Source organism: Triturus cristatus, chromosome 3_2, assembly GCF_964204655.1.
Source record: "Triturus cristatus chromosome 3_2, aTriCri1.1, whole genome shotgun sequence".
NCBI lineage: Eukaryota > Metazoa > Chordata > Amphibia > Caudata > Salamandridae > Triturus > Triturus cristatus.
The window spans coordinates 28,195,753-29,349,185 of NC_140584.1; the positions used below are offsets into that span (position 1 = coordinate 28,195,753).

The 1,153,433-nt window shown below is 46.8% G+C and overlaps 2 protein-coding genes and 6 pseudogenes across 5 annotated transcripts in view; 6 read left to right on the forward strand and 2 right to left on the reverse strand.

Annotated features, from left to right (window-relative positions):
- Positions 1-131,527, forward strand: part of TMEM45B (transmembrane protein 45B) — a 333,246-nt gene extending 201,719 nt beyond the window's left edge. For 3 of the 4 annotated variants that reach the window (XM_085647203.1, XM_085647200.1, XM_085647202.1), the window contains 5 exons: positions 94,967-95,165; positions 99,204-99,416; positions 100,774-100,958; positions 111,701-111,846; positions 130,817-131,527. In XM_085647203.1, the coding sequence (XP_085503329.1) occupies positions 94,982-95,165; positions 99,204-99,416; positions 100,774-100,958; positions 111,701-111,846; positions 130,817-130,931 (843 nt within the window). In that variant the 5' untranslated portion in view covers positions 94,967-94,981 and the 3' untranslated portion in view covers positions 130,932-131,527. Of the gene's footprint in view, positions 1-45,702; positions 46,116-94,966; positions 95,166-99,203; positions 99,417-100,773; positions 100,959-111,700; positions 111,847-130,816 lie in introns of those variants that run through there. The other variant, XM_085647201.1, reaches the window with a different exon arrangement.
- A 104,433-nt stretch (positions 131,528-235,960) lies between these two features.
- Positions 235,961-236,896, reverse strand: LOC146856713 (olfactory receptor 6M1-like; annotated as a pseudogene).
- A 92,663-nt stretch (positions 236,897-329,559) lies between these two features.
- Positions 329,560-957,346, reverse strand: NFRKB (nuclear factor related to kappaB binding protein). Its single transcript, XM_085647204.1, has 26 exons — positions 956,724-957,346; positions 895,332-895,532; positions 895,011-895,212; positions 882,716-882,843; positions 866,916-867,090; positions 813,422-813,523; positions 813,196-813,269; positions 803,959-804,043; positions 793,563-793,761; positions 793,015-793,123; positions 779,076-779,202; positions 766,020-766,082; positions 765,115-765,194; positions 764,888-764,931; positions 737,344-737,404; positions 734,492-734,666; positions 674,461-674,567; positions 632,344-632,467; positions 616,775-616,854; positions 561,504-561,724; positions 560,941-561,208; positions 498,462-498,668; positions 471,407-472,171; positions 368,292-368,398; positions 365,361-365,496; positions 329,560-330,081 (listed from the first exon to the last, which is right to left on the reverse strand). Exons 2-26 carry the CDS (start codon positions 895,464-895,466, stop codon positions 329,956-329,958), a joined length of 3,900 nt encoding a protein of 1,299 aa, XP_085503330.1. The 5' UTR covers positions 895,467-895,532; positions 956,724-957,346; the 3' UTR covers positions 329,560-329,955.
- Positions 957,347-997,647: 40,301 nt separating this feature from the next.
- LOC146856715 (5S ribosomal RNA) lies at positions 997,648-997,756 on the forward strand (annotated as a pseudogene).
- Positions 997,757-997,869: 113 nt separating this feature from the next.
- Positions 997,870-997,978, forward strand: LOC146856716 (5S ribosomal RNA; annotated as a pseudogene).
- Positions 997,979-998,090: 112 nt separating this feature from the next.
- Positions 998,091-998,199, forward strand: LOC146856717 (5S ribosomal RNA; annotated as a pseudogene).
- Positions 998,200-998,536: 337 nt separating this feature from the next.
- LOC146856718 (5S ribosomal RNA) lies at positions 998,537-998,655 on the forward strand (annotated as a pseudogene).
- A 578-nt stretch (positions 998,656-999,233) lies between these two features.
- Positions 999,234-999,352, forward strand: LOC146856719 (5S ribosomal RNA; annotated as a pseudogene).
- The last annotated feature ends 154,081 nt before the right edge of the window (positions 999,353-1,153,433 follow it).

Genomic DNA, 1,153,433 nt, shown 5'->3' on the forward strand with positions numbered 1-1,153,433 from the left:
AGATGCATCCACTTCACCTTCAAAAAGAATACAACCCACCACTGCACGCAACAAATCCCCAGCAGATGCTGGAGCAAAATCACCACAGACCAGCTCCTCTCAGCACTGAGCCAGAACCCGCCAGCCGACACCGCTGACACCAACGACGCAGCCCACAGCCTCGCACAGTGCATCACCAACTGTGCCAACGACCTCGCCCCGCTATAGAACCCCCCAGGCAAGACCGGCAACAGGAAAACCTCATGGATCACAGACGCCCTCAAAGAATCAAAAAAATCCTGCCGAACCCTCAAAAGAACCTGGCGCCACGAACGGACAACAGAAAACATGACAGCCCTCAAAAACGCCACCCGCGAACACCACCAGCTGATCCGCGCCACCAAAAGGTCATCGTTCAAAGAGCGGCTAGATAGCAACACCCACAACAGCAAGGAACTCTTCAGCATCGTCAAAGAGCTCTCCAACCCCAGCGCCAGCAACAACAACATCACACCGTCACAAGACCTCTGCAACTCCCTCGCCACGTACTTCCACCCAAGATCGCAGACATACACGACAGCTTCGGACCCCAAACTCCGCCTCCAGTCACCGAACCAACGACCCCCGCCACCACCCTCAGCGCCTAGACCCCCATCAGCACTGAAGACACCACCCACGTCATGAACACCATCCACTCAGGCTCCCCCTCTGACCCATGCCCCCACCATATCTTCAACAGAGCCGACATCATCATCGCACCTCACCTCCGGAACGTCATAAACAACTCCTTCACGTCAGCCACCTTCCCTGAAAGCTGGAAGCACGCAGAAATCAACGCCCTTCTGAAGAAACCCACAGCAGTCCCCAAAGACGTCAAGAACTTCCGCCCCATCTCTCCTCTTCCCTTCCCGGCTAAAGTCATCGAGAAGACCATCAATAAACAGCTGACCGCTTTCCTCGAGGCAAACAACTCTCTCGACCCATCCCAATCCAGATTTCGAGCCAACCACAGCACCGAGACCGCCCTCATCGCAGCCACCGACGACATCAGAACCCTGATGGACAACGGAGAAACAGCCGCTCTCATCCTCCTAGACCTCTTGGCAGCTTTTGACACCGTATGCCATCGCACCCTAATAACCCGCCTGCTCAACACTGGGATCCAAGGAAAGGCCCTGAACTGGATCACCTCATTCCTCTCCAACAGAACCCAGAGAGTCCACCTCCTTCCCTTCCGCTCAGCAGCCACCGAGATAATCTGCGGCATACCCCAAGGCTCCTCGCTCAGCCCAACCCTCTTCAATATCTACATGAGCCCCCTCGCCGCCATCGCACGAAAACACGACATCAACATCATCTCCTACGCCGACGACACCCAGCTGATACTCTCCCTCACCAAAGACCCAGCCACCGCCAAAACCAACCTCCAGCAAGGAATGAAAGACGTCGCGGAATGGATGAAGCTCAGTCGCCTGAAACTTAACTCAGACAAGACGGAGGTCCTCATCCTTGGACACTCCCCATCCGCCTGGGACGGCTCCTGGTGGCCCACAGCGCTGGGCTCCTCGCCGACACCCTCGGACCACGCATGCAACCTGGGATTCATCCTGGACTCTTCCCTCACGATGACCAAGCAAGTCAACGCCGTCTCGTCCTCCTGCTTCAACACCCTGCGCATGCTCCGTAAAATCTTCAGGTGGATCCCCACCGAAACCAGAAAGACCGTCACCCAGGCCCTCGTCACTAGCCGACTGGACTACGGAAACGCCCTATACGCAGAAACCAGTGCCAAACTTCTGAAACGACTTCAACGCATACAGAACGCCTCCGCGCGACTCATCCTCGACATCCCTCGCCACAGCCACATATCCGCCCACCTGAGAAACCTGCACTGGCTCCCCGTCAGCAAGAGGATCACGTTCAGGCTCCTCACCCACGCACACAAAGCGCTCCATGACATGGGCCCCGATTACCTCAACTGCCGCCTCTCGTTTTACACCCTCACCCGCCAGCTCCGCTCCACCAGCCTCGCCCTCGCCTCCGTCCCACGGATCCGCAGAACCACCACCGGAGGAAGATCATTCTCTTACCTGGCAGCCAAAACATGGAACTCCCCCCGCACACCTACGATTGACCCAGGACCATCCCACCTTCAGGAAACACCTCAAGACCTGGCTATTCGAGCAGTAGTAGCATCCCCCCTCCCTTCAGAGCCTTGATACCCTCACGGGTGAGTAGCGCGCTCTATAAATGTTTTGATTGATTGGTTAGTGAGTAAACTGTGTGAATGTCTTTATCCGTCTGTCTGTTGGTGTGTAAGCGGCGGCATGGGTTTGCGAATAGCTACATGAGTGTCTATATGGGTTATTGATTGGTTGTCTCAGTATCTGTATGGGTGCCTGAGTGTTTGTGTGGGTGGGGTGTGTGACTCTGTACATAGATGTGTGAGTGGGTGATTCACTGGGTGCATGGTTTCAAGAGTGCATCTGTGATGGACTGTATGGGTGGGTGAGTGTGTGTATGGGTGTGTTAGTGAGTGAATGTATATCTCAGTTGTATATGTGTTAGTGACTACATATGTGATAGGCAGTATATATGTGTGTTGGAGTATATAAATGGCTATAAGTGAGAGTGTGTGATTGTGAGAGTGGCTGTATGGATGATTCTGTGCTTGTATCAGTGATTGTATAAGAGCGTAAGTATGTGCTAGTATTTGTATGAGTAAGTGAGCTGGTGTGTGTATAACTGTATAGGTGAGTAAATGGCAGTGTGATTAATTATTTGCATGACTGACTAGGTGTGTGAGTACCTCTATGGATGAGTGGCAGTGTGTGAGTTTCTATATAGGTGTATGAGTGCATATTATATCCCTGTACTGAGTGACCATAAGTATGAGTGACTGTATGGGTGAGTGAGTGGATGTGTGTGTAAACCTAAGAATCAGTGAGTGGGTATGTAGTTATTGGTGTTGGAGTGTCTATGGTTTTGAGAATGGCAGTCTGTAATTTAGAGTGGGTGTATCAAAGGTGTGAGAAGAAACATCAATTTATCACATGGATGATGTCATCAGGGATGTCATTTCAGATGTCATCAGTGATGTCATTTCAAATGTCATCAGTGATGTCATCAGTGATGTCACTGACCATGTCATGAATTATGTAAAATGTTACGTCATCAGCAGTGCATTGCGGGGGCGCGAGTTATAGTTAGCTGAACTAACTATAACGGGGAATTTCTATGGTTTTGTACGAGTGAAATGTCCAACTAACTATACCTTTCCCTAAAACCTATGGTTTTTTCAGTGAATTTCTAAGGTTTTTTAAATGCTAATTTCTAACTATAACATGCCTGAAACCTATGGTTTTTTCAGTGAATATATATATATATATAAAACCTACGCCAGTAGGTAGTTATAGTTAGAACCTATTTTCCATAGGAAAAGCATTTTTTTTTTCCCAATAACTTTGGCGTCGTTTGAGGAATCATCGCGTAATTTTCAAAACTAGTGGGGCGCTCCGGTCAGCACTTGTCTTGAAGAAAGTTTCGGGGTGATTCGCCAAGCGGGAGCCGAGATAAAAGGGGGGTCCCAAAACGTGTTTTCTCCTAGTTATTTTCCATAGGAAACTTTAGACACTGCTACAGCCCGAACTGCTGAACGGAATTATACCAAATTTTGCTAAAAGGTAGCCCTTGGTTCAAAAAGAGCCCTTTTTGTTAAATGGTGTAAATCTGTTCAGTAGTTCCTGAGAAATTCAAAATATAGAGGTCGGAAAGTCAATTTCCCATAGGAAACTTTAGACAAAGCTACAGCCCGACCTGCTGAACAGAATTACACCAAATTTGGCAGAAAGGTAGGTCTTGGTTCAGAAAGAGCCCTTTTGTTTTAAATGGTGTAAATCCGTTCAGTAGTTCCTGAGAAATTAGAAAAAGAAAAATATTGATATCTGAGCACCGAGGGGGAGTCGCGACTCCTCCCGGGCACGAGCTTTACTCTGATTGGCTGCCAACACTCTTAACCAGAATGTATTGACAGCTATCTTGTGACTCGGTAACCGAGTCACAAGAAAAGAGTAAAAAAAAAAGGTAAAAAAACAGAAAAGGGGGCAGGGTAGAAAGACCCTGACCCCCTAGGCCTGCTCAGGGGGTAAAAGCATTAACAAAAAAAAGAAATTCGGCAGAATTTGTGCAGTCTGCGCGAACCCTGCTGAAAAAAAAAAAAAAGCGACGCGCAGGCACTCGCACTTTGTTACTAAAAAAGCCCCGGGTTGGCCAGGTCCCGGAGGCAATATAAAATTAGGGTGTGGGGGCCCCCACAGCCCCAGGAACCACCACCTCCCCGGGGCTTACTAATTTGAATGCGGGGGCACACGGACCCCCCTGCAGCCCCGGGGACCACCACCTCCTTGAAATTGGAGAGAGGGGGGCAACGCGGCCCCCCTCCTGGAGCCCCCTCCTGGAGCCCTTAATGGCCCTGGGGACCTCCACACCCCGGCTCCTGCAATGTCCCGGGGTGCCCATCCCCGGGACATTGCTGTTTGCTATGACAGGGCAGGAGCACAGCTCCCGCCCTGTCATAGCAAACTCTGCTTTGCTTCCTTGAAGCGAGAGCAGGAAAACCGGCTCTCGCTTCAATGGAGCAAAGCAGGATTGCTTTTGAGCAAGGGGAGCTGCATGTCAGCAGCTCCCCTTGCTCAAAAGCAATTCCGGCTCCCGCAGGAGGTGGGGAGCCGGCAGGACCGTGGGGGCATTGGGGCTCCCCCCACAGTCCCCTACGGTAAGGCCATGCCCCAAGGGATGGGGTCTCCGGGGCCAAAAGTGGCCTGGGAAGGGGGCCACGCCTCCCCAATAAATGAATTTAAAAAAATTAAATTAAAAAGGAAAGGCTGGCCCTGGGGATGGGGTCCCCGGGTCCACAATTGGCCTGAGGAGGGGGGCCACGTGGCCCCCCCTCAAAATATAAATAAAAAGGCTGCCAGCCCCTGGGCGATGGGGTCTCCGGGGCCACAATTGGCCTGAGGAGGGGGGCCACGCAGCCCCACCAAAAAAAAAGGCTGCCAGGCCCCGGGGATGGGGTCCCCGTTGCCTCAGGAGGGGGGACCACACAGCCCCCATTAAAAAAAAAAAGTATTAAACGTGGCCACGCCCTGGGGGATGTTGCAGAGCGGTGGTCCAAGTCGACGCCCCTTTTTACACCACTCTTCAAACGTGTCTCTCGGGCACATTGGTGGTGGGGCGATGAGGTCCTCTTGTGTCCTGAGGACCTCAGGAAACAAGTGAACCTCATCGCCCCACCAGCCGTGCACTAGGAGCTGCGTTTGCAGAGTGGTGTAGAAAGGGGGCATGGCCTCGGACCACCTCTCTGCAGCACAGCTCTGTGGCGCATACTGGAGGTACCTGGTGGGCTAGTTGACCCCCAGGGATGCTCAGGAATGAAGGGGACTTAATACCCCAACTTAGAACGCGCCAGGAGGCGCGTTTGCAGAGTGGTGGGCAAAGGTGCGTGGCCTCCTATGAGAATTTAGCAATCGTTATGTGTGGGACTTACTGGAGGTAATAGGAGGGGTAGTTGGCCCCCAAGCTTGTCGTTAGGGGCCAACTACCCCTCTTGTTACCTGCAGTAAGCCCCACACAGTGGGATTGCTAAAACGTCTAAGGAGGACATGCTCCCCTTTCTCCAACACTCTGTAAACATGCCTCCTTGCAGACTACGGGATGGGGATGAAGTCCAATTTACTCCGGAGGGACTTTGAGGGCTAAGAAGCCCTGTTGGTACCTCCTCTAAGTTCCATGCAGGGAAATTCCTGAGAACTGGTCGGAGACCCAACATCCTTTCTCCACCACTCTGCAAATGTGACTGCTACTTAAAAAAGTGTCTTTCTGCACCTCTGACTTAGAGGTAGTTTTAATCCCCCTGCCCTATTATGTACTAGGGCCTTACAGAGGAGGTCATGTCAATCACAGGGGTACCCCAACGCATAGTGTTCCCTAGTGTATGTAGGTGTTTTCACTGTATTCTAAGTGTCTTTTAGCATAGCAATGGTTCTTGGCCTAGTTAGTCAGAGTCAGTTACCACCAGTACTAGTCAGCAAAAAATTGGGGGCACAGGATGACTTTGCAACAAGGCCTCTTTCTGCTCCTCTGTCGGTTCTTTGTGCACATCTCTTGCTTCTCTCTTCACCTTTCTTCGTCTTTCTGGACTTCTGTTGCCCTTTCTGCATTTCTGTTGCTTCTTTCTGTGCCTTTCTTCCTCTTTCTGCACATATCCTACCTCTGTAGGCATAGTTAGAAATAAGCATTTAAAAACCTTTGAAATTCACTGAAAAAACCATAGGTTTCAGGGACGTTATAGTTTGAAGTTAGCATTTAAAAAACTTTTGAAATTCACTGAAAAAAACACAGGTTTCAGGGACATTAGAGTTAATTGTACATTTCACTCGTACAAAACCAGTGAAATTCGGCCGTTATAGTTCAGCTAACTATTACTCGCACCCCCGCAATGTGCTGCTGATGACATCTCAAATGACATCACTGATGACATCACTGATGACATCATCCATGTGATAATTTCATGCATCTTCTCACACCCTAATAGAACCTTTGATACACCCACTCTAAATTACAGACTGCCATTCTCAAAACCATAGACACTCCAACACCAATAACTACATACCCACTCACTGATTCTTAGGTCTACACACCCATCCACTCACTCACCCATACAGTCACTCATACTTTTGGTCACTCATCAGTACAGGACTACAATATGCACTCATACGCCTATATAGACACTAACACACTGCCTCTCATTCGTAGAGTTACTCACACACCTAGTCAGTCATGCAAAGAATTAATCACACTCCTATTTCCTTGCCTATACAGTTATGCACACACCACGTCACTTACTCATACAGCTACTAACACATACTTATGCTCTTATGCAATCACTGATACAAGCACACATTCATCCATACAGCCACTCTAACAATCACTCACTCTCACATACAGTCATTTACATTCTCTAACACTCACATATACTGCCTTTCACATATGTAGTTACTCACACATGTACCACTGAGACATCCATTCACTCACCAACATACCCATACACACACACACACACCCATACAGACCATCACAGATGCACTCTTGAATCCATACGCCAAGTGAATCACCCACTCACACATATATGCACAGAGTCACACACCCCCACCCACACAAACACTCAGGCACCCATACAGATAAACCAATCAAAAACCCATATAGACACTCATGTAGCTATTCACCAACCCATGCAGCCGCTTACACACCAACAGACAGACTGATACAGACATTCACACGGTTTAGTCATTAACCCATGCATTCAGTAAGATACGCTTAATCACTCACTTATAGAGTCAGTCACGCACCTAGTAAATCATCCATTCAGACACTCATACACCCACTTATTCTTCAATACACCTTGCCCTATCTATATTAAACCTATTTAAACTTGACAGAAACACACAGTCACTGGATGATGTCATCAGTGATCTAATTTGAGATGTCATCAGTGATGTCATCAGTGATGTCACTGACCATGTCATGAGGGATGTAATATGTGACGTCATCAGCAGTGCATTGCAGGGGTGCGAGTTATAGTTAGCTGAACTAAGTATAACAGCCGAATTTCACTGGTTTTGTACGAGTGAAATGTCCAACTAACTATAACGCCCCTGAAACCTGTGCTTTTTTATTGAATAATTGAGATATTTCCATTTGGATATTATTAAGCGAGGGGAGAGAGGAGGCGGCATGGTGCTGCCTGATGGCACAATCAGAGGGTTCGGCGGGACCATCATCTCCAGGACTTTGTAGGTGGAGTGCAGCACAGCGCCAGGAAATTGGGGACATTATCATTTGTTCAGAGTTCCATATCACTGGATTGTGGAACCTCGTGGTGACTGCAAGTACCATGATGCATTGGACTTGGAATTTAAACGCAATTCACACACCTGCCTGTGGGAGGAGGAGCTTAGAGTCCACTTCAAAGGGAGTGGTCTCTCGAGTCCACGAGGAATCAACAGCCTGTGGGACCGGCACTGATGACGGCCATTCCGGCCAGAAACGCGTCTGCCATGAGAGCTCACAGACTACAGGAATACGTTTTGCATGCTGAATAAATCCCTTCTTGTGCCCAGAGCATGTGTCCCGCTGATTTTTCAAAAAGGTCAGCATTTGGTGGTGAAGTATAGCCGGTTTTCGCTGATACCGGCAGGGGCACGCCCTCTCATTCTGGAGCTCCGCGTAATCAGCAAATTGTTGGTGCAGTACGAGGAGTACAAACGCGGCGCCCCCCCAAGCTGAGATATTTCCATTTGGATATTATTAAGCGAGGGGAGAGAGGAGGCGGCATGGTGCTGCCTGATGGCACAATCAGAGGGTTCGGCGGGACCATCATCTCCAGGACTTTGTAGGTGGAGTGCAGCACAGCGCCAGGAAATTGGGGACATTATCATTTGTTCAGAGTTCCATATCACTGGATTGTGGAACCTCGTGGTGACTGCAAGTACCATGATGCATTGGACTTGGAATTTAAACGCAATTCACACACCTGCCTGTGGGAGGAGGAGCTTAGAGTCCACTTCAAAGGGAGTGGTCTCTCGAGTCCACGAGGAATCAACAGCCTGTGGGACCGGCACTGATGACGGCCATTCCGGCCAGAAACGCGTCTGCCATGAGAGCTCACAGACTACAGGAATACGTTTTGCATGCTGAATAAATCCCTTCTTGTGCCCAGAGCATGTGTCCCGCTGATTTTTCAAAAAGGTCAGCATTTGGTGGTGAAGTATAGCCGGTTTTCGCTGATACCGGCAGGGGCACGCCCTCTCATTCTGGAGCTCCGCGTAATCAGCAAATTGTTGGTGCAGTACGAGGAGTACAAACGCGGCGCCCCCCCAAGCTGAGATATTTCCATTTGGATATTATTAAGCGAGGGGAGAGAGGAGGCGGCATGGTGCTGCCTGATGGCACAATCAGAGGGTTCGGCGGGACCATCATCTCCAGGACTTTGTAGGTGGAGTGCAGCACAGCGCCAGGAAATTGGGGACATTATCATTTGTTCAGAGTTCCATATCACTGGATTGTGGAACCTCGTGGTGACTGCAAGTACCATGATGCATTGGACTTGGAATTTAAACGCAATTCACACACCTGCCTGTGGGAGGAGGAGCTTAGAGTCCACTTCAAAGGGAGTGGTCTCTCGAGTCCACGAGGAATCAACAGCCTGTGGGACCGGCACTGATGACGGCCATTCCGGCCAGAAACGCGTCTGCCATGAGAGCTCACAGACTACAGGAATACGTTTTGCATGCTGAATAAATCCCTTCTTGTGCCCAGAGCATGTGTCCCGCTGATTTTTCAAAAAGGTCAGCATTTGGTGGTGAAGTATAGCCGGTTTTCGCTGATACCGGCAGGGGCACGCCCTCTCATTCTGGAGCTCCGCGTAATCAGCAAATTGTTGGTGCAGTACGAGGAGTACAAACGCGGCGCCCCCCCAAGCTGAGATATTTCCATTTGGATATTATTAAGCGTGGGGAGAGAGGAGGCGGCATGGTGCTGCCTGATGGCACAATCAGAGGGTTCGGCGGGACCATCATCTCCAGGACTTTGTAGGTGGAGTGCAGCACAGCGCCAGGAAATTGGGGACATTATCATTTGTTCAGAGTTCCATATCACTGGATTGTGGAACCTCGTGGTGACTGCAAGTACCATGATGCATTGGACTTGGAATTTAAACGCAATTCACACACCTGCCTGTGGGAGGAGGAGCTTAGAGTCCACTTCAAAGGGAGTGGTCTCTCGAGTCCACGAGGAATCAACAGCCTGTGGGACCGGCACTGATGACGGCCATTCCGGCCAGAAACGCGTCTGCCATGAGAGCTCACAGACTACAGGAATACGTTTTGCATGCTGAATAAATCCCTTCTTGTGCCCAGAGCATGTGTCCCGCTGATTTTTCAAAAAGGTCAGCATTTGGTGGTGAAGTATAGCCGGTTTTCGCTGATACCGGCAGGGGCACGCCCTCTCATTCTGGAGCTCCGCGTAATCAGCAAATTGTTGGTGCAGTACGAGGAGTACAAACGCGGCGCCCCCCCAAGCTGAGATATTTCCATTTGGATATTATTAAGCGAGGGGAGAGAGGAGGCGGCATGGTGCTGCCTGATGGCACAATCAGAGGGTTCGGCGGGACCATCATCTCCAGGACTTTGTAGGTGGAGTGCAGCACAGCGCCAGGAAATTGGGGACATTATCATTTGTTCAGAGTTCCATATCACTGGATTGTGGAACCTCGTGGTGACTGCAAGTACCATGATGCATTGGACTTGGAATTTAAACGCAATTCACACACCTGCCTGTGGGAGGAGGAGCTTAGAGTCCACTTCAAAGGGAGTGGTCTCTCGAGTCCACGAGGAATCAACAGCCTGTGGGACCGGCACTGATGACGGCCATTCCGGCCAGAAACGCGTCTGCCATGAGAGCTCACAGACTACAGGAATACGTTTTGCATGCTGAATAAATCCCTTCTTGTGCCCAGAGCATGTGTCCCGCTGATTTTTCAAAAAGGTCAGCATTTGGTGGTGAAGTATAGCCGGTTTTCGCTGATACCGGCAGGGGCACGCCCTCTCATTCTGGAGCTCCGCGTAATCAGCAAATTGTTGGTGCAGTACGAGGAGTACAAACGCGGCGCCCCCCCAAGCTGAGATATTTCCATTTGGATATTATTAAGCGAGGGGAGAGAGGAGGCGGCATGGTGCTGCCTGATGGCACAATCAGAGGGTTCGGCGGGACCATCATCTCCAGGACTTTGTAGGTGGAGTGCAGCACAGCGCCAGGAAATTGGGGACATTATCATTTGTTCAGAGTTCCATATCACTGGATTGTGGAACCTCGTGGTGACTGCAAGTACCATGATGCATTGGACTTGGAATTTAAACGCAATTCACACACCTGCCTGTGGGAGGAGGAGCTTAGAGTCCACTTCAAAGGGAGTGGTCTCTCGAGTCCACGAGGAATCAACAGCCTGTGGGACCGGCACTGATGACGGCCATTCCGGCCAGAAACGCGTCTGCCATGAGAGCTCACAGACTACAGGAATACGTTTTGCATGCTGAATAAATCCCTTCTTGTGCCCAGAGCATGTGTCCCGCTGATTTTTCAAAAAGGTCAGCATTTGGTGGTGAAGTATAGCCGGTTTTCGCTGATACCGGCAGGGGCACGCCCTCTCATTCTGGAGCTCCGCGTAATCAGCAAATTGTTGGTGCAGTACGAGGAGTACAAACGCGGCGCCCCCCCAAGCTGAGATATTTCCATTTGGATATTATTAAGCGAGGGGAGAGAGGAGGCGGCATGGTGCTGCCTGATGGCACAATCAGAGGGTTCGGCGGGACCATCATCTCCAGGACTTTGTAGGTGGAGTGCAGCACAGCGCCAGGAAATTGGGGACATTATCATTTGTTCAGAGTTCCATATCACTGGATTGTGGAACCTCGTGGTGACTGCAAGTACCATGATGCATTGGACTTGGAATTTAAACGCAATTCACACACCTGCCTGTGGGAGGAGGAGCTTAGAGTCCACTTCAAAGGGAGTGGTCTCTCGAGTCCACGAGGAATCAACAGCCTGTGGGACCGGCACTGATGACGGCCATTCCGGCCAGAAACGCGTCTGCCATGAGAGCTCACAGACTACAGGAATACGTTTTGCATGCTGAATAAATCCCTTCTTGTGCCCAGAGCATGTGTCCCGCTGATTTTTCAAAAAGGTCAGCATTTGGTGGTGAAGTATAGCCGGTTTTCGCTGATACCGGCAGGGGCACGCCCTCTCATTCTGGAGCTCCGCGTAATCAGCAAATTGTTGGTGCAGTACGAGGAGTACAAACGCGGCGCCCCCCCAAGCTGAGATATTTCCATTTGGATATTATTAAGCGTGGGGAGAGAGGAGGCGGCATGGTGCTGCCTGATGGCACAATCAGAGGGTTCGGCGGGACCATCATCTCCAGGACTTTGTAGGTGGAGTGCAGCACAGCGCCAGGAAATTGGGGACATTATCATTTGTTCAGAGTTCCATATCACTGGATTGTGGAACCTCGTGGTGACTGCAAGTACCATGATGCATTGGACTTGGAATTTAAACGCAATTCACACACCTGCCTGTGGGAGGAGGAGCTTAGAGTCCACTTCAAAGGGAGTGGTCTCTCGAGTCCACGAGGAATCAACAGCCTGTGGGACCGGCACTGATGACGGCCATTCCGGCCAGAAACGCGTCTGCCATGAGAGCTCACAGACTACAGGAATACGTTTTGCATGCTGAATAAATCCCTTCTTGTGCCCAGAGCATGTGTCCCGCTGATTTTTCAAAAAGGTCAGCATTTGGTGGTGAAGTATAGCCGGTTTTCGCTGATACCGGCAGGGGCACGCCCTCTCATTCTGGAGCTCCGCGTAATCAGCAAATTGTTGGTGCAGTACGAGGAGTACAAACGCGGCGCCCCCCCAAGCTGAGATATTTCCATTTGGATATTATTAAGCGAGGGGAGAGAGGAGGCGGCATGGTGCTGCCTGATGGCACAATCAGAGGGTTCGGCGGGACCATCATCTCCAGGACTTTGTAGGTGGAGTGCAGCACAGCGCCAGGAAATTGGGGACATTATCATTTGTTCAGAGTTCCATATCACTGGATTGTGGAACCTCGTGGTGACTGCAAGTACCATGATGCATTGGACTTGGAATTTAAACGCAATTCACACACCTGCCTGTGGGAGGAGGAGCTTAGAGTCCACTTCAAAGGGAGTGGTCTCTCGAGTCCACGAGGAATCAACAGCCTGTGGGACCGGCACTGATGACGGCCATTCCGGCCAGAAACGCGTCTGCCATGAGAGCTCACAGACTACAGGAATACGTTTTGCATGCTGAATAAATCCCTTCTTGTGCCCAGAGCATGTGTCCCGCTGATTTTTCAAAAAGGTCAGCATTTGGTGGTGAAGTATAGCCGGTTTTCGCTGATACCGGCAGGGGCACGCCCTCTCATTCTGGAGCTCCGCGTAATCAGCAAATTGTTGGTGCAGTACGAGGAGTACAAACGCGGCGCCCCCCCAAGCTGAGATATTTCCATTTGGATATTATTAAGCGAGGGGAGAGAGGAGGCGGCATGGTGCTGCCTGATGGCACAATCAGAGGGTTCGGCGGGACCATCATCTCCAGGACTTTGTAGGTGGAGTGCAGCACAGCGCCAGGAAATTGGGGACATTATCATTTGTTCAGAGTTCCATATCACTGGATTGTGGAACCTCGTGGTGACTGCAAGTACCATGATGCATTGGACTTGGAATTTAAACGCAATTCACACACCTGCCTGTGGGAGGAGGAGCTTAGAGTCCACTTCAAAGGGAGTGGTCTCTCGAGTCCACGAGGAATCAACAGCCTGTGGGACCGGCACTGATGACGGCCATTCCGGCCAGAAACGCGTCTGCCATGAGAGCTCACAGACTACAGGAATACGTTTTGCATGCTGAATAAATCCCTTCTTGTGCCCAGAGCATGTGTCCCGCTGATTTTTCAAAAAGGTCAGCATTTGGTGGTGAAGTATAGCCGGTTTTCGCTGATACCGGCAGGGGCACGCCCTCTCATTCTGGAGCTCCGCGTAATCAGCAAATTGTTGGTGCAGTACGAGGAGTACAAACGCGGCGCCCCCCCAAGCTGAGATATTTCCATTTGGATATTATTAAGCGAGGGGAGAGAGGAGGCGGCATGGTGCTGCCTGATGGCACAATCAGAGGGTTCGGCGGGACCATCATCTCCAGGACTTTGTAGGTGGAGTGCAGCACAGCGCCAGGAAATTGGGGACATTATCATTTGTTCAGAGTTCCATATCACTGGATTGTGGAACCTCGTGGTGACTGCAAGTACCATGATGCATTGGACTTGGAATTTAAACGCAATTCACACACCTGCCTGTGGGAGGAGGAGCTTAGAGTCCACTTCAAAGGGAGTGGTCTCTCGAGTCCACGAGGAATCAACAGCCTGTGGGACCGGCACTGATGACGGCCATTCCGGCCAGAAACGCGTCTGCCATGAGAGCTCACAGACTACAGGAATACGTTTTGCATGCTGAATAAATCCCTTCTTGTGCCCAGAGCATGTGTCCCGCTGATTTTTCAAAAAGGTCAGCATTTGGTGGTGAAGTATAGCCGGTTTTCGCTGATACCGGCAGGGGCACGCCCTCTCATTCTGGAGCTCCGCGTAATCAGCAAATTGTTGGTGCAGTACGAGGAGTACAAACGCGGCGCCCCCCCAAGCTGAGATATTTCCATTTGGATATTATTAAGCGAGGGGAGAGAGGAGGCGGCATGGTGCTGCCTGATGGCACAATCAGAGGGTTCGGCGGGACCATCATCTCCAGGACTTTGTAGGTGGAGTGCAGCACAGCGCCAGGAAATTGGGGACATTATCATTTGTTCAGAGTTCCATATCACTGGATTGTGGAACCTCGTGGTGACTGCAAGTACCATGATGCATTGGACTTGGAATTTAAACGCAATTCACACACCTGCCTGTGGGAGGAGGAGCTTAGAGTCCACTTCAAAGGGAGTGGTCTCTCGAGTCCACGAGGAATCAACAGCCTGTGGGACCGGCACTGATGACGGCCATTCCGGCCAGAAACGCGTCTGCCATGAGAGCTCACAGACTACAGGAATACGTTTTGCATGCTGAATAAATCCCTTCTTGTGCCCAGAGCATGTGTCCCGCTGATTTTTCAAAAAGGTCAGCATTTGGTGGTGATATATATATATATATATATATATATATATATATATATTCACAGAAAAAACCATAGGTTTCACACATGTTATAGTTAGCGGAAATTTTACTGATAAAAAACCAATGAAATTCCCCCGTTATAGTTAGTGCAGGCAACTATAACTCACGCGACCGCAATCCTCTGCTGATGCTAATACTGTATTTAGACACTTATTTGCCCATGTTTTCTTCCATACATTTTTAGCTATACATACATTACAAATATTTTTTTTTCATAAAGACACATATGTCATCAGCAGAAGATTGCGGTCGCGTGAGTTATAGTTGCCTGCACTAACTATAACGGGGGAATTTCATTGGCAAGAAAGTCACATTTGCTAGGTTTTTTTTTGTTTTTTTTTATTGTTCCCTGAAGTTCATTGTTTGGTTTCTCCTGTTTTTTTTTTTTTGTTTTTTTTGCAGAAAAACCAAAAGAATGTAAAAATTATTCAGAAAACCCCCAAAAAATTATGAAAGAAGAAAAAAAAAAGTTCTTGTAAGAACTAACTTTCCTGGTTTAAAAAAAGAGCTACATTTCTTTGTTAGTATTAGTTTAGATGAATGTATGTGTAGTACGTAATTGACTGAATGAATGCATTAGTAGCGTATGGTGAATGTATAAGTGCAGAACTATTAGGAAGTGCTGCAGCATCACACAGTAACCTCTTTAACTGCAGTGTGCTATAGTACTTCCGAAGCACAGGGATGCAACATATGTACATAAATATGTTGCAAATCTATGCTTCTGTCTGCACGGCTGCTTAAACTGCAGCCATGTGGTGACACAGGCACCCTTGCACCATAGTGCAAGGATATCTGTGTCATGTGCTGTTTGTTTTTCTACAGGAAGACACACCTTCCTGCACAAAAACAATGAGAAAATGCATTTTTCTCCTTCAATGTATGCTGAACATTTCAGCATGCATTGAAGATATAAAAATGTGGAGAAATTAAAACAATTCTCCTTGTTGTGCTTTCCTACACCAATTTTAGAATGGTGCACCATTCACACACATATCGAGATTTATGATTTATGATCAATCTAGACATGTGTCTTGTTCTATGAGTATTAAGTGCAATCATGCACAACAACACTTATAGAACACCCTTTCAACACAAAGTGGTCTGCATGATGAGGTTGTATTTACATGGAGTATAAAAAGTGCAGAGTGCCTTTTCCTCTCTTTGTAAAAATGAAAGAGTATCTTACACAATAACTATGTTACAAAAAGTGACATATTTCCATTTTTAAAATTCCTTGCGAATGATAAAAGGTAAGCACAGAGTTTTGTCTGCAAAGATGTTCAAAGAAGAATGACTGAAATAATTGCGGTCCTTCAATAGCTAAAATAGGAAATATTATGAACCCCTCAAATCTCTTTTTTTGCAGGTCACGTGATATATGATTATGGTCAGATTTAAAAACTACAAAGGTATAAACAGAGTGTTTTTAGAAACATGTTTCAACTTTGTAGCTTCTTGCAGACCTCCTCATTCTGCATATTGAGGCTTAGTTAAACTTACCTTCACAGTAATAGGAATAAAAAATGGTACACATTTTTTTCACATTTTCATTCCAATCTAAATTCATAAAAATTGCTTATTTTAAAATTTGGATCTGTGAAAGAAAAGGAAAAAAAATTATAACATGTAATAATACATTTTTTACAACACAGCATAATTTCCACAAAGTAATTTATTTGCCTTTTTTGCTGTTCCCAGAATATATTAAATTTCACTAAAAATAGTGATTTCAATCGTACTCCTCACTTAACTGCGGGTAAGAAAAAAACAATCTCAAAGAGTGTTAAAAAAACAACAACATGCTATTCTGAAAAAAAAAACAAGATACAAATCACAGATACATAAAATGCATACAGCTAACAAAATTTTATAAGTTTAACTTAAAAAAACTGTAAATGTTGTCGCTTTAAAATATTCACCGAATCTAAGGATGAATTTTTGGAGGATGCACCACGCCCACAACGTTTTCCTTCAGTGGTCTGGAAATTTTCTACTTTTCTCGAGGGGCAAACAAAGACCAATGCCACCTTCGTCACGCGCAAGATTTGCAAAAGAGTTCTGTTACGAGGGGATCCTAACAAAAAATACTCGTGTGGCACAGCAAGTATGATGAAACACCTAAGGACCCTTCATCCAAACAATCTTGCACGAGAAGAGTGCAAACAGATGAGAAACACTCCTGTTCTGTATCTGTAAAAAAGAATCACAAATAAATGTATATTAATAACTTTAAAATGTATACTATTCCATTACTGTACAGACTACATGCTAACTGACTAAATGATTACAGTACTATAAAGAGACACACTGGGTGAGTGACAGGGTGTTTGCTAGAAGTGTATGAATACTAACTAGGGAATTGAAGGTGTGAAAGACAACTGTGTAAGTGATTAGATGACTGCATCCATACTGGATAGGCATTTAAAGCAGTCCATGTGCTAAGGCCTGGCTCACTGCATGAGTACTTGGGTACTGACTGAATGATTAGAGTACAGCAAGGAGAGTGCCTAGGTGAATTTATAAGTGATAGGCTTTTCGCAAAGGGAATGGATCAACGCATAAGCAAAGTCTAGCTTCTAATGCTACTAAAACTTGACAACATGACAGGTTTTAAAAGAGTTATCTGCTAAAAAATACACGATGTTACCAAATGTTTCTCTCACAGTGGTTCCCAAATGCACACAGACTCACAGTGTGATTCTAGACAACAACCACTATACCTAGGACTTTACCAAAACTCATTCACTACAGTGCAAGTGGTAAGGGAACTGCACACAATCTACATATTTCAGGACTGCACTTTTCTGTCAAAGCCTGACTCATTTAATCAAAGCATAAGCAAAAACTGCCTTCTAATGCTACTAAAACTTGACAACAAGACAGGTTTTAAAACGGTTATCTGTCAGCAGATACACAATATTACCACATACTTCTCTCACAGTGGTTCCCAAATGCACACAGACTCACAGTGTGATTCTAGACAAGCAACACTATCCCTAGCAGCTTACCAAAACTCATTCACTACTGTGCAAGGGGTAATGAGACTACACACAATCTACATATTAAAGTACAGCACATTAGTCTCTAAGCATGACTTATTTTATCAATGCATAAGCAAAGACTGGCTTCTAATGCTACTAAAACTTGACAAAATGACAGGTTTTAAAACAGTTATCTGTCAGCAAATACACGATGTTACCAAATGCTTCTCTCACAGTGGTTCCCAAATGCACACATGCTCACTGTGTGATTCTAGACAAACAACCCTATCCCTTGCACTATACCAAAACGCATTTCTTTATCTAGAAGTACGACTGGTTTCTAATTCTACCAAAATATAAAAACAGCACAGCTATCTGTCTGCAAACACATGAAAAACACAAATGCTTATCACAGAATGGTTTCTACATGCACACACACTGTCAATAAGATTGTAGAGAAAAAAAGTACTCCCTACACTTTAGCAGGAGAAATACATTAGTCTGATTAAAATCAAAATAGTCGACATACATCCCCTCACAATTAAATAACTCACCTTTCAAGTTGTTTTGTAGATTAAGAAGTATATCAGTCACTCACCATATTTTCTTTACAGAATCTCTGCACTGTGCACCTCTCAGCAAAAACAAAGAATGGAAAAGTTTCCCTTTCATTTTCCACACATATACATGTAAACATTAAATCACAATCCTTCAAACATAAACTCAAAAGCAAACACACATTTCTATTGGTTAAACATTTCAGCCCTTTCCAACTGAAATATATTTCAACCCTTCCCCCAATCTGCCTTCTACCTGTTACCATAGAAACAGCTCATGGAACACTGCACTGAGCACACAGGTCACAAGTTCAGCACACAATGTTGCTAAACAAGACAGGAAGTGTGCTTGACTTTTCAACATATCAGCTTATCATATATAATGTTCCTTACAATCTGTTTTTGTCAACCAATAAGAATCATACCTTTAAAAAACAGAAATATACACCCTACCTTTCAGTGTACAAAGTAGTCATACAATCAATGATTTCTTGTCTTTTTTCAAAACAAAAATTCAGTTGATCCGCGCACCCAACGCGAGAGAATCCGTGCACCCAACGCGATTGAGATGTCATCAGTGATGTCACTGACCATGTCATGAGTGATGTAATATGTGATGTCATCACCAGTGCATTGCGGGCGCGCGAGTTATAGTTAGCTCAACTAACTATAACGGGCGAATTTCTCTGGTTTTATGAGTCAACTGTCCAACTAAATATAACGTCCCTGAAACCTCTGTTTTTTTCAGTGAATTTCTAAGGTTTTTTAAATGCTAATTCCTGCCTATAACGTCTGTAAAATCTATGGTTTTTTCAGTGAATTTCAAATGTTTTTTAAATGTTAATTCCATATTTTAATATTTATAAAACCTATATTTTTCTATTTTGTTTTGTAATATTTTGGAACTCTAGTATCCTTTTTTGTTTTTAATTTGAAAAATATGTAATGTTTTATATCTTCAAAAAAAAGTATGTATGTATATTGGGTTTTTTTATTGATAAAACTGAAGTCCTGTACCAGTAGTGTACCAAGCTCCATCAGCACGCCAATACTATCCGCCATATTGCTAAACTCGTAAAGGATACGCATTTCGTATTCGACGGGTTCGTGCCATCGCGTCCCGTGTAACATCATATACGTATGTGGTCGCGCCAGCTGCTACTTTGGTATGCGACGGGTACGCAGTACCAAGCCGCACCTACATCATGTACGTATGGGGTCACACCCGCTGCACATTGCGTATGCGATGAGTGCAGGCTGCCAGGCCCTGTGTTACATCATAGATGTATGGTGTCGGGCCTGGAACGTAATTTCCTCTTTTCTTTTTCGTCTCAAAACTATATCTAAATAAGTTTAAAGTGTATATGAGAACAAGCAATAAGCTAAAATATTTTAAACATTTATGTATTTCTAACTGTAATAAACGTATATTACGGTAATATTTTCTCAAAATCGCGTCGGGTGTGGCCTCCTTGCGCGCTCGTTGCGCGATTGCCATGTGACCTTAAAGAAAAGCATTTGATTGGCTCATAACATTTCCCATTGTAACAGTTGGACGACCTCACCCATTTTCGCCATTCTCTCTACAGCGTTTGATGAGAGACTCCTCTTCTGCTTACAGAGCTTTTTTGAAAACTTTTTTTTGTGTACATATCTGACCGTACACACAACATGCAACCATCATCTTCATCAATATTCATGCTCTGTAAAGTAGCCTTCCACCTGTGATAGCCATGCATCTAAAAGCTACATAACAGAACTTTTCCCCACTGCCCGAGGTAACATGGTTGCATACGCCGTCCACAGCACAATGTAATGTGGTACGGCCCAGGGGCAGTATCATGCATATATAATGAACACACAGACACAGATAGATATGGGAGGTGGGTACGGGCATGTGCGCTCGACTCCTTTTTATTACCAAGGTCACATATCCAGTGACGTCTGTGCTGGATGCGTGTGGGGTGAGTTTAAAGCAGTTCTCAGGGAATGGTTGCTGCTAGCATCAACTACAACAGTAATCATTGGAACACACACAGAGATTCAATAATAAAAGGGTCAATAGTTTGTGCTGCAGTAAGTTAGGGACACTAGATGTGAAATAATACAGAAAAGATTTGATCGTAAAACAACCATAACTTGTGGTATATTAACATACAGGCAGTAGATCTGAAATAATACACAAAACGTTTGTATCATAAAGGGTCCATCAGGTCTAGTGCACTTAGATAGCCACATCAAAAGCATTCAGCATGTGCACAGCCAGCGATGATGCGTGCTGCGGGCGGGCCGTACCAGGCGCAATGTCCGTTGCCTACAACACTACATCATCTGCAATAGCGACTTGATCTGAATTGTAAACACTGCTATCTGCAGTGTAGGCCAGAGAGTGGTCAGCAAGGGCCCACAGCCACGTGGCGTTGACTTGAGCTGTCCTGTTTGCGGTACGCGAAGCAACAAAAACCGTGTGCGGACCCTGTGATGATGCATATGCGTGGTGCGGACAGAGCGCACTGGAGCAATGTCTTTTGCTTACAGGACTGCGTAATCTACAATAGCGACTCGATCTGAATTGTGAACACTGCTATCTGCAGTGTAAATTGAAGGCAGTAGTGAGCGCCGTCTTCCATGAATACTTTTTCTCACGTCCTCTTCACAAAATACAACAACATAACTTACACAAAACTCTGCAATAAATAAATCAAAACAATTCGAATTGCGATCTCTGCTGTCCCCTGTGTACACTGTTATTCAGTGTTCTTTACCACTACCAAGAAGAATTTGGTCATTGTACTAGACCTATAAGTCATATTAAACTTCTTCAAGCAAGTATACTAAAAGGCTATTTGGTATATTTCAATAGACATTGTAGTTAGTTGCCTACTGGATTCTGTAATTAAACAATTACCACTCCATCTGAATTGTGAGCCCTGCTGACCGCACTGTAGGCCAGAGGCAGTTGTCATTAACGCCTCACAACCACGTGCCATTGGATTCGGAAGCATGCAGTTGGTTGCACCTGATCGGAATGGGTAGACAGAAATCATCACAAACTTTAACATCTGACATTCTCAATCACAGAATCAACACCCCGTTTCACTGTTCCCACCTTCTGTACCATGGTGTATTCCGCCGACTGCAGTCAACCAAGCCCAATAATCATATGCAGCAGTTAGCTACGGAAGCACAGAGTCTGATGCACCTCAACGGAGGGAGTTCTGTCAAAACCAAGCAGCAAGTAATATCGGACATCGTCCATTTTGAGATCAAGACACCGTTCCACCGTTGGGACCTAGAGTTGCTTGCACCTGGTCGAAGGGAGTACCTCCATATCCACTCTCAGATACAGTTCTAACATTGTCCATTGTGGGATCAAGACCCCGTTCCACTGTTCGGACCTGCTGTACCGCGGCGTACTCCGGCGTACTCCACCGACTACAGTCACCCAACCCCAATAATCATGCGCAGCAATTAGCTACGGAAGCACAGAGTCTGATGCACCTCAACGGAGGGAGTTCTGTGAAAATCAAGCAGCATGTAGTATCGGACATCATCCATTCTGGGATCAAGACACATTCCAGTGTTGGGACCTAGAGTTGGTTACACCTGGTTGAAGGGAGTACCTTCATCTGCACTCTCAGATGCAGTTCTAACATCGTCCATTTTCGGATCAAGACCCCGTTCCACTGTTCGGACCTGCTGTACCGTGGTGTACTCCACCGACTGGTGTCAACCAAGCACAATAATCATGTGTAGCACTTAGCTACAGAAGCACAGAGTCTGATGCACGTCAACGTAAGGACTTCTGTGAAAATTCACAAGCAGCAGCTAACATCGGACATTGTCCATTGTGGTATCAAGACACCGTTCCACTGTTAGGACCTAGAGTTGCTTGCACCTGGTCGAAGCGAGTACCTTCATCTCCACTCTCAGATGTAGTTCTAACATCGTCCATTGTGGGATGAAGACACCGTTCCACTGTTGGTACCTCTTCGAATACTGTGTTAGTAGTATACAGAGCACTTCACGGTGCTGGGCCTCAGACTGGACGCTGTCTGCCTGTGTCGTGGTAGCCAGCGTTGATCTCAGGAGCCTTCCCAGCTCGCAGATCTCAGCCCAGGAGCTTGAGCGTGGTGGACCCTCTTTCCAATACGAAGGTGTCGAAAGGTGAACTGTGGGGCATATGTACGTCACAGCGGCCATGACGGTGTCTGGGTAGCAGCAGGCTGAGAGCATTATTCCCGCAGCCACCCTCGCTCACGGCGTCAGCCTCGTGGCAGTGTAAGCTGCGCAGACCTGGCAGACATGTTCGCCATTCCGGAAGAGAATCACACCCAGAGAAACGTGCCTTTTATTCATACCCCTACGCTAGCCTTGCGTACGCCGAGCCAGCCCACTACGCTAAAGATTTGGGGGGGAGGGGCACGTATGTTTTCATAATCTTCTCTACTGACTGTACTATCATGGTTGCATCCACTGTCGACTTAATTCAATAGACCATCAGTGTATGTTGACATGTAAATGTCTGTGCTCGGCATACTCGTCTCACCCGCACATCCCCTCAACACTTTGCATTGTATACTTTTATAATCGAGAACCACTTGCCACCTTCGCACATACTTTTCTCCCATCTCTCCCCGCATTCTGCATTGTGTGGCAGAGGTGCCATACCATGTTTAGTTTGTGTACATGGCTAGACACGGTTCCCACAGTACACGTAGTGTTGTTGTGTCTGCTAGGTGTACATGTTGTTTGTCATGTTGTATGTGATTATATAAGGTAGCGTGTTTATTTACGAGCAGTGGTTTCTCCCATTTACATATTTCTGTCTTAAAGAGGATTCAGTAGTTTTTCTCACAGGTGAAAAGTGCGACCACAATGGCAGTCATTCATTACTATGCAAGAATGTCCAACTGCAGGACGCTTCTAAGCTTACATCCCCCAATCTTGCGTGCTTTCTTAAAAGCACGCCAACTCCCACAATCAGACCAACATTCACACAGCTTTCTAACGGCAGTTATCTGCTTCTTAATAACATGGACTGCTACGCAATGTGAGCTGGCATACCGTATGTTCTTACTGTTTTAAACCAGATAACTTCCTCTGGCAATCTCTATTCCCACCCACACAAAGTAACCCCGAAGTCCAACTTGGCCTTCAATACCTACTTTGAAAGCAGATTTTATTAAACGGAGCAAACTGAAAGCGCTTTTGTTTCAAACAGAAGTGTCCCTCACTTCTCCAAAAGTAATTTATCGACTGCAGATAGCACAAACTTCAAGTTAAATACACTCCCTTTTAAATACGAACCTCCCATTACACTTTGTGAATTGTTACACACTTTTCAACACATCTGACATTTAAGGTCTGGCACACTTTTTTAACGTTGTCTCCTCTGGCCTTCTCACAGGCTTTCAAACTGTTTTTAGTCTAATTCCAGACTTCATTCATTTGATCATCTCTGGAATAACAGCAACAGTGCCCATAATTCTCACTCTGTTTGCGACCATCCTACTACTATTTTAGCTTGTTAAAAATGGCTACGCTCCCTGTGGTAACAAGCATGTCCGACAGAATACGCCTCTACGCGAAGCTACATCAATACCGTGAAAAAAAGGAACAACTTTTCGGCTGCCTGCCTCTATCTATTATCGGAGCCAGCTACAACATTACATTTATTTACACATATACAATCTGCGTGCAATCATCTTTTTATTGCAAAACTTGCCCAATCGACTGGCGAATGGATCTATGCCTTGCCAACATCCCAGCAAACGCTCCCGATATCCAGCAGGTAATGGAGTATCTTGAAAACCATGAACTTGATTGTTCAGGCAGTGGACCAATGGCCGATGCAATGCATGCAAAAAGGTATCCTGGCGGAATGGGATTTCTGCGCAGCCGCAAAAGATCTCCTGCAACGTGCGACCTTTGACAACATCGCAGATTGCCTGCCAATTCAAATTGCCGCTCCAACATTCAAGGAACATTACTGTCCCTTCGAGGATATGAATTGGATCGCTTCACTTTTCTCACACAATGGCAACAATTGCCTCTTGGAACATTACGCATCTCAAGCCGCTAAAGAACTTCCGGACTGCAATCGCCAAGACTTGTAAGAAATTCAATTTATTCTTGGATTGATTTTTTTCCAACTTCTTTTACTTTTTCCTATTACATTTTTTAATACACTTCAATTGAACTATTTTCATATAATAACTTTCTAAGTATGCTTAGGCATTTGAACTCTGTTTTCATTATTGGTCCTTACCTCTCCACACTAACCAGGAATGGATGATGTATGGCCTATGCAAATACGCTATTTACTTGCTAAATTAGCCTAAACCCGACATCCATTTTGAAACCATATCTATTCTTTGTACACACGTTTCTCTGCCTGCCTCTTATCCACGAAGCCCTTTCACACAAATTAGCTCATCCTCAGCCTCTGCTCACGAACTGGCACTCAAGATCAAAAAACACGGCATTGTTTAGGAACTGGTTGGCTCAGTGTGGTAATCGTATCCTACCTTTATTTTCATTCTACAATTTACAGTCATTCATGTCTAATATGTATTGTTTATGTCACAGGGAACTGTAACATATAATGTGGAATTGACTGATGCAGGAGCTTAGGTTGGAATACAGCAGAAGCGGTTGGACTTTGCCTCAGCTGGATGACTTAGCTCTTGCACCAGTGGTTCCATTTATGGCACTTACATAAAGACACTTTTTATATAACTTGCAGACTCCATCACTTTATCCCACACAGCCACTTTCTTAAACACACCTGATTTCACCATTTGTCTTCTGTGACATTGCAACATTCTGCATTATATTCTTCACGATAATTTCTTTATTCCTGCTTGCTAAAACACTCCATTCGAGTCTTCAGACCGGTAGGGGTGAGTAGTTTGCTTCCCACTCCCGCTATAGTCTAAACCCATACTAACACCACTTGCACAGCTATGCTACAGCGGCCAGTATCCTACAGCACACAGAGCACATCAGTTTACAGCAATCAGCTCACGGTTTCATCCCCGAGTGTACCGGCACCTCACCTCAGCACCATCTCACTCTGGGCAAAACAGTACTTTCACACCGGTAGGGGTGAATACATCGCTTCACACTCCCTGTATAGCACACCCTAACCACCCCACAGACCTCACAGCGCTCCTACCCTCCTCTTTCCTACTCTTTTTGCCCTTTTTTCCCCTTACTCACTTCGAAAGACTCACAAAATGGCGGCCAACACTTTCTAGTTGCAACCGCTCGCAGCGCTCGCAGCCAATAAGCGGCAAGCTCGTGCTCGTAACGCCTCAGCCAATCAGATGGCAGAATTCCCAATTATCGATATCTGTATATTTCGATATTACTCAAAAACTACTGAACAAATTTACACCAAATAAACAAATGCGTGCTTTCTAGACCAAGACCTTTCTCCCTGCCAAAATTGGGGTAATTCCGTTCACCCGTTCGACCTGTAGCCTTGTCTAAAATTTCCTATGGAAATTAACATGGAGAAAACACGTTTTGGGACCCCCTTTTTTCCTCGGCCCCCCCTTGCTGAATCACCCCCAAACTTCCCACATAGGAGCTGATATGAACAAAAAATTAGTTTGGAAAATTTCATGAAGAGTCATCAAACGACGCCAAAGTTATAAGCAAAACAAAAAATGCTCTTCCTATGGAAACTTAGTCCTAACTATAACTACCTACTGGCGACCGCCTGTAGGTAATATATATATATATATATATATATATATATACACACACACACACACACACACATACTTAGGAGAGCTTCTGAAACTTTTCAGCCGCCCACCCGGACTTCAGGTACCAGCATGCTACTGCCTGTGGGAGTGTCAGCGCGATGCAAGTGCACATGATGTGGAGGAGGGGCATGAAGAACATTTAAACAGGAACAGTATTTACAGCAGCTGTACTGTGTGCTGACTCCCGATGGACCCTGTGAAACCGGCACTGACGAAGGCGACTTACCGCTGAAACGCGTATGCCATTGTTTCATGGACTGCCAGCACTGTGATATGCCTGTATCTCATGGACTGCCAGCACTGCGATATTTGAACAAAAATAAAGCCCTCAAAGGATTCCGGAGTGTGTCGTGCTTTTTCTTCAGGGAACAAGCGTTGGTTTTGTGTTTAGTCAGCAAGCTGGTTGCTGACAAACGGCACACCCTTTCGGTTTGGAGCACCTTGGGAGACCAGCATTGTGGTAAACTTGCATTGGTGACAAAACAAGGCGCCCCCCCAGCAGATATATTGCCATTTGGCTGTATGGGCTGCAATGGGGAGAGAGGAGGCAACATGGTGTGCCTGATGAAGGAATCGTTGAGGACTTTGTTTTACACCCCCGCGGGCACTCGACTTGGTGTGTGGCCCGTGCTCATTAATTTGGGAGCATCACGGCATGTTAGGAGCGCTTCTGAAACTTTTCAGCCGCCCACCCGGACTTCAGGTACCAGCATGCTACTGCCTGTGGGAGTGTCAGCGCGATGCAAGTGCACATGATGTGGAGGAGGGGCATGAAGAACATTTAAACAGGAACAGTATTTACAGCAGCTGTACTGTGTGCTGACTCCCGATGGACCCTGTGAAACCGGCACTGACGAAGGCGACTTACCGCTGAAACGCGTATGCCATTGTTTCATGGACTGCCAACACTGTGATATGCCTGTATCTCATGGACTGCCAGCACTGCGATATTTGAACAAAAATAAAGCCCTCAAAGGATTTCGGAGTGTGTCGTGCTTTTTCTTCAGGGAACAAGCGTTGGTTTTGTGTTTAGTCAGCAAGCTGGTTGCTGACAAACGGCACACCCTTTCGGTTTGGAGCACCTTGGGAGACCAGCATTGTGGTAAACTTGCATTGGTGACAAAACAAGGCGCCCCCCCAGCAGATATATTGCCATTTGGCTGTATGGGCTGCAATGGGGAGAGAGGAGGCAACATGGTGTGCCTGATGAAGGAATCGTTGAGGACTTTGTTTTACACTCCCGCGGGCACTCGACTTGGTGTGTGGCCCGTGCTCATTAATTTGGGAGCATCACGGCATGTTAGGAGCGCTTCTGACACTTTTCAGCCGCCCACCCGGACTTCAGGTACCAGCATGCTACTGCCTGTGGGAGTGTCAGCGCGATGCAAGTGCACATGATGTGGAGGAGGGGCATGAAGAACATTTAAACAGGAACAGTATTTACAGCAGCTGTACTGTGTGCTGACTCCCGAAAGGACCCTGTGAAACCGGCACTGACGAAGGCGACTTACCGCTGAAACGCGTATGCCATTGTTTCATGGACTGCCAACACTGTGATATGCCTGTATCTCATGGACTGCCAGCACTGCGATATTTGAACAAAAATAAAGCCCTCAAAGGATTTCGGAGTGGGTCGTGCTTTTTCTTCGGGGAACAAGTGTTGGTTTTGTGTTATATATATATATATATATATATCACGCTCCTGGGGTGTCCAAAATTCGAGCCGCACTCTACGTGCGTGTGCCTTCCCCAAAGCATTTCATCTGGTATGGGGAGAGCCGTTGATTCGATCCTTTAAAAGCATCTGATTGGCCTGACGCGTTTCGCAATTAGCTTCTTCAGCGGCCGTCAGAAGGAGTGCATGAAAGTGACTCGTTACCTTTCCTTAAAGCGATATAGTGCGCCCTGGATGGGCAGGTCATATGACTCAACACATTGCATTTTGGGAAACTGAGTCTTTTATTCAGTCCTGTATGGATGCACCCCTAGATTTTTGCTCAGTACACAAGCTCTCACATGAGCCTCGAATGCGGCAGCTCCCCTCAATCCATCACGGACGTTACACCTTCAGGACCCCACTTCTCTCAGAGTCCCGTGTCCCCCCTTCCTCTCTTCCGGGGTGGTGCGGCTCAGCGGCAGGACAGCCGCTTATTACATCACGCTCCTGGGGTGTCCAAAATTCGAGCCGCACTCTACGTGCGTGTGCCTTCCCCAAAGCATTTCATCTGGTATGGGGAGAGCCGTTGATTCGATCCTTTAAAAGCATCTGATTGGCCTGACGCGTTTGAGGGGAGCTGCCGCATTCGAGGCTCATGTGAGAGCTTGTGTACTGAGCAAAAATCTAGGGGTGCATCCATACAGGACTGAATAAAAGACTCAGTTTCCCAAAATGCAATGTGTTGAGTCATATGACCTGCCCATCCAGGGCGCACTATATCGCTTTAAGGAAAGGTAACGAGTCACTTTCATGCACTCCTTCTGACGGCCGCTGAAGAAGCTAATTGCGAAACGCGTCAGGCCAATCAGATGCTTTTAAAGGATCGAATCAACGGCTCTCCCCATACCAGATGAAATGCTTTGGGGAAGGCACACGCACGTAGAGTGCGGCTCGAATTTTGGACACCCCAGGAGCGTGATGTAATAAGCGGCTGTCCTGCCGCTGAGCCGCACCACCCCGGAAGAGAGGAAGGGGGGACACGGGACTCTGAGAGAAGTGGGGTCCTGAAGGTGTAACGTCCGTGATGGATTGAGGGGAGCTGCCGCATTCGAGGCTCATGTGAGAGCTTGTGTACTGAGCAAAAATCTAGGGGTGCATCCATACAGGACTGAATAAAAGACTCAGTTTCCCAAAATGCAATGTGTTGAGTCATATGACCTGCCCATCCAGGGCGCACTATATCGCTTTAAGGAAAGGTAACGAGTCACTTTCATGCACTCCTTCTGACGGCCGCTGAAGAAGCTAATTGCGAAACGCGTCAGGCCAATCAGATGCTTTTAAAGGATCGAATCAACGGCTCTCCCCATACCAGATGAAATGCTTTGGGGAAGGCACACGCACGTAGAGTGCGGCTCGAATTTTGGACACCCCAGGAGCGTGATGTAATAAGCGGCTGTCCTGCCGCTGAGCCGCACCACCCCGGAAGAGAGGAAGGGGGGACACGGGACTCTGAGAGAAGTGGGGTCCTGAAGGTGTAACGTCCGTGATGGATTGAGGGGAGCTGCCGCATTCGAGGCTCATGTGAGAGCTTGTGTACTGAGCAAAAATCTAGGGGTGCATCCATACAGGACTGAATAAAAGACTCAGTTTCCCAAAATGCAATGTGTTGAGTCATATGACCTGCCCATCCAGGGCGCACTATATCGCTTTAAGGAAAGGTAACGAGTCACTTTCATGCACTCCTTCTGACGGCCGCTGAAGAAGCTAATTGCGAAACGCGTCAGGCCAATCAGATGCTTTTAAAGGATCGAATCAACGGCTCTCCCCATACCAGATGAAATGCTTTGGGGAAGGCACACGCACGTAGAGTGCGGCTCGAATTTTGGACACCCCAGGAGCGTGATATATATATATATATATATATATATATATATATATATATATACACACACACACATACTTACTCGGTCCCTGTTGGACTTTAACCTAGAGTTAACGGCTTATTAAGAAAGCAGGCACACATCTTAAATGATGATATTATTAATAATAATTTTTATTCAGCATAAACAAATGACCATAAAAGAGACATCTTAAAATATATATACATCAAGAACAAAGGTTTTCATAAGAGCAGCCAGATGTACATTAAAACAGCCCGAAATTCATAAAATGTTGTTGTCCCCCTTGATCTCTTAAATTCATAATGTAGTCAGCACCCTTTACTACAGATAAAACATTTTTAAAAAGTGTATAAACAGTAAAATCCTCAGTTAGTATTTGTTTGACATGTAAAAATGAGCCTGGTCCCACAAAAATAACCCACAGATCAAGACTTTTATAGCAACCTTACACAGTGCAAAATTGGCAAAGAATCTTGAGGCTTTCAAACACCCCTGGTGGTTCTCAGCTTTAAAGCAGGTCTTGAAAAGTTAGAAACAAAAAAAAGTGTAAAAACATCTGATGAAAGTTGTATAAACATTAAGGCAACGCTTGCCTGTCTGAATCTATGTCTTCTTAAAAGCGGCCCAAGAATCCAGCAAATCTAGATTCTTGCAAAGGGGGTATTCTGTGAAAACTATTGAGGGGGCCATTAGTAGATCTCTAATGAAATCTAGACAAGAGCTACTCAACAATTATGACACAACTAAGGTCATTCAGCCCTTTAACCCATCTCAATCTAAACCTCAAAATACTTTCAGGATAATAACAGGATATAGCAAACAACATGCGGATCTTTATCGCATATTCAATCGTAATTGGCCCATTTTGTTAAGTGATCCTATCATAGGTCCAACTTTACCTCGCAGAGCTACGTTAACTTTTAGTCGGGCATCCTCCCTAAAAGATCTTATTGTTGATACTAACCCGGAGGTGATGGAAAAAACTGGTTGGCTCCAATCAAATGGAGGATTTTTTAAATGCAAAACGTGCAAAGCTTGCACACATGGGGTCAACACCAAGTATTTTAAAGATGGTTTTAGTGACAAAAAATATAACATAGAGAAGGTTTTAACTTGTAAAACGGAATACGCCATATATGTGCTTCAATGCACATGTGCACTTAAGTATGTAGGGAGTACGAAACTGGAGGTACACAAACGTATCCTCCAGCACTTGAGGGCGATTACAAATCAGGACAACACCTACCCGGTGGCATGACATTTTAAGGAGGTACACCGTAGCAACAACAAGGACCTATCTTTTTTTGTCATTGACTCGGTGCCACCGAGTAGACGTGGGGGAAATCGGGAAGCGAGGTTAAGACAGATGGAAACAAGGTACATACTCCAGCTGAACTCGAAATCCCCCATTGGGCTTAACGTCACTGAAGATATGCATACTATCCTACATTAAACCGCTCTCAGGACACATATCTACTTACTAATGTATTCAAATATTTATTGGAACTAATAGAGTGTAATCGTTAGTAGCAATATGAATGAATTCTGGCCCAAGTTTTGGGACTATAATAAACCATTGAGGGTTTTTATTAAAAGGTTATTTTAAAGGGGGAAATTATTTTTACCTTTTTGTAATTTATTTATTGTTTTAAAAGAATAAATATAGTCACCATCACTTGGGATGAATCATGCCAGAATCATATCAATAAGATTGCGCAGCAATATATACCACATCACCAATTAGGTTCCCTAGGGTTGATGGTATGCTGAATTATATGTACTAACATATGGAAAGCACTCGCCCATCTTTGTTTCATTAAATAGATCTCAGCCTAATCTCTTTGATATCTTTAAATACTGCAAACCCATGATGTAGATAATTCCCATCACTCTTAATCAATTATCTGGACTACTCATAAGTATTGTATCCTGTATCATAGATTGGGAAGGCAGGTCCGAGGTCATACTAAAATAATTTGGCAGCTGGGATCAGCTGAGGCCATCCTTTCCCCATTTGCACTTACATTGCACAGAGTTGTTGTTTTTTATGAAATTGCCAATGTTTATTAACGTATCTTAATTGGTTTTAAGGTTTTTTTCATGTATAACTGTTTTTTAATGCATTGTATTTGAGTGTTAAATTATTGAATTCTGTGTTAATTTATTAGCATAAATTTTGCACTCAACGAACTACCTCATACCGCAAGCACGACTGTAGGGAGCTGCAGTTTAATTAATATTAATGAAGGCATTAGGAATCATATTTGGAGGATGATGTGGGATTTATCCCGATAGCTGATTTTATAACAATATATACAAATATCGGATATTGTTTCGTGGATATTAATCCAACCAGTAAACAACTTTGGGTGTTTATTACAAAAACCAAAATGTAAATATCGTTTGTTTTATAGCGACATACCAAACTCAAGTCTGTCTTCCATTCCTATACCCCAATGATATCACGTGCTTTGAAAGGTTCCTCCTATTTAAGGAAGTGATGTATTTTCATTTGTTGTCATGTGATCAAGGCTCAAGGGGAGCCGAAACGTTATGGCGACATCAAGCAGTTGAGCGAATAAATTCCTTGCACTAAAGAAGGTGGTCCGTGTTTGTGTTGTTGCGCGGGGGTTACGAGGAGGCTGCCCTGCCAGGAATGCAACTGAACTGATATATATTACCTACTGGCGGTCGCCAGTAGGTAGTTATAGTTAGGACCACGTTTCCATAGGAAAACCTCAACATTCTATTTTGAATAACTTTGGCGCCGGTCGACGAATCCTCGCGAATTTCTCAAAATAGGTGGGGCGCTACGCTCCGCTCCTACCCTGAAAGTCTCGGGGGGATTCGTCAAGCGGGGGCTGAGATAAAAGGGGGGTCCCAAAACGCGTTTTTCCCATGCATTTTTCCATAGGACCTTTAGAACGAGCTACAGCCCGAACGGCTGAACAGAATTACTAGAAATTTGGCAGAAAGGTAGTCCCTAGGTCAAGGAAGTGCCTTTTGTAGGTTTGGTGTAAATCTGTTCAGTAGATTCTGAGAAAATAGCCTTTAAATCAATATATATATCTGAGCCCGCTTACGGTACGCTTACCGTACGCTTACCGTAAGCTTACGGTGGCGTGCGCGAGCGCGATTCTGATTGGCTCTTAGATCTTAGTAAACATTCGAATCGGACGAAACCAGGAAGCGGCGTCCGCCATTTTGTCTCTCGCACTGAGTGTTGTTTATCAAACATGATGGCCAAAAACATGTTACGGGGCTGTTTTGACAACTCCCTCCCACATAGTCATGTTGAGGGAGTCCCCAAACATCCCCCAAGAGCAAAAACGGTTTTATTTTTTTTTCGGCAATTTCGCGGGGTACGCTTACCGTACGCTTACCGTAAGCTTACCGTACGCTTACGGTAAAAAAATAAAAATAAAAAAAACACTATCCACACTTACCCCACCCCCTGTGCTTTTGGTGGCCGCAGGCCACCAAATGTGCAGGGCTTATTAATAGAGAAAAAAAACTTAATTTTGGCAACATGAAATTATAAAATCGAAATAAAAAAAACACTATCCACATTGACCTCACCCCCTGTGCTTTTGGTGGCCGAAGGCCACCAAATGTACAGGGCTTATTAAAGTTGATAAAAACCGTGCACGGAACAAACTGCGTTAAGTGGGCGCGCACGCCACAAATGGCGTAAAGTAACTTAGCATTTAAAAAACCGTACAAATTCACTGAAAAAACCATAGGTTTCACACACGTTATAGTTAGGAAATAGCATTTAAAAAACCTTGCTAATTCACTGAAAAAACCATAGGTTTCACACATGTTATAGTTAGCTGGACATTTTACTGATAAAAAACCAATGAAATTCCCCCGTTATAGTTACTGTAGGCAACTATAACTCACGCGACCGTAATCCTCTGCTGATGACATATGTGTCTTTATGAAAAAAAAATATTTGTAATATATGTATAGCTAAAATTTAATGGAAGAAGATATGGGCAAATAAGTGTCTAAATACAGTATTAGCATCAGCAGAGGATTGCGGTCGCGTGAGTTATAGTTGCCTACAGTAACTATAACGGGGGAATTTCATTGGTTTTTTATCAGTAAAATGTCCAGCTAACTATAACATGTGTGAAACCTATGGTTTTTTCAGTGAATATATATATATATATATCACTGAAAAAACCATAGGTTTCACACGCGTTATAGTTAGGAATTAGCATTTAAAAAACCTTGCAAATTCAATGAAAAAACCATAGGTTTCACAAATGTTATAGTTAGCTGGACATTTCGCTCGTAAAAACCAATGAAATTCCCCCGTTATAGTTAGTTCAGCTAACTATAACTCGCGCACCCGCAATCCACTGCTGATGACGTCACATATTACATCACTCATGACATGGTCAGTGACATCACTCATGACATCACTGATGACATCTAAAATGACATCACTGATGACATCACTGATGACGTCATCCATTGAGTCTGTGTTTCTTAACAATTTTAATATGTTTAATATATATATGGAAAGGCCTGTTGAAGAATGAGTGGGTGTACAAGTGTGTAAATGGATGAGTTTCTTTGGTGCGTAACTGACTCTATAAGTGAGTCATTAAATGTATCTTACTGCAGACTAGTGACTAATCTGTGTGAATGTCTGTATGTTTCTGTCTGTTGGTGTATAAGTGGCTGCATGGTTTTGTGAATATCTATATGAGTGTCTATGTGGGTTATCGATTGGTTGTGTGAGTATCTGTATGGGTGCCTGAGTGTTAGTGTGGGTAGGCTGTGTGTGACTCTGTGCATAGATGTGTGAGTGAGTGATTCTATGGGTGCATGGTTTTAAGAGTGCATCTGTGATGGACTGTACGGTTGAGCGAGTGTTTGTATGGGTGTGTTAGGGATTGAATGTATATCTCAGTGGTACATTTGTGACTAACTACATATGTGAAAGGCAGTATATATGTGTGTAAGAGTATATAAGTGGCTAGATGTGAGAATGTGTGATTGTGACAGTGACTGTATGGATGAGTGTGTGCTTTTGTCAATGATTCTAATAGAGCATAAACATGTGATACTATTTTTTGAGCAAGGGAACTTGATTGTGAATAACTGCATAGGTGAGTAAATAGCAGTGTGATTATTTTAATGAATGACTAGGTGTGAGAGTACCTCTATGGATGATTGGTAGTGTGTGAGTGTCTATATAGGTGTGTGTATAAATTCATATGATATTTTTTTATGGAGTGATTGTAACTATGAGTGACTTTACACGTGATTGTGTGGAGGCGTATGAAGACCTAAAAGTTAATATGTGGGTATGCAGTTATTGGTATTGCATTATTTATGGATATGAGAATGGAACTCTGTAATTTTGAGTTGGTATATCAAAGGTTTTATAAGGGTGTGAAAAGATGTTGTAATTTATCACATTGTTGACGTCATTAGTGATGTCATCAGTGATGTCATTTTAGATGTCATCAGTGATGTCATGAGTGATGTCACTGACCATGTCATGAGTGATGTAATATGTGACGTCATCAGCAGTGGATTGCGGGTGCGCGAGTTATAGTTAGCTGAACTAACTATAACGGGGGAATTTCATTGGTTTTTTACGAGCGAAATGTCCAGCTAACTATAACATTTGTGAAACCTATGGTTTTTTCATTGAATATATATATACACACACACACATACTTACTCGGTCCCTGTTGGACTTTAACCTAGAGTTAACGGCTTATTAAGAAAGCAGGCACACATCTTAAATGATGATATTATTAATAATAATTTTTATTCAGCATAAACAAATGACCATAAAAGAGACATCTTAAAATATATATACATCAAGAACAAAGGTTTTCATAAGAGCAGCCAGATGTACATTAAAACAGCCCGAAATTCATAAAATGTTGTTGTCCCCCTTGATCTCTTAAATTCATAATGTAGTCAGCACCCTTTACTACAGATAAAACATTTTTAAAAAGTGTATAAACAGTAAAATCCTCAGTTAGTATTTGTTTGACATGTAAAAATGAGCCTGGTCCCACAAAAATAACCCACAGATCAAGACTTTTATAGCAACCTTACACAGTGCAAAATTGGCAAAGAATCTTGAGGCTTTCAAACACCCCTGGTGGTTCTCAGCTTTAAAGCAGGTCTTGAAAAGTTAGAAACAAAAAAAAGTGTAAAAACATCTGATGAAAGTTGTATAAACATTAAAGCAACGCTTGCCTGTCTGAATCTATGTCTTCTTAAAAGCCCCTCAAGGAGCACTCTTCTCCGATGTGAGTAGTGCAGACAGAGGAGTACAAAATGTAAGGTGTCCCATGGAGATCTATTGTCGCAGCCACAGGGTCCTCTATGTTCTGTGTGTGCTGTAAAGCCGGGGGGGGTACAGCCAATGGATGATGAAATAGGTTCAGCCTAAAACGTGTAATTAAAAAATCTGTCATGTGCACTGGTTATAAGGGATAAGTAGGGTTCCATACCCTTCATTTACTTAACTAGAATGTGTTCTCTGACCGTGTATTTTTTAGCTCCCTTGCCCCATGTTGTGCAGCGACATGCTTAAAAAACAGATCTTTGATAAGCGCTTTTTCCTGTGATCCCACCTTATCAAGATTGGTAAACAGATCTACACGTCCTATTGTGAAGAGGATGTCCTTTACACATTTTACCCACGGTATCTCTAGCGCATGATCGAGGGAGAGACAGTCCTGAATTACGAGCCTGGTGAAGCCCGCCTCATCGTTGGACCAGATCGTCACCCAACACAATAGGGGTTTCACAGCCACCATTTCAGAAATGTACTTGAACCCCAATTCCTCATGAACAATGTATGAAGGGGTGCTATGAGGGACTTTCAGCAAGCGCCTAAAATATTTGTTGCCTTGGATTTGTAATTTATTAACCACCTTAACTCCCCACACCTCACTACCATATAAAACTTTGGAACTGTAAAAAGAATTATATAACTTTAAAATCATCCCAGGTGACCAATGGCCTAATCTATGAGCGAAGATTGTGACTGCTCTGTGGATTTCGTCAAACCAAGGCACTTCTCCTCTAATAAATGTTTAATAAATGTTTAAAACTCAATTTTTCATCGAATAAAGTACCTAGATATGAGAAGGCCGGTACTTTCCCTGGGGTATGTGTGCCTATTGTGTAAGTGTGAGGCTTCCTGCACTTCTCCCCAATTTCCATTATGTAGGTTTTAGATAAATTAGGAGACAAGTCCATCTTGTTCATAAAAGTCACGAACCCTTGTAGTAAAAGCTGCAGGCCCTGGGGGGGGGGGGGTGGGTACGTGCAAGGAGAACCGCGTCGTCCGCAAAAAGCCAAACAGGGATCGATCTTGTTCCTATCCTCGGTGTGTCTGCTTGTAAGGCAGTCAGGGCAGAATCAAGACCATTAATATATTGTGTAAAGAAGAACGGCGCTAAACAACCCTGTCTGTCCCCACTAGTGCTGTCAAAATGATCCTTGATTTTCCCATCCTGTGTGTATCTAACTGCTGCAGTAGTGTTTGAGTGTAGGGCCATTAGGGTGTTAGTTATTGCCGGGTCCACCCCGAGCTCTCCCATAAGTTTACAGAGTTTACAGCGGTTCATTAAGTTAAAGGCCACAGTGAAGTCCATAAAAGCTAAATACAACGTCCCTGATTTGGCTATTGTGTATTTAGCAGTAACAAGATAAAGGTTGAGGCATTGATCAGCAGTGGATTTACCAGGTCGGAATCCATATTAGAAGTCTGTTATTATTTGGTTGGCCTCTGCCTATTCCGACAACCTGTTTGGAGATATAGGACGATAGCAATGTGGAATGTCCCTATCTCCTTTCTTAAAAATCGGGACAATGGTGGCAGTAGACCATGATGCAGGCATTACTGACACTACTGCTGCATTTAAGACCCTCACTAGGAGAGGCGCCCATACCTCTGTGTTACATCGAAAGAGGTCTGGCGGGATCCCATTTGGTCCCTGCGCCTGGTTCCGTGAGAGACCCTCAATTCTTAATCTCACCTCATCCAGAGTGAAGGTAATGGGATCAGCTCTCTGTTCAGGGATTGGTGCCTCTGTTTGTTCCTCACTATGGAAATGATTGTAAAAGCCCTCAAAGTGAGCTTGCCATTCCTCTGGTAAAATGTTGTGGCTTAGCCCTGGGTTATTTGAATCTTTAAATCCAGGGTTGTTAATGACCCTCCAGAAACGTGTAGAGTCCTTTAGCTCAGATTCCTCTGTTAACCCCTCCCAGGCCTTCTGTTGCAGTTGGCACTTCTACCCCTTGACGGCTTGCTTATAAATTTTACGCCAGGCCGCCACCTGATCCCTGTCTCTCGGGGACTGTTTGAGAGCCGTCTTTAGATCTCTAAGGGCCCGAGAGCATTGTGCGTCAAACCATCTTGTTGCGTCCCTGCTGGTGGGGTAAGCCGGTACTGTAAGTAAACGATCCACTGGTTGCGCAATAGTGGTGAATGCCTGAACTAATTTGTCCCCCTGCACTTCTGGGTCTAGACATTTCAGACTCTCCTGCGTGCCTGTGTTAAAAAGTGACTTATTAAAAACAACGGTATCAACCTGAGCCCAATGCCCCGCCTGCCTGGTCAGATGCGGAGATCGTTTCCCCCGGTTATTCTGTGAGGTGCTGGGTGATGGCGAGGGGCAAGAAGTGACATGGTCAGTGGATTATGGTAGCTAAATGTGTTGTGGTCAATATTAAAAAAGGATATAAACCTTCTCGATGTGAGACACACAAATATAAAATCAATAAATGATGAACATCCTCTACCTTTGTAAGTTGGGGCACGTATATATCAGAGTGGGTAGTAATCAGGTCCAGAGTGTGAGTTAAACCATATGGGTTTAGGAGGGCACTCAAGTCCTGCCCTTCCTGGGTGTGTTCCATGTGTGGTCTCTCTCTTAGTGTGCAGGTCGACTATTCACAATGAGTCACCCTCAAGTGAGGGCATAGATGACTTAAAGCCTCCGACTAGAATCAGTTGAGACTGTAACAGACCTTCCCCGTGTGCTTGCTCCATCCATCTACTTAATTCGTCAAGGCTAGTCGGCCTCTGTGAGTGTGATTTCACATTATAAAAGTTAATTAAAACTAGCCTGTAAGTGTTACTTGAGAATGTGAGTCCTTGGGCAACATCTGAGTCACACGACCAGGTCTTCCACCTACCATGAATTCTAAGGTCTATAAACCTAATAAGCCCCCCCTTGCTCTCCCTGAACTCTACCTTAATGCTGGACAAAAAAAGTTTTATAACCTTCAATAAAGACGTTATTATCTGGCTCCCACTTTTTCTGGATGCATGTTATATGGAAATCTCTAATGTAATGGAGTCACTGCTCATCCAAAAACTTGCTGGCTAAGCCTGTCATGTTCCACGAGACCATTTTTAGGTCTTACTTTAAATGGAAAACAAATGCAAGTTAAACTAATCTTCACAGTACAGGAGACCCTCCTCTTTTCCCTTTCCACCAGAAGCAATTGGAGGTGCAGGAACAGTTAGCCAGCGGTGGCTCCTCCGCTAAGGCAGAGGACCATCGCCCCACTGCTCTCAAAGCAGTGCAATGGAAAAATAATAAAACAAGTTAATATCATTTTATTTTTTGTATGGACCCAGGTTACGGTGGGGCAGCCTCTCAGAGGGGGAGGAGGAGTATTGGGCACTCTTAGTGCACATGACAGTTTGGCTGGCCGACTTGGGCCGTCCAAACCATCATGCTCTCTTAGCATTACTCCATCTGACTGTGTTACACAGCCGGGTGGAGAACTGTCCCACGCTTCCAGGCACTTCATGAGCAGCCAAACGGGCCACTCAGGCCAATCAGGATGCTGCTGTCCTGCTGGTGACAGTGGCGTTGTGATTGGCTTAGTGGTGCCTGGGTGCTGCCAGGAGCGGGGAACAGAGGAAGGACGGAGGAGAGGCGGTGGCCAGTGACCAGCAGGTAAGTCTTTTTTTTTTCTTACCCCCACACCCGCCACCCTTCCCTAGCAGCTGCCAGTGCGGTTAGCAATAAAATGTGGAACTGTTTTGATCAAATTAAAAAAGCTTGAGAACTCCAAGAAAGCCTAGGTCTTTCATTTGAGTTAGCTGGCATTTTGGAATTTTGAGAAAGAGCCCTAAGCAGGATAAAGTTGGCTTTGTCTGTTCCCAAGACTGATGAATCTGATCTTTGGATGCAGCATCTATTAACCAGTCCAAGTAAGGGAAGACTGGGACTCCTAACAAATTAAGATGGGCAACAACTGGAGCTATCATTTTTGTAAACAACCTGGGAGCTGACTTCAGGCCAGAAGAAAGGACTTTGAATTGCCAAAGTCAAATTTTCCAATGAAAACTTCAAGAACTTGCTATGGGACTTGTCAATTAGAAAATTTGAGGTAAGCGCCCGTGAGGGCTAATGTTAAGAACAAGCATTTGCAATGCAATCGGTCTCGGCTTTGGGACCTTATATGTATTTAGCTATGCAGCACATTAGCCTGGGTGCTGAAACATCTACTGTTCTTTAACATGGAGGGAAAGTAAGCACTAAACTGCGTGACAAGCCAGATATGGGAATACATGGAGAGAAAAAATGCCTTTTAGTGGGAATTGGTATAGTCTAAAGCTCTGTTTTTAATATAAAATCAGGGCCTTCGGTGGTCATATCACTGAAAATACAAGATTTGAAAAAAATATTATTGTCTACGGGTGCTCGTGGAAGAGCATTTCTATTGACTGGAATCTAGAGAATGCTAAAGTGATTCTGGTATTTTACTGACCTCTGCTGGTGGTTTTCTATCAAGACAGCTAAATATAGGCAGTTTAACACAAAAGGGTCCCTAAGCGGAAGCGGACAAGTCCTGGGGCTAATCTCCAGAGCCCACAAAGTACATACACATATAAGTATATACTAAAGTATATAAGAGGTCTCAAATGCTCGACCTAAAAAGTGATCTGTCAGAATCAATGGCATTATACTCTGCAAAGTTTCCATCTTGAACTTGATGTTTTCGATAAGCGTGTTGAAGATCTTCAAATCAAATCACACGACAATAGTCCTTTGATGACTTCGGGACTAGGAACACAATGTAATAAACTCCCTGTACTCTTTCTTGACAGGGAACTGACAATAGCTCCCTTTTTCTGAACAGCTAAAACTCCCTTCAACAATACTATTATCTTGATTAGATCTTGAGCCAGAGTAGTATAAATAATCCCTGAAGGCACTGGTCCAAGAATAATTATTTCCGGTACCCCTTGAAGTCTGCCTGAAGGACTTATCGATCTGATGTTAATTTTTGCCACTGAGAAATGAATTGCTGAATCCTTCCTCAAACTTTAAGAGAAACCTCCCTCTTCCTGGAATAGTCAAGAATGTTGATTCTTGGTGTTTGCACCTTGTTTCAAGCTTTTAAATGACTTGAAGGAGGACTTCCCTTGAAATTTCGCAGATTGATCCTGACTCTGCTGTTCTCTCAAAGGTTGATGAAATGAAAGTTTTGATTGGCAAGAACTCGAACATCTAGAAGATTGACTCTGAAAGGTTGAAGGATAGTTCCACTCCTTAAAGATACGTTGGAGCATATTCTCCAGCTCTGCACCAAATAGTCTGAAACCCTCAATGGCATTTTAGGTGCACTTGACCTTTAAGCCCTCTCAATGCTCCAATCCGTTAGGTACAAGTTCCATCTAGCAGCTAAAGACTCGCCGCTTGTGAGTGCTGCTGATCTTATCAAGTCAAACAGTCCGTCAAAAGGAACTATGGGCACTCCATATCCTCCACAAGAGGGAAACAATCTGATTGATCCAAAATAGCAATACATAGATCCTTGAAATATGAAATTAAAGATGTGGCTATCTAAGCGTAGTAAATCCTGGTTCTTAAGGCAACATGAGTTCCTGGGAAATTATTTTTCAACACAGAGTCAACTTTTTTTGATCTGATGGATCCGTTAGAACCGTCAGACCTTCATTGGTGGCCCGCAGACCTTGCAGTCAATGTACGGGAGTTTAAAAAGATGGTAAGTAAACACAAGGAGGGCCACTGGAGCATGCGCGATAGCAGCTTCACTGCGTATGCTCCAGCGGCCCTCTTCTGTGTTTTTTATGCCAGATCTCTACTTGGGTTCCTTGTCTATTTCCCTCTCACAATACTAACAATGGAGTGTGCATCCTTGGTTAAGCTCAAAAAATAAAAATCTAGATTGCACGCTACCCACACATTAAGCTATTAAATAGTTTCCAATTGTCCTGCTTTACTTAGGAGAACATACAAGACCGCAGATCACCACGCTAACATTGGATAACTCGGGTTCAGTAGCAAAATGCACACGATAGCAGACGTGCAACTGACCAAAAATGCCTTTAAAGGGGAATCCAGGAGCACCCTTTAAGTGTAACATGTTCTCCAAAACTAGCTTTTGTACTTTTCTTTTTAGTAGTATGAAATGCATTCTGGGATTTGCCGTTTTATTTTCATGTGGACTGCTGGCTAACAAGATGCCCCACACTGAAGGTGTTTAGCTTTGCAGGCTCTTCAATTTAAGGGCAACCGGGGAGGTGGGGAGGCGGAGGAAGAACCAGATTTGCAAGGTGAACCACCTAGCTGCTGACATTTCATCTGTATTAGCTGATTTGCTCATATCACCTACAAATATTTAAAATGTAGTTGTTAGCTTTTGTTGCAAAATGCAAAGGAAAAACCTCAGACTAAATTATTTGCTGCACTGTTATTGTTGGGACCAGTTAGCTCAGCCCAGTTCTCACCCAGACTACCAGTACGCCACATCATGCAGTCTTCTACAAACAATGCTTTATTAGTTTATTGTCCTCAGTGGTCAGACACAGAACATGTATCAATGGCCCAAAGAAAATTACACTGCAAACTGCTTCTCATAGAATACTTTCAAGATGGTACAAAACATCTTGGTCACATTAACGGCCCAATGATAGCTGACAAGTTGCAAGCATAATGATCAAAAATTCCTTTTTATAACATGTTACTCTGAGAATTCACCAATTCCAATATGTGTGCAATCAATTAATTGTTTAATTGCATGTACATGCCTCACTTTTTACACCACTTTGTATGTTTAAACAAATGACATTACTTTGGTGTTGCTCACAGAGGTCTGTAGCGAGATGTGTTGTCAGTCCTTTTGTTGTGAGCCTAAAGTGCCGGTGTTTTTGTTGTGCGTAGGTGACAGCCTATCGATCGTGAGGCGGTGTTGGTCCATCGGTCATAAGGCAGAAAATCTGATTCCTGGTCCTTGTTACTTAGTGTGCAGTAACAAACTGGCTGGAGAGCTCTGCAATGGCCTCCAGTCCAGTTACCAAGCCTTGCAAATGACCCAGATCCAGAGTAAACACAGGGCATTCCAGGAAGCATGGTAAGAAGAGTACTTGTTTGTGTAATGCCCAAAAGAGAAAGACACCTGTTTGCTTTGCAGAGAGACAGTAAATGTTCTTAAGAGGTATAACCTGGAATGGCACTCAGGATATATTGAGAACTTCCCATTGAACTCAAAACTGCGTTCTGCAAAAGTGGCAACATTAAAGCAATCGCTTCTTTCCCAGGAGAAGCTCTTCCTCTGCCGGATGAAGGAATCTGAGGCTGTTACAGAAGCATCGTTCCAAATATGGTGCTTGCTTCCTAAATACAGGAAACCATTCACAGAGGCAGAGCTGGTGAAGAATGTTTCCTTTAAACAGCCGAAATTTTATTTGAAAACGTTATTAATAAAGCCAGCATTTTAAAGGAAATCTGTGCACTATAGCTATCAGATTCCATGTGTGCACACAGAATAGAGGCAATGGGTGAAAACGTCCAAGAGCAGGTGATCAAAGAAGTCTGACAGTCCCCGTTCTTCAGTATTGCCATGGATGAGTCCGCAGATGTAGGAGATTTGGCCCATTTATTAGTTTGGGTGAGGTAATTTGGACCAATTGCTTCATCCCAAAGAAGAGCTCCTGTGCCTTCTACCACTGCAAGGGCACATGAGGAGGAGAAGATATACTGGACAGCATGTGCAACTACTTTAAAACACATCACATACCATTGAACACTCTTGTCAGCATCACAACAGACGGGGCTCCTGCCATGGTAGGCTATGACAGAGGATTTGTATATCTGCTTAAAAAGAAGCTCACCAGACACACTATGATAGACTACCACTGCATTATTCATCAAGACGTTTTGTGCGCACAATTAAAGGATGGAGAACTGAATAACATCCTAAATACATGCATGACCAAAAGTGTGCAGAGTCGGGTGTTCGCTTTCCTTTCCTGCTGGCAAGAGAGCGCAGTGGATCTGTGCACCTGCTGCAGAGATCTGTCAGCCACCCGGGTACAATCCTGACAGGGATAGCTTCAAACTTTAATTTGTCCCACTTTTATTAAATCCTTACAGTTAAGATTGCTTGTAGTAAAATGTACTGCTCATTAGAGCACTGAAAAACTATAAGACCGTCACAAAATGCACTATTCTTAAACATGAATGCGTGATTACCATGTTATTATGCTTTAATGTTCACAAACCCTGCATAATGTCAATTATTGCAAATAAGGAAAACATCAGCATAAGAGAAACATGGATCTATAAAATGCAAATAAAAAGCTGGTGATATCTTTCAGTCTAATCCAAGTGATGTGAGCATCTCTGCACAAAACACATATGCATCTCCATTTCCAGAGTATGGATAATTTCTCTTCAGTGCAGCATTATGTACAGAATATTTGATTTATATACATCCATCAATACACAGATGATAGTTACCTTTACACAAAATGCTGCAAATTAATTTGTCAGCCTCAGGTGGATGAAAGGCGGACACTTGAATTCTGTCACATTTTTCAGAGATCTCCGAATGGGGCTACTCCACTTGTGCTGCATTACCTCAGCAGCCTAATGACGTAGAGGGCCACAGTCTAAGGGCCGGAGGAGTGGATGTGGGACCTGAAGGCTACTCAGTACCAGTGTCAGGTGGGGCCGGAAAGGGAACTAGACTGTGAGATAAGCTCATATTAATAAATGTGGCTAAAAACACACAAGATTGGTGTCGGATTAAAATGTGGGTCTCCTGATCAGTTTACCATCATCCATGAGACTTCATCCTCAATGCAATGCTCTTTAACGTTTTGTAGTGTTAGAAGATATTTCTGTGATACATTTTCAAAAACGATAGCATTTGTGTGCACATTTGGGTACAAATGCTGCTGTAAGATACACTACATGTCTTAAGGATCACCACCCTCCTAAAGACACCAAGAAAATGCTGATATTGTAAAATGCTTGCTGCACATCCAGGCCCCCAGACATGCTTCTACTGGACGCTCGAGGCTCACCCCAATCAATGTGGTGAGTACCGGCGCTTCTTTGTTTCCATTTAAACACATGTTTGGAAGGCTGCTAAACGGCTGTATCTGGACAGCAACAATACATTTTAATTCCAGGAGTATATTTTTTAAATGATTGTATTCTGGGAGCTGAAGTCCTGTTGGGTTCAACTAAACCAATAAGGCTAACGCACCTGATAAAAATGATGTGTAAAAAAGGATTCCTACGTCAGTGCAAACAAGGTGACCCTAGCAACTACCCCTCTTCAGGGCCGGCCTTTAGCATGTGCGAGCTGGGCCCATGCCCAGAGTGCCAACCTCCAGCCCAGAGGGAAGGGAGGGCTCCCTGCAGCAGTCTCCCTAGGACTTGGATCCAAAGGAAATGGGGTTTAACCAGTATTCCTGAAGGCTGCTGACACCCCTGTCTGCTTTCTCTTCGCTGTTTTCCCTTTCTTGGCGCTCTGTAATCTTGGCCCCGTCGCCTTCCTCCTCCTCTTGCAAAATGTCCGATCCATAGTAGCCAATTAAAGAACAATAAGACAAGGGCGCCAAATGTGGTTTCGCCCTGGGCACTCCCTGAGCAAAGGCCAGCTCTCTCTCTCTCCTGTCAGCATATTTCCCTCTATCTAGATGAGTGCTCCGATCGTTTCGTTGACCGACTTCCGGCTTAAGGCTTACAAGTTACCACATACAACCTGCGGTAGCCATCAGTTGCCATAACCAATTGCAGTCCTCTTCACTTGTAATTAACATATCCGAGTACAATGCCTAGTTAACTGGTTTGTAACCCCCTCCCAGGCGCTGAACTTCCCTGTCACGTCGCTTTATAGCTGGGCCAGGGCCGGTCTTTACTTCAGAAGAATCTCTCTCCCCAGCCCTGCCAGCAGAACCTGCCCAGGTGCAATCCGGGGTGTGGCCTAGGATGGTTTGTATCACTCCACCCACAGATCTCATGAGATAAACTACAGCTGTGTCAAGAGCTGGCGTGAGACCAAGCTCGGTGGGTACGGGGCGCTGTAAGCACGAGGAGTCGGCTGTCCCTAGAGAGCGGAGGAGCAGCCGCGGAGCAGGTAGAGAATACTTTAAAAATATATTTTGCAACCCTGGCCCAGAATGTGAGGGAGATTGAAACAGCGGCCCAGCTTTCCGACACATAAATACAGGTCCGGCTTTAGGGCGGTGCGACCAGGGCCACCGCACCGGGTGCTGGCTTCCTGGGGGCGCCCTGTTTGAAAGTTTATTATGCTTTTGAAGCACCTGCCTCACATAAATGTCAAGATAACTCGTGTGATTAATTATCTTCCTGGAGAGAGATCAACATTTTGTATAGTTGAGGTTTTGACTTCGGTGAAGTTAGTGCAGGGGGTTAATATGCCTGCTGCAAAGAACGTGTATCAAGTCAATTACAGAGTGCCTATGATGTAAACAGATCAGCAGATTACTGCTTTCAAAAGAGACATCCTTTTGTTACTTGCAATTTATAACTTAAAGTCCTAATATAGAATAGTGAGCTATTAACTTTCATCCCAGAACTACATACACACCGCAAAGTATACATTATTAGAGCATTGATTAATGTTGCAAAAAGGGTTAATTTGGCAAGAAATCGATTCTTATTATTAAAGAAGACTCCCAACTATGCTGTTTCATTTTCGACTCTGAGTTTGTGCTTCTCCACACCAAGCACTCTTAAACTATACTGCCTACCAGTATGGAAGACATGTGACTCCTACACTTTTAGTCCTTTGGCTTATGTAACATTTCCTATACACTGATTTACACACGTATGATTGATTGTCTCTGTGTAATGTGTGTGCGATGCAAAGTGCTCGGACACCCTACACTGGTATGAGTGGCGCTATATAACTAATTCAATGCATCTGAGAGTGTGGTTATGGTGACTTGGTCGCTGTTAATGGGTGCTAGAGAGAGAATCCGTGGGGGAAGGGCGCCAACAAACATTGTCGCACAGGGCGCTGCCAGCACTAAAGCCGGCCCTGCATAAATAATGCTATAATGTTTCACTAGTCTCTTCTGTGCGGGTTTATTTTTGCAGCTTTGAAGGCTTGTAACATCTGTTATATTATCTGTGGTGCTCATGTTATGGGCTTCCGACAGATGAAAGCGTGAACCCATCTTTCAAGGCTGCAGACAATTCACCTGTAGCTCTCATACCGGAGCTCTGAAATGTCATTAGTCGGTGTGCGATTGCTTCGTCCAGTCTTGGCTTTTTCCTTAGCTTTTGTAACTTGTAGTTCTTTATATCAATCATAAATTCAGGACTACAACTACTAAAATGCACACACAAAAAAAAAACTTCCCTGTTGGATTCGGGGACATTTGAACGCTTGGTGGCACATCTCTGTTTTAGGTGTGCTTATTCACTGAGCCATCTAACCAGGACGTTCCTCATCCAGCCCTTGTGCCTTTCTTGTATTTTTGTCTTGCATTCTTTCCGGTTTGGTTGGTATGTTTGTCACTTGCTTGCCACGTTTCTAGCTACAAAGCAACAGAGCATTGGACATAATGGAGTTTTTACTGCGGTTTGCGAAGACTAATAGGTAGAAGAGGGTGTGAATGAGGCAGGAAAGAATGGGCTAACAGTGGAGAGGGGAGGACGATTCTTGGAGAGATTCTTCGAGAGAGTCCGTGTGTGAGGAGAGTGGCAGAGCTGAGTGGGAAGGGGGATGCGGGGGCTGTGGAGACTGTTAAAAGTGGTCCAGCAGAGCTGAGTGGGAACGGGGGATGCGAGGGCTGTGGGCAGGACTTTAAGTTGGCCGGGTCTCACTGGTACTGAGCACCGGCAGTTTTTTAAAGGGGGCTTCGAAGCGGGTCTCTATCGGGTCTGTGATTTGTGCCCTGGCACAGGCGGTCTGTTTTTTGCTGGACTGCAGTGACAGCAGGCACATCATATGCGCGTGCTCATATGCGCGTGCTCACTTCTCACTAGTGGAGAAGTTAGGGCATGACCGCATGCCAGGTGAGCGTTGGAGGGGAAGGGAAATCCTTTAAAGTGAGTCATTTTCTCTCTGGATTTCGCTTCTCCTTGTGAAACTCAGGAGCAGCAACATTGTCGTGGTGTCACCAGGGCTTTAAGTGAAAGCATTTTCAATGTTATATACAAGCCATAGTTGCTGCTTATTTATCTTATGCAACTAACAACCATTGACAAAGCCAATAGTCCTGATTTTTAGTTATGATGTTACTTGTTGTATAATATATCTGGATGCAATGACAGAAACAGCAAAATACACGTGGAGCGGCACAGATTTTTAGCTTACGTGTTTTAAGCGACGCCCTTCATTACATTGGCCACGCCTCTTTGAGAGACCTACAAGTTTTTTCATCCCACTTAAACCCCTGGCTGTGGGGACTCTTAAAGGTGGTCCAGCATTTTAAATGGGGGGGGGGCGGGGGGAGGATAACTAAAAGTCACAGAGCCGTTAGATGAGGGGTTTATTTATTCCCCAGACCCGTGGTTTTTTCAGGGACCGTGCTGTAAAATCTGCCGCTGCCCGCGTTCCACGCAGTGGGACATCAGCAGGGCAGCTCTCTAGTGGCCGCCCGTCGCAGCCTTCCCCCTCCTTCTGCCTCGCCCACGAGGCCACGCCCAGGGAGGAGATCTCCCAATAGTGTACAGGTGGAGGTGGGCCGTTGGGGGGGGGGGGGGGGGGGGGCGAGGCTAGCCCCCCTACTTAGGCGTCCCTCTCGCCCAGTTCCTCCTCTGCTTCCTGCGCGCCGCTCCTGCTAGGACACGCGTAATGCCCGCCCGCTCCACGCGATTACGACCGGGGCCCCCTTCAGTGTCGTCGTGCTCTTCGAGATAGCAGCTATACCGCGGTGAGTCTTGCTAACCCCTCCCACCCCGGCCCTGTCCCTGGGCATGACCAGGTGGACGGGCCTTTGTGGCTAGGATGCCATGGGTGTGGGGGGCGCAAGCGGTGTCAGGGGGCTTCTTGCGTGGTGCGAGTGAGGCCAGGGCGGCAGGTTGCGAGTGGGTCGTTCCGGCCACGTGCGGTTTTCGTGTCGGTTGTCGGGCGTCGGGGGGAGAGAATGATGGATAGCCGCACTTTCGCGCCAAAACTCTGCTCGGCCGGCCGTCCTTTAACCAACCCCCCTCCCCATCCCATCCCGCGCGGCCATCTTGCTGTGACCCTCTGGTTACTGAGGTGCGAGCCCCGCAAACGGGGCCAATGTGATATACATTTTTGCCTCTTTTGACCCACGGGTTTGGGGGGCTAAAGCGGGGGCTTTGTGCGGGTTAACCTAGCCCGTTGATCCATCCACCCACTGGCACGCCCCCCCATCTCCCTTCACCAGCGACTACAGACCAGTTGGCAATAAATTTTAAGACCCTTGCGAGCGCTCGATGGTTACAGCGGGAGCTCCACGGAACCAGTCCAGAAACCGGCTCTCATGCAGTGTCGGCAATGGCAGCGTTGAACCAGCGCGAGCCTGACTCGGTAATCTGATGACTTTTGGCCGCGATATAGGGGGCAATGGGAGGGAAGCAAGGCGCTCGCATGCAGCGCCTCCCATGCTGGCCGCGTTCTCAGCCAGCAGAATAACTGGGCGAATTGAATACTTGTTTCCGCCACCAGGAGCCATAGCTCATGGTAAGCCTGGTGCCTCGGGAATAAAAGTCTCTCGCAGGACACGGGTTCGGGTCCCGCAAACGCTGTCAAAGTGTCATAAGTTGGCGAAATTGCAAACTTTGTTCGGGTGTAGCTCAGTGGTGAGTCCTGTGCCTGGGGTTATAAAGGATATCACAGGACAAGGGTCCGGGTCCTGCAAACGCTGTCAAAGTGTCATAAGTTGGCAAAAAGTTTCAAATTCTACTTTACAGGACACGGGCTCGGGCTCCGCACACGCTGTTGATGGGTGCTTGGCCTCACGTTTATTAGGTAGAATTGTTAATTAGGGGCATAGGTTCTTAAAGCAACCATTTGATAAGCGATCACGGATGGCAAATTATGTGTGCCTGACCTCACGTTTATGAGGTAGAAATGTTAATTAGGGGCATAGGTTCTTAAAGCAACCATTTTGACCGTTGTGCGCTTCATTAGTTGAGGGGTAGGGGCATGAGGTTAAGAGTAAATCGCCAAGAAGCCGGCAACCACGATGCTAAGCTCCTGCTGCCGGGGCAGCTAGTTAGGGGCACCTTGTACAGATAGAACATGCTGAGTTACTGCTGTGTGTTGGTGCACGGGTTTTGCTTGCTGCAAGGCGCGGGTGCCGTTTTAGAATGCGTTTTAGCTTCGTAAGCCATCCCCGTAAGACAAGATGGCGTCGCTGATCTTCCCCAAAGTTCGGGAGCGCGGCCTTGCAGTGAGCACGGAGGCACGAGAATCCTGCATCTTACACCTGTCCCCCCCGCAACCTCCCGGCAACGCGCTCTAGCGCTGGCAACCATCCCCCGCCAATTCTCCCGACGGCGCTCGCCTTCAGCCCTCCGCTGCGCGCATGGAGAGAATGCTTTCGAGGTACCGGGTGTCACATACAACCGCAGCGCTGTGGGTCATTTTACCTGGGTGTATGTTTAGCACTCCTCAGTACAGCGACAATACTGAAGTCGTGCGTGTAGGAATCCTTGGCCTGAATGTGTAATGTAAATGCCATGTAACGCGATCAAATACCTTCGGGGAAGCTCGCGCTATATATAAGATATGCGAAATAAGAACCGTTCTCTGTAACAGGTCACGGAAAATGGCGGGAGGGTTGAGCTAGGCGGGAACACTAGGTGCGCTCTCCCGCTTTCGCTTGTGATAGCTATGTGTTGTATTGCTGGTTTGACCTGGCTGCATGGTCTGTGGCTGCTGTCTTAGGGCATGGTAATGCGGTATAGGTACCTTGCAGTGTACGACGTGTCTATGGGTGCATTGTTAGACCGGCGCTCACGCATAGCGCTTCAAGGCCGTCAGGTCTATTTCGCGCGATATAATCATGCTGCATGCCAAACCCCCAGTGCCGTGATGTCGGAGTCAAGACACTTGGTGCAGCACGCTGGCTGAACTCGCTGTGTCCATGTGTCCATATTGCTGCGTGACACGCCGCGCCCAGTTGTGGCACGGATGCGACGGGTATCCCCTGTCCTTGCAAGGTGGTGGTTATGTCCCCAGGGGGGTAAGTGCCGCCTCCGTCTTGGCAAGGCACTGCTTGGCACAGTCCCCTGGAGGGAGGGGCACCAATTTTGCCTTCTCGGTCCCCCTTATCTTTGGTCTGACATTCCCTTTTGAGCGGGCGCCTGGCAAATTCAGAACGTTGACCACGAAGCACACAGGAGAGGAGGGTATAGTGGTGCGGGCAGTGCGTCGAACCGCTTGGCCAGAATGAATGAGCGGGCTTGGGGGAGGGTTCGTTATTAATAAATAATAGCTAGCAAATTGTTACCCACCTAAGCAGGAGTGAAACTCGGTCTGCCACGTTTTGGGGTGAATAGGGAAGAAGAGTGGTTCCCCCCCCCCTCCCTTTGCGTAATAGTTTCCTTTCCAGTCCTGCATGACTCCGGCCCTGGCTCGACCCACAACGGCCCGGTGGCGCTGAACGCAGACGGCTACCAGGGCTGGACCTCGGGTAGTTGAATCTAGGGAATGGGGGGAGAGGAAGCTTTTTTTTTTTTTCAATATGATACACAAGCCTTAGTTGCTGCTTAATTTTCTTATGCAACTAACAACCTTGGACGAAGTCCATAGTCCTAACTTGTTGTAGGATCGAGCCTATTGGTGCTTTAGCCACCGGGTGGCACTGCCGCATTGTGTTACTTTCGGCACATACCGTTATGATGTTAATAGGTCAGCAGGTCCTTATGTTCAAAAGAGGCATCCTTTTGTTACTTACAAGGTAGTTACGACTTAGTTAGTAAGGGCACAAAATATATGTACTAAGTCTCATAGCCGTTTACAAGTGACCTTAGAGTGTAATGTTTTCCTTTGCGTGAACCACACGCAGTCCAACAAATCCGATACACAACACGGCTCCCATCATCTGTCGAGGTGGACAGTTGTATTAGGAAAGTAGCAGCGGGTAAAATGGCCGGGAACTGCTGTCAGGCCTCCTAGCTTTCCATACGAAGAGACGAGTGGGCAACAAAACAAACAAACAGGGACGGCAGGCATTTGGAATGAAGCGGCCATCTTAGCGTGATGCAGTTTTGTGCTACAGCAAGAGGTTCCTTGCCGGAAAGCTGAGACATATTACACGTTGCATGACATTTAAAAATAAATAAATAAATAAATAAATTACAGATCATGAACTTTTCTGTGGCAAGTGCAAAAAAAACCCAAAAAAAACAAAAACGCATTGCTCGTGTAGCTTTCGATATACAAGAACGTATATTTATTTTCCTTATAATCATTATAAACATGATTAAGGTATGCTACTTTAGTAGTTCTTTTTATGCTTTCTTCTTTTACTTGCTGATGGTGCTTTTCTTAAGACTGTTGTCAATGATTGGCGCTTGTCGCACAATGGGTTTAGTTTTACTAATTTCTGGCCAATGGTAGCTTTCGTCAGCTAGTTTCGGAATAGCTGTTATTGCAGGACACTAGAAGCGGTTGTGTGTATGTCCAATTGGGGAAGGTTTTCTGGGGGATACAGGCAGGCTTGCGTTGTGGCGCACCAGTGCCAATGGCCTTCGGTATCGGCCCGGCATCATCGTGCATAGGCACGCATTTAATAGGAATAAAAACCCACAGTGCTTATGCAGTGTCTTAGGCAGACTCCTGCGATTCCTGGCTTCAGGTCGAACATGCATGGCTTTGATATTGCTAACGTACCCTTTGCCAGCCACTCGTGATTTTAATAAGGAAGTAGGCCTGGCTGATGGTGATTAAGATTGTCACATGAGATCGAATATTGGTTAAATATTTGGATTCAGAATACTGATTTATTATTGTGAGTTCCACGCTTAGGCCAAGAGATGCTGCTGCCTTAATTTTTAGCCTTGCTATGCGGAAACAGCTGGTGTAATGTTTTCTTCAACTCAGTCATAGTGGCAGCTTAGTCTATACAGGAAAGCCAGCAGCCTGAGAACAGCTGGGGTAAGGTTTCTCTCAAATCAGTCATAGTGGCAGCTTGGTGTAAATAGAAAAGTCAGCAGCCTGAGCTGTGTTGAGGCAAGTTGTAAGCCTGGGTTTGTGTGTCATACGTAACATCTTAAGGTATTTTGTGAGTTCCACGCTTAAATCAAGAGATGCGGCTGCCTTTCATCTTTAGCCTTGCTATTCGGTAACAGCTGGTGTGATATTTTCTGCAACTCAATCATAGTGGCAGCTTAGTCTATACAGGAAAAGGAGCAGCCTGAGCTGTTTTTGAGACATGCGGAAGCCCTGGGTTTGTCTATCATGCTTAACATCTTTGAGGTTATTCTCCCTGTTCCACAGGGAGGCCAGGGAAAGCACAGAGTGACACGGTTTACCGAGACTTAGCCTGGCTTGCCGCTTCTGCGACCTTGTGAGGTTTGTTTATGTATTGCATGAAGGTGGCAGAGGTTGTCACTGTTGTTTGATAGGCACCAGGGCCAGATGACATTTAAGTGCATTGTGCGCTGAAAACTAAGGAGCGGGTCCATTTAGTAAGGACAAGGAGCACGGGGGCGTTTCTAGCTCTAAATGGAAAGTTGAGACAACCCAGTTAAGTTTCAGTGCAAGGCTACATTTGGTGGGGCAATTCCAGGCGTAAAGCATTAAGCCAGACAGCCCTGGCAATTAGGCAGGCGTACGATTAGCTATGATTTTGTTCAAGCTGAGAGAGAGCATATCGACCACAATTAATTGAGGAACCAGAAAAAGCTTTACAAAACAATGCTGTAGACTTACGGTAGACTGCTGTATGGATAGGCTTCAGGGATAAGGCCATGACCTTTCTGGAAGGGGCATTCTTCTTTGACCTGTGTCGAACTGGGAAAGGAAGTAAGGCGGGCTGGATAACTCTTAATTCTACCTGCGTTGGCACATCTTGCCAGGAGTGATTGTCAGAGTTTTTTGCCTCCAGCCAGCCTGGGTTAACACCCCTCCACTCCAAGCTAATTGTTCATGGTGATATTGGGCCGCATTTACACAGCCCAGTATTTGGCCCTGGGGTTGTCAGTGTCGTGAATTACTAAATTTCACTGAACTGGAGGTGTGGCCGGGTTTTACACTAGCAGAAGTTTTGGAGTGCAAGTCTCCACCTAGGGGGTGGCTGGCTGAATTTGATGAACTACTTCAAACGTTTCACAGCACTGCACATGGGGGAGTGTCAAGGACCTGTGCATACTTCAACCAGACACCCCAGAACGAGTGTCAATTACCGGTGCATACTTCAACCAGACACCCGTGAATGGCATGCCCTCATCTACATGGTAATAATTGAGAGAGCAGAGAGCGACCATACCTCGTGAATTTTGCACTTAAACTTTCTAGTAATGGAAAGGGCTTAACACCTTCTGAAATAAGCATGACCAGAGATGTGCTGCTCTCCACTGACATTTGACAGGTTAATGGGCAAGGCTAGCGGAAAAGCCAGATGTATTGTCATTATTTAAGGCGGACGTGACCCAGGTAATGGCAAGAGAGAGACACTGCCAACTATGAGGATCGGAACGAAAGCATAACTGGGGCTCACAACAAATTATTTGATAAAATAAGAAGTTTCCCTTTCAAGTCACGATGTCGGTGCCACGACATACCTATAGCACAGCAACACCGGTATAACAAGGACTCTAGGCAACCCTATTAACCCCTTTCAGCAGCAATATAGTCCTAAAGCTAGCTTCTATTCAACAAGCAAGGAAATTGGATACGCTGTCCCAGTGGAGAGTAAGAAAAGATTGGGATAAACAGCGGGACTAGTATAAAGACTCTATCGTCCAATTTAATGTAACTTAATTTGCAAGTAGAAAGGCTTAGATGAGGAGATGTTGCTAAGATATGGGTCAGTTTGTAGTAAACAATAGGATGATACGATGCGAAAGGAAGCAAATTTAGGTACCCGTGATGTCAGCCTGTGTCCATATACGTAGGTAAAGTGGTTAACCCACACGTTACCTTCACCCGGCTTATTGTGCTGTAGCTGTTGGGAACACAATTCCGAGCCAGGAAGGCACCCAATTTGGCCAATTGGAAAATCTTAATAGGATTGCAGGTCCATGAGCGCCTATTTCACCACTGCCTTGTTACCCATGCCATATTTTTCAGCCTGAGAAGCAGATTTAGGTGTTGCTCTTCTCGCTCAGCCTTTCCTTGGAGCCAGGGAGGTGGGAAACGTTCACAAATTTGGGCCCTCGAGCTGAGAGATGTATTCTTTCACAGCTCAGTCAGTCATATTGGCTTTATCCGGAGTCATGATAAAGAATGCGTCCATTTAGCAGCTACGTTAAAATGTTTTGTCCTGCTGAGAAATCATGCAATCCCCCGCAGCATCACTTCAGGAACCATGACGCTATCTATACATCACCTTCGTAGACAAAGTGAAATTAAAACCTTCGTGCTAGGATATGAAGGGAATCGATGGATTGACGAATTCAGCTATGGTTCAGTTCTGGCTCCATATGTAGGTGCTAGATCTCCCCTAATTACGTTAGGAAAATCTGCAGTGGCATTGCTAAGAAAGCTAGGAACAGCAGTCGCGTCTAAGCTGAACGGCAGTAGGGCCAAACGACATCCTTTGTTAGTCTGCCCTGGGCTTCTGAGTAATGTTGCAAAGTAATGCCGCCATTTACGGGTTACAGAACAGGACCCATAATTTAGCCCACAAAAAGCTGGCTCGCAGGGGCAGGGCACCTATAAAAGCGAAGGGAGGAAGGGGGGCTCTGGCAGCGACGGTAGCCTCCCCAGAGCTGTGGCGGAGTTACAGGGCGATCTGGAGGCAGACGGGTACAGTAAGGGTACCTCTGCGACAGGCGGTACAGTAAGGGTACCCCTGTCCGGCACAGTAAGGGTGCCCGAGCCAAGGTCCACGAGCCGAAGGGGGTTCTGGGAAGACCGCGACGGCGCCCCGTTAGTCCTTCGGGCGGTTGGGGGGCCTGACCAACCGGGGGTGTGCCACAACACGCTCCGCCCCTGCCAGAAGGGGCGGGAGTAGGAGACAGATCACGTGACCCAGTGGATGATCTGAAAATAAATATGTGCCACACTGCCGGGCATCGACCCACCGTGTGTGCTGGCTCACCAGGCGGGCGGAGCAGCTAGGGGCTGCTTGCCCTGGATCGCCCGTAAGATAACCCATTTATCGTCATACTTATGTTGTATGAAATAAACCTGCAGCAGTTCTTCACCCACAAAGAAAGTGTCAGTGTAATCCTGGGTGACGTCTGTGCATGTGTGTTGATTGAAGCGGATGACGGTGTGGTCACTATGCTCCTACATCCTGAAGCAAGTCTGTTTACTGACGAGGAGACGGCTAATGGGTACAACAACTTGGTGATGCCGTGTGCTAGAAGAGACCCAGTGTTTTCTCTTTCCCTAGGGACCTGTTTAGCTTGCCATGACCAGACCGCACAAACTGCCCGGTCGCAAAAGACTTATTGTCAGCTTCAAGCTTTGTCAGTCTCATTTGTTTGCTTTTTATTTGCACATGTTTCATGTTGCTCTCTTTCGGACGTGTGCCCCTGCCAGAGGCGCAACTAGAGCTAAATTTCGTGGGGGGGGGGGGCCTAAGGAAAAATTCGGGGTGGGGCTGAATCTTTTAAGCCATAGGCAGAGTGGAGCTGCAGGGGCTCTTAGAAGGGGTGAAACAACAGCAAGGCCTCATTAACATGCAAATGGTCTTTTAAAGACCTGTGAAGTGCTCGGGTGCGGCTGTGTGTGCGCCGGGACGCTGTCTCGTCCCGGGCTGCCACACACGAGGTGGGGGGGGGGTGGCTGAAGCCCTGTGAGTCCAATGAGTGTTGCGCGCCTGGCCCCTGTTCTCCTCTGTGTTGCGTTTGCCCTTGTGTGATTCTCACCTGCATTGCTTTCTCACTCGTGTGTTCCGCCTTGAGTTCTGCTTCAGCCTAGCTCCTGGTTGCTCCTCATTAACACCTCCTAACTGGCCGCTCTCCATTGCTTCTCCCCACTCCTGCCTTACCTTGCGGTCTTCTTTTCTTTTTATTTCTCATTTGCAGGAACCAATCAAAAATTGCTGCAGGCCCATCCCCCTCAAAAGCTCTTTAAACAACTCGTATGTGGGTTATTTTTAAGGTTTTCACCAGGGGCGTAGGAGACACTAAATTTCTGGGGGGGACAGGGACAATCTTGTGGACTTTCCAGTGACCCTATACAAATCGCCCATTGTGTGAGACCGTACGCCCGTTAAACGTATACAGTTATAAGAGAAGTATTAAGAAAGGCTGGCATGTAGTCACAGTTTGCTTTATTTTTATTTACATTCACAAAGTAATTAGACCAAATGGGAAAAAAGTATGTATATGAGTCTTGTATCTTCATGCACCAAGCAAACAAAGGGGATGTGGGGGGGGTCCATAGGACCCGCTTTCTCCCCTCCAGAGGGCTGCTCTCGGGAGGCGCACTGACAGTGCACCACATTTTAGGTGCGCCTCCTGAGAGCTTCTTTGCCTCTGCGCCCACGTCTGTAATACAGCACGGGCACAGAAGTAAAGGAATCACCTCATTTGAATGGGACAGCACCCCCACGCAAATGAGGGAACGCTCTCTTGAGGTAGCGCTGGTGCTTTAACTGCTCCAGCGCTATTGGTATTACAGAAGGGGCCGCACAAGTGTCTGCGGCCCCTTTTGTAGTACCAGAGTGCCCTGTGGACACGCAAAGTGGGCACAAACGCCTGTTGCGCCCCGGATCACTTTCTGTAATAAGGCCATTGGGCTTCTAAGGTGTAGCATGTGAATGCGCTCCCTCATGAGAGTGAACTGGTCATAAAGGCTGAGCCTGGTTCCCCAGTTCAAAATTCGAGAGCTCTAGCCAGAGTGCCACACCCTCTCTCCACTGAACACCATACTGCCCCACTGAGAGAAACTCGCAGTGACTTCAGCTACAATCCAATTGTGCCCTGCTATAAACACCTGGATGTGACTCAATTCAAATTATGCACTGGACAAGAGCAATATGCTGCCTGAAAAAAGAAAGTAACAACATCCTGGAAAAAGCAAACACTCATCGGCAATGCAAGTTTAAGTAAAGCATGTGAATGTAAGCAGGAACATGGTAACCTTAACGCTTTTACTCTCATTATTTAGAAATCAGTGAGTGATTTTTCCTGAAAAGTTAGGGACATGACTACAGGGAACAGAAGGGACCTGTTTCAATGTGCGTTGCTTATATTCTTACAAAACCTAAGCAGTTTGGTTTAAAAAGACCACATTTTTTAACACAGAGACATTTTAGAAGCTAAAATAAGGAAAAAAAACTTAAAGGGATCACCTTAAACGTTCTCCACTCCACCCATCAACCAGGTATTGCAGTCCCTCCAGGAATGGTGCACTTCCCCACCCTGGAAAAACAATGTTGTGCAAAGAAAGAAGATAAAAATAGAGTAGCGCTTCACTGGTAAACTTTGTAAAGTGGCGCTAATGTGTGTGGGGGTGAATAAAACCAATCTGGCCTGTCTGCGACCCCTCTGTAAACAAGCATTTACAATGCAACAGTCTCGGCATTGTTAAAGTTAGAGCTATTGGCATTGCTCATGACATTATTTTTGTTTGTTTTTAAAACATTTAACCTCTTCAGTGCCCATGACGAGCTGGTCTCGTCATGGGCCGCGGTTGCGCTGTGCCCATGACGAGACCAGCTCGTCATAAACCCCACCCGCTAATGTAACGCCCGGCACAGGGCGGGGAAAGGGGCGGGCGCTGAAGGGGTTAAAGAAACGGCATTGTTATTTACAATGTCAAAAGCTTAATCACTCTTAAATGCGAGACCTATTGCATTTGCACCCACACACACAAAGCCACCCACACACACAGAGCCACCCACAGAACCACTCACATAGAGCAACCCACACACTGCCCCCCGGCGGCATGCTTTGAGCCACAAGGCGCGGCCTGCGCCACCCGCTCCCCCCAAAAAACATAAACCAGCGGGGGAGCACGCCTTACGGGGGGCTGTTGGAGACAACACTCACAAACCAGATGTCACACAGCAGGAAGAAGAAACTGACGCCACCGTGCCACACCCCAGTTCACACGCAGGTTAGTACTTCACGTCAGAGCTCTCGCGTCATGTGAAGGTGACGTAGCCCTTCACCACCCTGGTTACAATTAGTGAAATACAACAACACACAGTGAAAATGTACTCTTAGGCGCCATAGGTAGATGTTTCTGGACAGAACCACAGAGGTCTGCTAATGGCCGGGAGGATGAGAGGCAGAGGCGCCACTACTGCGATTCGAACCAGCTCGGGCTTGGTGTACCTACACGTTCGTTGCTCAGCGACGACACATTAGATATATATGGCTTTTTCCCCTTGACTTTACGAACAGCACTCGCAACCCTAGTACACCTATCCAATCATCACTCTTCTGCCCGACCCCTAGCTACCTCCTCCCCCCCCCAACACACACACACTCACAAAACAGTACTGGTACACTCACGAAATAAAACACCAGTCTCCGGCCGTATTACACTACACTTCCCTTGTAGTAAGAAAACACCACAGCACAGCGCTGCAGACCAATTCCCTGAATACTGGATTTACCCATAGAACTGCACCACGCGGCATGGAAAGGAAAGCCATGCCACAGGGTATCACAAGACAGTGCGTACACACGGGCACGTACTGCACAGCCAGGGGCGTACCACAAGCCCCTGCAGCGGCGGAAGGGTGGGGTGCCTCCAGGGGCCCCCATTTGAGCCCAAGATGAATGAATATCTGTCAGTTATGAGAGACTCGGTGGCCCCTCGTCACATTCTGCAGGGGGCGTCATTTTATACTACTCGACTGTGCGTAGCACTGCGCTGATGACAGTAGGAACCACCACGTGTCACGGAAACCTCAACTCTTTGAAACAGAAGGGAAACAGCTCTCGGTTATTTTTAAACCTTTTATTGGCCTGTTTTTCTCATCAGGACACAGAAGTCAGACTTCCTCTGCAGTGTCCAGGCCAGGAGATGAGCAGTTGGTGTAGAGAGACGTATAGATTACAGAAACTTGTCTGTACAGCCATAACGCTACAAAACCTTACAGCACCGCAAAAGTAATTGTGTTTTTTTAAGCATGTGCTCGTGAAGGCCTTTCACCCATGGCTGCGAACCCCTGGATGTTAATTTCCACCTACTATGATTACAATAACGTTGAACTATAAGAATATACTGACAATTTACAGAGCGAAGGAAAGGGACATTTCGAACGGCGTTGTCTCTGGGTGATTTAATTGCGTGTGTTATTATCCAAGGTGTTTCCCATCACGTACACTGTCGTCTGAACTACGACGACGCTCCTAACATCACCAACTCCATGCCCACACGGTAGTGTCGCTGTCAGAATGGGTTCGGACTGGAGTGCGAAAAGTACAGGAACATAACGGGTTAAGAGACCACATAAAGTATCGCAACCACCCCTTTCCTTGTACACTATCCCCTCCCCGAAGCGCGAGACAGCACTTCCCTCCGCGCCAAAATGCCTGCTTTAGTTCACAAAGCTGAGGAAGTACATTCTTCCCTTCTGTCTGAAGATGTCTATCTAAACTACTGCCCTCTAGGTTGCACTGAGCAGCAGGTGCTTATACACACCGAGCTACCCTTCCAATAAACTGTGACATCATCAAATTGGAGAAAGGCTGCTCCCACAGCGACGGGCCTTATACGCGGGAGAAGCCAGGCTGACTCTTTCATTCAGTTGGAGACTGGCTGAGCCTTGGTGGGGCTCGAAATGTTAAGAGCCCCGCCGGAGGTGCGGCGGAGGCCCGGGCCGCCCTCTGCATGTCAATGAGCTCTACTCGTTGACTCAGTGCCCGCTCTCCGGCAGCTCCCACCAGAATCTGCCTTTGTTGGTTTTAGCTCCAGTCAAGTCCACTTGCTGCACCGGGGGAGTTAGGCCCATTTAGTTTGCTTAGTCAGGCAGAACACTCAACAGGAAGGAAGGAAGAAGGGGATTCTCTAAGCAGCCATTGTCCAGGCAACGGGGGCTTAAGCAGGCGAAATGAGTATTTAGCCGATAAGGTGCACTTGATTCCCTCACAAATCCGCCCTGTGTGGAGCAGGAGGGATACCAGCCCGGCCATCCCCTGTGAAAGCCTTTGTGTGCAGAAATGGAAATGGCCCTTTTCATTGACTTAGGACTGTGTTTCGTTTAGACATTCCCGCTGCCCTCTGCATGTTTCAGAGATCAGAGGTTTTGCGCCTGGCTGCCCCCAACACATTTCATCCCCTGCGTGCATACATAATGTCATAAGGCTGGATCCAGGGGCGCCGCGACACCCCAAGACTCATAAAACGCGAGGGCTTTACTCTGATCGCCGCTTTCCATTTCGTATTATAAAATCGGGGTTCTGGAACCCCAACAATTTGAAATGATTCCAAATATTAGCACAGCTGGACACAGGCTGACTTCGCTGACACCACTGCCTTTTTCCGAGGCGAAGCAGAAATGCCTCGGAGAAAGGCAGCAGCGATTTCGGATTCGGGGGCGTGTTCTCCTCTTGCCATTGGCTGGAGGAGATAATCAGAAAAGTTGAAAAAAACACGCCCCCGAATCCGAAAAGGACGGGGCGTGTTCGGAGTGACGAAGCTCTTCTCCAATGGCTGGCCAGCATTCAAGAGGCCAGCCAATGGAGAAGAGGGGAGAAGAGGGGCGGGTGCAAGCCCCTCTTCTCCAAAACATTAAATCTCCGACTTCCGGTTCTGCCTTCGGCAGACCGGACGGTCCTCGACCTAATAAATGACTTTCTCCTACCAGCTGTGCCAGGCAGGACATGAGCAGCGCTTGTGCTCAGCTGATGGCTGCCTTTCCTTTCCTGGCTGTAATCGCGCTGCAATCACAGTGATGGTGCTATTTCCCTGGACCTTTATTTATTAAAAGCGCCACAATGACTTTCTGCTCCACCTTGTCCATGTTAATTATCCCCGTCCTTCTGTCCTTATGCACAGCCCGTCATTTGCATTAAGTCACGGTGGCGTTGCAGTTATTTTGGGCTCAATGGTTTCATTCAGTGTTACTTAGCCCCGCCCTTCCCTCCTCCACGTAGGGCAAAGTTTTGTTGTTGCACACCCCTGCCTTCTGCCTGTACATGCCATCTTGTTTATTTATCATCCTATAGGGTCAACATTACATTTTACATCACCCTCAATAAAGGAAGAAATAGGGTGCTCTGAGGTCACGGTTTACTCTAAAGTACCGAATTGGGTAGAAGGCAGAGTGCAGGTTGTGGCAGTTATTGCTGGCCGTAGCTTTGTCCCATTCTAAGCTGCACATGAAGCACATTTAAAATTAAAAAAAAATGTTTTTACAATTTTTTTTGACAGAACATTGCTGTAAGTTATATAAGCGAACTCTCAAACAGCCAAGACCATTCTGCATTGTTGCTGGTACAATTCTTTAAACAGCACCTCAAAATCAAATATATATCAAACCCCCGCTCCAGACAAGCCAACCATTCACGTATAAACCTCTCGTACCAAGAGCAGATATCAAGAAAAATAAGGTTAATGTGTTCCCTTTTACTTCCACTATTCCTTGGGTGGGCTTACAGTGCTTAATTTGTGAAAGATTAAGTGCCGGAGCTCAAAAACGGCATTTGAGGTGCCCTGGAATTTTGCATTTTATGTGTACTGGGTGCGAGGAATCATGACTTTTCACAGTGCAGTGGAGCAGGGGGAATAAGGTGTCTCACATCTCCTCAGGCAGGGTGAACTGGGCCCTGTGCAAACTGCCCAGTGCAGGAAGTAGTGTCACGAACCAGACGGGCAGCCAGTCTGGTGCTAGGCTGGAGGGGCTGGAAGGGAAAGGGGCACATCTGGGAAGCATGAGGGGGGCTAGGTGCTGGAGATTACATACATTCAGGCCTTTTTCGGTGCCAGCAGGCAGCTGAGGCGCAGGTACCAGTATAGGTCTGACAGGAATTTCCCACCTGCTCCTGGTAACTGCTGGCCGACAGAGAGCCAGTAATGGGACACATGTAGCAGCTGGCACCAGGGAGAATGAAGAACCCGCTGGAGTGCCAATACTGGGGCACAGGCAGCCTCTGGCACCTGGGTGATGCTGAGTTTGCCGGAGTGAGGTGAAAAATGTATACCTCGGCCCTGTGAATTAAGTGTTGGTGCTGAGCACCGTAAACCACCGGCACAAATTAAGCACTGGGTGGGCAGTATTTTTATGGCCACTGTGTATCCCACTTCCAGGTTTGGCAAGGACAAAAAAGGGCGATACGAGAGTAGCTTCGACTAACAAATCAATGACACCACGCCTCTTCTGAAGTCACCCAGGTAACCAACCCCACTGAGAGCCTGCACTTTCTAGCAAAGGCGGAAAATGGGAAAAGGAGGGAGGAGAGAGGAGATATTAGGGGCTCTCTACATGGACATTGGGGAGGAGAAAGCATGAGAAGTAAAAAGACTAAAGCACCAAGTGAGAGAAGTGAAAGAGACCCTTAGAGTGCTGGGGAACATTTTTTTTAAAAACGGAAAATTGTGTACTTTATACTTTATAGCACAATATTTTAAAGATTTTTCCCAAAGCGTAATGCTTTTTCATTTTTTCCCCACCTGCCTTGCCCTTAGGGTTCCGTCTTCAAGCAGGCAGCAGACACGGGCGAGGTCAGATAGCAATCAGTGAAGTGCAGACTGCAGGCAGCTGTGGTGGAGGTGAGATAGAATTTCCAGAGCCTCAGGGGTGCAACAGTTGAGAAGGGCAGAGGGCTGGTGGCCTCTGTGACGTCACCTTTATGCTGTGACTATCGATTGGTCACAGGTAACTGGAGAGGCAGGTCACAGCCAGGTCAAGTGCAGGGCCATTAGTTCTATCTTTTGCGCGCTAATGGCCTGCCTAATGGTAATTTCAGAAGGAAGAGGGGAAATTCTTTTGTCCCCTCGTCCCCCCCACCCTTGTCCCCCAACTCCAAAATCTGGGAGGGATATGTCCCCCACATCCCCCACAGTTCCTACGCCCATGGTTTTCACCATGCTGCACAGCATGGCTAAAAGGCATTGGCAAAGCCAATAAGTCCCAAAGGTGAGACTTTTTGGCTTTGCCAATGCTTGTTTTTTAACATTCAGATACATGTTTGTGACATTTGGGGCCCTTAACTTTTTTGACTGTGGCCCCACAAATTCTTTTGACATGCCTGCCTGCTCCAATTGTATTGTTTTCATGTCCAGCCTAGAGAGAACATTTGATGTTGCGCCAGACATATTTATTTACATAGATGGACATTGGGTCAAATCTCTTCCTCATTTAGTCGTGAGCTGTCATTCATATTGTGCTTTCATCCACCACAGCTGAAGTGTGGAGAAGCAGGTCAGCCAACTTCAGTCATCAGCTAGCTCTCTTGCAATATGACTGACTATTTTTCTAATCAAGTGCACATCCACCAAGAGTGACTATAGTGTCATGGCCTTTGGTCCAATACTTTATTTAGCCAGTGCTTTTTTTTTCCCTTTCTTTCCTTTTTTGATTCTTTCTTTATTTTGTAATTCTTCTGTCTTTATAGTGCATCTCAGACTACAGTAATTCAAAGCCATTAGAACTTTTATTTACCCCAATAATCGTGTTTTCCTTTGATGTACATTAAAACTGAAAAGGAGTTCTCCCCTTGTCCTAGGAAGCATTTGTACCCTTCAATTAACATTATATTCGATAGTTAACTTTTCCCTTTTTTTTATTGCAAGTATATTACCTCCATATCTGGGCAGGATTGTTTTTTTCTGCCTTTCTGCGGTACGTGCTTGCAATAAGAATAATAAAAGCTTGCACAAGCCGGTTAGCTTTTCCAATGCTTGTTTACTTCCTGGATTTTGATTGCTTTGGGTCAAATGGCATAATGGAAACAATTTGCAGCTAGATGCTCTCATTCCACTGGCCAGTGTTTCGCAACCAACCAAGTTTCTCAAAAGAAGCCTTGCAAAAATACAGAATGCACTTAATGCAAAGATTAACGCACAAATCTCCCTTTGTCTTCCTGATTGTCTACTAGCCGATTTCCACTGTGGGTATTTACAGCACTTGGCACCACCTGCATTACCTCTTTGTATACCTTAATCATCATATGCTGCTTTCAGTTCTGTCTGCCACTCCATTCCTCTACAGCACCCAACAGAGACTGTGCTGAGAGGCAGTGCCTTTTATTGGTTCACTTCCTTCCTGGCATTCCTACCACCATTTTGCCTCCACTGTCAAGCCATTACTTTGTGGGGTCACTCACTATCTCTAACATGAGCCTAACTTTGTTAAATTAAAATGCATTGTCTTAGGCAATTTTGATTCGGCCAATTTGAATGAATCCTTTTTATTAGGTCGAACCCTGAGCCAAAATGCAAGTGCTACTCTGGGGTTGATCTGTGATAGTTTACTATGTGAGGGAAGCCCCGCCCACTCCCCCGCCCATCTTTTTCATTGGCTTGTGTCTTTGTCCTTCCTAAATGCTGCCTTCCGATTGGTTTATAGGCTTGTTAGTCCTTCTTTATGACGGCCATGTCGTCATTTGTATCCTTCATGGTTACTGGCCCCTTTACTTCAAGTGTTGCACGGTATGTGTTATTTAGATTGTTAGCACTCTTTTCTTTAATGAGGTTCTCTTACTGCCCATGCCTTATCCCCCCCCCCCCCGCAGTCCATGCCTTCTCACCCCCCGCCCGAACTCCCGTTGTTCGTGCCTTCTCGCTTTCCCTGCCCCCCGCCCGCCCGCACTCCTGTTTGCAAAGCAATAGGTCTCCTCACGTAAATGCGAGTCCTATTGCATTGCAAATGCTTTTTTTGTTTTTGTTGTTGGGCTGCATTTTATTGAGAAGCGTTAGCGTTTTGTTTCCGTTTATTCATTTGCCCTGTGCAGACTCTTTGAACATGGGCGCCGTGCTCATTGTTGACTTTAGGCGACCATCCGGTAACTGTCTCTGCGCTCTCTCAAACTCCGGATTCTATTAGACGACGTGCACAGCCGGGACAATGGCTTCTCTATACATTTTTTTTTTTTCATTCTAAATAGTTTTTATTTTTTCCCCTTTCTCATTTATATGCTTAGTTTTACAAATGACGTATCTTGTCAGAAATGTTTTGAAATGCTGTTAAAGGCAAAAAACATCGCACTGTGCCTTGAAGCAAGAAATCTCAATTTTCTGATGAAAAATATTCCTATTAGACGATGCTGCGTGGCTTTGCACTGTCACACCTTCAAAAAGGTGTAAATCTATTCCTTTTTCATGTGGCACATTTTTCAGTTTTAATTTCAACTTGTTGGGATGCATAAATAGCAGTAAAACGTTTAAAGTTTAAGCAGATGTTGCCAAGAAGGGACCGCAGAATGGATTCGGCCAATGCGCTCTTTGAAATATGAGCACAGCAGCAGAAAGACATCCAACAGTTCTAGCTTCACTTCAAAGTGATTTTGTATGCAAACATTTATCAGAGTGGAAATCGGGCTTACAAAAGATGTACACTTTGATTTTATGGTGCGCTGCCATTTTAGCGCAGTTGTTGTAGGGCACGTGCCAGTGACAGAAGGGCACCGCCCTGCCTTGTGTGACAAATGCAGATTACACAAGATCTATATTAATGTTGTCAAGTTTGCCTTGATGTATTTAAGCAGATTTTCATTATTTATAGAAACGAAAGCCTGAAATATACAGCTTAATAGTTCTTCAAAGCAAGCCTACTTAAATGTGTGAATATAAAACCTCTCAAAAAATGAAAATGTCACCGAGGCAGGGTGTTGTTTAAATCAGCGGTTTGTGTGGCAGAGTGCCATTTGAATAGTGTATGGTTCGAATACTTATGGTCCACTTGGCAAGGCTCTTGCTGTAAATAGTGCAGTTTGACTCCAGCTGTTAAAGAGTGGCTTGGACAGCAGCCGAATAGAACAGAGATGCGCTTCTGCACCGCAAGAAAATCAATAACGGATTCTTGTTCATGGTAACCTGCTCTTTTCTTCTCTGTAGATTTATACGAGACAATGTAGGGTTTTATAGAAAGGAGCTTAAATATTATTTGTAAATGCTATTTAGGTGCGGCATTTAATTGTTAAAGAACGAAGGCATTTTCTTTTGCCCATTTGGAACACAGTTTGGTAATATGAATCGCCATTCAGGGGCGTAACACAGGCCCCCGCAGCCCCCGCAGTGCGGGGGGGACCCGAGCTGCGGGGGGCCCCCTCATTACAGTGCTTAGGCCCAATAACTCCAGATTAAATTCAGAATGGGGTCCCCTCCATGTGAGTGGCAGGGGGGCCCTCTCAACTTTCGTTACACCACTGTCGCCATTCAAGTAATATATGATTGGACACACACATTGTATACTCGGCGCTTCGAAGTTGATTCTTAGTGGTATAGACTGTTTGATAAAAGCACTATTAATACAATAAATATAGTATACTCATGTAACCTTTGGAGGTGACAATAGTTTGGTTTTATTTTATAATAACAATCATTAACTACAGCTTTTATTTATGATCGGTCTCAATGTAAATGCAGCGAGGCGAAGTTTTTGTTTGTGGTGGTGCTTATGTCAACGCCCTCTGGGGAGGACCGGTTGTCCCTTTGCAGACTGCTATACTGTCGCAGCCTCCTTTGTCTCACAGCAGCACCTGCTGAAATATTTTTCAGCTAGTCGCGTGACGCTAGGTTTCTATGATGCTTGTGTACTATAGCAGATATCCACAATGATGTAGCTCAAAATTTGATTACTGAAACAAATGTATATCTTGCCTAACATCATTTGGAAAATTGCTCCACTAAAATTGTTGTTTAATATTAACGGATTTTTTACATAATATAAATGTGCTTGTCTGTTTGAAAGCTTATGATATTTTTTGATTTGTACTTTACTTAACAATCCTAGTTTCACCGTCTTCATAGAGTACATTTGAAGCAGCGGGTCACCGACTGCTAGGTCGAATGTCAGAGCTGAACGTTTCCGAGCACTAACGCTAGGTGGCCTCTGTGGGTCCTGGATAGAGAAGGGCCTGGTACCGAATAACACTCTGCCCCCTTTTCAAGGTCCTGCGTGAAGAACTACAGAGGTGCCCTAACACTAGTCATCATTCTGTAGGGACCTCAATGAGGAAATGGATAAAAATAGTTCGAAAGGATAATTAACTATTCAACCTACAGTCCTAAAATACCCTGGAGAAAGTCTCACATTCCCGAGTATTGTGAATCGGTGTGTAAATGTTGTCAGTTAGTGCCCAGCAAAATCTCGGGGACTGCTGTCTTCACGGCACATAAAAAGGCAAAAAAGCCAAGAAAATATCATTTTCAGTCCTGCATTTTAGAAAAGAGCTACGTCTTCAAGGGTCACAGCATAAGTGCTCAGGGCAGGACTGGTAACCAAAATGTCCAAACCAGCCCCCCCCCCCCTCCCCCCTCCCCACCCCTGCATGATTGGGTCATTACAGCATGTTCCTCAGCAAGGGGTTACCCAAGAAAATAAAATCTCCCACTTTGAACCCTATCCCAAATGACAAAAAGAGCATAATTCACAAAAGCAAACGTAGACTTTTGTGTAAGTTAACGATTGTTCGGTATCCACAAAGGGCTTTATCAGTAGTATCTTTATAAGTGCAGAGTCTCAGCTCATAAAAAGATAGGTCTTTTTATGAGCGGAGACACCACACTGGTAAAGATACTTCCCGTAAAGGATTTTGTAAATAGTGCAGAATTGCAAACTTGTAAACTTACACAAAAGTAGATGTTTTAGCACCAAGGCTAATGTGCTGTATCGCTAAATACATATAAGGTCCCATAGGCGAGACCGGTTGCATTGCAAATGCTTGTTTAAGCTGGCAACACCCAGCTCTTAATTCCGATGCATAACGAGGTATATGCCTCACAATCTCGTTTCATTACCTGACATTTCCAACAGGCCTTGCTGATGCTCCAGTGACAAAATATAAGATCTCTTCCTGGCTCCGCTCCTTCTCTTTAGTCCGATATCTGGTGGCTCGTCTCCATGGGGTTCCCCACAGAAACTTCCAAACTGTTGAAAACCTTCACTCTGATCTCTCCTTTAAGCCTTACTTTCTAGCATTTACCTCCTCTCTCTCTCCCATGAAACTTTAAGAAATAATGTCCTGCTCTCTGGTTTGCTGGTTTCCATCAGTTGTCATATATCTGTCAACCAGGTGATGGTTGCAGGTGGGGCCCCTCAGGGGACCAGCCCTTTTTTTTCCTCATCAGATTCTGACCCAGAACAAAAGTGACAAACAGAAATGGGAATTGAGGGGGGATAAAAAAAGACCGAAAAGTTATGCCAAAGGGAGAAAGAAGGGTTGAAACAGAACGTGCAAGAGCGAGATAAATGGCCACGAAGTTCCCTCCAACCCCAACCCCCCAACTAAATCCTCCTGGTTCTACGTGATGAGAGCACATTTTCTTTGATCACACCTCAGCTATGGAATTAATTTCTCCTCACTTTTTAGGCCAAGCTAAGATCAACCCTTCAGAAAACACTTAAGATTTAAAGGTCTGGTTGTCAAAACCCCTTCTTTGGTCATCTGCGCATCTCCTAGACCATATACTACAGAAGTGTCTAGCAGCGCAGCAGGCATTTGTAGCCCCATTTAAGCCGCTGGGCTGCTGGTTTTCCAGAAGGGCCGCACACCTTCGAGTATGGGCATCTTATCATTGCATGTGGGAGTGGCCACATGCAAATAAGGGTACTCCGATGCTCCTGCACCCAGGATTTATTACAGAGTCAGGGACAGGGTCTTGAAGGGACGCTGATCTGCACCACACAGTGGCGTAGCAAGGGAGGGGGAGCAACCTCCCCCTGCTCTTACTTGCTGTCTCGGGTGGCAATCACCACCCCTCCTCTTCAATCTGCAGCCGGGGGCATCAAATGGAAAAAATGTCACCTGCACTCTCCATCCATCTTTCATGCGGCCACAGCGGGCGTCAAACACGGGGACCGCCTCAGGCGTCCAAAGGGCTAGCTATGCCACTGGCACCACATAGAAAGAGGTGTGTGGTCAGTGTGACGCCGATCAACCCCTGCTCCAAGGGAACTGCTTGACCTCTAGGCACCACCTCTAGGCACCACCGTGCAGGTGGAGTACAGTCACGCATACCTGTCTGAGGGGGTCCATTTCCTCAACGTGCTGCATTCTCTCTCGGAATTAAAAGACAGACCAGTAATTCAAACTTTCAGTCTGCTTTTCAATGTTCCAGTTAGTGCCTGCACTGGGACAGAACTTTTGTTATGTTCCATTACGCTTGTCCGCCATGGGTGCACCCAATTGACGGAGCAACAGGTGCCAGTGGGAGTAGTGCTCCATTATTTAACATGGACCTGGTGCATGAAAGTATGAAGACATCCGCATAGGGTTGGCGGCTGGCCCTTCTCCTGCATGAGCGTTCTTATATCTCAGCTTCTGATCTGCAGAACGTTCGTGCTATGTATTCATCACCCACGGCTAGAATTCAATCAATGGGGGAAAGATCAGATAGGATCAATATAACAAGGGGTACTAGACAGGGCTGCCCATGTTCTCCAATTTTGTTCGCGCTTTACATAGATCCCTTAATAACCCAATTAATGAACAGCGCGATTATCAAACCAGTAACATCAAATGGGTTTCAAACTAAAATTCTCGCTTATGCGGATGATTTAGCAGTCATCACAAAAGATCCAGAGCTAGCTATGAGGGAGGTAGTTAACATCACCGCTCAGTTTGGGGATGTGTCTGGCTATCGACTAAATGTTGACAAAACTCAGGTATTATGTTAAAAAAAAATAGCCAAGGTGGATGGAAGATATGTAGGATCAGTAGTTTACCTGGGTATAACAATAAATGCAGAACCAGGTAAAATAATCAACGACAATTACACCCCTCTTTTGAAATCTATGGAAACAGACTTAAAACGAATGGACTCATTACAGCTGTCACTGATAGGGAGGGCTAACGTTATAAAAATGACAATGTTTCCTAAGGTGCTCTACAAATTAAGATCAATCCCATTTAAAATTGATGATAAAATTATTAGGAGGATTGAGGCCATTTTTTTGAATTTTTATGGCAATATGGTAAAATAAGGCGGTCAAATAGATATGTCATTACCACAAGACAGAGGTGGTTTGGGTCTGCCAGATATTAAGAGCTACCATCTTGCATGTCTCCTTACAGACATGGCTATTCTACTCCATCCGGGTGGCCCAACCCTCAGACAGTCGGCAATACCATCAATTTTTCAGCTATTGGTAGGCGGTGAAGCCGTAGGGCTTTTATTAAGGCAAACTCAGAGGTGTTATTTCAAGGAAACTGGATATAAGACGTTAGAGGATGTATGGTATATTTGGAAAACTGTTAAAAAAGCTCTAGATATACCTACCCTCCATTATCGCACACCACTTTGGAACTCAACACTTTTTCCAAATTTTAGTAGGGATGGAACGTGGCGTCAATGGGAGAGTCATGGCATAGTGGAGCTGGGGCAAATAATGATTGGCGATAAGTGTAGAACACTTGAAGAACTTACACAACATTATTCACTACGAGGCTTTCAAGAGTTTAAATACATGCAGATTGTAAATAAAATTAAATCAATTAGGCCATGTATCACTTTGCTAGGGAAATTTGAATTAATTGAGTATTTGAAATCAGGGGGTCATAGAATTAGAGATATATATAAAATATTTAATGATGCAATAACAGATGATATCGACAAAATCGAAGCTACATGGGCTAAAAAATTAGGAGATCCAGAAATAGATATTGATAAGGCGCTAGCTATGGACAAGAGATTCTTACGCTCCACGAATCTCAGAGCCCAACATTACAAAACCCTATTTAATTTATATTATACGCCCGAAAAACTATTTTCGTGGGGGAAAGCGATAGACAGTAACTGCCCCAGATGTGGAAAAGGTACGGCAGATCTTATACACATGTTCTATGGCTGTGAAAAATTGAAATTAATCAAAATTGAAATAACACGGTTTTTAGAGGGGCTACTTGATGTTAAAATTAATCTATCCCCGACCCTGATAATAATCGGCTGTGACGCGAAACTAAACATAAGTATCGAGGCTGAAGCTTTAGCCTTTATCTCTGCAGCAGTTCTTAGGATTCTAATTAGCGCAGCCTGGAAGGATACAGAAGCCCCAACTTTTCAAATGTGGTTGTGTAGAATGTTGGGTATACATAATATTGAGGAGGCACTATATGACTTAAAGGGAGCAAAGTTAAGGGATTTGGGCAAGCGACTTTGGGCCCCAGTGGCTACATGGAGGGCAGCAAAATTGACCACAAACGAATGATATATTGGCTGTATCAATATTTAATATGCCAATCTAATTTGTATTGTATGTCACTGTTTATCACTCTGTCTGTTTTTGTATTGTATGAGGGTATAATCTTATGTTTTATTCTATGTATTTATGTACCCATTTAGTAATATGTATTTGACGGTACGCACTCTCAAATAAAATTTAAAAAAAAAAAAAAAAATGATCTGCAGAACGTTGCCGTTGTTCAAACTGACACCTGTACCAGACATGCTGCACTGCCATGGCCATGCACATTAAGGCCATGAGTTGTGCCTGTGTGAGGGAGCCTAAAATGAAATATGCCCCTCTCATATGCTAAACAGAGCCCACTTGACCCCCTCTGTGTTATTGACATGCATACCTTTCATCATGATTACACACGTCACAAAAATTAAAACAACCCGGGAGTCGGCATCATTAGTTTTTTATTTTGCGTCTCCTCATTCTGTGAGTAGTAGAGTGCTGTCGTAGCTCCCCTCATGCACTAGCTCCCCCTGGGGCCTATCTCCTTTTATGTAAAAAGAACAATTGATGGATAGAATGTAGAACAATGTCATACGTTCACCTTCGTACAGAGATCTGGGCCTAAATCGTTTTTTTTGCTCACCATGCCATTCCAGTTTGGACCCAGCCATATGCAAATCAGTCTTAACCCTGCGCCCAATGGGAACAGTCCAGCCCAAACTGCCAGGCCAAGTCCTCCCTGGAATGGAAACAAGCATCCTAGGACTGGTTTCGGGGTTTCACCTCTCATCAGCCAGTATAGCTTTACTCCAGTGGCATGGAGAGCAGGAGACCCACGTCTGGGCATACCCGTCCCACTCAGGGTGACAAAAGCAAAAAGAACAATTGTTATGTTAATTGACTTGTATAGCTCATGAATCACCCCTGGGGGGGGTCTCTCGGCGCTTGCGGAGTTGCGAAGAAGGTGCAGTGACGTGTTATGCCAAAAAGAGCACAGTTTTCAGTGCCCTTCTGAATTTCAGGTAATCCAGGCATTGTCTTAAGGGCAGGGGGAGTTGGTTCCATATTAGGGGCGCCTGATAGGAGAAGGCTTTACCTCCTGTTGGTGTGTTTTTTTTACCCTGGGGATTTTAAACGGGGATTTAGATCAAGATCTCAGGGCCCTTATAGGGATATATTGGTGGAGCCCCTCCGTCAAGTAAGGGGGACCGTTACCCCACAGTGCCTTGTGCATCAGGCAACAAAGCTTGAACTTCACTCGTTTCCGTACAGGTAGCCAGTGTAGTTGTTGTAACAGTGGGAGCGAGGCTGACCTGTAGGGTGCGTTGGCAACTAAGCGAGCTGCGGTATTTTGTACCACTTGCAAGCGGTTTAGGGCAGCCTCATTGGCAGCAACCAGAAGGGCGTTGCAGTAGTCCAGGTTGCTCAATACCAGGGCCTGTACGAGAGTCTTACGAAAAGAGTCCGGTAGATAGGGGAGGGCTCTTCTCAGGAGGCCCAGCACCTGGAAACATGCACTGACTGTGTGGGAAACATGATCTTTTATTGTCAGAGCCTGGTCGAGACGCACCCCTAAGTTTTTTGCTGTGGTTTTTGGGGCGGGAGCAGTGCCCAATTCACTGGGCCACCAAGTGGGTGCCCACAGAAGGGGAGCTTCTCCGAAGAGGATAATTTCCGTTTTACTGGCCTTCAGTTGCAGAAAGTTGCTGCTCATCCACTGTGAGATCGCCAGCATGCCAGAGGAAAAGTAGGCTTGGGCTGTCTGAGATGACTTATCGAAGGAAAAGATGAGTTGGATGTCATCCGCATTGGATATTGGGACGAACCCGTGGTATCTCAGTAGTGTGGCCAAGGGGGCCACGTTGATGTTGAACAAGGTTGGGCTCAAACATGAGTGAGCCCTGTGGCACACCCTTGGTCAGTTTTTCAATGGTGGACCAAAATGGACCCAGATTGATAGTTTGAGTGCGATTGGAGAGGAAGCTGGTTATACATTTCAGTGCTATTTCCCCCCCCCCCCCCCAACCCTGCTTCCCTCATGCTACCGAGCAAGGTCTGGTGGTTGACCGTATCGAATGTGACGGAAAGGTCTAAAAGCACCAGGAGGGTGGGTTGGCCTTGATCTAGCGAAAGCCTGATGTTATCTGTGATGGCCACCAGAGCAGTTTCCATACTATAATTAGCGCGGAAGCCAGATTGAGACGGATCCAGGTAGCCAGCCGATTTGATATGGTCAGAGAGGTGTTTATTGACCTGTTTTTCAAGGTCCTTGCTCAGGTAGGGTAGGAGGGAGATGGGGCATAGGTTGGGGAGATCTTCCATGGGGGCTTTGGTGTTTTTACGCAGCGGGATGATCTGGGCCACTTTCCAGGTAGGAGGTACGAGGCCTTCCTTCAAAGATGAGTTTAATAGGGAGCAGACAGGGTCGGATAGCAGGGTGGCAAGGGAGGCCGAGATTTTAGCAGGCAGGACATCTAGGGGGCGAGCCAGATTTACCTTGTGCATGAGTGCTATAGTCTCCTCTCGCGAAAGGGGAGGAAAGGCCAGCAGTGTTTTAGGCCCAGTACTGAGGGTTTCAGAAGTATCGTCTGGCGTCAAAGTTCAGCCTGTCTTGGTGAATTTATTGTAGATGGCGTCGTGAGTTTTTTTTTTTTTTTTTTTTTTTTTTTTTTTTTTTGTATGAAGAAGGTGCTGATTTTATCGCAGAGAGACTGGGAAAGATTTTCTTCTAGTTCACATGCTTTGGGGCAGGTGAAGTTTTTCAGAATCTGATATAAGATTTCAGGGGTGTTGCCAGCCTGGCTTAGCTGCTGAGCTATATGGGTTCTGCGGGCCTGCTTAATGTTTTTATGATAGAGGGATAGGGCAATTCTATAGTTCTCTTTGTCTGCTTCAAGGTGGGTTCGTCGACACCTCCTTTCCAAGTTTTTACAGTGGCTTTTATTCTTGCGGAGTTCGGGAGTGAACCATATGGCCTGAGATCGTCTAGGAGCTTTCGTGCAGGTTTTCAGGGGGGCGATCGCGTCAATGGCAGCTAGGGCTGTTTTATTGAAGAGGGTAAGATTTTCTTCAAGGTTGCTAAACGGGGAGTACCTGGGGGTACAAAGGCTAATGGAAAACACTCAGGGTTGATTTTGTACCACTGTCTTAATGAGAATTGGGTGCAGGGAGCCAATATATGGGGTCCATGGAGTCCCTGCACTTGAAAGTTAATGAGTGCCTGGTCTGACCAGCGCACAGGTCATGGGGTTTTGCAAGTAAGCCGGGATGAATTAGTGAAGACCATATCAATGGTATGGCCTGCTGAGTGGGTGGGGCCATCATTGATTTTAGTGAGATTCAGTGTGGCTAGATCAGTGAGAAAGGATGATGTTTCTAATAAGTCAGGGCATTCACTATGTATGTTGAAGTCTCTTAACAATAAGTTACTGGAGGAGATCACGTTGGGGGCTATCAGTTCCATGAGCTGCATGGAGAAATCCGCAATGGGGCCCGTTGGGCGATATACCAGTGCCCCTCTCCATGAGTCATGAGGTGTCATTTCCATCCTAAAGATCATAATTTCGATCTGCGCATTGCTGCGTTGTTCTAAGTTAGTGATTTTTACTCACTCATTGTGGATTATGGCGACCCCCTCCCCCAGTTTTTGTCTGCCTGTCGAGTCTCTGAATCCTGTACCCTTCTGGGATAGCAATAGTGATTGCGGGGCCACTAGATGGTTTCAGCCATGTTTCTGTCAGAAAACCCACGACGGGTGGGTCGGTATTTAGTATGTCCCAGATCTCTGTGGCATGTTTAGGGAGTGACCTCCCGTTTCCCAGAAAGCCTTTCCAGGTTTGCCTGTGAGGGGAGGGAGCAACCTTAGGGATCCGGTTATGACCAATTGTTTTAGGTGCAGAGGGAGCCTTAGTGTCTGTCGTGCTTCCTTAGCATTATGGGGGCATTTGGCTGAACGTCTGCTGGGCCGGGGGTTGCACTGTGATGCCTGCAGTATATGCAGGAGAAGGGCCCTGCCAGGTGTTGTAACCCCGCATTACAACATGCCAAACCGGGGAAGTGGCTATTGTCCCGGATTAGCAAGAGTTCTGTCCCTCTGTATCTCACATTGTTCTTACCGTAATTTGAGGCTGAGCTAGCATATTCTCTGGCTCCTGGCGCGGACGGGTGCAGACGGGCTTGCCTCCGGCGCGCCCGCTGCGCGCTCCGAGGACCATCTGCTTTTGTAGTGCTCAGGCAAAAACTAGAGCGCTAACCTCCTCCTGGCCGGAAGTACCTCCCTCCACTCAATCGGGACTGATAGTTCCCTATGGCAATGTTTCGGGGGTCGGGTAGATAGGTAGTGATAATATTGTGGTAAAGATGTAATATACTTTTTATTTTTTCTATTAGTTAATTGTTGTCTTCAATACTTATTTCCGATTTCCTTACATGTGTAATGTTTCATGTCATTTATGGATTGTAACATGTATTGTGCTTTTATGGCTGTATAGCCGAAATAAAGTATTTTTGACTGACTGACTGACATACTCCTAGATGTCTTTCTGAATCGACCTTCATGTTTTAAGCTTTCAAATAAAACAAGTTATCGCCACAAACGAGTAATAAGATTGGCAATCGAGCAAAGGTCCTTTTATGTGGATCAACTGCTGAAGAAAACCAGTTGAGTGCTCTTTGGGCAATATTGTATCAGGTAATAAACCAATGCAGCAACATGAGCCAGATAGGACATGCAGCCTTCCTAAGAATGAAAACGGTGGTGTCACTCTATTGGTACACTAAGGAAAACGATTATTTGAGGCTCTGGTAACCTGTTGCAACGAAGCCCAATGGAATCAATTAACTTTGTTTACTGGAAGTTCTAGAATGGAAACTAGGTGTCTTGGTAGCACATAGTAACCTAGTACACATACTTTGTTTGGCCTTCAAACATTGCACTGACAGGTTAATTGCAGCTATGCAATTGCCTGTTAGCATTTGAAAGGGCACAGGTAACCACACTGAGAGAACAAGCACCGTTTGCATAGGGCGTTTGTGAAACGCCATATTATAGCTTATCGGTTCATTTCTATTCAACCAAATGGATTAGCACCGCTTACTAAAATGAATATGTAAATGAAATGTCAGGACTAGATACTTGCAATCTTTTAGTGTGATTCCATGTAGGTACATTTATCTGGCAGCAGCGCTGTAATACAAGTTAATACCTTTAGAACGTGTGGCTATAATTGTGCTTTATTTACCAAAAATCCATATAACTATGTGCATCATTGTCAAATTTGGCACTGTACATTCTTTTGGAATGAGTGGCACAGGGGCACGAGTTAGGCGTTTGCAGCTTAAATAAATTTTGACTTACAGCTCAAATCCTCGCTGGGCCATTCATCATTCCAAGGTTGATCAACTGAATAGAATTAGATTGGGCAATAACAACACTAGCTCCAGGGCCGTGAAACAGCAAAGTGAGGTTAATACACTATTTAAAATACGTTGCTATTACCAGTCTGTAGTTATGTAAAGTATGCGCAGACGCTGTAAGAGACCCTTCGTTGTGTGTTTTGTAACCCTTACTTTAAATTCCTCCGTGCAAGAGGGTGGCGCGACCTAATGGTTTCCGTCTAAATTTGGCGCTACTTGCCCGTCCGCAGAAATGAGCAAAAGGCGCAGCTCGTCTCCTAATTGAGCCGCAGGGCCCAGCACGCTCGGATCATTAAGAGCAGGGTGCGCCGACGTGCCGTCTTCAGGTCTCGCGAGACCTCTACAGGCGGCACGAGCTGTTACTCACCAAGCACCCTCGACGTTAGGTCCAGGGACAATCTCATTCCTGGAAGTGGTTCCTTGGAGAGCGTTAAAGGGAACACGTGTTTCTAATAATAAACTGTCAGATGGCGCTTCGTACCGCAAATAACCTGTGTTGCAATCAGTAGACTCCCCCTGCACCTGCAGCAGTGCATACACTGCAGTGCTGACCGTTACACCCTAGAGCTCTCCAGGCACAGGTCCATGTGCATGGAAAGCACCCAGTCAGTCCAGGATTTTAATTTGTAATCTGGAACTTGTAGTCCAAATTTAAATAAAGAATGAAAGGATAAAATTAGTCTACCATAGCTGCCAAGGTTTAAGATTGCTATGTGTGACATTTTCATAAATACAGTGTAAATATGAGTGACATTTCAGCGACTATGAGTGACGCTTCCTCACGAGCAAAATAAAGCAATGAAGAAGAGGGAAACCTATAAATATCAGAAATTACACCAATTTGAGCAACAAAGGCTATGTTAACTGCTTCTAAGCATAAGAAATAATTGTTAAACAACTCATTTATCAGACTGTAGCCAAGATTGCGGAAAATAGATCAAGCAGTCTGGAAGACGTTCATAATTTATTATAATCAGATGAGTGACTTGCAGACTTCCTCGATTAACGCTGTAAGCAGGGCTGCATTCGAAAGCGGAGCGTGGGCACAGGCCTTTACTTTAACCCACCTCTGCAGTTTAGACCAAAGTTCTTGCCAAGTTTTTTCTATGTCATGTTTTACTTTTCCAGCCAGAATAGTGTTTTAACCAAATGCATGTTACATTTTCGTGCTAGTAGTTTCACTATCTGGGAACATAAACTGCTGTTTTTTGTGGATTACTTGATATCCGTTTGAGAGTTGAATATCACACTCACCACAATCTCAGCAGGGTGCGAGAAAAACCGCCCAAGAAAGGATTCATGCACAACAGGAGCTACTTGTGATAGAAACACAGAGAAGGGGCATGCACCGGACCTGAGGTTCCATGACCAAGGTACAGAACATTCTCACAACCTTTCACACGTCCCCCAAAGACACTTACATGCTCAAAACCCGCCAATCATTGAAAAAACTCATTCAAATAAAAAGGCAGACTTGTGACATTTGTTAATGTTTGCATCAATGTTCTTGTCATTTTGTAACTCACCATTGTCACTTATTTTGGCTTGCTTGTGGTTTAGTCAAATATTCAGCATGTATTTTCGCTGGGTCAATTAAGCACACACACGCTCATGTGACTGGTACTTACTTTGACTCTTTTGCAGGCAGCGACTGCAAAGCAAGCAGACAGTGAGTCACTGTGGCAGTTAAGGTTTGCCGCTCGCCTCCTTAGTCCAGGGGCCTGAAGTCTGCCTTTGTCCAGTCAGTGTCAGGCTGTCCTGGTCGGCCGCTGCAACAGCCGGTCACTGACTAAATGAAGTGATGCTGAGTTCCGGTGATGAAAAATGTAATTCACCGTCGGACAGCTCCCAATGGCGGCCTGGGCAGGTGCAAGCAGCAGACAGTGCTGCGAGCACCAAAATTGCTGCGGCGCCTGCACACCATTAGCCAGCCCAAACCGTTTCCTCCCAGAACAAACTCCTCGCCTTGGCAAGCAGAACGTGACATCCCCCAGCCCCCGCAGCACCAGACTAATACTGGACACTACCATGACGTCAGGCTGCGTGAGGGACGAGCCGCGGAAATCACCATGAAACATTGTTGCATTGTGCAGTGAGCCTAACAGCAGCCTCAACTCTGCTGCAAGACCCAAGCCTGCAGCAGGAACAGAGCGAACACACCAGGTATGGCACACTGCCAGCTGCCACACTTTCACTCCATGACATTTAGGCAGCACCAGGGATGCTGAGATACTATGCAAATGTGTGACAATGCATTTCCGTGCAGTGATGCGGATCACCAGACTGAAATGCGTTAGTCTGACGCCTGATGAGTGATACTTGGTAGGACTGGTCTACGTCAATTTAAGAGAGCTACATGAGGCAACTATAGGGGTTGGGTAGAGGTGGGAATTCAGATGGACCGCATGTCCTTAGTCTCCAGCTCTAATTTGAAGACCTGTGATTTGATATATATCGAATTCTCTTTAAGCTCAGCTACAACTTTAGCTATCTGCAAGAGCTCATGTAAACCCCACAATAACTTTTAATGCTGTTCGAAGAAAGGGACTTTGCTGCCTCCATTTTGCTCTTCTCTACAGTTATTTGGTCAGTGCTTGTGTTATTCTACCAATGAAGTAGTTCTAGTGCTCCTATCTGATAGATTACCTATAAAAACCTCATGTCAATTACAGCAAGCCAGGGCTTTTCATGGTGTCACCCCATGCCAAATACAATAGGAAGGGGTCTTATAGTATTGGCTGTGACACATACCCAGGAAGAGGTTTTACGTTGTTTATCGCTGAGAGGCCTTCTTACACAGTTTTCTAATTTGGTCTTTTGGGGTGGGGCGGGCGTAGATAGGCCTGGCTTTCGTTATATACATTCATATTTTGTCTTCGTATTTAGTTGTGTGTGACTAAAGTAAAAGCGCTTGAAAGACATTGATGTTATTGAGCATTCTTGTGGGTTTTGCAGAGTTCTGATTTTAATACCCAAACCATCTCCCTGACTAAGATTTGCACTTCTCTGCCCCGCTCTCCTCAGTGTAGACTCAGGGGGTTGACTCTGCCATTTTGTTCATTTTCTTTCTAGGAATTTGAGTAAGCAACAGTTATTTTTGCCCACCTCTGAAATACTTCAATTGCTCATAACTGATCTAGACATTGCTCGGGCATATCCCATGTTACAATAAAGCAGGATCGGGCATTGCGTGGTGTATTCACGTGACAAATACAGTGCCTTTGGGTTTTCACCATGTGAAGTCTCTGACTAATATCATAGAAAGGTGTTTTATATTGTTAATTTCATGACAATTAAGGTAGAAGCTTTACATTGTTTAACATTTAGACACTAATTTACACCGATCTCTCTTTGAACAGGGATCAGAGAGGTCTGATTATCATTAAGTATTATCAGGGCCACAAGAATGTTTGATTTTGATATACTTTTTTTTGCAGCCACAACGTTTTCCGCATAATTATACATTTGCTGCATTTGCCACATAATCCATCATCTGTGGCATAATATGCAGAATTTAACAAGATTTGTTTCTAGCTCAAGCGGGTCAAAAGCTACTGAAACTGCGACCTGTGTTACAGCGCAGTGGATGGTCCTTGCAGGTGTTGACTGGTCCACTTTCTTTTGCTTATTGCCGTATTTGGGTGTTAAACTGGTGCTAATGAGGTGAAACCTTTGTCCAAACAGTGTTAACCTGTGTACAAATGTCAAAATAAGGACGTACTACTAATATAAGATGTAGTGCGGTACACCATATCATTTGCCTTTTCTTGAGGCATAATTTAGTCAGTCCTGCCCCCATTTTTCAATCCTTCCCTGCTGCGTAGTTACAGTGGTCCTTTCTGTGTGCAGAATTTAGAAGTGCATTAATTTAAAAGCTGTTTCGGTCTGCCTAGAAGCTGCTTTGGTTGTGTACCAGGGTTCATGCAATCGCTAAAAGAGCATTTTAAGGCAGTATCCGTGGAGAAGTGTGGCTCAATGATTAGAGTGGCAGACCCTGATGCAGAGATCTAGCCCGGGACCAGGGTTCAATTCCCCGCCTCGGCGGGTCTTGGGCTCAAAAATTCCACGGACCTGATAATTCTCGCCTCGGTGCCATTCCAATCATGGAGTCCCACTCTGCAAATCTGGGCAATAGCTTGCTTAATCTCCACAACGGCCCCCACAACGCTAAGGATGCCTGGCCTCCACCTTGGGGGTGCCCAGGAGTGGGGGTTCACAGGGAAAGCCAGGATGGGTTCCACAGCGGTATTCGTACAAGCGCCTTGAGACCCTTGCGGGTGAGTAGTGCGCTATACAAGTATCAATTTACATTTTACAATTTACATTTTATCCAGAGTGGATTGGGCTCCTCTCATAAGGTGATCTTTTCTTCAAGCATTTTATTGGGTAGTTGCTTGTGCTTTTCCACTTCTTAAGTGTTTCCTTTGCAGCTATTAGTGATAACGTATGCTGCAATAGAGCTGGATTTATTGAATATACATATTCCTGTGACTTCCCTGAAAAAAAACACCAATGTTTACTGTTGGAAATTGCTGCCAGCGTCTCAATGAAAACTGGCTTTCATGCCATGTGGGCCTGCTAGGAATGGCTGTTATATTGAAACATCATGGCGTGGCAGTGTTACCGAGTCATTCAGATTTCTTGTTCTCTAAAAAGAGCATGGCAGATGCCTTCAAATTCTGCGAAATGTGCAGAGTTTTGCCTTGAAGCCTCGGGTATCCCACCAGCCTTCTGGCCCAGATTGAGCCGCGAGCGGAGTAAGATTGGGGGATCTCTCTGAACCCCTGAATCTTTTGTACTACAGTAAATGTGGTGAACCTTCTGGTTCTATTGATAACTGAGGTCATTGGTCATACCTTGTGTGAAACTTCTGTTCAGCAAACCTTTTTGGTGCCAAATGTAGGGAGCATTCATTCACTCATGAGTTCTGAGGAAGGCCGGGCCTATAACTAAGATTTTCCAACAGGTTGGAACGTCGACGTCTTTTCATTTACACTCCGCCCGCCATCTTCTTGCAAATTTTTAAGGTCACAATTGTCTGATGAAAAGCATTGTTAAAATATGTAGCCAGATATTATATTGCATATATTTTGAGCTCGGTTTACTCTCGCTTATTTCGCTACTCACGAGCACCGTGCCACTCACTCTTACCTGTGTGCACCTGAGATATTTGTATGTCAGTACATGCTTTATTCAATGAAACACCCCGTTCTTAAAGTGACCTACGGGTGTGTGTGATTTCTAGTGATTCCTCACCGAGTGAGGACCGTTTGTTGGCCTCCACTCGAATACATCTGAAGTTCGTAGTACCTGATCCAACAGATCCACTGTTTCTGCTACTGTTTCAATACCCAGGTTCTGGGGACCGGGGTTATCCCGTCCTACTTTACTGAGAATTTCAGGGAGATATTTACAAACGGTAACACAAAAAATACCTCTTTTACCTCTACCTAGTGAAAATCTGAACCCCGTGCTGAGGCCCCTCCACTGAATCATCTGGAATGGCTTGGCATATTTACTCACCCTCCTATAAAAGTCGTAAAGCTTGTGCGACAATTTGACAGGTATTGACCACCTGAAGTATGTCAAGTGCCGTTTTATCATTCTAAAAATGTATGGATGTTAGTATGTTCTGCTTAATCTTAGGTTTTTTTTGTTTTTTGTTTTGTTTTTTTAATTTATTTGCTTGACTACCATAGCAGTGGATGCTCTTGAGCTGGTATTTTTTTAAATTTTTATTTAAATTGAGGCGAGGCAGCCTGACTGAACCTAACTTTACGTTAGTGCTTAAGAAGGGAAGTCCTCCATGATAAGAGACTTTGTGTAGGAGGTACATGGATTTAAACAAACCCCCTAACAATAGCGTTTAAGAACCTATTCAGAGCTCTGAAAGCAGCGTGCAATCAGAGCTTGAAATACCGGAAAAGCACTGCAGTTCACCATGCAGACAACAGGAATGTGACTGCACCAACCTGAACAGGCCGGGGAGGTACAAAAGAAAAGAACACAGAACACACAGAGAACGCTTCTCGCTATGGGAGGGTTGCTCTGCAACAAAATGGATGTGACTTTATGGTCACAAGAGTACCATGATTATTTAGGATGATCAAATAATATACTTGTTTTTCAATAGCAGGTCTAGATCGCTACTGAGCTTATAGTGGATTGTGTTTTGCACCTGGCATAAAGTTTTAGGATGCTTTGCACTGGCACTGTTCAAGTTAGACCCCTTGTGTATGACACGGTTAGCACATTCTTAAACTTCCCTGTATCTATTATGAACTTTAGGGTGGTATGAATAGTTTTTAAAGGTATAAACTCAAGTGGAATGTAATTGTCTTCATATTTTTATTCAGGTGGAATGTATTTGTTTTTATATTTTTATTTGTATTTATATATGTGTGTGTACGGTTTTTTAAATGCTAAGTTATGTATGTATTTTTTTTGTATATTTATTTTACAATAAACTAAGTATTAAAAATGTATATATTTTTTTTTTGGTTTTTCACCGTGCGCGCACCCCCGCGATTTAATTTTTTTATTTTAAATGTTCTGCCTTCGGGGTCCTTCATGGACCCCCTGACAAAGGCTAGGGGGTCAGGAACTCTCTACCCTGCCCCCTTTTCACGTTCGCCACCTTCCTTTTTCACTCTCGCACTGAAAACAAACAAAATGGCGGCCGACTCTTCCTGATTTCGACCGATTCGAACGTTGACTAACATGTAACCACCAATCAAAATTATGCTCGCACACGTTAGGGTGCTCGCACGGTGCATGCACAGTGCGTGCACGGTGCGCGCACGGTGCGCGGCTATAGATATTTATATGCTTTTAAATGCTATTTTCTCAGGAGCTACTGAACAGATTGACACCAGACCTGCAAAAGGCACTTCCCTGACCTGAGGACTACCTCTTTGCCAAATTTCAAGTAATTCTGTTCAGCCGTTCGGGCTGTACCTTCGACTAAAGGTCCCATGGAAAAATGCATGGGGAAAACGTGTTTTGGGACCCCCCTTTTTTCTCGGCCCCCGCTTGACAAATCACCCCGAGACTTTCAGGGTAGGAGCTGAACGGAGCGTCCCATTAGTTTTGAAAATTTCGCGAGGATTCGTCAACCGGCGCCAAAGTTATTCAAAATAGAATTTTCAGATTTCTCATGGAAACATGGTCCTAACTATAACTATCTACTGGCGACCGCCAGTAGATAATCTATATATATATATATCCTACTGGCGACCGCCAGTAGGTAGTTCTAGTTAGGACCTGGTTTCCATAGGAAACTCGTTTTTTGTTTTCCCAATAACTTTGGCGCCGATTGATGAATCTTCGCGACATTTTCAAAACTTATGGCCTCCTCCGGTCAGCTCCTATCTTGAAAGTTTCGGGGTGATTTGCTAAGCGGGGGTCGAGATAAAAGGGGGGTCCTAAACGTGTTTTCTCAATGTTATTTCCCATAGAAAACTTTAGACACGGCTACAGCCCGAACTGCTGAACGGAATTGCACCAAATTTGGGAAAAAGGTAGTGCTTAGTTCAGAAAGTGCCCTTTTTTTCAAATGGTGGAAATCCATTCAGTAGTTGCTGAGAAAATCAAAAAATAGAGGTAAAAAAATGCACTTCTCATAGGAAATTTTAGACACGGCTACAGCTGGAACTACTGAATGGAATTACCCCAAATTTGGTAAAAAGGTAGTGCTTGTATCAGAAAGGGACCTTTTTTTTTTTTTTAATGGTGTAAATCCGTTCAGTAGTTGCAGAGAAATTAGAAAAATAAAACTTTTGATATCTGGGCAGAGGCTAAGTCCGGAGCACGAGCTTCACTGTGATTGGCTGTCATAACTTCAAACCAGAAAGTGTTGGCTGTCAACACTTCAAACCAGAAAGTGTTGGCAGCCATCTTGTGCCTTGGTAACCGAGGCACAAGAAAACAGAAAAAGAAACACAAAAAACAAGAAAAGGGGGCAGGGTAGGAACACCCTGACCCCCTAGGCCTGCTCAGGGGGTTCTACAAGGACTCCCAGGGCCCAAAAAGCATAAAAAAATAAATTAAAAAAATCGGCCGAATTCGCACTGCGTGCGCGAATCCGGCCAAGAAAAAAAAATAAACGAAAAGCGGGCTCCCACGCTTCGTTGTATTAAAAGCCCCCTGGTGTGCCAGGTCCCCCCACACTGCCCTGGGAACCGCCACCTTCCCGGGGCTTGATTAATGAGTTGTGGGGGGGCACGCAGCCCCCCCCCGCAGCCCTGGGGACCGCCACCCCGGGGCTTCTTTTTAAATCTGTGGGGGGGCCTCTAAGGTCGCCCCGGGGACTGCCACCCCCCAGGGCTTTAATTTCGGGTGTGATATTAAGAGATTTGTTATAAGAAGAAGCACTTCCTGAACTGTGAATACGTAGTGCTTTCACCTGATATTATCCGATTACATTACATTAGGCCACACCCGTTTGCCTGTCCCGCATAATTATAGCGCAAACTTGAACCAAGGGCATTATAGCGCTTCACACGGAAATCAGCTCCCCTTACACAACAGTTTTTAAGCACAGTGTAACGAACTCGGCGCACCACAGCATCACTCGGCGCCACCACAGTATCACTCGGCGCCACCACAGTATCACTCGACGCCACCACAGTATCATTCGGCGCCACCACAGTATCATTCGGCGCCACCACAGTATCAATCAGCGCCACCACAGTATCACTCAGCATCGCCTTTGCACTAGTACACCACCACATCATCATCACTCAGTAAAACCTGAGTATCATTCAGCATCACCTCAGCATCGTCTCCACACCAGTCACCACCACCATTACCACCTCAGCATCCCTCAGCACCAACTCGGCCTGCTCTCGGAATCTGGCATCTGTTAATTCTTCCCTAGCGTCTGGCCGCTGCTAGTGTTAAAATACAGGTACTAGTTCCCAACCTAAACCCTCCGATTGTTTATGCCCCCTCAAAAAAGCTTTAACCAACAACCAGTGGAATAGGAAGAAACAAGTTGCCAGCATTGCAACAACAAAAGAAAACTGAGGACATTTATTGTAAATAATGATGGGGGTACCCAAGCACACGCAGAAATAAAGTTAACAAAGATTGTTTTGCAAATAAGCATGTAACACAAAATGAATCTTCGTCTCTTTCTTGTTAGTTTCTTCAGTTTAATATTCTTTTTTTTCAAAATTGATTTCAAACTCTTCACAGTGGTTCCCAAGCCATATCAGCTGTGCTCCGTATTAATGCACCCCGTCTCCGGGTGGAAAACTATGTGGCTGCGATGTGTGGCTGCCCCCAAAACCGCGCCTGGCTCCAAATCTCAGATTTGGAGCCAGAGACGAAGATTTATTTTGTGTTACATGCTTATTAGCAATACAATCTTTGTTAACTTTATTTCTGCGTGTGCTTGGGTACCCCCATCATTGTTGATTTTGTGTTGTTTTCACCACAACTGTCTAGGGAGGCTGGTGGTTCTCTCCTACCCTTTAGTACCGTTACTGATTTGGAACCTCAAAGATACCGGGTGTATTCACCATAAGCGCCTATTACCTATTATAAATACCACTGCACAGTACGTTAACTATTTATTGTAAATACTTTTTTTAATATGGTCGTTCAATTGTACATAATGCCTTCTTGGTCATATAAGGTAACAAAAATGCTTCTGACACTAAACTTTTCAGCAAGCTGCACAGCAGCCACACTTCCCTACAGCACAGCTTAAAGACCTTGGCAAAGTCAATAGCTCTGGCTAAACACTTATAATACCCCAAAGGCGAGACCTATTGGCTATGCCAATGTTTGTTAATCTGTGGGGGGCCTCTAAGGCCCCCCCCAAGCCCAAGCCCCAGGGATCGCCACCCCCGGGGCTTTCATTCATTATTTGTGGGGGGCACACGGCCCTCCCAAAGCCCCGGGGACCGCCACCTCCCCGGGGCACAAAAATGCTAATTTGGGGGTCTGTTACGGACCCCCGAGCCCTGGGCACCACCAACTCCCCGGGGCTTTGCAATTGAAGGGAGGGGGGCCGCGCGGCACCCCTACTGGAGCCCGTGATAGCCCAGGGCCAGCTACTGCAGTGTCCCAGGGCGGCCACCCCCGGGACACTGCTGTTTGCAATGACAGGGCGGGAGCAGTGCGGCTCCCACCCTGTCATTGCAAACTGCTTTGCTTCATTGAAGCGAGAGCAGTGAAACCTGCTCTCGCTTCAATGAAGCAAAGCAGATTGCTTTTCCACACGGGGAGATGCATGTTAGCAGCTTCCCATGTGGAAAAGCAATGCCGGCTCCCGCAGGAGGAGAGGAGCTGGCTGGGACCGTGGGGGCATTGGGGCTCCCACCACGGTCCCCAAAGAGAGGGACAGCCCCGGGGGAAGGGGTCCCCAGGGCCAGATGTAGCCCGGGAGGGGGGTCCACGTGGCCCCCTCCCCAGTAAAAAAAAAAAGACGCAGGCCCTCGGGGGATGGGGTCCCCGGGGCTAACAGAAGCCTCAGGAGGGGGGCCACGCAGCCCCCCTCCTTTGAAAAAAATATAAAATATATATATATAGTGGCCATGTCCCGGAGGATGGGGTCCCCGGGGCGGAAATGGCTTCGGGAGGGAGGCCCCTAGGCCCACTTCCCTTTTAAAAAAAAAATGAAATAAACCAATTAGGGGTCAGGCCCTCGGGGATGGAGTCTCCAGGGCCCTTAAAAAAAGCAAAGGAAGGGGGGCCACACAGCCCCCCTTCCCCAAAAAAAAAAGAAACCGGTATCGCGCCGGAGGCCCCCCCTCCCAGTGACACTATGCAAACGCGCCCTGTGGTGCGTTTTAAGTTGGGGAATTAATTCCCCTACAATCCTGAGGGTCCCCGGGGGTGAACTAGCCCACCAGGTACCTCGAGTTAGCGCCACAGGGCTGCGTTGAGGAGAGGTGGTCTGAGGCCATGCCTCTTTTTGCACCTCTCTGCAACGCAGCTCTGTGGCACTTATTGGAGGTACCTGGTGGGCTAGTTGGACCCCAGGGACCCTCAGGATTCAAGGGGACTTAATCCCCCAACTTAAAATGGCCAAAGGGTGTGTTTGCACACGTCACCTCAGGCCCCCTCCTCCCTTCACCACTGTGCAAATGCACCCCGTAGCGCATCTTAAGAGGTCATTTTAATCCCCCTGCCCTATTATGTACTAGGGCCTTACAGAGGAGGTCACGCCAATCACAGGGGACCCCAACGCATAGTGTTCCCTAGTGTATGTAGGTGTTTTCACTGTATTCTACGTGTCTTTTAGCATACGACTGGCTCTCGGCCTGTTTAGTCAGTGAGTTACCACCAGTACCCATCTGAAAACGTTGTGGGCACAGGAAGATTTTGTAACGAGGCCTCTTTCTGCTCCTCTGTTGGTTCTTTCTGCACATGTCTTGCTTCTTCCTGCACTTTTCTTTGTCTTTGTGGACTTCTGTTGCTTCTTTCTCCATTTCTTTTGCTTCTTTCTGTGTGTTTTTTTTCTTCTTTCTTCACATGTCCTACTTCTGAAGGCATAGTTAGAAACTAGCATTTGAAAAACCTTTCAAATTCACTAAAAAAAACCATAGGTTTCAGGCACGTTCTAGTTAGAAATTAGCATTTAAAAAACCTTAGAAATTCACTGAAAAAACCATAGGTTTTAGGGAAAGTTGTAGTTAGTTGGACATTGCATTCGTACAAAACCCGTGAAATTCCCCCGTTAGTTAGTTCAGCTAACTATAGCTCGGGCCCCTGCAATGCCCTGCTAATGACGTCACATATTACATCACTCATGTCACTGACCATGTCATCACTGATGACATCTCAAATGACATCACTGATGACATCATCCATGTGATAATTTCATGCATCTTCTCACACCCTAATATAACTTAACCCTGGGCAAAGCACTACGCTACGCTCTCGTAGTTTGCGAAGTTTGCGCTACTTCGCACTACGCGAATTGCACGTAGCACAGTGCAAACACGCATAGCGTAGCGTAGTGCAGTGCAGCTGTAGGAGAGTAGGATCTGCACTTATGTTGCCCCCACTTTTTTTCTGATGTGAACACTGGTTTCTGGCTATAGTCTGGCTGGGTCCCTGCTAATCAGGGCACCAGTCTCTCTGTTCTCTCTAAACAACTTGGAGTGCATCTTAGATGCACTAGTGATTGGATACTGTGGTACCTTATGAGCCCCTAGTATATGGTACCTTAGGTACCAAGGGCATAGGTACTTCACAGGCCTACCAGGGGCTGAAGCATGTATTATACCACCCCTGGGAAGCAGACTAAATCTGACACCACAGGCCTGCTACTGCAGCCTGGGTGAGGTAGTGTTAGCACTCCTCACTGAGGTATAGGTTCCTATATCTCACCATACACACACATATAAACCTATCAGTCACCCCTAAGGCAGGCCCTATCAATCCTGAGGGCAGGGTGCTTGGTTTACAATGTGAGGGGGTGCCTCTGTATGAGCAGGGCCCCTCTGCAGCTGGCAGAGTCTATTCCCTGTGGCTGTTTTGGATGCGGTTAAACCATATACTCTTAAGTACTTTATAACCTCCCGGTAAATGCTAACTTTGGAATGACTGCATCAAAACATGTCGTGTTTGGTGTCAAACATCTTGGAATCATACCCCCACACCAGTAACTGGTGTGGGAGTATGATCCCACCCTTCTAGAGGGGACGACATGTACCCACTGTGGAAACACTGTAGAAATCTGAAAGAGCCCTGGCATCACAAAATGGATGCAACCAGTACAGACACTGGGCTGCCCTCCTGCTGCTGACTGAAACTCACAGGGTAGGAGGCCCAACAATAGGCATCCTGCCACAGGGATGTGTCGCCACCTTCCAGACAGGATTTAGTGTATTGGGGCTGGGTGGGTGCACTCCTAGAGTGCTTTGCTTTGAAGTACTGCACTGGGGAGCAGTAGGCTCCTCTGTGCATATGCCAGCTCAAACCGGTTCAGGGGCTACCTGCCCCTGCTCTGGCGCGAAACTGGACAAAGGGAAGTGGGTGTAACCACCCACTCCCCTGACCCTCCCAGAGGAGTGGTCATAGAGCTCGTCCCTCCCTTCCTTTTAGTATAAGTTAGGGAACCCTTGCCATTGCAAGTTAGATATCCCTGGACGACGCTTTACAAGAAGAATCCTGGCCCTTCGACATTCTATTACCTTTGGAAGACGGAAGAATCTCCCTTGGAGTCAAGGAGTGACTCCCCTGCTTGGCAGGCACCAAAAACTTGAATCAACGGTCACAAACTTTCCCACTCCCGCCAAAGTCCCTGCAGACCCAGAAGTGGATTTCCTGACTTCTCGATGGCCATTGTGGGTCCCCAGCAGACCTGAGGCGAGTGGACCCCACGAGTGACGAGGAACAGCAATACCCGAGTACCGTGCACTATTGTCGAGTGCAACCCCTTCACAACGTTCAACGAACTTGTGCTTTGGACCATTTGTGGCCCAAGCCTCCAGCAGGTTGTGCACCGAAAATCAGAGGCCTACCCTGTCCCAAGTGACCGTGGGCTCCTGTAATGCATTTCCTCATGAGGCGTCTTTGCGATCCCTTGCCCGTTGGCTTGTGGGTCCCCTGAAGACTTTCTTATCAAACCAAAGGGCTCCCCTGGTTGCTCCAGGCCTGTCCTCACTCACCCTTGCTGGGTGAGTCCCTCAAACCTTGCTGGTCTGCACCATTGACTTTATTCACTTTTCACAAGACTTGCTGTTGCCAAGGCTTGTTGGCTCCAATCTGGTTGCCGACACCTCAGTCAGCTGCAGACGTTGTAGGACACTCCGAGTCCTGCTAGTCATCATTGATCCCTCCTGGACCTTGTGTCTGAACAGTCAAAACACCCTTGATCACCTGAAATCACCCGACATCCGTGAGCATCCATCTTCCTGGCCCCGGGTCACTGGCAAGTGACTGTGAACACTGTCCCTTCTGCTTTCTGGTGGTCTTCATCTTGAATCCAGCCTTGGATTCCACCGGACACTTCTCCAGTCTTCGCAAGCAGCAAATCTTCTTTGGCTTCCATAGAAAATAGCGACTCGACCCGACACCAAAAGACACCTATGCACCCGGCTTCCCTGGGTGAGTTAACTCGTGCACTCTGGTGCCCTAGTGTGTGTTGGCCCTCGAATTACTTACCTTGTTATTAGCTTGCTTGTGGACTTCCTCGAAGTACCCTAAAACTTTAAAATTCCAACTGCGACTTGCTCCATTGAAATCAATAGGGAACCCGCGGCTGTGTTCTCACACTGCACGCGTCTCCTGTGGGTCTCTTACTTACCTACCTTGGGTGGATTAGTGAAGCCCCAGCGATTCTACAGGCCCTAGGCCTTGTCCCCTTGCAAGTCGACTTTCCTAAACCTCTTTTTTAGTATATGGTCTGGTACGCCCATAGGGCCCCAGCCATATTTGTGCTTAACTTATTGTGAAACATTGATATTTGAATGTGTTCCTGGCTTCTAATCTCATAAAGAGCTTAGTAGAGTTTGTCTAGAAATAAATACATATATATTTGATATATATACCTGTGTGGTGTCCTTTCATTTGGTAATTCAAGAGATTATAAGGTAAAACAAGCTGCTTTACATTCCTCTGAGACTTAGCCTGAAGGCTACTCTCCACAGCTACCACTAGGATAGCTTGCTTTAAAAGGTTGTCTTAAACCTATCTACCATAAGAGTCGAATTGGACTGGTGCAAGGTGGCCACTATAACTAGTGACCAGCATATGCCAGGCCAACTTCTCACAGCAGCGGTCATTTTTTGCTTGCTCGCGGTCCTCAACGTCAAGTTGGCGACCGCGAGTAAGCAAAATGACATCCCAGCGAGACTTTTTCCTCGTTCGCGATCAGCAACATCAAGTTGCCGATCGCGAGGGTGGAAAATAAACCTCCCGGCGAGATTCTCAACGCGGGGAGGTCAATGTTCTCATTGCGAGTGGTCGAGTATGCTCGCGATGAGAAACTACCAGCACGCGTTGAGAAAGCTGCCGCTCAAGTAAAAATCTACTCGAGCGGCAGAATACTACAGCTCGCACTGTGCAAGATGCCGTTTTCAATGATTGCACATTGCCGGATGCTTGTCCGCACTGTGCAATCATTGAAAAAGGCATCTTGCACAGTGCGAACAGGGTACTACGCAGTTCGCTAAGTGCTACGCGTAGCGCGAAGTGCACTTTGCGTAGCTACGCGTAGCGCTACTTCACGAACTACGCATAGGGTTACTTTAGATACACCCACTCTAAATTAGAGACTGACATTCTCAAAACCATAGACACTCCAACACCAATAACTACATACCCACTCACTGATTCTTGAATCTACACACACACACATCCACTCACTCACCCGTACAGTCACTCATACCTATGGTCACTCAGTACAGAACTATCATATGCACTCATACACCTATATAGACACTCACATACCGCCACTCATCCATAGAGGTAGTCACACACCTAGTCAGTCATGCAAATAATTAATCACACTCCCATTTACTCACCTATACAGTTATACACACCAGCTCACTTACTCCTACAAATACTAGCACATTCTTACGTTCTTATACAATCACTGATACAAGCAAACACTCATCCATGCAACCACTCTCACAATCACACACTCTCACTTATAGCCATTTATATACTCTAACACACATATATACTGCCTTTCATATATGTAGTTACTCACACATGTGCCAATGAGATATACATTCACTCACTAACACACCCATACACACACTCACCCACCCATACAGTCCATCACAGATGCACACTTCAAACTATGCACCCAGCGAATCACCCACTCACACATCTATGCACAGTCAAACACACCCCACCCACGCAAACACTCAGGCACCCATACAGATACTCAGACAACCAATCAATAACTCATATAGACACTTGTGTAGTTATTCACAAACCCATGCAGTCGCTTACACACCAACAGACAGACGGATACAGAGATTCACACAGTTTAGTCACTAACCCATGCATTCAGTAAGATATGTTTAAGCACTCACTTATAGAGTCAGTCACGCACCTAGTAAAACATCCATCCAGACAATTATACACCCACTCATTCTTCAATATGCCTTTCTCTATATATATTAAACATATTTAAACTTTACAGAAACACAGTCACTGGATGATGTCATCAGTGATGTCATCAGTGATGTCATCAGTGATGTCACTGACCATGTCCTGAGTGATGTAATATGTGACGTCATCAGCAGTGCATTGGTGGGGCGAGAGTTATAGTTAGCTGAACTAACTATAATGGGGGAATTTCACGGGTTTTGTACGAGTGAAATGTCCAACTAACGACAACTTTCCCTAAAACCTATGTTTTTTTCAGCGAATATATATATATATATATTACTGAGTGTTTAATGTTGGCTTTGAGGTGCCTCTGGCTGAAAAGGAATGGGGGGGGGGGGGGGCACCTGTACTGTGACGCCAAGGGAGAGTCAGACACTTAAACTAGAAACAAGCCTTATCACCAGGATGCATGCTACATCAAAGAAATGTAATTGTGTGCAATTGGAGAATCAAAAAGGTACCTGGGACCTTGACAGGCTTGAATTGATGGAGTCATCTGAGGCTTCATGGTTACAAATGCTTATCATTTTTGGGACTGTAAAGGTGTTCCACCTGAGCTCTGAAGTGTGCCCTTCCAGTGAAAATGTTTTAAAAAAAAATAAAAAAAATAAAAAAAAACCTGGGTGTAGTCTGCACTTGATTTTTTTTCTTAAAAATTATAAACGGCTTAAATCTCTTTGCACATCTTGTGGCATATCTTGTACTGTGTGCAATGCAATTTTAAAATAATTACTTGCATAATCGCAGTCCTTTCAGTCGTAGGCTGGGGCCACGCAGCTATTCCCCCGTGGACCAATTGGGATTCAGTTCAGTGACTGTCTGGCTAACCATATGCTGTGACTGCAGTAACCATTTGATGTTTCATGAGTTAATATGGTGCATTTCCCCAGATTGCTTTAACTTGAATTTGTTTTCATTTAACGTGTGTGAGTTATATTGTCACAAGCAGTTCCCTAAATGTGAAAGGCCAACAGAAACATTGCAGAATATTCTGGTCGTTTTAGCCACGTCTGGCTCCGTTCTCACTTTAACGATTTTTAGCTACTCAGCTGGGCCTTTGCTTCAGGGTGGTTTAACAAGGCAGCTGAGTAGTTACTTTAGTTCTTTCATTTTATTGTTGCAGATACACCGGCCCACGATGGCAAACTTCAAAGGACATGCCCTTCCGGGCAGTTTCTTCCTGGTCTTCGGACTCTGGTGGTCTGTAAAGTACCCGCTCCGGTACCTGAACAAGAAGACGAAGAGCGGCTGCCGCTCGAGCCAGTGCTACCAGCGCCTCGAGCTCGCGGAAGGCGTCGCAAAAGCAGTGTTTGCTCTTGTGGGTATGTATAAAAGTTGAAGTTACACGCGCCAGTTCTCCTTTTAGGGGCATCATTCCTCCTATTTGGTAAGCAGTGTGCCTCCTCTGTGAAGAACTCTTCCCATTGGATGGCGGGGCTCCTCGTGGCTGAAGCATTTCGAAGGTGCGATCTGTGTTGCTTCCTGGTAAGAAGTCTTAACTAACCATCTCTCGTTGCCCAACTCTCTCTCTGTTGGTTAGCAGAAATCGCACTTTGATAAAAGTGATCCTGATGTAATTTAGAGGTCGTCAGGGGTCGCAGCTGTGACCCCTGTCTTGCCCCTTGCGGCCCCCAGGACTGCCTTTGCTACCCCTGCCCTCAGAGGTGGCAACATTAGTGCCTGCAACACATGGGCAACTCGTCTTGACTACCCTAGTTTTCTGTCCGTTTTTTATTACACAAATGGTGACTATCATTATTCACTATTAGTGGAATAAAAATGGAGTACAGTTAGCTGGAATATGACACTGTATGGCAGCTAAGGTAAGTAGTTATGCTTTTAAATGTATTTTGTATTCGTGCTTGCCGGTGAGAGTGTGTTTATGTGAGAGAGTGGGTGAATGTGTCTGAATGTATACGCATGTGTATGTGAGTCAAATTAAAAGTCAAATGGCATATGATGTAATTTCTATCCCAGGCATTTTGGTGAATTAACTCCCATGCCTGATGCTGTCAGATTTTTTAAATGAGCTAGTTCTGCTCTGTGGTTGGCTAGCTGCTCTCGCCACCTGGCTAGCAGTCTCAGCCTGGCTACCCAACTTAGCAATTTACTAGCAGTGTACCCTACTTGGCTTGATACTTCCTAATTGGCTAGCAATTTATCTGGTACCCAAATTGCCTGCTTGGTTATTATCAATTCTAGGGCCGTATTACACAACGTGCCCCAGGGGTGCAATGGGCGCGTGCGCCCGCTTTGAGCACCCCGTGGCACTTTGGAATTATAGAAGGGGCCGCAGGCACTTATGCGGCCACTTTAACACCAATAGCGCTGGCGCACATACAGCGCCAGCGCTATCTTTAAGGGGGCATTCCCTCATTTGCATGAGGCATGCCACATGCATATGAGGGAATCCCTTTGCCTCTGCGCCTGCGCCGTATTACACACGTTTTCCTACAAAATATCCCTTGAGGAATTATTTATGTCCCAACTAAGTTTAACAATTTCTCATGTCACAAATATGATCCAATTTGTTTACTTACAATACAAAAAAGTTATCTTCATGGATGTATTAAAATGTTTTTACTTGATTGATCTCATTATAATTAGCTCATTATACTCTTAATCTCAGTATCAGGGCTAATGTATGGACAGTACTGATGCTGGTGGTGGGCTAACTAAAGGTGGAGTACCACATTTCACCAACTTGGATCTCAAAACCAACCAGTCAATTTTTGGTTGACAGAAGGCACCAAAGGGAACATGATTCCATAGGGAAGCCACTGGTTCGACAGAATTTTCACTAGGCTATTGGACGTTCAGGACTATTGGTCTACCACAGGTTTTCAATTCATGATCTCTCTGCTACCTTTGAGGGCTTGAAAGATTGTTCAAATAGTTCCAGTCAGACATGGACAGCGAGTGGGGGAGCAGATGCTGCCTCCACTTTGCCTTTTGGTTCCCCTGGCGTGGCTATAAAACTCCTCGTCTCAGGGGTCATGCATGCATTAGCAAAAATAGAAAGCAAATGGCTCTGTAAGCCCCTGTTGTTTTCCACTACACACGCTTCCCCTGACCACTAAGAGGAAATAAAAGGTTGTTCCTGGGCTAAGGGAAGGACAAGTGTCCAGCCCTGTGATAACACTGAAGGTCGGAAGGTATGAGATATCACTTTTTTGAGCCATGACATTGTTTTAAATCAACCTCCATGGATCGAGCGTGACTGGGTACAGCCAATAGGATGGAGTGAAGATAAAAAACATGGTGTTCTGGAAATGTGCAGCCTTGGGTTCGCACAATGTGTGATGCAGGTGGGAGATAATGTCCTGTTACTACATTTGCAGTTCTAGTAAGCTCCATGCAGGCTCTTGATTATTGTTTTGATATTGCACGGGTTTTAGATTCGGCCTACTGAACTTTAGAGGCATTGAGGCTCCAGGGAAGCTCACTTTGTGTCTAGGACTTCCATGCACGCTTCGCAGCTGAGCCTTCCCTGTGGATGTTAGTCAGTGGTGTCATCCTCTCCACACTTGGGTGTGTAACTTTAATTTCTTCAAAGTAGCTGGTCACAGCAGCAGGAATGAGTAACAAAGGCCAGGCTCCATGAGCAGCAGTAACACCCACTGCAATTCAGCACTTCACCACATCCGTACGGGTACTGTGGGCTTGAGTACTGTTGCAGGTGAGATCTTCTGGTCCGGCAGGAGGTGGACATATATTCCCTCAACTCACCAGACATCTATGGAGTCTCTGGGGTGGATCCTTAGAATTACAGCAACAAGAAGGTTGAGGTACCCACAAGATGGAAATGACCAGATAACGGACCACCATTTTGTGACGCATTGATATTATACCCAAAGGACAATTTCCCTCTTTCTCAACCCCTCTGCTGTAACATGCCCCATATAACCTTACTCCACATGCATTCATTACACATTCCTATGAAAGTTTGCTCGCCAGTTAGGGGACAACAAACCCGATTTTATAGGGTACAGTCAATATTCCATGCCTTTGAAGCCATAAGCTGTGGTCATCAATTGCCTACCGCCTATAGTCCGCATGGGTGCAGAAAGCCACGCTCGAGTTTGCCACTTGCATTACTATGGAGGGAAACCTTTTGGGTGCACTAGGCCAGAGGTACCTGACCCTTTGTTCATGGAATCCAGTTCCATGCAGCCGAGTGAGTCTATGGGGAGAAAATAATCACAGGGCTTGCAGAAATTCAAACCGGGTTAATGCGGAACAGCTTCCCTTGCCATATGAGATTTTTTGGCTTAATATTCAACACTGGATTGATTGATTTAAATGTTTGCTGAGCATGTAATTACCCTAGTAAAGGCTATCCTCACTTTGAAACCTTGACCACCTTGAGTGAAACTACTTTAATCCGTGACAAAAAAGAGGAAGGTTGCTAATTAAGTGCAAAAAGAGTGGAAGAATTGCGTGCTTCCGCGGAGTTCCCAGAAAAAGTATACTGTCCGATGGAATCTACGACCCACCAAATAGTTGGTCCGTTCAGATATGGAGGGATCTAGTGTGTCTATAGAAGGCAAAAAGACTTTGTAAGTATCCAGATGCTGAGGCATAAATAGCTTTGTGACTCAAAGGCCCTTACCTAGGCCTCCTTTTTGCACTGATAGCCAATCGTTTATAATCAACCCGAATAAAGGAGGAACTGCCATGTTTGGAGTGCGCTGCAGACTAGCCCCAAAACAGAGAGGTGGAAAAAGATATAAGAAATTATTGTAGCCCAGGTGACAGAAAATCTCAGTCTGGGCTACAGTTTGTCGGAAATCTGAGTTAAGAATGGGTATGATCTTCCAAAGCATAAGCAAGTGTGTAGAGGTTTGTATGTCAATCTACTCTCTTAAGTAAAAGTTGTATGAAAATTGATGCCAAAGATATGAACTGAAGTTGCCTGGACAGGTGTGGACCCAGTTTGGTAGGCCACCAATTACAATTCCAGTTGAACGAGTTGCCAAAGAACAATGCCGACATCTCATCAGTGAGAGGGAGTTTGCATCAATCAGGATGAGACTGGTACATTTGTAATCTTAAAAGTGAAGTTGTAAAGCAGCATTTGCATCATCTAATCTTCAAATGAGGTGGGTGTCACATCATAGTATGAAGCCAAAGCCCTTTATCAAAGTGGCTAAAGGAACCACGTATATTAACAGAGTGGGTATTTTTCCCTTTTAACTAGAATGTTGATGTCTGTGGTAATTTAGTGGAGAGCTTCGCAAAAATGTCCACCCGGGGTACACAGACTGTGCAGAAAAAGCCTTTACAAAGCCATTGAGTGTTTGCAGTCCGATTCTGTAGCTGTATGATTACATCATTTTCTGTCGACTGTGCTTATTTAGGTATTCTGGCTGAGCAGTTCGTCCCCGATGGTCCACACATGCACCTGTATGATGGAGAGGAGAAGAGCTGGGTGAAGCTGATGAACTGGCAGCACTCCACCATGTATCTGTTCTACGGACTCTCTGGGGTCATTGACATCCTTGTCTATTCCCCATTCAAGGTGCCCCAAGGTCTGGACCGCCTCACCCTTTTCCTAGCCGTATTCATTGAAGGTGAGTACATCTTCTATGTCAGTACAAAGACAGTTCAAATCAATGGTCATGGACTTAAATGAGGTATGAATGCAGTCAGTACAGGAGGACTTTGTTGTTGTGTAGGAAAATGGATAGAAAAGCTGAAAGTGGACGAGAACACTCGGTAACTCTCTTCTCTACAGTTGTCCTAACTCTCCGCAGTGGTCTGAACTGGGCAAATAAAAACCAAAGATAGACAGACAATATTATCCAAACTTCCTGGTGGTGGTAGGGTGATCCCGGCCAATTCTCAAGAAGTAATCACAGTGAACCCAATGAATGTTCAGTTTGTCTGCCCATAATGGCGATACACATGTCTACACTGAGCAGGTTGTTGAAAAGTGGACTAGGTATCTCGGTGTAGGGGCAACCTTCAGAAATAGTTCCCAATCTCTGCCACCAAGAGCATCACACTCTGACTGGGAGGGTTTTCAGCAGTTCGGTAGAGGGCGATACTACGATTTAAGTCTGCTTTTGATAAGGTTTACCACAGGATTGTATGTCTAAAGGGAACCCAGGTTCCAGTCCGGCACCCTGCATTTTCAAACCATGGTAATATGCTACTTCAGCCTAAGTGAAACGATTTAAGACTAGAACTCCCAGGGAGCTTTAGATTTTTAATTGAAAGCCCAAACGGGATACATCTTGTTTTCCTTAGTGATGTGGAGTTTTCCAGTAACTCGACTCTGGATGCTTCACTATCGCAGCATTTTCATGCATTAGAATATTATATCTTCACATCCTGTTGTGTCAAAGATGTTTTCACACCAGGGAGAATGTTTAAGAGCGCTATAGAAAGCACACCCGGTAACGTGGAATGTGCACCATTCCCAGGATGATGCCAACATTATTTTGATTCACCCAACCACAGTGTTTTTGGCGGAAATGTTCGTGTCGCTCCTTAAATCAAATAGCACACTTTTCACCTATGTCTGGCTACTCATGGTGTCTGCAAACATGCAACACCTCATTCGAAACCAGTGTTCTTAGTCAAAATAAGCCCTTTTGTATCTATTGTAATTTTTGTAGTCTAGATCAGTGTATTTAGTTAGTAAATAACAGGATTGAACCAGGGTGAATTGGTATAACACAAACTAAACTACTTGCATCGGGTCAAGGACTCATGAAAGTCACAAGACTGGAGGAAATGTTCTTCACGTGTCGGATTAACAGTTCTTCTTAGAGATATTGACCATGTGAACAAAGATCTGATTCCCCATGTTCCTCTTTGAGTCCTGTTCCCCTGGTCAAAGTATGGTAAAATACTGTAACGTTTGGGGCTTCCGTGGATGAATGATGTATTTGAGCTCCATTTATTTTTTCTTTTTTAACCTAGGTCTTCTCTTTTACTTTCACGTCCACAACCGCCCGGAATTGGACCAGCACATACACTCCCTGCTCCTCATTGCAGTGTTTGGTGGTGCCATCACTATATTTATTGAAGTCTTTCTGAGGGACCACATTGTGCTGGAGCTCTTCCGCACCAGCCTCACCATTCTGCAGGGGACTTGGTTCTGGCAGGTATGTTCATCAGGGGTTTTGAATTCACAGAAACCTCTTGATAACTTAGCTCTATATGTGACATGCAAAGTGACTAGATGAGTTCCTCTAGTTTCCAAGCCACTGGCCTGTTATTCCAGAAGTACTAGCTTCTAAATGTTTAAATGTCAACAAGTATTAAAATGTATTTAGTGAGGGGGGCGTGGTCTCGCTGCTGATGAGGTGATACGCACTCTTTGAGCGCTCCGGTTGGCTGCTGCATTCTCCAGCCTTCAAAGCGGTGCTGGGGCCACAGCGACGAACCTGCTTCACCTACCTGGCCGGCGGAGTGGACGGGGCACCCCCAGTTGAAAGGCGCTTCCCGGGGCTGCTCCGTTGTGGTGCGGACTCCGGCTTTCACACTACGCGGCAGCCGGCGGCCGCCATCTTGTCCGCACTGGGTCCGGGACTCTCCTTGCTGCGGGGGACTGCTGGGGGCTGCTGTGATCCCTACACACCATCCTGGCTTGCTCGACAGTATTCCAGGGGCGCCAGCCTGCAGAGTTGACGGCCGGGACGCTTGCTGTGCTGTAGCTTGACGGTGGACCTCTGCGACTCAGAGGTGACTGCTCGCCATCTTGGGCCTTCTGCCCGCTGCTCCTGGACTCGGAGCAGCCGGCGGCCCCCACGCCTCCTGTGCTTTGCCTGCAACGTCGGATCCCCTTGAGGCAGGGGGAAGTCTTGGAGGGCCTGTGGCGCCCCTTGGCAAGATCGATAATCCACCGACCTGAGCCAGGGGGCGTGTGGCGAGGTCTGGTGTTGGTTGGAGGGACCCTGCCTCCCGGGGGCCCGAATGTCGCTTGCCTGAAACAACAACGCCTGCACCTGGTGGCTCGACTGATCCGGTGAGTGCGCCGCCCCCCTAGCCGTTCTCGTCTGAGCGGCTCCCGAGTGATCCTGGACTGGGTCAGCTTGGGGTCTGTACTCTCGTGCTCTGCGTTCCTCACTCCTGGGGGTGTGGTGAGTCTGCGCCATCAGTGCTCCTTCTGCCTGCCTTCCCTCCCGCTGGATATAGCGCTCGGGGCACTGGTGCTCCTCTGCCCCTTGCCCCTGCTGGAGAATACGGCTGTTTGCTGGCATCTGTGGTATGATCCTCTGGTGGCCCTGCGGGGCGGGAGCAACGCTGGTACACTGCTCATGCACTCCCTGCTGTGGGGGAGCAGTGTACCTAGTCTGGCTCTTTGGTCCCCGATTGCCGGATGCTACATTAGTCCTGGCCCTCCTCGGTCAGTGGCCACCCTGGACTCTTTACCTTCCCGCGACCTTCTCACTGGGCGAGCATAGTCTCTTCGCGCTGGGGGCCTTGTCGTTGGCGGAACCACACTGCGAGAGAAGATCACCTGCCTGACTCTTCAGTGCTGCTCAGTGGGGAGCCATCATCATTGGCCTCATGGCCTTTGCTTGAGAGGGGACACTACCAGACAGGGACGGCCTGTGGTGGATGCAGCGCCTGGCGAAGGGGCCTATATAGGTTACCATCTGTGCTCTCTCATCCCGGCTCACCTCGGACCTGCATGCGCCCTCCGCAAAGCCCCTTCGATACCTGCTCACCTCCTGGGTAGCCTGCCTTGTGTTTGAACTGGTGGCCCTATGCAATCATGACTCGCACCAAACCAGTGAAAGACGTGTCTGCCCCTCCGAAGGAGAACCCTGTAGCTGCGCTTGGGAGCAAACCTGCAGCCATTGGACCTGGTGACCGGTCGTCTTCGATGGGGGGGGGTCCTCTGAGCCCATCACACAATCCATCATGGCGGGATTCATGCCGGGATTCATGCCGGAACTAAAGACTGAAATTGTCTCGCTTCGCTTTGAAGTCCACTCCTGTGTCAGGGAACTTCGGAAGGCGGTCACAGTGATCAGAGAAAGGGTGGATGACCTCGAGAAAACGATGGATGCCTGAGCGTAGGATCAGGAGCAGTTGTGGCAACACTTAGCCACCCTAGAAGAGCAGAACCTTGAACTTCAACTCAAGCAAGAAGATTTGGAAAACCAGGGGCGCCGCAACAACCTGCGCCTCCGCAGGGTCCCCATTGGAGCCGAAGGAACGGATATCCTGACTTTTGTCGCTGATCTGCTAAACTACATACGGGGCAATGACGATCTCTCCCTTCCGGCACTCGATCGGGCTCACCGTGTCTTGGGCCCCCCTGGCCGCCCTGGCTTTTTCCCGGACATTCCGACACGGGTTCACTTTTTCACCGAAAAGGAGGCCATCCTTAAAGCAGCACGCTCTCAAACGGAGCTCAAATGCAATGGTACTGTGATCCAGCTCTTTCAGGAGCCTGCCCCCAACACGCTACGGCGGCGCCGGGACTTTAAACCCATCACAGACCAGTTGCGAAGTCTGGGTGTCCAATACCAGTGGGGCCACCGGTTTGCCCTTATTTTTAACTGGGAGTCCAAACGCTGGGTGCTGCGTTCCTTCCAGGAGGCAGCACAGCTGCTCCGCCTCTCTTAGGCCTCCACCTAGCCCTACCAGACTGCCTCCTCTGAAGCGGGAACCAGCAAAATCGCAATGGACTCAGATACGACTCCCCCGCCGCTTGTCCCGTCCTGATGATCAGGCTTCCTCTCAGGCCCAACAGGAACTCGTACAGCACATCCGCTCAATGGAAGAGGGGGGCTCCACCTCCAGTTCTCGCCCTACAACGCCTTAGCACGTAGCCGCAAGCCTTGAGCCTTTGCAATCCTTCCCGTCGTCTTCCGTAGTACTTGGTGGTGGATGTGGTGGTCTCTAGTGCTCCTTCACGGATCCTCCCCAGCACTCTCCGCATCTTGGCAGCGGCCTCGGAGTTCTCCCCAGTACTTGTCCTTTTGCCTGGAGACCCGCCTCCTTACCTGCTCCTTGGAGAGTGACTCCTCCAGGATTGCTTGTGCCACTGAGCCTGGCCCATTCCCCTTCTGAATCAGGACTTTACGGCCTGGTTGGCTGAGGTGTGGTTTTTTTTTTGGGGGGGGTGTGGGGGGGGGCTCTGTGTTTTTTCTTTTGATTCTGTCTCTCTTTCTCTTTTCTTTCTCCATCGGGAGGGTGGCACTCTGTGGTTTGGGACCTTGCCTCTCTGCACCTGGTTGGCCTCTCTCTCTCTTTCTCCCATCCGTCACATGTTGTCTCCTCTGCTACTGCATGCGCCTGGCCTCGCATCTCGTCAGTCATGTCCAATACACCCTGTTTGAAACTCCTGTCTCTCAATGTGAAGGGACTTAACTCCCCTAATAAGCGGCGCCAGGTATGGTGCTACCTTCTGCAGCTGAATCCTCATATAATTTTCCTTCAGGAGACTCACTTGGTCAAGGCGGATGTAACCCGCATGGCTCACCCTCGCTTTCCGCTCCAATTCTGGGCGTTTGCTCCTTCTAAAGTTTCTGGAGTGGCTATCCTGTGCCGTTCTGGCATTCAGCAGGGGGAATTTAAAGTACTTAGCACTCCGGATGGCAGGTTTCTCAAAGTGGCAGTCAGAATTGGTCGTAGGACCATCACTCTCTGTAATGTTTACACTCCTAATCAGGCCCAAGACCTTTATCTCCGGGAGACCCTGCAGGAACGAGTGTCGTATGTGGACTCTTCTCTTATTGTGGGGGTTGATTTTAACTTGGTATGGGACGCTGCCATGGACCGTAGTGATGGCTCCTTTCACGGGGCTGGGAAGGAATTGACGGATCTAGGCCTACTGGACGCCTGGCGCTACCATTCCCCTGACATGCACTATTACTCTTATTACTCCCATGTGCGTCGCTCCTACTCGCGCATTGACTATTTCTTTGTTTCCCATTCTCTCATTGGAGAGACGCTCTCGGCAACTATGTCGGACAATTCGATCTCTGATCACACGCACCTCGAACTTCTCCTACGTGATCTGTCTACTCACTCTGGCCACCCGCTGCGGTGGCGGCTTCCTCCTTACATTCTCTGTGACCAGGTCGATGTTGCGAAACTTAGAGTCGCCATTATCTCTTATTTCGAGGTGAATTATTTGCCTGAAACTCCTTTCCCCGTGGTCTGGGACGCCTTCAAAGCTACTATTCACGGGCACATCACATCCATAGCGAGTGCCCGGGCCCGAGAGTCGCGCCTCTTTGAATCTACTCTCTCCCGCGATATAAAGGCGCTTGAGAACCTTTATCAGGCCCAGCCACGGGCTACTCACAAACAGCGCCTGGCCATGCTCCGTGGACAGCTTTGTGCTCCCCGCACCAACAAGGCTGAGCGGGCTCTGTTAGCTCTCAAACAGCGCTATTATGAGGCAGGAGATAAAGTGGGCGCTGTTTGAGATCAGCGACTGCGGGTGCGAGCAGCCAAAGCACACATAGCTCATATTAGACGCCCTGATGACACTAGAGCCACCACAGAGGCAGCTAAACTTGAAGCATTCCATGCGTATTACTCCTCTCTATACGCCAAGGAGACTCCTCTCCCGGAGCAGATTCAGGCTGTTCTAGATAATTGCCCCTGGACTCCGATAGCTCCGTATCATGCGCAGTTACTGGAGGATCCTCTCTCTGAGTGAACTAGTGGGTGCCTTGCAGGATCTTCCCCTTGGAAATCGCCAGGCCCAGACGGCTTGCCTCTTTCCTTTTATCGTGTCTTTTTTCAAGCAGCTACAACCTCATCTCCTTCAACTTTTTAATTCTTTCGCAGAGGATATAGGTCCCTCTTCCTCCATGGGAGTGACCGTAACAGCTCTGCTTCCAAAGCCAGGCAAAGACCCCACACTGTACTCCTCCTTTCGCCCTATCGCACTTCTCAACACAGACTGCAAAATATATACCAAAATTTTAGCCAAGTGCCTAGACTCCCATCTCCCGGGCCTGATTGATCCCGACCAGGTCGGCTTTATTCGGCAGCGACAGAGAGCAGACAATATCTGACGAGTTGCACATCTTGTTGGGAAAGCTCATCATTGGAATAAACCCGCGTGCCTCTTATCCCTTGACGCGGAGAAAGCGTTCGACCGGTTGGACTGGACCTTTCTCCGAGCAGTTCTTTGCAAAATAGGGCTCGGCCCTTTGATGGTGTCCCGCATCATGGCCCCCTATCTCTTCCCCCCCCTACAACTCAAGTTCGGGTTAATGGCCAACTCACCAACCTCAACTCCATATACAGAAGGCTGCCCCCTCGTCCCCCTCTTGTTCGCTCTTGTGGTGGAGCCTCTCGCCATCATGATTCGCCAGGCGCCAGATATACTTGGCATCTCTCTTGGAGGCCACCAACATAAGGTAGCCCTGTTTGCGGTCGACCTCCTCCTTACGCTGACACAACTGCACACGTCTCTGCCTGCCCTCTATCATCTTTTGCGCTTATTTGAGCAAGCCTCGGCCTTAAGGTTAACCATGACAAATCTTGGGCCCTGAATCTCACTATACCGGTGGACGAGCTTCCGACGTTTCAGTCGCTTGTTCCTTACAGGTGGGCCCCCTACTCCATCAGAAATCTTAGGCTTAGTCTGACCCCCACCCATACCACCTGGTCGCAAGCCAACTGGCAAGAATGTAGGCGGTCCGTGTTAGAGGACTTGCGAACATGGAAGCCTCTCTCTCGTGGTTGGGTCATCTTCATGCCCTTAAAATGTATTTTACTGAAAATGTTGTATGTATTTCAATCTCTCCCCACCCCTATCCCACAGCACTAGATTCTAAGCATGCAGCAAGAGTTCACCAGGTTTATCTGGGGGCGGTGGGGGGCCACAGACCACGAATTTCTAATAAAATTCTCATGTTGCCTCGAGATAGGGTAGGCCTTGCATGTCCCAACCTGTTGCAATACTACTGGGCATGGCACCTACGCTTCATTTCCGAATGGATGGCATGGGAAAGTTAAAAGGTGTGGTTCCATATGGACAGGGCGGTGACTGGGCTCTCTATATGGGACCTACCATGGCAATCACGGGTCTCTCACTCCCGGCAGTGCGTACATGGCCATTCCTACCAAGACTGTTCTTGACATATGGGACAAGGTGGCCGTACCCAAAGGCCTCACTACCTTTTCCTACCTTCAAGACTTTCGAGCAATGCAAGTAGGAGTTCCATCTTCCCGATGCGCCTCGGCTACAATATCTCCAACTTCGACAATGGCTACACACTGAATCTCAGAAGCTGGCTGCCACACGTGTCCTCACCCCTTTCGAGCGGCTGGTTTGCTCGTTTGAAAACTCTAGCGGCCTTATCTCTCGTACTTCTCACATCCTCCTGCACCCCTGCAAATTGCCCTGCATCCCTACCAATCTCGATGGCACTCGGACCTGTCCATGGACATCACACCCGCGCAATGGGATCGCCTTTGGAGAGACATTCCAAAGGTTTACCGCTGTATTTCTCAGCAGGAAACTGCTTATAAGGTGATGACCCAGTGATACTACACTCCCCTCAGGTTACATAAAATGTTCCCTACATCCTCTTCTCTCTGCTGACGATGCTCGAATTCTCCCGGAGATTTCCTTCACATCTGGTGGACTTGTCCACTTCTGGCCACCTACTGGAAAGAGAGCCTCAGCCACATCAAATTGGTTATTGGCTTCCCTCTGCCTGAAACTCCAGCTACGGTCCTCTTGTGCATCAGGTCCGATAATCTGCATGCGCTGACACAGAGAGATTGGCATATCTGCCTCCATATGTTGAGCGCGGCTAAACAACTCATAGCCCTATATTGGAAGAAAGCGGAAATTCTCCCAGTCACTATTTGGTTCACACGCCTATGGCATACCATGGTGATGGAACTACTCACTGCACGCTTACAGTCCAGAGACACCCAATTCACCAAACTTTGGCAACCACTAATCGACTATTTCTGTAGGATAAAACATGCTCATTATCAGCCCCCGAAACTTCGGGCCTTACGCCTCTTCAAGGACGCCATATAATCTCCTGTCTCCGATGTGCTCCCTTGACCCCAACGCCAACATGCTGCAATTTATTCACCTGGCCATACTCTCCGCAATAACCTCCTCTTATTCCACACCCTCCCTTTCTCTCATCTTTCTCTTTGTCTCTTTGTCTCTCCTTTCTCTTTGCTTACTGTAATTTCTCTCTCACCCTCTATCCTTTAAGCTCGAGCCCATTTGTTTGTCATGGTTCTTCTCATTTGGAGATGTCCTATAATCTGCACCCATCACCTTTGATTGTCATGCTACGCGGCCGGCCCTGCCAGGATTGTAGCCAACTTGCTGTGTAATCACACCTCTATGCACGACATATTGCTGCCTCACCCTTGTCTACCACTTGTCCACTTCAACACGCGGCCAGCCCGCTAAAGGGTTGTAGGCAACATGCGGTGTATTTGTTGATTACTCCTTCCCGCTTTAATAAAAAAGATTTCTATCAAAATGTATTTAGTGTTGATTTAGGGTGGTCTCGAGTGCAGAGACTCCAGGGGCGGTCAGGATGGGCAAAAACATAGTTTAAGAATATAGTGTGAAATGTTCATGTCACTCCTTAAATATAAATAGCTCAATTTGTATCCATTTCTAGCTACTCATGTATGTGAACATGCAACATCTCATGTTAAACCGTTTCTTAATGTTTACAAAATCTGCAGTTCTCTATTATGTTTTTTTTTCACCTGTGCATTGAGGACATTTATATTTGTTAACGAGAAGGAGTGCTCTTTAATTCACTGGGATGATAACATCCCCTTGAATTCTGGGTTTTCCGACCACTGCCAAGTGTAAATAAAAGCACTGTGGGAGTTCAGTGGCTCTTACATTTTAGACACTCAATCACAAAAGGGTACAGTAGCTTCATAAGGAAAGAGGGTAGACTCTCTTCCTTTTTGGGAATACAAGTCAAAGTCCAAAGTATGAACGTCGCAGAATTACGCCAAGAGCATGTGGGAAGACCATTTTTATGGAAGAGGAGGTCTCACACACATTTGTGTCATGCTTTACCATCTGCATCCTTTTACCACCGTGGTAGAACAGAACAATGAGGGTGGACTCGACCTCCTGACAGACACAGACACAACTAAGTTCCTAAATAAAACTACTGGACAAAGACAGGTTCCAGATAAATTAAAAATACCTTGAGTTTCCCAGTTACATCACCTTTTCATGGTGGGGATCTCTGGTATATCTATAAACAGAATCGAGATGGTATATTTGAGGACAATTGCTCAACTCTTATCTCCAAGCCAACATGTTCCTGCTCTAGTGTTTAGCCATAATAGTTCTAGGGCATTCTTTAGGGCTGTGGATCCATAACTTTCTCAGGCAGACTAATAGCTGAGACATGTACTAGCAAATAAAGAAACACCAGGTGAGTCCTACCAGAGTGTAGAATTAAGTATATTAACCTATAAGAGTAAATTACATGAAGGGACAAATATTAGGACTTCCCTACGAGAGCATACATTAAAACTGTATTCATGCTGTGTGCATACAAGTGACACTACACGCACACTACTATAAAATAACATACAATAGGTGATGTAAGCACATGCATACACAACGTACAAGTGCTATGGACAACAAATTCAGTAATTTATTTATGGTAGTGTAAGTAATTCCTATGAACATGAGACTATAACTTACCCTACATTTTTGAGGATAGTGGCTTCCTGGTCTGGGAGGGGAATGATATTGTTTATAGTCACACACTAATGAAGAATAATGGAGGGTAGAAAAATATTCTCCGGTGTAATACACAACTGTCGTCTTATGGGGTCTGGCTTAAGACACACCATTGTCACCTTATGTGGTGTGGTTAATAGCTGCTGAACAATGATCCTATATCAATGTAATTGTGAGTAAACCTAATGTTTGTTGAAGTAGAATCCAAAGGGGATCATATCCTTAGATCCTACGATACAGAAACGTGTGTACACACTTTTATATCGCACAGTCTTTGTCAATTCGCTGGGTCGTAAGAAAAGACATCTACACAGGTCACAGGCCAGCTTAGGCTCGAGGTTGCCCCCTTCTTTTGATACCCTGCCATTGAATCGTAAGATCCTTAAATCATTAAATGAAGTGCTCATGGTCCGTGCACCTCTCATACGGTGACCGGTGCGGCCAAAGATTGCTAGAGGGGGTTGCCTATATAATATGGCTGATGTATACATTCTGAAAAGGTAAAAACCTTAAGTTCTAAATGGTATGCCAGACACACACCTAAAACAGTGCATACATTCACTCACTGGTGTTCAATTAGATTGTGGCATGCACACCTATATCTATATAGACTTCTGCCTCTAGCAGCCTATGACCGTGCCGGTCCCGGTATGAGAGGTGCGTGGACAATGAGCACTGTATTTAAGGATTTAAGGATCTTCTGATTCAATGGCAGGGGTATCAAAAGAAAAGGACTACACAGAGCCTATGCTGGCCTGTGACCCATCTGCATTTCTGTTCGTCCGACCCGGCGAATTGTCAAAGAGAGACTGTGTGATATGAAAGAGTGTACACTTCAAAATATGTCGTACACTCTCAAATGCTATGATTCCCTTTGGATTTCACTTCAACAAACACTGTTTACTCACAATGACATTAATAAAGAATAATTATTCAGTAGCTCTTAGACCCCACAAGGTGACAGTGGTGTCTATTAAGCCAAACCCCATAAGGTGACAGTTATGTGTGTATTGCACCCGAGAATATTTGTTTACCCTCCATTATTCTTCATTAGAGTGTGACTATAAATGGCATCGTTCCCTTCCCAAATCAGGAAGCAAGTATCCCCTAAAATCTAGGGGCAGGGATAGTCTCATATTCATAGGAATGACCTATACTGCCATAAATAAATGACTGAATGTTGTTGTCCATAATACATTGTGCATGCATGTGCCTCTGTCACCTCTTAAGTGTGTTATTTTGTATCCCTGTGCAATGTAGTGTCACTTGCATGCGCACAGAATGACCATTTTAATGTATGCTCTTGTAGGGAAGTCCTAATGTTTGTACATTCTTGTAATTTACTTTTATAGGTTACTATTCCTAATTCTATACTCGGTTTTCTTGGTTTGTTAGTACATGTGTCTCAGCGATGAGTCCGCCTGAGAAAGTTAGGGGTCCACAGCCCTGAAGAGTGCTCCAGACCTGTTAAAGCTAAACACTAGGGTAGAAGCATGTTCGCTTGGTTGAGCCATTGTCCTCAAAGATACCATCTCAATTCTGTTTTTTAGATGTACCTGGGGTCCCCACTATTAAAGATGATATACTGGGGAACCTCAAGGTATTTTTAATTTATCTGCATCCTGCCTTTGTCCAGTAGTTTTAGTCTAAGAACTGCTCCTGCCAGGTTCCGTCAAGAGGTAGAGTCCACCCTGGTGGTACTGTCCTACCAGGGTGGGGAGAGGTTGCTGATGATGAAGCATGACACAAATAGGTGTGTGGGGCTTCCTCTTCATAAGAATGGTCTTTCTGCAAGCTCTGACAGTATTTCTGTGACATCCCGACTTGGACTTTGGCTTGTATTCCCAAATAGGGAGACCGTTCGACCTTCTCTCCTTTTGTAGCTACCGTACCTTTTTTGTGACCGGGTGTCTAACTAGGGAGGATCTGCAGTTGCCATACCTCCACCTCATGTGCTAAATGTTTTACATTTTGGATCCATAAGTGAGATAGTGGAAAGGAGGCTTATGGCAGTGGCGGGGAAAAGAGATTTTGTATAGAAGATGTCCTACAACTTCTTGGGTGCTTCCTACATAAGGAAAGTCGTGATGTGTCGTTTCCTTGGATGACTACAGTCTGAAGATGTACAAATTGTGTTTAATTTACTGTTCTGATTTCTTTGCACAGATCGGGTTTGTCCTGTACCCCCCCTGGGGAGGGCCTGAATGGAACCAGACGGAACACGCGAATATCATGTTCATCACCATGTGCTTCTGCTGGCACTATGCCGCCGCCCTCATCCTCATAGCCACTAACTACTTCCTAGTCCACTGGTAAGCATAAAACACCAACACTGATGGGAGCAGGGCTCACTATGTAGAAGTGAGGGTCCTGAGTACTGCTTGCACTGGTCACTGCATTATCAGATAACGCTGTCTTGCTGCCATTAATGCAAGTGTTGTATTTTGAGTGCAAACTCCGCCTAGAATGTGTTTGAGCACTGTACAATCAGAATAAAGATTTACGAAGGCAGTAGGTGTAAACATATTTGTCTGCACACAGAGGTGAGGAGGGAACAGCAGCAGGCCTGCAGTATGCAGGCTGCAAAGCTTCCAAGTTACAGGTGAACGAAAAGCGTACAGTTAACGCCGTAGGATAACATTTCAGGACATCGGCACTTTACGGTAGGAACCAATACAAAGTGCATGGATATGGCTTGAAACGGCAGCACAGAACTATTTGGTGAGAAGGAAATGAAAGCGAATATGTGTAAACTGAAATAGCGGCATGGTAAATCATACTTGGTCAGTTAGCTGAGAGTCCGACAGCATTTCAAGGCACTGAACAACCAGGCCTGCTATCGCACATTATTGTTGTCAGTTGCTTAGCTTTTGCCAGGAAAGTATTTTCTTGCTATCATCCCAGGCTTTCCTGTGGGTCTACCTCACTTCATGTGGTTCCACAAATTAGGAGGACAAGACTGGGTGGCCCTGCTTGCTTCTACCGGGCAGCCGTGGCCTGGAATCCTCTGTCCTTGGAGATCAGGTCCACAAACCACTTTTTAGACTTCAGAAATTGACTGAAGCACTGACTTTTTGATGTCTTTAATTCAGCGTCAGGACACCCTTGGGCAAGTAATCATTTGCTTCTTAAGCAGCTTAACTTAATATATTAAAAGTTGTCGTTGTAAGCCAGGCACAACATTAAAAACACCAAACACAAGCATTGGCTTACTTTGGAATTATAAAACAGAAAATATTTGAACTAAAAGTATGTGTGAAGAATTTAGCAGCTTTGAAAATAAAGAATATGAGGAAGGAGAGTAGCACAAGCTCGAGAATGAGGACGAGCAGGCAAAAAGGAGCACAACAGGGTGGCGCAGTGAGTGGCATGGCGACACTCGATGTAGGAGGAAGTATTGAAGGTTAATAACTTCTAAATAGAGACGATAATAATTTGGAGACTAGGCTCACCCAGGAGTAGCAGAGAAGTAATTTGCCAATGACAAAATGTTTTGTAGTCACGTGGTTAGGTCTCCAAATCGTGATTTTTCCCAAAGCGTGATTTATAAGTCTGAAAGGGAATGCATTAATTTAAAGCGGGCAGGCATTCCAGATCTAGGACCTTCGAAGTGTGCTCCTTCTTGAAAATGTAAGGGTCTACCCTGACAGTGTAGGGTTGGAGAGCAAGTGGGGGATGTGATCCCATGTTTTAGTGTTGGTGAGAACTCAGGCAGCGACATGGGGACCGGCTCTAATTAGGCAAATCAGTGATGGGATGCCAGTGAGGAGGGCAGAGCCCTAGAAGGCTTGCCCAGTAACTATAGTCTCAACAGCAGATTTCAAATCACGAGGAGAGAATGTTTTAAATTGTTGAGTTTATCACGACATGCCCACAGACTTCACTGTAGCTTTAAGATGCGCCTTCTGGGTTAATTTTTAATAAAAAGTGGAAATCGGGGACTTTGCAGCCACGGCCACTTTGGTAGCAATGCTAGCGCTCTGTAGGGCTTCAAACCAGAAGGGTCAAATTTCAGAGTTGCCCAGTATTGCAATGAAGTGTCCATTTCGAAACTGTCTGCTTTTTAGGTCTCGCCTATTCTATCCCGCAGGGATGGATAGGCGAGATTATAGTAAGCAGTCCGAAAAGTCTACCTAGCTACGGATCGCGTACAGTTCATGTGAACACAATCACGCGCATTGTCAACAACTGCCACAACCACGCGCATTCTTTACAGCTTCCATTTTCTACCAGACACTTCGCGCGCGCCGCGCTCTCCCTTTGTTGCCACACGCATTCAGCTCACCAGGCTGCACACCCCCTCACTCTCCATATGGTCGCATGCCTTTTCTTTGATCTCCGCCGCGCGTTCTCACAGGCTCCTCTCCGCCCACGCGTCTCTCCCCTTCCGTGTAGTTCCGCCCCGCACTCTCTTTCTCGCATTTTTTTTTGGGGGGGCTTTGTGTGACTGACTACTTGACCTCGTGCCTATGAGTTTTGCATGCGTCTATTATATTTATTTACTTTTAATGTTTTTTTAAATTTAACTTTACATACCCAAACACGTTCATTGTTTCCTTTCCTTCTTGCATTCTTATGCGAAAAAAAAATCACTCTCTCCACAAACAGCACTTTTATCCTGTCTCGCCTCTCTCTGTTTTGCTGTCTGCCCTCGTCTTCAATAGTTTCCAGCCTCTGTGTTCTGCTTTACGCATCCAAACACGTATGCTTTTGTCTGTTTCCTGCTTACATTCTCATGCAAAACAAACAGTCACTCTCTCTTTTATCCTTTTATTCTGTTTTGCCTCACACAATGCCCTACACACATTAGACCACACAAAATGCCAACTCACACACTGCCCTACACACAATAGCCCCCTCACACTCTGCACCCCCTCACCCTCAAATAAATAAGAATACAGTTTACTTCCAAGGCACTGCAGTCATTTACGTGAGCCACTGTCAGATTGTGTATTTTTTTTTCAATACTAATACAGCCTTTAAAGAAAATAGAAATACAGTTTACTGACAAGTCACTAACCAGCACTGCCCCCTCTCACACAGACCACACACAATGTAAATGTAAATGTAAATGTAAATGTTAAGGTACTTATAGAGCGCACTGTCACCAGACGGCCACCTTGCGGTGTCGCCTTTTGCGGTTTCCTGGCGCTGATACTCATACCGCTGTGGAACCCCTCCTGGCTTTCCCTGTGAAGTGTCCACTCCTGGGCACCCCCAGGGTGAAGCCAGGCATCCTTAGCGCTGTTGGGGCCGGTGTGGAGGCTAAGCAAGCTATTGCCCAGAGTTGCAGCATGGGGCCCGTGATTAGAATAGGCACCGAGGCGAGAATAGACAGGTCCGAGGAAATTGAGCCCGAGCCCCGCCGAGGCGGGAATCGAACCCTGGTCCCTGGCCAGAACTCTGCTTCAGGGTCTGCCGCTCTAACCATTGAGCTACACTCCTCCACCCCTCACACAGACCACACACACTACCCCCTCTCACACAGACCACAAACACTGCCCCCCCTCTCACACAGACCACAAACACTGCCCCTCACACAGACCACTCACACTTACCCCTCCCACACAGACCACTCACACTTACCCCTCCCACACAGACCACACACACTGCCCTGCTCACACAGACCACACACACTGCCCTGCTCACACAGACTACACACACTGCCCCCTCTCACACAGACTACACACACTGCCACCTCTCACACAAACCACACACACTGACCCCTTTGTACGATGTCAGTAGGTTCCTTTTCTAAATTTTAACAAAAACACAAACGTTACAGGATCAAAGCGTTTCTAAAACGCATCAGATTTTTGTTTTTTTTCGTCGGTTAATGTCTATTGCTGCTAGGTGTTTTGTGCTTAAATTAGAATTATTGTTTAACTTTATTTAACAAATGAACAAACTTCACACTGCCCCCCTCTCACACAGACCACAAACACTGCCCCCTCACACTGACCACTCACACTTACCCCTCCACTCAAACCACACACACTGACCCCTCCTCACACACTGATCCCTTGACACACTGCCCCTACATACACTGCTCTCACACATTACCCACTCACAGTACTTTAGGTCACACGCACTGCACCCTTACACCCCGCACACACACAGAGCCCGCACCCTTACACATTCGCACTGTGCCCTCATACTATTCCGCCTCACACACTGCCCTCTTGCACACTGTCCCCTAGTTCGTACGATGTCAGTAGGTGCCTTTTCTAAATTTAAACAAAAACGTTACAGGATCAAAGCGTTTCTAAACCGCATCAGTAGATTTTTGGGTTTTTTCGTCGGTTAATGTCTATTGGTGCTAGGTGTTTTGTGCTTCAATTAGAATTATTGTTTAACTTTATGTAACGAATGAACAAAGTTCACGTGGACGTTGCGGTCTGAAAATGTTGTGGCGCACGCGCGCCGCGCGCGCCCTCTGTTGCCACACGCATTCAGCTCACCAGGCTGCACACCCCCTCACTCTCCATATGGTCGCAAACCTTTTTTTTGATCTCCGCAGCGCGTTCTCACAGGCTCCTCTCCGCCCACGCGTCCCTCCCCTTCCGTGTAGTTCCGCCCCGCCTTCTCTTTCTCGCAACTTTTCCAGAATCTTGGCTCTGTGTGACTTACTATTTGACCTCCTGCCTCTGTGCTTTGCATTCATCTTATATTTATTTACTTTTGAATGTGTTTCATTATTTTACTTTACGCACCCAAATACGTATGCTTTTGTATGACTTTCATTCTTTGCTTTCCTGCTTACATTCTGATGATAACTCTCTCCACTAACAGCACTTTTATTCTGTTGCGCCTCTCTGTGTCTTGAAGTCTGCCCTCGCAAGTCGCCTGCAACTGGTCCTTCACATACACTGGCCCCTCGCACACAGACCACACACACTTTCTACAGCGCATCAGTAGATTTTTTTTTTTTTCCGTCTATTAATGTCTATTGGTGCTAGGTGTTTTGTGCTTAAATTAGAATTATTGTATACCTTTTAGTTAACAAATGGACAAAGTTCACACTGCCCCCCTCTCACACAGACCACAAACACTGCCCCCTCTCACACAGACCACACATCTATCTATCTATCTAACTAGCTATCTATCTAGCTATCTATCTATCACCCTCACACTATCTATCGCACTCACTCGATCTATTGCCCTCACTCTATCTATCTATCGCCCTCACTCTCTATCTATCTATCTATCTATCTATCTATCACTCTATCTATCTAGCTTTCGGACTCACTCTATCGCCATCACTCTATCACACTCACTCTATCTAGATATCAACCTCACTCTATCTATCTATATATCTATCGATCTATCTATCGCCCTCTATCTATCGCCCTCCCTCTATCTATCGCCCTCCCTCTATCTATCTATCGCCCTCCCTCTATCACCCTCACTCGATCTATCGCCCTCTATCTATCTCCCTCCCTCTATCTATCACCCGCCCTCCCTCTATCTATCTATCACCCTCCCTCTAGCTATCTATCGCCCTCCCTCCCACTATCTATCTATCGCCCTCCCTCTATCGCACTCACTCTATCGCATCACCACAGCATCACTCGGCACCACCACAGCATCACTCAGGGGCACAACAACATCACTGAACGCCACAGCATCACTTGTCGCCACCACATCATCACTCAGCGCCACCACAGCATCAATCTGTGCAACCATTCAACAACAACTGGTTCAAATATGTTCTCTCAATGTTTCAAGCTTTATTACAAATGTCACAAAAAGTTGTTAATATTTCACCTCTGTTCTTGGATTTTCGTCACAATAAAATACACTAAACATAATCTTCACAAAAGTTATTTACAAAAGTTTAAGCGATTGCCATTATAAATTACAATAACTTTTATTTAAGTATTAATTATTTAAAAAAATTAAAGGCCATTGTTATTTGTAATATCAATACATCTAAGTCACGTAAATACAACACATATTGCCTTACAAATGCTATAGGTGTCATATTTGCGAAAGTTACAACTATTGGAATTGTAAACGACAAAGCTATTAATTTAGCTATTTTCAAAACCAACACATGAATACAAAATTTGGCATTTACAATACCAATAGCTCAAACTTTCCTAATTCGAGACCTATTGCATTGCAAATGCTTGTTATGTCGAGCAGCAGTGCGCATCCACTGTCTGTAAAACCTGCTGTAATCCTTATGCCGAGTGTAATCCCTCCTCCTGGGTGCACTTGGCTCACTCCTCCGTCACTCTAATTTCCTGGCTCCTTAATGGTTGGTGCTCCCCATACATCACTTCCAGTGTTAGGAGAGGAGCACCGGCCAACTAGCATTTTCTTACACTTCTATGTATTACATGTTCCTTTGGGGACTACTGGGTTATTTTATTTACCGGTAGTGTTACTGTGTGCCTGTTCGTAGTACCTTGACCTGTTTATTTGTATAACACAACGCCCGCTTTACGGGCCACCACGGCCACACGCATAACTTGTATGTATTTAGGCGCTGCGCTTTATACTTAGCACAGCACCTGCTTTTATGATTTTTTAAAATGTATTACTGTGGTTTTATTTCGGCACAAGATCTATACTACAGCAAACGAAGCAGGCAAGGATCGTCAAATAAAACACGCGCATGCCCCTGGTGTTTCTTAAAAGAGATCTGCTGCAGACAAATATGTAACTGGAGACAGCGAGGACGCTGCTGCTGCGTAGTGCCATGTGCGAAGGAATGCATGTCCTACACTAAATCTACTGATTAATATGGCCTCTTCTCTTTGTACACCTTTCCTTCCTTCCTTCTGCCCACTTAGAAGACGGGCTTCTAGTGCCGGTGTCTTGCCCAGAGTTACGATTTTTAGAGGTCCGACACTTACTGTGTCTCCTCCCTCTGCTCCGGCTACAGCTCCTCTCTCTGTGTGCAGCACACGACCTTGGCGCCCTGCCTGACTAGAAAGGATGCACAGGAGTCCAGGTTTTCACTGGCATCCTCGATGCACTGGTGCACTTTGTGTAGACTTTCATTTTTTCTTTGACTTTTACAGCATCTCCCTGGCCGTACCACAAGAGAGAACAACGCTGCTCCGGATGACATTACCCAGCCGTGAGGCAATGCATCATTCATCCATAGTCTTACCTTTTAACTTAATTTTGGCAAATGGAAAAAATAGGTATCTGCTTACAGCACTGTTGCCAATTTCGGTTGCACTGCAAGGTTCATTAACATAAATATTGCCTCTTAATATTGTGATGGGGAATGTTTTCTTCTCTTCGGGTATTTTAGGGTACATCATGCAGGCAAATAAATTGAGATGAGAAAGATCAGTCGGGAAAAAAATGAAATGTACATGCACCAGCATTGTCTGAAGCAGATAATTTTCCAATTTACCTTTCTGTCACTTGGTGTTATTTTTGTCTGCATTCAGAGAATCTGGCCTTGATCACTCATCATATTGCATAGTTCATGTATTAAACAGCTGAACAGGGCACACCTGGCGTCTTATGAATATTATTAAGGAATTCAGTGGTGAAATAAGTGTGCTGACACACCGGTATACTAAACTGTAACCACCTTGCTGCAGGGATATTGTCCATTAATGATTCTTCGTTCTTTGCAGTAGTACAAAAAGGTAATGTCACAGTGGACAGCAGTCAGAGATACATTCACGAAAATAATTAATCCTTGGTATATTCAGAAATTGAACACCACCGACTTAGTCATTAGCCATGATTGGTTGTGATTTTATTTCATCACAATTGTGGATTATATTCAAATTCAGGACCATAAAGTATTATACAATTAGCACAAATTCAGTGGAAGGTGCAGAGGGGGAACGATAGTTAGTGCCTGGGGAGAATTGTGAAAGTGATGTGCAAAAAGGAAGGTAGTGTGCATATATACATTAACATACAGTAATTTCCACCTGTCCAGCCAGATGTCTGGCATACAAACATGAATGTGAAAACATAACAAAATGCATGAGAGGCAGATATCAAATCTCTGTCTGACCACAAAAAGAACAGTGTTGACGTTTCGACCCCTATGTGAAGCAGCCAATTTGTCGCCTTGAGATTGGGGTCTTCATCAGGACTGGGTTGGGGGGGGGGGAGTTAAAATGCACCAGAAGTATCAGCAAGAGAACTTCAGGCTGAAGAGTTGGGAACACTGGGCCTTGATGGCTCTCAGAATCTCCGTATAAGTGGGGTTCCAAATTGTGTCCAAATGTTTCCAGGAGGTTGGTCAGTAACAGAGAGGTTACTGACCAACCTCCATGTCCTTAATAAAATCCAGATTTTCTGCCCACCAGGCTGTGAAAAATCTAAATTTTATGGCACGACACAGAGGCCAACATTATGCAAGTTTAAAGTGAAGCAAGTACATTATCAATCACAATATTGATTGGTCTGAAATAAGATTTCTTAAACATGCTTTCATTAGACCAGTCAGCGGCTCTAAGGATATCTTGGAGTCCTCCACCTAGCATAAAAGCTTTAGAATCAGAAGCGCCTCTGACAGAGTGCGCACCAAAAATAGAAACATCAACACCACTCTAACTCATCACTTCTTTAACCCATCTAGCAAGTGTGGGAGAGGAAACTGCATTATGAGGGAATCTGTGAGAAATCAACAGTTGAGTTCCAACTCCTCTCAGACTTACCGTCCTTCTTTCATACTCTTTGAGACAATAAACAACACATAGACTTTCATGAAGAGGAAAGAAAGGGTAGAAAATAGAGGAAAACATAGTGTTGGTTCTTTTCTTGAGGTAAAAACAAACTCCCTCAGGCTGGTAAACCCTGTTAGTAACATCTAATGTCTTAAAAACCAAGGTTCGCCTGAAAGAGACCAAGCAAAGTAACACAGTAAGCTTATAGGAAATACTTTTGAGAGAGAGGTTAACGTTATCGCCCTAATAAGAAATAAGTTGTAATACCAATTTTTCGTCCCATAAGGCTGAATATTTCACAGTTGGAAGATTAAGAACTCGCATGTTTCTCATAACTTTTTTGTTAAAAGGTTTTCTCCAACTGAAACACCATCAACTAAGTCATGACCTGCAGCTATTGCTGACCTATAAACATTAACAGTTCTATAACTTAGTCCAGAAGCAAAAAGTTCCGATGGGTAGTTTACTACGTGTACTAAATCAGTTGAAACTGGATCATAGTGTCGTTGAAGACACCAGTGAACCCATTTATTCCAAGCCAGTCGATATGCCTTCCTTGTTCCGGATGCCCAAGACTCAGATATGAGTTGATAAGCATGTGGCGAAAGGCCAGGGATTTGCCATTGCAGCCTGAAATGTTCCAGGCCAAAAAGACCTTGATCTATGAGAGGATGTGATTAGCCGTGAGGACCCAGGAGTAGTTGCCCGAAGGGAGACATTAGAATTGGGAAGTCCACAGCCATCTCCAAGATAACAGGGAACCATGCTGAAGACCTCCAAAGGGGCGTTATCACCACCATGTTCTGAAGGTATCGGCGAGTGTGTAAAAGAAGACGAAGAAGCATGACAAACGGCAGGAAGGCATATGCCTTTAAGCCTTGCCAGTCCTGGAGGAAGGCATCCACCCCTATTGCTTGAGGGTCCTGCTTCCAACTGAGTATTTATTCATTCTGTCTGCGAAAAGATCTGTCCCGAAGGGACCCCATTTGTCTTGGACTGTCATTAAAATCCCTCTGTTTAATTTCCAGTTGCTGGAATCCCTGAAATTTCCGGAGAACCAGTCCACTACCCCATTGCTCAAACCAGGGATGTGTTTCGCTGTGACGGGCAGTCCCCTGTTCAGATAATAGCCCCAGAAACCCTTCGGTATTTCCGTAAAACCCTTTGAATGTCGTCTCCTCATCTTGTTGACGTATTTCACTGCAGAGACATTGTCCATGCGTAGCATTATACTGCATTTTACTGAATTCTGGGTGAAGCTTTGAACCACATAAGAACCTGCTAGAAGTTCCAAGCAGTTGATATGTAGTTCCTTCTCTTTGCGTGTCCAGCGACCTCCTGTTGAAGAGTCGCCACACGTGGCACCCCAACCCTCTAGACTCGCATCTGACTCGATTATCAAATCTGGGCTTTCCCCAAAGATGGCTCTGCCATTTCAGGCTTCTGCATCCATTAGCCACCAAGATAGTTCTTTCTTCGAGTCTTCGTCCAAGCGTATCATCTGGGTGTAAGATGGGGTCACCCTCAGAGCTTTCGCTTTGAGTCTCTGGAGGGCCCTGTAGTGTAAAGGGCCTGGAAAGATCACCTGGATGGTTGAGGAGAGGAGGCCCAGGATCCTGGCTAAAAGTCTCAAGGGAAAGACCTCCAAAGATAGTATCTTCCTGAGTTCTTTGCAAAGTTTCTTTATCTTTTCCTTTGGTAGTTTCAGTTCTGCAGACACTGTGTTCACCATGAAGCCAAGAAATTGAGGTTCCTGGCTTGGTGTAGTGCATGATGTTTTTGCATTTATGACCAAGCCTAACTGTTCCAGTAGGCAGATAGTAAGATCTGTATGGTGAGAAACTGTTGTCTTGGACTAACCCATGATAAGGATATCGTCCACATATATTATTAGCCTCACACCTCTTTCCCATAGCCATGCTACTACCCGACGGAACACCTTGGTGAAGCACCATGGGGCTGATGACAGACCGAAGGGGAGAGTGCAAAATTCCCAAGTGAATTGGAGTAATTTTCTGTGAGGGGGCCAAATTGGGATGGTCAAGTAGGCGTCCTTTAGGTTTAGATGTGTTAACCAGTCTCCCTTTCTCAATAAGAGGTGTATTCCCTCCATCTTGAAGTGGCGGTAAGATACCCACCCGTTTAGATTTTTTAAGTTTATGACAGGTCTCTGTCCCTTGTCCTTATTTCTACTAAGAATATATTGCTGATGAAACCTGTTTCTGAGCTCTCTATTATAGCCCCTTTTAACAAATCCCTTACTTTCTGAGATACTAGTTTTCTCTGTTCTTGAGAGAAGGTTATCTTGCGAGGTCTCTTTGACTGAAAGGGGGTATCCGTGAATTCTATTATGTGTCCCTTGACAGTTTCCGGAACCCAGGGGTCTTGAGTTACTAAGGTCCAGTTCCCAGAGAAAAGGGCTAGTCTCCCTCCCACCTTTATAGGGGTATCTGAAAGGTCTTTCAATATTCCTACCTGCGGAGAATCCTCTGCTTCTTCTCGCGCCTCGGAATGGTCTTCCCCTGCTTCTTTGCCTTTGAGGGAAGAATGGTTGGTTTCCATAGAAGGATGATTGTTGGAATCTGGATCCTAGTCCCAGAAAGGGTCTTGAGGTAGATTGGCCACGGCCGGGTAACCAAGCCCGCATTCTCCCGGCCTTTCCGAAAATTTTGTCTTGGAAGACCTTTTTAATGTCGCGTTGCGACTTTTGGATTGAACTAAATGCACCGACCTATTTGGCCATGTCGAGAATAAAATCCTCTCCAAAGAGGAGTCCCTGTGAGGTGGCTCCTCCCTCCTTGTTTGCTAATTCGATGAGTTTAGGGTCAATTTTGAGGAGTACGCCCTTCCTGCGTTCATTAGAAATGGCAGTGTTTGCATTGCCAAGTAGGCAGATGGTTCGTTGGACCCATTCACGTAGCTCCTTAGGGTCGATAGGAGTTCCCTCGATGTAAGCGCTTTCAGCCAACTCAAACATTTTTGTTAAGGGCCCAATAGTGTCCAGAAGACGGTCTTGGCATGACCTTAGGCTTTTGTCTATGCATTTTCTAGGGTCTTTTGCACCCTTTGCAAGGAAAGCAACAACCTTAGGGTTGAGGTCGGGGTCATTGCAATCTTGGATGGAAGAGATGGGCGAGGGCATTCGGATCTCCCTTCTCAGCCAGAAACTAATGTAGTCTGCTACATGTTGGGAAGGTAGTCATTCGGGAGAAAGGGGATGTTTGATTAACAGGGGGTCGAATATAAAGTCCCCGAAGGGGTCGATAATACCCATTTTGGAACCTGAGGCCTTGCTTGCCTCGTCATTGCTTTCCAATGTTTTGTCTCCCGGATCTTCAATGTCTGTGTCAAACCCTGATGAGCAGGAGAGATCTATTTCTGCCTCATCTGGTTTGTCACTGTCGATATGTATAGGGAGTTCTGGGTCAGATTGTTGCCCTTGTGTGATGCCCAAGACATCGTTCTGGTCACCGCCGGAAAAGCGTGAATGAGCTGCTTTTCCTGTTTTCTTAGTCTTTTTAGCACCTTTAACGGTGTGTTCTGGTGCAGCTCTTTTCTTGGGGGCCTTAACTGCCCCTTTTGCGCCAAACGAATGCGCTGTACTGGTAGAGGGCCATGCCCTTGACAGGGATTCAAATTGTTTATTAATAGTCTAATTGAATGAGTCCATAACTTTATCCATGGCCTTCGAGACCATTGACTCCATCTTACCCTCTAGGTTGGTATCAGCGTTAGGAGACATTCTGAAAATCCCCCTTTTTTTTTTTAAATATAGTCAATTAGATTGTAGGGATTAATAGTGTTATTCAAGATAAAATAGTAAGAAAACCTATATGAATGGTAAAAATAACCTTCAAAGATTAACCTGAGGGGTTAATTTTCCAATGAATTGTGAAGATAGGGGTTAAATTTCCCAGGTAGGGTGTGTCCGAGTTAATTTCTCCCTCGACAACAAGTCGAAACCGATCAAACAGCAACTGTCAAGTGTTGTCTGCTGTAGCTATGATAACCACGCACGTCTCTTGCATGCGTGGTTACCGCATGGGGCCTTTCGTTGAATGATTGTCACATCCGCAGTACGCGATTAAAAGTGCACCGTTGTAGGGGAAGAAGGGTCTATGATGTCTCCGGGTGCCTCCCGAGCTCCACCACGAGCGGAGAAATGCAGGCGCTCCAAGCGAGCACAAAAAGTATTATCCTTTTGGCAGCAGAAGTGCTTGTGCCCGTCAGCACTCAGAGCGCTGGTAGGGAACGGAAGCGTGGCCGCATTGCAGTCCGTATGCCTGTCGCGCTCAGAGCACTGCCAGGCCACGGGGATGCTGTCTCGTCGTTTGAAAAGACGCGAGCGAAAGGGGAACGATTTAGATCAAGTTAGAGCGATGCCAGGGACAAAGCGGAATAAAAGAGAGAGGCACAAGGGTCGATAAAACCCAGTAGAAAAGCGCCAATTGTTTAAAAGTTGAAAGAGTTATATATTTAGGAAGGTAAGAAAAAGCATTTTAAAACAATAAAAGACCACGTTCAATTGCATTATCAATTGACAAAAGATAGAAGTAATCGCATGATAGGGCCAATTGGACCCCGGTATGCGACAGACAAAAGGCAAGCAAACATACGCACAGCATAAGCACGAGTAAAAGGAGGGTCTGAGCAGCACCAACAAAGAAGGAAGATGGCTGCATGTTCATAGAATATATAGTGTATTGGAATGTTGTTTAAAGTTCTATATTCTCTTCATTGTAACTGCCGAGCTGTGGCAATAAAGGATATTTGCATAATGTTGGCCTCTGTGTCGTGCCATAAAACCAAAGGAACACATTGTACAGGACTTTATGTATGGTATATATGTATTTATTGTTGTATGTTTATTTCAATAGTGAACATTATGTACAAAAAGATTATGAATTAAAGAAATGAATATTCAAATGAAAACGATAAACTAAGAATAACATGAGATCCCTACAAGGATGACGTTTTTCATTAGACCAGCCGTGAGCTATTTTAGCCTTGGTAGAAGCAATACAGGTCTGAGAGGACACCCCTCTTATTTCATTGTTTTATTTTCAAACCTTTGTCCTAGACCTATAAATAATAATGTAGGGGGTACCCATCTTTCGTCAAAGACTAGTTGTCAAATTAAGCAATATTATGTGTTTAGAGGAGTTCTGACAACTTTTGGGCCCGGTGCTACTGCACCTCCTGCACCATTTAAATCATGGCCCTGTTGTCTGCAAGGTAACTGCACTTGTGGTTGCCTGTTTAGGAATAAAATATAGCAATATTAGGTGTTTAGTGGGGTGCCTGGAGCTGTTGGTCCCTGTGCCACAGAACCTGCTACACTATTGCAATCATGACCCTATTGCATGCTAGATAACTGCACTTATGATGTGTGTTTAGTTGTAAAATAGCACTATTAGGTGTTTAGAGGAGTTTTGATGACTTCTTGTCCTGGTGCCACTGCGCCTGCTGCACCATTCAAATCATGAGCGTGTTAAGTTGTAAAATATAGCAATATTAGTTGACTAGTGGGTTGCCTGAGCTTTTGGACCCAGTGCCACTGCACCTGCTGCACCACTTAATTCAAGCCACTTTTAATTGCAAGGTAACTGCAATTGTGACTGTTTGTATAGTATAGCAATATTAGGTGTTTAGAGGAGTTCTGACCAGCCCTGGGCGTAGTGAGGCTACGTGAAGCAATACGGAGTGGGGGCAAATCTACGCCCACCTGCACACTTCGCGTAGCCCCACTACGCACCCCCCGCCTCCCTCCCGCCCTCATTTTTCAATTATTAGAAACATTAGATAAAGAAAAATTACTTACCTGAGCTGCCGCGTCCCGGGGCTCCATCTTGCTGTTTCCAGGATATCTTCTTCCTCACGAATGCGCGGGCGCCCGCGCATGCGGATTTGAGAGGAAGAAGCTATTCAGAAAGCAGCAAGATGGAGCCCCGGGACGCGGCAGCTAAGGTAAGTCATTTTTCTTTATCTAATGTTTCTAATAATTGTAAAATGAGGACGTGAGGGAGGCGGGTGGCGGGCAACTCTGCTTCGCCGTGGGGTGTGCGTAGTCTGCCCCTGCTACGCCTACTTTGCGCAGCGCGAAGTGGGCAGTACTACGCACACTCCGTGGGCGGAGCGGCGCGGAGCACTGCGCCCACCCTTACTTATGACAATGTTTGGGCCCGGTGCCACTGCATCTGCAGCACAATTCAAATCATGACCCTGTTGTCTGCAAGGTAACTGCACTTGTGACTGCCAGTTTAGAGGTAAAATATAGCAATTGTAGGTGTTTAGTGGGGTGCCCAAGAGCTTTTGGTCCTGATGTCACTGCACCTGCTGCACTAATGAAATCATGACTTTGTTGTCTGCAAGGTAACTGTATTCGTGGCTGCCTGTTTAGTTTTAAATTTGAGCAATAATCTGGGTTTAGTGAGGTACCTAGAATGCTTGGCCCTGGTGCCACTGCACCTGCTGCACCATTCAAATTCAGTCCCTTTTAACTGCAAGGTAACTGCAATTATGACTGCCTGTTTAATAGTCAAACATAGCAATATTATGTGTTTAGAGGAGCTCTGACAACTTTTGCGCCCAGTGCGACTACAGCTGCTGCACCATTAAAGTCATGACCCTGTTCTCTGCAAGGTAACTACACTTGTGGCTGCCTGTTTAGAATAAAATATAGCATCGCTCTTGTATATTAACCTAATTTTTAACATACAATGTTTAATACAATATTTAGAATTTGATTATAATGATCAAATAGATTAAGTTGAAAACTTCAATGCAATAATGAGGAAAAAAGTACAAAAAAGGTACTCGGGCATGAATATGAAATGCCGGAAACAATCTAAGGCTAAAGTATCTGCTTTACACAACTAAGTAATAATAGAAAGCAAACATACTATTAGAAGCTGTCTGCCTTTTCCGTGGGAAGAGATCTTATCTTGACAGTGAATGGGGCTTGAACAGTGTGAACAGCTTTAGTAGAAATTTCATAAATGTATGTAGCCAGTGGAAGTTTACAAAAAAAAGTTCCACATAACAGTGAATGAACACAGTAATTCGGCTGTGGATACTGATAAGAGGCTCCTTTTAAGATATATTAACTACAAGAGATTTCACAAGCGCAGCGCAGCGCAAGCACTGTGCAGGCGAAACCTAAAGAGTTTGTGAAATCCAATATTTGCCTAAGATCGCACAATTTAAGCAGGGAAGCTAAGATTTATCCAGCTTTTCTGCTTTCACTTTGTACAAATAAGCCAGAAAACATTTATCTTCTTGTCTTCCCTTTTGTTAAGGATTTGTTTTTACCTCTTAGTGCATTTTTCTGAAGTTTTTAAAGTGTAGTGCAAACTTGACCTGGAGCGCTTTACATGAGCATCAGTTACATTACAAAAGGTCACATGCATTGGTTATAGCAGTGGTTCCCAAACTTTTTAGACCTATGGCTCCCTTGACCAAATTGGCAGTTGGCCGTGGCTCCCCATCATGTCACTTTTTTTTTTACTGGTGGTAGGATGTAAGCCCGACCTCGGTCGTACTTCCAATTTTCTCCCTGAAATTAAAGCAGATGAAGGTATTACAATCATATTTGTAACAAAATAAAAAGATAACAGTTGTTTAATTAAAACTTCAATTGGTTAAGTGAGAAACGATACAATATTAATTGCCAAATATGTTTCCATGACTTGACAACCTTTTTTAACCACACATAATGAAGAGTCCAGGCATAAGAGCTGGGTCAGTCATGTGATTGTAGACTCTGGTCACAGAAGTAGAGCAGTCAGATGACTGCAGACTCTGGTCACTGAATTAGAGCAGTCAGGTGACTGCAGACTCTGGTCCCTGAATTAGAGCAGTCAGGAACTGCAGACTCTGGTCAGTGAACTGGAGCAGTGAGGAACTTCAGAGTCTGGTCACTGTATTAGAGCAGTCAGGAACTGCAGACTCTGGCCACTGAATTAGAGCAGTCAGGAACTGCAGAGTCTGGTCAGTGAATTAGAGCAGTCAGGTGACTGCAGAGTCTGGTCACTGAATTGGAACAGTCAGGAACTGCAGACTCTGGTCACTGAATTAGAGCAGTCAGGAACTGCAGACTCTGGTCACTGAATTAGAGCAGTCAGGAACTGCAGACTCTGGTCAGTGAACTGAAGCAGTCAGGAACTGCAGAGTCTGGGCATCCAGAACTGAGCAGTCTCTATTAATTACCTCAAGCTGTCTACTTTACCAACATTTTGCATTTCATCTTCAATTTGCATTGATATTTTCCTGGCTCTATATGTGGCTTTGATGCATATCCCTCTATTTGCCGCCTAAAAAGCTTCTGACTCGAGTCTATCCTGAAGTTGGAGGGCATTCCCATGTTTTGTGTAAAGTACTTTTTTTTAATTTCTTTTGTGTTTCTAAATACTGGGTAACAGGAGGAGCAAAGTATTCATGTGAAATGAAAATCACTCCTTGCCAGGGGTCCTTCCAAGCCAAACAGCTACTTACTACATCTTTTCTTAAATGAGTATATTCTGTTTTGTGTGAGACATGCTCCTACTGTTAACCTCTCCCTCGCTCACTATCACGGACTCTATTAACACTGAAATCCCGTTGCTCAAGGAAAAGTTTGAGTTGAGCATCTAAAATCAATCTCTGATCCTCATTAAGGAAATGTTTTTCTCTGCGCTTTTTAGGAGCAGTCTGTTCCTCTTCATTTCAATTTTACAAAATTCTTTAGCATTTCCTTCTGCTATGCAGGGCTAATTAATAGCTAAAAATCCGAAGTGACAGCCATTATTAAAAGTACCATCAGTCTTTAAGCATGAATATACATCGAAGAAAGAATTCTAAATAAGGCATATCCTATATATTCTTTTTTCCTCTAAATAAGGGCCCATCTAGATATTTGTTGTAACATATTAATACTCTTCCGGACAGCACCTCAGCGTGTGATCGTAGATAAGGTTTGAAAATGCTAATTTTATTTGGGAGGCCTTACTCGTGTTACTAACAGGGAGAAATATATGGAGGGAAGAAGGGGGAACTGCTTTCACGGAGGCTGAGAAGGAAACTGGTTACGTTATTTATCACAATAATAATAATGACATGCCTCGTGCCTGGCCATGGCAGAGGGTCAGACTGGGGCCGGGAAACTAATCCAGGCTGCAATGCAGCCTATTTCCACAGCTGCAGCGAGTTTGCCCACTGGAATTTCTATCTTTTAAATTCTGGCGCGGACACGAACAAGGTGGGGGAACAGCAGCCAGTATAATTACAAGGGCTTGGCCGGGCACGGGTTTTTCATGTCTCCTGTTTTTTGCAGTAAGAAAGTAGTATTCTAATGTGCAACCAACCTGTGTAAATTGTGCAGGGTCCTCGGAGGCACAGCAGAACACGGGCAGCGATAACGATCAACAGTCTGCTGTGCATAGGCGGAGGCTACTTTAAAGCACGTCGTAAACGCATTGTTGTGCTCTTGGGCCAAAGTGATTCCAGATTACACAGGTGGCATTTGTAACTCCCCCCTGCGCCGCGGGCGGCTGGGTGTTAAATAAGATTCACTTGCTGCCTTCAAGCTGACCGCATCATTTGTTAATCACGCACATTCTCTCAACTACATTAGAAGCTTCCTCAGCACAGCCACAGGCTATCTTTCACACATCGTGCACGGCGCCCCTGGCTACTCCTAACGGCGCACTGGGGTGCCGCGGCGCACAGTTTGGGAACCACTGGGTTATAGGGACAATAGGATAACATTTTTTGCCCAGAAACACAGGCGGCCTCATTTATGAGGCCCTTACACCGCTGTTGACATTTTTTGTGACGCGCCGGCATACATAATGCGCCACACTGCGCCATATTTACTAAGTGACTCATCTAGGTAGATGCGTCACTTTGTCAACCTCTGTGCTACATTATACCTGCAACAGGTATGATGTATGCAGGGTGGACGTTCCAACGCCGTAAAGCGTAGAAGTGGCGCTATGAAATCTATGAGATTTCACTGCGTCACTGCTACCACGTCAAATCCTTACGTCTGCTTGAAGCAGACATAAGGGGTGATGAAGGCCTTTTCACAAGGGGCTTGCCCCACATGAAATGACAAACTGCTGGAGTTGCGTCTTTCCAGACACACTCCAGCAATGTGCCATTTTTGGGCCTACAGAACTGACGTATCTGTAAATCCTTGCGACGTGGAACGCCGTTCAGTACATTTGGTGCATCCATGGTGTCGAATGGATGGCGCACTGAAAAGTGTTGCATCACTGTTTCACCCCAGCGATGCAACACTTTTCATGAATAAGGCCTAGAATGTTGAGCAATGCGGAGACTCTTACCTGGTTTCCTGGTCCACAGTCTGCATCTCTGGCCCCAAGGCCATATCCTGGGTAGTGGGAGGAAGGCATGCAGAAGCCACATGAGTTTCAACAGGGCCTCGAGCTGAGCCAGAGCCAGGCTTCAGTCTCAATCCTGGCTCGAGCTTTCGGTAGCTCTCTAGTCCAATCTAAATCATTGGTCCCTGCCTCTTTGTTTTTCTGCTTTGCTTGATACACATATCGACCATTGCTCCTCTGCTCCCTTCAGATCACTAGCTATGTTAACTGGTTTTGTTCCTTTTCTTTCTCTTTGCTCTGCACAGCTGTCTCAACAGGCACAAGAGGATCACGGGAGAGGTCGAGATTGGAATAAGGAAGCTAAAGCCAGATCAAAATGGCATCGAAGTAGCGCTCCTCAACCAGTCTGACGAGGAATAGAGGCGATGTGTGAAGTGGGAGAGCAGCACAAGACACCATTTTGTTGAGAGCCAGGCAATGCACTAAGAAATCGACACTTGGAACATGTTAAACATTTCTGCTTTAATGGCCACTAAATGCTGTATTTAAGCATCACATAAGACATCGACCTTTACTGAAAACCAAAAAAACCTCGTGCAGTCCAACTTGTAAACCAGAGATAAAGAAGTGCAAATAGATGTACCAAAGAAAACTCCACGTGCCATTGTATTCTTCCCCTTTTTTTAATCCTCAAAAGTGCTCCTCGCAAGCATATAGTGGTAATGTAAAGCCTTGTAACTTATAACGTTGTACAGTTTCCTAATGTAAAACAAATGAAAAAGGCATCTGAAGAAGGAAAATGTAAAAATCGCCCGATAGAGGCCACAAATGTTGCTGGATGACGCATTCGGTGAAACAGTGTAAATTGTTTTTTAGAATTTCTTTGTTTACTAGAAAGCGATACTACACGAAGAGGAATGTGGGTTCTCATCTAGTACATTGAAAGCACCCAAAAGCCTTATAAAATTCTTTGGAACCTTTTTTTATAAATTAATAAACGTAATTCTATAAAACAAGTGATTGTATTCCAGTGTGTAGATTTCAACGTTTTGTTGGGTATTTTTTCTGTAGGAAATTACAGCGCTTTACATCACGCACAAATTATACAGAGCCAATGCATCATGCACTTGCAAATCAGTCTATAGGAAATGTTGCATAAGACAATAAGGATTACAAGGGATAGAAGTCACATGTCACCGATACTAGTAGGCGGTATATTTTAAGTGTTTGGTGCGGAGAATCGCAAACTCAGAATTCAAATGGTACCACTGTGGTTGGCTTACTAATAAGATTGTATTTCTACCCAAATGAAGACTTTTTAGCAACATTAGGACAAATAAAGACTGGGAGAAAAAAATAATGTTCTAACCAATGTCATGCATTTTTCAGGCTCCTCTTTGGCCGTTCAAAGCTCACTGTGCTATATTAGGTTTGTAACTTATAAGCTTCAAGTAACAAAAAAATATTTCAGTGACAAAAGCAGTAACCTAGTGAGCGATCTTTAATAAAATTCACTTCAGTGATTTGCGTGCTGGGGCTTGCATGGCAGACGTTCTTTGCAGAAGGCATATTAGCCCTCTGCACTACTTTATCATGAGTGGAAACTGCCACTAGACAAAACTCTGATCTCTCTCCAGCAGGAAGATTAAGCACCAGAGTAATCTTGGCATTTTATATTGTTGCCTGAAACCTGCTGGACACAAAAGGAACTCTATAGCAGATGGTTTTAAAACCATGTTATTTCTATACACTGTGTTCCCCCAAGGTCAGCACCAGGTGCGGCTGCACCGGTTGCAGCACCCTAGAGCTGGTCCTGCTATATCTGTTACCAAGTGACAGTCACCACTGGGCAGTTATAGTTAGGTCACATTTCCTAGGAAATTGATTTTTTTGGCTTGCTAATAACTTTGGTGCCTCTTGATGAATCTTCACAAAACTTTCCAAAAAAAAGTCTATTCTGCCGTTGTTTCTTTCTGGAACTTTTCAGGGTGGGAGCAAAAACACTGTATCATGCAGTTTTCCATAGGAAAATTGAACAGCGATACTGCAAAATGGCTAAAAGGAAGGACACCAAATTTGCAGAAGGCTAGATCTTGATCCAGAAAGCCTGCTTTTAGTGATTTGGTATAAATCAATTCAGTAGTTTTTGAGAAATTAAGACTCAAAATGTATTTATATTTCACACCGAGGTTCCACCATGTTGGATCTGCGAGCGGAGGCCAGTAACTATAATTTGTGCCTTAAATGAACTTTAACTCCCGGCATGACCATGCATTTCTTGTACACTCACATATTACATCCCCAAGACATTTTCATTAACTGCATTAGTAACTTTCCCAATGACATTTGAAATTACATCCTTGATAACACTGTGCATAGCGAGGGCACAAGTTATTGTTACTTTAGGGCACGAGTTATAGTTACTTGAGATAACCAACAAGTGAATTTTAGTAGTTTCATTAGGTGAAAATATCAGTTAAATCATAACTTTTTAAAACTAACAATAACATCCCTTCAACCAGAGCTTTTTTTAAGTGAAAGTGTGTGTGTGTGTATGTATGTATGTATGTATGTATGTATGTATATATATATATATATATATATAAATTCACTGAAAAAAACATAGGTTTCAGGGGTGTTATAGTTAGCTGGACTTTTCACTTGTACAAAACCATTGAAATTCCCCCGTTATAGTTAGTTCAGCTAACTATAACTCGCGCGCCCGCAATGCACTGCTGATGACGTCACATATTACATCACTCATGACATGGTCAGTGACATCACTCATGACATCACTGATGACATCTCAAATGACATCACTGATGACATCATCTAGTGAATGTGTGTTTTTCTGAAAATTAAATATGTTTTATATATGTATATCTCAAGGTCGATGGAAGAATAAATGAGTATATAAGTGTCTAAATGGATGATTTGTTTTTGAAAAATTGATTGTGTATCATAGTGAATACATGTCTTAGTGAGTAATGTTTAAATATGTAAATATCTGTATCAGTCTCTCACTTTGTGTATAAGTGGCTGCATGGGTTGGTGAGTAGCTACATGGGTGTCTATATAGGTTATTAGTTGGTTTTTTGATTATCAGTCTGAGTGTCTGCATGGTTCGGTGGGGGTTATTACGTAGTGCATAGGTGCATGAATGAGTGACTCACTGTTTGTATGTGTTGAAGACAGCATGTGTGCAGGACTGTATGGGTGGATGAGTGTGTGTATGGGTGTGTTAGTGAGTGAATGACTGTCTCAATAGTGTCTTTATGAGTAACTACATATGTTTTAAACTAGTATATGTGACTATTGGTGTATATAAGTGAGTATATGTGAGAGTGAAAGATTGAAAGAGTTCCTGTATGAATAAGTATGTGTTTCTATAAGTGATTGTTTAAAAGACTAAGTATGTGTAAGTTTCCGTAGAAGTAAGTGTGGTGGTGTGTGTATAACTGTATATGCAAGTAAATGTATGTTTGATTCTTTATTAGCATGAGTGACTGTGTGTGAGTAACTCTATGGATGAGTGTCATTGTGTAACAGGATGTATAGGTGTAGGAGTACATATGATGAGTGAGTACTTGTATGAGTGACTGTATAGGACTGTTGGTGAATGAGTGGATGTGTATGTGGATCTTAGAATTACTGAAGAGGTTGTTGTAACTGGTATTGGTATGTCCATTGTTTTGAAAATTTTAGTTTCTATTTTTGAATGTGTGTATCAAAGGTTATATTGGGGGAGAGGAGGTCTGTCACTCTATCACAAGGATGATGTCATCAGTGATGTCATTTGAGATGTCATCAGTGATGTCATGGGTGATGTCACTGACCATGTCATGAGTGATGTAATATGTGACGTCATCAGCAGTGCATTGCGGGCGCGCGAGTTATAGTTAGCTGAACTAACTATAACGGGGGAATTTCAATGGTTTTGTACAAGTGAAAAGTCCAGCTAACTATAACACCCCTGAAACCTATGGTTTTTTTCTGTGAATTTCAAAGGTTTTTTAAATGCTAATTTCTAACTATGCCTACAGAGATAGGACATGTGAAGAAAGAAGAAAAAATGGACAGAAAGAAAAAAAAGAAGTGCAGAAAGAAGCAACAGAAGTCCTCAAAGACGAAGAAAAGTGCAGGAAGAAGGATAACGTGCAGAAAGAACAAAAAGAAGAGCAGAAAGAAGCCTTGTTGCAAAATCATCCTGTACCCTCAACTTTTTCAGACGGATACTGGTGGTAACTGAGTCTGACTAACCAGTCCTAGAGCCAGTGCGATGTTAAAAGACACTTAGAATACAGTGAAAACACCTACATACACTAGTGAACATTATGCGTTGGGGTCCCCCTGTGATTAACATGACCTCCTCTGTAAGCCCCTAGTATACAATAGGGCAGGGGGATTAAAACTACCTCTTAAAACAGGCCACAGGGCGTTTTTGCACACGTTAACTCAGGCCCCGTTCCCTCCCTTCACCACTGTGTAAACACGCCCTGTGTCCGTTTTTAGTTGGGAGATTAAGTTCATTTGAATCCTGAGGGTCCCTAGGGTCCAACTAGCCCACTAGGTACCTCCAGTAAGTGCCACAGAGCTGCGTTGCAGAGAGGTGTAAAAAGTGGCACGGCCTGGACCACCTCTCTGCAATGCAGCTCAGTGGCGCTTACTGGAAGCACTTGGTGGGCTAGTTAGCCCCCAGGTGCCCTCAGTATTGAAGGGAAATTATATCCCCAATTTAAAACGTGCCATAGTGCGTGTTTGCACACGTCACCTCAGGCCCCGTCCCCTCCCTTCACCACTGTGTAAACGCGCCCTGTGGCTGTTCTAAGTTGAGAGATTAAGTCCCCTTGAATCCTAAGGGTCTTTAGGGTCAAACTAGACCACTAGGTACCTCCAGTAAGCGCCACAGAGCTGTGTTGCAGAGTGGTGTAAAAAGGGGCTTGGGCTCAGAACACCTGTCTGCAGTGCAGCTCCCTGGCGCATACTGGAGATGCCTGTTGGGCTAGTTGGCCCTCAGGGACCCTCAGTATTGAAGAGGAATTAATTCCCCAACTTACAACTCGCCAGGGGGTGCGTTTGCAGAGTGCTGCAAGGAGGGGGCGTGGCCTCCGGCACGATGCCAGTCTTTTATTTATTTTAATTTTTTAAGAAGGGGGCTGTGTGGTTCCCCTTCTTATTCTAATTTATTCGCCCTGATGACCCCATCCCCCAGGGCCTGTCTCCTAATTATATTTTTTTGACCCCAATCCCCCGGGCCGGCCACTGTTTTTTATTATTTTAAAAAAATATATATTTATAGACACACCTAGGACATGCTGGACAAACCGTACGTACCTATCACCATGACGATTTGAGTGATCTTCATTAAAAGGCAACTATGCATACAATGAATCCATGTGGAATGTATTTACACCACTAGTGAAGCTCTGACATGTCTGATGCCCTACCGTGCCTAATCCCGGTAGACACCCTTGTCGTTTATTTACACAAACATGGGTAGCTATTGGCGGGCACATTTAATACACATGCACACCAAGCCATTCAAAGGGGATTCGACGAAAATTCGACCAAAGCTATGTAAGAAACCCCCCTCACGGTTAATAAAACACACATCCACTGCCGGATGTGTAATACTTTTTATTTTACTCTCTGGAAAGGGGACGAACATCACTTGAGAGTCACAGCGCGCTCCTGGCAGAGCCCAATGCTGCGTTACACCCACCATTGCCTGCCGAGTGCCACACACCTCTGTGTTGTATTCCACCAGCTAGTGCATATGCTATGACACTCTCTAGCCCATGTGCACTGTCACACCACCCCGTGAATAATTTCATGCCACACTTGTCTTCGCACGGGTTATATTGCCCCATCTAACGTGCCTTCCTCGATGCCTATGTTATAACGCACAGTGCTATGCCATACATATTACAATCTGGGATCCATATCTTTGTCACAGTGCATATGCAACGTTACACTCCCCAGCACATATTTTATATATTGCAACTTTAGAGACTAGTTAGGTTACACAACACTGCCCTGTGCATATTACACTCCAAGGCGCACATCGCATAGCACGCGCTAGTGCCTGTGCTATCTCGCGCTCTCCAATGAATCTGTCATTGCGCACAATGTATTGCATATTATATTTCACTCCCGGTTCATCTTATATCACACTTTTTGGTGCATAGTTTATACCATACACTATATCTAGTTTTCATTTTCAATCGTGCTCTCAGGACTATGTTCTATATAACACTGTGTTCACCTACCCTTTTCACGGGCATTACATTTTGTGATAGGGGGTGGAGGGTCAGGGGGTGTTTCTGCCAAGTGAGCCCTGAGTCAGTCACAAACGTCCTCTTCTTCCTGAATAAAAGTGAGATTATGCTGCATACTCGTTCATATTTTAAGTAGTTCGCACAGACACACGTTTTAAAAACAATAAAGTTCCTAATACCCGCCTTCTCTGAACAGTTAGCTTGCTGCCCCATCCCCCTCCTCCCTATCCTCTGTTGTGTGAATCCATGGACTAGCCTCCTCCCTCCTGCCATGCATGGTCTGATGTGCTGCCACTGCCCTCAATTTAGTATGATGTACCAGTCCACTCCTCCTGCCCTCCATTGCCCAATTCTATGCCCCATCATTGACCTCCTGCTTAAACTCTGTGCTTAGCTTGCTGCCCCTATTCTCCTTCCCCCTGCCCTCCGATGTCTTTGTGCATGCCCCTGCTCCATCCTTTTTGCCAACCATGTTCCATGGACCTGCCACTCCTATCTACTCTGAGTGTTCTGTTGAGCTGCCACTCCCCTCCCACCTGCCTAGCATTGTCAGATGACTGTAACCTGTCCCTGCCACCTCCACCCTGCCTGTCCACATGCCATGCCCCTATCCTCTTCCTCCAGTCCTACATGGTCCATTGTACTGCCACACCCTTCTGCCCTCCCTGGTCTGTTGTGCTGCAACTGCTCCTCCTGCCTGCCCCGTGTGGTCTGTTGTGAGGCCCCTTCCCCTGAACTTTCTTGTCTGTGCACAGCTCCCTTCTATCCTCCATCGTCCTTTGTGCATGCCCCTGCACCCTCCTTCTTGCCCATCATAGCGATTGTGCTGCCACTATCCCTCCCACTTGCCATGCATGGTCTTCTGTGCTGCCATGGCCCCTCCCACCTTCCCTGTGTGGTCAGTTAGCTGCCACCTTCCCTCCATGGTCTGTGTGTATGCTATCACAGTCTCACTGTTGCTCTTCATGGTGTGTCTTGCTTCTAGTGCCCATCCTGCCTGACCTCCATGGCTATCTTGCTGCTCCTGCCCTGCCCCTTGCCCCCAGCCCTCTGTTTACATGTGCAGACCCCTACTCCCTCCCTCCTGGCGTGTCTGTTCCATTGTAATGCCCCTGATCCGTCCCTCCTGCCCTTTATGGTCTGTTATGCTGCAGCTTTCTCTCCTGTCTGTCCATTATGGTTAGCTAGCTACCATTGCCTCTTGCCCCTCTGTTCTCTGTTGTCCATGTGCATGGTCCTGTCCCCTCCCTCTTGCTTTCTATGGATTGTTGTGCTGCACTCCCGTCCCGCATGCCCTGTGTGGTGTATTGTGCTGCTGCAAACCCTGATGCCTGCCCTGCAGGGTCAGTTTGGTGCACCTCTCCATGTCCCTCCTGTCCTCTGTTATCCAAGTCCATGTCCCTACCCCATTTCCTTCCATGATCCAATGTACCATACTTGCGAACATTTTGAACTTGGTAAGAAGGAGATTTTGAAAAAAAAACTGGGGTATTGATTTTCCCCTTTGAGATACATTGAAAAAGAGGAGATTGTAGACCGGAGACAGATCAAATAAAGCCCATTTGAGCTTAAAAACATTGGACGTTTCCTGGCTGAATCGGGTCTGTTGGCATGTATGGTTGTACTACCATTGCCTCTTCCTTCTGCCCACAATGGTCTATTACGTTGCCACAGCCTCTCTTGCAAGTCCTATATTGTTGGTTTGTTGCCCCTGCCCCCCTTTCCACTGCCCTCCATAGTCTGTTGTGCTGCCACGGCCCTTCCTGCCTGCTCATTGTGGTTAAATTGTTGCCTTTGCACTCTCCTACCTGCCTTCAATTTTCAGAGTCCGTGCCCCTGGCCTCTGCCTCTCAACAGTATCCTAATGAACAACTAGATTGCTAACATTCTATATTTATTACAAAAGTGTGGAACGCCTGACGTCATCTTGATGTAATCAAAACTGTAATACCTAGAGCATTTCCTTTAGAATTTACATATATGAGAGGGTCTTATTGGCATCAAAATTATGGTTAGTGCTCTTAAAGACTAAAATAAGGACTTATTTTCTGAGTTTTCAAATAGCGACAAAGCACTTTTAAATTATTTGTTATCTTTATGTTTTTTTATCCAGTTGACCACTTGATTAAATGTTGCACTTAGGGGAGAGGATGTGGTGTTACTTCCAGAACTGCAGACTTTGCAACTGGGGAACCAGGTTGGAGTTTCTGCTTCAGCTCGACATTCTGTGATTCTGGTCAAATCACTTAGTCTCCCCATGTCTACAACCAAAATGAATTTGTTCTAGTGTGATGTAACCAATGCTCATGTAAAGCACTCCAATACCTGACAAGTCTGCACTATATAACACTGCAAAAACACAAAATTATAAGTGTTTTGCACACTTCTGTCATTGGGCTATATTTGGGCTACATCTGGGTGATTTTGGGCTACATTTGGGCTCTTTTGTCTCCGGTGGCCATCTTGGGAGATTTATTTGTTATGAAGTTTCCTAATTTCCTCATGTACTGCAGTCTCCTCAGTAGGAAATGCTTTCAGTTTTTTACTTTGATTCCATCATGAAGGTATTCAGATATGTCACACATTTGCCATAAATTCTGAATGTTAGCCCTCTAGTTGCTCATTAGATCACTGTAGTAAAACTACTGTGTTATGCCCTGCATAGTATTTTCATATCTTGCAGTTTACCAGTTCACCTGCTGATCAGCCACAGTGTGTGTTTGGAGTAGAATGTTGAGAATGCTGTGATGCTTAGAACATTGGGAGTCTGACTGGGTGAGGTATGACAGTTACAGATGGGCTGAGCAGCAGGCAGGCTGCTCCTGGTGGGGTTAGATACTACCAAGGGGGTTTGATACTACAAAGGTGTTTGCTGTGGCATAGGACCAAGGACTGACTACTGGGCTAACCTACTTTACCTTATCCTGTTACCTGTACTACCTGTTGGATGTACCTGTAGACCAACTTGCTGTACTACTGGAATAAAGGTACTAAAGAACTTACATGGCTATCAGCGTCTACTTCATGTAAGAGTACAACATATTTTTGGCGACGAGCGAGAGTTGGAGACTTACTCACTGCCCTACATGCCCTTGGAGATGATTTAGTAACAAGAAGAAGAAATTTCAAACAGCGCAACAAAAGAAGTAACTCAAGATGACACAAGCAACAAAGGAAAGTGGCACAGCACTCTTCGCAACCCCACCAGTGTCCTGTACATCGGACGGCCCCACCAACAGAGTGCTGTACAGTGTGGCTGTGTGTACGCCCACAAGTTCTGCGCCTAAAAGGAAAGTGTATGTCTTGGAGATATTTGTCTACAAGTACTTAGGCGCAGCAAAGATCAAGACAAACATGGACTGCTGTTTAGCGCCATATTTTGATGATGCCTCGTGTTGGCGTTACTTGCCACTGTATTTGAGTCTAACTCCCATGCTTTTCAAGGTCAATCCTATTCAGGATGTGCATGCATGGGAGTTAGACTCAAATACAGTGGCAAGGTGGTTACCTTTTGTCTAACGCAATGACACTTTCTCATTTTGTTTTTGGGAGAGGATGGGTTGTTGTACTCAATTTTGCAATTGTTGTATATTATCCGTTCTCTACTTTGAATGGTTCATTATCTCTCGTGATGTTCTTAATTGCACATCCCTGGTTTTGATTCATTCTTTTCATGGGTAATTTTGCTATGTTTGAGATTTGGCAATACGTGCATTATGCTTCAGAATGTTTTATAGATTGAGTTGGGTCGTGGGTTTGTTTCCCTTGTGCTATACGCTTCTTATTGTCTCAATCTGTTATATTCTTTTTATTGCCTTTGAATCTTTCGTGTTGTTTAACACATTTAGACATCTTTGAGTTTTGAATCATTTTATTATAAGTGTATTTTCTTTTTGTGCGTGGTTTATTCATATAGCATTGTTGTATTCCCATAGTACAAATGTCACTTTTGTTTTTCATTTTAAAAGAAGGGGGATATGTTATGCCCTGCATAGTATTTTCATATCTTGCAGTTTACCAGTTCACCTGCTGATCAGCCACAGTGTGTGTTTGGAGTAGAATGTTGAGAATGCTGTGATGCTTAGAACGTTGGGAGTCTGACTGGGTGAGGTATGACAGTTACAGATGGGCTGAGCAGCAGGCAGGCTGCTCCTGGTGGGGTTAGATACTACCAAGGGGGTTTGATACTACAAAGGTGTTTGCTGTGGCATAGGACCAAGGACTGACTACTGGGCTAACCTACTTTACCTTATCCTGTTACCTGTACTACCTGTTGGATGTACCTGTAGACCAACTTGCTGTACTACTGGAATAAAGGTACTAAAGAACTTACATGGCTATCAGCGTCTACTTCATGTAAGAGTACAACATACTGTTCACCATGGAAGTCTGCTCCTGGTATTAAAAGTGCATGTTTCAGTCTGCATGTCAGAATTTTTTAATGAAATAGAAGAGGGTTTGAGAAGTCACTCGAAATGTGCCCTCATTTTCTTTCTTCAGCATTAATCATAATGTCTATGGCAAAATGAACCCTCTTATTGTGTTCCTTTTTAAATTAAATGTTTTAAGTGTTACCAGTTTATTCCAATCAAGATGGCTTCAGGTGTGCCATACTTTTGTCATAATGAAGACAGTAAGCGCTCTAGTTGTTTTTAAGAACACTCTGGGACATTCTGTCATTGGGCTATACTTGGGCTACATCTGGGTGATATTTGGGCTACATTTGGGCTCTTTTGTCTCTGGTGGCCATCTTGGGAGACTTATTTGTTATGAAGTTTCCTAATTTCCTCATTTACTGCAGTCTCCTCAGTAGGAAATACTTTCAGTTTTTTACTTTGATTCCATCAAGAAGGCATTCAGATGTGTCACACATTTGCCATAAATTCAGAATGTTAGCACTCTTTTTGCTCATTAGATCACTGTAGTAAAGCTACTGCTCACCAGGGAAAACTGCTGCTGGTATTGAAAGTGCATGTTTCAGTCTGCATGTCAGAATTTTTTAATGAAATAGAAGAGGATTTGAGAAGTCAAAATGTGCCCTAATTTTTCTTTCTGCAGCACTAATCCTACTTTTTATGGAAAAATGAACCCCCTCATTTTGTTCCTTTTTAAATTAAATGTTTTAAGAGTTACCACTTTAATCCAAGCAAGATGGCTTCAGGTGTGCCATACGTTTATCATAAGTAGGACTGTTAGCGCTCTAGTTGTTCTTTGGAACACTCTGGGAAGCTGCAGTAGAACACAAAGGAATCAACTGACAGTCTCTGCCCTTGTTGGATGTACATGTTTTACTGAGAATGTCAGACTTCATTCTCACATGACTGAGAAAGATAATGTGAATTTACAGAAAATATGCTCTCAGTTTAGCTTAGAGATCACCTTCCAAACCTCTGTAGGAAAAGCATGAGAAAATATTTTTCTCTCAATCATGATATCCCAGCAGAAGGCTTTTTCACATGGTGAAATCACCTTAGAACATACCACAATTCCTAAAATGAGTATGGTACCATCAACAAATGATTTATAATGTAACTTATGTCTTAAAACCTTCTATTAACTGCAATGCTTTTTAATGAGGTGCTATCATGTATATTGGTCCCAATATGGCTGCCAACACTTCTTGGATGAAGTGCTGACAGCCAATCAGATCTCAGGATGTGATGTGTGGTTAGGCTCCGCCCACATATATATATGATTTTACTTTTGATTTTCTCAGGAACTACTGAACAGATTGACACCAGACCTGCAAAAGGCACTTCCCTGAGCCGAGAACTACCTCTCTGCCAAATTTCAAGTAATTCTGTTAAGCTGTTCGGGCTGTACCTTGGACTAAAGGTCCCTATGGAAAAATGCATGGGGAAAATGCGTTTTTGGACCCCCCTTTTTTCTCGGCCCCCACTTGACGAATCCCCCCGAGACTTTCAGGGTAGGAGCGGAGCGGAGTGCCCCACCTATTTTGCAAATTTTGCGAGGATTCGTCAACCGGCGCCAAAGTTATTCCAAATAGAATGTTGCGGATTTCCTATGGAAACACGGTCCTAACTATAACTATCTACTGGCGACCGCCAGTAGATAATATATATATATATATATATATATATATATATATATATCTGTATGTATATATACATCTCCTCCGTTCTCAGCCTTGTTTAGAACACCGGCGCTTCTTCTTTGGGGCGGTGCGTACTTCTCCAGCAGAACTAAGCCGGTTGCAATTCTCCCAAATACCGTTTCGGCGGTAATGAATACGCACTCACTTGGGATGCAATTTTGCATTAACTAAAAGGCCAAATTGGAACCCGAGTGAGTGCATCTTCATTACCGTCGAAAGGGTATTTGGGAGAATATATATATATATATATATATTCACTTAAAAAACCATAGGTTTCACACAAGTTAGCTGTACATTTCACTCGTAAAAAACCAATGAAATTCCACGTTATAGTTAGATCAGGTAACTAGAACTTGCGCGCCCGCAATGCACTGCTGATGACGTCACATATTACATCACTTATGACATGGTCAGTGACATCACTCATGACATCAATGATGACATCTGAAATGACACATTGTGCATTGCGGTCGCGCAAGTTATAGTTACCTGATCTAACTATAACGTGGAATTTCATTGGTTTTTTAAGAGTGAAATGTACAGCTAACTATAACTTGTGTGAAACCTATGGTTTTTTTAAGTGAATTTGCAAAGTTTTTTAAATGCTAATTCCTAACTATAACGTGTGTGAAACATATGGTTTTTTCAGTGAATTTGTACGGTTTTTTAAATGCTAAGTTATGTATTTATTTTTAATTTTTGCGCGCGCGGTGCGCTTCGCGCACCGAGCGCCCACGTTGCGCATTTTGTACCGTGCACGCCTCGCAATTTTTTACAAAATATCAATTGGTTTTTTCTCTCTTGGGGGTCCTTAGATTTATATATTAAATGTGATTGTTAATTCTTTTTTTTTTTTTCTTTTTTTTTTACCGTACGCGTACGGTAAGCTTACCGTACGCGCACTCCGCGATTTTTTTTAAAAATTATTAAATTTATTTTTCATACTTTTTTGCTCCTTCGTGAACCCCCTGACGAACGCTAGGGGGTCTGCAACTCTCTTCGTTGCCCCCTTTTCATGTTATCAACCTTTGTTTTTCAGTGCGAGAGACAGAAAATGGCGGCCGATACTTTCTGATTTCGACCGATTCGAATGTTTACAGTCATGTAACCACCAATCAGAATTGAGCTCGCGCACGGCACCGTACGCGTACGGTAAGCTTACCGTAAGCGCACGGAGCGCGCTTACAGATATATATATTGATTTAAATGCTATTTTCTCAGGACCTACTGAACAGATTTACACCAGACCTGCAAAAGGCACATCCCTGACCTGAGGACTACCTCTCTGCCCAATTTCAAGTAATTCTGTTCAGCCGTTCGGTCTGTAGCTCGGACTAAAGGTCCTATGGGAAAATGCATGGGGAAAACGCGTTTTGGGACCCCCCTTTTTTCTTAGCCCCCGCTTGACGAATCCCCCCGAGACTTTCAGGGTAGGAGCGGAGCGTAGCGCCCCATTAGTTTTGAAAAATTTGCGAGGATTCTTCAACCGGCGCCAAAGTTATTCCAAATAGAATGTTGCGGATTTCCTATGGAAACACGGTCCTAACTATAACTATCTACTGGCGACCGCCAGTAGATTATATATATATATATATATATATATATATATATATTGTTCACCAAAACTGCCCCAGCTTTGAAAGGGCACTCAACAGCTCCCCTTGCCCTTCGGCATTTTCCAACCTCGCTGTAGCCTGCCTCTCCTGTGCCAAATGGTGTCCTCATGCCGACGCGTTTCGAGGCTTGAACGCCTCTTCTTCATAGGCTTTCAAAGATCAGGCATCCAAAAAACACTTCCTGTACAATGCGCTTTTAAACGCCCCCAGTGGACTTGGCTTAGTGCAACTTTATTTACAAAGCATTGTGGGATTTGTTGTCCTTGGAAGTGCATATCATTGAGTCCCCTTTCAAAGCTGGGGCAGTTTTGGTGAACATATATATATATATATACATACACATGCATACACAATGTCTGGCTTTATAAATTATGTTGATGATCGAACATGATGACAAAGAAATGCAGAACCTTTATGTTGACATTGATGATCATTCTTGTCATAACCTATACAGGGTCTTTATAGATGACTATGTATTTTTATTTATTGTTCATTTGGGTTGTTTGTGAAGTATCCGGTATTGCATTACTGCCGACAGAAAATGTCTTGTAGGGAAAGAAGAGAGGATGAGTGAAGGGGGACCATTGACAATCTAAATGTATTGAAAAGAAGAAAGACCATGCTGCCTGTCAAATGATGGAAGGTGTACAAACAGGCAACATTGAATTAAAACATGTAGAAAAGTTGATGGTAATGCTTTGAGAGGAACAAAAGTGAAAGACGACAGTCTATGATGCTTCAGAGGCTGAATCCCTGAAAAAAGAGAATCCTGCAGGAAATCTCTTGAGCAAGGTGTAATGAATGTGCTTTTCACTAAAAGGACACACCCAAACCCTGTACTCCCACTCTGGGAGGCAAATTTACCACTGCACCATTAAATAATACACGTTTGCGCAGCATTCCCACTCTGGAAGCAAAAAGACAAATTCTGGTACTTTTAAAATGACACACACAAGTTAATTAATGCAATGTTTGAAAAGGTAGGCCAAATATATCAATAAATGCAGATTCTCAGGTATCAAACACTTTTAAATGAACAAGTAAAATAAAATGCAGTATATACACAAATAGCAAAGAGTAGAAAGTGTGTGTGTGTGTGTATGTGTATATGTATATATATATATATATATATGTATGTGTGTGTGTGTATATATATATATATATATATATCATGTAACCAGATACCTCCTTCCGTACTCGAGTGGACCCAAGGAGAGTGGCGTACATGCCGGCGGAGATGAACCGGCTGTTCAATAATTGTAGTTACTCTGTTGCAGTAAGTACGCTCTCAGGAATCAAAAGGAACCAGTAATAGATTCAGAAGAACTGCTGTTTATTCAAACACAACGCGTTTCGCCGTCTGGCTTGGTCACGTGTTAGTGACAACACTGGAAGTGCCCGCATTTAAAACCATGAACACAGAAAGAGGACATCGTGGGAAAATAATACTGTTCCTCACAGGTTCTTAGCACGAGTCAAAATAAATGTTAAATACACATTAAGTTGTAGAAACATTGCATATTCAATCAACTTGCATCTCGTTTTAAATATATAAGAGATGGTCAACTAGTGTAACGTCGTTAAGTACTAAACAGTAACGTAGGGCTGCTTAACATTAGAAATAGAAATAGAATCTGCTGTTTGCGGCAATGTTCACTATCACCCCTTAATAAAGTTGTGTTGCCGTCAATGTACGTGTATATAAAATATATAACAATGCACTGCGAGTAACTGACACAAGTCACTCAGAAACAGCGTGTTGCATCAAAGGAAAATCCTTCGTGTAGCTGCGCACGGAAAACGCGTGTAGCATCATCTGTCTGAAAAAAGGCTGTAAAAACAACCTGTTATGCTAATGACAAGTGTCACGTGTCACTGTTGTACCATCCAAGTTTTTCAAGATATACAATGTCCACCTGGCGGAGTCCTGTTGGCAAGTGCCACAAATGACCAGTTGATCTGTAAGTAAATTAACCCATCACTCACATGTGTCCTATTTTATGCAATCTGACTTATAAACAGTGTGTCGTGCACGTGAAAAGAATAATAAATGTGAATGAAAGAAAATGAAAGAAAATTATGTGTACACAGGTGCAAAAATTGCCACTGAACTTGCTGCAAAGCAAGGTGAAGGAAAAGAGCCTCAAATGACTAGACCCCGTCCTCTTTATACCTGAAATTGAAACATAAAACCACCAATTAGAATTATGTCAATCTAAAGCAACAGCAATGTACAATTCTTATGTGCAAATTATGCACGTTATAACTGTACAGACATGAAATGAGAGGATGTTTATAAATATATAATGCTGAAAAAGCAGCCAACGAGGATTCATGGAATGTGCTATGTAAATCATTCCTTGAGATGTACGGACAATTCTTCCTGATTCAACCCACCTGGGGTCTTAGTCTGGAAGTCGATTATTAGTTTAGATTCTCGTTGTCTCAACTTTAAAACTCTGTTGCCTCCTCTGGGTTTTTTTTTCTACTTGTTCTAAGAGGATGAAACATAGTTCTTTGATGTTAGAAGAGTGTCTCTCCCTAAAATGTCGGCCCACGGGGTATTTTTGGTCAAAATTGGTGATGGCTCTGCAATGCTCCAGTATCCGTTTTTTTGCCATGCAGGTAGTGCTGTCAATATACCACATTTTGCAAGTGCATTCGATGGCATAAATGACATACACTGAGCTGCATGTCAACAATTGGGTGATATTTTTATTGATCCCGTTATATGTTACTTTTTTTTGTGATACACTGTTGTTGCATGCCCTGCAGTGGCCGCACGGATAAAATCCCTCAAGTCCTTGTATGTTTGTGGGTGGGTATATGGTGACGTCACTGTGGACGAGCGAAATCCCTGATGTTCTTATTTCTGCGGTATGTTATACTTGGTCTGTCTGGCAAGCTGCCTCCAATCACAGAATCGTTTTTGAGGATACCCCAGTTGTGCATGATGATTTTCTTAATGCTCTTAGAGTCTGACCCAAAAGTCATAATCATTCTTGTGGTCTCCTCTTCTGTGTTGGCTGTAGGAGGGGTGTCAGAAATGGTCTGGGCCCTTTCTATTCCTGCTGCTCTTATCAGTGCCTTCTTTAATACCCAATCGGGGTACCCTCTTTCTCTAAACCTGGTTGTAATGTTCTGACTTTCCAGTTTGTATGCCTCCTCCGTATTGCAGTTCCTTCTTGCCCTCAGCAGCTCCCCAAAAGGGATACTCCACTTGAGAGTTTCTGGGTGGCTGCTGAGGGCATGAAGGACACTGTTGCCTGCTGTGTTTTTGCGATACAGGGATGTGTGTACTCTGTTGTCAACAATTCCAATTTGACATCCAAATATTCCGCCTGTGTTTTGCTGATGGACCCACTAAGGAAGATATTGAGATTGTTATTGTTGAGTTTGTTGATAAACTCTTGTGCTTCCTCAGCCGAGCCCTTCCATATGATAAACAGGTCGTCGATGTAGCGAAGCCACATCGACACCAGTTTCCAGTCTTGTTGCAGGGATGGGTGGGAGCGTATGTTCTCCTCCCAGCTTCCCATGAAGAGGTTGGCGAAGCTGGGAGCAAAGCACGATCCCATCGCCGTCCCGTTTATCTGTCTGTAGAGGGCACCATTGAACAAAAAAATATTGTTCATCAAACAATATTCCACCATTTTGAGGAGCATCCGCGTATGTTCACGGAATCTGATATTCCTGTTCTTTAAATAGTGCTCACAGGCCTCAAGACCCGGTTTGTAGTTAATGATGGTATACAGGCTGTGAACATCTAATATAATGAACATGCTGTCTTTATCCCACTCAAGGCCCTCTACTTTCTTTAGAAAGTCCTTAGTGTCTTTAATGTAACTGTCCAATGTAGTCACATATTCTCTCAGGAAGTAATCAATGTATTTCGACTAAGAAGCATAGGATAGTGGGCACAAAAAAAGGGTATATTTTTGCATTTGCATTACCGAACAAATTTAAATGAAATTAGCAGTCCTCATCCACAGCATTTGTACAAATAGTTTTCACTGTGCTTCCATCAAGTTTCTCCCACAATTTGTTTAAATATAGTGACTGTATCGATCCACTATTCACTACTCATTTCCCTGTGACAGAAAATTCTGATCTCTGGTTACATGTTTCCTTGAAATTAAAAAAGTGAATTCCTTCAAGCAAAATTTATATTTTTGCATTTCTTTTTGGCGATTTTCCTGTGCTAGTGATTTGTACCCCTTTTGCTATGTTGTTTCTACCAAAAGTGAATGTTTTCACACAAAAATGCATACTTCTGGATTATGACTCTGTGATCAACTTCTTGACCCGTCTGCTAAAGCACAGGTAGTAATTGTTGTGATATAGGTTCTCATTTTTATGTTTGAAAATATTTTGAGCAACATTTATTCTGAGACTTCTTTAAAAAACCCTAGGTTTTTTTTTTAATAAAAAAAAATGAATGTTTAAATAAACTTATTTGCTTTTCATGTGTCTTTGAGATTCTCACCTCCAGTGGGCGGGATTTGTTTGTCATGTGGCTCAGGCATTCTGTATGCTCTCCAACTCTGGGGATCAGCTGTCGCGTCTTAGCGGTGTTGTGCTTTCAATGGTTTTACAAGTGGATGGAAAGGGGAGATGTAACGACTGAGGGGAAAGGGAGAGGTATGGGTCAGACACCCAGCACCCTACTGTAGTGTCTGGAATATGCCTCAGCCCCCAAGCATTACCAGGACACAGGTATTGTCTTCAGTTTCTTTATTCTTCCTTGTTGTGCTCGCAGGCCCGTCCTAATTCCTCCCTGCTTCCCTGGTACTGCCCCAGCCCCTTCCCTGACCGGAAGTGGTGTCCAGTGGCTAGTCCCTCCCTTCATTGTGGTGCAGGGTCCTAGTGCCCTCTGCACTACATCAAGATATCTTCCCGTTTTGTGGAAAGAGGAGGAGAGAGAGAGCGAGAGAGAGACACTGGCAGGTCACAAGACAGAAAGCACTGTCCTCATTGTCCTGCTACATTTTGATCGTCCTGGTTTGCTTTGCTACTGGTGATCCTTGCTTGCTACCCCCATCACTATATTTCTTCAATTAGTCTCTTTGGCTTTCTGCTCACCCTCTTTGAGCAGGACATTTCAGCTCCTTCACTTGGTATCCCTTCAACCTGGTCCTGTTTCACTGCGGTGTGCTATCCCTTCCACGCAGTCTATGACTTCCTCTTAGACGAGTTTTGGCCTGCTCCTAGGAGCTGCCTCTCCTTCTTCCCCATCTGATGTCCTTAGTTCCTTGAAGTCTGAGCTGTTTCTGGTGATCCTGTAGGGACCTGCTGCCGCTATTATCATGGGCCCTTTGACATTTGTTATAGTTAGCGGTTCACTGGAGAAAATGCAGTCCGACTTCCTTGTTTGTCGTTGATGCACCAGCACGGAGTCTCCCTGCTTCAGCTTCGATGGTGTTGCATTTCGCCGTGCATCTGCATATTTTCATTTTTTCTTTTAGCCTCTTAATCTCGTGCATCAAAGGTGTTATGCTCTGGTGGTGCTTTTGCTTCCAGCTGGGGCAATCTCGTCCTGCTTGTTCTTCCCAACACCAGTTCTGCTGGGCATCGTCCTGTGGAACTGTGTGGGGTGTTTCAGTAGTCTCTCAGTATTTGGCAGAGTGCCTGGCCCACTGAAATCTGTGCTTGCTTGGCTTGTTGGACTGCTTTCTTGGTGTTTCCCATGAATCGATCTACCATGCCGTTTGCTTGTGGCCACAGAGGATGCTGAGGTACGCCATGAATCTGCAAATCTCCTCTCCCAAGAATGGTGGCCCATGCTGTAAATATATCATCAAATATAGGCAATGTTGCTGTGGCTGATGTTGATGACACTTGTCGTACAATGGGCAATCTAGAGTATTCATCAATTACTAATAGCAAGTAGTTGCCAGTGTCCAGTGGCCCATATAAATCAGCTGCCAATTTCGTCCAAACTGCCAGGGGAGGTCGGACATGTGTAGTTGTTCTGATTTTGCTGGCCTCCCTGTTACTTGGCATAGGTGACAGGTTTATTATTGTGTCTTTCACTGGTCGATCCAGCCCAGGGAAGCATATTTTTTCCTGTAGCATCTTCTTTGTTACTACTATGCTTCTGTGGGACTCACGCGCCAAATTCACCGTTTGCCGACTCAGCCTTTTTGGTATAACTATCCTCGGTCCTCTAAGTAGAACTCCTTTTTCAGTTTTCAATAGCTCTTCTTGTATGTTTTTGGACGCTATCATTTTTTCCCTTCCTACTCCTTCTCCCATGCATGGGACTGCTGTTGTTCATGTCTCCATCTTTGTGGTCATGTTGCTGTCTTGACTGCTTGCAGTGTGGCATCGCTTGTTGTCTCTCGCTCCAGCTCTTCAATGGTTATTTGAGCAGGAGTGTTTTGTCTTAACACAAAGTTTAGGTACTCTTCTGCCATGGACGTGTTCTCTGCTGACTGTGGTAGAGGATGCAGTGACATGTAGTCAGCTGGTTAGTGATTCTTTCCAGTTTTGTGCACCATCTTGAAATCATAATCCATCAGTCTTATTCCCCATCTCTCAATGCGTGGTGGAATTGTTTCGTTGGGGTTTCCATATATCGTTACTAGTGCTTGGTGGTCAGTTACAATGGTGAGCAGTTTTCCATATACGAACATGTGGTTAACACACCCATACTACTGCTAAGCTTTCCTTCTCTGGTTGCGAGTATGCCCTTTCTATCTCAGATAGGTTCTTGCTTGCATATACAAGATCTTGCCTGAGCAAGTCTCTTCCGGGCGTGGGTTGCATTAGAATTACTCCTAGCCCCACTGGGCTGGAGTCAACAGGGAGCGTGGTTCACAGCAACGGGTTGAAGTATGCGAGGTGATCTACTGTTATGACTGCGTGTCTGATGGCCTCAAATGCCCTGTTGCATTCAATGGTACAGAGAAATGTTTGGCCCTGCTTCGTTAGGTCTCGAAGTGGGGTGCTCACTGTGGCAAAGTCCTTTTATGTATCGAGCACAGTAGCTCGCAAGTACAAGAAATGCCCTCTCTTCTGCTACATCTGCTGGAGGTCTTGTTTTTTTAGTGTTTCAACTTTTCTGGGATCTGGCCTCATTCCTTGTTTTGAAAATATGTGCCCAAAGAATACTAGTTCTTCCTTCCTCAGCTCACATTTGCCCTCAATTAGTCAGGCCTGCTTTTTCGAATTAGCTGCAGACCTCTCGTAAGGCTTTCTCGTGCTCCTCATCTGAGCGTCCGAGAACCAAAATATCATCGCTGTAGTTTAAACTGTTCTTAACGGGCCGGATCACCTGTCTCACTCTTTCTTGAAATATTTCAGCCACTGATGATATTCCAAAGCTGAGTCGCTTGTAGCAAAACAGACCCATGTGAGTGAGGAATGTCGTGATGTATCGTGATTGTGTCTCAAGCTCCAGTTGATGGTACCCTTTGCACAGGTCTAGCTTTGAGAATCAACATGCTCCATTGAGACAGCTGATCATGTCATTTAAATGAAGCCCTGGGTGTCTTTCCCTCTCAATTGCTGTGTTAGCAACTTGCATGTCAACGCAAATGTACATTTTTTACGTGTTTTTGGGTACTGTAACTATCGGAGATACCTATGGAGTTGGTCCACCAACCCGCTCTATGATGTCTTGCACCAGTAAGCTTTTTATCTCCTCTTCCACTTGTGGTTTCAGGTGTACGGGCACTCTTTGTTGATGCTGAGCCACTGGCTTGATTGCTTCGTTGATGTGTAACGTTATTTGTGTGTCTTAGTTTTCCTAGTCCGTGTAGTATTGCCGTGTGTTCTCTCAGAATGTTGTGTCGTTTTGACATGTGATATGTATTGGCTAGGAGACCGATCACCTGCGCGTTGATGTTTCTTAGTAGACACAGTGCTGGAATGTCTCCGCGTAGGACATGTACTTTTTCTTTTATTGATCTTTCTTTGTATGTTAGTGTCTCTACAAACTTCCCCATGTTCACCACTGGTTTCCTTGAGCCACATGTGAAGACATCAACTGTAGATGATGAGAACGACTGTTTCGGTTTCATCTTTTAATATTCTGACATGCACATGATGTTGCATGTGGCACCACTGTCTAGTACAAAATTTGTGCTGTGATTTCCTACTTCGATGTTCACTGTTGCTGTTTTCTTTATCTGATGTTTGTCTACAAGTTGAATGTGCTCAGGTGTGCGACCCTGTGTTGGTATGTCTGACAGCCGTTCTGCTGCCTCTTGCGGATTTGCTCCATCTGACTCCGCTTACGGACTGCGTTGTTGTCTTTGCTGTACGTACCTGCTGGTCGCTGTACATTGTTTTGCTGGTCTCCCATGCTCAATTATGAATTGCCCGCTCATGCAGGCAGTAACAAGGTGGTTTTCTCTGTTGCATTTTTAGAACGTGTCACCCATCGCTGGGTAGGTGCCGGCATGTGGGAATTAGAATACACAACAATAGCAGGCTCTTTATTGTTTCAGCTTCTGGGTTGGCGGTGTTTTATCATGTTTTCGGGCATTCCGTGGTGCAATTGGCCTGTTCCACCATCCGTGCTCTCCCATTTTCCATCTGTCTGGTATGAGCTGTTGCTCTGGCTTCTGCATGGTCCAGTGCTAATATTTTCTCTAATGTGTAAGGGTCTTTTAGTATTCAGGCACCAAACTACACTGACTGACAGCCTTCGATGATGCGCAGGTGTATTGCCTGCTCATTGTCAAAATGATCTAATTCGCTGTAATAGACCAGTTTGCGCAGTCTTGTTTCGAAGTCATTGAGGATTTCCTTTGCCAGTTGGCATGTGGTGTTGAATGTGTATCTCTCGAAGTCCACATTTCTCTGAGGGTAAAACTCGTCAGTGAGGCACTTCATCAGCCCTTTATATGTTGACATCGGAATGTTACCTGCAGGCCTCATCGCCCACAAAATTTAAAAACAAGCATTTGCAATGCAATAGGTCTCGCAATTGCGAGATTTTGAGCTATTGGCATCGTAAATGGCAAGGCATTGACATTTACAATACCAATAGGTCAAGGTTTGGCAAAAGCGAGACCTATTGTATTGCAGAGCGCGGTGTCTCTGAAGGGGGCGCCACGCATACCACTGAAGTTAATAAAACAAAGAAACCAAGTGTGGTGTCCCTGAAGCGGGCGCCGCGCTCACCATTTCAGTAAATAAAAAAATGAAACGGAGCACGGTGTCCCTGAAGCAGGCGCCGCACGCAGCATTTATGTAAAAAAAAAAAAAGATAAAAGAAAGCACAGTGTCCCTGAGGCAAACACCGCATTCAGCATAAAAGTGGTAAAATACAATAAGCATCAGCCATTGTACCGTGAGTGCTCTGGGAGAAGGGGGCAGCCACTTTTAAAGTTAGAACGGCATAGCGCTCCATACGAGAAGCGGCTGCTATCGTCCTGCGTGGGCATGCTGGAAATATAAGAAGCAGCGGCCATTGTCCCCATTATTCAATAAACAAAATAGTGCTCACCGACTTATAACGCAGACCGTGTAACAAGCTAAGTAAAAGGTCCAGTCATTATGGGAGGTTACAAATGCAGACAAGGCGGTACCAAGGAGGTACTAAGAAGCCAAATAACTAATCGGATGTCAGCATTAACGAAGGACAGTGACACAAGCCAATTAAAAAGATGGGCGGAGAGTGGGCAGGGCTTCATGTCCATACTCCAATACTGCATGTCTTGCAGCAGCGCATGGGCTGCCCAGGCTCAACCGAACAAGTTTGTTTTGCTGGTCCATGTACTCTTTGCATATGCCACGCATGTAGCATTCAAATTGTCTAACCCATCCCTCCTAACAAATGCCTTTCATCTCTGAGTCCGACAGGCTAAACAGTAGTGGTCTGCGGAAAACAACATTTGCGGTGGTGCTGTTTCCTTCTTCCGTCATGATTGTTGTTACACGGGCCTGCTCCTTTTTTCTATGCTTGCCTTTCTTTCTTTCTTTATATTCCTCTTTATTTGTGCTATTTTTCTCTTTATTTGCTTTTATTTCCTTTTTATTTCCACTTTGTGTGTTTCCAGTGTTTTTTTTACACTTGTCTGACTTCTAAATGTCTGCCGGGTCTTCCTTGAAGCCTATTGGACTTCAAGGTGGCCACCGAGGTCTCGTTAGATTTCGACTCGAAATCTACATGGGAGACTCTGGGCTTTCTCTTTGCTCTCGGGGCGGCTGTGGGCACAGTCATGTGCACCTCTTGTCGGTGGGTGGTCGCCGGGGGCCTCTTACCGCTTTCCTTCTCTCTATGCGACCGGGGTGGGCTCCCATGGTCACTGGATTTCTTTTGCCATGCTGACCAGGGTGGGCTCCTGGCTCCGTTTTCTTCTGTAAGTCTTGGGGGACATGGACACCCGAGCCTGGTAGCGATTTTTGATCCTACCTTTGTGTCGCCCGTCAGATGTAGTGTCTCGCATATGCCTCAGCCCCCCAAACATTACCAGGACACATGCATGGTGTTTAGTTTCTTTATTCTTCCCTGTTGTCTTGTGTGCTCGCAGGCACGTCTACTTCCTCCCTACTTGCTTGCCACTGACCCCAACCCCTTCAATGATTGGAAGTGCTATCCGGTGAATAGAGCCCGCTGCACCACATCACGATACCTATGATATACCATGCTGTGTAGGCAGAGAAACTGAAGAAGATCATAGGATGCATGAATTGGTACAGAGGAGTGACCACCAGGAAAGAGAAGAGTATTGTGCGAAACCTATTCAGGGCGTCCACTAAGTTTCCAGTATTTTCAGGATTGCCCTTTTGAGAGTGAAGTGCATGAAACAACTTTTCACTGCAGATGTCAAGAACTCCTCATGATCTAAGTACTTTTTAGGTCAAAGCCTTCCAGACAGCCCAGCTGCCTGGTTTGCTAACGACATCTTGGGGACATTCAGAAAGCATCCCTGGGAATGCATTCCGCCCATTGCTTAACATTTGTGTTGTGGTTTGTAGCTCAAATTCGCTTGTTTTCCATTTGCTGGCTTTATTTGTTTCAGGCTGTCCAGCGTGAGTCTGTCCTTTCCCTTACCCAACCCCTATTTACTGTATTATTCCACCAGTACTAAATTTATGTAAACAGGTCTTTAAATCTTGTTCTTATCTTGTTACATTTGCATTCAAAGACAGAGGTTAAATGTCAGGATAAATCATCCAGGGAGGTGGTGTTTATTTTTCTTTCTCCAACTTCAAAGTGAGAGAATTTATGTGACAATCTTGCTGGGCAGTAAATAGCTAGATATATCAAAAATTGACTAGATATATCAAAAGGGGGTCTAAGGGAAATATATTTAAAGACCGCAAGGTTTCTAATCCCTTAATTTCCAATGTACTATAACAACAACGAGGAAACCTGGGGTCTAAGCAAAAAATAAAGCAAGTGGAAAACTTTCTCATTTATGATAAATCCCATCAGCCACCAAAGTAGCAACCATCATCATCTGGGATTTGATAGCCACCGCTGAACCCTCCATCAAATCAGGGCTGCAGACTAAGTGGGCAACAGAGCCCTCTTTATCTTTCTAAGATGCGGTCTCTGCTTTAGTATTTATTTCATACCATGATTCTTTATGATGTAGCTATCTAATGTATTGGTAGTGGTGATGGAAGCAGTGCAAGTGGAAAAAAAGTGCAATTATTAAAATCATCTACCGGGACAGATAGAGCGCTTTAATAGTTACTGTCCGAGTGACAAGATTAAAAACCAGTGTAGAAGCAGTTTTGAAAAAAAACCTGCTGAAGTCCAAAAAGGAAGGGTCTATATGTTTCAGCCTCTAGATTTAATGGCAATCAGGCTTTCGTCAGGACCTTAAAGAACTTCTGCTACTGCTGTATATATTAGTGTAAACCACACCAGTGAAGTAAATAATACGACCTACTTTATACTGGGATTTTTCAAACACTCTCCAGAAACTTTTTCGGGAGTATTCACCCAAATCCTAGAAAAGAAAGATACACAATACCAATGATTGTATTCCATAACCTTCTTTATCATATTTTGTGTCACAACTGTAGAAAGTGTTAAGAGCTCCACTTTAAACTTATTTTTCATTGAGCCAATTTTCCATAAGTGAAATATACGCTTACCCGTCTGAGTACGGGAGCTCTCCTCACCTCACCTGGCATCCGCTCAGAGAAATGAGGCCCCGCTCTGTATAAAGACAAAATGGGTACAACAAGTTCTCAAAATTAAAACCCTATATCTTTATATTTAAAACATAACACCCACTTCAATATCAGTACGTCGTAATAAGGTAAGGCTGTCCCTGAACTTGTCCAACAGCTAAACAAGAACCCTGTTGTGATGTTAAGTATAGAGTTTTGGCGTGTTTTTGATATCAAAACCTGTGTACAAACCACTCCATCTACCTCTGCATAAAGCAATCTCATGTATATAAATGCACAATCATGTCTTTAATACATGGCTCATTTTTCTTCAAAAAAGTCCATATGTGTTTTAACAAATTCACTGTCGACAAACCGCAATCGTTAATGGTATCTCTGAAAGTAATCTTTATCTACCTGTTCACCCGTGTAGGCCCGTAATGTTGTAGGAAACATTTAATTTTTTAAACTGAGAAAACAAAGAAAATGAAACTCGTTGTTTTTAACATTGAAACAGTCTCAAAATTAATGATTAAAACTCCTTTTGTAAGAGTCGATACCAGTAGTAACGATATCGGGCACATCCAATTATATGTGTAACGGTGGTAAAGAGAGCTTAAAGTTAACACTTCTAACCAAACGAGTGATTGTCAACAAAAATCATAGTAACCATCTATCAGGCCCCCCAAAGTTGGAAACCTTTAAAGCTTTTTCGGCGCTATTCATCGCTAGAATGTAAATTATACCGTCGGCGTCAGCTCACTGACCTGTCTGTCGGCACCTCATTCTGTGCAGAGCAGGATGGGAAGGTACCGGCGCGCGCATTTCTGATGTTTAAATACATATTACTACCACGGACACTAATGCGCGCGGCTTCTCCTACGTCATGAAGGCGCGCCGAAGCATCATGGGATATGTAGTTTGTCTTACGGGTCTTCTCAATGTTCACTTTTAACAAGTGTAGATGTATCTATACTCAAGAGTAAAAGTTGAGGAATGTAAATGTAAATGTGCTTGTATAGCGCACAGCTACCCCAGTCCGGGGTCTCCCGGCGCTGTACTCATACCGCTAGGGAACCCTTCCTGGCTTTTCCCTGTGAAATGTCCACTCCTGGGCATCCCCAGGGTGAAGCCAGGCATCCCAGCGCTGTGGGGCCGTTGTGGAGATTAAGCAAGCTATTGCCCAGAGTTGCAGCGTGGGACCCATGATTAGAATAGGCACGGAGGCAAGAATATCCGGTCCGCGGAATTTATAGCCCGAGACCCTGCCGCGACGGGAATCGAACCCTGGTCCCGGACCAGTGCTCTGCATCGAGGTCTGCCACTCTAACCATTGAGCCACACTTCTCCACTACACACAAAATAAAGATAACCTGCAAGAACGTTTTGTCTTTTAAGAACTAGGTTGTACGTCTTATAACAGCTCATATTTATAAATAAGGCGTCTCATTCGATTAAATGAGACGCCCTCTGGAGGCCATATAGCAATGTCTCATTATTTGTGTGGGGTGGACAATTCTTACATATTCTGGACCCGAATTACTAATGCGCGCTGCTTCTCCAAAGTCAGTGAGGCGCGCCGGGGCATCATAGAATTTGTAGTGTATCTTAAGCTTATCGATTACAGGTCTTGACAATGTTTGCTGGTGACAAATATAGATGTATCTATCATGAAAGAAATGAAGGGTAAACATTACCTTAAAAAATAGTTTTTCATGTTTTTCTTTTTCTTATACTTTTAAGAGTCAAGATATTAGTCTCATAACAGCTCGTACTTATGAATAAGGCTTCTCATTCAATTAAATGAAAGACGCCCTCTGATGACCAATTGGCAATGTCTCGTATGTGTAGGGTTGTCAGTTCTTACATATTCTGAACCAAAGATGCTTATTAGAAACTCAAGAGTCTACAAACCCACATTTCTGCACTAGTCGGAGGGGCAATTTTAAGGAATAGACCCTTTTAGTTGCATATGAATCACCATATACTGGTGTCATAATAAACTTAATTCTATTCTTCGATTCGACATTGACAAGAAATTTGCGTAAAATAGTCAACTGTGCACCTAACCGAGATCTCAGTTGTAAGATAGACCCATGTATTTTATGTCCAAAGAAAATACTGTGTTATTCATACCCACCAATGATCTTGCCCATTGTGAATAATTGTCTCACAGTAATCTAGAGTGCTGTCCACGGAATATCGTTGTTTAATCCTAATGTGTCACTCTTAAGTATGAAAGTCCATTTTTGTTCTCTCCTGAACAGAAACCGCGTAATGTCGCTTATATGTGTGGGGATATATGGTTGTTCTAATACTATCCACTTCAGTTCTTCAGCCTTGTGTTTGTGTGTGAGAAATTGATTTGTAAGTCTAGTTGCCTGTGTTTTTACACCGGATGGTGCTTTTGTGTTCGTTAATGCACAAATTTATTTTACGCGTGGTCATTCCAATATAACGGAGTGAACATGGACATGTAATAATGTAAATCACTCTTTCAGAATGACAGTTCGTATGTTTCTTTAGTACCCATGGTCTTTCTGTCCCTATATCTACCTGTTTGGTATGTTGGGTTTGCGGGCATACTGAACAAGATCCACAGGGAAAATGTCCCTGCACTACTGGTAAATTCCACAATGTGTTCGTTCTTAATGGTATGTAGATCTTAGGTCTGGTGTGTACCAAACTGTCTTGTAAATTGGATCCTCTTTTATATGAAAAAAGAGGGACTGGTAAAGTTTCTGATCCAATGTTCAAAATACGCCAATGTCTGCGAATACTTTTTTGTACCTTGTTTGTAAGAGTGCTGTAAGTATGTACAAAAGTTAATCTGGTCAAGGGAGGTTTCGTGACCGGAGGCTCTAAAAGGGCCTCTCGGTTGTTATTTGAGGCTCTCTTTCATGCCCTCTTTACCAAGTGTGAAGGGTAGCAACGCTCTCTCAGTTGTTCAGATAGATTTTTTTGCATGTGTTTGAAAAATGGCTGGCTCTGAACAGTTTCTCCGAACCCGGAGAAACTGGCCTACTGGCAAATTCTATCGCAGTGCCCTGGGATGGTGACTTTCAAAGGTAAGTAACACATTTCTGACCAATGTTTTTTTTATGTAGTTCGCTACCCAAATATCCTTGAAGAGGATATATACAAATATCCAGGAATGGCAAATTCTTTTTGCTATGTTCCACCGTAAATTTAAGAAAGGTATTCTGGTGGTTAAGCCAATCGTGAAATGCTACAATGCTACAATGTCAGGTACTGTGCCTCTAAAGATGACCAAAATGTAATCTATATCTCGTTTCTACAGCAATATCCGGTCCCGGAATGGATTGCTGTGAGTGAGAACATGATTCTCTTCAAACAGATGGACATACAAATTGGCTAGCGACGGAGCAAAAATACTGCCCATCAAAGTGCCCGAGATTTGAAGATAAATATTATCTTCAAATCTAAAAAAGTATTTGGTCATAGCCAATCTGGCACATTCTAAGATAAACGACACTGGTGTAATCGTATCCATATCTTGTGCTGTATGTTCCTATAGATCACGAATGGCATCCAGAGTTTCTCCTTGTGGAATGGAAGTATATAATGATTCTGTCAAATGACACTAGATGGTCCAAATCTGTATCGAACGGTGTCTCGGATAAAAGTCTGAGGACATCTTTAGTGTCTTGTAAATAAGATGGCATAGCTTTGACCATAGGTTTCAAAAAGAAATCTACAAAAGTAGACAAAGGTTCTAGTAAAAAGCCAATTCCCGAAATAATGGGGCGGCCAGGCGGAGGTCTCTGTGCCTTGTGAATTTTTGGTAGGGTGTAAAAATGAGGCATGACCGGGTATTTTGTCAACAGGAAATCAGCCTCGTTTGATGTTATCCACCCTTCTATTTTTGCTTCCTCAACTAGATTCTTGATTTCATTATTCAATCTAGGAGTAGGGTCAATTTGAAGTAGGCGATAGGAACGCGAGTCACCAAGTTGGCGAAGACATTCTTCGCGATAGGACTCTGTATCTTGAATCACTATCGCTCCCCTTTTATCTGCAGGTTTTATTGTGATGTTGGCATCATTAGATAAAGTTATTAAAGCCTTTTTCTCACTAGAAGGTAAATTCTGATAAGGTTTATTCTGTGTAGCACAGAGATTGTCCATATCCTGCGTGACAGCTTTCTCAAAAGTTAACACCTGATCAGGTATCAAATGGTAAGGTGGATTACAATTCGAGGGTGGTTTCAGGCCTGTGTTGGTAGATATTAACTCTGTTGATGTTTCAGTATTTACTTCTTTACTTTTAAAGAAGAAATGTACGCGGATTTTTCTAAAGAATCGCGTTAATTCACATCTGATTTGATAAGGGTCTCCTATATTTGTAGGCACAAAACCTAGTCCTCGATCGAGGACTGAATATTCTTCTGTGGTGAGAGTTCGTGGCCACCATGGACCTTGTTGTTCATAAGAACCTTGTCTTCCTCGTCTCTGATTGGACCTTGAGTATGTTCCCATACCTTGATTCTGTTGTACATCAGGTATAGAAGATTCTGAGTCACTCGAATATACTTCTTGCAGGGCACTCATGTGAGACAGAAAGGCTGTAGGATATTTTTTCTAGCTGGCCACTCGGGTGTGCTGCACGACCTTATTTTGTTTTCTAGCACAAAACAAAAATTAAATGTCTGTAAGTGAACTGAGCAGATATTTCAGAACATGGAAAGCACAAATGACACATTTTGTTGGCATTTCTGAATTATGATGGAAACAAATATTTTAAAACAAGACAAATAAATACACTATTGATGACATTTCCACATATTTGTGCAGTGTATACTTTTTTTTAATTAAAACTGTATGTCTGTGCAAATGTAATGATCATTTCAATTGAAGATGTGCTGTCTGTAGTGGCAATGTACTCCCACACCATGCAAACTCTACTTTACCCCACTCTACTCTACACCACTCCACGCCGCTGCACTCTAATCTGCATCACTACATATTGTACCACTTCACTTGATTCCTCTTTACTCTACACCACTCTATGCCAATGCACTCTACCCCACAGTACTCTACTATGCACTGCTGTACTCTTCACCACTGCAGTCTACGCCCATCCACTTTAAGCCATTGCACTTTACGTAACTTCATTCTACTCAAACAATCTACTCTGCGCCACTCCACTTTACTGCAATCTACCCTGCTCCATGCCACTCCACTGTACCCCACTGCACTCTACGCCACTCTATTCCATGCCAATACACTCTACACCACTGCTCTCAAAACCAATACACTTTATGCCATTGCACTATATGCCAATCTACTCTGCACCATTGTACTTTGCTCCACTTTACTATAGTCCAATCTACGATGGTCCACTCTGACTCTCTACTCCATTAAATTCTATTCCACGCTACTGCGCTCTATGCCACTCAACAACACAACTCCACTCTACGACGCTCTATGCAACTCCTTCTATGCCACACCATGCCACTATACTCCACTCTATTCTATGACATTCTATTTCACGCTACTGCTCTGCTCTAGGCCACTCCATGTCACTCCACTCTGACACTCTATGCTACTCCACTATACGCAGCTTGACTCTACAAAACTCTTTTCTACTCTATGCAATTCCCGGTTGGAAGGGTGGACTCTACCATAGTACAGGAATTAAACTACCAGCATTGACTAGTCCGCTTGCAGACAGAAATGTGACAATGTATTAAATACATTTTAGCAGTATATATAATAAATATGTGATGTGGCCAGTTGCTTTTTTGACTGGAGTTGCCAAATAAAGTTTTAGAAAAACTACTCTTTTGAAAGTTTGCAAGTGGCTGCTTCCCTTCACCCACTAGGTGAGGATAGCCCGAAGTTGATGTGTTCAAGGCTGGCAGTCTCCAGAGCATGGGTCCCCATGACCGTGTAGAGCACTGCTCGTATCCCTTGAAGTTGTCAGTGGTAGTTGGCAGCTCTCCTGAAAGTAGCTATTGTCATCACTTCCAAGAGTGAGAGACGAATAAGGCTTGTAAACGTCCCATCTGGCTAGGGTGCTTGGCGTGTTTTCAGAGAAGCACAGATCCGAGGCCTACATGCAGCGCTTGATGCCATTAGACCAAACTAAGGGGAGGAGCAGGCGGTATTGCTCCTCGGTCAATGTGGGACAGAAGCACAGCAGATGGGGCCAAACTTAGTTTGCATAGCCTGGATGAAATTACCTCCTTTTGATGATCCCAGACATGATTGAAATCTGAAATTGGCAAAGCGATGAGCCTCATATAGTGAATTTTCCTGTGAGCGTGAGTTGAGAGTGAATGTTGAAAATAACTCTGTGCCTATCCACGGGATGTAAAATGCGTCCAACGCCTCGGTCAGGGGGCGAGCACGAAGACTCTTGATGTCCTCTTCAAAGAAAGTTAATAACACCTGCCTGTTCACTGCTTTTTTCCAGGCTGAGAATGGAATTTCTAGCATATGCAGATTGTTTGTCCTGTTCTTCAGAGTGCTGTTTGCAGTTCCTAGCTATGATTGCCAGGGAGACCCTGCTCCGTCAAAGATTGTTTTCAGGTGGTATTTGAGTGAGTTCTGTGGGGCCCGCAAAACACTGAGACAGAACTTTAACAAATCCCCCTGGCCAAAAAGGTCTGGGCTCCCGAGTCCCAGTTCCAGCCTCTCCGCCGCGGGCAAGCATAATTTTCTAATAGGGTTTAATCTGGGAGTTCATTCGAAACTTGTTGAGAGCACCAGGAAACGTCAAGTGACCGTTATTGAGAGCTGGGATCATTTTTGCTTGCAGAACTGTCAACACAGGCTCAGCCGTTGGGCTTTGTAGATGGTTATTTAAGTATGTGGATGACAGTCATAGCCTTAGTTCTGAGGTGCCTTGGGTGGACTTCCGGTTTGGCACTTTCTGAGAGCCAGACTCCGAGGTAATTATAAGCTGGAATTGTCGTAATTTATAGGTCTTCCAGCTGCCAGTAAGGTTTTTTCTGTGGGAACTTACTGAATACAACAACCTTGGTTTTGCTCTGGTTCACATGGAGGTTGTTTGCTTGATTGTGGCGAACGAGTGCATTGAGGGCTCTCTGAAGGCCGACTCTGGTGTGGTCCATGATGGTGGTGTCAGCTGCATTCTGCAAGATGGGGGAGACGCAGTCTTCCCAGCCTTGGTGTGACTAAACTGGCTGCTTTCAGGGCTGCTCCCATATCTGCGGTATAGAGATTGAAAAGGCGGGGGCGAGCAGGCAGTAATGTCTTGAACCCATTGTTGGTGGGCACACTAGCGGTGGCTGTGGTGAGGCTTGTTTTTACCTGAACCAATGTTCCTCGATATCATGATATGATCTCCCTGAGGAGCAGGGGCAGGATCCGCAATGTGGCTAGCTTCCTCCAGAGACTGCCTGATTCTGTGGAGGGCTTTGTAGCGTTTATCCCCAGTTGGTTCCCCAAGTGAAGGTATTGATAATGAGTCAGTATTGCAATGTTACGCACAAAGGTCTATGGCTGCTTTCGTCCCTGTTCTCGATTTCAAATTCTTGGAGCATAGAAGCCAGCCCTTCACTGACAAAGATGTAATCTTTTGTGTAGGTGTTCCTAAAAGTGGGGTTAGGACGCCAAAGGGGAGAGAAGGCTTCCTTTAAGGCTTGGGCTGACCAAAGGTTGTAATTGATGAGGAGAGCATGTAGGGGTGCAGCCACACCAAATGGCTCGAGAGAGAGTTAACAGGCTTGCCCAGGTCCCTAATGAACAAGTTACTTACCTTCAGTAACGCATTATCTGGTAGAGACTCTATCTAGCTGCAGATTCCTTACCTTTGAATTTCCCAGGCGTCAGGCTGGATCCAGATACTTTTGCTGAGCATTACCCCTTGTGCGTGACGTCGGGTGGCTACATTCAGTTGCGCGTGACGAATGTATGATGTTACAATGCATACATTTACAATGCATGCCTTTACAACGCAGTTTTTACATCGCAATATCCTTTACAACTCATTCTTTTACATCGCATTTTCAGAAACTACCTTTACAATGCATACAATTACATTGCATTTAAGGTAAGTGTTGGATAGTATAGGGGTAATAATTACTATTCTAACTCCAGTGAGTGCAACAGTAGGATAAGTGTTGGATAGTGTAGGGGTAAAAATTACTATTCAAACTCCAGTGAGTGCAACAGTAGGGTAAGTGTTGAATAGTGTAAGGGTACTATTCGTTGTAATGGTAAGCATTGTAATGACTTGCGATGTAATGCCTGCGTTGTAGTGACATGCGCTGTAATGACATGCGTTGTAGCGACATGCGATGTAATAGCTGCATTGTAATGACATGCGATGTTGCAATGTAATGCCATCCATGGCGTTGTAGCACGACCACCGAGGCGCACAGATGTCGGTACCTTTCTTTTTTCCACGCCAGAAGCGCAAAGCCATGAAGTAACTGACATAGTCTTGTGCAAAGCTAGGGCCTCGAATGGGGAAACAACCTTAGTCCTACAATGGCAGTCCGAAAAATGGGGCGGCATGGCTTGGGCTGTAAGGAATCTGCAGCTAGATAGTCTCTACCAGATAATGTGTTACTGAAGATAAGTAATATGTTCATCTGATAGAGACTTCTAGCTGCAGATTCCTTACCTTTGAATTAGATACTCGAGCCATACCATCCTGGTGGTGGGTTGCGGACTCACATCCTAAACTAAGAAGACTTGCAGCATTAAAAGGGGAAAATGTACGTCCTTGTGCACCTGACCATCAAGGCAGTAAGGTTTTGTGACATGTGTAAAGAAGCCTACGTCGTTGCCTGACCGAGGTCTTGGACTGGTACACCCCGACAATTGTGCAAAGGCTCAAAGGGAGCACACATCAGATTGGTAAGGACCAAATTAAAGTCCTACTGCGGCATAACAAAGGGCAAGGGTGGAAATAAGTGCGCCAGCCCTTCTAGAAATCTATTTACTATAGGATACTTGAAGAGAGAGGGCTGGTCTGGCAGCCGCAAGAAAGCAGACAGAGCAGAAAGGTAGCCCTTTGGAGTTCCCAATGCAGAGCCTTGCTGGGGAAGGGTTAGAATAAATAAACTAACAGTAAAGAGAGAAGCAGAAAGTATTGGAAAAATATGTGAATCTTTTCACTACTGAATATGTGGAGGCCAGCCAGGTGTTACACCAGAGCCACTCCACTTCAGAGCAAACTTTAGCACTGAAACAGCGCTACTGGAAGACTGAGGTCATCTAGGGGACATTAGATAAGGGAGGCAAGACTGCGTTGATATTGTTGGACCTATGTGTGGGCTTTTATACCGTTCCCTTTGACCGGCTTCTTTTGAGACTCCAGGAGTGCGGCCTTGGTGGCAAGGTACTCAAATGTTTTTTCTCCTTCCTGGAAGGCCATCAGCAAGCGATTTGGTCCCCGCCCTTTGCTGCCCCCATTCCACATGAAGGTAGGGGTTCCTTGGGGCTCAATCTTGAGCCCGACACTCTTTAATTTAGATATGATCCCCCTTGCACACTTGGCCAAGGCACATGAAGCGACAATAGTATCATACGCAGACGATACTCAACTGCTCTTTACCTGTGACAAGGGTGCTGCTTTTAGAGGGGATGTGATGAACACCTGCCTGTCAGAGGTTTTCTCCTGGCTACAATTGAACCAATTGAAGTGTAACTCTGAGAAATCGGAGACCATTTTCTTTGGCCTTCCCCCCTGCGACGTGTGGTGCCAATAGTGGACTGCCGGCATGTTCCCTCCTACAACCTCGGTAAAGACAGTTAAGAACTTAGGGGTTAAGCTGGAGGATAGTCTATCTATGACAGCTCAGATTTAAACAGTCGCTGGGTCCTGCTTCGGCCTGCTTAAAATGCTGAAGCAGTTTCTGCCCCTACTTCCTGTTGCACACAGGAAAACGGTGGTTCAGGCTTTGATAGTATCAAGGCTGGACTACGTGAATGTCCTGTACCTGAGTCTACCAGAATATTTATTGACACGCCTTCAGGTGGTCCAGAACGTGGTGGCCCGGGCAATACTCATGCTAGATCCTAGAACACGGATGTCTTCCCATTTGAGATCCCTCCATTGGCTGCTGATTCGTAAGAGGATCCAGTTCAAAGCTTTGGTTCTGGCCTTCAAAGCTCTCCATGGCACGGGTGCCTTCTATATACGGAAAAGAGTTCGGTACTATATTCCTCAACAAACTTTGAGGTCTTCATCGCAGCAGCAGGCGTCCATTCCCAAGTTCTCCCGCGCCCACATTGGCGGTCGCTCCTTTCAGGTGCAGACCTCCCGTCTTTGGAACTGCTTGCCATTGGCACTTAGACAGGTGCGGGATTTACTCACCTTCAAGAAGCAACTGAAAACATGGTTTTTCCAGCAATAGTTTACGAGCCAAGTCTAGGATAGCACCCTGTCAGTGTCTGTCTTGAGGTCTTACAGCGCCGGGTCACTCTGTTGAGTAGCTGTGCTCTCTATAAGTACCAATTTACAATTACAAAGAGGGTTAATAGACCTTTCTGTTCAGTTTAATACAAATTTCTGCCAACGGCAGGCATATGCCGTCTTAGTGGAGGGCCGCCTTGCCGGCAGAATAACGTTACAGACTACGGGAAGAAGGTCAAAAGCTTTCAACTATCACTGCTCAATGTCCACGCATGGAGGCGCAGAGTTGACAGGTTCAGGTGGAGAAGCCTCACCTGCTGCTGTGACAGCAGAGCCTCACAAAGGCGCAGCCTGAGAAGAGGATCGATAGTTATTCTCAGGAGCTCTGGATACCAGACTCTCCTTGCCCATTCTGGAGTCACAAGAATGACTTGGGCCCGGTCACTCCTGATCTTCTTCAGAATCCTGAGCAGGAGTGGTATGGGCAGAAAGGCGTACAACAGGCCTGAGCTCCACTCGTGCCGAAAAGCGTTGCCGAGCGATAGTCGCCATTGAAACTCCAGCACGCAGTATTGCTGACACCGCGCATTCTCATCTGAGGCGAACAAATCTAACCATGGTTCTTCCCACTACTGAAAGAGACCTTGCACCACCTCCTACTAGAGGCGCCACTCATGAGCCTCGAGGTATCGACGGATGAGTTTTTCTGCCGTTGCGTTCAGAGAACCTGCCAGGTGTTGAACCAACAGGGTTATGCCCTGCTGTTACAGCCATGACCAGAGAAGAAGAGCCTCTCAATAAAAGGTCTATGACCCCACCCGCCCTGTTTGTTGCAGTACCACATGGCGATGGTGTTGTCTGTGAACACCTGCGCTAACTCCACTTGACAGAGGGAAGAAGTGACGCATCTGTCACGACTGTGAGATCTGGTTGAGGAAGGGAGAGAGATCTACTGTTGACCCATTCGCCATTCGTGAACCACCACTGCAGATCTTTCGCAGTTCTTTCCAAGATCTGAACCACGTCGGTGAGACTACCCCAATGCTGTGCCCATTGGAACTTCAAATCTCACTGCAGAGCCCGTATATGCCACCTGGCATGTCTTACCAACAGGATGCTGGAGGTCATGAGGCCCAACAACCTCAGAGTCAGTCTTACCGAAATCCAGGATAGTCGCTGAAATATCAGAATCATAGCCTGAATATCTTGGATTCACTGCTCTGGAGGGGAAGCCCGAAACTGCATTGTGTCCAGAACAGCTCCGATGAAACGAAGCGTCTGAGGAGGAGTTAGGTGTGACTTCAGCACAATTTATAGAGAACCCCAGTGAATGCAGAAGGTTCACCGTAGTCTGAAGGTGGGAGACGACACCCTTGGGTTAGGACGCCTTCAACAGCCAGTCAAGGTAGGAGGAAGACTGACACCCCTAAACTGAGCAGATGAGCTGCGACCTCCTCCATCACCTTTGTGAACACCCGAGGGGCACTGATAAGGCCGAAGGGGAACACTGTAAACTGAAAGTGCTCATGGCCTATGTTGAACCGCAGGTAACGCCTGTAGCCTGGCAGGATGGGAATGTGAAAATACACATCCTGCAGGTCCAACGCTACCATCCAGTCTTCCTGATCTAGGGCAGACAAGACCTGAGCCAGAGTAAGTATTTTGTACTTCTCCTTTTTGAGGAAGAGATTGACGGTACAAACATCCAAAATAGGCCGTAGCCCTTTGTTCTTCTTTGGAATCAGAAAGTAATGGGAATAACAGCCACTGCCTACTGCTGAAATTGGGACCCTTTCTATAGCTCCCTGTGCCAAATGAGCCATAACATCCTCTTGTAGTAACTTCAAATGATCCTTCGTCAGGCGTTTCTGATTTGGCAGAATAGTAGGAGGAAAAGAAAGAAAAGGTAGAGAATAGCCCTCCTGGACCATTTGAAAAACACACTTGTCCGATGTTATGGATCTCCAGTGGGGTAGATGATGATGAATTCTCCCACCAACTGGAGTAGTGTGGTTCTGCAGCCTAGGATGGGCTTGGAGGCTGCGGCTGCTGAGGGCAGTGTGGTCGATGACTTCTGGCCTCCATTTTGAGATCGGAATGCACCGCATCTACTTCCTCGCACGGCTTGGGCGGTTTGTGCGGGATGGTGGTTGGGATAGGGCTGACGCAGCTGGAAGCCCCTTTAGTTGTCACAAAAGGGGCGAAAGGAAGATTGGCCACGGGGGTGGAGGAGAGGCACAAGGACTTGGCCGTAGCTTGAGAGTCATTGAACCTGACTAGGGTCGAGTCTGCCCTTTCCCCACAAAGGTGGGTTCCATCAGAGGGCATTTCCATCAAATTGGCCTGGACATCGCCCGAGACGCCAGTTGTTTGAAGCCAGGCGTGGCGCCTCAAGGGCACTGTTTTTGAAATCAATGTGCCCAGTGAATTGGTTGTATCTATGCCACACTGTGTGGTGAATTTTGTTGCATCTCTTCCATCTTTGACAGCTTGGGACAGCACAGCCCGGGCCTCCTCCGGGACTTGAGGCAGCACTTGCGCAACCATCTCCCAAAGAGAATTGGAGAAACGGCCCAATAAGCATGCAGTATTCACCGACCACAATGCCAGACTGTAGGAAGAAAACAACTTCTTCCCAAATGAATTCAGCTTCTTGGAATCCCTTTCCGGAGAGGCAGAAGGGAATGCGCCTTGGGACGTAGAGGCCTGCACCACCAAACTCTCTGGGGCGGGGTATTGGGTGAGGAACGTTGGGTCGCCCGGAGCAGGGCGATGGCAGTGTGCAATCGTCCAATTCACAGGAGCTCCTGTGCTAGGTTTGAACCATATTCCTAGAAGGATACCTGTAAGTGCCTCATTAAAGGGCAATAGGGGTTCAGAAGTAGAAGCCCCAGGTTGAAGCACCTCAGTCAGGAGATTAGTCCTGACCTGCACCAAGGGCAGCTCCAGTCCAAGGACCTTGGCTGCCCTCTTAACCACCATAGCATAGGCAGGCCCCTTCTCCATACCCACTGTTGGCAGAGAGAGCGTGCCTGTATCTGGAGAAGTATTCAATCCACTGGCCTCCCCAAGTTCCCCATACCAGTCACCAGACCCCTCCCAATCCTCTCCTGATCCTACCAAAACTTCAAAGTGCTCAGGTAACAACATAGAACCTCTGGGTTCTGTCGACGTCCGAATCGGCGTTGATCGATGTTGTTCTGTCTCCGTGTCTGCAGGGATGAGGATGGGGCTTGCGCCACCGACGGGCATCAGTGACGTCACAGGCACCGATTTTGGATCCAACGCCGGGGGAGGTCGCGATGGCCCAACCGACGTATAAACGTCACTGTGGCTGGAGCTGACAGCATCGAACCCAATGGGGTCCCTTCCAACCCCACGGGGCCCAAAGGCTCAACATTGGGGTCGTTCCACTCAAATACTCAGCGCATGGCCTCGTAAAACTCTTTAATTTGAGCTAATTCGACTCGGGCTAGAGCGTCGGTGCTCCATACCTCTCTCGACAATGGATGCCAGTTGAGGTGCAGACGAAGTTCGCTTGGACTTCTTCTTCATCTTATGCCTCTTCCCGAGTGTCTCGAGGACCTCGAATGGCAGGAAGAGGACTTAGGGCTCCGGGAGCGGTCCAGCGACATCCTCTTCTTCGATCGGTACCATAACCACCTTGGAGTCTCGCTGGACAGTGTCGACTGCCGGGCCATGAACAACTTCATTGCCCGCTCCCTCAAGGTCTTCGGAGCCATGTCCCGACTGTCTGAGCATGACTTTGTATCATGGTCGTGCTCAAGACATCAAAGACTTATGAGATGGGGAACGGTAACCGACATCATGCCGGAACAAGTCCCTCATGGCTTGAAACCGGTCTACCTTTAAGACATCCCTCGCACACCATTTGGAAAAAATCCAAAATTTTGACAAAAGCCAAGAAACAGCCTGCCAAAAAGTGGCAGAGGGGTATCTCTTCATGGATCAGGCTTAACTGGAAAAGAAAGAAAAGAACTGACGTCCTCTCACCTGGGTGGCCCCTATATGAGCACACAACGTCTTAACTGATGCTGCCAATGCCGACACTGTCACACGGAGCCGAATGGAGCCACTCAATGTCACGCGCAAGGGGTGTTGCTCAGGAAACGTTTACGGACCCAGCCTGATGCCCTGGAAATTCAAAGGTAAGGAATCTGCAGCTAGAAGTCTCTATCAGATAATAAAGTCCACGGCTATGATTCCCAGATGGAACTCATATTTAATCAACAGCTCATCGACTGTGTTTGCTAGATAGTCCAGAGCCTGTTTGTTCTAGAGCGGTGCAGGATTGAGGTAGCAGTTGACTAGCAGCAAACGTTGGGGTTGAGAATTGAGCTTTAGGCCTTTAATGAGCAGGACATGAAGGGCGTGCAATTTGATGGGTATTACAGTGGCCACTATTTTCTGAGCATGTTTGATAAAAATGGAAAAGCCGCCGAATGGTTGCCCAAAAATGTTATGTTTTGTGGCTGTATGATGAAATTCGTAATATGCTGCAAGCTTCGTGGTTGCCGTGGCCCATGTCTCCTAAAGACACAGTATGTTGCCATTGAGAAGTTAGTCAAGAGCAGCTTTTTCCTCAAAGCCCTGCTACATTACTTGAGATTATTGTTAATTGGTTGGAGCAGCCTTCCTTCCTATTGCACTTATTTTTCTCCTGTCTAAGACCGATGTTACGGATGATGCCTGAGGAGGCTTCCATCCCCCACAGGGTCGTCTGTTGGTGTCCGATAGTGCACAGCCCGTTGGTTGTTGCTGCAAGGTATCATGTGATCCTTGGAAGTCTTGGGCAAAGATTGATGGATTGTCCCACTGTTATTGTGCAAGACAGAGAGGACCTCCTTTCTCCGTGTAGAGGGGGCAAATGACGTGCGGGTAATTCTCCAGGCAGGGGGATTGGATGTCTATTCCTTGTTCAGCATGCTGTGGCACTTCCTTGAGAGCTGCAAGTTGATGTTGCTGTTGCCAAAACCCCACCAGGGGAGACTCCCCATTGTGTCTGTTTTTATTTTAATATAAAATGTTTTTTAGGAATACATTGGATCCTAAACCCTTCACTTAGCCAAACCGTTTTCCTAAACTTTTCGTTTTATCTCTAATTCAAACCCAACCCTGATCCTGTTCGTAACTGCTACTCTAATGTCCACCCTTATTCTAATTAAGCATTGATCTGGACACTGACCCAACCTTAAGCTTCACCTTTGCCTTAACTTTGTCTCTAACCCTTCTCAGAACCTAAATCTGAATTACCACTGTCCATAATTCTAATTTTGACTACATTATCTAAAAATGGCAGATAGGCTCACTTAATTAAATACTCATCAGATCTGGAGTGTAGTAGTTGGAATCCTAAAAAAGACCTGCCTGGTATTTTGTTTTTCCAAGGTCAGTTGAGTACCATTAAATTAAATAGTAACATCTGTGATATAGAACACGTAGAAATAGAAGTAGTGAAAGGCACTATATTAAAAAACTGTGTAACAGTGCCAAGAGGCACAACACATTATCCCCTAACCTTTTTCAAAATTACAACCTTTGTTCAGACATTTCTTAACAAACGCCCTGTAGGAAAGTGCCTCTTTAATATGGTCAGTCCCCACTTTTTGCCTTCTGTATGATGTGATTTCAAATTGTGAATGAATTATTGTCAACACCTGTTCTGATACCTCACACCTTTAATGGAAGGGGTTTAGCCTCAACTATAGATTACATCTTAGCTTCATGCAACCACGCATCTAGATTGCTTTCCTTCAAGGTTGAGATAATTCCCTGAGAGACCATTTCCCTCTGTCTAACGATTAATATGCCATTATATAGGCCGAAAAGGACTAATAATGTCACGCAGGTTATAGGTGAGATTAAACTTGATAAAATTAATGGATATACCTTACAATGGTCGAAAGTGGATCCTGTGGCAGTGACAAAACGATTAGCGACAAATTGTAAATCTGCCATTGATACTTGCCTGAAATATCTGACGAGGTCAGGAAATTATTATCTGCCTAACAACGTAACAAAGCTAAAGATTAGGGCTGGTTTAATACAAGGTGTACACGAGCGTATTCTAATTTGAATCTTGAGTTACATAGGCAACCCAGAATCCTGAACAATGTCAGGCTGGCGAGACTGGAGTACAGGCAGGCTATTAAAGAAAGAAAGAGGGCCATGAGAGGTGAAGCTTGGGAATCCCTTCACTCAGCTGCACAATTGAAAGACAGTGCCGCATTCTGAGAGCAGTGAAGGCCCCGTTTTTAACTCCTGGAGATGGTCCTCGATAGAAATTGCTATCTCCGAAGAGGTTTGGATCAAGCATTTTTCAAAGGTATACAACGGCTCAAGTAACCCTACTTTGTCAGTCAGCGATAGAGTAGTGAGAAATCATGATAATGTAGATTTGAAGTTCACTTTAGAGGAAGTGAACAGAGCCCTTGCATTAAGCAAAGTTGGTAAGGCCCCTGGTCCAGGCGGTGTCACAGCGGACCTGTTTAAGTCCAACATCACTCTCTGGGCGCCCGGCATAACCCAGGTTATTAATGCTAGTTGCCAAGCCCGAATACCTAAGACCTGGGTGGAGTCTATTATCGTCCCAATTTTCAAAAAGGGGACCGCCAAGTCCCCGGTTGTTATAGACCAATTTCATTACTTGATCCCATAATAAAAGTGGCCGAGCGTGTGATCTTGGAGTGTCTGCAAGATTGGGCAGAAGATACTCAGGTCTTATGAAACCTGCAGTATGGTTTCCGTGAGGGTCTGGGTACAACGGAGCAATGTTTAAATGTGGCTATTCTAGTAGGGAAATATACAAGGGCGAATAAGGTTAGATTGTTCCTGGTTTTCATGGGCCTCACCGTGGCTTTTGATTCCGTTAGGCACGAAGATTATGGAAGGTCCTCGAGGCTCTGAGGGTTGACCCACATATTATCATTTTTCTAATGCGCCTTTATAGTGGCGCATGAGCCAATGTGCGTTTTGGCTTAGGTGGGGAGCGCATAGCTGCATTTGCCATTCGGAGGGGGGTCAGGCAAGGCTGTGTGCTGGCCCCCTTTCTCTTTAACCTTTATATTAATAGATTGGGTGAAGTATTACTTAAGAGTGGACAAGATTTTCCTCAACTTGGTGGCCGATCCATATCTGCTTTCCTCTATGCGGATGACGCAGTTTTAATGGCACAAACGCAAATTTGTCTCCAGAGGGTCCTTGACAGCTTTTTTTGTCTTCGTGAAGGACCTTGGTCTTAGTATTAACATATCAAAGACTTTTGTAATGAGATGTGGCCATGGGAGTCAGAGGTCAAAAGACATATTTGTGGATGGTCAGAAGCTATCCTTGACTAAGAGCTTCTCATACCTTGGTATATTATTTAACCACAACGATTCATGGGCCCAAACAATATCCACTAAAAAACTGGCGTTCATTCGGTCATCCACTGCCCTTGTAACTTTTTCAAAGAAATTAGGCAGGAAACCCCCAGGGGAGCTCCTACAAATCTATAAACCCAAGTGCATTACTTCTGCTATGTACGGGGCTGGGGTGTGGGGTTTTGTCAACACTCTTTCGCTACAACATGTTGAAAACTCTTTTTTAAGATATATTTTATCCGTCCCACCTAGCACATCTTCCTATGTTTGTCATGAGGAGTTGGGTCTCCCATTTATCTCTGATCTCATTAAAATGTAACCGATACTATTGTGGCATAGTATCTGGTCAAAGGAGCAGACCCAGCTAAACATGGAGATTTTTCAGGATAGTCTTAAATTGGATGGGACTTTAAAGATTCCTTGGGTTATGTTTGTTTGTGACTTTATGAATGACTTGCGTCATTTAGAATATTTCACCGACCCAAGGTCCATGCAGGCGATCCCTAGAAAGGTCCTAAAAAAGGAGGGTCTTCGGTTGCTGGACACAGTAAGATCGTCAGGGGAACTTTTAAGGCCAGCGTTAATCAACACCTTAGGAATGGAGCCATACTTGACATTTGTACCTGGTGTTTTTGATTGATTGTTATTGACCAGGCTTAGGCTTAACACTGTCCATAGACTTGTGACCTTTCCTAAAATGAATGACTAGTCTTGATTGCTGCAATTGTGTCCTTGTGACAATCATTCTACCCAATCCACTATTCAATTAGTTTTTTTCTGTAAATTTTATTCAGAACTAAGGAAAGTGTGGTTAATTCGACTTTTAAAATCTCAGGGGTTGAGGCAATGTCGCCCAGCACTAATCAAACTTCAGTTCCTGGAGAACGAACACATAGCATGGAGGCTAGCTATGTTTTTGAAGAGAGTACTCCACCTAAGAATTTTTTTTGATTACTGATGAACTTTAACTGTATGGGAACCCCCCCTTCTTCTTAGATGGTTTTTATTATAGTCATGTATATTTATTTAAAAATTGTTTTTGTTTACTGTTTTTAATTTATGTAATTCAATGTGAAAATGGTCTATTTTATGTGCTTTAATGATTGTTAAAACACAGTCGAATAAAGCTTTCCTTGACTTGACATTGTGCCCCCCCAGAGACCCCTCACCAAGAGCATGCAAATTGTCATTGCAGGCTGCGTGTCTTGGTGCAAAGAAAACTGAAGAGCCGATAAGGCACAAATCCCTGTGTGCCATGCCCACAGACACTACATGAGGTATAGGAAAGTCACTCCTACTGCAGGCGTTACAGCTGGTAACTGTTGTTTTTTGCCTCCAGGATCCTTCATGGCTGGATTATTGCCAGAGTCACCAGAGTCCATTCTCAAGACTGCCCTTAATCAGTAGGGATTAGAGAGGTCATTATCTATACTTCAATTTGAACTGTTAAGGTGCTGTTATCATGCCAAAATGCACAGTGTTGGCCATCAGACCAAATCTATTGAATTAAGTCTGGAGTGTGGTTAGGAGTGTCTATGAAGCTTACCCTGCAGTTATCTATCCAGCCTTCTGCTCTAGAGTTTCTGATATGTGTCTCACATCTTTAAATAATAACAAAATTAGTGATTGTAATAGGATTGCAGCGTGTGATATTGTGCTGCCAAAAGGAAGCAACAGTCCCAGGACATGTTTCAAGGCCTCTGCACATAATGACATATGACTTTCAACAGGACTTCAAAGCCATTAGGCTCTGGAGTCATTATTGATGGGGCATCCAATGTAGGTCCGAGTGGGATATATTTATGTCAAAGTTTTCAGTTATGCACAGTAGATGCATTTCTATCTAAATGAAAATTATTCATATAGTCATATAGTCAGTTGTAATTATGAAAATGTTGGGTGGATCATGGCCTCTGGGACATACGTTGAATACCCTTAACTTATCGGCTTTTATTGCATTCGTGCTGTGCCATGGGGGAACATTACCACTTGTGAGAGACCCTGATGATATAGGTTCCAGTAAAAGTTTAATCAATTGCTTTTAGATTAATAGCGAGGTTGCAGCATAGAGACAAAATTGCCATTGGTGGACCAAGTGATCGGACATCTAACCCTGGTTTGATTAGCAGCCCAAATTTGGTGGTATTACTCAAAGGAAATGTTTTTATCTCCATGTGTTTTATAAATAATAAGTGGACAGTAACACACTTCCATCCCTGATATATTTGCCTTCTTAAATGAAATTGTGATGGGTGCAGCTCAGACTCCACACACAATTGTTTGACTTTATCACTTTATCTAACACACTGGTACACCCTCCCTTCACAGTGCACTATATCCCATGTATAAACATATTGACAAGAGCAGATATGACCCTATAATATCTAAGTCCATTCATGGATATTGTAAGTGCACAGGGAAGCCACAGAGAGTACATGGGCTGGATGCATGTCCTCACGCGTTTCCTAACACTATGATAACTTCACTGTACCCCATATGCGGTACCAAACATCTCATCTTAATAAATCCTCACTGATGCCAGTTGTATACATTAATAAATGCACATAGGAGACACCTTAGAGGATTCCCTGAAAACCTATGAAGCACTGGTGTGGTCTCTGACAAGTTTTAGCTAGCCTTCCAACACCAGACATGTTTCCGACCTCATTGGGTGTGAGCTTTGCTCTCAGATGCTAGGAACAAAGCCTGCCCTGGGCGGAGATGCTTCACACCTCCACAGGCCAGGAAGCTTTAAATGCGATGCCGCCTTTGAAATGTGAGCCAGGCAGCTCCAGCTAGTGGAGGATGCCAAACCCCGTCCTAGCAGTCATAGACCAACATCAATGTGAGTAACAAGTGCCTCCTGACAGCTCAGGATGACTCATATCAGGACAGTTCAGATAGAGTACACTCCAGTACATTACACAGATCACATCACATAGCCATATTGTGTTGTTAGGCCTGCCAAATCTGGTAAAATGGTACATATAATGATCAAGTAGCAATTTGCAGATACAATTTTAGCGCAAATCCATGTTATCGGTAATAATTTTCACATCCACCAAGGAAAATACTCACAAAATACATGTATACACATGAAATATTCCCACTTACCCCGAACTGGTAAAATATAATTGCAAACTCGGAAAACAGGCCGCAAATGGCCAGGAAGTGATGTCAGTCTGCTTCCTGTACCATGGAGGAGTACTGTAAACTTTCACTTTCTCTTTCAGCCAGTCTGTTAGTGTCTGTTGTGAGTTGTGGAGGTGTTAGAAGGTGTCTGCTGGTGTTGGTGTTTTGGAGAGAGAATTTTTTTGTGTAGTGTACTGTCAACACTGTCCTTTTTGAGTCCTGTGTCTTTGTCCATACATGTTTTTTCCGACTGTCTGATTGTTTTGTCGGGTGTACGTCTTAGGGGTCTCTTTTTCATTTTCACAGTTCTTAGGGGTAATTTGTGGGTAATTTCTTTGTTTTCCTACGGTCACCTGTGTTTTGTGAGATGTTGGGTCAGGGTAGGGAAGGCAGGATGTCTGAGGGGATCTTGGGTGCTTCTTATGGCTCGTAAAGTTTTATTTGCCAAAGATGGTTGAGGCTGGGGGACGTATCACCCAGGAATACAATGTTAAAATACTCAATGCAAAAGGGTTCAGCACTATACAATGTAATATAAACGTGCCACATCAAAGTTCAAAAAGAGTTAGCACACAAAAAGACTTCTGAATCCAAGATGTGTGTTTCTTGTAGTACTTTCACTTTATTTTTGTTAAAAGGATTTTTCTTTATTTTCCCAAGAACAAATGATCATAGCCATAGCCAACGCGTTTAGTCTCACGAAGAGACTTCTTCAGGGCTATTAAAAAATACATACAGAAATGAATTAAAAGATGAAAATTAACATATAAACCATTGACAATACATAAAGAAAAAACACACATTGTTACACAAGCATTGTGATAAAAAATTGCTTACAAACCTATGATAAAAGATTTGCTTACAAATAGAGTATATGGATGAATCCTTGAACCACACAAGGGCCTATGTGCATTATGTTCCAATAAAGACAATTACTCAAAAGAGTGTCATAAGATGCTGAACACTAAGTTAAACAAATAGCAAAATTCATTTAAGAACATAGTTTCTTCTAAAGAGGCTTGATAGATTATTTATATAATTAAAGTAATCCTCGTACCTTCACAGTATGGCATAAAGTGTGTACATTGAATGACTGTACAATTCTGACGTTTAAAACTCCAATGTTCGGTAAGCTTCTATACAATGTAAAATCTCTGAAATAACAGTTATATCAAGTATAAAATACATGTCGTCCTTATACATTCCATCATTCCATGTGTATATATATATATATATATATATGCACATAAAGAACAGCTTATTTCTCCATCCAAACTCATTGTTATATAACCTCAGTGGTCTATGTATAACCCAATTTCATATTTGATCTCGTCCATTTACTGATCAAGGAAATCATTTGTTTAAAACATATAAACTTTGTTCTGATAACCGATCTCCTTAGGAAAAAGCAAAAACCCATGGAAATCATTACATGCTAAGCTACAAGGTCAATCTTATCCATTATTTAATGTATTTATACAATACAAATTTCCTATGTATCCATATAACTAATGTTAGTTGACAGTTAAAGATATGATATATTGTTAAAAAACCGAAACATGAGAGACACCAAATCTATGGGTCTCAATAGCATTAATTTAGCATTAATTAACATAATATTATATGTAAGTCCCATATTGCTGTAGAGTACGAGAATCAGTGCCCATTAACCGTGATGTACGGCCATTATGTATTACAGCATTAAAACGGCAGACATCCTAAGACGTCTCACATCAGTAAGTTGTACCGCAAGCCTATCGTTTCAAAAACGACAATTTGTATATTGACAACACAACAGACCCGTTTTTGAACATACGAGTAAAAGGCAAAAAAGGCAAAAGGGCGGCCATCTTGGATATCCCACAGCCAGTTATGTTGAGCTAATGGCATTACCCACAGATACCTTTTTTATGAACTGCAACCCGTAATATCGCGGGTCAAAACAATAAAATCTACACGACTTTATCCCTGTAATGCATAATTCATGTTCTATTTAAATCCTTTAAGTTGTGTTTGCTCCATCTAAAACGGAGAGAAGCAAATACGAGCGACAGAGTATAGATTCTCGGACAGTATATGTAGTGATGACATGACGCAATGTCATCTATCCGCATTACAACGCTCTAGTACAACATAAGGCGAGCAATATTAAATTTATCATAAAAGCGAGCACACCACGGTCCATTAGACGCTGTTAAAAGAAATAACGGTGGTGGCCATCTTGGATATCCCACCACTCTAGATCTCTATGGTACATAACATTGCATCTCAAACGTATTATGTGTGTGTCTCACAACACATAACCTCATGGGCACACAAAACATACCCATGTTGCCACATCTACACTTCAGAGAACTTTCATATCCAGCTTCGTTTCACTGAATTTTGATTGAGAAACTAGAACGGCTTTACTAAAATCATCAATATGGCGCATTTCAATATCGCTTACCAGCAGTGGCATGATAACCAGCAGCTTGTGGGGTCCTCGGGTTTTCTGCTCGAAACCGAGCACTCGTAGGCGAGCATTTTTAAACCAGCCGCCCGGAAATGGGACACCTCGTGACCCATATTGGTCTAAAAGCAATACCACCACAACGAATAAATGAAGCGGCCATTTTGGAGCATTAAAACCCCTAGGGAAAATATACTTAGTTCTCAAACTTTGTGTTCCATAATTCAATTTAACAACATTTTGTGTACCCAAAACGATTATGAAATGGTACCGATTTAATACCTATATAGAAGAACCACTTCAAGAATGTATTCTCGCACAGGAAAACATTACATCCAGCGTTATTTGACTGAACAGTACGACTGGTCACAATGTAAGTCGAAGGTTAATACCGTCATTACAAGATCAATTTTACTCTAAACGATCCTGTGTTTTTTAATATATTGTTTTCCAACTATTTTCTCTAGTATTTATTGTGCGCCAACACTATTTAACTAATCTACTCTGCTGTATACAGCATCAGTTTGAGGTTTGTACAATCTTATCAAAATCAAATTTATTCTAAACATTTCCCTATATCATTATCAAGACAGTAGTTTACACCCATTATTCACAGTAATGTCTAAGCAAGGAATGTATTAACATTGAGTATACAGGTCAAAATTTCACATAGTATCATGAATCAATATTGATCACACTACAGCAATTAGCACCCTTACTCACAATAATATCTAAGCATGTTGCAGCAAGGGATGCATTTACATCGAGTATACAGGTCAGAAATGCACATGTCATAGATCTACATTAATCACATGAGTTTTGTTCAATTGTAACTCAGATGGTGAATGTTTTCATTTCAACATGTTGACAATATAAGACCGGTCCCTAAGGGATCACATATCTAGGGATGGATCTACCAGGTCATATGAAGGTCTAATGATTCTAGGGTAGAGTATATCACATAGGACAAAGCATAATGTTAAGACACATGAGCAGATTTATGTTTTTCAGTATTGAATATTTATGGAGAAGACTCTTCAATTACCTTACAAAAAATGATGCAATTCATCATTGATGTTGAGCCCAAATTTTACAGTTCTGAGACGGCATATCCATGACGCCTCCCGTTGCCTGAGAATCAACTCCTTTTCACCTCCTCTTTCAGGCATCTTAACATGATCAATGCTATAGAATGTAAAGTTCTTATCATTTGGATGTTCAGATTGTATGTGCATAGCAACCGGGTATTTCACATCACAATTTCTTATGGCTCTCGCATGTTCTTGAATACGCAGTTTAAGACTGCGGATACTGCTACCAATGTATTTCTTCTTGCAGGCACATGTGATCATGTTCACTGCGAATGTTAAAATACGGAAGGTGAGGTGGGAGCATATCTCTGAATTTTTTTTGAAAATGTTTGGCGTGGACAGGTCTGTCCAGCAGTGGAAGCACCAGTGGCAGGATTGCATGGGGCATGAGGGAGACCTTGCAGATCACCTGGGACTTATCGTCGGCAGGCAAGGGGGTAAGTACATGACCAACTTTGTTTCAGATCAGAGGAAGAATCCACTGAACACTAATTAGGTTCTGGACAACATCTATGCACCCCTCATGGAATGAGCTACCTGGCTAAACTTAATGTCTGTCATGATGTACTGTCCATCCCTACGTGCTTTGATATTGTTACACTTCATATGATCAACTGGCTGTCAAGCTCTGTTAGATACACAATGTGGGTTATCAACATGTCAAGGGTCGGGAGTACAATTAATCCATTTGACCAAACAATGTCGCGTCCTAGACGTTGGTGATGAAAAACGTTAATCATGAACCTGTGAAACAAGTTGTAGACTATTTTGTCCCACTGATCGTGCAGGAATGTCCATTAGGCCACAAGGCTGAAATTGACATGTGTTGTGGGTCAGACAGGCAAAGCACATTGCAAACAGTATTTAACGTGGACACACACACCTGACTGTTACAGTGACTGAAATTGTATCAAGAAGCCATCAATGATGTACGTTAGTCATGTGAAATGTGAAATGTGATGTTTATGACATGTATCTTCCTTCCATAACTTTTCCACAGCTGGAAGACCCTTGATCCCACAGGGAGATGTGGATGCCTTCACGGACCCACATGCCACCAGTGAGTTTGTTGCTCCTACCTTTGGATTGTATGTGTTGACATATACAAGTAATGCCACAGGCCCTGTATGTTGTTGTACACAGTCTGGATGTGCATCACATGGACCTCACCTCTTGTGTGATGATGAAGCATCAAGTCAAGAGTTATGCATATCAGCATCATGGGATGCTGGAGGACAGCATTGCCCTTCCTGACTTGATATTGCTACTCCTCATATGATTCACAACAGCCACGTACAAGCAATTAGTCCATGATTTTGACAATTTCATTTCAGTGTAATATAGCCGATCATGCAGCATCCCAAATATCTATGCACCCTGACATGATTGTGCAATGGGGCCAGATATGGTGCTGGCCATTGCAAGTGTAGACTGTTGAAAATGATGATAAGTTCCTACCCCTGAACATGTCACATCTGTTATTGAGTATCATTTGTTACATGCCGAAGCATTTTAACTTGGGACAAACATGAAAATACAGCCTTATTTCCAAAGTTTGGGAATGTACAACCATGACCATATAATGTTTGCCCCCATGGTATCAACTGTGTCACCAAAACTCAATGATTTGATGTAAGCTGTGGTTGTGGGTACTCATGCCACGTTAAATGGTATATGTCATTTGTAAACAATAGGCTGACACATTTGTGCTGTAGTGTGCATAATCTCATCCAAAACTCCAAATGATCATGGCTCCTTGACATGGTATAATGTGTACAGGTCAGCTTGGGGACATGTTGCATGTCCACTGCTACATCAAGTTAAATATGTTTACTGAGCATGGAATTATTTGTCATGTGAATATTGTATAGTTTCAGGTACCTTATTTCTGAGCGCATTAATACAAAATGTGTTCATCACTCCAGTCATTGCAGGTACATCTCAGAGTGTACATACTTTTGAGTAATGCTGTTGATGTGTATGAACAGACCTGGAATCTGTTGACACCCAGCACTGATGTGCCTGTCTGCAATTGTCATTTCTTATTTCAGTTGCAGTTGACATTGACAGTTAGTTGTCCAAAGATCAGTCCACATAACCACAATTACAACATGAGTACGTTTCACAGATGGCTGAGTGACATGTTCAAACGTCACCAACTTTGGCAAAAGAATCTTGTCCAATGTAACACAGATTGATGGTACCTAAATCTGTTCTATAGAAAACCTTCCAATATGATAATGAATCTTGTGAATCATTTCCATGTTGATGTAAGTCAGAAGGCCTCTGTAGCCAATGCAAAGTTTGGTGGCACAACATTTTCTTGGCCAGACTGTCTCAGCCTCAGTGCCAAAGCAGTGATAATCAACTAAACTTAGGAGAACGTCAACTCATACATTAGACAACCTTTCACACTACATTAAGGGTATGAGGGGTGGTCATTGTTACACTGCTATGCCCATTTATCACAAAGCAGAACCAAATCCACTGGAGCACCTTGAATATTGCGGGTGCGTAAAATTTTAAACTGTGACCCAAATATTTTTCTAACATGCTCTTTACTGTGAAATGCTCAACAGATCATCAATATATTGGTTTCGAGTTGGTCATCTGAGTGTGACACACATGAAAAACACTGTAGTTCAATGATTGATCATGTGCCTGATGGTGATCCTTGCATCACATTGACTATCATCTGCTCAAGTCAGACACCACAGCACTGTTGTGCAAGGGTGCATTCCTCAGCACTAGCATGAAGGGGTACACACTGCCATTGATTGAAAAGCAGTGATGCCCATTTTGATGCTGTAATGCAGCAGCTTTACTGTCCCGTTGGGTCATAGCATAGAAAGGTGCATAGCTGGCTAATACTGCTCCACAATGATTCATGCAACATATTGGACGGGTATAGGCAAGGCAGAAGCTCTGTTCTTTCCTGTTCTAAGCAAATGCAAACTATTTTAACCTGATTTAGCGCTGTCTTTTTAAAAAAAACGTCATTTAACTTTGTTTTATGTGTATGCACTTTATTGGCACCTTTTTGCACTGATTCGCGCCATGTCTTCCGTTGTTCTCATCTGGGCTGCCCCTCCCCAGTCCACCACGTGTGTCGTCCCGATTGTGTGGAGGGAGGAAAGGCGACTTCCGGTCCAAGGGAGGTTAGCGCTCTAGCATTCGCGCTCCTCCTCTATATAACCGGATGCTTTACCCGACGCGCAGTGGACACGTGCAGCGGGCGCGTCAATGGCAAGCCCGTCTGCGCCCGGCCATGCCCGGCCGGGACCAGGGTCCAGAACTCCTGCCGGTTTTTCGGCCGAAGCTATATCATAAAGTCCCTTACACCTCCATGAGCTTCGGACAGACATCATGGAAGCATGCCGGCATTCCATGTACGCGATGAATGGTAATGTGCAATGTTCCTATTGTGACTTTGCATTCTCGCCCCCCACTAAAATTTTAGTAAGCTCTGACTGCCCTTCCACTCTAAAGATGTGTTCCCTTAATTGCAGATCTTTCACTAAGCACTCCACAGAACTTTCGATGTTGTTGAACGATTTGAAGCCTGACGTCCTTTTTTTAACAGAGACATGGCTACATAATGAATCTGAGCCCATTCTTGCGCAAACCCTTCCTACCGACTACTCCATAAGTCGGTCCGATCGTAAGACCGTTAGAGGCGGGGTTATAGCCATTATATTTAAAAAGATTTTTAACTATAGTATTATTGCAGACCCCATAACAGATTGTGAAAGCTTGGCTTTCTTTGTAGAGGCCTCTCCTACCAGCACCTTTTCTGGCCTCCTAGTTTATCACCCTCCTGGCAGTTCTAGACAATTCTTTGAAACATTCCCTGCCGCAATTGCTGACTTAGCCCTGGGACCAGCCAATTTCACAGTGCTTGGTGACCTTAACATACACCTAGATGATCCCGCTGATAATTTGGTTAAAGAACTGACTGAGAATCTTTTAGCACTCCAGCTTACGGAGAAAGTGTTGAAACCCACTCACAATAAAGGTCATCTATTGGATCCAGTTTTTAGCAATTGTAGCGAACTCACGGTAGGACCCCCCATCCCTCTTCCTTGGACTGACCACTTCCTGATCCCTATGATTTGGGAAATTCCAGGACCCGTATGCTCCCCCCAATATAATTCCGGTCCGAGAGCGGAACTGGTCAAGGCTTCCTGTTGATCAGTGGAACTTGGCTCTAGAAACCACTAGACCTATCCATGACCTTAACATTAATTTAGCCAATGCTACTGAAACATTTAACTCTTGGATCCAAGGTTCCTTGGATATAGTACTCCCTAAGAAATCCTCCCATATAACTTACAGACTGAAAAATGCCCCTTGGTTCACTCCTAAATTGAGAGAACTTAAACAACGCTGCAGAAGGCTTGAAAGGAGATGGAGATTGAATTATTCAGCTCTTAGCAAAATATAGGGATTCTATTAGATCCTACACATCTGAAATCAAAGTCACTCAGGCTGCCTTTTATGAACAAAAAATTAAGTCAGCTGCTAACTCTCCCAAATAAATTTGTAAAATCGCTAAAACTTTAATCAAACTGCCGCAGAAACCTCCTATGCTAGATGATGTCCTTACACACTGTAATAATCTGGCAGAGTTTTTTCAACAGAAAATTCAGGATATATATCTCACTTTTTCACCTCCTCAGTCCATTAATCTTGTGACTTCCCTTTCCGAGCCGATTGTAGGACCTCAAATCCTACTAGCACAGTTTTCCCTGCTGGATCTTGCTTCATTGGAGTTAATTATGATGAATATTAAATCGGGCTCTCCCATAGGCCCCCCCCCCCAGGCTCTCTCTTTGGTCACAGAGACTATTCGTCCTGCGATTCTTGACCTGGTGAATTCCTCTATCTCTACAGGTGAAGTGCCATTGGCCTGGAAATGTGCAATGGTTAAGGCCCTTCTTAAAAAACCTAATCTGGATCAGGCCAACTTGGCTAACTACCGTCCCATTTCCCTTCTGCCCTGGGTGAGTAAGATTCTGGAGAGACACATAAATACCACACTTGTAACCTTTCTGGAGTCTAATAATCTCCTTCACCCTTCCCAGACTGGGTTTTGTCCCCAGATTGGTACTAAGACTGCCCTTCTTGGAGTGACATAGGAAGCAAGAGGGATTCTAGATCAAGGGGGCACAGTGGCAATTATCCTTCTTGATCTCAGTGCCGCTTTTGATACTGTTAACCATAATACTCTGATCCTTAAACTCAGGAATCTAGGAGCATGGTTACAGTCTTTTCTCAGCGATCGCTACTTTAGGGTTTTTGAGGGAAATATGGTCTCCAACCAGTTGCCTCTCAGTCATGACTGAGAGGCAACTGGTTGGAGACCATATGTTGATGTGTTGACATCTACTGTTGAATTTGTAGTGGATTACAACAGATGCATCACCCGCACAATCAATTTGAATGTCTACAAATATGATTACGCCATGTTCAAGGGACAGGCTACTGTCAATCTTCATTTTGAATGTTAGTGATCCAAAATGATTGATGTTTAGGGTTGTAAAGTTCTGTTTCGAGAATGTTTTGGAGTGGTCTGAGAAATTTGTATCCATACGAAACGATTTTGCAAGTTCAGATATACACAGGATGCACTGTGGGCATTGTGCTCACACAGCATTGGTTACATGCTGTAGGTATGTTAGGATACTTTGCGGCATCTTTGATAACACCGGTCCCCACAACAGCTTCACTTTCCATGTGGGAGGGCAGAGGATGTATGCTTTCCATTATTTACTAGTCATCCTAACGCCTCTGTACGTGTTTCAACACAGCCTTGTACATTGTGCACAACATTGGGAAATATTTTGCATACAAGTGTAGGGCAGGGGGTGTTGTGATGTGCATTACAGCACAACAGCGCTAGTATTTGTTCCAGAAGCAACTTTTAACACATGCTATCCTACACCATTCCTCTTTTCTCAGCTAGATTGATTTGTCAGCATGTGTAACATTTTGAGGGAACTGTCTTCACATGTGTCATCTCATGACACCCATTGATTCACCCATTGTCCACCACATTGAGTAAATGTTCTAAGTATTACTAGTTTGCGCAGAAATTTTGAACCACTTCATATGGCTTGACACTGACTTGATTATTGTTCCAAGTCAAGAGCATCATCCTGAGTGTTGGACTTGGCCCTTTTTGCAGGGTCATCCCTAAACTTTTTGCCTTTTTCCTGGCCTTTTTTTCTGACCTGGTGTTGGTGGTTCTAGGACTCCGGGCACTTTAGCACTGCTGTCCTGTGTAACGTATGTGTGCTCTCTGTGTTAAATATGATAAAGATTGGTCTACACCTGTTTGGCTGATTCAATTTACCTGTCAGTCCCTTGTAAAGTGGTATCTCATATACCCAGGGCTGGTAAATTAAATGCTACTGGTGGGCTTGCCGTGCTGATTGCGCCACCTACCAAAGTAGTCTTTCAAACCTATTTCAGGCCTCTGCCATTGCAGGGCCTGTGCTCGCAGTGTTACTGCTGCTGTGACATGGCACCTAAAGTGTGTGCCATGTCCGTGACCCCCCTTTTTACTACATGTCTGTCACCCCTAAGGTAGGCCCTAGCTATCCCTATGGGCAGGGTGTATTGTAGGTAAAAGATAGGACATGTACCTTAAGTGTGTGACATGTCCTGGTAGTGACAAACAGCCATTTTGGTTTCTCACTACTGTGGGGCTGCCCTCCCATAGGAATGCATTGGGGATTCCCTGATAAGTGTTTCATTGGTAATTCCTGATACGAGAAGCGCAGCGTAGTCAAATTTGGTATGTTTGGAATAGTGATAATAAATGCTACGCAATAGTGTGCGCAGATTTATTATAACTATTTTAGAAATGCCACTTTTAGAAGTTGGCATTTCTGTGTGCTATGTGTCTACCTGCCTGATGTGAATTACATGTCTGGCTTTTGAGTGAAAGGGTATGGTGAAGTGTGTGTGGCTCCAGGATGGGCAGGGTGAGTCAGCGCTAGGCTGAATGGGACATCTGCATTTGGAGTGGTGGGAGGAGAAGTCCCTGGTCCCTGAATAGGATTGTGCCTGCCCTAGTGAATGCTGGCTCCGCCCCCCTGTGGTGTGTCCGATGACGAGCCCCCACCTCACAATGTAGAAGAGGAGCCCTGCCAACAGAGTGCTCCAAATCCCCCCTGAACCAGTTGCAGCTGGTTCCCCTAAAGCCCTGTACTGCAGACAAAGGAAAATGTCCTATAAAAAAAGGGGCTATGACCCCATGAAGCTGTTCCTGACTTACTGGGGGGGGGGGGGCTGCTGCTGCTGCTGGGCTTCAGGAGGAACCGCCACGAGGGACTGCCTCCCTGCTGGAGGGCCCTGTGTGCTGGCCTGCATGGACCTAGCTGTGCCCCTGGGACTTTTGGAAACCCAGCGCCTCATGAACGCTATATACCTTTTTATTCCTGCCATCGCCTGTGCCTCAGGAAAAGAAGAGTGTTGGGGCTGCGCAGCGTTGAGCTGCACCTCATTGAGAGGGAGTCCCCGGCGTAGGGATTCCCCCCGTGCTGTGGGGAAGGATGGTGGGAGCCCACCCCGCATTGTACCTGACACGGCCGGGTGGCCACCCCGCATTTTTACTGACTTGGTGAGCAGGTGCCCACCCAGCGGGTTTATACTTTTAAGGACCAGAGCGGGAGCTCACCCCGCCGGTCCGTGCCCCCCTGCGTGAGCCGCCACTGAGACGAGAAGTGCGGCCGCAGACAAAGTCAGGCACGTGAAGGTCTGATTGTGGGCGGGGCCTTGCCCAAAGTAGCCTGGAAGTCGCCACAGGCCAAGCGGGGCTCCCATGAGCTGGTGGAAGCCCCATGGCCATGAGGAGGAAGTCCGGAGTGGTCCCGGTGCAGGGGGGACCTGACGAGGCACGTTGCTAGTGCCTGTCCCACTGCTGATTTTGTTGCGGAGCCTTGCCAGCTCCGGGTCCAAGTCCCGGTCCTGGGAAGGGGGACCGGGTGAAGGGTAGTTGCAGCGGAGGGGGCCCGAGGCACATTGTCGGTGCCTGCCCCCGCCGCAGTGAAGAGGAAGTCGCGGTGTGTCCTGGAGGAGCCCTGGTGGAGGAGGAGGCTCCTCGAAGTGCGCCGGATGCCAGAAGTGGCACCGGAAGAAGCGGGGACTCCTGGAAGAGAGAGAGAGCCTGGTGAGTGGGGCTCATTAGTGAACTAGTTGTTGGAGGGAGCGTCAGGGCACATTGTTGGTGCCCGCCCCCCTATGGTCCCTCTAAGGGCACCGTAGTGCCCATGCTTGTTTTACAGCTGCCCCACCTGGCAGTGGGCAGCTGCAACCTGGGGCCACATTTCTTTTGGCGTCCCCGTGGGGCTCAAGAGGTACCGTGAGTGCCTGACCTTATTTGCGCACTTTTTGCAGCTGCCCTGCGAGAGCGCTGGGCAGCTGCCACGTTTGTGGGCCAGTACCGTTTAGGTCAAGGAGGAGTGAGTGCACCCCAGGCCCCAGTGCACTTTGTGTTTGCTGCTGAGGCAGCCAGGGGGTCCTTTGCGAGGTCCCTCTTAAAGCCCTGACTATTTGGACATGGCATTCGAGTCCCAGGAAAAAGGCCAGTTGGCCTGGGTGGGGTCAGGTTTATGCACCATGATTATTGCCTAATGTGTTTGGGCTGCTGAGGTCCTAATGCATAATGTGTTTATGCTTAGGAGGGTGTCTTATGCTAATATGATAATGCTTAGGTCATTATAGCACCAGTAATTACTGGTTGTGTTTGCATTTACTTACCTGCATTTTGATGGTTCTGACCATGGACCGATTGGCCCGGTCCTGTATATAATCCCCTGTGAATATTGCCTAGTACCAGTTGGCACAGTGTAAATGTGTGATTATGTTTCTAATGTGTTTATGACAATACAAAGGCTATTTTTGATACAACTTTGTGTGGAGTTTCTTTTGTCATGTGCCTAATGTGTTGCTGCTGTGAGTGTGTGTTGCGCAAACGCTTTACACATTGCCTCTGGGATAAGCCTGACTGCTCATGCCAAGCTACCAAGGGGGTGAGCAGGGGATATCTTCAGCGTGTAACTCACTTTGGCGCAAGCCCTAGCCAACCAGAAATCCCATTTCTAACACTGAGCATAGAGTATTTTTAATGTTGCTGAAACAGTGTTGTCTTAGAGATCTGAGCATTGGTAGAGTCACACTTCTCCAAGCTTCTCAATGCCACAGGGGCACGGAGTCAGCAGATTCCGTTTCCCAAAAGGCCCTTGATTTGTAGTGGTCATGGCTAAACTGACCATGCATTGGTGGCACGTTTAAACGTAAATGGTCACAGGCAACACACATCTTTGTGACATAAGTTATTTTATTTACATTTGCATTAACTGAGGTAGCAGACTGGCACAATTCTTTGTACAACAACACCCCATTGTGTAAATGCCCAGTGGAGGGTCAGACAGACTCCTTGTGGGAACATGTCCAGAGACATGTTGAGGAACAGGCAGAGTTCGGTCAGCAGGCTAATTGCAGTGTCATTGGGAACAATGGCAACATTTGCAGTCTGTATTAATGCCCAAGGTAAGTGTAGCAGTCATTCAGAGGACAGTGGAAGCTGATGTTCCGAGGCATGATGGTAAGCACAGGCCCAAGCAGAAACTGTCCATTTGACACAGATGAAAGCTACCGCTGACTTTTTTCCCGGAATGTTGATTCATCCACATCTTCCTCTTCTGATATGTCATGTGCCACCCGTGTGCCTGATGGTGTATTGACAGATCACTGTGAAGCTGTGACACATCGGGGGAGGGAAGAGGTGGATGTTGAAGGTGCAGCAGCATTCATCTGTGCCAAATGACTGCAGGTCTTGCAAGATTACAGCAACGTCTCTGTGGTACGCAGCCATGGCAGCCAAGTGTTAAGCCTGCATCCGCTCCATGCTCTCCATGACCTTCTGCATTTCACGCAACTACTCAGTGATATCGCTGGAGCCACTTTAACTGGACAGTTGTTCTTGTCTCTGAGTAAGTACTCCAGCAATGTCAGCCATGGAATGCTGGAGAGCATGGAGCGAACTGTTGGTGCCTCTGATGGACCCTAGGTGGTCCCTAATGAAACGGAGACACCTACGTATCCCACTAATTTTGGCCGCCAGGCTGTCAACCCCCACCCACACCTGACCAGCCATCTCACCCTGGACTTCTACCGCACTACGTTGAAATGTTAACAGTGGGTCCTCAAAGTCCTGGGAGACAGCTGTGGTGGTAGGTGCTTGCTGCTGGGTGTTTTGTACAGCTGGTGGAGCAACCACAACACTGCTGGATGTCCCTGCTTCCGGAGATGGGCTTCCAATGGATTTGAGCAGCTCTTGGAGGGTGTCCTGGTCGATGGTTGAGATTTCTTCTTCTTCATCACTGAAGAGTGGGACAGGCTGCTGAACAGGAGGTGATATCTCTTCCTCTGCAATGTAAAGGGGAGATGCTGTTGTATGTGTATCACATGTCTGGTCAGGCATTTAAGCAGTTTACAGACAGACTGCATGAGCATGTCCATTCACTTTTTTAAAAAGCTACACCTATTACACGCAGCTTTGTAAATCGTATAAAATCACTGATGTGACATTTAGGTTGGACATGGTTTTAGACAGTTTCCCAGTATGCCAACTGTGAGGGGCCTTTTTCTACACACATGCTGCACCTGTTATATCCTCTGTTCAGTAGTGACAGTGGTGCAGGTTCTATCACCTTCTTGACAATGCTGATTTGATCAGATTAATGTGTTGGTACACTGCATTGTGGTTGAGTCACCCCTACTCATGCAAGTTTACATGTACTTTTTATTATCTAGTTTTAGATGGGTAGATTGGATAGCACCTCACCTTGATGTTGCCACTGCCACATCATTGTTATTGTGGCATGAGGAGGGAAATCATGCACTTGAGATATGGGTTGCTGTGATGTATCCCATGATCTGAAAACTAGATGATCTTGATTTGCCATTCTCCATCAAGTGTCTATCTATTTGAAGGTGGCCAAATAACATTGACACACGTCATTCACATTGATGTATGTTGATATGCAGGAAGGGGACAGCTTCTTGTTTATTGCCCCTTACTCCCTTCACCCAGTCACCCTTGCACTTTGGTGCATTGTCAATGGTAATATGTAGCAAGCCGGAGGACATATGACTCTTAGGCTCATGAACTTGTGCATTGTTGTGCTGCAGATGTTTTTCTTGTTGCACGGGGGGCATAGTTACAGTGAAGTGACAGAGTGGGCCGTCTCCTTACGAGATTAACGCTGCACTCCTCCACTTCTGTGACACAGGCCTGCACCATAGTTACAAGTTTGAGGTGCAGCCCTGTGCTCGGTCCCAGGATGCTTATTTACAGTTCAGGGAAGACCTGGCTTGACAGTTCGGTCTGGACTGTTCCCATGAGGCACAGGGTCAAGACTGATTTGCATATAGCTGGGTCTGAACTGAGGTGGCGAAGTAAGCTAATAAATGATGATGGATTCAACCGAGATCTGTGACTGGCGGTGAGTGTCTGAAAAGTTTCAGCGCTCCATCGATCATCTTCTTGTGTTTGCTTTGTTTGCCCTAAATTGGCAGGGTATGCCCAGACGTGGGTCCCTTACTCACATTGCCACTGGATTCAAGCTGACCTGGCTGAAGAAGGGTGTTACCCCGAAACCGGTCCCAGGATGCTTGTTTGCAGTTCAGGGAGACCTGGCTTGGCAGTTCAGGGTGGACTGTTCCCATGAGGCACCGGGTCAAGACTGATTTGAATATAGCTGAGTCTGAACTGAGGTGGCGAAGTGAGCTAAAGAATGATGATGGATTCAACCCAGATCTGTGACTGGGGTGAGTGTCTGAAAAACGTCAGTGCTCCGTCCATCATCTTCTTGTGTTTGCTTTGTTTGCCCTAAGATGGCAGGGTATGCCCAGTCGTGGGTCCCTTGCTCACTTTGGCACTAGATTCAAGCTAGCCTGACTGCAGAGGGGTGTTACCCCAAAATCGGTCCCAGGATGCTTGTTTCCAGTTCAGGGAAGACCTGGCATGGCATTTCAGGCTGGACTGTTCCCATGAGGCACAGGTTCAAGACTGATTTGCATATAGCTGGGTCTGAACTGAGGTGGCGAAGTGAGCTAAAGAACGATGATGGATTCAACCCAGATCTGTGACTGGGGGTGAGTGTCTGAGAGCAGTGGCGGTGCGTCCATTGGGGGCGTTGGGGCGTTGCCCCACTAAGCTGGAACAGCCCCACGCCAATGGACGCACCGCCACAGCAGCTTCTGTGGTTGAATAAATTTCGCAGCCGAGCATCGCAGTGTGTGCCTGGGTCGGTGTGTGTGGGGGGTGGGGGCGGGGCTGCTGCTGACGTCACGTGGATAGAGGTGCGCAGCAGTCCAGCAGACAGCAGTGCAGTGGTGGGCAATGCGCATGTCATGTTTTGGGCTCTATTCTGGGATCCTGGCCCGAACATGCGCAGACGTGTGTGTGTGGCACTTAAAAATTTTGACTACTACACGACGTGACTGGAACCCGAGGGTGCTTCTCCTAACGCAGGCCCCCGGGTCTCATTATGGGCAGGGACTAACCCTGCTCTTAAGCCAATCCTGGCGCTGCTGGCACAGTGGCGCTGGTAATGCAGCGCCAGGATTGGCTGAGTTTATTCACCGCGGTCCGCAGCGCGCGCAGTGCAGCAGTTGAGGAGTGAGTCATGGTGCGCCGTGCGTATGGTATGGCCAATCACACTGCGGCAATGTGAAGCCATGCAGTAGTGATTGGCCACTCCAGTCTCTACGCTGTTCGGCGCACCACGTCACCGCGCCAGTGCCTGTTGTTGCCTGCCACACGAGACGGAGACGACACGACCACGAGGTGCGAGGCGAGGAGTCACGGTCAGAGACAGAGTCAGAGAGAGTCACACGACGAGTCGGAGCGAGCACGTCCGACGACGAGCAGAGACGAGACACAGACACAGTCCGTGCCGGAACCAGCAGCGAGTCAGTCAGTTTTGACTCTAGTGTGTATCACGACGACACTCACTATGATTGTGGAGGCTTAAGTTTTTGTATTTTTTTTTGTAATGTGTTGTAATGTACAGTACACCGTCACGTCACCGAGCCCTTTCGACTGAGGCCCAGTCCCTGACCTGACCCTTTACATAAGAACCCCTCCTCACTTGCACTTAGTTACCACCAGGCCAGCACTATTAAATGGCTGGCTGAACCCAGATGTTTCCTCATGGTCAGCGCTGGACAGCGGTCAAATTGCATCCAAATGCCCCGCTAAATTGATATTTTTGTGTGCAGGCTTTTCTTCCTCTTATTGAAAAGTTGATGTATGGAGCGCGCGGGAGTGTGCCAAAGCTCCATGGCGCTGAAAAGGGTATTTATTTGTCAAGCAGTGTTTCCTTCCAGTTCCTCTGGGTCCCTGCCCCCTTAAAATAGTCTAGTCCCGGTCCACCGTCCGTCTAGTGCTGGTGCCCCGAGAGGGTATTTCTCGTGATGTGGACGTACATGCTCACTGCGGCCTCGTGGTCTGTTTGACGTATGCTGCCCACAGCTCAGCTTCCAATCAGAACATGATGTGCACAAGGCCAAGCCACGAGCTACTGAGACTTTAAAAACTGCAAATGTATATGAACTTTCCTTCGCTTTGCCGCGTTCAAAGAGTAATTAAAATAACAGCATCCTATGATCCTACATGTTATTGTTATTATTTTAAATATGAATTGCCTCTTGCGTTTGGCTATGTGTAGTCAAATGAATTGACAGACATTTGCAGGATTTTCTTCCGGAAAACAACCGCCACAGTAGGCGATACCTACTTAAATAATTCTTCCTCCATACAATTATTTAAGTAACATGATTGAGACTGAGTAGAGTACAAACACAGACTCCTTACTCCTGGGGCTCATCATCTCATTACCCAGTGCCCATCTGCTTCATACAGAAAAGGATTTAATTACTTCCCCAGCAACTCAGGTTAAAGGAAATAAAATTGTAATTCTCTCATGCCGCGCGTCACCTGAGGATTTCAAACCAGCGCTAACTCCGATGCCTCTCTCTCATTGGAATATTTTTTTAAACATATTGTAAAAGGGATGAAGCATTGTTTCTGTTAATACACACATGGTGCCTAGCAACAGAGAGACGCTCTGCTTTTCTGTGCAACAACCATGAGATTTATTCCTGTATATGTGGCTTTACGTCAGCTGTTGTGTTTTTCTTTAACAAATGTAGCTCTGTGCTTTAAAATTGCAGATGACCCACGCTCGCCCTTTAAAAGGATGTATGTATATTTAAGGGCACACGCTACCCCAAGGTTGACAGTGGTGAGGGCGGTGCTGGCACGTTTGTTCCTTCTGTATTTGTCCCAATCTTTCACTGTGGCCGCTGACAGGCGAGCGTGCACCTCATCCAGGACTCGGAGCAGGGATGATTGATGTTGCAAAACAGATTATGCCGGCGCGTAATCGGGAGATTCAGGCCCAGAACAATGACATGGGGCTCTCTGCAGTGCAAGTTAGGTAGCTACTGAAGAACGGGCACCTTCAGTCCTTGCCAGCAGTCCGCCCTCAGCTGGCAGTGGCACAGCCTGACTGAGCATGGCAACTTTAGGAGCATGAGGAAGCCAGAAGGCTTTGTGATAGGAACATCCCACTAGACTGGAGAACACAAAAACATTTGGAGAGGCAATAAGCCAGAAATTTGATGTATAAACTTGTCACTTGCCTTTAGAGGTTACGAACATGCGTATACGTCAATGTGATTGTGACGTTTCGCTGGGCAGGATTTAAAACGAGGTGCTCTTAAAACTGGATTCTTCGCCATAATAAAATGTTATTCGCCCACCACCACGGGGGAATAAAGGTGTGTCTGTTCAACTGGTACTGAGTGCAGCTCTGCTGTAGTGTTTATTTGATTTGAGGAGTTTTATATGGCGCTAACATAACCCGTATCTGTGCGCTGTACAAACAGTCAACAGAAAACATGTTAAACATACAAATGTAAAAAGGAATAAGCAAAAAACAATGCATGTGTGATGGAAATCCTTTCTGGCATGTAAGGGGGGTGCGTTGCAGCACATTTCATGATTTCACAGTAGAGATAAAAAATGATGTAGAAAGGAATGGTGAAGGGGGGGCAAAAGAAGAGACAGGGGAGAGAAAAGAGCGTATGAAGTGCAAAGGTGAGAGACTACAAGACAGAGAGGGGTGAGATGGGGTAGGACAAGGTCAATAAGATGAAGAGGAAGGAAGAAAGCAATTACGAGGGAGTAGAATGAGGAGCACGCGAGAGGAAGAGAGAAGAGATGCGAAGAAAGGGAAATGTTGTTATAGATGTAATGTAAATGCAGAGATGAGAGGAAGTGTGAACGAGCGAGGAAGGAAAGGGGCAAGGAATAAAATAAATAGAGAAGGAGGGGAGACAAGAAAATGGAAATACAATGGAACGGAGGGAATTTCTCAACAATTTAATTTCAAGCCTATGGTCAGCATTTTTTGCATGTTTAAGCGGGAACCTGTTTTAATTTTTTTCTTCTCAAGTGTTGTATGCTAAAACACTGCTTCAGCGAAGTTCTTCCCAGTGGACCACCTTATTTATTTGATAAGATAACGCAGCGCTGCAGGCTGCAGCGCACACCACACACCAGAGTCTTAGATTCCCTCATGAATGCTGCCTGTGCAGTGCCACCCTTCTGTCTACAGTACAGTCTACTGTCTGATGTTGTTGCACCAAGGATATTGCTAATGTTTTTCCTAGAGAGAGATCAGAGTTTTGTGTAATGGAAGTTTTGACTCATGGAAAGGTAGCGCAGAACTTCAGAAGGTTAATATGCCTGCAAAGAACATGTACGTGATGCAGATCACAAAATGCACATGATGTACATAGGTCAGTGAGTCACTGCATTTGTCAGAGAGATCATTTTGTTACTTGAAGTTTGTAAGTTGTTATCCTAACATACAACAGTGAGCTATTATTAACTGTCATCTAAGAGCTGCATGCAAACTGCAAGCAGGTAAAAATTGTAGCGTTATGTTCCCCCCCCCCCCCCCCAGTCTTTGTTTGATTACCCTAATGTTTCAAAAATAAATTGTTATATTTTTATTTTCAGCACCTGGTAAAGCCTGAAACATTAACTGAAGAACCACTACCTAAATTTGGGGCAATTTTTGGACAGAGAACAGGAGGACCCAACCTCATTTCCTGCTCTTTCATCCCGTCTACGGCCCAGCAAACAACAGTGTTAAAGGTAAGGAAACTGATGATATCTTTTTTTTAGATTGGAACTAGGGCTATGTTTGTGGTCACTGGTCACTCTAGATGGTGGTTGGGGTGGGTGCACATTCTGAAGATTGTTCTGTCAGTGGATAGCATTTACTAATACTGAGCCTTAGCCCTGTGCTTTGGGCAATAACGGTTGTTAAAGGCACTATCTATTCCTTCCTTGCCTTGTTCAAGGCCCTCAAACAGTCTATTTTGCAGTGTCTTCAGCAACCACTATGGCACACAGAGGCAGCAGGCAGTAAGGCTATATTTTTAGCAGTCCTGTTGTCCAAAGGGGAGCTTTGGAGATATTTTGCGATAATGCACATGATAGATGTACTTATACTGAAATTTGATATTATTGCGCCAAATCTTATACGTTGTACTTTGACTATTGACAGGCTTCTTTCATATTGGTAAGGACAGCATCGACATCCATGATGAATACGGTAGAACAATTAATTACACAGTCATTCCATGCACGGCCACTAGAAGATAAACTACATATAAAGAGATTAGGACCTGATCGGCCAGACCTTCAACTACAACAAGTTACATAGGACAGAAGAAAATTTTACACACGTACATTCTCAAACACCTGGTACACAAAAGTTGATTAGCTTACAGGGTGTCCATCAAGAAACAAACTGTTCTGCTTCCCCTGCTTGCTGTTTAATGGTGATTTTACTTGGACAAGAGAAGGAGTGATAGACTTGAAGCATCTGTCTGAAAAAATCAAAAAGCATGCACACACAAGAAAGCATATGGAAAACGTGACAAGACTGGGAATGTTGGGAGACACACCGATTGAGCAGCACATAAACAGTGCATACCGCCAAACAATACAGAAACACAATGAAACAGTAATAGGCACATACTATCAAAAATAATTGATTGCATTCGTTTCTGTGGTGCTTTCAAACTGGCATTGCGAGGCCATGATGAATCAGAAGATTCCACAAATCCAGGAATATTCAAAGGCCTTGTGGATTTAATAGCAAGCATAGACAAAGAAATGGAAGCACATTTAGCAACTGTTACAGCTCGTGGAGATGACGGACGCCGAAGGAGCACAGTGTCGGTGAAAAGGACTTATAATACACTGATTGAAAATTGCTCGAAGGAATCGAAGAGACCCAGAATTCCTGAGAAGACACAAGTGCCGAGGAGCTCCCAACTGACGTGTGGGACCGGAGCATAAGTCGACCTTGCAATCTACGAGACCAGGTTGCCCCATTAGAACCCACAGATCATATCCCTGTCCTGAGGAAGCCATAAAGAAAGTGGAGGCTGAAACGCGAACGCGTCGACACCTTGACAAAGGAGGAGTCCACTGTATTGTGGAATAAATACATAAATTGTATTGGCATTACAAACCTAGATGAAATACTATATCTGCGTATTGCTGATAGGACTACCCCCGGTTGTAGCACTACGCAATGTTAAGTGCACACATGTTTGATGGAATGAGCCAATAGGGAAAGGATTTTTGATTGAATTACTTTGTATATGGGTTTGTATATATGTGCTGTAGTGTAAATATAAATTGTTTTGTATTAGATGTATTGACTGTACTGTGGTACACTATGTGTTTGGATGTTCACCGATAGATACTTGTGCCTGTATTATAATCATTTAATCTTGTCAGAAGAAATTGATTTTTTGCCGAGGTAATTAATAAACACTTGTGCAGAAAGTAAACATGATCTATCCCTCTATACAATTTGTATATACACCTTAGATGTTCCCTTGCCCAGGTATAGGAGGGTCATTTGGGCAAACCCCTAATTATTTTGATTGTAGCTACAGTCTTTAAGGGCACCTCTAAAACTATACAAAATGAACTCCTTGAGTGTATGCTCGAAATTATCAGAAGCCATATTGTCCAAGAGTTGCAAAACACAGACTTTGTGGCTATTCAGGCTGATGACACCACTGATGTGGCCACACAAACACAGTCCGTATTAGTCTTTCGGTACCTGGACAATGACAATAATGTTGTGGAGAGGTTCTATGGTTTCACTCATTTAAGAGACTCTACTGCAGAAACCATTACTGCAGCTATACTGCGTCAACTGAACTTCATATTTCCAGAGGTGCACCAAAAAAAAAACTTATTGCACAAAGCTATGATGGTGCGTCCGTAATGAGTGGAAGCCTTGGTGGAGTACAGAAAAGAATTAGAGATGTGTACCCTTATGCTCATTACGTGCACTGTTACGCCCACCAACTTAATCTTATTATGTAGCAGGCAGTATCAAAGATCTCCGAGACACGAATTTTCTTTCAGGATGTAGGAGGCATGGCAGCATTCTTCTCACGTTCCCCAAAAAGAACAGAAGCACTTCAGGAGATTGTGGACAAAAGGGTTCCAAGGGGATCCTCAACTCGTTGGAACTTTAACATACGTACAGTCCAACTAATATATCAATATAGGGAGGACCTTGTGAAATGTTTTCATGATATAGAAGTCAATGAAACCTTTGATTTCAAAACTCAAAGTGAAGCCCGTGGCTTTGCTAGAACACTAGAAGATAGAGAGTTTCAGTTCTTTCTGTTTTTATTTCAAGACATAATGTCAGCTGTCGAAAATTTATACAATCAGTTACAAGCACGAGAGATCGATACTGTCTCTGTGAAAAGAAATACCGCTATGTTTGTCGAGCGCATAAGCATAGTGAGAAATGAGGTTGACAATTTAGACAGCAAACTGCCAGAGGCTTCAATTTTTGCAAACCACAGGAAAAACATCACCACTCTGGTCCGAAATGCAAAGGAGATATGTGACATTGTAATTGTGCATGCACAAGAACGTTTTGCTTTCACAAAACATTTGGGGAGTGCCGCATTATTGGAAAGTCAAAACTTTGCAAAATATGGTGAATCCTTCCCTGAGCATGCTCTGCATGAGGCTGTGGAAGCTTATCCTATGCTCAACCAAGAGGACCTCAAAAGTGAGCTGACTGTACTGTACTCAATGCCTGTGTACCGAAATGCCAGAGATGCCAGGGCTTTGCTGACTTTAATTCATAAACTTAATATGGAAAAGACATTTACAGAGACAGTGACTTTACTTAAAATTGTCATAACCACTCCTATGACAACAGCAGAGGCAGAACGATCTTTTTCCGCCTTAAAGAGGATTAAGACATTCCTAAGAAACACCATGCTTCCGGAAAGACTGAATGCTTTGGCAATGCTCTCTATAGAGAGCAAGTTAGTTCAAAATATCTCTGATTTTAACGTTCAAGTAATTGAAAAGTTTGCTGCACTTAAAGACAGACGTGCTGATTTTAGATACAAAAAGTAAACATATGTATGTTCAATGCTGCTAGTTTCCGACCACCTGTTTAGTTGTTTGTTAAATAAAAAACACCTGTGAGGTACTCAGAAATGCATTATATCTCAAAGTCTGTTATGAAGCTCTGTGGTTATACTGAATAAGCAGCTACCTATGTTATATGACATGATCTCTTTATTACTGTAATAACTGCACTTTCTTCATTGCTTTATTAACCTTTCTGCTTTCTCAAATTTGCTTGAAAATGCACCATTTTTCCACTCTTTTTTCAAAATTTTCTCGGGGGGAGAACCCCCCGAACCCCCCTTAGGTTGTTCGGGCTCGCTCGCTCACTATGCTGAAGTATGCCAAACATTTTAAGCCTCACCACTTTCAAATGTCATCGTCCGCCACTGGTTGTATATACTCTAGATGTCATTCTATTTGGTCATTTTTCTACTGTAAATTTGGACTTCAATAGGTTAAATTCAGGTATTCGTTTCACAGTATCTAAATATGGTTCCAGTGCATACCTCAACTACGCATAGCAAACGCAATGAGAAGGCTTTAGTCCATATTCCTCCTGTACATAAGGAAATAATTTAATGTGTTAGCTAACTGCAATATCTTCAAATGTTGATATACTTAGGCTCAGGGCTTTAAGTGGGCTGGGTCTCTCCAGGCCTCAACACCAGTAGCATTTTAAAACAGACATTGAAACAGGTCCCTGGTGCAGTGCCAACCCTTTAAACGTCACAACTTCATAACCGATACATGACATGAATGTGCAGTTAGCACATGATTCTTATATGATCTAACAATATTAAAATTAAATGTTGCCCTTGACATTATACCTAAAGTGCATTTGCTGTGGGACAAGTGAAAATACTCAGACAGGTTTCCCTGCCCGCATATGTTTGTTGCTGCTACAGCCCTGGATGGGGTGGGACTTCGTCCCACAGCCTTCCCCTGCAAGTAAGAGGGGCCATTGACTCTTGCGCTTCAAAAGTGCCAGCTACCTCCAGCAGCGCAGGGTACTCCAAGGGCAGGTTTTCCTGCCCGCATTCGTTTATTGCTGCTATGAGGCCTGGGTGAGACTTCAAGTTTCACCCTTTCCCTGCAAGTAGAAAGGGCCATTGATTCTCTAGCTTCAAAAGCACCAACTACCTCCCGCAACGTGGGACGCTTCAAAGACAGGTTTCACTGCATGCATTTGTTTGTTGCTGCCATGGCCCTGGCTGGGGTGGGACTTCGTCCCCTAGCTTTCCCCTGCAAGTGGGAGGGGCCAATGACTCTCGCGCTTCAAAAGCGCAAGCTAGCTCCCGCAGCTTGGGATGCCCTGAGGACAGGTTTCCCTGCCCACATTTGTTTGTTTCCGCTATGGCCCTGGCTGGGGTGAGACTTAGTCCCCCAACCTTTCCCTGGAAGTAGGAGGGGTTGTTGACTCTTGTGCTTCAAAAATTCCAGCTACCTCCTGCAGCATGGCACATGCCCAGGCATGCGCTCGGGTGAAGACCGGACCAAGAAAGGACCGTCTTCACCCACCGACAGGAAGAGGCTGGGCTAATCCATTCCCCTTGGTTCCCACCAGAGGCGCAACTAGAGCCAAAATGCGGGGGCTATGAAAAAAATCGGGGGGGGGGGGCTAATTCGTCCAGCAATAGGCAGAGTGGAGATGCAGCGGCTCTGAGAAGGGGTGAAAAAACAACAAAGCCTCATTTACAAGCAAATGGTCTTTTAAAGACCTTTGAAGTACTCGGGTGCGGCTGTGTGTGTGCCCAGGAAGCTGTCAAAGCTCGGGCTGCTACACAAGATGGTGGAGGCTGAAGCCCTTTGAGCTCAATGGGAGTTGCACACCTGGTTCCCACTTATATGCAATGGCTGTCTGTGTACTCCCAATATTCTTTTGACACTGTAAGGTGTAGTGTCCGGCTGGACACGTTCTAGTGGTCTGCCTGTTGTACCCCACACTTTACACCCACCCACCACAGGCGTCAACGGTCAGGTGACCCTGCACATAAAAGGGGCCGGGCTCACGTGACCTGGGCCAGTTCCGGTAGACAATGTGTCTGTGTCATCATTAGTAGCATGTGGGCCCAGGGCCCACATCACCACATTGGCGACGAGGATGGGATCTGACCCGGTGTGTACCCTGGCTGCTGCTCCGTGGTGCCCCAAGGTGGAATTACAGGTCAAGACACCCGCACTGGTTGCCTGTAATGCATGCCTCTGCACATGGGCCTACACACAATTGCCCAGAATGAGTAAAAGGGTGTAAAGTTCCACCCCATCACCAAGTGATATCTTTGCACCTATGTCGCCTGCAGGGGTGACGAAACCGCGCCCTAGCATCTGCGAAAATGACAAGGGAGTGAGCACCCCCAGTCTGTTAACTGGGTGAGGACAGTGCAGCGCACCAGTAAACAGATGACCCCGCCAGCAGGGGAGTAAAGCGAAGTTTACACCATTACTGAAATCTCCTGGCACGAAGGCGCCCGCACCTACACCAGCAGCTCCAACGTGGACATTGCGGCCCGTGCAAACACACAATGGTGGAGTACACCACTGCCCTAGTTTCAGGAGGAGGACAACAGAGATCGGGTGCCCCCTACACCTTGCCTCCACAGCTGCCTGTCGTCTGCAAAAAGCCCAGTGCCCGACTGCCATACCCAAGAGACAGCGATGAGGCAGTGAAGACGTCATGGTGCCGCCGAGTGGGCATGGTACAGACAGATATACACGGCGCGGAGGAGAGCCCCTGTGCTTCCCGTGGCACCAGTGCCATCCCAGTGCTGCCATGGTCTCGGAACAAGAGTGGAGAAGCATTTCTCAGGGAACAGGGAATGAAGACAGGTCAGGAGGTGACACCTTTTATGACCTAGACTCAAACCCTGGCCAGGAGGAACAAAATCGTTACCACCTGGACAACTCAGATCTTCAGTGAGATGATGGAGAAGGCCAAGACGGCCCCCCTCTTCACTCCTCCTGGAAGAGTGCAGAGTTTGCCAAGGAGATCTAGATCTCCCTCTGCAGATTCTAATCACTCAGGACAGTCTGTAGGGACCTCTGTGTTTAGCAAGAGGAACCACTCTTATGACAGGGAGTGCCAGTTTCTGGAACTTGAGAAAGCTAAGCTTAGGCTCAGGCAACAGCAATTGGCCCCAGACAAAGAGTCCCTAGAAGTCCAGAGAGCTAGAAGAAAGTTGGAACTAGAGTCCCATGGTGGCAGCAACAGTGTCCCTAGGAACTCACTCTGGACAAAATTCCCAGGAGGGCCCTGGCCACTACAGGAGCTGTGGTGGTTCTAAGGGGTATTGCTTCTGGATACCTAGTGGCATGGTCCACCACCACTATTATGTTACTGTGCCCAGATGCAGTAGGAGGGTTCATGGGACCGATGATATCAATCCCAACCCTCTCAAAGGGAACCCCCATCACAGGTAGTGGTATGAGGGGGGCCTCTGTGGTACCACCTGACTTACCACTGGCTTGACAGGTGGTACAGGAATGACAACTCCTTGGTGTCCTCTGACATGTGAGGAAAGAGAAATTGAGGCCTGCCCAAGTCTTACTTTGGCTTCGTGTCCTGCCAAGGGAATGTCATATGTCAAGGTGAGTAGAAAGCCCCTAAACTTCAGAGGTATGACCAACCTCCTGGTGGCACCAGGCTTGGAGTCTCTACCCTCTGAGTAAAAGAGTCCCTCGTCCCAATAGATTCTGTGGGATCCACTGACACTCCCATCAGCCTCAGCAGCAGCTTGCTGTCTGAGGGATTCAAGAGAGGGGTGATGCAGCGGAGTTTACCAGCTCTAGTCACACACATACACACAACTCTTGTTTTGGGCCCATATACATTCAATGAACTAGTAAATATCCGCTGGTCATCAATTTTGATTTACCTTAGAGACCTATTACACCAATATCATTAGCATTCCCTATCTCCTTATGTAAATGTACCTTGTTGATATATCTAGTTGTAGATTAGAATAGGAAGGAAATAATAACACATTTAACCTTTAATTTAAAGAACCACAGGCTCAGTAGGAGTTTTAAGGATTTATCTGAATTAATAACTTTGTGAGTCAAATCTGAATACACGTAGATTCACCAAAATCCTCCATCAGGAAAAATAGTACAGTTAGCTTAAAATCAATTCACATTAATTTAATTCTTGTGATGACAGTACCTGAGGAGAGAAAGAACAGAGAGCAAATATGGAGCATAACCCCACAGAATTATATTTACCTAGAATGGTGTGAGGACCTAGACATCAGAGTATCAAAAATTCAGGGCAGGTTCAGGACCGGGAAGGTGACCTCTTCTAGTGTGACGCCAGCGTTACACCCCTCTCTGGTGCTGTTCTCTCCGGCTCGGGCTCGTCCAGACCCCTTCCTAGATGTGCCTCCTCGGTTGTTCCGCGATTCTTCCCTAGTATTGGATTCTTCAGTCAGATTTCAGCAAAATTGGGCAGAGTCTCAGCATAGCATCAGCATCTCGGCATCAAGTATGTCTAACTAACTAAAACTTACCTCTGTTATACCAATTCGAGTGTATGATCCACCCCCAAATGTTTCAATTCCATGTACACCCCTCAATTTGATTGGGCCCAGCAGTGAGGTGAGGGCATCACACCATACTAAGTGCAATAACTTTCTTTACTTCTGTTGTTAAATTCCGCCACTTAATTTTAATACCCACAAGCTTTATTCCCACAAGCATTTCATATGTGGATCGATAAATCTGTAGTACAATGTTTCAGCTTCTTCCTTTCGTAGGTTCAAGAGTTGAGCTTCTCATGTCCTCGCTGGGCACATGTTTTGGCAGCAATTCAATGACCTCATTGGTCTCAGAACAAGGATGTAGCACGCAGGCGTAGTTGTCGCAAAGGGATTGGGACATTGGTCACCCTCCAAGGCCCAAATACGAGCTATTAATAAAGTCAGAGAGAAACATGTTAGAATACAAAATAAAATGAATTCACTGTATACCACTTACATCTATTCTAACCCCATTTACTTAATATATCTTTTGCATTAATAGCTTAGTAAAACTTGCACAGGTTAGTTTCAGCACGGCATGTGCGTTAATGCGAGGATTTCAAGCAGCCATATTAAAAGCTATTGCGCAGCTGCAAAGATTTCCCACCAATCGACAGGAAACGCCATACTACGTAGATACAGTAGACGTATGCGCAGAAAGTTCCACGTTTTTGGTGGCCTTTTTTAAGGACATTCGGGTTACTGGTTAGTAAAATACATAGAGAAGCTTCCCCTAGATACAATATGTAAAATGTGGTGCAACGTTAGTACTCACAAACATGTTGGTTATAGTATTACAGGTTATTTGAGAGGATTGCATATGAGCAAGTTTCTTTTTATACAAAACCTTGCTCCATCAGGGGCAGGTTTGTTGATTCAGACTCAGATCTGCCCTGGAAGGGACCCCTGTCCCCAAGAACTCAACCTTATCAGGTTCTAGTTTATCTGAGACAGTTCCTTCACATGTACTGAGATAATATCCCTCAAGAGACTGATCCTCTCTCTGAGCCTTGGGGGATGACACAGCCTTACCCCTCCTGCTTCTTCTATTGGAAGGCACCTGATCCATCTTTTCAGAATCCAGGACCTGATCAGAAGAAGTCAGTTTGGCCTGTGAACTGGTCACAGCAAACACATCTGCAGAGATGCCCAGCATTTCTGCCTGAGTCCTAAGTTCCACCTCAGCCCATGCTGAAGACTCCAAATCATTGTCCAACAAGCATTCTACTGGAAGGTCTGAGCTAACCACAACTTTCTTAGGGCCAGTTACCCCTCCCCAGCTAAAATTAAAAACTGCCAAGGGATGATCAGTCCTGACATTGTTAGCATTGGTCACTTGGTACATCTCACCAAGTGTGATCTGGTCAGGGCCCACATGATCTTTTGTCACCATAGTGACACTTGCACCTGTGCCTCTGTATGCCATGGCCTCTTTACCATTAATCAAAGGCTGCTGCCTGTATTTGCCCAGGTTACTGGGGCTGACAAATAATATGGCAATATCCATGCCACCATCATAGACAAGCACAGCCTGAGATGGGGTTCTGACTATGCCAGAAACCATCTCAGAGCCCAAGGCAAACCCTACTAATCCCTTGTTCCCTGTACCACTACTTGAAACTGTACTAGGGGTAGCAGTTGCCTTAGGGGAAGTGATGGTTGGAGTTGAATCCTTGGCCTTTGGACAATTGGCATCTTTTGTTCAATGGGTCTTTTCAGTACATAAGTAACACCAAGGTTTATTTTTGCCTTTTCCCTTGTTGGATTGTGACTCCCCCCAGATGCAGGTTTTTGGGGCCCTGATGAAGACTTGTCATCTTCACCTTTGTACCCACCCTTATCGGAAGGTTTAGCATCTTGCTTCTTTTGCTCACCACCATGGTTCTGGTTTCTCTGCTTCACCCTGGTTCTAGCCTACCTATCTGCCTTCTTGCCCAATTCTTGGGGAAAAGTCAGATCAGAGTCAACCAGGTATTGATGCAACAACTGATTTTGGCAATTATTAAGGATCTGCTCCCTCATAATCAAATTGTACAATCCCTTGAAATCATTCACTTTGCTGCCAAGCAACCAGCCTTCCACAGCCTTAATGGCACTGTCCACAAAGTCTACCCAGTCCTGATTCAGTGCCTTCTGGGTGTTTCTGAACCTAATCTAACAGTGAGAAGATTATAAGATAGCTGCCCACTCCTCTTGAGCGACCTTCTGAACTTTACAGGCCCTCTCTAAAGCAGTTATCCATTTATGGATGTCATCCACAACATGGTGGGGGAACAATCTTGCTCAGGTTCCTATTATCGAAGGAATGTTCACAAATTGCATTGAATAGGGAGGTGAGTGAAAAGGTCCCGGGGCAACTTTGACCACAGAGACTGGACAGGGATCGTACGGAGAGCCTGATCTTGCTGACATGAGGAGCCTTTGAGTGTCAATTATAGATAATGATAACGACATTACTTTTGATTTTACTTTTTTGTTACTTCCCTCAAACCATCCTCGCCTGTTATTGCAAAGTCCCCTTTTATCAAAATCCTTATATCACTCTGTTGGCATCTTTATCTTGTATTTGGTTTCCTTCTTCTCAAAATAGGGGTCATTGTCTTATGGGTGACTGGACGCTGAAGAAATCAACACATTATTCCATCTCATCTGCTGGACTCTAACAATTGAGTCCCTTTCTTTTTCACTGTGGCACCACTTATCTGGAATTGCATAACCTATAGAAAAGTCCCTCATTATCTAATATTTTCCTTATTCAGGATGTCTGTCATTCATTTTAGAGGTTTTCTAGAATTGAGTAAAAGCTTGCAGGAACATAACTTTATTGGTCTGATTTTTTTGGACATCTTCACAGCGATATCTCTAAAGTCTTTTATGATTCCATGCCCTTCTCAAGCTACCTCAGCAGTTTGCCATGCTGTGAGGGTTTCTACTAACCCATCAAAATGACTCCGAGTGGGTATGTCGAAACTTTAGCCACATTTTCTGGCCTACAGAGACCCGATACAGAGCCTCTTTATAGGCTTTCTTCACTACCAAACTTGTAAGTTGCACCATAATCAGGAACAAAGCTGCAGTGTTGACTCTCTCCTCAGTAAGCAAAACATTTTTAATGTCTTCTAGCCAACTCCGCTGATAATTTATTGGATCGAAAGTTGCTTCATCTTGACAAAGATTGAAGGGTGATTTTCCGGTTATGAATTTTCAGGGAAGAGTGGAAGTGTGGTTTATTTCTTGGGAAAGCAGATGTTTACAAGAGCTCACCGATCAATTCACCAGCGGAGCAACACACTCCAATTATACTCTTTTGCTGATCTTAAAGGAATAAAGCAGTGGCAACTCAACATCGGTGAGATCAGTTTACTGACTGATGACTTTTATTGATGCGTTAGTGCACAAATCTAACTTACGGCCTTATTATACCCTGAAACTAAAAGGAAACATGAAACGCAAATCACTTACTCCCTAATAACTCCTTATGCACAGTTTAATTATACTTCTAATAGTAAACACCAGAACCTCAAAATATACAACCTTTTCAGAGACCAGATATAATAGCAATCAAACTGTAAAGTATTAGCTCAACCTTATTTCACATAAAGAAGCTAAATCCATTGACATTGCACTCCACAAAACCTAAAATGCTAATTTCTATGAACAATAATTGATTTTCCCAAGCAACACAATACACCCCAATCACCAGAAAGAGTGTACTCCAGCACAATCTAAGTGATCTTGCAAATGCTTTTTTAGCCCACAAAAGTATACACATACACACAGAATTGCTCATAAGCAGTGACTCTGAGCACAAACATCTTCTCTCCTTCCCCAGCTCACTTGAATCTCCCAGAGGGTTGTTGATGTGTGGTGGCAGTGTGGTCGAGGGAAGGATATGAGGGTAAGGAAAGGGGTTGATGAGGTGTTAAAAGCCACACCACCCCAATGTAAAAAAAGATGAAAAGCAATATAAATGTAACCACGATAATCAAGTTACAGGGGTAGTGGGCAAAATATCAGATCTAATAAATATCACATGGACAAAATATTGTAGAAAGAATATAGGGGACAGGAATGTCTTGAAGGTAAATTTCTATGGTGTTAAACCTGACAGCCTTATGGTGGTCTTCCCACCAACTTTTTGCCTACCTCCTCCACTTTTCTGACCTAGCTTCTGCTAGCTTTAGGACTCTGAGCACTGCTATCCAGTGCTACAGTGTTTGTGCCTACTCTCTCCCCTAAACATGGTAATATTGGCTCATCCCCAATTGGCATATTTAATTTACATATAAATCCCTAGTAAATTGCACTACAATGTGCCCAGGGCCTGTAAATTAAATGCTAATAGCTGGCCTGTAGCACATATTGTGCTACCCTCTTAAGAAGCCCTCTAACCATGTCTCAGGCCTGCCATCGCAGAGCCTGTGGGTGCAGTTTACACTTTCGAAGTGGTAGTGTAAAACTGTACATATAGGCCCTGATTAGCACTGATTGGCAGCGGTAAAGTGCATAGAGTTCCAAAGCCAGCAAAAAAAAGGTCAGAAAAATGGAGAGAGGCAGACAAAAAGTTGGGCGAAGACCACCTTAAGCCTATCAGGTTTAATATGGAGGCAGAGAAGAAAAAGGCTGAAAGGGCATTGAAGTAGGAAAAGTTGTTGTTGGCTCATGAGAGGAGCCTAAAAGAGCTGTACATCAAGGTCAGGCAGGTGGGTTCCAGCAGTGATGGTGGCAACATACCTGTGGTACTTGAAGGAGAGAAAAGGGCATGCATGCCCAAGGATTTTGTGCCCAGTTATGTGGTGGGAAATTACATTGATACATTTTTTTTGCTTATGAAGTTGCACTCAAGGTTCACAGGGTTCCTGAGGAGCACCGGGAGTAGTTTGTGGAAACAAATGCCTACTGTGGAAAAGGACACACTTCTGACAGAGGTTGGGGACCAAACCAAGTATACCCCAGAAAAGGCCATTTTAATTGCCAAATTTGAGCTGATCCCTGAGTAATATCGCCAAAGATTCAGGGACTGCTAGAAGCTCCCCAACCAATCCTGGGTAGATTTTGTGGGCTACACCAGCAAGGCACTGAATGGTTGGGTGGGGGCAGATTATGTTGGGTTTTGCAATTTAATCACGAGAGAGCACAAGCTCAGTATCTGTTTGAGAGAGTTGCACCAGCTCCTAGTTGAAAGTAAGCTTGCTGAGGAGGCGGACCTTTGGGCTACCACCAAGGCAACCAAAAAAGAAGTGACTTCAGCAAAGGTGGTCAGGGTTCTGACCAGAAGAAGGAGAAGCAAGACATTTTTTTTAAATAACGAGTTCGCAAAAGGCCCCAAAATAATTTTTAAGGGAGTAGTTTTAACCAGTTCTAGCCTGATCCTAAGAAGAAAGGGTTCTTTGGTCTCAAGACAAGGAGGGTTTTACCCCAGTGTAGTGAGTCCTACAAGTGAGGGCACTCCAAGGGCAACTCTGAATGTCCTGAGCGGGCACATCCGTTCACTGGTGGCCAGACACCTGGGTTGGCGAGTGTAGTGCTCGGGGAGGAGGTACTCCTAGTTAGCTTTGGTGGACAGTCAGAGGTGACCCTAGTTTCCCTGGGAGATAGAGATGGTGCCTAAAGGCCACATGCCGGCTAAAACGTCCAAGAGCAGGCAGTATGTCATCATTAAAGGGCAATGGGTGGAGGCACAGCAAGACACAGAAGCCAGCATGACTACTGTCAGGTGCCAGCTGTTGTTTGCAGAGCAGGTCTTACTCCACACATCCCAATAAGTTTAGTTACTGACAACCAAGGGAGCCATATACTGCTGGCTCCAGTTCACTTTGAGTGGGGGGGAAGGGTGTCTCAGGTTCTCTGAAATCTGCTGTGAGCCCTGCCATGGCTGTTGATTGCTAGGAAATGACCTGGGTTACACTGACTGAGGGAGGTAGCGCTCACATCACACTTGGAGATGATGGGATTTCCTGTGTGGGTTTGTATGACCACTCGCCCTGGACTCCCCTCGCGGGAAGCCACAGGCATTCTGGAACCTGGAGCAATGGTCCAGACCGCTTCCAAGGAGGGGGGCAAGGGGTGTGGGAAACCATCCCTTGATGTTTCCATGGTTCAGGTTGATGGGTCCCTGACTAGGAGACCCCCAAGCCAACCAGGAAGGACAGTTCAGCTAACCTACCTGAGTTTGCTAGCTGGCAAGTTGAGGGTGGACCCATTAGGGAGGAGTTCCGCAGAACGCAGAAGGAGTGTCCCACTCTTGAGGGCTTGAGGTGACTGTCCTCAGCCCATGCAGCAGGTGAAGCCTCTGGGGATCACCTAATCTAATGTGAGATAACTCTACAGTTGCCAGGGCAGTCTGTGTGCTGGTGGTTCCCCTGTGTTATAAGACCTTTCTTGTGGGTTTGGCTCATTATATACCCTGGCAGGACATCTAGGGCAAGAAAGACCTTCATCAGGCTTTTCTCCCAATTTTACAGGCCCAGAAGGAAGACCGCATCAGATGCCTTCTGCCAGGCCAGTGGGAGATCATGGAAAAAGCTAAAAGCTCCCCTAATCCCGTTGCAAGTCGCTGGCACCCCCTTTGAAAGGGTGGGCCTCAACATCATTGGACCCATGGACCCCAGGACAGCCTTAGGCAACAGGTTAGTCCTGGTCTTGGTGGACCGTGCCACCGGCTACCCAGAGGCCATCCTTCTGGGGTCAGTGACTGCACCTGTGGTGGCTAGAGATCTGATGCGGATCTTTACCTGTGTTGGGTTCCCCAAGGAGGTGTGGTATGACAGATGGTTTAATGGAGGGTGTCAACCTCTCTTCCATCCTGACCCCAGAACAGTTGCTGGGACAGTTTGACTCACTTTTCTCAGTCACTCATGGACTCAAGCATCTGTGCATACATGATATTGACTCTTGTAGGAAAGTACTATCTGCTTCTTATGGTTACCCCCACCTTTTGCTTGATGTTACACTGTTTTTGACTAGTCTGACTGGGATCTTGCTAATCAGGACCCCAGTCCATCTGCTTTCTCCCTAAAGAACAAGTTACTTACCTTCGGTAACGCTTTTTCTGGTGGATACAGTATCTGCCTGTGGATTCCTCACCTTGTGAATATCCCCTGCGCCAGCATTCCACGGAACTTTTCTTCCCCAGCATTCCACGTCGACGTGGGCGACGTCACAATACATCGGCTCCGCACGCGACTCCGTACGACGTCATCGGAGCCATAAGAAGCCCACGTCGGCGTGATGACGTCAGTTCCACCCATTTTTTCCGTGCCTTCGAGGCGAACAGGTGAACCAACGACAATCCCAAGTACACACAGTATATAGAAAAACCAATACATATACATAGCATACAAAACAAAGGAATGCTAATCAAACAAGCATTTCCTACCAATGTACAAGAGAAAATATAAGCATTTCAAACAAGACCTATTTCATGGTATACAAAAGGTGGACAACGGGGAGGCGGGTGGGTTGGTGAGGAATCCACAGGCAGATACTGTATCCACCAGAAAAAGCGTTACCGAAGGTAAGTAACTTGTTCTTCTGATGGATACATCTGCCAGTGGATTCCTCACCTTGTGAATAGATTCCCACAGCAGTCCCCACTCCCGGAGGAGGGTGTCCACCTTTCTATACCAGAAAGTCTTGCAAGACAGAGCGCGCGAAGTGGCCCTCCCTCCTCATCTCAGAGTCCAAGCAATAATGCTTTGCGAAAGTATGGAGGGAGGCCCAAGTCGCGGCCTTACAAATATCTGCCACAGGAACACCCCGGGCCAGAGCAGATGTTGAAGACTTAGCTCTAGTAGAGTGAGCACGAATACCCTCAGGAGGAGTCTTACCAGCCAAGGCGTAGCAGATCTTGATGGTCAGTATAATCCATCTTGACAGCGTGCGCTTGTGCACCGCTTTACCTTTAGAACGACCAACGTAGCCAATAAAAAGCTGGTCATCAATACGAAAGTCCTTGGTCCTGTCCAAATAAAAACTCATAGCCCTCTTCGGGTCAAGGCGATGGAGTCTTTCTTCTTCTTTGGAAGGATGAGGGGGTGGATAAAAAACAGGGAGGGTAATAGACTGCCCCAAATGGAAAGGAGTAACAACTTTTGGCAGGAAAGCAGCCCTGGTCCTGAGAACCATCCTTTCAGCATGTAAGGTAAGAAAAGGAGGTTTGGAACTAAGAGCTTGAAGCTCACTCACCCTCCTTGCCGAGGTTATGGCTACAAGAAAAACCACCTTAAAGGACAACAGCCTCAAAGGACAATTATGAAGAGGCTCAAAAGGGGACCCCATTAAAAAGGTTAAGACAAGATTAAGGTCCCACTGAGGCATTACAAATGGAGTAGGAGGAAACATGTTTGTAAGGCCCTTGATGAACCTCAGAACAACCGGAGATTTAAACAACGAAGGTTGATCTGGAAGGCACAGAAATGCCGATAAGGCCGAAAGGTAGCCCTTGACCGTGGCCACAGCACAGCCCTGCTGAGCCAAGGAAAGAGCAAACTGAAGCACATCAGAAAGATGAGCCTTTAAAGGGTCAATAGACCTCTCTCCACACCACTTTACAAACTTAGACCACCTGTAGGAGTATATGGATTTGGTGGAGTGTCGCCTGGCCGATAAAATAACGTCCACCACATCAGGTGGGAGAGAGAAGGAACTCAGGTTGCCCCGTTCAATCTCCAGGCATGAAGGTGTAAGCTCTGGAGGTGGGGGTGTAGAACCTGCCCCTCCGACTGCGAGAGGAGGTCTGCCCTCAGAGGGAGACGGAGCGGAGGGCACGAGGAGAGGTGGAGAAGATCTGTGTACCACACCCTTCTTGGCCAGTCCGGGGCGACCAAAATGACTTGGGCCCGGTCTTGGCGAATCTTCCTCAGAACCCGAGGAATCAAGGGTACGGGAGGAAACGCGTAAAGGAGTCGTGAGCCCCAACTCAACTGAAACGCGTCCCCCAACGCCCCCTGCATCGGATACTGGAGACTGCAGAATGACGGGCAGTGCGCGTTCTCTCGGGTGGCAAACAGGTCCACCCGAGGAGTCCCCCACGTCCGAAAGACGCGACGAACCACCTCCGGATGGAGCCTCCACTCGTGGTCGGCAGAGAACTGCCGACTGAGACTGTCCGCACGCACGTTCAGCACCCCGGCCAGATGATTTGCCATCAGACAAATCTGATGGTCCTGAGCCCAGGACCACAGACGCAGGGCCTCTCTGCAGAGACAAAGAGACCCCACTCCTCCCTGTTTGTTTATATACCACATCGCGGTCGTGTTGTCCGTCAGGACTTGAACTGACTGACCGCGAAGGGAAGGGAGAAAGGCCTTGAGTGCCAAACGAATCGCCCGCAACTCCAGAAGGTTGATATGAAACAACCTCTCCTCTGGAGACCAAAGACCCTTGATCTCCAGATCCCCCAGATGAGCTCCCCACCCTAGGGTGGAGGCATCCGTTATCACTGTGGCCACCGATGGAGGTAGATGGAAAGGCTTTCCTTGGGACAGATTGCCCTCCACGCTCCACCAAGACAGATCCGCTGCAGCTTCTCCGGAGATCTTGATCGACTCCCCGAGATCCCCGTTGTGCTGATACCACTGCTTGCGGAGGCACCACTGGAGCGCCCTCATGTGCCAGCGTGCATGGTTGACCAACAGAATGCAGGAAGCGAACAGACCGAGCAGGCGAAGGACCTTCAGAACTGGAACAACCGCTCCACTGTGGAATAAAGGGACCATCTCCTGAATGTCGAGAATCCTTTGAGGAGGAGGGAATGCTCGACACACAGTAGTGTCCAGTACTGCCCCTATAAACAGGTTGCGTTGAGAGGGCACCAGGTGAGATTTGGGCACATTGATCGAAAAACCCAAGTCGAATAACAGCTGAGTTGTCACCTGCAGATGACGCTGCACCATCCCTGGGGACTCTGCCTTCAGAAGCCAGTCGTCCAGGTAGGGGAAAACCGGAATCCCCGACCTCCTGAGATGAGCAGCCACCACTGCCATCACCTTTGTGAAGACTCGAGGTGCAGTAGTAAGACCAAACGGGAGGACCGCAAACTGATAATGTTGCGACCCAACCGTAAAACGGAGATACTTCCTGTGCGACTTCAGGATTGGGACATGGAAGTACGCGTCCTGCAAGTCGAGCGACACCATCCAGTCTCCTTGCTGCAACGCTTGAAGAACCTGCGCAAGGGTCAGCATCTTGAACTTCTCCTGTTTCAGGTAAAAATTCAAGATTCTGAGGTCCAGAATCGGACGCAATCTGCCGTCCTTCTTGGGGATCAGGAAATACCGGGAGTAGCATCCCTGACCCCTTTCCTGCTCCGGAACCACCTCTATTGCGCCCTTCTGAAACAAAGCTTGAACTTCTTTCTGCAGGAGAAGCAGGTGGTCCTCCGAGCAATAACCTTGGCAAGGAGGGTAAGGGGGAGGAAACTCCCGAAAGGGAAGGGCGTACCCAGTCTCTACGAGGTTCAAAACCCAAAGGTCGGTTGTAACAGATTTCCAACCCCGTAGAAAGTAGGACACCCGACCCCCCACAGGTCTTACATGATCCGGGATGGGGGATCTAGGGCTGCTTCCCTGAAGCCTCATTTGGAGCAGAGGAGGAGGAGGAAGAAGAGGGGTTGCGACCAGAACCTCTCCGACCCCTTTGCTTCCCTCTATAGGAGCGATAGAGGGGATTCTGCTGCTGTTGTTGCTGCTGCTGTTGTGGCTGTCGGAAGGAGCGAAAGGATGACCTTCCGAATCCCCTAGCCTTAAGGAAAGTTGAACCTCTAGCAGGAACCTGCAGACCCAAGGACTTCGCCGTCAACCTACTGTCCTTAAAACGTTGAAGAGCAGAATCTGCCTTCTCCCCAAACAACTTTTGTCCATCAAAGGGCAGATCCACCAGCGTGGCCTGGACATCTGCAGAAAACCCTGAGGAACGGAGCCAAGCTTGTCTCCTTGCGGCAATGGACGACCCCATAATCCTCGCCACAGAGTCCGCCGTATCCAGCCCAGACTGGATCACCTGCCTGGCAGCTGCCTGAGTGTCCGCCACAACCTCCATGAAGGACGACTTATCCCCCTCAGGTAACTTAGGGGCCAAAGTTTTTATAGAGTCCATCAGGGCATGAACATAACGCCCCAGCAAGCATGTGGCATTTGATGACTTCAACGCCATACTTCCTGAGGAGAATGTCTTTTTGGCCGCCTGATCAACTTTCTTTGACTCCCTATCAGCAGGAGATTGGGGGAAAGCACCCGAAGCATGTTTAGAACATGAAGCCTGCACCACTAGGCTCTCCGGAGAAGGATGCGTGGATAAAAAATCCGGGTCTCCTGGCGCAACCCTGTATCTCCTTGCCACCTGCCTGCAAACTGCTGGAGCTGACAGAGGCTTCTTCCACACCTCCAACACTGGTTCCAAGAGAGCCTCATTGAAAGGTAACAAAGGCTCCGAAGCCGACGTCGGGGAGTGCAACACCTCTGTAAGCAGATTGGACTTGTATTCCACAGAGGGCAGCTGCAGATCTAACAACTCCGCGGCCTTCTTGATCACAACATGGTAGGGCGCCAATTCCTGTGGTGGAGAAGACCTTGTAGAAGCATGCTCCCACTCCGGGGTGGTATCCAAACCACTTGCTACCTCTATACCTCCAAACTCATCCGAAGAAGAGTCGACTTCACCTTCTTCCACCTCAGCCCGATATCTTTCCTCCTCCAAAACCCTTTGGGCCTCCAGCCTCGATCGATTCCGGGGAGCCGGCGTCGTCGACGTCGTACGCGGCGTCGGTGGAGCCAAAGGCACCGGCGTCGGAGGCGCTACAGGTGGAGTCGGCGGCGCCGGATGCGGCGTCGATGGAGTCGGCCTCGGCGTCAAAGAAGGCTCCAAAGATTGACCATCCATCCGAGGTCGAGCCGGATTCCCAACCGGCGCCGGAAACTGCCAAGAAGGCGCCATCGGCATAAAAGGCAGAAAAGGAGCCTGAGCGTATTGCTGCGGCACTCCCAGAGAAAACGCCATCGGACCCACGGGACCTGCTGGTGCTCCGGATGGGAAGGATGCTCTCTGAAAAATGCCATACATGGCATTCAGAAATCCCGAAGGATCCGTACCTGGAGCCGGGAATTGGGGATAAGGAACTGCCCCTGTATCCTCCTGCGGAGCCACCGGCATCGGCTCCTCAGAATCCTCCACCGGAGCCGCGGAGTCATCAGGCACCGGAACAGACTCTTCCTGCTCCTGCTCCACATCAGATTCCACCCGACCCGGAGTCGAAGCCTTGGACGGCGCCGGCGACGGCGTCGGGGAACGAGCTGGAGTCCGCTTCGGAGAGGGAGACTTCGAAGACTTATCAGGAGAAGGCGAAGGAGACAAGACCTTGCTCTGACGTCGACGAGGCGAAGCCGACCTCGACCTCTTAGACTTCGAGGACCGACGCCGAGAAGAATGCTTCCTCTTCTTATGGTGCTTCTTCGACTTCGACGACCTCGAAGTCGAAGACTCCCGCCTGGACTTCTCCTTTTTCCTCCCTCTCTTCTCCTCACCGATCTTCTTCATGAAGAGTTTGGTCTTCCTCTCCTTCAGCGCTTTAGGATTCATGCTCCTACAGCACCCGCACTCATCCACGTCATGATCAGAGGAGAGACACCATAAACAATTCTGATGCGGATCCGTCATGGACATCAGGCCTCCGCACTCCCTACAGGGCTTAAAGCCCGACTTCCTCGTCGAAGACATACCGATTTTAACAAAATTACACCACTAGATTACAAAGTATCTAGAGAGCACTGGGAAAAAACCGTTGCGCGTCGACGGCGCGGAAAAAAGGGAACTGACGTCATCACGCCGACGTGGGCTTCTTATGGCTCCGATGACGTCGTACGGAGTCGCGTGCGGAGCCGATGTATTGTGACGTCGCCCACGTCGACGTGGAATGCTGGGGAAGAAAAGTTCTGTGGAATGCTGGCGCAGGGGATATTCACAAGGTGAGGAATCCACTGGCAGATGTATCCATCAGAAATGCTTTGCTTTGTGTAGGAAAGTAGGATCTGCTTCTTAAGGTTACCCCCACTTTTTGCTTGATGTTGCACTGTTTTTGACTAGTCTGACTGGGATCCTGCTAAACAGGACCCCAGTCTATCTGCTTTCTCCTTTAAATTGTTACACATGTACTTTAGTACACTCCAGATTGGATACTGGGGTACCCTTATCAGTTCCTAGTATATGGTACCCATGTACCAAGGGGATAGGTGCCCCAGAGGCCTCCCATGGGCGGAAGCATGTATTATGCCACCCATGAGAGGCCATGCAAAATGGGACTACAGGTCTGCTACTGCAACCTGTGTAAGCTGGTGCTTGCACCACTTACTTTAGATATAAGTTCTAAGTGTAGTAACCTATAGATATAGGAAACCTATAAGTGACCCCTATAGCAGGCCATATCAATTCTGAAGGCAGGATGCTGGATTTTTAGTGAAAGGGTGCCCCTGCATGAGCAGAGCCTCTCTGCAGCCTTCAGAGACCATTTTCCTGGGTTGTCTGTGACTCAGCCGGACAAATAGGTAGAGGTGCATTATAACCTCGCGGTGAATGCTATCTCGAAAACGGATGCATAGAAACATATCTTGTTTGGTATCAAACACCTTGGAATCATTCCTTCACACCGGTAATCGGTGTGGGAGGTATGATTCCACCCTTCTGAAGCGAGCTTTGTGGGGTCACTGGTCTATCCGGTACCAGCCTTCTCGACCCCGTCAGCACAAAATGGATGCTGACGACCATAGACTTTTCTGCCCTCCTGCTGCTGAGCCAAGCTTGAGCAGGGGAAGGCAGCACAATAGGCATCCTGTCACAGGGAGGTGTGATCACGTCCCAGACGGGATTTTGTGTATTGGGGCTGGGTGGGTGCACTCTGAGAGTGCCTGAAAGTCTGCACTGGGGGCACATTTGGTGTCCCTGTGCATAGTCCTGCTCTGGTGTGAAACTGGACAAAGGACATTGGTGTAACCATCCCTCTGTCCTGACCCTCCCCTAGGAGGGTCCCCCGAATCTGTCCAGCCCTCGCTTACTTGGCTGTAAGACTTAAGATTTTACGCGGACAAGATTCTACAAGAAGAAACCACTGACCTTCGATTGTCCGGACACTCGGGACTTCGGCCCTCGCTGCAAGTTTGAGGCCAGTATCCCTCATGGGGACTGCATAACCCCTTAACCCCTGTGCACAGCATCCATTTGCTGTTGCATATGCTTGTTGGCGATTCCCGAGATTGTGCATTGGACTCCATGTAGTCCTGACCCTGAGAAGTATTTGCACCAAAGAACTCCGGCCTCCTTGCACCAAGTGTTCCGTAGGCTGGTACTTTGCAATCTGACTGAAGGTCCCCTCGCGACTCCTGGTCATTCGGCCTGTGGGTCATCTTGATTTCTATTGGGCTTCCCTGATTGCTCTGACTCCCCATTGCTTGGTGAGTCCCCTGGACCTTCTGGTCCACACCGTAACCTGCTTGACCTTCCTGCGTGGGTTGCTTTTGCCAAGGCTTGTTGGTGCTCTAGCCAGACACCGACACCTCAGCACTCGACATCCTTCATGGGACAGCTTGCATCTGGCTCCTGGTCATCCTCGGTGTCTCCAGGTCCTCGTGGCTGCAGAGTCAAGCATCCCTTCTTCGCACCTGAAGCACCCGGCATCGGTTGTCATTCGTCTATCGAGCCCCTGGTCACTCTGAAGTGACCCAGGCTCTGTCCCCTCTGCTTTCAGGTTCCTTCCTTCCAGAACCCAGGCTTGGATTCCACCAGACCCTCTTCACCTTCACAGCAGCAGTACTTCTTCACAGCCCACCATTGAGAACGACTGCAGTTTCCGACACCACTCCAGACCTATGCACCCGGCTCCTCTGGTATAGGTAACTCGGGTACTACGGTATCAACGGGTGGGGTGGCTCTCCAACCTCTTAAGTTCCAAAAGGTTTCCTCGAAGTACTCCTAGAAGGGTCCTTCAACTTTAAAAGTGTAACTGTGGGGGGCGTGGCCAAGATGGCGGACTGGTGAGTCGCACTTCACTGGCGGCACCCCGATCCTGGCTCTCCCGCCTGGTCATCTTAAAACTTCAGACCTCGAGAGATCTGCTATTGTTGGCGAAAACGGGTGAGGCAGTGAAGGGGCTACACTGAAGGCGTACCCCACAGAGCTGGAGGCCCGATCGGTGCTCTTAGACGGTCCGAAGGTACGGAGCAGAGGCACGAGGAAATGGCACCCGGCCCTGACGGCAGCTAATATCACGTAGAGCCACTTCCAGTGAAGCAGTAAAAGAAAGTAGGATCTGCTTCTTATGGTTACCCCCACTTTTTGCTTTATGTTACACTGCTTTTGACTAGTCTGACTGGGATCTTGCTAATCAGGACCCCAGTCCATCTGCTTTCTCCCTAAAATGTTATGTTATGTGTAGGAAAGTAGGATCTCCTTCTTAAGGTTACCCCCACTTTTTGCTTGAAGTTGCACTTGAGAGAACAAGGGATGGCTTTCTTTTGGGGCCATCCTTTTTGACTGATTTTCAAAAGGAATGGCAAGTTGTACCAACTCCAATCCCTCCAAGAAGCTTGCAAGATCCTCGGCTTGGAGCACCAGGGTCCAGAGGAGACACCCAGCCGTACACGGAGTTCATCGGGAGAAAAGTGGCGGAGACAATTGCCTGCCCTCGGAATCGGGCAGGATCCTACCACTATAGCGCAAGAGAGGCAGGCGGCCCTGGATACGGTCCTCAAGGACACAGCACCACTGGATGACTCGTGACTCCGCCAGGGGCAATAGTTAGCATTGCAGTTGGGATGACCTGGGTGGGACTGCTGGGTGCGGGCAGCTCGGGACACTTGGACCACAACTGCTTCCTTCCTTTCTACTTCCCACATTCCCGCGTTTCTGGGTGACAGGCAATGGACAATGTTGGGAGGGTGGGGAGGCAGGGAACTGAGATGCCACAGAGTAGGGGGGGCAAATGGGGCAGGAGGGTGGGAGAGGTCGGGACAGTGTTGGGGTGGGTGCGTGGGGTGTTGGGGACGGTGTTTTCTGCTTGTTTGTTGGGCTTCAGCAGGGGGGGGGGGGAGTCCGGTAGCCGTAATGTCTCACTGACAGTGAGCCCTCGGGGAATGATACGCAATGCACACTGTACATATCCGTGGGCATGCGCCTTACCACTTGACAGAGGGAGTGGGTTACCATAAGGGAGAGGGGTGCCTACCCTGAGCACTGCGCCAGCTCATGTTGTGGTCCCCAGTCATGGCCGCTAAGGAAGTGAAAATACTCACCCGCAACATTAAAGGGCTTAACAACCCTGTTAAAAGATGCGCAATACTCTCCTATTTGGAAAATGCGGAGGCTAATATATGTCTCCTACAAGAGACACACCTACTCGTCAGGGACTATCACCGCATGCGCTCGAGAGCGTTCCCACAGCAATATTGATCCACTACGGGAGAAAAGAAGGCAGGGGAGGCTATACTCTTCTCCAATCGCAGTAGAGAAAGCAGCTGAGATGAAAGGAAGACTCCTGGCCTACACTGTACAAATTGGTTCCCAGTAAATTGTGATAGGCTCCATATACGCCCCTAACACAGGACAAGAGTGCTTCATCAAAGCAGCTGTAGCGGACTCACTGGCTCCTCAGATTCGAATGACATTAATGGGGGGGACTTGAACTTGGCAATGGACTCGAACAAGGACAGGTCACAAACCGCTGGATACCACAAAGGGTGAAATGTCAGGGGAAGGGAAGCAATGGCTACAGGAGGTGGGACTGGTGGATATCTGGAGGGCGGCCCATACAACTTCCACACAATACACCTTTTTCTCCCACACACATAGATCTTATGCGCAAATAGATTACCTACTAGGTACATCGAACCAGTTGCCCTTTCCGATCATCACACGCTGGTTGCGGATATTCTGTTGCCACAGTGTCCCCGCCAGACTGGCTGCTGGAGGCTTAAATACAATTTGCTCCATCGGGGAAACAGTGAGGCAACAGCTAACTAAGTGCATTCAGGATTACTTCGCTCTCAACGAAACCCCAGACATAGCTGTCACAACCCTGTGGGAAGCCATGAAAACAGTGGTACGGGGGGAGTTAATTGCTATAGCAGCAGCTGATAATAAAGAGCCCAGAGAGCTAAGAGCATCCCTATCCACTCCAATTCAAGAACTCAAGAGGGTACATAGCCGGACTGGGGCACCGAGGGTTTGAAGGCAGTTAAAGGCCGCCAGGGCACAGCTAGAGGAGTTAGATTTAGACAGGGCAGAATATGCGGTGGTCAGACTGAAGCACTCTTACTACGTGGGGGGCGATCGTATGGGCCGCCTTCTTGCTAATAGGCTTAGGGCCCAAAGGCAATGGATTGAAGTGTCCTCACTACGTGAGGGCAAACAGGAGGAGATAACTGGGGATCAAGAGATAGCGCACACTTCCCGGGAGTTCTACGGGAACTTATACGCAGCGGATGACTCGTCCGACCAGGACATCTCAGCCTACCTCCAATCGCTCAATATGTCCACAGTCACCACAGACCAGGCGGCGGCGTTGGATGCTCCCATCCGAATAAAGGAAGTCGTTTCGGAAATCTCACGCCTCAAGGTGCTCAAATCAACCAGCCCTGATGGATTCCCTGCCCTCTTTTATAATAAAATTCTGCCACATCTTAGCCCCGATCCTGACAAGGTTGTTTAACTCTTTCGGGGATGCGCACCCGATCCCGGGGACAATGCTAGAGGCGGCGATAGTGGTCCTGCCCAAGCCGGGCAAAGACAGGCAGCAATGTAGCTCATACCGCCCCATTTTCCTACTTAATGTTGATTTTAAACTATTCACGGGCATACTCGCCACGAGGCTTGGCCCCTATATGTTGAACTTGATCAAGCCAGACCAGGCAGGGCTTATACAAACTCGCCAATGTGGGGACAACTTAAGTATCTCCCTTAAAGTGAAGGAGTCACTCCCCTGCATTCACAGGCACTGTAATGCAACTGACCTGTCTGCTGATCCTGAGCTCCTGCAGACTCCGAAGGCTCCAGCAACACAGGAGGTGGGTTCTTATAATCCTTGAGGTTGAGCTGCTCTCACGAAGTTTGAGGCCAGTATCCCTTGTGGGGACTCCATAACCCAAACCCCTGTGCACCGCATACTTTTGCAAGCGTATATGCTTGTTGGTGTTCCCCAACTTCGTGCTTTGGACTATTGATCGCCCTAACCTCTGCCCACATTTCAAACAAATAACTTTGGCCTCCTCACACTCTGTGCCCTGCAAGCTGTGACTCTGTGAAAGTGCTAGAGTTCTCCTCATGACTCCTGTGTCTTTGGCCTGTGGGTCCATTTGAGGGACAACATTGCTTTTCTTGGGCTCCCCTGGTTGCTCCAGGACTGCCCTGACTCCCTTTGCTGTGGTGAGTCCCCTGGTCCCAACTGGGCCAGACCGTAACCTTCTTTGACCTTCTTCGTGGGTTGCCGCTCCCAAGGCCTGTTGGTGCTCCCGCCGGACACCGACCCCACAACACTCGACATCCTTCCTGGGGCAGCTTGTATCTGGCTTCTGGTCATCCTCAACATCTCCTGGTCCTTGTAGCTGTAGAGTCAAGGTCTCCATCTTTACACCTGAAGCACCCGACATCGGTGGGCATTCATCTACCGAGCCCCTGGTCACTCCTGAGTGACTGAGACTCTGTCCCCTCTGCTTTCAGGTACCTTCCATCAAGAATCCACCTGTGGGTTCCATCGGACACTTTTCTTCTTTCCAGCAGTGGCATTTCTTTGAAGGCTCCCATTGAGAACGACAGCGGTTTTCAATGCCGCTTCGACCCTATGCACCCGGCTTCCCTGGGATAGGTAACTCTGGTTCCTCAGTATCCACAGGTGAGGTGGCTCTCCAGCCTTCTAAGTTCCAAAGGGTTTCTTAGTAATCCACTGGGAAGGGTCTTTAAACAGTCAAACTGCAACTGCAACTCTCCCATTGAATTGTACGTAGCACGCAGTTGTGTTCTCACACTACACCCTTCCTCCGTGGGGTCCCTACTTACTCACCTTGGGTGCTTCCTCGGGGTCCCAGGGATTCTACAACCTCTAGACACTCATGACTCGAGTCGTGGTTCTTATACCACTATTTTAGTATATGGTTCGGTCTCCCCCGGAGCCCACTGTGTATTAGTGCTACTTACGTGTGTTTCTGTGCTACAGTGTTGTGTGCTTTGTGTTTATCTGCTTGTAGCAGATACTGTGAGGTATTTAAGGTGTGTTATAATAATAAATACATATTTGTATAACTACTGTGTGGTTCTCCTTTCATTTAACCACTACAATAAGGTTGCATTCTGGTAAAACAAGCTGCTTAACATTCCTTCAAGACTAAGCCTGAAGGCTGCTCTCCACAGCTACCTCTTGGATAGCTTTCTAAGGTTATCTTTGACCTCTTAAATCACCATAAGTGTTGTTTGGACTGTGCACGGTGCCCACTTTAATTAGTGGACATCATATACCAGGCCAACTTCTCACAACACTGGAGACAGTCCACCTGTGAAGAACACAAATTACTGGTTGTCAGACCAGGTGAGGGCCAGCATCAAGGAGGAAGTCTCCAAAATGTTGGCATTAGGTGTAATTGAGCTGTTTAATAGTCCTTGGTCCAGCCCTGTTGTGCTGGTACCAAAGGCTGCCCCACCGGGAGCAAACCAGAATTCTGTTTCTGGGTTGACTACCGAAGACTCAATTCCATCACCAGGACTGATGCACATCCCAACTGATGAGCTCATCAACAGGCTTAGCACTCCCAAATTCCTCAGTACCTTTGATCTGACATCAGAGTAGTGGCAGATTGCTCTGACTGAGGGGGCCAAAGAAGGGCAGCATTTTCAAACCCAGAGGGCCACTTCTATGTTAAGGTCTACCACAGAAGATTTGTTAGGGGATATGGCACAAATGTTGCCCCTTGAACTGAGCTGACTGTCCAGATCACAAACCTGGGCTTCTTCTTGGAAGAGGCTTGTCAGAAGCCTTTTGATACCCTCAAGGAAGCCATGTGTACAACACTTGTACTCAAGGCACCAGATTTCTCTAAGCAATCCATCAAGCAAATGGGTGCTACCGGGCATGGAATAGATGCAGTCTTAGCACAGCTAAATGACGAGGGCCTTGACCAACCAGTAACCTTCATTACTAGGAGGCTACTTACATGGTAATAGAGGTGGAATGCCATTGAAAGAGAAACTTTTGCTGTGGTCTGGACCCTGAAGAAGTTGAGACCATAGCTGTTTCTGACTCACTTCCTGGTTCAGACAGACCACAGGGTCCTCAGATAGCACATGCAGATGAGGGGTGAATATCTCAAACTTGAGGTGGTCCATGTCCCTACAGGGAATGGACTTTACCATGGAAAACGTTTACTACCGCTATCCAGTGCTAAATTGTGTTTGTCTCTCCTGTAAACATGGTAATATTGGCTCATCCCCAATTTGCATATTTAATTTTCTTATAAGCCCCTAGTAGCAGTGCTTAATTTGTGCAGGTGCTTTCAGGTGCTTAGCAGTGGCATTTAATTAGCAGGGCCAGGGCTACACGCATCTGCTGCATGCCACATTTTGCCTTGATGATATTGGTATATTTACCTCCCTACTGGACTCGGAGTCGGCGCTGAGTGTTTTTTTCATCTCCCGAGTCCCAGTTAAGAATTTATTTCTCTTCCGAACAAGGATCCACCCGAACAGAACAATGCACCTGGCCCTGTGTGTACCAAGCGTTATATATAAATATGAATGACACGGCAATGAAGCACGCTGAACAGTGGACCAACCATGAACGTCAGAGAAACAAATAGAAAGTGAGTAGGAGACAAGGGGAAAGAGAAAGAGATAAGAGGAGAGGGGATGAAAAGGGAGGGGAGGTGACTGGGGAGGGATGGATAGAGAGGGAAGGGAAGTGAAGATGGGGAAAGGAAGTGAAGATGGGGCAGGGAAGTGACGATGGGGCAGGGAAGTGAAGATGGGGGAAGGGAAGTGAAGATGGGGAAGGGAACCTTAAACTGCAATCCACCTTCGGTGCCCTGATACCTCCAACCCCGCCGAACCACCTGTACCCGCTTCCATGAAGGTCGATTCACAAAAGTGTCAGGGCAGAATGGGTGACTTAACATGACCTTGGCCTCACTTAAATCACATGGATGCAAAAGGGGTGAACAGCTGTTTTGCAGTATGTACTGATTTGTTCTTGGGAAGGACTGGCTTTTGCAGCAGCAGGGTCCTACGTTGAAGGTGTTTGACAATTGCAAGATTCTGTACTTAAAACCACTGTCATTCAGACCCCCTTATGTTCTTTCCGGATTCCCATCCCACGATGTCCCGGACATACTGCCATGACTTGCTCCTCTCCCACCCGCCTGACCCAAAATGCTTTTAATTAAAATGCCCTGTGTAAAAAAATGTATGTTTCTTTTTGTAAAGATTTGCATTTCAAATAATACTAGCTAGAAACTGTAAACTTGTTTTGGGGTTTCTGATGAGAAGTGTTTCTTTCGAAAAATTGTGTTTAATTAAAAAATAGAGATGCAGTAGTATTTGCTTCATTCTAGTGGAGGAAGGATACGGAGTGGATCACAATAAGGAACTGTAAAAGGGGGTAGTTTTATTGTCAAGTTTGGTGCTAAACCAGGCAGCTCTGCCATTATAGGTCACATCATCTTTCATTCTACCACGCCTAATCTAGGGATCATTTAAACTAAAAGTCCTTTAATGCAGATGGACATATCCCAAACAGCCAGGGATTCGTGAACAGGAGACAATGTAAAAACCGTGCTGTGTTTGAGTATTCCCTCTGGAACTATACTCAGGGGTACAGAGGGTGGTAGTGGCATGGTCTGTAAGGAAGCGAACAGACCCTTGGACTCCTTCCGCCATCTAGTGCCGTGAGCTGTGAAACAGTGAGCTCCCCTGCAGGTTAATTCAAAAGTGGGTGATACTACTGATGACCTGGAGATTACTGAATCCTCTTTAAAAGGTTTTTGATAAGACCCATACATGAAGCATTATCAATAGTCTTCTTCCACCCCCTGCATAACCGTCAATGGAAAATGAACAACTTCTGTATGAAATATGTATTCTAAAAATACTTGCTTTGGGATTATTGAAACAAACCAGGTCTTCAACTTCAGTAATTCATCTTAAATATAGCAAGACAAAGCCATGTATGCCCTGCCAGTGCCACAGTCGAATTATTTGTTCTCTGCATTTACCTATGCATGCTTGGGACCTATAGACTGACTTATTGAGGTTCCTCCTTGCACTGCCTTTGAAGACTTTTGGCTCCAGTTTCCTTGAACTGCCCCTAAGACACTAAAAAACATGCATAAGTGTGCCTTTATAGTCTGTGAAGAGAAGACCAGTGTTGTTTAGTCCAGCAGAATGTATTTATGTACAAACTTGTATGAAATGTGCATTATTCATTTCACGTATAAAAGTTTGTAAGCACAAGTAATGGACATAAGGTGATGGCATCACACGGGTGGCCACAGCTTGTGATTCACACTTGGGAATCTTGCACTGCTGTCACTGCTTCCTCTTTGTTCCTTGCGTTAGGGAAGTTTTGCTGCTGTCGCTATACCTGTGTTATATGCTTCTGAAGCCAAAGCGATTGACTCTATGAGGGAAAGGGGTGCGGGGTGCAAAGAGGTGGAGCACGTGTACAAAGATGGGCAGGCTTCAGGCACCCACACACAGTGGTGTGTACAGGCGGCTGTGCGTGTTGGTGTCTGTGCTTGTTGCCTGTGTGTTGGTTTGTGTCTGGCTCAGGTGCTTTGAAGCTGAAAGCTGAAGAAGGGCATAAGTGATTTTAACTTATTTATTCCAAAATTGTGCTTTAAACGCACTTTTGATTTAATCTTTCTCAAAATGTTCACAGGGAAGAGGAACCTCCAATCAAAACCTTAGCATGAGGAAGGCTCCCTTGCTAAAATTCAGATCGGGTATTACTTCTGAATTTTAGCAGTGCCTTTTGGGGATGTGGGTGGAGCTAATATAGTAAGTGGGTGGAGCCTGTGGAGAAAATGGGTGGAGCCAGAGAAAAGTAGGTGTGGCCTCCAACAAATATTTGAGCACCTGCACTTTATATTTTACAAATTAAGCACTGCCTAGTAGACTGCACTACAATGTGCACAGGGTCTGCAAATTAAATGCTACTAGTGGGCATGCTGCATTTATTGTGCCACCCACTTAATTATCCCCCTTAATCATGGATCACACCTGCCATTGCAGTAGCTGTGGGTGCATGCTTACACTGCTAATTTGATCAGACAATATAAACCTCTTGCCAGGCCCAAAACTTCCCTTTTTATATATATAAGCTAACCCTAAGGTAGGCCCTGACAACCCAGAAGGCAGGGTGCAATGTATTTAGGAGATAGGGCAAGCACCTTGAAGGTTTACATGTCTTGGTGGTGAAAAACGCTAAAATTCATTTTTCCACTACTTGGTGCCTGCTGCCTGACTCTGATACACATCTGGGGAGGGTAACAACTGGGCTTTGCGTATCCCCCTAGTCATCCACATACAATGGGAGCTTAAGTGTCTACTGATACGCCATCCTGGCAGGATGGAGGAAGGAGCTGGATCCAGCCTCACTTACACCTAAATAGGCTGTTTCCTACCCCCACAGAAAGGGCTGCATACTCCCTGAAGTGAGCCTGGCACCAGGGCAGGAAGGGAGGACCTCTGTGCACTTCAAAAACCTGCCTTTGAAGTCTCCCCCACTTCAAAGGCACAACTTAAGTACTAGACCCCTGACACCATCACGTCAGTACACTTCTGGACCTTTGAGGACTGCTGTGCTGCTGAAGGACTGCAACTCTGCTGGACTGCTGCTTTGCTGTTCCCCTCAATCAGTGATTTGTTACGCGCGACTACTCAAGGTCTCAAGGTGCTGGAGGGGGGTGGGGGGGGGGGGGGTTAGCAGGCTCCAGTCCATCAAGGTAGGGGGGGTCTGTTGAAGAGCCAGGTTTTGAGGTTTCTAGCAAAGATGGGGAGCGATGTCTGTCTGAGGTGGAGCGGAAGGCCGTTCCAGGCTCGGTCCACAAGGGTGAGAAGGACTGGACCAGCGTCACTTGAACCCAAAGTGACTTCAAGGGCTAGCTGGTGATATGAAGTCTCAGTGGCACAAAAGACTTCCAACCTACCTGCTTCTGCACCTGGACTCTGCCATCTGTAAGTCTGCCCCGCCAAGTGGTACCACCCCTGTCCTGGACCCTTGGAAGTGGGCCTGGGGTGCTTGCTGCAACAAAATCCATGCAGCCTCTATTGATCTGGTGCATCACCGCCAATGCGTGGATTAGAACAAGCACATTTATCTGTTGCATGGAGCATGACCGGTGCCTCTCTCTTGTTGCACAGACTAGAACTTCATTGCCTCTTTTGTGTGGTTTGGCCCCTAAACATCACCTTTGGAGTCACCACTCCGCGACGCTCTTCCTAATACAAGGTCTTCACATCCCTGTCAATTGCATCCTCAGCAACAATGACGAATCTATCACCTCTGCACGGATTAGGACTGGCTGATCATCACCACTGGATGGATCAACGCTGACGCATCTCTTCGGCTGCACCCCATTTTTGACGTTGACTCAGCCAGGATGAAGGTATTTTTGTTCAGCTGGCCTCACTGGGTCCCTGTTTTTGGCCTGTGCTCCATCAAGGTCAGCCTGAACTGTTGACTTTGTCCCAGTCCGGAGCAACCATATATCCCAAATAAGTGCTACTTATTGGATTTGTGTCAGTTTATTTTTTTTATTCATTAAATTAAGTTCTATTTTTGTAACCTGGTGTGGAATCTTTTTGTGTGGTGTCTTCACTGTTTTACTGTTTGAGGTGCTCAACACATTGCAACTAAGTTAAGTATGACTGCTGTGTGCCAAGCTACGAGAGAGTGAGCACAGGTTAATTTTAGTGTTTGCCTGCTTCTTACCCTGAGTACGATTGTGGTTGCTGCTTGAATATGGCTCATACACCCATCAACCTAAGACCCAATTTCTAACATGTGGGTCAGCAAAGTTTTACTATGCTTAGCTCCACATATATGTACCTTGACAATATATATCTATATATTTTTGTCCTCAATATTTTTGTCACAATATTCCACCCACATTATTTTTTCGTCTTCAATATTCTGTCAACTTTCAGAGGGACACTGCTGTTTGCATGACCTCAATTCAAGTAGCTCCATGCACCCCTCCAAAGTATGGCACTCTGGGTTTAGGCCCAACTCTCCAATGCCATAGTCTGGCACTGCTGCCCAGTTAACTGGCTCAATGAACCTAGGGGAATGGCATTGCCAGACACCAGTTGCTCGAGGATTCCATTTTCAATGAACAAGTGAGACTGTGGCATTATATGCTTCAGGACTTTGGGAGTGGTGGCTTGCCTCCTGACAACCCCAGTTTGTTATATCCTCTGCAGATAGTTGCAGGATGGAACTTTATTTCAGGTAGGGCAGGCATAGAGGCATCATGCACCTTTAACTGGGGTTGAAGGAGTGTCTATTCCCTGACGAGATGAGACCTCTAATTTCATGCATTTTAAACCAAAAGGCATACACTCATACGTCACTGCATCAAATCATGAACCCACTCACTGGGAATGAGGACCTACATCTATTCCTCTAACACTAGATCAAAGAATTAATTTCAATGCCACATTTGTTTGCCCTTTCTGAGAGTGTCAAGCCACCCTTACTTTCAGACTACCTTATTCGAAGCATGTAGTCCAGGTTAGTATAAGAAAATGAAACTGAAAAGCATCTCACTATATCTCTCACTGATATGCTCTTCATGTAAAAAAAATATGGTCTAGAACAGAGGCCCAGAGATAATAGCAAATGGAATATTGTCTTTCTGCCTTGACATATTTTCTATACATTTTGTGAGCTTTAAAAGTTATATTGTAAAACCAACATATATAATTTAAAAAATGCACTGTGTGTATTTTGCTCATTGCTACTTGTCCCAATCTGGACTTTGCTGTTCTAATTTTTCAATCAGATAAAGAAAAACTCTGAGGGACATATTCTCAAGAATGTGTGATAACTACCGCAAGAGTAGCTTATCACAACTCACCACATCGCAGTCCATTGCTGGAAAATAACTCTCTGTCAACGTGGTATTCCCAAGCCGGCGGCAACATGCGATAGTCCCACAACAACGCGTCAAACCAATGCGTAAAAACCAACATGACGCCACAAAAATTCGAAACGCCCAAAAAGGGGCGGTGACGTCAGTCGCAATACAAAAATCAGCAAAAACCAGTCAAAGGCCTGCAACCCTCACGCGACATGCGGGAAAATACACTACAAAAGGTGAAAACAAAAACACATACAAAAGCCAAACAAGAGCGAAGCAAAATGGAGTCAGCCGGAGCAAGTGCAGGGGACAACCAGAACCCCACAAGCCCCCCGGAGGACTGGGACTTCGGGGTCAGGGAGGGGCAAGGAGAAGAAGAGTAGGAAGAAAAGGTTCAGTCCACAGGAAAACAAGATCCTGATAACAGAGGTGATAGAACACCATAAACTATTGTTCGTCACCTCCACTGTGTCACTGGAAACTAAAAATGGAATGTGGCAGACCATCGTGGACAAGGTGAATGCAGTCGGAGTGCTGAAGAGGACAATGGACGAGGTCAAGAGGCACTGGAATGATGTCAAGCGCAAAACCAAGCAGAAGCTCGCAAACAACCAGAAGGCAGCAACGCTGACTGGAGGTGGCAGTCCAGCGCCACAGGAGGAGCTGGACGAGTTGGAGTGAATGGTGTCCACAGTGATCAATGGGGAGACGGTGGCAGGAGTTGGGGGCCCGGACCCTGCTCAACAGGACTGGCCACAACAGCAACAGGGTGAGTAAAGACCAGGGATTGGGGAGACAGGGGAATTGGGCACAATGGCACATAAATGTCAAGTAAGCACAGCACATCATCAGACAAACCATGCCCCAGACCCACAACTCCCACCAAGATACCAATGCACCCACGAATGCCACATCCCAGCACTGTATAAGCACAGAAGGCAGAGGCACACCGCATGTAAGGGATCAGGGGCAGCCAACTCAGAGCTGCAGGGGTGACTCCCCCAAAATGCGGCACACACATCACATGCAGAGCACAACAACATTGACAACAATGTGGCACAATCCGCAACACGTCCACGACAGAACAGGGGACAAAACTGGTCCCACTTGTGTGCAGTAACTGGCCAATCACATATGGCATCGCAGGGAAATGTGAGTTGACAATGTACAGGTACAAACACACATCCGTGAAGTGGTTGAAATGTCCACTGTCCCACATCAAATAGGCAGCTCCCCACAAACAGTCACAATGTACACTGTCATTCAGTCTGCATGTAAACATGTTCAATGCGTCAACATACATGTGAACACAATGTACTGCATCTCCCCTTCACATTGCAGAGGGAAATACAACCCCTCCTGCATAGCAATACCAACCTTTCTTCTCTGATGACAAAGAGGATAACCAGACCTTCGACTCAGACGCCCTCCAAGAGCTCGTGGACAGCCTCCGGAGCCCACTTCCAGGAGCAGGGCACACCAGCTCCTATGAGGAGAACCCACCCCCTGCACATTACACACAGCAGGCAGCAGGCAGCAGGCAGCAGGCAGCACCCACCACCACGGCAGACTCCCAGGACCCCCACAACCAACACATGGACTTCCAACTCCATGTGTTGGGGTGCCAGGAGAAGCTGGCTGAACAAGTGCAAGTGGGGTTCAACCGCATGGCAGCCAAACTAGACACCATACGTGGGTGTCTAAGTCCCATCAGGGACCACTCACAGTCATTAAAGGACACCAACAGTCCGCTCCATGCTCTCCAACGAACCATATCCGACATTGCCAGGGACCTGACTCAGAGGCAAGAACGACTGTCCAGTCATAGTGGCTCCAGCGAGCTCGCCCGGGAGTTGGGACTCATGTGGAGGCTCATGGAGGACACGAAGCGTAATCGTGCGGAAACAGCGGCTGACACTGCTGCACACCAGAGAGAGTTGGCTAGGTCCCTCAATGCCATAAAGACCATCCTCATGGCATTGCTGCCACAAGGCCTGGCGCTGATGCATGCTGCTGCTACCACTCCATCCACATCTCCGGCCACTGATGTGCCAGTGCCACACAGTGCGGCAGACATTCCACCTCTGGCCCCTGCGGTGTCACTGCCACACATTGCTGCAGACAGAACACCACCACCCACATGTGAGGCACCTGGAACAGCAGAGGACGAAGATGCGGATGAATCTGGCCTTGTGGTCATAAGGAAGCGGTAGCATCCATGTCCACCATATGGCCTGTTAATGCTTGGTTCTTCCCTCAACATCATCCCCTTCCATTGTCCCTCAATGTGTTCTGCGACACTCACCTTGGACCTCGACATAGACTGCCATATTTTGTCTGGTCACCCATGACACAGATATCAGACTGCGGACAGAACTCATCCACTACTGAGGAACATGTCATTCACACAAGGACTCTGGATGGCCCGCCACGGGCCGACGCTGCAAGGTGGGCTTTGCATGGCCCTGTACTGCTCCGCATACAACACTCCATTGAATGTGCAATAAACATTCATTTTCACAATGATGTGTCATGTCTATGATCTTGCAAGTGTGGAGGCATGATGCATGTAGGGTCAGTGATTGCACCTTACGTCCATGTTGCTTATGTTGTGGGACTTGGGTCACAGGGTGATACATTGCCGATTGCGAGCCGGGTGGCGCCGACACTAGAACGGGGAAACACACATCCGTAATTTCCTTGTCCAGACCAGAATGGAAGCACGCACACAGCCACAGGATCATTGTTCCCACACCTACGCTGGACTGGCACACGCCAGGCCAGTCCACTCCGCTCATGCTCATGGGGGGTGACGACAACGCTACATGTCCCAGGTCTTCCCTGTAGGGATCTGCTGCTCACAGGTCTAGTTGTCCACATGCCACGGCCACTCCCTCACGGCTGGTTCACACCCACACCACACCCATTCGGCACCGGCGTCACAGGACAAGTGACCGCGCCAATAAAAAGGGCCTGGCGCACGTGCTGGACGCCATTTCCACTCTCCAAATGGGTGTCTCAGTGTGGGTATCCATTATGCATGAGGGCCTAGGGCCCTGCCACGTCACATTGCCCAGTGCCAGTGGTGACATGATGGTGTCCGCACCACGGGACTCAATCATAAAGTGTCCATGGCTAGCGGTGCACAGACTTGGTGGCACCGGATGCACTGCGGCAGGCACAGGCACACCGTCACGGGACGGTGTCTTTCGGTGCACTGAGATAGGGGCACCTTCAGTGCTGAGCGGGTATGGAGCCTGCGATAATGCGCCGTACAGGTGTTCGGGAATGGTGGCATTGGTGTGAGCCCTTCTGGACGGCAGTGTAGGCCTGAGCTAGCGGGCAGTGCGTGCCTCTTGCCACGTGGCATCGCCTCAAAGTTCACAGAGTTAGTGGCACTTATTGGGCTGAGCGGGTGTGCAGCCTGCGATGATGCCCTTAACACTGATGTGTTCTCTGCCATTGAGAAATCAAGAGCCAGAATCATGTGTGTGACCTGGTGGCCCGCGGTGCATGGCTGCATGATGTGGAGGATGCCATGGTCGCGGGCCACAGGTTTGGAGATCCAACCGGCACGTGGTGGGTGCTCTTGGAGACACGCCGGTGGCTGCAGTTGAGCAGTGGGGCCCGGGTCCACAGTGTCGGCACTCTCTCTTTCTATCTCCCACTCTCCCTCTCTCCTTCTCTCTCCCTCTCTCTTTCTCTCTCGTTCTCTCCCTCTCTCTTTCTCTCTCCCTCTCTTTTCTCTCTCCCTCTCTCTAGCTCTCTCCCTCTCTCCCTCGCTCTTTCTCTCTCCTTCTCTCCCTGTTCCTGTTGCTCTCCCTCTCTGTCCTTTGATGGGCGCATGACACATCTTCTTCTCTGTCTTTCTGTCTTGCAGGCTGTGACTTACGGAATGCCCAGAGAAGACACACATTGCCTCTTCATGATTGTTTTTATTTTTTTCATCTGTAATAAAGGTTTTGTTTTGGTTATATGATGTGGATGTGTGTTTCAATTTTTGTGGCCACACCTCTCTGTTAGGTGTTGTGGTTGTGCGACTTCAGGCATGTTCAGTTACTCAGGGGCATCTGCTGTTCTTCATGCTTGGCTGTGGGCTGTGCTGCCTTGGCAGCGGCCGGTTGTTGTCCGACTTTGCACCAGGTCAGAGCAGATGTTAATTTCCTGGTGCTAACGCGCCTTATCGCCTGTCTTGTGTTCTTATTGCAGATCAGGCAGGTCGTTGAGAATGTTGTGGAGTGGTATTGTAGCGGCTTTTTGCTCTGGAACGCCTACTCTGCATCTCATTAGTGATAATTGCCGGGGTCATCGGTGGCGATGTTTTTTGAGGAGGCTATCATGGGAAAACTGGTGGTATCAGTAGTTTGCACCGGCTTGTGAATGGGGCGATGGATTTATCGCGACTTTGGCTGCGCGAAAGTGCCGTTAATTCGGCGATAGCTCCTTGAGAATATGCCCCTGAATGTTTGTGAGGACATTCGCTAAGTAACTTTGGTATTGGTGAAATGTTTGCTCAGAAACAATTAACAAAGAGTAGTGGATGTTCTACATCCGATAGCCTACAACAGACCAACCATATAGTATTCAGTTTGGAGCCATTAAGTGTTGAAATATAAATAATGCATGTCCACATCTACATCATCTTCTGAGTTCTACTGCACATAGAGGGTTTTAAAGGTAATGGTTGATAAACACATTGTAATAGTGGAAACATTCATTGGCCAGTTGGTGGGCTTGACCATCCCTTGTAGCACTGGAACGCATTGAATTCATTGTGCCAATTTGTTTTTCAATAGAGTCCTACTAAATTGCTTTCTCATGGCTACTTTCACGTCTTTATTCCTTAGACAGTAAATAAGCAGATTTAGAAGAGGAGTAACTACTGTATTGAAGATGCCAATGAATTTGTTGATCTCAATAGAGTGTCCAGGTGATGGCCTTATATATATGAAGATCACTGTTCCGTACAAAATCACTATCACTGTAAAGAGGGAAGCACAGGTGGAGAAGGCCTTCTTTCTTCCCTTCTGGGGTGGGGTCCTTAGAATAGTGGAGACAATGAAGACTTAGGAAACTGTGGTTGCTAGGAAGGAAGGCAGGATGGCTCAGCAACTAAATATGAAAACGACATACTCCATCGTGTGGGGATCAATGCACGAGAGTTTTAGTCATGGTGCTAAATCACAGAACAAATGATCGACTATGTATTGACGACAAAAGGGGAGTTTAGATTAAAAATATAACCACTAAAAGCATAGATAGGAATGCAACCAACTAGGAGGCAGACATAGCCTGGAGGCAAATCTTCTAAATTATGATGGTGGTGTAACTCAGTGGGTTGAAAATGGCAAAGTAATGGTCAACAGTCATCACACCCAGAAGAAAGAACTCAGTGGTACCCAAACTAACATAGAAGTATTGCTGAGTGAAGCAGCCAGGTAAAGAGATGCTATTCTTTGAAGAAAGGTGGATAACATCTTGATTGGTTGATGAGTAAAAGATGTCAACAATTGACAGGTAAGAGAGCAGAAAGTACACTGGAGTTTGAAGACATTGTTCTAACTTTACAAGAGTGATGATGGTGATGTTGACAGTCGGAGTGAGATTATAAATAGACAGGACTATGAAGAAGAGGAATATCTGAAGATCTGCACCAATGGGAATCGCAAAAGCAGGATATTGATCACATTTGTATGGTTGTCCATCTTTTTCCCTTTTTAGCTTTGCAACAGATCTTCAGTGTGTCATTAATGAAAACATTCACAGGGAAACAGGAATCTGTACAGAAACATATTAAGTCATCTGGTGTGATGTATATATTTTATTTCAACAGTTCATCATAAATTAGCAAACATAATCATGAACTAGGATATAAAATGTTGAGAACAGTATAGCTAATCAGATTTCAAAGAGCATAAAAGTGCCAAGACAATCTGTTTTAATATAACAGGCATTTCTACAAACCCAATCATTAAATTGCCACTAGCATTTTGAATTGTACACACAATTGAGGGATAGGGAATGCACGTTAAAAATGCATCATTAGATAGGGTTCAATTTTTACTGTTGACCCTCAACAACATTCTGCGCCGACAACAGAGACTACTTCTGTACTTGGCTTTTCACACTGTAACAAGTGACTGAACACCCCGATATCATTGTTTTGATATTTTGTAGTGCATTTTCTAAGTACACAAGAGCACAATGGTAGCATGCCTAAAAGAAGTAGAGAAAAGAAGTCAATAGCTGTCCATGGTTTAGCTAGTTGGAGAATGGCAACATGTACTGTTTATGTGACTTGAATACTTTTTTGTGCTGTGAACATTTTATTGGGATGAGGAAGAAATTTATTAAACTCTTGTTACTGCAGCTGGGCTTCGTACAATGCCGACCAGCTTATTTGTGCCTGCAAATGCTATTGAACATTTACATATGTGCTGTAATGTCCCGATTTCTGCTGGCCGTTATTAATTGCAGGAAGCAGCTGTAGCCTGCAATCGAAAATGTAAATGGAATTGACTGTGCATTCGATGATTGTATCTGTATTTATGTACTGTAGTTTTTAAGCTTTTTAACTTGTTTGAACTTCTTTTACTGGTTTTTTAACCATTTTCGCTTTTATGATTCAAGTGTGAATGTGAATAAAGCTTACTTGACCTGACTTGAATAGCTCTTGAGATATTCCAGCTATGTCCTTACTGTATTTATAGAGTCTTCTTTTACTAGGCCATAGCTGAGTATCCTATTGCTCTGGAGTGATATGGCTTGACCTTGAGCTGTTTCCTCAGGCTGTCATTTCTAGTTCTCATTACAGAGGGAGCTTCAGTCCTATTCTCTGCACTATACAGTGTCTTACCTGTTTGGCTTTCTGCAACCATCGACATTTGTGTCCTTCAGCTCATCCCATTGGAAGGACATGATACATTTTCTTAGACCAAGAACAAAGGCAATATATTTTCCATGTATTTTCTCACACAGCTTTCACACTTGTGCATGAGTATGTGTTCCATCCAAATGGTCCATTTTCATTTGACGGATGCTCCCATTCAGTTTTGTCTATTTCACCTATCAAGAGCACATAGATCCTCATAATGTTCTTGTAGATTTTCATTGTTCTTGTTAGTCAAACTGAAATCTTCATTGGGGTCTACATCCTTCACTGGTGTTCGCACAGCATTTTCAATTCCTCTCTCAGCCAACTAACATTCCTAGATGCCCTCAAAACTGCCCTCAGGACTGGGCAGATACTATCTCTTCTCAGAAAACCTACCGTAGACATTGACAACGGTGCCAACATCCACTCCATCAGCCACCTCTCCTTCATGAAAGAAATCATTGAGAAAGCAGTCTCCACTTTCACAAGCAGATCAACAAGGGCAATCTTCAGTATGACAACCAATTTAGGTTCAGACCATGCTGTAGCAATAAGACAGCTACTTGACAATGCCTACCTTGTGAATGACAGAAATTATCCCTGCCTCTCGACCTTGCTCAACCTTTCTGCAGCAAACAGTCACCCATCAACACTAGCAATATGCAAGGTTGTCTCTGACACAGTCCTGCAATAAATCACCTCATTGCCAACAATTTGTGCAGATAGGAATCAGAAGGTCGCAGAATTTCCTCAGTACAGATCCCCAGGGATCCTTCCCTTTGCTTGTCGTTTTTAGGTCGACCCTAGAGGCAGTGCACATGCACTGCTCTGTGATGCATGCTGTAATCCCTCTGGGGGCTTTGACACACCCACTGTGTTTTCATTGGTTGCTTGGTCTACCTTTACAAAATCCATTGCTTTCGTTGGTCAATAGTGTACATTTGTCCTGCCTTGTGGCTGTTTTGTTCCTGCCCTGGTGGCAGCCCCTGCTACATGGATCCTTTCATTATTAGCCATATGTTTTGTATTACTCCACTACTTTTTCTTTACCCCCTCTCCTTGCCTCTCAGTGCCACACAGTGCTGCCCCATTTCCTGTGCCCTGCGTGCTCAGCTGGCTTGCACAGTACAAGAATGTACAAATTGGAGGGGTGTATATATACAGGTAGCTTGCTGTAAACGCTGGACAATATTTGGACATTCTAAAAACCCCAGGTAATGCTGTGCTTAGGGGAGCCCATTTTTGTCATGTTTGGCGATTAATGTTCGTGCAGGAGAGTGAATGCAAGCGACACAAAGTTACCTTTCCATTTTTTTGTTGCCTGAAAACCTCTGGACACATAAGCACATGTTCTTTGCAGCAGGCATCTTAATCCTCTGCACTACTTTAGCATGAGTGGAAACAACCACTAAATAGAACTCCAATCTCTCTCCAGCAGAAACATTAATCGCCAAAGTTACCTTTACATTTTTATTGTTGCCTAAAAATCTCTAGACACACAAGGAACTCTGCACTTGGTGCTTTTTAAATCCCTGTTATTTCTCACCCCACCTCCTTCCTCACCCTCAAGGTCAGCGCCAGGTGCTGCTGCACCAGGCGCACCGCCCTGGAGCCTGCCCTGTACGGAGGGAGCGGAGGCTAGTCGGTCTTCTGGGCAAACTTCATGACTGCGTGCACCAAGCTGGGAAAGAGGATTACAGAGTAAGAACAGAATTTCTTTTACCTTCAATGTCTTGTTTGGTGGCCTGAGATACTAATGTACATACTGGTGGAGTGAACTGTTAAATTGTTTTTGTACCCTTACTTACTTTGCCCACAATTTGGATGGTTACCCCAACTGCCTTTTTAATTTTTGCATGTAAAAATGGGGGGTTGGGCCTATTACTAGCACCCCGACTGGGCCTCTTATAAAGTGATAACTACAATTAGTGTCCGGGTGCTCTAGTCAAATTATAATATTTCTTTTAAAGAACCACATTTACAATTATAGTGGCCTTGGTGGTTTATTTCACACTCATTTTTTGCATTTTAAACAATCATAGCATGTCTTCCTTAGAAGGGCAATTTCTCTCTTTTTTACATATATACATTTCACAGTGAAATGATTTAAAATGCAAAAGCAAAGTAGAGCACCCAGACACTAATTGTAGTTAACACTTTTTAATTTTTGCAGCATACAATCTTTAGTCACCATTGTTTTTTCTACCCAAAGAGTGGTCCAAATTGTGGCTAGCTAAAACTTCAGTTACGCGAATGCTCCATTACCTTCACAGAACACAATTTCATCAATTTCGTGGGTTTGGCTTCTGGATAGTGCATATATGTGGCCACCCAACATCCCTGCAAACATTGTGTACGTGTGATGTTTACCGAACATCCTTACCCTCAAAACCATGCTCCATAAATCCACTACATACAACACATTTTGAAATGTTATAATGACATGCCACACAATTCAACCTACACACACTTACGCACCACATCATTCCGCTCTTGACACACAATTGCAAACCAATAACATGAACTACACATACTTCCACTCCACTCCAAACCATATAATTATACTCCACACACCACAATTCAACTCCATATAATTTCACAACACATAATTACACTCCAACTTACATTTCAGGTATAGCCAAGTTTGAGACGCTTTGTGAATCTGGCCAAACTGATTTGCATTATTTTCCAAAGTTTGGGGGAGATGTAAGAGAAAGATCTTCCACCCCATTTGGTCTTCTGGACACGTGGAACTGTTAGGAGACTTGTGTCTTAAAGTCCAGCTCATAATGTAGGAGGTTAATAATGCTCCAATAATATAGGTGCCCTTCTCATTAATTGCCCGGTGTATCAGACACAGTGCCTTAAATGTAATTCTATGCTCCTTGGGAAGCATGTGTAAAGAGGTCAAGGCTCTCATGGCTGATGAACCATTAGGTATCTTGCAGATAGTTCTGACCACGGCATTTTGCAACTTCTGGAGTCTTTTTTCAACTGATTTGGGGGAGCCCGGATATAGGGAGATCAAGATCAGAGAGATAAGATCAGTGACTGGACAACCACTCTTCTACAAGAAATGGGCGGTAGAGCCAGAATTTTTTTCAGGGCCTTCAACATGACAAAACAGGAGCAAGTCAACTTTTTGGCTTGGGCTTCCATTAAAAGGGAACTGTACAGCCACATAGCCAAGCTTTTATAGGGGAAGGTGGGAAGGGTACAGTCCCTAGTCTATATGTCGAACCCAACAATGGTACTGGGAAACACCCCTCCCCCAGTGTCATCAGTTCGCTTTATTTAATTTCAGTGAGCAGCTTGCGATTCAGTGGGCCACTTTCTCAAGTCATGAGCCTAACTGATGCTGAGAACCCTCACTTGAAGCAAGGGAGACAACAAGCTGCGTATTGTCAGCATAGGACAAAATAGACACTCTGAATTCCTTAACAATGGGGGCCAGTGGTCTGACATTGATATTAAAAAGACTGGGTGCAGAACCCTGCGGGACTCCATACTTAAAAGGAACAGTCTCAGGATAACAGCGAGGTTCACCGATCTGGAATGATCTTTCTTTTAAAAATGACACCAGGGGAGGAGCCTAGCGCGCAACCAAGATGGACGCGTAGGCACAGAGCTCCCGAGACCCTCGCAGCCTCCCACGTCTATCCTGACCACTATCCTGTTATCTTGAAGGGGTAACACGGGTGAACTGATGCTGAGGTGGCTCCCGTTCTCGGAATTTCGATCGGACTTCGGGAACTGTGCCTATGTGGCTTCCAAGATTGAGGCCAACACCGTGACGACGCCCCGAACTCAAGTTGGCATTGTTCCCGAGTTGCAGTTGAACAACAACGGGCCTGGATCTTTGAGTTGGTTCGCCACTTTAGTTTCACTTTCGGTCTCGATTCTCCTCCACGACTCCAGCAGCGGATGTGCGCAGAGGGACTGTACCTAGACTGGACGACGATCGCTGGCCTGAGGGGACTGCCAACCACTGCTTGGTGCGACCTCCCCAAGGAGATCCCAGCGCCTCACAGCCTGTGCTGGATTTTGCGGTCCCACTGAGTAATGACAGGCCGGTCAGACAACGACTTGCAAAAGTCTAGAGCGACCCGGAGAGGCGGCTATGCTCAAACCAACAACATGGATCGCTACGCACAACAGAAGGGATCCCCCGGTTTATCGAGTGGACCTCCAGACGGGACCAAGGAAGGCTCGTCTTCCTCGACGGAATTGACACTACAGGACGTCATGGGTGCCATTGATGCCATGAAAGCTGCTGTCGGCCAACAATTTGATTCCTTGGCCCACAAACTGGACACTGTGTTGATCGATGTCAATCTGATTAGAGCGGACTTGTTGAAAACTAATGAGAAGGTCAAATCGCTGGATCTCACGACTTCAAGCCTGACTACTGATGTGTCTGGCCTCCAGACCGAGGTCCACAACCTGCGGACCTCCAATGATCTCTTTGTCAAGAGACTGGAGGATTTTGAAAGTAGGGCCCGACGGAACAACGTGCGCATCATCGGTGTGCCGGAGCGATCGGAGGAGGAATCAACCGCTCTATTTGTGGAAGACCTGATTTTGAATAAACTTGCGCCGAAAGGACTGAGTAAATATTTTATGGTTGAACGGGCCCACAGAGTTCCGGGAGGTAAACCGAAGCCAGGGGTTCCACCGCGGCCTATCATTGCCAGGATCTTTAACTTTAGGGACCGGACGCAATTCTGCAGACCTCCCGTGTGAATGGCCCGACGAAGTACGAGAATGTGGATATTAGCTTTTATCCAGACTTCGCACAATCGGTCCAAAAGCAAAGAATGGGCTTTCTGTCTGTTAAGCGGCGACTGAGGGACATGGGCCTAAAGTACTCTATGCTCTTCCCGGCCAAGTTGCGTGTTGAATTAGCAGAACGGACCTATTTTTTTGATCGGCCCGAGGCGGCTGGGGACTGGTTGGACACTTTGCAACGTTGCCGTAATAATGAGGAGCGGACCGCAGACGAGGGTAGCGGACCGGAAGGACAACTGTGAGCGCTCAAGTGCTGATTCCTGGACGGGATCGTGTTCACCTCAGACTTTGGTTTGATGTTATTGTATTGTGTTCTCTTTCCTTCATAAATTTGCGGGCTGCGGGGTAACTGGTGAGACTCTTCCTCCTAAGGGGTTTTTCTTTTCGTAGAGTAGGTTTGATGTTGGGGCGACAGGCACACTGCAAGTTGGGGGGGCTGATTGGTCTTGTGCAGGGGTGCAGGGTGGGGGGGTGTGTGACGGGAGTTGGGTGGGTGGGGGTAGAGTTGTGGGATGGGGTTGTTTCAGTTTAATACAAGGCAATAGGTTTTCTGTTTCGTGTTCTCGCTGTAGATGGGGGAATCTTTGCATCGGAGATGGGGGGTAGGGGATTACGTGTGTTGACGTGGAACGTCAACGGGTTAGGGGATCGATTGAAGCAGGGGGTGGTGCTGCAGTACTTGAAGCGTCTTTCGCCCGATGTAGTGTTACTGCAGGAAACGCATTTAATAGGACAGTCCTGCCAAGCCATGAATAGGAGGGGCTACCGTTTGGTCGCTCACTCTGGTTTCACTTCTGGCTCTAGGGAAGTGGGGATTCTGGTTAGAGCTTCTCTCCCACTAGAAGTTGATGACGTCATACACGATGTAAGGGGATGCTATGTTGCGTTGGTGGGCCGGTGGGATTGGAAGGTCTTATTGCTGGTCTCTGTCTATGTCCCCCTGGGCTGCAAACTACCACCTTTGCCGATTTGGGGCGGTTGCTACTCGGACTCCCGGAGGGCCTCCTGCTTGTGGGTGGCGATTTCAATTCTGTGGTTTCGGGGAGAGAGGATCGGTATCCACCCAGGGACCTCCCCGGGGCGCATTCTTGGTTGGGTGGCTTTCTCAGCACTATGGGGCTTATGGACTGTTGGAGGTTGCTGCACCCGGGGCTAACCCAATATACGTTTCACTCTGGTGCCCACGGCTCTTTATCTAGACTGGATTATGTGCTGATGCCGGCTGCCCAAGCTCAGATGATTAGGGAAGTTACACACCTTGCCCGAGGCATTTCAGATCACTCCCCACTGTTCCTACACCTGGAGGTTGCCTTGGGGAAGGCGGGGAGGGTGGCGCCGATTAACCCCTGGTATTTGCGAAACCCCAAAACTCGTGCTCTTCTGGTTAAGTCACTGGACCATTATTTTACAGAAAATCAGGGGTCGGTCACTTCGGCTGTAACCTTATGGGAAGCCTTCAAGACGATCATACGTGGGCAGGCCCTCTCTTTGATTTCTTTAGCCAAGAAACGTAAAAATGAGGAGGTGGTGCGCCTTGAGTCTGACATAGCTGAGTTGGAGGAGGATCTGGGACGGGGTGTCACGCGTGACAAGCTCCATGCCCTCCGCCTTAAGCAGTCGGACTATAGGGCGCTTGTTACTGATGCTGCTAAACACATGAGCCGCGAACAACAGGGACGCCTGTATGATGTTGGCGACAAGGCCGGAAAGTTGATTGCGTGGCTGGACAGAAGGGAGAGTGCTAAGCGAGTGGTTCCGGTGATTGTGCGTGCCGATGGTGTGAGTGTGTCGGATACTGCGGAGATTGTGAATTGTTTTGCGGAGCACCTTCGTGAGGTGTACTCTCGGGTCTCTGATAGACCTGAAGAGGACTCTCACCTACTGCTGCGAGATATCGCGTTGCCGTGTCTCTCTGACGAGGATAGGGGTTTGATGGATGCAGCATTGACAAGTGATGAGATAGCTTTGGCGATTCGCTCTGTTCGCTCCGGTAAGGCTCTTGGTCCCAATGGCCTTCCGATCGAACTTTATAAGCTTCGGCCTGATAAGTTGGCACCGTATCTCCGGGAGATGTTTATTGCGTCCCGTGATGTCGGCTCCCTTCCCCGTGACCAACGCCTTGCCACTATTGTGGTGATTCATAAAGAGGGAAAGCCACGCGATCGCTGTGCGTCATATAGACCTATATCGCTTCTGAAAGCTGAACCAAAGATACTCGCCAAGGTGTTGGCTAACCGCCTGATTAAAGTTATCGGAGACCTGGTTCACCCGGATCAGTCTGGTTTCATCCCACATCGTAACACCGCTCTGAACTTGCGGCGCCTCCACGGAGTTTTAGCGAGAGTGGATTCTTTACAGGAGCCTACCATTTTGGCGTCTTTGGACGCCACAATGGCGTTTGACACGCTGGAATGGTCTTATCTTTGGGCGGCACTGGCTAAGTTTGGTTTCGGGCCTGGATTCATCGGATGGGTGAAGTTGCTATATGAGGATCCGCTGGCGCAGGTGGTGGTGAACGGTAGAGTGTCTCACTCCTTTGTGCTTGGTAGGGGCACACGACAGGGCTGCCCCTTGTCCCCACTTCTTTTTGCTCTTGCGTTGGAACCCCTTGCAGCATGGTTACGGTGGGAACCCTCTTTGAAAGGTATTCAATGGACACCGACCTTTGAGGATCGCGTGTCACTCTATGCAGACGACATTCTGCTCTATCTTACATCCCCGCGGAGGTCCTTGATTGTATTGTTTGATGTGTTAAACTTCTTCGGTCGTAATTCTGGGCTCATTATTAACTGGTTGAAATCCTGCGTTTACGTGCTTGTCGGCGATCCCCCTCTTCTCCCCCGCGGGTGTCCAATCCCGATATCGCATTGCGGATTCAAATATTTGGGCGTCTATATGTCATTGAACCCCGCGGTTCATTATGCTCGGAATCTATTGCCCCCGCTCCAACGGCTGAAGGCCGATGTTGCTCGCTGGCGGAAGCTTCCACTTTCGCCGCTCGGCCGGGCGGCCTTATTCAAGATGATGTCTCTTCCGCGTTTCTTATATGCCTTACAGAATACGTTATATGTGGTGCCTGCGTGGTATTTCAGTGAGGTAGAGAGTCTACAGAGGCAGCTGATCTGGGGTGGAAGATCGCGGATCGCGCTCGCTAAATTGACCCTCCCGTGGTATGACGGGGGCATAGCTCTCCCAGACATCCGGAGGTACTACTGGGCGTCCCAGCTGGTGGCGGTGAATCATGGGACGTACGGCCCGGCTGTGAATCCTGCCTACGAGATGGATAAACTACTGTTGCCAGGCGGAGATTACAATAGAGCGCTTTATTCCGCGTCTGGCGGTGTCAAGTTGACGAGTCCCACGAACTCAACGGTACGTGCCTGGCACTGTGCCGGTGCCGCTACTGGCTGGAAGGGCCGTCTGTCTCGCGCGACTCCACTATATGCTTCGGACAGGCTGGGCGGCCTGTGGAGGACGAAGGGTTTTGAGAAATGGGAAATGATTGGTATTTCTCGGGTGAGTGATCTTTGGGCGAGGGGTGCTTTTAAGACGTTTGAAGAGCTTAAGGTGGAGTACAAGCTGCATGACAGGGAATTCTTTCGTTATGCGCAGATTCGTCATGCATTGCGCTCGGCTTTCCCGACTCCGGGGGCTATCCCTGAATCCTCTCTGTTAGAGGACCGCATACTCGATGGATATCTCCCTGATAGTACCATCTACCTGATTTATAAAAAACTGATTAACACTCGTGCGGACCTCCTCACGCATTTGAGAGAGGTCTGGATCGCCGATGGTCTGGAGTTAGACGACGAGGATTGGACCGCCGCTATAGCTTCACCGAGGGAGGTGGCCATACCGGCTCGCCTTCGATTTGTACAGTTGAAGATACTACACAGGGTCTATGTTACTGGCCCTCGATTGCTTCATATGGGGTATTCCGTTGATGGTTTGTGTAGACGCGGCTGTGGTCTTCTCGGTACTTTTCTTCACATTCTCTGGGAGTGCCCGATGGTGGCGCGTTTCTGGGCTGCGGTACATGCAGTAATGGAAGAGGTGACGGGGGTGGCGTTGTATCCCGAGGCTCGGCGATGTGTGTTGAATGTATGGGAGCCGACTGATTGCAGGGTGGAGCAAGAGCGCTGGGTAACTCTGGGCAACATGATTGCCAAGAGGGACATTGCACAGTTGTGGGGCCCCCATAGGCCGCCCACGGTGTCGAAATGGAAGGAAAATATGGACTGGTGTATGTTCAGAGAGAAGACGGTGTATGTGGCTAGAGGCAAACCTAAGGCATGGAGGAGGATGTGGGGCCCGTGGAACTCCTATCGCGGGTACATTTGCACCCCCCCTTGGAGGTCACTTTAGACATACCATTGTCCCCCTAGCTGTGATGTTCCCGGTTCTTACTGAACTATACGAATGGTAGTTGGCCTTCTTCCTGCCCCCCCCCCCTGATTTCCTCGACGTGAGTTGGGGTATAGTAAATTGCGTCACTGTTACTGTCCCCCGCCTGCGAGGGCACATGCCTGTGATAGCGGAATCTTTGCCTTGTTTTTGTTTCGTTTTGTTTATTTTGCTTTATCATCCAGAAAATGAAACCTTCTTGTTGATCTGATGGGTATTGGGGAAGTTCGTACCCTGTTCATGTATGACCCGCCCATGTCTTCATTAGTGAACTTGATATGTAATTTGTTTAATTGGTAATCTTTTTTACACTAGCGGCTGGTCCCTGTGGTTGTAGGCCCATGTTTGTACATATTTCTTGTGTTAAATAAAGGTTTTTAAAAAAAAAATAAAAAAAATGGCACCAGCGATTCTAGAGCTGAACTCCTTAAACTAATTTCTCTCAAACTTAGTGCCAAGGTCTCATGCTCAACCTTGTCGATTGCTGCACTAAGATCAAGGAGAATAATGGCTGTCACTGCTCCCTTATCTAGGATTTGTTTTATGTCAGTTACCACCAGTAGCGCTGACTCCATACTGTGCTTTGGACGACATCCATTCTGGGGGTCATCCAGAAGCGTATTATCCTCTAGATGCTGATTGATGTGTTTCTCTAGAACTTTCCCTAATACCGAAGGCAGATATACAGGCTTAAAGTTTTTTTAACAGAGACTTGACTGCCGTGTGTTTCCATTCACATGGAGCTATGTCTGAGGAGGTTGAAAGATTTAGGGGCATATTAACAAGGGCCATATCGCCGCTTTTCTGGCTTTAAAAGTCAGAAAAGCTGCGAAAATGTCATCGCCCTATCAACAATGCGGTGCTAACATGCATTAGCGCATGTTAGCAGCCGTTCTCCACACGCCTAGCCTCGCATCTCTAATGAGATGCAAAGAAGGCGTTCCCAAAGAAAACAACAGGGAAAAAGTCGGTAACCGCACATCGCGGTATTTACAAGCCGTGCCCTGACACCCATAGCATTATTAAAAGCCACGGTTATCGCCGGTATCTAACGTCTGATAAATTTCAGACTTGTCTATCTGTTCAATGGGAGGTGGATCGAATGGCTGAGTCCAAATCTCCATATTAACAACATTTCCTTTAGCGCCATCCTGTTGTCACTGGTTTTCGGACGGTAATGTGGAATATCGCCGTAAATCGCCGGATTTCACATCGCCTGTTAGCCAAGCGTTGTAAATACCCCGCTAACACGGTGATGTGAACCGGCGACAGACGGTGATGATGACAAATGCGATAAACGCGTTTAGCGATTATTATCGCCTTTTGTTGTTGATATGCCCCATAGTAGATTCTGAATGATAGGAAAAACTTCTTGGCTCCCATGTGAAAGAATGTGGGGAGGGGTGGGGTCTAGAGGGAAGCCTGATTTCACTTTCCCAAATAGGTTAGATAGCTCCCTAAACCGCAGCTTACCCCCTTGCCAAGTACCATCTTAAAGGTGCCTACTTTGCCGAATGGATACCCTTTGTGAGGAGGTTCCCTGGCAGTGTCAGTAAGGGTAAGTTTGGTGGCACAGCATTGTGCTGTGGACCATGATTCCACAATGGACTAGCCATTGGCCTTTGTTGGACATTTTGGTAATCCTACATTCATTAAAACGTTTCATAGTTTTGAAGACATTGGACATGCCATGTCTCTTTGATGTTATTGTATAGTTAGTGATGTGTGACTACAGTTGTGTTTGTTTCATCCCTGATTGGTGATCCAGTTGAAATTAAGATTATGATCTGACCTTAGGCATCCATTCAACACTTCCCTTTACCCTGTGTAACTCCAGGGCTGGCTCTATGTGGGAGGAAATCCAATTGGTGCTGACACTGTATTGGGTGTCATATTATAGCCTTATAACCCGCCGTAGCGGGCTATACCGGCCATTAAAGGCCTGCTCCAGCGTTAAAGGCCTGAGCCAAAGGCGAGGGCCTTTAACAAGGGAGTGGGACTTTAATGGCTGGTATAGCCCAGCTACAAAGGGCTATAAGCCTATTAGAACATTATGCCACCAGAGGGCAGAATGTTCTAACAAATAAAACAAAGGTCTCTCGGAGTTCGAGGGGATTTATATCCCCTCGGGCTCCAAGAGTCCATTGTAAAACAATATTGGAATGTTGCTTAGCGGGCTTTTACCGGTCCGTAGAAGCTCAGAGCCCCTCATTGTATTCAATGGAGTGCTCAAAATTCCAAAGTTCTAATATATGATAAGTATTTCAGCTTGGCCGGGCCACTGTCAACATCATTTAGGGTGCATTACTTCATATGATGTAGGTTATATATGTGTCTGTTATGTTGAAGTTAGATATTTGTTTATAAACACACGGAGAGTGTTAAATTGTCATACCTTGGTTGACATTTGTGTGGACATATGCCTATTTTCCTGTGTATACCTTACACCTACTTTATCTACTGTGTGACAAATTATGTTAGTGCTAGGTTAGCTTTCATGACTTACAATTACACATTACCTACACATGCACGGCACTTGGTTATGCTATTGGTTGTCCTTGATATAGTTCAATCCACAGGTCTTGTGCACATTGAGGTTTTCAGGCATTTTCTAAATGGACTGTGGTCAGGGCCTCTGCCCTTCTTGCTTCTTGTATTTCTGCAGAATAGGTATTCTTCTACTGGGTTTACATTGTCCCATTTCAATGCCTTTCACACTGATTATTTGTAATCCCATTTACTAGAGTTACCTTTGTATTGGACTCTCACCCATCATCCACATTGAGTTGTAGCAGAGAAGGTGTGTTTCAGTTTAATGACACATCCATCCAGATGTATATTTGCACACATCCTAGGGTCTGTTGTGATCTCAATGTGTGGGTGTCGGAGAGATTAATAGGTGTGATATTGATGAGGCAGTGCTGTAGTGTGATGCAATTTAATAACTGATTGTGAGATGTAAACCCATATCGATTTGTGTACAGTCTGCCTGTGCAGTGGCCGTGAATTGGCCAAGGGGGGCATCATAAAGATCTTTCTGGGTTATACATTTAAGACAATCCCAAAAAGGGTCCCACAAAATATGTTTCACCAAGGGACACAAAGCCCCTTGCCAGATCCATGGCTGGGTATCGATTTGCTGAGGGATCTATGGAAACAGGTAGGAGTATAACTTAACATCGGCTGCTTCCACGACAGTGTCGATTTTGAATGTAATCAAGCAGGTGCAGCAGCAGCAGCAGGATGTGTACGATTGGCTCCATGGTGGCACAGGATTTGTAGAGGTGAGAACAGGTGAGTTTTGGCCTTTGGCCTTACATCCCTCCCTTTCTGCCAGCTTAGATGTGGTGGTTGTACCACCATGTTTGTACCAGTTGTAAGGCAACTAATAATTGTTGGAGGGCGGACCACCAGTGTATCCACTAGCCCAGACTCATTGGCCTATTCCGATGCTGCTGAGGTCAGGATTTCTTGGTGGCACCGCAGTGGTCTTTTATCTATGTAACAGCATGTCTCGTAATACAGCGGTTCGAGTGACAGCGGTGCGGCAGTCAATCCAACACCATGGTATAACTTCAAGACCTTCAGGACACTATACTATTTACTTAATAAGTATAAGTGGATGGGCAGAATGCAATGACAGCAAGCTTACATTCAAACAAAAACTGCCTTTCAAACTTCCAAATTCATACCTTTTGTTTCTACAACTAAAGTTCTAAGGAGGATTTATGTACGAAAAGTGGTATTTGGAGATCCTCCTATACGGATCATCAGTGTTAAAGACTTCAAACGAGACTCAGAAATTCATCACCTCTGGTAATAGATGAAAGCACACTTGTCTTCATTCTGCTTACTACTTATGGACCACTTGTAATATCATAAAACATTTTGGGGATATGTTTCTTTAGATTAGTTCAGTACCTATATGTAAAAGAATTGATCAAGTATTTGTAGTGAGTGCAATGTATAATATCACTTATTTATAGTGACATACTGTGCATTTCTGATTGTTTTTCCCCATTTTTCAAGGAGGAAAATACAGTACATTGTTGATGGTGTACAAGTATGAAAGCTCTGAACAGTAAAAAAAAAAAAAAAAAATTAAATGCTATAATACAAGGTGAAATACTATTACAGCATAAGAAATGTCTACTGTTTTGTTTATAATATGTACTTATGCATTTCAGAAATTAAATATTTGTGTTAGTATTTCATTTTATAAAATTATAATTTATATTTAGGTTTCTTTTCTATATATAAAGATAAAAATCACCATCTATTGGAGTAATGTAGTATCCTAGTTAGTTCTTTGTGGTGTTCAACATACTTACATTGTCAAGTTACACATCATAAACTGCTACATGCACCCATATAGCCACTTATATACCCTCTCACTCACCCATTGCGTCACTGACACACCCATTCATTCAGCCATACAGGTACTAATACACAAATTCAGTCACCCATTCAGACACTTATACAACCACTGATTCATCCATACAGTCTCTCACAAATCCAGGCACACACTGACTCATTCACTGGTACACCCAGGCACACACCGACACATATTGTATGCATCAGCATGTCCCTGGAGAACACACAGGTTCATACTCATGCTTACACTGACATATCCAGGGACAAACTCATTCATACACTCACACACCCAAGCACACAGTGTGTGCCTGGGTGTGCCAGAGTATGCATCACTCAATCAGACAGTGACACTTCCAGGCACACCATGATCCATTCAGTGACAAACCCATGCACACAATTGTAAACTATATTTACAATAAAGTTATAAATGGAGAAACACATCTTTTTTTAAATTTCTTGGTGAAGTTCTAAAAAGACCCTTTACAAACTTTTTTTTTTAAACTAATAGACTCAAAAACATGGTACAGAACTGATGTAAAACTACTAGAATGAAAATAAATATGTTTTCTAACTCAAACACACAGCCAGAGCCAGAGTGGATGGTATAACCTAAAAAAAAAAACATTAGCAGGGATGATTGTTCATTGCAGGTGAACATTCAGCTACAGATGTAGTATTCAAGCTGACCAGCATGTGGCGGTGCAAATAGTAGGAGTTCATGTGACCCAAATTAAGACATTCAGCTGCCACTGTTGTTGTAGATGAAGTTGAAGCTTCTGGTAGAGATACTAGAAAATGCTTCATGAAAAAGAAGCTAGTGTTCGTGCTTCCATATCTTTGGTAAAACTTCTCATTAATAGTCTTCAGATGCTTCCACATTGAAGACATGCCATGACTGTATTTTTCACTTGTCCCTCTGTATAGCTCCAACTCTGAGTCAGCGGGAATTAGAATGAGGCTGGCGCCGCCGGTGGGTGCTGGTGGTGCCGGGGGCATGGACTTTGGGACCGGCACCGAGGAAGGTCGCGTTGGCCCAACCATCACCGACCCGGATCTAGAATCGGATCCATGAGACCCAAGTGGTGCAGAGGCCGGAGTCATCGGCATGGAACAATGGGGCCTCTTCTAACCCCACGGGGTCTAAAGGCACTCCGGAGGGGTCGGCCTGCTCAAATAATCGGTGCATGGCCTTGTAAAACTCTTATTTGAGCAAGGGTCGCAACGGCTCCCTGGAAACGGGGGGAAGAGCAGAGTCGAACCTGGCAGCGGCTCATTGGAACAGTGCCTGGAACGTCTATGTTCCCCGCTTGTCTTATCAACGGACGACAGACGAGATAAAGTCGAAGTCCATTTGGGCCTCTTCCCCGAGTGTCCAGAGGACCTTGGATGCGAAAAAGAGGACTTGGGACTCCTGGAGTGGTCCAGCAACCTTCTCTTCCTCGATCGGGATATCCGAGGAGTTGTGTTGGTTGGCGTCAACTGCCGAACCACAGGCTGCTTTAGGGACCGCTCCCTCAAAGAGTACGGCGCCATAGCCTGGCAGTCCGAGCCCAACTTCGAGTCATGGTCGCACTCGAGACACCATAAGCATATGAGGTGGGGGGGTTGGTAACCGGCATTGCGCAGTGACAGGCATCACACGACTTCAACCCTACCTTTCTAAACGTTATCCGCGTCACACAATAAGGAAATCTACAACAAAATGTTGGAAAAAGTCTGTCAGAAAAATACAGTGGGGTAGCTCTTCTCAGGATCAGCGCTAACTGGTGCGGAAAGAAAAGAACTGACATCCACACATCTGGGTGGCACCTATATAGGAGACCACACATCATATCCAGCTCCGACGACGCTACGCGGAGCCAAACTGAGAAACTCGGCAGCACCCAGGGGTACTGCTCACTCAGAAGTTTCTGTATCCAATTACTCCCAGGAGTCAGACTGGATCCAGAGAATTTTTTCCTCAGCAGTACCCCTGCGCGTTGAAAGGTGGTGTCGGTCTGCCCTGCGTTGGTCGTTGGCATAGTGGTCGCTGGGATGACGTCGCAGTAGCTACTTAGACACCGCCCTCGCGTGCTGAAGGCAGTTTTTTTTACATGACATTCCACGCCAGTAGCACAGAGCCGTGCAAGACACTGACCACTGGTGCACAAAAATAGGGCCCTGAAAAGGGATTCCCTGACCATAGAAGTCAGTTCGCAGAATGGGGAGGATGGGTTGGGCTGTAAGGAATATATAACTAATCTATGTCTCTTACCGAAGGTAAGTAACTTGTTCATCTGAAAGAGACAATAAGTTATAGATTCCTTACCTTTAGAATAGATTCCCCAGCAATACCGAACCCGGAGGTGGGTCTGCAAACCAAGTTCACACCAGAAAGTCCTGGAGAACAAAACGGCCAAAGAAGCTGCCTCTCTAAACTTGCGTGTCCAGGAAGTAATGTTTCGTGAACCTGTGCAGCGATGCCCATGTGGCTGCCTGACAGATTTTATTAAGGGGGACTCCCCGACCCAAAGCAGTGGAGGCTGCCGTTGCCCTGGTGGAATGGGCGCGCAGTCCCACTGGAGGCTCCTTCTTTGCCAAAGAGTAGCAAGCTTTAATGCACATAATAACCCACCTAGAGATGGTCCGTTTGTGCATGGCCTGCCTTTTTTTGGCACCCACGTATCCGACAAAAAGCTGGTCATCCACCCGGAACTGCTAGGTGCGATCAAAATAAAATGAAAGGGCATGTTTTGGATCCAGACGTTGGAGCCTCTCTTCCTCCTTAGAAGGATGCGGAGGCGGAAAAAAGGTGGGCAAAGTGATGGTTTGACCAATGTGGAAAGAAGTAACCACCTTGGGAAGAAAAGAAGGTCTGGTTCTGAGGACGACCTTGTCCGGATGAACAGCCAGAAAAGGATGTTTTGAAGAAAGAACTTGGACCTCACTCACCCTGCGGGCAGAGGTGATGGCAACCAGGAAGGCAGTCTTTGAAGTAAGAAGTCTGAGAGGACAATTATGGAGCGACTCAAAGGGAGCACACATAAGGTAAGTAAGAACCAAGTTCAAGTCCCACTGAGGGATTACAAAGGAAATAGGAGGAAAAAGATGAGTAATGCCCTTAAGCAAGCGATTTACAAAAGGGAACTTGAAAAGAGAAGGCTGATCAGGAAGCCTATGAAGGGCTACCTCTCAGCCATTTCAACCTTTCTGAGTGCCCAGAGCAGAGCCCTGCTGGGCCAAAGAAAAGAGGAACAAGAGAACTTCAGAAAGAGGGGCAGAAAGGGGATCCACAGCCTTTGCTGTGCACCATGCCACAAATGTTTTCCATCTACAGGCGTATACCTTTTTAGTGGAGGGACGGCTGGCTGCCAAGATACGTTACAGACTTCAGTAGGAGGTTCAAAAGCTGTCAACTGGCACCGCTCACTCTCCACGCAAGGAGGTGGAGGCTGGACAGGTTTGGGTGGAGGACCGTCCCCTGCTGCTGCGACAGAAGATCCTCCCAAAGGGGTAGTCTGATCGGAGGATCGATGGCCATGTTCAAGAGCTTGGGATACTAGACTCTTCGTGCCCAGTTCGGAGCCACATGAATGACTTGGGCCTGGTTGTGCTTGATCTTCTTCAGCACTCTGGGCAGAAGTGGTATAGGCGGAAAGGCGTATAGAAGACCACAACTCCACTCGCAAACAAAAAGCGTCACCGAGCGAGTGCCGCCTTGGAAATTCCAACACGCAGAATTGCTGACATTGCGCATTCTCTTTGGTGGCGCATAGATCTAACCACTGCTGAAAGAGACCTTGCACCACCTCCGAATGAAGATGCCATTTGTGATCCATCATGCACCGCGTCTGAATTCATCCGCCTTGGCGTTCAGAAAACCTCCCAGATGTTGAACCACCAGGAACATGACCTGATGTTCCAGCCATGTCCAAAGGTGAAGAGCCTCCTGACACAGGGTCCACGACCCCACCCTGCCTTGTTTGTTGCAGTATTACATGGCGGTGTCCGTGAACACCTGCACAACCCTTCCATTGACAGGTGGAAGGAATGCCTTCAGTGCTAGACGAATTGCCTGGAGCTCCAGAAGGTTGATGTGAAGCTCAGAGGCCTCTCATCTCCACCTCTCCCATGTGGCGACCCCATCCTAGGAGTGACGCATCTGTCACCACTGTGAACTCTGGTTGGGGAAGGGCGAGGGATCTGCAGTTGTCCCAATCCTGGTTCGTTAGCCACCACTGCAATTGGTGTGCAGTGCCCTCCGAGATCTGGACACAATCGGAAAGATTCCCCTGATGCTGTGCCCACTGGAACTTCAGGTCCCACTGCAGAGCCCGCACATGCCACCTGGCATGATCCACCAGCAGGATGCAGGAGGCCATGAGGCCCAGCAGCCTCAAGGTCATTCTCACCGAAACCAGTGATAGAGGCTGAAACATCTGTATTATAGCCCGAATATCCTGGATTTGCTTCTCGGGAAAATAAGCACGAAACTGTACTGTATCCAGAACTGCTCCAATGAAAAGGAGCTTCTGAGAGGGAATCAGGTGCGACTCCGGCACGTTGATAGTGAACCCCAGCGAATGCAGGAGGTCCGCTGTAGGGTAGCTTTGAAGGCAGGTTTGCCCCAGGCTGTCGTCTCCCACCTCCAGTCATTGATGTGAGAAGGTGGCCTGGTATATGCTGTCCACTAATTAAAGTGGGTACGTTGTACCAGTTCACACAACCCTTATGATGTATGAGGTCAAAGATAATCTTTAGAAAGCTATCCTAGTGGTAGCTGTGGAGAGCAGCCTTCAGGCTTAATCTTGAAGGAATGTAAAGCAGCTTGTTTTACCAGAGTATCACCTCCTGAATGAGTAAATGAAGGAGAACCACACAGTAGTTATATAAAAATATGTATTTATTAATATAACACTCTCTACTATCCTCTACACGAGGATAGAACACAGGGCACACAATACGAGATCAAGAGAACAGTTGTAAGTAGCACAATACACAGTGGGCTCCAGGGGGAGACCAAACTAAATACTAAAATAGTGGTATAACAATCATGACTTGACTAGACACAGTGCCTACTGCACGTAGAATCGCTGGGACCCCAAGGAACCACCCAAGGTGATGACACAGGGAACCCACGAAGGACAGGTGCAGCGAGGAAACACGACCGCGTGCTCTGTACAACTCTATGGGAAAGTCACGGTTGGAAAGTTAAAGTTTAAGGACCCTTCTAGGAGGACTTTGAGCGAACCCTTTGGAACTTAAGAGTTTGAAGAGCCACCCCACCATGGCTACGATAGTACCAGAGTTACCTATCCCAGAGGAGCTGGGTGAATAGGTCTGAAGTGGAGTCGGAAACTCTTGTCGTTCTTAATGGAAGGCTGTGAAGAAGTTCTGCTACCGTGAAGGTGAAAAGGGTTGGGAGGAATCCAAGCCTGGATTCTTGAAGGAAGGAACGTGATAGCAGAGGGGACAGAGTCTAGGTCACTTCAGAGTGCCCACCGATGTTGGGTGCTTCAGGTGCAAAGAAGGAATGCTTTCCTCTGCAGCCATGAGGAACAGGAGACGTTGAGGATGACCAGGAGCCAGAGGCGAGCTGTCCCACGAAGGATGTTGAGTGCTGAGGGGTCATCTGGCTAGAGCACCAACAAACTTTGGCAAAAGCAACCCACGGAGGAAGGTCAAACAGGTCCAGGGGACTCACCAAGCAATGGGGGGTCAGGGCGCATCTGGAGCAACCAGGAAAGGCCACGAGACATCAAGATAACCCTCAGGAGGACCCACAGGCCGAATGACCAGGAGTCGCGAGGGAGCAAGATTGCAAAGTACCAGCACTCGGGCGAGGAGGCCGGAGTTCTTTGGTGCAAATACTGCTCAGGTTCAGGACTACACGGAGTCCAATGCACAAGCTCGGGAATCACCAACAAGAATATCCAACTGCAAATGGACCCAGTGGACAGGGGTTTGAGTTATGCAGTCCCCACGAGGGATACTGGCCTCAAACTCGGTGAGAGGACAGATCGACCTCAGGAACCTTCAGAAACCCACCTCCTGTGTTGCTGAAATCTTCGGAGCCCGCAGGAGCTCAGGATCAGCAGACCGGTCAGTTGCGGTTAGGTGCCTGTGAAGCAAGAGAGTGACTCCTTCACTCCAAGGGAGATTCTTCTGTTGTCTTAAGTGCACCACAGGTCCTGCACAGAGCCTTATGGAGCAAAGGCACAAACTAAGCTTCAGACAGAAAGGGGGATGAAGTCGAGGTCCAGCAAAGTCCAAGGTGTCCAGACTGTCGAAGGTCAGTGGTTTCTTCTTGTAGAATCTTGTCCATTACAGCCCTTTTGTACCAATGGGAGAGGGTTGGACAGATTCAGGGGACCCTCCTTGGGGAGGGGCAGAACAGAGGGGTGGCTACACCCAGTTTTGCACCAGAGCAGGAGCCAATTGCTCCCAGAACTGGTTTAAGCTGGACTGTGCTCAGGGACACCAAATGTGGCCTAAGTTCAGACCTTCGGGCACTCTCAGAGTGCACCCACCCAGCCCCAATACACTCAATACTGTCTGGGAGGTGGCCACAGTTACTGGTGTAGAGGTATGATTCCAAGGTGTGACACCCAACTCAATATGTTTCTATGCAGCCATTTCCGAGATAGCATTTACTGCAAGGTTATAATGCACCTCTACCTATATGTGCGGCTGAGTCACAGACAACCCGGGAAAATGGTCTCCGAAGGCTGCAGAGAGGCTCTGCTCATGAGGGGCACCCTCTCACATAAAACCCAGCACCCAGTCTTTAGGATTGTTAAACTCTACTATATGGGCGACTTATACGCTTTAAGTGTAGTGACCAATAGATATAGTGAACCTATACCTAAAGTAAGTGGTGCAAGCACCAGCTTACACAGGCTGCAGTAGCAGACTTAGAGTTCCATTTTGCATGGCATCTCATGGGTGGCATAATACATGCTTCAGCCCATGGGAGGCATCTGGGGTACCTATGCCCTGGGTACATGGGTACCATATACTAGGGACTTATAAGGGTACCCCAGTATCCAATCTGGAGTGTAACAAAGTACATGCATGACAGTTTAAGGGAGAAAGCAGATAGACTTGGGTTCTGATTAGCAGGATCCCAGTCAGACTAGTCAAAAAAGTGAGACATCCATGGAGGTTGTGTGGGGTCTAGAAGGGGTACTCTTTCCTCCTCTAGGGGGTCTAGCTAGTTTCATTCTATAGGGGCGACAGGCACACTGCAAGTTGGGGGGGCTGTCCGGGCTCATGCAGGGGTGCAGGGAGGGGGGAGTTTTGTTGGAGTGGGTGGGTTGGGGTGGGGTGTTGTTTGTTTACACCACAAGGCAAACGTATCATTGTGTTATCTCTACAGTGCTCTCTGGGGGACGAGTGATGACTTCTCTTTATGATGGGGGGTAGGGGACTGAGTTTGTTGTCCTGGAATGTTAATGGACTGGGGGACAGGATAAAACGAGGTGTGGTCCTGCAGTTCTTGAAGCGAATTTCGCCCGATATAGTTTTTCTGCAGGAGACGCACCTCATTGGCAACTCCTTTTGCGCTATGAATCGACGGGGCTACCGCCTTGTGGCCCATTCGGGCTTCACGTCTGGTTCAAGGGGTGTGGGCATCATGGTTAAAAACTCGCTCCCGTTGGAGATTGAGGAGGTGCACCATGACGATAGGGGACGTTACACGGTTTTGGTGGGCAGAATGGAGGGCAGAGTGGTCGTTTTTGTGTCAGTATATGTCCCGCCGGGGCTGCAGACGACCACCTTTGCGGACCTGGGGCGCCTCCTCCTTGGCCTTCCGGAGGGGATTCTAGTGGTGGGGGGGGGATTTTAATGCTGTAGTTTCCAGAACTGTGGATCGTCACCCCCCTAGGGATCTCCCCCGGGCCCAAGCGTGGTTATCTGGCCTCTTGGATACCCTGGGGCTGGTGGATTTATGGCGTTTAAAACATCCCACGCAGCTACAGTACACCTTCCATTCAGGGGCTCATGGTAGTCTCTCACGGCTAGATTACGTCCTGGTCCCAGCGGCTTATGTGGGGAGGGTGGGAGAGGTGCGCCATTTGGCACGGGGTATTTCGGACCACTCCCCGCTCTTGTTGCACTTTGATATTTTGCCGAGGGGAGAGGGTAGAGTGGTCCCGATCAATCCCTGGTACCTGCGTGACCCCACCATTCGCGCAGAGCTGATTAAATCCCTTAAGCGCTATTTTGATGAGAATGTGGGGTCTGTGTCATCGGCGGTCTCACTGTGGGAGGCGTTCAAGACAGTACTCCGAGGAGAGGCCCTGTCCCTTATTTCCCACTCCCGGAGGCGCGAGCGGGAGGAGGTGACCCGTGTTGAAGCTGAGATAACCGAGTTGGAGGGTGATCTAGAATGTGGGGTGACGGATGACAAATTACATGTTCTCCAACTCAAGCAAGCGGCCTATAAGGCCCTCATCACGGAGGCGGCCAGGGGCCTCAGTAGAGAGCAACAGGGGAGACTGTATGATGTGGGTGATAAGGCTGGTAAATTGATTGCGTGGCTGGATAAAAAAGAGAGAGCGAGTCGAGTTGTCCCGTTGATTGAGAAAACGAATGGTGTGTGTGTCACTGAACCGGAGGAAATTGTCTCCTGCTTCGCGGACTATTTCCGTGGGGTGTATTCCCCAGTGTCTTCCCGCTCTGAAGAGGATTCCCATGCCCTGCTCAGAGATATCGCGCTGCCTTCCCTTTCGGAGGAGGACAGAGTGTTGTTGGACGCCGCTCCAACCTCCGAAGAAATTGCCCTCGCCATACGCTCGGTCGCTTCCGGCAAGGCCATGGGTCCTAATGGTCTTCCCATCGAGTTGTATAAACTGCGACCGGATACGCTGGCGCCGCATCTCCGTGCTATGTTCCATGCGGCCCACTCGGTGGGTTCCCTCCCGCTAGACCAGCGTCTGGCTACCATCGTGGTTATCCACAAGGAGGGGAGGCCACGGGACCGGGTCACATCCTATCGACCCATTTAGTTATTGAATGCGGAGCCCAAAATTCTCACCAAGGTGTTGGCCAATCGGCTGGTCGGCGTGGTGTGTGACTTGGTCCACCAGGACCAGTCCGGCTTTATTCCCCATCGTAACACAGCGCTTAACCTGCGGCGTTTGCATGGGGTGCTCGCACGTGTCCCGTTCATACGGGAGCCGGCCATTTTGGCATCCTTGGACGCCACTATGGCGTTTGACACACTTGAATGGCCATATATTTGGGCAACGCTCGCGAAATTTGGGTTTGGCCCAGGGTTTATCAGCTGGGTTAAATTGTTGTACTCTGGCCCACTGGTGCAGGTGGTTGTGAATGGTAGAGTGTCGGCTCCGTTTGAGTTGGGCAGGGGCACGCGGCAGGGCTGCCCGTTATCGCCCCTCCTTTTTGCGCTTGCCTTGGAGCCCCTGGCGGAGTGGCTGCGGTGGGAACCTTCGTGGTCTCCGCTGGACCCCCGAGTATGAGGACCGCGTTTCTCTATACGCTGACGATATTCTCCTGTACCTGGCTTCCCCACGTAAATCACTGATAGTACTGGTTGATGTATTGCATTCATTTGGTCGTAACTCCGGCCTTGTCATCAACTGGGCTAAATCGTGCGTGTATGTTCTCTCTGGGGAGGCTCCTATCCTTCCGCGGGGCTGTCCTATCCAGATCGCCCCGCAGGGATTTAGGTACCTGGGTATCTTCATCACCCTGGACGCGGAAGCCCGGTATGATTGAAACCTGCTTCCCCCCCTCCAGCGCCTGAAGGAGGATGTCACGCGTTGGCGGCGTTTGCCGCTCTCGCCGCTCGGCCGGGCGGCATTGTTTAAGATGATGTCGCTGCCGCGTTTCCTGTACGCTCTGCAGAATACAATGGACCTCGTCCCGGCGCGCTACTTCCGCGAGGTGGAGAGTTTGCAACGCCGCCTGTTCTGGGACGGGAGACCGCGTATCGCCCTGGCGAAGCTGACGCTCCCGTGGTATGACGGGGGGATTGCCCTCCCGGATATTAAACGGTATTATTGGGCCTCCCAGCTGGCCGCGATTAATCACGGCCTATACGGGCCCGCCCTAAACCCGGCCTTTGAAATGGATAAGATGCTACTGCCGGGTGGTGACTATAATCGAGCGCTCTACTCCAGCTCGCTCGACGCACGTCTGACGGGCCCCACGCGTGTCATGGTACGAGTGTGGCACGCGGCTAATGTAGCGATGGGGTGGAAGGATCGTTTGACCCGGGCGTCACCACTGTACGCATCTGAGCAGTTGGGCTCCCTGTGGACCTCGAAGGGCTTCGAGAAGTGGGACGTGATAGGCATCAGCAGGGTGGGGGATCTCTGGACGAGGGGGGGATTCAAAACGTTCGAGATGCTGCAGACGGAATTCCAGTTGCAAGACAGGGAGTACTTTCGGTATATGCAGATCCGTCATGCACTATGCTCCGCCTTCCCGGACGTCGCCTCCATCCCGGAGTACTCCCCTCTGGAGGATAGAGTGCTGGATGGACATGTACCGGAAAGCACGATCTCATTAATCTATAAAAAAACTGATTAAGGATCGCTCGGGATTGCTGATTGATCTTCGCGAGGCTTGGGTTGCCGATGGATTGGAGCTGGACGACGAGGACTGGGTCTCTGCGGTGGCCTCCCCGAAAGAGGTGGCCATACCGGCCCGCCTTCGCTTCGTCCAGCTCAAGATACTCCATAGGGTCTACATAACGGGGCCAAGGCTATTGCGTATGGGCTATGCTGTGGACGGGTTGTGTAAGCGTGGGTGTGGTTCTTTGGGGACCTTTTTTCATATTTTGTGGGAATGCCCAGAGGTGGAGCGATTCTGGCGTGGTGTGCATGAGGTCCTGCGGGTGGTTACGCGTGTGTCGCTGCTGCCCGAAGCGAGGAGATGCCTGTTGAACGTGTGGGAACCAACCGACTATTCGGCGCCACAGACGTGGTGGGTGACTCTGGGATATATGGTGGCCAAGCGCGATATTGCTCAACTGTGGGGTTCCCAGAGGTCCCCGACTGTTTCGGCCTGGAAGGAAAATATGGACTGGTGCATGTTTCGGGAAAAGGTGGTGTATGTAGCGAGAGGTAAGCCTGGGACATGGGTGAAAGTATGGGGCCCCTGGAACGCCTACCGCGGGGGAATCTGTGCCCCACCGTTATTGCCCGATCCATCGCCTGCCCCGTCCCCTTAGCCGGTTTAGCTCTCCGGTACCGGGCACTGAGTCCACCCAGTCCCTGTTCTGACCTTCTCCCCCCCCTTGATACTCCTATGGATTGGTAGGGTCCCCCTTCTAGGGGAGCACATGCTGCTGTTTTCGATCGTGGGTTGCCTTGTGGTTTGATTTTGTTTTGTTGTTATTTATGTTAAAAAGAAACTGTCATGTGGGGTCCGGATGGTGCGGCCATCAACGCGGCTAACTCCTGTACGTTTCCCTTTGCCGCAGCATGCGTTCTACTGTGTGTATCATATGCTCCTCTTGTTTGCTAGCGGCCGGCCTGAAGGTTGTAGGCCCATCTTTGTATATTCTTTGAACTTTGTAATAAACGGTTTCAAAAAAAAAAAAAAAGTGAGACATCAAGCAAAGAAGTGGGGGTAACCATAAGAAGCAGATCCTACTTTCCTATAGTCGAGATCGGAGAAGACTGGGCAGATCTGCGCAGATGAGCTGCAACCACCACCATCACTTTCGTGAACACCCAAGGGGCGCTGGTAAGGCTAAAGAGGGGCACTGGTAAGGCTAAAGGGGAGCACTGTAAACTGAAAATGCTCGTGGCCTACCATGAACTGTAGGTAACGCTGGTGGGCAGGCAAGATGGGGATGTGAAAATAAGCGTCCTGCAAGTCCAACACTACAATCCAGTCTCCAGAGTCGAGGGCAGACAAGACTTGAGCCAAGGTTAACATTTTGAACTTCTTCCAGAGGAAGGGGTTGACGTCCCTGAGGTCTAAGATAGGAAGCAGGCTTTTGTCTTTCTTTGGTACCAGGAAGTAGTGGGAGTAGCAACCACAACCTACTTCTGGCACAGGGACTCATTCCATAGCTCTCTTGGGCAAGTGAGCCGTAACTTCCTGGTGGAGAAGGGCCAAGTGATCCTCCGACATGCGATGAAGTGTTGGTGGCATGGAGGAAGGGGTAGTCTCGAAGGGGAGGGAGTAGCCCCTTTGGACAATTTGCAAAACCCATCTGTCCAATATGATGCCAGTGGGGGAGGTGATGGCAAATGGGTAGCTTGTGCAGGCCTGTGGCTCTGGGTGGATCGTGGGGGGGGGGGCACTCCTTCCGTAGCCACGAAAAGGGTGAAAGGCAGATTGCAGGGGGCGAGAGGTGGCAGCAAAGCCTAAGGATCTGGCCTAGGCCCTAGAGTCCTAGAGACGTTGGAGCGCGTTGTCCGCCATCTAAGGAAATGTCCAAATGGGTCGACTGGACATCTCCAAAGAAGCCAGTGGACCTCAGCCAGGCGTAGCACCTCAGTGCTACTGACGTTGAAATCATCCTACCCAGCGAGTCGGCAGTGTCCAGCCCACACCGGATTGCGAACTTTGCTGCGTCTCTACCCTCTGCGACAGCGCGGGTGAGCTCGGCCCGGGCCTCCTCCGGGCATTGTGTCAGCACTTACACACACTGTGGGACAGGGTTACGCAACGGCACAAGAGACATGTGGTGTTCACCTACCGCAGTTCTAAGATGGCGGAAAAAAACATCTTCTTCCCAAGGTGGTCCAGCTTCTTGGATTCCCTATCCGGGAGAGCAGTAGGGAACGCGGCTTAGGATTTTTGAGGCTTGGACCATGAAGCTCTAAGGGGTATGGTGTTGGGAGAGGAAAAGTGGGTTGCCTGGGGCCGAGCTGTGGCGTTGGGCAGTCATTCTATCCACATGAGCCCCTGTGCTGGGCTTGGACCAAGTGCCTAGAAGGATGTCAGTGAGAGCCTCATTAAAAGGCAGCAGGGGCTCCAAAGAGGCTGCTGCCGGCTGAAGCACCTCAGTCAGGAGGTTAGTCCCGACTGCCATTTGGAAGCTCCAGGCCGAAGGCCTCAGCCGCCCTACGCACCTCCACACTGTAGGAGGCTCCCTCTTCCTTGGCAACGGTAGGGGGAGAAAGCATACCAAGGCCTGGGGAGGTATCCAGACCACTAGCATCACCCAACTCCTCTCGCCAGTCCAGCTCCTCAATCTGATCTGCTGAAGGGTCATCAGACCCCTTCCTGATGTCCTCACCCTCCTCTGGATGCCACTCAGGGTGGTAGGGTATGCCAGGGATGAACAGCGGTACAAAAGTACCCTCCAGTGCCAGTACCAACCTTGGTCCGGTGCTGTGTCCAATTCGGGGTGAGGCTGGGGTTGACGCCGGTTGGGAACGCAGCCGGCATAGGGGTTGTTGCCACTGGGATCGGCGCGAGGGAAGGTACCCTCAGGTTCACTGGCACCAATCCGGATCCAGACCTAGATCTATGGGGGCTCTGCCGAAACTGCGGGCCCAAAGGCGCGCTGGCAGAGTCAGGCTGCCCAATGATGGAGTGGAGGGCTTCGTAAAAGGCATGAAGCTGGGCTGGGGATGCTTCAGCTCCCGTAAAGGGAGGGAAGCGTGGAGCCACTCCAGCGGGCTCTGAAACCGGAGCCGGGGAGCAGCGACGCAGAGGGTCCTGCGTCGCTTCGGCCGACGGATGGGAGAAGGCGAAGAGCGTCGATGCTTCTTCGCAATCATCAGGTAAGTCGAAGCACAAGAAGAAGGCGAAGACTTGGATGACGAATGGGATTGGCTCCGCAGTCGGTCCCGCGATCTTACCCTCAACAGGGACATCAAGCAGACTGCTGGGCCTCCAAAAGCTTTCGGGACTGCTCCCGCAAAGACTTTGGGTTCAGGGCCTGAAAGTCGGGGCACGACTTCGGGTCATGGTCGCGCTCCAAGCGCCCCCCAGGAGACCCCTGTATTTTGCGCTTACTTACCTGTTTACAATTTTAGTATCATTGTGTATTTGTATTCATATCTTCAGGTAGATATACCAATGTGTTAGAGCGTGTTGTTTAATAAACAGACATTTTTATATATACACTGTGTGGTTCTTTTTCATTTAACCTACACTACATGATTAAACCTGGTAAAACAAGCTGCTTAACACTCCTTCTGTATAAGACTGCTCTAGACAGCTGCCATTTAAAGAGTTTTCTGTGGTTGTCTAAGACCACTAAAATTACCATAAGGATTGCCTGGCATAGTGTAAGGTCCTTCACTTAAATAAGCGTGCACCACATACCAAGGCAGCCTCCTACAAGGACCCACAGATAAGTCAAAATACATTAAAAAGCATGGGAATAAAATTATCCATGTTAGCATGTCAAACTGTAGTAGAAGTCAACTAACAATATGAATAGAAAAAGCTATTTGCGATCTTAAAGGGATCCAAACCCATGCATGCTCACAAGATAAGCACTGCAGAAAGAACCACAGAAAGAAAAGCCCTAAAGACACTGAAAGCATGAGGATAACGCTACCAATGGAGATTGGGAAAACTTCTGCCAAACGACCCTATAAATATAAGCTATTTGCATTAATATCCAGACTCGATCAGTGTGATCGGCACTTGTGAAACACAGACCAGCAGAACATGTCACTGAGCAATACTTTTTTGCCATATAGAGTTCTATCCGAGCCAGACCTGCTCTGTCAACACAGAGAAATGTTCATCGACAGTGGGAAAGCATAATGAATGCTCTATTAAAAACAACCGAAGACAACAATGGCAACTATTGGCATTGAAACAGTCTTACCCTTAGTAAAATCAACTAGAGATAATATAAATACCTCTGGAATATCCCCAAGATTTATACTGACATAGAAGTAAAATAAATAACCGCCTATGTATCAACAAGAGAAAAATTATAGTCCAAAGATATACAATAAAGCGGAGTAATCAGTCAGACAATACTGACATAACAGTATGGAAACCATAGTGGGCATCATACCACATGGACAATTTGCATTACGCAGTTGTCTTGGATGGTTGTTTGTTTCCTGAGACACCACCATCAAGAAAAAGTAGCATAAAGTTGGATAAGATAGTAAGTATGAAAAAGAAACCTTGATAACTTAGCAAAAACCAAGGTTAGAAAGTGGCCGTACTATACGATAAGAGACACATCTACAGATGATCCAGAAAGGGTCACCCATACCTAAACTAGAAATTTTAAAGGATTCCATAAAAATTAATCGGAATCCAACTGATTTTGTAAAATCCACCTAGAGACAACACTCTGAAAAGTGTTAAACTAAACTACAACAAATAGAGTCAGCTGAATGATGGAAAGAGTTGTCACCTAGAAGAGCAACAATGCTTCAATATAGTAATAAAAGTATTTTACAACAAGCAGAAGTTATGAGGGAACCACCTATACACCTCCTGTACAAACATATATGAACATCTTCATCGATAAGAAAAGGTACAACACTAGAAGGAAATTATCCGTCAGAAAAGAAGAAAATCTAAAGTAATAACGTCAAACATCATACAAAATCAACCTAGATATTACGTCCTTTAGGAGACCTAAAACAGCCTGACATAAACCCAGAAAAACGAAACAATGTTCAAAGAACATTTATAAACCAGCAAATGACTACACAAATGTGTAGAATATCCACCAAACTGTAATGGCTATAAAACTGAACCTTAAGACTAAAACATATAGTGTCTTAAGGCTCACAAGATGGTAACATCTTGGTCTTTCTGAAAAAGTCTGAAGCACACCCTCTCGTTTGCCTTGATTAAGTGTTCTTCCGTTTTAATCCAGTTTAGCGTGCATGCACTCTTTCTGCGCCCCATTCCTTTGCACAAAAGTTTAATATAACATCGCTGAATTGTGGCACGCGTGTCCCGTGCCACAGAAGAGTTGCACAGCTATATGTACATTTGAGGTATATAATCACTCGTACTCCTTAGTATTGCTAAAGTTCAACCAAAGTTTATTCTCTTATTACAACCATTTTTGATCCATCACGTCGAAGAAATGAAGTCCAACAATTTTCCGCATTTAAATTTCTCAAGAATGTCCCATCCGGGCGTATTCACTAGCATGTAAATAAACTCCATTCCATTCCGTACACTTTGATGTCACCCAATGCATTTCGGTTTTAGTCTAAACCTTCCTCAGGGGTATCTAAAAATTATTTAAAAATGATCATCAGACCCATACATATTGCTATAAGAAACAAATGATAAACAGAAAAAAATCACAGCTACTTGTTACACATCCCCCACCATCTTGGTCTTCACATACTAAATCTAGCAAACATAAAAACTTTTACTATTATCAATAGGGAAAATCACCTATTGCTTAGATGTAAAGCAAATACCAGAGGTAAAAATAAAACGCACATACACTGGTAATGTGGGCTACAAACTACCTTTCTTGATGATACAAAGTTAACTTTAAAAAAAAAATCTGCAAGATTGACCCAAACATAAAGTGTAAGGTCGCACAAATACTATCACATATTAACAACAGGAGCAAGAGTATTCTTTTCAATAATTATCTTACAATATGTGAATCATAGACAGAGACTCCCATGGAGTGTTGCTCATCAAAATATCCCTAAAAGGAATACTAAATTTCATGAGTTTAAAAAAAATCTTAAAACAGATTAGAGTTACCACTCTGTCTTCTGTTAATTAATCATCTCAATGAAAGTCTTTAGTTCACAAGCTGAGCGATCCCGGTTCAGCATGTATGTATATTTGTGTATATATATACTAAGCATAAAAAAGATGCTCTTCACAGAGCATGGCACAAATCAGAATGGTTAAAAACTCTTGAGCGTAAGCCCTTCTCCAGAGTAAAGAATAAAATCTGTGTGACCGGTGTATCAGGCAACAACCCATTAAGGATAAAAAAAGTAATAAACATATGAAAAGCAGTCATCGACCGATTAAGATCAGGAAGTCACCACTTCTGCACCTAATAGTAATAAGAAATAAAGAAAACCTATCACAGGCTAATAGGTTATAAGTTAAAAGAATAAGACAATACTAGAAAAGAGTCTTTTAGAATAACTACCCACACAATATCCATGACAAAAGGTGTAATGAATCATAAGGTAATATTCACAACCATAAACCCCTGCAGTAAGCAGAAACACAGCACTGGTGGCCACCAGATGAAATCCATATTCCAATCATGTTTAGACATTTCTTCCTTAAAAGTCAGAAAGAAACAATCCAACCAGAACATTCAAAGACATGCGTAAGTGGTTTTGTCACACTGACCGACCCTGAAGCGCTGTAAAGCCGAATAAGCATGTACACAATACAAATGTACACCACCAAAAGGCACATCTTTCAGGCTATTCTGTCAGCCTCTGAAAACCCAGATAGACGCAACCATGCATGTCTGTGCAACGCAACTGACTGAGCCATAGCTCTACCCACTGAATCAGTGGTATCCATACCACATTTCAAGGTGAATTTAGCTGCTTCCCAGCTACCATGCACCACTGAAGAAGCCTACTCCTGGCTTCCTCTGGAAGAGAAGGCATCCGATTCACCACTGAGCCGCATAAAGCATGAGGAAATTTGCCCAAAACACATGCTGTGTTCAGAGATCTCAAGGCTGAACTAACAAAAGAGAAAATTTTCTTCCCACAGTATTCCAGCCAGCGGGACTTTACTTAGTGGAACCAAGGGAAGAACACTAAGGTCCAGCGAAGCCGTAGTATTCTGTACCCATCAGTCCTGGTGTGGTGGGATGAAGCAAGATATCAACTGGATCCCCAGGAGCGGGTCAATGCCTAAGGACTACAGCCCGATCAACTGGAGCACCTGTAACAGGCTTCGCTCAAGCTCCTAACAAAAGGTCATATAGAGACTCAGGAATGGTGCCTTTACTCCCTTATGTCTCACCTTGGTGAAAAGCCTTCACTAAAGGATCTGTGGTGAATTCCACTGAAGGAAACTGGCAACCTAAGACCACAACTGCTTTCCTCAATACGCCTGCTTAACTCGCCTCTGTTGTCATAACAGGTGGAGAAAGTAAATCTGAAACTGGGGAGGACTCAAGCCCACAAGCCTTACCCAGTTCAGTCAGCCAATTTTCCTCCAAAAGTGACTGGACAGGACTGTCCATAGGGCCTTGATACCCCACAATCTCCCCTTCACCTTCAAAATTGTGAGGTTGCATAGGGAAAACATTGACAGAATGTCTAAGGGCAGATGGAGAGTCGCCTAAAGCAGATGCCTTCATGGGCGCGGTGTAGTATAGAAGTCAAGAAGATGAATGGGTTCGGCATCAATAGGTGCCGCCAACATTAGCAGCTGGTCCGACTCCAGTGCTAAAGGTGGGAGCCCCAAAAAGCTGTGCACTGGCTCGAATCCAATAATGGATTCAGAAGGCCCAACTGTCACTGAAGGTGAACCTGCCAGCGAGTATGCAGTCAGTGCACCTCTCCCCTCCATCGGGCCCAAAGATGACTTTATGCAGGTAATTGTAATACTCCAGCATTTGGGCTAGAGTCGGGGAATGTTGGGAGGTGCGGGGAAGACTACTATGAATGCTTTGCAACCAAAGGCTGGGCATCGGTGTCAGAGACGCACTTACACTTTGACAGTTTATCCCTCCGAGTCTTCTTCGACGGATTCTCATACGAACAAATCTTTGAGCGGTCTCTGGGCTACGACTAGGACCTCCGATAATCGTGCCGTCCAAAGTTTCATACAACAGAGTCATGGTGTTCTCCAAGGCACCACAAACAGACAGTACGAGGATTTGTAGCCGACATCAGGAGGCTACAAGATCGACAGGGCTTAAATCCTGAAGACATAACAAAAAAGCACTGTTTCTTGACAAAATGTCGAGAAGCGCCCAAAAAATGCCCCCTAACCACTCAGGATCCACATTGCAAGCAGGGAAAGGAAGAAACTGACGTCAGCAAGGGAGTTATATGGACTCCGTCGATAACACATCATGTGGATTACGTTAATACAGAATTGTGCGGCCTCTTCAGATGACCAAATGTGCTTTGGAAAAATATCTGTATCCAGTCTCGTGCCTGGGGAAGGAATCTAAAGTAAGGAATATTGGGTAGATGTCTCTATCAGATAGGCTTTTAAGGCTAAGAAAACCGTCTTTAGTTCTAGGAATTTTGCCCCCAGGGCTAGCCTGGCTGCTACACAATAGACAGCCCTCTCCTAAGTGTTACCCATTTGCCCTTCAAAAGGTGCCTTCTCCTTTGAAGCTCGCCTTTTGGGCTAAAACTGGTGTGCAAGCACCTATTGTGTCCTTTCCCGAGAGTCATTAGCACATCTCCCCAGGAGGGAAGAAAGCTGCTTGCAGGACGAGTCCATCAGTAAACAAGCACTGGAGACCATTGGCAATTAAAGTGGCAACTTCTAAAGATGCACTTTGCCCACCAGTGACAAATTCGATTTAACCATTAAATCTGATTTAATGCACTGATTCTTTTTATACCAAACAGTACCAACCTTGGTAGTCCCATTCAGAAGTTAGCAGGGCTGGGGTGCCAGCTGGTCTCTGTTCTTGCCAATGGGGCTACTAACTTTTCCACAGTAAAAAACTACAGTTTAGGAGTTTTTGTTGCTGGAACATGTAAAAGTACCGATTCCACTTTTTGAGATACTGCACCCTGTCTTAGGGATCGTTAGGCCTGCCATAAGGGTGACTTGCATACATTAAAAAGAGAGGCTTGGGCCTTGCCATTACCTTAAATAACGAAGTCGACGTAGCAGTTAAAAGCTGCCCTTCCAGTTTGCAGAGGCAGACTGGGAGCCATGTTTTACCATGTTCCACTCAGGGTGGCACAACATGTGCTACAGTACCTGGGGAACACTAACTTACAGACCCTTGGCACCGTTGGTACCATATATTAGGAACTTACAAGTAAGTTAGGACATGCCAACTGGGAACAAGCCGATTCTCCAGTATTGAATCTTTCATAGATTCACATGCTTGAATGTTTCTTATCGTCATGGTGGGAGTCCCACTGTACTTAACTAAGTAGTACACTTAGAAGTACAATAGAAAGCATTGAGAAAGACAGTAAATTTGTTACCAATCCACATCATTAGAATAGACCAAAACTTAAGCCAATCCAAGACAAGCCTCAGGCCCCTCTCCCCTGCAGAGCCACCATACCTCAGATTTCTAACCGCATGTTGTCTGTGAGGGTGTCTCACTGAGCTCAGCTCAGTTCTTTCAGTTGGTGAACTTGGACCCTGCGCTGTTCCTCTCTGGAACAATGCTACTGATTTCAGCATAAGCTTTTTTGTTTCATCTTCCTCTTCTCTACCTTTTCAAGATGTCAGAGGGATCTAAGAAGAGACTTGTGGTCTCAGAAGATCCTCACAAAGACTAAGAAGATCTGCAAAGTCTGTCATTATTGCTTATATCCCAAGCATACTGCCAGGAATTGCAAATATTGAAGAACCTTCTCTGCCAAATCTATAAGGACAGAGAAGCCAGATTATTGTTATGGCTCCAAAAGAAAAAGACCAGATCTAAATCTGGATCTGATGAGGAGGAAGGTCCTAGTTGTTCCACGCCTGAGCAAAAGCGTAAAAATTAGGGCTCTACCTCATTAAAGGCACACTCAGAAAAAAGAAGAAGGCTGAGAAACCATCTCTATCAGATAAAGGCAGTCCATAAACAGCCATCAAAAAGTGAATATGCAGGCAGCGCAACAGCACTCCTGGAATCCGTCAGCCCCTTGCTCAGCTCCCCCGATAGGGAAGGAAAAAGGCTCGATAATATTGGCAGGCGCTTTGCTGCAATGGCAACCACATCCATTAAGGCTTCCAACCCCTTAGCTATTCTGGGGCGCCGTGACCACCAGATGTGATCAGATCCAGCACCTCTTCTGGATCATCTCCCTGAGGAAAAGAAAAAGGAGGCATAAGACATTTTGCAGGAAGGTGTCCAGGGATCTTCTGAGGTAATTGAAAGCAATGGAAGGCAAGCCCATTGCCATATCTGACAGATGGCAGGTGCAGCTGTTCTCCATAAACAGGGCTGGTTGAAGGCTAAAGAACAAGTTACTTACCTTCGGTAATGCGTTTTCTGATGGATACAGTATCTGCCTGTGGATTCCTCACCTTGTGAATAACCCCTGCGCCAGCATTCCACTAAACTTTTCCTAGCTCTCCACGCCGACGTCATAATTCCACGGCACCACTCGCGACTCTGTAAGACGTCACCGGAGCCATAAGAGAGCCACGTCGGCGTGATGTCAGTTCCACCCATTTTTCCGTGCCTCCGAGGCGAACAGGTGGACTGACACAGACTCAAGTATACATAGTACACAACATTTGAACCAATATATACAGCACAAAGTCAAAAAGGAAAGCTTAAAAACATCAGCATTTCCTATAAATATACTAGATAGAAAATACAATGAATAAACAACCAGCCAAAAAAGGTATCTTTTTAGGTATACAAAGGTGGACAACGGGGAGGCGGATGGGTCAGTGAGGAATCCACAGGCAGATACAGTATCCACCAGAAAAATCGTTACCGAAGGTAAGTGACTTGTTCTTCTGATGGATACATCTGCCTGTGCATTCCTCACCTTGTGAATAGATTCCCACAGCAGTACCACTCACGGAGGAGGGTGTCCACCTTTCCTATACCAAAAAGTCCTGCAAGACAGAGTGCGCAAAATGGCCCTCCCTCCTCATCTCAGAGTCTAAACAATAATGCTTTGCGAAAGTATGGAGGGAGGCCCAAGTCGCGGCCTTACAAATGTCTGCAACAGGAACACCCCTGGCCAAAGCAGAGGTGGAAGACTTAGCTCTAGTAGTATGAGCTATAATACCCTCAGGTGGAACCTTACCAGCCTGGGCGTAGCAGATCTTGATGGTTAGGATGATCCACCTGGACAGAGTGCGCTTGTGCACAGCTTTGCCTTTTGAGTGTCCAACATAGCCCACGAAGAGCTGATCTTCCAAAAGTATATCTTTTGTTCTGTCCAAATAAAAGCTCACTGCTCTTTTAGGGTCCAAGCGGTGAAGTCTCTCCTCCTCCTTCGAGGGGTGAGGATAAAACACAGGGAGAGTTATGGACTGCCCCAGATGAAAAGGAGTAACTACCTTAGGTAGGAAAGCAGCCCTGGTCCTGAGGACCATCCTTTCAGCATGTAAGGTTAAAAACGGGGGTTTTGAACTAAGAGCTTGAAGCTCACTCACCCTCCTTGCTGTGGTTAAGGCTACAAAAAAAGACTGTTTTAAAGGACAACAGCCTCAAAGGACATCTATGAAGGGGTTCAAAAGGGGACCCCATCAAAGAGTTAAAACAAGATTAAGGTCCCACTGTGGCATTACAAAGGGAGTAGGTGGAAACCTATTAGTAAGACCTTTGATAAATCTTAAAACAATAGAAGATTTAAATAACGACGGCTGACCCGGAAGACACAGAAAAGCTGATAAATAGCCCTTAATTGTCGCCACAGCAAAACCCTGCTGAGTCAAGGAAAGAGCAAACTGAAGCACATTTGACAAGTGGACCTTTAAAGGGTCAATTGGTCTCTCTCCACACCATTTCACAAACCTAGACCATCTATAGGAATAAATTGACTTAGTGGAGTGTCACCTGGATGATAATATAACATCCACTATGTTCGGTGGGAGAGAGAAAGAACTCAGGTTGCCCCGTTCAATCTCCAGGCATGAAGGTGCAGGCTCTGGGGGTGGGGGTGTCAAACCTGCCCCTTCGACTGTGAGAGGAGGTCTGCCCTGAGAGGGAGACGGAGCGGAGGGTGCGACGAAAGGTGAAATAGATCTGTGTACCACACCCTTCTTGGCCAATTTGGGGCGATCAATATAACTTGGGCCCGGTCTTGGCGAATCTTCCTCAGAACCCGAGGAATCAAGGGTATGGGAGGAAACGTGTAAAGGAGTTGTGAGCCCCAACTCAACTGAAACACGTCCCCCAACGCCCACTGCATCGGAAACTGGAGACTGCAGAATGACGGGCAATGCGCGTTCTCTTGAGTGGCAAACAGGTCCACCCGAGGAGTCCCCCACGTCCGGAAGATGTGCTGAACTACCTCTGAATGAAGCCTCCACTCGTGGTCGTCGGAAAACTGTCGACTGAGACTGTCCGCACACACGTTCAGCACCCCGGCCAGATGATTCACCAACAAGCAAATCCGATGGTCCTGAACCCAGGACAAGAGTCGCAAAGCCTCTCTGCAGAGATGGTACGACCCTACTCGTCCCTGCTTGTTGACATACCACATCACGGTAGTGTTGTCCGTCAGGACCTGAACCGACTGACCGCAAAGGGAAGGGAGAAAAGCCGTGAGCGCCAAATGTATCGCCCACAATTCTAGAAGATTGATATGAGACAATCTTTCCTCTGGAGACCAAAGACCCTTGATCTCCAGATCCCCCAGATGAGCACCCACCCTAGGGTGGAGGCATCCGTTATCACTGTGGCCACCGTTGGAGGAAGATGAAAGGGCTTTCCTTGAGACAGATTGCCCTCCACGCTCCACCAAGACAGATCGGCTGCATCCTGACTGACTCCCTGAGATCCCCGTTGTGCTGATACCACTGCCTGCGGTGACACCACTGGAGTGCCCTCATGTGCCAGCATGCATGGTTGACCAACAGAATGCAGGAGGCAAACAGACCGAGTAGATGAAGGACCTTCAGAACTGGAACAACCGATCCATTGTGGAATAAAGAGATCATCTCCTGAATGTTGAGAATTCTTTGTGGAGGAGGAAATACTCGACACACAGTAGTGTCAAGAACCGCCCCTATGAACAGGTTGCGCTGAGAGGGCACCAGGTGAGATTTGGGCACATTGATTGAAAAACCCAAGTTGAATAACAGATGAGATGTTACCTGCAGATGATGTTGCACCATCTCTGGCGACTGCTTTCAGTAGCCATTCGTCCAGGTAAGGAAAAAACTGAATCTCCGACCTCCTGAGATAGGCAGCCACCACCGCCATCACCTTGGTGAAGACTCGAGGTGCAGTAGTAAGACCAAACGGGAGGACCGCAAACTGGTAGTGTTGCGACCCAACTGGAAAACGGAGATACTTCCTGTGCGACTTCAGGATTGGGATGTGGAAATAAGCATCCTGCAAGTCGATCGACACCATCCAGTCTTCTTGCCGCAACACCTGAAGAACCTGAGCAAGGGTTAGCATCTTGAATTTCTCCTGCTTCAGGTAAAAGTTCAAGACTCTTGAGGTCCAGGATCGGACGCAATCTGCCGTCCTTTTCGGGAATCAGGAAATACCGGGAGTAGCATCCCTGACCCCTTTCCTGCTCTGGAACCACCTCTATCGCACCTTTTTGTAGCAATGCAAGAACCTCCTTCTGCAGAAGAAGCAGATGGTCCTCTGAGCAAAAACCTTGGCAAGGAGGGTAAGGGGGAGGAAAATCCCAAAAGGGAAGGGCTTAGCCATTCTCCACAACGTTTAAGGTCTGTCGTGACCAATATCCAACCTTGCAGAAAGTGAGACACCAGACCCCCAACAGGCCCCACATGATCCAGGATGCTTCCCTGTAGCATCATTGGGAGCAGAGGAGGCTGAGGAGGAGGAGAGATTGTGGCCAGAACCACGTCGTCCCTTTAGTCTTCCTCTATAGGACTTATAGAATGGATTTTGCTGTTGCTGCTGCTGAGGTTGACGGAAGGTGCGAAAGGAAGACCTTCCAAAACCCCTATACTTTCTGAAGACAAAACCCTTCGACTGGGTCTGCAATCCCAAGGATTTCGCAGTCGCCCTGCTATCCTTAAACCTCTGTAAGGCAGAATCCGCTTTTCCTCCAAAAAGCTTTGTCCCATCAAAGGGCAAGTCAACAAGAGAGGCCTGAACATCAGGTGAAAATCCAGAAAAGCGGAACCAAGCCTGTCTTCTTGTGGCTATGGAAGAACCCATAACTCTGGCAACAGAATCAGCTGTATCCAAGCTTGACTGGATTACCTGCCTAGCTGCAGCCTGAGCATCTGAAAGAACTTCCATAAAGCAACAAAGTCCATTAAAGTGTGAATGTAGCGGCCCAACAAACAAGTGGCATTAGCGGACTTCAGTGCCATACTAGCCGAAGAGAAAACCTTTTTAGCTGACTGTTCCATTTTCTTTCAGTCTCTGTCAGCTGGAGCTTGTGGATATGCTCCCAAAGATTGTTTGGAGCAGGATGCTTGCACTACCAAACTCTATGGAGATGGATGTGAAGAAAGGAAGCTCGGATTCCCTGGAGCTACTCTATATTTTTTAGCCACAGCCCTTGAAACAGCAGGCGAAGAAAGTGGCTTGCGCCAAACGTCCATGATAGGATCCAGGATGGCCTCATTAAAAGGCAACAGAGGCTCAACAATTGAGGAAGGCGAATGTAGAACCTCTGTCAATAAGTTAGGCTTCTATTCAGCAGAAGGCCACTGCAAATCTAAAAGCTCCACAGCCTTCTTTATTACCAAATGGTAAGGAGCCAGCGCTTGAGGCGGAGAAGAACTCGAAGAAGAAAGTTTCCACTTAGGCGTGGTGTCCAATCAGATTGCCTCCTGAATTCCTTTGAACTCATGCATTGATTCATCTAATTCGCCTTCCTCCAACTTCCTCTGCACGATACTGCTCCTCTTCTATAAGCCTCTGAGTCTCTCTCCGTGAATGAATCCGTGGACACGGCGTCGGCGGCGCCATTCGTGGAGTCGGAGTAACCTTAGGCGAAGGAGACTTCTCCAGAGTGACACAAGGAGGTGAAGGGAAGGTGAAACAAAGTCCTTACTGCGACGTTGAGCTGAAGATGACTTCGAAGCCCTACCCTTCGTCGATCGGTGCCGAGACTCATGCTTCCTCTTTTTCTTATGTTTTCTTGACTTCAACGAGTGCGAAGTCGACGACTCTGGCTTCGACTTATCTCGCTTGCGACCTCTACTTTCCTTCTTTGCCTTGGCCATAAACAGCTTCACTTCCCGTTCCTTAAGTGCCTTTATGGCTTAAATCTTTTATTAATTTTCCAGACAAATAGAGAAAAAGGAAACCAGACCCGGCTCCTAAATACAATATATGACTAACACTAGTGTTGCGACTAATAGCATTACCCAGGTAAAAGGCATGGAGCGAGGCTACAAAAAGGAACATATTAAGAGAAAGAACATAAGAAAAGAAAGAACCCACCAAAGGCAATATACCCAAAAGTTCCCTAAACATGTCCACCCTCCGCCCTGCACCTCCCCCCTCTCGTCCATCAACTAAAAACCCACATGATAGGGAAAGAAAGGATTAAAGGACCTGCAGAGGATCATCTCAATCTAGTAGGTCTACGCGGGAGGGCATTCTGTGGGATTTGCGTGTCTGCCATATGTAGTAATCTGAGATAGCGGGGGCAAGTTAGTTCCCTGAATTCAGTTATGAGGAGGGTGAGGAAGGGACGCCAGAGCTCCAGGAACTCAGACCCCCTGCCTGCCAGAGTGAGAGTGAGCTTCTCCATTCCCAACACCAACCAGAGTCTCTGCAGCCATCCAGAACGGGGTGGGGTAAGGAGGAGCGCCAGTGCGCCAGTATGTTCTGTGTGGCCGCTCCCAGGGCAATGGCGATCAAGCGACCCCTTCGGGATTTTAGAGTGTACATCAATGGGTTAGGCAGGCCCAAAAGGATGTAGGCAGGGAAGCGTGGCAGCTGTGTATCCAGGTGAACATCTATTTCATCCAGAATTTGGGACCAATAAGGCTGGATGTGCTCACAGCTCCTCAAAAGATGTTCTAGGGTGTCCACCTCCCCACAGCCCCTCCAACAGAAAGCACTCTGGCGAGGATCAAAATGATGGAGGCACTCCGGCGTATAGTACCAATAGGTAACCACCTTAGTCCTGGTCTCAGTAAGGCCTGTGTGGTGCGCTGAGTATCGGGCCCTGTATTAGATGTTGTCCCATTCCTTATGGGTGAGGGACCTGCCAATCTCCCGTTCCCAGCGTGCCCGACCAGCATTGTACGTATGTGCGGTCGTGGCCAAGAGATGCGTGTAAAGATCGGAAATAAGCTTCTTATCCGAAGATCTGGTAATAAGCCATTTCTCAAAAGTGGTGAGGAGACGCTGGGCACCGGGCTTCACTTGGGGTTGCAGGACCCAATGTCTGAGCTGTAGGTATGGGAGTCTCTCAGTCTCTGGGAGGCCATATTCTGTACGGAGCTATGGGAAGGAAAGAATGCCATCCGTATCAAATAGATACCCTAGGCATCTGCAAGGAGAGGGCCGCCAGTGTGCAAAGGCCTTAGCTGCCATGCCGGGTTGGAATTCTGGATTGTTAAAAAGTGGCGTTAAGGGGGAGGAAAAGGATGTCAGAGCATGTGTGGTGGCGGTGCGGTCCCAAGCCTCCATGCTAGAGGTTCAGTGGCCAGTGAGCCTTACGAAGAAAGGGGACACCCTGCAGGGTCATTGCCGCTACCGCTTGGTCTTGGAACAACCAGTGCTTTTCAGACTCCAAACGGCTCCACTCTACAAGATAGCGGAGCTGTGATGTGTAAAAATAGAGCTGCAGTTCAGGAATCCCCACCCCACCTCGCTCGGGCGGCAAGATTGCTACCGCATGCTTGAATCTGGGCTTTCGGCCCTGCCAAATGAACTGTGCCAAGTCCGATTGAGTTTGCTGAATCCAGCCAGCATGGGGACGAAGAGGGAGCGTCTGGAAAAGATACAGGATCTGGGGTAGGATGGTCTTGGAGACGAGCCAACGTGTGCAGAGTAAGGGAGATATTAAGTGCGGTCGACTTGTCCATATTAATTTTAAAACCCGAGGCCTGCCCAAAACGATGGAATTCGATGAAAAGCAATCTTAGCGACTGGATCGGATTAGTGAGGGATAATAGAATGTCGTCCGCATATAGGCTCACTGCGTGGACATCTCCGCCAAATTTGATGCCAGTTATAAGGGAGTGACGCCTGATCCACAGTGCTAGCGGTTCCATGTATAGCGCAAAGAGGAGGGGGGAGAGAGGGCACCCCTGCCTAGTGCCTCTACTAATGGGGAACCGAGAAGATGTCTGTCCATTCACCCGAACTGTAGCCGTGGGCAAATGATAGCAATTCAAAATCCGTGTATGTAGCTTCTCACCAAAGCCGAACCTCAGCAGGACCTGCTCTAGATATGGCCAATCTACCCTGTCAAAGGCCTTCTCTGCGTCTATGGCCAGTAACATATATTCCACAGCGGTACGCGATGCTTTTTCAATGAGGTGGAGGATTCTCTTGGTATTTTCACTCGTCTGCCTCTGTGGTATGAATCCCGCCTGGTCCGGTTCCACCAGTTGGGACATGCAAGGCCCTTGACGGGTTGCAAGGATGCTCGTGTAAAGTTTAAGATCGACGTTGAGTAGGGAAATCGGTCTGTATGCGCTACAAAGTGTTGCGTCCTTCCCAGGTTTGGGGATGACCACTACCAACGCCTCCAACATTTCTTCAGGGATGGCTCCAGCTTGGGAGAAGGTGTTGAACAGGTCTCTCAGTAAGGGGGCCAGCTGAGCACAAAAGGTTTTGTAAAAGGCTGCCGAATAACCATCCGGCCCAGGCGATTTGCCAAGCTTTAAACACGAAATTGCTGCGATGACCTCCTCAGTCCCGATATCCCTGTCGAGATAGTCGGCTTGCGTTGGATTGAGAGCCGGTACCTGAGCAGCCTCTAGATAATCGGAGCAGCGGAACGGGTCCAGGGGGTCGCTCGAGTAAAGAGCCGCGTAGAATAGATTGCACCCCTTGGCACTGCCGAGTCGCCCGCAATTTATGGGCTAGTAGGCGGCCGCATCTATCGCCACCAACATAAAAGGACTCAATCAATCAATCAAGAAATTTGTATAGCGCGCTACTCACCCGGAGGGTCTCAAGGCGCTTGGGGGAAGGGGGTCCGCTACTGCTCGAACAGCCAGGTCTTGAGTTGCTTCCTAAAGGAGAGGTGGTCTTGGGTCAGACGGAGGAGGATGGGGAGGGAGTTCCAAGTCTTGGCTGCCAGGTAGGAGAAGGATCTTTCTCCCGTGGGGGCTCTTCAGAAGCGTGGAACGGCGGCGAGGGCATGGCTGGTCGAACTTAGCTGGTGGGTGGGAGTGTAGAAGGTCAGGCAGTCGTTGAGGTACCTGGGGCCCAGGTCGTGGAGGGCCTTGTGTGCGTGGGTGAGGAGTCGGAACGTGATTCTCTTGCTGACGGGGAGCCAGTGCAGGTCTCTCAGGTGTCAGGAGATGTGGCTGTGTCGGGGGATGTCCAGGATGAGTCGTGCGGAGGCGTTCTGGATGCACTGGAGTCTTTTCTGTAGTTTGGATGTGGTTCCGGTGTAGAGGGTGTTTCCGTAGTCCAGTCGGCTGGTGACGAGTGCCTGGGTGACCGTCTTCCTGGTTTCGGTGGGAATCCATCGGAAGATCTTTCCGAGCATGCGTAGGATGTTGAAACATGACGATGAGACGGCGTTGACTTGTCTGGTCATCGAGAGGGAGGAGTCCAGGATGAAGCCCAGGTTGCGTGCGTGGTCCGTTGGTTTGGGTGCGCTGCCCAGGGCAGGGGGCCACCAGGAGTCGTCCCAGGCTGAGGGTGATGGTCCAAGGATGAGGACTTCAGTCTTGTCTGAAATCAGTTTCAGGCGGCTGTTCATCATCCACTCGGCTACTTCTTTCATCCCTTCGTGTAGGTTGGTTCTGGCGGTGGCGGGGTCGTTGGTGAGGGAGAGGATCAGCTGGGTATCGTCGGCATAGGAGATGATGTTGAGGTTGTGTTGGCGTGCGATGGCCGCGAGGGGGCTCATGTAGATGTTGAAGAGAGTGGGTGTAGGAGAGTGGCATCGACTGCATAGTTGCCCCCAACTTTTTGCTGATGTTTTGACTGTTTTTATGACTTTAGCCAGGCTGTGGCCCTGCTATCCAGGACCCCAGCCTATCTGCTTCCTCTGTTAAACAATGTGAGTACCCTAGGTACCAACCAATTGGATGCTGGGCATACCCTACCAGTCCCTTGTAGATGGTACCCTAGGTACCCAGGGCATGGGTCCCCCAGTAGGCCTACCAGGGCTGCAGCACTTATTGTGCCACCCTGGGACAGCCACCCAAACTGACACCACCAGACCACTACTGTAGTCTGGGTAAGGTGGTGCTAGCACCCCTTACAGGGATGTAGGTACCCTATATCCCATACCCTTACAACACATATACTCTCATAGGTCACCCCTATGGCAGGCCCTGGTAATCCTACAGGGCTGGGTGCTGAGGTATGTGTGAGGGGGGACCCCTACGTGAGTAGGACCTCTCTGCAACCTTCGTAAAATCGTTACTGGGTTGTTTGTAGTGTAGCCATACCATATACTCTTAACCGCATGATAAGTTATTGCGTCATCGCTGTAACTTGGGAATGGCTACACAGAACCATATCGTGTTTGGTGTCAAACATGAAGGAATCATACCCCCAGTCCAGCCATGGGCATGAGGGTACGATTCCCCCTTGCTAGGAGGGTGATATGGGAAAAGCGGTAGAATTTAGACACCAATTTAAAAGTGCACATGTACCACAAAATGGCTACTGTCCGCCACCTACACGACTCTGGCTGGCTGTTGCTGGGGAAAATCCCAGCCTCGCCATCTGGACAATAGGGCTCCTGTGGCAGGGCGGTGCCAGCACCTCCCCAGACAGGATATGGGGATTGGAACAGGGTGGGTGCACCAAATGTCCATTCAGAGTTGCACGTAGGCAGCTGCAGAGCCCCAATTCTGCATACACCGCCTGGAACCGGTTCAGGGGCATCCTGCCCCTCGCCCAGGCGGGAAACACACAAAGGGGAGTGGGTGTAGCCACCCTTTCCCGCCTCTACTCTGATTGGTAGGCTCTATTTGGAACCATCCCCTAATCTTGGGAATATATGGGAATAACTTTGCCCTAGAGCCTTAGATTCATCCAGAACTTTACAGAACTGACCTTCGACGAGCTGCTGCCCAGCTGACTGAAGAAATCTCCCTTGGGATAAAGGAGTCATCCCCCTGCTTGGCAGGCACCTAAAAGACTGCAAGATACCCGGTTGGAACTTCGCTGCTCTCACGAAATTCGACGCCTTCCATCAACCTTGAGGTGGGTCTCCAGTGCATCCCAGAGTCCTGTGAGCGTGCCCAGCAAGTCTGAGCACCGTGGACCACGTGGGTGCCGAGATCCCTGCATACCCCGAGACCCCGGCCACCTCTTGCATAGCACATGACCCCGACCAGTGGGGAAGTTGTGCTTTGGCCCATTTCTGAGCCAACCTTTAAGCAGCATCCGTGCCAAAGCTCAGCTCCCTAGTCCGCTCCGGTGGCCCGTGGGAGCCCTTTTACGCACTCCATTTTTTGCTGCCTTCCGCTGTCCCTTGTCTCTCGACTTGTGGGCCCTGACGGAGGACAATCTACTTTTCCAAGAGTTCCCCTGGTTGCTCCAGGCCTGCTCTACGCTCCCTGCAAAGGAGAGCACCCTCAGACCCCATGGGTCTGCACCAGCAGCTGCTTTGTACATCTTGCGTGGGTTGCGGTTGCCAATGCTTAGTGGATCCAATCGGGACACTAACACCGCAGCGACCCTCATCCGATGTGGGACAGTCGCCCTCCAGAAGCTGGCCTTCCTTGAAGCCTCCCGGAGCCCGTGACTGCAGAGCCCAGCTGTACCTTTCTCACCTGAAGCACCCGACATCCACGAGCTCCTTCCTGTGAGCTCCCTGGTCACTGTGCCGTGACCCAGACTCTGTCCCCTCTGCTTTCAGGTCCTTCTCTACATTTCCTACATCTTTAATCTTCACGACTTCAGCGACGCTTTCAGCTAGCAGCAGTTTGGACTACTTTTCCATTGAAAATCAGCCCGCGACCCGACACCAGAATCGACCTATGCACCCGGCTTCCCTGGGGCAGGTAACAGTGGTACTTCGGTACTTCCGTGGTGGTCGGCTCTCCAAAGCCTTAAGTCTCAAGTCTTAACTTTGTACTACTGCTAGAAGTGTCCTTTAACTTTAAATATTCAACCGCGACATTCTCCATAGGCTAACATTGAGATCCCGACAGCAGCGTCTCGCACTGCACACGCCTCCCGTGGGTCCCCTTCCTCATAACTGTGGGTGGATTCTGAAGGGGCAAGCGATCCTGAATGCCCTAGGCATTGCCTGTAGAATTGTCGTGGTTCTTATACCACTATTTTAGTATATGGTTTGGTCCCCCCCTGGGGCCCATTGATTTCTGTGCTATTTATTGTGTTTATAAATGCTTGTTTGAAGTGTAACTTTGCCACTAGTCACATAAAGTGTCTGTGGGATTCTACTTAGAATAAATACATATATTTTATATATATACCTGTGTGGGCTACTCTTTCATTTGGTCATTCAAGAGGTTATTATGGTAAAACAATAAGCTTAACACTCCTTCAAGACTTAGCCTGAAGGCTGCTCTCCACAGCTACCACTAGGATAGCTTTCTTTAAAGGTTGTCTTAAACCTATCATCAATAAGAGTCGAATTGGACTGGTGCAAGGTGTCCCTATAACTAGGAACAACATATGCCAGGCCAACTTCTCACATTGGTGTGCAGCGGTTGGATTCAAGCTTGCCATTGTTTTACCAGATAACAAATTGAATTTCTAAAGTGAAAGCCACTAGGTACCAAAGGTACATATAAATTCAAGCTAGAATACAATAAGTTCTACTGAACTTAGAGTTGTGTGTAGAGGGTTTAGCACACCTTGACTACAACTCAAGAGAGGGTTCAGTAGGCCACACTTAGGGCCTCATGTAGGTAGCATACCAGTTACCACTTCTAAAATACCGAACGATACCGAATCGGTATTTTAGAAGTGGTAACTCGTATGTAGGTAATGAGTCGGTATTTTTTACCGATTCGTTACTATTCGGTAATTACCGAATCGGTATTTACCGATTCGGTAATGAGGCATACCTTCCCATTGATGGGAAGGTATGCCTCATTACCGAATCGGTAAATACCGATTCGGTAATGGGGGGAACACATACAAGGGTGGCAGGGTGTCACATTGACACCCTGTTGCACCCCTGATTCGGCCATGTGTGCACATGTGGCACACATACATGCCCTAAGGGCATGTATGTATGCCACATTGCACACTGCTACGCGCGTAAAAATGCATTAACACATACATTAATTATTTACCACCAACTATAAGTTGGTGGTAAATACCGACTCTTAAACACACACACACACTCCCCCTACATCTCGATTTTGGTTTCGGAATTTACCGAATCGGTAAAATTACCGATTCGGAAAAGTTACCGATTCGGTAACATTACCGATTCGGTATTATTACCGAATCGGTAATTTTACCGATTCGGTAAATTCCGAAACCAAAATTCGTCCCCCTACATACCAATAGCCAAAATACCGGTCGGTAACGGTATAATTACCGAAAATCGGCCGTTACCGACCGGTATTTGGCTACCTACATGAGGCCCTTAGTGTAGGTAGATACACCACTATCACTACACTAGACATGTCTTCAGGTGCAGGTGCCACTAAGGCTGTGGAAGGACCCCAAAGGGTCCCAGTTGATAAGTATGATCATCTCTCCTTTGCTGAGCTTAGGGAGATGTGCACCCTTAGAAAACTGAAGACAAACAAAGGTGCCAACACCCAACGTCTCAGGGAAATCCTGCTCATAGCTGACTTTATGGAGTCCATAGGGTCCAGTAGGGTAGACAGAGTGGGTGGGCATCCATCAGAAGAGGACGCTCCCAGAGTGGACTCTGATGAGGACCAGGAAGAGGATGAAAGTCCTGACCTGGAAGAAACAAACCACTCACAAACTGGAGGTGATGGCCCCAGAGGCACTCCCTCCATCCTTAAAAGGAGAGTGGTGGGTCCCAGAAGGAACAGATCCCCCTCAGTGGGATCCAACCATTCTGAGAGATCCAAAGGGTCCTCTGCCTCTTCTCAGAGAAGAGAATCCTCTCATGAGAGGAAATGCAGACTGATCAAATTTGAGCAGGCTAAGCTTCAGCTTAAAAGAGAACAGTTAGCTTTGGACAGGGAAGCCCTGGAGCTTCAGAAAGCTTCAATGAAGTGGGGTCTAGAGACCCCTGGTGGCAGTAAGGAAACCCCTAGAGTTAGAGAGAAAGTCCCTGACAATAGGAACCTCCACAAGATTGTGCCCCTCATCAGAATGGGGATGACATCCACAAATGGACATCTGTTCTTGAGAGGGCCTGTAGAGTACAGAGGGTCCCAGTAGAGCAGTGGGCAGCAATCCTGTGGCTCTCCTTTTCAGATAAAGGTAGAGACAAGCTCCTCTCTGTAAGAGAAGAGGATGCTGATGATTATTATATCTTTAAAGCTGCTTTAATAGATGGGTTTGGCTTAACCACTGATCATTACAGACTTAAGTTCAGAGACACCCAGAAAGCACAGAATCAAGATTGGGTAGACTTTGTGGATTGTGCAACCAAGGCACTGGAAGGTTGGTTAACTGGCAGTAAAGTAAATGATTATACAGGATTATAAAATCTCATAATGAGGGAGCAGATCCTTAATAATTGTAAGAATCAGCTCTTACATCAGTACCTGGTTGACTCTGATCTGACCTCTCCCCAAGAATTGGGAAAGAAGGCAGACAAATGGGTCAGAACCAGGATTAAGCAAAAGGTCCAGCCCTTGGGAGGTGCAACTAAAAAGGAAGATGCCAAGAACTCTGACAAGGGTGGGGAAAAGGGAAAAGACCAGCAGTCTTCAACAGGCCCCCAAAAAGCAGCATCTGAGAATACCAAGAACAACAAATCCAAACAACCAAGGAAGCCATGGTGTAAGCACTGTAAACAGACTACCCATTGGACTTCAGATTGTAATAAGGCCAACGACTCCAAAAGCACCACACCTGCCCCTAAGGCTCCTGTTCCCCCTAGTACAGTTATAGGTGTTGGTGCACAGAACAAGGGCATAGTAGGGTTGACCCTGGGATCTGGAGAGGACTCTGGCCTAGTCAGAACTCCTACTCAGGCTGTTCTAGTTTGTGATGGGGACTTGTCCCTGTTTGTGAGCCCCAGTGGTCTGGGCAAATACAGACAACAGCCAACCATAAATGGAAGGGAGTCACTAGCTTACAGGGATACAGGGGCTAGTGTCACTATGGTGACCAAGGACCTTGTAGACCATAGCCAGATCATACTTGGAGAGATATACCAAGTGACCAATGCTAGCAACGTTAGTACAGACCATGCTCTAGCTGTTGTGAACTTCTCCTGGGGAGGGGTAACTGGCCTCAAGAAAGTTGTGGTGAGTGCAGACCTACCTGTTGAATGTTTACTAGGGAATGATTTGGAGACCTCAGCATGGGCTGAGGTGGAGCTAAGTACCCATGCAGCAATGTTGGGTATACCAGCAGAAGTATTTGCCCTGACAAGGTCAAAAGCAAAGCTGACAGGAACTGAACAGGCCTTGGATCCTGGAAAAGTGGACCAAGGGCCTTCCAAGAGGAGGAGTAGCAGGGGTAAGGCAGAGCCTTCCCCCCAGGATCAGTCTGTAGAGACTCTCTTAGCAGAAGAGGATCTAGCTCCTGAAGAAGGAACTGCCCCAGAGGAACTGGAACCTGATCAGGTTGAGTTCTTGGGGGCAGGGGGACCTTCTAGGGCAGACTTGAGCCTGGAGCAGCAGAGCTCCCCACTCTTGAACCCCTCAGACAGCAAGCTGCTGCTGAGGCTGCAGGGGATGCCAGTGGGACCCATAAGATTTATTGGGATGAAGGGCTCCTTTACTCTGAGGGTCGAGACCCCAAGCCTGGTGCAGCCAGGAGGTTGGTCATACCTCAGAAGTTTAGGGGCTTCCTGCTCTCACTGGCCCATGATATTCCCTTAGCAGGACACCTGGGCCAAAACAAGACCTGGGACAGAATTGTCCCTCACTTTCATTGGCCCAAAATGAGTGAAGACTGTAAGAGCTTTTGCAGCTCTTGCATTACCTGCCAGGCAAGTGGCAAGGCAGGTAAATCCACAAAGGCCCCCCTGATACCATTACCTGTGGTGGGGGTGCCCTTTGAGCGGGTGGGGATTGACATTGTTGGTCCCCTGGACCCTCCAACAGCATCTGGGCACAGGTTCATTCTAGTGGTAGTGGATCATGCCACTAGATACCCAGAAGCTATTCCCCTTAGGACCATCACAGCTCCTGTGGTGGCAAGGGCCCTCCTTGGAGTCTTCTTCAGGGTGGGGTTTCCTAAGGAGGTATTGTCTGACAGAGGTACAAACTTTATGAGTAGTTACCTGAAGGCAATGTGGAAGGAGTGTGGTGTTAACTATAAGTTCACCACCCCTTACCATCCTCAATGCAATGGTCTGGTTGAAAGGTTCAACAAGACCTTAAAGGGTATGATTAAAGGACTACCAGAAAAGCTTAGGCGAAAATGGGATGTTCTTCTGCCCTGCCTTCTCTTTGCATACAGAGAGGTGCCACAGAAGGGGGTTGGCTACAGCCCTTTTGAACTTTTGTTTGGCCATCCTGTTAGAGGGCCACTTTGTCTAGTGAAGGAGGGATGGGAGCAACCTCTCAAACCCCCTAAACAGGACATAGTGGACTATGTACTAGGTCTCCGCTCCCGGATGGCTGAGTATATGAAGAAGGCAACTAAAAACCTGGAGGCAAGTCAGGAATTACAGAAAGCCTGGCATGACCAAAAGGCTGTCCTGGTGGTGTACCAGCCAGGACAGAAGGTATGGGTGTTGGAGCCAGTGGCCCCAGCAGCTCTCCAAGATAAGTGGAGTGGACCCCATACCATTTTGGAGAAAAAGGGAGAGGTTACCTACCTGGTAGACCTTGGCACTCCCAGAAGTCCCCACAGGGTACTTCATGTGAATAGGCTGAAAGCATATGTGGACAGGGCTGACATGGGCTTGCTCATGGCAACAGATGAGGGACAGGAGGAAGAGAGTGACCCTCTCCCAGACCTGCTCTCTCAGAACCCTGATGATGGGTCAGTTGATGGAGTAGCCTTGGCAGGCAGCCTCACTGATCAGCATCAAGCAGACTGTAGATAGGTTCTACAAGCTTACAGACATATGTTTTCTCTGACTCCTAGTCAGACCACCTGGTGCACTCACGAAGTGGACACTGGGGACAGTCTGCCTGTCAAGAATAAAATCTACAGGCAACCTGATCATGTCAGGGACTGCATAAGGACTGAAGTCCAAAAGATGTTGGAGTTGGGAGTGATTGAGCCCTCAGATAGCCCTTGGGCTAGCCCAGTAGTCCTAGTACCAAAACCTCACACCCAGGGTGGTAAGAGAGAGATGAGGTTCTGTGTAGACTACAGGGGACTCAATGCAGTCACTAAGACTGATGCTCATCCAATTCCCAGAGCAGATGAGCTCATAGATAGGTTGGCCTCAGCCAAGTATTTGAGCACATTTGATCTGACAGCTGGCTACTGGCAGATAAGGTTAGCTGAGTCTGCAAAAGCCAAAACAGCATTTTCTACCCCTAGTGGGCATTATCAATTTATTGTGATGCCCTTTGGTTTGAAAAATGCACCTGCCACTTTTCAAAGGTTGGTGAACCAAGTCCTCTCAGGCCTGGAAGACTTTAGTGCAGCATATCTAGATGATATTGCTGTCTTTAGCTCCACCTGGGAAGATCACCTGATCCACCTGAGGAAAGATTTAGAAGCCCTGCAGAAGGCTGGGCTCACTATCAAGGCTACTAAGTGCCAGATAGGGCAGATTCAGGTTGTATACCTGGGACACCTTGTAGGTGGAGGCCAGGTTCAACCCTTACAGAGCAAAATCCAGACCATCATGGACTGGGTTGCTCCAACCACCCAGACTCAGGTTTGAGCTTTCTTGGGCCTGACTGGTTACTATAGGAGATTTGTAAAGGGATATGGATCCATAGTGACCCCCTTGAATGATCTCACCTCCATGAGGATGCCCAAAAAGGTTCAGTGGACTGTCAGCTGTCAGAAAGCTTTTGATGACCTTAAACAGGCAATGTGCTCTGCTCCAGTGCTCCAAAGCCCCAACTACTCCAAAGAATTCATAGTTCAAACTGATGCTTCAGAGGTGGGGGTAGGTGCTGTGTTATCACAACTGAATGAGGAGGGCCAGAATCAACCAGTAGCTTTTATTAGCAGAAGGTTGACCCCCAGAGAGAAACGTTGGTCAGCCATAGAGAGGGAGGCCTTTGCTGTGGTCTGGGCCCTGAAGAAGCTGAGGCCATACTTGTTTGGCACTCACTTCATTGTTCAGACAGACCATAAGCCCCTCCTATGGCTAAAACAGATGAAGGGTGAAAACCCCAAACTACTCAGGTGGTCCATTTCCCTACAGGGGATGGACTATACAGTGGAACATAGACCTGGGAGCAACCATGCCAATGCAGATGGCCTCTCCAGATATTTCCACTTAGAACATGAAGACTCAACTGGTCAAGGTTAGTTTAATGTCCCTGCGTTTGGGGGGGGGGGGGGGTTATGTAGGAGAGTTGCATCGACTGCATAGTTGCCCCAACTTTTTGCTGATGTTTTGACTGTTTTTATGACTTTAGCCAGGCTGTGGCCCTGCTATCCAGGACCCCAGCCTATCTGCTTCCTCTGTTAAACAATGTGAGTACCCTAGGTACCAACCAATTGGATGCTGGGCATACCCTACCAGTCCCTTGTAGATGGTACCCTAGGTACCCAGGGCATGGGTCCCCCAGTAGGCCTACCAGGGCTGCAGTACTTATTGTGCCACCCTGGGACAGCCACCCAAACTGACACCACCAGACCACTACTGTAGTCTGGGTAAGGTGGTGCTAGCACCCCTTACAGGGATGTAGGTACCCTATATCCCATACCCTTACAACACATATACTCTCATAGGTCACCCCTATGGCAGGCCCTGGTAATCCTACAGGGCTGGGTGCTGAGGTATGTGTGAGGGGGGACCCCTACGTGAGTAGGACCTCTCTGCAACCTTCGTAAAATCGTTACTGGGTTGTTTGTAGTGTAGCCATACCATATACTCTTAACCGCATTATAAGTTATTGCGTCATCGCTGTAACTTGGGAATGGCTACACAGAACCATATCGTGTTTGGTGTCAAACATGAAGGAATCATACCCCCAGTCCAGCCATGGGCACGAGGGTACGATTCCCCCTTGCTAGGAGGGTGATATGGGAAAAGCGGTAGAATTTAGACACCAATTTAAAAGTGCACATGTACCACAAAATGGCTACTTTCCGCCACCTACACGACTCTGGCTGGCTGTTGCTGGGGAAAACCCCAGCCTCGCCATCTGGACAACAGGGCTCCTGTGGCAGGGAGGTGCCAGCACCTCCCCAGACAGGATATGTGGATTGGAACAGGGTGGGTGCACCAAATGTCCATTCAGAGTTGCACGTAGGCAGCTGCAGAGCCCCAATTCTGCATACACCGCCTGGAACCGGTTCAGGGGCATCCTGCCCCTCGCCCAGGCGGGAAACACACAAAGGGGAGTGGGTGTAGCCACCCTTTCCCGCCTCTACTCTGATTGGTAGGCTCTATTTGGAACCATCCCCTAATCTTGGGGATATATGGGAATAACTTTGCCCTAGAGCCTTAGATTCGTCCAGAACTTTACAGAACTGACCTTCGACGAGCTGCTGCCCAGCTGACTGAAGAAATCTCCCTTGGGATAAAGGAGTTATCCCCCTGCTTGGCAGGCACCTAAAAGACTGCAAGATACCCGGTTGGAACTTCGCTGCTCTCACGAACTTTGACGCCTTCCATCAACCTTGAGGTGGGTCTCCAGTGCATCCCAGAGTCCTGTGAGCGTGCCCAGCAAGTCTGAGCACCGTGGACCACGTGGGTGCCGAGATCCCTGCATACCCCGAGACCCCGGCCACCTCTTGCATAGCACACGACCCCGACCAGTGGGGAAGTTGTGCTTTGGCCCATTTCTGAGCCAACCTTTAAGCAGCATCTGTGCCAAAGCTCAGCTCCCTAGTCCACTCCGGTGGCCCGTGGGAGCCCTTTTACGCACTCCATTTTTGCTGCCTTCCGCGGTCCCTTGTCTCTCGACTTGTGGGCCCTGACGGAGGACAATCTACTTTTCCAAGAGATCCCCTGGTTGCTCCAGGCCTGCTCTACGCTCCCTGCAAAGGAGAGCACCCTCAGACCCCGTGGGTCTGCACCAGCAGCTGCTTTGTACATCTTGCGTGGGTTGCGGTTGCCAATGCTTAGTGGATCCAATCGGGACACTAACACCGCAGCGACCCTCATCCGACGTGGGACAGTCGCCCTCCAGAAGCTGGCCTTCCTTGAAGCCTCCCGGAGCCCGTGACTGCAGAGCCCAGCTGTACCTTTCTCACCTGAAGCACCCGACATCCACGAGCTCCTTCCTGTGAGCTCCCTGGTCACTGTGCCGTGACCCAGACTCTGTCCCCTCTGCTTTCAGGTCCTTCTCTACATTTCCTACATCTTTAATCTTCATGACTTCAGCGACGCTTTCAGCTAGCAGCAGTTTGGACTACTTTTCCATTGAAAATCAGCCCGCGACCCGACACCAGAATCGACCTATGCACCCGGCTTCCCTGGGGCAGGTAACAGTGGTACTTCGGTACTTCCGTGGTGGTGGGCTCTCCAAAGCCTTAAGTCTCATGTCTTAACTTTGTACTACTGCTAGAAGTGTCCTTTAACTTTAAATATTCAACCGCAACATTCTCCATAGGCTAACATTGAGATCCCGACAGCAGCTTCTCGCACTGCACACGCCTCCCGTGGGTCCCCTTCCTCATAACTGTGGGTGGATTCTGAAGGGGCAAGCGATCCTGAATGCCCTAGGCATTGCCTGTAGAATTGTCGTGGTTCTTATACCACTATTTTAGTATATGGTTTGGTCCCCCCCTGGGGCCCATTGATTTCTGTGCTATTTGTTGTGTTTATAAATGCTTGTTTGAAGTGTAACTTTGCCACTAGTCACATAAAGTGTCTGTGGGATTCTACTTAGAATAAATACATATATTTTATATATATACCTGTGTGGGCTACTCTTTCATTTGGTCATTCAAGAGGTTATTATGGTAAAACAATAAGCTTAACACTCCTTCAAGACTTAGCCTGAAGGCTGCTCTCCACAGCTACCACTAGGATAGCTTTCTTTAAAGGTTGTCTTAAACCTATCATCAATAAGAGTCGAATTGGACTGGTGCAAGGTGTCCCTATAACTAGGAACAACATATGCCAGGCCAACTTCTCACAGTGGGGCTGAGTGATGATCCTTGTGGTACGCCGCAGATGACTTCGGTGGCCTCGGATCTGAACGGGGGGAGGCGGACTCTCTGGGTTCTTCCGGCGAGAAACAAGATGATCCACTCCAGTGCCTTCTCTTGGATTCCGATGTTGCTGAGGCGCTGCACTAGGGTGCAGTGGCAGACAGTATCGAACGCTGCGGAGAGGTCCAGGAGGATGAGGGCCGCTGTTTCCCCGTTGTCGAGCAGTGCTCGGATGTCGTCAGTGGCTGCGATGAGGGCGGTCTCGGTGCTGTGGTTGGCTCAGAAACCGGACTGCGATGGGTCGAGGGATCCGTTCGTCTCGAGGAAGGCAGCAAGCTGTCTGTTGACGGTCTTCTTGATGACTTTGGCAGGAAAAGGGAGGAGCGAGATGGGGCGGTAGTTCTTGAGGTCGGTCGGGTCCGCTGATGGTTTCTTCAGGAGGGCGCTGAGTTCGGCATGCTTCCAGCTCTCCGGGAAGGTGGCGGTGTTGAAGGAGCAGTTGATGATGTCCCGAAGTTGGGGTGCGATGACGGAGTCTGCCTTGTTGAAGACGTTGTGGGGGCATGGGTCGGTTGGTGATCCGGAGTGGATGGTGTTCATCGTGCGGATGGTGTCTTCGGTGCTGACCGGGGTCCAGGCAAGGAGGGTGGTAGTGGGCGGCGTCGGTACGGTGGTTGGGTGCGTGGTCTGTGCGCCGAAGCTGTTGTGTATGTCGGTGATCTTGCGGTGGAAGAACGAGGCGAGTGAGTCGCAGAGGTCTTGCGAGGGAGTGATGTCGTTGTTTCCTGCGCTGGGGTTGGAGAGCTCTTTGACGATGCTGAAGAGTTCCTTGCTGTTGTGGGCGTTGTTGTCTAGTCGTTCCTTGAATGCTGTCTTCTTGGTGGTGTGGATCAGCTGGTGGTGTTTGCGGGTGGCGTGCTTGAGGGCGGTCATTTTGTCTGTAGTCGGGTCTTTGCGCCAGGCTTTCTCGAGGGTACGGCAGTTCTTCTTGGAGTACTTGAGATCGTCGTTGAACCAAGAGGCTATCTTACTGCCGGGCCTGCTGTTTTTCAGTGGTGCGAGGTCGTCTGCGCAGTTGGCGATCCACTGTGTGAGGTTGTTGGCTGCTTGGTTGGGGTCCATTGTGCTCGGGGGAGGGTTGTGGCTCAGGGATGTGGTCAGCTGGTCGGTGGTGATCTTGTTCCAGCTCCTGCGGGGAACCTGTTGCGGGTGGTGGTGGGTCGTGGATCTCCTGAAGCTGAAGTGGACGCAGTTGTGGTCTGTCCAGTGTAGTCCGGTTGAGTGGCTGAAGGAGATGTGCTTGCTGGAGGAGAAGATGGGGTCGAGCGTGTGGCCGGCGTGATGGGTGGGGGTGTTCACCAGTTGCTTGAGTCCGAGGTTGGCGAGGTTCTCCAGTAGGGCGGCGGTGTTGCTGTCATTGTTGTTCTCCAGGTGGAAGTTGAGGTCCCCTAGGAGGATGTAGTCAGCGGAGGAGAGGGCGTGTGGGCTGATGAAGTCTGCAATGTCTTCGCTGAATTGTGTGCGAGGTCCTGGGGGTCTGTAGATGAGGGTGCCTCTGAGTGTGGTCTTGGGGTCGGTGTGTATCTGGAAGTGCAGATGTTCGGCGGCTGTGAGGGTGTCATCGGAGTTGGTCGAGATGCGGATGGTGTTCTTGTGGACGATGGCGATGCCTCCTCCAGTCTGGTTTACGCGGTCCCTCCGGGTGATCTTGTATCCGTCCGGGATGGCAATGGCGATGTCGGGCGCTGAGGAGACGTTCATCCATGTTTCCGTGAGGAAGGCGACATCTGGGGATGTGGTGTCGAGCAGGTTCCAGAGTTCCACGGCGTGTCTGTGGATGGAGCGGGTGTTGAGCAGGATGCACTTCAGGTGGTTGCTGCTGGTGCTCGGCTTGGCGGGTGCGGTGCGGTGCAGGAGAACTTGCAGGAGTGGCAGGTGAATGGTCCGTGGGTGCGTCTTGGGGTGGCTCGGTAGCAGCCGGGGATCCGGCCTGTGTGGAGTGCGATGAGGGTGGCGGCGTCGTAGGTCTTGCGGGTGGGCTGGCATCTGCGGGGGCCAGGGGGTCTGGCGCTGGGCGTGGTCCAGGCGCGGACGGGCGCAGATGGGCTTGCCTTCGGCGCACCCGCTGCGCGTGAACGCTGCGCGTACGCGTGCACTCCGCCATAAATGGCCAAGTGGGAGGGAGGAGCAGCTGGGAGGCGGGAGCGGGGCGGCGAATGGGAAGGGACACAGAGAGAGAAGGGGGCGGGGCCGCAGGGGAGCAGCAGCGGGGAGAGGGCGGGAAACGCGGCAGGGGCTGGGCACAACAACAACAAGTGGGGAAAAACACACAATAAACAGAGGCAAAATACAAAATGCAAACGCTACAGAGGAAAAATGCAAAATACAACAGTCAAGGACCAGGAGCACAGCTGCGGGCAGCGGCGGCATTCGGCGGGATCGGGGGCAACCTGGGCTCACTCACGGGGAGTGTGCGTGGTGCGTGGGGTGACCGGCCCACGGTGCAACCAGAGAGCCGCGTACTAGGCCCTGTCTTGGTCAAGCACAGCGAGCTGTTTCCGCTCCACGCATAACCAACGCCATGCTCTAGCTGCCCCTGTGCGCTGGTGCATCGTAGGACGGCTTTAAGGGATGTCCATTGTGTCGCCGGAGACGTCTCAGAGTTAGCGTTGAAGGTAAGGTAGTTTGAAATGGCTACCTTGATCTGATCGACAGTGGATGCAGAGTGTAATAGTGTGTCGCGCAATCGCCAATGCCGCAGTGGCTGCTTGACCCGGGGGAAGGGGAAGGTGGCAACAACTGGAGAGTGGTCTGAAAGAGATGCAGTAAGGATCTCGGTGTCTGTTGCGAGTGCCTGCATTGGGATGGAGCTAATGAAGTAGTCAAGTCTAGCGTATGTTTTGTGTGCCCCTGAGTAGTGAGTGTAAGCCCGGCTACGGGGGTGAACGTGGCGACACAGATCGACAAGCCCAAGATCGCCAAGACGAGCCAGCCCTGCCTGAGAAAGAGCTCCTACCAGAGTCGTCCGCTGAGCCAAGCGGTCACAGAGATTGTCAAATACTAAATTCAAATCACCCCCCAGTAACAGGCAGCGCTCCGTGTTAGCTGTTGCCTCGGTAAGTACGGTGTGGAAGAATTTATCCTGACCTTCGTTCGGGGCGTAGACGGAGCCCACTATAAGAGACCACAGCCACTAGGAATTGATAAGTAAGTAAGCGGTCCTTGATCTCAGCCTCCTTCTGAAGCACCATACCCTGAAAGGAGTGAGAGACCAGGATAGCAACTCCGGCGAACTTGGTGGAATTAGAGGAGAATAGTTGCGTGGGGAAGGCACGCGCTTTCATCCTATGGTGGTCCTTGGGGGTGAGATGTGTCTCCTGTAAGAGGCAGATGTCTGCAGCTGAATGTTCCAGAAAATAGAGGACCGCCTTACGCTTGACCGGATTGTTAAGTCCCCGAACATTAGGAGTAAGGATTTTAAGAGGCTTTGGGGCATATGGAATGTGGAGGAGAGACATGCGAAGGCGGAGCGCGCAGCAACTATTCTGAGGCACAACACGGAGACAGTCAGGACATAGTGCACTACCAGCAGACCGCCTGTCTATGGAGGGGAGGTGGATGGAGGAGAGGAGCGAACCCCGAAGCAACCCAAGAACCCCAACAGAAAAAAAAGACCCTACCCTCCCTAACCCATGCACAACACCAACCATGAACAACAATAAGCATAGTCCGTCGTCCCGGGACAACTCGTCAGTCAAAGTATGGGGGTCCATAGCATGGCCACCAGAAGAGCAGCCTCCCCCCCGCCACCCACCCAGAGCCAGCAAAGATGCTGAGAGAGAGACCAAGAGTGGAAGGAGCTCCCCTGCTTCACTTGGCCGTGGCGTCGCTCCCTGCAAGAGCCTCTGTGGCTGCGGTCAGTGCTGCCTGCTGACTCCTAGCGATCTCCGACTTGGGCGGCCTCCGAGGGCGTCGCCGTCTAGTCTGTCTCTGCCATCCAGACGAGGAAGTCTCCGAGCCCGACACGGCCCCACCTCGATCATCCTCATCACTCGGCGCCGCCAGGCCCAACAGCCGGCAGGCTTCCACCAAAGAGCGTAGTTGGTGGAGCCTGCCATCGTGGCGAAATATGAGGTGGAACGGGTGTCCCCACGAATACGTAATCCCCTGCTGTTGAAGATGCTCCGTCACGGGGCGGAACTGCCGGTGCCGCTGTAGGGTGATCAGGGCCAGATCTTGATATAAGACAGGAGAATGACCCTGGAATGAGATAGGATGGAGGGCTCGTGCCTTGATAAGGATGGACTCTAAGTTTGAAGTCCTGAACACACACCAGGATGTCTGCCGGTGGAGCATTGGGGCCTCTGGGCGGACCCACTCTACGGGCTCTATCCAAGACAACGACAGCCTCAGGAGGGCCCCCCAAGATGTGCCGGAAAAGGGCCGTGGTGAAGGCAAACAGGTCCCTAGTGTCCTCCGTCAGTTTAACCACACGGATCTGGATGTTATGTCTTCGGGACCGGTTTTCCAGGTCCTCCAGGTGCGTTTGGATATCGATATTCTGGTCCTGCAGGCGAATTACCTCCTGCTGAAGCATTGCCAGTTTGTTTGCCGCGGTGTCGCTTTTCTCTTCGAGGGTGGCTACTCTTTCTCCAACACCATCAATATCCCTATGCATTTCCTTGATTTCCGCGGCAAATTCAGTTTTCACAGATTGGATGTCTTCCCGTAGAGTTAGGAACAGAGACTCCAGGAAAGGTTTAGTGATGGGTTCCTCTCCGGTACTCGGAGGGAGTCTGGAAGGCTCAGCGTCAGGCACCACGCTAGCCATGGCGGCGGGCGACTGGGGTCGGCCGAAGATATCCTTCAGGGGTTTCACCTTGGTATTCCGGGATTTGGACATGCTCTCCCTCCCCTGCCAGACGCCTGTCGTTGTATAACCAGAGAGAGCAAAGCTCCTCCGGGGGCTGGCGCAATCGCTAGGAAGAGTCCGTGAGTACTCGAAGTGTGGTCTTCCAGATGGACGCGAGTTCCCTGCTGGTGTCACGGAGCCACCGCGGGCCCCGGACGCCCCAGGTCCCAGGGACCCCCGTCCGGCGCCTCCGCGTCGATGCGCCGCGTCGTCAGAGTCTGGTGCGCGTCCAGGAGCAAAGCCGACCAATCCCTTGTCACCCCGGGAGCCCCAGAGGCCAGGCCAGCGCTGTGCGGTACTGCGGGGAGAAGACCCCCGTCACCCCGCCAATCCTCTCAGGGGGACTGCGCCACCCAGCCGCGCGATCTCCACGGCCGACACTCCGAGCCCCTGTCTCCGAGAGAGCGCCAACAGCCACAGGCCGGAGAAATGATGGGGCGCAGCACACCCGCAATTCCACGGCGCCAATCTTCCTTGCTCCTCAGGCTCCAGGACCGGTGGGGCCGATGAGCAACGCGCCGCCGCTGCGGCACAGAGATGGACAGGCGCCGCGCTCACCTGAAGTCCCGGGGCCCCTGCCCAGACCGTCTGCTTTGCCTGTGCACCGCAACGTCCAAATTGAGGCTTTCTACGCCATGCCTGCCCAGTCCCACTCTCGGCCGGTCATCAGTGAGGACAATGAGGGACAAAGGAGCTGGGGGGGGGGCTACTCGAGCACCGAGGCAGTCCCACGCGGCCCGCGTCTTCACCTAGTCTCTGCCCCCAGCCCCATCAGCACCTCTACCACTGCAGCCGCAGTCGCGAAGGGCACTCCACTCCTGGAGGGCTGGGGAGCAGCGCGGACCGACTCACCAGCAACGTCGGTAGGCCGCCACGTCTCCCCGATGCCGCTATCCTCCGCTCTTCTCGATGGGCTCCATCGCCAAAGGCCTCACAGGCCGCACGGGAGCTCTGCGTCTCGCGAGGGTAGTACAGGCCGCACCTCCACGCCGATCGCCACCCAGGCGGCCCGCTCCAGTCGCGCAGGCAGCCCAGGCGCCAGGGAGGTGCCGTCTGGTGGGGCATTGTGCTGGAGTCCCCGGAAAGCAACGAGGCCAGCCTCGGTGGACCCAGCCGGGGCCCACCGCAATGTTGAGGCCTCTCTGCATTGGGGAGGCCTGCGCGGGCTCTCCGTGACTCCGCCGGGGCACCCACCCCGGCTCTTCTGCTGTGATTGCGGACACACCACCAGACCGGGACACCCCAGACCGGGAACCCGGGCCTCGCCAAACTGCAAATGCCCCCACACGGGCCTGGCTGTGCTATTCCGGGCAGGCGGCGGGCAGGAGCCGACAAAGACGCGTCCTACCGCTGCACCATTTTGGCCACGCCCCCCCCTTAAGTGCCTTTAGATTCATTTTCCTACATCAGGAACAGTCCTCCACATCGTGATCCGACGACAGACACCATAAGCAATCTTCATGGGAGGCAGTGATGGACATGTGACCCCCACATTCACTACACAGCTTAAAGCCTGACTTCCTCGACGAAGACATGAGCTTTTAAAAAAAAGTAACTCACAAGTTAACAACAAAGTAACTCTTCAACCAAGGAGAGTGTTAGAAAACTGTTACGCGTCGACGGCGCGGAAAAAAGGGAACTGACGTCATCACGCTGACGTGGCTCTTTATGGCTCCGGTGATGTCATACGAAGTCACGAGCGGAGCCGTGGAATTATGACGTCCACATCGGCGTGGAGAGCTAGGAAAAATTCCGTGGAATGCTGGCGCAGGGGATACTCACAAGGTGAGGAATCCACAGGCAGATGTATCCATCAGAATCCTTCTGCCTTGAGAGTCAATCAAAAATCTTGGACATGCCCTTAGATGGGGAGAATCTGTTCGGAAAGCATGTGGAATACGCTTTACAAGGGATTAAAGCTGATACAGAGAGGGCACATTCCCTAGGTACTCTTTAACAGTGGTGTTACCAGTCCTTTAGTGGGGGGAGGGGAAGAGGTCAGTTCCAACAATGGCCTGCCTTCCAGTCATACCCATACCAGCATATTCTCAACAGGGCTATAAACCACAGTATGTCAGTCAGCAACAACAACAGTTTTGAGCTTCCAACATGCCATACACACAAGAAACATTTCAGAATGATATAGTTGCAAGAGATTCTCTTGTGCATAAACAAAGGGGACTTTATGGTGTCTCTCCATCTATGAGACGCATATTTTCACATACCAATTCACGTAAAACATTGTCAGTTCCTGAGTTTCGAGGTGGCAGGGTGCCATTATCAATTCAAGGTCATCCTTTTTGGCCTTTGCTCAAGGTACTCACAGCGTGAGCTGCTTTTCTGAGAAGACAGGGACACCAGATCTTTCCTTATCTGGACGACCGGCTCGTAAAAGGGTCCATGTTACACTCTGCAAGAGAATCTACTTTTGCTTGTTGTCGGCTCTTTAAATATCTGGGGCTGCAGCTCAACGGAAAATTATTTCTCATTCTAAGTCAAATGTGGATATTCATTGGAGCAGTCTTAGACACAAAGGTAGTGAAGGCATATCCCACGCCAGAGCAAAGGTGCAAGATGGCAGCTGAACTTCAAGCAAAATATTCTACTTCAGCAAAAATTTACAAGTCTATTATGGGAATGCTATCCTCATGCATACCACTGATTCCAAATTGTCGCCTGCATATGATGCCGCTTCAAGAAGAGCTAGACGTCCAGTGGATTCAGGTTCACGGCTCTTTCGACAGAGCCTTCTTCATTGCCTGTGTGGGAATGGCATTGTAATGGTGGGGAAAAGAGCTCAAAATTTCTCCAGCCCAATCTTTCGAGGCGACATGCCCCAGCTACATTATGACAACGGATACCTCTTTGGACGGTTAGGGAGCGCATCTCCAAAACTTGGAGATTCATGGAAAATGGTCTGAACAAGAAGTCCAGATGCATATGAATCTCCTAGAGTTGAGGGGAGTGTTTCCTGGGCTGCAAGCATTCCTGCCCAGAATTCGAGGCTCTCCTTTTCTGGTAAGAATGGAAAATACCACGACTATGTTCTACCTGGACAAGCAAGGGGGTACCAGATCACACATGCTATCAGTTCAGGCACAAGAAATCTGGAAGGGGTTGCTAAAGCACAAAATAACTCTGCAAGTAAGACATGTCCCGGGCATAGACAACAAATGGGCATAGTCTCTCAGCAGAACAGCCAGCCAATGCCACGAATGGAAACTGAATCAGCTGGAACAAGTATTCAAGGTGTGGGGAACTCCAAGGTGGGGTCTTATTGTGACTCTGACCAACAAAAAGTGTGTATGACTTGCCAGCAGATTTCCTCAGATAAAATCTTGGGGGGGAACGCTCGCCACATGCAGTGGACAGGAATGTTCGCGTATGCGTTTCCACCGTTTCCTCTCATCCCAAGAGTAATACGCAAAATGAAGAAGGAACCAAGCCATCTCATTCTCGTTGCCCAGAAAGGCAGAGACAGTTTTGGTATTCGGAACTCCTAATACTGTCAATGTCTCTGCACATTCACTTTCGACCGTTGAACATTTACTCTCCATGAGCAATGGTCAGATACTACACCTGCAAATAAAGTCCCTGAGGTTATTGCCATGGAGCCTCATAACTATGAGTTTGGAGATTTAGATATTCCAGCAAAATGTAAATCCCCCCTGCAACATCCCAGAGTGTTTTTTCAACAAATAAGGCTTATGCAGCAAATTGGAAGAGATTCTGCCACTGGTGCATTAAGAAGGGCCAGCATTCTCCACCGGAGCATTTGCTGCCATATCTCCTTCTTTTGGCAAAGTCTCGATTGGCACAAGCGTCCATCAGAGTTCAACTGGCAGCGATTTCCAGAATTTGTAGGAAATCAGGGAAACTTTCTCTTTAGTTTACAAGGATAGTAAAATAATTCATGAGAGGCATTTTGAGGGCTTTTCCACAGATAAAACATCCTGCAGTAGCTTGACAGTTAAATAGAGTCCTTGCTCAACTCATGAAGCCACCTTTGAGTCGATCCATAAATCAGCCAGGAGAGTCTGTAGAATTCAGGTTTTCACAGTTTCAGAACCATTTCTACAGTTTAAGGAAGTCAAGGTGTTGCTAACAACGCACCCATGCTTCATACCTACAGTTCCAACTTAATTCCACCTAAATGAACCTATATTCTTGCTGACATACTTCAGAAACCCTTCGTCTCTTGCTGAAAGGGCTCTGCATTCTCTGGATGTAAAACGTTGGTCAAAATTCTACATTCATAGAACAAAGAATTTCAAGAAGACGAATAGCTTCTTCGCTTATTCTTGAAGGCGCAAAAGAGATATGCTCTCTCAAGGAGCAGTATAGCTCGATGGATGACGTCTGCTATTGATTTTTACCACTTTTCACAAATGTTGCCGTGCACTCCAAAAGAAAAATGGCAACTTCTGCAGCCCTGTTTGCTAGTGTATCGCTTCCTGATCTCTGAAGAGCAGCAACATGGTAGAATGTGCATATATTCACCAAGCACTACTGCTTGGACTCCGCATGGAAGAATAACTCACGCTTAGTAACTAAAACACACGTCGCTCTCAGCTCACCTGACCCCCGTCCCAACAGCTCCATGACCACCCCTCTAAGCCTCACCTGCCTCAACAGCCCCTTAACCAGCCTTCAGAGCTCGCCTAGCCCTTCTTACACCTCTCCTCCCAGAAACCTAACCTTAGGGTGTTCGAGCCCCTCCACCATGCCTCCCGCTCATCCCACCAGAGTTTGTCCTGACCCACAGGTTCCCTTCCCGCAAGGTCTACCTTCACACTTGGACCTTGAAACCCTGAACATAATAGCACCCAACATAGTTCAGAGCATCCCGAACTCCATACTAGAGTTGAAGAACATCCTTCTCCTCACTGAACACTCTATCGCTAATCTTAAGCCTTCCCATAACTCAGTCCTTCCCCCGCTCACCATGCTTTCCCTCCAACCCATGCCACTGGCCAACAGACACCTCTACCCCTCGCAAACATCCTAACTACCTCTCGGAGGATGAAACGCTAGCCCTCCTCTTATCTTACAAGACCTCTCCCGATGCCCCCGCCCTCCAGACATGAAAGTTGATTACTTAATTCCGACTGTCTCCATCACTAACAGATCATCTCTCCGTAACCGAAGCATAAACAGCAACAACTTAACGCAAGTACCCCTACTTGCAAAACTTGCCCCGATGCTACACTCTCTGGCCTCCTACTCAACTGCCGATCAGCAGTGATGCATGCCTCCGACATCGCCACCCTCATCCCGAGCCAAAAAACTGACGTAGCTCTCCTGACCGAGTCATGGATCAATGAATCCTCATCACCCTACCTAGATTTAATGGTCCTACCTAATTATAACATCATTAGGCTTGACAGACACATTTTAAAAAGGGAGAGGCGTTGCCTGCATCTACTGCTCAGACCTCTTCGTTACTGAACTCCATGCCGACCCCTCTGATTCCTGCGAATATCTTTCTCTCTCCATTGGTAATAACACTACTCAGTTGTGCAAACTGCACATCTTCTACCACCCCCAAGCAAAAACGACACTTTCATTGACAATCTCATGGAAATCATTACTGCCAAGGCTTCCCCCAACTCCAATGACCTTTTCCTCTGTGACTTTAATCTGTGCTTAAATGACCCCAAAGACCCCAGGTCAACGCCGTCAAAGCCTTCCTTGTTGACCAATCACTCACTCAAGCATGCACTCTACCAACTCACATGAAAGGTTCCACGCTGGATTGGATCACCACAAAGCCATCGTCGGTCTGGCTTAACGCAATTGTCCCGTGCAACTGGTCAGACATTACAGTCTTGATACCTGGCCCCTTCATAAAAAGACCAGGGCAACCTGTGAAACTGAAACGCTGGCTCATACACATTAAGAGCCTCGACCTCGAGAAGCCGACTGCTCGCTGCGAGAATGACTTACACCCAACTCCAAATCTCTCCAATGTCAACAACCTCACAGAGCAGAACATCTCGACTATGTCCAACATAATTGATGATCGTGCCCCGTTAAAGCTTAAAAGATCCCAAATCCAGGACAGAAACCCTTGGTTCAACGGACCTCTCAATTACTAAAGGATAGCTCTCTGGCTAACTGAAGGAAACTGGAGACTGCAACCCTCAGCCTCCGAACTAAAATTTCTCCATCAAACCAGAAACACACAACAGAAACATCCTCAAATCTAAAAAAGAGAGTTCTTCAGATCCGAACTGGAAAACGCTAAAAACAGACCCCGCAAGCTCTTTGAAATAGCCAAACTCCAATCAAAGAAGCTAGCCAAAACCTCCAAAGAAACTACAAAATCCCTAATAACCTCTGAGGAGTTCTCCTCCTTCTTTAGACTTAAAATTAACTCCCTAGGAAACAACCTTAATGCTGCCTCTAACTCTCCACCTCCTCTTGCTGGGATTCATCGCTCTCCTCATCCCCCCCAGGCAACACCCAAAGACCAAGCTCACTGGTCCAACTTCAAAGCATTTGACAACCTCTCCATCTCGAAAATTCTGTCCTCCTTAAAACCGAATAGCCACTTCAATGAACCACTCCCCTCCAACTGCTTGGCAGCTACCTCCCCATTCATCATTCCCATTTGGACTACAATCATCAATGCCTCCCTTCAGCAAGGCTCCATACCTGCCTCCCTAAAAACAGGGCAAGTAATTCCCATCCTAATGATTATGCTACTTACCAGTATGCATCTGTTCTTGGCATGTAGGGCTGCTGACATTCATATCTGTGCATAGATCGCCGCCTAGTGTTGGGTCCGGATGTTTGCACGTTGTTGTCCTGGAAGAGTCTTCGAAGTATCCTGAGATAGGTGACTCCTCCCCTGGACCACAGTGCGCATGGGCATCCTCTCCATCCTCCGATTGTTTTTCGCCATTGTGGCAGTGATGGAGTAGATACAGAAAGTGATGACCATGCTTACAGTAATTCTGAGAGCTGCCGCTGCTACAGGCGCCGGGGAGGAGGGTGGGCGATATGAATGTCAGCAGCCCTACATGCCAAGAACAGATGCATACTGGTAAGTAGCATATTCAGTTCGAGGCATGTGGGCTGCTGAATTCATATCTGTGCATAGAATATATAGCAGTACCCTCTATTAGCGGCGGCCACCAGTGCCAGCTGCAGCGGTCTGAAAAAGAGTTTTAAGAACAGCCTGTCCTACAGCTGCCTGCTGTTTTGATTGCACATCTACACAATAGTGTTTGGTAAATGTATGTGTAGTGGACCAGGTGGCTGCTCTACATATATCATGCAAAGGAATGTTTCCCAGGAAAGCCATGGAGGCCCCTAACTTACGTGTTGAGTGGGCTCGTGGGGGAATCGTTAATGTGCGTTTAGCTTTTTGATAGCAAATTTGAATACATTTAACGATCCATCTGGCTATACCTGCTTTGGAGATGGCGTTACCTTTGTGGTGTGGGGCAAAGGCAACGAAAAGTTGTTTTGTTTTCCTGAAGACTTTAGTCCTGTCTATATAGTACATGAGGGCTCTCTTTACATCCAGTGTATGGAGTGCTCTTTCTGCGACAATTTGTGGGTTTTGAAAGAAAACAGGCAGTTCAATAGTTTGATTCATGTGGAACTGCGATATCACCTTGGGCATGAATTTGGGGTTGGTACGTAGTACGACCCTGTTGGCGTGAACCTGTATGAATGGCTCTTGAACGGTTAGTGCCTGGAGTTCACTAACTCTTCTTAACGAAGTGATTGCTACTAGGAAAGCTACTTTCCAGGTGAGGAATTGAATCTCGCATGAGTGTAGAGGTTCGAAGGGTGGACCCATCAGGCGTGTGAGGACCAAGTTGAGGTTCCACATTGGAGCTGGTGGGTGGCTTGGAGGAATTACTCGTTTGAGTCCTTCCAAGAATGCTTTGATGGCAGGCACTCTGAATAAAGAGAGGTGCTGCCTGTTCTGGAGATAGGCTGATATTGCGGTCAAATGGACACGTATTGAGGTGTATGCCAGATTGCATCGGTATAGGTGTAAGAGGTAACAAATTATGTTTTGGATGGATGCGTCTAGCGGGTCAATGTCATTGTTATTGCAATAAATTACGAACCTTTTCCATTTGGCTGCATAGCAAGCTATGGTAGTGGGTCTTCTAGCTTCCTTAATGATGTCCATACAGTCAGGTGGCAGGTTCAGGTAGCCAAACTCTAGGACTTCAGGAGCCAGATTGCCAGGTTCAGCTGTTGCGGATCTGGGTGCTGAATCTCTCCATGGTTCTGCGTCAAATGCGCGGGTTTGATCCGCAGCCTTTGATGCGGCACCACGGAAAGTTTGAGAAAGGTGGTGTACCATGGTTGGCGTGCCCATGTTGGAGCAACCAGGACGAGTGTTAGTGAGTGTTGTCTGAGTTTGCGTGCCACCAAAGCGTACGCAAATCTGCCGGACCAGTTCATCCATATCGCATTGCCCTGCGACTGCGGATGTGGGAACCTGGCGGCAAAGCTTTGCCATTTTGCGTTTTCGCTTGTGGCGAATAGGTCTATCTCTGGATGACCCCACTGCTGGAAGCACGGTTGGAGTACTGATGGGTGTAACTCCCACTCGTGCATCTGGTGGCTGTGTCTTCTGAGCAGATCCGCCATCTGGTTGTCCTTGCCGGGGAGGTGCTCCGCCATGAGGAACATGTTCCTCTGAATGGCCCACTTCCACATGCTCTGAGCCAGATGAGACAACTGTGGAGAGTGTGTTCCTCCCTGCTTTTGTATGTAGTACATGGCGGTCATGTTGTCCGTCCGGATCAACACGACTTTGTTGCACAAGTGTACTTTGAATGCTTTCATTGCTAGGAAGATTGCCATCAGTTCTAGAAGGTTGATGTGCATCTTCTTTTGTTGTATTGTCCATAGTCCCTGCACTGTGTAATTGAGTACATGAGCTCCCCATCCCTGGAGAGACGCGTCCGCTGTCAGTATTATTTGTGGAACAGGCTCTTGGAACGGTCGGCCCTTGCAAAGGTTTTGTGGATTCCACCAATGCAGAGAGTTGTATGCCCGACCGCTCACCAACACTAGGTCTTTTAGTTGCCCGTGAGCCTGATTCCATTGACGTGCTAAGCACTCCTGAAGCGGGCGCATATGTAGTCTCGCGTGTGGGACTATGAAGATGCAGGAGGCCATCATGCCTATCAACTGCATGAACACTCGCGCAGGAAGGGAGTGTTGGGGTTTGAACTTGGAAATCAGCATTTGCATGCTGTTGATCCTCACTAAATTTGGCTGAGCTGTGGCTGCTAGAGTGTCTATGGTCGCACCTAGGTACTGTTGTACGTGTGCGGGTTGGAGATGTGATTTTGGGTAATTTAGTGAGAACCCCAGACTGTGAAGAAGGTGAATGGTGCGGGACATGTGGCTGGCACATCGCTGGGCTGACTTTGCCTGAACAAGCCAGTCGTCCAGGTAAGGGTAGACGTGAATGTGTTGCCTCCGTACATGTGCAGCCACAGTAGCTAGGTACTTTGTGAAAACTCTGGGTGCTGTTGTCACGCCGAAGGGAAGAACCTTGAATTGGTAGTGCTGCCCTTGAACAGTGAACCTGAGATATTTTCTGTGTGAGGGGTGAATGGGTATGCGGAAATACGCATCTTTGAGGTCTAGCGTGGCCAGGAAGTCTCCCTGTTTGAGCAGCGGGAGGACTTGTTGTAGGGTGAGCATGTGGAAATGCTCTGAGAGAATGTAGCGGTTGAGGGGTCTCAGGTCTAGTATAGGTCTGAGTGACCCGTCCTTTTTTGGTATTAAGAAGTACAGGGAGTACACCCCCGTGCCTTGCTCGTGGACGGGTACGACCTCTATTGCGCCTTTTTCCAGCATACTTAGCACTTCCTGCTGTAATAGCGCTAAGTGCTCTGAGGACATAGGACGGTGTTTTGGCGGTATTGTGGGTGGAGTGGAGGTTAATTCTAGGCAGTAACCGTGTTTGATAATATCTTTGACCCACCTGTCCGTGGTGATGGTGTTCCACGTGGACAGGAACCTTTGTAGCCTTCCCCCGACAGGTGTTATGTGGTCGGGAGGAAGGGAGAGGGCGTCACTGTTTGTTCTTGGGGGAGGACCTGGTATTGCCGTATCCGCGTCCTCTGCCCTTTGTGCTGGAGCCACGATACCCACCCCGGGTGTTTTTATCGTAGGTACTTTGTGTGTTGCCCTTGTTGTAGGTTTGCTGTGACCCCTGTCCTCTGCCTGCTCCTCTATTTCCGGGGCGACGAAAGGAGCCACTCCGAAAGGTCTGCGTTTGGAGAGCCCCCATGGACTTTGCAGTGTCTGTGTCCTTTTTTATTTTTTCTAGGGTGGTGTCAACTTCTGGCCCGAATAAGTAGTCGGGGTTGACCGGCTGATTGAGGATGTTATTTTGAACCTCAGGTTTGAATCCGGAGATTCGTAACCAGGCGTGTCGTCGTAGCATGACGCTGGTGTTTATGGCTCTGGCAGCTGTATCTGCGGCATCCAGTGCACACTTAATGGATGCGTTCGTGAGGAGTTGTCCCTCCCTGATGAGGATCTCTGCTCCCTCTTTGTATTGGTCAGGGAGATGTTGGAGTAGGGTTTCTAATGTGTCATAGTGTGCGCGATCGTAGCGAGCTAGGAGGGCCTGGGTATTGGCAATATGCCATATGTTAGCTGCCTGGGCTGCAACCCGTTTGCTGGAGGTCTCTAGCACCTTGGACTCTTTGTCCGGGGGAGGAGCATCCCCAGTTGTCTGCGAGTGCGCCCGTTTGCGAGCATTTGCGACTACGATGGAATCCAGAGGCAACTGGCCTCTAATGTACGTAGGGTCCCCAGGCGCCGACCTATATTTCTTGTTGATCCTGGGGTTTATTACTCTTGCCCTGGTGGGTTCTTTGAAAATGTCCTTTGCTGGTTTGAGGACACCTTTCAACATGGGTAGAGTTTTGATATTCCTTTCGGAAGATGCGAAAGTATCCATTAGAAAATCGTCCTCGATTGTGTCAGAGTGGAGTTGCACACCATGATTTGCCGCAGCACGTTCAATTAGGGCGTTGAATGCGGCAGTGTCCTCTGTGGGAGACGTTTTTGCGCCATATAGCTGCGTGTCCTGTGTATCCATAGGTGCACCTGTGTCTACAGGGTCATCCCAAGCCTGGTCAGGGTCCTGTTGGCCTTCAGGGTCCATCTCTCTGGGGTAGGGGACGTCGTCACCCATATAGTCCTCCAAAACGTCGGTTTCGGAGTGTGTAGGAGAGAAGGACTGTGGATCTGGGTAGGAGGTATGGAGACGTTCGTAAAGAACTGGTTCCGAATCTGCTGGCAGCTTTTTCTTTAGCGGGATCCGGTAGGAGTCCAAAGCGTGTTCGGAAGATATTCTCCGCTTGTGGAGCATAATTCTGCCGGTGTCGGCATCGATGATGTGGGACGGTGACGTCTCCGTAGGAGAGCGTTCGGCAGGTGTGATCCTAGTTTGGGTGACACGTGTTCTTATTTCAAACATTTTGGGCGCCGTGGATGGCGGCAGGCCAAAAGAGATATGAGGTGGTGCTGGAGAAGCTTTTTGAGCTTTTTTCGGCTCGGGGCCCGACGTGTCCTGGAGGGCTGCCTTTTCTTTGATGCGTTGCAAGGACGCTGCAACTTGTCGCACCTGGAGCGCCGACGGTTCTTTGGCGCCGAGCGGTTCTGTAGAGGCAGGCGTGGGCTTCTTCGGGGCCACGGGGTCATCGAGTCGAGGAGAGGTAGTAGCCGTCGACGGCGTCGATGATTGGGCCTTAGGTGCTGCTTTCGAAGTGGTGTGCGGCGCAGCTGCCATTTTGACCTTCGTGGCCGGAGCCGATTGTTTCGGTGCCGGGTGCCGAGGCGGTTTGGCAGTACCGATGGCCTTTTTTCGTGTGTCGGCGCCGACGTCGGCTGCTGCGAGTTCGGCACCGAAGTCCCGTTTGGTGCGGTCGGTGCCGACGGGTTTTGCTGGCGTCGAAGGTGTAGTGGGCTTCGATCCGACCAGTGTCACTTTCAGTTTCGGTTTCTGTGGAACCGACACGACTTTTGGTTTCGGTTTCGAGGAAGGGAAACCAGTCGTTTTGGGTACTAATGGCTGTCGCTGAATGTCCAAGGCCGGGCCCGAGGGCGGGGCCGAAGAACTGCGGGATAGGTCTTGGGTAAGGCCCGAAGGCGATCCCTCGACCGGAGCCATAGACTGATGCACTGGGATATCCTCCGTCTGTACGGGTAGGCCTTGCTCGTCACCGGAGCTACTTTCTTCGGCCCCTAAGGCCTCATCGTAGTCTCCTACCTCGGTGTCGTCTTCATCCCTGTGAAAGAGTTGTTCTTCGATGCCTTCCGATCCGGAATCGTGTTCGGAAGCGGGGCTGGAGGGTAGGTTCTCCACGCCTTCCACATCTTCGTCCTCGGCGCTGAAGATGTTGGTCGGGGCCGGTGCCGCTTGCTGCGCTTCAAGTCTCGCTGCTCGTCGATTCCGGAGAGTCTTTTTGCATCGGAATCGGGCACAGGCCATACATGTGGATTCGTCGTGATCCGGTGAAAGGCATTTGTTGCACACCGGGTGGACGTCGACATGGGGATATTTCGCATTGCAAACAGGACACCGCTTGAATGGTGTCCTCGATTCCATCGTCGATGGTGTCGATGGTCGATGCGAAAAAGTTGTTTTTGAAGTTAGTAAACTAACAAGTAACTGTCGATACCGATCGGGAACAGTACCGACGCGAACTAAAGGCCTTTTGGCCTGAAAAAAGTTTTCCCTAACTTGAGTCAAGATAAGCACATCCGAACCCAATGGCGGAAAAAAACTATCTGAGGATGGAGAGGATGCCCATGCGCACTGTGGTCCAGGGGAGGAGTCACCTATCTCAGGATACTTCGAAGACTCTTCCAGGACAACAACGTGCAAACATCCGGACCCAACACTAGGCGGCGATCTATGCACAGATATGAATTCAGCAGCCCACATGCCTCGAACAAAAAACACTCTGAATCCTGCTATTCCAGACAGCTTTCAGACCAATATTCAATATTCCCCTTCTTGCTAAAGTACTGAAGAAATGTGTGCAACTTCAACTGAGCCAACACATCGCTAATCTCAATCTATTAGACAAATTCCAATCCACTTTCAGGCCTGGGCACAGAACCAAAACAACTATTCTTCACATTGTAGACAATGCTCTTCAAGCCCTTGAGCAAGGCAAAACCTGTCTGGATTTATCTTCGGCATTAGACACAGTCAACCACGAGAGACTACTTGAACGCCTCAAACACAGGATGGGAATAGGAGGTACCATCATCAAATGGTTTGGTTCCTTCCTCCGGAACCGCTCCCAGAGATTCTTCATTAACAGCAACCTATCTGCTCCCTTCCCGATAACAATCTGTGTCCCTCAAGGCTCAACTCTGACCCCTACCCTTTTCAATCTCTACCTCGAACCGCTAGCTGAAATACTCCGCACTGCCAACAATTCCTTCTACATGTCCGCCAACGATAACCAGATCTACATCAAAATCTCATCTCTGGAGGAGATTAACTGTTTGAATGAGGCTCTGAAGTTAACTGTTCAATGGCTCGCCAGCAACCAGCTCACACTGAATGCACAAAAAATAGAGTTCCTTCTCATCTCGCCCCATAAAAACACTACTGACATCCTGGAATGGACCAACTCGATCACAGCACAAAACTGCACACCGACCATAGTGGAAATCTGCCAAATCTCTCGGCATAACCCTGGGCAGCAACCTAAATATGCGTGACCACATCAACTCAATGGCCAAAACTGCCAGGTTCCACCTGAGCTATTTGAGAAAACTATAACCCTTACTTGAAGCTGCAGACCTAAAAACCGCAGTCCAGGCGTTAGTTATCTTCAGGATTGAATACGGCTGCTCAACCCTATCAGGCCTACCCAAGATATCCACTGCCCCCCTAAAAGCCTGCCTCAACGCCGTAGCAAGACTCTTAACAGGCTCAAAAGAATTTGACCAGATCTCTTCGCATTCGGAAGGCACTGAACTGGCTCCTCTTTGAAGCCAGAATCCAGCTCAAACTGGCTTGTATCACGCACAAAGCACTATACACAAATTCCCCGGCATATCTCGCCAAGAAACTCGAGGTATCTGGAGGAATCAGAAACTCCCGGTCCGCCAGAGACCTTGTGCTACAGCCACCCCGCTTCTGTAAGGATAAAACCTATAACCGTGCCTTCTCTGGGGCCACACCTAGAACATGGAACTCGCTGCCGTCCTCCATCAGAAAAATCCCTTCTCTGTCAACCTTTGAGAAGGAAGCTAAAACATTCCTAATGAGCAAATTCCTCCCTTAATTCTCTTTCACTGTGCACTCTGCTCCGCGGCAGTGCTCTGGTTATTCTGAAAAATCTCTGGTATGCTTGGGTGCTCCTATTCTCTGTACTGATTCATTATTCCTTCATATGTAATTGTGGACTCTCTCTGCACATCGCTGACGTGTCACCCCCTATAGGTCACTGCATTTTGCTGACTTCTCGCCCCTCTGATTAATGTATTTACCCTGGTTAAGTCCGAATTGTAGTCACTTCCCTCTATCCCTATCTGTGTTTTTTTGCCTGTGTCAAATCTGTATACAACGTGTTTTCCCTATAAAGCGTTCCGATACCCTAACGGGTCAAGTTTACGCTCTATAAAACCTTAAATAAATAAATAAATAAGAATGAGGAGGCAGTAGGACGAGAGCTCCTGAGACATCGGTTTCTTTAAGGTACAGCTACTTCTTATTTTTTTTGTCTATAGCTAGGATACCTAGTTCAGAGATATTGTAATATATATATATATATTCTAAATTGATGCTATATTATAAAAATGTTGCTTACATAACTTGTTTTCCTTAAAAATGTATGTTTTCTTAAGAAGTGTCTTTACCGAATAGCTTTAATTTGAACATTATTACTGTTAACTACTCTGATTCAGGTGTGTGAATTTACAGAAGATTCAATACTGGAGAAAAAAACAAGTTACTTACCTGTACACTTTGGTTCTCCAGTATTGAAATCTTTCATAGATTCACATGCAGCCCACCCATCTCCCCTTTTTAGGCTTGCCCCATTGTACCTCATACGACTATTCACTTAGGCACAATTGTCCTCGAAATCTGGGGTATTGTGGCTCTGCAGGCGAAATGGGGGTCTGACACTGGTCTCTGATTGAATGACGTTTGGGTCTATTCTAATGATGTAGACTGATTAGAAATGTATTATCTTTCTCAGTGATTTCTATGGTACTTCAAATAGTACTGCTTATTTAAGTACTGTAAGGTTTCAATACCGGAGAACCACAGTGTGCAGGTAAGTAACTTGTTTTTTAAACATGCACCATTTTACGGGCTAGAGCACATGCACAGAGTTCCAATAGGTAGGACCCATGGCTTTTCAGAGCCATTACACCAGTACCTAGTAGTCAAAATTGGGGCAAAAAGTGGGGGTTAAACCAGCAAAAAGCCTGTTTCCTTACAGAGTGCTTCTCTTCATTTAAGATATCCATGCAGTATTGAGGGAGGTTTATTTACTCATACTGTATTCAAGAGCTAGACAGTTAAGCTGAGAAATGGAAGGCTGTGATGGAATATCTTCCCTGACACAGAGGTTCCTGGAATAGGAGAAGTGATGGAAATGCCACTAAAAGTATGATCAATCCATAGTAATCAGAATAATTCTGATTTTGTGTTGTTTTAGTTTCAATATGATCTTGGGAACTGATGGAAAGCACACAGATAGTTACACAACTTGCGTATCCATTGGTAATTCTGCTTCGACCTGGGTTATGTGAATATGCAGGCAAAGACTTGTAGGTTCTTGCCATTTTGTGTTTGCCGCTCCTATGAATAAATATTTATATGGCTTTCTCAGGTGCCTCAAAGATTCCCGAAAGCCTTTGCTGTGCACCATGCCACAAACTTGTTCCACCTAAAGCGTATAAAGACATGGTTGAGGGACACCTGGCTGCCAAGATGACATTACAGACTTCGGGTGGAAGGTCACAAAACTGTCAACTGCCGCCGCTCAATCTCCACGCAAGGAGGTGGAGGCAGAACAGGTTCGGGTGTAGGACAGTCCCCTGCTACTGCGACAGAAGATCCTCCAGAAGAAGCAGTCTGATTGGAGGACCGATGGCCATGCTCAAGAGCTCCGGGTACCTGACTCTTCATGCCCAGTTCAGAGCCACGGTCGTGCTTGATCTTCTTCAGCACTTGGGTGAGAAGTGGTACCGGTGGTAAGACGTTTAGGAGGCAGCAAGTCCACTCGCGACGAAGTGTCACTGAGCGAGCGCGGCCTTGGAAATTCCAACACGCAGAACTCCCGACATTGCGCGTTCTCTTCGGTAGCAAACAGATCTAACCAAGGCTCTCCCCACTGCTGAAAGAGACCTTGAACCACCTCAGAGTGAAGACGCCATTCGTGATCCATCATGCACAGACGGCTCAGTTCGTCAGCCCTGGTGTTTAGAGAACCTGCCAGATGTTGAACCACCAGGGACGAGCCCTGATGTTCCAGCCATGTCCAAAGGCGAAGAGCCTCTTGACATGGGGTCAATGACCCCACCCCGCCCTCTTTGTTGCAGTACCACATGGCGGTGGTGTTTCTGTAAACACCTGCGCTACTCTTCCTTCCATAGAGGGAAAAAATGCCTTCAGTGCCAGATAATTCACCAGGAGCTCCAAAAGGTTGATGTGCAGGCCGGACTCCGCCGGAGACCAGAGTCCTCTGATCTCTGCCTCTCCCAGGTAGCCGCCCCATACCAGGAGTGACACATCGGTCACCACTGTCAGCTCTGGTTGGGGAAGGGAGAGGGATTTGCCGCTGACCCAATCTTAGTTCGTTAACCACCACTGCAATTGACGTACAGTCCCCTCCAAGATCTGGACGATGTCGGAAAGATTACCCCAATGCTGCGCCCACTGGAACTTCAGGTCCCACTGCAGAGCCCGCATATGCCACCTGCCATGTTCCACCAGCAGGATACAGTAGGCCATGAGGCCAAGCAGCCTCAGAGTCATACTCATTGAGATCCAGGATAGAGGCTTAAACATCGGTATCATAGCCCGAATATCCCGGACTTGCTGTTCGGGAGAATAAACCCAAAACTGCGCAGCATCTAGAACTGCTGCGATGAAAAGGAGCTTCTGAGAGGGAGTCAGGTGTGACTTTGGCACATTGATAGTGAACCCCAGTGAATGTAGGAGGTCCGCCGTAGTCTGGATGTGGGAGACGACAGCCTGGGGTGAGCTCGCCTTCAACAGCCAGTCGACGAGATAGGGGAAGGCTGAAACCCCTTGTAGGAAAGTGGTATCTGCTTCTTATGGTTACCCCCACTTTTTGCTGATGTCTCACTGTTTTTGGCCTAGTCTGACTGAGATCCAGCTATCCAGGACCCCAGTCTATCTGCTTTCTCCTTAAAAAGTGAGATACATGTACTTTAGGTACACTCCAGATTGGATTCTGGGGTACCGTTATCGGTCCCAAGTATATGGTACACCACGTACCCAGGGCATAGGTACCCCAGACGCCTCCCATGGGCTGAAGCATGTATTATGCCACCCCTGAGAGGCCATCCAAATTGGTACGACAAGCCTGCTACAGCAGACTGTGTAAGCTGGTGCTTGCATTACTTACTTAAGATATAGGTTCACTATATCTATCTAAATCACTAAACTTAAATGCCTATCAGTCACCCCTATGGCAGGCCTTTACAATCCTGAAGGCAGGCTGCTGGGTTTTACGTGAGAGGGTGCCCCTGCATGAGCAGAGCCCCTCTGCAGCCTTCAAAGACCATTCTACAGGGATGTCTGTGATGCATGAAGCACACTATCCCCAGGGATGCCTAGGGGAGGGAACTAGAGGCACGGGGCATTGGGAGCAGGCAGCCTCTAACATCAAATATTTACAACATACAGGCCGCTCCCAGTAAAGTGACCAAGGTTTTTACAGTGTTAGAAAAGTGAGAACATCTCACTAAAAGTTACAGACTGGTCTCACACACCACCTGGTGTCATGCTTCATCATTGGCCAGTCCTCGCCCTCCAAAAACTTGGTCTGATGGAGGGCGGGTATACACCAGACGACAGGGATGCACTTCTAAACTAAGTGGGGGCCTGTGAAATAGAAAGAGTGAGTGGTTTAAAAAAAAAACACTCTGGTTGTCAATAACATTTTAATGTGGGTGGACGGTGGACGGTGTCTTAGGGGATAAATGTCCTTACACTGTTATATATGTGTTGGTCGACATGTTTCTGCCTGGTGGCCCGGTTGGGTCCATGGCATTCATCAGGACCTAATATGTGAGGGCTCCGTTCTTACCCTACTTCAAAGAGTAAACACCACTTTGTGGGGTGACGATTGTCACAATATATCTGTGTTCTGGCCCCTTAAAGCCACGGGGCAGTAGAAACTACGCCCCACAGGAGGCAGTGAGGGGAAGACCCCTGTTCCTAAGGGTCTCACGGTATGTCTCCCGTAATAGCACCTAGATGTTGCCTCTCCTTCTACTCGCCGGTGATGCAGCCAGACATACATGTTTAAGTGCATTATAACCTCGCGGTAAATGCTAACTTTAAAACGGCTGCTTAGAAACATGTCGTGTTTGGTGTCAAACACCTTGGAATCATACCTCCACACCAGTAACTGGCGTAGGAGGTATGATTCCACCCTTCCAAAGGGACATTTGTGGGTCACCGTTCTACCCGGTACCAGCTTTCTTGACCTGGGCAGCATAAAATGGATGCTGCCAGCAACAGATACGATTCTGCTCTCCTGCTGCTGAGCCAAGCTCGCGCAGAGGAAGGCAGGAAAATAGGCATCCTCTCACATGGAAGTGTAACCACCTCCCAGACAGGATCTAGTGTATTGGGGCTGGGTGGGTGCACTCAGAGTTCCAGAAAGTCTGCACTGGGGGCACATTTGGTGAACCTGTGCATAGTCCAGCTCAAACCAGTTCTGGGAGCCATTTGCTCCTGCTCTGGCATGAAACTGGACAAAGGACATGGGTGTAGCCACACCTCTGTCCTGCCCCTCGCCTTGGAGGGTGCACAGAATCTTTCCAACCCCTTCCCATGGGTATAAAGTGGGTTACCTGGCTACAGGACTTTAGATTCTACCTGGACAAGATTCTGCAAAGAAATAACCAAGTACTTTGACAGCCCGCACGACGCTGGGCGACTGAAGAATCTCCCTTGGAGTAAAGAAGTTACTCCCCTGCAGAAGCAGGCACCTAAACACATCTGACCGGTTTGCTTCTCCCGAGCTCCTGAGGACTGCGAAGATTTCAGCAACACAGGAGGTGGGTTTCCGAAGGTCCTTGAGGTCGATCTGCCCTCTCAGCGATTCTGAGACCAGTATCCCTTGTGGGGGACCTTGCAACCCGAACCCCTGTGCACCGTGTACATTTGCAGTTTCATATGCTTAGTGACAATTACTGAGCCTGTGCTTTGGACTCCGTGTAGTCCTGACCCCAAGCAGTATTTGCACTCTCGAATTCCGGACTCCACTCCACAAGTGTCCTTTGGGCTGGTACTTTGCTAACTTGCTTGAGGTCTCCTCGCGATCCCTGTCTGTTGACCTAGTAGGTCCTGGTGAGAGTCATCTAGTTAATTCTTGGGCTTACCTGGTTGCTCCAGACGTGCCCCGACACTCCATTGCTTGGAGAGTCCCCAGGACCTTGCTGGTCCTCACCGTAACCTGTTTCCTCTGACCGCGTGGGTTACAGTTGCTAAGGCTTGTTGGTGCTCCAGCCGGACATCGACCCCTCAGCTCTCCACATCCTTTGTGGGAAAGCTCACCTCCAGACTTTAGTCTTCCTCGATGTCTCCTGGTTCCCATGGCTGCAGAGTCAAGCAACCCTTCTTCACTTCTGAAGCACTCGACACCGGTGGGCATTCGATTACCGAGCCCCTGGTCACCTGAAGTGACCCAGACTCTGTCCCCTCTACTTTTAGGTTCTTCTCACCTCAAATCCAGGCTTGGATTCAACCAGACATTCTTCACCCTCCTGGCAGCAGGACTTCTTTGAAGCTCTCCACTGAAAACAACAAAGGTTTCAGACACCACTTGACCCCTATGCACCCGGCTCCTCAGGGATTGGTAACACGAGTATTTTGGTACTCACTGGTGGGTTGGCCACAGAACCTCTTAAGTTCCAAAGGGTTTGCTCGAAGTCCTCTTAGAAGTGTCCTTAACTTGTACATTTTCAATCGCGACTTTCACATAGAGTTGTACGGAGCACGCGTCTGTATTTCCTCAGTGCACCCGTCCTCCGTGGGCTCCCTGTGTCGCTCCTTTGAGTGGTTCCTTGGGGTCCCAGCAATTCTACGTGCTCTAGGCACTGTGTCTAGTTAAGTCGTTGTTGTTATACAATTTGTTTAGTATATGGTTCGGTCTCCCCCTGGAGCCCGCTGTGTATTTTGCAATTTACAAATGTTCTATTGATTTAGTGTTGTGTGCTTTGTGCCCTAGTCTCGTGAAGAGACTAGTAGAGAGTGTTATATTAATAAATACATATTTTTATATCAACACTGTGTGGTTATCCTTTCATTTAGTCATTTAGGAGGTGATATCCTGGTAAAACAAGCTGCTTTACATTCCTTCAAGATTAAGTCTGAAGGCTGCTCTCCATAACTACCACTAGGATAGCTTTCAATAAGGTTATCTTTGACCTCCAACATCATAAGGGTCATGTGGCCTGGTATAAGGTGCTCACTTTAATTAGTGGACAGCATATACCAACCCACCTTCTCACATTGGTGTTCAGCGGTTGGGATTCAAGCTTGCTATTGTTTTACCAGATAAATCTCACTGAATGATTAACTGAAAACCACTAAGTATTAGGTACGTATAATACAATCAAGATTAGAATAAAGTAAGTTCTACTGAACTTGGAGTTGGGCAAGCCAAGGGTCTAGCACAACCTTTCTCCAACTCAAGAGAGTTTAGCCTCCACTAGGTTAGGTAGGTGCCTACACCACATAACACTAGTATGTCTTCTAGAGGAGAAGCCACTGACTCTCTGCCAACTAGATACAATGGCATGTATTTTCCAAAACTGAGAGCCATGTGTGCATCTAGGAAGTTGAGGACAGGGAGAACAGCAAACACCCAAAATCTCATTGAAATTTTGCTCTTAGATGACCTTAGAAAGACCCCAGAGTCTGATGCGGTAGATAGAGTGGGTGGGGCAGAAAGTGAAAACTGTTTTGACCTGGAATCAAACCCTGACCTGGAGAATCAAAATGATTCTAACCTGGGCAACTTAGATCTTCCTTTAGGTGGAGGAGAAGGCCCCAGTGGCCCTCTCTTTACTCCACCAGGAAGAGTGCAGAGTATACCTAGAAGATCCAGAACTCCCTCTGTGGAGTCTAATCACTCAGTACTTCTGTAGGGACTTCGATATCAAATAAGAAGGAATCCTCCTACGATAAGCAGTGCCAAGTTCTGGAGCTTGAGAGAGTCAAGCTCAGGCTCAAGAAACAGCAATTGGCTCCAAAGAGCAAACAAGAAGCTTGGGAATAGAGCCCCATGGGGGCAGCAACAGTGTTCTTAGAGCAAGAGAATATTCTCATGATCATAGGAACCTGAACAAGATAGTCCCTCCCTATCAGAGTGGGGATCACATGCACAAATGGATAACTGCACTAGAAAGGGCCTGTAAGGTACAGAGGGTCCCTCAAGAGCAGTGGGCAGCTATCTTGTGGCTCTCCTTTGCTGACAAAAGTAGAGGCAAGCTCCGCACTGTTAGAGAAGAGGATGCTGACAATTACTCAGTCTTGAAGAGTGCGCTCATTGATAGGTTTGGCTTAACCACTGAACAGTACAGGATTAAGTTCAGAGACAACCTGAAGGCACAGACTCAGGACTGGGTTTACTGTGTAGATTGTGCTACTAAGGCTCTGGAAGGGTGGGTACTTGGCAGTAAGGTGTGTGATTCTAAAGGATTGTACAATTTAATTATAAGGGAGCAGATCCTTAATAATTGCCAAAATCAGTTGTTGCATCAGTACTTGGTTGATTCTGATCTGACCTCTCCCCAAGAATCGGGAAAGAAGGCAGGCAAATGGGTCAGAACCAGGGTGAAGCAGAAAACTCAGAATCAAGGTGGTGACCAAATGAAGCAAGATGCTAAAACCTCAGATAAGGGTGGGGAGAAGGGCAAAGCCCAGAAGACTTCACAAGGGCCCCAAAAACCTGAATCGTTTATGGGGGGGGGGGGGGGGGGGGATTCACAGTCTAACAAAGGGAAAGGCAAAATGAAACCTTGGTGTCATATCTGTAGAGAGAAGACACACTGAACAAAAATTGCCAATCTACTACAGCCACTACTGCCCCTAAGGCAACTGTTCCCCCTAGCTCAGTTCCAAGTGGTGGTGTACAGAACAAGGTAATAGTAGGGTTAACCTTGGAATCTGAGATAGATTCTGGCCTAGTCAGAATTCCAAGTCAGGCTGTTTTGGTCTGTGATGGAGGCATGGATATTGCTTCCATATTTGTCAGTCCCAGTAATCTGAGCAAGTACAGACAACAGCCTTTGATCAATGGTAAGGAGGCCATGGCATACAGGGACACAAGTGCAAGTGTCACAATGGTGACAAAAGATCTTGTGGACCCTGAACAGATCATACTTGGTGAGATGTACCAAGTGACCAATGCAAGCAATGTCAGGACAGACCATTCCTTGGCAGTTGTGAATTTCACCTGGGGAGGGGTAATGGCCCTAGGAAAGCTGTGGTTAGCTCAGACCTCCTTGTTGAATGCTTATTGGGCAATGATTTGGAAACTTCAGCTTGGGCTGAAGTGAAACTCATGACACATGCATAAATGATGGGCATCCCTGTAGATGTGTTTGCCATGACTAAGTCACAGGCACAAATGTCTTCCACTGAACAGGCCCTGGCTCCTGAAAAGATGGACCAGGTGCCTTCCAAGAGAAGGAGCAGAAGGGGTAAGGCAGTGTCTTCCCCCCTGCCTCAGAGTGAGGATCAGTCTCCTGAGGGAGATGATCTTAGTCCCTGTGAGGGAACTGAAACTGATAAGGTTGAGTTCTTGGGGACAGGGGGCCCTTCTAGGGCAGATCTGAGCCAGGAGCAGCTGAGCTGCCCCTCTCTTGAACCCCCCAGACAGCAAGCTGCTGCTTAGCCTGCTGGGGGTGCCAGTGGATCCCACATGATCTATTGGGAGGATTGACTTCTGTATTCAGAAGGTAGAGACCCCAAGCCTGGTGGTACCAGGAGGTTGGTTATACCTCTGAAGTTTAGAGGCATCCTTTTAACACTGGCACATGATATCCCATTAGAGGGAACCTTAGGCCAAGGTAAGACCTGGGACAGGCTTGTCCCTCACTTTCACTGGCCTCACATGTCAGAAGACACAAAGGAGTTTTGTCGCTCCTGTATCACTTGCCAAGACAGTGGTAAGGCAAGTAGTACTACAAAAGCCCCCCTGATACCACTACCTGTGGTGGGGATTCCCTTTGAGAGGGTTGGGATTGACATTGTTGGTCCCATGGATCCTCCAGCTGCATCTGGGCACAGATTTATACAAGTGGTGGTAGACTATGCCACTAGGTATCCAGAGGCAATTCCCCTTAGGACTACCACAGCTCCGGCTGTGGCTAGACCTCTCCTGGGAGTATTTTCCAGAGTGGGTTTCCCTAAGGAGGTAGTATCAGACAGAGTACAAACTTTATGTCTGGTTATCTGACTGCTATGTGGAAGGAGTGTGGAGTGAATTACAAATTCACCACACCCTATCATCCACAATGCAATGGGTTAGTTGAGAGATTCAACAAAACTCTCAAGGGAATGATAAAAGGTCTCCCTAAAAAGCTTAGGTGCAGATGGGACATCCTTTTGCCCTGCCTTCTCTTTGCCTACAGAGAGGTTCCTCAGAAGGGGGTTGGTTACAGCCCTTTTGAACTTCTGTTTGGACATCCTGTTAGGAGTCACTTATGTTTGGTTAAGGAGGGATGGGAGTCACCTCTCAAACCAACTGAACAGGACATAGTGGACTATGTACTTGGTCTCCGCTCCCGGATGGCTGAGTACATGAAGAAGGCTTCCAAAAACCTTGAGGCTAGCCAGGAATTGCAAAAGGCCTGGCATGACCAAAAGGCTGTTTTGACTGTATACCAACCAGGACAGAAGGTATGGGTGTTGGAGCCTGTGGTCCCAGCAGCTCTCCAAGCCAAGTGGAGCGGACCCCATACCATTCTTGATCAGGGAGAGGTTACCTACCTGGTGGACCTTGGAACTCCTAGGAGCCCCCACAGGGTGCTTCATGTGAACAGGCTCAAGGCATATGTGGACAGGGCAGACATAGGCTTGCTCATGGCTACTGATGAGGGACAGGAGGAAGATCTACTGCCTGATCTCCTCTCACAGAACCCTGATGATGGTTCAGTTGATGGAGTAGCCTTGGCAGGCAGCCTCACTGAACAGCAACAGACTGATTGATCATGTTTTAATGTATTACTGTTTTTATGCACCTGTATTTGTGTAACTTTTATTGTTTTCCGAAGTAAAACCGAATAAAGTTTTTTTGATTGATTGTAGTTAAGTCCAAAATCAGTACAGACATATGTTTTCACTGACTCCAAGTCAGACTACCTGGTGTACACATGAGGTGGACACAGGTGACAATCTGCCTGTTAAAAATAAGATTCACAGGCAACCTGATCATGTCAGGGACTGTATCAGGACTGAAGTCCAGAACATGTTGGAACTGGGAGTGATTGAGCCCTCAGATAGCCCTTGGGCTAGTCCAGTAGTCTTAGTACCAAAACCTCACACACAGGGTGGTACGAGAGAGATGAGGTTCTGTGTTGACTACAGGGGACTCAATGCAGTCACTAGGACTGATGCTCATCCAATTCCAAGGGCAGATTAACTAATTGATACTTTGGCCTCAGCCAAGTTCTTAAGTACATTTGACTTGACAGCTGGTTACTGGCAAATCAGATTAGCTGAGGAAACAAAACCAAGAACATCATTTTCAACCCCTAGTGGGCACTACCAATTTGTGGTGATGCCTTTTGGCTTGAAGAATGCCCCTGCCACATTTCAAAGGCTGGCGAACAAAGGTCTCACAGGTCTGGAAGCCTATAGTGCAGCTTATCTAGATGATATTGCTGTCTTTAGCTCCACCTGGGAGGATCACCTGGTCCACCTGAGAAATGTTTTGGAGGCCCTGCAGAAGGCAGGCCTCACTATCAAGGCCACCAAGTGCTAGATAGGGCAGAGTAAAGTTGTATACCTAGGCCAATTTGTAGGTGGAGGACAGGTTCAACCATTGCAAAGCACAATCCAAACCATCATGGAGTGAGTTGCTCCAACTACCCAGACTCGGCTCAGAGGTCTCTTGTGCCTGACTGGGTATTACAGGAGGTTTGTCAAAGATTATGGCTCCATTGTTACCCCTTTGAATGATCTAACTTCCAAAAGAATGCCTAAGAAAGTTCAGTGGACAGTTAGCTGTGAAAAGGCATTTGATGACCTGAAGCAGGCCATGTGCACTGCTCCCATTCTGCAAAGTCCTGACTATTTCAAACAATTAATTGTTCAAACTGATGCATCTGAGTTGGGGGTAGGGAATGTGTTATCACAACTGAATGAAGAGGGTCAGGATCAGCCAGTAGCTTTTATTAGCAGAAGGCTGACCCCCTAAGAGAAACGTTGGTCAGCTATTGAGAGGGAAGCCTTTGCTGTGGTTTGGGCTCTGAAGAAGTTGAGGCCATACCTGTTTGGTACTCACTTCCTTGTTCAGAAAGACCATAAGCCCCTCTTATGGCTAAAACAGATGAATTGTGAAAACCCCAAACGTTTGAGGTGGTCTATTTCCCTACAGGGGATGGACTATACAGTGGAACATAGACCTGGGCGTAACCATACCAATGCAGACGGGCTCTCCAGATATTTCCACTTAGAACATGAAGACTCAACTGGTCAAGGTTAGTTTAATGTCCTTACGTTTGGGGGGGTTGTGTAGGAAAGTGGTATCTGCTTCTTATGGTTACCCCCACTTTTTGCTGATGTCGCACTGTTTTTGGCCTAGTCTGACTGGGATCCTGCTATCCAGGACCCCAGTCTATCAGCTTTCTCCTGAAAAATTGAGATACATGTACTTAAGGTACACTTCAGATTGGATTCTGGGGTACCCTTATCAGTCCTTAGTATATGGTACACCATGTACTCAGGGCAAAGGTACCCTAGAGGTCTCCCATGGGCTGAAGCATGTATTATGCCACGCGGAGAGGCCATCCAAATTGACACGACAAGCCTGCTACAGCAGACTGTGTAAGCTGGTGCTTGCACCACTTACTTTAGATATAGGTTCACTATATCTATCTAAATCACTACACTTAAATACCTATCAGTCACCCCTATGGCAGGCCTTAACAAACCTGAAGGCAGGGTGCTGGGTTTTACGTGAGAGGGTGCCCCTGGGTAAGCAGAGCCCCTCTGCAGCTTTCGGAGACCATTCTCTGGGGTTGTCTGTGATGCAGGCAGACATACATGTTTAAGTGCATTATAACCTCGCGGTAAATGCTAACTTTAAAACGGCTGCTTAGGTATGATTCCACCCTTCCAAAGGGACATATGTGGATCACCGGTCTACCCGGTACCAGCTTTCTCGACCTGGGCAACAGAAACTGGCTGCTCCAAGCCACAGACACGATTCTGCTCTCCTGCTGCTGAGCCAAGCTCGCGCAGAGGGAGGCATGAAAATAGGCATCCTGTCCCAGGGAGGTGTGCATTCGACTACCGAGCCCCTGGTCACCTGAAGTGACCCAGACGCTGTCCCCTCTGCTTTCAGGTTCTTCTCACCTGGAATCCATGCTTGGATTCCACCGGACATTCTTCACCCTCCTGGCAGCAGGACTTCTTTTCAGCTCTCCATTGAAAACAACAAAGGTTTCTGACACCATTTGACCCCTATGCACCGGCTCCTCTGGGATGGGTAACACAGGTACGTCGGTACTCCCTGGTGGGTTGGCCTTAGAACCTCCTAAGTTCCAATGGGTTTGCTCGAAGTCCTCTTAGAAGTGTCCTTAACTTGTAAATTTCCAACCGCGACTTTCCCATAGAGTTGTACGGAGCACACGTCTGTTTCTTCACTGCACCCATCCTCCGTGGGCTCCCTGTGTCACTCCTCTGGTGGGTTCCTTGGGATCCCAGCAATTCTACGTGCTCTAGGCACTGTGTCTAGTTAAGTCGCTGTTATACCATTTTTTTAGTATATGGTTCGGTCTCCCTCTGGAACCCGCAGTGTATTTTGCTATTTACGAATGTTCTATTGATTTAGTATTGTGTGCTTTGTGCCCTAGTCTCGTGTAGAGACTAGTAGAGAGTGTTATATTAATAAATACATATTTTTATATCAACATTGTGTGGTTCTCCTTTCATTTAGGAATTTAGAAGGTGATATTCTGGTAAAACAAGCTGTTTTACATTCCTTCTAGATTAAACCTGAAGGCTGCACTCCATAGCTACCAATAGGATAGCTTTCAATAAGGTTATCTTTGACCTCAGAAATCATAAGGGTCGTATGGCCTGGTAGAAGGGTGCCCACTTTAATTAGTGGACAGCATATACCAACCCACCTTCTCACACCCCTGATCTGCACAGATGAGCTGCGACCACCGCCATCACCTTGGTGAACACCTGAGGGGCACTGGTAAGGCCAAAGAGGAGCACGGTGACCTGAAAATGCTTGTGCCCTACCGTGAACTGTAGGTAACACCTGTGGGCTGGCAGGATGGGTATATGGAAATATGCATCCTGCAAGTCCAACGCTACCATCCAGTCTCCCGGATCGAGGGCAGACAGGACATGAGCCAATGTGAGCATCTTGAACTTCTTCTTCTGTTCTGCCTGGTGAGTCGGCGGTATCCAGCCCACATCTGATGGTGAATTTGGCTGCATCTCTACCCTCTGCCACTGCGCGGGTGAGAACGACCCTGGCCTCCTGCGGGCACTGTGGCAGCACTTGCGCAACTGTATCCCACACCGTATTGGTATAACAACCCAAGAGGTTGTATTCACCAACCGCAATGCTAAGCTGGGGGACGAAAACATCATCTTCTCCACAAGGTGGTCCAGCTTCTTGGATTCCCTAATTGGGGGATCAGTAAGGAATGCGCCATTAGAGGACGGGTGTTGGAAGAAGAAAAGTGGGTGGCCCAGGGCCGGGTGGTGATGTCGGGCAATCATCCTGTCGACAGGAGCCCCTGTGCTGGGCTTGGACCAAGTGCCCAGAAGGACGTCCATGAGGGTTTCATTAAAAGGCAGAAGGGGCTCCGAAGAGGCCGCCGCTGGTTGAAGCACCTCTGTCAGGAGGTTAGTCCTGACTGCCACTGTAGGAAGCACCAGCCCAAGGCCTCAGCCGCCGTAAGCAACACCACTGCATATGATGCTCCCTCTTCCGTAACCACCGGAGGGGGAGAAAGAATACCAAGGGCTGTGGAGGTATCCAGACCACTGGCGTCACCCAGGTCCTCTCGCCAGTCTGGCTCATCAAGTTGATCAGCTAAAGGGTCCAGTCCCAGTCCTCCGCACCCTCCTCTAGTTGCCAGTCAGGCCTGAAAGGAACACCAGGGATGAACAGAGGCACAAAAGAACCCTCCGGCGCCAGTGTCGACCGACGTCGATCTGGAGCCGTGTCCAAGTCAGGGGTGAGGCTGGGGTCGGCACCAGTCCGGGGCACGACTGGCACCAGGGGCGTCATCGTCCGGATCAGAGCTGGGGAAGGTACTGGCATGATCAGGATCCAGGCCTGGCTCCTCCAGAGCCGCCAGCATCAAAGTACCAGGGACCACAGGCGAGTTTGCAGGAAAGCTCAAAGCTGTGCAGAGAATGCTCTGGCACCGGGAAAAGGAGGGAAGCGCTGAGCCGTCTCTGAAGCAGGCTCTGAAGATGGAGCTGGAGAACGACGACACTCCGGGTCCCGCGTTGTGTCAGCTGACCGATGAGGAGAAAGTGAAAAGTGACGCTGCTTCTTCTCATTCTTCTTGTGCTTCGACTTAGCCGGAGATCTTGAAGACTTGGATGATGAATGATGGTGGTGGCTCCGCGACTGGTCCTGAGAACTTCCTCTCGACCGGGACCTCGAGCGACGCAGAGCCAACTTTCGGTACCACTCCCGCAAAGACTTTGGAATCATGGCCCGGCAGTCGGAGCACGACTTCTGGTTGTGGTCGCGCTCCAGGCACCAGAGACACACGACGTGGGGGTCTGTAACCGACATCAGGTGGTTACAGGCCTCGCACGGCTTGAATCCGGTCCGTCGAAGGGACATCCCTCATACACCAAGAGTATGAAGACTCAAAAAGAAGTCGACAAAAGTCGAGAAAAAGTTACTCAAAAAATTACCAAGGGGTAGCTCCCTCTGGATCTGCGCAAGGCTGGTGCGGAAAAAGAAATAACTGACGTCAGCGTGCAGGGGCAGCGTCTAAGTAGACACGCAACGTCATTACGGCAACTACGACGCCAACGACAGATGAGGAGCCGACCGACGCCACCTATCGACGAGCAGTGGTACTGCTAAGAAAAATCTCCGGATACAGTCTGACACCTGGGGGTAATTCTAAAGGTAAGGAATCTAAAACTACAGTCTCTTTCAGATTATCTTGTTCCCCATGAGGTTTTCAGATAATACATTGCTGCTTCAGATGGAGAGCATGCCAGCAAACTGTATATGATGGCATATGGGACCAATTTTAGAGCCCGCCTCACTGCTCTCAGTTAAAAGAGGTGTACATAGTGAGATTGCTTTGTTGGAGCACATTACCATTGCACTGTTCAAATTTCAAATGGGCTCTCAACCCTTTAATTGAGGAGTCTTTAGATGAATAACTGCGTCATAAAAAGGTTTCTGGAGCAGTAAGTCTGTCACCTTGTTTTCCCATTTGCACAACCATGAAAAGGAACATTTTGCTATTTGGGATTTAATTATTCTAATTAGTCTGCTCTCCCAATATCTGGTACCACATGTCCACCAGCTACTCTTGTAGTTGTATTATGTGTAGTCGGGCATTAGGTATTAAAAATGCATGACACAAAGCCTAGAATGGAAGATGCTTGTCAGACTTACAGATGAAGCGATGAGCTGAATTAGTGGCATTTTAGGACTATGGAGGACAGTCTGTCCTCCAAAGGACTCCACAGTCACAAGTGTCTAATTTACTGGGTCATTCTCAGCAATGATTTTTCATTACTGATCTGCAGTTACTTTATGGCGAGAAGAAGCCTTGGTCAACCACTCATTTACACAAAGACAGATACCAAATCCCTTGCATCTCTGAAATGCTTCTAACATTACCACTTGAAGAATGCCATGGGAGTGGTTTAGCACAACCAGCCGTATCTTAAATTGAAAATGTTGATTCCACACCATGAAGTGTGAGATGTCCAGTGCTTTATTATCATTTGAGTAAGAAAGTATGTGTCTTTCTGATCTCTAGTGGTCAAGCATTCTCCTTGTTGGAGTGGGTAAATCTATTGAAGCTCCAGCACCAACAGCTTTTTCACACGTTACCTGTCTCAAAGTCTAACCCTTAGAACCATTCTTTTTGTGTTGGAAACCTCTGGTTTGCCTTTTGCTTTAAAAACATCTAAACCTCCTTCAACAGTCGATACAGGAGTAGAGTCTTAAATTCTCAAGTTGGGATTTTGGGCAGAGGTCTCAGGAACTTGAGTGTGGGACTATTCTGTTGAATATCTAGTATTACTTTTCTTGTTATACTCTGCCATGACAGAAGATGAGATATTATGCTTTAGACCAGTGTGGTGCTTAGAGGTGGTGCCAGAGCATGGATGCAATTAGGGGGTAGTATGCTGTCTCCAAGACAGCAAAAAGTTACTGACTAGCCAACCTAAGGTTTGCTACTGCCCTTATAATTGTTTTGCTGTTGGTTCTATTAGTTTGCCCAGTTTTCAAACAGGGCAAACAAAAGTACTGATGGTGTTTTCTCCCATACGACAGGAAGATCTAAGGTGAAAACCTCTACTAGAAGGCTCAATTTAATAGTTTTCAATTGCTTTTATCAGTAAGTGTGATAAACAAATAACACCCAGGGTTCAGTAGAACTTTGGTCTAGAAATAAAAGCTGACAAGACTGTGCTTTTCGACAATTTTTGTTCTGTGAAGTGCAACAATTATCTGGCTAAATTACCTTGAACAGCATGATTTGAAAGGTTCTGGAATTCAACATCAGGGTCAAAGTCCAGGACCTTGAAATGGCGCATTTTCTTCTGTGGTTTTTAACTGAAGGAGAGATTAGGGAAACAAGCCTTTCTTAGTGAAATGTAATATAAGCTTGATTAAAATTTGACATCTTAAAAATTCAGAACATATTCCCTCTCATGTCGTGTAAATGTTTTCGATTAACAAAAAAGGTTAAAAAAAATGAAATTTTAAAATCTCTTTTTGGATACTGGACATAGGGGGAACATTTGCTGTTCATAGAAAATAAAATTGAGTTTGGAATTTGGGAACTGTATCGATGGAAAGGGATGCATCATTATTGCTTCATTATTTGCAAATCTACATTTTGTGTGCATGTATAAAATGTATTTGTTCAAAACAATCTTGTAGGCTCTAATTTGAGCTCTTGATGAAAATTACAAAAAATTACACCAATGTGTTTCTTAGTAGGCAGCAACACATTCCTTAATGGTAAATTCTGAGAAAACAGTTTCTTCACTGGGCAATTTACCTAGATCGCAAGTTCTACAGATGAAGTCTGAAATATGAATGCAAAAGTGAATAGAAACCAAGGCTCAAAAACTCAGAAGAAGGCTTTGGACCTGTAATGAAAGTGCAGTCTCCAGAAAATATACACAATCTGAGTAATAAGTTATGCACTTTGTATTGAGATAATCAGTAAATAAGAATCCTTACAAAGCAGGTGGCCATGTTCATTATATACTATACACAAACTATGAACAACTGGGATCTTTTTGGTGGCAGTTGTTGGAGGTACAAAGGGGCAAAATCAACATTTTAAGATTCGATAATCCTGTAACTGTGCGTCTAAATTTCCAAACATGGCCCTCAGCATCCGGATGAATCTTTAATGCCAGCTGGTCAAATGGAGATTGAAAAATCTTCTTCCGTTCTTCTAGGAACATGGCTATCTCTCACCACTCAGTGTATAAAGTTTGAAATGTTATAATATAAATGTTCAACAGTGGTGGATCGGCTGAGGTTGAAATGTAAAGCAGCATATGGCTTCTAGCAAACACTGTTCACAAATGATCTGGTGCCTGCTTTGGTGATGGAGCAGTGGCAACTACAACAGTGGAGACTGGTTTGGATGAGCCAGCTGCTGTGACTTGTTGGAGATGAGTGGCGGGCACAGTCTGAATACGGACCTACATCAAATAAAAGAGAAGTCATTCAACAAAACTCAGGAATAAAATGTAAATTCACATTAAAGATCAAAGCAGAAATTTTAAAATTGCTTCTTTAACAATTACAAATGCATGTCCTGTGTGTTTCTCTCTTCAAGTATGCTAAACACAAAGAAAACATTACCAGAACTCACTTACTAGCCAAAGACATCTCCAGTACACAATAACGCACTCTTCAGTCATCCAATCTACCACCATCCGTAACCACTTTTGAGCCTTACCAGTGACGACTACACATACATACCTACAGTTCCATCTCTCTTTACTTTTACAAAAACTCCTTCCATATTTGCTTTTGACACCAGAAAAAGGCAAGAGAGGTCCTCTAGTTGAGAATACTACCTGTAGTCAAGGATTCCTTCAGACTATCCACCGCCAGACATCTTCTGTATCAACTTTCCTGACTCAACAAACAGGTCCTCTTCTGCAATCAGATCAGGCATTCTAGCTTTGCTTAACCATTAGAACAAAATCTGAGCATATCCTTTTGCATTTCAAACACTAAAATACTCACACATTTTGAAAGAAAGAAAGGATTTTAAAGAATTCCTCCACATCAGCACATACCAACAGGAGACACCAATTTAACATACTTTTTTCCTCATCTTTTCCCCATACTATCCATTCTAATGACGTGGATTCTCAGCGGCAGCATGATTGTACTAAAAATACCAGTCACCCAATTAGAATGGGTTAATGTATGTATGTAGGAATAGTATGCCACACACCTACAAATGGCAACCCACAAAAAAGAGTTACAACCCAGTGCCCCCTAACCATAAAAGAAAATATCAATCAGTTTTTAACATAAACAATATGCTCCACTGAGGCTAGTGCCTTGTAACAAAAGTGATATACCCCATAATTTGCTGAAAGTGCCACCCCCCTCAGTTTGTAAGAAAGGAATGTACAAAAGACAAAGCCAGAAAAAAAACGTATTGTTAGCTCCAGCTATGAGATTGCAATCTACATAAGCATGTCTTGCAGTTGTGTATAGTTTGAATTTTACAAGATGAACAAAGTGTTAGAGCTTTAAAATGTGCCATCTATTAAACTACAGTTTTCAGGTAAAATGTATGCTGCATAGTGTTCATTTGAAGTAGAGTTTCCCAGTTAGCCAAATGATATTCTCAAGTTACTTCAGCCATTTATTGTTCAGTAGATGAGTAAGTTTGTTTTACTGTCAAAGGCATCCCAACAAATCAGAGTACTCAATGTATGCTTTTCACTACCATCCACAATTTGATGTATCGGGTTATAGGATATCAGTTAAGGCCACTAGTGGTTCATCCTTAAGGGGGGAGCCCCCCCCTTTTGGCAAACATGAAGGGTGTCTGTCAGGCTCAGCAAAGGTCAGAGTGACAGACATTCTTCATGTTCAGATCAGGCGTCCAGGCACTGTACATGCGCTAAATGAGCAGGAGCCTGGCTCCCTAAGCTGGACTGAAGGTTTAAAGGCACTGGGGGTGTGACTTCCTCAGCCCAGCACTTAGGGGCCCTCTCCCTCATGGCGAGGGGACGCATCACCAACAGACTCAGACCTGGGCGCTTCAGTTTTAAGCCTTGAAGTTCCCAGCAAAGATTTCCATCAGTGACGCCTCATCAGAGTGAGGTGTGGTCAGCAGTCTCCCTGATCCCATTCCACTCAGTGATGAGTAAGGGACTGCCACCTCCACTCATTGGCTGAAACATAACAAGGTCAGCCAATGAGGAGATGGCAGTCCCAATGCTCCAGGAAGCGCCAAAACTTCTATCTCACCACCCAAGATCAAACCCGTGGCCCGGTAAGTTTTTATTTTTTTAATGTTTGGTGCATGCGTGTGTGTGTGTATTTGTGCATGTGTTCTGTGAATGGGTGTGTGCACCCTCACGAATGGATGGGTATGGGTGAGTGTGCATGTAGATATGTGAGTAAGTATGTGTGCGTGTGTGGCCCACCCAACCCCTTGCTCGAATTTCCAGCCTCCACTGGTTAAGGCTGCTAATGGGAACAATGCAAGTCTGACTCAGCAATAAGGAGCCAAAGGTTTCAAAATTAATTGTGCATGAAGACAATCTATAAAAATGTTTTTAAGCTTCAAATGTGGCTTGCTGAGAAGGAGACTGCATCCATATAATAGACCTGGGAACAATTTGGAATCCGCTTTATTTAGGGCAAAGACGAATGTTTCGGACACATAGGCAGACGAGAAATATTTTATTCCAAAGGTAATACCTCTGCATCTGGCTTCTAATTTGGAGACATGAATCTTCCAATTTAGTTTTGCTTTACAATAACTCTTAAGTAAGCTTAGTTGCTAACATACTCCATGAGAAATTTATCAGCCATTCATTTTAAGTGTAGGTTTTTTGACACCCAAAGAAATTTTGTTTTCAACAAATTTAAAGTCACCAAGTATAACTGCTTGCTTCATGATAGTAAAGATGGGCACATCAAGGTAGGGATGCTCAGTGCCAAAACAACTGGAGCTGTGTCACAGGGTGGTAAATTAAGGCACGGAGGAGGTATATGGAAGGGATGGTGATGAATTTCAATAGTTGGTTTATATGTAGCAGCATACTATTCCTGATCTATAGCCTAACTTGGCTTTCCTTGTGCACTCTGCTACAAAGATGCTACTTTCAACATTTATATTCCATGTGACTGGTGATCAGTTGACACTGTGCTGATTTAAATACCTTTTTTACTCTCTTCTATCTCTGGACATTGTTTTTTCACTGGTGACGAATGACAGATTGGGCCTTATTGTCAGACTGAGCACAAAGGTTGGTACAGTCTGCCCAATGAACCTGCGTTTGATTTAAAGGCCGTTTTCATTTTCTTTTCACATTTGGGATTGCTGCTGAAAAGCAATGACAGATTCCATCAGAGCAGCATCCTAACAGTCAGTAATTTTTGGATATCAACACAGCTCGGTTGCTTCACCGCTAAGTATTTTCAGAGGGTGGTGTCATGGCGCAGGAGGATTAGTACCACCGGAGGCCACTATCAATAAAAAAATGATTATAGATTTAGCATGTGGCACAATAGCCTTATTTGTGTCTGGTAGGAAAACCCAGCTTGCTATAATGTGGATGCTGGTAAACTCTACGTACTGGGTTACATTGCTTTTCAAGCAAGCAAGTTGCTGTGATATGCACACAAATTGTTTGCATATTTGAACAATAAAACATATGTCCTTCAGTGATATGTACACATTCAAATGATTGTACAATAAAATCTCAAGTACTCTTTCTTCTCCATTTGTTTCCCTCTTTAGGAAACTCCACTGGCTCCCGGTACAGAAGAGATACCAATTCAAGCTGCTGACCCACGTACACAAGGTTCTACACAACCAAGGACCTCCCTACATTATAACCATCACCTGAACTTCTACCAATCATTGAGAAGACTACCATCCACCTCCCTTTTACTTTCACATATTCCCTGCATCTACTGAAGCAAAAGTGGAGGACGCTCCTTCTCTCACATGCAAAGTCCTGGAACAGCCTCCCCACGCACCTCTGGACAATCACCTCACTTCAGGAATTCCAAATGGTCCTCAATGGCTGTTGTAATACATCACCGGGGCCTGAAAGTGACGGAATACCCTATTGGATGATTAGCTGTGCTTTATAAATCCTGATTGATTGGTCTGTGATATGAATACAATATTTAAAAAAATATCAAATGGAGTGCTTGTAGTATACTGAGTTACTTAATTCATATTCCTTTTGACACTGATTGAGACTACAGTTGTTTGAGATCCTCCACTAAAACGTCTTAAAAAAGGAGCAAACCTCCAGTTCCATACAGTAGATGGATGGGGGAGTTTTGACCTCGACGAAACCTATAGAAACTGGCACAACTGCCTGTAGACAGACATAAAAACATTTTTCAGCACTGTTTGGGTTCGGAGAGGAAAGATATCTACAGAACACTGCAGCATTTTGTACTGTGGAAAGAGCAGGGGGATATTAATGAATTTGACAAAGCTTTTTTGAGGATTGAAGGGAGGCTTAAACTAACTGGAAGAATTGATTTGGATAAATACTAGTTTAATACCCAAGCACAAATGAAAGGAGAATCCTTCAACAAATTCTTGTCTGCCCTCAGTGCACTTTTAAAGGCTTGCAATTTTGGTAAGTGGCAGACGAACTGGTTAGGTATCAAATCATTAGGAATGTTTGTAGCAAGAAGATCCAAGAATAACTATGGATGGTGGGCGATACCAAGTTACAGGATGCGATAGCTACTGCTAACACCACAGAACAATCTGAAACATGGACGAAGACCGTAAATTAGGATAGAGATGAGATTAAGGGTGCAAGTGAGTGCAGTGTAAATTAGCAAAACAATGAGTTTTGTCAACAAAAGGGAGGGCAAAGTGCTGCATGTTTTAAGTCTGGTAGTTTGAGTCATTTGCAATCATAAAAATGTTGTCCCACCAAACTGTGAGAAGCTGGAGCAAGTTTGTTGGAAATCGAATAGTCCCAGTAAGGTTAAAAGGAGCAAAATAGCTGGTGTAATGGAATAAGATGAGTGCAATTGTTCTAAGGATGCAAAATGTGATGTGGGAGGGCAAAGAGATGTGATTCTGACAATAAGGAAACAGTTGCTAAAGAAACAAAAGCCAAAGAACCTTTCATGTGTCAGACATGCATTCTGGGAAGGACGTTGTCTCTTATGGCAAACGTTGGATCTCCATAATCAATTATCACTAAGGAATTATTTTTGAATGAGTTTGAAAGGATGATGAACATGAAGGAGCGTGAACTATTGAATTTCATGGGGGAAGTCTATCATGGAAGTCAAATTGATATAGATTGATTATGTTTTTTATCTCAAAGACCAAATAAAGTTTATATTGATTTATTGATATACTAGGGTTCGGAAGAGTGAACCTGAGATTTAAAGACTGTCGTGCTGATATTAAGATAAATGAAGCGCTGAAAGGTAATAATGTTCCTATATGGAAAGCTCAATGGATGCTGAGAATAGTTCTGAACCCAAGAAGATTTATATGCGCTAGCTAGACTAGAAAGTATCAGAGCGTTTTACATAAAATGAAAAACATAGAATAATGTAGCTTTACATATGATGCTAGGCACTTAGATTCAAGAGCAAGCATAAAGACGAAGAGAATCATTAGGTAAAAAGGGTGGTTACAATTAGAGCAGCATAAATTAAAGGATTTAATGACATATTAGACAGCTGAAAAAAACAGACAACTATCACAAATGGTTGAGCTATAGAGAGAGTGAGCTTTTGGAACATAGTTCAGTTGGAGGTATGAGAAGAAGCGAGTTGGAGATTCTCAGAGTTCTAGTTCTTTCTGCATTCATAAATTTGTTGTCTAGATAGTTGGGGGTATGTGTGTAAAGAACTTTGTGGGTGATGCAGGCAGTCTTGTTAATACATCTTCCTTCAATGGGAAGCCAGTTGAGGATCTTGAGGGCTGGAGTGATGGGTTCAAACCATTTAACACTTGTTATGAGCCAACCGTCATATTTAGAACTGATCTAAGGGGGGCAAGATGAATTTTCAGTGTCCTTGTGAAGATGGTGTTTGCATAGTCTAGAGTTTAAAGAGGACTAGAGATTGTACTACCTTCTGTGAATCATTGGGGAATGTGTGGTTTAAATTTTCTTGAGGTGTTTTAGTGTGTAAAGCGCTCCTTTGGCTGAGTTTTTGATGTGATCCTTTAGTGATATGTTTTTCTCCAGGGTGATGTTTTTTGACTTTACGGAGTTGGACCGTGTGAGAGAACAATTTAGAGCATCCAGGTTCTTGAGCCATTCTTGGATTGGTAGGGGTTTACTTTTAGGGGAGAACAGTATTAATTCAGTTTTGTTGGGGTTCAACTTTGAGTGTTTTGTAATAAACAAAGTTTGTATCTAGATTAGTGTGGTGGTTAGGTGTAGGGTGTCAACGGGTAATTTGATTTTGTAGTAGAGTTGAGTTTCATCAGCATATAGGTGATATTTTACCCCCGTTTGCTTCAGGATGATTGCAAAGGGTTCCACTAAGAGATTGAAGAGAGCAGGAGAGAGAATTGAGTCTTGAGGTACACCAAGAATAACTAGTGTGGGTTTGGGGAGGCAGGAGTTGATTTTAATTTTTGCGATCGGTGTTGAAAGTAAGATGTGAACCATTTTAGGACTGTACCATCAATACCAGAGCAGATTTTTTAAGTGTCTCAAGAAATGCTGGGTGACTTTCAGTGTCAAAAGCCGCTGATAGGTCAAGTAAGATGAGTAAGCATTTGCCACCTTCATCTAAGGATCTGTGGATGTAATCTGAGATATTGAACATGGCAGTTTCTGTGTTACAGCATTGCCTGAATCATGATTGGAAGGTGTCATGGAGGTAGAATTCCCCTATATGTTGGTTATGTTGTTGAAGAATGCACTTCTCTATAGTTTTGGCTAGGAACGGAAGGTTGGAGAAAGGTCTGAGGTTGTTGAGATAGTTAGGGTCTGACCCTGGTTTTTGAGTATGTGTGTGATTTTTACTAGTTGGAGTGAGTCAGGTACACACCCTGAAGTAAGAGACGTGTTGATGATTGTTTTCCAGAATGGAGCAAGGTTGTGATTTGTACTATTGTGGATGGTAGGGGATCATTAGTGTGGAAAGTAGGCTTTAGGTTCGCAATTATATTGAAAACTTTGTTTTCTGTCATGAGCTTGAAGTCAGACCAATTGGCATTGTTTTTCAGTTGAGCGAGTTCATGGTTGTCATTAGTTTTATTCAGGTTCATTTGGTCATTAGTTAGCTCAGTGGGAAAATTTAGAAGGGATGGCAGATTTGTGACTTGGATGAAGGATTGATCAATTTTTGCGACTTTATAAGTGAAAGAAGCTGGCAATTTCTTCACAGCATTCTTTGGTGGCTTGTTATTTTGTGTAGTGGTATGAGGGTGGTTTGTCGTTTAACAATGTTGAAGAGCTCCCTGGGTCTATTCTTAGAACGGTAAAGTTGAATGCCAAAAAGAGGCTTTTTCGCTAAAAATGTGCTTCTTATATGAAAGCTGTACAGTTCTAAGTAGTGCTAGGTGCACTGTCGAGGGGTTCTGTCTCCATGTCCTTTCCGGCTGTCTGAGTTGTCTCCTCTCGTTACGATCTGAGTACAACCAAGATTTTGACTGGATTGATTGTTTTAGTTTGAGTGGTGCCACCTGGTTGAGAACCTCCGTCATCGCTGTGCTATAGCGTGCGGTGAGCACATCAACGGTAAGAGTGAGAGGGTAATGCTGTGGTTGGGCACGAATCCTGGATTCCAGTTAGTTATTGGGACTTGTTTGATGTTCCTGGTCCAGTGCTTAGGTTTATCAGTTAAGGCTGGGTATCGATATTAAACAATGTAAGATGGTTTGACCACTCAATGGGTGAGATGTATCTGAGAGAGACCAGATCATTTTTGGTGATAATCACATCTAGAGTGGAGCCTTTAATATGTGTTGGTTCATTGCAGAATTATTTAAGGTCATTTAATTTCAAGAAGGTGGGTGAGGTTGAAGCAGGGTCTAGTTTTACTATAGAATGCCCCAGGCCCATTCTGTCCAATTCTGAAGCATTAGAGTCTCAAATGTCCCTGCCAGCCCATAGACAGGGTTGTCCTAAATTGTCCACAGTGCCTTGAGCGTCTACAGAGGTAGTAGGCCTCATGCCCTTCTGTAACCTCAGATGTATCTCTCCTTCGAAAGCCAATTACCTCAGGTCACTGCCTTTCTGATAAAAAAAGTCCCCGCGCCCCTGTCCTCTGCCTGCACATCTTACTGTATATTGAGATCATGACGAGATAAACAGGAAGCATCTGTCATCTAGAAGAACAAGATGGGCTAGGAGTAGAGGTGGGGGCTAACCGCAACTTCTCACCTGATGTTTTGCCAGCTTTGGAAACTAAGACAGCGACATGGCTAAAAATAACCTATAACATTTTGATAAACTTTTGTACCTTTCTGTCACTTCTGCTTTCTTAATTTTTCAAGACGTGATGCAGATTGTTTTCGATAAAATGGCCAGATTTTGTTATGTTATGCGGTAAAGCACTTGCTAATGTTTTGATTCTGTGGTCACAATTTTCTCATTTCAACTGTATAAAAGAACTGTCCATTGACCAACTCATTAATCACCTCGTACAGTGTCTTTCACGAAATGGTGCTCCCAGCTAGCTGATTGATTTATTGATTGATACCTTATTAGATAAGGTTATATTGTCTCATTGCATTTAGATATTCAATTTCTCTCTCTCTTTGAATTGCTGTGATTTAATATTTGCTAGTTTGTGCATTTTTATTCTTGATTATTGACGTATCTTTGACACTTGGTACTTACTTGTTTGAATAAAGTACCACTTCTGACTCTATTCCTGCTTCTCAGAGTGTATCTTGTTATTACAGATAAAACAGTAAATGTCGGCTCCAATCTGGTAAAAAAGCCACACTAACATTTGGTGACCAACAAAGGGATCTCCAGTCTCTCGAGAACGGGGCTTCCCCTGCAGGTGGAGTCTGTACCTCGCCGGCTCTTCCTGCCTGAACCACCAGACACACACAGGTAAAGTCAAAGAGCTTTTTGTTCATCTCTGCCTGGCCAGAGTGAGTGTGGTGTCTGGGTCACGGGTTCATTGGCCTGTGGGTGTCATACTCCTTTCCCGGTGTCCTCTCACACACTGTAACCTTGCCACGTCCGAATTCCCTTTTGTTAAACACATGCAAGCAGGCACCAAGCCAGGGCTTATTGTAGGACTTGTCGAGGCAAATGGCTTGTGGTTCTTGGGTTTCGCGTGCATGATTACACTTCGCATTTCAGTATTTTTTACTTCATATCACATGCCTACAAAGCACGGGATCGCCTGTCTAATTAGTTAAAAACAGGATAAGGAGGGCACACAGTATTGTGTCACTAAGCTTTTGCAGGTCTTAAGAGTTGGGACCCCTGAGGTTTTCACCTGTCCATTCTATGGTGACAGGCAAGGGAAAGGCACTTAGTATTGTGACCTTCAGATTTTGCAGATGTAAAGGGTTAAGGTACTGAAGCTTTTTGCCTGTTTAACTGCCGCCACAGGGAAAGGGGCGTTCCCACTAGCTTGTCGCAATTGCACTATCTTGCATCGTTTCTGTCATTGTAGACAAATAAGAGGAATTGCTTCAGTTTCAAGTTCAAGAGAAAGTTATTTTATTGCTATTTTCTGACTCCTCAGAATGTATTAATTATTTCTTTCATTCTGTCTCTGACAAATTATGATCATTGTGTAGGTTGGAAATGATTGCTTTTTTCAAAATAAGTTGTCACCTTTCAAATAAGCTGCTTTCTTTCTCTTTTGGCAGCTCATGATTTTTTGGTTTCCGCGTTTTCAAGTGTACTGTGCTTCCTTGCACAATCTGTGTCTTGTGCATGGACACAGTGTTGCGGTGTATGCTATTGTATTTTGTGATTCAGATGAGCGAGATATAATCCAGAACTTCCAGTTCCCTTCGAGAGCGAAGAACTGGTTTGGCGATGTGAGTGAGCTCACGCCTCACACGCAACCTGCAAGACTTTTGTCCTGCCATTACTGACCGCCGGCGTGGGCCGCGCTGCCTGGGTGCTTCTGTCTAAGTGCACAGCGGTGTGTGGTCGTTGCTCTCTAAGCCCCCCACCCCACGTGGCCCCTGGAGGCCGGTGTCACTGGTGTCAACATGGAAAGTAATATAGTCTCACAAAAACCCTAAGGATGGTATTAAAAAAATTAAGGAGCTGAACTATATTTATGAAAAGATTAGGAACAGAACAATTGCTGAGGAAAATGAGATCAGCACATATTGAAGTCCTATCAAGATCTCATACAATTACAGACTTTCTTCCACCTTCATAATCGCAAGGCACCAAGCCAATGGGAATAGAAGTAGAAGAAAAAGGAAAACAAAATGGCGCAGAGGAAGAAAGAGAAAATGAGGAAAAACAACAGAAGGCCCAGATGGAATCAAATGAAGAAAAGAACCAACTAGCCATCTCAACCTCGAAAGACCCAATTGGACAACCCCAATTGGATCCTGGAAAAGGAAATTACATCCATGACTTTACACTCCCTGATATAAGCATAAATCAATCTCACTTTTATGTGAGTTTTTTTGTGTCCCAAAGAGACGCTGGAAATGTTTAACAGTACTTTAAGTAATCCAACAAATGTAGAAGATAATCTATCCCACTCTCCAGTTTTTCCGTTTCTGTCCCAAGTCCCTATTGATTCCTACTGCAAACAAGAAATCCTATTGAATGCCTTTTTCACCTTTCAAAAGATACTTGAATCAATTCTGCTATTGGTAGAGAACTCTACAATATAGACCATCTACTGGAAATGCAATCGACAATGTAGTAATATCTAGCGGACCATCAAACTAGCCTCGGTGGTGGAAGATCATAATCTAAAACAAGGCCAAGGGAAGAGCCAGAGATACAAAAAATAATTCAAGACACAGAGGAAATAGAATCCTTAAATGAAAAAACAACAAATATTGACCCTAAAGTAGATAAGCCAACTGGAAATGTTATGTTATGTTATGTAAATTTGGATTTGTTGAGCGCTTAATACCAGAAAGGTCTCTAAGCGCTGTAGAAGAAGAGTAGCGTAGAAACTTAGCAGTGCACTGATCGCTGTGTTAAGCCCAGGCTTCTGTAAACAAGATGGTTTTTAATTGTTTCCTGAAAGGGAGAAGGCGGTTTTCAGCCCGAAGTTGGCTGGGAAGCTTGTTCCAAAGAGTGGGAATGACGGAGGAGAAGGCCCTCCCTCCTTAGGAAACGTAGTTGAAACTGGGACAGTTAAGCAGACTCCCTGTGGAGGACCTGAGTAAGCGCCCTGGCACGTATTTTGTGAGACGCTGTTTGATATATGAGGGAGCTTGGCCATAAATGGCTTTATGGGCGATACACAGGCCCTTAAATTTAGCCCTTTGTTTCACAGGGAGCCAATGAAGGCATTGGAGAAGAGTCGAGGCTCGAGTGTGTCTTGGTAATTTGAAAATGAGCCTGGCAGCGTCTTTCATTGCTATCTGAAGTCTTCTAACCAGGAAGTCCAATGTACAGGGAGTTGGCGTAATCAAGACGGGCCAAGATAATGGCAGATACAATAGTTCTCATGGTGGAAAATGAGAGGATGGGGGAGAGCCTTCTTAGCAGTCGGAGAAGTGCCACACAGGTGCCAAAGACCGTGGAAACTTGGTTGGCCAGGGTGAGTTTGTCATCTATTTTGATGCCCAGGCTTTTAACCACCAGGATCGGGACAGGAGCATCACCCAGCTCCTGGGGCCAGTACAGGGAGTTCCACGGATTGTGGTCATCTGACATTGCCAGGACTTCGGTTTTGTCAGGGTTAATTTTAAGTGAGTTGGCCGTCATCCAGTTGACCGTAAAACTTAAAATCTCTTTTGCCCTGGATTGTGCTTGGGGAGAGTTCTCAATGTGGAGAATGAGCTGAGTGTCATCTGCATAGTTAAAAATCTGGCAGTCCATAGCCGACAAAGCCTTGATTAACGGGCTGAGATAAATATTGAACAGAAGAGGTGAGAGTGCGGATCCTTGCGGGACTCCACAGGTAATAGGGCCTTTCTCCGAGACCCAATCACCCATCTGGATTCTTTGGGTGCGATCTGTCAGAAAAGAGGTGACCCATTGTAAGACAGATCCCTCCAATCCTAATGAACGTAATCTGTTCAAGAGAATAGCGTGGTTGACCATGTCGAACGCTGCCGACAGGTCGAGAAGGACCAGCACACAAGGCATCTTATTGTCGGCAATCAGTCTGATGTCGTCGAGGACAGATAGCATCACCAGTTCGGTGCTATGATGAGCGCGAAAGCCTGCTTGTCTGTCCCCCAAGAGGTGATGATCTTCAAGGAACCCGGAGAAGTTTTGCAGCACATGCTGTTCAAGTATTTTTGCGAGGAAGGGAAGTTGGGAGATGGGGCGGTAATTCTTCATATTGGATATATCCGCACCGGGTTTTTTAAGGAGGGGGGTAATTCTAGCTTCCTTGAAGCAGCTAGGAACCTTCCCTAAGCGTAGGGAGGCGTTGAGAAGAGCAAGGATGTCGTGCTCAATTTCTGGGAATGCAAGGTTGAAAATGCTAGGCGGGTAGGGGTCAGCTGAGGAGCCTGATTTTGTCTTTTTGGCCAGGCCTCGAAGGGTATCCATTCCGAGGAGTGAGAAGGAGGAAAGGGAATCGGCCGTAGTGACCTGCGAGTCATCCACTGCTTTGGGTAAAGGTGTGCAGGAAGAGTTGCCGATCTCCCTCAGGATGTCCTGGATTTTCTTTGAAAAGTATGTGAGGAAGTTATTACATTGTTCCTTGCTGGGTGGGGTAGTCTGTGATTGTTTTTGACTAAGTTCCTTCATGATTCTAAACGTTTCTTTTCGTTTATTGGGGGCAGACAGTATCCTGTTTTCATAGAAGACTGCCTTGCTACGCAGCAGCGCTTTTTTATATGAGGCTAGTTCTCTTTTGTAATCTGCCAGGGCCTGCGGATTGTAGTTTTTTCGCCAGAGTCGTTCATGTTGGCGTAAAACTCGTTTGGAAGTCCTGAGTTCTTCCGTAAACCACGGGGCACCTTTGCCTTTAATGCAAATTTTTCTTTTCTTTTCCGGAGCCACTGTATTAATTGCTGCACAGAGTCGGTCGGAAAAGGCAACGGCCCCACCTTCTATATCGTCCTCACATTCTATGTCAGCTGACACCCACTTTGTAGAAGGGAGATCGTGGAGGGCGTTTAGCAGCGTCTGGCCTTCTATTTTGGACCAGGTGCGCACGAGTTTCCAGGCCGCAGTGGGTGGCATTGTATGTTCAGTAAGGGGAAGTATCAGATGAATACAGGAGTGGTCTGACCAGGGACATGGGGTGACTTCTTTAAGTAGTAGAGAAGGGGTGGTGGACCAAACTAGGTCCAAAATGTGTCCCTGCACATGAGTGGGAGTGGTAATTAATTGGGAGAAGCCGAGATCGGTGAGGGTCTCTTCTAATTGGCGAGCCTGAGCCTCCCTAGGTTGTTGATCCCAGTGAAAGTTAAAATCTCCTATTACTAGGAGGTGTTGAAAGCGTGAGCGGAGGTTGGAGATAGATTCGATTAGGAGATTGGTAAAGTTGGAGGGGCATTTGGGGGGGCATTTCGGGGGGCGGTAGAGCATGGAGATCGTGATACTAGAGGAGTGATGACAGACCTTAATTGTCAGCATGTCAGCCCCAGCCAAAGTTTCACCAGATACTTTCTCTATCCTTAGGTGTTTTTTTAAAAGGAACGCTACCCCTCCTCCTCTTTTACCAACAGGGCGGTTGTGCCAGAATATATCATAGCCAACTGGGAGCGCCGCCAGTATAGTGGGTCCAGATTCTTCATCTAACCAAGTTTCGGACAAGGCCAGGATGTCTGGGGTCTCATTTTGTAGGAACGTGAAGATTTCAATGTCGTGCTTTTGGAGGGAGGGAGGGAGGGGAAGAAAAATAAGGAAAAGAATAAGGAAAAGATAGAGATAGTGTACTCCCTACGGAAATTATTTAAGGCGGTAACAGTAAATCAAGAACAACCAACATCATCAAAAGACATTGGAGGGAAAACTCTCCTTAATTACCCGATCTTTAATTTGAAAAAGAACGAAGTATAACGGATCCATCAACAGAGATAAAGCCAAACGAGGAGTTGGAGCAAAAGTCAAGTTCACTAAAGAACTCCCCTACCATAATGAAAGTAGTGACCATTAAAAAAAAAGTAAAAGGGGCAAACGAAGATTTGCAAAGAAAAAAATACGGAAAATAAAATTTGAGGGACTCGATAGCTCCGCAAGAGACGATAAAAAGGAAAAAGTGACTAACAGGAATAAAGAAATATGTTCCCTTGCCCATCACCCAGAGCAAGTTATTATAAGTCCACCTACTAGTCAAGACCCTCCGCAGGAATTAAATCTCCTGGTATCTGAATTTAAAACCATTGGCTCAATTAAGAGCAACCACTGCCAGCAACAGTCTATAAGTTATATAGATAAAAGTACAGTGTCAACAGCACAGACCGACCTTCAAATTTCCTCTAATATGCTTGAGATAACTGACCTTTTTCCACATCCTATGATCCACTAAACCAACAGAAGATTTTACTAAGAAGCCGGCCCTCTTTACCATTGCTTACATCACCAGAGATAAAATTGGTGACTTTCCCTGATAGTCTGTACAGCAATATAACCTGAGTGGAATTCTGGTCTAATTTGTGATTCCAGCTATTGTTTTGAAAGAAAGTGAAAAACTACGTAAAAAGGGTTTGATGTAATAACGATAGGAAACAAACCCGTGCCAGAGCCTCGAAGGAGGTCTAAAGTTAATTACCAGACCACAAAAATGTTAAAAGAACACTGGGACAGCCTGGGACTGCCGGATAAACTAATAATAAACATTGAGGACGGAGGTAGACGGATATAGAATCAAGATGATCACACAAGTAACATTCAAAATGATAACGTGTGGTCATGGTTATCAAACAACTTAATATATAAATAAGCAAGAAAAGTCTGCCAAACTTCCTTTTTAACAATAGCTTCACCATCGTCTCATGGAACATAGCGGGTCTAAATCATGTCAAGACATCCAACCCTCAATAGTTTGCCTACAGGAAACTTGGTTAGTAGATAATTTTGACACAAAAAGGTTAGTAGATAATTTTGACACAAAAAACTACTTTATCTTTAATACTCCCGCTACAAGGACCAGACGAGGTCATTCAAAGGGAGGCTTGGCTATCCTGCTATCAGAAGATCTAATCTGGGACTTTGAAATAATTCATCTAACTAGCCCTAATGTTCAATGTCTTAAATTAAAGCACTTAGTTAAAAATGCTCGTTTTAAGCCAGTACTTCTGTTAAATATTTATGTTCCTCCTGGGTCTGAACACGACACAATACTCTTAAATTCATTTGACCAAATAGATATCTCCCTAGTTTCAAACGAGAATGCACAGATACTCCTAATGGGAGACTTCAATGAAAAAATCTCAACTTCTTTACTGTATGAATTTCGGAATTCCAAACTTGAAGAATCTTGCTTTATTCCAGTGGCAGTATTCTTCAGAGCTAATAAAAGGGAGAAATTATATTGGAACAAATAAATGAATTCAACTGGATAATCTTAAATGGGAGAACGAGAGGAGATGTACCAGGTTCATACATCCGAAAAGGTCCAACAGGGCTATCTATACTGGACTATGTCATCAGAAGTTACAACATATTCAATATATTTTGCAGCTTCTCTACACAATTTGTCCAAAGCAGTGACCACGCAATACTTCTTCTAGAAATAGACCTCCATCTTCAGCTAGCTTCTGCATGGTCTCTATCACATGGTAGGGGAGAGGTAATACTCATACAAAAGCCAGCCCGAATACTTTGGAGCAGCGAGAACCACAAGCAAATTTCCCCAAAATTACTAAGATTATTGAGATCCAGCTGCATGTGCAAACCAACAAGAGAGCCAATCCAATCTCTAACTTTGAAACCTTTAAAATTCTGATATCTACTACTATGCAGAGGAAGCCTCTTTCCATTAAAAATGAGCCATTAAAAATAAAAGATCCGACAGTAAACATCCTTTCTAAGAAAATAAATCAGCTGATCAGGTTGCAATTTGCGAACTTCTCTCCGGCTAGGAAAACCAAAATTCCCACCTTGAAGAAAAGACGAAAAAGGCTCCGCATGAAAACTGGATAGATACTGAGTAGGACTGCAAGAAGCAGTGTGTGTCAAAAAATCGAAATCTTTTTTGGGATAAAGTTGCAGAAGCTAGTGGAAACAAAACACCAATGAGAGCAACTCCAGTCCCACAAAAATAAAGGGTCACTTATTTCTCCAAATCATACGAAAAAAATCTACCATCTATTGCTATTGGGAAATCTCTATGCAATGGAACCGACAGCGAGACCGACCAGCAGATAAAGTCACCTACTGATCAGCAAATTGCCGTATACATAAGGAAAGCGAGATATACAGCAGCAATGGGACCAGACAGGATCCCGGTGAAGGTCCTAAAAGAAAACATCGAAGAATGGAGTAAATTCTCGGCCCCTCTATTTACGTACTGCTATCGAACTGGCCAAATTCCGAACTCATGGTCGGGCAGTATAGTGGTTCCTCTTTTGAAAAAAAGGTTCTTGCTTTTCCCTGAGTAATTATCGCCAGATTGCCCTCCTTGATGCTACGGGACAAATATTTGTGGCCAGCGTTTTGGATCACCTGAACGACTGGGACATAGCTAGGGGGGATAATGTCGCTATCCTGCAAACTATTATCAATTAATATGTAGTTAGTAGAGCTCAGGTAGTCTATTGTTTATTTGTGGATTTCTTTACAGCTTCTGACAAGGTGGATAGGCATTCCCTAGGGAGAAAACTACTGAAGTTAGATGTTGTTGTAATTTTGCTAAGAATAATAGTAGCACTCATACAACCAAATGGTGCAAAGTACAAATGGGAGGAGATCAGGGCTTAACTCAAGAGATTTTCACGCAAAATGCCTCAAGCAGGGATGTTTACTCGCCCCCCTTCTCTTTTCACTATTCCTTGGCGATTTACCAGACTGTTTCCAGGAGGTAAATAATTTCCCACCTCAATTAGCATCACAAAAAATCCATCTTTTAATGTATGCTGATGACATGGTTTTATTTGATTTAACCGCAATTGGGCTGCAGAGTATTATGGAGGCTCTTTTTAATTACGCTGTGGAAAATTTTAAGAAAAAATATTTCAAAAACTAAAATAGTACCATTTAAGGGCAGGAAAAAAGCTATACCTTTTACCTGGAAACTAGGAGGAACTACAGTAGAAATAGCATCTACTTACATTTAGTTAGGGAGAGTTTTCTCTCAGTCCACTGGTACTGTTTCGCACTTTCAACGGACTGAATTAGAAACAGTATCCCATGCCAGTGCTATAAAAAAATGTATTTATCTACTGGGAGATCACATTTTTTAGCCCTCCTAGAAGTTTACCGAACAAAAAATTACCCCTATCTTAACATATGGTGTAGAATATATTCCTATAAATCGTTGGGATTTTTTAAATCTCAAGGAGGGAAAACTCTTACATATGCTTACTACTACAAGCCAAGCCACTCCCGTTCAGGCACTCCGATTGGAATTCGAGGTAGTGAGTGCATACGCGAGAGCTATGGCAATCCTTATCAGGTGGGCTTACAGCATACTACATGCACCTGAAGGTACATAAAGAGCAATTATACGTCAACAAACTTTTAAGGCTGATCCAGGAGTATATACTTTTAAAGGCAATTTAGAGATCGTTTTAACCTTTTACAAAGTTGGTAGCCGAAACTCTTGAAGTTCTTTTTGATAAAATCAACTCAGAGGCTGAGGTACGACATGGATAAACTTTATTGTCAACAGTTATCGCATTACAAGCTCACGTTAGCTAGGGTGGAGTATAAAGAGATCCCAAAATATTTGAAAAATAGCTCTTACTGTGCAATTGGTGGTGCCACAGTTCAGACTCTGCACATTTTTTTTGCAGCATCAGAAGCAGAGAAAATGATCAGCCAAATGACAAAAAAAGCAATGTGCAGGAGCCAACTTGGAATCTTATTAAAAAAGAGAAATCCCACTCCTCAGGATAGAGAGGCCAGTGGGGTTTGGTACGCAATCTGTGTGTAGCTAGATTATCCACCGGAAAGGAAATGTTACTTACCCCCATAAGCACCTGTTCGCAGCATGTAGTGCTGTAGTCACATGCTCTGCATACTATTGCCATCTAGTCTTGGACTCAGATGTTTGCCACTGGTTTTTGTTCCAAGATGTTTTTCGAGTCTTGTGGTATGGGGATTCCACCCTTAGTTGACAATGCACATGGGCATTAGCTAGGTTGTTACATTTTGTTTTCGCCCAGCGGGTTAGGGAACTAATGGAGCAGAATGTAGGATATTTAGATGACCATGAGTGAATGTGTATAAAGAAGAGAAAATAGTCTGCAGCAATTACTGGTTTCTGTGGAGGTGGGTGGCCGCATGTGAATGTATAGCCTTACACGATAAGAACATCTGCTTGCAGGGTAACACATTCTGTTCGTAGCACGTGTGGCTGTAGATACACATGCTGTGCAAAAACTGCAAAGCAGGGTTTCCTTACGCTGTGGTCAGCCAGTGGATGGTGCAGATGTTTAAAGCAAAGTCCTTAGAACCATTTGATCAATGCTAGCTGGTTGGCGAGGTAGGACGTCCACACTGTGGTATGTTTAGTGAATGTGTGTCGAGTGGACCATGAAGTTGCCTTGCAAATGTCAGTTATAGGAATGTTACTCAAGGAAGCCAAGGGAAAGAGACATGGAGCTCAATAGTTTGGTTCAGGTGGAAGGGGGATTATAAATGTGTGAGCTTCAGGCCCTCTCCTTGGAAGTCCATAACAGAGTTGTCACTAGAACCAATCCAAAGTTCCTTCTCAAACACCTCATAGGGATGTGATAGCGATAAGGAAGGTGACTTTTCAAGAGAGCAAATGTAAGGGACAAAACTGTAGTGGTTGTAAATGAGAGCCCATTAATTTAGTAATAATGACATTAAGTTTGCAGAACATGGCAGGCGGAACTCTATGTGTGATAACCAGTTTAAGGCACTCCATGAAAGCCTTGAAGACAGGGATCCTAAAAAGCGATGACTGTTCCCTGTTCTCCATGTATGCTGCAATGGTGGCCATGTGGAGGCATATGAAGGTGTAAGCTGAATTTGACTTTTGTAAGAAAAAGAAGGGCAAGGATGTGGCGCAGTGGCCAAAGCTGTTGGAAAGCTTTTACTCCGACTTGGCTAGGCGTTACTGAATTGAGGGTGGACCCTAAGAGGAGCTGAATCTGAAGGGGAAACCGCTTTTACAATATGGTTTTTACCGCGTTGTACCTTTACCATGCATTTTTTTATCACATATGTTTTTAGAATGCATATGCTTTTCCCTACAGTGGAAGTGGTAAGGGAACTGCACACAATCTACATATTTCACGACTACACCAAAACATTGCTTATATATAATCAATGCCTGCTAAAGACATAAGTTGTAAAAGCATATACGTTCTAAAAAAATGGTGGGTACAAAATGTGTGGTAAAGGCATGCCGAGTATTTCCCTGCGTTGTTCCATGATACAACCATCTGAAGAGGTTGGTGATGGGATTCAGTGGTTTTGATGGTATATTCCAATCAGTGAAGGAAGGAGATGGGGTATCAGTGTGCGCTAGAAAATGCTGCTTGCCAGCTTTTGTGATCAGCCAATTGCTGAGATAAGGAGAGCATGTGGATAGCCCCGCTTTCCCCTCCCTCTTGGAGATGGGCAGCCACCACAGATAAGGATCTGATGAACACAGTAGAGGTCATGCTGACTCCAAATGGCAACACTGAGTTGGTAATGTTGACTACTTACCATGCAGCGTAGATAGCAGAGGTAAGCGGGATGCATGGGTATGTGGAAATAGGCTTCCTTCAAATTGACAGCGGATTTGAAGTCGCCTTGATGCAGTAGAGGAATGAAATGGTGTACAGTAGTCATCTGTAAGTGTTCGGACAGAAAGTACCTGGGGGCCTGAGGTCCAGAAGAGTCTCAAGTAACCATCTTTTTTCGGAATGAGAAAGTAAAAGGCGTACACCCACTTGCCGTTTGTGCTGAGATGAAAGTGGTTCTATGGCGCCCTTGAGGATGACCGCCTGAACCTCCTCTTGAAGCTGGTGCTGGTGTTCGGGGCTGAAGATGTCTTTGCAGGGAGGGATATTTGGTGGGGATGAGGTGAGTTTGAGGCAATACACGTGATTTATGATGGAGTGAACCCACGGGTCGAAGGTGACCTCTTCCCAGAAGGGAATAATTCCCTGAAGTTTCCTCCTCAAAGGTGACATGTGGTCAGGGGCGATGAAGGGCAATTCAGTGTTTAGAGGTAGATGGTATTTTAGGGGGGCGTGCCCCAGCCTTTGCCACAAAAGTTATTAGAGCAGAAAGAACCGCATGTGTAGCCTCTGGAGAGACGTGCAAACGTCTCTGAGGAAGGAGAAAAATGAGGTACTGGGCGACCAAGTCTTTCCACAGTGAAAACAGTGTTTTCACATGTTTACTGTCAGGATATGTAAACTTCCTTTCAATGACTAAGCAGGGCTAGCAATGCACAACTGCTCTGCCAGTCTGCACTTTTACTTGGGGGACCTGAAGGGTAGCACAACCAGTGCTGCAAGCCCTGGAGTACCCCTCTAACCTACATGCCCTGGGCACCAGGGCACCATATACATGGGACTTACAGGTAAGTTAGCCATTTCCAATTGGGTACAGCCAATTTAACAAATACTCAGGGGTCCGGGCGCTGGCACTGAGGTCTGAATAGCAGGCCTCAGTCCACTCCGTGTTGAAAAACCAGTGGCATCAGTAGAAAAACTTGGGGGTGGCCATACAAAAATACATTTTCTTACAAAGGGGCTGTGCTCTGGGGAGAGACACAAACTGCAGACTGTGAGGGTCAATCGAGGGGTATTTCATGTGAAAGTGATGGCTTTTTCTGAAAGGTGACCATTCCATCCATCCCTATGACTCTACATCCTCAGGAGTCGTTACGGAAGGGATGGGTGCCCAGAGGGTTGGGGACCCGGACTTCATTAATGGACTCCGAAGAGCATTGAGGAGAAGAAGATAAAACGGCTGATGAGGTGTTTTTCTTTTTTAACAATAATGGTATAGGCGAAGATCGGCTCCTGGAATGTCTAATGTGTCAAACCCCGGAGCTGCCTCGAAACAGGTACGATCTGATGGTGGAGAAATTCTAACAGTGGAGAACATGCCCATGCTCCTTGCCACTAAGAGTGAAGCCCAACACTAGATGGAAGGAGTATGCAGAGCATATGTATCTACAGCCATACATGCTACGAACGGAATATGTTTATTACCATGTAAGCATCTATTTGTAGCGTGCAGTGCTGTAGATTCATATGCTTGGCATACTCCTGCCATCTAGTGTGGGCTCGAACATTTACAACTTATTTTTCTTCCAAGAATTTATTCAAGTCACAAGGTATAGTGACTCCTCCTATAGTCTGTGTTGTGCATGATCATCGGCTCTTTTGTTAAATTGTTTTTAGCTCATCAGGTGAGCTTAGGATAGGAGCAAGAAAGTGACAGAAAAGATGAGCATGTCAGTTAAGAAAAGGCAAAATATTAATAAAGAAGTTAATACATAAACCATTAACTTCTGAGGAGGAAGGTGGGTGCATATTATTCTACAGCACTACACGCTACGAATAGATGCTTACATGGTAAGTGACATATTCCATTCGTAGCATGTGTTGGCAGTAGATACATATGCTTAGCACTGAATGTAAAGCAGTGCTCCTCAAAAGAGGTGGTTAGCTGGTGGTTGACGTAGATGTTTGAAAAAGTGTTTGTAATACAGCTTGCCCCACTCTAGCCTGTTGATTAGCTTAGGTATCAACACAATAGTATTTTGCGAACGTATGTGGGGTTTTCCATTAAGCTGTTTTACAGATATTCGCTAGTTGTATGTTTCCTAAAAAAGCCAATGTAGCTCCCTTTTTATGTGTGGAGTGGGCCCTTGGAGTATAGGAATTGCTCTCTCTGCTTTGTGATGAGCCTGAATACATTTAGCAATCCATCTGGCTATTCCCGCTTTGGATATAGGAAAACCTTGCTGTGGTTTTGTAAAGTAAAGTGTCCCTTTTTGACATGGTCACCCCCACTTTTTGCCAAATGATGCAATTTTGACTGAAGTGCACTGGGTTTCTGCTAACCAGGTGTCTAGTGCCAGTGTTCTTTCCCTAAAACTGTTCAATTGTTCCCCAATTGACAAGACCTTTAGCACCCCTGTAATCCCTAGTAAATGATAGCCCTGGTCCCTAGGGCATGGGTACTAAAGAGGGCCCCTTAGGGCTGCAACATGTATTGTGCCACACTAAAGGACCCACCACCAAACTCATGAAGACTGTCATTACAGGCTGCGTAAAATGGTGCAAACACTGCACAGAACACAACCGGTGTGCCATGTCCACCAACACTGCATGCACTATATGTAATTCACCCTTACAGCCCTAAGGCAGGTTGCATTATTTTATATATGAGGACATATCTGCATGAGCAGATATTCCCCTTTGCGGTCATGTTTGATTGCTAAGAAGTGCAATTACAGAGGGAAGCATTCATAAGTTGATGCACTGGTCATTATGAATTCCCTACCTACATGATGGCTTCACTGAAACCTATGGTGTTTTGTATCAAACACCTTGTCTTACTGAAGTACTGGGTATTTTAGTCCCAGCGGTGCAGGGGCACACACCCTATGACTTCTGGGTTTCACCCTGTTCCGGACCTACAGAAACACAGAGTCTTCTGGGTGAAGTCAAAGATTCGTTTATTGGCTGCAGACCAATGACAGGTATCCTAGAAGTACAACAGCGTGTATGTTCTCAGGAGACTGCTGAAAATCATAGGAACAGGCTACATCTTAAATAGGCCTTTTCTGGCCCCAAGCATACATTCCTGAGTTTTATGAAACGGCAATATACAAGGATATGTTACAAAGAAAAGGCAGAGTCATGATGACCATCCCACATTCCAGTTCGGCCAGCCCACGATGATTTACACAACAAGGTTCAGATCCCACATTAGATTTACAGATCCCCCCAATAAACATGAGCATCTCCTGTTTTGGGAAGCAAGTCATAAAGCAGGAACAGCCAGGTGCGAAAGAGATTAGCCAGGGGCTTGTGTAGGATGAAAAGGGTTTTATGACGGGCCAAGCCCTGATACGAATCACAGGTGGAGAGAGGAAGGGGAGCTCGTGAGACCAGTTTGACCCGGGGCAGCAGAGCCAGCTGCCCAGGTCACAGAGAAGTCAGAGAGGAAGCCCATGTACTGTGAGGCCCGTATTTGCTCCATTATAGCCTATGTGAGGGCAATGACAAGATGGCCACTGCTTCCAAAATGGAACCCACGTAGCGAAGCAAAATAACGTGTACGCAGTGCATTCATAGCTAGAACGATATATAAAGCACTCGTACGTGCCGCATTTACCATTTGCGGTTCGCTAATACCAAGATAGACAAAGGTAGGGCCCTGTTCCCTACGCGGTCCCGAATATTAAAGTACGACATTACTGAAGCCATACTGATGCCAGCAGTGTATTTATAAAGACATGCTGCCAGAGGCACCTTAGAGGTGCCCCCTGAAAACCTACCAGCCTTTTAGGTTGCTGGCTGACTGGTATTGTCCAGCCTGCCACCACAGACGTGTTTCTGACTCCCGGCAGGGGATATCGCGCGCTCTCTGAGGCCAGAAACAATGCCTGCTCCGGAGGAAGATATTCACACCACATTCAGCAGGTTGGCTAGTGAATCTGCATACCAAGGGCAAAGGATTCAAAGCCACTGCCGCCTTTGATATGCGATCTCGGCTTTCCCTAGCCCTGGGAGATGCCACACCCTGCCTGAGGCCCATCTGACACCAACACAGGCGGAAATTAGATATGCAAGTAGGCATTGTGCAATACCAGGCCAGTCACACCCCAAAGGTGGGCTGCCCGATGTGCCCCACGAAAGAAGGTTTCCACCATTTTGGTTTGGGGGGGAATTCGAATTCTGGGACAGGGTTATGCCCACTTCCCACAGAAAGTGGTCATAGGTGTAGTGACCTCAAGGGTAAGTAGCCCATTGACTACTACCCTTCACTCTCCTTAATGCCCCTATATTGAGTATTTAGCAGGCCCCATGACACTAGGAACTTAGATTTGCCTGAAAAGAAACGAAGAAGGACAAAGAAGCAAGAACTACAGTCTACTGGTGGACTTTGGCAACAAACCGTGCCTGCCTGCTCCTGTTTCGACAATCCAACACGTCCTGCAGCTATGCATCCTCCAAAACATCGGAGGGCGCCAGCACTTCGCCAAGCCATTAGCATCTCCCTTGAAGTGGAGGAGCCACTTCTCTGCAACCTGCAGGCAACGACAGCAACGTCTGGTTCACTGTACTGCTGAACACCTGGCCCACCGTCGCAGCAGCTGCCCAGAATGAGATCATCAGGCTCCAAGAGGTCAGATCCATCTCCCCATCAAGTGAGAAGACACCAGGACCAAAAGGAGCCGTCCTGCACCAATACCTGGGGTACCGGACCGCTTGCAACATTACAAGCTAGCTTGAGTCCAATCTGGACTCCAACGCTGCAAAGACCGAGCTCCCGGTGAGGGTCCTCAGCATCACAGAGGCAAGCACCTCAAGTGGCCCAGCTGTCCTGTTTTGTCCCCCTTTGCTGGTCTAACCGAGAACCTGGAGTACCTTTGATGCATGGGCACCAGCCGACCAAAACCCTCTGCACCCGAGCTCTCCTGTCGGGGTCTACAACAACCAACGGTGTTCCCCTGCTCCCAGGACCCCCATGAACCGAGCCCCCCCATTGGGAGCTCCCGAACTTGTCCCCAAGTCCCCCTCTGCAACTTGTTTCTAGGTGACCTCCCTCTTTTCCTTGCATGTAACACACAAGACTACCAACCCGTTCCGCACCTCAGCACCCGGACACTCCAGGGCAGATAAATTCAAACTTCTGGTACTTTGGACCTTGGCCCCCAAGCACCTCAAGTCCTAAAAGGGACCCTGAGATTTGTTTGCAAATACCTGTATGCAGTATATGTTTCTTTTTCCATAGGAAAGCATTGCTGTGTAAAAACACATTTGAATGACATTTTAACTTACCTGCAAAACCGATAAACTGAAAAGTACTTACCCAATTACTGAAGCACCTCCGTCAAGACATTAGTCTTGACTGCTACTGAGGGCAGGTGAAGATCCAGGACCTCAGCCGCCCTGTACACCATCATTACAAACAGGCTTCCACCTCCGTAGCCATAATAGGAGGGAAAACCAGGCCAATGTCAGGTGACCCACATGGTTTGAAACCAGCAAGTTTCTTTGATGACATCCTCAGACCAGGAAATGAAAGTCTCAAAAAGAATTGACAAAAAGTAAAATAAGGCCAGTCAAAAAAAATGACTAAGGGGTAGCTCAAACCGGATCAGCGCTATCTGGCATAGGAAGGAAAGAACTGACATCAGCACTCCGAGGTGGCGCCCATAAAGGTACTGTGCACGTTATTTCTGGAGCAGATGACACAGACCTGACCTACGCCACCTACTGGCACGCAGGAGTACTGCTCGAAAATCTTCCAGATCCAGTCTGATGCCTGGGGATATTCTAAAGTAGGGTATCTTCGGCTACAAGTCTCTATCAGATAAAAACCCGCTTACTAAATGTCACTATTGCCTTTGATTCCCTGTCAGGGGTAGTACTGGAAAAGAAGTTTGTGTTGACTCTGCTATCCGAAGCCTGCACCACAATGCATTCAAGTATGAGGTCCTGAGAAAGCTGGGTAGCCCGTTGCAAGGCGATGACCCTGAGGGGGGAAACTAGTCCACTGTCTGGGGAGGTATCCACACCACTGACATCTTGGAGGTCTTCACACCAGTTGTCCTCTTGGTAAGGCTGGGAAATCTCATCCCCAGTATCATATACCCCGATTATCGGAATCTGTGCCGAACAACTTCTATAGGACATGAGCCCTTCCAGTAGATTGAGACACTATCAGAATTAAAAGGGTGTTAAAGAGGCTGCAGTTCAGATAAAGGAGTGTGCAGCATCGGTCGAGGTCAGGGCAGCGCGGCTCATAAAGGACGGTACTATGGATTAGTCCTGTCATTTGGAATCAATGGAGCCGGCATAGGCGGATCGTGGCACTGGGGAGGGGACTGGTACCAAAGTAGGTCCTGAGCCCTAAGGAGATCCAGGGGGCCCAACTGACACTGAGGGTGGGCCTGCCCAGATTGGGGGGAGGAGGGTGGACCTGCTGGCTCCTTTGGGCCCACTAGCATGCCAGAGAAACCTGTAATGTGTCAAAAAGCAGCAGCATGGCTTTGCGGAAATCCATGATTTGCTGCGGCATCACTGCCGGCCCCCGGAATTTCCAGATTCTGTGTACCATGGGACGGAATCGACTCCAAATAAAGTGACTTTGGGAACACAACCTGGGGGCATGATGGGGCCTTTTCAGGAGATCAAGAGTGACGGGAAGAGTCCCCCTTGGGCGTCTACTTCTTCTTGGATATGTCCAAGGACTAAGACCGTGAAAACGACCTGTTGCAGGAGCAAACTTGTAAGCAAGACCAAGACCTACCTTTAGACCTCGACCAATCCCTTTCCAGGGTCTTGTGGTGCTTCACCACAAAGAGCTTTGCTTCCTTGTCTGAGTGGCATTGAATAGTATCAAAGCACAATCACTGCAGTGCTTGGAGTCAAAAGCTGATCCCAGGCCCCACAGGCAAACCACAAGTGAGTCTGTCACAGATATTAGTTTCAACAGTATGCACAAACCCTTTAGATTTGGGAGGTGACAGATTTCCAGCGCACACTAAATGAGACAAGGGGTAGCTTCAGATCCACGTCTGTTGGCAGAGAAAGAAAGGAACTGATGTCAGCATGCATGGATAGTGGCTAAATAGGCCTGCACACGTTATATGTGGTGAGGATGGCGTAAATGAGGAGCCGCCAGGACCACCTGCGGGGTATTGCTAAAGTTCTTCCGGTTCTAGTCTTATGCCTGGGGGAATATTTAAAAGGTGAAGAACCTGCGGGAAGGAGTAGCTATATCAGAAGATGCTTTGATTTTCTGTACTAGAACCTGCTCTTTTTCCATCAAGATAAATACTGAGAGGGTTATAGTCACTGGGGGAGAAGCTAAGGGACAAGAGTTTATGGTGATGGAACATAGTTAAGTGATATGGAATCACAGATTTCAGCAAGGTTGGTTTTGAAGAAAGTCATGACTTCATCAAAGGAAATTGGATGAGATGGTTTTAGGGCTTTCAGAATGTTCAGCTGCTTTAAGATATATAAAACCTAATTTATTTGTTTTGGCCTTTTTATTGAAGCATTTGGTAAAATACGAAATTTTCTTCACTGACAACATTCTTGACTTTTGGAGGTTTTGAACTGAATCATTTGTTGTTAAGTTTCACTCTTGATTTAGTCATTCTTGGTTTGGTGAGTGCCAGCTCATCTAAAGTGTTGGTGAGAGCTCAGTACTGAGTTGTCATAATAACCAAAAGGGTCAGGGTAATTGCACGATGCATTCTAATTGTATAGCATCCTGTCTTGAAACTTTGCTCGCCCATGTTGTTGGGCATATACAGGGAACAGGTCTCTAAATTGTTTTGTTTCGAAGCTTCTGTGGGCATGACATATTCGAGAGACGGAGGGGTGATGAGAGAGTTGTCTGTCAATGATCAAGTAAGTGCCTTTAATTACATAATTTCAAATATGTTTAGGAAGTTGAGGTTCAAAATGTAGTCCCTGTGAAGAGGTTAGTCTGGAAACTTGTTGGCTAAATCCCAAAGCGTCTATGTTTTCAACAAAATATCTGGTTGGTTTCAAGTTGAGTTGGTTGACGCACAAATTGAAGCTGTCTGTGTTTTTGGTGCAAGGACAGATCAAGAATTTCATTCATTCATGAACTTTATTTCGGCCACGAGGGCCATAAAAGCAACAATACATTACAGCAATGCAAGTAAAAAAAGATAAAACATAAAAAGAAGAAAAACCAAGTCAAAAGGCAGAACACGTTTTAACCACCAAAATGAAATAGAATAGTTAGGTTGAAATATTCGAATAATTAATAATTGGTGGAAAATTTCCTGCGCTGCAACCATACAGCATTTAGAAAACGTGATACTGCGAAAACAATTGGGGGGTGGGTGTCATATTTTAAAACTCGCAGGGCATTAGCACAGTCTCTGAAGCCAAGATTTCTGCAGATAGGCTTTACCCAGCGTTTCCTATGGGAAAGGTACGTTGGGCAAAAGAAGAACACATGGTTTTCGTCCTCCAGTTTGTAGCCACATGCTGGACATGAAGTGTTTTTGTTAGTGTCCCATCTAGAAGTGAAAGACCTAATTGGTAGGGTGCCCATTCTTAATTGGACATATAACTTCCTAGCAACAGGGGGGAAAATCAAATCCAGAAATAACTCCCTCCCGTAGGTCGGTTTAATCTGAAGAAACTGGGCAGTCAACCTACCTAATTTTGAATTCATGTGCAAGCATGATAAATGAAAATGTCTAAACTGTTCAGCCAAGTTGGTTTTTGAAACAGCCAGACAAGAACTTTCTGGAGTATCCCAGAGTTCCTGGTAGCCAATCTTGGCACAAGTGTCCCTAACATAGATTAACAAGGGAATATTTATATTTTTGATTGTAGGCCAGAGCCCCAAAAATTCATTTCTGTAGGTTTCCAGGTCCGGATTGGACCAAAGTCTCTTCCAATAGTAAACAGGCCGCACAGCCACCACCTCTTCAATGAGGAGCAGACCCAGGTCGAACCTAATAGGGACCAGCGGAGAACTAGAGGGTAGGCTCAACAAATTCCTTATAAAGGAGTTTTCGACCCTTGATAAGCTGTCGATTTTGGAGTGGCCCCAAAGTTCCGCTCCATAGATTGAAGCAGCTCTGGCCTGGGTTTTGAAAATTTCTACCACTGGTGCAGCTGGTTTAAAGACCGAACCTTTGAACAATCTAGCCATACCTCCTGTGGTTTGGGTCAGCTTAAGAGTGGAGTTGACAACCTGACCTCCCCATCCCAGATCTTCTTGGAGTGTGATCCCCAAGTAACCAAACGTTTTCACCCGTTCAAGGGGGATACCATTCAATACTGGGTTGGGGCGAGTGTGTTTGGGAGGGTTAAGAATCATAAATGTTGTTTTGGCTAAGTTGATCTCAAGGCCCCTATCACTGCAAAAGTCTGCAAAGCCATCTAAAATACGCTGGATTCCCATGGGGGTGCGTGACAACAACAAGGTGTCATCTGCAAACATTAGGGCTGGTACCTTGCCCGAGGCCAGCCTAGGGACATCAGTATCTTTTATGGCTAGGAGATGTTTTATGAGCTCATTAATATATAGGCAGAACAACGTGGGCGCTAGCACACATCCTTGTCGGACTCCTCGATTGACAAGGAAGCGTTCGGAGAGTTCGCCATGCTTTCCACATCTAACCTGGACGAAATTGCCCTTGTGAAGACTCTTCAAAACATCTAGGAGATAGGTGGGAACATTAAGCATTTGCAGGACTGCCCAGAGCTTTTCTCTCGGGACCAGATCAAATGCTGATCTTAGATCAACGAAAATGAGGTAGAGGCTGCCACCCTCCACACTCACAGACTTCCAGTATATGACCTGGAGACGGAAGATCTGGTCGAGGGTTGAAATACCCTTCCTGAAGCCAGCCTGTAAAGTGCTTAAAATGTTATTTTCTTCTTCCCAAGCCTGTAGTCTGTCCAAGATTATACGCCCGAATAGCTTTTGGGTCGTGACAATTAGGCTTATCGGGCGATAATTCGAGGGCTGTAAAGGACAGCCTTTTTTTGTGAATTGGCACTATCACAGCGCCTCGCCAGGTTACTGGTGGTTCTGCGCCGAGTAAGATGGAATTGAACAGGACACATAAATATGGTGCCCATATCATGGGTTCAGACCTGAAAAGGTCACCTGGGATTTTGTCCAAACCCGGCGCTTTGTTAGGTATGAGCAAGCGGATGGCATTTTCAACCTCTTTGATCTTAATTGTTTGGGTATACTCAGCACAACAAGCTATGTTAGGGAGAGGATCAGTTAAAAAGGGTGGGTCACAGTTCGTTACAGAATATAAACCCCCAAAATGCCCTTCCCATACTGCAGGAGCTATGTTAGAGCCAGTGATGGTATTAGGATCTTTCTTGCCATTGCTAACAATGGCCCAAAAGGTCTTAAAATCCTTATTCTGTAATGCTATTCTTAGCTCCTCCCATTTGTCAGCTTCCCAAGACTTCCTTGCCCTGTGGATCAGTTGTTTGTACTGGGCTCGAAGTAGTTTAGTCCTGAATTTATCCTTGGCTTTGATTGCCAAGATCAATTCAGCTTTTAATTTCCTACACTCGGGGGTGTACCAAGATTGTTTATTGGCCACATGAGTCTTAGGGGCCTCTGCCCGGGAGAAAACATCAAAAAGTTGAATGGATAGCTGGGTATGGATATTAACAGGACTAGATACGCTCTCGGTAGAAGAGCAATTTAACACAACTCCGGCCATTTCATTAAGAGAGGGGAATGCCAATCTATAAGTTTCTGCCAGTTTCTCAGGGCACACAAGAATGCTGGACCATCTAACTCTACGTCTGTTATTGTGCAGAATTAAGGGTTGCGGAGATGGAAGCACCACAGTGCCATTAGTTGAGAGACCCCAGCTACCTGATTTTAATTTCATAGTAAGGGCGTTGTGGTCGCTATCATCGCGGGCGACCACCCTGAAATCTAGCACCTTATCCCAAGATACTATATCGATCAGGATATAATCCAAGATCGACGGTTGTCCAACTCTATTGAAGGTAGTTTGTCCGGGCTGATCAGATTTGAATCTGCCATTGCAAGCCCTCAGGGATAAGGAAAGGGTAAGAGAGAGAATTTGTAGCACTAGTGGGGTCCAGGCTTTGACCATAGGAATCATAGGCTCAGGGATATTCGAATGTGTATCTTCCGCCACAGGGACATTTTGGTCTATCAGACTGAGTGGCTCATATTGACAATTAAAGTCGCCACCTACTATGACAGAATATTCAGGATCTAGGGTCAGGATAAAATCATTCAAAGCTGTAATGACCTTAGATTCTCTACCACCTGGGGAGGGTCTTGAGTAAACATTCAAAAGAACTAGATGTTCATTCCCAGGCAGGTCTAATAGAACACATAGGATATCGTCACAGCCCGTTTGAAGTTGCCTGGCTGTAGCACCCAGGTAAGTTGCAACCCATGTGCTGAGACCTCCAGAAGGTCTCCCCCTACCACTAGATAGAGCAAGAATGTCAAAAGAAGCAAACCCCTCCCGTTGGTGATTTTCCAAAGCCCAGGTCTCTTGCAATAGACAGATATCGAAGGTGTCCATAAAATTACCCCACTCTTCGCAGATCTGTTTATTCTTTAAACCCGCTACGTTCCAAGAAATAAAGTTGATATCGATCTTGGGCTCTCGTTTAGTAGAAAGGACACTTGGGAGGGTACATTCCCTGTCTAAATTTACCCGGACATGTTCATGTTCCAACCCCCCCGGCAGTGGCAGAACGGGAAGATCTTCCAAAGGTGTAGTAAAACATCCTGTAGATTTGGCTACCTTGGAGTTAGGTGTGAACAGGGGGAAAGATGGATCTAACCTGAGATGGTTGATCCCCCTGGCTACCTTATTGTTGTATAACCCATTCTGGGCCCCAGTCAAGGTGGTAGAAACACTGGGATCCAAGCGTCAGTCCACCTGATCTAGAACACTATAGCTGTTGAAATGATGGAAAGTTTCAAGAGTAGGTGGGCAAAATTGAGTATTAACTTGGGTTTCATTGAATCGATGGGGAGGGAAACCCACCACGGCCCTTCCTGGACCAGTCACCCAGCCCCTCCCAAGAGCTTCACAGCCTACTAAAGGTGGACCCGGGTAAAAATATGTGAGTGGGAGGGCTTTGATGGATGTTTCAGAGCAGCCAGAGGTACATGACTGCGTATTACAGATATAACTGACTGTTCTAGGATTTCTGAAATTGATTACAATGCAGACTCCCTGTACATCTTTAGTTCTATGACCCACCCAATCTAGCCGTCTTACGAAAAGGATTTCGCTCCTGTTTGTGACGATTCAGCCAGTGAATACACTTATTTTTAAGCTTACTAAAGTCCTCCTTTATACCCTTGTCCAAGGTAGGAACCCCAGAGAGAACCACCACATAAGGAACTGATTCAGGGGGGAGGTCCAAACAAGTTAGCTTGTGTGTTGCTTGAGTGTCAGTGTTTGGGCGACTAAGGGTATTTTGTGGTGCATTGTGAATGCTCAGATCAACAGGTGAATTTGAGGTGGCAAGATTTCCCTTGCTCGGAGCATTCTCGGTTACAGATAGTACGGTTGGGCCATCAGGTGGTATTTGGGCAGTGGTTCCTGGCCTATCACACTGCAGGGTGGAATGAGCTACTACTTCTAGCCTTGGGTTAGGTGGTTTGAGTGCAGAGGCAATTGGTCCGACTGAGTTTTTAGCAGAGAGAGAAAAATTAGTGTTAGTGTTAGTGCCCTCCCACCTACTAGGCTCAGTGACCCCCAAGGCACCGGCAAACCGTAGTTCAAAAGCAGAGAGCTTTTTTTCAATTGGGAGGCATATAGCAGTAAATAGCTGCTCCAACTTAGTCCAGAATTCTCCTCCAAGATCCGTACCCAGGTCACACTCAGTACTTTGCGTCGCCAGATTGACAAATTCTGTATTAACTGCACAGTCTAAAACTCCGGGTTTAAGCCGCTTAGAATATTTCGATCTTTTGTTAGGAGGAACTGTCCCACTCTGCTTACGTCTAGCAGTCTGCTTTATCAAAGTAGCATTAGAAGCTTCCAAGCGGATTGGTAGGCCAGATCTAGTTATCCCCACAGAGGTTACAGGAAGAGTTGGAGCTTGATCAGTAGACTCTTCAAGCTCGGTAAAGCTGTTTGTATTATGGATCAAAGCTGAAGATATAGATAGGCTGTCATGGGAATTTACAATATGCGCTTGGCTGGAAGTGCGATGGTTAGTTGGTGACTGCACTGAAGCAATGTTCCCCAGTGAGGACCGTTTGGTAAAGATTTGGTCCAAAGAGAGCCTTTTTTCAGTTAGCTCAATTTCCCTCTGTAACACAGAGCTGGCCCTGGTGATAAAGTTATCTAGTGTGCCAACAACTCCTGAACCAGTAAGGGACTTCCTCCCCTTCCCCACACCTCCAGTTGCCATAGCCAAAACACCAGTGATGTTGACGGACAGCAAGAGCAATAATTCTAAGAGCCCAGCAGACCGGTGTTTCAAAGGCAACACAGGCAACCAGTGACTTGATGTAACAAATGTAAATCCACATACCCTAGGGGCCGAGAGTTATGCCCCGTCCCGTCCTCTACCGTGCTCGGACGGGCTCAGACGGGCCCGCCCTTTGCCCGGGCTTCGCACCGCGCTTCGTTCCGCGCGCGTTCCGCTAGCGCGAATGATGTGGGCAGTATATATTTAATAAACCTCGGCAGTGGGAGTGGCTGGGAAGAGGACCCAGCTGCGCCGATGGTGCTCCGGGCGCTGGGGGAGCTGGTCCTTGCAGTCCCGCCCTCCTCAGGATACAATGGCTATGTCCGGCGTGAAGGCAGCAAGCAGCAGTCAGGGCACACAAAGTTCTGCTGTAAATGGGAGTTTATAACTCCGAGCGGCTCCCGCGAAGCGGGGGCCGCGAGTCGCTGCACTGGTCAGGGGGAGTGGCTGGGAAGAGGACCCAGCTGCGCCAATGGTGCTCTGGGCGCTGGGGGAGCTGGTCCTCGCAGTCCCGCCCTCCTCAGGATACAATGGCTATGTCCGGCGTGAAGGCAGCAAGCAGCAGTCAGGGCACACAAAGTTCTGCTGTAAATGGGAGTTTATAACTCCGAGCGGCTCCCGCGAAGCGGGGGCCGCGAGTCGCTGCACTGGTCAGGGGGAGTGGCTGGGAAGAGGACCCAGCTGCGCCGATGGTGCTCCGGGCGCTGGGGGAGCTGGTCCTCGCAGTCCTGCCCTCCTCAGGATACAATGGCTATGTCCGGCGTGAAGGCAGCAAGCAGCAGTCAGGGCACACAAGAATTTAAGGTAACGGTATAAAGGTCACAAGCTCACTGCAGTGATAAAGGTGCACTTTGAACTTAAAGTGAAGAGGGCTGTCTTTGAATGCTGTGCATGATGTGTCATCCTTTGCAGATGATATCTGAAGAACAAACAAGGTCTTTTTCACCTCCCAACTTTTTTCGCCCCATTTTGAGCAGTACTTTGAAAACCAAAGGAATTGATTCTAGAATGGTTATCTCTGAACCACGTCTCATTGAGGGCAGACATCCGGGCCAACTGCAGATGTGAGACACCGCCGCCTTTATTCTGAGCCCCTAAAACAACTTCAACAGCTTGTTGATAAGGCTTATTTTCAGCTCATGGGTGGCACCTCTTAGGTTGGTGTGGCTCGTTTGATATATCACATTGCTTGATGAATAGGTCTACTTATTAGAGATATTGTCATTGGACTGGTTATAACAGGCGATGTATATTAGGGTCTACAGTTGGGATTCTGAAGCAGGTCCTATTTGTCTTTGAGGGAATTCGGAGGGAAGAAGAAGCTCTGTTGGAGTTTGTTTTCGAAGGTACTGAGGTACAACTGACATTTTGTTGGCATGGGATAGACATGGTAGGCTGCAATGCTTGCAGTCTAAAAAAGCAAGTATGGGAGGTACACATGTTGGGTCCACCTTCTGCAAGAATCTGTTTTTGATTCTTCTGAGGTGGTCGAAGGAGCTCAGACTTAATAATGGTTTCATTATCTTAGTTATTTAAGGCATGCTTCCTATGAAAGTTCATGACTCTTCCATCACGCTTATGGACCCTTGAGGGTTTCAGAGATGTCTTGTACACTGAAGGTTTTTGTGACAGTCTCACACGGTCCTTGAGAGGTGTAGTGAGGAACAGGGGATCCGTATTGGTCAATTCTATTTTTACGCTGGCATACACATTAGCGGCCAGTGTCTCTGCAGTTTTATTTTGAAGATTACCACACAGTGATCCCGGAAAATATTGTGCACCTTATAAAAGCTTCTTCCCTGACAGAAATCTAAATTTAATATATACACTGTCTCCTGTATTATCATAAGCATAGTAATGTCACCATATGAGTTCCCCCAAAGGCACGTTCCCTCTATTTTAACACAATATTGGACACCAAAATACAAAACTGTCAGATGAAATTTGCTCTGCAAAAACCCAGATACTTACTTTAAAACTTTGAGCACAGACAAGAAGCACACATTCTATAAGTGTATGAAAAGGAACTGTAGAAAGGATTCCCAGGCTTTGCCACCAGAATTAACCAGGATGACGCAGCTTATATTATAACAATCACAAAAAACAGCCTTAGTGTCAGGGGAAGTGGCTCAGGCGAACTCTTGTCAATGGTGCCGACAGACCATCAAAATAAATTATGCACAGAGCCAGCATCAGAAATACCACCTGGAACTAGGACAACCGACAAATGTATAAATCTTCAGCACCAATGTCAAAGACTTCACTTTTCACACATTCGAGGTTACCAAAACACAAATAACCTCCATGACCAGTTTATCCTCTACCTCAGATTTTGGTCCCTTTTGCAGTCTTTACCTGTGTAGCCTGACCCTGCTGCTGCAGCTGCTGTAACTGCTGTGCTGTCAGGAAGCTTACAGGCTTGTGCCCAGTGATAAGTTTTGTTCCAGCTGGCATGGTTGTAAGAATAATGTTTCTGCCAAGTCCGCTGAGACTGGGGGAGAGAAGAAGACAGTTTTATAGGAAGAAATACATTTCAACAATTCCTCTGATCTGTTAGAGAGGAGGGATTCAACACGCATACCTAGTGGGATTCATGACAAGTGCTCAAATTGTGCAGGTGGTGGGCATCAGCACTCATTTGTAGTGACTGGGACTTATTTGTACATACCAGACTTTGACTCATAGCAGAAAGAAAGTCAAAAAAAGTGAGAAAGAAGGATGAGGAGAGAGGAGAGACAGACAGGAAAACAGTAACAAAGGGAGAAAGCTGGTATTAGAAAGAACATTGAAACGTGAGATACAGCGATAGGAAGTGTAGTATGCATGTATGTGGTATTTCTATAGCACAATCCCAGCCAAAAGACAGCGGAGGGCTGTGCAGTGTGGCAGATAAATACAACATGAGAGTGAAATCAAGACTAGATATCCTTGTTATTCGGCAACCATATTAGTGGGCTCATGAGAAAAAGATTCAGGCTTTTAAAAAAAATACAGATTAAGCACTGTTTATAACCTGGCAACAAGGCCATTAAAAAGGCTGTATCATCAATTCTAACTGATGACAGCAGCACCTTCGTAGAGAAAATGCTAATATTGCTTTTGGAATGCCTTATTGAGCGATGTGTACAGTAGATTGTATGGACTTGTGAGCACTTACTAACAATAGAACCGATTTTGAATACAAAACGTGCATGTGATATTGGTGTGGTATTTTAATTTGGCCAAATCATTGAGTTAAACATGTTCTGCACACACATTATGGAGACAGCACCATATACCACCTTAAAACCCTTGTCCTCATAATCACAAGCAGCCATGGTCTCTCTATAGCTTATTCTGTATATTCATCCAAAGGGTACATTTACCTTTGAATTACTTTCTGTAGACGTTTAGTAAAAGGTACTTCAGAGGTATTTTGAGACCTAAGCATTTGTTACATTAAAGAACGCTCTCTAATGCTTTGTTCAAGGTTTCCGAATGGAGTTTCTAATGGTATTAATCTGCCCAACCGAATCTGATGCCGTTCTTGGCTATGAGACTTTGTGTGCTTGGACCACTTAGCTGCATCCTGTATTTACAGCCAAATACTCACCCCGCATAGCTGTTAATATTTGCATTTCCTTTTGAATTTCGGCTAGTCAATCTTTTCATCACTTTGTTTTTACTTTATTTAATGTATTTTACGCCAACCCTTGTTATTTTCACTGTACAGAAAAAAAGCTCCACTTACGATTCAGCTACCTGGAAAGCCAACAGCACGGAGGCGCTTAAAATTTGCCGATTACTTAAAGATTATTCAGAACCATACTTTGGGTTTGGGACGGAGGTCGAGGAAACTTTAAAGTACATCTAAAGCATTCAATATATCACTAAATGGGTGAGGGAACAGTACCCCAAACCTGCTAATCAAGGATCGCACCATCTTTTATTACACTAAAACAAATACAATAAAATACATCCTTCAATATATTATACAATATCAGAAAACAAATAAAAATCCCTGCCAGGAATGGAGAGGGTTATGAAATGTCCACAAAACTGAGGACAGAGGTGAGTAAAATAAGAGACAACCGAGTACATTCCCATTAGTATAATCTGGTTTGTGATTCAGAGCTACTCAGCCATATTTAAGCACAAGCTTCTCGAGAAGCGTGAAGGAAAGCCTTCTGGCAATGAGGCTGGGGATCTACTGGCAAAACCACATTTACCGCCATGGAAACGCACTCATCTAGACCTCAACTGCAGACTATGCGATAACCCCGAAGAGGAGGTTCTACATCTATTGTGCCTCTGTAAGAGCTTAGATCTTGAACGAAGACAGCTTCTAAAGCCATGTCTGAACGAAAACCGAATACGGTCATGCAAACAGGCGGTGAAGGCCTGCTTCGAGGGGGATGACGTTCTGCTAGCCTGTAGTTTTGTACGCTTTATGAAAATTGTAAAAACAAAACTAAACCCGACAACCCCCAGCTAACTGGCTTGTATCCTAGGTTGCTGCTATCTTATCTGGCATCTGTTCACTGGGAAGGACCATTTTTAGACTACCCTTTACCTGGCAAGGATTTATACCTAATCACACAGATACTTGAACCTAGGTTAACTAAACGGAAGACTGTCCTATAGCAGCCATCGTGTGCTTAAACATAACACACATATTAACTTACATTTTTAGCACTGTATGCAAATTTCATAATTTTGTACCTTATGAAATCACTACAATGACGGACTTAGCATTTTTTTTACGTTATATGTGTTTTTATATGCAGTTTGCTAAGAATTTTATTAATCAAGCAATAAAGACTTACTTACTTACATTAGTATAATTAGAGCGGGCTTGACTGCATAGCTTTAACACCATGCATTTCTAAAAATGTCCTAGCAACATCTGTGTTCGAACTTTAACATTTTCTACTTCTGAGTTTTGTGCATCGTAGCTCTAGTCCTTTCCATACCAGACAAGGTCTTCGCATAAAATCTTAACCCATATCTGGGTAACAAAAAACGTTAACCGCTTCCACTGAGAACATAGTGTGTATTATATTTTCTTACTTCTTCTGTTAACTCTTATACGTCAGAAGTGTAACTCTACCAGTTCAGACATCCTATTTGTAGAGGTTTATCCACATGGTATGTCACGAATTTTCAAAAGCCCACTGTGCGCCTGCTGGTATACGCATATTGCTGCTCTATTCCCTTTCCTTACAGGTACAATATTATGACATCGTTCCTGAGATTCCAGCTTTAGCACCAGCTATGCCCTTTGCATTGCACACTGTTGGTACTCACTTTGCGCCAATGTTTCCTTTGATGAGAGGTGAAGTCACAATGCTCTTTCCTTTTACAGGCTGGCTTATCATGGAGAGTGGGACGCTGATCCGAGTTGGAAGTTTACTCTGAAATTAGAACCACACATTCAAAAGAACAAACAAACAAAAATGAAAAGTAACTTCAACGGTATACAATAAACTAAAATAACTTGGATTGGGCTACAGACAAATCCTGAGGATACCCTTATAGAATGGGACACTGATTTGTGAAAGGGAATGTGTTGCATGGTCAGTAAAATTTGAGGAACACAGAAACTTTCAAGGATGCTACAAGAGCCTGGTTAGTTAAAAAGACACTGGACAGTATAACCTCATAAGGATAACAAAAAAGAAGAAGGTGAACTTTATGGATGATGTGTAATAAGAGGATGACCTCTGAGGGCAAGGTGCCCTACAATATAACAACTACAAGTGAGTGCAACACTGTCCTTAAAACTAGGAGTTGAAAACAAGGCAAAGGCGAACTATTGCAATTAACAAGTTTACATGTCTAGACCCATCGCCTGGATAAGAGAACAGCTTGGATACAAAAAGGCAGTTTATAACACGTCATTCACACGTTTCAAAGCTTGTCCTCATTCTTAGAGAGTAGCTGGGACAAATAAAAGAGCAAAGGGCTCTCAAGGATTGTTGTTCAAACAGATAAGACACTTGACTGAAATAGCCAATACCTAAAAAACAAACAGTAGTCCACTATGGTTTGGAACCAGGTGAGAGAAAGACTTAGGAGCCATTTTTACTTCTAAATCACTGCTCAGATACTAAAATGTTGCACGTGTAAAGGACTACTGTATTTGCTCTTAGAGACTACAAAATAACAGAAAACAAATGTAAAAGTATGCAAAATGGATTACTAGCTGGAGTTGTGGTTATGATCATGTTTAGTTTCATGGCTTGACCATCTTAACAGTCTGCTGCTTTTACAAAGCAAATCCACAAATTAGGTGCTACTGATCTATGTGTTTATCTGGGCTACATCACAGCATGAACCACAGAGGAAATGGTCAATGCCAGGAAAATCCAGATGCTAGCTTCTCCATAGACTGAGACGTAAGGCATTTTAGAGTGTAATCAACTCCACTTGGAGTATATGTGGGCAATAATAGGTGGGGTGGGCAAAGTTTTAACCTTTGTCCTCAAAGTTGGGCAAAGATGCAACACTTGGGCTAGTTTGCAAAATGTATCACATTTACTCAGATTAAACGAGGGAGAAGTTTCTTCCACTTATATAAAGGAGTCTGCAGGGAAATGTTCTTGCAAAATCATTTTTGCCAGAGAGCGTGCAAGTTGGACAAGTTACTTACCTTCGGTAACTATGTACCTGTAAGAGATATGCATTAGTTATAGATTCCTTACCTTAGAATTACCCCCAGGCGTCAGACTGGAATTGGAGAATTTTTTTCGTAGCAGTACCCCTGCGCGTCGGTATGTGGCGTCCGTCGACTCCGCGTGCGTGGTCGCCGGGATGACATCGCGGTGTCTTTTTAGATGGCCTCCCTGCGCGCTAACGTCAGTTCTGACATGACTTTCCAAGCCAAGAGCGCAGAGCCATGAAAGACACTGACCACTGGTGCACAAAACTAGGGCTCTGTAAGGGAGTCCCTATTCCTAGAACTCAGTTCGCAGAACAGAGAGGATGAGTGGGGCGGTAAGGAATCTATAACTAGTGTATGTCTCTTACAGATACATCGTTACCAAAGGTAAGTAACTTGTTCATCTGAAAGAGACGCCCCCAGAAGAGAGTTGTGGAGCAAAGCTTCAAATGGAAGAAGCGTCTCCCCTCCACCAGAGCCCTGGTGGAGAACCTCCAACAAGTGGTCTGTTGGGAGTGGAGCGACCGGGTTGCCCAATTTCAAAATGCTGGTGGCGGAGGAGATGATCAGGACAAAGGCAACGCTCGCCTCCGTAGGGCATCGCAGGGGGGAGAGCAACTCTTCCGTTGGCGAAGGTTGCAAACTAAGCCGCCCGTCCCCGTGCCCTGCTGGAGGAAGAAACGGCCAGCCCCTGGAGGATGGAAGACCCATAGACAAGTGAGGGGCCTGAGGGGTCTCCGGAGAAGGCGGAGAAGCCTGCGAGGCAATCAACTGCAAGGTGTGGGTGAGCGGGTCTGGGGGCTGTGGACGCGGAGACGGCGTTGAACCCGTCCTGGAAGCCGCCGGGGAAAAGGCCACGATGCGGCATCCAGTCTTCGGTGAAGAGGAGACAAGGAGTCAACAATCCTCCAGAGAGGAAGGACCATCCGGAGAAGAGTCGGGACGGCGCCGGGGAGCCCGCCATGGGCATCAGTGTGTCCTCGATCGGTGCCGAAGTGTGCACCAGGGGTGCCGAGTCGACCTACACCACCACGTGCCTCATAGGAGAAAGAGGCGGGGTCCCGGCCTCCACCCACGGCGCCACCAGGGCCGGGGAGGAAAGCCGTCGGCACCAGAAAGGCGTTGGCTCGGCCTCCAGTAAGACAGCAGTCAGCCCAGAGGACCGAGGGGGGCTCGGGCCGCGCCACGAGCCCCGGCGGCCTCCTGCGACACCACAGGGAGCCCCGCGGGGTTTTGCGGCGAGGCAGGGATGCCGTGGGTTGAAGAGGGGAACCCCGTAGGGCCGCACCTTACTACACCACAACTCCAAAACCTGAAGCCGAACTCGTCGGCGCCGGGGGCGAAGCCGCTGGCGAGCCCTCAGAAGGCCCCGCGCATGACAAGGGATCCGCGGAAGTCTCAGGAAGAGGAGAGGGGCCAAAAGAAGGCTGCAGAGCCATAGCATAGGCCTTCATTTGGGCCTTTGTCGCACCAACGCCAAGAAATGGCAGATAGGGTGGTGACGAGGAGGGCGCACTTCCCGAGAGGAACCCGCGTCCTCTGCAGAATGAGGACAGGGCCTCGGTGGCAAGCTGCTGGACTTACCGGCAGGCGAGAGACGCCCGGAGGGCCTTGGTGAAGGATGATGCCGCAACCGGAATCGGCGGCTTCTGGACTCTTCCGAAGTAGGGGACGGACGCTGTGATGAGACCGATCTGGACAAGTGGGCCGAAAGCAATTTCATCCGGCGCTCCCGCCGGGACTTCAGCTTGAGATGCTGACATGCGTCGCAGTCCGTAGAATCACGGTGCTCGCCCAAACACCACATACAAATAGGGTGTGGGTCCGTCGCCGACATCTGACGCGCACAAGAAGCACACGTCTTGAAACCCGACGGCATTGTACACTGTTCCCAACGCAAAGGCGTTAAAAGAAGCCTGAAAGCAGGTCAAGGGAATTCACTCCGGATCCGTGTTGCGTGCAGAAAAGAAGGAAACTGACGTCAGCGCGCCGGGTGGGACTTATGTGACCTCGCTGGCGATGTCAGGGCGGAGTCGCGTGGTACCGCCCCCCAGCACGCAGAGATGCTGTGGCAAAAAAAAATTCCGGGTCCAATCTCAGGCCTGGGGATAATTCTACGTTAAGGAATCTGCGGCTAATTGTCTCTATCAGATATGTATTTATATATAATACTCTCTAGTATGTTCCAATATCTCCAACACAATACTTTATCAAAGAAACACAGTAAATAGCACAAAACACACAGTGGGCCCCAGGGGGGGGATCAAACCATATACTAAGAAAGTGGTATAAGAACCACGACTCGAGTCAGGACGATGATGAGAGGACGTAGAATTGCTGGGGACCCATAGAACAACCCAAGAGACAAAGTAGATAGGGACCCCACCGAGAGCGTGTGCAGTGTGTGAACACAACCGCTTGCTCTGTACAAGTCTATGTGCAAGTCGCGGTTGGATTTTTAAAGATTAAGGGCCCTTCCCAGTGGACCCTGAAGAAGTTCCGTGAAAGACAAAAGGTTGGAGATCCACCCCACCCGTGGATACCGTGGTACCCAAATTACTTACCCCAGGGAGCCGGGTGCATAGGTGTGAAGTGGAGTCGGAAACCGCAGTCAAACCCAATGGAGGACTTCATTAAAGTGCCACTGTTGGAAGAGGAGAAAGTGTCTGTAGGAATCCAAACGTGGATTCCTGAAGAGGAGCACCTGAAAAAAGAGGGGACAGAGTCTATGTCACTTAGGGGTGACCAGGAGACTTGGAAGGCCAATGTCAGGTGCTTCAGGGAAGATGTCAATGACCGTGACTCTGTAGCTGTGAGGACCAGGTGATGCTGAGGAAGTCCAGGACCCGGATACGAGCTGTCCCATGAAGGATGTCGAGTGCTGAGGGGTCGGTGTGTGGCGGCAGCACCAACAAGCCTTGGCAAATTCAACCCACGCAGGAAGTCGAGAAGGTGCAGAGTTGGGACCAGCAAGATCCAGGGGACTCACCACAAGCAGGGGAGTCAGGGCAGGCCCCGAGCAATCAAGGGAGCCCAAAAGTAACAAGTGTGACCCTCAAGTGGACCCACAGGCTGGAGGCACTGGAGTCGGGAGAGTACCTCAAGCACTCACCAAAAGATGCAGGCCGCGATGCACACAATGTGGTGTGGAGCAAGATTCTGGTCACTGGAGGTGCTCGAGGTTGGGGCTACTTAGAGCTGGAAGATCTTATTGCAAAGAAGCCAACAATTTCAACACCTTGATCATCATCAATCTGGCTGCAGAACGGCATAGCACTGAAACGGCTCTAACATACATAGTTGATGACGCCCTGAGAACGTTAGGCTAGAAAAAAAAAACTTCTGCTTGATCTCCCCTCTGCTTTCGATACGGTTAAACACAATAGTAGGATTGACCTTCTTGAGAAGAGGATTGGGCTATCCGGTCCCATCTTAAAATGGTTTGCCTCTTTTCTTGATAATAGAGCACAAAAGATCAAGGTCAATCAAACCCCATCTGATACTACTCCAGTCAGGAATGGTCTTCCCCAAGGATCCACACTCTCACCCACCTTATTCAATCTGTTTCTGGAACCTCTTACAGATCTTTTGAATCCCTCTTAACATTCAATACGACATGTACACAATTGTTTTTTAAAATGTCCTCCCTCGATGGCACTTAACTACTCAACTGGTCCATAAGAAAACCAAACAATGGCTGGCCCACAATCACCTAATGCTTAACACCCTCAAAACTGAAGTCCTCCTGATCACACCTCACAATCACTCTTCCTCTATAGAAGAATTTGCTCAAGCAACCTACTGCTCTCAACTACGTTCCACACTTGATAGATTCATCATCATCATCAAAAAACTTTATTACTATCGCCAGGATCCTAAAAAGTACATAGCATAGGTATAAAAGCAGGTAGGTAAACATTTGAAAATAAATATATTAAAACAATTTCATTAAGTAGATGTGCAAGGAGCAAAATGCAGCAGTTCCTAGAAGAAAAAGGTGCTTCATGCAAGTAGCTTCCCACGCCTGATCCACAGTGCATACCAGAATCTCAAGAGGCCAAAGACCATTGATCTACGGGTTTCAATACACCAGACAGGATCAGATTTGTTACCAGGTTTATGTACGAACCCCAGAGCATTTTATCTTCTTTATACAGGTCGTTAGGTATTCTGTCTGGACCAGGGGCTCGCGCTGGCACACAAGATTAGATTGCTAGTTGAGTTTCCTCCATGGAGATGACCAAGATTTCACCTTCCCCTACCAGAGACTCTTTCCTCGCCTCACTGATCACACTACCTTCGTTTGTACCATTACCATAAAGAGAGCCCAAGTGGACGACCCATTCATCAGTCTGAACGGTGTATTCCAGGGTTTGCCTTGCCCCCATTAGCCTCTATGCTGCATGTCTCCAAAAGGCCTTGGGGTCTTTATCCATCAGTGCAGTATGTAAGGAAGCTGAGAGAGAACACTCCCACTCCTTTTTAGCTCTGCTGACGGCCTTTTTAGGTCTCGCCTAGCATTGCAGAGCGAATGCGCTGCCATCACTTTGCGAGGCATGCAGTATATACTTTAGTGTGGAAGCTTTGTGGAAGCTCCGCCCACTCTCTGCCCATTGGCTTTTGTCTTACATGATGCCTTTCTATTGGTTTGAGGCTTGTTAGTCCCTCCTCATTCATCATTTATATCCTTCCACGGCTATTGCCCCCTTTACTCCTAAATCTATTTTCTTCCCTGTCTCCCCACCCCACCGCCCCCTCCCTCAGTCTGTGACTTCTCAACCTCCCCCGCACCCCCACCTTCAAATATGCGAGTTCAAGATGCGTGCTGTACAAAAACATCTTGTGTTTAAGGAACTAGATTATAATGTTACTCTAAATATAATGAGACTCTAGGCAACATTCGGGGTACGCATGGCAACTCACGCCTCTTAGTTCACAAATGGTATTGCTGTCGGGCGGGAGGAGCGGCAGTGTTTTAACTCATGCTTAAAACAAGCACTTTTAATAACTTCCTCTCAATTCAGTGCTATAATCTTGTGTACTGAGGTGACGCGCTAAAGAAATGCACTTTTTGGAATTCTGAAGAGACATTGTCGCACATCTACATCATGTTTACTGTATGATTAACATGCCGATCATTTTCACACCTCGCCCACTGGCTCGTATACGCTTGGCTCGTCTCCGGCTGGCTCTACCTGCTAATTAATATATTGAGATAGATGAATGGATACATGACAGTGAGTCCGGTAGACGAATAGACTGGTGCAGACAAACAGACAAAGTCAGTCTCCATTGCCTCACGCCAGAATAATCACTTTCAGTAACCTGAAAATCTGCTGACAACTCCTGCATGCCCCAACCTCATCCCCTCATCTATTCTTAGCAGAAGCGGCAGATTCTGAGCTGTGCCCTGCTGGTGCAGAGGAGCACGGCAGAGTCTGTAGAAGCGATGGGATCCCTAGCCTCTCCGGGCGGGCACCTAAGCCTTCCGGGTGCCTTCACACTCAGGATAAATGAATACATTTTGTTCTGCGCTTTAGTCGCCCCTCTGTGAGCACTGTCTGGTAGATGGAGCTCTGTGTTAATAAACACATTCAGAGAGGTGGTTGTGTACAAACTAACAACAGCCACAATACCATACGTTTTGAACGTGTAGTTAAATACCTGCTCATCAAGTACCTCATTGGGTGATCATTCCATGGCACTACCAAAATTACATTTGGACACATTTGCTTAACTGTAAAACACTCCATTCTATGGGTCATTTAACAACTCGGGGCTTTGGGGTTAGGTAACCTACTTTGGATGCTGTGTAAAAGAGTAAATACAAAAACAAGCATTGGCATAGCCAATAGGTCTCGCCTTTGGGACCTTATAAGTGTTTAGCTATGCAACAGTTGCATAACTAAATACTTATAAGGTCTCAAAAGCGAGACCTATTGGCTATGCAAAGCGGCCATGCGGCCGTGAAAGTGATCGCGATCACGATCCGATCACGATCAAACATCAAAGCGGCCGTGTGGCCGCCAAAGTGAAAGTAACCGCGGTAAAGCGCGGCGCGCGCGCCCGCTCACGTGCACTGTAGCTCTAGGCTGGCCTGGTAGCACTTTTTGGAGCCCTCTCAATAAGTCTCGCCAGACCAGCGCATGCGCTGGGTCAGGCGAGACCTAATGAATGCAATGAAACTAAGCAACCAGTACTGTCTAAAACACTGTGAAAACTGACACTCATTCTGGCATTATGTTTAGTTAATGTCGATTTTCTCATAGATGCGAGTAAAGTACTCTTAATATCTTAATGAAATCTGCACACTTTTAACTAATAGTACCGGGCGACCTTTGACAACCAGGCAATGAATACATTTTCACGTACTCCCGAAGCCCCCCTGCCCCCATGGCAAACTTCATTGCCTCCCAGTGTTTGGGGGATAACCAAGACACAGGAGACTGAGTCAAATAGTCTAGAAAATGAAAGAGAAGCCGGGATTCGGATTCACATCGCGTTGGTTAGTTTGTAAGCATTACTTTTATTAATGAGTTTCGCATTAGTAAAGCCCCACGGTCAGCATGTGTGGCAACACTTCACCCATGAGGTACATGCCAAGCAATTGTTGACACAATCCACACTTTGCGTCTTTTTCAGTATATTTTATTACAAAGTGCAGGACCTTTCCAAGGAATTTTGAACACTACATACATTCACTCCAAAAATAAAAACATGTAGGTAAAAACATTGCCATTTACATTGTCAATAGCTCTAACTCACAAATGCAAAACATATTTGGATTGCAAATGCTTGTTATACTCAGCTCTGCAGTATATAATTTCCGCCCGTACCCTTCGTTTTAATGCATCAATAAGCGCCCCCTTAGCCTTCCTACAACCCTGATTATACCAGGGACTCTTAGTGTCTTGCAACGGGTCTTTATGCTGTCCCCCATACCTCGCACTGTGGAAGGCCCGCGAAGTGTGTCCCTCACCTCGCTGAAGAACAGCTCATGACGGGGCCCCAGGCTTTCCGCTGCATCCTTGCGGGGTAGTTTGACCAGCTCCTCTATCAGCTGCCTTGCTTTTATCTTCACTGCTTCTAATGCTGCCGGATGATCCTCCACCCAACCCTACTTAACATCTCTTTGGTCGTTTGAGACCGAGAGCTCACCCAAATCAGGGCACCCCATTACATCTGGCTGTAAGGAGCCCAGTTTTGTAAGGAGAAGGGCAAGGGCATTGTGGCAACTCATTGATCTTTTCACCACTACTATATCTTCCACTAAGCGCCAAAGATTGGGGGTGATTAAACAATAATCGATTCTACTGGTGTGACCGGGTCTGTTTAAAAGTGTGTTCCCCATTTGGGTCCGACCTGGTTCTGCCATTTGTTGCTCTTAGATCGTGCTGTAAAGTAAGAGCAAACACCTGGCCTCCTCTCTTCATCCACCTTACTTTTGGTAGATCTAAGGTTGGAATTGACCACTCACTGTCCCAGTCCTCAGTTAGGTCTGAAGAGGCAGAAGCAAGGGGTTCGAAAGTACAGTTAAACTCACCTGCAACCAGTACGGGGACACTATCGGAGAACTTGACCAGAACATGGTCTAATATATAAATCGTATTTGTTTCCTCTGAGACACGGTTCACTCTATTGTAGACGTTAAAAATTCTAACCTTCCAGCCACTGAACAGGGTCAGCTCGAGGGCCAAGATGTCTGGTGAATCAACACAAAGGAGCTTAACTTTGCACTCCAGTAAATTTTTTATCCAAGGGTATACCCTGCTCTTTCCTTTTAGCTTCAATGGCGTAGGCAGAAAACCCGCTTCTAAAAGGGGTGGTCAAACTCTAGGTTTCCTGAAAAAGGATTACATCAAAAGTGTACACCAGTCTGGATCTGATTGAAACTTTAGGATCCTAGCCACATTCCAAACTAAAATCCTTAGGTTAGAAGAAGTAGATACCCCACCCTCTTTACCGGGTTTAGGCGCTAAACCACAGATTTCATGGGTGATAAGGGGCTCACCTGCAGAAGGAGAAGCAAGGGCCCTACCATCTGCTGGCGTGCCACCAATAGGGACTGTACTAGTGATTGCATTTACAGTCAAGGGACCGGTATGCTGTTCGGCATTATATGCTGAGCTTCTAGGTACCATCAAATTGTAGTCATCTTTGGCCGATCTCTGTTCCACACGGACAGGTGCATGATCCTCCCCGATAAGTCTTTGGGGCACTAGCTCCATCCTTGAAGGGCGTCTATATCTAATAAAGATAGAGGTATTGGCCGGGGGAAAGGTACGTGAATCTATCGCCAATAATCCGATGACTATGTTCTTATTAAAGAACCTGACTTCAATCATGTCCCTGTCAGCCCCCAGGTAAGGTAAGTCTTCCTACATATTTAACGTTGTCTCTAATTATCGAGTAGGAATGGCCGGTGGATCTCAGAAAATAAATGACTTTATCTTTTTAGTGAATCGTAATTTTCAGACCCAACCCAAGAGAGTTTGGGCACTTCAGTGAGGTAAACCACATCTTGGGCATCCTAAGCACTCTGCCTCGTGTAAATACCATCCCTTAGTGACCCTATTTCCCGTATATCCTCGCACCTAGGCCTAAGAGTATGGCCTTCATCTAGGGTCTCCTCACCTCTATCTTGGGATCTGGGACGGGCCCTGACATGGACTGATCCTAACTGTCTGTTTCTAGTTGCCAAAGGATCTAAAAGATTTAGATGGCGATTCCTGGGGCTGTCTAAGGGATTGTATAAGGTGCTATGAGGGGTAACTTCATTCAGTGGCTCTATAATCCCCCGTGGGTGAAACCTGTGCCCTGTACTGCTGTTGGGGGTGCTAAAAATGGCCTGTGGTGCACCTCGTTCCAACATGCTACCACAGCTGTTAGAGTAGCGACCTCCCTTCTGAGGGCTGGCACCTCATCTCTCAGTGTCTCAATCAGAGACTTTAGTTCAGGCATCTCAGGGGCATGGGCACTACAGGACACTTTGGGGATCTTTGGACCCACTCCCAGGCGCCCCACCTCCTCATGGACAAGGACATCAAATCTATTTTGACATTCAATTTGGGTAACTTGAGCTAAACTAGGAGGGAGTCCCACCTGACTTGGAACATTGCACAGGTTTAATCGGGTTAGGTTCCAGATTGGGAAGTCTGTTTTTCACCCCTGCTCGGCCCTTTAGTACATTGTTTAAACATGTGTGGGATTAACATGCCGGATTTTTGACTTTGTAATGAGTTAGGTGAAGTGTCTAAAGGAGTTGCGGAATCTTCATTTGTGGTTACGGCTGGCTTAGCTGTACTAACCACCTGGTTAGGGGAGCTCGATGGGTCCGTATCTGCTGTTACCTGGCACTCAGTTAATATTGTCTCAATACAGTCCATAGTCTCGTGGCAAATGGCACCAAGAGACTACTTCTTCCTTTTGGAGTTGTCCGTGCCCTGTCCCTTGTCATGGATTACCCTCTTGCCCATCTTTCCAGAATTCCCCTAGTTGCTTGACTTGATAATAGACCCGCCACTTACACTTCTGTAGGAAAAGCTCAGGGCTCTATCTCGTTCTTCACTCCCACCGGGGCAAAAGAAAACGGACAGGGCTTGGAACCAGACAGCAGATAAAAATAGCTATGCAGGTTCAAAGCAGGAAGTAAAACATGAAAAAGGGGGTACAATACCAGTATCTTATTTAGTACGTAGAACCAGGGGTGGTTGTCCTGCTGCAAGGCCAAGGGAGGTGGCCCCGCCCTGCCTCCTCCTGACGCTGACGGGCGCAGACGGGCCTGCCCTTCTACTAGATAACTAGGTATATCATTGGACAAACACCTGAACATGCATGATCATATCAGTGACACTACTAAGGGAGTCAACGACCATCTAAATATATTAAGGGAAATCCAGCCTTTCTTGCGCCAGTTGACTTTCAATTAGCAGTCTAATCCCTGGTTATTTTTGGATTATGGAAGTACTACTCTTGCTACTTTACCCAAAGTACAGGTGGCTCCAGTAACAGGCACACTGAACTCCGCTGCCAAGCTCATCACTGGATCCAGAAGATTCAACCACATCACAGGTCACCTCAACCATCTAAAATGGCTCCCGTTTGAAGCAAGAATCCAATTGAAGATGGCTTGCATGACACACAAGGTCCTTCATCACAACACACCTGTCTACCTGACCCAAAAACATGAACATTCTGGAGGAAGTCCCTCCTCAAGAAGTTCTAACTCTTTACTGCTGAAGCTACAGAAGTTCAAAAAGAAGAAGAGGTACAACTGCTCCTTCTCTGGCCTAGCTCAAAGAATACGGAACTCCCTGCCGCCAGAATTCTGGACAAACCCCTCCTCCACCTTCTTCAAAAATGAAGTTAAAAGGATTCTGATGAATAAATTCCTTCACCAGTCATCTTCAGTCATTCAGCCTCATCTTTAACATGTCGACTCCTAGGGATCATGGATCCTTCAAACGTTTTTGGATCTATTGTATCTGTATATATTTGTGGTTTTTGCTTCCTGCTCTGTCCCTCCAGCATTTTCCCTTTTATATGACCTGATTGCTACATGCACAGCACTCCAACACCCTGTAGCGTCATGTTCATGCTATATAAAACTGCAAATAAATAAAGAAAAATATGTGGAAGGGCGTAACCATCTTGGGATTAGGAAAGTTTTCGCCTGGAGGACTAGTTTGCAGGGAAGAATGAGGTGTATGGCTACAATGCAGACAGGGCCTGAAGCTCACTTACTCGTCTGAGAGCAATGAGGAATGCCATTTTGATGATAAAGAAATAGAGAGTACAGCTGTGCACAGGTTCAACAGGAGTGCATATCAGATTGATGCTGACCAAATTAAGGTCACTCTGTGGAATCATGAAAGATGGCAGCAACATGTGTATCAGTCCCTTCAGAAAATATATCAAAAAAGGTGATATGAAGAGTGATGGCTGATCTGGTAATCATGGAAAAGCCGAAAGGGCTGAAGAATACCCTTCAACTGTAGCCACATGAAGGCCTTGCTGGGCCAAACAGAAAGCAAACAAACAAGTGTCAGATGTCAACTGAGGAATCCCACGCCACAAATTATTCCGAGCGTCCTGCATAAACCATTTTGGTGGATGGACGCCTGGCTGCCAAGATAACACCAGCCACTTCGGGAGGAGGAAGATAGAAGGTCACCAATTGTCATCGTTCAATTTCCACCAATGGATGTGTAGGCTGTGCAGACTAGGATGCAGGTCTCAATCTTGTTGCTTGGACACAGGGTCCTCCCTCCTAAAGAGACCGCGGGATCAGAGGACATGTGCTCATGGCCAGAAGTTCCGGGTAACACACTCTCTTCGCCCAGTCTAGAGCTACTGGGATGACTTGAGCTCAGTCCTTTGTGACCTTTTTCAGAATTAATTCTGGGCAGGAGAGGCAGGGGCAGAAAGGTGAATAGGAGTACAATTGCAATGTAGGCAGAAAGCATCTCCAAGTGAGAGGTGCCTTGAGTACTTGTCAGGTGTAGGGTGACCAGGGAGATGCTCTGAGAATCCAGCAATTTCTATAGGCAAAGAGCATCTGGACACAGGACCCAGGACCCCTATGCCACCTTGTTTGTTGCAGTGCTACAAGCCGATCCTGTTGACCTTCGCCATTTTTCCCCTAGACAGTTGGGAGAAACGCATTCAGTGACAAGCGAATCACTGGCAACTCCAGCAAATTGATGAGGAGCTGAGACTCCGCTGGAGACCAGAGTCCCCCGATGTCCACCTCTCCCAGAAGACCTTCCCAAACCAGCAATGATGCATCCGTCAAAAGGGTTAGCCCTGGCTGGAGTAGTAGGAGGGGTCTGCAACTGGCCCACTTGCATTCAAGCAGCCAGCACTGCTTATATTTTTAAATTTCCTTTGACACCTGAATGGACTGAGAGGCCCCCCCACTGAGACTTCAGATTCCACTGTAGAGTATGCATGTGCCAGGTGGCGTAGTATGCAAGCGGTCAAGAGGCCCAGAAGTCTCAGAGCAGCTCTCACTGAGACCCAGGTTAAGGACTGATATATCGGAATATTAGCCAGAACATCCTGGACTAGTTGAATATGACACTTACCTTCGGTAACGCCTTATTTGTAAGGGACAGGATTTAGCTGCAGATTCCTTACTTTGAATTCTCTCCAGGCACAACACTGGATCCATAATTTTTTTTTTACAGCAGTACCTCTGCGTGTCGGCAGAGAGCGGCTCCTTAGCGATGTTGTCCACCAACTGTATGATGTCGGTGGAGTCCATATAAGCCCTCCCCTGATGCACTGACATCAGTTTCTTCTGTGACTATTTTCCACACCAAAAAATGTGAAGCCACTTAAAGAAAATGCCTATGGAAACAGTGTGCCAAAAAAGAGACTTCTTTATGTCAAAACAATTACGAAGTCCTAATGAAAGGCATTAGAATACCCAGAAGGGATATTGTAGACAAAAGGAACAACCAGTTCGCAGAACGGGGAGGATGGAAGGGTCGGCAAGGAATCTGCGGCTAGATCTGTCTCTACCTGATAAGGCATTACTGAAGGTAAGTAACTTATTCATTTGATAGAGACATATAGCCACAGATTACTTACCTTTGAATTGGATACCCAAGCAATACCATCACCGGAGGAGGGTGTGCGAACTGGTCCCACTGAAGGTCCCGGATTAGGACTAGCCGGTCTGTAATAAGATAGAGTGACCGGGCTGTCTAGGAATGTAGTTGAGGAAAGAAGATGTCCCAACAGAAGGACTGTGGAAAACCCATTGGGAACTAAAATCCGTAAATCATGGAAAAGCATGGGGAAAGGTCACCCATGGCAGTGGAATAAAGAGGTGTTGGAAAAGAACACTTCATAGACGCATAATACTACATAGCTCCCCAAATGGTATCCGCACCATTAGTGGACATGGCTGAAGGCCAATGACAACACTGGCAAACAAAAAATATCCCACTGTGTTGCTTGTAACGTAAGGCACTACTCTTGTCAGGTGGTAAACCGTCCGCTTAGGGGCGGTGAAGGAAACAATTCCATTTTGTAATATAACCCTCACACACTCTAGTAGTGTCATGCTTCATCATCGGGTTCACCCTAGCTCCTAAAGATCAGGAGGGGCTCAACTATATTCCAGGGAGCGCTTAGAAGACGTAGGCCAGGGGGTTTAAAGATTAAACATCCTCCTCTAACTCCAGGTATCCCTTTATTAGCGGAGTTATAGGGAATGTTAAAAATAAGAATAAGTATTGCATTTTCTCATCATCCATACTGTAACTCAAACCAAAGTGCATATACAATTATCATTCAAACTGTATTTCAATTGCATTACTACTGTAAATTAGTTATTGCTTAACTGTGCCAGGCTTGCTTGGTCCTAGAAAATAAAAAAACTAAAAATATTTTTATACAAAAACAATTGGTCTGAAGTTCAGTCTTTGAATGTGTGAATTCATTTGCTGACTGAGTGTGTACAACAAATGCTTGACACTGTCCTCGGATACCGCCTTACAGCTCGACCACACTACCACAAATAGAGAGTGAGGTGCTATCTAACTTTACCTCTGCCTACCTTTGGGGTTTCACTGGACTCTGTGCACACTATACCTCACTTTGGAATAATATATACAGAGCCAGCTTTCTACACCCGGTTGGGCTTGATCTTCTTCAGCACTCTGGGCAGAAGTGGTAAAGGCTTATAGATTTCGCAACTTCACTCTTGACGAAAAGCGTTGCAGAGCGAGTGCCGCCTTGGAAATTCCAACGCGCAGTGCTGTTGACATTGCGCGTTCTCTACAGTGACAAACAGATCTAACCAAGGCTCTCCCCACTGCTGAAAGAGACCTTGCACAACCTCTGAGTGAAGATGCCATTTGTGATGCATCATGCACCTGCGGCTGAGTTTTTCCGCTCTGGCATTCAGAGAACCTGCCAGGTGTTGAACCATCAGGGATATGCCCTGATGTTCCAGCCATGTCCAAAGGCGGAGAGAGCCTCTTGACATAGGGTCCCGAACCCACCTCGCTCTGTTTGTTGCAGTACCAAATGGCGGTGGTGTTGTCCATGAAAACCTGCACTACACTTCCCCAGACAGAGGGAATGAATGCCTTTAGTGCAAGACGAATCACCCGAAGCTCCAGAAGATTGATGTGGAGCCCGGACTCCGCCAGAGACCAGAGGCCTCTGATCTCCACCTCTTCCATGTGGCTGCCCCCTCCCAGAAGTGATGCATCTGTCACCACTGTAAACCCTGGTAGGGGAACGGGAAGGGATCTGACATTAACCCAATCCTGGTTCGTGAGCCACGACTGCAATTGTTGAGCAGTGCCCTCTGAGATCTGGACACAATTGGACAGATTCCCCTGATGCTGTGCCCACTGGAACTTCAGGTCCCACTGCAGAGCCCACATATGCCACCTGGCATGATCCACCAGCAGGATGCAGGAGGCCATGAGGCCCAGCAGCCTCAGGGTCATTCTGACCGAAACCCGGGGCAGAGGCTGAAAGACCGGAATCATAGCCTGAATATCCTGGACTCACTGCTCGGGAGGATAAACCCGAAACTGCATCGTGTCCAGAACAGCTCCAATGAAAAGGAGCTTCTGAGAGGGAGTCGGGTGTGACTTTGGCACGTTTATAGAGAACTCCAGCGAATGCAGGAGGTCCGCCATAGTCTGCAGGTGGGAGACGACTGCCTGGGGCGAGCCCGCCTTCAACAGCCAGTCGTCGAGATAGGGGAAGACTGGAACCCTTTACCTGCGCAGATGAACTGCGACCACCGCCATCACTTTCGTAAACACCCGAGGGGTGCTTGTAAGGCCAAAGGGGAGCACGGTAAACTGAAAGATCTCGTGGCCTACTGTGAACCGCAGTTAACGCCAGTGGGCCGGCAGGACGGGGATGTGAAAATAACCATCCTGCAAGTCCGTTACCATCCAGTCAACATCTTGAACTTCTCCTTCCGGAGGAAGCGGTTGACGTTCCTGAGATCCAAGATAGGGTGCAGGCCCTTATCCTTCTTGGGCACCAGAAAGTAGTGGGAATAAAAACCACACCTACTTCTGGGACAGGAACGTGCTCGATGGCTCCCTTTGCCAGGAGAGGCGTAACTTCCTGTTGGAGAAGGGCCAGGTGATCCTCCGACATGCGATAGAATTGCGGTGGCATGGATGGAGGGGTAGTCTCGAAGGGAAGGGAGTAGCCCCTTCGGACTATCTGCAAAACCCATCTGTCCGACGTGATGTCGAGCCATTGGGGAGGTGATGGTGAATCCTGCTGTTAACTGGCGAATGATGGGCCTGAAAGGTTGGACTAGGAGGGTTTGGAGGCTGCTGCAGAGGGGGCGCTGGTGGACTGGCCCGCCCTCTGGCTCCCCAACCCACGGCGGTGGGATCCATGTCCTCGGCCGCGCAGAGGCTGGACAGCTTGCGGAGGCCTGTGGCTCTGGATGGAACGTGGCAGGGCACCCCTTCCGTAGCCACGAAAGGGGGGAAAAGCAGACTGCACTGGGCGGAAGGTGGAAGCAAGGCCTAAGGATCAGACCGTAGCCCTGGAATCCTTAAAGCGCTCGAGCGCCTTGTCGCCAAACAGGCGACGGCCATCATAACCAGGGGACCTCAACCAGGCGTAGCGTCTCAGTGCTACTGACGTGGAAATCATCCAGCCCACACCGGATGGTGAACTTTGCTGTGTCTCCCCCTTTGGCAACAGCACGGGAGAGCACGGCCCGGGCCTCCTATGGGCACTGTGGCAGCACCTGCGCAACCGTGTACCACACCGAGTGGGAGTAACAGCCCAATATGCATGCAGTGTTCACCGACCGGAGCCCCAAGTTGGAGGAAAAAAACATCCTCTTCCCAAGGTGGTCCAGCTTCTTAGATTCCCTATCAGGTGGTGCGTTAGGGAATTCGCCTTTGAATGTGGAGGCTTGGACTACCAAGCTCTCAGGGGTAGGATGGGAAGAGAGGAAAATGGGGTCGCCTGGGGCTGGGCGGTGGCTTCAGCCAATCATCCTGTCAACAGGAGCCCCTGTGTTGGGCTTAGACCAAGTGCCGGAAAGGATGTCCGTAAGGGCCTCATTGAATGGCAGCAGGGGTTCCGTGGAGGCCGCTGCCGGTTGAAGCACCTCTGTCAGGAGGTTAGTCCTGACCGCAACCGTAGGAAGCTCTAGGTTTAGGGCCTCAGCTGCCCTACGCAATACAACGGCATAAGATGCGCCCTCCTCCATAGCCACGGTAGGGGGAGACAGCATGCCAAGGTCTGGGAAGGTGTCCAGACCACTGGCCACTCCTCTCGCCATTCCGGTTCCTCCAACTGGTCTGCAAGAGGGTCCACAGACCCCTCCCAGTCCTCCTCACCCTCTCCTGTGAACCACTCAGGCTGATAAGAAACATCAGGAGAGAACAGGGGTACAAAAGTACCGGTCGGCGCCGGTACGGCGCTGTGTCCTCATCGAGGAGGAGGCCGGAGTCGACGTTGGCTGGGGACACAACCGGCGTCGGAGGTGGCAGGGGTGTTGTCACTGGAATAGGCGCCGGAGGAGATGTCACAAAGTTGTCCAATCCGGATCCAGGACTGGATCCTTGGGAACACTGCGGTGCCGGAGCCCAAGCCGCCGGCATCGAAGGCCGAGAGCCCCCAACCGAGTCCGCAGTGCCAGAGGGCGTGCCCCGGAGGAGTCGGACTGCCTGAAGATAGGATGTAAGGCTTTGTACAAGCTTAGAAGATGGGCAGGAGTTGCTCCAGGTCCTGGAAAGGGAGGGAAGCCCGGAGACGGCCCAACAGGCTCCTTGGGCTGAGCCAGACGATTCCCTTCTGCATCCCGCATTGGCCGACAGACGGGAAGAACACGAAGAGCGATGATGCTTCTTCGCCTTCTTCTTGTGCTTCGACTTTCCCGAAGAGGAAGACTTCGATGACGAGTGGTGGTGATGGCTCAGCTACAGGTCCCGCGAACTCCCTCTCGACTGGGATCTCGAACGGAGTGGAGCGGACTGGCGGGCCTCAAGAAGCTTTTGGGAGCGCTCCCGCAAAGACTTTGGATTCATGGCCCGGCAGTCGGAGCACGACTTCAGGTCATGGTCGCACTCCAGGCACCAATGGCACATGAGGTGCGGGTCCGTAACCGACATCAGTTTGTGACAGGAGTCACAAGCCTTGAAGCTGGTCCGACGTGACATCCCTCCGTGCACCAGGAGTCGATCGACTCAAAAAAGGTGTCGACAGAAGTCATAAAACTGAGTCAAAAAGTGACTCGAGGTACTGCTCTCTCCGGATCTGCACTGGCTGGCACGGAAGAAAGAACTGACGTCAGCGCACAAGGGCGGTGTCTAAGTAGATACCGCGACATCATTCCGGCGACCCCAACGACGAACACAGAGTCGACTGACGCCACCTATCGACGCGCAGAGGTACTGCTGAGGAAAAAATTCTCCAAATCCAGTCTGACGCCAGGGGGTAATTCTAAGGTGAGGAATCCATAACTAATTGTCTCTTTCAGATGTACCAGAAACAAATGTAGGAATGCCAATATGGGATACAGACGATGTTCCCCGTAGGACAGGGAACAAGGCAACAGTGCATTTGCATCATGCAAGCTAAAATACCCTATGTGAGAAGTTGGCCTGGTATATGCTGTCCACTAGTTATAGTGGGCACCTTGCACCAGGCCAAACGACACTTGTTGATGATTAAGTTAAAGACAACCTTTATTGAAAGCTATCCTAGTGGTAGCTATGGAGAGCAGCCTTCAGGCTAAGTCTTGAAGGAATGTAAAGCAGCATGGTTTACCAGATTATAACCTCCTGAATGACCAAATGAAGGAGAACCACACAAGGTATATATAAAATATATGTATTTATTACTAAACACTCTCTACTAACCTCTTTATGAGATTAGAGAACAAGATACACAATATTAAAGCACTAAAATAACAGCAAATAGCACAATACGCAGTGGGCTCCAGGGAGAGACCAGACCATATACTAAGAAAGTGGTATAAGAACCACAACTTGACTAGACACAGTGCCTAGAGCACGTAGAATCGCTGGGACCCCAAGGAACCAACCAAGGTAGTGACACAGGGGAACCACAGGGATGCGTGTAGTGTGAGAACAGTGCCGCGAGCTTCGTACAATCCGACGGTAAAGTCGCGGCTGAAACTTTAAAGATTAAGGACACTTAGGAGAGGACTGCAAGCAAACCCTTTGGAACATAGAAGGTTCTAAGGCCAACACCCTTGAGAGTACCGAAGTACCCGTGTTACCTATCCCAGGAGTGCCGGGTGCATAGGGGTCAAGTGGTTTCGGAAACGCTTGTTGATTTCAATGGCGTGATGCGAAGAAGTGCTGCTGCCTGGAAGATGAGAAGTGTCCGGTGTGATCCAAGCCTGGATCGGAGCTGAGAAGAAACTGAAAGCACAGGGGACAGAGTCTGGGTCACTTCACAGTGACCAAGGGCACGATAGACGAATGCCCACCAGTCGGGTGTTTCAGGTGAGATGAGGTGAAGCTTGACTCTGCAGCCACGGGGACCAGGAGACGTCGATGACGACCAAAATCCACAGGCGAGCTGTCCCACTAAGGATGTCGAGGGCTGAGGGAGGTCAGTGTCCGGATTCAACAACAAGAAGTCTTGGCAAATGCAACCCACGCGGTCAGAGAAAAGATGCTTCGGTGGGGACTAGCAAGGTTCTGGGGACTCCCCAAGCGATGGAGAGTCAGGGCATGTCTGGAGCAACCAGGAAAGCCCACTTAAAGTCAAAGTTCCTTTCCTAGGGACCCACAGGTCGACGGACCAGGGATTCTGAAGGGACCTCGAGCTGAATCACAAAATACCAGCCCACGGAACACTCGTGGAGTGTAGGCCGGAAATCTTCAGAAGAAATACTGCTCGGGGTCAGGACTACAAGTAGCCCAAAGTACAGCCTCAGGGGTCGCCAAAAAGCATATGCTGCAGCAAATGTACACGGTGCCCAGGGGTTCGGGTTGCACGCTGCCCACGAGGGATGCGGATCTCAGAATTGCTGAGAGCATGGATCAACCTCAGAGACCACAGGAACCCACCTCTTGTGTTGCAGAAATCTTCGGAGTCCTTCAGGAGCTGCGTAGATGCAAACCGGTCAGATGCGTTTCAGGTGCCTGCCTTGCAGGGGAGTAACTCCTTTACTCCAAGTGAGATTCTTCAGTCATCCAGCGTAGTGTAGATAGTCGAAGTACTTGGTTTCTGTAGCAACGTTTCGTCCAGGTAAATCTAAAGTCCTGTAGCCAGGGGTTCCTATTTTATACCCAAGGAAGGGGTGGGACAAACTCTGGGTACCCACCTATGGGAGGGTCAGGACAGAGGGGTGGCAACACCCACGTCCTTTCTCCAGTTTCGCGCCACAGCAGGAGCAAATGGCTCCTGCAACCGGTTTGAGCTGGACTATGCACAGGGACACCAAATGTGCCCCCAGTGCAGACATCAAAGCACTCTCAGAGTGCACCCACCCAGCCCCAATAAACTGAAGCCTGTCTGGGAGGTGGTCACACCTCCCTGTGACAGGAAACCTATTGTCCAGCCTCCCCTGCCGGAGTTTCGTCCAGCAGCAGGAGGGCAGACTCGTGTCTGTGGCTGGCAGCATCCATTTTGTGATGCCAGGGTTCTGTGAAGCTGGTACCGGGTGTACCGGTGTTGTCATATTTCTCCCTCTAGTAGGGTGGAATCATACCTCCCACACCAGTTACTGGTGTGGAGGTATGATTCCAAGGTGTTTGACACCAAACACGACATGTTTCCATGGAGCCGTTTTAAAGTTAGCTTTTACGGCGAGGTTATAATGCACTTAAGTATATATGGTTGGCTGCATCACAAACAACCCCGGAATATAGGTTCCGAAGGCTGCAAAGGGGCTCTGCTCATGCATGGGCACCCTCTCACATAAAACCAGCATCTTGCCTTCAGGATTGCTAAGGCCTGCCATAGGGGTGGTTTATATGTGCAGTGATAAGGATAGATATAGTGAACCTATATCCAAGTAAGGGGTGCATGCACCACCTTACACAGGCTGCTGTAGCAGACCTGTTGTGTCATTTTGAATAGTCTCCCAAGGGTGGCATAATACATGCTGCAGCCCCTGAGAGGCCTCTGGGGTACCTATGCCCTGGGTACATAGTATACCATATACTAGGGACTGGTAAGGGTACCCCAGTATCCAATCTGGAGTGTACCTAAAGTACATGCAATCAATTTAGAGGAGAAAGCAGCTAGGCTGGGGTCCTGGATAGCAGGATCCCAGCCAGTCTATGTCGAAAACAGTGAAACATCAGCAAAAAGTGGGGGTAACTATAAGAAACAGATCCCACTCTCCTACACAAACCCCCTCCCCCAAACGTAAGGACATTAAACTAACCTTGACCAGTTGAGTCTCCATGTTCTAAGTGGAAACATCTGGAGAGTCCATCTGCATTTGCATGGGTACTCCCAGGTCTATGTTCCACTTTATAGTCCATCCCCTGTAGGGAAATGCACCACCTCAAACGTTTGGGGTTTTCACCCTTCATCTGTTTTAGCCATAAGAGGGGCTTATGGTCTGTCTGAACAATGAAGTGAGTGCCAAACAAGTATGGCCTCAGCTTCTTCAGAGCCCAAACCACAGCAAAGGCTTCCCTCTCAATAGCTGACCAACGTTTCTCTCGGGGGTGTCAGCCTTCTGCTAATAAAAGCTACTGGCTGATTCTGACCCTCATCATTCAATTGTGATAACACATCCCCTACCCCCAACTCAGATGCATCTGTTTGGACAATGAATTGTTTGGGATAGTCAGGACTTTGCAGAATGGGAGCAGTGCACATGGCCTGCTTCAGGTCATCAAATGCCTTTTCACAGCTAACTGTCCACAGAACTTTCTTTGGAATTCTTTTGGAAGTTAAGTCATTCAAAGGGGTCACTATGGATCCATAACCTTTGACAAACCTCCTATAGTATCTAGTCAGGCACAAGAAAGCTCTGACCGGAGTCTGGGTGGTTGGAGCAACCCAGTCCATTATGGTCTAGATTTTGCTCTGCAATGGTTGAACCTGGCCACCACCCACAAGGTGGCCCAGGTATACAAACTAACTTTGCCCTATCTGGCACTTGCTGGCCTTGATAGCGAGGCCTGCTTTCTGCAGGGCCTCCAAAACATTTCTCAGGTGGACCAGGTGATCCTCCCAGGTGAAACTAAAGACAATAATATCATCAAGATAAGCAGCACTATAGGCTTCCAGGCCTATAAGAACTTTATTCACCAACCTTTGAAAAGTGGCAGGTGTATTCTTCAAACCAAAGGGCATCGCCACAAATTGGTAGTGCCCACTAGGGTTAGAAAATGCTGTTTTTGGCTTTGCATCATCAGCTAATCTGATCTGTCAGTAGCCAGCTGTTAGGTCAAATGTGCTCAGAAACTTGGCTGAATCCAAAGTATATATAAGCTCATCTGCCCTAGGATTGGATGGGCACCAGTCCTGATGACTGCATTGAGACCTCTATAGGCAACACAAAACCTCATCTCTCTCTTACCATCTTTGGTGTGATGTTTGGTTACCAAGACTACTGGACTAGCCCAAGGGCTATCTGAGGGTTCAATCACACCCAAATCCAACATCTTCTGGACTCCAGTCCTGATACAGTCCCTGACGTGGTCAGGTTGCCTGTAAATCTTATTTTTAACAGGCAGACTATCCCCAGTGTCCACTTCATGAGTGCACCAGGTAGTCTGACTTGGAGTCAGTGAGAACATATGTCTAAACTGTTTGAGAACTTTTCTGCAATCAGTTTGCTGCTGGACTGTGAGGCTGCCTGCCAAGGCTACACCATCAACTGAACCATCATCAGGGTTCCGTGAGAGCAGGTCAATCAGGGAGTGGATCACTCTCTTCCTCCTGTCCCTCATCAGTAGCCATTAACAAGCCCATGTCAGCCCTGTCAACATATGGTTTGAGCCTGTTGACATGGAGCACCCTATGGGGGCTCCTGGGAGTTCCAAGGTCCACCAGGTAGGTAACCTCTCCCTTCTGCTAAATTATTGTATGAGGGCCACTCCACTTGTCTAGGAGGGCTACTGGGGCCACAGGCTTCAACACCCATACTTTCTGCCCTGGCTGGTAAACAGTCAGCACAGCCTTTTGGTCATGCCAGGCCTTTTGGAATTCCTGGCTAGCCTCAAGGTTTTTAGTTGCCTTCTTCATGTACTCAGCCATCCTGGAGAGGAGACCAAGTACATCGTCCACAATATCCTGTTTAGGGGGTTTGAGAGGTACCTCCCATCCCTCCTTCACTAGACACAATGGACCCCTAACTAGATGTCCAAACAGAAGTTCAAATGGGCTGTAACCAACCCCCTTCTGAAGGCAAAGAGAAGGCAGGGCAAAAGTATGCCCCATCTGTGCCTAAGCTTTTCTGGGAGACCTTTAATCATGCCCTTGAGGGTTTTGTTGAACCTTTCAACTAACCCATTGCATTGTGGGTGATACGGGGTGGTAAATTTGTAATTTACTCCACACCCCTTCCACATAGCAGTCAAGTAACTAGACATGAAGTTTGCACCTCTGCCTGATACTACCTCCTTTGGAAAACCCACCCTGGAAGGGATTTCCTGGAGGGCCCTTGACACCACATGAGCTGTGGTAGTTCTAAGGGGAATTGCCTCTGGATACCTAGTGTCATGGTCCACAACCACCAGTATAAATCTTTGCCCAGATGCTGTTTGAGGATCCATGGGACCATCTATATATATCCCAACCCTCTCAAAGGGAACCCCCACCACAGGTAGTGGTATCAGGGGAGCCTTTGTTGTACCACCTGCCTTACCACTGGCTTGACAGGTGACACAGGAGCGACAAAACTCCTTGGTGTCTTCAGACATATGAGGCCAATGAAAGTGGGGGACAATTCTGTCCCAAGTCTTGTTTTGGCCTAGGTGACCTGCTAAAGATATGTCATGTGCTAGTGTCAATAGGAAGCCCCTAAACTTCAGAAGTATAACCAACCTCCTGGTGGCACCAGGCTTGTGGTCTCTACACTCTTGAGTAAAGGAGTCCATCATCTTAGTAGATCCTATGGGACCCTCTAGCACTCCCAGCAGCCTCAGAAGTAGCTTGCTGTCTGAGGGGTTCCAGAGAACGGCAGCTCAGCTACTCCAGGCTCAGATCTACCGTGGAAGGGCCCCCTGTCCCCAAGAACTCAACCTGATCAGGTTCAAGCTCATCTGGGCCAGTTCCTTCTTCAGGACTAAGATCAGCTCCCTCAAGAGACTCGTCTAGATTCTGAGTCATGGGGAAAGACACTGCCTTACCCCTACTGCTCCTTTTCTTGGAAGGCGCCTGGTCCATTTTCCAGGATCCAGGGCCTGTTCAGTGTTAGACATTTTTGCCTGTGACCTAGTCATAGCAAACACATGTGCAGGGATTCCCAACATTTCTGCATGATTCCAGAGTTCCACTTCAGCCCAAGCTAAAGTTTCTAAATCATTGCCCAACAAGCATTCAAAAGGGAGGTCTGCACTTACAACAACCTTCTTAGGGCCAGTTACCCCTCCCCAGGTGAAACTAACAACTGCCAAGGAATGGTCTGCCCTGACATTGCTAGCATTGATCACTTGGTACATCTCACCAAGTATGATTTGCTCAGGAGCCACAAGATCTTTTGTCACCATGGTGACACTTGCTCCTGTGTCTCTGAATGCCAAGGCCTCTTTTCCATTTATCCAAGGCTGCTGTCTGTATTTGCCCAGATTATTCGGACTGACAAATAAGGAGGCAATATCCATGCCTCCATCACAGATCAGTACAGCCTGAGTAGGAACTCTGACAAGGCCAGAGTCCACCTCAGATCCCAAGGTTAACCCTACTACACCCTTATTCTGAGTACCACCACTTGGAGCTGAACTAGGGGGAACAGTTGCCTTAGGGGAAATGGTGGTTGGAGTTGAGTCCTTGGACTTGTTACAATCACTTGTCCAATGGGTCTTCTGTTTATGGATTTGACACCATGGTTTCTTCTTGCCTTTTCCCTTGTTGGATCGTGACTCCCAACCAGATGCAGATTTTTGGGGCCCTTGAGAAGACTTCTGGCCTTTGCCCTTCTCCCCACCCTTATCAGAGTTTTTAGAATCTTGTTTCTTGGAGTCACCACCTTGGTTATGAACCTTCTGCCTCACCCTGCTTCTGACCCATTTGTCTGCCTTCTGGCCCAATTCTTGGGGAGAGGTCTGATCAGACTCCACCAGGTACTGATGCAACAGCTGACTTTGACAACTATTAAGGATCTGCTCACTCATAATTAAATTGTACAATCCTTTAAAATCACACACTTTACTGCCAAGTAACCAGCCTTCCAGAGCCTTAGTAGCACAATCTACAAAGTCAACTCAGTCTTGAGTCTGTGCCTTTTGGGTATCTCTGAACTTAATCCTGTATAGTTCAGTGGTTAAGCCAAACCCATCAATCCGAGGACTCTTCAAGACTGTGTAATTATCAGCATCCTTTTATCTAACAGTGAGGAGCTTGTTTCTACCTTTGTCTGCAAAGGAGAGCCACACGATTGCTGCCCACTGCTCCCGAGGGACCCTCTGTACTTTACAGGCCCTCTCCAGTGCAGTTATCCATTAGTGGATGTCATCCCCACTCTGGTAGGGAGGGACAATCTTGTTCAGGTTCCTATGGTCATGAGTATGTTCTCTACCTCTGGGGACACTGTTGCTGCCACCATGGGGCTCTAGCACCAACTTTTTAGAAGCTCTCTGAAGCTCCAGGGATTCCCTATCTAAGGCTAATTGCTCTCTCTTGATCCTGAGCTTAGCTCTCTCAAACTCAAGCAGTTGGCACTTCTTCTCATAAGAGGACTCCCTTTTATGAGAAGCAGAGGTCATATGAGAAATAGAGGTCCCTACAGAAGTACCAGAATGATTAGATTCCCGAGAAGTAGATCTTGATCTTCTTGGTAAACTGTTAACCCTTCCAGTTGGGGTAAAGAGAGGGCCACCGAGACCTTCTCCCTCACTTTCAGGAAGAATTGGATTGTCCAGGTTAGAATCATCTTGATCCTCCTGGCCAGCATCAGAGTCCTAGTCATAGATGTTTTCACTTCCTGGCCTTTCCTCTTCTGCTGTCCCACCCAACTTGCCTGCCTCATCAGACCCTGGGGTCTTCCTGAGGTAATCTAACAGCAAAGACTCTATGAAGTGTTGAGTGGGTGGATTTTTCCTTGTCTTCAGTTTCCTAGCTGTACACATACTCCTCAATTCTTGGAATGGGATATGGCCATACTGAGTTGCCAGAGGCCCACTGGCCTCTGGTCTAGAAGACATACTAGTGTTATGTGGTGTGGCACCTACCTAACCTAGTGGGAACTAATAAACTCTCTTGAGATGGAGAAAGGGTGTGCTAGACCCTTGACTTACCCAACTCTAAAGTTCAGTAGAACTTACCTTATTCTTGTCTTGATTTATATGTACCTACGTACCTTTAGTGGTTTTCAGTTAGTCACTCAATGAGATTATCTGGTAAAGCAATAGCAAGCTTGAATCCCAAACGCTGCACACCAATGTGAGAAGTTGGCCTAGAATATGCTGTCACTAGTAATAGTGGGCACCTTGCACCAGTCCAAATGACCCTTGTTGATGATGAGGTTAAAGACAACCTTTACTGAAAGCTATCCTAGTGGTAGCTATGGAGAGCAGCCTTCAGGCTACGTCTTGAAGGAATGTAAATCAGCTTGGTTTACCAGATTATAAGCTCCTGAATGACTAAATGAAAGGAGAACCACACAAGGTATATATCAAATATATGTATTTATTACTAAACACTCTCTACTAACCTCTTAATGAGATTAGAGAACAAGATACACAATATTAAAGAACTAAAACGACAGTAAATAGCACAATACACAGTGGGCTCCAGGGGGAGACCAAACCATATACTAAGAAAGTGGTACAACAGCCACGACTTGTCTAGACACAGTGCCTAGAGCACGTAGAATCGCTGGGACCCCAGAGAACCACCCAAGGTAGTGACACAGGGGACCCACGGGGGTACACATGTAGTGTGAGAACACAGCTGCGAGCTCCGTACAATCCTATGGGAAAGTCGCGGTTGGAATTTTTAAGATTAAGGACAGTTAGGAGAGGACTTCAAGCAAACCCTTTGGAACATAGAAGGTTCTAAAGCCAGCACCCTTGAGAGTACCAAGGTACCCGTGTTACCTATCCCAGGAGAGTCTGGTGCATAGGGGTCAAGTGGTGTCGGAAACGCTTGTTGATTTCAATGGCGTGATGCGAAGAAGTGCTGCTGCCGGGAAGATGAGAAGTGTCCGGTGTGATCCAAGCCAGGATCGGAGCTGAGAAGAACCTGAAACCAGAGGGGACAGAGTCTGGGTCACTTCACAGTGACCAGGGGCACGATAGACGAATGCCCACCAATTGCGGGTGTTTCAGGTGAGATGAGGTGAAGCTGGACTCTGCAGCCACGGGGACCAGGAGACGTCGACGACGACCAAAGTCCGCAGGCGAACTGTCCCACGAAGGATGTCGAGGGCTGGGGGGGTCAGTGTCCGGATTGAACACCAACAAGCCTTGGCAACTGCAACCCACGCGGTCAGAGAAAAGATGCTTCGGTGGGGACCAGCAAGGTCTTGGGGACTCCCCAAGCGATTGAGAGTCAGGGCACATCTGGAGCAACCAGGAAAGCCCACTTAAGTCAAAGTTCCCTTCTCAGGGACCCACAGGTCGGAGGACCAGAGATCACGAAGGGACCTCGAGCTGAATCACAAAATACCAGCCCACGGAACACTCGGAAGTCTTCAGTGGAAATACTGCTCGGGGTCAGGACTACAAGTAGCCCAAAGCACAGCCTCAGGGGTCGCCAAAAAGCATATGCTGCTGCAAATGTACACGGTGCCCAGGTGTTCGGGTTGCACGGTCCCCACGAGGGATGCGGATCTCAGAATTGCTGAGAGCATGGATCAACCTCAGAGACCACGGGAACCCACCTCTTGTGTTGCAGAAATCTTCGGAGTAATTCAGGAGCTGCGTAGATGCAAACCGGTCAGATGTGTTTCAGGTGCCTGCCTTGCAGAGGAGTAACTCCTTTATTCCAAGGGAGATTCTTCAGTCATCCAGCGTAGTGTAGATAATCGAAGTACTTGGTTTCTGTAGCAGAGTTTTGTCCAGGTAAATCTAAAGTCCTGTAGCCAGGGGGTTCCTACTTTATACCCAAGGCAGGGGTGGGACAAACTCTGGAGACCCACCTATGGGAGGGTCAGGACAGAGGGGTGGCTACACCCATGTACTTTGTCCAGTTTCGCGCCAGAGCAGGAGCAAATGGCTCCTGCAACCGGTTTGAGCTGGACTATGCACAGGGACACCAAATGTGCCCCCAGTGCAGACATCAAAGCACTCTCAGAGTGCACCCACCCAGCCCCAATAAACTGAAGCCTGTCTGGGAGGTGGTCACACCTCCCTGTGACAGGAAACCTATTGTCCAGCCTCCCCTGCCGGAGTTTGTCCAGCAGCAGGAGGGCAGACTCGTGTCTGTGGCTGGCAGCATCCATTTTGTGATGCCAGGTTTCTGTGAAGCTGGTACCGGGTGTACCGGTGTTGTCGTATTTCTCTCCATAGTAGGGTGGAATCATACCTCCACACCAGTTACTGGTGTGGAGGTATGATTCCAAGGTGTTTGACACCAAACACAACATGTTTCCATGCAGCCGTTTTAAAGTTAGCATTTACCGCGAGATTATAATGCACTTAAGTATATAAGGTTGGCTGCATCACAAACAACCCCGGAATATAGGTTCCGAAGGCTGGAGAAAGGCTCTGCTCATGCATGGGCGCCCTCTCACATAAAACCCAGCACCCTGCCTTCGGGATTGATAAGGCCTGCCATAGGGGTGACTGATAGGTTCATATGTGCAGTGATAAGGATAGATATAGTGAACCTATATCTAAGTAAGGGGTGCATGCACCACCTTACACAGGCTGCTGTAGCAGACCTGTTGTGTAATTTATAATGGTCTCCCAGAGGTGGCATAATACATGCTGCAGCCCCTGAGAGGCCTCTGGGGTACCTATGCCCTGGGTACATAGTATACCATATACTAGGGACTGGTAAGGGTACCCCAGTATCCAATCTGGAGTGTACCTAAAGTACATGCAATCAATTTAGAGGAGAAAGCAGCTAGGCTGGGGTCCTGGATAGCAGGATCCCAGCAAGTATAAATAGAAAACAGTAAAACATCAGCAAAAAGTGGGGGTAGCCGATCCTACTCTCCTACACCCTACATTGAATTAGAACTTGGGAATAAAAAAAAACCATCTTCAGTAAAAAAAAGACGTTAAAGACAGTAGGGCCACGAAGTAAAATACGTCCCAGATAACAGGGACCATAACCTGTCATCAAAAGTTTAAGTATTAAAAAATACTTGCAGCAGGCAGAGATTGAAAAGAAATAGGGCAATGGGCACTGCCCTTGAAAGGCTCTCGTGTGAAAGAAATCAAGAAGACCATCTCCCGTACAATCCTAATACGGGAGGAATAAGGGAGGCAGGCGGTATAGAAGAACAGAGTTCAGATTCTCTGTGTCCGACCTCACCCTGCCGACTGTCCCCAAAACACTGTAAGGTGGAAGTGGCATGAACATCGAAAGACATGTCCACCAATGTAGATTGAACAGCCTTCGAAAAAACAGAGTTGCGTAGCCAGGCACAATGGTGGAGTGCCACTAAAAGAGCCATGGCTCGCTTGGCAGAATCTGTGGAATCCTTGCCACTTCGAATCAGCAATGTAGTTGTTCGTTGGCCATCATGGAGTATCTGTGTAAGATGGTTCTAGGTCTCATCCGGAAGAGAGGGGAGCAAGCCCAAGACCGAATTCTACAATGCATGATTAAACCAGCTCAGAACACAAGCATTATTAAGTGACCACAAGGCTGAACTGGTGGCAGAAAAAATATGCTGACCAAAAGTATTGAGACTCTTCAGCTTCCTTTCCGGAGGGATGTTAGGAAGGATGTTGATGTCAGGGGAGGCTGTACCAGTCAGTACCACAAAGCTGCGAGGAGTAGGCTGCCGGAGTAGGCAGGCCGGGTTCCTGGGGCAGGAGTAGGCAGGTTGGGTCCCTGGGGGCAGGACCATGCCTATGTGCTATGGACCGGTCCACTTGGGCCACCACAGCGGGGTTAGACCAAGATCCCAACCAAATATTATATAGGGCTTCACTGTAGGGCAGCACAGACTCAACCCCCGTTTGGCCCTGATGAAGCACACAAATTAGTGGTTAGATGCCACCTCCACAGTAGAGAGCTGCAGCTCCAGAACCACAGCTGCCCTCCTCAGAAGCTCAGCGAATGTGGAGCTTACCTCTGCAGCGAGGCCGGGCAGAGATTAGAGGCCCAAGAATGGGAAGGAGTCAAGGCTATCAGTTTCACTCAGCTCAGTTAGCCAACTAACCTCCAGAAGGGGCTGGACATTGTCAGTCATTGGGTGAGTAAACCCCATTTCTTCTCCTTCTGCACCAAAAACATTTTCTCCTAGGGGAAAAACACTAGGGTGTTCCTCAGAAAAAGGAGGAAAGGTGTCCAAGGCAAACTGCACCACCAGCCCTGCCCTCGAGGCCGTCCAGCATTGGAGAGGAGAGATGACGTACCCTCGATTTGCACCACTGATGTCGACAACAGAGCCAGCTGATTGGACAATGGTGTCACAGGTGGGAACCCCAAAGGGCAGCACTGGAGCAGACACAGATCCGACCACGATTACAGAGGTCCTAACTGGAGACAAGGGAGACCAAGCCAACGTGGATTCAGTTGAGGCAACTCTGACCTCCTTGGGGCTGAAAAGCGCATCAGAGGGAGGTAGAGACCGAAAGATGGCATAAAGGGAGGAATAGGACTCCTGCATTAAGTCCAAAGTTGCCCCGGCTTCAGGGAATACTGGGAGGTAAGGGGTAGACTCGTGCCCAGACTCCTCAATCAGAGGACGAGGAGGGGCCTCAGAGGTGCTGGACATATGTGGCAAAGTTGGGGAATAAAGCAAACACAAGGAGATGATGGAGGGAGCGCTGAAACTTTTCAAACACTCTCCCCCAGTCACAGATGGGTGTTTAATCCATCATCGTTCTTTAGCTCACTTTGCCCCCCCCAGTTCAGACACAGCTATATGCAAATCAGTCTTGACTCTGTGCCTCATGGGAAAAGTCCAGCCGGAACTGCCAAGCCACGTCTTCCCTGGACCGAAAACAAGCCCTTGGGACCAGTTTCGGGCTAACAGCCCTCATCAGCAAGGCTAGCTTGAATCCAGTGGCAAAGTGAGCAAGGGACCCACGTCTGGGCATACTCTGCCAACTTAGGGCGAACAAAGCAAACAGAAGGAAATGATGGACGGAGCGCTCAAACTTTTCAGACACTCACCCACAGTCACAGATCTGGGTTGAATCCATCATCATTCTTTAGCTCACTTTGCCACCCCAGTTCAGACACTGCTATTTGCAAATCAGTCTTGAACCTGTGCCTCATGGGAAAAGTCCAGCCCGAACTGCCAAGCCCCTGTCTTCCCCGGACCGGAAACAAGCATCCTGGAACCGGTTTTGGGCTAAGAGCCCTCATCAGCCAGGCTGGGGCAATTTCATGACTGACCGCTTAAGTCACAACTTACCTTTGGACGTCGAGGCCAAAGGACCTCCACAGGAATGAGTTCTGGAGCAGGCTCTCAAGAGCTCCCTGGAGCAAGAATGAGACCGCGAACAGCGTGACAACTTCGGTGCCAAGTGCTTTATGCGAAGTTCCTGCAATGCTTTCATTCAAGGCACCACTTACAAATATTACGAGGGACGCCACAACAAACACTGCCACCGTGCCGACCCATGCCTCACTATAGGACCTTTCACCTGCACCCACTGCCAATGCACACCAGCCCACCAACCAGCCCCACCCCAAAAAACAACAGACACCACCTGAACAAAAACAGCAACTTGCATGCACACTTCTAAACACAAGCTCACTATGCCAACATTCCACTAAATTATGGGACCTCATCACCACATTCACACCCAACACGGTGTTCCTCACGGAGACCTGGCTTAACCCTACATTTGCCCCAGTCATTGCCACAAAGATCACCGATGAATATAAAAATAACTCACCAGGACTGCATCAAAAAGCCAGGAGGAGGAACAGCCATCATCCACATAGAGACCATTCAGCGTACTACCACCACACCCATGGAACATCTCAACTTCAAGCTCCACACGGACAAGACAACCATCAGCGGCCTCTTGTATGCCGACCCCCAGGTCCACACTCCAAATTCTGCAACACCATCGTAGACTTTATTCAACCCCTAGTCTTAGGCTCAAGGACTACATCTTCCTCTGCTAAATTTTACACATCGACGACCCCAATGACGAAAACACCGCACACATCCTGGACAGTATGAGCAGCCCCGGACTGACCCAGATCCTTCACGAATCCACACACACACACACACTGCAGGACACATGATGGACCTCAATTTTACCTCCAGCAACCGCATCAAATACAACCATGTCGCAGAACTCACATGGAACGATCACTCCATCGTCCACTTCAGCATCTCCTGTCCCTTCGCTGCCACCCCCCAAGATTACCAATGCGCCTCACCGGAGGTGAAACAAAATCTCAGACAAGCTGGACGAACGCCCTCAACACCTCCGACCCTGCTAATGCCACCAACCTGGAGCAGGGAGTGAAAAACTTCAACGCGTGGCTCACCAATTGTGCAGACAACATCGTCCCCATCAAGACCATCACCTAGAGGAAATCCCCCAAAAAGGCCACCTGGTACACCCAAGAACTCAGTAAAGCGAAAGTTGATGGCAAGCAGTTAGAGAGGAGATGGCGCGCCAACAAGGACACCTCCGACAGGGCAGCCTTCAAGACCTCCCTCACCCTCTACCACCGCCTGCTGAGCGCAATAAAGACAGCTCTTGCCGCACGCATCGAAATCGGCACCAACAATACCAAGGAACTTATCAACATCGTTAAGGAATTCTCCAACCCGGCTGTCAGGAAAAACAACATCATACCCTCACAGGAGCGGTGCGACAAACTCGCCCACTTCTCCCACAAGAAGATCACAACCATATACAGAAACTTCGAACCCCAACCCACACCTACGGACTTCCTTGACAGATACGCCGCCACTGTAACCTACATGAACCACCCACTGACCACCTGGAACATTCTCTCCACCCAGAACACCACCTCCACCATGAAATCCATTCACAATGGTGGTCAAACAGACCCATGCCCACACCACACCCTCAACCTCGGAAACCAAAGGAAGGGCCAGGAACTCACCATCCTACTCAACACCTCTATCACCACTGCAACATTTTCCGACACCTGGAAACACACCAAAGTCAAACCACTACTCAAAAAAAACTTCCACTGACCACAGTGAACTCATAAACTGCCAGCCAATCTCCCTGCCCCCATTCCAAACGAAGATACAGGAAAAGATAATCAGCAATCAACTCATGACACACCTGGAACAGAACCAGCTACTCAACGCCTCCCAATTCGGCTTCCGCAGCAATCACAGCAGCCAAAACAGCCCTGATAGCAGCCACTGACGACATCCGAAACCTACTCAACTTAAGAGAAACAACAGCTTTGATCCTCCTCGACCTCTCGGCAGCCTTCGACAATGATTCCCTCCACAAGCTGATCAAAAGACTCCACCATATCGGCATCCAAGGGGACACGTTCAGATCCTTCCTCACCAGAAGAACCCAGAGGATCCACCTCCCACCCATCATCTCTAAACCCAAGGAGATCACCTGCGGTGACCTCCAAAGCTCATCCCTTAGCCCCCTCGTCCAATCCCACATAATTTCCTACACAGAAGACACCCAACTCATCCTCTCACTCACCGATGATTCCCACTACCACCAGAACCAACTTCCACAAATGCATAACAAACAACGCAAACTCAATGTTAAACAACTGCCAGCAGCTGAAAACAGACAAGATGTAAGTACTGATCTTTGGCAACAGCGGCAACACATGGAACGACAACTGGTGGCCAACAGACCTAGAACCCACACCCACTCCCTCCCACCACTCCAGAAACCTCAGAATCATCACTGACAACAAGCTCACTGTGAGAAGCTGGCTTGGTATATGAGGTCACCTATTGTAAGTGGGCACCTTGCACCAGTCCAGACAAACCCTTATAGTGATTTAAGAGGTCTTAGACAACCTTAGAAAGCTCTGTAAGTGGTAGCTGTGGAGAGCAACCACCTTCAGGCTCAGTCAAGAAATGTAAGGCAGCATGTTTTACCAGAATGCAATCTTCTAGTATAGATTAAATGAAAAAGAACCACACAAAGTACTGATAAAAATATGTATTTATTATATAACACTATCTAGTACATTACAGTAACTCCCACACGGAGACAGACACAAAGCACACAATACTTTAGCAAAGAAATCACAGCAAAAAGCACTAATACACAAGGGGCCCCAGGGGGGGATCAAACCATATACTAAGAAAGTGGTATAAGAACCACGACTCGAGTAAACACAATGACAAGAGGACGTAGAATTGCTGGGGACCCACGGAACCACCCAAGGTAAGTCGATAAGGACTCCACAAAGAGCATGAAGAAACCCTGTGGCAGACAGAAGGTTGAAGAGCCACCCACCTATGGATACCGTGGTACCCAAGTTACCTATCCCAGGGAAATCGGGTGCATAAGTGTGAACTGGCGTCGGAAACCACATTGAACCCAATGGATGACTTCAGGAAGGTACCGCTGCTGGAAGAGGAGAAAGTGTCTGGAGGAATCCAAACGTGGATTCTTGAATAGGAGTACCTGAAAGCAGAGGGGACTGAGTATATGTCACTCAGGGGTAACCAGGAGACTTGGAAGATGAATGCCCTCCGATGTTGGGTGCTTCAGGGAAGATGTTGATGACCTTGACTCTGCAGCTGTGAGGACCAGGCAACGCTGAGGAAGACCAGGACACACATACAAGCTGTCCCACGAAGGATGTCAGGTGCTGAGGGGTCGGTGTCCAGTGGGAGACCCAACAAGCCTTGGCAAATGCAACCCATGCAGGAAGTCGAGAAAGTGCAATGGTCACGCCAGCAAAGTCCAGGGGACTCACCACAAGCAGGGGAGTCATGGCAGACTCCGAGCAATCAGGTGTGCCCAAAAGAAACCAGTGTGACCCTCAAGTAGACCCACAGGCCGGAAGCACTGGAGTCGCAAGAGGACCTCAATTAGCTCACCAAAAGATGCAGGCCGCGATGCACACGATGAAGTGTGGCCGACGATTCTGGTCACTGGAGGTGCTCGAGGTTGGAGCTACTTGGAGCCCGAAGATCTTCTTGCAAAGACAACAACAAGCCTTTGCAACTGCAAAGTGGACGCAGTACTCATGGGTTCGGTTATTGCAACCCCCAAGAGGACTACTGGCCTCAAACTTGGTGAGAGTATATGGCTGCTTTACTGACAATCCAGGAAAACGGACTACGTAGGCTGCAGGGGTGTCCTGCTCATGCAGGGGCATCCTATCACTTAGAACCAAGCACCATGCCCTCAGGATTGTAAAGTCCTGCTATAGGGGTGACTTGTAGGTTCTAAGTGCAGTGACCCAAGATATAGAAAACCTATATCTTTAGTAAGGGGTGCAAGCACCGACTTACCCAGGCTGCAATGGCAGGCCTGTAGTTCCAATCTGAATGGTCTTGCATGGGTGGTATAATACATACTTCAGCCCATGGGGGACCTCTGGGGTACCGATGCCCTGGGTACATGGGTACCATATACTAGGAACTGACAAGGGTACCCCAGTATCCACCCTGGGAAGTATCTAAGTACTGAACTTACCAATTGAGGGAGAAAGCAGATAGACTGGGGTCCTGATTAGCAGGATCCCAGTCAGACTAGTCAAATAAAGCATTACATCAAGTAAAAAGTGGGGGTACCCATATGCAGCAGATCCTACTTTCCTACACTCACAATGAAATCACAGATCAAAGCTGTTTCCGCCTCCTGCTTCCTCAATCTGCGCAAGCTACGAAAGATCTTCAAGTGGCTACTAATGCACACGAGAAGCACCGTGACACAGGCCCTCATCACCAGTCAACTGGACTACGGCAATGCCCTTATGTAGGAATCACCACACACCTCCTACAGAGACTTCAGACCATACAGAACGCCGCAGCCAGACTCATCCTCAACCTCCCCAGACCAACCCACATCATACCCCACCTTAGGTAACTCCACTGGCTCACTGTACAGAAGAGATATAAATTCAAGCTGTTGACCCACACACACGGCTCTACACAATCTTTGACCCGCATACACTACCCACCACCTTAACTTACACTAACCGTCTGCCATTCACTTGCCCATACTCCCCGCATCTACCAAAACAGAAGTGGAGGACGCTCCTTCTCCCACATTGCAGCAAAGACCTGGAACAGCCTCCCCACGCACCTCCGGACCATCACCGCACCTCCGGAATTCCGAATGCCCTTCAAGACCTTGCTGTTAGAATAAACCTCCGGGACTTGTAAACGCCTGGGTACCCAATCAGGGGATTATAAATCCTGATTGATTGTGGCCCTGTGACCGACATCTGATGTCCACAGGACACACAGGGTTGAACCCCAAGGACATTAGAAGAAGGCACACTGTTCCGTTGACAAAATGTTGAGATAGGCCAAAAAACTGCCTGAGGAACCGCTCTCTGGAAACGCATTGGTAGCAAAAACTGACATCAGGGGACAGCTCATATGGACTCTGCATCAGATACAGTGGACAACATCTGTACGGACTCACTCGACACCCTCTGCAGATGCGCAGAGGTACTGCTGTAAACAATTTTCTCGATCCAGAATTCAAAGGTAAGGAGCCTGCGGCTCAATGTGTCTCTATCAGATAAGGTGGGGATAAGGGTCGGAAGAGCGCAATATCCAGAACGGCTCTTATGAAGGGGAGCAACGTCGATGGAAAAGACAAATAATGTCAACAGGTCTGCCGGTGTCTGGAAGAGGCTTACCACTATTTGAGGTGAACCTGACTTCAGGAGCCAGTCTTTGAGGCATGGAAAAGCTGGTATTACCAACCTTCACAGATGGGCCTGCAACTATCACCTTGGTGATCACCTGAGGTGCGCGGGTATGGCCAAAGGCAAGCACAAAGAAATGGAAATACACTTGGATTACTGAAACTGCACGTAGCATCTTTGGGACCGCAGGATAGGAATGTGGAAATAGCGTTCTACAAATCCAATGACACTATCCAGTCTCCTTGGTCCAGGGCGGACAGAACTTGGGCCTCCGTGTTTTTTAAGCACTGGTAAATAACTGGGTTAATAGCCAGTCCCGATCTTGGCCAAGAGAGATTGAACTTCTTCCCAGAATATGAATAGTGGTCCTCCTGGATGTGTTGGGTGGCATACCTGGGGGGATAGGAATGGTAGGGGCTAGCTGTGTCCCACAGTCTGGAGCCCCGATTAATCAGATGTGAAGCTCCTCCACCCAGGGAAGTAATTTGCAATACGCCCTCCCACCAGGCGATAGTGAGCTGCTGAGGGCAAAGTAAATTAGCTTTGGGGCACAGCAGGGGTTGCTGGGGTCTAGGTAGAAGGTTGTCCCTGCGAGCTTGGACGCTGTCAGCTTGATCCCTGGCCTCTACCCCAAAAGCGCTGGGAAGCTTGTTGCTTTTTAGGGACATACTGATGATGTCGAGAAAAAAGCCTGCCAAAAAGCGGCAGAGGGGTAGCTCTTTCCGGATTGGCGCTTAACTGGCGCAGAAAGAAAAGAACTGCTGTCTGCGCGCCTGGGTGGCACCTATGTAGGCATGCAATGTCATAACTGACGCTACCGACACCAACAACATCACGCGGAGCCGAATGGAGTCACCCGACTTCGCGCACAAGGGGTATTGCTCAGCAAAAGTTTCCAGATCCAGACTGACGCCTGTGAAATTCAAAGGTGAAGGATCTGCAGCTAGAAGTCTCTATCAGATAAGAACTGACATTGCGCGCCTTGGTGGCGCCTATGAAGGTGACTGCAATGTCACAACTGACACCAACGATGCCGGGGACATCACATGGAGGCGGACAGAGGCACCCGATGGCGCGCTGGGTTCTGCTCATGCAACAAAGGTCCTACATCCAGTCTTACGCCTGGGAAATTCAATAGTAAGGAATCTGCAGCTAGAAGTCTCCATCAGATAAACTGTTTTAAAACATGGTAGGAAACACAAAAAAGTTACAGGCGAGAAGAATTATTCTCTATGCTTATTTAAGTAGATTCAACAAACAATAAAACAATGCACAGAATTCCACTTTTTAGATCCTACAGCACGTATTACATTTAACATAGAAGGTGTGGATTAACAGTCAGAGGTGCCGACTTTGGAGCTGGGTAACCAGGTTGGAGTCTCAACATCCTGTGATCCTGATCAAATCACTTAAACTCCCCATGCCTACCAAAAATGAATGTGCCCATGTGTAATGTAACTGGTGACCTAAAAAACAACACCACCAAGTAGAAACAAGGGGAGGGGGATCAGCAGCGCCGAGCGGGCTGCAGGGGATAAATGAGCCAGACAAGCAGTAGGAAGTAGGCAGTTGCAGCCAGAGAAGAGGGCGTGGCACTGAGCGTTCACCTATGTGAAGAGCTGTTCTGTATAAAGAAAATGTTACTGAGCCTAAAGTAAAATAGAAATAAACGGAATCCGACAGGTCCTGGTGAGTTACTCCAGGGGAGTGAATGACTTGCAAAAAAGAGGGACCAGGAAGACAAATTAGCCACTGGCAAGAAAGGATCTTGAAAAGATAACTGATTAGACAAATGAAAGAGATAGGAGGCGTTCAAGAGCCCCCAAAGTTCATACAACAGATCATCCTGACAGCACAAGCGATATCTAGGCTCGACCTAAAAATGACTGATAGACATCCTTCCTTTAATGATTTATATAAATGATTGGGATCCTGTAGAAGATGTACTTTTTTCTGTGCATTTTACCAGTACATACAGTTCAATCCCAACACAATTGTATGTTTTTTCAACCATCTCAGTGCACCACTTGCACTCAACTCTTGGTCCTCCCCCTCAAGATAGGGGGTAGTTCGGGATCTCACAGTGCCAAAAGCATAGCCGCCCACGTTGGCAGATTGCCCTCCACTTTATAATCTCGCCTGGTGTGTTTCATTTGAATTTCCACAGTCACCGCCCACTCTGAAATGTCCCTATAACAAGAGGGATTCCGAAGCCAGCCATCTAATAACGATGCGGTGTTTAGCCAAAACCAGTCCCAGGAGCAGAAATATCCTATCAGCTTTCTTCGTTTTGGCATCAGGAGCAACTCCAGCAATACCATTTTAATACTGAGCTGCATCGCCCAACCTGCCAGAAAGGTATAACTGACGGACAGGACATAGTCACATGTATGAAATTTCCTCCATCTCCCCACATCACAAGCAATCCACTGTTCGGGAGGGGTATAGAGTGTAAAGGATTTGGGGGTAAGATACACCTGATCATTATAATTATACAGTATCAACTTAAATCAGGGGTTAGACGAGACAGTTCTCACACCAGCATGTACTCTCTCCCACTCCAGGTCTGTAATTTGCTCCTCTATCGCCCCTCCCCACTTGACCTGAATCTTTAGAGGTGGGGCAGCTAGGCTTCATACAGCGCTCTGTACATCAGTGATTTCGGTCATTTCCCTCCTGACATTGCCAACATCATCACCAACGTCTGTGTCAGGGGCGGTGTATCTGGAAAGCTGGGCCAGAGCTTGTGCACGGTTGCCGACAATTTTGCATACTGGAGTTGTCTCAAAACTAGGGAAAAGGATTCCACGGCATCCTATCTGGTGATAAAACAGCCATCTAGGTAAAGGTCTTCCAAGGTGTTACAAAATCCCCCATTCCAGCTTTGTATTGACATGGCCTTAGCCATTTGCATGAAAGGCTGTAGTGATCAAATGTGCGCCTGATCACCCAATCACTGCCTTTCCCCAGATTCTACAGACATGTCTCACCACCTAAGGTGCGTCAGGTGGGACTCCTGCCCCCATCATCAGTAAAACTGCCAGAGATTCCGCACCGTGTGAGCCCCCTACTAGCATTTTTATCAGTTGTCGTCTGATTCTAGCCAATGTACGGCATGTTGTAAGTGGGCGTGATATAATAAAAGTTCCATGCCAGGAAGCTATACCCTCCCTTGATGCCAAATGTGGAGAGCTCTCTCCGTTTCCATTGGTTTTCCCACAGTGATTTTGTTATGAGTTTGTCTACTTCAGTGAAGTAGCAGCGCGGGATCTTGTATAGTGTACCCTCTAAGGTTTATAGACTTCATGGAAGTAGTATCATTTTAACCAAGGCCACTCTGCCCATCAGTGACAGGGGCAGACAGTTCCAGAACCTGATTGTTGGCTGCAAGTCATCCATCACCCTTCTGAAGTTAAGGTTCATAAAAACATGTTTTGTACGGGTGCCCCAGATTCCAGGTACCGTACGGCCGTCTTCTCCGAGGGTAGTCAAGTCTCCGGCAGCTCGTTTTCCGAAACCGCCACCAGTGTCCGAAGGGGACAGAGTCGAGATTTGCCAAGATTAACAAAAAGCCCTGAAATTTCCCTGAATTTAGTGTATTGCCCGCAAAAGGAGAGGCACAGAATATTACATTTGGAGCAGATAAACAAGGACATGATCCACGTAGAGTGAGATCATGTGCCATGTCTCCCCTCAGTAATTCCCCCAGGGTCCAAGCACCCAAAGTACATGCCACTGGCTCCATTGCCAGTGTGAATAAAAGTGGTGACAGGGGGTAGCGTGTTGTCTATCACTGTGGAGTGCAAACCTCCCCAATACCATTCCCCATGTCCGCACCACAGCCCCAGGTTCTGTATATAGGAGTTTTACCCACTGTATATAGCGAGCACCAACAACTGCTCGCTCAAGAACCAAGAACCAGCCATAGATAACTCTAATCAGAAATGCTATTGCTAGTTTTAAAAGAGTTGGGAGCCCCGGCATACTTGGTAAATCTGCTTGTGAGGCTGCACGAGGGTAATTATGGGCAGGTTAGGTGGTGGAAATCCAGTGAACTAACTACTAAGATCACTATCCGTGCGCCAAGGTTGCGTGCCCCTACCTACATTGTTCTCCCTTTATATAAATGAGGTAGTCAACTAACTGCAGGACTGTGAAAATGATTCTCCACTGCTAAATGGCAAAAAACACCAATCCTGCTGTTCGCTGACAGCTCACTACTCATTTCCAGGACTCCAGAGGCTAATAGGCAGATTCTTGGCATTCTGTGAGATTAGGAGGCTGGAATTAAATGTGAAGAAAACCAAATACATGCTATCTAACATTATGTCATAAGTCCAAACCTATACTCCCATTTCACAAACAGGCGTGGTCCCGGTCGATTACCCCCACCCTGGAAGTTTATCGGAAGAAAGCACAAAATGCTGCACTTTATGGTGCAGACCTCTGGGGTCATGCTGACATGCATAAATTAGTGGTGAGTGAAAATATATTTGCCAGATCCCTGGTCTCTGGCCCAGTTGTTTTCTGATTTAGGGCCAAAGAGAATTGGAGATGTGGCCACAATGAACCCCTTGATTTACTGGCTACGAATATGGTTCACATCGGACTTAGGAGAATATTGTGAATCTTTGAAAGAAGTTTTAATTTTAAGTGGAGCTAAATGTATTCCCTGGCTAATCCATATCAAATTTTGGTGGAGATCATTGGGATTGATCCATCTTTGGCACTGCCTGGAATGCATAAGTAAGAAAGATTTAGCCATTGTGAAAGCTAAGTATTGGGCCTTTGTGGAAGAACGGTATGTCACAAGTAGGACTGCGGGGCGCCTTACTACCGAGTTTTTAAGTTTTAAATCTTTTCCTAAATTTGAGCTCTTTTATGATCTGATTTTACCACCTGTGTCGAAAAGTCTCTATGTGAGATTTAGATTAGGCTGCTTACCCCTAAGGTCATTCAACTCATGGGCTACAAATTCAGATACAGCCACATGCCCAGCCTGTGGTTATGCAGTGGAGACAGTTGAACATATTTAATTATTTTGTACAGAATATAATTTTCTAAGAAAAAGTGGATTGCCCGGTTTGTTGTAATTCTGGAATCAGACGTTATCAGGTGGCACTGAGGATACTAAAATCCGATACTACATCTATTGTTTTTTTCTGCAAGTAGGTTTTTGATGAGCATCTGGAGCAGGTGTCAAACGTTTTTCGCCCAGATTAATGGAGAGGTTCTAGTTCAACCTGAGTTGTAGTTATAGTCAGGATAAAACGAGTGTCTCAGTGGGAATTCCAACCTAGGATTGCTTGACCTTTTGAGGCCCCCAGCACTTTTTTGGATATGACAGTATTTTACTGACATCTTTTATTTATAGGAGTTTTTTTCCTGTTGCCCTGGATGCACAACTCGAGATATTTTATGAACTTAGATAGCCTTTTATTTACTGTGCATGGCCTGAATCAAGTGCCGAAATTGTAATATTGTTAAAACAGTCATGAATCATTTAAAAATTTGACATACACTGATTGTGTGGATCTTATAATTGGAGGTACAAGCCGCCTTGAGCTCACTGAATGTATACAGGTCAATGTATATGATCATCTGGTAACTCCAATGAATTTGGTATTGTGTATTTTCTTTAGCCGCTATACAGGGACATCTTAAGGATTTTGGGGGCCCTGGGCCAAACATATTTTGGGGCCCCCTGTTCAGAACAGCTTTGAATTTATGATCCAATTTGAGCCCCTGTTTCCCACGCAGTTTCTGCTTTCTCAGCTGCGTTAGCAATCCAGTTTGCATCATAGGCATTAGCCTATATATTCCCGATGTAAACGGACGCGCGCAGCTGACAGCGGTAGGATTTAGTGTTTCCTGCCCTGCTATATTAATACTTTTTAAATTGTATATGTGTGGCTGAATTACTCTGTGCTTTTTAACAATTTCTCCTACCTACGCACCCTTGCACTTTTCTTGATTCTGCTTGCCTACAAATCCTTAGCTGCTTTGATTCGCATCTTGCTTTTCCTCCAGCTCTGGTCCGCCGCGGCTGATACTCCGATTGTGCGGAGGGCTGGGGCTACTATCGGGCTCCTCACTTCTGGCAATGCAGTTTCCACTTCCTCAGCTGCGTTAGCGATCCAGTTTGCATCATATGCATTAGCCAATATATTCCTGATCCAAACGAACAAACGCAGCGAGCGCTCCAAAGGCAAGCCTGTCTGTGCCGTGTGGCGTCCCGGAGGCATCTGGCGCCGGCCATGCTGCCCATTTCCCCTCCGGTGAGTTTTTTCCACTATATTACAATAGAAAAAAACTGCGTAGCCTTAGGTGGCTACCAATATGTCAGTGTACAGCGGCTGATCTGAGCTTGGAGGTAGACTTTCGATAAGTGCAACTGGTCTCTCCTCCAGCCCAGGAATCTTGCACCCAAGATCCTCCCACGCAACAATAAGTGTAAAAACAACAAGAAAATAGAGGACTTAAAGGCCACCCTTTTAAATTGTCACTCTATGCAAAAGCATGAACCACACATTTATGGCCTACTTTTAGACGAACAGCCTAATTTTTTATTTCTCACTGAGACTTGGCTGTCTGAAGCCTCCAACCCTACTATCACCTTTGCCATCCCTACGGGTTATAAAATCCTTAGGAGAGATTGGGAAGGGGGGCGGTGTCGCCATAATTTACAATCGAAAACTAGACTGCTCTCCCATTCCGATGGAAAACATCGAGAGCGCAGAGTCCTTAAGCTTCCGCCATACCTTATCCCCCATCATAGCACTGCTGGTTTTCTGATTTACAGACCTCCCAGTGAAATTGGAAATTTTATTACTATGCTTAATACAGCCACCACCTCCCTGGCCTTAAAATACAACAACTGACTTATTCTGGGGGATTTCAATATACACATGGACAGTGGAAAAGACCTTCAAACAATTTCCTTGTTGGACAGGCTGCAGGCCTGCAATACGTTTCCATCTATTTCTTCGGCCACCCATGAGAAGAGCCATACTCTAGACCAAATATTTCACAACTTTGACATATCAGTAAGCTTACTTCTTCCCATTATCTGGTCTGACCACCTCCTACTAAAATTCGTCATTCCCAACTCTGCCACAGCCCTCGGGCTAACGCAGGGCAGAGGGACCCTAATTACAGGACGTTCCATAAAATATCCATCCCAATTTTAGCAGATGACGTCGGTCATTCCTCACCGGAGCTGTCTGGCTGCCCTGACTTAGACACCCTCTCAATAGATTCATGGCTCCGAACCAACATTGATGCAGTGGTACCAGTTGTTTGCCGCTCCTCAAAGAGTTCGGCCCCACCAGCTCCATGGTTTAATGATTCCCTCAGATCTAGCAAAAGAATTGTAGAAAAATGGAATGGAAATGGAGTAAATCCTATCCACCTGAGGACAGGAAGGTGTATAAAGAAAACTTAAAAGCTCATTACATTCTCGTGAAGGCAGTCAAGAAAAATGTCTTTCAAACCAAGATAGAAATTGCCCAAAATAAGAGTAAGGAACTCTTTAGTATAGTTCAATCCTTTACCGCCCCTAAAGCCGGCACAAAGGAAGGGCCATGCACGGAAGAATGGTCTCAGCAGATAGCTCAATTCGTCCACAAAAAGATCTCCGTTATCCAACATGCCTTCACTAACAGCTCAGAGGAAGAACTGGCCTTCTACCTTGGTTCTAATAGCATATTTCACCTCTTGGATCCTCCATCTTCACTAGCTTTCTCTGAGTTTCAGCTTGAAGAGTCACTGACCCTTCTCCAAAGCATTAAGTCTGGCTCTCCTACTGACCCATGTCCAGCGAATATCCTGAACCTATTAGCTCCCACCATAAACCCCACAGGAAACCAGCTCTTTAATGCTTCCCTCGCCTCAGGCAACATTCCGAAATTATGGAAGAATGCTAAGATTCTTCCACTGATAAAAAAGTCTAAGGCCAAACCGACGGACCCCACCAACTACAGGGCAATCTCCCTTCTTCCGGCCCTCTCCAAAGTATTAGAGAAGCATGTAAACCAGGCTCTCCAAAAATACATTGAAGATGGGAAACTCCTTCATGAGTCCCAATCCGGTTTTAGAGCTAACTACAGTACGGAGACCGCTCTGCTGGAAGTGACTGAATTTCTCAAGGGCAAGCTGGACCAGGAAGGCAAGGCTGTTCTGATACTGCTTGATCTGTCGGCGGCCATCGATACGGTCCCAGATGAGAGGCTCCTGGAGAGACTTCCTAACATCGGCCTGGGGGGACCGCCTTAACATGGATGTTATCTTTCTTGGCAAATAGATCTCAGGACATCTGGCTCCCCCCTTTCTCATCCCCGGTTCCGGCCATGAATGTATTTGTCCCTCAGGGCTCCATTCTCAGTCCTACCCCTTTTAATATAGATCTATCCCCCCTTGCATTTCTGATAGAGGTAGAGGGTGCCAAAATTGTTTCCTATGCTAATGACACTCAGCTGATTTTTACGTGTGAAAAAGAAACCGACTTTGACGGGGCAATGATTAGGTCTTGCCTCACAAAGGTTTTTAACTGGCTTATGATCAATTAGCGGAAGTGCAATCCTTACAAAACTGAAGTTATTTTCTTTGGTAATCCAGAAACACCTGACTGGAGCTCTTGGTGGCCATAAGATCTGCCGCCCCTGCCCCCGGAAAAGGAAAAATTAAAAAACTTAGGAAATGTCATAGACAAGCCACTCTCCATGTGCTTTCAAATCTAAAATCTAACTGGCGTTTGCTTTGGCATACTCTGGATACTAAAAAATTCCTGCCACTGTTACCGCTTGAGAGCAGAAAGATTGTGCTGCAGGCTCTGGTGACATCAAAGCTTGACTATGTCAACAGCTTGTACCTCAGTCTTCCCAAATTCCTTATCCAGCGCCTACAAGTGGTACAAAACGCGGTGGCCAGAGCCTTCCTGAGACCTAAACCCAGATCTAGTATGACCGCTATTCTTAAGTCTCTACACTGGCTCCACATAAAAGAAAGGATCGACTTCAAAGCGATGATCATCTTCTTTAAAGCTTTCCCTGGCTCAGGAGCCAGCTACCTAAATAAGCGCGTTAATCGCTACACAACATCTAGACCCCGAAGATCTTCCAATGTCAACCGGGCCATCGTGTCTAAAATATGCCGTGCCCGCACTGGAGGCAGATCCCTCAGCTTTCTAGGCGCAAAATTGTAGAATAGCCTCCCTGAGTCTCTGAGACTAACCACGGATCTACTCTTTCAGGAAAAACCTGGCTTTTTAATAACTGATGGGTCTTTTACGCACATTTTCCTCCTGCTGTCAAGCACCAGGATGCTCTAGTCTGAGTAGCTGCACGATTTATTAAATACACTATTTCATTTCATTAGGGCCCTGACAGTGCAAAGGAACACTTGTTGAAATTCTAAGGGCCTTATTTATGAGGCCTTGCTTCACTTTTATGCTGCGGGTGTGTCACTTTTCGCGACGTACCAGCAGCGTAAAAAATGTGCCATGTTGCCCCCTATTTACAAAGTGGCGCATCTAGGCAGATGCATCACTTTGTAAACCCCTGCACCACATTATACCTGCGCCAGGTATAATGTATACAGGGTGGGTGTTGCCCCGCAAAAAGCTTTGTAGAAGTGACGCATTGAAATCTATGAGAACTCAGTGCGCCACTTCTAGGACGCCATTGCGTCAATATCTTACACCTGCCTCACAGCAGGTGTAAGACTGATGCAGGCAAGCCCCATGTGAAAGGACACATTGCTGGAGTTGCGTCTATTTTCAGACATACCCCAGCAATGCATCACTTTTGCACCTACAGATATGTCAGAAATACTGACGTATCTGTAACTCCTTGCAACATGATGCATCATACAGTAAATATGACGCATCCATCATGCGATGCATCGCTTCTCACAAATAAGGCCCTAAATGTGTTTACATCTAATGTTCAGTGATAGTTATGCGTGTTTTCAATATTGTAACACAGCAGCAGCTCACCAATATTACTGCTAATAATTTCTGTGATGCCCTCCCATTTCTTATATGTTAGGCCTTTGATCTAAAAGAAACTTTTTTTATGTATATTGCATGAAACAAGAACAACATTTCTCTGCAAAATTGCTGTACTAGACTTTCACACATCAAGTACATAAAAAATAAATTAAAGGAAAACAGTATTTAAAACAATCTGTTTAAGCAATATTCAAGGTCATTAGGGCAAAACTCTGGAGAACAGAGCTGGCTTTGTCAGGGGGCCCCCTGAAAGGCTGGGGCCCTGGGCCAGAGCCCACTTTGCCCATGCATTAAAACGTCTCTGCCGCTATATTCTTATGTACTGTACGCATTTGTTGTTATGCACTTTAATGGTGTTTTTACTATGGCTGCTATATTTCCATGTATTGTCTGTATGCATCTTATTGCTCTGCACTTTAATGGTAACGTGACCGAAATAAAGTATGAATGAACTCCAATCAACTGAGTCGAATGTCTGTTCAGTATCGAGGAACGCTAGGGTGTATAAGTCCTCAAACAGGTTTGGGGCATGGTAGACATGGGCGAGACACCATAGATGCAAAGAGTGCTGTGCTTCAGAATAAACGCACACTGATAGGTATGTACCAGTGACGAGAGGTGATTCAGGAGGCGGGCAGACAGGACCTTGCTTAGTATCTTCACATCTATACTCAACATGGACAGAGGGCAGTAGGAGGAGGCCTCAGTCAGATCCTTACCATTTAGGAATTATTAGCATTACTGACTCCAGCATAATATCTGAGAGTCTCTCCGTAGTCATAGCTTTGTTCTCTGACATTCCAGGTCAGAAACGTAACTATGCTGCTTGCCATTGTCCGTTCTGACCCTCATCTACTCTGTTTGCCCACTACTGCAAGTTGGCAGTCAGCCATAGAATTACGAGTAACATCTACAGATGCAGATTAATACAAGAGCAGTTCAAGTTGAATATGCTACTTACCAGTATGCATCTGTTCTTGGCATGTAGGGCTGCTGACATTCATATCTGTGCATAGATCGCCGCCTAGTGTTGGGTCCGGATGTTTGCACGTTGTTGTCCTGGAAGAGTCTTCGAAGTATCACGAGATAGGTGACTCCTCCCCTGGACCACAGTGCGCATGGGCATCCTCTCCATCCTTAGATTGTTTTTCGCCATTGTGGCAGTGATGGAGTAGATACAGTAAGTGATGACCATGCTATACAGTAATTGAGAGCTGCAGCTGCCACAGGCGCCGGGGAGGAGGGTGGGTGATATGAATGTCAGCAGCCCTACATGCCAAGAACAGATGCATACTGGTAAGTAGCATATTCAGTTCGAGGCATGTGGGCTGCTGAATTCATATCTGTGCATAGAATACATAGCAGTACCTCCTATTCGCGGCGGCTACCAGTGCCAGCTGCAGCAGTCTGAAAAAGAGTTTTGAGAACAGCCTGTCCTACAGCTGTCTGCCATTTTTAGTGTACATCTACACAGTAGTGTTTGGTAAATGTATGTATAGTGGACCATGTGGCTGCTCTACATATTTCCTGTAAAGGAATGTTTCCCAGGAAAGCCATGGACGCCCCTAACTTTCGTGTTGAGTGGGCTCGTGTGGGAATCGTTAATGTGCGTTTAGCCTTTTGATAGCAAATTTGAATACATTTAACGATCCATCTGGCTATACCTGCTTTGGAAATGGCGTTGCCCTTGTGTTGTGGAGAAAAGGCAACGAAAAGTTGTTTTGTCTTCCTAAAGTCCTTAGTTCTGTCTATATAGTACATGAGGGCCCTCTTTACATCTAGTGTATGGAGCATTCTCTCAGCGACATTTTGTGGATTCTGAAAGAAAACAGGCAGTTCAATAGTTTGATTTATGTGGAACTGCGATATTACTTTAGGCATGAATTTGGGGTTGGTACGTAGTACGACCCTGTTTGCGTGAACCTGTATGAATGGCTCTTGAATGGTTAGTGCCTGGAGTTCACTAACTCTTCTTAACAAAGTGATTGCTACTAGGAAAGCTACTTTCCAGGTGAGGAATTGAATCTCACATGAGTGGAGAGGTTCGAAGGGTGGACCCATCAGTCTGGTGAGGACCAAGTTGAGGTTCCACACCGGTGCTGGTGGGTGTCTTGGGGGAATTACTCGTTTAAGTCCCTCCAAGAAAGCTTTGATGGCAGGCACTCTGAATAAAGAGAGGTGCTGCCTGTTCTGGAGATAGGCTGCTATTGCGGTCAAATGGATACATATTGAGGTGTATGCCAGATTGCATCGGTATAGGTGTAAGAGGTAACAGATTATGTTTTGAATGGATGCGTCTAGCGGGTTAATGTCATTGTTGTTGCAATAAATGACAAACCTCTTCCATTTAGCTGCATAGCAAGCTCTGGTAGTGGGTCTCCTGGCCTCCTTGATGATCTCCATACAGTCAGGTGGCAGGTTTAGGTAGCCAAACTCTAAGACTTCAGGAGCCAGATTGCCAGGTTCAGCTGTTGCGGATCTGGGTGCTGAATTTCGCCATGGTTCTGCGTTAAGAGTGCAGGTTTGATCCGCAGCCTTTGATGCGGCACCACGGAAAGTTCTAGAAAGGTGGTGTACCATGGCTGGCGCGCCCTGGTGGGAGCAACTAGGATGAGTGTCAGTGAGTGCCGTCGCAGTTTGCGTGCCACCAGCGGCATTAATGGCGCTGGGGGAAAAGCGTACGCAAATCTGCCGGACCAGTTCATCCATATCGCATTGCCCTGCGACTGTGGATGTGGAAACCTGGCGGCAAAGCTTTGGCATTTTGCGTTTTCGTTTGTGGCGAATAGGTCTATCTCCGGATGACCCCACTGTTGGAAGTACGGTTGGAGTACTGACGGGTGTAGCTCCCACTCGTGCATCTGGTGGCTGTGTCTGCTGAGCAGATCCGCCATCTGGTTGTCCTTGCCGGGGAGGTGTTCCGCCATGAGGAATATGTTCCTCTGAATGGCCCACTTCCACATGCTCTGAGCCAGATGAGACAACTGTGGAGAGTGTGTTCCTCCCTGCTTCTGTATGTAGTACATGGCAGTCATGTTGTCCGTCCGGATCAACAAGACTTTGTTGCTTAAGTGTACTTTGAATGCCTTCATGGCTAGGAAGATTGCCATCAGTTCCAGAACGTTGATGTGCATCTTCTTTTGTTGCGTTGTCCATAGTCCCTGCACTGTGTAAGTGAGTACATGAGCTCCCCATCCCTGGAGAGAGGCGTCCGCCGTCAGTATTATTTGTGGAACAGGCTCTTGGAACGGTCGGCCCTTGCAAAGGTTTTGTGGATTCCACCAATGCAGAGAGTTGTATGCCCGACCGCTCACCAACACTAGGGGCCTCATGTAGGAAGCCAAATACCGGTCGGTAACGGCCGATTTTCGGTAATTATACCGTTACCGACCGGTATTTTGGCTTTTGGTATGTAGGGGGACAATTTCTGTATTCGGAATTTACCGAATCGGTAAAATTACCGATTCGGTAATTTTACCGATTCGGTAAATTCCGAATACAGAAATGAGATGTAGGGGGAGTGTGTGGGTGATGTTTGGAGTCGGTATTTACCACCAACTAATAGTTGGTGGTAAATAAAGTATGGATGGTGAAATGCATTTTATAGCGCCTACAAGTGTGCAGTGTGGCAGACATACATGCCCTTCGGGCATGTATGTGTGCCACATGTGCACACATGGCCGTTTCAGGGGTGCAACAGGGTGTCAAAGTGACACCCTGCCACCCTTGCATGTGTTCCCCCCATTACCGAATCGGTATTTACCGATTCGGTAATGAGGCATACCTTCCCATCAGTGGGAAGGTATGCCTCATTACCGAATCGGTAAATACCGATTCGGTAATTACCGAATTATTCCGAATCGGTAATATTTACCGACCAATTACCTACATATCATTTACCACTTCATAAATACCGAATCGGTAAAATTCGGTATTTATGAAGTGGTAAATGTGTCCCTACCTACATATGGCCCTAGGTCTTTTAATTGCCCGTGAGCCTGATTCCATTGACGTGCTAAACAATCCTGAAGCGGGCGCATATGTAGTCTCGCGTGCGGGACTATGAAAATGCAGGAGGCCATCATGCCTATCAACTGCATGAACACTCGGGCAGGAAGGGAGTGTTGAGGTTTGAACTTTGAGATCAGCAGTTGCATGCTGTTGATCCTCACTAAATTTGGCTGAGCTGTGGCTGGCAGAGTGTTTATGGTCGCGCCCAGGTACTGTCGTACGTGTGCGGGTTGGAGATGTGATTTTGGGTAATTTAGTGAGAATCCCAGACTGTGAAGAAGGTGGATGGTGAGGGACATGTGGCTGGCGCATTGCTGGGCTGACTTTGCTTGAACAAGCCAGTCGTCCAGGTAAGGGTAGACGTGAATGTGTTGTCTCCGTAGATGTGCAGCCACTGTAGCTAGGCACTTGGTGAAAACCCTGGGTGCTGTTGTCACGCCGAAGGGGAGGACTTTGAATTGATAGTGCTGTCCCTGAATAGTGAACCTGAGATATTTCCTGTGTGATGGGTGTATGGGTATGTGGAAGTATGCATCTTTGAGGTCTAGTGTGGCTAGGAAGTCTCCCTGGCTGAGCAGCGGGAGAACCTGCTGTAGTGTGAGCATATGGAAATGCTCTGAGAGAATGTAGTGGTTGAGGGGTCTCAGGTCTAGTATAGGTCTGAGTGAACCGTCCTTTTTTGGGATTAAGAAGTACAGAGAGTACACCCCTGTCCCCTGCTGGTTGACGGGCACGACCTCTATTGCACCCTTTTGCAGCATACTTAGCACTTCCTGCTGCAATAATGCTAAGTGCTCTACGGACATAGGACGGTGCTTTGGCGGTATGTTGGGTGGAGTGGAGGTTAATTCGAGACAGTAACCGTGCTGGATAATGTCCCTGACCCACCTGTCTGTGGTGATGGTTTTCCACGTGGACAGGAACCGCTGGAGTCTCCCCCCGACAGGTGTTATGTGGTCGGGGGGAAGGGAGAGGGCGTCACTGTTTGTTTTTGGGTGAGGACCTGGTGTTGCCGTAACCACGTCCTCTGCCCTTGGTGCTGGAGCCACGATATCCCCCTCTGTTGGTTTTATCGTAGGTGCTCTGTGTGCCCCCCTTTAGTGTATTGCTGCTGTGACCCCTGGCCTCTAGCTGCTCCTCTATTCCCGGGGCGACAAAAGGAGCCACTACAAAATTGCTGCGTTTGCAGAGCCCCCATTGACTTTGCAGTGTCAGTGTCTTTCTTTATTTTTTCTAAGGTGGTGTCAACTTCTGGGCCGAATAAGTAGTCGGGGTTGACTGGCTGATTCAGGATGTTGTTTTGAATCTCTGGTTTGAATCCTGAGATCCTTAACCAAGTGTGTCGGCGTAACATGACGCTGGTGTTAATTGCCCTCGCTGCTGTGTCGGCAGCATCCAGTGCGCACTTAATGGATGCGTTGGTAAGGAGTTGTCCCTCTCTGATGAGGAGCTCCGCTGCCTCTTTGTATTCATCTGGCAGATGCTGGAGTAGCGATTCTAGTGTGTCGTAGTGTGAGCGATCATAGCGGGCCAGGAGGGGCTGTGTATTGGCAATGCGCCAGATGTTTGCTGCTTGAGCTGCAATTCTTTTGCCGGAGGTCTCCAGCACCTTGGACTCCTTGTCTGGGGGAGGAGCATCACCTGTCGTTTGCGAATGGGCTCGTTTGCGAGCGTTAGCAACCACCATGGAGTCCAGAGGCAACTGACCTCTAATGTACATAGGGTCTCCGGGCGCAGGCTTGTATTTTTTTTTTTCAATCCTGGGGTTTAGCACCCGTGCCCTGGTTGCTTCTTTGAAAATGTCCTTTGCAGGTTTGAGAACACCTTTTAACATGGGCAAAGTTTTGACAGTTCTCTCGGAGGAGGCGAAAGTGTCCACTAAGAAGTCTTCCTCAACAGTGTCAGAGTGGAGTTGTACTCCATGGTTGGCGGCAGCACGTTCTATGAGGGCATTGAAGGCAGCAGTGTCCTCTGTGGGAGATGTTTTTGCGCTGTAAAGCTGCGTGTCCTGGGTATCTGGCGCGGTACCCTGGTCTGTAGGGTCATCCCATGCTTGATCTGGGTCCTGCTGCTCATCAGGATCAGCCTCCCCAGGGTAGGTGGTATCATCACCCATGTAGTCCTCCACTGCGTCTGTTTCGGAAGGCGTAGGATAAAAGGACTGGGGAACCTGATAGGAGGTTTGCAAGCGTTCATACAGAACCGGTTCCGACTCTGCTGGCAATTTGTGCTTCAGAGGTATTCTGTAGGAGTCCAAGCCCTTCTCTGGCGTGATCTTCCGTTTGCGGAGCATCAGTCTGCCAGTGTCGGCGTCGATGAATTCTGGCTGTGAAGGCTCAGGAGGTGAGCGTCCAGTAGATGGGGAGTGTGTCTGGCGGACACGTGTCCGGATCTCGAACATCTTCGGCGCCGTGGATGGCGGCAAACCAAAAGTGATGTTGGTGGGCGCCGAGGGTGCGTTTGGAGCCTTGGGAGTGTAGGGGCCCGACGTGGATCGGAGGGCTGCCCGTTCTCTGATGCATTGCAACGACGCCGCGACTTGTCGCACCGAGAACGCTGAAGGTTCTTGGGTGCCGGTCGGTACCGTGGAGGTAGGCGTCGACCGCTTTGGAGCCACAGGGTCATCGAGCCGAAGAGAGGTATCAGCGGTCGTCGGAGTCGATGACTTGGCGTGTGCCGCCGTCTTCGAAGTGGACGCAGATGGAGCGGCCATTTTGACTTTGGTGGTCGGGGCCGACTGCTTCGGTGCCAGGGGCCGAGGCGCTTTCGCGGGACCGAGGGCAGCGAGTTCGGCGTCGAAATCCCTCTTCGTGCGTTCGGAGCCGACGGTCTTTGTTGGCATCGAAGGAGTGGAGGTCTTCGATGGCTTCGAGCCGATCACGGCCAGTTTCACTTTTGGTTTCGGTGGAACTGGTGCGACGATTGGTTTCGGTTTCGTAGAAGGGAATCCAGTCGTCTTTGGTAATAATGGCTCGTGCTGGATGTTCGAGGCCGGGGCCGAAGAACTTTGGGATTGATCTCGGGTAAGGCCCGAAGGCGATCCCTGGACCTGAGCCGTAGAATGACGCACTTTAACGGCCTCCGTATCGACGGGTAGGCCTGGCTCTTCGCTAGAGCTATCCTCTTCGGCCCCAAAGGCCTCATCGTAGTCTCCTACCTCGTCGACGGCTTCTTCCCTGTGAAAAAGCACTTCATCGGCGTCTTCCGATCGGGAATCGTGTTCGGAAGCGGGGCTGGAGTTTACTTCTTCCACGCTCTCTACGTCCTCGTCCTCGGTGCTGAAGATGTTGGCCGGGGCAGGCGCCGATTGCTGCGCTTCTAATCTCGCTGCCCGTCGATTCCGGAGAGTCTTCTTCGATCGGAATCGGGCACAGGCCATACATTTCGATTCGTCGTGATCCGGCGAGAGACATTTGTTGCATACCGGGTGGACGTCGATGTGTGGGTATTTGGCGTGGCATACAGGACACCGTTTGAATGGGGTCCTCGATTCCATCGTCGATGTAAGATCAATGTTCGGACCAAACGGATCCGAAAGGCTGGAAGAAGTTTCTAAACTAATCAAGAAAGCAGTCGATGAGAGGAGGAGCCTAGCGCGCATCCAAGATGGTCGCGTGAGCACAGGGCTCCCCGGACCCTTGCTGCTCCTCGGAATTTATCCTGATAATATCCTGATTTGGTTTGTGGATTCTGGCAGATGAAGACCGGCTGAGCACGTATCTCCTTTCAGAACTCGAATCGGACCTGGGAATCCTGAGTTGTCGTTGTTCGAACTTTTGGGACCCACCCGACGGAGGTGCCCGGGGCGAAGGTGAACCGTGGAGCCGTGTCGTAATTGAACAACAGCGGCTGCAGCGCGGTGCCAGTGGCCGCTCTACCACTTTCGGTTTCACTTTCGGACTTCAGGGGGCTGGCCTGCGAGTGCAGTCGATGTGGCGGGGTGTTTCCTTGGCCTCTGTGCGAGGCCTTGTCACCACCGGCCACTAGAGTGCCCATCGCCTTGGGTCCCCCCGCACCGTTATATTGTGGTCTCTGGTGAGGCGCTGGTCTGCGGTGCCGTTGCCCCTACGACTTTTGATCAACGATCCCCTTCGGTGTCCGTGACCACATGGGGGGCAAGGGGGGCCCCGAGGGGCGTAAGACTAAGGCCTCCCTCCGCGGGGGACCGGTCCAGGCCAACAACATGGACCGCTATACCCAGGGCAGAGGGTCCCCTGGAGCGACCGGCCCCCCCCCGGACGCCGTCGGTGGTGGCACGACCGTCTCTCCGGAGCTCTCCCTGCAGGACATCATGGGCGCCATTGATGGCATCAGAGAAACCATCGCCACGCAATACGAGGCCCTGGCCCGTAAAATCGACACGGTGGCGATTGATGTCACCTTAATTCGGGCAGATCTCTCCAAAACAAATGAGAGGGTCCAGGCTCTCGATGTGCGGACCTCCACCCTTGGTACGGATGTGTCGGACCTGCAGGCCGCGCTTGGTGACATTAAGGCGGTCAACGACCAGATGGCCCGGCGGCTGGAGGACTTCGAGGGACGGGCCCGACGCAACAACATCCGTGTCATAGGCGTACCGGAGTCCTCCGATAGCCGCCCGGTTGACCTCCTGGTTGAGGAACTCATCCTCCAACAGTTGGCCCCTGCAGGCCTAAGTAAGTTCTTTGCCGTGGAGCGGGCACATCGAGTTCCGGGCGGTCGGCCACGGCCGGGGGCCCCCCCGAGGCCTATCGTGGCCAAACTGTTCCACTACAGAGACCGAGATGCGATTCTGCAGGCCTCACGGGTCCACGGCCCGGTGCGTCATGAGAACTCATCCATTAACTTTTATCCGGACTTTACCCAACTTGTTCAGAAACAGCGGATGGGATTCCAGGGGGTGAAGCGCCGTCTCCGTGAACTGGGCCTAAAGTACTCTATGCTCTACCCTGCAAAACTCCGGGTGGAACATGAGGATCGGACTGCCTTTTTTGACTCTCCTGTGGCCGTGAGTGACTGGCTGGACTCGTTGCCGGACAGAGGTGACCGTCCCGGGCCCTCTGCAGGCGCCGAAGGTGACGGGTCCCCTTTGGAGTGACTTTTGGTCCTTGATTTTGCCATTTTGCACTGTTCAGCTGGGTTTTACTTCTTTTGTTCATTTTGTCTCACTAGGACCTGTGTGGGGGGCAGGCGGGGACGGGTCCCTTTCCTCCTCCGGGGTCTTTTCGTAGAATGGGGTTAGTAGGGCGACAGGCACACTGCAAGTTGGGGGGGTTTTCAGGCCCGCAGGGGTGCAGGGTGGGGGGAGTTGGATTTGGGGGGGGGGGGTTGGGGGGAGGGAGGGGTTGTTTTGCTGTGTGTTTTTTGTTTACAGGGCGAGGTATTAATTTTTGTCCAGATACGGGAACTGTGCTACTGACTGGGGGGCCTTTGATCTATTGGAGGGGATGGGGGGGGACGGGTTGAGACTGATGTCATGGAACGTCAATGGGTTGGGGGATCGTATCAAACGGGGTATAGTACTGCAGTATTTGCGTCGTCTTACTCCTGATGTGGTGTTTATCCAGGAGACGCATCTGGTGGGCAATGTCTGTCATGCAATGAACAGGGGAGGATACCGCCTCGTGGCCCATTCTGGTTTCACAACTGGTTCCAGGGGGGCGGGCATTCTCCTGCGATCCTCACTTCCGTTGGATATCACTAGGGTAGTCTCGGATGACAGAGGGCGCTATGTGTGTCTGTCTGGGAGGTGGGAGGGGCAGCCCCTTTCCCTGGTCTCAGTTTACGTCCCCCCGGGCCTCCAGAACTCCACCTTCGCGGACTTGGGTCGAATGCTGCTTGAACTTCCGGATGGCCTTTTGCTTATGGGCGGGGATTTTAATTCGGTGGTTTCGGGTGACCTGGATCGTCACCCACCCAGGGCCCTCCCCGCTGCCCAGGCATGGCTTGGTGGCCTGCTGGAGACCTTCGGCCTGGTAGATAGCTGGAGATTAATGCATCCGACCCAATGTCAGTACACCTTTCACTCTGGGGCGCATGGGAGTCTTTCTAGGTTAGACTATTTCCTTATGCCCGCGGCACAGACTGGTCGGATTCGGGAGGTTAGGCACCTGGCGCGGGGTATTTCCGATCACTCCCCGCTTTGGCTGCTCTTTGACACCGTGACGCGGTCTGCAGGGCGGATTGCTGCCATTAACCCGTGGTACCTGCGAGACCCTATGACTCGCGACAGCCTGGTTAAGGCTATGGACCAATACTTCCTTGATAACGAGGGGTCGGTGTCGTCCGCAATGTCCCTGTGGGAAGCCTTTAAAACCGTAATCCGCGGACACGCCCTCTCCCAGATAGTGGTGGCTAAGAAACTCAAGAGTGAGGCAGTGGTGAAGCTGGAGACTGACATTTCGGGGCTGGAGTCGGCCTTGGAGGCGGGTGTCACTCCGGATGGGCTCCATGCCCTCAGCCTGAAACAGTTTGAATACAGGTCTCTTGTCACTGACGCCGCCAAAACGTTGTATAGGGAACAGCAGGGTCGATTGTATGATGCCGGGGACAAGGCGGGAAAGTTGATTGCGTGGCTGGATAGGAAGGAGAGAGTGAGCCGTGTGGTCCCGGAGCTGTGTGTCTCGGACGGAGTGTGTGTGACTGAGCCTGGTGAGATTGTGGAATGTTTCGCTGACCACCTCCGGGCCGTATACTCCCCGGTGACTGATAGGGATGAAGAAGACTCTCGCCTTCTGCTGAGGGATATTGCTTTGCCCGGCCTGTCTGTCGAAGACCGTGAGCAGCTGGACGCCCCCTTGTCTGTAGATGAAATTGCAACGGCGATTCGGTCCCAACGGGCTGCCTATTGAATTATATAAGTTACGCCCGGATAAACTCGCGCCCTTCCTCCGTCGTATGTTTCAGGAGTCCCTTGAGGCAGGCTCCCTTCCTGATGACCAACGTCTGGCAACGATAGTCGTGATCCCCAAGGACGGTAAGCCACGAGACCGCTGTGCCTCCTACAGGCCTATTTCGCTGCTAAATGCAGAGCCTAAAATCCTGGCGAAAGTCCTTGCCAACCGTTTGTTGAGCGTCATCTGCGATTTGATTCATCCTGATCAATGCGGCTTCATCCCTCACCGTAACACCGCTCTTAACTTGCGGCGTCTTCACGGCGCCCTCGCCAGGGCGGAGTATCTCTCCGAACCAGCCGTGCTGGTTTCTTTAGACGCCACGATGGCCTTTGACACCATCGAGTGGCCATTTCTCTGGGCGGTCTTGACCAAATTCGGCTTTGGGGAGGGATTTCTTGGCTGGGTGAAGCTTCTTTACACGGGACCCATGGCTCAGGTGGTGGTTAATGGGCGGGTCTCTCGGCCCTTCGCTCTCGGTAGGGGTACGAGGCAGGGGTGCCCGTTGTCCCCTCTGCTCTTTGCTCTTGCCTTGGAGCCGCTCGCTGCTTGGCTCCGCTGGGAGCCCTCGATCAGAGGGATCCGTTGGGCCCCGGGCTTCGAGGATCGGGTCTCGTTGTATGCGGACGATATTCTCCTGTATCTCACCTCGCCGCGGCAGTGGCTTAATGTTCTCTTTGATGTTCTGACTTCCTTTGGGAGAAATTCGGGTCTAACGATCAACTGGTCTAAATCCTGTGTCTATCCTATCTCCGGTGGCCCTCCTCTCTTGCCGCCTCGGCTTCCGATCCAGTTATCTCTGTCCGGCTTTAAATACCTGGGAATATACGTCTCGATGGACCCGGTGGCTCGCTATGAGCAGAATCTCCTGCTTCCACTTCGGCGTTTGAGGGAGGACACGGCTCGGTGGTGTAAGCTGCCCTTGTCCCCGCTGGGTCGGGCAGCACTGTTTAAAATGATGTCTCTTCCCAGATTTCTCTATGCACTTCAGAACTCCTTCGATGTTATTCCTGTGTCCTACTTTCGGGAGGTGGAGAGCCTGCAGAGGAGATTGGTGTGGGACGGACGGGCGCGTATCGCTCTGGCAAAGCTTACTCTCCCCTGGTACGACGGGGGCATCGCGCTTCCCGACATTCGCAGGTATTATTGGGCCTCACAGCTGTCGGCCATTAACCATGCCACGTATGCGCCTGGCTTGAATCCGGCGTATGAGATGGATAAATTCCTGCTTCCCGGCGGCAACTATAACAGGGCACTTTACTCCAGCTCGGCTGGACGGACCCTCACGGGCCCTACTAAGATTGCGGTACGGATCTGGAAGGCGGCCAATGTAGCCTTGGGCTGGAGTGAGCGTTTAACATGTGCTACTCCTCTGTTTGCCTCCGACCGCCTGGGAAGCCTTTGGACAACGAAGGGGTTTGAACGTTGGGACACGATTGGTATTAGTAGAGTGGGAGACTTATGGATTAAGGGTGCTGTTAAAACATTCGCGGCGCTCCAGAGCGAATACGAACTTACGGAAAGGGAGTTCTTCCGCTACGCCCAGATTCGGCATGCCCTGCTCTCTGTTTTTGGGGAGGGGACCAATATCCCGGCTTCTTCGCCTCTCGAGGACCGCATACTCGACGGTCATGTCCCCGACAGTACTATTTCATTAATTTATAAAAAACTTATCAATAATCGGGCTGACCTCTTGGTGCGCCTCCGGGAGGCGTGGACGGGGGATGGGGTGGAACTGGACGACGAGGACTGGCAGTCCGCACTGTCGTCCCCAAAGGAAGTGGCCATTCCAGCCCGTCTCCGCCTGGTCCAACTTAAGATTCTCCACCGGGTGTATGTGACGGGTCCCCGTCTGGTCTCGATGGGATTTTCTGAAGACGGGCTCTGTAAGCGGGGATGTGGACTCAGAGCCACCTTTCTCCATATCCTTTGGGAGTGTCGCGAGGTGGCGGAATACTGGCGTCGGGTTCATGTGATCATGGGACAAGTCACCGGGGTAGTGCTGCTGCCGGAGGTGCGTCGCTGTGTCCTGAATGTGTGGGAGCCCAATGATTATAACGCGGCTCAGACTCGGTGGGCGGCCCTGGGGAACATGATTGCCAAGAGAGATATAGCGCAGCTTTGGGGTTCCCAGCGGCCTCCCACCGTGTCCGTATGGCAGGAGAACTTGGACTGGTGCATGTTCAGGGAGAAGACCGTGTATGTGGCTCGTGGCAAACCGGGGGCATGGGGTAGAATCTGGGGGCAATGGAACGCGTATCGTGGGGGTATCTGTGCTCCCCCCCTAGTGGCCACCGATATTGCCTTGTCCCCCTGACCCTTGATGGTTCCCTGCGACTTTTGGGATAATCGAATATAGACGTTCCTCTCCCGTGACCCCCCCCCCCCCCGACCTATCATTACTCCTTCCTTTTAGTAGCTATTTGAAGGTCAGAAGTAGAGTCCCCCGGATGTAGCCAGACCCACATTTTTTGCGCTTACGCCTCGCCTTTTGTTTTTATTTGTTATTTATGTTAAACCTATGTATCCTTTCGTGGAAGAGTTGATCCTGACCCATCTCCAGCCCCGGGGGCTGAGTAAGTTTTTTGCGGTGGAGCGCGCTCACCGGGTCCCCGGGGGCAGACCTAAGACTGGTGCCCCGCCGCGGCCTCTCATTGCCCGGATTTTTAATTTCCGGGACAGAGATGCTATCCTCCAGACCTCCAGACAACAGGGACCGGTCAAGCTTGACAACATGGAGGTACATTTCTACCCAGACTTTACCCCGGCGGTCCAGAAGCAGCGGCAGAGCTTTCTTGGTGTTAAACGTCGCCTAAGGGACCTGAACCTCAAGTACTCAATGCTCTTTCCAGCTAAGCTGAGGGTAGAGGTGGATGGTCGCACGCACTTCTTCGACCGGCCCGAGGCGGCTGGGGACTGGCTGGACACTCTGCCTGGAGATCGGGGCCGGGGGGGCGGGGGGGGCGCGGCTGGCGAGGAGGGCCCGCCGGAGCAGAATTGAGGGGTGACTGCATAGGCCGTGCTCTGGACGTTGTTTCTTCACCAATTATTGATTGCGTATTTTCCCCTCCTATGGAGGTCGTGCGGGGTCTGTTGGGGGCTTCCCTCCTCCTTTGGGGGACTAGTTAGTATTTTAGCTATGGGGCGACAGGCACACTGCACTTTGGGGGGGCTGTCTGGGCTCATGCAGGGGTGCAGGGAGGGGGGAGTTTTGTTGGGACCGGGGGGTGGGGGGGGGTGTGTTGTTTATTAGCACCGCAGGGCAAACCCGCTACTATGTTGTTGTTTTTAGGATGCTCGATGGGGGACGACCGATTGTTTCGACGTATGATGGGGGGTAGGGATTTGGCTGTGTTGTCATGGAATGTTAATGGCCTGGGGGATAGGATTAAGCGTGGTGTGGTCCTGCAGTACTTAAAACGTATTTCACCAGATGTTATCTTCCTGCAGGAGACGCACCTTATAGGTAACTCCTTTCATGCAATGAACCGGCGGGGATATCGTTTGGCGGCCCATTCTGGCTTCACCTCGGGCTCGCGGGGGGTGGGTATTATGATCAAGAACTCGCTCCCGTTGGAGATTGATGAGGTGCGCCATGATGAGAGGGGACGTTACACGGTTCTGGTGGGAAGAATGGAGGGTAGAGTGTTTGTCTTTATATCAGTGTACGTCCCGCCTGGGTTACAAGCCACCACATTTGCGGACCTGGGGCGCCTCCTTCTGGACCTTCCGAGTGGCCTGCTGGTGGTTGGAGGGGATTTTAATGCGGTAGCCTCTGGGTCTATGGATCGCCATCCCCCTAGGGACCTCCCCCGGGCACAGGCGTGGCTGCCCGGCCTTCTGGACACGCTGGGCCTGGTGGATTGCTGGCGATTAAAGCATCCTGCATTGCGACAGTACACCTTCCACTCGGGTGCCCATGGTAGCCTCTCGCGGCTTGATTACATCCTTGTCCCGGCGGCCCACGCAGGGAGGGTGGGGGAGGTGCGCCATCTGGCGCGGGGTATCTCAGACCACTCCCCATTGTTGTTGCATCTCGATGTCTTCCCGAGGGGGGATGGCAGGGTGGCCCCAATCAATGCATGGTATCTGCGCGACCCCACCATTCGTGCTGATTTGATCAAATCCCTACAGCGATATTTCGATGAGAATGTGGGGTCGGTCTCTTCGGCCATCTCCCTGTGGGAGGCTTTCAAGGTAGTCCTTAGAGGGGAGGCCCTCTCCTTTATCTCCCATGCCCGGCGGCGCGAGCGGGAGGAGGTGACCCGGGTAGAGGCCGAGATTGCAGAACTGGAGGGTGACCTGGGAAGCGGGGTAACAGACGACAAGTTGCATGTTCTACACCTAAAGCAGGCGGCCTATCGGGCCCTCGTCACGGAGGCGGCCAGGGGCCTCAGTAGAGAGCAGCAGGGGCGATTGTATGATGTGGGTGATAAGGCTGGCAAATTGATTGCGTGGTTGGATAAGAGGGAGAGAGCGAGCCGTGTGGTGCCTTTGATTGAGAGTGTTGATGGTGCGTGTGTCACTGAGCCGGAAGCCATTGTCTCCTGCTTCGCGGATTATTTCCGCGAAGTCTACTCCCCGGTTTCTCCCTGCTCAGAGGCAGACTCCCATGCCCTGCTTCGGGACATCGCACTGCCCTCCCTAACGGTGGAGGACAGGGATTCGCTGGACGCCCCTCCCACCTCGGACGAAATTGCCTTGGCTATTCGCTCGGTTGCATCCGGCAAGGCCATGGGCCCCAATGGTATTCCCATCGAGCTCTACAAGCTACGCCCGGATGTGTTGGCGCCCCACCTGCGCGCGATGTTCCTGGCGGCCCACTCGCGGGGTTCCCTCCCGCCGGACCAGCGTCTAGCCACAATTGTGGTGATCCACAAGGAGGGGAGGCCCCGTGAACGGGTCACATCCTATAGGCCGATTTCGCTTTTGAACGCGGAGCCCAAAATCCTTGCCAAGGTGTTGGCCAACAGGCTGGTTGGCGTGGTGGGCGATTTGGTCCACCAAGACCAATCTGGCTTTATACCGCACCGCAACACGGCGCTCAATCTGCGGCGCTTGCACGGGGTGCTCGCGCGTGTCCCATTTGTGCGGGAGCCGGCCATCTTGGCGTCCTTGGACGCCACCATGGCGTTTGATACGCTTGAATGGCCATACATCTGGGCGATGCTGGCAAAATTCGGGTTTGGCCCGGGTTTCATTAGCTGGGTCAAATTGCTATATTCGGGCCCATTGGCGCAGGTGGTAGTGAATGGGCGAGTCTCGGCCCCATTCGCGCTGGGGAGGGGTACGCGACAGGGCTGCCCCCTGTCGCCTCTCCTGTTTGCCCTGGCCCTGGAGCCCCTGGCGGAGTGGCTGCGGTGGCACCCTTCTATCCGTGGTCTCCGCTGGACCCCCGAGCATGAGGACCGTGTGTCCCTCTATGCTGACGATATCCTTCTGTATCTCGCCTCCCCGCGTAAATCACTGATCGTCCTGGTTGATGTTTTGCGTTCATTCGGTCGCAACTCAGGCCTGGTCATCAACTGGGCGAAATCCTGTGTATATGTGCTTTCCGGGGAGGCTCCGGCCCTACCACGGGACTGTCCGATCCAGATTGCCTCCCAAGGTTTCCGGTACCTGGGTATCTATATCACTCTTGACCCGGAGGCCCGCTACGAGCGGAATTTGTTACCCCCCCTTCGGCGTTTGAGGGAGGACGTGGTGCGCTGGCGGCGTCTGCCGCTCTCGCCGCTCGGCCGAGCGGCCTTGTTTAAAATGATGTCCCTGCCACGCTTCCTCTACGCCCTCCAGAATACTATGGACTTGGTCCCGGCACGCTATTTCCGTGAGGTGGAGGGCCTCCAGCGGCGCCTGTTCTGGGACGGGAGGCCGCGCATTGCTCTGGCTAAATTGACGCTCCCGTGGTACGATGGGGGGGTCGCCCTCCCTGACATTAAACGGTATTACTGGGCCTCCCAACTAGCTGCAATTAATCATGGCCTTTACGGGCCCGCCTTGAACCCGGCATTCGAGATGGATAAGATGCTCCTGCCCGGTGGCGCTTACAATCGAGCGCTCTACGCTGGCGCGCCCGACTCCCGTTTGACGGGACCGACGCGTGTCATGGTGCGTGTCTGGCACGCGGCTAATGCAGCTATGGGGTGGAAGGACCGTTTGACCCGGGCGTCACCGCTGTATGCGTCTGAGAGGTTGGGCTCCCTGTGGACGTCGAAGGGCTTCGAGAAGTGGGACACGATCGGAATCAGCACGGTGGGAGATCTCTGGACGAGGGGGGGATTCAAAACTTTTGAGACGCTGCAGGCGGAGTTCCAGCTGCAGGGCAGTGAGTACTTTCGGTACCTACAGGTCCGCCACGCGCTGGGCTCCGTCTTCCCGGATGTCGCATCCATTTCGGAGTCTTCCCCCCTGGAGGACAGAGTCCTAGATGGCCATGTCCCGGACAGCACGATCTCCCTCATATACAAAAAACTGATCAACGATAGATCGTGCCTGTGACTAGTCTCCGCGAGGCTTGGGTTGCCGACGGGCTGGAGCTGGACGATGAGGATTGGATTTCCGCGGTGGCCTCTCCGAAAGAGGTGGCCATCCCGGCTCGCCTTCGTTTCGTCCAGCTCAAGATCCTTCACCGGGTTTACGTGACGGGGCCACGGCTTCTGCGTATGGGTTTTGCTGGTGACGGAATGTGTAAGCGTGGCTGTGGTGCGTTGGCGACTTTCATGCATATACTGTGGGAGTGCCCGAAGGTGGAGCGATTCTGGCGTGGTGTGCATGAGGTCCTGCGTGTGGTGACGCGTGTTGCGCTGCTGCCTGAAGCGAGGAGATGCTTGCTGAATGTATGGGAACCGAGTGACTATTCGGTCCCGCAGACGCGGTGGGTGACTCTGGGATACATGATAGCCAAGCGCGACATTGCTCAATTGTGGGGATCCCAGAGGCCCCCTACGGTGTTGGCCTGGAAAGAGCATATGGATTGGTGTATGTTTCGTGAAAAGGTGGTGTATGTGGCGAGAGGTAAGCCTGGGGCGTGGGTGAAAATCTGGGGCCCCTGGAACGCCTACCGCGGGGGTATTTGTGAGCCACCACTGCTACAGGCGGCCTCGCCTGCTCCGTCTCCCTAGACGGCCCCCCTCCCTCAGCCGCGGGCGCGCGGTCCCCCAGTCCCTGATCTATTCCCATTCCCCTCTCCAGAGTTCTGCTGCTGGTTTGGATTCCCCACTTATGGAGCACGTGCTGTTATTTTGGATCGCGGGTTGCCTTGCGGGTGTGGTTTTTTGGTGTTGTTTTGTTTCAAGAAAAGGGAACCGTACTGTGGGCTTGGAGCTGTGTGGCCTGCACCATTGATTACTCCTGTTTCACTGCTCTACACTGCCTAGAGACTTTTACTGTATGTGTGCAATATGTTTTTGTTATTCTAGCGGCCGGCCGGATGGTTGTAGGCCCATACCTGTAACTTTTACGAACTGCAATAAACGGTTTCAAAAAAAAAAAAAAAAACCTATGTATCCTGCTTCCCTAGGACTATCCGGAGTCATGTACGGGGCTGGACCCCGGGAGTCGACTACTGCCTTAATCTCTGTATGATCCTTCCCGAATCTAGCGGCCGGCCCTGGTGGTTGTAGGCCCATGCTTGTAATTGATTTATTGTTCAATAAAAATTTTCAAAAAAAAAAAAAAAAAAAAAAAAAAAGAAAGCAGTCGATACCGAACGGGAACAGTACCGACGAAAACTAAAGGCCTTTTGGCCTTAGACTAAATTTTCCTAACTTGAGCTAAGATAAGCACATCCGAACCCAATGGCGGAAAAAAACAATCTAAGGATGGAGAGGATGCCCATGCGCACTGTGGTCCAGGGGAGGAGTCACCGATCTCGTGATACTTCGAAGACTCTTCCAGGACAACAACGTGCAAACATCCGGACCCAACACTAGGCGGCGATCTATGCACAGATATGAATTCAGCAGCCCACATGCCTCGAACTCCCCAGATACAGCAACTCAAAGAAATTACTAACCATCCACATCATCCTCCCATCCACCCAATGGCAGCACACGCAAACAGCCCAGCACTGCAACTAGCAGGCTGGGGCACATAATTCACCGCCCTATCCCCTTGTGCAAGAAGAAATATATAACCATCAACGAAAACTTGTGCTTTGCAGGAGGATCACCGTCCAGCAGGAGCAGCGAGGCCTGAGGCACCAAATATCTCCCTCCTGGCCGCAGACCTCACTTCTTCTCACACCAGCATTATAAATATAAAGGAGGATAACATTGTATGTTGCTCCACACAGGTATCTCAAAGCTGAGCCCCTCAAATGCCAATACACCATAAAGTGTTATTGACAAATATATCACCAGACACGATTTCGTAAGCTCGGCCCCCCAACCCCATCCTCACGGGCCCCCGGGAGGCCCGCCACTGTCACCAAAAGTACCTCTGTTGGGACAAATTAGGGTCAAGGCGGCCCACCTCTGTGCTGTCACTACCAGACCCTGGGTCGTCCCTGAGTTGTGTGAAGGATTCTCTCATCTCCGGCACAAAAGTGTCCATGAGGGTGCCATTGGAGCAGACAACAATTATCCCAGTTCACCCAAGGCTGTTCCTGCTGGACGATCTCCTGTTTTGCCTCCGCGGTCTCCCCGACTGTCTCACCACGTGCAGTTTGTTCTGCTTACCATTATTTGCCCCCGAGGCAGTGCCCCGTCCAGTGTGTCCACCCAGTCATTTGTCTTTGATGTAGAGAAAAACTGCGCCTTTTCCCCATACAGGACTTAAAGCTTAGCAGGGTACATCAAGCTGTATTTCAGATTGAGACCACAGAGTTGTTTTTGACAGCCATATAGTTTCTGCGCTGGTCCTATACTTTTTTGGTGTAGGTAGGAAAAATTAAAATGTTCCATCCCCCAAACCAAGACAGACCCTGCACTCAGATGTGCTGTTGGATGGCGTTGCGTTTGCTGAAGTTTAACATCCGAGCTATGCTGGCCCTGGGAGGGTCTCAGGTCATGGCGGAGGGACCAGCGCCCTATGCGCTCGCTCGATGGTGAAGAATGTGGACAGACGTTTAGGGCACAACATGCTGACGATTCAGTCCTCCAGAAGCAGTTCAGCAGACTGCCCCTCCACCTTCCCTGGGAACCCAATAGAATGCAGATTATTTCGGGACGCCCTGCCCGCCGAGTCTTTGATCCTGTCCTGCAGGTGTTCTGTAACTTTTTGCAGCTTAAATACTGTCTATTGCTGAAGCCACAGTTCCTGCTGCAGCTCTGTCACAGTTCCCTCCACAGCAGTAACCTTGTCTGCCACTTTTCAGAGGACATCTATCGTCACACAGTCTTTTTTGACCACCATCTCCTCCTGCGAACTCTGAATAGCATCCATCAAATCTGCCAGTGTTGGAGCCTAATCCAGGGGCACATCGCCCCGCTCTCCCGGGCTCCAGCCCCCTCCTCCGTATGTAGCCCATGTGTGTATTTAACAATTGTGTTGGTCTGCACTGGCTTGACGCTTTTGTCTATGCCCATAACAGTCCACGTCCGAGGCAGTCCGTCCACAACAGTTCTCACAGCTTATCAGGATACTCTCTCCCACTCTTTCGCCCTCCGTCTGCCCCTGACCCAACAAAGGGGGCCGAGGCTACCATCAGGCGCCCACTGACAGGACATCAACCAACGTCAAGCCGATTGTTGTATGTTGATTATTACACATGTTTGTGTTCCTTTAATTCGTGCTTGTGAGCGAGACGTGGAACCTTGCTAGATTCTTGTTTAGATTCTAATGCTGGGGTCAGTTGCACTGGCGTCCAGGAGAAGAAGCTGTGTTAACGGGCGCTCACCTGTTCTACTGATTTGCTCAAATAAATCTAATCTCCTACATACGCCTGTGAGCATCTTTACAATTGGCGACGATTACCGGTATATGAACTTCCACCTCGATCTACAAGGAAGGTTATTTTGAAGTTTCAACGTGGGAGGAACTATTCGTGAGCTTTATGGATCGGAAGCATTTCGGCAAAAAATCTGATGCTGTATGATACTGCACTTTAAAGAAAAAACTACTTGCAGCCCGGAATAAAAGGTAGCTGATTTGGGTAAGAAAGCCTCACTTGGAAATTGACGATCGTTGGAAGCCGCCGGCATGCATCTTTTGAGTGCCGGCAACGTTCGATTGTTGTGCGTGGACTCCTGGGTTGGTGCTGCGCGTTGATGCAAAGATAGAATGCGGCAGCAAGGAAGGCATGCGCAATAGTCCTGGCACGTCATTGCGAGGGGTCACGCAGCGTGACCTTGCGTGGCAGCCATTTTAGAATCGGATCGGCAAAGTTAGAGGTTTTAATATTGAAAAGTGCACCGGAACTCTCAGCGTTTCACCGACTACGTTTTTAATAAAAATTTTAAAAAAAGAAGGTGGAGAAGAACATCGGAGGCATAATATGTGACAATTGGGAGTAAATCATTAAGAACAGGTGAGGGAGCCGGGTATGATTTTGAAACAAAGGAAGTAAATATTTTATGAATACATCCTTACTGTGAGAAGTAATATTGTAGAGTGGTCACAACTATATATGGATCAAGGAGATCAAGCTGTACACAGGGAGGAAGAAGTTATGGCTCAACAAAATTTTAGTATAAGCACTCCACATGCCTTTTGGGTAACAGGATCACAACCCACTATAAAATGGGTTGAATGGAAAGAATATTTCGTGAATTATATAGCAGCAGTGGATGCAGCTGGTAAAATGAAACCTGAACAAAAGAAAAGACTACTGCTTCACTCCTTGGGCCCTATTGGACTGAAAACATATTCACGTATGAACAAGATGAATGAAGGTGATGTGAATGTATTTGATGCGGCTTTGAGAGATCTCGACAAGTATTTTGCTCCTAAGGTCTGTATTGGAGTAGTTCGCCATAAATTCTTCCAAAGAAAACAAACCAAAGAAGAGCTTGTGGATGAGTGGTTAGACGGCCTAAAAAGACTGGCCTTAGATTGTAAATTTGGTGATCTTTATGATGATCTCATACGTGACCAACTAGTTATGCATAATAATAATTCTTCAATACAGGTCCGATTATAGGGTCAATGGAGATGCGCCTTTAGAGGATGTCTTGGCCATAATGGGAAAATCAGAAATGTCAGGAAGATGTGCTACAGTTGTGAAATAATCGGAAAAGGATCCGAATGGTGTTTTTAAGGTACAGAACTCAAATAGAAAACAAAATCAGCAAACCGTAGGATGCTGGGTGAACCAATTTCAAAAGAACATAGAAAAAGAAAGGAAACCTGAAGAGAGAAGATGTTATCGCTGCGATAGCAAGGAACATTTAGCGTTTAGCAAATATTGTCCTGGCTTAAAAAAAAGATGTGGCATTTGTGGATTAATGGGCCATTTTAGTAAAATGTGCCGTAAAAGAGGCAGCGTAAAATATGTATGGGAAGGTGAAGAAGACACAAAGGAGGGTGTGAATAGTGATGATAGTTGTGAAAAAAATTCACAAGGAGACTATGTTATTAATGTCACGGATGAGTCTGTGACAGGTAAACCCATATGTGAGGTGTCTTTTGGTGGTGTCCTCCAATGAGTGAAGGCTGGATTCCTGGACTTCCTTGGGAGGTAATAGCGATTGATATTTTTGGACCTGTTGGAGAGTTGAAAGAATATGGCATTGTGGCAATTGATTTGTTTACTAAGTGGCCTATTGTAAGAATTGTGGAAAAAGTGGACACGCATAATGTTTTAAAGTTCTTAGACAAAAAATTTATTTTAGAAGTCCTACCTGTGAGTATTTTGAATGACAATGGAGTGCAATTTACCTCGAATGTGACGAAAGATTATTTTATGAAATGTGGCATCAAGCACAAGACCACTTCACTTTACAATCCTAGCGGAAATGGTACTGTAGAATGTTTTAACAGGGTGTTAAAAGGTGTAATTCAGGCAGCGATTAACAAACAACTGGATTGGAAGTTAGAAATACAGAAAGAGGTATGGGCTTATAGAACCACTATACATGCAGCAACAGGATTATCTCCTTTTATTATGATGAGAGGTAGGAAGCCCAGATGCAAGTTTACCCCCAGTTGGCTTGTGGAAGGAGGAGTTGAGCAGTGGTCACCTGAAGAGGTTAAAAGACGTTTAGAAATGGTACACATGAAAAGTAAAGAATACATGATGAATCTCATGGCACAAAGAGAATTACTATTAAGGTTGGCGATTGGGTCAGAATTTAAAGACCTTTCAAAGTTGCTAAAGGTGATAGTAAGTTTGAAGCACCCCAACAGGTGAAGGAAGTTCTTTGCAACGCAATAAGACTTAAGGATGGTAGGGTTTGGAATTTTAAATCTGTTGCCTTAGATGTGGATCAGCAACACAGTGATGAATGCTCGAATTTAGGAAATGCATCTGATTTTGATTGGATTGAGGATTATTTTGATCAAAGTAAAATGCAAAATGATTTGGGAAATGTAGAAAATGCAACAAGGACAGATGTAGACATTGATGATTTTACAAAAGGAAGAAAGATGGCAAAAGAATATATAGGCTGAAATCTCATTCACAGTGATTCTTCTCCTATTAGTAAAGGGGGGAAAGGGTTTCTATGTACTGACACAGATACTGAACTTACAAATGAGTCTACATCTGTAAAGGAGAAAGCGGACATGAACGTTGACAGGGACAATATGGGCAAGAGGAAAAGAGTCCTACCTTCATGGTTAAAGGAATACGTGAGATAGTTATTATATTGTACCTTCTTCTTTTGCTTTGTTATTTTAATTATTTATTTTTGTTTTAGTATGCATTCATTTATTATTTGTTATTTATTTTCTTCTCTTCTTTATTTTTTTCCCAAGGAGGGGGATGTGTTGTATGTTGATTATTACACATGTTTGTGTTCCTTTAATTCATGCTTGTGAGCGAGACTTGGAACCTTGCTAGGTTCTTGTTTAGATTCCAATCCTGGGGTCAGTTGCACTGGCGTCCAGGGTCCAGGAGAAGAAGCTGTGTTAACGGGCGCTCACCTGTTCTACTGATTTGCTCAAATAAATCTATCTCCTACATACGCCTGTGAGCATCTTTACAGCGATCCCTTTCCAACAGCTGTGTCACACATCGCCTTGCAACCGGACGCACTTAGCGCTTTCCAGCATCTCCTCAGGAGACTTGCCCTGCACCAGACCTCTGGGGGGGGGGGGGGGGTGGGAGGGGTTGATGCACACTGTTCCATGCTCTTCCTCCTTGCGCAGTTGTCCTACAGTGTTATTTTCGCCAGTGGCAATAGCGTCCTCGCTCTTATCCCCTTCAAGTGCCCTTCTCCGGTCCCCTGGTACCAAAGCTCCAGACCCCGCCTCTGAGCACCCAACCCCCCGTTGAGCATTAGGTCTCGCAGAATTCACCAGACTCGCAGTGCGCAAACCGCAGGACACGACAGACAGACATCCAGGGGCCCGCTAGCTGTACTCTTCCTCGCTCCTTCCGGACTAAGCATCTTCCTGGAGGACCTCCCGTTCCGCCCCTGTCCCTCTATCGCACGCAGTCTTCAGAGCAAGTCTTCTGTTCAGCGTCGGGGTCCTGCTCAAGCATCAAGCCCATGCTGTCTGCCCTCCCACTCCACGGTGATAAGCCAGTCAAAGGTGGGCCAATCGGTTACCTGCTCTTGCGGCCCCCCAGCGGGCATGCAGCACCTTCTGAGGCGGCACTACTCCCATGGTCTTTCCGACCCTGTAGGCCCAGGATTTCGGTGCAAGCTTTGACAGCCCACAGTCGACCCAAGCTGCAGTCATCACACCTCTCAGGAGCGCCAGAGGCCCTTTAAAGCTTTCTGTGCAGCATTCTCCTGAAGAGTGAGGCGATAGAGGTGCCGATGCCACAGGATGGTGTCAGGGTTCGGTTTTGCCGACGGGAGCTCCGCCAGGAGCGTTTACTTGACCATCTTGCCTGGCCACACCCCTCCACTTCCGTATTGGTTGTAAAAAAGAAAACAAATGATGGGGGAGTGGGTTAGGGAGATGAGGCAACATGGATGGAGGGCAGAAGAGAAGGACCCAGATGTGGTGACTGGCCAGGTGAGGGGATAATGAGGTACATGGACAATGGAGGGAGGGTGGAAAGGCCAGGAGTAGGCACATAGGACAAGGCAAGGTAGGTGGGAGTTACTGGGGTAGCAAAAAGAATACTAAGGGGGGGGGGTGGGAGGGCTAGGGCAAGCACACTGACTACGGAGGGAGGAATGTAGGCAAGAGTTGCTGGAGACATGGGAGCCTTTAGACAAATTTGTATGCACAAGTTCTAGACAGCAGCTTCACAGTTTCCTAGACACTCTGGGGCAGATGGCTTGTACGGAGCAGGGCATCACAGAAGTCTTTGCCATACACCTGAAAGGGGTTTATGTAGCATGGCTAGGTGATGCCCCACAGAAGGGGGATGCATATTTGGCTTGCCTAAAGATGACCTCCTTATTGAGTGAAGAGAGGGACAACCTAGATGCCCCCATAACTGGAGAAGAACAAATGGTAGTGATACAGGCATTGAAGACAGCCAAAGGTTCTGGATGGGACTGCCTGTCAGACTAATTTTACCAGCGCAGGGTGAGGACATTAGCGGACCAATAACTGGAAGTTTACAAGGAGGCATATGGGAAAGGGATGCTTCCGGCCTTGATGAAAGAGGCGCTTATTGTCATGTTGACCAAGCCAGATATGGTTGTCTTGCAGATGACATCCTATCGCCCACTGTTGATGTTAAATGTCGATGTTAACATTCTCAGTAAAGTACTGGCGACTACATTTTTGAGCTTATACCGCGGCTGGTCCACGAGGACCAATGCGGACTCATACGCACAGGAATCCCCAATGCAACTTGAGATGGCTCTCTTTGGTCATGCACGCCCCTACTCTAGAAGACTGCCCATTCGCAACAGAGCTCTTCAATATCGAACAAGTGTTTGATTTGCTGCTGTTGGATTATTTGTAGAGGGTGCTGTGGAAGTTAGGCATCGGTGAGTGGTACTCAAAATGGGTGCAACTACTATACAGTGACAAGAGGGTGAGAGTGGGGAAAATGATATCACAGCGAAACTCCTTGTACACCCCCCCCCCCTATCTTTGCACTGGCGATGAAGCCCCTTGCTTGCCTGCTCCAAGATGTGCTAGGAGGCTGGGTTATACAGACTGGGGAGAATACATGTGGTCTCCCTTTACGCTAATGACGCCTAGCAAAATCTACAACGGCCAATATATTCAGTCCCCAATATGCTAGCACTCCTCGTTGAGTGTGGCGAGGTGTCTGGGTTGCACATTAACTGCTCTAATTCTCAACTGTTCTCATTAGGGGAGTTGGCCGGCAGGCAGGAAAAAGACCTTCTCCAACTGGATCTTCGCTGGGAAACAAATAGTGTCTGGTATCTGGGGATTAGACTCCTACATGGGGCGCCGGTGTTTGAAACTGCAAATATAAGTAGAATCCTGGAATGGTTAAGACCTTCTGTAAAATTTTGGAACTCCTTGTGCTTATCCCTGATGGGGAAATTGCCATTAGTCAAAATGATAATCTTGCCCAGATGCCCTTACATTATCCAGGGGACCCACTTTGAGATTCCTAGAAAATATTTTGTGGAACTAGATAAGCTGGTAGTCGTATTTCTGTGTACCTACAGGAGGACACAGTCAGTGTGTCTACTCTTAAGCGCACATGGGTTAAAGGCGGTATCAAGTTGCCAAGTTTTGAGCTCTAATATCTTGCAGCTCAACTGTAGCACGCAGTGCATTGGATGGATGACCTTGAAAACTGTGAATCCGGACCGCGTTGAAGGGTACATATAACGACATGCCATTACCGGTACAATTAATGATGGGTGCGAGAGTTCCAGCTACTGTATCCTATGTGGTCAGACCGGTTTGCAGGACATGGGAAAGAGAGCGGTCGCCTGGTGTTGCGTAGAGCCCCATTTTCACCCGACATTAATATGTGGGCAATACGCACATTTTCGCTTATCACACAGTTGATGTCGATAGACAATTGGCGAGGGGGGAGCTGTGAAACCTTGCGGGAAACTGAGAAGAAAGTTTCTTATGCTTTGCCTTGTACTAGCTAAATGCAGAATTGCCATTAGATGGCTGTCATCAGTAGCTACGACCATTGAAGAATGAATGAGAACTATGGCTGAATGGGCACAAGCTGAGGAGTGCCACATGCGTAAACCGTGAAGGAACAACACACTTGTGAACGGCTTGCAAGCCTGGGCAGCAATGCTCTCGGGGCTCCTAGAACTCCCTAATGTCCTACCTTCTTGAGCGTGACCCTGGGATGGAGTTGAGGAACACGTAATGTTTGATTGAGGAATGGAAAGAGGGAGGTGCACTGTGCTATTACTATCCTGTAGAACTAACCAATTATTTGCCACCTGTATTATATATGGTCCGTTATATAGTGCTTAAATGTATATGGCAGTATTGTTATGTTTACTGTACAAATGCCCAAAAAAAGTATACAAAAAACGAAGGGAGGGAGGAACTGAGGAAGCATGTGGTTAATGGAGGGTGGGTGGGAGGGGTTTGACCAAGCACAAGGACCTTGAGGATCTGGGGCAAGCACACAGACAAAAGTGGGCGTGGCTAGCAAATGGACAATGGAGATGGGCAGGAGGAGCTGGAGATAGCACATGAACAATGAAGGATGGGCGTGAGTATCATGGGAAGCGAACGGACAAGCACACAGACAACGGAGGGTAGGCAGGAGATGGGTAAGCAGGCAGACAACGGAGTATGGATGGGCGGGGATGCAGCAAGATTGAATCCCTACCATACAAGGCTTTAAAAAAGGTATGCAACGTGTTTATCTGGTAGAGACTTCTAGCTGCAGATTTCTTATCTTAGAATCAATAAAAAAAGCTGAGAAGGCAGAGAGATACCCCTTAACTGTGCACAGGTCAAGGGGCTTGCCGGCTCCGGACAAAACAAACAATAACATTTCGCACAAGGGTGCAGGAAGAAGGTTAACACGTTTTTCATTGCACCAAGTCACAAACTTGTCCCAACAGTAGGCGTAAACAGTCTAAGTTGATAGAGGCATGCCTAATAAGATGACATCACAGACTCAGGAGGGAGATTAAGGACCGTTAACAGTTGCCACTTAATCTCATTGCAGGAAGTTGGAGCCTTTGCAGGTACGGACGGAGGACCCTGCCCTGTTGCTGTGACAGGAGATCCTCCGAATGGGCAGCCTAATGGGAGAATAAATGCTCATGCCCAGGAGTTCTGGATACTATACTCTCCATGCCCAGTCGAAAGCAAGGAGGATGTAAATGTAAATGTCAAGGTACTTATAGAGCGCACTGTCACCAGACGGCCACCTTGTGGTGTCGCCTTTTGCGGTTTCCTGGCGCTGATACTCATACCGCTGTGGAACCCCTCCTGGCTTTCCCTGTGAAGTGTCCACTCCTGGGCACCCCCAGGGTGAAGCCAGGCATCCTTAGCGCTGTTGGGGCCGGTGTGGAGGCTAAGCAAGCTATTGCCCAGAGTTGCAGCGTGGGGCCCGTGATTAGAATAGGCACCGAGGCGAGAATAGACAGGTCCGAGGAAATTGAGCCCGAGCCCCGCCGAGGCGGGAATCGAACCCTGGTCCCTGGCCAGAACTCTGCTTCAGGGTCTGCCGCTCTAACCATTGAGCCACACTCATGAGTAGGGCCTGGTCCTTTCTGATCCTCTTGAGAACTTGAGGCAGGAGTGGTACTGGCAGAAAGGCAGGCAGTAGTCCCAACCTCCAGTCTAATCGGAGCGCGTCTCTGAGTGACAGCCACTTTGGAAATTCCAATGTGCAGAGGTGCTGACACTGCGTATTCTGCAGAATGAATAGATCTAGCCTAGGTTCTTCCCTGTCCTGAAAGAGGAATTAAGCCACCTTCAGGTGCAGATGCGAATTCATTGTCCACGAGGCATCGACGGCTGCCTTTGTCTGCCTTGGCGTTTAGAGATCGCACCAGGTGCTGCATGACCAGGGTAATGTCCTGACATTCCAGCCATGTTGTATGTAAGGAAACTCCCCTTTGGTATCGTCACCCCCATTTTTTTCTAACTGATAGAGCTGGTTTTTCAACTCGGAGTGCTCTGAGGCCTGTTAACCGGACCTCAATGCCAGTGCCCTGATCCCAAAACATGTATGTTACATTGGGTATACCCAACCAACTAACTTATCTGTAAGCCCCTCCTATATGGTACCCAAGGTCTGTAAGTTCGAGAGAGTCCGCCAGGGATTGCAGCACTGGTAGTGCCACCCTGCGTTTGACAAGAGTAAAAAGAGTCTTCCAGTCCGCCACTGTAGCCTGGAAGGGCAGTTTTGAACTGCTAGCCCGACTTTGCCGTTTACAAGTCATCATAAAGTCAAATATCCCAAGTAACCGTTATGGCAGGCCAACTGAGTCCTAAGGCAAGGTGCAGCATATTTCATGGGAAGAACATGTAATTTACACATTCTGACACTGAAATACTAGCGTTGTACTGTGGAAAGACATGGTCTCTCCGTTGGTGAGCACAGGGTTATATGCTGACCCCTCAGCTGTGCGAACTCCTGAACTGTGCGACCAAAGTTTGTACTCCAGGGTATCAAACAACTTGTTACTTGAAGGGAGGTACTGCTTCTGGCTCAGACAGTCCTAAGGGTCCGATCTGTGCCGGAGTTGACGTCGTATGATGCTGGCCTGGTCCGTTTCGGAGTCAGAAATGACTATGGGCTAGGTGCCACAGGGTGAACCCTGGCGAAGGTCGTGGATCTGTGATCAGGGTGGGTCCAGACACGGATCCAGAGTACCCGACTGGTGCAGAGGGCGAACCCACTTGCAGAAGTCCAGCTGAGGTACCTCCCCAACCTGTGGGGCCCAAAGCATCTAAATATGAGATGCAGCGCCTCATAGAATTCCTTGAGTTGAGCGAGGGTCGTTCTGGGAGGCACAAAGCAGCCCCAGACATGTGAATTCTGAGCGCTGGGTCTCAAATTGCAGCGTCATTCCTGTGCTTCGTTCAAAGACTCAGATCAGTGCAGTGAAGGCAAAGAGTTTAGTATAGTTTGTAGTTTTGTAAAGCGCACAGCTACCCCTAAAGGTTTTCTGGGAACTATCTACTTAGAATAGCCATGCCTTAAAGCCTTTGCGGAACGCAAGGAGAGAGGTACTGTCCCTGAGGGATTTGGGAAGGGAAATCCACTGTTTTGGACCAAGCAATGGAAAAGAACGTCCTCCCACCCAGACCAGATGGAATCTCTATACTTTGCAGAGAACCAGGTTGGAGGATCTCAGGGGACAAGATGGGATGTAAGATGCCACCAGCTCTTGGATGTAATATAGCCCTGTTCTGGCTTTTGCTTTAAACAGGTAGCAAAGATCCTTAAATTGGACCCGTTTAGGGATTGTCAGCCAGAACAATTCACAAAGGAGGTGTGAAACTGAGGCATGTTTGGGAAGTCGGTACAGCAGTCTTGCAGCTGAATTCTGGAGCATCTGCAGACACCTCATAAATGCCTGGCCTGTTCCCATAATCCAGTCTGGATATTACTTAGGCCTGGACCATGGTCTTCAGAACCGATCTGGGGATCATCCAGGTGATCTTCCTCACCCACTTCAACACAGCAAAACAGGAAGCTGTAACTTTAGACAACTGAGGCTTCATTGTTCGTCATCAAGAACAAAACCAAGGTTCCTAACATTGGAAAATTGAGTCAGAATAGGTCCCAAATGAGTGGAGCCAGTGATGAGGGCCCCAAAGCTGGGCATATTTACCCAGAATCATGACCTCTGTCTTTTCACCATTCAGCCTTAGAGAGTTCGCACTCATCCAGGTGGCCACTCAACACAAGCCCACATTAAAGTCAGAGGGTCCATGAACACAACTCTCCACTATGTTTGTCAAAGGCCTGACATATATATTAAATAGCAGAGGGCGTATCACAGAACCTTGGGGGACCCCAGAAGCTAAAGCTTGAATTTCGGATCTGGCACTGGCAGAGCAGACTTGAAACGTCCAGTCCTTAAGAAATGAAGATAGCCAGGGAAGGGCTTTTCCTTCCAGGCCCCACGAACACAGACGTACAAGCAAGATGGGATGAGACACAGCATCAAAAGCTGTGCTAAGATCTGATAAGAGCAGCTGTACCGCCCTCATCAAGGACGTTCGGTGACTCCAAGGAGGGCGGATTCCCTACTTTGTCTTGCCCTGAACCCGGACTGAGAAGGGTACAAAAATCTTTGGGCTTCTACGTAGGATGTGAGATGAGCATTAACATGCTTCTCCAAAATTTTGGAAAGCACGGGTAACCGAGAAATTGGTGTGAAGTTCGACCATAACTAAGTATCCAGATTTTGTTTTCTTGGGGAGTGGAAGCACCATAGCGGGCTTCCAACTCTGAGGGACAAGGCCCTCCCGTAATGAGGTGTTTAGGAGATCAATCAATCATCATATGTAACAGTACTGGATCCAGTAGGCAAAGTTTGGATGGTGGTATAGGATCCAATGGAGAGCCTGATTTAATAGCTTGCAGAATGGTGAGAAAGGTGGAGAGGTGAAGAGTAGGCCAGAGTGATATATTGGGTGTTAAATCAAGACTATTAACACTGTTACAAAGTTCTTGTTGAGGCAGACTCATCCGCTGATTAGGAAGGTCTGAAACCCCAAGTAAGGAAGGAGTTGCTCTTTATGTTGAAGATTGATGTCTTTGGACAGTTGAAGATGGATGTCAGCCACTTTTTAATGAAGAACTGGGCAAGCTCCTCACATTGACTTATGAAAGAAAGATTTGACTTCCTAGATTTTTGCAATTTCCAAGCATCTCTGACTTGGGTGTTAGAGAGTCTTCTGATGTAGGGCCACCAGAGCTGTATCTGGTGGGCGGTGCTAGCCAGCTAACATGGTGGACGCGAGCTCCTAACACTCCGCATCCGTACCCTTGTTTATCCTGAAAATCACCATATACATACTCCATTGACCCTCGTAAAGAGCTGCATCCGACTCCGGAATGTGAACTGACCCAAATAGGTGAGCAAGACAGCACTGCAGCAAAGGATTGCGGTGTGAAAACACTTAGGGCCTCGCCATCTGGAAAAGTCGTCGGACGCGGCAGAAGTGAGCCGAGGAAATCCCACGCCAGGGCCGCTGAAAGAAGACAAGGAAGAGCGGAGGTGCGTACAACCGACGATCCTGATGAAAAACGGAGTGAGAGACGAGAGGTGGCTTCATAAGGCCCGCAGCGAGGATAGGACCAAGAGGCGGTGAGTGGACGCCTCCCTTACGCTGTACGGAAACCCGAGCAGTTGCAGGCGCTGACCCGGGGGAGTAAACAAGGCTGCCTGGGGAGCCCCGAGGAGACGGATCGGGTACACGCCATAGGCGGGAGCTGAGCGAAAGGCAGCAGCTAGCAATCCGCAACTGGCTGGCCTGCGGCCTTGATCTGCAGTAGGCCCAAGATGCTGTGAAAGCAGGGAAGTGACACCGAGGGAAGCATTAGGCCGTGGAAGAAGAACCGAGGAGCAGCGCCCTTTCCCGAACACTTGTGCAGCCTCCGCAGCGAAGGCACAGGCAATTCTACATAGTAGAACGAAGATGGACGATGGGTAGGAGCTCTGTCCGGGAGCTCCCCGGCTAGGGAATTCCTTTAGACCCAATTCCCGGGAATTTACCCATCTTTCCGACCTCTACTCCTCCTGGGACCCGTGGACAGCTGGCCAGGGATTGCTCCACACCTGAGAGGATTTTCTCCGACTGGTTACTGCACTCATCGCGTTTCCTGGATTGACTGGCGCTAGTGGACATCGCCTTGTCTCCTTTGCGAATCTCCTGGTGGGCCCGGGGTTCTCTTCCCGGTGCCCTGCCCTTCCAACTCGTGGTTGCTGCGCCCTGCCTGGTGTTTCCCAGTGCAGCCAGCACTATATAAAACTCTTCAAATAAATAAATAAATATCTCCCACTTCTCAATCGCTTTGTAAATCATAGGGTAGTAGTAGGGGCAGAAGTGCCCAAAAGTGTTGACTAAACGTCAAAAAAGTTCTGTCAAAAAGTGAATGAGGTAGCTCTACCGGATACACACTGATGAGGTGGAAAGAAAGGAACTGAAATCAGCGCGCTGGGTATTTATAGGAAGCACACATATCACATCTGGCACTGAAGACGCCTAGGTCATCGACAATGCCGTTCCATACCACCTACAAGTGCAGGGGTACTGCTCAAGATTTTCTGGATCCGTCTGACACCTGGGAAATATTCTACGGTAAGGAATCTGTGCTAGAAATTTCTATCAGATCATGAGTGTGACAATGAAGCCAACCAGTGGTAAGCAATGGGCTGTCTCTATGCCCACTGTACTGTAACAACAGGTCTCTAAAAAGGCAGCGCATGCAAGACCTACAAAGGAAATGCAGGTTTCAGTCTGGCTGAGGACTGAGACAAAATTAAAGGGAAATATCTTTTCAGGAAGTGAGACCTTTTCTCACCATGAAACTAGTTTTCACGTACCATTCAACTTGCCCTGCACAAAGAACCTGGGAAGTGGTGACTGGTTGAAGACTTCCAAGCATGCCTGGGGTAACGTGTGGGCCAGCAGAGGTAGTGTCAAAAGTCAAAACTGCTTGATCCTATTACAAATGTCACAGAAATACCAAAGAAATGCATTGGAAAAAGTATCAGGTTATAGATCTTGCCACCCTACAGCCTAAATGAAAAACTTCAACACCAAGCAAAAGGATAATGTTACCTTTACACGGAGTCCCTAGCCCAACAACTGGGAGGGTCTGTGGCAATGTGGCAAGACTGAAAATTGATTTTTAAAGATAAAAACCCAATTGTCACCAGCGTGCCCCATACATGTGAGGCATCCAGCACTTACTCCTTCTCAGTTCACCCTCACTCTATTCCTACTTGCTGCCCGTTAGAGAAAAGGCATAAGAAAGGTTGGTCAGATGGAGCCGGGGATAGCACAGAAATGAAGGGTACTAAAATTATCAAGCAGGTAACTTTATTCTATTCATGTGCCGTGTAGCTGAACACCAAAGCAAACCTACTCCTAAGGAAGAAATTATTGTTCGATTTGTGACTTACTTCTTGAAAATGCATCAAAGGTGTGATGCAGGTAGACTGCATGCGGTTATAAAGAACCCATCAATACCTTTGAGAGATTTTTAGCAAAGTTTCCACTGCAGAGTGTATTAAATATAAGGCATCAGGCATGATTTCATTTTTCCGCTGTAGTTAGCTGCTTTTACATAAAGTTTAAGAGTATACAGAGTTACTGATTGCTACAGGGGTATCATTAACATTTGTTACATGGCATGCGTCCCCTGGGAAATTGGGGCGCCTTCCCGTGTTGAACTCTGCCTACCTGGAGAGGGTATCAGAGTTTGATTACCTGGGAATCCGCCTTAGGGACTCTATGTGTTGGACTCCGCACATCAACAAGATGCTTCTTAATCACAAAAGGGTGGGTGGTGCCTTGCTCAAGGAACATCGTACTTCCACAAAACAATTTATTGCCGCAGTTGTGGAGATTTATAAAGCTAGAGGGGTTAGTGCTGCCTTATATGGGGCAGAGTTGTGGGGCATAGGCAATCTTGACGTGCTTGCAAAATCGGAGAGCAAATTTTTGAAAGATCTGATGGCTCTCCCTTCGAGTACACCCAGAGTTCCAGTTTTGCTGGACTTAGGCTGTAGATCAATTGCGGATCAAGCTCGATTACGACCCTTGCTCTTGTGGGCCCGCTTGTGGAGGGTCCCTGAACTAGCCTCCTATGCGGAGGGACTGTCCGAGGTGATGTCTATGGGGGGCTGGTGTAGGATTAAATGGTTGAGGGACGTTAAACATCTTTTGGGGGAGTTGGGCTTAGGTGAAGCTTGGGCTACTCGATCTGCCCCTCCCAAAGCCACTCTAAAGAAATTGTATTGGGACTGGGTTCCGTTTAAACTTACTGTTGAGCCACGCCAATGCAAGTCAACTGTAGCCTTTTTGAGGATTAAAGACGTGGTAGCTTACGAACCATATCTCAATATGATTTCTATTCCTTTTGATAGGGCCTTATATTTTAAATTCAGAGTAGGGATCCTACCTGTAGGTGATTTGATATCCCGGTGGAAATTGTCCCCCCAGCCCTCCCCCTTTTGTGCCCTCTGCTCCACGCGGGTCGAGACTGTGGCGCATATTCTTTTTGAATGCCCTGATTATTGCTCTCCCAGGAGGTACTGGCTTAGACCACTTTGTAGACAGTTGGGAACTCGCAATCACACAGTGGCCCTGTGTATTTTATTGTCCGACACATCCACTGGTGGTTTGTGCTGTGTCTAAATTTTTAAAGTGGTCCTGGTTGATTCGTGCAAAAAGGCTTTCTGTATCAATTTAATTCTGATCTTAACTGTACTAATTGTATTTATTAAGCATTGTTTTTATTGTCTTGTTGGAAAAGTGTTTTCCTTTTTCTGCTGTTTTTCTTAACTGTTGAACTGCTTTTAAGATATTTTATGTATCGAAATAAAGCCTATCAATCAATACATGGCATGCGTAGAGAGCAACAGTTCGGACAGGACTGTTCCTTCTGCAGCAGCATCAACCCAGATTGCCATATGGGAAGTTTCTCTAGAGCAGAGGTTTTCAAACTAGGGGAGGGTCCTTTCAGGAGGCCGGAATTGATCTCAGAAGGGCTCCAGGCTCTTGCCAGAGGAGCATTTATTATGCACTGAGACAAACATCATGCTTAAAACAGCACTGCAGTTTTAGTGAAAGAAAACAGAGAGCACTGAGGCACTCAATAATGGACAATCCATAGTGTGTTTTCTCTGAAGAATGTTCAGAGCTGCCACTTTTCTAAAAAAAGTTCTACGAAAATATCTGTCATTTTGGGTGGCCCCAATGTTTTTTTATGTTTTTATTTGCTACTAGGGGTGGGGGGTTTGGGTGGAGGGATGGAAGTGCTGGAATGCATTAAAAGGTTTGAAGACCAAAGGGACTGTGAGAGGCTGGCCTGCTATAGGACGTCCACTAATGTAAGTGGGAGCCCTGCACCAGTCTAGACCACCCTTATGGTGATTTAGGAGGTCTCAGACAACTTTTGAAAGCTATCCAAGTGGTAGCTGTGGAGAGCAGCCTTCAGGCTTAGTCTAGAAGGAGTGCAAAGCAGCTTGCTTTACCACAATGCAATCTTATAGTATAGATGAAATGAAAAGGGAACCACATATTAGTTATAAAAATATGGATTTATTATATAACACTATCTAGTACATTACAGTATCTCCCACAAGGAGATAGACACAAATCACACAATACTTTAATCACAGTAAATAGCACTAATACACTTCGGGCACGGGGGGGAACAAACCATGTACTACAAAAGTGGTGTAAGAACCACAACTCAAGTCAGGACAATGTCGAGAGGACATACAATTGCTGGGACCCCAAGGAACCACCCAAGGTGAGTAGACGGGGACCCCACGGAGCGCACTGTGTGAACACGAACGCGTGCTTCGTACAAGTCTATGTGCAAGTCAAGGTTGGAATTTTAAAGATTAAGGACCCTTCCCAGTGGACCCTGAAGAAACTCTGTGGAAGACAGAAGGTTGGAGAGCCCCCACCAACCGTGGATACCGGGGTACCCAAGTTACCTATCCCAGGGAAGCCAAGTGCATAGGTGTGAAGTGGCGTCGGAAACCGCAATCAAACCCAATGGAGGACTTCAGGAAAGTGCGGCTGCTGGAAGAGGAGGAAGTGTCAGGAGGAATTAAGACATGGATTCTAGATGAAGAGTACCTGAAAGCAGAGGGGACAGAGTCTGGGTCACTGGGGAGTGACCAAGGGCTCGGGAGACAACTGCCCACCGATGTCGGGTGCTTCAGGATTGATGTCGATGACCTAGACTCTGCAGCTGTAGGGACCAGGCGACGCTGAGGATGACCAGGAGCCGGATACAAGCTGTCTCACGAAGGATGTCGAGAGCTGAGGGGTCGGTGTCCGGCGGGAAAACCAACAAGCTTTGGCAACAGCAACCCACGCGGGAAGTCAAGAAAGTGTACGGTTCGGACCAGTAAGGTCCAGGAGACTGACCAAAAGCAGATGAGGTGGGGCAGGCCCGAGCAATCTGGGGAGACAAATCAAAAGTGGCCATCAAATGGACCCACAGGCCAACGGCACAGGACTCGAGAGAGGACCTCGAGCAGCTCACCAAAAGAGGCAGACCCCGATGCACATTAAGCGGTGTGCCTGAAGATTCTGATCACAGAAGGTGGTCGGGTTGGGGCTACTTGGAGCCCGGAGATCGTCTTGCAAAGATGTCAACAAGCCTTTGTAACTTCAAAGGTCACACAGTACCCAGGGGTTTGTTTATTACAAACCCCACTTGAGCTGCAGGCCTCAAACTTGGTCAGAGGAGAGAGCAGGCCTCGGGGATTAGGAAAACCACAACCAGAGTTGCAGAGCCCACGGAGTCCGGAGGAGCTCGGGATCAGCAGACCGGTCGTCTTTGTGGCAGTGCTTGCGAAGTCAGGGGAGTGACTCCACCACTCCGAGGGAGATTACTTTGGTCGTCCTTGATGCTTCACAGGCCTTGGAAGGTTCCTGGAGGATGCACAGGCACAGACGATGCAGCAGACTGGAAGGAAGATGAAGTCAGGCCCAAACGATGTCCAGAGTGCCCAGACGGTCGAAGTGCAGAGGTTTCAATTCTGACTCTTGTCCACAACAAATTCAATGTACGACAAACAGGTAAGCCCTTAAGTACCCACGGGAGAGGGTTGGAAAGATTCAGGGGACCCTCAAAAGGGAGGGTCTGGACAGGTGGGAGGTAACTCCCATGTCCTTTTTCCAGTTTCGGGCCAGAGCGGAAGCCAAAGGCTACCAGGACTGGTTTGAACTGGACTACGCACAGGGACACCCACCCAGCCCTAATACACTAAATCCTGTCTGGGAGGTGGTCACACCTTCCTGTGACAGGATGCCTATTGCTCTGCCTTCCCCTGCTCAAGATTGGCTCAGCAGCAGGAGGGCAGAAATGTGTCTCTGGTCGGCAGCAACCATTTTGAGCTGTACAGAGCTAGAAGGCTGGTACATGAAACACAGAGGACCCCACAAAGGCCTTTTCTGGTGGGTGGAATCATACCTCCCACACCTGTTACCGATGTGGGGGCATGATTCCAACATGTTTGACATCAAACACGATAGGGTTGGTTTCAGCCGTTTTCGAGATGGTCATCACGCGGTCGCGCAATGCCCCTCTATATCAGTATATGGCCGCCTCACTGACAACCCGGGAGAATAGACTCTGTAGGCTGCAGGGGTGTCCTGCTCATGCAGGGGTACCCTTTCACTTAGAACCAAGCACCCTGCCCTCAGGATTGTAAAGGCCTGCTATAGAGGTAACCTATAGGTTTTAAGTGCAGTGACCCTTAGACATAGTAAACCTATATCTTAAGTAAGTGGTGCATGCACCGACTTACACAGGCTGCAATGGTAGGCCTGTAGTTACATTTTGAATGGTCTCTCATGGGTGGCATAATACATGTTGCAGCCCATGGGAGACCTCTGTGGTACCCATGCCCTGGGTACGTGTGCCATATACTAGGGACTGACAAGGGTACCCCAGTATCCAATCTGGGGTGTACCTAAGTACAAGCATAATAGTTTAGGGAAAAAGCAGATAAACTGGGGTCCTGATTAGCAGGATCCCAGTCAGACTAGTCAACTAGCATTTACAATGCAATGGTCTCGGCAATATTATAGGTAGAGCTATTGGTATTGCTCATTATTTTTTTATTATTTTTGTATCCCTAAATAAACGGCATTGTCATTTCTATTGGCATTAGCTTTTTTTTTTTGCATATGTGATACCTATTGCATTAGCAGAGAGAGAGAGTGAGGTAGTGAGATAGAGAGTGAGGTATTGAAATAGAGAGTGAGGTAGTGAGAGAGAGTGAGGTAGATAGAGAGTGAGGTAGTGATATAGAGAGTGAGGTAGATAGAGAGTGAGGTAGTGAGGGAGAGGGATGTTGTGAGGTAGTGATATATAAGCATAGAGTGATGTTGTGATGTAGTGAGATAGAGAGAGAGGTAGTGAAAGAGAGTGAAAGTGAGTTAGTGAGATAGAAATATATAAATACACCAGGGCACAAGTCCTAAAAAACAGAAGTTCGGGGACGCTCCAAGTTAGGTGGTGTCACCGGAAGTGATGTCACGGAATTTGCCAGTCTCAGTCTGCAATGCGGTGAATACATACAAGATACAAGTAGAGGTATAATACATAATAATGAACAGAAAAAAATGTGCTAGTGACTCAAACGCTAGTTTGGGCTGAATGAGCGACCGCCAGTAAGGCTCCCAGTAAGGAGCTAGACATTTTTGACAGGCATCTTAAAGCTAACGTGGGGGTGTGGAGAGACGTGCCAACAACTCTATTGCCTGTACGAGCAGTGATGCCAAACACGTAATGACTAACTGAGCTGCCAGGTGGCCATCCCCGTATCCTGTGTGACATCTTCACCCAGAAACCTGCAATTTGCATATTTTCAGGTCAAGGTAAAGTTTTAAAATCCCAAAGTAGCAGTTTATGTCTGCTAAAGGGCAAGACTGGCTCCAAGCGTCAAACGTAACAGCGACCAACTTGCCACCATATAAAGTGGAAAGTGCATCACTGTCAGGCTCCTGCTCCCTCTCCACTGCTAACATCGACCCTCTGCACTCCGTGTTGCTCTTCGTCGCTTCCCCTACACCCTCCCTGCTCCCCGCCCCCAGGTACCTGGTCAGGTCGCGATAGTCTAGGAAGGACAGGATGAGCAGCAAAGGGTCATGGGCAGTGTGTCCAGGCTCAGCACCACGGACGCCGCCATTTTCAGACTGTCCAGGGCTCGCTCTCTCATGGAAACTGAAGACGGACTAGCTAACGTACAGGTCGGTTGTCCTGGGTCGGCTCTACGTTAGCCATCTTGTGAAGATGTGGTGTCTGCGGCTGCCCTCTGTTACTGCCACGAGGTGCTTTGAGCGGGTAGTGCGTAAGCCGCAGCTACCTGCACACAGCAGTGCTTTGGTCTTGTGGGGCGGACGTTTGTCCCATTAACCGCCGGTGATATGGCCTGAAGGGGCTTGGCTGTTGCCGCACATCACCCCAGCTATTTGCAACGGTGAACGGCACACAAGGTCATAGGTCAACCGGGTGCGCTGGCAAGGCACCCGATCGGTCGGCAGCCGCGGAGGGGGTCAGAGTAATCGTGCCTTTCCGTTTGGCCACAGTGTGTGGCAGCGCACCACCCCAGCAAATCGGCAAGGCTGGGGCGCCGTATTAGCTGAGGCAGTCTGAGGAACCTGATGTCTAGGCTAAGTACAGAGGACGGTTATTTCTCTCGCGCAAGCCCACCACCACTGCCTTTCTCCGAGGCGAAGCAGAAATGCCTCGGAGAAACACAGCGGCGGTTTCAGATTCGGGGGCGTGTTTCTTTTTCTCTCTTGCCATTGGCAGGAGGAGAGAAAAACACGCCTAAAAAGGGCGTTGCTAAAAAGTGGAAAGAACAGCACGAAACACGCCCCCGAATCTGAAAAAGACGGAGCCTATTTGGAGGGACGGCTCTCTCCTCCAATGGCTGGCCTCCGTTTAGGAAGCCAGCCAATGGAGGAGAGGCAAAACGAGAGGCGGGCTAAGGAGCCACTCTCAGAAACATTAAATCTCCGACTTCCGGTTCTGCCTTCGGCAGACCGGACGGTCCTCGACCTAAAAACAGCATAACATCCAGCAAAAAGTGGAGGTAACCATAAGAAGCAGATCCTACTTTCCTACATTGACATATTTTTTCAGAGTTTTAAATAGCGCGAACTAGACCCGAGGATATCAGGTATCAGAGCGCTTTACATGATTACCAGTTTTGTTCCAGGTGAATGCATTCACTTTTTTGTTAGGCATGGGGAGATTAAGTGATTTGCCCAGAACCACAGGATGTTGAGCGTCGTTGCCGAGTCTCGAACCCGGTTCCCCAGCTTCGAGGTTGACTGCTGTAGCTATAAGGCTACATCCTCTCACATATTGGGTGAGAAATAATGAACTGGAAAGCAGCTCGAGTAATTGCCCGTGGCTGAGATTAATTCAGTCATTCCTTCAATCGTCTTGTTGTTTGAGAGTGACAGCAATGCAAATATTTGTAAAGTGATATGAGGGAGAGACAGAAAAAAATATTAGAGGAATTGAACTGCCTCATTAATTTGTATTAAAATGTAGAAAGTTGTTAGTGGCAGAAAGGTACATTAATTGCATTTCTGGGTAAAATAATCAAGGGTCAGTCTCTTAAATCTAAAACAGCTAACATTCGCAAAGCCACATCCTTAATTCTAAAAGTCCAAGCTGCTGTAAACATTTGAGTGGGTTACATTCTCCTCAGAGCTATGAAGTGTGTTCCAATGTTAAACAAAACATCCACATTGAAATGTAAGCAGTGGAAAGCTTCCACGCCTCTGCATCACCATTGGCAACAAAACAATGGATTTGATAGGATTTGTTATAAGCATGTAGCATTGTGTACTTACCTCAGGTGTCTAATCCTGCAAGATTAAGTTATCAGTTTTTGAGACAGCATCGTCCAACTTTTACAGACTGACACACTATTGACTTTTGATAGATGGAACAATTGCTGATGCAGAAAGAACAAGTTACTTACCTTCAGTAACAATCTTTCTGATGAATACTGTATCAACCGCAGATGCCTGATCTTGCGACTATTTACTAGGCATCAGACTGGACAAAGAAGCTTTAAAGAAGTACTCAGGCAAGCCAGGAGGTGGCATTGTGCAGTTGCACACCATAAGTGACGAGCACCAAAAGCAAGGCCTTGCTGGGCCAGAAACAAAACAAACAAAACTTCAGACAGCTTGGCTTGTAGAGGTCAGTATGTCAGGTACCACACATTTATCCAAAGAACTGGTGTACGCCGGTATTTTGGAGGGCAGTTTCACCACCTTGAGGGCATCAATGATTTCAGGAGGAACGTCGAAGGAGGTCATATGCCTTCGCTTAACCTCCAAGCATGTTGATGCACATTGTGTCGGCCTGGGTGCAGAACTCTGCCTTATTAGTGTGACAGAATATCCTTCCGAAGCAGCAGTTTGATCAAACGACAGGTGATCATGCCTAGAAATTCGAGGTACTACACTCTTCTGGCCCAATCCCGTGCCACTAGGATGATTTGGAGTCAGTCTTCCCTGATCTTCTTCAGAACTCATAGCAGGAGTGGCAGCAGCAGAAAGGCACACAGAAGTCCCAAGTTCCACTGCAGGTGGAATGCGTCTCCGAGCGAGAGCAGCCTTGGAAGCTACAACACGCAAATGTACTGACATTGCGAGTTCTCTGCAGAAGTGAAAAGATAGAGTCAAGGTTCTCCCCGTTGATGGAAGACGGCCTGTGTCATCCTCAGGTGCAACTGCCTTTAGTAATATGCTAGGAGTAAGCAGCTGAGTTCATGCACCATGGAATTTACAGATTGTGCCAGGAGGTTCACCACCAGAGAAATTCATTTTCAGAGGCATACAGCCTCCTAACACAGGGTCCAAGACCCCACCCTGCTCTGCTTGGTGCATCATGACATCAGGGTGGTATTGTCCATGAGCACCTGCAGCAGTCTTGCTTAGATTGTGGGCAGAAAGGCCTTCAATGCAAAGTCAATCTCTCTCAACTCGACCAAACTGATGTTGAGTAAAGTCACACTGGAGACCAAAGACCTCTTATTTGCACCTCTACCGGATGCCCCCCCCACCAACCCAGCATGGATTAATCCGTCATCACTGCCAAATCTGGGTGGCTAGGGAAAGAAGCTGGCCACTGTTCCAATCCTGGTTCAGTAGCCACCACTGCAGATCTTTTACAGTCTGCTATAAAATCTGGATACAATCTGACAGATTCTCCTTGTGCTATGTCCACTGGGATTTATGGTCCCACCACAGAGCTGCATGTGCCATCTGATATGTTTGGCCAGCAGGATGCTGGAGAAAAACAATCTGAGCAGCCTCAAAGTCATCTGCACTAAGATCCAGGATGAAGGCTGAATCTTCATGATTATAGCTCAAATGTCCAGGACACCCTGCTATGGGGACAAGGCTTGAAACTGTACTGTATACAGAACAGCTCCAATGAACAAGAGTGACTGTGAAGGGGTCAGGTTGTCTGGAGGTGGCTGGGGCGAGCTCGTCATCAACAGCCAGTCAGCAAGATAGAGAAAGACTGGTACCCCTCACCTTTGAAGAGGTACTGCCACCACTTTTGTGAACACTCGGGAGGCACTGGTGAGGCCAAAGGAGGCATTGTGAATTGAAAGTGCTACTGGCTTAACATGAGCCACAGGCAGGGCTTGTCAGCCAGCAGGACGGGGATGCGGAAATGAGCATTCTGTCCCGGGGCCTAGGGCCTACAGGACCTGGGCTCATGTGAGCTGTTTGAATTTCTACTCCAGCAGAAATGTATTGAGAGGTCAAAGATCTAAAATAGGACAAAAGTTTCCATCCTTCTTGGGCACATGGAAGTAGCAAGAGCAGTAACCAGTTCCTACTCACAAGGTCGGAACCCTCTCTATGGCCCCTTTGGCCAAAAGGACCTGCATTTCCTGCTGCAAGACCGACAGGTGCTTCAGCTGCTCTGATGGTGGTGGAAGGGCGGCAAGTTGGAAATTAATGGGAGGGCGTGACCTCGATGTGCAATTTGGAGGACCCACTTGTCTGAAGTGATGGCATGCCACCCTTGGAGGAAATATCAAATCCTACTGGCAAGGCACAGTAAATTGATTTGGGGGGGCTAAGGATGCAAAATGGGCGTGGGACTGAGCTGCGCGTTATTACTGCTCTCCTGGGTTTTGCTTGTGTGAACAGCGACCTCAACAACGAAAGGGTTGAAAGGCATACTGAGCTGATGAAAAAGTCTGGAGTTGGTGAAACTGAAAACCCAACCATAGGCACAGAGAAGGCAAAATTGCTTGTGAATTGTATGATATAGGCAGAAAGTCTCAAGGAACATGATCTGCTTTCTTTAAACCCTTCTAGGGCTAAATTAGCTTTGTCCCCAAAGAGGAGAGAGCCATCAAATCGCATGTCCATTGGGGATGCTTCAATATCACTGGAGAAGCCCATAAACCTCATTGAGGCATGGCACTAAAGCTCCACACTTAAACCCACCTCTCAGCCTTGGTAGTCGGTCATGTCCAAGCCAGAGAGGATCACACGTTTTGATGCATTATAGCAACCTTGGATGGCTTCAGTTATGGTTGCTTGCAGATCGTTAAGAGCTGACGGTAAAACTTGGGCCCCTGTATCTAATTGGGCATGGGGGTAGCAGCCTAAAAGATAGGTGTAACTTACGGAATGCAAAGGAAGGTTTGTAGAGGTAAAAATATGCTTGGTGAATGTCTCAATTCTCTTTGACTCACAATCAGGTGGAGTGGTAGAGAAAGCACTGGGCTTAACTTTATTGGTTAATGCGTGTGCCATTAGGATGTTCTGTAAGAAAAACTGGGCCGCCTGTTGTTGGACAATGGCGTTAAGTGATGCCATTAACAGGTAAACCCAAACATGGTTTTGCCCAAGTGTCCAAAAGGGTATCGGTAAGGGCCTCATTAAATGGCAATAGAGGCTCAGTAGTTTCTTGGTCACTGTCAGGACATTAGACGTTACTTCCACAGTAGGAAGCTGTAGGTCTAAATGGTCTGCCACCCTTTGCATAATATAATTAATCAACAAGAACTGGTCCCTAGAGATAACAGGGAAAGGTATGTGTACGTAAATGCCGATTAGTTCAGTGAGAAACCATTAGGTTTTTTAGGAAAGGCCTCACCCACAAAACTTAGTTGGTGGCATGCTTCATCATCGGCCTCCACCTGAGGCACAGAGTGTACCCCAGGTGTGCTGCGACGCCTGAACTACAGCGGAGCGGGGTTTTTTTGTAAGGTGAGTGTGCAGTGCAAGTGAAGTGCATGTGTAACTTAAAACAGTTGACAGAACTCGCTCTGGTAGGAGTTCTGTCAACTGCTAATGGTATTTTGACAGACCACTGCACTCCAGACTCATGGAGCCGGTCCCATTAATTTATGGAGATTGGATTTAAGAGGGACACCCCTTCTGCCAGTTAGGGCACCTTAGCGCGTGCCACACATAGACGGTTCTAAACACTCTGCTAGACTCTGTCTTTTTCACTTCTTGCACTTTGGTCCTGATGAAAGCCAGCACCAGTATCTAGGCACTGGCTGAAATGTGTTGACCCCACAGGATGGTGGTGGCCATTGATACCTCCTGAACGATCCTTCGCCTTCCTTTTAATACTGCCCATGGCCCATCATTAAACTAATTTACTTGATATCTGGGACCATTGGGACAGCTGTTTTTAAGTTACACATGCACTTCACTTGCACTGCACACTCCCAAAAAAAAACCCGCTCCGCTGTATTTCAGGCGTCGAAGCACACCTGGGGTACACTCGGTGCCTCAGGTGGGGGCCGATGATGAAGCATGCCACCAACTAGGTTGGTGGGTGAGGCCTTTCCTAAAAAACCTAATGGTTTTTCACTGAACTAATCAGTATTTACGTACACATACCTTTCCCTGTTATCTCTGGGGACCAGTTCTTGTTGATTAATTATACTTATACCTAGGGGAATTGAACTGTTTCTCTTTTTTCTTCCTCGCTCTCTTATTGATTCTTAGAACCCTTTGCATAATGACTGCACAGGAGGCAATTTCCTCAGTAGGAGGGCCAGAGGGAGACACTATGCCAGTAACTTGGGAAGTATACAGGTTGCTTGCATCTTGGAGTTCTTCATACGAGTTCTTCTCGTAATACAGTGGGATATAAAGTCATTCCCTTCATCAAAATTGTTATTGCCGGAGTCAGTGCCAAAATGATTGTGCAATGTTTGTGCCCTACCATGTGGTAGGTGCAAAGTGTGAGAATTGAAAGGATTGCCTATTGGCTACATGCCGGTAGGAATAGGGTGTGACCGAAGTCAAGGTGGATTCTGCTTGGAGTTGGAGTGCACAATGGGCTACAACTTTCCTACAGCATTGGCATCAGGGTTGATGCAAAGGGAATTGCTGCAGAGTAGTGCTGAAACCAAAGTCAGCACCGGAACTAATGCTAAATTTGATGTAGGTTTGAAGAGCACAGATGGCTTCAGGGGTGGACCGGCCAGAGGAAGTCCAACTGGAGGTCCATGCAGATCTTTGATCCCTAAAGGCACACTAGAGGGAGCCCGTAATGTGCCATAAATGTTCAGTACAGCGTCTTTAAAGGCGTTATCTTGCTGCAGCGTCACAGAAGGATTCGTGACCTTCCTTTCAACTTCAACCAGTCACAGAGTGCAGTCCGTCACAGACATCTGTTTGCGACAGTCCCTGTGCAGCTTGAACTCTGTTGTCTTAGGGGGTAAAACGTTTTCTTGCACACTGGAAACTTTTGACAAGCATCCGATCTGCATCTGGATATACCGTAAAACAGGAACTGTTGTCAGTGCTCAGAGGTGCCACTTATTCACGGCTCCACTCGTCACTACAGGAATGCACAATGCCACCTACCTGTATGAAGGAGTACTGCTTGAAAATTTCCCTATATAGTCGGACTCCTGAGAAATTCACAAGGTGAGATATATGCGGTTAGAAGTATCAATGAGAAACACATGGCTAAAGCTGGAATGCTGGAACACATTATCCAAAAGGCAAGTAAACAAAAAGTAAAAAATGCAAAGCAGTGTTGATGTCCATTGCATGAAACAGGAACATTCTCACAATGCAGATATAATTCTGGACTCACTGACAGAAGGTAGGGAAATGGTGAAGGTATAGCAAGTGGTGGATGTGACATCATCTACTTTACATCGCAGTGTTGGAGATACTTTACAGCCAGAGCAAACATGGCAGGCAATTTGATGGTTGGTACAGGAGAGGGTCAAGAGGCAGGATTTGAGCATTAAAATATTGCACACAGGTGCTTCCTGTCCCAGCACAGTAGTTATTTTATAATTTTATAGTTTTTAAACAAGTTCTGGTCTATTATGGTGCTTAGATGGTAATCCAACAAATATGGCAAATAAATCATGCACTGCACTCTCAGTAATAAACCTTCTCGTCCACTAAACAGTAATTAGACATCTGCTTGCTTATATATATTTGAAGAAAAGAAGAACAAGCTTACATACCTTCGGTAACGCTTTTTCTGGTGGATACAGTATCTGCCTGTGGATTCCTCACCTTGTGAATATCACCTGCGCCAGCAACATTCGGATACTTTTGTAGCAGTCCACGCCGATGAGGTCGAAGACAACGTCACAGAGACACGGCTCCGCTCGCGACTCCGCTGACGTCACCGGCTCCATAAGAAGACCTTGTCGGCGTGATGATGTCAGTTCCGCCCTTTTTTCCGTGCCTTCGAGGCACACGGACGGACTGACAGCAATATAATCACAGTATACACAGTACATAATATACAAGCAACACACACAGTGTGGAGAATAAATAGAAAGGCAAAAGAAATAACACAATGCCTTAGACAGTAACAAATACATTTTGAAACACCATCATCAGAATTGTAGGTATACAAGGGTGGACAAAAGGGAGGTGGGTGGGTCAGTGAGGAATCCACAGGCAGATACTGTATCCACCAGAAAAAGCATTACCGAAGGTAAGTAACTTGTTCTTCTGATGGATACATTTGCCAGTGGATTCCTCACCTTGTGAAAAGATTCCCACAGCAGTCCCACTCCCGGAGGAGGGTGTCCACCCTTTTATACCAAAAAGTCCTGAAAGACGGAACGAGCAAAATGTCCGTCCCTCCTCACCTCGGTATCCAAGCAGTAATGTTTTGCGAAAGTGTGAAGGGAGGCCCAAGTTGCCGCCCTACAAATGTCCTCCACAGGAACACCTCTAGACAAAGCAGAAGTGGAAGACTTGGCTCTAGTGGAATGAGCCGTTAAACCCTCTGGAGGTTCCCTACCAGCCAAAGAGTAGCATATCTTGATGCACAAGACAATCCATCTGGAAAGGGTGCGCTTGTGCACCGCTCTGCCTTTCCTGCAGCCAACAAAGCCCACGAAGAGCTGGTCATCAACTCGAAAGTCTTTTGTCCTGTCAAAGTAGAAGCTCAACGCCCTCTTAGGGTCCAATCGCTGAAGTCTCTCCTCCTCCTTGGAATGGTGAGGCGGAGGATAGAAGGTAGGAAGGGTAATGGACTGCCCCAGATGGAAAGGAGTTACCACACCTTTGGCAGAAAAGCAGCCCTGGTCCTGAGTACCATTCTTTCAGCATGAATGGTCAAGAATGGGGATTTTGAACTCAAAGCTTGAAGCTCACTTACCCTCCTTGCCGAGGTGATCGCAATGAGAAAAACCGTCTTGAAAGACAACAACCTCAAGGGACACTTGTGCAAGGGCTCGAAGGGAGAACTCATCAGATAAGTTAAGACAAGGTTTAAGTCCCATTGAGGCACAATAAAAGGAGTAGCAGGAAACTTGTTTGTAAGGCCTTTCAGAAATCGTAAAACAATAGGTGATTTGAACAAAGACGGCTGATCCGGCAAGCAAAGGAAAGCCGACAAAGCCAATAAGTATCCCTTTACAGTGGCCACAGCAAAGCCATGCTGAGCAAGAGAAAGGGCAAACTGCAGAATGTCAGATAAACGAGCCCTCAAAGGATCAATTGACTTCTCTCCACACCAGAGAACAAATTTAGACCACCTACAGCAGAGGTCTTCAAACTGTGGGGCGCGACCCCTGGGGGGGGGGCGTGGATGGGTTCCCAGGGGGGTGCTAATGCCTCTGAAAGTACATGTAAATGAAGATGGCCTGGAAGTGCAGCGATCTTTATTTTCTGCATTTCCAGGCAGTCTTCATTTACACCCAGGCCTTGAAGTGAAAATGACAACTGCTATCAGAGTGCGGTGGGGTCGGGGGTCAGTGAGTGTGCTGGCAGGATCAAAGAAGTTTCTAAAAAAAACAAGCATTGGCATAGCCAATAGGTCTCGCCTTTGGGACCTTATAAGTGTTTAGCCATGCAACAGTTGCATAACTAAATACTTATAAGGTCCCAAAAGCAAGACCTATTGGCTATGCAAAGCGGCCGCGAAAGTAAAAGTGATCACGATCACACATCAAAGCGGCCGCGCTGTCACAAAAGTGAAAGTAATCGAGGTAAAGCGCGGCGCGTGCGCCCGCGCACATGCACTGTAGCTCAAGGATGGCCTGGTAGCACTTTTTGGAGCCCTCTCAATAAGTCTCGCCAGACCAGCGCATGCGCTGGGTCAGGCGAGACCTAAAAAGGGCAAGTGTTTTGTGTTATCACAGTCTTTTAAGTGTGTATAAAATAATACAATAACGGAAGAATTGAAAAATAAATGCAAGTTAAACTAACTGGTGATAAATGCACTCTTTTAGGTTATGAAACCTCAGTTTGCAACTACCATCACTGTAGATGTGTGTGTATGTGTGTTAGCATTTTGAGCATAGTTATGGATTTCCTGCATTTGCCACATAATCCATCATCTGCTGCATGATTTGCAGATTTCAAAAAAAAAATTGTTTCAAGCTCAAACGGCAGCAGCAACACGTTACCTTGCAGGGGAAAGCCCTTTCTAAAGTTTGAATGGTCACCTTTCTGTTGCTTATTGCTATATGTGGGTGTTAAAGTAGTACTAATGAGGGGAAATATATGCCAGGACACTGATAACAAGTCGAAAAATGGCAAAATAATGCAACAATGCTATCACAAAATAGGCACCATTATGCAGCATTATTCGCCTCTGCTTGTTGCATAATTTGGCCTTCTGCCACATAATTCCAGTGGCCCTGTTTATAGTGCTATGAGGTCTCAGCCTGTAGTGGAAAGCATTCTGAATATGTAAGTCATTATTTTAAAATAGTTTTTAAATAGTCTAAACTAGGCTGCTGCGGCAGCAAAATGATGCAGTGATTGAGGAAAAACAAGTTCTTACATAATATACTTTTTAGTAATAAGTAATAAAACTGTATCTAATGCAGACATTTTTGTAAGTGCCTCCACTATTCCAAATCTCAGCTAACACCCCTACATTACATCTCAAAAAGAATAAATCTTTGCCGCCATTAAGCTTTAAGCAGAGCCGCTGGAATAATTCAGTAGGATAGGACCACATTATGCTGCAGGGTTGACTAAATAATGCAACAAAAAAAGGTTAATTATGCGGCACATTTTGTGGTTAGCATTACTTCATTATTTTGCTATTTTAACTCATGGTAACACTGTCAAGGGAAATATTTCATCTCACCCAAATACAGCTGTAAGCAACTACACGATTGCCAGTCAATCTTTGCAAAGGGCCTTCCACTACTCCGGAACACTTTGCCTCGTTTTAAGTAACTTTTGTTCCGTTTAAGCTAAAATCAAGTTTAATTGATCGTATCAAAGAGAAGGCTCAGAATAGAGAGCACTGTATGGGGACTCATTTTTATGTTTACAAATGGCCAGAGACAGCTCCTTGAGAGACAGAGAAATACCCCAAAGAAGGGGACCATATAAGTGGTCTCTTTTTTAATTTCTTTTTAAAAAGGCCGTTCATTAGTGAAGCTGGTACTGCTGCCAGGTGTGTAAGTGGCCACTGCTGGTTATCATTAGGGAAGCATATGAAGCAGGACTGGGGCTCAGGGGTTTGAGGGGCCCACTGCATCACAATTATGACAGTTTACCTTTAAAAAAGGGGCATGGCAGAATATTTTTCTTTCTAGCATTAGGGCCGAGCTGATGATCCGTCAAGGTGGGGAAGAGGTAAAAGATGCAAAGGAGATAGCCTGCTACTCAAGACTGCAGTTATGAGAATTGCAGCAGGTGTAGCTGCATTAGGGTCTAAGAGTGGGAGGAGCTCACAACACCCCAATTATTGGGGTAAGTATGTTTGGGATAATACATGTTTTGTTTGATGCTTTTGCTGTTTTAGAAGTCTCATATTTAGTGAGGTTTATTAGCTATAGGAAAAGTACTCCTGAAATCATCTCATAAGCCCCACTCCCTATATGCACCCATTTCCCTCCTACTCCCCCAATCCTTGCCATAATGTTTTGGAGGGGGGCCCGACTTCGAAATATTTTGCTTAGGGGGGGCTCTGAGCAAAAAAGTTTGAAGACCTCTGACCTATAGGAATATATAGATTTAGTGGAATGACGTCTGGCAGACAAAATTACATCTACCACATCTGGCGGGAGAGAAAAAGAATTCAGGTTGCCCCGTTCAATCTCCAGGCATGAAGGTGTAAGCTCTGGAGGTGGGGCTGTAGAACCTGCCCCTCCGACTGCGAGAGGAGGTCTGCCCTCAAAGGGAGACGGAGGGCACAAGGAGAGGTGGAGAAGATCTGTATACCACACCTTTCTTGGCCAATCTGGGGCGATCAATATGACTTGGGCCCGGTCTTGGCGAATCTTCCTCAGCACCCGAGGAATCGAGGGTATGGGAGGAAACGCGTAAAGGAGATGTGAGTCCCACCTCAACTGAAACGCGTCCCCCAAAGCTCCCTGCAACGGATACTGGAGACTGCAGAATGACGGGCAGTGAGCGTTCTCGTGAGTAGCAAACAGTTCCACCCGAGGAGTTCCCCACATCCGAAAGACGTGACGAACCACCTCCGGATGAAGCCTCCACTCGTGGTCGGCGGAGAACTGCAGACTGAGACTGTCTGCACGTACGTTCAGAACCCCGGCCAGATGATTTGCCATCAGACAAATCTGATGATCCTGAGCCCAGGACCAGAGACGGAGAGCCTCTCTGCAGAGACAATGAGACCCCACTCCTCCCTGCTTGTTGACATACCACATCGCGGTAGTGTTGTCCATCAGGACTTGAACCGACTGACCGCGAAGGGAAAGGAGGAAGGCCTTGAGCGCCAAACGTATCGCCCGCAATTCTAGAAGATTGATATGAAGCAACCTTTCCTCTGGGGACCAAAGACCCTTGAGCTCCAGATCCCCCAGATGAGCACCCCACCCTAAAGTGGATGCATCCGTTATTACTGTGGCCACCGATGGAGGTAGATGAAAGGGCTTTCCTTGAGACAGATTGCCCTCCATACTCCACCAAGATAGATCCGCTGCAGCTTCTCTGGAGATCCTCACAGACTCCCTGAGATCTCCTTTGTGCTGGTACCACTGCCTGCGGAGGCACCACTGGAGCGCCCTCATGTGCCAGCGTGCATGGTTGACCAACAGAATGCAGAAGGCAAACAGACCGAGCAGGCGAAGGACCTTCAGGACTGGAACGACTGCTCCATTGTAAAATAAAGGAATCAATTCCTGTATGTCGAGAATCCTCTGTGGAGGTGGGAATGCTCGACACACAGTAGTGTCCAGCACCGCACCTATGAACAGGTTGCGCTGAGAGGGCACCAGGTGAGATTTGGGCACGTTTATCGAGAAACCCAATTTGTACAACAGCCGAGTTGTATCCTGCAGATGATGAAGCACCTTCTCTGGCGACTCCGCTTTGATCAGCCAGTCGTCCAGATAGGGGAAAACTGAAATCCCCAACCTTCTGAGATGGGCTGCCACCACTGCCATCACCTTCGTTTAGACTCGAGGTGCAGTAGTAAGACCAAACGGAATGACCGCAAACTGATAATGCTGCGACCCTACCGTAAACCGGAGATACTTCCTGTGCGACTTCAGGATGGGGATGTGAAAATACGCATCCTGCAAGTCGATCGACACCATCCAGTCCTCCTGATTCAGCGCTTGAAGAACCTGTGCAAGGGTGAGCATCTTGAACTTCTCTTGCTTCAGATAAAGATTCAAGATCCTGAGGTCCAATATCGGACGCAATCTGGCGTCCTTTTTCGGAATCAGAAAATACCGGCAGTAGCATCCCTGACCCCACTCCTGCTCTGGAACCACCTCTATCGCACCTTTCTCTAGTAACTTCTGGACTTCCTCCTGTAGGAGAAAACAGTGGTTCTCTGAGCAAACTCCTTGACAAGGAGGATAATTTGGAGGGAATTCCCGAAAGGGAAGGGCATACCCATTTCCTACAAGATCTAGAACCCAAAGGTTGTAGTAACCTATTCCCAATCTTGTAGAAAATGGGTAAGCCGGCCCCCCACAGGACCAACATGATCCAGAATGGTGGATCTAGGGCTGCTTTGCAGTGGTGGGAGGGGCTGAAGAAGAGGAAGAGGAGGAGGAGGAGAGCTGATGGCCACGAGTGCGACCCCTGATTCTGCCTCCGTACCCCTTATACAGAGTGCTCTGCAGCCGCTGTTGCCGCTGTGGCTGTCCGTATGAACGAAAGGTAGACCTTCCGAAGCCCCTGTACCTCTTGAAAGAGCCCCTTGGCTGAGTTTGAAAGCACAAAGATTTAGCCGTGGCCTGAAATCTTTCCAGCGCAGCATCCGCTTTCTTGCCAAAAAGACCAGAGCCATCAAAAGGCAAGTCCAAGAGCGTTGACTGGACATCAGGGGAAAATTCCGATGATTTCAGCCACGCACCTCTCCTAGTGGCAACAGATGATCCCATGACTCTTGCCACAGAGTCAGCAGTGTCCAATCTACTCTGGATCACCTGACGCGCCGCCACCTGGGCATCCGGAAGGATCTCATTAAAACCAACCATATCCTCCTCTGATAGCTTCGGGGATTGTTGTTTAGCTGAGTCCATGAGAGCATGTACATAACGTCCCAAGAGACCGGTAGCATTCGTTGATTTAAGAGCCATGCTGGCCGAAGAAAAGACCTTCTTGGCCGATTGATCCAGCTTTTTTGCATCCCTATCACTCGGGACCTGGGAAAATGAACCCGAAGATTTCCTTGAACATGCAGCCTGAACAACCAGACTCTCAGGAGACGGGTAAGATGCTAAAAATTCCGATTCTCCCGGAGCTGCCCGATACCTCTGCCGGAGCAGAAAAGGGCTTACGCCACACCTCCATCACTGGCTCTAAGATGGCATCGTTAAAAGGAAGCAGAGATTCAGAAACAGCAGAAGGAGAGTGCAGAACTTCCGTTAAAATGTTCAGCTTGAACTCAGCAGACGGTAGCTGCAGATCTAAAAGTTCAGCCGCTTTTCTTATAACGGCATGGTATGGCGCCACATCCTTCGAAGGAACATCAGAAGGAGGAGAAATCTCCCATTCGGGTGACAAGTCCAGGCCACTAGCCTCCTTCAACTCCTCAAAAACATCGTCCGACTCCATGAGTTCCCCTTCTTCTACCTCCTCCATAAGGTAACTTTGCTCATCCAGTATCCTCTGAGCCTCCCTCCTAGATTTAATTCTCACAACCGGCGTCGGCGGCGCCGTGATCGAATCAGACAGCACCGGTGCCGAACGCGGACCCACAGGAGCAGCCGGCATTGAGCGAGGTCGAGTCGGCGCCGGTGAAGAAGGGAGCGGCGTCGAAGTCCTCGGCGCCGGTAGATGCCAAGACGGCGTCGTCGGGAAAAATGGCATGAAGGGAGCCTGAGGATAGGCTTGAGGGACTCCCACACTAAAAGCCATAGGACCCATAGGTGCACCAGAGGGGTACATGGCTCTAGAGAAGACTCCATACATCGCATTAAGATAATGCGTGGGGTCCTGACCTGGTCCTGGGAACGCAGTATACTGTTCAGGCATCACCGGACTCGGGCCGACCGGCGCCCACGGTGGAATCTGCGGGGCCGAAGTCTCACCCAGGACTGGAAGCTCCTCAATCGGAGCCGGGGACGGAGCCAGAGATGGAGCCGGCATCGGAGATGGAGGCAGGGCCGGAGAATGTTCCGGTGAAGCCACAGGTGAAGACAGGCCAACAGGTGAATCCGTAACGGGCGAGGGAGACACAAAGTCCTTTCGGCGTCGGGAGGGCGACGTCGATCTCGGAGCCACATTCTTATCCGAGTGACGCAGAGAGGAATGCCTCCTCTTCTTCTTGTGCTTCCTGGATTTGGACGCATGCCCCGAAGTCGACTTCGACCTTGATCTTGACCTCGATTTTCTCCGGCCTCTCTTCTCTTTCTTCATCCTCGCGATGAAAAGCTTTGCCTCCCTCTCCTTGAGAGCCTTGGAACTCATCTTGCGGCAGCAAGAACATCCCTCGACATCATGGTCCGATGACAGGCACCATACGCAGTTGTCATGTGGATCCGTAATTGACATATGCTTCCCACACTCACGACAGGGTTTAAATCCTGACTTCGTCGACATTTCTACAGAACAAGACAAAGAGAAGCAGTAGAAAACAAAGTAATAGTATAGCTACAGATATAGATTCCCGAAATCCGTTGGCGTCGACGGCGTGGAAAAAAGGGAACTGACGTCATCACGCCGACGAGGTCTTCTTATGGAGCCGGTGACGTCAGCGGAGTCGCGAGCGGAGCTGTGTCTCTGTGACGTCGTCTTCGACCTCTTCGGCGTGGACTGCTACAAAAGTTTCCGAATGTTGCCGGCGCAGGGGATATTCACAAGGTGAGGAATCTACTGGCAGATGCATCCATCAGAAATGTGGTGCAATAAAAATTAGATACAAACTTTTTAGGGCGCTCACAAAAAAGTAACATTTATGGACCACTAAATTTACTAAGTGTTTATTCAATTATGTGATATTATTAATTTGTATCCTGAATCTGAAATTCCGCTTCTGCCTAAACATTTTGGACATGAGTATTTAAGCCAATCGTGACCTACTACAGATGAAGGTTCAACAGAACGGTAGAGATCGGAAGTTTAAAACCAACAAGAATTTCAAAGGTGATGTATGTCATAACCCACTCTACTTCCTACCAATGCATCCATCTCCCCTCCACAGGAACAAGGACTATTTGCTATAATAGGAAGAAAAGATCAATCAATTATCATGAATACTCACAGTTTGTGCAGTGGAGACTACGGTTGTGGTCACAGGCACTTGTCGCATAGTTGAGGTGCCTGGTACAAAGGTAATGGGGCTGCCGCCTACACCAGAGGAGACAGCAATTGTTTTAGACACTGAGGCGCTGACTGTTGGCAGAGTCACAGTTGGAGTGTGAATTGAACTAGCTAAGCCCACAGCTGAAGCAGATACCTGCTTGGCAGAAACCGTGAAAGTCTGTCCTGGCTTCTGTGGCATTAGCCCTTGAACAATCCTGATTGTGGTTGCTGGTTTGGAGTCTGTTGATGTGATTGTTCCAAGTGCTTTGCCTTTCTGCTCTGTAAGTGCAGCCCCCAATGCTGGCATCAATCGATATGCAGAGCTCACTGATTCTGAAATCTTCAAATCCGAGGTCACTTTAACTGCAGTGGAGACCACAGGACTGCTTGCAACAGAGGTAGCCATGACTGTCTTTACTGGAGAATCCGTGGACTGGACCGAGGTGGAAGGCATGTGCAAGTTGGTCGCTAGCCCCTTGTTACCTGCACTCCCTGCTGCAGTGAACAAGTCCTGAGAGAGTTTGACGGTGGTGACCTGGGATTTAGCTAGCGTAGCCATCATATCAGGGGTTATGCGCAAGACCGTCTGACCTTTGGCATCTGTGGTGATAGAGGATGGAGGCAGGCGCAGAACATCCTTGCCCTGGATTCGAAAGTTGGTTGTTGTTAGTGGAATACTGGTTCCAGGCTGGGCCTTCATACCAAGCTGCCCTGTGATGGCAACCTGAAAATAAATACAGTAAACAAAATAAATTAACAATGAACAGGTCTTGCAGAATTTTGCAACAAGTGATCGAGAAGATGGAACAGATGGCAATTATGGAGGAAGGTGATGTAGTTGAAACCTTATCAATGAAAATATTTGAAAAGTTAAGTCAACAACTTGCGACTAATACAATGAGCTATAATAATTATCTATAAATCAGAAATATGTGCATACCTTAGGAAGAGTTTAGATTAAGATCAAGGTTCAGCTGGAAATTCATATCCTGTGTTAGAATTCAGAAGACTACCAAATTTAATATGCATAGGGTACTATTGGCAATAGTGGAGAATAAACTTGAGACGTTTAAGGGAAAATGAAGAAGAAGGGAAAAAGCAGGAGATTAAATGGAGGAAGATGTAAATGTTTAAGAAAGAAAGTGGAGGGAGATACAAGTCATGCCACGACTATTAAACTTTAATATCTATCTTAAATCTTTTACATATGGAAGAAGGTCTGTAAAATCCCTCTCAAAGACTACCACATTTGCTGAAGATGTCCAAGAGAAGGAATCCACTTCTTGCATTTGGGTGTGTCTTGTACTGAAACTATCACGTTGTGGTCTTTATCGGCCGATTTGGGATTGCCTAAAGCCCTGTTGGATTTTTTAAGTGGCATGCAACCAATATAGCTTCTGCCGTTAATTATGGTCAGGATGGGGAGTGTACGGATTGCCAGAGGAGTCAGACAGGGGTGCGTTTTGGCATCCCTCCTATTTCTGTAATATATTGATGGACTGAATTAATTTCTGATATCTAAAGGGAGTGATATGCCTAGGGTTAACTCAATTGTTGTCCTGTCTCTGCTATATGCAGATGACGCATTTGTTTTATCTCGTACAGCTAATGGCCTTAGGGGTTTGGTGGACTTATCCATAAATTTCATGGACGAGATTGGTTTGGATACCAATATCTCCAAAACCCATTTAATGGTTTGTGGGAAGTTGAAACCTAAAACTAGGCCCCTAACTATCAAGGGCAGAGTTATTTAGCAAGTTAGTTCTTTCCCATATTTGGGTGTCACTTTCGACCAATAATGTAACTGGACCCCCGTCTTCCTCTTAGATGCCAGCATTTTCATCAAGCTTGTGGTGTCCTTTTTAAGTTTTCTGCGTCCATAGGCAAAAAATCTGTAGTTTCTTTGCTTCAAATGTATAGGATGAAATGTCTGCTGGTACTTACCTATGGTGCAGCTATCCGGGGTTACAAGAATTGTACAAAAGTGCAGCAGGAAGAGAATTGGTTTTGTCGAAAATTGCTTTGGGTAGTCCAGCTAGGCCAAGCACTTTTATCCTTGTTGATGATTCTATAAAACTAGCCCCACTCTATTTATGGATCTCGGTCTGGTGCAGGGACCATACATCCTTTAACTGGGAAGTAATCCAGAAATGCCTTAATTGTGACCTGGTGCATAAAATCCTGTAGCTAACTTATATCAGAGATCTGGCCATCAATTTGGATCATCCTGAATTGTATTATGCCTCTCAGTTCATTGTCAAAGCTGACGGGAAAAGGATGAAAGAGAAGGTCTTTTGCTTAGTCATGGAAGCAAGGGAAACCAGGGCCTTGGTGAAACGGATTATGAGAGTCTGTAAGATCATAAAAACGAATCCTGGTCTTGAGCCATATCTCACCCTAGTTAAAAATTCCTGGGAGAGATAATTGCTCACAAGGTTTCCATTGGGCTAAATAAGGTAATGATTATGTTTCTCTCCCAGTCAGTTTGATTGCAACTCTTTAATAATGTGTACTTGTCATGCCATAACACTACAGACTTTGGGCCACCTGGTGCTATTTTGCCCTATGTACAACTAGCCTCAAAGGAGGTATTTGCTCCCCATTTTAAGGTCTCGGGGCTTCTATCAGTTTAGACCTGCTTTTCTTCATCTACAGATGCTGGTTGATACAGCTGCTGTAGTGTCTTTTATTATTTAAAGTACTCTGAATGCTGCTATAAATATGTAATTATTTAGCTTCATGCACTAAAGGCTTGACGTAGTATATTTTAAGTATTGGTTTTTACTTTTTTATAATATGTATTCGTGACTACACAGTATTTATGGTTTTATGATGTGCTTTTGTTTATATTTTTATGATTATTAATCAATAATCTAATAAAGATTTTAAATCAACCAATTATCATGTTTTGGTGTAAAGTTCTAATTACACTTCAAGAGATTATACAGCAGTCTAAATTAGGCCCAAGAATAACATATTGAGGATTGAAAGCAGAGCTTGAAATTGTGAATAAAAAAGTGTTGAGGAAAATATGAAAAGTGAGGGGATGAACAGAAGAATGTCATCTACCATCTATCACATTAGCCAAACATATTGGAGGGCACAGGACAGAATATGGTAGAGCTGACTAGGCTGAACGGCAGGAGAGAGCAAGCATTAGCATAGCCAATAGGTCTCGCCTTTGGGGCCTTATAAGGGTTTAGATAGAGCTGCTGGGTTTTGTTAACGAAATTACAGAGAGAAAAATAGATTATGATGAACAATATAAAAGGAAATTCGTGGACATTGAAAAAAATCTGCGAAACTCAAGCAGCGTTTGTTTCAATGTAGCTTAACACAAGTCTGTGTGTAACCATTTGCTACCGCTAACACCGTGCCCCCTGTATAAAGTTTTTGCTTGTTAGGACATATATAGCAGCCTCAGTAAATCTAGTGTCGGGCTCAGTCCCACGCTAAGGTTTTTAACCCCTTAAGCACGGCTCTGGACTCACTTCCAAGTTACACTGCAGCAATGCAAAACCACATAGCGGCCCACATGCAGCTTTACAAGCCTGCAGCACGCAGAGAATGTACGTGTGGTGGAAAAATAACAGCTATTAGATGCTGCCTCGAGTATTTAAACCCTCCCTACCCTCATCTCCCCACCACAAACGAGGGGTGCAAGGAAGACATCACGGGCAGACGTCGGGGTTTGTGGTGCACGCACAACAAGCCTCGCGAGGATACAACCCGACAATAACACTTCCTGTTTTATGCACAGGGTGGAATTATAATCCAGGAGGCAGCCTTCCCCAGAATAAGGCGCAGCTGCCACCTCCAGAGTATGCAAACAAACACATTTAACATGACATTCTGAGGCCAGAAACAGACCGCTGCCTGGGAAGTAAGCACATGCACTTAACGAATTCCAGCCCAAGTGTGTTTGTTTTACAACATGCCTGTGAGCTTGCGACACAATGAAGCTGAAACCCAGGCATCCCAACTACTTGGCCAAACTCTCGCATCTCTTCATTAGTTTTCCCGTCTCCGGAGCCTTTTGGTAACACATGCGGAGCAAAATGCGCATATGTATCCAAGGGGTGAGAAAACTATCTAGTGTGAAAAATCACACATCACAAAAGGTGCAATCATTTAATAGGAGTGACGGGCAGATTGTCAGCCACCCATCAGGAGATTCACACGCAGTCTCTACAACATGAAAACTCACCTTGAAACAAAAGCGTACTGCTAGAGAAAAGGGACTTACAGACCAACTTTCACATCGCAATCGCAGGTCCAAATGCAATTCTGACTAAGTAACGTCAAGAAGGCAACGCTGGAAAAAAATCTGATAGTTTCACTGTCAATTTGTAGCTGGACTGCAGGCAGAATGAGTGCAGGATATTGGACACACAACAGTTGATTCCGAAGGCATCGAACTCAAAATACAACAAGCATTTACAAAGCAATAGGTCTTGAAACTGTGAGTTTTAGAGCTATTGGTATTGTAAATGGCAATGCCTTTTGAAAAATTAACAGGTATTGTAATTTATAATAATAATTTTCCACCAGTACCATAACTAGCACTATTATTATTACTATCACCACAGAGTAGTAATAGTAATATTTGTAGTGGTGGTTATGGTACTTGTGGTGGTGGTAGCGGCGGTGGTATTGGTACTGGTGGTATTAGTGGTGGTGGTCTACGTGGATTTTATTTTATTACTTATGCTACTGCTGTAATATTTTTTAACAAAAACTAACATTATCTTTTGCAACGCCAATAGCTCAAACTTTTAATAATGCCAGCCCTATTGCATTGCAAATGCTTGTTTTATGTTGCAGACATGAGGTGCATCATCTAGATTTGTACACTCTTAACAATCCTATGGTAGGAGGCAGTTGTTCAGCCAGTGTAAGGCTAATAGCGCACACAACTTTGCATTTTGATACCTGACGTTTTAAATCACAATAAATGTAGTAGACCTCAGGCAGGAGACTTGAGTTACCAGTAACTGTGGAAAGAGCAATAACTTTAGAAACTGGTGCTTTATTTCACCTTTTCCGTGGTGTGAAGGTTACGTAACTGTTTTATTGCATTTGAATGGGCACAATGGGGCTTATTTACAAGTCCCTTGCACTGCCGGTGCTTCACTTTTGTGTGGAAAAAAGTGACGCAGCGGCAGCGCAAATAAGCCCCAATGGCCTGTTTCTCTGGCTCTAAAGCAGCTCTGCTGACCTGGTTTTCTGGCTCTGCTGACCTGGTTCTTGGCTCTAAAGCAGCTCTGCTGACCTGGTTCTCTGGCTCTACAGCAGCTCTGCTGACCTGGTTCTCTGGCTCTACAGCAGCTCTGCTGACCTGGTTCTCTGGCTCTACAGCCGCTCTGCTGACCTGGTTCTCTGGCTCTAAAGCAGCTCTACTGAGCTGGTTCTCTGGCTCTAGAGCAGCTCTACTGACCTGGTTCTTAGGCTCAAGAGCAGCTTTGCTGACCTGGTTCTCTGGCTCTAAAGCAGCTCTACTGACCTGGTTCTCTGGCTCTAGAGCAGCTCCGCTGACCTGGTTCTCTGGCTCTAAAGCAGCTCTGCTGACCTGGTTCTCTGGCTCTAGAGCAGCTCTGCTGACCTGGTTCTTAGGCTCTAGAGCAGCTCTGCTGACCTGGTTCTCTGGCTCTACAGCAGGTCTGTTGACCTAGTTTTCTGGCTCTAAAGCAGCTCTGCTGACCTTGTTCTATGGCTCTAAAGCAGCTCTGCTGATCTGGTTCTCTGGCTCTACAGCAGCTCTGTTGACCTGGTTCTCTGCCTCTAGAGCAGCTCTGACCTGGTTCACACAGCGAGTTAAAAACCTGAGGATAAGGGGCAAGATAGACTGCGGGGCAGATAAAAAGCACGGTGAGGCAAGAACAATACTGTGGTGTGTTGAAGCTTGTGGTGTCCTTTTTAAGTTTTCTGCGTCCATAGGCAAAAAATCTGTAGTTTCTTTGCTTCAAATGTATAGGATGAAATGTCTGCTGGTACTTACCTATGGTGCAGCTATCCGGGGTTACAAGAATTGTACAAAAGTGCAGCAGGAAGAGAATTGGTTTTGTCGAAAATTGCTTTGGGTAGTCCAGCTAGGCCAAGCACTTTTATCCTTGTTGATGATTCTATAAAACTAGCCCCACTCTATTTATGGATCTCGGTCTGGTGCAGGGACCATACATCCTTTAACTGGGAAGTAATCCAGAAATGCCTTAATTGTGACCTGGTGCATAAAATCCTGTAGCTAACTTATATCAGAGATCTGGCCATCAATTTGGATCATCCTGAATTGTATTATGCCTCTCAGTTCATTGTCAAAGCTGACGGGAAAAGGATGAAAGAGAAGGTCTTTTGCTTAGTCATGGAAGCAAGGGAAACCAGGGCCTTGGTGAAACGGATTATGAGAGTCTGTAAGATCATAAAAACGAATCCTGGTCTTGAGCCATATCTCACCCTAGTTAAAAATTCCTGGGAGAGATAATTGCTCACAAGGTTTCCATTGGGCTAAATAAGGTAATGATTATGTTTCTCTCCCAGTCAGTTTGATTGCAACTCTTTAATAATGTGTACTTGTCATGCCATAACACTACAGACTTTGGGCCACCTGGTGCTATTTTGCCCTATGTACAACTAGCCTCAAAGGAGGTATTTGCTCCCCATTTTAAGGTCTCGGGGCTTCTATCAGTTTAGACCTGCTTTTCTTCATCTACAGATGCTGGTTGATACAGCTGCTGTAGTGTCTTTTATTATTTAAAGTACTCTGAATGCTGCTATAAATATGTAATTATTTAGCTTCATGCACTAAAGGCTTGACGTAGTATATTTTAAGTATTGGTTTTTACTTTTTTATAATATGTATTCGTGACTACACAGTATTTATGGTTTTATGATGTGCTTTTGTTTATATTTTTATGATTATTAATCAATAATCTAATAAAGATTTTAAATCAACCAATTATCATGTTTTGGTGTAAAGTTCTAATTACACTTCAAGAGATTATACAGCAGTCTAAATTAGGCCCAAGAATAACATATTGAGGATTGAAAGCAGAGCTTGAAATTGTGAATAAAAAAGTGTTGAGGAAAATATGAAAAGTGAGGGGATGAACAGAAGAATGTCATCTACCATCTATCACATTAGCCAAACATATTGGAGGGCACAGGACAGAATATGGTAGAGCTGACTAGGCTGAACGGCAGGAGAGAGCAAGCATTAGCATAGCCAATAGGTCTCGCCTTTGGGGCCTTATAAGGAAAAAAGTGACGCAGCGGCAGCGCAAATAAGCCCCAATGGCCTGTTTCTCTGGCTCTAAAGCAGCTCTGCTGACCTGGTTTTCTGGCTCTGCTGACCTGGTTCTTGGCTCTAAAGCAGCTCTGCTGACCTGGTTCTCTGGCTCTACAGCAGCTCTGCTGACCTGGTTCTCTGGCTCTACAGCAGCTCTGCTGACCTGGTTCTCTGGCTCTACAGCCGCTCTGCTGACCTGGTTCTCTGGCTCTAAAGCAGCTCTACTGAGCTGGTTCTCTGGCTCTAGAGCAGCTCTACTGACCTGGTTCTTAGGCTCAAGAGCAGCTTTGCTGACCTGGTTCTCTGGCTCTAAAGCAGCTCTACTGACCTGGTTCTCTGGCTCTAGAGCAGCTCCGCTGACCTGGTTCTCTGGCTCTAAAGCAGCTCTGCTGACCTGGTTCTCTGGCTCTAGAGCAGCTCTGCTGACCTGGTTCTTAGGCTCTAGAGCAGCTCTGCTGACCTGGTTCTCTGGCTCTACAGCAGGTCTGTTGACCTAGTTTTCTGGCTCTAAAGCAGCTCTGCTGACCTTGTTCTATGGCTCTAAAGCAGCTCTGCTGATCTGGTTCTCTGGCTCTACAGCAGCTCTGTTGACCTGGTTCTCTGCCTCTAGAGCAGCTCTGACCTGGTTCACACAGCGAGTTAAAAACCTGAGGATAAGGGGCAAGATAGACTGCGGGGCAGATAAAAAGCACGGTGAGGCAAGAACAATACTGTGGTGTGTTGAGGCGACAAAAGCGAAAATAAAGCAAAGTAAATACCATGCGGCACAAAGTTCTTGATATGCTGAAGCGCTGAAATGTATGTGTCTTACCTTGTATAGTTGCATCGCGCAGTGAAGCGCTAACATTTATGTGTCTGCCTTGTATAGCTGCATCGCGCAGTGAAGCACTGAAATTTGTATAGTTGCATTGCAGTGAAACTGAAACCTAAATCAAGGTGGGAGCGTGTGAATGCTCACATCGCTACAAAGGAGACGCCATGCGCATGCACATCGCCTGTCCAGGCGCGCACATGTTTTGTCTCCCTTCGCTCACCAAACCGACAACAAGAGTGTCGCTAAGGCGAGGCAACGCATGCGCTGCGTTCGCTAGGCGAGACCTAAAAAGAAAAACGCAGCACAAACAACAACGTCGTTCTGAAAAGTCAAAATCGATTTTGCCTGCCTTAGGCCATGCATGAAAATGCATCCCACTAATAATCCTAATCTCGTCCCAGGAGTCAAGCAAATCAGATACTGTTAAATAAACAGCATGGACCCAATTCTGCAGTAAACTCAGTCGTTAAATGCACCGTGCTCTGCAGCTTTACAAAAATCAAACCTAAATGAAACATTAAAAAAACTTATTTTCCTATGGATCGGTTATGCGTGAGCTTTTTCTGCAGAACAAATGGTTTACAACATAAAACAAGCATTGGCATAGCCAATAGGTCTTGCCTTTGGGACCTTGCAAGTAAAAAAAAAAAAAACTGAAGTGTAAGACTTCACGTTTACATTTATTGCATCCTAAATACGAACTAAATGTAAACATGAAGTCTTATACTGCAGGTTGTTTTTTGTTTTTTTACTTGCAAGGTCTCAAAGGTGAGACCTATTGGCTATGCCAATGCTTGTTTTATGTTGTAAACCATTTGTTCTGCAGAAAAAGCTCTCTTGGATTTGCAAATGTTTTTTTTTTTGATAACAGTACTAACCTCCCAAGGTTTTCTGGTCACTTTTAATACTTTGCAGTGCATCCAGGGCTCCTGGAATTATGCAGAAGTGAAGGGCCAAATAATGCAGCAGGGTTTGGAAAATCATGACAAAAAAAGGCAAAGTATGCAGCTTAATGAAGCATCATATTCCATACACCGTACCATTAATGCTGTGAGGGCAAAGGTTTACTTCATTAGTACGAGTTTAACACCTGAATCCAGCAGTAGGCATCTGAGCGGTTATTGAGGTTTGCAAGAGATCTGCCATTGCATGGAATCGTGGTTTTTGAATAACGTTTGGTATGTTTGAGCATGGAATCGTGGTTTTTAAATAATGATATGTTTGAGCTAGAAAACCATTTTTGGTGAAATCTGCAGTTTATGCAGTAGATTGTAGATTATGTGGCAAATTGCAGCAGATCTATAACTATGCGGAAAACACTGCAGCTTGTTATTCCTCTTGTTGACTGCTGTGGTAACTCCACATTGCTAATCCGGGTGTTGTTGCAGATTTCTGTAATTGGAGTTTGTTCGGTTTTAATGATCGTTGTTGAATCAGAATTATGTAAAGTTTGAGTTATTTTTTCTTGAGGGAGTCCCTGCTTGCTATCACTGGGTGGAGGTTTCTGAGATGTGTCTCTCAAAGGTGAAGCCGAAGCCTCTGCCGAGACTACGATGGATGTCGAAGAAAGACCTTCAAGGTCTTCGGGCAGATGTGAGATCAGAAGTTGATTTGCGTCTGCGACGTTTGGACTGCGGAAGGTTACTGTTGGGGATAGATGTGGTTGCAATTCTTTACAGGATCTTCCGTTGGTTAGAAGCCTGTTTCTTCCCTTCCTTTTTTTCTTCCTACGAGTTTTACCAGTGGTTTGGGCATTGGTTGCTACACATTTAGCTGTAGTTACACAAGCTGCTGGTAAGTGATCCATGGATTCAGTTACTGTACTCTCGGATGATGGTAATAGGACTTCCCTACCCGCCAGAAGGGAGTTACTATTTACTGCCCGTTCTGCTTTTGATTGCTTGTGAGAAAGTGTGTTTCTGTTGTACTACACCCCCCCCCCCCCTTTTTTTTTGTTGCCAGACTACTGATGCTCTTTGATTTGATGTGCTCTGGGGCCTGCCAATCAGGACCCCAGGGCCTGGGTTCGTTCCCCAAAACAAAACCCAATTGGCAACTCTGGCCACAGGTAGGTCCCTGGTAAATGGTACCCCGTGTACCCAGGGCACTGTGACCGGAGAAGGCTCCTAAGGGCTGCCGCACCAATTGTGCCACCCTTAGGGGCCCTGTACCTTTTCACAAACACACTCCCTTGCAGGCTGCGAATCTTGGTGCAGATCAAAAGTGAGGAGTCAACATGACACCATGGCCATGCCTACCAACAACTGCCCTGGCCTAGGTCAGTCACCCCTTAAGCTGGGTGCACTATGCCAACGGTGAGGGGACTGAGACATGAGCCCTGTGCCCCTACAGTGTCTGAGTCCATTCTCAGACATTGTAAGTACAGTGTACCATTACAGAGTATATGGTGCTGGGAGTTTGTCATTACGAACTCCACAGTATCATGATGGACACACTGTAGACTGGGAAGTTTGGTATCAAACTTCTCAGCACATTGTACCCACATTGTACCCACACTGATGCCAGTGTGGGTTTCACTGTAAAACGCACGACAGGGCATTTTAGAAATGGCCCGTGAACTCGACCCACAACCAGTGTCACGACTGAGTGGCCGCTTAGGCTGCCACCCACCAGACATGCTGCTGGACCCCTGGGTCGAGAGCCATCCGCTCTCGAGGGCCTGCAACAATGCACATCCGGGGACGAGGTGCTAGGTCCCCTCCACCAGGATGGACAGGGGAAGCTTCAAAGGCCTGCAGCCTTTGTGGGCTTCTCCAGACCACTTGCTATACTCAGCAACTGGTCCCCACTGGTTCTACCCCCCACGTTGGGCGGGAGAACTGGCGGGAAACAAAAGTGAGGAAGACAGGTGTGCCCACCTCTGCCAACTCCACCCCTAAGGTGGGGGAGGCGAGGTGAAGCACAACCTAGAGTCCCCGCCATCTTGAGGATGGGGGGACCCAGTCAACCAGGGACAGGCTCCTGCCCCGTTCCCACTGGAGAGTGGCAGAATACGGGGTGTACCCACCCCAGGGAAGGGGCCCATTGGTCCCTGCCCTTTACCTACCTGTAATGCCCCTAAATTGATTTAGGGGCACCCTGAACCTACATTCCTCAGATCCAGCAACCACAAGAAAAGAAGAGAAGAAGAAGGACGAAAAGCCGTGCAGTGCTAACAAGAGGACGACGCCCCCTGACTTGGACCCAGCCCTACAGGCCTGTCTCCCCTCGAACCTGCTCCTGCGAAATCCCGGTGTGTCCAGCAGCCAGCAACCTCAAAAACCCCGGAGGACCTGCCTGCCTTCACTTTCCAAGCTGTTTCTCCTGTGAACACCGGACATGTTTGAACTGCAGCTTCTGGTGCCAGCCAGGAACCGCGAATCCCGCACACTCTGCACCCGTCGAAACCGGCCCGAGCGGACAAATACCAAGAGGAAGTCCCCCCGGTGATCCTGACCCAAGATCCGGCGACCCCTGACCTGCCTCAAGCCTCCTGACAACGCCTGCAGCCTCAATCCAGAGGGAGCCCTCTACCGCGACCAGAACAAGTAAGAAAATCCGACGTCCCAAGGCACCCCTGCACCCGATGCCCTACAGCCTTGTGTGCCCAACCCAGATGGTGCCTAACCAAAACTCTACATCCCAACTTACCCCTCAAAGTAGTGTTCACTCCTGGAAGATCCTCGTCCCCGAGCCTGCAGTGTTTTTTTGTCCCGGAGAATCTCCATTGAAATCAACAGGGCAACCACCCTCAAAACAGCACCTTGCACCCGGCCGCCCTAGTGCCGCTGAGGGTGCTCCTTTTGTGCTAACTTAGTCCCCAACATGCCCTGAGCTTAACCCTAGGAGCTTTGCTCCCACAAACCAATGGCCTGCTTGCCAGCAGCCACCAACCGGAGCCCCCCTATCCTCCATAGGATAACATTGGGCCTCAACACTGCACTCGGCCGCCGAATTGACTGAAAGATAGCAGATCTTAATGGCCTCATAAAGAGAGGTCAGGAAGCGACTCATGTGGTTCACGCAACACCATCATCATGCTCCTGTTTACCGATCGTACACAAGCTACTAACCTTTCCATCTATGATCGGGGACCTAATATCAGATCTAAAAACAACTGTTTAACAGATCCCTCCTTTGAAAACTGAACTGCCTGGATCATCAATAATGGCATTGGAGCAATGTAAGAAACTGGCTCTATATATACTGCACCAAAGTAAGGTACAGTGTGTATAGAGTCCAAGGTCTCCATAGGTTTGGCAGAGGTTAAAGTTAGATAGATCCTTACTCTCTAAAGTGGTAGCTTGGTCGAGTAGTAAGGCAGTATCAGTGGACAGTGTTAAGCATTTGATGTACACAATTAGACAGCAAATGAATTCACACACTCAAGAACTGAAATCTAGGCCAATTGTTTTTGTATAAAAAATATACTGTTGTTTTATTTCTAGAACCAAGCAAGCCTGGCACAGGTAAGCATATAAATACTTTGCAGTTGTAAATTATTTGTATGAACACAATTCAAAATTGCAGTATAACTTGTACTGATTTTGGCTACAGTTTAAGTAAGCAGTTTGCAACACTTAGCAGTTATAGTACATTCGAATTAATGGGCTTTTTAAGAAAAATGCTATTAATTCCTTTTCAGATTACTTTTGCTAACACAGGGCTGGATCCTAGATTCGGCACTGGGACATTTCCAGAAAACAGTTTAGTAAATTCGTTTTAGTTAGAGGTATGATTTTTAAAGAATATTATTGTATTTTAAAAGTTGACACTGCAAAACTTTTTCTCATAGAATCACCAATTTTATCCTATGGGAAGAAATTCACTTAGCAGGTAAGTTACTTTTGCGTTACTTTTGTAATCCAGTACTGGACTCCTAGATTCAGCACTGGGACATCAACTTAAAACAGGTAAGTAATTATGTTTTTGCAGTTTGTACGATTTTCAAAGAATATTCTTGTATTTCAAAAGTTGACTTAGAAACTTTTTCACAAAAAAAACCCCAATGTTATCCTATGGAAGGAAATTCAATTCACAGGTAAGTTACTTTTTAGTTGCTTTTCTTACTCAGTGCTGGACACCTGGGTTCAGCACTGGGACCTTCCCTGCAAACAGTTGAGAAAATTCTGTTAGGTTATTTGTGCCATTTTTAAGGAATATTTTTAGTTTTCAAAAGTCGACACAGAAACTTTTTTTGAGAAAAAGAGTTAATGTTATCCTATGAGGAAAACACGTTATCGGTTTCGAGGTAAGTATTCAGTCTTTGAAGTTAGGGTTCTGGGGTTAGACTCAGGGGTCTCCCAGGGTCAGTGATGCACTGTTGTTGCACCCCCAGTGGCACTAGGGCGGCCGGGTGCACAGTGTTGAGGCTCTATGTTATCCTATGGAGGATAGGGGGGCTCCGGTTGGTGGCTGCTGGCAAGCAGGCCACGGGGTTGTGGGAGCCAAGCTCCTAGGGTTAAGCTCAGGGCAAGTTGGGGACCAGGTTAGCACAAAAGGGGCACCCTCAGCGGCACTAGGGCGGCCGGGTGCAGGGTGCTGTTTTGAGGTCGGGGGACCTGTTGATTTCAATGGAGATTCTGCAGGATAAAGAAACACTGCAGGCTCGGGGACGAGAATCTTCCAGGAGTGAACACCACTTCGAGGGGTAAGTTGGGATGTTGAGGGTTGGTTAGGCACCGCTGGGTTGGGCACACAAGGCCGTGGGGCGTCGGGTGCAGGGATGCCTTGGGACGTTGGATTTTCTTACCCGCTCTGGTCGCGGTAGGGGGGGTCCTCTGGATTGAGGCTGCAGGCGTCGTCTAGAGGTTTGAGGCACGTCAGGGGTCGCCGGATCTAGGGTCAGGATCGCCGGGGGTACCTCCTCGTGGTGTTTTTCCACTCAAGCTCAGGCCGGGCTCGGAAGGTGCAGAGTGGGCTGGATTCGCGGTTTCTGGCTGGCACCAGAAGCAGCAGTTCAAACATGTCCGGTGTTCACGGGAGAAGCAACTTGGAAAGTGAATGCAGGCAGGTCCTCCGGGGTTTTTGAGGTTGCTGGCCGCTGGATACGCCGGGATTTTGCAGGAGCAGATTCGAAGGGAGACAGGCCTGTAGGGCTTGGGCCAAGTCAGTGGGCATCGTCCTCTTGTTAGCTCTGCACAGCTTCTCGTCCTCCTTCTTCTTTTTTTGTGGTTGCTGGATCTGAGGAAGGAAGGTTCAGGGTGCCCCTAAATACTACATTTAGGGGCGTTACAGGTAGGTAAAGGGCAGGGACCAATGGGTCCCTTTCATGGGGTGGGTAAACCCCCTATTCTGCCACTCTCCAGTGGGGGGGGGGGGCAGGAGGTTGTCCCTGGTTGGTTGGGTCCCCCCATCCTCAAGATGGCAGGGACTCGAGGTTGTGCTTCACCTTGCCTCCCCCACCTTAGGGGTGGAGTTGACAGAGGTGGGCACACCTCTCTTCCTCACTTGTTTTTCCCGCCGGTTCTCCCGCCCAAAGTAGGGGGTGGAACCAGTGGGGACCAGTTGCTGAAAGCAGCAAATGGTCTGGAGAGGCTCACAAAGGCGGCATGCCTTTGAAACTTCTCCTTCGTGAACCCTGCCCATCCTGGGGGAGGAGGCTTGGCACCTCGTCCCAGGATGTGCATTGTTTCAGGCCCCCGAGAGCAGCAGGCTCTCGACCCAGGGGTCCAGAAACATGTCTGGTGGTGGCAGCCTGCGCAGCCATTCCGTCAGGTCACTGGTAGTTGGCCGTTTTTCAGGGGGCATCTTTAAGATGCCTCTGTGGTGCATTTTACATTAAATCCCACACTGGCATCAGTGTGGGTTTAATGTGCTGAGAAGTTTGATACCAAACTTCCCAATCTTCAGTGTAGCCATTATGGTGCTGTGGAGTTCGTAATGACAACCTCCCAGCACCATATACTCTAATGGCAGCACTGCACTAACAGGGCCCAGGAATGGACCTGGGCACTGTAGGGGTACAGGGCTCATGCACCTGTACCCTCACCACTGGCATAGGGCACCCAGCTAGAGGGGTGACTGATGTATGCCAGGGCAGTGGTTTGTGGTCATGGCACACAGGGATGTGTGTCATGTGGACTCTTGTTTTGTTCTGCACCCAGACACTCAGCCTGCAAAGGCAGTGTGTGTGTGTCAGGGTACAGGGCCTCCAAGGGTGGCACAATAAGTGCTGCAGCCCTTAGGGGCCTTCTCTGGTCACAGTGCCCTGGGTAGTTATGGTACCATTTACCAGGGGCTGACATGTGGCCAGAGATGCCAATTGGGTTTAGGCTTCAATGCAGTTTTAGGGAAGGAACACAGGCCCTGGGTACCTGAGTGGCATGAGCCCAGGGCACACTCAAAGCACATCAGCAATTCAGCAAAAAGTGGGGCATACCATGCAAGAAAGAGGGCACTTTCTCACAAGGTACAGAAGCTACAGAAGCTGAATGCGGCTGAGTGCAGCTGAGGGCGGCACAGAGGAGAAGGAGGTAAGGCAAGGCAAGGTGAGGCAAAGTTAAAGCGATAGGGAAGCAGGAGAGCAGGGCACACTGGACGCAGCAAGCCGCACCCCACCTAGTTGGGCCGCCTCCGCGGCGCACCTGGGCACTGCATTTCACGGTCAGAGCTAATGGCGACCGCGCTCTCCGCTTTTTACCTTGGCCTTCAACGCGTCTGCTTCTCCACTGCCTCAACCGCAGCCGCTTCTGATACTGATGCTGCGTCCGAATCCGCGTTCAGCGGTAACCCAGCTCCTCGACTTTGATAGCTCTGATAGCCAATAGCTCCCGGGGCTGGCCGCTCGGCTTTTCGTTGTCTGTTACTCGCTCAGAGCTCCGGCTCGCTTCCAACCGTTAGCACATGCCTGATGGAGGCCAGGCAGGAAGGGAGGCGGGGTCTGAGTGTGGCGTGTTGTGGTTAAGCCCTCTGGAGATCGCGGGTGGTGGGCAGGAGTGGTCGGAGCCTGGGAGATGCTAAAATGGATCCCGCTGCAGACAGGTGGTCCTCGCCTTGGCTGCGTTTAGCTGCCCAAGAGATGAGGAGACAGTTGGTGCGCTGCCTCGGAGGATCTGATTGTGCTTGTTGGTGGCCAGCAAAAGGTGGAAGAGGCATTGATACCTTACCTGAAGCCTACTGTACAGTACAGAGGTGAGGAGGCGGCTCAGACTTCCATGTTGGGAGGGCTGGATTTTCTTGTTACCTCTTTCTTTTGGGGAGAGGAGCAGCAAATGAAAGGATGAGGGGGGGAGATGCGGAGAAGAAAGGAAGAGGAAAGGAGAGCTGAGCTGAGAGAGAAGGAAAAGGAAGGAAGGTTTGGGGTTGAGGAAGTAAAGACAAGGTAAACATTCATAGGGTGGTTAGAGGCTCAGAAGAGGGGTGGCAGAGGAAGGGGGGAGTAGACATTCAAAGGTGTGCACCTGACGGTGGCTCTGACCTCATCATTTAATTTTACTTCCCATTATTTCATTTCCAACACGAGTGCTGACGGGACGGCGTGACAGCAGCCATCCACAGCAGGAGCTGGAAGACAATGGCTACGTGGGGTGCGAGGTTAGAAGGGAATATCTCTTGCCACTACGTTGTGCACAATGCCGTTAATGGCGCTGGGCGGGAAGAGAGCAAGGGACAGATAATGCCAAATCACTGCAGAGCTTTATAATAAAGCTGAACAGTGATTGGCCATATCCTGTGCCTCCCACCCATGATGCCTTGTGTTCAGAGCAGGACTAGAAGGGGCCTGCCCACACCATCTGAGCCAATCCAGAGGTGGTTGAACAGCCCCAGGATTGGCTAGGTCAGGCACACTCAACGCTCCATAGAAGACCAAAAGGGCTGCAGCTGTGATTTCCCTCACCCCAACTCACTAATTGTAGGTAAGAGTCCGCCTTGCAAGTGCGCATGAGGGTTTGGACGGTGAAAGGCACCTGTCCAAACCGACATGGCAATTTACTACATGAGACAAAATAAAAGGCACTGCTGCTGCGAGGCAGAGAACATTTGTTTTTACATTTAATATGGGTGTGGGAAGTAACAAATACAGGGAGGCAACACCCCTAACGCTCCCATAGAGGAACCGCCCCTGGTAAGCATGCTCCTGGCAACAGATGATGGGGTGGAAGAGGAGAGAGAACCTCTCCCTGACCTCCTGTCTGCCAAGGTGCAAGATGGGTTAGTGGAAGGTGTGAACCTCTCCCCTACACTAACCCCGGTGCAGCAGCATAACTGTCACCAGCTGTTGGGGCAGTGTGCCATACTGGTCTCCATAACTCCAGGTGTCACCTACTGGAGTACCCATGATGTGCACACTAGGGACAATCCTCCTGTAAAGCACAAAATGTACGGATTGATTGACAGGGTCAAAGAGGTTTTGAAGATGTTTGCACTAGGGGTGATAGAGCCCTCCAACAATCCTTGGGCAAGCCCAGTGGTCTTGGTCCCAAAGCCTTTTGGACCCGGCGCCACTCAGGAACTTTGTTTCTGCATAGACTACTGTGGCTCAATGCCGTCACAAGGACTGACGCACAACCCATCCCCAGAGTCGATTAGCTCATAGATCTGTTGGGAGCTACCACGTTCCTTAATACGTTTATTTAACGTCTGTGTGCTGGGAGATTGCCCTGACTAATGGGGCCAAGGAGAGGTCAGCATTCTCAATGCCAGAGGGGCACTACCAGTTCAGGGTGATGTCCTTTGGGCTGAAGAATGCCCCGGCCACCTTTAAGAGGTTGGTCAAATAGGTGTAGGCTGGACTGGAGGATTTCAGTGCTGCCTACCTGGATAACATCGCAGTGTTCAGTTCCTGCTGCAAAGATCACTTGCACCATCTCTGGGAAGTGCTGAAGGCTCTGCAGAAGGCAGGCCTCACTATCAAGGTTAGCAAGTGCTAGGTAGGTCAGGGGTCTGTGGTGTACTTAGTGCACCAGGTAGAAAGTGGCTAGGTGGTGCCTATACAACCTAAGTGACAGCATTTTGGCTTGGGAGCTAACCCTAGACCCAGACAGAGGTGAGAGCCTTTTTAGGTCTCACTGGATATTATAGGAGACTTGTCAAGGTCTATAGCACCATTGTTGCCACTTTGACTGAGCTGACTTCCAGGAATCAGCCAAGGAAAGTCATCTGTACTGATGCCCATCAGACCGCTTTTGATGCCCTGAAGGCAGCCATGTGCACGGCGCACTTGCTCAAGGCACCGAACTTCTCCAAATAATTTGTTGTGCAGACAGCTGCTTCACAGCATGGTGTGGGATCGATGCTCCCACAACTGAACAAATAGGGCCTAGACCAGCCAGCAGTCTTCCTGAGCAGAAGACTACTCCCCAGGAAACAGAGGTGGAGTGCAACTGAGCTTGAAGCTTTTGCTGTGGCCTGGGCACTTAAAAAGCTAAGACCCTACTTGTTTGGGGCTCACTTCGTGGCTCAGACAGACCAAAGGCCCCTCAGATGGTTAATGCAGATGAGGGGTGAGAATCCAAAACTGTTGAGGTGGTCCATCACCCTACAGGGAATGGACTTTATGATGTAACACCGCCCTGGCATATAACACGCTAATGCTGATGGTCTGTCCAGGTTCTTCCACCTTAGTGAAGAAAACTCCAACGTGGGTGGGTAGTTCTCCCTACTTTCAGATGGAGGTGACATGTGTTAGACCTGGCACCTTTTGGCGTGTTTTCCCTTGTCTTTTTGCTTTCCGGCCTTCTGTTTTGATGGTATGCTGGACTTCGTTTTGCTGGTTTAGTGTCTCTGCACACTTTTTCACAGCTACCCAGTGCTAAAGTGCAAGTGCTGCTACTGTGAAGTGTGTTGGGATTGGTTTCCCATGATTGGTATATTTGCTTTACTGGTATACCCCTAATAAAGTGCACTGTGTGTGCCCAAGGCCAGTAAATCAAACGCTACTCGTGGGCCTGCAGCACTGGTTGTGCCACCCACACCAGTTGCCTTTCAAATGTGTCTCAGACACGCCACTGCAGTGTATGCGTGCGCAGTTTTTAACTGCCATGTCGACCTGGCAAGTGCACCCACTTACCAGACCCTAACCTTCCCTTTTCTAACATGTACGTCACACTAAAGTAGGCCCAAGGTAGCCCCATGGGCAAGGTGCAGTGTTTGTAAAAGGTAAGAACATGTCTTAGCGTGTTTTACATGTCCTGATGGTGAAATACTGCCAATTTTGCTTTTCACTATTGAAAGGCTGCCTCTCCCATAGGTTATCATTGGAGCAGTCTTGCAACATTTTACAAGTGTTACTATAAATTGGGAAGAGATAGAAATTTGGAGTTTAGGTTCCCTGAACTCGGGATATAAAAATAACAACTTTAGGTTAAAATGGTTTTTAAATTGTGTGTTGGAAAATACCACTTTTAAAAAGTGGGCACTTTCTTTCTTTGCCATTCTGTGTACCTCTGCCTGCCTGTGGAAACAACTTCTGGGATTAGACTGACATGGGCACATCAGATTGTGAACTTAGCTGCGTCTCTACCCTTGGCAACAGCCTATGAGAGTATAACCTGGGCCTCCCTGGAACCATGGGCAGCACTCGTCAACCAAGTCCTATAAAGAATGGGAGTAACTGCCCAAAAGGCGGCCCACGGTGTTCATGGACTGCAGTGCCAAGTTGGGGGAAGACAACATCTTACTCCCTAAGGTGTCCAGCCTCATGGATTCCCTATCCAGGGGTCTGTAGGGAATGCACCAGGAGTTACGTGGGAAGTAGAGGCTTGAACCACCAAGTTCTCTGGTTCAAAGGTTGTTGAATATTATATATAAAATCATTCATCGTTACTAGAACGGATTCATCCCTGGCAGACAGCTCCATGAGTTGACCCATCTTCTCATAGAGTCCATAGATATGGATGAGACTTTCAAACTCTCCCTGACGATCACCACTGTTGATGACACAAAGGCATTCAACAGAGTAAATTGGGTCTATCTATGGGACGTTTTGCCAAACTATAGCTTTAAGAGCAATGTCATCAAGACAATACTAACCCTATATAAGGCAACCGCAGCCAAGATACTGATTAAGGATGATCTTACTGCAACATACTTTATGCACAAGTTACTTACCTTCAGTAACGATATATCTGTAAGAAACATTAGTAGTGATAGATTCTTTACCTTAGAATTACCCCCAGGCGTCCAACTGGATCCAGAAAGTTTTCGGCAGCAGTACCCCTGCGCCTCGGTAGGCGTCGTGCGGCTCCGCGTGCGTCGTCGGCACCGAGATGACGTCGCTGGACTACTTAGACGCACGCCGTCAGTTCTTTACACGACTTTCCGCACCAGGAACGCAGAGTCATGCAAGAAACTAACCACTGGTGCCATGAAACTAGGGCCCTGAAAGGGATGACCTTAACCCTAGAAATCAGTTTGCAGAACGGGGAGGATGGGTGGGTCGGTAAGGAATCTATCACTACTGTTTCTTACAGATATATCATTACCAAAGGTAAGTAACTTGTGCATCTGAAAGAAACACCTAGTGATAGATTCCTTACCTTAGAATAGGTACCCCAGCTGTACCAACCCCAGTGGTGGGTCTGCGAACCAAGATCACACCAGAAAGTCCTGGAGAACTAAACGCTCAAAGAAGCGCCTCTCTTGGCTGTCCAGGCAGTAATGCTTGGTAAACGTGTGCATAGAGGTCCACGTAGCTGCCTGACAGATGTCATGCAAGGGAACTCCCCGTCCCAAAGCAGTAGTGGCTGCTGTCGCCCTGGTAGAATGAGCTCACAGCCCCACCGGAGGCTCCTTTTTAGCCAAAGAATAACAAGCCTTTATGCACAGAACGACCCACTGAGAGATGGTCCGCTTGTGCACGACCCGACCTTTCTTGGCGCCCACATAGCCAACAAAGAGCTGGTCATCCACCTGGAACTGTTGTGTGCGGTTCAGGTAGAATGAGAGCGTGCGTTTTGGGTCCAAACAGTGGAGTCTCTCTTCCTCTTTTGAGGGACGCGGAAAGAAGGTGGGCAAAGCAATGGTCTGCCCGATATGAAAGGCAGTGACAACCTTCGGCAGAAAAGATGGACGAGTCCTTAGAACCACTTTGTCCGGATGGACAGACAGAAAAGGAGGTTTAGAAGAATGAGCCTGGAGATCACTCACTCTTCTAGCAGAGGTGATGGCCACCAGGTAAGCTGTCTTTAAAGTGAGAAGACAAAGAGGACAGTAGGAGCACACATCAGATATGTCAGAACCAGATTCAAGTCCAACTGAGGCATTATGAAGGGAACAGGAGGGAAAAGATGAGTAATGCCTTTCAAGAATCTATTTACAACCCAGGACTTGAAAAGGTAAGGTTGATCTGGAAGCCGTAAAAAGGCTGAAATGGCCAAAAGATGGCCCTTGATAGTGCCCAGAGCAGAGCCCTGCTGGGCCAAAGAAAGGAGGCATAGAAGGACCTCTGAAAGAGGAGCAGAAAGGGGATCCACAGCTTTTGCTGTGCACCATGCCACAAACTTATACCACCTGCAGGTGAACACCGTCTTAGTGGAGGGCCGCCTGGCTGCCAAGATTACATCACAAACTTCGGGAGGCAGGTCAAAAGACGTCAACTGCTACCCCTCAATCTCCACGCAAGGAGGTGGAGGCTGGATAGGTTCGGGTGGAGGACTGTAACCTCTGCTGCGACAGAAGATCCTCCCACAGAGGCAGTCGGATCGGGGGATCGATAGCCATGCTAAGTAGCTCGGGATACCATACTCTTCGAGCCCAGTCCAAAACCACAAGAATGACTTGGGCCCAGTCGCGCTTGATCTTCTTAAGCACTGTGGGTAGAAGTGGTATCGGTGGAAAGGCATATAGTAGACCGCAACTCCACTCGAAACGAAAAGTGTCGCCTAGCGAGTGCCGCCTTGGAAATTCCAACGCGCAGAACTGATGACATTGTGTGTTCTCTTCTGTGGCGAACAGATCTAACCAAGGCTCTCCCCACTGCTGAAAGAGACCTCGCGCCACATCCGAGTTCAGACGCCATTCGTGATCCATCATGCACCGGTGGCTGAGTTTGTCCGCCCTGGCATTCAGAGAACCTGTCAAGTGTTGAACCACCAGGGAAATGCCCTGATGTTCCAGCCATGTCCAGAGGCGCAATCCTCCTGACATAGGGTCCACAACCCCACCCCGCCCTGTTTGTTGCAGTACCACATGGCGGTGGTGTTGTCTGTGAACACCTGCACTACTTTCCCCTTGACAGAGGGAAAAAATGCCTTCAGTGCATGTTGGATCGCCCGAAGCTCCAGAAGGTTGATATGGATCCAGAACTCCGCCGGAGACCAGAGTCCTCTGTTCTCCGCCTCTCCCATGGGCTGCCCGAGCCCACAAGGGACGCATCCGTCACAACTGTGTGTTCCGGTTGGGGAAGGGAGAGGGATCTGCCATTGACCCAAACGCGATTCGTGAGCCACCACTGCAATTGTCGCGCAGTGCCCTCCGAGGTCTGGACGTGATCGGACAGGTTGCCCTGATGCTGTGCCCACTGGAACTTCAGGTCCCACTGCAGAGCCCGCATATGCCATCTGGCATGATCCACTAAAAGGATGCAGGAATCCATCAGGCCCAGTAGCCGGAGGGTCGTCCTGACCGAAACACGGGATAGAGGCTGAAAGATCGGAATCATCGCCTGAATGTCCCTAACTTGCTGCTCGGGAGGATAAACCTGAAACTGAGTCCAGAACCGCTCCAATGCAGAGGAGCTTCTGAGAGGGAGTCAGGTGCGACTTCGGCACGTTGATGGAGAACCCCTACAAATGCAGGAGGTCGGCCATAGTCTGGACGTTGGAGACGACTGCCTGGGGCGAACCTGCCTTCAACAACCAGTCGTCGAGATAGGGGAAGACTGGAACCCCTGATCTGCGCAGATGAGCTGCGACCACCGCCATCACTTTCGTGAACACCCGAGGGGCGCTGGTAAGGCCAAAGGGGAGCACAGTGAACTGAAAGTGCTCATGGCCTACCGTGAACCGCAGGCAACGCCGGTGGGCCGGCAGGACGGGGATATGAAAGTAAACGTCCTGCAAGTCCAACGCTACCATCAAGTCTTGCGGGTCTAGGGCAGACAAGACCTGAGCAAGTGTGAGCATCTTGAACTTCTCCTTCCGGACAGTTGGGCAGCACCGGCCGCAGCCCTAAGCTGGCAGAAGAAAACAGCTTCTTGCCAATCTGCTCCAGCTTCTTGGATTCCCTATCCGGGGGTGCAGAAGGAAGCGCGCTCTGGGAAGCAGAGGCTTGGACAACCAAGCTCTCGGGAGTGGGGTGTTGGGAGAGAAAAAGGGGGTCGCCCGGAGCCGGTTATGGCGGCGGGCCACGTTCCTGTCCACAGGAGCCCCTGTGTTGGGCCTGAAAGGAAGTTCCCAAAAGGACGTCAGAAAGTGCGTCATTAAAAGGCAGCAAGGGCTCCGAAGAGGTTGCCGCCGGCTGAAGCACTTCTGTCAGGAGGTTAGTCCTGACGACCACCGTAGGGAGTTCGAGGTGGAGGGCCTCGGCTACCCTACGTACTACCCCTTTGTAACTGGCTCCCTCCTCCATAGCCACGGTAGGAGGAGCCAGCTTGCCAAGGTCAGGTGAGGTGTCAAGACCACTGGCATCCCCCAAATCCTCCAACCAGTCCGGATCATAATCACAATGTTGTGTGAGAGGGTCCTCAGACCCCTCCCAGTTCTCCCCTTCCTCCGAGCACGGTGTGCGGTGCAGGGCTGAAACTGGGGACGACGTCATCATGAGGAGCGGGAGACGTCGGAGGTGGTGCCAGTGGGGTCGACGTCGGTGGAGGTGTTACAAGGTCAACCGGCGTCGACTGGGGTCCGATCTCAAGGGTCCTGCGGCACCGGGGCCGGAGCCGCCAGCGATGGAGGGACAGGACCCCCGGTCGGGCCCACAGGGCCCGTAGGCACACTGGGGGGGCCAGATGGCCCAAAGAGTCGGGCCATGGCAGCAAGAAACTCTTGCACCTGAACAGGCGTCGCCGACGGACCCGGAAAGGGTGAGTAGGCCGGTGGCGACGTCGCAGGCTCCGCTGGAGCCGCGGGGGTGGCACCACCTGCACCCTCAGCTGCATCGGGTGAGGGGAAGTCGAGGAGCGACGACGCTTCTTCGACTTCTTTTTGGAGTGCTTCGACTTATAAGACCCGAGTGCGAAGACTTAGATCCAGAGGAACAATGGTGACGGCTCCGCGACCGGTCCCACGGGACCGGGACCTTGAGTGGCGCAGAGCCGACTGCTGGACTTCCAGCAACTTTCCGGACCGCTCCCGCAAAGTCTTTGGCGCAATGGCCCGGCAGTCGGGGCACGACTTGGAGTCGTGGTCGCGCCCCTGGCAGTAGAGACACGCGCGGTGTGGGTCCGTCACCATGCGGTGACAATCCCCACAGTTCTTAAAGTCGGGCATCCCTACGACACCAGGAGTCGATCAACTCGAAGAAATTGAGACAAAGGGCCTCGTAAAAACTCAGTCAAAAAGTGACTGGTGGTACTTGCTCTTCCCGGATCTGCGCTTGCTGGCGCGGAAAATGAAAGAACTGATGTCATCGAGCATGGGCGCGTCTAAGTAGCTCCAGCGACATCATCTCGGCGCCAACGACGCACGCAGAGAAGCACGACGACGCCTACTGACGAACAGGGGTACTGCTGACAAACACTTTCCAGATCTAGTCTGACTCCTGGAAGTAATTGTAAGGAATCTATCACTACGTATTTCTTTCAGATATCTAGAGGCACTAGGCAGAGGTGTGCGCTTTTGATGGTACTCTTTGATCTGTATGTTGAGCCTTTTGCTCAGATGATCCGTCTAGATCAGTCCATGCTTCTGTTGAAGCTCCAGATCTACCGACTAAAATTGCATTATATGGAGACAATATAATTTTGTATACTTCTGAACATAAGCATTTCATTCCAAAACTCGAACAGCATGCTGAAGAGTTTAGGAGAATATTAGGTTACGCAATAAACAGGGAAAGGGTATGACATGGGCAAGCTAGATGAAAATTGAATATTTAGGTGTCCCAATAACACAGAATCTGGACAATCGACCAAGAAAAAAACCTGTGTAAGATTGGTAAAGATATAGAGGCCCTTCTCAGAAGATGTGACAACCAGCCATTAGGTGTCCACTGGAGGGTAAATATTATTAGGATGTTGATTTTTCCCAAAGTTAACTTTTTGTATAACACTATACCATCGACATTCTACGAAAAACAGATACAGAAACTGCAAGGAAGGGTAAGCTGTTTTTTTGGTCATTCAAAGGGGCTAGGATATCCTGGAAAAGCTAAGAAAGAATTTAAAACAAGGGGGCTGGACTCTACTATTTCTGCATATATCGTTATGCTATTGAGTTCAAGAACGTTCGTGTCCTAGCAAGGAAACCATATGAATTCTATATGTCTATATGAAGCGATTGTATATGGCTGTGCTTGCAAATGTCGGATTTGAAAATTCGGGACCTGAAATTTTTCGAACGAGTAAGACAGAAGGTATTTCTCACAGTTGTTAAGCTGTGGGTCTATTGGAGAAAAATCTTTGAGATACCCTATTATGAATACCCGGCACCTATTTAGGATTCTCCCAGGACCTTCAAGGCAAGCTCAGTCACACTCTCTGTAATGGGAACTGTAGCACCTGGGGGAACTAAGGAGCGAAACAGCTCCTAATGCCTGGCAGGCATCCACTGATCTATCTAAGGGGGAATCTATAAAATTAAAATGTCTCCGGGTCTGCTAATGGTGGGCATCGCAAAAGCTTTCAGAGTCAAATCACTGGACCCAAGGGGATTTTATTGATCATTTGGAGGATAATAGGCAACTTAAGAAAGATTTCTCCACATGGTACTAGGATATGGTTGCTGAAAAAAAGATAAGAAGTTGACAGGATATAGGAAAAAGACTTGTCAGAGCTTGCGAAAGAATAATTATGGCAAGTATCTCTGAGTCTACTTTATTCAACAGTAAAACCTGCATCATTAAAAAGGAATCACTTCTTCGCTCTTCATAGAGCTTATCAGATACCTTTGAAACTGGCCAAATTCATGCACGAGATCCTAAGAAGTGGGAGGTGCGGTTGGCCAGAAGCCGATTATAAGCGTATGTTGGTAGACTGCCCAATACTAATGCCCTTCTGGAAAGATGTAAGTAAAGTTCTAAAGGACATCGCTGAATTTGAAATCAAGGTAAGTCAGAACCTGATCCTACTTGGGACTAATCTATTATTATCATGTGATAAGGTGAGCAGGAATTATGAGAAGTTGATTTTTTTCCTGATCCTGATGGGAAGAAGGGAAATCTGTAGAAATGGATCGCATCTGATCCACCATTGATGTCAGACTGACTCAAGTCCATGTGCTATGTCAGCAAATCAGATTTGGATCGTAAGGTGATCTCACTTGAGAGAAGATGGAATCCCTCTTAGTCTGGCAAGCGAATCGTAACTGTCCTATGTACTGCTGATATAAGTGTCGGTCCCCGGATCAGTATGAAACATTCAACAAGTATGGGCATCAGTTTATTCAGGCTGGAAAATATATGGCAACTCTTTGCGTTAGATATAAACTGATGGTAGAATGAGGACAGAATATTTTTTTTCTAAAATCTCCAAAGAGCCAGAAACAAAGGTAGAAGACTCCCTTTAAAAATAGGCAAGAAGCTCAAAACAAACCCGCACACAGCTCATTCACCATAACAAGGACGGATCACAGCACGATACCCAGAACAAATCATCACTGGATGACTCAGACTGTGGGAACCCTAAAATACCTAGGTAAAACAAGTAGCAAACTGTGTGCTTTAAAGTGTTAATATAACACTTGTGCACTCACATGTGAATTAGAATCTGCAACATATTATACATTACTGCATGGACGCAGCATCAAAAAAGAGGTCATACAAGTACACTGTTTAACATTATCTGAAACAGAGTGATTGCACATCTGTGTAGTTCCCCACCTGTTTGAGAAGATTCTGGCCTGTGAGGTTCCGGAGAACTGCAGAAGTGTTGCCAGGCGGGGAATTTGTGGCTGATTTGGTTGTGCTGGGCACAGTGCTGATTCCAGTCACGGTGATGCTTCCGGGGCCCATCAGAGAGGATGCTGCTCTCTGCACTTGTATGGCGCTTGGGCCAACCTGAGTCTTCATCGGCACACTAACCATGGTCTAGAAAAATGAAGGGGACAAGTTACCATGACAAGAAAATCACGTTAAAGTGCTCATAGCTATAAAACCCGAGGCCCAGAATCAGCATTTTATCCATCAGTTTTATGAGTGAACAAATACGCTTAGGGATCACATTTCAATGATGTTCGACTTACAGTGCCACTCAGGATTGCAGAACCCGTGAGTGCTCCTGTGTGTTCCTAGAAGAGGGACTCTTTGTTGGTATATATATATATATATATACACACACACATATACATATTCGCTGAAAAAACCCAGAGGTTAGGGCTTAGCATTTATAAAACCTTAGAAATTCAGTGAAAAAAACGCAGGTTTCAGGGACGTTATAGTTTGTTGGACATTTCAAACTCGCGTCCCCGCAATGCACTGCTGATGACATCACATATTACATCACTCATGACATGGTCAGTGACATCACTGAAGAAATCCAGTGACCGTGCTTCTAAAAAAATTCACAAATGTTTTATAGATATATATACAAAACATGGTAGCTCAAAACGAGACGCACTCGAGCTTCAACAGGTTACCAGCCTTTATTTCATCAGGTAAGGAAATGCTCCGTATGCAGGTTGTAATGCAGCTTTCCAATTGCCTTACGCGTTTCGAGTGTAACTCTTCCTCAGAGGCTACTGGTAAAGTTTGTGCTGTGGCGGGCAGCCTTTCCCTAATATAACAAAGTCACACCCACAATCCGGGCCTTTTTAGAGACTTGTGGGATCTGTAGTGCCCAAACATTCACAGTACCATTCAGCGCACTAATCACTGCCGTTTGAGCCCTTTGTGGGCCCCCGCATCGTTGCATGACCTCCATCCTAAGTTTCAGCCCCACACATGAGAATGGTGTATCCAAACCCGTGGCCCCCTTCCAATCCTGGGGTGGTGCAGTCTCGGCGGAAGAGCGTCCGCCTTTAGATTTACAAAACATGGTAGCTCAAAACGAGACGCACTCGAGCTTCAACAGGTTACCAGCCTTTATTTCATCAGGTAAGGAAATGCTCCGTATGCAGGTTGTAATACAGCTTTCCAATTGCCTTACGCGTTTCGAGTGTAACTCAGTCAGTCAGTCAAGAATTACTTTATTCGGTTCATAGCAAAAACCATAAAAGCATATAAATATAACAAACATACCATATAAATAACAATGACAATAAACACTACAGTTGAGTTAAAAAGGTATACAAGACACTTGATTTCGATTCATAAGTTACCCATTGTTATATTAAATCCAGGAATTTTTGTTCCTTAATCTCATTGAGATTGCTAAAAAATTGGCAATGTTAAATATCTCCCAAGTAGAACCCAGCAATTGTAAATATAGAAGAGCAGGTTTAACCTGCCAAAAACCTTTACCCTTAATAAGGGGGATAATGAATTTTTTACGAATAGGGGACAAGTGCTTACAGAAGAAGATAAAGTGCACCATATCTTTGATGGAAAATCCATCACAAGAACAGATCTCCAAATTACTCTCCTTCGTCCACCCAGGGGAGTCAGTGAGCAGGAGATGAAATTTATTCAGTCTGAACTTAGTCAATAAAAAACGATGGTTCATATTGTTAACAATGACCAAGTAGGGTTCAATACTATTTGAAGTAATTACCAACTGATGAGCCCTTACTGAAGGTTTAAGTAACTCATTTTCTTCCCTTTCTAAAGTTGCCTGCTGTTTATGGGCAATTTTCACCCATTTCAAATCCCCCTTATTTAAATTGCCAGGTGAATCAAATAATTCGGGACGGCCTAATTCCCTGGATAAATTCTTAACATATTTTAGCCAAGGGATGGCATTGCCATACTCAAGAGATAGACAATCCTTTAAAATCACATGATTTAGTTCCAGATCTGGGTTTAACCAAGTTGTAATCCATTTAAGCAATGGGGCTAGAGCAATACGATCTAATAAATAATCCATCCCGCATTCCTGATGAACAATATAGGCGGGGGTTGACTGAGGTAGACATAAGATAGATTTTAAAAATTTGTCTTCTACTACTTGTAGGACCTTAACATCTTTGATACCCCATAAGTCAGCCCCATACATTGCTATGGAGAGACATTTAGCAGCATATATATCCAACATAGCCTGTATTGGCTTCACCCCCAGTTTGCGACCAAAATCCAGGACGGCTAAAGTGGACCTGACAAAAACATTACGTTTGGCTGCTAACTGCGGGGACCAAGTAAGCTTATCATCAAAAGTAACCCCCAAATAGGGAACTCTGGTAACACGGGATAAAACATGCCCTTCACAATACATTGTTTTCACTTTTTTTGATTTACAGCCCAATATCATGACATGTGATTAAGCAAAATTCACGCTAAGATCAAGTGCTTTCATGAAACTAGCAAATAAATCCAACAAGCGTTGCAAACCCACGGCTGTGCGTGCTAGCAAGGCGGCATCATCTGCATATAGTAATGCCGGAATAGAATACTTGCCCGCTCTTGGGATATCCTTGCAAGACCCAGTTAAAGCAGCACCTAAATCATTAATATATAACGTAAAAAGCAGGGGTGCTAAAATACAGCCCTGTCTAACACCATTAGTAATACCAATCCTGCCTGTACTGTTCCCCAGGCGATCGTATCTCACAGTGGCGGAGAGGTCCCTATGTAAATCAGCCAGGAAAAATACAATGTTTTCATCAATGTCGTACTTAAGGAGCAATTCCCACAGCTTCGACCGATTCACTCGGTCGAAGGCCGAGGACAAGTCCATAAAGGCAAGATATAACTTCCCTCTTTTGGCAATAATGTATTTACCTATTATTAAGTATAGGTTCAGACTTTGGTCTATTGTACCCCGACCTGCTCTGAACCCATATTGTAAACATGAGAGGGTATCAGTATCCTCCAGCCATGATGTTAATTTCCCCAAAACTACGCGCCCCAGAACTTTGACTGCAGAATCGATAAGGGAGATAGGGCGGTAACAACTAGGATCCCCCCTGCAGCCTTTTTTAAAAATGGGTATAAATACAGATTCGGACCAAGTGTCCGGAATACCTGAGACACATACCCTATTAAAAACATTCATTAAAACTGTAGACCAGGTCTCAAGGTCAGATTTGTAAAGGTCGACCGGAACGCCGTCCGGGCCTGGGGCCTTGTTACTCGTCATCTTTTCGATGGCCTCGAGAACCTCGATCTTAGAAACCGATAAAGTATATGGGTTTACAATAGGGGACAAATTCGATGCCCCATTGTTTGCCCCTTCATAGACTGATTTAAAATGAGAGCACCACAACTCTTCCCCTATACCACAATCTAATTGGCCATTACATGCATCACGGAAATAAGGTTTATTCACCACAGACCAGAACTTTGCGCTGTTTCTAAGGACATCTATGGAAGATAATTCAGCCCAAGCATCCTCTCTGATCTTTTGCTTTCTGGTTTTCAAGGCTTTATCATATTCCTTCCTGAGCGTGGCAATAATTGCCCTGTTAATAGGTTTACAACTTAGGGCGGCCTTCAGCCTCCTGTTCGCCAAAGAACAGTTTTTATCAAACCAACCCAAGTCGGTGTTATCTTTACTCTTAGCAGGGCATCTAAGGTCCGCAGAGATTTGGGAACAAATAGCCGAATATGCCTCTAAAACTTCCTTGTTCCCTGCATCCAAATCCAAACAAATGTTTATCTCCGGACCCACCTTCCTTCTTAGGTTAGTATGAAAATCGCCCGGAATTACTTTGTTCCATCTAATCCTGCGATTCTGATCAGTAGGGCGAATATTAGATTTATCCGTCCTGTCCAAAGTTTTAGTGGGGGTTATAAGAATGGCCGAAATACTAAGGACCACAGGGTTATGGTCGCTAAAATGAGACCAAATCGCCCTATAGCCGTGGATCAAATCACCGAGTGCAATACTAATAAAAATGTAATCAATTACCGAATGTTTACCATTCCCTTTAAAAGTAGGGATTTCCTCAGACGTCAAAGAAGGGAGTATCAAGCCATAATCTGCTAGGATTGACTCTAGAAAATCTCCCTGGGCAGAATGCTCAAAATGAGCCTCACCTTGTACTGACGGACCTAACGGATCAGAGGACAGACATTTATTCAAACAGCCATGGATGTTAAAATCACCCAAGATTATAATAAAACAATCCTTTTGATTAGCCTCCTTATAATCCGCCAAAAAGCGTGTTAAAGTAACGAGATGATCAGTTGTGGTGACTCTATCATAAGAGTTATAAAAATTTACAATGAAAAGGACACCTCCCTCTGTCAGGGAGATTTGTACTGCCAAAATATTCCGCGAACCCGTCTCTATTTGGGTCTGTAAACCAGGTATACTAGCGGAAATTAGGGTAACCAACCCACCCTTTGCCCTCCCCATGTTTGATGATACTGCTGATACAAAAAAACTACTGTACCCATCAATAGTTAGGGTATTCTCTACATCCCAAGTTTCTTGTAGACTTATGATTTGACTTAAGCCTATAAAAGCTCGCCAGGCTGGGTCATCAATTTTATTTTTCAGGCCAGCTATGTTCCAACTAACCAATCTTATTGAGTTGCCCACTGGTCCGGAAATTAGTTCAGAATGAGTTTCAACCAATGGTTTCAGTATAAGTTCATCAGGACCAGCAGCTCGATTAACTAAGATAGTGTGCTCTGCCAATGACCCTAGTCATTCATTATCGTCTAGGTTTGAAAGAGCATCAAATCTGTTGGAAACAGGGACAACATAGTTATTAAAACCTTTACCCCTAGGAGGGTCACTTAACAATGACCCAACATGAAGTGGGGGATAAGAAAAACCCAGAGGGAGGACATTGACGTAATCCGTCTGGATTCTCAGTGTCCCAGCCTGTCTCAGTATATCATCAACGAGCCTTGGAGATCTAAAACTAACCACAATACAATCGCCCTGTAGACTCTTGTTTGTCCTACCCACCCAAGGGACCCTTCTAATCATCATGAAATTGCTGGCAAGATGTTGTCCCAGAACAGTTTTATTAGATAAGAAATGGATGGCCTTGTTTTTCAGAGAGGTCCAGTGTTCCTTTTTGCCCCCCTCCAATTTTGGGACATATGCTAAGATGATAGTATGTGGACAGGCCTCGACTGGTAGATGTAGCGAGTCCCTCTTATCATAATTAACTAGAACACCTGGCCTCCCCTCCGTGTTCTGTAAGCCCAAAACCACCCCTAGTGTTGTTCCTGTAACTTTTGGGGCTTGGGGTGGTAAATTTGAACCAATGGCCGAGGTAGTAGAAAGAGGTGCAGGTTGTTGGAGTGGGGTAATTATGGAATCCAACAAATTGTTAACAGAGGCAGTTACTGTACTAAGGGAATCAGTTGCCTGGACGCTTGGGCCAGAAATAGAAACCTTGGAGATAAGATACGGCTCAATTACATTCAACCGATCCTCGATGCGCTTCAAGGTAACCAATAAAGGTGCAGTGAATAGTTTAAGGCGCTCATCCAAAATATTTATGAAATCGAACATCGATTTTTGGCTAATACTATCAGTAGCCATATTAACACAATCATTCGCTGCCTCTCCCAGAGCCTCGCTAGCTGGGCGGGAAACATTAGTATTAACTTCATCCGATCCAGAATCCGGATTACTAGATTTAGATAGTTTAGCCGGTTTACGAGTGCCCAAAGGATTATTCCTCGCCTTTCTTTTCCCTGATACAATTTTGCCCCTGTCTGCATTCAAATCAGGTCTTATCCTCAATTGTCTGGTACGAATAACCAGTGGGGGATGGGCAGGACTAGAAATAGGAGAGGAAAGTGAGACAACTGTGGGACTGACAGTAACACAAGACCCATTCGTAGTCTCAAGTGGGTATACGCCAACCAGAGGGACGTTGTCTGAAGTTCACTCTGCTGCGGGTAATAAAGGAGTTGGTAATCTAGTGGGATCCAAGGACAGTCTTCGTTCCACTGAGGCAATTTCTTTCACAATTGCAGATTCTGCCTGTTTTAGGTAACTATCCAAAGTCCCCATGCCCGCAGCCCTTGTGCACACTTTAGCTGACCCTTTAGACATGTTACTACCTTACAGTTACAACAACAATCCTTCTGAATGATGATAAACACAATAGCTTGTACGCACAATAACACGTCACAAACACCCGTAGACCACTAAAGATGGGTGTTCAAACCATGCGCGATCACTACACAGAGGGTAGTCCCATCCCAGCCTCTATAGGCCTCTGAGGGCCACAGAGGGCCCGCCCTTTGCCCGGGCTTAGCCCGGCGCCGCCCGCGCGCGTCCCGCGACGCAGAGGAAGCTGTTTGAATTTAGCGCCTCCGGGCGCGGAAGTGCTGGCGTGAGGGGGCGGTACCCGCTAGGTTCCTGGGAGCCGTAGTCCGGCGCTCCCTTCGTGTGGCAGCCAACAAGCACCAACAGCGTCGTGAGTAAACGAGGGCGTCCGCCTCGCAGGTCCCCCACAGGTGTCCAGGTGTCCAGGTAAGGGTTTCGCCGCCCACTGCCGAAGACCAAAGGATTCCGCAATGTCTCCCCTGTGTAAGTGTGTGTAAGTGTGTAAGAGTGTAACTCTTCCTCAGAGACTACTGGTAAAGTTCGTGCTGTGGCGGGCAGCCTTTCCCTAATATAACAAAGTCACGCCCACAATCCAGGCCTTTTTAGAGACTTGTGGGATTTGTAGTGCCCAAACATTCACAGTACCATTCAGCACACTAATTACTGCCGTTTGAGCCCTTTGTTGCATGACCTCCATCCTAAGTTTCAGCCCCACACATGATATATATATGCATGCCAAAGTGTACCGAAGAATGAGTGGATGTATGAGTGTCTGAATGGATGATTAAGTGGGTGCGTGGCTGACTGTATAAGTGAGTTATTAAACACATTTTAGTGAATGCATGGGTGAATGATTAATCTGTGTGAATGCCTTTATCAGTCTGTTAGTTGGTGTGTAAGTGCATGGGTTGGTGAGTAGCTACATCAGTCTCTATATGGGTTAATGATTGGTTGCCTGAGTACCTGTATGGGTGCCTGAGTGTCTGTGTGGGTAGGGGGTGACTCCCTGCATGGATGTGTGAGTGGGTGATTCACTGGGTTTATGAGTGCGTGTGTTAGGGACTGTATGGGTGAGTGAGTGTACATATAGCTGTGTTGGTGAGTGAATGGGTGTCTTAGTGGTATATGTGTAAGTAACTACATATGTGAAAGGCAGTATATATGAGTGTTGAGAGTATATAAGTGAGTACGTATATGGCATTATCTGTATGAATAAGTGATGTGTGTGTATATAACTGTATAGGTAAGTAAATGGCAGTGTAATTAATTCTTTGGGTGACTGACTAGGTGTTTGAGTAACTCTTTGGGTGAGTGGCACTGTGTGAGTGTTTATATGGGTGTATGAGTGGATATATCAGTGGCTGTATTGATGAATGACTGCGTGTATGAGTGACTGTATGGGTTTGTGAGTGGATGTGTGTGTAGACGTATGAATCACCGAGCGGGTATGTACTAACTGCTATTGGTCTGTCTATGGTTTCGATATTGGTAGTCTGTATTTTAGAGTGGGTGTATCAAAGGTTATATTAGGGTGTGAGGAGGTGCATCAGATGATCACGTGGATGATGTCATCAGTGGGGTCATTTGAGATGTCATCAGTGAGGTAATCAGTGATGTCACTGACCATGTTGTGAGTGATGTAATATGGGACGTCATCAGCAGTGCATTGCAGGGGCCCGAGTTATAGTTAGCTCTACTAACTACAACAGCCGAATTTCTCTGGTTTCATATGAGTGAAATATCCAACTAACTATAACGTCCCTGAAACCTGTAGTTTTTTCAGTGAATCTTTAAGGTTTTTTAAATGCTAATCCCTAACTATAACATCCCTGAAACCTGTGTTTTTTTCCAGTGTATTTCTAAGGTTCTTTAAATGCTAATTCCTAACTATAACATCCCTAAAACCTCTGTTTTTTTCAGCGAATTTCTAAGGTTTTTTAAATGCTAATTTTTAACTAAGCCTACATAGGTAGGAAATGTGCAGAAAGAGGAAGAAAGGCGCAGAAAGAAGCAAGAGAAGTGCAAACAGAGGCAAGAGCGGTGTAGAAAGAGGAACAAAGGTGCAGAAAGAAGCAAGAGAAATACAGAAAGAGGTAACAGAAGTCCAGAAAGAGGAAGAAAGGTGCAGCAAGAGCAAGACATGTGCAGAACGAACCGACAGATGTGCAGAAAGAGGCCTATTTTGACTTACCATACAACAGACTCATACAAAATACCATAATCACTAATCCTTTTCCAAAGATGTCTTAAACCTCACTTTTCTCTTGAAGGTTCACTATTAATCGACTGCTCAGAATATTAGGTCTACCAAATATAAAACAGCAATCCTAAGCATATCACTCTTGTAAGTCTGACCAAGTTTGTGAAGGTATGCATGTGTGTCTATGCTTTTACGTAGTGACATGTTAAATGAAAATAAACATACAAACACTACCTGTGTTTCAAACAGTATACTCTAAATTCGTGTAAAAAAAGGTGTAGGCATTTCTTTCTTCTCACAATACAGGGCACATGGGTATTCAATAGTACATTTGAGTGGCTCTATAACACATATATACATAAGATGTCTTCCTGTGCAACCGAATGACAGAGCAGAACTGAGAAAATTTGACAACCTATCGGAGAAGTTAGAAGTTTTTTAAGCTACCATCTTCAGATGCATAACAAATGTAAGAATTCATATACTAGTAGACCTATACCTCAATCACGAGAGCACACAGACCTTTAAACTTGACAGCTTGCACTTCCCATTTGAGTACAGAAAGAGGCAAGAGAAGTTCAGAAAGAAGCAAGAGTTGCTGAAACAGGCAAAAGAGGTGAAGATAGAGGCAAGAGAGGCGCATAAAGACGGAAGAGGGGTGCAGAAAGAGGCAAGAGGGGTACAGAAATAAGCATAAGCAGTGCAGAAAGAACCAACAGAGGTGCAGAAGGAGGCAAGAGGGGTGTAGAAAGAGGCAAGGGCAGTGCAGAAAGAAGCAATAGAGGTGCAGAAAGAGGCAAAGGAAGTACAGAAAGAAGCAACAGAGGTGCAGAAGGAGACAAGAGAGTTTCAAAAATAGGCAAGAGAGGTGCAGAAAAAGGGAACAGGGGTGCAGAAAGAGGCAGGAGCGATGCATAAAGAGGGCGTGGCCACTCTCAGCAATCTAGATGTGTGGGCTTACTGGAGGTACCTGGTGGGCTAGTTGGCCCCTAACGACCCTTAACATTCTAAGGGACTTAATCCCCCAACCCAGAACACGCCAAGAGGCGCGTTTGCAGCATGGTGCAGAGAGGGGGCGAGGTCTCCGGCAAGATGCCGGCTTCTCTTTTATGTATATTTTTAGAAGGGTGGGCCACCCCTTCTCTTAGTACTTTTTGGGCCATGGGGACCCCATCCCCAAGCCCTGACCCTTTTTTTTTCTATAAAAAAATAGGAAAGGGGTCGTGCTGCCTCCCTACTCAGGCCGATTTCAGCCCCAGGGACCCCATCCCCCGGGACTAGGCCTCTTTTATTTATTATTTATTTAATGGGAGGGGGGCCGCGAGGCCTCACTTCCCTGGGCCACTTTTGGCCCTGGGGACCCCATCCCCTGGAGCCTAGACTCTTTAAAAAAATAAATATTAATAATTAGTGGGGGGCCGCGTGGCCCCTCTTTCATGGGCCACTCCTGGCACCGGGGACCCCTTCCCCCGTGGCCTGACCATACGTTTGGGAAGGCGGGGGGATCCCCAATGCCCCCGCGGACCCTGCAGGCTCCCCACCTCCTGCGGGAGCCGACATTGCTTTTGGACAATATGCAGCTCCCCTTGTCCAAAAACAATTCTGCTTTGCTTCGTGGAAGCGAGAGCAGGTTTCCTGCTCTCACTTCCATGAAGCAAAGCAGAGTTTGCAATGACAGGGCGGGAGCACCTGCCATTGCAAACAGCAATGTCCCGGGACATTGCCGGAGCTGGCCCTGGGGGGTGGCGGTCCCCGGGGGTCTGCAACGGACCCCCACCCGTAACCCCGGGGAAGTGCTGGTCCCCGGGGCAAAGTGGGAAGGGGGAGGAGCCCCCCCCCCATTTTCTTTATTTTCATTTAAGCCCTGGGGAGGTGGCGGTCCCCGGGGCAGCGGGGGGGCCACGTACCCCCCACACATTAGGAGCAAAGCCCCGGGGCCCCCGCTACATATATATTTTTTGATTGCTCCCGGGACCTGGCCCACCCGGGAGCTGATTAAAACGAAGCGCGGGAGACGGCGCTTTGTTTTAAAAAAATTGTCAGCGGGATTCGCGCACCTAGCGCGAATACTGTCAATTTAAAAAAAAAAAGAAAAAATGCATTTTTGGGCCTGGGGGTCCCTGTGGGACCCCCCCAGGCAGGCCAAAGGGTCAGGATGTTTCTACCCTGCCCCCCTTTTCTTTATTTCTTTTTATTTTTAACCTTTTTATTTTTTTTACCTTTTTCTTGTGACTCGGTTCAACCAAGTCACAAAATGGCTGCTAACACTTTTTGGTTTGGAGTGGTGGCAGCCAACTCGGCATGAAGCTCGTGCTCAGGAGGGTTTGCAAATCCTCCTCGGCCACCAGATATCGATATTTATTATTTTTTAATTTCTCAGGAACTACTGAATGGATTTACACCATTTAAAAAAAAAAAGAATGCTTTCTGAACCAAGACCTGCCTTTTTGCCAAATTTGGTGTAAATCCGTTCAGCAGTTCAGGCTGTAGCTTTGTCTAAAGTTTCCTATGGAAATTAGCATAGAGAAAACGTGTTTTGGGACTCCCCTTTTTTCTCGGCCCCTGCTCGACGTATCACCCCGAAACTTTCAAGACAGGAGCTGATCTGAGTGAACCATTAGTTTTGAAAATTTCGCGAAGATGCATTAAACGGCGCCAAAGATATTAGCAAAAGAAAAAACGCTTTTTGAATGGGAACGAGGTCCTAACCACAACTAACTACTGGCGACTGCCAGTAGGGGGATGGAGATATATATATATATATATATATACATACATACATACATATCTCCAGATAGAAACAACAGTATTTAGGAAGAGCACGGCGACGAACAGTGTGCTCCATGGAAAGAGTTTCCATCCAGACAGTCTGAAAAAGAATATACCATATGGTGAATTCATTAAAAAGAAATTGTTCCAACACAAAGGAAATGAACATGAAATTTAAGGAAACAAAACAACGCTTGCTGCAGAGAGGTTATCAATGTAATGATATTAAACGTGGAGAAATGAAAGCAAGATCAGTCACAAGGGCGGAAACATTGATAAGAAGAAAAGACAAGAACCTAAACAGCAAGTCAAAAGACCCGATAAGAATGGTAATGACTTCTAATAAAGAAAGCTTTAAAATCCGAAACTCTCTAAACAAATACTGGAACATCTTAATGAAAGACTCTGACATTGGGAAACAATTGGGTAATTGGCCTCAAATATCTTACAGAAAGGCTCCGTCGCAGGCAGACAAATTGGTCAAGAGCCACTTTGGGAATAAATGCCCTGAAACATGGTTACATGGATTGCAAAGGAGATTCAGCAAATGCAGTCACTGCAAAGCCTGCAAGATTGGCAAAAATATGAAAGCAATTATCAATCCACAAGGAAAGATTTTTAACATCAATGACACCATCAAATGCAATACCACATATGTTGAATATTTGCTGGAGTACAAGTGTGGCAAACGCTACAATGGTAGCACAATATGTCCCCTAAAAAAACTGATTCTTGAACACACAAGGGCAATCCAGAACAAAGACGTAACATATGCCGTGTCCAAACATATGTTAACTCATAGCAGAAGAACATGGAGAGACATAACATACTCCGGTCTGGCAACAGTACCTGTGCATGAAAGAGGAAGGAAGAGAACCCTCAAATTGAGATGATTAGAATCGAGATTGATGATTTGATTCAAAACCAAGTTCCCGATAGGGCTAAACGGGGATGAAGAGATGTATGTACACTTGTGAAAGGTTCAGTAACTTAAACTCTTTTAACAAAACACTCTGCTGAAACATAGTTTATCCATTACAGGAATAGGTTATAGTGTACAGTGGATGAGGAATAAGAGTATGGACTATTATCCTAATAGAGTAATGGAAGATTTGAATAATGTGGCACTGGGCCTTGACGAACCTGGACTTGGGAGTCACTATAAAACTGGCACTAAGCCGTAACTGAAGGACAATTAATTTGCAATAGTATATGTTGTTAAGAGACACAACATAGTTTAATAGCAATGTGCATCAAACTAAGTCACTGAGACGCAAGTTTGTAATCGGTCGGAAGTTTACCCAGAGACCTGTAAATAATCAATCATCCATACCCAATTTTGGATCGGTTCAAAATACCCTTTAAGAACAACTTTATTGGCACTAATGACAATTTGTATATATAAAGTTTTTGTGGCACAAATGTGGGTGTAATTGAAACCCTAAGACTACCAGTACCAGAATGCACCATAATGTGCTGACTGGGTATTTGGTATAAATGGGTGAAACTGTAAAGGGACTAATTTTTGCACCGTGATCAAGACCTGCCGACCGAAACGCGTTGGTGGAGGAAGGAGTAATGGTTGATTGTTGAAATAAACCGTTTTTGTAATCTACCCCCTGGAAGAGTGCTGCGTGTAATTTTGCTTTGGTGAGAAATGGAAATTCGAGTCCTGTCTCGCCACGCACACCAGCTGTGCAAAGCGCGCCATTCGAGCGGGACAAAATTGGTGGTACATATATATATATATATATATATATATATATATATATATATATATATATATATATATACCAGTAGAACGGGGTTCCAAACGAGCACTCAGGTCCACAAAGAAATCATCAGTCTTCAACGTTATACCAATATAGGTGGTTTATTAAATTCATAAACCTGCCGTGACGCGTTTCGCCCCCGGAAGGCTTGTATAACGTTGAAGACTAATGATTTCTCTGTGGACCTGAGTGCTCGTTTGGAACCCTGTTCTATTGGCATTGACTTTACCGGTTTTCTCTGCCGGCTTCGCGCCATCCCTCTAAGGGCGTCGGATCTCTGGAAGGAGTCTTTTCTTTGGTGAGATATATATATATATATATATATATATTCACTGAAAATACCATAGGTTTTAGGAAAAGTTATAGTTGGTTGGACAGTTCACTCATATAAAACCATATAAATCCCCCAGTTATAGTTAGTTCTGCTAACTATACTCGTGCCCCCGCAATGCACTGCTGATGACGTCACATATTACATCACTCATGACATGGTCAGTGACATCACTGATGACATCATCCAGTGACTGTGTGTTTCTGTAAAGTTTAAATATGTTTAATATATATAGTAAAATATATATATTGAAGAATGAGTGGGTGTATAAGTGTCTGAATGGATGATTTAGTAGGTGCGTGACTGACTCTATAAGTGAGTGAATTAACTTATCTTACTAAATGCATGGGTTAGTGAGTAAACTGTGTGAATGTCTGTATCCGTCTGTCTGTTGGTGTGTAAGCGGCTGCAGGGGTTTGCGAATAGCTACACGAGAGTCTATATTGGTTATTGATTGGTTGTCTGAGTATCTGTATGGGTGCCTGAGTGTTTGTGTGGGTGGGGTGTATGTGACTCTGCACATAGATGTGTGATTCACTGTGCATGGTTTCAAGAGTGCATCTGTGATGGACTGTATGGGTGGGTGAGTGTGTGTATAGGTGTGTTAGTGGGTGAATGTATATCTCAGTTGTATGTGTGTTAGTAACTACATATGTGAAAGGCAGTATATGTGTTGGAGAATATAAATAGCTATAAGTCAGTGTGTGTTATTGTGAGAGTAGCTGTATGGATGAGTCTGTGCTTGCATCAGTGATTGTATAGGAGCGCAAGTATGTGCTAAAAAATTTTTTTCAAAATAAAACAAATATACTGTAATTATTTTTGGGATCTTTTAATATATATATTACCTACTGGCGGTCGCCAGTAGGTAGTTATAGTTAGGACCACGTTTCCATAGGAAATCCGCAACATTCTATTTGGAATAACTTTTGCGCCGGCTGACGAATCCTCGCGAATTTTTCAAAATAGGTGGGGCGCTACGCTCCGCTCCTACCCTGAAAGTCTCGGGGGGATTCGTCAAGCGGGGGCTGAGATAAAAGGGGGGTCCCAAAACGCGTTTTTCCCATGCATTTTTCCATAGGACCTTTAGACACAGCTACAGCCCGAACGGCTGAACAGAATTACTTGAAATTTGGCAGAGAGGTAGTCCTCAGGTCAAGGAAGTGCCTTTTGTAGGTTTGGTGTAAATCTGTTCAGTAGAGTCTGAGAAAATAGCCTTTAAATCAATATATATATCTGAGCCAGCTTACGGTGCGCTTACGGTACGCTTACCGTACGCGTACGGTGGCGTGCGCGAGCGCGATTCTGATTGGCTCTTAGATCTTAGTAAACATTCGAATCGGTCGAAACCAGGAAGCGGCGGCCGCCATTTCGTGTGTTTCACTCAGAAAAAAAAAGAGTGATATCTTGAAAAGGGGGCAAGGAGGAGAGTTACAGACCCCCTAACATTTGTAAGGGGGTCAAAGAAGGACAGAAAAGTACAAAGAAAACATTTATTGATTTTAAAAAAAATCGCGGGGTACGTGTACGGTAAGCTTACCGTACGCGTACGGTAGAAAAAAAAAAAAAAAATGAAATGAAATGCAGATTTAAGTGTTTAGATATTAGGGGGCTCTAAAAAGAGCCGTTGTGTTTATGAAGTGATTTTTTAGTGGTACCTACAAGTAAGTACCGATGCAGAGTCTAAGGTTCAAGAGGAAGACTCTGTTCCCTTCATCATTGAAGTGCACACCATCTCCTCTATAAATGTCTTGCATGTCGTAACGCAAGTTGTTGTGGTAAATGGAACCCATACCATAGTCACGGAGGAAAGCAGAAACAGATTTGTTGACGTGCTTTCTTGCTTTGTCAATCTGCGGACAGAAATGATTGGACCAGTTCCATTTTTGCCTTTGGCATATGTTAGAAAACACAAAGGCAGTTTTAGGGAAAAGTGAAAACAGTTGTGCAAAGGTGTCCTTCATAAGCATTTCCAGACCTACCCCAGTCAAAGTGCCTAGGTCATTGCCACCACAGTGCACTATTATGAGGTCAGGGTGTTTGATGTGCATGAAGGATTTCACCAATGGCATCAATTGGTGCCACTTTAACCCTCTCTGACCAATCCATTTAATGTCTACATTTGGCAAAGCAAGGTCTCTCACCATATCTGTTTTCTCTGCATACTTTTCACTCCAGAAGACATAGCTGTGCCCTACAATCCACACTGTGAACATCTTCAAAGGAGAACTGGATGCACTCAGGAGGTGTCTTTCAGTAGAATGGCAATATGAAAAGAAAGACAGTTTGGAAATGGAGGCATACATATTTTTTTCATAAAAAAAAGAACTGATTGGCTGTTTCATACCATTCTAGAATAAAAACTAGGCTGTATGTGTAAATTAATAGAAGCATGTTTTGTATTGGTACAGAAAAATGTGTTACCAAAGAACAGTACTATGGATTTGCTGTTAGGTTTGAAAAGTCAAGCACTCTTGCTCTGTGGAATTGAAACATTGTTTGGTGAACTTCTGACCTAACTCCACACAGCAGTGTTCCATGAGCTGTTGCTATGGTAGCAGGCAGAAGTCAAGTTGGGGGAAGGGTACTAGGCAGAAGTCAAGTTGGAATAGAAATGTGTGATTACATTTGAAAAAGAGGGGGAAGCACTGAGATTTGAAATTAACATGTATATGTGTGGAAAAAGAGAGGGAAAGTTTGCCATTATCTGGTTCTGCTGAGAGGAGAGAGGTGTAAAGAACAGAGATCCTGGCTCTGATAATCTGCTGTTTGAGTGCCACATTTCTTTCACAGCTAACTAATTTTAAAGGTGAGTTTAGAGTTTGAGAGGGGATGTATATGGTAAATTAAGAAATGAATAATAGAAATGGAATTCCTTTTGTTGAAGTTGTGTTTATTATTTTCTGTTTTGGGAGAAATTTAAATGTGAGGAACATGTAAAATAATATGGACTATGTTTTCACGATAAATTAAGGTGTACTGGTAAAAATAAAGAATACTTTAAGGGTTTGAGGTTTCAGTCAGTAATGCAAATACATTCAGCATCACTAAGGCTGGTTGCCCTTGCTGGAGTGTAGGCAGTCAACCAGGTTACACATGGTGCTGGTCTGAAAAAACAGTTTGGACATGTGCTTTTTTAAGAATCTGAAAAGTGGATTCATAATGTGTCAGTCTGTAAAAGTGTTTATCACTTGCCAAAAAAAAGAGTAGTAAGTGTGCTTTCAAATTGGCAAAGAAATTTCGTTTTGTGACTAATGTGAAAACATGACTCTGTGTGCATATAGGAATTACAGGCAGAGATTTATTGCGTATTGCTCTGGTGATTTCACAGTTGCATTAGATGGAAAGGGGGAGCCATTTTTTGGTGCAGAAGCAGACTCTTAGCACACACCCAGCTGCTTACCCTGTGGAATCATGCACAGTATTCACAAGCGAGTGGGGTTTGAGGTTTCAGTCAGTAATGCAAATACATTCAGCATCACTAAGGCTGGTTGCCCTTGCTGGAGTGTAGGCAGTCAACCAGGTTACACATGGTGCTGGTCTGAAAAAGCAGTTTGGACATGTGCTTTTTTAAGAATCTGAAAAGTGGATTCATAATGTGTCAGTCTGTAAAAGTGTTTATCACTTGCCAAAAAAAAGAGTAGTAAGTGTGCTTTCAAATTGGCAAAGAAATTTCGTTTTGTGACTAATGTGAAAACATGACTCTGTGTGCATATAGGAATTACAGGCAGAGATTTATTGCGTATTGCTCTGGTGATTTCACAGTTGCATTAGATGGAAAGGGGGAGCCATTTTTTGGTGGAGAAGCAGACTCTTAGCACACACCCAGCTGCTTACCCTGTGGAATCATGCACAGTATTCACAAGCGAGTGGGGTTTGAGGTTTCAGTCAGTAATGCAAATACATTCAGCATCACTAAGGCTGGTTGCCCTTGCTGGAGTGTAGGCAGTCAACCAGGTTACACATGGTGCTGGTCTGAAAAAGCAGTTTGGACATGTGCTTTTTTAAGAATCTGAAAAGTGGATTCATAATGTGTCAGTCTGTAAAAGTGTTTATCACTTGCCAAAAAAAAAGAGTAGTAAGTGTGCTTTCAAATTGGCAAAGAAATTTCGTTTTGTGACTAATGTGAAAACATGACTCTGTGTGCATATAGGAATTACAGGCAGAGATTTATTGCGTATTGCTCTGGTGATTTCACAGTTGCATTAGATGGAAAGGGGGAGCCATTTTTTGGTGCAGAAGCAGACTCTTAGCACACACCCAGCTGCTTACCCTGTGGAATCATGCACAGTATTCACAAGCGAGTGGGGTTTGAGGTTTCAGTCAGTAATGCAAATACATTCAGCATCACTAAGGCTGGTTGCCCTTGCTGGAGTGTAGGCAGTCAACCAGGTTACACATGGTGCTGGTCTGAAAAAGCAGTTTGGACATGTGCTTTTTTAAGAATCTGAAAAGTGGATTCATAATGTGTCAGTCTGTAAAAGTGTTTATCACTTGCCAAAAAAAAGAGTAGTAAGTGTGCTTTCAAATTGGCAAAGAAATTTCGTTTTGTGACTAATGTGAAAACATGACTCTGTGTGCATATAGGAATTACAGGCAGAGATTTATTGCGTATTGCTCTGGTGATTTCACAGTTGCATTAGATGGAAAGGGGGAGCCATTTTTTGGTGGAGAAGCAGACTCTTAGCACACACCCAGCTGCTTACCCTGTGGAATCCTGCACAGTATTCACAAGCGAGTGGGGTTTGAGGTTTCAGTCAGTAATGCAAATACATTCAGCATCACTAAGGCTGGTTGCCCTTGCTGGAGTGTAGGCAGTCAACCAGGTTACACATGGTGCTGGTCTGAAAAAGCAGTTTGGACATGTGCTTTTTTAAGAATCTGAAAAGTGGATTCATAATGTGTCAGTCTGTAAAAGTGTTTATCACTTGCCAAAAAAAAGAGTAGTAAGTGTGCTTTCAAAATGGCAAAGAAATTTCGTTTTGTGACTAATGTGAAAACATGACTCTGTGTGCAAATAGGAATTACAGGCAGAGATTTATTGCGTATTGCTCTGGTGATTTCACAGTTGCATTAGATGGAAAGGGGGAGCCATTTTTTGGTGCAGAAGCAGACTCTTAGCACACACCCAGCTGCTTACCCTGTGGAATCATGCACAGTATTCACAAGCGAGTGGGGTTTGAGGTTTCAGTCAGTAATGCAAATACATTCAGCATCACTAAGGCTGGTTGCCCTTGCTGGAGTGTAGGCAGTCACCCAGGTTACACATGGTGCTGGTCTGAAAAAGCAGTTTGGACATGTGCTTTTTTAAGAATCTGAAAAGTGGATTCATAATGTGTCAGACTGTAAAAGTGTTTATCACTTGCCAAAAAAAAGAGTAGTAAGTGTGCTTTCAAAATGGCAAAGAAATTTCGTTTTGTGACTAATGTGAAAACATGACTCTGTGTGCATATAGGAATTACAGGCAGAGATTTATTGCGTATTGCTCTGGTGATTTCACAGTTGCATTAGATGGAAAGGGGGAGCCATTTTTTGGTGCAGAAGCAGACTCTTAGCACACACCCAGCTGCTTACCCTGTGGAATCATGCACAGTATTCACAAGCGAGTGGGGTTTGAGGTTTCAGTCAGTAATGCAAATACATTCAGCATCACTAAGGCTGGTTGCCCTTGCTGGAGTGTAGGCAGTCACCCAGGTTACACATGGTGCTGGTCTGAAAAAGCAGTTTTCTGCCTAATTTCAAAGCATGACTTTGTGTGCACACAGGAATTATTTTTAGAAATTTAATTTGTGAAGGTGTTATTGTGATTTTCATTTATAGGAAAGGGGTTTATAGTATTTTAAGATTTCTAAAGAACATAAAAAATGTAGTAATATATTTAAATAAAATAAAGGAATTTTTTTTTAGTTTTTTTCAGGTATTGCTGAAGAGCAGTGAACAAAATTTAAGATGCCTACAAAATCCAGAGTAAAGAAAGACCACAAAAAAAACCTATATTTGAAGACAACTGGAGGACCTAAGTTAGTTGGAGATGCTCATGTTGGAAAAAAGAAAAAATCTTCTGGTAAGCAAACAAAAGATTTTTTAAAGAACATATTCAAAAAAAGGAAAAATGTACAAAATGTCTGTACTGGAAAAAATGTTTTCAATAGAAAAGGAGAGGAAAAAATTGAGCATTTAGTTAATGCAAATATACCTTCTGCAACTAAAAAGATAAACTTAAACAGAAAAACAGCGTTTAAAGAGATACGTAGAAAAATGTTTCAGAGAAGAGTTATGTCCAATTTGATAAAGGATGTGAAGAAATATAAGAAAAAGGCTAAGTTTTATAAGAGAAAAAAAGAAATTGAAGCCATTGCAGCAAAGGCATTAGAATTAAAAAGGAAACTATTCATTTTAATTTTGAATAGGATGCGTACATTAGATAAAATGGTTAATGTACTGAAATCACAAAGCAAAAGGAAAAGAGTAGTGAACAGAACAAACTTTTGTAAAGTGTTTTTAGGAAAATGGATGCATAGTTCAAGTAGTGAACCTTTTTTTAATGAAGAGAGCTATTTTCAAAGTAATAGTTTGCTGCATGCAGTTGACACCAGAGGTCGTGCTTACGAAGTGAAAAATGGTTGCATAATGGAGAAGGAGATAATGGTTCCAAGAGATGAGGTACAAGTGATGGCGGATGAGGCTATGGGGAGACGTCCTAAAGCCCCAGTGTACACTTGGAATTGTAGTAGTATTTGCACTGTGCGTCAGGAATCTATTACTAAATTTTGTGAGTTTCTAAGAGAATATAGTAAAAAAAGTGTAAAACAGAAGATTAAGGTGCTTCAAAGTCTGGATCCATGCAGAGTGAGAGAGAATACTGGTTTGCAGGGTCATTCTCTGGCTTGTCTATCTAGAAAAGTGTGTAATAGTGTTTTCCATCATTTTAGGATGCTGGCTGTTCATCATACTGAAATGAGAAAGTTTGTGATACGGTTGTATTTTGCTAAAAGTCCAGCAATAAAGTTAGATGAATTGAATAGGGCTCTGTTCCGTGGATCGGTATCAGATGTAGAGAAGGTTGTTGATGAAATTCAGTTTTGTTACTTTGGTCCTGAACAAAACAGTGCAGAAAAGGACACAGTAAATGAGGAAGAAGTGGAAGAGAATGTAGAACCCTCTGTAAGTAAGACATTTAATGATCACATAACAAAATTTGCAATAATCTCTAATGAAAGACCAAATATTACTTGTATTTGTTGCCACAGAACTCATTATAGAAAACAAACCAGGTATGTTGATCTCTATAGAAAAAGTGAAAATGAAGATAATTATAAGTGGAAGGATTTTGCCACATATATATTTCTTGAAAATTGTTTTGAATTGGGTGAAGTTCAGCGTATTTGTAAATACTGTTATAATAAGTTAGAAGAAAATAGAATGCCGACCAGAGCTGTACATAATAATTTAGAATTGGATGCTATTCCTGCTGAACTTTCTGAATTAAATACATATGAGTCTATACTCATTCAATGTGTTCATCCGTTCCAGACCATAGTACGTATGGAGCCCAAAACTGGTAAATTACCTCCTTCAGATTTACTGAGAGGTTTAAAAGGTAGAGTGGTGTATTTGCCCTTGGATTTGAAAAAAAATATGGAAACTATTGATGCAGATACTTTGGAAACTGAACCATTAATTATTCTGGTTAATGGTGTACCTACAAAGAATAAGAAGATTTGGCAGGAGCTGGTAGATGTACGGAAAGTACAAAGAGCAAATTTGTATTTGAAAAGGAATAACAAATGGTATGAATCAATTTATATAGAAGAAGAAGAAGAAGAAGATTTACAAGAAGACACAAACACCAACTGGACAAATTGAAAAAGTGGACAAGTCAAAGGAAGAAGAAATTTATGAACATTTTAGCATACATCCTCTTCATTCAAAAGAAGTTATGGGAGACAATATTGATCTGTTTCAGATGAAGAAAGCAAAAGGAACACCCGTGAGTGTATGGGAGGAGAGCTTGGAAGCTCGATGTTTTCCCCAGCTGTTTCCTACAGGAAAAGGAGGACGATACGATGAACGTCCGGAACAGATTCCAGCTTCTGAGTATCGGACTACAAGACTATATGCTGAAGATCCCAGATTTCGACAAAGTATTCCTTATTTGTTCCATCTTTTATTTGAAAGCGACTTGTCTGCACTGTCTTATGCAGTAAATCACATTTTAAAAAGTGGAGTACATTTACAAAATGTGTCTGCTAAGGATTTTATGGAGAAAGTGCAGCACCGAGATGATCATTTGGAAACACAACTGATCAATCTGATGGCTTGTCAGCGTGGGACAAATGAATATTGGTACCGACGTCATGGTGAATTAAAATGCATGTTACGGAATTTAGGAACACCAACATGGTTCGTTACCCTAAGCTGTGCTGAGTACGCTTGGGATGATTTACTGGATTTTCTACGAGAGGCAAATTCAAACATTAAAAACATTGAATACAAGACAGCAGGAGAACTGTGCTCATTGGATCCGGTTAATGTTTGCAGATATTTCAATCATAGATTTGAGGCTATGATGTCGTTCATCTGCAATAAAAAAAATCCACCTCTAGGAGAAGTAGTGGATTTCTTTTGGAGAAAAGAGTACCAGGCAAGAGGTGCTCCTCATATTCATATGCTGTTGTGGATCAAGGATGCCCCAAAGTTTGGAACAGATGCTGATGAAGCAGTGTTATCTTACATTGAAGAATATGCAACATGTGCTATACCAAAAAGCACAGAAGATAAAAAGTTAAAGGAGCAAGTTTTACGTTTCCAAAGTCATCGGTGTGGAAAATACTGTCGACGGAAATACAAGAGCAAAGATAAATACTACACTAAATGTCGATTTGGATTTCCTAGACCTGTTCTTTCAAATGGAAGAGTAAACAGTTTTATGTCATCTGTGAGACATACTATCACAAGAAAATCACCTAAGAATACCTACAACCTTAAAAGAAAAGAAGAATCAAAAAATATAAATGACTACAACCCAGTCATTTTATCCATGTGGAATGCTAACATGGATATACAGTATGTAGCTGACAATTCCATTGCTGTTGCTCGATATGTAACGTCTTACATTACGAAATCAGAAAAAACAGAATTGAAGGAAATGTGGGAAGAGATTTCTCACGAGAAGACTGTCAGTAAGAAGCTGTACAGTTTCAGTTTGAAGATGTTATCGCATCGAGAAATTGGATCCTACGAATGTTCAGATAGGTTATCTTCTGCAAGTCTCTGCTCGAAATCAAGAAGAATAATTTGGGCAAGTTTAGGCCTTGCAGCAATGAGAAATCGGGTACTGAAATCTGTTGGAGAAATTGAATATTTGGCCGAGAATGACCCAGAAAGTACAGATATTTTGAAATCAAACATGTTGGACACATATTATCCCAAGAGAAGTCATCATCTGGAGAACATGTGTCTCTATGAAGTGCTGCAGAACTACATTTATTCACGGAAAGCCACAGAAGACATCAACAATGGAAAATATAAAGTCATTGGTGAGGAAGGATGTTTGGTGAAGCAAACAAAAGGAAGTTTGATAAATCACAGGAAGCTGAGTTGCGACACTACTGACAAAAAGGAATTTTACTACTTGGCTCTTTTACAGCTGTTTAAACCATGGCGTACAGAGGATGAACTACTGGGAGAATTTCAAAGCTATGAAGATTCTTTTAATGCTTGCAAAGACAGCATACAATGCAGTACATTCTCAACTTATCTGCAAATGTTAAATGAAGAAATTGAACAGGAAACTACAATTGCAGCAGAAATAGCTAGAGACAGTTCTCAGGACAGCCAAAGTTCAGGAACACTCAGTCAAGATCCCCTAGGACAACCAATCGTTGAAAATGAAGCATCAATAGCCATGAATGAAGTGGAAACAGCTATGAATCAAGCTCAAGAAGAATTTATAGACTTACAAAATTTGGAAAGACAACTGAACGAAGAGCAGCAACAAATTTATGAAGAGATCAGAAACAAAATTGATCACGGATTTCTACATGAAAAAAAAGAGTGCTCATGCACATCATTTCATCCAATCAGGATGTATGTAAGCGGACAAGCTGGAACTGGAAAAAGTTTCCTTATAAAAGTCATCAGAAGCTACCTACAGCAAAAAACGGATTCTACTTTGTCTTGTGTGGTTACTGCTCCAACTGGGTTAGCAGCATATAACATAAAAGGAATCACTTTACATCGTTTGCTAATGTTACCAGTGGAGCATGAGAACAAAATACAATACAACAAGCTAACTGGAGAAGCATGCTTGGAAGTTTCAAGAGTATTGAAGAAGATGCAAGTTCTCATTATTGATGAGGTGAGCATGGTATCAAACTTAATGCTTGCCTTTGTGCATTTAAGAATGCAGCAAATTCTGAAGACAGACTATGACGTGGTATTTGGAGGAAAACACGTCATAGTTTTTGGAGATCTTTTGCAACTTACTCCAGTTAAAGGACAACCAGTGTTTAATACTGTGACACATGAAGACACAAAGAAGTCATTGGGAAGCATCGGTAATGCAAATATTTGGTCCTTCTTTGAGTACAAGGAACTTACTACTAATATGAGGCAAGCAAACGATGAAGAATATGGAAGTATTCTGAAAGATATCAGAATTGGACTACTCACTGAAGCTGGCAAAAAAGCATTACGGAGTCGGCTGCTACATAATTTATTTCCAAAGGAAGAAATTGTTGCAGAGAAGATATACAAGAACATTGCAGAAAAGAAAAGTGTAATCTGCTTAATGCCAACTCTACGTGAATGCTCAATATTCAATGAGGAGCTTTTGAAATTGGAAAAGGAAGATATCAGTAAATTGGAAGCAGTGGACAAAATTGAGGATGGAAGAATTACTGTCACATTAACAGGCACACTGAAAAATAAATTGGATTCACTAGAGAAGAACATTTCCAAAACAGCTGGATTAGAAAAAAATCTATATGTTTGCATGAACTGTAGAGTATTTTTAAGGAGAAATTTGGATGTTGAAAAAGGTTTAGTTAATGGAGCTATGGGAAGAGTTGTGGGTTTTATTAATTATCAGAAAAAAGATGGAATTGAATGTTTAAAAATAAAATTTGATCAGATAGAAGAAGTTAAAGACATTTGTCGTTGTTCAGTTCGTTTCATGCTTGTGAAAGATTTATATGTACGTAGGAAGCAGTTTCCGTTTTCTCTAGCATATGCTGTAACTATTCACAAGTCTCAAGGATTGACTGTAGATTGTGCATTTGTGAACATTGGTTCAACTGTGTTCAAAGAAGGTATGGCATATGTTGCTTTGTCACGAGTGAAAACATTATCACGTTTATTCATGATAGACTTTGATGACTCAAAAGTTAGTGCTGATGCAAATTGTGTAAAGGAGTATAATAGATTAAGAAGAAGCTATGCTCCTCATTTAGGTCAGTATCCTGTGTTGGAGAAACGTGTAGTTTCTCGTAAAAGGAGAAATGAGAATATCTGTAATGAAGATGTAGAGAGGAGGAAAAAAAAGAGGAGTGATGTAATTGCAAGCAAAAAGAAAAAGGAAAATGAAGAACAGGTTGTAGGATGTCATTTTGAAAATAGCTCTGGTGTCAACTGCTACGCTAATGTAGTGCTGAATGTTGCATTTTATCTGGAAAGTGTGCAAGAGCAGATAATAGTAAATCAGGGAAAAAGATTCTGTTCTGAGTTGAGTCTCCTTTTTCAAAAGCTGAGTAATGATAAAACTCAAATAGAAAGTGCCACTGAAATTAGAAAACTTTTAGATGTATGTTCAGGACGAACACAGTTTTCTCAAAATGTACAGCAAGACGCACAGGAATTCTTGATGTTTTTTCTTCAGGTACTGGAAGAAGAAGGGGTTCCCATTAAAAATGTATTTGGTCTCTCTTATAAATGGGAACATAGTTGTGAAAACTGTTATAATATATGTGGCTCTAATGTTGATTCTGAAAGGTTTATTTATTTAACATTGCCAGAAAGTAAAACAGTCACTTTTGCTAAATTAGTTAAAGATGCTAATCATAGCATGGAATGCAGTGAGTGTCAATCTGACATGTTTTCAACGTTAATTTTAAAGGAATACGGACAGTATGTAATTTTAATGATGCAACGCTGTAAAGGTGATGGTTCAAAATTAGATACTTTAATAAAGAAGTTTACAGGACAGCAATTATCAATTTCAGGAAAAACTTTTGTAACAGTTGCAATAATTTTCCATGATGGACCTACTGTAACTTCTGGACATTACACAGTTTATCTTAAATGTGAAAAAGGCTGGACACTGTGTAATGATTCCCAATTGATTTTTAAGCAACGTTTACCTTTTGATTTAGCAAATTCCTATCTAATCTTCCTCAAACCTAAATTTTAGAGAGATTTGGCAACATCTGGACAAAACAATTTTACCATTTTATTGGATTACCAGTGGAATTTTCAAAAAAAATGATTTTACAAATTACCATTTGGCCTAATGGAAAGGTAACCAATTGTAATGTGGACTTTTTAAATTTTTAATGAAACTTTGGAAAACCAAAAATTTAGACAAAATCGGTAACATCTGCACAATTTAAAATTTTGGAATGTTATTGGATTGCCATTGGAAATTTATTCAAAAAAGATTTTTAAAATTACTATTTGGCCATGCGGAAAGGTAAACAATTCTATTGTGGACTTATTTAATTATTAATAAATCTTTCGGAAACCAAAATGTTACAGAGAATCGGTGAGATCTGTACAATTTAAACTTTAGATTTTTATTGGATTAACATTGGAAATTTAATCAAAAAAGAATTTTAAAATTACTATTTGGCCTAAAGGAAATGGAACCAGATGTATTGTGGAGTTATTTGAGATATATTTTTGTGATTATACTTCTGAAACAAAAATGTCAGACGATATTTTAAAGAAATAAGTATTGATATTAGTTGATATTTTTTTAGAATATTATGCATTTCTATAGTGTTATGTTTAAGTTAAAAGAAATTCTGGGCTTTTTTTATACAATCTTTGAGATTGTTATTTTTTTTTTTGCCCGCTGTTAAATGATGAATGCAATTGCTTTCACAATTTATAGTGAAATGCAATATATTCTGAAAACAGCAAAAAAAAGGCAATTTTTTTTTTTGAAAAATATGTAAATATGTGTACTGTATTATAAAATGTTTTATTAAATATTAATACTTTTTTCTTTCAGATTGAGATAGAAAATTTTCAAAAACTAGAACCATTTTTAAAGCAATTAAAAAAAAAATTAAATGAATAAATATTTTTTTGAGTGGGTATGGTAAGTCAAAAATATCATGGTCCCTTTTTTCCACTTCTCCACAATCACTTTTTCAGTTTTTCATTGTAGTCTCTCAAGGACCTTGTAATGTGATAATTGATTTTTAGTGTTTCTTAAAAAAAATAATAATAATTACGCGTACCGTACGCGTACGGTAAAAAAAAAAAAGTTTTAAAAACATATATAAAAATAGATGAAAGGTAAGGTTGGCTCTTAAAAGAGCCGTTGTGTTCATGCAGGGACAGAGGAAAGAAAGAATGGGAATATTAGACGGTACGACAAGTGTGCTGATCTATTTTATTGTTCACTAGGGAAATACTGGTCTCCCTATAACAAATTAGATCATGACAAGTGGCGCACCGTATTTCAACCCTCAGAAACCGAGGGTTAATTTCCTGAGGAGAAGAAAAAGGAGATGCTCCCCCCACAGATGAAGGGCTCACCTGACCTGCAGAAGAAGGACTCGGCACTGCAGATGATGGTCCAGGCTGAGCTGCTGTGGATGTGCTTGGTTGATTTACTGAAGGGTTACCTTCAGTAAGTCGAGCATGTGTCCTTCTGTGTACATCCTTAAGGTGTCTCAACATGGTGTGATTCCCGAAGGAATACTTCCTGTCGGGATTCCCTCTTGAAAGTACACGGCCACACAGCTTACAAGTCACTAAGGGTGCATTTACCTTTTGCTGGCCCTCTGGAAAAGAAAAATACTCCCATATGAAAGAGGTCTTTTGTTTCCTCGCTCTCTGCCTCAAGGTAGTGCTGCTAGCCTCACTCTCAGAAGGGCTCTGCTGTTCTGCCATCGTATCACAAAGACAACCCAGCTCCTTCTCCTAAGGGATCACAAGCAGAAATGAGGGGAATGGGTGTGGTGTAGGAGAGTTCTAGAACTGAAAGTAGTTTCAACCAATCAAAAGTTGTGTTTCATGATCACATGACCCACCGTACGCTTACGGTGCGCTTACGGCAAAAGTACGCATGCGCGTAAAAAAGACACGCGCGCATGCGCAAAACAGGCACGCCCCTTCACTTCCGCGTAACGTGCGCGTGCAGCGTACGCGTTACGCGCTGTGCGCGCGTGACGTGCGTCTACGCAAATTGCGTAAATGAACGCAAACAGCGTAGAAATCTAACGTAATTACAGCAAGACGTGCGCTTACCGTACGCGCACGGTAAAAAAAAAAAAAAAAAAAAAAAAAGGAAAAAAAAAAAATATGTAATACTAATACATTTTACCTGTTTATTTTAAAAAAATGGTAAAATAAAAACATATTGTGGAATTTTTAAAATTTAACCATAGTCTTTAAAAAAGGATAGACAATTAAAATAAAAATATGTAAAAAAAAAAGAAGAAAAAAAAAAAAATTAGCATTTAAAAAACCTTGCAAATTCACTGAAAAAACCATGGGTTTCACTCACGTTATAGTTAGGAATTAGCATTTAAAAAACCTTGCAAATTCACTGAAAAAACCATGGGTTTCACACACGTTATAGTTAGGAATTAGCATTTAAAAAACCTTAGAAATTCAATGAAAAAACCAAAGGTTTCACACATGTTATAGTTAGCTGGACATTTTACTCGTAAAAAACCATTGAAATTCCCCCGTTATAGTTAGTTCAGCTAACTATAACTCGCGCGCCCGCAATGCACTACTGATGACGTCACATATTACATCACTCATGACATGGTCAGTGACATCACTCATGACATCACTGATGACATCTCAAATGACATCACTGATGACATCATCCTTGTGACAGAGTGGTAGACCTCTTCTCACCCTAATATAACCTTTGATACAAACATTCAAAAAAAGAGACTGAAATTTTCAAAAAAAATGGACATACCAATACCAGTTACAACAACCTATTCAGTAATTCTAAGATCCACATACACATCCACTCATCCACCAACAGTCCTATACAGTCACTCATACATGTACTCACACATCATATGTACTCATACACCTAAACATCCTGTAACACAATGCCACTCATCCATAGAGTTACTCACACATAGTCACTCATGCTAATAAAGAATCAAACATCCATTTACTTGCATATACAGTTATACACACACCACCACACTTACTTTTACAGAAACTTACACATACTTAGTCTTTTAAACAATCACTTATAGAAACACATACTTATTCATACAGGAACTCTTCCAATCTCTCACTCTCACATATACTCACTTATAAACACCAATAGTCACATATACTAGTTTAAAACATATGTAGTTACTTATGAAGACACTATTGAGACAGTCATTCACTCACTAACACACCCATGCACACACTCATCTACCCATACAGTCCTGCACACATGCTGTCTTCAACACATACAAACAGTGAGTCACTCATTCATGCATCTATGCACTACGTAATACCTCCCACCGCACCATGAAGACACTCAGACACTCATACTGAGACTCAAAAATCCAAATAATAACCTATATAAACACCCATGTAGCTACTCACCAACCCATGCAGACACTTATACACAAAGTGAGAGACTGATACAGGTATTTACACATTTAAACATTACTCACTTAGCCATGTATTCAAAAAGATACACTTAATCAGTCAGTAATACAATAAATTTTTCAAAAACAAATCATCAATTTAGACACTTATATACTCATTTATTCTTCCATCGACCTTGAGATATACATATATTAAACATATTTAATTTTCAGAAAAACACACATTCACTGGATGATGTCATCAGTGATGTCATTTGAGATGTCATCAGTGATGTCATGAGTGATGTCACTGACCATGTCATGAGTGATGTAATATGTGACGTCATCAGTAGTGCATTGCGGGCGCGCGAGTTATAGTTAGCTGAACTAACTATAACGGGGGAATTTCAATGGTTTTTTACGAGTGAAATGTCCAGCTAACTATAACATGTGTGAAACCTTTGGTTTTTTCATTGAATTTCTAAGGTTTTTTAAATGCTAATTCCTAACTATAACGTGTGTGAAACCCATGGTTTTTTCAGTGAATATATATATATATATATATATATATATATATATATATATATACCTACTGGCGGTCGCCAGTAGGTAGTTATAGTTAGGACCACGTTTCCATAGGAAATCCGCAACATTCTATTTGGAATAACTTTGGCGCTGGTCGACGAATCCTCGCGAAATTTTCAAAATAGGTGGGGCGCTATGCTCCGCTCCTACCCTGAAAGTCTCGGGGGGATTCGTCAAGCGGGAGCTGAGATAAAAGGGGGGTCCCAAAATGCGTTTTTCCCATGCATTTTTCCATAGGACCTTTAAACACAGCTACAGACCGAACGGCTGAACAGAGTTGCTTGAAATTTGGCAGAGAGGTGGTCTACAGGTCAAGGAAGTGCCTTTTGTAGGTTTTGTGTAAATCTGTTCAGTAGATCCTGAGAAAATAGCCTTTAAACCAATATATATATCTGTGGCAGCTTACGGTGCGCTTACCGTGCGCTTACCGTACGCGTACGGTGCCGTGCGCGAGCGCGATTCTGATTGGCTGTTAGACCTTAGTAAACATTCGAATCGGTCGAAACCAGGAAGCGGCGTCCGCCATTTTCTATCTCGCACTCTGAGGGGGTGGAAGAAAAACAAAGACAAAAAACATATAAAGGGGCTGTTTAGACTGCTCCCAACCACCTAGCCTTGATGAAGGAGTCCTCAAAGAACCCCCAAGGCCAAAAAATCAATTTTAATTTTTTTCGCAAAATCGCCGATTACGCTTACCGTACGCGTACGGTAAAAAAATTGAAAAAAAAACCAATATCCATATTCTCCACACCCCTTGTGCAAATGGTGCCCGACGGGCACCATTTGTGCATGGCATATCCGTCAACCAGTGCACTTCAAAAAATAAAACAATACCTTTCACAACGAAGCGCATAATATGTCCTCCATGTGCGCACGGTGCGCGAAGCGCATCGTGCGTACATGGCCCACCCTGCGTGCACGGCACTAACTGCGTAAAGTGGGCGCGCGAAGCGCACAGCGTGCTCACTGTGCGCGCACGGAACGAACTGCGTTAAGTGGGCGCGCACGCCACGAATGGCGGAAAGTAACTTAGCATTTAAAAAACCGTACAAATTCACTGAAAAAACCATAGGTTTCACACACGTTATAGTTAGGAATTAGCATTTAAAAAACCTTGAAAATTCACTGAAAAAACCATAGGTTTCACACATGTTATAGTTAGCTGGACATTTTACTGATAAAAAACCAATGAAATTCCCCCGTTATAGTTAGTGCAGGCAACTATAACTAACGTGACCGCAATCCTCTGCTGATGCTAATACTGTATTTAGACAATTATTTGCCCATGTCTTCTTCCATTAAATTTTAGCTATACATATATTACAAATATTTTTTTTTCATAAAGACACATATGTCATCAGCAGAGGATTGCGGTCACGTGAGTTATAGTTGCCTGCACTAACTATAACGGGGGAATTTCATTGGTTTTTTATCAGTAAAATGTCCAGCTAACTATAACATGTGTGAAACCTATGGTTTTTTCAGTGAATATATATATATATATATATATATATATATATATATATATATATATATATATATATATATATATCCAAAAGCAAACACGTGCTACTCAGTCCGTGCAATCAGGCCCATCCAGATGTGCTTCAGTACAAAATTCTTTATTTGTGGCAGGTCTCAAAGCATTACGCGTTTCGACTTAGAAACAGTCTTAATCATATGCAGCCAAGAAAATGCGAGTGCGTCCGTATGTTCTTTTAAACGTGATTTAGACAGCAATGAAGGACTGCAATGTACCGGCATTACACATTGAATATTCTTTAAAGGTGCAGTGGACACATCCTTGAACATTATTCAACTTATCACCCAGCAAAATAGAGCGGAATTAACTCTCTACATATGGAAATTAAATGTCAATCTTTTCAATAAAGTTTTTCTTTTATTCCTTTTCTGTTGTATCCCATCGGTGTTTTAAAACCACAGCAACCAAAATGCTTTGCAAGTGTCTTGAGTTAACTCCATTAAATATTACATGCACCAACATTCCTTTCATGCCTTTAAAGGATTAAGTTCCATGTATGGCAAGGTCAATTGTAATCCATGTAAAATCTGAGATAACAACCTCGCATTGCCGATTTATTGAAAAGATTGACATTTAAAAGAACATACGGACGCACTCGCATTTTCTTGGCTGCATAGGATTAAGACTGTTTCTAAGTCGAAACGTGTAATGCTTTGAGACCTGCCACAAATAAAGAATTTTGTACTGAAGCACATCTGGATGGGCCTAATTGCACGGACTGAGTAGGACGTGTTTGCTTTTGGAAATATTGAGGTGGTGACGCGCCTTACAGGCCCCGACCCGAATGGCTGGGCATTCATCACGTCGCCTTTTCGTTTGGAATATATATATATATGTATATATTTAAAAGAAATGTTGGAGTCGCGCACCCTAAGCGTACCTAACGCGACGGGTGTGCGTATTACAGCCGCCATATTGGAAAAGTTGGGAAGGATCCGCGTATGGTGTGCGACAGGTGCGTGTTTTCCAGTTACATGATATACGTATATTATTATGTGTGTTTGATAGGTATGCGACTGATGCACGACTCCCGCTCCCGCTAATTCGCGACACATGCGCATTTCGGTACACGACGCTTGAGCGGTGGCGGGCCCCGCGGGACGTCTTATGTGGGGCGCGCTGGGTGCGCGACTCCTGCTAAATTATTTATGTTCTAAAATGATACGTATGTGTCTTTAATATACATATTAGGGCTAGAGATTATTTAGGGTATTCATAAAAATATTATATTTCTATTTGTAATAAAGTTATATTACTTTTAAATATATTTTCGCGAAGTTGTTTAGGGTGCATACTTCGTAAGCGTAGGGTGCGTGGATCCCATGTGACCTACAAAAAAAAAAATTTGATTGGTTCATAACATTTCCCACTGTAACAATTGAAGGACCCCACCCATTTCAATCATTCTTGTTGGAGCCTTTTTAGAGAGACATCTCTTTTCCTTCAAGAACACTTTTTTGCTTGTTTTTCTTGGTGTTTTTAAAAAATAAACAAAAAAATGGCTTCTGGACAGCAGCAGCAGGAAGTTTCTTCTGAAGAAGAATTTTTGGAAGAGGCACCACATCCACAGAGGACGGTGTCTGTTGTATGGAAATTCTTCACTTATCCACCAGGACAGAAGAAAGTGAATGCAACAAGGTCACATGCAAAATTTGTGACCGAGTCCTGTCTAGAGGTAGTGACAAGAAGTATTCTTGTGGCACTGCCTCAATGTATAAACATCTAAGGACCATACATCCTCTGAACCTAGCTCGGGAGGAAACAAGGCGAGCAGCTATGAACCCCTCACCTGCTGCAGCGTCTACATCTGGAGTGTCCACAGCAACACCTGCACCGGATATTAGGCCAGAATTTGCATTTCTTGAACAACATTGTGTGAAGTGCAAGAAGCTAATATGCTTCGGTGAGCAGACAGTAAATGCAGTTTGTGTTGCGCAACGGAATCATCATTGTTAATTATTTTTTTTTTGGAATGATACATAATTCCAAAGGTTTCCTGTTTTATTCGTTCTTTTTTTTTGTTCATTTTTTGAAAAAACACCCAAAAAAATACAAAACTGTTCAAAAAAATAAATAAGAAATATAAAAGAACTACCTTATCTGGTTAAAGAAAGAACTATAATTGCATGGTAATGTGTGAAAGTTTGGTTGAATATATGTGTAGAGCATGATTGTGTGAAAGAATGCATTAGTAGTGTATGGTGAATGTATAAGTGCAGATCTATAAGGAAGTACTGCAGCATGACACTGCAAGCTCTTTAGCTGCACCGCGCCTCTGCACTTCCGAAGCACAGGGATGTGACATATTTACCTAAATATGTCGCAACTCTGTGCTTCTTCCTGCACTAGCACACAAACAGCTGCCAAGTGCTACTGCAGGCACCCTTACATCATGGTGCAAGGATGTTTGTGTCGTGGAGAGATTGTTTTTGTGTAGGAAGGGACACCTTCCTGCACAAAAATAATCACTAAAGGCATTTTTGTCTTTCACTGCATGCTGTGGAATGCAGCATGCATTGAAAGACGAAAAAACGAGATGTACTTGTATTAGTAGCTAAGCCACTCTATAAATACATTACTAGTAACTGGAATGATTACAGTGCTACAAGTACAATACATGGTCAATTTATGAATGCTGAGGTATTGGCGGAGTGATACGATAAGAAGATACTGTTGGTATTGACAGAGTAAAAGGATATGTATAGTGGTGGATAAGTGATGGAGAAGTATATGGAATAGACAGGAGGATACCTAGGCTGTATAGTTAGAGTGCTGGTCGTTAACAGTAGGGTAAGTTTATAAGTTGTTGTATGTTGGCACAGAGATTAAAGAAAGATATGGTTCTGACAGTATGATTGCAGGAGTGGACAGAGACTGACAATCTAATTGGGGCACTGCATGAATACTACCTGGCTTATTGCATGGGTGAATCAGTACTCTGCTGGGGGTTAGGGGCCTGCATACATTGCGGAGATTTCACTGTAGCACTATGTGTCTTTATGCCTGAGGCATTCTACAGGTGTATGGATACTGAGTAGATAATGAGTGCTGGTAGTTGACAGGAAGGTGAGTTTTTATGTGCTTCTGTGTTGGCACATAGATTAGATAAAGACATGATTCTGTGAGCATTATTGCAGAAGTGGACAGAGAATGACAATCTGAATACTACTTGGCTTATTGGAAGGGTGAATCAGTAGTTTGCTTGGAGTTACAGGCCTGCATAGATTCAATCAGTGACATTTATAGAGCGCACTACATACCCGTAGGGTCTCAAGGCGCTGGGGGTGGGGGGGTGCCGCTACTGCTCGAACAGCCATGTCTTCAGCTTCTTCCTGAAGGAGAGGTGGTCTTGGGTCAGGCGCAGGTCGGTCGGGAGGGAGTTCCAGGTCTTGGCGGCCAGGTAGGAGAAGGACCTTCCTCCTGTGGTCGCTCTTCGGATGCGGGGGACGGCGGCGAGGGCGAGGTTGGCTGATCGGAGGTGGCGTTTGGGAGCGTAGAAGTTGACTCGGCTGTTGAGGTAGCTCGGGCCTTGGTCGTGTAGCGCTTTGTGTGCGTGGGTGAGGAGGCGGAAGGTGATTCTTTTGTTGACGGGGAGCCAGTGAAGGTCTCTCAGATGTCCGGAGATGTGGCTGGTTCGTGGGATGTCGAGGATGAGTCTGGCTGAGGCGTTCTGGATCCGCTGGAGTCTCTTCTGGAGCTTGGCGGTGGTACCGGCGTAGAGGGCGTTGCCGTAGTCCAGTCGGCTGGTGACGAGGGCCTGGGTGACGGTCCTCCTGGTCTCGGTGGGGATCCACCAGAAGATCTTCCGTAGCATGCGTAGGATGTTGAAGCACGCCGAGGAGACGGCGTTGACTTGCCTGGTCATGGAGAGGGAGGAGTCCAGGATGAAGCCCAGGTTGCGTGCATGGTCTGTCGGTTTGAGTGCGGTGCCCAGGGCGGGAGGCCACCAGGAGTCGTCCCAGGCGGAGGGTGAGGAGCCCAGGATGAGGACCTCCGTCTTGTCCGAGTTCAGCTTCAGGCGGCTGGTCGTCATCCACTCGGCTACGTCCTTCATCCCTTCGTGTAGGTTGGCTCTGGCGGCGGCGGGGTCGTTGGTCAGGGAGAGGATCAGCTGGGTGTCGTCGGCGTAGGAGATTATGTTGAGGTGGTGTTGCCGTGCGATGGCCGCGAGGGGGCTCATGTAGACGTTGAAGAGGGTGGGGCTCAGCGAGGATCCTTGAGGGACGCCGCAGATGACATCGGTGGCCTCTGACTTGTACGGTGGTAGACGGACTTTCTGTGTTCTTTCGTCGAGGAAGGAGATGATCCATTCCAGCGCCTTGTCCTGGATTCCGACGTTGCTGAGGCGCTGTACTAGGGTGCGGTGGCAGACAGTGTCGAATGCTGCGGAGAGGTCTAGGAGGATGAGGGCCGCTGTTTCTCCGTTGTCCATCAGGGCTCGAATGTCATCGGTGGCGGCGATGAGGGCGGTCTCGGTGCTGTGATTGGCTCGGAAGCCGGACTGTGAGGGGTCGAGGGATCCATTCGTTTCGAGGAAGGCGGCCATCTGCTTGTTGACGGTCTTCTCGATGACTTTGGCTGGAAACGGGAGGAGCGAGATGGGGCGGTAGTTCTTGAGTTCGGTGGGGTCCGCTGTGGGTTTCTTGAGTAGCGCGCTGAGTTCGGCGTGCTTCCAGCTCTCAGGGAAGGTGGCGGTGTCGAAGGATGTGTTGATGATGTCTCGCAGGTGGGGTGCGATGACAGCGTCAGCCTTGTTGAAGACGTGATGAGGGCAGGGGTCGGTCGGTGATCCGGAGTGGATGGAGTTCATCGTGCGGATGGTGTCTTCGGTGCTGATCGGAGTCCAGGCTTGGAGGGTGGTGGTGAGGGGTGGTTGTTCGGTCTTGGTGTGCGTTGGTTGGTTGCTGAAGCTGTTGTGTATGTCCGCGATCTTGTTGTGGAAGTATGAGGCGAGGGAGTTGCAGAGGTCTTGCGATGGGGTGATGTCGTTGTTTTCTGCGCTGGGGTTGGAGAGCTCTTTCACGATGTTGAAGAGTTCCTTGCAGTTGTGTGCGTTGTTGTCCAGCCGGTCCTTGAAAGCAGTTTTCTTGGCGGCGCGGATCAGCTGGTGGTGTTTCCGGGTGGCCAGCTTGAAGGTGGTCCTGTTGTCCGGTGTGGGATCCCTTCTCCAGACTTTCTCGAGGGCTCGGCAGTTCTTCTTGGAGCTCTTGAGTTCGTCGGTGAACCACGGGGCTTTCTTGCTGCCGGGTCTGCTGGGCGGGGTCCTCAGCGGGGCGAGTTCGTCCGCGCAGTTGCTGATCCACTGTGTGAGGTTGTTGGCGGCCTGGCTGGGGTTCGCTGAGCTGGCAGGGGGGTGCTGGCTCAGGGAGGTGGCGAGCTGGTCTGCTGTGATCTTGTTCCAGCTTCTGCGGGCGGCCTGTTGCTGGTGGTGGTGGGTCGTCGTTCTCTTGAAGGTGAAGTGGACGCAGCTGTGGTCCGTCCATTGGAGCTCTGTGGCGTGGCTGAAGACGATGTCTTTGCAGGATGAGAAGACGGCGTCGAGTGTGTGTCCGGCGAGGTGGGTGGGGGTGGATACCAGCTGCTTGAGTCCAAGATTGGCGAGGTTGTCGAGCAGGGTGCTGGTGTTGCAGTCGTTGTTGTTCTCCAGGTGGAAGTTAAGGTCCCCCAGGAGGATGTAGTCGGCGGAGGGGAGGGCATGCGGGCTGACGAAGTCGGCGATGTCCTCGCTGAATTGTGTGCGTGGTCCCGGGGGTCGGTAGATCAGGGTGCCTCTGAGGGTGGTGTTTGGGTCGGTGTGGATCTGGAAGTGCAGGTGTTCGGCGGTGGTCAGGGAGTTGTCGGTGCTGGTCGTGAGACGGATGGTGTTCCTGTGGATGATGGCGACGCCTCCTCCCATCTGGTTGGCGTTGCGGTCCCTTCGGACGATCTTGTAGCCCTCCGGGATGGCGATGGCGATGTCGGGAGCTGAAGAGGCGTTCATCCAGGTCTCCGTGAGGAAGGCAACGTCAGGGGCTGTGGCGTCTAGGAGGTTCCAGAGTTCCACGGCGTGTCTGTGGACGGAGCGGGTGTTGAGCAGGATGCACTTGAGGTGGGTGCTGCTGGTGTTTGGCTTGGCGGCTGCTGGTGCGGGGCAGGTCCGGATGCAGGAGAACTTGCAGGCGTGGCAGCTGAAAGGTCCGTGGGTGAGTCGTGGTGTGGCTTGGTGGCAGTCTGGGAGTCGGCCGGTGTTGAGTGCGATGAGGGTGGCGGCGGAGTACGTCAGGCGGGTAGGTCGGGGTCTTCGTGGGCCAGGGGTCCTGGCGCTGGTCGCGATCCGGTCGCGGACGGGCGCAGACGGGCTTACCTTTGGCGCGCCTTCGGCGCACAATCGGCGCGCCCGCTGCGCGTGACCGCTGCGCGTTCGCACGGTCGCCATATAAGGCGAAGTGCGCGGGTGGGCGGGGCAGCTGGGAGGCGGGAGCGGGGAGGGATACAGAAGGAAAAAGGGGCGGGGCTAAGCGGCGGTGGCGGGAAGCGGGGAGGGATACAGAAGGAAAAAGGGGCGGGGCTAAGCGGCGGTGGCGGGAAGCGGGGAGGGTGAGCGAGGATCGGCGAGGTAGGCGGGCAGACAGGGAGGAGACAGCAAGACACGGGCACAGTAACCAGAAAAATAAACAAAAACACGGGCACGGTTACACTGAAAGGAGAAGCACAGGTCACACAGTCAAGGGAATACAATTAGCACCAAAAACGATCAGCCGGCAGGCAGGCACGGACCGCGCCTCTCGGAGGAGGGGGCGTGGTCAGCGGCAGCGCGACAGGCAGCGAGGCAGCTAGGCAGGGCAGAGGAGCACACGCAGCAGCTGGTGGCCGTGCGGCGCGGGGGTGTCCCACAAGATTGCACACATTTCACTGTAGCAGTAAGTGTCTTAATGCCTGAGGCATTCTACAGGTGTATGCAGTGACTAGAAAGTGAGTGTGCTGGTAGTTGACAGGAAGGTAAGTTTTTAAGTGCTTGTGTGTTGGCACAGAGTTTAGATAAGGACATGATTCTGTCAGGATGATTGCAGGAGTGGACAGAGTCTGATAGGCTGATTGGAACACTGCATGAATACTACCTGGCTTATAGCAAGGGTGAATCAGTACTCCGCTGGGGGTTAGACGCCTGCATAGATTGTGCACATTTGATTGTAGCACTGCATGTATTAATACCTGAGGCATTCTACAAGTGCATGTATAGTATGGATACTTACACTGCTGGTAGTTGACTGCAGGGAGACTTTATAAGAGCTTCTTTGTTGGCACAGAGATTAGATAAGGACATCCTTCTGATAGTATGATTGCAGGACTGGACAGAGACTGACAATCTAATTGGGGCACTGCATGAATACTGCCAGGCTTATAGCACGGGTGAATTAGTACTCCGCTGGGGCTTAGATGCCGGCATAGATTGTGCACATTTGATTGTAGAGGAGCGTATCTTAATACTGGAGTCATTCTACAAATGCATGCATATTGTCTGGATACTTACACTGCTGGTAGTTGACTGCAGGGAGACTTTTTAAGTGCTTCTGTGTTGTCACAGAGATTAGATAAGGACATCCTTCTGATAGTATGATTGCAGGACTGGACAGAGACTGACAATCTAATTGGGGCACTGCATGAATACTACCTGGCTTATAGCAAGGGTGAATCCCTACTCTGCTGGGGGTTAGAGGCCTGCATAGATTGTGCACATTCGACTGGACCACTTCGTATCTTAATAACTGAGTCATTGTGTGTATTTAGAAAAAGGATCTGTAAAAGAGAAGAAAAAATAAAGTTATAATATATAATCTTATAATTTTTACAACTCAACATAATTTTACCATTATATAAATTATTTAGTTTGCCTTTTTTGCTGTTCTCAGAATATATTGAATTTCACTATTAATAGTGATTTCAATGTTACTCATCACATAACAGCGGGCAAACAAAAAAAACAATCAATAAGATTGTTTAAAAAAAAAACAAATCTGTGTCAAAAATATTTTAAACATAGTCACCTATCTCTCCACATTGCATACAAATAACATCCTAAATAACATAGTATATAATGCAACTCTCGTATATATAAAATGCTTCTAACAGAATTTTCTCAATATAATATCAAAGAGGATAAACACTAACTCAATCAACAATTCTTTATAATTTCCATATACTCTAAATGATGTCATTTAAAATATTTGCTGACTGAATATCTCTAAAAAAAACTGCTTCATTTTTTAATAATATCTTTCCTGTAGGCCAAATGATACAACTTAAATCCTTCATACTGAAATTGTCAAAAGTATTGGTATTAATACATATTAACATATTCCCAATAGGCAGAATTATGTTGTTAGAACTTTGGCTTTAAAAATATTAGGTATGAATTTGGTAATTCCTTAGGCAAACGATATTTAAAAACCAAATGAGCATCATTACAATATTTCCATCCTTTATTGCATTTTAAATAAACTGTGTAATGTCCAGATGTTCTTGAAGGTCCATTGTGGAAAATAATTGCTACTGCTACAAAAGTTCTTCCTGATATTGATAGTTGACTTGCTGCTACAACATTTTTAATTAAAGCTTCCAATTTTCTTCCATCAGCTGTACAACGTTTTATCATTAGAATGATATATTATCCAAATCTTTCTATAAATAATGTTGATAACATTTCTGATTTGCATTGGCTACACTCCATGTTTTGACTTGCTGCTTTAACTAATTTGTTGAAAGATACTGCATTACAGTCCGGTATTGTTAAATATATGAATCTCTCAGTGTGTATGTTAGTGGTAGAAGCAAATATACAATTTTCACATTGATGTTTCCATTTATAACGAAGTCCAAATAGATTATCAATTTCTAATCCTTCATCTTCCAATACTGCAAGCATATACATTAGAAATTCCTGAGCATCTTGTTGCACATTCTGTGTAAATTGCGTACAACCACTACATATATCCAGAAGATTCCGAATATCAGAAACACTTTGGATTTTACTTTTATCAGTTTTCAATTTTTCAAAAATATAATGCAACAAAGAACAAAACCGTTTTTCTCGATGCTCGATAATTTGCTGTTGCAGATATTCTAAAGACAATACAACATTGACCACTACATTTGCACAGCATTGATATCTGAACTATTTTCTAATTGATATCCAACAATCTCTTCAATAGTCTCTTTCTGCTTTTTGCTTGGAATCTCAACATTATCTTGATTTTTTTTTCTTTAACTTCACTACAGATATTCTAATTTCTCCGTTTTTGACCAACTACACGCTTTTCATATACAGGAAATTCACCTAAATTGGGAGCATATAGTCTTCTTAACCGATTATACTCTCTTACACAATTTGAATCTGCACTAATCTTTCTCTCATCAAAATCAATCAAATACAATCCTGATAAAAGTTCTGACTCGTGACAAAGCAACATATGCCATACCCTCTTTAAATACGGTACTCCCAATGTTTACCAAAGCACTGTCTACACTTAAACCTTGAGACTTATGAATAGTCACTGCATATGCCAAGGAAAGAGGAAACTGTTTCCTACGAACATACAAATCTTTAACTAGCAAAAAACGAGAAGAACAACGACCAATTTGCTTTACTTCTTCAATCTGATCAAATTTGATTTTTAAAGATTCAATCCCATCTCTTTTTTGGTAATTGACAAATTCAACCACTTTTCCCATTGCTCTATTTACTAAACCTTTTTCCACATTCAAATTACGCCGTAAAATGACCCGACAATTTACACATACATATAAAAAATCCAATTTTGTTTGTAACTTTTCTGTTAAAATAATAGTAACTCCTTCATGCTCTATTTTGTCAATGGCTTCCATTTTTATTATCTGTTTGTTTTCAAGCTTTAAAAGTTCTTCATTAAATGTAGAACACTCTCGTAGTGTCGGCATTAGGCAGATTACAGATTTTTTTTCTGCAATTTTCTTGTATATTTTTTCAGGAACTATATTTTCATTTGCAAACAAGGTAGTAAGTAGCCGACTTTCCAAAGCTTGTTTGCCATGTTCTGTCAATACTCCAATTCTTATATCTTGAAGAATAGTTCCATAATCTATATCATTTGCCTGTTTCATATTTTTTGTAAGTTCTTTGTACTCAAATAACGTTTCCAATGCTTCCCAAAGACTTTCTGGTGTCTTCATGCTGAAGTGTTTTAAATACTGGTTGTCCTTTTACAGGAGTGAGTTAAAGTAGATCACCAAAAACTATTACATGTTTTCCTCCAAATAACACATCGTATTCTGTTTTTAAAACTTGCTGCATTCTTAAATGCACAAAGGCAAGCATTAAGATTGAGACCATACTCACCTCATCAATAATGAGAAGTTTCATTTTCTTGAAACTTCATAACAAGCTTCTCCAGATAGCTTGTGATATTCCAATGTATTTTCATGCTCTACAGGTAGCATAAGTAAAAGATGCAATGTAATTCCTTTAATGTTGTGTGCTGACAACCCAGCTGGAGCAGTTACAACACAAGACAAATAGGAGTCTGTTGTCTTCTGTAGATAACTGGTCAAAACTTTAATTAAGAAACTTTTTCCTGTACCAGCTTGACCACTGACATACATTCGGATAGGTTGAAATGATGTGCATGTACATTCTTTCTTTTCATGAAGAAAACCATGGTCGATCTGTTCTTTCACTTGCTCGTATTTCTGTTCAACATTTAGTTGTTCTTCCAAGATTCCAAAGTCCATCATATCTTCTTGAACTTGATGCATTGCTGTTTCCACTTCATTCATGGCGATGGCTGCTTCATTTTCAAGAATTGGTTGTCCCAGAGGATCCTGACTCAGTGGAGCAGAACTTTGACTATCTTGAGAACGGTCTCTAGCAATCTAAGCTGCAATAGTAGCTTCTTGATCAATTTCTTCATTCAACATTTTGAGATAATTTGCAAAAACTGTGCATTCAATGCTATCTTTACATGCATTGAAATAATCTTCATAGCACTCAAAATCTCCAAGTAATTCCAGCTCCGTACGCCAAGGTTTGGAGAGTTGTAAAAGTGCCAAATAGTAAAATTCTCTTTATCAGGAGTATCACAGGTCAGTTTCCTATGATTAATCAAATTTCCTTTAGTATGTTTCACCAAACATCCTTCTGAACTAATCACTGCATATTTTCCTTCATTTATATTCTCTGTAGTATTTCTCTTAAAACTGTAATATTGCAGTACTTCATAGAGACATATGTTCTCAAGATGAGGACTTCTATTTGGATAGTATGTATCCAACATGTTTGTTTTGACTATATCTGTGTTTTCCGGTTCATTTAATGCTAAATATTCAATTTCCTGGATAGGTTTAAGCACTCCATTTCGCGTTGCATCAAGACCTAGACTAACCCAAATAATTCCTCTTGACTTTGAATATAAACTTGCAGACGATAACCGATCCGAACATTCGTACGATCCAATTTCTCGATGTGACAGCATCTTCAAACTAAAGCTGTGCAATTTCTTACTGAGATTCTTTTTGTGGGAAATTTCTTCCCACATTTCTTTCAACTCCGTCTTTTCTGATTTTGCAATGTATGATGTTACATACCGAGCCACAGCAATGGAATTATCCGCAACATACTGAATATCCATATTAGCATTCCACATTGAATCTCACAATCAATGGATGACAGGTCCCTGGTTGGTGATGGCGCTTGCCCTATTCCAGTATATAATGGATCTGAGTATTATAAGTGCTCAAAGGAAGAAGGGTTATCCACCCTTCCCAATTTGTAATCCCTAGAGATCACACATAATGTAAAACAGGACCTGAGCACACCTGTAAATTATACACTAATGTGTTATCAACAAATATACAACAATTTCTTGATATTTCATATCATATGTCTTCTCTTTATTTTCTTTGGTCCAGCCAACACGTGTTTCGTCGCCCGGGAGTGCCCGCGAATTCCTCAGGGCTGGTGACCAGTTATAAATCCGTCCTGGCCACTTGGAGAAGAACGGTGATGAATCAATGCCAAAAAATATAATATATGAAGTAAATGCTAGGCGACTTCCATATCAGGTTTGCTTGGTATTGGTGACGGGATTATCTGTCTGACTCTTGGTCCTCAGTAATTCCACATTGACAGAATAACTGGATTATAATCATTTATATACGTCGATTCTTCACTTCTTCTTAAATTGTACGTATTATTTGGAGATTTTCTAGTGATGATATGTCTCACAGCTGACATGAAACTGTTCACTCTTCCTTTGGATATTACTGGAAGTGGAAATCCAAAACGACATTTGGTATAAAACTTTTCCTTCAACTTGTATTTCCGTTGACAGTATTTCCCACATCGATGACTTTGGAATCGTAACACTTGTTGCCTTAAGGTGTTCTCTTCTGTTCTTTTAGGTATAGCACATGTAACATAATCTTCGATAAAAGATAAAACAGTGTAATCCGAATCAGTTCCAAATTTGGGTGCATCCATGATCCATAGAAGCATATGTATATGAGGAGCACCTCTAGCTTGATACTCCTTTCTCAAAAAAAAAAAATCAATAACTTCTCCAAGAGAAGGATTCTTTTTGTTGCAAATAAAAGACATCATAGCTTCAAACCTATGATTGAAATATCTGTATACATTAACAGGATCCAAAGAACACAATTCTCCAGGAGTCTTGAATTCAATGTTTTGAATGTTTGAATTTGCTTCTCGAAAAAATTGAAGTAAATCATCCCATGCGTATTCAGCACAGCTTAGGGTAAGAAACCACGTTGGAGTTCCTAAATTCCTTAGCGTGCATTTAAGTTGGGGAAAACAACGAGCTTCTAAAGTCTTTTCCCAAACACTTAAGGGATTCCCCTTCGCTTTCTTCATTTGGAATAATTCAATAGTATTCCCAAACACTTCTTTAGAATGTAAAGGATGTACACTATAATGTTCATAAATTTCTTCAGTTTTCGACATGTCCACTTTCTCAATCTGACCACTTGACATTTTGCTATCATCTCCTAAAAGTATTTCTTCTTCTTCAACATACACATTCTTGTACAAACCATTGTTTTTTATAAGATACAATGTTGCCTTTTGCACTTTCCTGACATCCACTAATTCCTGACAGATTTTCTTACTCTTAGCAGGAACACCATTCACTAGAATAATAAATGGTTCACTGTCTTCTTTCTCCACACCAATAGTTTCAATATTTTTCTTTAAATCTAGAGGTAAATCTACAACTCTTCCTTTTAATCCTCTCTGTAAATCTGTAGGAGGCAATTTACCCGTTTTAGGCTCCATACGAACAATAGCCTGAAACTGGTGCACAGATTGAATCAGAATAGACTCATACGTGTTTAAAACCATCAGTTCCTGAGGAATAGCTACCAACTCCAGATCATTATGGACAGCTCTTCCTGGCATTTTATTATCCTCTAATTTGGTATAACAATATTTACAAATACGTTGATTACTACCCAAATCAAAGCAATCCTCTACCAACAAATACGTTGCAAACTCCTTCCACTTACAATTATTTTCTTTTTCACTTTTTAAATACAGATCAACAGTCCCAGTCTGATTCTTATAGTGAGCTCGTCGACAACAAATACATGTATAATTTGGCCTTTCACACAAAATTATCTTAAACTTTGAAATTTCTTCTTCAAATTTCTCTGTAGCAATCTTTCCCACGTTTTCTTCAATGCCTACTTCTATCAATGTCTCACTTTGTCTACTCTCTTCTTCACGACCAAAGTCATGAAACTCTATTTCATCACAATCTTTTTTTTTACATCTGATACTGACCCACGCACAAGTGCACTGTTTTATTCATTTAAAAATATTGCTGGACTTTTTGCGTAATACAATCTTCTGACTAACTTCTGCATTTGAGAATGATGCACTGCTAACATTCTAAGATGATGAAAAACACTTTGACATACTTTTTTAGAAAGACAAGGATGACCTTGCAAACCAGTATTTTTTCTCACTCTGCAAGGATCTAGACCTTGCAACATCTTAATCTTTTATGACTTTTTTTTACTATAAACTCGTAAGAAATTCTGAAACATATTAATAGATTCCTGACGTATACTGCATATGCTACTACAATCCCAAGTATACACTGGGGCTTTAGTACGTCTCCCTAGAACTTCATCAGCTACCAGTTCCTAAACATTTCTAGGAACCATTTTTTCTTTTTCAATTGGACAACCGTTTTTAACCTCATAAGCATGACCACTGGTATCAACTGCATGCAACAATGTATTGGTTTGAAAATAACTCTCTTCATTAAAAAAAGGTCGGAACTTGAACCTTGTTTCCATTCACCCAAAAAAACATCACAAAAGTTACTTCTGTTAATTAATCTCATCCTTTTACTTTTGGCCTTCATAAAAGATATTGGCTTATCTAATGATCGAATTCTATTGAATACTAAAATGAATAATTTCCTTTTCAGTTCAAAAGCCTTTTCAACAATAGTTTCAATCTGTTTTTTCTTTTTATAAAATGCTGATTTTTTTTATTTTTCCTCACATCTTTCAACAAATTTAAGATAACTATTATAAAGCATAATTTTTCTTATTTCAATAAATTGATTATTTCTCCTTTTACCATATATGTTTTCTTGAAAACTTAATTTCCCATTAATTTCTCCTTTTTCCTTGTTATTGTTCTTTCTTCTTGAGGCATTGTTTCTACTTTCCACATTGTGCACACTGTTTCTAGGCTGTGAAAGTCTTTTAATAAATTCTTTGGTTCTCTAACCACAAGATTTCTTTTTTTTCCCACATGTTGTTCTTCATCTAAATGTTGCGGTTGTGTTTTCTTCAAATAATACTCCTTTTTTTGTTGTTTCCTTCTTTCTGTTTTTTTTTTTAGTCATGGTGACTTTTTTTGTAATGATGATGAACACTATCTGTTTTGAAAAAAATATATAATATTATTAAAATAAATCTATAAAATAATTTATTGTATTATTAAACAAATATCTTCTACATAAAAAATATTTATATGCTTGGTTTAGAAATCACAACCCATTTTCTGCAATACAGAGGTAGTAGTTTGAAAAATGAAGGACAAAATAAGTAGTGTTTATGTGTTTAGAGGACTGCATGAATACTGGATAGGTGTTTGTAATATTGATGTATTACTACCAGGGTCATTGCATAAGTACATAAATACTGACTGAATGATTAGAGTACTGCAACAAAAGAGAATTCTGAATTTATAAATCCCTAGGTTTTGGTACAGTGATTACATAACGACATAGTTCTGTTACGATGATTGCAGGAGTGGATAGAGAATGACAGGCTGATTGGGGCACTACATGAATACTACCTGTCTTATTGCAAGGGTGATTTAGTAGTCTGCTAGTGGTTAGAGGCCTACATAGATTGCGTACATTTCACTGTAGCACTGCTTATCTTAATGCCTGAGTCACTCTACAAGTGCATGGATAGTGACTGGATATTTAAACTGCTGGTAGTTGACTGCAGGGAGAATTTTTAAGTGCTTGTGTGTTGGCACATCGATTAGATAAGGATATGCTTCTATCAGGATAATTGCAGGAGTGGACAGAGACTGATAGGCTGATTGGGGCACTGCATGAATACTACCTGGGTTATTGCAAGGGTGAATCAGTAGACTACTGAGGGTTACAGGCCTGCATACATTGCGCACATTTCACTATACCACTGTGTGTCTTAATGCCTGAGGCATTCTACAGGTGTATAGACACTGACTAGATAGTGAGAGTGCTGGTAGTTGACAGGAAGGTGACTTTTTAAGTGCTTGTGTGTTGGCACAGCAATTAGATAAAGACATGCTTCTGTCAGGATAACTGCGGGAGTGGACAGACTGATAGGCTGATTGGGGCACTGCATAAATACTACTGAGCTTATTGCAAGGGTGAATCAGTAGTGTGCTGAGGGTTACAGGCCTGCATACATTGCGCACATTTCACTGTAGCACCATGAGTCTTAATGCCTAAGCCATTCAAAAAGGTTTATGGACACTGACTAGATAGTGAGAGTGCTGGTAGTTGACAGAAGAGAGAGTTTTTAAGTGCTTGTGTAGATAAGGACATGCTTCTGTCAGGATAATTGCAGGACTGGACAGAGACTGATAGGCTGATTGTGGCACTGCATGAATACTACCTAGTTTTTGCAAGGTTGAATCAGAAGTCTACTGGGGATTACAGGCCTGCATACATTGCACACATTTCACTGTACCACTATGTGTCTTAATGCCTGTGACATTCTATAAGTACATGGATACGGAGTGGATAGTTTAAATGGTGGTAGTTGACAGCAGGGAGAGTTTATAAGTGCTTCTGTGTTATCACAGCGATTACATAAGGACATGCTTCTATCAGGATAATTACAGGAGTGGACATAGACTGATAGGCTGATTGGGGCACTTCATAAATACTACTGAGCTTATTGCAAGGGTGACTCAATAGTATGTTGGGGGTTACAGGCCTACATACATTGTGCAATTTCACTGTACCACTATGTGTCTTAATGCCTGAGACATTCAACAGGTGTATGGACAGTGACTAGATAGTGACAGTGCTGGTAGTTGACAGGAGAGTGAGTTTTTAAGTGATTGTGTTTCAGCACAGAGAGTAGATACAGACATAGTGCTGTCAGGATGATAGGAGCAGTGGACAGGGACTGACAGTGTGATTGCTTACCTACATGGCTACTGTATGGATTTTTACAGGAGTGAATCACTAGTGTGCTGGAGGTAAAGGTACCGCATAGATTGTGCACATTTACTTATATACTAACTACGAAATTAGACATTATAGAACCACAAAATTACTTGTCATACACTTATAAAATCACATTTTCACCACATGTGCAATCCTCTAATGTATCAGATACCTCTCATTAATTCATACAAATATAAATATAATGTAAACAAATACCTGACTCATGACATACCAACTACTACATACCTGAAAGAATAAAATGTACTGACTTTCTTTGCAGCTACATATTGTCCTTTAAATCTACAAATATGCAACTTCATCAAACTGTACCTCTCAACAGACTTTTTTGTAAAATCTTTTTATTGTTTTTAAAAACATAACAAAATCAGGTCACAAAAGACTGGTCTAAACAGTTCAATCACATCTGGGGTGTCACAGCACCGGCAACTTACAGAGACAGCAGGAAGACTAAACCAATATACTTGAGGTCGGGCACCAGCCTTGATTAGACCGGAATCTCCAGGCCAGACAGCCGGGCTTGCGGAGGCTCAACTATGTCCCCTCGGTAGGTGTTCCAAAGTGACCACACCTCCCCCCACTTTCGTGGGCACCCTCGTGCCGTATATACCGCCTTCTCCTGTAGCATGCACCAGTCCATATCGTTTTGCCAGTCCGCCAGTTTAGGTGGAGTCGAACCTCTCAACAGACTTAATGAAGAAGAGTAATAAAGAACACTTTTTTTATAAGGATTTTTTAAACTGAACAACCTGTACCAATTAATAACAGATTCATAATTATTAACAGCTTATATGATCATTTTACAAACAGCACAATTGTACCTCATTTTACCACACTATCTATAATAATGCAATATTTTTAAACTATACCTTTTTACAAAGAAGAAATGAACATGCTAATAAACTACAACTTATATGACTATTTAAGAAAATACACCTTCTTAGTACATATTTAACCAATTAATAGTAAATAAGAGCCTTCATTCAACTATATCTTCCAACACACTTAAATATATATATATTACTGTACATACTGTTTTTTAAACAAACTTCAAGTACAATAAAAATAATCCCAATATACATCTCTGCATTTAATAATATACTTCAAACAACACAGTTTCATAAAAATGTCAAATCTTTTTTAACCCCTTGAGTGCCCATGACGAGATGGTCTCGTCATGGGCCGCGGTTGCGCTGTGCCCATGACGAGACTATCTCGTCATGAGCCCCGCCCGCTAATGAAACGCCCGGCACAGGGCGTGGAAAGGGCGGGGCACTCAAGGGGTTAAACCTAAAAAAATATGTAACTCACCTATTAAAAAAATCTGTTGAATGCAAAATCTCACACACTCAGTCAGGATTTTCTTTTTCACATAGAGAATGTAGATTAACAGACTCTGCAAGGTTGAACCAGTATTGGCAAACTTTCCCTCAATTTTTCAACACATATAGACATAAGCAACAAATGGCATTGCTTCCCAGTGTTTTTCAAATTGAAAAAACGATTTTCCATTGGTCACAGAGAATAATACTTCTCAACTGACATCTTCACCCCTTGTTCTTAATGTCAGTTATGTTAATAACCACTAAGAAACATGCTTTGTAAACAAAGTAAAATGCACCCTATATTTGAATGTAGAGTGTTCTTAAACAGCCAATCAAATCTCTACTTTCTTAAAAACAGCATCTTGTCCACCATTTTAGATAGATTTTATTCTTCCACCTGCCGACCTCAGCTGCAGACATCTTCTGATTACCTACAGAAATCCCTTCAAGATGATTTCTGTGTGGATTAAATGGACACAGCTATATTTTCTGGTGCAAAAGGTATGCTGAAAGCAGAGGTATTGACAAAGACCTAGCTTTGCAAAATGTAGACATTAAATGGATTGGACAGAGAGGATTAGAGTGGCACCAATTGATGCCATTGGTTAAATCCTTTTTGTATCTCCAACCACCTGACCTAATGATTGTGCAAGGTGGTGGCAATGACCTAGGCACATTGACTGGGTTAGCTCCGGAAATGCTAATGAAGGACACCTTTGCAGAATTGATGTTGCTTTTCCCCCAAACTGCCTTTGTGTACTCTAAGACAGAAATGGAACAGGTCCAATCAATTTTGTCCACAGATTGAGAAAGCAAGAAAAAATGTCAATCAAGCGGTTTCTGCTTATCTCAGAGACTATAGTATGGGGTCCATATACAACAACAATCTGCGTTTTAATATGGATGGCATATACAGAAGAGATGGTGTACATTTCACAGATGAGGGAAACAGAGTCTCTGTCAACAACTTAAGACTCTGCATTGGTACTTACATGTAGCTACAAAAAATCTCCCAATAAACACAAGGGCTCTTTTTAGAGCCACCCAAAATCCTAACATATAACCTAGGCTTTTTAAAAAAAAATTTTAATATTTTTCCTTGGAGTCGTGCACCCAGCACGAATTGGAGTCGCGTACCCCTCGCGTGTACACTAGGGGCCGCGATGAGCGCCGCTGTAGGTACGCGACTCCGTATTTTCCCGTTAAAAAAACATGGCTCTTACCATTAATTTCTTTTCGCCCCGGGAACACCATGCCCTGGGGCCCATATAACACGTTGGGGACCGTGGGGGAAGCCCCAATACCCCCACGGTCCTGCCAGCTCCCCGCGAGCTATGGGAGCCGGCATAGCTTTTCGCGCTAGGAGTCGCGTACCCCTCACGTGCACACTAGGGGCCGCGCAGAGCGCCACGCTAGGTAAGCGACTCCGTATTTTCCTGTTAAATAAAACATGGCTCTTACCATTTATTTCTATTCGCCCCGGGGACCCCAACCCCCAGGGCCCATATAACACATTAGGGACCGTGGGGGGAGCCCCAATGCCCCCACGATCCCGACGGCTCCCCGCGATCTTCGGGAGCTGGCATAGCTTTCCATGCAAGGAGTCGCGTACCCCTCGCGTGCACACTAGGGGCCGTGCTGAGCGCCGCAGTAGGTACGCGACTCCGTATTTTCCCATAAAAAAAACATGGCTCTTACCATTAATTTCTATTCGCCCCGGGGACCCTATCCCCGGGGCCCATATAACAATGCCCCCACGGTCCTGTCGGCTCCCTACGTCCTACGGGAGCTGGCATTGCTTTTCCACATGGGGAGCTGCTAACAAGCAGCTCCCCATGACGAAAAGCAATCTGCTTTGCTTCATTGAAGCAAAGCAGTTTGCAATGACAGTTCGGGAGCCGCGAGGCTCCCAACCTGTCATTGCAAACAACAGTGCCCCGGGGGTGGGCACCCCAGGACACTGCAGGAGCCGGCCCGGGGGGTGGCGGTCCCCAGGGCCACCACAGGCTTCAGGAGGGGGGCCCCCCTCCAAATCTGTAGAAAGCCCTGGGGAGGTGGTGGTCCCCGGGGCGTGTGGGGGGACTCGAGCCCCCCCCCCCCCCCCAATTTTTTATTTTTTTTTTACAAAAAAGAAGCCCCGGGGGCTGGCGGTCCCTGGGGCTGCGGGGATCCCCCTGGGCCCCCGCACATACTATTTACAGATGCCCCCGGGACTTGCCCACCCGGGAGCTAATTAATAACGATTCGTTTTTTTCATTTTCGCATCCAGCGCTTATTCGGCCGATTTTTCAAAAAAGAAATTTTTTTATTTTTGCCCTGGGGGTCCTTGTGGGACCCCCTAAGCACACCTAGGGGTCAGGGTGTTTCTACCCTGCCCCCTTTTCCTGATTTCAACATTTGTTTTTCAGTTTTCTTCTGCCTCTGTTCTACCGAGGCACAAAATGGCTGCCAACACTTCCTGGTTTGGAGTGTTGACAGCCAATTAACATGAAGCTCGTGATCGGGAGGGTGCGCGCAGGATGCGCGGATCTTCTGTGCCTCTAGATATCACTATCTTTATTACTTAATTTCTCAAAAACTACTGGACGATTTTTAAAACGGTCGCTTTCTGAGCCAAGCAGTACCTTTTTGCCAAATTTGGTGTAATTCCGTTCAGCAGTTTTTGCTACAACAGTGTCTAAAGTTTCCTATGGGAAAATTATTTTTTCACCACTATTTTTTTAATATCTCAGGAACATCAGAACGGATTTACACCATTTAAAAAAAAAAAGGGCGCTTTCTGAACCAAGGGCTATTTTTTTGCAAAATTTGGTGTAATTCCATTCAGCAGTTCGGGCTGTAGCCATGTCTAAAATTTCCTAAGGGAAATAACATGGCGTTTTGGGACCCCTCTTTTTTCTCGGCCCCCACTTGACGAATCACCCCCAAACTTTCAGGATAGGAGCTGACCGGAACGGGCCATTAGTTTTGAAAACGTTGCGAAGATTCGTCAAACGGCGCTAAAGTTATTGGGAATAGAATGTTACAATTTTCCTATGGATAATAGGTCCTAACTATAACTACCTACTGGCGACCGCCAGTAGGTAATTTACATATTCATGCAGTACAACAACTGGCATAGTGTTGTAGGGAGCTGGCTCTTGTTATACTATACCATAATGAGGTTTAGTGTAAACAGAGTCCAGTGGAAACCAAAAGGTAGGCAGAGGTAAAAGTAGATAGCACCTTACTCTCTGTTTGTGGTAGTGTGGGCGAGCAGTAAGGCTTTATCGGAGGGTAATGTTAAGCATATTTTGTACATGCTCAGGCAGCAAATGATGTCACACGCTCAAAGACTGAACTCAGACCAATTTTTTGTATGAAAAATATTATTTAGTTATATTTATTTTCTAGAACCAAGTCAAGCCAAGCCTGGTGCAGGTAAGTGAAATAGTACTTTGCAAAATCTTATGCAATGTTTTACAATTGAATGCAGGTTCAAATACAGTTAATTGAAATACAGGTAAGTCAATGTCTCAAAAATATTTGTTAAGTTACTTTTCAGATTACTTTGTACATCACTTATTGGATTACTTTTCAGATTACTTTTCCTAATCAGTGTGATATGCCTAGATATCACACTGAGACATTTCCAAGACAAAAGGTAAGTAAATCACTTTCAGTACATTTGCAGTTTTGTCAAAGTTCCATACAAACCAACTCCACACTTAAAACAATTTACAAGAAAAACAGTCAAAGCAATCCTATGGAAGGAAATGAAGTTAACTATTTGCAGGTAAGTACTTGGTTGTCAGAGTTGGTATTTTGGGGTTAAAATCAGGGTTCCCCCAGGGTCAAGGATGCACTCTCAAAGCACCCTCAGCGACACTAGGGCGGCTGTGGCCTAATGTTATCCAATGGGGGATAGGGGGCCTCTGGTTGGTGGCTGCTCATGAGCATGCCACATGGTTGTGGGAGCAAAGCTCATGGTGTTAGGCTCAGGGCAAAGGGGGATCCAAATTAGCACACAAGGAGCACCCGCAGAGGCGCAGGTGCGGATGGGTGCAAGGTGCTGTTTTGGATGTGGGTGCTCGGTTGTTATCAATGGGAGTTGCCAGTTTTGGATTTTGGCTGCAGGCTCGGTCCAGGAAGACTTCCGGGATGAACCAACAGCTGGGCAGGCTCGGGACGTAGGTGCACCTTGGGTTCTTTTCTTCGGGTTGCAGGGCGGCTGGATGCAGGGGTGTCTTTTGAGGTCAGATTTCACCTTACTGGGCCACTGGCAGTTGGGAGGCTGCAGGCGACGTCGAGGAGTTCTGGAGAAGTCAACCCATGGTGGACTAGGACTCTGGAGAGCTGGAGGACTTCACTGGGACCGGTGGACCTCGCTGGGAACAGTGGACCATTCGGACTCGGGCTGTAGGCGTCGGTGCAGTGGTGGTACCAGGGGTCTAGTTTCTTTGTCCTCAGCAGGCTCGGAGTCTTTCTTGGCTGTTTCTTTTGAACAGAGCAGCTGTTCACAGGAGATCCGGTCTTTGTTGAAGGCAGTCAGTCGAAAAGAATCAATTGATGGACGGAATGCTGGACAATGCAAACATTCACCCCCAGTCACAAGGATCTGGGTTAAATCCATCATTCTTTTGCTCACCACACCACCCCATTTTGAACCCAGCAATATGCAAATCAGTCTTGACCCTGTTCCTTATGGGAACAGTCCAGCCCGAACTGCCAAGCCAGGTCTTCCCTGGACCAGAAAGAAGCATCCTGGAACTGGTTTCAGGGCATCACCCTTTATCAGCCAGGCTTGCTTGAATCCAGTGGTGTAGTGAGCACGGGACCGACTTCTGGGCATACCCTTCCCACTTAGGACGACATATGCAAAAGAATCAATTGATGGATGGGATGCTGGACAATGCAAACATTTATCCCCAGTCACACAGTCACAAGGATCTGGGTTTAATCCATCATTCTTTTGCTCACCACACCACCCCAGTTTGGACCCAGCCATATGCAGATCAGTCTTGACCCTGTTCCTTATGGGAACAGTCCAGCCCGAACTGCCAAGCCAGGTCCTCCCTGGACCCGAAACAAGCATCTTGGGACCTGTTTCAGGGCATCGCCCCTCATCAGCCAGGCTAGCTTAAATCCAGTGGTTTGCATATGGCTGGGTCCAAACTGGGGTGGTCTGGTGAGCAAAACAATTATTGATTTAACACAGATCCTTATAGCAGGAAAAGGCTTGGGGTTGCATTACAAAAGCGGCAAGGCTTTTGAAGCTCCCCTGCCACAGATGGCTCTTTCTGGCCTGGGGGAAGTGTGACCACCTCCTCTAAGGAAAGGCTTTGTTTCTGGGCTCAGGAAGCGAAGTCTCCCACCCCAGGGGTCCAGAGACATGTCTCGTGGTGGCAGGCTGGTGTGCACCAGTCAGGGAACCCACCAGAGGCTGGTAGTTTTACAGGGGGCATCTCTAAGATGCCCTCTGAGTGCATTTTCATTAAATCCCACACTGGCATCTGTGTAGGTTTAATGTACCGAGAAGTTTGATACCAATCTTCCCAGTTTTCAGTAAAGCCATTATGGTGCTGTGGAGTTCGTAATGACAAACTCCCAGCACCATATACTCTTAATGGCATTACTGCACTATCAATGTCTAAGAATTGGCCTAGACACTGTAAGGGTATGGGGCTCATGCTCAACACTCGTAAAGTGCACCCAGCTGGAGGGGTGGCTGACATATGCCAGGGCAGTGGGTTGTAGGCATGGCACAAAGGGATGTGTGCCAAGTCGACTCTTCAATTTGTTCTGCACTGAAACACGCAGCCTCTAATGGCAGTGTGTGCGTGTAAAGGTACATGGCCTCTATGGGTGTTACAATAAGTGCTGAAGCCCTTAGAGACCTTTCCTGGCCACAATGCCCTTGGTACCCATGATACCTCTTACAAGGGTCACACATGTGGGAAGAGAGGTGCCAATTGGGGGTACAAGGTACAGTTTTGGGAAAGAACACAGACCCTGTGACCTGACTGGCAGGGACCCAGGGCACTTCAAGTCAAAGTGCATCAGTAGTCTGGCCAAAAGTGGAAGGAAGGGTACTGCAACAGAAACTCAGCTTCCTACAAGACAAGAGTCCATTCAGTGGGCATAGCACAAATACGTATTTAAGAGGGCTTGTGTTTGAACCCAAAAGGCAAGGGAAGGATGGCATAAAGAACACATTACTTCCCTTTGGTAATAATCTTTATGGTGGATACTCTATTCACCTGCAGATCATTCACCTTGTGAATATTTCTTAGGCGTCAGACTGGATCTGGAAATGTTAAAGCAGTACTCCTGAGAGCTGGTAGGTGGCATTGTGCGGCTCTCCAGTGAGTAGTGAAGCAGCATATAAGCGCCAGCCCTGCACGCTGACATCGGTTGCTTTCGTAGGCTGTCCGCACCCTCACCCACTGGCAGATTGGCATGACCAGTGTGCACATCCCTAAATTGCAGCATTTTTGATTGAATAAGAGTCTAGTTCACATAACGGGGAGGAGGGAGAATCAGTGAGGAATGTTTGGTTAGACAAAGTATCTACCCCAAAGATCGTTTCCAATGGTAAGAAATGTATTTTTCTGATGGCTAATTCTAAATACAGATTCCTCACATTGATAATAGATACAATAACAATACCTCCCCAAGTGGTGGTTCTGTGAACTGTCTGAGACTAAAATGTTCTGCAGGAGTGAGTGGGCAAAATACCCCTCCCTCTTAAGAGACCTGACAGTTGAGGCAGTAGTGTTTTGTCAATGTAGGTGCCTATGCCCGCCTGAAAAATATCCAGGAAAGGTACTTCACGTGCCAGTGCAGTGTTTGCAGCTTTGGCTCTGGTGGAATAAGAAAGTGAGCCTCCTGGAAGCAGCTTCTTAGCTAGTGCATAGCAGGTGTTTATACTGAAAGCAATCCATTAGTAGATGGCGTGCTTTTGCATTGACTTGCCCTGGAGAACCCCACAAAAAGCAGATAGTCCACACAATGTTCTCTGGCGCGATCTATATAAAAATATAGTGCTCTCTTTAGGTTCAAACAAAGAAGAAGAGGGGAGCAGAGAGGGGAGGGGGACATCAGAGAAATTCTAAGGCGGTCAAGCAATTCCCAGAGGCAAATAAGTCTCCTGGCACAGGACCCAAGACCCCACCCTGCCCTGCTTGTTATATTATATATGGTAATTGTGTTGTACATGAGCACCTTCACCAGCTGTCCTCTGATGGTGGAAAGGAAGGCCTTCAACGTCAAGCGAATCATTCTCAGCTCCAACAAACTGATGAGGAGTCAAGCTTCCGCTGGAGACCCCCACTCCGGAAGACTGGTACGCCCAACAGTTGAATATGTGCTGCAACCAATGCCATCCCTTTTATGAGCACCTGAGGGGCACTGGTGAGGCCAAAGCAGAGCACTGCAAGCAGAAAAAGCTAATCGACCAATGAGAACAGCAGGTAGCGTCTGTGGGCCTGAATGACGGGGATATGTAAATAAGAATATTATAAGTCCAATGCCACCATCCAGTCTTTGGGGTCTAGGGTACACAAGATCTAGGCTAGCATGATAATCTTTAATTTGTCCTTTCTCAGGAAGGAATTGGCATGGGGGAGATCTAAAATAGGATGAAGGCCTCCGGCCTTTATCAACACCAGGCAGTAACAGAAATAACACCCAATTCCTACTTCCGATACCAGACCCTTCTCAATGACCTCTTTGGACAAAAGGGCCTGCACTTCCTGCTTCAAGAAGGGCAGCTTGTTTTCCGTCAGACACCCTGATAATGATGGAAGGTGGGATGGAATACAATGGAAGGGTGTAGCCCTGATGAACAATTTAGAGGACCCGCTTATCTGAGGTGATGGCTTACCACACCCAATCCCCGGAAGAATTGTCAGATCTTGACTCAGACAAGGTGACTGTGTGCAAGAAAAAGCACAGTAAAGTGGATTTGCGTCTGCAGTTGCTGGTATGAGGGGGACTGAGAAGGTTGGGATGACTTTGGCTCAATCAGAGTGCAGGATGGTTTGAGGCTTCTCTTCTGTTGCTGGCAGCACCGTCATCAATGCGAAGGGAACCAGCCAGGAGGATGAAGGCATGACCGCAGAGGGTGAGCTCGTAAGCAAAAGTCTGGTTGAAGACCCCTGAGAATTCTTGGGGCCCCATAGGTGCGCCACGGGGACCCGGTAAAGTCCCGAAGATACACAACATGATCCCACGCAAGGCCTCAACCTTCTGTAACGTCGGGACCAAGTTTGAAATTGGGCCCAAAAGGTTTTGGGAGTGGAACCCGGAGATATGTTCACGCCCTCTCACCTTCCTTGGAGTTCAAAAGTGTCTGGAAGGGACTAGGTCCTGCTTGAAATTCTTATCTTTCTTCTTAGACTTACCCGAAGACTTCGGCTGCCATGAAGTTTTGTCATAGGAATGACTTCAGAAGCAGGTATAAGACCTTTGTTTCAATTTTGACCAGTCACAACGTGGAGTCTTTTGGTGTTTGGAAATCTGAAGTTTCACCTAGCAGTCCCGTATGGTCTTCAGATTCATCTAGGCACAGTCATGGCAGGTTCTGAAGTCATGTTACGATCCCAGGCACCACAGGCATACCTCGAGAGGATCTGTTACAGACCTCTGCTTATGACAGTCCCTATAACGCATAAACCCTGTTGCTTTGGGAGGTTCCCTAGCACATTGTCTACAAAGTAGTAGCTCCTGATCAGAATCTGAAGACGTAGAAAACAAGCATTGGCATAGCCAATAGGTCTCGTCTTTGGGACTTTATAAGTGTTTAGTTATTTAGACAATATCCTTGGTGCAACAACATCAAGTGTTGCATGGATAAACACTTATAAGGTCCCAAAGGCGAGACCTATTGGCTATGCCAATGCTTGCTTTGAGTGAGTGGCTCATGCTGGTATGCCACTGTGAGGTAGAGATGCTGCGAGTGCTTTTACAGGAGCCCCTGTGACATTGCGCCTCTTCAAAATGTATCTTGGGTGTGGTGTAATACTTCTAGCCCCTATTCCCGTCTTCTCGCACCCAATGCATGCTTAAATGTCCCATGTACAGCCGGGGTTGACACTCTTATTACCCCTGCCCTCCAGTGACACTTTACCTGTCACAGGTGGTGGTGGTAGCGGTGGTGGTAAACGTGGTGGTGGTGGATGTGGTGGTGGTGGACGTGGTGGTGGTGGAAGTGTAGGTGGTGGTGGGCATGGCGGTGGACATGGTGGTGGACGCAGTGGTGGTGGACGTGGTGGTGGACATAGTGGACGTGGTGGACATAGTGGACGTGGTGGACATAGTGGACGTGGTGGATGTGGTGGTGGACGTGGTGGTAATGGACGTGGTGGTGGACGTGGTGGTGGTGGATGTGGTGGTGGATGTGGTGGACGAGGACATGGTGGTGGACGTGGTGGTGGACGTGGTGGTGGACGTAGTGGTGGTGGACGTGGTGTTGGACGTGGTGGTGTTGGACGTGGTGGTGTTGGACGTGGTGGTGTTGGACGTGGTGGTGTTGGACGTGGTGGTGTTGGACGTGGTGGTGGTGTTGGACGTGGTGGTGGTGTTGGACGTGGTGGTGGTGGTGAACGTGGTGGGCGTGGTGGTGAACATGGTGGATGTGGTGGTGGTGGATGTGGTGGATGTGGTGGTGGTAGACGTGGTGGTGGTGGACGTGCTGGTGGACATGGTGGTGGTGGATGTGGTTGTGGTGGACGAGGACATGGGGGGTGGACGTGGTGGTGGACATGGTGGTGGCCGTGGACGTGGTGGTGGTGGACGTGGTGGTGGTGTTGGCGGTGGATGTGGTGGTGGTAGTTTTGTCATAGGAATGACTTCAGAAGCAGGTACAAGACCTTTGTTTCAATTTTGACCAGTCACAACGTGGAGTCTTTTGGTGTTTGGAAATCTGAAGTTTCACCTAGCAGTCCCGTATGGTCTTCAGATTCATCTAGGCACAGTCATGACAGGTTCTGAAGTCATGTTACAATGTGGTGGTGGTGGACGTGGTGGTGGTGGACGTGGTGGACGTGGTGGTGGTGGACGTGGTGGTGGTGGCCGTGGTGGTGAACGTGGTGGTGGATGTGGTGAGGACGTGGTGGTGGTGAACATGGTGGACGTGGTGGTGGAGGATGTGGTGGTGGTGAACATGGTGGACGTGGTGGTGGTGGTGGACGTGGTGGTGGTGGATGTGGTGGTGGTGAAGGGCATAGTGGTGGAAGTGTTGGTGATTGTGGTGGACGTGTTGGTGATTGTGGAGGACGTGGTGGTGGACGTGGTGGTGGTGGATGTGGTGGTGGTGGACGTGGTGGTGGTGGAGATGGTGGTGGAGGTGGTGGTGGACATGGTGGTGGACGTGGTGGTGGACATGATGGTGGCCGTGGTGGACGTGGTGGTGGTGTTGGCGGTGGATGTGGTGGTGGTAGATGTGGTGATGGTGGACGTGGTGGTGGCGGACGTTGTGGACGTGGTGGTGGTGGACATGGTCATGGTGCACGACTATTGTGTAGGCTGGTTCTGGCAGAATGCGGTAGGAGAGGAGGATCTCGAAGGGGGCACATGGGAGAACAGAAAGAGGCCGACTATTAGAAAGAAAAAACAGCAAGTAGATAGAACACAAAACAGATTTAACGGGTGGTCCCTTCTTATAGCGCATGTGAATGTTCCTTAGCACCCCGTGGTGGACGTGGACATGGTGGTGGTGGTGGTGCTGGATATGGAGGAGGAGGTGGTGGTGGTGGTGATGGACGTGGTGGTGATGGAAGTGGTGGTGGTGGAAGTGGTGGTGGTGGAAGTGGTGGTGGTGGACGTGGTGGTGGTCGTGGATGTGGTGATGGTGGACGTGGTGGGGGGTTGGTGGACGTGGTGTGGTGGATGTGGTGATGGTGGACGTGGTGGTGGTGGACGTGGTGGTGGTGGACGTGGTGGTGGTGGACGTGGTGGTGGACATAGTGGGGGGTGTTGGACTTGGTGGTGGACATGGTGGTGGTGGTGGTGGATATGGTGGTGGTGTTGGAGCTGGATGTGGTGGTGGACGACTATTGTGTAGGCGGGTGCTCGCAGAATGCGGCAGGAGAGGAGGATCTCGAAGGGGGCAGATGGGAGAGCAGAAAGAGGCCGAATATTAGAAACAAAAAACAGCAAGTACATAGAACACAAAACAGATTTAACGGGTGGTCCCTTCTTATAGCGCATGTGAATGTTCCTTAGCACCCCGTGGTGGAGTGGACGTGGACATGGTGGTGGACGTGGACATGGTGGTGGTGGACGTGGACATGGTGGTGGTGGACGTGGACATGGTGGTGGTGGACGTGGTGGTGGTGCTGGTGGTGGACGTGGTGGACGTGGTGGTGGTGGACGTGGTGGTGGTGGACGTGGAGGTGGTGGACGTGGAGGTGGAGGTGGTGGTGATGGACGTGGTGGAATTGGTGGTGGTGGACGCGGTGTGGTGGTCGTGATGGACGTGGTGGGGATTGGTGGACGTGGTGGTGGTGGACGTGGTGGTGGATGTGGGGGTGGTGGACATGGTGGTAGACGTTGTGTTGGTGTTGGCAGTGGACGTGATGGTGGTGGACGTGGTTGTGGTGGTGGTAGTAGATGTAGTGGTGGTAGACGTGGTGGAGGTAGACGTGGTGGTGGTGGACGTGGTGGTGGTGGACATGGTGGTGGTGGACATGGTGGATGTGGTGGTGGACGACTATTGGGTAGGAAGGTGCTGGCAGAATGCGGCAGGAGAAGAGGATCTCGAAGGGGGCACATGGGAGAGCAGAAAGAGGCCAAATGTTCGAAACAAAAAACAGCGAGTAGATAGAACACAAAACAGATTTAACAGGGTGGTCCTTTCTTACTGCAAATGTGAATGTTCCTTAGCATCCCGTTTTTAGTAAAAAGGGGGACCATGGGGAGATTAATTGATTAATCACGCATGATGATCACTCTGTACAGCCCAGTACTGCATTTAAAATGTAAAATGCATTAAAGCGCAATGCTCCGTTAATAAAAAAAAAACACGTGGCTCATGTAATGTAACTGGGTGTCTTGTAAATGTCTCTACTACTCTTGAGTTCAGTTTGCGCTGTATGAATTTCTAAACAAACAGCCAGCAGACCTTGTAGAGCAAGATCCTACTATATCCGTTCACGTAGTGCACACACAGCAATAAGGGCTCTGTACAGCACAGTACTGCATCTAAAATGTAAAGCGCATTAAAGCACAATGCTCCGTTAATAAAAAAAATGTAAAGCGCATTAAAGCGCAATGCTCCGTTAATAAAAAAAAACACGTTGTGGCTGCAGTGAGAGTGGCTCACAAAGAAAAGAAACAAGCAGTCTCTGCATGGTTACACGGACCAGACACGCACAGCGTTTACTTTTGCTTAAACGCGTGCATGTTTTGCATTGGGTTGTTTTGCCACTCGTGCACGTTTGGCGTTTACCTAACGGGAGCGGCAGGGCGATAATTGCTAACAGATGGTGCCACTGCTCGCTCCTGCAAGGGAAACGCCAAACGAGCATGCGTTGCAATACAAAGCAATGCAAAACATGCACACGTTTAGGCAAAAGTGGTGATCGATTACAAGAGGTCTCCTCCTATGCAGCGCTTGCGCACTGCTTAGGTGAGACCTAAAAAGGAACAATGTCAGTATGCATGGGTGGCTGCACAACGCCAGCGAGCAGGAGTACTCATTTGAGGTTTCCAGTTCCAGTCTGATCCCTGGGGAATATTTACAAGGAGAGGAATGTGTGGTTGTAAGTTTACATCAGAAAGGGAAATGTTAAGGGCTCTATGGAAAAGGCAATATTTTGTTCTGGGGATACAATGAATCGCTGGTGGGGAAAGCCACTCAGCAACATATCAGAAATTGGAGATGATTCTTCCAATTATTATATGACAAATTAATGTGGCTATAGGACGTTTTCCTGCACTATCTGGTAAAAGGCAAAGTTTGATCAAGTGTTGGCATGCTGTTGTAGGGATATACAATAAAGATGAGATTATTAACGAATCTCTGCCAATCAAAGCTTGAGCATTTAATAGAATCCTTAGATTATGCTGTTTGGTATTGTCAAAGAACAGAAAATATCAGACGCGCATTGGTGATCAAACTACTGCCCCTCTGACATATAATCTCCAACTATAAACTGCTCCAATGCACCCCTCCAGTAACAAATAAACATGCACTTTGCAAGTAATGGCTTCTCACCTGGGGTAACACCTTGGTTGGTATGGCAGTGGTAGGGATACGAAGCTGTGCAGCGGCAGTGAGTTGCTGCAATGTTGAGGTTACCAGCGAGGTCTGCTGAGAAACGGTGGGAAGACTAGAGGCTGTTGTAACAACACGCACCTGTGGCAGCCCCGAAGCAACAGAGTGGCTGACCACCCGAGTTGCAGTCTGTGTCACTGTGAGGGTCTGTGGTGTAGGAGTTGGAGAGAGCAATGTCCCCAATGATGGTGATGGCATCAGCAGAACACTGTAAAAGAGAAACAGGCTATCACTCACATCAGATAAAGAGATGTAAGCGTACAAACAGAATCTTTCTGCCAAGGGGAGCAGCTTATCCAATGCATAAGCTAGAAAGGGCATTACATGGATAATACAAACAACTATTTATAGTGCTCTTCCAACATTGCTTGAACGCTGGAAGAGCACTAAAATCGAGTAGCAACGGCAGGTAGGGCACAAGACAAAGCTAACATCTTTACTCTGTGTGGCAAAGTGGCAGGAATTAGGCTGAGTAAATATTTCTAAGCTGAAGAGACTCTTACCTTTGGCTAGGTTTAGAAGGTTCGATGGACACACTAGGCAAAGGTTTTGTCACTGTTGGAACAGGCAATGGAGATAATGGAGTACAAGGTAGCACTGGTGTGGTTGGAGTCCCAGGAGTGCCAGGGGTTGTCGGGATGCTGGTGTCAGGGAAAGATGACTGACCTGGCTCAGAGGGACCAGTTCCCACTACTTTCAGCGAACCTTCTTTGCTGTTAGTCTTCTGGAAAAAAAAATGCAGAGGTGTCAGAAATGTCTGTGGCTGCTAAAAATAACTATTTTCTGATTCCTGTTATCAACATCATAAAACATCACACTGTGCACATGCATGCAGGCACACAATCAGATGCTGCCTACATTCTTAAAGTTGGTAGAAGTTACTTACTATACTGACTTTCAGTCTCCACTATAGTACCAGTAAAACATCTGAACTGCATTCATACCGAAAAGCTCAGAATATTGGTTTCTTTACATTAGGCCAAGATGTTAACAGATATAGTGTACATAAGGAAGCTCTTGTACATAGCTTGATGGGCAAATGCATGGATAACATAAACCAAAAAGGATGACTGAAGCACTGTAAAATGATGCGGTTTGTGTTGGAAAGACAGCAGAGAAGAAAACCTTTAGTCAAGTATGTTGTAGATTTCACAACACACTGATTTTGAAACTTGATTAAGTAATCTTTAAATTGAATAAGATGGCATTGTATTGTAGTTTTGAACTCACTGAGTGAGGTACAGGCTCAGATCTAGGAAGGCAGTGAGTTCCAATAACAGGGACCTAGAAAGTAAAGATACTGTAATCTGGAGTTTGTGCATGGTGATTAGGGAGTAACCAGGAAGATCTGGTTGATGAATCGTAAAACGTGTGTAGGCCATATTTTGTCAAAACGTTCCTGGGATATGCTTGGGATGACTTTGAATACACTTATCAGCAACAACTAGTTGGCCTCCTTTGAGCTGAGAACCATCAGGCTTCTAGGCAAAACTCAGTGGTGGGTGTATGCCTGGGCACAATGAAAAGGGTTCTGGACACATAGTTGAGAAACTTGTCCAGCAAGGAAATGGACCATTGCGTGGGTCGTACAAGTAGCAGTTGCAATGACCAACTGACTAAGTACTAAGGAACTGATTGGAGACTTTGGAAGGCGGTAAAGGGAACAGGTACACATTTTTCTTATGCTGAGTCATTGGTATAATAGTGCAGTGACAGTGATAAATATTTACATGAGAATCGAAGAGCCAAAAATAACACCAAGGTTTCAAGCTGAGGGTAATAAAGTCAAAATGTTAGGGGATGTGGACAGAACTATGTGGAGGGGAATATGTGGTATCTTGACTTCCTCCAGTCTACGAAATCTCATAGGCCCTGGTGTTCTATGCCTTGTGGAACATTGTGAGAGTCTACCTTTTTTGACATGGTTATCCCCCCCACTTTTGGCCTGGAACATGATGTGGTTTCAATTGAAAGTGCACAGGGTCCCTGCCAATCAGGTCCCCTGTGCCAGAGCTCCTCCCCTAACAATTGGCACAACTTCAGACCCCTCCCCCCTGTCTGTGTGCCATGTCAAAGCAGCACTACCTCAGGTACGGGTAATTCACCCCTCTAGCAGGCCTTACAAGCACTAAAGCAGGGTGCACTATAACTCAGGTGTGGGCATATCTGCATCAGCAGATATGTCCCAAGAATATTTAAGTCTATTCTCAATATTCTAAGTGCCAGGGATGCCATAGAGAGTACATGGGCTGGAAACTCGACAACTGAAGCTTCCCAGCACCATCATGGCTCCACTGAACACAGGAGTGTTTGGTACCAAACAACTTCTCTTAATAAACCCACACTGATGCCAGTGTTGGATTTATTAAAGCATATACTCAGAGGGCACCTCAGAGGTGCCCCCTGAAAACCTACCCATCGTGGTATGGTCTCTGACTGGCTTTAAACAGCCTCCTATCATCAGACATGTTTCTGGAGCCCTGGGCCGAGAGCCCCTGCTGTCGGAGGCCTGAAGCAAAGCCCATCCTTGAAGAAGGTGTCACACCATCTTCCCCAGGATTAGCTCAGAGCTCGAGTATTTAGGTGGCAACCCCAGTCCCTGAAATCAGATTCCGGATGACCTACGAAGGCCGGACCCTGAAGAGACACAACAGCAAAAAGGAAGAAGAACCAGTAACTGACTCTGCACCAGCCCTGCCAACCTGTCTGCTGCCTTTCGCCCTTGCTACAAAAGTCATCTTGTCCTTCAGGCCCAGCGACCTCAACCCCAGGAGGACTGCCTTCTTTCAATAAAAACAACAATCTCTTGTAGACAGCGGACTACCTGTCCAGGAAAAAAACTTTACAGCTCTGCCATGAGGAACTGCAAAACCGCCTCTGGACCCACCTCTGCCCCCAGCACCCATGGCCCTAGTCCAAGAACCCCACCGGTCCTGTCAAGGTTCCCCAGCGTTTTGAGCCAGAGTCCATCGTGGGCTGTCCCCTGCAGGACTCTACATTGACGCCTTCCGCCTTCCGCCTCAGTCCAAAGACTTCCTCGCCCACGACCTGCTCCATTAAGACTTTCCCGATGCAAAAGGATAACCCTGCACATGAAGCCCCTGGGCCTAGAGGAGCTTGACCAACGGTATCCCTGCATCCTCTAGCATCAGATCTTACCTGAGCGGCTGTGGATTTTCTTCGTTCAGCCTCCTGGGCTGAGCCTGCAGCCTTTCTCCAAAACAGATCTCCCCTATTGATTTGCATTGGGCGTCCGATGCTGCGCTGGCACTCTGCACCCAGCTGCCTTGTGGCCCCCCTGTGCTTACTTTACCTCAAGGAGATCCACCCCTGACACCGATTTACTTACCTTTGAGCAACACAACTTCGATCACCATTAGTCTCCATTGACTAACACTGGGCTCCCAACACTAAATTTGACCTCCCCATCTGGCCGCCACTGTGTCGTTGGGGAGCACTTTTAGTTCTAATTTGAACCTTGCCTGGTGTTGACCTGTGACATTTCTTTATTGTTTGATTATTTAATATTATGACAATTTAAAAAAACAGTACTTTTTGTATACAAAAAAGTTAAAAAGGCAAATCGTTAATACAAATAAAAAAAGGGTGATATTCTTGCTAATAGTTTGTTGGGGCGGGATGTCCCTGGTGATTAAATAATTGTGATTGTCAGGGTTTCTGGGATGTCTGATATGAAGTGTAAGCTGGCTGGAGCAGTGTCATCATTGTTGAGGGCGGGCAGAAAACGGCAAGACGTTAACATTCCAAAAGGTGTAGTAAAGGTGGATATAACAGTAGAGACTGGGCAGTGATTTAGGAATCTGTTCAGAATGTTCAAGAGTTCATTGGCGGCACGGGTGACATCATAGACATACAGGTCGTATCGGGGGTGCTCAATAACCTGACATTCCAAGATTTTTGGCCGCTCGTGACGAATTTGGTAAACCGGATGTTGAGCATTGTGTTTTCTGAATTCATTGCATCTATAATGGCTTGTCAACACGATCGAACGCCGAGTTTGTTCCATTCCCCCCGCAAGAGGAACCTTCTGTCGGTAGAACACACTAGCCATGGTATGTGACCAGGGATAGGAACTAGAGGCACCGGGAGCTAGGAGCTAGCCAGACTCCAACACGAAATTTAAACACAAGTGGGGCCGCTCCTAGTGAAGTGATCTACAGGTGCCTAGAGATGCGCGATTGGTGGGGGCATCTTACAAAAAGTGAAGGACTGGCCTCACACATCACCTGGTGTCATGCTTCATCATAGGCCGTCCTCGCACTTTAAAAACTCGGCTTGATAGAAGGCGGGCATACACCTGACGACAGGGATGCACTTCTAAACTAAGTGGGGGCCCGTGGGTAGTGAAAGTGATCTCAAAACCATTATAGTTGTCATAGAGATTAATTTTAATAAATTGGGCAACTGTATGGTGTTAAAAGAAGTGTGCGGTGACTAGGGAAATAATTATCCCTTCAACGTGGTGTTTGTGGTCAACATGTTTCTGCCCAATGTCCCATGCGGGTACGTGGCACTCGTCAGGAGCTTATAACTAATGGGCTCTGTCTTTTCATAATTAAATAATTAAATAAAGATCAACCACTATATGGGGTGTGAATTATCGCTATTCCCACTGTTATGGGACTTCAAGTCTAGCCTGTAGAAAAAAGAAAGAAAACAAAAACAGACGTGATATGTAGGTTTCCGCTGGTTATTACACAAGTAACCATCCATCACCACACTGCTTATCGTGCGTGGTTGTTCAAGGTGCATGACACATGTCACTCATACATGTGTGCACTCCTATAGAAACTACGAGTGTGTCTCTCATAACTTACCCTAGAACTCTAACCTACTTTCTCCATCGGAGGCATGGGGGAAGGCCCCTCTATTGACATTTATCTCTCGGTGCGCCTTCGGCCGCGTGACCTAGTTGTGTCCGCTTTGCCTCCCTGTCGGTAAATGGAAGCAGGTTTTGTAGGGCCTTATATAGTCCTCCTTCGTATGTAATAAGGAGTATGATGTCATATTTTTTCAGGAATTTAAGCGTGTCTGAAGATTGAGATCTCGTGGAAAAGCCATTGATGTTCCAGGAGCATATTGTTATACCAGTGTAAGTGTTATTTCAGTCTTTCAGGCCCAGGGACAGGGCGGTTGGCAGCCAGGGCCAATAGGCCTCTGTTGTAGTTTGACACTCTACTACTGGCTCATCAAGACCAGCTGGAGAGCGGCTTCGGGCCAATTTTAATACTGAAAAAAGGAGGAATTACTGGGTTACTGGGGATCGTGTTGACCTGAAAACCCAATACTGGATTGGTATGTCATGTATTTACCTTCAAAATTACATTCTTGTTTTCCTCCCATAGGTTATCATTGCTGAGCTGAAAAATTGCACTGTCCATTTTTTGAAGTCAAAAGTATTTTTATTTAAATACTTGCATACCGTTGAACGTAAATCTTGAAAAAAAATTATTTTTCTAAAATTGGTGTGGGACTCCTTTTTGAGTTATGGGTCATTTAATGGTCTATGTGTACAACAGATGTCTTATCCCATCTGTGTAAGGCTTAAGGCTGCTCGAAAACACTATCACAGTTACAGCGCATGGGTTTACATTGAGCCCTGTACACTTTTGAGGGAATCTCTTTACACGATATAACCAATTATTGGTATATCACATAAAAATCCAGCCTCCTGCATTGGTGGTGCAGTGGTGGGGGATACAAGAATCGACATGTGTTGTACCTCTTGATAAAAGAGAGGAAATTCAAAATTGTCTTTAGCTAAAATATTGTTCCAATTTTCGATTATTTTTTTCAAATCTACTTTAAACTAGTGCTAGGGCTTAGGTTATGCCCCCAACTATTTAGAAATTAAAAGTCGGTAAAGTAGTTAGGTTCTTAGCAGTCCTTAGCATTTTTTCAAGTTTCTAATAAGTTCCGAACTACTTTAAACTCCATGTAGATCCCAGGGACCTCCCAAGAGCTCAACCTGGCCCCCTATGCACATATGAGAGTTCCACAGCTCAAAGAGCTATGCAAGACATGGAAACTTGCCATGGAGCCTAAACCCACAAAAGCCCATCTGCAACGGTTGCTGGCAGAGAATGACAACCTTCCACCAACGAGGAAGAGGATGATAGATCCCAAGAGGAGGAGGAGGATGTAGAATTCATCACTACTCCCTCAGATAGCAACACCACTGGAGGTGACCCCAGCAATGTTCGAGAGGAGGCAGATACTGAAGACGCAGATCTTCAGAAACTGGGCAAGAGGATAGCGTTAGAGGCTAAACTCCTGCCCATAGAAAAAGAAAAATCTGAGGTGGGTTTAGGACCCATCTTTGGTAGCAGCAACATAATAAATAGGGAGCATGTAGATTTGTTTGACCCTAAAACCCCCAAAGGGACTGTCCCAAAATAATTTGAGGGTTATGATATCACCAAGTGGATTACTGCTTTTGAAAGTGCCTATCTTAGCAAACATGTCCACAGAAAGCTGTGGAATGCTATCCTGTGGGAAATGTTCTCAGGAAAGTGCAGGGATAGACTCCTGACACTAAATGAGAAAGAAGTGGAATTATATGACCCCATGAAAGGTACCCGAATTGAGGGCTTTGGATTCACTACTGAGGGCTATAGGATCAGATTCAGGGAGTCTCGAAAAACCCAGAGCCAGACCTGGATAGATTTGCAGACTATTCAGTGAAATCAGTAGGAGGTTGGTCAAATGATAACAATGTACATGACTTTGAAGGACTTCATAATTTGATAATAGAGTATCTTTCAAGTAATTATCGCCAAGACACACTACATCAATTCCGGGTAGACCTATGTCCACTTTCTCCTCAAGAGTTGGGGAAGAAGGCAGACAACTGGGTCAAGTCAAGGGTGACCAAGACTACCACTGGTGGGGGTGACCAAAGGAGAGATGCCGAAAAGCCCCCCCCCCCCACCCAAGGGAAAGAGGGTAACCCTAAAAACAAAGAGTCTTCTTCGAGCCCCCAAAACTCTGCTCACGACAGTGAGCTCAGAGACTCTTCAGAGCCAAAGGGTGGATATCAGGGAAGGAACTGGAATTCCAATAAGGCTTGGCATCATGACGGTAAGCCAATGGGACACCAAATTGGAGACTCTAGCTGTAAAAATAAATAAAATGCCTCTAGACAACCTGCAGTACATGCAGGTACTAATGCCCAGGTGGGATGGGATCTCAGGTGTAGCCTGACCATGTCAGTGACCCCACTGAGGAAACCCTACTCTTTGGAGGGAGGAGTAGACTTATTGGGTGTTGCCTGGCCCACTAATATGAGAAAATATAGGCAGCACCCCTTGAATAATAGAGCTAGAGTAGAAGCCCTGATGGATACTGTGACTAGTGCCACCAAGCTGACAGAGCAACTAGTTCACTCAGAACAGTACCTGATGGGAAGGACCTATCCATTCACCAATGCTGAAAATGTCACTAAGATACATCCCATGGCTTTGCTATCTTTTGACTGGAGGGGGAGTAGCTGGTCAGAAGGTAGTGGCCGTGTCCTCATCCATCCCCGTAGACTGTCGAGCTTGGACATTTTCTGAAGACTTCCTCTTGGGCTGAAGTCGAACTGAGGATCCATGTAAGAATGATAGGCATCCCAGACTGGGGTTGCATAAAAACAAGAGCACAGAGCAGAGCCCAGAGTGAAAAAGAGGTGCTGGATTCTAAAAGAGTAGACCAGCCCTTGAAGAAAAAAGGGAAGAAGACTGGAGGACTAGCTTCCAAACAGATTTCAGGTCAGAACCCCTCTTAGGAAGAGGCCCTGTTAGCCACAGAAGGAACTGAGCCTGAGGAGCATGGGCCTTACAAGGCAGAGCTCTTGTGCCCAGGGGGACCCTCAAGGGATGATCTGTGCCAGGGATAAAAAACTTGCTCCACTCTTGAAATCCTCGGGCAGCACACTGCTGTACAGGAAATGGGAGGTATCAGTGGAACCCACATGGTCTATTAGGAGGAAGGGCTCCTATACACCGAGGCCAGCGATCCCAAACCTGGTGCAACCAGTAAAGTGGTAGTCCAGCAGAAGTTTAGAAAGTTCCTCCTTACTTGGCCCATGATATCTCCTTAGCTGGGCTCCTTGGTCAGGACAAAACATTGAGTAGATTAGTCAATCACTTTTACTGGCCAGTGATGTCCCAGAAGGAGAAGGACTTTTGTCAGTCCTGTGTCTCCTGCCAAGCCAGTGGTAAGGCAGAAGGCCACCTGACGGTCCACTTAACTCCACTTCCAGTGGTTGGGGTACCATTTGAAAGGGTAGGGGTCAGCTTTGTTGGCCCCTACGGCCCTCAAACAGCCTCAGGGAATGGATATAATCTGTTGGTAGTGGATTGTGCTATCTGTTATCCTGAAGCTATTCCCAGTAGGTCTACCACTGCCCCTGCAGTGGCCAAGGCCCTCCTAGGTATCTTTACCAGGGTTGGTTTCCCTACGGAGGTAGTATCAGACAGAGATACAAACTCCATGCCTGAATACCTGAAACTCATGTGGAGGAGTAACTTACAAGTTCACTACCCTATAACACCCACAAACCAATGGCCTGGTAAAAAGATTTAACTACACAATGAAAGGCATGATTGTTGGACTCCCTGAAAAACTCAGAGGAGATGGGATGTCTTACTTCCATGTCTGCTTTTTACCTATAGGGAAGTGCCACAGAAGGGAGTGGGGTTCTCCCCCTTTGAACTTCTGTTTGGGCATCCTGTTCGGTGTCCACTGAGTCTTGCGAAGGAAGGATGGGAAAAATCATTTTAGAGAACCAAAACAAGACATGGTGGATTATGAGCTTAGCCTTCGCTCCAGTACATGGAAAAAGCAAGACAAAACCTTCAAGCCAGCCAGGAACTCCAGAAGCACTGGAATAACCAAAAGGTTGTCGTAGTGGAGTTCCAACCACAGTCAAGTGTATGAGTAGTTAAGCCTATGGCACCTAGGGCCCTCCAGGACAAGAGGAGTGGACCCTATCTTGTCCTGGAAAGAAAAGGGGAGGTTACCTATTTTGTGGACCTTGGTAGTTGCACATCTCCTAAAACAGTTTTACATGTCAACCCCCTGAAGCCCTACTATGATAGAGCTGATGTGACCATGCTCATGGTTACAGATGAGGGACTGGAAGCGGAGAGTGAACCTCTCCCTGAGCTTTTCTCCAGCAATCCAAAAGATGGGTCTGTTGATGGAGTAGTCTTGTCAGACACCCTCACTGACCAACAGCAGGCTACCTGCAGGCAAGTCCTAAGTAAGGATGCTGAGCTCTTTTCTGTGACCACTGGTTAGACTAGCTGGTGTATCCATGATATGGACAGCTTACTTGTCAAAAACAAAATTTACAGGCAGTCTTATCATGTCAGAGAAAGAATCCAAGCTGAGGTGAACAAGATGCTGGAATTGAGTGTCTTTAAACCCTCAGAGAACCCTTGGACCAGCCCAGGAGCATTAGTTCCCAAACCTCACTCCAAGGGTGAAATGAAAGAAATGAGGTTTTGTGTGGACTACAGAGGGCTCAATCCTGTGACAAAACGTGATGCACATCCAATTCCTAGAGGAGATGAATTGATTGACAGGTTGGGGGCAGCCAGGTATCTGAGAAGTCAAGTCAAAATATCTTTATTCAGTTTCATGTTTGATAAAACCATAAAAGCATAATATAAAAACAAAATAAACTATGGTATAGTACAATATATACAATCACAAGGGCGAACCAGGTGTAAACAAATTGCCAATTCATCTTTTATGTACATTTTGCAACTGAAGTCCTGGAACAACATATAACATCCACTAAAAGTAATAGGTTAAAACACATTAAGTGGTAAATTAAAACCATTAATTGAATCAGCAAACTGTTGGCTGATCAAGTGCATGAAACCAGAAATGGTGTTGATAAACAGGCCAGTTAATCACAACTCGCCCTAAGCCTAATGGCAGGTTTAAAAAAAAAACCTAATACATGAAATACAATGTTACCCGTCAGCATCTGAAGAAATATAAAATCAGGCTTTACTTGTTTAAATTGGCCTGTTTCAAAATGGGATTTAAAAAGGATTTTCTAAGAGTGTCATAAAAAGGGCAAAACATTGTAAAATGAACCATGTCCTGCGTAGATGTACCATGGCAGCTGCAAGGCAAAAAAGATTATCCTCTTTTGATCCCCTTGGATATGTGAGAAGTAGATAAAAAAGATCAAGGCAAAACCTGGTCAGGAGGAATCAATCATAGGAGTTCACAAGACCCAGTAAGTATGGCTCTGCCATCACTGTTGTCCTTAATATGACAAAGCAACGTACAATGGGCTTCATGACCTCCTTCTCCTCCCTCAGCATGATCTGACGTGTGCTAAACGCCATCTTGAGGAGGGCTAGATCTTCCTTTCGTGTTCCGTCGGGGTTGGAAAAAAGGTCTCCTCTTCCCAGGCTCATGAGACTCCTTTCAATATATTTAAGCCATGGTACCTTGGATGCATGATCCAGAGCCAGGCAATCTTTAAGGATTTCCTTGTTTCATGAATCCCCCTCCTGCACCCATATTTTCAGCCAAGGAGATACAGGGCGAAAGGCTATCCGATCTATGATATGGGGCATTTCTAGCTCTTCATGGGCAATAAAAGAGGGGGTGCCCTGGGGAACGGATAACAGTCTCATGAAATTATTTCCTGCTATTTTAATGTTCTTTGTGTCAACATATCCCCAGATTTCACTGCAAAAAGGGCCTTTGACCTACACTTAGCCCTGTAGAGCTCCAGAAGAGCCCCCACAGGTCTTTTCCCCAATCTAACAGCAACGTTCAAAATTGTGGCAGTCTTACTATTGAGGTCATTTCTTTTGCGTGGAAGTTGAGACCCCCAATTAAATTTATCATCCAGGAGTACCCACAGATAGGAAAACGCAGACGTTTTAGGGATCGGAGTAAGCCCTACCGTAAAAAGGTGTAAGGTCTACTAGGCCGCAACTCCACCTGCATAATACGTGATTTGGTGTTATTAATCTTTAAATCCAGAAGTCCCATAAACTGTGCAAAAGTGGATAGAAGAGATTGCAAGCCCCTCTCAGTCCTTGCCATCAAGATGGCATTCTATTCATATAGCAGAACCGGTAGACCTCGCCGTCCTATCTGGGGGTAATCGGCCTTTGTCTCTAGAAGTATTTTCTCTAAATTATTAATATAAAGGTTAAAAAGAAACGGGGCCAAAATACATCTTTGGCGGACACCACCCTTAACGGGGAATGAACGTGATACATTCAGGCTAGCTGAGTAACGCACAACCGCCTTAGTGTCACGGTGGGGGTCGTATGAAAAGAAAACTATCTCCCTGTCCACCCCTAGGGAGGAAAGGATCTGCCATAATTTGCCTCTATTCACGCAATCAAAAGCGGAAGACAGATCCATGAAGGCCAAGAAGATGGTACCCCGGCGGGCTACAGTACATTTACTTGTAATCAGGAATAGGTTCAAAGATTGGTCAATTGTGGAATGACCAGGGCGAAAACCATATTGAGTCTCCGACACGATGTTATTGTTAGTAGCCCAAGTCGATAACCTACCCAACAATATCCTCCCGACCACTTTTACCACCGAATCAAACAGGGAGATAGGTCTATAGCAGATGGTACTGTCTCTATCCCCCTTTTTAAAGACTGGCACAATGATAGAGGTCGCCCATGAAGTAGGGGTACCAAGCCTAGCGACTGCATTAATTACAGAAGCAAGCACTGGTGCCCAAAGTGCCACATCCAACAGGTAAAGATCAGGGGATCTCCATTGGGGCCCGGGGCCTTATTACATGTCATACCAATAATACCTCTCCTCACCTCATCCACCTTTACTGTTAAGGTTTTGGGTATGATGCCAAAATCGGGTAATGGTGGCAGGGCCGGAGGTCCTTTGAACATGCCCTCGAAATGACTAACCCAGTCTTTCTCTATGATATATGCATCGAGGACATTGGCGGCCTCTACTCCTTAAAATGGGGCTATTAAGGATACTCCAGAACTTAGCACTGCACTTATAGGTTGTTGCTTCCATGAGATTACTAGTCAGAAATACAGGGAGTGTGCAGTGCCTAAGGGTAGGGGAAGAAAGGTCTTTTCAAAAAAGTGCCCTCACACACCCCAAAGGATATCATGCTACATTACTGGGCCTTGCTCCTCGTCGGGCCGGCGATGCAATGCCCGACGGGCACCCACGAAGGGGCTCTTTAGCGGAGATCTTTTTTGGGATGAAGCTGTAGGGTGAGTGTGGGTGTGGGTGTGTGGGCTAGGTAGTGCAGTGAGTGAGTGGGTGGATTAAAATAGGTCTAGGGCCGTCCTAACTAAATGTGTTTATTTCCAGGGGGGCTAGCCTAATTAAAAGTAATAAGCCCCAACTGGATCTAATGATCCTATAGGGCTAGTGTGGTGCATAGGGTTGACATGTTTCATGCCAGGTAGCCCCTGATGGATCTGGTGGCACTTCATCAGTACCAAAAGAATGATAATGGGTAATTTAGCACTACCGCAAATCTAGTTCAGTGGTTTCTTAACTGGTAACCAGAAGCAGTTAAGTGCCCCGGGTTGAGTAATCCCGAGGTGAAAGACCTAGGGGAAATGGGAAGGGAAATAAGAAAGAGAACAAAAGGACCAAGGTCTGGTTAAAATCCAAAACAAAACATACAGTTGTTATGCTACAAATGAATAAAGTTTAAAATAGGTGAAAACGCCAGTTGTGATGGCTGTGGCTAGGTCGTGCAGCCATCGCTAATATTCATCCATGCACCACCAGTGATTAGGTTGGTGATGTTGATTCCAACCTTGATTAAATAGTTCTCGCTGTGGCTACAAGTAGCGTCAGCAGCTGTTACCGACATACGATTACATGTGGTGACATTATGTCAAATGCATAGTATTAATTTGGTATGACACATGTTTGAGGTCATTCATAACAGGCACACCAACTCAGACATACATGCGGCACATTCATTGTAATTGTCAATCTCTTAGAAAAACGGTGGGTGCTACTAGACGGAAGTTCGCCCACCAAAGTTAGCGTACCTTGAGATAAAAATGGTCCCACTTTGTGAGTACCGGTAATTTAATACAATAGTGGTACATGAAAAGGCGAGACCGAATTTGCTTATGTTCTTTCCCTAAAACTGCATTAAAGACCAAACCCAATTGGCACACTCTGGCCACAGGTCAGTCTCTGGTAAATGGTACCACAGGTACCCAGGGCAATGTGACCAGGAAGGCCTCTAAGGGTTGCAGCACTTATTGTGCGACCCTTGGAGGCCCTGTACCGTTACACTCACACACTTCCTTTGCAGGCTGCGTGTTTTGGTGCAGAACAAAGTTAAGAGTCGACATTGCACACATCCCTGTGTGCCATGCCTACAACCCACTGCCCTGGCATAGATCTTCCACCCCTCTAGCTAGGTGCACTATACCAGTGGTGAGGGTAAAGGTGCATAAGCCTTGTACCCCTACAGTGTCTCAGTCCATTCTTAGACATTGTAAGTGCAGTGCTGGCATTAAGATTATATGGTGCTGGGAGTTTGTCATTACAAACTCCACAGCACCATAATGGCTGCACTGAAAACTGAGAAATTTGGTATCAAACTTCTGAGAACATTAAACCCACAATGAGGCCAGTGTGGGATGTAATGAAAAATGCACACAGAGGGCATCTTCGAGATGCCCCCTGAAAAACGACCTACTACTAGTGTCCAGGGGAAGCCCGAGATTATTATCTCGCATGCTGGGAGGGAAACAGCCATCAAAAAGCAAGGACTCGCACGTCGTGAGGGAAACGGCCAGGAAAAGAAACGACTCCACCTCCCAGCAGCCTGAGGGGCCGCCAGTGACACCTCTGTTTCCGTGTCCGGCGGCGCGTTAAAACCTGTGGCGGGCTCCTGCAGCGCAGGACACACGCGGGCGTGCCCGGGTCAAGGGCGGGCCCGTCTGTGCCCGTCGGCGGCCGGATGAGGCCGGGCTGGGCCACATCTCTTGGACCTTTTATCGGCGACATCCGTTAAAAACAAAAGTAAGGAGAGGGGGTTGAAATGGCAGGGAAATAATCCTTACCCTCATTATAACTTGTACTTGTATATTGAGAACTTACGTTTTCCATCGAGATGGGGAGAAAGAAACCTATGCCAGCGCCAAAATGTACAGACGCCACATTAGATGGCTTCATACAGAAGGCCGTGGGGGCTCTCAATAAATTGAATTGACCGAACGCAGGCTTTCATTAGGCCCATTATCACCGCTTGCAGCTATGAACACGCACTCTGCCCAGTCTGTCCCTCTGGTAACCATAGAGGACCCTAACCGAATTACACTTGTATCCCCCCCACTTCGCAAGAAGAACCCCCAGTTGCACTTCCACCCACCGTCATTATTTTGGGTCAAGGACCCCCGGGCGGAGAGCCAAAAGGCATGGGCGCTGCAACATCAACAGTCACGGGGGACTAAATCATGGTTGGAGGAAAAAGGAAGCGTATTGACCCGACTGGGACTGGGAATGATCAATGGGCTTTGGGTCATTTGCCAAGGATTAAAAGAACAAAGCAAAACCCCCCGGTTTCTGTGGGAAGACTCCGAGGGGGGAGGACGGCCTGCTGAGACAAAGACTTTGTCTGATGTGGACATGTCAGCCCGATTTGGTAAAGTAGTGTCAGGCTCCCTGGAGCCTATCCTATCCCGGCTGGCACGCATAGAGGAGCAGCTTGGCCAATTGTTGTTGACACCAGGGAACACGGCGATGCTCTTCGGGTAAAGGCCCGACAGAGAGAGGAGAAAATGCTACCCTTGGTGCTCACAAGAGTGGGATAGGGTTAACTGCATACATCCTGAAATAGTGCCGCTAACTCAGGCAACTGGTCAACAGAGGAAGGTCAACAGAGAACATGGGTGTAGCATCCTGCACATCTTAGAGTTCCATACTGGGTGACTCAGAATGTTATTGTGTGACTGAGATGTGCAGTTGGAACCAGGGTGTTAACCTGAAGACAGGCTACTTGTGGATGAGATCCTTACTCTTGGAATAAACTATTTTATCTACTTAAATCAACTCATTGTGGTATTGGATTCTTACAATGGGGAAAAAAGGGAACCTAACCCCCGAGCTCTGATAGGCTTTGTAGAAGGAGCACAGGGAACATGAAAAGGCCCAATATGGACAATGAGTCACTCAGGCGATATCATACTAAACCTCCCCCCGGAGTGTATCCCTTACATGATGGTCCTGATAGGGGTTCCACATGCTCCACCAGGTCACCGGGAAAGCTGTCAGAGCCTCATCAACAAATCTGCTCATTGGTGCGCCAGTGAAATACAGCCCCGGGTAAATTGGCAAAATCACATTATAATAGCAAGGCGGGTGAGCTGGCTGGGGAAAACAGAAAGAGACCGAGAAGAAGATTTTGTGGTCCTGAATTTTTACGATGAGAGGTGGGTGGACTTCGCCCTACGACGTCTTAGAGACTCCCCTTTGGAGCAGATACAGGCCCGTCCATTTGGCTTCCTTTATCCTCATCATCAAGGGGGCATTATGCCTCGCCTGCGACTTCAGAATAGAAATCCCCTCCCTCATCCTCCCACATGGTTCCATCCAAACCGCTTTGAGGCATTGTCTGGTTTAACAGAAATTGATTGGCTACCCTTGGACCCACATAGCCCAAGCAAAACGTTAATTACAGGAGGGGTAATCAGGGAAACCCATCTTCCAGTGGACAGAACAGAAGGGAACAGGCGGGGGACAAATTACTTGGATCATCACATACATAAACCACCTGACACCCTTATTAGCAATGAGGAGATGGAGACTGGGGACGATCCATCTAGCCCCTCTAGTTCACATAATTTAGGAAGGGGGGGGAGTCGGCTTGGATTTGGAGATTGTTACAGGGAGGACCCAGGTATAAGGCCGCACAAAACCCGTCCATTTAGAATTCTCTCCTGGAACATTGCAAGCATTCGCTCAAAATTAGAGGAAGAAATGAGGTTAAACTATGTAAATGCTTTTGACATTATCTGTATTCAGGAAACATGGTCCAGGGAGAATAATAAATTAGATGGCTACTGTTCCCTCAATGTTCATGCAATCGCCTCACCAGCAGGGAGAGCTAAAGGAGGACTGGCGACATTGATCTCTCTCAAATACCGAACTATCAGTGCAAAGACTGTCATAGATTCCCATTGATACCAACTGATTTTGATTTTTAATTTGTTTCAGGTCAAGACCCTTTTAATTAATCGGTACTAGAACGTTTTTGACCCAAATAGATGTGACATCATTGCAAATCTTAAGGAGGAAATAGACAAGATCGCGGGGAAGTAGCAGCCCCTGTGTATCTATTGGGTGGGGGATTTCAATTGCTCCTTATGCCGGCATTGCTCAGACAGAGTATGTGGGTAAATGGACACAGAGGGTCAACCACTGATGCATTTTATACATACTCCACAGGGAGACGTTTTAAATGTTATTATCGTGAATGATTTTCTTTTTGTTGACACCTTGGTCAGTAGGCCAGCAACCCAATATCCCACCTATATGGAAAGAGGCAGGGAAAGTGTTATTGACTCCATGTAAATATCTAGAAAATCTGCCTTCCTGGTGGACAGTTTTGAAGTGGAGGCCAACAATGCCACCGATCAGAATCCCCTTCCTGCCTCCCTACACGTAACTGCCCAGAAGGTGGAAGGCGATGGTCGCCTCCTCCAGTTTAACCCAAATCAAGGGGTGAGAACGAAATGGAATAAGATAAATCCCCCCCAATTTGAGGAGAGTATTGTTAATGCGAGCTTAAGCTCCATCTTAAAATGCTTAGATCATGATTCCCCCCGGAGATGGTTATACAGGCATTCCAGGGAATCTGCAGGGACGTGTCCGGAAATTTGAGGAACCCAATAGTAATAAGGGAAACTAGGGGGACCAAATGGATCAATGCTGAGTGCACAAGGGCCCAAAAGGACTTAAAGAAAGCACTGCACACAAACCCTCTAGATAAAATCTTAATCAAGAGCGCAAGGCAGGTTTACAAGACCGTAGTTGCTCAGAGGAAGAATGAACTAAGAAAGCTGGCTTGGGCAGACTTAGAGAGAGCAAGCGCACTCAAAGACTCTAGGAGTTTTTTGGGAGGTAATAAACTGCCTATTGTTCACAAAGTATTCGAGGGGAATGGACTCACTAATACCAGGGAAAGTGTGGGAATCGCACTATACAAATATATTTAACCTGAATGGCTTCACTAATCAGGAAATAAGTCAAGACGTCTCATTAAATTCAGCTACTGCACATCATTTGAGCTCTTCCTTGTCAGTGAGTGAGGTTGGGGATGCCTTTACGAAATGTATACATCTTAAAGCCGCAGGGCCTGATGGGGTACCCCTTGATTTATATAAAAGCAATATTCCACTCTGGGCACCCCTCCTGACAAACGTCTTTAGAGCGGCAATAACTGGCCCTATCCCAGCAGAATGGAAAGAGGCCATAGTGGTACCCGTGTACAAAAAGGGAAATAAGGAAGACCCGGCCTGTTATAGGCCCATTTCCTTAATTGACGCTACGGTCAAGGTGCTGGGGAGGGTCATTTTAGCGCGTCTTGAGACTTGGGCAGATTCCACTGGGCTAATGTCCCAAACTCAATATGGTTTTAGAAGATGCATGGGGACAAATGAACAGTGCCTCAACTCGGCCCTGATTATGGGCAAGTATATGAAGGCAAGGAAGGGGTCAATCCACCTTCATGGACTTGTGCAGCGCCTTCAACATGGTCAACAGGGGGAAATTGTGGTCCATGATGTGGGAAATGGGTTTCGAGGAACCTCTCATTAGCCTCCTGCATAGTATGCACGAGTCCACTATGGAAGCCATACTATTTGGCCTGGGGGAAGAGAGGACCGGACTCATTGCTTCTACAGAGGGAGTACATCAGGGGTGCATACTGGCCCCCTTTCTCTTCCTCGTATATACAAACGGCCTCGAATCAGCCCTAATAGATCAGAAATTAGACTTCCCGAAAATTGGAGGCAATCCGGTCCCGCTGTTGTCATATGCAGACGACACGGTTTTAATGGCCTTAACTGCAAATAGCTTACAGAAGTCCCTGAATGCTTTTACTGAATTTATGTTATCTTTGGACCTAAAAGTAAATTTTATTAAATCTTATATTATGGTTTGTGGTCCAAGTCAGACCAAATGTAAGAAATTTATTGTAAAGGGTAAGACTTGACAAGGTCTCCAACTTTACTTACCTGGGGAATGTTTTCAATTATAAACTGAACTGGGACCCTCTTATTACATCTAGGGTGCTGAACGCAAGTCGTGCTGTAGAAAGCCTTTTTCGCTGCGCATGCAAGTTAGGCCACAAGCCAGTAGCAGAACTGATTACTATATATAAACCAAAATCCCTGTCCATTGCTACTTATGGGGCAGGAATATGGGGAGATCATAAAAGTAGCCAACTACAAACACTAGAAAACAAGTTTTTAAAAAGATTGTTGATGATCCCAAAAACGCCTCTACAGCATTCTGTCACTCTGAGGTAGGGATGGATTTTATTGCAGATCGGATTAATATTGCCCCACTCATTCTCTGGGTTAAAGTCTGGCTGTCAGAAGACTTAAAGCTCACAAGGGAAATTATCATGGATTGCATGACGCTGGATAATGCCGAGGCTATCCTATGGCTTCATTATGTGAAAGGAAAATGTAATGAAATAGGCCTAGGGCATTATTATAATAATCCTGCCAGCATCGATATAAATATGAAACTGATTATAAAAGATGTTTATTTTGTGGAGCTTGATAACCACCGGTGGCAATTAGGGCTGCAGCCTCAGTTAGATCGGCCTAGTTTGCAACAACAATTTTACCTCTCCTTTACCACTAATGCGCAGTTCAGATTTTTATTGACTAGGCTTCGGCTTTGCACATTGCACTTTTTAGTGGCCTTTCCTAAACAGGCTGGATGGCGCAATAACCTCACCCCATGCTCTTGTGATAGTTCAGAACAGCAAAGCACCCTGCACTTTACTCTATTCTGCACACTTTACAAAGAGCCACGGGCACGGTTCCTTATTCCACTTTTAAGAGAAACTCGCCCCCGTAATTACCAGGAGGGTTTTAATCTCCTACGCTACTTGTCCACTGAAGTTATTTGTACTGCAGCATTACATTTTATTAGAATTGCATTTTTAATAAGGAAACGGTACGAAATGTAAATGAAATGGGTGCTTTCCTTTTTAGGAACATGAATTTTAAACTTTTTATAAACTGTTGACTATCTGAGTCAAGTGACATATTATTGCATAAATTCGACATGTAAATTTTATTCATTTTTAATGTATGTAATACTTTTATGGTCCATTTTTGAACCGAATAAAGTTATTCTTGACTTGACTCAGTGTCCAGGCTGAGTAGCTGCTTTCAGCTGCCACCACCAGACATGTTTCTGGACCCCTGGGTCGAGAGCCAATTGCTCTCGGGGGCCTAAAACAATGCACATCCTGGTACGAGGTGCCAAGCCTCCTTCCCCCAGGATGGGCAGGGTCCACAAAGGGGAAGCTTCATAGGCTTGCCGCCTTTGTGAGCTTCTCCAAGCCTTTTGCTGCCTTCAGCAACTGGTCCCCACTGGTTCAGACCCCAAGTTTGGGGGGGAGAACCGGCGGGAAAACCAAGTCAGGAAGGGAGGTGTGCCCACCTCTGCCAACTCCACCCCTCAGGTGGGGGAGGCGAGGTGAAGCACAACTCTCAGTCCCCGCCATCTTGCAGATAGGGGGAGCCAGCCAACCAGGGTGAGGCATTTGCCTCCCTCCCAATGGAGGGTGGCATAATAGGGGTGTACCCACCCCAGTGAAGGGACCCATTGGTCCAAACCTTTTACCTACCAGTAACACCCCTAAATCTAGTATTTAGGGGCACTCCTTAACCTTGCTTCCTCGGACACGAAACCAGAAGAAGAAACGAAGAAGAACTACCAAACAGTAGTGTTGAAGCTAAGAGGAGGAGGACGCCCACTGACTTGGTCCCAACCCTACCAGCCTGTCCCCACCTTGTACCTGCAGAAGTGAAACTCCGGTGTGTCCTGCAGCCAGAAGCCTCAACAACCCCAGAGGACCTTCCCTGCCTTCAAAAGAAAAGACTGTCTCCTGAGAACACCGGATTTGTTCACCAACAGACTCCAGGTCCGGCAAAGTCCGTGAGCCTGAACCACTCTGCACCAGACGCCCACGGCCCGAGGTCGAGTGGCCCAACACCAAGAGGAGGTCTCCCCAGCGATCCTGACCCGAGATCCAAGATTGGCACCTGACCAGCCTCAAGCCGACGCCTGCAGCCTCAAACCGGAAGGTCCCCCCAACTGCGACCAGGAAAGAAGATCCGACCCTAAAAGGTACCCCTGGACCGGATACCCCACAACCTTGGGTGGCCCAACCAAAGGTGCCTAACTAACCCCCAGCATCCCAACTTACCTCTCCAAGTGGTGGTCGCACCCAGAAGACCTTCGTCCCCGTGCCTGCAGTGTGACTGCAAACCGGAGACTCCCCACTGAAAGCTACAGGGCCAGACGCCAAAACAGCACTCTGCACCCGGCCGCACCAGTGCCACTGAGAGTGCACCTTTTGTGCTGGCTTGAACCCCAATTTGCTCTGAGCTTAAGTCCTGGAGCTTTGCTCCCACTACCCAGTGGCTTGCTCGTTAGCAGCCACCAATTGGAGGCCCCCCTATCCCCAATTGTACAAAATTGGGCCTCAGCAATCTGCACCCGGCCGCCATAGTGCCGCTGAGGGTGTAACCAGAGTGCATCCTTGACCCTGGGGGACCTCTGAGTCTACCCACAGAATGACAACACCCACAACCGAATACTTTCCTTTTAACTGATAACCCTATTTTCCCTTAGAGGCCTTCTTTGGTCACAGTACCATTTACCAGGGCCTGACCTGTGGCCAGAGATGCCAATTGGGTATAGGCTTCAATGCAGTTTTAGGGAAAGAACATAGGCCCTGGGTACCTGATTAGCAAGAGCCCAGGGCACACTCAGTCAAAGCACATCAACAATTCAGCAAAAGGTGGGGGCAACCATGCAGAAAGAGGGCACTTTCTCACAAAAGTTTCCAGTGCGTATGTTGGTTGACTCTATGCAAAATTCACGCTAATTCCTAGCGAAGTGTATGATAAATAACTAAAAATCGAGGTTGTGCTGCATAAACCTGACAAGGCAAAAGGTTATGGTGGTGAACCAATCAAGTTGTCAGGTTACTTTGTAGGAAGCACTGATTTTAAAGATATTGTCATCACAGGGAAGCTTTATGTCTCAGAAAGGGGAGATTTGTTAGTAAGTAGGGTGCACCAAAAGGATCTCAAAGTATATTTGGACCCTAATGAGACTCCAGCTGTGCAGCTCAAACAAGATTGAACGAGAATTAAACAACTTATTCAGGTACAAATGGAAAGACCTTGCTTTGAAAATGAGTTTCTTGAAGTACTTAAAGACTGATTGGGTTATCTAAGAGGGTATGTTCACAAGATTAAGTTAAAAAAGGATGCTATTCCCATAGTTAGCAAAGTCAGGGGAGTTCCCATTTAGATGGGAGAGATGATGAAGCGGAACTTGAGAAAGTGGGATAATTGAGGAGATAGAAGCCTGTGGTCATGGCACACAAAGTAAATGGGGAGTCCAGACTTTGCACTGACCTCAGGGAGCTAAACAAGGGTGTTACTGTGAATTATTATCCATTACTGAACTTTTCTGAGATGCTATCTTTGTTAGAGGGGCAAAGTATTTCTCCTCCATAGATCTGGCCTCTGCTTACCATCAAGTTAGGTTGCCCTTGGATTCACAGGACCTAACAGCATTTATCATGTGGTTCAGGACTTTAAAATTCGTGAGGATGCAGTTTGGATTGATTTCCACAGTCACAACCTTTCAAAGGATGATGGAAAGCATATTCAAAGAATCTAAGGGGGTACAAATATACCAGGATGACATCCTAGTTATTGGAAGCCGTCTGTAGGAAAATAACAAACAGGTTAGGAATGTTCTAGAGAAGTTGAGGGAGAATGAATTGACTCTCAAAGGACAAAAATGAAAATTCAATCTCACAGAGATTTAATATTTTGGCCACTAGATTACAGTGTCAGCAACGGAACCATAAAAGAAGTCAGTGGCTAAGATAAATAGCATGTCCAATCTAGTGATCAAGTTTCCAGGAATGTACAAATATTATGGCAAATTTGCACCCAACACTGTGGATAAGTCACATAATATGAGATGGTTGCTAAAGAAGAGGGCTGGATTCTCTTGGAATTCTGAATGTGAAAGGGAATTTGTTTTGTTGAAGGCTATCCAAAGTAGCCTCTTTAGGAAGTTTTGAGCCAGGCCAGGAGACTATCATTATGACCAATGCAAGTTTGACAGGATTAGGAGCGATGATGAAGCGAAAACACAATGGTTTGGAAAGAGCTATTTTGTTTGTATCTAGGAGTTTGAGAGGTGCAGAATCAAACTACTCTGTGGTAGAGAATGAAGCTTTGGCCATTTTCTGGGCCATAGGGAAGCTTTGGAAATTTGTTTAGAGTTTGATTTTCTAGTTAAAACTAATCACAAACCTTTAAAGGATAAGTTTGAGAAGAAGGGTTTGACAATATGTCCACCCGGATATGGAAATGGGTTGTTGCCCAACAAAAGTTCCAATTTTCAAGTGCTTTATCTCCAGGGGCAAAGAACAATCTGGCCGATCGTGCTTCGTCAATAAAGACTCCACATAACAAGGGGGAGGATGAAGAATAGTTTGGTGATTTTGATGATTATGCAGTGTGTCTCATTAGAGATAGTGTAATCAAAGAGAAGGAGTGGATTGAGAAACTAAGAAAAGATGAAAAGCTAAAGGCAGTGATGTAAGGGGTTCAAGGAGATTGGAACAAGTACTCCAAAGTGGAGTAATCTTTGAATGGGATTCTTAAAGTGAAAGATGAGTTATCAGAATGGTTTGTTGATGTGAGGGACTAGACTGATTCTTCCGGCAAGCCTGAGAACGCAGTTGATTGAATTTGCACATGATGGTCATCCTGGCTTTTCAAAACCAAGGAAATTCTTAGGCAAATGTATTGGTGGCCGGGTATGGACACTTTGATCCAGAGAGCAGTGAGTGAGTGTGTAGAATGTGGCAGGAGTGACAAAGCTTTGAAGCCCAGAATACAACCATGACTATAAGGAAACTTCCCAAGGAGGCGTGGGAGGAAGTGGCTATAGACATTTTGGGCCCTACTAAAATTGCAAGTGCTGACAAATATGTAATTGTGTTGCTTGATGTATATAACAGATGACCAGAAATTGAAATTACAAATTCAGTCGAAACCAGGGATGTCATAAAATTATAGGACCGAATCTTCAAAAATAGAGAGTTTTCCTTCCACTCTTTTGTCAGAAAAAAAGGGTTCAGTGGCATTCATCACAAAAATATGCTCTTTATCATCCAGAAACAAATGGCATGGTAGAAAGGTTCAGCCGGGTACTTAAGAAGACTATTCAGAGAGCATGGACCAATCAAAAGTTCTGGAGAATGGAGGTTTTGAACTTGGTCAAGTGTTTAAGAGTTACTCCCCATGCAGTGATTGGCAAGACTCCATTTGAGCTGTTTTGCAACAGAAAGGTGTGTACCATGTTGTGTCGATTTTGGATGCTTGAGAAATCACAAGGTTTGAGGAGTGAAAGAGATGACAAGGGAAGAATTGAGAAGGAATTCAAGAAGAGGGGTGAGAATAAGAGAAGATTGTTTTGAATAAAGAGGTTGTTGGAGAGAGCTGGAGGAATAAGGATGAGAAGTTTGATCCATCTTAAATAAAGAAGATTATTATTGGTACCTCTGCTGTGTGCTGCACATCTTTACAGAATACCTGGAGTAGAAGATGAGAAGTAGAAGATCTCAGTTGTGAAGATGTTTAGCACAAAATATCAGAAGGACATCCAATAAAAAATAATAGTGAGGCACTGAGAGGTCGTTAATGGTGACTAGATGTGGATGAAGAGGGTAGAAAAGGAGACCATTTGTGTGTCATTGACAAGAAGACATATGAAAGGCCAAACAAAGAGATGCTGTCCCAGAGTAAGGTGGAATAGAAAGAGAGACTAGGGGTGGAACCAGGACTGCCCCTTGAGGGACTACCGGACTAGTACGGGGGGAAATGGGGATCTTTAAACTTGCCTCCTTTAAGAACCATATATTGAGACCAAATACAGTGAGAAGAAGAGCCCTTGAAGTAAATGGTTTGGATGAAGGAAAGTAATGTAGGGCGACCTTCCATATCAAATTCTATAGATAGATCAGGGAAAACAAGGATATAGGATTTATGATTGTGGTGAGAAACAGAAATAAAGTTAGCAACATGGGAGTGTCCAGTATTAGTTGAATGACGGGCTCCAAAGTCCAACTGTTTGGGTATGAGGAGGTTGTTAAGTGAGTCGGTTGAACAATAGGACTCCAACTTTGAGTGAGGAGGAAAGATTTCCACAAAAAAACCTATGGCTGGAATTTAAGTCACCTACCGGCATTACCGCATATATTCCCACCTACTATCCGTTCAACTAAACAGAATGGAAGGGGAATGACTGCACAACCAGATTCACTATTTAGAATTCCACAATGAGTTTGAAATTTAGTGGTGTTTATCAGACTTATTTACCACCTTCCATCAGCAGGAAGGGCATTGTCAGTTTGGGGGAGGGAATGGAATGATGTTGCCTGACACTGGAGTTTTACATGCTAGGCTAGTGACAGAATGCCTCTGATTTTGATAACTGCATGCATTTATCCTCATTTGTGCATAAGTGCCCTCATCACTACCTCAGTAGACCCTAGCGTTCAGGTCACTTCTGCAACAAACAATGGTAACATATTTGCAGAGTAGCAAAAAGGAAAGCAACCAGGCTTGAATCAAATATGATTTAATTGACAGCTTCACCAATCATTCTGAGAAATAATAATTAATGAAAGCATGCAGCACTCCCCAATTTAAAAATTCCAATGGTGTTTCTTTCATGGCATGGTTCTACTACAATGTGCATAAGTACACTGTTCAAAAGAAGCCATTTGCATTTCTTAACAATTAGAGAAACAGAAATTACCAACACACTATGCAAGAGGTCTCAGAATTTTGTCTGGGATATTGTCATCATAAGTGGCAAAAGGCAGAAAACCTCTAAGATTTGGTTTTATTAGAGTAAATTGTAAGCTCCATCCAGATTGCTGAAGGCCCTGCTGGTGTGGATTCCGAAAAAGAAATCTCTTGCGCTTGGTAAAATTTCAAGAGCATTTAGAATGAAGGACCGAGATGAGCATAGTGTAAGACTGCTTCTTTTAAAGAGAGCAAAATGAAAACAGAGTGTAGGAAGCAGGCTCTCTATAAAGTGTACCAAAATGAGATGCACTGTGTAGAGAGTCCAGGTATTTCTTACGAGTGAAATCAAAACCTCAAGTACAACCTATATTGTATATCTTATTTCAAAAATAAATATTCAAAACTACAATTGTTATTTTCTTTGTTCATTTAATTCATCTCATCGTTTTTAACCTTAGAGCGAACACGTGTTTCGTTGTGATGGGGTTACCTAACGACTTCCTCAGAGCTAAAAGATACAACAAAGAACAGTACTGGCTGTGGTATATCACTCTTAACTGCATCACATCACACCTATATTACGGTGACCACATTGGTAAATCCCAAATGGAGGTAATGCGTAGAAACCCATGCACATGTATACATTCCTTTCATTTCATTACAAGTTGTGGATTTATAAGGGAAACATAACCCTCCAAATTTCAGGTAATTACTCAACAAGGAATAGTACTTTAATTCGTGTTGATTGCCTTTGGTGGGATCTTACAAGGCGTGGCATCCTCAAAGGAATCGATAATATATGTAATTTCATACAATACTATAAGCTCTAAAGAAATTGTATAAAGCTTTCTCTATATAATCTCCAATATAAATAATTTTAGTGCAATAGACAGTAAGACATTTGAAATACGTTCTAATATTAATTGCAACACCAAATTTGAGGTTTATATTATTGAATGCAAATGCAGATGCATGAGCACTTGAGAGCCCTTAAACAATTCGATCAGAGACACCCTTTAGCAGTACATGCAGCGGAATGCAAAGCAAAGGGCAACATAAGAGTTTTTGCTTCTATGGGATCAAACAGATGGGCCCTGAGCCCCCCGGGGAGGCAACAGGGAACTTACCTAGAGAGACAAAGAGGCCATGTGGATAATGCTTTTAAGATCATGAATTAGCAGTTGAATCCATAAATACAATGATGTCGAAATAGATGTGCAGATTATGTTATGTATAAAGGTGTTGCATTTCTCATGTATACTGTCGTTGGCTGATAGTTTTGATTGTGGTGAACATAACCACACAACTTCCCTGCGTGAGTTAGCGTGTGACTGTACTATTCGGTTGTTAACATGTTACATGATTGGAGTATAAAAATATATGGATTTGTAATATACATTACAATACTGTACGAGAAAAATGTTTGTGCAATTTGAACTTATCTTGCAAGGCGTAGGACTAACTTTGAGATAAAATGGATACTATGTAGGCATCCGACAATTGTACGTCTCAGGATATGGAGGATGGTCACCTTACATTGGAATATCGATACACATTTATTGCAATTGGACAAGCGCTTTTTTCTAGGGCACTAACATTTCGATACATATTCAGTTCTATGATTTGAATGGCACAATGGAGAGCGCTAGTATATGACGCACTGTATATATATATATATATATATATATATATATATATATATATATATATATATATATATATATAATCATGTGTTGTAACAGGGTCATGGACAAGAGTATAAATAAATAATAGTTTGAAAGAAAGGCATGGACTGAGACAGCGATCACTGGTAGCACGATGAGATATATGCAATGATAATGGGACGGCGGATGAGCGTTAGATGGCAGCCGTTTCCAGGACGGTACACGAATACATCGTTTTTAGGTCGAGCCTAGCGTTGCAGCGCATGCGCTGCTCGCTCTGCGAGGCATGCAGCGGTAGGGTATGTTTTAGAAGTGATGTGGAAGCCCCGCTCATATTTTTCATTGGCTGGTGTCATTGTCCATGGTAAATGCTGGCTTCCTATTGATAATGAGGCTTCTTAGTCCCTCCTTGTTACCGCCTTGTCTCCTTTTGTGACCGCCCATCAGGACTGGATCTTTTAATTGCGGCGGTACACTGCCTCCTTCATTAGTCGGTAAGCACTTTTTTTTCCCAATAGGCTTTGACAATGACGGCCGCGAAGCAAATATAAACAAGAGGCGACAGCTTCTTTTTTTACACAATGTGTCGAGACCTCTCTGAGTGACCAGGGTTTACAATCATTCAAAGGTCAGGCCGAGACAGATAACAAATAAAATGCATTTTCTTCAACCCCCCCCCATCCCCCCCCCCAAACCTAAAATGGCAGTCTTATCACCGAGCTCTGATGTTTATTTTCCATGCCGCTCAGCATGTGGAGAGTTGGGCAGGGGAATTACTCAACGCGAGGGCTCTGGTTAGGGGGGGGGGGGAACGACTCGCTGACACGGGGATATTGACACGAGAAGAGAAATTGGTTTTCCATCATCCGAAATGAAAGTAGGTGGCATGGGGGAGGGGCTGCGCTGGGGAGGCGTGGGTCGCAGACGTCTGCAGGCCATGCGCCGTCATCCCCAGGCACAGGCAGATACAGCCCGGCATTCTGTGGCGACGAGCACAGCCCAAATATCACATTGGCTGCAGCGCCTTCTGGTTCAGCGAGAACCCGTGAAAATGCGAGCACGAGGCCGACATTTTAGGAGAAATTTTGGCAAATATTATGCTGTCAAATACTTACTTTGAAACCCCAACTGGGTTTCCGGGCGATAAAATAAGTATAATGAACTGGATAATAGTTATTCTTCACGGTTGTGGGCATGAAGACATTTAAAGGATTTGTGTATCTAAATTAATTTATCGTACATACAGTGTTTGTTGTTTCACCATAGGATCACGTGTAGATTCCCGGAGTGGCAACCAGTGCTTGATTTGAGCCTCATTATTTGCGACTAGCACTTACTTTACCTCATATAACATTTCTCGAGAGCAAGAGGGGAGGAAACACAGAAAGGGAGAGAAAGAGAAAGACGGAAAACACGTCACAAATGGAGAAAACAGGAACCTGCAGGAGTGAGATAAAGAGGCAGGTGTGGTCTCGGGTGGAATAGAGAGGCATGAGGTGGATTCAAGTCTGCACAGCCTTGGTATTCAGCACGCCAACATGTACTAGCGCCGCCACAGGCTTCTTAGCAATGGCTTGGGCACCAGCACGCATTCTTTTACAAGTTAAGCAATGGGAAACCTTTTCAGCCTTCCAATGTTGGAATTGAAGATAGATTTGGTTAGTGGCTTGTCTCGTGTAGCACTAAAAAAAGCACAACGACCAGTGCAGCTCTGTAGAAAATCAATGAATAGGGTGAACTGCAGAGGCAAAGTGGCATGGGGGAGGTATTAGATTTACACATCTGCTAGTGTCTCAAATGCTGGTGGCAACAGGCAGAGACTTTCACATGGGGGTGGGGTGAAGGTAGGGGGCAGAAAATGCGATTGTTGGCAGGGTTGGATTGGGACAGAAAATAGGTCCAGGCACCAACATTAAAGTGTCCCCTATTTCGTTAATTAGAACGCTAAAAAAGTGATCCATGTTTGCAAACTGGGGCAGTGTGAACTTGTGAGGCCACGCTGTGTACTTGTTTTGCTATATATGGAAGACTGCACGGATTTGAGCTTGCTGGCATCAATGTTCATTTAAATATCACGAATACCAACAGTAACAAGCATTTGCAATGAAATAGGTCTCGCATTTAGGCGAGTTTGAGCTATTGACATTGCAAATGACAATGCCTTTTATTTTTGTTTTCGTTTTTAAAACATAAATAAAAGGCATTGTCATTTACAATGCCAATAGCTTAAACTTGCCTAAATGCGAGACCTATTGCATTGGAATGCTTGTTGACGCTGGGCGTGTAGTCCAGCAGAGATTTTTACTATTCGGCCTGGCTTCGGGTTAATTAGCTGAAGTCTGACAGTCATGGAGCTGAGCCACAACGCCGAGGTGTAGAGCGCACTTGTTGCTACATAGACACAGTCACAGATGGGTAAGCCTGAAATTAGAGGAATGCGAGTGACGAGATTACTTCTCCTCTGATTACTTGGGACACACATTTATTATGAACATTACAAATAATAAATTACAGTGAATGAGCACAGGGAACATTTGGACTCAAGGTTAGAGACAGATTGAACTATGGAATGTAAATATTGGTGGGTTAGAGTAACAATATGGAACGCGTTACTTACCTGTAACTGCGGTTATCCAGTATTGGTATCTTTCATAGATTCACATGCCTGAATCATTCCCCGTCGTCGGAATGGGAGTCACCGGTAAATAACAAAGCAATGTCTTAGAAGACATATACAGCAATAGGCCCCAGAGGCCTTAGCTTAGTAAGCTATCCACGTCCTTATGTAAAAAAGGACCAGATTTTGGCCAGAGCCAATCAGCTAACACCACCCTCTAGAACCTTCCTGGTAGGAGCTCTAGTCCCTCAGATTTTCGTAAGCACAGTGCTAAGCAGTTGTATCACTGAGAGATCCAAGAGAGCCCCTTCAGGGGAGGTGGGTGGGTTGCATGTGAATCTATGAAAGATACCAATACTGGATAACCGCAGTTACAGGTAAGTAACGCATTCCTTATCCAGTATTAGGGTATCTTTCATAGATTCACATGCCTGAATCAGAGTAGTAAGCAGTGAAAAGCACATTTCAAAAGATATGGAAAATATGCAGTCACTAGATAACCACATATATCTGTGAGAAACAACAGCACTACAGAAAAAACAATGAGTCAGTCAAGGTATACATTATAGTGCGAAATGTGCATAAACTCAGGATGGTGGGATGAAAGAAAGGGCTCACCTCTATTGAAAAAGATGACGTAGTACCGCTTGACCCACTGACGCATCCTTCATGATCTCCGTATCCAGGCAGTAATGCTTGGTGAATGTATGCGGCGTCTTCCATGTGGCCGCTCTACAAATGTCTAAAATGGGCACCCCAGCAAACAGTGCCATGGAAGTAGACATGGCCCTTGTGGAGTGGGCACGAACCATTGTTCTCAGCGGACGTCCTGCCTGTTGACGACAGAAGGAAATGGCTGAAGAAATCCAGCGGGAAATACTCTGTTTTGTGAGCGGTAGCCCTTTTCGAGGTCTGCTGTAGGCTATGAAGAGCTGATTAGATTTACGAAATGATTTCGTTCTATCAATGTAAAATTTTAAACAGCGCTGAATGTCCAGGGAATGTAGAGTTCTTTCCGCCACTGTTTGTGGATTCGGGAAGAATGAGCGTAGAACAACAGGTTCATTGAGGTGGAATTGAGATGGAACTTTGGGAATGAACGCTGGAATTGTGCGGAGAAGGACCCTATCTTGTTTGAATTGCAGGAATGGGTCTTGGATAGAGAACGCTTGGAGCTCCCCCACTCGCCTCGCCGAGGTAAGGGCCAGCAAGAGCGCCACCTTCCAGGAGACAAACTTAAGGTCAGCTCTGTGGATTGGCTCAAACGGGTGTTTCATCAGTTGAGCTAGCACCGTGTTGAGATGCCAAGCCGGTGGAACAGGCTTTACTGGAGGGAATGTTCGAAACAGTCCTTTAAGGAATTGCTTAATGAGTCTGTGAGACCATAATGATGGGCCTGAAGAGGATCTCCTGAAGCGTGAAATTGCAGCTAGGTGGACCTGAATGGAGGCATGAGCAAGACCAGATTTTGCCAGATGTAAGAGGTACGGCAAGACTTGCTCTGGGGTGGAAGAAAGAGGGTGTAACCTGTTTGCTTTACACCAGATACAGAATCTCTTCCATTTGAGCAAGTATGTCTTGTTGGTACTATCTGCTCGAGCCCGAGCTAGAATTTGTCTGCCGTCTGGAGGAATGTCTAAGCCCTGAACTCAGGAGCCATGCTGATAACCTGAGAGATGCCGGATCCGGATGTTGAATCTGCGGATTGTTGAGCGTTAGAAGAGATGGAAACGGCTTCAATCTGATTGGAGGTTCTAGGGAAAGGAGGTGAAGTTCCGTGAACCAGTGTTGGCGTGGCCAAGCTGGGGCTATTAATATCAGAGTGCAGGGTTCCGCTTTCATCTTCCTTAGTACCCTGGGGATCAGGGGAAACGGCGGAAAGGCTTACACAAAGACGTTGCACCATGCTATCGAAAAGGCATTCCCCAGGGACCCTGGTTGGGGATGCCAGCTTGCAAAGTTTTGGCATCTGGCGTTGTGCTGGGTGGCGAAGAGGTCCAGCAGAGGGGTGCCCCATTGAGCGAAAATGTTGTTGAGAACTAGTTGATCCAGTTCCCACTCGTGGCACACTGCCTGCCTCCTGCTGAGATAATCTGCCAACACGTTGTGGACTCCTGGAACATAATCTGCTCGAAGGGAGATGTTGTGGCGGAGCAGCCAGTTCCAAATTCTTTGCGACTCGCGCAAAAGTGTCAGCGAGCGAGTCCCTCCTTGCTTGTTCAGATAATGCATTGTCGTGGTGCTGTGTGTCCTGACAAGCACTACTGAGTTTTTGATTCTTGGGAGGAAAGCCACCAGAGCTAGATAGACTGCTCGAAGTTCTAAAAGGTTGATATGAAGCATCCTCTCTGAAGGGGACCACTTTCCGCTTATCTGCAGTTCTTGGAGGAAAGCCCCCCAGCCCTCTAAGGAGGCGTCCGTGGTGATTATATGAGGAGCAGCAGGAAGCAAGAAAGGCACGCCTTGCGAAAGGTTCTGTGAGCAAACCCACCATCGCAGAGCTTGTTTGATCACCGGAGTTACCTGGATGATGTCGTCAAAGGACCCTGTACACTGGATCCACTGATCCGACAGTGCTTCCTGTAGGGGTCGCATCCGAAGACGGCAATGCGGGATTAATAGGATGCAAGAAGACATCATCCCGAGCAGCGATTTGAAGAGACGCACAGACAGCGTCTTTCTGGACATTATCCGGAGCGCCAGAGATCGAAGTTTGTCCTTGCGTTCCTGTGATGGGAATGCTTTCGTCTGTATGGTGTCTAGTGTAGCTCCCAGAAATTGCATGCGCTGGGATGGCTGCAGGACAGACTTGCCATGGTTGAGAGTTAGTCCCAGCGACTCGAAAAGCGTCAGACAAGCGTTGGAAGATCTTGTCACGCCTTCTAGAGATGGAGACTTGATAAGCCAGTCGTCTAGATATGGGAAGACTTGGTGATGGTAATAGCGTAGGTGCGCAGCCACTGGTGCTAGACATTTTGTGAAAAAGAGTGGCGCCGATTTGAGTCCAAATGGCAGAACCCGAAACTGATCATGCCTGCCCGCCACCATGAATAGCAGGAATTTCTTGTGGTTGCGGTGTATTGGAATATGAAAATAGGCGTCTTGAAGGTCTAACGACACCATATAGTCGTTCGCGTTGAGTAGATGTAAAACCTCCTGAATGGTGATCATACGAAACAACTGTTTTTTCAGAAATTTGTTCAGATTCCTCAGGTCCAATATAGGCCTCCATTTTTTCTCTTTTTTCCGGATGAGAAAGAAGCGGGAGTTGAACCCTTTTCCTCGTTGGCTTGGGGGAACTCTCTCTATAGCTCCCTTCTGAAGCATAATCTTCACTTCTAGAAGTAAAGGACGTAGGTTTTTATGAGTTTTTTGGCGGGGAGGAGTTTGAGGAGGGATCTGTATGGATTCCAGAGAATGGCCGAATTGTACTAATTGGAGGACCCATCGGTCCGTAGTTACCTTTTGCCAATTTTGGAGAAAGTGGGAGATTTTTCCGCCAATCTTGGAGGGTGGAGAGAAGCTTGAGACCAGCTGCAGCTGAAAGTCATTGCCGCCGCGCGGCTCCCTTTTGTCTTCCTCCTTTGCCACGAAAGGAAGATTTGTGGTAAGAAGATTGCTGTCGCTGCTGATATTGCGGACAGTACTGTTGGGAGGAGGAGAAAGAGGAACGTTGTTGGAATTCTCCTCTGGTGGAAGTCTGACCTCTCCCTCTTGACCCACGAAAGGAAGGGTTCCTAGACTGTAAAGAACCCAAAGCCCTGGCGGTATCCGTATCTTTTTTGATACCCTGCAATGCCTCATCAATATGAGGACCGAAGAGAAGTTGGCCATCATATGGTATGTCCAGCACCTTGGTTTGGACCTCTGGCCTGAAAGAAGTTGCCTTGAGCCAACCCTGGCGTCGGAGAACGGCTGCGCCGGCCAGCTGTCTAAAACCGGTTGAAGCAATATCCATTGCGCAGTCTATAAGTTCAGAGGCAGATCTTTCACCCTCTAACAGAATCTTTTTTGCCTCATCTTTTGATTCGTCAGGCAAGTCCGCCAAGTATGGTGCAATGTCCGCCCACATTTGACGGTTGTAACGTCCCAACAGTGCAAGGGCGTTGGAGGCACGCACTGTTAAGGCCGACATAGAGGAAAACCGTTTTCCTATGTTTTCCAGACGTCTTCCCTCTTTATCTGGTGGAGCTGTCAACAGAGAAGCTGGGTTGTTTGACCCCCTCTGTGCAGCCTGAGTGATGACAGAGTCCGGCTTTGGATGGCCTGTGAGACAAGCCGGAGCGGTGTCTGGAGCTTTATATTTTTTGTCCAGGCGTGGTAGAACCGGCGGGACTGATGAAGGGTTCTGCATAATCTTTATGCCTTGGTCCCAAATATAATCAATAATAAGAATTGCCCGAACAGACTTTTTGAAAGGTTCCTTAAAGTCATATAGGAAACAGTCTTGTTGGTGCGAGGGCATTGGAATCTGGAAGCGCTGGGCCGCTCTTTCTATGATGTTATGGAAACCGCCGATGTCCTCTGGCGGTGAGTCGGCTGTGGAAGGGGCAGGTGAAACCGGGCAGGGAAGGATGTAATCATCCCATTCATCCTGGTGAGATTGGATGTCCTGAAGTTCTCCCTCTTCAGGGTCCTCCTCATCGTCCGTGGTGGGACGAGGCGGAGATGCAACCTTCTCTGGTTGCAAAAGTAACGGAGGCGGTCGTGGCCGTGGTGTGGAAGGTCCAGCAGGCATCGATGAAGGTGCCTGTGTCGGAAACCGTTGTGTATAATCCGATAATAAGAATTGAAGGTCCGTGACCAAAGACGCCGGTAGACACACCATGGAAGGCGGAGGCGGCATGTATTCTTGAGGTGAAACCTCCTGATATTCCTGGGTAATGTTCTCGTAATCAGAGACATCCTGGTATTTCACGTGCAGCTGTGATGGACTAGTTGCCGCAGGAAAGAGACTGGCGTCATCCGAATCCTCCTCTTCAAAAAGGTGAGTCGGAGGCAAGGTTGGGACCTTACTGGGTGAAGTGAGGGCCGGAGTCAGTGCACGTTTCGTTATTTTTACATGCACATATTTACTTTGGTCATCAGGGTTCATATCCGTCGACGGGCCCATCGACGGTAGAGCTATAGCCGGCGTTACAGGTATAAACGTCCTCGACGAGGTTGTCGTCGTCGGTGTCGTCGTCAGCGGCGAGGACAATGAAGATGGCTTCTTCGTCGACGATGGCGTCAACGGCGATGGTCTCGTCGACGGTGCCCTCGTCGTCGATGATGTCGACGTCGACGAGGAAACTTTCGTCGACGGTGTCGTTGTCGACGCTCCCGTCGGCAGTTTACTCGACGACGAAGACTTTTTAATGGCCAACGTCGACGAGATGGTTTTACCTGCCGTCGACGATGGAGTGGTCGTCGTCAAAGACATAGAATGGGATGCCACCGTCGATAGAGTCGTCGTCGACGAGTTAACAGAAATTGCTGTCGACGGAGATTTTCTCGTCGAAGCTACCGTCGATGAGGTCCTCGTCGACGAGGTGGAAACTGGCTTTTAGAAGGGATGTGGCACCGCCTTAGGAGACGTAATCCTGGAGGAGACAAATCCAGGACCTCTGAAGACTTTTTCTGCGTCTTCTTTTGAGGTGGCTGCGACGAAGGGCCCGGAGATGACACCCTTGGTCTTTTACGTGAGGCGTGAGACGAGATAGAGGAACTCTCACTTTCCTCAGAGGACACAACAGCTTCCTTGTCCTTTAGCCTTTGCAGTCATATTAAAAGGCGCCCTTCTCGGTCTTTCAGGGTCTTAGAAGAGAAAGTCCGACATACCTTGCAGTCTTTTGAACTGTGGCTGGGATAGAGGCAATACAAACAGTCTTTATGCTGGTCGTCAATATGAAGCCTCTTCTTCTCACAAGAAGTACAGGGTCTGAACAATCCTTTCTTTGGTGTATCAGCCATGTTGAAACCCCAGAAAGTTGAGTAGAAAAACTGTAAATCCAAAAGTAATGAGCAGAGCTCAGTGGAGACTCCCTTAGCACGACGTGCGGTAGAAAATCTGAGGGACTAGAGCTCCTACCAGGAAGGTTCTAGAGGGTGGTGTTAGCTGATTGGCTCTGGCCAAAATCTGGTCCTTTTTTTACATAAGGACATGGATAGCTTACTAAGCCAAGGCCTCTGGGGCCTATTGTTGTATATGTCTTCTAAGACATTGCTTTGTTATTTACCGGTGACTCCCATTCCGACGACGGGGAATGATTCAGGCATGTGAATCTATGAAAGATACCCTAATACTGGATAAAGGGAAGTACCTAATGTAAATACACACATACACACATATATATATATATATATATTTTTTTTTTTTTCTCCAACAGTCCTGTATCGCTTGCTGAACAGGTACAGACCACAAGTTGCCATAAAGTTTAACGTGCTTTAATTTATTTCTCCACGGTCAGCATGACGCGTTTCGGCTGTTGACACACAGCCTTGATCACATGACTCCCCGGTGAAACACATGATTTTTATACAGTGTGTGATTGGATGTTGTCAGTTACAATCGCGTTTCAAATGTAAATAGAGCTAAACAAAATACTTCAATTACGGAAATATTTGTTAAAATCCATAAATATATAAATAACTTTAAAACCACATAATTTCCTAGTTAAATACATAATCAGGAATGGTTTGATAAAATTCATAGTAAAATAATATCACTGATAAGTAAGCTTGATAATATAAAAAGCCTACATAACGGGTACCTTTATAGGAAACAGTCTTGTTGGTGCAAGGGCATTGGAATCTGGAAGCGCTGGGCCGCTCTTTCTATGATGTTATGGAAACCGCCGATGTCCTCTGGCAGTGAGTCGGCTGTGGTAGGGGCAGGTGAAACCGGGCAGGGAAGGATGTAATGAACAAGTTACTTACCTTCGGTAACGCTTTTTCTGGTGGATACAGTATCTGCCTGTGGATTCCTCACTTTGTGAATATCCCCTGCGCCAGCAACATTCGGAAACTTTTGTAGCAGTCCACGCCGATGGGGTCGACGACGACGTCACAGAGACACGGCTCCGCTCGCGACTCCGCTGACGTCACCGGCTCCATAAGAAGACCTAGTCGGCGTGATGACGTCAGTTCCGCCCCTTTTTTCCGTGCCTTCGAGGCACACGGACGGACTGACAGCAATATATATACACAGTATACACAGTACACAATATGCATATCAACACACTCAGTGTGGAAAATAAATAACAAAGCACAAGAATTAACATAATGCTTTTGACAGTGATAAACACACTTGAAACCCATCAATAGAATTACAGGCATAGAAATACCGGTATACAAGGATGGACAACGGGGAGGCAGGTGGGTCAGTGAGGAATCCACAGGCAGATACTGTATCCACCAGAAAAAGCGTTACCGAAGGTAAGTAACTTGTTCTTCTGATGGATACATCTGCCAGTGGATTCCTCACCTTGTGAATAGATTCCACAGCAGTCCCCACTCCCGGAGGAGGGTGTCCACCCTTCTATACCAAAAAATCCTGAAGGACGGAACAAGCAAAATGTCCGTCCCTCCTCACCTCGGTGTCTAAGCAATAATGCTTTGCGAAGGTGTGGAGGGAGGCCCAAGTTGCCGCCCTACAAATGTCCTCCACTGGAACACCTCTAGCTAAGGCAGATGTGGAAGACTTTGCTCTGGTAGAATGAGCCCTCAAACCCTCCGGAGGCTCCTTACCAGCTAGGGAGTAGCATATCTTGATGCACAAGACAATCCACCTGGAAAGGGTGCGCTTGAGCACCGCTCGACCTTTCCTGCAGCCAGCAAAGCCCACAAAGAGCTGGTCATCAATCCTGGAGTCCCTTGTCCTGTCCAGTTAGAAGCTCACCGCCCTCTTAGGGTCCAAGCGGTGAAGTCTCTCCTCCTCCTTGGAAGGGTGAGGGGGAGGATAGAAGGAAGGAAGGGTAATGGACTGCCCCAGATGGAAGGGAGTTACCACCTTAGGCAAAAATGCAGCCCTGGTCCTGTGTACCATTCGTTCAGCATGAATGGTCAAAAATGGGGGTTTTGAACTTAGAGCTTGAAGCTCACTTACCCTCCTTGCCGAGGTGATTGCAACGAGGAAAACTGTCTTAAAGGACAACAACCTCAAGGGACACTTGTGTAAGGGTTCGAAGGGAGAACCCATAAGATAGGTTAGTACAAGATTTAAGTCCCATTGAGGCACAATAAAGGGAGTAGGAGGAAACTTGTTTGTAAGGCCCTTTATAAAACGAAGAACAATAGGTGATTTGAATAATGACGGCTGATCCGGCAAACAAAGGAAAGCCGACAGAGCCGATAAATATCCTTTCACCGTAGCCACAGCAAAGCCCTGCTGAGCAAGAGAAAGGGCAAACTGTAGAATATTAGACAGACGAGCCTTCAAAGGATCAATGGACCTCTCTCCACACCAGAGAACAAATTTAGACCACCTATATGAATAAATAGATTTGGTGGAGTGTCGCCTGGCCGATAAAATAACATCCACCACATCCGGCGGGAGAGAGAAAGAATTCAGGTTGCCCCGTTCAATCTCCAGGCATGAAGGTGTAAGCTCTGGAGGTGGGGGTGTAGAACCTGCCCCTCCGACTGCGAGAGGAGGTCTGCCCTCAGAGGGAGATGGAGCGGAGGGCATGAGGAGAGGTGGAGAAGATCTGTGTACCACACCCTTCTTGGCCAATCCGGGGCGATCAATATGACTTGGGCCCGGTCTTGGCGAACCTTCCTCAGAACCCGAGGAATCAAGGGTATGGAAGGAAACGCGTAAAGGAGTCGTGAGCCCCAACTCAGCTGAAACGCGTCCCCCAACGCTCCCTGCATCGGAAACTGGAGACTGCAGAATGACGGAGAGTGCGCGTTCTCGCGGGTGGCAAATAGATCCACCCGAGGAGTTCCCCACCTCCGAAAGACGTGACGAGCCACCTCCGGATGGAGCCTCCACTCGTGGTCGGCGGAGTATTGCCGACTGAGACTGTCTGCACGCACGTTCAGCACCCCGGCCAGATGATTTGCCAGACAAATTTGATGGTCCTGAGCCCAGGACCATAGACGTAAGGCCTCTCTGCAGAGACAAAGAGACCCCACTTCTCTCTGTTTGTTTATATACCACATCGCGGTAGTGTTGTCCGTCAGGACTTGAACAGACTGACCGCGAAGGGAAGGGAGGAAGGCCTTGAGCGCCAAACGTATCGCCCGCAATTCCAGAAGGTTGATGTGAAGCAACCACTGCCATCACCTTCGTGAAGACCCGAGGTGCACAGGTAAGACCAAACGGGAGGACCGCAAACTGATAATGTTGCGACCCTACCGTGAAACGGAGATACTTTCTGTGCGACTTCAGGATTGGGATGTGAAAATACGTATCCTGCAAGTCGATGGACACCATCCAGTCCTCCTGATTCAGCGCTTGAAGTACCTGAGCAAGGGTGAGCATCTTGAACTTCTCTTGTTTTAGATAGAAATTCACGATCCTGAGGTCCAATATTGGATGCAATCTGCCGTCCTTTTTCGGAATCAGGAAATACCGGGAGTAGCATCCCTGACCCCTCTCCTGCTCTGGAACCACCTCTATCGCACCTTTCTGAAACAACTTCAGGACTTCCTCCTGCAGGAGAAGACGGTGGTCCTCCGAGCAAACCCCTTGGCAAGGAGGGTAATTTGGAGGGAATTCCCGAAAGGGAAGGGCATACCCATTTTCCACAAGATCTAGAACCCAGAGATCTGTAGTTACAGATTCCCAATCTTGTAGAAAATGGGTAAGCCGGCCCCCCACAGGACCAGCATGATCCGGAATGGCGGATCTAGGGCTGTTTTGCGGTGGTGGGAGGGGCTGAGGAAGAGGAAGAGGAGGAGGAGAGCTGACGGCCACGTGTGCGACCCCTGATTCTTCCTCTGTAACCTCTCGACGAGGAACCTTGCTGTTGCTGCTGCTGAGTCTGCCTATAGGTTCGAAAAGATGTCCTTCCAAAACCTCTGTACCTCTTAAAAGACCTTCTCGATTGAGACTGGAGTCCCAAAGATTTAGCAGTTGCCTTGCTCTCTTTGAATCTTTCTAGAGCAGCATCTGCCTTTTTCCCAAAGAGGCCAGACCCATCAAACGGTAGATCCAATAGGGTTGATTGCACATCTTGAGAGAACTCCGAAGTTCTCAACCAAGCACTTCTTCTAGTTGCCACCGACGACCCCATGATCCGTGCAACAGAATCTGCTGTGTCCAGCCCACTTTGGATCACTTGCCGCGCAGCCGCCTGAGCATCAGCCAAGATGTCGTTAAAACCAGCTCTATCCTCATCAGGTAGCTTCGGCACCAGTTTCCTAGCCGAATCCATCAGCGCATGCACATAGCGTCCCAAAAGACATGTGGCGTTAGTCGATTTCAAAGCCATGCTGGCTGATGAAAACACCTTCTTTGCCGACTGGTCCAGTCTTTTTGCCTCTCTGTCCCCAGGGACCTGTGGAAAAGCTCCTTTAGACTTCCCAGAACAAGCCGCCTGAATTACCAAGCTCTCAGGCGATGGATGAGACGACAAAAATTCTGGATCACCTGGGGCCGCTCTGTATCTCCTAGCGATAGTCTTAGACATCGCAGGAGCAGAAATGGGTTTGCGCCACACCTCCAACACAGGTTCTGCAATGGCCTCATTAAATGGAAGCAAAGGCTCTGACACCGCTGAGGGAGAATGCAAGACTTCAGTCAAGATGTTTGACTTAAACTCCGTTGTTGGAAGTTGGAGATCAAGTAACTCCGCAGCTCTCCTTATGACTGCATGGTAGGGTGCAACGTCCTTGGATGGCTCATCTGATGGCGGAGTAATCTCCCACTCAGGAGACAGGTCCAAACCACTAGCTTCCTTAAGCTCGTCAAAAACCTCATCCGACTCCACCAATTCTCCATCCTCCGCTTCCTCCTGAAGGTATCTCTGCTCTTAAATAACCCTTTGAGTCTCCCTTCTGGAGCGAATTCGAATCCTCGTCGTCGGTAGCGCCGTAATCGACTCCGACGGCGCCGGTGCCGGCGTCGACCGTGGATCCGGCGGAGCCATCGGCATCGAACGAGGTAGAGCCGGAGCCGGTGAGGATGGAAGCGGCGTCGACGTTCTTGGAGCCGGAGGATTCCAAGATGGCGTCGCTGGATAAAATGGATAGAAAGGGGCCTGAGGATATACTTGCGGCACCCCTAAGTTAAATGCCAAAGGACCCGTCGGACCTGCAGGTGCACCAGGGACATACATGGCACAAGCAAATACCCCATACATTGCATTTAAGCAATGTGACGGGTCTTGACCTGGCCCAGGGAAAGCAGGATACTGGCCAGGCCCCACCGGACTCGGGCCAACCAGCGCCGACGGTGGAATCAACGGCGCCGCAGGCTCACCCGGGACTTGAAGATCTTCCGGGGCCGGAGATGGAGCCGGAGACGGAGCCGGGGATGGAACCGGCGTCGGAGTCCGGGCTGGAACTGGCGAAGCCGGAGACAAAGAGACCACCGGAGATGAAGGACCAGCAGGCGAACCCGGCACAGGAGAAGGAGAAACAGAGTCCCTTCGACGCCGAGCAGGTATCTTCGGCGCCGTGCTCTTATCAGAATGGTGCCGAGAGGAGTGTCTTCTCTTTTTCTTGTGCTTCTTAGCTCGAGAAGCATGCCCCGAAGTCGACTTTGACGCCGACCTCGACTTCGATCGAGACATCGATCTCGATCTCCTTCTCTTGTCCTTCTTCATTCTGGCAATAAAGAGCTTTGCCTCCCGTTCCTTCAGAGCCTTCGTACTCATCTTTCGGCAGCTGGTACAGCCATCCACATCGTGGTCCGAGGATAAACACCACACACAGTCCTCATGTGGGTCAGTGATGGACATATGCTTGCCACACTCCCGGCAAGGCTTAAACCCAGACTTCTTTGTCGACATCTTCAAAGAAGACAGGAAAAACAACGAAAATACACAAAGTATCAATGCCACTAACAACAGCGATTCCCGAAATCCGTTGGCTTCGACGGCGCGGAAAAAAGGGAACGGACGTCATCACGCCGACGAGGTCTTCTTATGGAGCCGGTGACGTCAGCGGAGTCGCGAGCGGAGCCGTGTCTCTGACGTCGTCGTCGACCCCATCGGCGTGGACTGCTACAAAAGTTTCCGAATGTTGCTGGCGCAGGGGATATTCACAAGGTGAGGAATCCACTGGCAGATGTATCCATCAGAACATCCCATTCATCCTGGTGAGATTGGATGTCCTGAAGTTCTCCCTCTTCAGGGTCCTCCTCATCCTCATCGTCCGTGGTGGGACGAGGCTGAGATGCAACCTTCTCTGGTTGCAAAAGTAACGGAGGCGGTCGTGGCCGTGGTGTGGAAGGTCCAGCAGGCATCGGTGAAGGTGCCTGTGTCGGAAACCGTTGTTTATAATCCGATATTAAGAATTGAAGGTCCGGAGGAGGAGCCTAGCGCGCATCCAAGATGGTCGCGTGAGCACAGGGCTCCCCGGACCCTTGCTGCTCCTCGGAATTTATCCTGAGAATATCCTGATGTGGTTTATGGAATCTGGCAGATGAAGACCGGCTGAGCACGTATCTCTTTTCAGAACTCGAATCGGACCTGGGAATCCTGAGTTGTCGTTGTTCGAACATTTGGGACCCACCCGACGGAGGTGCCCGAGGCGAGGGTGAACCGTGGAGCCGTGTCGTAATTGAACAACAGCGGCTGCAGTGCGGTGCCAGTGGCCGCTCTACCACTTTCGGTTTCACTTTCGGACTTCAGGGGGCTGGCCTGCGAACGCACTTGATGTGGCGGGGTGTTTCCTTGGCCTCTGCACGAGGCCTTGTCTCCACCTGCCACTAGTGTGCCCATCGCCTCGGGTCCCCCCGCACCGCTATATTGTGGTCCCTGGTGAGGCGCTGGTCTGCGGTGCCGGTGCCCCTACGACTCTTGATCGGCGGTCCCCTTCGGTGTCCGTGACCACATGGGGGGTAAGGGGGGCCCCGAGGGGCGTAAGACTAAGGCCTCCCTCCGCGGGGGACCGGTCCAGGCCAACAACATGGACCGCTACACTCAGGGCAGAGGGTCCCCTGGAGCGACCGGCCCCCCCCCGGATGCCGCCGGCGGTGGCACGACCGTCTCTCCGGAGCTTTCCCTGCAGGACATTATGGGCGCCATTGATGGCATCAGGGAAACCATCGCCACGCAATACGAGGCCCTGGCCCGTAAAATCGACACGGTGGTAATCGATGTCACCTTAATTCGGGCAGATCTCTCCAAAACTAACGAGAGGGTTCAGGCTCTCGATGCGCGGACCTCCACCCTTGGTGCGGATGTGTCGGACCTGCAGGCCGCGCTTGGTGACATTAAGGCGGTTAACGATCAGATGGCTCGGCGGCTGGAGGACTTCGAGGGACGGGCCCGACGCAACAACATCCGTGTCATAGGCGTACCGGAGTCCTCCGACAACCGCCCGGTTGACCTCCTGGTCGAGGAACTCATCCTCCAACAGTTGGCCCCTGCAGGCCTAAGTAAGTTCTTTGCCGTGGAGCGGGCCCATCGAGTTCCGGGCGGTCGGCCACGACCGGGGGCCCCCCCGAGGCCTATCGTGGCCAAACTGTTCCACTATAGAGACCGAGATGCGATTCTGCAGGCCTCACGGGTCCACGGCCCGGTTCGTCATGAGAACTCATCCATTAACTTTTATCCGGATTTTACCCAACTTGTCCAGAAACAGCGGTTGGGATTCCAGGGGGTGAAGCGTCGTCTCCGTGAAATGGGCCTAAAGTACTCTATGCTCTACCCTGCAAAACTCCGAGTGGAACATGAGGATCGGACTGCCTTTTTTGACTCTCCAGTGGCCGTGAGTGACTGGCTGGACTCGCTGCCGGACAGAGGTGGCCGTCCCGGGCCCTCTGCAGGCGCAGGAGGTGACGGGTCCCCTTTGGAGTGACTTTTGGTCCTTGATTTTGCCATTTTGCACGGTTCAGCTGGGTTTTACTTCTTTTGTTCATTTTTGTCTCACTAGGACCTGTGTGGGGGGCGGGCGGGGACGGGTCCCTTTCCTCCTCCGGGGTCTTTTCGTAGAATGGGGTTAGTAGGGCGACAGGCACACTGCAAGTTGGGGGGGTTTTCTGGCCCGCAGGGGTGCAGGGTGGGGGGAGTTGGATTTGGGGGGGGGTTGGGGGGAGGGAGGGGTTGTTTTGCTGTGTGTTTTTTGTTTGCAGGGCGAGGTACTGATTTTTGTCCAGATTCGGGAACTGTGCTACTGACTGGGGGGCCTTTGATCTATTGGAGGGGATGGGGGGGGACGGGTTGAGGCTGGTGTCATGGAACGTCAATGGGTTGGGGGACCGTATCAAACGGGGCGTAGTACTGCAGTATTTGCGTCGTCTGACTCCTGATGTGGTGTTTATCCAGGAGACGCATCTGGTTGGTAATGTTTGTCATGCAATGAACAGGGGGGGATACCGCCTCGTGGCCCATTCTGGTTTCACAACTGGTTCCAGGGGGGTGGGCATTCTCCTGCGATCCTCACTTCCGTTGGATATCACTAGGGTAATCTCGGATGACAGAGGGCGCTATGTGTGTCTGATTGGGAGGTGGGAGGGGCAGCCCCTTTCCCTGGTCTCAGTTTACGTCCCCCCCGGGCCTCCAGAACTCCACCTTCGCGGACTTGGGTCGAATGCTGCTTGAACTTCCGGATAGTCTTTTGCTTATGGGCGGGGACTTTAATTCGGTGGTTTCGGGTGACCTGGATCGTCACCCACCCAGGGCCCTCCCCGCTGCCCAGGCATGGCTTGGTGGACTGCTGGAGACCTTCGGTCTGGTAGATAGTTGGAGATTAATGCATCCGACCCAATGTCAGTACACCTTTCACTCTGGGGCGCATGGGAGTCTTTCTAGGTTAGACTATTTCCTTATGCCCGCGGCACAGACTGGTCGGATACGAGAGGTTAGGCACCTGGCGCGGGGTATCTCCGATCATTCCCCGCTGTGGCTGCTCTTTGACACCGAGTCGCGGTCTGCAGGGCGGATCGCTCCCATCAACCCGTGGTACCTGCGAGACCCTACGACTCGCGACAGCCTGGTTAAGGCTATGGACCAATACTTCCTTGAAAACGAGGGGTCGGTGTCGTCCGCAATGTCCCTGTGGGAAGCCTTTAAAACCGTAATCCGCGGACACGCCCTCTCCCAGATAGTGGTGGCTAAGAAGCTCAAGAGTGAGGCAGTGGTGAAGCTGGAGACTGACATCTCGGGGCTGGAGTCGGCCTTGGAGACGGGTGTCACTCCGGACGGGCTCCATGCCCTCAGCCTGAAACAGTTTGAATACAGGTCTCTTGTCACTGACGCTGCCAAAACGATGTATAGGGAGCAGCAGGGTCGATTGTATGATGGCGGGGACAAGGCGGGAAAGTTGATTGCGTGGCTGGATAAGAAAGAGAGAGTGAATCGTGTGGTCCCGGAGCTGCGTGTCTCGGATGGAGTGTGTGTGACTGTGCCTGGTGAGATTGTGGAATGTTTCGCTGACCACCTCCGGGCCGTGTACTCCCCGGTGACTGATAGGGATGAGGAAGACTCTTGCCTTCTGCTGAGGGATATTGCTTTGCCCTGCCTGTCCGTCGAAGACCGTGAGCAGCTGGACGCCCCCTTGTCTGTAGATGAAATTGCAACTGCGATTCGGTCCCTTCGTTCGGGCAAGGCGATGGGTCCCAACGGTCTGCCTATTGAATTATATAAGTTGCGCCCGGATAAACTCGCGCCCTTCCTCCGTCGTATGTTTCAGGAGTCCCTTGCGGCAGGCTCCCTTCCTGACGACCAGCGTCTGGCTACGATAGTCGTGATCCCCAAGGACGGTAAGCCACGAGACCGCTGTGCCTCCTATAGGCCTATTTCACTGCTAAACGCAGAGCCTAAAATCCTGGCCAAAGTCCTTGCCAATCGTTTGTTGAGCGTCATCTGCGATCTGATTCATCCTGATCAATGCGGCTTCATCCCTCACCGTAACACCGCTCTTAACTTGCGGCGGCTTCACGGCGCCCTCGCCAGGGCGGAGTACCTCTCCGAACCAGCCGTGCTGGTTTCTTTAGACGCCACGATGGCATTTGACACCATCGAGTGGCCATTCCTCTGGGCTGTCTTGACCAAATTCGGCTTTGGGGACGGATTTCTTGGCTGGGTGAAGCTTCTTTACACGGGACCCATGGCTCAGGTGGTGGTTAATGGGCGGGTCTCTCGGCCCTTCGCTCTCGGTAGGGGTACGAGGCAGGGGTGCCCGTTGTCCCCTCTGCTCTTTGCTCTTGCCCTGGAGCCGCTCGCTGCTTGGCTCCGCTGGGAGCCCTCGATCAGAGGGATCCGGTGGGCCCCGGGCTTTGAGGATCGGGTCTCGTTGTATGCGGACGATATTCTCCTGTATCTCACCTCGCCGCGGCAGTCGCTTAATGTTCTCTTTGATGTTCTGACTTCCTTTGGGAGAAATTCGGGTCTAACGATCAACTGGTCTAAATCCTGTGTCTATCCCATCTCCGGCGACCCTCCTCTCTTGCCGCCTCGGCTTCCGATCCAATTATCTCTGTCCGGCTTTAAATACCTGGGAATATACGTCTCGAGGGACCCGGTGGCTCGCTATGAGCAGAATCTCCTGCTTCCACTTCGGCGGTTGAGGGAGGACACGGCTCGGTGGTGTAAGCTGCCCTTGTCCCCGCTGGGTCGGGCAGCACTGTTTAAAATGATGTCCCTTCCCAGATTCCTCTATGCACTTCAGAACTCCTTCGATGTCATTCCTGTGTCCTACTTTCGGGAGGTGGAGAGCCTGCAGAGGAGACTGGTGTGGGACGGACGGGCGCGTATCGCTCTGGCAAAGCTTACTCTCCCCTGGTACGACGGGGGCATCGCGCTTCCCGACATTCGCAGGTATTATTGGGCCTCACAGCTATCGGCCATTAACCATGCCACGTATGCGCCTGGCTTGAATCCGGCGTATGAGATGGATAAATTCCTGCTTCCCGGCGGAAACTATAATAGGGCACTTTACTCCAGCTCGGCTGGACGGACCCTTACGGGCCCTACTAAGATTGCGGTACGGATCTGGAAGGCGGCCAATGTAGCCATGGGCTGGAGTGAGCGATTAACATGTGCTACTCCCCTGTTTGCCTCCGACCGACTGGGAAGCCTCTGGACAACGAAGGGGTTTGAACGTTGGGACACGATTGGTATTAGTAGAGTGGGAGACTTATGGATTAAGGGTGCGGTTAAAACATTCGCGGCGCTCCAGAGCGAATACGAACTTACGGAAAGGGAGTTCTTCCGCTACGCCCAGGTTCGGCATGCCCTGCTCTCTGTTTTTGGGGAGGGGACCAAGATCCCGGCTTCTTCGCCCCTCGAGGACCGCATACTCGATGGTCATGTCCCCGACAGTACTATCTCTTTAATTTATAAAAAACTTATCAATAATCGGGCGGACCTCTTGGTGCGCCTCCGGGAGGCGTGGACGGGGGATGGGGTGGAACTGGACGACGAGGACTGGCAGTCCGCACTGTCGTCCCCCAAGGAAGTCGCCATTCCAGCCCGTCTCCGCCTGGTCCAGCTTAAGATTCTCCACCGGGTGTATGTGACGGGTCCCCGTTTGGTCTCGATGGGATTTTCTGAAGACGGGCTCTGTAAGCGGGGATGTGGGCTCAGGGCCACCTTTCTCCATATCCTTTGGGAGTGCCGCGAGGTGGCTGAATACTGGCGCCGGGTTCATGTGGTCATGGGACAAGTCACCGGGGTTGCGCTGTTGCCGGAGGTGCGTCGCTGTGTCCTGAATGTGTGGGAGCCCAATGATTATAACGCGGCTCAGACTCGGTGGGCGGCCCTGGGGAACATGATTGCCAAGAGAGATATAGCGCAGCTTTGGGGTTCCCAGCGGCCTCCCACCGTGTCCGTATGGAAGGAGAACATGGACTGGTGCATGTTCAGGGAGAAGACTGTGTATGTGGCTCGTGGTAAACCGGGGGCATGGGGTGGAATCTGGGGGCAATGGAACGCGTATCGTGGGGGTATCTGTACTCCCCCCCCTAGTGGACACCGATATTGCTTTGTCCCCCTGACCCTTGATGGTTCCTTGCGACTTTTGGAATAACCGAATATAGACGTTCCTCTCCCGTGACCCCCCCCCCGACCTATCAGTACTCCTTCCTCTTGAGAGCTATTTGAAGGTCTGAAGTAGAGTCCCCCGGAGGTGGCCGGACCCACACTTTTTGCCCTTATGCCTCGCCTTTTGTTCTTATTTGTTATTTATGTTAAACCTATGTATCCTGCTTCCCTAGGACTATCCGGAGCCATGTACGGGGCTGGGCCCCGGGAGTCGACTACTGCCTTAATAACTGTATGATCCTTTCTGAATCTAGCGGCCGGCCCTGGTGGTTGTAGGCCCATGCTTGTAATTGATTTATTGTTCAATAAAATTTTCAATAAAAAAAAAAAAAAAAAAAAAAGAATTGAAGGTCCGTGACCAAAGACGCCGGTAGACACACCATGGAAGGCGGAGGCGGCATGTATTCTTGAGGTGAAACCTCCTGATATTCCTGGGTAATGTCCTCGTAATCAGAGACATCCTGGTATTTCACGTGCAGCTGCGATGGACTAGTCGCCGCAGGAAAGAGACTGGCGTCATCCGAATCCTCCTCTTCAAAAAGGTGAGTCGGAGGCAAGGTTGGGACCTTACTGGGTGAAGTGAGGGCCGGTGTCAGTGCACGTTTCGTTATTTTTACATGCACATATGTACTTTGGTCATCAGGGTTCATATCCTTCGACGGGCCCGTCGACGGTAGAGCTATAGCCGGCGTTACAGGTATAAACGTCGTCGACGACGAGTTTGTCGTCGTCGGTGTCGTCGTCAGCGACGAGGACAATGAAGATGGCTTCTTCGTCGACGATGGCGTCTACGGCGATGGTCTCGTCGACGGTGCCCTCGTCGTCGATGGTGTTCTCGTCGCTGAATGCTTCGTCGACGGTGTCCTCGTCGACGATGATGTCGACGTCGACGAGGAAGCTTTCGTCGACGGTGTCGTCGTCGAAGCTCCCGTCGGCAGTTTACTCGACGACGAAGACTTTTTAATGGCCAACGTCGACGAGATGGTTTTACCTGCCGTCGACGATGGAGTGGTCGTCGTCAAAGACATAGAATGGGATGCCACCGTCGATAGAGTCGTCGTCGACGAGGTAACAGAAATTGCTGTCGACGGAGATTTTCTCGTCGAAGCTACCGTCGACGAGGTCCTCGTCGACGAGGTGGAAACTGGCTTTTTGAAGGTATGTGGCACCGCCTTAGGAGACGTAATCCCTGGAGGAGACAAATCCAGGACCTCTGAAGACTTTTTCTGCGTCTTCTTTTCAGGTGGCTGCGACGAAGGGCCCGGAGATGACACCCTTGGTCTTTTACGTGAGGAGTGAGACGAGATAGAGGAACTCTCACTTTCCTCAGAGGAAACAACAGCTTCCTTGTCCTTTAGCCTTTGCAGCCATATTAAAAGGCGCCCTTCTCGGTCTTTTAGGGTCTTAGAAGAGAAAGTCCGACATACCTTTCAGTCTTTTGAACTGTGGCTGGGATAGAGGCAATACAAACAGTCTTTATGCTGGTCGTCGATATGAAGCCTCTTCTTCCCACAAGAAGCACAGGATCTGAACAATCCTTTCTTTGGTGTATCAGCCATGTTGAAACCCCAGAAAGTTGAGTAGAAATACTGTAAATCCAAAAGTAATGAGCAGAGCTCAGTGGAGACTCCCTTAGCACGATGTGCGGTAGAAAATCTGAGGGACTAGAGCGCCTACCAGGAAGGTTCTAGAGGGTGGTGTTAGCTGATTGGTTCTGGCCAAAATCTGGTCCTTTTTTACACAAGGACGTGGATAGCTTACTAAGCTAAGGCCTCTGGGGCCTATTGCTGTACATGTCTTCTAAGACATTGCTTTGTTATTTACCGGTGACTCCCATTCCGACGACGGGGAATGATTCAGGCATGTGAATCTATGAAAGATACCCTAATACTGGATAAAGGGAAGTACCTAATGTAAATACACACACACACACACACATATATATATATATATATATATATATATATATATACATACATACATACATACAGACTACGCCCTTTAAAGAATATCCAGGACATAAGTACAACTGGAAATAAGGTAGGCTGAACATCATGGTGGTGTTATATAAGCCCTATTAATATGGATCATGATTTGTTACTTATGATAAATGCATACATCTTACTGCAGGATTGAACCGATTACCTACATCACAGTGAAAACAGGTATAATATTGAAGATTAAATGGAGAAAGCTGTATACAATTTCTTTAGAGCTTATGGTATAGCATGATGTTCTATATATTACCGATTCCTTTGAGGGTGCCACGCCATGTAACATCCCACCGAGGGCAGTCCACACAAATTTGAGTACTATTCCTTGCTAACTAATTACCTGAAATTTGGAGAGTTATGTTTTCCTTATAAATACACAATTAGTAACAAAAAACAGCATGTACATGGGATTCCACACATTATCACTATTTAGGATTTACCAATGTGATCACGAACACACAGATGTGATATGATGTGGGTACTAGTGATATACTACAACCAATATTTTTCTTTGTTATATCTTTTAGCCCAGAGGAAGTATCATGACAAAACACGTGTTGGCTCTAAGGCTAAAAAACAAGGGATGAATTGAAAAAGAACACAAGAAAAGAACAAGTGTTGTTTTGAATATTTCTTTTTGCAATAAGGTTTGCAATATAGCGTATGCTTGATGTTTTGATGTTATTATATTCAAGAGATCAACCGATCGTGTGATTTTTAGAGGGAAGGGTGAATCTCTCTACCTTTCACAGCACCACAACCTATACAAGGACAAGTGAGAACAGTGTGGGTTAGCGCTACAAACCCCAACAAATTCACCTCCATTTATTTTTATCTCTTACTAGTGGACAGGAGCTTGCTCTAGAAATCCCAAGGTGCTCTATTTGTGGTAGTGTGGTTGAGCAGCCTTGGGCTTATCAGAGGGGAGTGTTTGACACTTGTTGCACACACAATCAATAAATGAGACACCCACTCAATAAGGAAATCCAACATCAATTTAGAAAACTGACAGATTTTTATATATTGATTTAGACACAAGGTTCTATAAGATTAGGTCAGTTCGTAGTTAGCGATTTTTAGGCACTTTGAAAATACAGCTGTCAGATTTGAGGCATGAGCCTCGAACGCAGTAATGTTATCCTATGGGAGAAACATACACTGAATAGGGTCACTTACAAACGACTTACAGGACCGTTCTTCATGACTTAAGGTAAGTAGGGGCCAAGGTCCTTAGAACCACCAGCAGTATTGGTTTACCTGCCCTGGGGTGTCCGGGGGCAGATGTGCCGTTTGCCAGGGTAGCCTTAAATGCTACGCTGAAGTATATGGAGAAACCTGTAAGCAGAAAAACGCTTCAAATGGGGCCTTGGGGACAAGCCTGTCGGAACCCAAAGGGGGGCTCGGTTCTTGAGGGTCTCTGGGGCAAAGGTGCACCATCGGTAGGCTCGAACTTAGGCTTTGGGTGCAGAGATGTTTTGCGTGGTAGGTCGCTTGCGATGAAGGCTCTCACTTTTACAGTCGACCTGGATATGGGGGCAAAACAGGATAGCAGGGCCACTCTCAGTGATACTGGCGTCCTCGTTGGCAGGTCATTATTGGCGGTGTTGGTGTCAGGGCTAGACACTGAACAAGCCTTGGTTGCTGCAGGGGGACCGGTACCGCAGGTATTGATTATAGGGCGGGTCCTGGCATCTCCAAACTTGGTGGGGATAGCCACTTGCCCTTGGGGTCACTACACCCACTATATAAGCACTTCCTGTGGGGAGTGAGTATACTCATGTCCCATAGTTTCTAATACCACCAAAAACAAGATGGTGGGATCCTTCTTTGTGGAGAAAGATCAAGCAGCCCAACTTAGGTGTGTGGCTAGCCTGGTGGTGCAACACACCTATTTGCATAGCTAATTTCATGCCTGATTGGGCACCAAATGGGCCGCAGGCCAGGGGGGCGCATCTTCCAGGTCTGGGGGAAGCCAGGGTCGCATATCAAAGGCAACAGGGGCTTTGAAGCCCCTGGCCTTGATATGCTAAGTCACTAGCTATCCTGCTGGAGGAGGTGTGAACACCTTCGTCTGTAGCAGGCATTTTGTCCGGCCTCTGAGAGCTTGGGCCATCACCTACAGGGGGTCTGTGGTGGCAGGCTGGACGAGACCAGTCAGCCAGCACATTAGACAGTAGTAGGGTTTTCACAGGGCACCTCTAAGGTACTGTGAGAAGTTGGCCTGATGTATGATGTCACTAGTTCTAGTGTACACCTTATATCAGTCCAAATACCCTTATGGTGATTGGTTGTAAAGTCAACCTTATAGACCAGCTATCCTAGTGGTAGCATGGACAAGAGCAGTCTTAGGCTAAACTCTGAATGGCATGTGAAGCCAGCTGTGATACCATATATAATCCCTTGAATACCAAATGAAAGGACACCACAACAGATATATATATATAAAATAAAGTGTATTTATTCTAGTCAAACCCTCAGCACTCTTTATGAGATTAGAGGTAAGTACAACACAGTCTTATTTAAGCATACATTAAGTCACACAGGTAAGTAATACAGTTAGGCCCTAGGGGCCACGCAAACCATATACTAAGTAAGTGGTATAAGAACCACTGTCACGGAAATAGAATAGGCCTAGGCCTAGGGAATCGCTGGGGCTACACTACACTAGCGTTAGTTAGGAAGTGGGAGGCCCACGGGATTCGTGTGCAGAGTGGAAACACTCACGCGTAATGCGTAAAAGTCAATAGCAATAGTACAGTTTAGAAAACGGTAGATTTAGGACACTTCCGGAGTAGCTAGGAAGTTGAGACTTGAAAACTAGACACTAGGATAGTCACTATCCTGATGAGCACCGGAGTACCCAAGTTACCTAGCCCACAGGCTGCGGGTGCATAGGGGTGAAGATGCGTCGTTTTCGTCGTCGACTCCTATGGATGCCTGAAGAAAGATGCTGACAGGCAGTCAGTGAAGAGTGTCCGGTGGATCCCAAGGCTGGGATCAAGAAGAGAGGAAACCTGCAAGCAGAAGGGACAGAGTCAAGGTCACTAGCCAGTGACCACGTGGAACCAGGAAGGAACCAGGCGATGTCGTGAAGATTGCAGGTGAAGGTGAAGCTTGTCGCTGCAGCCAGGAAGACTAGGAAGCGTCGAGGACGACCAGGACCAGGAGGCGAGCTGTCCCACGAAGGCTCTTGCTGTCGGCGGCGTCGAAGTTGGACTAGGACTCACAAAGCCTTGGCAAGCGGAACCCACGAAGAACGGAGGACTTGCTTCTGGTGCAGACCAGGAAGGTCTGGGGTGCTTCTTCTTTGCAGAGAAGCGGGAGCCAGTCTGGAGGAGCCAAACCAGCGCAGAAGATTTCAGGGTGCGTCGTCACAAAGGCCACTAGCCAGCGGGCAAGCAACCGGACAGACGCGGCAAGCAGGAAAATGCTGAAGGGCCCCACGCAGGACTCGTGGAGTGTGGGGGGCTGATCTTCGGTGCAGATGGTGCTTGGGGTTGGGGCTTCTCAATCCCCGGTGCACAACTTCGAGGGTACCTCAGAAGCTGCGCTTTAAGTTACTAGCCACTTTTTCCAGGTAGCCGGTCCCACGTCGCTCGTCGCCTCCACGGATCTCAGCTCTGCTGTAGATGTGGATCAGGGTCGGAGAAGTCTGGAAGTCAAGGCTCTGGTCAGGCTCTGCAGTCGGTTCCTCGTAGAACGTGGGCAAAGCAAAGGGTAGTCTCTTGATGGTGCCTGTTTGCACAGGGTAGCCACTCCTTGGCTACAAGGGAGATTCTTCAGTCTTCTTCTTTCGTCGAATGTCGAAGGTCCAGAGTTTCTGTTCAGTTTTGCAGGTTCAGGATAATCTAAAGTCTTGAGGCCCAACTCCCACTCTTATACTAATCTGGGGGGCTGGGATACCTGCTAGGTCACGCCTTATGGGTGGGACCTGGGAGGGGGTGGTTACACCCACTTCCCTTTGTCCAGTTTCGCGCCAGAGCTGGGGCTGGAGTGCCCCAGCGCCGGTTTGAACTGGACTATGCAAGGAACACCTTGTGTGCCCCAGGCATGTCTCATTCCTTTCAGCCCACCCTGCCCCAATACACTAAAGGCTGTCTGGGGAGGTGCTAGCACCTCCCCAAGCAGGAAACCTATTGTCCAGGCCTCCCTGGCTGGGATCACTCCCAGCTGCAGGAGGTCAGACTTGTGTCGTGGCAGCAGCATCCATTTTGTGATGCTGAGGCTTTGGTCAGAGGCTAACAGTTGAAGTATGATTTTAACATGTCTTTCCCTCTAGAAGGGGGGAATAATATTCTCATGTCCAGAAATGGCATGGGGGTATTATTCCACAGTGTTAGACACCTTACACGACATGTTTCGATAAAGCCAAACCATAGTTACCATAACCGTCTAAGATTATAAGGCACTTTAAGAGTATATGGTAGGCTATATCATAGAACAGCTATAAGGACAAGGTTCCGAAAGCTGCAGACAGGCTCAGCTCATGCTAGAGCACCATCTCACATGTTACCAACCACTCTGCCTCCAGGATTGTTAAGGCCTGCCATAGGAGTGACTGATAGGTACACGTGTCTATATGTAGGTTAGGTATAGGAATACTACACCTAAGCAAGGGGTGCTTACACGACCTTGCCCCAGCTGAGTGATCAGCCAGTTGTGTCAAAATGGAAGGCCAGGCCAGGGGTGGCATAATACATGCTGCAGCCCCTGGTAGGCCTAGGGTACACCTATGCCCTGGGTACCTAGGGTACACTGTACAGGGGCCAATAAGGTGATCCTATCCAAATGGGTTATGCACCTAAAGTACATAGTAATAATTTAGAGAGAGAACAGCAGGGCTGTGGGTCTGATTAGCAGGCCCACAGCCACATCTAAGTCGAAAACCAGTAAAGCAAAAGCAAAAAGTGGGGGTGAACATAGAAAGCAGACCCTACTCTCCTACAGGTACCCTCTGGGGGCTTGTCATAATAGATCTTGTACTGGCATCAGTACTTATTTATTAAGACAAGGTGTTTGATACCAAACACCACAGGTTCTAGTGAAGCTATCATGTGGCTAGGGAACTCATAGTGATCAGTGCTCAGTACATGCACTTTTCGATGGCTTTCCTGTTCACTTGTACCATCTAGTAATTGAACTAGACAGCCCAGGGGCATACCTGCTCATGCAGTTATGCCCTCACATGTAATATAATGCACCCGACCTTAGGGCTGCAAGGCCTGCTGTAGGGGTGACTTACATATATTACATGAAATGACTTTGGCATGGCACACAGTGAGTGTGCCATGCTCCGTTTTCATTCATGGTTTGCACGATGACACACAGTCTGCACTGGAAGGCTGCATGCAATTTGTATGGGGGTCCCTTAGGGAGGCATAATTCATGCTGCAGCCTTAGGGACTCTCTCTGGTACCCATGTCCTAGGTACCAGGGGTACCACTTACTAGGGACTTACAGAGGTGCCAACTGTGTGGCAATTACACCTTTTTACCTTGTTATAGGGAAAGAGCCCTGGCACTGGGTCCTGGTTAGCTGGGACCCAGTAAACATCAGTCGAAAAACATCAGTACCAGTGGCAAAAAGTGGGGGTGACCATGACAAAAAAGGGCACTTTTCTACACAGGGCATAGGGTCTGCTCCTCTAGAAATCTCATGTTTGATGTGATGGACACAGATCAATATTTACTCCAAAGCTTAAGTTCAAAGGATGTCATTGTACTTTTATAATATACATGGAAGGATATTTTGTAAGCCCTATTAGCAGATATATAGTTATTACATTAGTTAATGTCAATTAATGTCTCTGCCAAGTAACAAGTACAGGAATACTGCATTAGCTGAACAAGTGTAGGTTAATTATATTCTCTAATTTCTATTTGCAAAAATTAAAACTCTTGCTGACCTAGTTAGTTTTTCTGGATGCACCCATAGTGCCAAAAGCCAAGTGTATAGCGACCTGAATCTCAAGTTCAACAAAGGTAAAAACAATATGTGTGAATCTTCATTGTACATTAATTAGACCAACTTTAAAAAAGCACTTTAGTGACCTCTGTTGTGCAGCTACTGCAGAAATTTCTGACGGAAACAGGTTCCTTCACGTTACCAATAAAATTAATGTGGTGCTCATGCAGACAACACTTCTCACCTTACTTATCAGCCAGTTGAATACTAAGACATGTCCAAAATCTCAAACTATATTTGGAAAAAAAATCTTTTTTTAAGAAATATGAAGTTTGATACTCACCACTTTGGCAGGGGTTTTCGGCTTCTGCTGAAGAGCCTTTTTAGCTTTTGCAGCAGCAGCATGTGCCTGGTGGATTCGCTCTAAAGACACATACATAATGTCAGTCTGACAGACATAGATACAGTCAGTCAGTCAAAATACTTTATTCGGTTAATTATAAAAGATCACACAATAAAATCTAATAAAAACATAATGAATATACATATTTAAAAAATCTTACTCCAGATCATCAAAGATGCTCCATAAACATCAAGATAAAATCATTAACAATCAATACAGCGTAGGAATCAAAAGTACACATAGTCAGAGAAGCTATTTTTTCTTTCCCTGACAGCCTCAACTAAAAAGCTGGTGATGTTAAAACATTCCCATGAGTTATTCAGCATCTGTAAATATTTACATATGTGTTTTTCTGCCTACCTGTCGCTCGGCTGTTTCGGCTCAAAACTTGTGCTAACCGAGTTTCCCTGGTGGGATTGAGGTTCCAGGGGATTGCTTTGCTCGTGACCCTGCCAAAGGACTACTACGCCCAGGGTGCACAGCGCTCCATCTCGCTGCTGCCAATGAGGGGGAGGCGCTGAAGTCAACACGCGCATTTAAGCGCTGCCTCGACCCCGCGGCACGGGTGTGTTTTTCTGCCTACCTGCCCCATGGTTGTTCCGGCTCAAAACTTGTGCTAACCGAGTTTCCCTGGTGGGATTGAGGTTCCAGGGGATTGCTTTGCTCGTGACCCTGCCAAAGGACTACTACGCCCAGGGTGCACAGCACTCCATCCCACTGCTGCCAACGAGGGGGAGGCGCTGAAGTCAACACGCGCATTTAAACGCTGCTTATACCCCGCTGCGCGGGACGTAGCCTGTACCAAGGGCGGGCCCGCCTGAGCCCGTCCGAGACTGGACGAGGCTGGGCCACCCTACGTACATCAGACTTCTCAATTGCATGGTACTGTATAGTCTCCTTGCTTTGCTGCTATGCCACCTGTGGGGGCTGGTCCATTGAGTAAACGTAAGGCAAAGGTGGGAGGGGGGTGGTGGGAACCCTGGATGCCTTTTTGTCCAGGGCAGAATCTGCGCTGAATCATCAGAATCAACTAACTGAGCGCAGGTTATCATTAGAGCCTCAAATGCCCTTAACTAATGGTAACTTGGCTCCCCGCACCGTACTAACACAATCAGATTCACCCTCAGCTATACCTTCCTCGACCTCAAGTCAGCATACACCGGGTTTTATTGCCCCATCATCATCAACCCCAACTAGTCCAAAATCTCTTTCTGGCTCAACAATGGTCATAAACAAGGGGCAAGAAAGCAATTCAGGTTGAAAGTGGGGAACCACCCACGAAGAAAAGGAAAGCCCGAGGTCCATCGAAGGCCATCCCTCAACCACCAGGGGGAGTCAAACGGAAGGTAGCCTCAAGAGGGTGTGGTGGGTGGTATCAATCCACCTTGGCTACAACTATTGATAGCCTCCCCGGCCGTGTCGCTGACAATCAACCCAAATTTAACGAGGAAATATTCTATTCACGGATAGTGCAGGGAATTTCAAATATAATTGACCCCTTGCTGCAAAAACTAAGCCTAATAGAAGATAGACTCAAAAAATTGGAGCAGGGTATATCAAACAGCTCCTTGAGCAATTTCAACGCTCAGATGGGAGGTGGGGGTATTTTATCACAGACCGGTGGGGTGGGTTTGCATAATAGAGGCCCTGATACCACTGTACCCAATTCCACCGAGTTAGCACCCGAAGATAGTCATCATGCCTCCCTGCCACGGGGTGGCATTAGCCTACCGAGCTCGCAGCAGGTCTTAAGAGTAACTGGCACACGCTCTCCTCAACAACATCCTGCAGGTGCTCGGCATGCTCCCAAGTTTTTACATCTACCCCCGGAAGCCACCCCCTACACTGTAGTCCTAGGTATTGTTCTTGAGTTAGTACCACAGGTACAAGAGGATTTGCTAACCCTGAGAAACAAGGCATTACATCTGTTGAGTTCCAGGACAGGGATCAAAAATCCACGGTTCTCTGAATTTAAAATGGTCCGCAGAGTACCATGGGTAGGGAAGTCCCAAAAGTCCCTCAGGGGTGATTGCGTGGTTTTAGATCTCCTGGTCTGGTCCAGCATATTTTGGAAAGGGGAGGGGATCTTGTTGCCAGGAATTATATTTCTGTTCTCCCCCTGGGTTTTTTTTATCGACCCACCAATATTATTAGATTTGCTGAATAGAGAGGGAAATCCCAAATACTTGGCCAATTTAACTATTCTGTCCCCCTAAGCAATTGTTTCGATGCTTTTACTTCATTAGAAGACATAGATTGACTCGAATCTCGTGATTGTTCCGTTTCATTTGGGACAGGCATGTGAAGGGGTTACACGGGCTCTGGCAATTGTCCACCAATGTGTGAACATCCCGTTTCTCTTAAAAACTGGGATATTGCAACAAATCAGGATGAAAAAGGTAATAACCCTGGCTATCTCGAGGTGTCAATGTAACTAAGGTAGATTTGAGACTCGAGGAGAGGCTGGTAGGCTTGGCTAATGTTTTCCCGGAAGTATCTATTCCACTGGATTGCTCTCTTGGCTTGGATGCCCAGGGGGTTGCGAATGCACCTCCGCTCCAACCATCATCTACTAACGAACTCCAAGGGCTTCCAAAGTCGACTATGGCAGTGGGCTCCTGGAACATTGCAGGGCTCCTGCCCAAAACCGCATCAAGCGATTGGGCAGTTTTTATTGAACAGTGTGACTTCTGGGGATTCCAGGAGACTTGGTCTATTAATCAGGTTCACCACCTCGGGTTTTTAAATTTCTCCAAACCTGCCCAAGGGAGACAGAAAGGTAGACCCATTGGTGGTCTCACATGCTGGGTGAGACAGCAAATGGGCTACAGCGTAGAGGTGGTTCCCATCGACAGTCCGGATATTATGGACTTACAGCTCCGGACCGCCCAAGCACGAGACATTTTGATAATTAATATTTATGCTAGAGGGCTGCCCGGTGGGAGGTGCTCCGAGACAGTTGCTCTCCTTGATAGTTTCTTGGATAGCCAGAAGGGTGGGTGCAACTTGGTAATTTCAGGTGATTTCAACTGCACCTTCGAACCCTTTGGTCTAGAAGATGGTAATGTAAGTATCGATGAGGATTCACAGTGGAATATTCCGTCCCTAGATCTGAGCCCAAATAAAAAATGGACAGAAGCTGCCTTGCAACTTAAAGGGCTGTGTTAGGAAAGGGGACTGCGAGCAGTAAACGGGAGGTCCCAATCGGACCGGATGGGTCACGCACACTTTTAATAATGGTATGAGAAGTAGTCGTATAGACTTCATCCTCCTCAATGTGGAATTTTGGCCTTCCCTTCAAGACATGTTGGTACAGGAGTGCACCGAAAGCGATCATGACCCGCTAATCTTGTCAATTAAGGCCCCGGGTTTATTAAACATTTCCAATAAGGTCGCTGAGATCACACCACCAGAAGTGCTGCTCTCAAACGACACAAGGAGAGTCAGATGGACCAGGCTTACTGGAAGTGAAGGGGACCTGGGCAAGATGAAGGCTATGGTTGCTCACTCAATATCTTGTCTCCACAGTTGTGATTCTCAGGAGGATATTAACCTCATTGCCCCCCAGATCCATAGTGACTTGTTGTAAAATTTAAAAACATTTTTTATCAAGCCCAATCATTAAACTTACCAGGGCTAGGTATAAAGCAACTCAATTAAAAGCCAAAAAGGAATGGGATGACAATCGTTACCTCGACCTGCTTACAGCCAGCCACGAGAAAGATATGGTAAAATTCTGGCAGTTAGTCAAGTGGGGGAGTGGGGGGAACGCCACAAACACCTATTAATTATGTACCTCCAGAGCTGTGGGCCTCGTATTACAAGGCCCAGTTCTCCACCACCAATAACAACTTGGTATATTTCCAAATTCCCACCCCGATACCTACCCTATTATTTAACAATTCCGAGGTCGAGTCAGTCCTCTCTTTGATCACGAGAGGAAGGGCCACAGGCCTCGATTGTGTACCAGCAGACCTGTTAGTCTATGATAATGACAATTGGGTTATCTACATGACTTATCTTGCCAATGCCATAGCCAGTGGCGCGTCTATCCCTGACACCTGGTTTGGAGCAGTTATAATACCAATATATAACAAGCATTAAAAATGCAATAGGTCTCGCCTTTCATTAAGTTAAAACCATTTGCTTTGCTATACAATACCATTAGCAAAGCAAATGGCTTTAACTGCATCAAAGGCGAGACCTATACCATTTTTAATGCTTGTTTTTGTTAGTTTCTTTCTGTCCATTCCATACAGCTTTTTTTTTTTTTTTTTTTTTTTGTGCTTATAAAGCGCAAACAATCATCCCAATGGGATATCACGGTGCTATAGTTGCAGACAAAAGTGCGTAGGTAATGCGGGGAAAGTGCCAAATGATAACGTTTTTAGTCGGGTTTGGGGAAGAGGAACGTTTTTAGCTGTTTCCTAAAGGATAGGTAATTAGTTATTAGTCTGAGGTGCACTGGTAGATTGTTCCAGCTGTTAGCCGCCAGGTGGGAGAAGGCTCGCCCTCCCATTTTTGCGGTTTTGACGCGTGTGGTTCTGGCTCTAGCAGTAGATTGAGAACGTAGATTTCTGGATGGGGAAATAGAGTGTGACTTTGTTTTTTAGGATGCACGGGCCTGTATTATGTAGTATTTTATATGTTGTGCAAAGTAGCTTAAATAGAGCTCTTTGTCGAATCGGCAGCCAATGCAAATCCCTCATGCAGCTCTTGGCTGAGTCAAATTTTCTTTTATTACATATTGCCTTAGCTGCGGCATTTTGTACAGTTTGTAATTTAGTGAAAAGGTAGTCATTCATTCCTACAAACAGAGAGTTTCCGTAGTCTAACCTACTCATTAGTAGGGATTGGGCCAGAATCTTTCTGCAGTCCAATGGTATCCATGGAAAGACTCTCCTCAACATTTTTAAAAGTGCAAAGCCTTTACCACATGTTGTGGATACGTGGGTTTTCATGCTTAAAGCTGTGTCCAAAGACACCCCTAGATTCTTGGCAGTTGGAGTCGGGTCTGGGGGGGTGCCTAATGTTGTAGGCCACCAGCTGTTGTCCCATAGCTGGGAATGTCTGCCAAATAGCATTATTTCAGATTTGTCTGCGTTGAGTTTCAGACAATGACTATGCATCCAGGTGGCTAAATCAGTAAGGCAGTTGAGTAATCTGCCTTTGGGGTCATTCTCCTCATCCAGTGAGATCATCAGTTGGGTGTCGTCTGCATAAGAGCAGATCTCGACACCCCATTTTCGCCCTATTTTGGCCAGTGAGGACACAAATATGTTGAACATGGTCGGGCTTAACGAGGCCCCTTGTGGGACCCCATACTTGATGTTCCGGAGAGGGGATTGAAAATCACCCATCTGTACTGATTGCGTCCTATCTTGGATGAAGGACTGTAGCCATCCTAAAGCTTTTTCCCGAATTCCCTTTGCTGCTAGGATTTCTAGTAGATGATTGTGGGGTACAGTGTCGAAAGCCGCCGAGAGGTCCAAAAGTATCAGGGCCACTGTTTTCCCCTGATCTACCATGGTTCTGATGTTGTCTGTTACAGCTAGGAGGGTTGTCTCCGTACTATTGTTTGTTCGGAACCCTGTTTGGGATATATCCAATAAATCATTGGTTTCTAAGAAGTGGGACAACTGTCTGTTGACCAGTTTTTCAAGTACTTTAGATAGGTAGGGAAGTTGGGAAATGGGTCGGTAGTTTGCAGGATTGTTTACATCAGTTCCCACTTTTTTTAATAGAGGGGTCACTATGGCATTCTTCCAGATTTTGGGGAATTCGGCAAGATTTAAGGAGGAGTTCAAAGCTTTTGTAACTGCCGGACATAATATCGGGGTCAGTTGTGAGAAAATGAAATGAGGACATGGGTCTGAGGGGGAGCCTGATTTTACCTCTAACATGACTTTACTCACTTCTTCTTCTGAGAAGGGGCCAAAATTGAGGCAGTTAGCCTGCAGGGAGGGTGGTCCCTGAGGTTCTATGTATATCGACTTGGTGTTTAAAAATGAGGTGTAGATTGTATCTATTTTGTTGCAAAAGTAATCATTGATTTTATTACAATTTTCTTGAGAAGGAGGGAGGTTGGATGAGAGGCCCATGGGACTGCATAGTTCTTTGACAATTTTGAAGAGTTCTTTCGAGGAGTTTTTGTTTTCTATGATTCTGTGCGAGAAGTATTCCTTCTTTGCCTTCCTAATAGCTTTATTATAGAGTGTGTGTTCTTTTTTGTAGATGGCTCTAGCGTCGTCGGTTTTATTAAGTCTCCATCTATGTTCGTATAGTGTGCATTTTCTTTTCATTGTTTTTAGTTCTTGTCCGTACCATTTCTCAGATCTAGTAGATCTTTTTTTGTGTTGGGTGACAGAGCAGTGATCAAGAGCCTTACTAATGTTAGACTGGAGTAGCTCTATTTCGTCATTCGGGTCGATGATAGTTGTATTTGAGTGTGAAAAATCTTGCTGAAATTTTTCGATCGAGAATCTTTTCCAGCTCTTGGTTTTAGATGAAGTCCAAGTTCGAGGTTTTGAATTTTTGGAAAATAATTTGAACGAAAACTCGATTAAAGAATGGTCTGTCCAGATCATTGGTTTTATCGTGTTAATTTCAATGGAGTCTATATTAGAAAAGATTAGATCTAATGTGTGTCCTGCTGTATGTGTGGGCTTATCGATTCTCTGAGTGAGCTGTAGAATTTTCATATCCTCTAGTAATTGTCTAGTAAGGGCATTGTTACCGTTATCATAGTGTATGTTGAAGTCACCTATCAGCAGGAAGTTTTTATTTTTGAGGCAGACTGGCATGATTTGTGCAAGGAGCTGGGCACAAAAATCCAACGTACTGCCTGGGGGATTGTAAATTATAGCTCCTCCGAGCAGAATGTTGGTGTTTATGGATACAGAGAAGGCCATAGCTTCATGACTATTGACCTGTGTGATTGCCTCCTGTCTGCAGGAGAGGGAGTCTTTGAATAATAAAGCTACCCCCCCGCCTCTCTTCTCTGTCCGGTTCAGGTGAAGTATTTTATACTCATTTGGGAGGGCAGTTGCAATGTCGGGGGCGCTGTGGTGATCAAGCCACGTTTCTGTTATAAAAGCTAAGTCAGGGTTGATTTCAGTCAGGATGTCCCATATGTCCGTAGCATGTCTGGGAAGTGATCTGGCATTGATGTAGATGCATTTCAGGATAAAATTTGGGGTATTTATTGTAGTGGGCTCGAGCCAGCTCATACTCTCCCATCTGCAATTAATGCAGCCGAAGGGGCCTGAGGTGTTTACCGGTCCCATTCGTGCGCATCGTGCTGGGTTATCAATTGTTTTATTATTGAGGCTTTTAAGCTCATCGCTGGAGTAGTATATGCGGTGGTTCGTATTACCTTGGCTGGGGCTGCCTGTTTGTGCAGGGGGTATGGCCCCTGGTCCCGGCCCGTCGCGGACGGGCGCAGACGGGCTTGCCTTTGGCGCGCCGGCGGCGCGCCCGCTGCGCGCGTCCGCTGCGCGTTGCGCTGGGCATCGTCTTTTTAACTTGTTTTGCTTGAAACTGATTGGGGGGTTGGACCGGACAGCTCACCCCTATCTATTCACCATGCCACATAATTGCAGTACACAAATATACTCCACAACACAAAATTCCACCCCACATAATTCCACAGCTAGCAATTCTAATACAACCCACAAAATTCCAATACAAACCAAAATAAATGGGTTTGGAGTGGGTAAAAGACATTGTCATTTACAACGCCACTAGCTCTAACTCTCGCAAATGCGAGACCTAGTGCATTCCAAATGCTTGGTTCATGTGTTTGTGCCCAAAAAGTACGTTAGTCATCAGTGTGGTGGTCTGCTGCTGGTGTGCTATGAAGGCAGGCACTGCTGTCAGGCGCTGTGGAGACCACCCAGACACTCAAGAGTGCAGGTCAACAACACATCCGGGGCCAGCCCTGGCCCAGGGGTCACTGCTAACCCCATTCATCAAGCGCGAGCTGACTACGGCAACAAAGAGGTCAAGGAATGCAAAGGCAATTCTTCCGGTCATGGATCAGCTGATTGGTCCCTGCCCTTCACGGAGATCTCTATTCCCAGTGCCTACAGAAATCAGTGCACACACATGTAACGGGTCATGAATGTACTCACACAGGCACGGCACCCAAACTTCTATGGCGAGGTAACTCATGTGGTACAGAACCGGCCAAGCCACGGGGCATGGAAGAGCTGGGTAGCTTGTAGCTTCCCTCTGTTCCTCCACAGAGCCCAGAGGTGTGGTATTAAAATTCTGTGCAACCGTTTTGGCGCCACTCCACACTTCACAGGCACACACAGTCCGACACATTCAGTCCAACCAAAGTCACCACTCACCTGGCAGCACCACACTATTGGAAACTGCAAACAGGAGAGAGCATCTCTGAGGCTCTACATTCTCAATACTGCAGAGAGGACAGCAACAAACATGCATATGGTGTCCTAAAAAAAGAGACAAGCTGCATGTCGCCATCAGTAGCTTAGCAATAGTGCCAATTGTCCTGGAGCAAGAAAGGAAAATGACCCAATTGGCTGCTGGTGGGTAGTAAAATTGAACTATCAGGGCATAGGACGCTCAAGGCTATGTGCACCCCGTCACTACACCAATGGCAGCTATACCCCTGGTCACCGTGAAAAGGCTGTGACGCAATATATAATCAGGGTACTGGAAGTATGCGGCAGGGAAGGACCAAATTATGCGGCAGGGTTTCATAAATTATGCGACAAGAAAACGCAAATTATGTTGCTTAATGTGGCACATATTACGATCATATTTCTTCATTATTTTGTCATCTTGGCACTTGTTAATACTTACTGGGCACTGCTTGCACCTCATTAGCACCGGTTTAACACAAAAATATAGCAATAAGCAAGAGAATGGTGACCAATCAAGCTTTACAAAGAGCCTTCCACTGAGGGGCAGCACATGTTGCTGCGCCTTTTGTAACTTTTGAACCCTTTGAGATAGAAACAAACCTTTTTTTTATTTTATTAAAATCTGAAGATTATGCAGAAGACGATGGATTATGTGGCAGATGCGACAAATGCATACTTATGCGAAAAACGTTGCTGCCGCACAATTGCATAATTCCATTGGCCCTTTGTATAACGCTGCTGTTGACTATTCAGTTGCTGTTTGCTGGGTTCTCACTCTGTGTATACCCTTGTAGACTTTCAGGCCCAAGGAGCATTTTATATAGCAATGATGCCCGCCCGGTCCGATCAAAAGGAGATTTGTATTATTGGCGCTCGCTCTAAAATGCAGCATGCTGTTCTCTGAGAAGCCAGAGTTCGCTGACGTGTGGAATAAGTAAAATAACGATTCACACCCATGAAGGAATGCAATCCGCTAAGTGCAGAAAGAATGTGAGTTCTATAATCGGTCACCCAGGAGTACCTCACTCACCTCGCTTTTGTTACCATAGTGGCCTTCCTTCAGGGTTAGCTGTAAACCATCTTTCCTTGTGTAAGTGCGCAGCGCCGCGCACGGCGTCTTTATTCCCACTTTGAAGGCAATGTATAGCACACAGCTCAGTGGTCTGCGGGCAGCGCCCCCTTCGTTATTTTAATTTTCGTCGCTATTTGGTACATTCGAACAAAATGCTGGAATAAAAGGTGCGGTGACTACCTGTATTTGTCCGGGTTTATAACGCGCCCCTGCTGTGAGGTCCTCTTTTCGAATTGTGAGACCGTAGGTGTGTATTTTAGACTGTAGGTCACTTTAAGCGAGGGCGAGAGCCAGCCCTTCTTTCTGCCCCCAATAACACGACTCTGGTAAACATTGCTGGCACTTCCCTGGCACTAAACAAACTGTTTTGCAAAGTTCGGTCAGGAAGTTAGTACAATGCTTGCAGACTAACCTGGGGCGATACCAAGAGAGTTCACATAGTGCCGAGCACCTAGCTGAGATGACACTCTATTTGTATTCCCCTGTTGAATAACTCAACCGATTTTTTATACAGAGGGCACTGTGATCAGAACCACTCTGAGTTAGCTAACATTTTTGTTGGATGAGTAGTGGAGTAACGGAAAATGATGGGGGACCCCGCGCAGAATGTGGTAAGGGCCCCCAGGTCTCCCAATATCTCACAGATATGGTCTGGATGGGGTCTACTTGAAAGGTTGGAGGTCCCCTCCGCCACAGGAACTGTAGGGGACTGGGTTACCCCATGAATGCACTCGATTTGCTCAGGATCACACATTTAGGCAAATAAGGAAATCGAGGCCGGATATCCCCTTCTTGCCACCAAAGTCTATAACCTAGAAGCTAGATCCGTATAGGGGCAGCAAACGCCCTTCTGTTCAAATGTCTCCAAGTAGATAATTATTTTAAAGGGTTCACCCTACAAACCAAAGATTCATGAAGGTGCATTTTTCTATATTCCTGACGAACACTGGAGTCCTGATTGTAACTACAGTTACGTTACACAAGGATACACTTATTTTTTGGTAAGCACGGGAAGATTAAGTCATTTGCCCAGAATCACAGAATGTTGATCCGACGCCGAGACTCCAACCTGGTTCCCCAGTACCAAAGTCGGCAAGTAATAATAGCCGCAGACATTAAGCTTTGATCGCGTTACAGAGGAACAACTTGCCACCTCCAAAGACTGTACAGAAAAGTTACTTACAGGTAGAATGGTTCCAGGAGGCACAGAGTGAGGAGTACTTCTGCTAAAATGAGTTGGGTGAATCATGTAATCCGGAATCTTGGTTTAAACGAGGTGAGAAGAAAAAACATAAACGGGACAGGATGTCAAATTGCAGACTTTGTAGTCGGCCTTGCACTCCAGATGCACCGGGACGAGTTGTGTCTAACCCCTCGCGAGCCCGGGACACTGAAGAGCCCTCCGCAGAGACATTCTGCAGGATGTCTTGAGTGGAGGGCACGAACCCTCCGCAGAGACAAGGTTGCAGGATGTCTTGAGTGGAGGGATCTGCAGCAACTCGCGGTGTTTACTCTCAGCTCAGCCTCCTTGGCAGGCAGCCCCAGCTCCCTCCAAGGCCCGGGACACTTGTTAATGAGCTCTGCTCTTCATCATGTCTGTATCTGCTGCTGCCTGCCCGCCAGGTTACTGCTAGCAGGCAGCTTCTGCTCGGCTCCACACATAGAAAGAAGCCCACGCGCCCCTAAAAATATAGAAACGTATATATTTATGCACTCACTGAAAACAAGCTCTCGGCTTTGGCAAAGGCAGCCAGCCGCTTGTTTATAACTGCATAGCGCTTTCACTTAAAGTGAAAGCGCGATGCAATTATAAACAGGCGTCTGCCTTTGCCAAAGGCGAATGATTAAAAAAAAGTGCGTAGTGGCTAATTAGGAGACACTGTCTCCCGCCGCAAGTAAAAGATCAAATCCCGGTGGGCGTGGATCAAAGGAGGCAGGGTGCAACAATCAGCGAGTGACATGCCTTCAGTGCAATCATTGCACTGCCTTTGGCATAATTCGTGACGCAAAAAGACGCGCACGAATCACAACTGAAGGCGGAGCTGGGACGAGGCTTCTGGAATCGTATCGATTCCAAGAAGCCTCGTAAGACGAGAGCAGTGCATGCACTGTTGATGTCAGGCCGAGACCTAAAAAGGGGGACCGTGCAATACCTGGCAGCTATAGGCCAATTAGCCTTATAGAGTCCATTAAAAGAATAGTTGCCAGGTTGGTATTGTGCAGAATCCAGTTGTGGATAGAGGAGTCTGAGATTCTATCACCACTGCAGGCAGGCTTCCGCCCCCATACCAGCACTATAGACCAGGTACTCCGGTTTGTCATGATCTACTGGCGGGTATTTAGAATAGGAGGGGGTACACTATACCTGGTTTTTATTGATCTCAAGTCCGCTTTTGACATGGTTCCTCGTAACAAAATGTGGAGAGTTTTTCCTGGATGTGGGGATGCCATTGGAGTTACTAGCAATGTTAGTCAAACTGCATGACTCCAACTACGCACAGGTTCGTTGGGGCACACATGGCGAAGCAACGGAAAGATTCCCCGTTTTAAAGGGTGCGCGCCAAGGATGTGTCCTCGCACCCACCCTGTTTTCCTTGTTTATTGACAGGGTCGTCCAGTACTATTCCACATGCCCCACTGATGCTCCCACCTTGGCGGGTTTGAAGATACCCCTACTCATGTTCGCGGACGACACCTTGATCCTATCCAAGACCCAAACTGGGCTACAGGCTGCCCTGTCCCAGTTTGAGGAGTTTTGCCGCGATCATGAGTTGGTGGTAAACGTGGATAAGACTAAGTTCATGGTTCTTCACAAGTATAAAGCCATTAAGGGTAAAGTGCACATGAACAATGTCCTTTTAGAACAGACCGAAGTGTTCACATATCTGGAGATAACCTTAAGAAGGAAATTAAATTGGAAGCCCTAGATTGATTTGATAGCTTTAAAACCTGCTCAGCTGGCTGGGGCTCTTATAAAAGAGCACAGGCTTTTATTTACTAAGCCAATAGCCCCTGCCCTTAAGATATAGAACTCTAAAGTCACCACTGCAATCCTATACGGCGCAGAACTCTGGGGCCATGAGGACATAACCCCCCTGGTTATTGCCCAAAACAAATTTGTTAGGGCACTAACGGGTTTGCCGCAATCCACTCCAATGTTGCCCTTATTTTTGGACCTGGGTTGCTTTCGTATTGAGGATCTGGTTCGATTTAGGCCTATAGCTTTTTGGAGAAGGCTCTGGGACACCCCTGAGCTTTCCCTCTACGCCAAAGCTCTCCTGGATTTTAGGGGGGTAGGCTGCCTAGGTAAGATTAAATGGCTTCAATACATAAAAACTACCTTGACTAAAATGGGGATGTATACTTTGTGGGAGAATCCTGAAGCCAACCCATTTCCGTCAAAAAAGGAGTTCAAGGAAGCTTACTGGGACATGGTCAAGCTGACGCGTTTTTTCTCTTTAACAAGGCCCACTTTGTCCAGGAATTTCTTGATGATCAAACATGAGCCTGGGTTCGAACTTATTGGGATTTTATTTTAAGACCGTTTGATAGGAAGTTATATCATCAGTTTAGGGTAGGCTCCCTCTTGATTAAAGCTTTTACAAGCAGATGGTACCCGCCTACGACAGGAATGTGCCCTTTGTGTTCAGCTCAGACTGAATCAATAGCTCATATCTTATTTGTATGCCCGGCCTACAAGTTACCCAGGTCGAAATGGCTCAAGCCCACTTGTATTAGTCTGGGTACAAGATATGCTATGGAGGTGTTAAGGATCCTGCAGACATATACCCAGGAATCCATTGTTGTTGCTATGGCAACATTTCTGAGATGGGCCTGGGCCATTCGGGCTAACGAACTAAGGGAACTTTAACTTGCCTCAACCTTATTTATTATGTATTAATATATAAATGTATGCACTTATTATTGTGGTCCCCTTGCAATAATGTCAGTCCCTTATTTGATTTGAGCTTTTTAACATTTGTATTTTTAACTTGTTTTAACTTTTAACTGACTGTAATGTATTTTATGATTTTTACAATCGAAATAAAGACTTAGTGAACTGAAATATTTTAATGCAGGTCTTAATTGCACAAAGCTTTGGTCTTTTAGTAACGGAAATAGAAAACGTTTAGGATACAATGGAAATAGTCACAAACGATCATAAAATGCAAAGAATCTTGAGGGGAGAAATTGTCACAACAACAGGGGCCCAAATCTTTCACCTTACATCGCCTCTTAGGTTCCACCAGCACAGAATGTAACAACTTAAATCTGAACCTTGGTAAAAGGAAGTTGTGATAGGGGTTTGTTGTTTTAATTAAATAAGGTTCTATCAGTAAAGTTGTTTTCAATATTATATAGGCCCGTACTGTAGGTTTCAGGAGCTCTCTGGTCTTTCTCTCTCTCTCTCTCTCTCTCTCTCTCTCTGCCTGCCTCACAGACAGGTAGCGTTTTTTTAACCCAAGACAAGTTCTCTCTGACCAGCTGCTTAGGAAAGTCAAATAAGGCAGAACGCCCTAACCTCTCTGCTAGGCTTGTAATATAGCCTTGTACACATAATGGTACTGCTTTATAAATGATTTTGATCAGATCAAAGGAACTTCCACGTCACAGGGTTTTAACAATTAAGCAGCATGGTGGCTTAGGAATCAAAATTAGCATAGTACCACTTTATTTTTAAAAATTAACCCAACATATCTTCAACACTTTCTTTTAAATCCAATCCAGAAAAATAATTGTACCGCTGTCTGGATAACTCAAACCCTTAAGAAAGTTTGATCATCTGCCCTCCACAGCACTATAATTACAATGTACTTAAATGAGGCTGGAAAAAAATGCAGAACTGTTTGATGACCAAAATCTCCTCAATCTTGAAGCAAGATACATTGGTGTATGCAATAAAAGGCAAATTCTGTAGATTTACCAAAAATAATTAGCACACGGCTATTATATACCGGTGGAATTTAATTTATTATGTTTTCACCATGTGTGAGATTACTTTTCATTGACTGAATAGAAAGCACGGTAATGCCCTTGGTGAGCAGTGTCAAATTATCATAGGCTATAGGCTTCAGCTGCTACAGTATATACATTTTTCAGCACACAAGTGTCTTTACAATTTAAAATAGAGCAGTGATCTGCCAAAATAACACATTCCCAAGCATACAAACAAAGAGATCTCCACATTTACAAATTAGAGGATGTTAGAAAAGTAACCTATCTCCATCCAGGGAAGACACTACCATATTTAAAAGAAAACCTTACATAATATATCCTAGCATTTGGGTTTGTATCTGCCTTTAATACTGCATGACAGTCCCCTGCATAGTGGAACAGACTTACAAACCTTAGTATGTAGATACCTAAACTCATATAACATTAAATCAATATTCAGCAGCACAACCACCTAAATTCAGGAAAAAGGTTAAAGTCTTACATAGTGAGTGCTTATAGGTTCCCAATGTCAACTGTCTCTAAGACATACATCAATTGGAAGCCACCATACTGGCAATGTTAAAAGCACACTGCTTTGAAAGGAAAGATCAACCATGCTCTACAATCTATTAAACAGTGTTTCTCCTTAGCAAAGACAGGCAAAACAAAACCACCATCTCAATGCTACTTGAAATCTTTAAGACAAGAAATATTCATTCATTGAACTCCCTATGTCACGGGCTGGCCTTCACCTCTTGCCTCACACAGCAGAATAACAACTGGCATATAGTCTAATCCACTATTAACCTTAAGCAGTACTTACCAGGGTAGCCACTAGAGGTACAACTGAAAACCTTTCTTTAAAATGTATTTTACTTGTTATTTTTATTTATTTACACAGACCTTTCTCCGACCCAACATGTGGCAGACAAATGTTTACTTTGTTAATTTAGAATATTTAAGCACTTCAGAAAATGTTTTAGAACTATTACTGCAAAACACTATAAGTTACAGTAAAGTGTGACAACACTGTATACAGAACTATTTAAGAAGGTAACATATGAAAGAAATTTGTCATAAGGAACAAGCCAACTTAAGTAGGTACATACCAAACTCTTCCTCTGTGCGATCTCTATGCAAATAGATCCACAACTTGCGGCCAATGTCATATTTCACACATGGATCCTTCTCGTAATGCAGCCGGTCAAGAGCACCGCTAACCACAGTGTTCACCTGAAATTATGAAATGTACTTAAATGTTCAGATTAAAACAAACCTTTCATTTACAGATATATATAAAAGGGAATACAAATATGGAAAGAAATAAAAGATAATATCCAGTGATCAAGAAGAACTTAGGTTTGTTGCAAAAAAGGATTGTGTTTTTCACCTAGTAAGCGTCTGTTCTTGGCATGAAGTGCTGTAGATTCACACGCTTTGCATACTCCTGCTATCTAGCACTATGTCAGGATGTGTGAAAGTTGCTTTCCTTTGAAGAAGTCTTTTGAGTCACGATGTAAGGTGACTCCTCTTTTGTTAATAGTGAGCATGGGCATCTACTCCACTGTTGAATTTTTTTTCCGCGATAGGGTGAGAATGGAGTGTAAGTAAGTAAGGAGATGTCCATGCATGTAAAATTATAGATAAGAACTGCGTCAACCATAGGGGTCCGCGGAGGAGTGTGAGCCTATGTGAATCTACAGCACTACAAGCCAACATGCATACAGGGTAAGTAACATAATCCGTTTGAGGCATGTATGGTGTCCCGATTCGTTCTCTGTGCTCTTGTTCCCACCACCAAGGGGCCGCATAGTGGGACTTTCCAGTATTCTAATGAGCTCCCAGACACTCCCCTGTATGCATATCCTGACTTCCAGCCACTTGGACACTATTTGGGAATTGACATTCATTCCCAATCAATGCCAGGTTTTGTGAAGGCCAGCCTGCTTATACTTGAAGTTAGCCTGCTCATGCTTGGAACTCCACTACCTAGAATTCCCTGCTCACTGCTTCGTCTCCACCCCTGCAGGCCAAGGATGGGTGGAGGAATTCAGCTCACCTGTGGCTGGCTGCTGCTAGCCTGCTCACACCTACTGCATGTTATTACTCTGATCTCTTTTAAGCCCCAGCTCCCTTCAGGCCAGGGTTGGTTATTGTAGCTGTATTCCGGTGGGACCGATCCTTGTTTCCTAAGCTTTTGAAATTCCTCAATTCCTGAGATATAGTTAATCCTTGTTCCTGGATTCCTGAGATATAGCTATTCCTTGTGCCTGAATTAGCACGGCCTGCAGTGCTACCTTGTTTCCTGAGCTCCTGAGCTTTAGTTATTCTTTGTTCCTGAGCTTCAACTATTTCTTGTTCCTGATTTGCACTCCTAGCAGTGCTCTCTTGACTCCTTGTTTCTTGAGCTGTAGCTATTTCCTGTTTCCTTGAACTAGCACTGCCTGCACTGCTACCTTGACTCCTGAGCTATAGTAATTTCCTGTTCCTTCAGTGCTACCTTGACTCTTGAGCTTTTGCTCAATTTGTGTTTCTTTTCACGCACAGCCTTCAGTGCTACTGTGTTTTCTTGTTGTCTGATTCAATACTCTTCTAGTATACCCTTGTAGCCTCCCCTTCTGTATATCTTTTTCCAGTCCCTGCTTTTCTTCCCATTTCTTTGGTTCCAGTTCCTAGTTTACTGTCTTTCTATTCCTGCTGTCTTGCTTCTATTACCTTGTATGTTTGTTACTTGCTTTCGGCCACATGTGTCCTGTGATTTCCTCCCTTTCATATTAAGCACTCCTCCTTGCTAGCTCCTTGTCTATCGTGCTTGTGTTCAGTTCTACCTCCTTACTGTTACTGCCTTGCGTATTCCTGTTTGATCACCAGGATCCGTGGGTACAGCTGACTACCTAGGTGGAGTTTCTCGTTCACTGTGAGTATTGTCTTTGAGTTACATTTATAAAATCACCATAGGTATCCGCTTCACAGACCCTGCCTTTGCATACATATCCTATATGTGGGTATTTGCAGTCAGTATCTGTAACAGCAATTGTGGGTGAGGAGCTTACTGAGCTTCAGTCTTAACGTGTGGAGCTCCCGTGTGCTTTACCCCACATTCCTTTATTGTTAATGTTGTTTTATATACATGTCTTGCACGTCCGTCCTGGGTATAGTTATTCTGAATGCTAAATCCCCTCATGAGTGCCTGTTCTTTCTGAGTCTTAGCCATCTTGTTTCTTTGTACAGGCTTTCCCTTTGGATCCCTTTTCTCCTCTGACTTTCAGTGTGATCCTGGGCAGCATTGTACTCCTCTCTCTCTCTGTGTTTTTTTACCCCTTTCCCAGTCCTTGCCCAAGTCCCTGACTGTGTTCCCGACATAGTCCCGGACAGTCCCTGACATGTGGCTGTAGATACACATGCTTTGGATAGACTGTATAGCAGTGACCTCCAAAATCAGTGACTAACCAATGTATGTTGCAGTTGCTTGAAAAATTGAATGTAGCACCGCCTGTCCTACATTAGCTTGTTCCCATGTTAGAACATCCACACACGTCGTAAATGTGTGTGGTGAAAACCATGAAGCTGCTTTACAAATTTCAGCTATGGGAATGTTGTTTAAGAAGACCATGGATGCCCCTATTTTACAAGTAGAGTGTGCTCTAAAGGTAAAGAACAAGTTATTTTTGCTTTGAGATAGCATGTCTGGATACATTTAACAATCCATCTGGAAATACCTGATTTTGAAATGGGTTTCCCTTTGTGAGGGGAGCAAACGCAACAAAGAGTTGTTTTGTAAACATCTTTTGTCCTGTTGATATAATACATTAATGTTCTTTTGAAATCTAGTGTATGAAGAGCCCTTTCTGCAACAGAATGTGGTTGAGGAAAGAAAACATATGGTTCACCAGATTGGTTAATGTGATAAGGGGACACTACCTTTGCGAGGTATTTTGGGTTGGTACGCAGAACCACCCTGTCCTTATGAAGTTGGAGAAATGTTTCTTCTAAAGTTAGTGCGTGGAGCTTACAGACACGCCTTTGTGAAATGATGGCAATTAAGAAAGCAAACTTTCAAGAAAGAGACTGGAGGGGGTAATTCTGTAACTGTTCAAAGGGTGGACCCATAAGTCTTGTTAGAACGATATTGAAATTCCACGCAGGTTCAGGTGGGACCCTGGATGGTATTACTCTTTTAAGGCCTTCTAAGAAAGCCTTGACTGGCACTTTGAACAATGATAAGTGTTGCCTGTTTTGAAGGTAGCAGCCACTGCTGTCAGATGCAGACGTATGGAAGTGTAAGCAAGGCCTAAATGTTGTAAATAATGTTTTGGACAGATGTATTGAGTGGATCAATTTATTTATTGCGCTTTAAAACATTTAAACAACATTGCACAACATAGAGCGATTGATACATCGCGACTGGTTGAATTATAGCAAGTGCATATTAATAGTCAAAAAGAAAAAAACCCTGCCCTCCTTTCCCTCCCAACAAGGCAGACATCCTGAAGCATTCCATATAAAATACATTTAATCAGAAATGCTGTTGAAGTAAATTTATTCCAATAAGAAGATCCCATCCAACAGGATACAGGACAAGGCTTCAACTGCAGTTCAAGTTAAGCAATAACAAGTTCTAAATGACATGTATATAATTCCAACGTGACATCAGTACATCAATAGCATGCCAGGAATACACATATTCCAATATTCTTATCTCATTTAAAGAGATACATCACCACACACCTCCCTTCCTTAACAATAAAAAACTTAGAATTAGATTTGCCAACCAAACCAGGACGTTTTATAGACCTAGTAGAACAACGTGTTTTTGTTACAACATTATCATCACCATTTATGCTTAGAACAATTTACAGGAGTGGAAACTCTAAGATCTTCTACATTTCCTTTAACCACCACCACCACCCTGTTCAAATTCCAAATGCGATGATCCTGGGTCTTAATAGCATTTTTAAACACTTTAATTACCTTGAGAGGTTTAAAAAACCTCCCAGACCAGGTCGTTTGATCATGACCCAGTCACCAATGTTCACCACAGTTCTTTTAACAGCATTTTTCATATCAAAGTATTTTTTCCTCTCTCAGACTTTGTTTTCTTCTCTTTTTTGTATTTCTTCACGATCACACACACACATGCTTTGTTACCCTTGGCTAATTCATACTTGTTGACCCAACCAGGTTCAACAAACATATTGGGAACCCTACCCCGAAACAACATAAAGGGAGATTTCCCTGTTGTACCATGAGGAGATAATCTGTATTCTTCCACTTTTTCACAACTTCGGCTTTCCAGAATAAAGATTAAGATTTCGCCAAAGTAATAGTTTCCTTAATAACTCTGTTAAACCTCTCAATCATTCCATTGCTTTCTGGATGATAAAAGAGCAAGTTTTATGAAAAACACCTCTGGTAGATACAAATTCCTCCATCTCCCTTGAGATTAACTAGACACCATTGTCCGTCAAAATAGATTCAGGAATTTCTTCCCTCAAGAATAATTCTTTCAAGCATTTGATAATATGGGCTGAATCTATCATAGACAAGAAAAACACCTCAGGCCATCGAGAATACATGTCTATTATCACCAATACAAACGTTTGTGCTCCACCATGATGAACAGGACCAAGTATATCTAATGCAATGTCCAGGCATGGTCGACATGGATGTCTCCTTATGACCATAGGTTGTATCCGTGGACACTTAGATTTATCAGTCAATAAGCAAGGAATACATTCACGTACTACCCGTTCAACCAACTTGTCCATACCAGGCCACCAGTAAGACATGTGTAACCTTTCTTTACTTTTGGTGAGACCGTCATGATTTGTATACACTAGATCCACTAATTCACTCCTAAGGCTGCTTGGAGGAATTAATCTTGTTCCACGAAACAATAATCCATTGACAACTGATAACTCATTACGCATGATCCAATAAGGTTTCATGCTATACGAGCTAGGTTTCTTATCCATCCATCCTTTTTGAACAAGAGAAATAACATCAGAACAAGAGAAATAACATCATTTAAAATAGGGTCTATGAGTAATTCTTCCCTCTATTTTTGTTCTGAAATTATATTATGGTCAACCACACATACCCAATCTTTTGAATCATCAAACTCTTCATTGACCAAGGATTCTTTAGGAACAAGACGTGATAGAACATCAGCAATGCCATTTATCAATTCCAGGAATATACTTGAGAGAAAAACTATACTCCTGTAAACTAATGTTCCATCTAGTAATCCTGGCGGAAATTAAGTCTAAACCTTTTTTATGAAATACCTCCACCAAAGACTTATGACCATTGCGAACTTCGAAATCAACATCCCACAAAAACTTCTTCAATTTTTTTTTTGCCCAAAAAACAGCACGAGATTCTCTCTCTATCACGGAATAACGTGTTTCAGGATCTCTTAAACTTCTTGAAAGAAACATGACAGTTTGTAAACCACCAGGACCATTTTGTTGTAAAACAGCCCCCAATCCCTTTTCACTGGCATCAGTAACAAGGATAGGTTTGATTGAAGGATCAAAACATTTACGGGATGGGGCATTATCCAATTTTACTTTCACGGAACCGAAGTCTTCCTCACACAATTCTGACCATTCAAAATCAACACCTTTACGCAATAAAGATCTCATGTTGACTGCAGACTCAGCAAAGTTCTTTACAAATTTCGCGCGGTACTCCACCATCCCTAAGAATTTCATCAATTCACCCTTGTTAGTAGGAGAACTCATATTAGGAATTGTATCAATCAAATCACTCTTGGGTTTTACGCCATTACCCAAAATGTTGTGTCCTAGATAACTTAACGATTCAGCTCTAAATCTACACTTATTAACTTTCACAGTAAGATTGCACGCACACAACCTCTCTAATACCAAACTCAACCTTATATCATGTTGTTTCACAACATCACCAAAGATAAGGATATTATCCTGATAAATACATAACCCTTTAACTCCTTCAGAACATTATCCATGGCTCGTTGGAATACCGATGAAGTAGATACCAATCCAAACGGCATTCTTTTCAATCTGAAAATACCAAACGGGGTTATGAATGATGTAAAATCTCTACATGATTCCTCAAGCTCCACCTGATGATAAGCCAATGTTAAATCTATCGTACTGAATACTTTCGCTTCACCCAGAAGTACTAACAATTCGGTAATGTTTGGTAATGGATATCAATCAACAATTACACACTTATTAAGTTGTCTCAAGTCGATGCAGAGCCGCAAATCCCCATTAGGTTTGCGTGTGGCGACAACCGGAGCCAACCATTCTGTTCCCTCTACCTCTTCCGTTATTCCAGAAGCTATGAGTTTATCAATTTCTTTTTTCATTTCATCTTTCACAGACAGAGGCACATTTCTCACTTTACTACATATAGGCACCGAACCTTCTTTTAATTTTATCTTATGTTGGTAACCTTTTAAGCACCCCAACTCATTTTTGAAAACACCAGGATGCTTAAGCTCTTGTACAAATTCATTATCTTTTAGTTTTGAAACAGAACACACCCTATCCTTAATTTGAATAGAAGGATTGGCATTGGGATCTAAAAACACACCTAAATCCCCTTGATGTATCCAACTGATGATACTATCACCTCTATTTGAAATATAAACCTTACCTGACACATATCTATCTCTAAACTCAATAAGACCAATAAAATTTCCATGAAATGTTATTGGTTCCCCACCATAAGTTAACAGTGTAATGTCAGGCTTCATGAGTGAAATCTTTCCTTTTATTCAAGTATTATAAAATTCATTAGAAACTATAGTGATCTTTGCACTCGAGTCGAATAAGACACGAGTGCTTTCCCCTTCAACCATAATGTTGTCAAAAGGAAAAACTTTCTTATCTGTTTCATTATTCACTTGAACTACGATTTGTCCACATTCAAAACCATTAGACCCCAAATCACTGTTGTTAGACTCATATACTTCTACCATTTTAACTTTTGAAATATTTTTGCTTTTACACATTAAACAATGACCCTTTCTTTTGCATCTAGAGCATATTTGACTTAATGCAGGACACTTTTTATCATACGCAAGATGCCCTACTTTACCACATCTGTAACATCTCCTTTGTTCACTAGTTTTTCCTTTAAATTCTTCTGTGTTAACTATATAATCATTCTTACTGTTTTCAATCGACTTCTGATCCTTCTCCTTTACGAGATGAACATTTACCTCTTTAGCATCGTCTTTTTTAATAATTTCAACACATTTTAATGAATGTTCTATTGTCTTTGCTACATTAAGAACCTCATCTAATGTCGAAAAAACAATATACATATATAGAGGTTGCCCCAGAAAATGGACCCAGGTATGGGGTGGGTGGAATGCCTATAGAGGAAATATATGTGAACACCCGCGCGATACTTCAGACTCTGAACTAAGTGACCACGACTAGACGAACTATCGCTTGCTTGCAGAATGAGGTGGACACTATCATGTGATACCGAAGGGGTACCAGTGTTTTTTGAGAATGCCCTGAAAGCTTTGTTGCACTCTCGATGGGTTGTTATACTGCTGGACTCAATGTCAATGTATGTTGCCTTATGTTTGAAAAAACTCAATAAAAATATTTACAAAAAAAAAAAAGATAAAAAAAAAAAGAACCTCATCTAAAGTGTGTTCATCACGCAACCAAAGCTTTTCTCTGACCCTTTCCATGTTGCACCCAAACATGAACTGATCACAAATGCGTTCATAAGTTACATTTTTGAATTTGCAGGACGAGGCAAGTTAACGCAAATCAGTGACATACATTTCAATGGTTTTATCTTTCTTTTGGGTTCTCTTAGCAAACTGATATCTTTCTAAAATTGTACTTACTTTATGTAGATAATGTTTATCTAACTTCTTTATGCAAATTTCGTAATCATTTAAATCTCTTGCCTCTGCAGCTGGAAGATCAGGAAGGTGATTAAACACATCCTGACCCTCTGAACCAAGACAATGAAGCAATAAGGAGGACTTCCTTTCAGCACTTAGAGAAGTACCACAAACCCTGGCATACCTCTAAAACACAACCTTCCATTTTTTCCATTGAATTGTAGGCACCCCTGAACTAGACAAGAAGAAAGGTGCTGCTGTTACATTCTGCATATTTGAATTTTTACAATATATTATTTCAGATTTACTTATTAAAACAATCACTGTAAATATTAATGCAGATGGAGGTTAACATAAAATTTTGTCCACAATTAGAGAGTATAAGCTCAAAACTCTAATTCTTCAAAGAAGCGAAGACTGAATTGACAACATGAACAGAATATATTTTGATGTCTTTTTACATTACGTTTGTACTCAAGAAATACTAATGTTTTAATGAAGAACAATCCAAGTGTGCGTATCACTGTAGTGATACGCGTTGTTCAATGAGCTGATCAAATATCTTGACGTGAGGATCGTAAAAGTTTAATGGCGATGGCACAGCATAAAGTGTTTTGTTAAGTTGCTTAGCAACAAAGATAAAGCTGGAAATAGACAAAGAAAATGACCGCCACATATTATGTTACGTGCAGACGGCGTGCGTGACGTAGACGCTGTTGCGCTGCAGGTGAAATGCACAACAGCGATCAGAACAGTGATGGCACGAGAAGCTTAATCCCGTTAGATTGGAATGCCGGTAAGTTTATTTTCAATCTTTTCGACGTTATGGGCTCCAATCAAAACAGTCAATACTCAAACGATGTCCACAAAGAGATTCTTAAATTAGTAGATCCACATCAGTACGATTACTGAGGAATAACTGAGCATCAGACATCAAAACGACAGCGCATGAATAAAACAGCACATTTGCATGAATTAAAACAGCGCATTGGCCCAGCTCATAAATTTGTTTTCTTAACACAAATCCAAGATAAACAAACTTGCTGAATTTATTCCTCAGTTGATTTTCATTGATTTGGAAAGCGCAAGATCAAAGAGTGCTCTGACATGCCCTTAGGATTACTGTCACAAGAGATGAGCCCGCATCGATGTAAATATCTCCCAACCCCAGTAAGTATTAATAGAGTGAGCTTGCGGCAAAGCTCCCAATCTCATTTAATATACAAGTTATCCAAAATCGAATTTTTCCAAAAGAGTAAATCCATCAAAATATTTAAATGTCTCTCACCAAATTTTCTGTGTTGAGATCTTCTTTATGGCATCATTATCTTGCCGAATACACCAATGAAGCATTCCATATGAAATACATTGAATCAGAAATGCTGTTGAAGCAAGTTTATTCCAATAAGAAGATCCCATCCAACAGGATACGGGACAAGACTTCAACTGCAGTTCAAGTCAAGCAATAACAAGTTCTAAATGACATGTATATAATTCCAATGTAAAATCAGTACATCAATAGCATGCCAGGAATACACATATCCCAATATTCTTATCTCATTTAAAGAGATACATCATCACCACACATCCTAAAATTGCGATGACCTCAATAACATTGACAGTGATAAAAGACAATACCCCTCAATCGGCACTATATTAGTCACCCCCCTCCGGCCCAGCTTGCCGGATTCCTTATCAAATAAATATTGCTGGTATAAACCCCAGAAGCCTTTAGGGCGACACTGCGGGGGAAGAAGATCATTGTACCCATCAGATTGTGCATTGCAGTATAGCATGTCCGAGTTCCAACCATGGATAAGTGGTGTTGGACGCTTGGCCCATCGCATTGTGACCCTGAACTTGGCTAAAAGTAGTCCCATAGCAACCGGTTTCCTCCAATCCGCCTGAATATCTCTGTCATATCCCAGTAGCACGACTTAAGGGCTGGGCGTTAGGCTGTTGTCCCACGATCTTGCTCAGCACCGAGAATACTTTCTCGCAAAAGGCAAAAGTCTTAGGGCAGGCCCACACCACATGCAGAAATCCAGCTTCAGGCTCCGCACATCTATCACATTTAGCATTCTCCCTCAGCCCATATCGCGCTAGCCTGTGGGGGGTGTGATACACTCTATTGAGATATTTAAAATGAATCTGTCGGTGTCTACCGTTCAGTGACACCCTCTTCGTAGCCTCGCAGCAATACACTCCGCACCTGTCATCTATAACATATATTGGTCGTCTTGCCACTCAATCCTGGCTCTATGGGTGTGAAGTTTCCGTGGCTCCTGGCCCAAGGAATATAGAACTGTGATGAGTTTCGCCGGTGTTTTAGCTTTAATTATATAAGAGAGAACTCAATCGGTTCCTGCATTTCTTACCCAGCAGCTGATGCCATGCATGTCAAACTCTAATATATTGAAACCTATCCAATGGCGAGGAGCCCAGCAAGCCTGCCGTGCAGTCCTCGCAGTTCTCTATCCTGGTAGAAATCGCCCACCGTACGAACACCTATGTGTGTCATGGCTTTGAGGACAGCCCGCTCTCCACACGTCCGGAGCCAACTGCATCAGTCCAGAGGAATGAGCAGGGAGTACATGAGTGCTCCCGATTGTAAGTCTAGTAGTCTGTCCCATGCGTGTGTTGTGGAATGCAGTGATTCAATTACCCTGTGTCTGCGGACTGGCGGCATAAAGAGAATCTGTGGAAGCGTCAAAAGGCCCGCTGCGGTCCGCTCCAGGAACAAATGGGGCAGATTGTGAGGGCCATGTAACCAGTTGTATGCATGAGAAGCCTGTGCAACCCTATAGTAAAGTTCTAAGTCCGGTGCCCCCAAGCCTCCACTGTGTAGGGGAGTGTCAGTGTGTCCCATTTGACTCTTGGCTGTTTCCCAGCCCAGGCCAGTCTAATCAATAATTTGCGAAGAACCCCAAAGAGAGAGCGTGCAAGTGTGATCAGGATATTCAGAAATAGGAAGAGGAACCTAGGCAAAATAACCATCTTCATTAAGGAAATGCGGCCTATCAGTGAAAGAGGTAATTGAATCCACCTGTTGATGTAATCCTCTAACTTAGAAATACCCTTCCCATAGTTCTCTGCTAAGACAACCGCTGAGTCAACATGTATTTGTACCCCCAGTGAACAGATTGGGACTGTAGTCCACTGCATGAAGAAGTCAAATGCATCTGGGACAGTTACTGAAGTAAGAGGAAACACCAGCTACTTGGACCAATTAATATGTAGTCCTGACATACTCCCAAATTGAACCACCTCTGCCAGGACTGGATTGAGGTTTTGGCCTGGATCCCGAACATATTACAGGGTATTGTCTGCGTAGGCAGATATTATTAACGATATCCTGGGAACCCCAGTCCCATGTGTGAGTGATTTTCCTGCAACGTGCAAGCGAGGGGCTCAGCAGCCAGGGCATATAGCATCGGGGACAATGGGCAGCCCTGCCTAGTCCCTCTGTTTATGCGTAAAGGAGCCGTGACTTCCGTGCCAAGCCAGACCCGTGCAGTGGGTTGTGCATACAAGGTCATCAGAAACTAAAGGAAGATTTCTCCCACCCCTATTCTCTGCAAGACTCACTTCATGAAGGTCCACTCTACAGAATGAAAAGCCTTCTCAGCATCCAAAAATACCGCTGCTGCTTTGATCCCCGGGTCTAGCCTCTGAATGGTGCTGAATATGGTACGCAAGTTAGAAGTAAGGTTGCGCCATGTGACAAACCCCGATTTGCTAGAATTTTGGCGCATATCTTAGTGTCTACATTCATTAGAGACAATGGTCTGTACGAGGAGCAGGCCTCAGCTGGCTTCCCTGATTACAGCAGCATAATGATCAACGCTTCTTTCATGGAGGGAGGCATAATGCTGACATGGGCCATATGTTCCTACGGAGTAATGAGGTGTGAAACCAACAGGTCTTGAAAGGTCTTGTAAAAGGAGACAGTGAGCCCATCCTTGCACTTCCGAGTCGCATGGAATTGATAGCCGCTATAACCTCTCATGTTGTAAGGGGGGGACATGAGATACTCTCTATGTACATTCAATAACCAGGCCATTTGGATGTGTTCCAAATAATCACGTATAGCATCAACAACCGTGAGGGGGAGGGGGGGGGGATGTCTGTGTACTGTACAATTGCGAGTAGTATCTATGGAATCTATTTGCTATGTCCTGAATGCTGTGCAATGGCTGACTGCCCTTATCGAGTATTTCAGAAATAGTGCGCTCTTCACGCTTGGGGCACATCAGTGCTGCTAACATGGCCCCTGGGCGGTCTCCTTCTCCGTATATCCTGGCCGTGGCATACTTGCCCAGGTGTTTAACATCCCTGTGAACTGTGTCCTGGAACTCCTCTAGGGCAGCCTTAATATCGCCCACCATATTGATGTCACTTGTCTCCTGAAACTTTCGTTCTAGTGATGAAATGCCCGGCTCTAGTTTGGTCAGATGGCTCCTTAGCGATCAGAGCACACTCAAATCTTTAGCCCTGACCATACCCCGGATATACACTTTAAAGGACTCCCAGATAGTAGAGAAGCTATTCACTAACCCCATATTTGTCTAGAAGTATGACTCTATGTCAGTGGAGATTTCTGTTACAAATACAGGATCAAGAAGGGAGTAGGGCGGGAACCTCCTAAGAAAAGCAGGGGACTTCCTTGCTGGACAGTGCAAATCTAGTTGCAGCAGGGAGTGGTCGGAGAGAGTACGCAGGTGAAGAAAGCACTTCATGATTTGACATAGAAGGTCCTTGGACGCTAGCCATTAAACGATTCTCGTGTGAGTGTCATGAGGTGCAGAGTAATGAGTATAGCCAGCAACATAGGGGGAGAGGTGCCTCCAGACATCCGTCAGTTCTAAGCCCTCCACGAGTCACAGGATCGCGCCAGCCGCCACCGAAAAGCGACGCGGTGGACCCTTCGAGCGGTCATCATTTGGATCCTAAATACAATTGAGGTCTCAGCCCACTACTATTGAGGAGCCCTTGTAGCAGAGCAGAATACTACCCAAGCCATGATAAAATTGCGGGTCATCATAATTAGGCCCATATATGTTTACAAGCGTGATGTCAGGGCCTTCTTTCAGGCAACGCACAATAACATACCTGCCGTTAGAGTCAAATTCGAGTGCCTGCACCGTAATCCCTGACTTCGGGCTCACCCAGGTCAAGACCCCCCTAGCATGTGACGTGAATCCTGCTGCAACCTTACCCTGAAACATTTTGTGTGCCAACATGCCACTATGTGGGGACAAGTGGGACTCCTCAAGCAGAGTGACATCTATTTGATGCTGTTTTATGTAAGCAATAACCTACCTATGATCGTTAAGTCCCCTAATGTTCCATGTTAGGAGATGTACCGTGCTACTCATGGTCAATGGAAGTAAACGCAACACCGTGTTTCACAGCTCTTCCTGCAGTATGTTCAAAATTATTGGCCCCAACAAACACACATGTATCTAGAAGTCCACTACTTTTCGGGTGGATGTGCCTTTCCTGCCCTAAGCCCCCACCCACGCTATGCAGACCCCAACAGTGCATAAACGAAGCCCCCCTCAACCCAACCTGTGGAACCAACTAATACCCAGACCTAAAATAGGCACTCCCCTCTGTGGATCACACTGCGGGGCAGATGTCGCCCGGACCCAAACCATAAAGTGTGCCAACCAGCAGTGTTATCAATCTTATCGTTCAGTCTATATTGTGTGTCCTCATCAGTGAAGTCCACTAGCTCTCTCTCACCTGGTCCATGCTCAGCTGGATCGTTACGGCTCATTGAGAGAGTAGAGCCCCCCCCCCTCCAAACAAAAGCCTAAGGCTGAAAGTTCATCCATCCAGAAATCCATTACCCCGGGGATCGCCATCTCACTGCAAGCATCCCACACTAGACTGACGTCTGTGTTGATAGATTGTCACTTACAGTTCCTGGGTAGATGTAGTGGGTTACCGCTTGTGAAGCAACCAATCGCCAGCTCCGTCCCCGACCAGAGCAGACTACCTTCAAACCATCTCGGGTCTACTGTTAGGAGTTCTGTCGGCTAGAGCTACCTGGCCCAGCGACATATTGGGAGCCAGCCATATTCCTACGCTTGAGAAATTGCAGCACTTGGGAGGGTTCAGTGAAGATATGTGTTTCACCATCCGCTGTGACTCACAGCTTTGCCGGGTACAACATGTTGTACTCTAGATGCAGTTCACGCAGTTTCCTCTTAGCAGGTGCAAACAGTCTGCGCGTTTCCTGAACGCGAGGCGTAACGTCAGGGTAGATGGACACCGCGGCTATTGCAGTCCCTGTAGTTGAGGAGTTTCACTGTAATGGGGCGCGGCGGCGCCCCCGGGACCAATCTGGGTGCCAGCAGCCGGTGCGCTCTTTCCACCGTGAACATGTGAAACAGTCTGCTCCCGGCAGCGTGGTTAAGAGATGCTCTACGAATAGCTCCATATTAGGGATGTTCTTGGACACTGCAATACCTACAATTAGCAAGTTGTTCTGCCAGGAGTGGGCTTCCAAGTCCTCCGCTATGGCCTGTACCGCCTGGAGCTGCTTCTCCATAGCTGCCTGAGTTCTAGAAGCAGTATTTAGATTATCTTCCACCTCCGATACACACTGTACGACGCAGTCAAGCTAGGCCGCATGCTTGTCTAATCTTTCTGACATCCTGTCCATTCTGAAAAAGAGGGCATCTATTTACCGTCTATCTTGTTTAGACTGCGTTGCATAGTAGTGAGCAGTTGCTTGATGTCCGTGTCAGAGACGGCATCTCCTGCATCAGTGTCCGATTCTGAAAGGTTGTTATCATGTACCTGCTGCCTTTGAGATTTCCTGGGCTCAAATGGTAACTTCGATTGCGATTTGTCAGACTTTCCCATTTTATAAGAACGCCACCAGCACCTCAAGCCTCTGAAAACAGCTCCCAAGCGTAGGGCAAGATCACTATGGCTGCTGCACCAGTGCAATGTAAAGGACCCTCAAGAACATCCGATCCAACACTGTCTCCACACAGCAGTCGGGATACCAGATGTGCAGCGTCCAGGACTCCACGCCTCGACAAGCAATAAAATAGACCGTCACCCCTCCAGCGCAGCAAATATCATCAGCACACCTGAGACGGCCCTCGCACCGGACACAATGGTGGGGCCGTCTATGTTCTGGGGTCACCCCAGGCCTTCCAGTCGCTAGGTATAACTCTGTCCTACCGCTCCAGCACTCCTCCAGACGCTGTATCTTTATCCAAACTGGAGTGTGTGGGGAGGGGAGAGGGGAGAAGGCTACGGACGCACACACCTCCAGCTGCGTGGTTGTCCTCGCCAGGGGGCTGATGCACCTCAACAGCAGCCATAGCATCAACAGCGCCTCGTCTGTTCCCTTGGGCAAGCTCCAGTCCGATCACTGGGCAGCAGAAGTGCCCCCCTGGCACCCACAGTAGAAATCCATGGAGCGCCGCAGGACAGCCCGAACCGCCACCCTAGATGCCCAAGCAAGGCCACACGACGGACCAAGCAGTCGGCCTGTCTGGAACCGGGCCGAAGCCCAAGCCACAGCTCTCTCCCCAGCTGGAATCCAGTGTAAGAAATAGGCACCAAGTCCATGAGAAGCCCCAGGCCCCAGGAGGGGTCCACGATGGCTGTATTGGGATCGCGCTCCAATCCAAGACTCACCGCTCCAGTGGGGGCAGCACAGCCAGCCACCACAGCGCCAGCCACATCAGAGCCCCTGCCACCATCAGTACGGAGTCGCGCACAAGCCCAGGGAGCCTACTCACCAGCCCTGCGTCGGGTCGCAGTAACTCAACAGGATATCAGGCAGAGTGGGCATGCAGTGTCTGTCAGTGGTGGTCCGGGACAGACAGGCTCCCGACCCCGGACCTCACGCCCCAACTCCATGGCCGAGGCTCCGCGCACCACCACGCGAGAAGGCAGGCCAGCCAGGCCACAACAAGGCCCGAGACAATCTCAAATCGCGGCTCAGCGCTCCTCTACCTTGGTCAAATCCGCTTCCGTTCCGGGTCTGCAAAGTGGCGGTGAGAAGACAAGTTATTTGTGAGAATATTGAAGGACAATGAGCCGGTTACAGCGGAGCTGCACTGGAACACAGCCATCTTAAAGCCAGGCAAGCTCCGTCTCCCTTCTGGTGGCAGATTTAGATACCCAAATTCTATGATTTCAGGAGCCAAATTACAAGGTTTAGCCCCTTTGGGTTTGGATGGCTGATTTTGTCATCGTTCTGAGTGAGTAGGTTTGGGTTGAGGTGAAGCTTCTCATGAGGAACTACTGAAAGTTTGTGTAGTGAACTACAGTTGACGAGCCCATGTGGAAGCTACCAGAATGTGGGTAAAAGACATTTGCCTGAGCTTCCGAACCAGAAATGGAAAAAGATGGTGAGGCGCAAAAGCATAAACAAATATCCCTGACCAATTCATTTATAGGGCATTGCCTTTGGCTAGAGGATGGGGAAACTGGAGGCGAAGTTTGGGCATTTTGTATTTGCTGCTGTCGCAAAGAGGTCTATGTGTGGATCCCCATGTGAAAGTATGGGAGGAGGACTCGGAGGTGGAGTTCTCACTACTGGGCTTGTTGCTGCATCATGCTGAGGAAGTCTGCAATGTCGTTGTCTGTGCCCCAAAAATGTTCTGCTAACAGATGGATTCCAACCCCAAATGGTCTGAGAGAGGCGTGACAGCTGTAGAGTGTGTCCCTCCCAATTTTTAGGTCTCGCCTAGCGATGCAGCGCTTGCGCTCGCGGCGTCTGTTTGAGCTTCGGCCCAGACAGCCAATGTGCACGCGTACGGCTTGCAGTGTTAGCACAACGTGTGCTTTCGCTTCGCTCCCACACGCAGATGCTTTCGCTTTCCCTCTTGCTCGCTCCCTCCCTGTTTCCATCGAGATGTGCATGCGTGGACAGCATATGTGCATGTGTACGCTTTCCCTCTTCCTCGCTCCCTCCCTACCTCCATCAGGCCCCTTCTGTTGCGGATCTGCCCTTTCCTTCGGTGCCCCTTTGTTTCTCTTTTCTTTCCTTTTTATTTATTCCTGCACCCTACGGGCCGCAAAAACAGCCTGACGCTGATGTGCTCCTGGATTACGAGACTAGCGATCCAGCTCGTCCTGATCATCATGACTATACGGCTACCCTTGTGATTGGCAAGAGGACCTACACCGCCACGGACGCCAAACTCAACTAACCACCGGCACCGCCATTTCAGTAATTATCGGAACCCACCCGCTTAGTGTGCCCCTATCTACAAATGCACAGCTAGGTCTCAACCCCCGGACCGCTTCCTTCTCCGCCCTCTCCCCCCGCGCACTCATAATTCCGGCAGTGTGCCCTCAGGCTTGTCATTACTTTGTCCTGATGATGATCTTTGTATCTTGTTATAGATCGAAACGTCGTCGACTTGTTGAACAGCATGCACGTTAAACTCATGTGTTAAAAGTAGTGCATTACAGTTTACTTTCTAAAAAGCTTGCCCCTATTATCTGGATCGGCGTTAAGCTTGGTTGTTTCGCCTGAAAAATGTCTAAATATATGTGATTGTCTCTAATGTTTTGTTTGTCGAAGGATACAGGACTGTGTCCCACTCTATTACTCTCTGTGCAATTTCGATTAATCACGGTTAAATATTAAATCTATATGTTCGGCTGTACATTTTCACTTAATATAGCAGTGATTCTGGTCTATATTCATTGTTCTTACACTTATGTATGTTTGAAGGATCAATTGTTTTTCAAAATAGCAAGTACCCAAAGTCCTTCCTACCTTACGGGTTCCCTTGTTTAGAATAAACACACTGGATTACGAGAGCCAGGCCAAGCGGCTCAAGACTGATAAACACTGCAAGCAGGCGGCCTACGTTACTCACGAGGACGACGATCGGCGAAACCACCGGGTTAGTGGTCTGGGGATAACAGTACCATGCACCTCCAATAAACGCTCTGGCTGAAGGTTGACTGAACACAGGGTTGCTGCTGTCGATAGCGTGGGAGGTACTGATAACGGGAGAGGGGTAATGGAGGACTTGAGCACAGGGACACCTAGGCCGGTTATATGCATTGTACTGGCAAGCAGAAAGTAAATGTAGGGGTTCCGCTTCCATGGAGGGGGAACGGGGGGGGGGGGGAGGAGTATATTTCACCCGATATTAGGGTCAGACACCTGAGATGTTTGTTTATATTTGAAGATTATCTTCTGCCCCATTCTACCAAGATCACAGCTTTGTGGCAGGTGTAGGAGAGTAGGATCTGCTTCACATGGGTACCCCCACTTTTCGCTGGTGTTTCACTGATTTTCGACCTTAGTCTGGCTGTGGCCCTGCTAATCAGCCTAGCTGCTTCCTCTCTAAAATGGTTTCCATGTACATTAGGTACATATCTTATTGGATTATGGAGTGCCTTATAAGCCCCTAGTATATGGTATACTATGTATCTAGGGCATAGGTACCCCAGAGGCCTACCAGGGGCTGCAGCATGTATTATGCCACCCCTGGGAAGCACTCCAAAATGACACCACAGGACTGCTTCTGCAACCTGGGTAAGGGTGTGCTTGCACCCCTTACTGTGGTATAGGCTACCTATATCACTACCTTATACAGACACATATAAACCTATAAGCCACTCCAATGGCAGGCCTCGACAATCCTGAAGGCAGAGTGCTTGGTTTTATGCGAGAGGGTGCCCAAGCATGAGCTGAGCCCCTCTGCAGCATTCAGAAATACTTCCTTATGGCTATTCTATGATACAGCCATACCATATACTCTTAAGTGCATTATAACCTTGTGGTAAATGCTAACTTTGGGATGGCTGCATCAAAACATGTCGTGTTTGGTGTCAAACGCTTTGGAATACTACACCCCCCCCTGCCAGTTCTGGCGGCGGGGATAGCATTCCACCCTTCTAGAGGGAGACACATGTTCACACTGGCTAAACCCGGTTAAATCTTTCCAAAGCCCTGGCATCACAAAATGGATGCCACTGCCACAGAAACGGGTCTGGTCTCCTACTGCTGACCGAAACTCCGGCAGGGGAGGCCTGGACAATAGGTTTCCTGTCGAGGTGTAACCAACCCCCCAGACAGGCAGATGTGTATTGGGGCAGGGTGGGTGCATTCAGAGAATGCTTTTGAGATACTGCCTGGGGCACACAAGGTGTCCCTGTGCATAGCCCACTTCAAACCGGTTGCAGGGGCACTCAGCCCTGCTCTGGCGTGAAACTGGACAAAGGGGAAGGGGTGTAAGCACTTCCCCCAGGCCCACCCATAGGTGGGGTCTTAGAGTTAGTCTATCCCCTAAACTTAGTATAAGTATAGGAATCCAGTCCCTAGGACTTTAGATTACCCTGGACGAACCTCTGAAACATGTATCCTGAACCTTCGACTTTCTATCACAACTAGAAGACGGAAGAAATCTCCCTTGGGGTCAAGGAGTGACTCCCCTGCTTGGCAGGCACCAAACAAGCAACTGACCGGTCTGCATTACTGAAGCTCCCACCAGACACCGAAGTCTCTGCATCCCCAGAGGTGGATTTCCAGACTTCCCCGAGGCTACCCTGAGTTCACAGCAAGCTGAGGCCCGTGGCTATCGTGGGTAACGTGGAACCGTGACCCCTGGACACCGTGAACTTTTGCAGCAACACAACCTTCCTGGTCATCCTCGAAGTTGTGCTTTGGGCTCCGAGTAGCCCCAGCCTTGAGCACCTCCTGCACCGAAGATTGTTGGCCCCCACTCCACGAGTGACCCATGGGCCAGCTCCAAGTGCGACCGCTCGAGGCTCCTTCGCGATCACTAGCCCGTTGGCTAGCAGGTCCCCCCGAAGGCAACTCCACTTCTACTTGGGCTTTTCTGGTAGCTCCAGACTTGCTCTTACTTACCCTTGCTGGGTAAGTCCATCAGACCTTGCTGGTCTGCACCGCAGTCCTTTCTCTGATTTCCTGAGACTTGCCGTTGCCAAGTCTTGTTGGGTCCTTTCTGGTCGCCGACACCGCAGCTCTCGACAGACTTTGTGGGACAGTTCGAATCCGGCTTGTGGACTTAGTCGACGCCTCCTGGACCTCATAGCTGAAGAGTCAAAACACCCATCAACCCACCTGAAGCACCCGACATCTGTGGGCATTGGTCCATCCTGCCCTAGGTCACTGGCAAGTGACCCAGACTCTGTCCCCTCTGCTTTCAGGTTCCTTACATCCTAGATCCAGGCTTGGATCTCTCCGGACACTTCTCCTCTTCACGGCAGCAATTTTCTGCAGGCTTCCATTAGAATCGTCGACGCGACACAACACCAAAAGGCACCTATGCACCTGGCTTCCCTGGGTGAGGTAACTCGAGTACTCCGGTACTCTCGTGGGTGCTAGCCCTAGAACTGTCTAAGTCCAAAAGGGCTTGGTCCTAGTTCAAATAGAAGTGTCCCTAATCTTTAAAATTCCAACCGCGACATTCCCCATAGAAGATAATAGGAACCCGCGGTTGTGTTTCCACACTGCATACAGTTCCCGTGGGTCCCCTGTGTCACTACCTTGGGTGGTTCCTTGGGGTCCCAGCGATTCTAGAGGTAATAGGCACACTGCTTATTTCAGTCGTGGTTCTTATACCACTTTTTAGGTCTCGCCTGACCCAGCGCATGCGCTGGTCTGGCGAGACTTATTGAGAGGGCTCCAAAAAGTGCTACCAGGCCAGCCTAGAGCTACAGTGCATGTGCACGGGCGCGCGCGACGCGCTTTACCGCAATTACTTTCACTTTCATGGCTGCTTTGCATAGCCAATAGGTCTCGCTTTTGGGACCTTATAAGTATTTAGTTATGCAACTGTTGCATGGCTAAACACTTATAAGGTCCGAAAGGCGAGACCTATTGACTATGCCAATGCTTGTTTAGTATATGGTTTAGTACGCCCCTAGGGCCCAAACGTGTATTTGTGCTTTTTTACTGATGCTTAAACACTTGTAACTAAAGTACTTCGAACTCCAGTCTCATAAAGAGACTAGAGGGGTGTGTATTATCTTAAATACATATATTTTGAATATATACCTGGTGTGGTTGTCTTTTCATTTGATCATTCAAGAGATTATAGACTGGTAAAACGAGCTGCTTTACATTCCTTCAAGACTTAGCCTGAAGGCTGCTCTCCATAGCTACCACTAGGATAGCTTTCACATAAGGTTGTCTTTAACCTATCACCATAAGGGGTTGTTTGGAATGATACAAGGTGCCCACTAGAACTAGTGGACAGCATATATCAGGCCACCTTCTCACAGCAGGCACACAGCTTTTGCTGAGAAATCCGTGTCATACAAATGTGATTTCTGGGCGCTTTATGTGAAACGTGTTGAGTTTTGTATTCAAGGACTAACCTGTAGGATTTTTTTTTCTTTAACCAGTTTACTCATTGGTAAAAACAATTTCAATTGCTGCCTCTTTTCGTGTTCGCTGTGGAGGGGGGCAAAAGCATTCTGTGGTAAGTGATTGGCCCTCGAAAATCGTTTGTTCGTTCTCCTTTTTTGTTTGAGGAAGGTTTGCCCTGGAGATCCCTAGTTGGAATTCTAAGTTGGTAGGCAACAATGGTGCACCTGGGTCAAATCCATTTTTTAATTAAGCACAGCCAAATTCTTTCAGCACTTGATATTATGCACACTTTTCGCGCGACCGTTGTCTTGACCCGTTTTGACATAGTGAAGGCAAATGTGCTGAACTTTTTCTTATTTGACTGTATCTGGAAAGTTTTCTTCTGGAATCTGTCCACTTATCCGTCTTTAGGAATGAGTTACAGAATCCATGTTATGAACACAGACCATGCATTTTCTATGTCACTGCGAAGGATACAAATCTATTCATATATGCTTTACAATCGAGATACATCCTACTCCTTCGTGCATTAGTTGCATTGTGATCAACTTTCTTCGTTGAGCTTCTTGCGTATATTTCCTTCACTTGTTATGTGTTTTGGAACAAGTTCTAGACAGATGATTTTTGAGAAGAAAAGCATACGCTTTCTGACCATGTGGATTTTTTTTTCCAAGGCCTTTCTACCATCTGGGAATCTCCATTTCCAAAGATTTATGTCGTGTATAAAAAGTTCGCCTTGATCATGCCAATTCTAAGGCATGCTGCTAATGTATCTGGATATATCCATATCGGCTTCTTGGTGAACTCTCCTCTCCCCACATTTCAAAAGTTTGTTCGTAAATGATATGTTCTGGGGGCTTCTGGGAACAAACTTTACATACTTCTGACTCTATGTGCAATTTTTGGCATATTGTAAAAATGGACCTAAGCTAACCTGAAATAATGTTTAAGCTTAAATAAATAGATTCCCTACTATGCGGCACTCTACCTACCGCCTGTAATGTCAAGTAGGTAATATATTTCTGCATTGTTTGGAATGGATGAATGGCCCGGAACGGAACTTTGCAAACTGATCTCTTTAACACACTAATACCTGACTGTACCACCACCCACAATCTGCCAGGCAAATATGGAAGGTCACTTAGCACTCCCAGCCCGAGGGATATGTCTGCCTTTGTGTGTAGTTTATACATGTTACAGCCAACAAGGGCTTCCTTCATCAACCTAACTGAACTGTGTGCTGCAGCTTAGCTGTTGCATAATATAACAAGCATTTGCAATGCAACAGGTCTCGCATTTACACGAGTTTGAGCTATCGGCAATGTAAATGACAATGCCTTTTATTTATGTTTTGGTTTTTGAAGCATACATAAAACGCATTGTCATTTACAATGCCAATAGCTCAAACTCACGTAAATGTGAGACCTATTGCATTGCAAATGCTTGTTGTACATAGTACATGGCTGTCATATTGTCTGTCTGGACTAAGACAACATTGCCGACTAGGTGAGTTAGAAATGCTTCCAACGCTAGGTGAACAGCTTGAAGCTCTAAGTAACTGATGTGGAGATTCTGGAGTTTGGTGTCCCAGACACCCTGCACTGGCAGATCTTGCAGGTGAACACCCAAACCTGTGAGGGATGCATCTGCTGTTAACACGACCTATGGAAAGGGGTCGATGAACGGGCGCCCTTTTAAGAAATTTTGTGTGATCCACCACTGCAGAGAGTGATGAATGCGGCTGTCTACCAACACTAGATCGTCCTGTCTAGTTCTTACCCCTTCTTTTTATGCTCCTCTGGGAGATATTTGAGGAGTTTCTCCATCTCATCACAGTGAGCTCTGTCATACTTGCCGAACAGTCCCTATGTATTCGCAATTCGACAATGACTGGCAGATTGTGCAGCAACCCATTTGCCAAACCCATCAATACGTTTTGATCCCTTATTAGGAGGCCGTGCGTTTGCTTTAGTTTGTGAATTTACCCTTTTTTGGGCATTTGAAACAACTAGGCAGTCTGGTGAAAGCTGGCCTCAAATAAAAATGGGTTAGATGGTAAAGCCTTATATTTGTTATCTCCCCTGGGAGTAATGATGCAAACACATATTTGGTCCTTTAAAATATAATCTGCATGGCACACCATGCTTTTCAACATTATAAGAGATTGAAACGTCTTATTTGTAGTGCTGAATGACTCAAATAAAAAATATTCTTCCATGGATTCTTTGAGAAGTGTATCCCCATGGTATGCTGCTACCCTAGCTATAAGCTTCTGATATGAAGAAGTTTCATCAAGAGGTGAAGGCTTGGCAGGATAAAGGTCTGGATTTGTATTCCCTGGAGGGACAATGTCATAATCCTGCCTGGGGTCTGGTGGTGGTCGTGTTTCATAATTGACATTATCTCCTGTATCTGGCTCTGTGTGTGGAGTTCCAGAGGTGTAATATTTAGAGGATTGTGTGGTGAGTGAGGTACAGGTAATGGAGGTGGTGGTATATGAGATGGAGAAGAAGGATAAGGAACAGGGTGCAGAGGACTGGTAGCCTTGTCCTTTTTCTTCATTTTCATAACTATTGGGAGATCAATGTCCAGTTGGAAAGAGGTTTGCTTCTTGGTAGAAGGCACTGATGCAGTTTTTGTGATAGTGCAGCCAGTCTCTGGATGTATATGGATCCGTTTTTCTTTTGGATCGAGTCTTTCCTGCATGGTCTCCGGGAGTGTAGAGGAAGCAGATTTCTGTTTCGGTGGCAAAGGTACAGAACCGAACCTGGTTTCACATTCGGAACCGGAATGGTGGGAGCTGAAGAGGTGTGATTTCGGCTTGGTGCGGAGCCGAAAGGCTTCTTAAGCGATTTTGGTGCCTAGCCAGAGGGCGGGGCAGCTAAAGCGAATTCTCAGTGCCTACCATGGCCAGATGGCAGTGGAGGCCCGGAAGCCTTTTGTTTTCTAGGAACCAAATGTTTTCGGGTGGGCAGTTGAGGAGTTAGAGTACTCACGTCTCCTTGACACGGAGGAAGATTAAATGACTCCAAATCGATCTCCAATCCGGAGTCTGAATATTGAACTGAAAAGGCTCCTTCCTCTTCAGCAGCTAAAGCTTCTAGATCTTCCTCTTCTGGTTCGATATCTTTTTGACAGAAGACATCGGGCGAGTGCTTGATGTCATGTCCCTGCATTTCTCCGTATTGTGCCTGACGGTCCGCGGGGTCTTTTTGGATCGAAACAACAGACAGGCCTCACAATTTTGTTCTTTGTGCTTGGGGGATAAGCACAGATTGCAGACCCAGGTGAAGGTTGGTTCATAAGTACTTGGAACGGCACTGAGGACATAATCAAAATAGAGTCTGTTCCCTGAGTTAAGTATCATTTATGGAGTCGAATCAGTGTAAGGTAGCCTGGACGGGCGAGGCCTGAAGGCTAGGAATGGTGTGCTCCGGCCCAACAAGAAAGAATCTTCCAAATTTCAATATGAGAGGGATGGAAACAATAAAGACGAGGGTAGAGTGTATTACGCACCGAAAGGGTCACGGAAACTGTCTCAAACCGAAACACTGTAATACACGTCCGAACCCAATGGCGGAAAGAAAACAATGAAGTCGACGCCCATGAGCACTATTACCAAGAGAAGGAATCCCCTTACCTCGTGCCTCAAAAGACTTATTCCAAGAAAAACAACTTGCACACATTCTGACCCAACACTAGATGGAAGGAGCATGCAGAAAATGTGTATCTACAGCCACACATGCCTCGAACACCAGACAATCCCCAGAAATGTACCAACTTTTTCCACACCACTAAAGCCTCACTGAGGAAGTTGTCTGTTTTGTATGAGACTCAGAAGTTCAAATCTGCCAATAAAAAAATCATGACTTTCTAACAGACGGAAATGTTAGTCAACACCATCTTGAATTACTTTTATGTTTTTAGGTCGAGCCTAGAGTCAGTGCGCATGCGCTGCTCTGCAAGACTTGTTATACTGGAGTATGGAATAGAAGTCCCGCCCATATTTGTCACTGGCTTGTGTTATTGTCCTTCGTAAATGTTGGCTTCTGATTCGTAAATAGGCTTGTTAGTCCCCCCTTAGTACCGCCTTATCTTCATTTGTAACCTCTTGTGGTGACTGGCCCTTTTACTTCGGTTGTTACAAGGTACATGCTATTTAGTCTGTAGGCACTATTTTCTTTATTGAGTTTCTCTTACTGTAGGCACAACGTGCTTTGCTTACATTCCACGCGCCATGAGCGATTTCTCTTTTCAAGCAGCCGGAACAATGGTGGCCACTTCTTTCCAATGCCATAGGTCTTGCATTTAAATGCGAGACCTATTGCATTGCAAATATTTTTTTATTTTCTGCATGCCGTGGGCGCTTTCACTTTTATTCTTATTTGATTTGCAATGACGATTTCGTTTTCATTTTCTGTACGTGTTCACTTTTATTTCACAATGCCTTGCTTTCCTGATACGTTGTGATCCGGGCTTTAGGCTCATATTCAATCACATTGGGGGAGGTGTCACATGCGGTAAGATAAAGTGCCCGGTCGGGTGCACAGAGCTGCACAGTGCTGGGGTTGTTGTGCCCTAAATGCTTGCACTTTTCTACACTAACTGTTCCTGTTTGCAAGATTCCTTTGTGGCCTCCTCGCTTTCTCACGTGGGATCCCACTCTCAGCACTTACAGTAAACCCTTCTGCCTCTCAGTGGGGAAACAAGCATGCGTCCTATTGGCTTAAACCTTCCCCAACAATGGGGAGAACGGGAAAAAACTCCCTGTGAGTGTTGTCATTGGTCACTTTATTTTCCCACCCCTCCCTCCTTTAGTCCCCTCCACCTGGGTAAAAATACAGTTCTTGTGCTTTGTGAAACCGGTTTTCCTTCCATTGCTGGACCAGAACTTCCTCTGAGGAAAAAAGACCACTGGCTCTCTGTGGATGTTATGTTAAGCAGGGATTGATGAACTCAGTCATAAGGCAGTAAGCATTCATCCTGCTCTGTGCAGTGGCCGGTGTCATGGGCAGCAAGTCATACAGAAAAACATATTGTTGTCAGTTTAAATCCATTCCTTTATTGAATGCCTTTAGTTTAATATAATAATTTCTAAAAGCATTTGTACAGCGCTTACTACCCATGCAGAGGAGTTAAATCGCTTTTCGGTGATTTGCACAATACTCAAGTACTCACAGAGACCTATAGGCTCTTTGCGACTTTTAAAAGGGGCTCATTTGAGAATAGGTGCAAAGTGAGTACTCAGCAGAGAAAGAGAGAGATGTATTTGCCCAAGGTCACACAAGTGGGTCAAAACTCGCCAGGATTGTGTCTCTCTGGGGTCCTAGACCACAATTCAACTCTTAAAGGCATTCTGGATTATAATATTGTTTGCGGGTGCCATCTCGCTTCATGTAAAGTGCTGACCTGATGAATCTTTCCAGATTTCAGGGCAGCCCAGTTTGTTTTGTACTGTCTTCATCATTTCAGTCGAGTGGGGGTAGACTTGCGATAAGTGCATGGGTGTATTCAAATGTCAAAAAAATGAAGAAAATAGGGCTACCAGCTTAACCAAAAGTTAAACATTCTACGAAATGCAGTCAGCATGAGCATCTCCAAATGGGGAAGGATACAAATCACATTAAATTGTCGAGATTTTAAACGATTTATATGTTCTCTCCAGAGCATACTTTATAAACTTATTATCCTAGAGAAAAGTAAAGATCTTGGAATAGGTGATTTTTACCAGATGTCTTCAAAATACAAGGACTACAAGGAAGGTGCTCGGTGTTGGTATATTTTTATCATGCAATCAACAGAACTTATCACTTTTATTCTCCATTTTACTGCATCATTATTCCATTTAGGAATATAAAAGTATCTTTTTGATTATATGCTAAACAGCTCTAACTTGTCTCGATTTTCTTACACACAATAAATGGTAATATGGCCAGCTTGTTAGGTTGAGCCTAGCGCCACCTCTGCACCAGCGCAGCACCACCTCAACACCAGCGCAGCACCACCTCAACATCAGCACAGCACCATTCTCAGCATCAGCACAACCTCCGCATCACTCCACCACCAGTGCACCACCAACTCAGCATTGGAATCTGACATCTGTTGATTCTCCCCTGGTGTCCGTCAGCTGCTCATGTTTGTAATTCAGGTACTGTAGGAAAGTAGAATCTGTTTTTACAATTACCCTCACTTTTTGCTGATGTAATGCTGTTTCTGACTAGTCTGACTGGGATCCTGATATCCAAGACCCCGGTCTCTGTGCTTTCTCCCCTAAATTGGTTTGGTAAGTACTTGGGTACATCCCAGATTGGACACTGGGGTACACTTATCAGTCCCTTGTAAATTTGGTACTAAGGTACAGGTACACCAGGGGGTGTACCGGTACACCAGAGGTCCCCCACGGGCTGAAGCATGTATTATGCCACCCATGGGAGACCACTCAATTGGTAATTATAGGCATGCCATTGCAACCTGTGTAAGCTGGTGCTAGCACTGCTTACGAAAGGGAAAATGCTACTTACCCAGTATGCATCTGTTCTTGGCATGTAGAGCTGTAGAGTCACATGTTGTGCATAGCCTGCCATCTAGTGTTGGGTCCGGATGATTCCACTCTGTTTTTGTTCAAAGAAGTCTTTTCCAGTCACGAGGTAGTGGGCCCATGTGACTCTACAGCTCTACATGCCAAGATCAGATGCATACTGGGTAAGTAGCATTTTCCGTTCGAGGCATGTGAGCTGTGAACACATGCTGTGCATAGACTACAAAGCAGTTATCTCCCAAAGCGTGGCTAACCTGTAGCTGTTGCAATGGCTTGAAATAGTGTACGTTAAACTGCTTGGCCCACACTAGCTTGTAGTCTTGCTAACACATCTACACAATGGTGTTTTGTGAATGTGTGAGGTGTAGACCAGGTTGCAGCTTTGCAGATATCATCTTTGGGTATGTCTCCTAGAAATGCCATAGGAGCCCCTAGTTTGCGAGTGGAGTGTGCTCTAGGGGGAATTGTTAATGTGCGTTTTACTTTAATATAGCATGTTTGAATGCATTCGACTATCCACCTTGCAATACGTGAATTTGATATAGGATTGCCTTTATGTGGTGGAGCAAAAGCGACAAATAATTGTTTTGCTTTGCGAAACGTTTTTGTCCTTTCTATATACTAAAGAATAGCTCTTTTCACATCTACAGTGTGTAAATAACGTTCTGAACCAGAATTTGGTTGAGGGAAGAACACAGGCAACTCAACAGATTGGTTCATATGAAAGGCAGAAATTACCTTTGGTAGAGATGTAGGGTTGGTCCGCAGAACCACTTTGTTATGATGTATTTGTAAGAACTGTTCTTGTATGGTTAGTGCCTGAAGCTCACCCACTGTCCTCAGAGATGTGATAGCTATGAGGAAAGCTACCTTCCAAGTAAGAAATTGTATTTCACATTTATGCAATGGTTCAAAGCGTGGACCCATTAGCCTGGTGAAGACAATGTTGAGATTCCACATTGGAGCAGGTGGAAGTCTTGGAGTAATGATTATTTTAAGTCCCTCCATAAATGCTTCAATTACAGGCACTCGAAAAAGAGACAGATGTTGTCTGTTCTGTAGGTATGCAGCAATTGCAGCCAGATGTAAGCGTATGGAAGTTTACGCTAAATTGAAATGCTGCAGATGTAGTAAATAGCAAATTATGTTTTTAACTGAAGCGTCCAGTGGATCTATTTGATTGTTATTGCAGTATATAATAAATCACTTCCACTTTGCTGCATAGCATGCTCTTGTGGTAGAGCGTCTATCTATACAGTCTGGCGGAAGATTAAGGTAGCCAAACTCTAAGATTTCAGGTGCCAGATCGCAAGGTTGAGATGGCTGGGATCTGGATATCTTATTTCTCCATGGCTCTGAGTGAACATATTAGGAGTGAAGTGTAGTTTTGGTGAGGAACTACTGAGAGCTCCAACAGGGTTGTGAACCAGGGCTGTCAAGCCCAAGTGGGAGCAACTAGGATTGTCAGGGACACCTGTCTGACCTTCCGAACCACTAATGGAATGAGCGGGAGAGGCAGAAAAGTGTAGGCAAACATCCCTGATCAATTCATCCATTATGCATTGCCCTTGAACAATGGGTGTGGATGTCTGGATGCGAACTTGGGCATTTTGCGTTTAGGTTTATGGTGAACAGATATATGTCTGGGAAGCCCCACATTTTAAAAAATGGGAGGAGAACTTGAGGGTGGAGTTCCCAATCGTGGATCTGTTGTCTTTGTGGACTGAGCAGATCTGCAATCGGATTGTTTACTCCTGGAAGGTGCTGGTTGTGACAGCTAGAGAGAGTGTGTGTCCCCCCTTGTTTTTGTATGTAGTACATTGCTGTCATGTTGTCTGTACCGAGCAGGACAGCTTTGCCTACTAGATGAACTTGAAACGCTTTGAGTGCTTTCAAATTGCTAGCAGCTCTAGATGGTTTATGTGGAGCTGTTTTTGCTGCAGGCTCCACATGCCCTGAATTGTATGTGTTTGGAGATGAGCTCACCCAAACAGTGAGCGATGCGTCTGCTAGCACTATCTGTGGAACCGGGTGGATGAAGGGCCACCCTTTTGAAAGGTTTGGTGTATTCCACCACTGCAGAGAGTAATGGGTGCAGCCGTCCACCAACATTAGATCCGATTACCAACCCTGAGCCTGGTTCCACTAATGGTCAAAGCACTCTTGAAGGGGACGCATGTGAAGTCTTGCGTAAGAGACTATTAGTATGCAAGACACCATTATCCCTAGTAACTGCATGAACACTTGAGCTGGTAATGAGTGATGAGGTTGAAACTGGGAGAGCAGACCCTGCATGTTGCAGATTCTGGCTGGACTGGAATAGGCCAAAGCCTTTTGTGCATCTATTGTGGGTCCCAGATACACCTGTGTTGGATGGCTGTAGAGGAGACTTGGACAAGTTTACTGTGAATCCAAGATCGTGGAGCAACTACAATGTTTTGTGAGTGTGACGAAGACAGTTTTTTTGCGAGCTGGCTTTTATGAGCCAGTCCTCCAGATATGGTAAGACGTGACTGTGTTGTCTTCGAGGTAAGACCTGGGACTACAGCTAAGAACTTGGTGAAAACTCTGGGCGCGGTTGTTACTCCAAATCAGAGCATCTGAACTGATAATGCTGCCCTGCTACCACGAACCTTAGGTATTTGCGATGAGCAGGATGCATTGGGATATGGAAATAGGCGTCCTTTAAGTCCAGAGTGGACAGAAAGTCACCTTGTTGAAGGAGTGGAAGTACTTGTTGTAGAGTGACCATGTGAAAGTGGTCTGATTGAATGTATAGATGGAGTTCTCTGAGGTCCAGTATAGGCCGGAGAGATCCGTCTTTCTTAGGAATTAAGAAGTATAGGTAGTATACTCTGGTTTCTTGATGTTCTAATTGGACTGGCTCTATTGTTCCTTTTCTAACAGAGATTGAACCTTTTTTTTTTTTTTTTTAGAATGGGGAGATGTTCCTGTGATATTGCATGTGATCTTAGAAGAATGTTTGGGGGAGTGCCTGTAAGTTTCAGGCAGTAACCATATTGGATAATTTGTAGGACCCATTTGCCTGAGGTGATGGTGTTCCAGACAGGGAGAAATTGAGAGAGACGTCCCCTGACAGGAATGGAATGATCGGAGGGTAGTGGAAGCAAGTCACTGTTTGTTATTAGCAGGGGAAGTGCGTGTGGCGTTGCCTCTGCCTCTTACCTTACCATTGCTTCTTCTAAAACCTCGAAAATATCCTCTCGATGAGGGTGATTGATAGTTGATCTTGTAAGAGAAGGAGGGATTTTCTGTGGTAACAGTTTTGGAACCAACCCTGTAAAAGGAGCATCAAAATGAACCTCTACTAGCAGGTAATTGTATGGACTTTACGACCTTAGTGTCCTTTTTCATTTTTTCCGGCGAGGTGTCAACTGCTGTGCCAAATAGGTGTTCCTTGTCAAAAGGTTGATTAGGAATAGAGGCCCGTACCTCAGGTTTGAAACTCGATATTCTTAACCATGCGTGTCTGCGTAGCAACACGCTTGTGTTTACTGCACGTGCTGCTGTGTCTTTTGCATCTAATGCACATTTGATGGAGGTATTGGTAATGAGTTTTCCTTTTTCTATGAGATCATTTGCCTTAGCTTTATGCTCATCAGGCAGATAATGGATACGTTTTTCCAACTCATCATAATGATCTCTAACATAGCTGGCTAGCAAAGCCCGAGCATTGTCAATGCACCAGTGATTAGCTGCCTGAGAAGCTACCCTTTTACCAGAGGCATCAATTAACTTGGACTCTTTATCAGGAGGAGGGGCCTCACCTGTTGTTTGCAAATTTGCTCTGTTACGAGCATTAGAGACCACCAAAGGGTCTAAGGGCAGTTGACCTTTGATGTGTGCAGGGTCAGTAAGTGCTAGTTATATTATTCTCAACCCTGGGCGTGATTATTCTTGCCCTGGCAGGGTCTTTTAAACCCTCGTCTGCATGCTTAAGCATCCCCTTAAGCATTGGTAAAGTGTGTGCTGTTTTTTGACTGGAGCTTAATGTCTCGAATAAGAAGTCCTCTCCTAAAGTTTCTTTATGTTATTCCACCCCATGATAGTGAGCAGCCCTATTAAGAATCTCAATATAACCTAGATAGTTATCAAGAGGTGATGGCCTAGATGGATACAAATCAGGGTCAGTGTCTGTATGTGGATCAGTATTATAATCCTCCCATGGATCAGCATCTTGTGGCCTGTTGTCATCCCCATCCCCCTCATCCTGTGGGTCAGGTGATAGTGGTGATGGTGGAACAGTGGGAGTAATAAGTAGGTGAGGATTTGTAGGTGAAGGAGGTGGAATATTAGGTGGAGAAGGGTTTGTACCCATATTCCTTTTCTTTAGAGGTATATGATGTTCATCCTGATGTGCCAATTTCCTTTTTTCAGGTAATTTGGCATGAATATGTCTAGTATCTGTGTTGATAACCAGTTCTTTTTGTTTTGGATCCGGAGTTGGAACATCGGACCGAAAATCTTTTGTCGGAGTCTTTTTATTTAGTTGTAGTTTTCGGTGTCAAGAGTTTTGGCTCCGAACTCTTCGGCACTGAAGATTTAGGCTTGGACAAAGATGGAGGATGGACATGCTTGGTTTTCGGCACAGAGGATTTCGGTTCGGTGCCGCCAGGGGGGCGACTCGATGCCGAGCCGGAAGGCTTTTCTTTATGTTTCGGCACCGGGCCAGCAGGCAGGGTCCTCGAATTTTTTTTCTTGGTGCCTACCTTGGCCCACAGGCAGAGGAAGGACCGGCGCCTTCTTAGGTTTTGGTTGTTGGGGCAAGAGGTTTCCTGTACTCACGGTACGCTGACCCGGTGTAACTTGCTACTCTTCTTCCATGTCAGAGTCAGCTTCGAACACGGAGACATGTTCTTGTTCCTTGAGCGTGTTCTTGATCGGAATCTTCTCCGAAGATGTCCGGTACGGAGCCGCCCTGTTGTTGCATTTTGTGACATCGAGCCCGACGGCCACGGAGCGTCTTCTTCGATCGAAATGATCAGCACGCATCGCAGTCTTTCTCGCCGTTTTCCGGGGACAAACAGATATTGCACACTTCGTACAGGTCGGTGCGCGGAAACTTGGTGCCACAACCAGGACAGAGTTTGAATGGAGTCCGTTCCATCAACTGCTAGCGAGCCCGGCGCGGGTAGGAATAACGGCCCTCCACAAGTTTTCTGATGGAAGATTCTTGGTTTGAAATGATACGAGGAGAATAGGAAACACGTACTGTCGAGGGTAGTGGATTGCCCGTCGAAGAGAACCCGAGAAACAGTGCTGAACCAGAGCGCAGCAATTCACATCCGAACCCAATGGTGGAAAAAAAACAATCTAACACTGAAGTCAATGCCCATGCCCACCATCACCAAAAGGAGAAGTCACCTACCTCGTGACTGGAAAAGACTTATTCGAACAAAAACAAAGTGCAAACATCCGGACCGAACACTAGATGGCGGGCTACAGCTCACATGCCTCGAACATATAGGTTTACCTATATCTAAGGTCACTGCACTTAAAACCTAAGTCACCTCTAGAGCGGGCCTTTCAATTCTGAAGGCAGGGGGCTTGGTTCTAAGTGTGAGGGTGCCCCGCATAAGCAGGACACCCTTACGACCTACGGAGTCCATTCTCCTGGGTTGTAAGTGAGACAACCATATGACATATAGAGGGGCACCGCGTCATTACACAGTGACCATCTCAAAACTGGCTGCAACAAATCGTATCATGTTTGGTACCAAACATGTAGGAATAATACCCCACACCGTAAACAGTGTGGGTTATGATTCCATACACCATAAAGCTCCTTTGGGAGGACCTCGGTGCTCCCGATACCAGTCTCCCAGACCCAGGCAGCAAGACAGGGCTGCTGCCGGCCAGAGACCCGTTTTTGCCCTCCTGCTGCTGAGCCAAGCTCAGGCAGAGGAAAGCAGAACAATAGGTATACTATCACAAGGGAGTTGTGTCCACCTCCCAGACAGGATTTAGTGTATTGGGACAGGGTGGAAGCGCTTGCCAGCACCACATAGTCTGCGTGCAGGGCACCCTTGGTGCCCTCCATGCATAGTCCAGTTCAAAACAGTTCGGGGGGGGGGGGGTATACTTCCCCTTGTCCAGCCCCTCCCTTGGGAGGGACCCCTGAATCGTCCCAACCCTTTCCTTAGAGTATTTAAGGGCTTACTTCTGGGTGGGTCCCTAGATTCATGGTAGGACAAGATTAATTTCTGACACCACTTCTTCAACGGTCTGGGCACTCTCAATTTCGCTGGACTTCGCTCTGGGAATCAAGGCTGCAACCGGGAAGACTCCTGCTGCTCCTGATCTCCTTGCCCTGCTTGTGTGCTGCAACGTCAGTGCCTGCGCACCATACAGAAACCTTCAAAGTCCTGTGGGCATGCAAGACATGTGAAGGAATCTCCCTTGAAGTGAAGGACTTACTTCCCTGCATCCGCAGGCACCACAGCCAGTCTGCTGATCCTGAGCTCCCACAGACTCGAAAAGATTCAGCAACACAGGTGGTGGTTCCTCTCATCCCTCGAGGTTTGACCTATCCTATCACAAAGTTTGAGGACAGTATCCCTCGTCGGAGCTGAAGGAACTGAACCCCTCTGCACCGCATCGACTTGCAGTTGCAAAGGCTTGCTGACTTACTTCCACCAAGATCTTCGGGCTTCAAGTAGCCCCAACCTCAAGCAGCTTCAGTGACCAAGATCTTCATCCTCACCTCAACACTTGCATCATGGGCCTGATTCTTTCGTGAGCTGCTTGAGGTACTCTTGCGTCTCCTGTGCCTCTGGCCTGTGGGTCCTCCTGAGGGTCATCTTTGTATTCTTTGGGCTACCCTGATTGCTCGGGGCCTGCATTGACTCCCCTGCTTGTGGTGAGTCACCTGGACCTTGCTGGTCCCGAAACTGCACCTTCTTCGCTTTTCCAGTTGTATGCAGTTTCCAAGGCTTGTTGGTACTCCTGACAGATATCGACCCCTCAACTCTCCACATCCGACTTGGGACAGCTCAAGAACGACTTCTGGTCTTCCACAGCATCACCTCGTCCTCACAGCTGCAGCTCCAAGTTCACCATCAACTCTCCTGCAGTACCAGACATTGGTGGGCATTCATCTTCCATGCCTCCTAGTCACTTTCAAGTGGCATAGAAACCGTCCTCTCTGCTTTCGGGTACTCCTCGACTTGAATCCACCTTTGGATGCCACCGTACACTTTCTCCTTCTCTAGCAGCGGCATCTTCCTGAAGTCCTCCACTGGGTTTGACGGTGGTTTCCGATGCCACTTCACACCTATGCACCTGGCTCCCCTGGGGCAGGTATCCTGGGTCCTACGGTATCCATGGGTGGGGTGGCTCTCCAACCTTATGTCTTCCACAGGGTTTCTTCAGGGTCCACTGGGAAGGGTCCTTCTTTAAAATTACAACTGCAACTTACCCTTTGACTTGCATTGATTTTGCGGTCTGGTTCCCACGCTGCACACGGCTTCCGTGGGGCTCCTGGTTACTTACCTTGGGTGGTGTAGGAAAGTAGGATATGCTTCTTATGGTTACCATCACTTTTTGCTTGATGTGACACTGTTTTTGGCTAGTCTGACTGGCATCCTGCTAATCATGACCCCAATCTATCTGCTTTCTCCTTAAACTGTTGTGGTATGTACTTAGGTACACCCCAGATTGGATACTGGGGTACCCTTGTCAGTCCTTAGTATATGGTACCCATGTACCCAGGGCATAAGTACCCCAGAGGTCTCCCATGGTCTGCAGCATGTTTTATGCCACCCATGAGAGACTATTCAAAATGGAACTACAGGCCTGCCATTGCAGCCTGTGTAAGTTGGTGCATGACCACTTATCAAAGATATAGGTTTACTATATCTTAGGGTCACTGCACTTAAAACCTATAAGTCACCTCTATAGCAAGCTTTAACAATCCTGAAGGCAGGGTGCTAGGTTTTAAGTGAGAGAGTGCCCCTGCGTGAGTGGGACACCTCTACAACCAACGGAGCCCATTCTCCCGGGCTGCCAGTGCAGCAGCCATTTACTAATAGAGAGGGGCATTACGTGACCATGCGATGACCATCTCGAAATTGGCTGCAACAAACCCTTTCGTGTTATATAATAAATAAGTATTTTTATAAATACACGGTGTGGTTCTTTTTCACTTAATCTATATAAATAATATTATGTTCTGGTAGAACAAGCTGCTTCACACTCCTTCTGGACTAAGCTGAAGGCTGCTCTCCACAGCTACCACTTAGAGAGCTTTCTGAGGTTGTCTAAGACCACTAAATTCACCATAAGGGTTGTCAAGATTGGTGCAGGGTGCCAACTTACAAAAGTGTACACCATATACGAAGCCAGCTTCTCACAGGTACTATGTTCCAAAATCCACCCTCCCGTTTCCCGTTGTTTATGTATCCCACCATAACAAAACAAAAAAACTACCAAATACAAGTATTAGAACAGGCCCAAAGAAGTTGCCAGCACTGCAAGAGCAAAACGCTAGCAGACATTTGTTATGTTCTATTTTTTTAATAGGGTCGTTGAGTTGTACATAAGGTCTTCTTGGTTATATACAAGATAACAAAAATGCTTATAACACTATTTTTATTTTAACTTTTAAACAAGCTGCACACCGGCAACACAGCTCTACAACATAGTTTAAAGACATTGACAAAGCCAATATCTCTGGCTAACCACTTATACGGTCCTAAAGGCGGGGCCATATTGGCTATGCCAATGCTTGTTATGTAACAATTTCTTGTCATAAATTGAATCTACTTAGCATGCTGAGAAGTTATCAAAACATAAAACAGTCCTCACTTATGAGATACTAAAAAGGCATGTGGAACATTATCTGATCAATCGATAACAAGACTTCTGCTAATCCAGGAGGCAAAATCACTTTACTGTATGTCCTGATGTAGTCGCCCATATACTATGAAGGTGGAGTCTGGCACTTCCTGGTTAAGCGAGTGAATATGCCTGCTTATGCTACTCATTTTCATACTTTACATGCCTGCAAGAAAGGAAACCAACAGGAACATGCTCAACAAAATGGGACACTCCCATATGTCTAGTGCCACCCCACATTGCTTTGTTGACCCAGCCCTTTACTTCCAGCTCCAAATGGGTAGGGGTGCCATGTATATTGCAGTCACTTCATACAAAACCATCAGAAAAAAGGGTTAAGGCCTGGAAGCCAGCCATGACTCTAATAAATTGATGTTATGTTCTCACAGTTAGGTCCTTCCAATGAAACCCTCATCCGTATTAAGACATATGAAGCACTCACCCATCACCTCAGAGATGCAGCACAGAGACAGACTCAAACTGGCTGTACAGAAATTGGTCCCAGTGCTTCACTTCAGGGATCACATATACAGCTAGGCAACAGTAACAACTGAAATGAAATTAAAATAATTTATAAAGTGCACTAATACCTAAGATGACTTGGCTTTAACTCATAAAGAGGGTGACTGCTATCCTAGAGGCAACTAGATGCAGAAGTTGGCGCCACTGAAAAAGAGCCATTGCCTCTTTGATGATGATACTTTGTGCAGGAGTGAAGGCCCTCAGCCAACCTGCATGTATATTGACATCTATGAACTAAACCCTTCTTGATGGTAGCAGAGACGATTTGGAGAAATTCAAAGACAAAGTCATGTGGAAGATGGATGTAAAAATGAGGACTTATTTGATCTGGATGTCCTCCTTAGGCAGCCTTTCAAGGTAATGTAATAATGTACCTTCTGTAACTGGAGCTATGCAGGATCCAAAGTCCTCATCTTGTATTGGCAATTCTGATCTTGTGCAGTAACTCAGATTAAGTTTATGTGGCCCTAACAGTCTGCACCAAGAGTTTTCATCCTTGCTGGAAGAGGTATCCAGGAATTTTACCATTTGAATTGCTCTGCGGTATTCAAAGTTTGCACCACCTAACAAGGCTGAGTTCCTCTTATGAGCTTTAATGGAAGGAAAACGTCATGATGTCAGTAAAGTATTTAAGTAAAAATGTAGCTGTTTAAAATTGGAGAATACCTCCCCAACAATTGTGCAATGTGCAGAGCATACACCTTCTTTGTTATACACTCTACTTTCTCTTGCTGTGTGAAAAACAATTTAAGGGTGTTTACGTCCATGAGCACTGTGAACTAGAGGAGTTACACAGTATCAACCTCAATCAAAAGATAATCATGATTTAGGTCCTCAGAATAACCGTTACCATCTTTATGTAGCTGAAGTTTCTAAGCAAAAGTGACATTCAAAGGAAACACCGGCCTAGCGAAGACAGACCAAAGGTACGGATGGGAGGATAGAAAGCTACTACCCACAGTATCAGGGATAGTACAGATGTAGGAAGCTAGCTCTGTATATGTTATACCACAAGGTGGTTATACTGTGCACAGAGTCCAGGCGTTCCCCAGAAGTGTACAAAGAAACGCAAAACACAAAGTGCTCTATTAGTGGTAGTGTGGGCGAGCAGCCTAAGGCCTAACAAAGAGGAGTAGAAGACATGTATTGCACGGGTCAAGGGAGCCCAGCTCGGAAACGTTTGAGAACCACTGCCTTAGCCTTCGGGCTCAGTCCAGAAGGAGTGTAAAGCAGCTTGTTTTACCAGAATGCAATCCTATAGTGTAGATTAAGTGAAAAAGAACCACACAAGGCATTTATAAAATATATGTATTTATTATATAATACTCTCTACCATATACAAATATTGCCTACCCGGAGATATGCACAATTCACACAATACTTTGCATCGAAATGACGTAAATAGCACAAGATACACAGTGGACCCCAGTGGGGGACTAAACCATTTACTAAGAAAGTAGTATAAGAACCACAACTTGGGTCAAGACAGGGTCGAGAGGATGCAGAAGTGCTGGGGACCCAAGGAACCACCTAAGGTAAGTAGATAAGGACCCCACGGAGAGCATGTGCAGTGTGGGAACCCCATAGCGTTCTCCATACAAATCAACATGTAAGTCGCGGATGCAATTTAAGGATTAAGGACCCTCCCAGTGGACCCTGAAGAAACCCTGTGGAAGACAGAAGGTGGAGAGCCACCCCACCCGTAGATACCCTAGTACCCACATCATGAAGTGGTGTCAGAAACCGCAGACTAACCCAATGGAGGACTTCAGGAACGTGGAAAAGGAGAAAGTGTTCAGTGGAATCCAAAGGTAGATTCAGGATGAGAAGTACCTGCAAGCAGAGGGGACAGAGTCTATGTCCCTCAGGAGTGACTAGGAGATCTGGCAGACGAATGCTCACCAATGTCGGGTGTTGCAGGAGAGATGACGCTGACCTTGACTCTGTAGCAGTGAGGACATGGCGACGCTGAGGAAGACCAGGAGCTGTGCACGAGCTGTCCGAAGTCGGATGTCGTGCACTGAGGGGTCAGTGTCCGTCAGAAGCACCAACAAGCCTCCGCAACTGCAACCAATGTGGATGTCGAAGAAGGTGCAATGTCGGGACCAGCAATGTCCAGGGGACTTAGCACAAGCAGGGGAGTCAGGGCAGGCCCTGAGCAATCAGGGGAACCCAAAAGAAACAAAGGTGACCCTCAACAGGACCCAAAGGCCGGAGACACTGGAGTCGCAATAGCACCTCAAGCAGCTCACCAAAAGATGCAGACCGCGGAGCAGGCAATGTGGTATTGACAAAAATTCTGGTCACTGGAGATGCTTGAGGTTGGGGCTCGTTGGAGCCCAAAGATCTTGGTGGAGGGAAGCCAACAAGCCTTTGCAACAGCAAGTCGACGCGAAGCACAGGGGTTCAGTTCCTGTGGCTCCCACGAGGGATACTGGCCTTAAACTTAGTGAGAGGGCAGGGCAGGCCTAGAGAGCTGTGGAGAACCACCACCTGTGTTGCAGGAGTATGTAGGAGCTCAGAGTTAGCAGACCAGTCAGCTTGGTTGCAGTGCCTGCAGATACAGGGAAGTGACTCCTTCACTTCAAGGGAGATTCCTTCAAGTGTCTTGGATGCCCACAGGCCTTGGAAGATTCCAATATGGTGCACAGACAATGCAGCAGACTGAAAGGAGGACGAAGTGGAGCCCAAACGAAGTCCAGCGAAGTCCTGAGTGCCCAGACAGTAGAAGTTGAAGTAGTGTTTGAATTGAATTGTGTCCCACGACAAATCTAGGGACCCACCCACAATTAAGCCCTTAAGCATCCTAAGGAAAGGGTGGAGACGAATCAGGGGACCCTACCAGGGGAGGTGACTCATGTGCTTTGTCCAGTTTTGCGCCCGAGCGGGAGCCAGCGGCTCCCAGAGCTGTTTGAATTGGACTATTGCAGGGAGACACCAAATGTGCCCCTCATACAGACAGTGGTGCTGGCAAGCACACCCACCCGGCCCCAATACACTACATCCTGTCTGGGAGGTGGTCACACCTCCCTGTGACAAGATACCTATTGTTCTGCCTTCCCCTGCTTGTGCTTGGCTCAGCAGTAGGAGGGCAGAATCGTGTCTCTGGTCGGCAGCAGCCATGTTGTGCTGTCCAGGTCTAGAAGACTGGTACCGGGAGCACTGAGAGCCTAACGGAGGGCTCTTCCAGTGCTTGAAATCATACCTCTCACACCGTTTACAGTTTGGGGGTATGATTCCAACATGTTTGATACCAAACATGATGAGATTTGTTGCAGGCGATTTCGAGATGGCCATCATGTAATTACGCTGTACTCCTCTATAGAGAATATGGCTGCTTCCCTTACAATCCGGGAGAATGGGCTCCGTAGGCTGTAGGGATGTCCTCCTCATGCAGGGGCACCCACACACTTAGAACCAAGCACCCTGCCTTTAGGATTGCAAATGCCTGCTATAGGGGTGACTTTTAGGTTAAGTGCAGTGACCCTAGATATTGGAAACCTATATCTTTCGTAAGTGGTGCAAGCACCAGCTTACACAGGCTACATTGGCAGGCCTGTAGTTACAGTTTGAATGGTCTCCCATGGGTGGCATAATGCATGCTTCAGCCCATGGGGCACCTCTGGGGTACCTGTGCCCTGGGCACCTTAGTATCATATACTAGGGACTGACCAGGGTACAACCAGTATCCAATCTGGGATGTACCAAAGTACTGAACATAACAATTTAAGGGAGAAAGCTGAGAGACTGGGGTCCTGATTAGCAGGATCCCAGTCAGACTAGTCAAAAACAGCTTAGCACCAGACAAAAAGTGGGGGTAACCATAAAAGCAGATCCTACTTTCCTACACAGTGCTAGCTGGCATGGCATACAGGAAATGTGCAGTGGTAGTCAGCATGGACTAGGTGAGGGGGACCTTCTTCACTCCCAATGCCCTAGGTACCGTTTACTAGGGACTTACAGGGGGCCTGAAGGGCCAAGCGTGGAATAGTTTTTAGGGAAGAAGCCGTGGCACAGGAGACCAGGTTGGCAGTGACCCTGTGCACAACAATCGAAACAACATCAATGTCCAGGCAAAAAGTGAGGGCTGACCATACCAAAAGAGGGACTTTCTCTCAACAGAGATCAAAAGTAGGATGCTTTCACACTCCAGAATTTGGCAGGGAAAGGGAAAGGCAGGGTTACATACTCCCTCCATCCATGTGTGCAGCTCAGTGACAGGTGTCTGCATGTAGCAGGACTGGTAGGCACAAAAAGTAGGTTGCAGTATAGTATTTAGCTGGTGCTGGTACCTCCTGTTTCCTGCCCTTTTCCCCTTTGGTGCCTGCATATTTGAGTCCAGAGGCAAAAGGGGGTCCATAAAAAATCTAGCCTCCATTCCATATTGCAAGACCAGCCTTCAAAACCTGGTGTTTTTCTTCTTCATAACTCACAGATTTAAGAGGTGTTAGAAAACACATGCTCATGCTCGTCCAGGAAAGATACACAGTATGAGTGAAAGCCATCCACTGCAACCTTTTGGGGGCAAAGCACACATTATTAGAGAAGGGTCTGTTGTAGCAACAAGATGCCATGCTAAAGAAGTAGAAAGGAGGAAATGGCAGGGTGGGCTCTCTGGCGGGGAACAATAGAATGAGAGAAATGAGTTCCAGTCCACTCAATCAGCAGAAAAATCAGCACTGTAGAGAATGCCCACCCCCACATAATAAACACAAGGATGCTTGCTAATGGGTGCACACAACTTTGAATATGAGGCACTGAGAGGCAACTAACAAGGTGGTAAGGAACCAACTGGTTTAAAGTGAATCATAATGTAGGAGTTACTAAATCACTACTCAAAACTCCTACCAGAAAATCAACTTTTCTGGACAAAGTGACAGGAAATGCATGATATGCATTAGTACACAATAAATTCTTAAGACTGCAGACAACACCTTTAAATGTTTGTGCTTGTACAGATGCACACAAGTTTTCAGCCAGTCAAGCATTAATCCAATATAGCAAAATATACAGTACCAGAAACTGAAGATGGAAAAGCAAGCGTGTCAATAGGTAGTTTAAAATGTATAGTCCGGAAACAGATTAGATTGATACTACCCTCACCCTCTCACCTGTGCACTTGTGACATCTGGGGCAAGGAACTGTGAATCTTTTAGCAGTTCGCAGATCTCAGCACGAGTCCCTTCTCCATTTGGGAGACGAGCAGCTGCATCACGTACTGGGTGGGATAGAGAAAAAAGGTGGGTTAAATATTACATGGGGGAGCAATCTAGGGCATCTCTCAAACTTTTCCAGTGAAATTTAAGTCTTTCCACTCCATCCTGCTTCAGAGATCAATCCATACACTCTAACTGGGATCAACCTCAGTAACGTCTTATGAACTAAGTTTGGCAATACAATCTTCACCTGCATCTTTTAAGCTACTAATTTTCTGTTGCCAATTTGCCGCTTTTATGCCCACACGCATGCAGAGTTTTCTTTTTTGTTCCTTTTGCATTTCACTTATTATTTATGCTCTATCATATTTTGTGTCTCGTGAAGATGCTAAGAGACTGTTAAATGCTCTTTTTCATGGGCCCTCAGCATGAGCAACGATTTATCAAAATGATAGGGGTAGCATAAGTGAAGATACACACCCGTTGACCTCTGATGACTTCAATGTGTCACCAATGCTCCTTAATCTCCTTTTTTACTCAGAAGGGACTAAGGATAGGGCAAGGCATGTCAACAACACAAAGTAAACATAGTGCTTACAGATCGTGCTTGCTTTCTATTCTTTCTGCTGCCTAGATGACCACCGACAGCAGAGGTAGGAAGGGCAGTGAGTGGGTACCAAGAGACAGCAAAGAGTGGCAGCTGCTACTGTGAGCTATCCCTAATCAAAGGTCAAGATACTTTGAGGAAACGATGCTTATAACGAACAGCACAGTTATGTATGGTCACCCATCAAACGTGTCATCAATGGGCAAGAAGTGATATCACTGATAGGATGGCTTGTCGAATGTGATAAACACCCACACCACTCTTCATCTCTGTCCTTTCCGAATGTGGAAAAGTGGCTGGACACAATCTAGAAGAAACCAGCAACCATGCTTACTTTCAGGTAGCCAAAACAACATTACTTCGCCTGGCTATCTCCCCTCTCTGGTCTCTGCTTCTATGGATCATGTATCCCCAGTGTAGGCTGGCAGGAAATGCTTATGTGCAAAAACTGCTGTGACGCCAATAATGTGCATGCTATGAAGTATTGAAATTGCTGTGGCGGCAAACAGGAGGACATTCCTCAACATGACAAATGGAAAAAGACTGGGAAGAGTGCCAACCAACACAGGCATTTTCATTCAGGTGATAAAACACAAAGGACAGACAAATGGCTAGCCCATTAAAAAATCTATGTGAGCCAGAAATATGCACTAAGGGCCTCATGTAGGTAGCTAAATACCGGTCGGTAACGGCCGAAATTCGGTAAATATCCCGTTACCGACCGGTATTTAGCTATTTGGGATGTAGGAGGCATAATTCAGGATTCGGTAGATTACCGAATCGGTAAAATACCGAATCGGTAAATACCGAATCCTGAATGTAGGGAGCACTCTAAAGAGTGCAAATTAGAATTAAGAATTCGTTATTTACCACCAAATACAGGTTGGTGATAAATAACGAATACCTTGCAAAACGCAATATTTTGCAGATGTAAGAGTGCCATGTGGCAGACATACATGCCCTTAGGGCATGTATGTGCGCCACATGTGCACACATGCAAGAATCAGGGGTGCAACAGGGTGTCAATGTGACACCCTGCCACCCTTGTATATGCTCCCCCCATTACCGAATCGGTATTTACCGAATCGGTAATGGTGACTGGCTTCCCATTGATTCCTATGGGCCTCCAGGCCCATAGGAATCAATGGGAAGGTATGCCCCATTACCGAATCGGTAAATACCGATTCATATTTACCGAATTTTTCCGATTCGGTAAAATTTACCGAATCATTTCCTACATCACATTTACCGATTCATAAATACCGAATCGGTAAAATTCGGTATTTATGAATCGGTAAATGTGTTGCTACCTACATATGGCCCAAAGTATCTATGATGCTACTTGGCACACAAGTAACATAATTGTGTGCTAACTAGCATCACAGCAACTTTGTACCAACACAAGTAAGCAAAAGTTCCTTTACAAAAATTAGAAGGAACGGCGCTCAACGCAAACCACCTAGCTACACTTGAAAGGTTTTCCATTGAACTAATCCTAAAAAGATGATTTCTGCAAAAAGCATTTGACCTCTGCGGAAGCACACATTAAATGGTAATTGTAAATTGCATTTATACAGCACTTGCTACCCCTGAGGAGGAATTGATTCACTTTGCTAGTAGCACTCTACTTCAAAAGTCAAGGTTTGAGGTAATTAGGTAGTAAATTTGTATTATGAGAGTCATTTTTTGTGTAGGATTAGTTGTGTTATGCTTGCACTCTTGAGATCTCATGCATTTACTTTAGAGTTTTGATGAGGGATAGAATAATTAACAAATAAAAATTTCAGTAAGACGCTTCTCCAGTTAGAGCATGGATTTAAACTCTTCTTAGGGAAGTTATAGCCTGGAGGAAAGCTACCTTCCAAGAGAGGAACTGCAGAAGACAAGAATGCAGTGGTTCAAAAGGTGTGGAATTTAGTCTACTGAGAACAACATTAAAATTCTACCAAGGTACTGATGGTGTACGTGGTGGAAGGATACTTACCCAGTAAGCATCTGTTCTTGCATGTAGAACTATAGATTCACATGCTTTGCATACCCCTGCCATCTACTGTTGGGTCCGGATGTTTGCAAATAGTTTTTCTTCGAAGAAGTCTTTCCAGTCACGAGGTAAGGTGACTCCTCCTTTCGGTGATAGTGCGCATGGGCATCGACTCCATTGTTAGATTGCTTTCCCGCAAGAGAGTGAGAATGGAGTAAATAAGTGTAGTACTGAGATGTCCATGCGTATGTAATGTAAATAATGAGAAATGCTTCAATTACAGGTGTCCGGGAAGGGCACCTGTGAATCTACAGGTCTACATGCCAAGAACCAATGCTTACTGGGTAAGTAACATAATTCGTTCGAGGCATGTGTGCTGTAGATACACATAAGTTGCATAGACTTTGTAGCAGTATTCTGCCAAAGCGGTGGCTAGCCAGTAGATGTTGCAGTTGTCTGAAAAAGTGTCTTTAGTGCTACTTGCCCTCCATTGGCTTGTTGACGTGCTAACACATCTACACAATAGTGTTTGGTAAATGTATGTGGCGTAGACCATGTTGTTGCTTTACAAATGTCAGCTATATGAATGTTACCTAAAAATGCTATTGATGCCCCTATTTCGAGAGTGGAATGCGCTCCAGGGGGTATAGATAAAGTCATTTTAGCTTTTGCATAGCAAGTTTGAATTCATTTAACAATCCATCTTGAAATACCAGATTTAGAGATAGGATTGCCTTTGTGAGGTGGAGCAAAAGCAACGAACAGTTGCTTTGTCTCACGTGAATGTTTTGCCCTCTCAATAAAGTACAATAACACTCTTCTCACATCAAGTGTGTGAAGAGGTCGTTCTGCTACATAATCGGGTTTAGGCAAGAACACAGGTAACTCAACCGATTAGTTAATATGAAAAGCAGAAACTACTTTAGGGAGGAACTTTGGATAGGTGCAAAGAACTACCCTATATTTGTTGAGCTGAAAGAAGGGTTCTTCTAAGGTTAATGCCTGCAGTTCTCCAACTCTCCTTAATGAAATGATTGCAATGAGAAATGCAACCTTGCATGAAAGGAACTGTAAAGGACAATTATGTAACGATTCAAAGGGTGGACCCCTAGGCCCTGATAGTACAATGTTAAGGTTCCAGACTGTTGCCGGAGGTATTCTGGGTGGTATTACTCTCTTTAAGCCCTCCATAAAGGCTTTAACGACAGGAACTTTGAACAAGGATAAATGCAGTCTGTTCTGCAAATACGCCGTCATTGCTGCAAGGTGCAAACAAATAGAAGTGTAAGCTAGACCAGTTTGATGTAAGTGCAAAATGTAATAAATAATGTTTTGAACAGAAGCATCCAGAGGATTAATTTTGTTGTTGTTACAATAGACTACAAATCATTTCCACGTTGCTGAATTACAAGCTCTAGTAGTGGGCTTTCTTGCTTCTTTTAGAATAGTCAGACAATCTGGTGGCAAGTTTAAATATCCAAACTCTATGATTCCAGGAGCCAAATTGCTAAGTTGAGCTCCTTGGGATTTGGATGCCTGATTTCACCATGGTTCTGAGTGAGAAGGCTGGAAGTGTGATGCAGCTTTTGATGTGGAACTACTGACAGCTCCAACAGGGTGGTAAGCCCATTGGTTGGTGAGCCCATGTGAAAGCTACCAAAATTAATGTGAGGGATGTTAGAATAAGTTTCCGAACCAGAAACGGAAGGAGTGGGAGAGGCGGAAAAGCATAGGCAAATATCCCTGACCAATTCATCCATAGGGCATTGCCTTTGGATAGAGGACGTGGGAACCTGGAGGCCAAGTTTAGGCATTTTGAGTTGTCCACTGTGGCGAACGGATCTATTTGTGGAAATCCCTATTGTTGAAAGTATGGAAGGAGAACTTGGGGATGAAGTTGCCACTCTTGTATTTGCTGCCTCTTTCTGCTGAGGAGGTCGGCAATCTGATTGTTTCCTCCTGGAAGGTGCTCCGCCAGAAAATGAATCATGAGATTGATTGCCCAGCTCCTAGGGACAGACAGACAGAGAGAGAGTGGGTGAGTGGGTGAGTGGGTGAGTGAGTGAGTGAGTGAGTGAGTGAGTGAGTGAGTGAGTGAGTGAGTGAGTGAGTGAGTGAGTGAGTGGGTGAGTGAGTGGGTGAGTGGGTGGGTGGGTGGGTGGGTGGGTGGGTGGGTGAGTGAGTGAGTGAGTGAGTGAGTGAGTGAGTGAGTGAGTGAGTGAGTGAGTGAGTGAGTGAGTGAGTGAGTGTGTCCCTGTTTTTGTATATGGTACATAGTTGTCCGTGTGGACTAGAACAACTTTGCCTATGAGATGAGACTGAAAAGCTTTCAGTGCTAGAAATACTGCTAGAAGCTCTAGATAGTTGATGTGGAGATGTTTGTGCTTGTTGTTCCAGAGACCCTGGACTGTGTAATCGTGGAGATTGGCACCCCAACCTGTGAGAGATGTGTTTGTTTTTAGCACAATCTGTGGAAGAGGGTCGATGGAAGAGCTGCCCTTTGGATACATTTTGTGGGTTCCACCACTACAGAGAGCAATGAGTGCGGCTGTCTACCAACACTAGATCAGTTAATTGACCCTGTGACTGATTCCACTGACGTGCTAAGCAGTCTTGTAGAGGACGCATGTGTAGTCTTGCATGGGGTCCTATTGCAATGCATGACACAATCATCCCTAGCAGCTGCCATGAAAGTTCTGGCTGGCAAGGACTGGTTGGCTTAAAACTGAAGCAACAGAGTTTGGATGTTGTGAATTCTACCTGCATTGGGAGAAGCTAGAGCTGTGTGAGTGTTGAGAGTGGCTCCCAGATAAGACTGTATCTGTGAAGGATTAACATGAGACTTTTGCACATTGACCGTGAAACCCAATTGGGGGAGTAGGTCCGGCGTGATCTGAATGTGTTGCAGACATTTGTGTTACGTGCTGGCTTTGATGAGCCAATCATCTATGTACAGGAAGACGTGAATGTGTTGTCTTCTGAGGTGAGCTGCCACTACTGCAAGGCATTTTGTAAAGACTCTGGGAGCAGTAGTTACTCCAAATGGGAGTACGGTGAATCAGTAGTGTTTGCCTGCTATTACAAATCTGAGGTATTTGCAAAGCTGGATGAATTGGAATGTGAAAGCGTGTGTCTTAAGTCTAGTGTAAACATAAAATCGCCTTGCTGTAAAAGCGGAAGCACCTGTTAAAGCATTACCATATGGAAGTGTTCTGACAGTATGTATTGGTTTAACATTCTGAGATCCAGAATCAGTCTTAAGGAGCCATCCTTCTTGGGGGTTAGAAAAAAAGAGAGAGTAAACCCCTGAACCTTGGTACTGTAATAGAACTGGTTCTATGGCACCCTTTAGTAAGAGCGATTGCACTTCTTGCTTGAGTAACTGTAAGTGGTCTGGCAATAGTTTGTGAGAGCGAGGTGGAATGTTTGAAGGGTTGGTAGTGAGCTCCAGGCAATAACCATGTTGGGGAAGTCCTTTTATCCATTTGTCGGTTGTTATGAACTGCCAAATGGGGAGAAACTGATAAAGTCTTCCCCTGACAGGTGTTTAGAAATCGGGAGTAGTTTGGGCACGTCAATGCTTATTGGGGGAAGGGGTGTTACGGGGTGTGGCGCCCCTACCTCTACCTTTGGAGTTGTTTCCTCAATACCCTCCTCTATAGAAACCTCTAAAGGAAGAGGATTGAGTGTTGCCTTTGTAAGGTGAAGGATTCGGGTCTGAGAGTATGGTTTTAGACCCTGCCCGATAGAAGGAGCGGCGAAAGGAGCATCTAGTTGAAGGAGACTGGAGTGCTCCCATGAACTTTGCCACTTCAGTCTCCTTTTTCATCTTTTCAAGAACCTGATCGACCTCGGGACCAAAAAGATGTTCCTTGTCAAAGGGGGTGTTTAGGATAAACTGTTGGACTTCGGGTTTAAACTCGGAAATCCTAAGCCATGCATGACTACTAAGGAGAATGCTGGGATTAACTTCTTTAGCTGTAGTGTCAGCAGCGTCTAGAGCACACCTAATTGAAGAGTTAGAAATTAGCTTGCCATCTCGAACCAATTCTTGAGCTTTAGCCTTGTGTTCTTCCGTCAGATATTGGAGAAGCTGCTCCATTTCATCCCTGTGTGCCCAGTCGTACCTAGCTAGTAGGCCCTGTGTATTTGCAATTCACCAGTGAATGAGCAGCTACACATTTTCCTGAAGCATCTATGAGCTTAGATTCTTTGTCTGGAGGTCTTTGGACTCCAGATCGATCTCGAGCTCCGAATCAGACTCTGGAACTGAGAAGACCTCATCTTCTTCTGCTGCTAATACCTCAATTTCTTCATGCTCAGACTCTTCACAGAAGATATCTGGAGCGTGTTCTAAACCTTGGTGCTAAATTTCACGACATCGAGCCCGACGATCGCAAGGAGTCTTTTTGTACCAGAACGATTTACAAGCGTCGCAGTCTTCTTCTTTGTGCTCCGTAGACAAGCACAAGTTACACACTTGATGCGAGTCGTGCAAGGGTACTTAGTGTGGCACCGAGGACAGAATTTTAATGGACTCCATTCCACTGACACAAGGCTAGTCTGACGCGGTAAGGCAGGAAGGTTGCCCACAGAGTTTTCAATCGAAAGTGAAGGATTCGTTGACCGAAACAATACACGGAGAAGTGTGGAAACGCGTACGAAACAATACTGTCGAGGGTAGAATGGATTGTGCACCGAGAGGAACCCAAAGAACAGTTTTGAATCGGAGCGCAGCAATACACGTCTGAACATGATGGAGGAAAAAAACAATCTAACAATAGAGTCGATGCCCATGCGCACAATCCCCGAAAGGAGGAGTCACCTTACCTCGTGGCTGAAAAGACTTCTTCAAAGAAAAACAACTTGGAAACATCGTGACCCACCACTAGATGACAGGAGTATGCAAAGCATGTGTATCTACAGCACACATGCCTCGATCTAGTTCTTTTTAGCCCTTGCATGTAGAGAGCTGGCTCTGTATATACTATACCAACGTGAGGTATAGTGTGCACAGAATCCAGTGGAACCCCAAAGGTAGGCAGAGGTAAAGTTATATAGCACCTCACTATTTGTGGTAGTGTGGTCGAGCAGTAAGGCAGTATCAGAGGACAGTGTTAAGCATTTGTTGTACCCACTCAGACAGCAAATGAATTCACACATTCAAAGACTGAACATAAGACTAATTTTTTTTGTATAAAAATATTCTTTTAGTTATTTTATGACCTAGAACCAAGCAAGCCTGGCACAGGAAAGGGATAAAAACTTTGCAGTAAATATACAGTTGTAATACAGTTTTGGATTATAATGGTATATTTACTTTGTTTTGACTTACAGTATTGTTTTAGAGAAATGCAATGCTTTGTAAATACATTAGATAGACTTCAACAGGGTTCTCAGTAAAATAACAGGTAAGATACTTTTTAGATTGCTTTTCCTACTCAGAGTAGTATACCTGGAAACTATTCTGGAACGTTTCCTGCAAAGAGGTAAGTAAAATCGTTTTTGTTAAATAGCACAATTTTAAAGAATTTCTTTAGGTTTTTCAAACTCCACACTTAGAAACTTTTCCAAGAAAAACAGTCCATGTTATTCTATGGAGGAAAATAGTGTTATAGGTTTTCGGGTAAGTATTCGGTAGTGGGAGTTGAGGTTTTGGAGTAGACTAAGGGGTCTCCCAGGGTCAAGGAGGCACTCTTGTTACACCCTCAGCAGTACTAGTGCTGAGGCCAAATGTTATCCAATGGGTGGTAGTGGTGCTCCGGTTGGTGGCTGCTGACGAGCAGGCCACAAGGTTGTGGGAGCCAAGCTCCTGGTGTTAGGTTCAGGGCAAAGGGGGATCCGGTTTAGCCCACAAAGTGCAACTGCAGCGGCGCAGGGGCGGCTGGGTGCAGGGCGCTGTTTTGGCGTCGAGTGCCCTGTTGTTTTCAATGGGGATTTTCGGTTTTGGTTTTCAGCTGCAGGCTCGGTCTAGCAAGACTTCTGGAAGAAACCAACAGCTGGGCAGGTAAGTTGGAGGGCTCGGGATGAAGGTGCACCTCGGGTTCTTTTCTCAAGGGCGCAGGGCGGCTGGATGCCGGGGTGTCTTCTGAGGTCAGATATCACCTTTCTGGGCCACTCACAGTTGGGGGGGTCTCCGTACAGAGGCTGCAGGTGACGTCGGGGAGTCCTGGAGGGGTCAACCCACAGTGGACTCAGACTCTGGAGCGCTGGGGGACCTCAATGGGACGGTGGGCCACTCGAACTCAGGTCGTAGGCGACGGGTGCAGTGGTGGTTTCAGGCGTCAGGTTTCTTTTTCCTCAGGAGGCTCGGAGTCTTTTGTTGGCGTTTCTTCTGAACAGAGCTGCTGTTCACAGGAGATCCGGTCTTTCTTTAAGGCAGTCAGTTCTCCCAGGGGTTTCTGGAAGTCGCTGGCTGCAGGACAAGACAATTTTTGGCGCAGGATCACTGGAAACTGCAGAAGGGCCGGTAGGGCTGGAGCCAAGTCAGCTGTTCTCTGCAGTCTCCTCTACTGGGCATCTTCTTTCGTCCTTTTTCTTCTTAGGTTCCGGAATCTGCCTTCTTGGTTCAGGGCTGCCCCCTAAATACTGTATTTAGGGGGCGTTTTAGGGGTCTCGAGGTCAGTAGCTAATGGGCTACTGACCCTAGGGTGAGTACACCCTTGGTGTGCTCACCCCACCTGGGGGAGTGAGCACAATCCCTAATCCTGATTGGGGAGTGCCTGCCATGTGCAAGATGGCGGGCACTGAAGAGTGGGCTTCTACTCGCCTCCCCCACCTGAGGGATGGAGTTAGCAGAGATGGGCACACCTTCTGGGCTGGCTAGTTTTTTCCACCTGTTCTCCCACCGAAAAGGAGGGGGAGACAGGAAGGGGGCCTGCTCCTGATAGCAGGAGAGGCTGGGGGTCGCATTACAAAGGCTGCCAGGCCTTTGAAGCTCCCCTGCCACAGATGGCTCTCCCTGGCCTGGGGGAAGTGTGAATACTTCTGCCCAGGAAAGGTTTTGTTTCTGGGCTCAGGGAGAGAAGGCTCCCACCCTAGGGGTCCAGAAACATGTCTAGTGGTGGCAGGCTGGTGTGTACCAGTCAGGGAACCCACCAGAGGCTGGTCGTTTTCAGGGGGCATCTCTAAGATGCCCTCTGTGTGCATTTTCTCATCATATCCCACACTGGCATCAGTGTGGGTTTAATGTGCTGAGAACTTTGATACTAAACTTCTCAGTCTTCAGTGTAGCCATTATGGTGCTGTGGAGTTCATAATGACAAGCTCCCAGCACCATATACTCTTAATGGCAGCACTGCACTTACAATGTCTACAAATGGACTTACAGCAAACAAATGGACGGAATGCTGACAATGCAAACATGTGCCCCCAGTTCAAAGATCTCGGTTAAATCCATCGTTCTTTTACCCACTACGCCACCCCAGTTTGGACCCAGCCATGTGCAAATCAGTCTTGACCCTGTGCCCCTGGCCTGGCAGACCGAACTGCCAGGCCAGGTCCTCCCTGGGCCGGAAACAAGCATCCTGGGACCGGTTTCAGGGTATGTCACCCTTCTTCAGCAAGGCTAGCTTGAATCCAGTGGCACAGTGAGCAAGGGTCCTGTATTTATCCAAATATTTTTCATGCAAATAAACCTTTTCTCTATTCATTCAAATAAAACTGTGTTTGCATGACGTTATTAAATTTAGACTTTTTGTGTCTAAAAATTGTTAGATGTTTTTTAAACATTGCTAAAAAGGAATTAGGGTTAGTTTTGAATCCTAGAATATGTCACTATTGCTGTTTGATAGTGGGAAACAACAATAATAAATAAAGAATGATGGTGCACTGTACTGTGATAAAATATAAACTGATCTGATCTGATTGTTTTTTCCAAAATATCCTAGAGGCATCAATGCATATTGTTACATTTTAATGATTGCACCATGATTTCGGAGTTTTTGTGTTGCTTCGCCTTTGTTCACATAATAATATTCAGTATGGGATATGTTCTTTTAGATGAAGGCACCACCTTAGGGTCGTCAGGTTGGTGTTCTGCATTTTGTGTTTTCTATGAAACATTGTAAATGTTAATGTACAGTTGCTCTACCAAGCCACCATATCTATACATCAGGAAAATATTACATTGTGCTCAGTCGCTAACACACGTCATATTTCCACATATTCAGCAGAAATCATGTTGTTTTCTGGTGCCTAAGTTCACTTATCATTCAATTTGGCTGCATATAGAAATAGCAAGCGCACCTTTTAAGTAACATATTTGCTGTGCTGTCATTTTACTGCTTCTTCTGAAACCCTCTCTCTGTTGGTTTTCTCCTCCGAATAGTCCTCTTTACCAAATACATCTGTGTATCTCTGTTCTTAAATAAATCCTTCTCACTGCACGTGTGCCACAAATATTCGTTTTTCCAATGCTTTTTTACTTTTAGCAATAGTCCATATAAAGGTCATTTTACTTCACGGATGTAATGAGTGCTAAAAGTCCGGTGGGGCAACAGAGCACCTTGTTTAGCTCTTGTAATGATTTGCAACAGGTTGAAAGTAATTTACTTTGCGTGCATGTAAATGAATTTATGGTGCAGAATATAAATTAAAAATGCCACCCATTTTTCTACAAACTATACTAAGATAGACAGTATTGCCAGAGAAAAAAATGGATTCTGCAAATTGTATAGATACCCATGATTTTTTAAATACGAAAAGCCAAGAGGTTAAAGCATGCTAGGGCAAAGTAGACATATTAAACATCAAAGTTGCACTCCATCATATAATATATTACCTTCTGCCTATTTGACAGGAAATACAAATCATATATAAAGAAAACAAATTTTACTTGAAAACCTAACCTATCCTTTAGCACTACTGACAGAAAGGAAACCCGAGCAGAGTCCAAAGCAGGGCCTCGGTATGCCCACTCGCTGATGCACAATCATGCATCACAAAAAGTAAATTAGCATAAAAAGAGACGTGGAGCTTAAAAACTCCCAAAATGGAGAGGGAGAGGTGCTGCAAAAGCACACACCTTGAAATGTAGCTTACAGAGCAGCAGTACTGGATGTGACTGACTTTATATCCTGATAGCAGCTGCGGCTGAGGCACACCAAACAGAGACTCTGGTGATCACAACCTAGAGATCAGTGCAATGTCATGATCAAAACAAGAACATTGAAATATATAATTTGAGAGTCCCCTTCAAAATTCCATGTGTATATGCACATCACGTTTGTGTTAAATATCTAATTGGAAATAAAAAATCTGTCTAGGATACAGGTGTTTCAGAATTTGCTAACTGTGAATAGTAGATATGAAACACTTTGACAGACTGAGTGGTGGAAGGTGTCAACTTTCTTTTTTATCATTTAAAAGGTAATTCCCCAGATTAATGCAGATTGTAACTGTGGGGAAACAATTGCATTACTACAGACGTTTCTTTTATTTGAGAAAATGTGCCAACAAAAGTGTGGAGGGAGAAAAACCTGTGACATACAAAAACAAATAGGTAGGAGAGTAAATGAACGCAACAAAAAGAGAATCATAGAAACCCTACCCCACTAAATTGTGGCATTGTGCATATGTGGATTCTGCCTCTGCTTCATCAGACTTCTTGATTCACAGGAAGAGAGTAAGCTACCTTGAAATCATGGCACACAGAGACCTGTCTCAGTACGTCACTAACTGATCCTGAAGACAGCCTACAGGTAACCAAAGACTCGTCCACTTTACCACATTGTCAAAAGACAAAATACAATATATTTAATTAAGGTTTCTTGTATAGTGTCATATTCCAGCAACCAGTTCTGCTCGCTTTCAGAGCACCTATTAAACAAGGATTAATTACAGTGAGTCCTAAGGCTATGAAAAGGCACTAGAGGTTCACTGAAGCAAAATTAATGTGCAAGGAACATCCAGTCAGGAGACAACTTTCAAGCAGACGTACGAATCACTAGCACAGCGTACCTACGACCCCATGGGCCGTGGCATAAGCAAGGAAAATGGCCTCTTTGGCTGCTGCTCAGGAAGTAAAAGATAGCAATTATCAGGGTTCAATGGGCCCCTGAGGGTTTTGGGTCTCAGTACCACTGTACTTGCTGAACCAATGGTAACTATGCCCCTAGTATGGACAGAGAAGGCTGCTTCACCAATTGCAAACTAAGGACTAGTTAAACTAGTTTTCTCTGCTAGTCACATGACAAGCACTGGAATGTAATTAAAGAAATGATCTAGAAGCCAGTCTCCTACCAAGGTCTCTGCAAAAGGGCATTAGATTGAGTTAACATGGGTAGGCACTGCCATCCTATTCCAGGCGTCCATCCATAGGTGCTTGCATTTCATGTCTGCCTCAACACCATATAAACAGACATAACCAAATGCCAAGTACATTCGAACACTCGATGTTTTAAAAGATTTGTGCAGGCAGATCCACTCATTAGATCACAAGTATCAGCTTCATACTCTGTTTTCATGATTTTTGATAACTAATTGTAATCATTTTAATGAATCCTTAACATTACGTCTAACGCCTCGTACCCTGCTCTCCTCTTCCCCCCAATACGACCTTGCCTCCCAAGTTACACCTCCAAAAGTCACCATGCCTCTCCTCAGCCACAAGTAAACACCGCCCCTGCACTCCTGACTCACTCTTCCCTCAACATACAGCGCCGATCTGTACCACTCCCTACCCCTGGCGCACGGTGACCACCTCTCCGACCCGCGCCCTCTCAGAGATGAATCGTGAGAGAGAGGCTCTCTCTCACGATTCATCATGCCCTCCCTTCCCATGACCACCAGAATACCTCCAGCTCGCCACCTCACATGGCTTACCTCCACCCAGACCCAAAGCACACACCATCTACAATAACATCCTCACCCAACCTTCCCCACGCCCCCGGCTCCTCACCCCCACGGGCTGGGATACATTCCTACGCCTGATCTGCCCTCCTCCCCAGGTCTCCCCACACCCTCGTCCAATGGCTCACCTTCCCTTGGGTTCACTCTACAGTGGCACACGCTGATCTCCTCACTCCCCCCTCCCCATGCCCTGACCCTCGGGCTGCTCACCTCGCAGCTGGCACCAAAGGTTGCACACTGGCATGCTATCCTCTGAAAGGCGGCCTTTCTTGCCCAGGGTCTCTAGGCGCGCCGGTGCATGGCCTCGGCCGGTCTCGGTGCTGCTCGCTGCACGCCGGGCACGGGTGCTGCCACCCCTCCTGCCGCCAGTGATGCGTGGTGCTTCTGTAACCCCTTCGCTGCAGGACTCGCGGGCACTGCGCATGCGAGCCTCCGGAGGTGCCAGATCTGGACTATTAAAACAAGCTCGATTCTCCTGGAAAAAAAGTTCTAAACAAGCACAAGACCTACCAGAAGAGCCCGAAACAAGGCCGACCCCACACAAAGACGAGACTGGGTTAGAAAGGAAAAGAGTATAAGAACAACCATTCAGCGTGCATCACATTGGATTTAGCACGCCTCAGTCGTTCATGCGCCAAATCCCTGCCAGGGGCCGCCACGAATATGTATTGTATCCGATTCCTCGTGGTGGCCCCTGGGGTTTGGTGGCCCTGTGCAGGTGCACAGCTTGCACATGCCTAAGGCCGCCCCTGTGCAATGCAATAGGTCTCGTAATTGCGAGATTTTGAGCTACTGGCATTGTAAATGACAATGCCTTTTATTTATGTGTTTAAAAAAAACTGCAATAATAAAAGGCATTATCACTTACAATACCAATAGGTCAAAGTTTCTAAAATGCGAGAACTATTGCATTGCAAATGCCTGTTAGAAAGTGGAATTTGTTTTCTTTACATGAGTCCGAATTGGGAACAATGCAGCTGCTTGCATTTACAAACCGGGAACACTGCAGCTGCTTGCATTTACAAACACAGTGTGCATGCCACCTAGTCTGAGGGCATTTTATGCTCCCTTCACACTGGCAGCATCACCTTTATTGTTGGATTTTAATGGTTCTACGCTAAGCTCTGAGCCAGCCGAGTCTGAACAAAAAGATGAGAAATATCTGCATTGAAAAATAGGTCACGTTTTCTCATATTTGCAGTGAAAACACAGTGTTTCCTTCCATGGATAAAAAAAAAAAAACATGATTTTGTGTTATTTTACCGCTCTGCCGAGAAAAACAAGTTGGTTGAAGCATTGTACCTTCGTCTTTCACTTTCTATTATTAAAGGGTGCAGTTTAACAGCTTTTCTGCACTTTTATAGGTACCTCAAAGGTATCAACAGCACACACATGAATTTACAGAGCAGCGGTGCCCACGCTCACTAGAGCAGCTGAGTTAGAGCGATTGCAGAGTGTCCATTGCACCGAATGTTATCCAGCTGTGCGTCATTGCGCGCAGACATACCCAGGGCACAAGTCCTAAAAAAAAAAAAGTGGGGGCGCTAACCAAGTTTGGCGGTATGCAAGTGATATCATGGCAAGTGATATCATGGCACGTGATATCATGGCGTGTGACATCACAGTGCTGACATCACCGCAGGAGGCATTACAGGAAGTGTTATCACTACCCGTGACCTCCCAGGAAGTGACCACCCAGGAAGTGGCATCACAAGAAGTGACATCAGGTCTTAAGACCTCACACATATGCTTTGCAGGTCTACTTTGAGTGCATTTATAATATTTAACTAATGGGATTTTGCATCAGGGTTGTGCCCAAAAAGTGACGCAACACCTACGCAAAATCCTTGCTTCAACTTATTTATTTTTTAAAAACCTTCCACCAAGAAAATGGCAAGATGAAGAAACATGGCAATAGATCGGTTCTGTTTAATTGGTTGCAAAGTCAGCATTTTAAAATATCTCATGATTAGGGCATCTGCTGCAGAGATCTTAGTGTGCCATCTAAATATCAGGGAATAATAATGGCATGATAACTCTGGAGTATAACGTATTTGCTGGAGAAATCTGTGTTTTGTCTAGTCCCAGTTTTGAATCAAAATAGCATAGAGGGTTAATATGTCCTAATGCAGGTGACAGATTTTTATTTATGTAGGTGGGTACGTTACTGCTTTTAACACGGATATCCTTTTGTTACTGACTATTCATAAATTGTAATCCTTTTAGTATAGCACTGTGAGTTATGAAAGACGTGTGGTTCCTGGACCCTGTAACCCTCGCTGTCTTATGTAACACATCCAACATATTGATTTACACACAAATGACTTTTTGTCAATCTATAGCGCTCTGACATAAATAAAACACAATAGTGGTATTTAAATTGTTACTTGTGTAAATACAGGGATAGAACAACACATCTGCCATTCTTACAGTGCATGCATAGCTCTTATTTACAGTAACTAAAGGAATCCAAAGCATGCCTCTCTTTACCTTTGAGTGATAACCTGTGAGTGATAAGCTGTATGCCTTTGTCTGCCCTCTATTAGAGTTAGGTGTGGTGGGGTCAGCACGCTATACAAGGCTAGACAGTGTAACCCATGGAACACATAGGTTGATAAGGCCTGCTAGCCCACATCGTATTACTATTTGCCCATTCCAGACCATCACATCCAGTGATTGTGCCCTGTTGCCTGGACTGATAAACACGTGATTGCTACGCGCACATGGCTCAGCAATGTACATACAACCCCTGGCCTATCGCTTAGATAGACACATCAACATATACACACTGTGGCATTTCCAAAGATTGACAACATAACTTTGCAGCGTTCTATAGTGTAACAACAACTATAACACTCTGTGCATGGGTTTGCGTCCCAGTTCCAACCTGACTGAGCCACAGTGCAGCCTGAGACACAATCATACGGTGCCCACTGAAACCAGACTGGCATGTGCCCAGTGGCGCAAGACTGGCACGTGCACAGTGGCGCAAGACTGGCATGTGTACAGTGGCGCAAGACTGACACCTGCACAGTGGCGCAAAACAGACACGCACACAGTGGCGCAAGACTGACACGCGCACAGTGGCGCAAGCAGAATTTACACGTACAGTTCCAAAGCATTAGGAGGGTTACCTGTGCAATGCCCAGCCTGCAGCACAGAGTGCCAGCACAGCCAATGCCAGGGCGCGCATGGTGCAGGAGACAGCTGGGCTTGCGCTGTACAGTTCTTTAAACAGAAAAGGCATGGCCTGTCTGCTCCGGGGGGGGGGGGGCTTCAGGGGGTCAAACATCACAGTGACGTTGCGGTCTCTGTCTGACCCCTCCACTCCCTTGCCTTGGGCCTGCTCCACTGGAGTCCTCTGGCGTCTGCTGAGATGGTCTCGTTTTAGAAGTTACAGCCTGCCGAGTGGGATAGTTATTACCACAGACTCTATTCTGCCTTAACAAGCGCTGCGCACAGTGCAAGGCCTTAACAAGCCCTGCGGACAGCGCAAGGGTTTAACTGTGTTTCGGGGGAAGGGGGACAGGAGATGTGCACGCGCCCGGACAGGCGATGTGCACGCGCACGGACAGGCGATGTGCATGCACACGCGTCCGGACAGGCGATGTGCACGTGCACATCTCCTGTCCCCCTTCCGAACACAAAACCGACAACAATAGGTCTCGCCAAGACGAGCAACGCATGCGCTGCATCGCTAGGCGAGCCCATACGCTGCGTCGCTAGGCGAGACCTAAAAACTGTGGGCGGTTTAAAAATAAATAAATACTTTCTTTCAGTATAGTTACTGATGAGGGGCTTAAGTTATCATAAGTTATCATTTCGGTCAAACACAATGCATCTTCGCATTTTTCAAAGAAATATTTTCGAAATGTCAATAAATTCTGTAGGAAGAAGGTTGATGAAAGGTGAATAGTATAAGGATGATGCACCATAGTATACGTATACATATTTTCCAGCTAATGGGTATGTGTAAAACTACATTTTCTGCTGTCAAGCGCCGAGTCTTATTTCATATGTGCTGACATTCAAAATTATGTGGTTCACTCGATTCTTGTTAAAAAGATCCCAGAGGCTCTGGCCAGTGTTCCAGTGCAAAGAGAAAGAAAGGGCGTCAGGGTGTTTCCATGGTCAGCCGAAGATGTGCAAATGCACAAATCTGCATAACAAAGGGCCAAGTAGCCAACGTTGCTGAGAGCACCTCCATGCCGTGAGTATCAGACATTGGGGTATGGGGCCTCCTGAAACCTAATACACACACCTTGGCTACTTGGGCAGACAGAGCTGGAGGCCGGGAGCAAGTAGTAGTAGGTGCGATTCGCTTGAAAGGCTGCAATCTGGACAGGGAGTTTTTGTGTCTGTGCTCACAGCAAAAGCATCTATAAGTATCGTTTTCATGTGAAGTAAATGCTGAGCAGCTTTATTCCTATAAAGGCTAGAGCAGCTGACATTGGAAATTGAAAATCGGGTTCAAGTCCTGGTGTTTGCTCAACCTCCTGTGATATGGACAAATCACTTAATCTGTCTGTGCCTTAGAAAACAAGCATTTGCAATGCAATAGGTCTCGCATTTTTTCAGAGCTGGAGCTATTGGCATTGTAAAAGGCAATGATTTTTTTTGTTGCAGTGGAGTGATTATTTAAAGAAAAAAGCATGCATTACTGATGAAGTGGAGCCATCATAAGACAGGCAGGCATCTCCTGTGTTACCCTGTTTGTAACCCCACCTCAGGGAAATTATCCCCGTCATTGGGTTCATGATCCGTACCATATTCCAGACAGGTCCTCCACATGCTCCCATAATGTAAATGCACCATCAGGCTGAATAAGGAGTTTTAAAGTATGCTCCATAGCAACTGAGCACTTGCCTTGTATGGCTTTATTGTGCTACACTGCTACCGCAGCCAAAATGGCTTGCACCAAGGGAAAGGCTACTACAAAGTACTGTTCTGTCTGTGATCCCACACTATATATTTTTAACACTGTGATTCAGTATTATTTTTGCTGTTATTTAAAAATGTGTCATAAAGTGTTTCATTTGTGCCGGTGTTTGCCAGTGCTCGGCTCCGGCACTTATTTGTAAAGACCAGGGCCGGCTTTAGCGCTGGTGACGCCTTGTGCAACAATCATTTTATGCGCCCCCACACCCCTCTCACTATCACTAGGCAAAAGTGCCCCTCATCTCTCCAATCAAAAGTTATTGCTAAAACCAATGCCCCCGCCTGAGGTCAGCGCCCCCTCCACAGGCTGCGCCTTTCGCACTGCCCTAAAGCTGGCCCTGGTAAAGAGTGACAGGACATGGTGTCATTGTGTGCATTTTTTTTAGCAGAGTCCGTTAGTGAGGTATTTGGCTATATTGAGATTATGAAAATGGAGAGCCGATAGGGACCCGTCTAAGAACCTGCTTTTTGAACAGTGGATGCGGAGCACTGAAAGGACCCGGCCCACTTAAAACTCTGCATACGTAAAGATATACGGGCAATCTAATTGGATACGAACAGGGTGTATGCACCTCACTCCCTCTGGATGATGTAGAAAGTGGTATTTACACAGCCAGGACTAAAGGAGAGGAGTGATGAGACATCGAAATGTTAAAGATTAGCCATTTAAATTCAGTTACATAGTTTGGCAACTCGATGTAGCACAACTGGTCCCTTAGTACTACCACCTAAAAATAAGTGACTCCGACCCACCTCGCTGAACTCCATCTCCGGGCTCTGAGAATTTTCCGACTCCTTCATGTTGCCTTAGCAGGTTCCCACAGATCACACAAACCGATGAAGTATGAGGGTGTGTGTGCAAGGAGGGAAAGCGCTGGGGAGGTACATCCAGTGGAAACAAAAAAGGGACTACAGAGGCGAAGTGATAGCAAATGAGAGCATACTATTAGAACAAGGCAGGTATATAAAATAAAGAAAAAAAATGCGAGAACGTTAGCTATTAAAACAAGCATTTGAAATGCAATAGGTTTGATTGCATTGCAAATGCTTAAGTTTAAACCTGAGCGCGGCGCCGCTTGAAGGACACCGCGCTCGTTTTTTGTTGTTGTTTTTTTATTTAACACTGAGCGCGGTGTCCTTAAAGCAGGCACTGCGCTCAGTGTGAAAGTTAAGAACAACGGGGGAGGGAGGGAAAGTGAAAGCGTGCCATGCGCACGTTGTGCTAACGCCGCGAGCCGAACGAGTGCACATCTCCTGTTCTCCGTACACGTTCACATCTCCAGTCCCCCTTTCGAAAAGAAATTGACAACAATAGATCTTGCCAAGCGAGATAAGCATGCGCTGCGTCGCTAGGCAAGACCTAAAAACCAGACAAGCGCTGTAATGTCCTTGGATCAACCAAGGTCATGCTACATTTAAAAAAATTCAATAGCTAAGGCACCCTCACGATTTAATAAGAGCTAAGCACCCAGTACAAGTGCATTTGTTGAGCAGAACAGCGACTTCACCTGCAAGCACGACATAACTGCGGTTTGTAATGTTAACGGAACTTATAGTGTGCATTTCTGCCCTGGACAGGGCCTCACAGTGCGGAAGAGCTTGACAATAATGCATATCTGCACACAAGCTGAAACTTGGTATGAAGCGCAATGGAAAACCAAATAATTATTTGTATGCCGGAAACACAATTGTTCATGTGTGGTAGACTATGCCATACTTTCGGTAGTGCCAGAAATAAAAAAATATATATTTTTATATTAAAGGTACTTTCTTATCGCCTCTATCCAATGTAACATGATCTGCATCTAGATGTGGGTAAATAAAGTTATGCACTATAGTGACACTATACGACATGTTAGAATTAGGACTCTTTTTTTGCAGGCCAGAGAATTCTGTGACAATTGAGGTGACGTGATGACTGATGCAAGGGGGCGGTGCTGGCAATGCTGCGAGCGGTCCTGAGCTCCCTACTCCTCGATCTTCGATTTATCGGTCCCGGCATCGGACTCCTTCACTGTCCGGGGGCCTGGATGACAGTAGCTATCCCTGCCAACCCTGCAGTCTCCATTCCCGCCATTCCTGCCGTGAGGTACAAAGGACTTGCTGGTGCTGGTGCAGGCAGGTGCAGGCTTGCTACTACAGCCTGCAGCCATCAACCCATTAGACTCCATATTACCTTGTGGACCGTTGTTCTGGTCAGCTGCTGCTGTGCCATCTTGTTTGCTGTGGGCTGCGGAATCAGGCAGTCCTCGCTGGTCCCTGTCCCCAGCCACGCCCCCCATTGGAATTTGCTCGATTCAAGACCTAGGAGCACTGACCAAATCACCTTGCTTAGTCTGAGCAACATGCGGAGCACCTAGCACCTCTAAGCTTCCTGGCCAAGGGGCCAAAGGATCTGCCTGTAAGTAGAAGAGGTGAGGAGGCTGAGTGTGGAGGGCGCAGTGTCCCTCTGTGTAGAGCAAAGCCCGGCTTCCCCCACGGAGATGGCCCACCTAGGACTGGGTGTGGCTTGTGGGATGGCCTGGTGAGCTCCGCTCAATCTTAGTTCCTCCATTATGCTCGCATGTTGGCCCACTTGTTCTCCACTGTTCTTCTGTCCACCTGCTCAGCCAGTCAGTCTCAGTTTCTTTTCCTTGTATGTTTTATTTGTGCTGCCTGTGCTACTGCAGTTTGCATTTACGGAGCATTTACGGAGCTCCAAGGAGCTCTACAAGGTCATGCAAGCATCCACTAAACCCTGCCTTCTGACCATAGGATCATAACATCGTAGCTACTCGCCACCCCCTCAGCAGCGCCTTGTATTCCCCGCAGTACCACAGCCTTTCCACACTTGGAATTACTGCTGAACCTGGTGCCACTACCAAAAAGTCACTGGAGTCAATGGAGGGTGCCGAGGGCTGGTTGGTGCCACAGCAATTTTGTTGGCAAGCCACAAACTAATATCATTCTCTGATAATGCCCTAAAGGTGCTTACGCTCATGGCGCTCAATTGCCTCATTAGGATCACCCACAGGATCGCCAGGGTCCACATTAGGGCCAGCTAGTCACATCTCTGATCACTTTAGTCCTTTAAAGTTACTAAAAACCATCAAGCGAAGGAAACCCCGGGGTCACTTGTTACATCTGAAATCACATCCCACTGTGATGTCTATGTTCTCGAAGGGCGCAAGGGGCACAGTGGTAAAGGATAAGGTCCCGGGACTGGGATTGGCCTCTGGGGTGGTTTGTGTGGATGAGGTGGGTGTCTACCCCAGTCTTTCTGAGCTGATTGTTCCACATTTCCCTAAGTTTCTTTATCAAAATATTGGGTAAGTAACCCAATACCGTCATTAACACTGTAACCCAATACCTTCATTAACACAGGCCATTGATGAGTGCTCTCTACCATTTGTGGCAGAAGATACGGAGATGGAAATGGACATCCCTGTGGGAAATGTTGAGATTCAACCTGAAATAAATTCTGCGGAAAAGTCGCTGGTATTCATTGTCAAAAAATGTAATCCTTCTGTGCAATCTCCTGGTCATCTTTCCCTTAAAATGTCCCCCCACATGCCACAGACTGTAGACTGCAGCCTTGAACCTGGGGAGTTGGAAGATTATACAACGCCAGACATTGCCATACTGATGGATTGGAGGCCAACTTGAAAACGGCAGTCGCTAGGGAGTTGGTACAGAGACTGTCATTGGATACTCAAGCCAGTTGCTCCCATATGCCAACTCTGTACAGTAGCACCTCCTCCACTGGGTCCCGTATGCATAAATCAGATTTAACTAATCTGGAGGCGTCGCCAGATAAAGGGGTACATGATTTTCTGCTAATAATAAATGTAGAAGATAACAGATTGGGGGAGGGGCATTCTTGAGATATTTTATGTTTTAAAGAACAAGTTACTTACCTTCAGTAACGAAACATCCGTAAGAAACATTAGTTAGTTAGATTCCTTACCTTATAATATCCCCAGGCGTCAGGCTGGATCCGGAAAGATTTTTCCTCAGCAATACCCTTGCACGATACTAGGTGTCGTCTGCGGCTCCGCGTCCGTCGTCGCCTTCGTGATCGCCGGGATGACGTCAGAGTACTTAGACGCTGCCCACGCGCTCTGACGTCACTTCTTGTACATAGCTTTCCGTGCCAGGAACGCAGACCCATGCAAGAGACCGACACTGGTGCCATGAATCTAGGGCCCTGAAAGGGATGACCTTAACCGTAGATATCAGTTCGCAGAACGGGGAGGATGGGTGGGGCAGTAATGAATCTAACTAACTAATGTTTCTTGCAGATATATTGTTACAGAACGGCCAAAGAAGCCGTCTCTTCGGACTTGGCTGTCCAGGCAGTAATGCTTGGCAAACGTGTGCAGCGAGGCCCACGTTGCTGCCTGACAAATGTCCTGCAAAGGGACTCCCCGTCCCAGGGCAGTAGTAGCCGCTGTGGCCCGAGTGGAATGGGCCCTCAGCCCCACCGGAGGTTCCTTCTTAGCCATGGAATAACAGGCCTTAATGCACAAGACGACCCACGAGAGATGGTTCGCTTGTGCACCACCTGCCCCTTCTTAGCGCCCACGTAGCCAACAAAGAGTTGGTAGTCCACCAGGAACAGTTTCATGCGGTCCAGATAGAAGGACAGCGCCCGTTTTGGGTCCAGACGGTGGAGCCACTCTTCCTCTTTCGAGGGATGTGGAAAGAATGTGGGCAGTGTAACAGATTGGCCGATGTGAAAGGCAGTTACCACCTTGGGGAGAAAGGAAGGACGAGTCCTGAGAACAACCTTGTCCGGATGGACAGAAAGGAAAGGAGGCTTAGAAGATAGAGCCTGGAGCTCACTCACCCGTCTAGCAGAGGTGATGGCAACCAGGAAAGCAGTCTTAACCCCTTTGCTGCGGCGCGAATTCCGCCGCAGCGCTGGGGGGGTTTGGGGGCAGCACGGTGGCGCGGTGCTCATGACGGAACCGCGCCGTCATGAGTCACGGGCGAGCTGTGCTCATGACGGCGTGGTTCCGTCACGACTCCGCCCACTCTCTAATTCGCCCGCACAGGCGGGGAATTCGAGCCGCGTGGGAGGAGCGGCCGCTCCATGACGGAACCACGCCGTCATGAGCACACGGTGCCCATGGCTCATGACGGCGTGGTTCCGTCAAGGGCACACAAGGGGTTAAGAGTCAGAAGACGACGAGGACAATTATAAAGTGGCTCAAAGGGAGCGCACATCAGATAGGTTAACACCAAGTTCAAATCCCACTGAGGCATTACGAAAGGGACAGGAGGAAACATATGAGTAATGCCTTTAAAGAATCGAGCAACAACAGGGGATTTGAAAAGAGAAGGCTGATCAGGAAGCCGTAAGGAAGCAGAAACAGCTGAAAGAAATCCCTTGAGGGTGCCTAGCGCAGAGCCCTGCTGGGCCAGGCAAAGAAGAAAGAGGAGAACCTCAGAAAGGGGGGCGAAAAGGGTATCCACAGCCTTTGCTGTGCACCATGCCACAAATTTGTTCCACCTGCAGGCGTATACCGTTTTAGTGGAGGGACGCTTGGCTGCCAGAATGACATCACAGACTTCAGGAGGCAAGTCAAATGGCATCAACTGTCGCCGCTCAATCTCCACGCATGGAGGTGGAAGCTGTACAGGTTCGGGTGGAGGACCGTCCCCTGTTGCTGCGACAGTAGGTCCTCCTGAAGAGGCAGTCGAACCGGGGGATTGATTGATAGACTGAGTAGCTCGGGATACCAGTATCTTTGTGCCCAATCCGGAGCCACAAGGATGAGTTGGGCCCGGTCGCTCCTGATCGTCTTCAGCACTCTGGGCAGAAGTAGTATAGGCGGAAAGGCGTACAACAGACCGCAACTCCACTTGCGACGAAAAGCGTCTCCGAGCGAGTGCCGCCTTGGAAATTCCAATGCGCAGAACTGATGACATTGCGCCTTCTCTTCGGTGGCGAATAGATCTAACCAAGGCTCTCCCCACTGCCGAAAGAGGCCTTGCGCCACGTCAGAGTTCAGACGCCATTCGTGATCCATCATGCACCGGCGGCTGAGTTCGTCCGCCCTGGCGTTCAGAGAGCCCGCCACGTGTTGAACCAACAGGGTGATACCCTGATGTTCCAGCCATGTCCAGAGGTGCAGAAAGGGTCCACGACCCCACCCCGCCCTGTTTGTTGCAATACCACATGGTGGTGGTGTTGTCCGTGAACACCTGCACTACACTTCCCCGAACAGAGGGAAGGAATGCCTTCAGTGCAAGCCAGATCGCCCGCAGCTCCAATAGGTTGATATGGAGCCGGGACTCCGCCGGAGACCAGAGGCCTCTGATCTCCGCCTCTCCCATGTGGCCCCCCCATCCCAGGAGCGACGCATCCGTCACCACTACATGCTCCGGTTGGGGTAGGGAGAGGGATCTGCCACTGACCCAATCGCGGTCCGTGAGCCACCACTGCAACTGTCTTGCAGTGCCCTCTGAGATCAAGACATGGTCGGACAGGTTGCCCTGATGCTGGGCCCACTGGAACTTTAGGTCCCACTACAGATCCTGCATCCGCCACCTGGCGTGATGTACCAGCAGGATGCAGGAGACCCAGTAGCCGCAGGACCAACCTGACCGAAACCCAGGATAAAGGTTGAAAGATCGGAATCAGAGCTTGAATATCCCGAACCCGCTGTTCCGGAGGATAGACCCGGAACTGCGCCGAGTCCAGAACCGCTCCGATTAAAAGGAGCTTCTGGGAGGGACTCAGATGCGACTTTGGCACGTTGATGGAGAACCCCAGCAAATTCAGGAGGTCGGCCGTAGTCTGGAGGTGGGAGACGACTGCCTGCTGCGAGCCCACCTTCAACAGCCAGTTGTCGAGATAGGGGACTGGAACCCCTAATCTGCGCAGATGAGCTGCGACCACCGCCATCACTTTCGTGAACACCCGAGGGGCACTGGTGAGGCCGAAGGGGAGCACGGTAAACTGAAAGTGCTCGTGGCCTACCGTGAACCGCCGGTGACACCGGTGGGCCGGCAGGACGAGGATGTGGAAATAAGCGTCCTGCAAGTCCAACGCTTCCATCCAGTCTCCAGGGTCTGGGGCAGCCAGAACCTGAGCCAAGGTGAGCATCTTGAACTCCTCCTTCCGGAGGAAGGCGTTGACGCTCCTGAGGTCCAAGATAGGGCGTAGGCCCCCTTTGCCCTTCTTGGGAACCAGAAAGTAGTGGGAATAACAACCCCAACCTACTTCTGGGCCAGGAACGCGCTCGATGGCCCCCTTGGCCAAGAGGGCCGTAACTTCCTCCTGCAGAAGTTGCAAGTGATCCCCCGACAAGCGGTGGTACTGCGGTGGCATGGCCGGAGGGGTCGCCTCGAAGGGGAGGGAGTAGCCCCTTCGGACGATTTGCAGCACCCACCTGTCCAATGTGATGGTACGCCAGTGGAGCAGGTGATGGCGAACTCTGCCTCCCACTGGCGTGGAATGGGCCTGAAAGCTCGGACTAGGAGGGCTTTGAGGCAGATGCTGCTGGGGAAGATGTGGGCTGACCGGCTCTCTGTCCCACTGTTCCGCCTCGGCGTAATCCACGTCCGCGACCGCGTTGAGGCTGGTTCTGCCGCCTGTGGCTAGACGGACGTGTGGGGGCGTCCCTTCCTTGGCCACGAAAGGGGCGAAAAGCGGAAGTTTGCTGGCGCGGGGCCGAGAGGCCCAAGGACTTGGCCTTAGTGCGCTGGAGCGCATTAAGGACTCCAGGGATATCTGCTTTGTCGCCAAAGAGGTGACGGCCATCGAAGGGCATGTCCATGAGGGTGCTCTGGACATCCCCGGAGAAATTTGTGGATCTCAGCCAGGCGAGGCGTCGAATCGACACCGTGGTCGCAATTGCCCTGCCTAGCGAGTCCGTTGTGTCAAGCCCACATCGTATCAAGTACCGTGCCGCATCCCGCCCCTCGGCAAGAGCCTGGGCGAACCGTGTCCGGGCCTCCTCCGGACACTGGGGCAGCACATCTGCCACCTTATCCCACAAGGAGTGGGTGTAACGGTCCAAAGGCACGCGGTGTTGATAGACAGCAACCCCAAACTAAGGGAGAAGAACAGTTTCTTCCCAAACTGTTCCAACCTTTTGGGTTCCCGATGCGGGGGAGCGGATGGGAAGACGTTCTGGGAGGTAGAGGCCTGGATAACCAGGCTCTCGGGCGTGGGGTGCACCGACAGAAAGCTGGGGTCGCCCGGGGCGGTGGCGCCGGGCCACGTTCCAGTCCACAGGAGGGACTGTGGAGGGCTTGGACCAGGTGCCCATCAGAACGTCCGTCAGTGCTTCATTGAACTGCAGCAGAGGCTCCGAGGAGCTTACTGGCGATTGAAGCACTTCAGTAAGGAGGTTAGTCCTCACGGCCACTGCAGGGAGCTCCAAATGAAGGGCTTCGGCAGCCCTGCGCAGCACCACAGAATAGGTAGCACCCTCCTCCGTAGCCACGGAGGGAGGAGAGATGAAGCCAGTGTCAGGGGAGGTGTCAAGACCACTGGCATCCCCCAGCTCTTCTGCCTAGTCCTGAGATAACTGGCGCTGTTGTGCCAGAGGGTCCTCAGACCCCTCCCAGTCGTCCCCGTCATCCGACTCCTGGTAGACAGGTGGAAAGGTCGGAGCTGGGCGGTAGATGAATCTGTCATCCATCGGCGCCGCTCCGATGCCGGGCCCGAACTGGGACTAAACCTGGGGACGACGTTGTCCGAAGAAGGGGTCGGCACCAGTGAAGGGGTCGTAAGGTCGACCAGTGTCCAGGGATGGCACACGCTATTCACACTTGCACTCACGACACGAGCATAGGTGTACTCACCGACGCCGACTACAGGGACCACAGTTCTTTGGGGTAACACGCAGGTAGGTCAGCAGTGTGCGACCATTTTGGATTAGTTATTTAGTGGCTCTTTGAGCCGGGAAGCCGACGGGCTTAGGTTACGCACCTGCGTGCTACGAGAGGTACATACCTGATAATGATTTTAGCAGCCTACACAGCAACCCTGCACTCTTTCCTACTCCCTGCTGACGAGAGGCAACAACCTCGAAACACGTGTCCAGGGATGGCACACGCTATTCACACTTGCACTCACGACACGAGCATAGGTGTACTCGCCGACGCTGACTACAGGGACCACAGTTCTTTGGGGTAACACGCAGGTAGGTCAGCAGTGTGCGACCATTTTAGATTAGTCAAACGGGATCCAGGCCTGGATCCCAAGGGGGCCTGCGGCGTCGGGATTGAAGTCGACAACGGCGCCGGAGCCGCCAGCTCGCTAGGCCTCCCAGTCAGGCCTGCGGGGCCCGAAGGGGCGCCGGCAGGCCTCGACGACGGAGGCAGACTCCTCAAGGCCATGCAGAAGTCTCGGATCTCTGCTGGAGGCGCATCAGACCGGACCGGAGGGTATGGGGCCGGATGCGACTCCTGCAGCTCCGACGGAGCCGTGCGGGTGGGGCCACCCGAACCCTCCGCCGAGTGGCGCGACCGGCGAGGGGAGTCAGAAGAGCGATGTCGCCTCTTCGACTTCTTCTTACTGTGCTTCGACTTACCAGAATGCGAGGACTTCGACCCCGACGAGCGGTGATGGCTGCGGATCCGCAACTGGTCCTTCGACCTCCTCCTCGACCGGGACCATGAGCGGCGCGGAGCCGACTGCCGGATCTCGAGCAGCTTACGGGACCGCTCCCGCCTAGCCTTCGAGGTCAAGGCCCGGCAGTCGAGGCACGACTCGGCATCATGGTCGGCCCCAAGGCAGTAGAGACACCGGCGGTGGTGATTCGTGACCGACATCAGGCGGTGACAGGCGTCGCGCGGCTTGAATCCAGGCATCCCTACCGGCACCAGGAGTCGAGATCGACTCGAAATGGGAAACAAAAAAGTATAAAAAGTTTAGTCAAAAAGTGACTAAAAGGGTATGCTCTTCGGGGATCTGCGCTTACTGGCGCGGAAAAAAGAAGAACTGACGTCAGCGCACGAGGGCGGCGTCTAAGTACTCCGACGACGTCATCCTGGCGATCACGACTCCGACGACGGACGCGGAGCCGCAGACGACGCCTAGCGACGCGCAAGGGTATTGCTGACGAAAAATCTTTCCGGATCCAGCCTGACGCCTGGGGATATTCTAAGGTAAGGAATCTAACTAACGTGTTTCTTTCAGATGAGGATTTTCTCGTCTATTTTATCCTTGTTGGAGAAATCCACAATTAATTTCTGAGCATATACTGGATGTCCTTTCAGCAATTTTAATGGGGGTTCTGAAGATCAATTCTGACAATCCTAGTACAAGTAAGCTAGAAAGGGCATTGAGGTAAAATCCCAGGCATGCCAGACATGTATAGAGGTGTCTGGGCTTTGAATCCAGGTTGAGGTTACGGAAGATAAGGGAGTTTCCTCCACCTCACCATTTAGAGGTAGTTCCACTTTAAGCTCTGCCCCTAAAAAACAATGATCTGGGGTTATTTCGTACATCAGTCCTGGGGGCAACATATATGTAACCGTAACTATGAATCCATTACAGGTGTACCTTATTTTAAAAAAAGGGAACCCTAACAAGTCCTGCCCGACTGAATTATTAACCAACCCCCTGAATGTCAAACGGCCCATGGATAGTTTAGATGCCGTTCTCCTTGGGGAGGGTGCCTCTTCGAAAGTAAGTTATGGATTAAAAGTTTGGAGGGAGAAGAAGAACAGGATCCGGCGCATTCCACGGCATAAGCCCAAAAACAATTGAGCTTTCCTACTGATATTTCAAATCTGCCTCAAAGTAGCAATGATCCTGGACTTCCGGTCTCTGACGACGGCAAAAATTTGGGGTGATCATGGAAGGGATTAGAGGAGTTGGAAGGGCAGGAAGATAGAGGGATACCCAAATTAAATGAGGGGGGGAGAAGGAAACACATGGGAGAGTTTTAAAGAACAAATTGACCCGGATGTAGCACATCGAGGAATCAGGAAAGACCAAGAGTTAGTGAGCTTAACAGTACAAACTTATTTACATATTCCTCTGTGCCAGATTTAGGACAGGCCCTGGATAATGTCCCCTCCATCCTTACTGGCCAGGGTACTCTCCCAGTACAGATTGATCACAGCCAAGGGAGGTTCTTGGAAGAGGGTCGCGACCTTGCTTCTCGTACAAGGCAGATGTCAGTGTTGGGGTCTGACCTAAGGTTAAGTGATAATATATGTGCAGGAAATAATTCTGGGCAAGCAACTCAAATTCTGATCTTTGCATCCCTGTTTGATACAGAATCAGCTCCTATCAACAGAAGCTCTCTGCTGTAGTTGCTATCAGATATAGAGGACTTAAAATTAGTAATAATTAAAGATATTGAGCTGGTTTAACTAGATTTTAGTAGTGGTCCCCCAAATACTAACATCACATTTAGTTCAGGGATAACTGCAATTCTAGTGCTGGCTAACATTGATTTTAGGAAAAGAGGGATAGATGTGTTTCCATATGTGGACTCTTTCGTGGCCTCTCTTGAATCCCACAAGAAAGATTGCCAGGAGCTAGGTAGTACACTTTCCAATATATGGGGGACCTGAGGTTCAAAGGGCCACGAAACACATAGGAGAGGAAGAAATGGTCCAGTGGAGTTGGGTGGCTGGCTCGCTGAATGGCTTAAAAGAAAACACAAAACTCCCCATGCTGCCGAGGTAGCCCACTGGGAACATTTTTGTCTTGCAACATAGCGGGTGTTGGAAACTCTAACCTTAAGTTAAACTCCTTATTAGAACACGATCCTTAAAAAATGTGTCTTCAGGAAGCATGGAGCTGCATGGATTTCAATTTTGAGCACTTTTTCGTCTTTTGTTGTGCAGCAAAACCTTCAATTAAAGGTCATGCAAGTGGTGACATAGCTATTTTACTTAGCTGCACTATACATTGGAATCCTGTGTTTTTTCTCCATCCTTCTAAGTTTTGCATGGGTTTGAAACTTAGGTTGGGTAATGCGACACGAGGTCAGAATTAAGGTCAGGGCGGAGAACTCCGCTCTGATCGCGTAGCTTCCAGATTTTTGCCTACTCTGCGTTCTGCTGAGAACGCGGAGTGTAGGCAAAACTGCTACTCCACAGCGGAGGGGAGTTCTGATCCCCCGAGCCCCAACTTTAGCTCCCCGCCTCCACCCCCATATACATATTTTAGAAAATAAAACAAATAAGATTTTTTTTAAATACACTTACTTTTATACGCGGCATCTGCAGGCTCGCCCCCTCCTCCTCGCCATGGTTTCTGCAAACCCCTACGCCATACGTACGTCGTGGGAGGACGGAGCATGCGTGCGCAGTCCTACCATAATGTACATATGACGTAGAGGTTTCAGAGACCACCCGAGGAGGAGGAGGGCAGCCCGGAGATGCCGAGTCTAAAGGTATGTGTATTTTTTTTAAATCTTTAAAAAAAAAATTAATTGGGGGGGGGGGGGGGGGGGGTGGGGTGGAGGCATGGAGCAGAGTTCCACTGAGTCTTTACCCAACTTTGTGGAACTCCGAGTAGAGCAACTACGCCAGCTCTGCCGGGCTTAGTCAGAATGCATCCCCTTTTTTGGTAAATGTATATATTCCACCTGGGAGGCCAACTGACTCCCTGGTTGAAAGTATTTTTTCTTTTTTGCAGAAGACAAGTTTCCTCGAAGAGTGCACCATGATATTGATGGTGGGTGATTTTAATGCTAAAAGTTTACACTGCTCCTCTATGGCCTTTTCTAACCCTGAGTTGGAGGATGTATGGTCCATTCAGGAATCTTTATTGCCTGGCCTTATTAGATCAGATAGGCGGGGCTTATCTTTTTTGAATAATCTGAGAATATGTGATTTCGTAATATTGAATGGCAGATTCCCAGATGAGTCTCCTGCCTCCTTTACCTTCCAGTCCACGCGGGCACTCACTGATTGACTATATTGTGGTATTCTATCAACTCTTTGGTGCATGTATGAAATTTAAGCGATCACATGCGTGGAGGGATGGGGTGGCTATGGGCCCTGGGTGTGGATTGTTGATGTCAGTTTCATCTGTTTCAATTTAGACAAGTATTGATGGGGGATTGATCAAGGGGGTTCTGATGTCGGATGCCATCCATAAGTTACACATCTTGTCAGGGAGCTGGAAGTGTTATGATGTACCTCCATACTTTATCATTGGTGAACGCACAGCTATCATTTGTGTATCGTTTGATTTTGCAAATCTAAATAAAGCTTTAAAAAAAAAAAAAAAAAAATATTTAAGCGATCATAGAGTTCTGTCAGTGGATGTCAACATGAAACTTGAGTTGCTGGAACCTTGGAATCAAAGGGATGATAGCAGTTTATATAACAGAACTAATGGGCGTACATTTTGATCTAATAAATACCTCCAATGTCTTAGGAGGATAGCTGAAAATGCATATCCTGGCTCTAGTCAGGAAAATCCCATCTCTAGGTTTGAGAAGATACTGGCCCTAATTAGATAATGCGAAAGCAAAAAGCAAATAGGCAGCTCCAATCTTTTAGTAGCTTTATCATGGGAGGTAAAAAAAAAAAACGAAATAGCGTGATCAATGCCCTAATAAGGGAACAACCTAAGCATTCTTCAATGTCCAGACATGGGGAAATTAATAGATTAAAACAGGCAAGAAAAAGAAAACTGGAATCGGATCGTAGAAGGGTGGAAGATGCAAACTGGATAAAATTGAGAGGATGACCAGTCCGGTGCCAAATTTTGCGTTGGCAGAACTAAAGCAAAACCCATTTTAATATCTGTTGAAGAATGGACCACATACATATCTCAGCTGTATACATAAAATCCCTTGGCTGGGTTAAATCCAGATTTTGCCTTTGATTCCTCGATGGGTAGCGATTACGACTCCTCCCTCGTGTAGTGAAATAGAGGGGTTCATTGAAGGGCAAGGTATTCAGGTGCGATGGGCCCTGATGACGTACCAATTGCTATAGTTAAACAGGGCTGCTCAGCATGGGCACAATGTTTGTGTCTGCTATTTTCTTACTGCTATGCAAATGGGCCTTTTCCGTCGTCATGGAAAGGGAGTATCGTGGTCCCATTATATAACAAGCATTGGCAAAGCCAATAGGTCTCGCCTTTGGGACCTTATAAGTGTTTAGCCATGCAACAGTTGATGTTGTTGCACCAAGGATATTGTGCTACATAACTAAATACTTATAAGGTCACTGTCGGAGTTGGTGGTGTGAATGGCTTTCCCATTGTTATATTGTCCTTGTTCCACCATGCTATCTCTTCCTGCACTGCATGCGTTACAACCACTAGATCTTCCCAACTTCCTGTAGGCTGTGACCACTGCTGTTGCAGCCATTCCTGGAATGGTCTCATGTGTAGTTGAATATTGGGGACTAGGTGTATGCAGGACGCCATCATCCCCATGAGCTTGCTCACTGTCAGACGTTGCCCCTTCTGGTATTGGCGAGTCTCCATCAGTGCGAAGGTTCTCTTTTTGCTGGTGAACACTCTGCCCTGAATGGTGTCGATTTTTGCACCCAGGAAGATCTTCACTTGCTCTGGTTCTAGCGACGACTTCCCACTGTGTATGGAGAAGCCTAGTTTTGTCAGCGTGTGCGTGACCTGAAGAGCATGTAGTTTGAATTGCTTGTAGGAGTTCGCCTTCACCAACCAGCCGTCTAGGTAGGGGTATACATGTATTCCCTGCCTCCGCAGATGTGCTGCTATGGCAGCTAGGCATTTTGCGGAGACCCTTGGCGCGGATTTTAGGCCGAATGCTAGGGCCGTGAACTGGTAGTGCGTCTTGCTGATGGTAAATCTCAGTAGATGCTTGTGTTTTTGGTTCATGGGAATGTGTAGGTAGGCATCTATGAGGTCTATTGTGGACATAAAATCCCCGTGCCTCTTCTGAGGTATAGCCTCTTTTAAGGAAGTCATTTTGAACTTGAGTCTTTATGTATTTGTTTAGGAACCGTAGGTCCAGTATGGGCCTCAACGTTTCGTCTATTTTTGGTACGAAGAAGTAGTTGGAGTACACTCTTGTGTTTCTTTCCTTGTATGGTACGTGTTCTATAGCCTGTTTGTGGAGAAGTTCTTGTGCTTCCTGCCACAGTAGTGATAGCTCTTCTGCTGAGCGTGTCTTGTTGGTTGGCCTCCTGTTTGGTGGCTTTTTTACCAGTTCTATGCAGTAGCCGAACTGTATGATGTTGAGTATCCATTTGTCCGTTGTTATCTTCTCCCACTCCTAGAAGAGGTGTTTTAGTCTGCTTCCTACGTGTGTCACATGATCGTTGATTAATTGTTGTTCGTGTCTTTTGTTGTGCCGCGCCACTCGGGATGTTGTGAGTGCAGGCACGTTTGGTACTGTGGAGTCACTTTGGGGCGGGTTGCTGGCCGCCTCTTCTGGTCTGTCCTCGTCTGTTTGGTCGGCTTCGAAAGGACTGGCCCCTCTGTTGGTTCTGCCAGCCTTGTTGCTGCTGACCCTGTTGCTCCTGGCCGCTTCCTTGAAATGTTTTCTGGAAGGCCTGGGGCAATGTTCACGGCTGGTTCCCTCCTCTGCCATTTGGTCTTCGTGAGGGGGTGCCCCTTCTCATCCCTCTGAACTGCAGTGCTCCCATGGACCTTGCAGTTTCGTTATCTTTTTTGAGCTGTGCATGCGTCTCGTCCGTGGGGGTGCCGAACAGCTTTTCCCCGTTGAAGGGTAAGTTCAGGATGTTGTTCTGTACTTCCGGCTTGAACCCAGAGATCCTCAGCAAGGCATGTCTCCACTCCGTTACTCCGATCATCATCAGCCTGCTTGATGTGTCTGCTGCATCCAAGGCCTAGTTCGGGCAGGTGTTGGCCATATTCTTGCCCTCCTCCACCAGGTGCACCGCTCTTTGCTGGTGTTCGGTCGGGAGCAGTTTGAGCAACTGCCCAACTTCTTCCCAATGCTGGTAGGCATGCCTGTTTATAACGGAATTGGAGTTGGCAATGCGCCAATGGATTGCCGCATTCCTCTCAATTTTCCGACCTGTGAGGTCTATTCTTTTGCTCTCCTTATCTGGAGGCGGTCCGGAGTTTGTGGGAACGTTGGCCCTCTTCCTGGCTGTTGCAGTTATGATTGAATCAGCCGGCACAGATCCCTGGATATATGGTGGATCTTTAGAAGAGTGTTTGTTTTTTTTCTCTGTCCTGGGGGTGACAGATCTGCAGGTAGATGGCTCCCTGAAAGCCTCCCTTGCTTTGGTCTAGTACACCTGGGAGCATAGGAAGGAATTGGCTCCTAGTTTGCATCGGCAGCAGTGTCTCCAGGAGAAAACAGGCCTTGGGCTTTTCTTCCTCCATTTCCACCCTATAGGTTGCTGCATCATTCCTGACGACCATGTTGTATATTCCAAAGTCGTCCGGCGGCGACAGATACGTCTCCACGGCCTCTTCTTGGTTTTCGGCGTCAAGATCCTGCCAATCAAATTCCAGAGCCTCCGAGGGTGTCGAGCCGAAGTGCGTCTGTTGGTCGTCGTCGCCCTCAGTGTAATAATGCAGGTCCTGTTGCTCTGACGGTTCAGGAGTTTTCGGCAGATCGGTGGCGTGGAACTCCTCCTGGGCTTCTGCCTCGACAACCATAGAGTGCTTCGAAGGGATGGTGTATCTACTCATCCATTCGTCGAAATCCTTCTTCCTTTGGAGGATACTGGTCATTTCGGCCTCAAGCCTTTTTTTCTTCCTCTCCATCTCTGCCGCTTGTTCGGCGTCCAGAGTTTTGGCGGTTCTCTTCAAGGTCATGGATGCTGACGTCGAAGTTGCCATCTGCTCTTTCCCCTTCTGCGTCGAGTGCGGCTTTTCGGAACCGTGCTTCGCCGACTGGGAGTCCTTCTCGAAGGATCTGCTGGGCTGTTTGTCCGTGGATGCAGCTGTGGTCGTCGATTGCTTCGACGCCAGTGCTCCTTTCGAGGACTTTGACTCTGATTTTCGAGAGACTGTCGGGGTTTTAGGGGTCGACGTCTCTCTTACCTCCTTCCTCGGTCTGTTATCGGTCTCTACGTCCATGCAGTCCTCTGGTCCCTCAGCGATGTTGTCCTCTTCCCCGCTGGAGATGCCCAGGTCCCGCAGCGACGGAGGTTGTCCTTGCCTCTGCATGCTGTAATATGCTCTCCTCCGTCTGTCCCTCACTCTGAGGGTCTTGGGGGCGAATGCCGAGCAGGCGTTGCAGTCGGTACTTTGATCGTCGATCAGTAGGCAGAGGTTGCAGACTGGATGCTGGTCCTTCTGCGCGAACTTGTGGTGGCAGTTCTGGGAAAATTTGAATGGTGTCTTGTCCATTCCTGCACTCAGGGAGCCACTTGTGTGCGCATTCTCCGGCGGACGGTGAAGTTTTCTCTACTTCTCACCTACTTCGTCGTCCCGGTTGAATTTTCTTTGTCTTTTGATGAAGAAACTTCAATTTTCTCGGTTCTTTCTGCTTTTTTTTCTTCTTTTCTCCTCTTCCAACTCTGGAGCTCTTCACGACGATCCAGACCCAACGGCGGAAAAAAGAATCTTAAGATGGCGCCCATGGGTGGGAGCTTTCGGAGGAAGCGCGCCGACGTCACGGGAGGACACCAAATGGTGGGGCGTCGACGCCCACCTGGGCTACACAAAAAAAAAAACAACAACAAAAAAACAAAAAAGAGACGACGATTCCGGACCCAACCACTAGACCGCGGAATAATGCACAGCATAGTGAATCCAGAAAGATTCACGCTGCAAAACAGACGTCAGCGCGCCGGGAGGGACTTATATGACCTCGCTGACGACGTCAGGGCGGGGTCGTGTGGCGCCGTCCACCGGCGCACAGAGGTGCTGCTGCAAAGTTTTTTCCAGATCCAGTCTGTCGCCTGGGGATATTTCAAGTTAAGGAATCTGCGGCTAGATGTCCGTATCAGATTCACACTTTATCTCTGTGGGGGCGGGGGGCTTGGAATCACAGTGATTACAGTCTAAATCGGTGGGAACCTGACGCTTACTAAGATCACAAATTATCTCTGTGGGGATTTCAACATGGTTACCATCACACCCTGAGGGGACTTAAATGTTACTATAATCACACACTATCTCTGTGGGGACTTGAACATTACTATAATCACACACTATCCGTGTGGGGACCTGGACATCAGCATATTCACACACTATCTTTGTGGGAACTGGACATCAGCATAATCACACACTATCTCTGTGGGGACTTGGGCATCAGTATAATCACATATATTCTCTGTGGGGACCTGAACATGATTGAAAAAAATCCACAATTTCTGCTGGGATTTTAACTGGATTAGAATCACACACAATCTCTGTAGGGACTTGAACATGACTGAGAAACACACACTATCTGGATGGGGACCTGGGAATCATTCTAATCACACACTATCTCTGTGTTGGCCTGGCCATCACTATAATCACACTCTGTCTTTATCAGTTCTTGAACATTACTATACTCACATGCCACCTCTAGTCATTCACAGATGACGTCTAGGTGTGACGTCATCACACTATTTTTGTAAAAACCTGGAATCACTATAATTAAACACTATCTCTGTGGGGACTTGGTAATCACATAGTGTCTCAGTGGGGATCTGAGCCTCTCTATAATCACACACTATCTCTGTGGGGACTTGGGCATTACTATAATCACACTTTATCTCTGTGGGAGCGGGGGGGCTTGGAATCACAATGATTACACTCTCTCTGTGGGAACCTGACCCTTACTGGGATCACAAATTATCTCTGTGGGGTTTTCAACATGGTTACCATCACACACTGAGGGGACTGCTGGAGCAGAGTTTTCTTTTAGAAAATTCTGGGGCTTTTGAAGCTCTGGCATGTCTATGCGTTTTATTAATTTATTAATATTTAACAATTAATTATTTGTCTTGTGCAAGTGTGTTTTACTAATCAACCTGTTTGTCCTAACACAAGAGAAAGTTACATGAGGGTTAGCTTATTTGTGCTGTTCTTGTATTTACAATAACGTGCAAGTTTTCATGTTTAAATGTTGCTGTGTGCTATTTATTTTAAGCACAAAACGCTGTCTGAATTAATGCTTTTTATGTCGCAAAGCTAGATAAATGCGTACACATAAGGGTATTAGTGGGGTTAACACTGTTTAATCATTATGCTGTAGTAACGTTGGTTTTATTTCTTTTAATTGAGATGGTCTATTGTGGCCTATGGAGGCCTAATCCATGATGGCTAATTTTGAGAGCCTGGCCTCGAGTGAATATGTGAAAGACGTGACAAGAGAGACCCCTGCTGGAAAAAGGTCGAAGACAACTGACCATGGTCCTTCTATGAAATTTTCCATGAGGACGGCAGCAGCTTTGGGTGTTCTCCAAGAAAAGTGAAAGTGTCCTTGGCCATCTCGAAAGACAAAGGAGCCTTAGAGGGAAACTCTGAACTGTGGCTCGATGGCCGAGGAGAAACCGGATTAAATGTGTTACATGTTTTATTTTCTTGGTTCCTGTTCCGTAGTTCACGTCTTGTGACTTTTCCTGAGCGGAGATTTACAGATGTAGCAATGTTACATTTCTTCCTTCTCGTTCTGCTCAGTGATACAGTTTATTCAGCCAACTTTATGTGTGTTTCTATTGTATTTTTCACTATAAAAACTGTTAGTTTAGGGAGGGCTCTCCCCACTCTTTTGGCCACCTTCACGCGTTGCTGAGGTTCGATGCTGAGGACTCTGTCCTGAGAGACTTTACCGAGAGACTGGTCCTGACCCGTTCTGACACTTAGTTAGAATAGGTAACTATGAGAAATGATTTATTCTGATTGATTTTACATTGACTAATTTTAGATAAAGCAATATAACTTTTAAACATGGTGTTGAATATTCTTTCTTGTCAATTATTGAGTACATTTTGATTATTGTTGTATAGATTGTATAGAGTATGATTAAGGATAACCACTATAATTAGGTCCTATCGTCCTGGATATAGATGCAGGGTTTTCTTCCCACAGGTCTTATGCTGGTAGAGTATTTGAGCGTATGTTAGTGAAATGGGCCCTAGCGTATGATGAATGTATGTGCGTGCAACTGTGAAATTACTCTATCCGTGGTAGTGGGTTTATTTTAGGTACCCTGATCTCTATCAATTTCTCTGGTAGCAGAGGATGGTTTTAGATGGTTGTCTTGATCTGATAAGATAAGATTGCTTGTATATTGGCTTATTGATTATTGATTTATTTTGATGTTATTGGTATATGTACTAATACTAAATGTTGGAGTTGTCATGTTGAGTTATATGTAGTGCTTCTGGAATTTGGAAGCTGGTAGCAGTTCCGTAGTAGAGCAGAGGGAAGTATATGCTGCTCTCGGGAAAGACGGGATTGTAAGGAATTACGTGTGACAATTGAAGTTGCGCGTTCACATTGTCTGGGTTCGGAATCAGTGACATCGTCGTATGTTACTATTAGATATTTCTGGTATATAAGGAGTGTGTATGATAGTGAAGATTATCTATGAAACTCTGGTCTTAAGTCCCAGGGATCCGTAAGGATTGCCGTTAAAGCTTATCGCGGGAGGAGTAATAGGTATTCTCTGAGCTTATTTGAGGAACTGGGCAGAGGTAAGCTGCTTAGTTGTTGAGTTATAATTCTGTACAGAGACAGATTGTGCTGTTCTCGGGAAGCAGGATTCTGTGTGCATGTACTATATTTTTCTCGTGTGAATGTGCGTGAATGCATATACATTTATTGACTGTAAAACTCTTTGGATAAGTCCTAGAGGAAACAGTTATGCGATGTATGAAAGTTGTTGATTCTTGAGAAATAGACTCTCTTTTACTATTCTGTGGTTAGCGAAGCAGACAATGGAGATGTTTTTATGTTGTAACTAATAGATTTTGTAGAAGTTTTGACACACGAAGTCTACTGAGAGTTTTGTAAAGGAGGGGTAGACGAGTGACAGAGACAGGAGACAGAGACTGCAGCGACTGTTGACGTCAGAAGGTCCGCGCACTGATTGGATAGTGAATCAGAATAGGGTTCGCGCTGGGATTGGTGCGTTAGTGTGAGTCGCGCAGGGATTAGAAGAGCTGTTTAGTGACGTAGACGCTCCAGGATTGGTGCGTTAGTGTGAGTCGCGCTGCTATTGGTTGAGAAACTTGTATTGTATATTTATAATACGGAGAGAGTAGAGAGTTTAGTAAGCGCTAAAATGTATTATCAAGAGGAGAAAAAGAAGAAAACCTTTTTTGGAAAAGTTAAAAAGTGGTTTAGCAAGGATAAAGAGGTTAAAACGAGAGAGGGTGAGTTGTTACCTCCAGCGAAAACACCTGCATCCTTCATGGCTGCGAAATATGGATTACATACCTGTATATGGTTGCAGAAGGGGGTTAGGTATACTAAAGAAGATGGTGTTCTAGCATTTCCAGAACATGGTTCATTTAATTTGGCCGTGTTGAGAAATTTACGGGAAAAGATGTTATGCTTAGACCCGAAGCCGAGACCTACGCAGTTCGAGGCTTTAGTGGAATGGGAAGAGGAAGTTCATGACCGAGAAAAGCAAAGGTCTGGAGGGTATTACAGGTACATGTTTGGGAGGAGACATGATCGTGAAACACATCATGATCGAATGAAAAGATGGCGAGATGCTAGTATGACAGAGGGATTATATCCAATGAGAACAGTTGAAGCTTCTGCTCCTTCGACAGAAAGAGTTTCTGAGTCAGATATGAGAAGATATGGAGAGTATGAGGATGAGGTCTTAAATGACATGATTTACAAGAGACCACCTCCATATAGAACAGAACCAGATGAGAGTACACCAGTTGTTTCTCCGATAAGAGATACAGTTGAGAAAGAAAAAATGACACCTGAATCAAGAGGTAGTAGTTCTTTCAGGGAGAGAGAGAATCGAGGTAGTGAGGAAAATGCTAGAAAATTAGCAAAAACGACAACAGAACTGACTGAGAAAATTAGGGAGTTAACGAAGAATCTGGAAGCTGTTACGGTGCCTGTAACAATAGGTCCAGTTATGCCTGTGTTTGATAAACAGAGAGCAGGTGAGAAAGGACTGGTAATTCCATATATTGCAAATGAATCAACAAATTCAGTTGGTCCTTCAGGAGATTCAGATAAAAGAACAGGGAGAAGTGACCTGAGACAAACCAGACATGATACATGTAGTGAACTATTGGATGTTAGTGAACCTAGTTGTTCAGGGATGCCAATTTTAGAACCGCAGAAAAAAGTGGTTCCAGTGAGAAAAACTGCTGAAATAACAGTTGATGATTTGAATGATTGGATGAAGGTTCTTCAGAAAAAGGACTAGGATTCACAAGTTATTGATGTGGTTAAGTTACGTATAGAATTAGAAGAGCTTGTGACAGGAACAGTTCCAACAGAAATCCTGAAGAGTCATCATGATGGTGAGCTAATGTTCATGTGCAAAAGCATAACATGGAGAGCAAGAAATACTCATGATAGACTAAGAGCAATAGCAAATGAGCAAGGAGTTGACATTGATAGAGTAAAGGCTTTGCAGAAAACGTACAGGATGGATTTCACAGAAAAGGACATAGAAAATTTGAATACTTCTGGTAGAACAGGACAGATTAAAGAAATGGTGGCATTATTGCGAAGATGGGGTGATGTAGAAAAATGGAAGGATAGGTGGTATAAGAAAAGAGAGGAATCTGAGGATAGAACAACTTATTCAGCATTTCCAGTGAGAGAAAAGGAGAAACCAGTGGAGAATTATCCCATGAGAGAAATACCTGGAGGAGGATATGTACATGTTCCATGGACCAGACAGGATATTTTATCATTTACGAATGATTTCCCTCGATTGAGAGAAAAGCCCGTCGAGTGGTATAGGCAGGTAGATAGGTTTGTGAAATTGTCAAAAGTGCTGTGGGTTGACCTGAATAGTCTGTTTGATATAATTGTTCCAGTAGACTTGTGGACTGAGTGTAAAATAGTTGTGAGTTGGCCTACTGAGGAATATCCAAGAGATCCAAGAACAGGGGCACCAGATCCAGAAGTGATGAGGAAGTATGATCAGGTGATGGTATACCTGAAGAGTAAAGTTCCTCCAAAAGAGACAGACTGGGTTAAAATAGATCGAACACAACAGGAAGCAAAAGAATCAGTTCATGCTTTTTACGAGAGGCTGATACTGGCTTTTAAACAATTCAGTGGAGATGAACACCTGGGTGACAAAGACTTGAGTCACTTTGTATACAGATTTGTTTATGGTTTAAGACCTGAAATTGGTGAGAGAATTCGTGAACACACAGTGGATTGGCAGAGTAAAAAAGTAGATGAGATTCTGAGACATGCAAAATACTTTAGTGATGAAATTGAAGCAAAACAAAGAAAGCTGAAAGAGAAAGCGATGTGGGCACAAGTGAAAGTTGCAGAAAGACAGGAAGCACAGTTGGTGGAACAGGCAAATAATGCAGGAAATAATGGAGGAAATAGACCGAGATTTGCAGGAAAAGGAAGGGGAAGTCTTGAGGAAGCCAAAAAGAAGTTCCCTTGTCACAACTGTGGCCAGCTGGGACATTGGAGATCTGAATGTCCTAATCCACCATTAGTAAATAATGAGGGTAAATCCTTAAATCAACAGGTGCAGAATGATGGGAATAACCAGCAGCAACAACAGCAGAAAGTTGTGAGACAGCAGAGTCAAGAGCCAAAACCGCCCTTACCGCAGAATAGAGGGGTACAAAAGTACAATCAGGACTCAGGATTCTTCAATGATGAGCAGGTAAACAAACCGAGACGTACTAACAAAGTACAACAGTACTTGTTAAAGAGTGAAGGAAGTGAGTCTGAGGGTGATTATTGACGGTGCCGAGGAGAGGAAGAAGAGTGCATACTTGGTGCAACTCTAGAAATAGACCAGGCAGGACCATTTGTGGATGGGAAAATAAATGAGGAGAGTGTTACTTTTTTGGTAGACACAGGTGCGACAAGATCAACTGTCAGGTCAACAGATGTTAAAAATCTTCCTCTCTCGGATGAAGCAATCCAAGTAGTTGGTGTAGCCAATACACAGATCAGAACACGTCTTACTGAACCAGTAAGAGTACAGATAGGGAAATTTTCAGACATGCACAGATTTATTGTCTGTGACACGAGTCCAGTGAACCTGTTAGGTAGGGACTTATTGTGTAAAATGAATTGCACAATTTTTTGTACACCAGATGGAATAGCTTTTGAGACACCAGATGATGATGTTTTCTACCGAATGACTCTAGAAAATAGAGAAAGTGAGTTAATTGGTGCATTTCCAGTGTTTAATCCGGAGGATTTGCCTCAAGTGCTGAGAGACACAGTGAAAAGAGCAGTTTGGGATTTTACAGGAGAGGATGTGGGATTGATGAATAATGTAGATCCAGTGAAAATTGCAGTGAAAGAGGGAATTACATATCCTAACATTCCTCAGTACAAAATGACACCAGAAATAATTGAAGGGATAACTCCTATAATTGAGAAAATGATTCAGCAAGGAGTCCTAAGAGAACTATTGAGTAGTCCGTGTAATTCACCGATAATGGGACTGAAAAAGCCCAATGGCAAGTTCAGGATTGTGCAGGATCTGAGAAAAGTTAATCAAATTGTGGTGGCATGTTGTCCCATTGTGCCAAATCCATCAGTGATTCTGTATCAAATTCCACATGATGCTGAGTGGTATACGGTGATTGATTTGTGTCATGCGTTCTTTTCAATTCCATTGCATCATGACAGCCAGCCGATTTTTGCATTTAGGTTTGGCCAGCGTATTTTAGCATGGTGTCGTATCCCACAGGGGTATACGGAGAGTCCTTCGATATTCAATCAGTTATTGAAAAAATCGTTGGAAAGTCTGATCATGCCTGAGAGCTCAGTGCTAGTACAATATATTGATGACCTACTTGTGGCATCAAAGACACGTGAAGCTTGTGAAGTGGATACCATAGCTTTACTGAATCATCTGGCAGATGGAGGGTTAAAAGTATCTCCAGCCAAATTGCAATTTTGCAAGAAAGAAGTGCATTATCTTGGACATAATATTGAAAAAGGTCTGAGAAAAGTGACTACTGACAGGATCAGAATAATCAGAGAAATGAAAGCTCCAAAGACCCAGAGAGAAGTGAGAATGTTCCTGGGTATGGTGGGATATTGTCGTCAGTGGATAATTAATTTTTCCCTGATAGCAAAGCCATTGATTAAATTGACAAAAAGTGAAATGACAGATCCGTTAGATCTGGATGCAGAACAATTGGCAGCATTTGAAGAGCTCAAAACTAAAATGTGTGAGGCCCCAGCTTTGGGTATGCCTGACTACGAAAAAGAATTTGAATTGTACTGCAGTGAGAGGAATGGATGTGCACTTTCAGTGTTAATCCAGAAACATGGGCAATTGAGAAGGCCTATTGCATACTTCTCATCGACACTTGACACTGTAGCCGTGGGGTTACCAGGTTGTTTGAAAGCTGTAGCTGCGACATGCAGAAGCCTAGAACAGAGTGAGGGGATCATAATGGGGTATCCTGTAAGGGTATTCGTACCTCACAATGTGGCAATTCTTTTGACAAGAAGCAGAACTCAGCATATGTCACATAGTCGGCTGACTAAGTATGAAAAAGTGATTCTGGGAGCATCAAATGTGACTCTTGAGAGATGTGTGAATGTGAATCCAGCGACACTCTTGCCGGATATTGAAAATGTGGGTATAAAGATGGAAGATGATCATGATTGTTTGGATGTGCTTGAGTACTGTACAAAACCGAGACCAGACATAAGGGATCTTCCCTTACCTGAGAATGACCATGTGTTGTTTGTGGATGGATCGTGCCTGAGAAATGATAATGGTGTGTTATGTGCAGCATATGCAGTGTGCAAAGTTTCAGAGGTTATGGAAGCATCACCATTGAAAGGAGTGAAATCTGCGCAAGTTGCTGAACTAGTGGCATTGACAAAAGCTTGTGAGATTGGGAAAGACTTGAGAACAACTGTGTTGACAGATAGTCAGTATGGATTTGGAGTGGTGCATGACTTTGGCCAACTGTGGCTACAAAGAGGTTTCTTGACATCGGGTGGAACTCCGATAAAGAATGCTGAGTTGATTGGAAAATTGCTTGAGGCGATACAGCTGCCTAAGGAGTTAGCGGTTGTAAAATGTGCCGCACATGGTTCAGGGGACGATTTTATCACTGTTGGTAACAGGTATGCCAACGATGTGGCGCAGTATTGCGCCAAAACAAACCAATCAATTAACAGGGATAGGATGGAAGAAATGTCTTTCCTTTCTGTGATGTTTACTAATGTCCTAGAAACGTGGGATGAAGTAAAGCAGTTACAAGATGAGGCAGGAGAAGAAGAGAAACAAGATTGGGTTAAAGCAGGATGTGCTCCAAGGGAAACAGACCATTTTTGGGTCTACAGAGATGGCAGACCAGTAATGCCAAACTCAATTTTGTCGTCAATGGCAAGGATGTATCATGGCCAGGGACATCTGGGGAGGGACGCGATAATAAGGTCCTTTAAACAAACCTGGTACAATGCAAAGTTTAGGACAATTGCGGAGAGCATCTGTCAAAGGTGTTTGATTTGTCAGCAATTTAACACAGGGAAAAAGACAGTGGTGAGTCTAGGGACAATTGGCAGAGAAGGAGGTCCTTTTACAAGAATGCAAATTGATTTCATTGAGATGCCCCAAGTGAACAGACTGAGGTATGTTCTAGTGGTAGTCTGTTTGTTTTCAAGGTGGGTGGAAGCTTACCCGACTAGAAGAAATGATGGATTAACAGTGGCAAAATTACTGTTGAGGGAATTGATTCCTAGGTACGGGTTTCCAGTTACAGTTGAGTCTGACAGAGGTAGACACTTTCAAAATGAACTTATTGGTTTAATTTGTGAAGCATTGAAAATACAGCAGAAGTTACATTGTGCATACCGACCAGAGGCTTCTGGTGTGGTTGAGCAGATCAATGGCACAATCAAGAATAGAATTGGAAAGATGTGTTTAGCCACTGGCATGAAATGGCCAGATGTGTTACCTCTTGTCCTGATGACAATGAGATCTACTCCAGATAGAACTACTGGTTTGAGCCCGCATGAAATAATCATGGGACGTGCTATGCGCCATGCATTCGTGCCTGTGAATAAGTTGGTGTCAATAACTGATGACATGATTTTGGATTACTGTAAAGGCCTGGCTGACGCAGTTCATTCTGTGTTTCACCAGAATGGAGAAGAAGCTACCACACTTGAGAAGAAGCAAGCCCATGATCTGAGTCCAGGTGACTGGGTGAGGATTAAGGTGCACAGAAGAAGAAATTGCTTGATTCCAAGGTGGGGAAGGCCAAGACAAGTCATTCTGACTACAACGACTGCAGTAAAGTGTGCTGGAGTGAAGCACTGGGTACATGCAAGTCATACTCTGAGAGTTCCAAGCCCGAGAGAGGGAACTGGTGAAGAGTATTATGAAGAGTCAGATTCCAGTGATGGTGAAGATCCTGAAGATACGGAATCAGTGAGAAAAGAAGCAGAGAGAGCTTCAAGAGATTGACTGCGAGTATCAGAGGGAAAATCAAATTCTGTTACGGAGCCTGAAGTTTCGAGTAGCAGTGGAGAAAAAAGAAAAGAAAAGAGAAATCACACAGAGACTACTCCTGAATCAGAAGAGGAGGAGATTGAAGAACCACTTGAGATTATTCTTGAAGAAACAGGGTCAGATGAAGATAGAGAGGGACAGATTGCGGAAGACTCCCGAGGAGGTGTAGGGAACATTGATGAGGAGTTAGGTGAAGGGACAAGTAGACAGCAAGAAGATTGCGTGTCGGAGACCCGAGGAGGGACAGAAATAGGGAAGTCTCAAACAGTGGTGAAAAAATCTGTGGAGAAAAGAAAAGCTACTGGGAAACGGAAACAAGAGGCACTTGAAACAGATGATGAAGATGAACAAACAGAAGGTCGAGTTCTGAGAAAGAGAACTTCGATTGGAGAGAAGAGTGTTAAAGAATTGAGGCCGAAAAAGGTTGTGAAAGGAGATCGTTGGCCTAACAACCGAGTGAAAAGGGTGAGATACAGAGTAATAAGAGCAAATTCATCAAAAGCTGAACAAGTGAATGAAGTATCAAGCCAAACTTCGAGAGCTGAAGAAAAAGAATCAAAGAAATCAAAAGAACCAGTAGAAATAAGAAGAGTTAAAAGACCCAACCAAAAGTACAGATCACCGGAATGGTCTTATGTGACACTGTCTGAAGAAGGAAAAGAAGAAACAGTGACTCGAGATAATCCGGAAGTGGTCTTGAGAAAAGTGGTTGAGGAAAATACTGGTGAAATTCTGAAAGTACTTTTGACTGACATTGGAGAAGAGTCGAGTACTGAGGATTCCGACGTTGGAGATCTGATACAATTTGATGTTGAAGAAATTGAAGTGAAGAATGACAAGTATCCAAACTGAGTGAAAGAAGGATTCACTTGGATCAAGTGAACGAGGAAATCATTTGGATAAACTGAAAGCTGAAGAATTGCTGAAGAATTGAAGAAGTTCAAACAGTAGTGGAGTAGTAGAAGCTAAACTAAAATGGCTAACATAGAGGAAAATAGAAATAGATGTGCCTTTTTGAGGAGGTGGTGCAGAATGTGCTGCTGTTGTACTGGATTATTAATGCTTCTATGGGGTGTTTTAATTTTATTAGTTACTTTTAGAGTAGAATTTGGAATGAATATAGAAAATGTGACTAATGTAGAGAAGAATTCACAAAAAGCAGTTCCAATTAGAAGTAGTAGTTACATACACAAAGATAGGTCAATTAATAATTTTTCTAGTAATGTTTTTTCTAAACTGTTATATGAATATGTGAAGACAATGGAAGTAAGGGATTGCTATGTCTGCATGCAATTACCTGCATCCGTTTCAGAGGGTGTTACTTATCACCATTTGCCAGCTACATATGGTATTTCTTGTAGTATTTTAAGTAGTGTTTTTTATTTGTTAGGGAAAATAGATTATAAGATGTCTAACAGAGATAGTATTTTTGGGCACTTGCCAATGAATAAGGAGCTGAATCCAGCTAAAGAAGCTAACACTTTTGGTGAGATTTTTATTGAAGAAAAAGTATTAACATTAGATTACATTTTTAAGAATAATTTAACTTGCAGTTTGAAAGAAGAGGAGAGAGCTTTCCTGGATATGGTAGAGGAAAGGAGATTGAACATGCATGAGAAAGGGGGAAAATATGAAGTGAGTGAGACAATTTGGGACATTGAAATTGGAAAAGAATTGAGGAATGGGGCTAGTCCAACTTTGGCTCTAGATGCACCGCAGAAGGGTAAACTATGCATTACCAGAAGGAACTCCCAATATGATACATATTTTGTGGGAACTAGTGAGTGCCATGATACATACTTCATTGCGACAGGTTGGGGTTTCAGAGGTGGAGAAGATACGATTTTTCCAGGAGTGTACTATGTTTGTGGGAACAAGGCTTATTACAAGTTGCCTGACCATTGGTATGGCACATGTTATGTGGGCCTGGTTTTTCCTAAGATTTTTCATACAGATAAAGTAAAAGATGTAGAAGACATTAACTTATTAACACGTTTTAAGAGAGAAACTTGGTCTGAAATTGTGGGTGATATTTTTGGGGTTTTGATTCCAGCAGTGGGAATTTCTTTGAATGCTTATGGAATTCGGAAACTGTCCACAGTGGTTGATCGCTTATCGACAAATACCGCAGGAGGGTTTCTTTTGGTGAATACGGAATTAAGTGCCGTACGTGCCATGTCTATGCAAAATCGACTTGCCCTTGATATTCTTTTGGCTAAGGAGGGTGGAGTTTGTGGAATTTTGAAAGTTCAACATTGTTGCACTTACATTCCTGACGAAAGTAAAGACTTGAAGGTCTATATCAAAAATATTACTGATTTGCATGAAGATTTAGTACCACTTGAGACTGGGAGTTTATGGACTAAACTAGCTAATAAGATGATAGCTGTTAAGGATTTTATTGCAAAAATAGGTAGTACTATTATAGGTAGAATATTGTTTCCCTTGTCTTGTATAATTGTTGCTTTACTGATACTAAGATTGGTGTGTGTGTGTTGTAAAAACAGGAAAGGGAAAGAGAAATTGAAAAATGAAAAGAAAAACAAGAATTCGAAAATTTCAAAAAGAGAACCAGAAGAGATTGAACTAGAAGAATTGAGGGAGAGTGTTTATTTAGAGACAAAGAGAGATGATGAAAGAGTGACTGGTGTTTAATGTTGTCTAAAGGGAAGAGACATTTCTGATTTCCTAAAATGGGACTAAATTTTCACTAATTTTTTTTTTTGGGTTTATTTGGTGATAAAATCACCAAAGGGGGGATTGCTGGAGCAGAGTTTTCTTTTAGAAAATTCTGGGGCTTTTGAAGCTCTGGCATGTCTATGCGTTTTATTAATTTATTAATATTTAACAATTAATTATTTGTCTTGTGCAAGTGTGTTTTACTAATCAACCTGTTTGTCCTAACACAAGAGAAAGTTACATGAGGGTTAGCTTATTTGTGCTGTTCTTGTATTTACAATAACGTGCAAGTTTTCATGTTTAAATGTTGCTGTGTGCTATTTATTTTAAGCACAAAACGCTGTCTGAATTAATGCTTTTTATGTCGCAAAGCTAGATAAATGCGTACACATAAGGGTATTAGTGGGGCTAACACTGTTTAATCATTATGCTGTAGTAACGTTGGTTTTATTTCTTTTAATTGAGATGGTCTATTGTGGCCTATGGAGGCCTAATCCATGATGGCTAATTTTGAGAGCCTGGCCTCGAGTGAATATGTGAAAGACGTGACAAGAGAGACCCCTGCTGGAAAAAGGTCGAAGACAACTGACCATGGTCCTTCTATGAAATTTTCCATGAGGACGGCAGCAGCTTTGGGTGTTCTCCAAGAAAAGTGAAAGTGTCCTTGGCCATCTCGAAAGACAAAGGAGCCTTAGAGGGAAACTCTGAACTGTGGCTCGATGGCCGAGGAGAAACCGGATTAAATGTGTTACATGTTTTATTTTCTTGGTTCCTGTTCCGTAGTTCACGTCTTGTGACTTTTCCTGAGCGGAGATTTACAGATGTAGCAATGTTACATTTCTTCCTTCTCGTTCTGCTCAGTGATACAGTTTATTCAGCCAACTTTATGTGTGTTTCTATTGTATTTTTCACTATAAAAACTGTTAGTTTAGGGAGGGCTCTCCCCACTCTTTTGGCCACCTTCACGCGTTGCTGAGGTTCGATGCTGAGGACTCTGTCCTGAGAGACTTTACCGAGAGACTGGTCCTGACCCGTTCTGACACTTAGTTAGAATAGGTAACTATGAGAAATGATTTATTCTGATTGATTTTACATTGACTAATTTTAGATAAAGCAATATAACTTTTAAACATGGTGTTGAATATTCTTTCTTGTCAATTATTGAGTACATTTTGATTATTGTTGTATAGATTGTATAGAGTATGATTAAGGATAACCACTATAATTAGGTCCTATCGTCCTGGATATAGATGCAGGGTTTTCTTCCCACAGGTCTTATGCTGGTAGAGTATTTGAGCGTATGTTAGTGAAATGGGCCCTAGCGTATGATGAATGTATGTGCGTGCAACTGTGAAATTACTCTATCCGTGGTAGTGGGTTTATTTTAGGTACCCTGATCTCTATCAGGACTTAAATGTTACTATGATCACACACTATCTCTGTGGGGACCTGGACATCAGCATAATCGCACACTATCTTTGTGAGGACCTGGGCATGATTGTAAATACCTACTATCTGTGATGGGATTTCAACATGATTATCATTACACACTCTCTCTCAGAATTTGGACATCACTATAATCACACATAATCTCTGCAGTGTCATGGATCTTACTATATATACATACTATCTTTGTAAGGATTTCAACATAATTATCATCAAAAACCATCTCTGAGGAGACTTGAGCACATCTATAAAAATCACTATCTCTGTGTGCACTTATCACACTTTTTCTCTGTGGGGCACCTGGAATCACTATGATTACACGTATCTGTGTGGGGACTTGGTCATTACTGGGATAAAACATTATCTCTGTAGGGATTTCAACATGGTAATAATCACACACTATCTCTGAGGGGACCGGAGTATCAGTATAATCACACACTAGCTCTGTGGGGACCTGGGGATCAGTATAATCACACACTATCTCTGTGGGGACCTGGGGATCCGTATAATCACACACTATCTCTGTGGGGACCTGGGAATGATTGCAACACCCACTATCTCTACTGGGATTTCAACATGATGATTACCACACACTACCACTGAATAGACTTGAACGCAACTATAATCAGACACTATCTCTGTGTGGACCTGGGCATTACTATAATTACACACTATGGGCCTAATTACGATGCAGTTAGGAAATCTTCCCGACCGAATCAGTTTGGAAATGGTTTCCAACCCACTCGGATCGGGAGAGTCCGACCGTCCGAGTACGATGCATCCGGATGCTTCTAGATACAATTTAGTTCGACTTCTATTGACTTCAATGGGAGACTATGTTCCTAACTGCATCATAATCAGGCCCTCGTCCGGAAGACACATTCCCGATCTGATTCGGAAGGAGAAAATGCCGTTGGGAGGCTTTCCTAACTGCATTGTAATCGGGCCCTAGGTGGGAATACTTTCCTAACCGCATCGTAATCGGGCCCTATGTCTGTGGGGGATTGTGCATGATTGTAATCAACCACTATCTCTGCTGGGACTTCAACATGATTATATTCACACACTATTTCTAAAGGGAATTGAACATGACTATAATCACACACTATCTCTGACGGGATTTGGGCATCATTATAATCACACATATTCTCCTCAGTGTCATGGGTATTACTAAAAATACAATATATCTCTGCAAGGATTTCAACATGATTACCATTACAGACTCTCACTGAGGAGACCGGAGCACAACTATAACAACACGCTATTTCTGTGGGGACTGAGCATTACTATAATCACACTTTATCGCTGTGGTGGCCTTAGAATCACCATGAATACATTCTGAGGTATGCTCGGGGTGCATGTATTGGTAAATCAGTGTGGGTTTACTAATACAATATGTGTGCTAACGGACATCCCTATTGTTAATTAAGCCATTATGTAGCTGGGAAACTTATTTTCACAAGTCTCCTGCACATGTTTTAACATGACTTACCTCATCACTTGTACTGACTAGCGCAGGAGCATATCTGCTCATGCAGGTATGCCCTTACATGCAATATTCAGCACCCTGCCTTAGGGTGCTCCCAGCTTTAATCTCCTTTCTGCATGATCTGTGTATGCAAGATATAAAGGCTAAGTCTGTAACCTATTAAACATTTGATTGACCTGTTTGGAACCACCTCAGAGGAGGGTTCAAATATCAATGATTATTGCTTGGACTGATAGTGGATTGGCCATGAAGTTCTTGATTGATCAAAATCTTGAGAACTTGAATGCTGCATGGAAGGCGAATGACCAGCTTAGACCATAGGTGCAGGCCAAAGATTGCTTCAGGATCCTCTTCAATCTAAGGTAGCGCTGAAAACCCATAGGGAAAAGAAACTTGTGAATTCAATCTACTGCCCTATGAAGGAAGATCATGCTCTACTCCTTGTCACCTAGCAAGCCTTAAAAACACAGCCAAAGCATTAAATCATGCACTGCAGCATCTAAATGACAATGGGACTGGTCATTGCTTTGAGTCACAGCTCAGATTGATCAATGTCAAACTAATACCTGGTCTAACATAGAGGCCTGCAACATTTTTAGTGAAGTTACCCAAGAGGCTTAATATAGCACAACTGCAACATTTTGGGATTGGCTAATGTTACCTTAGTTCAGCTCACAGCCACACTGACTTGTAAAGTTTAGCTTAAAGCTGTAGCTAATGGTTATGATTCACTTTCTCCCCTTTTGTAATAAATTAATGGACGATCAAATCATACAAATGAAGGATCAGAAGTCAAAGTTAATCCCGGATTCACACTTTTCAAGGTGGCCCGGACAGAGTTGGATCTACACAAGGCCAGGGAAGTTGCACTGAGAAGTAGACAGACACCTGAAAGGATTTAAGACAAAAGTAAAGTTCAAATTCAAGAGTATCTGTTCTCAGATAGACCTGGCTGACTTTAAAAAAGAAAATTACCGTGTTCCTTGAAGGAAATTATCGATTTAAGCACACTTCACCTTATTTGAATGGTTTCTAAATTAATGTATCAGTCAGAAATCTTGGGGGGGGGGGGGGGGGGAGACAACTTCTACTGATGTACTTGGGGAGCGCTAGGTGGCGCACGGGTGCATGGAAGCCTCCGTGTAGAGCTCCCGTCGTCCGGCGGTTATAATCCGCCAAATTATCCTTATTTGGGGCACCTGGGTCCCAGAATCGAGTGTGGAACATTGGTGCAGGTACCGGACGGTACTGGCGGCGGCTGACAGGTGACGGATGCCTGGTCCCTGAGAACGGAGCCTCGCTAGCGGCGGCGAGTGAGAGGCTTGGACGTGCGGAGCTGCATTGCCGGATCCGGCGGGTACGAGAGGCCGGGGTTGAGCAACTGGCTGCAGGCCGTGGACGCTGGGACCGGTGACGATACCTTGGAGGGACTCGGCGCCTTGGAGGTAGCGGCGGAGCGGGACAGGAATTGGAGAAGCTAGTGGCGCTCGTTAACGGGGAGATTCTCCCCCCCCCCCCCTCCATTGTGGTGGAACGCTAATTTTGCCGTTTTCCGGCGGTGTTTGGTGGCGGCCTTCTGTGGGGGAGCCGGGTGCCATCTGGACCGCGTGGGGGTGAGTGGTGTCGCCCTCCCCCCCCCCCTCGCCCCCCTGCCTCGGGCATTGTGGATGACTCGGAACAGGGGCCCCCGGGCACTGTGGATGGCCAGCTGGGAGCGCAGATGAGCAAGAGCGCAGACACTGGGCCGTGACGCTGGGCTTGGAGGAGCTGGATGCCACTGACTGGGGCGGCGAACCCCGGCGTTGCTTTGAGAGGGCGGTGTCGCATGGTGCCTCGCTGGTGTCCGCAGTGGAAGGAGGGAGTGCTGGGCAGGACGGCGGCACGGACTACGTATGGCTTGCTTCCCTGCTATGCTGGTGAGGCGGCCGGCTTACCGTGAAGCACAGTGAGTGTGCGTGGAGGGTGAGGCTGGTGGCGACTGGACTGCACCATTTCGATTGGGCATCCTGGCAGCTTGGACTTGCGCTGTAAAGAGGGGCACCAACTCCAGAGAAGTGCGGAGAGACATCAGCGTTGCTTCTGGTCCCGGGGAGGTGTCCACGGCTGTTGGCGGAGTGTACTGACCGGAGGGCAGAATGGGCAGGACGGACGAGAAACAGCCCAAACTCACGTTTGAGGCTAGCAAGAAGTCGACCAAGGTGGTGGAAGAGATTCGTGGTTCGGCTGAGCCGCCGATGCCGGCAGGAGGTTCGACAGACGCGGCGCCCAATTTACAAGATGTCCTACGAGAGATGCGTCAAGGGTTTGCGACGATTGCAGATAAAGTGGACAGAATGTCGTCCCGTATGGATGCGGTGGTGCAGAAGCTGGACGTCCAGGAGGAACGAATAACGGGGGCGGAACAGCGAATCTCGGACGCTGAGCATACGGTGGCGCAGCACACCTCACAGTTATCCAGAATGGACAATCTGCTGCGCCTCATCGCTGCTAAGAATGAGGATTTGGAAGCGCGCAGTAGGCGGAATAATGTACGCATCGTGGGTATTCCGGAGTCGACGAATGTGGGCAAAATGGAGGACTATGTGGAGAAGATGTTGGTGGCGGCGATTGGATCGGATGTTTTTTCTCCCCAATTTATTGTGGAGAGGGCGCACCGAGCCCTGGGCCCCAGACCGAAGCCGGGAGCGCCGCCCCGGCCGATCATCGCCCGGATGCTCAATTATCGAGATCGGGACACCGCCTTGAGGGCCGCACGGACCACACGCACGTTATCCTATGATGGCAACTCCTTCACGCTGTATTCAGACTTCACACCGATGGTGCAGGAGGAACGTCGGAAATTTATAACAGTTAAGGCGAAACTGCGGGACCTGCAAATGGATTATGCGTTGCTTTACCCGGCGCGCTTGCGGGTCACATACCAGGGGAGGCAGAAGTTCTTCACGAATCCTCAGATGGTGGAGGACTTCATCAAACAGCACAAGCGCTCCCGCAGATCTGAGACTGGAGCTGGAAACGACGAGGACCCCCGGCGTGAGGAACTTGTGGCCGGTGAACAGTGAGTGGGGTGACTGTATTTGGCATATTAGGCCACAAGTGCAGGTGTACTGGTGGACTGAGGACTGGGACTGGGGTGGCCAGCTATGAGAAATTGCACGGGGGGCTGATTGGGCTTGGGCGCTCTGTGGCTGCGAGCGTGGTGGGGTGGTGGCCTATCGTGGGGCGCTGCACTGCAGGAGAATCTTGTTGAAGTTTGCACGGGCTGTGGTATAGTGCTGGCTGCTGCTATGGGAGGCAGGGGTCTGCTTATGATGGGACTCGGGTGGATCCAGTTCTAGCGCCGGACGCCTCCTCATATCGCTGAGCTGGACTGCACACTGTGTGGCCGGGCTGGCGTTTCTGGGGCGGGAGCTGGTGGTGCCACCTAGGTTCGCTTCCTGATGGGAAACACCCTAGTACATGTTGGGGGTCTTGGGAATGTACTTGCCCTGCTGTTTGGGGCAATTGTGGGTGGGGAGGGGGGGATACAGGTCTGGCAAGTTGGGGTTTGCTTCAGTGGGAGGAGGGTGGGGTCATGGGCTGTAGTTATGGTTTGTATGTTTGTAGTTCCGGACCGGGATAGAGAGCATGGTACTGAGGATGGGTTTTTTATCTATGGAGTAAGGAGTGGGCTGCAATGTGTTACGCTACAGATAGAGCTTCTTCTGCATATTAAATTTGAGGGGGTAAAGGGGGTAACCTGTTGGGCGGTAGGCACCTGGGGCGGGCACGGTATGCAGAACTGGGTGACTGCTTTGGATCGTGGGAGGTTAACGACGCATGGCTGATAAAGCGCGTAAGTCACACGTCACTGTCGCCACTTGGAATGTTCGGGGGTTAAATGACGCCAGGAAATGTAGGAGGGTGGTGGCTTACTTGGAACAGCATAAGGTGCAAATCGCGTTGTTACAGGAAACGCACCTTAGTCCTCGAGCCACTTACACTTTTGCCAGCAAATGGGCGGCTGTGCGGAGCTTCTCTTCGTACTCAGGGTATGCAAGGGGCACGGCGATACTGATCAAGAAAGAGGTGCCGTTCGTGATGCTAGGTGACCATACGGACAAGGAGGGGAGATTTGTATTGGTGTGGGGCAGACTTGGTACTGATACGGTCACCATCGTAAACTGCTATGGGCCAAATGTGGATTCGCCTGCCTTCTTCACCATGCTATGGGGCAAGATACTGAACGCGGGTTCCATGCATATCCTATGGGGGGGGGATTTTAATCTCACTATGGCCTCGGGGCTTGATAGGTCGGATGGTAGCCCGCAATACAATAAGGGAGCGAGGGATGCCATGGTGGGCATAGTGGCAGAAGGGGGACTCGTGGATAGTTGGCGGTTGGTGCATCCTGGGGTCCGAGAGGGGACGCACTTCACAACATATGCCAATACTTGGGCCAGGCTGGATTACTGTTTTCTATCCACTGGCTTAGCGGTGGATCTAGGGCGAGTGGTGCACTTACCGAGGTCGTATTCGGATCACTGCCCTGTATTGGTCCAGGTGGCGCTCCCGGGTTGCGGTAAGGCAGCTCCCAGGTGGCGTATGCAACCCACGGCACTCTTAGATCCGGTGTTTCAGGCGGAATTGGGGGACGAGATAGCCAAGTTTTTTCCCCGCAACAAGGGGTCAGTGGACAGTGTTGAGACCATATGGGAGTCATTCAAGGTGACGGTCACAGGGTATTACATATCTAAGAGCTTTGGGGTGCTAAAAGCAATACAAGGCTCGCTCACCAAATTAGAGTCGGAACTAGCGGAGCTGGAAACTAGGATGGCCCAGGAACCGATGGGGCCGCTCCATAAGGAATTCCGAGAACGACTCACGTTGTACGAGCGGGAAGCAGATAGGGAGGCCAAATTCAGGGGTAGATACTGGCAAGCCCGCCGATATTGCGAAGGAGAGAGACCAGGTCGTGCCTTAGCGGAGATTACTAGGCATGCACGGGGATCCACACATATATTGGAGATCAGAGATCGGGAAGGGGCCCTCTGTCAGGATACGAAGGGAATCTTGAGTCAATTTACTGCACATTATGAGGAGTTGTATGAAGCCCGCAGTGGTGGGGAGGCGGTGTTTGGGGACTTTCTGGATGATGTGGCGTTATGCTGGTTAAGCAATGACCATAGGGAATTTCTCGGAGCCCCATTTGAACTGGATGAGAAACGGGAGGCGATTATGTCTCTGAGTAATGGTAAGGCGTCAGGGCTCGATGGACTCCCAGCTGAATTCTATAAATGCTATATTGATATCATGGCTCCGGTGCTTCGGGAGGTGTATGAGGACGCACTTGAGGTGGGAGTGCTTCCAGGGACAATGAGGGAGGTACTGATCACCTCATTGTTGAAGCCAGGAAAAGACCCGGCGGAGTGTGATTCATATAGGCCGCTCTCCCTAATCAATTGTGACGCAAAGATCTTGGCGAAGGTGCTTGCCACTAGGCTCTCTCTGCTGATGACGAAAATTGCCCTTCCAGATCAGTCGGGTTTTGTTCCGGGTCGCTCGACGGCCAGTAATTTGCGTACGCTTTTTTCCTTGATCAATACGATTGCGCCGGAACTGCCAGTAGCGGCAGTATTTCTTGATGCCACCAAGGCATTTGACTCGGTCGAGTGGAACTACCTGTTTGCCATCCTGTACAGGATGGGTTTCCCCAAAATATTTGTTGCATGGATCAAATTGCTCTATGCTGACCCGAAAGCGAGAGTGCTGATTAATGGTGAGGTGTCCGACTCGTTCCCGCTGACAAGAGGCACTAGACAGGGGTGCCCGCTCTCCCCATTATTATTTGCTATCGCGATGGAACCTCTGGCGTGCCGTATCCGACAATTACATAAGCAGAGTGCCTTTAAATGCTACCAACGGCAGATTGATGTGTCTCTCTATGCGGATGATTTAACGTTGTATGTGGTAGATCCGCAGGTCAACCTTAATCCGCTGCTCCGAGAATTCTTAGTGTTTGGGGGCCTGTCGGGCATCCAAATAAATTGGAAGAAGTCGCAATTCTTTCCCCCGACGCCTGCGGTGGGCCGCTTTCCACTGGACTACCCGCTGGACTGGTGTGAGTCGGATCTCAGATATTTGGGGGTTCAGATCTCGAAGGTAAGGGAGGAGACGTTGCGGCTGAATTACGGTACCGCCATAACTAAGCTGACGGAGGATGTTACCCGTTGGGTGTCTCTGCCGCTCACCATGGCAGGCAGGGCTTCGCTGATCAAGATGGTGGTATTGCCTCGCTTCTTATATTTTTTTCAGAACATACCGTACTATCCGGGTACGTATTTCTTTAGAACATTGTGTTCCGAATTATTGCGGCTGTTTTGGGCTGGTAAGCAGCCTCGACTGGCATGGTCGATTATAACTCGGCCGTACGCATCTGGAGGTTTTGATGTACCAGACTTTCTGGAGTATTATTTGAGCGCGCAGGCCCACTTTGCTTATTGCTGGTTTGCACCTGTGCCCTTCCTGCCGCAGCTGGCGGTGGAGGACTGGATATCCCGACCCCTACCGTTGACGGGGGTTCTTCAGGGCCCATTAAGCGCATTTGATACGCCTTTCACTACGGTGCCGTGCACGGTAGATGCGTGGCAGCGTATACTACGTCGTCTGGCGCTTGGCTTTCTGTATGCCCCGACGTTGCCCCTAGTTTATCACCCAGACTTGTCGCTGTTGCAGGAAGGAGGGTTCCAGGGGCTATGCGCTAGAATTAAAATTCGGCATTGGGGCGACCTCTTCGCCAGTGGTCAGTTCAAGACACAAGAGCAGTTGTTTGGGGGATATCGGCCCACGCCGCTGGATGTCTTTTATTATGTCCGGTTGCGGAGGGGGCTGCGGAAGATATTACCACGCTTCCCGGAGGAACCCGTCACGGTGAGGCCTCTGCAAGCCCTGCTTACGTCAACGGATGGTAGGCATTTAGTCTCGCAATTATACAGCAGTATACGTGCACGCAGTGGAAGTTTGGACTGTAGGGCACTCCAGCAGTGGAGACTCGAACTAGGCAGGGACATCACGGAAGAGCAGTGGACGTATTGTTGTGAGCTCACATCCCAGATTTCCTCCAGTAGCCGACTGCGTATTATCCATTACAAATTCTTACAGCGAATGTATTACACGCCAGTCAAAAAGCTTAGATTTCGCCTGTCGGATAATGACAAGTGTGAGAGGTGTCAGGCGGAGGGTGCAGATTTCCTGCATTTGGCGTGGATGTGTCCGAGAGTGGCAGATTACTGGGTGCAGGTGCATACAGCATTGACGGCCATGTTGGGGGCTCCGGTGGAGTTAGATCCGCTGGTGATGCTGTTGGGCTACACGGTATCGATACCAAAGCTAACTCGCAAATTGGGGAGCATTGCACTATTATTGGCGAAGCGGAGAGTTGCATGCCGGTGGGGCAGAGGGCGCGCACCGAAATTTAAGGACTGGATAGGGGATCTTTTGTACTGCCAGGAACAGAGTACTATCTATGCTGAGACGCAACCATTAACTAGCAGAGCTAGGGACATTTGGGACCCGTTTAAGGAGTACCTAGCGGCTTATACCGCCTCCGCGGCTGCGGAGACCCAATCACAGGGGGTTGCTGATTCAGGGGCCGCACGGGTCACCTAGGGGAGGTCTGTTTATCTGCCCCTCAGGAACGTGATACTAATGGACTGCCATGGGGGTTGTTGCTCCTGGACACTAGTACCTCCGAATTGCAGGTAGCACACATGGCAGATGCGCCTAATGGACAGGGTGCTTAGTTTGGTGCCCAGGGTTCCGGATGTTTTTCATCTACAATTGTAATGTTATGCTTGATCAACAGGTATCTGCCGCCGGACCTCCGGGTTGTCGGTCACATGGCTGTGTATAGGAGGGTGAACTGAGTGGTGAACTGTCACCTGAAGCCGGCCCGTGAGGTTGTAGGCGTGAGATGTATGACTGTGTCAGGTACCAATAAAGGTTTTGGAACTTTAAAAAAAAAAAAAAAAAAACTTCTACTGATGTACTTTTGTGATTCTAGAGTCTTCTGAACTTACATGCTCTGGTAAACAGCGCAGGTTGGATATGTAGTATTCATAAGGAAACATTAGATCATGTTCTCTGTAAACATCTGAGGTTATTATTGTATTCAGAATGGGGAGTTTCTATATAATCAAGTGGTCCGATTAGCACTTATTGCACAAGACTCATATGAATAACCACATTTTGGAATAACAAATATTTATCATAGTGTTAAATTTAAAATAATCAGACAATATAAACCTTTTTGACATTCAGTTTCATGGACGTTAATGCTCATCAGATTATTCTGAACTTTACCACATAAATAATAATTGATGAAGAACTTGGAAGAGTTTGTGAGACAGCACATGCGGAAATATAAAGAAAAGCACTCCTATGCTTACCACAACTATACTGAAGGTAGGCATAAGTTCATATTGGCACGAGAATGTTATTTTTATCACCCCACGCTTACTCACCAAGGGACAGGATTGTGACATAGGCAGGACGGTCCGATCTCAGCAGGGAGTGTTCTCGTGCTTTGTTCAGGGAAGTCTCCTTGTCAAACACACCTTTCACCGGTCCGACCACTGACTCAAAACCATGCATACGGAAAGTGAATGCCTTGTGCGGCTGACTGTAGCGAAGACGCTCCTGGGAGCAGCAGCAAGAAAAAAGTATATTGGAGAATGAAAAAAAGATACGATGATAAGAGTTCAAGGATAATGGCACTATGAAAATGGAACAGGGGGATACATTGGGTATGTTTTACTAAGTACAAAAATGTGTGTACAATACGGATTGCAGAATGTTTAAGAAAGAAAGATACAGAATGTGGGTAGCAGAATGGTGGTATTAAGACACCCAAAAAGAGAGAACGCATCATAAAGCTGATGTACAGAGAAATGTAGAAACAGGAACAGCATAAAAAAGGATGGCAGAAGCAAATAAGGAGAGTTTAAACACCTTCAACTTGATCACAAATGTTGAATATGCAATGCACTCTGGAAAGCATAGATATGGGACAAACACTCTCTGCATCAAATAACACACATCTTACTGCTACAAGGAGCAAGAAGGGGTGCCCCATCCGCCATATTTTACAAATAAAGAAGTTTCTCCCTCCTCAATTATTAGAGTCCAAAACACCAAAATTTCCTAAAATGTTGTACGACTAATTGTGTTGTATTCCGTCTACAATCTGAGCTCAATCCCTGCAGGGGAAGTTCTACTTGTCAGGTTCTACTGGGAATGTTATTTGAATTAGACGGTTGGGCTATGGACCGAGATAAGCAAAAAGTACCTGTGTGTACTACTTCGGCAGCTCCTTATGTTTATGTGAAATAAACTTGGTTAAATCTCTCAACACGTCTGTAGTCTATTGCTACAAATTTATTGGTGACGACTGGAGCTGCCCCACGAGCCCTGCTAGTCGCTTCCTTTGAGGAGCTTCCCCAGACTATGTACATCGTGAATCCAGATCTATGTGGTGTACAGCTGTTGATGGCACAGTAGCTGCTACCTGAACATCTCCACAATTGGATTGAGGATCGTGCGCTGTGTTTCTCGGTTTCCTCGTTGTATATGCCGGGGCATGCCACCTCTGTGAGTAAGGTACTTTACTGCGTTCACTGGGTGCTTCAAGGGAGATTTTGGGCAAAGTCCATGTTAACTTCCAGCGTTGACTTGCAGACCTCTCTACAGTCCAGGGCTGTGTATCTTAGATGGGCATGTGCCGGGTTTTTATGGCATATAATGCTAACCAACGCAGGTTGTGCAGGCCATCTTGGAAGTAGTTTGTATGGCCGCACTTGTATTTATCTAATTAAGACTAAAAAAAGCATGGCGCAAAGTACTGCGTCCACCATTTGAAAGGCAAATTTTTACTGCTCTGTGAATAACCTTGTGCATTCTACTTCTGAACGCTACACCCCTGCCATTCTTCAGCTGTTCTTTGTCCCTGCGGTTTCAGAGTACTTCAGTGCAAACCTGCAGCCATTTGGAGGTGGTTTCTGCCACTATACTTGGATAGTGAATATCATTATTTTCAAACAGTACTGTCAATCTATTCTACTGAACATAGCAACTCAATGATACCCAAACAGTGACAAGCACACTTATTGTCTCTACTGCTGTTTGCTGGCATCAAAACTTTCATTAACATATTCTTAAAACAAAGACAAGAACACTAATCATTCTACTGCAGGTAGAAAATATCATTTTGCTTGTTACTTCAAGAAAATTACCACAGTGGCAGGCATAATTATGAATATCAGCTGCTTGTCTATTAGCACTAAAGTTTGCTATAAGGTGTTTTAAACAAATGATCTGCTGTTTTTCTACTGTATCTAGAATACTCATGTATTTCTTTACCCTAAGAGACATGAATACTATTTAGCAGCATACTATGCTTCTGGTTGCACTGTATTGATCAGCATATCTACTTTGAGTCTCTTGTATTCACAATGCAGTAAGCTGCTCCGCCTCCATCATTTCAAGGCACTCCTGGAGATTCACCAGTCAGGTGGCCGGTTTGGTTTGATGCATTTGAGATATATTTAGGAGCAATAGGCACCTCCAGGTTCAGAGCAGAAAGAAGAAGATGTCTGCTTTTACACTCACTTGGAGTTGAGTGGAGATCCACATTTAAGAATTTACCTGAATTAGTGTTAGAGGAAGGTGAAGTTCTTGATGAGTATCAAGTTGCGGTCCACTCCAAATGATATTTGATGAACAAGACAGTTTAATAGTTCTCAGATTTAAGTTTTTTAAACAGAATATCGATGAAGACGTAGACACCTACATCATAGCCCTTTGTACACTTGTTTCTGAATGTCAGTTTGCTAATTTCAGGTTGCCTTAAGTCCTCAAATAAATAAAGAAGTCTAACAGCCTCTGAGACTGTTACATGTCCAATAAGCATTATCTTATGATTAGGGAGATAAGTGAGTCGCAACTTTTCAATTCCTTCTGGTCATTATTGGCCCATACCTATGCTTGACAAAGGGCCACAAATAATCTACCAGGGCATGTTTACATAAAATATAAGAGTCAGCTATGCCTTGCATGCCTCTGTCACTGCAGTTGCAGCCATTCACAGGGCATCGCAAATTGCTTCCTACATCACTAATATTAATGCGGCAAAAGAGTGTGCAACTCCCTCAGAATATTCATTTTGTGATGTGACTGGCATTGCAAAATGCTGAGCTTTACGGAATAATGATGCTGTGCACTTCATACCTACTGTTGCAACTTGCTTAATAGTACATTAAGATCCATAAATCCTACAATTCTAGAATTTTGGATAATGGAAGTAAATGGTTCTTCTCACCTGCTCTTGGAAAACCCTCTTTTCGTCTCCGGAGCTTGGAGTCACCACATAGTCCGTCCTCCTGAAATAAAATTCATTGCATCAATTACTAACATTCTGGTACCAGAGAAGTTAAAATGCTCAGATATTAATGAAGTCTAACTCGCCATGTGCATCACCAATGCAGTTTAAAGGTAATACGAGAAGTGTCCAAGACAGTCAAAGGACCATACACGGGTCTAGGTGGAAGTTCATTTTTAAAAAATACACAAAACCCTGTAAGTTGTTACAACCTTTTCTCTCCAAGTGCTACTCAGATGTAAGCATGCAAAGAAGGAAAATGGTTTTCCACAAAAACAGTGAGGGATCATCCCCACACAAACGTAAAACTTGAGGGTAATTGTAGGAAGCAGGCTCTCTATAAAGTGCACCAAAAGAAGGTACACTGTGCAGAGAATCCAGGTGACCCATATTGATTTACTGGGGTTCACTAATAATAATAACAGGAGGAGCCTAGCGCGCAACCAAGATGGACGCGTAGGCACAGGGCTCCCGAGACCCTCGCAGCCTCCCACGTCTATCCTGGCTATAATCCTGCAATCTTGAAGGAATATTACGGGTGAACCGAAGCTGAGGTGATTCCTGTTTTCGGAACTTAAATCGGACTTTGGGAACTCGACTTATTCTGTCCTCCAGAATGAGGCCTGCCCCGCGGCACCACCCCGGACTTGGGTTGGCACTGTCCCCGAGCTCCAATCGAACAACAACGGTTCCAGGGTCTTGGGCGGGCCTGTCCCCCCCTGGTTTCACTTTCGTTTTTGACTTTCCTCTACGAGTCTGGTGGCGGGCGCTCGCAGTCGCTCTACGTTTGGACCGATCTGTGGCTGTCGAGTGGCATTGACAAAGGGGGCTGTCCATCACTGAGGTGGACTCCCCAGGGAGATCGCTACGCCTAACAGGTATACTGGATCTGCTCTCCCTGTTGTGTAATGGCGGCCCGGCTGGACGGTGACAAGCAAAAGTCTAGAGCTACCCGGAGAGGTGGCTACGTGCAAACGAACAACATGGACCGTTATGCCCAGCAGAAGGGATCTCCCGGTTCGAGTGGGCTTTCGGATGTCGTCAAGGAGAGCCCGTCACCCTCGACGGAATTGACACTGCAAGATGTCATGGGTGCCATCGATGCCATGAAGGCTTCGGTCGACCAGCAATTCGACTCGCTGGCCCACAAGCTGGACACCGTGTTGATCGATGTCAACTTACTTAGGGCGGACCTGTCGAAAACCAGTGAAAAGGTCAAATCACTCGATCTCACGACATCGGGCCTCAAGACGGATGTCTCTGAACTGCAGACGGAGATCCGCAGTTTGCGGGCCCTCAACAACCTCTCTGTTAAGAGACTGGAGGATTTTGAAAGCAGGGCCCGGCGGAATAACGTGCGCCTCATCGGTGTGCCAGAGAAGTCGGAGGATTGGCCGGTCGATCTCTTTGTGGAAGATCTGATCCTGAACAAACTAGCGCCGAAATTCTTTACGGTGGAGCGGGCACACAGAGTTCCGGGTTGCCGGCCGAGGCCTGGGGCCCCACCGCGACCCATCATTGCCAGGATCTTCAACTTCAGGGACCGTGACGCAATCCTGCAGGCCTCCCGTGTGAATGGCCCGATGAAGTATGAAAATGTGGACATCAGCTTTTATCCTGATTTTACACAATCGGTACAAAAACAGCGAATGGGATTTATAAATGTCAAGCGGCGGCTGAGGGACATGGGCTTGAAGTACTCTATGCTTTTTCCGGCCAAGCTACGTATTGAACTGGAGGAACGGACTTATTTTTTCAACCGGCCCGAGGCGGTTGAGGACTGGCTTGACACCTTGCACAGTCGGCGCGGCGGGGAGGAACGAGCCGAGGATGAGGGTGGTGGATCAGCGGATCAAGTGTGAACGAATGACTGGTGGTTCCTAGACTCTTTTGTGTTCACCTCCGACTTGGGTTTGACGTATTGTTTTTTCTTCTTTAGGATTGTATCACCCTTCCTTCATCATTGGGTGGCTGCGGGGTTTCTGGTGATATTCTTCCTCCTCGGGGGGTTTTCTTTCTTTCCGTAGAGTAGGTTCATGTTGGGGCGACAGGCACACTGCGAGTTGGGGTGGCTGAATGGTCTTGTGCAGGGGTGCAGGGTGGGGTGGGGGTGTGTAACGGGAGTGGGGGGGGTGGCGGTAGGGGGGTTGTTTTTGGGTGGCGTTTGTTTTGTACCAGGCAACCAGTGTGCTGTTTTTTGCTCTCAACGTGGGTGGGGTGACCGTTGTGGTGGAAATGGGGGGTAGGGGATTGCGCATTTTAACATGGAATGTCAATGGTTTGGGGGACCGATTGAAGCGAGGGGTGGTGCTACAATATCTGAAACGTCTCTCTCCTGATGTAGTTCTGTTGCAGGAGACGCATTTGGTGGGACACTCATGCCATGCTATGATTAGAAGGGGCTACCGTTTGTTTACTACCGGATCCAGAGGGGTGGGCATTTTGGTTCGATCCTCTCTCCCGCTGGAAATTGATGAGGTGATGCACGACGACCGGGGGCGTTACGTGGTGTTGGTTGGCCGGTGGGAAGGACAGACTTTGTGTTTGGTTTCAGTTTATGTCCCCCCTGGGTTGCAAACCACCACCTTTGCGGATTTGGGAGGGTTGCTGATTGGGCTCCCGGAGGGCCTCCTGCTGGTAGGTGGAGACTTCAATTCTGTGGTATCGGGTAGAGAGGATCGGCACCCTCCCAGAGACCTCCCCGGGGCGCACTCTTGGCTGGGTGGCTTTATCGACACTATGGGGCTTGTGGACTGTTGGAGATCGATGCATCCGGGGCTCGCCCAATTTACATTTCACTCTGGCGCCCACGGCTCCTTATCTAGATTGGACTATGTGCTGATGCCGGCCGCCCAAGCTCAAATGATCGGGGAGGTCAGACATCTGGCTCGTGGCATCTCTGATCATTCCCCGGTGCTGCTACACTTAGATGTGGTCTTGGGGGCAGGGGGGAGGGTGGCACCGATCAATCCCTGGTATTTGCATGACCCCACAACTCGTGCCCTTTTGGTTAAGTCTCTTGACCGTTATTTTGTAGAAAATCAGGGTTCAGTCTCATCGGCCGTAACATTGTGGGAGGCTTTCAAGGTGGTCATCCGTGGGCAGGCCCTATCCTTGATCTCCCTTGCTAAGAGACGTAAAAATGAGGAGGTGGTACGCCTGGAGTCTGACATAACTGACTTGGAAGAGGATCTCGGGCGGGGGGTCACACGGGATAAACTCCATGCCCTTTGCCTTAAACAGTCGGATTATAGGGCGTTGGTTACGGATGCGGCCAAGCTCGCTAGTCGGGAACAACAGGGGCGCTTGTATGATGTTGGTGACAAGGCTGGAAAGTTGATTGCATGGCTGGAGAGGAGAGAGCGAGCGAGTCGTGTGGTCCCGGTGATTGTGCGTGCTGATGGCGTGAGTGTTACGGATCCGGGGGAGATTGTGAGCTGTTTTGCGGACCATTTGCGTGACGTCTACTCTCCGGTCTCGGAGAGGCCAGAAGACGACTCTCGTCAACTGCTACGAGATATTGCATTACCGTGCCTCTCTGTCGGTGATAAAGAATTGCTGGATGTGGCGTTGACGAACGATGAGATAGCATCGGCGATTCGCTCGGTCCGTTCAGGAAAGGCTCTTGGCCCTAACGGCCTTCCGATCGAGCTTTACAAGCTTCGTCCAGATAGGCTGGCACCTTATCTCCGCGAGATGTTTATTGCATCCCGAGAGGCCGGCTCCCTTCCGCGTGATCAACGTCTAGCAACTATTGTGGTGATCCATAAAGAGGGCAAGCCGCGTGATTGCTGTGCGTCTTATAGGCCTATCTCACTCCTAAACGCTGAACCTAAGATTCTCGCTAAAGTGCTCGCTAATCGTCTGATTAAAGTCATTGGTGACCTGGTACATCCGGACCAGTCTGGTTTTATTCCGCACCGCAACACCGCGCTGAACCTGCGGCGCCTCCACGGAGTCCTCGCGAGAGTTGATTCTATTCAGGAGCCCGCCATTTTGGCGTCCTTAGACGCCACGATGGCGTTCGACACATTGGAGTGGTCGTATCTCTGGGCGGCGCTGGCTAAGTTTGGTTTTGGACCTGGATTCATTGGATGGGTGAAGTTGTTATACGTGGAACCGCTGGCGCAGGTGGTGGTGAATGGTAGAGTTTCTACCCCCTTTGGGCTTGGAAGGGACACGCGGCAGGGTTGCCCCCTGTCCCCGCTTCTTTTTGCTCTCGCGCTGGAGCCCCTGGCGGCGTGGCTCCGGTGGGAACCCTCCATGATGGGTATTCGGTGGACACCGACGTTTGAGGATCGCGTGTCACTCTACGCAGATGATATTTTGCTCTATCTCACCTCCCCGCGGAAATCGTTGATAGTGTTATTTGATGTATTAAACTCCTTCGGTCGCAATTCAGGGCTTGTCATTAATTGGGTGAAATCCTGTGTTTATGTGCTGGTTGGCGACCCCCCTCTTCTCCCTCGTGGCTGTCCGATTCAGATTTCACATTCTGGATTTAAATACTTAGGTATCCACGTGTCCCTGGATCCGGCGGTCCGTTATGCTCTGAATCTGCTGCCCCCGCTCCAGCGGCTACAGGCCGATGTTGCTCGTTGGCGGAAGCTCCCGCTATCGCCGCTTGGCCGGGCAGCCTTATTCAAAATGATGTCTCTTCCACGCTTTTTGTATGCATTGCAGAATACGCTGGACGTGGTGCCCGCCCGATATTTTAGTGAGGTAGAGAGCCTCCAGAGGCAACTAGTTTGGGATGGGAGACCGCGAATTGCTCTCGCTAAATTGACCCTTCCGTGGTATGACGGTGGCATAGCTCTTCCTGATATTAGAAGGTATTATTGGGCGTCCCAGTTGGTGGCGGTGAACCATGGGACATATGGCCCGGAGGTGAACCCCGCGTACGAGATGGATAAGCTACTGTTGCCGGGCAGAGATTTCAATAGAGCGCTTTATTCTACGAAGGGAGGCACTAAATTGACAGGTCCTACGAAAAATGCAGTACGTGCCTGGCACTGCGCCACCGCTGCTACGGGATGGACGGGCCATCTGTCTCGTGCGACTCCACTGTATGCGTCTGATGCGTTGGGTGGTTTATGGCGTACTAAGGGCTTTGAGAAATGGGATTTGATTGGAATTAGTCGTGTGGGAGATCTCTGGACGAAGGGCGCTTTTAAAACGTTTGAAGCTCTTCAGACGGAATATAAGCTGAGCGATCGGGAGTTCTTTCGCTATGCGCAGATGCGCCATGCGCTACTTTTCGCTTTCCTGAATCCTGCAGACATCCCTGAAGCCTCCCCGTTGGAGGATCGTTTACTTGATTGTTACCTGCCGGATAGTACCATTTCCCTGATCTACAAAAAACTGATCAATACTCGAGCGGACCTCCTCACACATTTGCGAGAGGTCTGGGTCGCCGATGGCCTAGAATTGGATGATGAGGACTGGGTCGCGGCCATAGCCTCACCGAGGGAGGTTGCCATACCGGCTCGCCTTCGATTTGTGCAGTTAAAGATATTACATAGGGTCTATGTCACCGGTCCCCGCTTGCTTCACATGGGTTACACAAGTGATGGTTTATGTCGGCGTGGTTGTGGCCTGCTTGGTACTTTTCTCCATATTCTGTGGGAGTGTCCGAAGGTGCTACGTTTCTGGACTGGTGTGCATGCAGTGATGGAGGAGGTTACGGGTGTGGCCCTGCTCCCTGAGGCTCGGCGATGTGTGTTGAATGTGTGGGAACCGACTGATTGCGATGTGGCACAAGAACGCTGGGTGACTTTGGGCAACATGATCGCTAAAAGAGACATTGCACAGCTCTGGGGTTCCGGTAGGCCTCCCACAGTTACGAAGTGGAACGAGAATATGGATTGGTGCATGTTCCGAGAGAAGACTGTTTACGTGGCCAGAGGCAAACCTAAGAAATGGAGTAAGATGTGGGGTCCCTGGAATTCCTACCGTGGGGATATATGCACCCCCCCTTGGTGGTCACACCAGACGTAACGATGTCCCCTTGACTTTGATGTTCCTGGTCTTTTTCCTTTCGCTTTGCAGGATTGATGACTGGTCTTTTCCCTGCCCTTCTTAACGCGAGTTACTGTGTAATGGGCTGCATTGTCGCTGTTGTCCCCCGCTCATGAGAGAGCAAGTCCCTGCTAATGGAGTTCTTCTGCCTGGTCTAAGTTTCCTTTTGTTGTTTTTATTTACAAAACAGTTAATAAGAAACCTTTCTGTAGTGCTGGGTTCAGTTGTGGGCGGCTGCAGCCGTTACGCGTGCGGTTCGCTCCTGCTCTCATGATTGCTGTATTATTGTTGTCCTAAGTTAGCGGCCGGCCCAGGCGGTTGTAGGCCCATGACTGTGAATATTTGATGTATAAATAAAGGTTTTAAAAAAAAAAAACTAAAAAAAAAAAAATGCTCTCTTTTGTGGTAAGGTGGGCAAACAGTTTAGGCCTCGTAGAGGATAGTGTTAAGCACTTATTCCACACACAGAGTCAGTAAGCGAGACACACTCAATAAAGAAATCCAATACCAATTTATGAAAATAACACAGATTTTATAGGAATTATGATACCAAGATCATCATAATCCGGCATTTTGCAAGTTATCAGTTTTTAAGTCACAATAAAATAGACTTATACAGTGGACTTCAACGGTAATGTCATCCGAAGGGGAATAGACATATACTGCATCGGGTCACTATAGGACAGTTCTCCTGGACTTAAGGTGAGTATGGGACAAGGTCCAAGACAGCACCAACAAGTCAACTTGGGAGGCACTGCAGAGTCTGGGTGTGGATTTGTGTTTCAGCGCCGGGTGCTTAGTTCACTTCAATGGGAAACGGTCCTGGGGATAAGAGGCTGCAAGTAGGGACTGGGGGCCAGTTCGCCTGAACCCAAAGCAGGGCTCAGGTCTTGAGGGTCTTGGTCATGCAGGGACACCATTGGACCACTCATACCGGAGCTGGGGGGCTTGTGTGCAGCGCTGCTTTGTCTGGGGGGTAGCGCTGCTGAAGACTCTTGCGGTTCTTGGCCCCTGCAGAAAGAGGCTGCAGCCGGCAACTGGGGGACAAGTTTGGCCAAACCCAAGGATGGCCTTAGCTTTTGAGGGTCTAAGGACACCGTTGGCACAGTCGCCTCCCTCAGACTCGGGCTGTGAGGCTTGTTGCAGGGGTGCTTTCAGGCGTCGGTTCGCTGCGGTCAGAGACTCACTTTGTTTCTTGGAGACCCGGAGAAGAAACAGGGCAGCAGGGCCACTATCGGCGCTGGCCTGGTGGATCCTGACGTCCCTCGATGGTAGGTCTGCCTTTGTCCAGTTGGAGTCCAGATTGGACCACCAACAAGCCTTGGTAGAGGCAACTGCTTTGGTACCCAGGATATTGGTGCTGGGCGGCTCTTGGGTGTCCAGGCATCTCCAAACTTGGCAAAGAGACCGATCTGACCTCCTGGAGCACGAATACCTTCTCCTGTCATGCTGCTCATTTGGTAGGTCTGCTGGCCAGCAACACAGTGGACCAGGCAGATGATTTTCGGTGCTGGTAGATGCAAGGAAGCAGCTCCTCTGCTCCAAGGGAGATATTGCTGGCAAGATGAAGTTATGAGTCACTCCTCCACAGCTTTGGGAGGTGATACCGCTTTATAGATGCGCCGGGTCCATACAATTGTCGAGCTTCACCAGCAAGGCAGGGTTCTGCGCCAACTGGTAGTGAAGTCCTCCGTTCTCATGTCATGGGGCTCTTATTTGTCCTCCTTTTTTCTTCAAGCAAGAAAATCTGATTTCCTGGTGTCAGGGGGCCACCTAATTACTCAAGTTAGGCATGTTAAGCTAAGTGAAGGGTGGTAGCCAATGGAGTACTTATCCCTGGGTTCACTACACCCCCTAGATGACCATTTCCTGTGGGGACTGGGTATAACCCTGTCCTAGAATTCCTATGTCCACCAAAAATAAAAAGGGTAGAACCCTTTTTTCGTGGGAGACTTCAGACAGCTCACCCTAGGGGTGTGACTGGCCTGGTAGTGCACCATGCCTACTTGCATATCTATTTTCCCACCTGTTCTAGTGCCAAATGGGCCTCAGAGCAGGGGGTGGCATCTCCCTGGTCTGGGGGGAGATGAGACCACTGAGGTCTAGTTAGCAGGGCTCAGTGCACAGTCAGAGTTGAAAACCAGCTTCTAGTAACTGAAAAGGAGGCAATACGTGTGTGAGTGTGGGGTACTACAACACAAACTCAGTTTCCAACAGCAATTAAAAATAGTCAGCCTACTAGTGGCACATGTTTTTTCTAGTTGTAACAGCAAAGATTAATAACATGAGCTCCAGCTTCTTTTTACCAGTTACTATTTATCTCCAGTGTCTGTTCCTGACTTCAGCTTTTACATTTAAATCTGCGGGGGATTTAAATATTTTGGGGTAATGTCTCTTCAGACCCGGCATTGTCGTGGACCCATAACCTAGGCTCGGTGCTATAGCGCGTCAAAGAAGAACTGAAGGTGTGGTCCTTATTGCTGCTGTCCTTATTGGCTAGATCGCAATCTTCAAAATTGTCTCCCTGCTTCGACTGCTTTTCGCCAGTCGTGGTTTGGACAGATCAACGCCTTGCTGGGGGGGGGGGGGGCTTTAGGAGCGGCACGCATTGCCCTTTGGATATGCTTCAAGTCCACATATTGTGGAAGCATTGCTGCTGCGGACATATGCTCCTACTACTCCGCCTCTCATCTCCTGATTATAAAGGATAGGTGGTATGCACCTCAGGGAGACCTGGCATATGCGGTTACAAGATGGGTGATGGGTACAGCCTCCCTGCTGGACTACCTGTATAGTGGGAAAAGGGTAGGGTTTCTTCCACCAGCAACACAAGTGGTCACAGATGTATGGCAACGATCCCTTGGGAAGATGGGGTGGAGGGGGAAATTAACGGAGTGGGCGCCTTTGTGGCAGGTAAGTGTACTAAAACAGGTGGCTCAGCAAGAAGGCTTCTAAAAATGGAACATCATTTGAATCTCCACGCTTGGAGATGTAATGCGGGGCACAGTGTTGAAATCATTTCAGGAGATGCCAAGAGAATATTAATTACATTGCAGCCAATTTTATCAGTTACCTGAAATTCCACCATGCTATTTCCCCGTAACTGCGGGACCTCACGAGCCTTCGAGTTGAGTCTATTAGAAGGCAAGCTCCTCCTGGGATACCTGGCCGCTCACAAGATAAAGATATACCAGTCCCTAGTCACGAATAGCTCAATCACATTACATGTACTAAGGGCAGCGTGGGAAGCAGGCATTCACCGACTGGATGATGATAACTGGTCGCAGGTTCTGGGGGCTCCCCGAACGGCAGTGATCGCAGTCCACCTCCGCTTGTAACAATTAAAATATCTACACAGAGTTTACAACATCTGACATCGCCTATGGCACATGGGTATGATCGACTCATGATCACTGAATGGCGTTAACATGTTTCTGGCGAAGGTGATGCCTTGCTTAGGGGAAGTCCTCTCCTGGGTTATTCCGCTTGATTCAAAGCTGATCCTCCTTCATACCAGAGAGGGCACTGAGGGAAATATACATGACACTTGTTGTTCCAGGGGCTCACATTGGCAAAAAGGGACATAGCCAGAGTGTGGAAGGCAGACACACCTCCATCCATCGGAAATTATCATACCTACGTTGTGCATTCTGCTTTTGAAGCGAGGGTTACATACTTCCCGCATGAGACACCAGGCGATATTTAAACAAAGCTAGATAGGACCACTCATGGTGCAGCGCCTTCTAGGACAGAGGAATAAAAGATCATAATACCTAAGAGGGCGCCACAGAAACTGCAGCTGAATCCAAAACAAGGGGTACAAGGTACTTATCTAGAGTGATATAGCTTGCCCACAATCTTCAAACAAATACCGGATACCATCTGAAGAGAAATTATTCACAAAAGATACACAATGTAAAGTGGAGACTTCTCCCAGGGTTCGTAACAAGATGAATAAGCAACTTACCTTCAGTAACGCGTTATCTGGTAGAGACAGGATGTAGCTGCAGATTCCTTACCTTTGAATCTTCCCCAGGCGCCAGACTGGATCCAGAAACGAAAATGTTACTTACCCAGTAAGCATCTGTTCTTGGCATGTAGCGCTGTAGATTCACAAGCTTTGCATACTCCTGCCATCTAGTGTTGAGTCTGGATGTTTGCCAGTTGTTTTTCTTCGAAGAAGACGTTCGGGTCACGAGGTAAGGTGACTCCTCCATTCGGTGATAGTGCGAATGGGCATAGACTCCATTGTTAGATTATTTTCCCGCAGAGGGTGAGAATGGAGTTAGAAAAGAGCAGAATAGAGATTTCCATGCTTATCAATCAATCAATCAATCATTCAATCACAAGAAAGCGCACTACTTACCCGCGAGGTTCTCAAGGCGCTGAGGGAGAGGGGGATTGCCGCTACTGGTCGAATAGCCAGGTCTTGAGTCGTCGCCTGAAGGTCAGCAGGTCTTGGGTCTGTCGTAGGTTGAGGGGAAGGGTATTTCAGATCTTGGTGGGAGAAGGATCTGCCTCCGGTGGTGGTTCTCCGGATGCGCAGGACGGTGGCCAGGGAGGGGACGGTGGCCAGGGAGAGGTCGGTGGAGTGGAGGTGACGGTTGGGAACGTAGAAGGAGAGACGACTGTTGAGGTAGGCTGGGCCGGTCTTGTGGAGTGCCTTGTGTGCGTGGATCAGGAGTTTGAAGGAGATTCTCTTTTTTTTTTTTCTTTTTTTTTTTGTCCTCATACGCCAATATATATAACCTAGATCAGCTTTCCTCTCTCTGCGGCCAGCCCTGCGATATATACCGCCAGCAGAAAGCAAGTGTTGATCTGGTCTTAATGGATGCACTTTGCACTAAACCTCTCCTAGGTAGTCAGTTCAGTTTTTCTAACTGGGTGACCCTTGAAACTGATCAAAGAGGTATTGCAACTGTACAAAGGCAAAATCATAGGACATATAGATCTCTATAATCATAGCCCATCAAGCCAGCCCATACATGACAACCAGAAATCTTTCTTCCTTTTCCAGATTGCTCTATCTAATTTTATTGTATATTTGATGGCATTTACCCAATCTAGAAAGGTCGGAGGTGTTTTCTTGAGCCAAGATTTGCAGATTTCTCTACGCGCCAGGAGAACCAAGTAGAAAGACAATTTGTTTGTCCCAGGGTAGCGAGTCGTAGTTTGGAAAAATTCCAAAAAATACCAGAAAGATGCTCACCTGGCAGTCACAGTTCAGCATTACCTTCATACCTTTCATAACCTCTCCCCAGAAAATGTGCAACATCGGGCACCCCAAGAACATATGAATGTCATCTGCTTTTTCCTGCTGACATTTCGGGCAGCTGGGAATGGGACCCTTGGAGAATTTGGACAGCCTGAGGGGAGACCAGTATACTCTATGGAGAGAGAAGAGATGGTTCCTCTTTAAATTGGCAGGTGACACAACAGAATGTAGTAAATCAAAGGATACTTGCCAAATATCAGTTGGACTGTGTTCCAGCGAGAAGTCTCCCCAGAGCTGAAGTGGTAGGGTAAAGTCTTCGTCTGTAGTATCGATCAGTAACCAATAGAGAGTCGCTGTTTCCATCTTATTTTGAGAATCCGTGAGTAGTGCTGACTCCAGGTCATTTGAGATGCCTACCGCAAAACCGATTGCCTGGCTCCAGCTCTTTATTTGTAAGTATTTGAATTTTGAAACTCTACAGTCCAGCATACTGTTCAACTCATCCCAAGAGATCAGGGAGCCCTCCGGAAAGAGTGTTTCCCATTGATCAAACCCCGCTTTTTTCAGAGGAACTGCCAATACGTCTTTAGTCCACGAAGGAGATTCTCTTGTCGACGGGGAGCCAGTGCAGGTTTTTCAGGTGGGGGGTGCTGAGGTGTGGAATGTCGAGGATCAGGCGTGCAGAGGCGTTTTGGATTCTTTGCAGTCGTTTGATGAGCTTGGTCGGGGCTCCTGCGTAGAGGGCGTTTCCGTAGTCGAGTCTGCTGCTGACGAGATCCTGGGTGACAGTTCTTCTCGTGTCTGTCGGGATCCACCTGTAGATCTTGCGGAGAATGCGGAGGGTGCTGATGCAGGAGGAGGAGACTGCGTTGACTTGCTTGGTCATGGTGAGCGTTGAGTCGAGGATGACTCCCAGGTTGCGTGCGTGGTCGGTTGGTGTCGGGGGTGCCCCTAGTGAAGAGGGCCACCAGGAGTCGGAGCCGAGGATGAGGGTCTCTGTCTTGTCTGTGTTCAGCTTAAGTCGGCTGCACTTCATCCAGTCGGCGACGGCTTTCATTCCTTCGTGGAGGTTGGCTTTGGCGGTGAGCGGGTCCTTGGTGAGGGAGAGGATCAGTTGAGTGTCGTCGGTATAGGAGATTATGTTGAGGTCGTGCTGTCGGGCGATGCATGCGAGTGGAGCCATGTAGATGTTGAACAGTGTCGGGCTGAGGGAAGATCCCTGGGTACGCCGCAGATGATCTCGGAGGCTTTGGATCGGAATGGGGGGAGGCGGACGCTCTGGGTTCTGCCGGAGAGGAAGGAGGTGGTCCAATCCAGGGCCTTGTCCCGGATTCCTGCGTCGTGGAGACGTGTGCGTACTGTGCGGTGGCAGACAGTGTCGAAGGCAGCAGAGAGGTCCAGGAGGATGAGGGCCTCCGTCTCGCTGTTGTCCAGCAGGATCCTGATGTCGTCTGTGGCGGCGATGAGGACGGCCTCTGTGCTGTGGTTGCTGAGGATTCCTGACTGGGAGGGGTCCAGGATGCGGTAATTTTCGAGGTAGCGGGTGAGCTGTCTGTTGACGATCTTCTCAATGACCTTAGCTGGGAATGGAAGCAGGGAGATGGGTCGGAAGTTATTGAGGTCGCTCGGGTCCGCCTTGGGTTTTTTGAGTAGGAGGTTGATCTCGGTGCATTTCCAGCTCTCTGGGAAGGTCGCGGTCTCGAAGGAGAGGTTGATGACGTTGCGCAGGTGGGGTGCGATGTTGAAGATGTGGTGTGGAAAAGGGTCTGATGGGGAGCCAGAGTGGATTGTGCCCATGGCCTTGATTGTGTTCTTGGTGTTCACGTTGACCCAGGCTGTCAAAGGGTCGTGGTCGATGGGGTGCGGCGGGTCTGTTGTGTCGGGGCCTGTTGGGTTAGTCCGGGAGTCGAAGCTGTCGTGGATGTCGGCGATCTTGCGGTGGAAGAAGCTGGCGAGGGAATCACACAGGGCTTGCGTCCGCGGGAAGTCGTTGGCATTGGAGCTGGGGTTGGAGAGTTCCTTCACGATGCTGAAGAGCTCCTTGCTGTTGTGTGCGGTGTTGTCAAGGCGGTCTTTGAAGGAGGTCCTCTTGGCGGACCTGATGAGGTGATGGTGGTTGCGGATGGCGTAGTTGTGGGCTGTGCGGCTGTTCGGCGTCTTCTCGCTGTGCCATTTGTTCTCCAGTTTCCGGCAGGTGCGCTTGGATGCTAGGAGTTCCGGGGTATGTATATATGTAAGAAACTGCAACAGGTACGGGTGCCCGGGGAGGCGGTTGGGCGCATGTGAATCTACAGCTCTACATAGCAAGAACAGATGCTTACTGGGTAAGTAACATTTTATGTTCGAGGCATGTGAGCTGTAGATCACATGCTTTGCATAGACTATACAGCAGTATTCTCCCAAAGTGGTGGCTAACCTGCAGCTGTTCCGATTGTCTGAAAGAGTGTTCTAAGAACTGCCTGACCTACATTAGCTTGTTGTCTCGCCAACACTTCTACACAATAATGTTTGGTGAATGTGTGCGGTGTAGACCATGTTGCAGCTTTACAGATGTCAGCTATGGGGATGTTTCCCAAGAAAGCCATAGTGGCCCCTAGTTTGCGAGTGGAATGCGCCCTAGGGGGTATTGGTAAAGTCCTCTTTGCTTTTGCATAGCATGTTTGGATTCATTTAATAATCCACCGAGCAATACCAGATTTAGAAATAGGATTGCCTTTGTGTGGTGGAGCAAAAGCCACTAAGAGTTGTTTAGTTTTTCGAAACGTATTTGTCCTTTCCTTTCTACGTAATACAATAATGCTCTTCCAACATCTAAAGTGTGTAGTACCAGTTCTGCCACTGAATCTGGTTGAGGAAAGAAGACAGGTAAATAAACAGATTGATTAATGTGAAAGGCAGATACCGGGTTTAGGAAGAAAGTCAGCACGATTGACCAAGTTTAAAGATTCACTTTACTGGCCTGGAAAACAGTGACCATTGAACAAGCAAGTCTTTATATAGCATTTATTGATCTAAGGTCGGCCTTCGACCTCATTCCAAGGTCCAAACTTTGGCAGGTATTGCAAGATTTGGGGTTTCCACTAGAGCTTCTTGCAATGGTTGTTCAGCTGCACGAGGACACCTATGCAAGGGTTCGAAGGGCAGTTGACTGATCCAATCAAAGTAGATAGGGGGTCCGTCAAGGTTGTGTCTTGGACCCCACCCTGTTCTCACTTTTCATTACCGGGGAGGTGAAATTTCTGGAGGAAGTCCCTGCAGATGCCCCTTCAATGGGGGGTGTTAAAGTAACAACTCTACTATTTGGGGATGACACTTTAGTAGGTTCCAAGACCCCCAGTGGTCCTCAGCTTCTACTTGATCGCTCCGTGGTCTTCTGTAATCAGAGAGGCCTTGAGGTAATACCACCAAAACTAAGCTTTTGACGATGATCCCCCACAAATCTTTTAAAGGTAAACTGATGTTGGGGGGATCCCTCTGGAGAGAGTGGCCATTTTTTACTATCTGGGTGTGACCCTCTCTGAGACATTGGCATGGAAGTACCACATTACCAAGAGGAATCTTCAGCAGAAGAAAATCTCCGGGGCACTGATCAAGGAGCAAAAAACCTCCCAAACAAGACCGATAGCAGCCCCGCTTCAGATATGCAACCAGAAGGTGGTAGGCTCTGCCCTGTATGGGGCGGAAATCTGGGGATTTGACAATCTAGAAGCTCTTGTACATACAGAAACTAAGTTCTTGAGAACTCTCTGCTCCCTTCCCCAGAGTACTCCGCTCATCTCTCTAAGATTAGATATGGGTAGAACAACCATAGCAGAGAAAGCAAGGCTTTGGCTCCTTCTTTTCTGGTTGAGACTCAAAAAAACACCTGAGCTCAATCCTAGCCTACTGCCTAGCTGAGAAGTTAAGACACACTTTTGGAATTGGGTGGCGCAGACAACAGTCTCCCACTCACAGGCTGGATGCCTTACACTAGAGTTCATGGAGTTTAAGTGGTTAGGTGCATATGAACAGTACATGGAGATAATTTCGACCCCTCAAATAGGAAGCTGTACATCCAATTTAGATTTGGCTGCCTCCCCGTGAATTCTTTCACGGCAGTATGGCAGGGATCTTCTGTGGTTGCATAGTATTGCCCTGGCTGCCCCGGGACAGTGGAGACGATTAAACATATCCTTTTCACCGGGATATGTTTGGGATATGCTGCCTCAATATATGGGAACCGACTGACCTAAATCACGCAGCACAAGACTGGGCAACCCTGGGGATCAAGTTGGCAAAACGCAATATTACACAGCACTGGGGTGTGCCAGCAGCCCCCCAGCAGAGACAATGGTGTCAAGATATGGATAGCTCAATGGTGGCCGAAAAAGCAGTTTTTATACACAGAGGATGTCCCAAAAAGTGGGAACAGGTGTGGGGTAGGTGGAATTCATTTCGGGGTAACATCTGTGCTTCCGGCGTCAGACTCTGATCCAGACTTGAGCAACTAACCCACTGGGTCTAGTAAGGGGGCATAACAATGGCCGGGATCGGTGATCCAGACGTTTTAATACATCGAAAATGTAAAATACGACGACTCTTGATCTTGATACTGCATTACCTGTGTATATGACCTGCAATGAAAGTAAGACGGTAACAGACACTACCTAATGTAACCAGCTTTTTGTTATATTGTCCTTGTAAATGAAAATAAAAAAAGTTTATTAAAAAAAAAAAGAAGAAGAACAAAGCACAAAAACATTGCCCAAGCGAAGAGCAAAAACAGAGTCATGCAGAGCTGAGTAAAAACAGGCTCAGGACAAAAAGCGTAATGGACGGTATAGCTAGCAGGGCTCAAGATTTCGGTCCACCCCGACTATCCCAAAAACTGTGTAAAGCGGAGTCAACTTGAAAGCCAAACAGATGTTGACCATTGAAAGGCAAGACCACCAACACAGATTGAACAGTCTCTGAAAAAACAGAGTTGCTTAGCCAGGCACACCATCAAAGAGCTACCGAAAGAGACATGGCTCATCAAGCAGAATCAGTGCTATCCATGCCACAACGAATCAGCAATTTAGCTGTCTGATGGCCATCCTGGAGTAGCTGAGTAATTGTGTAATGGGTGTCATCAGGGACAGAAGGGAAAAGGAGCAAGACCAAATCCCACAACATGTGAGAAAAATGGCCCAGAACACAAGAGGCATTAAGGGACTGCAAAGCAGAACTGGCAGCACAAAAGATATATCGACCAACAGCATCTAGAGTCTTAGGCTCCCTGTCTGGAGGGACATCAGGCAGAGCGCCGATGTCGGAGGAGGCTGTAGCAGTTTAGTCTGTTGGAAGAGGCTGATCAGGTCTCAAGGGGCAGGACGGTGCCTATGAGCTATAGACTGATCCACAGAAGTCCTTGAAACAGGTTTAGCCCAAGAGGCCAGAATATAAAACAGGACTTCACTGATGAGGAGCACAAGCTCAGCCCCTATGGGCCTGATGAAGCAAGCCAAGTAGGGGATTATTGGCCACCTCTACAGAATTGAGTTGCATTCCAGAATCACAGAAACTCTCTGCAAAGGCTCAGCAAAAGCAGAGCTAGCCTTAGTAGCGAGGCTAGCAGGAGAAAACAAGCCAGAGGATGGGGCAGCGTCAAGGCCACTAGCCTCACCAAGGTAAGATACCCAATGAAACTCCGGACAAGGCTGAGAAGTGTCACTCAAGCCATCACATACACCACCAAAATACTTGTCTCCCGAGGAGAAAATAGCAGGGGCTCCTCTGAAGGTGGAGGAAGGTAGCCCAAAAAGAACTGTACTGCTGACGCCACTCCTGGCGTCAAAGAGGCAAAATCACTGTGTCGGGAAGGAAAGACATTGTAGCGACAACTGGCACGGTCTACTACGATGTCAGCGCTGGTGGATCCAACACTGGCATCACAAATAGGAACCCCCGGAGCCAATAAGGTTTCAATCACGGATCCAGAGGGCCTCACTGACACCAATGGAGGTCCTGCCAGCTTGTAGTCAGTCAAGGCTTCAGGCCTCCTTGGCGCTAAGAAGCGCACCAGAGGGAGGCAGAAAACTTACGATAGCATGAAGGGAGGGAAAGTATTCCCTCATCGGACCCAGAGTCGCCTCTGCACCGGGGCATTCCGGAAGGCACGGGACAGATTCTAGCTCCGACTCCGCAACCAGAGGAATGGAAGGAATCAGAGACACTGTACGTATGCAGTAAAGTCGGGGAAGACTGCAACTCTGACCACTTACGGCATGACTTACCAGTCGACAGCGAAGATGAAGGACTTCGGGAGCTGCCCCTCAAGCGATGCTCCAAGGGAGAAGATGACTGCGACCGACAAGGGACCTTCGACCACCGTGCCACTAACAGTGTTATGCGGCACTCCTGCAATGCAGACAACCTGTTAATAGCTGCAAGGACACTATTAACAGCTTGGGAAGGATAATCCTTTGTTACTGTTCATATGCACTCTCATTGAATGAGTAATGCTCTCCATTTGTAATCATGCAAATCATTGGCACGAGCATCGGTACGTATTATTGGTTTATTCCAAATCAGCTGTTCCCATAACTTCATGTATAATGCCAACAAAAAATGTTTTCAGTAACTGTGATACCAAATATATTTAAGCTAAAGATTGGCATGCAGCTTGTCAGTCCATTTATAATACTGACACCCTCATTTAAACATGTAGACGGGTGCTTTTCATGGGGAAAACAGGGTGAAAGTGTAAATAAGCTTCCCATTTTTACCTCAGATTTGAACAATGACAGCACTCTTTGCAAAAGGGAGGTTAAGTCTTCATTAGAAATGTAGCCACAGGGTGAGGAAGAACCAGAGGGTATGCGGCAAAAATAGTGGTTCTTTAGCCCTTAGTTTGTTTTTTGCCACATGCCTATTTATGCCTTCAGGAGTTCCTCCACTTCTCTTCCAGGACTGCATTTATTAACCAACAATTCTTAGCACGGGGGTGATAGTAAAGTAGCATTATGGAGGGGGCTTGTGCATTACTCACTGTAGGAATGTGGGTTTCAGTTGCAGTACCCCCTACCCAATTTTTGTCCTGGCTTTTGATGCAACTTTGACTGTATTGTACGGGGTCCCTGCTATCCAGTTTCCCAGTACCAGTGATCTTTCCCTAAAACTGTACCACGATTGGCACAACTTCAGACCCCCATGTAAGTCCTTAGTAAATGGTAACCCTGGTATCTAGGGCATTGGGACTGAAGAGGGTCCCCAAGGGACCCCTCATCAAGGCCATGTAAACCACCACATCAGGCTGCATGACTTAGTGCAGACAAAAAAGACTATGTCCACATGGCACACTGACTATATACAATGTCAAAGCAGCACTGCTTAAGGAATAGGTAAGTTACCCCTCCAGCTGCCCTTCCAAGCCCTACGGCAGGGTGCGCTATATATCAGGCGGGGGCATATCCGCATGAGCAGATATACCCCTACAATATTTAAGTCTATTCTTAATATTGTAACTTCCAGGGAAGCCATAGAAAGTACATGGGCCGGAAACCCGACAACTCGAGTTCCCCAGCACCATGATGGCTTCCCTGAACCCAGGAGTATGTGATACCAAACGAATTCTCTTAATAAACCCACACTGACTCCAGTGTTGGGGTTATTAAAACATGTACTCAGAGGGCACCTCAGAGGTGCCCCCTGAAACCTACAAACCTGGTGTGGTCTCCGACAGGCTTTAGACAGCCTGCCACCACCAGACATGTTTCTGGAACCCTGGGTCAAGAGCCCCGGCTCTCTGATGCCAAAACCAAAGCTGATCCTGGGCAACGGTGTCACACCTCCTCCCCCACCATGAACACAGAGCTAGAGAGGGAAGTTTCGAAGGACTTGCCGCCTTTGTAATGCGACCCCGGTCTCTGCTGCTAGCAGCAGATAGCAGCCCCTTGTTGAAATCCTCACTTTTGGCGGGAGAACCGGAGGGAAAACCGAAGTGAAAACAGGAGGTGTGCCCGTCTTCGCCGACTCTTCCCCTGATGTGCTGGAGGTGAAGTGAAGCACTTTTGTTAGTGCCCACCATCTTGAAGATGGTGGGATTTATCCAACTAGGGCAATAGATATGCCCCCCTCCCACAGGAGGCTAGCATAATAGAGGGTGTAGACACCCCAGGTAAGGAACCCATTCCCATTGGTGCCTACCTATCACTCCCTGGTAACATCCCTAAATCTAGTATTTAAATGGCACTCCCAGACCCTGAAATCAGATTCCTGACGGACACCACTGCGTCGCACCAGCAGAGAAGACTACAGACACCGACTGACTTGGCTCCACCTCCCGGCCTTGTCTCCAACACTCGACGATCCTGCGCCAAAAGACGACCCGTCATGCAGCACAGCGACCTCCAAAGCCTTGGGAGGACTGCCTGCCTTCAACAAAGACCAAGATCTCCCATGGACAGCGGACCGGTCCAGATAAAAACAACTTCAAAGAACAAACATCTCTGCCCTGAGGTACCGCAAAGCGACACCCAGACCCACCTCTGCAACCAACGCACATGGCCTGAGTCCAAGTGGCCCACTGATCCTGTGAAGGTTCCACAGCGCTTCTGAGCAAGAGTCCACAGTGGGCGGATCCCTACAGGACTTCACCCAGACGCCTGCTGCCACAACTCGAAGACACCCCCTGACTGAACCTACCCGGTAAGACTTTTCTGACACCTAACGACACTCCTGCACCCAAAGCCCCTGGGCCTGGGGAAGGGCTGCCAAAGGTGTCTCTACAACTCCTAGCATCTCTTCTTACCTGGGCCGCTGTGGGTTTTCTTCACCCAGCCTCCTGGCCTGAGCCTGCAGCCTTTCTTCAAGACCGTTCTCCTCCACTGGTTTCCATTGGGCACCTGACGCTGTGTTGGAACTCTGCACCCAGGCGCCACTGTGCCGCTGAGGGTGTAAGTTTGGTACTGCCTTGTGCCCCTGTGCTTACCTTAACCCCCAGGGAGTGGGCTACCAAACCGCTTTACTCAAATTCAAATAGCTTTATTCGGTGTAAATAAAACAAACACCATAAAAGCATGCTAGTACACAAATAAAAGAAAAACATTCATATATTACATCATAATCAATCAAAATTAATATCAATTTTACACATTGAGCTTATCATGGCGGATAGTATCAATATAAAATTAGTAAGTTGTCAGTGCATGAAAGTACCATAAATCCAGAAGTACAAGCTGCCACAGTATATGCAATAAAGTGCTAGTGCTTATAAGTGCATATAAATTTTTTTTTTTTTTTTTTTTTGAAACCGTTTATTGCAGTTTATAGAAGTTACAGGTATGGGCCTACAACCACACGGCCGGCCGCTAGAGCATCAAAAGCATATTACATACATACAGCAAAAAGCTTTCTCAGCGGTGCACAGTAGGAAGACAGGAGTGATCAATGGTGCAGGCCTCACAGCTCCATGCCCACAGTACGGTTCCATTTTCTTAACGCAAAACAACGTAAACAAACCACAACCGCAAGGCAACCCTCGATCCAAAGTGACAACACGTGCTCCATAAGTGGGGGATCCAAACCAGCAGCAAAATTCTGAAGAGGGGGACGGGAGTAGATCAGGGACTGGGGGACCGCGCGCCCGCGGCCAAGGGAGGGGCGCCATCTAGGGAGACGGAGCCGGCGAGGCCGCCGGTAGCAGCGGCGGCTCACAAATACCCCCGCGGTAGGCGTTCCAGGGGCCCCAGAGTTTCATCCACGCCCCAGGCTTACCCCTCGCCACATACACCACCTTTTCACGAAACATACACCAATCCATATGCTCTTTCCAGGCCGACACCGCAGGGGGCCTCTGGGATCCCCACAATTGGGCAATATCACGCTTGGCTATCATGTATCCCAGAGTCACCCACCGCGCCTGCGGGACCGAGTAGTCATTTGGTTCCCAGACATTCAGCAAGCATCTCCTCGCTTCAGGCAGCAGCGCGACACGCGTAACCATTCGTAGAACCTCATGCACACCACGCCAGAATCGCTCCACCTTCGGGCACTCCCACAGTATATGCATGAAAGTCGCCAACGCACCACAGCCACGCTTACACATTCCATCACCGGCAAAACCCATACGTAAAAGCCTTGGCCCCGTCACGTAGACCCGGTGAAGGATCTTGAGCTGGACGAAACGAAGGCGAGCCGGGATGGCCACCTCTTTCGGAGAGGCCACCGCGGAGATCCAATCCTCGTCGTCCAGCTCCAGCCCGTCGGCAACCCAAGCCTCGCGGAGACTAGTCAGCAGACACGATCTATCGTTAATCAATTTTTTGTATATGAGGGAGATCGTGCTGTCCGGGACATGGCCATCTAGCACTCTGTCCTCCAGGGGGGAAGACTCCGGAATGGATGCAACATCCGGGAAGACGGAGCCCAGCGCATGGCGGACCTGTAGGTACCGAAAGTACTCACTGCCCTGCAGCTGAAACTCCGCCTGCAGCGTCTCAAAAGTTTTGAATCCCCCCCTCGTCCAGAGATCTCCCACCGTGCTGATTCCGATCGTGTCCCACTTCTCGAAGCCCTTCGACGTCCACAGGGAGCCCAACCTCTCAGATGCATACAGCGGAGACGCTCGGGTCAAACGGTCCTTCCACCCCATAGCCGCATTAGCCGCGTGCCAGACACGCACCATGACACGCGTCGGTCCCGTCAAACGGGAGTCGGGCGCGCCAGAGTAGAGCGCTCGATTATAATCGCCACCGGGCAGAAGCGTCCTGTCCATCTCAAATGCCGGGTTCAAGGCGGGCCCGTAAAGGCCATGATTAATTGCAGCTAGTTGGGAGGCCCAGTAGTACCGTTTGATGTCCGGGAGGGCGACCCCTCCATCGTACCACGGGAGCGTCAATTTAGCCAGAGCAATACGCGGCCTCCCGTCCCAGAACAGGCGCCGCTGGAGGCCCTCCACCTCGCGAAAGTAGCGTGCCGGGACCAGGTCCATGGTATTCTGGAGGGCGTAGAGGAAGCGCGGCAGGGACATCATTTTAAATAAGGCCGCTCGGCCGAGCGGCGAGAGCGGCAGACGCCGCCAGCGCACCACGTCCTCCCTCAGACGCTGGAGGGGGGGCAGCAAGTTCCGCTCATAGCGGGCCTCCGGGTCAAGAGTGATATATATACCCAGGTACCGGAAACCCTGGGAGGCAATCTGGATCGGACAGTCCCGTGGCAAGACCGGGGCCTCCCCGGAGAGCACATAGACACAGGATTTCGCCCAGTTGATGACCAGGCCTGAGTTGCGACCGAAGGAGCGCAAAACATCAACCAGGACGATCAGTGACTTGCGCGGGGAGGCGAGATACAAAAGGATATCGTCAGCATAGAGGGACACGCGGTCCTCATGCTCGGGGGTCCAGCGGAGACCACGGATAGAAGGGTGCCACCGCAACCACTCCGCCAGGGGCTCCATGGCCAGGGCGAACAGGAGAGGCGACAGGGGACAACCCTGTCGCGTGCCCCGCCCCAGCGCGAATGGGGCAGATACTCGCCCATTCACCACCACCTGCGCCAACGGGCCCGAATATAGCAATTTGACCCAGCTGACGAAACCCGGGCCGAACCCAAACTTCGCCAGCATCGCCCAAATATATGGCCATTCGAGCGTATCAAACGCCATGGTGGCGTCCAAGGACGCCAAGATGGCCGGCTCCCGCACAAATGGGACACGCGCGAGCACCCCGTGTAAGCGCCGCAGATTAAGCGCCGTGTTGCGGTGTGGTATAAAGCCCGATTGGTCTTGGTGGACCAAATCGCCCACCACGCCAACCAACCGGTTGGCCAACACCTTGGCGAGGATTTTGGGCTCCGCGTTCAGAAGCGAAATCGGCCTATAGGAAGTGACCCGCTCACGGGGCTTCCCCTCCTTATGGATCACCACAATTGTAGCCAGACGCTGGTCCGGCGGGAGGGAGCCCTGCGAGTGGGCCGCAAGGAACATCGCGCGCAGGTGGGGCGCCAACACATCCGGGCGTAGCTTGTATAGCTCAATGGGAATACCATTGGGGCCCATGGCCTTGCCGGATGCAACCGAGCGAATAGCCGAGGCAATTTCGTCCGAGGTGGGCGGGGCATCCAGCGAATCCCTGTCCTCCACCGTAAGGGAGGGCAGTGCGATGTCCCGAAGCAAGGCATGGGAATCTTCCTCCGAGCAGGGAGAAACCGGGGAGTAGACTTCGCGGAAATAATCCGCGAAGCAGGAGACAATGGCTTCCGGCTCAGTGACGCACACACCATCCACGCTCTCAATCAAAGGCACCACGCGGCTCGCTCTTTCCCTCTTGTCCAACCACGCAATCAATTTGCCAGCCTTGTCACCCACATCATACAATCGCCCCTGCTGCTCTCTACTGAGGCCCCTGGCCGCCTCCGTGACGAGGGCCCGATAGGCCGCCTGCTTTAAGTGCAAAACATGCAACTTGGCGTCTGTTACCCCGCTCCCCAGGTCACCCTCCAGTTCTGCAATCTCGGCATCAACCCGGGTCACCTCCTCCCGCTCGCGCCGCCGGGCATTGGAAATAAAGGAGAGGGCCTCCCCTCTAAGAACCACCTTGAAAGCCTCCCACAGGGAGATGGCAGACGGGACCGACCCCACATTCTCATCGAAATAGCGCTGTAAGGATTTGATCAAGTCGGCACGAATGGTGGGGTCGCGCAAATACCATGCATTGATCGGGGCCACTCTGCCATCCCCCCTCGGGAAGACATCGAAATGCAACAACAATGGGGAGTGGTCTGAGATACCCCGTGCCAAATGGCGCACCTCCCCCACCCTCCCTGCCTGGGCCGCCGGGACAAGGATGTAATCAAGCCGCGAGAGGCTACCATGGGCCCCCGAGTGGAAGGTGTACTGTTGCAATACGGGATGCTTTAAGCGCCAGCAATCCACCAGGCCCAGCGTGTCTAAAAGGCCGGGCAGCCACGCCTGTGCCCGGGGGAGGTCCCTAGGGGGATGGCGATCCATAGACCCAGAGGCAACCGCGTTAAAGTCCCCTCCAACCACCAACAGGCCACCCGGAAGGTCCAGAAGGAGGCGCCCCAGGTCCGCAAATGTAGTGGCTTGTAACCCAGGCGGGACGTACACTGATATAAAGATAAACACTCTACCCTCCATTCGTCCCACCAGAACAGTGTAACGTCCCCTCTCATCATGGCGCACCTCGTCAATCTCCAACGGGAGCGAGTTCTTGACCATAATACCCACCCCCCGCGAGCCCGAAGTGAAGCCGGAGTGGGCCGCCAAACGATATCCCCGCCGATTCATTGCATGAAAGGTGTTACCTATAAGGTGTGTCTCCTGCAGGAAGACAACATCTGGAGAAATACGTTTTAAATACTGCAGGACCACACCACGCTTAATCCTATCCCCCAGGCCGTTAACATTCCATGACAACACAATCAAATCCCTACCCCCCATCATACGTCAAAACAATCGGTCGCCCCCCACCGAGCATCTTAAAAACAACAAAACAGTTGCGGGTTTGCCTTGCGGTGCTAACAAACAACACACCCCCCCCACCCCCCGGTCCCAACAGAACTCCCCCCTCCCTGCACCCCTGCATGAGCCCAGACAGCCCCCCCAAAGTGCAGTGTGCCTGTCGCCCCATAGCTAAGTACTAACTAGTCCCCCCGAGGAGGAGGGAAGCCCCCAGCAGACCCCACCCGACCTCCCTGGGAGGGGAACATACGAAAGCAATATATGGTAAAGGAACAATATCCAGAGCAAGGCCTATACAGTCACCCCTCAATTCTGATCCGGCGGGCCCTCCCCGCCAGCCGCGCCCCCCCCACCCCGATCTCCAGGCAAAGTATCTAACCAGTCCCCAGCCACCTCGGGCCGGTCGAAGAAGTGCGTACGGCCATCCACCTCCACCCTCAGCTTAGCCGGAAAGAGCATTGAGTACTTGAGGTTTAGGTCCCTTAGGCGACGTTTAATACCAAGAAAGCTCTGTCGCTGCTTCTGGACCGCCGGAGTAAAGTCTGGGTAGAAGTGTACATCCATGTTGTCCAGCCTGACCGGTCCCTGTTGCCTGGAGGTCTGGAGGATGGCGTCTCTGTCCCGGAAATTAAAAATCCGGGCAATAATAGGCCGCGGCGGTGCACCGGTCTTAGGGCGGCCCCCAGGGACCCGGTGGGCACGCTCCACCGCAAAAAGCTTACTCAGCCCCCGGGGCTGGAGATGGGTCAGGATCAGTTCTTCCACGAAGAGATCTGCCGCCTCCGCCTCTCGGCCCTCCGGCACACCAATAATGCGAACATTGTTCCTCCGGGCCCGACCCTCGGAATCCTCCAGTCGCCGGTCCATCAGGGCGCTCGCCTGACCTAGCCGGCGCACCTCCTTCTGGAGGGCCACCACGTCCGTAGTGAGGCTCGTTGTGGTATGGGCCAGGGAGTCAACTCGGTCGTTCGTTTTTGACAAGTCTGCCCTCACAAGGCCCACATCCACCAGGACCGAGTCAATTTTTTGCGCCAAGGTATCGAAACGCTGGTCCACTGAGGCCTTCATCTCTGCGATGGCGCCCATGACGTCCCGGAGGGTCAGATCCACCGGTTGGGCAGGCGCCTCCGTCGGGCCCACCAGGGATGACCGCGATGTCTCCGGAGAACCCTTCTGGAGCGTATAGCGATCCATACTATTGGCCTGGTGCGCCGTGCCACGGCGGGTTGTCTTCATCTTCGCCCGGTCGCCATCTTGTTTGGTGGACATGCTGGCCCTTCCACCGTCGTGCCAAGATCTCCAAACGGGCCGCCACACCAAATCACGGGTGTCAGGGGGGGGGGCGGGGGCGACCACCGGGCCGCGGGTCGACCCACCGCCGGCGGGTCAGCCGGGCACCTGGACAAGGCAACACCACCGCACCCCGCTCCGCAGCCCGACCCCGCCTGAGGCAAGGAGGGCGCAAAAGCGAAAGTGAAAGTGCGGGGTACGCGAGTCGCCCAGCCCCGCTCGCCGCTGTTATTCACTTCGTCCCCGGATCGCCCCACTACTCCAATCCGGGGGGCCGGCGAGGAGAAGGCCGCAACCTTCAATCGATGCTCCCACCGGTGTTCGGGGTCCGATTCGAGCCCAAAAAACGGGTGGCGCCTCAGCTCGGGTTCACCGACACAGTCCCCTCAACAAGGACAGGATATCGCCAGGATTAATTCAGGAGGTCGCGGAGGTCCTCGGGAGCCTCGCACCTACGCGGCCATCTTGGTTGCGCGCTAGGCTCCTCCCATAAGTGCATATAAATATATAAAAGCATACATAGGTAAATTATAATTATTCGCCCCGTCTTTCGTATAATAGTACATCCAGATGTGCATATTCTTTTCTGTTCCTAATTGAGAGTTGTACAAAACGAATGACAGACCTTATTGTTTTCATGTTATCCAGACTACAAACAAAATTAAACGCACTTTTGTAATTAAAAAGTGTGTTTCTTAAAAACTCTTTCTTAGTAAGAGCGCTGGTCAATTAAAATAATAGTCTTTTGATTATTTACTATGATGCTCGCTATTTATGCATTAAATGCATGTTAGACTTAAGGCCCTTCCAAGATGTAATGTGTTATTCTTAATATCATGTAAACTTATTTTGCTATGTTCTTCTGATTCAATAATGTATTTGGTCCTATATCGTACCATGTTTGAGACCTCAGGGGCAGAATGCTTTTCCAATGCACCAATTCAGTTTTTTAACTTCTATTTCTTTCATTCTACCCAACTGAGGATGGCAGTGCATATATTCGTTAACTCAATGAAACAATGTTAACCAGTGGTCAGTGGGCAGATGTCTCGGCAAGTAAAAGATGCAAAAACACTTGCTTCCAGCAACAAATGCAGGTAGCATTCAAAATTAGCAGAGGGTCGCATACAAAAAAACCACATCTTTAAGGAAAGATGTGATTTTCTCTAAATATTACACACAAGCATTATCTGTTCAAGCAGAATCAGATACACCGCATGAGGTGACAATGTATGTTGTTCTACAAAGGACAGAAAGACTTTACATTAGGGTGACAGTAGTAGAAATATACCTCACCAAAGCCAATCAACACTTTTTGATAAGGAAGACGCCCTATGCATTTTTTAAAGTAGCACTAAAAAGATGGCAACTGTTGTTTTCTTTCGAGTAGGTCATACTCCAGCATTTAGCCATTAGTGCACACAAATGAAAATCTCACACCAGCAAAGACCAGCAATTGAATAAAACACAGTAAGTGGATTGTTGGGCTAACACAGATTATTTGATTTTTGGATACTCACATTCGGGCATCAGGCGTGCTTTCATCAATACTGTCACCATCATCCTAAAAATAAAAAGGGGGGGTGTGTGAAACACTGCATACAGATTTTTTAATAACTTTTAAAAGTTCAGCAAACTGTCCATCTCAGCTGCCTCTCAAACATCTCATAGCATGGACCCTCATTTACTAACCAACTTGATCTAAACAAGCAGCCTGTCCCACCAGCTCCCAATTATGCCAGGTCACCTTGCTGAAGATCTGGTCCTTGGTCTCCAGCCAGATTTGGAAAAGTGCATTCAGCTCCTTCTCACTATCCTGGGTTGGGCCTGTTAGAAGCAAAGACAAAGGTGAATGCTAATGACCAGTAGTGGTTTCAAGCTAATACAAAGATATTACACTACGAAGATAAGAGTGAAAATGAGTTATTAGTCTAGACCTAAAATTAGATAAAACCAACAAAATCTTTCAGCATGGTAAGCATTACATCAATCATGCTGTTCACTGACCAACATGTTTAACAAACTGTAAATGTCATCCACGCCCACAGTTATTTGAATTCTCCAACACTGGAAAGGAATGCCACTAAGCTTCCCAGCTAAATCTCTAAATACCAGCATTGTAAGTGCACTGCATTCTGGGTCATTCAGCATCGTTAAATTGATAATTAGCCAGTGTACAAGAAGTAGGCATAGTCTTCCAAACAAAGGTAGTATTTTGATTCACAGGAAATATTTAGTTTAAACTGTAAACTTCTAACATTCTTCTGGAGATCACAGCACACACATTGGGATACTGGGTGGCGATGTAGACACTTCATGGAGTTGTGCAGTAATTTGAATGCAAAGTAATACCATTTACACAAACAATCTCACACTGCAGATTGCACAGTGGTGTAATACTGCCTATCTCATCGGTATTTTCATATTCTGGTGTGCCCAATTATTTGCTCTACAATAGCAGAGCAACGGTCACTATCCCAGTGGTTCTCTAACAAAGTGGATCACTTGGACTGGGAAGGCAGTCCAGCAATCCTTGTGGGCAGAAAGGCGTGCAATAACATCATGCAGTAGAATAAAGAGGCTTTGGGGTATGTAGGAAAAAGCTATCTGAAACTCCAGATTAATTTTTATGATGGCATTTCAGCCACTTACCAATCCACTTCCACTGCATTGTTTTCTCCCGAAATTCAACAAATGGGGGGAAACTAGCAGTGCCTGGAAGAACAAAAGGAAATAATAGAACCACACTCAGAAACAGATGACACAAAAAGAAAAGATAACACTTACGGCTTGGGAAGCATGTAACAAAATCAATAGCATCAATTACCCAAACATTCAAATTCAGGCAACAGATGCCTGTGGAGACAGAATGCACTAATATGCCAATGTCCAAAGCAGCCTATTTTCCCAAACTGCGCTTCCAGCTATAGCAGCTGCTTCCTTTGAGAGAAGGTAACATATGAAGATAAATAATGAATCAAAAATTCAGTGGGGCCATTCCACTTATTAATAGTATAGAGATTTACAAAGAATCCAGGCCTCCTCCATAAGGTACATAGTCTAGGCGGCATAGTGAAGATGTGCAGAGAGATATACCACCCCATCAAAGTTTGACCTTTCTGGTCAAGGTATAAATAAGGCCTCTCACCGCCATTTAGGATTTGCACGCCACTCCTTATTCCCAGGAAATGCACAAGTTTAGAAGTTGCCCCACAAATTATGTCTGGTAGAAGTGATGGTTTTCATTCCTATCCCCTTACTTGTTTCAAGGGAGGAGCATAAGTTACATGTGAAAATGAATATGCTACTTACCAGTATGCATCTGTTCTTGGCATGTAGGGCTGCTGACATTCATATCTGTGCATAGATCGCCGCCTAGTGTTGGGTCCGGATGTTTGCACGTTGTTGTCCTGGAAGAGTCTTCGAAGTATCACGAGATAGGAGACTCTTCCCCTGGACCACAGTGCGCATGGGCATCCTCTCCATCCTTAGATTGTTTTTCGCCATTGTGGCAGTGATGGAGTAGATACAGTAAGTGATGACCATGCTATACAGTAATTGTGAGAGCTGCAGCCGCAACAGGCGCCGGGGAGGAGGGTGGGCGATATGAATGTCAGCAGCCCTACATGCCAAAAACAGATGCATACTGGTAAGTAGCATATTCAGTTCGAGGCATGTGGGCTGCTGAATTCATATCTGTGCATAGAATACATAGCAGTTCCTCCATTAGCGGCGGCTACCCGTGTCGGCTGCAGCAGTCTGAAAAAGAGTTTTGAGAACAGCCTGTCCTAGAGCTGCCTGCTGTTTTGAGTGTACATCTACACAGTAGTGTTTGGTGAATGTATGTATAGTGGACCATGTGGCTGCTCTACATATTTCCTGTAAAGGAATGTTTCCTAGGAAAGCCATGGAAGCCCCTAACTTTCGTGTTGAGTGGGCTCGTGGGGGAATCGTTTTTGTGCGTTTAGCTTTTTGATAGCAAATTTGAATACATTTAACGATCCATCTGGCTATCCCTGCTTTGGAAATGGCGTTGCCCTTGTGTTGTGGAGAAAAGGCAACGAAAAGTTGTTTTGTTTTCCTAAAGTCCTTAGTTCTGTCTATATAGTACATGAGGGCCCTCTTCACATCTAGTGTATGGAGCATTCTCTCTGCGACATTTTGTGGATTTTGAAAGAAAACAGGCAGTTCAATAGTTTGATTCATGTGGAACTGCGATATGACTTTGGGCATGAATTTGGGGTTGGTACGTTGTACCACCCTGTTTGCGTGAACCTGTATGAATGGCTCTTGAATGGTTAGTGCCTGGAGTTCACTAACTCTTCTTAATGAAGTGATTGCCACTAAGAAAGCTACTTTCCAGGTGAGGAATTGAATCTCACATGAATTGAGAGGTTCAAAGGGTGGACCCATTAATCTGGTGAGGACCAGATTGAGGTTCCACACCGGTGCCGGTGGGTGTCTTGGGGGAATTACTCGTTTGAGTCCCTCCAAGAAGGCTTTGATGGCAGGCACTCTGAATAAAGAGAGGTGCTGCCTGTTTTGGAGATAGGCTGCTATCGCGGTTAAATGGATACGTATTGAGTTGTATGCCAGATGAACAAGTTACTTACCTTCGGTAACGCTTTTTCTGGTGGATACAGTATCTGCCTGTGGATTCCTCACCTTGTGAATATCCCCTGCGCCAGCAACATTCGGAAACTTTTGTAGCAGTCCACGCCGATGTGGTCGAAGACGACGTCACAGAGACACGGCTCCGCTCGCGACTCCGCTGACGTCACCGGCTCCATAAGAAGACCTCATCGGCGTGATGACATCAGTTCCGCCCCTTTTTTTCCGTGCCTTCGAGGCACACGGACGGACTGACAGCAATATGTACATAAACAGTATACACAGTACACAATATGCATATCAACACACACAGTGTGGAGAAGAAACATCAAAGCACTAGAAATAACATAATGCCCTTGACAGTCATAAACACATTTGAAACCATCAATAGAATTACAGTCATAGAATCACTGGTATAGAAGGATGGACAACGGGGAGGCGGGTGGGTCAGTGAGGAATCCACAGGCAGATACTGTATCCACCAGAAAAAGCGTTACCGAAGGCAAGTAATTTGTTCTTCTGATGGATACATCTGCCAGTGGATTCCTCACCTTGTGAATAGATTCCACAGCAGTCCCCACTCCCGGAGGAGGGTGTACATCCCCCTATACCAGAAAATCCTAAAGGACGGAACGAGCAAAATGTCCGTCCCTCCTCACCTCGGTGTCCAAGCAATAATGCTTTGCGAAGGTGTGGAGGGAGGCCCAAGTTGCCGCCCTACAAATGTCCTCCACAGGAACACCCCTAGATAAAGCAGACGAAGAAGACTTTGCCCTGGTAGAATGAGCCCTCAAACCCTCCGGAGGCTCCTTACCAGCTAGGGACTAGCAGATCTTGATGCATAGTACAATCCATCTGGAAAGGGTGCGCTTGTGCACCGCACGACCCTTTCTGCAACCAGCAAAGCCCACAAAGAGCTGGTCATCAATCCTGTAGTCTTTTGTCCTGTCCAGGTAAAAGCTCACCGCCCTCTTAGGGTCCAAACGGTGAAGTCTCTCCTCCTCCTTGGAAGGGTGAGGGGGAGGATAAAAGGAAGGGAGGGTAATGGATTGCCCCAGATGGAAGGGAGTTACCACTTTAGGCAAAAACGCAGCCCTGGTCCGGAGCACCATTCGTTCAGCATGCACAGTCAAGAATGGGGGTTTTGAACTAAGAGCTTGAAGCTCACTTACCCTCCTTGCCAAGGTGATTGCAACGAGGAAAACCGTTTTAAAAGACAACAGTCTCAAGGGAAACTTATGTAAGGGCTCGAAGGGAGAACCCATAAGATAAGTCAGTACAAGGTTTAAGTCCCATTGAGGTACAATAAAGGGAGTAGGAGGAAATTTATTTGTGAGGCCCTTGAGAAACCTAAGTACAATAGGTGATTTAAACAAGGACGGCTGATCCGGCAGGCATAGGAAAGCCGACGAAGCCGATAAATATCCTTTAACTGTAGCCACAGCAAAGCCTTGCTGAGCAAGAGAAAGGGCAAACTGCAAAATGTTAGACAAACGAGCCTTCAAGGGATCAATTGACCTCTCTCCACACCAGAGAACGAATTTAGACCATCTATAGGAGTATATGGATTTGGTGGAGTGTCGCCTGGCCGATAAAATAACATCCACCACATCCGGCGGGAGAGAGAAGGAATTCAGGTTGCCCCGTTCAATCTCCAGGCATGAAGGTGTAAGCTCTGGAGGTGGGGGTGTAGAACCTGCCCCTCCGACTGCGAGAGGAGGTCTGCCCTCAGAGGGAGACGGAGCGGAGGGCACGAGGAGAGGTGGAGAAGATCTGTGTACCACACCCTTCTTGGCCAATCCGGGGCGATCAATATAACTTGGGCCTGGTCTTGGCGAACCTTCCTCAGAACCCGAGGAATCAAGGGTATGGGAGGAAACGCGTAAAGGAGTCGTGAGCCCCAACTCAACTGAAACGCGTCCCCTAACGCTCCCTGCAACGGATACTGGAGACTGCAGAATGACGGGCAGTGAGCATTCTCGTGAGTGGCGAACAGGTCCACCCGAGGAGTTCCCCACATCCGAAAGACGTGACGAACTACCTCTGGATGAAGCCTCCACTCGTGGTCGGCGGAGAACTGCCGACTGAGACTGTCCGCACGCACGTTCAGAACTCCGGCCAGATGATTTGCCATCAGACAAATCTGATGGTCCGGAGCCCAGGACCATAGACGCAGGGCCTCTCTGCATAGACAAAGAGACCCTACTCCTCCCTGCTTGTTGACATACCACATCGCGGTAGTGTTGTCCGTCAGGACTTGAACCGACTGACCGCGAAGGGAAGGGAGGAAGGCCTTGAGCGCCAAACGTATCGCCCGTAATTCCAGAAGGTTGATGTGCAGCAACCTTTCTTCTGGAGACCAAAGGCCCTTGATCTCCAGATCCCCCAGATGAGCACCCCACCCTAGAGTGGATGCATCCGTAATCACTGTGGTCACCGATGGAGGTAGATGAAAGGGCTTTCCTTGAGACAGATTGCCCTCCACGCTCCACCAAGACAGATCCGCTGCAGCTTCTCTGGAGATCCTCACAGACTCCCTGAGATCTCCCTTGTGCTGATACCACTGCTTGCGGAGGCACCACTGGAGCGCCCTCATGTGCCAGCGTGCATGGTTGACCAACAGAATGCAGGAGGCGAACAGACCGAGCAGGCGAAGGACCTTCAGAACTGGAACGACCGCTCCGTTGAAAAATAAAGGAATCATCTCCTGAATGTTGAGAATCCTTTGAGGAGGAGGGAATGCCCGACACACAGTAGTGTCCAGTACCGCACCTATGAACAGGTTGCGCTGAGAGGGCACCAGGTGAGATTTGGGCACATTGATCGAAAAACCCAATTTGTACAACAGCCGAGTTGTATCCTGCAGATGGAACAGCACCTTCTCCGACGACTCCGCCTTGATCAGCCAGTCGTCTAAATAAGGGAAAACCGAAATCCCCGACCTTCTGAGATGGGCTGCCACCACCGCCATCACCTTTGTGAAGACTCGAGGTGCCGAAGTAAGACCAAACGGGAGGACCGCAAACTGATAATGTTGCGACCCTACCGTAAACCGGAGATACTTCCTGTGCGACTTCAGGATGGGGATGTGAAAATACGCATCCTGCAAGTGGAGCGACACCATCCAGTCCTCCTGATTCAGCGCCTGAAGAACCTGCGCAAGGGTGAGCATCTTGAACTTTTCCTGTTTCAGGTAAAAGTTCAGGATTCTGAGGTCCAATATCGGACGCAATCTGCCGTCCTTTTTCGGAATCAGAAAATACCGGGAGTAGCATCCCTGACCCCTCTCCTGCTCCGGAACCACCTCTATCGCACCTTTCTGAAACAACTTCAGGACTTCCTCCTGCAGGAGAAGACGGTGGTCCTCCGAGCAAGCTCCTTGGCAAGGAGGGTAATTTGGAGGAAATTCCCGAAAGGGAAGGGCGTACCCATTTTCCACAAGATCCAGAACCCAGAGATCTATAGTTACAGATTCCCAATCTTGTAGAAAATGGGTAAGCCGGCCCCCACAGGACCAGCATGATCCGGAATGTCGAATCTAGGGCTGTTTTGCGGTGGTGGGAGGGGCTGAGGAAGAGGAAGAGGAGGAGGAGAGTTGACGGCCACGTGAGCGACCTCTAAGTCTTCCTCTATATCCCTTGGACAGAGAGCCTTGCTGCTGCTGCTGCTGCTGCTGGGTTGGTCTGTAGGAACGAAAACTCGCCCTTCCAAAGCCTCTGTATCTTTTGAAAGTACCTCGCGGCTGGGATTGAAGGCCCAACGACCTAGCCGTAGCCTTACTCTCTTTGAAGCGTTCGAGAGCCGCATCAGCCTTCTTGCCAAACAACCCAGACCCATCAAAAGGTAAGTCCAATAAAGTTGACTGTACATCGGAAGAGAATTCGGAGGACTTAAGCCATGCACCCCTCCTGGTGGCAACTGAAGACCCCATGACCCTGGCAACTGAGTCTGCTGTATCCAGGCCACTCTGAATAACCTGGCGAGCAGCCGCCTGGGCATCCGATAGAACTTCATTGAAGCCCCCTCTATCCTCCTCTGACAGTTTTGGCGCCAACTTTTTAGCCGAGTCCATAAGCGCATGAATATAGCGCCCCAACAGACAAGTCGCATTTGAAGACTTTAACGCCATACTGGCTGATGAAAAGACCTTTTTGGCCGATTGGTCCACCTTTTTTGCCTCCCTGTCTCCTGGGACTTGAGGAAATGCCCCTTTCGATCGTCCCGAACAAGCCGCCTGAACTACTAGGCTTTCAGGTGAAGGGTGTGATGATAAAAACTCAGGATCCCCTGGAGCCACCCTATACCTTCTTGCGACTACCTTGGAGACTGCATGAGCTGTGAAAGGCTTGCACCATACATCCAGCACAGGTTCCAAAATTGCTTTGTTGAAAGGCAACAGAGGCTCTGAGACCGCAGTCGGGGAATGCAACACTTCAGTTAAAATATTGGACTTGAATTCGGTGGATGGCAATTGAAGGTCCAACAACTCAGCTGCTTTTCTAATTACCGCATGATAGGGTGCTACGTCTTTAGAGGGTTCGTCTGATGGTGGAGTGATCTCCCACTCTGGAGACAAATCTAGTCCACTTGCCTCCTTCAACTCGTCGAACACCTCATCGGATTCGACTAATTCCCCCTCTTCAGCCTCTTCCATCAGAAAGCGTCTCTCCTCTAGCACTCTCTGCGCTTCCCTTCTCGAACGGATCCGTACCCGCGGCGTCGGCGGCGCCGTGTTCGAATCCGACGGCGCCGGCAGCGGCGTCGAACGCGGATCAGCTGGAACAGCCGGTGTCGAACGAAATCGAGTCGGCGCCGGTGAAGAGGGAAGCGGCGTCGATGTTCTCGGCGCCGGCAGCTGCCAAGACGGCGTCGCTGGGAAGAATGGCATAAACGGTGCTTGAGGGTAAACCTGCGGCACTCCCAAATTGAAAGCCATCGGACCCATAGGTGCACCAGAGGTATACATGGCCCGTGAAAACACCCCATACATTGCATTGAGATAATGCGAGGGGTCCTGACCTGTAGTAGGGAAAGCCGGATACTGGTCAGGTAACACCGGACTCGGGCCTGCCGACGGTGGAACTTGCGGCGTCACAGACTCACCCGGAGCCTGACGATCCTCATCCTGGCCCGGGGTCGGAGACGGAGCCCGAGGACTTGCTGGAGCCGGAGATGGAACCAGCGTCGGAGATGACACCGGCACCGGAGATTCAGCCGGAGCCGGCGAAGTCACCGGAGAAGAAGGCACCGGAGGCGAAGCCGGGACTGGAGAAGGAGACACTGACTCCCTACGACGTCGAGAAGGCGACCTCGACTTCGAAGTCGTACCTTTATCGGAATGGTGATGTGAAGAGTGCCTCCTCTTTTTCTTATGCTTCTTGCTCTTTGAAGCATGACCCAAAGTCGATTTGGAAGCCGACCTTGACCTCGACCTGGATCCAGACCTTCTTCTTCCTCTTTTCTCCTTTTTCTTCATCCGGGCGATAAAGAGCTTTGCTTCTCTTTCTTTAAGAGCCTTCGAGCTCATCTTTCTGCAACTCGAACAACCTTCTACATCGTGGTCCGAGGACAAACACCAAACACAATCGTCGTGCGGGTCGGTGATAGACATGTGTTTGCCACATTCACGGCAAGGCTTAAAACCAGACTTCCTTGTCGACATTTTTCAAAAAAGACAGAGAAATCCAGAAAAACATACAAAGTAACCAGAACAGCCACTAGTAACGATTCCCGAAATCCGTTGGCGTCGTCGGCGTGGAAAAAAGGGAACTGACGTCATCACGCCGATGAGGTCTTCTTATGGAGCCGGTGACGTCAGCGGAGTCGCGAGCGGAGCCGTGTCTCTGTGACGTCGTCTTCGACCACATCGGCGTGGACTGCTACAAAAGTTTCCGAATGTTGCTGGCGCAGGGGATATTCACAAGGTGAGGAATCCACTGGCAGATGTATCCATCAGAATGCATCGGTATAGGTGTAGGAGGTAACAGACGATGTTCTGAATGGATGCGTCCAGCGGGTCAATGTCATTGTTGTTGCAGTAAATGACAAACCTTTTCCATTTAGCCGCATAGCAAGCTCTGGTAGTGGGTCTCCTGGCCTCCCTGATGATATCCATACAGTCAGGTGGCAGGTTTAGATAGCCAAACTCTAAGACCTCAGGAGCCAGATTGCCAGGTTCAGCTGTTGCGGATCTGGGTGCTGAATCTCGCCATGGTTTTGCGCTAAGAGTGCGGGTTTGATCCGCAGCCGTTGATGCGGCACCACGGAAAGTTCTAGAAAGGTGGTGTACCATGGTTGGCGCGCCCATGTGGGAGCAACTAGGATGAGTGTCAGTGAGTGTTGTCGCAGTTTGCGTGCCACTAGAGGTATTAGTGGCGCTGGGGGAAAAGCGTACGCAAATCTGCCGGACCAGTTCATCCATATCGCATTGCCCTGTGACTGTGGATGTGGGAACCTGGCGGCAAAGCTTTGGCATTTTGCGTTTTCGTTTGTGGCGAATAGGTCTATCTCTGGATGACCCCACTTTTGGAAGTACGGTTGGAGAACTGATGGATGTAGCTCCCACTCGTGCATCTGGTGGCTGTGTCTGCTGAGCAGATCCGCCATCTGGTTGTCCTTGCCGGGGAGGTGTTCCGCCATGAGGAAGATGTTCCTCTGAATGGCCCACTTCCACATGCTCTGAGCCAGATGAGACAACTGTGGAGAGTGTGTTCCTCCCTGCTTTTGTATGTAGTACATGGCAGTTATGTTGTCCGTCCGGATCAACACGACTTTGTTGCACAAGTGTACTTGAATGCCTTCATGGCTAGGAAGATTGCCATCAGTTCCAGAACGTTGATGTGCATCTTCTTTTGTTGTGTTGTCCATAGTCCCTGCACTGTGTAAGTGAGTACATGAGCTCCCCAACCCTGGAGAGAGGCGTCCACTGTCAGTATTATTTGTGGAACAGGCTCTTGGAACGGTCGGCCCTTGCAAAGGTTTTGTGGATTCCACCAATGCAGAGAGTTGTATGCTAGACCGCTCACCAACACTAGGTCTTTTAATTGGCCGTGAGCCTGATTCCATTGACGTGTCAAGCACTCCTGAAGCGGGCGCATATGTAGTCTCGCGTGCGGGACTATGAAAATGCAGGAGGCCATCATGCATATCAACTGCATGAACACTCGCGCAAGAAGGGAGTGTTGAGGTTTGAATTTCGAGATCAGCAGTTGTATGCTGTTGATCCTCACTTAATTTGGCTGAGCTGTGGCTGCCAGAGTGTCTATGGTGGCGCCCAGGTACTGTCGTACATGTGCGGGTTGGAGATGTGACTTTGGGTAATTTAGTGAGAATCCCAGACTGTGAAGGAGGTGAATGGTGAGGGACATGTGGCTGGCACATTGCTGGGCTGACTTTGCCTGAACAAGCCAGTTGTCCAGGTAAGGGTAGACGTGAATGTGTTGTCTCCGTAGATGTGCAGCCACTGTAGCTAGGCACTTGGTGAAAACCCTGGGTGCTGTTGTCACTCCGAAGGGGAGAACTTTGAATTGATAGTGATGTTCCTGAATAGTGAACCTGAGATATTTCCTGTGTGATGGGTGTATGGGTATGTGGAAATACGCATCTTTGAGGTCTAGTGTGGCCAGGAAGTCTCCCTGGCTGAGCAGCGGGAGAACCTGCTGTAGGGTGAGCATATGGAAATGCTCTGAGAGAATGTAGTGGTTGAGGGGTCTCAGGTCTAGTATAGGTCTGAGTGACCCGTCCTTTTTTGGGATTAAGAAGTACAGAGAGTACACCCCTGTCCCCTGCTGGTTGACGGGCACGACCTCTATTGCACCTTTTTGCAGCATACTTAGCACTTCCTGCTGCAATAATGCTACGTGCTTTACGGACATTGGACGGTGCCTTGGCGGTATGTTGGGTGGAGTGGAGGTTAATTCGAGACAGTAACCGTGCTGGATAATATCCCTGACCCACCTGTCTGTGGTGATGGTTTTCCACGTGGACAGGAACCGCTGGAGTCTCCCCCCGACAGGTGTTATGCGGTCGGGGGGAAGGGAGAGGGTGTCACTGTTTGTTTTTGGGGGAGGATCTGGTGTTGCCGTAACCACGTCCCCTGCCCTTGGTGCTGGAGCCACGATATCCACCTCTGTTGGTTTTATCGTAGGTACTTTGTGTGCCCCCTTTAGTGTATTGCTGCTGTGACCCCTGGCCTCTAGCTGCTCCTCTATTCCCGGGGCGACGAAAGGAGCCACTACGAAATTGCTGCGTCTGCAGAGCCCCCATTGATTTCGCAGTGTCAGTGTCTTTTTTAATTTTTTCCAGGGTAGTGTCAACTTCTGGGCCGAATAAGTAGTCGGGATTGACTGGCTGATTTAGGATGTTGTTTTGAATCTTTGGCTTGAATCCTGAGATTCTCAACCATGCGTGTCGTCTTAACATGACGCTGGTGTTGATTGCCCTTGCCGCTGTGTCGGCAGCATCCAGGGCGCACTTGATGGATGCATTGGTAAGGAGTTGTCCCTCTCTGATGAGGAGCTCCGCTGCCTCTTTGTATTCATCAGGCAAATGCTGGAGTAGTGATTCTAGCGTGTCGTAATGTGAACGATCATAACGGGCCAGGAGTGCCTGTGTGTTGGCAATGCGCCAGATGTTTGCTGCTTGCGCTGCAATTCTTTTGCCCGATGTCTCCAGCACTTTGGACTCCTTGTCTGGGGGAGGAGCATCACCTGTTGTCTGTGAATGGGCTTGTTTGCGAGCGTTAGCAACCACCATGGAGTCCAGAGGTAACTGACCTCTAATGTACATAGGGTCTCCGGGCGCAGGCTTGTATTTTTTTTTAATCCTGGGGTTTAGCACCCGTGCCCTGGTTGTTTCTTTGAAAATGTCCTTTGCAGGTTTGAGAACTCCTTTTAACATGGGCAGAGTTTTGACAGTTCTTTCGGAGGAGGCGAAAGTGTCCACTAAGAAGTCTTCTTCAACAGTGTCTGAATGGAGTTCTACTCCATGATTGGCAGCAGCACGTTCTATGAGGGCATTGAAGGCAGCAGTGTCCTCAGTGGGAGATGTTTTGGCGCTGTAAAGCTGCGTGTCCTGGGTATCTGGCACGGTACCCTGGTCTGTAGGGTCATCCCATGCCTGATCTGGGTCCTGTAGATGCTCATTAGGACCGACATCCCCAGGGTAGGTGGTATCATCTCCCATGTAGTCCTCTACTGCGTCCGTCTCTGAAGGCGTAGGAGAAAAGGACTGGGGATCCTGATAGGAGGTCTGTAATCGTTCATACAGAACTGGTTCCGACCCTGCTGGTAATTTGTGCTTGAGAGGTATTCTGTAGGAGTCTAATCCCCTCTCTGGTGCGATTTTCTGCTTGCGGGGCATCAGTTTACCAGTGTTGGCGTCGATGAATTGTGGCTGTGAAGGCTCAGAATCTGTGTGTCCAGTAGACGGGGACTGTGTCTGTCGGACACGTGTTCGGATCTCGAACATCTTCGGCGCCGTGGACGGCGGCAAGCCAAAAGTGATGTGTGTTGGCGCGGAGGGTGCTTTCGGAGCCTTGTGCGTGTCGGGGCCCGACGTGGATCGGAGGGCTGCCCGTTCCCTGATGCGTTGCAACGACGCCGCGACTTGTTGCAATGAGAACGCAGAAGGCTGTTTGGAGCCGGTCGGCACCGTGGAGGTAGGCGTCGACTGCTTTGGAGCCATGGGGTCATCGATCCGAGGACAGGTATCGACGGTCGTTGGAGTCGATGACTTGGCGTGTGTCGCTGTCTTCGACGTGGACGCAGATGGAGCGGCCATTTTGACTTTGGTGGTCGGAGCCGACGGAATCGGTGCCAGAGGCCGAGGTGCTTTGGGGGGACCGGTGGCCTTTTTCTTCGGGTCGGTACCGATATTGGCTGCAGTGAGTTCGGCGCCGAAATCCCTTTTACTGCGTTCGGGGCCGACGACCTTTGCTGGCGTCGAAGGAGTGGAGGGCTTCGAGGCCTTCGAGCCGATTACAGCCAGTTTCACTTTTGGTTTCGGTGGAACTGGTGCGACGATTGGTTTCGGTTTCGTGGAAGGGAATCCAGTCGTCTTCGTTAATAATGGCTCGTGCGGTATGTTCGAGGCCGGGCCCGAAGGCGGGGCCGAAGAACTTTGAGATTGATCTCGGGTAAGGCCTGGCGGCGATTCCTCGACCTGAGCCTTAGAATGACGCACTTTGACGGCCTCCGTATCGACGGGCAGGCCTGTCTCCTCGCTAGAGCTATCTTCTTCGGCCCCAAAGGCCTCATCGTAGTCTCCTACCTCGTCGACGACTTCTTCCCTTTGAAATAGCACTTCATCGTCGTCTTCCGATCGGGAATCGTGTTCGGAAGCGGGGCTGGAGTTTACTTTTTCCACGCTCTCAGCGTCCTCGTCCTCGGTGCTGAAGATGTTGGCTGGGGCAGGCGCCGATTGCTGCGCTTCTAATCTCGCCGCCCGTCGATTCCGGAGAGTCTTCTTCGATCGGAATCGGGCACAGGCCATACATTTCGACTCCTCGTGATCCGGTGAGAGACATTTGTTGCATACCGGGTGGACGTCGATGTGTGGGTATTTGGCGTGGCATAAAGGACACCGTTTGAATGGAGTCCTCGATTCCATCTTCGATGTAAGTTCGATGTTCAGACCAAACGGATCCGAAAGGCTGGAAGAAGGGTCTAAATTAGTAAAGAAAGTAGTCGATACCGAGCGGGAACAGTACCGACGAAAACTAAAGGCCTTTTGGCCTTAAACTGAATTTTCCTAACTTGAGCTAAGATAAGCACATCCGAACCCAATGGCGGAAAAAAACAATCTAAGGCTGGAGAGGATGCCCATGCGCACTGTGGTCCAGGGGAGGAGTCACCTATCTCGTGATACTTCGAAGACTCTTCCAGGACAACAACGTGCAAACATCCGGACCCAACACTAGGCAGCGATCTATGCACAGATATGAATTCAGCAGCCCACATGCCTCGAACACCAACGTACACGTTTCCCCTCCAAATAAGGCAATTAGTCCATCAATTAGTCCATCAATACATGGCTACTGTGATGTTTGACTAGTTACCTTAACATGAAACCCATATTCAGCCTTCTTGCACAGATTACCTTTCCTTTCACCAGTGAGGTACAGCAGGGCTGGGTGCACCAATTCACACCAGTTTGGGGCAGAGGAGAACCAGAGGTTTAGGGTGCTTGCAGGTGATGACTGCCATTCCAAAACTCGATCCTCCAACTGAAATTATAAACATCAATCTAGTCACAGGCTCGAACAAAGAAGGGGAACGACTACCCCAAAAGTTGGCACTCACAGCTATTCAAAGCGACAACATGAGGATTCAGGAGTACAATCAGTTAGCAAAAGAAACCAACATTTTTAAATATGCTGGGACCTCATAGGCTGCAAAATAAATATATACAAGTTTAACCATAATCTGATATTCAGGCAGAGCCACATACGATGTCTCAAAGTGCTTCTTCATCATGTTGATAAAATCCCAAGCATTTCTAATAGTCGCAAGGTAACTCTTAAAGAGGATGGCAATGCTGCTTGTAGGAAGCTGGCACTCTATATAGTGCACCAAAATGAGGTACACTGTGCAGAGAGTCCAGGCAAACTTTATTGGTTTACAGACACAAGTAAAAAAAACAAATGTTCTCTTTGGTGGTAGAGTGGGCATGCAGTTTGGCCTTATCAGAGGTTAGTGCTAAGCATCTGTTGCACTCACAGAGGAAATAAATGAAACACACACTCAAGAATAAAACGAAGACATGTTTATATATGTTGCAACACCAAGAACTTCGGTATCAAGTAAGTACTTTTCGAGATATTGATTTTTACAGGTAAGTAAAATATTCACTTAAATGCGTTTTTACACTGCAGTACATTCCTATGGGAAAAAAGCTATAAACTGCATGCAGTTATTTGTGAGAGGTTCTGGGTGTCCCCTTCAGGGCTTAAGGTGGTAGGTGGCCAAGGTCAAAAGAACCACCAGCGGTGAGCCTTCACCTGCCCTGGCGTGTTCAGGTGCAGAGGTGCTGGTTGGGTTGGTAGATCTGCACGCTGCACCAAAGGAAGGGGGGCACTTAGAAACAGGCTGCAGAGGGGGACTTGGGGACAAGTTGGGTAGCTCCCCAGAGGGGGCTTGGTTTGTGAGGGCCCAGGGAGCAAGGACGCATAGTCAGTTCTCGGGAACCCAGGCTGGGGCGTTCAGGTGCAGAGTGGTTAGGTCAACTGGGCTTGTGCGTCATGGGCACTCGACGGTTGAGCGGACAAAAACAGGTCAGCTGGGGCACTCTTGAAGTGAGTCTCTGCAGTGCTGACATCCCACGATGGCTGCTCCATCTTGGAGTCCAAATTGGACTAAAAAAGGCTTTGGCTGCTGAAAGGGGTGCGGTACCCCTGGGTATTGGTGCTGTACGGCTCCGGTGGGTCCTGGAGTTTTCTCACTTGGTGGGGCGACGGATCTGACCTCCTGGAGCACGGCAATCTCTTCCGGGGCAGCTGCTGTGTTGATGAGACCGGGTGCAGCAGAATGGTGGTCTGGACTTTGCGGTTTGGTGCCTCCATGCTGCAAGGGAGTAGCTCCTCTACTCTGAGTGGGATTGCTAGCAATTTGTGAAGTGGTGGCAGCCCAACCGAAGATCTTGGCAAATGCACAGCAGCAGAACGAGTCGGTTTGTCATGATTGTCGGACCAGGTGCAGGTATGTAGGGTGGGAGCCAAAAGGTCTGCAGCTGCACCTCAGTTCTTGCTTCTTCACTCTTCTTTGACCTCTTCTTCTTGTGTCCGTCAAATCTGAGTTCTTGTTACCAGGGGTGCCAACTAAATCCTCAATTTAGGGGCATTTAGGGGAGTGAAGGGTAGTAGCCAATGGGCTACTTACCCTTGGGGCCACTACACCCCATATATGCCCCCTTCCTGTGGGGAGTGGGCATAAACCTGTCCCAGAGTTCCTAATTCCACCAAAAATCAAGATGGTGGAAACCTTCTTTCATGGGTCACATCAAGCAGCCCCCACCTTAGGGGAGGACTGACCTAGTAGTTGACCACACCTCCCTGCATATCAGATTTCCTGCCTGTCCTGGTGCCAAATGGGTCTCAGGGCAGATGGTGGCACCGCTCAGGTCTGAGGGAAGCTGGGGTCACAAATCAAAGGTGGCAGGGACTTTAAAGCCTCTGGCCTTAATATGCTTAATCACTAGCCATCCTGCTGGAGGAGATGTTAACACCTTCCTCCGGAGCAGGCATTGTTTCTGTGCCTCAGAAAAAGGGGTCTCTCAACTGTTTGTGGTGGCAGCCTGGACTACATTAGTCAGCCAGCACACTAGAGGCTGGTAGGTTTTCAGGGGGCACCTCTAAGGTGCCATTTGGGAGCATGTCTTAATAAACTGACATCAGTATGGATTCATTATGACAAGGTATTTGATACCAAACACCAATAGTTTCATTGAAGCCATCATGTAGCTAATGCACCATGCCTTAGGGCTGTAAGGCCTACTGTAGGAGTGAATTACATATAGTTTATGCAGTGTCTGGGGACATGGTACACAGGGTGTGTACCATGTCATGTTTTCACTTTTGTCGGCACCATTTCACACAGCCTGCAATGGCAGTCTGCATGAGTTTGGTGGTGAATGCCTTAGGGTGGCACAATACATGCTCAGCCTATAGGGACCTTCTTTAGTACCCATGCCCTAGGCACCAGCGGTACTGTAGCGATCACCCGAGGGGCAACCGCTAGGCAGGAACTATGTAGACACAAACAGACCCCTAATTCAGGAAGCTGGTGGAGGAAAGACCAGGGATACTACATGTCCCAGCATGCCGTGGGCCGCCTCAAAATGAGGCTAGGACCACCCTTGTATATTAGCACCACCTCCTCAAGGAGGAAGGTGCTTGACAATCAAAGACCGAGAGGAAATGGCGGATGGTGCTCCCCGCCGGATACCAGCGGGAAGTATTTGCAGCGTCTCTCCAGTCGTCGAAGCCGAGTCGAGTGAACAGCGGAGCAACCCTCCGAGAGAAGAACGGAGCGGAAGAATCAGGTATTCGTAGGGAGGGCAAGCGCACCGCCTTCTCTGTCTCCTTTCGCCAAGGGGGTGATCCGCATTCCCATATAGCCCAGGGGTTACGGGAGGAACCGTGACCGCCTTCTCGAGCATCCCTGGGGTCACGGAAGAAATCGTGAAATCGAAAGTAAAGAACAGCGTGCAACCGCCAAACCCTGCTCTCGTCAGCGTGTACCTGTTCTTCCGACGCGCTGATTGCCGGTTCCACTTTCTGCCGAGATATCCTTTCTGTAGGCATTGCTGCTACATGGCCGCTTTCCGGGGGAAGAAGCGGTGAGTGAAACCGCTTCGTAATTACCGGAGCGTTGTCAATCCCAACGCTGAGATACTTAAAGAAACATTACCCGTTTTCAGGAAGCTTTCCTTTTGTTTTATTACGAGACATTCTGCAGGCGACAACAGACCCTTTGTCGAGACATTCGACCAGCGTCACTGCAGGAATCCTTTGTTCATTATCGTGACTTGTGCAGGTGACATCAGACCCTCCTCCTCCCAGGCACCCTACCAGGGTGTTGAGGAACCAACGTCCTGGGTGCAGGGGAAACCTGGTGAGTGGTACGGGCAATCTAGAGACAAACACAGAGGGGAAAATATCCAGCTAGCAGTTAAGAGAACTATTAATCCTTGTTGTTTTTGTTCCCCCCTCCAGAGCAGCCCAATCACAAGAAGTCCTAGTCCTCTCTAACCGACCTGGGGGAACACCTCACCTGCCGCAACTACCTTTGTTGCTTTGTCCCTTTTCCCCGTTTTCCCTGGGGGCCTCCTCACGCAGTAGGGTGTTTTCTCTCTGTGGGAGGGGGCGCTTACGGGAGGTGGGGTTCACGCAACTACCATCGTTCCTGCTGAGTCCCGCGACGAAGGTTAGTGGCTGTGATATCATTCGGGTCACTGATCAAGTCCCTGACAGGTACCATTTACTAGGGACTTACAGGGGTGCTAAAGGGCTTTATAACAAAGCAGACCCACTCAAATACGTACAGAAATATCCTTAATTTTTGTGTATCACCAGGATTAAGGAGGTATCACAACTAACCTCTTCACATCCACCCCCAATTATTTTTATTCATGGGGTAGATTCCAGATTTACCAAAATCTGTACTATATTTTATATAAAACAGTGATTTATTGCAAGAACCCTCAGCTTGTAAGCCACTGTTGTCAATTTGTGAAAAACTATTTCAAAATTGTGACAACCCACACCATAGAGGTTAGTGGAAAAATGTGCAGAACAAGGTAGCACCTCACGTGCGCAACACCATAGCGGGCGGTCACTGGTTAGGTCAACACCAGTACTGCCACGTTTCTCATCATAGGTTGCCACCTTGGTCAAAGAAAAATTGGGAAACTGTACCAACAAAATTCAAAAGAAAACAAAACGGTGAAAAAAGGAGTGAAAATTACACACCAAAGTCCTTATTTAAAATTGATAGAGAACCATGACTACCACAATTTTATTCTCAGCTCATGGATCAATTCAAAAATAAAAAAGTGCTGTAAATCAACAGTCACAAAGTCAAACCGCCGACATGTTTCATTGCCTTACTTGTACGGCAATTTCTTCAGGGCCACAGGACTCCATTCACCATAACAGCATATTTCATGCTGAATTATTTGTGACTTCAAAATATAAAAAACAGAAGGTTCCTGCAATTACTCACTGAATGCTGGGGCGCAGCCATACTCGCTCTATAATCTTTTACTCGGATGTAAAGGGAGTACATGTTTGTCATTACCCTTTGTCAGCCATACCGGCTCGACAGCGTACTATCAAAGGTTGTGATTCCGTATTTCACACACACTTTTGTTCGAACTTCTGGATATTCTGCAAGGGAATTCCAAATGTATCCTATGTTATGGACCGATAATTTATCCGATTCACAACATCGTGTCAAGGTTCAGCAGTGTGTCTCCAATTATCGGCTATTTCCCATAACTTCAATATGACTTGTATTTCACTCCATTGCATACATTACATACACACGCCCAGTATTGTAAGACGGAGATCTATACCCAATTGATATAGGAGGCTCACACCTACACATCCCCTACTGTCGGGCGCTCTGAATATCAGGGGAAAGTGTCTAAATCCAATCTCACCCCTCATTCATACATCTCACCGTTTAAAATGGCAACACGAGCTTCGTCTCAGCCGCTCCGTTCACTTCAAACAAAGCCTCTGATAAACCCATCACCTATCATGTGACATTTGCCGGTTCCGATCCCAGTCACGTGATATATCACGCAAATGTAAGCGCCATTTTGGAAAGGGCTAAACTCAACTTCCCTGTTCAGAGGACATTGCTAAAGGGCTTGCCAATTGTGGAACAATTACCTTGTATTTGAAAGAGACTATTAGTTATAGATTCCTTACATTAGAATAACCCTCATGCGTCAGACTGTGTCCGGACAAATATTTCGTAGCAGTACCCCTGCGCGTCAGTAGGTGGAGTCGGTCAACTCCGCGTTTGTCAACGGCGTCGTGATCGCAGAGATGACATCAAAGTATCTGCTTAGATGCAGCACTCACGCGCTGACGTAAGTTCTTTCTTTTTCCGTGCCAGCCAGTGCAGATCCGGAGAGAGCATACCCTCTAGTCACCTCTAGTCACTTTCTGACTACTATTTTTTCAATTTTGTCGACTTCTTTTCGAGTCATTCAACTCCGGGTGCAAGTAGGGATGTCATGTCCTCGAACCGGCTTCGAGGCTTGCGACTCCTGTCGGTTATGGACCCGCACCTCGTGTGCCTTAGGTGTTTGGAGCGTGACCACGACCCGAAGTCGTACTCCGACTGCCGGGCCACGAACACAAAGTCTTTGCGGGAGCGGTCACAAAAGCTTCTTGAGGCCTGGCAGTCCGATTCCTCGCCGTTCAAGGTCCCAGTCGAGAGGGAGGTCGCGGGACCGGTCGCAGAGCCATCACCACCACTCGTCGAAGTCTTCGGGTAAGTCGAAGCACAAAAAGAAGGTAAAGAAGCACTGTCGCTCTTCGCATTCTCCCCGTCCGTCGGCCGCCACAAGGCGGGTTGCGGAAGGTAGTCATCCGGCTCCGCCCGCGGAGCCTGTTTGGTCGACTCCGAGGCTCCCTCCCTTCCCGGGTAGCAGAGCGTCCGCTGTCCAACTTCGTAGTTTTCACGAAGCTCTCCACTCGATTTTCGGACAGCCCCACTCTGCTGGCGCGCCTTCGGGCTTGTCGGACTCAGCTGGGGGTTCTTGACCTTCAAACCCAGCGGCTGCGGCCCCAGTGCCGCAGGTCCTCCGAGGATCCTGGCCTGGATCCGGATACCCGCCGGTCGACCTTCCGACACCTTCTTCGGCGTCATATCCACTGACGACACCTCCGTCCCCTCCAACACCAGTTGTGTCCCTAGCTCGCGTCAACCCCGTCCTCCTCCCAGACCTGGACACAGAGCCGGACTGGAATCGATCGATGTCTGATCCGGCAGCGGGCAGTACTTTTGTACCATTGTTCTATCCTGGAGTTCCTTTTCGCCCTGAGTGGCAGCAAGAACAGGACGAGGAGAACTGGGAGGGGTTTGGTGCTCTTTTAGCTGACCAGTTCAATGAACTGGACTGGAAAGAGGTGTTGAGTGATGCCAGTGGTCTGGATACCTCACCAGACCCTGGTATGCTTTCTCCCCCTACAGTGGCAATGGAGGAGGAAGGCTCATACGCAGTGGTGTGGCGAAGGGTGGCTGAGGCCTTGAACCTCGAGCTTCCTACGGTGGCGGTCAGGACCAACTTACTGACCGAGGTGCTTCAACCGGCAGCGGCCTCTTTGGAGCCCCTACTGCCATTCAATGAGGCCATTACTGACATCCTTCTGGGCACCAGGTCCAAGCCCAGCACAGGGGCTCCTGTGGGTAGGATGATTGCCTGACACCACTACCCGTCCCTTGGTGGTCCAAGCCTCTACCTCTAAGGGTGCAATCCCTACTGCTACCCCTGATAGGGAATCAAAAAAGCAGGATCATATTGGGAAGAAGATCTTTTCTTCTGCCGGCTTGGGACTGCGGTTGGTGAAAACCGCATGTCTTTTGGGCCGTTATTCCCACTCTGTGTGGGATACAGTTGCGCAGGTGCTGCCACAGTGTCCGGAGGAGGCCCGGACCACTCTACCCCATGCAGTCGCTGAGGGCAGAGATTCAGCGAAGTCCGCCATTAGGTGTGGGCTGGACACCAACTCGCAAGGCAGAACGATTTCAGTAGCCCTACGACGCTACGCCTGGCTGAGGTCCACTGGCTTTTAGGGTGTCCAATCAACTCTTTTGGACATGCCCTTTGATGGCCCTCGCTTGTTTGGCGACAAAGCGGACAACGCGCACGAGCTCTTTAAAGGTTCTAGACCTACGGCCAGATCCTTGGGCCTTGCTAACACCACTCGCCCGCGCAGTCTGCTTTTCGCCCCTTTCTTGGCTACGAAGGGGGTGCCCCATCACATTTTGCCCAGGGCCACATGCCTGCGCAAACTGTTCAGCCTCTGCGCGGTCGGGGACATGGGATCCAGCGTTGTGGGTCGGGGGCCAGCGGGTCCACCAGCGCCCCCTCTGCAGCAACCTCCAAACCCTCCTAGTCTGTCCTTTCAGGGCCACCAGTTGCCAGTGGGCGTCAGCATCCGCCATCACCTACCCCACTGGCAAACCATCACATCGGACAGGTGGGTTTTGCAGATAGTACGAAGGGGCTATTCCCTCCCCTTTGAGACTACCCCTCCATCCATGCCACCTCAATACCATCGTATGTCAGAGGATCACTTGGTCCTTCTCCATTAGGTAGTTACGGCTCTCTTGGCCAAAGGGGCTATCGAGCGAGTTCCTGCCCCAGAAGTAGGTTGTGGCTGCTATTCCCACTACTTTCTGGAGCCCAAGAAGGACAAAGGCCTGCGTCCTATCTTGGATCACTGGAACGTCAACCGCTTCCTCCGGAAGGAGAAGTCCAAATGTTGACGTTGGCTTAGGTTCTGTCTGTCCTGGAGACTGGATGGTAGCGTTGGACTTGCAGGACGCCTATTTCCGCATCCCAGTCCTGCCGGCCCAAAGGCGTTACCTACGGTTCACGGTAGGCCACGAGCACTTTCAGTTTTCCATGCTCCCCTTTGGCCTTACCAGGGCCCCTAAGGTGTTCCTGAAAGTGATGACGGTGGTCACAGCACATCTGCGCAGATCAGGGGTTACAGTTTTCCCCCCATTTCGACAACTGGCTGTTGAAGGCTCGACAACTGGCTGTTGAAGGCGGGCTCGCCCCAGGCTGTCGTCGTCCACCTCCAGGAGCTTGGCTCCCACAACCAAGTGGCTTGCTCATCAGCAGCCACCAACCGGAGGCCCCTATCCACCATTGGATAACATTGGGCCTCAGCACTCTGCACTCAGCCGCCCTAGTGCCGCTGAGGGTGTAACAAGAGTCTATCCCTGACCCTGGGGGACCGCTGATTCTACCCCCAGAACCTCAACTCCCACTACCGAATACTTGACTTAAAACCGATAACATTATTTTCCTCGATAGGTTAAGAATGACTGTTTTTCTTGGAAAAATTTCCAAGTGTGGAGTTTGAAAACCTAAAGAAATTCTTTAGAATTGTACTAACTAACAAACACGCTTTTACTTAACTTTTACAGGAAATGTCTCAGTGCAGTATCCAGGTATACTACACTGTGTAAGAAACGTAATCTCAAAAGTAATTTACCTGTAATTTTACCAAAAACCCTATACAAAGTATATGTACTGTATTCTGAAAAGCACTGCATTATCAGTAACACTACTGTAATCAAATCAAAGTACATTTACAATTGCAATTCAAACTGTGTTACAAACTGTATATTTACTGCAAAGTACTTATTAATTACCTGTGCGAGGCTTGCTTGGTTCTAGGAAATAAAATAACTAAAAGAATATTTTTATACAAAAACAATTGGTCAGAAGTTCAGTCTTTGAGTGTGTGAATTCATTTGCTGACTGTGTACAACAAATGCTTAACACTGTCCTCTGATAAAGTCTTACTGCTCGACCACACTATCACAAATAGAGTGAGGTGCTATCTACTTTACCTCTGCCTACCTTTCGGCTTCCCCTAGACTCTGTGCACACTATACCTCACTGTGGAATAGTATATACATAGACAGCTTCCTACACTTGGTCTGCATATATTTTCTTTGCTCGCAGTCTGGACAATATCTGAAGAAAGATTGGTTTCTTGTTATCTGCTATGTAAGCAGTTGGAGATGTACACTTAGATCCAAGAATAGTAAGGTATAATATCCCAGAAACAACTCACGTTTAGTTGGAGCTAAAGCTAACACTGGCTGAAGTCCATGGAAGACCTGGTAGAAGCTACGAATGTGCAATGGAAATCTGAGCTATGGTGGCCTTTAGGGAGAGTAGAGATCTCATTACTTCCACCTCGCTGGCTGATGTTTGGGTCACTGCAAACAAGGTTAATGTGCTACTAAACAAACTCTGTTATTAGATCTATGACCATTTAACAGTATTTACTGTTGCTCTAAATGTAGAAAGGAATCCCAGCCTAGCAACGGGGTATGATTCTAGTATCTGAATCTATGAAAGCTCCAATGCTGTGGAAATACAAATTACAGAAGAAAAATGGCTTTCAGTCAGCAGGAATGATAAAGAGGCTAGTAACAGATTCACGCCCAATCAGACCTTTCAATAAGTAATCAACAGTTCTCGGACAAAGTATTCAAACAGAAAGGGAATAACGAATTCAAACAAGCATTTAAAATGCAAGAGGTCACGCCTTTGAGTAAGTTAAAGCCATTTGCTTTGCTAATGGCATTGTATAGCAAAGCAAATGGCTTTAACTTAATCAAAGGCGAGACATATTGCATTTTTAATGCTTGCCAAAAAAGAGGCAACTGTGGGAATGGAAGCTAGTGAGCAGCAGGCAGTCGGCAACTTCTTGCCCCATCATACAGCACATTATCATTACAGCGAAGCCGAGGCAAACCGTGCAAGGAATGAGCGTCGGCGGCACCAGCCTGCCTGTTGTCACGGTCGTGAGGCAAACGAGAAATAAACCATGTGCTTTGTTTTAAGGCAGCGACGGAGGCAATAGTTTACTTTTGAATATTCTAGGTTGGTGCATAGGCATCTGCATTCAAGCATTGATAGAAGCGCGGGGCATTTAATGTGCAGCGCCCCGAAACCGGGGGGGGGGGGCATTATCTTCCTTTATTGGGGTCTATGACACACTGGCTCGACTACTGGGTGGAGTCTCCCCTTTTACATTAGGTGGGCACGCGCTCTTCGTTTTTTTCACCCGTGGGGGATATTGATTCCGCACATTTCCACTTTTCACTAGACATCTGTCCGTGGTTAACGTTTAAATATATATATAGCTTGCTTCTTTATTTCACATGCTTATGGCTCTGTGGCACTATGAGCAACGTTTATTACTACTGCCCAAATCACTGAGCCTATTCCTGATGAGGATGAAAGGTTGAGCCAAGCTCACCATGGCTAATATCTGTGACATGCCACTCAGCAGCCGGCACGTCAACCCACCGTGCTGCCTCATTTCTCTAGTCGGTCAATACGGTGTTCTCAAAAGATCACAGGCCACTGCGGAATCGCTTGTGTTCCGTTTGTCTAATATTGGGCATCCATGGAGGAAAAAACGGCCGCACAATTTACAACTTGTTTCAGCTGCAGCATTTATATGTACATTTGACCATATGCCTGTGCTCTTCGAATTAAAACCCCGTCACACACCACCATGTGCCACAAACAAATTCCAAGGTACGACTGGGACTCCTCCACAGTAGTCGAGCGCTTGCCCCAAGCACCCTAAAGCCAGGAAGCAACTTTCCAATGGAAACCATATGTAACTGGTCAACTAGAATGTCTTTTTGCAGTTTTTATGTAGCGCAAACTAGACCCGAGGTAGGGAGCGCTCTACATGAGCACCAGTTACGTTACAGAAACACATATATATAGGAATGGGATGATTAAGTGATTTGCCCAGGATCACAGGATGTTGAGCCGAGACTCTAACTCGGTTCTACAGGTCCAAAGTGGCAGCTCTGGTTGTTATACCGCATCCTCTTATTTCCAACAGCAAAGGGCACCTGAGAGATTAACCATTTCCCGTGGTGGTCTGATTTTAGGAGGCTGAGTACCACTAGAGCAGAAGGCACCATTGCGGGCATTCAAAACGTGCCTCTTTCACTACCCACGACTGCCCCCTCGTCTGCCGAAAGCGCCTTGAGGCGGCCCAAGGCTAGTGGTTTATGAATCAATTAATTCCATGACCATACGGTTCGACGTGGCAGCGCATGAACCCACTGAGTTGTCGCTCTCTTTTAGCTGGTCGGTGCAAGTTGGTCTCGAAATGCACTGTCCCAATTTTGATTTTTTTCCCACGATTTAAGGGACCTTGCAACACACCACTAGTTTTAAAATATCTGCGTTTTTCTAGTTGAAATACAAACAGGTCATGAAATGTATTTTGTCAGAGACCATCTATGTACTTGCCAAAACCGCGATAAGCTTCCCCTCCCTCCTTCCCACCCAAACGCGTCAACGGCCGCACTGTGTGTGTCCTTGTCTATATATAGCTGCACTCCCCTCGTGCGCGCTCCAGCAGGTGCATTAACCCAGAGAGAGAAGGGACGAGTGCGTGGAGAGAAGACAGGCTGTCGAAAGCAAAACGCGACCCAGTGAGAGGAGCAGGAGACAGATGGGCGAAAATAGAGAGAGCGGGGACTAATGAGGGAGAGGGGACCAGCTGAGGAGAAAGAGAGGAGGGACAGACGAGGAACGAAGATTATGGACTGATGGAAAGGAGAGCAGTGTGCAGGCACTGGTGAGCGTGAGGGACAGACGGGCAAATATTAAAGAGGGAGAGGACAGACGGATGAACAGGAGGATGGTCGAATTTGGGGGGTGGGCGGCGAGAGCAGACTGGCCAATGGAGAACTACAACTAGATATGGGAGAGAGGCCCAATGATGAAAAGAGGAGCACGGACTAGCGGGGAGAGGTGGGTGAAAAGGTGAGCAGAGGACCAGGGAGTGTAGCGGGGACGGCCTGCTGAAAGAAGCGCAGGAGGCAGTGTGGGAGCGGGCACAGACGGACGAAATGGAGAGCAGATACCAACGAGGAAGAGGCAGGACAGACGGATGCGAGTGAAACCAGGGGGTCGGGGCGTCAAATGGTGAATGGATACAAAATACCAGCGTGGGGAGGGTGGCAGATGGGGGAAGGGTTCACGGGGGCTAGTGAGCAGGAGAGGACTGGGTGAAGAGGAGAGCGGGAAGAGGTGATAGGCGGATGACAGGGGGAGCGAGCAGGGAACACTCACTGGAAAGTAGACTGACTGACTGACTGACTGGGAATAGACTGGTTAAAAGAGAGAAGGGGCTAATGAGGGAGCGGCGACAAGCGGGAGGCAGAGCGGGATGTGTGAGCAGAGAGTGGTCGGCTGGTGAAAGGAGAGGACGAACTAATAGGGCGGATGAGTGAATGAGCAAGAGATGGATTTTGGAGTGATAAAAAGGACAGCAGGAAGAAATAAGGGAGTGAGAATACGGGTGAAATGGGGAGCAGATACTAATGAGGGAGAGGGGATAGGTGAAGACGAGGAACAGACGGGTGTAAAGGACAGCAGGGGCCGGTGAGGAAAGACTGAGCACAGGGAGAGGGTGAACTCATGAGAAAAGAAAGGTGAGATATGTCTGGGAGTAGAAAATGTGGTGATGCCGAACTCGAGTTATGGCACACACGGGATGTGGGGTGTAACACAGGCGCTGGCAGCCCCAGCGACGCTATAGAGGGGGGCCGGGCAACCACTGAGAGGGCCCCTACGTGTCAGCGGCCCTCCATGCAGTCCGAGACCAATGGATATGTGTGCGGTATGGAGACACAGAGCCTTCATCACATTTTCAGTGGGGAGGGGGTCATTATTTTGCAGTCTGCTGCTAACGCAACCCCCTAATTAACGGTGCTTTCCCGACCCTCCTAGGAAACATACATGGCCGAATCGCCCCTTCACAAACTGCAGGTTACACAGATCTTGGAGACAAATGCATTGACCCCATGAGCTATTTATCGTGCGTCGTAGGGTGGTTTGAGGGATGCCGTTTTAGGCGGGGGCTCAGTTTCAAAGTTAAACACAAGCTATCGCCATTGATCTCTTGTCTTTATGGGGCCATGTATTTAAACACATGACCCCATAAAGATAAGAAATCGCTTACGACAAAAGGAAAGCAGACGAGCCAGTCCAGGTGGGCCGTCCCAAAAAGCCATAGGGGGGCAACACAGATAGCTTATTTCCAATGGCTGGCCACGGTTTAGCATAAACAGTGACGCCAGTCAAAGGAAATAAGAGGCGGGGCTTAAAGCCCTTTTCTAAAAGTACTCATCTGCATTAAATCTTGCTGAGCGAGCTACGAATGTGCGCAGCAACGCTAGGCGAGACCTAAAAAACGAAGCAGGAAACATGCTCCAAATATCACCCAATGCAGAAAGAAGACAACTTGCCTCAAATACCCTCAGATAATAGCTACTAGAACAGACTGGATAGAATCTATCTGGACAGTTAACCCTTCAAGGCCACCCCTGGAGTCAAATGTTTATATTTAAAGTATGTATAGGAGTAATATCACCGAATTTAGTGTAAATTCTTCCAGTGCCGAAGTCAGAACCACCATCTCAAGGTTACCTAGGGCAAATGCTGCTGTATCTACTTGCATATGACCGATTATGTCAGCACGCTGTGGCAAATGAGAAAGAGCTTGGAAATCTTCGCACAAGAAACTAACAAACATATCAATTGATGTGCTTCTGTTGAGGAAGTCCAGCCGGAAGCATGACATTTCCCTTACAAAAGTAACCAAGGTGCATGAAGGGGTACCATGAGGAGCTTTCCAACAGCTAAAAAAAGCAGCAGACTAGACAGCCTAGTTTCATTGGAGTCAAACAGCAGGAGTGTAGCCTGTCCTCTATTTATAACAATCAGAACTTACCAGTGGAAGGCTGGATGGCCCCTCGAGTAATAAGATGTCTAACAGGAGGCAGAAGAAGTTGGCTGATATTTCATTGAAAGCTAAAGCAGGCTTCACATCCTCCATGGGTCTGTAAGGAAGAAAAATCAGTACAAACCCTGGATGAAAAACAGCACAAACATTTCACGGAGCAATGGAAGGTATTCTTTCTTAATTTTCAATAGCAGAGTAGATGACAGGATTGCACAATAACACAAACACTATGCGAACCTCCTGTGTAAAAAAAAAAAAAAAAAAAAAAAAAGAATTTCCCAAGCTATTCTGTGCCGAAAATCAAGAAAAGCAGCTCTTAAATATTCCTTGTTAGAGAGCTCTCCAGAAAGATGATTATTTCTGCAATGTTTCACAACTGTAAGCTAGATATTCAAGAGACATCTACAAATTGTACCCTGATTCAAGCAACAAGCAGGGCACTATAATCCTAATAACTTTAGAGCAAAACAGAAATGTGAAATTGCCTGCAAATATGCCCAAAAAACACCAAAGAAAATGGCAGTGATGAAACTTACTCCTCTTTAACGGCATGTATCGGGACCGGAAGGGGAGTCTCTAGTTTTACTGATGCCTCAAGTTTCAAGGGGGAAGGCGTCACATCGGGGCAGTTCAGTGGCTCTGAGAAATCTTCTTCCTCGGTTTTAATTACTTTTAATTTCCTTCGTTTCCTCTCATCTTTCGCTTTCTTCTTCAGTACAGCAAGATCAAACAAAGCTTGCAAAAGACAGTATTCTAATTAAACATTTGATCTCCCATGCAAGGCAGTGCAAAAGAAAGCACAAGATAAAAACAATGCTTAAAACTGTACAAACTTTTAAAAGAAATCAACATTGTCATTGCAGAACTGTTGAGCCCCACAACTCACTGAAAATATGTGTTTTATCAATTCATTCCTTGATGCCAGTGTGTGTTGAGTGTCTCCATCTTCCCCAATCAAACAAGGCACACCGGACACAAGGTCATACAATTATCAATGAAATAATACAGCTTTTTGCAACTACTTACCCTACCACAAGCCCCATATTTTGGACACACATGAGATCACATAACAGTCAATGGTTTTTGAAGGAATATTCTTGCTTCGGATTGATCTCACCATTCCAAAATATTGGGGTAACCCAAAAAGGCAGTTGGACCTGGGTCCAGTACAGTACAAACACAATGATCCTAACGGAGAATCAAAAGGAGGAGAAACAAATTCACAGAGTATATCAATTCAATTATAGTATCTCGATCCTACAAAGTGATCCACATAACAAACAAGGCGGCAAGGGTGAGGACAGAAAGTTTGGAACAAATACAGCTCTGCCCTCACTACATTTGTGTTTTGTAGTCTATTGAGATGGTCCTATCCCTCTGCAGAGACTCAAATCTGATGGTTTATTCCATGGACCAACTTTTGCTACCCTCCCACTCCTACAAACATACATATATATAGTTTTAAATGGTTGCTCCATAATGTGCAAAAAATTGCTGGAGAGTGCTCGTGCAAAAGTGATGGGTGGTTAACAACAAACAGCAAAAGTACAATTCGCAGTGCATAGCCTGTCTGCATTTACAGTAAATAACCAAATTATCATCCATAAAGCAAAGGTGAGTGCATGAATCAGTCTGCTTCCTCTACAAGGGTACTAGTTCAGTAAAGGCTGGAGTAATGAGGTTGTCGACGTTTTGATTCCAAGGGGAGGGGGGAATCAGAAACTCACACAAGGGTATTCATTAGGACAACACAAGGAATGGGACAACCTGCGAGGGGATATTAACAGTTGAAAACCATGGTGAATGTTGTTTTTATAAAACTTGCGCTCTCTCCTACACGTGTACCAAGTTACCTGGAGTTGTACACAGTCCGTCCTAAGGTTGGACGAATAAAATGTATTGCCAGCGATGGCTCGGGGGCGCCTCATCTTCCGCGAATGTATATACTGTTGTCTGTGAAAGTGAAAAATTACTAGTAAATATAGCTTCCCCGACGGATCAGAAAAACGTGCGACGCTGCACAAAAGTTCACTCACCTTTAAGTAAATTCGGTAGATTTATGGAATGTGGCATACAAATATTAATTTTGTTAAGGCCAGGGCTGTAAAAAAGCCAAAGGACAATTTATGGGATAATGTACAAAATATTATAAACCCATACATGTCAGTCTATGCAACTGAAGGGCGTGGGTACTCACTGAGAAAGAAGATTAAATCAGTCAATTTCAAGGCAGGAGAGCCCTTCAAGCATTAATCATCAAATGAGCTGTGTAGGATATTGTCAAGGTAAAGTATTTCAATGGTAAATCATGAGAAAAGGATAGAAAGCCTTAGAACCTTCCCTGGCAACACATTTTATGTGTCTAACCTCAAGACGGATTGTGTACAACTCCAGGTGAGTTAGTCCACGTGTAGGAGAGCGCAAAATGTTTTTAAAAACACACAGCATGGTTTTTAACTGATAATGTCCCCTCACAGGTTGCCCCCTTCCTTGTTTTGTCCTTATGAAGACCTGCATGCAAAATTCCGTAGAACACCCAACACCAAAGTACCATCCAGGTTCCTGGACTTAGGAATGGTGGTAGCCAAGAGGCTGATAACCAAAAGATGGAAAGCACCAGACCACTCCCCCCCCGAACCCCCCCCCCCCACATGCACAGGCCTGGCGTAACTCATTGCTAGCATGGGCCAAGGCGGAAAGTCTTGCCATCAGGCACGAAGAAACCCTCGGTCTAGGTCAGGTTCCCACTGCAACATATAGAGACGCGCTCTTCGCTGAGCTGCAGCAGAGTGTGGATGGGGCCGTAGGGGACTCCTCTGCTGAGTAGTCCATAGGTAAACACCATGAACGCATGCCACAACCGCGTATACACCACAACACTTTGCTAGCAATTATACACTGGTTGGACTAGCGCGCTGATGCACGTGCCAAAGTGGTGAGGTAACAAGCAGTCAATAGACATAGAACCAACACACAAAACTTATGTAGGGAAGTGGGGGGGGGGTACTACGGGCTGTGCAAATGTTTAGAGAGTTCTTTTTTTCTTTGTTAATCTATTAAAACCAATCGGACACTTGCACTAACCTGTGTTCTTTTCTCTTCTGTATTTAAACAAAACCAACTGCAATCAGAAGTTGGTATATAATAATAAGTATTGACTAAAGGACGGTAACGTTTCTACACCAATAGCAACTGTCAAGACATGCCGGGTAAAAGTACAAAGCATTAGGATCAGAATAGCGGCTATATTTTCACCTGAAGTGTACCTTTGACTCACTAATGTATATGTACAATACGAAATGTATTGAACAAAAGAACAAAAAAAATAGGAAAATGAAGACCCGCATGCAAAGTTCTGATTGCCCCTCCCTCCTTTGACGTCAAAACATCGACAACCTAATTAGTCCATCCTGTACTGAACTAGTATCCTTGTATAGGAAGCGGACTGATTCATGCACCCACCTCTACTTTATGGATGATAATTTGGTTATTTACCATAACTGCAGACAGGATATGTGAAGTTCCCTGCAATTGTACTTTAGCTGTTTATTGTTTAAATATTTTCAACCACCTATCACTTTGCACAAGCACTTTTTCCAGCACTTAAAAAAAATTATTATGGAGCAACCATTGTATTTAAAACTATATGTATATATTACCAACCTTTGATACAATTTGAATTGCTTACATATATTTTGCCTCCGTTGCATTTTTCCATACTCTCCTTTCCCCCCTATTTGTGTGTTGATCACTTTGTAGGATAGAGATACTATAATTGAATTGGTATACTCTGTAGAAATTTATTTCTCCACCTTTCGATTCTCTGTTAGGACCATTTTGAAGTTTGAATCAGATTGGTCTCTGGCATCGTATGTTCATGGAATTTATCTCATCATGCTGCCTTCCTGCCCACTCTTTTCATGCATCATGCCGCTAGGAGTAAATATGGCAGCTGTGCTAATATGCAACTATTTCTCTTTTCTTGTTTCATTGTATCATTTGAGACTAGAAAGCGGTAAATCATCAAGCTGTAAAACATGCCATTACAGAGTTTCACCTCTCTGAGCTGAAGCCTTCCATTATTGGCAACAACTTATAAATTAAAGCTCCAATGAAACCTACTGAGAATTAGGAAAACCAGATCACCATAATATATTGGCAGTTTTAACAGAATTGCCTTAGAATTCTCATCAAGAGGAAGTCACAATTGTAGACATCTTCAAATTATAGCTGAAAATCTTTCTGTTTAACAACCCAAAACTGACACCCATGTTGATGTTTGATGTTCTCATCAGCAATGCCAGTCTGCTCACATCCCTTACCCGCACCAGAACAACAGTAGCAACTATATCTTGCATCAATATATGAAAAAATGCGCATGAAAAAATGTACCAAATGTTGATTAATTCAACAGCGTACCTAACAGACATATTGTGTTAAGGGAAGATTTAAACATTCTACACTTTTTACGAGGTGCAGCTCTCAAGTGTCTCTCTTGCAGAGGTATAGTGATCAAGAGGCTCTAGTGAAAGCCAGTCATTCATGTACAATAGGTTGCATTATGTCAGGGATGAGAGAATGCCACAATGAATTTGCCAAGTCAGAGGAGCATCTCTTATGTTGTCACTGACGAGCTCACATCATTCCACAGTGGGAAAAGAAATATGTAACTATGGAATCTACTTTTCATGCCACAATACAAAATGATCATCAGAATGTGAACAAACTGGAGAACCAAGGTAGAGGCGTTCTAAAAATAGGACACCACTTCTGGCAAATCTGTTGTACATTCTCACTCTCAAAAGTAACATTTGCCAATGTGCTGCTTAAGAAATACCTACAGCACCTGTAACAAATGGCTGATTTGTTAGGTGTATTCATAGCAGCAAGTCAAACTCTTTGCACTTGCCAAACAGAACAAATCCAAAGCAGAAGCAACTCTTGAAAAATATATATCCTCTTAAAAGTGCTTACCAGTGGCATGTTCTACATTTTACTCACATGTATATTTAATAAAACAAGCAACACTCTCACATAACCACATTGTAAGGGTAAAACAGTACTTCTAGCTCAGAAGTAGAATATGTAATAAAAACATGAAAAAGTATAAATCAGTAAGGTGAATATTTATAATCGTAGACACGAGACTCAATCTCCCGCATCGCAGACACGCAAATGTGCCCTACGGTGCTCTCCTGCCGGTCCGCTGTCACATGAGCCATTTGGAGAGGGGCATGTCCCCCCTGACACCTTTGCCCGCACTTGACTGACACCTGGGCACGCAGCTGCTGCGACACTGAGCGGCAGACACTGAGCGTCCGCCGGACAGCATCGGCCTCCACACCTCACCCGGGAGGGACGCCGAGCTCTCCCAGGGCTGCGCCGTTTTGTTTGCTGATAAACTATAAACCACAAGATACCCCTAAGACTGTATAGTTTGCGAGCTCACTTGAGTGTTTGGACGGCGACATGTTGTGCAGCCGACCTTTTGGTATTTTTGACTTTGTTGCCATGTTGAGGCTCTATGTTTCCCCTTTCTTCCCTATCCCCCTGTCCCACTGGAGATCATGGCACTGCGCACACGGCACTACTCCTAGCTGTACGGTGGGAGCGGACCACTGGAACTGGGGAGCCATTGGGCTGGGGGCCCCGCCTTGGGAGGGAGCCATAGACACACACACACGAGACTGCTATGGCTAATGTACAAATATGCACCTGGAACGTCAGGGGAATGCACACACCGGCTAGACGCTATCACATTTACTCATACCTAAAGCGGCATAAAATTAACATAGCGCTACTCCAAGAAACTCACTTAAACGGAGCTGAGGCGCGGGCGCTGCACCGTAGATGGCGAGGGCAACTGTATGCCACGGACTATTCCTCATACGCTCGCGGAACACTGATATGGATCCGCCCTGGGACTCCTTGGGAAGCCACAGATGTTGCAGTGGATCGGGAGGGTAGATATGCCGCTGCGCAGGGAAGGCTAGATGGCCAACATATTGCACTAGTGTCCCTCTATTCCCCCAACGTCGATCAGGGCAGCTTCCTGGCGTGGCTCTCAGCGACCATGGCACCCTGGCATGCAACCTCGTGGATAATAGGGGGCGATTATAATTGCACTCTAGATATAACACTGGATCGCTCCTCCCCACCCCCAGCTAACGCCTCCACACGGGGAGTCACAAAAGCACTAATGGAGTGGGCCACACAGTGGGATCTGCATGACGTTTGGCGAACACGCAACCCGGGGACGCGGACATATTCCTACTACTCTGGCGCTCATGACTTGCATGTCCGCCTGGACCGGTTCATGGCATCCACTGACCTCCTACCCCACGTGACAGACACACAATACATGGGCCGCACGCACTCAGACCACAACCCACACTTTATGTCCATAACCTGGGACCACCCGCACCCCCCTGTGCCCACATGGCGTCTGCAGCCTGCATGGTTACTAGACGCGGCTTTCCGTGAGTCCTTACTCGCGCGTGCTGCGCAATATTTTGAAGATAACACCGGCACGGCAACCGCTCCCCAGGTGGAGTGGGACGCCTTCAAGGTAGTGCTCCGAGGACACTGTCTGCACGCACAAGGCCACGTGAGGCACCAACTGGAGAGGGACCTAACTAGGTTGGAGTCTGATTTACTCGCATGGGAGGAGGGGGCTATGGATGGCGATGAGGACCCGCTACACGAAGCCCACACGGAGCATGCGCGCCTATTAGAGCGACTCCGAAATGTCAACTATGCTGCGCACTCGGCGAGAACACACCACCTCAGCGACAGGCCTGGCAAGCTTTTAGCGTGGCTGATCTCTCAAGAAGCCCGCTCAGCCCCAGTGGCGGCCATACGGACGGAAGGGGGGGACTTAGTATACACGCAACTTAACATACACGACGCCTTTATCGCCCACTATGAAGCATTGTATCGCTCCCGCCTACCAGTCCCTCATCCTGATATAACCAGCTATCTCTCCCCCCTACAACTGCCACAACTGACTATTGCGCAGCAGGATGAGTTGGGAGCCCCGCTCGTGTCGGACGAGCTCCGAGAAGCCATCTTTAACCTGTCAAATAGCAAAACCCCGGGCCCGGATGGGCTATCAGCTGAGCGTTACAAGGCCGGCTCGGATATCCTCATCCCGGAACTGCTGAGAATGTATAATGCGGCAGCGGAAGACGCCGCTTTACCCCCAACGCTGCATGAGGCCACGCTGGTCTCTATTCTTAAACCTGGCAAGGATAACACACAGGTGGGTTCTTACCGCCCTTTGGCGCTGCTAAACACGGATTATAAGATCTTGGCTTCCGTATTGGCCAGAAGGCTGGCCCCCCATGTGCCCAACCTGGAACACCGAGATCAAAATGGCTTTGTCCCCACACGCCATACTTCCTACAACATCCGACGCCTCTTTCGGGTGCAGGAGTACGCCACTCAGCAATGGCCCAGAGCGGGATGCCTGATACTGGACCTGGAGAAGGCCTTTGATTCAGTCGAGTGGCCGTACCTGAAAGCAGTCGCGGAGAAGTACCAACTAGGGGGAGGGTACAGAGCCATGGTCGACCTGCTTTATGGCAGACCGACAGTCCAAGTCCGCACAGGCCGCCTCCTCTCAGCCGCCATCCGGGTCCGCAGAGGCACCCGACAAGGCTGCCCACTGTCGCCATTGCTGTTTTCTCTGGCCATGAACCCCTGGCCGCGACTCTCAGGACGCACGGGCTGGAGTGGGGAATCCCATTGGCGGACGGTCTGCATGCGGTGTCTCTGTACGCGGATGACTTATTGCTATATGTCAGAGATATAACTGCCATCCCCGCCTCCCTCACTGGCATTTTCCGCACCTTTGAGGAGGTGTCGGGCCTGAGAGTCAATTGGTCCAAGTCGGGGGCCTATCCCTTCAGCCCAGACACGCCTGAATGCGACATCCGTCTGGGAGGGGACAGGCTGCAGTGGTACCCCACCACCTTCCGCTACTTGGGGATAAGAATATACAGAACCCCAGCAGACGTCTTGGAGGGAAACCTCCTCCGAGCAATAGCTTCTATCCGAGCACAAATTGGCTTCTGGAACACCTTACCCCTTAACGTGCCTAGCCGCGTAGCATTGACCAAGATGATTGTGCTGCCTCGACTACTCTATTACTTTGCGAACATGCCCGTGTATGTTCCCACCAAGCTATTCCGCGAATTGGAGGCGCTGCTGCGCGGCCTCATCAGGAACAAGGGGAGACCGCGCGTATCGCTGACCAAACTATACATGCCCACGGACTCGGGGGGCTTGGCAGTCCCTAATATGGAACTATACTACCTCGCGGCACAGATGCAATGGGTGGCGGGATGGCTGAGCGGCAAGCAACTCAAGGATACCGCCTCGAACGCAGCTGCCTGGACACGAACGCAAATAAATACGCTGTTCCACCCGATAACCCGCGTACTATGCCCTTCCCAGATATATCTGGCGGTGGCGCGCAGGTGCTTCCTACGGTGCCTTCGTCTCACACGTGCGACTACGCCATATGCCCCGATCTTACCGCTCTTGGGCACGCCTGGCCCGACGGGGCCGCTCACAGAAGTCCACTTGGCTGGCTGGGAGCGCGCAGGGGTAGACACGCTGAGTGACCTCTACGCAGATGGCGACTTACTCACATTTGCCAACCTGGCTGAGGACACGGCCCTACCGGCGGGGCAGTTCCTGCTGCATGCCTCCCTCTTGCGCACGCTCACTGCTTCCTGGGGCGACATTGCAATAGAGCTCCCGACGCACAGCTTCATACAATACCTGCATGTTATGGGCAATGGCTCACACATCATACACTGGCTAGCGCAGGCACTGCAGGCACACTCGCAACCATCCACATTACCACTGAGGGAACGCTGGGCGACAGACAGGGGAAGAGACTGGACAGACAAAGAATGGGCACTGATACTGGCTGGCCCGACCAACATCCCACGTAACCCCCGCTTTAAACTTATACAATACTACATACTGCAATGCGCATACTTCACGCCGAAAAGATCAATAGATACTTCTCGCGGACGGACGCAGCTTGCCAGCGCTGCTCGCTACCGGGAGCGGACCTCCTGCACATGCTGTGGCACTGCCCTGATATACAGACATATTGGGACGGCGTGTTGACACTACTCGCGCGCGACGCTGACGGGCAACTGCCGCGCACATGGGAAGCAAGCATACTAGGGTTGTATAAGCGCACAAAAGATAACAAAGTACAGGCACGCTTCTGGGACATGGGACTTATAACGGCCAAACGCTTGCTCACTAAACACTGGAAGGCCGCGACCCCTCCACACATCAGACACTGGAAAGCTTCCCTCGTTAACTGGGCACTGGCAGAGAGCGCGGTGCTCCTTCGCGAGGAAGCCGCGGGGCTCCGGAAGTTCCCTATCGCCCAGCTTTGGGATAACCTCCTCAAAGCATTTCAGATGGCCTGCCAGGATCAAGGGATAACCTGAGTCTATAGAACCTGCCGATCTCTTGCTGATTGGCAGCGACAACCCTAAAACTGCGACGGAGCTAGCTCGCGCCCCCCCCCCCCTGACCGCCCCTGGTGGCCCCTACTCCCGCCCTAGGTGGGACTGCTGCCAGGGATTTATCACCGCACGGATATCGCGCGCATCCAGTGACCGCTGCTGCTGAGATCTGAAGCAGCGCACACAATGCCTGGCTGAGGGCCCAGACGGGAAGACACGACCACTTCGCCCCACCCTGCCGCTCCCTCTCCAATGCAGCGGAGCACTCTACGCACCAAGAAAATGGGTGTGGGCGTCGGCGCTTTGGGATCCCAACCTGCCTGGAGGCCGCCTCCCCTTCCTCCCCCGGCCTGCTGCTTCCCGCGTGCACCGTGCAGTCCTGCTGTGCCCCACTCGACAGCTGCTAGCCCCCCCGCTTAAGCGCAGGATGATCTCCCCCCCCACCCCCTTGCTCCCGCCTGAATTTATGACCCTAACCCCTACTCCCCCTATCGCCACATAAGCGTAGGGGACAGTTTGTTTACTGGTCAAGTTCCCTGACCGGATCTATACCTAATCACAGATGACAGACGGTGGTTGCGCCGTCCGGCGTCCCCGAAGCGCTACCCTATTTAGCGTGCCCCGCTCACTGACAGCGGAGCGGCGATGGTACACACACCCTGCCGGGGACGGGTGCGTCTGGAGCTTGCAGCAAGATCTTGCCAAGGGCACGCTGTATTGACTACCAGACGTACCCCGATACTCAGCAGCTTGAGGGGCGTAGAGCTGGGGGGACGGATGCGCGCCACGTAGCCCACACATGGACTCGAATTGCGAAACTGCAGACTGGAGTCGCCGGACTTAAACGTTAGCGTCTATGTCTCAGTGAGCTATACCGAAACATCCTTGCCGCGCTCCGGCCCGCATTGCGAGCACGACACTGACGCTGTGCTGACCGGAGGCCCTTACGCTGGAGGTTAACCGTGGAGTCCTGCACGACTCCAGATAGGGGCCTGGGTGGCGACCGCGATGGCCGCGGTGCGGGCTGGAATACAGCGCCATTCTTTGTCACTGATATCACGAATAAGGAACACCACAACAAAACACCAAAAAGCAACAGGGACCTGCCGATTAACAAAGTGCACACCTAATTCCTGTAAAACTGCCACCATGTGCAACGCCGCCGGACCCCCGGGTTGCCGGCTGAATGGCTGTGTCATACTGACTGGAAACATGTGCTTATTGTCTAAATGATTCGACACCTTGGATGGTGAATGTACGCTATAGGATGATGAAACTGTGAATAATAAAGGTTTTACAAAAAAAAAAAAAATCAGGAAGGTGATTATTTATACGAATAATAGGCACATGTAAGCTTGAATAGAGAAATGTAAGGCATGTAGATGAAAACAATTTACCGAGCTATAAATCGTTTTGACAACGCATGATCACCCACCTGCAAGGGACCCCTTTCTGCCAGCATTAACTCGTGCCATCACATCACTGAGTGTAAGGTCATCAATGGCAAGGTCAGGATGATCCTGACAAAAAAAGATTTTAAAAAAGAACAAAGAGAAATGGTAAAATATAGAATAATATGTTTTCTATGCCTCTAAACAAAAAAACAAAAAAAATAACATTCCATATGGGAGTACCAAACAATGTGCCTAAGGATGGTCCAGTGAAAAGTGCATTTTCTCTAGCCTTGACAACATCTGTATAAAAAAACGCTATGCTTAATTTTAAGACTTTGCTTAAGGTTCAGAGGTTCAGAAGGATAATGTTACTTACCCAGTAAGCATCTGTTCCTGGCATGTAGAGCTGCAGATTCACATGCTTTGCATACTCCTGCCATCTATGTTGGGTCCGGATGTTTACAAGTTTTTTTTTTTCTTCCAAAGAAGTCTTTCCTAGTCACAAGGTAAAGTGACTCTTCCTTTAAGTGACAGTGAGCATGGTCATGGACTCCATTGTTAGATTGTTTTCCCACAAGAGGGTGAGAATGGAGTAATTAAGTGTAGTATAGAGACGTCCATGCGTATAAATGTATAATAAAGAACTGCAATAACTACAGGTACCCGGAGAAGGGGGTGGCGCATTTGAATATACAGCTCTACATGCCAAGAACAGATGCTTAATGGGTAAGTAGCATTACTCGTTCGAGGCATATGTGCTGTAGATACACATGCTTTGCATAGACTAGAAAGCAGTATACTCCCAAAGCGGTGGCTAACCTGTAGATGTTGCAGTTGTTTGAAATAGTGTTTTAAGTGCTGCTTGGTCTACATTAGCTTGCTGAGGTGCTAACACTTCTACACAATAATGTGTGGTAAATGTGTGTGCTGTAGACCATGTAGCTGCCTTACATATGTCAGCTAGAGGAATGTTACCTAAAAAGGCCACAGAAGCCCCTATTTTGCGAGTGGAATGCGCTCTAGGGGGTATGGGTAAAGTTCTTTTATCTTTAGTGTAGCATGTTTGAATGCAATGCCAGATTTAGAAATGGCATTGCCTTTGTGAGGCGGAACAAGTGCAACAAACAGTTGTTTTGTTTTGAGAAAGTATTTTGTTCTATCTATGCCGCACAATACAGCTCTTAACGTCCAGTGTGTGAAGAGTGTGTTCTGCTACAGAATCAGGTTGAGGAAAAAAGACTGGTAACTCAACCGATTGGTTGATATGAAAAGCATAAATCACTTTAGGAAGGAACTTAGGGTTGGTGCGTAGAACTACCCGGTCTTTGTGTAGCTGAAAGAATGGTTCTTCTAAGGTTAATGCCAGTAGCTCACCAATTCTCCACAGTGATGTGATTGCAATGAGGAAAACAGCCTTCCATGAGAGGCATTCCAAGGGGAACTTGTGCAAAGGTTCAAAAGGTGTACCCATGAGTCTTGTGAGAACGATGTTGAGATTCCAAACTGGGGCAGGGGGGAATCCTTGGTGGTATTACTCTTTTCAACCCCTCCATGAAAGCTTTGATTACTGGGACTCTGAATAGTGACATATGTTGCCTGTTCTGCAAATACGCAGCTACTGCTGCAAGGTGCAAACAAATAGATGTATAAGCTAGTCCAGTTTGCTGTAAGTGTAACAGGTAACAGATAATGTTTTGTATAGAAGCATCTAAAGGATTGGTTGTGTTGTTGTTGCAGTATACAACAAATCTTTTCCACTTTGCTGCATAACAAGCTCTGGTGGCAGGCCCTCTTGCTTCTTTTAGAATATTCATAGACTCTGGTGGTAAATTTAAATAACCTAACTCTGTGACTTCAGGAGCCAGATTGCTAAATTCAGTTCTTTGGGATTTGGATGTCTGATTTGTCCATGGTTCTGTATGAGGAGACCGGAGGTGAGGTGTAGCTTTTGATGTGGAACTAGTGACAGCTCTAATAGGGTGGTGTACCATGGCTGGCGGGCCCATGTGGGAGCTACTAGAATCAGTGTGAGGGATGTTTGCCGAAGCTTCCGAACCAGACATGGAATGAGTGGGAGATGTGGAAAAGCATAGGCAAATATCCCTGACCAGTTCATCCATAGGGTATTGCCCTTTGAGAGCGGGTGTGGGAACCTGGAGCCGAAGCTTGGGCATTTTGCTTTTCTGCTGTGGCGAACAAGTCTATTTGTGGGAATCCCCATTGTTGAAAGTAGGGAAAGAGAACTTGGGGATGAAGTTCCTACTTGTGAATTTGCTGCCTCCTTCTGCTGAGAAGGTCCGCAATTTTGATTGTTTACTCCAGGGAGGTGTTCTGCCAGAAGATAAATGTTGTGATGGATCGCCCAATTCCAAATGGCTTTTGCGAGTCTTGACAGTTGGAGAGTGTGTGACAGTTTTGCCTATGAGGTGAGTTTGAAAAGCTTTGAGTGCTAGAATCTCCAGATAGTTGATGTGGAGATTTTGTGTTTGTTGCTTCACAGGCCTTGTATTGTGTAATCTTGGAGATGAGCACCCAAACCTGTCAGAGATGCGTCTGCTGTGAACACGATCTGTGGAATAGGGTCGATGAAAGGCCGTCCTTTTGACAAGTTTTGTAGGTTCCACCACTGCAGAGAGGGATAGGTACAGCTGTTTACCAACACTAGATCGGTTAATCGACCCTGTGACTGATTCCACTGACACGCCACTGTTGTAGCGGACGCATGTGAAGTCTTGCAAGGGATATAATTGCGATGCAAGATGCCATCATTCCTAGCAGATGCATTAACACTCTGGCTGGTAAGGCTTGTTTGGGTTGAAACTGTAGTATGAGAGCCTGAATATTTTGAATTCTGGCTACAATGGAGAGGCTAGAGCTTTGACGGTGTCTAGAGTGGCTCCTAGGTAAGACTGCACTTGTGACGGATGCAGGTGATATTTTTGTCCATTGACCATGAATCCTAGTTGAAGTAGGTCTATTGTGATATGTGTGTGTTGTAGGCAATTTTGATAAGTGCTTGCTTTGATGAGCCAGTCATCTAGATAGCGGAAGACTTGAATATGCAGTCTTCTGAGATGAGCCGCGACTACAGCCAGACATGTGGTAAATACTCTTGGCGCTGTAGTCACTCAGAAGAGAAGTACTTTGAATTCGTAATGCTTGCCTGCTATCGCAAATCTGAGGTATTTTCTATGAGAAAGATGAATTGGCACATGAAAGTATGTGTCTTTTAAGTCTAGAGTAGACATAAAATCTGCTTCTGTAAAAGTGGAAGGACCTATTGAAGGGTCACCATGTGAAAGTGTTCTGACAGTATATAATGGTTCAACACTTTAAGATCCAGAATAGGTCTTAGGGAACCGTCTGTTTTGGGAATGAGAAAATACAGAGCGTAAACCCCTGAGCCCTGGTACTGTGTGGAAACCAGCTCCATAGCTCCTTTCTGTAAGAGACATTGCACTTCCTGTTTGAGCAATTGTAGGAGTTCTGGATACAATTTGTGAGGTTGAGGTGGAATGTTTGGGGGATTGCCGGTAAGCTCCAGGCAATAATCATGTTGGATAATTCCAATCACCCATATGTCTGTTGTTATAGACTGCCAAATAGGGAGAAATTGTTAAAGTCTTCCCCCAACAGGTGTGGTGTAGTATGGGGGAAGTGTGGGCAAGTCACTGCGTATAAGGGGAAGGAGAGTTGCGGGCTGTGTTGCCCTTACCCCTACCTTTAAAGTTGTTCCCTCTATAACCTCCTCGAAAAAATCCTCTTGAAGGAGAGGACTGGTTATTACCTTTGTAGGTAGATGTACTCTGGTCTGAAGATGTGGTTTTGGACTCCACTCGGTAAAAGGAACGATGAAAGGAGCCTGTGTTTGAAGGAGACTGGAGCACTCCCATGGACTTGGTCACTTCAGTGTCTTTTTTCATTTTTCCCAATGCTTAATCTACTTTAGGACCAAAAAGAGGTTTTTTGTCAAATGGTGTGTTAGGAATGGATTGTTGGACCTCGGGCTTAAACCCAGAGATCCTTAACCAAGCATGTCTCCTGAGCAAAAAGCTAGGGTGGACCTCTCTAGCCACAGCATCAGCAGCATCTAGAGCACACCTTATGGAGGAATTAGAAATGAGCTTACCCTCATTTACTAAATCCTGCGCTTTAGCTTTATGCTCGTCTGGGAAGCATTGAAGCAATTGCTCCATCTCATCCCAGTGTGCAATGTGCCATTGATTTGCAGCTAGAGCAGCTATGCACTTGCCAGAAGCGTCCATTAATTTAGACTCCTTATCTGGTGGAGGAGCATCCCCTGACGTTTGAGAATTAGCCCTTTTACGAGCATTAGACATTACTAGTGAATCTAGTGGCAACTGGACCTTGATAAATACTGGGTCTGTTGGGGGGCTTTATACTTCTTGTCAACCCTAGGAGTCAAGATGTGTGCTCGTATTCGGTCCTTAAAGATTTCATCAGCATGCCTAATCCTGCCTTTAAGCATAGGAGGTGTATGTGACGACCTATGTGTGGATATTAAGGTCTCAAACAAAAAACATTCTTCTAATGATTCTTTATGCAGTGCCATCCCATGATATGGTGGAGCCTTGGCAATGAGTCCTGGTGGGATGCATTGTCGTCTGGAGAGGATGGCTTGGCTGGGTAAAGGCCTGGGTCATTATCTGCTGGAGGATCTATTGAATAATCCGTCCACGGATCTATTGGTAAATGTGCCCCCTCATCATCACCATCATCGTCATCGAGGTGATACTGTGGAGAATCCTGAGGTGTAATTTGCAAAGGATTTGAAGATGGAGATGGAGAAGGAGGAGGTGGTGGGGATGAAGATGGTGGATAAAAAGGACATGTAGCAACAGATTTCTTCTATAAAGGAATCTTGTAAGAAGTGTCCTCATCAGACAGTTTATGTTTTTGAGGCAGCTTTGTATGAATATGACCAGTCTCAGGGTTAATATATAGTCTCTTTTGTTTGGGTTCCGTTTTGGATGGAAGAATGTCCAAATTTGGATCTGGAGAAGCATCTTTGGATTTCAGTGCCGACGTCTTCGGCGCCGATGCTTACGGTGCCGGTGTGTACTGGCCTTACGGTACGGAAGGTTTCCGCTCCCAGAAGGCTGCTTGGCTTTCGGCATGGAGGATTCCAGCTCCGAGACAGATTTCTCTTTGGAACCGGAGGGCTTTGGTTCCAATGAGGACTTTTGCCGACTCGGTACCGAGCTGGAAGGCTTGACTGGCTGTTTCGTAGCAGTACAAAAAACAAATCATCCCGTGATTTACTCAATCAACAAGAACACCCCATCATTAGTGGAATTCTTGATTCATATAAAGCACATAGATAAACTTTTTTTAAAAAAAGATCTCTCAAAAACCCTAACACACTCAAGCAATGATACCACTATAACATACAGTACAAAAAGGGTCAATTTATTTCTTTAGTACATATGAATATTATTAAAAACACAATTTATATAGTAAAACACCTAAAATACAACACAATGTATCAGTTCAACATAATTAAAAACAATACAATTCATCAAATCAGGACATACCATAACATCGTATGACACTTGTACCACAGAGAACCCTAGAAAATAGGGAAAAGAACAATGATAGACAGTACACTTTGTCTTTTAGCTCAAGAATTCCCTAGAAATAATTTTAGCAAGATTAGCCTGGATACATATACTCTATTTTGTATCTACAGGTCCAACTTGTCCTCCGGATAATGTACAGAAATACATCGACGCGTTTCGATGGGTATCTGATTATTCCATCTTTATGGAGGCAAGAGTGTTACGTTCGCAGGTAAAACCTTAGTGGCAACAACTCTGAACAATTGCCGTAGCAAAAATATCATCTACCTACTGACCTGTCCGTGTGGACTAGATTATGTTAGTGAAACCAGTAGGGAACTACGTGTTCGGCTACTTGAACATAAATCTGCAATAAGAACTAAGAAAATCAATGCCCCCCTAGTGGACCATTTCTCTAAATCGAATCAAGATGGTGAGCAATTTAAATGGTACATTCTGGAAAAAATCTGCGTAGAAAGAAGGGATGGAGATCTGGACAGCAAAAGAAAAACACGAGAACAGTGGATGATGTGTCATCTAAACACAATAGAAAATGGTTTAAATACACGAGAAGATTGGATGACAATAGTGGCCAACCAATAAATAGAAGGTAGTTTAGATCTGTAGATACTGTATGCACAAGAGATACTTGCTGCAATGGGAGATCAGATATTAAGTCGGCTGTAAAATTAGACATGAATATAGAAACGCTGGTTAGAATTAATGGGATAGTAAAGTATCCAGTGCAAGTGTCTCTCACTAGTGATTTGAGTGGCCCTGAGACAGCGATCAGAAATTAGACATTTAAGTATACATTTGGGTATTAATGGATCAATTCTGCAAGTATAATCCAGCAGTTTTGGCTACATTTATGAATGTATTGCAATTATATGTATGGGATGCCTTGAAACCCTGTTTGAATTAAATGTATCCATTCAAACCAACCAAGTTGTGTTTGTACGAATCAATAAAGCTGGTGTTATCATTCACAAAAACGTATGGGATCTTTTGAGACCATTTTCTGATTATATGCACGTACACAAACCAATAAAGTTTTATTTATACAAATAAACAAAGGTGTTGCCAAAACACATGAAAACCATGGTGTTAGCTTCCGGGTTAGGCGTGGCAGATCAGCACAAGTAGTGCATGCGGGTCACGTGGTTTGTAGGAACCAATGAGAGATCGTGAGACAGTATTTAAACGAGGACAATGCAGTGGCCTCCCATTCACACTTTCAAGAAGGACGAAGGAGGACGGGGAATCCATGAGCCAATAAGCTGAGAAAGGAATCCTATAAAATAGATGGGATAGACACACGAACAGCATATCTAAATGAATTTCCCTCCCTTACATTCATGGGTGTAATATAAGGGGGGTGTTTCTTTATTCTAGAGCACCACGTAAGCGCATCGGCAGGTGAGGAGGTGGATGTACTTAAGCCCCTCTACCTTGAACGTTATTTGCGGAATTATTTTGACACAGAACTAGAAACCTGGGGTTCCAGATTGAACCATTCAAGAATATACGGCAGTTGGGAAACCGTGATTATTCAAGTCCGTTTAAGAAGGTACGATATAAAATACATAGGCGGAGAGGCACTGTAGTGTGTTTAGATAGAGTATACGGCAGACACTTTCCGGTACAGTAATAGTAATAAAAAAAACGCTATCTATTAGGGGGTCCACTAACAGACCACTTTTCCAGCCTGCAAAAGAAATACAAGAATAAGTGCAAATATCAACTCCCTTTCATTCAGGTGAGAATAATGAGAACGCCCTCTGCAGACATACAAATGAATTTAGTGATCTAGACAGGTATCTCTCAATTGAGTTTGATGATGAAGATATGTTAACAGCAATGTAGGCACATATTGCCATTAGTGGTCTCTATTCCTCTAGATAAGTGGGTTATCTTTAGTTGGGAAAGTGTCAAATCGTAGGTGCATTCATTTGTTACACAGCGGGTTATTGCGGTTTGTTTTTTGGACCCAGAAACTGTATACAAATGTGGGGTAGCTTAAGAAGCGTTTTAGTTGCTTGAGTGTGTTAGGGTTTTTGAGTGAGATCTTTTTTTTAAAAAAAGTCTATGTGCTTTATATGAATCAAGAATTCCACTTATGATAGGATGTTCTTGTTGATTGAGTAAATCAAGGGATAATTTGTTTTTCGTACTGGTAGTACCCCATTCCCTTGGCTGCCGACAAGGGTTCTCTGTCTGTTTAAACACATGTTTCGTAGCAGAGCCTGGAGGTGGGCCATCGGAAACATCATCTGGGAGGCGGGGTGTCGGAAACGATGTCTCGGTACCGACCTTGGCCAGAAGGCAGAGTTGGTGTCGAAGCCTTATGCTTTTTGGGAGCGATTTGAGGGGGCAAGGGATCTTCTGTACTCACATCACCTTGTCCCTGCGGTAGCTCTTTGGCGTCGAGGTCAATCTCAAGCTCCTTTGTCGGAGTTCTGTACGGAGAAGGCTTCCTCGTCCTCCACTGCTGATGCATCCACGTCTTCTTGACCGGAATCTTGACCGAAGATGTCTGGTGTGTGTTCGATGCTTTAACGCTGCATCTCTCCACATCGGGCCTGACGATCGCGAAGAGTTTTCTTTGATCTAAACGATCTGCAAGTCTCACAGCCTTCTTCCATGTGCTCCAGAGACAAGCACAAGTTACACACCCTGTGCAAATCAGTGCGCAGATACCTTACGTGGCACTGAGGGCAAAATTTAAAGTTTTTCTGATCCATCGATGAACAGCTGGTGAGACGCGATTAGGCCCAAAGGCCGTCCACGAAGCTATCAGATCAAAAAGTAGATTCCGTTGACCGAAGCAATAGGCGGAGAAGTGGGAAATGCGTATGAAACAATACTGTCGAGGGTAGAGAGGATTGCACGTCGAGGGGAACTAGAAGAATGGTTTCAAACCGGAGCGCAGCAATACACTTCCGAACCTGATGGTGGAAAAAAACAATCTAACAATGGAGTCGATGACCATGCGCACTATCACCGAAAGGAGGAGTCACCTTACCTCGTGACTAGGAAAGACTGCTTCCAAGAAAAACAACTTGCAAACATCCAGACCCAAGGCTAGATGGATGGAGTATGCAAAGCATGTGTATCTACAGCACACATGCCTCGAACAAAGAGATTAAGTGCAATTTTATTAACACAGAGTGCAATGCCAGATGCAAATACAGAGCCATTGAAGGTTTTTATTTAAAGCTTTGTTAATTGAATAATTGTTACAATTCGTTTTCTAAATGTAATTTTGTCAGAATGGCTTGCCAAGAAAGAAGACATATGAAAAACTAAAGGTGCATCCTCATCAAGCTAAACAACAAACTAATATTATAAACCCAGTGTTTTCTTAACTGAAAACCAAGTCTGGGATAAAGGAAGAGATCTGTTTTCAGGTATCAGGTCATAGTTACTCAGTGATGAATTTCTTGAAAGGTGCATATAACGGTCCTCCACAGCTTTCCAAGCAGTGTTTATGCACATTATAGAGCTCTGTCCAATGGAATGGTGTCCTATACCCTTTAAGCACAGTATTCATAATTAGGAGCGTGTACATTCAAAACAACCTTACAGTAAAAATAAAGACTGGAAATAGCTAGGTCACAAACTGATCATATCACTGCTCCTGCTAAAAGCTCTACAAAACAACCACTACTAAGGCCAAACAGCCCAAAGATAACTTACAGGTTGTCGTTTCCTCTTGTCACGATGCTTCCTCATCATTAGCTTCAGATCGCAGTCATCTAGCTCTGGTTTATCTTCAGATTGAAATATACCCAAAGAAAGAGTTATCAAAAAGAAGGCCTATCTCAAAGTCAAGTCATCTTAATAGCATTGCACCTCTTTTATGAAAGAGAGTTGAACCCATTTCTTCCCACCCACTAGTTCACCTCTTTTGCACAACCCTCACCTGCAGTTTTCATATCTGTAGTGGACAAAGTTGGGATAATTCTCAGTGGAATTGGAGGGCTCGGAGAATGGGCATCAGAATTTGGGAGCCATGAACTCACATCTAAAATAAATAAGAAAAAAAATCAAGGACGTTTTCAAATTGTGATAATGGTAGTGCATAGAGTTAAGTCAAAGTGTGCACTGTATCCTCCTTCTGAAAGAGATGCTATATCCATTATTTAAAGAGGTGATGAGGCATGACGAACCCAAACAGAATAGGATAGTGGGTGAATGTGAGAAAGTGCCATCTTTCTTGCATGGTATGCCCCCACTTTTTGCTGAATTGCTGAATGTGCTTTGACTGAGTGTGCCCTGGACTCCTGCCAATCAGGTGCCCAGGGCCTATGTTCCTTCCCTAAAACCCAAATTGGCAAACCCTGGCCACATGTCAGCCCCTGGTAAATGGTACCCTAGGTACCCAGGGCCTTGTGACCAGGGAAGGCCTCTAAGGGCTGCAGCACTTATTGTGCCACTCTTAGAGGCCCGGTACCCTAACACAAACACACTGCCCATGCAGGCTGAGTGTCTGGGTACAAGACATAACGAAGAGTCGAAATGGCACACATCCCTGTACTCAGCAACTGGCCCCCACCGGTTCTGACCCCCACTCTGGCGGGAAGACTGGCTGGAAACCCCAAGTAAGGACAGGGGATGTGCCAGCCTCTGCCAACCCCACCCATCAGGTGGGGGAGGCGAGGTGAAGCACATCTCCGGGCTCTCGCCATCTTGAAGATGGGAAGCCCTGCCCAATCAGGACTAGGCTACTGCCCCCCTCCCACAGGAGAGTGGCAGGATAGGGGGTGTACCCACCCCAGGGCAGGGATCCATTGGTCCCTGCCCTTTACCTACCTGGAACACCCCTAAATCTAGTTTTTAGGGGCACCCTGAACCTTCCTTCCTTAGATTCCAGATTCTAAACTAGTAAAAAAGAACAAGAAGAAAGAAGACCTGCCGTGCAGCTGCTAAGAGGAAGACACCAACTGCTTTGGCCCCAGCCCTACCGGCCTGTCGACCCCCGAACCTGCTCCTGCTAAATCCCGGCACCTCTTGTGGCCAGCAACCTCACAATCCCGGGAGGACCTAGCTACCTTGGGACTCTGAGCACCTGGGACTCCCACGAGCAGTGGCTCTGCTCAAAGCAAGTTTCTAACCCCTGGCATCAGCCCGGACCTGCGAACCCTGCACACTCTGCACCTGCCAAGCCTGGCCTGTGCCGGAGTGAACAAAGACCCCGAAGACATCCCCCCGGCGACTGTGACCCCGAATCCAGCACCCAAGGACTCACCTCGACGCTCCTGACGATGCCTGCAGCCTCAGAACCAGGTACCCCCCCAACCGCGATCAACAGAGGGTAAGATTTCCCGACACCAAAAGGCACCCCTGCACCCAGCGCCCTGCGGCCCCCTCTACCCAACTCCTGGGTACCGACCTATCCTCCAACTACCCAACTTATCTCTCGAAGTGGTGGTGGCACCTGAAGAATCTTCGTCCCCGAGCTTGCAGCCTTTGTTCATCCTGGAGCTTTCCCATTGAAATCCATTGAGCGCCCGAATGCTCAAAAGCACCCTGCACCCAGCTGCCCGTGTGGCCCTGGCAGTGTAAACTCTACTCCTACCTACTTCCCCATTTGCCCTGAGCAAATGACCAGGAGCCCAGCTCCCACAGCCGCGTGGCCTGCTAGTCAGCAGCCACCAACCAAGGCCCCCCTGCTTCCCATAGGATAACACTGGGCCTAACTCACTCTGCACCCGTCTGCCCCTGTGCAGCTGAGGGTGTAACAACTGTACTTACCTGACCCTGGGAGACCCTTGAGTCTGTGCCCAGAACCTTAAATCTGCCAGTCGAGTACTTACCCAAAAGCCGATAACCCAATTTCCTTCCATAGGGTAACATTGACTGGTTTCTTCTGAAATTTCTTCTAAGTGTAGAGTTTCTAAACTTTAAAATATTCACCTAAAATCAACCGAGTAACGAAAACGGAAATACTCACCTACTATTAGGAGAGATCCCAGTGCTGGATCTTGGTGCCCAGCACTGACCCTGAAGAGTACTTACAACCGTACTTACCATTAACTCAATTTTCTCCTATAGGAAACCATTGACTGTTTTTCTGTGAAATTTCTTCTAAGTGTCGATTTTTGCAAACTACAAATATTCTTTAAAACTCGTACCATCAGTGTAAACGTAATTACTTACCTGTTTTAGATGGGTGCCCCAGTGCTGAGCCTAGGAGCCCAGCCCTGGATTACAAAAGTAACGAGAACATACTTTACCCGTAACTTGAACTTTCTCCCATAGGAAACCATTGTCTGCTTTTCTATGAAATTTCTTCTAAGTGTCGATTTTGCAAACTTATAAAAATTCTTTAAAAATCGCCTGTATGACTTAAACGCAGTTTCTCAACTGCTTACAAGTGGTACACTAGTACTGGATCCAGGATCCAACACTTACCTAGAAAAAGTACTCATAACCCCACTTACCTGCTAAGTGAATTTCCTTCCATAGGATAACATTGGTAATTTGATTAGCAAAAGTTTCTAAGTGTCAACTTTTAAAATAGCAAAATATTGTTTAAAAATCACAACAGTAACTTAACTGAATGTACTCACTTGTTTCCAAGAACTGTCCCAGGACTGAATCTAGGATCCAGTCCTGGATTTAGAAAAGTAACCCTGAAAGTAATCAAGTGCACATAACTTAAAATTCCCATTGAGCTCAATGTATTATTGGGTTTGAAATTGTGTTGCCTATTGCAACAACCTGTAACTATTACCTACAAAAATCAACTGCATATTGCAAATGTATTTTACTAAAGCATTTCATTCTGAGAAAGTATATTCTGATACCTGTTGTTGGTTCTAAAATTAAAAAAAACATTTTTTATATAAACCATTGGCCTAGAGTTCAGTTATTGAGTGTGTGAGACCATTTGCTGACTGAGTGTGTGCAACAAATGCTTTACACTGTCCTCTGATACCGCCTTACTGCTCGACCAAGCTACCACTTTAGAGAGTAAGGTTATATCTAACTTTAGCCTCTGTCAAACCTCTGGGGTCTGTGGACTCTGTACACCATGTACCTATTTTGGAACAGTATATACAGAGCCACTTTCACACAGTGAAGGAACAAGGGACAGTTAAACCATAAGCAGAATGTGAAGAGAGAAGAGCAAATGATTATAAACCCCAATAAAAGCCAATATTATACCAGTATAATATAAAACCTAAACGCAGACGAACATGAATGAGCTGATTTGCCCCTATTACAACCAACATACATCTTAAAGAAAGCTGTTGGCTATGACCATACATATCAAACATAAAAGTTACATTAGATGACTTGGTCTAATGATCTCTTTCTGGTTGTCATTTCAGATTTCCTTGAGGGGCCTTAATGCACTTTCCAAAATGATAATGTTGCCCGAATGATCTACACAATACAGAATATGTCCATGTTGATTAAAGAGTAAGGTTTAAAAAAGATAGATAGAGTTTTACAGAAACAGCAATAGAAAAAATAGGGGAGCAATTGTTGCCCTGAAGCTGATTAGGTTGCTTTTGAAAATTGAAAGAGCGGTGGTCCCAGATTTTCAGAAATATCATTCTATGGCACACTCCTGATAAATTGTTCCCGGGTTCCCAGACCCGACTTGGTGCCAACGTTAATCAAGGGATCTGATTAAGCCTTTAGATCTCTGAAAACTCCCACTGTTGTCTAGAGGCATTGTTTAGCTATTAACTTAACGTATGGTAGAAATATGAACTTTATGGGAAACTGCCACGAAAACGGAAAGTCATAGGTATATGCCCCAGTAGCGATATGATATACAATGTACCACCCTACCTAACCTCGGGGTATCAGCCAAACTGGGAGACGAACAGTCCTCCGCTGATGTAGGATATTTATACAATGATGGTAGAATGGTGGGCTCTGCCGACTTCTAAACATAATGGGCAATCAGCAAAAGTAATTTTCTGATTTATGTAAGGTTGGCAGCCAAGAATGACAGGCATGACCAGACCACACAAAAGGGGCATAAATAGATATACTAAACTTAAAAATCTATGTCTGGGGAAGGGAGGCGGGGCGGGGGGTAGGCTTATTACAGAATTATACAAGGGGAGTCTTTCCAGTGAGATGAAACAACTGGAGGAGCTGAAATTAAATGGGAATCGGATCTGGGTGAAACAGGTGGTCATGGGATGCTGACTGGTGAGGAGGATGAGTTCCTCCTGAACTCTTGCCCCTTCAGTGATATACTGCAAAATTAGAGCAATATTCTAAAGAGAAATTTGGCTTTGAGTGAAGGGTACCTACGGAGAAAATGATTCGGTATCTTTAGTGGGCAAAATCGACAAGAAACAGGATAAAACAGAAGGTTTCTCAGCTTTCCAAAGTGATGTTGTTTTGTTGCAGACTACAGATATAGACTACAGGCAGCATGTCCAGCCAGCCCTGTTCCTGCATTACCTCATACCGCAAATCCTTCTACCAAATATGCTTCCCTGCAGGTGTAAATGAGGGGTATAAAAACCACCCTGGCTATTAAGCTGGATCTGATGCAGAAACATATGCACTCTGTGAAAAGGTGAGTCACTGAAATGGAGGGAAGAGTGAGTAGCAAAGAGGATAACTTGTAGAGGGAAAAGTCTACTCACCCACTCTGGACCTTAAAGCTGCTCGAGTTTCGAGTACCAAGATTAGAGAGCCACAAGGAATACTATTTGCCTACTTTGGGGACCGGAGTAGGTCGAATTGCATCCAGTGTAACCATTTGTCAAGGCGTTGATTCAGGATCTCCTACCTGGGGATGTTCTGTCTGATGTTTTTCTATTGGAAAGAGCTCACAGATCACTGAGGCCCAAACCAAAGGTCAGGGACAATGATAAACATATCATAGCAAGGAATTGTTTACTATAAGGACCAGATCGCTATTTTGACAGCTGCATGGGAATTTGGTGATCTGTTGTAGGAGAATCACAAAGGGACTATTTACACAGATTCCACTATTGCACATTTTGGGACTGTCAAAGAGATACTACAAGAACATTAGATATACCTTGCAGCATCTGCCCATGCTCAGGATAATTGTGCATAACAGAGTACATTTTTCATCAATGCTGCTGCATTTATTGGATTTGATGAAAAACAGAAATCTTCCCGACAGGAATTTACAAAGCTTTGATCATTATTATATAGCCTGTACATCAGACTAAATGTTACCTGGATTTCTGTTTGTGTTGCCCCATGATATAGATGGGGGCATGTGAAGGGTCTCCCTGTTACCTCTGGATATTGTTTTTTTTTTTTTTTTTAAACCTTTATTCTGTAAAATCATTGACACAGCTATTCAGCCGACAACCCGGAGGTACGGCAGCTTTAAAAACACAACACATGCTAGCGTCAACATTCCAAGGACAGAAGAATTGAAGGTTCTGTTTTAAATAAACACAAATCCAAACCTAAACACAAGCAAGGCGATGAGTACCGTAAGCACCAGAAGGGGTTCTCATCAGGGGAGGCGAGCCCCATTACGTCTAACAGGCACAGGTCTGTAGTAAGGGAAGGGAGGGGAAGTCAGAGACTCAAGAAGACATACACATATCAGCAAGAAGTTCAAAGCCGGAAAGAAAGCTAAGGGGAAAGCTGCTCCTCGGGCGGATCCGGGTCCGGGGGCAGGCATATGCCCCCTCTGTACTGGTTCCAGCTCCCCCATACAGAATGCCATTTCCGAGGGCGCCCTCGAGCACAATACACTGTCTTCTCCCTAAACATGCTCCAATCCATGTTTTCCATCCATGCTGTCAATGTAGGAGGCCCAGTAGAGCCCCACAGACGAGCAATGTCGCGCTTGGCAATCATGTTACCCAGGGTCACCCACTGAGTCTGTGCCGCGTCGTGGTCAGTAGGACCCCAAACATTCAAAAGACAACACCGCGCCTCAGGCTGCATGACGATGCCCGTCACCTCCCCCATCACCTCGTGGATGCGCCTCCAAAACTCCATAATCGCACCGCATTCCCAAATAATATGTAGGAAGGTGCCCACCATACCACAGCCTCTCTTACATAAGCCATCCTCAGAGAAACCCATATGGACCAGCCTGGGCCCCGTCACGTAGACCCTATGGAGTATTTTAAGCTGCACCAACCACAGGCGCGCGGGGATCGCGACCTCTTTGGGAGAGGAAACTGCGTACTGCCAGTCCTCGTCATCTAGTTCAAGTCCATCCCTGGTCCATTGAGCACGTAACCCTAGAAGAAGATCTGCCCGAACATTATTAAGTTTCTTATAAATGAGCGAGATCGTACTCTCTGGCATATGGCCATCCAGGATCCGGTCCTCCAACGGGGAGGACTCGGGCACCTTCTCCCCGTCTACAAGAACTGACCGCAAGGCGTGGAACACTTGAGCGTATCGGAAGAACTCCTTGCTCCCCAGCTCATACTCCTTCTGCAGCTCCTCGAATGATTTTATCCTACCCTTAACCAAGAGGTCTCCAACCCTGGATATGCCGATCAGGTCCCATTTCTCAAACCCTTTTGTGTGCCAAAGCTTACCCAGAATATCGGAGTCAAATAGAGGGGTGGCGAGGGTAAGCTTACCCTTCCAACCCAGCGAATCCGTCGCAACCTTCCATACATGCACAGCAACCCTAGTGGGCCCCGTTAGGGTTAAGTCTGACGACTTCGAATACAGCGCTCTGGAGTAGTTACCCCCACGTAGCAACCATCGGTCCATAGCGAAACCAGGGCTCAGCGCCGGACCATATACACCATGGTTAATCGCACTCAACTGGGTGGCCCAATAATAACGTCGGATGTCCGGAAGCGCAATACCCCCGTCGTACCACGGAAGCGTCAACTTAGCAATCGCTATACGCGGACGCCCTTCCCACAATAGCGCGCGCTGGTGGCTTTCAACCTCGCGGAAGTAACTGGCCGGGACCCAGTCAAGAGTATTCTGCAGGGCATAAAGGAAACGGGGAAGAGACATCATCTTGAACAGAGCGGCACGGCCAAGGAGGGAAAGCGGCAACCGCCGCCAGCCCGCCACGTCCCGCCGCAGACGCGCCAAGGGAGGGAGCAAGTTCTTCTCGTACCGCAAGATGGGATCGATGGAAATATAGATCCCCAAATACAAAAAGCCCTGCTGGGCTATCTGGAGCGGGCAGTTGCGCGGGACAGGCGGGACATCACCACACAGGACATACAAGTAGGACTTCCCCCAATTAATGACAAGACCAGAGTTCCTACCAAAAGAAGTCAAGACGTCACAGACCACTATCAGAGATTTCTTAGGCGAGGCGAGGTATAGCAGAATGTCGTCGGCGTAAAGCGAAATACGGTCTTCGTGGTCAGGCGACCAGCGAATCCCACGTATGTCCGGGTGCCATCGTATCCACACCGCCAGCGGCTCAAGAGCGAGAGCGAACAATAACGGCGACAGGGGACAACCCTGCCGGGTGCCTCTCCCGAGCTCAAACGGTGCCGACGCCCGCCCGTTCACCACGACGCTGGCGAGAGGTCCCTCATAGAGCAACCTCACCCAGCCCACAAATCCAGGCCCAAAGCCGAACTTGGCTAGCACAGCCCACAGGTACGCCCACTCCACCGTATCAAAGGCCATCGTGGCATCGAGGGACGCCACCACAGCCGGCTCCCGCATCGTGCCCGTCCTGGCAATTACACCATGAAGGCGTCGAAGATTCAGTGCAGTGTTACGGTGCGGGATAAAGCCCGACTGATCCGGGTGGATCAAGTCGCCAAGCACCCGGACCAGGCGGTTAGCAAGGAGCTTAGCAAGGATTTTCGGCTCGGCATTGAGAAGTGATATCGGCCGATAGGAGCCACACTTGTCACGGGGCTTACCATCTTTATGTATTACCACGATCGTCGCCAGCCGCTGGTCGAGCGGAAGAAACCCATTCACCCGCGCCTCCACGAACATGGCGCGCAGGTGAGGAGCCAACTTATCCGGATGAATCTTATACAGCTCAACCGGCAAACCATTTGGGCCCGAGGCCTTACCGGAGCGCAACGCACAGATGGCACCAGCCACTTCGTCGACAGTTATATCACCATCGAGGTCATCCCTATCAATGGCAGAAAGGCAGGGCAGAGCGATATCCCGCAACAGGTCACACGAATCCTCAGTCGGCCTATCCGAGACCGAGGTGTATACCGTGCGAAAATGGTCCGAGAAACACTGAACTATACCGTCAGGGTCAGTAACAACCTCTCCCCCATCCGTAGACAACTCCGGCACCACTCGATTGACACGCTCTTTTTTGTCCAGCCACGCCAGCAATTTCCCGGCCTTATCGCCGACATCATACAGTCGACCCTGCTGTTCCCTATGAAGGGTCTGAGCAGCGTTCGTCACCAGATCCCTATATTCCCGTTGCTTCAGACTCAAATTATGCAGTGTGGCCGGTGTAACATCCTCTTCCAAGGCCACTTCCAAGGCCGCTATCTCATCCTCTACTTGCGTCACCTCGGCATCTCTCCGCCGCTTGGCAGCCACTACCAGGGAAAGGGCCTCCCCTCTCAACACAGTCTTAAAAGCTTCCCACAAGGACACCGCAGATTCGACTGAACCCTGATTCTCTTGAAAATAACGGTCAACTGACTTCAGCAACGCACTGCGCAGCTTGGGGTCACGAAAATACCAGGGGTTTATGGGAGCCACCCTGCCCCCCGCCACCCGGCCAATATTCAAGCGGACCCACACCGGTGAATGATCAGAAATGCCCCGGGCCAGGTGCCTAGCCTCAGATACCAAGGAGGCGTGCGCAGCCAGAGTGAGCAAGTAATCAATCCGGGAGAGACTCCCGTGGGCCCCGGAATGGAAGGTATATTGTCTCTGAGTGGGGTGCCGTAGCCTCCAACAGTCTACCAGACCAAAAGTGTCTATAAAATCGGGAAGCCACTTCTGAGCACCCCTGGTGTCCCTGGGCGGACACCTATCAAGCATTCCAGAACCAACTGCATTGAAGTCTCCTCCCACCACCAGCGTCCCTTCGGGGAGTTCCAACAAGGCCTTGCCCAGATCAGCAAACGTGGAGGCCTGCAGGGCAGGAGGGACATAAACAGAAACCAATACCAACGTTCTGCCCTCCCACCTCCCCGCCACAGCCACAAAGCGCCCCCTGTCATCAGCAATGGTGGAATCAACCTCGAATGGTAGGGAAGCTCTAACAAGTATGCCCGCACCCCTGGAGCCCGAGGAGAACCCCGAGTGAGCAATGAATTTATAGCCCTTTCTGTTGAGTGCATAACACGTATTCCCTATAAGATGGGTCTCCTGCAGGAGGACCACATCTGGCGAGGTCCGTTTCAAGAATTGCAGGACTATCCCCCGTTTAATACGGTCCCCTAAGCCATTAACATTCCAGCTGATTATGCTTAAGCCCCTATCCCCCATCCCCGAACATAAAGAGACCTCCACCCCCCCCCCGGAGAACCATGATCGGACAATGCTGACAACAATTGCTGCGCCTTGCAAGAAAAGAAACACACCCCCCAACAACAACCCCAACATCCCAAATCCCCTCCCTCCCTGCACCCCTGCGTCAGCTTACAAAGCCCCCCCAACTTGCAGTGTGCCTGTCGCCCTATCAAAAACAAATCTACAAAAAGTACCCCAAGGGAGGAAAGAGCTCCTATCTTCCCCCCGCCGCCCTCTCATTACTGCAGGAAGGTGCGAGTCACTGTCCGGGGCTGAGTCAATACGTGCCAACACCGGAGGTATCACTTCTGTCCATCTCGATCGCCTTCCGCTCCGTCCACGCTGTCCCGGCCGGGCCGCTTCCGAGGGAGCGCATCCAACCAGTCCCCTGCCATGTCCGGTGAGTCGAAGAAGAAAGTCCGGTCCTCATACACCACACGTAACCTGGCGGGGAAAAGCATGGCATACTTCAGGTCCATATCCCTGAGCCGCCGCTTCACCCCCAGGAAACTCTGCCTCTGTTTCTTCACCATCTGGGTGAAGTCAGGATAAAAACTCACAGAGGCGTTCTGAAAAGGGACCGAGCCTGTCACCCTCGATGCTTGCAGGATAGCGTCTCGATCCCGAAAATTAAAGATCCGGGCTACAATCGGTCTCGGGGGGGCTCCCACCTTAGGCCGTCCTCCAGGCACTCGGTGAGCCCGCTCCACCGCAAAGAACTTGCTGAGGCCCTTAGGCGCGAGGTGATTCACCACCAAATCCTCGACGAGTAAATCCACAGAGACATCCTCTGAGGTTTCCGGGACCCCAATAAGGCGCACATTGTTGCGCCGGGCCCGACCTTCGAAGTCCTCGAGCCGACGGGCGGAGAGGTCACTCGCAGTTCGCAACTTACGAACCTCAGCCTGAAGTTCCGAAACATCGTCCGCTAGACCAGTGGTCTTGAGGTCCAGGGACTTGACCCGCTCGTTGGTTTTGCCCAGGTCCGCGCGAATCAAGTTGACATCGATCAGAATCATGTCCACCTTGTGCGCCAGGGTCTCAAACTGTCGCCCAATCGAAGATTGCATCCCATCTATCGCCCCTTTGATATCCTGCAGCGATAGCTCCGAGGCAGGGGGTGAATCGGCCTTCTGCGCTTCCAGCGACTGTCCTGATCCACCGGGCGACCCCTTCTGCTGGGCATAACGATCCATATTGTTGGATTGGGTATAGCCTCCCCGCCGGGAAGTCTTAGACTTCGACCTGTCCGCCTCCGATTTGGTCGACATCCCGAACAGCAGGACAGTCAAGTGCCAAAGGCCGTCCCTCACGCAGCTAGAGGCAACAGGGTCAAATAGGACTACCACAGGCAATCAGGACCGAATGGAGGTCCTCCAGTCAGAGGAGGATATGCGTGAAGCGCTCCCAAGCCAGAGCAAACAAAGGGCGAGAAAGCGAAAGCGAAAGTGCAGCGGCATCCGTCCGTCAGTTCACACCTCCTAGGGCCGCTGTTGTTCAATTAGTGGCCGGGCATCCTGCCAACGCAAGCCCCTGGCATCCTTCGGAGGTAGGCCGCAGTCTTCCGCCACGCACAACTTCGGTCCCCGGTGGGCGAGCCTCGCCCGGACAGCGTCAGTCGCCCCAGCTGTGACTCATCTGCAAGATTCCGTGCATGAAATTCAGGATTTAGGACAGGATAAGTGCCGGAGGGCGCGTGGGTAGCGGGAGCTCCGGGCTCACGCAGCCATCTTGGTCAAGCGCTAGGCTCCTCCCTGACCTCTGGATATTGTTGGTGTCCTCTCTACATCTTACTAAGGCATTAGGCTGATTTGGGAGATAAATTATGGAAGTCTGCAGTTACCATGCTTGTGTAGGGCACTGAGCGTTGCCTGCGCCACAAGGGGGCACTGTGGTGCTCCTTACTTAAGTTGGCAACAGGTCGACCCTGATGGTTCTCCCTGCGTGGATACATTTGCGCTATCTCTGGGATGAGCAGGAGCCTGGCAGAGGAGGAGGGCTTCTGGTCCTGCATGAGCTCACATGCTTGGATTGCCCAATGCTTCAGCTAAAGGGAGCCACTGACTGAGTAACCAGGTGGGCGTGGCTGTTTCGCTCTCAGTTTCACAGAAGCAATGTGTAACACCGAACCGTCTTGAGGGCAACTCATGCACCTGTAGCACTTTCTGGGCAGTGTGGCCATTCCCTCCTGTTTCATGGATCCACTGATTTGCGCTCCAGTGGCACTAACTGTGCAGTGTGGCTGTCGCCTCCTAGCTCATGGAACTCCAAGCGTCCTAGTCTGATGGAGAAGCAACTTTTACAAATGCCTCAACAATGCGAGTACTCTAACACTATCTAACTAGTAAAAAGTGCACTATTGTAATACACAAACACATCCGTGACAAAATTATGTTTTATTTTCGCATTTTGGAAACAAAAATGCGTATCAATATGCCTACATGCTGTACCTACGTGCTTGGTTCCTAATGAACAAGTTACTTACCTTCGGTAACGCTTTTTCTGGTGGATACAGTATCTGCCTGTGGATTCCTCACCTTGAGAATATCTCCTGCGCCAGCATTCCACGGAACTTTTTCCCCCAGCTCTCTACGCCGACGTGGACGACGTCATAATGCATCGGCTCCGCTCGCGACTCCGTATGACGTCACTGGAGCCATAAGAGAGCCACGTCGGCGTGATGACGTCAGATCCACCCATTTTTTCTGTGCCTCCGAGGCGCACAGGTGGACCAACGAAAGATTCAAAGTATACACAGTATACAATATACAATCAAATATACATAGTACATAAACAAAAGAAAAGCTAAACAAAATAAGTATTTCCTACAAATGTACCAGAAAGCATAACAACATCTCAAACAAGACAACTTTTAAGGTATACAAAGGTGGACAACAGGGAGGCGGTTGGGCCAGTGAGGAATCCACAGGCAGATACTGTATCCACCAGAAAAAGCGTTACCGAAGGTAACTAACTTGTTCTTCTGATGGATACATCTGTCAGTGGATTCCTCACCTTGTGAATAGATTCCCACAGCAGTCCCCACTCCCGGAGGAGGGTGTCCACCTTCCTATACCAGAAAGTCTTGCAAGTCAGAGCGTGCGAAGTGGCTCCCTCCTCATCTCAGAGTCCAAGCAATAATGCTTTGCGAAAGTATGGAGGGAGGCCCAAGTCGCGGCTTTGCAACTATCTGCCACAGGAACACCCCGGGCCAAAGCAGATGTAGATGATTTAGCTCTAGTTGAATGAGCCCTAATACCCTGAGGAGGAACCTTACCAGCCAGGGCATAGCAGATCTTGATGGCAAGGATGATCCATCTTGACAGAGTGCGCTTGTGCACCGCTCTTCCTTTGGAATGTCCAACATAACCCACGAAGAGCTGATCATCCAGACGAAAGTCCTTCGTTCTGTCCAAGTAAAAGCTTACAGCTCTCTTTGGGTCCAGGCGATGAAGCCTTTCCTCCTCCTTGGAGGGATGAGGAGGTGGATAAAAAACAGGGAGAGTAATAGACTGCCCCAAATGAAACGGAGTAACAACTTTGGGCAGGAAAGCAGCCCTGGTCCTGAGCACCATCCTTTCAGCATGTAATGTTAGAAAAGGGGGTTTAGAACTAAGAGCTTGAAGCTCACTCACCCTCCTTGCCGAGGTTATGGCTACAAGAAAGACCGTCTTAAAGGACAACAGCCTCAAAGGACAACTATGAAGAGGCTCAAACGGGGACCCCATCAGAAAAGTTAAGACAAGATTAAGGTCCCACTGCGGCATTACAAAAGGAGTAGGAGGAAACTTGTTTGTAAGGCCCTTTGATAAACCTCAGTACAACCGGAGATTTAAATAATGACGGTTGATCAGGTAGACATAGAAAAGCAGATAAGGCCGAAAGATAGCCCTTGACCGTGGCCACAGCACAGCCCTGATGAGCCAAGAAAAGGGCAAACTGAAGCACCTCAGAAAGATGTGCTTTTAACGGGTCAATGGATCTCTCTCCACACCATTTTACAAACTTGGACCACCTGTAGGAGTAAATGGACTTGGTGGAGTGTCGCCTGGCCGATAAAATAACATCCACCACATCAGGTGGGAGAGAGAAAGAACTCAGGTTGCCCCGTTCAATCTCCAGGCATGAAGGTGTAAGCTCTGGAGGCGGGGGTGTAGAACCTGCCCCTCCGACTGCGAGAGGAGGTCTGCCCTCAGAGGGAGATGGAGCGGAGGGCACGAGGAGAGGTGGAGAAGATATGTGTACCACACCCTTCTTGGCCAATCCGGGGCAATCAAAATGACTTGGGCCCGGTCTTGGCGAATCTTCCTCAGAACCCGAGGAATCAAGGGTATGGGAGGAAACGCGTAAAGGAGTCGTGAGCCCCAACTCAACTGAAACGCATCCCCCAACGCCCCCTGCATCGGAAACTGGAGACTGCAGAATGACGGGCAGTGCGCGTTCTCGCGGGTGGCAAACCGGTCCACCCGAGGGATTCCCCACGCCCGAAAGACGTAACGAACCACCTCCGGATGGAGCCTCCACTCGTGGTCGGCAGAGAACTGCCGACTGAGACTGTCCGCACGCATGTTCAGCACCCCGGCCAGATGATTTGGCATCAGACAAATCCTGAGCCCAGGACCAAAGACGCAGGGCCTCTCTGCAGAGACAATGCGACCCCACTCCTCCCTGCTTGTTGACATACCACATCGCGGTAGTGTTGTCCGTCAGGACTTGAATAGACTGACCGCGAAGGGAAGGGAGGAAGGCCTTGAGTGCCAAACGAATCGCCCGCAATTCCAAAAGGTTGATGTGAAGCAACCTCTCCTCCGGAGACCAAAGACCCTTGATCTCCAGATCCCCCAGATGAGCACCCCACCCTAAGGTGGAGGCATCCGTTATCACCGAGGCCACCGATGGAGGTAGATGGAAGGGCTTTCCTTGAGACAGATTGCCCTCCACGCTCCACCAAGATAGATCCGCTGCAGCTTCTCTGGAGATCCTGATCGACTCCCTGAGATCTCCGTTGTGCTGATACCACTGCCTGCGGAGGCACCACTGGAGCGCCCTCATGTGTCAGCGTGCATGGTTGACCAACAGAATGCAGGAGGCGAACAGACCGAGCAGGCGAAGGACCTTCAGAACCGGAACAACCGCTCCATTGTGGAATAAAGGGACCATCTCCTGAATGTCGAGAATTCTTTGAGGTGGAGGAAATGCTCGACACACAGTAGTGTCCAGTACCGCCCCTATGAACAGGTTGCGTTGAGAGGGCACCAGGTGAGATTTGGGCACGTTTATCGAAAAACCCAATTCGAACAACAGCTGAGATGTTACCTGCAGATGATGCTGCACCATCTCTGGGGACTCTGCCTTCAGAAGCCAGTCGTCCAGGTAGGGGAAAACCGGAATCCCCGACCTCCTGAGATGGGCCGCTATCACTGCCATCACCTTCGTGAAGACTCGAGGTGCGGTAGTAAGACCAAACGGGAGGACCGCAAACTGGTAATGTTGCGACCCAACCGTAAAACGGAGATACTTCCTGTGCGACTTCAGGATTGGAACATGGAAGTACGCGTCCTGAAAGTCGAGCGACACCATCCAGTCTCCTTGCTGCAACGCTTGAAGAACCTGTGCAAGGGTCAGCATCTTGAACTTCTCCTGTTTCAGGTAAAAGTTCAAGACTCTGAGGTCCAGTATCGGACGCAATCTGCCGTCCTTCTTGGGAATCAGGAAATACCGGGAGTAGCATCCCTGACCCCTTTCCTGCTCTATCGCACCTTTTTGAAGCAAAGCTAGCACCTCCTTCTGCAGAAGAAGCAGATGGTCTTCCGAGCAGTAACCTTGGCAAGGAGGGTAAGGGGGAGGAAACTCCACGAGGTTTAAAACCCAAAGGTCTGTTGTAACAGATTTCCAACCCAGCAGAAAGTGGGACACCCGACCCCCCACAGGTCTTACATGTTGCAGGATGGGGGATCTAGGGCTGCTTCCCTGAAGCTTCATTGGGAGCAGAGGAGGCAGAAGATGAAGAGGGGTTGCGGCCAGAACCTCTCCGACCTCTTTGTCTGCCTCTATAGGACCTATAGAGGGGATTCTGCTGTTGCTGCTGCTGCTGAGGCTGCCAGTAGGAGCGAAACGAAGACCTCCCGAAATCCCTGAACTTCTTAAGTCCAAACCTTTAGCAGGAGCCTGCAGTCCTAAAGATTTAGCTGTTACCCTACTCTCCTTAATTCCCTGTAGGGCAGAGTCAGCCTTCTCACCAAAACGTTTTTGACCGTCAAAGGGCAAATCCACCAATGTGGCCTGAACGTCCGTAGAGAAGCCAGACGAACGAAGCCACGCCTGCCTCCTAGTGGCTATAGATGACCCCATTATTCTCGCTACCGAATCAGCCATATCAAGGCCCGACTGAATCACCTGTCTCGCAGCGGCCTGAGTATCTGCGACCACCTCCATAAAGGACGCCTTATCACCGTCTGGCAGCTTAGGGGCTAAAGATTTCATCGAGTCCATCAAAGCATGAACATAGCGCCCTAGCAAGCACGTGGCATTAGTGGACTTAAGCGCCACGCTCCCAGATTAAAAGGTTTTCTTAGCGGATTGATCAACCTTTTTGGTCTCCCTGTCCGCAGGAGTCTGAGGGAATGCCCCTGAAGCATGCTTTGAGCATGACGCCTGCACCACTAGACTTTCTGGCGAAGGGTGCGAAGATAGAAAATCTGGATCCCCAGGAGCCACCCTATATCTTCTCGCCACCTGCCTAGAGACCGCTGGTGAAGATAACGGCTTACGCCAGACTTCCACAATTGGCTCCAAAATAGCCTCATTGAAAGGCAGCAAAGGCTCACTTGTTGAGCAAGGCGAGTGTAACACCTCCGTCAAAAGGTTAGGCTTATACTCGCAGAGGGCAACTGCAAATCCAACAGCTCTGTGGCCTTCTTTATCACCATATGATAGGGAGCCAGTTCCTGCGGCGGAGAGGACCTAGTTGAAGAATGCTCCCACTCCGGAGTCGTGTCCAGGCCACTAGCCTCCTGAATCCCCTCAAACTCATCAGAGGACGTGTCAACCTCACCTTCCTCCACCTCCACTCTATATCGTTCTTCATCCAACACCCTTTGGGCCTCTCTTCTTGAGTGGATCCGTGGAACCGGCGTCGCCGGCGCCGTACACGGAGTCGGTGGAGCCAGAGGTGTCGAGGCCGGCGGCGCCGGAGTCGGGATCGGCGGCGCCGGATGCGGCGCGGAGGTAGACGGCAACGGCGTCGAGGAAGGCTCCGAAGAAGGTCGATCCAATCGAAGCCGAGATGGATCCCCAGTCGGCGCCGGAAACTGCCACGAAGGTGCCATCGGCAGGAAGGGCATAAACGGGGCCTGAGCGTAATGCTGCGGCACCCCCAGAGTATAAGCCATAGGACCCACAGGACCAGTAGGTGCACCGGATGGGAAGGCAGCCCATTGGAAGATTCCATACATCGTATTAAAAAAATTAGACGAATCCATACCCGGAGCCGGAAACTGTGGATAATGGACTGGTCCCGAATCCGTCTGCGGAGTACCTGGTACCGGCGCCGCAGTATCCTCCACAGGCACCGCAGGCTCATCAGGCTCTAGAGAAGGTTCTTCTCCTTGCTCTTGCTCAGCCTCAGAAGCCGAAGACACACTGGAACCGGTGACGGCGCCGGTGACTGCGCCAGGGACTGCGCTGGAGCCCGCTTCGGAGAAGGAGATCCCCAAGGAGACTTAGAAGGAGAAGGAGATATATCCTTACTTTGGCGTCGAGGCGAAGTCGATCTCGACGCCTTGCTCTTCGAAGACCGGCGCCGAGAGGAATGCTTCCTCTTCTTATGGTGTTTCTTCAAAGAATGCGAAGTCGACGACTCCGGCCTCGATCTTTCCTTCTTCCTACCTCTCTTCTCCTTTTTGGCCTTCGCCTTCCTTTCTTTCAACGCCTTTGGATTCATCCTCCTGCAGCTGGAACAATCTTCCACGTCGTGGTCGGATGAAAGGCACCACAAACAATCATCATGGGGGTCTATCATAGACATGTGGCCCCCACATTCCCTACAGGGTTTAAAACCCGACATCCTTGTCGAAGACATGACAAATTATTTCCAACAGTAACACCAAACGTAGCAGAAGAGTGCTGGAAAAACAGTTGCGCGTCGACGGCGCGGAAAAAAGGGAACTGACGTCATCACGCCGACGTGGCTCTCTTATGGCTCCGGTGACGTCATACGGAGTCGCGAGCGGAGCCGATGCATTATGATGTCGTCCACGTCGGCGTAGAGAGCTGGGGAAAAAAGTTCTGTGGAATGCTGGCGCAGGGGATATTCACAAGGTGAGGAATCCACTGGCAGATGTATCCATCAGAAAAACTGTTTCAGATCGAAGATACTAAATAGTCTAAAAAGGCACACCGCCTTTTATAAACCAGCAAGGCACTTTTCACCATGTGAATTTATAATTAATTGTAGGCACAAACATGACCACCAAATTAAACACTGTCACACCGTAGTAAATGTTTGCCAGATAATTTAACAATATGCTCAGTTTGCAAATTTAGAAACGCGTGTTAAATAACCCAGTACTTTATTTTTGTGCACCAACATGACCTCTAAAGAACTCTGTGAATGACCCCGCTCGTGGAATCGGGTGCAGCCAACCTGGACGCTGACATCAGCCCGGCTGAAGTTCTGCGGACCATCCAGGGACTTTCGGTTGGTAAAGGGAGGATGGCTTCCCAGCCGACTTCTACAAAACGTTCGCGTCGGACCTCTCCCCCCTCTTGGCGCGGCTGTTCCTTTAGTTCCTCTGGGAAACTTACCCCCAATGTCCATGAAGGAGGTGGTGGTCATTCCCAAGCCGGGAAAGGACCCTCGAGAGTGTGCCTCATACTGCCCCATTTCCCTGCTCAACGTGGACCTGCAGATTTTCACCAGTACTTTGGCCTCCAGGCTCGCTCCCCACATGCAGGGCCTGGTGGACCCCAACCAATCGGGTTTTATCCCGGACCGCAATTGGGGGATGGGACTCGAAGACTCTGCCACCTACTGGATAAGACGCAACAAATCCAGATCCCGGCGATTCTTCTCTCGGTGGATGCCGAAAAGGTATTCGATCAGGTCCACTGGACTTACTTGCAACAGGTTCTCAGCCGATTCGGGCTCAGGGACAGATTCCGGAAATGGGCAAATTGCATGTATCACGGCCTACAGGCTTTCATCCGGGTTAATGGGGTGGTCCCCCGTCCCTTCCAGATCGGTAGGGGCACGTGGCAGGGGTGTCCCCTTTTCCCCCTCCTCTTCGTGCTCTATATGGAGCCGTTTGCCGAAAGGGTCTGCCAACTCTCTAGGGTCACCGGGATCCGGATTAGGTGACAGGAAGCATAAGATCTCCCTATACGCGGAAGACGTGCTCCTTTTTTTAACACATCCGTCGCTATCTCTTCCCCCTCTGCTGGCGGAGGTTGAGGCTTTCAGTGCGGCGCCGGGATTCAAAATCAACTTGACCAAGAGCCAGTCTTTGACCCTCACACTCCCAGCGGTGCATCGCCACCAACTATCGCTACACTTCCTATTCTCTGGGGCTGCTACCGACATCACCTATCTGGGGCTCCAGGTTTTTTCTATCACCGCGAAGACTGCTCAGGTGAACTATACGGCAGCACTGACCAAGGTCCGCCTCGAATTGAACAACTGGAAGAAACTCGCCCTCTCCTGGCTGGGCAAGATCGCGGCAGTCAAAATTACAATTCTGCCCCGTCTGCTCTACATCATGCAGACGCTCCCCCTATGTCCGCCACCCACAATACTGGCTCAAATGCAGCAACTCATCAACAACTTCATTTGGGGCGAGGAAATAACACGTATGGGCCGTCATCTCACATACCTAAGGCAGGACGAGGTAGGCCTTGGTGTCCTGCATCTCGGGCGTTACTACGAAGCGGCGCAATTACGATGGATGATCGAATGGTACCAACTAGAGTCGGTAAAACAATGGTGTTTCATGGATAGGGGGGTGGCAGGGATCCATATTTGGAAGGTTCCTTGGCTTCCCAGATGTTACCGGCCGCTGGGTGCATACATCTCCCCAGTCCTGCTTGCCACTATGCAGGTGTGGGACAGAATCCAGGAGAACTGTCAGCTGTCCTCTATCTCCCTCTTGACCCCCTTCATCGGGAACCCGGACTTCCCCCCCAGCCCTCGTGGGAAACTCCTGCTTGAAATGGCAAGAGGCAAACTGTAAGCGTGTCAGTGACTTCTTTGACGAGCGAGGAATATTGGATTTCCCCAGATTGACGGCTCATTATGGGATCCCCAAGGCAGCGTACTGGCAGTACTTGGCGCTGCGCCATTGGGTCACTCAGCCGCAGATCCGTCCGCACGCTGGTCGGCTCCTCACGAAATTTAAAATTTGGTACATCACCAGCACCTCCAACACACGTCTTTTATCAGCTATTTATGGCTTTCTCAAAAGGGCCCGAACGCAGGCCAAATCCCCTCCGCAGCGTAGATGGGAGGCAGAGCCGAGTCTGGAGTACTCCCCCAAGGAGTGGGATGATATTATTCACAGGGCCCGGGCATCATTGTGTAGTACCGCAGGGAAAGAAATGCTCCTGAAAATTGCTCACTTTTGGTATTACACCCCGGCGAGAGTCACTAAATGGAAGCCCCGTAGCAGCGATCTCTGCTGGCACCAGTGCGGGCAGGAGGGTACATTGTCCCATATTCTGTGGCACTGTCCTAAAATACAGGCATTTTGGGGAACTATCCTGCCCGTAATTGATCAGATTTATCAGACAGAACTCCCCAGATTTCCTAGCTACATCCTGCTGGGGCTACCCAACCCTCTCACATACCCCCTCCGGTCATGCAGGGGCAGGCGATCACTCTAGCACTAGGGGCGGCCAAGCAGGTTCTCCTGGTGAAGTGGGGCACAGCCGACATCCCAACTAAGTTAGACTGGCAACACAAAATATGGGAGGTTGTGGGGATGGAAAGGATCACAGCGGGGATCAACCACACATTTCCTAAATTCGATAACACCTGGGGTACCACTGTGGCATACTTATCCTCAGAGTTCATAGAGCTTACTTGCTCTCGCTACCTACAAGTCCTGCGATTCCCCACGACACCACTAATGAACCCGCCGCCTCCACCGAGGGATACTCAGCCCTAGATCCCTACCGTGCCACACCGTACGCCGTGGGTGGATACCTGTCTTCTATCCTTTCTGTTTCTCTCAACCTCAACTTTGCCTTATTTCACTTATTCTCTGCCTCATCCCTTTTCTCTTTAACAAAGTTTGATCTTGAATAAGACGTTACCCACCGGCCGGTGGTTGAAGGTGGGTGTGCTGTTACTGATTGCATCATATCCAATAAAACGATTTAAACCATAAAGAACTGTGTGTAACATTTCAGCGCATGTATAAGCAAAAAAACAAGGTTAATAAAAAAACAAGCTTTCTTTCAGCTCCCCGCAAACCTTTCAGCAAAAAGCTCACACCAAACTGGAAGAATAGCCATCACACGCTGTAACAGGAGGAAGGATATAATGCTTGCTTTGTTTTCGTAGCCACTATGGACAACCAAAACACTAACTAAGGAAGGCTGCAATGCTCAGATGCCAGACAGGAGGAGAAGCCATCACATACTGTAACAGGAGGAAGCGTGAAGGCACCTGAAAGTAGTGCGATGGCCAACAATCATGCTCCCTTAGTGAAATCGCCAGGGAGACAACAAAGCACACAAAGAGGGGACATTTAGAAAACTGCACCAATAAAAAAAAATCATTTAAAACGAGAACAACAAAGCACAAACTGCAATACATAGGCATTCTTAAAGCCAATAGACTGATTACTGCATGCCTTGCAGACAGCACATGCGCGCTGCCTAGGCTTGACCTAAAAAGGGGACTGGGCATTGGCTAGAGTGGCAGTGACAGTAAGCAGGCCCAAGTGCCTGTGAAATCACTCTGCACACAAACAGTGTGTGAAACAAAGCGCTGAAGTGGTGGGGAGTAACAGATAATCACTTACAAGATATTACCAAATATGGCAAATCACTTATAAGTGATTGCCCATATTTTGTAAACATTGAATTTGCTCTTTCACATTCACAACACATGCATATATTGTGCCGCTAACTGAAATTAGTGCATGTGGAGCATGTGGCATTAATCAGTTGCAGGGAGAATATGCGTGACCAAAGCGCAGTTCCCACATTCGCGTGAGAGTCAATAAAGTGTCACTTGAAAGTCAATAAAGTGTTAACATTAACAATGCATGAAAGCAGAAATGCACTGCACATCATGATCTGGTACTTCTCACGCTGAGGATCTACTAGTCGTTAATTTGACCAGAGTTCAAAACCCCAATAAGAGATGAGGTGGCCATCAAAGAAGACTTATTGCGTTGGGAATAAAACGGATGTACTTTATATATATTTGTATAAAAATATTACCAAATAATGTTTTGTCTCCTGGATCTGGTTTTTCTGTACTGACAAATACATTTTCTAGTTTCTCAAGGAGGCAGAATTTCCTTGGGGCTGAAGAATTTTACCATAATCTTTCATCAAAAAGAAGAAACATAAATGCAGTGGCTGTGCGACAGACGTGAATGGGTCTGTCCCTTTTAGCACATATTTTACTGATATAGTATTGTAATGCATTTCTCTAAAACTTTCCAGATCTGTATGAGGCCCAAAGAACCAACAGTATAAGGATTATAAAATATTGAAATGAGTAGGAAAGTAGGATCTACTTCTATGGTTGCCCCCACTTTTTGCCTAGTGCTAAGCTGTATTTTGACTAGTCTGACTGGGATCCTGCTATTCAGGACCCCAGTCTATCTGCTTTCTCCCTAAATTGTTGTTTTCAGTACTTAAGTACATCCCAGATTGGATACCGGGGTACCCTTATAAGTCCCTAGTATATGGTACTAAGGTACTCAGGGCATAGGTACCCCCAAAGGTCTCCTATGGGCTGAAGCATATATTATGCCACCCATGAGAGAACATTCAAAATGGAACTACAGCTCTGCCATTGAAGCCTGTATAAGCTGGTGCTAGCACCACTTACTAAAGATATAGGTTTTCTATATCTAGGGTCACTGCACTGAAAACCTATAAGTCCCCCCTATAGCAGGCCTTTGCAATCCTGAAGGCAGGGTGCTTGGTTCTAAGTGAGAGGGTGCATCCTGCATGAGCTGTACACCCCTGCAGGCTACGGAGTCCATTCTCCCAGGTTGTCAGTGAAGCAGCAATATACTATATAGAGTGGCACAGCGTAATTACGTAGTGACCATCTCGAAAACGGCTGCAACAAGTCCTAAAATGTTTGGTTTCAAACATGTTGGAATCCTACCCCCACACTGTGGGAGGTATGATTCCAAGCACTAGAAAAGCATTCTGTTAGGCTCTCAGTGTTCCCGGTACCAGCCTTCTTGACCCAAACAACACAAAATGGCTGCTGCCGCCCAGAGACATGATTCCGCCCTCCTGCTGCTGAGCCAAGCTCTAGCAGGGGAAGGCAAAACAATAGCCATCCTGTCACAGGGAGGTATGACCACCTCCCAGACAGGATTTAGTGTTTTGGGATGGGGTGGGTTTGCTCAATCAGCGCTACTCAGTATGCTGAGGGGCACATTTGGTGTCCCTGTGCATAGTCCAGTTCAAACCAGTCCTGGGAGCAGTCGGATTCTGCTCTGGTGCGAAACTGGACAAAGGACATGGAGTAACCTCCCCCTGTCCAGACCCTCCCCTGGGTAGGTCCCCTGAATCTTCCCAACCCTTTCCGTAGGGTACTTAAGGGCTTACCAGGGTGTATGTCCCTAGATTCGTCATGGGATAAGATTCAGATCAGACACTACTGCACTTCTACCGTCAGGGCACTCTGGACTCCGCTGGACTTCGTTTGGGCCTGACTTCATCTCCCTTCCAGTCTGCTGCATCGTCTGTGCCGGAGCATCATACAGGTAACTTCCAAGGCCAAGAAATCAACCTTGGAGTGAAGGTGTCCCTCCCCTGCATTCGTAGGCACAGCATCTAAGTCGACCGGTCGGCAGATCCTGAGCTCCTCAGGACTAAGTGGGCTCTGAGACACAGGTGGTGTTTTACACAGCTCCCGAGGCCTGACATGCCGTCTCATCAAGTTTGAGGCCAGTATCCCTCGTGGGGGTTTCAATAACCGAACCCCTGTGCACCGTGCCAACTTGCAGTTGCAAAAGCTTGTTGGCTTCTTTGCAATTAGATCTTCGGGCTCCAAGTAGCCCCAACCTCGAGCACCTTCAGTGACCAGAATCTTCAGCCACACCGCATCTTGTGTATCGTGGACTGCATCTTTTGGTGCGCTGCTTGAGGTCCTCTCTAGACTCCAGAGACTCTGGCTTGTGGGTCCACTTGAGGGTCACACTTCTTTCTTTGGGGCTCCCCCGATTGCTCAGGGCCTACCCTGACTTCCTGCCTTTGGTGAGTCACCTGGACTTTGCTGGTCCCGACATTGCTCCTTCTTTGATTCCTGCGTTGCATGCCTTTGCCAAGGCTAGTTGGTGCTCCCGCCAGACACCGACCCCCCCCTCCCCCCGGCACTTGACATCCTTCGTGGGACAGCTTGAGCATGGCTCCTGGTCCTCCTCAGTGTCACCTGGTCCTCACAGCTGCAGAGTCAAGGTCATCGTCATCCATCCTGCAACATACAATATCGGAGGGCATTTGTCTTCCAAGTCTCCTGGTCACCCCTGAGTGACATAGACTCTGTCCCCTCCGTTTGCAGGTACCTCTCATCTAGAATCCATCCTGGGATTCCACTGGACACTTTCTCCTTCTAAAACAGCGGCACTTTCCTGAAGTCATCCATTGGGTTCGATGGCGGTTTCCGACACCACTTCACACGGATGCACCCGGCTTCCTTGGTATAGCTAATGTGGGTACTAGGTTATCCACGGGTGGGGTGGCTCTCCAACCTTCTGTCTTCCATGGGGTTTCTTCAAGGTCCACTGGGAAGCGGCCTTTATCTTTAAAAATCCAACCACAGCTTGCACAATGAGTTGCACGGAGCACGTTGTCATGTTTCCACACTGCACACGCTATCCTTGGGGGCCCTATCTCCTCACATTGGGTGGTTCCTTGGGGTCCCAGCACTTCTACGTCCTCTTTACACTGTCTTGACTCGAGTCGTAGCTCTTAAACCACTTTCTTAGTATATGGTTTGTCTCCCCTGGGGCCACTGTGTATTTCGTGCTATTTACTGTGTTTCTTTGTTAAAGGATTGTGTGCATTGTGTTTATCTCTGTGTTGGAGATATTGGAACGTACTAGAGAGTATTATATAATAAATACATATTTTTATAAATACTTGGTGTTGGAAATGGCCCTTTTTGCAGGGTTATCCCTAAACATTTTGCTTCTTCTTCCTACTTTTTCCTGGCCTGTCTTTGTTGGTTTTAGGACTCTGGGCACTTTACCACTGCAGTGCTAAAGTGCATATGATCTCTGTGTAAATTGTGTTATGGATTGGTGTTTCCATAATTGGCATATTTGATTTACTGGCAAGTCACTAGTAAAGTGCACTGAGAGTGCCAGGGCCTGTAAATCAAATGCCTCTAGTGGGCCTGCAGCACCGATTGTGCCACCCACAGACGTAGCCCAGTAAAAGCAACTCAGACCTGCCACTACAGGTTCTGCGCGTAGTTGTGACTGCCATGTCGACTTGGAAAGTGCACCCACTTGCCAGGCCCTAATCTTCCCATTTCTTACACTTTAGTCACCCCTAAGGTAGTCCCAAGGTACCCCCTGTGGGTAGGGTGCTGTGTATGTTAAAGGAAGGACATGTACTGGTGTGTGTGCCATGTCCTGGTAGTGAATTACAATGCATTTCGTTTTTCACTATGGAAAGGCTATCTGTCCTATAGGGAAGAATGGGACTTTATTTATTCCCCAAAAGAGAGGAACCAGGAGCAATTTAAGCAGCTCCTGCACACGTATAATAAGTCTATCCGAATGATGTGCATTTCCTAAGTGTAAGTGAGAGTGTTCAGGTCAGTGAGGAAGTGCCCTCACACACCCCAAAGGATGTCATGCTTCATCATTGGGCCTCCTCCTCACCCGCATAGGGGCTCTTTGGCGGAGATCTTTTATGATGACGCTGTTAGGTGCGTGAGGGTGTGTGGACTAGATAGTGAGGTGAGTGCAAAGTGGTGTCTAAAACAGGTTTAAGGCAACCCTATCACCTAAATTTTATCCTAGGGTGCACTAACCTAACTAAAAACAAGAATCCCTAACCGGATACAATGGTCCTAACGGGCATGTGTGGTGTAAACAGTAACATGTTTCTTGCCTGTAGCAGCCCCAAACGGGTCTTGTGGCAATTCGTCAGGACCGATTGTTTCATAGAGAATATCTCAACTCTGACACTACCGCAATGCTGGTTCTCAAAGTGAGGAGATAAAATAGTTACCAGTTTTGCAAGTGAACACCAGGTCTGATTCACCTAGTATTCTGTGACCTGAAAGAGAGAGTGATAGTACAAACAAATTTCAGATAATGTGTGGCAGAAACACCCAGCGGCGCTAGAGGGTGCCAAGTGAACCCGGTCTGAATGTGGCGTCAGTGAGGCATTCATTGACCATAAGGGGAACTCATTTTTATCTCCTGTGTGGTGTACCAACGTGCTTCAAGTACAAATTACGGGGAAAGTCCTGTGTGTTCTAGCACCATTGGCGCAAAGTTAAAATATTATCAGCATGACTGAATAATCCTATTCAGCCCGTCGTGATTATTGCGGCAAGTTCTACTGTTATCCGTGTCTCTGAAAAGTAGGAGAACTTCTCCAATTAAGAACTCATTAAGGAGCCATAGATTAAAATACGTACGGGACGAACAAACACAAATTGTGAGTCACAAGTGAATGCAACAAGGTTATTGCGGCATATGTTTGAACTTGTTTGTGATCCAAAATGGGGGTAGCCACCTGACCCATAGTTTGTGTAACAAACAAGTACACCCATATACATGAACGATGCTGGCAATTTGCGTGACTTGGTATGGGCATTATCTCATAATTAATGCGGGCAAAAGAAGCCTATAGTAAAGGGGGCGCATTCTCTGTAAAGTCCGAAACGGACTGCTGGCTGACACACAGCCCATATGTTGTAGGTCTGTGCTGACAGAAGCTTTTCAACAAAGTGCGTCGTTGCCTACAACCTGCGTATGAGTAAACGCATACGGAAGGCAGGCGATCAATTACATTGGAATGCATGGTCTTACCGGGAGCTTTGGCATGTTCTTGGTGGCGTGATCAGGACTTTCATACTCACGGAAGGTGGAGTGGCAACTAGCCGTGCTCCTACCCCGGCTCTGGTTCCCGTGAAGGGAAACGCCGGGGGAGGGCTTTTGATGGTTGCACATTAACGTCAGGAACAGAGGAGATGCTGTAACGTTAACCAGGGCAGCCATATTGGGAGTATATTTTATTGACTCTAATATTGTTGAAATGGCCACATGTATACGGAGGCTAAAAATACTTATGGTAGTGCGTTGTAGTCCAATTACATTGTGCAACCCTCTTAATGGCATGCAGGAACAAGCCCTACTGGATATATATGATATGGGCAGTACTTGAAGGAAACACGTGTACACAATTAGAAAAACGCTGAAAATACCATGCTATATCTGTCATGACACACTCTGTATTTTCTCTGTGGTGCTCAATAAATTATGTTATAAAAAATAAAAAACAATAAGCCTGACTGCTCGTGCCAAGCTACCAAGGGGGTGAGCAGGGGTTATTTTAGGAGTGTAACTGCCTTATCCTGACTAGAAGGAAGGGTCCCTACTTGGACAAAGGTGCAAACCCTTGCCAACTAGAGACACCCATTTCTGTGGGTATTTTCATTTAATCTATACTATAAGATTGCATTTTGGAAAAACAAGCTGCTTTACACTCCTTCTGGACTAAGCCTCAAGGCTGCTCTCCACAACTACCACTTTGAGAGATTTCTTCGGTTGTCTAAGACCTCTTAAATCACCATAAGTGTTCCTGGACTGATGCTAGGTGCCAACTTACATTAGTAGACATTAAATACTAGGTTAGCTTCTCACAATATCCATTTCCCATATTTCAAAGTACAGCTTATTTTGAGATGAAAAGTAGGTGCAGTCACAAATGTACCTCACGCTCTTCTCAGCACTGGAAAACCGAGCAAGACATCAGGTGAAGTACATAGCACAGTGGCATAGCTAGAGGGGTCAACACAAAAGAAGGGGGAGGAGGAAAGCACCTCTCTTCGACCTCCTCAGGGTAATTATCAACACACAGAAAGAAGTAAGGCTACTGAAATCGCAATTTTTATCGAGTGATAATCAAAGGTAAAAGTGTAGCAAAGTGCAATACTTTGTAAAAACTGTCCTCACCCACAACAAATTGTGACATGCTTCATCATAGGGCTACTACGACGCCTCAGCGCAGACCAACGCTTGAGGCGGGGCAATAGGGTGGGGAAGACAATACAAACACACAGAAAAGGAAGCGGAACCAAGAAAAAATTAGTGCAGATTCTAAGTCTAAAACTAACTAAGGGATATCCTCATAATAGTTTTATTCCTGAGGATTAGGATTAAAAGTTACCTCCCTACCAAAGGATGGTGGTGAAGTGAATATATTAGACACCCAACAGCCCTCTGTTCTGCATAAAGGTCGACATGTTTCTGCCAGAATATGTGTCTCTACCGGCATTCATCAGGACTGTCGGATCCCTATGCTAAATCCCTTTCTGTCTATATACCTATTGTATATCAGATTACTCCACCTGAAAATTGTGGAAATGTGGTTGGTTCAGCAATCACATTGCTAATAGGATCTGTTAATGGAAAGAATGAGAAATACAAGTGAAGAGAATTCTTGTATAAGTGCATAGATGTGCATAAAAACAACGAAACAAGTGGCTAAGTGCTAGATTTGCTACCTTTATATATTTATAACCCTTTAGGTGCAAGGCAGCCTTAATAATCGTTATTACGTCACTGCTATTCTACATGGGGCCATCTTAACAGAGTACCTGAAGGCTAATGCAGCCCCCCAGGGTCTTCAGTGATGAAGGAACCACTAATCATCCTTGAAGACTCTGCGTTCAGGAAGGAATGGGCAATGATCAACTGGAAGTGTACAAGAGATTGATTGGTGTTGATCACCATCACAGCCAAGAGGATAGCGCACACACCCTGCTCATTCAAATACAAACGAGTGAGAAGGGATTAAAAACAAGCGTAGTACTGGCTACGTATAAGAGGAAGTTGGAGAAGACAAACAAGGAAATTGGAGAGTACAAAGACTATTTGATGCAATCGAAGACCACTAAACTGCAGAAAGATCAGAAATAATTCTACAGGGTGAAAACATAGCCATATACATCTGACGAGTACATTAAAAAAAGATGGAGAACATGAAGAAGGGAAAACAGGTAGGTAGAAGGAATATGGACTCCATGAGCTCTAGTAGTGACGGGAGCGACTACGAAAGTAGACCTAGGAGAAGGGGTAGAGGTAGAGGACAGTACCATGGCCCACGCCCAAGCTATAACCAGATGTATCAGAACAACCTGGGGTAGGGTTTTGGTTGGCCTCCCTTGTTCCAACCGTTCTCACCGATGCAAGGGCCTCACAATCCCCAATATCCAGAAACAACCGTTCCTTTTTTAGGGCGAGGCAGGGGCAAGCAAAGACGAACACCAGGGGTACAATGGGAGGATCTCAACCAGAGGGTGATGAGGAGCATGGCACAGGACTGCTCACCAGGGACCAGCCAGTAGGCAGTTTAGTGATGAACCTGACATATACCCCACTCGATGAACCCCCAGAAAGATTGCTGAACAACGGATTGGGATTTGTTTTTACCAACAATTTAGACAGCTTTAAACTATGGCAAGAGCTGTCAGAGTTCTTCGGGGCAATAAGACTAAAAGTCTTTTTTGAGGGATGCCCAGAAAGGACAGATGAGACACAAACTTCCGCCCCAAATCCAATTTCACTCTTTTGAGTTCCACACTCCCACTTGAAGTCATCACATTTGAAAGGGCAGTGGTTCACAATTTGGAAGAGCTGGCTAGGTCTCACACTCAATCCTTCAGAAACCTCATGAGGGAGGAGAAAGAGGCACTTGACCACCTTAAAAACAAGAAAAGGGAGGGACCTTAGTCATTCAAACAGGAACAGCATATGACCAAGAATGTTTGGGACTGCTCAGAGATGAGAGAAATGACAGGGTCTGTTAGAAATGGGGGTCTCTAGTTGGCAATGGATGGCCACTGTCCAAGTAGGGACCCTTCTTCCTAAGTCAGAGTAAGCGGGCTACACCCTTTGATAACCCCTGCTCAACCCTGTTGTAACGTAGCACGAGCAGCTAGGCTTATCTCAGAGGCAGTGTGTGAAGCATTTATGACCATACACAGTAACACAGTGAGGAACACTACAAAGGGACACCACACAAGTAGCTATAACAAATAAGTATCTTTATATATAGACTTAACACAAGACCAATAATAGGGTTACTCTTGAAATGCTGCAAAAATAGTTCAAGTGTGCAAAGAAGAGTTAAGTTCAAAGCAGTGGTCTCTGCGACCATTTTACTTACAAAAGTACCTGGATTCTGTAGCAAAACAACCAAAATGTCACTAAGGAGCTGTAGCGATGATTTCCTCACGCGAGACCAGTGATGCGTTGAAGCCTTGCCGCATGGGAGGATGATGAGCTGATCTGTGTGCAGGACAAAGCGACAAACTTCTCCACACTAAGCTGGCGATGCGTTGAAATCCTTGCCGCAAGGGAGGATGATGCGTCGAGCCTGTTGCGTGTGTGACCCTGTTGCGATGAGAAGAAATGGCGCTCCGCGAGGGAGTGACGATCTGGGTGCGATGCAATGAAAATGGCGGACCCCCGGCATCGGTGCTGCAATGTCGTGAAGCGATGAACTTGATGCGATGATCTTTGGTTAGCGAGCACTGGGAGGCCCGCAAACATGCGATGATCTTCGGGTTAGTGAGCTTCTGGCAGTCAGCAAACGTGCGATGCGATAATCTTGAGGTCAGCGAGCATTTGGCAGCCCGCAAACGTGTGATGCGATGATCTCCGGTAGCGAGCACTCAGCGGCAGCAGCGCGATGATTTTTCGTATGCTCTTCGGCTGCGGCGGCTCGCAAACGGGCGTTAGCGACGATTTTCAGCACTCTTTTCTCTGTAGTAGAACTAGAGGCCCTGGAACTCACAGGAGACTCACCTGCAGATAGAAATCCTCGCTGGGAGGAAATAGGAGGCTGGTGGTGGAGTCTGATGTGCCTGAGACTCCAGCAGGAGGCTAGCTGTCTTCTCGCCCTTGGGTGATTGCTTTAGCAAGTTGAAATAAAAGTTCTCTTCAAAGTCCTTTTCCTCTTCTTCCAAGTCCAGTGACAACTACTGCAGGCCAATCCAAGAAACAGCACACAAGCACCAGGACAGTCACCTCCTGCAGATTCCTTCAGTTACACGGACAGAGGTTCTTCCTGTTGTCCAGGAGCAATACAAATTGTAGGGGTTTCAGCACAGATATTTATACCCCAAAAGTCTTTGTTCTCAGAAGCTACAAGTCATTGAACCCAGCCAGAACCAGTTCTGCCCAGTCCTGGAGCACTTTGTTTACCAGGCTGCATCCTTCCTTCCTTTCACAGGAGGTGGATCCAGCATTGTGGAGGGAAGGCACAGCCCTATTCAGGTCCCAGGTGCAACTCCTCCCACCCATCTAGATGCAGATCTCTCTATTCACCACTGGGACACCTCACCCTGTCTCCTGGAATTCCCCAGCCTTGTCACTCCAAAACCAGACAGACAATACACATAACAGCAGAGCACACTGGAAGGCTTAGGCAAGAAAATACCTACTTTCTAAAAGTGGTATTTTGAAACACAGAATATAAAAATAAACTTTGGTAAAAAATGTATTTTAATATTCTAAGCTCAGGCATACTAAACTCGTTTTTCTACCATGTTCCTGGGGTCAGTTAGGACTATAGAGTGTAATAGTCAAACTGCCCATTCTGGCCTATGGAGAACAGGTAGCCTTACAGTAGTGAAAAACGAAACTGGGTGTAATTCACCACCAGGACATGCTACACATACCAAGGCATGTCCTACCTTACACATACAATGCACCCTACCATAGGGGTGACTTACATGATGCCAAGGGAAGGTTCAGGGGCTGGAAAGTGGGTGCACTTAACAGCCAAGAGGGCAGTTCTGGAAGGCACACAGACCCTGCAGTGGCAGGTCTGAGTCACACTTTACAAGCTGCTTCTGTGGGTGGCGCAAACCAACGCTGCAGGCCCACCAGCAATATTTGGTTTACCAGCCCTGGGCACACACAGGCCACGCTACTAGGGAGTAACAGGTCAACCAAATAAGCCAATCATGGATATACCAATTCACATGTCATATTTACAAAGGGAGAGCATATGCACTTCAGCACTGATCAGCAGTGGTAAAGTGACCAGAGTCATAAAGCCAACAAAACAGGTTAGGAAAAATCCAGGAGGAAGGCAAAAAGCATAGGGATGACCCTGCAAAAATGGCAATTTCCAACAGGGTCCTTCCCAGAGACCCTATAACAGAATTGAAACTGGAGATCACAACTGTGATAGAGGAGGCCACCATTAATGAGTGGATCTCAGAACATGAAGGAAATTTCCAGCAGCAGAAAGACCAGATAGTACCGTATTTCTACACACTCCCTAAGGTGCACAAAGTAAGCAGACAACCTCCAGGGAGGCCGATTGTTGCGGACACTGGATCCATATTGGAACCTTTGTCACAATTTTGTGACTTTTTCTTTAAACCCTTGGTGCAGAGTAGAGAGGCATATTTAAAGGATACCACTGACGTCCTCACTTTACTCAAGGGCATGTATTTTAACCCTGAAGAGGAATTCCTGGTGGGCTTGGATATTGAACCCTTGTACACCAACATCCCCCGAATAAAAACCCTCAGGGTAGTGGAGGAGATCCTTTTCGACCAGGATTGGGAGTACAGCACCCCCCAGACCATTCATAATTCACCTGGCGGAGATAGCACTCACTAAGAACTTCTTTGAGTATCAAGGGTCATATTATCTGCAAACACATGGGACATCCATTGGCAGCGCCTTCGTGCCTAGCCTAGCTGGCCTGTATGTCTCTGCATTTGAACAGAACCAGATCTTCAACACAGAGAGCCCCTGGACACCAAACATCTGTATATGGAGACGCTTTATAGATGACGTCATTCTCATCTGGAAGGGAGATGAACAATCAATTGAGAACTTTCTGCAAAGGCTGAATAGCCAGAACACCTTCCTACACTTCACCTCCACTATCACAAAAGAATGCTTACCATTTCTGAACCTTGTAATAACCCCCGCGGTGGTAAACTGACCACAAGGGTGTTCCACAAACCAACCAACAGAAACGGGTTTTTGCTCTTTGAAAGTTTCCACCCTAAATCTTTGAGTGAGAACCTCCCAGTGGGGCAATTTTTACGTCTTCGCAGAAATTGCTCAGAGCTTGAAGACTTTAAAAAGGAGACAGCAACACTCTCAGGAACATTGGAAAGGAGATGGTACCCCACCAGAGTTGTGCGGCAAGCTCAGATGAGAGCACAAAACTGCCAAAGGGAGGCCCTTTTGGAAAAGGTGGAACGACCAGAAAACAGAAACGCCATATGCGTGACTACATTCAAAACGGCCTCCACTCAGGTGAAACGCATCATTCTGAAGAACTGGTGTATACTTAATACTAATGGCCTTCAGCTGGACAAAACACTATTCTCTTTTAGGAGGAGCCCTAATATTAGGGACCACCTGGTCCACCCGAGAACCCGCCTTACACCTCAGGCAGAGCGACGAGCCCCGTGGGAACTCCCCCAGTTACAGGGTACACCAGGTGTGGCTCATGTGATGTGTGTAGACTCACTGCAAATACCAAGAGTGTAGACGGGGGCTCAACTACCTATAGGAACAATGCACTCGTACCAATTGTAATTCTGCAAACGTGATATACATGATCAAATGCCCTTGTCAATTGATCTATGTGGGAATGACATCAAGGAAAGTGAAAGCGAGTATAATGGAACACAGGAGTAACATCCGCTGTGAAAGGACGACTCACGACTCATTACGTAGAGATAAGACACATGGTGGAGGATCTATATTGGACAATATTAGATAAACCCTACATTCCACCTAACACAAGGGACCGTAGCCGGACCTTGTTTCTGCGTGAACAGAAATGGGTTTATAGGCTACGTAGCCATGAGATTGGCCTTGATGACATCCCATGGACCTCCTTGGGCAGGCCATGATCAAGGGAACACAAGAATGCTGACAACACTCACTAGCCCTGTGGGATTGATAACAAGTGGTTTTACTGTACGTAAGAGGTACAGAGAGCTGTGTATTTGATCCTAGTGGTACCTCTTATATAACAGCTAAACAACAGTCATTGACCACAGCACAAGGTATATTCCTACATCCTTACACACTGGGGAATAGCACATTCAATATCATACTACCACACCCACTAGACATTATAGGGAGATATGTGGTATGCGTTAGGCAAGTCGTGTAGGGCTGAACAACAACCCCTATACTCTTGGGAGCTTATGTGTAATGTCATCCAATGAATGCTGCAGTACCATGTCCTCTTGACTATTAGTAACATCCTCTGTCACGCCGCACATATGGGCTATTAGGGATATTCTATATTTGTTGCAAGGAGAGTGATGATAGTCCCCTTAATTTACCCTCATTCAGTTATAATTATGGCATCGAGATACAGACGTATTTGAATGAGCGCTCTACTCACTGTGACCGGACACATCAGTTTATGTGAGCGGTCTAGCTCTCTTCAGCGTGTAGACGCACCAACATGGTGACGTCATACGTACACGCCCCAAGTCAAACGTGATGGGAAGTCAGGATGCTTACAAGGGTCCTCGCGGTCCTAGTCCGGGTACCTACACGGCACCAGGAGGGACCTCAGAGTGGAGGCACACCACCCTTGACGACGTAAGGAGGGGGAACGGGAGGCTTGAGAATGGGCATACAGTAAATAGCAGCAATGAGTAAACTTGAAACTAAAAACGGGCCTGTTGGCAATACCAAGGGCTGTGAGGAACCATGACGGCGTATCAAACCTGGGGCAGTGGAAGCCCCCGCTAGCCCGTTTGGTTTGGTGTGGGACAGGATGTGTGAGGTACGTGCGAGAACGAGCTTTGCCTTAATCCAACGCTTTCGATTTAACAACCATTGCTCCAACAAGTGTGCCCTCTTCCCTCGTGCCAGTTCTAGCGATACACATAATGAAACTCGGTAAGATGCACAGAGATTTTTGACATAGGTACCTGATCGCTTAGCGCAAAGGTCATGGCATGATTACTGTTCTAGGCATGATTTCCTGTATTGTACGAGTAGGTGGGTTCATACCCTTTTTAATGTAGGCACAAATTGCTTTCTTTTCTGAAATTTGCATTGGTGAAATCACTAGCAAGAAAGGGCATTGCTCTCTCACTAGCGGTGACGTAATAACGATTATTAAGGCCGCTTCGCACCTCAAGGTTTTTAAATACATAAAAGTAGCAAATATAGCACTCAGCCACTTGTTTTGTCATTTTTATGCACGTCAATGCACTTATACAAGAATTCTCTTCACTTTTATTCCTTATTCTTTCCATTTACAGATCCTATTAGGAGTGTGATTACTGGACCAACCACATTTCCACAATTTTCAGGTGGAGTAATCTGATATACTATAGGTATATTGACAGAAAGGGATTTAGCATAGGGATCCGACAGTCCTGATGAATGCCAGTAGACACGTATTTCAGCAGAAACATGTCGACCTTCATGCATGACAGAGGGGTGTTGGGTGCCTAATACACTCCCTTCAGCACCATCCTTTGGTAGGGAGTTACCTTTAATCCTAATAAGGGAATCCAGGAATAAAACTATTATGAGGATATCCCTTAGCTAGTTTTAGACTTATATTCTGCACTAATTGTTTCTTGGATCCTCTGTCTTTTCTGTGTTTGTATAGTCTTCCCCACCCTATTGCTCAGTCTCAAGCGTGGGTCTGCGCTGATGCATCACAGCAGCCCTATGAAGAAACATGCCACAATTTGTTGTGGGTGAGGGAAGTTTTTACAAACTATTGCACTTTGCTACACTTTTACCTTTGATTATCACTTGATAAAAATTACGATTTCAGTAGCCTTACTTCTGTCTGTGTGTTGATAGCTAGAGGGGTGCCAAGTTGGCATGGAGCCAAAACTGTATGCATCCTGTCCCCCTTTGTTTCCCAGGACTAGCCGACAGTTGCAGGAGGCACACTGTCTCTCAATCTTGGTTAAGGCAATGCTGTTCCTGTTTACACTTCGTGTTTTACTTACTCTTGATTTTCCTAAATGTATTTTCTTTTATCAGGATGTTGTGTTTCTGCAGTGCTTACAAGTGAGTGGGTGCATTGTGTGTGCATGGGTGGGTGGTGAAGTGAGTTGTGAGATAGGCAGACAAAGTGTTACAGAAAGCTATGAAGAGGAAAAAGGGTGCAAGTGTAAACCCAAAAGACCACAGAAGAAAGTGGTGTGAAGGCGAGAAAGAAGTAATTGAGACACTCTGAAGACCATCACCTCTTCCACAGACCTTAATATAGCCTTGAAACCCGCCGTAGCAGGCTATACCGGCGATTAAAGGCCCACTCCCGCGTTAAAGGCCAGAGCCGAAGGCGAGGGACTTTAACAAGGGAGCGGGACTTTAATAGCCTGTACAGCCCTGCTACGAAGGCCTATAAGGCTATTAGAACATTCTGCCACTAAAGGGCAGAATGTTCTAACAAATAAAACAAAGGCTTCTTGAAGCTCGAGAGGATTTAAATCCCCTCGAGCTTCGAGAGTCCTTTGTAAAACATTGGAATGTGAAAAACGAAATGTGCATTAAGGCTCCCTCAATAAATAAAGCCCCGGGGGGTAGGCGTCCCCGGGGCTGGGGGGCCCCCGGGCCCTTCTTTTAATTTTTTACGCATTTTGCCCCCGGGATTTGGCACCCCGGGGGCTAATTATTAAGGAAGCACAAAGCCCGCGGTTCGTTTTTTTTTTTACGGGCGGGTCCGCGCACCCTGCGTGCATTTTGCCGTTTAAAAAAAAGAAAAAGGGGGGGCCCTGGGGGGTCCTTCTGGGACCCCCTAAGTAACACTAGAGGGTCAGAGTATTTCTACCCTGCCCCCTTTACATCTTTCACACACTTATTTCCCTTACTTCCTCAGCCTCGCTTCTACCGAGGCACAAAATGGCTACCAACAATTCCTGGTTTCGAATGTTGACAGACACTTGACAGCCAATTAGCATTCAGCGCATGATCGGGAGGGTGCGTGCACGGTTCGCAGACGGTGCGCTCAGGGAGCGCATAGGGTGCGCGGATCCTCCGAGGCCATAGATATATATGTACATTTAACTCTAATTTTCCCAGGAACTACTGAACGGATTTACACCATTTAAGCAAAAGGCATGAGTCTGAACTGAGGACTACCTCTTTGTCAAATTTGGTGTAATTCCATTCAGCAGTTCGGGCTGTAGCTGCGTCAAAAGGTCCTATGGGAAATTGCATGGGGAAAACGCGTTTTGGGACCCCCCTTTTTTCTCGGCCTCCGCAACTTTCAGGATAGGAGCGGACCGGAGCTGGCCAAAAGTTTGGAAAATTTTGCGAAGATTCGTCAACCGGTGCCAGACTTATTGGGAATAGAATGTTGCGGATTTCCTATGGAAAATAAGATAGATAGATAGATAGATAGATAGATAGATAGATAGATAGATAGATAGATAGATAGATAGATAGATAGATAGATAGATAGATAGATAGATAGATAGATAGATAGATAGATAGATAGATAGATAGATAGATAGATAGATAGATAGATAGATAGATAGATAGATAGATAGATAGATAGATAGATATTATCTACAGGCGGTCGCCAGTAAATGGTTATAGTTAGGACCGTGTTTCCATAGGAAATCTGAACATTCTATTTTGAATAACTTTGGCGCCGGTTGACGAATCCTCGCGAAATTGTCAAAACTAATGGGGCGCTCCGCTCAGCTCCTACCCTGAAAGTCTCGGGGTGATTCGTCAAGCGGGGGCTGAGAAAAAAGGGGGGTCCCAAAACGCGTTTTCCCCATGCATTTTCCCATAGGATCTTTAGTCGAAGGTACAGCCCGAACGGCTGAACAGAATTACTTGAAATTTGGCAGAGAGGTAGTCCTCAGGTCAGGGAAGTGCCTTTTGCAGGTCTGGTGTTAATCTGTTCAGTAGTTCCTGAGAAAATAGCATTTAAAAGCATATAAATATCTATAAGCGCGTACCGTGCGCGCACCGTAAGCACACGGTGCGCGCACCCTAACGTGCGCGAGCGAAATTCTGATTGGTTGTTACATGTCTGTAAACATGCGAATCGGTCGAAATCAGGAAGTGTCGGCCGCCATTTTGTCTGTCACACTGAAAAGGAAAGGTGGAGAACGTGAAAAGGGGGCAGGGTAGGGAGTTCCTGACCCCCTAGCGTTTGTCAGGGGGTCACAGTGGGACCCCGAAGGGCCAAAAAAAAAATTTAATTTTTATTTTCAAAATTCGCGGGGTGCGCGCACGGAAGAAATTTTAAAAACAAAAAAGATTTAAAAAAGAAGATTAAGTGTTTAGATATTAGGTGGCTCTAAAAAGAGCCGTTGTGTTTATTGCGTGTTTTTTGGTACCTATAAGTAAGTACCGATGCAGAGTCTAAAGTTCAAGAGGAAGACTCTGTTCCCTTCATCATTGAAATGTACACCGTCTCCTCTATAAATGCCTTGCATGTTGTAACGCAAGTTGTTGTGGTATATAGAACCCATACCATAGTCTCTGAGGAAAGCAGAAACAGACTTATTGAAGTGCTTTCTTGCTTTGTCAATCTGCGGACAATGTTGGTTGGACCAGTTCCACTTTTGCCTTTGGCATATATTAGAATATACAAAGGCAGTTTGTGGAAAAAGTGACATCAATTGCAAAAAGGGGTCCTTAATAAGCATTTCCAGACCTACCCCAGTTAAAGTGCCTAGGTCATTTCCACCACAGTGCACAATAATAAGGTTAGGCTGTGGGAGATGTAGAAAGGTTTTCACCAAAGGCATTAATTGGTGCCACTTTAACCCTCTCTGACCAATCCATTTAATGTCTACATTTGGCAAAGCAAGATCTTTCACAATACCTCTTTTTTCTGCAAACTTTTCACTCCAGAAGACATAGCTGTGACCTATAATCCACACTGTGAACATCTTCCAAGGAGATCTGGATGCACTCAGAAGGTGTCTTTCAGTAGAATGGCAATATGAAAAGAAAGATAGTTGTAAAATGGAGGCTTACATACTTTTTTTTTTAAAATAAAAAGAAATCATTAGCTGTTTCAGACCATTCAACAGTAAAAACTAGGCTGTATGTTTACATTTTTAAAAGCATGTTTTGTATTGGTTCAGAAAAATGTGTTCCCACAGAACATTACTTTGGATTTGCTGTTAGGTTTGAAAATTCAAGCACTCTTGCTATTTGGATTTGAAACATTGTGTGCTGAACTTCTGACCTCTCTGCTCACACCAGTGTTCCATGACCTGTTGCTATGGTAGCAGGCAGAAGTCATGTTGGGGGAAGGGATCATTTTGAAAGGGTTGAAATTTGCAACCAATAGAAATGTTTGATTCCATTTGAAAAAATGTGGGAAACACTGTGATTTGAAGTTAACATGTATATGTGTGAAAAAAGAGAGGGAAACATTGCCATTTACTGGTTCTGCTGAGAGGTGTACAGTTCAGAGATTCTGGCTCTGATAATCTGCTGTGTGAGTGGCACATTTCTTTCTCAACTAACTACTTTTAAAAGGTGAGTTATGAATTTGAGAGGGGATGTATGTGGTGTATTTGGATATAAATAACAGAAATGTGATTCTTCTTTTAAAGTTGCGTTTTACATTTTATGTTTTGGAAGATATTTAACTGCCTTGAACATGTCAGATATTATGGAGTATGTCTTCACCATAAGTTAAGGTGTACTGGTATCACCCAGGAATACTGTTTTGTGCCTAGAATCACACCATGAGTCTGTGTGCACACAGGAATTCTTCTCAGAGATTTAATTCGTGTTGCTCTTGCTCTGTTAGACTTTCACTCGCAGGAAAGGGGCAGCTTGTTTTCATGAACTGTGATGGTTAGCATTCAGCAGAAATCACTTTCTCACAAATGAGAGGCAAATGCTAACACATTTGAAATTAGCATGGTACATTTTGTTTCCAGTTTAAAAGTTGTGTTTTACTTTTTATGTTAAGGAAGATATTTAAGTGCCTTGAACTTGAAAGATATTATGGAGTATGTCTTCACCATAAGTTAAGGTGTACTGGTATCACCCTGAAATAATGCTTTGTGTCTAGAATCACACCATGAGTCTGTCTGCACACAGGAATTCTTCTCAGAGATTTAATTCGTGTTGCTCTTGCTCTGTTAGCCTTGCACTCGCAGGAAAGGGGCAGCTTGTTTTTAAGAACTGTGATGGTTAGCATTCAGCAGAAATCACTTTCAAACACATTTGAAAATAGCATGGTACATTTTCCTTCCACTTATAAAGTTGTGTTAAGGAAGATATTTAAGTGCCTTGAACTTGAAAGATATTATGGAGTAGGTCTTCACCATAAGTTAAGGTGTACTGGTATCACCCAGGGATACTATTTTGTGCCTAGAATCACACCATGAGTCTGTGTGCACACATGAATTCTTCTCAGAGAATTAATCTGTGTTGCTCTTGCTCCGTTAGACTTGCACTCGCAGGAAAGGGGGAGCTTGTTTTCAAGAACTGTGATGGTTAGCATTTACCAGAAATCACTTTCTCACAAATGAGAGGCAAATGCTAACACATTTGAAATTAGCATGGTACATTTTCCTTCCACTCCCGCAATGGGTGAGGTAGTTTTTACATGTTCAAAAGTCCAATTAACCTTTACCACACATGTAGTCTTACATACATGTCTGCAGTCTTCATGCAGTTGTGCAAGCGGACATGCAGATCTGTGTTGCACCTGACAATACACGGTCTCCAGACGCACGCTCTTAGCACACAGAAAGGTGCTTCTCCTGCACTCTCATGCTTACTATTCAGCTCTGTGTGGTATTTCAGATAGCAGTGTGTAATGCTAACACATTCAACGTCACCAAGGCTCATTTCCTTTGCTCTACTCTAATCACTCACCCTGTAACACATGCTGATGGTCTCAAGTAGCTGTTAGGACATGTACTCTTTTCTGCCTCTCTAAAATATAAGGAAAATGTGTCAGGCTGCCATAGTAATTATCACTTACTCTTCCACAGTAGTAAATATACTTTGAAATTGCCAAACCAAAATCGTTTTTTGCCTATAATCACACCATGAGTCTGTGTGCACACAGGAATTGATGTTAGAGATTTTATACATGTTGCTCTTGTCCTGTCAGATTTGCAGTTGTAGGAAAGGGACAGGTCATATGATAGGATTTGAAAAGAAAGAGAAAAGAACAGCAACAACATCTATATTTGAAGAAAACTGGACCAAAAAAAATAGTTGAAGAACCTCATATTGGAAAAAAGAAAAAGTCTTCTGGTAAGCAGACTAAGGATTTTTTTTTAAATATCTTCAAACAAAGAAAAAATGTTAAGAATATATCCACTGCAAATAGTGTTTCAAGTACAAAACAACAACAGAGTCGACAGAAAATACGAAAAGCCAATGTTGAATCAGAAGTAAGAAAGAGTGACTTAACACGAAAAATAGATTTTAAAAACATTCGTAGACAAATGTTTCAGAGAAGAGTGATGTTAAATTTGCTAAAGGATGTGAAAAAATATAAGAAGAAAACAAAATTTTATAAAAAAAAGAAATATATTGAAACAATTGTTGCTAAGGCTTTGGAAATAAAACGAAAACTATTCATTTTAATTTTGAACAGGATGCGTAGATTAGAAAAATTAGTCAAAGCAATGAAGTCACAAAGCAAAAGGAAGAGAGTAGTGAAAAAAAATAACTTTTGTAAAGTGTTCTTAGGAGAATGGAGGCATAGTTCAAGTACTGAGCCATTTTTTAATGAAGAGAGTTATCTTCAAAGTAATAGTTTGTTGCATGCAGTTGACACCAATGGTCGAGCTTATGAAGTTAAAGATGGTTGTGTAATGGAAAAGGAGAAAATGGTTCCAAGAAATGAGGAAGAAGTGTTAGCCGATGAGGTTATGGGGAGACATCCTAAAGCCCCAGTGTACACTTGGAATTGTAGTAGTATTTGCACTGTGCGACAGGAATCTATTGATAAATTACGTGACTTCCTAAGAGAATATAGTAAAAAGAGTGTTAAACAGAAGATTAAGGTGCTTCAAAGACTAGACCCGTGCAGAGTGAGAGAGAATACTGGTTTGCAAGGACATTCTCTTGCTTGTCTATCTAGGAAAGTTTGCCAAAGTGTTTTTCACCATTTTAGGATGCTGGCTGTTAATCATACTGAAATGAGAAAGTTTGTGAGAACATTGTATTTTGCTAGAAGTCCAGCACTAAAGTTAAACGAGTTGAATAGTGCTCTGTTCCGTGGATCTGTATCAGATGTAGTGAAGGTTACTGATGATATTCAGTTTTGTTACTTTGGTCCAGAGCAAGAAAGTGCAGGAAATGACACAGTTATTGAGGAAAATGTGGAAGAGAATGTAGAACTCACTGTTAGTAAAAAGTTTGAAGATGAAATGACAAAATTTGCTATCATCTCTAATGAAAGACCAAATATTACTTGTATTTGTTGCCGGAGAAGTCATTATAAAATTCAAACAAGAAATGTTGATCTGTATAAAAAAAGTGAAAAAGAAGATAATTATAAGTGGAAGGATTTTGCAACATATATATTTCTGGAAAATAGTTTTGATTTGGGTGAAGATCAGCGTATTTGTAAATACTGTTATAACAAGTTAGAAGAAAATAGAATGCCAGCCAGAGCTGTACATAATAATTTAGAATTGGTTGATATTCCAGCAGAACTTTCTGATTTAAATACGTATGAGTCTATACTCATTCAATGTGTCCATCCGTTTCAGACCATAGTGCGTATGGAGCCAAAAACAGGTAAATTACCTCCTTCGGATTTACAAAGAGGTTTAAAAGGAAGAGTTGTCTATTAGCCATTGGATTTGAAAAAAAAAATGGAAACAATTGATGCAGATAGATTGGAAACTGAACCATTAGTGATTCTGGTTAATGGAGTACCAACAAAGAATAAGAAAATTTGGCAGGAGCTGGTAGATGTACGAAAAGTACAAAGAGCAAATTTATATTTGAAAAGAAATAATAAATGGTATGAAACAATTTATATGGATGAAGATGAAGAAGTTTTTCTAGCAGACTCAGGAATACCAGCTGGGCAAATTGAAAAAGTGGATAAGTCAAAAGAAGAAGAAATGTATGAACATTTCAGCATACATCCTCATCATTCTAAAGAAGTTATGGGAAACACTATTGATCTGTTTCAGATGAAAAAAGCACAAGGAACTCCCGTGAGTGTATGGGAGGAGAGCTTGGAAGCTCGTTGTTTTCCCCAGCTGTTTCCTACAGGAAAAGGTGGACGATATGATGAACGTCCAGTACAGATTCCTGCTTCTGAGTATCGGACTACAAGGTTATATGCAGAAGATCCAAGATTTCGTCAAAGTATTCCATATTTTTCCATCTTTTATTTGAAAGTGACTTGTCTGCACTATCTTATGCAGTAAATCACATATTAAAAACTGGAGTACATCTACGTAATGTGTCTGCAAAGGATTTTATGAACAAAGTGCAACAGCGAGATGATCATTTGGAATCTCAATTGATAAATTTGATGGCTTGTCAGCGAGGAACTAATGAATATTGGTACCGACGCCATGGAGAATTGAAATGTATGTCACGGAATTTAGGAACTCCTACATGGTTCCTTACCCTAAGCTGTGCTGAGTACGCTTGGGATGATTTACTGGATTTTCTTCTAGAGGCAAATTTAAATATTGAAAACATCCAATACAAGACAGCAGGAGAATTGTGCTCATTGGATCCGGTTAATGTTTGCAGATATTTCAATCATAGATTTGAGGCTATGATGTCTTTCATCTGCAATAAAAAAAATCCACCTCTTGGAGAAGTTGTGGATTTCTTTTGGAGAAAAGAGTACCAAGCAAGAGGTGCTCCTCATATTCATATGCTGTTGTGGATCAAGGATGCCCCAAAATTTGGAACAGATTCTGATGATCCAGTTTTATCTTTCATTGAAGAATATGCAACATGTGCTATACCTAAAAGCACAGAAGAAAAAAACTTAAAAGAGCAAGTTTTACGTTCCCAAAGACATCGGTGTGGAAAATACTGTCGACGAAAGTACAAGAGTAAAGATAAATTCTACACAAAATGTCGATTTGGATTTCCACGACCTGTTCTTTCAAAAGGAAGAGTAAACAGTTTTATGTCAGCTGTGCGACATACTATTACAAGAAAATCGCCTAAGAATACCTACAACCCAAGAAGAAAAGAAGAGTCAAAATATTTAAATGACTACAACCCAGTCATTTTATCCATGTGGAATGCTAACATGGAAATACAGTATGTAGCTGACAATTCTATTGCTGTTGCTCGGTATGTCACATCTTACATCACTAAATCTGAGAAAACAGAATTGAAAGAAATGTGGGAAGAGATTTCTCACGAGAAGACGGTCAGTAAAAAGCTATACAGTTTCAGTTTAAAGATGTTATCGCATCGAGAAATTGGATCCTACGAATGCTCAGATAGGTTATCATCTGCAAGTCTGTACTCCAAATCCAGAAGAATCATTTGGGTAAGTTTAGGCCTTGCAGGAATGAGAAATCGGGTACTGAAATCTGTTCGAGAAATTGAATATTTAGCAGAGTATGAACCTGAAAGTACAGACATTTTAAGAACAAACATGTTGGACACATATTACCCACAAAGAAGTCATCATCTTGAGAACATGTGTCTATATGAAGTGCTGCAGAACTACATTTATAAACGGAATACCACAGAAGACATCAACAATGGAAAATATAAAGTCACTGGTGAGGAAGGATGTTTGGTAAAACAAACAAAAGGAAGTTTGATTAATCACCGGAAGCCGAGTTGTGACACTACTGACAAAAAGGAATTTTACTACTTGGCACTTTTACAGCTGTTTAAACCATGGCGTTCAGAGGACGAACTACTTGGAGATTTTCAGAGCTATGAAGATTCCTTTAATGCTTGCAAAGATAGCATAGAATGCAGTACTTTCTCAACTTATGTTCAAATGTTCAATGAAGAAATTGAACAAGAAACAACAATTGCAGCTGAAGTAGCTAGAGACAGTTCTCAAGACAGTCAAAGTTCTGGGACGTTCAGTCAAGATCCTCTAGGACAACCAATTGTAGAAAATGAAGCTGCAATAGCAATGACTGAAGTCGAAACAGCTATGAATCAAGCACAGGAAGATTTAATAAACTTACCAAATATGGAACAACAACTGAATGATGAACAACAACAAATTTATGAGGAAGTCAGAAAAAAAATTGATCACGGATTACTACATGAAAATAAAGAGTGCTCATGCACATCGTTTCAACCAATCAGAATGTATGTGAGTGGACAAGCCGGAACTGGAAAAAGTTTCTTGATTAAAGTAATTAGAAGCTACCTACAGCAAAAAACAGATTCAACTTTGTCTTGTGTTGTTACTGCTCCAACTGGGTTAGCAGCATATAACATAAAAGGAATTACCCTCCATTATTTGCTAATGCTACCAGTAGAGCACGAGAACAAAATACAATACCACAAGCTAACAGGAGAAGCATGTTTTGAAGTTGCAAGAGTATTGAAAAAAATGAAAGTTCTCATCATTGACGAGGTAAGCATGGTATCAAACTTAATGCTTGCCTTTGTGCATTTAAGAATGCAGCAAATTCTAAAGACAAACTATGACGTGCTATTTGGAGGAAAACATGTTATAGTTTTTGGGGATCTTCTGCAGCTTACTCCAGTTAAAGGACAACCAGTATTTCAAATCCTTACACATGAAGACACGAAAAAGTCATTAGGAAGTATAGGTAATGTGAATATTTGGACTTACTTTGAGTATAATGAACTCATTACCAATATGCGGCAAGCCAATGATGAGGATTATGCAAGTATTCTCAAAGATATCAGAATTGGACTATCACAGAACATGGCAGAAAAGCTTTACAGAGTCGATTGCTATGTAATGTGTTTCCAAGAGAACAAATAGTTCCAGAGAAAATATACAAGAACATTGCTGGAAAAAATACTGTAATCTGCTTAATGCCAACACTACATGAATGCTCTATATTCAATCAAGAACTTTTGAAATTGGAAAATGAAGAGATTGTCAAACTGGAAGCTGTGGATAAAATACAACATGAAGGAATAACTATTATATTGACAAACAAATTGACAAATAAATTGGATTCTCTAGAGAAAAACATCTCGAAAACAGCCGGTTTAGAAAAGAATCTTTATGTATGTATGAACTGTCGAGTAATTTTAAGACGTAATTTGGATGTAGAGAAAGGTTTAGTGAACGGAGCTATGGGTAAAGTTGTCGGTTTTGTTAATTACCAGAAAAAAGTTGGAATTGAATTTTTACAAATAAAATTAGATCAGATTGAAGAGGTTAAAGACATTTGTCGTTGTTCAGTTCGTTTCTTGCTTGTGAAAGACTTATATGTACGTAGGAAGCAGTTTCCGTTTTCTCTAGCATATGCAGTAACTATTCACAAATCTCAAGGATTAACTGTAGATAGTGCATTTGTAAACATTGGATCTACTGTGTTTAAAGAAGGTATGGCATATGTTGCTTTGTCACGCGTGAAAAAAATATCTGGTTTATTCATGATAGACTTTGATGACTCAAAAGTAAGTGCTGATGCAAACTGTGTAAAGGAGTATAATAGATTAAGAAGAAGCTATGCTCCTCATTTAGGTCAGTATCCTGTGTTTGAAAAACTTGTTGTTTGTCGGAAAAGGAGAATTGAGAATATCTGTAATGAGGATGTACAGAAGAGAAAACAAAAAGAGAGTGATGTGACTGCAAGCAAAAAAAAAAGGACAGTGTTGAAGAGGTTGTTGGTTGTCATTTTGAAAATAGCTCTGGTGTCAACTGCTACGCAAATGTAGTGCTCAATGTTGTATTTTATCTTCAAATTTTGCAAGAGCAGATAATACTAAATCATGAAAAAAGATTCTGTTCTCTGCTGAGTCTCCTTTATGAGAAGCTGAGTAATGATAAAACTAAAACAGAAAGTGCATCTGATGTTAGAAATCTTTTAGATGAATGTTCTGGATGTACACAGTTTACACAAGATGTCCAGCAAGATGCACAGGAATTCTTGATGTATATGCTTATGGTACTGGAAGATGAAGGGGTAGAAATAGAAAATATATTAGGTGTCTCATATAAATGGGAACATTGTTGTGAAAACTGTATGAACACATGCAGCAGTAATGTTGATTCTGAAAGGTTCATATATTTAACATTACCAGAGAGTAAAACAGTGACTTTTAGTAAATTAGTTAAAGATGCAAATCACAACATGGAATGTTCTCAATGTAAATCAGACATGTTATCAACATTATTTTTACATAAATATGGACAGTATGTAATTTTAATGATGCAACGTTGTAGAGCAGATGGAACTAAAATGGAAACTTTACTAAAGAAGTTTGTAGGAAATCAATTATCAATATCAGGTAAAACTTTTGTTGCAGTTGCAATTATTTTTCATGATGGACCTTCTATAACTTCTGGTCATTACACATTTTATCTTAAATGTGAAAAAGGATGGACACAGTGTAATGATTCTCAATTAATTTTCAAGCAACGTTTGCCTTATGATTTACCACATTTTTACTTAATTTTTCTAAAACCAAAATTTTAGATACAAATTCCAGCATCTGAAGAAACCATTATTTCAATTTTATAGAATTAACATTGGATATTTCACTTACAAAGGATTTTAAAATTACCATTTGGCCTCAAGGAAAGGTACAGGTAACAATTGTGGACTTGTTTGACAGATATTATTTTGGTGTACGTGCTTAAGCAGCAAGATTTACAGACGTTATTTATTGCAAATAGTTATTGAAATTCCCCCGTTAGTTCAGCTAACTTTAACTCGCGCGCCCGCTAACCACTGCTGATGACGTCACATATTACATCACTCATGACATGGTCAGTGACATCACTGATGACATCACTGATGACATCTCAAATGTAGGTGATCGATATAGGTGTATAAGTATATTTGATAGTGTTCTATCGATCTTTGACAGCATGTATGAGTGAATCTATAGGTAAGTGATTAGATGTGTGTATAGATCTAGGAATCACTGAGTGGGTGTTTAGAAACTTGTATTGGTGTGTCAATGGATTCAAATATGGCACTCTGTATTTTACAGTGAGTGATGAAAGGTTATACTAGTGTATGATGAGGTGTATCTAATTGTCACGTGGATGATGTCATCAGTGATGTCATTTGAGATGTCATCAGTGATGTCACTGACCATGTCATGAATGATGTAGTATGTGACATTATCAGCAGTGGATTGCGGGGGCGCGAGATGTAGTTAGTACAACTAACTATATCGGAGGAATTTCAATGGTTTTGTACGAGTGAAATGTCCAGCTAACTGTAACACGCCTAAAACCTATGGTTTTTTCTGTGAATTTCTAAGGTTTTTTAAATGCTAATTCCTAACTATATCAGGCCTGAAACCTATGGGTTTTTCAGTGAATTTCAAAGGTTTTTTAAATGCTAATTCCTAACTATAACATGTCTCAAACCTATTTTTTATTCAGTGAATTTCAAAGGTTTTGTAAATGACAATTTTTTAATGTATTAATTGTTATAGTTATTTGATACTGATTAACTACATTTTTTAAACTATTTATTTTTTGATATTTTATTTTTTAAATTACATTATACATTACATTACAAAATATACTTTCTCAGAATGAATTACTTTAGTTTAAATACTTTGCAAATAGGCAACAGACTTTTAAGTACAGTAGTTACAGTTGTTCCGATGGGCAACACAATTTCAAACACAATGCACCATTGAGCTCAATGTAAATTTCTAGTTAAATGCAATTAGTTACTTTATGGATTACTTGTCTAACCACAGGACTGGATCCTACATTCAGTCCTTGGACATCTCCTGTAAACAATTGAGCAAAAACGTTTTGGTTACAGTAGTAATTTTTAAAGAATATTATTGTATTTTAAAAGTTGACACTTTTAGAAATTTTTTCACATAGAATCACCAATGTTATTCTATGGCAGGAAATTCACTTAGTAGGTAAGTAGTGTTATCGTTACTTTGTCTTACTCAGTGGTGGATCCTGGATCCAGCACTGGTGCATCTCCTGTAAACAGTTGAAAGAATGAGTTTAAGTCATACAGGCGATTTCTAAGGAATATTTTTAGTTTGTGAAAATAGACACTTCGAAACTTTTCTGCTGAAAACCAGACAATGGATTCCTATGGAAGGAAATACAAGTTACTGGTAAGTACGGTTAGAATTACTTTTCAGGGTCAGTGCTGGGCTAAAAGATGCAGCACTGAGGTCTCTCCTGATAAAGGGTGAGTAAATCGGAATTCGTAGTTTTGCTGATTTTATAGGAATATTTTAACGTTCCAAAACTCCACACTTAGAAGAATTTTCAAGTGAAACTAGTCAATGTTACCCTATGGAAGGAAATTCACTTAGCAGGTAAGTAGTGTTATCATTACTTTTTCTTACTCAGTGGTAGACCCTGGATCCAGCACTGGTGCATCTCCTGTAAACAGTTGAAAGAATGCGTTTAAGTCATACAGGCGATTTTTTCGTTTTTTTTTTAGTTTTGTAAAATAGACACTTAGAAACTTTTCTGCTGAAAACCAGACAATTGATTCCTATGGAAGGAAATACAAGTTACTGGTAAGTACGGTTAGAATTACTTTTCAGGGTCAGTGCTGGGCTAAAAGATGCAGCACTGGGTTCTCTCCTGATAACAGGTGAATAAATTGGAATTCGTTCTTCGGATGATTTTAGGTGAAAATTGTAAAGTTCCAAAACTCCACACACAGAAGAATTTCCAAGTGAAACCAGTCAATGTTAGCCTATGGAAGGAAATTCAAGTTACTGGTAAGTATGGTTAGAATTACTTTTCAGGATCAGTACTGGGCTTAAAGATGCAGCACTGAGGTCGCTCCTGATAACAGGTGAGTAAATCGGAATTCATAGTACATCCAGTAAGCGACACGGAGCTGCATAGCAGAGAGATGTCAAAAGGGGCACGGTCTGCACCACCTCTCTGCAACGCAGCGCAGTGGCGCTTCCTGGAAGCAGCTGGTGGGCTACTTGGCCCCCATGGTCCCCCAGGTTTGAAGTGGAATTTTTTCCCTAACTTAAAACGCGCCACAGGGTGTGTTTGCACACATCACGTAAGGCCCCGTCCCCTCGCTTCACCATTGTGTAAACGCGCCCTGTCACCGTTCTAAGTTGAGAGATTAAGTCCCCTTCAATCCGAAGGGTCCCTAAGGTCAAACTAGCCCACTCGGTACCTCCAGTAAGCGCCACAGAGAGGTGTAAAAAAAGATGCGTGGCCTCTGATCACCTTTCTGCAACGCAGCTCCCTGGCACATACTGGAGGTACCTGGTGGGCTAGTTGGCCCCCAGGGACCCCTTAAAATTGAAGAAGAATTAATTCCTCAACTTAAAATGCACCACAGGGCACGTTTGCACAATGGTAAAGGAAGGGGGCAGGGCCTGAGGTGACATGCGTGCAAACACACCCTGTGGCGCGTTTTAAAATGGGGACTTCATTCCTCTTCAATCCTGAGGTGCCCTGGGGGCCAACTAGCCCAGCAGGTACCTCCAGTATGCGCCAGGGAGCTGCGTTGCAGAGAGGTGTAAAAATGGGCGTGGCCTCTGAACACCTGTCTGCAACGCAGCTCCCTGGCACATAATGGAAATACCTGTTGGGCTATTTGGCCCTCAGGGACCCTCAGTATTGAAAGAGTATTAATTCCCCAACTTAAAACGCGCCACGGGGCGCGTTTGCACAGTGGTGAAGGGAGGGGGTGGGGCCTGAGTTCACATGTGTGCAAATATGCCCTCTGGCGCGTTTTAAGATAGAGAATTAATTCCTCCTCAATCCTGTGGGTCCCTGGGGGCAAACTAGCCCACCGGATACCTCCAGTATGCGCCAAGAGGCTGCGTTGCAGACAGGTGTTCAGAGGCCACGCCCCTTTTTACAACACTCTCCAACTCAGCTCCATGGCGCTTACTGGAGGTACCTGGTGGGGGAGTTGGCCCCCAGGGACCCTCAGTATTGACAAGGAATTAATTCCCCAACTTAATCGCGCCACAGGGTGTGATTGCACACATGTGAACTCAGGCCCCGCCCCCTCCCTTCACCACTGTGCAAACGCGCCACGTGGCGCGTTTTAAGTTGGGGATTAACTCCCCTTGAATACTGAGGGTCCCTGGGGTGCAACTAGCCCAACAGCTACCTCCAGTAAGTGCAACAGAGCTGTGTTGCAGAGAGGTGTAAAAAGGGGCGTGGCCTCATAACACCCCTCTGCAACACAGCTCCCTGGTGCATACTGGAGGTCCCTGGTGGGCTAGTTGGCCCCCAGGGACCCCCAGTATTCAAGGGAAATTTGTTCCTCCTCTGCAAACGCGCCAGGGGGCGCGTTTGCGGAGTGATGCAATGAGGGGGCATGGCCTCCGTCCACGATCCCATTTTTTTAAATGTATTTATATTTTTAAGAAGGGGGGCTGTGTAGCCCACCTTCTTATTCTAATTTTTTGGCCCTGGGGACCCCATCCCCCAGGGCCTGCCCCCAATTCTTTTTAAAAAAATGTTAGAATCAGGAAGGGGGCCGCGTGGCCCCCCTCCCGAAGGCCGTAATCTGCCCCGGGGACCCCATCCCCTGGGGCATGGGCCATTTTTTATTATTATTTTTTTTTTTTATTTGGAGGGGGGCTGCCTTGCCCCCCTCCTGTGGCCACTTATGACACCGGGGACCCCATCCCCGGGGCCGCCCCCTTTTTTAAAAAAAAATTCATTTTGGGACGGGGGCCCGCGTGGCCCCCCCTCCCGGGCCACTTATGGCCTCGGGGAACCCATCCCCCAGGGCTGGCCCACTCCGTTGGGGACCGTGGGGGGTCCCCAATCCCCCCACGGTCCCAGCCGGCTCCCCGCATCCTGCGGAAGCCGGCATTGCTTTTCCACATGGGGAGCAGCTAACATGCTGCTCCCCATGTGGGGAGCAGCTAACATGCGGCTCCCCATGTGGAAAAGCAATCTGCTTTGCTATTTGGAAGAGAGAGCAGGTTTCCTGCTCTCTCTTCTAAATACAAAGTAGTATGCAATGACAGGGCGGGAGCCACTAGGCTCCTGCCCTGTCGTTGCAAACGGCAGTGTCCCGGGGGTGAGGACCCCGGGACACTGCAGGAGCCGGCCCTGGGGGGTGGCGGTCCCCAGGGCCATCAAGGGCTCCAGGAGGGGGTCCGCGCGGCCCCCTTCCCATCATTTGAAAAGCCCCGGGGGTGGTGGTCCCCGGGGCTTGGGGGTCCATAACGGACCCCCAAATGAAAAATGTAGTGCACCGGGGAGGTGGAGGTCCCCGGGGCGTGTGGTGGGGGCTCAAGCCCCCCCCCCACAGGTTTTTTAATTAAAATAAAGCCCCGGGGGGTGGCGGTCCCCAGGGCTGGGGGGGCTATGAGCTCCCCCGCACAATTTATAATAAAGCCCCGGGCCCCCCCTTAAACTATGTTATTGCCCCTGGGATTTGGCCCTCCGGGAGCTAATAAGTAATATAGCACGGGAGCCCAGGCTTCGTTTTTTTTTCATCTGCAAGATCCGCGCACCCTGAGCGGATTTTGCCGATTTAAAAAAATAAAAAATTGGGGGTCCTTGTGGGACCCCCTGAGCAGGCCTAGGGGGTCAGGGTGCTTCTACCCTGCCCCCTTTTTGCGTTTTGCATGTTTGTTTTTTAGGTTTCTTGTGCCTCGGTTCTACCGAGGCACAAGATGGCTGCCAACACTTCCTGATTTGGAGTGTTGACAGCCAATTAGAATACAGCTCGTGCACGGCAGGGTGCACGCTGGGTGCACTTACGGTACGCGGATTCTCTGAGACCATAGATATATATGTACTTTTAATTGGGATTTTCTCAGGAACTACTGAACATATTTAAACCATTTAAGCAAAAGGCACGAGTCAGAATTGAGGACTACCTCTTTGCCAAATTTGGCGTAATTCCGTTCAGCAGTTCGGGCTGTAGCTGCGGCTAAAGGTCCTATGGGAAATTGCATGGGGAAAACACGTTTTGGGACCCCCCTTTTTTCTCGGCCCCCACTATAGAAATCATCCCGAGACTTTCAGGATCGGAGCGGACCGGAGCTGGCCAAAAGTTTTGAAAATTTCGCGATGATTCGTCAATCGGCACCAAAGTTATTGGGAATAGAATGTTGCAAATTTCCTATGGAAAATAGGTCCTAACTATACCTACCTGGCGACCGCCAGTAGGTAATATCGATAGATAGATAGATAGATATACACACAAATAATCTAGAAAGAATATGAAAGGGTAAAATGACTTGTGAAAACACTACAAAGCTTGAAGAACAATGAATCATTTACAGTAAGGCCAATGAAACAAAAAAAACAATACAATTGAGAGAACAAAAATAACTTATCAGAAGCAAACTATTATTTCTTCTTGCAAACACCATTAAAAGAGTTGCTCACACATGAATTCTAAAAAAAGAGAACAGCTGTTGTCAATCATCTGGTCTCATTAACTGCTGGCCAACTGATAAAGAACTGACTAGGACTCCCTGAGAATGGCGCATAATTTCAATTCGAGAAAATGTAATTACCTTCTTCTTCAGAGGACAGGGTGCTGTCCCCACACTCATCCTTAATTTCCCGCAGAATCTTCAAGTACCGGTTTTGGGTCCGTTTCTCTCTCTCTTCCGAAATACTTGTAGGTGGCACACGCTTTCTTTTGATCTCCATGTTGGGGCCATTTTGTCTGGCAAGGTCCAATAGTTCCTGCATTTAAAAACCAAACATAATATTCTAAATTGTTAAAAACATTATGTTAACGGAGATGTACCTGTATGTTGTTTTAATACAGAACTTGGAACTGCCTACAGGGAAATTGAAACAGGACTTCAGCTGTGTATTGGAGCAGATAAGGTAGTAGACACAGGCCTTGAAGAAGAAAAAGAAGTGTATACCAAAGCAACAATAAAGATAATGTTACTTACCTAGTAAGCATCCGTTTTTGGCTTTGCATACTCCTGCCATCTAATGTTGGGTCAGGATGTTTGCGAGTTGTTTTTCTTCGAAGACGTCCTTTACCAGTCACAGGGTAAAGTGACTCTTCCTTTCGGTGACATGCGAATGGGCATTGACTCCATCGTTAGATTATTTTCCCACAAGAGGGTGAGAATAGAGTAAGTGTAGTACAGAGATATCCATGCGTATGTAATGTAAATAATGAGAACTGCAACAACTACAGGTGCCCAGGGAGGTGGGAGGGTGCATGTGAATCTACAGCTCTACATGCCAAGAACAGATGCTTACTGGGTAAGTAACATGATCCATTCGAGGCATATGTGCTGTAGGTACACATGCTTTGCATAGGCTATATAGCAGTATTCTCCCAAAGCGGTGGCTAACCGGTAGGTGTTGCACTTGTTTGAAAAAGTGTCTTTAGCAGTGCTTGCTCTACATTGGCTTGTCGACATGCTGACACATCCACACAATAGTGTTTGGTAAATGTGTGTGGTGTGGATCATGTTGCTGCTTTACAGATTTCAGCTATAGGAATGTTACCTAGAAAGGCCATTGATGCTCCTATTTTTCGAGTGTAATGCGCTCTAGGAAGTATAGATAAAGTTATTTTAGCTTTAGCATAGCAAGTTTGAATTCATTTTAACAATCCATCTTGAAATATCAGATTAAGAGATAGGATTGCCTTTGTGAGGTGTAGCAAATGCAACAAACAGATGCTTTGGCTTACAGAATTTTCTTTTGTTCTTTCAATATAGTATAATAACGCTCTTTTGACATCAAGTGTGTGAAGAGCTCTTTCTGCTACTGAGTCAGGTTGAGGAAAGAACAGAGGTAACTTAACTGACTGGTTAATATGAAAGGCAGAAACCACTTTTGGAAGGAATTTTGGGTTGATGCGAAGAACTACTCCATCTTTATGAAGTTGAAAGAAGGGTTCTTCTAAGGTTAATGCTTGTAGCTCACCAACTCTCTGATCGCAGAGGACGGCAACCTTCCATGAAAGAAACTGTAATTGACAATTGTGCAATGGCTCAAAAGGAGGACCATGGTTCTTGTAAGCACAATGTTCAGATTCCAAACTGGCGCAGGAAGAATTTTGGGTGGTATTACTCTTTTTAGGCCCACCATAAAGGCTTTAATTACTGGAACTTTTAACAAAGATAAATGTTGTGCGTTTTGCAAATATGTGGCTACTGCTGCAAGGCGTGATCAAATGGATGAGTAGGCTAGACCAGGTCGCTGTAGATGCAAAAGGTAACAAATTATATTTTGAATAGAGGCGTCAAGCAGATGAATATTGTTGTCATTACAATATACAACAAATTGTTTCCATTTTGCTGCATAACATGCTCTGGTGGTGGGCTTTCTTGCTTCTTTAATAATAGTCATACAATCTGGCGGCAAATTGAAGTATCCAAACTCTATGACTTCAGGAGCCAAATAGCTAGATTGAGCTTCTTAGGGTTTGGGTATCTAATTTCTCTATGGTTCTGAGTGAGAAGGCTGGAATTGAGATGTAGCTTTTGATGTGGAACCACTGATAGTTCCAAGAGTGTGGTGAACCATGGTTGACTGGCCCATGTGGGAGCCACCAAAATCAGTGTGAGAGATGTTTGCCTGAGCTCCCGAACCAGAAACGGAAGGAGCGGAGAGGCAGAGGAGCCAAGGAAAATATCCCTAACCAATTAATCCATAGGGCATTGCCTTTGGATAGAGGATGTGGGCACCCGGAGGCGAAGTTTGGGTATTTTGAGTTGTCCACTGTGGCGAACAGATATATTTGTGGGAATCCCCATTGTTGAAAGTATGGAAGGAGAACTTGGGGGTGAAGTTTCCACTTGTGTATTTGTTGCTGCATCCTGCTGAGGAGATCTGCAATTTGATTGTTCACTCCTGGGAGGTGTTCTGTCAGAAGATTAATTCTATGATGGACTGCCGAACACCAAATGGTCTGAGAGAGGCGTGATAGTTGCAGATAGTGTAACCTTCCTGTTTTTGTACATAATTTTCATATTGTCTGTGTGGACTAAGACAATGTTACCTATGAGGTGAGACTGAAACGTTTTCAGTGCAAGATACACAGCTAGAAGCTGTAGATAGTTGATGTGGAGACTTTTGTGGCTGTTGTCCCACCGACCCTGAATTGTCAAGTTCTGTGGATGGGCACCCCAAAATGTGAGAGATGTGTCTGCCGTTAGCACAATCTGTGGAACGGGGTTGATGAAGGGCCGCCCTTTTGATAAGTTTTGTGTGTTCCACCACTGCAGAGAGCGATGGGTGCGGCTTGTCTACCAACACTAGGGGCCACATGTATCAAGCTATTTTGCTTTAGCAAATGGTGCGATTCGCATATTTTTGGCCATTTGCGAAAGCGAAATGGCCTTTCCAATGTATGAAAGAGTTAGGCATTTGCAATTTAGGTAATCGCAATATTTTGCGATTACCTAAATTGCAAATGCAAATAGGGACTCACAATTTACGATTCCCTAATGCACATGTAAGAAGCATTTCCTAATGCAAACTGTGCATTTACTAAACGGTATTACCATCAACTTCAAGTTGATTGTTACCATGTGCAAAAGTGCCATTTGGTGTAGGGCATGTGTGTGCCTTACATGTGCACCTTTTTTTGTTAGGGGTGCTTCAGGGGGCCCTAGGCCCCCAGGCACCCTTGCCTTTGCATTGCCTAATTTGCAATTACCAATTAGGTAATCGCAATTTAGGTAATGCAAGACCATTCTCACCCATGGGTCTTTTGAGGCCCATAGGAACGAATGAAGTCGCAATTACAAATAGCAATTCCCTAATTGAGTTTGCGATTTATAGGGAAATCGCAATTAGGAAATCGTTATTTTCTGTCTATTTTGTTACATTACATTTTGCGATTACCAAATAGCAAGTTCTTAAAAATCGCAAATTGGTAATCGCAAAATGATACTTCCAGACATGTGGCCTTAGGTCGGTTAATTGACCCTGTGATTGAGTCCACTGACGTGCTAAGCATTCTTGTAGAGGACGTATCTGTAAGCTTGCATGAGGCCCTATTGCAATGCAAGATGCCATCATTCCTAATAGTTGCATGAAAGTCCTGACTGTTAAGTATTCATTGGTCTGAAATTGTATTAGCAGAGTTTGAATATTTAGAATTCTGGCTGCATTGCGAGAGGCTAGAGCTTCGGATGTGTTTAGAGTCGCTCTTAGATAGGACTGTATTTGTGAAGGCTGAAGATGAGACATGTGCACATTGACCGTGAAACCCAACTGGTAGAGTAGGTCTAATGTAGTCTGAGTGTGCTGTAAACACTTTTGGTGTGTGCTGGCTTTGATGAGCCTGTCGTCTAGGTATGGAATCTGTTGTCTTCTGAGATGTGCTGCTACTACTGCTAAACATTTTGTGAACACTCTAGGATCAGTAGTTACTCCGAATGGGAGTATTTTGAACTGATAGTGTTTTCCTGCTATCATAAAATTTCAGATACTTGCGATGTGCTGGGTGAACCGGAATTTGAAAGTATGAGTCTTTTAAGTCCAGTGTTGACATAAAATCGCCATTCTGTAGAAGCAGAAGCACCTATTGAAGCGTAACCATGTGGAGGTGTTCTGACAGTATGTACAGATTTAAAGTCCTTGAGTCTAAAATTGGTCTTAAGGAGACGTCCTTTTTGGGGATTAGAAAGTACAGAAAGTAAACTCCTGAAACTTGGTACTGAAACAGAACTGGTTCTATAGCTCCTCTTTTTAAAAGGGCCTGTACCTCTTGTTTGAGGAGCTGCAGGTGCTCTGACAAGAGTTTGTGAGTGCGAGGTGGAACATTGGGAGGATTGCTGCTGAGTTCCAGGCAATAACTATGTCGGATAACGTCCTGCATCCATTTGTCTGATGTAATGGATACCCACATGGGGAGAAATTGTTGAAGTCTTCCCCTAACAGGTGTTAAATGATCAGAGGGAAGTGTAGGCAAGTCACTGTTTATTGGGGTAAGGGGAGTTACGTGTTGGCGTGTGGTTGACTTATATGAGGAAGTGTTAGGGTCTGAGGATGTACTTTTGGACCCTCCTGTATAAAATGAGAAGTGAAAGGAGCCTCTGTTTGATGGGGATTGAAGTGCCTCCATAGATCGCGCCACATCTGTGTCTTTCTTTATCTTTTCCAAGGCTTCATTGTGAGAAAGTGCCCTCTTTCTTGCATGGTATGCCCCCACTTTTTGCTGAATTGCTGATGGTCTTTGACTAAGTGTGCCTTGGACTCCTGCTAATCAGGTACCCAGGGCCTATGTTCCTTCCCTAAAACTGCATTACAGCCCTGAAGAAGCCCATGTTGGGGCGAAACGAGTTGGCTGGCTGTTTTTATGAAGTGCAACAAGGAAAATAAAAAGACGGATGAAACTAAATACTCATACGTGGAATGTTTTATGTTGTAACACTATTGTTCATTTTGACTACTTGTTTTATCATATTGCCTCTCATCCAATCAATTTTTCAGTATATATTTACGATCTACAAGCAGCAGATCGTTTGAGGTGGGCAATATTGCATATTGCTAGTGACTGATTCTGGTGGTGCAGTCTCCTTTGACCCGGCTGCTTCCAATTCTCTCTTATGCTCAAAAATGTTTCTAAGTGTGGAGTTTTGAAAACTGAAAATATTCTTTAAAAATCATGCGAATAACCAAAACGTAATTACTTACCTGTTTCTAGGATATGTTCCAGTGCTGAATCTAGGTATCCAGCACGGAGTTAAAAAAGTAACGTAAAAAGTAACTTACCTGCAATTTACAGAAAAAGCCTATTCATTTCAATGTACTGTATTTGCTAAGTGTTGCATACTACTGCTCCCCTGTAAAACAAAGTACAATTTCTATTGCATTTTCGAACTGTTCTATATCCAGTAACTTATTACTGAAAAGTATGTCATGCTTACCTGTACCAGGCTTGCTTGGTTCTAAAAACAAACAACAGTATATTTTTATACAAACACAATTGGCCTAGAGTTCAGTTCTTGTGTGTGTGAATTCATTTGCTGACTGAGTGTGTACATCAAATGCTTAACGCTGTCCTCTGATACTGCCTTACTGCTCGACCAAGCTACCACTATTAGAGAGTATGGTTCTATCTAAATTTAACCTCTGCCTACCTCTGGGGACACTTGGACTTCATATACACTATACCTCATTTTGTTGAAGTATATATAGAGCGAGTTTCTTACACTTATCTACTTGAGGTCGGAAAAGATGTTGCTTGTCAAAAGGGGTATTTAAAATAGACTGCTGGACCTCAGGTTTAAACCCTAAAATTCTAAGCCAAGCATGTCGACGTAGGAAAATGCTGGAGGTAACATTCCTCGCTGCAGTGTCAGCTGCATCTAAAGCACTTCTAATGGAGGAATTAGATATGAGTTTGCCTTCTTGAACTAACTCTTGTGCTTTCTGTTTGTGCTCTTCTGGGAGGTGTTAAAGTGGACCTTCCATCTCGTCCCAGAGTGCCGTGTCATACCTAGCTAGTAAGTCCTGCATATTAGCAATGCACCAGTGATTAACGGCTTGAGCAGCCACCCTTTTACCAGACCCGTCGATCAATTTAGACTCTTTGAATGGGGGCGGTGCATCTGCTCAGGTTTGTGAGTTTGCACTCTTACGAGCATTAAAGACTACTAATGAGTGTAAGGAAAGCTGTTCTTAAATAAAAACAGGATCAGATGGTGGAGGTTTATATTTTTTGTCAACTCTAGATGTTAACATGAGGGCACAAACCGGGTCCTTAAATATCTCATCTGCATGTCTCATCATTCCTTTTAACATGGGTAGACTCTGACTAGTCCAACGTGAAGACCCTAGTGTCTCGGAAAAAAAGTCTTCATCCAAAGACTCCTTGTAATGCAACTCCATGATAGGTTGGTGCCCTTGAAATTAGCTCTTGATAAGCTACATTATCTTCTGGAGGCGATGGCTTTGCAGGGTATAAATCCGGATCATTATCCATGGTTGGGTCAATATTATAGTCATCCCATGAATCTGCTGGTAAATGATCATTGTCGTCATCTTGATCATCCCGTAAACCAGGGTGTGTATGAAGAGACCCCTGAGGTAATATGTGTAGTGGATCTGAGCCTGGCAGTTCTAGTAATGGTGAAGATGGTGGAGGTGGAGGGGATGGCAAAATAGGGTGAATAGGACTTGTAGCCATATCCTTTTTCTTTTTAAGAGGAATCTTGTAATCAGTGTCCTTTGAACTGACTTTCCTTTTGGAAGGTGTTTTAGTTAAAACGTGTCCAGTACCTGGATTAATATATAACTTCTAATGTTTAGGGTCTAATCTTTCTTTCATAACGTCCAGGATTGGTTCTGGGGGCGTTAGAAGATCTTCTTTCCATTTTGGCACCGAAGGTTTCGGTGTCATAGTGGACTTGTCCTTTTTGTCCTTCGAAAAGGAAGATTTCGGCTCCGAACCAGACTTGTGTTTCGAAGCGGAAGGTTTTGTTTCCGAACCAGACTTGTCTTTCAGTGCAGAAGTTTTCAGACCTGGAGACAACCTGTCTCGGCTCTATCCCGAGCTGGAAGGCTTAACTGTTTATTTCCATGCCGGGCTTGAGGGCGGGGCATCAAAAACAACTTCTCAGTGCCGGCCATGGCCTGAAGGCAGATAGGATGGTGGAGGTGGGAGAGAGTTTATGGGGTAAAGGGGCTTTAGTACTCACAACACCCTGTCCTGCTGGAACGTCTTGGGACTCGCATTTGATTTCCAGCTCTGAATCCGATTCTGGGACAGAGAGCCCCACTCTTCTTCCGCTGCTGTCGCTTCTTCTTGATCGGAATCTTCTCCGAATTTATCGGGAGTATTTTGGATGCTTTGACGTTGCATTTCTTGTCATCGAGCCAGACGATCCCAAAGAGGCTTTTTCAATCAGAACGAACGACAAGCCTCACAATTTTGTTCCTTGTGCTCCAGTGAGAGGCACAAGTTGCAGACTTTATGTAGGTCGGTGCATGGGTACGTGGAGTAGCACCAAGGACAAAATTAAAACGGAGTTCATTCCATCGGCAGGAGGCTGGACCAATGAGTTTAGGCCAGAAGGCCACACACGATGTTTCCGGCAGAAGATGGAGAGTTTTCCGAGCGAACTGATACGCGGAGAATAGGGAAACACGTATGATAACAATACCGTCAAGGGTACAGTGGATTGTGCACCAAGGGGAATCCGAAGAATGGTTTAGAACCGGAGTGCAGCTTTACACGTCTGAACCAGATGGCGGAAATAAAACAATCCAACAATGGAGTTGATGCCCATGTGAATCATCACGGAAAGGGGGAGTCACTTCACCTTGTGTTTGGGAAACAACTTCTTCAAAGAAAAACAACTTGCAAACATCCGGATTCAACACTAGATGGCAGGAGTATGCAAAGGCTGTGTGTCTACAGCACACACGCCCCGAACTTGTACATCCAAGAGAGATCCCAGAGGGACAACACAATGTACATGCTTGGAATCCAAGAGTAGGGAGTTTGGTGATTAAATTGAAATCACTTCCATTCAGAAAAACTGAATATTGTGCACTGTGAATTTATTCCAGTACACATTTGCAGTAGCTGCTTGCTGTGCACAATCAACAGTACGTAGAGAATTATTTTTTTAAGTTTTAATGAGAAAAATAAGGGTAATAAGGATGCAAGCTGATTGACTGGTGCATGCAAGTATCACTGTATGATAATTTTAATCTTGATTTGTAAAAAGAATTATTCTGCAGTATTAAATGGCTGTTAAAGAGGTAAGAGTTGATTTGAATTCAGAACTAGGGTGCAGAAGCTGGCCGAAGAAGGGGCTAAGTACTGTTTCTGATGCACATGGGGAGCAGGGATGCAGAGATCACTGGGGGGCAGCTGTAATTAACGAGATGTGATCGAATGATCGTTAAGAGTCATTTCTTAAAATGCACCAGTTTGCGTGTAAAAAAACCTGCTAAATGTTAACTTGCTGAAAGAAAATTGGTAAAATAAATAAATGTATTTCTGCCGCAAAATCTATTTCTGTTGCATAATGAATTTTACGAAGTTTTCTATAAAACATAATGACCTGCTACTGCTTTAAAAAGGGCAATGAAGTTCAGCTGTCTGGACCTGAAATAAGATGCAACAGGATTAGTGCAGAAAGGTATAGAGAAATACATAAAGGCTGTCATAGTCTGGATATGAGTATTGCACTCGGACCCCAGATCAATGGTATACATTGGCTGTGAGTATTCGGATTCGTGGCAGATATACAGGGTCTCCCGAAAGGATTGCCCGCAGTCACCACTGCTGCGCACACTTGCCATGGAACCACTGGAGTGTTAAATATGGACACTGCACGCAGAACAGAGACTGACACTTAATGGAAACACCCACATCTTATCTCTGTATGTGGACAATATATTAATACACCTCCAAGATGCAGTTACCGGAGCGCCGCCCATTATGCAGATGCTAGCGAGATTTGGGGCCAGCGCATAAATGTAGCAAAGGCGTGCCATTTCCCACTAACGGATCGGGGAGTAGCCACACTCTCAGGGGTGGTGCCCAATGACATACCAATCACTGCACACACTTTCCTTCATCGTTCTGGTGGTCACTGCCAGTCTCACCGAGGGGAAGAGAGGCCTTAGCAAAGAAGGTGACCCTGCTGTGGCTATTGTATGTGATAGTTAACATACCGCTGCGGTTACAATGCACGGTGTTCCTGGACTTGAGCAGCCTACTTTCTGAACTATTATGGGCCAATAGACTTTACGGGGACGATCTCCATGGATATACAAATCACTACGTACACTTTCCATTACCTGGCAGTTCTTGATGTACAGAGATTTGATGTTCTTCAAGAGGGCAATCTGGGCAGGGTGGTTACATCGCTACTGTTGCACCACACTGTATTCTGTGACTTGTATTGGCCAAGGGAACCTTGGGGGTCGTGGTGCCCATTGACATATGAATCGCTGCACACATCTTCCATTACCTGGGGGTTTAGATGTATAGAGATCTGACGGACGTTCGAGAGGGCACTCTGGGCTGGGTGGTTACATCGCTACGACCGTCCTCGTCATTCTGGCAGTCAATGCAGCTTTCTCCGAGGGCAATGAAGATGGCCCTGCCATATTACCTAACACACTGCTGCAAGGCACTGGGTTCTAGGACTTGAACAGCTGGCTTTCTGAACTTGTATGGGCCAACAGAAGGGGGAGCGTTGTCCTGAACAAACTGTGTCAGCCCCTGGCAGCCAGGGGTCTGGAGCACCAGATTATGAGTTGCATTATCTGGCATGCCAGATACAGTGGCTGAAGACATGGATCGCATGGGAAATGTCACAGGAGGCTACCTATGTCTGGCCACAAGGAACAAGTGGGGACGCCCTTAGAGGTGTGATCAGGGTGACAATATGCGTGGAGCATACAGCACTATTACTTCGTGTGGCTCGGTAGAGCTGGAAATGCTATGCAATGCCGACAGCATGGGGTAATAGTGTATTCGCCAGACATACCTCTGGTGCCTATCAGTTGGATGTACGGAACGTACGGCACACCCCTCTCAGTGGAAGCTCACCTTGGTTACTACCCTGGGGCAGCTGTTTGCAGCAGGGACCACTGTCTCATTTGAAAAGCTCAGTGGAAACTACAGTATTACGGTGGAACAATTCCTGGCCCACGCTGCGCTTACCCGAGCTACAGGAAAAACGTAGGGCGACCCAGGGAAAGAGGCAGTGGTCGAGCCTGCACTACAGGTACTGTTGACGTGGAGCCCAAGATACCCACACATAACTGATGTACACACCGCGATGGGCTGGGTAGTTGGTCCAGTTCTGCTTGACTTGAAAGATAAATGGAGCCACGATTCACAAATCACACGGACAGACGCTGTTTGAGACAAGATTCTGAGACATATTCCACGGGTCTCGTGAAACACGCGTCCAAAACTGTTACAATTTAATTATGTACACGGCAATAACTCCTGTATGCCTTAACAAGTTGTTTGCTGGGCCATCTCACCACTGTCCCAGATGCGGAACCAAGCAGGAAGACTTTTACCATATGACAGGGCAGTGCACGCCTCTACAACCCTTCTGGACCGACCTATGCACAAACATCACACAGATGATTGGCAGACAGCACATCAGCATGTCCAAAACGTATCTACTGGGATTGATGTCCAGTATTAAGACTGACAAAGCAAGAAGTAGGCTCATAGACCTCGCCCTAGCGCTGGTTCATCGCAAGATAGCCATGCACTGGAATGCAACTGCGCCACGACCTTTGATTGGGTGGAAGAATGATGTCAAGCTATTGGCACGGGCCAAGGATGACATCTTGCAACGTCTCCGCAAGCAGGCCGGGCAAGACATGCATATCACAGGATGAGATGTACTAATATTGACACTGGAGAATGAATCCGACTTGCAACCCCCATGAGGTGGGATGCACCATACCCCGTAGGCAGCACTCCTAGGACGGGACAGAGTCCCCGGGATGCTCGCCCAAACTGCTCACATACACCTACCTAACGTAACACACATATTGACCGTTACTCAAACATCCTTGAAATGCTGTATGCTACATGGTCAGATCTCGGTATGAGATTCTCTAATTGATTACCACCCATACACGTTGTTTCAATGTGTAAAAGAAATAAAGACCTATTTTTTTCAAAAAATTAAACACCCTCAATCCAGTGCTAATAGCAAGACTAAACTGCCATATTTTCAGAGCTATGGTGACAAATAAACTCTTTACTGAAGCATTCAATTGAGCACTGATCATGTTCCAAAGTTGAAGGCACGTCTCATACCGCCCACTAGACCCTTTATCGCTATCCACTAATGCGTCCCAAATGCGCCAGTATTCTTGCCCTACAGTAGATTGGGTATTATCATAGAAAAGCACTGGTACCCTCATTGGCCCTTCACATTTCTAGCTCCCTCATCCACAGTTCCCAACTCCTACTTGCTGTAATTTGTGTAATCTGAACAAGAGTGAACTAAAGAAACCTGAAAACAATTCCTAGTTCTATATCCAAACTCCCTAAATAAATGAAAAGTATTTAACAAAATTAACGGGGATGAAGAACACAATTTATTAGTGCTTACCTTGTGACAGAGCATTGAGAGTGAATGGGACCGTATCCCAAAATTACACTCAACAGATACCTGCTTAGTGAGGTTTTAGAGGAGACTTTGGAGTGCTTCTTAAGAGTCTCACTGACCTCTTTAACATGTCTCTAAATCAAGCAATAGTCCCCACAAAGTGTAAAGCAGCAAGGGTCAAACCAATCCTGAAAAAGCCTACCGCAGACCCTTCAGAGCCTTGCAACTATCGCCCTATTTCACTTCTTCCTTATTTTGGAAAGGTTCTTGAATTCCTTGTCAACAAACAAGTCACAAAACATATTGAGGACCACAAACTGTTGGACACCTCCCAATCAGGGTACAGGGCTGCCCACAGCACTGAAACATCGCTAGTTGAGGTAGTCGACAATCTAAGGCATGCCTATGACTACAGGCAAACACAGAGGTCATCTCGGGTCTAAGAAGGTAGTGAACACAAAAGAAGTTCAACTAAGTTCAACTAAGATGACCAATCACTTCATTACACAAGGGCACACTGAGAATGACATTAGTTGGGTGGTACTAGAGAAACCAACTATTCCCCCTCATATCAGTGACATTCATCAATTCTTACTGATCAGAGAACAACGATGGGTACACAAACTACGTACTGATGCCAATGCACTGAATGATGACATACCCTGGCTTCTATTGTAGATGTATCATACTACTGATCTGTTACATCACAACATAAGATACAGCACACATGATTTCCAGTGGTTGATTCTCCTCTACCAATGCTTTGTATCCGCACCCTACTCTGAGGCGCACCACTCAATCATTCCTCAAATTTGCGCAAAGTTGTGCTTAATATAACATCTTTTGGAGATGATTCTATTGTTAATCTGCTTCTTGGGCTATGATTAGTGTCTTTGACACTGCACATGCGCAACACTACAGCAGAACCTTTATTTGATCGTTTCTTTGATCGTTCACACTGTGGAACTATCCCCCTCTCTTTAAGCAATGCGTTACTCCATCATTGCCATTTAATTTCATTCTATTTAATTTAATTTATTTTAATTTTGAGTATTTTTCTTCAGGCTTTGAATAAGTATGTCCTTCACCAAGCATGCTCACTCATCGCGCTATGAATAAGTGTCATCTTCACTGAGCATGCCCACTCACCGCGCTATGAATAAGTGTCTCCTTTATTGAGCATGCTCAGTCATGACAGGGCCTCATTCTTTAAGCCAGGCGATATACTTGGTCACCTCAGGGTCCTGACTGACACAGCTGGGAACAATTCACTGTCTTCCACTCACTATATAAGCGCAGAGCTGGCCAGCCGTTCGGTACCTCCGGTCTCAACTCATTGACCGCCCGGGGTACCGATGGACAGGTAAGCTTTGCGCTTGGAATTTAGATACTCTCTCCTTACATTAACAGAGCTAACAGTTTCTCTATTTGTTTACAAAAATAATTATTATTTATTTAAAAAAATCCTTTTTTTCAAATTTTAAAATGACTGAATCCTGTCCTGAGTTCTTCTTTTTATGCCATACTGTAGTTGTGACTAGGTGGGTGGTTGTGTTCATAGTAAAACATATGATCAGAGATCTGTCTGTACACTCTGACATCACACATTTTGTTTATTATAGGCGGGCCCCCCTTCCCTGAGTTGTATCCAGGTTGAGGCGAGGGTGTCATCCAAACTATTTGGGTAAGTGCAGGACCCATACTTTTGGGGTTAGCATTTTTTGTTTTATAAATATATTACCTGCATTACTAGAACTGTATATATGTAGTGACCCTTTCTGACCAGGGGAGGAGTTGTTTTTTTATCTCCCTCAGATGGACCCAATAAATACTGAACACATGGATCATCGGTGTAGTATTATTACTATTATTTTGTTCAATTTGAGCACACCACAGCAGTAGCTTTATCTTTCACCCGGTCCTGAAGAAAGCCCAGATCCTTGTATAGATCCCAAGGGCTGAAACATGTCGACCTATTGCGAAGAGTAGTGTCGAATCTCCACTGCTCTCTTTTACCTCACTCACAGTATAAGGAACACTACTCCTTGTACATACAGCCTCATCCTCACTGAACAAAATCCCTGGACTCCTCCCTCTCTGTGAGGGGGTTGTAGCCCCCTTTGGAACTAGGTTTATCCACTGGAGGAACGAACCCGATGATGAAGCATGTCACCTCTTGGTGAGTGAGGGCTCCAGTCCTCTTTCGGGATTATCCCTGTGGGGATTCAATTCACCTGCCTTGGTCTTTTGTGTTCACTACCTTCTTAGACCCGAGATGACCTCTGTGTTTACTTAGTATATGGAGAAACTTCATCTTGCTGGTCTATAAACGTTTTCCCTTTGACCCCCCTAATTCCTGTTGTTTATATGACTACAGGCAGTCAGCCATTCTAGTTTTACTGGACCTATTGGCTGCTTTTGACACCAGCTCCCACAATATTCTGGAACATCGACTGTGGAAGATGGGAGTCAAGGGAAAGGCCCTAGCCTTTATTAAGAACTACCTAACTGACCGAACCTCAACAGTACAACTAGGTACCTTGGTCTCTCGTAGCCAGCTGGTAGACAAGGGAGTCCCCCAGGGGTCCATTCTAAGTCCTGTGCTTTTCAACCTCTATGTGGCCCGTTTGACCAAGGTGATCAAATCTTACGGCTGTGATGTTGTACCATACACTGATGATACACAATTACTGATCACTCCTGGTCTTAATCCAACTGAGACCAGACTCAGATTTAAACACTGCATGACCCAAATTAACACCTGGTTGCATACTAACCACCTTCAGCTTAATGCTAACAAGACAGAAATCTTCCTCTTTGGGAATGCACATGAACTCTGGTCCAATGAATAGTGGCTGGCGAGCCTTGGGCCCTGTCCATCTCCAAAACCCATAGTACGTAACCTAGGAGTAAAGATCGATAACAAGTTGTCCATGAAAGATCATGTAAACCATATAACGGGCATCTGCTACGGACTCATGCGAAGCTTACGTAAGATCTTTCAGTGGATTCCAATTGAATCAAGGAAACCACTGGTTCAGGGTCTCATCTAAGTCAGCTCGACTATGGAAACACCCTGTTGGCCTCCATTTATAAAGAATATCGCACTCTACTTCAACTCTTGCAGAATACTGCCGCCAGACTGGTGTTAAATCTTCCCTCACACTCCCCGTCGGCTCCTAGACTGAAAGTTCTTCAGTATCTTCCCATTAGGAAACTAATTTGTTTCAAGTTCATCTGCATGGCACATAAGACCCTGTACGTAAACAAGCAGTTACCTTGACAAAAAACTAAGATGGTACTTACTAACAGGACTCTCAGTTCTGGAACTGAACATCTTCTTACTTCTCTCAGGATACGCACTGCAAGAAACGGCAGTAGATCCTTTTCCCATTTAGCCCCTGTCTTTTGGAGCAAACTTTCTCTGCAGCTTCGTACGGTCACTGATCATGAGCAGTTTCCAAAGAGACTGAATATCTGGTTCTTTTGACCACTTCCCCCTCCTGCATACTTCTCCCTCCCGCTTTATTGATCTTTCACTAGAGCTTTGAGACCCTCGGGTGAAATGTGTGTTTAATAAAATCCAATGACTTGACTTGGATTACTGAGTGTGGTTGTGCATTTCTAAGACATAACCAATGAACTATACTTTTTCCAGTGACCAATTTTTAAAGCTCTCCAACAAGGTCAAAAACAAAATACATTTCTGAAAGTGCCATTCACAAAGAGTTCTGTAAGAAAAATAGGAATAGTAAGGCCAAATCAAAATAAATACGATTTTGAGAACAAACACATTCCAAAGTGGGCCTCAGCAATGTGATAAAAATCACTTACAGTCCATGCTAATCTGGGGTACATGTGTGTCTCAGACTTTAGAAGGATACCGAAAGACCAAAAACATCTGCCTGGCAGAAAAAAAAAGAATATAAGCTCAGCTACATCTGCCCTGTGTTACTACTGAAATTCTGCCACAGCTCTGCTTTATTAACAGCACTAGGAATAAGGAAGCAGTTAACTGAAACATCCTGGGGAAGGCTGAAGAATGTTCATCTTTCCCCATTCCCACTCAATGGACTACGGTTGTTGAACTCAGAAGAAACCACCAGCAGAAATAATGTCCCCTATTCATGAAACCAGGTTGATATTCCACAACATGGCAGGAATCCTCTTTGTTTAGGAAAAAAACAAATATTTTGTGTCTAGAGCAGTCAGAGAGATTTCTGTCTTTGGGACATGGCATAGCGCAGGTCAAAGATTGGAGGCCGTGACACTGGTACCTTGCGGGAGGCCAAGATCTGTTTCAGTAGCTTGTGGAAGTACTGCTGCTGTGAGCACAAGTACCGTTTGTACTGTGATTTGAAGCAAAGCTGTCGGTACTTCACCACCTCTGGATTGAAGTGCCCATCTATGGAAGAAAACAACAGTTGGTTAAGTCTGAGAAGCCCCACAATAAAACCACCTTGCTATTTCCTTTTTTAAGGTTCACAACACAAAGTCCTATAGTAAGCTTCAGAGGATCAATTACATCAACTAAGTAGTCACAAACATTGGCTCTCTTAGCTATCGTTCTCAAGGGGACATAAGCGGGTTTCTCCACATGAAACAATGGAACATGCAAACTTATATCAGTAGTGAGCCCAAGAAAGCAAGATGGAAAGTAACATTAATTACTCTGATAGTGCTTGTGGTTTCTTCAGCAGAAGAGAGCAGTACGAAATATAGACGAGAGAGAGTATATATACACACATATATATACACAATATATATATATATATATATATCAATACAATGTTCTCGTTCTGTCCATGGATAATTCCTACAGTGTTCCACTTGGTCTTTCCCAAGACTTTTCCTAATGTCTTAAAGGGAAAATCTGTCTGATTTCTATTTGTCACAAGTGTGATCCCACCCATCATGTAAACAAGAAAAGGCTTCTGTCAGCACACTGTGGTTTCCCAATTCTTCCCCCATGATTCCTCAATTACACAGCCAGAAAAAAAGTCTTTTGCCTGCAGCTTGTCCTGCATCTTCTTGTGTTCAACAGGAATGTGCAGCTTTTAAAGGGTTCTTAAATGTGGTTCACTAAAGCTCTGCATCCCGCCCAGCTTTCCATCTGCTAACCTATAGAATGAGTAATTTTCTTTCGGAGTGCCTTTTCTCTGCGATGCTGCTTTGTAAATAGGTGGTTATCTGACCCACAACTTCCTTAAAATCAAGCCCACAAGGGCGTGGCGAAGTCAGCCAAAATAGCAGATGCTCTTTTCTAGATTTCCGTGATTAGCCCCTTGAAGATCCTTCAATGTCCTCAACATGGGGCAATTTGGCGACCGCAGCTAATCCCCTTTCTCCTAGGAGAAGTTACAAGGCAGTTGATCCTGAGGTTAAGGGGTGCAGTGCACCGACAAAGAGGAGATTGATGCGGTTAACCCTCACCATAACCCAACATCAGGGATGCTGTAAGCCTCACCATAACCCAACATCGGGGACGCTGGGGTGACCAGGCCTTTGGAGAATGTCTGGTACAGCTAAGGGATAGTAAGTGCTGGCAGGGGCCCCGGCAAGATAGGTGTCAGCAGACCTGCCCTTCTGCTGCCTACAGAGATTGAGGGATTCGGTGTAGGGGCCCGGCCCTTATCCACACACAGGCCTGAGATGGTTTTGGGCCCTGGTGCTGGCGTCAAGTGGATTATTTCCCTGTTGGGGAATCCCCACCTCCCTTTGGGATCGAAGTGCCAAGGCAGTGGCCTGGGATGCTACCCCATTGGTAATGCGGCGGATGATCAGCCCCTGATGGCAGTGAGACAGACCCTGCTGTGATTTTTATGAGGCAGGCCCTACAGTGTTGTGGGTCCTGCCCCGACTAGTGAGTTTCTTTCTTGGGGACCAGAGGTGTGGATATGGATGCTCTTGTAGCACCCTCATGGAGTAGATGCCTGCAGGGGGATAGAGGCTCCTCATGTCTGCATGTTCCCCACTGCCAGGCCCTCTACCCCCCTTTTTCAGAACAACTGCAGCGCTCATGAAGCTCCTGCCTAATGAGCGGGAAACTCGGAGCTGCCACACTGGAGTGGGGCGAGGGGTGGCCTTGAATAACACTAGAATACCCTGCGGGAGATACAATGCATTGACATTTTGTTGAGACGTTACACGCTATTTGTTAGACCCCCACTTAGGAGAGGAAAGAGGGTTTGATCCTTTGCAAACAGGTCTCTTGACAGAACAAAGTATTTGTGACCGTCATGAGGGAGACCTGCATGGCGACATCAGGGACACTCATTCTACGTGCAATTCACCCTAGGGAGTTCTGCCTTCCCAGAGAGATTCTACCAGACACTGGGACGGAAGTACACATGCGGCCCCGGGCCCTCAGAAGGTACATGGGTGGTCTAGACGCTGGCGGGTCGAAAGAGGCTAAAGATCAGAAACTTTGCCATTGGGCCGTACCCACAAGAACAATCAAGTGGTCAAATCCTTTCAAGATATCTTGTGGGATCAGACATGTCAACAACTTAAAATTGTAAATAAACCTGCCCAGCATGCTCCAAGGGGCGCTCTGGACAAAATTATGGGTGTGCATTCTTCCCTCTCAGGAGCTCTGATGGGGATACTCAGGGGGAGCAACACAAGCCATGACGGATGATGGGCCTGATTTTGCACAGGATACAATGATCTAAGGATTCCCTAGCAACCAGGATTGGGGAGGTGGGTTCAAATGTCTCTCTCCTTCGCCAGGATTTGCAACAGGCAGTTGACAGGATTAGAGCAACTGAAATTAAGTAGAAGGAAATGGAAGACTCTGTTAAAGACATGAAAAAAAAATGGTCAGACTGACCAAGGTGACAAAATCCTGGAACTCAGGACTGAAGAGGCTCAAGTGAAAGGGGATACCTTGGGCTTTTGTCAGATTTCCCAAAAATATGGATGTAGCAGACCTCCCCGATTTTCTGGAATGTTGGATTTGTGAAGGGGTCCCAGCTGAAAGGTTATCTAAATCATTAATTATAGAATGAACTCATCAGGTTTTAGTGCGAAGACCACCACCTAGGGCTCCGCCTCACCCAATAACAGCACATACCCTCAATTACAAAGATCGAGACCAGGTCCTAGCTGCTGCTCGGACGGTGGGAACAGTGATGTATGAATCCCAATGTATACTTATCTTCCTAGACTTTAAAGAAAAGAAATGCACTCTACAAATCCTTTGATGATGTTAAAAGAAAGCTTTGTGCCATGGACCTCTGTTACATGATGATCTATCTTCCAAACTTCAATGTAATTTTCCAGGATACCACCTTCCTCTTTGAATCCCCTCGGGTGGAAGAGAGAGCAAATAGAGAGACCAAATATAGGGGAAGGGATGGCTGGAGTGGGGGAACAGCTCTTCATCCGAGGGAGGGTCGTTGACCCCGATGAGGTAGGACTCTACCAAGTTGAGACATTATCAACCCCTCCAGATTACTAGGCTGCTACAAGCATAGAACGAGAAGACCCTCATGATAATCTGATATTGCTCAAGTGCCATGCATTGATGAAATGCCTAGATTGCCTCTAGCTAATGAGGGATATAATAAAACTGTTGTGCAAAAATAACTATTGTGGTATGAGATGTAGGGGCCTCCCCTCACCATCCTAATTTCATGAAGGGCTCAGGGCACAGGCACGTTGATGCTCTTGAGATGACCTTTTTCCTTTTCACTATATTGTTTCTTTTTTGTGATTTCTTGTTGGGTGAGGTGAGTAGAAGTGCAGGGGGAATTTGGGGGAGAGGGCATCTTCCTTCTTCCACCCAGCAACCTTGATCAGAATTGCATCCAACAATTTCTGGCAGATGCTTCTTTTGTGTAAGTATGGGGTGAGAGGGGATAGCACAGTTTGGGCTGGCAAAGTTTTTAAGGTTTACAAACTCTGGGTCAAAACATCTTTCCCAGGATGACTTTGTATTCTATTGCATTCTTAAAATGTAAGACCACTAGCCTCAGTGACATTTATCTTGTGGAAAGGGAATGGGCTCCTGAATAATATTAAACAGGAAGTAGTCCTCAGAACCGCTAACCAATAGAAGGCTGACATTCCATTTTTGCACAAGACACATTTATTAGTCGGTTTATATTGCGGTGTTAACAGATATAGCATAGCATCCTTATACTTGCTCTCTCTGGATCTGAGTGGGGATCCCAGATGGTAGTGATTCTCATAAGCAGAACTCCAGTTTCTGGTGACACATACCTGTAAGTACTCTGTGGGGAGGTACACCATGGTGACTGCAGTAATTTATGATCAACAACCCGTCATCTGTCTGGTCTACTCCCCTCCCCAAATTCAAGTGTTTCCCGCGCAAACTGCGATTTATCCCACTTGAGGCCCGGCCCCGTCAACAATAGTTGCAGGAAATTTCAATGGACCAGTAGACTATGCATGCAACAGGTTTGCCCCGTCCCCCTCTAGTAAGAATTTTCTAATCGACTCAATTAACCAACATTATGTGCTCCGAGACATTAATGAACATCTGGAGCTATAACAATCCACAAAAGGGGGGATTTTTCTCAGGGATGCAGAGATCCTTTTCTCAACTATTTTTTAAACCCTATTGTAACCTGCACCACATCAAGTCTATGACCCTTCACGCCAGACGACTCTCAGATCAAGCTCCGATTAAACTTAGTTTCTAATTGGTGGCCCGGCTTCACCATATATGTGGAGAAAGAGGTTGTAGTGTCAAAAAATAAGAAATAGGGGGGTCGTGGGCAACTAGACATCCATACCTTGCAAGAAAATCATGTTAGAACCCCTCTCTCCCCCCCACCACCCTCCCCAGAGTGGTATTGATGGCCTATATTTGGGGTCTTAGCTCATGCCCTATGAGCAGAGCTTTCAGACATTAAAAAGCAAAGAACAATGAGAGTGCTGTGGGTTGGTGACAATGATGGATAGGACAGACAAGGGCCCTCTTATGCGACCCTAAGTGTTGATCCATCATGTTTTCTGACCCACATTTGTGATGCTGTTTTACTTATCTGGAAGAAGAAATGGATGCCCTTATATAAGGGTCCCACCACATTATATTGTCACGTAATGCAACTTTGGCATGCAAGGGAAGTTCAGGGTGAAGATTACACTCGGCTCTGGCACATATGCTGAATGAGCTGAATATTCCCTTCACTTCCGGCCGTCATGATGGTCAGTGGAATTTATAAAACCGCCCCTTCATGTTCTCAAAGAAAAGCCCCCAGTGAACTCTACCCTGAGCCCAATTTGCAACTCGTCACTACTTGGAACATTACCGACCTCACACAACTCAGTGGCTATTTTTAAGTTGCAATTTACACATGTTCGCTACAAAAAAAGAGCGCTTTTACTTGTCAAGTATGCCTATTTAATTGAGGGTGATCTCTTTAACCTATTAAGTGTGGGCATCGGCCAACGGACACCCTATCTCCCCAGTGCGTGTTAGCCACTGGCAGATGTAGGGGTGGTGTTATAAGAACACTCTGGTGCCTTTTCTTCAATTTTAGCTTGGGCTGCTGGGAAAAAGCATCCCCAGCAGGCCGAGGCTGTACTTTTGGTAAAGATCATCAGCATTGTAATTACTACAAAACTGAAAGTAAGCAATAGACTCGATTTACTTTCACTACTTCAAGCTCAACCCTCCAAGAACTGGACAGGGGGGGTTGAAATCGCTGGAAAGGGGAGGATCTCTCCTTCCAATGGTATAGTTACCAGTGGATGCCTGGATGGGGATTGCTGCAGGAGAGCGACCCCAAGCAGCAATCCACCCACTTGACACCAGGGATTTTTGGCAGTGGGACCGACTTTCTTATGGATGGAAGTGCTTGTGCTCCCCAGACCACCCCTCCCAATACTCGCCCTCCCCCAACGATCCCCTCCTGTTTCCCGGGGAGTGGGAGGGTGAGGGCGATTATTTCTAATCTGTCCCTTGGGGGGACGACATCGGGGAACAGCCCTCGAAAAATCATTGTGGAATTCTTATCCACAATGCTCTGCAATCCTCAAATTTTGCTTAAAATCACACATTTTTCTTGTATTTCTGTGACGTACACTTACAGATTTCACAGGGATCTAGAAAATTGATAACAACAAGGATTTTCCCACATGTCCCGATAAAAATGCTAACTCACTTTTCTGGCTGGGGCTAGTGCCTGCGACAGGAACAGGAAAACATTAAGGGATCCACCTGAGGCACACTACACTGGACTCCACAGTGTGCCTAGTTTTCAGCATTGTCTGGGTTTGGTAGGTTTCCCTAGCTGTTGGCTGACACCGGGGCCAAAAACCACAGCTACCCCTGTTGCCAACCCATGTAAACTGTTTTGACAGGAAATGTTGAGGTCTCCTCTTTGAGTTTGGGGTCTGTTGCTGTAGCTGGCGCTAGGCCCACCCACACAAGTGAGGTACCTTTCTTATCAGGAGATGTGGGGGAACACTAGGTGGTAAGAAATTTGAGCGGACCCACAGATTCCAGAACTTTCCCTCACTGAAATGCAAGGCAAATGTGTGTCTTTGGCAAACATTTTAGATTTGCAAGGGTTTTTGGGTAAGATAACCTGGGGAAAATCACACAAGTTACCCAACCCTGTGTCTAGTTTTCAGAAATGTGTGGTTTTGGTAGGTTTCCCTAGGTACTAGCTTAGCTAGGGCCCAAAATTCACAGCTACCCAATCTGCGGGGAAACAAAAAGAAAGAGGGAAGTTTTGAGAGGAAATATTTCATCTGTCCATGTTGCATTTTGGGCCTTTCCTGACGAGGGGGCTTTCCCCAAACACACAAATGAAGTACCATTTTTATCAGGAGAGATTTGGGAACGCTGGGTGGAAGGAAACATGTGATTCCCAACAGATTCCAGAACTTTTCCTCACAGAAATGTGAGGAAAATGTGTGCCATATTTTAAGAACTTCTGGTTAAGAAAACCTGGTGAGAACCACACAAGTCACACCACCCTGGCACAACACCAGGTGTCGAATTTTCAGAAATGTCTGATATGGAAGGTTCCCCTGGGTGGTGGCTAAGCTAGCGCTACCTACAATGTAAATAAATAAAAGTGAGGATCTTGCTGGATGAAATAGGTTGTCTCCAGGTCGGGTTAATTGGGTGTTTTGCATTGCAGGCGCTTGGACCAGCCACTGGTAACGGGTACTGGTATTATCATGGGAAAATGTGGGAAAAGAGAATAGTGGAACATGTTTTATTACCAATTGGGTTTCTCTACATTTGTGAGCTCCAAATGTAGGCCAGTGTGCATGAAAGAAGGTATTTTTTCAAAATGCCCTCACCTGATAGTATGGGTAACCCTAAATTCAGAGGCACACAGATAACCACGGACCAAAATTCAGTAGCTGGTGCAACTTTCAGAAATCCATGGGTTTACTTGATAACTATTTTTCACTCTCTATATTTTACCATATGAATTGCTCAATATTCAGTACATAATGAAAAACATAGTAAGCAGCTCAGTTGCCAGCTCGGAGTAACATGGGTTTTCTTCACCACCTACAAACCCTATATATCACTGAAACCAGAAGTGTCTAGCAGACATAATGTGCAAATCTGCCATCGTGATAATTAGATACAGATGAAAACATCACAAATGGCAGTTTTTCCTACTTTTTTATTTCAACCATTAGTTCCTCTGGGAAAACCTTAAGAGCGCTACACAAATGACCCCTTTGTAACGCCCTGAACGTCTCAGGATCGTTTAACAGACACGATAATGAGAACGCAACCACTTGTGAAGGTTTAGTTATTTTAATGAAGGCAAAAATAATACAAGGAATAAACAAAGGTTATAGTCACTGGAATCCTCCAGGCAAAGTACGTTACCAGCCCACAGCACGGATGGTCCTAACCGTCCTCTGCATATACGCCGATCCCGGCGTATGCCAACAGAGGGCAGAAATGAAATGGCCGACAATGCCAATCGGTAGGCTGTGAGGGGCACGAAGAGTGTTGGGGAGAATCGAGGAGTCAGGGAAACACCCAGCCGGGGTCTCTACCTGAAGGGAGCAGCCGCTCAACCTCTTCCTCAGACTGCACCGGGACGCGGAGTCACCTCCTGGTGATGCGTCACCGATACCCCAATCACAAGCAAAGAAGACTGAACCGAGAGCAGCCGCTCGATCGATCCTGTGGACTTCCGAGTCTGTAACGCGGCAAACACCTCCTGGTGTGCGTTACAGCTGGCAGTCCCTGTATCTCTGGTCGGGCTGGGAGTTACGACTCCAACCAGCAAAAGCGCCACTGCGCTTTGACTCAGCCGAGTCAAAAAGCGAAGCTCAATGGTTATCCGGTAGAGCTTCCGGGTCCTTCACAGGTGACGATGGGGCAAGACACGGCCCAGGGAGTAACGACTCGACCTACCTCCGTTCTTGCCTTACTGGAGCACCACTCCGGAACACTGCTCTTCACTAAGCAGGTACGTCGGTGTAAACACAATATCCGACAGCGTTGTACCTCCCGGTTCCTCCCTTTATAGGGCGTGTTTTCCTTGAGTTATGTAACAGCTCTCCTGTTTACATAAGGGCGTGTTTTCCTTGAGTTATGTAACAGCTCTCCTGTTTACATAAGGGTGTGTTTTCCTTGAGTTATGTAACAGCTCTCCTGTTTACATAACCTCTCAACCGCTAAGCATCCTGGGAGATGTAGTCCGTTTTCGCTGGTTACCGTTTTCCTCCCCTCGCATGACAGGAATTCTTGACACCCTTGCTGCATTCAGAATTGTCTACTTTTCAGAAATCTATAGCTTTACAAGATCACCCATGTCTGTCACAACGGTTTCCACCACAAACTAGAAAATGGTTGTAGGCACAAAAATGAATGGAAATTGGCTACCTCTTAAGAAATGGCAAACTGTTGTGTAGTTCCTAATAATACATGGGATCTGTGCGTTTAGTCAACATAAACTAAGTGATTGGTATCCAGACTGATTCCAGACACCCCCAGAGGAAATGTTACCCTTTAGACCAGCTAGCTCACAGCGCCATCATAAGCCCCCCAACTTTACCAATAAGCTTATAGTTTCTGGCGACTATTGAACATGACAACCCTTGATCCTTCAGGGATCGTGGAAACAGTACAGCACTTTTTGCTCAGTTAATAGTGCTCACTTAGTCTCAGAGATATACAAAGAATAAACAAAATGGACGTTTTCAGTAAGCACTTATTGAACCAGCGTCATTGTAGTATAAAACATGTTTGCTGCAACAATCATTAGACCGAAACAGATTACAAATACCGACGGAGTAAATAAAAGGTCGAATTCTACCATGGTGCTAAAACAGTAAATATATGCAGGCAAATCGATACACGGCAGTAATCAAGCATACTCTTAAGATGTGAACCCTATCGAAGTGTACATAGCATGTATGTGGGTGTAAATCCAAGAATCTCCTAGGAAAGAGCTAACCCATTACCTGATGGGAGAGAATGAGGGACCCCGAATTTGTCTTGAGTGGGACACCCCGAAAGGGATGTCCCACTGTGTGCTGGAGCTTCTGCGTGAAGTTTCTTGTGTCAGCGTGGAATCCTCTCCTCTGGTTACCCAGCGAAGATGTGGTTCTTTTATACCCAAAAGGTCCCCTCAGGGGTTCCACCTAGATATGTAATGGCTTGCCATTACGTGTATTGGACCTTTCGTCCAAGAAAGACGACGGCGGTGACTTTTGTACAGAGCTATTATACAGAATATGGTAATCCTGCTGTGTACATCCTGGGAAGGGATTAAGATATGATACTAGGAACCTTCATGAATAATAAAGGAGACCAGTTTTGGAGAAAACTGATCGATATTAATTCAGCACATAACTAGGTAAAAGGTCAATGCCAGAACTGTTATGCAAGGCCTATATTGGGTTACATTGGGGCTCATAACAAAACCAGTGGTAAAAGTAAATATTTTTTTATCAGCTCTACTTGTTTCTGAAATCTGGGAAAATTGTGATTTTAGAACAGCAAACCTTTCGTAAGTGCCATTTTTAGGGGGGAAAACGGAACTTACTTATGCAGCACTATTTCCCCCCCCAAAAAAACATTGTGTTATATTTTGGCTATGTTCTGTCCTCTCAAAGGGAATCCACAAACCCTGGGTACCTTTGAAATTTTATTCAGAGAGAAGAGGGAGCACATTTTGTATGCTGGACAATTCTTAAGAGCAGGGGGTATATTTACTTACCAATGTAATCTTCACTGGATCAGATGAAGATGGTAGGGTCTATTCGTTGTTTTTTGATTATTTATTTGCTATATTCATTTTTTTGTTTAACATTGTTTTTATTGTTTTTCAATAAATTGCAGTTTACAGTGTATCTTCGTTTTGATCAATAGTATCAATACTGTTCAGATCATAACTTTACAGAGATAGAACACTCATTATCAGCGGACACTTCGGGCTGTTACATCTGTTATAGACTGCTTGTGTCTATTACTGTTCTAGTATCGTAGCATACTGAGATAACTTATACATTGCTTATTTAACAACATAACATAGAACGTTGGAACCCAAAACCTAGAGCATTTACAATAGAATTATCCTTTTCCCCGTGCGCCACCCCCACAACTTTCCCTCTCTGCCCGTGCGCTCCGCCTAGCATATCTTTGTCTGTGCAGTGTGTTCACTCAGTCCCCCCATTCCGTTCAATGTTCAACAGCTATGGTTTAGATGGTGCACCCTTTTGTTATGTGGGGGCTACGTGTAGACATGGGAAGAAAGACAGAGAGGACCTCCATGGACCTGTGCAGAGCGGGGAGAACGCGGCGCTGAACCCTGTCCTACGTTCCCTGTATTCTGTGTCTGCTGCACTCTCAAGTCCGTCATTTATTTGCTATATTCATATAAAACATTCAGTCTATCCAAATTTTGGTAGAGAAGTAAACTCAGGTTTGAGAAGGCACAGTGCATTTTTCAGGGTCCATCAATGTGATCAATTGTAGGAGCCAGATTAGAAACAGAGGTCATCCAGTAAGATGTTTACTGGCCGTGGGGAAACAGTCCTTTCAAAGCGGTTTGATACCTCTGCAACGCTATCGAAACTTTGCTGCAAGATCATATACGCATCTTGAGTCTGTGATATCCTTATTAGCCTAATTATATATGCCACAGCTTCAAAGAGTGAGTGCCAGTCGAATACTCCATAGCACTGAACACACAACAATTTTTATGTTAGTCATTTAGGCTTCATAAAGTGCCAATAAGCAGCGCCAGGAGGTTTAATTTGAATACACTAAGAAAAACAAGAGATATATTCACACACTAAACGCACAGCTCAGTAGAGCAAATGAATCAAGTCTGATATTGAAATGAAGAAGCTCTACTCCTACGAAGTGGCTTTTGTTTATTTTTCTTAAATTGAGAAGTCACAAAAATCCAAGGTTGGAGTTCACGTATGGTGACTAATTTTGTTGAATTTTATATTCAAAACCATAGCGGGGATACAAGTATAGAACTCATTCTTTCAATCGGACAATTTTCTTCATTTAATGTGTAGTTATACTTCCTGTGTGGTTGTGTGCTTTCCATTCTTCTTGAAACTTCTACCTAATCAATGTAGCTTCTCTGCATCACCTCCTGTGACTTACTGTTCCTTCTAGGTTACCACTATGTAGACTTTGTCTCTCTATTTTCAAACTTAACTCACTGGAACGATTTTAAATTAACACGGCTTTCGGATTCATTAAAAAGTAAGAATACTATCATTCCACTAAAAATACACATCTATTACAATCATATTATGACTGAAAAAATAGGAAGAGATCATACTCTGAACAGAGGAGAGATTTTAAAAAATGGACAGGAACTATTGTTCTTTTCCTTTTGCATTATTCTTTGGGGTCCCTCCTCCTTTCTCAGCCCCTGATTACAGGACTACCTGAAACTTTCCAGGAAGGATCTGAGGTGGATGAAATTTCTTTTGGAAAGTTTTGTGAACATTCATCAAAAGGCACCAAAGTTATTAGGAAAACAAACAAAAACTCCCTCTTTCTATGGAAAGTCTGACCTAACTTGATCTATACACTGGTGACCACCACAGTGTAATGTTATCTATATATATTTTTTTTTCACGATGACACCGCTGAAGAAACACCACTCACTTGGGATAACTGCTAGCACTACAGGGACCAGCAGGCAGTTGTACTGTCTACGCCCACTGGGGCGGATCCTATGGCTATTTAGTGCTGCATTGGTGAAGCAAGTGTTTTTTTTTTTTACATCGGCCCATGATTAAGTGCACGTTTGCACGAAACGCGTCGGGCTGGGCTCAAGACTGTTGTACAGATCTCTGTCCTCTGAGCTGCTGCTTTCTGAAATAAAAGCGCTGATACTTACCCTCTAGCGTGTGGCTTCCTTGAGGGGACACCCTTTTGTTGTTGCAAATATATACATCTCAAAGGATTTCAACTCCCGCTACTTCCAGCCTGCCAGGTGGCGAAGAAGGAGACGCAGACCCCGCAGTTTTCAGGCAATATAACAAAATTCACATTTTTGTTCTATACAATGGTATGTAAGTTAGTATGCAATATAAATGGAAAAACTTTAATAAACATATTATTAAACCATAGCTCACCACGGAAGAGTTTCTGTGCCAGGTGAAGCGGGTTCCCAAAGCGGAAGTTCTCCCCTCCAAAGAGAGAAGTGATGACCTGCTCCTGCCTTTCCTCCTTCTCCTCTGGGAGCTGGGGCAGAAATTTCTTAAGGTGTTCCCTCTGGGATTCGGTTAGCACTTCCTTCCATGTAGTTTCACTAACTACATCAAAAAATATCTCAGGCTACAGAAGATTACAAAGACAAAAAGATAAAAAAAAAAACAATGTGAAAAGAGGAAAGTAGTGGGTTTTTCATCATGTGTAAAAGCCCTAACACCGAACAAAACGTTTGTTATACTCACATCCTCCAGGAGATCTTCCGGCAGACTGACTCTTGTTCCCCCAAGCATGCAATCTTCCATTATCCCTGTTCCATTTCCTTCACCACAGGGCCCAAGCTCTAGTGGGTCTGTCAACATGTGATCCAGAGACTCCATACCACCTCCTCCCAGGAAACACTAGCAAGAGCAATCCAAATTCAAGCCATAGTTCTAGTTTGTAACCTGTTGGGAAAGAATAGTCTTTTAGTCATGGTATGTTCCTCCAAAGCATCTACGCTTCTGAAACTTAACCCAAAAGGCACCCTTGTCAGAAATACGTTTAGCATCTCTGTTAATCTCATTACCTATACATTTAAAAGAAAAGTGAATGTATAGTTCAGGAGAAGTCAGGAAATGGAAGACTATGTTGAGAAACAGAGATTAGTTGAAGCCTAAATTAAAATAATTCAGAGACACAGTCAGTCAAGAAGGTGTAAAAGTGAATTAATTAAAGTGTAAGATTCAAGCTTAGAACTAAGTCTCCCAATTCCCTTAATTGTATATGTTTACCGTGGGCAGAAAAGGTGCTACTGGGCCTCAACGTGATGGTTGCGGTCGTTTGCCACTGATACCCTGGCATCTGTCCTATTATGGTTCTGCAAACTGGGCCAGGAACACGCTTTCTGCACTTGAATCTCAAGGTAGTGAGGACGAGCAATAAAAGGCTTCTCAGAGAGGTAGCATGGCGAACAAGTGTTCAGAACGCAACAGTCAACCAATAGACACGAAACGTTACTGTACAGCCCAGTGTTTAACTTTTGAGTTAAAAAAAGGCTTTAATCTTACAGCATGATAGAATACTACAAAGCCCAAAAAGGAAATTCAAACACATAGTTGTAATACTGCTTGCTATCTTCCATGAGGCACTGCGTCCTTGATATCCCCTCCACCCCAAAGTTCCCCAGTGTCTAAAATTCCTATTGGGAAACACGGGACACGGCACTAGTTAGGCACAGGTGTAGTTTATTCAGAGCGGCTCCAAGGAGTAGATGTACAAACATTTCAGTTTGCTTGTACCTTTTTAAAAGTACCTGTCAAAAGTCTTACGTTTGCATCACAGTCTGCAGTCCGCTTCCTCATTCTCTCGCTCCACTCTCAGTTTTAAACCAGTGCTTACTTACGTTCTTGAAACTGCAGTACGGGTGGTATCGGGAAGATTAATGCTGTAGGGGCTGAGGCAGTACTCTGAACTTGACAGCAGGGAGATGTTCGCATAGCAGAACTCATTATATGCAGCGACAGCCTCTCTAAGTCAGATGCATGAGGATCACTAGGATGGCAGGTGCAACATCGAGGCTGACTGTGAACACATGGATGCCTTCAGCACCCGCAGCCTCCAGCCAATTGGGCCTCCCTCCTCAGCAGTGATTAATTAGCCTGACTCAGAAGTCAGCAGTGGTAGCACCAGTCTTTCAGTCCCATACCAGACTGTTGGTCACTCCCCATGCTTGCAATTTTAGGAGTTGTGATTCAGTACACTGGTGCACCCATCCACACAAGAAAGGCTCCCTCATAACCATTAGCTTTCTTGATTTGTTCCCCTTGCCAAGAAGACACTCTTCCAGCAGAAAATGCATACTTCAGGTGATGTCCCCCCACATCTAGGAGACTTGCTGACCTTGGTCACACCGCATTCCTTTGAGTCACCACAACAGCGTGCCCTTTGTTTATCATGAAAAACTTAGAACTGTAATAAAGTGGGATGGTTTATATCCTACTTTTATATGCATTTTCCAGACAAGGGATGTATATCCACTCTCTAAAGTTTCACAACTGGTGTGAATTAGTTCTGTTTTCTGGCTGTTACTCAGTCACAGTCTTGTGCAAGGCTTGGCTCTCACAGCAGGTAGGAATGATACTGGCGCTTCTAGCAGGAGTATTCACAGCAAGGGCACAATTAAGTGTGAGATCTCTGCACCTGGCTGTGCTCAACGTTCCTTAAGCAGTGATCAGGGACAGACGATAGGTTCTCTCTGTCTAGAAACTCTCTCACTTTGAACGAAAGAAAATGCAGTCCAACCTCTCCCATTTACCATCTACCAAAGTGACTCTAAGGGTCACAAAGCTGACCTCCTGTTCTGAGCTACAGGGATATGTAGGAAGCAGGCTTTTTATGTAGTGGGCCAAAGTAGGGGCACACTAGGCAAAAAGTCCAGATGACCCTTATTGGTTTTCAGGGGCTTACTTTAAGAATCTCAAGCGCTCTATTAACGGCAGTGTGGTCAAGCAGCTTAGGCTTATCAGATGGGAGTGTTAAGCATTTGTTGCATGCGCAGAGGCAAAGAATGAGACACACACAAGAAAAAAATTGAGACAATTTGAAAATAACACCGATTTTCATATAATTTTAGACACCAAGATCATCAGAATCAGGTAAGTAAAAACACTGCATACATATACTTGCAAACAATTGGTAAAGTGGCTTTTAGGACTTTAGGTGCTTAAGGGCTAAGGACCAAAGAACCACCAGCAGTTCAGTTTTACCTGCCCTGGTGTGTCCAGGTGCGGAGGTGCTGATCACGTTGGTAGCCTCAAGCGCTACACATTAAAGTCAGTCAGTCAAATCATTTTATTCGATACTTAAAATTATTAAGATCATAAAAGTACAGAAAACACACTATAAAGTTTACATTCTAAAAATACAGCTTTCACAATTCAAATGGTGACAATTTGTTTAAGACAGGGAGTTTAAAAACAAAATAAAATTCATAATTCATAGGATGAAATGGTTCCGCCGCCTAGTCTTCCATGAAAGGAGTTGATATAAGGCCACAGTAAAACAAACTAATTCATTACATAATGAGTGTAAAAAATACAAGGCCGGACGACACTCGATAAAGTCATATTTGCGCATACGCGGCCAAATTAGTCTTTTGCGGTGCAGAAAAAAAAGATGCGTAAATTTGATTGAGGAGAGGAGCCATCACACGGACAGGGTGGAAGATCTGCTATAGAGTAAATACCAGCTGGGAAAGAAAACATACAAGGAATGAGATTCAAACGGAAACTTACTAGGATAAATAGGTGGCGTGGGTGGGTTACAATGCATAAATATCTCAGGGCGCCTTCCTGTTCAATTGGGCACTCTAGATATAATTTTACGAGCGTTTTTGAGCAATAGAGCGGTACCTGTAACAAAAAGGCTGCAAGTGGGGCCTTCGGGATAAGTCCGGCAGAATCCAAGAGGGGGGGCTCGACTCATGAGGGTCTCTGGAGCAAGGGGACACAGTCGGTTTCTGTGGACCTGCGCTGGAGGGCTCAGGTGCCGAGGTGTTTTGTCCGGCAGGTCGCTTGAGTTTGAGGCTCTCATGGTTTCAGAGTGTCCCGGAGAGGGGAAGAAAACCGGGCAGCAGGTCCACTCTCAGTGTGTGCCTCATTGGTCCTGAAGTCCCTCGTTGGCAGGTCACTTAAGCAGCTGTGGTGTCCAGGCTGGACACTTAACAAGCCTTGGCTGTGGCAAATGCTCCAGTACCCAGGGTACTGGTGCTGGGAGGCTTCTGGAGGGTTAGTGTCTCGAAACTCGCTGGAGAGACTGGGCTGACGTCCTGAACCCACGGTGACCTCCCCCTGACAAGAAGAACAGGAAAAGTATGGTCGGTGCCTGCAGATGCAGGGGGGTGCTCCTTTACCCCAAGGGAGATCATCTGGGGTTGACGAAGCACAGCGCAGTCCTCCAAAGACTTAGGAGGATCCCCACCTTTTGGACGAGCTGGGTCGGTGCAACTGTCAAGGTACCAGCAGCACGGTAGGGTGTGGCACCAAGTTCAGGGTGAGTCTTCAGTTCTAGAGGCCACTACTCTTCTTTGTCCTTCTTCTGTTCCCAGGTAGGCGAATCCGAGTGCCTGTTGTCAAGGAGACCCCTAAATACTGAATTATGGGACGTTTACTGAAGTGTAGGGTAGTAGCCAATGCACTACTTACCCCTGGAGTGACAACACCCCCTATAAGACCACTTCCTGTGGAGTGAGCATAATTCTGATCCAGAGTTCCTAGTTTAATCAAATCCAAGATGGTAAAACCCTTTCTCGGCTGTCCCCTTCAGGAGGAGTACCTTAAGGGTCTGCCTAGCCTAAAAGTGCAACAAGCTTACTGACTATCTAATTTTCAACCTGCTCTGGTGCCAAATGGGCCCCAGGGTAGGGGATGGTATTCCCCAGGTCTGGCGGAAGCCGGGGTCGCAGAACAAAGGCAGCAGAGGCTTTGAAGCCTCTGGTCTTGATATGCTAAATCTCTAGTCATCTGCTGAAGGAGATTTTACCACCTTCCTCCAGAGCAGGCATTGTTTCTGGCCACTGAGAGCACTGGCTCTCACCTACAGCGAGTCAGAAACTTGAATGTGGGGGCAGGCTGGGCGATACCAATCAGCCAACAGAGGTCTAGTAGGTTTTCAAGATACAAATATGTTTATTTCGGAATAGATACATCCTTAAAAACATCACAAAAGATAAAACACATAAAATACAATCAGTTAGAGCAGACAGATATATAAAATCATTGCAACAATATCTCCTAGCATAAATGAGTATTCAATAAACTAGGATAAAAAAACTCATTAATATAAGATAATTTAAAACACAAATCATTTCTAGCAGTGATTAAGCACCAATCAATTAAAGGAAAGAAAAAAGGGGCTTCACAGACATGGAGCCCCACACCCAGGTTATGTGAGGTACCATAGGCTAGGGACATCACATGTAGAAGCTGTCGCTACAATAAGCTAAAAAACAAACACAATTTATAATGCTTCATATAAAATGATACATGCAGACTGCTCATAATCATTCTTCAGTGTAGATAAATGTACTGCTATTAGCATTCACTCAGCAGGAATGTGCATGGCCAGTCTTTAGCGCCAAAATGTCCAGAATTAGTGGCTGCATGCATTATCAGCACACAATTTCATGATTGTTACATGATAGCTAAGCCATTAGCACCCCTGCGATGGTACTAGAGAAATGAATACTTCTAATTAGCAAGTCAGTATATGCCTAGAAGACACTACAGCACAAAGTAACTATACAGCTGCTAGTGCTTAACATCTGACTGACCAAATCCAGCCCAGAAATGTTGCCACAGACCACGTACATAGAGATCTTGGATGAGATTGTAAAATCCTCATAGCCGTTACACAATTTCTTGTGCTCAGAGTTTGGCAAACCAGCCTATTCCAGCACCTCCTTGGCTGGGCATCGACTGAGTAAATAAACAACACATGGGCTATACTTTCTTGGGGGTGTGGCCTAGCGCTGATGAAGTAAGGAGCTTTGGCCCGCGCTCCTGTCGGAGATCCCCCACCCAGGGCCATCCTCACATGATTAAGGGGAATAAGGAAGAGGAACCGGAACCCCACCTGGAGGTGCACACTATACACCGGCAGTGAGGACCAATAAAACGCAGGAAGCGGACAGATGTGACCGATCGACGGAGCTGCATGAAAAAACAAAATGGTGACCACGGCGACCGATACGACCTATGAGGCCCAGGGGCACAGCAGCTCTCCGACTGGAAGCCGGCAGAGAGGGAAGGTGTGCGCGACGGAGCCCCTGGGAGGCGGAGCGGGAGACGAACTACAAGGCCTGGCCTTTCCCCTCCGGATTTCGATTACCAAGGAAGGGACAGCAACTGAAGCCAGCCACGGGTGGAGGCAGCACCCGACTTCCACACACCAGGAGGGAGGAGACCAGCGCTGAAACTAGCAGTCCTGAGGCGAAGAGCGGCTGAGTCGGACCCCCAAGGGAAGAGCAGAGGAGGTGGAGGTGAGCCTGGGAGCCCGGACTTCTCCCTTGGGGCGGAGGCGACTGCGAATCCCTGACTCTCCGGAGGTTGGGGCCTTAAAATAAGCCACGAGGGCAGCCGCCTCCCGATTGAGCTGCTGGAAGCGGAACACGGCTGCTCACGAGGCTGGTGCCTCCAAGAGGAAAAGAGGAGTGACTGGACCTTGTAGGTACCATACAGAGGTTGGGCCCAGGCAGATGGGAGGGCACCCTGGGAGCACTGTAGGACATAAGACTTTGGCACCTGGGGCCAGACACAGAGACACGAGCGCCTTGCAGCACTATATAGAGCCACAGAGGATCCACAAGGAGGACTGGAGACCAATAAGAGCCTGACGCAGCACCCGGCAAAGAGACCCCAGGTATAAAGGAAGGGGTGTAGGAAAATGAGAGAACACCGGGGAAGGCAGACCGGCTTAAGGTGGTGGACCCCGAGCAGCGAGGATAGTTTCCACCTAGCTACACACAGGAATAGAGAATGACGGCACGCAGTAGGCAGTGTATTGCTGCGAGGAATAAGGCTGATTGAGCCAGAGAGGACAGAAGCACTCCCAGGTCTGATACAAGTGGATGCGACCCAAGAGGGAACCCAACACCCAACAGGAGAGCAAGGAGTAGAGGATCATAACTAGACAGAGCGGGGCGGAGGGCGGAGGACCTAATTAATCAAGGCCCAGAACCAAGACCCCCAGGAAGGGGGACTTCGTAAGACTGGGAGAGTGCTGCCTCGGAAGGAGAGAAGAGGGGAACCAGACATGCTTCGGCCCTCCCTGAACACAAGAGGGCACGCTGGGGCACACCGCACCGATAACGAATACCCCAGAGAGCCGAAGCATCCTGCAGGTGCTGGAGCGGGTAGTACAACATTTTATATACCCCCCCCCCCCATTCTGCATGTTTATATTAATCTGAATATTCAATAGTAATATTAATTCGTTTGAAGTGGAAACTCACCAATTATATTAACAAAAGAATTACACGTGGGATTTGCATTTTGCATGGCTAAACTAATTGTATACTAATATATGTACGCATACTAATGGTAGAAAATTAGAATATTGCATGCTATATGTTGCTTTTGTGATATAATTGTAAGTTGCCCCAGATGACATCACTGGGTGAATATAAACGCTTTGAATGTTGCTATTCTGCTAGATTATTACTTACACATAGGGGAATTAGTGAGGGTTTAACATTTTATTAGCCATTTCTATGTTTTACTTACGTTTTTGTGTTTGTTTTGCTTAAGTTGACCATTTGCGCCTCTCTAAAGATGGCTGACTGAGACGTACGACGTGACTGCTGCTGTCTCACGAGGTTCTGGGTGAAGTGCGCATGCGCCATTGCCAGCAACAATGACCTCGTCCTGACCCCAGGAGAAGATGTACCCACCAAGGACACCCTGGGAGCTTCGCCAGGACTACAACAATGAACTGTCTTTAAACCGGAACCAGCAAGTGCGATGGCTTAATCTTGCGGACTATGTGAGAACTTTACCGAGTGACCCCCAAATCCACCAATGAGGACTGTCTAAAGCTCAATCTTGATACATTTTGACATTAGTTTCATTATAAAAGTAGGTAGACAAAGCGAATTATAGAGTCCTTCTTTGAACGAACTTTAATTTCCTGACGTTATGCTGACGGAGAGGACGGTGACACTGCTGGACAGCTGTTATCCTGAATCTTTGAGAGACTGAATTGTGGCCTGACTTTGATGAATTTAAACATTTTCTACAACTTGACTGACTTGGAGGACGGCTGTTAGCCAGATTAGGTAAAAATGATGTTCTGCGGTTTGGATGATGATTTTCTAACAATTTGCAATTTAATTAGATAAACGATGTTTTGATTAATTGATAAATGTGTTGTGTCGATTATTTGAAGAAACTAGAATAGGAGAAGAGTATAGACTAACTGATTCATCACCAAATGAGGGAAATATCACAAAGTTGAAGTTAATAAAAGTATTCAATGCGCATTAGGGTTTAGGTGAAAAGATATTCCTTTCATGTCAGCGTTTGGGAAACTTATCCCTCTAGGGAAGCAGATCAATGAAGTGTGAGTGTTGGTGTTATGGGCCCCACCAATGAATGTATTTGAGTGAATGTGTTATTGCGATATTTGGTCTGTGACGAAAGGGGGAATTAGACTTTCCACGCTGCAGCACAGGCATAGTGACCCTAGCTCCCACACCGTCCTGGGCTGTGGGACAGTACGAGAACAGGTAGCAGAATCAATCAGAGGGTACCACAAGCATGCAGCACAGCCACCATGGGGGAACGTGTCACAACGACCGAAAGTGATATCCAGGAAATGAAACCTATGCTGGTCACATCGACAAATACTCTCACGTTTGGAAAAAAAGAATACACATGCGGGAGCTCAGAGCGGAGGATGCTGAGAACAGGGCGAGATGCAACAACCTGCAAATTATTGTCCTGCCTGTAAAAATAGAGGGGGACAACATGACCACATACCTGGAGGGCTGGATACGCACTTGGGTGGAGGAAGAAGGACTCTCTCCTTACTTTGCCACATAGAGTGCCAGCGAGGCCCCCCCCTCCTGCGGGACCCACAAGACATGTAGTGGCACGCCTGCTATTCTACAAAGACAGAGATCACGTGCTAGGCCAAGCTCGACTGATGGGCCAACTGATAGTGGAGAATAACACAGTCCAAATATTCCAGACTTCTCGCGGGCGGTCCAGAAGCAGAGAGCATCATATGTGGCTGCCAAAAGGAAACTGTGCCAGCTGGGCATACAATACTCTATGATATTCCCAGCTAAACTAACAGTGACAACGACAGAAGGGACACGATTCTTTAACACATCACAGGAGGTGTGGGACTGGATTGATCAACAGGCGCCACAGAAACTTGGCCCTCCCAGACAGGACAAAGGGAAAGGGGGCGAGTTCTGCAAAAAGAGAGAGAGGAACAAAGACAGGGGCCGCCCCATCGGAAGCAGAGACACAACAAGAAAGGGATATGGCGGTGACGGTGTTTGCGTCCCTCAGAGCATCTGGAAGACGAGAAACTGCCCCGCTATCAGGGGATGACTCCAGAGACTCGGATTAAAGCTTCAGCACACTGGGGAAAGCCAGTCAAGAACTCCCGACGGTGACTCCCAGCTCTGCGGACGACATTATCTGAAAATTGGTGGCCATGCAAGAACAGTAAGATGAGATAAGCTGGAGAGAGGGGGCACATAAGAAGGGCAATGACATAGCAGGAAAGACTAGGCCAGGGGCCCAGGCTTAAAGCTTGATTTACGAGAACACTGGACTGGGGAAGGGCCGCTGGCGTGAGGGGGCACTGCTCCGCTCCAGAAAGACTGCCTGGACTGACCCTACTTGAGTTACTAACTGTATCAGTTGCTGCACACAAGTGCAAAGTTTGGATAGGGGAGAGGTTCTCACTAGTCAGGGGAGTTTCTGGGGTTTTGTTTTAAGTTGGGGGCAATGCAGGGAGCTTAGGTCTAAATATCAGAACCTGAACCCCAACACGGGCCACGTGACACGTACTTTGAAGAATGCCCAAGAAAAAATGAAGAACGGGTGGGAGGCGTAAGAATGCAATGGGCAGTATAATGAAGTAGAACTTAATATCCTGGAATGTTAGGGGCATGCATACTATGCAGAAAAGACATAAAATATACTCTCGCCTGACCCGACGGGGGTACATATCGCCCTACTTCAGGAAACCCACACCCTGGCCCCGGAGAGGGCAGCGCTACACCGCAGGTGGAGAGGACAGGCATACTAGATTGCATACTCGACATTCACCAGAGGAGTACTGATTTGGATTAGGGCGGTGTTGGAAACAGCCCACTCCCACTCCGCAGGGTGGTGGTGGACTCCCCGAACACACTGTGGTAGCTTGGCTCGAGTGGTCAGGAAACAGGCGCAGTGCTAAGCATACAATATACCCATACAAGAACCATGCGTGCATCCGTTCCAAAAACGACTCTACACCGTAAAAATTATGAAAATATTCTTTCTTTATCTTTTTCTCTTAGTTGCTGATTGGAAAAATAAATAGGTCAATCACAATATACAAGTTTCAATTAGTGCAGGTCAAATAAATATTGGCTGTTTGATGAAATAAATAGGGGTGATCATAAATAACAGGGCATAAATACAAGTACAATATATACAGACAATTAAATACTTTGAGGCAATAAATACTGTACCAATAAATATTGTACACCATCAAGTCCTGTGGACCTATAAATATAGTGCAGCAATAAATAGGTAAAAACTCAATAAATACAGTATCCCCAATAAATAATTAAAAGTATACAGCAACCCTCATATAATCAGATGACACTTCAATTCTTAAGGGCTGATATGGCCCAGGCACAGCTTGTAGGGTTGTGGAAGGCTTGAGGGGGGCTACTCCCTGGCTGGGACAAGGCTGAGGCCTAATCTGAGGTAGATCCAAGGGGGGTATACCAGTGCCCTGGCTTTCTCTCTCCACACAACCTCTCTAGGTTAGTCCCAGTTCACCCCAGGCACAGTCAGGTGGGTTTCAGCACCTCCCTAGCCCCTTAGAGCAGTCTCTCAGGTCTCCACAGGGCCTTAGGCGCCCTCTACTCCACTTACTGCCCTTTTTCTGATGTTCCGACGCCGCTGGAGTCGTGTCGACGCCGTGAGGCGGCTCCGGTTCGGTCTCGGCGGCCTCGGCACAATGTCAGTTCTTTGACGACGCCGGTAGGCGGTTCCGGTCCGATGTCGGTGGCCTCGGTTCGATCTCGACCTCCGATTCGACGGCGTCGGGCAGTCTCTTCACGATGTCGACTTCGAGCGGCTCCGGTCCGATGGCGCTCTCGGCTCCGATGACGTCGGCCGGCCTGGCCTCGATGTCGACTTCCGGCGACTCCGGGGTGCGATCCTCACCCCCGACCTCCGGTGCTCCTTCTCACAGGCTCCGGGCGACTCCGGAGTGCGATCCTCACTCCCGACCTCCGGTGCTCCTCTACCTCGGTCTCCGACGACTCCGGAGGGCGGACTTCACTCCTCCGATGACGCCGCTCGCTCGACCTCGGTTCACTTCCTCCTCGACCTCTGGTATTCCTCACGACCTCCGTCGGCGCCCTCTCACGACCTCAGGCGGCTCCGGGTACGACGTCTGCTACTTCAGTCAGCGCCGCTTCTCCACCTCGGGCTCCAGGTCTTCAGGCTACTCGACGCCGGACTCCAGGGAAACCAGTTCTCAGGTCAGAATCTTGCTGTTTTCTTGGTTCTAAGGCCTGTTCCTGCTGTCCAGGTCCTTAGGATAAGTTTCTTCTGTCTTCTTCCCACACAGGGCTATAGGCTGGGATCCATCAGTAGGGACAAGTATCAAGGGTGGGTTTATGGACCCCACTCCAGGCACAAGTTTCCACCCCTGCTGCTTCACTCCTTCCTCCTTCACTGTTGTGCTCCTCTCTCTTCACCAGTCAGGTGCCAACTGCCAGCTCCAACTGCCAACTGCCTCTCTTATCCTCCCAACATTCTAAACGGTCTCCAACTGTCACAGAGTTCTGGAATCTCCTGGAATGTTCTGGAAGGTGCTGGTAGGTTCCAGTGGATGCTGGTGATGTCACAGGTGGCCACCATTTTGTGCTCCAGGCCCTCAGACAGAAGTTTCAGGGGTAGCTAAAATGGCTCCCTGAATCTGTAGCAACACGAAAAAGTCTGGTGGTTCCCAAAAAGGAAAAATTCAAACAGGGTTTGAGGCAAAAGTGGGACAAAATAAATAATGATGAGGAGGGACCACCCAAAGGGCTGACAGGTCTAACACGCGTCCCCCCCAGCTGAAAGTGGGGAGAGCTACCCAACCCCTTGGGAGTTCTCATCACTAAGGCGGAAATACCTTGAGAGACCGTCTGCATTGGCGTGGTCCACTCCAGGCCGATGTTCCACCTGAAAGTCCATCCCCTGTAGGGAAATAGACCACCTCAACAACTTGGGATTCTCCCCCTTCATTTGCATCAGCCAACGAAGGGGTCGGTGGTCGGTCTGAACTAGGAAGTGCGAGCCAAACAGGTATGGCCGCAACTTCTTCAGAGCCCATACCACTGCAAAGGCTTCACGCTCTATTGCACTCCACTTCTGTTCCCTGGGAAGTAGTCTCCTGGATAGGAAGACCACGGGTTGATCCAGACCCTCTTCGTTGAGTTGCGATAACACTGCCCCAATGCCATGTTCTGATGCATCTGTCTGGACAATGAACTTCTTGGAAAAGTCTGGGGCCCTTAAGACCGGGGCCTCGCACATGGCTTTCTTCAATTTCTCAAAGGCTTGCTGACAAGCCTCCGTCCAGACTACCCGTCGAGGTTGTTTCTTGGACGTGAGCTCCGTGAGAGGGGCTACGATGGTACCGTACCCCTTCACGAAGCGGCGATAGTATCCCGTGAGGCCCAAAAATGCTCGGATCTCAGTCTGTGTCTTGGGGGGTTCCCAGGCCATGATGGCCTCGATCTTCGCCTGGAGGGGTTGCACCGTTCCCCTACCCACCAAGTGTCCAAGGTACACTACCGACCCCTGCCCGATCTGGCACTTGCTGGCCTTGATCGTCAATCCAGCTTGTCTCAGGGCCTGGAGAACAGCTTGCAGGTGACGCAAGTGATCCTCCCAGCTGTTACTGAAGACGGCTATGTCATCCAGATAAGCAGCAGAGAAACTCTCCATTCCGGTGAGGATCTGGTTTACCAGGCGCTGAAACGTGGCAGGTGCGTTCTTGAGCCCAAAGGGCATCACACAGAACTGGTAGTGGCCATTGGGCGTGGAGAAGGCTGACCTTTCCCTTGCTCCATCAGTCAAAGAGATCTGCCAGTACCCCGAAGTAAGGTCAAAGGTACTTAGATATTGGGCAGCTCCCAGCCGGTCAATTAATTCATCCGCCCTAGGGATCGGATGTGCATCAGTCTTGGTCACTGAATTCAGTCCCCGGTAGTCCACACAGAACCTCAGTTCTGGTTGGGCACCCGGTGGTGCAGCCTTCGGTACTAACACCACCGGACTGGACCAGGGGCTGCTGGAAGGTTCAATCACTCCTAGCTCCAGCATCTTAGTGACTTCACTATGAATGCTGGCCTTCACCTTGTCTGACATCCGGTAGATCTTGGACTTCACAGGTGGGCTGTCTCCTGTGTCCACGTCATGGACGCACAGGTGAGTCCTACCCGGGACAAGGGAGAACAACGCAGAGTACTGCCCCAGGGCCTGGCGACAGTCCTCCTGCTGTTCAGGAGTTAGAGATGGGGAGAGAATCACTCCCTCCACCGACCCATCCTTTTCCTGAGACGCAAACAGATCAGGGAGAGGCTCGCTTTCCACGTCCTCTCCTCCGTCAGTCACCATCATCAAGATGACTTCGGGCCTCTCGTGGTGGGGCTTGAGGCGGTTGGCATGCAGCACCCGCAGGGGCTGACGAGGGGTCTTCAGGTCCACCAAGTAGGTAGCCTTACCCTTCTTCTCCAACACCTCAAAGGGTCCTGACCAGCGATCCTGGAGGGCACTAAGCTCTCCTGGTTCGATCACCCACACCTTCTGGCCAGGCTCCAACTCCACCGGGTGAGCGTTGTGGTCATACCACGCCTTCATTACTGCTTGGCTGGCTTCCAAGTTGTCAGAAGCTTGCTTCCACAACTTAGCCATTTGGCTCCGGAAGGCCAGCATGTAGCTCACCACATCCTGGGGGAGCTTTCTGGGAGTTCTTTCCCATCCGTCTCTCACCAGGTTAAGAGGTCCACGTACAGGGTGCCCATACAGAAGCTCGAAGGGGCTGAAGCCCACTCCCTTCTGTGGCACTTCCCTGTAGGAAAAAAGTAAACAGGGTAGGAGGACGTCCCATTTCCTCCGCAGGCTTTCAGGCAGACTTCTGATCATGCCTTTTAAGGTTTTGTTAAACCTTTCCACCAGACCATTGGTCTGGGGGTGGTAAGGAGTTGTGAACCGGTAGGTCACTCCACACTCCTTCCACATTGCCCGCATATATGCTGACATGAAGTTGGTCCCCCTGTCGGACACAACTTCCTTGGGAAAACCCACTCGGGTAAAGATTCCCATCAGGGCCCTAGCCACAACAGGTGCTGTTATGGTCCTCAGAGGTATTGCCTCTGGGTACCGTGTGGCATGATCCACCAGAACCAGGATAAACCTGTGACCAGCTGTAGTCGGTGGATCTAATGGACCCACAATGTCGATGCCCACCCTTTCAAAGGGGGTGCTAACGACAGGAAGTGGTTCCAGGGGAGCTTTCAGCTTCACCCCTGTTTTCCCACTGGCTTGGCAAGACACACATGTCCGGCAGTAGGTATCGGACGACACTTTCATCTGAGGCCAATAAAAGTGTGGGACAAGACGGGCGAAGGTCTTGTCTTGCCCCAGGTGTCCTGCCAATGGTATCTCAGGAGCCAACTCCAGAAGGAAGGCTCGATAACGTTGAGGAACTACCAAGGCTCGTGACGATCCATGTAGGGGTGCCTTGGGTTCACTGTAGAGGAGGCCATCCTCCCAGTAAACACTGTAGTTCCCTTCAACGTTCCCTGCTGCCTGGGCTTCGGCCTGTCGCCTCAGCCCCTCAAGGGTAGGGCACTCCCTCTGGCCCTGGCAGAATTCCTCCCTGGACGGGCCTCCCTCCACGTGCCACTCGGCCGGGATGGGTAAGTCCTCCAGGTTGGTAACGTCCCCCGCCGCAGACTCCTGGCCCACCACCTCCGGTGGCCTATCCGTCCTACGGGGTGGAGACGCCGAGGCAGGCTCCTCCTGTCCTCGGTTCTTCCCTTGACTGGCAGCTGGCTGGGCCTTTGTTCCAGGCTCCAGCCGAAATGAACTCCCTCTTCGGGTAGTCTCGGACCTTGTGCTAACACAGGCCCAGTCAGGTGTACCCAGCATCTCGGTGTGAGTCCGGTATTCCACCTCCTTCCAAGCGTTGTGCTCCATGTCATTGCCCAGCAGACAATCGACTGGCACGGCAGGGCTTACGGCAACTCGAAGTGAACCTGCAACCCCCCCCCATTCAAAGGGAACCTCGGCCACGGGATAGTGGCCTGTTCTGCCGTCAGCCATCGCGGCTGGGTGGAGTACATCGGGAATTACCTGCTCTGGAGACACCAGCTGGCTACGCACCATAGTCATACTGGCTCCTGTGTCTCTCAGAGCCTCCCCTCTTTGGCCGTTGATGGTGATCCACTGCCCATACTTTGCGGTATTTGCGGGCACCTGGATCTTAGGAACCATCTCCCGTTCTCCCAGGGACACTAAAGTGACACCCGCCCACTCCCTTCCCTTAGTTAAGGGCATCTCCTCCCCGAGCACTACACTAGCTACTCCGGGGGGCTTTCCTCCAGTGGGAGGGGGTGATCGTTTCTGACACTTCGGATCTCCTTTATAGTGTCCAACGCCACCGCACTCGTAGCAATGGACAACCCTTGGCTGCTGACTCTGGCCAGGATTAGGGTTTCTGGGTGGGTTAGCCTTAGAGGTGAATCCTGTTCCCTTCCCTTGGAAGTTATTTTGGGGGCCTTTGGAGAACTCCTTTTTCTTTTCCCCTCCCTCTTTCTTCTGGGGGGCGCCCTGTCCGGCCTTTTGAGTATCCCCTCCAGTCCCCCTTGTGGACACCCGGGTACTGGCCCAAATGTCCGCCTCCTCAGCAAGCTTCCGGGGGCTGGTCAGCTTGCTATCCACCAGGTGTTGCCGCAGTTCAGGGAAACATTTCTCGAGTAGGTGTTCCTTCAGTACTAGGTCAAACAGCTCCTCGTAGTTCCTTACTTCACTGCCCTGAATCCAACCTTCCAGTGCCTTCTTTGCATAGTCCAGGAAGTCCACCCAATTCTGTGTGCCCAGTTTGTGACTACCCCTGAACTTCTGTCTGTACTTTTCAGGTGTTAGTCCAAACTTTCTGATGAGCGCCAGTTTCATGGTGGGGTAGTGGGTCTGCTCATCCTCTTCGAGGGCCAATAAAGCATCCCTACCAGCTGGAGGCATGTACCTATACAATCCTCCTCCCCAATACTTCACTGGAACCCCATGGGCCCTCAACGAGACCTCATAGGCTGCTAGCCACTTGGCGATGTCGTCACCCGCCCCATAGCTAGCTACTATGTCCTTTGGCAGGTAAGGTTTGGATTCCCTGGTGATTTCTTGGTCTTTGCTGCCACCATTAGGAACAGTTGGTGCCCCAATTCTTAGGATCTGAAGCTCTATCTCTTTCAGTCTTATCTCATGAGCCATCCTCTCTTTCTCCGTCGCATGAGCCAACCTCTGTTCCTCCTTCTCCTTCTCCAGCTTTGCTAAGTCCCATGTGAGCTGTCTTTTCTCTCTCCGATCTGCTAACTCCACGCTGGATAAGCCCCCGCTAGAGACAGTGCTGCCCTTCCTAGAAAGTGTCCTGGGCCCTGCTGACAGGTTCCCCACCTCAGGTTGGTACATCTCAGCCCCCTCGGGGTCAGGCTCTCCATCCCTGTCTTCCTCCTCAGCCTTGCTTTCTCGGCGTGCCTCCCCCCAAGCCCTTAAGCTGGTTTGGAGTGCACCCTTCTTTGCTCCTGGGGGACAGTACACCCCCTCCCGCTGGCAAAACTCCCTGAGTTGGGCCACAGTGTAGGTTTCTAGATTTTCTAGTACAAACTCCATCTTGCCCACTCAGGTTAGAGGACAGGTTTTGTGCAGTAACAATGCAGGGGGGTACCTTTAATAATACCTCCTCCCACCACCAGAGTAAATTTGGAAAAAACAAAAACCCACAATTAGGAAGGCCGCTTTTGAGAAAACTCCCGGTGTAGGCCTATGGACTACCCACAGTTATTGTTGAGTATACGTAGGCACAGCTCAATCCCACCACTGAACACCAATTTATGTTGGAAACAGCCCACTCCCACTCCGCAGGGTGGTGGTGGACTCCCCGAACACACTGTGGTAGCTTGGCTCGAGTGGTCAGGAAACAGGCGCAGTGCTAAGCATACAATATACCCATACAAGAACCATGCGTGCATCCGTTCCAAAAACGACTCTACACCGTAAAAATTATGAAAATATTCTTTCTTTATCTTTTTCTCTTAGTTGCTGATTGGAAAAATAAATAGGTCAATCACAATATACAAGTTTCAATTAGTGCAGGTCAAATAAATATTGGCTGTTTGATGAAATAAATAGGGGTGATCATAAATAACAGGGCATAAATACAAGTACAATATATACAGACAATTAAATACTTTGAGGCAATAAATACTGTACCAATAAATATTGTACACCATCAAGTCCTGTGGACCTATAAATATAGTGCAGCAATAAATAGGTAAAAACTCAATAAATACAGTATCCCCAATAAATAATTAAAAGTATACAGCAACCCTCATATAATCAGATGACACTTCAATTCTTAAGGGCTGATATGGCCCAGGCACAGCTTGTAGGGTTGTGGAAGGCTTGAGGGGGGCTACTCCCTGGCTGGGACAAGGCTGAGGCCTAATCTGAGGTAGATCCAAGGGGGGTATACCAGTGCCCTGGCTTTCTCTCTCCACACAACCTCTCTAGGTTAGTCCCAGTTCACCCCAGGCACAGTCAGGTGGGTTTCAGCACCTCCCTAGCCCCTTAGAGCAGTCTCTCATGTCTCCACAGGGCCTTAGGCGCCCTCTACTCCACTTACTGCCCTTTTCCTGATGTTCCGACGCCGCTGGAGTCGTGTCGACGCCGTGAGGCGGCTCCGGTTCGGTCTCGGCGGCCTCGGCACAATGTCAGTTCTTTGACGACGCCGGTAGGCGGTTCCGGTCCGATGTCGGTGGCCTCGGTTCGATCTCGACCTCCGATTCGACGGCGTCGGGCAGTCTCTTCACGATGTCGACTTCGAGCGGCTCCGGTCCGATGGCGCTCTCGGCTCCGATGACGTCGGCCGGCCTGGCCTCGATGTCGACTTCCGGCGACTCCGGGGTGCGATCCTCACCCCCGACCTCCGGTGCTCCTTCTCACAGGCTCCGGGCGACTCCGGAGTGCGATCCTCACTCCCGACCTCCGGTGCTCCTCTACCTCGGTCTCCGACGACTCCGGAGGGCGGACTTCACTCCTCCGATGACGCCGCTCGCTCGACCTCGGTTCACTTCCTCCTCGACCTCTGGTATTCCTCACGACCTCCGTCGGCGCCCTCTCACGACCTCAGGCGGCTCCGGGTACGACGTCTGCTACTTCAGTCAGCGCCGCTTCTCCACCTCGGGCTCCAGGTCTTCAGGCTACTCGACGCCGGACTCCAGGGAAACCAGTTCTCAGGTCAGAATCTTGCTGTTTTCTTGGTTCTAAGGCCTGTTCCTGCTGTCCAGGTCCTTAGGATAAGTTTCTTCTGTCTTCTTCCCACACAGGGCTATAGGCTGGGATCCATCAGTAGGGACAAGTATCAAGGGTGGTTTTATGGACCCCACTCCAGGCACAAGTTTCCACCCCTGCTGCTTCACTCCTTCCTCCTTCACTGTTGTGCTCCTCTCTCTTCACCAGTCAGGTGGCAACTGCCAGCTCCAACTGCCAACTGCCTCTCTTATCCTCCCAACATTCTAAACGGTCTCCAACTGTCACAGAGTTCTGGAATCTCCTGGAATGTTCTGGAAGGTGCTGGTAGGTTCCAGTGGATGCTGGTGATGTCACAGGTGGCCACCATTTTGTGCTCCAGGCCCTCAGACAGAAGTTTCAGGGGTAGCTAAAATGGCTCCCTGAATCTGTAGCAACACGAAAAAGTCTGGTGGTTCCCAAAAAGGAAAAATTCAAACAGGGTTTGAGGCAAAAGTGGGACAAAATAAATAATGATGAGGAGGGACCACCCAAAGGGCTGACAGGTCTAACACGCGTCCCCCCCAGCTGAAAGTGGGGAGAGCTACCCAACCCCTTGGGAGTTCTCATCACTAAGGCGGAAATACCTTGAGAGACCGTCTGCATTGGCGTGGTCCACTCCAGGCCGATGTTCCACCTGAAAGTCCATCCCCTGTAGGGAAATAGACCACCTCAACAACTTGGGATTCTCCCCCTTCATCTGCATCAGCCAGCGAAGGGGTCTGTGGTCGGTCTGAACCAGGAAGTGCGAACCAAACAGGTATGGCCGCAACTTCTTCAGAGCCCATACCACTGCAAAGGCTTCACGCTCTATTGCACTCCACTTCTGTTCCCTGGGAAGTAGTCTCCTGGATAGGAAGACCACGGGTTGATCCAGGCCCTCTTCGTTGAGTTGCGATAACACTGCCCCAATGCCATGTTCTGATGCATCTGTCTGGACAATGAACTTCCTGGAAAAGTCTGGGGCCCTTAAGACCGGGGCCTCGCACATGGCTTTCTTCAATTTCTCAAAGGCTTGCTGACAAGCCTCCGTCCAGACTACCCGTCGAGGTTGTTTCTTGGACGTGAGCTCCGTGAGGGGGGCTACGATGGTACCGTACCCCTTCACGAAGCGGCGATAGTATCCCGTGAGGCCCAAAAATGCTCGGATCTCAGTCTGTGTCTTGGGGGGTTCCCAGGCCATGATGGCCTCGATCTTCGCCTGGAGGGGTTGCACCGTTCCCCTACCCACCAAGTGTCCAAGGTACACTACCGACCCCTGCCCGATCTGGCACTTGCTGGCCTTGATCGTCAATCCAGCTTGTCTCAGGGCCTGGAGAACAGCTTGCAGGTGACGCAAGTGATCCTCCCAGCTGTTACTGAAGACGGCTATGTCATCCAGATAAGCAGCAGAGAAACTCTCCATTCCGGTGAGGATCTGGTTTACCAGGCGCTGAAACGTGGCAGGTGCGTTCTTGAGCCCAAAGGGCATCACACAGAACTGGTAGTGGCCATTGGGCGTGGAGAAGGCTGACCTTTCCCTTGCTCCATCAGTCAAAGAGATCTGCCAGTACCCCGAAGTAAGGTCAAAGGTACTTAGATATTGGGCAGCTCCCAGCCGGTCAATTAATTCATCCGCCCTAGGGATCGGATGTGCATCAGTCTTGGTCACTGAATTCAGTCCCCGGTAGTCCACACAGAACCTCAGTTCTGGTTGGGCACCCGGTGGTGCAGCCTTCGGTACTAACACCACCGGACTGGACCAGGGGCTGCTGGAAGGTTCAATCACTCCTAGCTCCAGCATCTTAGTGACTTCACTATGAATGCTGGCCTTCACCTTGTCTGACATCCGGTAGATCTTGGACTTCACAGGTGGGCTGTCTCCTGTGTCCACGTCATGGACGCACAGGTGAGTCCTACCCGGGACAAGGGAGAACAACGCAGAGTACTGCCCCAGGGCCTGGCGACAGTCCTCCTGCTGTTCAGGAGTTAGAGATGGGGAGAGAATCACTCCCTCCACCGACCCATCCTTTTCCTGAGACGCAAACAGATCAGGGAGAGGCTCGCTTTCCACGTCCTCTCCTCCGTCAGTCACCATCATCAAGATGACTTCGGGCCTCTCGTGGTGGGGTTTGAGGCGGTTGGCATGCAGCACCCGCAGGGGCTGACGAGGGGTCTTCAGGTCCACCAAGTAGGTAGCCTTACCCTTCTTCTCCAACACCTCAAAGGGTCCTGACCAGCGATCCTGGAGGGCACTAAGCTCTCCTGGTTCGATCACCCACACCTTCTGGCCAGGCTCCAACTCCACCGGGTGAGCGTTGTGGTCATACCACGCCTTCATTACTGCTTGGCTGGCTTCCAAGTTGTCAGAAGCTTGCTTCCACAACTTAGCCATTTGGCTCCGGAAGGCCAGCATGTAGCTCACCACATCCTGGGGGAGCTTTCTGGGAGTTCTTTCCCATCCGTCTCTCACCAGGTTAAGAGGTCCACGTACAGGGTGCCCATACAGAAGCTCGAAGGGGCTGAAGCCCACTCCCTTCTGTGGCACTTCCCTGTAGGAAAAAAGTAAACAGGGTAGGAGGACGTCCCATTTCCTCCGCAGGCTTTCAGGCAGACTTCGGATCATGCCTTTTAAGGTTTTGTTAAACCTTTCCACCAGACCATTGGTCTGGGGGTGGTAAGGAGTTGTGAACCGGTAGGTCACTCCACACTCCTTCCACATTGCCCGCATATATGCTGACATGAAGTTGGTCCCCCTGTCGGACACAACTTCCTTGGGAAAACCCACTCGGGTAAAGATTCCCATCAGGGCCCTAGCCACAGCAGGTGCTGTTATGGTCCTCAGAGGTATTGCCTCTGGGTACCGTGTGGCATGATCCACCAGAACCAGGATAAACCTGTGACCAGCTGTAGTCGGTGGATCTAATGGACCCACAATGTCGATGCCCACCCTTTCAAAGGGGGTGCTAACGACAGGAAGTGGTTCCAGGGGAGCTTTCAGCTTCACCCCTGTTTTCCCACTGGCTTGGCAAGACACACATGTCCGGCAGTAGGTATCGGACGACACTTTCATCTGAGGCCAATAAAAGGGTGGGACAAGACGGGCGAAGGTCTTGTCTTGCCCCAGGTGTCCTGCCAATGGTATCTCGTGAGCCAACTCCAGAAGGAAGGCTCGATAACGTTGAGGAACTACCAAGGCTCGTGACGATCCATGTAGGGGTGCCTTGGGTTCACTGTAGAGGAGGCCATCCTCCCAGTAAACACTGTAGTTCCCTTCAACGTTCCCTGCTGCCTGGGCTTCGGCCTGTCGCCTCAGCCCCTCAAGGGTAGGGCACTCCCTCTGGCCCTGGCAGAATTCCTCCCTGGACGGGCCTCCCTCCACGTGCCACTCGGCCGGGATGGGTAAGTCCTCCAGGTTGGTAACGTCCCCCTCCGCAGACTCCTGGCCCACCACCTCCGGTGGCCTATCCGTCCTACGGGGTGGAGACGCCGAGGCAGGCTCCTCCTGTCCTCGGTTCTTCCCTTGACTGGCAGCTGGCTGGGCCTTTGTTCCAGGCTCCAGCCGAAATGAACTCCCTCTTCGGGTAGTCGCGGACCTTGTGCTAACACAGGCCCAGTCAGGTGTACCCAGCATCTCGGTGTGAGTCCGGTATTCCACCTCCTTCCAAGCGTTGTGCTCCATGTCATTGCCCAGCAGACAATCGACTGGCACGGCAGGGCTTACGGCAACTCGAAGTGAACCTGCAACCCCCCCCCATTCAAAGGGAACCTCGGCCACGGGATAGTGGCCTGTTCTGCCGTCAGCCATCGCGGCTGGGTGGAGTACATCGGGAATTACCTGCTCTGGAGACACCAGCTGGCTACGCACCATAGTCATACTGGCTCCTGTGTCTCTCAGAGCCTCCCCTCTTTGGCCGTTGATGGTGATCCACTGCCCATACTTTGCGGTATTTGCGGGCACCTGGATCTTAGGAACCATCTCCCGTTCTCCCAGGGACACTAAAGTGACACCCGCCCACTCCCTTCCCTTAGTTAAGGGCATCTCCTCCCCGAGCACTACACTAGCTACTCCGGGGGGCTTTCCTCCAGTGGGAGGGGGTGATCGTTTCTGACACTTCGGATCTCCTTTATAGTGTCCAACGCCACCGCACTCGTAGCAATGGACAACCCTTGGCTGCTGACTCTGGCCAGGATTAGGGTTTCTGGGTGGGTTAGCCTTAGAGGTGAATCCTGTTCCCTTCCCTTGGAAGTTATTTTGGGGGCCTTTGGAGAACTCCTTTTTCTTTTCCCCTCCCTCTTTCTTCTGGGGGGCGCCCTGTCCGGCCTTTTGAGTATCCCCTCCAGTCCCCCTTGTGGACACCCGGGTACTAGCCCAAATGTCCGCCTCCTCAGCAAGCTTCCGGGGACTGGTCAGCTTGCTATCCACCAGGTGTTGCCGCAGTTCAGGGAAACATTTCTCGAGTAGGTGTTCCTTCAGTACTGGGTCAAACAGCTCCTCGTAGTTCCTTACTTCACTGCCCTGAATCCAACCTTCCAGTGCCTTCTTTGCATAGTCCAGGAAGTCCACCCAATTCTGTGTGCCCAGTTTGTGACTACCCCTGAACTTCTGTCTGTACTTTTCAGGTGTTAGTCCAAACTTTCTGATGAGCGCCAGTTTCATGGTGGGGTAGTGGGTCTGCTCATCCTCTTCGAGGGCCAATAAAGCATCCCTACCAGCTGGAGGCATGTACCTATACAATCCTCCTCCCCAATACTTCACTGGAACCCCATGGGCCCTCAACGAGACCTCATAGGCTGCTAGCCACTTGGCGATGTCGTCACCCGCCCCATAGCTAGCTACTATGTCCTTTGGCAGGTAAGGTTTGGATTCCCTGGTGATTTCTTGGTCTTTGCTGCCACCATTAGGAACAGTTGGTGCCCCAATTCTTAAGATCTGAAGCTCTATCTCTTTCAGTCTTATCTCATGAGCCATCTTCTGTTTCTCCGTCTCATGAGCCATCTTCTGTTCCTCCTTCTCCTTCTCCAGCTTTGCTAAGTCCCATGTGAGCTGTCTTTTCTCCCTCCGATCTGCTAACTCCACTTCGGATAAGCCCCCACTAGAGACAGTGCTGCCCTTCCTAGAAAGTGTCCTGGGCCCTGCTGACAGGTTCCCCACCTCAGGTTGGTACATCTCAGCCCCCTCGGTGTCAGGCTCTCCATCCCTGTCTTCCTCCTCAGCCTTGCTTTCTCGGCGTGCCTCCCCCCAAGCCCTTAAGCTGGTTTGGAGTGCACCCTTCTTTGCTCCTGGGGGACAGTACACCCCCTCCCGCTGGCAAAACTCCCTGAGTTGGGCCACAGTGTACGTTTCTAGATTTTCTAGTACAAACTCCATCTTGCCCACTCAGGTTAGAGGACAGGTTTTGTGCAGTAACAATGCAGGGGGGTACCTTTAATAATACCTCCTCCCACCACCAGAGTAAATTTGGAAAAAAACAAAAACCCACAATTAGGAAGGCCGCTGTGAGAAAACTCCCGGTGTAGGCCTATGGACTACCCACAGTTATTGTTGAGTATATGTAGGCACAGCTCTATCCCACCGCTGAACACCAATTTATGTTGGAAACAGCCCACTCCCACTCCGCAGGGTGGTGGTGGACTCCCCGAACACACTGTGGTAGCTTGGCTCGAGTGGTCAGGAATCAGGCACCGTGCTAAGCGTACAATATACCCATACAATAACCATGCGTGCATCCGTTCCAAAAACGACTCTACACCGTAAAAATTATGAAAATATGTTTCTTTATCTTTTTCTCTTAGTTGCTGATTGGGAAAATAAATAGGTCAATCACAATATACAAGTTTCAATTAGTGCAGGTCAAATAAATATTGGCTGTTTGATGAAATAAATAGGGGTGATCATAAATAACAGGGCATAAATACAAGTGCAATATATACAGACAATTAAATACTTTGAGGCAATAAATACTGTACCAATAAATATTGTACACCAACAAGTCCTGAGGACCTATAAATATAGTGCAGCAATAAATAGGTAAAAATTCAATAAATACAGTACCCCCAATAAATAATTAAAAGTATACAGCAACACTCATGTAATCAGATGACACTTCAATTCTTAAGGGCAGATTTGGCCCAGGCACAGCTTGTAGGGTTGTGGAAGGCTTGAGGGGGGGCTACTCCCTGGCTGGGACAAGGCTGAGGCCTAATCTGAGGTAGATCCAAGGGGGGTATACCAGTGCCCTGGCTTTCTCTCTCCACACAACCTCTCTAGGTTAGTCCCAGTTCACCCCAGGCACAGTCAGGTGGGTTTCAGCACCTCCCTAGCCCCTTAGAGCAGTCTCTCAGGTCTCCACAGGGCCTTAGGCGCCCTCTACTCCACTTACTGCCCTTTTTCTGATGTTCCGACGCCGCTGGAGTCGTGTCGACGCCGTGAGGCGGTTCCGGTTCGGTCTTGGCAGCCTCGGCACAATGTCAGTTCTTTGACGACGCCGGTAGGCGGTTCCGGTCCGATGTCGGTGGCCTCGGTTCGATCTCGACCTCCGGTTCGACGGCGTCGGGCAGTCTCTTCACGATGTCGACTTCGAGCGGCTCCGGTCCGATGGCGCTCTCGGCTCCGATGACGTCGGCCGGCCTGGCCTCGATTTCGACTTCCGGCGACTCCGGGGTGCGATCCTCACCCCCGACCTCCGGTGCTCCTTCTCACAGGCTCCGGGCGACTCCGGAGTGCGATCCTCACTCCCGACCTCCGGTGCTCCTCTACCTCGGTCTCCGACGACTCCGGAGGGCGGACTTCACTCCTCCGATGACGCCGCTCGCTCGACCTCGGTTCACTTCCTCCTCGACCTCTGGTATTCCTCACGACCTCCGTCGGCGCCCTCTCACGACCTCAGGCGGCTCCGGGTACGACGTCTGCTACTTCAGTCAGCGCCGCTTCTCCACCTCGGGCTCCAGGTCTTCAGGCTACTCGACGCCGGACTCCAGGGAAACCAGTTCTCAGGTCAGAATCTTGCTGTTTTCTTGGTTCTAAGGCCTGTTCCTGCTGTCCAGGTCCTTAGGATAAGTTTCTTCTGTCTTCTTCCCACACAGGGCTATAGGCTGGGATCCATCAGTAGGGACAAGTATCAAGGGTGGGTTTATGGACCCCACTCCAGGCACAAGTTTCCACCCCTGCTGCTTCACTCCTTCCTCCTTCACTGTTGTGCTCCTCTCTCTTCACCAGTCAGGTGCCAACTGCCAGCTCCAACTGCCAACTGCCTCTCTTATCCTCCCAACATTCTAAACGGTCTCCAACTGTCACAGAGTTCTGGAATCTCCTGGAATGTTCTGGAAGGTGCTGGTAGGTTCCAGTGGATGCTGGTGATGTCACAGGTGGCCACCATTTTGTGCTCCAGGCCCTCAGACAGAAGTTTCAGGGGTAGCTAAAATGGCTCCCTGAATCTGTAGCAACACAAAAAAGTCTGGTGGTTCCCAAAAAGGAAAAATTCAAACAGGGTTTGAGGCAAAAGTGGGACAAAATAAATAATGATGAGGAGGGACCACCCAAAGGGCTGACAGGTCTAACACGCGTCCCCCCCAGCTGAAAGTGGGGAGAGCTACCCAACCCCTTGGGAGTTCTCATCACTAAGGCGGAATTCCAGTTCAGTACACAGGGCAAAAAGCCGACACGGAGGGGCGGTAGCGAATACTCACGGGATGCCTGGATAGGCAGGATGTAACAATAATTAACATATACAGGCCAAACTCCGAGCACATTGCCTTCCTGGACAAGATGTTTGGCATTTTCGCGCCCTATTTGATTGGCTCCATCATTATGAGAGGGGATTTTAACTGTGTAGCGGACCCTGCCTTGAACCACTTCCATTCTCCATGCATAGAGTGGCAGACCCAATGGCGATTGGTGGATGCTTTGAGGAGCATGCACCCACTTGACAAACGCTACTCTCACTTCTCACACGCCCACGAACTGCACGTTCGCCTGGATACCTTCCTATGCTCTTCTGACATGCATGCTCTGAGGCTGGGGGTAGAATATCTAACACGTACAATATCGGCCGATAAACCTGCCGTGATGAGGATACACTGGGGATTGAAATACCAGCCTATACCTACCTGGCGCCTCAAACTTGGAGCACTGGAAGACCAGGTCTTCCTACAGGAAACTAGGGAACACATAATTTCATATTTTAATCATAATGCCAGCTCCACCCATTTTAGCTTGACGGAGTATGAAACCTTTAAGGCCGTAATTAGGGGTAGGTGCATGGCGACATCTATTTGGGTCCATAGGGCATTACTGACAGATGTGGAATGGGCGGACAGAGTACTGCGGGACATTGAGACGCAACGACCTGAACTCCCGGAGCTCCGCCAGGAGCTCCTAGATGCAAAGGAGCCAGTGGCAGTTCAATTAGAACGACTGCGATGTTTTGGACTACAAAACTTACATGGACCGCACCCATGCGGAGAAGGATAAGGCGGCTTGGCTGGCCAATCCGGCCCGTAGGGACAACAACATCATGGAAATAGCCGGCCATTTGGGGCACTCCCTTTATAGGCAGAGAGACCTAAATGGCAGATTTCTTGAATTTTATAAGTGCCTGTATAAAAGCTTCGGGGACCGTGAGAGAGGAAGGATAAGGGAGTTCTTGGCTCCGCTCCCCCTTCCCACCCTGACCGACCACGACGCGGAACAGCTGGGGCAGAAATCTCGGAGCCCGAGGTTAGGGCAGCCATTAAAGGACTGGCCAGGGGCAAGACTCTGTGAACTGATGGGCTACCTACGGAGTTCTATGCCAGATATGTAGAGGAACTGGCCCCCAAGCTTGTGGAGATGTATACCGCAGCCGGGGAGGAGGGTCTCCTTCAAAAGACCACAAGAGAAGCACTGGGGATTCCCCTACTTAAGCCGGACAAACCCACCCTGGAATATGCAGCATATAGGCCGTTGTCCATGCTCAATCTAGACTTCAAAATATTAAGCAAGCTTTTAGCGACGAGGCTACTCCCATATACGCTTGTCCACCCGGACCAGGCGGGATTCATCCCGGGAAGGAATACAACTCTAAATATCAGACAGCTCCTTTCCATACTGGAGGCGGGGGACATGAGGAACGGGAGGGTGCAATATTCGCCATAGATATGGAGAAGGCGTTCGACAGCCTGGAGAGGGGGTTTCTCTATTCTGCCCTAGAACAGATGGGAGTGGGGCAGGACTTCATAGGGTGGGTGCGCCTGCTATACTTGGAACCACTGGCCAGAGTGCGCACAGGCCAAACGATATCAGAACAATACCGAGTTGGAAGAGGCACGTGCCAGGGATGCCCCCTCTCTCCTCTGCTATGTGCCCTGGCCATGGAACTCCTGGCCTGGTTGGCCCATCTGGCCTGTGTCTGGGAAGACAGGTGCACCACGTTGCAGTGTACGCCGATGATCTCTTATTCCTGAAGGAACCGGAGGGGAAGCTGCAAGAGGCCAGGGACATGCTGGAGAAATGTGGGGCCCTATCGGGACTCAGGGTAAACTGGCATTAGTCACACCTCTTCCCAATGATAGCTGGTGGACCCCGCCACAGAGATTGGGGGACCTGCTGTGGAAGCCGCACTGCTTTTGATACCTAGGGGTTAAAATATACCACGCACAGCTAGATCTACAGCGAAGAAACATAGGGGGGAGCACTACGCTCACTAAAGAATAGCATGGCGGGCAGAGTCACCCTCCTGAAGATGGTGGATCTGCCCAGACTAATTTATTACTTTGCAACACTCCCAATATAGGTGCCAGTGCATGGTACAGGGAACTTTACTCATGTTTATCAGCCTTTATATGGGGGTCTGGCCAATGACGGTTGGCCCTTGCGACACAAACGCCCAGCTGCAGAGGGAGGACTAGCTGTCCCGGACTTCGAATCCTACTATTTGGCAGGGCAACTGCAGAGGCTCACACAGTGGGTGTCTGAGAGACTAACGCAAGATAAGGAGGTATGACCTTTCACCCCAGAGGGAGCCATACTATTGCGTACTCTCCTGAGAATTGAGGGGACCCCACAAGAGGACACGAACGAATCCAAAGTGATACGGCGATGCTGGCACAGATGTCTCCAGAAGACGCGGACCAGCCAACCCTACTCCCCAGACCTACCAATGATAGCGCTCCAGGTGCTACCACATGGGACAGTAGAGGGGTCTAGAAGACTGAAAGCAAGCAGGGGCTACAAAAGTGGGAGACTTGTACAAAGATGGGGAATTAATAGCGTTCAATAATTTTAGGGTATCCCATAGGGTCAATTCTTGCTACACAGAGCGATCACTAGGGCCATACGAAGACACTGGGGAGGGGGCAATGTAGAGCCAGATCATCACTCTACTTGTGGCTACATATGAACACCATAAAGGCGGTTACCTGCCTCAATAGGGCAATAGGTAGCGACGCCATCAGACCCATGACAGCACTGAGAGACTGCTGGACGGAAGATCAGGTAGGTCCCTAGTAGATAAAGACTGGGAGAACATAATAGACAGGACTCAGGAGTGCTCAGGATTTCAAGAAAAGCCTGCTTCAGACTGATCAGTTTCTACATACTACACCGGGCATACCTTACCCCAAATTGTATTAACTGCTACTTCCACAGGGAGGACGCGGGCTGCCCGAGATGCGGTGAGGTGGGGGCAGACCTTATCCACATGCTATGGTGCCATCAGGATTTGGCCGCCTACTGGCAGGCAGTGACAATCAAACTTGCTCGAATTATCAACCAAGAGGGTTCAAGCACACCGGCCCATTGCTTTCTTAACCTATTCTCCCACACGGCAAAGATCACTGACAAGTTTCAGGAATTGGTGTTCATTCTAGCCAAACGGGAAAACACTAATCAATGGAAAGCACCGGGGGGGGGCAATATAGCTAGGTGGAAACGGGAACTGGAGAAATGGGCAGCCTGTGAGGGCAGGATCCTGTTTAGGAATGCACAAAGAGGACTAGGCACAATTGAGAGGGCCAGGGCGTGGGAGGCACTCTTAGAGAGCATGCAACACAAGGGCCTGGAATCCGGGAGCACAACACCGGGGACACACTCCCAACAGGGAAGCCCAATAAGACATGAACCTGCTGGAGCAATAGACCAGATACTACCGGAGGAGGAAACCTAGATAGGCCTGAGGGACTTGGGGAGGATCAAAGGGGGCAAAGTCAGTCACAAAACCAACTAACAAATAACATCGTAGGCGAACAACAATTGATAATCCAGTGACCTGCAATGGGGACGCAGCTTGAACAGATCCTCAATATAGAACTAAGATGTTAAATAGTTGCAAAAATTGAATGTTAAACAATTGTAGAAACATACAAGACTTGAATGTGTATAACGGTACTAATGCTAACTGAAAAATGGAAATAAAATCTGTTTTAAAATAAAAAAACATGGGCTATACTTTCTTTATCCTTTTACAGCTTGGGCAGATCAAAGAGAGCTCAGAGTGCAGAGAACATTTTGCAGTAAGCGTCCTAAGGGGCAACGAGCCAATCCTGAATTGAACGTATAGCTTCCTGTATAGGGAGGTAGTAATGCAGTCCAGGACTCTTCAAACTGAAGACTTGACTCGCACTGGACACAATTCGTAGTGAGAGAACTTCTGGAGGTGTTGTCAGACTCTTTCTGTACCACCCAATGCCAGTACAGTTTTTTAATTTGTTCTTTCAAGGGAATTAGCTCAGGCAGTGATTGCTCCCAATGACTGAGCAAACCTAGGCACAAAATCTGACATTTTTGCACCATTTGATATCATAAGATCTATCCAGCCTAATTACATCCAGAAACACCTCTTCATAGTTGATTTAGTAGGTTTAAAGGGGGCCTCTAAGGTGCCCTCTGAGTGCATGTCACATTAAGTCTGATACTGGCATCAGTATACATTTATTGAGATGAGGTGTTTGATACCAAACACCAATATTTTCAGTGAAGCCATTATGTAGCTGGGTAACTCGTAGTGACCAGTACCCACATGGTTAAGATGGCTTCCTGATCACTTGCAATGTCTTAGTAATGGAAGTAAACATCACAGGGGCATATCTGTTTGTGCAGACGTGCCCTCACATGTAATATAACGCACCCTGCCTTAGGGGGGACATACATTGAAGACATGCAGTGTACCTGGGCATATCACAAAATAAGTGTGCAATGTTGTGTTTTCAGACGGGCTTGCACCCTTTCACACATCCTTCAATGGTAGTCTGCAAGCAGTTTTGGTGTGGGTCTCTTTGAGTGACTGCAGACCATAGGGACCCTCCTTAGTACTTATGCCCTTAGTACCATAGGTGCCATTTATCAAGGACTTACAGGGGTGCTAAAGTCCTGGCCAATTGGGGTACAATTTAGCATTATACAGTTTTATTTATTTATTTATTTTTAATCTGTTTTTATTGTTTTCAATAGCTTTTTCATCGTCATTAGAGACTAAATACATCATGTAAAGCCAACCATACATTGAACCATTTAACAATAGCACATCATCACTTTGGTTGCGTAGAAGTAGTACAAACACATATGTCGGTGCCATTGTTGGCCTAGTTACAAGTGGAGCCTCGACAGGGTAAATACCATCATGCATTTATGACATGGTTCTATTAGTGTAGTATACAGAGTCTTCTCAAATGTGACCGCATACGGAAATGCACAAAAGCTAAAAAAAACTCGAAACCAGCAACAGCAGCATAATCCGACTTTTGTGATTTTTGCAAAATCACGTTCCACGCCATGCCCCCCGTCCCTCTCCCCCCGCAACCCTGTCGCCCTGCCTCGTGTCTCTCCGCAAGCTGCCACCCACGCCCAGCGACTATGACCATGTCTTCCCCAAGCGTCAGATGGCATACATGCATTTATATCGTGTCACAATTGTCTACTAACAGGCTATCCAGCACTCTCCATGAGGGTGCTATTCCCCTGTCCGGATCGCCTCTCTCCGAGCTGTCCTCCCCAGTTTGTGTCAAAGCCTGGAGCAGTCCCTCCCACTGTGTCGCAATAGCTGTCTTCCGGAGCCCCAGCGTTTCCTCTCGGAGAATTGCTATTCCTTCTGCTTTAGCCCACGCTAGGAATGAATACCACCATGCCTGTATGTGCAGCGGGTCGCGTGCCTTCCAAATCTTCGTTAGCAATCGCTTGGCCACCACCAGCCCCAAATCAAGAAAGCGAGAGGAACTTTAGTAGCCGGGGTTCTGCGAAAGTGATGCAATAGGTAAACAGGCCATTCAAAGGGTATGGTGATGCCCGTGCATGTGCACAGGGCTTCCGCTATAGCCCACCAATAGGAGCGTAGTTTACAACAGCTCCACAGCATGTGCACCAAACCAGCTCCCAACTCCGCGCAGCGAGGACATACCATGTCAGCGCGGTGATAATACTGATTGATTCTCTCTGGTGTAAGGTATGCTCTGTGGACTATAAACAGTTGTATTTGACGGAAGCGCATGTTTCTGGGTATACGTGTTGGGCTCTGCAGTATCCTACCCCACTCCTTATCCTCTAGTGGTCGCCCCAGGTCTATTTCCCATTTGTGGCGTAGTGGTTCCTGACTCACCGCTGCGTGTGTGCGAAGAGATGCCGCAAACCATCGAACCAAGTGCCTGCCGCGCCCCATGACATAAAGGTACTGTATAGTGAGATGGTGGCTTGGCTCCTCTTTCATGTCCCCCCATCTAGAGGTCAGTGTCTCGATTAATGCGCGGTGCCTTAGGAATTGCCCCGGTGGCAGCCCCATCTCTTCAACCAGTGATTCATATGGTATGAGGGTGCCATCCCGGTACAAGTCCCCTATGGTCTGTATGTCATCTTCGCGCCACTCCCTGAGTTCAGAAGGCGTGAGTACCCCAGGCCCGCTGGGGGAACCCTACAATGAAATGGCCGGCGCATAAGGGATCAGCGCTCTGGTAAGGTAGAGACTGCGGCGGTAGCATTTATACGCCACCACCAGGAGGAGCGGTGTCGGCTTTGGGGCTCTGGAGGCTGGATGAAAGAGTTTGGTAATATCGTATAGTGAGAAGGGAGGTGCCGTGGACGCGGTGTCTTCACAGCCTCTGTCAGCTAACAAGCGAGCTATCCACTGTAATTGTGCGGCCAGATAGTAGTGCTCAAAACAAGGGGCCGCAAGGCCTCCTTGGTCAGTGGGCAAGTACAACTTAGCCAACGCCATTCTGTGACGCGCGTTGCCCCAGATGAAATCCCTAATTAGTTTGGTGAGTGTGGTAAAGAAGGCCACCGGGATATATATAGGCAGGTTAGCGAAATGGTATAGTAGACGGGGCAAGATCACCACCTTAGATAATGCTACCCTGCCAGCGATCGTTAGTGGGAGTATTTTCCAGAGGTGTATTTGTGACTGGATGGCTGTCACGGCTCGACCCAGGTTGCCCTCAACAAGGTCCACCGGTTGGCGATATATCTGAATTTCTAAATAGCGGAAAGTGTCAGCTCTCCACTGCACCCTTATACCGCCTAGGCTATAGCCCGGGTCCGATGTGTCTCCCCCGAATGCATAAATACAGGACTTGCCGACATTCACTTTGAGTCCCGATTTAGTGGCAAATTCACGTAACGTACACGCTAGTTGAGGCGGTATATTTCCCACGTCTCTTACGGAGACCAATAGGTCATCGGCATACAGTGACACCTGGTGCGTCGTATCCCCTAGAGGTATTCCATCTCCTAGCGTCGCCCGCAACGCTGCTGCCAGGGGTTCAATTGCCAACGCAAACAGGAGGGGTGAAAGCGGACACCCCTGCCTGGTGCCCGTGCATATTGGTATGGCATCAGAGATGTATGGTCCCGTTCTCACCCTAACTGTGGGGTTTTTGTACAATAGGTCAACCATTTGGTGAAATCCCGAGCCCAGCCCGTAGAGCGACAGCACTGCTGCGAGGTAGTCCCACTCCAGACAATCGAAGGCCTTTTCAAGGTCCAGCACAAGACATCCCGCCTTCGGCCACTCCTAAACGCTATCTACTGCCACTCTAAAAAACCTTCGCAAGTTCAGTGAGGTGCTACGCTTGGGCACAAAGCCATTCTGGTCGCTGTGGACTAGCTCAGGTACCACTGGCACCAGGCGCTCTGTCAGCACCTTGGCGAATATTTTATAATCCACATTGAGGAGTGTTAGGGGTCTGTATGATCCCAGGTCTGCGGGATCCCTGTGCGGTTTGAGCAGGGACACCAGGTAGGCCTCACTCATCGAGGGGGGCAATGTGTGCTCTTCCAGGGCTGTGGAGTAAAGGGCATGCAGCCGCTGTGTCAGGGATTCCCGGTAGGCCTTATAGTATTCAGCAGGCAGGCCATCCGGCCCCGGGGTTTTCCCAGTTGCCATGGAACATATTGCCTCCCCGATTTCCTCCAAAGTGAGGGGACCGTCCAGTGCCTCTTGGTGTTCCTCTGCGACCGTAGGTAGATGAACAGGTTAGCATAATAGTTTTTAGGGAAAGAGCACTGGCACAGGCCTGTTTAGCAGGAACCCGGTGCACACCCAGTCAAGAACTTCAGTCCCAATGGGCACAAAGTGGGGGTGACCATGTCTAAAAGGAGCATTTCCCTATACTCAGGAAGAACAAATCAGCAGCATTTTGCTAACAATATCCTCACTGAATTTCTAACAGAAGCCCTTTCTTCATCCACTTTCCTCTTGATTTCTGGGTCTCCAACCACCAGCCAAGGAAATGCAGTGATACACTTGTACTGTCTGGAGAATTTGTCACCACCCTCAATCTTGTGCCATGGTAAAAATGATTCCCAGGGAGCGTGGCCGGGCAAGATGGCCGAGCGGACGTAGCTCATCTCGGCTCCCGGTCCACGCACTGCTCCGGGCCGGCTCTAGACGGCTACAGAGCTTGCTGCTGGCCGATAATGCTCCCTTCCTAACGCGGGGACCCTGGGGCATCAGCGGATCGTCTCTACCTGCCCCTAGGATCCCAGACGCGGCTGTTATTTTTGGCGGAGGAGCGAGACTACGACCCGCAGAATGGCGGCTGACGCCGTCCCTGAGAAACTGAAACCTGGGGCTGCCTACGGGAGGTAGGATCGCTGCCTACGCACTGCCGCCCTGCGGAGACCCCCCGCTGCCTCCTCTGGGCTGGGGGGCATATCAACTGGCTTCGTTTTAGCGGCAGCACCCCTCCAAAATACTCCACCTGCCTGGCCTTAAGATGGCGGCCACCGGGGACCTCCAAATGCTGCTCGGTGCCCCATCGGGCTCTATCTAACCACGCGACTGCTCCCTGCATAAGCTGCGGTCGCCCCCTGTAATTCCTAGCTGCTACCAGGTCGATCAATGGTCTGGGGACATTGCCACTGCTGTCTTGATGCAAGGCTCTCCAGAATAACCTCAGCCTGCCTCCAGGCCTGATCTGTCCTTACAATCCTGCTCCTGCGACAGTGATCGCGCTTCAAGGGCCCTCGGTCCCCTCACACCACGCCGCCAACATCTACCAGCGCCTGAAGGCCGACCCCGGCTCAAGTCACAGACTCCTGGCGGGCCTCCACTGCATGCTGGCACGCACGGACAGGCCACAGAATATGTCATCCCGCATCGGTCCTTAATTGCTGGTCACCCTCCTCTATAGCATTGCGGACGTCGACTGGCTACGGCTCACTCCCCTTGAGGTGTTACTATGCAGGAGACCGCGCACCTGTAGCAGAATCCGCACCTGGGAGTCCGACAACCTCTCTTTGCTTTAATCCCTCCCCACTCAATCGTTTCCTGGGTGCACAGTACCTACATCTTCTCAGACAGCTATTCGGGGTCCAGCCTGGTCCACACCTTATCCCGCCGAAGAAGAATACGAGCAAGCAGACGGGCAGAGTCTCAGACTTTTTCCCTCCTTCGGATAAGCGCCAGACGCTGCGAGGCGACGCAGGAGCCATTGCGAAAGCGGATTTGACGGCTATGTTTAAAGACTTCAAAACAGAACTCCGAGCCGATCTGAACCAGGACATTAAAACCTCCATCGATCAACTACGGGCAGATCTAGCTGATCGCTTGACCACCCTCCAACAAGATGTGGATTCCGTGGGCATTAGGGTCCTCGACCTGGAGACGCGCTCTCAGGAGCAAGAGCGACTAACCACAGAGCTGCGGGAAGATGTTCGCCACCTACAGGAACAGCTCCATCAATCTCTCCTCAAGACAGAGGACCTTGAAAATCGGTCTCGGAGAGAGAACATATGTATTCGAGACCTTGAGGAGGGAGCGGAGGGGCCCAACCTGGCGGCCTTCGTGGAGGGTCTGTTCGCAGAGATTCTGGCTCCCCAATCACTCAAGATCAAACTGGACAGGGTGCATAGCGTGGGCATCGCACAACCTGGGGAGAAGAAAAGAACGCGAGACATCTTAGCAAAGTTCCATTCTTTCAAAGTGAAAGAGGCGGTCCTCCAGGCGGCCAGGACAAAGAGTTCCATCTCATTCCAAAACCATCCATGCTCCATCTACCAAGATCTGGCACCTGCAACACTCGCACGGAGGCAACTGTTTAGAAGTATCACTTCCAAACTTCGTGAGGAACGCATCGGTATAGGTGGACATATCCCTTTGGATTAAGTTTTGAATTTCAGAACAAACCCCAACATATCACGGAGGTGAAGGAGGGACTGGAGCTCTTGGGCCTCACGACGGAGGACTCGGCCATCACATCAGACAAACGTGGCGACCTATCACGAGGAACACCAACGGCATCGGGATGGTTGTGGGCTCGCACAAGGGCCGTCGCTAACTGCTGGAGGCTCCCCTCTGGGTCTATGGTCTACCGTTCCCCTGAGCCTTCTGGGGGATTTGGTCCTCTGCGAAACTGGTTGCTTACTGGCTCTTCCTCCCCCCCGATGGAGGTGAGCGGCGGGGGCGGCTCATCTTCCTCACTGAAGCTCTCCGGTCACAACCGGGGGTAGTTGTTGCCTTGATCCGTCTCGACCCGGCCTTTTGTGGACCTCGGCTCCCTGGAGAAGGATTCGGAGGATTACAGATTGACCCCTTCTCAAAGTAAGAACTATGCTTTATACCTTCCCAGCCCGAAGTATCAGCACTGCCTATGTTCGTTTCTGTATGCATGTATCAGGATAGCCATCTTCAGGGTTGCCGGCATGTCTTAATGTGCTTTTTCCTTCTTAGCTGACGGCCTGTATGGGCTTTCATTTTGGTAGGGCCCTATGCCTGTCACTGGTATTCAGTCGTATCTAGACAGTGTTAAGATTTCTTTCTGGACTCAATGGCTGGGGTGGGCGTGGACAGGGACCTCGGACCCGTTGTTCCCCCTGGTTTCCGCGGGGGCTTTACGCTCCCAGCGGAGCTCTGTTGATGTATCTTGGAATTGTATTCTTTTCTATGTTTGTTGACTTTTGTTGGGGGTTTTGGGTGGGTGGGGGAGGGGAGGGGACATGGTGGCGGCTTTTTATCCTTTAGCTCTGGCTGGCTCTTGAGTATTTGTCAACCTGTGGTTAAGATGAACGAGCAACGCAAGATCCTCAGGGGGCTCGCAACAGCGCAGTACGCATGTGAGATACAAGGGCTTCCAAAGAGTCTGTTCATTTTCCACTGATACTATGACAGTTACGGTTGGCACCTGGAATGTCAAAGGTCTTAATTCCCCTCAAAAACGCCAGAAAGTCTGGCAGTACATTCTTGATCATCATTTAGACGTAGTGGCGCTCCAGGAGACGCACCTCGCTAGAGCTGAAGGCACACGTTTTGGACACAAACAATACCCCATTATTTATAGATCTTCGGCTTTTACTAAACACAGGGGGGTGGCACTGCTGTTTCGCTCTACCATACAATTCCAACCCCTAGATGTTCTTCACGACAGGGAGGGCCGCTGGATCATGGTCAAGGGGCGTCTTAGAGGGAAGACTTGCACTTTTGTAGCGATATACACACCCAATTCTGGTCAAATATTGTTCTAACACACACTGTTGGGGAGGATGCTGGATTTCGCGGAAGGACAGATCATCCTCATGGAGGACTTTAATTTGACTTGGCATAAAGACTTGGACAGCACACACTCACAGCGCTCAGATCTGGGCTCTTTTTCCGCTGACTCCCAACAACGACTCCGAGACCTAGGCTTACTAGACTCATGGCGTACTCTTTACCCCCAAGCCCGGACTATACCTTCTATTCACATGTGCACCGCACATACTCTAGGCTTGACTATATTTTTATTAGTCAGTCCTTGTTGGGCACCCTTCAGGATGCCAAAATCTTCCCTCTCTCGGTGTCCAATCATAGCTTGTTTTACATCTGTCTGTCCTGGCGCGGGGACACACAGACTACTCCCAGGTGGTACTTTCCGGTGTCCTTAACGCAAGATAAAGGTTCTTGTGCTACACTCCGGGACACTATTAAAGACTTTTTTTAGTTTAACGCACCAGAGCATACGTCGGAGTTTACCACCTGGGACGCTTTCAAGGCAGTCTTTCAAGGGAAATGTCTCGCCCTTAACTCCGCATTAAATGCGAAGCGGGCTAGAGAAAGGGAGCAGCTAGAGCAGGCACTGGCCTCTGTCGAAAACGCACATAAATTGAACCCCGACAGACCCTCCACCAGCTGATAGCACTTCGCAGCAAGCTCCGTGCCATTTATAACAAGAGAGCTGAGTTAACTCTCCTCAAACTCTGCCAATTATCTTACTCCCAAAGCAACAAAATTGGCAAACATTTGGCCAGGCAATTGCGTGGTAAACGGGAAAAAGAATATATTGGTGGTATTGTGGGTCCCGATGGGGAGGTTACGCATAAGGACGAAGACAAGGCGGTCCTCTTTGACTCATTTTATGATACTTTATATTCCGGTGAGGATCTAGATGCTGATGCCCAGCAGGACTTTCTCCGGGCGCTGCCCCTACCTCAAGTTTCCAACGAATGGAACGAGGTGCACTCCGCTACCTTCACCTGTGAAGAAGTCAATTTAGCGATTAAAGCCCTCAAACCCCACAAAGCCCCTAGCCCGGATGGGTACACTGCCCTTTTCTACAAGACCTTCGCCCCGGACATCTGCCCCTATCTTACGCTGCTTTTCAATAAGATGGCCGAATCTGGGGAACCTACTATTTCTATGACTGAAGCCATGATCTCAGTGATCCCGAAGCCTGGTAAGGATCCCCAACATAGTGCCTCCTATTGTCCTATTGCCCTTCTCAACCTAGATGTCAAATTATACTCCTCCATCATAGCCAAACGATTGAATGACCTCATGCCTGACCTCATACATCCGGACCAGTCTGCATTTATTAAGGGCCGCCAGACTCACGACAACACCCGTAGAATTATTCATCTCATTGAAAAGGCCAATAGACGTCAGATCCCTGCTGTTCTGGCGGGTGTAGATGCGGAGAAAGCGTTCGATCGCGTCAATTGGAGGTTTTTGTTCCGCACCCTTCAGGCATTTGGCTTTTCTACCAAATTTCTAACCATGCTCCGAGCTAATTATCGGCAACCCTGCTCCCGAGTGGTAGTTAACGGGGTTCATTCAGCCTCATTTTTCCACTCTAGAGGCACCAGACAGGGATGTCCCCTCTCACCCCTTCTCTTTGCCCTTAGCATTGAGCCCCTAGCCATGGCAATCAGAAATAATTCCAGTATTCAGGGTATACCATTTACTGGAGAACAGCATAAAATGTCCTTATTTGCAGATGATGTTCTCCTGTCCCTTTGCGAACCAGCTACTTCTCTTCCAGCCCTACAGACAGAACTTGAACGTTTCAAACTTGTTGCAGCCTTTAAAATAAATTTTAGCAAATCTTATATCCTAACCTCACAATGCCACCCACGGAGGTCCTTTGACTCCAGCCCCTTACCCCCCCCTCGCATGGGCTACCTCCTCCATACACTACCTGAGGGTTCAACTCACGTCAAAGATTGAAATGCTCTATAAGGCTAATTTTCCGCCTATTCTCAATCGCATCCAAGCTGATCTTATAAAGTGGAGGCCCCTCTTCTTGTCATGGCTGGGCCGGATACACCCAGTAAAAATGACACTCCTCCCCAAGCTTCTTTATTTATTTCAGGCCCTACCCATAGAGCTAGAAAGAGACTTTTTCCGCCGAGTTAAGACTATGATCCTACAGTTTATATGGCAAGGGGGACGCAACCATTTCTCCTTCTCCCTGCTGCGTTGCCCTTGCTCGGAGGGGGCCTTCCGGACATCCAGTTATATTACAAGGCAGCGCAGCTAAGAATTTTGGTTGAGTGGTCGAAAGGGGAATCCGACAAACACTGGCTGCACATGGACTGTAGCGTGACTGGGAGGACCATTTGGGACTTGGTCTGGCGTCCTAAAAAAAGATAGACCCCCAAACACGTACATCGCTACGCCCACACACACTACACTGAAAGTATGCGACACTTTGGAGGGTGACGAAAGGTGGACCTCTTTCCCTTCCCTGTTTACACCGCTTCACTTTAATCCTGAATTCCAGCCAGGTACTCAGGAGGGGCCTTTTGATGCCTGGAGGGAGGGGGGCTGTCTCACGCTGACTCATCTTTTTCATAATTATGACCCGCTCACCTTCGTCAATTGCCAACGGGTCTATAACTTGGGAAGCTCAGAACGATACCACTACTCCCAATTGATTCATTGGGCCCTCACACCGCACATACGCGCTGCAGCCACCCGGCCCCTCACCCGATTCGAATCCTTCCTTACCAAGACCACAATCATGAAGGGAGCGCTCTCCTTCATATACAAATTTCTTCTCACCACTTCCGTTTCCCCGAGGCCGAGATACATGTCCATGTGGGAGGGCATCCTACGCCATCCCATCTCGGATACTGAATGGGGACATCTATGGACGGACATTACACGATTCAATCATTCTTCTGATCTACGGGAAGCCCATCTAAAGACCATGATGGACTGGTACCTCCACCCCTCTAAGCTCAAGCAGATTTTCCCTAACGCTTCTGATAGATGCTGGAGGGTGTGGGTTACTGGGAGATTTTCAACACATCTGGTGGGATTGCCCGACTATTCGGCCCTTCTGAGAGGAAATACTCGCACACATTAAGGTTATGCTGGGGTACCCTATTCCAACCACCATAGCGGGGGTCCTTCTGGGCCTTCAGGATCCTGCACTAGAACACCAGACTCGAGCAGACAAAACAATCATGGGGCTCTGTATAGGCGCAGCGAAAGTTACCTTGGCGGCAGCCTGGAAAAGGAGGGAAGCCCCAGCGATCTCCCTGTGGCATGCTAGATTGTAGAAACTTCTTAGTCTGGAACGAATGTCTGATGTCTTTCGAGATGATTTTAAGAATTTTGAATTCAAATGGGGTCCCCTGGTGGCCTTCCTATCACGAGGCCTGCCATCTGCAGTATGCCCTTCGTCTATTAGAGCTCTTCATCTTTTTCAACTATAATCTCTCTTACACGACTACAGTCAGCCTGGATTTTCCACGCCGCCGCCACCATTGTCGGGGGGGGGAGGGAGGGTTTTGTTTTTTTGTTTCTCTTTCTAATTGTTGTTCTCGTTTTCCCCTGGTTGGGGATTGTTACTGCACAAATGCGAACTGTTCAAGGTCCACCCTCTGAGGAGGGATTCAATGTTTTCACCATCGCGAAAGACAGTTGGCACGCTAGCTGCTACACTGATCGTTCTTAAAAGTTGTTAACGCCTTCGCCCACACCCGGTCACTACAAGGAACTGTAACCTCTTTTTAGCTGCTCAGTGATTACGGGATTCGACTGATATGAATCATTAAATCTCATTGACCGTTTACAGCTTCATTTCAGCTGGCGACCTCCTGCAAGAGGTGACTTGATGGTTCTGTTGTATGATGTACGCTGTATACAAAAATTTAATAAAATATGTTTGACAAAAAAAAATGATTCCCATTGATCCCTGTACTCGGACTCTCATCACTCACAGAGCCTTACTACCATATATGTTACACAGTTAATGTACATACGTGCGCTTGACATGCACAAGGTCTTTCAACGCATGGATCTAAGGGATTCACATAATAGCTGAACTTTACATCAGAGGGTTCGGTAGACTACCCTCTCCTTGACACACAGAAAATGGTCTGATCACACAAATGATTCACAAGAACTCAGGATGATGTCACCGCCTGTATCTGTGACTTATTCAGGACATAGACAGTAGTCCTATACATGCTATGAGGACTCACTTTGTGCGCCCCTCCTGGTCACAGAACAGGTTCTGATTCTTGCATTACCAGGGACGAAATTATGTCTCTGCATACATGCTAGATTAGCGCAATGCTAAACTCAACTAAAAAGTCAGTAGACTAGTTTCATATATTGGCTGGCAAACAGATTAAGGCTACACCTCTGTATGCCATGGAGGGGACACTTCTGCCCTAACAATTTTCTTGTCCCTTTGGAAGAAGCTCTGAATGGACTAACGAATCATGCTAAGGCAATACAGTACCTTTTTCAGATGCCTTCATAACCATCAGTAAAGTGATCTTAATATTTGTTAATATTCCTTCACCAGGTTGGTCATGTTCTAATAGGTACTACACATAGCATGTGTTAGGCTGGTTTAAAGAGGTAGATTACACCATATAACCACCCGTGTGTAGATATATTTGATTTTATAAGGTCCTGACGAATTGCCACCAGTTTGACTGACTACTAGGTGAGAAACATGTTGATTACTCAATAGAGCGCCCTACCTGAGACATAACCTCAGACATGCACCGTTGTTTCTTTTAATCAGGTTGGGAAACCTATTTATTAAAATAATTTTTGTTGGTACTTCCAAACCTGTTGTATACTTCCTTCAGGTTACACACCTCCACTCACTCATCTACACTGGTTAGGCCCCTCACCCACATGGCACCAAACGGCAATTTGGAATAAAAGATCTTTGCCAAAGAGCCCCTCATAGGGAGCCTGTCAGGTATTGCAGCGCCGACCTGACGAGGAGCAGCCCTATGATGAAGCAGGACACCCAGCCGGGTGTGTGAGGGTCCCAAATTCCAATAGGAGGAATCCCCGTCTTCCTACATCTCATGACCACGCAAATCCGATTCCCCTAGTTTTCCCTTGCCTCATAATTAGGAACAGCATACTTTCTGTATCTTTACTAAGTTTGGGCACGTATGCTGGACCTGTCCAAAAAGTCCAGATTCCCTCCTCTGTGATTGGTTAACTTAAATAAGATGTCACCATCGAGGAAACACAATGCGACCCGATAAAAAAACCTCAATCATGAAGAGACTCTATACTTGAAATTCTGAACCATGACGCTGGGGGACCAAAGTTTGGTCAGTCATGTAGTTCACACAAAATAGGCACACTGATAAGATCTTACCCAGAATACCTACAATATAGAATCCTAGTCCACAAACTCTAGCAGTCAGGCTCTGCATCATCAAAAACAAAGTGTTTTTCTTTCAATAGATGTGTGCTCTTTGCACAGTTATGCATTCAATCACCTTCCAAATAGCACCACTGAAAATATGCAATTTTCTCAACACATTATTGTTGCTCACTTTGAAAAATATGCCTTTTCTCAGTGATTACACCACATGTATCACCTTCTTCTGGACCCTAGTTTGCTGGCTTTAGACCTCTGTGCACTTTTATTTAATTTGTTTTCTTTTTTTATTTATTTAAAGAGTTGTATATATAGCTGGCAAGACCTTGGGCTATTCCATGCTGGATTTTATTTACCAGCTACCCCACACGGAATACAGGAAGTGATTGCCTTGACTGTGATTGGCTCACTAAATACCAATCATAGCGTGGCTTATAAACATGTGCGCTACCTCGCACATGGTTTCCTTTCCTTGGCTAGGCCGACAAAGGGGGAGCCACGGTCATCCTAGACGCTACTACCTGTAGGACAGAATGCCTTAGACAATTGAATGTGAGGAGCTCATAACGCCCTTTGAAACATGACCCCACTAAGAGACGGTCTACAGCCATCAAGTCCATGCTCGAAAAAGCCATGGTCAATGGTTGGCTCACCATTAAAGAAGCTGGGTTTCTGCTTACCAGTGACCCAGTCACTCCAGATTTCTAAGTACTAACCAAGATCAAAAAACCCCAGAGGGTGCCTCCTAGAAGACCTATTATCGCAGACATTGGTTCAGCTCTTAAACATGTGTCCTAATTTGTGGATTTCTTTCTAAGACCTCTGGTTTGCACCATACCAACCAGTACGTCAAGGATGTTCTCCGTCATCTCAGTGATGTGGTTTTTGAAGTCAAGACGGACTATTTGGTGTCATCTGAAGTTGAGTCACTGTATACTTGTATTCTTCAGGACCAGACCTTGACTACAGTCGACACCCTTTTTCAGAAGAGTAACCTGGATGCTATCACATCCATTTACTTCATTATGGTTTGTGCCAATTTGGCAATGAAAGAGAATTTATTTCGCTTTGAAGAGTGCCTAAATCTCCAGATGTCAGGGACTTCCATGGGCAATAGCTTTGCCCCCCAGTGTGACAAACCTGTACATGCATGCATTTGAAACAGGACAGGTTCTGGTACCAGACAATCCGTACCGCTCACACATCATTATATGAAAGTGGTATATAGATGACATTTTTGTCATCTGGCGCAGAGAAGCTACCTCCATTACGTCCTTCCATCACTGGCTGAATTCGTTGAACGCATATTTGATGTTCACCTGTGAATTTAGCAATGAAAGACTGCCTTTTTCTGACCTACTCATTTTTCCATCAGCAAATCTTTCTCAGGCCGAACTTTATAGGAAACCCATAGCTCAGAATGCCCTGCTACCTTACCCTAGTTACCACCTCAAAGCACTCCAGGAAAATCATCCATTTGGGCAATTCTTGCGACTCTGGCGGAACTGTTCCAGCATCCAGATATACAAGGAAAATAGAAGACCTGTTTCACGCCGCGGAGTGAAACAGGTCTTCTATTTTTTGACCTTCACTCCTTTTAACTTTTTCCAATTAGCAAAACTATTAAAATTCATTTTTGACTCAATTGGAAATTTTAAATTCACTGTCACCTCACACGAACCCCGCTCCGCAGTAATCTGGCGTTGCAGCACACTGGGATGACATTCGGTCATCCCAGTGGAGCCCGATGATGAAGCATGTCACCAACCAGGTTGGCAAGTGAGGGCTTTATACCTAATGGGTATCATCTGTGTAGGTCTGCTTTCTTCTCAACAACATACTAGTTTGTTCTGAATCTGCGGACCATTGCTCCTCTGATAAGTAGTGCCTTGTTTACATTACACTGACTTTGTTGTTTTATACACTTTGAGGTCTGCCACCAGTGAAGGGACACTATTCATGTGAGTCATTGAGCGTGTGCACAAATCATGATTTTTTATATATAGGCAGTCAGTGCATTACAAACATTGTACCAGTAAACATTTAAACATTCAAGCCTTCATCGCATACAAGTCGTCATCATCATCAAACTTTATTTGGTTTTATGAGTAAAACCATAAAAGTCAAATAAACATGATTAAAACAAGCATTGGCATAGCCAAGAGGTCTCGCCTTTGGGACCTTATAAGTGTTTAGCCATGCAACAGTTGCGTAACTAAATACTTATAAGGTCCCAAAAGCGAGACCTATTGGCTATGCCAAGCGGCCTTGCGGCCGCGAAAGTGAAAGAGATCGCGATTGCGATCAGCAACAAAGCGGCCTTGTGGCCGCGAAAGTGAAAGTAATTGCTGTAAAACGCGGCGCGCGAGCCCGCGCACATGCACTGTACCTCTAGGCTGGCCTGGTAGCACTTTTTGGAGCCCTCTCAATAAGTCTCGCCAGACCAGCGCATGCGCTGGGTCAGGCGAGACCTAAACATGTTCCACAATACAGGTTAACAACTGTTAATACATAAAATTACACTGGGTTTATAACTAAAATACATAAATTACAGTGCAGAAATTAATCACAACTTGACCAGAGTCTTAGGGCTGCCCTTAAAAAATTAAGAGTGTACAAAACAGTATCTGTAGAAAGTAGTTGTAAAAAGATAAAAGCTGGTTTAACCCTCCTGAAACCAGTCTTTTTAAGGATAGGGATAATAAATAATTTTCTGGGAAGATCATAAAAACTGCAGAACATTAAAAAGTGCATCATGTCCTGAGGAGACTCTCCATCGCAGCCACAGGGAATGAGACACTGACCTCTGTGGGAGCCATGCGGATGAGCCAGGAGATAGTGGAAAAGTTCGAGCCTAAACCTCGTCAATAAAAAAAACTATCATAAATGCTTTTGAGCCCTAAAAGATATGGTTGTCTGGTTGGCACCGTTTTTAACATAATGTGCCTACACACACTGGACTTGCACAGCTCTACTTCCTCTCTTTCGCAACAGTTCCTTCTTAAAAAACACTCTTTGGCCCATGCATAATCCCACTTACATATACTCTCCGGATTAGTGAACAGTTCTGCTCTGCCTGGCCTCAAAAGGCCTACTCTTATGTACTGAAGCCATCGAATACGCGAAAGATGGTCAAGCGAAAGACAGTCCTTTAAGATGTGTTTGCTAAGTATATTTTCCTGGTTGGCCCAAATCCTGAGCCATAATGCCAGGGAACGAAAAGCTAATTCATCTGAGAGGAAAGGCATTCCATGTTCTTCATGCACAACGTACGAAGAAATACTTTGCGGAACAGAAAGGGCCAGTCACAGGAAAGAGTTTTCGGCGATTTGCAGGGCCCTGACCCCAATTTGGCCTCAGATCTCGCTCCCGTAACTCGCCTGTGAAATACATTTTGCTTGGTAAATCTTCAAGAGTGCCCCTACTGGTTTCCCTCCCACTCTGGTGGCAAAGTTAAAAACAGCTGCAGAAGATTTCACTAGTTCCCCTTTCTTCCGAGTAAGCAAGGGGGACCAGCTAAAGGAGTCGACAAACAAAACCCCCAAACAGGAGAAGATGTTAATCTTGGGTATTGGTGATGATCCTAGCTTAAAGGTAAACTGCTTTGCTGTACGAGGTTCCTCCTGCATAATAAACGATTTTGAGTGATTAACCGTCAGGTCCTCCATAAAATGAGTAAAAGAACTCAATAAAAGTTGTAGGCCCCTCGCTGTCCTCGCCATGAGGACCGCGTCGTCCGTATATAGTAGGATTTGCAGACTGCGCTTGCCTACCTGAGGACAATTGGCTTTTGTGGCTAAAAGGACCTTCTCTGGAGAGTTAATATACAAGTTAAAAAGGAAGGGTGCTAGTATGCACCCCTGACGCACCCCTTTCTTAATGTTTATTTGCCGGGTTTTTTGTAGAGCGAACAGCCACCCTTGAGTCTCAATGAAGGTCCTTGAGAAATAAAATAATGTTACTATCAATGCCAACGGTATACATCAACTGCCATAGCTTAGATCTATTAACACAATTGAACGCTTGGGATAGGTCCATAAAGGCTAGGTATATGGTGCTAGAACATGCCACAGTATACTTGGTCAGAACCATGTACAGATTTAAACATAGTTCCACGGTGGAACGGCCTGGGCGGAAGCCATATTGGATGTCACTTAAAAGTTATTTTCATCGGCCCAAGATACAAGTCTACCTGGAACAATGCGACCCACCACCTTTACCACAGAGTCCAGAAGAGAAATGGGCCTGTAGCAAAGGGTACTGTCCCGGTCTCCCTTTTTAAAAATCGGGACAATGATCGACAAGGCCCAAGAGTCTGGGAGACCGACCTGGATTGCAGCATTAATGACAGATGTGAGAACCGGTGTCCAGGTGTCTACATGGGTGATGTAGAGATCAGCCGGGATCCCGTCAGGCCCATGGGCCTTATTTTTAGACAATCCTAGAATACCAGCCCTCACCTCCTGCGTTGTAAAAACAAGGTCAGCCTTACCTACCTCCCTTTCTTTACTCTGTGTTAGAGGGATATCCGACCGAAAAATGCCCTCAAAATGGTTTACCCAGTCGTCCTCTGTAATGTGGGCATCCAAATAGGTACCTTATCCCCAGATAGAAAGGGAGTATTAACGATGCCCCAGAACTATGAGCTACTGCGCAATGTGCTAGCCTCGACTAAATCAGACCATGCCTCCCCCTTCAGGGCAGACTTACAGGTAGCTAAAGCATCCTTATATGCTCTTTGTAGACCTTTAACTGCCACCTGGTCCCGCGGTCTCGCACCCAGAGCCTTTCTCAGGGTCCTAGAAGCGTGGGAACACGCTGAATCTAACCATCATGGGCCTAACTGCTTGCGGCCCCCCACCTGGGGCTTGTAGTAACTTCCCTATAGCAGTAAACATTTCCCCAAAGGCAGCCAAAATGTCTGAAGCGCTTGCCTCATCATCATTACAGATGGCAAACTCTCTACGACACTGAGTTTGGAGGGACTCATGAAATAGCTCTGGTACTATATGCCCCCACTTTAAGCTTCTTCCTGCTTCTCCCACTTTTATTTGGGGTCCTGCCTCCCCCCCTTAGTGTTACTGTGTGCTTGTGACCAACCTGTTAAAACACAAACAGGATAATGGTCACTGTGTACACTAAACTGGACAGAAAAATCAATGACCAGAGAAAAAAACGGGGTGGATACAAAGGCAAAATAAATAAATGACTCGCACCCTCTCCCAATAAAAGTAGGAGTAATATCAGTTTTCCCCAGGGGGCAGTTTGTTCATAACAGATGTTAAATCGAATTTATTCAAGATAGAATCGAGTTCAATACCCTGGGGTGTGTGTTCCATATGCAAGCCAGCTTGTCGTGCACAGCCCATAGCTTCCACTCCTCCTCGCCTGATATCTCCACACATATGAATATTAAAATCCCCTGTTAGAAAAATATGATGGTGATTCAGGCCTTTCAAATTAATATCCTGAAGAACAGACCCCAGCTGCGCAATATTGCCTTCCTCCATATATGCAACTCCAGCACTATAAATGTTTAACAGCAGAAGCTTGCTTTGGCCACTAGACAACAACATCGCCTGTAAATTGGGGGAAACATGTAGTGGAGTAACGGAGATGCCAAGAGCTGCTAATGAGACAAAGGTAACAAGCCCCCCCCTTAGCACTTCCTACCCTGGAAAGAATCGCTGGCACAAAAAAGGGTCTTATAGCTATCCAAGTGATAGCTGTTTTCTATAGCCCAAGTTTCCTGGAGGCATATCACGTCAAGGCTCTTAACAAAAGACAGCCATTCAGGGACTTCTATTTTACTCGCCAACCCCGCAATACTCCAGGAAAGAAATTGACACCCTCTATTCACCCTGGATACCTGTTCCGGGGGTTGTGTCTTTTCCTGTTGTATAGGTGCCGCAGGGGCCAAAGAACCTGAGCACCATCAGTCGCAATCTTCTAATGAGCTTGGGGGAGTAAACCTATTTGCAAGGCTCACCCCTATAGCCCCCACCGTTCGACTTCCCTGGTCCACGTCTAAAAGCCACTTCCGCTGGGGCCCTAAGTGGTATAAACTGGGTCTGTAAAAATATCCCAGCGGAAGGGCCAAAACGGCTGAGTTTCAACACCTATAGTTTGTTTCCACAACCATACTCAAAATTTGGTCTACCACAAAAGCGTTGTTAAAATTAATAATGACAGTCCCCTGGCCAGGATTTCTAAGCACTTCCCACCCACTGTGTTCTGCGCACCATGAGAATTTGATTTTCCACTCTAGGCCCTGGTGCGATGTTAGAATTGATCCAATGCACTACCTTTTTCTTCAACTGAAAGAAGTCTTTCTTAGTCCCGGGATCAAGGTGTGGAACATTAGCTAACACTACAACAAGCGGCGTGGACTCGGGTGGGAGGTGAACAGAACCCAGACTGGGAGAAGGGTTATATAATCCCCAGGCTGTGTGCTTTCCCTCCATCCCCTTCCTTCCCCCCCCCCCCACAACCAGGTCTGGACAAACCTCCCGCTTCGAGAGCCAGAGGTTGGCGACACTGAGAAGAAGTAGGGTTCAAAGTGCTCCCCCCCATGATTGTCCGTTCGGGCCAGAGAGTCAATCCTGTTCTTTGGTGGTGCCATTTTGTCAGAAAACGCTGCAGTTGCCACAGGACTAAGCTGCTTTGTGGTAGGCGCTGCTCTAGCTCCATCACTGCATACAAGTAATAAAAACAACAGTAATTCCACTTAGATGGATCTTTGTGGGCAGAACATCACAGTAGGAAAAATCGCCTGTTATTTCTTCTCTCTCAGGTATTTGCCTCCCACCCCACAGTTGCCCTCAGTGATTAATCCTCTGATTCCAGTCTGTCACCTGCAGAACTCTCCTCGATCTTGCCAAATTTAGTAAGGGTCTCCGACCATATTTGAAACCCTTGTGTGCATGATCATCTCTCCTACATTGACAGAGTCACACTTCTTCGGCCATTGCTCATTCTGTGACATCCTTGATCCAACCATGTTCCTTAAGTCCTAACAGACTCATCCATGAGATGACAAGTTGCTGTTTAGCTAGTAGCAGGGCCAGTTGCATAAATGTCCATTCCATTTTCCCGCCCTTGCCTTTCCTGACCATTCCCAAGAGACAGGTCCAGTTTCACTTCTATACCCTCTATGCCCTCCAACATCCCAATAAGCATACACCGGGGGACAGTACCAGGCTAAGTGAAGGAAGGTTGCAGGTCTATCTTGACAATGGTGGCATCCATTCTATTTAGCAACACTGGGGTGACATACGTGCGGTGTAAATTATTGAAATGTACTAGTTCGAACCTTGCATTGCTAATCCCTTGCTTAACAAGTATGCAAGCAGCTTTCCAGTGTGTGTCTTCTAGTGGTGTACCCAATTCTTCTTCCCACATCTCCCTAGCCCGAAATGTGATCCTTGATTTGTCTACATACCATAACCTAGTAACATTCAAAACAGTTTAGAGGAGGTGAGGGGACATCCGGGTATGTGGCCTAGATCTCTCGCAGTGTCCATAGTGTTTGCATAGGTTAAAACCTGGCCCGGTCCCATTCCGAAGTTCTCCCGTGCCGCCTCAAATGTGATGAACGTGTCACTGGGGTAAAGGTCACCCGGAGTCAAGCACCCCCCAGCACTCCTGGCTCTAGTATCAATTGTGCCAGAAAACAGGCAGAATGCTGGGAGATCCCAGAAACCAAACACTAGTGCAAAGGGGGCACGTCTGAGCACCACCTTCACCGCCCGCTCCTATAATGATGATATATGATTAATGAGCTAAGGCAGCGTGGGGTCTGCCCTCCCACGATAATAAAGCAACTGTGACAAGGTCTCCTCTCGTAGGTCATCTCCGAGTAACACCTTTTCCCAGCTTTCCTCATCAGACAACCAATGTGCAGCATGCTGTAGCTAGGCAGTACATTTCCATATTGGACAGTGCCAATCCTCCTAGGTGCAGAATTTCAGGGGTGACCCTGCTCTGACTGCCCGCCGACACCAATGTTGGTAATAAGGAGTGTAGGCGCTTGAAAACTGCCCTAGGCGTGTATAGACATCGTGGGAGGAACACCATTTTCTCCACTGCAACACATCCTATAAGTGAGAGAATAGGGAGATTGAGTTCGAAAACTGCACAAATTTAGTTAAGCCCTCTGTCACGCAAGCAATATTATATTGGTGCCGCTTCCGAGTTGTATGTGCCACCATTATCCCCAAATAACGTCAGTGGTCAGTTTCCCAGCGCAATGGCAAGATTGGCAGTGCAGTGGGATCTTGTGTTGCCAGCTGGCCCAGGGGGAATAACAAAGACTTAACCACGTTAATACATAGTCCGGAAATTTCCCGAAAATGGCAAACTGCTATAAAAGTTAGGGAAGTGACTCTCTTGGAGCCGCCCAATAGAAACGTGTGCCATCTGGATAAAGCAAGATGAAATAATCCATACCTCCCACTCGAACTCCCCACCTCGCCATGTCCCTCCTGACGCTCAGGGCCAAAGGTTCGAGCGCCACTGCGAACAACAGGGGCAACAATGGGCACCTCTGTCGCGTGCCTCTCCCGACCATCAGAGGAATGGAGCACAGTCTACCCAACCTGACCCTAGCCATGGGCTCGGTGTATTACAGGTTTATCCATTTTCTGAATCGTGGGTCAAACCCCATGCCCTCAAAAACTGCCAAAAGGTATCTCCAATTACCGGTGTCAAAAGCTTTGGCAATGTCAATTGACACCATGGCCAGCTACCCTCTTTGTCCTCTACTTCATGCAGGACATGCATGAACCGTTGAATATTCAAGGTAGCATTCCGTCCAGGTATGAACCCACACTGGTCGGGGTTGACCAGTCTGCTAATTTTCAGGGCTAATCTTAATGCAAGAACTTTACACAATATTTTCATATCTATATTTATCATCATGATGGGACGATAGGAAGACGGGTCAAAGGCATCTGCACCGGGCTTCGAGATCATGGCAGTTGTACCTTCAAGCATTGAGGCCGGAAGTATACTCTTATCTAGTGCTTCTTTCTGTACAGACTTCAAGGAATCGGGAAGCCACTGTTGTACTAACTATAGGACTGAAAAAATTAATCTGTAAAGATGTCGCTCCCTGGCATTTTTCTCATTTGAAGAGACTTAATAGCCAGCCGAATCTCCTCTAAGGGAAATTCAGCATCCAATTTCTGCCGTGTCCCATCACCCAGACGTGGGATCTGTATCCCTATCAAGTAGTCCCACATAGTATCACGGTCTGGCATAGACTCACTGTAAATATCCCCTAAAAACTTCTAGTATGTCTTAGGTTCACACTTCACCCCCCTGGGGATCCATAAGGTGGAGCACCTGGGATCAAGGTAGCTCGCGACGGAGGATCCAGGCTAGTAGTCTTCCCAAACTGTCTCCCTCAAGATGAAGCAGTTGTCGATATGACGTCATTGTGTAATGCTCTAGTCTGTCCCTAGTTTCTATCGGTCTCAACAGTTCTGTTTCGTTTTCCTGTTGTCTCCCATCCTAGTCTGACCGCCTCTGTAGGGCCACCAAGGCGTCCTCTATATGAAGAAGTTCTACCTGTAGGGTACGCTGCACTCCACAAGAAAGACTGACACAGCTACCCCAGAGCACCACCTTCAGAGCCTCCCATTCTGTCAATATAAACCGTGAGGGACTCTTTTATTGTTTGCCTGCCCACCTGGTCGTGCAATATGTCCAAAGGGAATCTCCAAGAGTAGGGGAAGCAAGGGCTCCCTCTCCACTGGAATTGACATGCAACCAGTGTGTGATCAGATCAATAACGTGCCAAGTGCACCACCTCCTGAATTTTAGTGGCTGTCTGTTGTGTTACAAATATTCAATCCAACCTGCTAAAGGTACCATGTGTGGCCAAGTAACACGTATATCCCAGCACAAACCATGATCACATCAGAACTTGACATTGGTACAGGGAGACAATGGGAATTAAGACAGCACACTAATTGCAACAGTGATAGAATATAATCCATCATGGCCTGTTCATGCGTCTCAGGTACGTTGGGATTATGACGCACAAGATAAAAACCTGCATTATGGAGCACAAGAACACCATCAGGTGCAAGGAGCAGGCCACTAAACTCACCAATCACTTTCTGGAAAAAAGGACATTTAACTGATGATTTAAGATGGAAAGTCCTTGATAAACCAACAACCACTAAAATCACTAGATTGCTCTTTGTTAGAGAACACAGATGGGTTTTCAGACTACAGAGTGACAAACATGCCCTGGATGATGAGATTCCGTGGTTGTTGATCCCCTAGGACCATCACCAATGTAACTACTGCACATAGTCAACTTCTGACACACATGTGCCTAATAACCTCTCCAAAACGGCATGCACTCTGTTAGTGACTTTAGACTATATATATGGTTCTGTACTGGGAACTAGCTACAAGGATCTCTCATCCCTGACCAACACGTGTGACAAATTTTATCATTTTTTGACTTTTACATTTGGTTTTGGAAAACACAATATATGTGCTTTCAACAATATGCACAACATTGCTTTAAAGAGTCTTTTTTATTTCTCTTTCTTTTACATGATGGCTGCATAGGATAGAGACCCCTTGGGCCCTTGAGCCTCATGCCAAGGATAGTTGAGGCGTGACAACCAACAACAGCGGTTAAGCCCTTCCACTGTTGTGGTTTTTTATTATGATTTTTAGCATGTTTGGTTTTATTGTTTAGCCTGTCCGCCCCTTCATAAGGAGCCAGGTGCGTTTTGGGACCTACCATTAAACACAATAATAATAAGGGCCTTAGATGCCCTCTAAACAACTTGCCTACATTTGAGACAGGTTTATTATATTCATGCATTGATAGGTTTGCCTATGTCTGTGCATTAATTACCTAACCTCCTTTCATATGTCTTTCACAGCTACCGCCAGTGAATCCTTCACCCGCTGATCAGGCCTTGAAAAATCCTAAAAATGTTACTAGACCTGCAGGTTTAGCGACTTAAATAATCTACGTGACCTATTTGTAATGCTCTTGACCCATAAACTGGTATCAAATGATGTGATGTTGGGCAAATATTTTAATTCATTGAGCTGCCATTTCCTTCGTTATCACAAAAGCACCTCCAAATGTACGAGCTCAGCATGTCTGCTGTATAAAAAACTCTTAACAGACAAAACTTTTTTTTCATTTATAATACAAACCTAGCCACATGTAGGATACACATGGCCCCTGACTTGGCTCTTAGTTCATTAACAGCATTGTCATCAGGACGGGAGCAGGAATGTTTCTCAAATCAGGTTTAAAAACTATCACTTTTAATAAATACATAACTCAAGCATGGTAGCAAACTGTAATTTGTAATCAGCTAATTTTACATTGAAATGACCACAAACTTTCCCATTGACATGCAACTTTATTGATAAAACTATATAGTGTACAAAAAATAATGTTTGGAAACAGAGTTTCTGCAAATTTGTGTAATTTGCATATCACCAAGTAAAGTGTTCTGGTTTGTTTAGCTCCTATTTAACTCTTTGTTTATTTGCCTCACACTTCTTAATTACAAAAAGAATGTGCTTCTGTAATTCCCCGATATATTTTGAAATATTTGTAATATTAATTTACAGGCTATTTAAATGTTATGTGTTAGAGAAAAATAACTGACATCTATAGACAGCTTCATTGACAAAATCCTCTAATTCTAGTAAGAGAGACAAAAATTAACCTCATTTTCCACGCAGCAATTAGTTAAAAGACAAACTGGCATTTGCCCTCTTTCCTTGAACAAACAGCAAATGTGTCAAGATAAAAACAAGATTCAATGGCATCTTTATTGCTCACTCACTTTCTGAATAAACAGAACACCTGTTCCTTTCCAGCCTAAGTTTACTTGCCAGATGGGACTAGTAGCTGCTAAAAATAGCTCAACCTGATAACATTTTACTTGTAATTGTGAGTCGGCGAGTTGATTTTTCGAGGTCTGCTGATGTTCCATTGGATCACTCTATGGTTTAGTGTATATTATTACGTCTTTTGTTGTTTTGTATTGAGCACTTTTGAGCAGCAGCACTCCTAGGTACTGAAGAAAGCTGCAACACCGTTTGGGTCATTGGCTGAAACATGTCGACCTGTGACACTCGAGCGGGTTTAATCAGTCCCACAGCGCCACGGTATTTTTTAATCCCAGCCCAGGGTGCCCATATAAAGTTTTGCAGTGAACCCTTTAGTTAGTTTTAATCACTTTTTCTTCATTTGCTCGGCTGCCCTCACCAACCCAAGCTCCACAATTGAGTATTTAGTATGTACCTCTCTTAGTACAGAATACACCCCTGAGCTCCTCCCTCACAGTAAGGGGGTTGTAGTCCGTACTGTGACTAGGCATTGGGGAACCTCTTCAAATCGTGACTAGGCATCACAATTCGAGGAGGTTCCCCAATGATGAAGCATGCCACCTTTGGTGGGTGAGGGAAACCGTCCTATAAAAGGAACTCTCCTAGGTGGGTGTGTTTTTCCAGCTAGGTTTAAAATGTACTCTAGACTCAAGGGTTCATATTTTTGTTTTGATATATGAAGTATGGGAGCCAACCTTTGCAGGTCTTTAAACCTTCTCCAACTCTCCTTTGTGAAACAAGTTACAGCTTTGATGTCATTAACATCTATGAAACATTGACTCAACGCATGAATAAAGAAATAACAGTTATCTACATTGGATATGCTTTCGCCTATGAACACACTACAAAGAAAAGCGTCAGTTAAGAAAAAAAAAAATGTGCGCATTTAACAATATATCAGATTTATTCTTTAACTTATAAAAACGAAACATATATGTAGAAAATACTTCCTCGAAGAATAGACAAGCCTATATGGATTTGAATCTTGATATTAAGAAGGAGTTTAGGTTTTAGGATACTCAACATCCTGATTCTCCAAATCAACGGGGAAGAATAAAAAACTAAAACTTTGTCACTAGTATGTAAAATACGAGATGAGTGAGCATGCAATATGTCTGTGCCCTAACCTGCTTGGTGCCTGATAAAAATGCCATTGTCCTATATTCTGTTCTACATGTATCAAACCAATTAATGAGGCAATGTAGTACTGTTTTAAAGGTGCTACATACAGACCTATTGAAAGTTGCTCAACATGGTTTCCAAAAATGTAGCTAAATGAGTTTTTATCAAGAACCTTGTTTTAACAATTTAAACACTAACATGTAAAACGTGAGATGATGTGATCTTGTTAACAAAGGGATTCGAGAATTGTTATTTTATCTTGATCTTAAAAGTAACATAATCTATGCAAGTTTTGTTGATTTTATAGTAATTTAAAAAAATCTAAACAATAAAGATATACCCCACCATACACAGGGAGTACCCTTTTGCTATACTGCCACCCTGTGACTAATGCAATGGAGAAGAAACTTATCAACAATTTAGTTTTGAGAACGTAAAGTGAGTACTGTGAATGCATTTTATTTGCAATTCGAAAACAGACAATAACTGTTATTGGGCATGGGAGAACCGGTAACCATTTTTACTGTTTGGGGGGGGGGGGGGTGGGGGGGGGGAAGAATAGTTAGTTACCTAAGTTGGTGAGGTATTTAAATTCTATTATGTCACACCACTGTAATTACCCGTGTGGCTATGTGCAGTAATTTGATTTCCTTTCCTAAACCCCTCATTGAGGAGATTCAGTCACATATCGTTTATAAGTGGCTAGTAAATTTTACTGTCCCATGCAGTTTAAATGCACATTTGGGCATTAATTTACCACTAATTTCCCTGAGAGTTACCTATTTAACTACCCCGCCCTCATCTTCAAGGCTATTACAATATTTGAAGCATATAAAACTTAAAAACGTTGTAAAGATCTGCTATACTTCTAATTATACTGTAACATGCCCTTCAAACATTTAAGAACAAGAAATTATTTGTAGGGAACCAAAATCGTATAAAGTCTGGGGCTATATTTTTAGGTCTCGACCTTGCTATCGCGTATGCGATCGCAAAGCGAGACTATTGTAAGGGGGCTTGAAAAGTGCTCCCAAAAAGCGGATTGCATGGCTAGCACGCGCACAATCACGAGCATCGTGCCGCCATGCAATCCGCCTTTTGGGAGCACTTCAAAGGGTCCGCTCCCCCGCCCCCAAGCGCGCGCGCGCCACGCTCCGCCGGGCTTGTTTTATTTTCAGAGTTCCATGTGCGCTTTTACTTTCATTTTGTAAGCCCTGAGACTGCTACAGACAGGGACAGTAGGTATGGGGGTCTCCCACGCAGAGCCCTCCTTCAATCATCCAGCTGACAGCTCTGGTACACACCACTCATGGGCACGTCTTGTTTTTTTTTTTAATTTCAGCACGCCAGTTGTGTTTTTACTTTTATTTTATAAGCGCTGAGACTGCCTCAGACATGGGCAGTGGGCTGAGGGTCTCCCATGCATGGCCCTCCTTCGATCATCTGGCTGACAACTATTGGCCACACATGCCGCAGGTCGGAGAGGATATTCCAGGTAGTGCAGAAGCACTTTCTCGTTTGTCAGCAGCCTCAGGTGACCGGACAGAACGGGACTCAAGTGAGCCAACCCTCACACTTTGTGTACTGTCAACCGATGACCATAACAGGACATGGTTTCCCCTCTCACCCTCGTACTCAGACGGAGTTCGTGCACAACAGGACCCGCAACCCTCACCAGGGGTCTGCCCAGCAGGCACACTCTAATGTCCTCCGCTCCCCCAGTGCGCGCGCGCCACGCTCCGCCGGGCTTGTTTTATTTTCAGAGTTCCATGTGCGCTTTTAATTTCATTTTGTAAGTCCCGAGACTGCTACAGACAGGGACAGTAGGTATGGGCGTCTCCCACGCAGAGCCCTCCTTCAATCATCCAGCTGACAGCTCTGGTACACACCACTCATGGGCACGTCTTGTTTTTTTTGCCGTCTTCTGGAGGCCTGTTAGTGTCATTTCCTTGCCCCGAGCCCTCAACATCGTTCTGTACATTGAAGATTTCACAAAATTCCCGTTGCCAAAGCCAACAACAGCCTGTATGAAATATTACCATCACAGATCGTTTTTGTTTACTTTGTATTTTGTATCTTTGTGCTCTTCCTCAAAAAGCACCGAGACCAAGAACAGAAATCTGATAATATTTGTAAGTATATCCATCTTTGTAAGGCGATTGTGCTTTAGGTGCATAGTTACCTAGGTGGGTAGTTTTGTTTGCATACTGTCCTCTTGGGGGTCCGTTTTGTATGTGGGGTCCATGCTGCCTCATAGTCTGTACAGTTGCTTGGATGAAGCCACGATACTCCGACTCTATCTGCTCACTTTATTAAGATACCTATATTTGTTTTTGTCACAGTAAAAAGAACTTGGTGGGGACAAAACTCATTGACAGAGTAAGACGTTTCTGTATTGTGAATATGGTCGAGTGGTAAAATGTAGCATGCTTGCGTATTTATTTATTGTACTGCATCGCTATGTTAATAAAGTACAAATGGCGGAGTTATATTACATTTGTAAATATTTGTATTCCCGCTACGAGTCAGTGGTATGTACTTGCGGATCGATTGGTGAGTGCTGGAATTCATATTGCCTATTTTCAGCCCCGGATGCAGGGCTTTAAGTGTGCCGGGTCCTACTGGTGCTGAGCATGGGCAGTTCTAAAAAGCAGGCGCTGAAACTGTACCCAATCGAGCTCTCACTTTTTGCTCTCACCATCAGGGTGAAAAAAAAACGTAACTTTGCAGCAGTACCCCCCTTCACTGCCTTTGATGCAACTTCAGTCTCATCATGTCAGAACAAAGCAATAGTTGTTGCTTATTTACCTTATGTAACTAACAAACATTGCCAATAGTCCTGGCTTGTTGTAGGTGTAATCTTACTTGAATTCTATAGGTGGATGCAAAGGAAGAACCTACAAAATACAAGTTGGGCGACAACACACTATGCTAAACACAGATGTTTTAGCTTATGTGGTTTTAAGCCACGCCCCTAATTACATTGGCCACGCCCCTTTGAGCGACTACCCCCTCCCAGTTTTTTAATCCAATTTAAAGCACTGCCTGGACGCTCCCAGTAACTCAATGTAGTTTACACGTTGAAAGATTGCCATGAGCAATAGTGTGGTGTGTATAGGATTACCTCCTAGATTATTTTGGGGATGTTCCAAATCCCGATCTTCACTACAACACCATTGTGAGTATACACTCAGTGTGCCCAGATCCTGACTGAGGCAATGAATCTAATCTATGTACTTCTTACAGCTCTTGAATAGGTTGACTCCATTCTCCGGCGAATAATCTGTAATTTGGTTTAAATGCTGCATCCGCAGATGGCATTCCCCAATAAACTTCTTCAGTATGTCTGAACACAATGCACACATCCCTTCAACTCTTCTTTCTTTTTTGTACCTTGCTCAAAATTCATTACTTTGGGCAGCCTATACTAACTTGTAAAGCAGTACATTTGATCTACTCTGCAGGATTCTGTTTTTGCTATGTATGAGGGTGTGTGGGGTGAAATAAGGAACGCATGCATCACTTCTGCTGTACGTGGCTCAGTTTATTCCGTTTTAAGGTCCTATAACTGTGTTACTGAACTTTGTACTAGAGCAGAACGATATTTGCACCATTTTTACGTCGAAACGGTATATTTTAAAACAAAACCAGATACGATATTACAAGACACCAGAACGTACTGTAATGTAATAGAATACAATCTTACATATTTTGCTCTGTCTTAGGCTGACAGGGGTAACTTGCGTACTTTGCCATCAAATTTAAAACAAGCATTGAAAATGCAATAGGCCTCGCCTTTTATTAAGTTAAAGCCATTTGCTTTGCCATACAATAGGATTAGCAAAGCAAATGGCTTTAACTTAATCAAAGGCGAGACCTATTGCATTTTCAATGCTTGTTATGCTTATGTTGTCAGAACAGTAAAAACAACAGTTGATGAACAGAATGCAGAACAAAGTCATACATTCACCCCAGTACAGAGATCTGGGCCTAAATCCATCATTTTTTTGCTTACCATGCCATTCCAGTTTGAACCCAGCCATATGCAAATCAGTTTTGACCCTGTGCCTCATGGGAACAGTCCAACCCAAACTGCCAAGCCAGGTCCTCCCTGGACTGGAAACAAGCATCCTAGGACCGGTTTCGGGGTTTCACCCCTCTTCAGCCAGGATAGCTTGATTCCAGTAGCATGGAGAGCACGGGACTCACGTCTGAGCATACCCGTCCTACTCGGGGTGACAAATGCAAAAACAACAGTTGATGGACAGAATGCAGATCAATGTCATACATTCACCCCAGTACAGAGATCTGGGCCTAAATCCATCGTTTTTTTGCTCACCATGCCATTCCAGTTTGAACCCAGCCATATGCAAATCAGTTTTGACCCTGTGCCTCATGGGAACAGTCCAACCCAAACTGCCAAGCCAGGTCCTCCCTGGACTGGAAACAAGCATCCTAGGACCGGTTTCGGGGTTTCACCCCTCTTCAGCCAGGATAGCTTGATTCCAGTAGCATGGAGAGCACGGGACTCACGTCTGAGCATACCCGTCCTACTCGGGATGACAAATGCAAAAACAACAGTTGATGGACAGAATGCAGATCAATGTCATACATTCACCCCAGTACAGAGATCTGGGCCTAAATCCATCGTTTTTTTGCTCACCATGCCATTCCAGTTTGAACCCAGCCATATGCAAATCAGTCTTGACCCTGTGCCTCATGGGAACAGTCCAGCCCGAACTGCCAAGCCAGGTCCTCCCTGGACTCGAAACAAGCATCCTAGGACCGGTTTCGGTATTTCACCCCTCTTCAGCCAGGATAGCTTGATTCCAGTGGCATGGAGAACACGGGACTCACGTCTGAGCATACCCGTCCCACTCGGGGTGACAAATGCAAAAACAACAGTTGATGGACAGAACAGTAAGTCTCCAAAATATATAACTTGTCCGGTGACCAAGTTGTTAGAGAAAACCAAAACAATGACCTCAAAGGGCTTTCATTAAGCCGTATCTTAGACCTGCCAGCAATTAAAAAATGACTTTAAAATAATCCCAGATAGGCTCTATATTAAGGACTTTCCTTGTTATAGCAAAACACGGATCAATTTCTCAACAATAATAGTAATACTGCTTACGGTAACGCCACGTCAGCAATGCAATTTAAATTCACATTTCGTATGTTTAACTTCATCTTGCACTCCCTAAGATTATCTGCCTTTTTTGCAGATGCAGGGTTGCTGTCGTTTTTTTTACGCAACATATGAATCTTATACAGAGCATACTTTGTGAGTGAGTTGCTTCAAGGTGTCAAGAGTGATTTCAGGTTGTGGGTGGGTATGTCTGTGTACAATTGAGAACTCTGAATTGAGGAACACAGCAGGGTAGGTTTCTCACACTGCCTCTCAGAGAGGTGGACACATCCAACCCTTGGCCTCTACGAAGACCGCAGATATTTTTGAATATGTGCCAACTGTAATTGTGGGAAAGTGTGAGATAGGAAGACGGAGGACTTCACAAAGATGTCAGGATTAAAAGAGCGTTAAGTGTCTACCAGCGTGAGAGTCTGTAAAAGAAAGTGACGTGAAGGGGAGAACGGGGACGTATGTGACATTTCGAAGGCCACTACCCCTTCCACAGACCTTCACAATGTTTAATTCCCAGCCTCATATGTTCATAGTTGAAACATTTTCAATTCTAATTATTCACCACAAAATTCTTGTTGTTGTTCATTTATCCAGCGTACCTAAAAAGCCCTGGCAAAGCCAACTGTCTAGCCATATGTTCTTGTATGACATGTCTGGAAGCATAACAGAAAACATTATGAGATGCACCCAAATGTTGGTTTGTTGGCACCCTGTGCGGTGGCAGGATTTGGTCTTTTAAGCCACGACCTTAATAACACAGGGCATTTGGACACGGGTCCTAGGTGCACTTCTTGAGATACTCCCATTTCATTAACCCCCACTCTACAATGTTCATCCCACTTAAAGAAGTGATCTCGAGTAATACTCACACATGCAAAGGCCTGTATCCTGAGACGCAGAGCTGGATGTATAGCAGGAATCTACCACACTGCGCAAGCAAGGGTTTGAGTGACATCCTCTTTGCTGAAGTGAAGACAGAGGCGCCGCTAAGTGTCAATTCCAAATAAACGACATAACACACGTTTGACCAAAGACCAATAGCTATATTAGCTTCTCCTGTTGTAGATGCTCTGAGGATGTGCGGACAACCCAGGGTCGTAGGGTCAAGTTGCAGAACTTTGTGTGTCAAACAAACACCAACGATGTCCTGTCTCCAGCAGTGTAAGGTATGTGTGTGCCTCTCAACTACGGGAGTTCGGGAAACACTACCAGGCGAAACGATCTCAAACGTAGTTCTTACGTTTCCACTCCTGAAAGAATACTTTTTAAAATGCCATTAGAGGATACTACTAGTCAAAGTAAAAAATGCTGCACGAAAAAATGCAACTCTTCAGAGCGCAGACCCGGAAAAGCCTGCACGATGACCCGGAAGTCACTTTCACGCCAACCCGGAAGTAGTTGTCGTGTTGCACTCAGTGTTGTAATCGGAGGTGTCTTCTTTCCCAGCTCCTCTGCTTCCTCTGTTTCTGACACCGCCGCCGCTCGTAATTGCAACTGACAGAGACAACCAACCAGCTGAAAGGCGCTACGTAACCGGAACCGTTAACTGTCATGTTAGTCTTATTAGTGTAGGGCGGGTGGAGTGGACACGCAAAAGGATCGGTGTTCACTTTGTTTTAGCTCCCTACGATGGCATACAAAGCCTCCTGTGCTCATGCTAATGTTATTTGGCGTACGTTACTTGACATTCCGCTTGTATACAGTAAGCGGCGAGTCCAGGCTGTAAGTAGGGGTGTGGTCCTCGGCTACGCTGCCGAGTTTGGTGCCGGAAACTAGAGTTCGAGCCTCGAGGTCGCGTCGACATCCTGTGATTCTGGGCAAATCAATTAATCTCCCTGTGCCTGAATGTGTAATGTAAATACGGTGCTTATGTAAAGCGCTCCAATACCTTCGGGTCGAGTTCGCGCTATATAAAATATGCAAAAAAAAAAGTACTTTTTCGGGAGGAAAACGAGCGATAAATAAGCCTTTCCTTTTTTGTGTTCATTTTGTCCAACTTCTCCTATTTCAAAGCCCAGATGTCAAGCGTAATCCAATGCCTTGTCACAAATTGCTGCTTATTTAACAAGAAAATTGGTGTTTACTGGTTTTGACGTTAACTTTGGTTGATTGCAAAGTTAGGGAATTTTAAAATGTGACCTCAATCATAATTGTGCTGTTATGTAGCGTTAAAGGAAAAACTAGGGTTGTAGGAGGCACTAAAGTTATGGGGAGGGGACGACAAGGACAGCCATGGGGACTTTTCATTGATCCTACAGAAAGTGCCTGTCCTCTGAGAGCCGCAGGCTTCGATAAATGTATAGAGTCTCATAGTTCTGAAGTGAAATAGCAAGAAAGGTGGGAATGATGTCACAGTCTATAATTATGCTTCATATTTAAATACATTCTGGAATAATTAGAAAACGTGAAAATACATGAATCTTGCATCAAGCAAACAAGGGTGAGTGAGAAAACAAGCATTTGCAATGCAATAGGTCTCGCATGTATGTGAGTTTGAGCTATTGGCATTGTAAATGACAATGCCTTTTATTTATTGTAGGAGAGTGGCATCAACTGCATAGTTGCCCCCAACTTTTTGCTGATGTTTTGACTGTTTTCTGACTCTAGCTAGGCTGTGGCCCTGCTATCCAGGACCCCAGCCTATCTGCTTCCTCTCTAAACTGATGTGAGTACCCTAGGTACATACCAATTGGATACTGAGGACACCCTATTAGCCCCTTGTAGATGGTACCCAGGGCATGGGTCCCTCAGAGGCCTACCAGGGGCTGCAGCACTTATTGTGCCATACTGTAGTCTGGGTAAGGTGGTGCTTGCACCCCTTACAGGGACATAGGTATCCTGTATCCCACTTAAATACAACACATATATCCTCATAGGTCACCCCTAAGGCAGGCCTTGCTAATCCTACATGGCAGGGTGCTGGGATATATGTGAGGGGGAACCCCTACCTGAGTAGGGCCCCTCTGCAACCTTCATAAAAACTATTGCTGGGTTGTTTGTAGTGCAGCCATACCATATACTCTTAACCGCATTATAACTAATCGCGATAGCGTAATAACTGGAGAATGGCTGCACAGAACCATGTCATGTTTGGTGTCAAACATCGTGGAATCATACCCCCAATCCAGCCATGGGAGTGAGGGCATGATTCCCCCCTGCTAGAGGGGTGATATGGTAAAAGCGGCAGATTTTAGACACCAATTTAAAAGTGCACACGTAGTACAAAATGGAGGCTACCCGCCACCCACACGACTTTGGCTGCCTGTTGCTGGGCAGAACTCCAGCCACGGCAGCTGGACAATAGGGATCTTGTTGCAGGGAGGTGTTCCCACCTCCCCAGACAGACTATGTGGATTGGAACTGGGTGGGTGCACCAAAGGATGTCGTTCGGACTTGCATGTAGGCTTCTCCAGTGCCTACTTCTGCATACACCGCCTCGAACCAGTTCAGGGGCATCCTGTCCCCTGCCCAGGCGGGAAAACACAAAGGGGAGAGGGTGTAGCCACCCTTTCCCGCCTCAACTCCTATGCAACCGGCTTCCTTGGGGCAGGTAACAGTGGTACCTCGGTACTGTCGTGGGTGTGGGCCCTCCAAAAGCGTAAGTCTAAGCTCCTGAACTTGAACTCCTGCTAGAAGTGTCCAGATTCTTGTAATTTCCAACCACAACATTTCCCATAGGGTTTAATAGAGATCCCGACTGTAGTTTAAACACTGCACCCGTCTCCCGTGGGTCCCCTTCCTCACTACCTTGGGTGGTTTCGTAAGGGGCCAGCAACCCTAAGTGCCCTAGGCACTGTCTGCAGAACTGTCGTGGTTCTTATACCACTTTTTTTAAATATATGGTTTGGTCCCCCCCTGGGGCCCTGTGATTCCAGTGCTATTTATTGTTGTTTAAATGCTTTATTGAATTGTATCTTTACCTCCAGCCTCACAAGAGACTAGTGGGATTTGTTCTTGGAATAAATACATATATTTTTAATATATACCTGTGTGGATTACTCTCTCATTTGGTCATTCAAGAGGTTATCCATGGTAAAACAATAAGCTTGGTACGATCACTGGCAAGCAGTGCTTGGGAACCCACTAGGTGAGTAAAAGGCCCCTCACACACCAACCTGGTTGGTGTCATGCTTCATCATAGGGGCCCCAACCGGGTGGCCGAGCGCCTCCCGGTTGTGCTGCAACGCCTGACTACAGCGGAGCTGGTGTGGTGTGATAATGTGATGTAGTGAAAAATTAAAAATACCTCTGAGAATCCTTGCCGAGGGAAATTTATTAGTGGCGGCTCAGGATATATTAAAATTAAGAATTATGTGAAGCAACTATGAAAAAGATTCAATTTCTAATAGTTGGCTATGTGGTTGGTCTACATGTTTCAGCCCACCTCAGGATGTGCGGGGCTTTCTTCAGGACCAGGGAGTGCAGTGAGTGGCAAAATAGGGCCACGTGAATAGTGAAAAAATAAAAAGGGTAATTTACCTACACACTCTCTAAGGTGTGTGGAAGCGATATCAGCTCATTGGCAGACACCGCAGCGAAAAAATACACTATGGCTGAATATTGATCGCTGATCAGGAAGGGGAGGAGTGCGCTCCTCATAACACAGATTTTGGTCAGAGAGCAGCACCCGCTAGGTTGCCTAGCGGGTGCTGCTCTCTGACCAAAATCTGTGTTACGAGGAGCGCACTCCTCCCCTTCCTGATCAGCGATCAATATTCAGCCATAGTGTCTTTTTTCGCTGCGGTGTCTGCCAATGAGCTGATATCGCTTCCACACACCTTAGAGAGTGTGTAGGTAAATTACCCTTTTTATTTTTTCACTATTCACGTGGCCCTATTTTGCCACTCACTGCACTCCCTGGTCCTGAAGAAAGCCCCGCACATCCTGAGGTGGGCTGAAACATGTAGACCAACCACATAGCCAACTATTAGAAATTGAATCTTTTTCATAGTTGCTTCACATAATTCTTAATTTTAATATATCCTGAGCCGCCACTAATAAATTTCCCTCTGCAAGGATTCTCAGAGGTATTTTTACTACATCACATTATCACACCACACCAGCTCCGCTGTAGTCAGGCGTTGCAGCACAATCGGGAGGCGCTCGGCCACCCAGTTGGGGCCCCTATGATGAAGCATGACACCAACCAGGTTGGTGTGTGAGGGGCCTTTTACTCACCTAGTGGGTTCCCAAGCACTGCTTGCCAGTGATCGTACCAACACCATTGGGTTCGTCCATTTTTGATTAAACTCATATATATTACAGGGGATACGGACGCACCCTTGCTTCCCTAGCTCTCTCATTGTTCTCTTCAAAACAATAAGCTTAACACTCCTTCAAGATTTAGCCTGAAGGCTGCTCTCCACAGCTACCACTAGGATAGCTTTCTTTAAAGGTTGTCTTTTAACCTATCACCTTAAGAGTCGAATTGGACTGGTGCAAGGTGTCCCCTATAACTAGTGGACAGCATATGCCAGGCCAACTTCTCACATTTATGTTTTGGTTTTTAAAACATAAATAAAAGGAATTGTTATTTACAATGCCGATAGCTCAAACTCGCGTAAATGCAAGACCTATTGCATGGTAAATGCTTGTTTCATACAACTTCCCAAAATCCACGCGCGTCTCTTGCACAAGTGCTTCGCTGTAGCAGTTACTGCTAGGATTGCCACAGATACGTAAATGAAATGCAGAACGCTAGTCCTCTCGGAAAAAGTGTCTGTCAAGAAGATGAGCGCAGAGTGTAAAGCGAAGCCACAACTCACACGGTTTACATTTGTGTGCGGTTCGTTCTCTGCACCAAGAGTAAATAGAAAAAAACATTGTCAGCGTGGCAGAGCCCACATGCCTGCTCCCTCTGCTGGCACACTGGGGGGGGGGGGGGGGGGGTGGAGGGGTGCAGCGTGCCCATCTACCTGCTGTTCCCCTGAGAGTGGAGAAGGTGGTGTGTGCCCCTTCTTGGGCACACAACAAAGGGTGCAGGCCACTCTGCACAGGGGGTGATGCCCACGTAACTGCTGTATCCCTGAGAGTGGAGCAGGTGGTGCGTGCCCCTCCCCGTGCACACAACGTAGGGTGCGGGTCACTCCTCACAGGGGGGTGATGCCCACGTACCTGCTGTACACCTTAGAGTGGAATGGCTCTACAGGCTGCTCTCTGTCCTGGCACACTATGGAGGGGAGTGCTGCCACCTACTTGCAGTGCCCCACAGAGTGGCGCTGCTCTGCTGGCTGCTCTCGGTCCTGGCATACTTGGATGGGGGAGGCAGAGGGTGCTTCCACCTACCTGCAGTACTCCCAAGAGTGGCGCAGGTCTGCTGGTTGCTGGCACACACAGGCGAGGCTCCAACACTGTCTGCACGAGGAAGTGCTCACTTCCAGATGATGGATGGACGGAATGCAGAGCTCCTGCAGACCAGGGTACTCCACAAAGCAGGGTTGGGTGATGGAAAGACCAGGAAGTGACGTATGGGGAGTTGCGACTGAAGGAGCAGTCCGCTGGGGAAACACAGAGCGGTTCATGGATGATTAGGCACTGGACTGTGAATGTAATGAGTGTGGTAAATCCTCACTTCTCCTCCTCCTAAGCTTTGCTAAACAGGAATGTCCACCGAGGGAACTTGCCAACTCTACTCGTCTAAGGCACTGTGAGCAAGAAATAAATGTGCCCGGCCATTGCATCACCGATAATTTGGTCCTTGACTAATGTAAAGGGTTGGCTGATGTGATTCGTTCTATGTCTCACCAGGTTGAAGCTGAGACTGCACAGGCTTCGAAAGACTTCTGTCATGACCTGTGCCCAGCGGACTGGGTCCTGGTCCGAAAGCGTGTAAGGAAGAACTGCCTTGATGCACGTTGGCGAGGCCCTTACCAGGTGATTTTGGTGACAAACACTGCTGTGAAGTGCGGTGGTTTGCCAAACTGCATTCACACGTATGAAAGGCCTGAAGTTTCAAGAACCTCAGAAGAAACAGCTCCTCTCCCTGAAGTGAATCCAGCCATGGTTGCAAGACCACCATAGAGGGCTAGCCAAGCTGTGGGGGTTCCTGACGAGGCTGGATACCCACCAGGTCGAGCTGAGGTGGGTTCACGCTACACAAGGCCCAGGTACAGACTCTGAGGGAGACGGTAACATTGCGAGTGGTATAGAGTCAGACTCAGCTGAAGGAACTGGTGTGAAAAGTGGTAGGGAACCTGAGACTTGCACCGGAAAGAGATCTTGCTCCCATATCTGAATCATCTGAGTTGAATCAAAGTGACACAGAACGAGCACAGGGGAGTTTGAGGAGATCGAGGAGAGTGAGAGTATCGTGCCAGAGATACGCTTCCCCAGAGTGGACTTACCTGGTTACAGATGCCAGGAACAGTGAAGTCCAGGAGAGTGAGGTACGGAGGGTGAGGCGCGGAACATCAGTGTTGATAATCAAAATTGAACTGTTGATCCCTGGAGTAAAAGCTAATGGAGTTCTAACATTGACTGTTCCAGATCTACCAAGACTGAGTGGCTTACGGAGCTTGATTTTGGAAGATCTCATGTTTCCAACTTTTGGATATCAGCCACCAGCTCAGGAGATTGCAGCATTTCGTATTGAACTTTTGCAGCCTGTCATTGAGGAAATTGGCTCTGATCTCATAAGGGATGTAAATTGAACTGTGAACTGTAAATAAAATCTTTTGCTCTAAAGAAGATAACCTAGGCTGGATGGAAGAAGAGTAAAATTAGGGACTTTTTCCATAGAAGAAGAAAGAGGGCTAAGGAAGTCTTCCAGCTGTGTAAAAAAGTGTGTCACGAACTGAGCAAAAAAAAGTTCCACAACTTCAAGCAACTGCGTATGTACTTTGTTGTGCAATAGTGAGGGGCAGAGAAAGAGACTTGCATTTATCCTCTTACAGTCACAATCCGAACTCAGTTGAAAATGGAGTCTGGAAATATGAACCGTAGGCACAAATGTATAATAGGTACACTTATAGTAGAAGTGATCATAGTTATAGCGGTAGTCATTACTATGTCCGTTATAGGTTCCCATGAAGCTGAAGTTAATGGAGTGGGAGTACATGGTACATCCGCACCTACCACTTCTAGCACAAAGGTGGGTACATTAGGAGCTGACAGTGCTTTGATAGAACAGACTAGTCGCTTGTTGCACGTAGATTTGTCTAAGGGTGATTATACCTTGAATACTTATGCAAAGCTGCTGTATGAGTATGCAGTGGCGGCTGGCGACATTTCAAAATGGTGAGGCGTAACGTTATTGTCGTACTGCACTGCGGCGAGCGAGCCCGACAACCTACGGTGGGCATGGGGGGGGGTCCGAGTGCATTTTCAAACAAATTTGAGGAAGCAGGAAGGAGATATTCAACTGATTTTTAATTGTTTTAATTCACTATATGTATCTTTTTAATGGATGGGGATGTCTTTGTGAATTTTCTTTTCTTTTGTGGTAACCCCTTCTGTCCTTGTATGGTCGTCACATAGTCATTTGTCGTGTTAGATGTCTGCAAATTTATTTTGTGTTTCTGTAATATGTATAATGTACTCTGTTTCTATAGTTATATGTGATTTTATGTATTTTTTTGCAGCTCTGATGAAGTTCATGAAATGCATTGGCTGTCTTTTGCTATCAATGAAAAATAACGACGTTCCGGATTACATACATTTTGGAATTGGACTTTTATATTAATGAATTCTAACTTTGCTGTGCACTACCATCTGTGTGTTTTGGATTACTATGAAACTCTTTTGGTTTTCTCAGATCGAGGTTTCGTCTTTTTTCTGAGTAACAACAAATGTGTAAATATGGAGCAGTACATTTTTGGCGGTGGTGCTGCCTGCTACTGGTAGTGCTGGTGTTGTGTGTGTATGACATCTCTGGTTACGCTTCTGAGCATGTCGTTCAACAAAGCATCGAACCACCTACTACGCTCAACGTTGGGAATTATTCAGAAAACCTAACACACGTCCCACTCCTTCCACAGAATTACATGCTCAGTTGATAAGTCATTTCAAATGGCTCTTTATCATAGGATTTGTGTTAAAAAAAACTGTCAATCTCATATTTCTGCAAACACTCGTGTGACATTATTAGACAAAACATGATAACACTACTGCAGATACTAGCAAATTCCTTCAGAGATCAAATGACCTACGCTGCATACACCAACACTTAAAGACTGTTATGTCCGTGTTGTGTGCTATATTGATTACTGGGCGACTCTCCTTGAACATCACTCTATAGGCAAGCTTTAACTTGAACAGCACACAGTCCACTTCACGAAAACGGTTGCTAGCATTGCAGAAACTCACAAAATGGAATCATATCTACAAATCACACATCATTCCCCATGAGAACTCACATGCACAGAAGAAATGCACGGCGGCATAAATTGTTTAATCAATGCACACAAATACACAAAGGGATCTCTCTGCACAGACACAATACACCACACAGCAAACCTCTTAAGTGCACTGCTCAATACACAACAGGAACGCCAAAGCTTGAATTCTTGCACGAAAAGTATTACAAGGACTGCACACAGTACATCCACAAATAACTGAGAGTTATTACAGGCAGGCCGGACCTGTACTTTACTGCTGCCCCCACATTTATTGCTCCTTCATTGCGTCTGTCTGCATTTTTTGACAGCGTATTATGGAGCACATGGTGCATAGTCTGTATCAATCAGCCTGCGCGGAGCAGATATAAGCAGCAGACTATTAAGTATTGATAACAGGCCTGAAATCGGCGCACTGCAAGTACTGCATTTTCAAAAGGCGGCTGCAACCCTGGGGGTTGCCATGACCGGGCATTTCTTTCAAACTGCACACCCAGGAGTGCGCAGAGCAACGCCTGCTTCTTCGGCAGAAGGTGCTCTTTCAAAAATTACGTTTCCCTGTATATTCATTCACTGTAAGCAAGCGCAGGCCCACAGAAACGCTTTCCATTGCACCCCTGCATTTAATATATAAATGAAGAAATATTTACTATCCTTGTCCCGCCTTCCCAGTCCCTGGCACTCCCTCGGACGCTCGCTGGCACCCCACTCCGATATTCCACAAACCCCAACGCTGACAGTGGCTGGAGCTTTTACTCTTCCATAGGACACACAAATCTCCGGAGAGGACATAAAACATGTTAAATAGTGCACTACCACAATTTGACAAATCATGGGGACACTGCATACGATTTCTTTCTAATGAATTCAGGGAGTTGACTTGGCCAACATATTTACAAGTACTCTGCCTCACACGACCAGTGGCGGCTGCCAGTAACAAACGGTGGAGGGAGCATGGGGGAGAGTGAGCGCGGGGGAGGGGATTAATAATAATTTTAAAGCGGACCTCGAGGCCCGCAATACTCTCGGGGGGGTCGCGCGGGGATGGGGGCCGGGGGGTTTAAAAATAAAGTTTAAAAAAAAACGTAAACTTACCTGACCGGGCGGGTCCGCGTAGCCTCTGCTGTCTGCTCCTGGGCCGGGGTCCGGTGCATTTGCACCTTCAACGTCTTCTGGGTAAGTGGCTGGCAACCCCTCTCAAACAATCCAGACGCTGCTCCAGCAGCGCCAGGATTGGCTGAGGGCAGGGATATTCCCTGCCCATTAGGAGACCGGGGGCTGTGCATAAAGCAACCCTCGGTCTCTTAAGGGGAAGGCTAGTGCGCATGTTTGGGCTGATCGTAAAAATGATCAGTCCAAAAACGAACATGTGCACTATTACCCGCCGCTGTCACTCAACCCTGAGAGTGCTGCCGCAGCCCCACCCCCTTCAGCGTCCATGGCGTGTTCTACTTCTGATGCTAATTTCAATCAGGAGTCCTGATTGCTGCAATTAGCGTCAGAAGTAGAACAAATACATTCTAAATGGGGCCGTGGTATTAGTGGGGCAACGCCCCAACACCCCCAATGGATGCACCGCCACTGTGAGTATGTAAATACGATGGATGTGAGAGATTGCTATGTGTGTATGCAATTACCTGCGTCTGTTGAGGAGGGTATCAGGTACCATCATCGGCTTTTGACATAGAGTATTACTTGCAGTCTGTTACTTATCATGTTCTATGGTAAGGGTCATTAGGAGTAATATTTCTTAAATTAGGACGTTGTGCTTTTAGAGGTTCCAGCTTGTATGATGATTACAAACAAAGAAAGAGAATGGGAAATTATTTCATACCTGAGGCCCTACTGTTACATTAAATCATACAAATTGTATCAATTCAGAAAATCATTAAGGAAAACAAATTAATTAAAACAGAGAGAAGAAGGAAAGGAAATATGTAAAACCCATGTACAACAAAACATAAATTCATAGATAATGTATTATCAAATTCATTAAAAATATAAAAACTTCTAAGACAATGGTGCTCAAACACAGTACACAAACAATAAAATTAAATCAACAATACAGTGTGTAATCAAATAAGTGGCAGAGGGAAGGGTTTATACATAAACAAAAGGTTCAGGACAAGACTAGAATTACACAAGGCATAACAATGCGTCCTTCATCAATTGCAGTCACATATATGCATTGATGAAGTTTCGACCGTTGTAGACATTCACGGTCATCATCAGGACAAAACAATAGCTACATGAGCATCCAAAACACTGGAGTAAGACATCTCAAAACAGAAATGTACATGAGCATCATACATGAGCATCAAGAAACAGATAAATACTGTACTATAACATGCATTCATCAGGATAAATTTCCAATTAGAGAAGTTGGTGAGAAGAAAAGAGAGGAGAGAGAAAAGAGAAGGTAGAGATAAAAAGAAGAGTGCAAAAGACAATTACACAAAGTATCACCACAAAGAATGTGTGAATTGACGATAAATCCCAATTGTGAGATAGTGACATCCACCATAAAATATACCGAACAAATCACCTCTTCAATTCTGGTAATGAATCTAGCCGATTTTGGTTTGAATTATGCCAAGGACTGATCGAAGAATGAATTACTCTGGGGACAAATGAAGATAATTCAAATCTTCCTAAATTCCGGGCCAATTCCCCTATCTCTATGTGTGGGCCATCCTAAACATCATATATGAAGAAATCTTAATTGTCCCATCTCTAAATGTAAGTAGGGCATTTGGTAATTCTTTGGCCAGTTTTTTCCTTGAAATACAAGTTGATTAGAGATATGAATTATCTCTATTTGTCCCCAGAGTAATTCATTCTTCAACCAGTCCTTGGCATAATTCTAACCAAAATCGGTTGGATTCATTACCGGAATTGAAGAGGTGATTCGTTCAGTATATTTTAATTTTATGGTGGATGTCACTATCTCATAACTGGGATTTATCGTCAATTCACACATTCTTTGTGGTGATACTTTATGTAATTGTCTTTTGCACTCTTCTTTTTATTTCTACCTTCTCTTTTCTCTCTTTTCTTTTCTCTTTTTTCTTTTCTCTAATTTCTCTAATTGGACATTTATCCTGATGAATGCATTTTATAGTACAGTATTTATCTATTTCTTGATGCTCATGTACATTTCTGTTCAAGTCAAGTTAAAGAACTTTATTCGGTTACTATACAGAGTAAACCATAAAAGCACAGTTCATATATTACACAATTAAAATTCCCTGAACAATTTATAAGAGAGAACCGCAAGGGTGTCAGATACTTTTAACATAAGCTAAAAACATGTATATATCATATCACAATTGATTTACGAGATTTAAAAATGTTTTTTAAAAAGGCAATAATAAATTAATTATCCAAAACTTGTAGAGCAAGAAATGCAGGGCGACATTGTCTCAATCCCATTTTTTTTAGCACTGGTATAATCCATCTTTTTCTAGGGATAGAGTAAAATTTGCAAAAAAACAATTTATGTATAGACGACTGTGCAGAGACATCATCACATGGGCCTTTACATAATGTTCTGGACCAATCATTTAGTTCGGGGACACTTAACGACCTGTGTAAGATATTGAGTCTAAAACGTGTTAGCAAGAAACTATCGTAGTTGCCAATGATTAACATGATATATGGCTGTATTGTCTCAAAGGCCAGAGTAAGATGGTGAGCCTGGACCTTTGTTTTCTTCATTTCGGTCATAATTCTAATTTCTCTCAAAAATCGCATACAGCTACTCTTGAGAGCCTTTCTGGACACATTACACATAGTGTGGGGGTCGTTATAATATACTTGATGGCCTAATTGAGATACAAATGTTTTGACATATTCTAGCCATTTTATGTGTTTAACTCCATCGATCCCCGGGGCATCTTTTAATATGTGACGATTAAAAGCAGACTCATCTGTGGTCCAGACCCTGTGCCAAAGGAGGACGGGCTGGATCTTAATCACATCCTCCAAGTATAGCATACCAAGTTCAGCGTGACTGATAAAATTTGACGTACTGTCTGGTACTGCCAGAAGGAACCTGAGAAACGTGTTTTCTGCCGTCTGTAATGAATTTACATTGGCGAATCCCCAGATTCCAGCTCCATAGGTAGCAATTGCGACACATTTCGCCCTGTAAATGTGTAATAATTCCCCCGGTGAGCATTTTCCTAGTTTTCTGCTGAAATTGGATAATGCCATCAATGATTTGCTAAACAAAAGCCTTCTGGCTTTAACCACCCTAGTCCAAGTTCCTGATTGATCAAATAAAATCTCTAAATAGGAAAATGTTTTAGTGCACTCTGTTGCCTTAGTGTTAATAAAAATAGTATTATTCTTTTTGTTGGATCCGTTACCGCAATTTATTATGAAAGTTTTTGAGCAGTTAATTTTAAGACCTAAGTTAGACATGAAATTTGTAAAAGAATGAACTACCCTTTGAAGACCAAGCGGCGTGCGAGCCATAAGGACTGCGTCATCTGCGTACAGGAGTGCAGGAATAGGGCGAGTTGCTGCTAATGGTAAATCCCTGCACTCCTTAACCAGGGTGGTTTGTAGGTCGTTTATATACAGTGTAAATAAGAATGGAGCAAGGACGCAGCCTTGCCTTACGCCTTTCATCACTCTGAAATTTTTTGTACAGTCCCAGTCCATCCCAAAGCGCACCCTTGCCCCTGAATAAAGCTGCCTTAAAAAGGAGATTAAGGTCTCGCTTTAGATGGAGTGAGACGCGCACTTTTGGAGCTCCGGGCCGCTGCTGGCGAAATTCGCGTTTAAAGACTGCAAACACCGCCAGAGGGGCCTTACCTGGGGACGACGGCTTCCAGCATGGGTCCGGGCCGATTCCTGGGGGCCTGGCGATCTCCTGGACCAGCGGACAGTGGCGTGTGCAGCGGCAGAGGGCAAGGGCTTCGGCCTTGGTGAGCGCGGCCACCATTTTCCAACGCTGGGTTCTGCGCCCCCGAAGGAGTGAAACTGAAAGTCCTGTGAGTACGGCACGGCGATCATCAGTGGTGCAGCCCCGGAGCCTCTGGAGGTGGTGCGAGGGCTGCGCCAGACCCCTTCGCTGCTGTTCCTGGCGGCGCCCTGTTGAGAGACTGGATGCGACGCTGGGCGGGAGAGTGCCCGCCATTTTCCATTGCCTGCACTGACGCGCTCCCGTGTAACTGACACCGTGGAGCAGAGACCTTGCCTGAAACCGGCTGTCAGCAGCGAGGTCAAGACACCGGTAGGACATTGAGGGCTGGGGAGCGCTGGCCCAGACGGTTGGGGAGTGTCTGATCCGTGGGTCACTGGACTGGTTGATGATGTGGGCCCCTGTACCCCGGACCTCAGCCGGGTTGCTCTGAGTTGGGGGCCCCTTCAGCTGCGGCGCTCGGACCCCGGCGAGGCACCTGGGCCTGCCACCTCTCCACCCTGGTGTTGGGTGGTTCTGGGCCCCCATCTGCTTTCCTTTGAAGAGACCCTCCTGTGATCTGTTGGCCCTGGAACTATTATTGCAGACGAGTCTTGAGGCAGCAAGAGGTGCGTGGTGGGGCCCTGGTGAGCTGTTTTCTGGCTGGGACGGCCATCCTGGCTTCGCCTCTAAAATGTGGCCGCATCGGGACAGCGTGTGTGGCGCTTCTACCCTGTGACTAAGTGAGAGACGTGCTGATTGCCTTGGAGCCTTGAGGGGTGACTGGTGGCTAGAAACCCCTGCAGTCAGCCAATCAGCGACGTTGGGTCATCTTTCGCATCGCTGCTTGTGGGGCACCCAACCTCTTGGCTGCCGCTGGGCCCTCTGGGGTCCGCTTCAGAGACCCCACACGCGGCTTCACGAAAACAGCCTACTGGCAGCGCTGCGGTCAGGTCGCACGGAGTGAGCCCGGACCTGTGGACCTGCAGATGTCGACAAGTGCTGTCACTGAGGAGAGAGACTGAGACTGCCAACTCTCTACAGGCTCCGCTCCACTTATGCTGAGCAGTCACCGGCGGAGTTGAGCCGTAACATAACCAGGTATGCGGGTGGGGGGGCATTGAAGCCACCGCTGGGGGGTCTCCTTTGAACCTTGCGCCTCCTGCAACGCCGCCTGCCTGTGATCCTCCTGAGACGTCATATTTTTCCCAGCGGTGGCGCCCCTCTGCTCTGCTACCCTGCCCCGCCAGCGTGGTTGCATGACCCGGACTGCTGCGCCTCTGGGCACCTCAGCGCTGTACCTCTGGCTGCCTGTGAGTGAGTTTGTGGCCCCTTCTGCACTGGCCTGCCCTCTCTGCACCCCCCTCGAGCAATAAGGCCGGAGCAACAGGTGGAACTGAGGGCAGAGGGTCGGTCACGTTGGAGGTCCCTCTGGGGAGACTGTTGAGCCTGTTGGTTGCCCGGAGGACCTGAGTTGCTCGGAGGGCTGAAGATTTGTGTTGCCCTTCCTCTGGCTTCAGGGCGCTTAAGCATTCTCGCTCTATTATCACGGTACCAGCCTTCACAGGTCCCCCTGAGTGCATTGCCCCACACCTGCGCCCTGGACTTCAGGTCTGACTGCTGCAGCTTTCCCAACGTCTTTGGGGCCTACAACCAGGGAATCCGGGCGCCACTGCGAGTGGGTGGCCGGCGACGCGGCAGACACCTGTCCGGCGCATTACTGGACTAACTATCAGCGCTCTCGGAACATGACCCGCTCCAAGCCAGGGAAGGAACCCCAGGTGACCCCCAAAGACGCTGCAGTTATGGACCTGTGGAGCAAACCAGGCTTGGTTCCGACAGTTACTGCGGTGCCAGGGGCTGGAAACCCCTCTGAGCCGGTCACACAGTCTTTCATGGCACTGTTTATGCAAGAGCTCAAATCAGAAATCGTGTCTCTACGAACGGAAGTACAATCATGTGTCAAGGATCTTCAGAGAGATGTGGGGGAACTGAGAGGGCGAGTAGACCTGGAAAAGACCCTAGACGCTCGCACAGAAGACCAGGAGCATCTATGGCAGCGGCTAGCAATATTGGAAGAAGAGCATGTTGAACTACAGATCAAACAAGAGGATTTGGAAAATAGGGGGCGCCGGAAAAACATACGCATACGAGGTGTTCCAATCGGGGCGGAAGGCTCGGACATAATTTAGTTCGTGGCTGACCTGCTCCATGACATCAGAGGAGATGACGACGCCTCGCCGCCAACCCTGGACCGTGCACATAGGGTTTCGGGACCGCCTGGAAGGCCTGGACTCATCCCTATTATTTTGACCCGGGTCCACTTTTTTGTTGAAAAAGAAGCCATTCTCAAGGCGGCCAGAGACAAGCCCGAGATATTGTGCAGAGGCACGCCCATCCAGCTGTTCCAGGACTTGGCTCCCACGACCTTTCGGCGCCGGAGGGATTTCCGACCCATTACTGACAAGCTCCAGAAACTAAATATCGACTATCAATGGGGCCACCCCTTTGCCCTCATGTTCCAATGGGAGTCCAAGCGCTGCGTGCTGAGATCCTATAGAGGGGCGGCTTAATTGCTTCAAATTCCGGACACCCCGCCGACCAGCCCTTCGCGCCAGCCTGCTAAACTCCGAGTCCCGCTGGAACCTCAATGGTCCACGGCGCGCCGCCCCAGGCACCCTTCTTCTCCTGGCGGCAGCAGATCATCACGGGATAAGCAGGACATCATACAGCATATAAAATCTTTGGAGGGAGGTCCGTTGCCCTCAGGATCACAAATGACTCGCCTTGGCACTGGTTGACATGCCTACCACTTGTCCCATAACTGGGGATACGCTCTGACTGGTCGGCCTGCAGTTGTTTCACCCCCTTCCCTACGCCCCAGACGTCACATTATCAGGTGCCTTGTCTACATCTCTGAAGTGGCGGCCTGGAGCAGTTTCCCAGTGATCTGGATTCACTATCAGCGTGATGACCGACCCCCACTCCTATTCCGGGAGAGTGACATCTCTGGGACAGCTTGTGCTGTTGTGCCTGGCCACTCCCTTGACTGGAATAGGCTTTGTTGGCCATGTTGGCCGCTACATTACTTCAGTTATTTTCTCCGTTCCCACCCTTTTTCCTCTCTTTCCCTTCCCTAGGCACCCACTCGGCGGGGGGGGTACACTGATGCGTGGGAGAGTCAGGAGGCGGCAGCTACGCCTGACGATATGTGACGATGACTACAGTACCCTGTTGGAAGATTACCTCCCTTAATGTGAAAGGGCTCAACTCTCCCAACAAAAGACGCCAAATATGGCGGTATTTACTGCTGCAGAACCCCGATATAATTCTCTTGCAAGAGATCCACCTCCTCAAGGCTGGCGTAACACACATGTCTCACCCACATTTCCCCCATCAGTTCTGGTCCTCAGCAGCCACTAAGACAGCGGGTGTAGCTATTCTTTGCAGGGTGGGCATCTCTCAGGGAGATACTAAAGTGATTTGAGACACTGAGGGTAGACTTCTCAAGGTGGAGATCAGGAGAGGGCACCACACACTCACTCTCTGTAACATATATGCCCCCAATCAGGGTCAGGGCGCCTTCTTGCGCAGGATATTTAGGGAACACCTAGAGCCGGTAAACTCGGATCTCCTAGTAAGAGGGGACTTCAATTTGGTATGGGATGCGGAACTAGATCGCTGTGGGGGCGCCTTTCATGGGGTGGAGGCTATGTCCGCAGCAGTGAAAAAATCCCTCACTGCTCTAAACCTGGTTGACGTCTGGCGTTATCACTCCCCTGGACTGCAGGATTACACTTTCTACTCCCATGCTCACCGCTCCTATTCTCGCATTGATTTTCTCTTCGTGTCCCACTCTCTGATCAAAGATACCCTATCGGCGTCTCACTCCAGTATATCGATCTCTGATCATGCGCACATGGAGTTACTATTACACGAGCATCTCTCCCACCCGATACGGCCTAATAGATGGCGGTTCCCGTCCCATATTCTTAGAGATCCAGTGGACAGGGAGGAGCTTCAGGCTGCTATCTCAGCGTATTTCAAAACTAATGACTTACCGGAGACTTCCCTCCCTGTCCTATGGGACGCATTCAAAGCTACGATACGCGGTACCCTTACGTCCATAGCTAGGGCGCGGGAAGCCCGGTTGTACGAAAATAAACTCACGCACACGAAATTAAGACGCTCGAGAAGATGGATCAGGAGCGCCCTTTGGCGACGCACAAAAGGAGTCTGGTTGTCCTCAGAGGCCAGCTTTGTGTGCATAGACAAATAAGGCTGAACATGCTCTACTTGCGTTACGACAGCGCTAATATGACGGTGGGGACAGGGTAGGTACTGTCCTAGTGCGTCACTTGAGAACGCGGGTGGCCAAAGCTCACATTGCAAAACTAAAGCTGGGAGACGGGTCATGGGCTATCACAGAATCGGCTAAGCTCCAAACGTTTCATGACTATTATGCGTCTCTCTACACTAGTGATCCACACGCACCGGATCTGATATCGACCGTCCTGGACGCATGTGCCTGGGAGCCTCTGAGTGAGCATCATTCCAAGCTCCTGGAAGAGTCTATTACTCTGGAAGAAATAACCAGTGCTCTGAAAGACTTTCCATTAGGTAAAACACCTGGCCCGACGGGCTCCCGTTTTCGTTATATCGCGCCTTTCTGTCGCAACTGCAACCATATCTCTTACGCCCCTTCAACTCGTTCACGTAATCAGTCGAGCCTTCTCCGGACATGGCGATGGCTGAAATTGCCCTCATCCCAAAACCTGGGAAGGACCACACACTCTGCTCCTCCTACCGTCCTATTGCCCTGCTTGTGGAGTGGTGTGGCTCACTGGTTAGAGGCGGCAGACCCGGAAGCAGAGGTCGGTCAGGGACCAGGGTTCGATTCCCGACGCGGCAAGGTCTTGGGCCACGGTCAGCGGACTCGATAATTCTCGCCTCGGTGCCTACTCTAATCATGGATCACACTCAGCAACTCTGGGCAATAGCTTGCTTAATCTCCACTAACGGCCCCATCAGCGCTGGGGATGCTTGGTCTTCACCTTGGAGATGCCCAGTAAGGGACCATCTCACAGGGAAAGCCAGGATGGGTTCCCCAGCGGTATACAGCGCCGGGACGCCCCTTTGCTGGGGCAGCTGTGCGCTTTACAAGTATACAACATTTAACATTTAACATTTAATACGGACCTTAAGCTTTACACCAAAATCCTTGCCAAACGGCTCAGCCTTCACTTGCCCAATCTCATTGAACCGGATCAGGTGGGGTTTATCCACCAACGCCAGGGGGCGAGAAATATGCGCCGAGTACCCCATCTTGTTGGGAAGGCTAGGCACTGGAGGATACCGGCCTGCCTGCTCTCGCTAGATGCTGAAAAAGCGTTGGATCGGGTGGACTGGGAATTTCTTCGTGCAATTCTACAGAAAGTGGGTCTGGGTCCTCTGATGACAGCGCGTATTATGGCTTCCTATATCTCACCGCTAGCCAGAGTACGAGTTAATGGTCAGCTTACGCAGCCTTTCTCCATCTGCAGGGGCACCCGGCAGGGTTGTCCCCTGTCGCCCCTATTGTTTGCCCTTGTGGTGGAACCTCTCGCCATTATGGTGCGCCGGTCCCCTGATATTCGTGGTATTTCTCTTGGGGGCATCGAACATAAGATTGCCCTATTTGCAGACGATTTACTTCTTACTTTATCCGATCCATTGTGCTTGCTTCCGGCGGTACATACGCTGCTCCAAACCTAGAAGCAAGCCTCAGAGCTTAAAATTAACCACACAAAATCATGGGTCCTTAATATTACGGTCCCGGATGAGGAGATTACGATTTTGCAGGCTCTCGTTCCTTATCAATGGGCGACCAGGTCTGTAAGGTATCTCGGTCTCAACTTAACGCCAGATCTAGCCACCTGGTCGCAAGCTAATTGGCAGGAATATAAAAACTCAGTCATTGCTGATTTATGCACGTGGAAAGCCCTGCCGCTCTCCTGGTTAGACCGCCTCAACACAGTTAAAATGTCCATACTACCGAAGATCCTTTATCTTTTTCAAATTTTACCGATGCCCATCCCAGAACACCAAATTCAGGGGCTGCAACGCGAACTGACCGCATTCAACTGGGGCGGTAAGAAACCACGTTTTTCTAGTAAAATCTTAATGCCCCCCTGGGACAGGGGCGGACTAGCTTGCCCCAATCTGATAGAATATTATTGGGCGTCCCACCTCCGCTTTATTCTGGAGTGGGGAGCGTGGGACAGCGAAAAGAGGTGGTTTCATATGGATCAGGCGGTCACCTGTAGCCCGCTTTGGGACCATGCTTGGTTGCCTCGGAAGGCGCGTCATCGTAGCGCCTACATGGCAGTCCCTACTAAAACGGTACTCGGGATTTGGGACAAAGTGTCAGTCTGCAGGGGCCTCACCTCTTTTCCGTCCCAGCACACTCCAATTGCTCGCAACCCGCAGGTCGCCCACCCTATTTTGCAAATTGGACAGAAACCGGTTGTAGAACGATACCGGATTTATTTATGGGAGGCGATCTCAAAACCTTTGCTCAATGCAAGCAAGAATTCTGTCTAACAGAGAAGGACAGATTTCAATATATCCAGCTCCGGCACTGGATACAGAGCTTCTCCTTAGTGCAGGTGGCCACGCGACCTTTCACGCAGTTCAAGCGGTTGGCATGTACCTTCGGCACCTTTAAGGGGCTAATTTCTCGCATATATCAAGTGCTCCAGCGCTCACAGCTTTTGGACTCTCATCCATATCAGCAGCGGTGGCAGTCCCTTTCTGGTTCTGACGTCACCCCTTTTCAGTGGGCGCGGCTCTGGAGCGACATCCCAAAAACTTTTCATAGCATCCCCCAGCACGAATCTGCCTACAAAGTAATGACTCAATGGTATTATACCCCCGCTTGACTTAAAAAATGTTCCCTAATGCGTCCCCCCTATGTTGGCGCTGTACTCAAGCATTAGGGGATTTTATACACATTTGGTGGACGTGCCCTCTCCTGACTACCTATTGGTAAGAGGTCCTCAGCCATATTAAACGGGTGCTAGGATATCCACTGCCTGAGGACCCGCTCACAATCATTCTGGGCCTTAGGCTGGTTAACCTGAGAGCTATGACATGCCCTGATCGACATCTTAGCCTCCATATGCTGGGTGTTGCAAAACAAACTGTTGCCCTCTATTGGAAGAAAGCAGAAACGCCTTCCATAAACCTGTGGTTCACCCGCTTATGGCATGTTGTGGCAATGGAGTTGCTCACGGCGCGTCTTCAACTCCGAGATACTAAATTCCGGAAGCTTTGGAAGCCTTTGATTGACCACTTGCGGCGACTGGAAAACGTTAGATTACAGCCACCAAGACTCCGAGCCCTACAGTTGTTTGACGATGTAGTTCACCCCACCAATCCAGAAGGCTTTTGGAACCCTACAGACTGATTACACCACATATCACTCTCAGACACTCTTCCTGACTTGGACCCCCTGGCCACCGACGCTTAAACCATTGTTGCCGCTCTTAGCCCTAATACGCATGCTGTCAGAGATGGTGCCTGGTTTAGCCAGAGCAGCACTCTCTGTTAATGTGGTGGGTCTAGCTAGCGGTAGTAGGGCATTACAACCTTCCCCCTGCCGCATTCGCTCACCCTTCCCCGCTATCCCCTTCTTGCCCTCCCCTCCTCCTCATTGGTTGTTCCCTCTTTGTTAAGCGCGATGTGCTTCATAGCGCCTGTTAGACGGACCGGGAGGGTCGGCCGAGGACAAGGGGAGAGGTCTCCGGGGAGAGCCGTCTCCAGCGATCGTACAGACGAGTAACTTCCCCCCCACAGATGTACACCACACAAGGATAAGGTTTAACGTTCTTTATAAGCGATCTCTTAGGTACGATAGACTGGTACAAGGAGGTCTGGACTCAGGGGTCCCCTCGATTCTAGTCTCTTGGTTGGGAAAGGGGGTAGCGGGACAGTCTGGTTACCAATCTGGTAGATGTGATGATGGATAGCTCACAATCCTCGAGCTCGGTGTTCTAGCTGGACGGGCCGCGGCAGCGCCAGCAGGTCCCGATGAAGGTGGTTGTTACACGGTCCGCGGCAGCGCCAGCAGGTCCCGATGAAGGTGGTTGTTACACGGTCCACGGCAGCGCCAGCAGGTCCCGATGAAGGTGGTGGTTACAACGGTCCGCGGCAGCGCCAGCAGGTCCCGACAAAGGTGGTGGTTGCAACTGTCCGCGGCAGCGCCAGCAGGTCCCGACGAGGATGGAGGATGTAGAAGGCCGCGCCAGCGCCAGCAGGCAGGACGATAGTTCACAAGGCAGGGCTACGGCAGCGCCGGTAGTCCGTCAAGGATGAGTTCTTCTCGGTGTCTCTCGACTCCAGGATACAACTGCCTTCCTGCTCTGGAGCTGTCCTAGTTATAGGTCTGGCGCCCTTTGATGTCCGGACCCTCGCACTTGGAGGTCGGGAGGTCCGGGATGAGGGAGTCCAGACACCCAGCAGGGGGGTGGAGCCAGCGCCCGGGGGAGCTGGAGGGCGATCGGCACCTGGCGGGGGAGAGCCATCGACACTTCTTTCTCCCATCGACCTGCCAAGTGGTCCGTTCACCTCCTGGGTGGATGGTGGTGCCGGGATGTCGGGGCCTGGCCAGGCCCAGGGTTAGGGTCGAGCTGAGGCCACGCGGCCTCGTGGTGCAGTGTCCAAGATGGCGGCCGGTCCGGCCGAGGGAGCCGGTAGTGGTTCGGCCCCATGATACAGAGATGTCCGGGGGCAGGAGTTCCGTCTGGAGACGGGGTGCGGGTTGTTTCTGTGGGTAACACCTGGAGGGCCGGGGCTTGGGCCCTGTCATGCGGGGTGGGAGCAAGCCCTTCATGTGGCCTGTCCAACATGCGTCCCCCCCAGCTGAAGGCGGGGAGAGTCACCCATCCTCTTGGGGACTCTCCTCGTCGAGGCGGAAAAAGCGTGACAGGCCATCGGCGTTGGCGTGGTCTTGGCCCGGTCGATGTTCCACAGTGAAGTCCATCCCCTGCAGGGAGATGGACCAGCGCAATAGTTTGGGGTTTTCCCCCCGCATCTGCATTAGCCATTGCAGGGGTCGATGATCTGTTTGCACCCGGAAGTGGGTACCGAAGAGATAGGGCCGGAGCTTTTTGAGGGCCCACACCACTGCGAAGGCCTCCCTCTCGATGGTGCTCCAGCGCCGTTCTCGGGCCAGGAGGCGTCTGCTGATGAAGGCCACCGGTTGGTCAAGTCCCTCGGAGTTCAGCTGGGAGAGGACCGCCCCGATGCCATGGTCGGAGGCATCTGTTTGCACAATGAATTCCCGACTGTAGTCGGGGGCCTGGAGCACAGGGGCAGTGCACATGGCGGCTTTCAGCTTCTCGAAGGCCGCTTGACAGTCTGGGGTCCAGTTGATCTTCTTCGGGTGGTTTTTGGATGTGAGTCCCGTGAGGGTCCCACAATGCTGCCATAGTCCCTCACGAACCGCCGGTAGTAGCCGGTAAGCCCCAAGAAGGCTCGGACCTCGGTCTGCGTGACTGGGGGCTGCCAGGACTGGATGGCAGCGATTTTGAGTTGCAGAGGGGCCACCAGACCGCTTCCCACCTGGTGTCCGAGGTAGGTCACGGATCCCTGACCAATTTGGCACTTGCCGGCCTTGATTGTGAGGCCGGCCCGCTGGAGGGCCTGCAGGACCTCTCGGAGGTGGTGGAGGTGGTCGGACCAGTGGCGGCTGTACACAGCGATATCGTCCAGGTAAGCGGCGCTGAACTCCTCGAGCCCCGCCAAGACCTGGTTCACTAGTCGCTGAAAAGTAGCTGGGGCATTCTTCATGCCGAAGGGCATGACTTTGAAGTGGTAGTGGCCATCGGGGGTAGAAAAGGCGGACCGTTCTTGGGCCCGGGGTGTGAGACCGATCTGCCAGTAGCCCGCTGTTAGGTCGAAGATGCTGAGGTAGCGGGCAGCCCCCATGCGGTCGATCAATTCATCCGCTCGGGGGATGGGATGAGCGTCGGTTCTGGTGACAGCATTCAAGCCCCGATAGTCGACGCAGAATCGGAGCTCAGGAGTAGTGCCGGGGGTAGCAGCTTTGGGGACCAGCACGACCGGGCTGGCCCAGGGGCTGTCCGAGGGCTCGATGACCCCGAGCGTGAGCATCTTGGATACTTCCTCTTGGATGCAGGCCCGCACCCGATCTGGTACGCGGTATGCCCGGTGTCTGATAGGGGGACTGTCCCCAGTGTCCACGTCGTGCAAGCACCAGGGGGTGACCCCTGGGGTGAGGGAAAACAAGGTAGCAAACTGCAGCAGGAGGTCCCGGCAGCCTTGGCGCTGTTCCGGGGTGAGGGCATCGGAGAGCCGGACCCCGTCCACGGAACCATCTTTCTCCCGAGTCTTCAGGAGATCAGGGAGAGGCTCGGAGTCTTCTTCCGCTCCACTGTCTGTAGCCATCAGGAGGCTGAGCTCCGAGCGCACAAAGTGGGGTTTGAGTCTGTTGGTGTGGAGGACCCGGAGGGGGTTCCGGGGAGATTCCATATCGATGAGATAGGTGACGGGGCTCTTGCGTTCGACCACTTTGAAGGGCCCCGTCCACTTGTCCTGCAAGGCACATGGTTCGGTGGGGGACATCACCCACACTTGTTGGCCAGGTTCGAATTCGATGGAGGAGGCATTTTGATCGTACCATTTTTTCATGTCCTCCTGACTGGCCTCAAGATTCGCTTTTGCCATTTCTCGGAATCGCCTGGTCTGATTGCGTAGGGTCAGGAGGTACTTGAAGACGTCTGGAGGGGTCTTTAGGGGGGCCATCTCCCAACCTTCTTTGACTAGGCTGAGGGGCCCTCGCACAGGGTGCCCGTACAAGAGTTCGAAAGGGCTAAAGCCGAGGGACTTCTGGGGAACTTCTCGATAGGCGAAGAGGAGGCACGGAAGTAGTACATCCCACTGGCGACGGAGGGGCTCTTCCAATCCCCCAATCATTCCCTTGAGCGTGCGGTTGAATCGCTCGACTAGTCCGTTTCCTTGAGGGTGATAGGGGGTCGTGAATCGGTAGGTGACCCCGCACTGTTGCCAGAGGGACTTCATATACTTCGAAATAAAGTTTGTGCCTCTGTCGCTGACGACTTCTCGGGGGAAGCCCACCCGGGAGAAGATCCCCATTAAGGCCCGGCCGACCACCGGGGCTGTTACTGTTCGCAGGGGCACAGCCTCGGGGTAGCGGGTGGCGTGGTCCACCAGTACCAGGATGAACCGATGTCCTTGTGCTGTACGGGTGTCCAGGGGCCCCACAATGTCTATTCCCACCCTCTCGAACGGGGTGGTGACAACTGGGAAGGGTTGTAGAGGTGCTTTGAGTTTGCAGCCGCTCTTCCCGCTGGCCTGGCACGTGGGGCAGGACCGGCAGTGGTTGAGGACGTCGTTTCTCATCTTTGGCCAGAAAAAGTGGGTCACCAGGCGACTGTAGGTTTTGTCCTGGCCCAGGTGTCCAGCCAGAGGGACATCGTGGGCCAAATTTAACAGGAAGTCTCTAAAACGGAGGGGCACCACCAGCCCTCGACTGGCCCCTAACTCCGCGATTCTCTGTTCGCTGTACAATAGGTCGTTGTCCCAATAGATCCAATGGGCTCCGGTGGTGTCCCCTGCGCTTTGGGCGAGGGCTTGCTGGCGGAGTCCCTCGAGGGAGGGACAGGTCTTCTGTTCTTGACGGAACTGTTCCTGGGTGGGCCCCCCTTCTTGACGCCACTGAGCCAGGTCGGGAAGGTCCTGGGGCTGAGCGACCCCTTCGGGGGTTTGCTCTGGGGGGTCGGTATAGTCTGTGTCCTCTACTGGAGCGATCGGGGGAGGAGGTGCAGGCCATTCTGGTTCTTCTGGTCGGGGGATGGCACGGGCGGCCATGGACCGGGTGGTTACGCACGCCCAGTCCGGGAGGCCCAACATCCCCAGGTGTTCTCTTCTTTCTACGGCGGCCCACGGGGAACTCTCAAGATCATTCCCCAGGAGACAGTCCACGGGGGCATCATCCCGGACCGTCACCTTCAACATGCCGGAGACTCCTCCCCATTCGAAGGGGACGCAGGCCATCCGACATAGACTCTCTGAATTGTCGGCTGAACGGACGGGGCAGAGAATGTTCGGCAGGATCTGCTCTGGTTTTACCAGGTGACAGCGGACGGCCGTCACACTGGCCCCCGTGTCACGTAGTGCTTCGGCCCGGCGCCCATTGATGTTCACCCACTGGCTATATTTTCTGGTGTTGGCGGGTAGGGGAGCCCGCGGGACCATGTCTCTTCCCCCTAGGCACGCTAGAACCATGGCGGCCGGTTCCCACTCTTGTTGTGCCTGCTCGTATTCTTCCTGTTCTTCGGAGATTTGTTCTCCCCCCAGGGCGGCGGCAGCTACCTGGCGGGGTCTCAGAGTTTGGTTCTGTGGACAGTTCGGGTCATTGGCGTAGTGGCCGACTCGCTGGCATCGGTGACACGTGACGTTGGCTCGGAACCCCGGGCGCATCGGGGGGTTGCCCCGGCTGGCCGGGGGCGGGGTGCTGGCAGCGGGAGCGGCCGGGACGGTGTCTCTTCCTTGTCCCTGGCCTCCTCCACCTCCTCGGGGACGGTGCTGACCTTGGTTGTTCCGGTTCTGTTTGTGTGGCCCTCTCCGGCCCACTCGGGTGCTTTCCCACCGGTCAGCTTCGGCGGCGAGTTGCCGTGGGTCAGTCAATTTACTGTCGAGGAGGTGCTGCCTGAGCTCGACGAAGCAGTTGTTAGAGAGGTGCTCCCACACCATGAGATTAAAAAGTTGCTCGTAGGTCGTTACGTGGCTTCCCTTGATCCAACCCTCGAAGGCTCGGCTGAAATAGTTGACATATTCCACCCAAGTTGTACCCGGGATCCGGGTGCAGTCTCGAAACCTCTGGCGGTACATTTCGGGTGTGAGCCCATATCGGGTGAGGAGGGCAGCCTTCATGTGGTCATAGGATGACATCTGATGGTCTGGGAGCTGTAGCAGGGCATCGCGGCCTTCGTTGACGAACCTCCCCCATAGACCGGCTCCCCAGTCACTTCGATCGATCCGGTGGGAGGTCATGGCGATCTCGTAGGCCTTGAACCACTGTTGTATGTCGTCCTCTCGGACATACTCTCGAACGACATCCTTGGGGATGTGGACTTTCTTTTCTGTCGCTCCCGGGGTGCGCGGTCGCTCGGGCACCTCCGGTTCTTTGTTCTGCTTCCGTAGGTCTATTTCTGCCAGTTTGCGCTCGTGTTCGTATGCTAATCTCTTTTCTCCGAGCTCTCTCTGCCTCTGTTTTTCTTCCCGTTGCTCTCGGAGCCGCAGATGTTCTAGGTTCAGTTTTTGCTCGGCTAATTTTAGTTCACCGTCCATTTTGAGCCGTGCCATTTCCAACTCATGTAGTCTGTTTTTTTCTCTCTCTTGGATCTCTTCCTGCGAGAGACCCGTTCTTCGCTCCTCGGGAGCCGTGGCGTTCCTCTCTGATGCTGCAATGGTTTGGTCCGGGGATCTGGCGGCCCCGGTTTCTGCCCACGACTCAATGGCGTGCTTGAAATCGTCTTTGGTACTCAGGCCGGTGGTAGCAATGCCTAGTTCCATGCAGAATTGTTTCAATTCACGATGGCTGTACTCTTCCAATTTCTCCATCTGGAATTTCTCGGTGGATCCGCTCTCTTTGGTTGACATTGTGGTTTTGTCGTGGGGTGAGCTACTCTCTGTACGATTACGCGTTGATTCGGATCGCGCCGCTGGCCACCAATGTTAGACGGACCGGGAGGGTCGGCCGAGGACAAGGGGAGAGGTCTCCGGGGAGAGCCGTCTCCAGCGATCGCACAGACGAGTAACTTCCCCCCCACAGATGTACACCACACAAGGATAAGGTTTAACGTTCTTTATAAGCGATCTCTTAGGTACGATAGACTGGTACAAGGAGGTCTGGACTCAGGGGTCCCCTCGATTCTAGTCTCTTGGTTGGGAAAGGGGGTAGCGGGACAGTCTGGTTACCAATCTGGTAGATGCGATGATGGATAGCTCACAATCCACGAGCTCGGTGTTCTAGCTGGACGGGCCGCGGCAGCGCCAGCAGGTCCCGATGAAGGTGGTTGTTACACGGTCCGCGGCAGCGCCAGCAGGTCCCGATGAAGGTGGTTGTTACACGGTCCGCGGCAGCGCCAGCAGGTCCCGATGAAGGTGGTGGTTACAACGGTCCGCGGCAGCGCCAGCAGGTCCCGACAAAGGTGGTGGTTGCAACGGTCCGCGGCAGCGCCAGCAGGTCCCGACGAGGATGGAGGATGTAGAAGGCCGCGGCAGCGCCAGCAGGCAGGACGATAGTTCACAAGGCAGGGCTACGGCAGCGCCGGTAGTCCGTCAAGGATGAGTTCTTCTCGGTGTCTCTCGACTCCAGGATACAACTGCCTTCCTGCTCTGGAGCTGTCCTAGTTATAGGTCTGGCGCCCTTTGATGTCCGGACCCTCGCACTTGGAGGTCGGGAGGTCCGGGATGAGGGAGTCCAGACACCCAGCAGGGGGGTGGAGCCAGCGCCCGGGGGAGCTGGAGGGCGATCGGCACCTGGCGGGGGAGAGCCATCGACACTTCTTTCTCCCATCGACCTGCCAAGTGGTCCGTTCACCTCCTGGGTGGATGGTGGTGCCGGGATGTCGGGGCCTGGCCAGGCCCAGGGTTAGGGTCGAGCTGAGGCCACGCGGCCTCGTGGTGCAGTGTCCAAGATGGCGGCCGGTCCGGCCGAGGGAGCCGGTAGTGGGTCGGCCCCATGATACAGAGATGTCCGGGGGCAGGAGTTCCGTCTGGAGACGGGGTGCGGGTTGTTTCTGTGGGTAACACCTGGAGGGCCGGGGCTTGGGCCCTGTCATGCGGGGAGGGAGCAAGCCCTTCATGTGGCCTGTCCAACAGCGCCGGAGTCCTCGGGCGCCGGCATGTTGCCTGGGGTCCTAGGGCCTTTGTCCCAGCCTCTAGGCTGTCGGCGCTCTAGGATGCCAGTGTTGGAGATTTTTGCGTTCACCCTTTCCCTCTGCTTACGTCATGTTTGCCTTAACCGAGTTCTGGTGTATTATCTGTCATTCCAAGCCCGCAGGGTTAGCTGGACATGAGATAAGGTATGGCCCTTGGAATTTTTTGCGCTCCCTGACTCGGTATTGCCTTGAGCCATCTACAGGTTGTTGTATCATGTAATGCACTATGTTTTATTTACAAATGCTAATAAAAACGTCATGAAACAAAAAGGAGATTAATAAAATTTCTACCCCCAGCCCCTCTAAAATCAACCATAGCTTTTCATGGACGACACAGTCGAATGCAGCCATTAGGTCAACGAAAGTTAAATACAACCTTTCCCTTTTCGCTTTGGTGTATTTATCTAGTAAAATATGTAGATTTAGTCCCTGATCAATTGTGCCCAGGCCCTTACGAAAGCCATATTGTAGGTCATGTATAATTCCTTGCTCCCCGCTCAGGCCTGCAGTCTTTCTAGGATCACACGTCCTATAATCTTGACTGTGGAATCCAGTCATGAAATAGGACAGTAGCAAGCTGGATTCGCCCTGTCTCCCTTTTTAAAAATTGGGACTATTATAGAATTGTACCAGGTCAATAAAAATCTCCTTGTGCAGCATGCATTAAAAACTTGTGTTAAAAGTGGTCCCCATAGTGCCAAGTTAGATTTAAATAAGTCAACCAGGATACCCTCAGGCCCCGGGGCCTTACCACCCAAGCTTGCATTTATGGAAGCGTTGACCTCATTCAAGGTAAAATCCAATGATCATTTTTGAAAAGAGGGAGAAAACTGAAGATCAGTCCCCTTCGCCAAGATTCCCTGTTCATCTAATAATGGGTTGTTATACAGCTTTGAATAATGCGATATCCACTCCGATTCAGTTATAGCGATTTCTATAGTTGCTCTATTATTCTCTGCCAGAAACGGCACATTAACCACCTTCCAAAAAGCAGTGGAATCCCGATTAATCGAAGCCTCATGTAAGGCACTCCAGGCTTCCTTTTCTTCCTTTTTTTAGTGCCCTCTTATAATTCCTTCTGGATTCCCTAATATACTGCTGATCTTTCACCCTGGCATTTAGTGCGTGTTTGAGTTTAGTATAGGCTTTCGTGCATTGAGAGTCAAACCAGCCTTCACTTTGTACATTATTCCTTCTTGCCTTTACACGCAATGTTTCTTTAATTTGATTAGAGATAGGTAAAAAGCTCTCTATGATTACTTGATGAGAAGACCTCTCATCAAGACAAGAGTAAAACATGTTCTTACACTTCAATGCTATTTTTGTGACAAATTCCTCTGGCTCCAGTTTCCCCCATCTCAATGCATACCCATTTTGCCTGCTCAAAGTGATATTTTTCAGAAGCTGGGAGGAATGACCTCTCATATTAATGTCTTGTTTATACATCAACACATCAATACTTTGCGGAAAATGATCACTTAAAGCAATATCATGAGTAGTAAAATCCTTAACACGTGGGGAATGCCTACACGTTATCAGTATAAAATCGATTGTGGAAAAAATACCTCGTCCTTTAAATGTTGGGCAAAAAGCAACCACAGGTGAACATAAATTGTTTGCAAAGCCCATATCATATGAGAACATAATGTAATTCAAAAGATCTCCATACAGTGTGTGTGGGAAATGGGGAAGACTGGTACCTTTTTCATACGTTATTCCACAGACCCCCCTTATCACCCCTTTGGCATATAGAAGAATTAAAATCTCCGCCCCATATAACAAAAACTTCTTTAGCTGAGTTGGACAGTAAGTTATTTAACTCATTGTTTAGTTTTCACAATATCCCCTCAAGCATTTCAGGTGGAGCATTATTAAAACAATTTAACAGAACCATGCAGAATCCCTGGTCTGCGTGTAGGTTTATAATTTGATAATACCGATTAGTAACAGTTAATTCAACTTTCCTCAGGTTTAAGTGATTGGAAATGTAGGTACAAAGACCCCCTTTGGCTCTGCCATGAGACAATGTTACTACTGAGGTATTAAACTTTTGTACACACTGAAATGAATTGGATCCTCTGCCCATGTTTGATGCAGGCTAAAGATCTCATAGTTACTCACTAAATCAACCCACACGTTGTTGGTCACCTTTGATTTTAAACCAGCCACGTTCCAGAACAGAAACTGGCATTTGTCTTTCCTGTCTATACAACTGTTGCTTCCCCGCCCATCGTCCACCTGCAGAGTTGTAAATCCAGTTTGTGATATGGAGGTTTGAATTGGGGCAGTCACGGTGTCCAGGGCTATGTTCACAGTTGCCTTTATATTTTCCACTATAGGTTTATCTTGTGTATTAACTATTTCATTACTGACTCAAATTGTCAGGGGGCCCCCATTAGAGAAAACGTCCATACTACTAGATGTTGTTACCTGGGTAGAATCCTCTAGTCTCATTCAATCGACTGCTTCGAGATTGTTAAATACATAAAAGCGATTATATGTTTGAATATTAAACTGTTTCCTGTAGGTCGGAATGTAAGGTTCCCAATTTGTCCTTGCATTATTGCTATGTGTAGGTTGATAAAAGTAACCTACAGGAACTACATTAACACCATGTCCTAGCGTAGTAAGTTTTCTCGCTCTACTCAGAATCAATTTTACTAGACGAGGGGTTTTAAATGTCAGAACTACACAGTCCCCTTGAAGGTTTTTCCGTCCTCTGCCTAACCATCCTACTCTCCTTACCATCTTGAACTCATCAAATAGCTCCTCAGTATGGCCCGTCCTAGCACCAAGCCAATGTAAAGACTTGTTCCTTAAAATTTCCCATGGTTCATCTGTCCCATTTTCTAGTTTGGGAACGTTGGCCAACACCACTATATATGGCGTGGCAACTGGCGGTAAGTCCAGATATGTTATATGCCGTTCCTTCTTGTTTTCATACACATCATTAAAGCTTTTAGTGGGCGGAATGCGCATGAGTGGAGTCATGGCTGGTGGGATGGCAGGTGGAGGAACCCCAGTGTTAACTGTAGAAGTCTGTAGCAATGCGATGGATACTCCATGTCCTATATCATTATGAGTAACCGGGACGCAACTGGTGATATTAGGCCTCATTCTATTAGTTTCACAGTCCTGTGTACTCACTTGGATAGACTTGCACCCCTGCCCTTGGGACTGAAGTTTGTCCAGGCATTTGGCTAAAGTTATCTCCATTACGCTAAATCTAGATGTCAAACTATTTAAACTTTCTCTAATATACATATCTAGGGCTTCCAACTTTGCTTTTAGCTTTCCAACCTCACTCTATGTGCGCATATTAGATAAGTCGATCAGGGCTTAGCTTTTTTAGGGGCCTTTTTACATGATTTGAGTGGGGTCTTTCTAGTCTTTGAGCCTGGTTCCTCAGACGCGGGGAGCAGATGTCAAGGTTCCTAGGGCGCTTAGTCGGCGGTTGTCCGTCATAATCATGTTCGCTGCCAGATATATGATCAGAGATATTTACTGAGCAGCCATTTGTGCCCAAATTTCTTCTATGTGCATCTATTGGATTGCTAGAGCTAGCTCCCACTAATGCGCCCCCCTCCATTCCTGGATTTAATGCCTCTTCAACAGTTATAATCTGCCGCTCAATGGCACCCACGGCACCCGTTAAATAATTTAATAGGGACTGACAAGAGTACTCCCCTGATTTAACTAATTTTTTGTTCTGGGTACTTGCCATTTTTCTCTTCCCCATATTAATGCAAAGTAAAAAGAATTGTGCAAAAAATAAGTTAAATTACAGCACTAATAAAATGTATCTGTATCCAAGAATCAAGGAATAAAGATGTCAAATGTTAATACAGCTCAATACACTTTGCACTTTACGCTTCACTCAGTTTTCCTTCTAGGGGGGAGTCGTGCAAACTCAGGTGTTTATAGAGTCATTATCCAGTCTTCAATAAGGACCGAATTGGAAGTCTTTACTTTAAATCACAGTACCTTGAATGTGGTAGATGACAGAGTTGTGGCCTAGCCCAGCCTCTGTCGGGCTATGACGGGCTAAGATGGGCCTGTCTTGGCCTGGTCTTCGCCCGGGCCGAGCTCGGGCACATCCCGCGGCGCGGGACCACCGCCAGTGTTTTGAAGTCCCTCAGGGGGTAAAGTGCTGAGTGCAGTAGATGCCCAGGGACACGGACAAAAGTGCAGTCTCCTCTATTGCGGTCTCCTACGTTGCGGGACCGCCGCCGGTGTTTTGAAGCCCCTTCGGGGGCTGGGGGTAAAGTGCTGAGTGCAGTAAATGCCCAGGTACTCGGACAAAAGTGCAGTCTCCTCTATTGCGATCTCCCGCATGGCGGGACCGCCGCCGGTGTTTTGTACCCCTCCGGGGGCCAGGGGTAAAGTGCTGAGTGCAGTAGATGCCCAGGGACACAGACAAAAGTGCAGTCTCCACAATTGTGGTCTCCAGCATTGCGGGACCCTCGCTGGTGTTTTGAAGCCCCTCCGGGGGCCAGGGGTAAAGTGCTGAGTGCAGTAGATGCCCAGGGACACAGACAAAAATGCAGTCTCCTCTATTGCGGTCTCCCATGTCGTGGGACCGCCACTGGTGTATTGAAGCCTCTCCGGGGGTAAAGTGCTGAGTGCAGTAGATGCCCAGGGACACGGACAAAAGTGCAGTCTCCTCTATTACGGTCTCCCTGTTTTTAGATGTCTTACTCCAGTGTTTTGGACGCTCATGTAGCTATTGTTTTGTCCTGATTATGACCGTGAATGTCTACAACGGTCGAAACGTCGTCGACGCATATATGTGGCCGCAATTGATGGAGGACGCATTGGTATGCCTTGTGTTGTTCTAGTCTTGTCCTGAACCTTTTGTTTATGTATAAACCCTTCCCTCTGCCACTTATTTGATTACACACTGTATTGTTGATTTAATTTTATTGTTTGTGTACTGTGTTTGAGCGCCATTGTCTTAGATGTTTTGATATTTTTAATGAATTTGATAATACATTTTCTATGAATTTATGTTTTGTTGTACATGGGGTTTACATATTTTCCTTTCCTTCGTCTCTCTCTTTTTTAATTATTTTTTTTTCCTTAATGATTTTCTGAATTGTTACAATTTGTATGATTTAGTTTGCATCACTTTTTTGTTGTTTGATATATGTTGCGTCACCTTGAACCCCTGTTAGGATTTCAGCATTTGCCCCTGGTTCAGGTTCTCAGGGTTGCCTCTGTTGTCTATAACCAATACTGTTACATTAGACACAGCTTATGCACATAGACATAATTTGACATGCATGTTAACTGACATAGAAAAGAAATGTGTTGATCAAGTAGGAGATAGACATAGGTCATTGATGGTTAAGCTTAACAATAGGAAAGGAAATTTCGACTAGACCAAGGAAGAGTTAGATGAAAAGGCTAAGGGAAGTTATGGTCCAATAGCTTTAGACTGGGAACAGTGAGGAAAGCTTTGCATCAGACAGGTACAGACATACTATGACAAGATATTTGTGTGACAGAGTGTATTCGATCATATCTTCACAATTGAGGCTTCTGCAAAGAAGTTCTTATAAGAGACAGTACAAGTGGTGCCAAATGTGTATTTTGTGAGTGGGTGTACTGCGTATGTCCGGTTACCACTGATTGGTATGGCACATGTATGTGGCTGTTGTGTTTCCAAAGGAGGATTTGACGAGTTTGGAAGGGAAGCCACCACATTGAGAAAGACGTGGTACCAGTGCAGGAGAGATTGTAGGAGATGTGTTCGGAGCAATGATACCAAGTTTAAGAGTGGTTTTAAATGATATCAAGTTAGAAGGTTGTCAACCATAGGATAAGTTGTCAGTCAATTAATCAATCAATCAATCAATAATTACTTTATTCGATTGTATTTAACAATAATAAAAGTACATTAAAACATTCATAAACAACGATAAAAGCAGCAAAAAATGTCATTAAGTAAAATAAAGTTGTCAGTCAATACAGATCAGTCATCGTTGCTCGACGATGAAGAGATGGTTTTGATAAGAGCTATGGTGATGCAAAACCAACTTGCTTCAGATGTGTTGTTAGCAAACAAGGGCAGAGTCTGTAAAATGCTGAGGGTCCAACAGTGCTGTACTTATATTCCAGACCATTGTACGGATCTGAAGAAGTATATAAGTAACATCACTGAGATACATCATGTCACGATTCACTCCCTGTGTTCTCATGCTCACCACCAGGGGGCCGAATTGTGGGGCTTTCCAGTGTTTTAATATGCTTCCAGCCACTTCCCGGCTTGCATATCCTAACTTCCAGGCATTTCGACTCTATTTAGGAATTGACATCTATTCCCAATCCATGTCGGGTTTTGTGGAAGCCAGTCTGCTCATGCTGGAATCTCCATTACCTATAATCCCCTGTTCACTGCTTCTTCTCCATCCCTGGAGACCACGGATGGGTGGAGGAATTCAGCTCACATGTGGCTGGCTGCTGCTAGCCTGCTCACACCGGATGCATGTGATTTCTGTGAGCTCTTTTATGCCCCAGCTCTCTTCAGGCCAAGGTTGGTCATTGTAGCTGTGTACCGGTGAGACAGATCCTTGTTAGTAGTGTTTCCTGAGCTTTTGATATCTTTGTTTCCAGCATTTCCTGAGCATTAGTTATTCCTTGTTCCTGAGCTGCTGCTGTTTCTCTTGTTCCTGAACTAGCATTGCCTGCGGCGCTACCATGACTCCTGAGCCTTAGCATTCCTTGTTCCTAACCTGCAGCAGTTTCCCTTGGTCCTGAACTAGCTCTGCCTACGGAGCTGCCTTGACTCTTGAGCTTTTGCTCAATTCTAATTCCTGCTCCAGCACTGCCTTCAGTGCTACTTTGTTTTTCTTTATTCCTGAACCAGCACTATTCTTGTATACCCTTGTAGCCACCCCTTCTGTATATCCATTTCCAGTCCCTGTTTTCCTTCCCATTTCCTTGGTTCCGTTCCTAGTTTGCTGTCTTACTATTCTGCTGTCGTGCGTCTATTACCTTGTATGCTTGTTACTTACTTTCTACCAAGTGTTCCCTGTGATTACCTTCCTTTCCTGTTAAGCACTCCTCCTTGCTAGATCCTTGTCTATTGTGCTTGTCTTTAGTCCTTCCCCCTTGCTGTTACTGCTTTGCGTGTCCTTGTTTGATCACCAGGATCCGTGGGCACATCTGACTACCTAGGTGGTGTTTCTTGTTCACTGTGGGTATTGTCTTTGAGTTACATTTACAACATCACCATAGGTATAAGCTCCATAGACCCTGCATTTGCATGCATATTCTATATGTGGTTATTTGCAGTCAACATCTGTAATAGCGATTGTGGGTGAGGAACTTACTGAGCTTCAGTCTTACCGTGTGGTGCTTTAACCCACACTCCCTTTATTGTTAATGTTGTTTTTTATATGTGTATTGCATATCCGTCCTGGGTGTAATGATTCTGATTGCTGAACCGCCTAATGAGTGACTCTTTCTGAGTCTACGCGGTCTTGTTTGCTTGTACAGGCTTCCCTTTTTGATCCCCCTTTGTCTCTCTGTGTGATCCTGGGTAGCGCTGTACTCCTCTTTCTGTATATATTTTCTATCCAGTTCCCAGTCCAGTTCTTGCCCAAGTCCCTGACTGTGTCCTAGACAGTCCTGGACAGTCCCTGACACATCATGAGATACATGATTTCGCAACCGAGGGAGTTTTGAGCAAAGTTAGTAAAGGATTTTGAAAGGTTGGAAGTTGGTTTGCAAGCCCTAAGAAAGGAATTATTGGTTATATCATGAAACCAATAGTAATCGTTTTGGTTTGTATCATCTTGTTGATGGGAACAGTGAAAGCTTACAAGTGGCATTGGTCAAGACAAGCTGGGAATTCTCTTAGACAGCAAGAGAGGAGACTGGAGCGACTGCATTATAGTCACTATTAGAATCTCAAATTTTCGGCAGAGAAGACAGGCTGCAACTTCTGTTTAGGTTAGTTCTTTCTACAGGGAGTTGAAAGTGAGTATGATGACACTAGTCATCAGAGGGGGTACTGTTAGAGCGCAATTTGTGTTCTTTCAGTGTAGGGGTGCATTATAATCATGGGTAGTTCATGCCTGCATATAATCCTTTACTGTGTTAACATTGGGTCATTAGAACGTGTACTGTAATAACGTGAAAAAGTGGAGTGTTAGGTATATTTCAATATAAAAGTGAAAAAATTAACGTTGCAATTATATGTGGTTAGAAGAAAACTTTACTGTGTAAAATTCGTACCTCAAGCTAATGAATATTCGCCTAATATATGTTCTTATGTAAGGTGGTGTTTTGGGGTTGCTCAGTAATAATATTCATTTATACATGTGCTCTTATGAAATTGTGTGCCATTTCTCATGTAGACGAATTTCTTTAGGCCTGAATTGTATTTTTCCCCTGGAAGCTCTTGCATTAGACTCAGTAGTGAATTTCATGTGGAATTTGTTCTTTCTCACATTTCTGTTGCAGGGGAGAAATTCATCCTTGTTAGTTAGAATAATGTCTTTGTTTAAGGAGTTAGGCTTTGGGAGGAGAAGATACATTGACTGGTGATGCTGATAATACAGCACAGCTGTACTTTGTCATCGGAGAGAACCTGGGAATCAAGATCATCGAGCCAAGGCCTGGGAGCATTGCTGCTGCGTGGAAAGTTATCTACAAGGAGGTGGCTTGCTTGAATGGAGTGATGTCGCCTTGCATCTTGGGATACTACCTGCAAGTTCGTGTATTGAAGTAGGGGCATCGTCCAGGGGACTTCTGCCTTGCCTTTAGAGAGAGAGCATTTTAGAACGAGCTCTGTAGCTTTATGCTACTTGACCCATTCAACGTGAGTTGACTTCCTAGGAAGTCTTCACGTGCTGATGACACCTTTTCGGAACTTGCCTTGGGGAAATGCTAAGTAGGGATGTCAAGTTAGTGGTAGTGTAGAGACAGCCTAATGCTTTACTTACGAACCTCCAATGAAGGGGAATCTGGATGTTGGATGCATCATTTTCTGTATTCTGATTCTGGAACTGGCTATTCTGTGCATGCTGCACTGCCTTAATTTCACCCGTAGGTTTGGCTTTGTATTAGTTCCAATGTATTTCTACTCACTCATCTTGAGTTGCTTGTACGTTCAATTGTTCTTGGCCATGTAATAAATTAACTAAACTTAATTGGGAGTCTGTGATTCTCCAGAGTTATAGTTCATTGGAATGGTAATGATTGATTGGCTAATGATTTTCCTCCCCTCCACACTTTCATGCAGAGAAAAAGAGACATCAGCCTAGGGTTCCAGAGTAAATCTAGAACGTTGAACCCAGCTACTACAATGCCCATGTAGTACGCCAGCGGGGCATTGACAGCAGTGGAAACCCGGTAGGCCCAGATCGAAAGGGAGGCTCTCGCCATCAGGTGGGCATTTCAGTTTTTTCATATCTATCTGTGTGGACACAACTTAACCTGATCACAAACCCCTAGTGCCATTGTTCAGTGGATCAGCATGGATTGGACTGCCACAAATTGAAAGATGGGCGGAACAACTGCAACAATACAACTTTGATATTGCTTATTGGCCAGGAGTATACAATCCGGCTGATTACCTTTCAAGACAACCTTTGATCGAAGATACAAGGCTGCAGAAAGAAATGGATAGAGGGGTTAAATAATTCATACGGCTCGTCACTGATAGTGCCTGCTCTTTAGCCCTGTCAATAGCTAAGTCGGTGGAAGCAAAAAGACAGCTGCATAAGTAGAGTGAAAGAGGCTCTGAAGGCTCATCAGTGGAAGGATTTCTTTAAAGGGGTGAGCGGGCTCATCGATGAGGAGCGAGAAATCTGAATGAGCCTGAGGCGATGCCGTGAAGACCAGAGCGAGAGCTCGGAAGGACTCCTACTGAGGGGGCAACACATTGTAGTACTGAGGAGTCTGTGGAGACGCACCGTGGAACTGGCTCATCAAGGACATCCGGGGCCAGCTAAGACCAAGGCACAGCTACAATTGAAAGTCTGGTTTCCAGGCATGGATAGGACAGTAGAAAAAATTGTACGGGGATGCCAATCCTGTACAATCACTGGAGCAGAGGCCATAGTAACCGCAATCATCACTGAAGAGCCTTGTGACAAGCCATGGTCCAAGGTAAATATGCATTTCGGGAGTTTCCGGATGGACGATTAACTATGGTAGTGATAGCACCACCAAGCTTCCCGCAGTTGAGCTCATCCAATCCACGGCCTTTATGTGTGTTAGGCCTGCTTTAGAAAAGCTATTTGCTATGCTAGGGTTACTGGATGAGGTGAAAACTGATAATGGGCCATCATTTCAGAGACTGGAATTCAAGGAATATCTACATCACCCTAACATCCAACACAAAAAAATCACTCCACAGTGGTCCCAGGTAAACGGGGAATTGGAAAGACTTATGAGGATTTGAACTAGGCCTTGAAGGTACGTGGAGATAAAGGAGATGATTTGGACGTGTGCCTGCAACAATTTCTGCGAGCGTATCGACAAATGCTGCATTTCCCTACAGGATGTGCTCCGAGTGAACTAATCATGAACAGGCCGGTAGGGGACTTAATGCCTACAAGCTCTCAGTGGTTATCTGCGACTCAACAAGGACGCAGCACAGAACAAAAGAAAGACAAACAATGAGTGTGCTAGCCAAAAAAGAATGCCAAGGATTCTGAGACACGACTTGGAGATAAAGTAGTGATCAAAGACCGACATCCTGGTTGGAAATCCAGGACTCCTTTTGAAAGAGAAATCTGGGTGGATGTCAGACTTAAAAGGAACCATGATCATGACCCGGAGGGGTAGAGTGATCATGGTCAGGAGATAACATTAGGAAATCAGAGCATGGTGAACAAAGAACCCCAGGCCAGCGACTGTGAGTGGAGTCTTAAGCCGGTATCTGGTCAGGAGGCAATGACTATTCCTGAAAGCTTGTCGTCCAGGAGGTCCCCGCATCTCAGCGTGGTCATCCCTACTGTCTGAGACAGAATCCGAGACTGAACCAAAGGCTAAGAGACTTTGTCTGCTAAGGAAGAAGAAGCAAAGAAAGAATATTATAGTTGCAGAAATATGTAAAACTGTCTGTTTTTATTTCATGGTGTTTTATTTTATATTTTTGTTTTGATTTTTGTGGTTCATGGCTCTCAAGGTTACGAGGGATGTAGTAAGCCTGCCATCCACTACAGTTCTTTGTATTAGCACACACCCTAGGGCCAGACGTGGCTCCGAGGGGGATAAATAAAAGTATGTGGATGGCACGGGATTCAGCCTGGAACGGCACTTGTGTCTCATTCATGTTGTCAGGCTCACCGCACGGTAATGCGCTGGTCGACGAAGAATCGGACTCCCGAGCTGCAGCATGACAACCGCCCATCAGGAACTCCACATCCCAGAAGGCCCGAGTGAAGCACGCCCCACGTGACAAGCTCACGCTGGGATGAACGCATATAGGCGGAGACGCCTATGAGACGTCGCCGAATATTCCCGTATGGTTACCTGTCTTTGGCGAACAGCATTTCGCAATCCCCAGCTGGTTGCCTGTTCTTCGGCTTCCCGTGTTTGGCCCAAGGATTTCCGGGCATTTAGAACGACGCGTTTGCGCTCCTCAGCTCTCTGTCATTCCCGGAGCTTGGAGTAGAAGCGCGACACCTACCTCCGATGCCCACGGATTTCCGGGCCCCTGAACAATCGCGTCAGTGCTCCTCAGCTCTCGGTCATTCCCGGAGCTTAGAGTAGTAGCGCCACGCCTATCTCCGACGCCCACGGATTCCGGGCCCCTGGACCATCGGGTCAGCGCTCCTCAGCTCTCGGTCGTTCCCGGAGCTTGGAGTAGTAGCGCGACGCCGACCTCCGATGACCACGGATTCCCGGGCCCCCATCCAGAACAACCAGTCCGCGCGCCTCGGCTCTCTGGCTGTCGAGGGGCAGCGCGAACACCACCTTCGCACACCACCCTCCTGGCAACAGTATCGTGAGTATCAACGACGCTGCCAGCACTCTATACCCCAAGGAAGATAGGAGGTGCGGTCCTCGCACCACACAGGAGAGACGTGGGGGGACATTAAGCTCAAGCTGCATTGGGCTGCTCCGTGCTCCCAGACAATTGCTCCTAGACAGATACCTTACGCCAACAGTCCACAACCTACCTCCAGTGATGCCTTCGAGAGTACGGCTAGAGGGTTCATAAGAGGCGGGGAGAGACTGCAGGTAAAAAGGAGAGAAACCGGGGACGGGTGTTACCGGGGGAGGTGGAAGGAGACTCCTCATCTCACTATTTGTTTGTCTCGTTACAGGTCTCCCTCTCTGCCGTTCCTATCCTTCCTTCCCTCGCTCACCTGCCTCCTCCGTCCGAGTGTATCACACATTCTCCGGACTAGGGGCAGATGGGAGGTGGACCCCTATAGAGCTTCAGCGCCATCCTGAGGAGAGGACATCTGAGGGTACCTCGACACATGTGTGCACTCTACACCTGACTGCGCCAGGCCTAGTCAGAGGTTCCCCACCTCTACAGGTGGCATGTCTGATTTGCTATGGCCATCACTGAAGTGGAATGAACACAGTTAAGACCCCAAATGTCAGTGCACTTCATGCCTACAGCCACACCACCCTGAAAGTACCTGATCTCAGAAGTTAAGCAGGGTCGGGCCTAGTTAGTACCTGAATGGGAGACCGCCTGGAAATACTAGGTTCTGTAGGCCTTTCATCCATTTTTTTGTTGCTTTTGGTGAACTGGGAGGCACATCTTATTTACTATGGCCATTACTGAAGTAGAATGAAAACAACTATGACCCCAAACGTCAGGGCACTTCATGCCTATGGCCATACCACACTGAAAGCACCTGCTCGCAGCAATTAAGCAGGGTCGGGCCTAGTTAGTATCTAAATGGGTGACCGCCTGGGAATACCAGGTGCTGTAGGCCTTTTATATTTTGTTGTTGCTTTAGGCGAAGTGGGTGGCATGTCTGACTTGCTATGGCCAATCACTGAAGTGGAATGATAACAGCTAAGACCCCAAATGTCAGTGCACTTCATGCCTATGGCTATACCACCCTGAAAGGGCCTGATCTCAGAAGTTAACCAGGGTAGGGCCTGGTTCGTACCTGGATGGGAGACCGCCTGGGAACACCAAATGCTGTAGGCTTTTCATCTTTTTTGTTTGTTGTTGCTTTCCGTGAAGTGGGTGGCATGTTTGACTTTCTATGGCCAGTGCTGAAGTAGAATGAAAAAAGCTAAGACAGCAAACGTTGGTGCACTTCACGCCTACTGCAATACCATCCTGAAGGTACCTGATCTCAGAAGTTAAGCAGGGTCAGGTCTGGTTAGTACCTGGAGGGGAGACTGCTTGGGAATACCAGGTGTTGTAGGATTTTCATCTTGTTGTTGTTGCTTTAGGTGAAGTGGGTGGATGCTTGACTTGCCATGGCCAGCACTGTAGTAGAATGAAAACAGCTAAGACCCCAAACGTCAGTGGACTTTATGCCTACGGCCATACCACCCTACAAGCACATCATCTCATCTGATCTCAGAAGTTAAGGAGGGTCGGGCCTGGTTAGTACCTGAATGGGAGACCGCCTTGGATTACCAGGTGCTGTAGGCTTTTCAGCTTTGTTGTTGCTTTAGGTGAAGTAGGTGGCCTGTCTGACTTGCTGTGCCCAGCACTGAAGTGGAATGAAAAAGGCTAAGACCTCAAACGTCAGTATACTTTATACCTAAGGCCATACCATCCTGAAAGCACCTGATCTCAGAAGTTAAGCAGGGCCGAGCCTGGTTAGTACCTGGTTGGTAGACTGCCTGGGAATACTAGGTGCTGCAGGCATTTGATCTTTTTTTGTTGCTTTGGATGAAATGGGTGGCATGTCTGACTTGCTATAGCCAGTACCGAAGTGGAATGGAAACAGCTAATACCCCAAATGTCAGTGCACTTCATGCCTATGGCCATACCACACTGAAAGCACCTGCTCGCAGCAATTAAGCAGGGTTGGGCCTAGTTAGTATCTAAATGGGTGACCGCCTGGGAATACCATCGTAAAAGCATACAATATTGTCTGATATCAGAAGTTGAGCAGGGTCATTTTGTTGTTGCTATACGTGAAGTGGGTGGCATGTCTGTCTTGCTATGGCCAGCACTGAAGTCGAATAAAAACAGCTAAGACCCCAAACTTCAGTTGACTTCATGCCCACGGCCATGCCACCTTGAAAGCACCTGATCTTGTCTGATCTCAGAAGTTAAGCAGGGACAGGCCTGGCTAGTACCTGGATGGGAGACTGCTTGGGAATGCCAGGTGCTGTAGGCTTTTCATCTTTTTGTTGTTGTTGTTTCTTTAGGTGAAGTGGGTGATAGGTTAGGATGAAATTATAGTCTGCAAAAAAGAATTACCATTGCGATTGTCTAGGAGTGAAGGCCTTGACTGATTTTAAGAATTGGAGGTTGCAATGGTTGGAATATACCATGTAAGAGTGTTGCACCACCATAAGGTAATGCTTCCATTCCTGGAAGGCAGGCCTTTACAGCTAGCAGCTCTCAATCAAAAATTGTAAAATTCCTTTCAGCATCATTTAATTTGCAGGAGAAGAATGCTATAGGATGCAGTTGACCAGTGCCCTGTTTCCTTTTGGATAACACTGCCCCAGAGGCAACATTGGAATCATCGCCCTCTACGTAGAATGGTTGCAAGGTGTCAGGATGAAGGAGTGTAGGTGCAGAGGTGAATGCTTGCTTGAGTCAGGTAAATGCGTCGTCAGTTTCTGGTGACCAAAAAAAAGTGGTTCCATTAGGGAGAAGCACAGTTATGGGTGTCACCAAGGTGGAGAAGGTTCACATGAACCAACTATAAAAATGTGCAAAGCCCTTCAATCTTTCCACCTGTTTTACGCTGGTGGGTTTCTGCCATTGTAGCACCGCCTGTACCTTGGACTCGTCCATAGTGAGTCCCCCGGCAGAGATGATGTATCCCAAGAATTGGACTGATGGGACGTGGAATTCACATATACCAACCTTTGCATACAGATGATTCTCACATACGGCATGGAGCACCTTCTAAACATGTATAATGTGTTCACTCTCAAATGTGGATTAGATGAGAATGTTGTCGATATAGATGACCGCAAAGATGTCTAAGTACTCTCGCAATACACAGTTCACTAGATGTTGTCAAGCATCTAGGGCATTGCATAGAGTGAAAAGCACAACCTGATATTCAAACTGGCCAAATTTGGTGTGGAACGCCATCTTCCACTCATCTCCTTTGCACATCCACACCAAGTAATATGCCCCAGGTAGGTCCAGTTTGGAAAAGATGGTCGCCCTTTTGACCTGATCTAGCAGATCAGAAATTAGTGGAAGGAGTTAACAATTCTCCCATGTGAAATCATTCAGGGCCCTAAAATCAATGCAGGTTCTCTGTTCTTTTCAGGGATGAAGAACAATGGAGATGAGACAGGGGATTTAGAATAACATATGAAACCGTTGGCCAGGTATTTTATCTAGGTATTGGCGCAGGTGTTCGGTCTCAGGTTCAGTGAGAGCATATATAGGGCTGCATGGTAGCTGTCCACCTGGTTCAAGATTTATTTTTAAATCAAAATCGCAATGTGGAGGCAAAGTGTCGGCCATTTGTTCACTAAACACATCCCCATATTGTGCGAATGTGTTAGGTAACCCTTCAAATTGTATGGCGCATGCGGCTATAGTGATGTATAGGCATTTCTCCTTACAGTGTTCTGATGTAAATCGAAGGGATCCTAACACACAATCTATAATGGGGTTGTGTAACCACAGCCAAGGAAGCCCTAGCATTATTCCATACTGTGGAGCGTCAATAACATCAAAACCCAGTTCCTCTTTGTTGCCCCTCGGCCAATACATTTGGCTAATGAGTGTTTGGTGTGTGATAGGGCCGGAAGATAACAGGGACCCATCTACTGCCCAAACTTGTTCTGGAGTTAACTTGCACTGCATTGGGATTTTATGCCTACACACATACTGCCAATAACAGAAATTCCCCGTAGCCCCAGAATCCATCATGACAGACATAGTTACCCAGGGAATTCCAGGAAAAAATAAGGATACATCCATGGTCACATGATCTGTGGTGGTGGCTTGAGCAGTTTTCCAAACATTATGAGGGAGTGGCCACCAGGCCCAATTTGGTTTACTGTTACAGTCTCGCACAAAGTGTCCTTCCACACCACAATACAGACTGAAATTACTGTGTAGCCGAAGCTCCTTTTCAAGACAAAGGGTCTCGAACTGATCCTATCTGCATGGGCTCGACCTGAGAGTCTGATGGTTTAGGGCAATCCAATCTGGGCAAGGGTCGTACCTCATTTACCCTTCTTTCACTCCGCCGTTCTGTGAGGTGATGGTCTAACTGTAAAGAAAGATTAATTAACTCATCACAGTTCGTTGGTCTGTCTACCACCTGAGCTAACATGTCCTTAAAGTCATCTCTCAGTCCCCTGTAAAACAAGGAGGCTCCCTTCCACTCAGGCCAGTCAGCCTCAACTACCAACTGGTTAAAGTGAGCCAGATAACTTAGGAGATCGTGGTTGCCTTTGCACAAATCCAGGAGCTCATTGTCGACAGTCTGAGTGGTAGAGCATCAGTCAAAGATGAGGCGAAGCTCCCACTCGAAGGTGTCGTAGCTGTGCAAGGTAGGACTGTCCTCTGCCACCAACGGTACAGGCCAGCAGGCACTATCTCCTGACAAATATGATACTATAAAGGTTACTCTAGATTAAGCAGTAGGGATATCAGGCAGACGAAACAAAAAAATGGAGGTTGCATTGTGTGAGAAAGATGTTACATTTCTGCGAATCTCCTGAAAAGCGTACAAGGGTAGCTAAGGGTGTGGCTAACTGCCCTATCGCTAACTGTGCGGTGGAAACTGGAGTCACTAAGAGGGATGGGCTGTGCGCAGGGCCATTCGATTTAAATTCTTTATTCGGCTATCAAAAAACAGCCATAAAAGTACTAACAAAGTAGCACATCTGAGACAGTTAAAACATGTAATGCAGCAGACCTACCAGTACCACTGCCAGGAGTTCAGTGGGGATTCTGTGTAGTGTCTACCTGGTGAGATAGTCATCCACAACACCACCTGTAGAAGAAGAATGTGATGGTGTCGGGATGAACACAAGGGAAAGGGGTTTGGGAACAAACAACTAAAATAACTAGCTAAAATAAAAGGCTAAAACAATTTACCAAAATAAGAAACGTGATGATCCACTATCCTCCAGAGTTCCTACTTGGACCTACTGTAGGAAGCTAGCTCTGTATGTACTATACCAAAATGAGGTATAGTGTGCACAGTCCAGTGGAAATCCCAAAGATAGGCAGAAGTAAAAGTAGAGAGCACTTGGAGAACTTTAATCTTTATTTGTGGTAGTGTAGGCGAGCAGTAAGGCTTTATCAGAGGGTAGTGTTAAGCATTTGTTGTACACACTCAGGCAGCAAATGATGTCACACACTCAAAGACTGAACTCGGACCAATTTTTTGTATAAAAATATTTAGTTATATTTATTTTCTAGAACTAGAACCATGCAAGCCTGGTACAGGTAAGTGTAATTGATACTTTACAAGGCAGGTTGAACAATACAAGCAAGCTGAATGAAAATGACTTTGTTACAGGTATGAAAGTACTTTGAATACAGTTGAAATTACAGTTTGATTACTTTTGATTACTTCACAGATTACTTTATGTGTTACTTTTTCAACTCAGTGTGATATGCCTAGATATCACACTGGGACATTTCCTAGAGAAAAGGTAAGTAAAGCAGTTTTTAGATATTTGCAGTATTTTAAGTTCTCATACAAAACCAACTCCACACAAAACAATGTTCACAAGCAAGCAGTCAATGCAGTCCTATGGCAAGAAATGTGGTTATCAGTTTCAAGGTAAGTACTTGGGTCTGGGAGTTGGTTTTCTGGGGTTAGAACCAGGGTTCCCCCAGGGTCAAGGATGCACTCTCAAAGCACCCTCAGAGACACTAGGACAGCTGGGTACAGAGTGCTGAGGCCCCATGTTATCCAATGGGGGATAGGGGGCCTCCGGTTGGAGCCTGCTCATGAGCAGACCACAAGGTTGTGGAAGAAAAGCTCCTGGTGTTAGCCTCAGAGCAAAGAGGGATCCGGGCTAGGACTCAAGATACACCCGCAGCGGCGCAGGGGCAGCTGGGTGCAGGGTGCTGTTTTGGCATCGGGTGCCCTATTGATTTCAATGGGGATTCTCCAGTTGCAACAAAGACTGCAGGCTTGGGGACGAAGATCTTCTGGAGGAGACCACCGGTTGGAGAGGTAAGTTGGCATGCCTGGGGATGCTGGGACACCGTCGGTTGGGCCACCCAAGGCCGTGGGATGTCGGGTGCAGGGGTGTGTTTAGGCGTCGGGTTTTCTTACCAGCTCCAGTCGGGGGATCCACCACAAAGGGGCTGCAGGCTTTGCTTGGAGATTCGAGGCAGGTCAGATCACCAGATCTCAGGTCAGGATCGCTGGGGAGACCTCCTCGTTTTGTTGGGCCACTCAAACTCGAGCCATGGGCGTCGGGTGCAGACTTTTGTTTTTTGCGTTACAGGTAAGATAAGGTAAGTTAAGGTAGGGACCAATGGGTCCCTTCCTAGGGGTGGGTACACCCCCTATTATGCCACCCTCCAGTGGGAGGCGGGTATATGCCTCACTCTGGTTGACTTGGTCCTCCATCTGCAAGATGGCGATGACTGAGAGTTGTGCTTCACCTCGCCTCCCCCACCTGAGGGGTGGGGTTGACAAAGGCCGGCACACCTCCCTTCCTCACTTGGTTTTCCGGCCGATTCTCCCCCCCAAAGTGGGGGTCAGAACAGGTGGGGGCCATTTGCTGGAAGTAGCAAAGGCTGGGGTAGCTCAGAAAGGCAACAAGCCTTTGAAGCTTCTCCTTTGTGACCCTGCCCATTCTGGGGGAGGAGGCTTAGCACCTCGTCCCCGGTTGTGCATTTTTTCAGACCCCCGAGAGCAGCAGGCTCTCGACCCAGGGGTCCAGAAACATGTCTGGTGGTGGCAGCTGGCGAGCAGCCACTCAGCCTGGACACTAGTGTTTGGTCGTTTATCTGGGGGCATCCCTAAGATGCCCTCTGAGCGCATTTGTCATTAAATCCCACACAGGCATCAGTGTGGGTTTAATGTGCTGAGAAGTTTGATATCAAACTTCCCAGTTTTCAGCAAAGCCATCATGGTGCTGTGGAGTTCGTAATAACAAACTCCCATCACCATATACTCTTAATGTCAGTACTGCACTTACAATGCCTAGGAATTGGTTTAGGCACTGTAGTGGTACAGGCCTCATGCACCTGTACCCTCATCACTGGTATAGTGCACCCAGTTGGAGGGGTGGCAGACCTATGCCAGGGCAGTGCATTGTAGGTATGGCACATGTGCCATGTCGACTCGTTACTTTGTGCTGCACCAAAACACGCAGCCTGCAAGGGCAGTATGTGTGTGTAAAGGTACAAGGCCCCTAAGGGTGTCACAATAAGTGCTGCAGCCTTTAGGGGGGTCTTCCCTGGTTACAGTGCAATGAGGTACCTATGGTACGCTTTACAAGGTACTGACATGTGGCCAAAGAGTGGCAATTGTTTTTTTTTTAAATGCATTTTTTTACAGAATGAACATAGGCCCTGGGTACTTGTTTGTCAGGAACTCAGGACATGCACCAAGTACATCAGCAATTCAGCAACAAAATGGGGGCAACCATGCAAAAAGAGGGCACTTTCTTACACCTCAGAACGAGTAATGATAAAGAAAATGTTAGTACAGATAGCAATACAGTTATAGCACCCAAAATGGAAACTGACAGATGCTACCTAAGGGGTACTTAGCATTTGCTAAAGGGAGGAAACAAGATACTGTGCCTACACACTATGACCTCACGATGATGCACACAACCAAGAATATCACAAGTTTACAACCATTACTTGTCACAGCTCAACATTATATATCACAACACATAACTCATATAGAGTATCAACCTTCGTACCTAGTAGAAGCTTGATCTCCACTAGTACGCTGCCAAAGGCACACCAATGTTCAGTGTTTCTCATCCCACAATAGCACACCAGAGTGCACAAAAATAAAGAGTTCCTAGGGAGGTTGAACGAGAACACAATATACACAATAAACAACAAACTTAGCTGCACAGCTAAATAACCTTAGCATAACTGTTTTTAGAATGTTAGGCAGCTTGAATATGCAGAGTATTTGCCAGTTGAGAGGAGTACCAAGCTTTCCTTTATCCAGGTTTTCGGCCAGAAGCCCAAGCACGGCAACAAAGCCCCTACTAAAGAGTGTGGCAGCCGCGGGACTAATTTCAAAGTGGGACAGCTCTAAATAGAGTACTTATCGTATCCAGATGGAGACGTGTAATCCGAATTCAGAGGCTGGGCAGGAGATGCGGCAAGTCTGGATTCCTTGATGCTAAGCATTAAATGTTCAAGAGCCAGGCTACATATAGTTCAGAGCTTTAAAATAGCCACCAAGACTTTGAGCTCTCATGAGATCTATGCCGGCCGTCTCATGTTGTTGTTGTTGTGGATGACTCGGTAGCTGAGGATGACTCACTGTTGTTGTGGATGACTCGGCAGCTGAGGATGACTCACTGTTGTTGTGGATGATTTGTCAGCTGAGGAAGACTCACCAGTATCCAGCCCCCTGTCTCATATTGTCAATAACTTGCTAACTGAGGATGACTCACCAGTATTCAGACCCCTTTCCAAGGCATGGGGCAAATTCTGAGACATAGGTCAATTAAAGCATAAACTATCAGGTGTGTTGGGAGAGAGATCCCCTAATGTTCTGTCCAAGGGGTCACCTAAGATGTAGTCCTCTATACCCTACATACCCAAGACCATGATGAACTGAAAGTATGTACAGACGGCCACGTGGGTACAAGCACTTAAGGTGAGGATGGGAGTGTGAAATGCCAAAGAATGCACCAAGAAAAACGCAGGTTTGTTGGGAGAGGCCAACAGCACGATTCCCCAGCAGCAAGTAAGGTGGCTGCCAGTAAATCCCTCACAAGTACCTGTATAAGTCTGTGAGTGGGTCTGTGAATACCTGTGTAGATGTGTGAGTAGGTCTGTCATTGCCTGCATGGATTTCTGAGTGGGCGTGTGTGTCTGCGTAGCTTTGTCATTGGGTCTGTGTGGTTCTGTCAGTGGGTATGAGAACGCATGTGTGGGTGTGTGAGTTTGTATGTGAGTGGGTCTCTGAGTGCCTATAAGGGTCTGTGAATGGGTGTGTGAATATCTTCATGGGTGTGCAAGTGTTTATGTTGGTCTGTGAGTGGGTGTGTGAGTGGCTTTGTGTGTCTGTATGTTGGTCTGTGAGTGGATGTGAGCCTGCCTGTGTGGGCCTGTGAGTGGATGTGTGAGTTCCCTAGCTGAAATGAACAAAGTTCCTTCAAGATGGCTCCAGATTACCCAGAATACCATAACGGTGAGCCCTTGGCCTTGTTTCATTCTGAGAACAATGAGTACCATTGCCTGCTGCATGCAGTTAAGTTGCAGAGCACTGTAAGATATTTTTGGATTAGTATCCCATAGTGCACTGAGAGTGAAACCAGAGAGAACAAGCGAGGGCGAAGGGCAGAGCTGCGGTGTGAGCGGTTGCTGCTTTAGCAGCTACGGTCACAGAGCAGGCTACAGAAACAAGGTGTGAAATTTTGCAGAAGACAGCGGGTCGGCGACGGTGGAGCAGCGGTAGAGGCAGGGTGAGCCCAGGCCCCGATCTTAGGTCCGTGACCCCCTTGCACAGGAGCCCGCAACCCCCCACACAGGAGCCATGTACATAGGCTCTTGCTGCACTCGTCTCACTGAAGCACGATAAGGTGCTCACCACTCTTCGCACTTATTTACCACACTCTACTCCCTGCCCACCGCACCGTACAGCTTGTTGACAGCAGCACCAGTTTGCTGCTGCTGTGTTTGCTGGTCTGCCTGCCTCGCCTGCTTTGCTGTCCTTTTCACTCCCTCTCCCGCCACTTTGCCCACGCCCATTGTTTTGTCTGGCTCCTGCCTCATTCCTCACACCACCTGGCATCTAGTACTTGGCTCCCTCCAGACTTGGCTGAGGTCACAAGGTAACAAGGCAGGTCACTTCAGGCAAGGAAGAGGAGGAGGGGCAATGAGGCCGGTGCCCAAGCCATGGAGGTAGCAGCTACCGGTTGCTGAGTGTGAACCCAAGTTCTGCCAGAAGCGGCCCAGCTATGCCTGCGTGCAGATTGCTGAGGCCTGGTGTGTTCCTGCTTGGGCCTCCCCTCTTCCCCCTGGAACAAGACAAACCCGGAACTCCACAAATACTGCATGAAGCCTCAACGCACTCTAACTCCAGGAGAAGGCGGTGAGTAGGACGTGACGGTAAGATGGCAGGTATGGCGGCTATGCCAAGATTAAGCGATTGCCTTGCGCCCCTCATACCTCTATTCACAGCCCTCTTGCTGTGACCCGCTCACCCACCACACTGCCCCCTCTTCCCATCACGGATCAGTTGGTGCTGCCTCACCCCCCTCCTAATCCTCCCCCTCCCGCACTCAGCAGTCCTGCGGCCCCCTCCCTTCGGCCACCCAGCCCTCTGTCTACTGTGCATCGGGCAATAAATCACATCGCAGACCGATGGGGGGTAAAATGTCGCTTTTATTTCAGCAACGACAATTCAATACAATAATACAATCAATGAATTTGCATGTAACCCCACATGAAAATATCCCCACTGAAATTTCCCCATATTGATCCCTCATGAATTTTCCCCCGTATCGATCCCCCATGACTCAAGACTTTTTCCCCATCTTGATCCCCCATGACTTTTTCCCCATCTTGATCCCCCATGAATTTTTCCCCCATATTGATCCCCCAAGAATTTTCCCCCACCTTGAACCTCGACCCCAACCCCTTAGTTTGTCCCCCTTCCTACCTCCTGCCTCATTCCTCTGTTTTCCCTCTGTCCTAAGCTATTCTGCCTGCCCTAACCCTTCCTGCCTGCCTCAATCCCGTCCAAATCTGCCAATAGGTAAAGGAAACCCAGTGATAACCCGGGAAGCTAACCCCAAAATGATGGGCAACTAAATGAATAAAAGGAGAGGGTGGGAGGGGCACAAAAACGGCTGCACTGCCTCCTACCTTAACCTAGGACCCCCAACTGGCACTAATTAGAACGCGGCGTTTGAAACCGCCGCGTTCTAAAGCAGGCTTGTGCTCGGTCTGGGCACTACCATGCCCGAAGCCGCCCGGGTGTGGACATTCTTCGAATGCCACCCCCAAGCCCCCATCGGGCAATGAATCACATCGCAGACCGATGGGGGGTAAAATGTCGCTTTTATTTCAGCAACGACAATTCAATACAATAATACAATCAATGAATTTGCATGTAACCCCACATGAAAATATCCCCACTGAAATTTCCCCATATTGATCCCCCATGAATTTTCCCCCGTATCGATCCCCCATGACTCAAGACTTTTTCCCCATCTTGATCCCCCATGAATTTTTCCCCATCTTGATCCCCCATGAATTTTTCCCCCATATTGATCCCCCATGAATTTTCCCCCACCTTGAACCTCGACCCCAACCCCTTAGTTTGTCCCCCTTCCTACCTCCTGCCTCATTCCTCTGTTTTCCCTCTGTCCTAAGCTGTTCTGCCTGCCCTAACCCTTCCTGCCTGCCTCAATCCCGTCCAAATCTGCCACCAGGAAAAAAACCCTGCAAGGGCGTTTTTCCTGTCCCCCCCCCCCACCGCTAAGGATTTAAAATTGTGAAAGTTCCCCCTTTCAGCAAAGATGAAATCAAAAATCCCAAATCAATTCAGTATCAATGGCCAATTTAGATGAAAATGCCAGATCATAAAATCTTGTTGTCAAGACACAATTAAGGGACTGTCGCCAATACAGCCCTCAACCCCAAGTTGCCATCCCAGTAGATCAAGGAACTTTCTTCAATATTCGCCAAATACTTTTTTTTTTTGGTTTTTTTTTTGGTATCACCAAAAAATTAACCCCCCCCAGGTTTGAAAAATCTGAAAATCAGTAACACAAATCCAAAAAGTTGTACCAAGGTATTTACCATTTATCCTAATAAACTCAAAGCTAAAAACTGAAGTTAGATCTAAGACAACGCAGATCAGTCATCATGATTGCCAACTTAAGACAGGAGTGTCCCACGATCCAGAAACTTGTCATGTATGCCGGAGAAGAGATTTGACAACCTGGAAAGAAAAAAGATGTTAGCAAGACCAAAAAACTATGTCTAAAACTCATTCAAATCTCTAACATTGCCATTAGAGAACGCTCCCATGCTTAACTACCTACGATATTTTTAAATGCGCTCGGATTATCTGAGATAATCTCTTTTAAAATTTCCGTGTTAAATATCTTATTTGAATTTTATTTTTGTTTTCCCTTGTTTTTAGGGCTGCCCGCAGACTCGCACTCATTCCAGCTTACCCGCATCATAAAATTGTTTGACCACCGCGTTTGGCGAGCCCTCTGTCCCGACTCGTGATTGGCGGCCATCTTGGATCGGGGAATCGCGCTCAGTGCTTGTTGTGGGGTTGGAGTGGTACAGGGTCACAAGGACACGAGACCACTATAAAAAGCAGGCAAATAGTGTACTCTGTCTTGCCATTAGAGAACGCTCCCATGCTTAACTACCTACGATATTTTTAAATGCGCTCGGATTATCCGAGATAATCTCTTTTAAAATTTCCGTGTTAAATATCTTATTTGAATTTTATTTTTGTTTTCCCTTGTTTTTAGGGCTGCCCGCAGACTCGCACTCATTCCAGCTTACCCGCATCATAAAATTGTTTGACCACCGCGTTTGGCGGGCCCTCTGTCCCGACTCGTGATTGGCGGCCATCTTGGATCGGGGAATCGCGCTCAGTGCTTGTTGTGGGGTTGGAGTGGTACAGGGTCACAAGGACACGAGACCACTATAAAAAGCAGGCAAATAGTGTACTCTGTCTTGCCATTAGAGAACGCTCCCATGCTTAACTACCTACGATATTTTTAAATGCGCTCGGATTATCCGAGATAATCTTTTTTAAAATTTCCGTGTTAAATATCTTATTTGAATTTTATTTTTGTTTTCCCTTGTTTTTAGGGCTGCCCGCAGACTCGCACTCATTCCAGCTTACCCGCATCATAAAATTGTTTGACCACCGCGTTTGGCGGGCCCTCTGTCCCGACTCGTGATTGGCGGCCATCTTGGATCGGGGAATCGCGCTCAGTGCTTGTTGTGGGGTTGGAGTGGTACAGGGTCACAAGGACACGAGGCCACTATAAAAAGCAGGCAAATAGTGTACTCTGTCTTGCCATTAGAGAACGCTCCCATGCTTAACTACCTACGATATTTTTAAATGCGCTCGGATTATCCGAGATAATCTCTTTTAAAATTTCCGTGTTAAATATCTTATTTGAATTTTATTTTTGTTTTCCCTTGTTTTTAGGGCTGCCCGCAGACTCGCACTCATTCCAGCTTACCCGCATCATAAAATTGTTTGACCACCGCGTTTGGCGGGCCCTCTGTCCCGACTCATGATTGGCGGCCATCTTGGATCGGGGAATCGCGCTCAGTGCTTGTTGTGGGGTTGGAGTGGTACAGGGTCACAAGGACACGAGACCACTATAAAAGCTGCCACGCTACGCGCAGCGGATACGCGCTGCGGGACGCCGGACTTCCGCCGGAGTTTACGCCAGAGTTTAGCCCGTCTGCGCCCGTCCGCGTCAGTACGGGTCCAGGGGCCACTCACTTATTCCGCTTCAAACATGACAGTTAGCCACTCTCTGGCAGGATGCGGTTCATACACAGGTGAGGCACTTTATAATTTGCGCCCCCCTTCCTATGCTAATTGCATCCCTTACATATTACCGACCCATAACTTTAAATGTTCTGGTTGCAATTTTAACACAGGTAAAATGACTCGCTGCAAAGCGCTGACTCGCACACGTACCCGTGGAAACCGACGTGCTGCTAAAATTCTACCCGCTGGTCCTCCGCTCCATTTTTGGAGTATTAATTGTAGGTCCCTGTCTAAACATAAATACCATATGTATGATTTCATTATGGATGAGAGGCCGGATGCAATATTTTGTACGGAAACATGGCTTCAGGACAGTTCTGGTCCGGATGTTGCCATTGCTGTTCCGAGTAATTATACTATAGTGAGACAAGATCGACTCTCCGGAATGGGAGGAGGCATCGCGATAATCGGTAAATCTCGTTATGTGTGTAAGCTTGAAACCTTTCCCCTACCTGGTTGTGAAGCCGCTTTATTTCAACTGGCAATTAATTTCCAATTTACCTTTTCAGGTCTTTTGGTTTACCGCCCCCCCGGCAACGCGAGTACTTGGACGTCGTCTTTTGCCGAATCCATAGCTCCTTTGCTTCTTAAAGCAGCAAATTTTACTATTTTAGGTGATCTCAATTTACACCTTGAAGATCCCCATTGTACTCTTAGTACACACTTTTTAAATGATCTTGAAGCCCTGAATTTATTACTTCGGAACTCTGGACCCACTCATTCTGCCGGTCATTTGTTGGACCCTATCCTTTCAAATTTGCATCTTGATTGTTCACGGAGTGCCCGTCCGTTAGAGTGGTCTGACCACTCCGCGGTTCATTTTTCCCTGTCTCTTCTCAAGAGTCCAGTCATGGGTAGCTGTGGTGGGAATGAACTGATTCATCAGTGGGGAAGGCTGGACATTGTAGAGTTCAATCAGTATCTCTCCAAAACTTGTCCTGACACGGATGTTTCTGCTTCAGAGCTTAATACGGCAATATCTCACTGGCTCACGAGTGCTATAAATACTTTATTGCCTTTAACACCTAAGCGCACCAGATTACATCATCCTCCTGCACCTTGGTTCTCGGAAGACCTGAAAATCCTAAGAGCCAAGTGCAAGGTGCTTGAAAGGAAATGGAGGCATTTCTATTCTGCGTCTTCTAAGGCGGAATATAAAGAAGCCCTTAAAGGGTACCATTCCCAATGTAAAAAAGCAAGGACTTCTTACACTGTGAGTACAGTGACGCAAGCCCAGAATTGCCCACGCACTCTTTTCTCTGTAGTAAAAAAGCTAACAGGAGCTGATGCTGCCCCGATCCCTCCAGCCCTGGAGGAAGATCAATGTATAGCCATCGCTGAGTTTTTCGTGGCCAAGGTTGAGCGTATAGATGACTCTATGAGTTCTCCCTTGACCGCAACGGACTCTCACCAGATGCAACCGAACGCGCCTGAATTATCTTCCCCTCTGCTGAAGGTCACTAACTGGCAGATGTTTGATGATATCTCCTTTTCTTCCTGTTTGAACAGTGTCAGATCTGGATCCCCTTGTGACCTGATTCCAGTAAGAGTTTTAAAGTCACTGGATCTTGAACCCCGTCGGGTTCTAATGAGTCTTCTTAATGCGTCCCTGTCTGAGTCTTATGTGCTACCAGAATGGAAGCACGCAATGGTTGTTCCCCTCCTAAAGAAAGCCGGTGCGGATACTTTGAACTTGTCCAACTTTAGACCCATATCTTTGTTGCCTTTTCTCTCAAAGGTACTGGAAAGACATATTAACTCTCAGTTAAATCAAATAGTGGAAAGCTCGGAATTTTTACACCCTTCTCAATCTGGCTTCCGAGCACACTATTCTACTGAGACTGCTCTCCTAGGGGTTACGGAGAGGTTGCGACACGGTATTGATCGAGGGGAAACATCTGCACTCATCCTATTGGATTTGAGTGCTGCCTTTGATACCGTGTCCCACACTATTCTCTTAAATTCCCTCCGGTCCCTTGGAGTGGATGGCCCTGCACTCGCCTGGATTGCCTCTTTCTTGAGTGAGCGCACCTTTCAGGTCTTTTCGGCGAAAGCCTCCTCAGCTATTCGTTCATCGGCATATGGCGTCCCCCAGGGGTCTATACTCAGTCCCCTACTATTCAACATCTATGTTAGACCCCTGGCTACCATCGCTGAGGACGCTGGGCTGACAATCTTTTCATATGCCGATGATACACAGATTGTCTTTTCCCTTTCCAGTAGTGAAGGCAACTGTGACTCTGTTCTAAAAAATGGACTTTCCCGCGTCGCCGAATGGATGCAAATGCATCTCCTAAAGTTGAATGGCGACAAGACGGAGGTCGTTATTTTGGGTAAGAACAAAGAGTTATGGGGCCCTCAGCACTGGCCAAGTAATATGGGACCCCTTCCACAACCGGTCTCTGTGGTCCGCAATCTTGGTTTTCTTATAGATGACAAGTTATCTATGAGACAGCAAGTTACCAAAGTTGCCTCCACCTGCTTTGCCATCTTAAGATGGCTGCAGAAAATTCTGTGGATGCTTCCCCACTCCACTCGGAGAACTGTCGTACAAGCGTTAGTTATATCTCGCCTTGATTACGGCAATGTCCTCTATCTTGGCGCCAATGTTTCTACCTTAAATAAACTCTAGGTGGTACAAAACTCAGCCGCCCGACTTTTATGTAATCTGCCACGGAGATCCTCGGCGACACAGGCCCTCCGTGACCTGCATTGGTTAAGAATCCCTAGTCGCATAAAATTCAAAGCCCTGTGTTATCTTTTCAAGATTAAAAATGGCGTGGCCCCTAAATACCTAAAATGCCTTGTTCAAGCCTACAAACCTACCCGCTTGTTAAGATCTTCGGCAAATGGCGACTTTGTTGTTCCAAGATTTAAACTTGTCAGAATGGGTGGGCGGTCCTTTTCTTATCTAGGACCCAAATTCTGGAACACATTGCCTACTGCCCTTAAGTTGGAAGCCAACTTATTGGATTTCCGAAAAAAATTAAAGACCTTGCTTTTTTAATTGTCTTCCTGCTGTTTTAATTGGTGTTGACATGGTAACTGTGTTCTCTCTTTCTTCTCTAGTCTATCCCTGGCGCCGGGAAACCCACTGCGGGTAGCTGTTGCGCATTATAAGTTCTATAAATAATAATAATAATAATAACATATCTTAGCAGATTGCTATCCAACGGCCTAACCTTACAGTTGCTGCACTGAAAAAACCCCCTACTCTAATAGAATGGGTACCAAATTCTAAAAGATGTAAGACTTAACAAAAGCAAAATTTTCTCGAGACCCCCAACAGCTGTGAACCTGTTAACGCAGACCCAACCTGATGCTGAAACAGAAAATTAGTATTTGGATAACTTTCAAATTGGTCAAATTGGAACCAAGCTGATCATGGGCATAGCGGACCGCTAAGCTTCCGCAATACCACCATAGCCCCTTGTCTTCGTTGGCCTGTTTTAGATGATTCTAAAAGAAAATTTAAACAAATTAGGTGTAGTTGATACATTGGAATATTTTTGCCCAGGAAAAAACTGATTTTCTTAACAACTCGGATATCCTAAAAGCCCAAAGAATAACTATAACATGCAGACTTGAAATAATGACGCTTCCAATGTGGAACAACAAGGTCTAGGCAGTGTTGGTACAAATGCCTCCCAGTAACGGAAAAAAGATGTAGGTTTGCACAGCACAGTGCCACATCCCTGTATGTAAGGCCAACCTAGGAAAATAAATGCTCGCTCCCAAATCATCTAGAGAGGGGACATAACCCTAAAAGTACTTACCATAGAGAGAAAAGCCTTAAAGCTTCCCCGCAATGGTGGTAAGGGATACATACTTATCAATGTTGCTCAGAATAACATGCAGTATGTTGATGTTACTGAGTAAAGAGCCTACTTGATCATTGTTACAACAAGCCGTATATGACTGGAGAAAATTCGCACAAGCCCTTATGTAAGCTAAGCATGCGCTGATAACAAAAGAGAGTCCCACCACATCTTTATCTTCATCCCGCTAGAAAACATACCGCCTGAGGAATCTAATCTTTCCTTGGTCTGCTTTGGGTGCCAAACACAAGGAATGCTATTACTGAAAACGAGATCACGCATCTACTATAATATTGTCCATACCAGATATATGCTGAACTGTAAACTCTATATTAAAAGCATGCAACACAGCATGACACAGCACACAGCATGAATCTCTGCAACAAGTCAAGCAGACGTTTTGCTTTTGCCTTCCTACCAGTTACCAGATCCACTTACAGTTCGCTGTGGATATGAAAGGCACTGATTTGCTGCCAAATACTTAGTCAAAACTGTCAACACTACGATCAGAGGAAAGAATTCAAAGACTGAAATACTGCGATTCTCATTAATCCACGCACCCTTTCCTGTCTAAATATCCCAAAGCCAATATCTTCTAGCGCGTCATCTTTTTTTTTTTTTTTTATATTTTACTAAGCATACACACTTTCGCCCAGAGACCTGGTAGGAAAAAACGTCAAAAAACTTTAAGAAACATTATCTCAAACTCTGAATCGGATCTCATGGACAGAGACGTTCTAAGCCTGTGATGAGGAAAAGAAACGGCAGCCATAGTAACGCCCAACCTCTAACAGAAAAATCTCTCAGCATTTAATACCCTGTGAGCAAATTTGAGTTGACCTAGTAACCACTGTACTCCAAAAAGAGTAAGTTTGGTGACATCCTAGCAGGCATCAGCAAACGCGCAATTCCCTGCACTTTAGTAACTGGTCACCTTACCTCCATTTTCACTGCAATAAACTACATACCGAAAAAATATGAGGCATGTAGAAGATACTTTGACTTCTATTTAGCCCGAGGCCCGCCTACTCTTGCATCAAAGATTAAAAGAAATGGATTGCCCTGACACACTTTTGTGATCCTTGTGATCGAACAAAAAGAAAATTATCCATATAATGGGACACTTGGGAATGAAAAGATCGGAATGAGAAAATCCCTTGCAGGAAAAGAGCTTAAATCTCCGAACAGCTGACTAGAGACTGCACAACCCGTGGGCAGAACTTTGTTGACAAAGAAATGTCCTTGAAAGTGTATGTCAAGGTATTCAAAGTCTCGTGGATGAACTGGAAGTAACATAAAAGCAGATCTAATGTCACATTTTGGCTAACTCCGCTCTGGAGCCGGCCTTCTTACCAGACCAAAAGCTACCTCCACTAAAACAAACTGAACCACAATGTCTTCCTTGGTGATAAAATCGTTCACAGACAAAACTTGTAGCCAGGAAACTGTTGTATCAAGTGAAAATCTCCCTAAGTCTTTCTAGGAACCATTCCCAAATGAGAATTGATAAGGTTGTGAAGACCAAGAAAAGAAAGGGGGCCAGCCAACCTACTCTCCGCAATTTCAGAGTGTATTATAAGTTATAACCTGTGGGGACTGTTCTGCAGATTTTAAATTTAGAGCAAACCTGCTGTGTCTAGGACCTTAATAATTTGAGCTGAAAACCTTCTTTTTTTTAAAAACTCCCCCACTCCAAATTCTAAGCTTTTTTTTTTTTTTTAATGAAGATAAAGATTTGAAGCTATTTACAAAGCGTGGAGGTATAACATGTTGATGGACTGAACAGTACAAAATGCCCATGTTAATGTTAACTACAATTCAAAGGCGTCACTGACTATACTACAGCATAAAGACAATACCACTGCATTATATAGAAATATAAGCCTACTGCCTGACCTGCAATATAAACTAACACCACTGACTCACCAAAGCCATTGCTGCTGATTGACCTACAGTAAGTAAACATTACAAACGTAACTGCTTTTTTACGTAAGGCTGTAATGGGGCTCCCATCCCTCTACCTGGACTAGTAGGGAAACCGAATCTTTGGTCACTAAAAACATTGCAAAAAAGGGGGTGTTGGCCACATTTGGCTATATTTACATGGATCCTTCTGTTAGAAACCTGTTAGAATTCCAGCAGGCTCCTGTAGCGAAATCTTCAGATTTTGCCCTAGTGCCCACCCCACTTAGGGTGTGGAGCAATAGCAAGCCCACGAGCAGTATGCATCGTAGGGAAAGGTCTCTGAGAAATACATCTGTTGCACCCTTGGTTATCCACGTCACCCCCAAGGCTTCTCTGTAACTAGGGCTAGACAGGCTAAAAAATCTTGCATAATGTAGTCGGGCAAAAAAAACCAAATCTTGACTGAGCCTTTCTAATCGAATCCAAGTATTCATAATTGAGATTGAACATTCTGGAAATCTTATACCGCAAACACTTGCAAAACACAGAAAATTTGTGGGCCAGAAATCCATATTAGGGGGAACCCTAGGTCTTTAAGGTAGCTCCCCGGCCTCCACCCTAGAGCCTTCTTTGGATTGAATCTCCCTGTGCACTAACGTGAAACGCCACCACAAACTCTCCATCCCAAATCTTGTCTTTTGGTAAGCTTGCCAAGACATGACCCCAAGAGCATCGACATCCCCGTATATGGAAAAACTTTTAAGACCTATGACTCTTGTCCGTACCATCCTTTTCCTTAGCAAATTTACAAAATTAGATTCTGTAACAGTGGAGGTGCCTCACTTTGGCAACAAACCTAGCCTCCGCGGCCTTGCCAGCAACTCCAGTTGCTTTACGTTTCCTAGAAACTTTTTGAGTAATGAATATCAATCAGCGGCTCACCTGCTTTACTGGGCTTGATTGGTGTTGAAAGCTTTTCTTGCTGGCGCACCAGATGCCTTGGAAAAACGCTCCAACTCCTCCAAATCCCTTCAGATTCTTGTATCTGCAAAATATTACTCGGAAAATCTTGTTAGTAAATCCTCCCCCCCCCAAAAAACCCTCCCCTGTTTTGAGAGAGAAAAAAGACTATTAGACAAAATCATCAACACTAGCAATCTCACCCTCTCCCGAATCAGCTAATTCATCATCACCAATAGCATGAAACCCCGTGACGAGCCCCACTGCATGCTGGTTGAGCCCTATCGCCCACACCACCATCAAATTGTCGGCAGATCACCGCTTTTTTAACTGCATTTTTGTGAGTGGATGAAGGCATTAGAAAAAACACGCTCCGAGATTTCCCTTTTGCTGATGAGTAGATGAACAGGACGCTTGATACCTATTCAAAGAGTATTTCTGCACCTGATGCCCTTTAGCAGATTTTTTGGGTTGGCCTGCAAGACACTAGAACACGCAGACATGCGGTAGGAAAACAAACAGGACGCTTGATACCTGAAAAGAAACAGGACGCTTGATACCTGAAACGAACAGTGCGCTTGATACCTGTTCAAGGCACATCACTGCACCTGATGCCCTTTTGCAGCCTTTGTATTATGGTTGGCCTGCAAGACGCTAGAACTCGCAGACTCGGATGAAATAGCAATTTTCTTGTCCCTCACCGCTAACCCACATCAATTTTTTCCTACCCTTTATGCTCGCCATTAACCCTAACTGAAAAATTCACTTACGCTGCCAACCTCAAAGCAGTAAAAAAGGGGGGGGGGAATAATAGGAATACCCTAATTAATAGTAGAACTTAAGAAAGCAGTGACCAGAACAACAACAAATTTGCTATAAGTTAAACCCCCCAAAGGTAGCGCCATTACCCCATTTCCTACCAAAAATATATTGTGTCAAAAACTGACCCAGCAAGCCTTGGACCAATAAACCCTTCTACTCTGCGTAACAAAGCAGCTCAAAACAAACTCCCAACGACAGTAAAAACTCAGCCATGATCCCTACACCACATATGTAAACTACAAAATAATTAATTGACTGGTATAAAGCCAATTGTATAATCCCTATGTCGTAATACATTCGCAAGCACTTAGAAATCCCCAAATTAACACAAGACATAACAATTTTACCTTCCCGCTAGAAAAATTGAAAAGGCCGCTCGCAGGCGCAGGACTTTGCTTTTACTGTGGTTGGCCCAGAACTTCTCCTCGTAACGGACCTTGGTGTGGACAGCACGAATTCACAGCAAACTACACGGGGCTTTTAACTTTCAGTTTATTTTACCTGCGGGACTGCGAGGACCAGAGTGCTTTCCTTGCTGCTGATCACTCGCACCTGGTTCCTCTTCCCGCCCCTCCCTCCGGCCCATTTAACCCTCACCTGTTCTCGCGTTAGCGGGACGCGTGCGGGGCGTAGTCCGGGGCGAAGCCCGGGCCAAGGGCGGGCCCGTTCTAGCCCGTTACAGACCGGGTAAGACCGGACCGGGCCATACCTCTTTCGTTTGCTTCAGTGTCCCGGCTACCCATTGTCTGTCTTGTGTTGCTTCAACTTCAATTTTTTGTGACCATAGTTTAAAATGGCAGCTAGGGAAACTCGTAGCAAATGTCTTGTAAGCAGTGGATCTGTATCAGGGACTTTAGATGCCTTTTTATTTCGAGCCAATTCTCTATTAAATAATGAGAAAACGGTTCTTGAGAAGCGCCTTTCTTTAGGCATTGAAAATGCCAAAAGATCCTCATTGGGTCATATTGCTCATGCAAGAACGCCTGACAAAGTTTCTTTGCCCGGTAAACAGGCATTATCTACTGTTATCCCTGCTACCCCTGTCTCTAACTCCCCTACTGATAATGAGTGTCTTCATAGAATGAATAATGCTAGGGTATCGCCCTTGAAAAGCCCCAATTCCAATCCTACTACAAAACAAATTTTGGCAGGTAGGAAGCGCTCTAGAGCTGTTAGGGAGGGGGCCATTCCTAAGAGGAATAAAGGCCCTCCAATAAAGAGAAACAAGTTGCATAAGTCATCAGTTCTTCCCCTCCGTACTGATATTGTCCCTGAGAGTATCACAAACTCAAGCGCGACTCCCGTCGCTATAAGTAAATCCATATCCACCATGATTACTTGTCCAGTTCAGGTGGCCTCCCCTCATCCCTCAGCTACCCCTACTTTTAACACTAATATGGGCACAAACACTGAACCCTCCTACAAAGATGTAAAGGCTCTATTAAAATCCTTGCTTGATCCTCTTTGTATTAAATTGGACCAATTGGAGGATAGAATAGCTAATCTGGCAAGGGTAATTGAGTCTTACTCCAACCCCTCCGCTGCTTTATTTTCTTCTGATAGGGGGCGGGGTAATGTCGCTGCTTCGCAGAGTACAAGCGCCTCAACTTCACAACTACCCATACATACCTTAGCACCCTTGACTTTGTCAGCCCAGGTCCCCACAGTCCCCACTAGTAGTTCTATCCCTCCCTCTTCTACTGTGACAAACGAAAACTTTCTAGTTAGGGTAGAGCCAGACCTGCACCAGACCATAACCACAAATGCTCCCATTTCTGGAGTATATCAACCCCCAAATCTCCCACCAGAGGCTGCCCCGTTTGTTGTAGTTTTAGCGGGAGTCCCTAAACTTACCGAGGGAACCATCGAATCCTTCTCATCGCTCAAGAACAAAGTGGTGAGTTGGCTTACAAAGCATAGACCCCTCCCCCCAAATTTTTCAGGTGAGATCTTGATGGTTCGAAGGGTTCAATGGGTGGGCAATACTAAGAAAGGTTTTATTGGGGATTGTGTGATTATAACTCTGAGGGATAAGGGTGCTGTTTCTTTCATTTTAAACTCTTCCCATGTGGGGTCTGAATCTTTAATAAAGACTCTCCCACTAGCTTTTTTCTATCCCCCTTTCAGAAGACACCAGGAACATGATTATGATCAAGGGTGGACACGGGTGGGTCGCAATGGATTTTGTAGTGGGCATACTACCAGATATGAACCACAGGGCCCTTCTCTATACCTTGGGGATTACAATCGATTTAGATGTCTTAGCGAGATTGATTGACTGGTTCTAAACCCATCTTTGACCAGCAGGTCGAATCACGCTGAATCATCTACCCAAGGAGAATTAGACAGGGGAGTTCCTAAAACCACATCTATGGTGCCATCAAGCCCGATTTTATATCCAAATCCAACTATAGCGACCACCAAACTGCTAACGGACGAGGTATCTAATATTTCACCACAGACCCTGTCCTATGTGAACTCCCCTACTGTCCTTCACACTGGGGATAATGTCTTTGCCTTATGCCCTAATCCTCCTACTATAGCTGATTCCCCAAATCTAACTATAGATGCCCCTACCAAAGGAGAGCTCAAGACTGATGTCAATCTTATCTCCTGGAATGTAGCGGGCCTAAAGAATAAACAGATATGCAATGAGTGGGGTAATTTTATGGACACCTTTGATATCTGTCTGTTACAAGAGACATGGGCCACGGAAAATTACCAACGAGAGGGGTTTGCCTCTTTTGGCATTCTTGCTCTATCCAGTGGTAGGGGGAGGCCTTCTGGAGGTCTTAGCACCTGGGTTGCAATCCACCTGGGTGCTAAAGCCAGGCAACTCCAAACGGGATCTGATGACATCTTATGTGTTCTACTGGACCTGCCTGAGAATAGGCATTTGGTTCTCCTAAATGTCTATTCTAGACCTTCCCCAGGAGGAGGCGAATCTAAGGTCATTACAGCTCTGAATGATTTTATTCTGACTTTAGATCCAGATTATTCTGTTATAGTAGGCGGCGACTTTAATTGCCAGTTTGAGCCGCTTAGTCTCTCAGTTCAAAATGACCCTGTGGCGGAAGACACACATTTAAACATCCCTGACACTATGATTCCTACGGTTAGAGCCTGGACCCCATTAGTACTACAAATTCCTTCTCTTACCCTCTCCTTATCGTTGAGGGCCTGCAATGGCCGATTTAAATCCGACCAGCCTGGACACACTACTTTTAACAGAGCTGGGCACTTGTCGATTTTGGATTACATCCTGATCGATACAAAATCATGGGATAAGGCCCTAGACTTCAGAGTGGTCGTTCGTGATGATAGTGACCACAATGCCCTTACCCTGAAATTAAAACCAGACCATTGGGGATTTTCAACGTATGCCAGTGGGGTGTTTCCTCCTTTGCAATCTTTAACTCTGCATAATAATAAACGAAGAGTTAAATGGTCAAGCATCCTTATGCGTCCTGAGAAACTGGCAGAAACTTATAGATTGGTACTTCCCTGCCTTAATGAAATGGCCGGTGTTGTGCTAAATTGCTCTTCCGCGGAGAGTTTATCTAGCCCCGTTACTATCCATACTCAGCTATCTATGAAACTTCTGGACGTCTTTTCTCGTTCAGGGGCTCCTAAGGCACTTGTGGTCAACAAGCAACCCTGGTATACATGTGAATGCAGGAAACTAAAAGCTGAGTTGATTCTGGCAATAAAAGCAAAGAACAAACCCAGAACTAAATCACTCCGTGCCCTTTATAAACAACAGACCAATAGGGCAAGGAAGTCTTGGGAAGACGACATGTGGGAGGAGCTAAGAGTATCTTTACAGAATAAGGATTTTAGGGCTTTCTGGGCCATTGTTAGCAATGGAAAGAAAGATCCTGACGCCATTACCGGTTCCAATATAGCCCCCGCAGTGTGGGAAGGGCACTTCGGGGGTCTATACTCTATAGTGGATCTTAATTTACCTTCCTCAGTTGATTCTTCCCCTAATACAGCTTGTCGTGCTGAAGTTATCCCACGAATTAAAATTAAAGAGGTTGAAAATGCCATCTTTATGCTCATACCTAATAAAGCGCCGGGCCTGGACAAAATTCCAGGCGACCTTTTTAGGTCTGAACCTACGGTATGGGCTCCATACCTATGTGTCCTTTTTAACTCCATCTTGTACGGCGCAGATCCGCCAGTAACCTGGCGTGGTGCTGAGATAGTGCCTATTCACAAAAAAGGTTGTCCTTTACAGCCCTCGAATTATCGCCCGATAAGTCTAATTGATACGACTCAAAAACTATTCGGGCGCATAATTTTGAACAGATTACAGGCCTGGGAAGAAGAAAATAACGTTTTAAGCACTTTGCAGGCTGGCTTTAGGAAGGGTACTTCAACCCTCGATCAGATATTTCGTCTCCAGGTTATATTCTGGAAGACTGTGAGTGTAGAGGGTGGCAGCCTCTACCTCATTTTTGTTGATCTAAGGTCAGCATTTGATCTGGTTCCGAGAGAAAAGCTCTGGGCCGTTCTGCAAATGCTCAATGTTCCCCCCTATCTCTTAGATGTTTTGAAGAATTTACACAAGACCAACTTTGCTCAGGTTAGATGTGGGAAGTATGGCGAACTCTCCGAACGCTTCCCTGTTAGCCGAGGAGTCCGACAAGGATGCGTGTTAGCGCCTACGTTGTTTTGCCTATACATCAATGGGCTCATAAAACACCTTTTAGCCCTAAAAGATATTGATGTCCCTAGGCTCGCCTCGGGCAAGGTTCCTGCCCTAATGTTCGCTGACGACACTTTGTTGTTGTCACGCACTCCTATGGGAATCCAGCGAATTTTAGATGGCTTTGTAGACTTCTGTAGTGACAGGGGTCTTGAGATCAACCTAGCCAAAACGAAATTTATGATCCTCAACCCTCCTAAACGTACTCGCCCCAGCCCAGTTCTGAATGGTATCCCCCTTGAAAGGGTGAAAACGTTCACTTACTTGGGGATCACACTCCAAGAAGATCTGGGCTGGGGAGGTCAGGTGGTTAATTCCACACTCAAGTTGACCCAAACAACAGGAGGTATGGCTAGATTGTTTAGCGGCACGGTTTTTAAACCAGCGGCTCCAGTGGTAGAAATTTTTAAAACCCAAGCCAGACCTGCCTCAACCTATGGAGCAGAACTATGGGGTCATTCCAAAATAGAGAGTCTATCGAGGGTCGAAAACTCCTTTATAAGGAAATTATTAAGTTTACCCCCTAGTACTCCGTTGGTCCCAATTAGACTAGATTTGGGACTGCTTCCTATTGAAGAGGTGGTGGCGGCCCGGCCTGTCCACTATTGGAAAAGATTATGGTCTAACCCAGACCTGGAAATTTTTAGAGATGAATTTCTGGAACTCTGGCCCACACTTAAATATATGAAGATTCCCTGGTTAACCCACGTTAGGGACACTTGTTCCAAGATTGGTCGCCAGGAACTCTGGGATACCCCAGAAGGTTCCTGTCTATCTGTTTCTAAAACCAATCTTGTTGAAGAATTAAGATATTTCCATCTAACACGCTTGCACATGAATCCAAATATAGGCAGGCTGACTGAGCAGTTCCTTCAGATTAAACCGAATTATGGGAGGGAGTTATTTTTGGATTTGATTTTCCCCCCCGTTGCCAGGAAATTATATGTTCAATTTAGAATGGGTACCCTACCACTTAGGTCCTTTACTTCTAGATGGGACACCAACAAAAGCATTTCATGCCCAGCATGTGGCTACAAATTGGAGGATGAAATCCATATGTTCTTTGTTTGCCCAGCGTACCTTACCCACAGGAAACTTTGGGTAAAATCAATTTGTAGGAATCTTGGTTTTAGAGACTGCGCTAATGCCCTGCGAGTTTTAAAATACGACACCCATCCCCCAATTGTGTTCGCAGTTTCACGTTTTTTAAATGCTGTATGGTTTCAGCGTAGGACATTTTCCACCAATTATTAATTAACACCCTTATGCATCAAGCCAAAATCCAGTCGGTAAAATACCGATTCGGTAATAGCTCCCGGTAATGTGTGAAAAATACCCAATCCCAATGCATCAACCCAAAACCCGAGCAAATAACGAATCGCTAAATAAATAACCTCGAACATACCGAATCGCTAATACCCAAAATGCTAATTTACCGATTCGCTAAATACCGAATTCGCAATTACCGAAATCACTATTAGCTCCCGGAAATTGCCAATAGCAAATAACGAATCGCACCCCAATGCAACAAAACTCGCTAATAACGAAAATTCCAAAAATCGCTATTTTGCCAGAGCTAAATAAGGGGAATCAAAACCTGGAGGTAAAGTCACAAAAAAAAAATAAAAAAAAAAAAAAAAAATCCTACATGTGCAAATGATTGAGGCAATCACTAAACCCTTAAATTTGGCCCAGGAGACCCTGTTGGCTCCCACAAAATGGCTGCCCTCTACGTGCTTGCAAGGAGGATGCGGATAAATGCAGCAGGACAGCGCAGGAGAAGGGTCCAGGAGCGAGTGTTCAGACTGCGCATAACCCTGCTCGGCCAGAATGAGGACGAGGTGTACCAGAAATATCGCCTCAATCGCGCTATGATCATGCGCCTGATTGCAGACCTGGAACCATTACTGCAGCACCAGACACACCGGACCAATGCAATCCCTGCGCACATTCAGGTCCTATGCAGCCTGCACCTACTGGCCTCAGGGAGTTTCCAGGGGGTAATTGCGGTTGCCGGAGGTGTGTCGCAAAGCGCACTGTCACGCTTCTTCAAAAAATTTCTAGATGCCATGCTGACAATGCTACACACACACATCAGCTTCCCCACAACCCCACAGCAGTTGGACCGCACCAAACAGGCTTTCTACCAGGTGGCACAATTCCCACATGTGATTGGATGCATCGACTGCACGCATATCGCCATATGCCCTCCGTCAGCAAATGAGTACCTTTTCAGGAACCGCAAGTCATACCACTCGATCAACGTGCAGGTTGTGTGCGATGCCAACAACATCATAACGGACCTAGTGGCACAATTCCCAGGGAGCACACACGACTCATACATCTTCCGCAACAGTGGAATGCACAGGCGACTACTCAATGGCGAATTTGGAGAGGGACTCCTGTTAGGTAAGTAGAACTACGCTTCCCCACACCAACACCACACATGTATGTACATCACCAATGCTAAGTCTATGCTTCTATCTTCTAGGTGACAGTGCTTACGCCCTGCGGGAATACATACTAACCCCATACCTAAATCCAGCAACCCCGCAGGAACATCGCTACAACGCTGCACACATCAGCACGAGGAATGTGATAGAGCGGACTTTTGGGATTCTCAAGAGCCGCTTCCGTATCCTCCACAAGACTGGCGGCGCAATGCTATACCAACCAGACACATGCTGTCGAATAATTGCTGTATGTGCAATGCTGCACAACATTGCCACCAGAAGGGGGATACCCATGGAGGTGGACAGGGATGACGACCCCCAGGCTGACCAACCACCCGCCCAACGACGACCGGCACACATCCCAAACACAGCAGAGGGCCATAGGAGGCGGACAGACATAACGCAAAATCATTTTTGACCCTGGGTAAAATGAGACATTACAAGTTGGTGTTGGGTGCAACTGTTTAATGCACAGTAGCACTGAGGATTGTGCAACAGAACTAGCATTGTGAATCATGCTCCGATTGCATAAATGTAAATAAAAGGTTCCTTAAAGTCAGGCCTGTGCAAACAGAATAATTGGATGGCCATGGTTGCTCCACCATGGACCTGCAGCATGTCCAAATTTCTAGTGGCGCTTGCCACGTACACCAAGCCTCCGCTCAGGTGCATCCAAACCCTCACCACGGCCTGTCCCCGTGGAGGCACGCGAACTTCGGCGCCTGGTGCTGGCCTCTGCCAGTGACACGCTGCTGACACTGGAGGCAGCCTCACTGGTGTCATCCCCTCCCAATGCTGCAGCACTGCATGTGCTGCTCTGAAGTTGTTCCACAGCAGTGGTGATGTGTCCCAGTGACTTGGCAACATCACCGCAGAAGTGCCCAAGGTCCACCTGCAGGGAGACTGTGCGGCGTGCCAACACAGCGGTGCAGTTGCTGTGCCGTTGTATGGCCTTGGTAGCGGCGGCAGAACGCAACATTAGCTGCCGGTTACTCCTCCTCTGGGACTCATGGCCCTCCCTGATGGCACGGGTGAGCTCACGTACCTCCTCCCTGAGCTGAGCATTGCCATCAGCAACCGCAGTGGTCTGGTCCCTGACCGCCGTGCCCATGTCCCTGACCGCGGAGCCCATGTCGGTGACTGCTGCAGTCATGGCGCGCATCTCCCTCGCTAGGCGCACGATGTTGTAGCTGATGCTAGCCACATGTCTTCCCTGCAGGTTCTGTGTGCGCAGCATCCTCTCCTCAATTGCAGAGGTTGTTGGGACATCCTGGTCAGCTGAGGAGACGGAACTGCGACGGGCCCTGTGACGCCGTGCGTGTCTTGAGCCTCCATGTGGTGCAGCAGGTGGTGTGGATGTGCGCTGCGTGGGTGCCAATTGCGGGGGGGGTTGCCATCTCCTGCAAGGGCGCAACTTGGTGCCTGTGCCTCTGCGGTATTGTGGCTGTACTGGCTGCAGGCTGGCTTGCTGGTGCCGTTGCTTGTGGCGCAGGTGGTGGTGCCTTGGCTTGTGGCGCAGGTGCCTTGGCTTGTGGCACAGGTGCTGGTGCCGTTGATTGTGGCGCTGGTGGAGGTGGTGCTGGTGGGGTGGCAGGTGTTGGCGTTGCGTGCGCATCCTGCGCAGTCTCCTGGTCTGACTCCACGGGTGTCTCAGATATGATCAGCTGGTCGCTGTCGTCAGAGTCCCCAGGTGATGCATCTGTGTGTGAAACAGTGCATGATTAGTGGGATGATTACACCTACATAGTGTTGTACCCATCAATGTCCCTCTGTGGTCCAACAAATGAACAGTCTACAGCCATGTACAAAATATGTGTTGTGTGAGGATTTACGCCTGTACCTGCACTCTGGGCTGACTAGACTACAACTCCCAAGATGCAGTAGTGTCATGTGTGGAACTGTCTGTGCCAGAGCTGCAGACACAGTGAGATTGGGCTGGGGGCATGGGTATGGATTTACGCTATGCTGGGTGTGGCACAGGCATGCATCTTACCTTGGGCACTTGTGGCTGCGCCGGACGTGTCCATCTGGATCACCCCCACGACGGCTTCCCGCTCTATCGTCCCTTCCACAAGGTCCTCCAGGGCTGTGTTGGATGGTGCAGTGCTTGTTCCGCCTCCAGTCCTTCTTGCCTCCCGGAGCCTCTCAGCAATCCTCTCTTTTGCGCGCTTCCGGAGGTCATACCACCTTTTTTTAAGGTCGTCGATGCTGCGGCTAGTGACGCCAACCGCATTGACCCTCTCACGGATGCGCTGCCAGATGCGCCGCTTCTCGGTCTCAGGCACCTTGAGGGACAGCTTGCCAAAGAGGCGGTCGTGTTTGCTGGACACTCCCTCGATGAGGTACTCCAGCTCCCTGTCTGAGAACTTCTTCTTGCGCTTGCGTGCAGATTCAGCGCTGGATGGCACTTCCTGCGACATGATGGATGTGTGCTGTGAATGGCAGAATCTGTGTGGCCTCACTCTGCACAGCCTGTCCTTCTTTCCAGCTCCTGTCTGCTCCTCTGTCGAGGCTATGTGGGTGGGGCAGCAGTATTTCCTGGTTGGTGATGTCATCAGCCTGTTCCCGGAGCGACGCGGCAATTTGCGATTTCGCTATTACCGATTCGGTAATTGCTAATTCGGTATTACCGAACTCGCTATTTGCCAAATCGGTATTACCGAACTCGCTATTTGCTAGTGGGGCCGTTTGCGTGCCCCGCTATTAAGGAATCGGTAAATTTAGCGATTTTTAAGGAATCGCTAAATTTCACCGAATCTGTTGATGCATGCCAATTACCGATTCCTTAATGGCGATTCCTTATTTTTCGCTATTAAGGAATCGGTATTAGTTTGGTTGATGCATATGCCCCAATGTGAATATTTTAATCTGATTATTTTATTCTGTTTTGGTGGTTAAAATGTGATCTGCTTTTTGATATATAATTGCTGTATTGTATTCTTGCTTTTATGGCCTTCGCGGCCGAAATAAAGTTTTTTTGAATTGAATTGAAAAGGCTCATCGGTAACAAAACCCCAGAAATAAAGATTAAGTCATCTAAAGACCTTTGAAAAGCATTTCATATTACTTCAAAAATACTTTCACCATTTTAGCACAAAAAGCTTTTAACCACTAGATGGCACCGTTACACTTCTCAACAGTTTACCACCAAATTGAAAACTAAAATAAAACAAGCTCCAAAACGCCATTTATAACACAATTCATTTAACTAAACAGTCTCTGAGGCACAAAAACGGCTGCGCTGCCTCCTACCTTAACCTAGGACCCCCAACTGGCACTAATTAGAACGCGGCGTTTGAAACCGCCGCGTTCTAAAGCAGACTTGTGCTCGGTCTGGGCACTACCATGCCCGAAGCCGCCCGGGGGTGGACATTCTTCGAATGCCACCCCCAAGCCCCCACACTGTGACCACAGCTTAGCCACTCAAGTCACGTCAAGCCAGCTAGCCAAGCTGCATGCTTACACACAGGACGAACCGAGGGTAAGCGCAGTAGTTGTAGTCGGCTGTTGCGAAGTGTGTGCCCCGTCTTTCTCGCAGAAGCGGCCCGCTAGTGCAGGGTGCGGCCTGTGGGAGGCAGAGCGCCCCGCTCTCACTTGCAGTCTAGTGCCACAGTCCAATGACCTGTGAGCCAGGAACTCGACGCCGAGCACAGGCAAAGAGGAGGTGGCTTGGTGTGTTTGGCGCAAGGTAGCTTAACAAAACAGAGTGATGAGATCCGGGAAAATAAGGAAGATATTCCCAACCCCTAAGCTTAAAAAACCGAAGCTGATGGCAGCAGTGGCAGAAGGAACTGCAGCAGCCCTCCCCTGCTCTTGACTGTGACAGTAACCAGGAGTGTGGTTCTTCGCATGGTTTAACGCATCCGCAACCTCCTTCTATCTTAGATTATTCAAAATAAACACTAGGAGGGGTTAGGTTCTCCCCCTCTCCATTAGGGCCCAAGGGTAGAACACCACAACATATAATAACGAGGCAATTGTCCACATGCCGCCAATTAACAGAACTCTGCCACCGCTGGCTGTCCCCAGTGTAAGTCGAACAGCAGAAAATCAGAAAGATCTATATGGCTAACTATCAGGGGCTCAACCGGACTCTCAACCCTCTCCATCTCACTTTCTATCTCAGTTCCAGGAAAGTCATCAATCGTGTGCTCCGACCGATTATCTCTGGAGTGAAACCACTGGGTCAACACCCAATGTTCTGTCACAACAAACAGATCCCCTTAACATCATGTCACAACAACATCCGCCTCCAAGTTCCCCACCTAAATCAAAACCACACTCAACCAGTTCTGATGTATCTAGTCCTATGTAGCGCAATGGGACAGATCACTGAAGGGAAATATTAAGCCGCTTCTGCCCCAAACCCCTCCCAACCGTGTCACAGTAACTGACTCAGTAAAGTAACAAATAGGAGCCGACCTAAATGAGCAATCATTATTGGAGCCATCTTTTTTTCCTAAAGACGCAGCCCGACCGTCTAGTCAGAAACCTGATCCCGGTACGAGGGGCCCTATTTCCACACCAATGTCAGCAGCATGGTCACAACTGCTGCAAACTCTTCAAACTACAGTCACGGCATTAAATTATCATTTCGATAAACTGGACATCCAAGTTGATCTTCTGAACACCCGAGCCCTGTTTAAGGCAAGCATTTACAGCAAGCTTGAGAATCTGAACAACCTAATAATGAGGGCCCAATCATCTTCAAACTTGGTCCAGTCAGTCTGTTGTTGCTCACCCATCAGTGATAGGCTTTCAGGGCTTCCAGCTTTTTTTAAAAAGTGTCCTGGACGAAGTCAAACAGCTGACTGAAGGCAGTGATAGTCAGTGCCAGGAACAGGACCAATTGAAGTGTGCAGGACCAAGCTCTGCTAAAATAAATAAAAAGGCTTAGGCACCAGTGAACAATGGAGTTACAGGGAGCGGAAAGGTAAATCCTTGTGTAGTATCAAATCCTCTTCATAACGATCAAGTCCTGACATCGCTGGACAAGAGGCCATTAACTTTGCTGCAGAGCCCTCATGTTAGGAGTGATTTAATTTCTCCAGTTGACCCAGAGCTGGTCACTATGCCACCCATACTGGCCTCACAACATCCTATGTTTAATTTTCAATCATCTCACCTTCTTAGTAAGAGAGAAAGGAAATGTCAGTGTAGGCAAAGAAACAAGTTAACAACAAAAATCACAGCCCAATCCCTCAAGCTGTAATCATTGTTTAAATTACCAGATAACAAACAAGCTTCAAGTCCCAGTTTACAGAAACACGAACAGCAAACTATTTCTGTGAACCCAACATTAAATGTTCAACCGTCCACACCCGCACACCACCAGGTTCATTACGCCTCCCCTCCTCCTTCAAGGAGACCTTCATCAATCCCCTATGATATGGTAATCATTGAAGAACCAAAAGGGCCCTTAATTGGTACGGAAAAAAAAAAACGGTCAAAAACAAGCAGATATAAACTTGACAACCGAACTGATCACTCTGATTCAACATTTTAGTCACCATCGGCCTCAGAGCCCCCGATCTATTGTTGGAGATAAGCAACTAAAAGTAACCATCAAGAATGCACCATGGTCATCTGTAGAACGTCCGATTAGTCAGCTAGACGTTCGAGAAAATTGTCCCCATAAATTAGGAACAGCCTCAGGTCCATTATCAGATAATTATGATCCACTCGAATCGGGCGCTCGACAACAGGGAGTTGCCCTTGACCTCAAGAACACCAAAATCCTTCTCGCACCTGAATACAAATCAAAAGGACAGCATTATGTCCTTAATAGAAGTAACATCATTAAATTACTAAAAGGAGCACCGGGGTTTGATACACTGGTATCTGAAGACATCGAATTTCTCCCTCCAAGAGGGCTGCAACCCTCAGAAGTGACACTGGCAACGTTTAAATGTTCTATCTGGGTTAAAGCCCTCTTAGCCAGCAAAGACATCTCCCAGTCATGGGGAATCAAAATCCAACCATATTATAAACCAGGCTATCCAACTGTACTAGCTAAGTTACCAGTTACTCAGCCAAGTTCTTGCCGGACTCTGAACAGTAATAGAATCAAGCCGTACTCAATCTTAAAAAATGCTGAAGGTTATGCAGTCACAAAAGACAGATCACAGATAGCAACTGTCAATTTTAATAAAGACCAAAACTGTGGATGTCTGCCAGCAGCTCTGTCCTACAAAAGTTTAGTTTGACCAGATGGGCAATGCTCACAAAAACTAAAGCAAAAGGCAAATGTTAAATATAGTGAACCTCAACCCACAACTTTCATCAACTCTCAGTTGCAGCCTTCCTCATCTTTATGCTCCTGGAACACTGGTGGCCTTCAACACAAAATGGTCTCATCAGAGACCCGAAACTTTATCTCCAGTTATGACTTGCCCTTCAGGAAACATGGGCCACTCAAAATTATCCCTTAATTGGATACATCGAACACTGGAAACCAGCTGTAAGGCATTGCAACTTTGGACGGCCTAAGGGGGGGCCTGTCCATAAGCATCTCATGCAGCCTAAAAGCTGTATTGAACCATTACACCTTGACGAGGACTGGCTGCTTGGAGTTAAAATTAATCTGTGGAGACAGCAGCAACAGTGCTTCTCAATGTCTACATTAATCTGAGTGCCCGAACAAAAAGGTCTCACTTAAATCGGTTGCTCACAGTTCTCTGTGATCTGGCTGGGGATTTTCCTCATGCAGATTGTCTGCTACCCGGGGACTTCAACACCAACCTCTTTCAGGGAACCCCAGTGGACTCAGAAAGTCTCTTTCCCTTTTCTCCGCCGGTATTGAAGGAACAGGTTAAACCTAAACCCCTACCGCACTGTAGCCTAGGGGAATATTGTGTGCTCCAACTTTACAGCGCCGGTTTCATTGTTATGAACGGCAGATTTTCACAGAATATTCCACCAAATTGGAAGTGGACAAATGGCCGAAATAATTCTTACTTAGACTACCCCCATCTGTAATTTAGACCTGCTTCCATACTTAGAAAATCACAGTATCATTGCATGTTTCGAGAGCGATCACCGCCCACAAGTCGTTACTGTTACCCTAAATTTAGTTTATCATGATTCTGCCACAATAACACACAGAGGAGTTCACTTCGAAAACCTAAAACGCTTAAGATGGAACGACAACATCAGTATAACCATCATGAAGGAATGTCTGTTACTCCAGATTGTTACCTGTTAAAAGCCGCCCAAACAGCTGATTGGACACATTTTTGTTCCCAACTTTTAAGAGAATTTCAAATACCTCCACAATCCTATACCGACTCCTGTATGTACAGATCTCCACCTCAAACCAAACTATGGCATTAAAGAAGACCAGAAATACTGCCCTCAGGGCAGCTAGGAAGCATCCTGAATCTGATGAACTATTGAACGAGTACAAAATCGCAAAAAAAAACTATAGATGGGCATACCAAAAGGACACACAATACTACCTTGAACAATTCTGGTGTACACTCTACTGGGAAAGTAAAAACCGGAACTCAAGAAAATTCTGGGCGCTAGTAAACAGGCAATCCAACAGAAGCACCAGCCAGGGGAGTGCAAACATCTCAGAGGTAGAATGGGTAACATTCCCGAACGGTCACTTCCAGGCTGATGATAGAGTTGAACTCACACCGATCAGCAGCACCATACTGACAAAAGCTGCCTCTAAGGAGTACCAGGATTACTCACAAGAGACGCAGCAACATCTAAGCGAGGAAATCTCTATAACCAAAACAAGGCTGGCTAAAATACTAAACAAAGCAAGATCAGATGGAGCGCCAGGCCCAAATGGCCTGCCACATGCCTTGTTTAAATCGAACAACTCTCTCTTCGGTCAAAACAGCTAGCAATCCTTTTCGATTACACACTAAGGAGCTCAATTATACCTGACTCTTGGCAAGGGGCAATGATCCATCCAATTTATAAGTCTGGCTCCCATTCTTCCTCAAACAACTATAGGCTGATAGCCTTATTGGATAACGAGTCAAAGTACTTTGCGAGTATTCTACTTGAAGAACCGAGCTCTTGGGCTGACTCGAAAGGACTGATCCCAAAAAACCAAACAGGCTTTACAGCAAACTCAGGCACTATGTCCAATCAATTAGCCCTATAAATACTTCTTGATAAAGCGATAGTTTCATCCAAGGTGCTTTTTTGCTGTTTTGTTGACTTCAAAGCAGACTTTGACCGGGTTCCAAGAGAGGCACTCTGGGACAAGCTAACAAAATGGGGAATCCCTGTCAAACTCCTTGATGTAATAGTCCAACTGCATTCCAACACCTGGGTCCAAGTTAAGCTTGGTAACGGCTCACATCTATCTCGAAAAATCACGACGTCGAGGGGAGTCAAACAGGGATGTGTGCTAGCTACACTGCTCTTTAATCTGTTTATAGCTGACATTTCAGAGGAGCTAGATGCAATGAATACTCACCCCCCCCCCCCAAGATTGTTGCTGTTCAGTTTAGCAATCTTTGTATGCCAACGACCTTGCCCTCCTCAGCCTTAGGCATGTTGGGCTGCAACAACTGCTAAATAAATTACACGGGGTGTGGCCAAGATGGCATCTTGGTAGGATGCTTATTCGGAGCTCTCCCCTCACACCGGGCTCTTGTTTGCAATCCCGGTGGTATGAGGGTGCCGACCCTGGCGGAATTCCTATCCAGAGCAGTGCTGCACTGCAGAGAAGATGAGGTGGTGGCACCAACACCCCGGGGCCAGCCGTATCTCTGCAGCAGAAAGACCCTGCAGAGCTGCTGGGCGCCTAGAGGGGCCCATGACGATCCCGGCAGAGCGGGCGGACAATCAGCGCCATGCGACAGCCCCTGTGTGCCATAGGGGGCAGCCACAAAATGTCATCCGAGCAGCGTGCATCCCAGCGGAGTGGAAGAAGAACTTGCAGAGCGCCACACGAGTGGGACCCGGGCCGCGACAATCACGCAAGGCCCCGGCACCTTTGATGATAGAAGGCCTCACCCCTGAAGGCTGGGTGGAGGAGGAGCTTCCGCAACTGCGGTCCACACAGTGCCCTAATATCACTGCACCATCTGCCATATTCCCCCACCTGAAGGGCCTGTTGAGGAGTTACCAGTCGCTAGCCTGACGACCTTCCTGATTCAGGTCAGTGCGGCTCCTGACAGAGGTGCTGGGAAGGGGTGCACACTGCGACGCGCCTGACACAGGAGGCCCAGAGACACGGCCCAGACATTCATGAGACCCCAGAGGTGAGCGTGCATGGCACGGGTATTAGGCTGAGCAATTCAGCACATCGGCCCGGCTTGGGAGACTTCCCGGAGTCACCAATACTGAAACAGGTATCCTCTACCTCGGCGGAGCACCCCGTTTGGCTCGGTGCATTACCCGGTGGCTTTGTGGTAATTGGTATTGCTCATGGGGTGCCCGAACGAAGAGCTCCAGCAGGTGCACTAGCTTTTCAGTCAGACCAGGGCATCTTGACTTTTGCAGGCACGGGCGTTTCCAGTCGGGGACGCAGCAGGGCCCCTTCTCTCATTGTCCTTACTCCAGGGATTCCCAGGACATTAGTCGCTGCTGTCAGCACTCCTTGTTTGCAGTGGGCCCCCAGAGCACACAATCCAGGGTGCTCTGGCTGGACAGACAGGGGCACCATGACAGCGTTGAGAAGACAAGGCCCCAGAAGTAGGCCTCTGACATCCCCCACACTTTCACCCACGTTGCAAAGAGTCAGGTGACCGTGGGGGGCTCGAGCGGGAGAGCGTGTGGCTGAGGCACTGCTGCTTGATACTGCCCATTAGTGCTTCTTCACAGTCTCCCCTATCAGTGGACCTTTGTACACCTTGTCCTCACTCAGACGGCGGGCCCAGCGCATGCAGGAGCCAATGCTGACCTCAAGGGCAGGAAGGACAGGTCCGTAAAAGAGTTATTGCTCAAATCCACCCAACAGCCGGAAAGCCAGTCGGGGCCCGGGGCACGTGGACGAACCCGAGGGGAGCGAGGGGCCGGAGCACCGGGTCAGCCGAGCATTCTTGGGGTCCCTCTTTTCCTCACACCGAGATGACCTAGCCACAATGAAGCGCAAGCTCCTGGCAGACCCGCGAGACGTATGCCGTGATGTGGACTTCCTGAGAGAGCGAGTTCACACGCTGGAGGAGCACGAAACTGGAAGGGATGAGGAAATTGAGAACCTCAAACAAGAAGTCCTCCGGCTGCAAGAGCAGAACCTCGATCTACAGGTCCATACCGAGGACTTGGAAAACAGGTCCTGACGGAATAACATCTGCATCCGAGGTATGGCGCACAATGACGGCGATATTGAGGCCCTTGTGTCGGGATTTTCCGCTCCATCCTGGGAGAATCCTCGGAGTTCTCAGTCAAGCTGGATCGCACCCACACAGTGGGCCCATGAAGAGCGGCTCCTGCGCCCCCGGCAGACATCCTGACCTGTGTCCATGACTATCAACTAAAGGAGAGGATTCTCCGCAAGTCTCGGCAAAATCCAGATTTCACATACCAGGGGCAAAAACCCACGCTAATCCAGGATCTGGCTGCTTCCACATTGCTCAAACGCAAGTCCTTCCGGCTGATCACGCTCCATTTCTGGGGAATCTGGCATAAAATACTATTGGGGACACCTGTTGAGGTTGATTTTCTCCTACGAGGGAGAGCTAAGACAAATCTGTTCACTCCCAGTGGCCTATAAACTCTTGGGTATTGGTGAGCCCAGGCCAGACCAATTCAGCCAGAATTCACGTCTTCGCAGATGCCGAAGTGGCTACGGATGGACCACCATTAAACCCGAGTCCAGTAGCCATCCTGATCCGGACACTATGGCCAAAGAGCGGCAAGCAGTGCTGTCATCCCTTGCAGGGACATCTTCAGAGTGAGTCGGAATTTCCACTAATTGCATTCTGGTATCTTAAAGGCACCCACTCGCCTCAAGCCTATGGTGTTGATAATTTTTCATGGGCCTTACCTGGTGGGAGCAGGGAGCTATGGACCACGAGTACCCCTCTCTCTCCTTTCTAAGAGCAGGACGCTCTGGACATTGACTCTGACTCTTTGTATTATCCTATGTCTTCGTTCTTTATGTTTTTTTTTTTCAATGTTGGGGTCTCCTCCCCCCTGTTGAGACTTTCTTGGCGAGAACACAGGGCAGCAACCCATATATTTTATTGGCAACTTGCCTGGGATACCTCGGAACTAGGATAGCAATGGTTCGATTGGCTCTTAGGCATCTACAGCGCGTAGCACCCCCCCCCCCCTTTCACGTAGCTGAGTTTCACGATCCTAACGTTAAACGTTAAATGTAAAAGGGCTTAACAACCCGCTTAAACGCAGGACAGGGGCCCCTCAAATATGGAGGAAGCCAAAAGCAGCCAGGGCGCAGCTGGCCAGCCTTGATCTCGATAGGACGGAATATGCTGCACTTTGTTTGAAGCACACATTTTACACCGGGAGGGACAAATGCGTCCGTTTACTGGCCCATAAAATGCGTGCTCAGCAACAGGCTGTGACAGTCCCGCTTATTCTGACTGAAGGGGCATCTAGAGCACACAGGGGAAGGAAATAGCTAATACGTTCCGAGATTTTGACGCAAATCTGTATACTGCACAGTCTTTGCCTGACCAGAACCCCTCCAGGTATTTCCAAGGCATAAAACAGTCCAAGTTGACAGTTGACCAGGAGGCAGCTTTAGATAGTCCCATTAGAACCGAAGAAGTTATATCGGCCATAGCTCGACTTAAACTTCTTAAATACCCTGGCCCAGACGGATTTAACGCCCTTTTTTTACAAAACCTTTTGTTCACTAATGCCCCAATATGGACTCGACTTTTTAATGCCATCGATGACACCATGGAGATGCCACCTACTATGCTTTTAGCGTCGGTGGCAGTCTTGCCCAAACCCGGGAAAGACAATAGATATTGCGCCTCCTATAGACCGATATCTCTCTTGAACATAGACTTCAAGATCTTCACAGGAATCCTTGCAGCTAGACTGGGACCTATGATTAATATACCCGGACCAAGCCGGATTTGTTGTGACTAGGTAGTGTAGCGATAATACCAAAAGACTACTACATCTCTTTGATAAATCCCACCGACAATCAGAGGAGCGCGTCTTCCTATCAATAAACGCCGAAAAGGTGTTTGATCGGGTTCATTGGCCCTTCTTGGAGACTGTCCTGGAGAGGTTCGGGATCGGGCGCCTTTTCAGCGGCTATAGCCACCCTTCAGCTACTGTCCGGGTAAATGGCTACACCTCTGACCCCTTTAATATCACCAGGGGCACGCAACAGGGCTGCCCGCTCTCCCCCCTTTTGTTTGCTCTTTACATGGAGCCGTTAGCCCAGCGTGTCCGGGAGAATCAGCAGATTAAGGGGATCCTTTTTTGGGGAGAGCGACATACCATCAGCCTTTATGCAGACAATGTTGTTGCCACACTGGAGTTCCCCCACACCTCAGTTCCAGCTTTTTTGGCTAAATTAGAGGAATTCGCAACAGCTTCCGGATTCAAGGTCAATGTGGCCAAGTCCCAAGCGTTGGGCTTCTCATTGAAGCAGACCACCCTCATGGCTCTGGCCCATCTGTTGGGATCAAAAGGTTATGCCATACCTGGGCATCATGATGTCCTTATCCACCTCTGAGACAACATCCTTGAACTACTCTCGGCTGCTACGTCAGACAAGGCAGGATCTCAAAAGATGGCAGCCGTTTAATCTCACATGGCTGGGTAGAGTGGAAGCCCTCAAGATGAGCCTTCTCCCCAAGGTCTTATACCTCTTTCAAACCCTTCCGGTAGAACCTCCCCAGGGTGTTTTATTACAGCTACAATCCAAATTTATCGCCTTTGTCGGGGTGGACAAGAGGCCTCGGATAAATAGGGATCTGAGTTTTAGACCCCATGAGGAGGGAGGGCTGGGGTTTCCCGAAATTGACCGCTATTACAAAGCGACAAAGCTTCGGACTCTATTAGAATGGGCTAAAGCGGAATCTGAGAAGTGCTGGCTCTTTATGGAGCGTGCTCTAGCAAAAAAGTCATTCTGGAAGAACCCCTTCCTTCTCAAGGCCTCTAGGCCCCCTGGGCTGTATGGCTTTCCTGTGTCTCGTGCTACATTGAAGGCTTGGGACGCTACATCAACTCGCAGTAGTCTGACAACCTTCCCTTCGCCCCTTACTCCTATTACGGAAAATCCAGACTTCTCCCCGGGCCTTGATTGGGAGGCATTTAGTCATTGGGACAAATCAGGCCCCAGGTCTATCGGGCATTTCTTTGATGTTGAAGGCCCTCAATCTTCTGAGGATTTTAAATTTGATTTCAACATACCCGAAATGAAACGCTAACAGTATTTTCAAATATGACACTGGGCCATGCAACCCCAGGTTTGTCCGGGTGCAGAGAGGTCCCTCACTCGGTATGAGCGCTGGCTGCTCTCGAAACAATCCACAAAGCGACTTATCACAGAACTCTACCATATCATACGTCCCGCAGAACAGGTGGTTAAGTCAGCGGGCCAAAGACGGTGGGAGGTTGAGCTTGGTCAGACCCTGACTCCTAAAGAATGGACAGACATCAACTACAGAGCCCGACATTTAGCACGTAATAAATCTAGCATAGAGACTGCCACTAAGATCATGATGTATTGGTATCTTACACTCTCCCTACTCCACAAGAATGACACTGACCGTTCCCCTACCTGCTGGAGGGGTTGTGACGCTGAAGGCAGACTCTTACACCTGTTGTGGGAGTGCCCTACCCTTGCTACTTACTGGACGCAAGTGCTGGATGAGATTGATAGTCATTTCGATACCACTCTATTACGCTTCCCCGAATATGTGGTCCTGGGAGTGTCTGATAGGCTTACTTTTCCCCTCAAATCTCATAAAGGTAAGCAACTGGGTATAGCTCTAGGGCCGGCACTACAAAATATATTATCACTCTGGGGTACAGACAGTACACCAACTATATAGGGATGGCTGCATTGGCTGTGGTTGATTCTTGGCATGGAACACATCTCTTTCTCGCTTCAAGGAGACTGGACTTCCTTTGCTGATGTGTGGTGGCCCTTTGTCACCCTGCTATGCACTGAATTCCGTGAGCTGTCCTGCCCTAGATATTTACGGTTACTACGCCTTCCCGGGCTGAGCCAAAGTGTGAACTAAACATCACTATATTGCGCAATGGAGTGCTAGGCCTGCTTTTCGCTTTTCTGTCCAGACATCTTGAATGGGGGAGGAGACAGGAGGGTGGAGGAGAGGGTGGGGAAAGGGAGGGGGGGAGTGAAGGTTCACTTTGATGTTATTTTGATGCTCTGCAAAGAAATGCGATGGTTGCCAGCCCATGACCAGGGCCTCATTTTTTACTGCATCTTGTTTGTTGATAAATCAATAAAAAAGATTCCAAACTAAATAAATTACACAGCTAGATCACCAGGAATAACCTGGAGGTAAATTTGAAGAAAACCCAAGTGGTCATATTTGGCAGGAAATGCTATAGAGGTGGTGGCTGGTCATACAACAACTCTGAACTCTCAGCAGGAAAATCATATAAACACTAGGGGATTAACGTCAACTCTAGGGGCACTTTTGTCAAGCATCCTATTGACATCACTATGAAAGCTATGTCTCTTCAAGTCAACCTCTTGAAACTTTACAAAAAGCTGACCAGTCTGAGCGTAGCTCCAATGTTGGAAGTCATGCAAGCTAAAACAGGCCCCACATTGTCATACCGTTAGAACAAAGGGTAAACCCAAAGATCACTGGGACCTGGGTGTAAGGCAGAATGAAGAAAAGGTCCCAGAGCATAAATGCTTATACAATAATAGCAAAAACATCAAAAATAGATAAACAATTAAGTGATACCAAAGTGTTATTTAATCACACTTAGCAAAATTATCATTTTTTAAGAAATAAATCAAAATTGACCAAGGATGCGAGGTGCCCAGGAGAGGGAGGGAAGTGATTAGAGTGAGGTAATAGGGCAAGTGACATATAATGTTTTAACAATACCACAATTCAATTGTTGGGCATACTGCTCTATGCCACACAGTCAAAGAGAAATCCATTTGTTGGATATACATTTGTTTACAAAGCCATGTACATTTGAAAAAACACAGTGCACATTGCACTATTGATGGTACTGGTATAGGTTGTATGTCGACGTTTCGACCCCATAACCCAGGTAGGTTGATTGGGTCCTTACTGACGAGGTCTTCATCAGGACAGAAGTGTCGGTGTAACAGGGGGAGGGGCACCGTATTGAAAGATTAAGGAATGGTAGGTACTCGCTTGGCGTCGAAGACACAAGGGCTGGAAGGCTCCAAAGGAGGTGGGGGTGAAGAACACTTAATCCAGAATAATTCTCGCACCGTTCTGGAGGCATTAATTAATACAGCATCGTTAGCCGTGGATAAACCATCGGTAAAAAAGGTGAAATGAATCACACAAGACGTTGGCCTCGTTACTCTCAACAGGCTGATTTCATCTGAAACATCTACCCTTTTAGTGGCGCCCATCAGATGATCTTCTGTGCAGGGGTTGTGGGGAATAGGTTGAGTCTCTGGAGCATGTTGTATGTCTCTGGCCAGCATTGTTGACCTTGCGCAGATCCAAACTGAGGTCTGAGTTGAACAGATTGGGAGGCCGGTCTTGCAGGTAGGGTATCATCGTGGCATTGAACCCAGAGAACACAGCTTTAAACGTCAGACTCACACTCTTCGTTTATCTCAGGTCCTTAGTCAAAACTAGGAAAGAAACACAGGCAGTCATAACAATGGTACATCTTTGAAGCTGCTTTCCAGTAAAAAACAGCGTACCCTGGCCCAGCCTCCCAACATGGAACCTGATCCTATCTTTTATATAGACGCCTCCCCTCCCTCATCCACCCCCCCCCTGATAACAGCAGAATCTTGTTAAAGGTCCTGTGGAATTTTAAAGTTGTGCGGCTGTGGAAAAGACGTGGCACCAATGACTTGCTATTGACTATTGATTATTGTAAACTCTGATTTTACATTAAATTTCGGAGGCCATAAAACGGATCAAGTTAAACTGGGCTTAGAGATCCACTTAGTAAAGTTTAACACTCCTTGACTCCTCATTGGCCCACAAATATGTTTTTTCCCTTTTGCACTACGTTGCACTTTTTCCAGTCTGGTGGCCTACCTGTTATTTTTAGAAGAGACCTCTAACTTTTATTAATTGCATTTATTGATACTATGCCGCCTTGTGGTGGTACTTAAGCGGAGGGCACCCTGTTCTAGAAGAGAAAGTTTATATTGAGAATTTTACTCTCTTACTTTTATTGAGAATGATGGGAGCAGTCAATTGAAAGAAGTGTGAATAATGTTTTAAGCTTTGTCTCTTTTATATGGATTGTAATGACTTAATCAACCAAACCAAGTATTTCCATTTCTGGACACCGCCTGACTTTAAAATGGTGGCTCTTGTGAGATTTTGGGAGCCACGTGATTTTGTATCCCGGTAACTGGGATAGCAGAAACTTTGCTTGGTTTCCTGTTGATGTTTTGTTACACGAAGCGATGGAGGAGCAAGCTGGCTCTTGGTCTGCTCCCCCTTCTTTGGAGTCAATCCCAGATTGAGTAATGGTAAGGATTGCGACAGACAGACATAAGTCAGAGTAGTGAAGATAACTGGTTAGTAACCCGGTCATTGCCTGCAAGGACAGCAGGTATATAAAAGGGAAATTGCTGCATCTCTTCTTGTGGTAGCAGCTTAAAATGTATGATTTGTATAAAACAGTGCATCAAGCTTATTTGCTTTTTTGTCAAGCACTATTCACAGATGTATCCTTCTCAGAGAAGTTTGCAGAGGATGGTGTGTTAGAAGGGGATATAGTTGGTGTTCAGACATGTTATGTAGTGGGTGATTCTGAGATTGTATGGCAGGCTGATCTAGATCTGTGGCTGTACCAGGCGCATGTGCGTCCAGGTGATCAGAGACATCAAACCTTTAATGAAAATGCTGGCTGATCTTTCATATCTGACCAGGTATCAATATAAGATGTAAAACGGCTGTTGGTGTATCTGTGCAATGGACATCATTGACATAGAAGGGAAGCATACGAAATACTCACAGACCATGCTCTGGTATTCCTTTGCATACCAGTCTGCATTTTAGTAATTCTGCATGCAGGACTCTATCCACCTAGAGACCGCTTGCTTCATCACAGCTAGACTCTTGGAAAGATTCTCCTAGGCAGGTGTCCTAAACTAATTGCCAGTAACCAGGTGTGGACAAGATAATCGATACTGTAAAGCGCACACTCAGGGAACATAATACTGAGCTGGTTAAACATGTTTATTTAACTAACAAGCATGAATACCATCTAATACAAATATTGGATCACCTATACCATATTATCTGATCCAATGCACATTTAAACCAACATGAAAGCATTAACAGTCTCCTCAGAGTATATTTGCAAATAAAAGAATCAATAAAGACTAATAAATAGACGAAACCTTACTCCCAATCAGTTAGCTGAGATACCCATGCCGAACTCTACCTTCAATAAGCTTCAAAATAGGCAGCGATGGGTTCCTAGTAGTATGCACTACCCGCATCAGAATCTTGATTAACATAAGCAAAACACTGTTGTTTATGTCCTAAATCTTATTTACTTTCTGAGAACTACGTTCCAAACACATGGCATCTCGGGTGCTGCACATAAGCCTTGTTGGAATAGTCTGCCCCTTCATAGCAACAGGTAAGGCTGAGACCACTGACATTGTCATAGTAGGAGAATGTTGACAGAACATCCTGTAGTAGCTTTTTCTAAAAGTGAAATTTTGGGGGACAAGTTATTTTTTAATCTTTCATCTCATCTTTATTTCGACATTCAGTCATAAAAGTATCTATACAATTGACGATAAAAAAACAATAAAATTAGTAGAGATATACAAGACCATACAACATTTTACAATAGATAGAGGATGGTGCAATTATATATGTGCCAGTTATTACAACAGCAAGAAAGTAGCAACGCCCATGGAACATACCAATAATAATAGGCAATGCAGTGTATCTCCATGCGGGAACCTCCTCATTGCAACTGTAACATTTTACTAGGAGGATGTAATTTCAAACAAGGTTATCACAGGTCCTTCTTTTCCTCCACATAGCTGCGAGGAATGATGACAGCAAAAACTATTACAATAGTTAAATCTGTTTTAAAAATTCGATAAGCGTGCATACAGTGCGTGAACCCAACATTTTTGCAAACTGGAACAATCCAGCACCTCCTAAACTTTTTCTAAGCAGGACAGAAAAATAGTATATGGAGTTCATCTTCCTGTTCGGCATCACAACCAGGACAATTTTTTTGAGAGAGCGGAGACCATTTACTCGTGAAGGCTCTTATAGGTAGGGTGCCGTATCTCCACTGCACATACAATTTCCTTGTAGAATGTGGTCTGATATCATTTAGAACATCCTCAAAGTAATACAAATCTTTGAACATTAAAAATGTTTGTGTTAAAATGGAATATTGGAATTTCTGTATTAGGGCAGTTAATTTGGTTTCATAATACAAGTTAGCCAGGTGCTTTCGTGACACACTGGTGCACGCTGTCGCCGGGTCAGACCACAACTGTGGAAGGCCTATTCTCCCCAATTCCTCTCTCACATACCTCAGCCAACAATTTTTCCCTGCATTAGGTAGTCCTAGAACTTCCATGAGTTCTTTTCTATAGCCCTCAAGCTCCGGAGTAGTCCAAATCCTCCGCCAAAATGTTAGGGGTTTAAGGCCCAATTCCTCATCTATAGATCTGAGGCCCAGATCAAGTCTCAGTGGCAATAAGGGTGTACTAGTGGGAAGGGCCAACGGTTGCCTTAAACATTTATTTTCTATGACTGTGATCTCCGGATGGCAATAGAAGCCCCAGAGTTCACCACCATAGATTACTCCCCCCTTGCCTGTAGTTTGTATATTTCAAGGGGTGGGGCAATTGGTTTGGCACATGATTTATTTAAAAGTCTTATAATCCCCTCCGCTGCTCGGGCTAGTTTCAGTTGGGCTTTGATTTAGTGTGGGACCCATGTCATTTTTTCATTTAAAGTGAGCCCCAGGTACTCAAAGGTCTGAACCCTTTCTAGACTAGCTCTCCCTATGCTCGGGTTAGGGCGTGTCGTTGGTGGTGGGTTAAAAATCATGTGGTTTCGTTTTGAGAGTATTTATTTCTAGGCCCCGCTCGAGGCAGAATGTCTCAAAACCATCCAACACCCGTTGAATGCCCATCGGGGACTTCGAGAGTAGAAGGGTGTCATCTGCGAACATAATCGCAGGAACCCGAGAACCAGCGAGCTTGGGGGCATCACTATTTGTAGTCTTGTTCAGATGTGTGAATACTCCGTTGACATAGAGGCAGAACAGGGTGGGGGCCAAGACACACCCCTGTCTGACTCCCCTGTCAACGGGAAATCTAGATGTTAAAGCACCATTTTTCCCACACCTGACCTGTGCAAAGTTACCCTTTTGCAGACGAATTATCATATTCAGTAATGGAACAGGTTTGCCCATCTGTAGAAGGACAGACCATAATTTTTGCCTGGGGACCAGATCAAACGCCGCACGGAGGTCCACGAAGACAGTATATAACAAGCCACCCTCAACTTTGACAGTTTTCCAGAGTAGCAGGGTCAGGCGGAAGATCTGGTCTATGGTAGACACGTTCTTCCTGAACCCAGCCTGATAAGGGCTCAGGATGGAGGACTCTTCTATCCAGTCCCTGAGGCGATCTAAAATCAGCCTTGCAAATTTTTTTTGCGGTACATCGATAAGGCTGATAGGCCTATAGTTGGCTGGGAGAAGAGGTGAGCCCTTCTTAAAGATTGGGACTATCTCAGCTCCCAGCCAAGTAGTAGGTATCGCCATCCCCTTCTGGACTGCATTAAATAAAGCCGTTAAATAGGGAGCCCAAACATTGGGTTCGTGTTTAAAGAGGTCTCCAGGGAGTTTGTCAAGCCCAGGCGCTTTGCCGGCTGGAAGTTTAGATATTATAGCTAAGACCTCTTGTTCCTTAAACTCATCCTCATATAAATCAGAAGTGGAATTTGGCAATACTGCCCCCTGTTCCATATCGGAGGTAGAATGGTCACCTCCATAGAGGGAGGAGAAGTGCTCTTCTGTAACGCCCTGAACGTCTCAGGATCGTTTAACAGACACGATAATGAGAACGCAACCACTTGTGAAGGTTTAGTTATTTTAATGAAGGCAAAAATAATACAAGGAATAAACAAAGGTTATAGTCACTGGAATCCTCCAGGCTAAGTACGTTACCAGCCCACAGCACGGATGGTCCTAACCGTCCTCTGCATATACGCCGATCCCGGCGTATGCCAACAGAGGGCAGAAATGAAATGGCCGACAATGCCAATCGGTAGGCTGTGAGGGGCACGAAGAGTGTTGGGGAGAATCGAGGAGTCAGGGAAACACCCAGCCGGGGTCTCTACCTGAAGGGAGCAGCCGCTCAACCTCTTCCTCAGACTGCACCGGGACGCGGAGTCACCTCCTGGTGATGCGTCACCGATACCCCAATCACAAGCAAAGAAGACTGAACCGAGAGCAGCCGCTCGATCGATCCCGTGGACTTCCGAGTCTGTAACGCGGCAAACACCTCCTGGTGTGCGTTACAGCTGGCAGTCCCTGTATCTCTGGTCGGGCTGGGAGTTACGACTCCAACCAGCAAAAGCGCCACTGCGCTTTGACTCAGCCGAGTCAAAAAGCGAAGCTCAATGGTTATCCGGTAGAGCTTCCGGGTCCTTCACAGGTGACGATGGGGCAAGACACGGCCCAGGGAGTAACGACTCGACCTACCTCCGTTCTTGCCTTACTGGAGCACCACTCCTGTTTACATAAGGGTGTGTTTTCCTTGAGTTATGTAACAGCTCTCCTGTTTACATAAGGGCGTGTTTTCCTTGAGTTATGTAACAGCTCTCCTGTTTACATAACCTCTCAACCGCTAAGCATCCTGGGAGATGTAGTCCGTTTTCGCTGGTTACCGTTTTCCTCCCCTCGCATGACAGGAATTCTTGACAGTACATCCTCCCTCTCAGCGGCTCCCCACGGGTCCAGCGCTGGCAGGAAAACGCCGATGGAACAAGGAGACCAAGCGCGGAGCATGAACCCCTTCAGCCGGTTCCCATGACTGCTCCTCCGGGCCATAGCCTTTCCACGCAACCAGGTACCACAGCTTCCCCCTGCGCCATTTGGACGCCCGTATGCCCGACACTTCATACTCCACCTCCGACTCCACGCATACCGGCCTGGGTGTCCCAGACGGCTTGGAGGGTGCTGGTTTGAGCAATGATACAAGAAAGACAGGGTGTATCCACAATGACTGGGGCAAGCACACCTTCACGTTCACGGGACCCATACACTTGGTAATTCGATAGGGGCCCATGTACTTGGGATGGAACACAATGTTCTTTCGAAACCTCATGTTTCTTGTGGATATCCAGACGTAGTCTCCAGTGCGGTATAGAGGCCCGGGCCTTCTCTTCCTGTCTGCCGCAGCCTTGTATCTTCTCTTGGCCTCTATTAGGAAAGCCCTTGAGCGCATCAACGTGTCTTTTATGTGTGCCACCCTGTCCGCTGTGGCGGGAATCCTGTCCTCTCTGAACGGATGTAGAAATGGCAAGAACCTGGGATGTTGGCCATAGTTGCTATAGAACGGAGATGACTGTGTGGAGCTGTGAGTGGCGTTGTTATAGGCTATCTCTGCAACCCATACCAAGTCGACCCATTCTTCCCTGCCCTGGTCCACAAAAACATCGCAGATACTGTTTGAGCGTTTGGTTCAGGCGCTCGGTTTGGCCGTCCGTTTGAGGGTGGTAGCTGGTGGACAGGGCGGTCTTAACATGCAGCGCAGTGCACCAAGTCTTCCAGAATTGCGCAGTAAACTGCGACCCCCGGTCCGACACGATCACCCCAGGTAATCCATGCAGTCGTACCACATTCTTTAGGAGTAGGGACGCCAATTCCCCGGCCGTAGGGACTCTCTTGCAGGGGATGAAGTGCCCCATTTTCGTCAAGTAATCCACCACCACCAGTATTGCCGTCATCCCCTGGTCTACCGGTAGGCCCACCACGAAGTCCAGAGATATGCTATCCCATGGTCTATCCGGGGTCGGAAGTGGATGTAAGAGCCCTTGGGTTCGGCCATGGTCGGCCTTCATGGTAGCACACGTTGGACACTCCTGTCCCCACCTCCTGACATCCACTCTCATGGTTGGCCACCAGAAATGCCGTCCCATGCTAGCCACCGTTTTTTCAAAGCCCAAATGACCTGCGCATGGAGAGTCATGGCACCAGATGAATGCTTGTTTCCTTAGCCTAGGCGTGGGTATCAATAGGCACCTGCCCTTCAGGGGTATCCCGTCCTTCAGCTGCCATTCTCTGTGACTGAGGAGCCACCTCCGCCATGCGAATGACCTGATCCCTCTCTTTATTCCCCTCAGGAAAGTATCCGGTTGGATAACCCCCAATACCATCCTCGGGGAAATGATGGAATGCTCGGTCGCAGGCAATGGTTCCTTAACTGCAGATTGACGGGACAGGGCGTCCGCCTTCCCGTTTTCCGTCCCCGGCCGATATGTGATGCGGAAGTTGAACCCCGCAAAGAAGATCATCCACCGCAGCTGTCTGGGAGAAAGGTGTCTTGTGGCCGTCATGAACTGTAGGTTCCGATGGTCCGTGTACACCGATACCACATGTCTTGCCCCCATCAACCAATGCCTCCATTCGGCGAAGGCGTCCTTGATTGCGAGAAGCTCCTTCTCCGCAATATGGTAGTTGCGTTCGGCGTCGTTGAGTTTGCGGGACATGTACGCAACGGGATGAAGCACCCCTGTGTCGTGGTTGCGTTGGGACAAGATAGCCCCCAGCGCCACATCCGATGCGTCCGCTTCCACCACGTAGGGGAGATCCGGATCGGGGTGAGCCAACACCGGCGAATTACCAAAGGCGCTTTTCAGGGCCTCAAAGGCTGTGTTCGCTTCAGGGGACCAGACAAACTCCTTGGACTTCCTCAGTAGCTGTGTGATTGGGGCCACCAATCCTGAAAATCCATCTATAAACCGCCTGTAAAAGTTGGCGAAGCCAATGAAACTTTGGACGTCCTTCACGCTTTGGGGCACCGGCCATTCTTTCACCGCCTTGATCTTTCGTTCTGCCATCTCCTGTCCCTCTGGACTCAGCATCACTCCGAGGAATTCCACGGATGTGACGTGGAAGTCACACTTGCTGAGTTTACAAAACAGCATGTTTTCCTCAGCTTTTGGAGCACAGCTTTGACGTGGTGTACGTGCTCCTCCACACTGGACGAATAGATGAGGATGTCGTCGATATATACGACCACGTAGATATCCAACTCCTCTCTGAATACCTCATTCAAAAAGTACTGAAAGGCTGCCGGGGCGTTGCACAGACCGAACGGCATGACGAGGTACTCAAAAAGGCCGAACCTGGTCTTAAAGGCGGTCTTCCACTCGTCTCCGTCCCTCATGCGCACCAGATGGTATGCCCCTTTCAAATCCAACTTGGTGTAGATACGAGCTTTCTTGACCTGTTCCAGAAGTACACTGATGAGAGGCAAGGGGTACCGATTCTTTACGGTTATCGCATTCAATGCCCTAAAGTCCACACATGCTCTCAGCTCCCCATTAGCCTTCGGGATGAAGAAGAGTGGCGAGGCGGCCGGAGACTTGGACGGGCGGATGAATCCTAGCTTGAGGAGTTTATCCAGGTACCCCCGGAGATGCACGTTTTCAGGCTCCGTCAGGGCATACAGCCTGCCACTGGGAACGCTGGCCCCTGGCACCAGGTCGATCTGGCAGTCAAACTGTCTATGTGGTGGTAGCACTTCCGCCTTCACCTCATCAAATACATCCTCAAAACTGTGATAAGCCTGGGGGAGAGCCACATCTTTTTCTGCCGCTGTAGCCACCGTCTGACTCCCGCTCTCATCTGCGTCAAGGGATTCCGTTCTTATTCCACAATGCAGGATGCAATACGGTGACGTCAGTTCGATGCGATGTGTTGGCCAATCCACAGAGGGGTTGTGTTTCTGTAGCCACGGCAATCCCAATATGACGCCATATTGGGGCGCTCGGATGATGTTAAAATCGATTTGTTCCAAATGGTTCCTCCCACATCTCATCGGAAGGACCCCCGTATGCTGCCCGATGGGCCCCGTCACCAATCGCCTTCCGTCTACAGCATAGACGTCTTCGGGTACAGCTTTGGGAAGAAGCACTAGCCCTAGCCTGCATGCCTCGTTGTGGTCCATAAACATGCCAGTGGCCCCTGAATCCACCATGGCCGCAACGGGTATCCACTGGTCATGCACTCCCACGTGCACCGTGAGAAACAGGTGTCGTTGTCCCTTAGTGACCGAGTTGGAAAGTGAAGGGATGGATGAGTGACTCCGAGATGCCCCTTCTTTCGTCTGGGAGTCCTCTAGTTTTCCGCCGGTACGTCCACCACGGCTGTTACCGACCGGTTGGCCCGATAACGTGACGTCTTCGGTTTGGCAGGGCATTCACGTACGTAGTGGCCTTTTTTGCCACAATATAGGCACAATCCTTGTTTACGGCGTGACTCTTTCTCCGTGGCTGTGAGGCTCGCTCGTATTGCGCCGATGTCCATGGGTTCTCCCTTGGATGCGGTGGCAGTTTCAGGACTTCCCACTGTCACATAGGATGGAAGGGATTTTCCTTTTCTCCCATGATCCCCCTTTCTTTCACTTAGCCTATGTTCCAGCCGTAATACCAGGTTGATAAGGCCCTCACATGTCTTGGGTTGTGGGTCAATATGAGCCACGGCGTCCTTGAGCTCCTCGCACAGCCCGTGATGGAAGAGCGCCGTCTGTTTAGCAACAGGCCACTTGGTTTCCGCAACCAGCCTTCGGAACGCGTTGAGATACTGCACCAGGTCGTTGGATCCCTGTCTCAACTCAAGCATTTCACGGTCCGCCGTGTACGAGTCAGCCCTTCTGTCGAAGACCTTCAGGAATTCCTCGCGAAAAGCACCCCAATCACATAAGATGGGGTCGTCCCTGCTCACCAGAGGTACGGCCCATTGTGCCGCGTTTCCAGCCAAATAGGATATAAGGAAAGCCACACGAGCCTGACTCGTGGGGAACGCCCTTGGTTTGCACGATAAATGTAGCGCCACTTGTGTGAGGAATACCTGCACTGTGTTAGGATCCCCACTGTACCTCTCTGGTGTTGCCAAGGGGACGGCTACCGGCATTTCCACTACTACCGCAGGGGTCTGGTTCGTGAGGGAGGTGCTGGGCGTGAGCGGGTCCAATTGGATAGCATCCAGTCTGGCTTTTACATCGGCTGTTTCTTGCCTGGAGGCAGCCAATTCAATTTGCACGGTCGCTAAAGCAGCCAGCACATCATCAAGTGTTGCCATGTCTGTTATCGACCGGGAGACAGTTAGTGTTTATTAAGGTCGAATATTTTGTAACGCCCTGAACGTCTCAGGATCGTTTAACAGACACGATAATGAGAACGCAACCACTTGTGAAGGTTTAGTTATTTTAATGAAGGCAAAAATAATACAAGGAATAAACAAAGGTTATAGTCACTGGAATCCTCCAGGCTAAGTACGTTACCAGCCCACAGCACGGATGGTCCTAACCGTCCTCTGCATATACGCCGATCCCGGCGTATGCCAACAGAGGGCAGAAATGAAATGGCCGACAATGCCAATCGGTAGGCTGTGAGGGGCACGAAGAGTGTTGGGGAGAATTGAGGAGTCAGGGAAACACCCAGCCGGGGTCTCTACCTGAAGGGAGCAGCCGCTCAACCTCTTCCTCAGACTGCACCGGGACGCGGAGTCACCTCCTGGTGATGCGTCACCGATACCCCAATCACAAGCAAAGAAGACTGAACCGAGAGCAGCCGCTCGATCGATCCCGTGGACTTCCGAGTCTGTAACGCGGCAAACACCTCCTGGTGTGCGTTACAGCTGGCAGTCCCTGTATCTCTGGTCGGGCTGGGAGTTACGACTCCAACCAGCAAAAGCGCCACTGTGCTTTGACTCAGCCGAGTCAAAAAGCGAAGCTCAATGGTTATCCGGTAGAGCTTCCGGGTCCTTCACAGGTGACGATGGGGCAAGACACGGCCCAGGGAGTAACGACTCGACCTACCTCCGTTCTTGCCTTACTGGAGCACCACTCCGGAACACTGCTCTTCACTAAGCAGGTACGTCGGTGTAAACACAATATCCGACAGCGTTGTACCTCCCGGTTCCTCCCTTTATAGGGCGTGTTTTCCTTGAGTTATGTAACAGCTCTCCTGTTTACATAAGGGCGTGTTTTCCTTGAGTTATGTAACAGCTCTCCTGTTTACATAAGGGCGTGTTTTCCTTGAGTTATGTAACAGCTCTCCTGTTTACATAAGGGCGTGTTTTCCTTGAGTTATGTAACAGCTCTCCTGTAACATAACCTCTCAACCGCTAAGCCTCCTGGGAGATGTAGTCCGTTTTCGCTGGTTACCGTTTTCCTCCCCTCGCATGACAGGAATTCTTGACATCTTCCCAAACGTTGGCAGCGATATTGGGTACAATCGCCGGTAAAAGCTCGGACGACCCCGTGTTGACAATTTGCCAAAACTTCCTGGAGTCTTTTGTTTTTAGTGCCAAGGTTAGATTGGCCCAATTATCGCTATCCCACTCCATCTTGGCATGGTAAATTAGCTGCCTGTATTCTAATCGTTTATGCCTTATTAGCGCCTTGTTATTATTATGCTTAACGGCCTTGAGGAGTTCTGTTTTGGACTTCCTGCAGGCAGTATTGTACCAGGTAGGTCTATTACCACTCCTTCTCTCTTTAGGCACTATAGGATTAAGAACATCCGCCAAAACAGCGGTTAATTCCAAATTTAAATCCCCAATTTTTTTATATATTTCGAGTGTGGGGCACTGTAGCGGTAGGGAACCAACTGCTTCCAGTACCGGGATTACCTGCTCGTAGAGTTCTGCCACTGACTCTGGATGGGTGACTAATTTTTCCCACCTGACCCTAGGCCTATTACTGGATAGGTGGCACCTGACGAACAAGTTACTTACCTTCGGTAACGATGTATCTGTAAGAAACATTAGTTAGTTAGATTCCTCACCTTAGAATATCCCCAGGCGTCAGACTGGATCCGGAAGATTTTTCGTCTGCAATACCCCTTGCGCGTCGCTAGGCGTCGTCTGCGGCTCCGCGTCCGTCGTCGGCGTCGTGCGCCGGAATGACGTTGTCGGAGTACTTAGACGCCGCCCTCGCGCGCTGACGTCAGTTCTTGTACATAGCTTTCCGCGCCAGGAACGCAGAGCCATGCAAAGACCGACACTGGTGCCAAAAATAAAATCTAGGGGCCTGAAAAGGATATCCTTAACCCTAGATGTCAGTTCGCAGAACGGGGAGGATGGGTGGGTCGGTGAGGAATCTAACTAACTAATGTTTCTTACAGATACATCATTATCGAAGGTAAGTAACTTGTTCATCTGAAAGAAACACGTTAGTTAGATTCCTCACCTTAGAATAGATACCCAAGCAATCCCATCCCCGGTGGTGGGTCTGCGAACCAAGATCACACCAGAAAGTCCTGGAGGACAGAACGGCCAAAGAAGCCATCCCTCCGGACTTGGCTGTCAAGGCAGTAATGCCTGGCAAACGTGTGTAGCGAAGCCCACGTTGCCGCCTGACAGATGTCCTGCAAAGGGACACCTCGTCCCAAAGCAGTAGTAGCCGCCGTGGCCCGAGTAGAATGGGCGCGCAGCCCAACAGGAGGGTCCTTTTTGGCCAAAGAGTAACACATTGTTATGCACAAAACGACCCACCGAGAGATGGTCCGTTTGTGCACCGCTTTCCCCTTCTTAGCACCCACGTATCCAACGAAAAGTTGGTCGTCCACCCGGAACTGCTTTGTGCGGTCCAAATAAAAGGAGAGCGCACGTTTTGGGTCCAGACGGTGGAGCCTCTCTTTGGAAGGATGCGGAGGCGGAAAGAAGGTGGGCAAGGTGACAGACTGCCCAAGATGAAATGGAGTCACTACTTTCGGAAGAAAGGAGGGACGAGGCCGAAGGACAACATTGTCCGGATGAACAGACAGAAAAGGAGGCTTTGAAGATAAAGCCTGGAGCTCACTCACTCGTCTAGCCGAGGTGATGGCTACCAGAAAAGCAGTCTTAAGAGTCAGAAGGCGAAGAGGACAATTGTGAAGAGGCTCGAAGGGAGCGCACATCAGGAATGTCAAGACCAGATTCAAGTCCCACTGAGGCATTACAAAAGGGACAGGAGGGAACGTGTGAGTAATGCCTTTTAGAAAGCGTGTAACTACAGGGGACTTGAAGAGAGAAGGCTGATCAGGAAGCCGCAAGAAGGCAGAGATGGCAGCAAGATAACCTTTCAGGGTGCCCAGGGCAGAGCCCTGCCGGGCCAAGGAAAGAAGAAACAGTAGAACCTCAGAAAGAGGGGCGGAAAGGGGATCCACAGCGTTTGCTGTGCACCATGCCACAAATTTGTTCCACCGGCAGGCGTATACCGTCTTTGTGGAGGGACGCCTGGCTGCCAGAATGATATCACAGACTTCAGGAGGCAAGTCAAATGGCATCAACTGCCGCCGCTCAATCTCCACGCATGGAGGTGGAGGCTGGACAGGTTCGGGTGGAGGACCGTCCCCTGCTGCTGCGACAGAAGATCCTCCCGAAGGGGCAGACGTATCGGAGGATCGGTCAACATACTGAGTAGCTCGGGATACCAGTACCTTCGTGCCCAATCCGGAGCCACCAAGATGACTTGGGCCCGGTCGTGCCTGATCTTCTTCAGCACTCTGGGCAGAAGTGGTATAGGCGGAAAGGCGTACAACAGACCGCAACTCCACTCGTGACGAAAAGCGTCGCCGAGCGAGTGCCGCCTTGGAAATTCCAACGCGCAGAACTGCTGACATTGCGCGTTCTCTTCGGTGGCGAATAGATCTAACCAAGGCTCTCCCCACTGCTGAAAGAGACATTGTGCCACTTCGGAGTTCAGACGCCATTCGTGATCCATCATGCACCGGCGGCTGAGTTCGTCTGCTCTGGCGTTCAGAGAGCCCGCCAGATGTTAAACCACTAGGGTGACGCCCTGGTGTTCCAGCCACGTCCAGAGGCGCAGAGCCTCCTGACAAAGGGTCCACGACCCCACCCCGCCCTGTTTGTTGCAATACCACATGGTGGTGGTGATGTCCGTGAACACCTGCACAACACTTCCCCTGACAGAGGGAAGGAAGGCTTTCAGTGCAAGTCGGATCGCTCTCAACTCCAACAGGTTGATGTGGAGACGAGACTCCGCCGGAGACCAGAGGCCTCTGATCTCCGCCTCTCCCATATGGCCACCCCATCCCAGGAGGGACGCATCCGTCACTACGACATGCTCCGGTTGGGGAAGGGAGAGGCTTCTGCCCATGACCCAATCGCGGTCCGTGAGCCACCACTGCAACTGCCGTGCAGTGCCCTCCGAGATCAAGACATGGTCGGACAGGTTGCCGTGATGCTGGGCCCACTGAAACTTCAGGTCCCACTGCAGAGCCCGCATGCGCCGCCTGGCGTGATGCACTAGTAGGATGCAGGAGGCCATCAGCCCCAGAAGCCGCAACACTAGCCTGACCGAAACCCAGGATAGAGGCCGAAAGATGGGAATCAGGGCCTGTATATCCCGGACCCGCTGTTCCGGTGGATGGACCCAGAACTGCGCCGAATCGAGAATCGCTCCGATGAAGAGGAGCTTCTGAGAGGGGCTCAGGTGTGACTTCGGCACGTTGATGGAAAATCCCAGCAAATGCAGGAGATCCGCCGTAGTCTGGAGGTGGGAGACGACTGTCTGGGGCGAGCCCGCCTTCAACAACCAGTCATCGAGATAGGGGAAGACTGAAACCCCTGATCTGCGCAGATGAGCTGCGACCACCGCCATCACTTTCGTGAACACCCGAGGGGCACTGGTGAGGCCGAAGGGGAGCACGGTAAACTGAAAGTGCTCTGGGCCCACCGTGAACCGCAGGTAACGCCGGTGGGCCGGCAGGACGGGGATGTGGAAATATGCGTCCTGTAAGTCCAACGCTACCATCCAGTCTCCGGGGTCTAGGGCAGCTAGAACCTGAGCCAAAGTTAACATCTTGAACCTTTCCTTCCGGAGGAAGGTATTGACGTTCCGGAGGTCCAAGATAGGGCGTAGGCCCCCTTTGCCCTTCTTGGGAACCAGAAAGTAGTGGGAATAACAACCACAACCTACTTCTGGGCTCGGAACGCGCTCGACGGCCCCCTTGGCCAAGAGGGCCGAAACTTCCTCGTGGAGAAGATTCAAATGATCCCCCGAGATACGGTGGTGCTGCGGTGGCATGGCTGGAGGGGTCGTCTCGAAGGGGAGGGAGTAGCCCCTTCGGACGATTTGCAGCACCCACCTGTCCGATGTGATGGACCGCCAGTGGAGCAGGTGATGGCGAACTCTGCCGCCCACTGGCGTGGAATGGGCCTGAAAGCTCGGACTAGGAAGGCTTTGAGGCGGATGCTGCCGGGGTGGATGTGGGCTGACCTCGTCGTCCTCCAGAACCGCCTCGGCGGAAACCACGTCCGCGACCGCGCGCAGGTTGGTTCTGCGGCTGGTGGCTAGGCGCACGTGAGGAGGCACCCCTTCCTTGGCCACGAAAGGGGCGAAAGGCGGAAGTTTGCGACCGCGGGGCCGAGAGGCCCAAGGACTTGGCCGTAGCCCGGGAGTCCTTAAAGCGATTCAGCGCACTGTCCGCTTTCTCGCCAAAAAGGCGAGTGCCATCAAAGGGCATGTCCATGAGAGTGCTCTGGACATCGTCCGAAAATGACGTGGACCGCAGCCAGGCGTGATGTCTAAGCGCCACTGTGGTAGAAATGGCCCTACCCAGCGAGTCCGTGGTGTCAAGCCCACATCGTATAGCATGTCGCGCGGCATCCCTCCCATCGGCCAGAGCCTGGGTAAGTCGTGTCCGGACCTCCTCCGGACACAGGGGCAGCGCGTCCTCCACCGCATCCCACAGAGAGTGGGAATAACGGTCCAAGAGACAAGCGGTGTTCAAAGACCGCAGGCCCAAACTAAGGGAGGAGAACAGCTTCTTGCCAAACTGTTCTAGTCTCTTGGAATCCCGGTCCGGCGGGGAGGTCGGGAAAGAGGATTGGGAGGTGGAGGCCTGGATAACCAGGCTCTCAGGGGTAGGGTGTTGGGACAGAAAACTGGGGTCGCCCGGAGCAGGGCGGTGGCGCCTGGCGACGTTCCTGTCCACAGGAGGAACTGTGGAGGGCTTGGACCAGGTGCCCTGCAGAACGTCAATGAGGGCCTCATTGAATTGCAGCAGAGGCTCAGTGGAGCTTGCTGCAGACTGAAGCACCTCAGTAAGGACGTTAGTCCTCACAGCCACGGCAGGCAGCTCGAGCCCAAGGGCTGCGGCCGCCTTGCGCAGCACCACAGAGAAAGCAGCGCCCTCCTCCGAAGCCACAGTCGGAGGAGAGACAAATCCAGTGTCTGGAGAGGTATCCAGGCCACTGGCCTCCCCCAGTTCATCTGCCCAGTCCTGGGACAGTTGAGCCTGAACGGCCATAGGATCCTCAGATCCCTCCCAGTTGTCCCCATCATCCGACTCCTGGTATAGAGGAGAAAGTAACGGAGCCGGGCGGTAGACATAATGTGTCTCTAGCGGCGCCGATCGCGGCATCCATCGACACCGTACAGGCGCCGGGCCCGGAGTGGGACTGAACCGGGGCTCGACGTCGAGCGGAGTCGACGTCGGCGTCGGGGGTGGTACCGGTGTCGACGCCGGCGGAGGAGGCGTGACGAGGTCAACCGGTGTCGGCGGGGACTCGAGAACGGGTCCCACGGGCGCTTGCGGCGTCGAGGCCGGAGCTGTCAACGGCGCCTGGGCCGGAGCCACCGGCAGGCAAGGCAGCCCAGTCGGGTCCGCGGGGCCCGAAGGCGCACCAGCGGGCGCCGACGGCGGAGCCAGATTCCTCATGGCCGAGAGGAAGGCACTGACTTCCGCCGGCGTCGCGTCAGACCCAGGGACCGGAGGGTATGGGGACGTGCGCGGCGCCTGCGGCTCCGCCGGAGCCGCGGGGGTGGAACCACCCTGACCCTCGGCCGAGTCGCGCGACCGGCGAGGGGAGTCCGAAGAGCGGTGTCGCCTCTTGGACTTCTTGGAATGCTTCGACTTACCCGAAGACTTGGATCCCGACGACCGATGGTGACGTCGGCTGCGGCTCCGTGACCGATCCTTGGACCTCCTCCTGGACCGGGATCGAGAGGCGCGCGGAGCCGAGTGGCGAATCTCGAGAAGCTTACGGGACCGCTCCCGTCTAGCCTTCGAGGTCAGGGCCTTGCAGTCGGAACACGACTCCGCGTCGTGATCGAGGCCCAAGCAGTAAAGGCACCGGCGGTGATGGTCCGTAACCGACATCAGGCAGCTACAGTCAGCACAGGCTTTAAAACCAGGCATCCTACCGGCACCGGAGTCGATTGACAAGATCAAAAAGGATCGAAAAAGTTAGTCAAAAATTGACTAAAGGGGTAGCTTTCCCGGATCTGCGCTTACTGGCGCGGAAAAAAGAAGAACTGACGTCAGCGCGCGAGGGCGGCGTCTAAGTACTCCGACGACGTCATTCCGGCGCACGACGCCGACGACGGACGCGGAGCCGCAGACGATGCAGAGCGACACGCAAGGGGTATTGCTGACGAAAAATCTTCCGGATCCAGTCTGACGCCTGGGGATATTCTAAGGTGAGGAATCTAACTAACGTGTTTCTTTCATATATCTAGGTCATCATTTGAATTAGATAAGCCTTCTGAGTTGCCCGGGGATAGAAATTCTAGGATCAACGGGTTGTGATCACTGTCTTCCCTAGCTTCTATCTTAAAATCAATGACCTTATCCCACGCGCAACTTTCGACAAATATATAATCCAAGCGTGACTCTTGGCCTGGCTTGTTGAAAGTGCACTTAGAGGGGACATCTGATATTGTACGGCCATTGCATGCCCTAATTGAGTGCTTTAGAGTTAGGGCCATGATTTGAACAGCCAAAGGAGCCCAGGACCTAGGTGAGGGGCCCACTACTGGGGGAATTTTCCAGTATTCGTCCTCCTCCTTGAAACCACTGTCCGTCAAACCCAAAAGCGGCTCAAAATCGCAGTTAAAATCGCCCCCTAGCAGAAGAGTGGTGCCCTGAGCAATCGTATTTAAAAATATGGAGAGCTCTTCAATGGTACCGGACTCCGATGTAATATTCACAGGTCTTGAATAAACATTAATCAAGGCAAGCCTGTAATCATTCGGCCATTCTAAAATGACACACTGAAGATCCTCTGATGCCGTATTCAGAACCCTGGGTCGGAATTCCAAATGGGTGCGCACCCAGATTAGTAAGCCCCCAGACGGTCTACCCTTCCCCCTCCACCTTGCCGGGACTGAGAAAGAAGCAAAAACACTCCGATGGTATTCTTCCCTAGCCCAAGTTTCCTGAAAGAGGCATATATCATTATTATCTATAAAGGAGCCCCATTCAGGACACATTATTTTGTTACCTATTCCTGCTAAGTTCCACAACAAAATTGTTAGTGGAGCAAGAATAGGTATAACTTCCGGTGTTAATTCAACATCGCCCTTAGTATTAGCTTTAATCTCCACCATACAACCTTCTACTGCGACCCCGCTCTGGTCATCGGGAGTGGAAGTGCCAAGAGAAGCCCCTAACTGGGCCCTCTGGGGACTATCCATTCTCCCTAGTCCACCCCTAATCATACCTGCCACTGGTCGATCATGCAGAACGGATTTGTTGCTACTGATAGCACTCTCCCTCTGATAGCTCCCTGGATTGGAGTTAGTAGGTAGTCAGTCTACCTCATCCAGGCAGCTAAACCGGTTATAGTCCAGATATTGGGGTATCCTGTTAGAATAGTAAGGGATATTTCTATTCCCTCTAGAGTGGCTTCCACATCCCACCCTTGTCCAGCCCTCTTCCAGTCGCATCTCAGAACATCTAACATGGGGTGGCTAGAAGAAGGACAGTGGGAGTGTCCGGATTATGGACTCCTCCCCAGAAAACGGGCTAGTAAGAATGTGGGAAACTATCCCTGGGTCCCTGAAATTAACCACAATACAGTCACCACTGGTATTTTTCTTAGTTGTTCCCAGCCATGAGACCCTTCTAACCATCAAAATTTCACAAAAAATCTGTGGGGGAAGGGGTCTATACTTGTTTAGCCAGCTTGCTACTTTATTTTTAAGTGAAGCAAATGATTCAGCTCTTGTATTGGTGAGTTCGGGAACTCCTTCTAGGACCGCTACCAGGGGAGCAGCTTCAGGGGGGAGATTTACTACCAGATCCTTAGTTGATCTATTACCCTCCGGATTTTCCTGGTCAGCATTTACAATAGGCTTTTTCATCGACACCCCGGGGCAGGAAGGAAGAGAGGAGTAAAATGTCCTGGGCTTGAGAAGGGGAATTTGTCAAAAATAAAGAAGTTTGCGGATTTGCAGAACGAGGTCCGGAAGCTGAGGGCCGAGAGTGACCTCGCCGCCCGCCGGCTGGAGGACTTCGAGAGCCGGTCCAGGCGCAATAACGTGCGCGTCATCGGGGTCCCGGAGTCCTCGGATGAGGCTTCGACGGACCTGCTTGTGGAAGATTTGGTCCTCAATCATCTGAAGCCTAAGGGCCTTGGAAAGTTTTTTGCTGTGGAAAGGGCCCATAGGGTGCCGGGCGGACGGCCCAAGGCGGGTGCCCCGCCGCGGCCGATTGTCGCCCGGCTCTTTCATTTTCGAGATCGGGACGCTATCCTGCAAGCTTCGAGGGTGACGGGCCCAGTCCCCTTCCAGAATGCGTCGGTGAATTTTTATCCGGACTTCACCCAGCAGGTGCAGAGACAGAGACAGAGCTTCCTGGGGGTGAAGCGGAGACTTCGGGAACTGGACCTGAAGTATGCCATGCTTTTCCCCGCCAGACTACGGGTGGTGCATGAAGATCGGACATTCTTTTTTGACTCTCCTGTTATGGCCGACGAATGGCTGGACGCTTTGCCCCGGCGACGGACCGGGGACGACACAGCCGAGCATGGAGACAGTGGCCGGGATGGACAGGGCTGAAATCTCAAAGCCGGCCTGACTTGATTTGACCATACTTGAAGATTTGAACAGAGAGCAGTAACTATGGAGGGTTGCGGGAGGACGAGGGGTGCTCTTTTCCTCCCTTAGGGTACTTTTTGTAGATTTTTGTTTTTGTAGGGCGACAGGCACACTGCAAGTTGGGGGGGCTTTTTAAGCTGCAGCAGGGGTGCAGGGTGGGGGGAGGTATGGAGATTTTGAGTTTGTTGTTGGGGGGTTTATTTCTGCAAGGCATGATGATTATCCTCAGGACTGTTCCATGGTGGCGCCTCGGGTGTGGGGTGGGCCTCTTTCCGTTTGAGGATGGGGGGTAGAGGCTTAAGTGTTATAAGCTGGAATGTTAATGGTTTGGGGGATCGCATCAAGAGGGGGATTGTTTTGCAATTTCTGAAACGTTCAATGCCAGACGTTGTCCTGCTGCAGGAGACGCATCTCATAGGCAATACGTGCTATGCCCTGAATAGGAAGGGGTATAAATTCATTGCACACTCGGGATTCTCTTCTGGGTCCAGGGGTGTGGGCATCCTCGTTAGAGCATCGTTGCCTTTTGAGGTGGACTCCACCATTGTTGACAATAGGGGGAGGTTTGTGGCGGTGGCGGGGAGGTGGGAAGGAAGGACTTTGGTTTTGGTTTCGGTTTATGTCCCGCCGGCCCTGCAGGCCTCCACATTTGCTGAACTGGGCAGGGCTTTGCTGACTCTCCCGGGGGGAATGCTGGTAGTGGGAGGGGATTTCAACGCTGTGGGTTCCGGACTGTTGGATAGATACCCGCCCAGGGATACAGGGGGGGCTCAGAAATGGCTTCCAGACTTCCTGGATACGTTTGGTCTGATAGACTGCTGGAGGCTCCGGCACCCCACACAGAGTCAATACACGTTTCACTCCGGGGCGCATGGTAGCCTCTCCAGGATTGACTACCTGCTCACTCTGGCCGCACATGCCTCGTTGATATCCGAGGCGAGGCACATGGCACGTTGTATCTCTGATCACTCGCCAGTGTGGATCCGGCTGGATCTAGGTCGGGAGGGAGGAGGGAGGGTGGCCCCCATCAACCCATGGTATTTCCGAGACCCCAAGATGCGCAGCGCCCTGGTAAAGAAGGTAGATAATTACTTTAAGGACAATCTGGGAACCGTGGACTCGGCGGTGTCGCTGTGGGAAGCTTTTAAGACCGTGCTTCGGGGGGAGGCCCTCTCCCTGGTGGTGGCTGCCAAGAACCGGAGGGATTGCGAGGTGCGGCAAGTGGAGGAGGAGATTGCGGCCCTTGAGGGGGATATGGAGGAGGATGTTACAGAGTCCTCATTGCATGAGCTTTGCCTGAAGCAGGCGGAGTATAGGGACCTGGTGACGAACGCCGCCAAGACCCTCAGCAGGGAACAACAGGGCCGCCTTTATGACGTTGGGGATAAGGCAGGGAAACTCCTGGCGTGGTTGGACAGGAAAGAACGGGTCAATAGAGTGGTGCCAGAGTTGATTGGGGAGGGGGGAGAGGCGATTGTGGAACCTGAGGGGATTGTGGAGTGTTTCGCGGAGTATTTTCATAGGGTTTATTCCTCTGTGTCGGACAGGCCGCCCGAGGACTCGTCTGATCTCCTCCGTGATATCGAGTTGCCCTGCCTCTCTGACATAGATAGGGACGATTTGGATGGTGACATCACGATTGACGAGGTGGCGGGGGCGATTCGCGCGTTGAACTCGGGTAAGGCCTCTGGACCGAACGGACTGCCGATCGACCTGTACAAATTGTTCCCGGATAGGGTCGCCCCTCACCTGCGCGCCATGTTTTTGGAGGCGCGGGGGGATGGGATCCTTCCGTTGGATCAGCGGCTGGCGTCGATCGTGGTCATACATAAAGAGGGTAAACCCCGAGATAGATGCGCCTCCTATCGGCCCATTTCACTCCTCAACGCTGAGCCGAAAATTCTGGCCAAACTCCTGGCTACCCGTTTGATTAGGGTACTTGGCGATTTGGTCCATCCGGATCAATCTGGCTTTATCCCGCACCGAAACACAGCATTGAACATTAGGCGGCTACATGGCGTCATCGCCAGGGCGGACACGCTGCGTGAACCGGCTGTTGTGGCATCTCTTGATGCCACGATGGCCTTTGACACGGTGGAGTGGGCATATTTATGGGCCGTGCTGGCCAAGTTTGGTTTCGGTCGCGGGTTTGTGAGTTGGGTTCGGTTGCTGTACGAGGGGCCACTAGCGAATGTTGTGGTGAATGGTCGGGCATCTACTCCGTTTCAGCTTGGTAGGGGTACTCGGCAGGGCTGCCCCCTGTCGCCTCTGTTGTTCGCCCTCGCCCTCGAACCGTTGGCTGCGTGGATACGTTGGCACCCGGATATACGGGACCTTCGGTGGTCGCCTGATCACGAGGACCGTATTTCGCTTTATGCCGATGATATCCTGCTGTATCTTGCCTCACCTAAGAAGTCACTTATAGTGGTCTGTGACGTACTCGTATCGTTCGGCAGGAACTCGGGGCTTGTGATTAATTGGGGCAAATCGTACTTGTACGTTCTTAGTGGCGAGGTCCCACCGATCCCTAGAACATGTTCGATACAGGTTGCCCAGCAGGGCTTCGTGTATTTGGGGATTTTTATATCCATGGATCCTGCTATGCGCTATGAGAGGAATCTGCTCCCCCCCTTGGCACGCTTGAGGCGAGATGTTGAAGGTTGGCGGAGGCTGCCGCTCTCCCTTGTTGGGCGTGCGGCCCTGTTCAAAATGATGTCTCTTCCCCGCTTCCTCTACGCCCTCCAGAACACCTTGGACTGGGTACCGGCCAAATACTTTCGGGAGGTCGAAGGCCTCCAACGGACGTTGCTGTGGGATGGGCGGCCGCGAATAGCTATTTCAAAGTTGACGCTCCCATGGTACGATGGGGGCATTGCGCTCCCGGACATCCGACGGTACTATTGGGCCACGCAGCTGAGCGCGATCAACCATGGGTTTTATGGCCCTGCCCTCAGCCCTGGGTATGCCATGGATAGGTGGCTGCTGCGCGGCGGCAACTACTACAGGGCGTTGTATTCGCGGTCCTTAGACTCGTCCCTCACGGGGCCCACAGGTGTGGCGGTGCGCGTATGGAAGATGGCAACCGACTCGCTGGGCTGGAAGGATAGGCTAACCCTTGCTACCCCATTGTTTGAATCGGAAAGATTGGGAAGACTCTGGCATACGAAGGGCTTTGATAAGTGGGATCTGATAGGTATATCCAAGGTGGGAGATGTGCTGCATAAGGGGAGGGTGAAGTCCTTCGAGGAGTTGCAGACTGAGTTTGAGCTAGGGCCCTCAGAGTATTTTAGGTATATCCAGCTGCGTCACGCCCTCCGATCAGTCCTCGTGGAGGGTGAGAAGGTGCCGGAGTCCTCTCCCCTCGAGGACCGAGTCCTTGATGGTCATATGCCCGAGAGCACGATTTCGCTCATATATAAGAAGTTGATAAACGTCCGGGCAGACTTGCTATTGGGGCTGAGAGAACGGTGGACCAGGGATGGCCTTGAGTTGGATAATGAGGACTGGCAGTCAGCGGTTTCTTCGCCTAAGGAGGTTGCGATCCCGTCGCGTCTGAGGCTGGTGCAGCTTAAAATACTGCACCGGGTGTATGTGACGGGGCCAAGGCTGGTCCACATGGGATTCTCGGAGGACGGCCTGTGCAGAAGGGGATGTGGTATGGTGGGTACTTTCCTGCACATCATTTGGGAATGTGGTGTCATTGTGGAGTTCTGGAGGAGAGTCCATGCAGTTATGGGGGAGGTGACGGGCATTGTGGTACAGCCGGAGGCGCGGTGCTGCCTCCTGAACGTCTGGGGGCCCACTGACCTTGATGAGGCGCAGACCCAATGGGTGACTCTGGGTAACATGGTAGCTAAAAGGGATATCGCGCGATTATGGGGCTCCTCGGGACCCCCTACACTGACCGCGTGGAAGGAGAACATGGATTGGAGCATGTTTAGGGAGAAGACGGTCTACTGCTCTAGAGGTCGCCCCCGGAAGTGGCATGCCATCTGGGGGCGGTGGAACCAATACAGGGGGGGAATATGTCTTGCCCCGGAACTGGAACCTCCCGAGGAACAGCTTTCCCCCTGACCTACTTTCCAGCACAGTTTGGTTTTAGTAACCGTTCTGGGCCTCTGCTGTTCCCCTTCTTCCTCCGCACACAGTCTTATACTTAGTAGATGAGTGGGGTCCGGCCTCCCCTGGGGGCTTTCGCCATGGGCTTTCAATGTTCTGCCTTGCTGGGGTTTGTTGTGTGTTTTTTCTGTGTTTATTTAAAATTGGACCTTTGCATTACTCTTTGAACTGTATTGGGGACACATCACTGTATCTAACTTGCAATGCTGCCGAACCTTCGGGCTGTCGGCTGAATAGCTGTGTCCTGAATTTCGAAATAAAGGTTTTCAAAAAAAAAAGAAAAAAAAAAAAATAAATAAAGAAGTTGTTATAGAAGGGGAATTGGCTAATTGTACACCTCTTACATTAGCATCCCTCCTCCTTTCGGTAGTATCCACAGTTTGGGGGTGGTCTGTCCTAGGCTCAACTGCCCCTTTCTATGTTTGCCAGCCTAAGGTCAATTTGGTTGAGTCTGGCAATCAGAGGGTCCAGTAGAGATTTCAAAGTACTACCAAGACCTTGAATTTGAGGGTGAACCCTTACCTGCGTATTATCACTAATGGTCATGGTGGAAGGCAGTGCTACAGAGGAACTCTGGACAGAAAGGTTAGTAAGATCATTAGCTACAGAAGAGATCGCCTTAACTTTTGCCCTGCCTTTGGGATTGGGAAGGGGTGCAGAATTAGATAGCCTTGCCTTCTTACCACCCCCTGCCTGTGTCCCTCGCTTCCTTTTTGGAACAGCCCCCTCCCTATTGCCTCGTAATTGAGAGGTACTAGCCACAGGACCAGTAGCAGGCGTCACCGTAGTAATAGGGGGGGGCACAGTACTGGAGTCAATAGAAGCCAATAAAGAAAGTCTATTCGGACCGGGACAATGCCCAGAATCAGGCAAAATAGTTACTTCCGAATAGTCATCATTGGATACGAAATTAGGCGTTGAGTTACACCTATCAGGTGTTCTTACATTCACTATGTGGCCGAGCGACGATCTTTTAACATTGTCAACACCCTGGGAAAGGCGACGTTCAAGAATAGTGATCTCATTTGATATCAGAGAATTAGCTCTGATCAGAAAACAGTCCAGGGTACCCCCGCCATAATTGCACTAGACGACTGAGCTTTACTGCTTGTCTCCCTGGCCGCAATTAGCCTGAGTGAACACAATAATGTGACACTGGAATGGCAAAGAGTTAGGCAAGTACCTCCGTTAAAAACAGCCCAAGAGGGATGGCCCGGTCCGGTCTCACACGGTCTGTAACGGGCTAGAACGTTTGTGTGGTGGCGTAATATCCGTCCAGGTAGGGGGCGGGGTCGCGAGGGAAGAGGCTGCAGCTGGGATGGAGTGGGCTGCTGGTCCTCGCAGTCCTTCGCGCAGTCTTTGCCCCAGAAACAGAAACAACAGCAGGGCTCCCACGAGCGGCTCCCGTGAAGCGGGGGCCACGAGCCGTTTATGGTGTCCAGGCAGGGGGCGGGGTCGCAAGGGGAGAGGCTGCAGCTGGGATAGAGTGGGCTGCTGGTCCTCGCAGTCCTTCGCGCAGTCTTTGCCCCAGAAACAGAAACAACAACAGCAGGGCTCCCACGAGCGGCTCCCGCAAAGCGGGGGCCGCAAGCCGTTTATGGTGTCCAGGCAGGGGGCGGGGTCGCGAGGGAAGAGGCTGCAGCTGGGATGGAGTGGGCTGCTGGTCCTCGCAGTCCTTCGCGCAGTCTTTGCCCCAGAAACAACAACAGCAGGGCTCCAACGAGCAGCTCCCGCGAAGCGGGGGCCGTGAGCCGTTTATGGTGTCCAGGCAGGGGGCGGGGTCACGAGGGAAGAGGCTGCAGCTTGGATGGAGTGGGCTGCTGGTCCTCGCAGTCCTTCGCGCAGTCTTTGCCCCAGAAACAAAAACAACAACAGCAGGGCTCCCACGACATTGTCATAGTAGGAGAATGTTGACAGAACATCCTGTAGTAGCTTTTTCTAAATGTGATATTTTGGGGGACAAGTTATTTTTTAATACTTATGATTTTTGTGATGAATATAGTCGTAACTAATGAATTATTATTGTTGCACTTAAAACGATTTTTATTACGTGTTTAGAAGTGTGTTTAGTAATTTAGTTTAGTTGTCCACATTTTAGCAGAGATTTCATTTCACAAATATAAATTGTTTTGGTGTTCTGTTCATCTTACTCCTGCTCGTTTCCCCTCCCAATAAATGTCACCCCAGGTGTCTTCTCTTTCCACAGTTTTAACAAAGCACAGAAAACTGTGACGTAATTGGTTATTTCCTTTAGAGAGCATGCATTGTAAATAAAACTTACTTTGTGTACCTAATCTATCATTCCCAAGGACCCTTCCACAAGAAGTGCTGAAGTGGGTCTGCTAGAATACACAATTGTATGGGTCTCTGTTTGAAAGTTATTTTTATATTGTGTTATACATCTCTGGATTGCGCTGTTGCTGCAGAAGCAGGAGTTTTCCTTTCCTTAGTGTTATGTGTTTCTTGTGACGATCTAATTCCTTATTTGCTCAATATGTGTTATCACTAGTCGTGCATGGTGCATTTGCAGGTTTTACACATCATGTATTTATAAAATGTATGTAAAAACGGCCTGGGTTGGGGGGGTGAACCATTGACTTTTCGTTTTCCCTGCAGAACTCTGTCTGATTTGTAGGGAATCTACCAATTTATCGAGATACTTCCTTTTCCATTACAGATGCGGTCTTTATGATTTTTTTATGCTTATTGGGACTTGAAATTATTCTAATCTCTGACTATGTACTCTGTATCTGAGCCTTCATGGCATATGTATTGCATTTCTCTGCAATGCTTATTTTGAGATTTTCATAATAAAAGCCTTTAACTTTTCACTGATCTAAAACTCAGTTATTGAGTGGTCCCAGTCAATATTTTATTACTCTGTTACATTTGTTGGGCCTCATGTTGAGGAGGGTGGTCACTCATCACCAGATCAATGATGCTGGAGCAGAAACACTAGAGGTCATTTTTGGGGTGCAATATAATATTGGGGTTCTGCATCCACAAAATCAGTAGCAGAAGATGGTTGCGCAAAAGGACCTCAAAGGGGTCCCACAAAATATTTTCCCTACATTTCATAGTTCTTAATACCCAGTCTGAGGGAGAAAGTAGTTTTTGGAACTCTGACAAAAGGTCTGGTGCTGGAAACGCATGAGAAGTGACTTGTGTGTTCCTGAACGATTTAGAGTGTAAGAATGGATAGGATAGGATGAACTGATTTATGTGTTGTGTATGTATTTGTAATATATGTTGGAGTATATGTTTGAGAAATGTTGTGAGTTGGTTGGATATGCGATGATGTCTGTAGGTTCGATTGGTGAATCGAGTCCTGTGGTACTGATCTATTATTCATATTTGTAAACATATTTGAAGTTCTACTTGTTCTATTGGGGGGTTGGTTTGATTACTGGGTTCATTGAAATCCACGATCTCAAGATGTATTCGGTTTACTTGTCTGTATAAAGTGGTGTGTAGAGCGAGGTGGCACATACATATTGATAGGGATTCCGAGCTAACAAGTTCAGCCCTGCCAAGTTTCCCAGGTCAATGTGGATGTGCTGCTCCAGTTTGGGTTTTTTCTTTGAATTCCGAACCTTGTAGTCTTGTTTATTGCATTATAAAACAGGACTACAAGTCCCAAAAATCAAAGAGAAAAACCTGAACTGGAATAGCACATCATGCATGGACCCGGGAAACTTGGAGTTTAATTTGTGTTTGTGATTCTTGCTGCTAAGTGCACGAGAGCAAGAGCACTGACTAGGGTGGATTGCTGCTGGATAAGAGTCTGCCAGGTGTGAATTTTAGTTACGGGCACAAGCCTGTGAACTGTTTTGATTTTCTGTTCTTGATTTTGAACTTTATTATTGTTTCTGACGTTTCATCATTGCGATTGAATTGTCTTACTTGATTTACTGACTTTTCTTTCCTATCCAGGATAAACAGACGAGTTTGTTCAGTTGATTGGTTTAAAGAGGTTTCGGAATTATTTCCCTTGTTCACCGATAAGTCGTACTTTGGTTGGTTAGCCAGCCCGGCAGCCATGCTGGCATTGGGGAGACCTCACCAAGATGCAGTGCTCAGACTGGTTGTTTGCTGACGAAACTTCTTTGTGATAAGCTGTCCTTTGACAAAGCTGCGCTGTGATTGGTTGTTGTCCGCTAGTTTGTTCGTTGTGATTTTGAGATGATTTTGAGTTTGGTTTAAGTAGAAATAATGTTGAATGTGTTGAAAAAGCCAAAGGTTTCAGTTGTGCCTGCTATAGAGGGTCAGAAAATACCAGCAGAGGGAACACCTGCATACGAAATGATGAAGGACATTGGGTTTAATACATTAACCTGGACCTTTGAATGCAATGAATATACGGCTTCTGACAAAGATTTACAGTTCCCTTTACAGAGTACCTTTAATACTAAAAAGTTTGATTTTCTTTCACAGATTATGTGTGACATGAATCATCAGATGCCCAGACCTACACAATTTGAAGGTCTAAACCAGTTGGATGGAATTGTGGTACAGAAAGAGAGAAAGAAATTGGCAAAATAGATGAAGGGCTCATTTAGACAATGGTTTGACAATAAATGGGATAAACAAAAAAAATGCTGGAGGGAGGTGTAGTGTCGCGGTCTAGTGGACGCGCGCACTATGGAGTGACGTAGAGGCGCGTAGCGGCCGCTCGGACGCTACAGCGCATGCGCGAGGCATAGCGCGCGAACGAGGGACGCGATCGGAGCGTGTTGCCCGGCGCTCTCTCCATAGGTGCTCTAGTAGTTATAATAAAGGGTTTTCCAGCACATAGAACGTCTCCAGTGAATCTGTGGGGGTGAGCAACACATACCTGGTACACAGCAACATTACAGTGGCGACGAGACTGGGACAAGAAGAACCCCAGGTGCAACAGGCGGAAGGTGCCCCCCTAACCTGCATCAGAGAGAAGCCCACCAGAAGAGACACCACCATACGCGGTGAGAGACCAGAGAGACTAAGAGCAGACACCTACACACCGGGAGAGCGCGGCAGAGGCAGATAGAAGCCGGAGAGTGGCACGTGGGCAACGAAGGAGCCAGCCACGTGGTAGGGGATATCGCGGACGGACGGCGGAGCCGCAGAAGAGATCCTGGCGGAATCAGGGGACGACGGAGCAGCCGGCTCGAACGCAGTCCCAGGTACCCGAAGCAGGGGAGCGGGGACGGACGCACCAGGTAGCCCAAAGAAGCAAGTGGACGCAAAAATGAGTGCACAGTCAGCGACCCTGACGACGCCGATACCTTTCCTACCACGCCCGGGAGAACCCATAATGAAGTGGGAAGACTGGAGGGAGTACTTCAGAAACTACCTGGAAGCGCTAGAAGATGAGAACGAGGAGGCGTTCTCTAGCGCCAGGAGGAAGAGGATACTTCTACACAACCTAGGACCAGAAGGGATACGGGTGTTTCAAAATCTCACACCGATCACCAGACCAGTAGGGGACACAGACGTGTTCACCCACGCCATAGAAGATTTAGACAACCACTACCGACCAGCAGTGTGCACCTCCATCGACCGCTATAACTTCCAGCAGAGGAAGCAAGAAGTGGGAGAATCCGTGGATGACTACGTGGCGGCACTGCGGAAGCTGGCGATGACGTGCAGGTATGGCGGACTGCAGGACGAATTCATCAAGGACCAGATCGTCATGCACACGACGAGCAAGTCAGTACAAGACAAACTATGGGCGAATGGAGATGCGACGCTGAACGAAGTGATCGCCATAGTGAAGAGAGCGGAGCTAACAAAACGCTGTGCGGAAGCAGCCAAAAGAGAACAGGCCCCCAGACTCACAGTCAACAAAGTAGACGACGCGGACCACCAGGCGCGGGGGAAACAAACGACGGGGGAGTACAGAGGAGCGGCCACAGGGAAACCAAGACCTGGACCGACATGGAAACAGGGCAAAGGCGAGGCCATGAAATGCTACAGGTGCGGCAGCTCGAACCATGCCGCGCATGACAAACGATGTCCCGCATTCAGAGCCAAGTGCGCGTTCTGCGGCCTAGTCGGCCATTACGAAAAGGTTTGCCGCAGGAAAGGAAGACAGCAGGCGGTGAAGTTCGTGGCACAGGACGAGGGGGAAGAAGCAGAAGGCCGTGAAGAAGACGAGGAAGTCCTGTGTATTGAAGACCAAGTACTGGGCATAGAGGAGAGAAGATCGCACAAACCCCAATGCGACATGATAGTAGGAGGCATACCCATCACCATCGTGGCGGACTCAGGATCTCCTTACACGATCATTCAACGTTCAGTATGGAGCGAGAAGTTCAGACCCACGTGGGGCGCACACCTAGAACCCCCCGACATTCGACCTGTCACCTACACAGGGGACCCAATCCCGATGGTAGGGTTCAAGACAATGAAGTTCCAGTTCAAGGAGCGGAGTGCGATCTGCAAGCTGTACGTCGCGGAGAAAGGACCGTCAGTCCTGGGCTGGATGGACCAAGGAGTGTTGGGAATACAGCTGAACGCAGGAGGGGACACCCAAGTGGTGGCGACGCTGGACGGAGAGGAGTCGACGGCAGGAAAATGGCGGAGCGGGCACCCGAAGGTCTTCGGCGGGAAGATAGGGAGGCTGGAGAAGTTCTCCCACAAAATCGTCCTCAAAGACAACGCCCGGCCAGTTGCGCACAAGGTACGGAACATCCCGATTGCCGTTAGGGAAGCGGTGCAACAGGAGCTCCTCCGACTGGAAGAAGGAGGAATCATCGAGCCCATTGACAGTGCGGAGTGGTTGGCTCCCTTGGTGGTGGCCATGAAACCGTCAGGCAAAGTGCGCCTCTGTGTGGACCTCAGGGAGTTGAACAAGTGCATAGTGGTGGAGAGGTTCCCCTTGCCACGCATTGAGGAAATGTTGGCCCGCACGAAAGGAGTGAAATGGTTCTCCACCATAGACTTGCAATCGGCGTACCATCAAGTAGCACTACATCCGACAAGCAAAAAGTTGACATCGTTCATCACGCCGTTCGGCTGCTACCAATTCTGCCGCATGCCCTTCGGTCTCGCCTCGGCAGCGGCGGTGTTCCAGAAGCTAATGGCCCGCCTATTCAAGGACATTGAGGGAGTGCAATACTTTCAGGACGACATCTTAGTGATGGGGACGGAGCTGGAGGACCACGACAGGAAACTGTCGGCAGTATTGAAGATCCTGGAAGAGAAGGGCCTCACAGCAGAGTGGGAGAAGTGCCATTTTGGGATGACATCTGTCACCTACCTGGGACACGAGATAGGGGCACAAGGAATAACGCCGAAGAGAGGGAACGTAAAGGCCATCTGCGAAGCACCGCCACCCACATCCAAGGAGGAAGTACGGTCGTTTCTAGGGATGGCAGAGTACTACAGCAAATTCGTCCACCACTTTGCCACGAAAACCCACCACATGAGGCAGCTCACGAGGGACAAGACGGCGTTCAGATGGTCGGAGGAGACGCAAGAGGAGTTCGACACAGTGAAACGGGAGATTGGCGGAGCGATCCCGCTGCAAGGATTCGATCCCCAGGGGCGGTCGATATTGATGACGGACGCGAGTGAAAAGGGGCTGGGAGCCGTGCTCATGCAGGAAAGACCAGAAGGCGGAACGGAGACGATCAGCTTCGCGTCCCGGACGCTGACAGCATCGGAACAAAAGTTCAGCGTGATAGAGAAAGAGATGCTAGCGGTAGTGTGGGCCATGGCGAAGTACCGTCAGTTCCTGTGGGGGACCAGATTCCAGGTGAAGACAGATCACAAGCCTCTCATGAAAGTACTGACATCAGATGGCCATGCCAGCGCCACGCCCCGGATAGCGAAAATGACACTGAAACTCCTGGAGTACAGGTACGACGTGGAGTACATCCCGGGCTCCAGGAACAAAATAGCGGACTACCTCAGCAGGGCATCTGCGATGGACAGCGCTTCCAACGACAGGGAAGACGACGACGAGATGGTGGCTCTGACGGACGATCCGGAAAAAGCCATCAGCAGGCAGGACTGGAAGAATGCGTATGAGGCGGATGCCGACATGGAGGAAATCAAGGCGTGCATTGTGCGGGGATGGCCGGACAGGAGGAGACAAGGATCAAAAATCAGGCAGTTCTACGAAGTCAGAGAAGAGCTGTCGGTGGGCAACAATGGAGTATTCGTCTACAGGGGTGACAGGGTGGTGCCGCCGGAGAACATCGTACCTACCCTGCTAGCCATACTTCACGAAGGCCACCTGGGAATAGTGAAGACAAAGGCCAGGACAAAACAACCTTACTGGTGGCCAGGGATGGACACGCATGTTGAGAGGCACGTGAAGGACTGCGCGCAGTGCCTAGGGGCGGACAAGACTCTCAAACCGATGAGACCACCCTTAGGGAAAATCACTAACCCCAGCAACCCGTGGGAAGAGGTAGCAGTAGACATCCTGGGACCAATACTGGACGACCAAGGCATCCCCAAATATCTATGTGTACTAGTGGATAAATACTCGAAATGGCCAGAAGTGCACATCAACGAGGTCATGGACACGGACGAGATACTACGCTTCCTCAAGGCGATGTTCCTTCGGGAAGGCATACCCAGGAGCATTATCAGCGACAATGGCCCCCAGTTCATCTCCGACAAGTGGGTCACATTCGCGAACAGGAATGGCATAATACTCAAACACACCTCGATATACCACCCATCCAGCAATGGACAAGTAGAGAGGTTTAACAGGGTGCTGATGGGCTCCATACAGGCGGCCATCACAAGAGGTAATGACTGGGAGAAGGAGGTGCTCAGCACGGTATGGGCGTACCGCATCACCCCCACGGGAACGGGGTACAGTCCCTTCCAAATCTTACGGGGACGGCAACCCTTTACCAAAGACAATGTGGCGTGGCAGGAGAAGACCATCACCAGCAAATGGTCTCCAGCAGTGGTGCAGCACAACTTGCAGAAGGCACAACGCATCTACACGGAACACTACAACCGCCACAAGAGGACAAAAGAAACGGCGTTGGAAAAAGGGGAGTGGGTCAGAGTGAAGCTGGCTGTCCTTAAGCGGAAAGGAGAAAGCAAGTACTCCCCACCCCTCAGAGTAGAAGAAGTGTATGACCGGGCGGCACTGCTCAGTGATGGTAACGTGTGGTCACACGAGCGCATGGCCAAATGCAATAAGATCCTACAGTGGCCCCGAGAGTGCATGGAAGGGGAAACCCCGGCAGAAGGGGTGATAAAGGACACAGACTCATCCGAAGGAGGCCCCGGAGAGGACATGGGCGGCGAGCAAGAGAGAGAGAGAGACAACTCAGGGAGAAGACCCTTGGGGGAGACCACGAGAGAAGATGGCGAGGTAAAAGAGAAAGAGAGTCCGGGCACTCCGAAAGGTACCGACGGAGGCCTGGTCACAGAGGGAAGCCGAGAAGGACATTCCACTCCGGTAAGACACACCCGGGGGGGGAGAGCAGTGGTGAGACCATCCAAGTTCAGAGACTTTGAAATGGACTGACCTCCGGGTCGGGGACTTTGTGTGAGTGGTATGAAAAGGGGGAGATATGTAGTGTCGCGGTCTAGTGGACGCGCGCACTACGGAGTGACGTAGAGGCGCGTAGCGGCCGCTCGGACGCTACAGCGCATGCGCGAGGCATAGCGCGCGAACGAGGGACGCGATCGGAGCGTGTTGCCCGGCGCTCTCTCCATAGGTGCTCTAGTAGTTATAATAAAGGGTTTTCCAGCACATAGAACGTCTCCAGTGAATCTGTGGGGGTGAGCAACACATACCTGGTACACAGCAACATTACAGGAGGATATGATCAAGTGTGTAAAAGCCTTTCTTGTTGTTGTGAAGGTAACAAATAGTAAGGAAAAGACAAAAAAATGAGAAGCAGAATAAGGATTCTGATGAGGAGGATCATTTTTTAAACAAGCTTTTGGATTCTAGACCCTCTCATACACAGCATTACCAACAGGGACATGTGGGACTAGCGGAGGTTCTGATACAGGTGCTGTGGGAATGGTGGTCCAAATGTGCTTTCCCTAGCACAAGTCGAGATACAGAATTGAGAGTAGAGACTCCAGGTGCCACACCTGTAAAAATAGTGGTAGTTTAAGACGCTCCTAAAGAAATTAATATTGGTATTTTAAAGTTATAATTTGGTGAAATGTTGCAGGGAAATGTTGACAAATAGATTGTTGACTTAAAATGCTGATGAAATGAGATATTAGATTAATGAAACAACCAGATGTCCAAATGTAGCACACAATACATTTTAAGAATTAGTCGATGAATTAGTGGTTGACATCAGCAAGATGAAAAATGTGAAACAAAATTACAAAATAGATTTGATGTGATTAAAGAAATGGGTTTAATCACTAGGAGGGCCCACAATATAGATTTAATTGAGAGCACAACGAATTGGAGTAATTTAAAGAAATATCGCGAAAGATGGAAGAAAAGGACAGCAAATATACAGAGAATGAAAGGGACTAAATGTAGGGTGAGAGGTGTCACAAGTGTTCAATAAATTGGGACAGGAGGAGTTTTAGAGTTTCCCTTTAGAGAAGTTTGTGGAGGGAATTTTGTGCATTTGCCATGGACTCAAGCTGATTTGTATGTATTTATTATCACTTTTCCAAAATTGAGAGAGGATCCAGGAAAAATGTATGAAGAGATGTATAAATTGACACATAGTTCCCAGATGTTGTGGACTGATTTGAATATTGTATTTGAAACTGTGGTTCCATGTGATTTGTGGATGAAGTTTTAAGGCTTTTGTTGGATGGCCCATACAAGAACTTGCTAGGATTACGCCTAGTGGTGGTCCTTCTGAAGAGGTAGCTACTAAATATCAGAATGCAATTGAGTATTTAAGGAAAATCCATATACTGAGAAGTATATGAATTGTAATAAATGTTTGGGAACCTCAGAAGAGCAGAAAGAGTCAGGTCAAGCCTTTTATGAGAGAACTATGCAGATTTTAAAGAGCTATAGTGAAGTAGAAGACCCAGAAATGGATGGGGCAAGTGGATTTGTGTCTGCTTTCGTAATGGGTTTGAGGCCAGATATTAGTAATCACATTAAGCAGGAGTTGTGTTGGCAGATAAAGAAATAAAACTCAAAAGAATGAAGGAGAAGTTGATAACTGCCCAAATAAAGCAATTGGAAAAAGGTTCTCAGATTCAAATTGGTTCAAATATGAATTTTGTTCAGTCTGGTATGAATCAAATGTGGATGCAAGGTGGTGGTAGAGATGATAATATGAATATAAATGTTGAAATGATGATAAAGAATACAGCTTATCAGTTCTGTGGGAAGATCAGTCACTGGAAGAGGGAGTGACCCGAGCTTGCATAGGCCCTGGGCACCAACACTTCCATTTTACATGCTCATGTTTAAACTTGACATCTTTTTAGACAATGACGTTAAGCACACATTTGCTTGCATGGCCTCGTGACATAATGCACTCGGAAATGATTTGATTGGTTACATTTCTTCTTAGGCATATTATCTGACCGTAGATCATTCTGTACAAGAAATTAGTACACACCGCAAAATGTTGTTGTCCATTCTGTTACAGCTCTGCGTGGATAGAATCAACAATGACAACAGGACCAGGACTAAAGCACAAAATGAATAGGTCCGGTTTAATATATAAACTGCACCACACCTCTGTGTTGACAGAGGAAAATCTTGATAGATTGTCGAAGGTCACCCCATGCCTGAATTCTAGCTCAGTTGAATTCCAACACCATCCTGTAGTGGAAGGGACCCTGGGCTATATCAAGGCTAGCTGCCAGATGACACAAGTCCACAGTTAAATGGAAAGTTACTCTGGATAGACAGCGCTAGGTAGGAGTACAATTATGTGTATTCATGTAATCCATTGTAAATGCACAACTGTTGAATTTTTCTTTCAGTTCACCATTCTTGTAACACTGGTAACATTGTTTTGCTCCATTCTATTAATCATTGCAGTGCACATATTTTATACAAGAGTACAATTGCTTCAATAAATGTTCGAAACACCAATTTGTGTACTTCTTGTGTTTAGCTTTGGGCATGCCTGAGCTACTAACGAAAGGGTAAGATTTGTTTCAACAATTTTCTTGGGCGGAATTAGGTTGTCATGTTCTGAAGTTGCAGACACCAGTTTAGGGGCCCAGATGGCATTGGCAAGCTGTGCTAGCCAGGAATTAAGTCAACATATTCATGGTATGGTGCATGCGCAGTGGGGAAGGTTTTCATGCTTACCCAACGGCTGAAGCTTTGTAACTGCTGCCGGGTGGTTTTGTTGCCCTGCCCTTCAAGGATTGCAGCGGAGCCCTGGAGGGCCGGCCTGGCCAAGGCGCCTGAGCGCGTGTTATCGGGGGAACCCCTCGGACCTCGAGGCCTCTGCTGGTGGGCGCTGGTGGCTTCAGACATTGATGGAGGGCTGTTGTGGCCCCAGGTGGGCGACGCAATCGGCCGCGGAGTGCTGTGGGCCCCCCAAACGTCCCCAATTAGAAGACGCGGTGGAACCGGTGCTGCGGCCCACGGGTAGGAGAAACCCGCCGACGAGGCCTTGCATGTCGGATCTCTGCTAGACCGCCCCGACTGAAGAGGCACCAGTGGAGTGAGTGGCGCCAGGTGGAGCTCCCGGAGCGGGCTGCTGGGCTCCCTGATCTGCGTGGCAAGCAGGTAGGCCACGTCCCAGTGGTCACCGGGGATTGCCGAATGGGAGCAGGCTGGGAGTGCCGTCATATAGGATTCCAATAGGGGACCCACACCCTGCACCATAGCGGACCCTGGACACAGATACGCGTGGAAGCAGGGGAGCCCTGGCGACCGAGGCCTGGAGAGCATAGTGGTGAATAGGAGTGTCAGACGCCCGTTTGGAGGGCGAGACGGTGGCTTGACACCAGAGTAGCTGCCTCAATGTGCCGCATTGGCTTGAAGACATACAGGGCCATAGATACGCCCGACCTGCAAGTGATCTGGGGGAGGCCCTCACGCTGAGCGTTCCTGGGGGTGAGGCCCCCCTAACTCTCCACTAACTGGGCCCTGTGGTGTAATCATCTAGCCTGGAGCCTGAGACAGACCTGAGACCCGCAACCCGAGGCTGAGGTGTGTTCCCCTGACAGCTGAGCAGCATCCCTAGAGGCCTGGATGTAAGCTTCACAGCCTACACGTCCCAACTACTCGCCTACTGAACAAGCCGCAATTTCTGCTGGGTCTCACCTGTTCTCTCGTTAGCCTGCCACAGGAGGACTGCAACGACCATGATACAAAAGCGCTCCTCCCTTGGCACCATTAGCACAGAACCTCCGCCCGTGAGGTCCCCAAAACAGCTTGCTTCTAACCCGGTCGCTGCTACATCTCCCTACCTCCTCTTCCTCCCTTAGTGTAATACCGACCGGCAACCTAGTGACCCGGGCCAAGTCAGTGCCAGCCCAGCCTGATCCTAGTCACCGTGGATCCTCGGTCAAAAGAAGAAAGGGGTGCGGACCCACCAAGCAAAAACCCACGAAAGGGGCATGCGCTGGGAAACATACCAGGACAGACGATCTGGAAGCGGGTCAACCTGATCCAGTCAGGTCTATGGATACAGATACTGTTATTTTACCCACATACTTGGCTGAGGAGGACTTCTTGAAGTGGGTGAAGACTATGGCTTCTGTACCTCTGAACCCTCTCCTGTCTAAACTATCTAGAATTGAAGAGAGACTGGCTTCAATGGGGGCTGACTGTAGATTGCATCATACTTGTGTCAATAGAACCTAGACGAGTGAACTAGAGGGGTTGCCGGCCCAGCCATCGGTTTTAGTTATATCACCAAGTGAGGAAACGGACAGCCACGTTTCTCACCAGACTCCAGGGCCCGCAGTCTCGTCAGGGGGGTCAGTTTTATCTATAACAAAGGTGAGGGACAGTGTATTGCACCAGCATCAGACCCTGGGTAATTCTAATCAGGGAGCCGCCCCTAATACTAATAATCTGCCGCAAGGTAAACATCAAGGAAGTATAGGGGTTCAGAAGAATTTACCTTCTGTATCAGCTCCTACTAGATCTAGCCATCCAACTAATTCCAAATCTGCCGCAAGTGGGGGCGGTGACAAAGTAACCAATTCAAGACAATATACAAATAGTGAACATCACTCTTTCCATCTCCCCCGGCAGCAATGCCCCTAGTGATAGTATTGAGAAATGTTCCACCTTTGAGGGAGGGTCAAGTGGAAACTACTTCCCCAGCTGCTGGATAAGTCCCTTCACTGGCTGAACTATTATGTAGCGGGCTCTGTTTTTTTGGGGGGGGGACCATCTAGCCAATCAAATCATCATGGCCAGATGGGTAGGGTGGTTGGGCGTGTCCCCAAAAGTGACTCAGGGTGATTAGGTTGTGATTAATTTTAATAATCCCTATGTCGCACAATTTCTTCTAGACTACCTGTGCAGAATTCCTCCTGTAGGGACACAGATCACTGCATTTTCACTGGGCTACTTCTTTAGGCCCCTCTCACCGCTGGTCTTGGGATCGTCACTTTATACAAGGAAAAACACAGGGAGTTATAATCAGATAGATAACCAGGGAATTCCCTTGGAGAATAGATTTGCCCCCCTTTCAGGGTTAGAAATGTGCGATTGACTACCTGAAAAGAGGCAGGAGGGGCAGGCCTTATTGCCACAAACAACACCGACAGAGAAGCGACTACTACTCCCAGTAATATCAAGAGGGGGGCACTCAGATGTTATAAGAATAGCATCATGGAATGTCGCAGGTATTTCAAACTCTGGGACGCCCATTGGCTTAAACTATGGCAGGCTCTAGATATCTCCTGCCTGCAAGAGACGTGGACAACAGAAGAGCTCTTTGTAAATGGTTACCGCTCATATCAGACAAGAGCCACCCCGTCCCCCTCGGGGAAAGCTAAAGGGGGCTTAATAACTCCGATTCCAAGTACACTAGCAATAAAAGTAAAGATGCTAGAAGGAACCTCCCCATACTTTCATCTTATTATTTTAGAGTTCGCTAATCGAGATCAATGGCTCTTAATAAACTTTTATAACAACACCTTTGGCCCAAATATGTATAAAGTTTTGTATGAAGTGAACTGTGCCATTGATAAGGCGACCAATTTCATTAAACAAAAGGCTGTCTTGAATATCATTCGGCTGGGAGACTTTAACATACATCCTTGCAACCATAACTTAGAGCGGGCTTGTGGTGTGGAGGATATGAGGGGCAATCCTTTCCATCATTTCTCGCATAATACTTATGGAAACACTTTGAGTATGTTAATTTCAACTAGAAATATGCTTATGGTCAATAACCTAACCACTATTAGTGATACTCAGTCTCCAACGTTTTACTGGGAACATCAGAAATCAACTATTGACTTTATACTGGTCACAAATCCCTTAAACACCAGGTGTAGCAAAGTGACTATTCAATTTAACACCTTTAGTGACCATGCGATTCTACTTTGTGAAATCCAATTCATGCAGAGGGCCGTGACCACCCCCCAGGTAATTGGTCAGCCTATATTAGCCAAGAGAAATGGATACCAACTGAAGTGGCCCAAAATTGATAAAAACAAAGGTGATACCCAAAATAATTAGGAATGCCCTTCATAATATTAGTAACTGCCTAGATTGTGATAATCATCCCCAATTTGTGGTGTCTTCCTTCGTAGAATTTATAGAATGCATAAGGAAGACACTCACTAGGAAAAATATCGATAAATTAAAAAAGGATAAGGGCTGGTTTGACTCTATCTGTTAAAAAAAAAAGAAAGCCCTCACCAAAGCATTAGGCTGCAAACCAAGAAACATTTCCAAAATTTCCATTCTCCATAGGGAATATAAAACGGCCAGGAAAAATAGGGAGAAGGCGCTAAGGGAAGAAACCTGGGCCAAATTAGAGCAGGCCTCGGCTTCAGGTAACTCTAAGGAGTTCTGGGGAATAATAAATGGCCCCTACTTTAAAACGCCTAATGACGCAGGGATTGATGTCAATGTAGGGGAGGAGGAGTGGGTGGCTCACTTTAAAGGGACTTTTTCCCCAACTTATTACCCGATACCCCCTGTTTGTATTACCTTCGGGAATTGTCTCTCTTTTTATTAATAATTAAGTTAGGAATGGGATAGAGGCCTGCAGCAGTGGGAAAGCCCCTGGTCCCGATGGTGTCCCAGTGGAATTTTTCTTTAAGAACATGGACATATGGGTCCCCTTCTTAACCAAAATTTTTAATAAAATCACTATAGTTGGCCTCCCCATGTCTTGGAAAACCAGTATAATCGTCCCAATTCACAAAAAGGGAGTCAAAAGTAATCCTAAAAATTAGCGACCAATCTCGCTGATCGATACGACGGCCAAACTCCTGAGCCGCCTTCTTTTGACGAGATTGGAGGCATGGGTGAGGAGCAACAATATTTTAATGGAATCCCAAATTTGGCTTTCAAGAGGGAAAGGGCACGATAGACCAATGCCTGAACCTCTCATTGATCATGGATAGATATGTCAGAGCCAAGGGTGGGAAGATCTATCTTGCCTTTGTGGACCTATCCGCAGTCTTTGACTGCGTGTCCCACCCTAGACTCCGGCAGATTATGGAAGCGATTGGAATAGATCAGGCACTGGTTGACTTCATCAGACAGCTGTATTCTGACGCCTCCTCGTCAGTCCGTTAATGGAAGAATGGGGAGCGTACCCGATCATTCAAGATCTTAAGCGGGGTAAGGCAAGGCTGCGTCCTGGCACCATTTTTATTTTCCATCTATACCAACAGTGTGAGAAACATCTTGAGGGCGCAGCCTTGGATGTCCCTGTGATCTCTAATAATCAGCGGTTACCGATTTTGGCGTACCTGATGACGCTGTTCTGATGGCCCGAACTGGGATGTGGCTCCAGCATCTTATATCCGCTTATGCGGTTTTTATGAATTGATTAGATTTAAAGGTCAATCAGACCAAATCTTTTATAATCATCGCGGGGGCAGGGAAACGAGACAGACCACCTTCTTTTTTTATGGACTTCAGTAAAATCGATGTGGTGGACTCGTTATCCTATCTAGGACTTCTCTTTGATAAAAATCAATCTTGGTCCAAATTGCTAGAGGGAAGAGCAATGGGTATGCAGAGAAGCATAATGGCATTGAAAACATTCCCCAAAAGGTTGGGAGCCAAACCTGAAGTTCCAATGTAAAAATGTATTGCGCCAAAACAAAGGTGGCAGCGGTGTACGGGGCAGGAGTATGGGGGATGACTCGAATTAGATGCTTCATATAGAACTGGCTCTACCATACATCATGGATTCGATCAAAATGGCACCACTCCTGCTGTGGCTTTCCATTTGGTGCAGGGAGACAGTCCCCCTTATGCAAAATTTAATAACAATTATTTTAGAATCAGGCAACTACAGCAGGATCAGGTGGCTAAAGTATGTGGAGTCGGAACTAACTGCAATTGGTTTAAGTCACTTTCTTAAAGCTCCATCTACCTGCAAGTCCCTAACAAAGTGAAAATTGGCTGAGATATTCATTTTGAGGGCCCAATATCTAAGAAGGGAAAAAAACTTCCACACCCAGACAGCTCGCCTGTATGAACTAACACCAGCGCTGGAGGAGGGAAGTTATTCTTACCTGGCTGATGTCACATTGCCACACTACAAATATATTTTATTAAGATTCAGTTTAAATTTGATTCCACTGATGGTAGGATACCCATGGCAGAAATACAAATATTCTGATCTTTCCGTGTGCCCGTGCGACAAACTATCCCCACAAAATGATCTTCATGTTCTATTCTTTTGTGGTTTTTACCGTCAGGAAAGACAATTTTAAATTTTGTCGTGTAGCTTTGTTTTTCCTCAAATCCTTGCAGAACTTTTTTTTATTTGTTTATTGGCATTTTGTCTGTGTAATAATACAACAATTACAGAGTGTGGTAGACACTACATTGGCAGTCTGTGAATATATTGGTTCAGTGCATAGCTGGTGTTCAAGTACATCAGTCTTAGTACAGTACAATCATCAGTAGTGTGACCGGAGGGATGAGGATCACAACAAGCTCCTGGTTGGGTAGTCACTTCCCCATACGATCCGACCATATTTAATACAACAGTAGCCGGATATTTACAGGGGGAGTAGTTACTAAATTGGCAGTCCTTGTACGCGACTATCTGGCGCATGAGTTCGTGCCTATCCAGGGGTCATATTGCCCTGCAAGGTGTAGTACTATAACCTTCCAATCCTCATGTGTGGTATACGCCACCATTGTCCATTATGCAGACAACACTCTGAGGCTCAGCTATCTGTGGAATTATAAATAGCAACGGATACGCTACATCGGTTCCCTCAGGTATCTTCTCTAGACCCATTCGTCCCGCTAGTCTCAATGTGATTAGTGGTGCGCAGTGGTGTGCCCTTAACGTCTGTGTATAAGCATATATCGTCTGAGCGGCTTCCAGATATCACGTGGTCTCGAGCGAGTGGGTAGTAGGTCGACGTAGATATCGTTTTGCTCCTGAAATAAGTAATATCGGTCAGCCATTCCTTAAACCTAGGCACTCTGCCCCGCACCCACCAGCTGGCAATTTTGCGTTTAGCAATTAGTAAGCCTATCGCCAGAAATCTTTTTGTCTGGCCTCTGTGGTCTGGAAGGTAGCCCAGGAGACACAATTCAGGTGTCAGATTCAAGGGTATCTCCAGCATGTCGCCCAAGGCATTGCCAATCTCAATCCAGTAGTTACCTGTAGCCTTACACTCCTACGCTAAATGGAGAAAGCCTGCTCCCTCCCGCCTGCAGCGGTCACATCTATCACTGTCTCGTAACTGGAGTTTATGTAACCGTGCTGGGGTGTAATACATTCTGTGGAGGAACTTAAAGTGGATAATTCTGAACCTACTGCTAGCGGTGATGCGTTTGGTTTGTTGACAGCTGTATGTCCAAGCCTCTTCTGTAATAGGATGCCCCAGTTCCACCTCCCATCCTTGTTTAGCTTTCATGGTATGGTTTGTTTCCGCACCTATGGAGGCTTTGTAGATGCGGGACATGGCATGCACTGCCCCTCCTCGTATGAATTGATGCAATGAAGGCAATGTGGGGGGGTTCCTCTGGAAACGGGGGGGTAGCTGTTTTGACAGCTTGTCGCAAGCGGATGTATAGGAATCTGTCCATTGCTGTGGGAGGTGCGGTGCCCAGAAATGTAGTAGCGTCTTTGAATTGATCCTGATGGTACATGTCCTCCCATGTGTTGAATCCCAGACGGATTAGCATGCGCTTACAAATCCCTTTCTGAGTAACCAGCAGGTTATGTTGGTCGAATAGGGGGAGTAGAGAGGCGTACAGCATAGGGATTTGGGATCTTTTCGCAATGGCTCGCCATGCATTGTTTGTACAAGCTACAGTGGAGCTTCTTCCCCCCGCTTTCTTGTTATCTACACCCAGGAATCCCCTAAATGGCAGTGGCGCCATAATCCCCTGTTCCACTGCCAGATGCGTCATAAAGGGGGGGAGGGGGCAAACCAATATGCTGCAAAATGTGCCTGGGCACTGAGATAGTATAGTTCAGGATCAGGCGCTTCAAATCCGCCCTGTGTGAACGGCAGCGTGAGGGTACTCCATTTTATCCTGGGTTGCTTACAGCCCCATGCGAGGCGGATAAGTTGACCTTTCAGTCTAGTGAAGAATGGACGCCCAGAGGAAAAGGGAATGTTCGTGAATAGATATAAGAATTTGGGCATTATGACCATTTTCATTAGAGCTATTCGCCCCGCCAGAGAGAGTGGAAGATCTACTTATCAGGTCCTCCACCTTGGTAAGAGCCACCCCATAGTTGGCGCGCATTGGTTCCTCCTTATCTCTAGTAACGTTTATCCCCAGATCCCGGACCTCGTCATTGCTCCATAGTAGTGGATATTCCAGGTGAAATGAGTCGGTAGCGTCTATCCATGCCGAACTCTTTTGTGTGTTTTTCCCTAGCATCATTTTTATGGGCATGCTTGAAAAAGAGGAAGCAGGCTGGCCCATAAGACAAATTAGGACTGCCTCTTACACTTTTACTGTATCTAGCTTATATATATAGATGAAATGGATTTTATGATAAATTGGATGATAGCACCTTTTTAATTATCTGGATTCATGATACATTTTATCTATGTTTTTTATAAATTGTGATTGTAAGTACTTTTATGATCTTATGTGTAAGACTGAATAAAGGATTTGAATTGAAATTGAGTGGACTTAGTCCTACATAGTTCTGAAGCTTATGTTGCCTAAACGCACAGTCTTACTGAGAAAGTAGGAACCGTACGACAGGAGTGCCGTCCGAATCCTAATAGCATTCAGGGTAATGTGGAACAACTTCCACAGATGCAGAGAAATTATGTAATGGTTCTTTAATATTCAAAATTCTGAACAGGGTGTGTAGAGGCAGAAATAATTTTGAATGTCAATACCTTTAGCAACAATGATTTAGTAAACCATGAGAAACAAGAGGCCCTATAGTGCAGGATACCTGCCCTAGAGATAGACCAAAGTGGCCCATACATTGACGGAGACATCAATGGGAATCCAGTTTCATTTTTGATCTATACGGTGGCTACCCATTCTAAAGTGTGTTCTGTGGAGGTCCAAAACCTACCACACTCAGGGAGAGAAGTCCAAGTTGCAGGGATCAATAATAAATAAATTGCTCATCAGGTTATGTAGTGAAGGTTGCAATTTAGATGCATACATTTCTATGTTAGCATAGGAGCGTTAGCTTTTAGAAAGCCATCTTGCCACTTTTGCTGCTTTTGCACACGACACTCCTGAGACATGTTATTGAGAACTGCTAGCTTGCCTTTTCTTCACATGAGAACTGTCTGTTGTTCACATCCCTAGACGTGCACTGCGACCTTGGTCTGAACATTGTGTGCAAAACACTTTGAGCCGCCAGACAATGTATGTTTTTGAGTCCAGGTTGATCGGCCCACTCTCTAGTCATAATATGCACACAGCTGCAGATACCTGAATGTCGAGAGCCTTTAATATTACAGTTTGCATGCGTTTGAAACACATTCTGGAGAAGAACATATCCAGGCGCAGAGCAAAGCTGATCCTGTGATGTGATTCACCTAAAGCTGATCTTTACGGTATGGGGTTCCCCATTCAAGCCTAGAGACCTTCTATTAGCCTAATAATATTAGTTTACTAGCGAAAGGAAGGTGGCTGTATTTCACTGTCATTTATACTATGATTTCTCCGTTCATTTTCTATGGTATTGTAACAATGCTGATGGTTTTAATTATAATCATTTGTCTGCTTATGTTAGCTAAAGTACTGCATCTTAGGACACGTAGTTTATAAAATAAACCTTTTAAACTTTACTGTGTCTCTGATTACTTTTGTTGTGGATTGATATATGAATAATAGCGAACAGGTATTTCTGATTCCCACCATTCCTGAGAATACTCTAAGTCGCTTGTTCTGGGTTGTCTATACATTGGGACCTCCGAGATAATACGGATAACGAATGGGACACTGATGCTGGTCGGATAGGGGTTCTGGGTACTGAGGTGAGTTTTTGGTACACCACAATTCACTGAGGTCCTGGTTTCCTGCGCATAGTTCTGTGCATGAGCAGAATCCCTGCAACATGGCGCACCTAACGTTTGGTCATTTGATTTGAAATGCCTTAGTAGTGCTTATATTAGTCCACAACATCCTCACTCTTGTTTCCGGATAGCGGGAGTGACGGATTTCACCTACCTGTTAGTAACCCAATAGGTTCATACGAGCTTGTTAATTAAAAATGTGTTTTTATATTTCTGAACCCTTGTGCTACTTTAAAATCCGTTGTTGTTCTTCTCTGTGTCCTTATGGTGGTCAAAATTGCAGCGCATAGTCGTACTCCTTTGCGGAGTCATTTGATGCAGTATGGGATACCGGACGATGAGATGGCCGTAATTTTTGTGGTGAGTGCGGACGCGTCTCACCTTTATGAGTTGTTTTACTCTTGGGTAACACTCCCAGAAGGGAATGCGAATGATAAGACGTTTCACTTGTATACTCACACACGGGTCCCATCAAATTATATGTCATACAGTGTTGCAGGGATTCTGCTTATACACAGAACTATGCGTAGAACGCCAGGACCTCAGTGAATTGTGGTGTACCAGAAACTCACCTCAGAACCCAGAACCCAGTATCCGGCTAGCATAAGTGTCCCATTCGTTATCCGAGATTTAGCTCGGCGGTCCCAATGAAAAGACAACCCAGAACAAGCGACTCAGTGTACTCTCAGGAATGGTGGGAATCGGAAATACCTGTTCGTATATTATTCTCACATCAGTCCACAACAAGAATCAACGGAGACACGGTGAAAATAATATATTTTTATAGACCACGTGTCCTAAGATGCAGTACTTTGGCTAATACAAGCAGACAAATGATTAGAATTAAAACCATCAGCATCGTTACAATACCATAGAATATAAAGGGAGTGATCATGTTATAAATGACAGTGGATACTACCACCTTCCCTTAACTAAGAAGCTAATATTATTATTATGCTAATAAAAGGTCTCTTAGGCTTGAACAGGGGACCCCATACCTCACAGATCAGCTTAGTGAAATCACATCACAGGAGCATCAGAAGTCTTCTCGCAGGAAGGCTCGTCGTCGGTCTGAATATTAAACATGCTGTCTGCAATATTAAAAGCACCAACTTTCAGGTATTCGCAGCTGTCTGTGTGTTATGGCTAAATAGTGGGTCGATCAACCTGAAGTGGAAAACATGCATTGTCTAAAGACCCAGACTGTTTGTTACACTATGTACAGACCAAGGTCACTGCGCAGAGCTCGGGATGGTAACAACAGATTGCTCTCATGGGAGGCAAAGCGCGAGTCAGCAGTTTGTTTAAACAATAACATGTAGACGCAGTGTCGTGCGCAAAAGCAGCAAGATGGCTTTCTAACATCTAACGTGGTTATGCTAACTTAACAATGTATGTACGTATTAAGGGATTCCTTACTACATGCCCCCTTGATCGAAGCACTAACCAGAAGGGAAGAAATGAGAGAACGCAGAGTCCAAATTCGACAGAGCAGAACAAGGCGTATTCAATTTCGAAACCAAGTATCGGTTAAGAGCAAGTTCGAAAAGAAAAAAGAAAACGGGAGAAAAAGAAAAAAATAAAACCTCAAAAAAGGGAAAGGAAAAAATAAAAACCGCTGTTTTGGCCAGCAATCCAAAGTCACCGATAATGTTCAGTACATGGTAGAAAAAATATAGTGGATGACAGTTCAATCAATCCATGAATGTGTATGCAGCATACGTAGCAACAGCTTCCAACAGAAAATCGTTGGCACGGCCACTAAAAGTTTCAGCCATCCAGTTAATCAAAGAAAAGGAACATACATGTTCTTCAATGAGCAGAGCCTCTAGCACCATCAGAGGGCAACCGACGTGTTCTTCCAGATAACTCATATCCAAGAAGTCATAGGCAGCCCTTGCGATGTCCCAATTACCCAGGATACCATGCGCCGCACCACAGGCCATAATCCGAACACCAGAACAGGCAAACTTGTGAGACACTAAGGGCCTCATCAGTCGATCATAATCCGGCACCGGAGACACCGTGTTGGTTAAGCACAAATCCAGAGGCCATTCAAAGGGACAATCTAGGCAGTTTAAGACAGGTTGCACGCAGGTAAAATAGGAATACCGGAAGGATAATCCATATGCCAGGCTCAAAGTCACCAATGGCAGGGTACCATAATATTCAAGCATCTTGTCACGAAGAAGATACAGGCGGGGCAGGTTGTCGTGAGGCACAGAAAGTGCAGCCATTTCGTAGTACGAAAAGTAAAAGCAGCACACCTGCCACCAGCGCCAGAATCAGCGGGACACCGCCAAAGACGCTCGAAAAAATAGAATGAAAAAATGCCGGAATCACACCAAAAATAGTTTGGAAGGAGGTCACGAGGCCTGAGCCTACAAGTTTAAAAAAATGAGCCAGGCCAGTTGTGGACGAGGCATTGAAGATTGTGTGGATCAAAGCTCCAAAATGCAGGGGGAGGTCAGTATTCAAAAGCGCCTGTACCTCAGTGCGCGTATTTGCCACGTGAAGGACAAATGTTTCTCGGGAGGAAGTCAATGGCACCTCCTTTTGGGACAATAGAGCTCTTATTCTGCTCATCTTGTTGAACTCTGCTTTCAAGGTCGGAATCGAAGGCCAGATGGAACATCCAGCCGCCCATGCGGGGGAGGAAATAGAACATTATTGCAGCAGACTACTCTCTGCGATACAGTTACTATATATGGGATTCCCACTAACATCCCGCAGCAAGCTTCATTATTCAAAATTAAATAACTACCGTTTGCAAGCAGCGTGAGGACGGTGTAATCACTGGTACAGGGATACCTTTGAGGACGCAGGCCAAATTCGGGGCGTGTACATTGCATGCACCGTGTAATTGAATGTGCCTACATACCACAGAATGATCAGGTGTCGAGGTACACTCCTCACCTTTCAGGTAAACCTCAGTACCGTCTCTTGTACATCTATACGTAAAAGGGAGTGACCAAACCTCATGTAGGAACGCGGTACCCAGCTGTTCATATCTACCCAGAGCATAGTGTTTCATGCATGACGTAAACTTAAAAAGCGCGAAAGGGAGCGTGATCAACCCATGTACTAACCACACGGCTGAATTCAATTCCGCCACCGAGAAAGGTAACGGCTCCAATTTTTCAATGTGTAACAATGAATATGTAGCATCTTTCATGGACATGAACTGCTGCTTTACAGTAAGGTTAAAGGGAAGGAATAATGATGTCGTATTCAGATAGTCCCAGGGGACCTTTCCTGCCTTTAACGTTTGCAATGTCCATGCAGACTGCATAACAGAACGCAACTGGTTTTGACCATGATACAATACAGACACATCATCATGTACAATATCAACAATTGAAGAAACAATATTGTCTAATGTATAAATTCTGGAAGAAAGTGTGTTAATGCTGTTATCTATAACGGCCAAGACCTTTTCCATATTTGCTTGATCAATGGCCCTCAATCTTGAAGCCGCCTCTATTTGTGACAATTTCCATACTTCGTTGTAAATAGCATACGCCCACCTCTTGGATCTGCCACCCACAGGACCTTTAACAATATCATTCAAATCTATTTTGTCATGTAATTTTGATAAATGAACTTTGACAGACGCCAAGGTGGAATGTCGCAGCCATGATTGACATAATTTCCCTACAGAGTAGGTAGTTACTGTATGAGAGGACTTTGACGTTGACAGGCATCTGAACTGCTTTGCCAAATTAACCATCCTTCACTACTAAATTTCGAAATATTGAAAGATGCATTAGAGACCAACGACTGCAAAGCAGGAAGGGACAGATCTGTGTGGTTATCCCAATTAGGGTAAGCGTCCAGATCCGGAACAGAAGGGAAATTTAGTTTTTTAGAAGTGGACAATCCTAAACAGGTGGTCTGAAAGATGGTTGAATTTAAAAACAACATATGATTCGGTACAAGACAGGCACGATGTAAAGCTTCAGTTCCCTGAACCTGCCACGGTTTGGAACCCCAAACCGATTTAAGATCAATAGTAGCCTTCCACAGATCATAACCTTTGATTGACAACTCATCCATAAAGGACTTAGAATAGAGTCATTTTGTGTGTGTCAGTCTAACCTTCGAGGCAGACTCGGACATCACTTTAAAATAAAAGGATGCCGGGTTGGAAACACTGAAATCAGTAAAATAAGTATACTTATCAACCAATGTTGGTGAACTGCCTAAAGATGGGGTGGGACAGTGTTCCCATACGGTAAAATTTACAAAATTTCGAAATGTATTTGCTTTATGCAGGAAATGATTGCCATAATGCTGAAAACAATACTGTTCTGCATAGTTAGCCGCATTTTCATATAAATCTTCTGCATCAAAAGCGGCATAATATTTCAAATCAGAAAACAGTGCTTCAATGGCATGAACATCCCAATCATCAGAACAAATGTTCTGCTTAACCACATCACCCATAGAAACACAAAATACATTAGGTACATTGATGACCTCTGTAGGACCATGAATTTGGAATTTAACAGCATCCCACGCAATTCCATCCAAAACGGGCCAGGCAGTAATATTCACAAAAGTCTGGTCCCTTTTCATGATGTGGGACGAGGAGTGGGGGGCCAAAGTTCCATTGATAAGTCTAATTGTAGATCTTTCTTTAAGATAGTGGCCATTCACCAGACGGAAAAATACTATTACAAATCCAATGGACATAAACAAAAAAATACTTATAAGCACCAGCCAGATGTATGTCCAAGGGGGAATCAAAAAATGTCTTTTGAACCAACTAGCAAAAATAGCAATGTTCGAAGGGGGAAGTATAAGGCAATGAGTTAGTGTCAAAGGAGAAACGTGACTGGTCAACCGCCGTAGATTGTAAAATAGGCGAGTGACCATTTGTAGGATAAGCATATTCAGTCTCTTCGGGCAAACCACCAGCCGGCGGTATTAACAAGGGATCAGTAACTGACTGCATCTCGATGGCAACATCAGACAAGGTGGTAGTAGCAGGAAGCAACCCTGAATTTCTTTGCATCGTCTGGCATGAAACTGCTGGAGTCAGACTAAGAAGTATCGGCCACTCACTGAAGTTTGACATTGTCAATAGAGATGTACCTGTTTTCTTTGCAACCAGGAAGTGGAGGTAAAATGACTGTTCTTGTACCCTGCACTCCAAGCACTGGAACCGGTGCACGATAAGAGGGGCCGAACTCCTTCTTGTTCTCCACCTTCTCACGGACCAGGTCTCCAACTCGGAGTAGCCAGCCGACTACCGGAATCTGAAGCTCAGCATCAGACGTGGAGGGCAAGTGTTCCTTCGATAGAGTGTCTCTGGCTTCTTGTAGGGTCTGCAAAACAGCACAGTGATCATCTACGTCAAAGGGTGCGGTCGACGCCGCAATGTCTAGACCATCAAGGTCTGGGACAAACATTCTGATTCCGAAGAGCATCATGTATGGGGTCCGCCCACCCAGAGACCTTCTAGGGAGATTATTAAGTGCACGTTGGACGTTATACAAGTGGGCTAGCCAATTCCAGCCTGTGCCTAAAACACGTGCTGTCAAAGATTGCTTTAAGTCACGGTTCATTCGCTCTACCACACTATTACCCTCAGGTCGGTAGGGGGACGAAAATTTGACTTGGACCCCCAAATTTCTCATAGCCTCCTTGTAAGCCTTAGAGGCGAACGCGGGGCCCTGATCAGAATGGAAGGTACCACACGCAAAAGTTCCCACAAAGACACGCAAATCCCTGATGACAGTCCGCGAATCAGCACTCCTTTGTGGCCATACCCAAAGAAAACGTGTGCACGAATCCACTGCAACCAAGATATACTTGTACGCAGTATCAGAAGAAAAAGGACCGCAGTGATCTAGATAAACACAACCAAATGGTTTATTAGATATGTACAACTGTGTTTGTGGTGGGCGCGCAACAGTGGAAGGTTTAATCTGTTGGCAAATGTCACAATCAAGAACATAAGCGCGCGCCTGTTTGTATAAACCGAACCACCAATAACGTTGTTGTAACAGAGATATAGTAGCTGACACGCCGGCGTGGGCTGACGCCAACCCCTCGTGCGCTGCTAGTATCAGAGATGGTCTGCAGTCCGCGTTGGGAATAATTCTGTCACCAACGTCGTTAATCCTCACTAACGGGACGTTATCAGGACTTAAGTGATAAAAATAACGAGAAGGAAAACCCTTCGGGTAATCACTTCCCTTCTCTGTAGCAGCAATAGCTGCCAAGATGTCATCATCAATCTTACTTTTAGATCTTGTAACTGCTGCCACTAAGTATGTAGCCACTGCGGTTTTTGCTGCCTCGTCAGCCAAGCTGTTACCGACAGCATGGACACCAAGTCGTTGGTGACCAAGAGTGTGAATAACATTCACAAGAGGGAGACGTTCTTTAAAGTCTGCCACTCGAACCCAAAGCAATTTATGCTTAATTGTGCTACCTTTGGTATCACGATATTCGTTTTGAGACCAGAAGTGTAAATTGTCATTGTAGGACTGGACACAATAAAAGGAGTCACTTACTATAAGAGTAGTAACTCGGGGATCAGCAAACTCCAGTGCGAGCACCAGAGCTCGGAGCTCCGCCAATTGCGCGGTACAATCACCCAATGACTGCGTATGCACGGCATCAGATTGGAATTCACCATTTACGAATGTACCCACGACAATTGCGCAAGCCGCAGAATAGGCATGCTTTGATCCAATCGCCGGCTGCGCCGAGCCGTCAGTGTATATGACACAATGGTATTCTTCGAGCGGGCGCAAAGACAGAGGAGCCGGATGAACGAATTCATACTGTAAGTACTCCTGAGTCTGTAAAGAGGCGTCAAAGATATAAGTGACATCTGGTGATGTCAGAGTTGTGGCCCATTGTATTCACCGTGGATGCAAAGCTTTAGAATTTGGTACACTTGCTTTTGTCACTGCCTCTAGAGCAGGATACGGTGTTACAACCAGTATCTGTTTTCCATGTGACAGTGCGCGTTCTTTAAGGATCGCCATCTGTACTGCCGTCAGAACTTTCTCGACAGTGGAAAAACGCAACTCAGCAGAGGTGTACAAGTGTGATTTATACGCAATGGGGACTGTATCGCCCTCATTGAACGTCAAGTACGTGAAACCCACTGCGCCTGGTACTATTCTTATTACCAGGTTAGTGCGGTTATCACGTGTCAATAAGTATTGTGAAGCAAGAAGATCAGCCTGTAAAGACTGGAGAATAGCAGAATGTTCTAGCTGCCAGCTAGACTTCGAAAAAGAAGGTTGTACCAAGGCGTAAAGCGGCTTGATACGCTGGGCATAATCAGGAATATACGTACGTCCGAAATTCAGAAAGCCCAGCAAAGATTGTAATTTTTTCAGTGTTGTAGGAGCACGCAAGCATGCGCACTTCTCCAGAAAGTGAGGAGCCAATCACTTACCTTCATTGTTGAGCTCGTAGCCCAAAAACAACACTGTATATTCCGCGATGTGTGACTTCGCAAAATTAAATTTGTAACCATAATCCGCTAAACTCACAATAATATTGTCGACTCGGGACAGATGTGGCATCAGCTCATCATCCGTGAGGTAGATATCGTCAACATAGGAGTATGCGTCGGGGTCAATTATTTCTAAGAGAGAGACCACGCGAGCGGCAAAGACGCCAGGGCTGTTTTTATAGCCCATGGCTAATCTTGTGAACTGTTTTTGTTTGCCGCCGGAAGTAAACGCCGTCCACTGGCTACTCAGTGTGGACAGGTTATGGCTAAAAAAGCCATTGGAGATGTCAAGTGTCGTTTTAAATCTCTTACGCACGAGACTGTCGACAAGAGCCGAGCTGTGAGTATTTTGTACCGCGCAGGTCCGGCAATGCGAGTTTAAGTGCCGGTAATCCAAAACTAAACGGTACGACCCGTCAGGCTTCGTCACAGTGAATAAAGGGTTATTCATAGGGGACACACAAGTTTCAATAACACCCTGATATTCCAATTGTTCAAGGATTGCAGCGACGTGCGGTCTAGCCTCACGACGCATAGGATATTGGGGCTGTGGCTGGGGCATAGACCGCAATGGAATCTCATGGCAGGGGGACAGTCGGTCCCATCCAACCTGAGGTCGATACACTGCTGGCGCTAGCGCCAGTGCCCACTCCTCAGCGTACACTTCAGCTTGGTCCTTAGGCACTGTGTGTGCAAAGGATGGGAGGATTACCTCCTCCCCTCTAGGAGCTTCTAAAATGAAAGCTGGGGGCCAATCTGCCTCCGCTAGGAGGATATCATAGGTGGTAGTCAGATTATCCCAAAAAATCCCCTTTATTGTACGTTGTATGTCACCCTCAATTAGTAAGATTATTTCGTAAAGTCTGTCAGGGGGAGCCACTCTGGTGTTAGCTGTTTCAACAGTAACCAATATATCAGTTGCTGTCGCCGCCAGAAATGGACGCAGAGCTTGACGGACTATGGTAATTTCCGCTGCGCTGTCCAGTAGCGTCAGCGCCCATGTCCGGTTCCGAAGCTGTGTCCGCACTATCTGAGGCATACCTTGCCGTCAGAGCAGCCACTTTCTTCTTCAGAAACGGGGGTCTTTGTCGTGCAAATTCGTCCTGCTTGCCTTTACCCTCAGTCTGCCGGGGTTGGTCACGTGTTTGTAGAACACCCCGACCTTTGGCACCGCCTCCGCCACCGGACTGTGAAGCCGATGTTTCCTGTGAAGAACGAGGAGAACGTTGTTCAGAAACCTGAAATCTATCAGGAGACTTAATAGTAGCACGATCACGCAGATCATAAGTGCGCTCACTACTTGACTGAACGGGAGAGGCAGGCCGAGACCCCTGTTTCTGCTGCTGCTTTCCCTGTTGTTTTGACCGCCAACTCTGTTTCGGAAAGTTTGGCCGGTCATCCTTACCAGAGGCGTCTGCCTTACCCTGCTGCTTAATTTCGGGAGTTTTAACAACAGGTTTAACTCCTAAAGAGCTACGACCCAAATCTCTGTATGCTGTCGAGATTATTTTCGCGAACTCCCGCGGCTTATCCTCATCAGCAACTTTCTTCAGTTCATTACGAACTTGGAATTGCATAGCATCACCCTTAAGGTTACACATTATCATGGTAGCCACCAGGTCAAACTGTCCGAGGAGCCGCATGCCTAATTCTATCGCAGACTCCGCACCGTGGTTATCTTGAACACGTTTAATAACGGAGGGCAGTACCGACATAGACGGAGTGCCAAAGCACTGCGAGTACGTCGCCGCAAAGACCTTGCCCCAGTTTACACAATCATCAATGTCGGGGACCAAGTCTTTAGGCAAACTAATGGTAAGGATCCTGTGTTTCTTCACAGGAGATGTATTCGGGTAAACCGCTCCTATTTGGTCAAATTTTTCAGCAAGCCAAAAAGGGAAATCATCCCTATTTTGGGGGCGCTTTCCCATAACAGAATTAACCATAACAGGACTAATGACCACCGCGTGGTGGTCAGTAGGCTGCCCCGCAACAGCAGGTGCCCCCGCCTGCACATTGCGTGACACGTACTGTACCAAAGCCCTATGTACTGTAATAAGGGCAGTGTGCAGTACACGCAATTCAGCCACCGGCACCGTTAGGTAACGGGGATGAGGCGTATATCCGGCTAGTACCGGCCAAGTGGCCCCTGCAATTGATAAAGGGCCCATTCTCGGCGGTATATCCGCATGGGGAAGGGCGCCATTAAACCAAATAGGATGCTGCCAAGCAGATATTGGTATTTCTTGTGTCCTATACGGCGTATAGTTCGCTGGCACGGCTGTGGCAGTGTAAGAATGAAAAGAATCATCGTCCTCACTCACTGCCGGAAGCGTCACCCAAGAGTAGAACAACTCATAAGGATGAGCCGCATCGGCTCCTACCACAAAGATTACGTTCATACCAGTGTCCGGCACACCATACTGCGTCAAATGACGTTTCAGAGGTGCCCGACTGTGCGCCGCTATATCAACCGCCATAAGGACAAGCTACACTCAAAGTAATCAGTAGCACAAGGGTTCAATAACCTTTTTAATGATCAAGCTTGAAGAAACCTATATCAACAGAAATAGGTAGGTTTAAATCCGTCAGACTTGTTATCCGGAAACAAGAATGAGGGTGTTGTGGACTAATATAAGCACTACTAAGGCGTTTCAACTCATAGACCAAACGTTAGGTGCGCCATGTTGCAGGGATTCTGCTTATACACAGAACTATGCGTAGAACCCCAGGACCTCAGTGAATTGTGGTGTACCAGAAACTCACCTCAGAACCCAGAACCCAGTATCCGGCTAGCATAAGTGTCCCATTCGTTATCCGAGATTTAGCTCGGCGGTCCCAATGAAAAGACAACCCAGAACAAGCGACTCAGTGTACTCTCAGGAATGGTGGGAATCGGAAATACCTGTTCGTATATTATTCTCACATCAGTCCACAACAAGAATCAACGGAGACACGGTGAAAATAAAAAGAGTTTATTTTTATAGACCACGTGTCCTAAGATGCAGTACTTTGGCTAATACAAGCAGACAAATGATTAGAATTAAAACCATCAGCATTGTTACAATACCATAGAATATAAAGGGAGTGATCATGTTATAAATGACAGTGGATACTACCACCTTCCCTTAACTAAGAAGCTAATATTATTATTATGCTAATAAAAGGTCTCTTAGGCTTGAACAGGGGACCCCATACCTCACAGATCAGCTTAGTGAAATCACATCACAGGAGCATCAGAAGTCTTCTCGCAGGAAGGCTCGTCTTCGGTCTGAATATTAAACATGCTGTCTGCAATATTAAAAGCACCAACTTTCAGGTATTCGCAGCTGCCTGTGTGTTATGGCTAAATAGTGGGTCGATCAACCTGAAGTGGAAAACATGCATTGTCTAAAGACCCAGACTGTTTGTTACACTATGTACAGACCAAGGTCACTGCGCAGAGCTCGGGATGGTAACAACAGATTGCTCTCATGGGAGGCAAAGCGCGAGTCAGCAGTTTGTTTAAACAATAACATGTAGACGTAGTGTCGTGCGCAAAAGCAGCAAGATGGCTTTCTAACATCTAACGTGGTTATGCTAACTTAACAATGTATGTACGTATTAAGGGATTCCTTACTACAACAGGACGCTGGAAATTCCCCTTTCAGCCTGGCAGCATAGCATTTGGTTTAATGGCGCCCTTCCCCATGCGGTTGCACCGGCTAGACCCGGCCCTTTGTCAATTCCAGGGGCCACGTGGCCGGTGCTGGCTGGATTTACGCCTCACCCCGCTACTTGACTATTGCGGTGGATGAATTGCGTACACTCCATACTGCCCTAATTACAGTTTATAGGGCTTTGGTGCAATACGTTTCACGCAACGTGCAGGTGGGGGCACCTGCTGTTGCGGGTCTACCAGCTGGTCATCCTGCGGTTGTTATTAGCCCAGTCATAGTTAATTTGGTGATGGGCAAGCGCCCCCAGAATAAGGATGATTTGCCTTATTGGCTTGCCGAGAAATTTGACCAACTGGAAGCGGTGTTTCCACACTCTACAACAGTGGAGAAATACAGAATCTTCACCATTAGTTTCTCCGAAAGACTTAGTCCCAGAAGTGTCCGATTGTGACAACTGGGGTAAGGTTTTTGCCGCGGTCTACTCGAAGTGCTTTGGCACTCCGTCTATGGCTGTGCTTCCCTCCGTCATTAAACGTGTTCAAGATAACCACGGTCCGGAGGCGCCTGTTGAGTCGGGAATGCGACTTGTCGGAGTATTCAACGTAGTTGCCTCTCTCGTCCTTGGTAACCTCAAGGGAGATGCGGTACAAATCCAAGTGGCTAATGGCTTAGCCCACGTCGATGAGCTCGATAAGCCCAAAGAGTTGCCTAAAATTATTGCGGAAGCATATAGAACAATAGGCCGCAGTAGTTTAGGGGTTAAACCAACTATAGTCATTCCTGATTTGATACAACAAACTAAGGTGAGCCCGTCTGTTAAAGACGATCGTCCAACTTTTCCAAAGCAAAATTGGCGACAAAAGTTACAGGGAAAGCAGCAACAGAAACAGGGGTCTCATCCTGCGTCTCCCGTACAGCATACTAGTGAGAGCACATACGATTTGCGCGATCGCACTAGTATTAAGTCACCTGATAGATTTCAGGTCACTGAACGTTCTCCTCGTTCTTCACAGGAAACATCGGCCTCGCAGTCCGGTGGAGGAGAACGTGGCAAAGGTCGGGGTGCCCAACAAGGACGTGAGCAATCCCGTCAGGCTGACGGTAAGGGAAAGCAAGACGAGTTTGCACGTCAACGTCCACCGTTTCAAAAGAAGAAGGTTGCTGTGCTAACAGCGAGGTATGCCACAGATGGTGCGGACGCAGCTTCGGAACCTGACATGGGCGATAACGCTGCTCGACAGCGTAGCGGAGGTTACAGTAGTGCGGCAAGCACTAAGTCCATTTCTGGAGGCAACAGCAACTGACACGTTCATTACTGTAGAAACTGCGGACACTAGAGTGGCTCTCCCTGACAGACTATATGACATAGTCCTCTTAATTGAAGGTGACATACAACGCACAATACAAGGGATTTTTGGGGATAATCTGACCTCTTCCTATGACATTCTCTTGGCGGAGGCGGACTGGCCCCTGACTTTCATTTTAGATGCTTCTAGACGGGAGGAGGTAATCCTCCCGTCCTTAACGCATACAGTGCCAAAGGAGCATGCTGAAAGGTTTGCCGAAGAGTGGGCTCAGGTGCTTGCACCAGCTTTGTATCGTACTCAGGTGGGCTGGGATAAATTGTCCCCCAGCCATGAGATTCCCTTGCGGTCTATGCCTCAACCACAACCCCAATATCCCATGCGTCGCGAAGCTAGATCTCACTTGGCGGACATCCTTGAGCAATTGGAATATCAGGGAGCTATTGAAACATGTGTGTCACCAATGAATAATCCTTTATTCACTGTAACGAAGCCTGATGGGTCATACCGCCTAGTTTTGGATTACCGGAATTTAAACTCTCATTGCCGGACGTGCGCGGTACAGAATACCCACAGTTCTGCCCTAGTTGATAGTCTTGTACGTAAAAGGTTTAAAACCACACTTGACATATCCAATGGCTTTTACAGCCATAACCTGTCCTCTATGTAACGCCCTGAATGTCTCAGGATCGTTTAACAGACACGACAATGAGGACGCAACCACTAGTGAAGGGTTAGTTGTTTTAATGAAGGCAAATATAATACAAAGAATAAACAAGTTATAGTCACTGGAATCCTCCAGGCTAAGTACGTTACCAGCCCACAGCACGGATGGTCCTAACCGTCCTCTGCATATACGCCGGTCCCGGCGTATGCCAACAGAGGGCAGAAATGAAATGGCCGACAATGCCAATCGGTAGGCTGTGAGGGGCACGAAGAGTGTTGGGGAGAATCGAGGAGTCAGGGAAACACCCAGCCGGGGTCTCTACCTGAAGGGAGCAGCTGCTCAACCTCTTCCTCAGACTGCACCGGGACGCGGAGTCACCTCCTGGTGATGCGTCACCGATACCCCAATCACAAGCAAGAAGACTGAACCGAGAGCAGCCGCTCGATCGATCCTGTGGACTTCCGAGTCTGTAACGCGGCAAACACCTCCTGGTGTGCGTTACAGCTGGCAGTCCCTGTGTCTCTGGTCGGGCTGGGAGTTACGACTCCAACCAGCAAAAGCGCCACTGCGCTTGGACTCAGCCGAGTCAAAAAGCGAAGCTCAATGGTTGACCGGTAGAGCTTCCGGGTCCTTCACAGGTGACGATGGGGCAAGACACGGCCCAGGGAGTAACGACTCGACCTACCTCCGTTCTTGCCTTACTGGAGCACCACTCCGGAACACTGCTCTTCACGAAGCAGGTACGTCGGTGTGAACACAATATCCGACAGCGTTGTACCTCCCGGTTCCTCCCTTTATAGGGCGTGTTTTCCTTGAGTTATGTAACAGCTCTCCTGTTTACATAAGGGCGTGTTTCCTTGAGTTATGTAACAGCTCTCCTGTTTACATAAGGGCGTGTTTCCCTTGAGTTATGTAACAGCTCTCCTGTCTACATAAGGGCGTGTTTCCCTTGAGTTATGTAACAGCTCTCCTGTTTACATAAGGGCGTGTTTTCCTTGAGTTATGTAACAGCTCTCCTGTTTACATAAGGGCGTGTTTCCCTTGTATGACAGGAATTCTTGACAGTACATCCTCCCTCTCAGCGGCTCCCCACGGGTCCAGCGCTGGCAGGAAAACGCCGATGGAACAAGGAGACCAAGCGCGGAGCATGAACCCCTTCAGCCGGTTCCCATGAATGCTCCTCCGGGCCATAGCCTTTCCACGCAACCAGGTACCACAGCTTCCCCCTGCGCCATTTGGACGCCCGTATGCCCGACACTTCATACTCCACCTCCGACTCCACGCATACCGGCCGAGGTGTCCCAGACGGCTTGGAGGGTGCTGGTTTGAGCAATGATACATGAAAGACAGGGTGTATCCGCAATGACTGGGGCAAGCACACCTTCACGTTCACGGGACCCATACACTTGGTAATTCGATAGGGGCCCATGTACTTGGGATGGAACACACTGTTCTTTCGAAACCTCATGTTTCTTGTGGATATCCAGACGTAGTCTCCAGTGCGGTACAGTGGCCCGGGCCTTCTCTTCCTATCTGCCGCAGCCTTGTATCTTCTCTTGGCCTCTATTAGGACAGCCCTTGAGCGCATCAATGTGTCTTTTATGTGTGCCACCCTGTCCGCTGTGGCGGGAATCCTGTCCTCTCTGAACGGATGTAGAAATGGCAAGAACCTGGGATGTTGGCCATAGTTGCTATAGAACGGAGATGACTGTGTGGAGCTGTGAGTGGCGTTGTTATAGGCTATCTCTGCAACCCATAGCAAGTCGACCCATTCTTCCCTGCCCTGTTCCACAAAACATCGCAGATACTGTTTGAGCGTTTGGTTCAGGCGCTCGGTTTGGCCGTCCGTTTGAGGGTGGTAGCTGGTGGACAGGGCGGTCTTAACATGCAGCGCAGTGCACCAAGTCTTCCAGAATTGCGCAGTAAACTGCGACCCCCGGTCCGACACGATCACCCCAGGTAATCCATGCAGTCGTACCACATTCTTTAGGAGTAGTGACGCCAATTCCCCGGCCGTAGGGACTCTCTTGCAGGGGATGAAGTGCCCCATTTTCGTCAAGTAATCCACCACCACCAGTATTGCCGTCATCCCCTGGTCTACCGGTAGGCCCACCACGAAGTCCAGTGATATGCTATCCCATGGTCTATCCGGGGTTGGAAGTGGATGTAAGAGCCCTTGGGTTCGGCCATGGTCGGCCTTCATGGTAGCACACGTACGACACTCCTGTCCCCACCTCCTGACATCCACTCTCATGGTTGGCCACCAGAAATGCCGTCCCATGCTAGCCACCGTTTTTTCAAAGCCCAAATGACCTGCGCATGGAGAGTCATGGCACCAGATGAATGCTTGTTTCCTTAGCCTAGGCGTGGGTATCAATAGGCACCTGCCCTTCAGGGGTATCCCGTCCTTCAGCTGCCATTCTCTGTGACTGAGGAGCCACCTCCGCCATGCGAATGACCTGATCCCTCTCTTTATTCCCCTCAGGAAAGTATCCGGTTGGATAACCCCCAATACCATCCTCGGGGAAATGATGGAACGCTCGGTCGCAGGCAATGGTTCCTTAACTGCAGATTGACGGGACAGGGCGTCCGCCTTTCGGTTTTCCGTCCCCGGCCGATATGTGATGCGGAAGTTGAACCCCGCAAAGAAGATCATCCACCGCAGCTGCCTGGGAGAAAGCTGTCTAGTGGCCGTCATGAACTGTAGGTTCCGATGGTCCGTGTACACCGATACCACATGTCTTGCCCCCATCAACCAATGCCTCCATTCGGTGAAGGCGTCCTTGATTGCGAGAAGCTCCTTCTCCGCAATATGGTAGTTGCGTTCGGCGTCGTTGAGTTTGCGGGACATGTACGCAACGGGATGAAGCACCCCTGTGTCGTGGTTGCGTTGGGACAAGATAGCCCCCAGCGCCACATCCGACGCGTCCGCTTCCACCACGTAGGGGAGATCCGGATCGGGGTGAGCCAACACCGGCGCCTTACCAAAGGCGCTTTTCAGGGCCTCAAAGGCTTTGTTCGCTTCAGGGGACCAGACAAACTCCTTGGACTTCCTCAGTAGCTGTGTGATTGGGGCCACCACTCCTGAAAATCCATCTATGAACCGCCTGTAAAAGTTGGCGAAGCCAATGAAACTTTGGACGTCCTTCACGCTTTGGGGCACCGGCCATTCTTTTACCGCCTTGATCTTTCGTTCTGCCATCTCCTGTCCCTCTGGACTCAGCATCACTCCGAGGAATTCCACGGATGTGACGTGGAAGTCACACTTGCTGAGTTTACAAAACAGCATGTTTTCCCTCAGCTTTTGGAGCACAGCTTTGACGTGGTGTACGTGCTCCTCCACACTGGACGAATAGATGAGGATGTCGTCGATATATACGACCACGTAGATATCCAACTCCTCTCTGAATACCTCATTCAAAAAGTACTGAAAGGCTGCCGGGGCGTTGCACAGACCGAACGGCATGACGAGGTACTCAAAAAGGCCGAACCTGGTCTTAAAGGCGGTCTTCCACTCGTCTCCGTCCCTCATGCGCACCAGATGGTATGCCCCTTTCAAATCCAACTTGGTGTAGATACGAGCTTTCTTGACCTGTTCCAGAAGTACACTGATGAGAGGCAAGGGGTACCGATTTTTTATGGTTATCGCATTCAATGCCCTAAAGTCCACACAGGCTCTCAGCTCCCCATTAGCCTTCGGGATGAAGAAGAGTGGCGAGGCGGCTGGAGACTTGGACGGGCGGATGAATCCTAGCTTGAGGAGTTTATCCAGGTACCCCCGGAGATGCACGTTTTCAGGCTCCGTCAGGGCATACAGCCTGCCGCTGGGAACGCTGGCCCCTGACACCAGGTCGATCTGGCAGTCAAACTGTCTATGTGGTGGTAGCACTTCCGCCTTCACCTCATCAAATACATCCTCAAAACTGTGATAAGCCTGGGGGAGAGCCACATCTTTTTCTGCCGCTGTAGCCACCGTCTGACTCCCGCTCTCATCTGCGTCAAGGGATTCCGTTCTTATTCCACAATGCAGGATGCAATACGGTGACGTCATTTCGATGCGATGTGTTGGCCAATCCACAAAGGGGTTGTGTTTCTGTAGCCACGGCAATCCCAATATGACGCCATATTGGGGCGCTCGGATGATGTTAAAATCGATTTGTTCCAAATGGTTCCACCCATATCTCATCGGAAGGACCCCCGTGTGCTGCCCGATGGGCCCCGTCACCAATCGCCTTCCGTCTACAGCATAGACGTCTTCGGGTACAGCTTTGGGAAGAAGCACTAGCCCTAGCCTGCATGCCTCGTTGTGGTCCATAAACATGCCAGTGGCCCCTGAATCCACCATGGCCACAACGGGTATCCACTGGTCATGCACTCCCACGTGCACCGTGATAAACAGGTGTCGTTGTCCCTTAGTGACCGAGTTGGAAAGTGAAGGGATGGATGAGTGACTCCGAGATGCCCCTTCTCTGGTCTTGGAGTCCTCTAGTTTTCCGCCGGTATGTCCACCACGGCTGTTACCGACCGGTTGGCCCGATAACGTGACGTCTTCGGTTTGGCAGGGCATTCACGTACGTAGTGGCCTTTTTTGCCACAATATAGGCACAATCCTTGTTTACGGCGTGACTCTTTCTCCGTGGCTGTGAGGCTCGCTCTTATTGAGCCGATGTCCATGGGTTCTCCCTTGGATGCGGTGGAAGTTTCAGGACTTCCCACCGTCACAAAGGATGGAAGGGATTTTCCTTTTCTCCCATGATCCCCCTTTCTTTCACTTAGCCTATGTTCCAGCCGTAATACCAGGTTGATAAGGCCCTCACATGTCTTGGGTTGAGGGTCAATATGAGCCACGGCGTCCTTGAGCTCATCGCACAGCCCTTGATGGAAGAGCGCCGTCTGTTTAGCAACAGGCCACTTGGTTTCCGCAACCAGCCTTCGGAACGCGTTGAGATACTGCACCAGGTCGTTGGATCCCTGTCTCAACTCAAGCATTTCACGGTCCGCCGTGTACGAGTCAGCCCTTCTGTCGAATACCTTCAGGAATTCCTCGCGAAAAGCACCCCAATCACATAAGAGGGGGTCGTCCCTGCTCACCAGAGGTACGGCCCATTGTGCCGCGTTTCCAGCCAAATAGGATATAAGGAAAGCCACACGAGCCTGACTCGTGGGGAACGCCTTTGGTTTGCACGATAAATGTAGCGCCACTTGTGTGAGGAATACCTGCACTGTGTTAGGATCCCCACTGTACCTCTCTGGTGTCGCCAAGGGGATGGCTACCGGCATTTCCACTACTACCGCAGGGGTCTGATTCGTGAGGGAGGTGCTGGGCGTGAGCGGGTCCAATTGGATAGCATCCAGTCTGGCTTTTACATCGGCTGTTTCTTGCCTAGAGGCAGCCACTTCAACTTGCATGGCCGCTAAAGCAGCCAGCACATCATCAAGTGTTGCCATGTCTGTTATCGACCGGGAGACAGTTAGTGTTATTAAGGTCGGATATTTTGTAACGCCCTGAATGTCTCAGGATCGTTTAACAGACACGACAATGAGGACGCAACCACTAGTGAAGGGTTAGTTGTTTTAATGAAGGCAAATATAATACAAAGAATAAACAAGTTATAGTCACTGGAATCCTCCAGGCTAAGTACGTTACCAGCCCACAGCACGGATGGTCCTAACCGTCCTCTGCATATACGCCGGTCCCGGCGTATGCCAACAGAGGGCAGAAATGAAATGGCCGACAATGCCAATCGGTAGGCTGTGAGGGGCACGAAGAGTGTTGGGGAGAATCGAGGAGTCAGGGAAACACCCAGCCGGGGTCTCTACCTGAAGGGAGCAGCCGCTCAACCTCTTCCTCAGACTGCACCGGGACGCGGAGTCACCTCCTGGTGATGCGTCACCGATACCCCAATCACAAGCAAGAAGACTGAACCGAGAGCAGCCGCTCGATCGATCCTGTGGACTTCCGAGTCTGTAACGCGGCAAACACCTCCTGGTGTGCGTTACAGCTGGCAGTCCCTGTGTCTCTGGTCGGGCTGGGAGTTACGACTCCAACCAGCAAAAGCGCCACTGCGCTTGGACTCAGCCGAGTCAAAAAGCGAAGCTCAATGGTTGACCGGTAGAGCTTCCGGGTCCTTCACAGGTGACGATGGGGCAAGACACGGCCCAGGGAGTAACGACTCGACCTACCTCCGTTCTTGCCTTACTGGAGCACCACTCCGGAACACTGCTCTTCACGAAGCAGGTACGTCGGTGTGAACACAATATCCGACAGCGTTGTACCTCCCGGTTCCTCCCTTTATAGGGCGTGTTTTCCTTGAGTTATGTAACAGCTCTCCTGTTTACATAAGGGCGTGTTTCCTTGAGTTATGTAACAGCTCTCCTGTTTACATAAGGGCGTGTTTCCCTTGAGTTATGTAACAGCTCTCCTGTTTACATAAGGGCGTGTTTCCCTTGAGTTATGTAACAGCTCTCCTGTTTACATAAGGGCGTGTTTTCCTTGAGTTATGTAACAGCTCTCCTGTTTACATAAGGGCGTGTTTCCCTTGTATGACAGGAATTCTTGACACTCTATTAGTAGTCAGTGGACAGCGTTTACATCTGGCGGCAAGCAAAAACAATTTAAGAGATTGGCCATGGGCTATAAAAACAGCCCTGGCGTCTTTGCAGCATGTGTAGTCTCTCTGTTAGAAAGCATTGACCCAGATGCGTACTCGTATGTTGATGATATCTATCTCACGGACGACGAGTTGTGGCCGCATCTGTGTCGCGTTGATCGCATTATTGTTATGTTTGCAGACTACGGTTACAAATTCAACTTTGCGAAGTCTCACATTGCAGAGTATACAGTGTTGTTTTTGGGCTACGAGCTCAACAATGAGGGTCGAGGATTAGCTCCTCATTTTCTGGAAAAGTGCGCATGCCTGCGTGCTCCGACAACACTGAAGAAATTGCAATCGTTACTGGGCTTCCTGAATTTTGGTCGTACGTATATTCCCGATTATGCCCAGCGTATCAAGCCGCTATATGCCTTGGTACAACCATATTTTTCCAAATCGAGCTGGCTGACAGAACATTCGGCTATTTTGCAGTCATTGCAGGCTGATCTTCTTGCTTCAAAATATTTACTGACACGTGATAACCACACAAACCTGGTAATAAGAAGTGTGCCAGGCGCAGTGGGTTTCACGTACTTAACGTTCAATGAGGGCGACACCGTCCCCATTGCATACAAATCACACCTGTACACTTCGGCTGAACTGCGCTTTTCCTCTGTCGAAAAGGTTTTGACTGCGGTGCAGATGGCTATTCTTAAAGAATGAGCGCTGTCGCAAGGAAAACGCATGTTGGTGGTCAAACCGTATCCTGCCCTAGAGGCAGTGACGAAAGAAAGTGTACCCAATTCAAAAGCTTTGCATCCACGTTGGATACAATGGGCCACTTCTCTGACATCGCCAGATGTCACTTATATCTTTGATGCCTCATTACAGACGCAGGAGTACTTGCAATATGAATTCGTTCATCCGGCTCCTCTGTCTTTGCGCCCACTCGAAGATTACCATTGTGTCATTTATACTGACGGTTCGGCGCAACCGGCGACGGGATCGAAGCACGCCTATTCAGCAGCTTGCGCAATTGTGGCAGGTACTTTAGTAAATGGTGAATTCCAATCTGATGTCGTGCATACCCAGTCATTAGGTGATTGTACCGCACAGTTGGCGGAGCTACGTGCTTTGGTGCTTGTACTGGAGTTTGCTGATCCTCGAGTCACTACTCTTATAGTAAGTGACACGTTTTACTGTGTTCATTCCTTCAACGACAATCTATTCTTTTGGTCTCAAAATGAATATCGTGATTCCAAAGGTAGCACAATTAAGCATAAAATGCTTTGGGTTCGAGTGGCAGAACTTAAAGAACATCTGCCTCTCGTGAATGTAATTCACACTCTTGGGCACCAGCGAGATGGTGTCCACGCTGTCGGTAACACCTTAGCTGACGAAGCAGCGAAAACAGCAGTGGCGACATATTTAGTAGCAGCAGTTACAAGATCCAAAAGTAAGATCGATGATGACATCTTGGCAGCTATTGCTGCTACAGAGAAGGGAAGTAATTACCCGAGGGGTTTCCCTTCTCGTTACCATTATCACTTAAGTCCTGATAAAGTCCCATTAGTGAGAATTAACGACGTTGGTGACAGATTGATTCCCAACGCGGACTGCAGACCATCTCTGATATCAGCGGCTCACAAGGGTATGGCGTCTGCCCATGCCGGCGTTGCAGCAACTGTTTCTCTGTTACAACAACGTTACTGGTGGCGCGGGTTATATGAACAAGCTTGCACGTATGTTCTTGATTGTGACATATGCCAGCAGATTAAACCTTCAACTGCTGCGCGTCCACCACAAACTCAGTTGTACATATCCAATAAACCACTTGGGTGTGTTTATCTGGATCACTGCGGTCCATTCTACGCTGATACTGCGTACAAGTATATATTAGTTGCAGTGGATTCGTGCACACATTATCTGTGGGTATGGCCACAAAGGAGTGCTGATGCCCGTACTGTTATCAGGGATTTGCGTGTCTTTGTGGGAAGTTTTGCGTGTGGTACCTTTCATTCTGATCAGGGCCCTGCGTTCGCCTCTAAGGCGTACAAAGAAGCCATGAAAAATTTGGGGGTCCAAGTCAAATTTTCATCTCCATACCGACCCTGAGGGTAATAGTGTAGTGGAGCGGATGAACTGTGACTTAAAGCAATCCTTGACAGCTAGGGTTTTAGGCACTGTCCGGAACTGGTTAGCCCATCTGTATAACGTCCAACGTGCACTTAATAATCTCCCTAGAAGGTCTCTGGGGGGGCGGACCCCATACATGATGCTCTTTGGCATAAATATGTTTGTCCCGGACCTTGATGGTCTAGACATGGCGGCGTCTGCCGCACCCTTTGACGTAGATGATCACTGTGCTGTGTTACAGAGTCTACCAGAGACCAGAGATAGTCTCGCGAAGGAACACATGCCCTCCACATCTGATGCTGAAATTCAGATTCCGGTAGTCGGCTGGCTACCTCGAGTTGGTGACCTGGTCCGTGAGAAGGTGGAGAACAAGAAGGAGTTCAGCCCCTCTTATCGTGCCCCAGTTCCAGTGCTTGGCGTGCAGGGTACAAGAACAGTCATTTTACCACCACTTCCTGGTCGCAAGGATAACAGGTACATCTCAATTGACAATGTCAAACTACAGAGATTCTTCTTAGTATGACTCCAGCGGTTTCTTGCCCTGCGATGCTGAGAAATTCTGTTTTGGCTCCGGCTCCTACCACCATGCCTGATGTTGCTATCGAGATGCATACAGTTACTGATCCTTTGTTGCTACCACCGGCTGGTGGTCTACCTGAAGATACTGAGTATGCTTATCCTGCAGATGTAACATTGCATGTTTTACAATCAACCGCAGTTACACAGTCATGTTTTTCCTTTGATACTACCTCTATGACTTCCAGGGCCCCATCAAACGTTTCTATTTTTGCTGTTTGGTTTAAGAGACATTTTTTCATTCCCCCTTGGACTTACATTTGGCTGATGCTCATATGTATTTTTTTATTAATGTCCATCGGATTTGTAGTGATATTTATTCGTTTAGTGAACGGACACTACCTAAAAGAAAGATCTACAATTAGACTAATTGATGGAACTTTGGCCCCTCACTCCTCATCACACATCATGAAACGAGACCAGACTTTTGTGAATATGACTGCCTGGCCTGTGTTAGATGGGATTGCGTGGGATGCTGTTAACCCCTTCGATGCGGCGCCGATTCCCGCTGAGCGCTGACCGTTTCTTGCGCTGACCGTGTCTTGCGCGGGCGTGGTCATGACGGAACGGTTCCGTCATGAGCACAGCTCAACCGACGCTCATGACGGAACCGTTCCGTCATGAGCACCGAAGGGGTTAAATTTCAGATTCATGGTCCGACTGAGGTTATCAATGTACCAAATGTATTTCGTGTTTCTATGGGTGATGTGGTCAAACAGAACATCCGCTCTGGTAATTGCGACGTTCAGGCCATAGAAGCACTATTTTCTGATTTGAAATATTATGCCGCTTTTGATGCTGAAGATTTGTATTTAGACACTGCTAATTACGGAGAGTTGTTTTGCTATCAACATTATGGCAATCATTTCCTACTAAAGCCAATACGTTTCGTAATTTTGTAAATTATACACAATGGGAACATTGTCCAACGCCAATGTTGGGCAGCTCGAGCACATTGCTGAACAAATTTGCCTATTTTACTGATTTCAGTGTTTCAAAACCTGCCGCCTTTTATTTTAAAATGGCAGCGGAGTCTGCCTTGAAGGTTAGGCTGACACACACTAAATTATTATATTCCAAATCCTTTATGGATGAATTAGCGGTCAGGGGTTATGATCTGTGGAAAGATACTATTGATCTTAAATCTGTCTGGGGTTCTAAACCATGGCAGGTACAAGGAACAGAAGCTTTGCATCGTGCCTGCCTCATCCCGAACCACATGTTATTTTTGAATTCGACTATTTTTCAGACCACCTGTTTTGGAGTGGCTACTTCTAAAAAACTGAATTCCCCCTCTATTCCTGATCTGGGTGCTTATCCAAATTGGGATAATCATACAGATCTGTCTCTTTATGCGTTGCAGTCATACGTTACTAATACATCCTTCAATATTTATAAGTTCCACTCTGAGGGATGGTTGACTTGGCAGACAAGTTCAGATTCCTGTCAACATCGTTTTTTGGGTCTGAAGCCTGGGTATACACAGGATCGTGTGGACCCTCGCTTTGAATCTTCTCATTCTGTTACTACCTACTCCGTTGGGAAGTTATGCCAGTCTTGGCTGCAACACTCCACCTTGGCATCTGTTAAAGTTCACTTATCTAAATTACATGACTTTGTTAAAGGTCCTGTAGGTGGTAGGTCCAAAAGATGGGGGTATGCAATTTATAACGAGGTTTGGAAGTTTTCACAAATTGAAGCTGCTTCCAGATTGAGAGCTATTGATCAAGCCAATATAGAAAAAGTGCTAGCTGTTATAGATAATAGCATTAACACCCTTTCTTCCAGAATTTACACATTAGATAATATTGTTTCATCTGTTGTTGATATCGTGCAGGATGATGTGTCTGTTTTATATCATGGTCAGAATCAATTGCGTTCTATAATGCAGCTTGCGTGGACATTGCAAACGTTAATGGCTGGGAAAGTCCCCTGGGACTACATGAATACTTCATCTTTATTCCTTCCCTTTAATCTAACTGCGGAACAACAATTCATGCACATGAAAGATGCAACATACTCATTACTGCATATTGAAAAGTTAGATCCTTTGCCTTTCTCAGTGGCCGAATTGAATTCAGCTGTGTGGCTTATCCACGGATTAATCACATTGCCATTTCCATTGTTTAAATTCAGTTTGTGCATGAAACACTATGCCCTAGGCAGATATGAACCGTTGGGTACTGCTTTTCTGCATGAAGTATGGTCACTCCCATTTACATACAGGTGCATGAGAGAAGGTAAAGAAGTTTATTTGAATGGTGAGGAATGTTCTTCCACACCTGATCATTCTGTAGTCTGTAGGCACATCCAATTGCATGACGCATGCAATGTGCAAGCGCCTAATTTAGCATGCGTCCTGAAAGGGATTCCAGTGCCAGCAATTACACCTTCTTTCACGCTGCTAGCAAATGGTAGTTATTTACTTTTGAATAACGAGGCTTGCTGTGGAATGCTAGTGGGAATTCCCTACATTGTTACTGTATCACAGAGAGTAGTCTGCTGTAAAAATGTCCTTTTCCCACCCCCGCATGGGCGGCTAGATGTATCCATCTAGCCTTCCTTTTCAACCTTGAAAGCGGAGTTCAACAAGATGAGCAGAATAAGGGTTCTATTGTCTCAAAAAGAGGTCGCTATGACTTCGTCCCGTGAAACTTTTGTCCTTCACGTAGCTAACACCCGTACCGAGGTGCAGGCACTTTTAAATACTGATCTCCCACTTCATTTTGGTGCCCTGATTTAAACTATATTTAACGCCTCCTCAACAACTGGCTTGGTGCATTTTTTCAAAATTGTGGGCTCCGGCCTTTTTTCATTCTATTTTTTCCAGCGTCTTTGAAGGGCTCCCATTGATTCTCGCACTCGTTGCTGGCGTGCTGCTGTTGGTCTTTGTACTGCGCAATGGCTGCACACTGTGTGTCACGCAACAGCCTGTCCCGGCTGCTTCATCTTCGTAACCGGATGCTTGAATACTATGGAACTTTACCACTGGCTACCCTTAGCATAGCCTATGGATTATCCTTCCGGTTTGCCTACTTTACATGCGTACAACCTGTTTTTCATTGCCTAGATTGTCCTTTCGAATGGGCTCTGGATTTGTGCTTGTCAAACTCGGTGTCTCCTGCCCCGGATTATGATCGACTAATGAGTCCATTAGTGGCTCATGAGTTGGACTGTTCTGGTGTTAGGATTATGGCCTGTGGAGCGGCACATGGAGTTCTTGGGAATTGGGACACTGGAACGGCAGCGTATGACTTCTTGGCACGAAGTTATTTAGAAGAACACGCCAGTTGTCCTCTGAACGTGCTAGAGGCTCCAGTGTTCGAAGAACATGTATGTTCGTTTACCTTGTTAGACTGGATGGCGGACACTTTTGCAACTCATTCCAATGACTTCCTTTTGGAAGCTGTTGCTACGTACTGTGCTTACACGTTTATGGATTAACTTCATTTTCGTCCAGCTTCCCTTGCACAAACCACACATTTTTTGTGTGTATTCCTACATCTGGGATCGTTGAGCTTTTGCATGATGTATTGACTTCCAATTTTTTTTTCCCTCCATTTTGGTTTTCTTTAACTTTTTTTTTGAACTTTCACTACTCTTTATTTGGATTTACAATACATGCACTTGGTCATGCTCTATCGAACTTGAACTCTGCGTTCCTTTTTGTATCCCTATTTGTTCATGGTCCGATCAAGGGGGGGTGTAGTGAAGGTAGCGATTTAGATGCATACATTGCTATGTTAGCATGAGCACGTTAGCTTTTAGAAAGCCATTTTGCCACTTTTGCTGCTTTTGCACACGACACTGCTGAGACATGTTATTATTTGAGAACTGCTTGATTGCCTTTTCTTCACATGAGAACTGTCTGTTGTTCACATCCCTAGACGTGCACTGCGACCTTGGTCTGAACATTGTGCGCAAAACACTTTGAGCCGCCAGACAATGTATGTTTTTGAGTCCAGGTTGAACGGCCCACTCTCTAGTCATAATATGCACACAGCTGCAGATACCTGAATGTCGAGAGCCTTTAATATTACAGTTTGCATGCGTTTACAGTTTGCATGCGTTTGAAACACATTCTGGAGAAGAACATTTCCAGGCGCAGAGCAAAGCTGATCCTGTGATGTGATTCACCTAAAGCTGATCTTTACGGTATGGGGTTCCCCATTCAAGCCTAGAGACCTTCTATTAGCCTAATAATATTAGTTTACTAGCGAAAGGAAGGTGGCTGTATTTCACTGTCATTTATACTATGATTTCTCCTTTCATTTTCTATGGTATTGTAACAATGCTGATGGTTTTAATTATAATCATTTGTCTGCTTATGTTAGCTAAAGTACTGCATCTTAGGACACGTAGTTTATAAAATAAACCTTTTAAACTTTACCGTGTCTCTGATTACTTTTGTTGTGGATTGATATATGAATAATAGTGAACAGGTATTTCTGATTCCCACCATTCCTGAGAATACTCTAAGTCGCTTGTTCTGGGTTGTCTATACATTGGGACCTCCGAGATAATACGGATAACGAATGGGACACTGATGCTGGTCGGATAGGGGTTCTGGGTACTGAGGTGAGTTTTTGATACATCACAATTCACTGAGGTCCTGGTTTCCTGCGCATAGTTCTGTGCATGAGCAGAATCCCTGCAACAGTTACAGCAGATGTTCCAGAGAATGAAGATCAATTTATTTAGAGATAATTCGAGTCCTTGTACTAAATAGGAAGGGACTTGCTTTGCAAAATGAATTGTGTGATTTACTGCACACCAGATGGTGTTTTTCGATTGAAACACAAGATGAAGGTTCAATATTCATAGAAAATTCACCAGATTCAAGAGTTGTGCTATTTTAACCAAAGAAGACCTGCCTCTGGATTTAAGACAAACAGTCGAAGATGAGCTATGGGATTTTACTGGGAAAGAGGTTGGATTGGATAAAAGAGCAATGCCAGCCAAAATAAAAGTTAAATGAGATGCAATTTTTCCTAGAACCAGACAATACAGACTTACAAATGAGAACTAGACAATACAGACTTACAAAGGAGGCAGAAGAGGGAATGAAACCAGGGATTGCACAGATGATTGGGCAAGGATTTTTTCGGGAGGTACTCGGTAGTCCTTAAAACTCTCCCATGATGGGAATTAAAAAGCTGAATGGCAAGTGGAGAATCGTACAAGATCTCTGCAAGATTAATAAGATTATTGTAAAGAAACAGAGATTTAGGAAACAGAATCAAAAACATAACCAGCATAACTCTTGTAGACAAAATTAATTAGAACATACATTTTTTATGACACATTTTTAATAGTTTTTGTAAAAGATATGGAGTTCATATTTGAATTCAACATACATATATAGAAATGGTCACAGTTATTTAATTATTGTATATATGCAAATGATGAAACAGGGATGACATGGATGGTCTCCACAAAAATGAACATCAAAGAATACAAATTATAGAAACTACACATTCAAAATTACAATATTCGCAATCTGTTGAACAATTAATTCAATGTATCAATGGCCTTAGGATGTTTCCACAATCCTACGCGCGTTTTGGCATGTGCCTTCGTCAGGGGGCCATAAAATTTGTTCGCCAGTGCCTAGATAAAATATAAACAGCTATCAAGAGTATGCTCAATAATCCAATGAAAACAATCAAAAATTACTACTTAATGCCCATACTTCACATCTTGTGTGTAGCATTTTAACTAGAAAGACATTAAAAATCACTAGTCAACTTTTCATAATTGGGGGTCTCTTTGACGTGAGCTAAAAATGTTTTTCACATTTTAAAAAACCATCACCAAAAGTGAATTCGTGTCTAGAATCTATATAGTTCCAATACACAAAAGGAAAACCAGGGATTTCTGAGAAAATAGTCATAGAGATGGAAAAGGAAGAAAGATGGTTTTTGCGCTAATGAAAGTCAAATTGAATAAGAATGGTAGGAACTCACAAATTGGGTTGAAGTAAAAGAGAACTTTAACGCAACAGTGGTGCTTCACATCGACTCTAATATCCACTATGCATCTACGGTTACTGACTGTTGGGAAAAAAGGAGATAAATGTGCAATTGGTATATTGAAGCGGGTGCACATACAAATGAAACATGAATGGCAGAAATATATGAGACCGACCTATGTTCAAACGGTCGTCTCTTCTTTTCCAACTGTATATATCAAGTGGTGCGCTAGATTGGTATCGGCGCTTCGTATGCAGACAATCAGGTGGGGCTTTGACAAAGGCAATTTTCTAAGAAATAAAGAATATGGCCGAGTGTAAAGAATAATGCGAACAATTATTAAAACGTGAGATGACCAGTAGTATGGCAGGGATGGCATCGCGGCTTACCTCAGAAGAGGTCCAGGTTACCGTAATTTTGATAGAGGAATAGTTGGAACTTTAGCCTTTAAAGGTCAAGTAATCTAAAAAAACGGAAAGCAACCTATTACGTTTGGTGCTTGGATATAAATCATGTCTGCGCGTGATGGAGTCTTTCAACGGATGTGGGTTGACTTACTAGAATGTAAATGTAGGCTCGACCGAAAGATTTGTCATTCTTGGGTTCGGTAGAGTAGGAGTCGTGTCCTGCACCTCACGACAAACCGGCAGGAGAGGTAGAAGTATGGACTCGGAACGCGTGTTAAATACATGAGTTCCGTGAGTAGGCACTTCCGCTATGCTACAAGATAGAAAGGTGGACTACCATCTATGAGCGACACTAAGCTAGGATAAACGCGGTGGCCATCTTAGAAGGGGGGAAAAAATGATAAAGGGAGTGTATACACAATACAGAATTTAATCTATATATGAAATTCGATATGGAACTAGGCACTACTACTATATGTGATGGTACGAATTGTTGTACAACCAGTGCAAAAAAAGGGGAATTGTACTTACATAGATAAAGAAGGTTGCGCAGGGAAGAATTATTTACACTGAAACTACAATAAAAACAATATTCGGCCTACAACCTAGCTACAGTTGTATTTGATAACCTGTTCCCAAGGAATTTCACTGTTCATACCTTTAAGGTATGTATTAATGTAGAAAATCCAATAGACTTCTCTTTTTTTGCGTATGTTTGTACTCATGATGCTGGAGTTATTTCTAATTTTCTCCAATATGAGCCAACGTATCTGATGTGCAGTGTGGTTCGCTTCCATATAGTGACGAACTAATGGAGCTTGAATTTTCTGGGTGCGTATAGCTGACCTATGTTCTGTCAGTCTGGTGGACAGCATACGAGCTGTCTCTCCAACATAGCCTTGGTCGCAGGGGCATAGTAATAAATAAATTACATTGGTGGTCTTGCAGTTTGTAAAGCTCATGAGTGGTATATTGCGATTATTGAACGAAAATTGTTTCGTTTCCATCGCAAATTCACATGCTGTACAGGACATGCACTTAAAGTTACCTGTTACTTTCGTTAGCCCGGTGCTAAACAACTGGGTTTGGGTGACAATAGGTTTGGTTGGCATGCGTGATCTTACTACCAGATCTTTAAGATTTTTATTTTTCCTATATGCATATAGGGGTTTAGGTAAAGCTTGATTTTTAGGTTTGGTGGCATTCAAAATGTGCCAATTCGAATTGATGACGTGACGCACTTTTTCATTCATGGTGGAATGTCTCGATACGAAGACTAATCTAGAATTTGAAGTTTTGGGTTGTGGTGTTAACAGATGTTGTCTGTCGTAAAATCTTGCTCGTTATAGATTCACTGAAAGGGGCAATCTCATTGAATGAGATTGCCCCTTTCAGTGAATCTATAACATCTTGGTCAAGATATATAGACGATGTCTTTTTTATCTGGACAGCGGACCCTGACGATTTATCACAATTTGTTTCCCGGCTCAATTTGTGTGATGATAACATCTTTTTTACAGCCAATTCTAACAATGTCAAAGTGGAATTTCTAGATATACAAATACAAAACAATATAGATCACCTTGAGGTAGATCTATACGTTAAACCTACATCACGTAATACACTACTCCACTTTGATAGTTATCATCCCCTCACGCAAAAAAACAACATTCCTTTCAGTCAGTTCCTGCGACTTCGCCGGAACTGTACTAATTTGCAAGACTTTGATTTAAGATCAGAAGACATGAAACAGAAATTCCTTACAAGAGGTTATCCCAAACGCCTCATACGAGACTCATACAAACGAGCAAGATTTTACGACAGACAACATCTGCTAACACCACATCCCAAAACTTCAAATTCTAGATTAGTCTTCGTATCGAGACATTCCACCATGAATGAAAAAGTGCGTCACGTCATCAATTTGAATTGGCACATTTTGAATGCCACCAAACCTAAAAATCAAGCTTTACCTAAACCCCTATATGCATATAGGAAAAATAAAAATCTTAAAGATCTGGTAGTAAGATCACGCATGCCAACCAAACCTGTTGTCACCCAAACCCAGTTGTTTAACACCGGGCTAACGAAAGTAACAGGTAACTTTAAGTGCATGTCCTGTACAGCATGTGAATTTGCGATGGAAACGAAACAATTTTCGTTCAATAATCGCAATATACCACTCATGAGCTTTACAAACTGCAAGACCACCAATGTAATTTATTTATTACTATGCCCCTGCGACCAAGGCTATGTTGGAGAGACAGCTCGTATGCTGTCCACCAGACTGACAGAACATAGGTCAGCTATACGCACCCAGAAAATTCAAGCTCCATTAGTTCGTCACTATATGGAAGCGAACCACACTGCACATCAGATACGTTGGCTCATATTGGAGAAAATTAGAAATAACTCCAGCATCATGAGTACAAACATACGCAAAAAAAGAGAAGTCTATTGGATTTTCTATCTTAATACATACCTTAAAGGTATGAACAGTGAAATTCCTTGGGAACAGGTTATCAAATACAACTGTAGCTAGGTTGTAGGCCGAATATTGTTTTTATTGTAGTTTCAGTGTAAATAATTCTTCCCTGCGCAACCTTCTTTATCTATGTAAGTACAATTCCCCTTTTTTTGCACTGGTTGTACAACAATTCGTACCATCACATATAGTAGTAGTGCCTAGTTCCATATCGAATTTCATATATAGATTAAATTCTGTATTGTGTATACACTCCCTTTATCATTTTTTCCCCCCTTCCAAGATGGCCACCGCGTTTATCCTAGCTTAGTGTCGCTCATAGATGGTAGTCCACCTTTCTATCTTGTAGCATAGCGGAAGTGCCTACTCACGGAACTCATGTATTTAACACGCGTTCCGAGTCCATACTTCTACCTCTCCTGCCGGTTTGTCGTGAGGTGCAGGACACGACTCCTACTCTACCGAACCCAAGAATGACGAATCTTTCGGTCGAGCCTACATTTACATTCTAGTAAGTCAACCCACATCCGTTGAAAGACTCCATCACGCGCAGACATGATTTATATCCAAGCACCAAACGTAATAGGTTGCTTTCCGTTTTTTTAGATTACTTGACCTTTAAAGGCTAAAGTTCCAACTATTCCTCTATCAAAATTACGGTAACCTGGACCTCTTCTGAGGTAAGCCGCGATGCCATCCCTGCCATACTACTGGTCATCTCACGTTTTAATAATTGTTCGCATTATTCTTTACACTCGGCCATATTCTTTATTTCTTAGAAAATTGCCTTTGTCAAAGCCCCACCTGATTGTCTGCATACGAAGCGCCGATACCAATCTAGCGCACCACTTGATATATACAGTTGGAAAAGAAGAGACGACCGTTTGAACATAGGTCGGTCTCATATATTTCTGCCATTCATGTTTCATTTGTATGTGCACCCGCTTCAATATACCAATTGCACATTTATCTCCTTTTTTCCCAACAGTCAGTAACCGTAGAGGCATAGTGGATATTAGAGTCGATGTGAAGCACCACTGTTGCGTTAAAGTTCTCTTTTACTTCAACCCAATTTGTGAGTTCCTACCATTCTTATTCAATTTGACTTTCATTAGCGCAAAAACCATCTTTCTTCCTTTTCCATCTCTATGACTATTTTCTCAGAAATCCCTGGTTTTCCTTTTGTGTATTGGAACTATATAGATACTAGACACGAATTCACTTTTGGTGATGGTTTTTTAAGGTGTAAAACATTTTTAGCTCACGTCAAAGAGACCCCCAATTATGAAAAGTTGACTAATGATTTTTAATGTCTTTCTAGTTAAAATGCTACATACAAGATGTGAAGTATGGGCATTAAGTAGTAATTTTTGATTGTTTTCATGGGATTATTGAGCATACTCTTGATAGCTGTTTATATTTTATCTAGGCACTGGCGAACAAATTTTATGGCCCCCTGATGAAGGCACATGCCGAAACGCGCGTAGGATTGTGGAAACATCCTAAGGCCATTGATACATTGAATTAATTGTTCAACAGATTGGGAATATTGTAATTTTGAATGTGTAGTTTCTATAATTTGTATTCTTTGATGTTCATTTTTGTGGAGACCATCCATGTCATCCCTGTTTCATCATTTGCATATATACAATAATTAAATAACTGTGACCATTTCTATATATGTATGTTGAATTCAAATATGAACTCCATATCTTTTACAAAAACTATTAAAAATGTGTCATAAAAAATTTATGTTCCAATTAATTTTGTCTACAAGAGTTATGCTGGTTATGTTTTTGATTCTGTTTCCTAAATCTCTGTTTCTTTGCATCCTAACTTTCTATACCCCGATTTAGGAAGAAGAATTAGGGGTATCCCTCTGTTCCTTTCATACATAATAAGGTTATTGTTCCATTTTGTCCAGTGTTATCTAATCCAACAGTGATTTGTTTCAAATCACATCAGAGCAGAATGATATGCAGTCTTTGTGTACCATGCCAAGTGCTATTCTCAGTTCCTTTGCATGAGGAATCACAATTCCTCTTTGCATTTCAATTTTTTAATAAAGTCCTTGGATTTTTAGTCAAATCCTGAAGAAAGAGCTAGAGAGTTTAAAGTTGGCATTCAATTCAATTTTAGTGCAGTATATTGATGCCCTACTGGTTGCATCTAAGACAAAAGGATTGTCAACATTTTTTTGCCTTGTTAAATCATTTAGCTGAAAATGGACCTAAGGTTTACTCAATAAAAATGCGGTATTGTATGAAGGAACTTATCTACCATGGACTCGATATTGAAAAAGATACAAGGAAAGTCTCAAAAGAACATGTTTCTGCATTCTCAAAATAAGCCAATCGACTACCCAGAGGGAGCTTTGGATGCTTCTTGGAACTGTTGGATACTGTCATCAGTGGATTCCAAACTTCTCCTTGATTGCAAAACCTTTAGTAAGGTTGACATGTAGTGATGTCCAAGATGTAGTACCATGTGATGATGAATGCTCTGATGCATTTAAGAAACTGGGAGCGCTTGTGTCATGTGCTTGCACTCAGGATGCATGGTTACAATTTACCATTTTTTTCTATTCAACCATGAGAGAAATAGATGTTCACTTTTGATTCTGACACAAAACCATGAAGGTGAGGAAATATGAATTTTGTGATCAGTTATGTCCCCTATCGTAGACCCCAACGGCTCCATGTGCATGCTATAAGTACATGTATGTTCCCTCCAGTTTCAGTTATGAAGACGCAAATACATGTGCGTCCACCGTCAACATGTCCTCTTTCAGATCCGCCATGAATGGGTCAGATATTCCATTCATAAGTATGAAAGGCCACCGACTTTATGTGGTTCACTTTCCACATTTTACAGATTCAGGCGAGTAGGCCCTGAATTCTGTCATCAAGCCTTTTCCTGCCTTCTGCCTCTGAAAGCTCCAGTCCGAGCCTGCATCTGCATCCATGAACTTTGTCCTACTCCCTGCGCGGCTAACGGTGCTTGATCCAGCCTGTTGCCTGCCAAAAACTGTATTTCAACTTCAAGATTATCTGCTCCGCTCCTCATCCGATGCATTCCTGTCTAGTAGTTTAGGTAAACACTCTTCCAGCTACCGTGCTAAGGGCCAGGCCTCGCTGTCCTCATGCAAGTAATTCATAGCCCCTGTTACCATGGAAGATTCCTGCCCCCTCGCATCTCATGTAGACACTTAGACGCTTGTACACGCACTAACAGTCAGTATAGAATAGATTCCGTCCGAGAGACCTCTCCTTTTGGATAATACAGTTCTTTAAACATAAGATATTAGATATGATTTGGGATTAGGTTGACATGACCCCTCAGACTTCTGTCTCCACATGTAGAGCTAAATGTCAAGTCCCCTTCACCCTCTAGTTGCACGTCAATCACACGTCATGCGGCTGCGCGCGCATCTCTGCCAAATATTTCTGCTGACATTGCAGGATTCTCTTATGGATCCACCCACTTGTGACATCATGTTTAATGACGTATTTAGTTACGCCTATGTTTACGCCTATTTTCATTACGTATGTGTATCATATCTGTATTATCAGCTGTTACGCCTCTTGCATCTGTCTTAATGTAATGCTTTCCATATAAATACCATTACTTGTCAATAATGTATTGCCTTCCCTTCCTGAACCTTCGTGGTGATGGAATTTGAAGCCTGCAGTTCGAACTGTCATTCCTTTGTAGAGGAATAAAGCCTTTTAGAACCTCTAATACCACGGATTCTGCCTCTTATATTTACTGAGTTATTCTTACTAGACTTTACCGCATAAAAAATAGTACCGGTAATGAAATATTTACCACATAAATTGGCGCCCGAACAGGGACACTTTCTCATCTCACGCGCCGGAGGTGCGTTGCAGGCCCGGTCTCCTGCCACAGCTGAACGGACAAAAACGCGTACCTGCAGGATTTCCTGTATCTCCCTCCGGCCAAGCGGGGGCGACTGAGGCTGCGATCAACACCCAGACGAGGCGGTGAGAAGTGCGAAGTATCCCGACCAGAGCCTAGCTGAGAGAGCAAGATCCGAGATATACAGAGGCCCACCAGGTTCCGAAGTTCTGAGTCCAGTCGAGTCGAGTCTAGTCCGGTCCAGTCCAGTTCAGTTCCGAGGCCTTCCGTTCCGCGCTACCCGGTGAGTACCATTGCCGGGGAGGCATTTAAACGTGCACATAGGTTGTGCCGGTCAAGACGGGTTTGGGTACACAAATCCGGTCTGCACTGTTTCAGCAGTGTATCTGTACTGTTTAGCAGTATATCTAGTATGTCTTGCATATAATTCAGTATTATCTAGTGTCAGTATTATGTCAGTAACTAGTTTTCTATTAATTATCATTGTTCGTTAAATGTTAAATGTTAAATGTTTTAAGTACGTTCTATACATTGTGGTGTGAATGATTGGTCATTATTGGGTTTATTGTATTGTGTGTTCAAGATTAAGTAACCAGATCTAAAAATGCCGCTCTTTTCGAAATTAAGACAGATCAAAACTAGAAAAGGGGTACTCGAAGAAGCTGTTCCCATTCCACCTAGGGACACTCCAGGGTACTTCATGTATCATAAACATGGCCTAGACGCCGTATTATTTCTTGATCTGTGGGTGGACTACACCAAGGATTTACCAGAGAGTCAGAGATGGCCCGCAGCTGGGACCTGGGATGCAGATTGCATCATGAGAGTAGAAGAAGAATTATGGAAAAAGAAAGCCAGACAGTCACAGAAAGATGCCATTGAATTATGGCGTAAAGAATCATATAGACGTACAGAAAAAGCGCTCAGACAGGAAGAGAAAGGTAGGGAGAATTCGAATAAAACCCGAGAAAATTTATTAATTGAGGAAGGTACCCGAGTAAAAGCAGAACAAGTAGATAGACAACGAAACACTCTTATGAATGGTATGTATCCTCTTCTGGCCGAAGGGTTACCTCAGGCCACCCCGGAAATACCGAAAAACTTGACACCCCCGTTACTCCCGATAAAAGCACATCCCAAAACAGCAAAAGATGTTTTCCTTTCCTCCTATTTAGATGACGTAGCTCCCGAGTATGCTAATGTCACACCACACACACCGCTTGCCGATGGTGTTCAACACCAAGAGCATCCGTCTGTATCCCCGCAACAACAAACTCCTACGCCAATTCCCACAGGTCCGTCCGTTTATACTGTTTTTCCCGCATCTACAATTTCTATCTTACGTCCAACGAATCCTTTCGTGCCTAGCACCTCAGACGGTGCTACAGGAGGTACGACAGACATGTTTGCCACGCCGCCGCGAAATAAACAGACCCTTAGAGATTTAGCACTCCAACGTACACCCCAACTAGCGACATCCGACATGTTTAAAGAACATCTTGTGGATTGTAGATACGATCCAGTGCCAGGTCAACAGGACAGATTGCTACTATCATCACTACGTATACGACGAGCTACATTGTATTTAATGACGATACCAGGAATGGTTGAACACCTAGACAATATATATCACTTTGTCCAAACAGGGCGAGGCCCAGAAAGTATTAACGAAGCTATGGAATACCAGAAAGTGGATGTACAAAGACAACTACTACGTTTTTTCATAAACTGCGTGATCAGGAACCAAGACAGGCCTGGGGCAGATCATGATACCATGCAAAAACTTGCCAAATGGGGTCAGAACATATCAGACGAGAAACATGATAGACAGGCGTGTATAACCGCCATGTATCGAAAGATCCGCAAGGAAGTAGAACGAATACATAAAGAAAGACGAGAAGCAGACAGAATTGAATCAGAGGGAGAGGAGGAGCAAGAATCAGAACAATTAGAAACGATAGCTTACGTAGGTAGAGGAAGACCCCATAATAATACTAGAGGCTTTAATGATCCGATACGTCCGATACGTCCAGAATGTAACAGACACTTTCAAACCCCTATGTTAAATACAAGGTCCCCTGAACACCTATTCCAAGCCGCTGATAAATTACTCCGAGATCGAAGGGGGTACCATATGCTCGATTCCATGGACGAACAAGAATTAGCCAGGTCAGCAGTACAATGGGCTGACAGTCCCAGCAAATACAGTGATGATGCACTAGCACACACGTTTCTCAATCTTGCCCCCGACGAACAGCGTTTAGCTAGTATATACATGATTCAACACCTCCTTATATTATATAAAAGCCAACACTCCGATCCTGGACCCTTACCTGACATATTGACCGAATTACTCACGAATAAATGGAGAGGGTCAGGTACTGATTTGATTAAAGAAATTCTAGAATTTCGAAATCAGTATATAATTTTCGTATGCCCAGAACACGTTCCAGTTCCCACTATGGGAAGAAAAATGTATCACATAGATAGACAGAATCCGTTACGCGAAGTACACCCAATCAGAGGCGAAGATAATAACTTTACACGCGTGTTTGTGTACACGCCTATAACCAAAATTGAATTATTAGAAATGAAGAAAGTAGTACCCAGCCATGACAAAGATCCAGCAGGTTTCCACCGTGAGATAAAAGACATGTTACTCATGGGAGAGTATACCTACCCCGACATTATGAAAATATTGAAAGTGCTAATGCCTGCCGGTGTCTACGAGAAACTCAAAGAAAAGGAATGGGAGGTGGGAGACCAAAAGATAGATTGGACAGCATTAGAAAATGAAGAAAAGGCCCGAGCTGCAGGATCAGGGCTTGGGGAAAAGACTACAGCACTACCAGGATTACTAGTGCAGGTATTGCCACGTTTATTAACTACGAAAAAGGAAGACTGGGGTGCAATCTCAGCCTGTAAACAAAAGCAAGATGAAGACACTAGTGATTTCTATTCCCGATTTGAAAAATGTTTTGGTATTAATAGTGGCATAAAAGCAAGTAGCGAATCATATCCACATCTGTTTGTGACAAAATTAGTTGAAAATACCCTGCCACAAGTTAAGAATAGAGTATTGAAATTCGAGAGTACCTGGCAAGGTAACACCCCGTCACAGATGTTACAGATGTTACAATATCACCACAATAGAATTAGAGAAGAACAAGAACATGAACAAAGACGTATGAAAGATACGAAAATGAAAATGCTTGTTACCCAGTCAGTTCCAGCTGATGGTCATAAAAAGGGTGATGCCACAGGTCCGGTGAAAGGGACATGCAACTATTGTAAACAACAAGGTCATTATATACACGATTGTCCAGTTCTGAAACATAATATCGCCACGGGTAGAACTCAGGAAAGACCACGTCCACCTAGACAGGATCAGAATCAACAACAAATCCCTCAGCATGCACAACCTAGGTCAGCTCCGCAACAACTAGCTCCGCAACAGGCAGCTCCACAACAGACAGTAGCACCACCACAAGCGCAGCCTATTGCTGCCACGCAAGCAACGACACAACAGATGTATCAGTATGCACAAGCTGATTATCCCGATTATCAGCGATACACATGAAATAGCCTAGAGAGGGAAGTTGGCTTACCCCTTATCGAGGTTCCTGTAGATCAAGAGGGACCTTATGTACATAGTGAACTATTAGGGGAAGACAGAAAGTTTTTACTTGATACAGGGGCAAGCAGAACAACTATACGACGCAGTGAAGTTCCAGGGGCACCCCTCTCAGGCTCACAGAATATTTCCCTTGGATTCTCAGGAAAGCCTATCATTAATGAAGTTACGCAACCCCTTCCACTTACGGTTGGTCCATTGACACGTACTACAGATTTATTGCTTACTAAATCATGTCCAGAAAACTTGTTAGGTATAAAAACATTGAAAGCTCTAGGAGCCATAATATGTTGTTCTCCGGAAGGAGTACGACTATTTTTACGTGACTTTAAAGGTCACTACGTGTCCAGAGACATGGATCACCGGCTGCAGAATTTACCTACACATTTATGGGCACAAGGCCCCACTGATGTTGGTTGCATGAACATTACACCATATCGAGTCACACTAAAAACAGGAGTAGTACTACCACGAATGCGACAATATAAGTTACCACCAGATGCTGTTGTGGCTTTGCTGCAAATAATTGACGAGCTCATTGCACAAGGAGTGGTTGTAGAAACAGACTCCAATGTATGTAATTCCCCGATAATTCCGATTCTTAAGAGAACGGATCCAAAAGCACCACCAGTATATCGATTAGTTATTGATCTGCGCGAATTAAATAAATGTATTGTACCACAATACCCTGTGGTTCCAGATATCTCTTCATAACTAACAGCTATTGACTCAGAAGCAACGTTCTTCACTGTAATTGATCTCAAGAATGCTTTCTTTAGCGTCCCAATAGATCCGGAATGTCAATATTTGTTCGGATTCAGTTTAAATGGACGAAGTTTTAAATTCACACGCGCTCCTCAAGGATTCACAGAAAGCCCCAGCATCTATAGCCAAGCACTAAAACGAGAACTTGACAGTATCCACATGCCAGTTAACACTGCCTTGCTTCAATATGTCGATGATCTGCTGATCACCGCCCGAAGCGAACCTGAATGTGAAACAGCGTCACTGACGGTTTTAAAATTTCTGGCCAACAAGGGGCACAAGGTGTCCCCTTCTAAGCTGCAATTCTGTGTCCAGCGAGTTGTTTACCTTGGGCACTCGCTGTCCAAGGAGGGAAGACAGCTTACACCTGATCGCATCCAGTTAATCGCTAACATGTCACCACCCAAGACACAAAAGGAGGTGCGGGCTTTTATAGGTCTCACTTCATACTGTAGGCAGTGGATCCCTCAATATGCATTTCTAGCAAAACCACTCATCCAATTGACAACACAGGAGGCAGTCACATTGACTGTCCTCCCTTGGACTCAAGAACATACACATGCCTTTTAAAGCTTAAAGAAAGCTTTATGCCAAGCACCTGTTTTAGCAACACCATGTTACAGTAAACAGTTTACACTCTTTGTTACAGAACGCGAAGGTACTGCCTTGTCAGTACTCACTCAGGAACAAGCAGGATCACACAAACCATGTGCTTATTTCTCTAGTACATTAGATCCAGTAGCTCAGGCTCTTCCTGCGTGCCTGAAATCAGTGGCAGCAACAGCTTTAGCAATCAGACAAAGCGATGCCATAGTGTTAGGACATCAATTGACAGTACAAGTACCACACGCAGTAGAGGTTCTCTTGAACCGCACACAAACACAACACTTGACTATAGCGAGACTCACCGGTTATGAATTAACATTGTTCCAACCACACATAGAAATCAGACGTTGTAATACATTAAATCCTGCCACACTTTTGCCAGTAAACGGAACAGATCCATTAGCACATGATTGTATTGAAGTCATTACTATCACGACGAAACCCAGACAAGACTTGACAGACATCCCTTTATCAGATTCGGACCTGACATTGTATGTAGATGGTTCATGTATGAGAACAAGTACAGGAGAGTTAGTGGCCGCTTACGCAGTCACAACAGACACTGAAGTCATTGAAACAAATTGTATTAACACTTTGTCAGCTCAAGCAGCAGAGCTCATCGCTCTGACACAAGCCTGTGTTCAAGCCAAAAATAAGAAAGTCAACATATACACAGATTCACGTTATGCATTCGGAGTCGTCCATGACTTCGGTGTATTGTGGCAAGAGAGAGGTTATTTAACTTCTCACGGTGCCCACATCCAACACGGACCCCTCATTCAAGCCCTATTAGACGCGATTCATCTACCTACTGCAATATCGATTATGAAATGCAAAGCCCATACAAAAGTTACCGATATCATTTCTCAGGGTAATGACCTAGCTGACAGAACAGCTAAACAGACTGCTCAGAACCAGACTCATACAACTGACGCGACAAAGGCAATAGTTCCGACACCAACACATTGCATGACAGTTAAGGATCCCGCCCTTGATGTAATTGACATACAGACACATGCTACACCAGAAGAAATAAAGAAATGGACTGAATTAGGAGGGATCCAAACGGATCAAGGATGGATGACGAAGGAAAAATCTATATGGTTTCTTCCCGACTCCATGGTTCAAGTCATCATTAACACAATACATAGTCCAGCGCACCTAGGAGAAAAAGCTATGCTAGACAGTATTCAACACATTTGGTTCAACAAACACTTGCGAGCAGCAGCCAAACAGAAAGTACGTACCTGTATGATATGTTGTCAGTTTAATCCAGGTAAAAGCATCCCCGTAGAGCAGGGTGGATTTCAACCTCCCGATCATGCTTTTGAAGTCCTCCAGATGGATTATATCCAGATGGAACGATGTCGAGGATTCAAATATGTTCTCGTAGTTGTCTGTGCTCCTTCCCGTTGGACAGAAGCCTACCCGGTTTCAGATTACACTGCCCCGACTACTGCCAAACAGCTAGTTCGAGAATTCTTCCCACGATTCGGTTTGCCACGTGTTGTCTACTCAGATAACGGCCAGCCATTCTCCTCCGAACTAATGAAACACGTTTCACTTCTGTTAGGTTACCAATGGAAATTCCACTGTGTCCGACATCCCGAGGCTGCAGGTCTCGTGGAACGTCATAATCAAACTCTGAAAATCAGATTGTCCAAAATATGTAGAGAAAAAGGTGTCGATTGGATAGTAGCCTTACCAGTTGCGCTCTTTTACATGAGAATGGTAGCACATTCTCGAACAGGGCTATCCCCGTACGAGGTGATTTTCGGTAGACCACCAAATATGTGGGGGACGCCTATACCTCACAAAATCACTGATGTTGACTGTAATATGCTGACAGATTACCTGGCTTCCTTGATGTCTGCACTACAATCTTGTCGTTCACAGGTAGCTGCAGCTTTTCCCGAAAAACACTGAGGTGAAGCCCCATGACGTGGTTCCAGGTGATCTGGTTCTTGTGAGGAACTTCGACCGGAAGACCCAGTTGGAGCCCAGGTGGAAGTCACCCAAACTCGTCTTGCTGACAACAAGGACAGCCGTGAAGATTGAGGGACGTAAAGGGTGGTTACACTCGAGTCATATCAAGAAATTTTATGGACTACCGTCCGATGTGAACACTCAGTCCTGCATTCCCTCACAGACAGACTCAAAGCTCCCCTTGGTTGAACCAACAAAACACGAACTCTATAAACTGAAGCTAAGGTCTAGTAAGTCAGACAATTTGATTGTTTAAGTCCTCTCCAAGGTGAATCGGTTGAATTTGTCTCTGACATGTATCCTCTAGACCGAAATAGAGAGAGAAATAGACAGATAAAGCTGAAAAAACATGCGCACTGTAAATCGCTTCGTAGTCACTGCACCGTTACATTATCAATTTTGTTTTTTCTAAGTCTTCTGATCATCGTTTCTAGTGTATTGTTACATATGTATTACCCTATTTCTAAGCATACTTACAATGTTACTGCTGAACATTCTTTTAGCGAATTACCTCCGCATGAGTTATCTTATAGATTTGCGCTGCGCAACAACACTTTTATTAGTATGTTACATCACTCCCATCAGACCAGCAATGCTACAAATTGTTGGATATGTGGCCGACTCCCTCCCTATCAGAACTATAAGGGAGTTTTGCCCCTCTTTCCGTATCTGTTCACACACAATGGCTCCTGTGGAGCATGGTTTAGTTTGATTAAATCCCTAGATTCAAATTCAGTAGTTTATCAAGACAACTGGGTATGGGGAAACCTGAACCTAGTTTTGCTTAAGGTCTGCTACCCTAACAAGGAGGGACTTCCCAAAAGAACAGGAACTGATCTAGAAAATGAAGTATATGGATTAGGTAATTTTACACTTAACCTCATGATTCTGAATGTTGAATCTGAAGCTACACCAATTTTGCCCGCTATGTCAGTATTCCCAGTTAAAGGGGAATTATGTGTAAGAAAGAATGGTTCCATACACATGGGCCATAGTAAATGCACCACTGTAATGAAATTCAGTGATCAAGGCAAGTCTACATTTAGAGCTTCCCGTCATTCCTACTTCATATGTGGCCAGACCGCATATATACGTTTACCTCTAGATTGGGATGGTACCTGTTACATAGCATTCCTTCTACCACCTGTTTTCCTAGCCCCTCCTGACTATCACAGAAATACCCATTTAGTACACAATAGACAGCAGAGAGATCTCCCGATTGTCGATTACACTGAAACGGCATGGGAGCAATACACAGATTTCAATAAAGGTTTCTTTCCCTATATAGGAACAGTCACTAATAGTAAACTGATACGTAGATTAACTAGAACCCTTGAAGCAGTAGTAAACGAGACTACTTCCGCCTTAGGCAATTTAACAGAAGAGCAGTCTGCTATGCGGATTGTTGTGCTTCAAAATCGTCTTGTCCTTGACGTCATCCTGGCCGATAGGGGCGGAGCTTGTAGGGTCATCGGATCAAGTTGCTGTGTTTTCATACCAGAAAACTCGCCGTCAGTATATAAAGCCATAACTCGCCTTCATAAGATTGTGAGCCAGATACACCAGAGTCCAGGCACCTGGACTTGGTCCGGTTGGTTCTGGAGCGTGTTGTCAGCCTGGGGATGGAGGATCCTATCCTTCCTAGGTATTGGCTTTCTCATACTATTCAGTTGCTGCCTATGTCTACAATGTGGGCCAGCGATTTGTGGCCTGTGTGCCACATCGTGTATCCCGCATCCAAGTTTTCGTTCAAGATCCCGGAAGAAGAAAGAAGAACAAATGATGCTATATGAACAGATCGATGGATTGATGAAGATCGATATCTCCTGAGGGTCCGTAGGGGACAAGGAGGGAATGAGGAAATATGAATTTTGTGATCAGTTATGTCCCCTATCGTAGACCCCAACGGCTCCATGTGCATGCTATAAGTACATGTATGTTCCCTCCAGTTTCAGTTATGAAGACGCAAATACATGTGCGTCCACCGTCAACATGTCCTCTTTCAGATCCGCCATGAATGGGTCAGATATTCCATTCATAAGTATGAAAGGCCACCGACTTTATGTGGTTCACTTTCCACATTTTACAGATTCAGGCGAGTAGGCCCTGAATTCTGTCATCAAGCCTTTTCCTGCCTTCTGCCTCTGAAAGCTCCAGTCCGAGCCTGCATCTGCATCCATGAACTTTGTCCTACTCCCTGCGCGGCTAACGGTGCTTGATCCAGCCTGTTGCCTGCCAAAAACTGTATTTCACCTTCAAGATTATCTGCTCCGCTCCTCATCCGATGCATTCCTGTCTAGTAGTTTAGGTAAACATTCTTCCAGCTACCGTGCTAAGGGCCAGGCCTCGCTGTCCTCATGCAAGTAATTCATAGCCCCTGTTACCATGGAAGATTCCTGCCCCCTCGCATCTCATGTAGACACTTAGACGCTTGTACACGCACTAACAGTCAGTATAGAATAGATTCCGTCCGAGAGACCTTTCCTTTTGGATAATACAGTTCTTTAAACATAAGATATTAGATATGATTTGGGATTAGGTTGACATGACCCCTCAGACTTCTGTCTCCACATGTAGAGCTAAATGTCAAGTCCCCTTCACCCTCTAGTTGCACGTCAATCACACGTCATGCGGCTGCGCGCGCATCTCTGCCAAATATTTCTGCTGACATTGCAGGATTCTCTTATGGATCCACCCACTTGTGACATCATGTTTAATGACGTATTTAGTTACGCCTATGTTTACGCCTATTTTCATTACGTATGTGTATCATATCTGTATTATCAGCTGTTACGCCTCTTGCATCTGTCTTAATGTAATGCTTTCCATATAAATACCATTACTTGTCAATAATGTATTGCCTTCCCTTCCTGAACCTTCGTGGTGATGGAATTTGAAGCCTGCAGTTCGAACTGTCATACCTTTGTAGAGGAATAAAGCCTTTTAGAACCTCTAATACCACGGATTCTGCCTCTTATATTTACTGAGTTATTCTTACTAGACTTTACCGCATAAAAAATAGTACCGGTAATGAAATATTTACCACAAAGGTTTAATGCACCCAGTGGCATTCTGCTCTGTTGAACCTAGCAGTTGTAAGTCTTCCAGGTAGCTTGAAATCAGTTGCAGCTGTTTGCATTGCAAGGGATTGTTATGGGACATATATAATTATATTAGTCCCACATTCAGGTGAGATATTTTTGACCATAACAAGAACATAGCATAAACCCAACAGCAGACTGACTCATTATGAGCAGATCATATTTGCAACAGAAAACATCTCAATGAGGATATATGTTTTAAACCCAGCAAAACTGCTTCCTGTTTCAGACAAGAGTTGTGAAGGTAGGGAGAATGATGAGATTGATCACGAACCAAATCACAAATGTATAGAGGGTACTGAGTTATGTCAATTCAATTCAATTCAAATAAGCTTTATTCGATTTTACAACAAAATCATAAAAGCACAAATTAAAAACACATAATTTTTGGGCTGATCTATGTTCAAATTGATATAAATCATCAAGACAGATTTATGTATAAAACCAAGACCAGACATTAAAGAGACACCTTTGGAAATGGCTGATTGGACATTGTTTGTTAATGGCTCTTCCTTGAGAGACCACAATGGATCACTGAGAGCTGACTATAAAGTATGTTGCATTTCTGAGACTTTTTAAGCATCTTCTCTGCCAAACATAACTTCAGCACAAGTGACAGTATTGTTTTGGAGTTGCATATGACTACGGTCAACTATGGTCACAAAGGTTTTTTTAGCATCCTCAGGAGCCCCTATATACTGGAATTTTGTTGAAGGTTATACAAATGTATTTCCCAGAAAACTGGAAAAGACATGGTCATGGTTGGAAATATGTATGTGATTTAAGTGGCCAAATATTGTGCATTACAAGATGAGAGATGTACAAGAGGGTGAAAATGGAGAACTGAGAGCTAATTCAATACAAAATACTGGTAATGTAAATGTTTTTCTTTATGGACTCAATGTTATATACCATCTGAAAATATCTGCATAACAGGTCCCATGCAGGTAGGGATGGTCTGATTAGAACATTAAAAAATTACTGGGAAAATACAGGATTTTGAAATGTTGCTGAAGATGTTTGCAGACGTTGTATGTTATTTGAATAATCAAGGTAAAAGAAAGGTTACTGTTATAAATCATATTGGCAAATCAGAAGGCCCATTTACAAGACTCCAAGTGAATTTTATTCATATGCCAAATTGTAATGGTTTGAAGTACATCTTGGTAGTTATCTGCTGGTTTTCTAAATGAGTGGAGTAGTTTCACACCAGAAGATCAGATAGCCTTGCAGTTGCTAAATTTCTGTTGAGGGAGTTGAACCCAATACTTGGACTTCCTACCTCTATTGAGACCAATCGTGGAACTTGTTTTAAAAATTAGATTTTGCAAATAATCTGTACAGCATTTGAAATAAAGCAAATATTTATTTGTAGTTATTGACCACAATCTTCGGGAATTGTAGAAATAGCCATTGTACTCTTAAGAACAAACTGGCAAGATTCTGTGCTTCATGTAGTTTAAAGTAGCCTGATGCCATTCCTCTTGTTTTGATGAGAATGAGAAGCACCCCAACAGAAAAACCTGTTTATCGCCCCAAGAAATTATCACGAGAGGAGCAATGAAGCTTGCATATGTTCCTTTAGTGGTGGATTACATTGGGCTAGATTATAGCAAGGGTCTAGTTGATATGGTGAAGTCTGTCTCTCATCAGGTGAATATGGCAACAGAAGAATCCAAAGATATTGCCTGCCATGGCCTTAACCCAGACGATTAGATTGTGATCCAAAAGTACATCAGGAAAGGGTGCCTTGGAGAGCACTGGAAGGGACCATATCAGATAATATTGATGACAAATACTGCTTTAAAGTGTCTTGGTGTGCCACACTGGATTGACGCTGCTCACACAAAGGGAGTGAGAGTAGCCGAAGCAGTAGACAATTCAGCTGGTTCAGAGTCCAGCATACAGATTCAAGTACAAAGTCAACCTCAATGTCTAGCTCAAGTTCGCACAGTGAATACTGAGTAGGTGAAAAATTTGGGAAGTGTGAAAGATTTTAGAAGTGTGAAGAATTTGAAAAGTTTGAAACTGGTGAGGACAATGCGCAAAAGCAAAAATTAAGTTGTGAGGTTTCGGGTTAGTGAAAGCTCTGATGAACAATTTGAAATTCCTGAATTTCATTTTCAGGACTGGGATCAGAGTGAAAAGCTGTTATAGTGCAAAAGACAAAGTCATGGGAGCCTCTGATCCAGGGAAGGAAACGTTGCCTTTGAGGAAGAAAGTTAGAAAGAGCCCCAAAAGAAAGAAGTAGTTCACAGTGAGCAGAGCAGCAAAGACAAAGCTGATCAAAGTTCAAGTTTGAGTTTGAGCTTAAGCTGCAGTTCCTTGTAGAATAAGAAAACGTTGACAGAGATTGTTTCTGAATGAGAAAGAGTTGATAAAGATATTCCAAGGAAGAGAACTTGAAAAAGAAAAACTGTGAGCCAGAAGAAAAGCCTGAGAGATCCACAGATTCTGAAACTAGTGGAAGTGAATTACCAGTGACCAAGAGCTAAACAAGAAAGAGAGTTCCGAGGAGGAGCCAAGATGGCGACCGGGACGGCAGCGTAGACTCCCGGCACCGTGAACCTCCGCATCCCGCACGGATATCCTGCAAGAGATCCTCAGTCTGCGCTATGCGATAGTGTTTGTGAACGAGAGTGGCACCCGATCGTGTGACTCCGAGGTTTCTGGCTGCGGTACCGCCGGAGAAATGTGCATTTGAACTTTGCGGCCCGTGCAGCCCTGGAGCCTGGACCTCGAGTGGACGCCTTGGCCGGGTGGCAGTTCAACAACAGCGGCCTGCGGCGACTGGGTGGAGTCGGTCCACCGGAGCGGTGCTAACCTCGGCCTGCATTTCGCCGTGGTCGCTCCCACTGCTAAGCGTAGCGGACCGAGGGCATGCCCGGGGGTGCAATTCTCAGATTCTCCGGTGATTGCCCCTGCCTTTGACGGTGAGCTGCCCGGACGCCGCCCGTAGCTCGCCCTGATCCCTGCGGGCTGCTCCCGGATTTTCGCGGGAGCTGGTCCGTGGTGGGGACGACTGTTGCCCGTGACCACGCAACGGATAATTTTTGCCTGCCCCCGGAACCCTGTCTCCAGCGACGTGGACCTCGAGGCGCTTGTCCCTGGGTCCCGGCCCCAATACGGGTCGGGCCTCCCCGGCGGCCATCTTGTTGCGATGCAGCCTACCATCCTGTCCACTGGGTCGCAGCGGGATTGGGAGTGTGGGACTTTTGGGAGTGTGGCGGAGCGCTCGCGGAGAGCTGTGCTGGGGTACGGCGACCTCCTAGAGGCCCTTGGTGCCCTTCATTTCTCCTTGGTTCGTGGCGTCGGGGTCTTGGGGAGTAAGCTCGATGGTGTGGCATCAGTGTTGGGACAGTGGCGGCCTGCCTGTCCTCAGGTACACAGGGACTTCCCACACTGCACACAGGAGGACAATGTCGCGGCCACCCCTGCGATTAGTGCACAGCTGGACACTCCGGACAGTATGCTACCGTGTGATCGGCTGGCTGAGGGTTTGATCTGTTCCGGAGGTATTGGACCTGAGTGGGAGGTGGTGGCCTCGTCCCGTGCACGGCCTCCGGCGACCCAGGGACAATTCCAGCAACAGTTGTCTACTTTGACTGATTCCGCCTTCCTGGACCTTGTGTGCAGTGCAGATCCTGGGGCAGCACTGGGAAAGACGTCCCTCCATGATGCGGACTGTGTTGGTACTCAGAGACTTCCACCCCACCTGTGTGCGTCGCTTCCCGGTCGTTTTTTGACACTTCTATACCTGGGAACATCGGACATGGCGCTGGGTCGAGGGGTAGGCATGGGCAGAATTGCAAAGAGAGGTCAAGGATAAGGCTGATCCTTCGGGGGTGGTCATCTAGTAGACGGGCGGACTCCGGGGTTGCGTACTCTCATGACATAGCTATTAGCATATTAGGTGCATATATGCTCCCCATCTCTCTTTAATATGGTCGCTTTGGTGCTGCTTATTGTTTGCTGTGGGGAGACCTCACCGTGCGGGAGGGAGAAGCCGGGGGTATGTTTTGAAGGCCCTCCTCCAGTTTATTATACTTTCTCTACCCCCCCGTCTGGTGGGGTTCTTTTCTTACTCCTTTTTCCCTGTTTCTTCTATATTTCGGGTCTAGTTCCAGGGCGACAGGCACACTGCTGGGGGGGGGGGGCCGTACTCATTTGCAGAGGTGCAGGGTGGGGGGTTGGGTAGGGGATTCTTTAGTCTTTCATCTCTTTTTCCATGGCCTCCTTTTTCTTCTCCGCTTCTTCTTGGTTTTTTCTTTTCTGGGATCAGCGTGGTACACCTCCTTTGTTGTGAATCGTTGCCTTCTCATGTGTGCCACAGTTTCCGGGGTGTTCTCTGGGCATTAGGGCGGGGGCCTGCAGGCGCAACTGTTTATGATATTCTTCCCCATCCTGAATTTCCTGTGTCTGCGCCATTGATCCAATAGATTGCTGTTTATTGCTTACGTCTATTATTCTGCCTGCCTCTTATCGCTGTTGGGAAATTGTTTGGCACCTGATCCTACTGTTTCGTTCCATTATAAAATGAAAAACCCTTTTTCTCCTGGTGTCCTACCTGGGCTGCTCACTGGCTGGACTATACTAGCATGAAGATTCTGCTCTCCGAGGTGCCGCCTGTGTTCACATTTGATTTTTATTGTTCTGATTGCTTAGCGGCCGGCCCCGGGGGGTTGTAGGCCCATACTTGTTATTGATTGAAATGTCAATAAAGGTTTTTCAAAAAAAAAAAAAAGAAAAAAGAAAAAAAAAAAAAAAAAAAAGAAAGAGAGTTCCAAATCGAAAATATGCCTTGCCAGTGTTGGTGTATTTAGCTACAATCTTTGAAGAAGAAGAATAAATTAAACTGTATTGGATGACCAGACATTGGTGATTGAATACAAGTTTAAGAGTAAAACAAAGACCGAAGTCAACACAGAAGAAGAACCACCTTGAATTGAATAAAGATACTTTTTGTGATAACATTTTTGAGGTTACTTTTGAACAAAGAGAATTGGGAATCAAACTGAAATAAACTTTTGAAAATTAACTTTGAAAAGAAACTGGAAATATTATTTAGAATGTTTGTTTTGATTATTGTTTTAATAAAATAATAAGAAAAGAAGAAAAAGACTATTGTCTTAAAGACTTTTTTGGGGGGGGGGGATTCTTACCAAAATAGGAGTTTTTGTCTCAATAGATGATGGAGTACAGCAATGCTGTAAAAGCGTAGGGTTAGTGTTAATAATAATAATATTAGCAGTTTTAGTAGAACTGTTGTTGTACTTTCTCATTTCTGTGGTATATGTGTCAGATTGTGCAAGGATGCTAATGTTGAGATTACTTCTAAAAGAAATTAGTTAAACCATAATATACCACTGAATAAAGAATATTTAATTAGTGGATTAAAGCTAAGTTAATACTAAAATGATTAGAGAATATGTATATATAATGAAGGTTAGCGGGTGTTATGTTTGTGTATACCTTTCTGAGTTAGCTGGGGAGGGTTCTACATGTGTACAGCTTCCTATTCTTACTTACATTGTATATATTTTGCAATTTTTAACCATGAAGAATGTCTTTCTCCTTATTAGACTGGTTTTAATGTGTCTTTACAGACTTTGCCAATTAGAGAAGGCAATAAAGGAATTATATGTAATAGATTTTGAGAGTGATTGCACAAAACAAACATGATACTAACACTGATCAAGATTATATGTGTCTTTTGAGTACTGAAGAGCATAATTTTATTAGAGAATATGATAGAGTCGTAAAAGATGTGAGAGACTGGGAAGAACAGAAGATTGCATTAGAACAGATGAAAGAGGAAGAGAAATTCAGGTTGTCGGGTTTACAGCCTAGATCAAGAATGAACAGGAGAAGACGGGACCCGGGAACCAAGAGAAATTAGATGACATTCCTCCCCCTCCTTTCTTGCTTTTATTCTTTTTTCTGTATCTTTTCCCCAGATTATAACTGGGATCAACACTGAATGCCGCCCTGAGATGGCCAAACCGATTGTAACCCCCACCTGTGTCATTGCCGCTTCGTACCAATGTACATGTACTACTACAACTACAGCTACATCTCCTATATTTAATGTACTTGTTATGCATGTGTTAATAAAAACAGTTTTAAAAAAATGGAATAGGAGAGAAGGGTTGAGTTGTGTATGGTAAACTGTAGTTCTTTAAAGGGAGGTAAGGTAGAATTTGTAGGAAATAGTGTGTGTGTGATAGAACTTATAAAGTTAGTGGACAGTATTTTTTGTGTGGAGAACCTATTTTGACGAGAATTTATTATGTCTGTGGGAACACTGATTATTTCAATTTGCCGAGAAATTGAGCTGTTTCATGTTATTTAGCTTTAGTGTTTCCTAGAGTTTATCATATAAATTAATTAGATAGTGAATATAGTTTGAAAAGAGCCAGACATAGTTTTGGACAAGCAGTTTTAGATATATTAGGTGCCAGAATTCATTCAGTGGGGGTGGGAATGAATGGAGTGTGTCTACAATTGTAGATAGGCTGCCTTAGACACAGTGAGGTTATTTAAGCAAGTAAATGTAGAAATGGTAACTATTAGGGCTGTGGTGATGCAATATAGTCTTGCATTGGATATTCTCTTGACGAAAGAGGGTGGAGTATGTAAGGTGATAACAGCTAAGAGGTGTTGTACGTTTATTACAGACAATAGTAGAACTATTCATTCTTTTGTGACTAATCTAACTAATCTGTCACATGAGATTACTTCTTTTGAGGAACCTGGCTTGAGGGAAGCTGTTGGTTCATGGTTTAGTGAGTTGGGAAAAGTTTTAGTAAGGTTGGAGATTGGTTAGATAATTTAGATGGAAATGCTTTCCAGGCTATAATAACGCCTATAATAATCATAATAGTGATTTGTGTTATTGTTCTGTTTCTTTTGCTAACGTTTTTTGAGTATATGATTAATAGATAGAAAAACAAAGGTAAAAGTGAAACTAGGTTAAAGAAAAGAATTGATGGCGATGGAATAGAGAATCTCAAGAATCATGTCTACAACCAGATGAAAATGGCACGGGTAAATTCTCAAAAGCAACTAAAGATGATGACAATGTCTACTAATTAAAGGGCTGCTTTTATTAATGTGTTTAGTGATTATAAATATAATCAGAGGGGGCAGTTTGTAGTAGCTTTTCCTAAAAGTGGAATTTTGAGTGAAAAATTATTTTTGAATACTAATGTTTTTTGTGATAAATATAGTCATAAGTGATAAAGTATTAATATTGCACTAGAAACATTTCTTATTAAGTGTTTAGAAGAGTGCTTATTAATGTAGTTTAGTTGTATCACATTTTCACAGAGACTCCATGTAGGAAAGTGCCCCTTTTTGCATGGTTACCCCCTAACATTTTGCCAGATAACTCTATGCTAACTTGAGTGTACTTTGGGTCCCTGCCAATCAGGTTCCCAAGAACTGTGTTCTTTCCCGAAACTGTACTTTGTTTCCGCAATTGGCACACCTCTGGGCCACATGTAAGATTGTAAAAGGTACTCCTGGTACCAAAGGGCCTTGTGACCAGAGAAGGCCTCAAGGGCTACAGCATATAGTATGTCTACCTCAGAGTCCTCTCACCGTAACACCCACACACTGCCATTGCAGGCTGCATGTTTTGGTGCAGACAAAACATAAGAGTTGAGATGACACACATCCCTGTGTCAGAGAAATGATAAGAGTAGCACACTCCTTGTTTCACATTAATGTATCCTGTGATTCAAAAACATTTCATAACTATAGCATGCTGCATGGAGCCAAAGAGCTGCCTGACTCCAGTTCATGTTGCAAGAAGTATTTAGGATTCGACTTTTGACAACATATACACATACACCTTAAACAATTTCCAAAAATAATTCTTCATTTTTTCGGATATGTGATTTTCAAATATTTGTACATATTCAGAAACTATATTCACATCAATAGCAGGTTAGATCAGTAACAACAAAAAATACAATGATTCTTCATCTGTGGATTCCACTTTGTCCTTGTGTCGCCCTATGCATTTCAGGACGTTGGTCCCTTTTTCAGGGGCCTCTGTATCAGAAAACGGATGGAAAACATCACACATCTTGAACGTGTTCATCTAATGTATAAATTTGAGGTGATCATGTTAAAGTAGTTGTAGAGTTGTGATCATTGGATTAATCTGGGTACGGCAATCTAAGGAATCCACATAAGCGCCATGGTGACAGTGAAGAGATTGCCGCGATGAGTGATGTGAATCGACTGATAGTATTTTAGCCCGTTGTTAGTTGTGTATGCGGAAGACTCACACAATCAAGAGATGGTGTAAGCAATGTAAAAGTGCAGAAATAGACTTTGCTTTCGTTCAAGCGGGTGAAGTAGAGAAAGGATGTTGACGATCGTGAGAAAACGGGTAGGAGCTTATGTAGGAAAGAGGTAGATACTATGGCGATTGCATAGTGAGTACTGACTGTTAACTGATGTTAATGTGTTTTGTTATCGAATCTGCTAATAAAGGTACATTAACGTTCATAATAAAGTCGATACAAGGAGATTCGATTAAATCAGTTTACTAAAGGATTGTATTAATCCACAGAAGGATTGGATGGTCTTTTTTCTTGTTGGAAGGATTGATGATTTCACTACATTGTGAGTAAGTAATTATTTGTTAACAGTGGTATGCACCAAGGGTGATCAAACTGGGTAGTGTATTGGTGATTCACTATGGACAACTTGAGTTGTGGTTGGTTACGTACAATGAAATGTGCTGTTCTCCTTTTGGTAGGAGCCAGACAAATAGGATGACATTAATACATGACATGCTTGTTACAACACATGGAATTAGCAATAACCTGGCTAAGCGTGATAAAGCGTGATATTGATGCTAAAGATTTGACACATGGATAAGGTAATCACTCAATGATCCATGTTGATTGATGTAATTGTTTCTTCTTGTTATGTAAGTTTTGGTTTGGTAGTATTATGTTTATTCTCATACAGAGTCCCCTGAGGAAGGGACCAATGTCCCGAAATGCATACGGAGGCGCAAGAACAAAGTGGAATCCACAGATAAAGAATCGTATTTTATGTTGTTACTGATCTAAACTGTTATTGATGTGAATATAGTTTTTGAATATGTACCAAACATTTGAAAATCACATCAGAAAAAAGAAATAATTCTCTTTGAATAACTTTTTAAGGTGTATGTGTATTAGTTGTCAAAAATCGAATGCCAAATGCATCTTGTAGTGCGCATAGGGATTCCAGTACACACTTATTTGAAACATATTTTGACATCCCTGTGTGCCATGCTCACCAACACTGCCTGTGGCATGGGTAAGTCACCCCTCTAGCAGGCCTCACAGCCCTAAGGCAGGGTGCACCATACCACAGATGAGGGCATAGCTGCCTGAGCTATATGTCCCTACAGTGTTTGTGCCATTCATAGACATTGTAAGTGTAGTGAAGCCATTTTGCGTACATGAGCTCGGTGTTTGTCAACACGAACTCCACAGCTCCACGATGATTTTATTGAAGACTAAGAAGTTTGATATCAAACGTCTCAGCATAACAAACCCACACTGATGGCAGTGATGTATTAATTATAAAATGCACTCAGAGGGCATTTTAGAGATGCCCCCTGAAAAAGACCGACCTCTACTGTATTGGCTGACTGGTCCCCACCAGTCAGCCACCACCAGACACGTTTCTTACTTCATGGGGTGAGAGCCATTGTGCTCCCAGAGGTCAGAAACAAAGTCTGCTCAGGTGGAGGTGCTTCACACCTCCTCCTGGCAGGAACAGCAACACTTGGCCGTGAGCCTCAAAGACTCTCACCATGTGATGCGTGATTTGGCCAGCTCCAACTAGTACAGCTGCCCGCCACCTGTCCCGACCCCACTTTTGGCAGCAGGCCAGGTGGGACAATTAGTAAGCAGAGTAGGAGGGTCCAACTTAGCCTGGTACACCCCTAGGGTGGTCAGGAGCTGAGGTGAGCACCTCTCTTAAAAAATTCTCCCTCTTGAATTAGAGAATTAGGCCCAATAGGACCATCTCTGTGATGGTCCAATGTCGGCAGAACTCCTCCATCCCCGACGCATATCCACAACTGCTACCTCTAAGCTGGTAAGGCCACCCTTAGACATCCAGTGACCCGCTGACAATGACCACAACAGTACCAAAGATGACAGTCTACTGAATCCCATTCACCTCCATTGCTCTCCCCCGACCATTAGAGCAACCACCATTGCATGTATCAACTGTTACAGTATAGCTATTAAACCCCGCACCTCTTCAGGTGCCCCCACGCATTATTGACCAGACCTGGGCTTGAAAAATCCTGCAACCGGCTGCCCCAGTGCCGCTGGTGGTGCAGTACTTCTCTAAAACTGACCTTTGCCCAGTGCCGATCTAAACCCCAGGAGACTGGAAAAGTAAGATGCATAACCCTGCCTATCCTTCCTTAGGATTGCATTGCATTTTTGACTGTTTCTGATTAACAAGCCCAGAAGTATTTCAGAGACAATAAAGTATTTCTACTACATGTTGAAAGTATTGCAATTGAAACATACTTATTTGTAACTGAGTTTAACTTGCTCTCTAGAAATAAAAGTAACTAAAGTAATATTTTTCTACAAACACTGGCCTGGAGTCAGTCATTGAGTGTGTGTTTCTGCCTTGTATGAGTATGTACACCAAATGCATTCACACTACCCTCTGATAAGCCTAACTGCTCAGCCCAGCTACCACTAAATTGAGAGTAAGGTATCATCTAATTTAACCTCTGTCTTATCTTTGGGGACTCAGTGGACTCTGTGCACACTATACCTCTTTTTGGTATAGTCTATACAGAACTGGCTTCCTGCACTCCATTTTACCAATATGGATGTTGTTCTAGTGGGCTGTTGATTTTACTCTTTTTAAAAAAAAAACATTCTTTATTGATTTTTTTAAATGTCCAGCGTAAGCATTGTTACAGTCAGTACACAGGCAATTCGACAAAAAGCGAATTAACATGAGTATAAGTATATATACGGGTTACATTCAGGAAATAGATGCTGACCCATATGGGATATTAACATTTTAGTATCAGCCTATTGTAATAACGTTCGTCAGACTTTATTCGGTCTTTACGGCCATCAAAGTATATAGGCATACAGTACAATACACAGTCATTGAAATTTAAAAACAAAATTTGACGTATTACACTATAAAGCCTACGATGATGACAGTGTTGAATAACATCTTAATTAATAAAGTTCCTATTTACATCAAACAAAGAATGTGTTGTAGAAAGAATCTCCCACAATAAAATCCAAGTACATATACCCACAAAGGCCCTAGCCTGTGGACTGTACAATATAAAAGTAGAGATAAAAATTAGTTTAAAAAAAATTTAAGAAGTATTAAACATCAATATTAATGAGGAGAATCCTTCAGATAAAATTTCAATATAAAACAACATTTCATATTTAATAACCCATTAACTAGAGCCAGGCGACCTTTCCATAAAAGCCTCAGGAGAAAAAGGACCTTTTACAGTGAATAAAGTGCTAGAGTCATGTGCAAGGGTGCATTAACACATGCAGAGAAGCATACATATCTATAGGAACCTCAGTCAATCTCTAAGCCTAGCTCTAATGTAAAACAATGCCTGGGAACCATGATCAAAATCTAAATAGATTGTGCCTTATTCCTGTGTTCAATTTAGAAAAAAAAGAAATAGAAACATCAAGTTAGACTAATAGTTGAAGGGGCTAAAATTACATCACTTGATAAGGGTCTACTTAAGACATTCTGTAATACCAGCCTCCTGATAAACCACATTTTCCCCAAGAATTCAGCCACTGTCCATACCACCACCAGCCTCATATCTCTTCGGAGGATGTGCAATGCCTCCTGATGGCAACGAGTTCCCAGTTGTCTACAGAAAGGGGCTAGCCATTTGTGTCTTACAGTTTTGTAAGACAAACATACAAAAAGAATGTGTTTTATCGTCTCATCAATCTCAGGGCAACATGGACAGTGACGTGATGTAACTAGAGCGCCACTGTTCCATGATGCCGTGAGCAATCTCAAAGGGAGACAGTCGAACCTAAATTGAACATATAACTTTCTTTCCTGAGGAATAGTAATAAGCTCCATATATTGCTCACATACACCAAACACCTTAAAACTAAACAAACAGCAACGGCGGACCTTCTATGCCGCACCTCGTACCAGTTCCTATATGTGAAGACGCTGTGCAACCAACCCCTACGCCAGCCATTGAGTGGCGTCGCTGTGTTCCAGATCAAAAGACAATTGTAACAGGTGGGGGTGCGCAGCTCACAAAGTCCAATAGGCCAGTGTAGGTTGAAAATTAACTTCTTTAATTGGAAATATTTTTCTTAAAAACATTAATTTTGATCAATTTAGCCAACGTGTTTCGTTCCCATATAGGGAACTTCCTCAAGGTAAGAACAGCATCAAATGAATATGTACCAATCACAAAGTATATCTGCCAAACTTGCAAGAGCTCATTGTCAAAAGGGCGATAGCCATTCATAAAAAGTGTAATGCTCCCCAATGGCCCTGGACTCAAGCCGGAGCCACTCCATGATAGGAAGACCCAAGCCACTCAGGTTTGGAAAATATGTCAGATCGATGTGGTGACGAAGTAATACATCTCCATTTGGCCCGTATCTGTACTTATGATCAAGCCACTTCGAGTATTGGAAGTTGTAACAGTTCAGTATGACGATAATAATAAAAAGCTCAGAGAGCGGCAAGTATCTTTGGCAGATTCATCTAGTCATGAATGAATGAATGAAGATGTTCTTGTATAGCGCATGGCTACCCGGAGGCATCCCAGCGCTGCGGAGAGGGTCAAGGAGATGATGTACATTACGTAAAAAGCCAGGTCTTAAGTTGTTTTCTGAATGACAAATGATTGGCTTCTTTGCGGATGGAGAGGGGGAGGGTGTTCCAAAGTTTCGGGGCATTGTAGGACATAAGGCGGCCTCCTGACGCATCATTGCGTTGTCCCAAGTCGTAGAATATCAATCAAACCACGTGTATTGCATCGTGGCTCAAAGAGTATAATAACTTAATGCACAGCGTTCCTCAAAATCCGGAAACGTGCTGCATGAGTACTGGGAGTAGTGGGAGTAGTAGTAGTGGGAGAGGATGTGATCCGTCGGCTACGCTGCCGACTTTGGTGCTGGAAACCAGAGTTCGAGCCTCGAGGTCGCGTCCACATCCTGTGATTCTGGGCAAATCACTTAATCTCCCCGTGCCTGAATGTGTAATGTAAATACGGTGCTCATGTAAAGCGCTCCAATACCTTCGGGTCGAGTTCGCGCTATATAAATATGCAACAATAAATAAATAAATAAATAAATAAAAGAGCCAGAATGTCATGTGGAAGCCCCAGATCATAACGGACTTTCCAAAGTTTGGCCCTGGGGATGAGATCAAAGGCTGACCTTAGATCAATAAAGGCAGTATAGAGACTACCCTGTTCTAATGTTACGGTCTTCCAGACCAGTAAGGAGAAACAAAAGACCTGATTATTGGTACTAATTTTCCTCCTGAAACCTGCTTGATAAGGGGAAAGTATATTGTTATCCTCCATCCAATCGGTAATTTTAATGAGCAGGGCACGGGAAAAAACGTTCTGCACCCCGTCCAATAGGCTAATCGGCCTAAAATTGGAGGGCAGCGACTGATCCCCCTTCTTGAAGACTGGAATGTACCATGCCATGATGGAGGTACAGGGGCACCAGCTACAATACCATTGGTATAACGATCAGTTTGGGAAATCAGATAAAAAGACATCACCAGGTACACTATCTGGCCCTGTAGCTTTGCTTTTAAGTATGGAGTTAATACTTTCAACAATATCAGCAAGAGAAAATAAGTCATTAACGGGCTGCGCGCTGGTAAATTCCATAGAAAGACCTTCGCTGTCCGTCCATTCCAATCCTGAATAGACTACGGTGAAATGATCAAACAAAGCTGCTTCTGTAATGTTATTGGTCGGCCGTCTGGGTCTATCCGCATCTCCTCTTGTTACAAGCCGCCAAAATTGCTGGGAGTCCTTTCTTAGACAGACTTCTCGAATCTGTAACCATCTGTCCTCAACCCACTCCATTTTAGCTTCCCTTTGGATCTTTTTGTATGCACTCCTAGCTAATCTAATATTCACTGAATTCTTATTTTTAATCTTATCTGCCAGATGTAACCGGGCTTACTTGCACTTTTAGTTAAACCATGAGTACTGAGGGGTAGATAGTGGCTTCTTATGCTGCGGTCTCGAGCAAATAAAATGAGATGCTAGTTGTTTGAAAAAGTACGTGTAGGTCTCTGTGATCAGTGCAAGATCCTCCTGCTGCTCAATACTCATTTGGAGCTTTATGATGGTTTCTTGAAGAGTTTGTTTAATGGCATCAATCTTCTTAGCGTCCATTACTACACTCGCCCACTTTAATCGTCTGTTGTCATTTGTGGGATACAGGAAACATCCACTACAACGCCGCCGTTTCCACGCATAGCCTTAACCATGCATGCATTACAACGCATGCGTGGTTACCACGCATTCATTTACTACGAGAAACGTAGTAAAGGCATGTGTGTTAAAGGTACAGTTAACAAGCATTTGCCATGCAATAGGTCTCGCATTGGAGAGAGTTTAAGCTATTGGCATTGTAAATAACTATGCCTCTTTTTTATCGGTTTTGATAATTAACACATAAATAAAAGGCATTGTCATTTACAATGCCAGTAGCTCAAACTCTTGTAAATGCGAGACCTATTCAAAGAAGCGGCTGCCATTGTCCCGGGCTGCTCGGACTGTGAAAGCACGCATGGCACGCTGAATGTTGCAGGAAAGCATGTCATGCCTGTAGTAGGAGAAACTCATTAAAGAAAATAGTGTTTACAGACTAAATAAGACATACCATGTAACAGCAGAAGTAAAAGGGCCAGTACGCATGGGAGGTTACAAATAAAGAAGGGACTTGACTTCCTCCCACCAGGTTTTGTTACCCAGAATCCCTTGCAAACCTAAAAAATTGTCCAAAAAACCACATTTTGCCCATATTTCTGTGGTGGAAAGTTCTGGAATCTGCGTGGATCCACAAATTTCCACCCACCCCGCGTCCCCCAAAGTCTTACATGAAAAATGGTACCTCACTTGTGTGGGTCGGCTTAGTGCCCGCGACAGGAAACGGTGCAAAACGCAACGTGGTCACACCTCAATTTCGCAGTGAAAAATGACCCTTTTTTGGCAAAGTGCCTAGCTGTCGTTTTTGAACCATAGGTCTGCCGGCACCTAGGAAAACCTAGCAAACCTATACATTTTTGAAAACTAGACACCCAGGGGAATCCAGGATGGGGTGACTTAGCTGCCTCCAACCAGGTTCTGTTACTCAGAATCCCTTGTAAACCTAAACAATTGTCCAAAAAAAACACATATACCCCACATTTCTGTGGGGGAAAGTTCTGGAATCTGCGTGGATCCACAAATTTCCACCCACCCCGCGTTCCCCAAAGTCTCACGAGAAAAATGGTACCACACTTGTGTGGGTTGGCCTAGTGCCCGCGACAGGAAACGGTGCAAAACGCAACGTGATCACACCTCAATTTCGCAGTGAAAAATGACCCTTTTTTGGCAAAGTGCCTAGCTGTAGTTTGTGAACCCTATCTCTGCCGGCACCTAGGGAAACCTACCAAACCCACACATTTTTGAAAACTAGACACCCGGGAGGTATGGCTTGCGTGGATCCCCCAATGTGTCCTTACCCAGAATCCCCTGCAAACCTCAATTTTAGCTGAAAACATCACTTTTTTCACTCATTTTTGTGTGGCAAAGTTGTGGCATCACCGGGCTCACACAAATTTCCCACCACCCAGCGTTCCCCCAGGTCTCCTGATAAAAATGGTACCTCACTTATGTGGGAGGCCCAAGTACCAGCGACAGGCAAGGACCCAAAATGTGTTGAGGCGTCATCAAAATTGCCTATCTCAAAACCACCTGGTTTTGCAAGGGGGTTCACCTGGGTTTTTGGCCCCGTGCTCGGCGGCCATCTAGGGAAACCTAACAAACCCACCCATTTCTGAAAACTAGATACCTGGGTGCTTCCAGGGTGGTATGGCTGTAGGGCCCAAAACATTTTTTGATAGGCAATGTTGATGTTGCCTCAAAACGTTTTGTGTCCTTGCCTATCGCGGATACTTGGGCCTCCTACACAAGTGAGGCACCATTTTTATTGGGAGACCTGGGGGAACGCTGGGTGGTGGGAAATTTGTATGAACCCGGTGATGCCACAACTTTCCCTCCCAAAAATGTGTGAAAAAAGTGATTTCTTCAGCTAAAATTGAGGTTTGCAGGGGATTCTGGATAAGGAAACGTTGGGGAATCCACGCAAGCCATACCTCACTGGACGCCCCCGGGTGTCTATTTTTCAGAAATGTGTGGGTTTGGTAGGTTTCCCTAGATGGCCGCCGAGCACAGGGCCAAAAACCCAGATGACCCCCCTTGCAAAACCAGGTGGTTTTGAGATAGGCAATTTTGATGTCGCCTCACTACGTGTTGGGCCCTTGCCTGTCGCGGGTACTTGGGCCACCCACACAAGTTAGGCACCATTTTTATCGGGAGACCTGGGGAACGCTGGGTGGTGGGAAATTTGTGTGAGCCCGGTGATGCCACAACTTTCCCACACAAAACTGTGTGAAAAAAGTGATTTTTTTCTGCTAAAATTGAGGTTTGCAGGGGATTCTGGGTAAGGAAACGTTGGGGGACCCACGCAAGCCATACCCCCTTGGAAGCCCCCGGGTGTCTAGTTTCCAGAAATGAGTGGGTTAGTTCGGTTTCCCTAGATGGCCACCGAGCCCCTGACCAAAAACTCATGGGACCCCCCTTGCAAAACCAGGTTGGTTTGTGATAGGTAATTTTGATGTCACATCAATAGGTTTTGGGCCCTTCCCTGCCGCAGGTACATGGCCCACCCATACAAGTGAGGTACCATTTCTATTGGGATACTTGGAGAAATGCTGTGGGGTTGGAAATTTGTTGTTACTTTCCGCCGTGTGAAAATTTGGGCACAATAATGCAAGGAAAATGTCACAGTTACATTTTGAAGTTTGCAGGACATTGTGGGTAAGATAACTTGTTGGGATCCACAAGAGATACATCACCATGCACTCCCATGGGTGTTTAGTTTACGACACAAACTACAGTTGTTAGGTTATTCTTAAATGAAATGTACAGCTTGGCAGAGGGACAAAACAGACAAAGATTACTGCACAGCCATCTATTCCTCAAGCACACACACATACTGGCTGGATTTGGCACGAGGGCGAGTGATGGTTCAGTATATAAAATTTTATTAACAAGAGATTTCACAAAAATGAAATGCACTGTCAATATTTGAATGGACAAAAAACTGAACCAGTAACTCGCAGCTCGTGAGCTGTAAAGCCACTTCAAGGCACCAACCGCTTTACAGGCCATTCACACACCTTTCATACATGATACACACAAGACCAATTACACCACCAGGCACAAAACCAACACATTACAACATTCACAAAAAAGGACAAGGTACAAAGCCTGTAAAGCCGTAAAGCCACGGCAAGGCACCAACCTCTTTACAGGCCATTCATACACCTTTCATATGTGTGACACATACAAAACCATTCACAACGCCAGCCGCGGGCCCTGCACATTACAACACTCACACCAGCAGACAGCGCCATTCAAGGGCCCATCACTTTCCGACGCCCACATTCCTGACACAGCAACCACACCAGCTCATGGATTACGTTGAGTGGCGTTTGGCTAGCAGTGTGTGTAGTGACCAGCGGCTAGTCACTACTCACACACCGCCAGCCAAGCACCAGTCCACCCACACCACACCGCCAGCCAAGCACCCAGTCCATATACACCGCCAGCCAAGCGCCAGTCCACGCACACCACACCGTCAGCCATGCGCCAGTCCACGAACATCGCCAGCCAAGCGCCAGTCCATGCACACCACACCGCCAGCCAAACGCAAGTCCACACACACCACCAGCCACGCACACCACCAGTCAAGCGCCAGTACAAGCACACTGCCAGCCAAGTGCCAGTACAAACACACCGCCAGCCAAGCGCCAGTCCACGCACACCGCCAGCCAAGCGCCAGTCCACGCACACCACACTGTCAGCCATGCGCCAGTCCACGCACACTGCCAGCCAAGCGCCAGTCCACGCACACCTCACCGCCGGCCAAGCGCCAGTCCACGCACACCGCCAGCCAAGCGCCAGTACAAACACACCACCAGTCAAGCGCCAGTTCATGCACACCACCAGCCAAGCGCCAGTCCATGCACACCACACCGTCAGCCATGCGCCAGTCCACGCACACCACACCGCAGCCAAGCGCCAGTCCACGCACACCGCTAGCCAAGCGCCTGTACAAACAAACCGCCAGCAAAGTGCCAATCCAAACGCACCGCCAGCCAAGCGCCAGACCACGCACACCGCCAGACAAGCGCCACTCCACGCACACCGCCATCACATTTAGGATTTTTTTTTATATAAATAAGAAAACACAAACAAATTTCAAATAGATACAAATCTACTAACACAAAAACTGAAACTAAATACACTACACAAATGCCAACCTTGAAACTGAACAAAAAATATTAAACAATAGAGGCTAGGCAGTTCACTTTACCACTCATGGATGCTCCCAAAAATTATTTTGCATGTGGTACATTCTAAAACAAGCAGGCATACACAGCCCAGGGTTAGGACACTCAGGGCAGTACATACGAGTCTCCTTCCGCATACCTCTTCGCCAACTGACTCTACATCTCCTACTGGGAAAGTCTTTTGAGGGTGTGGGAGGAATGTGATCAGGAAAGTGGCTATCTTTCAATCTAGCAACATCCTCCACCACTCCAACTCTAGGAACACTTGCCTGTTCCACTAAAACAAGGCTGCCTATTACAGACTGCTGAAACTTAGCAAAAGTCATCTTTGACTCAGGACAAGGATCATGGAACACAACAAAAGCATTAAAGGTTGCCATGTGGAAAAGATGGATAGCCAACTTCTTGTACCAAATGTAAGCCTTACGAAGAGCAGCATAAGGTTCCAACCTCTGATCTACTCTATCAACACCACCCATGTGCCTATTATAGTCTAAAATGCACACAGGTTTGCGCGCTTCAGCAACCTGACCCCAAACAGACACAGGTGCAGTGCTTTTATCATGGATGGTAGTCAGCATGTAGACATCTCTCCTGTCTGAAAACTTCACAGCTAGAAGCTCCTCGCAACGCAACGCACTGCACTGTCCCCGCACAAGCTTTTGACAAACAAGTTCTTTTGGGAATCCTTTACGGTTAGAGTGGATTGTGCCACAAGCAACAGTGTCCACTTTGGCCAATTCCCTAAACAACCGCACACCAGTGTAGAAGTTATCTACATATAAATGGTGGCCTTTGTTAAAAAATCCTCTACTAAGTTCCCGCACAATTTTCTCAGTCACTCCAAAAGTGGACGGACAACCAGGGGGGTTAATCCTGGATTCCTTACCGGTGTACACCCTGAAATTAGAGACATAGACAGTCCTACTGTCACACAGCATATACAGCTTAATTCCATAGCGTGCCCTCTTACTAGGAATGTATTGCCTAAAAACCAAGCGGCCCTTGAACAACACCAAAGACTCATCCACTGCAATTTCTTTCCCTGGAGCATAGATCTCAGAAAATCGACTAACAAAGTGATCAATGACAGGCCGAATCTTAAAAAAACGGTCACAATCAGGGTGATCTTGTGGCAAAGCTAAACCATTATCGACAAAATGCAACATCCGAAGCAGAAGCAAATACCTATCACGACTTATGACTGCCGGAAATATAGCAGTTGCCATCAAGGGACTAGTAGACCAATATGAAGACATTGGTGGCTTCCTTAGCAAGCCCATCAAAAAAGTTAAACCTAAGAACTTTTTCATCTCTTCCAGATTTGTGGGAATCCATCGGGTAGCTCTAGAGTGGGGCTTAAGGCTGGCACTGTTGTCCCTCAAAAACTGTTCAGCATACAAATTAGTCTGCTCAACAATCTCTGCCAAAAACACATCGCCCATAAACAACTGAAAATAAATTATCGGCAAAAAGATTTCAGTATTCTCTCTACACCCTGGAACACCAGTAAAGTCTGGCAAGGCCAGCTGCACCATGCCTGGGGCAACCCAGAGGTCAGCACTTTCAACGGGAAGCCTTGCAGCCCCAGGCTGCAGCCCAGATGCCTCTTGACGCACTATACCAACGGGAATCCTTCCAGCCCCAGGCTGCAGCCCAGATGCCTCTTGCCTCACTATACCAACGGGAAGTCTTGCAGCCCCAGGCTGCAGCCCAGATGACTCTTGCCGCACTATCGGCACATCAATGTCCTCCTCTAACACAGGCACTTCATCCGCACTAAGAGTAGCTTCATCTGCGCTGAGAGTAGCTTCATCATCGGATGATGCCATGTGGAGAGGAAACTCACTGCCTGAATCTTCCCCTCCCTCCTCTGCCTCAGAATCAGAATCAGTCTCTGGACCATGGTCAGAGGAAGAATCAAAAAGCATACCAACAACCTGCTGAGCAGTAATCCTGCGGCTAGCCATTATCCTTACTAAGAAAGGAGACTGCACAAACAAGTCAACAATCAACACTGTGCAAAATAAGTAAGTAAAAAAAGTGTGCATTTATCACAGAGATCTATATACTCAAAAACTATACGATTCACTTACAAGAGACAGCTACACTCACCAGCACCTATTCTGCAAAGACACAGCAAAAATCAACAATATCCCACTAGAAAGGAAAAACAAAAAAATACTCAAAAGACAACAAAATACACATCAAGCACAAATGCAAAATGTTTTAGACACTCAAAAACAGAACCCAAACATACTGGTATTATTACACAATTTGCAAAAAAACATTCATGCAGAAAAATGAAACTCATTTACATTGTACAAAAAAAGTCTCTTAACAAACACATGCAACTACACAAACAGCAGAACCACCAGTGACGAAACCGCAACCTGCAACAGTCTAAAGAGCAAATGCCTTGAACTAGAACAAAAATGGAGAAATAAAGCATTACAATTCACAAGAAAAAAAAAATTCACATTTTAACACGCTATGTCACTACCCAAATGGGGGCAAAAAGGCCAAATAAACGGGCTGATCTGCCCCCGGGGGGGCAGAATACACATAAACAAATATATGTCCCTTGGAAGCAACCAATTAATTTATTTTTAAATCCCTGGCTCTAGTGAGCTTTTCTGCCCCCCCCCCCCTAGGCCAGAAACGCCAAAAAATATAGGTGATCTGTCCCTGGGGGGGGGCGGCAGAAAAGTCTTAAAAATTATTTAGGCCCATAAGGAAGCGACCCTTGCCCAAGGGGTCACTTCCATTAACCCCTTCAGTGCCCATGATGAGCTGGACTCGTCATGGGCTGCGGTGGCGCTGTGCCCATGACGAGTCCAGCTCGTCATGAACTCCGCCCGCTAATGGAAGGCGCGGCACTGGGCGGGGAAAGGGGCGGGCATGCAAGGGGTTAAAAATGTAAAACACTCCAAGGTGTCTAGTGGTGTTTTCTGCCCCCCCCGCCCCGGGTTGCTTCCAATTGAAAAAAAACAAATTCCCTGGCTCTAGTGGGCTTTTCTGCCCCCCCCTGGGGCCAGAAACGCCCAAAAAAATCAGGCTAACTGTCCCCAGGGGGGGCAGAATTTAAATTTTTAAATAAATTTGACCCCTGTAAGCAACCCTTGCCCA

Excerpts from the sequence above, each read along its gene's own strand:
- NFRKB (XM_085647204.1), bottom strand. The coding sequence starts at position 895,466 with ATGGAGTCTCTGGATCACATGTTGACAGACCCACTAGAGCTTGGGCCC. Across the intron at positions 882,844-895,010 it reads GGCACAGAAACTCTTCCGTG|ATGGGCACTTCAATCCAGAG; the intron begins GTGAGCTATGGT and ends TTTCTTCCATAG. Across the intron at positions 793,762-803,958 it reads CAGAAAGGGGTCCCTTGCAG|CTTTGTTTGATCTTGCTGTA; the intron begins GTGGGTGATCAT and ends GTCTTTTGCAAG.